Source organism: Oreochromis niloticus, linkage group LG13 (genome assembly GCF_001858045.2).
Source record: "Oreochromis niloticus isolate F11D_XX linkage group LG13, O_niloticus_UMD_NMBU, whole genome shotgun sequence".
Taxonomy (NCBI): domain Eukaryota; kingdom Metazoa; phylum Chordata; class Actinopteri; order Cichliformes; family Cichlidae; genus Oreochromis; species Oreochromis niloticus.
The window spans coordinates 4,482,492-5,626,158 of NC_031978.2; the positions used below are offsets into that span (position 1 = coordinate 4,482,492).

The 1,143,667-nt window shown below is 39.7% G+C and overlaps 20 protein-coding genes, 11 long non-coding RNA genes and 1 pseudogene across 58 annotated transcripts; 20 read left to right on the forward strand and 12 right to left on the reverse strand.

The window, feature by feature from the left end:
• The first annotated feature begins 31,070 nt into the window (after positions 1-31,070).
• Positions 31,071-35,127, forward strand: LOC112841945 (uncharacterized). 2 transcript variants are annotated; one of them, XR_003213444.1, is made up of 4 exons: positions 31,071-31,327; positions 33,667-33,756; positions 33,965-34,040; positions 34,125-35,127. It is a non-coding gene; the product is annotated as an uncharacterized LOC112841945 (long non-coding RNA). The 2 variants fall into 2 exon arrangements; XR_003213443.1 differs by having other exon boundaries at positions 33,965-35,127.
• A 36,978-nt stretch (positions 35,128-72,105) lies between these two features.
• Positions 72,106-76,497, forward strand: si:ch1073-126c3.2 (uncharacterized). The gene is made up of 6 exons (XM_005473725.4): positions 72,106-72,265; positions 72,427-72,515; positions 72,689-72,803; positions 75,665-75,777; positions 75,880-75,994; positions 76,234-76,497. Exons 1-6 carry the CDS (start codon positions 72,223-72,225, stop codon positions 76,407-76,409), a joined length of 651 nt encoding a protein of 216 aa, XP_005473782.1. The 5' UTR covers positions 72,106-72,222; the 3' UTR covers positions 76,410-76,497.
• Positions 76,271-96,720, reverse strand: LOC100692851 (coiled-coil domain-containing protein 172). Of its 4 annotated transcripts, none has more exons than XM_025897514.1 (9): positions 96,503-96,720; positions 96,234-96,319; positions 93,891-94,007; positions 93,136-93,301; positions 90,751-90,852; positions 89,233-89,335; positions 79,951-80,038; positions 79,680-79,715; positions 76,271-76,988 (listed from the first exon to the last, which is right to left on the reverse strand). In XM_025897514.1, exons 1-8 carry the CDS (start codon positions 96,579-96,581, stop codon positions 79,680-79,682), a joined length of 777 nt encoding a protein of 258 aa, XP_025753299.1. In that variant the 5' UTR covers positions 96,582-96,720; the 3' UTR covers positions 76,271-76,988. The 4 variants fall into 4 exon arrangements, 3 of the variants coding, with proteins under 3 accessions (XP_025753299.1, XP_005473780.1, XP_005473781.1); XR_003213476.1 differs by lacking the exon at positions 76,271-76,988 and adding an exon at positions 82,404-82,501 and having other exon boundaries at positions 79,679-79,715; XM_005473723.4 differs by lacking the exon at positions 76,271-76,988 and having other exon boundaries at positions 79,437-79,715.
• Positions 87,654-88,759, forward strand: LOC109204843 (uncharacterized). The gene is made up of 3 exons (XR_002064367.2): positions 87,654-87,948; positions 88,158-88,204; positions 88,634-88,759. It is a non-coding gene; the product is annotated as an uncharacterized LOC109204843 (long non-coding RNA).
• Positions 96,721-100,227: 3,507 nt separating the features above from the next.
• On the forward strand, positions 100,228-203,984 carry gfra1a (gdnf family receptor alpha 1a). Of its 2 annotated transcripts, XM_019366925.2 has the most exons (11): positions 100,228-100,734; positions 101,210-101,506; positions 102,337-102,417; positions 116,581-116,751; positions 177,182-177,360; positions 178,282-178,454; positions 181,451-181,560; positions 182,265-182,399; positions 191,635-191,816; positions 198,776-198,823; positions 200,351-203,984. In XM_019366925.2, exons 1-11 carry the CDS (start codon positions 100,695-100,697, stop codon positions 200,501-200,503), a joined length of 1,569 nt encoding a protein of 522 aa, XP_019222470.1. In that variant the 5' UTR covers positions 100,228-100,694; the 3' UTR covers positions 200,504-203,984. The 2 variants fall into 2 exon arrangements, with proteins under 2 accessions (XP_019222470.1, XP_019222471.1); XM_019366926.2 differs by lacking the exon at positions 116,581-116,751 and having other exon boundaries at positions 100,232-100,734.
• Positions 203,985-209,621: 5,637 nt separating this feature from the next.
• Positions 209,622-228,029, forward strand: LOC102079977 (uncharacterized). Its single transcript, XR_002064348.2, has 3 exons — positions 209,622-209,653; positions 210,602-210,655; positions 227,685-228,029. It is a non-coding gene; the product is annotated as an uncharacterized LOC102079977 (long non-coding RNA).
• Positions 216,921-555,753, reverse strand: atrnl1a (attractin-like 1a). 5 transcript variants are annotated; one of them, XM_005473721.4, is made up of 31 exons: positions 554,928-555,084; positions 554,560-554,844; positions 513,281-513,364; positions 511,154-511,267; positions 510,144-510,272; positions 505,123-505,331; positions 498,964-499,138; positions 498,793-498,880; positions 496,406-496,652; positions 487,227-487,410; positions 484,133-484,287; positions 465,073-465,157; positions 463,334-463,545; positions 460,632-460,750; positions 459,334-459,450; positions 458,183-458,315; positions 453,376-453,563; positions 451,070-451,283; positions 450,255-450,446; positions 434,639-434,887; positions 434,088-434,225; positions 413,763-413,856; positions 402,956-403,008; positions 385,074-385,168; positions 383,199-383,277; positions 379,868-380,025; positions 364,255-364,316; positions 352,716-352,794; positions 277,257-277,352; positions 240,902-241,016; positions 216,922-219,297 (listed from the first exon to the last, which is right to left on the reverse strand). In XM_005473721.4, exons 2-31 carry the CDS (start codon positions 554,802-554,804, stop codon positions 219,176-219,178), a joined length of 4,230 nt encoding a protein of 1,409 aa, XP_005473778.1. In that variant the 5' UTR covers positions 554,805-554,844; positions 554,928-555,084; the 3' UTR covers positions 216,922-219,175. The 5 variants fall into 5 exon arrangements, with proteins under 5 accessions (XP_025753232.1, XP_025753233.1, XP_005473778.1 ...); XM_025897447.1 differs by lacking the exons at positions 554,560-554,844; positions 554,928-555,084 and adding an exon at positions 539,675-539,979 and having other exon boundaries at positions 216,921-219,297; XM_025897448.1 differs by lacking the exons at positions 459,334-459,450; positions 554,560-554,844; positions 554,928-555,084 and adding an exon at positions 539,675-539,979 and having other exon boundaries at positions 216,921-219,297.
• On the forward strand, positions 274,374-282,781 carry LOC109204828 (uncharacterized). 3 transcript variants are annotated; one of them, XR_003213457.1, is made up of 4 exons: positions 274,374-274,564; positions 274,670-274,709; positions 281,641-281,747; positions 282,309-282,781. It is a non-coding gene; the product is annotated as an uncharacterized LOC109204828 (long non-coding RNA). The 3 variants fall into 3 exon arrangements; XR_003213458.1 differs by lacking the exon at positions 274,670-274,709; XR_002064349.2 differs by lacking the exons at positions 274,374-274,564; positions 274,670-274,709 and adding an exon at positions 279,116-279,330.
• On the forward strand, positions 285,315-288,336 carry LOC112841955 (uncharacterized). The gene is made up of 3 exons (XM_025897451.1): positions 285,315-285,974; positions 287,939-288,098; positions 288,174-288,336. The coding sequence occupies exons 1-2, from the start codon at positions 285,381-285,383 to the stop codon at positions 288,047-288,049; spliced, it is 705 nt and encodes a 234-aa protein (XP_025753236.1). The 5' UTR covers positions 285,315-285,380; the 3' UTR covers positions 288,050-288,098; positions 288,174-288,336.
• LOC109204827 (uncharacterized) lies at positions 317,549-320,953 on the reverse strand. Its single transcript, XR_002064344.2, has 4 exons — positions 320,782-320,953; positions 320,595-320,685; positions 320,271-320,428; positions 317,549-318,070 (listed from the first exon to the last, which is right to left on the reverse strand). It is a non-coding gene; the product is annotated as an uncharacterized LOC109204827 (long non-coding RNA).
• A 10,149-nt stretch (positions 555,754-565,902) lies between the features above and the next one.
• Positions 565,903-661,390, forward strand: LOC100692040 (protein kinase C epsilon type). Its single transcript, XM_005473716.3, has 15 exons — positions 565,903-567,054; positions 603,378-603,441; positions 614,887-615,055; positions 616,787-616,821; positions 616,914-617,002; positions 617,114-617,243; positions 617,380-617,522; positions 617,843-617,939; positions 618,028-618,296; positions 618,398-618,571; positions 637,247-637,401; positions 653,789-653,927; positions 654,176-654,364; positions 656,112-656,258; positions 656,541-661,390. The coding sequence occupies exons 1-15, from the start codon at positions 566,707-566,709 to the stop codon at positions 656,685-656,687; spliced, it is 2,295 nt and encodes a 764-aa protein (XP_005473773.1). The 5' UTR covers positions 565,903-566,706; the 3' UTR covers positions 656,688-661,390.
• On the reverse strand, positions 661,164-663,749 carry LOC109204788 (uncharacterized). Its single transcript, XR_002064280.2, has 2 exons — positions 663,613-663,749; positions 661,164-662,948 (listed from the first exon to the last, which is right to left on the reverse strand). It is a non-coding gene; the product is annotated as an uncharacterized LOC109204788 (long non-coding RNA).
• A 31-nt stretch (positions 663,750-663,780) lies between these two features.
• On the forward strand, positions 663,781-713,876 carry epas1b (endothelial PAS domain protein 1b). 2 transcript variants are annotated; one of them, XM_025897620.1, is made up of 18 exons: positions 663,781-663,982; positions 664,115-664,184; positions 686,967-687,158; positions 691,859-691,863; positions 692,074-692,228; positions 693,397-693,484; positions 697,366-697,484; positions 698,271-698,473; positions 701,388-701,494; positions 705,020-705,167; positions 705,295-705,500; positions 705,662-705,900; positions 706,250-706,360; positions 706,893-707,425; positions 707,654-707,750; positions 707,975-708,062; positions 708,156-708,332; positions 708,575-713,876. In XM_025897620.1, exons 2-18 carry the CDS (start codon positions 664,159-664,161, stop codon positions 708,724-708,726), a joined length of 2,646 nt encoding a protein of 881 aa, XP_025753405.1. In that variant the 5' UTR covers positions 663,781-663,982; positions 664,115-664,158; the 3' UTR covers positions 708,727-713,876. The 2 variants fall into 2 exon arrangements, with proteins under 2 accessions (XP_025753405.1, XP_003438301.1); XM_003438253.5 differs by lacking the exon at positions 691,859-691,863 and having other exon boundaries at positions 686,967-687,157.
• Positions 713,877-730,936: 17,060 nt separating this feature from the next.
• LOC100694200 (solute carrier family 22 member 7) lies at positions 730,937-738,504 on the forward strand. Of its 2 annotated transcripts, XM_003438351.5 has the most exons (11): positions 730,959-731,425; positions 731,515-731,918; positions 732,148-732,251; positions 732,465-732,619; positions 732,755-732,923; positions 733,074-733,194; positions 734,381-734,490; positions 734,611-734,825; positions 736,092-736,200; positions 736,395-736,601; positions 738,318-738,504. In XM_003438351.5, exons 1-11 carry the CDS (start codon positions 731,272-731,274, stop codon positions 738,391-738,393), a joined length of 1,824 nt encoding a protein of 607 aa, XP_003438399.2. In that variant the 5' UTR covers positions 730,959-731,271; the 3' UTR covers positions 738,394-738,504. The 2 variants fall into 2 exon arrangements, with proteins under 2 accessions (XP_013123903.1, XP_003438399.2); XM_013268449.3 differs by lacking the exons at positions 734,381-734,490; positions 736,092-736,200; positions 736,395-736,601; positions 738,318-738,504 and adding an exon at positions 734,924-736,071 and having other exon boundaries at positions 730,937-731,425; positions 734,611-734,850.
• Positions 733,201-734,336, forward strand: LOC112841988 (uncharacterized). The gene is made up of 2 exons (XR_003213523.1): positions 733,201-733,342; positions 733,496-734,336. It is a non-coding gene; the product is annotated as an uncharacterized LOC112841988 (long non-coding RNA).
• si:ch211-132e22.4 (uncharacterized) lies at positions 738,417-744,116 on the reverse strand. Its single transcript, XM_025897621.1, has 3 exons — positions 743,259-744,116; positions 742,444-742,718; positions 738,417-740,572 (listed from the first exon to the last, which is right to left on the reverse strand). Exons 2-3 carry the CDS (start codon positions 742,625-742,627, stop codon positions 739,848-739,850), a joined length of 909 nt encoding a protein of 302 aa, XP_025753406.1. The 5' UTR covers positions 742,628-742,718; positions 743,259-744,116; the 3' UTR covers positions 738,417-739,847.
• A 2,852-nt stretch (positions 744,117-746,968) lies between these two features.
• Positions 746,969-749,566, reverse strand: cox20 (cytochrome c oxidase assembly factor COX20). The gene is made up of 4 exons (XM_003438350.5): positions 749,404-749,566; positions 748,715-748,829; positions 747,929-747,992; positions 746,969-747,783 (listed from the first exon to the last, which is right to left on the reverse strand). The coding sequence occupies exons 1-4, from the start codon at positions 749,434-749,436 to the stop codon at positions 747,639-747,641; spliced, it is 357 nt and encodes a 118-aa protein (XP_003438398.1). The 5' UTR covers positions 749,437-749,566; the 3' UTR covers positions 746,969-747,638.
• Positions 749,567-750,927: 1,361 nt separating this feature from the next.
• lhb (luteinizing hormone subunit beta) lies at positions 750,928-753,600 on the forward strand. Its single transcript, XM_025897714.1, has 4 exons — positions 750,928-750,975; positions 751,495-751,580; positions 751,888-752,006; positions 753,245-753,600. Exons 2-4 carry the CDS (start codon positions 751,496-751,498, stop codon positions 753,476-753,478), a joined length of 438 nt encoding a protein of 145 aa, XP_025753499.1. The 5' UTR covers positions 750,928-750,975; position 751,495; the 3' UTR covers positions 753,479-753,600.
• A 5,553-nt stretch (positions 753,601-759,153) lies between these two features.
• Positions 759,154-759,725, reverse strand: LOC102082626 (kelch-like protein 10 pseudogene; annotated as a pseudogene).
• Positions 759,726-761,136: 1,411 nt separating this feature from the next.
• plekha3 (pleckstrin homology domain containing, family A (phosphoinositide binding specific) member 3) lies at positions 761,137-777,136 on the forward strand. Its single transcript, XM_025897713.1, has 8 exons — positions 761,137-761,519; positions 764,304-764,420; positions 764,513-764,662; positions 765,746-765,867; positions 766,198-766,302; positions 767,364-767,407; positions 772,136-772,230; positions 772,600-777,136. Exons 1-8 carry the CDS (start codon positions 761,480-761,482, stop codon positions 772,707-772,709), a joined length of 783 nt encoding a protein of 260 aa, XP_025753498.1. The 5' UTR covers positions 761,137-761,479; the 3' UTR covers positions 772,710-777,136.
• LOC102078832 (protein phosphatase 1 regulatory subunit 1C) lies at positions 774,917-800,151 on the forward strand. Of its 5 annotated transcripts, XM_025897711.1 has the most exons (7): positions 774,918-775,054; positions 783,478-783,567; positions 785,175-785,232; positions 788,969-789,006; positions 789,751-789,805; positions 793,491-793,694; positions 795,762-796,054. In XM_025897711.1, exons 2-7 carry the CDS (start codon positions 783,487-783,489, stop codon positions 795,815-795,817), a joined length of 492 nt encoding a protein of 163 aa, XP_025753496.1. In that variant the 5' UTR covers positions 774,918-775,054; positions 783,478-783,486; the 3' UTR covers positions 795,818-796,054. The 5 variants fall into 5 exon arrangements, 4 of the variants coding, with proteins under 4 accessions (XP_025753494.1, XP_025753496.1, XP_025753497.1 ...); XM_025897712.1 differs by lacking the exons at positions 793,491-793,694; positions 795,762-796,054 and adding an exon at positions 798,813-800,151; XM_025897709.1 differs by lacking the exons at positions 783,478-783,567; positions 785,175-785,232; positions 788,969-789,006; ... (1 more) ...; positions 793,491-793,694; positions 795,762-796,054 and adding exons at positions 777,424-777,525; positions 778,212-778,288; positions 779,300-780,141 and having other exon boundaries at positions 774,917-775,054.
• A 716-nt stretch (positions 800,152-800,867) lies between these two features.
• Positions 800,868-838,907, reverse strand: nckap1 (NCK-associated protein 1). Of its 4 annotated transcripts, none has more exons than XM_013268452.3 (32): positions 838,564-838,907; positions 831,256-831,273; positions 824,620-824,730; positions 821,001-821,087; positions 820,842-820,898; positions 819,652-819,794; positions 819,447-819,537; positions 818,311-818,448; positions 818,095-818,143; positions 817,821-817,977; positions 817,543-817,599; positions 816,988-817,084; positions 815,533-815,639; positions 815,267-815,399; positions 814,805-814,886; positions 814,633-814,691; positions 814,284-814,429; positions 814,054-814,186; positions 813,013-813,132; positions 811,890-812,029; positions 811,256-811,387; positions 810,594-810,812; positions 809,828-809,958; positions 809,459-809,556; positions 808,915-809,008; positions 808,425-808,507; positions 807,313-807,393; positions 807,130-807,223; positions 806,931-807,047; positions 804,200-804,309; positions 803,289-803,378; positions 800,868-803,067 (listed from the first exon to the last, which is right to left on the reverse strand). In XM_013268452.3, the coding sequence occupies exons 1-32, from the start codon at positions 838,669-838,671 to the stop codon at positions 802,951-802,953; spliced, it is 3,399 nt and encodes a 1,132-aa protein (XP_013123906.1). In that variant the 5' UTR covers positions 838,672-838,907; the 3' UTR covers positions 800,868-802,950. The 4 variants fall into 4 exon arrangements, with proteins under 4 accessions (XP_013123906.1, XP_003438395.1, XP_003438394.1 ...); XM_003438347.5 differs by having other exon boundaries at positions 821,001-821,093; XM_003438346.5 differs by lacking the exon at positions 831,256-831,273 and having other exon boundaries at positions 821,001-821,093.
• Positions 805,156-806,923, reverse strand: LOC112842003 (uncharacterized). Its single transcript, XR_003213561.1, has 2 exons — positions 806,718-806,923; positions 805,156-806,461 (listed from the first exon to the last, which is right to left on the reverse strand). It is a non-coding gene; the product is annotated as an uncharacterized LOC112842003 (long non-coding RNA).
• On the forward strand, positions 837,848-858,064 carry LOC100691233 (dual specificity protein phosphatase 19). Of its 2 annotated transcripts, none has more exons than XM_003438251.5 (5): positions 837,848-838,320; positions 840,090-840,342; positions 848,111-848,157; positions 850,337-850,489; positions 857,257-858,064. In XM_003438251.5, exons 2-5 carry the CDS (start codon positions 840,114-840,116, stop codon positions 857,437-857,439), a joined length of 612 nt encoding a protein of 203 aa, XP_003438299.1. In that variant the 5' UTR covers positions 837,848-838,320; positions 840,090-840,113; the 3' UTR covers positions 857,440-858,064. The 2 variants fall into 2 exon arrangements, with proteins under 2 accessions (XP_003438299.1, XP_005473764.1); XM_005473707.3 differs by lacking the exon at positions 837,848-838,320 and adding an exon at positions 839,674-839,876.
• Positions 858,065-874,291: 16,227 nt separating this feature from the next.
• LOC102077955 (uncharacterized) lies at positions 874,292-956,796 on the forward strand. Its single transcript, XM_005473704.4, has 5 exons — positions 874,292-875,449; positions 931,829-931,933; positions 939,227-939,363; positions 944,058-944,182; positions 947,284-956,796. Exons 1-5 carry the CDS (start codon positions 875,339-875,341, stop codon positions 951,579-951,581), a joined length of 4,776 nt encoding a protein of 1,591 aa, XP_005473761.1. The 5' UTR covers positions 874,292-875,338; the 3' UTR covers positions 951,582-956,796.
• A 9,938-nt stretch (positions 956,797-966,734) lies between these two features.
• On the reverse strand, positions 966,735-968,429 carry LOC112841935 (uncharacterized). The gene is made up of 2 exons (XR_003213432.1): positions 967,775-968,429; positions 966,735-967,655 (listed from the first exon to the last, which is right to left on the reverse strand). It is a non-coding gene; the product is annotated as an uncharacterized LOC112841935 (long non-coding RNA).
• Positions 968,430-1,050,324: 81,895 nt separating this feature from the next.
• LOC112841908 (uncharacterized) lies at positions 1,050,325-1,067,857 on the forward strand. The gene is made up of 3 exons (XR_003213378.1): positions 1,050,325-1,050,358; positions 1,064,931-1,065,003; positions 1,067,106-1,067,857. It is a non-coding gene; the product is annotated as an uncharacterized LOC112841908 (long non-coding RNA).
• Positions 1,067,858-1,079,664: 11,807 nt separating this feature from the next.
• Positions 1,079,665-1,092,974, forward strand: zc3h15 (zinc finger CCCH-type containing 15). Its single transcript, XM_005473703.3, has 12 exons — positions 1,079,665-1,079,762; positions 1,079,838-1,079,928; positions 1,081,641-1,081,742; positions 1,081,915-1,082,026; positions 1,082,128-1,082,280; positions 1,082,864-1,082,955; positions 1,083,308-1,083,490; positions 1,090,369-1,090,449; positions 1,090,621-1,090,686; positions 1,090,784-1,090,891; positions 1,091,757-1,091,892; positions 1,092,014-1,092,974. The coding sequence occupies exons 2-12, from the start codon at positions 1,079,854-1,079,856 to the stop codon at positions 1,092,193-1,092,195; spliced, it is 1,290 nt and encodes a 429-aa protein (XP_005473760.1). The 5' UTR covers positions 1,079,665-1,079,762; positions 1,079,838-1,079,853; the 3' UTR covers positions 1,092,196-1,092,974.
• A 752-nt stretch (positions 1,092,975-1,093,726) lies between these two features.
• On the reverse strand, positions 1,093,727-1,100,771 carry rbm45 (RNA binding motif protein 45). Of its 3 annotated transcripts, none has more exons than XM_003438250.5 (11): positions 1,100,430-1,100,771; positions 1,099,943-1,100,065; positions 1,099,399-1,099,525; positions 1,099,094-1,099,225; positions 1,098,813-1,098,983; positions 1,098,165-1,098,294; positions 1,096,541-1,096,631; positions 1,096,086-1,096,243; positions 1,095,707-1,095,782; positions 1,095,471-1,095,610; positions 1,093,727-1,094,272 (listed from the first exon to the last, which is right to left on the reverse strand). In XM_003438250.5, exons 1-10 carry the CDS (start codon positions 1,100,703-1,100,705, stop codon positions 1,095,494-1,095,496), a joined length of 1,401 nt encoding a protein of 466 aa, XP_003438298.1. In that variant the 5' UTR covers positions 1,100,706-1,100,771; the 3' UTR covers positions 1,093,727-1,094,272; positions 1,095,471-1,095,493. The 3 variants fall into 3 exon arrangements, with proteins under 3 accessions (XP_003438298.1, XP_005473759.1, XP_005473758.1); XM_005473702.4 differs by having other exon boundaries at positions 1,093,727-1,094,977; XM_005473701.4 differs by having other exon boundaries at positions 1,093,727-1,095,214.
• Positions 1,100,772-1,102,595: 1,824 nt separating this feature from the next.
• LOC100692041 (cytochrome c) lies at positions 1,102,596-1,106,879 on the forward strand. Of its 4 annotated transcripts, none has more exons than XM_005473699.4 (3): positions 1,102,596-1,102,727; positions 1,104,062-1,104,238; positions 1,105,729-1,106,879. In XM_005473699.4, exons 2-3 carry the CDS (start codon positions 1,104,070-1,104,072, stop codon positions 1,105,872-1,105,874), a joined length of 315 nt encoding a protein of 104 aa, XP_005473756.1. In that variant the 5' UTR covers positions 1,102,596-1,102,727; positions 1,104,062-1,104,069; the 3' UTR covers positions 1,105,875-1,106,879. The 4 variants fall into 4 exon arrangements, with proteins under 4 accessions (XP_005473756.1, XP_003438391.1, XP_025753290.1 ...); XM_003438343.5 differs by lacking the exon at positions 1,102,596-1,102,727 and adding an exon at positions 1,103,622-1,103,768 and having other exon boundaries at positions 1,104,064-1,104,238; XM_025897505.1 differs by lacking the exon at positions 1,102,596-1,102,727 and adding an exon at positions 1,103,834-1,103,853 and having other exon boundaries at positions 1,104,064-1,104,238.
• An 8,587-nt stretch (positions 1,106,880-1,115,466) lies between these two features.
• Positions 1,115,467-1,116,661, forward strand: LOC109204755 (uncharacterized). Its single transcript, XR_002064244.2, has 3 exons — positions 1,115,467-1,115,509; positions 1,115,602-1,115,672; positions 1,116,406-1,116,661. It is a non-coding gene; the product is annotated as an uncharacterized LOC109204755 (long non-coding RNA).
• A 6,259-nt stretch (positions 1,116,662-1,122,920) lies between these two features.
• Positions 1,122,921-1,132,623, reverse strand: LOC109204859 (uncharacterized). 2 transcript variants are annotated; one of them, XM_019367030.2, is made up of 2 exons: positions 1,132,212-1,132,623; positions 1,122,921-1,129,135 (listed from the first exon to the last, which is right to left on the reverse strand). In XM_019367030.2, exon 2 carries the CDS (start codon positions 1,129,004-1,129,006, stop codon positions 1,126,499-1,126,501), a length of 2,508 nt encoding a protein of 835 aa, XP_019222575.1. In that variant the 5' UTR covers positions 1,129,007-1,129,135; positions 1,132,212-1,132,623; the 3' UTR covers positions 1,122,921-1,126,498. The 2 variants fall into 2 exon arrangements, with proteins under 2 accessions (XP_019222575.1, XP_025753530.1); XM_025897745.1 differs by having other exon boundaries at positions 1,122,921-1,129,138.
• Positions 1,132,624-1,143,667: the final 11,044 nt, after the last annotated feature.

The following is a 1,143,667-nucleotide window of genomic DNA, read 5'->3' on the forward strand; positions in this document are numbered from 1 at the left end:
TTTTCTTCAATGAAATAGTTCAGGGTTTCGAAAAGCTAAGGTTTAATTGAAGTAAAAAGAGAAAAAGGCATTAATGTAGGCACAGATCCACTCTTCTCAGCTCTTATCCACCCATCCATCCATTTCAGGCCTTTCTGAGTCACAGACTATGAACACATCTGCATAGGAATATGCAGCATATTTAGGAAAGTGACAAGATTATCAGCACTGAAAGCTTTCTGGTTTATGTTTGCAATGAGTTTTACATGTGGAGTGGATATGAGTGGACAGCATTTTCTGAGAAAAAAAAAGGGTAGCAATGACTGGCCATCCAGACTGCATTCTCATTATTTGAATTCACCTCTTTTATGAACAAAAATTTCCAGAAAAAACATTTAATAGGACTCCTCAAACAGAACACAGAGACAGTTCTTTGTATGATAACATTATTTGTGTCATTTTGTATTTAAGCCTTGAAAATGAATTTTAATACGAAGCTAAAAGTTCATGACAAGTTAGGTCCAGAAATAGAGACGATATGGCCCAGTTGGTTTAAGGAGAAGAAACTTTTTTGGCACATGTGCTGGGTAAGCACTTTTAACAGCTGTGTGTATCATAGACTCTCCAACAAGTTCTTCAAAACTATAACCCATTTTTGCCTCTTTTTTGACATTTTTTCACTTTATTGGACAAATAAAAATAGAAATGCAATTTAGCTGGGAAAAGGAAAAGACATGTCTTGTGTCATGACCACAGTTCCTGTGACAAAAATCTATCATCACATCCTGAGAGCTCTTCATTTTGCAGTGTTCTTTGTGCTTAAGAGCTTAACAAAGGTCCCTAATATAGACTTTCTATTACCTTTTATATTCTAAGATCACTCCCTCTGACATTCACCTTAACACAATTCTGTTGAGACCACGTTGTAAGGTCTTGCATTTCAAAAGGTCCTGAGCAGCATGAAATGAAGTAATTACAACAACAAAATCATGTTTATACCAGAGTCAGAACAAAGACTTCTTAAAGCGAATGTAGCCAACTGTATACGTTTTGCTCATAAGTGCAACACTCATTATGCCTGATCAAAGTATATCCAGCGGGGCAGAGAGTGGGAGGAGAGACGAAAGGATGATGCAAGCGCTGCTTCTCATTTGCTTAAGGGACAACGGCAAAGAAAAAGGCACCTTGTGGCCCGCTGCTCTGTCCCAGTGTCGTCATCGTCATCATTGTGTAAGGAAGACAAAGAAGAAAACAGAGTTTACAAGAAGAAAAGATTGCTTTCAGCTTACACCAAGGACGCTTTACGTGACGGTCCCACAGAGTTTTGCATTCTTTGTTATGTTTTGAGTTTGAATTTTACTTTTTTTTATGATGTGAGTTCATGTCATTTTGAGTCTTTGATTTCTCATGTCACTTTATGGCTAGACTAGTGAGGAGTTTCAGTTTTGTCATGTAATGTGTTGGATCATCTTCTCATTTTCATTAGTAGTAGTAATAATAGCTCCTGCCTTTGTCTTATGTTTCTATTACTGCCCATCTCTGTCATCTCCAGTGTTAGTCTTCATAGACTAATAGATGGATAGATAATTTATAGATACCACAGGGGAAATTACTATGTTACAGCAGCAGGATGAAGAATAAAACCAGTGCACTCTATAATAAATAAAGAACAAAAATGAGGTTAAAAAGTAAGATTGAGATGGTGCAAGAGAGTAGTGCAAATTGCATTAATAAAATATGTAAGCTATAAAGAAAGAAAGTAAAGGAGTGTTGCTCTGGTTGCACTCCAGCAACACTACACCTATGGCTCAGGGACAAGAGTGCTTGCATTTCACATTAGAGCATATATATCATAGATGTTTTGAAGACAATGTGGTAAACTCTGAGTTAGCTTTTGTGCATTAATAATTCATTCTTTAGCCCATAGTTGCGGTTTTAAGTTTGTGCCTTACTACTGTGTGTACTACTTGAAGCTCCTCTTTGAAGTACGGTAACATAGTGCATATAGTTAAACATTGAGAAATACAACATGTGGAATGTAATTTAACCAGCAACCAGCTCTCAAACCAGGAACCGGGATTGTCCTCAGTCTCTAAAACGTGCCAGTCTGCAGAGTGAAAACTCTTATTGGTGCTCACAGATATCAAATTATGAGAGCAAATCTGTGTTTTTGTGTGTGTGTGTTTTTGTGTATGAGAGAGTGCCTCACGCTGGAGGGTATGTAGCTGCTCCCTCCAGCAACCTTCCTAGATGTTCTGATGATAAAAGCAGAGGCACACACACAGACACACAAATACAACCTGACATGGTAACTGTGGGGTTTCCCACCACTGCTGGAAGTTCTGATGAAGCACTATGGAAACTAAAATAGACGACAGGACCTGTAAAACACAGAGATCTAATTGTCTGTGTTTGATAATTCAGAATTTTATTAAAGTTGCACCCTCTGCACACTCTCTGCACCTCTGTGCAGTTAAACTACTACAGAAATAGAGTGCAACAGAGTCTAAGCAATGTGAAACTGGACCGGTGCTACACTCTAATTGAGATCATCTTTCTCTTGTAAGCAGGCCATTTTTACCTTACTCCACTAAACTAATGGAGCTGTGTCTCAAGGCTGCAGGTGAGCTGCTGTGATTGGCTGGATGGAATAATGATGAAAGTTGTTCCTGGAAATACTCTGTTCCCTGGGGACTAAATGGCGCCATCAGACAGGATTATAATGAACAAGTGAGTGAATCACCCCCTGACTGACATGCTGATGTTCAGTTTGGAGAGCAGGTAGCTGCAGTAACACTGATGCTAAGTGAGGAGGACTGGTGGAGAGAGAGAACCGTTTTGTTCAGACAGTGAGAGTTTGGAAAATGTGCATTTATCAACCGTGTCCTCTAACAACACTTTAGAGGATGTGATGAAACTGAAAATATTTAGAAGATGTAAAAACTGAAAAGTAAAAATATGCAATGTAAACTTATGGAGATTTATGTACAATACAAATATTTTACTAAAATGTTTATTCAACAACACTTCTGCTGACTTAAATGAACACAAATCAAAGACTAAATAATGAAAAACTAACAGACTATTTCCTTCTCAGTTGACAGAATCTTAGGCATCATGTGCCATATCTAATGTAGCTTTCCTTCCAGTATATGTATCTGGCTGCTTCTGGCTCATGTTAGCTTTTATCCATAGAGCACAGATATATAAAAGACAGGCATAGCCACCACTAACCTCTGTAATGTCCCCAGTCCTGTTCTGAAAACTCAAGTTTGGCGCCTTCGTAGTCAGTGTTGTGAAATCGGATGTGATGAGCGAGGTGTAGATCCGAGTGTGACGCTTGTGTTGGTTCAAGATATCATTTTCTTACTTTGTGTGATGCTAGATACCAATAACAGCTCAAGCTGATTTAATTTTGGTGAAAATTATTTTAAGCTCACACAAACATGAAAATCAGAATCTTATGGATCGTTTCAAACGTAACAATAAATGAAAAAGTGCAGCATCTGAGCGATAACAGGCTGACTATCTTCTGAATAGTAAATGACCTGCTCTGCTGTATGGAACCCTAAATGTGAAGTGATCGTCATGCCTTGTATTTGTATTATATTCTGCATGAAGCACTGCTTAGACCTAGCATAGTCATAGTCATAGTGGTTAATAGAGAGGGAACATGTAAAAAGAAGCAAAAGAACGTATGCCATCTCAGAAAACCACAGCCTAGTTGCTCAATAACCTCCATTTGTGATGATTCAAACTTCAGTTGGACTGTATAATACTTAAACATGTTTCCACTAGCATGTTTCTGATCATTTGTGCATGATCATACTCTGTGCTTAAAATAACTGCTGCAAAATGCACTCAGGCAGCTTGTTGAATGCTAATGGTAGGTTGTAGTGTGTAGGTGTATGTATAAAGGGCCTGAGGTTTAGTAGCAGGAGTGGAGCTCCTCAAACACTATTGTGGGGCTGCTGCCTGTCTCATTAGAGCAACTTTTATCGTGCAAATGCGACTGTGTTGCATGTGTCAGTTTGTATCCCTGACAATCTGTCATCGTGTGTGTGCTCTTGTGCGTCTTCATTGGAGTTTGAAAACGATCCAGATGCAAATCAACGTAGAAACGGCACCGGTCCTAATAAAAACGCCACATTTTTCAGCGGCCACGATTTGTCTTCTCTTTATTCTCTCCTCCGTCGATGAATGACTGCAGTCCTTGTCATCTGTTCTTCTGGAGCCCTGGCAGGAGGGCAAATGAAAAGAAAAAAGCAAGAAAAGGGCACACAGTGAGCTGATGACAGCCAGAAAAAGAGGGATGCTGGAAATGTTCAATTAAGCTTCCCTTTTTTCCCAGTTAATCTAGTGGAGATAAATATTATACTGCATTCGCTCCATTCATCCTGCAAAATCAATTCGCTCTTTCCATTGCTTTTCCTCCTTTTCTCCCACTTACAGTATTCAGCCTCACAGCAAAAAGTGCCCAAGAAAATAAATTGCTGCCTTTATAATAAGTGGTCCTAATGCAGATGAATGGTGCTGGATCTCAGAGCAGTGAAGCCTCTCACCCATCTGCCACCTAGTTTCATTTAGCTCCATAATAAACAGCAAGCTGAAGGCAAGACTGCCAGTGTTTCTGTCGTTTACTCTTTTTCCCCAAGTCAGCCCTGCACATAATAAATATGAGGTTAACAAAAACAAAAAAAAACACTGGTGAAAATGCAAGGCAAAAGAAAAGTTATATATACATATATATATATACACAACATAAAATCACTTTAATTATTATTTATTTCTTACATTTTTATTCATGCTTTGTCTCTCTTTTAGCTACTTCCTGCTTCATTTTGAAAGTAGCTTTTTTTCTCCTACAACTTTCACTTCCTGCTTTTGTTCTTTTCCCTCCCTTGTTATTCCTTTAGGCCCTAATATCCTTTTGTCAATGTAATATCCCTTAAGTCCCTCATGTCAGGTTTTATTATTAGCTTTTTGACTTTTATTTTTTCTTATTATTTTCTCCTTCATATTACTTACTTGGTTATTTCCTACATCCTGTTGCTCATAACAATGTGAACACAGTAAATTAAAACCTTGCACTTCTGTTCCCCTCTGATCTGCAAACCGTTTCAACAACTTCACACCTTCAATATCAACGCCGTCTATGTTAAGCAGCAAACAGCAGAAAGACATCAGCAGCAGCTAGCTGGTGAAGATAGTTGTGCATCTAAAACGCTGTGGCATGTGCAAATATGCATTTGGTAAGTTCTGAAAGGTGAAATGTCCTGACCAAATGTAACTCAGTGTGGGGAACAAAAACAGCTAAGAATATGGAAAAGTAAAATGACTCAATTTCTGCGCCTTTTCTGACCTTTATGTTAAGATTTATTTTGTATCTCAGAGACCATATCTGATCACAGATTTAAAGGTTGGAGCTCAAAGAAATGTAGGATGTTGCATTGTAATTTTCTCAGCAGTTGTAAAAGCTATTGCAGGAAAAAAAGTGCCACCTACACAGTGGTTCCACTCACTTTTACAAAGATGTTTGTGTGTCTGTGTGTGTGTGCACGCTGCTAAATTATCAAAAGGGTATGTACACAAATGCAGACACAGAAGCATTGACAGTCACTGCTACATACCAAGTTGAAGTGAGGTGAGATCAAGGTGAAAGGAAGATGCTTTCACAGAGACAAAAATACGTAGGTGAAAACACACTCCATAAATTTTTCACTAAGCTGTGTGAAGGAGTTGTTTCTACAAAGCCATAAAAAGTCGGAGGTGTTTGAACACCAGAGTCTGGAGTGTTTGCCTTTGAGGAACTCTACTCCTGACAAAGAAGGCACAGAACAACAACAATAAATAAAATGCAAATAATAACCAACGCAAGAGTTTGCGGAGTTTTATTCAGGCTGAATAGTTTTGTCACTGACGAATGTGTGTTTAATCAAGCATAACAATAGAAGTCAGAGGGCAAGAGTTTTAAAGAATGGAAATGAAATATAGATGGTATAAGCAAGGAATACAAAGAAGGGGAAGAAGTAAAAATAACCTTTTATTCCCTGCCTTCCTGGAAAGAGTGATGATTGGCCATTATGTAGTAATAGCAGGAACGACGTGTTGGGGTGCATTGTTCAGCCTTTTAGATCCAAAGAACGTGAGAAAGCTGGAACATTTGAGTTGCTCAACTGCACAAGGTGCACGTAACAAGAACAGAAGCATATGGGAACAAGCATGTTTGTGACACCCACATGAACACACTGATGTCACGCAGATACACGCATTCATATGCCTTACAGGTAAACTCATCTCCAAGGGCAGCTGTTCTGCAGCTTCCTGTTTGGCTGCAGATCAATAAAAGGTTCAAGGTTCATGATGCTTTTTCTTTATTGTAGTTTCTCAACACAAAGCCATCCTCTTTGCATACAATAAGAGTCTTACATGTGCAATATCACCTGCAAAACAATATTTTAACTTGATTTATTGTTTCAGAGAAGCTTATTAATTATACAACCAATGTACTGGCAGCCATAGTGTTGCTTTACTGGCACTATGGTGTGCTTTTGCAGGAAGAAGTTTTCAGTCATGGGACAGGCAGAATTTGAATAATCAAATAAAAGAAAAGTAATATAGCTATTATGGGCAAAGCAATTGATGTGTTCTTGTACCTCAGCTGCCAGTAAAAGTATTTCATAAAGTCTGAGAGCCACTATTTGATTAGTGGGGTGTGAAATGGAGACTGGCACTCAAGTTGGTGACTTGATATGCGAACAGGATAAAATCATATTATCTTTTCATAGAAACCAAATTAAGAATTTTTTATTAAGTGTTAAAATGAAGGTTTCTTGTGTATCCATAAGTTTATTTCATCCATAGGAAGCGTTCCCTTCCTACAGATTTACCATAATATGATGTTCTACAATTTTGAAACAAATAAATAAATTGATCAGGCACAGATTTTAGGTATGTCACAGACCTATTCTTGGTATCAGTTATATATACATCTATATGTCATGATCCCTGGTCTGTTCCTGGGTACTTGAGTTTATTTTTAGATGTTCTCTTTTCAGTTGCTTTGGTTCTCTGGTTTAGATTTTTTTAAATTTAGTCCTTGGATTTCTTAGCCTCTGATTTTTGCTCTTATTACTGTTTGTATTTATGGAGTTTTATTACTTGCCCCTGGCTTTCCCTCTGTTTCATCCTCCTGTGTCTTTCTATTTTTTTGTCAAATATATTCATGTTCCCACATTCTCACGTTTCTGTTATGGTTGTTGTTTATTTCCTGTTCTACTCTGATAGTTTATCGTCTCGTGTGTCTTGCATTTAATTTCAGTTCATCACCTCATCTGTTAAATAGCTGTTTCTCCTCCACTAGCCACACCTTGGTGTGTTTCTTGTTCTGCCTTACATTTGTTGTGTTGTGTTGATCTGTTACATTCCTGCAATTGCCTCCTGAACTTCACAAGACTTGGGCTATAAAAGTGTTTTGGTTAAGCTAATGACAGCAGCTATGAGCCACCTACAGTGCAATGCAGTCTCGAGGTACCTTTCCAAGCAGTTCCAACTCCCCACCGACACCTTGACTCAATAGCTCACATGATGGTGGGGTGTGTCTCATAGAGGATTCACCCCTTGGCCCCTGTGTGGGTAATGACTCATAGTTTGTTTCACACCTTGGCTCATGTGACAACTCACAGCATTAATAGTGGGTCAGTGACCCTCAAGACCATCTCCGAGGGGACAATCCCACTGGGACTCTCCGTCACCTGTTTCAGAACCAGTGAAGCCTCTTGGATGGCAGGTGAAACATCTTTATAAACCAAAGAGGTCAAGTTCACTTCTTCTCAAGAGCTCAAGACTAATTTGGTTAAGATTAGAAGAAAAACTGGGATTTAAATCATGTTTTTTCTTCACCAAGCACTGTGGGCACATAGAAATAAATGAATACATCTGGATATGGTGTTGACATTAAATTAACAAATTAAGTACATTAGGAGTTAAAAAAGTATTAATGTTTTTGAGATTGAGATCTTAAAAGTGGCATTCATATTCTTAAGAAAATGAAAACTTTTGAGGCTATAATTAACTTAGTAATGTGTCTTATTTAAAAAGTGTGACATACATTAAGCATTTAAATTCAGACCCGTGTTGCCATTTTTCTCAAGTTAATCAGTTTTGAAAAATTAGACGTTAATCAAACTCATATTTTGTGATTCCAGCCAAACTCCCAAGTGCCACAACTGTAAAACACTGCAAAGCAATTGTAACGTAATGTTTCTATTTAAAGCAAAGAAGGCATCCAGACAAAGAAAATGACAAAATGATCTGCATTAAATGAATGAAGTGGCAATACTTTTTAAGTACATCTACTCAATTCTAATTGACTTGCATACCGTGACTGAAGTACAGCTCAGATTTGTGCAATTTTTCATGCTTTACAAAGATTCCTGAATCAATATCATTATAAAGCAATTTCCTTTTTTTCCCCATCATCTGCTCAACTTTTCGTTTAGGTGCTTTCTTTGTGCTCTTTTTTTTCTGTATTGCAGCACCGAACACAGAAGCAATCTGTCATTATTTCCACATTTCCTTAAATAACTAAAATGACAGAAAGTTAACAATCAAGGGAGTTATAAAGTTTTTATTTTCTGCAAACTATTCAGCACAGCAAAGTGTAAGCTGTGCATTGTCACAGATATGTTTGCTCACACGTGGGAATAATTATCACAATCCACAACGCCTGAAGAAAAGAACTCTATTTCAAGACTGACTGTGGGTCAAAAGAACATCAAGAGCATGCTTGGAATAACCCTCGAGGATTTGCAAAGAAATTTCATATTTACTATGTGAAATTATATGATAATGAATGTTAATAATGCCTCATCTTTCCTCTGAACCTCTGCTTGTATTTTTTGCTTCTTCTTCCAGTCTCTTTCCCTCTTCAGCTCTGCCTCATCTCATTTTCCTTTATCCTGACTTCCCCTTTGTCTTTCCATTAACTGCCATATTTCCCCCCCTTTATCTACTTTTTATCCTATTTCACATTCTTTTGCCTCGTCTTTTTCCCCTTTTACTGTGTCCACAAATGTTATCACATTTATTTTTAAATTCCCCTACACTTGTTTTTCTCTCACTCAATGCTGGGCACTGACTAATTAATTTGTCAACAATTTTTCATTAGTGACACATCAGTGTTGCTTAGAGAGTGGGTCGCCCCCCGCTTTCCTAATTTAATAATGTTAAATACATGCAGCTATTTTCTCATGTGTTTTGGGTTGAGTTGAACAAAAGGACAGAGATTTTTAATTGTGACCAGGAAACAAAGGAAATCTTGTGTTTATCTATCAATGTTTCATCATGTCATACATGGAAAACTAAATTAATAACATATATAACATTAAGTCAGCAAGATAGAAACAATGGATATCCAGCGTCTTTTAACCCTCCTCAAACTTGCTTAATTTGTCCCCTCCAGCCTAACTCACTCAACTGGATGGTTGGACCTTGGCCTTCTTCCTCTACTCCTCTCTCCTGTGTCTTCCGTCTGACAGGCTAGTAACCCGCTTTCTTAAAATCAATCAATGACAAATGACAGCATAACAGTTTTTAACGGTTCCTAACATCCCTTTAAATCATTCTTGTTAACAGTCTTGGCAGACAAGCTGGATTCAGCCTGTGATCAAATGTATGCTAAATGCATCAGGAGGACAAACTGGAGCTGAGGCTGTAGAGAGGTTATTTATATTTCACTAAACAGATGCTGAGCTATGTGAGATATGTGACTTGAATACATTTATAATACATAAGAAAAAAGTGATTTCTACTTCACTTGGAGGTGTGGGATTTCTTGTTTTACTGACTGACGATGATCTTGCAATATGGCTAGAGTCAGATTGTTTAACTAGTAATACCTGTATCAACGCTTACACAAAATTTAAAGTGTGCTGTGTATTTGCTCTTTGAAATCAAAGACCAGCTTATAAAGATGAATATTTAAATAAAGGGGGAAAAAAGACCTGGAGAGCTGACAAAAAAGAGAATCTGAGAAGAGAAAAGATATTTGACATTTAGAGAGATTTAAAGGATGATGAAAGGACTGTTGGCTTGCATGTAAAGACATCTAAAGGAAACTTTCATAATATTTAGTATCTGTACTGAATATGGTACCCTTTATCTAACATATCCACTATCCCTCCTCTGCATATGTCAAAACCATCTCAACCTCGCTTCTCTATCTTTGTCTCCAAACTGCTCAGTGTGAGCTGTCCCTCACACGTACACAGTAGTAATCCTGACCCATCCTGGTCACTCCTAGTGAAAATCTGGCATCTTCATCTCTGCCACCTTCAGCTCAGCCTCCTGTCTTTTTGTCAGTGGCACTGTCTTTGAATCATACGTCATTGTAAGTCTCAGTTCCTTTCATTGTTGCTGCTATCCTTCTGTCACACATCTCCACCCACTCCAGCCTGCCCGTACTCTCTGCTTCACCTCTCTTGTTCACCGTCTATGCTTTGGAAGGTTTTTAAACTCTTAGATTTTCACTACTTTTACTCGTTGCATCCTCGCTTTTGACAGTGTTATCTGAAAACATTATAGTCCATGAACTACGACTCCTGTCAGACCTCATCTGTCAACCATTCCATCATCATTGCAAACAAGAGGAGGCCCAGGGAAGATCCCTGATGGACCTCCACCTTGAACGCATCTGTCACTCCTTCAGCATACCTCTCCATTCTATCTCTGTCCTCATACATTTCCTACACCAGACTCACATACTTCTCTGCCACTCCTGACTTCCTCATGCAGCACCACACCTCCTCTCTTGGCATCCTATCATTTGTTTTCTCTAGAGCCACAAATACACAGTGCAACTCCTTCTAATCTTCTCTATATTTCTCCATCAACACTCTCAAAGCAAACATCTCATCTTTATTGCTCTTTCTCAGCATGAAACCATACTGCTGCTCTCTGGACCAACTCTAAACAAGCTAAACTGACTTGTGAATTGTATTTTGCAGCAACAGACAGATGGCACACTGAAGCTATATTTTACTGGTGGCAAATGGCCTTCTTTCCTGAGGCATTTTAGCCTCTGAGCAGTGGCGAGTGCCCTGCTGCACGATTGCTGATACTTTTGGGCAGAATATCCATTCGCCAATTTTGTTTTCTATCAGGATGCATTTAAACTAAATTCAAGTCTTCCACCTTCAGGTAGGACTGCAAGCTGTATCGACTTAAATATTGAATCCATCTCTACTGTAAGTGTCTCCAGAGGGGGTGGAATGACAGAGAGACCCAGCAGACCCTGCATCTCCACTCTCCATTAACATAGTCAGCAGCTGTGAAAGGGCAGAGCACAGGCCGCCTGGAGATTTATCAGAATGTCACCGCACGCCACATTAGTTCTGACACCACGTGCAACACACACAAATATGCACACATTTGTAGCTGCCACACTTCTGACCCTTGTCAAGCAAGGGTCAAACTGATATGTCAGATGCAGTCATCTTATTCCAACAAGTCACGAGAGGTAGTGGACAAGTGTGCGGGTGGTATTGTGTGATGTGGGATGTTCTTTTTTCAGTGAGTGTGTTTGCATATGCATATATTTGCATATATGTACAGAATTGTGTTTTCATTCCAAGTTGCTTGACCGAAAGCCAGAGGTCTACCAGCACCTGCGTTTCCACTCTGAGAGGAACCCTCTGCACATCAAAGGCTACCTTTGCTGTGCAGCTTCTCAAATCATTAAACACTCTCTTTAATCACACACAAATACACACACCTTTGGCTGCATCAGTGCTTTCAGCTTTACCAATGCCTGCTGGAGGGATACTGCAACCACTTCTTCAGTTTATATTCAAGGTTAACAACCAGCGACCTTGAAAATTTCTACATTTTTCTTTTTTACTTTAAATGATTGCATAAATCGCTGGGAAAAAGGGTTAATGTAATATTGTATCAATATCTTATTGAATTTAAAAACAGTTTTTTCAGTCAAGTCAGCCAAGTTGCTTTGGTGCTTGGTAATCACCAAACAGCAAACAAAGGCAATAATCTGCAGCCGGGGAAAAGACAGTGAAGCTATATGCAAAAACACAAAACAGCCAAACCAAACTTGTGATTTAGGTCACTCATGTCTCCTTATCTGGACAAAACAATTGCTCTAGCCATTGGGAGTTTAAAGAATTGGTTATTGAATAAAAGATCAAATTATAGATGGGATTGGCCATTTTGAATCCAACCCCTCGTGTCTACTGATGTTGGGCTGGGACAGGAGTGACCATGTTGATTGAGGGGGTGTACTGTTATCAACTAATACTAGCAAGCTTAGTTAGTCAACTCCATACATACTGTCGTTGTGCAGTGTGCATACTAAGTGCTAAGTAACAGATTGTTACAATAACAATTTGTGGATACGTTTTGATGATCATTCAATTAAATATCCACCAACACCACAAACATGGTTGATTGGTTCAGTTCACTAACTTGGATTAGCCCTATCATACATCCATTGGCTATAGCTGTTAGGGGTCCTGGGTCATTGACCCAGTGTTTTCAGTTTGTCCATGTTCTCTGTTTATTTTCCATTTCCTTCCTGTTTTATTGTGTTAGCCTCGGTCTGTGTGCATTATGTTCTGTTCCAGTTCCTGTGTCATTAGCTAGATTTAGTTCAGCTGTGTGTACTCACCTGTCTCTGATCATCATCATCATCATCATCACTCCTGTGTATTTAAGTGCTTAGTTTCCTCCAGTTCATTGTCTAATCTCTGTGTGTGTTTCCTGGTTCAGTTTAGTCCAGTCAGCCAGTCATTCAGTCTCACTCAGCTTATGTTCTGTCTGTCCTGTCTGTATAATAAATACCATCCACATCCTCAATCTGCCTGCGAGTCCTGCATTTGGGTCCACTTGTCTCTCTCTCTCCATATCACACCACCTGACAATAGCTGCATGTGTCAGCACATCTCTCATTTAAAGCATCACCAGATGGATGGTAATTTTTTTTTTTTTTAAATCACCCACTATGGACTTTAGTATTTCTTTGGGTGTTTCGACACCCAGAAGCATGGGGATTACCTCACTTTCAATGTCAGCCTCAACTGGCCACTCCAAGAACAGCAGTTTTTGGCATTTGCTTGAGTTACTTGATTTGTTCATTTTTCAGCTCCTGAGGGGCAACACCAAAGCACACCTGGTGCATATCCCTGAGATACCACCGACTTTGATAAATTACTTATATCTGACACCCTGGGAATGAGAATTTGGTTTCTTGTGCAAACCTTATGTTTCAGAGCATTAATGAGGCTGCACACAGGATAAGTGCAGAAAGTGTGTCTGAAAACGCCTCACAAATCAGTCCTAATTGTTGACAAAGTGGTTTTTCCTCAGTATGATGAAGGATTTGAAGGATTTGTTTTTCTGTTAATGTAATAAATTAGGCTGCTCTGGATTAGGAAAAACCTTTCAAATTCAGATTATCTTCATTTCTGCTGAGCCCCAAAAGCCTTCATTTTACATTTTTACTTTGATGTGGTCACACCAATGCACACTTGACTGCCAGACTCACATCTACAATAAATCTCCCTTTAAGCTCTTACTAATGCAGACTTTATGTGTATTAACAAGCGACTTCACTAAGCACCACTCCTTTGGTTAAAGTGATACAACACAATGTCTTAAATGCACAGGATTTAAGACATTGAGTCACATGATACTGGACCATGTGACTGAAAATAAGAACTAGATTTGGACATATTTTTAACAACAAGGCAAACATTATAATAAAGGGTGGATTTATACATACTTTTTTATGAAAACACTGAATATTTCTGTGTTAGCATGAGTGCTTTAAGTGTTAACATTGTTGAAAGAATGACTTGACTGGTTATGAAATAACCTAAATTAATATACAAAAGAAAATGAACAGGCTGGAAATAAAAGCTTTATTAGAAATTGTTAAATAGAGAATTCTAATGAAACTGTTATGTTATTGTTTCAAATAAAGAACATTTAAAATAATGTTATTTAATTCATTGTCAGATGCCAATGAATAAACCCAAGGAAAAGTAACATATAGTATCTAAACATACGACACCCATTATTGTTTAAAGTATGCTTTTGGTTTCGAGAAATATACAATGCCAACACTGTATTCTGGTGAATGTTGTGAACAAAGGAAGGTGCACAGTGAGCTTCACTACAATGATAAAGCCCCAAAGAAAAAAAGGTAATGTGCTGCGCCAGTTCTGCAGTAAAAGTGTGTTCCGCTCAGCACATTTAAGCCACTGGGGAACAGAGTACCACAGACATGTGCTGACCAGTTCAAGCTATACTTAATGACCAGCAACTGTGATACAGACAAAGAGAATTAAAAGAGTGCATAGAATCCAGTTGAAGCATGAGAAATGAAAAAAAAGTGGGGGAAAAGCTCATTCAGGAGGATTTTCTGTTTTGTTTTGTTTTAATCACTTTTTTTTATCTTAAAACGATAATTTCTTTTTTTTTCAGTCAACTTTGTGACCAAAAGATACAACTGCCTTCTTTTGTTATATTTGAAAAAATGCAAGTGATCAAGATCAGTATGAATATTTAAAAATCTGTTTCATTTTCCTTTTACTTGTCAAACCAGATAAGCATTATTAATGGAAAAACAGATGAGAAGGAAGTAATAATTCGTGCAGACTCATTCTTGGTTATAATACTTTGCTATTATATTTTGTTTTCCGTAGCTGAATTTCCTATTCTGAGTACAGTCAAAGGAGCTTGGAAAGAAAAGCGTCTGGACCTCTTTAGGTTTCCTTGTAGTCGTTTCACCTCTCATCTGGGAAGCTTCTTCAGTACTAACAGCAACTGGTGGAGAGTCCCAGATGTTAAGCCCTATGGGAGTGTCCCCCCAAGAGGGTCATGGACCGTCCAATTGATTCTCTGCCTAATCACACGAGCCAAGGTGTGAAAACGGGTGTGGGTCACAATCAGCCAAGGTTTCGGGTGAACCGATTGTGAGCACTAGCCCCAGCCTATCATGTGATTTACTGAGGTCAGAAGGCCCAGGATGTGAGTGGGCGTTAAGGCGTCTGGGAAGGGATCTCCAAACTGGATTATAGATGGCAGACAGTTGGTGTCGTAAACCACCACCTCTGTTCAAGGATGGTCGTTCACAGTGGACATAGATGCTTCTTTCACTCCTCTTTCAAACCATCTGTCTTCTCTGTTCAAAATGTGAACATTGGCATCCTTGAAAGAATGACCTTTGTCCTTTAGATGCAGATTGACAGCCGAGTCTTGTCCCGTCGAGGTGCCTCTTCTATGCTGAGCCATGTGTTTATGAAGTGGCTGTTTGGTCTCTCCATTGTAGAGGTCTGGGCATTCCTCGCTACACTGTACAGCATACACTACATTGTGTTGAGTGTAATTTCCAGTATTTCTGTCACACTGGTCTTCACAGTTTGAACTCATCTTAATCACAATGTCTGCACCAGTATAATCATCTTTCTTGTAGCTGCCAACAAAACCTAGTAAGAAGAAAAGCTAATACTCTAGTCTGTTAAAGAAAAGAGATATTTTTGGGAGCTAGATTTTTGTATTTTGACACGTATAAATATTCACTCGTCCATCATAATCATTGAATTCAGGTGTTCAAATCACTTCCATGGCCACAGGTGCACAAAGTCAAGCACCAAGACATGCAGACCCATTCTTTCAAATCATAATGTGGCCTTCAGAGTCGCTCAAGAGCAGTGTGTAAAGAGCTTCATGGAATGGGTTTCCCTGGCTGAGCAGCTGAATCCAAGTGTCACATGAATGCAAAGTGTCAGTGGTGTAAAGAACGCTGCCATTGGACTCTAGAGCAGTGTAGTCAATAGTCAGTCAATATTTCGTATGACCACCTTTATTTGTCATCACAGCCTGAACTCTGTTAGGAAACATTCTTGTATATTTTTTCAGAAGTCTTCAGGAATTGACTTCCAGAGGCCTTTTGGCTGCCTTCTTCCCCCATTCATTTATGCCTGTCAAATTACAGATTTAAAATTGGTTCTTTGCTAAGTCGTCTGCTATGTGCAGACAAAACACTGACTCATTCCTTGTTGTGTGCTATTTTATGCTTTAGTGAGTCATACATCACTGTTAGGTGACTTAGAAAATAAAAATAAATCCTCTGAAAATGGTCAGGTGCAAGTGAAAACGAGAAAAAAAGCAACCAATGTCCAAAGAAAAACTTTAAAAGACTTTCAGAAATCCTGGAGGACTATGTCTCAAGGCTACTTTTAAAAATTACAAGAAAGACTGGCTCCTTGGAAGAAAATATTTAAAAGATGGGCCTGGCTTAAGATTTGGCACCGAACTGTCTTGGAGAGATAACGTTTCTCAGATGTCTTGGAAACATCTCAGTATCCCAACAGAAGAGCTGGATGAGGTGGCTGGGGAGAGGGAAATCTGGGCATCTCTGCTTAAGCTGCTGCCTACACAGATCTGGATATAAAACGTAAAAATGGATTGAGAGATATTAATGTAACATTTAAAAATAGCAGTAGCTTTCATTTAATTTTATTTATATACCAGGAGTTAACATCAGTCATTCTCAAAGCAGTTTACACTGTAGAAACTACAATACTACCAAAGAGAGATAACCAAAGAGAAATGTGTTGTGTAGGAGATATGAAATTGTGAACTTTAATGTTGAGTCTCAGTTTCTCAATGTATCGCTTTCCTTTTTTTTCTTGTGTTTTTAAAAACTTTGCTGTTGAATTCCCCCCCCCACATACACACACAGACACACAGACACACACCCTTGTTTAACATTGCTACATTCTGTGATGTAGCTATTAAACGACACATCCTCAGTGACTGAGACAAAAACCACTAAAAGTCCTGACAGTTTGTGGCACTCAGTCAAGCATAATTCATTATTTTCAGCTCTTACACAAGCAAGCAAACCTGAACGACGTGTCACTTACCATACAATGGAACCACTGATTACCGTGATGGCTTAAATTGCTGTATTTATCCAAAAAGAATAAGAAACAAATGATTGCATAAGTCCCCAATCAAGTTATCAACTGTTCTTTCAGATAGAAATCAAGTGTGACAAAAAAAATATATTGTGGTAACATTCAAATGGAATTGATGTGTTGGAATATGACCAATACGAAGGAGGTATTTTTTGAGCAACAGAGCTTCTAATGATAAAAATTTTCTGGAAAACATTCTGCAGAAATCAGTTGTACCCTGTGAGCTTTCTTAACAACAGTCTCCACAAAAAAGTAGTTATTATATATAAAATATATAAATTATGTATAAATTTATCTTCAGCAGAGCTAACAGAACAAAGAAATAATCTTATTTTAAATCACAGTTTATTTGTTCATAGTAGACATTAGAGAATAATGCCACAATTAATTCCTGTTACATGAGGGAAGTACTAATTACTGTCAGGGAAATGTCATGCTCATTATACTGGTTTCTGTGAAGCCAAGATTTTCTCTGCATGATTTGTCCCAGAACAGATAAGAAAGCAGGCTGCTGATTCATAATAAGCAAGCAGGACTGTGTACCCAAAAAAAAAAAAATCTGCTGGTGTATTATGTCAGATGTATAGATCAGTTTAACTTTAACTCATCAATCTATGATCATATGTGGTGCCAGCAGTGTCGATACCGCAACAGCAGTGTGGGTTGTTGGTGAATTTGTCATCTTATGATCCATAGATATCTAAGATGTTCTCTCCTACACAGTCATGTGGGAGGTATGGGGCAGTTATGAATGACACCTTTAGGCTCAGTTATTTTTCTGCCTCGCCTGGCTACGTCTATCACTTCTCACTTAGTTCTCTCAGCTTTAAAAGGGGTCTGTGCACAGAGGGACGGTTCAGTGGATGCGTTGTCACTATGCCCAGAATAGAAATTAGGTTCCATAAAACTGCTATAATGAGCTTTTTATATTATATAAAATGAATTAAGTGGCTATATATTTGTGAAAGGAGCCTTATCGGTTATCAGCCTATAGAAAATTATTGCCTGATTCTGAAGAACCTTTCTGCATCATTTGTTTTAGTGTTAAATCGCTCACCTTCGGCATTTTACTTTTATCTGTGTGCTTTTAGAAAACTCCAACTGGAAACAGCCAAAGCCCGATTCTCAGTAGTGAATACTGTAAAAGAAAATATTGCTTTTCTCATGGATAAAACCTTGATGTTTCCTCATGGTAGTTTGGGCAGAATGCAAAGGAAATCATACAGTCACCAATCCTTAGCTCAGTGGTTCCCAAACTTTTTTTGCTGGGCCCCCCTTTGTTTTACAAGAAAAATGTTCACGATCAGCCTGATGTTATTTGTATCCCGCTGTAACTTTACTGTATAAAGAGCCAACATCTCCAAAATGCCAGGAGTAGTTAGTCATTACAACAAGTGTTTGTGAACTAAAAATCAAGAATGTGGGATTCTGTTTGTCCGTGATTTGGAGAGCCCAGCGCTGCTCCCGACGAAGGGAAAACCAATTCTGCAGGGGAGACCTACCTTGGCACTTGTGCAGGTGAAACCAAAGGGAAGATATGCTTCACCATATTTTCTAGTCTTTGGCTTAGAATGAACTTGGTTTGGAAACATATTCAGCTATGCTTCATCTCCTGATTTGCGTTTGTGGAGCCGCCCGTGCTAGCAGTGTCCAAGCATTTGGTTTTTTTGTTTTGTTTTTTCCTTTTCATACCGCGCCCCCCCTGCAATGGCTCGTGGGCCCCACACTTTGGGAAGGTCTGCCTTAGCTGATACAATGAATAATCATACTTAGTGACACCAAAGAATGCAAAGTAGACATACTGTTTTAATGAATTTGGCTCAAACCGAATGACAGGAAAGTGTCTACAGAGGTTGTGGGCCATTTTCCCATGGACTTCTAAATTCAATTCAATTCAATTCAATTGTATTTATATAGCACCAAATCACAACAAAAGTCGCCTCAAGGCGCTTTATATTGTACAGTATACTCTATAATAACAGATACAGAGAAAAACCCAACAATCATATGACCCCCTATGAGCAAGCACTTTGGCGACAGTGGGAAGGAAAAACTCCCTTTTAACAGGAAGAAACCTCCGGCAGAACCAGGCTCAGGGAGGGGCGGGGCCATCTGCTGCGACTGGTTGGGGTGAGAGAAGGAAAACAGGATAAAGACATGCTGTGGAAGAGAGACAGAGATTAATAACAGATATGATTCAATGCAGAGAGGTCTGTTAACACATACTGAGTGAGAAAGGTGACTGGAAAGGAAAAACTCAATGCATCATGGGAATCCCCGGCAGCCTACGTCTATTCCAGCATAACTAAGGGAGGATTCAGGGTCACCTGGTCCAGCCCTAACTATATGCTTTAGCAAAAAGGAAAGTTTTAAGCCTAATCTTGAAAGTAGAGATAGTGTCTGTCTCCCGAATCCAAACTGGAAGCTGGTTCCACAGAAGGGGGGCCTGAAAACTGAAGGCTCTGCCTCCCATTCTACTTTTAAATACTCTAGGAACAACAAGTAGGCCTGCAGTGCGAGAGCGAAGTGCTCTAATAGGGTGATATGGTACTACAAGGTCATTAAGATAAGATGGGGCCTGATTATTTAAGACCTTGTATGTGAGGAGCAGGATTTTGAATTCTGGATTTAACAGGAAGCCAATGAAGGGAAGCCAAAACAGGAGAAATATGTTCTCTCTTCCTAGTCCCTGTCAGTACTCTTGCTGCAGCATTTTGGATTAGCTGAAGGCTTTTCAGCAAGTTTTTTGGACATCCTGATAATAATGAATTACAGTAGTCCAGCCTGGAAGTAATAAATGCATGAACTAGTTTTTCAGCATCACTCTGAGACAGGATATTTCTAATTTTAGAGATGTTGCGCAAATGGAAGAAAGCAGTCTTACATATTTGTTTAATATTTGCGTTGAAGGACATGTCTTGGTCAAAAATGACTCCAAGGTTCCTCACAGTGTTACTGGAGGACAAGGTAATGCCATCCAGAGTAAGAATCTGGTTAGATACCATATTTCTAAGATTTTCAGGGCCGAGTAAAATAACCTCAGTTTTATCTGAATTAAGAAGCAGAAAGTTAGTGGCCATCCAGGTCTTTATGTCTTTAAGACATTCCTGTAGTTTAACTAATTGGTGTGTGTTATCTGGCTTCATGGATAGATAGAGCTGGGTGTCATCAGCATAGCAGTGAAAATGTGTACTATGTCTTCTAATGATACTGCCTAAGGGAAGCATGTATAATGTAAACAGAATTGGTCCTAGCACTGAACCCTGTGGAACACCATAATTGACCTTATGGCCTCCAGAGCTGCAAATATGCTACATTTGTTACAAGTATCATTAGTGCTAAAGGAGGCCGAGGAGTAACTAAACATCTGACACAATGAGCAGGAAAGTGCAGGAGGGACAGATGAAGAGGCCATGCTGCTAGCGAGTCGGCTACGAGCTAAGCTAAGCTAGCGAAACAGTACAGACACAGTGAGTGAATACTTTATTCAAAGGATTGTGAGTCCCACGTGGTCATTATAACGATTGCAGTAACATCGGACTGCAGGCTTACCTGTAGCTCATGGAGTTTCCAAAAGCAGAAGGGATGTATTTTCTGTCTTTGTTGTTTTTAATTTTGGGGTCATTACTCAAAATTTATTACACATATTACACAGAACACTTTTCTGAAAAGTAATGCAGTGTGTTGGAGAAAGTAATTAATTATACTACTCGTTACATTACTTTCATGTTACTCTAGAAAATAGTTGAAGCACACTGTCTCATAATTACCATTTAACAATATAAACCAGGCTAAAGACCCACACACCAACACAAATCCCTATCCTAATGACGACACACATGAGTATTCTCAGTATTTAGGTATGAATACAAAACCTACAGGACAAAGTAAAAACGAAAACCAGCAGAAAGACACTTGAGGGATCAATAGACAGACTAACATTTGTATTACTGGGAATTTGATTCCTATCCCTATTAATATGTGTAAAAAAAATGTTACCCACAAGTAACTAGTCTCGATTATTTATGATTAGCGATAACTGCTAACAGTCATTCAATTTATTAGCAAAATACAACTTACAACAGATAGTTTGACATAAATTAAAGGATATTGGTGTCTGTAAGTCTTCAACCAAGACTGCAGTCTGTCATCTGTGAGGGCAGAGCGATATTTGAATTTCCGGTAGTTCATGCTTGAGAAAACATACTTGCATCAGTACATTGATCCAAAGGTGCACAGGCATGCAAAAAAATCTTTATGTTCATATATTTGTCAGGATTTATATTTGCATCCAAACATAGATTTATCTGATACTTGGAGTTTTTCTGTAGTGACCAATTTGTGTTTTTGAACAAGAAAGGTGCTGGAATAGTGGGATAATGGTGTGACAGAGAAAGACACCAATTCTTTCTACAAATGCAGTTTCCAATAATCACAATTTGTAAAGATTCACAGCTGATGTGTCCCTAATTAAACTCTTATGAGTGTGTGCCTCTCTGTACAGTCATTCTTCTCTTCCTCTAGACACATTTGGATAACTTGTCATCCCCGCCATAAAATGTAACTTTTCCAGCCAACTGGTATTTTCCAGCTGTTAATAGGTCAGGGCTTTGCTTTGCAGTGAAGTTTTTACATTTCACACATCAGGTGGCAAATCATTTTGTACAGCCACCAAACTTTGTTATGCACCTCAACCTTTTTCAGTTATTCTGTTTGCTATTTGGATGACAAGGTTCATCATTTCCATAAATTCTGGAAATAATGTTTTAGTGGAAAGTGTTTCATGGTCCAAGATGAAATTAAAAGTAAGTAGGTTTCGATCCAAGAAGCTCTGCAGCAAAGTCATAAAACCAGTCTGTGTTCCTTTCACTGAATGTTCTGTCTGTAGCTACGGACACAATGTGGCTGGAATTTATTCTTTTGGCTTTTAAATAGCTCACAATAGCCTCGCAAATGTATCAGCTGCAGCACAGCTAGGTTCGCCTACTTACATCAGCGCTGTCTGCTCAGTATCATTCATGTCCACTGACTCATCACAGGCAATTGAGTATGCTGGAGCTGAAACGATGTCCTCAATTTGCTGTTAATATTTGTTTCTAATTTCATGGCCCTGCCTTTGATGGTATTTGCAGAATAAAAGCATATATTTAATATTTTAAATCATCTGTTTTCCCCCTCCACCACCATCACCACCACTACCACCACTTAAGGAGGCTATATTTTTTGTAGCATTTGCTTCTGTGTCATTCTGTTTGTAAACACGATAGCTCGAAAGGTTTTGAATGAGTTCTGATAAATCTGTGTAGGCATGTAGAGCAGGTTCATGTTAACAATCCATTAAAATTTGCCTTACATCCAAAAGGGTCTTCAAGGTCAACTTAATGATTTATTGGTTAAGTCCTATAACTTAGAAACTATGATTCTTACAAGTTTGTTATGAACTCTGTCATCATTTAAAATATCATGTCACATTTAACCTCTAACCTCTCCTTCAATCATTAATCTGAAGGTCAAAGTGATAATAATGCTACAGGTGTACAGAGCTAGTTAAAACTATATTTCTGACTGCCAGTGTTTAAACCAACACAGAGGGAATGGGGGACTATTAAGGTTCCACCCAAATATGTCACCCTGATCTTACATTTACATTTCACACCTGCTTTCCTTTCAAGTTGAGTCCACAGTGTTTTATATCTTTAAAGAAAGGATTGCCAGGAGAAAGTGAATGAGCTGCCTAGTTAGTTAGAAATATACTGTAGTATTATCTGTCCAGGGCCTACTCCTGCATACTTTTTGTGAAGTAAACATCTGTCAGAGAAGGGTAGCCATCTGATTTTTACTGCTCTATTTTTAAACATAATTAAAGTAAGTTTAAAAAGCATAAATAAGCCAAAACGAACATGTACAAAATATAATAACATTCCCTAAAAAGTAAGACTGACCAGACAGTAGGCTACCTTGGTGGAGGCTTCTGCAACGTCTTTTAAATATGAGAACCGTTTCGCTGATATTTTAATCAACAGGTCTTTCAGGTATTCACCATTTCAATTGCTTTCCAAGTTATATAACCTCCTGAGCTGCTGGGAAACTAGCAGCTGTACTGAGGCTGAACGTACCTTTGCTCTCCTTTCCAAAGCAGCCCAGAAACAATCTTTCTTTCATCCCCAGATGGATGCTATTTATTTGCCAGATAGCTGTTTTAAAATAACTTCATGAGCTGTATGTTAAAGTAACATCGAATTATGTGAATGTGTTACGTGAATGCAGTGTACACTTGTCACATTAAGATGACCCTCCCATAGAAAATGACAGTATAAGTGGTGTGTGCTTGCTATTACCATAAGCTCTAGTTACATTTTAAGCTGCTCATTAAATAATTACTTATAAAATATATACTGGGCCCTGCGACAGACTGGCGACCTGTCCAGGGTGTACCCCGCCTCTCACCCTGTGACAGCTGGGATAGGCTCCAGCGCCCCCCGCGACCCTGAAAAGGATAAGCGGAAGCAAATGGATGGATGGAATATATACTGTGTAACATTGTTGTAAAAGAGTGATTTTTAGCTTTTCCTCACCTAACCTAAGGTACTTTCTTTGCCTAAACCTAAATGCATAGTTGTTGTGCTTAGATTTACCCAAATGGCTCGTATTAAGAAAGGTGGTGTCTGATGAGCATGAAACTTCTACTGACTGAAAGTTGAGTGTGTGTTACTCCTTAGGCCATCTTTGTCTATCAGTAGGGGAAATTGGATTGTTTCGGACAGTTGGAAAACACAAAAGATATTATCATTTGGTTAGAGTGCTTGCTAGAGTACTAGCATCGTGCATTATTTTTATATATATTAGTACAGTATCAGTTTTTGTAGGTTAGTTTGGGGACACTGCATTGCAATTTACTTCTACCCCACCTTTAACAAATATTCTATATCAAACCCTTACCCACTGTGCAAAGTGGCCTATTTTATAAGTCATTTTTTGGAGTACAATTTTGGTTCACTGAAGGGGTTGTTTTGTAACACCAGGTGACATCTTTCTTTTTTTTTTACATTTACTGAATGTTGACCTCCACAGGCCCTCCGTGTATGGGCTATTTATAGTCCAACTGTGGTAGTTGTGGACGTCTTTTCAGTGTCAAACATTTTGTTTTTATAATGCTTCTACACATATAGCTTCTGTAGTCCCATGTTTCCACAGAGTATATAATATATATATATATTATATATAATATTCCTATGCATAATGTTGATAACAGCAATGTTGATATTAGCAAATAAAAAAATACATTTATGAGTCATGTAAATTTCCCACACCAGTCATACACGTCCACGTGATATCCAAAAAAATTACCTTGTCCGGAGTTCAAATGTTGAATGTCAAAACTGTGGACCAAATTTGGACATCATATAGACGCAGAATTGGTCATGGACTGATGAACCCAATATAGATATGATCTGCACGTCTATCTGACGTGTTTAGTGGATTAAAACACAATTTTCAATGCTATAATTTACAAGTTACAACTAATTTCATTTAATTACATGGCAAAGCAATTTATACCTTTTTATGAAACCTACTCGAATGACTAAACATTGAGTATTGTTAGAGCATTTATTTTCCTCATGAAGCAATGTGTTAATGCAGTTATCAGTTAATTACACAGATGAAATGATCTATCCTGTTACAGTTTTTAGCCTTTAATAATTGATAACAATTTATGTTCTTTATTCAAATTGCATGTGCCAAAACTCTACTGTGTTGTAGACAACAGCATTACTGGGGGAGATTTCACTCTTTTTGTTTTTGTTTTGTTTTTTTTGTTCCTAGCACCACATGGATGTATGAAGCCTACTTCAGAAATCCAAAGTTAAGTCATTTTCTACTTCAAAGTTTCCTTGTCAGCAGTGGGTGAGTTTAACAAGGCATACTTTGTTCTTCTCTTCTGAGCATGCTAGCAAAAGGCAGTGGGAGACCTGGGAAATATGAATCAACAGGTTATGAACCTAAGAACGTGATGCCTAATAGAAGGCGTAGCAGCACTATAGATGAGGAAAATTAATCTGCAGCTCTGTGGGTTGTTGCTGCTGGGCATCAGTTAAAAGAAGTGGCTCATGGCTCTGCAAAGGTTTGAGATCCAAGCACTTTGAAATGTGTTAAATGCCCTCTGGCTACTGGACATAGGGGGGGCGTTTGATTTGTCTGGGTTAGGATATCGACCACCAGGTTGGGTCAATGCAGAAACACAGCAGCGCTACCTTTTATCCGTTTACTAGCCATCCTCTGGCACCAGACTCCTCCAGAAAGTTGTTGAATGTTTTGGGCAGTAGTTCAATCTTTAATAGCAGTAGTTCGAAAAAACAAAAGAATTAGAATTACCCGTTTCCTCTTTTGGAAATCAACCCTACAATCTCTTTTTCTTTTTAAAGAAGCATTGATTTTTAGTTGCACTTTTTGTATCATACAAAAAGTGTGTAAAATACACTGGCTCCATTCGGTTGTACACATGTGATATTTTGTCACACATCAATATATATCTGTGTGTGTCAAATATGCATGACTCACTCATTTTCTGCTCACTTATTTCCAGAAAATGTTGTTCAAGTACTTTGTTTATTACATTTAAATTCTTCCCAAATACCTATGGAAAGGGATGTTAAGCTGCCACCGAAGGAGGGAGGAAACAATAATATAGGATGGAATGGATGGAGAAATGGAGACCTGCAGATGCAGTGTGTTAGTCATAGCAACCTGCATCGTTAGCATTGACTAGGCAGGAGACCATGCACAGTTTTATAGATAATGTTGTCTAGACCAAAACATTGTGGGGATTTAACAGTTTAGGGACAAAGACCAAGACAGCATAAGCAATATCACCAAAATGTACCATGGAAGCATAATGGTTAATGGTCAAGGCAAGGATTAGAGTAAGGCTAATGTTAGGTAAGGGTTAAGAGCTATGCAAGTCTCCAGGAAATGATTGTAAGTCAATGCAATGTCCTCTAAAGTGACAGAAACATTAGTGTGTGTGTGTTTCTACAGGGGGGAGGGATTGGACTGGAGATCCATTACCCATTATCATTCAGGGCTCCCGGGGATTACTGTGGATAAAGCGAGAGAGAGGGAGAGAATAGGGACTTAGCCTCATATCCTGCTGCTTTTTTCACCCTTCTGTCCATTTCACCACAAGACCATTTGGCTGACAGCAAAGCTTGCTAAGAAGCAATCCTTTAGCAGGAATTGTAGCTGAAGAAAGAGTAAATGAAAACCTGATTAAAATGCTTAATAAATTTGCAATGTGCTTGCAGACCGAAAAGCTCCGAGTCGTTGGTCAGCTCAAGGTCCCGCATTTAATCCTGTATGTCACTGTACAGATAAACTGCCTTAAACTCCTGAAACCACCAATAATATTTGACAGCAAAAGTGGAGTTTCAGCATTCTTTATGGGGATAATCGTATTAGTCTTGTGTATTTATCTATATAAATAACTCATTATGCCTGAATCACTTCATGAGCATTTTGCTGATCTGGCAAAGATGCAGCAGCATGATTTTCTTTTCTAAAATGATAACATATGAGTTTATTCTATATGAACACCTAAGTTTGTGATTTCAGTTTTTTCAGTTAGATATGCACTCATCCACTTGGCTGTTGGATAACACCATATGATGATGACTTTTGTGTGTGTTCACAAATAAACTTCGCACTTTGTCATGCTTGCAGTTTGAAAAGCCAACACCAGTAGCCTTGGTCATTTCAAGGAAACCTATGCAAAGGTTTTACATTCATGTCAATAATGCCTTTTAGTGCAGTGTTAGGAATCCTGTGATGGATGTGTTGTAAATGGGCAAGTGTTGAGTGTCTAAAGCATTTGACTCAATAAAGCCTTTTTGCATTGATGGAAAACACTACACTCTCTTTTCAATTGAATGAAAAACATTTACCTAAATAAATAAATAAATAAATGGCTTTTGTTCCACCTGATCTGGTTTTAAGGGACATATCTTAACAACTATTGATTGTTGAGACATATCTATCTCCATTACTGCATGATCCTTACCATCCATATTTTTTTATGAGTCGAGGCCTTTCAAGTTTTCAGGAAGGGAGGGGTCATGGTTTCCCTCATCCAAAATGTTAATTATGACTTTTTATCTCATATACTGCCTCATAACAATACAGCTTCATGTTTTTCAGGTTTCAGGGGTTTTTTGTTTTTTGGGTTGGGTTTTTTTGCATGACTTTAACCTCCTTGGGGGAAAAAAGTACACGTGGTTTGATTACTTGGCTTTCTCGTTTTTTGTAAATTTTATTTATAAAAACCAATATATGGTGTATTTTATACTTTATATAAGGCATATATGAGGTCAGAGTACTGTCAGCAGGAACAAGAGAGGTCAGCAGTGCACTCAAGGACATGCCAACCTAAATATCACCAACTGCAACCTGACAGTTAACTTCACTGGTCTAATGCTGTCTCGTCAATTGCACAACATGCACATGTTGCCATCCAACCAGCACAACCTTTAGTAAGTGGCATCTTGTGTCTATTCTAGCTGGAAATATCCCACACACACACACACACACACACACACACACACACACACACACAAGGACTTTTAAACCCCCTGTACATTGGACTAGAAATTATTCCAAAAGAAGGAATATCATTTGAATAAATGAATAAAGTTACTTAATGCACTTCAGAATGGCAATACATGCACATAAAATAAAAAAATACATTAATTTTTCATGTGACTGTTTGAGCCATGATGTGTTTAGTGTACCATATTGCACATTTCAAAGCTTATAGCAAGTCAAGCTTGTTAAAGTGTGAACTGCAGAAAAAAGAAAAGGGGAAAAGAAGCATTTAGCTATCTAAGGTAATCAGTCCACAGATAATGCACTCCTACAATCGAAAACAATAATAAATAAAGAGAACTTACTGTGTGGAGTAAGGGTTGCATGCCAGGAGTGTTATCCTGCTGTTGTTTATTTATTGCCCAATAACAGTGACTGAAAAAGCGTCATGGGTCAGCTGAGATCCCATTATTTGACTTGAAGTATTTAATCTTAATTGAGCCATTATTTAGTTTTCCTTGCGATGTAGGCTTAAATCAAGGCATTAAAAGAACCCATCTGCTGTGCATCTGTGACTGCTTGTGTTATGCATTACCAAGTGAATAAATACTCCATAAAAACTTGTTCAGCCCCTCACTGTCTAATGATTTGCCAGACCTGTTGTGTGCTCAAAGTCACGATGTGTTTGAAAAGCTTGGATGGGATTTGCAGGACAAGAAACAGCCACAGCTGGGCAGCAAGAGAGAGAAAGGTATGAGCTGTGTGTAGTGCACTGGTATCATCATCGAGAAATCTGACAGACTGAATATTTATAGCCATCTCCAACATTTCATTTGGGAATTTTATTAAAAGAAAACAAGGTCTCCATCACTGACCACCACTCAATCCAGATGGCACTGTTGTAGAGTTATTTTTGAGTCTCTCTTAGACATATGAAACTCAGTTAATCAGAAGGGTCTCAGACTAGAGGCTCCTTCTCCACATCAAAACGAGCCAGTTGAGATGATTCAGATGTCTTATTAGGTGTCTACTGGAAGCCTACTAGGTGAAGTATTTTGGGCAGGAGGAGACTGGTGCACAGCCAGGAAACACTGGAGAATGCCTCAGTGAACTCCCTACCTCTGATACTCAGACGAATGGATGGAATTGTAGTGAAGTATGGTAATGCCAGTTTTGTTAGATAAAACCTATATAAATATTGTATGTATTATTGTAGGGTCTACCTTACAATATAAAGCGTCTTGAGGTGACTGTTGTTGTGATTTGGCGCAATATAAATAAAATTGAATTGAATTGAATAAATATAAATTAAGGTAAAAAAAATAAATAAAGGGTATATATGAATAAAAACTGCTACTGAGCAATACAAGATGTGACTTCACCCATTAGAAATATAAAAAATTAAAAAAATCTTTTTTGTTCCTGACATTATCAGACCTGCAGTGTCAGTCACAATCATGCAAGTCCATGAGCAGTTAAATGCTGACAAAATGTAAACCAGAAGATGACAGAGACTTATAATTTGGACCTGATCTAAAATGAACCACCGTGTTTTAACAGGTTATATGCAGTTGAGTACAACGGTAAAATCAATTTAGATCACCATCTAAAGAGTCATAGAAAATGCTGTGAATGACTGAGAGTCAATTTATTGGATTGAATGTATGAAAAACCTTCAAATCACACTGGGAAAGACACACGTAAGTAACGTAAAGCTTGACTTTAAGCATTTCACTGCTGATACTGTCGTCCAGTTCTTATTTCTCCTACTTCCACCTTCACTTGTGCTTTGCTTTCCATTTCCTCTCAGAAATCACTCATCCAGAGCAGCCACCTGCACTGAGTAAAAGGCGATGTTATGAAATGATTGTCCTCTTTTGATAGCACCATTCATCCAAAGTTTCTGTTCAAACAAGAGAAACCTCTCTGTCCCTGGTATTTTCATTGATTGTGCCTGGTTTGTGTAGCTCATCTGACAGCAATTTTAATACCCTTTTTCAACCTTTGCTCGAATATTGCCAATTTCCCTGTAATTATGATATACTAACTGCTAACTTTAACTGCCCTAAGAGAAGAGAAAGGTGTAAAAATTGCACAAGATTGCTGCAGAAAATCGAAGTGACTCACTTGCCTGTCTTGTGTAAGATGGCACCATCAATAAAATTAGCTGTGAGACAGGCAGGGGACAGAAAAGCCAGTTGGTGGGAAGATGTGATGAGCTGAAGTTACTGGTAGCCTGCCAATCAGTGGGGAACTGGGTCGTCCCTTCCATTACAGAGACTTGAGTTATGTTTAACATTATAATTTAGCAGCTTAAATTAAGATGAATGGTTGGCACTACACTGAAGAGAAGAGGAAAAAACTGTTGAAAGGAAGGAAAGAGATACAAGGGGATAAATGATGGTGTATATGCTTTGAAAATGGGAAGAAAAAGCAGATTTGCTGTCTGTGCAAACAGGTCAGTGCATATTGGTTGACCTGGCTTTGCTACTCTACTTTTGACCACAGTTTTAACCTATTTCCTAAATGAAATAATTTGCAGTTTTTATTTAGTTTGGTCAGCTTGAGGTTGCCCTTGCTTTGGCTACACCACTGCTCATGATAAAATAGCTCGCCACAACAGGTCAGCTTGTTGTGGGTCACCTGTGTTATTGGGTACTTAGGCACAGCTAAGCTAGTAATATCTGTCTGAGAATATACTTTTAGACTACACTAAGCAGGTCACGTCCTCATTTTTGCAATGATCTTCACATCTCACTCTCAGGAAGAAAGCAGACATGCATTTTTTATCATATATTCATTTAAGACATTAGCTTTTGATGACATTGTATCTCAGATTTTCTTTCATCTTTCTCGTGGCTTCAAATCACTCTGGGAGAGTTTCAGCAGCAGAGCCGTGAGTCGAAACACTGTCTTTTGTTTTGAAAATTGGCTGGAGGCTCTATGCCATTCCTGTGTCTGACGTCCTGTCTCATTCATCTGCAGCTTTTATTCAAGAATAAACTTGACTCAGAGTGTGGATGGTTGAATTTTAACCACCAGATTCTAACAGATGTGTTGCCAATAATCTGCAGTGTCTTGAGTGGTGACAATCAGCTCTGGCAGATATGTCAGATCTTGAATGTAACACAGCTGTGCCCAGTGGGATCCAATCACTTCAGATTTTGCCATTCTGCACCTGCCCACCAGTTGTCCTTTGTTTCTCTGTCACCTAGGCTGTGCTGAAAGTGTTGATTTAAACAGAAACAGTGGAGTGTTAAACACCCTCTTTTGTTATACAAGCTTTTCACAAAGAGGAAATTTACCCCAAAGCCTGTTGAACACTGTTTCAAGGAACCATATCTTTCAGCCCTGAAGCTTCAGCAAAATGAGTCATACCACTTTCATACTGGTCAGCCTCCTCTTTACACAGCTGCTCCTGTTTAGTCATCTGCCCAGTATATATACCTACCAACCAGCACTCGCCCCTTTGCCAGATTAAAGTTTCTCCATCTATTTCTGTCCTCCCTGTCAGCCTGTGTGTGTTCTTTTGCTTTAGCTTGCCTGCCAAAGCTCAGAGCCTGTCTCTGTCTGTCTTCTTTGTCAACACTTGTATTTACAATGTTTGACCAAGTAAAGTCTGCTTTGCAAGTTTCCAAGTAATTGCAGAAAATGCTAATTAATGGGTTTTGTCACGTTGATACGGTTCAGTGTTATCTGCAGGTGCAAATTGTTGGGAGTCGTTGATTTCATCAAAACCTGATACAGACGGAAAAGTGGTGCCAAAGAATTACATGGTACGTTGGGGCACCGACAATAAGATCTGCTATCAATACTTTATCATGTATCCTTTTTAAATCAGTTTTATTTCACCTTGGAGAAGTGAAATCACATTTATCTGAGCCTACAGCCTAATCGGAGGGAAACTGGGATATTATAAAGGATATCTTCTTACATCTCTAATGCACCTTAAAATTAGCTCATTTGCAGTATTTTGTTTCTAAAGTGGCTTATTTAACAAATCACATTTTCCCCTGCCTTAGAAATAATCAAGTGTGAAATTTGGTATTAAATCACTGTTATAAAGAACGGCAAGAAAAATGAATCCTGAAATGGGAGAATAAAGTTTTCTCACCATAACATTTACTCTGTGCATTACCTGATAGTGAATGTTTTGCATTGTGCATGTTAACAATGTTTGATTTTATTTTCACTGAATCTTTTAAAATAACTATGGCACATAGTGTATAACTCACTGTCATTCACATTTTTACCGCATTACTGGCAGGCTGTAAAACGAGAGTATGCAGAATGTGGAAAATCAGGGGAAAAAATTGAAAATACAGCCTACTCCCAAAAAAGTCACAATCATGTGTGTAACATAAGTAGCGAGTCAAGTTTCTGACTACTTAAATTTAAATGTTCAAATGAATCAGCAACAGCTTTAGCCATGAGTTGAACCACATCATATTTGTCTCCTACTTACCTGCCGTTCAGGTTCATAGTTGGTGGAAGTCTGTTGGTGAGAAGCAGGATATACAGCTATTCCCCACTGCCTTCTCAGATGTGACTAGATTAGAATCACCATTTAACCTAACAAGCATGCTGTTTGAACTGAGAGCATTCTTATCATGAGGAACAGTACTAACCGCTGCTTCACTTTTCTGTGGTGTTTGCAGCCTGTTTAACCCTTGGAGTCAGAAATCTCCCTTACTGAAGATGTGGCTGTGACAAGGGTGCATGCTTTAAAGTTAGGGCCTGACAGTCACTGCTAACACCAGCGGTCTCCAACATCATCAAGACAAACAGTTGGGGTGTGCTCACATGATTCGTACTGTGCCCAGATGCATTTGATCCCCAGAGTTCAGTTAGTTTGAATAACGTGATTGCTGCGAACTGTGGCCCGCTTAAAAATGCAGGCCTAGGCTTGTTTCGGTTGTACTTGGGCAAGGTACGCATATAGTGTGATTACTATAGGTCTTCAGTGCTTCCTCAACCACAGCTGCCTCCATAAAAACTGCTTTTAGAAATGAACCAATTTGTGTTTGTCTCTCCTTCCCCAATTAAGCCCAAGAATACATAAAATCATTAAACCTGTGCTCTGCAAGAGTGCTTTTCAAAAGAACATGAAAGAGAGACAGATGCTGAGACAAAGTGATGCACACTTGGGCCTGGATCATTAAAGGCGGTGTGTGGCCAGGGAGGAAGAGAACATCGAAACCATGCCTAGTGCATATCCTTAAAGGAAAATGACCAGCAATCACTAAAATGCTATAAAACGCATAACATACAGTCAAGACATAAGATTATAGTTCAAAAGCCGTTCTGTATCATAATCTGTAACCTGCAGGAATCACCTGTACACATTACAATGTATTTCATATCATACTTATCACACATCTTAAACTTTTGATCTAAGCAGTCATAGGACAGAAAGATGCACACCAATGTCTTATGCTGAAGGCTTAGAGGACAGTCATTGAATGGGGTTGCAAGGCAGTTTAGCCAGTTCTTGTTGCTTGTTGCAGGATAGATTAATCCAAAATTTGAAGGGATGTTAATTCAAATCTGAAACGGTAGACTAGCTAATAGTAGCAACCTGCCTCCAAAAAGACATCTAATTGACATAAGTGCATGTAACCCAACAACAGAATCAGAAGGATGTACAAAAGTGCAGTTTCTTCTCAGATTGCTTAAACTAAAATATGTTGAAATAAGCTTTAGTGATAATTTAGTTCCACCATATCTGAATATCTACTAGCAAGATTTCATATAATTTGTTGTGGACATTCTAGCAGCCTACAGGACAATCCTCAGTCGATCATCTTGCTGATGAATCAGAGATTGTGGATCAATTTAATATCTTCTGATGATCAGCTGAACTTTGTCGTTACCAGTTTGTTAATGAACATTACCATTTACTCTTAAGAGTTAACCTCCAAAATCACCAGGCTGATGCTCTTAATAATGTATTCCAATTATGTTTTTGGTTTTTTTTTTATTTAATTTGATCAATCTATTTTTACAGTCCTATGACTGGGGTTTAGGGAAATAAAATATAGTTGCAATCCCTAACTTTTTGCTATTTATTGCCATTTTGTCATTTGTGGTTATGATTAAATGCTTTATTTTTCAGTGGTGTTTACAGGCCTATTTAACCCATGAGTGAGAATCACAGTTCTCACTAGCAGAATAGGAGGTTGTGACAAGAGCATGTGCTTTAAAGGTGATGTGGACCTTTTGTTCTGGTGTTACTGTTTTGTCATTAATTCCCCACCAACTCAATTCAACTATTTGTCTGTAGTATTTTTTTTATAAGATTCATCATTCACACCTGGTGAGAGAGCACACACAGTGAGAGTGATATAGTGTGTGTGTGTGTGTGTGTGTGTGTTTGGCATGTTTACCTGAATCTACCTGTTCTTCTGAGTCAGGGTAGCAGGTGACTGGACAGTGATGACCAACGCTGGCAGCTGAAATCGTTTATCCCACACTGCCATCTGTGGGCCAGTGAGTGAACACCAGCCCAAAATTAATAAATAAATAAAAACCGCCCCAACACCTCGCTTACATAAGTGATCTATAAACCAACAGTGTGAGCGCCTGCCTTACAATAAGCAAGCTGAGATGATGTATGATGTCTCAGTTGGGGGATCCCGTAACACCAGCTCGACCCACTGCACTGATTTACATGTGACCCACATCGATGCTTCCAGCAGATCGAGGAGGAGTGAAAAGAGATGGAAGGAGGGATACAGGGAGGCTGCCATTTTATGTATCCTCCAATCCCATTCTGCCTCAAAACGAGCACACACAGAGTAATTCTGCCTCAGAAGCAGTGAACCAAATCCCATCTGTTAAAGGAGGATAAATTCTGGCAGAGTGAATTTATCTGTGGCTGAGATTTATTTACTGGAAACAACTTTGGGTTTTCTTTCTCTAGCAGTCAGTCTCTGTCTTCCCTTTTCTCTATTCCTTCCTGTTGTTTTTGCCTCATGCTGTGCGAGTCGTCCCGCAGGTTCTGTGCTAGCTCGGTCAGGTCGATGGACGCTAATGATGGGTGCTTTTATAAAGGTGTCAGCTGCTTTCCTTCACTAGAGCAAGCAGTTCTAATTTGAGGTAATGGTTATTGGTTCGGATATTGATTTACTGAGCTGATTATTAGTGCGCCATATGAGGATCAGCAGGGAAGGAGGAAGAGAAAGTGGAAAAGATGAAAGGCAGGATTGGAGGAGGATGAAGGAAAGTGTGCATTTTGACGTGGGTGGTGAGATAAAGGGATGAGTTAGAGCAAATTCACTTTTGTTTCTCGGGGACACTAACATGAAGACCACCTGCTGTGTCGGTGTCACTCTTTATCGTTTCTGTCCTGTTGCTTTTGTTGTGATCTGATGCAACACAAACTGAAGTATAGGATTCAATGTTAATATATTGAATAAAAAAAGTGCTATGTTAAAAAATAATAATTCAGATGTTTGTCAACCATAAAATGCATTTCACATCAACATTTCTGGAATGCAGGTATATTAACATTAGTGTTTTAACTGCCTGATGTTCTTTAGAGCGAGTACATTGCTCGCTCTATAATAATAAGCATTTCCTGGTCATGGAACAACATACATTAGAATTCATTTCTAGAGCCACAGCAGAGCTGCACACATGAAACGCTCACAACATTTAACATTTCAGAAATATTATTCTTTTACATTACAGTTACTCATATTGTAGCAATGCTTACAGCCAGCATATTCAGTCAGAGGTATGAAATTTATGATGAGACCATGCAGAAAAAATGTTTAGGGGACATGCAAATGGTATAAAACATGGATTGAACTCATCAAGGACGAGTGAACACGTAACAGCAGGCATAGTCATCGAGACAGAGATCGTTAAACTCTCTCCCACATCACCTCTCCGCATTCTGTCCAGTCATTTTTCCCATTGCAGAGCTCTATCAGTAGACAGAGTTCATTGTAAGGCTCCACTGGGACTAAACCCTCCTTAGGTTTCCCCAGATAGTAGCACGTTGAAAAGGAGAGGGTTTAAATAAAAAAGAACAGTAAAAAAAGAAAAAGGGTGGCAGGAATGAGAGCGTGATTACCAATGACTAAGACGCCCAAGCGAGAATGAGTACAAGCCCATCTGCCATCAGGCTTTCTCCATTAGTCATGACAGAACTTGTGACATCAAACATATAAATCAGAAAACGTGTAGGTAAAAGTATCACGAGTCGTTCAAACACTAGGATGTTGACATTTACATGTCTAACAGTGTTAGACCGTCGTGCCATCGCTGTCTACTGAGGAAGTTTTCTGAAAGAAGCATGTCAGCAGCTTCAGCTTTAGCTGCACGTCACACACATTTTGGCAGTGCTCACAAACGCTGTGGCTTTCTAAAATAAAATGGAGCAAAACAGACAGAAGTACAAAAATACCAGCCTGTGACAGCTGTATTGATTAATTAAGCATGAGGTCCATCAAATGGGAGTGCGATGTACTGGCACCACTGATGCATGCATAGACATACTTTTCAGAAACCTTTACCATATCTAAAGAGTTTAAATCTATGGCAAGCACTGTTAAGTCTTCTGGAGATCAGTGACTGGAACTGGATTGAAGCTGTGTGACACACTGATCAGGAAGAGTCGGGAGAGAGAGGATGCAGGGTGTCAGAGGAGCTCTGACACTGAAAGATTGCTTTATTAAGAGCCTCCATGTTTTTGTCTTTTAGAAAGTTCAAAACAACACTGAGGAAGTTATATTTATTTATTTATTTATTTTAACAACAGCAAAAACAAATGAATCCATTGGATAATGTCTCAGCTCCCTCAGCCCCTGAGGTTTTTGGGGGTCCCTGAGTGCACACAATAAATAAACTCTGCTCAGTAATGGTCTGCAGGGGAAAAAACTTGGTACAATGTAGCAAAATCTTCTTTGGAGCAGGAAAACAAAGGATAAAGGCTAATCCTAAACCTGGAGAGACCCACAGGAGCGACGTGTTGAAGAGGTGTAATTCCCAGGAACGTGTTTCGACTACACATTTATTGGAATAACCACTGCTGGCGGGGCTCTTTTAAGTGGCGGGTAGGCCACATTTGGTAATAAAGTCATGTGGGTGGAACCCAAGTTCCAGAGCAGCACTTTGAGGAACAGTTTGTCATTAATTATTGAAGTCCCCCTGACTCCATCTCTGAAGGAACAAGGAAGTAATGATGCAGCTGGGAGGACAGGTTTCAAGCAAATAAATGGCTTTACAGACTTCATCAAGCCTGAACTGAGCACAGTTTCAGGAACAACTTTTACTGCCTGCTATCTATTTTTGGAATGCGTTCTTCAAAATATATTCACAGCGATACCTTTATCCTGATATTTGATTTACTGTCAACATTAATACCACTGCCTCCCATTTTTAGACGAAAAGTCCCAAAAGTCGAGGCTGTGTTGACAGTGCTGTGCTTTTACAGCATCATCTGGCTTGTCAGTTTTATTACCAGTAACGAAATGAGTTACATATCCTTCACTTCTAGCTACCCCCGGAGCCAAACTGAAGCAGGTATGTTCAATTATTCAAAGATCCACCTGAATGAAAATCTAACCAACATGTTTGTTCTCATGTCAATAGCCCACTCAGCGTTTCCTCTTTGTTAAAGGGAGGAAAAAAGACTCTTCAGTAGTAACCAGTGTTGGGTAAGTTACTTTAAATTAGTAACTTAGTTACATTACTAGTTCTCTAAAAAAGTAACTCAGTTACTTCAAGTTACTCGTTACTTTCAAAGTAACTAGTTACTAGGGAAAGTAACTTTGGTTTTACTCAGAATTCTCTTGTTAATGTGTTGCTTCTGTAACTGGATACCCAGCCAGATTGCCAGTCTTCTAGCTTGCTTACTTGCCACAAGTGCACTGTGCCACCTACCAATAGAAAGGAAAAAATAATGTGCACATTTCCACGAGAGAAATCCCACGCCTGGACCGTCGTTGACCGCCGCCATGATTCTAGCCTGCTTTTTACATCCAACACAAAAACTGCAGTCGTGGTGCTTTTGATTGTACTCAGAACTTGGAAATTCTGCCTTCTGAATAGGAAGATGTAGGTAACACCAGACTGCAGATGAGCTGCATACAGAGCTGGACTGGGATTTTGACTAGAGACCGGCCCACCATTATAGGAAAAATCATAAAGCCTTTGAATGAAAATAAACACTGTTGTGACAGTGATGTACACTGTTCTGATGGTATATATGTATCAATCTATCAATTGTTTGTTGTAAGACTCAGATAATTATTTTTTTAAAAGCGAGACATTTTAAATGAGAATAAGAAAGAAAGGTATTTCCTTGTGCCCCACTTTCCCTGTTAATGCCCTACCTGCCCCCCTGGCAACACTTTGCTAGATCCGCCCCTGCACAGTTACCAGCTGTCAGCTACTTAGAAAAGGATCCTGGTGTTATTTGTCTCTCAGAAACAGTTCATAACTTCCCTTCAACTCATCCATGTCACCTAAAAGGTAAACCTGTTTCTCCATCAGCTGTTCAGCTCTGATGATTCAGTAAGAACATCTCCTGGTTTCATCTGCATGTTTCCCTCTCACCAGATAACCAAACCGATATCATGACCAGCAGCTTTACAGCTGTGGCTCCAGCAAACATCAGCTGATACTAGAAATTAATATTAAATAAATTCTAACAACAGCTGATCAAGCTTAAACGTGCTGCTGTTGTTTAACGCGACATCCGCTGGTTTCCTCTTTCTGGCGCAAAGTGGGCGATAAACAAACAAGAGAGAAAAGCCGATCAGCTGATCACTGATCAGTTTCGTGATTGAAGTAGAAACGGGAGAGGAGGAGAGAATGAGAGAAGAAGAGGCAGCTGTGCAGCTTCAGCTTTGTGTCTTTTTCATTGTAGCTGAAGTCCGGGACAAACTGTGTTCCTTTTCACCTCAGTACGAAACGCGTAATATTTTCTCTGAATACCAGACGATTCTGTTTTTAGGGGACGGTTGGCAACTCTAATAATGAACCGTATGAACAAAATAAAGTTCAACATCAGTAACATAGCACCCACACAGCTGTATAGAAACTCCGTCATGCTAGCTAGCACGCAGTACGAAAAAATCAGCATAACGAAAATAAACTCCACCTAAACTTGGTTTATATCTGACTCCGATAGACTGCAGGTCATAACTTCTTACCTGAAGTTCAGTTCACCTGACACGCGGACCGGCGGCCGCTTCGGGTCTCTCCTCTAGTGATGGTAAATTTGATTCTTTTTACTGAATCGAGTTTTAATGAGTCACTCACCAAAGTGAATCGGGTTTTTTGAGTCATTTGATTCACTGAGTCAGTTGACCAGAGAGTGCAAAAAATGTACATTTTCACTCAAACTTAATTTCTTTTCTCTTTTCATGTATATCCTACTGCCTACTGCTAAGATGAGTGATTCTAAAAGAAAACAACTATTTTATAGAGCAAAAAAATTTCTAAAGGGAACATTTATTTTGTTTATTTTTATTTTATTAGTATTTTCCTTAAATGTGTCAAATATATATTTTCTCATCTAAATGTCCACTGAGCTGTGAGCCAGGGGGCGGTAATGCGCCTTAACATTGGTTGCCAACCAAGAAGAAGAAGAAGAAGCTGTGAGCCAGGAGGGAGGGGGTGAGTGAGTGAGTGAGTGATTCGTTCGCTCTATGATTCAGCACAGGAGGGAGGGGGTTAGCGAGTCCTGAGTGATTCGCTGGCTCTATGATTCAGCACAGGAGGGAGGGGGTTAGTGAGTCCTGAGTGATTCCCTTACGCTTACGATTCAGCACAGGAGGGAGGGGGTGAGTGAGTCAGTGAGTGATTCGTTCACTCTACGATTCAGCACAGGAGGGAGGGGGTTAGTGAGTCCTGAGTGATTCGCTGGCTCTATGATTCAGCACAGGAGGGAGGGGGTGAGCGAGTCCTGAGTGATTTGCTTACCCTACGATTCAGCACAGGAAAGGAGGGGGTGAGTAGCTCAAATGTGCTGTTAGCATGTTAGCAGAGCGATGCTACTGTGAACCGAGGAGCTATTGTCTTGATGTGAGCTTCTACTCAGGGTTTTTTCTTCCAGTTCAGAGCAGAAATGTTTTTGTTAAGATACTGGATGTTGTGTTTTTCTCCACAATTTTAATTATAAGCTAGATATGTTGCTGCTAACAGCAACAGGGATGAGTCAGTGAGTCAGTTGGGCTTGTGAATCATGATTCACGAGTCAGTAAAGTGATTCTCGAGTATTGAACGATTCGTTCATGATTCGCGCATCACTACTCTCCTCTTGCCTCCCTTTTCCTTCATCCACCTGCTGGCTTCCACCACTTGCTAATGTTATTGAATCTGTGGAAGCTCCGCGATATCCACCACACGAAGTAACGAGTAACGAGCCTATCTAAATCCCAGTAACGAGTAACGCGTTCCTGGTTTTGGCATAATAACTAGTTACCGTGCTCGTTACCACAATAATAACGTAGTTACTGTAACGCGTTACTTAATAACGCGTTAGTCCCAACACTGGTAGTAACAGGGCACTCGTGTATATGCAGAAAATCTGCCTTTGTGTTATCACATGTGCAAAATTTCCTGACTCGGATAAAACCTTACTGGTTCCAAGGAAGTGGTCAAATGTGCCTTAAGAGCTTCGTGCAGATATCACATATTTCTTGTTCTTTCTTTGATTTAACAGCAGTGCAATTTCAATGCAAACGGCTCAGATGGGAATGTGACCATAGGTCTCTTATGGAGATTTCAGCAAAAAAGACAAACTTACACAGTTTTTGATTTTGGGTCTGCAAAGATTCTAGGAAGCAGTCGCAGCTTCACACTCTTGAATCTGACACCGACAAAAGCTCTCTCACCTTCTCCTGCCTACACAGCATTTATGTAACATCACACAAACTGCCAGCCTTAGAAAAGGAAGCATCACAACCTCACAAAGTTTAGCTTGCTCTTTAGCAGCGCATGCGGCAGCTAACAGGTTGTCCTTCATTCTTTCTGTTGAGATCGTTTAACATACTGCAAACCTGTCCCCTTGACACAACCTAACATAGCTCAGCTGCTGTTGTTAGCAGCTCCCAGACATATCTTACTCCCTTTAACAGTTGCCAAGGTCCTGCTCATATAGCTATGCTGCCTCTTGGTAGATTTGTACAGCCACCACAGTCAGGGCTTACACTTTGTGTATTTCAGCCTGTTAGCTTGTGGATATTTAAACCTATAATTTGATTAATAGCTAGTTTGCTATTTTTATAAGTGCCTGGCATTAACCTTTGTTTTTGTTTGGTTAGTCTGTGTTTTGCTTATTCTGCATGAGGTCTCTTCCTGTTCAAAGGGAGTTCTTCTTCCTCACTGTCAGCAAATCCTGCTCACAGGCGATGGTTACCTTATAACAACAGGTACCCTGAAACAAATTGTTGTTGCGAAATGGTGTTTTATGAATAAAATTAGATTCTTAAAGATACTCAGCTGGCAATGTATTGGCTTTTTTGTCGTTGTTTACTGATATATCACACTTATCACAGTTATTACTATGAGTAAGGTGGAAAGAAAACTGGTCCAACATGCTGTCTATCAATGTACTTTAATATAACACACTGTTCTGTCTGTACCTCTCCCTCATTCAGAGTTTCTGCTATTTTTCTTCTCACTCCTCATATTGACTGCATTTGTATAGTTACTGTTCTAGTCCAAGAAACAACTGACAACATTCTACACTATAAGCCACATTTATACTGAACGTACCACATTCATCCACTTCATTAGTGTGATGGCATCAGCCACACAGGGGTAAATCAGTTCATTTTTCACTTTATTAGTTTGCTTTGCAGTTTTCTTCATTAAGTTAATTCATTAATCATTTTGTTAAACCTAACACTGGTATTATGAGGCGCGCACATAGTAACATTGTGTGGTTTTTCTAAAATGTTTTGTTATATTAATTATGTTTCTCTCTTTGAGTTACCTGGGTTTGGGCGGTGGCTGTTTCCTGTCTGGGCAAAAGGCGTGGCTGAGGACTCTGAGGACAAAATGCCTGCTCAGCAGGACCAACCATGGGCTTACCAGGAGCAGGGGTGTTTTAGGTTTAGTTAGGTTATTCTGTGCTTAGTTAATATGTGTGTTTTTTGTTTTCCCCCCTATTGTGTATAAATGGTTTGGCCAAATCATTATAAAAGCTACCCTCATGTGTCTTTGTAATTAGGTCAGTTTGTGAGTTAAGTTGTGTCTCACTTTGTTTTGTTTAAGTTTCTAGAAATTATTTTTCATAGAGTTATATTTAGTTGACCTCTTTTATGGGCATGCTAAGTATGTTTTTGAATTTTGTTTATTTTGGACTTTTTGAGGGTTAAAATAAAGAAAACCCTTTTTGAAGATACTTTTTGCCTGTGTCCTCTATGCTTTGGCTGCTTGGTCCCTCACAATTAGGGACATCTTTTCAAGTGCTTGCGAACACAAATATCTCATCAAATAATCACATTGCATGCATCTCAATGCATGTAGGCATTGTTGAGAGAACCTGCTGAAGTTCAAACAAGAGAAAGGTGATTTAATGGACTTTGATATTTTGCATAAACATCTGTACGATTTACATACACCCCCCCCCAAGCTTTTTATATTCTGTGTAATGTGGGACTGTCCCCAAGAAAAGCTGACCAATAGGAAAGAATTAACTGTATCCTTCCTCCAGCATTGTGCAACACAAGCTGGACAGCAAAGCAAAGAAGGACATGGCATGTAAACCTGTGGCAGAAGAATAATATCATGCCATGTTGTGCACTAATTCAATAGGATACCATCATATAGTCCTCATGCATCAAAACTTTGGTCCTGCCAAGTTTATTATGTCCATGTCATATAGAATAGTTTGTAATTGCCAAATCACATAGCATGTAGGCACCTTTAACCCATACTTTTCTCAAAAGCAAACAGGTTTAAATTTATAAATTATATATACAACATTAAAACTCATTATATAGTGTCACAGCCAAGTGCTATTTAACAGGGCAAAAAGGATCAGCTAGCCACTCCAAATCATTATATATTTTTAAAACAATATTTAGAAAATCAGCATTTAGAAAATACGCTGGAATGTCTTATGTGTCTGTCTTACTGTGAGAAGCGCTTTCTCTGCTGTTCATATTTCCTTTGTCTGTCTTTGTTGTACAACCACTTCAAGAACATGGCTGCAGAAACAGCTGCTGAGATCAAAATCTGGGTTCTGCATGCTATGTTGAGCTTCCACAATGATCCCATCATGTGAACAAATATCACAAAGAACCAACAGACTCCCCTTTCAGCCTCGAGCTGTAGCCTTAGCTGTGTTTGAGCCCCACAGAGCCATAATAGCTAAGATCAAATTGAATATGGACAAGAAGTGACATTTTCCATCACTTCACTGTTGCAACATCTAAAGCTCTGGATGGGCTGAGAGGCAGACTGAGGCAGGGCCACAGATAGGGGTCACGCTTTCATTAAAGAGGCTAATAGCATACAGAGACAAGGAGCTGATATTAGCCACAGGAAAACCTATTAGAAGTAAGCTGCAGACAGTCGTGATGAGGAGCTGATTACAAAATCACTGAAAGTAAAATGACTTGGGAGATAAGTAGAGTGGAGTTCAGGAGCTTTAAAAAGAAAGTGAAGCAGACCGAGCAAAGGCCAGAGGACTGAGAGGAGGCCGGCTTGAGCAGAGGGATGTAAGGCAGTGAGCCTATGTCAAAAGCACAAAACAATATGAGACATGAAATTGTTCTGTTAAATTGGTTTTCTAGTGCAAGTGCAATCTTCAGACAATCTATTTTTTGGGGGGCGATTTTTTCAATACTACTTTAAAACCAAGCCAAAGTGCTTGCTCTGGACTTTTATTTCTAGAAAATGGGTTAACATATGAAATCAGTTTCAATGCAATACTGCTTTTATACTTCACTATATACATTATTATACATTTGCTGATACTTCACATTTCACAAGTCATTTTCTAAACCATACTGTTTTTTTGTTGTTTCTTTCTGAATATATAGTGCTGTGCAAGAGTCTTGCACCATTTTTATCTACTGTGCAATACCATCTGGAGTACCATCTGCAATACCAATGGAGCACTATCAGTCATGGATTGGCCTCCCCAGAACCCGGATCTCAACGTCTTTGAAGCAGCGTGGGATCATCTTGACAGAGAACAGAATGAAAGGCAGCCAAAATCCAAAGAAGAGCTTTGAATATCCTTCAAGAAGCCTGGAGAACTATTCAAAAAGACCTATTTTTAAAAAAATTATACGAAAGCTTGGCTGAGAATTTAGGATGTGTTGAAGAATTAAGGTAGTAGATGCTCATATTTGCTATTTATTTAACACATTATCTTATACATGAATCCATTAATAATAAATAATGGGACAGTCATAGCACACATAAGTGAAGGCCCTCTGTTGGAACTGGGTTAAACAGCAGTACAGAATTATTAGTCATTTGCCTCAAGATTCATTAACATAATGCCACCTGTTATTTATTTAAATTTTGTTGGGGTTTTTTCCTTTCCTTCATTAGACATATTTTGTCTATGTGTAGTCAACGTATCATTTTCTCTTCCATGGTCCCGACCAAATGTACAAAACTACAGTTCCTGTAAGCTCTGGATTGTTTTCAGATGCTGAGTAGAAATCGTTAGATTACCTTTGAGCTGGATTACAGCACACTTGTCCAGAGAAAAGTAAGCACTCAGTGCAGTTTCGGGGAGTAATCACCTGCTAATAACTTACATACCATTTTCTTTCAATTCATGCAGACTAAACTCACAGTATCATTCAGTCTACAGTCACAACTATTTGTTGAAACACACATACACTGTGTGGTTTTTCTGAAGACACTTCTTTTCAAGCATTTGTTTTTGATGATACCTCTTTGTGGTCAAAGAGTCGCATTTCATTCTATGTTCTCGCTTCTGTGTGCACATCTGTGACAGAGAGAGTCTGTTTATATGTTTTATTTTGCAGAAGGCAGATGTGGAAAGCCTCCAATTTTCCTCTTGTCTCTGTCTGTGGGGCCCAGGGGCCAGCAAATATGTTAGACCATCTGGCCACCTGTATGTCTGTGTGGACAGATGGTCCATCTGAGGGCCAGTTGCAGGCAAACCACTGGATCTGCAACAGGATTCACTGATAGGACTTAACTGTAGTTATTTCCAGGTAAATGGGCCTTTTTCTTTCTTTTCTTTCTAGTATAGACAATGACAACTGCTACCATTCCCACAGAATTTTCCTCATAGAAGGGTTCTTATATGAATTTTCTAGTTTCATTTTAAAACAATAAAAACTAAGCCTAACCTTTGAAACGCTAAAGATGCACATTTTCCTGAGACTACAGGAGATTCTTTTCACGGATGCACAATTTTACCTTCATGCATGTTTGGTATTTTCCATTTTGCATGCTATGATTACATAAATGTTATCCCATCAGTGCTATCCCACTCGAGGAAAGCAACAGAATACACAGGAAAGTGTAACTTTGTTGCCAGCTAAAGAAACCAATAAACACATTTCAGAACTGTGCCTGCCTTCCTGCTAGATAGAAAGCTGGGATGAGATTAAAAGGGAATTCAGCTGTCAGTCCAACAAAATGCTTGTGATTGAATGGCATAAAAAGAATGCCTGTGAAATCCCATCATAAAGCTATGCGCTGCCTATGAACAGTTTGCAAAACATTTTATATAAGTTTCTTTGAGATATTAAAGTGCTCATTTTTTTTTAAGAAGAAACACATTCCACTTCTTCCATTTTAAAGTATCAGTGACATAAGAGACGAACTGCATTTTGTCTTCCTCAGACACTCAGTCTGGTGAAGTCACAATGTTATGGTTGCTAATATTAGCTAACATAAGACTAAATAAATGTTGATGTCTTTAGCTTTTTGTTTATTTGATGACTCTCACATACCTGCATGTTTTAGTGTTTGCCACATCGTTTTCATTTAAAATGTCATAAGAATGAGAAAAATTTAGATACTGTAGTTACACATTTGCCCAAAAAGAGATTTTACTTTAGTCCAAGACTGTAATTCTTTATTAACTTTTCATTTGACTATCTGAGAAATGCCTAAATACTATGCATACTGTGATACTGCAAATGCAAGCTATCCACTGGTCACTTAGTACAGTTAGAGCAACTGTACAGAACTAAATGTTCCATAAAATGAACATCTCTGACTTGTAACACACCTTTAAAAATGGAGAGCAGCTATAACATCTTGCTGCATCATTTAACTCCAATAATACTAAAGCTGTTGACCATTCGCTCTTACTTGTGAACCATCTGGAGGGACACTATCTATGTGTGAAACTACATATACCTTAGGAGCAATGACTTCAACTTGAAAGTGATACTGACCTCCTGTAAACTCCTGATCCATTCACATCTGCTTGTTAACCCTGCCATTAGTCTTCTGCAGGTCAAAACAATAGTACAACCCAAGTGTTAAACCAGAAATTTACCCTTGGGTTAATATTGAAACAGAAATGACATTACAACTAAAAATCAACACGACTTCAATGGTGTTTCAGCAGATATTAACATTTGTCAGTGTTTCGTTGAAATTATGTTGAATTAAATGTATTTAATCTTATTTTTAAACACCAGATGCCGTCAAACACATAAACAACTGACAAATTCACCAAGTTTATGTAGCTAACTAGGTTAATGATTACCAGTGGATTCATTAAAATCTTAATGACATTTTAAAAGCGTCTAAAAATGATCATTGTAACAGAAATGTATGCAACACTCCATATATAATTAATATAGATATATAAATATATCTATATTATATTTATATATATTTATATATCTATATCTATCTATAGTAATATAATATAAATATAATTGGTACTAATGTTTACATTTTCTTCGTGTTGTTTCCTTAGTGTATTTAATCTCAAGTTTCTGGGTATAGTTTTGTTTTTATTGCATTACTTGAGTGTGACTCTGTTCCTGGCTTCCTTGTGTTTCTTGTTAAGTCTGTTTTATGTTAGCTGTTCTCATGTTCCTGTTTTATTTTGGTAGTCTCTCGTGCTTTTAGTTTTACTTCCTTAATCTGGTTTCCCTAGATTGGTTGTACCTGTGTTGTTTACCCACCTGTTACCCATTCCACTAATCAGCCTTTGTGTATTTAAACCCTCAGTTTTTGTCTAAACTTTGTTGTTGCTGTGTGGCTTTTTGCTCTGTGTTCACCAACGATTCAATTACTGACGATTGTTGAATATTGCATATATGTGAATATATATATATATATACAGGGGCGATTTTAGCCCATTTTTGGGGGTGCTTCAGCACCCCCAAAATGAATCAAAGCACCCCCAAAGATTTCTTACTTTTTTTGGACAATATTTGCTGTCTTTGTGACACACTGCTAAAAATATAAAAACCATACAGTACTTGGTTGAGACATAACATTTTAACAACAAAAGTATAGATAACACCCCCCCCCCCCCCCCCCCCCTCCCAAAATGGTTTGTTCCAGCTCGGCTCTCTCTTACTCTGGCTCTAGCTCCGTTGCTGCCAGAGCAGCAGCAGACGCAGCGGAGCAGAGGTGGAAGTGCCTGGATTAAAACAGGACATATTAGCTGCATTTAACCTTCAGTTATTCTTTATATAGTTAGGTAGGAGTCATAACATGTTTCTTTTTAGCTGAAAAACCTTACACCCAGGCAGGGGCGATTCTAGGATCAGAGCTTTGGGGGTGCTGAGCACCCAGAGAGCTGCTCAGCCAGGCAAGATAAACTTTACTCGTCACAATGAGACTTCTTCCCTGTCTCTGTCAGTCCCTGCATCCTTAAATGTCTCCAGTTGTCCCAAGTTCTCTCTGACTCTCTCCTGGGTGCATTTAAACCCTGTTCCTCCCTGTCCTCATCGTCTGTTGTCTTCGTCTCCGTTATTAGTCATTACAATTTTACCATCTCTGTGCAAGTCTGCAAATTTCTTTCTTAAATCATATGATTCTCAAATTCAACAAGTCTCTCTGTGCCTGGGTCCTCGTCTCAAAACATGACATCACTGTTTTGTACACTTTAACACCATTTAATCCCCACATTTGAGAAAGAAAGGCAAAACACTTTTTTTTGAAAAGTCTGTAACAAAACCATCAAATCTGATAAAGGTTATTTAAATGCTGCAAAAGAAGAATGGATTGGAATTTAAAAAAAAATACATATCCTCACCTTAATTACTGTGGGAGAATAATGAATGATGCTGATAGTGAGTAAGAAGTAAACTGAGTGCATTTGGACAGAGATTCACTTTTAATGTGTGTGTATAATATAATACAGATACATAAAAAACACTCCCAAAACAGAATAAATTATTACAAATAAAAATCTTTACTGCAGATACTAATTTTACTAATTTAATAATACTAATTTTGTGTTGTAAGATTTATGAGTTTCATGCTTTCATAGTGGTACTTGGGAGAGCTTGACATTTTTATCAGGTGGTACACACTGTAAAAAGTTTGAGAAACACTGATAAGTGTATGTGTGCTTTTGGAAAACATTTAAAGCTGCTGTACAGAATCTTTGAAACAAGCTTAAAACATTTTTAGAATATAAACAGAGCACTCTGCTTCTCTTTACAGCTCCTCACTCCACCAGGGCTGTTTGGCACTTTCTGATAGTGTACTGCGGCAGTCATACAGACAACTGGGCGGTCCAAAAGTTGGCCTACCTATTACTGGCTGAGGTTTTAGTAGAGTTGTGGCTGAACCACATAAAAATAGATCATTAATTTTAATCTCCTCAATCAATGATAATGTTATGTTGGAATGTTGTTAAAGAGGGTCAAAAATGTTTCAACCCAGTTTGTTTTGCAGCTTCTGTATAGCAGCATTTATATAGGGAGGACACAACTTCCAGACTGTATGAGTAAAATCAGGTTTTTCTCTTTGTCAGTGTAACAGTTTCTGTTTTGCCTGTCACTGTTCCCTGTCTGTTTTCTTACCTGCTTCTTCCTGACCTTGTACTTTCTCCTCACGTTCCCTCTTTCCTCTCTCCCTCTTTGGACTGACAATCATAATAAATAGATTGTATTCAATTAGATGAAAAATTACATTGATATGAAAAAATACTATTAAGATCACTAACAAAAAGTCCTCTCTCAGTCTACTTTCAACCAAAAGGCAAATAACCAAACCACGTGAACATCTAATAAAAGATATAAATATTGAAACACTGATCCAACATTTTCCTTTATTGATGGATGATTTGATTTTACACTTTTACCTGAATGTGGCTCCTTTTTTTGAAAAAAACTTCCTTATATCCATTATGAACCTGGCTGTCTCTCTGTACACAAACACACACACACACACACACACACACACACACACACAACCGTAGTTTTAAGGTTAATGGGCATTCAGTCAGTTAGCTAGTTAGTATCCATTTGAAACAGGACAGTGGTAACAACAGCAGGCTACGGACAATTTTAAGTTTTAGATTTTAAATAGGCTGTATACATTTCAGTGGGAGCAACAGGACGGTCAGATGTCGCTGATTTTACTACAGAGCAGGAGGGGTTGTAGGGCAGCAAACATCGTAAGAAAACATGTTTCCAACACTGCAGGTTACCTGGGTGCAGGGGCGATTTTAGCCCATTTTTGGGGGTGCTTCAGCACCCCCAAAATGAATCAAAGCACCCCCAAAGATTTCTTACTTTTTTTGGACAATATTTGCTGTCTTTGTGACACACTGCTAAAAATATAAAAACCATACAGTACTTGGTTGAGACATAACATTTTAACAACAAAAGTATAGATAACACCCCCCCCCCCCCCCCCCCTTCCCAAAATGGTTTGTTCCAGCTCGGCTCTCTCTTACTCTGGCTCTAGCTCCGTTGCTGCCAGAGCAGCAGCAGACGCAGCGGAGCAGAGGTGGAAGTGCCTGGATTAAAACAGGACATATTAGCTGCATTTAACCTTCAGTTATTCTTTATATAGTTAGGTAGGAGTCATAACATGTTTCTTTTTAGCTGAAAAACATTACACCCAGGTAACCTGCAGTGTTGGAAACATGTTTTCTTACGATGTTTGCTGCCCTACAACCCCTCCTGCTCTGTAGTAAAATCAGCGACATCTGACCGTCCTGTTGCTCCCACTGAAATGTATACAGCCTATTTAAAATCTAAAACTTAAAATTGTCCGTAGCCTGCTGTTGTTACCACTGTCCTGTTTCAAATGGATACTAACTAGCTAACTGACTGAATGCCCATTAACCTTAAAACTACGGTTGTGTGTGTGTGTGTGTGTGTGTGTGTACAGAGAGACAGCCAGGTTCATAATGGATATAAGGAAGTTTTTTTCAAAAAAAGGAGCCACATTCAGGTAAAAGTGTAAAATCAAATCATCCATCAATAAAGGAAAATGTTGGATCAGTGTTTCAATATTTATATCTTTTATTAGATGTTCACGTGGTTTGGTTATTTGCCTTTTGGTTGAAAGTAGACTGAGAGAGGACTTTTTGTTAGTGATCTTAATAGTATTTTTTCATATCAATGTAATTTTTCATCTAATTGAATACAATCTATTTATTATGATTGTCAGTCCAAAGAGGGAGAGAGGAAAGAGGGAACGTGAGGAGAAAGTACAAGGTCAGGAAGAAGCAGGTAAGAAAACAGACGGGGAACAGTGACAGGCAAAACAGAAACTGTTACACTGACAAAGAGAAAAACCTGATTTTACTCATACAGTCTGGAAGTTGTGTCCTCCCTATATAAATGCTGCTATACAGAAGCTGCAAAACAAACTGGGTTGAAACATTTTTGACCCTCTTTAACAACATTCCAACATAACATTATCATTGATTGAGGAGATTAAAATTAATGATCTATTTTTATGTGGTTCAGCCACAACTCTACTAAAACCTCAGCCAGTAATAGGTAGGCCAACTTTTGGACCGCCCAGTTGTCTGTATGACTGCCGCAGTACACTATCAGAAAGTGCCAAACAGCCCTGGTGGAGTGAGGAGCTGTAAAGAGAAGCAGAGTGATCTGTTTATATTCTAAAAATGTTTTAAGCTTGTTTCAAAGATTCTGTACAGCAGCTTTAAATGTTTTCCAAAAGCACACATACACTTATCAGTGTTTCTCAAACTTTTTACAGTGTGTACCACCTGATAAAAATGTCAAGCTCTCCCAAGTACCACTATGAAAGCATGAAACTCATAAATCTTACAACACAAAATTAGTATTATTAAATTAGTAAAATTAGTATCTGCAGTAAAGATTTTTATTTGTAATAATTTATTCTGTTTTGGGAGTGTTTTTTATGTATCTGTATTATATTATACACACACATTAAAAGTGAATCTCTGTCCAAATGCACTCAGTTTACTTCTTACTCACTATCAGCATCATTCATTATTCTCCCACAGTAATTAAGGTGAGGATATGTATTTTTTTTTAAATTCCAATCCATTCTTCTTTTGCAGCATTTAAATAACCTTTATCAGATTTGATGGTTTTGTTACAGACTTTTCAAAAAAAAGTGTTTTGCCTTTCTTTCTCAAATGTGGGGATTAAATGGTGTTAAAGTGTACAAAACAGTGATGTCATGTTTTGAGACGAGGACCCAGGCACAGAGAGACTTGTTGAATTTGAGAATCATATGATTTAAGAAAGAAATTTGCAGACTTGCACAGAGATGGTAAAATTGTAATGACTAATAACGGAGACGAAGACAACAGACGATGAGGACAGGGAGGAACAGGGTTTAAATGCACCCAGGAGAGAGTCAGAGAGAACTTGGGACAACTGGAGACATTTAAGGATGCAGGGACTGACAGAGACAGGGAAGAAGTCTCATTGTGACGAGTAAAGTTTATCTTGCCTGGCTGAGCAGCTCTCTGGGTGCTCAGCACCCCCAAAGCTCTGATCCTAGAATCGCCCCTGTATATATATATCTTTTGGCTTTGTTTACTGCTTTGAAGCAAACAATATTTAAGGCTGATTTTCAGCTTAATTTTTGTGTTCAGCATCCCCTATTGAGGTCTGCAGTTCACAGCTGCTTATGACAAACTTATGGATGCTGACTACAAAGGAGGTGTTAAGTGAAGGAAAGAAAAAAAGAAAAAATTGGGGAAGGAAAACAACGCGCTCAAACCATGCTAAGCCTGAGACCAAATGCAAATGTCTTCCTTTCGCTATTCCATAATGTTAAGTCTGTATAATGAGCTGCTAAAACTGCTACAATCAAACATTATATTATACTTTTTTAAACCATTTGAGTTTGCTAAATGCAAATATTGGCCAAATGTATTTTATTATGCACTGAATACATTCCAAGTAGTTGCCAGGTACTTCACTTCTCTTTAGACTAAAGCAGGAAAAAAGAGAATCTGAGTAACGGTTAAGCATCAGTTTCATGCCAAATGAATGCATCAAGAGAAGTGTTTTGCACAAGCCTGTCTCATGAGGATATAAAACTGTCCCATGAGGCACAGCATCCTTAGAAACCTGTAGTACTATAAAACTCTGAACGACTCTGACAGCAGCTCATGATTCATGTCTCATGTCTTAAACACTCTCATGCTAATCTTACTGTTACTCTATAAAGTGCAATAAACCAGTAAAACCATAAAATAATCCTAAAACTGTCCAAGAAACTTGTGTTTTGCACAAAGTATTTTACTTTTTCTCTCAGGCCACTTTTATTCCCAACAGAAGCACATTTGTAGCACAGAAAGGCAAAAGGTCCATAACTGTATTACTGAAAATGATGTATTGAATAGCACAATTTTGCAGCTCTCCCTGTTTTGTTTTGTTTTGTTTTTAAGGATATTTATAGATGTATTTAAAGCACCTCAAGAATGCTTCAATCACTGTAAACTGAAACTTTTAGTGATCTCTTATGTGTCAGGAGTATCCGAGTATTCTCAAAACACCATATCTCTGTGGATTTCAAACCCCAAAACACACTAAGCCAAAAATGTGTCCACCCTAAGGATTGGGTCCCCTGGCAGAAACAGAATGATACAGTGTATCCTATTAATTGCCAGGATGATTGTTGTGATTTATACATCAGGGAACTCAACCTCTGGCTAAGCAGATGGCACAACACAGAAGAGCTAGCTCGTCAGGGCAGAACTCCACTGTCATTTTATATTTACAGACCAGTGACCACTCCTTTACTGCTGTGAATGTATACATCCTGGACATGGAGGCACACGCTGGTTTGAGGCCATTTAGGTGAAAATCGAGGAGGGGGCCTAAAGGTTCATCTTTCACCATCTTACAATGCTGTGATTGCAGCTATTCCCCACCTCTTTGAATAATATTTATGGGCATTGATCACCAGTCATGACAAATTGCATATTAATGAACATGAAACTCTTCTCATGACCCACTGGTAATAGGTGGGGAAACCTGCAGTCACCTGAGACTGAAGAAGTCACTTGGATGAGTAACAAAAGGTGTCTCCCACTGAAAATGAAGATGAACAGAATCAGCTTTCTGGGATTTCTTTACCTGGATTATTGAGTACGCATCAATACATTAGTGACCACAATCTTTACCAACCACTAGCCATATGCCATACACCAAAATAGACATAGCAACAGTAGAAAATCAAAAGCGGTAACTCTGTAACAGACCAGACAGTAAAAATAATGAAATATCAAACTCTGCTTTATTAAATAAAAAAATGAAGCTTGTAAAACTGAAGCCATCACACCTCAGATAATTTTGAAAGAATCGGGTTTGGATATGTTCCACTTTCTCACGGGAAGCACACAGCAGGATGCGTTCCACGTCGAACAGTTCTGCACTCCTGGGATTACACAGTGGTTTATGCGAAGGAGCTGCCTGGATAGAGTGTGCAGGAGGCAGTACCCGCGCCCACTCAGTAGCTCTGAACGCACAAAAGCACAGTCTGTTATTACCTAGGCTTTGGAAAGGAGCTGGCAGGTTAAAGACTGGCTAATATTTGCAAGAAGATATTTTTACTTATCAGTATTGGTAATTAAATTTGAAATGGGGATTAAAACTACTGAAACAACACATTAAAAAAAAGCTTAAAATAAATTAATGTGACATTACATTTCTCTCTAAAATTGGTTTGCTTGATTTAGAAGTCAAACTGAAACAAAGTCACCGTTCAATAATGCAAAATTTAAAATTGCAGCAATAAGTCAGCTGTCCCCTCTCATCACAAGAATGGTAAAGAAAGGAGGAAAGAGAAAGATTTGGGTAGTGTATTCAAGACAGAGGCTTTTTTTTTCAGTTTCACCTCACTACCACGGTAGATTTCAAATCAGTCAGTCAACATGATGATTGATTGATTGAGAAGTGTGAAAGAGCAAAGTTTTTTTTATTTTTAAACACTTGAATAACGGAGCTGTTGTTCACATCCTACTTTAACTTGCTGGAACTGGCTGCACAGAGAGTACACAGTACAAACAGTTCCCATAAATCCAAATAGTTAAAAAGAGTGCATTCATTTTATTGAGCCATTCAAACTTGTTTCGTTTAAGCTCAGTGCAAGTCTCCTCAGGTGTTTTTCTGCTCGTCTCCTTCTGTTTCACCACCGGTGGGGCTGGTCACACACTGTGCAACAAACAGCAGAGGAGAGGATGAAAACAGCAGTGGTCTTATCATAATGGCGGCCCATTCAGTGGACGGTATTTACAACGATAGCATAGGGATATGTTTGTGGGTGGATTTTTTTTTTTCTATTTATTTTTTGTCTGCACAACTTTCCAACTGTGAGAATTTATCCTCGGGTGCAAAACCCATTGGTTCTTAAAATAATATGCAGTGCCCTCAGGAAAGAATGAGGGACAGGAGTGTAAAGTGTGGCACCCCTTGGCCCTTACACTTCTGTCTTCCTTGGATGTTTATCGGGACATAAAGGGGATATCCATGTAGTTAAATTGCTTCCTTCATGATAAAAAACTATAAACTATTTTTGATTTGAAATGAGGCCAACAAGGTCACATAATGCCATCACAGGTTAAGGTTGTGTGCACCTTGAACCCATTACCAGCTACTGCTACTTGCTCAAAAACAATCAATTAGTCACTAAGCTTCAGGTGGTGAAATTATGTGTGCTTGAGCTCACATGCTGCTAATTTAATCATTCAAGACATTTTCCCTGCAGAGGTTATATTAACTGAAGCACAACATGCCCTTTAAGTATACAAGACTGGCGCACTTTGTACACACATGCTCCACTGACTGGTAGGGCACGTGAGGAGATGTGCATGGAACCAAAAACCAAAGCGAGGATAAAACATGTGGTTCATGCTAATTTCAGTGAGGCATCAATTTCACATGGTTAGATTGAAAGTAGCGAGCTGCACAATTCAGTTTTCTAACAGCTTAGTGGCAAAAATAAGGGCTTGAATCTCTCAACTAGAGGCACCCTAGCGGTACCTGCTTAGGGACAAAGGCGCTCATTTACCATCCTGTCTGAATTTTCTATTGAGTTTTGTGTAGAAATAAAATAAACACTGGTGGGAATAACAGAAGACAGACACTGGGCTGAGACTGTGACATTTGCGGTGTACAGTGTTGTGTATGAAAAAAAAAACAAAGACAACATGACATTTAAAAATAATGAAGGAAGGAGCAGCGCTCACCGACGTGTTAAGTGAAGCATCTGCTTGGGTCCCGGGGTTAAACAGACACACATACGGTGCTTCACCCTACATCTACAAAGCCACTCTGAGCAGATTTGGAGGTAAACGATACCTGACATGTCAGTGAGCCATCGTTCTCTGCGCTGTTCTTTTTGCATGGAGACTAAATGTTAGCGCAGGTGTTGCCCCACTTGTACAGACTCATATGCTAATACTGCTGTGCTATGATACGAGAGAGAAAAGTAAGAAGGCAGACTAAAGGAGACAAAAACAAAAGTACATCTAGGGAAATATTTATTCATCCTTTGATATAGGATGAATTTAGGAATATGAACAAGTCATGGTTTACTTTTTTTATGATCATGTAGGAGAACAAAGACTTTATAGATAATATTTAAACATATCTTTCAGCTGCTAAGAGACTGGACAGAGGAAAACCATTTGTGTTATTAGCTATCAGCCATGGATCAACCACAGACTGTATATAAACGATGGGAACAGCAAGTGTGATGCAAACTTCTGTGAAACTTCAAGCTGGGTGTTGACTTAAAAATAGTAACATAGTACATATTACTCTTTCTAAAAAATAACTAATGACTTACATTCTTTACTCCCTTTTCAAAGTGATGTATTACATTTGTGTGACTCTGCAGTATAACCTGTGCTGCTAGTTTCATTTTGGCATCACAGAGTGGCTAACAGAGATCAGCAGGTTGTTTGAAGAGCTTTAAAGACAAGTTTGCATTGATGGACTGATTTTTCTAGGAACAGTTTGTTCTTTGCCTCCATACTTTGTGCAATAAAATATAAGTAATACCTCTACCTTTTTTATATTATTGAGTACTGTGGAAGTGCACAAAAATCAAGCACATTTTTTTATCCACCCATCATGCAGATAATTGTGATATGACTATTGAATTTATAAACTACGGCATTATAATATTGAGTAACAAAAATGTAATGTGATTGCAATAATGCATTTCTGTGAGACATGTTGCACCCAACACTGCTCACAAGATGGGTTCTTGCAAATGATTAATCTTGCACAAGACCTCACAAACAGGACTGTCCTAATGAATCTGCATTCAATATCCACCCTCTGTCATGCCACCAGCATACTAATATGATGTTCTCGTGATTTGCAAGAGTTCTTACAGTTTATTTCAAAGATGGATTTGTCCCTGTCAAAACTTTTTCTTTAAGAGTAGATAATAATGCGTAGTTTGACTTATGACTAAGCTTTGTATTCTATATTCTGAGTGCTTTTCTTCACAGACAGCTACAACCTACAAAAAAAATTAGTTTAAAAAAAAAATTCTATTATTATTCTTGAAATCTGGTTCCTTTTGCACAATAAGATTTGGAAATTATTTGCAGCTTCAATCATATATAATACTGCTCCACTGAATGAGATAAAATGATATTTTATCATTTTCAGGTGAGCCAATAAGCTTCGCCAGCTCAGGAATCTCTGTATACTCTATATGCTACTAATGCAAACGCTCCATGAGGCGAAAACTGTGAAAACATGCAGAACATTTGAAACCTCGTGCAGTAACCTGGAATGACTTTTTCAATGTCTGCCAGAAAACAAGTTTCATTGAAATGATTTAGTATCCCGTTCCAAACAGTAAACAATAAATAAACAGCGAGCAGTCAAAAAGCACAGCTGAAATGTTTCTTTAGAAAACCTTGACTAATTTGAGTTTGAATAAAGCCAAATATCTGCACTTCCATCCTGGTAGTTTTGAGCTGCCAACAAAGATGGCAGGTTATTTTTAAAAAATAATTTATCAAGAAGATGAAAGTGCAAGGTAAAAAAAAAAACTCCATTAGTTTAATGCAATATTTCTGCTGTGAGGAAAAAAGGATGCTGCAAAATATTTTGAAAATGATTCCACAATCATTACTGGAGTGAGGAGTGCAAAGACTAGCATGCTATTAATTCGTGTTTTAATGCCTGTATATATTGGAAATCTCACGCCCTTAAATTTACCCTTCATGCGTCATTTTTCTGGAGGTAAATGTTACCGATCCCTGTGGATGGCCTCTAATCGGATGGATGACACAGGTATATATCTTTTATTAAACCTGATTTTTTGATGTTAACCATGAAATTTTGATCAGTAACAACCCGGAATGAGACCCTATGAATAATTCACAACACAATGCCTTCATGAAAACTGCTCAAATGGGATTTTTAAAGACACTTTGGTCCCATTACTGGATTTATAATCACTGGATTTGGAAAAAAAAAAAAAATGCTTATCTATGTCACACAGCAAAGGCTTTCCAAAACTGATTTATTAGAAATGATGTATCATTTGAAAATTAGTCCCTTTAATGTTTTTTTTTTTTTACCACAGTTTGAAAAAGAAATCAAATGAATTGTCTGCAAAGCTGGCTGAAGTGGATCATTGGATGAGTGTGGGTGAGTGAGTGTCTGATCTCTGGTCAGTTTTCAGACCGATGGACTTCTATGTGTCCCTCTGCTTTAGCTCGCTCCACTTTAAAAGTGAGTCAGAACTTATCTGGACTCACAAGTGTTTGTGTTGGGACTCACAATCCCAACAAAAAGGCACTTTTAATGGGCTTTTCTTTTTAAACAGCACTCATTCACAGTCACTTAAAGGGGGAGAATTAAACTAATAACTCAGGCACACTGTCGCATAGAAATCAACACATGCAAATGGAAACCCCAAAAGGCAGCAGTACCTGCTAAATATAGCTTTTCTTATTCTACTACATGCAACAGCATCAAACCCAGCCTTCAAAGTTAATAAGAACTCTTGGTGTGTGTGTGTGTGTGTGTGTGTGTGTGTGTGTGTGTGTGTGTGTGTGTGTGTGTGTGTGTGTGGCCAAACCGTCTAACAGCGGAGAGTCTCACAGCTGGCGCTAAGAAGAATCTTAAATTTGCCAGTTTAAAGATACACTAGAGTTGGTTAATACAGAGCCCGTCCTCCAGTAATTAGAACACATGCATTTGACATTCCCCTACTAAACAAGTGTTATTTCCTCAAAAACGAAGTTGTGACTCACTTTATTTTTTCTTAGGTTTCGAAAAAGTGCGAAATAACCAACTTCTTGTTTTCAGTTAGACTCAGTAACACAGCTGAGAAATCCATGAATCCTAAAGATCTTTCCAAAACACATTTGTGGCTTTTTGAATGAGTACAGCAAACAAGGAGAAATATTAATGCAACACAAATGAGCAACAGTCAAACCACAAGCTTATGAATTAAAATAACTGATCGGAAAAGTTTACTTCAGGAACATTTAATCAAGTTGCTATTCCAAGTTAAAAAAATTTAAAAGATACACAAAAGCAGTCTAAAATCAAGCTCTCACATCTAAAGTGAGACCAACAAAAAAAAGGGGACTGAAAAGGTCTGAATTAAAGTGCTTACTAGTCAAGATTTCCCATGTAATGATCATCTAAGTTCCACTCTTCCGCAGCTCAAATTAAACCTATTCCAATGGCTGCAGAAAGGTTTCCAGATAGCAGGACGATAATAATACAATATCCTATAGTTCCTTCATCAGGCTTTTCCCTCTTCTTCCTAAAGCACATCTTCAGAAGAGAGGATCATGACATCCTTCTAGTTGGCTTACTGTGATTGATTTCTGGATGAATGAAGAATAGAGGACAGAGGATGCCCAGCCCAGAGGCTCGCGAGCCCTTTTTCAGGAAGCACAAATAAATAAATAGGCACTTAAACACTTGGTATCACTGCTGTATTCAAACATGCACACTGCCTTCAGCCTTGCAGTCCTGTGGTAGGTCCCCAGTGTCAAGCTCTCTCAGACCAAGTCTCGTAGAACCTCCATGAAGGTATTTCCCCTCCTACGTAGTCTTTGTCTGTTACAACCAATCAAATCAGCAGCAATGTCAGAAACTATCATCTTGACACCAAACGTGGTGTATCGCCCAAGAACACATGATGTACAATTGTGCCACCTAACATTTAGTGGCAGCTGCAGTAATCAAAGACGTTCCTTTCCTTTCATTGCTTACAGCCAGGCTTTTGTCCTGCTGGTGTTTGTAGCTCCATCTCTATTTCTTGCTTCGGTATTCCTGTTTAATTTAATTTGCCATCTACAGCTCTATATCTCTTTCTGAAAAACTTTCCTCTAATATAATTAATTTCTGTTGTCTAAAACCAATCGGAGTCTACGCTGCGGGACTGTTTTGATCACGCGGACTGGGAAATGTTTCACGTGGCTGCTAAAGACATCGATGAATACACAGACTCAGTCTGTGGATTTATCAGAAAATGCGTGGAAGATGTCGTCCCATCCGGAACAGTTAAATCCTTCCCAAATCAAAAACCCTGGATTAACGGAGATGTTCGCACGGCGCTAGCGGCACGGAGCACCGCTTTTGCCTCCGCGAACACATCGGACTACAAACACGCACATTACCAACTCCGGAAGACGATCAAAGCAGCCAAACGTGAGTACAGGGACAGGGTGGAGCAACAGTTTGACAACCCTCGGAGTATGTGGCAGGGACTAAACACGATCACAGACTTTAGAGGGAAAACCAGCACACCGCAGACCACGGCCTCTCTGTGTGAGGATCTAAACGTATTCTACGCTAGATTCGACACAGCGAACACCAGGAGACCGGACAGTGTGCGCACCGCGGATGACGTCAGTGCGCACACTGTGTCTGAGGAGGATGTGCGGAGGTACTTCAGGAGAGTGAACCCACGCAAAGCTACTGGTCCGGACGGGATTCCCGGCCGCGTCCTCAAGTCATGCGCGGCTCAGCTGGCTGGAGTGTTTACACATATCTTCAACCTTTCCCTCTCTCTGTCTGTAGTCCCAGCCTGCTTCAAAATGGCCACCATCGTCCCTGTACCCAAATCCTCCACCATCTCATCATTGAACGACTGGCGACCTGTAGCCCTGACCCCCATCGTGAGCAAATGCTTCGAGAAGCTGGTCAGGGACTTCATCTGCTCCGCACTACCCGACTCACTGGACCCTCTACAGTTCGCATACCGCCACAACAGGTCCACTGATGATGCCATAGCCCTGACACTCCATGCTGCCCTGTCACACCTGGAGAAGAGAGACACGTATGTGAGAATGCTGTTTGTAGATTACAGCTCAGCATTCAACACCATCGTTCCCTCGAAGCTGGACAGGAAACTGCAGGATCTAGGACTGAGCAGCTCCCTCTGCAGCTGGATCCTTAACTTCCTGTCTGACAGACGCCAAGTGGTCAGACTGGGCAGCACCACCTCATCCCCCATCACACTGAACACTGGTGCTCCACAGGGGTGTGTACTGAGCCCTCTCCTGTACTCACTCTACACCTACGACTGCACGGCCACTAACAACTCCAACATCATTGTGAAGTTTGCGGACGACACTACAGTGGTGGGTCTTATCACCAACGGTGATGAGACAGCCTACAGGGAGGAGGTCAGCGCCCTGACCCACTGGTGTCAAGACAACCATCTCACCCTCAACGTCGCAAAGACAAAGGAGCTGATAGTGGACTTCCGGAGGTGCAGAGGAGTACACACCCCCATCACCATCAACGGCGCCGCTGTGGAGAGAGTGAGCAGCTTCCGCTTCCTTGGTGTACATCTGGCTGAGGATCTTACGTGGTCAGTACACATAAACAAGACAGTGAAGAAGGCGCAGCAGCGCCTCTTCTTTCTCAGGAGACTGAAAAGATTCGGCATGAGCCCCCGCATCCTCAGGACCTTCTATCGCTGTGCCATTGAGAGCATCCTCACTGGATGCATCACCACCTGGTATGGCAACACCACCGCTTACAACCGCAAAGCTCTCCAGAGAGTAGTGCGGTGTGCTGAACGGATAATTGGAGGTGAGCTTCCCTCCCTCCAAGACATCTACAGGAAGCGGTGCCTGAGGAAAGCGGGGAGGATCATCAAGGACTCCAGTCACCCCAGCCATAAACTCTTCAGACTACTTCCATCAGGAAGGAGGTTCTGCAGCATCCGGTCCCGTACCAGCAGACTGAGAGACAGCTTTTTCCACCAGGCCATCAGACTGCTGAACACGTCATAGACACCTCACCCTCACTACTGGAACTTCAACATTATGCACTCCATACTGTACATTAATGCCACTGTTTTGCACATACCTACCTCTGTATATTTTATATTTTATATATCTTATTTTATTGTTTACTCTATTTCATTTGTAAAACATGTATATACACACTCACACACACACACACACACACACACACGTAGAAAAACATATTTAGTACACACATTCAGTAATGTATATACCTTTATATATGGTACATATATTTATTACTTTTAGATTAACCATTTTTATATTTTGCTTGTTGCACGTTATTGTATTTTGCACAACTCTGTTGCTTGTGAAGCTTGCACACAAGAATTTCACTCGCATGTACTGTACCAGTGTACCTGCACATGTGATGTGACAATAAAGGTGATTTGATTTGATTTGATTTGATAAAAGAAAAGGTTCGTGTAGTTATTAAAGCAGTGAATCATTGAATCACAGGTTCTAAATCTTTGTCTGCAACAAAGAATAAATTAACCACCAGGCACCAACATGTCAAGAGCATTTTGATTGTTTTTTTCCCCTCAAAGCACAAAAAGTTATTAAAAGAAAAGGGTTGGAAATCTCAGTTAAAATCCTTTTGATTGCTAACAAAGCCTCCTCTGGCGCAATTCAAAAACCTTTCATACTTGTGCTTTTGTTCTTTAAGAAAAGACACTTGCGAGTTTTGGCACTCCTGTCAGCCTCCCTCAGCTGCGCTAACCCTTTAAAGACAAGAACAACGAACTCCTGCTCCTTCTTTGTGCCCTTCTGTCATGAAGCTGTGAAGCGTATCCCCACCTCTGACACCGATCCCCCGTGGATGAGCCGGTGCGCTTTCATTTATGTTATATGACTTCCTGCTTCAAGGAAACCGTAAGCACACGGCTTACGTGACACTCAACATGTACACTGACATTTTCTCTGATAGCGACAAGTTAGAAACACAGACTGAGCTCATTATTTTTCTGCAAATTCAAGTGCTCAAAAGCCTTGTTTTTCCTTCATTTACATTTTCCATACATTACAGATCAGGATTCTCAGATATCCAGGCAGTGAGGCATTTGTCAGAACTCCATCGACTACACCTGTTTTGCTTTTGTGTGGAAAGAATTTTTAAAAAAGAAATATCATGACATACTCTGCGAATAGAAGCTATTCATACCAAGCAACACAGTCTCACATGATTGGAGGTGGAAACTGATAATTTTTTAACAATTCCATTATCGATATCACTTATCAGTTCTCTTATCGAGTCTCACTGGGTTCTCATTGGCTCTGCTTAAGAGTCACATCGCTAAGCAAGTGCAACAATAACTGCAGGCTGTGTGGTCAAGTGTTTGTGGAGGTATTTCCGCACTTTGTTGTGATCAGTGTTGGGGTCATTAATTATTTTTTTTTTAAATGTACTTATATTACATATTTTACACAGGAAAATGTTCCTAAGAGTGATGCGGTATTTTACTTAAATTCAAAGGAGAAAGTAATTTGTTGCATCATTTTCGTGTTTCTCTGTAAAATGACCACAAACATATTCTCTTATTATTACCACGTTTTCATGAAAACTACTTATTTCTGTTCATGTACACAAAGTATTGTGTCCTAAATAGCAATAATTTTGGTATTGCTTTTCACTTCAGGTTGTTAGGCATCCTTACAAATGACATTAGAGGTGGAAGCAGAAATATGTTTTAAGATGAGATTTGTACCGAAAATAAGAAAAAAACGGGACATTTGTGTCCATGTGCTCAATCTAATAGACTTTTTTGTGACTGTGTCACGTTTTGCTGCAAAACTGGGCTGCACAAAATCCACCAGCTGTGACGTTATTAACAAAATCTGTTCACAGACATACAAACACCTATGAAAATACTTCAAGCGATCTCTGCAGTACAGTAGGTGCCACTGCACTATGATGTAAACGCTAACTTCTCCCACTGGAAAGGTAGAGTGCCCACTGAGAATGGAGTGGGAGATTGACGGATGGATTGCAGTAGTGCGCATGCTGTACCGGCCTGTTGTGGTAGAGCGTGAAAGTGAAGCTGTCGATTTATTGGTTCATTTACGTTCCTGTCCTCACCTACGGCCACCAGCTCTGGGTGGATACAGGAACAGAAATGAGGTGTCTGGGCTCGCCTTTAGAGATGGAGTGAGGAGCTCAGTTGCCTGTAACAGCAATTTCAGGCATCTGACAAGATTCCAAGTCCCCAAACTGGACCTTTTAGCATGTTTGTTTTGGATTATCTAACAATGCTGTGCAGCACAGATCTTTGCTCAGGGAAATTCAATCTTCTTTTGTATTTCATTGTTTCTTAGCACTAATTAGCGATTAACATTATTGTTTCCTGTCACATGTATGTAGATGAAAATGTAGCGCTCCAACTTGTCATGCAAATACGGTCAGTCCACATGCTAAAGGCGAGCCTATGTTCACTGTTATATACAGTCCATTATAGCCATTAGCATACAAAAAGCCAATTAGATCATAATCTTTTGACATTAGTGGACCAAGGTATGCAAAAAGACACGGAGCAGTGAACAGGGATGTAATATGTAGGCGATTAAATGAATACAGATGGTAAAGGAAAGGGTAAACATGCCTGTTTACTGGATAATTGTAGCGCACTACACTGCTAGCCAACAAGCTGTAGAATCTTTAAGCAATGAGACATGAGGTAAAGTCACAGGCCTGCTGGTGCTCAGGAAGGGAGGAAGTATGTACAAAGACAGGTGGTAAACAAGAGCTCAGTAAGCCGGCAGGGAAACAGGTGTTCAGGGACAACGACGGCATCATTTCCCCCCCCCACATTTGCATCTTATAAATATTTGATAAATTAATAGGTTCCCCCATCTGGTGTGTGTTCTGGGCTGTTGCTTCAGTACGTGGATGTTCTCTTCATTCCGGTAGGTGTTGAACAATCTGCATGTTCATTTGACTGATTGACTGACTGGGTGACTAAGTGACTGTGTGAACAGGCTCGCTCAGTGGGATCCATTTATCTGGCAGAGAGTCTTTCATTTAAAACGTTCTTTCCTGCTGCACTTTTCCCCCAAAATGGTACCACTGTGATTTTCTCCTAATTTGTGTACACTAAACAATAGAGAGAGGAAAAAACAGTGGGAGATGAGTGGTGATTGGAGCTGCCAGTCAACTGTTTTTAGACATTTTCATAGAATGCGCTCAGCAGACGTTTCTGTCACTATAATAGTTTGTTAATTAGTGTGCAAGGTTAGACGAGACAGGGAGAAGAAAACCTCTTTTTGGTGCCTCCTGCTGTGCTTCAAATGTGTGATGCTGCACAGCTGGAGTTATCAGGCCCACTTTTAACTGGCCTGTTCCCTGCGTGTCTCTCTCGCTCCGTCTTTTGCTTTGATTTTTGTTTAGAAAGAAAAGCCCTTTTTCAACTGACAAGATCAGTTTGGTTGTCTCTTCGCGAGCTCAGAGTCGAACATCCGCGTTAAACCCTCGCTTCCGGAGGTATTTACACATTTAATCTTCCAAAATCTCTTACAGGGTCGTGTGCTGCACCTTTAAAATGATGCGCAATTGCTGCAGCCCGTGTGTGCGTTGAGAAAATAAATCAGCCTTGTGATAAAAGCAAAGAGGTAATTAAATGAGCTAATAGAAGTTATTAGCTATTCATCAGCTGCAACTGCATTCAAACTTTCCCCGGAGGCACTGTGAGCCTCTCAAACAGGAAGACTCTCTGAAACAGGTAGCACGGCGTCTTCTTGAATACCAATTAGCCCAGACTTTTGTTTTTTTGCAGCTCATTCGTGTGAATCATTTGACAACAGACTAGCCGTTTTCCATGGCTGGCTAATTCAGCACAATGCCTGTGAGGGAGGCAGACAAGGTGCGCCGCAGGGAGAATGTCACGAGTATTTCAGAAAGGTTAGACAGAGAGGAGAGCGTGTTGCTATCATACACGCCATTCGTCATCGCTTTGATAGCACACAGTAACGCAGGGTGTCTGTAGGTGTGAGCATGGCTCTATTCTGATCTAAGCGAGTGTGCAGGGAATCAGGCTCGATTGGCACACTGTTTGTTTGTTTGTTTAACCAGTGTGTGTGTTTGTGTGCGCGCTTTTGTACATAAAGTCAAAGTCCTCATTAGAACAACAGCAGCTTTGGTTTGTTCAAATGTTTAAAATGACTCATGGTTATATTTTCCTGACAGGTGACTTTTTGTTTGTGTGAATAAACAATGACAGCACCGGTGGTCATTGTTTCACACAATATACTGCATACACTAGCTGTGTCCACTGTTTAAATAACCATAATTATCCCCTTCTACAACAGAGGGCTGTGCAAAAATATTTGAAAAATGAAGTGTTAGTATTGATCTTTGGAGGGTTGTTGCACCGATTTCATTATCACGGACAGCAAGGCTAATCCTGCATTGAATCTCGATGCTTTGCAAAGAAAACCAGATGCTGGCTGCAGCTTCTGTCCCTACAGTGACAACCGACACCAGTGAAGCTCCCTGGGGCTAAATATTGGACGTCAATGTTCCCAAGCAGAATGTATTTAGAGCGTTTCTAGATTTTCTGTGCAACAACAGGAAACTGTGTGTGTCCCTCTGAATGCAATAAAGAAAATAAATAAAAAAGATTGACAAAATATTAGTTTAACGTGTGGATTTTTAGTTTTTATTGTTTCCATATTTATTTAAGTTTACTAAAAAGCTTTCCAGATGTATCTAAATAAAGGAAGTATAAAGATATAAGTACCATCCTTTCTCTTCCAATAAGAAGGACCACCTTAAATGGGAATGAACAATGTTTATTGATATAAAGCAACAGCTGGGTCCAAGGCTGCGGTTTCATGACAGGCCAGGCCTGGCAGCACAGTAGGACATGGACATGAGAACGACACGACGTGTGGAGCAAGCAGGCACTTATAAACAGGGCTGCACATAAGTGGTCCGCATGTGCGCATTCGCTGTCAAAATAAAAGACGCGCACCAGATAAGAAGTTGCAACGCGCATTTGCGTACATATAAAAGGCACTGTGTTTGTCCGCTAGAGTGGGATTTTCATGGCATATTCTGCACCACATCTCTGTGCGTTCATCATTTGTTTGAAGCCAGCTCACCTCCTGCAACCACTTTTCCGAGAATACGCGTTTCTTTTGCGGTTCGGACTCCTGACATTTCTTTGGAGGTGGAGGAACACCAAAGTAATTGCTTAAAGGAGCTTGCTTCTTCGACATCTTTAAGAGTTCTAAAGAAATGTCTGTCCTCCTCCAGAAACTCTTATGTACGCAAACGTGTTGCAACTTCTTATGTGGTGCACGTCTTTTATTTTGACAGCAAATGCATACCTGCGGACCACTTATGTGCACCCCTGCTTATAAATCCAGGAGAAGAAACAGTTCATTTAAATATGTCAATCACTTTCCCTGGAAACATGGCCATAACCAGCTATGAGGTCACTATGGTGACAACAGTAGTAAAGAATAACACTAAAGAATAATTCTGTGGTGTTTAATTTTGTTCCGGATAACTGGGGCCTGGACAGTCTGAGAGCAGCGCCTCACACTCATTGCATCGCCTATAGCGCCTCCTCCAGGTGGGCGGGGCCATATTCCATGTAAGGTAGCAATTTGTGGAGAGGGCATAAACGCAAAATTATCAATTTACTAGTCGACCTAAGTCCTCATACCATGAGCTATGGTCACAAGCTTTGGGTAGTGACAAAAAGAATGAGATTGAGGATACTAGCAGCAGAAATTAGCTTTTTTTGAAGGGTGGCTGGCCTCTCCTTTAGAAATAGGATGAGGAGTTCAGTCATTTGAGAGGAAATCGGAGTAGAGCCACTTCTCCACCATATGAAAGGAGCCAGTTGAGGTGGTTTGGGGGATCTGCTTCCTTAGTGTCCTGAGTGAGGTGTTCTTGGCATGTCCTACTAGAAAGAGGTTCAGGAACGCCTTGGATAACCTGTATTCGGTGACTGGGGACCCACCCATGCAAACCAGTCTCGGATAAGCAGAATGGATGGATGGTGTTGCTTTGTTTCATTTTTTTATAAACACAAGCAATGTTTGGAATGTGTTACTGTCATCAAATTGCATTTTCTAGTAATGTGCTAATGTAACACATTGCTCTATAAAATTCAGTAATTACATCACTGTTAAAATAAAATCGTTACTTGTACTACAAAGATTCTTCAAATGTCTGCATACCAGGAGAAGGGAAATGGTGGAGGGGGCTCCAGCTTTTATGGAGTGGAGATATGGACATTACTTTTATTTTTATTGCACAAAGGACAAGCTGCGTCCATTATGCTGCTAACGCAACTTCGGCTCTCAGCAAACATCTGCACAGACAGCATGCTAACGCTAACGAAGAACCCATAAACATGAACTTCAACAGGAAATAATGAGCAGAATTGGAGTAATCATCGCCTTAAACTCCTTTTGTGCTGGTTTTGATCTTTACTTTTTGTTGTCAGTTTTGTGTTATATATATATATGAAATGGTAAATGAAATGGTTCTTAAATAGCTCTTTTATACTCTACCTGAGCATTCAAAGCACTTTATACAACTTGCCTCATTTACTCATTCATACCAGCACCTTTTCTGTGCTGAAGTGCTTTCTATCTAACATTCACACTCCAGTGGAAGCGTTGGAGAGAAACTTGGGGTTAGCATCTTGCCAAAGGATAACTGCAGACTGAAGCAGCCAGCAATCAAACCTCCAGCCTTCCAATGAGTAGTAGTAATAATAGGTTTATATAGTTCGCTGATTATGTGACAATGCATTTCAGGTTATTTTACATAGTAATGTGAAAGTAATCCAATAAGTAGTGTAACAAATTTCTTTCTCTGATCAGTATGTATTACTGCATTACTTAGTAATGAGTAAAGTTTAATAGATTACTTTTTTTAACCCCATCTTTAACAACATACATCTACCATATTTCTAGATACACAGTTGATCCGACAAAAGAGTGAATTTTAAAGTCCTTTACAGTTTTCAAAATTTCTCTATTTGATTGTATTAAATTAAAACTCAGTCTCTTCAGAAGTGTAGCCTTTTCTATTCACTGCAGGAGAACAGGTCCTACACCTTTAACCAGGGTTTAGAAATTAGTGAGGTCCAGAACTTTTACTCTTAATGTCTCATAGTAGAGGCCTGCCTGAAAATGGGTTAAAGTCATCACAGACATCAAATGAGACATTTATGTTGGACCATCTTTAAACAGAGATGACAGCCTGTACTGATTCCCTAATAGTGCATTTTGTAAAAGCCACTGCTGCCTCATTTAACTGATGTTTTTGGCATGCCAAGTGATGGCAATACTGAAATAGGTCTCATTCCCAACTCATCACATATGGATGCTTGTAAAAAAAAAAAAAAAAAAAAAAATCCATTGGTGTCACATTTAAACACTGGACAAGCATTTCTTCTGAACATGCAGGGTTACTGTTAAAAAGGGATTTTAACCAAAACAATCATCAACATTGAGAAGACGATGGGCAAGTTAAATGATTCGCAATTACAATGTGAGCAACCAAAGTTAAAACCAGTCGCAGCAAAGGATACCGCTACGGCGCTACCGAGCTAGCAGTTCGGCAGTGGCTCAGCAGCTTTTTTTGGGTCAAGCTTTATTTTTCACATGCAGATATGACCAATCAGACCACTGCAACAAGTGGCAACAAGTGTGCTCTCAGTAGTTGAAAACGTGCCGGTGCAGAACAAACCCAGATGTGGAAATGATAAAATAAGACTAGAGATGGGTATCGGTATTGGTTCTGACATAAACGGTAGTAACAAAAAGCAGCGCACATTTCGGTGCTTTATTTCGGTGCTTTTTTTTCTTGAGATGTCATACACTTTGGATTCTAGCCAATCGTTTTACCTTTCCGAGGATAGTAGGCGGGCCCAGGTACGTACGTTCTTTTAGAGCAGAGCTACAGATTAAAAATGCCCAAGGCGAAGTGGTCAAAAGTCTTGCTGTACTTCACAGCAAAAGATGCAAACTCAGCAGCCTGCAACAAGTGCTTTAAGGTGATACTGTGCAAAGGAGGTAACACCTCGAATCTGATGAAACACCTGGCGACGCATAGCGTTTTTTTAAAAGCCGAGAAATGCACCGTACTTGATAGTTTGCTGCAAGACCTCACACCGAGCAGCGCATCTACTGCGGGTGTGGTCCCTGTTATCGGACCCAGAGTTAGCAACATACCCCAAGAACCTGAATAGTAGAGTCCTGGCCCCTAGCCCTGCCAGTGTAGCAGACTTGATGACGGATGATGATGGCAGCAGCAGCCGTTCTCCTCTGGGTGAGTAGCTTAATGTTGTTCGTGTGTAATTAACGTTGAGTACGCTAACCACATTATTACATTAATGCACGTAAGGTGAACTAGCAAACACCGTCGTAGTTACATGCGGCTGTCTTCTTGTTTGATAGAGTGATACCATATATGCCCTATAGCTGCAGAAAAGGCTAACATTGTTATCTTTTTACAAAAAACACAGCTAAACATGAGAGGTTTTAGGACAAAGTTTGTGTTTTCCATTGTTTAAGCACCGGTTCCAACCAAAGGAGGTATGTTGTATCAACAGAAAAGCCTAACTTGGTTATCATTTTGCAGAAAAAAAAGAGACTGCTAAAAATACAAACATAAGAGGTTTTTGGACAAAGCTTGTGTTCTCCATTCTTTAAGCACCGGTTCGAGCACCGTTTAAGCACCGGCACCGTTTCAAAAGTACCGGTTTGGCACCGGTATCGGATAAAACCTAAACGATACCCATCCCTAAATAAGACTATTTTACCTCAGACACACAGCTAGACACTGGATCAGTTGGCTTTCTGAAATTATTTCTCTGCCTTCATCAGAAGTGGTCCCAAAAAGCCGTCATACAGCTTCAAATCCTGGATCAAATCATGAAATTGTTCCTGTTGCTGCCATCTCTTTGGAATTGGATGAACTCAGAACCTCTATTTCTTCATTTTCTTGTTTAGAAACATCAGGACAAGCTTGCATTGCTTGATGGCAATTCAATTTTTTTCGTAGTGTATTTTTTTTGAGTAAACATTTTTTGCTAAATCACAATCCTTTGGGTACGTATATATCCATTACATTACAAATGTGTGTATGAAAAAGGCATTTCGTCTAAAGGTCTTAACTTGTTACTTAACATGTTAGTTAATTCTGGTCATTTAAGCCTATGACACTATGTCATGTCAAACAATATACTTAACTTGTACTTAAACAATGTATTTTTATTAAGAGTTTTTCTTTTATACATATAAACAATAAGAGAAGAAAAGGATTACAGATGATCTGTACATTCGGGGTAATTTATTTCACATTTAAGGCTGTGAAATAAAAGAAAAAAGGGAAATAAAGAAAAAAAGAGAGAAATCTAAAACATATATAGAATATTTCCCCAAATAACATAATCCCTGCAAGATAATCCCATTCATTCACACCCAGGTCACTGCCCTAGACCTGTACACTGTATTTCCACACCTGACATAAGAGAGTTTGCTGAAATATTCTGATAGATTTTGAAATGCATCAAGGAAAGGATCCCACATGCTTTGAAATTTCTGAGTTCTGGAGTGAATGTCTTATTCTTTTCCAGTTTTAGACACGACATGAGGTCATATACTTAACTTATACTTATCTTAGGAAGTTAGCAACGAGAAAAGGAAGCTAAATGAAAAGTGTAGACAGATCATCATTCAGTGGGGTTTTTAAAAAGAAAAAAGCAAAACCAAGTGGTAGAGGTGGTTGAGTTAGGTTAACTCCAGTGCATGTTTCAAAAAGACAGGGACTCAAAATGTCCTTTACCAAATGCTTAATCACAACATTAAAGGGCTAAGTTGTTGTTTCAATGCTACTGAATAATTTAAAATGATTCATTTCTGGGGGATTTGTAGAATTACATGAAGGACTGTATGCCAGAACAAGCTGATGAAAAATGACTTTACTCTTACTGCTGTACCAGAAGACTTTTATATTTTAGACTTTTATATTTTCAGTCAGACATTTTTATAAAATGGATAAAACTGTACGTCTGACCTTGCAGTTTCATAATTCACCAGATGATTGTTGTTTTTTCTCTCTCTTTTGCTCTCTCTGTTCAAACTTCTACAAAGGCTGATGCAAGTAAATAGCAAGCTTCAACACAGGTTTCCCCGACAGTAACTGCTCTTTGTTGTGCAAACCATTGCAACATGAAGAAAATCATAGGTTCACGCTTTAAGAAATGTATTATTGTTTTAATTTTTTATAGAAAGAATTCCAGACAGAATTCACAAAATAAGTATTTTTTAAGAAGGACAAAGAATAGAAGGATGTAGAGGACAAGTTGGTAGGAAGACAGGGAGGAACTCTTCTTTTTTTTCATCAAATCAAACAAAAAAGGGAACTCTCCATGTTAATGAGCTCAATCACTCTTCCTAAAAGCTTCAATAATTCATTTTCTCGCAGATCGTCAGACATCCATAATGAATAACATCCACCGTGAATTATTTACACAGTCATCCTTCATGGCACAACTACTGGCTGACACTAAGTCACCCAGTGTGTCTGATGGGCTGGTGCGCGCACATGTATGTGAGAGGGTGTGTGTCTGAATCGCATTCTGACATTTGGCTCCATAATGGTCTCGCAGCTGAGAAGTAGAAGTGACATCCAGTTTGAAGCAGAACAGCACAAAGCTCTAATTGGAGCAGTAAGTGTGTGCTTCCAGCTCCCCCATCAGCACAAAGCAGGGACATGCATACTGAAAACAACTCTTACCAAGAGAATTTCCTGTATACTGTATGTATAAGAGACACTGTTTTTTTTTAAAGTGTGCTCAATAATTAATCTTTTTCACTTTCATGTTACGTCATCGTCAAGGAAATGCTGACAGGCGCTGACTCCAATTGCAGCTGAAAACCACAGGATTTACCAATTCTGTGAACTTTGCCCTGACAGACTGAGTCAATAAATTCACCTGTCACAGCTTTGAGGTCTCAGTTCTGGGGCAGCAAAACCCTCATTTAGTGGCCATGGCTTTAAAGGCAACACTGACTTGGCTTTGCTTACTTGCAGGTAAACTCACATTTACACATTGTTTATCGTAATGTGAGATCACAGGCAGAGTGTATATGAGGAATACAAAAATGCAGCTAAAGGAATATAAAATGTAAGGTGTAAAAGAAAAGATGAATATTACATTGGGGTTTTCTTTATGTTTGTGTGCTTGGTTGCAGTCTTGTCCTCCTGTGCAGCTCATGAAACTATACCGCTCAACTGCAGCTCACAAGCTGAACTCTGGGAACGTTTGTCAGCTGATCTCAGTGCAAGTTATTAATTTGTCTTTCCACATACATGCATATAAATACAACTCACATTATTTACTTACTTAAAATTAAGTGACGGTAAAGAAAGGAAGGAAAAAGGAAAGAAGAATAAATAACTTGACAATATTCTCCATTTGCTTTCCATATAAACTGAATTGATATTAACCAATAGGTGGCAGTAAAGTGTGGTGAAAACCCACCATCTTCTTGGAGTGCACAGCAGGCAGCTGCACTGGAGCTCTACATGAGGAATCTGACGGATACTCTGCACACACACCAGCTGAAAGGTAGGAGGATGAGCCAGCGACATGTGCGACTGTTTGTGTTGTTTCTGCATTTCACTTCAATTCTGTTAGAATCACTTTAAGTGTTGGGCTTTAGTTACCATTGCAACATAAATATAAAATGATTGTTTAAAAATAAAGGCTGATATGAATTTAAATATAAGCTAACGACTGATGTTTACAGTCCATATTTCCATATTTGTTCTCATCTCAGTTTTGTGCATTGGACCTTAAAAAGAAGCCAGTTCTCTCAAAACGCCACAAATGTGGGCTTCTGTTTCAGTTACACAACCTGCTGCTACACATGAAGAAGTTATTGATCAGGGTGTTACCAGTTTGATTAGAAAAATTGACTAGTACTGCAGATCCGACAACCTCAGGTTTGCTGAAATGTCTTACACGCGACCATTTAACTGCACATCGCATGAAGAGTCCACTCAAAGTATTTCACCCTTTCATTAAATTAGTGGAAGATTCATTTAAAAGTTGAATAAAGTATATTTTTATTTATTTAGTGTTTAACTGTAACTGGGATGAGGGTGAACCAGTGTCAAAAAAGAATACGTTGTCATGGTTCTGGGTCCTTTTGACCCAGCATTTTGTTTCTTGTGTTTTCATGACCTTTGGTGTTCTGGTTTATTATCTTAGTAGTAATCCTGAGTTTATTCTGTTAATCTTTGTACATTTAGGCTCCCGTCATGTCTGTGTCCACTTCTGTGTGTATGTGTTAGTGGTGTCAGTCCGTGTCCCTTATCTCCCTTTTCTGTGCCCATGTTCTTTTCCTTGTGTGTGTCATTCCATGTTTCCCATCTATGTTTATCTCCTTAGACCTTCTCATTTTCCCCAGTGTTGTGTCCTCCCAGTCCCCGTGTCATGTTATGGTGTATTGTCTCCCTTTGTGTCATGTCTCTCTCCCTTCCTCACTCTTATCTGCCTTTCCCCCACTCGTTTGTGATATTCGACAGTTTCCTGTTTTATTTTGAAAGCTTCGTGTTTTCATGTTCGGTGTAGTTCTTGTTAATTTGTATCAGCTGTGTTCCCCGTTCTCATTTCCTAGTAATCCTTCTGTGTATTTATGTCAGTATGCATTTCCCTGTGTCCTTCCCCATGCATTTAGTACTTCCATTTGGGCGTTTGGGTCCTATCCTGCCTGCACACAAACGTTTCATGACATTCATAGCTTAGTAATACATTTTTAGCCATCTTAAAATAATTGTAACTCAGTTGTCAACAAAAGAGAAGCACTAACCAAGATAATAAAGTTTAATAGATTCATAAGCGGCAGTGCAAATACATAAATACATTTTTTTTCTGCATAAAATAAATATTGGTGCTCAGCAATGGCATTTTGGCCTTCTCGCAAAGGAGAACTGCCAGGACTCGAATGTCAATTTTCAACCATTTTTAATGGAGTTTCATTCACTCAAGCATAAAATGTATTTTTGTATATTTAAGGGCCATTAAAAAGAAAAAAAAAAACAAGTCTCTTCCCAAAAGCCCATTTTGAGGCGTGAAAGTTCTTGAATATATTCATTAGAAACAAGACGCACTAATAAAGTACCACCGAACAAGAAGCAGAATGTCATTAACAACTAGATGACTGATATTTACTTCTTAATTTACTCTTTCTTTTTGCAATTAAACTGATCCCCCAAACTGAAATTTATGTTTATCCAGATGAGGATTTATGTAAAGATCACATTAGAGCTCCCACTGGACCCTCCTCATGTTACTGAGTCTGACACATTATTGGGAACCACATCAAGAGGCTGGTTATGTTAGGGTTTGTAGTTAAGTTTCAGGCTAGATCCATCCATCCATTCATAGCCTGCCCTAGCTGCTGTAGGATGAGATGTGGGACACTGACAAAGAATATGTTGGACTATGTTAGACATGTAACATGTTGCACTTTGATTAGTATTTAAATACTATTGTGCAGCTGTTAAAGGTGCTTATGGAATTTTAGGCAGTAAACTAATAAAAGACAGAGTAGGCAAAGAAGGCAGCTTTAAGATGTACATGATATGACACCTGTGTGCGGCGTACTTCTGCCACGTATGAACTATATTAGTTTATGTTAGTCAGAATAGAGTTATATGATAACCTGTTGTGTGACTAAATCTGTTTTCCTCATCCACACGTAAATGCAAAAACAAACTTTTTGAAAACTTCACCCTGGCAGGAGTTTCTAAAAATCTCCATTTTCAGTGACCCAAAATGCCGTTTTTACATGTGGATGAAAGGCCCCGAAGCATATAAAAAGCTGCATTTTTAAAAATACCTGTGTAGGTGTGGACGTAGCGTAAAAGATTTAGTAGTTTATTTTATTGCTACCTTTAATTTATTGCAGTTCATTTTTATTTGTTTAATTGTTTACAAAAGGTTTGAGGTGTGAAATAAACTACAATGGAGTTTGAAAACAAAATATGGGTGTGCGTGGCTGGAGGAGCGCGCAAAGATGTTCATGTAAAACAAAGGGGGCCTAGCAAAAAAAGTTTGGCAACCACTGGTTTAAGGAGTGCTCTAGAGTACACGAAAATGATCGCATTCCTTGAGGAATACTTAATGAAGTGGAATCACTGGCAAACGAGTGGTTGGTTTGGAACGGAAGCTTTATTAAGATGAACTGTAGTCTACTATTTAAAGAAGGACCCTTGAAGGTAGTAATTGCCAAGTGGCTTTTCATGTCACCCTTAACTTTACTGAGGAACACATTCCCTCTGAAAATAACATTTACATTTAAAATAAGATTACTTTCCCTGTTTTTGAACAGAAGCTCTGGTATAATACAGAACTAAAGAAGCAGGAAAGACAGAAGAAATGGACATCTAATATATAAATGTTTATGATTCATTGATTTACAGAATGCCAAGGATCTGAGCCAAAACAATGCAAAGAAGCTGAAGTGCCAAAAAACGGGGGGCTGGCATGTGCCACTGTTTTCGACAAGCGCTACTGCAAACCCATGTGCAACTATGTAAGTGGTACATACATGTATCAGCATCTGTCATATATTTTTCAGTTTTTCATGATTCATATAGTGGAAAGTGGGATGAGTAATACGAGTCTTTTTTCACAGGGTTATGATTTTGGTTTTCTGAGAAAAAGACGTGTTTTTGATGAATGTAGTGGGCAAACAGGATATCAGTGGCAGAGCCAGTACGTAGGAGGAAACAAGCTGGCTGAGTGCATCGGTAAGGCAGCAGTTTATTCATCTCTTATTACTATGAATCTGCAGCTGAGGTCAAAGCAGGGAGTCGTTCCCAACAACTCAGTCATATCCAAATGTGCTTGCAATTTTCTCTGCAAAGTTCTTTTTCATTGCATTTTAATAAGTATAGTCTTAGTGGCACTAAACAGAGTTTAAATACCAGAAAATGTATGTAGATTTTAAGATGTGAAGTTGAACTTATGTTTTGCTCTTGCTTTCTAGAAGCATCTATTCAAGTCTCAGGAGCAACAACTGCATATTTTCCAAAAGATCAGGACTGCATAACAACCAAGAGCAACATTCAAATGCAGAATCGCACTCTTGAAGTTTTTTCTGCTGAGCTGAAGGGTAAAGGCATACAAGGAGAGCTGAAGTATGCCTGTCTTGTATGTGGTTAAACATTATAGAGAACCATGTCATGAAAAATGGGGTATAAAGGGACCTCCTGCTGCAGTAAAAACATTTTAATAAATACTTTAACATGGAGTGTTTTTTTTCTGGCATTTGTGCATATGGACATAAATGTGTTTGCATAGTTTCTTTAGAGGCCCTGCATTTTCACAGTGCCTCACAGTTATAGCAGTTATTTTCACAACCCTTGTGCACTGAAAACCTGAAAATATCTGAATATTTTTCACCTGTTAGTAGGAAAAAATCCAGATTAAAGTTTATACACTGGCGGTGGTCATGTATCATAATGAATACTAATATTATATTGCCCCCTCATGCTGTTAGATCAAAGGAACAGTTCGTTTCAATACAGTTTTATTGATATGAAATATCAGTCACCTCAAGGTGCTTTATACCGCCAAGATGCTGCAATAACATAGAGAAAACCCGAACAACGTGAAGACCCCCTGCATGCAAGCACTTGGTGATAGTAGGACGTAACCTCTGGCAGAACCAGACTCAGGGAGAGGCAGCCATCTGCCACAAACGGTTGAGGGTGAAGGCAGAAAGACGGGACAAAAAACACACTGTGTAAAAAAGACAGATTAATGATAACTAATGATTAAAAACAGAGTGAAAAGAGATGAGTAAAGAAGTGCATCATGGGAAGCTCCCAACAGCCTAGGCCCATTGCAGTGTAACTAAAGGAGGGTTCGGGTCACTTGAGCCAGTCTTAACTATACACTTCATCAAAAGGGCAAATTTTAAACCTAATCTAAAAAGTTCAGAGTGTGTTTGTCTCCAAACTGTTCTTCAATGGATGTCGATATATATTGTAAGGGCGTACAATTACTTAAATAGATTCATGCACGCTGAAACTATTTTCACATTTGTCAAAGTCTGTGATTAGTATGTAGACAGAGTAGGCAAATCAGTTGCAAATTCTCACATATTTCTCTCACAACCAGTATTAAGGTTTTCAACTATATGTGTAAAAGATACTGTTATTTTAGCCTTTTTTTAAAAAAAGAAATTGACAGATACAGGGAAGAAATGACAGGAAAGCAGAGAGAGCGACATGTGGCGACCGGGTTGGACTTGAACCCGGGCTGGCCGCTCTCAGCTGCATGCCATGTAGTTGCCTGCTCAACACACTGAGCTAAACCAGCTCATGCAAAAGCTGTGCATATTGAGATTACACCATCATTGAACTCTAATCGACTATTCTCCCCTTCTCTGGCTCAAAATATGTCCTTACAGGGACACCTTTTGGTAATGTAGGTACTATACATTTGACAAGACAAGATTTCCTATGTTACTCTAGTGATACCTAGATATCACACTTCAAATGCTACCTTACATATATATGTCACATCCCTTTACAGGTGGCATTGCAAAAAAAATGAAGTTAACCACTTCTCTGATACAAACATGCCAAAGGAGTTTGCCATCCTCTGCCCCTTTTTGACATTAATAACTTATCTGTTGACTACTCCTATAATAAGTCATTTAAACTTTCAGACTTTTAAGGTTAAAAGGAAAACTGGTGTACACAGCAGAGTATATTGGTTATTACCTCTGCAACTGGAACTATATTCAAGACAAGCTTTTCAACCACCCTCTGGAATTCATCTTGGTCTTCATCTTTGGTGGAAAATGAGGTGAACCTCATTAAAAATCATCGTTTGACTCCACCCGGCCGGATCAGTGTGTTATTTGGATTTCCTCCTGTATCCCTCCTTAATTTTTGAATCTTAACACAATGCAAATGCATCTGCATCAATGCAGCCACTTAAATATTAATAAATAAATGGCTGCATCCCTTCCATTTACATTAACAAAAGCAAATGTCTTACTGCCATCTTCACTGTTTTCCATCTGACTTCATTTGACTAGCAGACACTCAATATTCATGTGCTTGACAGCCATATATTGATGAGAGCAGCCATTAAAATGAGGTTAACCACCCTGCCAAATGGACTGCTTTGTCTGCTGTTCTGTCTGCTCTCAGTTTTTGCAGACACATCCAGATGTAGCTCACCGGGGTCGAGGTTAAAAAGTCAAAATGAGATTGCAGGATCTCATTAGGTAGCCATTGACATTCCACATCATTCTACTAGGAGTCACTTTAATCAGAGAGAAAATGACCCACAGCACGACCCTCTGGTGTAGGCTGGCAGACCGTCTAATTATCAATTAAGGAAATAACTGTCTGTGGACTGAATGATTAAGAGTGGTAAATTGTAATTGCACAGAGCTTCCATTGGGTGGCAAAAGCCTAAATATCGCATCTTAAGCTTCTGTGTTTTCTGGCTGGTAACTCACTCAGTAAAACTTATTTACCCATGCACTCCAAATTTATTATTGATCAGTAAGTATAATTCCCCAGCTAGAAATGGAAGAGCATGGCAACCTTGCTCAAAGCCCTAACCCTAAGCTTATCTAATATCTTTGTGTTGAACAGACCTCATCTGAGAACCCTTATTATGATTGTGACCTTACTGTTTGACCAGTGATGAGTGGCTGTCCTCTCTAACAATCCTATAGCTAACTGGGAGCAAACTGCAGCCAGGTATTAAAATGTTTGTTTTTTTTTAATCAAAAAATGTATTTGTTTCAGTCTGGTGGTAAGGAGGTAAAGAGCCTACCAAGCCGAAAAAGGCAGCGTTACATAGGTAGGTATCCAGGGAACAGGATACGTTGAATGTTATAAAGAATAAAAATAAAATAAAATAAAATAAAATAAAATGAAATGCATGCAACAATTATGCAATGTCTGTTCACCTGCTGTTTCAGTACGCATCATCTCTGATTGGACTGGAATGTCGCAATACCATATTCTATACACTAGAGGGCAATATAAAATCACTTTTGGGACAAAACTTTGAATACCTTTTTTGCATGTGTTTGTGAATAGTTACATTAATAAGAATCATATTTTTTAATTTAACTTGTTGGTGGTATAAGCAAGGATTAGACACACGGAAAAAAGGATTCATACATTTTAATAAACCTGTTTTTTTTGGGGGGGGGGGGGGGGGGGGGGGTCTTCTGACTATCCCAGAAATGGGCACAAAAGCGTCAAAGACCAACAGAAAGAAAATATTCAATCCACACATAGAAAAACAAATATTATCCAGGGCTTAGTTAAGACTCTTAGGAGATAAAAAAGAATAAAGAAAGCAGGGAAGGAGAAACTAACCGTCTGTAAATCAGCATCTTTGTTTTTGAACATAAGACAAACAAGATAAACTTTGCAAATTATCAGTGTGCCTAACCTAACACTGCTCAGCCCCTTGGCTGCTCTCCAGCTTCTGGAGGTAAAAAAGAAGGGAAAAAAATAGGTTTACAAATAACAAATGTGACAATGACAAATGTTTTGCAAATGAATACAGATATACATTTTAGCTCGTGTGCTACATTTGGAAGTTTGCCCACAACTACCTTTCAAAAATTCTAAGCAAATTTGACAGTATCTGTGTATGACTGTGTCATGATAAAAAAGGAAAAAAATAAATGGAATAATTTAAATAAAAGCCACCAACTTACTGACTGCAGGAATTGAATTTCTGAGCTTAGTTCCTCTCGCAGATGCTCAAGTTGTCCTTCTCTGTGCATCTCCAGCTCCTTCCTCAGCCTGGCAAGTAAATGAAACCACGTCAGTAACAAAACATAACATTTGGATAAACTTCATTTTTGCATGTAGAGTTTAAACCGCTTATTTTTTTTCTGGTATATTGTTTTTATCATTATATTTACTTTTGCTTTGTTATTGTGTCCAAAATAAAAGAAATACATAACATAATACCATTTTCCCTCTAGTATTTATAATGGTGGGAACACCGAATCCACATGCACAAAATATTTCAAATGCTTTCTGAAAAATAACAAAATGAACACAATAGCTGCCATCTGTTAAACAGATTTCCCCCTGAAGTCTGAGTTTATGTGACTGTTTGACATTTCAGATGAATGTTCAGAGCGAGGTGTTGTAACTATATGTGTAACATAAATCACAGCATTTGACTCAGTGATTGTTTGTGTGCACAAAAACAATTTCACCACTGGATTAGGACTACGGTTCAACTAAGGTATTTACAATTTACTGTATCCCAGCATCCACCGAGCAATACATTTACATGAGTTGAAACTGATGAATTATCTTGAAACAGATCCTACCAATCCATTTTCTGCCATTTATCTGGGTCAGCAGGGAAAAGTGTGGGCAGTCTGAGCAGAGATGCCCAGTCTTCCCGCTCCCCAGCCACCTCCTAGGGGGACACAGAGGCATTCCCAAGCCAGCTAAGAGACATAATCTCTCCCGTGCGTCTGCTCTGGGGCCTCCTAGTTGGATATGCGCAAAACACCTCACGCAGGAGGCATGTTGATCAGACATGTACCTAAAACGGCTCTTTTTGATGTAGAGGAGTAGCTACTGTAACCTAAGCTTGCTCCAAATGACTGAACGCCTCACCCATCTTAGATTCAGAGCTATGATGAAGAGAAAAATCGTCCATGATACCTCGCCCAGGACAGGGTTACCATGCCCCACACTGCAGCCAGACCTTGGGGAGGCTCTTGTCAGTAAGCATCTACTGGGTCAGCTATAATGAGTCACTGGGGCAACCCTCGCTCTGGTGCTCTATGTATCAGGCAGCGTTCAGAGGTGGAAGCCTCAGCAGTCCAACGCCTTGTTGCCAAAACTGGTAACAGATCATTCTGTGATCAGCTAATTTTAAATGTTTTCCTGTCCTGCATTATGTAACCTTTGTGGCGCGCTAAGAAAATGAAGCCAGACCGAGGGACTGCAGTACTTGACAGAAGTGACTAAACCGCATGAGGCATAATTGTGTGCTGTTAATTCAAAATGTACACCATGTATGACAAATGTCACAGCTGAAGAGGGGGAGTGTAGAGACAAGCACAAACACTCACAGCCTAAAATGTTAGACTCTTCGGCTCCTCCACAAAGCTGCAGTTAACACTGCATTCTCCCTGATTTTGTGTATTTAGTAATGTCTCCTGGAGCTTGCTCCATAGATACAAGGATGAACAGAAGACCACAAGGGACAAACTTCTAAGTATAAAATGACGTGACAGCAACAAATCAAGTGTAGCAATTTCTCTCACACCAAAATCATCCAAATGGAAAATTTTTAAAGGCGGGTTGGGTGCTTTAAAGTGCATGGCTGCAGGTGAAAAAAGAAATAAAAGATGAGGACACACAGATGCAGAAGGAATGCGTCAATGAAAGAAAGAAACATTTTGAGACCAGCAGAAAGCTTCCGGAATGTCTTAGTCTGGTTACAGCTGAACTACTGCTGTGCAAATTCAATTAGTAATTGGAAATCCAGACTTTTTATTTAGCTCAAATATGTATACGCACTGCTTAGTTAACTTGTTTCTAGGAAATCATAGCTGCTACACACAGAGCATGATAGTTTTACCCCAGAAGAAATACGCAGAATTTTTCACTCCACATATTTAAAGGCCACGTTTCCTTAAATATAGTTTTCCTCAAACTCGGAGTTGCCGTTTTAGTCCCATCTATGTTCTGAAGCTTTTTAAAGCACATCTTGTTCTGATTTATAGAACTTGCTATTCCTAAAAATGTTGCAAGAGCAGATTTTTTTGAGACAACATTTTCTAAATGATAAAAAGAGTGGAATTAGACAGATGATGCCTCATCTGCATATTCAGCCAGGGTCATATTACTTTGTACTCGTAGGCAGATTTCGTCTGCAGCAGGTGAGTCATCCATCCACACATGCACATTTTTGAAACAAACACAGACGACAAATATAAAGGATAAAACATAATTAAAATATAAATCAAAAATCACTGCTTTATGTAGGATATCAAAAACTATCATTTGTTCATCTGAGTGATTTCCACAGGAACAAAGCTGGTTTTACTGTGTTTATCCAGAAGAAACTGAAACTCATAATGCAAAGGATGTGCATGGTCAGGTAAGTCTAACATTAACAGAGTCATGTGCATACTTTTAAATGGTCCTGCTTCCACACCCACTCTGATACAGGATACAAAGGGTAAGAGTGAAAGCATGCATCCCAGTGTGACGCCAGTCCAGGGGCAAAGTCTGGAATCCAGCAAAAAAAATGATTTTTGTTTATGTCAAACTGTTTTTAAAAGTCTGCTGATTAAAACATGGGGGTTAAATGCGGTGAAGGCTGAAGAAAAATCCGAACATTTCAGAAAAGTTTGAACACATAAAACAACAACAATGTAGAGATTTTCATGGGAATATTTTTTAGTAAATGGACTGGTTCTTAAATGTTGCTTTTCTACTCAATCTGAGCACTCAAAGCACTTTACACAACTTCTTCTAAGCACTTTCTATTTAACATCCACACTCTGCTGGATGCACTGGAGAGCAACATGGGGTTAGTGTCTTACCCAAGGATATTTGGCATGCAAACTGGAATCAAACTGCCAACCTTTCAGTTAGTAGGTGACCTGCTCTACCACCTGAGCTACCGCCACCCCATCTAGTCCCGTGGTTAGCACCTTTGGCTCACAGTGACAAGGTTCTGGGTTTTAACTGGCCTCTCAGTACGTAGTTTGCGTGTTCTCCCTGTGGCTGTGTGAGCTCTCCCTTGGGAGCTTCCTCCCACAGTCCAAAGACATGCATGTCAGGTGAACTGATGATCTGAATCTCTGCTAAATTGACCATATGTCTGAATGTGAGTGTAAGTGGTTGTCTGTCTCTCCAGCCCGAGCCGCCTGCAACCATGAACTGGAAAAATGAAGGAATGGATGGAACTATTTTTCTCCTGTTGGGGACAAAATATTAAGTCCTAATCATGTTCAAAAAATGCATTTACAAAAACAAAAAAAAAAACAATGAATGGAAGTTATGATGATGATTTTATTGCCTTAATATCATTAATACTGTGGATGTTTCTCTGTGATATGTGTAAATTGAAAGTTTTAACGTGTTCTGCTGTGCTGCTAGTGTTCGCTTAATTAAACCTTAGATTAGAATAAAAGGGAGAAGCTGTTACTACTGTAAAGTTTTAAAAATGAGCACGTTTGCAACAATATCATGGAAGAAATGTAATAATAATGACAAGTTTTAAACAAAGAGATCACATAAAGTATATCAGATAAAGACAGGACAGATCAAAAATGCACTTAAACGTAATCACATATGTGAACTTTATGGACTGCTGCTCCTCGGTTACAGATTGAAACAAACTTCTTCTTGTGCCTTTAAAAGCAGTCTGCGCTTATGGCAGCAGAGTAAATATTTCACACTATAATTTCATAAACATACAATTGTGTTACTCAGTTCAGTTTGTCTCTGAGAGCCATTGGACTTTGATCCGCGCAGCGTGATGCCTTGGCTGTGATTGAACTGTTATGGCAGTTGTGGAGGATCCATACTGAGCTACACCTGAATTGAAGACGAACGAACCGTTTCTTCTTTTATTGGAAGTTAATGAAACAATAAAACAGCCTGCCTAAAATTGCATTTTCACAGTTTGAAAACCAACAGCCATGTTTTAAACTTTACACTTCTCTCTGGAACTTACAAATCCGATTTTTAAGGCGACCAGGCTGTGCTTCAAACGACACAATAATGTCCCTAAAGCAATACTCATTTGGCATTTTGGCTGTTGGTGGTCTCTGCTGGCTTTTACTGGAACTCTACAGAGCTACACACAGAGCTACAGACATCTTTAAATGAACACTCATAAATAATTTGCCAGTAATATGTCAGTGAAGAAAATCCGACACATAATAAAATATATACAGCTCTTATATAATCAATTCCAATCACATAGGTGCATATTTCAAGTATCTTTCTATTGTGACAGTGTCCAATCTGCACCAGCAACCACTCTGTTTTGCACACTGAACACTTTTTAAATGACTCTAGCACTCCTTCAAATTGACATGCATTCAATTTCCAACAATCAATAAGCAGAGAGTTAAATATGCGTTTTAAAGACACGCTGCAGTGGCTAAAGACAGGATTGATGGTTTCAGTTCAGAATGGATGATCATAAGAATGGCTACAAGAGGAGGGGGTGTCTCCGCCAAAGCTACATCCTCAGCACTTCCCGGGGCTAATAAGGCCAGCGGTAATGAAGGACCTAGTATGTTTAATGAGGCTGATGGATGAACAGGACATGCCATGCACATGCATGATTTAAGACGATGCTAAGAGAGGGAGAGTGAGAGAGAGAGCGAGAGACAAAAGGTGGGCTAACAAAAAAGGAAGCGCACATGAAGATTAATATATAGAGAAATATAAATAAAGCAAATGTTTTTAACATGCCCTTATTCCTTTCCTCTTTAACATCTTTATTTCAAAACCAGAAACAAAACTGAACCATGGTATTGTGAAGAGGACATTATCCAAAGTGGTGGCATCAGCAACAACAATGACCCTTCCTTCCTGGAACACTATTGATCGCCAACCTTTAATTAAATAAAGGACATCTCTCAATGTAGTGACAGGGTGGACCTGTTTCAATACGTTTCTGTAGGAAATAATTAAATTTATGCCATGCATCTATACTGTATACTGTACATCTGTACTGTGAAGGGAGCACATATCTGTCATAAATGTGGTTCCGAGTGCTTTCTGCTGCTTCTTTTTAGTGTTCAGTTTTATATTTAAGTATTCACAATTCTCAGGCTCCCCTGGTGCCCCAACCCGCCCTTGCATTGGAGGTTCCCAGTGTCTGAGGCTGGGTGCTCGGGTGAGTACTGGTTTGCGTCCTGGCGGCCGCTTGGCAGGGCCTGCTCTGGTGTAGCCGTCATTTTTTTTCTCTCTCTCTATCCCTCTTCTTCTCCTCTATTTTTTTCTCTGTCTTTCTGTTAACTCTCTCTCCAACTTCACTTTCTTTCTTCTTCTTTTTTCTTTTCCGTCCCCAGTCTTGTCGGTTATCGTTGTAATATCGTGGCTCAAGAGTTGGGAGTTCGCTTTGTAATCGGAAGGTTGCCGGTTCGAGCCCTGGCTTGGACAGTCTCGGTCGTTGTGTCCTTGGGCAAGACACTTCACCCGTTGCCTACTGGTGGTGGTCAGAGGGCCCGGTGGCGCCAGTGTTCGGCAGCCTCGCCTCTGTCAGTGCGCCCCAGGGTGGCTGTGGCTACAATGTAGCTGCCATCACCAGTGTGTGAATGGGTGGATGACTGGATATGTAAAGCGCTTTGGGGTCCTTAGGGACTGTTAAAGCGCTATATAAATACAGGCCATTTACCATAAAAAATCCTAATAAAGTTCTAATAAAATCTATAAAAATAAAAACTATCAAGTGGACCACTGTTTGGCTTTTTTGTCCTTCAGACAACAATTCTGATTGTTATATTGTCGGACAGGACAGGGAAAAAAATCTATGTATATTTTTTTCTTGTACTTACTGAGAAATAAGAAACATTAAGACATGTAGCTTTACGGCTACAGCACAAAGTAAAACCAGATTTCAATTACAACAACAACATCGTTCGAAAGATTTGACTGAAAATATGAAAGAAAATTTGAATAAAGAAATTGAAAAGCAAAGAAATGCAAAATGAAAACAACATGAATCAAAGGCTATGGATTTCAGTTTAAATATCTTAGCAAGATGAACACAGACTGATTATTCAATGGAGAAGGATGTGTTGGTACAAAATGTCCAGACAGGAACTCCATGAACAACCTTCTGTCGCACTAGAGGTTAATCCAGAAAATCAGAAACAGGAGGAACTAAATCCACAGGAGGTGATGTGCAACTGCTCATGGCTCAATGAGACACGAAAAGTAAACTAAAATTACTGCATACGGATACATGATTATCAAAGTAATACAGGAAATAACTAAAAGGGGAGCATTAACAAAGTGAGAGGGACTTTACTACATATGGGGAACACAGGGGAGGCATGTTTACCTGACAGAACAAATACTATAACCACCACAGTAACTGGAAATAAGCAAACAAAGAATCAAGCTGAAGACGATTAATCGTCAACACAACTTAGGAGTCCAAAAACACAGAACCCAGGGCTGTGACACCCACATATTTATAATTGCATACTGAACTGCACCGATTAACAACTATTACCAATGTAATATAACAAAAACAATCATTTAATTAAATAGCTAAACATGCCTAAGAGATGATCATGGAGAAACACTTCTCTGGCAAAGCCTAAGTCAGTAACAGTAACTTAGACTACTAAGCTTGGACCCACTGACTGTATATTAACATAGGATGGAGCCAGTGTGAGGTCTGCAAAGCCTCTGGCTGAGCTTGATCCCCATCACCACCTTGACTGATTGAAATCTGACCTGACGAGTGCACTATAACAGAAAAATCGAGGAACACTGTGCACTCACACGTTGCTTGAGAATCACAAGGTAGGCTGAGCTCAGAGAGGTAGAGGAGGGATTATTTTATTGTGAAGACATAGCTCTGCTTCTTCAGTTCTGCTTATTGGAGGAAAAAAAACTAAATGCCTAAAATCTGGTATTGCATCCCCGAACATAGATGTAAAAATTGATTTTAGAATTTGGAAATAAAACATGGAAAATGCAAGGGAAAAAGTGGACAGAGGAAACAGTGAACACAGAGGGATCTTGATGCTTAGCTTTCCTACATGTTAAGCACACGTTTGGTCCAGTTTGAAACAAATGTCATTTTTAAGCTGCTACATTCATGGAAGCTAAGCTCAGAAGCTTTCTGAGAGTGTTCAGGTCATTTTACATTGAAAGTTTGCAAGTGACTTGGCTTACTGCAGCAACTTGTTAGCACGTAGCTAATGTTAGCTTTCTAACACCTAACTAAACACAGGGTACTAAAACAGTGATCTAATGTTCTTAAGCAACTTTTCAGCCCTCAATTTTATATTGTGCGGTTGACTGTTTTCTCTGGCTGTGACAATTACTATGATCGGTGGCTCATTTTGTTGTTATTTAGGCCCTTATAATATTTGACTATATATATTATACTTTAGTATTTTTAAATCTTAGGTTTTGTTACTGTGCCTTCTTTGTGTTCTATGTGTCAAGTCAGTTATCTTTTCTTGTCTGTTCTTTCCCAGTCTCTATGTTTGTGCATCTCCTCTGTCTTCCCTGTCATCCGTGTCTCCGTGCCCGTCTTGTATTTCCTGTTTTACTTTGACGGTCTCATGTCCAGTGTTTTCAGTTTTGCTTCTTCCCTGTCTCGTTTGGTCAGATTAGTCCCAGCTCTGTCTCCCTCCTGTTTCTCACTCCCTCGTCACTTCCTGGTGTATTTAAGCCCTGTGTTTTCCTCTGTCCGTGTGTCATCGTTACCTCATGCAGCTGTGTGTCTCGCTGTGCCTTCTTGGTGTTTCCTCTGAGTTTCCAGTTTTAGTTTCTAGTTCTAGTTCCAAAGTTTCTATTTCTACTTTTATTTATGTTTTATTGTATTGAGTTTTGCACAGCCATTAAAGCTGCCTCCTTCAGTTAAACCTTTCGTTTCGAGTCCTGCATCTGGGTCCTACATCCTGCCTGCCAAAGCACTAGTCATGACAATAAAGCTCATACCCACAAGAAGAGAAAAGAATGATGAGGTAACTGTATCTGACGAAGCAGTCTCCCTAAAGTTTCCTTTGAGGAGCCTTAATGGTTACAAATTTAATACTTTTCATTTGGTTTGAAAGTCAAAGAACTACTGTTAGAGAAATCCAAAATATTGAAGTGACCTAAAAAAACCCCAGAATTCTGTGTAACATGGTTCTCTACATGTGACATGTATGAGTGTGTTTGAATTCCTTTATAGATTATTCCAGTTAAAGCCACAGACAGCAGACACGAGACCATCCTTTGGTGCGTAGACTCCATTTTGACGCCTCGCGCTAACCACTTTGTGAAATGCGGCGAGCAGAGATCAATGGGACACTGCACGCTCCTACTTGTAGATTTCAAAGTATCCATCATACCCTGATTTAACATCTATTTTACTGTAAATGCAGCAATTTACTAAATGAACATGATGCATTACTATGTCCATCCTTTATATACACATCTGTGGTTAAAGCCTGATGTATTATTCCACTAAAACCAAAACTGATTAAACATTTAGCTTGAATGCTAAGCTTTACACTGTCATCACTAATAAATATATCAATAACAATAGCCTCAGTTGGTTGTTTTTCTCCAGTTGCAGACAAAATGAAATATACTCCAGATCAGAGCCTTAATTAAACCAAATGGCCTTAATGCGCTGTTATTTACACTTCTATGTTTGGACTCTAGCCAGCAGGATCAAGGAGGAGAAAAAGGCAAGACAAGAACTGGGCTTACTGGTCTATTCAGCCCTTCTTGGTATGATTCAGATCTCCCATTTGCAAACAGTTTGATCTAAAAGCCAGGATGCTTGGCTCTGCAGCATTTCTTTCGTCTGTTTTTTTTAAGTACATTTACCGTTGTAAGAATGACCGAAGCTGATAATACCACTACTGAGATGGAATTCTTTGCAATTATACTATAGAAAACCACAGGGTCCTGCAGAGAGGGGACAGCGGTTGTGCTTCTGAACACCGAGTTCTCCGACAGCATTCACAAAACAAAATTCTCCACTAATTAAAAATCACAGCTGCTCAGCAAGGAATGTTTAAAACACCAGGAATCTCTGTGGAAATATTGTTAATGAAATGCTGAGTAGCCTAATGCTGTGTTTTTATGTAAGTCTCCTCTTTTGTGTCTTACTTATCTGTAATATTTACTGTGTTGGACCTCCCACAGATTATTCTGTGACATGATGTAACTGCAAGTAAATCTGGTACTGTAGACTCCATCCATGTGTCCAAATGCATAAACCTCCCTCAGCATCCAGACAGTTATCCAGCACTCACCTCAGACAGGCGCTGTCAGAGAGAGGTTTCTGACTGACAAACCGGCTCTCCGATCTCAGAGATTCTGTCATTGCTTCAGCCTCACTCAGCTGACGATCCAGGTCTGCAGTCAGGAGTAATAAATCAAACATAAGACGACGTCACTCGGGGAAGACAGACACATGCTGTAGCTGCACGGTTAAAACAATGGAACAAGGTTTGGATTATACAACACCAACTACACAACTGTTAAATTTTCTTATTCTAAAGGGACTGGTATGGTTGTGTGTTGGTCCTACGCAGAGCTTGCAGACTGTTATGCAGCTGTGTACCCTCACCAAGAGGGCAGTGCCAAAAACAGCTATGTGGGCTACGCTTCTGTGTTTGTCCATCTTTTAGTTAAGCTCCTGCCACAAAGAAGACCAAAGTCATGAAAGACAAAGAAGTTCTCTGTAGTGAAATGAAACTAAATGTTAAAAACAACAAAAACTGTCCACTGCAGCCAGTCTGTGCTTCTCATTCTCTCATACATATGTGACTTACTCATGGAGTAACACAGTTCCTGTCTTGAGACCATATCATAACTATATTCTATATCTGTATTCTATATCCTCATGATATGGCTCATCAATTGTATTCCTCTGTAGTAGCTACAGCTACATCACCCTTGTTCTTGAAAGCCTAAACCAGTACACCACTTCTCCTTTCCTCAGACATCCTCTCACTCTCTAAGATTTTGTGAGGTCCTGGAGAGCTCACACAGTCTCTCATCTAGCTCAGCTCCATGCCTCCACAGGTATGTCATCTGTACCAACTACCTTTCCACTCTTAATCTTTTGATGGTACGTTGAATTTTGTTATGTTCTTTCTCTCACTTCCTGTTTTAATTTGTTTTCCGTTTTCTTACATTTTATTTAATTGCTAACTTTTTCCAGTCTGCTGCCAGTTTTCTTCCACACCTGTTCTACATCAGCCAATTACTCACCTGTGTATTTGTGTGTGTTCCTTTTCCCATTGGTTCCTTGTTGGCAGTCAAGACTTCCAGCCCTTTCTCATAATTCTAGTATAAGCTTTTCTTCTTGCTTTGTTTTGCCAGTGTCTTTATTTTATTTTTATTCTCTTCATGTACAGACTGGTTTTTGGACTGTTCTGCCTCACCTTTTGGATTTTATGTGGTAAAACCCTGGACAGAAACAAAGTTGTGGACTTTTGGATTTACTTTGACATGGAATGTTTGGCTCCTCTTCTTAGAAAGGAGTTATTACAGTATGTGTGTGTACAGCCTCCTTAACTCAGATTTAAAAAACACGGCAAGCACTCCCTCTCAACCTGTTCATGGAGCCAGAAATATGTTGTAGAAGATCTAACATCTGGGCTCAAGATTAAACTGCCTTGGCAGACCAGCTGAATTATAAAATAACTGCTGGTCTGGGTTAAAGGCTCTGTGAATGCATGTGGAAAAATTAAAGGAGCTTACAGAGGTCCTTTTAAAAATATGGCTATGGTCTGTTTTGCATAAAATGAACCTTCGCTGCTCACCTTCATCGATATCATTCAGACTCTGTAGTTCAAGCAGGAGTGCTCTCTTCTCTTCCGCAATGGAGCTCATGTGACTGTTTGTGCAGCTCATCAACTCCTTCTCTAAATTATAAAAGAGGAAAAGATAAATCTGCAAAAGTTCTCAACACAGCCTGAGTTTAAATCACATCACATTAGGCCTGTATAAGAGCTGTTAGTTATCCTAATGATTACATTAAAAACATGAACACAGTGTTTTTGTTTGGCTGGTTTCAAACTGTCAAGAAAACCTTTGTTACATTAAACTTGTTTTCTAAAACCTTTTTTTGATATTTAACCTTTACTTTACCTTTGTGTGGTTAAATATTTAACCACACATTAATAGATATATATGTTCACAGCACAAGTATTAATAGTGCAGCAGACGCCAGGTGTTTGAGTGTGAGCTTATATAATTATTATAAGCCCTGAACTCACTAACCAACTTAATCACAGATTACACTGGAATTTGGGTGTTTAAGCAGGTATAATTTCTTGCATTTCTATATTTAGCAGGCAACTGTTACACTACTATGAGATGTCTGGGCTCATACACAGTAGATATAGCAATTATTCATTTCATTCAGGACCACTTCAGTCAAAAGAAGATTTGTATTTCTGTCAGAGATAACTCATATTTGGCAGCACAGCTCTGGCAGGAGGCGGGCAGAGCAGCAGCAGAACAAAACAGGCATCAGAGACGACACAAAGTAAACCAGATTCAGCATGAAATGATAAGCTGGGCAGGAGGTGGGTTGCAAACCAGCTTGCAGCTGTGTGGCAACAGCTTACATAGTGTCCTGAAAATCTTACACGACATTGATCTGCAAACAGAATATGTAGAAGGGTATCAGCTTTCCAACCAGCAGTGAGCTGGCAATGAGATCACCTGATCTGCCAAATTAGGGCATTTTTTACTTGAAGACTAAATCAATACTCAACTAGACCTGACATGTTAGTGACTATTTACAGTCACGTGAAAAAGTCAGTTTTCACAGAAATCTATGCAGCCTTGTGAAAAACTAAGTACACCCCATAATTCAATAGGTTGTAGAACCATCTTTAGGAATAATCATTTACTTTATGACTTTATCATTCTATCATTGTTTGCGGAGGAATTCTAGCACATTCTCCTTTATAGCATTGCTTCAGTTCATTGACGTTTTGACTGACTCATTTATGCACAGCTCGACCTAGACTGAGCTATTCCAACACCTTAATTTGTTTCTTTTTCAGCAGCTCTGTTCCTGATTTGCTGTTGTGCTTGGTTCCATGGCTCAATTTCAGCCAAGCTTTATTGATCAGATGAATGGGCTCACATGTGGCTCCATGGTCACATAGTTCATGGTCAACTCAATGACTCCAAGTTACCTGGGCCTGGTGGCTGTAAAACAAGCCCAAATAATCCCCCCCTCCACCACCGTCCTTGACAGATGGTTTGCAGTGTTCGTGCTGATATGCTTTCATTGGTTTTTGCCAAATAGGGTGGTGTGCATTATGGCCAGATATCTACAGTTTGGTCAAAGGACATTGATCCTGAAGTTCTTAGTTTGTTCAACTTTTCAAGCCCTTTTCAAGGGCTTTTCAATGCCATAATCTTTTAAGATAAATCAGGACACCCCTCCAAAATAGGCATAGCTATTCAGTCGTTTTCTAATTATACTGCCATGAACTTTAACATTTAACATGCTAAGTGAGGCTTGTCAAGTCTGAGATGTAGTTGTAGGAATTTTAGCTGTTTCACTAAACCAGCACTCCCCACCAGGCTGCGAGAGTTGAGGCTCAGGTGTGAAATTTATGGTTTTCAGGGTTTTTATCGTTAACTCAGTTTCTCTGGGTCTTTTCCCGTGTGTTATGAATAAATCGTCTTTTTTATGTACCGGTACTGGTTTTATTTTGTTGTCTTTATCTGCGACACCTTAAAGGCCGGTCCGTGAAAATATTGTCGGACCTAAACCGGTCCGTGGCGCAAAAAATATCGGGGACCGCAGCTCTAAACGCTGCACGGTCTGATCTTGGCATGAATTTGTCGGGACATCCATTGCCGGGAAGATTACGGTAAATGTTCCAAACGAGCAAGCTGGCAAAATTTCTGTTTTTATTAAGGTGGTCACACTTGTTAATGATGAGTGAATCAAGTGCACTAGATCACCTGGCTACTACTTACTCTCTTAACTCCCACAGAAGCAGAAAGAGTGTGCTGCATAGAGTCCTTGAAAACTTTCTTTTTCATGATTTATAAGCATTGGAGATCTATTTTGCCCACTTCTAAAATAACTAATAATTTGTAGAGGAGCATTCAGGGCCACATCTGTTTCACGTAACCTCTGTCTTCCCTGAAAACACTACAGTAAAGTGTTTTACGACCTTTGTATATCGATTCCACCTCCTTCTCCAGATCCAGGAGCACAGTGTGAGTTTGGCTCTTGAAGACTGTCTCTCTGTTCGCCTTAAGACTGAAGTCACTGTTAAACTTTGAGATCTCTTGAAGGAAGTTTTCCTCCTCTTCTTTAGCCGCCCTCTTTATCTTGCTCTGGTATGAAAAGGAGGATCATGGGAAATACTTCTAACAACAATAATAACAGACCTTGTGGTACTACAGACTTAATTTTACTATATAATTATGATAACATTTGGAAAAAAAGAAAATCTTTGCTCTAAGAGCTTAATGTGTTGAATGCAGAATGCCACCTTTTTTGGTGGCATTCTGCATTTTACCTGCTGCGTGAAAACGGGTTGTGACAGGGCTTGCAATAGCTATTGTTACTTTAGCAGCAAAGTGGGGATAGTATAAAAAATAAGATAATCCTAAATGAGAAAAAAAATTACCCGCTTCTAAAATGAAGCTCTGAGTTTACACTCTTTTTACATAACCTAGTTTAAACCTCTGGAATTTTAAACAAGCAATTCTAAAATGTCAAACTCAGTTTCTACGAAAATACAAACATCTCTGAAGGGTACCACTTTTTTGATCTGTGCAATCACTGATTAATTGATCGGGTCATTCCATATAGTACTGTGATTCAATCAAGAAGTTTAAACTATTAAAGCTGAAGAGGTATCCATATTGGATACAACCTGTCTAATTTGAGAGGTAAGTATTGATCCAGGCTTCAACCTACTAGATGCTCCCTGAGGTGGCTCTTCTGACAGAGCAGCTCTTCAATTTGCTTTAACATCTGGTTCTCATATTTCTTTGCCAGGTCATACTGCAGCCTCATTGCAGACAACTGCTGAGCCTGAAGCATAAATACAGGAGATGATCAAGACACACAGTCTGACAGACAGATGTACAGCGAGGGAGATGGATTGGTGATGCTTCGTATGTGAGCGATATCACCTGATACCAGACGGGGTGAAATGAGATCAAAGTTCTAGGCTACGTTCACACTGCAGGTCTTAATGCTCAATTCTGATTTTTTGATCAAATCCGATTTTTTTGTCTGCTTGTTCATACTACAAATAAAATGTGACAGCAAACACGCTCTAGTGTGAACCCTAAAAGCGGCCCGCATGCGCAAAAGAAGACGTCACACACAACGCGCTCTGTTTAGACCCAGACCAAACAGTATTGTTTGACTGATGGCCCTTAATATAAAGACTTGTTTTGGACTTTACGTTTCCCAATTTTGCTTAAGTTATAAAGTTATTTTGTTATTTACACATGGCCCAATAATTATCCTTATTGCTGTTTTAGAGGAGCGGTGCTTCAAAGGATAGTTACAGATTTCTGTCAGAATCTGCAGATTATACAGTACAAATAAAATGTTCACGTTTCTCCAACGTTGTCTTCCCAACAGTTTCACTAACATCTACACGGGATGGCCAGGAAGCGTTCACGATGTCTTCTCGGGCAGTTCTCTGGTGCTGATAATTGGCGTCTGTCTTGTGTCAGTGACGTAAAAGACGGATTTAATGGGACATGACCGTTCAAACAGCAGTCGCTTTCTGAAACATCAGATATGTATCGGATTCAGTACCACATACAAAAGTGACCCAGATCGGATTTGAAAATATCGGATTTGTGCTGTTCACACTGTCATACCATGATCGGATATGAGTCGCATAGGGTCAAAAAGTCGGATTTGATGCGCTTTCGCCTGCAGTGTGAACGTAGCCCTAGTTTGGAACAATCAGTATATACTCTATAACCGACTATTAGAGACAGACATAACAGACATAATAACTGGAGTTATTTTGAAAATGTAACCAAAAACATCCTGTTTCTTTAACTAGTTCAGCAAAAATTCTCTTTTTAAATCGATATAAACATAAAGAAAGAGCGATTATGTAGGAAGGTAGATTCTTGCCTTGGGCATAACTTTTGGTGCAATTTTCAGTCTGTTTCTTGAGCTAAAGAGGAGAAAGTAGCTTTGCTTTTCTTCTGCTGTAATACTGAAGTGCAGCATGTTTCCGTGAGCACAATCAGCTTCCAAGTCCTATAAACACTGTAATTATCTTAAGACAGCTCTCATAAACCATAAGACCTTACATCATGAGAGCTGTAAACACACTGTGCAGTAAACACAGCCTGCATATCTGCATGATGTAAACAGTCTCAATAGTCAAAAAAAAGATACCACTGCCATGTGTTTTCAAATGATCAGTCGGGCATGGTGTCGTCCTTGCAATATATGTGAAAAGAGCAAAGAGCCTCTTTTTTTTCTTGTTTCTGTAATGGGGCATAATATCACGAAACGTCTCAGTAATGTTATTTGGGGAAATAAGCCATTGATTTTACAGTGCCATTTGCTATTGATCATTGATAAAAGAAGGTAGAGATTAAGTGTTTAAATTATAAACTAGATCAGCTCATCAATATGGCACTGTGCTGCTTTGATAGTTCAATGTCTGATTTTTTTTAAAATTCATCAGTTTCTATTTATATTTTACAATGTGTGCATTTTTTTAGTTTTGTAATGGTGGTGATAAGTAGAATGGCCTGTTTCCTTTTGGAAACCACAAAAAAATAAATATTAATTATATTTGTTATATATACAGATGTTATGTTAATCCCAGGTAAAACATTCCAGGAACAACATTTTACTAATTTTTATTAGAAATTAAATAATATGGCACCTCTGAAATGAGCACTGAGCTGTGTAAACATAAAGCTGTTATGTAATAAATCACAGTACCATGAAACAGACCTATTTACAGGGGCTCACTCTAAAATACAGTGCAACAAGTGAACACTTTCCATCACCCTATGACATGATTTTACAGCTACTGTGTAAATATTTAATAAACACCGTTCAAGATCATTTAAGACATTATATATGATGAATCTGTTTAAAGCTCAGTAAACTACGACAACCATTCACACAGAGGGTTATTTGAAGAACCAAATGGTTTATATCTAAAATCTAATAAATGTAAGCATCTTAAACACAGTGCTATGGCTTTGGCTCTGGTCACAAAATATATGTAATTCACATGTTAGCATCAACTAGCAACAGTTTCACCTTTTCATCAAGTTCCTCTTTGCTCTTCCCATACTGTTCAGTGACACTCTTTATCCTCTCATTGCATCTGATGATGGCTATTTTGACTAAAGAACATTAAAAAAACAACAACAACAACACATGATGCAACATTAAACATTAAAATACAGTAGCCTGTATAGATCTATATTTAGCATTTTCACTAGCGTTTAGCTGTTAGCTTATTTGCTAGCTGAAGATTGATAATTAAGCAAAAAACAAACAGATTGACAGAAATAAACAAAACTTACCATCCTTGATTTTTTGTGTCTGTTCTGCTAACTGTTGCTCAGTTAAAAGAATTTGTTGAAAAAGTGTGTCTAAACTCATGTTGGCTTAGTAGCTGGGTCAATAAACAGTTAGCTAGCAAACCATCTAATCTAAGGAGGCTTATTTCTGTCAGGACAAAGAGTCTGAATGACTGAGGTAGCTTATAATTGTGACATTGTTGCAACATTTTTTAATTAGTTTTTTTTGTTTTTTTGTTTAACTTTAATTTGTATTTGTAGTTCAGTATATTTAGCTTTAGTTTTAGTAGTCGTAGTTTCCAGACAGGAGTCATTGCTTTTATTGTGTCCTTAAAATGTTTGGTTTTAGTTTTGCTTATTCAATTATTTTAAATTAAATTTGACGTTTGATATCATGATATTGACATTAAATATTATAAAGACTGTTCCTTTGAAAATAAATAAATCAATCTCATACTTTATACTCTTATACTTTATAGATTCTATATTTGGAAAATTCCTCCATTATAGCAGTACAAAATCTGAAGAAATACCGCTACTACTACTAATAAGAAGAAGAAGGAGAAGAAGAAATGGTTTTAATACACACACACACATAATCAGTGAGTCACATTATGAGACATTAGGTCAAGTTCAGGCAAGTGGAAGTGATTATAGAAAGCTAGTAAGTAAGTAGTAAGTAGTAGTGTTGTAGACTCCAGCCTCTATTGATCTTATACTCAGAGCGTGTTCCAGTGCTGCTATGATTAGTGCCTCTGTGCTGTCTTTCAGTTCAGCTTTGTCCGGCCCTTGGTAGGATTTCTCAATATCAGTCACTTCTTCTATTTGCCGGTGTTACATACTGTGCAGGGGCCTGTCCTTTCATGATGGTTCCCTCTTGCTCCTCCAAGAGGAGGAACCATCATGAAAGGACAGGCCCCTGCACAGTATGTAACACCCGCAAATATCATCATACAGATGGACAAACTGGTAAAAGCTAACATACTGAACATAGTTGTGGTGGTGGACAAGCAGAGGAAGACGGTTGTAGTTATAAATGTAGCAATACCGAATGATAGCAACATCAGGAAGAAGGAACATGAAAAGCTGGAGAAATACCAAGGGCTCAGAGAAGAGCTCGAGAAGATGTGGAGGGTGAAGGTAACAGTGGTCGCAGTGGTAATTGGAGTGCTAGGTGCAGTGACCCCCAAGCTAGGCGAGTGGCTCCAACAGATCCAAGGAACAACATCCGACATCTCCGTCCAGAAGAGCAGCTAAGATACTGTGCAGGACCCTCAAAAACTGCCCATCTACATACATAAAAACTGGGAAATTTAAATTAAATCCATCCATCCGCTTCTGCTTATCCTTTTTCAGGGTCGCAGGGGGGCTGGAACCTATTCCAGCTGTCTTAGGGCGAGAGGCGGGATACACCCTGGATAGGTCGCCAGTCTGTCGCAGGGCTAACACGTAGACAGAGACAACCATTCGCACTTACATTCACTCCCGCATTCATACCTATGGGAAATTTAGAGTTACCAATTAACCTATCCTCACTAAGTAAATAAAAATTTAAAAAAAAGAAAAACACAATCAATCAGCGAATTATTTATGTCCCGGATAAAGCCTCAGTTAACTGTAGATAGTTCATGGATTTATCAGATAAATCACAACTCAACCTGTGTTAAATCTTCAAGTCAGCAATTAAATTGACGTTTTCCTTCTTCAGAGTCATCATCCTTGTCCTGTATCTGCTGGTAATATAAATTAGAGAAGTACTGCCTAACTATAGTGACCGGCAGTACATTGACATTTATCAGTCCCCACTCAGCCTGACTGTTGAGTGTTATGAAGTGCTGTATCGGCGCAGTCAGCTTTCTCAGAGTAATCCATCTACACCTGCTGCCTACATTTGTCACACAATTCCAGACTTTGACCAGGTTTCTAGTAAAAAAAAAAGAAAAAGCCTCTGATCCGGTGCCATAAAACACATTACTGTGCAAAACAGTTAAACGACCAGAGGGCTACATCATTCTGACATTCATTTACAAAATTAATATCAAATATTGATTAGGGCTTTTTTCATAAATCACCAGACTGAGCCTCCCCCCTGACTGGCAAGCTTCCCTTTGGAGATGTTAGAACAGCAAAGTCATCAAATTGTAAGCAGACAATTATCCCACAGTGCGGACTGAGCCTGCCGTTCATCTCATTTTCTGTCTCTTTTCCAGTCATGTTCTCTTTTTAATAATATCCATGGACACTGGGCTGTGTCATGTCAATGTAGCCTGCAGCATTGACCTGTACCAACCTAACCAGGACTTCATTTTCCATAAGGGATTAGTCACTGACGTTCAAATCAGCTGCTTCACAGCCCATCTGTGAATGAACCTGCTCCATGCCTCTCTAAATATATATACACGTGCAGTTGATTTACTGCTGTGGGCGCAGGATGCGTGATTGATTCAGCCTCAGTCGTTAATGCAGAGAGAGGCTCCTTGACATACGTATTTATCCAAGTGGATTAGCCCCTAAATATACCATAGAGGCAATCAGTGAGTTACAGGAAGAGTGCAGTGCCATGATGTATCATGAGATAAGATAAGAGAAGATGACCTTTATTACTCCCACACGTGGGAAATTTGTTTTGTCACAGCAGGAAGTGGACAGTGCAAAAGTTATGAAGCAAAAATTAGAATACAATAAGAATAAATACAGTACACATAAGAATAAATACAGTACACAGTCATCTCACAGTCAGCTCAGTCATCCCTGTTTTTGTAATAATCAGTTTGTTGCCTTTCTATACATGTGACAATAAATTGAGCTGTCCATCACCACAAGCACCACAGTGACTTTTCTTTCAAATCACCAACAGATGGCGACAGTGTCCCAGTGTCCACTCTCCTCTGTGTCAGACTGAGGGCAGGTTTTTCCCAGCGCAGCGCTGTCAGGCTGCTGTCAACTATCAAAAACATTATATCATACCTCTGACATGAGCAAACACCTAACAGTCCTCTGTCTTCACAGCTGGTAACTACTGTTGCATAACACTTTTTTTCTTTTAATCTTGGTATTTGCAAATAATATGAAAACGATATGAAGCTGGGAGGAGTCACAAATGCGTGATATGTGTGGAGTATTGACTAAACAGCTGAAATACATCCGTCCCACCTTCTCGCTCCAGGTTCAAAAGGTGCTTCACATCTAAAAAAACAAAAACAAAACACCCCTGCCATATAAGCATCTCCACGTGTTGCTATATCAATCATGTCATAAACATACACAGGAGCCATGCTCTCTGCCCTCTCCCCATCAGTGCAGCTTATGCACAGTCAAATGTGAACCGAGCCCCCCCGTCCCCCCCCCCACACACACCACACACACACATTCACATTCACATTAATGGTTGTTAGAGCAGGTTCCCCTTTACAAAAAAAAAAAAAAAAAAAAAAAAAATGTAATTACGTGCACGCAACAGCAGTTAAAATACACCAAAAGTGGCCATTTTAATAGTACTTGTCATGGAAAGTTTATTAAAAATAAAATTATCATAACGCTAAAGCATATTCTACATTATTTGGTTCATTACTCAGTTAAGTGGGCTAAAAGTTCACGATTGACTTTTTGTGCTGAGATTGTGGTAAAAAAGGGGGCGAGTTTGCTCTGATGGGAAGGTCTATCATTGTAAATTTATGATCAGATTACTGTACTTTAGCGCGAGGGGGAAGCTGGCACTCTCCTCCTTGCTGAATGCGCTAGACAGCAGTGGGACTCCAGTTGGCTGTGTGCGCTCAGACGCACAGACGCAAGCATCCCACTGGCTGGAGTTGGAGGACACTCGCCGGTTTTTTCGCCTTCCACCGCTGCTCTCATCCCTTGTCTTTGTCTCCTCGCGGTGAGAAGACAAACCCGCCCGGGAAGGACATAAAAAAGAAGCGCTTCTTTTCTCTCTCTCTCTTTCTCTCTCTCTCTCTCTCCATTGAGTCAAAGAAAGAGCAGAAATCGGGACTGGACACTTTGTTTGGAGGGGAAATTATCTCTCGCATGAGGCGAGCCGGATCTGTCCTGTATACAGAGGAGCGCGCAGTGCTGCACCTTTTCAATGGATTTCAATACAGTGGAAGTACCCTGGGAATTTAACTATTGTTAATTTGCATTAACTTAAGAAATTACCTTCCAACAAGGGTTTTTGTTTCCCACGCAGAGGAAAACGATGATCCTCGCTGTGTTTTATGTTCTTCTTCCTGTTTTAGGTAAGTTTAAGTTGATTCGCACCAGCAGCTGCTCGCTTCGAATTGATTATAGAGTTTCATCAAATATTTAGTAGCGACATTCTGCGCTCTATTAATAAAGAGGTGCCCGGCAGACGCATCGGCTGCTCGCAGTACAGTGTGGTCGCAACTGTGCAGTAAACTGCTCCAAAAAGAAAAACTCTGATGAGCTGTCAGTGCCTCAACAAACAACAGTGAATGTGACAGCAGTTTATACTCTACTTTCAGCTGAATGAAAGTGCCAGTTAGGCAACTATGTGCATAACTGCTCCAAAATAGTGGGTCCAAAAAATAGCCCGTGTACTCTTTTGTGGCGACCTACATGTGGCGTGTTCATAATAAAAGCTCATATTTGTGTAATATTTTAATCCCTAAAGCAGCTTGAAAATTGCTTAAGCTTCCAGTGTTTACTGGGAAAGTGAGAAAACACGCGACGGATAAAACTTTTATTTTTCAGATGTGTTGTCTTACGCGGAGGAGAACCTGCGTGCCCGGCTGGACTGCGTGCGGGCCAATGAGCAGTGTCTGAAGGAGCAGGCGTGCAGCACCAAATACCGCACGATGAGGCAGTGCGTGGCCGGCGGCAAGGAGAGCAACTTCAGCATGGTGGCCGGCCTGGAAGCCAAGGACGAGTGCCGGAGCGCGATTGACGCGCTCAAACAGAGCCCGCTGTACAACTGCCGGTGTAAAAGGGGCATGAAGAAGGAGAAGAACTGCCTGCGCATTTACTGGGGGATGTATCAGAGTTTACAAGGTTGGCTTAGATTTTAGTGGAACTTTTTTTGTGTGTGTTCTTGTACAAAATAAACGACCCCGAGCTACAGATTTATGTTTAGAACTATTTAACCATCTTCTAATTAAACTATAGATTTGTGTTGTTATAGTTTAAAGGTCTATCATAGAATTTAAAAAGTAGCTCATTGTCATCTAATGTTGTTATAATAATTTTCTGGGGTTGTCACAAACCCAGTCAGCCCCCCCGCCCCACCTTAGGGCTTTCAGCTATAACAGCTTAAGCCTTCTGATCTGTCTTGAAAGTGGGTGACATGATTGGTTTCCAGCTCCTCCGGAAGCGAAATGAGCCCTCGCCCTCCTTTCCTTTCGTTCTAGTTCTATAGTACGACTCCCCCTTTATCTGCTTCCACAAACATAAGAAAAAAAAAAGTAGCGCACAACCAATGTGATCATGCACAACTTTCAATCAAATTTGTCCCCCTGACTTGGTTCACAGACGTGGTCCTACTGAGCTTCAGATACCTTCTGACCTCTCAAATCACTTCCCTCGAGGGTAATAGAGCGTGAAGCCCCTTAGCGCTAGCTGTGCCATCTCAAAGTGTCGATCATAGCAGGGGGGCCTTTTAGTCCCCAAACTGCATCCAGCTCATCGCCAGCGAGTTGACTTCCAGTTGCACAACACAGCTGACCAACCTGCCTAATCAAGCATGTGGCTATGCGCCAGCGTGGATATCGACTGACCCAAATAACCCGTGTCACATGCAGGCCAGTGTATGGGTTGAAAGGTGATAAACAACACAAGAAGGAGGCTGAAAATTTATCTATAACATGCTGTCATCTTTCCTGCAGGTAATGATTTCTTAGAAGACTCTCCATATGAACCCGTGAACAGCCGCCTGTCTGATATTTTCCGTCTGGCTCCCATCATAGGTAAGAATATTTAAAAATTCTCCGCCCGTGGAGGCTTTTCCTCCATCTCTGGCCATTTATTTTGCCATTGTTTCACTGTCACCTGTCTCAGTTGAGATAAGCTCCAAGCTGTGCATGCTCTCATCGAAGGTTATCTGTGTGTCAAGTATTTATCCTCCTTCATCATCTCTGCTATCAGTCTTTCTCTCCCCCTGTTCTCGCCCCAGCAATATTGCATGCTGGCTGGAAGTGACCTTGCATGGGGAGCTATAGTTCTGAGTCTCATTGAGCAGTGGGTAAATCTTTCGATGCTGAAGGGCCTCTCTGCTGTTTGAGGTGTATTTTACTGCGGTTTTGTGGGCAGCTTCCTGTTGTGGCTGTTTGAATCCACTTGTTGAGAAGTGTGTGAGTAGTTCTGTGAGTAACTTGGAAGAGCATGACAAGCATTTTTTTTTCTGTTCAGAGCTGTGTGTGAGAAAGATGCTGACTCGAGCCTCTAGATGGCGATGTTATTCCCTTCTTTGCAGCCACTCAGGGCTCTCTGTGGTCCCACAGTTGAGATTGTTGTGGATATTAGACAGGCTGACGTATGTATGTGGCGCAATCATGTTGCTGCTTACATTGTTATTATTACTCTGCAGGTGATCAGCGCCATGACGAATCAAACAGACATGCTCTGCCTCCACATTTCCAAAGAACAAGGCTGATATTGTGACCCCTTTTCAAAGAGAGGTGGCTTTTCTGTTTCCTCTGTCATGTGTGGTTTTTTTGTTTTGTTTTGTTTTTTAAAATCTCACAATAGGCTGATTCGCCCTAAACCAGTGCTTTTCTCCCAGCCGGGTGAGATCATAATGTGGGTGGCAAGATGCAGATAAGCCAAATCTTGGACTGGGTTATCGACTTCATGACCAATTATCTTCTTTAGAAATACTGGATGGAAAGCCAGCGTTTGTGTAAAGCCCAATCATTTCTCTTCCTACTCTCTATTTATGAAAAAAAAAGAAAAAAAGAAAAAGGAAGTACGTTCAAAGGAGAAACGCCATATGTTTGGCTTTTAGTATGCCAGCCAGTCCGAGAAAGGCCATCGGTGCTGAAACACATGCGGCACAGTATCAGAGTTCACTTCACAGGCAGGTGCCACCTCTAGACAGTCAAAGCTGTGGTTTCCCGGGACGAGAACAGACAGGTTTACGGTCTCATTCTTGTGATGATTTCAGGCTGACAAGTTTGTATTTACTTTTCTTTTAGTGAAACATCAGAAATGTGAAAAATGCAAAATTGCTGTTGCATAATTTAATAGTTCACATCTCTCCTTCAAATGAAACAATGTCTTAATGTGACCCCTCATGTCAAGCTTTGAGGTGAATTACTTTTATCATCACAATTGGTTGGACTTGACAGATTTTCATAAGCTCAAGAGAGAAAAGAAAGAAAAGAAAAGTTTGAATAATGTTAATAAATCTTTAGTTTTTAATTTTCTCAATGCTCCCACGACCCTCTTTCGATTTATCATAGGACCCCCTTGAGAGGTCCTGAGCAGTTGGTTGGGAAGCACCAGATTAATTGACGAGTTTTAACCGTGCTCGTCCAGATACCTCTTTATGTCTACATATATCTCTTACTCTAATATCCGATCGGCCCAAAGTCTGCCATGAAGCTGCAGTTATGGTGAGCATGACTTCTTTCTATGGCGAGTGAATGTGCAGTGGTGATGAGCATGGGAAAGATGGATAATGCAGACAGTTACCGCTAGAATGAGAATAGCCTCTTATCATTAGAGGAGATTCAAAGTGTAGAAGAATGGGTGAGAGAAGAAGGCTGCAGGGTAAGGGTTAATCAGTGAATAGCAGGATGAGGCTAAGAGGACAGGGAGCACAGAAACAGAAAGCCTGCGCTCACTCTGCCTCTTGTGCGCTTTCTGCAGGAAATTAAAGGGCAAGGTGACAGGAGAAGGATCGAGGCAGAAATGATTAGTGCTTGTTTTTGATCACTCAGACAGCCTTTTATATTTCACTTCTACAGTTTGGCACATTGAATTGAGCAAAGAATAGAAATGGATACAAAAAAGCTACAAAAATACAGACTTTGAAAGGAGAACTATATGAACAGCATTCTCCAGGGATTGTCGTTTTTTTTAAATTATGCAATTTTAGATCCCGTTCTGCCAGAACTTACTAAAGAAGCATATTATGGTTCGGCACAATACCCAGCATGCATTTCTCATCGTCTTTCCACAGGTTTCTTTGGTGACTTGTATCACTTTCAAGTTCTTATTGAACACATTTTCTTTCTCTTGCACACTGTCAATTGCATCCCGAAATGTTAGGGACAGCTTTTCTACTGATTTGTGAGACAAATTACTGAATAAAAGAAAACTATTCTTGCAGAATGCACTCAGGTTCTGAGACATCTGTTTGTAATGTACAGATGATTCGAGTTACTGATCTGTGATGAGCCCTCCGCTTCTGGAGGCTCTCTTCTTGTTCATGTGCTTCGTGTTTGTCTCAGTGAGGCAGTGCGGCAGTGATCCCAGGCTATAGGAACAATAGGCAGCCCCGATGATCCTGTAATTCCATAATCGACCCCGTGTCTCTGACCTAAGCCACTAATCTCTAGTGACACCCATACATAAAGTGCACAGATGCACAGATGCTCAAACACACACTGCACCGCCCTTGAACACCTGTTCCCAGTGACACTCCCTTAAACCTCAGTCTGATTTTATCAGACAGACATGTAGAGTGTTTTCGTAGGCATGCAGATGCACAGTATATGCAACATAAATGTACAGTATATGTGCACTGATTTGTGAGAAAAATCATTAAAGAAAGCTTAACAGGAATTTTAAGCAGAGAGCATGATGCTGTTTATCACCACACCATTGCGCTTTCCTCCTCATGGCTTCACTCAATCGTTAGTAACTGCAAATCTCTGTTAGTGGCTTTTAAACATTTAAAAATATTTAAATCACCCAACATATATATATTATTGACATGATAGTACTCTCAAAATAATGAAATAATACTACATGCACAGTGCTTCTAGGTGATTTTTCAGCTCAGATCTTTCCCTGAGAAGTCCTTTTACTTCTTGGGAGTCTAGTGACTCACAATCAAGTGTGACGTACTTAAAGAAATGAGCACCTACTGTTGCTGTGTTCACTGGTGTTTAGATTTTTTTTTTTTTTTTTAAAAGATAAAATATTGGGGGCAAAAAAAAGACCCTACTGAAATTCTTCAGTAGACCTCAAAAGCAATGAAAAGTAAATGCCTTCTTGTCTGTTTTTGAAGTCTCTCATATATGCAGATCAATGTCTCTTTGCTGTCTGGAAGTTGCTAGAGATTGTTTGTGGACTGGCAACACTACCATGTCTTCCTGTAGGTTGGCAGCTCCATTAAATGCTTGTTTTTGTATCAAAGTGATAACAGCTTTAAGTCTGGAACTTTTAAATGTGATCTCTGCACATGAAATATTTAAAACTGATGCTTAACTATTTAACCACTGTGTGTGGTGGAAGGAAACAAGGCTTAAGTGTGTGAGGATAGAGCAGACCCGTCTTTAAATTAGGCCCTCAATTGCACTAATCAGTTTCCTTCCTCTTTAAAATATGAAGGTTTTCAGTTGCTTTAGCCCTTTCTTCCCATCTCTCTTTAGCAACTCTGTCTGATTCACTTGGTGTTTTACTTCATTAAAGGTTTACACCTTCTTCTGCTGTCTGTGAAGCTGCAGAGACCACCGCTTATTTTAAAAATCTTGTTGTTTTCATTTGACATATATAGACGATGCAGATACTTTCATCGATATGTCTTGCATGTGTTATCTTTTCATTGAATGCATACACACTGGATTCAGTTTAATGTGTAACCTTTCTTTGAACTGCCGTGAGAGGCTTTGGAAATCAGTAAACAAAAAGGTAGATGTCGCATTGAGAGGGGGGAAAAAAAAGCAATTTTCTATCACACGGCATGAGTCCGTTTAAGGCTAGAGGAAGCAGAGAGCAGACTTTACATGAAATAGCTGCCTTTTTCTTCACCACTTGCTCATGTTTATGAGTCAGTGATCCATGCAGGAGAGAGCAACACAGAAACAGAGCGCATTATTCTGAGATTCAAGTGAACTTGGAATTACTGCCACGCCATTTGGCCCGGGGTGCTGGAAAATCAAAGTGGCCAGGAAATGGATGAATACACAGCCTGGGTATGTTCTTATTATTATCTTCATGAACAATTGCTGCTACAGGTACCTTTCATGTTTCCATGGGTGCTTCTCTTTTTTTCCTCTTCGGTGGCTCCTTCTGTTTCTTGTGCCTTCCACATTATCTTGTTATTTGACAATTTCATTCTGTAAATGCACTAATCAGTCGCAACAATAAAGCCAGACAGGTCAATAACATTCATTATTTAGTTAAAATGGTACCTTCCAAGGGATGGGTTATAAAGTATTAGGCAGGAAGTGAACAGTCAGATGTCAAAGTCGAAGTTGACATGGTCTATGTCATGCTGGCTGGACAGCTGGGTCAGAGTATCTCTAAGATGGCAGGTCTTGTTGAGTGTTTCTTGTACACAGTGGTTAGTGCTTACAAAACATTAGAAAAGGGTGGAGAATTGATGGACCAGCAAAACGGTCAGCGGCTCATCTGTGCAGTTCGATCGGATAGTAGAGCTACTATAGAAGCTACAGTATCAGCCTGCTCCCCATAGGCTGGCATAAATGTTAATGTTGAGGGATTTTTAGGTCCTGCAATGGACACATGAACTTGCTACTGTTCCTGTGTGTCTTTTAATGAAAGACTGAATGCTGAGAATTACAGAAAAAACAGCAAGTCATCAGAGCCACAATAATATGGGCAATGCTGGGCAATAACCTGGGTCCTTGCATTCATGTGAATGTAGCTTTGAAACATACCACATACCATAACATTACTGTTGACTACATACATCATTTGAAACCAGCGGCATTTCCAGATGGCAGTTTAGAAATGGGTTGAGAACATGAGAAAGTGTTCAGAGTGTTGATGTTTGCATTCAAATTCCCTTGATCTAAATATGATGGTTTCCCACAGATTTAGATATGAGCTGGGGGATATGCAGACTTGTATTTGTGCATGCATTTCTAAGGAAGAGAGGCAGACTGTCTTAAATCAATCAGTTCTGTCTATCAGTTTATTATCTGCAAATATTTTAATTATCTAGTTCACTGTGGCAGATTAATGGCTGCCTCTCCAGTGGCATTTTGTCCTTGCAATGGACACGAAAACCACTATTTTGATGTGTAGCTGATGGCGGTAGTCTTTCTTTTGCTCTGTGGAATTGGTTCGGCATGAGCCATGAGCCAGTCCTCCATCTGCTTCAGGTTCTGGTTAGAGTCGCCTCCAGCTCACAGCAGCTTTCCAGGACAGCAGAAGGACTACGACCAGCAGCTGCAGTCCAACATTGTCAAGCTGGATTCAGCTGGACTGCTGGAACATAGCTGATACAGACGATTGCCACAACAATAAGCTGGCTAGCGGGTCAGATAGTAAAATGTGAGAGATGGATCTTTAAAAACTATATTATATTTTATTCAAAAAATATTAATAATTGTAGTTGTAGGGTGTAGTTTTGGCTTAGCTGCAGGGGAGGGGTGGAGCATAGGGTTCAGGGGGCAGTACCACGAGAGGTTGGCTGGCACCGCTGGCAGCTATTGTCTACTTACGTCTCTTCTATTTACACAGCAGCATGAAGAGACCGAGGTGTCGGGTGTCCACTTGGACTGGCAGTCAGGGAGGCAGTGACACCTGGCAAAACTGAGCAAGTCTTGTCCATGAAATCCTCGCCCAGCAGATGCGAGGACTTAGAAGATCTGCCTAATGTCTGGATGCCTATAATGACAGAACACCTTTAGAGGCCTCGTAAGCATAATGGAGGAACCACAAAATATTAGATTGTATACATTTTGTGGTTGATTGGTGCATATTAAATGCCCAGGTCTCCCCATGAACTTCACAATTTTGTTTCCTATCTCAAAATAGATATATATATTTTGGCGTGACGCCACAAAGATTAAACGGCATGATCCTTCTGTTTGCCGATAAGACTGTTATTATTGTGTGAGACAATTATCATATAGCACCAACATGATGAGAGGTGAGAGAAACATTGCACTGGGCAGAAAGTGACACGGACCTTAATCGACTGTCAGGCCAGCAGCCAAAGGTGACTTAATGTAAAAACAACTTGCACTGGGTAAATGATAAGGTGGCAGTGGTGGAAAACGGATAAGAGCGTCATAGATTCCAGGACGTACAAGCTATGAATAAAGATGAGTTTACACAACTATCGTTTTCACGTTGGCCTGCAGACTGACCTTTCACAGTTTGTTCGGCTTGGCAGCACTTATCTTAAACCACTGCTTCAAAAATTTAAAATAAACAACGCAGTTTTTAATAAATTCAGTATAGTATGACAGAATGTTGACATTCTTTAAACCTTTCTCTCTGTGTTTTCCTATACTTAAATGTCAAGGGCATCGGGAAGTGTTGCTTAAATTCACCCGAGGTGTTGAAGGTATTTATCTCCAACCTGTGCATGTTCCAAATTTTCTACAGGCGGCTCTGCAGTAATCAGAAAGTGTGGTCTCTGGCTTGTAATGAATTTATTCCCTGTCGCTGTGTATTGATGTCTGCTTGGCTTAAACTCTCTCCTTAAGCTCAGTCCTCCCCTCAGTTGGCTGCTACAGCAGCTCTCTGTATATCACCCACTCACCACTCATAAGCCCCAGTACACCAAAGCTCAATATTGTGTCTCTTCCATGTGTCAAGACTTCAAACACATCTTGTCCTCCTCCCCACAGAAGTCAACCTTGAAGCGTAGTTGCTGCGACGTCTGCGCATTTGTGTGTGTTGTGAGTGTGAAAACATCTGTAAGTGCGTGGCCTGGCTGTCAAGCTAAGGCAGTGCTTCAAATCCCCCCGTGCTGACACACAGTGCTGAGAAGCTGTCAGCACCACTCAACCACTGGCTACAGAGGAAGTCACTCTCATTATGAGCTGCCAATGTTTGGAGATAAGAGTGCCTATCGCTATCTCTTTCCCTGCTTGTGTTTGTGTGTACGCCTGCATCTGTGTGTGTGTTTAAGAGAGTAAGAGAAACTCAGGGAGGAAATGCAGAGGAGTTAAAGGAGGTAGAAACATAATTTATTGTGCCGAATCTTTTAGAGAGAGCGAATGAGAGAGGATCCTGCCTCTTAACTTGATTTTTTATTTCTTAGTTGACTGAGCGCATTTACTCATTTTTTTTCCCTCCTGCTTGATGCTTATTCAGTCAAATAGACTTACAGCTGGGAGTTTCTCTGGACATAACAGTTTCCTTTAAAGGACTTTATCACGTCCTTTTTTTTTTTTCTTTTTTCTTTTCAGTGATGGACCATTCCAACACACTGGTTGTGACTGGTTTTTTGATGTTATTAAAACAGATGGAGTAGTAGTGGCCAGACCACATAAAGGACCACTAGACTCTTTTCAGATCAAACCGTTTCAGAGAGAGCACTTCCCTAGAAACAACATACCTTCCAAGCCTTATTTCTTTTGCATCCACACTCAGAATAAAAATGCTTAAGTGCTTCAATAGTCAGCCAGTGATTAGAAGTACACCTTTGCTGTATTTTGTACTCATTTGCTTTCCCTGAAATCATGTTTGAGCCTCTTCATTTTCTTCCTACATTGCTTTGCTATGTTGCGAAAGACTTGCAATTCCTGGCAAATGCTGGCAAGTATTTCACTCTGAGTCAGCGTGGCATTGTAATTCTCTCTGTTTTGTCTTATAATGCCCGTGTCCAGATTTGCTGTTAACGTAACTAATGTGTTATTACTTTTTTAATGGCAGTTGTTGGTGCTGCAGTGCTTGCCAATCAGTGTGCACTACCTGGACCAACTACAGCTATGTCACTCAATGCTCCTTTAATGCTAAGAAAGTAGAATGAGCTAACAAGATCCTGACAGCAGAGACCAAACAACTACCCAGTTCCTATAGTGCAGACACAGGTAAAATAGGTTGCTACCTTGAGCAGTTATAACTGTTAAATGTCCAAAATCCCCTAAGACAACCTTAAATTATTACAAAATGTCAAAAGAAGCCATCCATAGCTGATGTGTTTCACAAGAAAAACAAGGCCAAGGAATCACACATGTTGAGGGACTGAGTAAAGATTCATGACATAAAGAAACATCTGTCCATCACTATTTAGTCCTCATGCCAGTTAAGAGAAAGAGCGGTCATGTGTTTTTCTAGGAACACACAGAGCAGCTGATGAAGTCATGAGTTTCCTGCTTTAGTTTAGGTATCACAGTCATGCACTTCTGACCTCATCAGCATTCCTAAAAACCCTTTCCATCATTTCCCAGAAAATGACTTTTACTTTGTAAGCTAGAATGACTCACATGCCTGGAGCTGTTATCATTCAGGCTTCCTAGAAAGGGGGTTGCCCTACCTTTGCAGCAAATTTATTTGCCTAAATTGTTTTCACAGTTACATTTAGGAATCTGTAACTGCTGGCTAGATTATGCTCATAGGCATTGTATTGAACAAACACCAGGAGATGTATTGGAGTCACCAGGAGCTGGTTTGAGTCTTAGCCTAAAAAATACATTGCATTTCAAAACCAGACTAACTCCTAAAGCCAGGGTTAACTAAAGTTATTGGGTTTAAATAAAACATGTTTTAGACACAAATAATTGTGCTATCCTGTTAAATTAACACCAACTATTATAGACAGGAAGGCCATTATCATTTGTGTTAGTACGGCTAATGTGGCTAGGAAATAAAGGTACTTTCAGCTTTTAGGGGCAATTGTGGCTCAAGAGCTGGCAGTTCATCTTGTAATCGGAAGGTTGCCGGTTCGAGCCCCGGCTCGGATGGTCTCGGTCGTTGTGTCCTTGGGCAAGACACTTCACCCATTGCCTACTGGTGGTGGTCAGAGGGACCAGTGGCGCCAGTGTCCGGCAGCCTCGCCTCTGTCAGTGCGCCCCAGGGTGGCTACAATGTAGCTTACCGTCACCAGTGTGTGAATGTGTGTGTGAATGGGTGGATGACTGAATGTGTAAAGCGCTTTGGGGTCCTTAGGGACTATGTAAAGCGCTATACAAATACAGACCATTTACCATTTTACCATTCAGCTACTCCTGTTCCACAGGGAATGGATCCAAATATTTTAACCTGGTACTGTCACTTTGAATTACGCTAGCTTGCAACTCCCTGAGGCTGGCTTTGTGTCTGTGTGGTAATTGCTAATAATTAAGCAGCTAATGGCTAGATTAAGATTTTTGATAAATGTTCAAACTTCAGTGTTGTTCAAATAAGAGAGCTCTACTGAAGTCTCAAAATCCCTCCTGACGGGTTGTTTAGTGACGTGAAAGTCGACTGCTTCACCTGTTAATGAGGAGGGCCTGTGCACCTGCCTGACTTCAGCAGTTTGAAGTTGTGTGTCTGTTGGTGGTAGCAAAGACGACGCTATATTGCTAATGTTGCAAGTGAGCTTCTAAGCGATAATAATTTTTTAGTACCAGTTAGTGTCAGATAATAGCGTGCTCTACGGATATGATGTTTTGTACGGTGCACTTTGTCATATCCCAGAGTAAAGAGGGCCCTATGGAATTGCAGCCCCCCCAAATGTAAATTTAATAGCATTAACATTGTTTTTTTTTGTTCATCATGCTTTTGGATTGAAAAGGTCAACATATGTTATGGTTACAATGTCATAGCAACACCACTTTACAACATCTGCCATTTTGTTTTTTGGGCATCCTCCTTATAGGAGCTATCTTCAGTTACCACAACCAGATGCTTTTTAAACACACATTTAAGTTTCTGGTTTAGTTTAACTGCAGTGTTTGTGTCTAGTTACTGTTTTTAAATGGGTGCCATGAAGAAAGTAAATCTTGTAAATGCTTAAACGACCAATTGGCTTGCCTTAGCAGAATCCTAGCACAGCTGACATATCTGTAAAACAACTAAAGTGTAGCTTTATTTCAGTTTGGATGTATTATCAAAATGCAGTGAGGTGTTCTTTTGGTCTAAAAGTGTAAGGTGTTATTATGCTTCTAATTATTTTAGCCATTTACCTCAGCATGACATGGGGATTAATGGGAAGGCTTAGAACAAGTTATTAGTGAGATACTGAATGATAACATTTCAGCATATGTTTATAATAACTTTTTAGAGAGTATTTGTCTTTAGACAACAGTTACTCCAATTGCGTTACAGCTTCTGTTTGTTTGCTTTGAGATGATGATGATGATGGTTTCCTCTTTCCCTGCACAGTGGCTATCCAGTGCTATTTGCAGAAAATAACTTCCCTTGTTTTGTTCTCTGATGCATGTAGTGGAAGACCTTTGCTGTCCTTGGTACTTTTTAAAACGCTCTGTATTACACCGACATGGCATGTTTCTGGTGCACCTTCTTGTGCTACTATCTTGCAGGTCTAGTATGTTATTAGTTTGCAGTGCATAAGCAAGTGCCTCATTATATACTATTGTCCCATCCTCTGCGCAGTAGTTTTTTTTTTTTTTTTTTTTTTTAAAGACTCCCAAATCCACTGCTGACATTCTGATCCCTGTTCCTTGAAGTCTAATCAATACAGCGTTGTGTTAGATTGGAAACTTGAGGCTGTGTCTACAAGAATCTATTGATCGCTCTCCTTTTGCCCAGTTCCTTCTGTCTTTACTGCCCCAGCTCTTCCGTTCAGGCCCGGATCAAAGGTTTTATCCTTCAGCGATGTTCGAGGTGTACAGTTCCACGCCGAGGTCTACTTTTCTGTTCTGGGAGAAGGACTCGGTCGGTTGGGGGTTTGTGTTTTCATTGACCTTGTCTCTTCTCTGTGCTGCTGACATTTTTAGTATAACATGTGCAAATACATGTTTAGTTAAAAATAGATGGATTTCGGGAGGTTTGGGAGAAAAGGCGAGACTCACGGAAAATCCCTCTGCATTGTGGAAGAAAGATTATTCTGATTCAGTGGTAGCTGTCAGCTCATATTGTAAAATGTACTATATTATGCAGCAGAGATGAAACCCAGTACAGATTTAATCCTCAAGGCAAGGTCAAGAGAACACCTTTATATTCCAAATATGTAGAGCTCTTTATTTTTATGCTTTAACATGCCAAGCGAGCTCTTTAAATTTTTTTCCTAACCATGCAGCGACATGTCAGCTGGCCACTTAATTCACCACACTGTTTCAAAAATGACTGATCCAGCTGTGGGCTATTGGCAGAATAATTCTAACAGCAGCCATATCATCAGGTTGCCAGTCCAATCGCTGGCTGCCGCACCATGGGCCAAGAAAATCATTTAGTTAAAGGTGACCAGATTTGAGTCCCTCTGAGGGGTCTTTGATTGGATGTGAAGTGGAGGGGTGATTCATCATAGTTAATAAACGTGGTTGACAGCTCAAATCAGCGGGTGGGAGCATGTGCCAGGTCTGCCTCCCGCCGCTGCTTTATACTGCATGCAAATATGGACAATTAACTTTTCACATACACAGCAGCAGACACCTACGCTGATTGTTATACACAGCTATGTGCGCACATCCAGTCAAGCAAGACTCGCAAGCAAAAATTGCACTGCAAAAATATAGCTCGAACTGCACAAGTTGGGAAAGATCAGTTTTCAAGAAAGAGTTGTGTGGAGGGGTTTGAAAGACTCTTTTGTGCAGCGTGAAAACCCTTTTTAGCCTCGTATAGCAGTACACGTTAAAATAAACTTGAGCAGATGTTGCTTGCTGGAAGTGTAAATTGCATATACTTCTCTGAACCTAATATTACATGTCTAAAGATTTAGAAAAGTCCTCCACTTTTCAAATTTCACTTGGGTATTTGTGTATCCGTAGTGGAAGACTTGGTCTTCTCTGTCCCATTTTGGCTCTTGAACTAAAGAATTAGTACGTTTGGGCTTTACAGAGCCCGCTGTTCTAAAGGAACGGGGTGCTCTTCATTATGAAACACAGACTCTTAAGCAAAATAAATGCAAAAATTTTTACAAATGTGATTAATTACCCAACCCAATGCTCAATGAGTGTAGTTAGATTCTTTTTCATAGAGGAGTCAGATACCTCTCATGGTTTATAGTCTGACTTACTTTGACTTTTAGTCATTTAAATACTTTTAAAACTCTTCCAAAATTTAAGCCAATTTCAACCTAAATGTGTCCCTAAATCAGCGCTCACAGAGTTGCCTGCTCCTGTTTTTAATATTGCATCACTCACCATGCTCAAATACATTTAAACGATGTTTAAAATCGTTCAGGATAAGATGTAGTTAATAATGATGTGTTATAATCACATTGTGTTTTGCTCAGCTGGCTGAGGCGTGACTGACCACTGGCAGGTGCGCCAAAGCCGCGGCCTTGTGTTAAGCTGCTGCCCTAAGCCCTCAGCTGCACACAGTCAACTCGCAGGATTAACTCGCCTCGGCTCCAGCCGTCAGGGCTTCCACTTGTGTCTGTGTGTCTTAATGGAATTTCATACTCTCCCAGAGCAAATGGGACTGCAATGAGCTATACCATTTCATTCTTTTATAGGAGTGGATTTGTAAAGTTATTCTGCTTCCATTGCTCGAAATCTTTGGAATGTTTGACCTCTTATGGACTTGTTTAAATCCAAGAATGGCTTTCAGGAATTATTTTAGTAATTATGCGGTGACTTTTCTTCATTTTTATCTTTGAGGGAGGGCAGCATCACGCTGTACTGTACGAAACCAACAGTGTTACTTTAGAATTTGCACCGTATGTGTTTTTTGTTTTTTTGCAAAACCAGTCCAACAGTCGATTTGGAGATGTTTAATTTGCAAACTCATTAAAAGTCACGGTCCTACTTTTCTTTTTTTTCTTCAAATCCTGAGTATCATTGTCGTCTTATGCTATTTGCATCTTGCAGTAGTTACACTCATTAGTAGTAAGCTGGTTGTGATGATCATGCACATCTTCTCAGCTAGCTGTGCAACCTATAGTGTAGTGATATCTTTTCTCAATAGTCTAAAGTCTCTATTTCTACTAAACTTTTTGCTTCAGAGTAGCACGGCAGTACAAATTTGCTTTCCACGCTCTGTACACTTTTTCATTTCCCCATTGGTCAATTGGAAAAGGAATTTACACTCGCCCCCCTGTGATCGTGTTTGTCAACAGCCACAGCGCGTCTGATTAAAGCTGTGTCTCTAACTAACAAACGGCTGTCTTTGGAGAATAATAGCTTTGCCCCTTTTTCTCTCCTTTCTCCCTTTGTGCTTCTCCTTTTGATCACAGAACAGCAGCATCCCTGAAAAGCAAACACAGCCTTAAACAGACACACATAACCAAGAACTGAGAGTGCACCCCCCCCCTCCCACGCACACACACACACACACACACACACATGCACACAAATGTTGGGGAATGCATGCACCCGCTGGCACCCATACACACACAGACAAGCATCCAGCTGAGCTCTTGTTCTGTCTGAGTCTTTGCTCTCCATGATGTTAAATGAGGGCATTGATACATAAATTTGCATTTGTTTCATCCACAACCGTTCCTCTAACGAAAAATCCATAACTGCGTGCCCCCAATTTTCCAGGCAGCGTCAGATTCTTCCTTTCTTGACTTGTTTAATTGTCAGGCTTGTGTGATTGTTTGATTTGATTGGGTTTTATGTACACCTCTTCATTTATAAGTTAGCCGAAGAGCGATCCCCACCAACACAATTGTGCACTTTGTCGATTGGTAGTATGGGTAAAAAACAGCCAATTGTTCCTTAGTCACATAGATGTCAGTCGTGGAGCTTACTGTGATCCCTCTGAGCAGGTACAGAGCAGCATCTGGACCAGCTGTGATTACCTTGATTAAAGAGCTTCTTCTTTCTGTCGCCTGCAGATAAGAACTATACTCCCTCAGTGATGTTACAGGCTACAGTTCCTCTTTCCTTATTCTCTTCTGTAGCACACTAAGCTGTCCTAGACTTCTTCCTTTTGTAAAACCTGGCATCACAAGACGCCTTGCTCCTTTGTGCTCCTTCTTCCTACCTAGAAAACACCCTGAATGATGTGAATGCTCACTTCTGGTTCTTGTTCTCCTTTTCCCTTTGATCTGTAAGCTTCCCTTTTATCATCTTGACCTCCCTGTGACCTTTGTGAACCCTGATGGATGTTGATTGGTGGTCCTGAATGAAGCACATCTCTTACAGAGGGTGGGGAACCTTGGAGCACCTCTGCCACTTCGGCTCTGGGCAGGGGGGGCACCCAGGGCAGGTTTTCCCAGGGCAGAGAGCCTGCTCTGGGCAGAGGGAGCCCTTCCTCCACGGAACTTCAGGATCCCAGTAGAAACAGGAGAGCTCATCCCAATTGGGCCATTCTGGGTAATGAATTAGAGTTGTGTGTGTGTGTGTGTGTGTGTGTGTGTGTGTGTGTGTGTGTTTGATCATGCATGATGTTTTCTAGAGATAAAGTAAGTGTTTTCAGTTTGTGATGTTAAAACACTGTGAAAATAGTAGCAGCAGCAGTCGTGGTTGCACAACTTCAGGGTTTATCTGTCATCTAATGAGGTTTCATATTTAAAAAACTAAATTTGATTGTAGTTCAAGTTTATTACGGGAGGCTGACTACATTACAGCACTCTTGATTTGCCTCATTTTGCAAATTATCAAATATAATCTGTGTGTATACCCATGAAACTACATGTTTGAGTGGTTTTTTGCACTTACCACAGGGAACCATATCTGAACCAAACAAAAACTAAGGTGTTCACGGTGTCTCGTACTTCATATCTTTATTTGATGTAAAAATATAATGGAAAATAATTGATATACTGTGTTATATGAGACTTAAAGTCAATTTTCCTTGGATCTGTTAAGATATTAAAACTGATTTCATCCACACTGGTGAGTGATTATGCCAGTTATAGAAATTTAATTCACTTGGGACCACGTGAGAGAGGTGTCACTCCAGTCTGTCCGTCTGTCTGCTTAGTCAGCTGTGTCAGGAAGAGCTGACATGTCCTTCAGAAGAACTTCCACAACAGATGGAAAACCCAGGAGAAGATATGGGGAGGGATGGGGAGGTGGCAGGAGCCAGTGAGAAGTGGGAGGGCTGAAAGAAGAAGAGGATGTGTCATATTTTGATATTCCCACTGTGCCATTTTGGCTTATGAATTTCCATTTTAGAGGGCAGTCAATGTCTGTGACTGCTACATTAGTTTTATGGCCTAAAACAGCTTATTGCAGGCAGCGCCAATGTGTATGCGAAATATTTCATTTTGCATCACGGCCTGCTGAAAAGTTACCTTGCTAGGAACGAATTTGCGATTCATCGCATTTTGGAGTAAATATCCACCCAGAATGTACTCACAAATATAGCCACGTGTCATGCTAATAGATTGTCCGGCTGGACTGGAAAAGCACGATCATTTATTACTGACACCATCACATGTGTGGGTGCACATCTGTGTGCTTGCACAACTAACCAGAGACGTACACTCACTGGCAAATACACATACTCGCTCCAAGTCTTGCTGTAGGGGGATAACGGCAACGAGCTGAATGAGGCTGAATCATGCTGAATTGTGTGTTCTGACTAAAACCTCAGGGGCGGTACGCATCTTCCCTCTCTCCTCTTTCCTCTCCTGATTTCAGCAGGACTTCTCAGTCCACTTGCTTTAATGCATGCTTTTCATTAAGAGAAGTACAACATTTGAATGAGCAGTGAAGTGCTACCTGTGTCTGCGTTTGAGTGCTTCATGACTTGTTTCCTTTGTAACAGAAAAATGAATGTCTGCATGAGATGCAGACTGCAACATCAGTCTGCATCTGCAACAAAAAATTGTGCTTCTGTTCTGTTTGTATATGTGTGTTTTTGCTGCTGATACAACCAAATTTCCCCTTGTGGGACAATTAAAGGATTATTCTATTCTATTCTATTCTATTCTATTCTATTCTATTCTATTCTATTCTATCACCAGGCTGAAAGAAGTAAATGACCAGAGTGGTAACTTGTTAAGCCATGTTAAGTAATTCACGTTATTATACATAATTCACACTGTATTACAATTTTTGCAATGTTTAGAATTGTTTTTCAGCCTTGAGTAAAGTTTTTCTGTTTTTCCCTCTTAATCTGTGCTTCAGCATTTGACCTTAAAATACAGCCCTACAGCTAGAATCACAATGAGCTGACACACACATGAGAACTCTTACTTTTGTAAAGAGCTCTCAGCATAGGAGCAAACTTGGAGGAAGATGTTAGCATGTAACAGTTCTGCTTGACTATACAGAGTACCCTGTGGGAAGCTGCTAGTTCCATGGCATTGTTCATGCTCTGCTGAAAGAGACACTATAGAGCACGCATGTCAAAGTCATTTTACATTGTGGGCCACACAAAGGCCACTTTGGCCTTATGTGGGCCAGACCAGTGAAACTCCCCTTTCTGTCAGTGTTTTAAGGAATTTAACTGAGGGATTCAATGCTTGGTAACAGCATGTCTGTTTTTCTACATGGTGAATAAATCCTTGTATAGTAAATGGAAGAAATCTGTCAGCACAGCACTTTGGGACTAAACTGTGACCAATAAAAGTGTAAAATTACAGAAAAAGTAACAGCCCAAACCTTTTTGTAATAATGAAACAAAGTAAATAATAATGTTTTTGCATGATTCTTTTTTCCCCCTTCTTTTTTTTTTTTTCTTTTTTCTTTTTTTTTTAAACGGTATGGATCAACTTTAAAATATAGACATTTCTATTGTAGATGATGAAAAATAAGAGACTGTCATCTATTGCTTAGTGACTTTTCTAAAGCCATCCCGCGAGCTGGATTGGAGTCTTTCTGGGGCCCAGTGCTGGTTCCCCCTGACTTCAGTAGCACTAATATAAAGAAATGCTCAGAAAGGAAGTGGTTCTGTATAAATACTTTTGTTGTTGTTTTGAGGAATGAAGTACACATAGCTGCATATTCAGCTATGTGTACTTCAAAATAGTTCTAAAAGCTTTATGGTTGTAGTTTGTTGTTCAGTTTGTAATGAACTTATTGAGTGGTCAGTAGTAATGGGTACTGACCAATCATGTTTAAGTGGGGTTTGGTTGCATGCCAGTAAACAATCCATGTGAGGAGCAAAAGCAGGAGAACATTTGTGATGCTGCATGTGAAAACCAGGGTAAAGCCCGTTTTGTTTTTTGTTTTTTGTTGTAAAACTTAGAGATTAACAATCAAAAACCAGACTTCATATATTTATCTTTGTTTATTTTCCATTGATTTTTTACATAAAGATATCAAACAGTGTCCATTCTTTTTTGTAGCATGTTCGTGAATGATCAAACTTCAGATGAAAACTGCATTAGGGTTGCAAGAAGCCATCACAATCACAATCCACACGGTGTTATCGCCACAGGCTTAAACACACAAATGTCACCAGCATCATTAAGGAGGCAGATTTCACCGGCTGACTGGGCCGCACCCGTGTGTCGTGTGTGGCCACGCTGAGTGAGGGTTTATCCTCTCGTAGCCAAAAGGTTTGTTTGATGAGGATTTGGAGCCAGATCGTATGTTTTTAATGTCACGCATAAGAAACTATTCAATAAACCCCATTTTTCAGAGATAGATTTGAGAGATATTGCAGACGGTGAAGTTAAGATAACAAACACAGGAAATATTGGAACGTGTGGTTGCTCTTGATTGGGCGATTGCTTGGCTGTTGTTTTACACAGCTGCGGTTCTCGGTCTGTGTCTATGGCTACTGGCTATTGCCTGACTATAATTTAGCTTTTTCATACATTTCTACATTTTTGTAAACACTGATCAGTGCATGGGACAGGAAGTCTTGGCCCATATATCTGGTGAGAACAGCAGAAGCTCTAAAATATCGGGCTGCATGCCCAGAGTCATCAAACAATAGATGATGTGTTCGCCGACTGAAGATGATGTAAATGTATGTACATTTCTTAACTGTGTCTCACAGCTTTGTAGCACTTTCAAATGGGCACAACTGCTCCATCCCATTCTTTAGACACTTTTACTTTGACAAAGTGTCTCAGAGAGACGTGTATGCAAAGGTTTATACTCTGTGTGTGTGTGTGTGTGTGTGTGTGTGTGTGTGTGTGTGTGTGTGTGTGTGTGTGTGTGTGTAAGTGAGACAGAGAGAGAGCGTATTTATGTCTGTGTATCCTCAGGGATGCTGGTGTTCAGATTAATTAAAAACTTCAATCCCTCTGTTCTCTGACAGGAATATGGATGCGGCTGAGGGCTTAACTGTAAATACTGTTTCTCCAAAATTGTCATTTAAAAGATTCATCATCTCAGGTAATAATTGTCGTTTATGGTGCTGCAGCGAGGATTTGAAAAGGAGAAATAAACGGACTTTGTGAACTGCCTTTTCATTTCTCCTGTAAGACACAGTTGTTTCAAGTCAAACATGACTTGGTTACTTTAGTTTTTATTTTTATACACGCCTTTGACAAAGAAGGCCATACTGTGTAAACTGTCCCTCCATTTCATCATTAGTCTTTGAAAAATGGATTAATAAGGTATAAAGGCTTAAAAAAAATATGAAATGACGAAGAAGAAATTAAGCAACAAAAAAAAGCATCATAGTAAAAAAATAGATTAAACATAAATATTGCCCTCAGTAAGCCAGATGGGTATGTTAGCCCAAGGGAGACCAGCTGCTCTGGTATCAAACATTAAAAGATTATCATTAAAAATGTATGTCAGACAACCTTAAATGTCACGATCAGGCCTGTCATTGGATTAGATCAGCTCAGAGTTCAAAAGTGTCATCTCAGTGAAGACTGTCTAACCACACCACATAACCTTTTAACTGAATGTGAAAAGGTGGTTTAGTGATGCAACCATTTGGATGCATGACATCAGTGTTTCACTGCATCAACCACCTTGAGGATTTCTTTCTTTTCCCCAAATGCTGTCATGTGAAGAGCACCCACGTGTCAGATTCAAAACACAGCCGTCGGCTAGCAGCTTCACTCTGGGCCTTTTTGTTCTTGTTCTTTTCAGGCAGGTCAGAATGCTTATGCTGCGAACTGTTCAACTTTTCACCGAAAGCGATATGAGAGGGTTTCTTTTGCAAAAAAACATATCACCAAAAGAGGTTGAGTTGTGCAGTTCCCAGGGAGGAAGAAGGAGAAAGGAGAAAGTTGGAAAAGTCGAGTGTTAGTTCACAGTGTAGTCACAAATAATGAGCCCAGAGACTTTTAATAATTCTTTTTTTTTTTTTTTTTTTAACTTTTTATTTTGTGCTTTTCCAAATTAACAGTACACGCAGACGAAAGTCTGAAAAGGAACACAAAAACAAAAAACAAAACAAAAAAACAAACAAACAAACAAAGGACCAAAAAAAAACAAAAAACAAAAACAAAAACAAAACAAAACAAAAAACAAAACAAAAACAAACAAAAACAAACAAAAAAACCCCTAAAAGTTATAACATACACCTAATCTGTGGGGGAAAGAGAATAAAGAGTAAATATACGCATATATATAAAGATGGGGCCAGGAAAGCTCAAGTTCCGGTCCTCTCACCGGCAGGTCCGGTTCCATCCACAATCATAACCTATTTGAGTGCAAAGTGGGGAATAGAGGGGCCCCATTCTCTCGGGGCTCAGCCATCCGCCTTATGGGGCTGAATAAGTCTTGTAGGCTATCCATTTTGCCCACTGTTTTCGATGTTTGTCAGATTTCAGTCTCAGAGTGTAGGTCATTTTCTCCATTACATATATTTCCTCGATTACATCTGTCCATTCTTCCAATTTTAAAGGGTCACTTTTCAACCAGTTTTTTGTTATTACCTTTTTGCTTGACAACAACATAATTTTGAACAAGTATTGGTCCTCCTTTCTTACATTTTCCCATAATCCAAAATACATTACTCGTGCCTCACACGGCACTTCGTACCCCAGCACTCTCTTCATTGTTACTGCAATACTTTCCCAATATGGTTTGATATGTTTACACTTCCAAAACACATGGGAATGATTGGCGTCCCGGTCTCCACATAATCTCCAGCAATGTTGGGGTATTTTCAGCTGCTTACTTTTAATATGGGGAGTAATAAAGAACCTAATCACATTTTTCCAGCCATATTCTCTCCATCGTCTAGAGCTGGTAGAATTATGCTGTGAGAGACATACGGATCGCCAGTCATCCTCTGACAACTCAAGATGTAATTCAGATTCCCACTTTTGTTTGATATATAATGTTTCATTCCTATTCAAATTTTGCAGACCATTATATAATTTCGTTAAAATTCTTGGTGGAAGTTTTTTATATGCGCCTGTTATTATTTCTATTATATGGCTTCCTTCTCTCAAGAGCTTCTTCCTAATTTCTGTATTGTAAAAGTACCTAAATAAGTCTGATTTTTCCAGTCCAAATTGTTTCTGTAGATTCTCGAAGGATTTGAATGTTTTCCCGTCTATTAATGTGCTCATTGCTGTAATTCCTTTATTGACCCATCTTAAGAATGTACTATCCCATTGTCCACGTTGGAATTTTTGAGAGTATGCAGGCCAAATCAGTAGTTTACAGTCTTCTATAATTCTATATTTCTTCACTATAATCCACCAGAGTTTAATAGTGAATTCAGTAATGAGATTTACGTTCGTAGGCTGTATAGTTTCCTCTCCCAATCTTGCTTTTAATAATTCTTGAAGCAGTTTTAGACATTCTTGCTGGTATGAGTCCAATTTTGAGAAAGTGGCTCTCAACATCAGTCTATTCTTTCAGTCTTTTAAGCTCGACTTTCAGTCAGTTTCAGACAACTTGAAGTGTTTAACATTGCAGAACCTTTACCTTGACTTTGTGATTGGAGCAATGATCACCACTCTCTCTAATACAGTGTTATCCTTTTCCTCAAGTTTTGAAAAGGAAAACTGATTTGTGTGAGCACACCAGGGGAATTTTTCACGATCCTCTCTACCACCCAGAACACACTGTCATCATCTTGTAGCTTTGTCGTCTCGGGAGATTTGGCCACCGGCGCGAACTCTTTAGGATGAGCTATTATCATTTAACGAGAAAGCCTAAAATCTCCTCCCAAACCAATGAGTCATAACTGTCTGAAAGAGAGAGCTTATTTTAAATCAGCGTTCTTACTCAGAGGAGCTTACGATGGGCCACGCCCAGAGCGTTTATCCTCTGGTTCCATTCTTACAGACTTTGCACAGTTTTTACAGCCTTAATATAAATACTGATGATTAATTAGAAACAGAGCTCCAAGGTAAATCTATTGTTTTGCTGTGTAATAGTGTTAAATGCTTGAGATTAGCATATGAGCAAACTTACTGCACGTCCCAAGAAAATACACTCTGTATAAAACAAATGCGTAAGGGAAAGAAAAAAATGTATCTTTTAAAGTGTATGTTGTATTTCATATTAAAAGTTTTCTTAAATAATTGCTGTAATGTAAACATCTGTTTTTGACTGAAGAGATGCTCACTGTCAAAATATCAGGTACAATTCAGTATATGATATATTGTGAATTTGAGAATTTAATCAAACAACCTGAAAAAGGCCAACTAAGATTAACTCGAATTAAAGGACAAAAAAAACAATATGACAACACTGTGAAGCACACCCAGACCTTATTCACATGTTCATGTTGTCACAGTTTTGATCATTTCTGACTGATCATCAGTAAAACAGTTTTGACATTGCTCTGGCCAGTGGGTGTAAGATTACAGCTAATGAAAAGAGTAGCCAAGCAAGATGCTAACTCAGGATTATAGCATCATAAAATTAAATACTGGGTTAGCTGATCAATTGTCAGGTAGTACAAGGATTACGGGTTACATCTTGTAACAACTGTGGTGTGCCTGAGGCATTTTGGCATCGGTGTTTTGAGTTAGGACCACATTTGAGGAGGCAGAGCAATAATTTCAGAAAGCTGATTGACCAGAAGCAGCATCTAGCCGTGTTCTTGCAGGTTTTCAGCTACGAGCGCACTTGTTGCCAAACATAATGGTCTGAATGTCAGATCAGTTTATTTCATATCCAAATAATTTTAAAAAATCCAGTTTTGAAAAAATACATGTTGTCAATTCATCCAGTGAAATAAAGTGGTCTGTGTGAATGGCAGTAAAAGAATAGGGGGAAAAAAAAGTCTTACGTCTGACGTCTTACGTGCTTTTCATGTTTGTGTGTTCTGTTTATATAAAAGAGTAACTTTCTCACATATGAAGACAAATCACATGTCAAGCCTCAAAGGATGTTACAAATTTACATCAAATCAAAATAACATGATTATGTTTGGATAAAGTCTGGAGTTGTATCCAAGCGTCTGGCCTGAGTAAAAGATAGTTAGTTCTCTTCCTGCTTGTTTATTTGATGCAAAAATGATTGAATATAAAGATGAGCAATTCATCAGGCAGAGTCCGGGGCTACAGGAAGATAAATACCAGACTGTTGGAACAATGCATATTTAAAGAGGTTTGAGAAAACCAACAAACCCACAAACTTCATTAGGCGAAATTACAAAACAGGGCTGGGTCAGTTACATGACATTATAATGTGGTGTTTACTAAAGACCTTCTTCAGCTCCTCTGGTCGCCCGCCCCCTCTTGCGTTATTTGCTCAAGTAGAGCAGCACAGGTCACTGAGTGTGTTGTGAGCCCCGAAGGTAACCGTGGCAGTCAGCTAACCAGGCGGGAGCGAGATACCCACCACCACCCCCACAGGTTACTGGCACCGAGCCTCAAAGACCTCGCAAAATGTCACACGGACTGCCCTTCCTTCGCGCTCGGACTCAGAGTTACGCTGAAGCACGCGTGTGTACTTTGTGCACGTGAACGTTAAAAGAAACTATAATGGTAAACAGCATTCCAGGACAGCTTGAAATAAAGCACACAAAGTATTATGAGAATTAGAGCTGGCATGACCGTACCACCTTAAGGGAACGGAGGGTGATGTTTGTGCATGTGTGTTGATGCTGCTGTTATTCATAAATTGAGACAGACATGGTGTGAGTGGTTTTAAGGTCAAATGAGATAGCAAACAGCGAAGCTTGCCGACCCTGGGTCAAATCACTGGAGGCTGTCAGACAGGAAAACTTGCTGAGTGAAATTAGTTTTTCAGAAGTCTGCATCATGTTATTTTGAAATAAAAAGAGAAGTATCATCCTGCTGATTTGTTTTAATAAACATGGAGATAAAGAAAGTGGCAAATGGAACCAGACACGGAGGAGAAGAGGCGCTGAAAAAGACAGATGCCTGCTGTCCCTGCCATGTCTGTCATTGTGTCTGTCATGTGAGCGCTCTGCTGTGGTCACTCGCAACTTGTACTTCATCCATTATTCACAGCTTTGCGTTGCCTGAGAGCACTTATCACCGTCCAGCCAGAGGGAGGGAGAGGTGAAAGGGACATACTGTGCAATTGGACCAGCATGAGAGCTGCACAGCCAAACGTGCTAATGTGCATCATGGGCGCGTGTGTGTGCAGGTGCAGGTGTGTGTGTGTGTGTGTGTGTGTGTGTGTGTGTGTGTGTGTGTGTGAGAGAGAGCACAGAGTTGGCCTTGTTTTGCGCACTGCAGAGAGAAAGACGTCCTGATGGGTAATTCACAATACTCTGCTGTCGGGCCTGTGGAGCATATCCGTTTAAATCACTGATGTTGGCATGCCGCACACACGTACATACATTCCCACCAGATTGCTGCCTCTGCTTCATTTTGTGGACTGAAGAATGAGTGGGGGCATTTCCTTCCCACTGATATCAGTATGCCGTGACAACGGAAAGCCTGCGGTGGTTCAGACCCTGGCGGGCACTTTGACGTAGCTCTGCAGAGCTATTCTGGCTTTCCACATTGTGCTCTTGAGAACAAGCTGATGGACTTGGTAAGTTAGGGGCTGGACATTTTGTTGAGAAGCGATGGCATTGTAGCTCATACTGATCTGAGAAGATTAAATAAGTGATTTTCTTTTATGGTGTAAAACACAAAGTACTGCTTCCGTGCTGACACTTGCCAGGGAAGAGCATGACTTATTACTATTTTTGTGTATGCTTTACAAACGGAACGATTAATTTTGTCTTGAAACAATGTAACTGCATGAGTTCAGAGAGATAAAAGACCAGAGTTTAGCAATCTAAATCGTTCATTCAGAAAGCCAAAGGTTAATAACAGGTGGTCAAAGATAGGATTCAGAAATCAGGCCAAATCATCCATCTATCCATTTTCTTCTTAACCCCGGCCGTGTAGAGGGGCAGCCCAAGGCCTGATTTAGACTTCTGTGGGGAATCTTTGTAGATCCTTCGATGTAACCTATGTAAGTGGCTGACGTTGTTGTATTTATGCTTGTGCTGGTGCGTTACTTGTTAAGTACCATGTGATTGTGTCCTGGAATTTCATATGTGGTTCCCTTCGACAGGAAAAAAATTAAATGCTGTGACTTTTTAAAAACTTTTTTCCCCGCTCTTCTTTTCCTTTTTTTCCCCCCGACGTCTTTTTACATTCCCTTATGCCCATTCCAATAGTATCCCTCCAAGACTTTAGAAACATTTGTGAATCATGTTGATTATTTCTTATATTGAGGTGATGATGGTTATTCTCTCACTGAAAACTAAAATTAACTAGAAATGCACAGGAGGAATCAACAGTGCTCAACAGGCCAATCAAAATAGTTGTAGGCTGCGTTGACCCAATGAGTAGTTACGTTTCTTGGGATGTGCACGTCAGCTTACATCGTAGGTTACAGTCTGGGGTTCAGAGGTGTTTACAGTTACGTCGTAGGTTATGACATAGATGCCTCACTGAAACATACACTGGGTGTAAGCAGAGAAACCCAGGCTGTTCTCTCCAGTCACCTGTTCCAGCTCATCCGGGGTAAACGTTCCCAGGTTAGCCAAAATACATAATTGCCTGGAGGCTTGGTAATCTAAAAGTTGGCTATTGAGGAGAAATCAGTTAAAAGAATGTATGAGATACGGGAAAAATGAACAAGCTGAGAAATGACCAAAATGGGGAAACTTTTGGAAAAATGACTCAAATGAATCTGGCTCATTAGATGAGAATTACTTTTGGTAAATGTACTGAAGTAGGTGGAAAATAGACAAAGTGCAGACAGGAATGGAGATCAGTGGTTACAACATAAAACTGGAAATGACTTGATGAATAAACATAACCTAAATCTGTAACAAGTCACCTACGTACTGAGCAGCTGGGGAAAAAAAGGATAAATAATCAGTGTTTACACACTCGTGTTAGTTTATATGGAAGGTATGTGGTAAGTAGTTTGTATCAGGGGTGGAGACGTCTTCTGTAGACTGGTCTCCATCTTAGAGGGGTGGAGAATATAACAAAGTTCAAAGATGTATGTCCTCGGTATTGGTTAGCTGATACCTGGGTGTCAACACCATATTGTAAACATGCATCTCAGGTTTTCTACTAACTAATTACTTTCTTCAGTGAATTAATGGATTTAGTAATGCAGTTTAAAAAAGAAAACCACAACTCTGTAATACTTCTGCTGTCTTATAACAGACAGCATTGTAATGAGCCAAATGTTGCCTGTTCCATAAAACATAACTTCAATTTGGAAGTCAGGTGAGATTACAACCATTTGACTAAAGCATTTAGGGCATTTTCTCACCTGTGCTGTTTAGTCTGTTTAGATTGGACTTCCTCTTGGTGTGGTTCATTTGTGCAGATGCTAAATTGCGCTCAGGTACGGACCAAAGTAGCCACATCAAGACGCTTTGGCCTTGGTCTGGTTCCAGATTAACATCAGAGCTGTTCATTTATGGGGAGAACAGGATCAAGCCTTGATCTGATCAAGCTAGCAGGTATACGGGAAAGTCTGTAGGTAGTTTTTTTTTTTTTTTTTTTTTTTTTTTTTTAACTCTTCTTCACAAAGACAATGTATAGACAAAAATACATGTTTAATTTAAAATACTGGCTTTATGTTGGTTTGGAGTTTAAAGTCCCAAGAAAGGCTGAAGTTGACTTCAAAAGTTCTGGTATTGACTTGGAAATGGGTTGAAAATGTGTCTTTAAAAGCTGTCATGGAAACGTTACCTTTATGTATTTCAAAACTTTTTTGTGTCACCTTAAATATTAGATTGTATGAAAACTTCTAACACTTAAACAAATAAAAATAAATGCAAATACACACATGCACACAACATCCTACAAGATATGAGAACTTACCATCTCTCAAAACTTGCCCAGAACACAGCAAATCAAATGAAGTGTATTTACTTATGGAGGAACGCATGACCGGAGCAGGATTCTTGTGCCAGTTTGCTGCAGGCCAGAGCGAGCTTTTAGAGTGCGGGAAAATGGAGGAGATAATGATGTAAATATTGGACCTTTGGACCCACTGTGTGGTCATTCTGCAGCAAACACTTTGGCCGTGCTCGTTGGAGTAATTTTCTGGTTTGATTTGGATTTCTAAACCTGGCTGCATGTTGACATATGAATGTCATAACAGAATTTGCTTTCCTTGGCTGCATTGAGGTCTGTGTGGCCTCATAATGTAAATCAAACACAGGGTTTTTATGCCGTCAGACTTGAGCCCGCTGAGTTGTCGGGTATTTTTAAAGCAGTGGTTGATTTGCATTGGTCAAAGTCATGGGCCATGCTTGTAATTTGTGGCTTTCATGAAGTGGTGAGGTTTTACTGCTAAGATTTCAACAGACCCACATTATATCAACAAACACCACCACCACCACCATTTAATAAATTAGCCAGAGATATGGAAGAAAAAGGACTCGGAAGAAGGACTTTGTTCATTTCTCACTATTATTTTAACCTTCTACTGCTTTTTAAAATAAAATACTGTAACAATTTATATACACTTTATATTCGAATTTATAGTGTGTTTTTCAAGCATATAAATATTAACCCAGGTGGCTATTCTTCTCCAATAAGTATGCTATATTATCTATATAAATAAATAAGCACCTGCTCTGTTTTTACCTGATTTGAAAGAAACAAAACTTGCCTTGTTACTATTTACTTATTGAGATGACGGGTGAGTGCTGATTTGTGTGTGTAGGTGTCTGTATCTACTTGCCAGAGACTTGATGCAGTTGTGCTAATGAGTGTATATACAAGCTGTGTGTGTGTGTGTGTGTGTTTAGGTCTGTGTGTAGTTGAATTTGCCAGCGACTTGTTTTGGAATTGCCCTGCAGTGTATTTCATGGGAAATTCAAGTTATCGAGTTTTAGAGAGTTAAAGTCAAGAGTTGGATTTGCCGTGCAGCTTTGTGTGTGTGTGTGTGTGTGTGTGTGTGTGTGTGTGTGAGCGAGAGTAAGACAGTGTGAGACTGTGTGTGTGTGTGTGTGTGTGTTAAAGAAAGGGACAGAAAGATCAAGCCAGCAAGCGTAGGCTGTGTGCTTAAACTTGAGAGATTTACATGCAAAGCGCCGGTGCTCCTGCATCTTAACTTGGGGAAGTGAAGGTTGAAATGTACTCGGTGCAAATGCGCTTACGACTGGCAAGGAAACCAATTTCATTTACAAGTGGGAACTCAAAATAATGTATTCCCACACTCAACCACACTCCATCTTAAGATGTTTGACTTGTTTTCCTGACTAGAGATTTACACCCTGGAATAACCAGGCCACGATACGATAAGTTAATTCATCCGCAGCTGTTTGGCTGATGCACTTTCAGACTGAATTAGCCGCCTGTGTGCATACTTACCACTGAATTAAACAGTAAAGTCACTCAGCTGGTAAAGCAATGTTTTTTGCTAATATTTCCATTGAGGTAAACCACTTTAGCCTCGCTGGCAGTAGAGTTATGGAAATCAGACGAGGCGGGCGATGTAACGGCTCGTGCAGTGAGTAAATGAGTGTGGAAGTATGCATTAATGCAGTAGTTCATTTGTTGGTCAAGAGCAAATTTGATCCCGATAGAGCCTGAGGTCATTTTAGCAATTTTGCTTCACACTCACAAGGGACAAGAACCCTTTAATTCAATAACTTTCAAGGCCCCTTTGCTTTGCAGATTAAGGTGAAATGTGCATGAGACTTAAGGGGCAGAACTATGGATGTGAAACTTAAATATGTTTTTCCATGCCCTCCAGTCAGCTTTTAAACATGGTATATTGTACTCAGTAGTTTAATACTTCACTTTAGACAAATGTATTGTGCCACCGAACAGAAAGGGATTAGTTAGTTATTTATTTTATCTTATTTTTTTGAGCCACAAGTTTACATATATGAGTTGAGCAAGCTTGGTTGCAAAGTGCAATGTACAATTCGCTCTCTATTCAAATAGCACGTTAGATGTTACCATGCTTTCCTGTATCTCAGCAATCTACATCATTTGTCATATAACTGCATTAAAACTAGCCCAAAAGAAAAAGAACAGACCAAGGTTTGTGATTCTTATTAGCAGAGTTGAGACTTAGCCAAAAGGGATCAGCTACAGCACCCACAGCTGTCACCACTGTCAGTCACCGAAATGACATTCCTAGATTTAAACCTTATTTTTAACCATACAGGAGGAGATATAACAAAAAATTGTTTTTTTTAAAAGTACTTTTTAGTTCTGTATTTTGGGAATGGACTCACTTTGGGAGCCATCCCCAAGTGCCCACAAGAGAACTACACTGTATGTGTGGACTTCATTTCTTAAATCTGGAGGTTGCTGCTTCGTTTTACTTTCTCCACAAACAAAGATATTAAGCTGCTTTAGTTGTATGAAACACACTGGTGGATGGAAACGGTTGATAATATGGCTTAACTAGCTTGTTGCTAGTAACTCTTGCTTGTTGAGCAGGTGGCGTTATAAACGACTCTGCAGATTTGCTCGTGTCTTATTGTTCATGTTAGCTGGGTGAAATGTCCACTGTGGTGATGCCTGTTAGCTGTCCGCTGTGTGCCTGACAGACGGATAAACAAGCTGGTGCTTGACCATAGATTACACCTGTCATGATGATACCGTCATCATTGTTTTTCATGTGGGGTGGGGGAATTTGTGGGTTGGGGAGTGTTGGCGGTGGCTTGAAATCAGTTTTGAAAAAGAAAAAAACATTTGTTCGTTAGCACACCTGCTTGTAAATACATTTTACTTTAACCTTTTTTAAGCTTTCTATTTTTATTTGCAGTTCCGAGTGAAACAATAATTCTGTTGTTGTTTTTTGTTGTTTTTTTATCAAGCGTGGATCACTCATAAAAAAACAAAAAGGGGGGAAAAATATGACATTTTTTAGTACATGAACTTCCTTTAATTGCAGTGCAGATTTGTCAGTAAACACATTCACACTGCAGTCATTTACATTAGTTTAGTGTTGCAGCTGTTTCTTCCTTCTAAGGCATCTGTTTTTTTTTTCTTTTTAAGAAGTATAATGTGTTTATGTCGGCTGCATTTCATTTTATTTTTGTAACTGAATATGGAATGATCCCAAATGTCTGACATGCAAGCGAGCAGCACAGATTCATTGGTTTGGATGAACATTAATGTCAAATTTACAAACCTGGATGATATATATTATATATTTTCACTCTTAACAACAAGCTCATTTGCCTTTTTGTTAATGGCTTTGTAGATGAATAACACACCTTTTAGATCTCCAAATGATCTGCCCACTTTTCTCTTTCTCAGCTGCTTCTTTCTTCTCTCCTCTTCTAACCTCTGCTGTCTTTTCTTCCTTTTTATCCCTGTTTCCTCTCTCCTTCCCCTCAGTCCCCCTCTCTCCTCCTCTCTGCTTTGTGCCATGTTGTAGTTGGGATTATGTGCTCAAGCTGCCAGTTATGCTCAGCTTGCCTGCGCTCTGCTTCCCTGGCCTACGTTGTATTAACGCAAAAAACTGAATGAAGTGGACGAAGGTCTGAAACCGTTTCTTATTACCATTAGGCTCCAGAATATGGGGATTTGGTTGTAGAATAGCTGTTGCCTCAAGGGTAAAGAGGGCATTTGTTTTCTTTTTGCATATGCACATGTTTCATTTTTTGGGGGTGGGGGGATATTTCTTTGAATGTATTACAATATTTTCCTTTTTTTTTTTTTTTTTTTTTTTTTTTTTTAGCAGCGTTTTACTGAAGTCCCAAGTAAACTGTAATAAGAAACCAGCTGATGAAGCCGAATCCATTCCACTGAGGCAAACAGACTCTGAAAGTCTCCCCAGTGTGTCTTTAAGGGCTTAGTATGGAAAGCCATCATTTCTAAACCATAAATAAAGATGTGGAGAACAGATGTGACTCGGCCTGACTCGGCATGGCCACGCTGCTAATCTTATTGTCTACACAGAAGATCATATAGCTCATGTAGCATACAGACATAGGTGAAGTTAATTACAGATAGCCAGCGTAAAATCTCAGAGGAGCAATTAATTGCAGACGCGAGACGCTGATTTTGTGCCTCTTTTTTTGGACACATGAAGAAGAACACAAGGGTACTAGTGCTCGTCTGAGCCTTTTTTTTCCCCGTCCAAAGGCATCTGCAGTCCTACCATTACCCAACTGCTGTTATCCTGTCAGAAGAAATGCAGTCACTCACCACAGACATGTAATGCCGTTTATGATTAATGAAAAGTGAGATCCAGAAAAACAAGTAGCAGCTGCACGCTATAGAGATTGAATTTAACGTCGGCTGGAATGGGGAGTGGGAGGTGGTGAAATAGATTATGTGGAGGAATTTAGTTGCCAAAACAAAAAAGTAACTGCACCCCTGTGGCACCACTGTGGGCTCGGCTCACATCTAAATTTTCTTATCAGAAGTTAAACTTTTTTACTCAGGTGAACACAATTTTTAAGCTAATATATGTATACAAAGCCAGCTTTAAAAAAAAAAAAAAAAAAAACATATTGATGACATAACCTGGCTCTCAGGTTTTATTCATGCGTTCAGCTGTTCTGTCGCACACCCTCTCAGTCATTCTCTACTAAATGTTATCTACTGATGATCCTGCTTTTTCAATATGAACATGTGAGCCCACACAGAAACACTGTTGTGGTATCACACCTCAGGAAAATGAGAATCAGACAGAATACATTATAGTGGATGTAGCACAAAGAAAGCAGGTTGAGAGGAAATAGAGGCAGACTTGGCAGACAACATGTGGACATTACTGCTGAGGTAGTAGTAGCCAAATTAAGGTTGTAAATGCATACTGAGAGCCAGAGAGAGATGCAGAGACCAACAGGAAGAAAGAGTGAATTAGAGAAGAATCCGATGAGAAGTGAGGCAGTGTCCTGCATGACCTCCCACCCACCCCCTGCTGTTCCAATTATCAGCTATTTTGATTGGTCTTGGAGAGAGGGAGGCCAATTAGAGAAGCTCTCTGCAGGGAGTCTTTGACACCATAAGTAAGTCACGCAAGCATTATGCACATTTTTGAACTTGAACAAAAGAAAACCGAAAAGGTAAAAAACAAAACTGGTGATGTTGCAGAAGTGTTTGAAATGCTGAAGTGTGAAGTGCCTGTATTGATGAGGAGATTGGAACTGATTAAAAAATATATTTTTATGAATGTATAATGACATGAGGAAGAACTGACCTTACTTACAAGCCAAATAAATGACTATTATTTATACTATTAGAAGCCCAGTGAGTTCTTGCCTTCATTTGTTTGATGGTATATAAACTTTGTCTTCTTTTTCCTTTACATGTATCTCTAGAGCTGAATGTACAACAGTTGTAAGACAGACAAATAAATAAATATATAATCTAACTCGCACATGAGTCAATGCATGCAGATGTAGCCAGTTGTTTTATGCTAGGCTTCATTTCTGCTAATGCGAGCGGCTGAACTTCTGGTGCCTTTTTTCTGCACTTCTGTTATAAATAATGTAACACGGCCTCCTCTGTACGGCAGCAAATTCATTTAGTCCAGTGAAACTCTTATAGTACAGAGTAGTCGGCATTTGTGTTGTGCGTTCATGCACGCACTTGCTTGCTAACCGAGGTTGTTAGCGTTAGCTTAGTATTCCTCTGTAGTTTTCCGCTTCTGACTGGCTCTTTAATACTTCCTGTGGTCTGAACATAACAATAAATATTTGTAAAGGCCACTGAGTGGCCTTTACAAATATTTGAATGGTCCCTTAATGCACTCTTTTCGTATTTCTCATTTTGCTTGTTTTGATCCAGAGCAACATTGCACTAGAGTTATACAGTAAGTGCAAAGGGTTCCTCTTCTTCCTTTAAATGGAAAACATAAACATTATGTTTTGTGTTTTCTGTGGCAGAACGATTGATCCAATAAAAATTCTTGTTGCCTTTTAGGTGAATTGTGATGCTGGTGGAGATATTGAAAGTGAGAGGAGTCTGTCTGTGAAATGAAGTTAAAAGCAACAGATTGAGGCTGTGAGTGTGTTATTGCTTTCGTGCTTTCCTCTTGCTGGAATAATCTGTTTAGGTGCTGACACTTCGATCTAATAAGCTCTCTGATTGACGGACGGAGAGGAGCACATTTACACTCCGGCTGTGTGGGGAGAGCAGCGTGAATCAAGAGAAAACATGCAATCTAAAAGATGGATTCAAACGCATAAAACACACTAACGTGGATGCTTAGACACATAAATCTGCACACAGGCGTTCGCAATCATGCACACGCCCCTGACTTAAATGTCAATTGAAGTTGGAATTGCTGTGGATTTCCCCACAGGCTCTGTGGCAGGAATCATTTGTGTGCATTATATCTTCAGCTCACAGGTAAAGAGGTGGTCTAATGCAGTGTTTGCATACTGTTTGTCTTCTCCTGTCTGAAAATATACTTCACTCATTTCCATGTGACTGACTTTCTCTTTAAGAAAAGAGAAAGAGAACCCCCGCGATGTGTTTGCCATGGTAACGCAGATAAGATTCAGATTTTATTAGCATACAAATTTCATGTTCAGTGTAGCGCCTTAAAACATGCTAGGACAAAGTGTCCTGTGAAGGATCTTACTGGGACACGGGAATTCTACTTATGGATTTGATATGATAATAACTGTGGCAACATTTAGAACATAAAGGTACACTGCTGGAAGTTACATCATTTAATGTGGTGCAGTTATTTGACTCACTGTTTGAGTCACTGTGAGTCACAGAGAATTACAGTTCAATGGCTTTTCTTTCAGCCAGCATTGCATTTAAGTAATTAAGCCCTTGGTGGTATATGATTAGACCAGGTTTCCTTCACTTCGGGAGACTTGGATGTAAGTTTTAAAATTAGTTTTGCTTTCTTGGTACCAAGGAGAACAAGACAATCACAAGTCTTTACAAGTTGTGTGATCACCTCAATTCTGACTCACTGGCTGAATTTTTATAGACAAATATTTTTCATTCCTTTACTCAGAAAGGCTACTTTCTAATGTTTTGCCCAGCTTCCTGATCTTCATGTGGCTACACACACAAATACACATAATACAGACAGATACCAGAGAAAGACTCTGAGTCACTGAGATAGACAAGCGCTGGAGAAGTTCTTCGAGGTTGCAGAGCTGAGTCCATTTAGGAACTTCTCATTAAAGATGGAGACACTTCACGTAAAAATATTCTTAACTTGGATGAAATGTTCCTTCTCTGCTGAATAAAAAAGAGAAATACAGCCATCTAAAAACACTTTCAGTTCTCTTGCTCCTCATTTGAACTACTGGCCTTGACCCTCCCTTCCCACTAGATTTTCATGAATTCGATACTAGCACGTGTTGCCTCTCAGGTATCTGGTCAGAATTTAAAGTTGCTTAATTGTGCTTCAATCGCCAAATTAATGTTGCTAGTCTTTGAACATTAACTAGCCTTTTATTTACATTTCCAGGATACTGAAATGTCATTTCAAATTCTAAATTGATGCAGTTCTTGTTACGTGCAGCATGTGTGACCCGCTGGTAAGCAACAACTGCTCTATGGAAGGATTCACTTTGTCACATCTATTTTGTTGACTGATTGGCCATGACTTAGCCTAATTACTAATCATTAAAACTGTGGGAGAGTTTCTATACATGGAAATGGTTCTCCTTAGTTTTCTACCAATAGCAAATCCCAAGTCATTAATCACTCTTTGATGATGTAGTGAAATCTTGCCAGAAGTATCATTTGTCCTTCTTCCTGTAGAGCAGAGCTTTATTCCTACCCCTCTGTCATCACCACATCAAGAAATGCTGACCTCACTGTGTCATTATTCTGTCTATATGTATAATTATAGCTTCATTTGAGTCATAATCTTATTTATTTACATGACACCTGATGCGTATGTTGAGGGTGCTCAGTGCAGCTCCCAGCTTCAGCTTTCATTAGTAATTTGAATAGAGAAACGAGCTCAAAACCATTTCCATGTAAATCGGTCTGCATGTTCTGTATTAAACCTAGCTATGGAAAACAATGTTGGAACTGAACGGTCTTTTAGTTACTTTTGAACCTCCATTAACTCTTTAAACACTGAACTTTGGAAGAAAACATTTGAACTCCTGCTATTGTCACTACTAACAACGTGGCAGAACAACATTTCCAGTTTGGTCCGGGCATCAGAGCAACACCCTATCTCCTGCTCTAATCTGAGCTGTCATCTGCTCATGAAATAGTTCACGTCCCTCGCTCCACCCTGAATTACAGCCCTATCTCACATATCTCGCCCCTCAACTTTGCTGAACTGGACTCTTATCGTTTAAGTAGAAATAAATCCTTTCTATTTCCTCAGCTCTTATTTCGTCTTCTTGCACTTGTCTGTCATACAATATCATTTAAGGGTTAGAGCAGTACTTTTGTCACGTCTGTTGTCAGAGCACATTGGACATTGGATGAAGGACCTCTCATGTAATCTACTCTAAACTAATTACACTCAGTCACTATCATGCATCCATCTGTTAAAGTATAGAAAATTGTCCTCCAACCTCTGGGCAGGAATAACCTCCTAGGTAGCATAGCTGGTGCTGATATAAGTCAACTTTTTAACAAGCTAAATACATCACTTAGACTGGCAACCTATCAAAGGGCAGTAGGTCCAGGTCCAAACCCTCTGTTAACCTAATTGGATAGGAAATCAAATGTATAGATGGCTGAATATGTGAGAAAAAGTGGACTACCAAAAACAAACAAACAAAAAACTAATAAAAAACACTGCCACAACTAATTAAAAAAATAAAGCCCAGCAGAAATAACTACTTAACTACTTACTACTTGTTCATCTTTTGGGTGCTTCCTTTGGGGGTTTCCAGAGCAGATCATCTCCTTTCATCTTACCCCATCTCTAGGATCCCCTTCTGACACACTAACCCTAGGCATGTCCTCCTTCACTATGTCCATTAATCTTCTCCGTCATCTTCCTCTTTTCCTCCTGTGTGGCACCTCCATATTTAACGCATTTTGTCCAATATATCCACTATCCCTACTCTCCACATGTCCAAACCATTTTAATCTTGTCTCTCTAACTTTGAATTAGAATTGTGTCCATCCTGGTGACTCCTGATAAAAGCCTTAACATCTTCAACTCTGCCACTTCCAGTTCAGCCTCCTGTCTCTTGGCTAGTCTCCAAACCATACACCAGCGCAGGTCTCACTTCCGTCTTGTAAATATGGTGCTTCACTCTTCCTGATATCCTTCCCCACCTGACACTCATCTCCACCCACTCCATGCTTTACCTCTCTTGTCCACTGTTTGTTGCTTTGCTTCACTGCTCCTTGAATAGTCACCTTTTCAGTCTGTCTCCTTCTCAGACACACATTATGTCTTGCTTCTACTGACTTTCATTCCTCTTCTCTTTGTTGCATACCTCCACCTTTTCACGTTCTCTCCCACCCTCTCTTTACTCTCAGTATAGATCACAGAATCATCTGCAAACATCAACGTCCACAGAGACTCCTGCCTGACCTCATCAGTCAACCTGCTTATTACCATTGCAAATAACAAGTGGCTCAGAGCCGAGAGCTGATGTTATCCCACCCCCACCTCAAACCCATCTGCCACTCCTATCGCACGCCTCACCACTGTCCTGCACCAGCCTCACATACTGTTCTGCCACTACTGACTTCCTCATACAGTACCACAGTTCATAAGCTCTCTGTCCATTGAATTATAAATGTATGAAACAGGAAACAGTACAGAGCAAAATGAGCCAGAAAGTCTTTGTTACAGACTCGGTCCATATTCCATGAAGTTAAGAACACACAATGTTCAAAGAAACAAGAAGAGTGGCCTGTGATGTGGAGAGCTACAATCTGTGCAATAAATGTGGTGTCGATTTCTAAAAGCTGCCAATTGGGGGTTTTTGTAAGATGGTTTTCACTTTTATTTTACAAAGGAACATATAAAAGTTATATATTGCTAACCATTTACATCAGAGCATTCACTGGTTAGGTGCTTCTAGAAGAACACTTTGTTTAAATGCTCTATTAAACTTTCCCGGACCAGAGTAGGCACTAAGCCACGGTTCAGATTTGTGGAGGAAAATGTTTCCTTTACCTGTTATCATGAATGTTTTCCTTACCGTGCTAAACACAGATGTCTGCTGTGGATTACTAAAGCACTCTTATCACAAGGCTTCAAATACTGCTGCTCTATTAGATGTTACTGATGTTACAAAAATATGCTCAAGATGTCCTTTAATGTTTGCACACTAGCTGAGGCGATATTGAACATAAAGAGATAACAGTCTTTTTTTTTTTTTTAAAGAGCAGCAAAGCCTGTAGTAGGAAACTGGGGGGATGATGGTTTGGAAGAAACATCTAGGATACTCCAATGTCTGTCCTGTTTGGGACTTTGTTTTACTTTGTTTCCTTGTACATCCACTTGTTGTCATTGGGGAGGTTTAGGCACCAGTTACTCCTTGTTCTAGGTGTCTCTTTACACTGTTCACCCAGGTTACACTTCGCCAAATAAAGTCTGATACCCAGAGTAGAGTGAAAACCGTGTCACTTTCCATAGTCGGCCATAGCTTTGGCAAAACAACAGTTTTTGACACCCTGGGATTGGGAACAGGGTGGGATTCCAGAGCTCCTTATTAATAAATATGTGATTTGTTGGCTCAATAAGCAACCACTGTAAGATGACTGTAAGATTCATCTTAAAAGGTGTAACATACAGCTAAATGTTAAAATAAATCTACTGGAACAAGTATCCTTTGTTGTCAAGAGGATACTTCCTTTTTCCTCCTTTGTACACTCATTCTCCTAACATCTTAATTCGTCTCTTGCCCTGTCTTTGTCTCTGTAGTAGCTTTTCTTTCAAAACTACACTTGCACCATATTCCTCTCTTTCAGCCTCAGGCTCTGATTCAGATTCAGATTCCTATCTGAGCATCGATTTTTCCAAAGAGCTATCGAAGTTGTCAAGGCCAGGCAGAGTGCTCTTGCCAGGCACAAGTTATGAACGTTATTAAGAAGATGCTTTGAAGAGGAGGGTAGGATGGATGGTTGAATGCTATTCATATGTATGTGATTGGCTTGCTGTTTTAAGTTTGTGTGCGTAATATATGATAACATAGCGAAAAAAAGGAGTCGGAGAAACAAATTCTTTGAGCTCTTTATTGATGAATATTCTGGTGAATGACTAATTGACTGCTTCATTCTGCTTATGTAAGGTTGTGGATATTCACATGGGCCCTGTGTTTCTCTCAGAGGTGTCTTTGTGTTTGCAAACTGATTTGTCACCCTGTGTGTGAGCGTTTAAAGTGGGAAATGCTGCTACACTTCCTTCTGGAGGAGGAAGAGCTGATGGATTTCTTAGCGTACCTGCTAGCGATGAGCTTCGGACTGCAACGAGCATCCATATGCATTCATGAGAGCAGAACTGAGCAAAGCTGAACTTTGTCTCCCCTAAGATGGAGAGCTTTGCTTGCAGGAATGGTGGCAGGTATTTGTGATGTACTGTATGTGATGTGTGTGTGTGTGGGTATGTTGATGAAGCCCCGAGCAAAGCTCTGCAGTCATTCATCCTCCTAGCCGGCCTGCCTGCTAAGCTCTTGTACTCATTTGAAGATGTTTACATCCAGTAAAGCCAGGTCTTTCCTGCTCTGTGTCACCAGGGAAAATCTCTCCTGCAACTCACCAAAACACAAGATAAACTGCTGTGGAGAACCCAAACATGTGTGCATAGACCCACACAGACAAAAAGACAGGTGCCGTCTGGCAAGGTTTATACTGTCACAGTGCTTAACTGATGAACAGAAAGAAGTAAGTGTGTTTAAAGTGTTAATAATAAACTGCACTTTAAGTATTGAGGCAAAGGTCAGTGAGGGAAAGTATTTGATTTTTTTCAATTTGGGAGATTTGCATAATTGTTCATAAAATAATTCCTAATATCTGCAATCTCAGATTGATGTCTGTCTCACTCTCAGTTGTAATAAAAATCTTCAGTTAACTGAAGTTTGCTGTTTAGCAAATTTCTCATCTACAATTAACACTTTTCATAACACTTTGCTGATTTTTTTTTTTTTTCTTCAAAGCAAAAAAAGTGTAGTGCAAACAGTCTGTGGAGAATACTGCGCCCACCCCCACCCTGATTTCAGCATGCTCAGGAGAGCTCTGATTTTTTCATTATCACAGCCGGGGTAATGGCCTAGCCCAGTTAGACTCGGATACAACAATGATCTGGAGTTTGTTGATGTGGTGAAAAGTATGTGACAATGATCAGCGATTGATGAGAGATGGGATTGAAATAGTACTATTTATGCTTCTCAGTAAAAACCTTTGTATGGCCAGAAGAGGTTCGGATAAATAAAATGTCACTACAGTAGGAAGTGGCATTCGAAAGTACCCTGAAAAAAGGAACAGAGCTGAAGTGGCATCTCCCCCCTTTCCTGCTTTATTAAAAGTGGATATTTTCATTAGCTCATCCAGCCCATAAGCTCAGGCCATGGTGAGTCATCCATTGTCCATCCTGTCCATTCACAGTTCATCTCTAATCCTCCTTGAATATTCAGATTTTAGTGAAACCTGCAACCTCATGGTTCTTTACCCAAATTGTGCTGAAGGTCAGCATCACATTTGTCATTTTAAAGGCAAACACCTGTAAACTGTGATGGATCGTGAGCTAGCCGACCCACAGCAGCACTGATGTTCTGGTTTGATGTTTTTTTTCCACCACTAAACTTTAACTTTAGCACTTTATTTACACCATCTATGCTATTTTTGAGATTATAATGAGAACATAAACCAAACAAGTCTTTGACAGATTATATTTACATCTGCTTCAGATTAGTTGTTCATTTGCAAAACCCATGTATAGTTCTTTGAACTAGCAAATCTTTGGTATTTTTGGATTATGAATTACTAGGTTGTGACATAAGCTGTCATGAATTTCTACAGATTTTTAGTTTTATCAGTTAATAATTAATGAAAATGTTAATGCACATAGATGCAACAGTCTCACATGCTTGGGTTTAAATCATGCTTTTAACTAATAATGTAGTTAAAAAGGCATAAGTGTAATTAGCACTTCAAAGGTAACATACAGGAAGGTATCTGACCTTAAAGGCAAATAAGATGAGCTAAAGTAATGAATTCAGCCGGTTTAACTGTCAGCAAGCTCTCTCTGTTCCTGAAGCTAAACAGAAGCCACACTTTCATCGCTGCACAGGGAAACGCATGAGACGACGTTCAAAGGACAAATCCACACGAGCGGTTCAGTTTGCTTAACATCAGTCAATATTAACTCCATTTTAGAGAAATGGCAGACAGCAAATTTGTAATGAAAAGCTTGCTTAAAAATAATATACTGTGCACTGGAAGCAAAAGTAAAGAGCTCATACAAGCAGGTCTGGAAAATTCAGCTCAAAAAACAGAGCAAAAAAAGAACATCTTTTGAAGGAGCTGTGTGGTCTTTGTTCTTGTTTGAATGAAGAGCACTGGTGAATGAGTGCTGAATGCAGTGTATATTTTAAATTCATTAATGTTTAAGTGGCTTAGGTATTCAGATTTATTTCAAAGTGGCACGCAAGTTCCATCTTTAAAATGTACAAGGTAGCATTACCAGACGCATTCATGTTACCGACAAATGGTGTGACCTTAAAAGCAGTTTACAATATGCTTTCAAACAACTTTAAGAGCAAGAGGGGCTGTTTGTTTTCTGCCCAGCTCGAGTATTCAGTATCAGCTCAGTCTTTAGCCTGTCTCTGTGTTTTTTTTAATTTTCTTCTAAGCGCTAATGTAGGCATATTTATAGCCTGATGCCCAGGGGATGCAGACGAGGCCTCTGGCAATGGTAAAACACCAATTGTACATTTTCATAGGTTATTAGGCATTGATTTTCTCCGGGATTAAGAAGCGTTGTAATGCTAAGTAGTAGAAATTGGAAATGTGTCCCAATATGCTGTTATCAGCTGGCTGGAGTAAGCTGGAGAGAGTCGAGGCAAAGCTCTGGACATATATAAGGGCAGACGTACGCCCACAGACATGCACACACACTCAGTTTGCTGCAGTATATGAACTATGAGGGAAGACAGAATATATGTGTATGTGTGTGTATGTATATATATATATATGTATGTATGTGTGTATGTGTGTATATGTATATGTGTATGTATATGTATATGTGTGTGTGTGTGTGTGTGTGTGTATATATGTATATATACGTGTATGTATATATTTTAAAAAAAAAAAAAAAGAGAGAGAGATGTGGGCTTTTTAAAAAATCCCATCTAATAAGCATATGAGCAGCCTCTCCAATTAGCTGTCCTTATTATTCCAATCTGTCAGATGGAAGGGAGCGCAGCAGAGAGAAATCAAACATCCCCAGGCCAAGCACATTTAACATATCCTCTCCGGATGGCAGGCAGGCAGCGGGCGAGCGGCCTGGGAAATTAAACAGAAAGATTTCTTGAGAGAAACACACTGCCTGTGTTCTCCACCTGCAGCTATCATACTGCATGATGGAAATTTGACGGAAACAGTTCGCAGTGTGCTTGTTTTATCTTCTCTTGCTACTCTGGCTAAATGCTGAAACGTGTCCACATACTGGAAGACAGCCAAGGAAATAATGGAGTCTGAGAGGCTATTTTTTTCTTCTTCTTTTACAACAGTCCACTTGGAGTGCACTTGGGTGGGATGACTTGCATTTGTCTGCAGAAAACTTATCAAAAATGATAAGCATTGCACTTTTAAGCAGAGTGTAAAAAGTGGACCTCAGCACTGGCTATAAGTAAAGTGTTCCTATACCTCTGAGGAAAAAAAAGATTTTGATTTAAGCCTTTCCAGAGGTGCAAGAAATGTTCCGTCAGGCTTTACTGTAACTCAGGGCTTTACCATTTCCTGATATATGTGGAAATATGGCAAATATATGGATTCAGCTTTTTGAATAAAAGATGCAGGATATGAGGCTGTTTCTCAATGGCTGCAACTGTAATAATACATCTTTATCAAAGTAGGATGATATTGCTCTTCGAGAGTCCTGCAAAAGAATTTGCTGTCAATGAATCGAAAGGTGACTGAAAATGAAAATTACTTATGAACTTAAAGGCCTATTTTTTTTTAGTATTTGTCAAATAAAAGCTTTTACAAAAGTGGGTCCTACCAAGTAACGATGTCAGTATGTGCAGAAGGAATTCCTGTGGGCAAAAAGCTCAGTTTCATACAATGTTTTTTGACTCTTGGATCTTCTGTGTTCTGTTATGTGACATAAGTCTTTGCATTTGTGTGATTATTTCTGATCATGTGATGCATTATTCTCGAGATGATTAAAATCTGGTAACAAAATGCGACTAATACAAGAGATCTTCACAACAGGAAAAATACTTTTAGTGGCTCATTGTGTCCATACAGCTCACTGTTCTTCCCACTGTACAAGCCTACAATACATTTTAACTGGGTGATGTAACATGTTAAGGAATTGAATTACGATGCTGAACATGACATAAAATAGATGAGCCTGAGTTGCGTGAGCTTTACCAAATTAAAATATAGCTACAGGGATGGAAAGGGATTGGTTTTGCGGTTGTTACAGCTCTGATGGTATGTGTGTACGTTGCATGTATGTTAGCATGTGCAGCTGTTTGACCCAGATCTGTATGTGTATGTCAAGGTCAAATCATGTCCAGCAAATTGGACGGTCAATAACATGTGAAACTGTGCTGGCCGTAGCCTAAAGGCTGAAAATCGCATCATTGTTAGGAATGTTTGCTGGCATGCAGAACACACGAAAACATGCACACTGATTCATCGGAAATGAAATTTTACACTAGTATATTCAGCACTTGATGATTTATTTTTATTCTTTTAATTTTAAAATCTTGGTAAAGTTTTCTTTCCTCTTCTGTCTTCCTCACCTTCTGTCGGTCCTTCAAGCAGAGATTTATTTCACATTTGTCTCAAATAAATGTTGTTTCCGAGTGTTGGCACCCCAGTATCAACCTTATTGAATAATAAATTACTTTCTGTGAAATGCCTTCAGGTTAATAGACATTCAATGAATAAATAACAGGAAAACTCGGCAATGAGTTAGGGAACAGGATATGCGGCATTTAATGATTATTTTAGGCCAAATGAATGGATTCTTTTGTGTGCTCAAATTGCAGTTGAGTGCACTGGTTGCTTCACATTTTAATTAATGCACTAGGGTCTTTAATATGGATGTCGGTTGAGCCATATTGTGCTGGCAGCAGTTAAAAGAGAATTAAGTCTCCGCTCCGACATTGTCTCCTTTAATTGAATAAATAAAGCTGTTGCTTTCTCAAATAGTCTTTTTTTTTTTTTTCTTAGAATGATTATTAGAGCCAACCATGATAATAAAAGGTACATTTGATTGGGATTCTTGCATAAATAGCTCGGAGCGAAATGGATATGATAGAGTTTTAGGTTTCTTTTAATGTGCTGTATTTTCTTATCCTTGTGGACACAGTAAATCTTCTTTATATTTAATTCTGTCCATAAGGAAATCAAGCCGGTTCTTGCATGTTTATGTCGATTATGCTTTTCTCACGTGTGCTGCGTGCATCCACTCGCCCTGTCCTTTGCTTCCCGTCACTGTGTCTTGCTTAGTCTTCAGCTGTGGCCCACTTGCAGATGAAAAGGCCTTCACCTCTTCTTAAATCAACAGCTGCAGTCAGCTTCCTACTGAACCAAAGTTCACAAGAGCAGCTCCTTTGTTCCCCTCAGCCATCATGTTCACATGGCCACTGACACACATCAAAAACCCAGCAGGTGATCATAAAACCACCACCCCGATTTCCTGCTTCCATCACCAGCCGCCCTGGCACTGCCGTCTGTCTCTGAGGCCACATATAGGAAGAAAGAGAGAAAGGAAAATAGATACAGGCTCACTATTTGGATAGATTGAAATTGTATTTCACGGCTGGAAATGTTGTGTGTGAGAAACAAGAGCAGCTCTCGCTTTACAAATGGTCAGGGGAAACATATTATTTAAGTGGAACCCAGTGCTGCAGAAGAGCAGCGGTAAGTCAGGTGTTTTAGCTTGTCAAATATTATTTAGACCCGCTGAATGTTTCTCTCTTGTGCATCAGCGTGGCGCCTTGACACTTTGAGCCTTACGTTTTTTCTTTCATGCCTTAGATGCACTAGTTGATCAAAAACACTGTACACTGGAATGCATTTGTCTTTTATGCCTGTAGGCAAGTGCTTTGGTGTCTTTGAGGTATCTTTGTGGTTTTATTCATCTTGTTGTGCTCATAATGTTAACATTAGTTTTTGTTTTTTTGTAATCCTTCCTCTGCACCGAAAGATTATATCAAATATAAAGCAGTTTTTAATGACTACACCTTCACACGGATTTGTTCTTGTTTGAAAGATCTTTATCATCAAGCCATGTAAAAATGTGTGTGTGATTTGTTATGTAACTTTTTCTATTCATTCCCTTTTTGAAAGCCTGTCCAGGTTAAAGTTTACCTCCAAAATGAGCTTCAGCTCAAAGGGCAGGTGGTTAGTGTCACTGATACTAACTCAACAAGTCTTCATACAGTAGCTAACTTTGTTAGCACTTTGCAAGACCCCTGTAAGTCCTGCAAAAAGAAGAAGAAAGAAACAGGGAAAAAATGACACTGACACACAACCAAAATCTAAAACTGTGACAATTAACTACTTGGTGAAGCTCTTTAAGTCTGACGGTTTATATGCTCAACCGTAAAACTCAACTTCCTCCCGAAGACGTTTACGGCAGGCTATGGTTGACGTCACACTGTAGCTGCTGTTAACCCTTAGAGAATGCAATCATCAAATGCATGACTGCAAAAGGTCATCCTCTGGGACTCTTGTTGTCATGCATAAGTAGCTTTTAGTAGCTTTGACTGAATAGCTGTTACGCAGTTTTCTTTTCAGCCCCTTGCAGAATATAAATTGAGCAGTGGGTTAGAACGGCGGCAATTGTTTTGTTCATCCAGTTCTGTTCAAGCCTTGTGTTTAGCAGGATCCTCTCTGAGCCTCCCACTAAAGGAAATAAATCCAGGTCCTTGGAGGAAAGAAACAGGCAGCCCATTTCCTTTGCCTACAGGTCTGCCAGGCTATATCTCAGCAACATGGCTGAAAAGGATAGAGAAATAGATTGCCCAACAACTTGAACACCTGATGAATGGCTGCTCAAGCAAAACAGCAGGGGACCCTATTCTCTCCTGCTGGCTCTCTGGCTCCCCCATGTTGTTTATCTTCTCCGTCATCTTTACAACCTGGGAACATCCCCACTTTTTCACTTGGGTGGAGAGAATCTGACATCTGGACTGTGTCCAGAAGATGGAGGGTTTGGGTGTAAACGCCGACAGAGGACTGACAGAGGGAATGGGCTTCTTCGGATTACGAGTAAAAGTAAACATCTAGTCGTGCAGCGGTATCTGTAGCAAGGAGCTGGGAATTGGGAACATGCCTTAAAGACAGACTACTACCTCTCCAAGGCCTCATAAAGGTAGTAGTAGGAGTAACAGCCTGGATGTACTTTGTAACACACTGTTGTTAGATTTACCCACACTACTCTAACACATCTTTTCCATTATTCATTTCTTCAAAAGTGCAACAGGCTTCTTTAATTTCGCCAAATCACTTTCTTTATGAGATCTTTGTGAGACCTGATAAGTACTTTCTTTTTTTTTTAAGTCCAAGAGGATAAGAGACAAATTTTCCTGAATTTTAAAAGGGACAAATTTTGTATATGCAGAGACTTTTTTTTTTTTTTTTTTTTTTTTTAAAGTGGAAAAAAAACGATGCATGTCAGAGAGGTTAGTCATTGTTTTCTGGAGTGCTGTTGCAGGTCAAAGGTCACAGGAGACTTCACAGTGTGATCGGTTCACTTCATTGTTATTTAAATACTGTCAGAGAACAAAGCTCTGTTACCTCAGATGACAGATTTGACCAAATGTACAAGTTAAGCTGTGTGTGTGTGCGTGCGTGCATGTGCACTCTGTGTCCTGCATTATCTTCTTTCAAACAGACAGGGATCTACGGCGTGACGCTCGCCGGTTGTATATAGACAGTTGGATCTGTGGAGCATCACTTGCTTCTATATGGCCTCCTTCATCATAGCAGGCTGTCTACCTAATGGACAGAGGGGATTTTTTTACTCTGTGACAATGAACTAATGAAAGGACTTTCAAGTGAATGCAGGCAACTGTGCTTAGAGTATATGAACTCTTTCTACAGCATTACAGGTATCACGGGTAATTCAGACATATCCTTCTATGGTAAAGTGCTTTAATGTGAGGTGTTTTAGGGACGTTAGATCCAAATAAGATATTTCAGGCTATAAGCATGCTAAACTGGCTTGCTTATAGCCTACCTGCTTATCTGATCAACTGTTATTGTCTTTTTTCCCATCAGATTTTATTCTAGTTGCGTTGCTGGATTCAAGTTTTGTAGGATTTATGTTCTAGCACTGGAGTCAGTTTACATGTCTCTTTGGCAGTGCAGATGAGGAATTGTGGGAATTCAACCAGAGCAGAGGCTATAAAGAAAGACTTGTGTGCTTGTCTTTCAAAAGCTTGATGTTGATGGCGCCATGCAAATGTAGAAGACTGATCAGAGGAAAAGAAAGCTGGTTTGAAGAGGACAGGTAGCGGGAACAGAATTCACCACAATTACTATTTGTTACACATAAACTGTTAAAACATGATGGCCTGCAAAGCTCTCTGTGGCACCAATACTATGCAGTCATGCTGGCCTATTAGTGCTGACTCTAGACCATCAAAATATTAGATTTTTGAACATCTTTCTCCAAGAACTCGACAATTGGAGGAAATTGAACTTTAGAAATTGTTTCCATTTTATTTTTTAATCCTTTATTTTTCTCCAAAACAGAGTCAGGAGTTGGAGATATGCAACTTCTCATCATCACTGATGACTTGGAGCTCAAGTTATTAAATAAGTCCAAGAGATTCACTGTACTAGGTCCACTTTAATGGAAAGTACCAATTAAACTGAAGCAGTTTTGGCGGGCATTCTGTCCTCAGCCACAAGAGTGCTCATCCATTGGCACGCTCCCACTTATCAAAGCTCCTCGACTCATCACACTCCGCTCACACATGCACATAAAGTCGTCTTTGTGGCTTCATCATGTGATTTATGCTGTGTGGAAGTTCAGAAGAAGCAGGCTGTGGAGAAAGTGTTTTGTACCTGCAGAGATTGCCTCCTGTTTGTGCCACTCTCTACCTGTTGAGCCATAAAAAGGTTTCACACTGAGAATTACAGTGTGGTGTCTTTGCCAGTGCAGACTGCTCTTGTTTATATATTATGCCAAGAAGCGGCTGTTTCTTTACTAGAAAAATCCAAAGAGCGCTTCCATCGCTTGAATTTGACTTTCAATCGTTTGTTTTTAGCTCTTTGTGACACGTTTGTATCGAAATGAAATAACAATGAATTTCACACCACTTGGAAATAATAAGCGCTTCTGTGGCTGAAGCATTATATATACTTGCAGGGTTGCTACTGAATTACAGCAGTAACTCTTCATCTTTTCATCAGCCTTTTTCATCTTGCTTCACATGATTATCTTAAATTATCACCAGAGGGGTCATAGATGGTGACTTGAAGCCTCTTCTGACAGCGTTGTTTAAAAGCTATTTGCTTAGTTATGCAAACACTCTCTTAGATGCACTCATACTCTTCAAGCTGTCATTTTGAAGCTGTGTAGCTGGTCAGGGGTTTTAAGAGAGTCGCATATGAAGCTCTTCATCACCTACACTACTTACTGATGGGTAATGAAGCTCCAACCATCTGGATTGGCTGTCCTCCTGAAGGTTTTTTTTTTTTAATTAACGCATCTTAAAATGCAAACAACAAAGTGCTAAAGCCAAAGTAAACATGAAAAGTGAGAAAAAAATATGAGAAATATTCATGAAAGGCTATTCAGGGCAGACAGGAACACAAAGCACTGTAGTTTTCTGCTGATATAATGCAGTAAAAAAGTAAGGGAGCTGAGTCGGGTGGTGGGTGGGTGTCTGCTGTACATCTGCTTTCTGGGTTCAGTCAAGTCATGCAAAGACATTTTCTACTGCAAGGAAGTTTTATTTGTTTCAAGATGTTTTTTTAAATCTATTTTTCATTCATTTTCTTATTTATTCATGGCCTAAAACTGCAACAGTTTGAAAACACTAACACTAACCTACCTAACCTCACCCAAAGTTTTAGTTGCATAAACTTTAGTTTTTGCATAACAGTAACAGCCAATCAGCTCCCAGCTCTATGTAATGATGACGTATTAACCACACAGGGCCACTTCACCAGTTATACAACTGGAGATCAGATAATTATTCAGTCATTTAGCTAGTGAAAACAGTTGTGTAATATGTGGCACCATACAAGGAAAATTGATCAAAAAAGAGACGAACATTCAATGTTCAATAAAAAAAATAAAAATAAACAAATAAATCCAGTAGATTTGGAAATACATTAATTCCAATTCCAAACACATGACTTGGGTATTTTTTAACTGCTGTGTTACATTTTGAGCACAAAACACATGCAGCATTTTTCGCATTACTCCTCGATTATTGCAAGTTATCATTAGTAGAACAGTAGAAAAATACAATGAACGGGTGTACAGAGAAATATATCAAAGTTATGTTCCAGCCATGCACCAAGGATTGTACTTTTTCCTAATTTCCTAATTTTTCCACCTATTAGACGTATGTCTGTTTGATAAATAGACCGACATACCACTGTTAGACGTGACGCAGGCTGTTCAATCACAAAAGTGCTCTAATGTTAAATTCCTCATTAAGGCCTTGATGGGCTGAAATGCCTAGTGTTTATACGGAGGGAAGCAGTTAGAGCACAGTTTGCCTGTCTTTCTACGTGGGGGTTTTATTACCTCAATTTCCACATTTCTAAAAGTGGTTTAGATTAAAAGAAGTTGATGTTACATCATGAGTTCTGAGCATAATGTATGCCACAGTCCACATGAAACACTTGTGTGTGACACTGGCAGTAGAACATGAAGTTACCCCAGCTGAGTGAAATGGTGTTGTTGGTAATAACCACATGAGCACCTTCCAGAGGGGACAGAGTTACGAAAATGTGAGTGTGATGGAGGAGGGAGGTTTGTGTTCCAATCATGATGCTATCATGATGATCTGTCATCAGTATTATCTCAACATACTGCAGGGATTTCATATTGCATGTTCATACCCCTGTGTGACCTCTGAGAGGCAACGGCAAGAGCGGGCAAAATTGAAGCGGACTCGGCCGTGACATTATCGGCTTCTATTACTGGTCAAGTTTGGAAATCCATTCATGGTTTGTTGTAGAAATGTGTACTCTTAAGACCCAGGTAAAGGTTATAAAGTGGGTTATTTTCTCAGGCTCCTCAAGTCTTTTCCAAAGTTGCTGTAGACATCTGTGACTCTTTACACGGGCAGAGTAGTTCTCCATAAAACTAATTCTGTGATTGACCGTGACATGTAAAATTGGCAGTAAGGCTTATTTGACTTAAAACTGCCTTTTCTAATTTATTTTGACAAAACTGAAAAAACATGAAAATGAAAACAAGCAGTTAAAGCTGAGAGTTTGATTTGTGTGTGTATGTGTTTTTTAAATATATATTTAACAACAGTATATTTTGAATATTTGGTTATTTTAAGTAACTGTATGCACATTTTTGTCAGCTTTCAGCTCCTCACCTGACAGCTCCCTTCTCAAATTGATGACTAATTTGTACTGCAGTCCTGACAAACGTTGACATATGCAGTTTCTCTGTGGATGTACTAGCTTATGTGCGAGAGCCTGTGCGTGTTTGAGTAACCTGATCAATTATTAAATGTTTCAGTAATGGGCCCAGAGTCCCTGGAATGGCTCCATGTGCCCCTGATTAATACAGCCACAGCGCTCGATACAGGTCCCCTCATCAACATGCAGACACTAGAGAGAGAATTGCTGTAGGAAGTACAGAAAATCAGCTAAAATATTGTAGAGAGGAAATGAGAAGTTTGTACGAATCAAACCTGGCAAAAGCAAATCACCGAGGAACAGTTAGCAAGAGAGAGACAGGAAGACAAACAGAAAGAGCGACTTACAGGGAGACAAGGAGCAACGGCGTGAAAAAGAGTGAATTAACAACCAGCAGAGGTGATGGCTCCATCGGTGCCTCTCCAGGCGTGCTTTCGGAAATGGAGTGGGCTCGACTGTGTTGAGTCCTGCTTAATAGTCTCCAGTGCTGTTCTGAAGGTCCTGATTAGCGCACACCATGGAGATTGACTTCGGGTAAAGTGTGCGTTGATGAATACAAATCTGCAATGTGGCCTCGGCCTAAGCGGGATTTGTTGAGTGAGTGAATCTGGCGGGCAGGTAATCAGGCTGCGGCAGGTTTATCAGTGTTCTCCCAGCTCGGCGCGTGATGCATGCGGAGATGCACAGCACTATGTTTCCTTCCAGGGGGAATATGGTCAATCACTGCTGCTGCAGTGTGCGTTCCACTTCCACACCTGTGCTCTGCACCACACTCTCTCATAGATATATGGTACCTGGTTAATGCACAGGAACGTGCACAACAAAAACGTGCTCACATGGAATGAAGCTGGAACGTGTGTAGATAAATTGGCTAAAAAACTGAAAAAAACATGAAAACTAAAACAAGCAGTTAAAGCTGAGAGTTTGCTTTGTGTGTGTGTGAAATGATGGACAGTAGAAGACAACTTAAATCCACTGCTGCAGCCGCTTAAATCTCAGTTTAAATCAACAATCTCTCGTTGTCCTGGAGGAAAACCCCTGAACAATCCTCTCGTGCATACCATTTTTTTTCCTTTTCAGCTTCCATCTGTCTCTGTCTGTCAGTGTCTCTCTGTCTGTCCCTACTCTGTCACTCTCCCCCTCTGTCCTCCTCCTCTCAGCTGTCTGTTGAAGAAAGGCCCTTTCACAAAAAAAAGACACAACATGCTTTTCTGCCTCCTTTGCTCTTGAAATGATGCAATTTCTACTTCCAGTTGTTGTCACTCGTGTTTCTTTGTATATGTCTGAGTTGTGAACAGTTTACACGCCAATTTTCAGAATTTCTTTAAATCTTTATTTCATTTTGTCAGTGGAAAATCGCACTTTAAGAACCAATATAAAAATTACATTTATTAAGGGACGAACAACAGAAATATTTGTTTAACAACAAACCAAAACGTACCTGGAGTTTTCAAACAGATGCCATTAAATAAGCAGATCAGATCTTGTTTTGCGTGTATGTGTTCACAATGAACACTCATTAATTTGCATTTTCCATTCTTTTAATTTATTAAAATAAACACCACAAAATGAGGACCTCGAAATATGAGGTTAAACTCACAGCCGGCATCATTGTTCATTCAGTAACTTTACCTCCACAGAGTTTTATTTTTTTCTTGTCAAGGCTGGATTTTCTAAGACAATGAGGATAATTATTCATTGTCATTGGTTCTGGTTATAAGCCATGCCCTTGCCAATGGTTAACGTTTAACTACTACTTCTGCTCTACTTCCCATTTTTTAATGTTTTGTTTTGTTTGTTTGTTTTTGTTTTTTTTAACTATAGCTCAGCGTCTTTGCGCAGGTCAAACAGGGATGAAGTGACCAGCACTGAACACTCCGGGTGTAATGAGTGAATATTTGCTGTCTATTATAGGAGATTAGTTCATGTAGCCTCCGAGGCTCATCCAACCTGAAGCTAATGTCCTGTGTTCATCTCCTGAACATGACCGCAGGCACACGGGGAGCGCTCGCTCTAACAAAGTCAAACAGCCCTCAGCCTCATTTGTAATAACTTTCACCAAACAAAGAGCTAAACTAAACAATGCCTGCAACTCAGCAAGAATGAGAAACCTCAAATACTTTGTTATTTGGAAGACCTAGTTTTAAGAAACTGTGTTTCTGTACCCATTATTAGTAATGTGCTCTGCTTGTTTGGGCTTTAACTAACATTCACATTTAATACAAATATTTATTTTTGTTTTTTATTCCTGGGCACAATTTTATCACTGATTTTAAAGGTTCTGGATCTTTTCTCATGAACAAATTTCAACTTATAGATTTAAAATTCCCTCTATATCACAATATTTTGGCACATTGATATTTCCATAACTTCCGTGGCATTCTTTTCATTTTTCCAATGATTGAAATCTAACCTGAGCATATGAGGCACAGAGCAGTAGTAAATAAAAACACCCATGGTTTAACTGACAGCGCCTTAGGCGGGACATCAGCCAGCTGTTATTGTCACATGATGAAGTCGGCTATGCAGATCAATCCCATCGATCCGGTGAGGAATACGGGATTGATCGGCCTCGTGAGGAAGTGAAGCGGCTGTTGAATGTAATGAAAGTTTGCCTCGTGAAAAGTCAGCGACTGCGATCTATTTGCCGTTGACGCGCTCCCATTTTAATAAAGCTCAATTACAAGTGAGTCGTCTTTACGGATGTCGGGCCTGTGAGGCGGTGATTTGCCGCTGTGACTTCCAGTGATTCAATTGTCCGGGAAGTAGCAGATAGGAATGTGTTTGGGTGATTTGTTTCTCATCATCTCACTACACGGCGTCGCAGACGCTCGGGTCGATCTTCCACGCGGGATGATTGATGCTTTCATTCCTGAGATGTGAAGAGATATGGACATGTATGTGTGTGTCTGTGTGCGTGTGTGTGTGTTTGTGCGAGACTGTATTTTATGCATTAGCAGATAATACATCCCCCCCCGTCCTGTGTAACCTCTGCTGTAATGGTTCTGTAATGAATATCCATAAACCACAGGCAGGCATTTAGACAGAACCGAGTAACCACCCACACACACACACACACACACACACACACACACACACACACACACACACACACACACACACACACACAGGTAAATGTGCATATTTATGTGACTGCACTCGCATACAGGTGGGCAAACATGCAGTCATAAACAGGGGTTTGGGGTTTGAGTGCGCAATGATACACAGAGCTAAACTTGCAAATTTATACTCCACTATAAACACACATGGACACACACACACACACACACACACACACACACACACACACACACACACACACACACACACACACCTCTATCCCTTTTCAGTCATAAAGAAAACAGTGGATTTAGATAACAAACAGGATTTAGAAAAGAGGATGAACAAACCTTTGCTGACGTGTGCTGTGTAGCAGCTAAATCTCAGCTGTCACTCAAACAGAGGATTTCTGAATAAGTCAAACACTTCCACGGCATTACACGATGTCTGAAAGTGTTAATAAGAAAATAATTGGTTGGCCAGTCTTTTGATCAAGGAACTTGAAGCAAACACATGCATTTAGGCTAATAGAAAGTTCTGAACACAGTTTTGGAAAAACATTGATTTTTTTTTTTTTATTATTTATTTTTTTAACAAGAGGATTCTTTTTTCCTTCAATAAATTTAATAAGAAAACATGCGCCCACCCTGAGTTGTTAGCAAGAGTAAAAGCCGATACTTAAGATTTCAGCTTCCCTGATTCAGAACAAAACAAAATGGAAGGAAACAAATGTTTATGTTTCTTTATAAGATGTCAATGACTCAACATTTCTTTTAATGGCGACCGTAAACGACTGTTTCTGAACAGCTTAAAGCTTTAGATTCATGTTGAGGTTTGGGGACGTTAAAGTGGGTCTTGTTGTTTGATCAGCAGAGTGCTCCATCTATTACATTCAGCTTTTATGTACTTTAAACAGCATCATTTGGCTGAAGTGAGACCACAGACTGTATATAAAGGATGGATTTGGCACAATTTAATTGCTGTTTGCAAACAAATGAGTTTCCCTCGTTGGCCATTGCGTGTATATACCATCTAACAGTTTTATATACAGTCAGTCCTGCCTGGTTCTGTCTGCTGTTGTTGAGACTCACTTTTGTTTTCATTTTATAAAATGTGACTTTCTCTGTTTTAAACAGAAGTTGTGTTTTTTTAACTAACTTTTTACAAGAGGTTAACAGATGAGTTTATGTGATAGTAGAACTCCTATATTTCATGTTCAGTATTTCACTTTGTCTTTGAGCCACAAACTTTTTGTCTTACTAACTGACCTCGTCTACTAGCTTCAGCTACACACAAACAAACAATATGTATACACTTTAAGCTTGGCTTAAGTGGAAAATACCAAAATGTGCTTTCTTCACTGCAGTTCAGTAATAATTGAGGAATAAAATAACATAAAAACAGCAACCACAAAAACTCTTTGAAGTCTCTAAAAAGTCCACTTTTGGAGGTCAAAGCAGATAAGCTGTAACTTTGCAAGCTTCAAATTTTAGAAGCAACAGACAACAAACTAAGTCCTGCAGGATTGTCAAAAAAGACAAATAACTTTATTGGCACAGCAAGAGTAAAGGGCAGCCCACACTCAAAATATATTTACAGAAGCTTTCTTCTTCACTCTGTCAATTTCACTTTCACCTTGTAATAGAAAATGCTCATGGATCCTGAGTCACTCAGCAGGCTGCCTTATAGAATCAGTTGAGGCACTGTGTTTTAACCTCTACAGTGAGACCAAATGGATGGTCAAGGCACTGGAGGCCTTTGCTGATTTCCTTTGAGTGCTTTCTATTTGGTTTGATTTTACTGAAAGGTACAGAACAGAGTTGTTGAATGAAACATGGACTGTAAGCAATGCAGAGAGTCTAAAAGCGAGACAGAAAGGGTGGGAAAGCAAAGAAAAAAAACCCTAAACTGGCTCAGATTAAAGTAAACTTATGGAGGTGGGTTTTTTGTTTTGTTTTTTGGGGTTTACTCTTTGAAATATAAGGTTTGAAATGAGACAGCATCCACAGTCAACGTAATTAGGCTGTGTCTGAGCACACTGACCCATTGTTTTCATGATGCCAAATAAGAGAATGCAGGGGAAGTCGCTGGTCAGTAAATGAGCCTGGGGTCGCCTGTCAAGTGATTAGGTAATCATTAACTAATCTCATTTAATCATGACCTCATCACACAACCCTTCTGTTCCCCAGCCCCCAGACTCCCACCAGATCCTGTGCTATGGGAGATTTCTTTATGGGTACTACAGGCACAGATCTTCACTGGCCTTACACTGTAAACTAAATGTCAGCACTGTCTGGTGTAGTTTCACTGTACACGACTGTAAAATCAGCTTGCAGTTTCATGTTGCTCATTGGCTTTCCAGGTAAAACCAGTTCAGTGAGGTACATGACACGTAGATTCTATTTCTTTTGTATTTCCCTCCTAGGATAAGGCTGCATGAAGGGAAATTTGTTTCATCAAGAAATGCTGCCAATATACAGTCTTTGAGGTGCAACTAGACAAAATTGTTAGTAAAATATTCATGAACTAGTCGTATAGAATCCGATGACTGATTTGTGTGTCCACTGGCTGCAGCACCATTACCGCAGTCACTTTCTGAAACTTAGAGCCACCAAGATGATAAAAAATTTACAGAGATTTTTTTATTCAGTATGACCTGAAATGAGTAGGTGCGCTCATAAACTCATTAGGAAAGTGTTTACAGAAGTCAAGCCCATAGACTTCTATTGAACTGGAAGCCTCCGGGTGGACATTAAGGTTAAAGGCACTTCTGCGCCTGTGTTGCTTTTGAGACCTGGATGTTATATTCGTCTTCTACTGTTAAGTTTGGCAGCTGCAAATGAGGCACTGTGAGACTGACTTCTGTTAACCAAATTTTCTGTGGTGTTATTGTTTGGAACAAAGTCTTTTCTGCTAAATTACTTTTGCCCAGTGCCCCTGTAGTGAGACAAGTCCTCCCTGCTTTCCTATATGTTGTTGTTAAAAAGTGTGCACGACTACATTTGTAGAGAGATCCCAGTGCAGTAATGGCATCTTCTTTACTTTTCATACGAGCCCAGATTTGTGTGTATTTATTGACCTGAAATCTGATCATCTGCTCGTTTTCCATTTGTCATACCAGTATCATCAAATACAGCTCAAATGTTGCCAACATTTGCAGTTTTCTTGTGGTCACGTCATTTACGGCACAGAGTAGCCCCCAAGTGTGTAGCCTAAATGTGTCTGCTGTCTGGGTGTGTTTGTTTATCGTAGCGTAACTGAAAAGTCTGCACTTGCTTACTGCAAATTCTCACACACACATGATGGATTATATTACATATTACTTTTTTAAAATATATATATATATATATATATTTTTTTTTTTTTTCCCTCTGTTAATACTGTCCATATATATACATAGCGCTGCAGAATTGAACCCCCCCCCCCCCCCCACCCCCCCCCCCCAGCATGTTTGCACTGAGTAGGAGATGCTCTGTATCTCATTGTAAAACCGTATAGTGACAATAAAGGCATTCTATTCAATTCTATTCAATTCTATTTGATGCAAGTTTGACTTGTAATTTCTGAAAGAATGTAAGGCACCTAATCAAACATCTAAAAGACAAAATGTGCAAATGGTTGGAAATGTCTTGTTAAGTGAGGAAGCACTGATGTCATGTGTTTGCAGAAGAATGCAAACAAGAACCATAATGTAAATATGTAAGAAAAATTGTGTATGTTTCTGTTCTGTGTCCTGTGTACTGTTTGTTTGTAGATGTGTCTTGTTGGCTGCTGTTACAACCAAATTTTCCCTTGTGGGACAATGAAAGGATTATTCTATTCTATTCTAGTCTATTCTATTCTATTCTATTCTAAAAAAGAACCTTATTTATTTATTTTTTTACCAAGTATGCTACAAACTTTCTGTGCAAAACTGAAGACTTCTAAAGTACTTCAGTTTTCCCCTTCAATAATTCCTCTACAAACTAATAGAATTCAAATTCGTTAGAAAATGAGTTTCACTGAAGCCCTGTCCTGTGATTAAAAAAGCTTTTGTTACAACTAACATCCTCTATGAGGGAAATGTGTGCACTCTTCCTCTTCTTTGTCTGTCTTTCTTTGTTTCCACTTTTACCATCATTGTTCACCCGTCTCCCACAAAGTTTCTTCTCCCCAAATGCCAGTTGTGCTTTTGTCTCTCCATTTCAATTCTCCTCCACTCTCCCTCTGTCTTTCTCTTTCTTGCTCACTCGTTTTGTCTCTCATCTCATCCGCCTTTGTCAGCAGTCTGGACAGCGTCTGCAGCACTCACTTTCCTTTCTTTTTCATTATAAGGCAGCTTTTGTACACTCTGTATCTTACTATTCAGCCCCCTCCTCCACCACCACCCCACCTACAACTCCACCCCTCCCACTCAGTTTTCCTCTTTCAACCTGCCAGCAGAGGTAGAGGAGTTCTCATCCATCTTCAAGCCAGACTTTGACACGTCTGGATGTTAAATTAAAAACATATAGCCCAAAAGAAGTGGGTCGTATGCAGCTAAAGTGTCCAAGACACAGCTTGGAAAATGAACATCATCAATCAAAGCTTCCCATGCCTTTGCAAAAGGCTTGTGGAGGAGAGAGCACTGGCTGATATCGCCCATCTCTATGTCAATTATATGAGGGAGGGCAAGAGTTTGGGATGGCAAGGGATTTGTTTTCTTGGATATGTATTTATGGACAAAAGAAACACAGAAGCAAAGAGATGTAAACATATAAAAACATCTCACTGGCTTGATGTGAGGTATAGAGATTGTCTGAGTGACAGGCCATGTCCGTGTCTGTTCCTCAAGATAACCCATGTTTATGTACTCTACATCAAAATATGTGATAGACTCCATATCTGGGCTGTAAATCCAGGGAGCAGTTCTTCTATCACAGAGTCACTTCATTAACCAGTTCATCGATCTGATGGCCATGGATTCAACTTAGTTTCTTTCCTTGTGATGATAGTTATGATGAAAAAGAACATTTTCAGAAGACTTTTTGCAGTCCTGTGAGAAAGTAAGTACACCCTTATTGTTTCCGTATGGAAACAGTTTTGGCAGTTTGTTTGTCTGAAGCATTCAGGTGTGTCTTAACATGTCATAATCTTCCCAGGTAGATTTGCCGGGGACTATCCAACGCATAGTGGCAGGATTTACCTGCAAGCCATAACTGTGGACACTGAGCACCACAACCTCTGGGATAGTTGCTGGGATAGTGTACAGGAACACCTGTCCTGCATATAGACTAGAAGTCTCTAGGTCCCCATGGGAGATGCTACCAGAGGTGGTTTAGAACAACAGGGCTAGTGTACTGTGGAACTTTAAGTTCCAGACAGACAAACAGCTGCTGGCCAACCAACCGGGCATAGTTGTGATTGACAGCAACTTCAGGAAGAAGGAGGACGAGAAAATAGAAAAGGACCAGGGGCTAAAGGAACAAGTGGAGCAGATGCAGAAGCTAAAGTGGTCCTATTGGTAATAAGAGCATTATGAGCTGTAACCCTGAAACTGGAAGAGTGGCTCCAGCAGACTCCATGCAGAACATTAGTGGTCTCTATCCAGAAGAGTGCAAACACAGGAAAAGCCAAGATACAGCGCAGAACCCTCAAACTGTCAGGCCTCTGTTAGAGGACTTGAGCTACAGAAACACACACATGTAACTCATAAAACACAAACCATTCCCCCATAAAAGCAGAACAAAGTATGCAATACTGTTGAAACCATGTAACTAGAGGGGAAATGTGTCAGTCCCATGATAGCAGCAGAAAACTAAAATGCTAAGAAAATGCATTTTGGTTAGCTAAAAGCACCAAGTTTCTGTGAAGTATCCTAGCAGCTTATGTCTACCCATGTGTTAGCCACCCCACTGTAGTATGTGCAAACACAATGTTGCCTCTAATGTTTTCATTATAACACAAGTTGTTACCTTAAAAAACAAAAAAATACTAAGTTTACATATAGAACATATAGCAGCCTAAAACTGCTTGTAGACACTGTCCAGATCCCACAATGATCTCATTCTGCCGGCAATGCCTCACATTTTATTGGCTGTTTTCACTTTTGATAGTATTTTCCATTAGGTAACAGGTGTTTTTTCTACATTTGATGTGAGTCATTTTGCCTAATTTGTTATCATTAGATTGTGTTCACACCAAATGAGGAATATTTTTAGTCATGATAGTAGCAGCGTAAGTCTCCAGAGGAGAGCGTGCTTGTATTCAGGCATGGATCTGGCCTGAGTGATTAATTACATAATAGAGCACATGTTTATCTATACACCTGTAGAGCTCTTTGCAGTTCCATGCCTTGTACTGTCTTCTTTTACCTGCCAGTGCTGACGAAATTAGGAAAATTACTCTCAGATTAATGCTGAAAAAGCATATGTTACTTCTAGACACAAACTGCTGTTGTTTGGTCGTCCTGAAAGCTCCCTGAAAAGCATTCAGTGGATCCAGCTTAACAAGAAAGAGAAATCATATTTCTTACATATTAGTTACTCTTCAGTGGCATCCTGAATTTAAAATCCTTATTTTAAAGACCTTATATTTTCTCAACAGAGCACTTTGCTGTCAGAGTGCAGGGATGCTTGTGGTTCCCACACCCTCCATTATGAACTGAGCATTTCCTCTACTTTTGCCTCTTTTCACTTCCCATGAGTTTATATGCTTCTACTCCATGTCATTGGCTTCTCTCTACTTTTTCTTTTAGTTTGCTTTATTCTGTATGTTGCTCCTTGTTTCTGTCTTATTGCCCCAACCCTGCCAATCAAGCCAATCAAACAGCAGATGGCTGCCCCTCCCTCAGCCTAGGTATGTCAGAGGTCTCCTTCCGTTAAAAGACACTTCTTTTTCAACATGGTCACCAAGTGCTTGCTCATTGTGGGTAATCTGATTGTTCAGGGTTCTGTCTGTAATACTGTAGGGTCTTTATCTCATAGTATAAAGTGCCTTGAGGCGCCTGTTGTCACTGACTGGTGCTATATAAATAAAATTGAATTGGCTTGCTCCAGGGCACTTAGGCAGGATGAATATTTAAAGGGCTAGATCCACAGGTCCTGCAATTTAAGTTATTTATAGTGAATCATCATTTTCAGTCCCAAATGTCTCCCTGGATTCATGAATTGCTACCTGGCTCTCATTTGGGTTAAGATAGTTCTGTCAGGCTAGAAGATTAAAAAGACAGTGCGGTTAGCAGTCAAATGTGACTGCTGGTAATCCCGGTGATCTATTTATCCAGGCTCGACAGTGACAGCCTCTCTCTCTTTCTCTCTCACTGCTGCCTGAGTGCTGTGCTTGCTGACTGCGCTGCTGTCTCTTAGTATCGATTGGAAAGTCCTGGGCCGTCAGATTGCTTTCAGGAGCCATCACCTCCTTCTGTCATAAAGGGAAAGCTGCACAGATTTCTCCCTCTTTTAGTGGTCCGAAAGAGATGAACGATGGCTGAAGGAAGCATGGCTGTGGTGCTGTTGTTGAGTCTATGACCTGGATTGATGGGGAATGTGGTGATGTTTTTATAGATGATTTTTTTTTTTTTTTTTTTTTGGCAGGATGAAAGAGAAATCATCCTGTCTTTCTGTCTTTTCTCAATTTCTCTGGTTAAGAAAAGTGCTGACAGTCTCTGCATTTAACTCTTTATTGGGAGCTGCATCCTCTTTCTGCCTCTCCTGTTGGCCTTCCCTTGCTGTTTCATTCTTTCTATCTGCTCACCACTCTCTCGCACATAGATACCTGAGAGGGCACCAGCAGGACTAATTACGGACAACAATAACTGCCCCCCCAGCTCCGGCTTACTCCCGACTGCGTAACAAATTCATTGGCACATAGCTGCAACTATTGTAAATCAATCTGACAGACGCAAGTGAGGTGCTGAATACATTCATGCACCATGTGCTTGTGCTGCAACTTGTACTCACACAGGAGTAAACAGGTTCAGCAGTTGTTAGATGTCCACATCCATCTCTGCAGCAGACTGTTTGATGTTCAAAGAGGGAGCGCGTGTTGGGGACGGTAAAGGCAGAAGGGCTGGGACATATTGGCAGCTGGGGAGAAGGGACAAGCCATTCGAGCAGGGGACCAGTGGAAAGCAGAATGGCTGGGTATATTAAGCAGAAGGAAATGGGTGTTAGGGGTATTCTCCAGATATGAGGGTGGCAGTTGGGGTGAGGTAGGGTGATGATGCATTAGCTTTAAGGTACTGAACTAGAGGCCACAAAGTCTGGCATCAAGATAATGGCCTGTATATAAGAAGGCTAGTACTGTTTGTGGTCAGTAGAAGTAGTATCAACATGGTGATAGGTAGAGTATCAGCTATTTTACAAGGCCAGACTTAAAAACTCAAAATGTTTTGCCTTTTTTTTCCCCAACTCATTTAACAACTTTTAAATTAAACTTTTACACATAGACCAGAAAACAGGTAATAGATGCCTGTATTCCCAGGAGAAGGTCTGAGCAGACACATAAGATACAGTTCATCTGTGTTTATACCAACATTTCTAGAACTAACCAGCACACACAACCACTTGACCCCTCCACTTGCAGATTCTTAACCGAGTATAGGAATCGGCAAAGCTCTCTGATTATCAGTTAATGTGCTGAGTCATTACAAAGTGTTTGAATGCTCCACTGAAGTACATTTTTGTGTCAGAACTAAAAATACTTAATGAGAGTGAAGGACCTTGCAGTTCTTACCGTTTTTGCTTTGCTCTGAGCGCAGGTGCTTCTGGCAAACAGTCTGTTGCTCTGTGCCAGAAGCACCTGTGTGCATCTGTGTGTGTGTGTGTGTGTGTGTGTGTGTGTGTGTGTGTGTGTGTGTGAGCGTACTAAAGATGAGAATGTAATGTTTCAGGCCAGCACTTTTTAGCACTGATAGATATATGTATGTGTACATATATATATATATATATATATATTACACACACATTTCCATTTAAAATGCTAAGCTTCGTAGTGGCATCTTTATGGCACTTTTTAAACTGTCATATAAAGCAAGTCATAACTCAGAAAATAGATTTTCTTTTTCCATTCATTACCACATTGGGTTACTTTTCCTCATTCTGACCACCAAAATCTATACATAACAAAAATCTATATGACAAGAACTCTGGCAGTGTAGAGTGTAGTGCTCAGAGGGTTGGACCAGGGTGGGAGTTGTGTGGGGGTGGTTTACTGTACAATACTGTACTGGAGTGTGTTTGTGGAGATTATTAAAGAGCCATATATTTCTCCTGCAGCCCCAAAGGGCCTGCTCTTACCGGCTGATCTCCACACTGGCAGACGGGTTATGAAACAGGCCTCGCTGGAGATTCATCACTGTGGAGAGCCAAGGCAATTCTCCCTCTTTTCCTCCCACTCCCCTTTTCTTTTGCCTCAAGTTTTTTTTTTCTTCCTCTCTCACACAGTTTTGGTCTATTGAACGTGCTGCAGTGCTTCTGGTTCAAACACGTGAGAGCTTGTACGGGTTTTGTCCCAACAATATGACTGTCTTACTGGCTCGCTGCTGCCAGTTTCTTTTCTCCCATCCCAGAAAGACTGAGAGAATTTAATCGTAGTTTGAAAACACGTTGTTCCCTCCGAATCCCAAGGCCTAACCCAACATAGCAAACAAACTAACAGGGAAACAAGGTAAGCTTATTCAGTTTACTGATTTTATTTTTTTAATACATCCCAAAGTGTATTAAGAGCACAGCCTCTAGCGAAAGAATCTACTGTACATGTGCAGTAATGATCCACACATACCAGGTAAACAAAGCTCTGCACTGGCTGAAAGCCACTTGACTGTTAGCCCCATAACTTGCTCTGCAGTTGGTTAGCTCACGCACTAGAACTCTTTCTTTTTGTCATGCTAATTTAGCCAAATTCATGAAACTGTAATTAACAAGTTGTTTTAGAGCAAAACATTGAAGAGAAATCAGCAATTAACATGCTATCTCTTACCTCTCTTTGAAAGCTGGGACAAAGTCGAAGTAAGGGAGTCAAAGGAGTAAAACTCGGCTGGGATTCCAGCCATGTGGGGGAACATCTAGTTCCAGAGGTGTTGAAGGTAACCACTCAACCATGAGAGGCATGCTTCTAATAGCTTGTTGATATTGCAAAGTAGACCGGGGGGTTCAAAAGGAAATAAGTTTTGGCTGGGATATAGGGCCAACATAAAGCTGAGAGGAGGGAAACTTTTTTTCTAGCCAGCATACACCATTTGCCAAAGGGTTGTACTGCTTCTCCTCTATCAGTTCCAGCTCTCAAAATCCCAGGTTTGAGGAGGACAAATTTGGACCAAAGGCAAAATTTCAGGCAAGAAAATGCGTTTCATGTATGAAATTGGAAGACCTGATGAGGGTCTGAAAGCAGTTTAAGTAATCAGGTAAGCACTCCTGTCGGGACCTGGCTTGTAATTTTAGCAAAGCAGGACGGATGAAATGAGGTGAGGGGATTTGTTGACGGAGGGAGAAGTATAACACTGCAGTGCGATGTGATTTTAGGAAACTGAAAACAGAAAGCAGCTAATGGGAGAGACAGAAATAATTGTCTTTGGCGGATTTTTATTGGACTAGCCTCAATGCATTTGATGAAATTGGAAGGGAAAAGTTGGTACAAATGACAAGCGGTGGGAAGGAAAAGATATAGATGGAAGGGTGGGAATGAAAGGGAAAAGAGAAAGAGACTGTTGCACTACAGGGATCAATTACTAGGAACTGTGAGTTATGGTATTTGCTGCACCAAGTGCCATGTGGCTTTATTGCACTGGGACAGTGTTTGGAGGAAGAGTGAGATTATTAACCACACTGAACGAAAGTAAAAGGGAGGTAGAGGAAGCCAGCAGAGAATCAGAAAAGCACCGAGAAAAGAACGAGGTACATAGTTTAGAAAGGAAAGAAAAATAGAAAGAGGCCAAGAAAGATGAGTAAACCTTAAGGCTCCTTCTTCACCACACCACACTCTCCATTTCTGCTTGTCTTGCACTTTCAAGCGTGGAGCCCATTAAAGCAGATGGCAGTGTAACTCACCACTGATAATCAACAGAGAGAGGGAGAGAGCAGATTCCCAGAGAAGAGACCTCAGGCCTCGTTTATTATGTTAGATTTTTCTATTGAATCTGACTGTGAGGTAATTTCTCAAAGTGGGAAGGAGGTGCAAGGAAAATAATTTAGACAATGAATAATCAAGACAAGCGCAGAGCAAATTAAGTTTACAGTTGGGAAAAATTCTAAGGGGAAATAAAAAGTGAACATCACATTTTAAAATCAAGGCCTATAATGTGTAACAGATTGAAATCACCCATATCTGCTTGTTAAGTGATGACGTACCGACCCTTTTTCAGATCCGAGCAGCTACTGTTTTTGCTGAGGCTCATGTTGCTTCAATTTGTGTTAGTGCTTTGTTACCACTCGTTTTTTGTGACGTTCTGATTTACTGCAGCTGCCTTCACTTGCTCTCTGCATTCAGTTTTATCTCCAGTAACTGAAATGCTAAGATTACGTGACTAACTTGGCCATTAAAGACAAAACTCACTAGATTGTCAAGTGTTTCTTTGCCTTGAGAAACACTTGAGTTGTTTTTGCAGCATTCTTTGGCTCAGTGTCCATTTGCACTATAAAGAGCTGTCTGATTATTTTTCTAGCATTTGGCTTAATCTGAGCAAAAAGTATTGCTCTGTACACTTCAGATTTTACTCTGCTACTCCTATCAGCAGTCACATCATCAATAAACACTAGTGGCCTGTTTTCATTGGCTACTATACATGTATGTGCCATGAGAGGTATGCTTCATAAATGGTTCCTTTCCTTCTTTTTCTCTTCCCGTCATTCTCGTACAAGTTTATCTTGATTTCATCACCAAAGATTTTTTTTTTTTCCAGGATAGCGCAAACACTAATCTGACCTTCTTTTTCCTGAGTGTAACCAACATTTACTTCTTTATTAGACTCATGAAGTTGTCTTTTTATAATATCATAGAGAATGTTGAGAATGTTCTTCACTTTATTAGATTGTAAAGTTGTTTTCCTTAGGCAAGGAAATCAGCTTTAGTTATCAGGCCAGTGCATTTCTTCTTTTAAGAATGTACCCAGATGATGATTTGGCTACCCTTTAAGTTTTTGCTTTCTCTTCATTATTCGTTAGTTGTTGGGTTTTTTTTAGGTCTACTGATGGCCTAGCTCACTTGCACTTCCAACAATTCCTAAAGAGTTAATGCAAAATTTGTGTTAAAAAAACAAAAACAACAACAACAGCTCTGAAAAGCCAAAAGTCCTCCACACAGTAATTAATAAAAACAATAATTAAGTTGGTGCAGTTTGAAAGCAGAGTCATGAAGCAAATATTTAAAATAGCAACAGAAATATATTCATTTTTCGACATTAGTATGTAGTATCTTAAAGCTGTCACCTTTCACTGTCTATGAAGTCTGGTTGGCCCTGGGTGTCACGTTGTTTGTTCTCTAATCCCTTGCAGCCACACCACCAGGACAAATCCCTGCGCATTTATTGTACTTAGCAAACAAAGAGCCTGTGAATTATGAGCAGTCACCCAGTGACACAGCATGGAACCACTGACTGTTTCCATTGCTGCAGAGCTATGGGTAGTGGAAACAAACACACCTGTCAAGTGCTCCCAGTTTCCCCTCGCTGACCCCCAAATGACTGGATGAAGTGCGGTAATATGTTCTGTCAGACTGGAGTAAAACCGCTAGTGACAAACACTGCTGGGAAAACAGAATGTCATTATATTTAAAACAGCTATAACAAGGACAGTTACACACTGCAACAATAGCAAGGCTCAAGGCAAGGACAATGGTATGCTCATATCAATGACATGGAGAGTGCAAAACATGCCTTCCACCAGTGGAGGTGGAAGTCAACTTGGATTTCAGTGTTGACTCATACATTTTTACAGTTTTCCTTAGCAATCGATATCAATCATGGCACAAAAGTCAATATTCGCCTGGAAAAGTACAACCTTGACAGAGAAAAACAGAAAAAGGGAAGGGTAGTTTCAAATTTTCATTATTTACCTTGTAGAAAGGCTAGTTGTGATATGGGTTTTTTTACTGCACGTAGTGTGAATTTAAAAGTCATACAAAGGCCACCGAAGGCCATTAAATGACTACACTTCACTCCAAAGACAAAATAAAGGACAGATGGCAGAGGGGAGAGGAGATACCGGAAAACAAGAGCGATGGAAGCCACAAGAGAGAAGTCTAGAGATGGATGATTATGATGGAGAAAGAGGAAGGGAGGTAATGATTGGAATACATCCAGAGCTGCATGGATAAAGACATGAAAGAGGAGCACAAAGAGTGAAGCAGAAAAGGGAAACGGGGAAGGAGGTTCAGAGGAGTTACAGAAAAAGAGAGAAGGAGAAGAAAGAAAAAGACGAGAAGAGGGGCTGAACAAGTGGTGCATGGGGGAGTACAGAGGTGGATGAGGTCAGGATTCGACCCTGTGGTGTCCCGTGGTAATTGAAATTAGACAGTGGGGGTGGTGGGTAGGGTGGCAGCGGGACTGGAGGAAACAGGCGACATGATAATCAATTTGAGGCTGAATCGGAAACATGAGCCACTGGGGGGGCCTCGTTCCCCCTACCAGGCCTCCAGATGGCCCCGGCCCCAACCCTGTATGGGCCCTGTCATAGCACGCAGTGTGTTTGTGTGTGTGTCTGTGTTTTGGAGAGACAATGCCATCTGCCAGGAGTGCAAAGGGAGTTCATTAAATGTATTTGCTGACACTAGGGGCGCAGGCGGGTATAAGCAAAATACTACAAACATGTTTTTGGGCATGTTTCCGTGAGGAAAACAGGCATATTCAGACTCAAGGATGTGGGCAGTTTGATGCAGGAAGGGTATGTATCCACAAAAACCTGATTCACACGTACACACTGCATGCAGTCCAACTTTGTATTTGTCCTAATGGGCCCTTGGGGTAAAGCTATGATACTGCGGCTATTTGTCAAGGCACCACTGGTCACTGAGGAGCAACCGAGTGAGTCTGTTTGGATGAAACTTTTTTCCAGTGTTATCATTTAGGTCATGTTACATTGTTTTCTATCTCTCTGTGCAATGATAGACAGATTCCAGGATGTTTCGGATCAAGTCTCTGTAGGGGCAATGCTGCCTGTTGCTCTGGTTGTATACAGCCAGAACTGTAAGTGAAGGTAAATTTGATTAAACTGCACAGCCCCACTATACATACAACTGGCAATTCTCATATAGGACATGGTGTTTATGCTGCTCCATAGTTGCAAGCCATCTGCAGGCCACTTTGCAACCCACCTTCTGTATTTGACTTAATCAGCGTTAAACATGATATTACTGATGCTAGTTCTGTTCTGTGTGGGCATCTTGCTCTTGCCTCCAGTGTTCCATGTGCACAAGAAAGCGTGGAAAAAACCCCAAACAGAGCCATGACAATACATCTTTTTTTTTTTTTTTTTTTTTTTTCACTTCTCTTTTTTTTTTTTTTTTTTTTTTTTTTTTTTTTTTATTAAACCTGTCCCGTTTGGTTCTTTTGCCATCAGAATTATTGTCTAAAGGCGAAGAAAGATGCCCAACGGATTTACTTTACCAAATGGACCATCCCAGCCTTGCCGTAATGGTCCATTTGATTCACCTTTTATTGTTTATTTTATTTTGACTTGCTGAATACGGGACAGACTTGACTGGTGGAAAGAAAGGGGAGAAAGAAAGAGGGAAAGAAAAACAGCTGAGAAGAGGGACGGGGGAGAAGGGCAAAAACCAAAAACCAACAGAATAAGCAGACAAAAAATACATATATCGATCACCTGGATCACCTGTTGAGAAAGAAAAAAAGAAAGCAAGCAGAAGAAAACGAGAGTAATAAACAACATCACAATGATATATGGGAATATGACAGTAAATACTAAATATTAAACATTATTGTGCAGCACGTAGGATCGACAGCGCACAGTGTGCTTTGAGGTAGGAGCCAAAAAGGGTGTAGTTTGTGTGTGTGATCACCCGTGTGTGCACCTGTGAGCATGAACGCGCTTGTTTTTAAAAGGTTCCTTCATGTAATGATCTGCTAGAGGGTGTGGGGGGCCACTGCCCCGTCCTCCAGGGCATGAAGCAGGTATGGAGGAGATCAAAACTCCAGACATCCAGAGGCCCCCAGAACACAAGAGACCAAGGAAGACCAACAGAGGGGCAGCCGTGCCACTATCCAGAAAGAGCTGAGGAGAGTCCCAGATGAGGGGTCACTCAGCAGCCGCGGAGCAGAAGCCGGGGGGGTTGCAGTGACGTGCCCGTGAGCTCCGCCGGCAGCCAGCTGTGCCTGAGTGACCGAGCCCCGGGCTGAGAGGCCGAGGGCACCCCATCCCCGAAGTGGCCCGAGCGAGCCCCAGGCTCCAGGCCCCGATAAGCAGCCGCCAAGGAGTGAGCCGGTGGGTACCTGGGCGCCCACCCCCGGACACAAAGAACCACCAACGCACCGATGTCTGAGGGCGTCTGCCACCGGCAGGGGAAGTGGTGGGGGGAGATGGGCCTCCAAACCTTGGAGGGCCTGAGATGTCCCCAGAGAGGTGGCGTCTGATACCCAACCTGACATAAAGACACAGACAAACAGGCACACACAGATACAAACATCTATTCCCACCCTCATGCTCTCATATACAATTACTCAACACTCACCCAACGTGGAGACGGACATAAAGAGACGCTGTACACACAATCACACTCCCCAAGCGTACTCTAAGCCCCGGGTCTAGGTACCCTTGCCCCTGGAGGGGGAAACTGCGCCCAGACCCAGGTGATGTTACCCTTTTCCCTGCGGTGGGGAGAAGCAGACTGCCCCGACTCCGCAGCAGCAGGGAGGCCCCACATTCCAGACCCCAGTCGGACGGCCAACTCCTCCTCCTAGCCCCCCCGCTCCAGCAGGCCGCAGAGAACGGGGGTGTAGGAAGACTCCAAACCTCCCTCCACCCGCTCTTATGTAGTGTTGATGTATGTGTGTTCTAAGGTGCATTTAAAACCCAGGAGGGCATGGAGCTACCTGCCAGAGCAGCAGGTAAGCGTATAGCCCCTCCTGCTAGCCCTCAATGTCTACGTGTATTTAAAATTGAGAGGTGGGCAACGACGCCAGGGGTGAGGTGTACACCCTGATGGTAATTTGGAATCCGTGTAGCGTGCCCACCCCCAAGATCCTATATGTATGTGTAATGAGAGTGTGAGTAATGTGAATGTCTAAGTTGTGGGATAAAATTGAGGCAGAGGCAGCCAGAAGGAGACAGAGGGGGGGGATGTCTCCTCTGCACCCTGGTGACACACCCCTACCCCAAGGCCCTGCATGTGTGGGTGATTGTGGTGGAGCGGGAAGAGGGAGGCAGCTGGAGATGGGGAGGGAAGGAAGGGAGGGCAAGTGACCCCTCCCTGGGGCCAGCTCCCCCGCTGACCCCAGTAGGCACCCCCATACTCTGCAACCCGCCAGGGAAAGGGGGGCCCAGGCCCATCCGGACCGGGGCCCAGTGCAGCAACGCCGCCCAGCCCCACAGAGCCCGGGACAGTCCACCCGACCCCACCACAGAGAAAACTGCACCCACCCCATCATCCACTCATCTTCCAGACTACACAAGACAATAGACGCCCAGGCTGAGATCTTCCTCCACCTCTCCTGTATCTCCCCCTCCTGCAGAGAGAGTTCCTGAAGAGAGGAAATCTCCTGCAGGATTTGACAACCTCCCCCACCAGTTGAAGAGCCCCCCAGGTGGTTCGATGCACAGGCGGCACCCTGCGCCAGGACTGGGCCCCCATACACCACCCGCCCACAACCCCGGCAACACACCAACCAGGACCCAAGCCCCTGAGGCTTGGCCAGGGCCCCAGCCCAGAGACGGAGCGCCCCCAGAACCTCACGCCCATCCCGGACCCACCCAGGGGCAGCCAGGCTACCAGGTCAGTAACCCACGTCCGTCAGCACAGACCCTCCCCTAGCCCTGCTGCACGCAGCCACGAGGAAACCGTCACCTAAGAGCCAACAGAGCCCCTAATTGGCCATGACCGTTATCCCGGGTTGAGCCCCCCAAGGAAGATGCTCCCGGGGAACCCCCTGATGCCCTAAGCCCGTCCCTACCCCCACACCAATCACAACAGTGAAGGTGGGACCAAACTAAGACCCCCCACCCCCACTAGGTGATGGAGCTGATCAAAGGAGCCCAGAGCAATTGATCTGATGTGGTGGCAGAGGCTGTATCAAGACTAATGTAATCTAATAGATAATTTCTATATTGGTTAGAATTAAGATTATTTTTATTTTTCCAGTTCATGAGGACTGTTTTCTTGGCTATGCATAGGGCAGTGAAAACCATATGGGCTATATTCTTTTCCGGAGTGACATTATCTAAGCTGCCCAACAAACATACTAAAGGGGAAGTTGGAATGTTACATTTCAGACACTTTGATAAGTCTTCACATATCTCACGCCAAAACTTCTGAACTGGTGGACAGAACCAAAGAGCGTGGATATAATTGTCCAGTGAATTGGTTTGGCAGTGTGAGCAGTTGTTGGTAGACGTAAAGCCCATCTTGAACATCCGATGGCCTGTATAGTGCACTCTATGTAGTATTTTGTATTGAATTAATTGAAGACTGGGATTTCTAATTAGATGAAAGGTTTTTAAGCAAATCTGAGACCAGAAGTTTTGGTCAAAGTTAACTGATAAATCCGCTTCCCATTTTGCAATAGGAAGTGATATTGATTCATCTGTTTTAGAAAGCATTCTGTATATTTTGGATAGTAATTTGGGGGTTTTAAGAGTAAGAAATTGAACCACACTTGGTGGCGTTTGTAGTTCAACTTGACCCGGTTTAAATCTCTTTTTTATTATGGATTTAATTTGTTGATATTCTAAAAATCTTTTCTTGTTGATCCCATATTGTGTAACTAGTCTGTCAAATGAAATAAATTCTGTTCCTTCTAGTATATGTTCTAAGTATTTGATTCCTTTACTACTCCAATCTGAAAAGTTTATCATATTATTGTTTTGTAATATGTCAGGGTTGTTCCAGATAGGTGTACGTTTGCATGGGATTAATGAAGACTCTGTCAACTTCAGAAACTCCCACCACGCTGTCAGAGAAGAGCTGATGTTGATGACAATACATCTAAATTATTGCACATGAAAAAAAACCCTCTTTTGAATATATTAGTATTGTCTGGAATAATTAAATTGTTTTAGTTTACACAGATTTCAGTTAAGTAAGCACAGATACTTTGCCATTACTACATGCAGACTGCCTTATTTGCTCATTCACCCCTCAAAGGCCCACTTTGAGCCAGGAAAATCTTGTGTATGTTAGAAGGTTTTCATGTTTCAAAATGCATTTGAAACCAGTCAAACACTGACTAATTGTTGAAAGTCCAAATATCTAGAGTACCTTAGAACTAGTCAGAATTTTCACTTTCCTTATGGAGCAGATAAATTTAAGTCTCATAAATCCAGAGCACATCAGGTGTGTTCAGATTTCACTAAGAAGTGTTTAGATGATGACATACTGTGCTGCAACTTGAAAGTGCCTGTCAACAAACAATTAAACAAGGTTTAACAGATGTAAAACAAAGCCCGATTTTCCAAGTGCATGACCTATTTCTTGGCTCAGATGTATTCACAAACTCATCTGAGGGAATAGTTAGGCAGAAATTTGATGCTGTCTGAACAGGTGCCATATTTTTACGGTCTGAAAATCAGACAACTGATGGCAGAGGAATGAGTAGCGTGTTCATCTAGTCAGGGAGAAGAGTCCATGGGACTGTCAATCATGTGCTGTTATGGCGTTTGTTAAACTGATGCAGGCTCAGATGAGAGATATCAAAGCAAAAGTAATATATCTGATGAAAAGAAAAAGGAATTCAGAGGGAAAGGGTTCAGTCAGCTGTACCTCTATACATGTATATATATCGTCCATGAATATTAGTCCATGAATAATTCTAGTACTTTTGAAGCTAAATGCTAGGAAAAATTAAAAAACGATTCAGGCTGTCAGCCAGAGTAAGGATCCAAAGTATATTAAAAGCCTTTATTAAGGCAGGCATAATAGTTGAAAATACTAGCTGGCTTCAACCTCAAAGGGTCTTGAAAAGTCTTGATTTGTACTAATCCTACAACACAAGCTTTTTTTTCCCTTCAGAAAATATTGCGTCCCTAACATTAAAACTCAATTTTGATGAGAAAACTTAAAAAAAAAACATAACTTGTGAATCTAATTAGAGAACAAGAGGCTCTTTTTATATTTAATTCTAGTTTTGCATTAGTTTAGGTCAAGCCTCCCAAACTGCAAAAGTCTTAGACTTTCTAAAATGATACATGAAGCTTTGTGAAGCTTTTTTTTTTTCTAGTTACATCAGTTTGTACTAATAGAGTTGAACATAAACAAGGGAAAAAACAAGCCTCTTAAAGCAGTGCATGGGACAACTACAGATTGGACACTTTGGAGTCAGGCAGTTGATCTGAGCACGTGAAAGGAAAAAAAGTGTTCACGTGTTTGATTGTCTAGAAGTGGGGCTGATACGGGGGAGTTAAAAGCACAAACAATCATGTAAAATAAACATGTGACGTAACAATGGCATTTAAATGTTAGAAAAGCAATTTTTACAGTACTGGAAGTGATTCATTTTTCAGGTCTTTGTTCTCATGCTATATTTAAAATGACTATAAATGAAATGGAGTACAGTGAATGAATATCCAGCCTCAACTAGACATGCTGTCTCGTATCTTCCCTATAAATGTCACAGAACAATTCAGAGTGTAAAAGAAATACCTGAAAGTGACTGTGTCTTGTCCCCTGTTCCTGCGGTTAAGTCCTAATATCTTAAGGGGCTTAGGTCAGACTTATCATTATAACATACTTCGTCTTTGAGACAGGGTTAAGTCAGTAGCCAGTAACTGAGTAGAAATTTGTCTTAAACATGGCTCTTAGTTTATACAGATAAAACAGAAAGAATAAGATCATAAAACACTCTGTAATAAAAGCAAGATTAAAAAAAAAATAATTCCTGGCCTTTCTGTTTAGAGATTTCATGTTCTCCCAGTGTCCTTGTGGGTTCTTTCTGGGTACTCCGGCTTCCTTCATGCAGTTAGGTTAACTGGTGATTCTAAATTACCCATAGGTGTGAATGTGAGTGTGAATGGTTGTCTGTCTCTTTGTGTTAGCCCTGTGACAGACTGGCAACCTGTCCAGGGTGTACCCCACCTCTTGCCTTATGTTAGCTGTTTTTCCATGTTGGAAGAAAAAGGTGAAAGTAAGGTGAAGGCATGAAAGCAAAGTAATAGTAAAAACTGGCAATGAGTGAGTCAGCACTAGCTTTCCTCTGAGTCGGCTGGAGGTTTTGGGAAGCATTCATCTTAAGGATCTCCTCCTCTGTAGTAAAGCAAACAGCACCATGTCGCCAATTAATACCTCGCTGGACTATCAGCTCATATCCCCACATGTCTCTGGGTCCCTTTTATCTTCTTCCTTCTTTTTTCCTCCACCCTCGCCTTGATGTGTTGAATCTCATTAACACAGTTTGCTCAGGACAACACGGCACTCATCAGCCGATGGGTTTGTCGACTTGATAACGGAGATCTTACCCCCCCCACTGCAGCATCGGTATGTGTGTCACACTGGGCTGCACCCATTTTAATTGAAGCAGTTATAAAGAAAAAAAATGCTGTTTTTGTTCCCTTTTTTTTTTAACCCAAGAAAATAATTTGAGGGGGTGTATAAAAATGTTAATTAATGGTGGATCGAGGACAACCCTGGCAATTAGTGCAGGCTGACAGACAGGCGATGCACTGCACTGGAGACTGTGACAAGTACTGAACCTCAACTGTATGCATACACAAAAGCATGCCTGTTAGCCTGCAGGGCCATGGAGATGAAGGCAACTGTTTGTTACAGGCTAAACAGAAAGTGAAACTCCAAATGGGGTCTTCTGTACAATTAGCATAAGCATATGCACACATACACTTCCAAAGACAGAAATGCAAACGCTAAGGCACACAAACACAGATATAGGTTGAAAATGTGTTGCTGAGGTTATCTGCTTCTTTTGAGAAAACATTATTAGACTGCTGACCCTCTGCTTCTTACATTGTCTCTGAGTCTTTTGTTACTTCTCTTGTTGAAAGACCTGGGCAGCTGATATGGTGTTTTGTAATGATCTGTAGGTGTAATCTGTGTGCTCTGTAGAGCTTATTAGATGCTGCATTTCTAGTGTAATACACATATTGATTGTTAATGGTGAAATAAGATATGATGTCCTAATGCAGTTTTTCCACAAACAAATTGAACTTTATTAGCTCAACAGCCCAGAGAGGGAAGCTATGCAACAATCCAGCTGATCTCAGTGCTGTTGGCTCAGCTGATGCCCTTTTATGCACCGAGCTTTGTTCAAGCTCCTTTAGCCTGCCTGAGGTCGCTGTTAATTTGTCCACACATAGATACACATAGCATAGATTTGGCACCTAGGCTAGATCACCATTTGCCCAAAGTAAGGAATTCTCACTCATTAATATACTTTGAATGGCATAAAATGTTGCTGGAGCAAATTAAAAAGGTCAGGCTTTTGTGTCTGTGTTTGACTGAGTAAGCCGTTACACCAGATGAAAATGCAGTTATTTTGGAACAGTTGACTAATTGTCTTGGTCCACAATTAAAGTGTTTTTATGTGGAGCTGAGATAGGATGCAACCTCATTGGCCGAAAACAAGCCACCTCAGACGGCCTTAAGGAAAACAAGTTGTGTTACACAAGCTCATACATTTCACTTAATTTATTGCATTGTCGTGATTGTTTTTGATGCAGAGGATTCATATGCTTTGTTCATTATACAATAAGTGTCAGGGGCTGGGTCTGTGACCCAGCATATTGAGTTTATTTTTGTATTTGTGATTTCTTATGTTCAATTGAAAGGATGTTAAGTTCTAGTATTTGCCTTGAGTTTTAAGTCTAGTTTAGGTTCTTCTGTGTCTCCTTAGTGATGAGTCTTTCCTGTCCTCTATGTGGTCTGTCTTGTCCTCAGTGTTTTACTTTCACTTATCCCTGTGCGTTTGTCTCTCCATGTGTTTTGTGTCTCAATTGTCTAGCTGGTGTTGTCATGTCAACGTCTCTCCATGTTTCCTGTTTTACTTTTGAAAAGCCTGGTGTTTCCATGTGTCATGTGTTTAGTTTTACTTCCCCCATGGTGTCATTATGTTTATTCCAGTCAGCTGTTTCCCCATGTGTTTCCACTTCCCCTGATCACCTCCTGTGTGTATTTAGTCTGTGTTTTCATTCAGTCTTCGTCAGGTCGTCTGTGTTTCCTCCCACCACGCCATGTCAGTTCCATGTGTTTCACTATTCTGCTCAGGTCGTGTTCATGTTCTTGTTTCTTCCTCATTATAGTTTCTCGCACGTTCCTGGCCAGAATCGTGTTCATGTCTAATGTCATAGTTATCTCAGTTTAGTTCTCCTAGTTTAGGTTTTAGTTTTAGTTCTCGCCCCTTGTTCGCCTTGCTTTGCTTTTGTATTCATGTTTTTTTCAGCCTAAAAAGCGGCTCGCCTTTTGCTTAAACTCAATTCCGTCTCCTTCCGTGTCTGCACCTGGGTCCTTCTTCTCACTCCCACACAGTCAGCTTTAGCGAGAATGTGACAATAAGTTATGCAGTGATAGCGCTTTCTGCTTTTTCTAGTGATCTCTGGGTTGCTTTGCATTAGCATCACATTCTTGATGACCTCTGTGATTATAACCTTTTCTTCTTTTTTCCCCTTGTTTTCATCCTCTCCTCTCCCCAATGCCTCCTCTCCCCTTTATGTCACTAGGTGAACCTGCAGTGGCCAGAGAGAACAACTGTCTCAATGCTGCTAAGGCCTGCAACCTGAATGACACGTGTAAGAAGTACCGCTCGGCCTACATCAGCCCCTGTACCAGCCGCGTCTCCACAGCTGAAGTCTGCAACAAGAGGAAGTGCCACAAGGCCCTGCGGCAGTTCTTTGACAAGGCAAGGCACTTCTGATACGAGCTTATCAAAAAACAAAACAGAAAGAAAAAGAACACACACACACTGGAGGTTTTCCAAATGACTGATATCTGATAAAAGCTGAATGTCCAGCACAAAGGACCTGCTTCAAACGAAAGAATGATTTTGAAGTGCATAAGTTTGAGGGGTTGTCAAACTCACAATAAATAATCATGTGGGTCTTTTTGTTCAGGGTATGCTTTTCCAGCGCCAAGCTTTGACATTGATTCAGTCATCAAACACAAAAGATGTTTTTGCTGTCTGTTCCATATTGTAAAAAATGATGTGAAGCATTGTAATTACAACCCAGCTTCTGTGATGCCCCTTTTTGAATAACTTTACTTGGCACTGCTTCTGCAAAGCAACAAAATGAATAAATAGAAATGTTACAGAGAAAGTGTGACATTGTTAATCTTTGTGTGATGTATAATTTTGTTTTATTTTATCATAATAGAGATGTCTTTGCGTAAAGAGCCTTGAGCGTTAGGCTTTTCTTTGTGTTGGAGATTAAAGTATCATTACATTCTCCTATTGTGGTCCAATTGTCATTTGTTACATCTACATTTTCTTTCAACGTGAACGTCAGATTTGATTGATGCTTTATTGAAGCAATGTTAAACCATCTTGCTGCAAATGAGCTGCAGCAAGGTGAGTTTGTACTGATAAATACTGAATAAAGTTAGAAGGAGCAGTAAACCCCCCCCCCCCCCCCCAACAATCCATCAAAAAGAATAGAAAACAGCTAATTCAGACCACATCAAGAAAGAAATCCAGAAAATGTGTCTAAAGGCACAGACAGTACAACATGTAGCCCAGAATAATGCCAAAATATGAGTAATAATGAGGGTCTTAATAAAGGAATTAATTTCTATCCTTAATGTCGTGGTTTCTTTTGCCACACAGGTTCCTCCCAAGCACAGTTACGGCATGCTATTCTGCTCATGCCCGCTCAGCGACCAAACGGCATGCTCTGAAAGGAGACGTCAAACCATCGTTCCTGTCTGCTCATATGAAGAGAAACAGAAACCCAACTGTCTGGAGCTGCAGGCATCCTGCAAGACCAACTACATCTGCAAGTGAGGAACCCCTTTTTATGTCAATATGGTCAATAAGTACCAGATATACTGTAACTTGGATGCCATGGTTTATTTCTGAGATAAATGCTCTGTGCTCTGGATATTAACTGTGTTTTTTTTTTTAAAGCTGGCATTAGATGTAGATTGACGATGTAGGATGCAGGAAAAGTGATTTGTGATCAACTTTTGTAACTAGTTTTCATCATGTGGTAGCATCCCGCGCCTACCAGTCAAAACCATAGGCTAACCATGGCTCTTTTAAAGGTTACCCTTCGGTTTGGTGAGGACACACTATATATGTGCAAGCCTGAAAAAAGCTCAGTATCAGAGGAGCTTTTGTGTTTTGGCTCTTTGATGGGCCACAAGAACAAGCCAGCTGCCTGTACACAGTGCACTGACATACTGTCGTTCCTTATGTAGAGAAATGAAACAAAACTTCCAACAATATAACTAAATAAAAAAACTCTGTCCTCACTTAGAGGGAAATTTCACCAAAACTGGCTTGCGGCAAATATGCTTTGACCTCGGCTTTACTCTAATCTTAACTCACAGAGCCTAAAATCGAATTCTTTACAGTGTGCGGACAAGCTTTCTGTCTGCAAATCTGAGGCAAGTCCCCACTTTGTGACACACATTTGTGCATTAACATGCCCCATAGACACCTCTTTACATTGTGTAGTAGTCAGTGTAGCACCAGCAGTAATAAATTGTCTGCCTTTATGCCTCAAGTCTCAGACTCACACCCACGTACACTGTAGGGTTCCTGCATTAAGAGTCAGAAAAGAGTAATTCAGTGATGGACATCTGACACTGCCCTCACTAGTGTTGCGTATATGTGGTTATGCAGTCTCCGGAGGCTTGAGCCAGCAGTCTTGTGGGTCTCTGGGATTAAATGGAGGCATTAGGCATCATAAATGAGCTCCATTTGGACTGTGGCCTCGGGTCTCCCTCCCTCTCGCCTCACCCTCTGTCTCTGCTTAACAGCAGGCAGCATGGCAGCAGTAAATTTATACTGCAAGTTTCTCTTCTTCCTTCCATCTTTCTCCCAATGGAACTCTCCTATGAAGTACCTAAGATGCCAGAATTTACTTTAATATACCAAGAAATTCAATGTAATTTTTCTGCATTTGTTTTTGCATTAGGTCATTTTTTTTTTTTTACAAAATGATTAGAGAAATATAGAAAGATATTGAATTTGGTGGGTTTTAGGACATTAGTATGGTGGATGCACAGGAAAAAGACACATATATAAATACATTTTTTTAAAAATTCTTTGACTTTTCATTTTATTAATATTGATAAACGTAAATCAAAAATGAAACGCAATGAATGTCTGCATTTATTTTTATGTTGTTGTAACATATTTATATATTCAGTCATTTATCTTTTTTTCTTCATTTTGGATTTTGGCAGTTTCAATCCTCCATACGCTCAATCCATCACACATATGCTCAGGGCTTGAACAACAGGTCTCACTGCAGCACGGCTTCCTCCCGGTCCATTTGTCAGTTAGCACAGACAGATTAAAGCCATGCATTTCCACAAGTTCCCTCACCATATGTCAGGTGTAGTATGCTGGCTGCTGTTGACAACTCTCGCCAGGCACTGCTCAGCTCTGCACCAGATTGGTGTGATAAGACAGATCACACTGCAAGTGCAGATACAACCCCATGTCCAAAAAAAAACTGAGACAGGAACAAAAGAGAGAGGGAGGAAAAAGGATACACTGCTTTGCAAATCATTTGAACCGTATCTGGATGCCTGAAACTAGTATAAAGAACATCTTAAATGCTGAAAATGAGAAATAGTAAACACGCTCATTTTGAATTTGATGGCTACAACCCAGGCTGTCCATCAAGTCCTCGTAAACCTAACATCTCCTGTTTGGCATGAACTTGGTCAAGCTCAAGAATGAACTGATTAGATTTTCGTGGTCAAATATCAAAGTGACAGTGATCACGGCTGAAGAATTTGAATACTAGATAAAATAATTAAATGATGACAGTTTATATTACAAAGATCTTGGGCATTGTAATATTCTTCAATGACCTTTTTGTTCCTAGTAAATCAAACAGAACAAAACTGAATATATTTCACATTTGATCAAATACTGAATTAGAGACGATCTTTGGTGCCCAGCTTTTAAATTCCTTCAAAGTCACTACAGGTATTAAACAAGTCCTAACAAACACGCACACAAATTAAACACGAGTAGTTGGTGGAGACCAATTATTGCACATTCAGCGTACCACCTTTGAGTTTTGGCTATTGTTGTTGCTTTTACTCAGCAACAGTGCAGGAACACAAGCTATGCAAAGCTTTTTACTGACATTTAAAACCACTTAACAGTATTTTAAAAAATACAAGCATTTGTAAAAAATGTGTCATACTTATTTTTAAAAAATGTACAAAAATCTGTGAAAATCTGTCCAGTAACATCTGCTGTTTTCTGCAAATAACTTTTGATTTTCTGACCTGTTCTGACCGTGTTGGGAAATATCTCAGCTTAGTTTGAAGTTTTAACAGTAGCGAGAGGATTTATAGCCAAAACTGCACCAACACACCAAGATGGTTAAAGATGTTTGAGTCTGAAGGTTGTAGCTTTGTGTCAAAGAGCCACTATATCACACGTAATTTCACTTCAAATGGTGAATTCCTTGGGACTACAAACACCATTTCAATTTCACAAACCACTGCACCTGTAGCAAAAGTGTAAACAAACATTTTTGAAGGAGGTAAATGAAACAGAACAGACTGGGCGGAGAATGGTCCGTAGCTTCATTCATTCCAGGATATAAACCAGCCGCAGCATAAAGGGTCATCTTACCGCACTGAAGTCAGCCATTAAGAAGGCTAATTGAATTGAGACAAATGACTTCCAGTGGACACTAATTTCAACCGGGCCTTTTGCTGCTCATTTACAGTCACATTGGCTGTCTGAACTTATCTGCTGGAGCTATAATCACAAAATAGTTTTTGATCTGTGTGTGTTTTAGGTCACGACTCGCTGACTTCTTTGTCAACTGCCAACCCGAGCCCCGCTCGCTGTCGGGCTGCCTGAAGGAGAACTATGCAGACTGCCTCCTCGCCTACTCGGGTCTGATTGGTGAGTTTGCTCGATTGTGACCGGTCAGGTTTGACTCGGCATTAACTGCAGTTTCTGTTTATCATGACCAAGCTAAGATCTACGAGAATTTGCTCAAGACATTGTTAAAAATGCAACACAGCTTTGACATGAAGAACCAAGCTGTATCTTTGTAGCCATCTCACTCACAACGTGGACCAATCCCACTCTTGATTTCTTCCCGACAACAGTTACTGCAACACTCGAGATTTGGTCCTCTCAAGTCGCCAAACCTGACCACGCATACACACACTGTCCACACAGCGCCAATTCATTCTGCCTACTGCAAAACAAAATGGCCTGTTCTGGACTGCAGCCAGCACAAGGGAACAATCCATTGGGGGAGTGAGAAATCACTGACTGAAGCTATTTACTTTCCCTCGCAGAGAGAGAGCCTATTCTTCACTCCACCTTCTCTGCATTCTGCTTCCTGGAGAAACTCCACCAGACTGCGTTTCTCTCGTAGAAAATAAAAATCATCACTGCTAAACATTTATCATCAACACAGTACGATGATCATGCCTGACATTTTGAAGGCTTTAAATCTTTTTGAATCTTTTTCTTTTTTTTTTAAATTTGGTAGTTAGCAGCTCACTCAGGGTTGGACAGTTTACAATAAAGCCTTGTTTATGGATCACATTTGTTACTGAAAAGAATCAGTGAATCATTCTATCCTCTTTCTCCAGGTACTGTCATGACTCCCAACTACCTGCGCTCACCCAAAATCAGTGTCTCTCCCTACTGCGACTGCAGCAACAGCGGCAACAATAAGGATGAGTGTGACAAATTCACCGAGTTTTTCACGGAGAACACCTGCCTACGTAAGTTTTCCTCTTGTGCCGCTCCACTCTGACCAGCTGTTATCTGTTCAATTTTATTTTTTGACTGTGGCTTAGTCTTAGCAGCTCTTCTGAGTTCTGCACTGTGTCTGTCTGTCTGTTTTCATCCACTCTGCTCTGCTGGTCATATTCTTGTTGTGCACTTTTGTCCCTTCCTTTCTTTCCAGTATCTCCTTCTTACCAAATATATCCCATTGCCATGCTTGCATTGTTATCCAGCAGTATAACAGAAAAAAGCCAGTCATATTGCACCAGAGTGTCTCAATGTGTAGCAGAACTCCTGCTCCAGATCTTTGACAGAAAGAGGCTTTTCCATCTAAACCCTCTTACGCAATGACTTTAATTAACAAACCTACTTGAAGTCACACATCCGCACACACGCGCACACACACACACACAGTCATGTTTTCATATCTTAGTGGGGACATGTAATTGACATAATGCTTTCCCTAGCTGCTTAGCCTAACCCCAAAGCATCAAAAATGAACACCTAACCATAGCCTGATTGTAACCTTAACACTAAAACCACTTTTTGAGTCTTAAAAATGTCTTCAGACTCGTGGAGACAGGCATTTTGTCCCATAAGGGCTGTTGGTCCCCACAAGTATAGTAACATTCCAATTTTTCGTCCCCACAAAGATGTATAAACATGGTACACACACACACACTCTTTCTGTCTCTCTCTTTGTTCCACATACATACATTCAGTGTAAACACACCTATTTCTAACCAGACTGAAGAGTTGCACAGCATTCCTATGGGTCGGTGCAGATGTAAGCCAGACTCACTTTGAGTTTCCTTGTAATCTAAACTGGTTCTGCTCCTTCTGTTTTGATACTACACTCAGTGGCAGTCAGGTGCTGCTGTCCTCCCCAACACAGTTTAAGTGTAATGTGATTCCTAATTGATTCCTCTATGGAGGTCAGGAGACAGGGTCACAGCTGGAAGACTATCTCCCTCAAGGACACCCATGCTGGATGAGCGTATGTGCTCACCAAGCAGCTGAAAAATGAAGCCAGTGTGGAACTGTAGACTGCAGTTTCTGTAGCAGCCACTTGAGGTTGGCTCTAAAAGTGAGTACATTTCCACACATTCCCATGTTTAAATACCCAACTTAGCAATATTAAAAAGCATATTTACAGCTGGTTATGAAATATGGTTTGGGGCTCATGGTGTGTAGATGTTTTTAAAACCCATCCTTCTAGACACTTTAGTTTTGATAGTGGTTGGTTTTGGATTACAGGTGTCTTGATCCAGGCAGGTGTAGCTGGCAGCTCTCTGCTAGGCTTCCTCTTTGCTGAGCCGTTCACTGACCCGAACCACTCGACCATTCTGTGGTTCCTTTTAGAGCGTTTTAGATGCTGTTGTCACTTTTATGCTTCAGTTTTTGTGAGTGAAATTTTAATATTTCAGTGGTTTGCTGTTTAGCACTAATTGCCAGATATGTGTGCTTGAGGTTCCTGTTATAGGTATAATGCAATAACCTTAATAGCTTTACTTGGGAACTTGGCATGCAACCCTCTCATTTAAATGTTATTCCAAAAAACTAACAGAGACTTCAAAATGCAGTCTTAAACAAATGTTTATCCTCGTGGTGTCACCGTATTTCAAGAGAGAGGGAGAGCAAGGCAGGGCAGCATCATAAGGGGAAGCGTAACAGCTGACTCAGGAAAGAGGAATGCGGGAACATACACAGACACACAGTGGACTAATAACTCAACAAGAACCAGGAGAGAGCAGAAAACAGGTGAAAACAATCAGGTGAACTTAAAATTGAAAAATGTTTTCATTTAATCAGCAAAGACTTTGACGAGAAAGTGTGGCTGCCATCTCCTGCTTTAGTTATAAAGTATGTTAAATGTAGCTTCTGATGTGTGGTAGCTGGTATGACATGGGTTAAGTGCTGATAAAATACCCAGAACAAATCTCCTATTAAAGATTCCAGCTCTTCTCGCGCTCTGGAATTTTACTTTAAGCCACTTTTAATTGGCATTTTGGTTTAAATTATGTCGGAAAACAAAAATCAATTCAAATTGCAACTTTAATAGCAAATTATTATTTATGTGATTGAAAAAAAATTAAATATATCAAAATAAAACTTGGTTGTTGTAATGCGGTCTCTGCATTGCTTATCTAGTTCAGAGTTAGTAGGGGTTAAGAACCTATCCCAACTCTAACAGGGCAAGAGGCTGAGTACATCCTGACAAGTAGCCAGTCCATCAGATGATTGTCATGTCAGCTTTACTCTGAACCCTTTAGGTGCCCTATAAATGCTAAGCATGGTACTCACACTGAGTTGTAGCTGGTAACCCAGCTCTCATCACAGGTGACGAGCCTCACCGTAAAAGTGGGGTTCCTTAGGGGCGATCGTGGCTCAAGAGTTGGGAGTTCGCCTTGTAATCGGAAGGTTACCGGTTCGAGCCCCGGCTCGGACAGTCTCAGTTGTTGTGTCCTTGGGCAAGACACTTCACCCGTTGCCTACTGGTGGTGGTCAGAGGGCCCGGTGGCGCCAGTGTCCGGCAGCCTCGCCTCTGTCAGTGCGCCCCAGGGTGGCTGTGGCTACAATGTAGCTTGCCATCACCAGTGTGTGAATGGGTGAATGACTGGGTATGTAAAGCGCTTTGGGGTCCTTAGGGACCAAAAAGGCGCTATATAAATACAGGCCATTTACCATTTACCATTTAGAAAGAAACCTGGAGATTCATTAAATCCAGATACAAGTACATTTGTCAGGACTATGTCAGTAGCATTTACAAATAGCAGCCAATGTTGACGTGGTCCAGCAGTGCACCAGGATTTGAAAGTTATGTTTCCTGGGGGGAATTGCGTAACTTTACAATCACATCTCATACGCCGCCATTAGTTGTGTTTTTGGTCACAGGATAGAAATTAATACAATATTTACTGTACTTCAGTTCTTTTTCTAATCTCTGCCAAATCCCAGTGAGAATATCTGTCTTATCAGCTGCTGAAGGTCCCTCTGTATTCACCAGCTTGATCCTGATGTACAGTGTAATGTACAGTGTGTTTTGTTTTGTTTTTTCCCTGAAAAAGCCTCGAGAGGCAATTTGAATGAGTTAACACTACTTGCAGCTTCTTTGAAATCTTGTTTGTGTTGCTGTTGTACAAGCAGCTTTAACTCTTCACTGGGTAAAAGTTGGTCTGAATGATGAATTAGTTTTGTGCAGCATAGCACAGATTGACCACTATCTATTTGCAGCTGTCAAGATGTACAGTCACCTTAATTAAAAATTCAGTATTCGACTGATGAAGCAATCAACCACGAGACACGTGTGGCAAGCAGTCAATTGGGCAGGGTGTTCATGCGTGGGTGTGTGCTCTAGAAAGTGGTGTGCATTGAAGACAATGAGCTGTAGTCACAATGAGGGGAATGAGTTGGTGCCGGTTGTTCGGCTCTACATGAGCAGAGTGGGTGGTTTGATTTTCCTCTGTCAGAATGACAGTTGGCAGATGAGAAAACACCAACAAGACGCAGCCTCATTTTCACCAACTCTTCTCTCTTTCACGCACTCATTTGTCTTCTCCTCTTCTATTATCTTTTTCCCCTCCCTCTTCTTGTTTTCTCTGCTCTGTTGTCTTTTTACCAGTCAGGGTTAACAAGGTTCCTCTGCTCTAGATAATAAGGGCTGCTGCAGTCGGCGTGTGTGTGAGTCTGCACCCAGTTAGTGCACGTGGGAGACATGAAACGTATTGTAAGTCTTTGCTTCTGCGTGCTGGCATGATTTTGTGTGTTCAAGTGTCATTGGGAGAGTTCCAAGATCAAAGGGGGTTAACGTGGGTTAAAAGACACCCTCTATATCTACTATTTGCTTTTATTCACTGGGGAAGTTGAACGTAGTTCAAAGTGATGGAATACGCCTCCTCTGACTCTTCATTATTAGTCTCAGTTCTCCCTATTTCTTCACTGCTCCCTTCTTTTTCCCATTACAACTCTTTCTTTTCCCCTTGTTCTCCAGCTCATGCTTCATCCCACTTCTGTTTGCTCATCCCAACTCTTTGTCTCCATCTCCCTCCTTTCATGCCCTCCTCCTTCTGCTCTCATTAGGCTTGCTCAGCAGTAAGTGGAACTGACAACTCTGACGATCTTGACACACACCAGCTACAGGGTCATGGCTAGAGAGGAACTTGAGGAAGGACAAAGACTAGACAAAAAGACAGAAAAGAGGACTTTGTCTTTTTTTAATTCATGAAAAGAGAATTTATTGGTCTGGATGGCTCAAATTGTTTTCCAATGGCCATGTCAAGCGCACACATTTGAGCATTACATTGGTTTGTAACTTTCTAAGCTTCTGAGTTCCTTAAATGTGTATGATTTGTTGTGTGAGCTTTCAGAATATCGAGGTTGATTATAGCACACACCTTCTTCTGCATTCCTATCCTGTAATTTTTTTATACACCTTCTCGGTTATTGTGTGACCCACCCCCAGGTTTGGATCCGCTGCTTTAATATTCTCAAGGAGACACTGCAACTTTAATATATTCAAAGCTTTTCCAGTGCAATACCTCCCCATTTCCTCCCCATTTCCTGCATATGCAAAGGTCACGCTGTCCAACATAATTCTAGTATTACAACAATCCGTGTACATGTAAAGTGAGATAAAGTGGTAATGTAGACATCTGCATGAGGCAAACTCATACTACTAACACCAGTATCTGCTGCAGTGGGAAGATGAGATCATATTTGTTCTAGTGCACCTTGCCGTTTGCATTGGTGAAGGTTAAATCATTGTTTGTCCTAGTGTTTTAGAAAGGTGTGCTTTCTGATTATTAAGCTAAGGATTGTTTTTTGAAAGGGATTTGCTACTTAGTGCATTCATTTGAATACTGGAGTCATGCACGTGGCTGTTTGCTGTTTACTAGTCATCAGTTCTGCCTGTTTGAGTCACTGAACTGGACGTCTTGTGTTTGTGGTTTTAGTCGTTTTATAGGTTTTATTAATGAAGTTATATGAGGTATAATATGGCTTTCAGTGTGGTGTAGCCCACTCAAAAAGTCTGTGAATTTCTTTTTGATTAACCTGTTTAGTTTGTTACTTGACGCACTATTTAGCAGACCTGTGTGTCTATGCATTGTCCCCATACAATTAGCAAATATATCTTACCAACCCTGCCTTCTAGCTGTAGCTGATAATTTAACGCTCCACTTTCTCACTGCGACCAGTTTTGTCTCCAGAAAAACAGCATGGGTGTTTCTAAAAAGCTGTTGTTGAAACTAGAGTATGGAGTCCAAAACCAGTGGGTGACATCACACTGGCCACATAAATCTCATACAGTCAACGGTATGTGAAAGGAGAACAACTAATGCACTGAATATATTTTGTTTGATATGCCACCGAGTCATTTTTATGTATCCTGAGTAAATAGTAGCAGAACTTCCATTTGCTCTGTATCAGATGTGTTGAGGAAAGCCAAAGGCTCAGTGTCTTTAGGTTTATTATGCAAATATGCTCAAGGATTGATGCTTTGCCCTTAACATAATACTTTCTCTTCTTGAAGTTTAATCTGTAAGAAGTGAAGTGAAACCATAAAAAGTGTGTGGTAGTGTGTGAATGTCAGAGCTACAAGTGTGAACTTGCCCAGTGTCACCTTGGTGAATAATATGTTCATGTTGGTTAGTGTGTTGATGACATTTTCACTCACAATGAAACTATTTCTTAGAGGTACAAAAAGGTTTAATTTTTCATTCAAGATAATTAGATCAAATATTGATTAATTGCTATTTTGCAAATGCTGGTAAGCAAACAGCTCCGATACTTAAAATATGGTATTTTGCAAAAATATGAATTTGCGTAACACATAGCTGTATTTGCATTTATGTTTTAGAGAAGATTAGCTTGTAATTTGTTTTTCAGTTTTGGTTGTTGTCTAATTTTGAGAATGGGAACTATTATCCCCATTGCCAACTCACGAGAGTGACTTTGCATGATGCACACATCATAATCATTCTTGGTTCCCTTTCCTTGTGCAGCCACTCAGTTGATCTACTGACTGAAAGAAGCTGTTTTAGTGCTACTTTCGCACTAATTTTAAAATGACTATATTATGGATATCTGCTCTTAGTGTGATTTTAAAGTGCCACGAAAGAAAAAACCAAACTTGAATCCTTAGCATTTGGCTCATACACATGCTGACCTCAATATTTAAAACTTTGGTCATGTTTAATATGAGCATCCACTGTTGTAACTGTAGATATATTTACAGATATTTGTGTGTGAACTTGTGCAACAGAAACTAAGGAAATAACAATAATCCTTTTTTAAATCTCTGAACAAAGTTTTTATTTATTTCTATAATAGCATGCTGAATAATTAGTCAAAGACTAATTCAAATCAGTGGAAATGTCAGAGAGGAGCCAGGAAAAAAACAGGTTCCAAAACACTGTATATCTAAAAATAAGGAGTGATGTGAGCACACATGCAGGTCTGATGTCCTGTGCCTTAATTTGACATGTAACCCGTTTTTCACGCACGCTCACTGTGCTGCCAGTGTGTTTTGTAATTAGGCCTTAGGTGAGGAGACAGACAGAGACACAAAAGAGCCCATCAACACCTCCAATATCCCCATCAGCCTTCTGCTGTCTCGACACAAAGCTACCAGCTACGCAATCACTTACACACACATCGGCGAAAAATTAAATATTCACATGCTTGAGCAGAGCCGCACACATCAGGGCTGCAGGATATTGACAAAAATTACTTGTTTTGTGCTGAATATTGCATCTCCAAAAATTAATGCCAGCCAATTTCTTCAGCTACCGCATCTCTTGTGAAATGTTAAACAAATATGTTGAGGGAATAATATTTTGCATTGTCACTGCCAAAATGAAAGGTACACACAGAAAAGGCATATCTATTGTTATAGCTAATAATAAATAAAACACAATCGTAGCCTTTTTTTCTGCCATTATACGTGATTACTACACTGATAAAACTAAACTAAACTAAAAAGTAGTTTTGTTTTTTTTTAATGTTGTGCCAAATCACAACAACGACCTTCACAATAAAGGTCAGTAGAATCTACATTAATGAAAACATTATTCTGTTTGTCTGTGTCAGAGATCTTTCAGAAAGTCTGATTGTCCTCTTACCAGAGGTCGCTTTGGCAAGGCAGATCAAGTGAAGAAGCCTCTGGGTTTGCTTAGTTCAAGATTACTAGTCACATTTATTAAATCTGCAGACTGGAACTAACTCAAAGGTTCTTTCTAGGTCACGGGGAGTTCAATTCGAAATCAGTTTCTCAGGAGGAAGGAAAGGAAAGACCAGAGGAGCGGAAGATCATGATTTGTTCAGTGGCTTCAAGGAAACTCTGTTTAAATCTTAATCATTTAACTTTCACCATTTTCTTTACAGGGACTATTCAAACAGTTCAGAACAAAATCTGATTGCATAAAATTCCCTAAAGTATCCTTAAAATCCAGACTTTTTTAATGCATGTAGCCAGAGGTTAAAATTTTGAGAATATTATCACCTTCGGAGATGCCAGGCACACACCGAGGACCCCCTCTTTCCTCTTGCACAAGAAAACAAGTAGATTTGGGTCAGCAGGAATTGGGGGACACTGTCCTGCTGTGTTCAGAAAAGACTGCGAGGATAGTTTCTCTCAGATCCGATATCAGCCATTCTTCAGTTTTCACAAATTAATTTTGCTACCGTGGCTGCTGGTACTCCTTTGGTCCTGCAAAGAAACAACCGGGCTAAAGGACACCACTCTACAAAGGCCTGGAATTGAGTCAGCAAATTTGCAGGTCTCCAGGCTGAGACAGGTTCACTTGGTTTTTAGATCCTCCTTTAAACAGGTTATGGAGGTGTCTCCATATTCTCTTTAATGGAGTGCATGTTTCCTGACCTACTGGAGAAAATTAAGCCTCTTCAAAGGCTTTATTTTCTCCAGAAGCAACGACATAGACTGGTGTCAGCATTATATTCAGATACAAGGCAAATCACCAGGCATATATGTATTAGTCAGTATGAGCTTTCTTATTATAATACAAAAAATATGTCTTTATGTATGTATGCTTATTTCTCCTCAAACTCCTGCTACACCATCTGTAGCTCAGCAACTAAATGTCAGTATACTCATTTTTGATAATTTTTATGTTTACAGTAACAACATTACTGTGCATTACATTACATCATCTGACAAATGAACTTATCAAGTCCAACTGGATGTATTTAGGGACTTTATGAAAAGTTTTTAACGTCATATAAACATTGACTTTTTTAATGTATTTAATGCATTGCAAGTTATTGCAGGTGCAGGTTATTGACATGTATAGGTAAACCTTAAGGTACATAAATCTGCAACCATGAATCTGCTTTTACTCTCAAATAGAGATCTTTTATCATTAATGAATGCTGATGGATCTTTTTTAAGACCCATAGATATATCTCAGTAAGAGCTAAATAAAGACAAGACTGATAGGTTATTATGCTAATAAGTTTAAAATAAAATGTGTTTTAATTGCAGCACTTTCTTTTAGCTTCCCTCTAACAGCAACACTGCATTTCCGCATTGATGCTCTATGTATGCAATCAATTTTAAACACAAATTATAGTCATAATTTACACTAATATTTATATAAATTTGTCTCACAACTGCGTTTTTAATTTTTGACGTTGAATTTATCAAAGAAAATTGTGGGAACCAACAAACCTGAACATGCAATATGAAAATACTGCATGCTGTTCATCATACGGACATAATCACGTGTCTTTGCACATGTAAGTATGAATATCTGAGTGGGGTTAAAGAGCAGTTATGCAGATCAGCTCTTCCTTCCTTTACCACAGTTTTCAGGGTCATAATTCACTGTTGGAGGGAAGAATATCATTACGTTCAAACAGCAGTTCTGTAAAGCTCAGCTTCCCTCTGATGTGTGTGTATATGCATGTGTGTGTGTTTTACATCAAAGCCATAGAAGGCTATTAATAGGGTTGCTAATGGACTCTAATGGTAAATAGCCACATCAGCACTCAGGTTTTTGACGGTGTGGTGAATTTATAATGGAGGGAAGTGATAACAAAACTTAAGTACCCACTAACTCTCCTATAATTGTGGTTTGGGCTGGTGCAAAATACAGTTTTATTTTTAACACGGGTACTATCGTGCATTTGAGTCATGAAATAACTTAACTTACCTGCCTGGATTTGGATTTCTGGACAGGAAACCTATAATCATTTCTTCTCTTCCCTTTGTAGGTAACGCCATCCAGGCCTTCGGGAACGGGACTGATGTCGGGGTGTGGCAGCCCATGTCCCCTGTCCAGACCACCACCTCCATCACCACCCCCTACCAAAGAAACCGTGAACGCAACCCCAACACCATTGACAACCACATTAACACAGACCCTGCAATCTATCACTTCTGCGGCAGCCTACAGGTGGGTCACACGCACAGGTTAGCTTGACCAGATGTCCCATGTTCCACATATCCAGTCAATCTCCAACAATTTTTATTGCGTCTAGTTTTCAAAGATCAGCACTGCAGGAGCAATACTATTTAAAAAAAAAAAAAAAAAAAAAAAAAAAAAAAAGTCTGGGTTTATCCAGTGGCTTTGAATAAAGCAGGGAAGGCTGTCATTCTGCAGGTTAACCTGTCATCATCTTTTGCCTCCAATGCTGCCCCTCAAAAATGGCAAAATACCACAAAACAAGCCGGCATGGAGTTTTCAGGGGGATTTGATGGAGGCTATCGCAAAGAAAATTAAATAGCGCTATAAAAAGGAAAAAAATGATTGCTAAAGTGGGTAAGAAAACGATTCTCAGACTTTTTTCCTTTTTCCCGGTGTTATTTCTCAGTTAGACACAGTGAAAATATGACACCATACATATGAGTCTCACATTTGAGGTTATATATATCAAGACTGAAACCCTCCTTCAGCATGCCCCAAATTTATTTTACTGGATTCTAGTCAATGTAGCACAGGTGCAAGATAGTTTTACTTTGTAAAAAATTATTTTTTTCTAAAGGTATCAAAGTTTCCTTCATTTTTATCTGACCTGATAATCTGCAACTCTGCATTTCTTTGGTAAATGTCATTTCTCTCTTTCTTTCTCTCTCTCAGTTTTTTTAGAATATAAATCACTCTTATATAACTTTGGTTCATAGTATTCTCCTCATTGTGCTAACCCCGCCTATAGTGTGAAGACCACCCCCTTAGATCCATGAGTACTGTAGTACAGATAAATGTGGGGTATTGTCCTTACTGCCAAATAGACTGAGAATACCTGCTAACATCTGCAGTTTTACTCAACATTAAGATTGTTTTAATTCTCAGATTGCCAGGTCGGTGCTAAAAAGTAGCTGATGGAGATATGGAGGGAGATTTTCCTCTTAGGTTTGGTGAAGATCAAATCAGAGAATATATTGTATTAAATGGACAGGGATATTTGTGTTTACCCCCTATGTAGATTTGTAGGCGTGCCCCTTCATTAACTGACACACTCATGTGTGTATATGCATTTATCCACATATTCCCTAATGTGCCCTGTAAGGCTCTGAAACTGTCAGTCTGTCCTTTGGAGCAGCTACTTCTGCACTACAGCAACAACAGTTATCTGGCTGACTAAATGGAGGGATCAGTCCTGAACACTGGTGACGGGTTCTTCCTGGGTCAGAGAGGAAATGAGGATAACACTGTGATTACCAGCAGAGAGATGACAGAGCCTCAGAGGGCCATTTCACATATAATGATACCACAGCCCAATGCAGCAGCATGCAACTGTTAAAGTTATTGTTTACAGGCACTTTCACCTTAATCGTTTCTTTTTGTGAATAGAAATCTTAACTGTAAACACCAAGTTTTATCTTTATCTTATATTTGTACATGATGTGCCTGTTTCAGCTGTTTCTGAATAGTTTTTGTTTCGTCTTTGTGTTACCTCTAAAATTCCCCAGTCAGCAAATTTTAAAGAGGATAAACTGCACTTAACTAAATTGGCTCCGTTTTTAAAAACCCAGCCTTTCATAAATTGATTTTTTTCTTTTTTGCTGTTTGAGAGAAACTGAACAAGTGCTAGACAAATTATTAACACTGTTTTTTAGACTCTGTTTATTTCCACATTCAGCAGACACACACAACATTACGATTCAATGGGAGACATGTTTCTGGCCACCTGACAAATTTTATCTCCTTTGAGATCCTCCATCTTCTGAAGGAAATGACTGGGTCTTTAGCGATTAAAGTCAGCACTTTGGTTGCAGTTCGGTGCTGAGTTTATTGCAGCTTTTACTGCTGCTTTTTCTAAAAACCTGTTTGATGGGAGCAGTAAGAGCGCACCGCAGTAGTGAAGCTGAGGGTTTTAAACCCACAACAAACCAGCCAGATAAAAGCTACAAAATAAAGAGTGTTATCATAAGATCTATGTGGCTTTGTCGTTTCAAATCACCTATTTCTTTTTAGAAACAAAATCTGTTATTTATTTGTTACTAATCCATTTAATCAACCAGTTATGCAGTTCAGAGTCACGGGGGACACGGGGTCTGTTCAGCGTTATAGGGTCAGGGCAGGGTACGTCCTGGACACGTCGCCAGTCTATCACATGGCTGATAAAGCAAGACTGACAAACATTCATTACTTATTAACATCTTCAGCCAATTTAGAATTTAATTAACCCACCAAACTTGTTTTTATTTAAATATTTAAAATATTAATTAGCACAACACTGAAGCCAGAGCTGCATTAATCATGGAAAACTGGGCACCTGACTGAAGGCAGAACAACTGTGGCATTAAAAATTCATTAATAAAAGTAATAATTATGAAAATTTACCTTTTTTTTTTTTTTTTTTTTTTTTTTTTTTTTTAGCTAGTTTTACTTTAGTTCTGTGTATATTTTCTATTTTTAATGTTTTTGATTTTTATGAAACTACAGACAAACATTTAGTCAAACTATGACTAACTGCATAAAGGAAGTTGAGCAAGTTGCAAAGTGGCTTGCAGATGCACAAATAGCATGTCATTTATAAAATCGGCCAATTGCAAATGTACTAGCTGGGTGATCTGATGTGGGATTACAGTGATGTACCAGAATGACAAATGATGACTTTGTAAACCTGGCTAACATACCATTGTGCTCGAAGTCCTACAAAGGTCTGCTGTATGTATATCAGAGGTTAGAAGGTGAAAAAGTCCGGTAAGAGCTAAAACTGACACTGAACGACACTTGTCGCTGCAGGACAAATCAGTAGTTGCTGGTTTCAGGTTTCTTCAGTGCCTCAGTGATGTAGAGAAGAATCAACCAGTAATGTGGTTCTGAGGTGATGTTACCGAGCGCCACGCCAACATTTCAAAGTGTCTTAGTAGCAATGTAGCTGGCTATGCTGGGCCGTTCTCCACATTAATTACTCAGTGTGAGAATAGCATAGCTTTTAATCTATGCGAAAGTGATAACTGCAACATATAATATGTATGTTGGTGAGGAAAGTTGTACTGTATGCACGTAGGCACAGACAGCATAAGCAGCCATGAAGCCCTGCAAGTTAAGTTAACAGACAGATATTCTAGATAGATGCAATTAAACACTCAAGCCTGTTCACACGAATCCACACAAAGGCAAGCGCACTCACACAAACACCCAGTCTGCACTGATAATGAGCTTTGGTAGTGTACTGATGCGTGTGTGCTGTTGGCGCTGCTCTGATACCACGTCAAATACAAGTTAATGAGAGAGTTGTTGTGTCCGTGTGTGTGTGTGTGTGTGTGTGTGTGTGTGTGTGTGTGTGTGTTATATTTGAGTGCTGTTACATGTATGTGTGTGTGTAAGCATCAATGCGGACTATGCTGTTGAAATGACACACTCGGGGGACAGGCCTGTCAAGAAAACTCACTCCACTCTCCTCACTGATCTCTCTCCTGTACACACACACGCACACGCGCGCGCGCACACACGCGTGCACACACACACAAACATGCAGAACAATCACCATTAACCACTGACTCAAAACCTTTCCACTTTCAGCCAGTGAGAATCTGGCAGAGCTGAAGTACATTTACCCCGGCTTGAAAGACGAAAAAAAATTAAAGAGGAGAGAAAAAATGTTGAAGGTGTTAAAAGCTGAAAGCTCCTCACCTCCCAGTGAGATCTTTATTTTTAGGAGCTGGAGAATAACCAGCCTGAGACCTTTCAAATTATCAGTGTCTATAAATCGAACTTGGCTGCTTTATAAAATGTTCAAACATGTGGCAGAAAAGTGTTTTTCTCAAGCTGCAAGCTGAATTAGAAGAGACCGAGCTTCCTTTTTCTTGTCTTCGTTTCTTGCGCTCGAGAGGGTACTTTCCTCTCTGTTTAATTTCCCCACTGTGTGTCTTTGTTTTGGCGGTAATGTGAAGACGCTTTCATCCTCTTTAGTTTTTACAGGAAATTAAGATACTAGAATTGCCGCGTTTCCTCTTTCCTCACACAAAAGGGCTCAAATTTACACACATGTTCAGAGAAACACACATACATAAATGTGTGCAGATCAGCACACATTTAAAAACCGCAGGGCTTTGTCAGCCTGATTTCTCTTTTTTCTTTTTTGTTGTTATAAATATAGTTGACTCCAAAGCAGACAGGAAGTACCCTGGACAAATATGGAAATGTTCTACATGCTAATGTGACTTTTCCAAACAGGGAAGTAAATCAGAAAAACAAAACAAAGAACAGCAATGTGTATTTGAATTTGCTGACCTCCACCCATGCAGATATTTGTTAACAGCCTTGATGTCTTTGTAAAAGAAGACGAAAACTCTAAATGGCTCAATAGTCCAAGAGGAAGCTAAGGCAAGAAATGTGTTTCAATTGCTATGTTTGTTAGTTTTAAATCACAATTATTATTACATTACACTTTTAACACCACCAGAAAATCTTATAAGGACATGAATGACTAATATTCACAGTTGCAACAATGCAAATATTACAAATATCCGCATCTAAATTGCTGAATTTGTTAGTCATCATGAAGATGTTGCAATCATAGAAGCAATAAAGTGGCAGATGGAAGCCTACATCTATCTGTGATCTAAGATTCACATTCACATGATTAAGATTTTTTTGCTGCGAAACACTCAGTGCCCTCGGGATTCGAAACTTCAGCAACAAGCTGTAAAACTTTATCGTCTCTTTCAGTGATGAGATGGGGAAACATTTAGCACAATGGCGGTAAACACAGATGGGCCCTAATCAGGAAACACAACCTGATGCAAGTTGTGCTTAGTCATTGTGTTGTTATTTTTTCCTTGACAATGCTTTAAATTCTCAGCTTGTTGTGCTGTTTAGGTCGCTGTGCAGAGGCCTGCAAATACACCATGATTTATAGACATCATTCCACCCAACCTTTTTTTTTCAGTTTAGCGCTGAAGCATGGGTATAATAACAAAATACACGTTCTCACTTTCTATAATACTATGCCTGCTACATTCTGTGCATCCCTATTTTTGGCCTGAATTCACTATACTGTATACAGGAGCCATTTATTATGCTGTCACACCTACTTCCTGTATACACACAGGCGCTTCACTTACAGCATCCATCCTCAATACATATATTCAGTGTGCAGGTCATTAGAAGAAAAGAGGAAAATAAAGTTTCTTTTCTTAGGCCAAAAACTGCTGCACAAACAGGTAGCAAACTCATAATCAGCTGCTTAATTCACCAAATGCACAACAAAAATACAAGATGTTCACATGCTGATTACAAGGTCTACACTGCCAATCAGTAAATCAGCTCATGGTGGGCTTGCAATCAGCAAAAGTGGTAATCACTTCTAATCTGTTTAGAAATTTGCCTGAAGAGCTTAGACCCAGAGGACATGATTGTCACGATGTTATATATGTTTCTTTTTTTCCATTGCTGCTCTTTTGTTCCATTATATATTTTTTTCATGTACTGTGCCAGAATAATGCTGAATTCAACACAGTTAAATATATTCTTTTTTTAATCCTTGTTCACAGTTATGTAGTGCGAGAGCGATCTCAGAGGTTGTGATGTATGTTCCAACGCTGGTTGTAGCGCAGTAGTTTCTGTTGTACTTGAATTTTGGACTCAAGACCTCAAACTTCCAGTCTTTCGATGTTTGCTGACGTTTTGTTCTGTTTTCTGTCAAGATGATCCCACAATAACCTTCAGTAATGTTGAGTTCTGGGCTCTGGTGGTTAACTTTAACACTGAAACCACAGTTGTCATAATGAAGTTGCTTCTTTACTTTAAAGATGATCTCTTAGATGTCATAAAAGTTATTCCCAGTTAAAACCGACCGTGCCTTTCGATCAGGACTGTATTTTGTGTGTTTTTGTATGATTGAAATACCAGCTAGAGATGTAAAAAGCTATTTCTAGTTTAATACCTTTGCTTTATGTGATATATATATATATATATATATATATATATATATATATATATATATATATATATATATATAGTTAGATATAATCAACACTGTTTAACAAAATACAAATACATTGCTATATTTTTTTCTAAATAAAAAAGGAAAGACACTAATATTAGCTGACATATCACACAGTTATTAAGTAGTAATTAAGTAACCCAGCAAACATTTTGTTGAAAACCTGGATGGTCATGGTTGGCTGACCACAGAGTTGCATTCTGCATCACAGGGAGTTTGTGCGTTTGGTATCATATCTGCGTATGCTGTAATTTTAATAGTATTCTCTTAATAATCATAAAAAAAAATGAAGTTAAGCCTTCAAATTATCCGTCATGGTTGTCATCACAGAACAGTCCCTAACCTTCATTTACACACATGGTGAAAGCGTTTGTGTGTGTGTGTGTGAGACAGACTGGGACTCAAAGGTAGTGTATTTGAGTGTGTGACAGCTGCTGAATGATAAATCTGAGATCAAATCAGAGCGGGGGTTTGACTGTCCCCCTGCGCTCACTCTCGTTCTTCTTGTGTAAATATCAGAGGCTTTAAAAGTTTAACAGGCTCTCAGCGTAAACTCTCCAAGGTTACTGTAGATTTTTCCAATTCAGCTTCAGGTTCCAATCTGCTTTTATGATCAGAGCAGCACCGAGCTTTCATAAATGCACAGAATGAATGTGATAGTTATTTGAAGTTTAGTCACAGTCACAGTGTTTGAACACTGATCCGTGTGTTTTCACCTGTTGTGAAAACACATTGACAGAATATTTTCAGTCTAATTAAAATTATATTGCTGCATTGATTGTTGAACAAAGCAAATTAATTGCTGCTGATTGTTTGCTGACAGTCTGTTTTGTGATGTAACACGCACACTTCAGACTCTCGACCTTGAAACTTCAGTAACATATAACCCAATTGCCATTTGCAGATATAAACTTGATTGTAGGTTCAGATGTTTGATTGTATCCTTCTGTTGCAGGCTCAGAAATTGCAGTCAAACTCGAGTGCCGATGCCGTCCTCTGTGTGGTAAGTTCATTGTCGCTGAATGTTGTACTACAAATCTATTGTATAAAGTGAAGAATAAGCATGAGCTGGAAGTGCAAGCTGAATGTCTAGCGCATAAAGAGGAACTATGTGACTTTGAGTAAGGTTAAAGATGCATTTAAGTAAACCTTTTATGGTTAAAAAGGCATCTACAAGGCAACAAAATGTAGACCTTCTGATAAGTTATACCAAAACCTTGACATTAAAGTAAAAGTTAATAACTATCCATCTAAAGTATGTTTCACGGCTCTGCAAGCCAATCTATCCACAGCATGCTGTCCCTGATAGACAAAGTAACTAACATTGATAATCTCTTTATGATTTAATGATTCTGCTAGGGAAACGTGTTCCTGATATACACGTGGGTGTTACTGTGACACATACTAGCCAAATAAATAGTATCACACTTGTTCACATGATCATAAGGTCTTCACCCAGCCCTGAGTCCAAACTGGTATCCCACAATATGTGTTTGCTCATTTTAAGACACAGACACAGAAGATGTGCTGCCAACGTCCCCACACCACAGCACACTAAGACAGCTCACCATAAAGGTCTTGTATCTATCTCTGAAGGGTCAGGGTTATTTCAGTGACACGAGGGGGACCTGTGCTTTTTTTAGACGGGAGGTTTTATTACGCTGGCCGTTTGGTGTATATTGATGTTACAGGTTAAAACTGCTATTAAAGATTTGCTTTGAGATACAGTATCGCACAAAAAGAACCTATAACTTGTGTCGGGTGATGAAAGCTCAAACTGTTCTGCTCTTTCATTTGATACAACAATTTCATTCAAGACCACAAGGCAATCGGCAAGTTATCATATCATCACTAATTCTAATCTGACCCAGCTGAAAGTCTCTGACCTCCATCTGACAGTGACTGCCACAGCAATCCTTCCTGCCTTCTTTGTAAACTCCTGTTCTTTGTAGTTCCTTTGAGGCTGAAATGGGATCGTTGCTTATCTGGTGGCTTTTAAAGTTCACTGTAAATGTCATTGTACAATAATAAGGCAGTGTTATGCACTCGACTGACATTTAATAGAGGCAGGGCCAGGTCTTGGGGAGATGACCCAGCCGTTAGCTTGCAGCTTTATTAGCCAAAGACCGTTGGTGAAGTCCTGTATACACATACTAGCACGTGGTGCACATGCAAATTTAAGCGCGCGCGCGCACACACACACACACACACACACACACACACACACACACACACACACACACACACACTTCTACTTTTTAACTTTCCACTGTGGCATTTTACTTAGAAAAACAACCTTTTCATGGTTTAGTGTGCCACACCAAATGAATGCTGAAGACATTTTAAGCAATCTATTGTGAACATGAGTATGTAGGCAAAATAAATAAAAATAAGTAAAAGTTGGGGCATTTGCATTTCCTCCTAATTTCCTCTGCAAGACCACCTGCATATTGTGAACATAATTTTTTTGGGGACATCTCAGACCCATGCTAAGCTCTTTTACTCCAATCCCTGTCTACCTGTCTCTCAGGACCCCCAGATAGATGGTCCAAGTACCTCCAACGCCATCCTGAGAAACTCGGCTGCCTCCACACGGCCTGAGGGCCTGGCCTCCCTGCTGCCCCCGCTGCTCTGGCTGTGGTACTGCAGCCTGCCGGTGCTCTCCTGGCAAGGCAATTTGTAGCTGCGTCACTTCCCCAGCAACAAACAGACTGACAAACACATTTGTATAAAAGAAGAAGACAAACAAGGAATTATATCCTTTCTTTTCAGTTAGACCTGTTGTACTTTTCTTTTCTCTTGGATTCTGTCTTTTAATTCCTGCTTTGATTTGTTTTGGGTTTTTTTATGAATTTTTGAAAAGCTTTGTTGTTTCTTTCTTTCTTTCTTTCTTTCTTTTTTTAGCATTGCTGCTGTGTGCTAAAACAGTGATCTGCTATACATGTTAATTCAAGTTTTGACTGTGTGCTCATGTTGGGTTAGTCGGAGAAAGGGGTGATTTAAAACGGCTTCGTACCCCGCTCACTTGGGCAGGGATGAGAAAATACTCGAGGACTACATTCCAATAAACCACAGTGTGTGACTCTTGGAACACAATGTAAGCGAACATCAATTTTCAGAGTTGTCTGATCAGTTTTCACCCATGTCTGTTTGTGTGTTGAGGCTATAGGTGGGATCTTTCGCTTAAAAGTCACAGTGAGTTCAGTAATGGCTACATATTATCACTTGGGCAGCCTTTTAGGTGTTACTCCATCTCCTCTGTGGTTTGTGTCTGTTTTGATAATGGCGTGATCTGGTATTTTACATTTTTATGAGCTGAATTAAATGTCACTTGACAAAAAAAAAAATCCTTTTCTTTTTTAGGATGAAATAAATTAACTTAAAACGTCAGAGAAGTTTAGCGCCCAAACTGTTTTTACTGTAGCTCATACTGAACACAGATTGCCGCTGGCAGAAGCACACAGGCAAAGTCCCACAAACACATGATGCACATTTTCACACAGTCAGACACAAACACAGCAACACCCTCGGTCCGAGGCTTTCAGCTCCCTTTCTTCACTTTATAAGACGGCGTGTTGCTCAGCAATCACAGGTCGGTACGCTGCTGTGGACGGCTGAATCCACTCCACTCGTTAGTGATTGTACATACTTGTAATTGTCCAAGCCATGTTTAATGTTTCTTTTGGAGAAGGTAAGAGAGAAGCTGCTAAAGTTTTACCTGAATTTTTCTTTTTGCTTAGATGAACGCCACTGCATCGAGCCCACAAAAACCAGAGCTGACATAAAAGCAGGCTTGCTGTTGTAGAGTGTAATCAGCACTAACTCATGCATCCATCAGTCCATCGTCTTCTGTCATTTCTGTGTTACAACTTATTGCCTCAATTGTAAAACTGTCAAAGCATGTTCAGGGAGGAAATGCTAAGTTTAAACTGACCATTTGCTAAACCCCATAAGCCATAGTCATTGTTGCTGATTAATTCCAGTATGGCGAGTTTCAAATGACATAAAAGAGGCAGAATTGTCTCTTTATTTTAAGTAGCGAAGATCTGTCACAGATACAATTTATAATCTCCAACTAACAAGCTTATTTACATAATTAACATTTACTGGTTAAAGAACAAGAAACTCAAATGAGGGTTTTTGTTGTACACTTGCAGGCTACATGCTAACTCTGGTTCCTAATATAAGCTGTGCTGTTTGCCTGAAATATGCTAGATGTTTGCTAGCCTTCACCTCAGCTAATTCAGGTCACTGAACTTGACCCCTCGGCCATATTCGTAGTGTTGTTACCTTTTGGAGCATTTCTAGATTCCTGTGTGGTAAATTTGACTAATAGTCTGTCCACTAACTCTGTGCTCCAGTTTTAAGAAAGGAAGTTCACATCTTTTAGTTGTATATTACTTGAACATTATCAACAGGTATATGTGTCTGTGCAGTGTAGCAGTTCAGTCTGTGGGTGCACCTTCCTAAGAAAGCTTGTTAGTGTTAGCTAACAGCTTAGCACTTGACTCTTTGGTCCTAATATGTCACTTCTAGTTCAGTACAAGCTGCTTTAAAACAAGACGGCACACACAATAGACAACCTATTGTGGTTCCAGGGAAACAGTGAGCATGCATTTAGCAGACGTGGAAATACAAATTATTTTGTTCTAATATGTCATCATTAGCAACTTGGAGAGCTAGAAACAGTTTTGAGAATGAGGGCTAACTTTGGTAAATGTTCCATGGATGATGCTCCTGAGGGCAAAGAGTCCTAATCTGACGGTGTTAGTGGTTAATAACCTGATAATTTTCTAATTTGAATTATAAAGAATATCAACTTAAGAGTTGATTTAGGTATTTGAAATGGAATGTTAGAGTCAAGAGATGATACCACCCTTCCTACTTCAAATATTGTTAAGTTGCTCTTCGTGACAAACACCACTTTGTCATGTTGAACAGATTTCAAAGCTTGACACCTTAAGCACAGGCAGGAGTTTAGCAAATGGTTACTTTTGTCTTCTGAGCTATGTGGAAATCAATAATGGCTTTGTGCATCTACTTTGGATGACTACTGGAAAAATTAAAAAAAAGGAAACACACGGCATTGTGGCATCATTTTTCCAGCTTTTCCATTGGAGGCAAATAACATCTTGGCTTTTAATTTTGACAGATTTCTCTGTGATCGGGATAGTTATACACATCTCTGTGGCATGTTCAGCAAACCACTAGCCACTGATACTCATCACTCGCTGCTTAGGTTTATGTCGCTTCTCAAGACACAACTAATGTATAGTAGAACTTCAATGTTATTTACCGAGCATAAACATGGTATATGCACTGTATGTACTTGGCTGAAACTATGAATTGGACAAATAAATGTCTGATAATATTCTATTTCAGAGCATTGTGAGCTATTTTGACATTCAGATACAACATAGAGTACATTGAATAAGCCAGAATATTGTTTTTTATAACAACTTAAATGTATATTTCTCCCAGTATGTACATGATTATGAAATATTATTGCATCTGAGACACAGGATATCATTATAACTCTCTTACTGTACCTTAAAAACAGCTGTATTTCCTAAGCATACTGTTTTGTACCATAGCCCCATTTATGGCGTTGCTAAAATGCAGTGTTGACAGGTTTGGGTTTTTTTGTTTGTTTTTTGGATAAAAATTACACTTATTTTTCTATCTTTTACTAATTTTTGCTCTTTTGATGAGTTGAAGTTAATGAGATGGACCTGATAAAGATTTAAATGGTTCTTTTTTATGCTGAAGTTAAGGAAGACAGAAAACTCATTGCATGGTGTTAGAAATCAATATTTAAGGACAAATATATTCCAGACCATGCTTTGGAAGGATTTTGTTATGGTGTGTTTGAAGATGGTTGGGGACGTAGGATGATTCCCACAAACTGAATGTCTGCAGTTTGGATGGAACGTTAAAGAGAAATCTTATTAGTTGTTTTAGAAAAAGCCCAACCTAGGACTGATTGCATTTCTAAGAACTGTGTCTTAGAGTATGTGTGATCATTTTATATTTGAATCCCAGAGCTGAATCTTTGTGGTCTTCGGAATACGAGAGTGACTCAGTGCTTTCTGATCACAGAAGGCCTCAAAACTGGGGACACTTCCTCGCAATGTAAGGATCCCCACTTTTGGACCAAACAAACAGTAGAGATGGTAAAAATATTTGCCGTCCGTCATAGTCCCATTTGTTCTTTTGAAATACCAGAAATACCAGCTCTTTTGATTTTGAGTTTGCAGACTCCCTTAGCTATGTGGCATCATTAACTTCTTAGCTTGTGAAAATGTAAAATCTGTTGTACAAAAAGTTATAATTAAAAACTGTTAAATCACCCAGACTGCTTGTATGTGATGTTATTTCACTGAGGAAACATGAAAGGCAGGCACCGGGCCCGTGGGAAAGGCAGGTGAGGCGGGCAGGATTAAAGAAACTTTGAGGCCATGTGAGGTGATCCAGAGAGGCCGATAAGATCATGTGTGTTAATGCAGCTGACCCTGGGTTACCAAGCCAGAGGAAACCCAAAGATAAAGTAAGAGTCATCTGAGGTTTCGCACAATTTTTTAGCTTTGACCAACTGGTGTGAGGAGGAGGGGTCACAGCAGACAGAGTGAGCACACAGTGATACTATATTATCCAAGGCGCCGTGCTGAGAAACAGAACCACGGGGAACAAAAGGGTACACACATCCCAGAGACCTTTGTGGCAGGTGCTGGACTTTAAGAAAAACTTTCAAAGAAAGAAGGCAAGATCCATACTCCTGTAGATATTTTTTTTATGGATAATGTGCAGCATTTTGATCAATTAGATCTTATTTAGGTATATATAAGCTCTAAACACAAGATCAATAGAGGCTGGGGTCTATGACACCAGAGCCGCCATTCAACGGGTTTGGGGGCCGTTATTTATTTTTAATAATTTAATGACCAGAAGTATGATTCACATGCCTCTCGACTTGGCATTTTGGCTTTTTTGGGCATTTTTAAGCAAGGAAATATTCATGTCAGCTGTACTTAATAATCCTTAAGGAATCATTAATATGTGGGTTGGACTCAAGCGCCTGGCTCAAGTGGTCTTATTGCTGATTTTCTAGAACACTTGAGTGTAACGTTAACTGCATAAAGAAATTACCTTGCACTGTTGAAATTTCCCCAACTTACCAAGAAAATACTTTGGCCACTTTAGAAAAAGCACAAAAAATTGACCTAGTGCACTGTGAGGCCAAACTTCCGCCAGCATTTCACTTCTTGTCTGTCCCTCCTCATTTCCAGCTCCTTTCTGAATCGGTTTTCACTAAAGGTTTCCAAATAGCTAATAGAAAGTGGGTTTAGAATTGAGAAAGTCCTTGGAACAGGTAAATACTGGCCCTCGAGCTCCCAGTTATGGCTAAATGTGTCATAAATATGGTGTTGATAGTTATTGACATTGGGCACATCTGCAGATGCATTTTCAGCAATATGAATAAAACATTATTGTATAATAGAAAAGCATGATGGGGAAAATTGTGTGCATCGTCATCAAATGTCATCAAATTAGTCTGACATTTGGATTTACTTTCTCATCCATTAAGTGAACTGCACATCCTCAAGCATTAATACCAAGCACTGTGTTAAGCGTTTGCAGTTGGAAACCCATTAGCCAAGAATTTGTTAGTTTGGGGAAGTGAACATAAATGCCACATCACTTACTGCAACAAGCTGCAAAAATATCTGACTCACAGTATTTTTAATGCCTAAAATAAGGTGATCTGTGTAAAGTAACCAGCTACAGCTTAAGATGGACTGTTTTCCAGGTGTTTTGTTGCTGCTTATTCTTTAAAGACATCGTTCTCTACCACTGTGTCCAAGTCACTCCTTATGTGCAGCCATTAGCTATACAACAAATTTCATACACGCAGAAAGAAAATGTAATGGTTTCAATAATTTATTTATTTACTATTGCCAAGGAGACCAGTTCACAACCGTTGGTCACAACAGGAACATAAAGAAAGTTATAAGTGAAGTGTGCGCTCATTTGCTGACTCTCATTTCCCGTCTGAAGTTTGTGTTCAGGATTTGTAAGGTGTAAGGGAACAAAATAATACATTTCCATATCCAGTTTCAACACAGATGTCATTTATTTATTCCTTTACTTTATCAGAGTTGCAGGCATCCACATACAAAACAAAACTGTGCCTCCTCAGTTAATGGAAACTCTTACTACTATTGATATTTATTAAAATGTATTTATTTCCGTCACTCTGCGTTAACGACATCATTTGCAATCCCTTTACTAGCTCTTCACTAGCAGTTTACCAGGCTTTTTGTTCTACAGTCTACTGGACTCCACTTCAGCTATCTAGAGCTGCTGCTGTGCGTGCTAATCCACTTTCTGCTGTCGAGATCCACCATGAGTCTCCGTGGGCCTTGCTAACTACAACCTGCAAAATCCCTGTTAAACTATACTTTATTATCTAGGTTACTGTACCAGTTACTTTGCAAATTTAGTGAAAAATCTATTTTGTAGAACACACTGTTTTTGTTTTACATCAGTTTAAAATAAAGGCTGTTGCACTTATACGGTAAAAAGAACGGTGGGGATTTTAGATCTGTCACTGTTTGTAGGTTTTGCTTACATTCATTTTCTATTGGGTTAACTTATTGATTTTATAAACTGTTTCATCTGGAGTCCATTTGTGGAAAACAAGTTGAATCATACTGGCTGTTTCTCTTCACCTTGGCACTTCAGATTTCCTTCAAATATTAGTCTTGCATTGATATTTCAAACATTCAAAGTTCCAACATCAAGCAGAATATACAGTAGAATAACTACAATGATGTAATTAATATGGCAGCCTCAACTGGAAAGACTTAATTTGTTCCAAAAACATACTTTACCCTTCAGTTCTGTCCACTTCACAAACCTGTCTTTGCTTCTGTTCCACCCTGAGGGGGTAAAAAGAGCAGTTAAAAAGAGCAACACAATTAAAAGTGACATTTTCTTTCTACTTCCTGGAGCAGAAGTGTGGATTACTGAGGTGTGAGACATGCTTAAAAACAAAAGTCTATGTTTAATGAAAACACCAAAACCTAACATGTTGGAATAAGATAAGATAAGATGACCTTTATTAGTCCCACAGGTGGGAAATTTGTTTTGTTACAGCAAAGTGCAAAGTTATGTAGCAGAAATTAGAAAACACTGGAAAGCAATACAATACAATAAAATAAAATAAAATACTATATACAATAGAATAAAATACAATAGAATAATATATACAATAGAATAAAATGGAAATACAAATACTATATACAACTGAGTAGGAAAATACAAAAATACAACTTCGTCAGAAGAAGAATTGCACATATAGCAGTCTTATTGCACATGTGTGGGTTTGTGTGTTGGATCAGCTGCAAAAGTCTTTATTGTAGAGTCTGACAGCAGTGGGGAGGAAAGACCTGCGAAATCTCTCCGTCCCACACCGTGGGTGCCGCAGTCTCCCACTGAAGGAGCTGCTCAGTGCTGTCACAGTCTCATGCATGGGGTGGGAGATGTTGTCCAACAGGGATGACAGCTTAGCCACCATTCTCCTGTCACTCACCACCTCCACTGGGTCCAGAGGGCATCCTAGAACAGAGCTGGCCCTTCGGATCAGCCTGTTCAGTCTCTTCCTGTCCCCAGCAGAGATGTTGCCGCCCCAGCAGACCACACCATAGAAGATGGCTGAGGCCACCACAGAGTCATAGAAGGTCTTCAGGAGTGGGCCCTCCACTCCAAACGACCTGAGTCTCCGCAGCAGGTACAGCCTGCTCTGCCCTTTCCTGTAGAGGGCGTCTGAGTTATGAGTCCAGTCCAGTTTGTTGTTCAGATGAACACCAAGGTACCTGTAGCTGTCCACAGCCTCGATGTCCATACCTTGGATGTTCAGTGGTTGCAGTGGAGGATGTTTGTGCCTGCGGACGTCTACCACCAGCTCCTTGGTTTTACTGGCATTGATCTGGAGGTAGTTCAGCTGGCACCAGTCCACAAAGTCTTGAGTCAGTCCTCTGTACTCCTTGTCGTCCCCATCAGTGATGAGGCCGACTATTGCAGAGTCATCAGAGAACTTCTGCAGGAAGCACTGGGTGGAGTTGTGGGAGAAGTCTGCAGTGTAGATAGTGCCAATTAAGATAATAAATATGTAACCATATAGCTCCCCTTTTGTAAGTCTCTTTCTACCCAGTCTTTCAGATCCAGCAGGGCCTGCCCAGGGGCACGTCTACGTAAAGTAAAGTCACAATATAGACCATAAAATAGTCACAGAAATACATGACATACAATCCTAAAATTAGTCCCCACTCCACCTGCAGCTTCCAAACAAAACTGTAAAGACAGCTATCAAATAATAAAGTCCAGTAAATGTGGAAAATTTGACTTTTTGATAGCAGGTGACATTTCACACTCAGAAATTGAGCCTATTAAGAGTCATTAAAGTCATTTTTTTCATACTGTGGAACGCCATTCATGAATGTGCTGTGATTAAAGCTGTGGGGCACAAGCAGGCATCATCTGGCTTCTGTGCAGTAAAATGGAATGACTTTAGAATAAGAACAGTAGTTGGCCATAGATGCAAATTTCATCATTCATGAAATCGACAAGAATGAGCTTCACCTCATTTTAGTTAATAATTGACTCTCAAAGTTGTATTTTCTTGCAGGAAGATAATGTGGACCTGTTTCAAATGCAAATAATCTTTATTCCAGGGGTCCCTAAAATCAAATTAATGGCCGCGTATTTTAGTGAACTGAAATTTGGTCCTAGCGCAGATACAAGGGTGTCATTTCCACAAGAGATTTTTATCGAAATCTTGAATCATGCTGATTTGTATTTAAGAGAATACAAGTGAAACATAGGGCCACTATATTCAAAAGAAGGTTAATACTTCCATCTAAGGTGATACTGTATATATTTAGTAAGGTTTTGGGAGTTTTAGCAAAACCCAGCAGAGAATAGAGGAGGCATCAGTGACAACAGGTATGACATTAAAGTCAGAAACTGCACAGCAAGATCGCCGGTGTAGAGATGTGTTGCAAATTAGTTTGCAGATCTGCAGCAACTGTAGGCAGAGCAAATCTGCCTCTAGACTTGACGTCCTAGCCTGACCAAACTGACACCATGCTTGATTTACTGCATTGGCAAATTCTTTACTTTTCTTTTTGTTTTTTAATGAGTGTTTAGAATTTACTTGACTTGATAATTATGGTAGTTGTGGTCATTTCATGGCTTGTTTCCAGGTGATTGTTCACGTTCTTGTTGCAATTGTTGCATTGTGGACTATGGGCCACTGCAGGCTTGTGATGGACAGAGTTAAAAAAGCAGCAGGAGTCAGAGGACTTATCAGAAAAAGAGGGTTTTTATTTATTTAACCCAAAAAGTTATATTTACAAAACAATAAATGCTGAGCTCATAAAAGAGGTCAAAGAAACAAAACTAAACTCAGGCAAAGAACTGTGAACTTAACAAACCAAACATAACTGACCTAAACAGGAAATGACACACAAGGCAGGTCAGACCACTATGACGCAACGGGGGTAACTAAACAAAACACAGTCGTAAACAACAAACACGATGCAATACAGTCCAGTTTGTCAATAAATTAAACACCAAAGAAGAAAATCAAAACCACTAAACCCTAAAGACAAAGATTGAATTAAATACAAAAGCTTTTTTTAATCAAAGAAAATACACATTCTCCCCCTTCAGCAGGAAGTGGTGGTATGGTCCAATCATCCTCTCTATGTATTTAAGTGCTTTAAACCCTGGCTGCCATCTTTTGTCTGGCAACTCCCAGGGATCACGGCAGGTAAGAGAAACAACGATTAGTCACAATCACAAAGCAAAAAAGAAATGAATTGGTATAAATATATAAGTAAACTAAATGTGTGCGCTTACAAATAGAATAAATGTATCTAAACAAATCAATAACCTTACTGCAAACTAAAGTGTGTTGTTTTGAATGAAGAAACAAAGAATACATGACAGTTACCGACTTTAGAGTGTGGCCATGGGTACAATCTAATTTATGAATGTTGGCTCCAAAATCTTCATGGTTACCTAGCTAGGTGCCATCTGGAAGTTCTTATAGTATAGAAACTTTCTGCACCTGTTTTTGTGTGTTTCCTTAACGTTTGAAAGTCTTATGAGATTTGCTTGGTCATACTGGCTGAGATGAAAAGAAAATGCTTCTCATTAAATAATATTTCTGTCCCTCAGGTTGTAATATCTTTATATATGTTAAGCAACAGGAGGTGTCCTATCTGACCCTCCTCAGACATTTTTCATTTTTAGAGGTCATTAAGTTCCATGAAATCTGAAACTGCAGTTTAGATTTGGTCTTCTTAAAAATTTCTTAATTTTCAGATAAAGTAGATCTCCATCTCAGCCTCATCTCTCTAACAGTTACTAGTTTTTGGACTGATTTGTGATTTGTGGCCACAGAATTTGTCATTTGTTATGATCAAGGGACCCCCCCCCCCACAGATGAAGCATGAAGCCAACATGGAGATACTAAAAGTTCATATAGCCACCAAATTGGAGTCAATCCCCTCTCAACCCCATGTTGAAAATGACCAAATTGACAGCATTAAAGCGTGCTTACAGATGGTTGTGGTTTCTGCATTCATAAAAACTGATTGGGTTGTTTTTTTCCAACTCATCCACCTGGATATTGTAATGACATGTCTTTGCTTTTTTTTTAATAAATATATTTGACAGTGTATACATATTCTGCTACTTTATGATCTCTTAATAGGTCCAGATAACATTTTAATCTTCTTTGACTCGACCTTTCCAGAGTTCAACACAGGTAAGGTTTCTACACACTCTTGCATTGCCCTTCCTTTCTCTAGACATACATGTTATGGAGATTTGTGGTACAATAAACACTTTCACTTTAGCATCAATAACTTTTAAGATAGGTGATGCATATGAATAATAACCAGAATAAACCTGAACCAGACTCATTGTTAGAATTGACAATCATCCTGCAGCCTCATTCGCTCACGCTCATAGCAAGGGTCCCGATATTATATATTTTTATAGTTCATCGATACAAAAGCTCTATTCATTAATGGACAGTTTATAAGAGGATCATAAAACTTCACATAAACACACCGGGTCTCCTGACACCAGCATGAATTAGCAGCTATTAATGCATCATGAGGGAATTGCACTGCAGTGCAGTAAACTCCTGTGTGGCCAATTCATGTCCCTGTGACAAATAGGTTATGAATAATAATAGATGTGTTTGTCGTAATCATCTGTGGTTCTTTATAATCCTGGTATAATTGGTCATTTTGTTTGTAACTTTAATGTCTGAATTTTCTCTTCATCTTTTAATTCTCTTGTAAAACAGAACAACCAATAATGTGTGTTAGTGAGATGTGAATAAACATTTTAGGAGATCAAAAAGTTTCCAAACCAGAAAACCTGTGTATCAACAAAGTACTGATAAACTCATCTGTTAAATCAGGTGTTATACGAGGTAGGCTGGTCCCAGAATTATGAATTATTCCCCTGAATATTTATTAATATACAAGTAAATAAATAACTAAACAAATAAGTCTTCTCTTGGGGTGGCTGTAGCTCAGGCGGTAGAGCAGGTCATCTGCTGATCGGAAGGTTGTTGGTGGCCCAAATATCCTTGGGCAAGATACTAAGCCCAAATTGCTCTCCGATGCATCCATCGGAGTGTGAATGTGTGTGAATGTTAGTTAGAAAGCACTAAGAAAAATGTGCTTGTGTGAATGGGTGAATGCACAAGTTGTGTAAATCACTTTGAGTGCTCAGAAGAGTAGAAAAGTGCTATATAAGAACCATTTGCCATGCCCCAGTCACAAGTTATACAGACCAGTGGTCACCCACCTGGCAACCGAGTTGCTGGTTAAAAAAATGTGGATTCTGCTTCATTGCTTTAGGAGTTGCTAGAGATCACAAGGATTTGAGGTTGCCAGGGGGTCACAGACTGGCCTCTGGGACCTGGGGTTTGAGAACACTGTAATTTGTATTATTGTCTTATATTAATTAATATTTTGGAGAATAGTTCTGTTCTGGCACCTACTGCCATTCTACATGCATAGATGTAAAGATGGGAGGGGCAGCAACAAGATCAGTCCAGAACAGGCATTGGTTAAAATGGATATGTCAGTGTAAAAGTCAGAAATTGCAAGAAAGGTTGCAAAGTGGCTTGCAGATGCACAGCAGCTTGAAAGGTTTTTTAGTACAATTTTTGTTGACACTAGAGTAATGATAAAAAGAAAGAAATACCCTCTGGTTTCCAAAAATACTTAAAAGTGTGTATAAACTGTCCTTGTTTTGGTCTTTGTCTGTTTGGCCGTGTTAGTAAACACAACCAGTCTGAGGGGCCATCAGTGGATGTGTTGGCAACGGGATGCCATGACAGTGAATTAACAGGCCTTCATACAAGTGTGTAATACAAATTCTTTCTACACCTTGCATCTAACATATGCAGAACCATAGTACTAGCAAAAAAGCTAAAAGAGAAATTAATAAATGCTAAATATTAAAATCTAAAGTGGAAACAAGCAAATCCTTCGAACTAAAACTAAAACCAAGAAAACTAGAACAATTCTAACACCTCTGCAACAATACAGTGTCAGAATTCTTGATCTCAAAACTTTATGGTGACGCATTTTAATTAAACCTCATTAGACTCCTCACTATTCAGTAGACACGCTGGCTCACTGCGTACATGTCACACTTTGTCTCTCCTAAGAGTGAAATGGACACGCATGCTTAAGTTGCAGTACCAGCATAGGGAGATAATATATTTAAAGCCAAAAAGCTGCTAGTCACCAAGGAAGATATAAATTCCAGGCTCCTTTTAAGCCAGAGATAATTAAGCTAGGTGGCTGATGTGTATTTACATGTAAATGTGTTAGTAATGTCTCTTTAAATGTGCAGGTTCTCAGTCATCCAGTTCATGGTAGTCTAAAGAACCAGAGCTCTGTTCTTCAAGAAACGTAGAAGTCCAGTCGTTTTTTTCCAAGCTCCTTAGTCTGTTCATGGTTTCCTATGACTATGTTCATGTTGGGTTGAATAAGATTTGAAGTTTTGTTTTACTGAAATCAAATCTGGAACTGAAGCATACATGTCCATTTCACGCTTAAGAGACGGCCTATGACATGCTTTGCCGTGATATCGGGCGTCTTACTCTCTACTGCTTAATAGCCTCCTCTTTGCATGATCCACGGTTACCCTTTTGTACCACAAACCCTTAAGTGTGCTCCATGCCAAGCCTTGGATGAGAAAGTCCAGTCACTTTTTTTCCAAGCTCGTAGACTAGCATGACCTGGATGACTGAGAACCTACACAGACCATAATGCTGAGCCGTGTTCTTCTGGCAGCCAGATTTAAGTGTAAACAGAGCAAATTTGAGAAGACAGGTGGTATATAGGATTGTCATATGGTACTACGGCACAACAGTTCACATTTCTCAAATGCCTTAAACATGCTAAATAAAAATGTAAAAGCTGTAGACAGATGCAAAACAGGGATTATTTTATAAGCACATTGAAGAAACCTGTTTGATCTAAACATAAAGGATGAAATCAAGGTTTTGCTGAACTTTTTTTTTATTTAGCTTTTTTATTTAGAGAAAAGTTTGAATAACTTTAGATGGTTACATAAAATCAGTCTGGGTGACAAACTGATAGAACAAGAGGGAACACAGATTACACGATGACACAAAATGTTTTCTTTCTGAAGTTAAAAAACTCTGACGAAGCAGGAAACCGGTCACCTCGACCTGTCAGCTGACCCTCCTGCTTAATGTCTTTGTGGTTATTGCTCACAAAATTAAGCTGATAAAGTGCATCAATAGCTTCACTCCTCTTTCATCCACATCATTGCACTTTGTGTACTGAGGGGAAAAAATACTCTTTGTTGGTGCAGAAGGCCACTTATGACAGAGCAGCGCGTGGTGGTATTGAGTAAAGGACGACGCTGACAGGGCCAACATTCTTCACAGCGTCACTGAGGCTGGCTGACTTACTGGCTGGTCACTGGTTTGGTTGTGTGTGTGTGTGTGTGTGTGTGTGCGCGCGCGCGCGCATGCCTGTGTGTGTGTGTGTGGAGGGAGGTGGACAGAGGACAGCAGTGTGCTTTGTAATCCTTTGTCACTCCCCACCCACCCTCGACCCTCATCTGCCTGACTCTGTTACTCGTCCTCAGACTGTGGCCCGAATTACCCGCTGCAATTGGCCCGTAATGGCATAAAGATTGAGGCCTGGACGGGGCATCAATCACAAGGATCTGGCTCAGCTGACCCTGAGTCCTCAACAAGAAAGAGGTGATGCCAAGCGGATGTGAGAAAGGAGGCAGGAAGAGGGCAGCAGAGATGGTGCATTGAGACAGAAGTGAGAGATGGGAAAGCTGAAGGAGAAAAGAGAAAAACCAGAGTTCTGACCTTAAGAAGTAATCAGTTTTATTACTTAACATGTTCTGAAAAGGACACGAGGACATTGTATTAGAGCGTTGCACTGTGTGCACTAGGCTCCTAACAGAGACTGTGTGTGTGACAAAATGCAGACTTGGCAGAGGTGATGTGAGATTGATTTTTGCTAATTTAATAGAAGACTCATTTCAGAGTAAATGTTCTACTTATGTCTTAAATTTAGACCTTCAGCTTTCTAAATTATAAACTTTATCTCCACCGAGCTGAAAATCATCTCTGGCATAAAACTGAAAAGTTAACAAAGGGGATATACGTAGTAGCAGGTTTTTTGATGATCAGTTATCATATTTAAGATTGAGCATCAAGAGCACATGTTTTGGAGGTATTGTGGTAATAAATAGGACTCAATATAACTACCACTTCCAAGGCCCCAAAGTTGGCCAACCTCATCCCCCTCACCTGTCGTCCTGGCTCCCCCTTGCCGTAGCATGTCTATTGTACCTCATCAATCTTTAGCCATGAGCCTTACTGAATACAGATGCCCACGGCAGGAATTGAACTCGCGAACCCCACTCCAAACACATGTAGTCTTACCACTACACTATCCAGCTGCTATAGCTGGGATACTGTGTTTTTGGATTTGAAGCACACAGAAACCACAGAAACATGCCAGGGGAAAGACCATCTCTGAATCGAGGAGGGGGCCTAAGGCTACCACCATCTTACATTGCTGTGATTGCAGCCACTCCCCAACTCGCTGTGAATGGTTCTCATGGCCATTAATCAATGGCCTTTGATCAGTGATTAATGGTCATGAAAATTTGCATATTAATGATCAAAGAAATGACCTCACAGCACATTCATTCAGTGGGCTGGTTTCAGTCATTATGGAAATGTACTGTTTATAAGATTGGGGAAACCTGCAGTCAGCTGAGACTGAAGAAGTCACTTGGATGAGTGACGATACGTTTCTCCCACTGAAAACTTTACGTCCAGATGATCAGAATCAACCTTTAGGGATTTGCTTACCTGGATGATTGAGGATGCATCAAGATATAATTGGGTAACCTTAGTTTTCAAGGACAGTGGCAAACAGTCATTTATTAAGCAGCTGTGAGGCCGGCTAGCAGTTGTAGTTGGCTTCAAAAAGGAGGCTGTTATCAATAAATTGTGCTGGGAAATGCATCCTTAACCCTTTTAATCATCATTTTGGGCTATCCAATGACACCCTAAATGACACTAAAAAGGCTCTGTTACTGAAAACCTTCTGTTACTGGCATGCTGATTGCAATCCTTTGATATCATCAGTGAGTGACAGAGTGCTATCTTAATAATAATTGACATGATAGTTGTAGCATTTTTTATGTGTTCAATGTCAAATCATATCTGAGGTACCAATAGTATTGTGTAGACAAATGTCAAAGTATGGATCAGCTTTTAATTTCATTTGTCTTCTGTTAGGTGTGAAATATAACCTGAGAATACATGTGTTGCATATAATCATATAATCATTATTCACTGGTAATTAAGTCACTGTGCATGCATATATGCAAGAATACATTACATGCGTTTTCTTGTTGTCTGTTTTCCTACCTATCTTATCCTCCTGGGTGTCTGACAGGTAAATTGCATGTTTAAGTTGTAAAGCAGTTTGAGCTTAAGAGTAGCAGAAAGCTATTGCTTAGACAGGTGTCCCGTCTTTCTTGAGACACTTTGCATGTTTGCATTCTGTTTGGTGCTGCATGTGGTCGTGGTGGGGGGGTGTCAGTCAGTTATTGAGCTTCTTACATTGACTTTACTCTAAAAACACAGGCCCTCTTCATACTCAGAACCGGTTCAAAAACATCTCAGATCAAGATAAAAGGGAAAGTGAACCACTTCCTGCCGCCCCTGACGTGCGGGTATTGAGCGGAGTGGAGATGCCAGCAATCCACTTAATGTTAAATACTGTAGCCTTTTATCTTGAGGGAAGAAAATACAGTGAGCTAAGAGCATAAAAAGGAGCACTTATCTCCTCTTGGTCACTAATGGTGGTGACAGCAGCAGCGTTGACCCAATGTAATGTTCAGAGGGCTTTCAAGTTCCAGATGAGATTTTCAAAGGAAACAGTCAAACAGCATGTTAAATTGCTTCTATTAATATAACAATTATGCCTTTGTTCATAGTTTTCTGCAATTAAGGTCCAATTGGGATGTACACCCTAATGTAATTGTTTGATTAGACATAAATATGACATTAAAAAACATGAAAGAAATGGCCAATGGAATAAACTGGTAGTTCTTAAGGTTATTTTAAGGTAAAAGAAGGAATATACAAATGATTACTGACATGAAAACATTGTTTACCCGGATGTCTTTACCTCTGTATCACTGACTGTGAATGATCTTGAAATGCATCCAGGCATTAGCGCAGTGTGGCCACTAGATCCCCCACTGCTTTTCCTTAGAAAGGATGTATTTTGGCGTTTTCTTCTGTTTAGAGCCCCACATTTGCATAACAGTGTCTAATTCAGAAGATTCTGGGATCACCTCGACAAGCAGCCCCCACCGCTTTATGACAAAGAGATATAATCCATAGTCGATTTTAAAAGCATACAGCAGCCATTTATAAGTGCAGCAGAAGGAGACATGGATTCATTTTAAAACGATAGTATTTGTACAAATGTTGAGCCATATCCAGGTTTTATTAAACAACATCTTACTGTGATGCTCAATACATAGAACCAAATGGCAAGGAGGTACGCATGGATGGAATGCAGTCATTGTTTAATTTGTATATTAAAGAGGACATTTGGCTTCTATGGTGAGAAATGTAATGGAAGTGTTGTTGATGTCCCCTCTTTGCACACACATTATGACAAATAGGAGGCAGTGATGGTTATAACCAGGGACATTATAAAACAGAGACAGAAAGTGAACAGGAAACAATACAGTGGCCACTATATTAGGTACACCTGTGGAATCCATTTAATGAAGCCTTTAATAATTAGATTTGGTACATATTAATAGAGCAGGGGCGCTTTAGATACCTAGGATGTTGATAGCACGTGGAAATCGTGGAAATTCAACACCATCTTTCTGCGAGACATTACGTTTAAAGTAACGTTAACTTTACAGGATGCTGTGAGAGTCGTTATGTAACTCTAGAAACAGTGTTGGATGATACTGTCTGTAGTTCTGGCTGATCTTGTCATTCGACCCGACTGACATCCTGAGAACACCAATGAATGTGGTTTCCCAACACCAGAGGTAACAGTACACACAGTTTCAGACTGAATACCAACACAAAGAAGCATTTAATTTTTTAAAATTGTAAATGTACAGATTTAATGCTCATATGGACAAATACACGGTGGTGAGCTGCCCTTTGTAAATCCAAATCTCAGCAACAAATTGGTGCAAAATTACGTCAAAATGCCTGAAAGAAAACAGTAGGTAATACATGTGCATCAAGACATCATGTTACTTTGTATGCAGTGCAGCTGATAAAGGTGACTTTACAACATTAAATGGAGGTTTGATACAAGCGATAAAGGGAAAGCATCTTAACATCACATGAAACTTTCTGTGATGTACAAAATGAAGAGTTAGAAATGAATAAAGACACTGAGGGCACGAGCAAAGAAACGTGATTACTGCACAGACTTGCTTTATAAAATTAATTATCTACAGTTTCTGTTTAAAAAACAAAACAAAAACAAAACTTTGTGAGTTAATTAAAAAATGTTTAACCGCATTTTGCATTCTTAATAAATAATATATACTGAGATATGTTATATTAAAGTTTGTGTTACAGATAAACAGACTTGAAATATCATGAGGAAAGATGTATATGGTAGCTTCACAGTAATGAAAAATAAAAAAAAGGCATATGAATACCATCAGTAGTTTGTGTGTGATACCGACCTTGAGGTTACATCGCAGCCCAGAATAAACATCATGTTTGGAAGATCAGTTGCATAATAAAATTCCACAGAGGGTTTTAATGTACGGGTAAAGCATTTCACTTATAGTGCATATACAAATGTGTGTATATAAGGCCCAGAGCTACAGATAATGGACCTTTTTCATCACAGAGGACCTGAGCAGATATTAAAACCTATAACTTCAACTGTCAGTGTAGGGAAAAACAAACCACACATATTTCATAAAACACATTTTTTTACTTGCATCCAATGAGCTTCATAGCAAAAATGCAGTTCTTTGAATTCACAACTTCAAAATTAGCAAATGAAACTTTTTCCTCTAGTTAATCATTGTAATAAACCCCCACCAACTAGAGAGTTTTGCAATTATCTAGTTAAATCGGTGTTCTTCTTTACTAGTTTTGCTCCTGAGTCTCATTGGGTTTGTAAATCAGGAGGACTTTATATCAGCTATCAATATCTTTTCACTGGAGGTCAAAGCCATTTAGTTTTGTTTGGTGAAAAACGACAGTTCTATTTTATTTTCTCTGTCAATATGGCAGACTGTAGAACCCGGGAGAGACAAAACCACATGGCATGAAAATGGAAAAGGTCTGCCAGCTCCTCGTGGCAAATTTCTGAACAAAGCTGTGGTGGAGAGACACATTCTCATTCTCAATTTGCAAGTACTTCTCCGAAAATATACAGACAGGGGACAATGACAAAAACCTTGTATCTGGTCCAAGGAAGAAAGGGACTACAAGTACCATTTACCACTTTTGGGTGCCTGTGAAGAGAGTAGTTTCGCCCCATCTGTATGCTCCAATCCATATCCGTCCTCTTTCCAAACCACTTTAAGATCAAGGATCATCCAACCCTATTTTTTTTGCAGGCTTTGCCTTTGTGTTCACAATTCTCCATTGTGTCTAAAGTCAAAAGTAGTGTGTCCAGTGAAATTCCCCTTTGGACGTATTGGATGTGGTTGTACCTCGTTGAGGGCACATAGTTCAAACGCAGGTCCCTTGATGGTGCACAATGTGTTTGCGGTGCTTCAGACCCAGGGCTCTCTCTTTCAAGTCCATCACTCGCTGCTGTGACGTGTCCACCAGAGCACTGGCTATGGCGATACCTGGAATCCCAGAGACAAAATAGAGTCATCAGTGAAAGATGGGCAGTATTATGCTGTTTTAGATGGGCTCAAATTGTACTGAGAGGGTGATGTGACAGTGGTCAGATAAATACGGCTTGATCAAGGCAAAACTACGACCACCTTTTGAGAGTAGATTTGTATATGTGCTTGTGTTATTTGTTATAGATTTTATATTGAGATCATGTTTGCCCTTATACAGAAATAATTAAGGGGATGTAGACAAAGAGTACAAAACACTGATGCATTTATCATAGAATATCACTTCACACCAAGAAAGGGTGGATACATGTTGCAGCTGACATGGTTGTCCAATTGTGACGTCCCATTTCTAGATTACCTGTCTAGATAGTAAAGTGGCATAGTGTCTTTTTATCTACAAGCAGCTAGAAACAGCTAATTGTTACCAAAATTGAAAATAACCTTTTTTTTCAGACCTCCCTAAAAGAGAGAGGGCTAAAATTCTCTCTTTTTTTAAATGCAGAATATCTTCATTTCTAAGAACACATCCTGCCAAGACAAGACTGATAGAAAAGAAATTTTTAAAAATGTCATTATAGCCGGTAAAGGAGAGTTGGGCCTGTCACCAATGATAACTTAGACATCACATAGTTAAATCTTTTCTACATTCACTAATTATTTTCAATTCTTATAAAGTGGAGTTCTGCAAGGATCTAAATTGGTACCTTCTATTTTTGTAGTCATTTTTATAGTCATTATAAAAGCAAGTCCCTGTTTGTATCTATTGAGTTTGATCAGAGAAGTGATATTTTATCCTCGTTTGGACTGTCATTTATTCACAGTCGCGCTGACAAAAAGACAGAAGGCCAACCTGAAGGTAGCAGAACCGAAGATGTCGAAGTGACCAGAATGAACAGAAATGGGTATATCAGAGAGACGGCTCAAGTCAAGTGTTTTGGAAATAGTTTGGGCATGAGGGTTGGTTTGCAGAGGAGGGATAATAGATATATTGGACAAAGGATGTTGATTGGATGTTGTGAAGGAGGATGTGCAGAGGCTTGGTGTAACAGAGAAGGATGCTACAGATACGATGAGATGGAAATAGATGATGTGGTGACCCCCAAAGGGAAAAGGTAGAAGGAGGACTGTGATTTATTCCTTTTGTCTAATAATGTTAATAAAGCTTGTTTCTGGCCATAGCAGATGAATCTGCATATTATTCTGCAAATTTCTATCCCAGAAGTACTTCCTGATGCAACTCTTTCAGGGATGATTTTCAGTAATGTTGATATTCATCATCATCATCATCGTTTATTTATATAGCACTTTAAAAACACACAAGGCTGACCAAAGTGCTGAACAATAAAACATAATAGATACCATAAGAATAATAAATACAATAAAATAATGAACATAGCAAAAACAATAAAATATAAGTAAATACAAGTCAGTCAACCACTGAGTCAAAAGCCAGTAAATAAAAATGCGTTTTCAATCTGGATTTAAAAACCATCACCGATGTCGATTGCCTAATGTGAAGAGGAAGATTATTCCAAAGCTTAGGAGCCACAATAGAGAACGCTCGGTCTCCTCTCAGTTTCAACCGCGATTTGGGGACTGAGAGTAACAACTGCTCAGCTGACCGGAGCGAGCGAGTGGGGACATAGGGCTTCAGCAAATCAGACAAATATGCAGGTGCCAGACCATTTAAAGATTTAAAAACCAATAAAAGAACTTTAAAATGAATCCTAAATTCAATTGGAAGCCAGTGCAGGGAGGCCAGGACCGGAGTAATGTGCTCAAATTTCCTTTTACCAGATAAAAACCGTGCTGCAGCATTCTGTACTAGTTGCAGGCGTGTCAGAGTGCCCAGTCCAACCCCTATTAAAAGGGAGTTACAATAATCCAAGCGTGAGGTTATAAAAGCATGGATAACAGTCTCCAAGTCACGTCTTGAAAGAAAAGGTTTAACCTTCGACAGACGCCTGAGGTGATAGAATGACGATTTCACCACCCCATTTACGTGGCCATCAAAGGTAAGTGCAGAGTCGATTTTTAACCCAAGATTAGTAATCGAGCTCTTCAGGTGAGGGGTCAGAGCAGCAAGGTCAACATCAGGCATATCAGAGGAGCGATTCGGGCCAAACAGAATTGCTTCCGTTTTACGTTCATTAAAATTTAAAAAGTTTTGAGCCATCCATGACTTAGCATCACTAAGGCAATCAAGCAGGAGTCTAATTGGGGAGCTATCGGAATGACTGAAAGGAAAATAGAGCTGGCAATCATCAGCATATAGATGAAATGAAACATTGTGTTTACGAAAGATCGCACCCAGTGGCAGGAGATACAATGAAAACGGTAATGGCCCAAGAATAGATCCCTGTGGTACACCCCATGACAGAGGGGCCACAGAGGACGATAACGAGCCCAACTTAACACAGAAGCTCCTGTTTGAGAGATATGATTTTATCCACAGGAGTGCCAAGCCAGAAATGCCCACACAATGCTGTAATCGAGAGATCAGCAGGTCGTGATCTACTGTGTCAAATGCAGCCGTCATATCTAGTAGTATAAGCACTACATGTTTACCACAGTCTGTCGCTACAAGAATATCGTTCATAACCTTTATGAGAGCTGTCTCTGTGCTATGAAATGGCCTAAAGCCGGACTGAAAAACTTCAAACATTTGAGAGTTGTTTAGATAATCCATCAGCTGAGTGTGAACAACCTTTTCCATGATCTTACTCAGAAAAGGAAGTTTAGAGATGGGTCTAAAATTTGACATTACTGAAATATCTGAGCCTGGCTTCTTAAGTAAGGGATGAATAACTGCATGCTTAAACTCACTTGGTACTTGACCTGACAAGAGGCTGGTATTGATTATGTTCAGAATATGTGGTCCAACAGTAGGAAACACCTTTCAGAAAACGGGGATGAACAACATCATTCGGAGAACCACACGGTTTAGCAGTTAACACAAGCTTCTCTAGTTCAGGTAAAACAATTGGTTGGAAAGCAATAAGGAAATTTAAACAGGGAACATGCACAGCTGGGTCAACAGAAGATACAGTGGAGGGTCTCAAACTAGCAACCTTATCCACAAAGAAATTAAGAAACCTATTACACATAACCTCAGAAGATTGCAAAAGAACATGGTCCTCTGCATTCAGTACATTGATGGTAAAAATAAACAATAGGACAGATGAAACCAAAGGTTTAAAATCAAGTCTGGCTGTGCCAGACTTACTAGATGGGTAAAATGGCATGTGAGCACAAGATAGAAATAGTAATGATAGTTGTGGTTAGTTTTGCAGGTAATTTACAAAAGTTTTTGCAGTTTTCTAAATAAAGTCAGAGCTCATTTCAATGTAACTGCCAAGACCTGTGCAATTTAGGTCTCAAACTAAGAGATGATATTCAGCTGCAAGTAATTTACTAACAAGAAAGGCACAGCTTGTTAATTGTAATCAGTAACATATAAATATAGGTCATATGTATGTTGCATGTAAGCCTACATTTAATGTAATTAAATGTAGCCTGGCAGAGAGAGTCATTTTAATGAACACCGGCTTCAGTAATTGAAAATATATTCTCCATTATATATTTTGTGCTTTGAGAAAGGGACCTAATGCACAAAACTCCCGGGCGTTGGATAGAGGGTCAATCACCGCACTCTGCAAATATAGAACGGTATCTAATGCTAGTTTGTGCTGATGGTACGAGTTAGTGAATCTGGCCCTATGGGAGAAAACATCAAGGTGAAATTCCTTAGCATGTGTGGCAGGTGGTGATGCATTATCTTATCAATAGGCACCTCTTCACAAAATCCACAAAATGTTTTATCAACATCTTTCTGGCCTCAGCAGGAGGCACAGGGGATAAAGCTCAGGTCAGTCAAGCATATCTTCCCACCATCACGTCTCTTTTCCTTCTCCTCCCTCTGTCTCCCTCTCACCATCCATCAGGATGTCACACCTCTCTCAAAACATCTTCTGTGAGTGAAGTTTGCCTCGGTTTCCACAGCAGGGCTTACAGACATCAGGATGGATGCACCAAGCATCAGATGCCTCGGAGCATTGTGTTAGCTTGGCAGTTGTACTGTTGTTAATGTGGTTTTAGAGTCATGGCAGCTTTGTGAATACAGCCAGTCCTGTCTCTCCCTGCCGACAACCGTGGGCCTGACAATGCATGGTCATTACGACAAGTGCTCAATCTGCCGGCATGCAGGAGCCAAATAAACAAAACAGGCAAATAGCAAAGGGAATCTGCCGTGCTCTTGATATGATTTGGATGCAGGATGTTTTCAGCATTTCACACTCAAGTGATTCTTGGGATTTTTTTTTTTTCTCCAGTGGGTGGAAAGGGGAAAGCCGATTACACAGTGCGTGACTGTGTGTACATGACTCTGCAAGTTTATGCATTTAAGTGTGCATGCACCTGTGCACAGTATTATGAGTATTTTGCAAAGTTCTGACACAGGCAAACATGGCAGCGAGCGGTAATGTGCTCTGTTTGTCCAAAAAACATTGGAGGCAGATGATCAGCTAGCAGCACATGGTGTGTCGGAATATGGTTCATTACGGCTCTTTGTTTTTTGTTGGCAATAGTTTCATAGGTATGCTTGTTTGGCTACCATACATACAGGATTTGGCTTTTCTTGGTCTTTTGGTAATTTGTAATTTGCCTTAAACTCCAGCAAGGATTGTTGCAGATTCTCTGCATATCTGTGGAGTAAATACACGTCCACGCTATTGCTGCTTTGCTTGTATGCTTATTCTATGCAGTGCCACTGATAACGCTGAGCTGTGTGCTTGGATTTTCCTCTTTTTCGTAAATTGGAATTTTAAAACAATATTTATTGAATATAGTAAAGACAGATTCCAGTATTCTTTAATTAATCTAAATCTGAGAAGTCTTTAAGCTCAACAAAAGAGATTAAACAACTCCTTTCACATCCTTTAAGGCTTCATATACTTTGGATTGTTGGGAGAGCAAAAAGACATATTTATTACATTAAATTAAATTCCCCTCATTGAGAAGAGAAAAGAAACTGGAGGGTTTAGAAGTGTTTGATAAATAATCAAATGAAGAAAAACAGATAAGCACAACAGATACTGAGAGGCATTTCTGACATTTCCTAAATCTGCTGTCACAGGTTTGTTACCTGGTTGTTTGCTACTTATTTGCTTACCACAAGAACTTTATAAAACGACACATGCAGCAGAAATGTAATGTGGAATATTGAGCCATTTCCATTTATCTACATACATGCACTGCATCTGCACATTATCAAACACACAGCCTCACAATGAAAGATCACACAGAGTGAAAAAGCAAACACAGAATTAATTTTCTAATGTGATATCTGAATATTCCTCCATCAAAAAAGCTTTCACCTCTGACAAATTGCCATCATAATTGTGTTGATTTTTCCAGGTGAACACACACATCTCCATTTGCAAAATTAAATTGGTCAAAAGTAATCAAATTATGCTGCAGGTGAGTGCAAGTGCTCATTTGCTACCGTGGTAACAGAGCACATTAACGTGATTGTTTTGTCAGGTGAGTTGACGCATCATTAACCCCCCAGCCCACCCCCAAACACACACGGACCCCTCCAACTCGTGATATACTAATAGGGTCATTAGCAGGAGACAAAATTCCCCAGGAACACATATCGACACAGACCCGATGTGGAAAACTGGGACTCCAGCTGGAAAACATCTGTGACAGGCGGAGCCTGCTTGCTAACCTGGTCACAAAACTCACAGTGAGGCCCTCCTATATGACAAACATCAAAGCTTGGTTTTGTGTTTCCCCTTGAATGAAAGTGGAAAGCGTGCTGAGGATGCAGAGCAGTGGTAAACAGAACAACATACAGCTATCAGCGTTCAAGGAAGCCAGCACAAATTAAAGTCAGTCAAACAGCAACACACTGATATTCAAATATTAATAGATCCATGAAACACAGATTTCAGTAAACATGACACATAGCTACAGTGGCTTTGAAGTATGCATGTTGGGATTCAGGTATCTAGGATGCTTTACATTAATAGTACATGACAGCATTTGGTGGAGGATTTCTTCACGCCTGCTTAGAGATGTGAAGTGCACAAATTCCTCCACAAATTCACATTTAAATATCTCTAAGTGCATCAGAGTCAAGAGGACAAAAATGCAGAAGAGTATGCCCAACAGTAAAACAAAACAACCAAAACCATGTGTTTTTAAAGTTGAAAAGCAGTCATTTTAGTGGCTACATGAATTCAAGCAGTGGTGCTCATCGGGGTGCGGACATTGCCTCGACTTTCCTTTGCTGCGTTTTTCTTTTAAATGTATCTGATCCAATTATAAAGTCAGCAAGACCTTGAGTTTCTTACTTGATCCGTATACACTTCTAAAATTGTCCATCAATTTAACCTCCTAGGACCTGCCGTCCACATATGTGGACATCACATTTTTGGTTATTTAGACCAAAATACTCAATTTTGCTCTACAAGGGCCTGATATCCACTTACGAGGACATTATACCGCTACTGTTCTATCAAAATTTTAAATGAATATCCTCATTTGTGGCTCTCATTTTTCTTAAAAACAAAAATAAGGTAAAAAAAAAAAAAAAATCTGGAAATTCTCTGTTTTTACATTCATTGGGCCCCAATATGCCCAAATATCAAAGAGAAATTAAAAATGCATGTCGAGGAAGAGTTCGGGTCTTAGGAGGTTAATAGTATGCCTGCATTTTGGAACAAAACAAAAGGCAAGTGGCAAAGGAAAAACAAGATAAGGGTTAAGACTTCATAATTCAAACCTGCACAATAAATACATGAGTTGTTTGTGTGTAAATGCCACACAATGGGTAAAAGTCAACAAGCAGACAGATGGAGGAGTGGGGGTGACAGGAGGGCCTATCCCAGTGGGTTAGATGGTTTCAAAGATGGAGAGGATCAAAGAATTGGAGATCCATTCCAGGTCAATGGAGCTGAGTTTCCAAGCTTTGCCCTCCAGTTCCTGTCATGCAGCTCTCAAGTCTCACACTCAGAGGGTGACAGTGGGGCGTAGGGAGGAGGGTTTGATGAGGTCAACTCATAGAGTGGAAGAAAAGGACAATACAGCTACAGCAATCCTTTTAGGACACTCAGTCTGGTTTGAGAGAGGCTAGGAAACAGGAACACAGTGTCTGCTTATAAAAATTCATGTTGGGAAATGTGCTTATTTATAATAGCCAGACAGTTAAATGAGGTCGATAGAAATTTAATCATTGGGTATAGAATAAGATCCAAGAAGTATTTTGTCTCGCTCTTTAAAAATCTTTAAGAACAATTTGCATTGAAGCCCAAAACATAGAGGGATCACTTTTCTCTCTTAAATCTATTTTCATAAGAACAGCATCTAAATTAAAAATAAAAAAAAATTGGCTTAATATTTATTTTTCTATTCTGTGTCCTTTTGGTGCTGCTGTTTAGTCACGACTTTAAACGGTAAAGCTTACTTGGTTCCGGGTCTGACACCCTCCCGCCTAATAAAGGAGACATGGAAATGTGTTTAATTTAATCTCGCTTTAATCAGGCATCAATTTTATTCACTGAATGCTCTTAGTGATAAATGGCATACCGTTCTAACTGATCAATTTTCTAATCTCTTCTCTATTAGCTGTAGTTTGAGCAACGTAAAAGAGACTTGGCAGCAGATGAGAACCAAGCATAAAAACTTTGATACATTTTCTGCATCGCCAACTGAAAACATGAAAATTCCTATAATAGTGTGATACAGTTTGCACTGCTGTGACTTTAAAGCTATGCTCCATTCAGTGGTGATAGTAAAATACAGCTCAACAGGCTGTATATCCAGTCGTGGAAAAGCTTTAACAGCATTGCTTAGAATCCTGTGAAAAAAAATAAGCACAGCCCATGATTCACTAGCTTGGAGAACCACCTTTAGCAGCAATGAATGAATGATTTCTCACTTTTTGGCCCACTCTTCACTACAGCATTGCTTCAGTTCATTGAGGTTTGTAGGTATTCATTTATGCAGAGCTCTTTAAGGTAACATTCACTCCTTTTTCACTTATTCTGTTGTAAATTTTCTGCCATGCTTGGGATCAGTGTCACATTGCATGACCGAGTCGAACTGTCAGAGAGATGGTCCAACATTTGACTCTAGGATACTTTGGTATGCAGACGAGTTTAAGGTGACTGCAAAGTGTACCCGGACCAGTAACTACAAAACAAGTCTAAATCATTACCCTCGACAGTTGCTTTCATATGGCTTTGTTCAAAAAACGTATCTTTTATAGCTAAAAAGCCCCACTTTGGTCACATCTGTCCAAAGGACATTGTTCCAGAGCTTTTGTGGTTTCTTCAGATGCAACTTTGTAAAACTAAACTGTGCTCCTATGTTCTTTCTAGAGAGAAGAGGCCTTCTCCTGGCAACCCTTCCTAAAAAGCCTTACTTGTCCAGACTTTTTCTAATTGTACTGTCATAAACCTTATAGTTTAACAATCTCTGACCATTGTACACTCTGCTCTGGGGGTGAATTTGATGGGGCATCCATTAATGCAGTCCTGTGACAACATTCTTTATGGTATCACTGTATAAAACTAATTCCTACAGCAAAGAATGTATATAACACTTAAAACATACTATAAATAAAAGAATCTGTGAAAACATGGTGTTTCCTGTTGATTTTAAACCAAAGCTCTGAATCTGATCTGCTCCATGCATGTTATGTCCTACCATGACTAACTTTCCATGGTGATCTAGCCAGGTAAAGAGAGCCATCTTTGTGACACTAAAAACTCTGGCTTTAAGCTCAACAAAGCTTGTTAACCTATTCATTTTCTTTATAGCATACCCCTCTGGTCTCACTCTATGAATTGAGCTAGTCTTACAAACATCTTGTCAACACAAAGCGTTTCAGCTGCATTTTGCACTTGTTGTTCTTACGTCTGACAGAACCGATGCATTGCTGTTTTCATCAGTCCAACTGTCAATATAGTCTGTGTAACAGCTTACATTGCTCTTTCTGTATACCCATGAACATAGCTTGAAAACACATTTCACATATTTATGTAGAAGCCTCGATTTGAGTATTTCTCACTATATTTATTTTATTGGAGTTAGAAATGTACATATCAGGGGCCTGTACTGAGAAACACCCAGCGTATCATTTTCGTGTTTCACTTACCCTAACATTGTTTAATTACTTAAAGAGACCCAAACCATTTTGGGGATTAGGCCCTAAACATGTGGATTTCTGCTGTAAATGTTGGCATTTAAACAAAGGATTCAAGGATTTACTCACTTTTTTTTTTGCTCACTTTTGAAAGCGGTCTCAGGGGCTCCCTATCTAGACACAGTTTTAACAGGTAGTAGAACGACATGAAAGTCAATCCATTGTTTTGGTCCTGAGGTAAGAAAACAGTTGCTTTCCAAATTCATTGTTCCTTCTAGAATAAAAAGAAACTGCACCTTAGCTGTTTTAAAATGGATTTTTAAAATATTTAAGTGTTCACAATATAAAATGCTAAAATGTTGTTTCCAAACAACAATTGCGCAAAGAGAGATGTTAGGCACATTCTGACCAGCTTTGTGGATCTACTAAGCTGTTCAATAAAGCTGCAGAATATTTCTATAAATCCTTTGTTTGTTCCCTGCACAATCAGACTGCAACAAGGAGTAATATGGCAAATGAGGCTTAACTAAATAATGAAAGTGTTTTATTAATGTGTCAACTCTTATCATTTTTTTCCACAGTGGTTTATTTTTGCTCTATTCAGGGATAATAAAGTTGAATTTTTCTTCCCTTTCGGAAGAGGGCCAAAGTGAGAATGATGGAGCCAAATGAGCAAAAGATGCTTTAACAGGAGAGGGAACAAGGCAAAAGAGAAGGGTATCAGAGAGAATAGGAAGGTAATCCAGAGAGATGGAGAAGCGTTGTTTACATTTATGTAAGACTTCATTTTATCTTGTTTTTACAAATATGTACACTTGGAAGTGAATGAAAAAACCTTTTAGGGGGGTTTGGCTTATCTCCCAAATCTGTCCCCAAGTTTGACCATCCACTAGAAAATGTGCTTTATGGAATGACAGAATTTCACTGTGGACACTGTCCACAAAAACCTGTGGAAGGTGCTGTGGATTTTGAACTTCTAGTGGCATTGTGATGTGCCAGGATTAAGATGCAGCTGAGGTGAGGAGGGTATCAGGGTTCACCTCTACTCTTTACAGACGATGTGGTTCTGATTTGCTTCGTCAGACCCTCACCTCAGATCTGGAAATCTGTGAATGATGGTAAAATGGAGCATGAGATGGGTAAGTAATAGTGGTATAATGGTACCAGATGATTTTCAACCATGAATCAGAAGGCAAGATTTGCCAATAGGTTTGTATTCCACTTTTCACTTTTAGTCATTACCTCTATATTATGACCAAGAGAATGAAAATGTGAATACAAGCTACTGAACTTTATTTTGGGTGTATCCAACTTTAGAGAGCACAACACAAAGCTACTGTCTCTCCAAGGAGAAAATAGTCAGCTGTGGTACTTTTGGCATCTGTGCATGTTTTCCTGCAAAGCCCCTAGAAAGAATCCAAACTCACTGGAGGATTACATGATGTATCTGGCTTGGGAATGCCTCAGGATGCTACAAGAGAAGCCAAAAACATTGGTCACAATATCCTTCTTAGACTTCTGCAACCATGACTTGACTTTGGGTGGAAGATGATGATGGATGGATGGATGCCTACAACCTTTGCCTTACTGTGCAAATCTGTTTTTGTTAACAAAGAGGTGTTACCTTGGGCTCCGTTCCTAACAATTCTGTAACCACTGATGTATTGCCAACGTTCTACTTGCGTTCACACATAATTCATTTTAGAAACTTGGATCTGCTTCTTATCAAAACTGTCTTTGAAGTCCTCCCTTCTCTCTTTGTCTGTCACATTGCTTTTTCTATTTTTACTCTTGAAAGACTTTCAACATCTTACAGTACCTGTATTTCTCCCTCTTTTTTCCCCTTTTCTCATATATTCAAGGGCCTAACTGTGGTGCTGAATAGGCAGATTAGTGCAGGAAAAGGCGGCTGTGAATAGTGCTGTGCCTCTGTTTCTATTGACCCACTATCTAAGCTCAGCAGAGCGCCTAAGAAGAAAATGTAGCCTACAGTCTCTCTTTCTCCATCCTGAACTCTGCTGCGTTGAACTGAGAATAGTTGCACTCTGCTAAATCCACTAATATCATTGATAGAGCCCCTTTATGTACCAAATAATAAAAAAGTGAGGGGGGGGGAAGACACCAGCTGCAGCAGATGGAGCAGAAACGGGTAAAACTGACATGAGAAAGTTCAACTAAAGTGGGATGCAGAGACGGAGAAGTGGTGGCTGGAGCCAAAAATAAGATCTCTTGTTATTTTTTTCCATTCTCCCCTATGTCACCCATCCTGTCAGCCTTTTTCTCCTGCTCTGTCCATCATGTCAGGCCACTGTGACTTTGAATCAGTCAAACAGTCACTCAGTGGTCAAGCTGTCCCGCTTCTATGCGAGTAGCTCTTAGAGGCAGGCACCATGTGTTAGTTGTCCACTGCAATTTGGCTGACAACAGCTGTCAGCCAGTCTAACTGGAGTGGGTCGCCCGCTATTTACTTGACTTTTCAGGATTTCTGGTTGAATTATTGGACCAGAAAGTGAATCTATTATTAGAGAAATGGATTTGGTTTTACACAGAGTGATCTTTGTGTTATTTGCAATGTCACTGTATTTCTGTCTAGCTGGATCAAAATGAAGAAATAAGAGCTTCACACAGGAGATTTGGAGGCCTCTTCTGCTATCCAGAAAGGAAGCTTCACATGCAGAGGTTAGCTCATGCAGCATGATGAAAAGTCACACCATCCTGTGATACATGGAGAGTGTAGTTACACTGTAGCGGTGCAGGAAAGTAGAACTGCTCTGCAGCTCATGCAGTGCAACATGTCACACTCTAAAACTCATCAGATTCCCAAATTACCTCTCCAAGCAGAAAGAGTAACTGCTTGGATTTGCAGTCTCATTTTTCGCTCATTAGACTTGGACACTAGACTCACTAGGAAAGCAGGAGCTTTGCCTTCAGGCGTACACTCTCTTTATCAGAAGTTTAGCAGAACCCTGGCTAATGCTTGAACAATATGCCAGTTTATCTGTGCTCCATCTATCGCTCGCTTTGAAAGAGGGTGAAAACCAAATCAAATTCGGCTGAAATAAAGAAACCTCTTAGAACAGTGTAATGGCTTAATGCTTAAAATGTGCCATTTGTCGCGTAGTTGCTGTAGTACGCACCAGATGTGCTGCAGGTACAGTAAATGACGTTTTTCAATCGAGGGAGTGATTGCAATTAAATGTCTTCTCTGCTGGAGTCTGGATAATGAAAAGTGAGACAATTACTTTTTCACAAAAAAATAATAATAGTAATCCACACATCAGCTTGGAATGACGTCTTTTGGCGATTTACAGAATATCTTTAGAGGACTCTTTTGAGTTGGAAGGCGATGTAGCTATTCTCAGTAGGTGCTTTTTGATCAGTGTTATTTCTGCTGATTATGTAAGACTAAGTGGATGCTGGACAGTAACTACATACCTTCCACTACATAGAAACAATGTAGCTCGAAGGCATTTTTCTCTTGACATTTGCACTAACAGGAACTCTGAAGTGAAGTACTAGTTGCTGGGTAGTGGTTGGTAATGCAATGTCACCTTGTTGTGGTCTTTCTTTTTGCAGCCTCTTCTTTTTCTTTCTGTGCTTTTTGTGAAGACTTCTGTATTTTGCTCTTACCTGTCAAAACTATAATTTCCTCTGGATTTTATTAGACTTCAGGTTATTTAGTTGCGTTTTTTAAAGGTTGATGTTAAGAGCTCTTGTTTATGTTAGCGTTAATAACAATAATGGATTGCATTTATATAGCGCTTTTCGAGACCCTCAAAGCGCTTTACAATTCCACTATTCATTCACTCTCACATTCACACACTGGTGGAGGCAGCTACAGTTGTAGCCACAGCTGCCCTGGGGCAGACTGACAGAAGCGAGGCTGCCATATCGTGCCATCGGCCCCTCTGGCCATCACCAGTAGGCGGTAGGTGAAGTGTCTTGCCCAAGGACACAACGACCAAGACAGACAGGGCTGGGGATCGAACCGGCAACCTTCCGGTTACAAGATGAGCTTCCCAACCCCCTAAACCACGGTGGACAAAAGGTGTCCATTTAATGACCAATTACCATACACTTATCTACACCAGTTATAGTGCACCTACGTCATATTAAGCAAGATGAGTAAGAGTACAAAAACGTAGCACAAAAAAGTAGAATGGTCCCCAGGTCCTGCAGTGTACACACAGGAAAAAAAAAAGAAGCAAAAAACAGGTACTACCTTGTACAATTACTAGAATTATGGATAAGTTACTGCAGTCCGAAAGAACCTGGTGTGGAGAACATTTTTTATCCTTAGCCCTCGAAGAACAGTAATGGAACATTATAGAATAAGGAAAGAGTAAGCAGGATGTATTCTACTTTTTTTACAGGAAGCTGAGAAACTGTGAGCTGTAAACCTGGGGCTTCATTTTGTTTCCAATTGTTCTTTCCCCCTCTTACATGTAAAGGGTCAGTTAATAGTAACACCTCGGGGGAGCAGAGCAGTGCAGGACAAGAAGAAAACAAAGATGATGCGAAGGAAAGCGAGCTAAAATGGGCACACTCATCATAGATTCCTCTTGAAGTGTCTTTCACAGAGGGTGGGTGGAGCTAGCCTGCAGTGATTTCACCTTCATACATGCTAACATCAATGGAGGACTGCTGTCTGACCCTACACGAGACCCTCTCTAGGGAGCATAAGGTTGGTGGGAGAGGAGCATGAGTGTATAGTAGGTGGGAAATTTGTTGTTACTGAAGCACTTTCATGTGTTGTTCTAAAAGTTGTGTTAATGCTCTACATTTTATTTGTATTTCTGAATACTGTGATTGTCTGTGCGTGCTTATGTGGTAATCAGAGCAACAGTAACAATGTCAGACTTCAAACACTGGTAACAATAACTGCTGTTTCACTGTGATGAGGAAGGCCTAAACATTCTCCAGAGAGCAGCCTGACTGGAACAATGAGCCTCTTATCGCCCTTAATTTTCTGAAAATTAGTCTGCTTCTGTGATGAGCTAATGTCCAAAACATCAGGTAGATTAAGGTAGTGAACACAAAAAAACATCATGCAAATTGTAGTACTTTCATTGTAACACATGGACTGTGTGATTCAGCAGTTAACTGGCTTTTCTCATCAAATTTGTCAACACCGAAAACATTCCTTTAGTAGCGATTCTGTGTGTGTGCATGTGTGTATTTTTTTTTTTAAAAATCCCTTCTTGCCCTTGTGAGCGGTCTTTATTCTTTCAAGATGGGGTCCTCTACCAGAGGCCTGGGAGCTTGAGGGTCTTGTGCAGTATTTTTGCTCTCCCTAGGACTGCGCTCTTCTAGACAGAGATCTCTGATGTTGTTCCTGCTGGAGCCACTCACCTAGCTTGGTTGTCGCTGCACCGAGTGCTCCAGTTACCACTGGGACGACTGTTACCTTCACCCTCCACATCTTCTTAAGCTCTTCTCTGAGTTCTTGGTATTTCTCCAGGTACGTTTCGGTACGTTTATCACTACAGCCGTCTTCCTCTGCTTGTCCACCACTACTATGTCCGGTTGGTTAGCCACCACCATTTTGTCCGTCTGCATCTGGAAGTCCCACAGGATCTTAGCTCGGTCATTCTCCATCACCCTTGGGGGCATCTCCCATTTTGACCTCGGGACTTCCAGGTTATACTCGGCACAGATGTTCCTGTACACTATGCCGGCCACTTGGTTATGGCGTTCCATGTATGCCTTGCCTGCTAGCATCTTGCACCCTGCTGTTATGTGCTGGATTGTCTCTGGGGCATCTTTACACAGCCTGCACCTGCGGTCTTGCCTGGTGTGATAGACCCCAGCCTCTATGGATCTTGTACTCAGAGCTTGTTCTTGTGCTGCCATGATTAGTGCCTCTGTGCTGTCTTTCAGTCCAGCTTTGTCCAGCCACTGGTAGGATTTCTGGATATCAGCCACCTCCTCTATCTGCCGGTGGTACATACCGTGCAGGGGCCTGGTCGTTCCATGATGGTTCCTCGTCTCCCTCCTCTTTCTTGGGTTTCTGCTGCCTGAGGTATTCACTGAGCACGCTGTCAGTTGGGGCCATCTTCGTGATGTATTCGTGGATGTTTCTTGTCTCATCCTGGACTGTGGTGCTGACACTCACCAGTTCCCGGCCCCCTTCCTTCCGCTTAGCGTACAGCCTCAGGGTGCTGGACTTGGGGTGAAACCCTCCATGCATGGTAAGGAGCTTTCTTGTCTTTATGTCAGTGGCTTCTATCTCCTCCTTTGGCCAGCCTATTACCCCAGCAGGGTACCTGATCACGGGCAGGGCGTAGGTGTTGATGGCCCGGATCTTGTTCTTACCGTTCAGCTGACTCCTCAGGACTTGCCTGACCCTCTGCAGGTACTTGGTGGTTGCAGCTTTCCTAGCGGCCTCTTCATGGTTCCCATTCGCTTGCGGGATCCCCAGGTACTTGTAACTGTCCTCTATGTCTGCAATGTTGCCTTCTGGTAGTTCAATCCCCTCAGTTCTAACTACCTTCCCTCTCTTTGTTACCATCCGCCTACACTTCTCCAGTCCGAATGACATTCCAATGTCATTGCTATATATCCTGGTAGTGTGTATCAGTGAATCGATGTCTCGTTCACTCTTGGCATACAGCTTGATGTCATCCATGTACAGGAGGTGGCTGACAACCGCTCCGTTCCGTAGTATCCGTAGCCAGTCTTGTTAATGATCTCACTGAGGGGGTTCAGGCCTATGCAGAACAGCAGTAGGGACAGAGCATCTCCTTGGTAGATCCCGCACTTGATGGTGACTTGTGCTATGGGCTTGGAGTTGGCCTCTAGTGTTGTACGCCACATCCCCATTGAGTTCCTGATGAAGGCTCTTAGGGTCCTGTTGATCTTGTACAATTCTAGGCATTCCAGTATCCAGCTGTGGGGCATTGAGTCATAGGCCTTCTTGTAATCAATCCAGGCTGTGCACAGGTTGGTCAGTCTGGTCTTGCAGTCTCGGCTGACTGTTCTGTCTATCAGTAGCTGGTGTTTTGCGCCTCTGGTATTCTTGCCAATCCCTTTCTGTGTCCCGCTCATGTATTGACCCATGTGCCTGTTCATCTTAGCCGATATGATGCCTGACAGGAGCTTCCATGTAGTACTGAGGCAGGTTATTGGTCGGTAGTTGGATGGGACCGGTCCCTTCTTGGGGCCCTTGGGGATCAGGACCGTCCGACCTTCGGTTAGCCATTCTGGGTGTCTCTCGTTAACTAGCAGCTGGTTCATTTGTGCTGCCAGACACTCGTGGAGTGCAGTCAGCTTCTTCAGCCAGTAGGCGTGAACCATGTCGGGGCCTGGTGCTGTCCAGCTCTTCATACTGGAGACCCTTTCTTGGATATCTGCCACTGTGATGGTTACTGGACCCTGTTCAGGGAGGTCGCTGTGGTCTGCCCTCAGATCCACTAGCCACTGAGCATTGCCGTTATGGGTTGCGTCCTTCTCCCATATGCTCTTCCAGTATTGCTCCGTCTGCAGCCTTGGTGGTGCTGTTCTGTTATTGTTCCCTTGCCACTGAGAGTACACCTTTGCTGGTTCTGTGGAGAACAGCTGGTTTATTAACAGCTGCCTTCTATCTATCTGGTGTACCTCCTCAAGCGGCTGGCCAAGGCTGTGTAATTAATCAGCCCCCTGAGTCAATATTTTGTAGAACCACCTTTTGCTGCAATTACAGCTGCCAGTCTTTTAGGGTATGTCTCTACCAGCTTTGCACATCTACAGACTGAAATCCTTGCCCATTCTTCTTTGCAAAACAGCTCCAGCTCAGTCAGATTAGATGGACAGCGTTTGTGAACAGCAGTTTTCAGATCTTGCCACAGATTCTCGATTGGATTTAGATCTGGACTTTGACTGGGCCATTCTAAAACATGGATATGTTTTGTTTTAAACCATTCCATTGTTGCCCTGGCTTTATGTTTAGGGTCGTTGTCCTGCTGGAAGGCGAACCTCCGCCCCAGTCTCAAGTCTTTTGCAGACTCCAAGAGGTTTTCTTCCAAGATTGTCCTGTATTTGGCTCCATCCATCTTCCCATCAACTCTGACCAGCTTCCCTGTCCCTGCTGAAGAGAAGCACCCCCAGAGCATGATGCTGCCACCACCATATTTGACAGTGGAGATGGTGTGTTCAGAGTGATGTGCAGTGTTAGTTTTCTGCCACACATAGCGTTTTGCATTTTGGCCAGAAAGTTCCATTTTGGTCTCATTTGACCAGAGCACCTTCTTCCACATGTTTGCTGTGTCCCCCACATGGCTTGTGGCAAACTGCAAACAGGACTTCTTATGGTTTTCTGTTAACAATGGCTTTCTTCTTGCCACTCTTCCATAAAGGCCAACTTTGTGCAGTGCACGACTAATAGTTGTCCTATGGACAGATTCCCCCACCTGAGCTGTAGATCTCTGCAGCTCGTCCAGAGTCACCATGGGCCTCTTGGCTGCATTTCTGATCAGCGCTCTCCTTGTTCGGCCTGTGAGTTTAGGTGGACGGCCTTGTCTTGGTAGGTTTACAGTTGTGCCATACTCCTTCCATTTCTGAATGATGGCTTGAACAGTGCTCCGTGGGAGTTCAAGGCTTGGGAAATCTTTTTGTAGCCTAAGCCTGCTTTAAATTTCTCAATAACTTTATCCCTGACCTGTGTGCTGTGTTCTTTGGACTTCATGGTGTTGTTGCTCCCAATATTGTCTTAGACAACCTCTGAGGCCGTCACAGAGCAGCTGTATTTGTACTGACATTAGATTACACACAGGTGCACTCTGTTTAGTCATTAGCACTCACCAGGCAATGTCTATGGGCAACTGACTGCACTCAGACCAAAGGGGGCTGAATAATTACGCACACCCCACTTTGCAGTTATTTATTTGTCAAAAATGTTTGGAATCATGTGTGATTTTCGTTCCACTTCTCAAGTGTACACACTTTGTATTGGTCTTTCACGTGGAATTCCAATAAAATTGATTCATGTTTGTGGCTGTAATGTGACAAAATGTGGGAAAGTTCAAGGGGGCCGAATACTTTTGCAAGCCACTGTATATATATTATTATTATTATTATTATTATTATTATTATTTATTATGTATGGACTGTTTGGCTAAGATTAATGGCAGGAAATGGATGGATGGGCTAATGACACACAAGGTAGAAATTTGCTTAACAATCCTTGGCTACTTTCTGGTCCTCATGTTTTCATAAAACACTTGTGCTACCTTTACTGTCTCTAGTTTTTTCTATAGTTAGCATAATTACTTTTTTTCTTTCATGCTTTATTCCTTCCCCTGTGTTAGACTCCAGTGACTGTTGCCACATTTTGCGAGATCTTTCAACCTTGAGAAAATGCTTTCTTGCAAAGTGGTCAATTTTCTGTCTGCTCTGCTTGTTTTCATCATCAAGGTACTCATGGCATTGAAGGCAACACTTCCTGCCAGGAGGAGCAGAAGCTTCCCACATCAGCCTCAGTTACATACAGTCTACTTCAACCAAAACTACCAGCAGAGCAGCAAAAGGCTGTAGGGGGAAGGAAAATACAAAGGGAGACTAAATATATATGCCTGAGCGGGAAAAGTATGAAAGGTTGAGGTGGAAGATGAGCTGGAGGGATAGAAGAGTGGGCTCATGCTGACAGTGCACAACCCTGCAAGCTTTGGTCAGGTCTCAAAGAAAGCACTGCTGTCTTTTCACTGATTTCCACAGCTGTTTGGTGGTCGACTGCAGCGACCTGGGGATATCGCATGTCACCCGTCTATAGTGCAACATGAGCTCAGACAGTGGAAAGTCAGGATGTCTCATTGAGGGGAACAATTGATCCAACAGTAAGTGTTGGAGGAAAACCAGGCAGGTCTAACCACATCAGGCCAACTTTAACATGCCATATGTCAAGAGTCTTTCTGAATAATTCATTATTCTCCACATACTAAAATTAAGGACATTTTAATATCTTGACTTAAAGAAAAAAAACATAAATTTTGAAAGTTTTGTCAGGTTACTTCTTTCCTGGACAGTTTCCTTTGCTCTCCATTGTTTTTGCTGTAGTATATAAGAGTGAACCAAAATCTCTTCCAAAACTACATCCTGATTTGAAACAGTAAAATAACATTTTTTATAGAAGATACTCATTTAATAAATAATATGACTTTTGTCATCAATCATCTGGTTGTTAAACTCTGTAACTTCCTTTTAAAAACTATAGCAGCTGTGTACAACCCAATCATCATATGAACTGATTTTTCTTGCTTCCCCAGTTCTTCCCCAGTTCATTCACTAAAATGGCAAAAGGTGTTGGGTTATGCATTACAAATGAACTCACTACAGCTTACTGTAAGTAATCAAGTATTTTCTTATTCTTCTGGCAAACATTACATGGTGCAGTAATTAGCACTGTCACCCGGGTCCTGGGTTATGAATGAGCCAAATGGGTGGAGTTTCCTACCACAGTTCAAAGACGTGCCAGTTAGGTTAACTGGTGAGTCTAAATTGACCTTAGGTGTCTGAATGGTTGTCTGACTCACTTCGTTTTCCTGCTGATGGATTGGCGACCTGTCCAGGATTGTGTAGGGAGCTGGAGTGTATCCCAAGTGTCACAGGGCAAGAGATGGGTAAGTTAGGTAAATGGTTTATCCAACTGGAGTTTTGAGCTTGGTTAGCAAGGGCACCAGTATCTAGTAAATCAAACACTGTATCTCTAATGTGTGTCCATCAGATTCAAAGAGATACTTGAAAGACAAGAAGCACCTGCAAACTAAACACTGCAGCTCCACAGGAAGGGGAAAGGAATTATGTTGGCTAAAGCTGGGACTCCAAGAGGAAATGAAGACGCTTGTTGCTGGTTATGTGATAAAGAATTGCTACAAATATCAACTTGACATGAAATTTGGTAAAGTCAACACATTTAAATTCGGATGGACTGCAGGATTCCTGGATACTGGACAACAAAGGAGCTGCTTTTTTAAAGCCAGCCTGTCTTGTCTAGGATCTTTTGCCATCAGAATCATGATTTGAATGCACTTTTTATTTTGTTGTTCAACCCTATAAGATACAATTTTACTTGGTCTCATTTTTTTATCTAACATTGCTGTGATCTTTTCCTGACTAAAGCGTATCTGTGTTGCCATCATAATGGGAAAACTTAAGTCTAGGACACTTGAGGTTTTTAGATCTCTTTAGAAGTCTTTAAACTACATATGGGATTCTTAAAACCTGCTTGAGTACGATTTTCTTGTGTTGCTATGTTAAGAATGATCTTAAGAAGTCCAACTATTAACAAAAGAACAACTTTTTTAAAAAATAAATTAAATAAATCCCAGATTTGTATTTTACTAAGTCAGTGGGTAAACTTTGAAATCCTGATTTACATGTGCTGAACTAAACGGTGTTGGATTGAGGAATAATGAAATAAGGCACAGTTTCTCCCTTAATTGCCACTGATTGATGCAGAACACAACCTACACAGACTCTGCTCACAGGATATCGTGAGCCCTACCTCTAGGTTTACAGTTTCAACATTAACTCGATGTAAGTTTTGCTCTGCCACGATTGAGCACAAGATCAGGGATTGAAGATTTAACCTTTGGGCTATGAAATGACTTAGAAACAAACTACTAAGCTACCCTGCTGCTCTGCTCATGGCAGCAGTCTGTTCTAATAGTGGCAACGAAGAAACATCAAGACATTTTTTTGATGATGCCGTTGATGCCATCACATTTTAGTGTTTATTCGGCTTTTGATTAAAATGCCACAGCCTGTTCTACAAAAAAGCTGATGGGGAGCTGCTGCAAGGCACATGTGAAGCACAGCTTGCTGCATCTGGATCTTTTTGAAACATCGTTCAGCTCACCTTGTAAAAGATCACAAAATGGTGTGAATGCTTTCTGTGGCAGTAACAAAGAAATTCATGTTTCAGAGACAGCTGTTAGTTTACAGCGGTGAGAATCAAATGAAAGCGGAGAAATAACCAGTGTGGGGCTTTGTATTTGTTATATTTGATCACGAAAAAGCAACATGGGCTGTTGGAGATGTGTGGACATAAATACTGTTGATAGCTGCAACTACTGCAGCTGTTCTTTATGTACAACCTGCCTTCTAAAAATTGCCAGCACAAAATATGGCTAAGGCAGCAGTTTTTTGTTTTTCTTATAGAGAAACTGTGTAAAACTTTAGTGGACAATATATTGGAAGGAAAAAAAACAAACAACAAATTAGAATTAGATGGAAATTACTACTCTACTCCCCTCCCTAAACAAAGAAATGAAAAATAAATCCATGGACAACACTGCAGAAGTTTACTAGAAATTTGCAGTGATGTATGCAGAAGGTTCAGGTCCTTAAATAACAAATGTCACTGGCAGTTTCTAAGATAACATTGCAAATATTGCCCATCACTCTTAGAATTTCTCAATCTTTTGAAAATAAAACATACTGTACTGCATATTGTCTATTACTGTGTAAGGATCTTACCAGACTGTCCAGGTGGAGGTATTCCAGATGGGATTCTGGGCAGGTACAGTAGCACTGTGAGAACACCTGCTCTGCTTCCCCAGCACGGCTCCATGGCTATGGGCTTCGGCACTGCCTACAAACAGAACACACAGACAGGGGAAAAAGGATCAACACATTAAGTATGCAACAAGTAGGCAGTGGTGTGATTTGTATGTACACAGTACTCCTATAGGTTAACAGAACAGCAAGCCAGTCAATTCGAAGGATGTAGGAGACATCCTCAACTCAAGCTGTGCTGCCCAGATCCCTGCTGCCAACATCCCCATGAGCAAAGCTCCCAGCTGGGGGAAGCAGGCTGACTGGCAGCCTGTGGAGCTGCACCTGCTGTGCAGCTGATTTAGATGGAGACAGTCTTATCAGGCTCTCCAGGTAAGTGCACAGAAACAGGCGTTAAAATATCAGCTGCACCGCCCCTCCTGCTAATGCCTGGTGTTTTTCTACAAGCCCTAAACACAGACACAGATTTATATAAAAAACAACAACTTTGTTTCCTCTGTTTCACTCCATTGATCCATCCATCAATCAAGCAAGCATTCCATAATCATCAGTTAGTTCTGCATTGAAACATATGTTGCGATTGATTCTGAATTCCTGAACACAAACCTTTACCTTATTTAACCACATTTAAATATTGTAAAAAAAATGAAAGTCATAAAGTTTAAAAAAAATATAAGAAAATCACATCATCCCTGTGCAGTCCCACTATGACTCCACTATATGTGGTTTTCCTTACTGTCTGTCTAATAGAGTTGTGTTTCCTTTTATCTGAATAAACAACAAGGATAAGAGTCACTGATACGTATTGATGTGGTTTGACCCGTCTGCTGCACTGTACCACTGAGGTCACAGGGATGGACTCTGTTTAGTAATGCAGTTTATGGGGAAGTGGCATGCACACATACTGTATGCATAAATACATAATCTTTCTTACTGCAACTTTCTCTTTCAATTTATAGCCTCGTTTTGCCTTTCTCTCTGCTTTTCCTGATTCATCCTCTTTTCTGTGTGGAAATCAGGAAACAAGAACATTAAGAGAATCTGCAAATCCAGTCTAGTTTTTGTGTTTTAATATACATTGTTCTGTGTTGTTACTTTTAAAGAAAATCGTTTTTCTAACATTATGCTGTCAACCCCTTCTACAGGACACATGGCTGCATTAATTTCTTAAGTGGCCACGTCTTTAGTTCCACCACTGTACAGCTTCATCACGAGAGTTTATCCTTTAGTTAATTAAAAAAAATGCCTCAGTTTTTGACAGCAGCTCATCAAATATGAATCGTTAGCAGAATAACTTTTTAATGATAGGAATTCTATGATACTGTTACTCATAAAACCAATTGTTAAAGAAATGACTTCTCTTGTGTTCATGATGAACCTTGCTGCATTTCTACTGAGTATTACTGTCCTGTTTGAGGTGCTTTGTGTCTTACTGTCACTGAAACACAGCAGTTTGATAAAACAAATGAAGACAGTATATGTTTGATTTTAAGTCCTTGTATGAGATGAGAAGACACAGGATGGATGGCGGATCATATCTATGATATACAGTACTATGCAAAAGTACTGAGTCACCTCTCATTACTTTATATTTCGCTTGGAAAATGGTAAATATGCACATCAATTAATTAAAACACAACGGAAACTTAGTATTCATTAAGAAGGTAGGTGACAGCTAATCTGCAGTTAATCATCACCAAGTTGGAGCAGCTCTATAAAAGCTTAATCTTTTGCAAGTTTGCTGGTCTGGAGCATTGAGGTGTGTGTTAACACAATGCCATAATCTACCCGAGAGAGTTCAGACCCTAATCAGCGAAACTGCAAAAAAACCCCAAGAGTTACATCTCAGACTCTACAGGCCTCCATTAGCATATTAAAGGTTAAAGTTGATGACAGTACAATTAGAAAAAAGAAGAAATACAGATTGTTTGAAAGGGTTACCAGGAGAAAGACGTCTTGTTTGGCATTCGCAAAATCTCCCAGTTATTAAGCGGGCCGTGAACTCGTCTCCACACCAAAGTATTCTAGAGTCAAATGTGTTGCCCGAGCACAAGAAACAAATCTAGAACAGAATTGCTGAAAAAAAAAGAAAAGAAACACAGTGACCTCAACCTACTCTAAATGTTATGGTGGGACATTAATCGATAGCCGCAAATCTCAATGAACTGAAGCACCCTCGTAAAGAAGAGTATGCCAAAATTCCTCCACGATGACACGAGGGGTTGATAAAGTCATACAGAAAATGACTTTTCACATTTTTGTTGCTAAAATTGGTTCTACAAATCATATGATGTATTTAGTGTTTCACAGGACTGCATAGAGACCTCTGCAAACTTTTCTTTTATTTCCAATGTCTGCACGTTGCATTGGCTCTGTTTAGTGTTTTGCATAGCTTGGTTATAGCACAGTGAAATTTTGCAGAGTGACATGACTTTTTTAGAAAAAACAAACACATGGAAGAACATTAAATATTAAACACACAAACGCTGAATGCACAATTGCACATTGGTATAACACTGTGGTTAAAATGGGCAGCTCAAAGCACAACTCTGTCAAACTGAATAAATTCAAAACAGGCCGCTGTGAGAAAACAACATCTGTGCGTACAAAAGTAAATAAAGGTAGCTCTCCAAATATGGGATTACTACGGGTGACCTTATATTCTAATAACTTAAAATTCAGTGAGACTGATTTCAACTCTCCAACACTGAGTACAATGTCATTTAGTATGTTAAACACTGTAAATATAAGTAGTGGGCAGCACAGTAGGGTTTCATCAAAAAAGTGATTAAATTAACAGAGCACTTGGACCAGCTTGGTACAGGACACACACACACACACACACACACACACACACACACACACACAAACATCCCCTGCAGTGCTAATAGGTTTAAGTGCTGGAGTGTACACCGTAATTAGAAGCTGGAAGCTCCTCTGTTTGTTTAGTGTTTTCAGAGTGTCAGGAAATGATGAATACTCTGCTAACTAGAAAGACACATGCACACACTTAACTGAGTTTGTAACTACCACTTCCTATTAGCAAACACTCTTTGTCCTGATTGAGATAATACACAGACAAACAAATGAGTCATTGTTCTGCTGAGGATTGTTAAGTGAGAGGATGAGGAAGGCAATATGGGAAAAAAAGGAATGGCATCAAATAAACAACAGGTGCTTGTTAGACCTGAAAATTACACTTGCATACTTCACTTATCAACATATATCAAACTGCTCACTTTTATTTATTTCCTTCAATGTGGTTTATACTTTTACCTGAGAGCATGGTTTCCAAAGCAACCGCAGCCCTTCTGACTGTGTGTGTGTGTGTGTGTCTGCGTCTTTGTGTTGTTTGTATAGTTATGGCCCACTAGTTTCTTTAATCTGAGATGCATAGACTGCAACCCACAAAGAATGAGAACACACACTCGCAATCATGTTCGCATTACATCTTGTTTACGAGACACTATTTCCCCCAGGAAATTACTAGTTACTATTGTATGGGGGTCATTAAAATTCAAACGTAAGGAAACAGTAAAAATATCTGCAGAGTCACGTAAAGGTCACGAGTGCATGTGTTAGGAGCACCTAGTATAAAACATAAGAGGTAAGAAACAAGTTTTTTCTTAAGAAAATGTTGTATTTTCTGCCTTAACTATGGCTTAAAATCCTTTGGGAACTTGACCCAATATGCACTAAAGTATCATAAAGAGGCCAAAATGTGAAACACAAAAGCTTTTATTGCAGATTTTCATCTGTAATCGCCACAAGACTGCCACTTTCTGGCATGATCTGATGAAGAAAACACGGTGGAAACAGTGTGTTGTTGACTTGGCCAGAAATGAAAGTGGTAAACAGAAATTTGGTGGTCATGCCACAGCAGCTGCAGTGGGGTTGAGGTCTTGACTTTGACTGGTTGTTGTAAAACCTTGATTCGTTCTTTGGCTGCAGTTCTTGGAATCCTCATCCTGTTGTGTCCCATTTTGGGGAATACGTTTGCTGTTGGACAGATGGCCTCACTCTTGATTCTAGAGTCCTTTATTAAAATGTCTTCTATATTCTCAAAAAACAATTTCTTGGCATTAAGCCAGTGATATTGGCAAATTTAGATATATATTTTTTTTTTCACTGTGGTGTTTCTTTTTTTTTTCTCTTTCTTTTCATTTTTGTATATCAGCTTTAATGTCCAAACTTTTTTTTTTTTTTACTCAGCCACAGCGAGCATCTCCCGGGAAATGATATTCAGCATCCTGTTATTTCATCACTCCAGTGGAAAGACTTTGGAAAGCTGTGGCCTCCTCACATGCACTATTTTACAGTTTCTTGAGTCTGGCTTTTTCTGACTTTTCTTGTTTTAGAGGTGCAGTCTTCTCTCTTACATCACTGTCACCGTTGTCTCTGTTTTACCTGCAGGTAAACGTGTCTCATTATAGAGAAATTGGAAGTGGGATAGTATGCAGATTGTCTGTATTTAGCTTGCAGAAGCTTGTTGGCTTAGATTGATGTCCATTCACCAACACAGATACGATAATGGGAACAAAATAGGTTGGTGCATATGTTTTATGAATGGTAATTTTGGATACGCACTTGTTTTTTGCTCAGGGTAAGAACATTTCTATGCAAATCTTACTCAGTGAAACCCCTTGTTCCAGAAAACTTGTTAGCATAGTAGTTTGTGCTACCGTGTTCTTTTTTACCCGGAAAGCCTTCCAAACAAGCCATACTTGTTCAGTCTTTCTAATTGTTCTGTGATGAACTTTAAAATTTAAATTGCTAACTGAGGCCTGTATACTCTGAGATGTAGCAAGGTAGGTCTGACCATGGGGAGAAGCTGCTCCAGCATCCACTCCTGGAAGGACTGTGGCATTGTGTTAACACACACCTGAATGCTCCAGACCAGCAAATTGCTAAAACCTTCTGCTGATGATCAGATATGATGATCAATGGAAGCAGTAGTGGAGGACTAGTGATAGAGCCTGGTTCTGCTGGAGGTTTCTTCCTGTTAAAAGGGAGTTTTTCCCTCTCACTGTCGCCAAAGTGCTTGCTCATAGGGGGTCATATGATTGTTGGGTTTTTCTCTGTATGTTTTATTGTAGGCTCTATTTTATGATATAAAGCGCCTTGAGGCGACTGTTGTTGCGATTTGGCGCTGTATAAATAAAATTGAATTGAATTAAGCATGTACGTAGTTTTTTTTTAACAGGACTGGACAGAGTCCTGTGGAAGACATGGGGTTTTCATAAATGTATTAACATGTGTCAAACTACACTTTAAAACAACTTGCTAGTTATCTTGGAGAGTCGTTGAGTTTGTTTTGCTGTCTAAGGAGGCAGAATACATCCTACAGTCAAGCATACATTTCCTGCTTCTTTGTTTTAGCATACAGTTGCAGAGTTTATGACCACACCCCTCCCTGCCACGAAACCAGGAAGGGCAACATAAGGTGATTCAAAGATTAACCAATAGATCACACTTAAGACATCTTTAACCTCCTAAGACCCGAACTCTTCCACAGCATGCAATTTTAATTTCTCTTTGATATTTGGTCACATTGGGGCCTGATGAATGTAAAAACAAAGAATTACCAGATTTTTTTTTTTTTTACCTTATTTTTGATTTTAAGAAAAATAAGAGCCACATATGAGGATATTCATTTAAAATTTTGATAGAACAGTAGCAGTATAATGTCCCCGTAAGTGGGTATCAGGTCCTTGTAAAGCAAAATTAAGTATTTTGGTCTAAATAACCCAAAATGTGATGTCCACATATGTGGACAGCAGGTCCTAGGAGGTTAAAGTATTTACTGAGTGAGTAACTTTTACTGGGAATAAAAGACACCCATCTTTAAACTTAATTAAGAGATCTCAATACATCTGTGACAAAACACCACAGACTTTTGCACAAATGTAGACTGTCCTATAGTGCCTTGAACCATGATAAAGTATGAAAAGCTTGTCTACTAAGAAACAGTTACAGCAATGCAAATACTGGCCAATATCTGCAAACACGCGCGCGCACACACACACACACACACACACACACACACACACACACTCACTCTGTTTAAATGGATTTTTGTGTGAACAGTGCAATTAGCAGTTCAGCCCAAAAAACATAACAGGCTGGACTATTTTGTCTTACTGTCTAATAGCAGTCTTATCAGCCCTGCAAAATGACAAATCTAATAGTAGTATCACGTACAGTACGTGCGTCTTTCTACAGTATATTGAGGTGATGCTAGTGTGTGTGTGTGTGTGTGTGTGTGTGTGTGTGTGTGTGTGTGTGTGTGTGTGTGTGTGTGTGTGTGTGTGTGTGTGTGTAAATGATATAGCATAACCAGTGTGATATGACAACTGTAGGAACTTTCTCTGGCTCCTTTCGCAAAGTAATCAAGGTAAGTAAGAGGGAGCGAGGAGTGGGAGGGTGACTGTGCTGGGGGAAGAAACATGAACCAAAGAAAAAAAGGGCTGAGTACAGAAAATAGTAAGGTTAGAAAGGAGAGTCAGGTGGGTGGAGTCCAGGTAGCAATTTAAGTGTAGAGTAAAATCGTGCTGAGTTGTGTGTGTAGTATAAAAGCTTTCTCAGCTGATAGTGACCGAGTAGAGATGAAGGTTCTGACCTGGCAGAGAGAGAGAGACAACAAACTCTCAGTGTCTCTTACTCTCATTTTATTTATATTTTAAATATTAAATGTCACTGAAGCCCAGACAACAGATTTTGCTGACTGTGTGCAATGTTGAAATTGGCTACTTGGCAATACTGAGCTATTTCGCTCCCTCATTCTATAAAGAATTACTGGAAATAATCCAGAAAGATTGTTTTTAAGCATGCAGCTCTTGGAGCTTTGGCCCCATCTTTGGGAATGCCAAAGCTGTCTTGATGTATTTATTCATTTGTTCCATGCATATTATTAATACAATGTAATTTTTCAGACACAAGATGATTTTCAGCAATAAAGGATAAAGATTTTGTGTTGTCTTTAGCTCAATCTTATAAAGCTGTCTGCACACACTGTTCACTTGCTTACTTCTACTCATGTTTGACAGACAGAACTGTCTCATATCAGATTTTCTTTCACCCTACAGATAACTATACTAATTTTGTTTTTTTACTTTGTCATTCACTGAATGGCTTTTACCAGTTCCATAGGTACTCTCCTCTACCTTCCAATCAAATCATTAGGATTTTATGATTCATCAACACCGTTTATGCAGGAGAGACGTAGTGGTCATGTGAAGAAGTGCACATGAACTTTGCAGGCCTACTTGTGGTTCTTAGGTTTAAAAGTAGAATGGGAGGCAGAGCCTTCAGCTTTCAGCCCCTCGTCTGTGGAGACAGACGAAGAGACAGACACCCTCTCTACTTTTAAGATGATTTTTTGATAAGGTTATAGTCAGGCCTGGATCATGTGACCCTTAAGCTTCCCTTAGTTCTTCTTGATCTTTTTTTCCACTTTCTATGTGTTTATCCACCACTCTGCATTTGCATTCACCCCCTACTGGATGGCACAGCAGATGGCTGCTCCCTGAGCCTGGGTCTGCTGGAGGTTTCTTTCTGATAAAAGACAGTTTTTTTCCAGCTGTTGTCAAGTGCTCGCTCATAGGGGTCGTCTGACTGTTGGGGGTTTCTCTGTATTATTGTATGATTGGGTCTTTACTTTAAAATTTAAAGTGCCTTGAGATGAGTGTTGTGATGTGGTGCTTTATAAATAAAATTCGATTCAACTGAACCAAGCAAAAAATAAACAGGATGAAAAAACGAAAGCAAAAAACAACTCTAAATAGTTAGTGACCAGTCCATAATATCGATCTCAAACTTGTATTTTTAACATTTTCACACATGGGTTTTTATGAATCTCTTTGGTAAAGGGTTGATGGTTCAATTCCAGCTGGAGACACATGGAGCATTAAAAAGAAAAGCTGGCTGGAGGTGAGTTGCAAAGTGGCTTGAGGGGAAGTAACAAATGCACAGACGCTAAGGCAGTTTAACCAGCTCCGTCTATGCAGTTTCACAACTGCTTACTCAATTCAGGCTCATAGGAGGAGCTTAATTAGCATATTTTCTACATGCGATTTACCAAGATGGCATCCAAATCCAAAGGATGTGCGCTAAGCTTGGTAACGTGGTATGCCTGAACAATATGCTCAACTGTGCAAATAAAATCAATTCACAGCACTTTAAACCATTTCTGTTCTGTTAAATATTTAACAGTAGTTTTAGTGGATCAGCAGAAATGCATTTTGTCCTACAGTCATTCATCAATAGCAAACTAAAACCCCTGTAAACACAAACTGTAACTTTACTTTCTCCAAATTAACAGGATGAGGAATATTTTGTCTTGGTAATTAAAAGAAGAACCTCTAAAGGAAACATTTTTATAACTGAATCTAATCTAATACTCAGTGCCATACATTGTTGCTTTCTAATCACACCTTCCTGTGAGAACAGATGGAGTCAGATTTGGCCATGTAGTGTTGTAGCGCTGATGACCCCAGCTAACGTCACTGCAGAGCAGTAGCACCATAATTGCAGCAAATAGTACACAGTGTGTTTATCTGCGTTATCTGTGTGCGTAAGTAAAGTGTGAATATTTTTTTGTGTTCCTGTAATTTTTTTTTCATCATTTAGTCCTTTTTGGCTCAACGTGTTTTTTGTGTGTGTGTTTCCCCCTGTACAGAAAAAAGAAAACGCTGGTTACATCAGATCACGAAACTGGTTCTGGCTGGAAAACTGCCTTCAACTTTTTTCCCCTTGCACCCTATAAAGCGAAAAGAAAAAGAAACATTCAGACAAGGTCACTTTACACTGCACTTTCTTTCGAGTCCATTTCTTCTGTCTCTTTTGAGTCCTTTCTTCCTGCATTTATCAAAAATAAGAGCAGAGAAAAAGAGGAAATTTCTAAGATGTTTCAGGAAAAGCGAGGTCATTCAAAAGGTGTCAGTCTCGCCTCTTTCCTCCTTTTATCTCCTCCCTTCACTGCATCCTTTCTCAGCTCTCCGGTTTGGTCCTCATTCAAATCTCCCTGCTTTTTGTCTCTTGTACTTGTTTCAAATAAACATTTTTTGCAAAAGTCCAATACCCCCACCCCCATTTTGTTCCCTGAATGAACAATAGTCAATTGAACAGTGTTTGTAGGTGTGGGTTAGTGTGGTAGGACGTTGATAGATAATTTGTCTGTGGCCAGAGAAAATAGAGCCAAAGATTATCTGAATAACTGCATTTTGTCATCTTTACTCTGAGGCTGTGCTCAACCCCGGGTATAGCAGAGTGAAACCACAGCTGTGGTAAATTGCAAATTCCTAATCCAGACATCCAAATAAGCACGTAAGTAACCAGTGGACAGCAAGCATGGCATGAAAATGCAATCTACTCTGAGGAGAAGAGAAGCAGCTACAGGCTGTTGTTTTAAACCAGCAGTAGCTACTGACAGAAAGCTGGCCAAATGTAGTACATACAGTATTAATATATAATTCCATCTCAGGTTGTAGTGCCTTTGCTGTGTTTTCAATTAAAAATTTGATTTAAATGATCCACCAATCAGCATTCTGCTTTTTTTTCTTTTGTTAACATTTTGTACATGCTGTGATTCCTTGGGAGTCAGTTGCTCGCTTCTGCTCTTCAAAATAACACATCTGTGTGTGACACAGATTCTAGCAAGACAGGTCTTTCACACCCAACTTGTCACATATGGATGCTGTAAATGACACCACTGGTGTCACATTTATCCACACAGGCACATTTGTGGATAGCAGCAGTTTTAGTGCCTTAACTTAATCAGTGACTAAAAGCCAAAGGAAGGAGTTATTAACAGTTGTTAACATACTAACAGTCAAAACCAGGTCAACCGTGACCTGCCAGTCCCCTGCCAACAAACTGAGGACTTACTCCACAACTATCCTCCAACCTTAAATCTCCTAATGTGGATTTTGTTGTCCTTTAAAGGCAAACTAAAGGTGTCCCATTTTACTGCAGCTGGTGGACAAAGAACAACTGTGAGATGAACACAGGCAACATCTGGAATATTGGAAGTATTTAATATCAACACACCGACATCCCAACTTTTTTTTTTTGGAATATAGTTGTGTAAACACACACCCACACACACATGCACACACACACAGTATAAAGACATTACAGTCCTTTTAAACTGTCCTAATTTCAGGCTAATTAAATTAAAAAAGGAAGATAATATTCTCCTTACTTAAAACTTCAAACCACTTCCCAGCAATTTTCTCATGTCTATCAACAACATTTACACCATTACCACCATTCAGGGACCCTCCTGTTTTCCTTCCCAGGTGACTGGGTTCTGCTATGGCTCTTTGCACTCAGGTTAAGGTGGCAAACCCCTGAAAAATAGCTACAGGAGATGGTTTTGTCAAGTTACCAGTCGGCTTTGACAAAAATGGAGGGATCAAGTGTGTTATCATTCTAGCAATAATAATTTTTATATTTTTGAATTTGTATTATGCACTTTTATTTACTGCGTAGTACAAAAATATGTTTACTTTTTAGTTTTTTAAAATTTATCTCGTTTGAGCAAACAAAGGACAACCTAAGTCGGGAGTATATGTCGTCTCCTAATTTCATGTCACATCTGAGTAGTCGGATGAATCCAGTACACAGTAAGTCAGTAAATTTCAACATCATGGACTGCAGCTTGTGACAGTAGTCGAGGTTCTGCTCTGTAGCACAACAGTGACCTAGCCAGCAAGCCAACCAGCACGGAAACAAAATTAGAAAACTGATCACAGACAGGGTCGCTCTCAAAGACCGCTAAAATTCTTAGAGTTCAGTAAAGTTCTGAGGACTTGTGTCAGGTATATTTAAATGATTCTAAAATCGCTTGTCTTCTTTTGTGCTTTTACACTGTCTCTACACTATAAGGTCAGTAAAAATGTGCATTCAATATTCAGCAGGAAAATACCTGACCTGAAGGGTCTATGTTTGACATTTCTTAAAATAACAGATGTTTGAAGACTGAACATGGGGCCTCAGGTTTAGCGGAGACTTGCAGCAAAGTGATAACTTAAATCCTAATTTTCAGAGTACAATTTAATAAAGTGGCTACAGTTCAGGGGACAAACACATACAGAAATATGCATATTGACAATGAGATGACCTGCATGTGAACTTGCCTAGGTTCTCCCCCTCCAAATTCCCTCATTTCCTCTGCTTCACATCATTTCCTTGGTTCCACCATCCTCTCATAGTCAATCTTTACTGTCAGGCTCATCTTAGCCATGACTTCCATCACTCTCCGTCTTTTGTCTGTCACTGTGTCCCTCCATTTCCCATCTCATTTTCTTTACCCCTTTCTGTATCTCATCAAACTCTCTGAAACTGACACTGTCAAGACATTGCAGAACAAATACCGGATAAAGTCCAACAGTCCTGAACATCCCAGCAATCGAGTGACTTTACTGGTCAGAAGAGATCTACATGTCAAGATCAAAGATCAATGACTAACAATTATCAAATAAATCCTAAATCAAATGCTTTCTAACAAGTGAGGAAAATATATAGGCATTAAAACTCGAATATCATGTACATCTCTGGAAAAGGATGCTTCTCTTATCTTTGTTCAGATCAACAAGAGCCTCAGGGACCATCTCAATGCACAGCAGGATCTTTGCTACGCTGATTGTCTGGTTGTTACACTTCTCACACTCGAATGTTCAAAGCTACTGCGGTGTGTGTTTTTGCACGTGTGCGAAGAGGCACTGATATGTAGAGGGGTGTCTGGCAAATTTTTATCAAATGTGAAACTGCCTTTGAATCTTAATCGGATTCCTTTATCTTGAACTCCTTATCAAATCTACTTGGGTTTAGCTTTTTGTACACTGGCAAGTAATAAAAGTAATAAAAGATTCAGTTGAGATAAATTCACCTCATGTTGGCTGAGAAGGCTGAAGCACAATATTTGGAATGGAAATGATATAAAATGTTTAATACTACCTTTCGGATCATGTCTTTTCCACTTTTCTCTTTTTTGTTTGGTTGTTTATTTAGATAATAAATATTTTAGGCAGTTTTATTATTTTACAGACTTATCCCAACTTTAGGGGGTGTTGGAGACTATCCTGGCTGACACTGGGTAAGAGCCAGGGAATACCATGTGTAGGTTACGATGCCAGTCCATCCACAAAGCCAGCAGACACTCGTTCACACTTAGATCTGTCATCCACTTTGACGTTTGGGACTAGTGTATTCATGCTAGCAGTAGACTAAGCTTCATTTGCCAGTGATCACAAAGGTTGGGTGAGTTTGATGAAGACATCTGGTGAACTCATAGATGCACTTGTGCATTTGTTAAAAAACAAATGGGGAGCCCTCTAAAAAGAGCAGTAGTCCTGGAAACGGTTGGTCCCAAAAAGTGATTACCTTAAAGGAGCTTGTTTTTAAACAGTTTTCGATTGCATCTTCTACTGACAACTATTATGCTGAGCATGCCTTGAGCTTGACTCAAAACTGCCAACACTGTTAGTGGTTAGCAAGAAATCCATTTTCAGATGCTTGACTAAACCAAGATCGCATGTCCTTTTGCTGTACACGGCTGTATCCAGACTTCCGAGTGGAACCAAAGTTGGATTCTGACTTATTAAATTTCCTATATCCAGGAGAATACAATCAGAGAAAAAAGGCAGTGCTCTACTGTTTAGCCAAATTAATTTTGAGGAAAAAACTTCACATATCTGAATGTAATTTAAGGTCCTGAATTACTTCTCTCCCCTTTTTTGCCCTTACCAACCATTTCCCATCCTCCCTGGTGGCATTTTAAGTGGCTTTAAACTGACACAAAGGGCTTGATGCTGGATTGAAGGGCTTTGAAGGTGCTGTAACCCCGGAATGGCCTCCCTGCCAAACACATCTCAGACTAGCCTACACGTGGGAACACACAGATACACAAAGTCTTGCTCTCTGACCCCTGAGGTGTGAAGAGTGCCCCCCCCCCCCCGCCGTGCCTTCCTTAGCCGATTAGGCCGCCCATGCGTGTCCACCCCCGTGGGGCAGAAAATTGTCGTGTCCAATCCTCTCTCCATCCAAAGCCCCTTTTGCCATTTCCTCCTCTCTCTGTCTGTATCTGTCGCTGCTCTCGCTGGGAAGTCTGCTGGATTGAGAGGAAATGGTGCTGATCAGGGAGCAACACAGATAGTGTGTGTCTGTGTGTGTGTGTGCGTGGTTGTGCAGTACATTTGACTTGCTTATCCGTGTGATATTCTACTTTAGGTGGGAACACATTTAAGAAGCATGATTTTCTTTTTGCTGTATGCATTTATAAATAAGGCCACAGCAGAAGCAGTCCTCACAATTTGTAGAAAATATTGGCTAACCCAGTTTCATATTCGTTTGCTGAGTCAGGATTGAGTCCAGTACTACAGATCTCTGATTTGTGGCTGTGTAAAACTTGATGGGGTTTAAACAGTCAGCTATCATCACATTATGTATCATTCCATTTTTCCAGGAAGAGAAAAAACAAACAACAACACTAATTTCTTGGAAAACATGCTAATCGCCATTAATTAATGCAGCATCACACATCGACTAGTGTCACTATTCACCATCTGTGTGTGTTTAATTCAAGTCTAATTACTCTAACTGGGGCAATCTCACCATCCTCTGACCTCTTTTTAAGGTCTTTCTCTTTTTAACAATAAGTATGTTTAGGTTTTTACGAAAATCTGTTTCAGAGACATGGAATATGCAGTATGGAAAAAATGTCTTTCAAACAGTTAAAAATAATTAAAGTTAATAGTTTATAACTTTAAGTCAACTTTATCATTTTCTGGATACTGGAGGTAAGAGTTTCATGCTGTCTGCGCTGTTAAGAAGAGGCTGGCTCTACGTAGCTCATCATTCTTCTATTTGTGATCCTGTATAAGAGGAGTTTCCAGAGAAGTATGAATGTCGTTCAATTTTATTTTCCAGACACACTCAGCTGCACCAGGGAATCAAATCAGTAACTGGTAGGGAAAAAAGTCTACTATTTTTCTACTCTAGGCCATGACTGGATGAAAGTGCAGGTATTCTTTCACATGATAAGCCGGTCATCACTTCAAACAGATTAATATGTAGTAATTTTATTATAAATCTGGATAATTTACTCTGGAGTTCACATCAACATGATCAAATGACATCAGGATTTAAATCTCAAAACTTGTCAACCCACAAATAGAGCAAACGCAAATGTCTCTAACCTTTATTCCTTCCTTGTGGCATTTAACCAGGAGCAGTTTGCTTTTAATGAATAAAACAAGAAAAAAAACAAAGCGCGGCTTGCCATTTACATTTGGATTCAGCCGGTAGCCCAAGGAGAGGACGACAGAGACAGCAGGCCATGCAACATGTTTGAGGTATTTCAATGAAAAAAAAGGGGAAAAAATCCCTTCTGGCTCTGAGAGGGAGCAGAGATTTTCCAGCACAAAGTGGTATCTTTATCCCTATAATCAGAGAGATCCAACAGGAGATACAGATTGCCTCGTCGCTTCTCTTCTCCCTCTCCTTTTTCTTCTTTTCTCTCTATAAAAGCTGCGCTTTCTCTCTCTTAAACTGTTTGTTGTCACAACTGGTAAACAAGTAAACAGAAAGGAGTAGCAGTGCGGACGTTCTGTTGTATCTCTGACAGCTTCCTGCAGGCTCGCCTCCAGCATTATCGTAACAGCTCTCCTTTTAAAATGTATGAACACACTGATAGACAGAGTGGCTTTCATGAGGAGAAGAGAGGAGATGCTGAGAAGTAGAGGTGTTGAGAAAAAGAAACAAGGAAAGGAGGCAGGGTGGACAAAATGGAGAATAGTGGAGGACTGCTAAGGAATTGAGCAGAGGAGATTAATGCTGCATTTGTTTTACCTCAGAAATCAGTTTTAGGAGCTGGAAGTGACGTTGATCCCAACTTGAGTGTGTTTCATTAGGAAAGTTGGAAAACAGAAGGAAAAGCAGGATTTGCTTTGCTCATTAGCAAGGCAAAGCCACTTATGCATCACTAGCAATACAGTTTTAACTTACAGACACTGCTGCAGAGCCTGGTCAGTGCTCTGTGTGTGGTTTATGTAGTGAGTCACAAATACGACACAGACTACGAGTTTTACAGCTTCACTAAATGTTTACGTCCACTGCCGCTGAATCTTTAAGTGGGGGTTGGTGGGGCTGCTCTGACTTTCCAAGTTAAAAGCCCAACTTGAGGGGGCATTCCAGTTGAAAATTCCAACTGGATACTCAGAAACTCAGACTTTCAACTTCAAATGAAAATCACTATAAGGATATATGAAAGTAAATGAGAAAAGAAGACTCAAAGGGAGAGAGGAAGAGCAAGGGGAAAAAAATGAAAAACAAACAGAGAAATGAAGAGATTAGAAACAGATACATTCAAAGGAGACAAAGGACGGATGGATGGCGTGAGGGAAAGCAAAAAAAATGGACCGTAAAATACAGGAAAAGGGCAAAGAACAGGATAAAAGTGGAGGAGAGGGACTGAAGAGTTAAAGGCAGATGATAGCAAAGGAGAAGAGGAGATGAAAGAGTGTAGGAAGTGAAGGGAGGCGAAGAGAAAAGCGAGAAAAGAAGCTTAAAAAGAGCAGGAGAACACGAGATGAAATGTGAAAAGAGATGAGAGTGGGAGAAGAACAAAACAGGAGAGTAGAGGGCTGGAGGAGGAAAGATGATGAGACAGAGATGAGGGAGAGAGAGGATGACAGGGCTGAAATCAGGAGCAGAAATGAGGAATGATACTCCTTTAAACACACATGCACCCTGGCTTTAAGCTGCACCGCTGGGAGTTGGTGGCTCGCTGTTGCTCTCTGTGCTGGTGGGAACGAAGTCGGCTGCTTGTCAAGCAAATCGCTTAGTGGTGTTTGAAGGCTCCCAGAGTGGGACTGAAATCGAGTGTCATGTTGAATCAGCCTTTTGCAACAGCTGCCTGAATGCACCATTACTGCAAATTATTTACAATTCTCATCTATAAGAGTGTTAATGTGTCCATAGCTTATGCCTCACACATCACACAACACCCTCTGCCTCGCTGTTAACTGCTGCTTTTTATCTTTTCACATTCCTACTGCATGATAGTTTGCATTTCTTCCCTCTTCTTCTTATATTCTTTGTTGTGCTCTACTGAGTTCCAAAGTCGGTGGAATGATCACTTTCTAGAATTAGTAAACCATAATTAAGCAAATTCCAATTCTAATTAAATTTGAATATCAAGTCTAAAATCAGTATAGTCAAGTTTTACATCAACCAGATAAAAGTCCAGTATGGGAGTCCCTCATTAACTCAGACAAAAGGAAGCCTCCACAAGAACGGCAACACCTTCAAATATTACAGTTATATTTTAAAAATGGAGTTCCCCAGCCCTGCAGTAAATACAGAGTGCAGTTATTAAACGTGATTTTTTTAAAGTTAAGTTTAATTTTAATAGCCACACCCAGACCTGACCACTGTGAGACCTGTTGAATCAGGAAGTGAAGGAAGCTAAAAAATATCAAAAAATAACATGTCACAATCTAAAAAAAGAGTAGGTGAGAAGGTGACATCTATCATTCTGGAAACCACTGTGAGAAAACTTGGAACAGTGGTGAACCTTCCTGGGTATTACTCCAAGAGCCTACTGATGACTCACCAAGGAGGTCAGCAAACAACCTAGAACCGCATGTAGAACCGCAGGCCTTGCTTGGCTCAGTTAAGGTCAGTTTTCATGATTCAACAGTAAGAAAGAGAGTGGTCAAGAATGGCATCAGTGGGAGAGCTCCAAGTTCCACTGCTGACCAACAAGAACACAAAGGCTTGTGTCACATTTGCCAAATATACATCCTGATAATCTGCCAGCTTTTGGGAAAATACAAGACAAAAGTTGAAATGTTGGAATAAAGTATCTGGAGTACTAGTCCGTACTAGTGTGTGTTGTCATTGTCATCGCAATGCGTCCGAGCATCTGTGACGTAATTAATTTGTGACACAAACGCTACAAAAAAGGTGGACGGTCAGGCAAGAATATACCTGCTGCTCAGTCTGTGGCTTTTCATCAGACCCGGGGATCATGGCGTTGTTTTCTGTAGCCATTTCCCTCATTGCCAGGTTTCAAAAATGGTGCTTTTATTACACTCTTATGACTGAGGGTGCTGCTACTGAACAACCAATCGGTGGCATGCTGTCTGACAGCATCACATTGTAGTACCTGCTCAGATTGTTTGGAACTCCAGGTGAGCAGGTACTAAAAAAGTACCTGGTACCAGGTACTATGGAAAACCCTGCAAACCATGGTGAACCAAGCCGAGTCAATCCGAGTAGGTACTAATGGAAAAGGGGCTAGACATGGTGGTAGTAGTGTGATGGCCTGGGGCTGTTTTGCTTCTTCAGGATCTGGATAACTTGGTGTATTTGATGGAACCATGAATTCTGTTCTCCACCAGAAAATCCCGAAGGACAATTTCTGGCCATCATTTTGTGTCCTGAACCTCAAGCACAGTCAGGTTATGCAGCTGAATAGTGATCGGGAACAAACCAGCAAGTCCAGCTCTTAATGGCTTTAAAAACAAAAAACAAAATGAAGGCTTTGGAGTGGCCTATTCAGACTCCAGACTAAGAAGAGTGGGTCACAGTTCCTCGAGAGCAATGTGAAAAAAATGAAAAAATGAAATCATCATTTAAAAAGTGCATTTTGTATGTACTTGGGTTATCTATGTCTAAAATTAACATCTGTTTGTGTGACAACTATGTAAAGAGTATATTTTTTCCATAGAGGCTACATCATCAGTCATTATCTCTGTGATGAACAGAAACCAGTTTTTCCATAAGCAAGCACCTGCTTTGCTTACTGTACAGTTTACTTCTTGCTTGTGTATTTTGGCCTAACCAAAGCATGGCAATTCATTTACAACATTTACGACACTGAGCAAATTTGGAAATGTCTTAATAACGTAATTCAGTTTTATTTATATACCACCAAATCACAACAATAGTTGTGTCAAGATGCTTTATATTAGGTACATAAAGACTCTGCATTAATACAAAAATAAATATTGCTGGCATATCATTTCTCATCCTTAAACGCTCGTGTACCAAACTGCAGTCTGCAAACACATATTTCACAAATGGTCATTCAGCAAACAGAACAAAACCACAGCGGTCACAGAAAGCAGCCATCATGTATATTTACTATAAAATTAAAAGCTGATATTTACAAGACTTTGGAGTTTCACTCCTGAAGATGAATAATTTATGATCAAATTAACTCCTGTAACTTTGAAACTTATCCTTATGCCTTTCTATGAGGGGCCGTACAAGCCAAAATTCATTCTTTCACTCTCACACACATACATTCTTCTTTCACACACATATATTTTCACTCTCACATACATATATTTTCACTCTCACATACATATATTTTCACTCTCACATACATACATTTTCACTCTCACACACATACATTCTTCTTTCACACACATATATTTTCACTCTCACATACATATATTTTCACTCTCACATACATACATTTTCACTCTCACATACATATATTTTCACTCTCACATACATACATTTTCACTCTCACACACATACATTCTTCTTTCACACACATATATTTTCACTCTCACATACATATATTTTCACTCTCACATACATATATTTTCACTCTCACATACATACATTTTCACTCTCACATACATACATTTTCACTCTCACATACATACATTTTCACTCTCACATACATATATTTTCACTCTCACATACATACATTTTCACTCTCACATACATACATTTTCACTCTCACATACATACATTTTCATTTATGCATTCCTACATTTTGCTCTCATTTACATGCATTCAATATGCATTTAATCTCACAAATAATATATGTATGTAAGCAGAGAATGCATACATGTCAGAAGAAAATATATGTATGTGAATGAAAGAGTATAGTGGAAACGGAAGGAGTTTAATGGAAACGGAAGGCTGGGTGTCTGTACCGCTGTGATTGGCTGAGAAGCACGCGCGGGTCACTTTCAAGTGTCTGACAGTATGGAGGGGGGAGAAGAAACTCGAGTTCTTCAGCAAGCTATCGGGGTTTTAAGAAATATTTTATCATCTCCTGAAACGGTCACATCGTTGTCCTCGTCACTTGATCGAGATGGGACGGGCTCAACTTTTTTTTTTACGTGCGCTCAGAATAGTGGCACAAAAATAACGCCACAGTAACCCAGAAAGAGTAATATTTCAAACTCCGCCACTCTGTGCTTCTCTGCCACTGCCTCGTTTGAGTTTTGGACGAAATGGATTCTGAGATATTGCATTTCGTCATTTCGAGCTGATTGGAGACCAGAACAGCCAATCAGATATTTTTGCATCCAAGTCTGTGATTGGCTGGTTTTGTGGCACAAAAATAACGCCATAGGTCACAAAATAAACTTTTAAGATATTTTCATGCGAGAATGGTGCTGTGTAAACTTCAAATATCTGCTTGATTCATCAAGACATCACATATTTCCATAAGTGCTCTAACATTTTCGGAGATGCCTGTTACCTATGGCCTTATTTTTGTCCCACTATTCTGAGCGCACCTAAAAAAAATTTGAGCGCACGTAAAAAAAAAAGTTGAGCCCGTCCCATCTCGATCAAGTGACGAGGACAACGATGTGACCGTTTCAGGAGATGATAAAATATTTCTTAACACCCCGATAGCTTGCTGAAGAACTCGAGTTTCTTCTCCCCCCTCCATACTGTCAGACACTTGAAAGTGACCCGCGCGTGCTTCTCAGCCAATCACAGCGGTACAGACACCCAGCCTTCCGTTTCCATTAAACTCTTTCATTCACATACATTATTCTCTTGCATACATATATTTTCTTCTGACATGTATGCATTCTCTTCTTACATACATATATTATTTGTGAGATTAAATGCATATTGAATGCATGTAAATGAGAGCAAAATGTAGGAATGCATAAATGAAAATATATGTATGTGAGAGTGAAAATATATATGTGTGTGAAAGAAGAATGTATGTGTGTGAGAGTGAAAGAATGAATTTTGGCTTGTACGGCCCCTCATACCTTTCCGAAGTTTTGTTTCCCCCTTCTGCCTTTGTTTATTCCATTATCTGTCTTTTATGTTTTCTCACTCTCCATCATTCCTTTTTATTTTTATGTTTTTCATTTTTGTCCCTGTCATTTCCTCTTGCATTCCTGAGAGCGGGACACCAGGTCACATCCTTGTCTCCACACACCTGCATACTAAGCACACTGTATGAATGTGTGTGTTTGTGTGTGTGAGACAGAGGGAGTCTGGACTTGTGTTGAATTTCCATTTTAATCAGCACGTCAGTAAACGAACAATCCTATTACCGCAAGGGAGGACAGAAGGGCCACTTCACAACCTCTCCCTCACTGTCTCTTTCCCGCTCCCTCATCTCGTTCCATCCCTCCATCCCTCTTTCTCTGAGACGACAAATTAATCATCTCTCTAATGCCTCATGAAAGCCAAACTTTTTTTTTTGCCTCTTCTTAATTTGGAAGGTGGAGTATATCTTTCATTCACCCTCTCTCCACACACACCCACACATCCTCTGTCCTTTCCACTTCTTTTTTCACTATTAGTGTTGGAAAGATTAATGTGTTTTGCTGCCAACGATGTGAAGTTGCATCCATAGGGGAATACGTACACGCATGATTGTACACACATATACAAAGACATGTACTGTACTGTATATATATGTACACATGTGGACACGAACCCACATAAAAATCCTCCGATGGCTATCATCATTCCTGAAAATGTTTTTTCCCCTCCAAATTCAGTATTGATGGACTGTAGAGGTGGAGAGGAAGAGATATCGATTAAGGAGGCAAGAGGAGAACAAAGAAATACACTCATCATTAAGAGGGCAGGGAAGCAAAGGCTGTATGCTGAAGAAATGGCCTAAAGTGAATGAGCACAATACTGCACTCTGAAAGTCTCTGTGCACACAGATATTTTATCAGGTTTAAAAAGACGTGGTTTTGCTTTCGCAGTGGCTGTTGTTAAGTTCAAAAAAGCATTTAACAAATCTGATTTTTGGTGGTAGTGCAACAAATTCTGTTACTTTTACAAACAAACATCTAACAGCTGGCAGCCATAGCTGGCATAGATAGGATGTGTGAATATTTTCACCTTCTCTCTGAAGCCATTACTCGTTCCTCACACGCCTGCTTCCATCAGTTTTCGGTACTATGGACATCTTTGAGAACTGCCTGTTTGGAAGCATGTGTTATATTCCCGTTTGTCAAATTCATCATAGCTAATTGGACAATTCAGAAACGGCCGGATAACACCAAGACCTCAAGCGGCCTAGTTTGATTGAAGCCTATTCTGAACCATTTCCTCCCTCTCTCTATTTTGTGGTACACAGTCCTGGTTTACTGGTGTGGCAGTGGTGCTACAATCTAAGAGTATGACTATCTAAAGAGCCTTAAGGCTTGCTGATGCTACAGTGCATGAATGTCATATATAAAATAACACAATACTAACAATAATGTGAAAAACCTTGGTCGACTTTGGGACAGCTGTTTAATAATCATAATGAAAGTGTGCTTTCAAGCATGCAAGACAAAATAGCAAATATTTGTAAGACCAAGTGGCAGCAGTAAGGACTATATTTAACTCCAGGATATTCAGATTCACAGCTAAAAGTAAAGAATAGTGTTTAACCGGTTCGTCATTAAGTATATGGGAGGTAACAAAAGCAGAACAAAGGAGAGTCAGGGCCTGACACTGACATTGAAGTACATTAAAAGTAATTACATTATATTATTAATGCATAAAGTAAGCCGCAATGGACCACGGACAGATAAGGTAAGTGCCAAGAAGATATGACACTATGTAAATAGGACAAGTTTGGCCTCTGCTACAACCTGACACATCAGGAGTCTGTTTCCCTAATGCACATCTACAACCTTGTAAAACAAAAATGAAATGCCCAAAATCAAGCTTAACATTAATTATGACAGACCAAAGTCAAACCTCCATCCTGGCAGATCAGCATATCTCAATGCCAGTTCACATCAGCTGATACCCTTCTCCTTTTTGGCTACCTCATGTATGGTACAAGCTACAAGCCGCTTTACAACCCACCACCACTCAATCTCCTTTCTTAATTTATCTGATTTAATCAACTTCATATCCTGTTATCATTGAGGCCTGCTTTGAGTCCCTGTCTTGACACCAGAACAAGCCGTGCATAAACTGCTTTTTAAATATTAGGGAAAGGTATTATTCATGTTAACACATCGACATTCTTCCATCAATCAAATTTATTGTCTAAGAATGACTGGATAAAATGCATTCTGATGCAAGTGGGTGTGGATGTAAAGTGCTATTGTTGTTTCTCTTTTGATGTACAGTAGTTTACGGTTTATCAAGTAAACACAAAACCTGTACCTCTAACCTTGTGAATCTCCATTTTGTTGTGGCGCCTTCATTAGTTTGCCTTAATATTCTCCTGTGTATATATTAGTTTTAATACGTCACTTCTCACTGAACAGCTATCAGCACAAACAAACACACACACACACACACACACACACACACACACACACACACACACACACACACACACCCGAACCCTTTTCTCAGAACTGAGAAACGAGAACTGTTGCAAGCAGGGACAGACACCCACATCCACACACACACACTAAAACATCACCCACAAACACAGTATATGCACCGGCTGAGTGTTCTGGACATAATAGGCGCTCCTGCTTGGTCAGCTGAACCTGAAACTGACACTAAATAACGTGATGTACTGGACAGACTCAGGGAGAAAGACGAAGGAGCGAGCTCAAAAAAGAATTAACAAGATGGGAGAGGAAAGAGGCAACATGAGGAAAGATACACAAAGAGAGAAATGTGTTTTGCTGTGAAGAAATGAGCGCAAAATTTGAGAGACACTGAAACGTCACTACACAATTTGAGATGTTGTGTATTGAGCCTGTCATTGCCATCCCATTAGCCAACCTCTGGGGCTTCAACCCCCCCAAAAAACCTATAGTTTCACCAAAATACAAAAACCTGGTCTTCTGAAGGAGAATTTTCCTAATCTCACTTATGTAAGTAGTAAGTAATTAAGGCTACATACAAGGAAGCAGTTTTTTTGAGTGATAAATGGATGTCATATCCTCTCATTGAGTGTTCAGTAATATAAGAGTCATGTCATATGACACTTTTTATGTCCTGAGGACCATTGAAATTAAAGTGAGAGGCGAGACATACTCCAATGCAAGGGTGTCAAACTCATTTTACTTTAAGCACAGTGATGTTTTTGTCATGGAGTCATTCTTTGCACAATTGAAACAGCAAGCTAGTGAGCACTAAACAGCTGTACCACCTGAGACACAGGGCAACAACATGTCCAGCTCATCAGGTCACTTTACCCATAAACACTGCTGTAGCAAAGTTCAAATGCTACTATTATTACTACAAATGCCCAATGGGCTAGGCAAAGTTTTAATACTAAAACTTATATATGACCTGTCTAGAAATTTAGGTCCATGGATCCCTTTCCTATTGCCACCCCATTTTTAACAGTTAAGGAATAAGTATACAATCTGAAATGTTCTTAACAGTTAAACTCTCTAGAAAAAAGGGCAATATCAATATTATGTCACCAGTTTGTACTGAAACAGTGAAAAGGTAGAAACATTTGGATTTGGCAGTACAAAAAAAGCCAACTTTCCACACATTCCACTCAACTTCTGTTTGTGAAATGCTGGCATTCCATCACTACACCGAGAACAACATTGGTTTCCATTAAAAATAATTAAATATATGGCTTCCTGCAATGTCCATATATTGAAAAGTCATCTAGTCAGCCAAACCGGACTGTGCACCATGAAGGATAGCACGTTCCCCGTGGCACATGTTTCCCAGCACTTCTCTAAGGGGTTAAGTGTGCTGTTAGAAGGTACACAGTCTTATAAACCTGTTTTTAGTCAAAATTAGCTTTTCATTCAATATCACACTGAACTGTATATGGATCCTATTAACCAGGCTAGCCGGCCAGATCTAATGCCAGCTGTTAACTTGCTGGATCTTCCCTCTGGTCCAAATATAGTCAAGTACAGTTTCAAAATAACTAAGACAGTGAGGGTGCTGAAGACAGTTCACAAGCTAACAGGTGACATCAGGGGGGCTACATTCATCTTTTATATACAGGCTGGTGGTGATAGCCTACACACAAACAACAGCGTAGCAGATAAAAAGGCTTGAGAAATGTTAACATTGTTTCATGGTTGCAAAGATTAAACATCAGTGTGACAAGCACCTCAACACCTGCTTGTACATAAACACTGACATGATGTGATTGATACAGTGCAGAAGAAAGAAAGGTATGCATCATTATCAACTGCAAAAGAAAAGTACTTTTCATCATGAGAACATGTCTAAATAATTTTATTTCAGCTGGATCAGCTTGTTGAGACTGTCAAAAAACCAAATTTTGCAAAGTAAAACCCAAACAAACCTAACTGTTAAAACAACAGCAGTGGTTTTGTTTCCTATATGTCAAATCAGAACTCGCTGGGGTTATGCTAAAGAATGAAAATTTAATCTATGCAACTTTCAAAATTTCACGCAAGGAGAGATGGTCAGAATGGCAGCCATAAAATGACCTGTGAAGAGGCTGTAAAGAGTCCAGAACATCTGAAACACTGCGATAGCAACACTGCTGCAAGTAGTGAGAGCTGAAGAGAATATAGGCTGAAAATAAAACAGAAATATAAAGTTTGGTCAAAGATCAAATGAAACACCCGTTTACGCTTCCTCAAATATGTAGAGGGTACATATGGTGTACCATGGTAAAAAGAGCAAGCTGTTCTTTAAAGCTAAAGAGACAAATGTGGCTTGGACTGATAAAAGTTGTTAAAAACAACCAGGGACGAAAGCCAAAAGTAGACTCTACAAAAAGTCCAAAATTTAGGATGGAGGCCCAGTCATAAAAGGTTAACTGCCATATTTTTATTGCACTTTGTGTCTTTTCTCCGCAAGATATTGGTTCCCACCTACTGTTTCAAGGTAAATCCTCTAGTGCAGAGGAGGAAGGACAATGAAGCAGAAATATAACAAGTTCTTAGCGCTACAGAAATATATGAACTTTGTCTGTCCTCAGGCTGTGCAAAAAACCTGAAGTAAGAGCCACAATATATTCATCCTGGTCCTCATTACTATTAGATACATCATTATTATATATGTGTACAGTATGTAAAGACAAGCCTTAGTATCAGGAAATAGGTTTTAATGTATTTTGAGATGTTTTTAGAAATATCCATCCAATGCATCCTTTATAATCTGTTGGACAATTTAAACTTAGCTTTACTGGCACTGATAAATATTTTATTAGTCTTCAGTAAGATTTTAATCATTAGATTAATCTATGTGGTCTTTTACATACAATACATATAAGAAGTAACTTTATCTGGATGAAAAGGAAAGTATATTGACGAGATTGTGTTTGTATAGTTATCGATATGAAGAAATATAATACAGATCTATTTCACTGATTCTCAATTTTTAGATTTTAAAATATGGGTTCACTCAAGCATTTCTTACATTTAAAGAAATTTAGACATTAATGATTAATTTAGAAAAAAACAGATTACATTTTTCATTTCGTCCTACTGGCAACAATAAACCCAAGTCTGACTGAGCACAGCATGTTTTTCAGGAGGAGCTGGTTATTGTGGTATTTTATCTGAGCTGGGTCAACAAGTTCAACCATAATTTTCTGGCGCCATATCTTAACCTCCAGTGTTTTTCCTTGACTCAGTGCTTGGCATCTTTGTCTTCACCCTGAATTACTTCATTGGAAACTGCAAAATGATAAACTTGCTGGGTAAAAACACGCAAAAAAATAGACCGTTCACCCCTTGTTTACCTCAGGAAAAAAAGAAAAACACACCACAGAGACAGCGAGGTAGTAAAGACAGAAAGAAAAACACTATAGAAAGAAAACAAGAAACGGAGATTGGTGAAAACCCATCAGTAAATTTGCTCAGCTGAGGTTGTTCAGGTGCTACTCCTACAGCCAGTGAAATAATGTCTGTTCATGCATTGGATGATTAAAAAAAAGAAAAAGCGCCTTTTTAGTAAAGTGCAAACAGAACATGAAGAGGAATGGGTTTGTTTTAGCCTCGTTAGTGTTGACAGAGGTGTGAGTTATTGAGTTAATAACAGCTCTGCGTGTTTGTGTGTGAAAGCCATGCGTTTCAGCCGTGAGACACACAGAAAGAGCCACAGGTGACTGGAAAGCCAAAGTAAACTGAAGGAGCGTACATGCAATTGTCCAAGATGAATGCAAATGAGTGTGTTTCATATGTGTTTGCACCTTTTCCCATTCTTCTCTGTCGGCTAAAAGCTTTCGTGTTATCCGATAAGCCCTGTAGTGGTCGGTGTGTGTGATGTGATTGCATGCATTCAATAATTATCTGTGCTTTTTTTCTACCAAACATATATTACTCCCAGTCATCATAAATATTCTTTATCTGCTTCTTTCCCCTTCGTTCTCGCTGTTCTTCCATCCATCCATCCATCCATGCATCCATCTCCACCCACCAACACTCCTTTCTGACGCACATTAAATCCACGCAACTGAAGAATAAATATGCCACATTAAAACATAAGATATGAAATTGATTCATTCCTTCCTTTAAATAGCATTATGAAAACAGGAGCCTGTCATTAATCAGCAGCAAGGTGGGAACTGATTTTTTTGCAGGCGGAGGCGTGCGGCGTGCAGATGCTAGTTGCTGCGGGCTCATCAGCTTTACGATGTAATGGCAGTATTTTATAGAGGCGGTGCAAACATCGATTTATGCTGATGACTTTGCCTAGGTTCCATGATGCGGCCATGACTCGCTGGAACGCTCTGATCAAGTTGGGCTGTAGAGGAGGCGATCTTTAGTTGGAAAAGAGGCTCACGTATGCCATGAGGTGGTGGCTTTGAATGTAGTATGGTTGTCGGTGCCAGACGGTCTGAAGTTTTCGAAACTACTGATCTATTGAGATTTACCCATGCAACCATCTCAAGGATTTACAGAGCATGGTCCAAAAAAGAGAACCTATAAAAGAGAACCTATAAAAGAGAATGCAGCAGGTGAAAATGCCTTTTCGATTTGGAAGAGAATGATCTGACTCCTTCAAAATAAAAACATCCACTCACAGAAGAGCATCTCTGAACCCACAACATGCTGAAAAAACATCACTTTGATAAATAATTCCTCATAGACAACTGGGTTAACTGAAGCGACTACCAATGCATTGTTAACAATGTTAATGGTTACTTGATCAAAACATCTGAGTCCCATGAATTAATTTCTAATTTTTAATAGGAAGAAATTGTTTACAAAATAGGTAAACAATTGCTTTCGTACAATTCAATATTTTATCATTTTTATGCAGTAAACCCCTGGAAACTGTGGCGTGCCATTGAAAAGTTTACTAATCTTTGTCAACTGTGAACTGCGGAGCCCCGCAGGGGACATGGGAGAAAAAAAAAATTACGATGAACTTTTGCGAGATCTCGCAAAACTAACTCGGGATCTCGCAAAACTTTTGCGAGATCAAGTCCGTCTTAATTTTTTTTTCTCCCATGTCCCCTGCGGGGCTCCGTAGTGAACTGTTTCAGCACTACATGTCAAACAATCCAAGACCCAAAAATGTAAATTAAAAGAAATCCAGTAAACTTTAGCCATACAGTATTCACTGCACACCCGGAAATTTTTGAAAACGTGTAAAGTTCCAGCTGAAAATGCTCTCCAGAGAAAGAAGTTGTAAAAAGTTCATATGGTTTCTGTTTTTCTGTGCGACTGGACTTTTCCTCTTCTGAGAACAGAGACGATAACAAAGAAGAGTTTGCATGGAAGTGTGCAAGCCAACACATTTCTTTCCAGCTGTGACACATGGAGTTTGTATCATTAACCCATCCCTGACACTGACCGAGTTCTGCTCAACGTACTTTTCTTTCTGTTTGAAGAGTATAATTAAGTCTTTAGAGGACAAAAAAAAAAAAAAGTTTCCAGCTGTGACATACGCAGTCTGCATCATTAAAAGAGATTAACCGAGCCCAGACACCTCGCCATTTGAAAATTTAAATGATAGAAGGCTCTTGTTCCAAGAATACCTGTAATTGCCAGTCTTTCGCAGATGGAAATAATGTCTTTGAAAAGAAAATCCACCTGGAGAACATTTTAAGTTCATCCTTGGTGTGTCCTAGGAAGTCTAAGAGTAAACCATGTCCACGTGAAAATTGTGATCGATCCTAAAAATCTTTCTTACTGAGAAGTTGACTTAAATTTGAAAAAAAAAATTGTTTTTTCTGTGTGAACTGAAGCCTCTGAAAGAAAACCTAAAGGAAGCTTTAGAGAAAAACTTGAGAAAATCACCATTTATCCAAGAAGATACAGTATTTCCCTGTATGGTAAAGCAATGCGGTTAAAGTGAACATGAATCATGAGTCAGATGATGAGTGTTTGTGTATTTTGTTTATTTTAATCATGGCTTTTAGAACTGATGCTCATGTAATTATATTCCCGTGAGAAAAGCAACTGATCCCTCAGTTATGTTCCCACACAATGTTTTCATGCAAAGAATAGTGAAGTGTACAGATGTGAGTGCGGTGTATGGAAAGCACAGTACAGTGAAACTTGATACAAGACTTCAACTACTGAATCCCGGTTACACAATCACTTCTAAATATTTGTTTCTGGTTACAGTAAAATTATTTTAGTGAGATGTTACCCATGAAGTATGATCACAGAGTTCTGTGACTCTGACTACTGTATAAAAAGTAACCTGATTTAAATTTCATTGTAAGAACCATTGTGATCACACTGCATCACCTCTGATGTGTTAAAACAACAAGACTTCAAACTAAATCTGTTTTTGAGGAACAGGAAAAGTTGCAGCGAGACAAATCTGGTAAGCAAGGGAGACAGCGAGCAAAAAATGTGTTAGTGTGTGGCCCCAAAAAAACCCACTCCTGCAGCTTGGATGCTTCACACTGATGGATCAGCTCTCAACAACAGTGATGAACCTCAACATGGAAATTGGATCAGTTTGACAAAGAAAGTGATGCTTTTCTGCAGTTTCAGTTTGTGGCTCAGAAAGAGCAAACTAAAAACAGCGTTCATGCTGAAAGGGTCCACAAACACATCACTGAATGGGAAATTGGCTAGATTCAAATCAGTTGCTGTTTTTTTTTTTATGTTCAGACCTTTCAGAAACTGGGGCTGAATTGGAATTCACAAATATATAAATTGCTGTCTTATTTAGTAGTACGTAAGCAAAATGTATTATATGGCACTTTTCGGGACTGTAGTCAGAGCTCTCAGTCCTCATACCTTCACACTAGGGGTTGATTTAAATCAATTTTAGCTTGAATAATGCAATTTTGATTCATTAAATCCTGAATCGATTTTTAAATATAAATGTATTTTGCGAGAAATGCCAGAATCTCAGCTTAAAGCTCACAAAACTATTTCAACAACCATCAAACAGCTAAAACAGCAAACGAATGAAGAGCCAGCAAACGGATTCCGCAAAAAGATGTAAAGACAAAGCACGACAGCACGTACGCGGATATGCCGTCGGGTGCTTGAAATTGACATCTCACACATTCTGAAGTTGCAGGTTTTGTCACTCACCGACCAAAATTCACTGAACCAGCAGCAAAAAAAGATCAAAACTATGCTTGAATTCCTGCTTAGTTTGGCAATTTTGCTTCCACCACAATAAAATCGCACTTCCTGCACAGCTCTCTCTCTCAGTGTACTTCGAGACAAGCAGCATCAGGTTATGTTCATATGTTGACTCATGGTTTTCTTCTGTTTTTGATCTACTGCAGGATATTTTTAAGGTGGTTATCTGCTATAAAAAGCCAGGCCAGGAAAATCTCCTTCATGTTTTTCCTGTGTTTTATCCTCAGTTACTTTGACACAGAGGCATCTGCTTCAATGCTTGCACCTCTGATGAAGTCTCACAAGTGTCAGTACTGATAAATGATCAGAATTATAATATTTTTGACTGTCTGAGTCAAAACTGAGTCGAAGCGAAACCTTGTGAATCAGAATTGAATCAGTTCTGGAAATCAGTGAAGACACCCAGCCCTACTTCACCCCTCACAGAGTAATCAGCCAGGTTCTTCTTCATGGCTGATTGAATTTGAGACAAAGTATCTCTACAAAAAACAGTCATCTCACTGAATTCGTATGTATAGATAATAAGCGGAAATACCAATTACCTTGGATTGAATATAAAATGAAAAGCTCAACAGTGGTGATTGGATTAAAATGGCACACAGCATGACAATGGAGAAATAATGGTTCGAAACGCAAATTGTCAAAAAAGCGATCCAACTCAGATAACGTAAAACAAGCACAACTCAGTCACCCTAGATGCATGTCTCCTCCATCACACTTCTTTCCTTGCAATTATATGTTAATCATTGAATCGACACACCTCCCCATCTCTCCTCTGCACACCAAATCACTGCTCAAGTGTGGAAACAACAGGTGCTGTGCTCCTTGCTCGCTGTCTAAACATGGCATGAAATGGGGTGATGATGACTCTATTTGTTGCACTGCATAAGCAGGACAACATAAAATAGCAGGGCAGGATGGAAATGTTCTTTTTCTCTCATTAATTACACAATTATGCTAAGCTGCATGCCTGACTATGAACCAGATGTTGTGTAATTAACCTCAGTGTGAAGATAGCGTTCTGCTCCATTGTCTCTCACCTTCAAGAATGAAATGGAAACCAGGCAGAGAGGCAGAGATAAGGGAAGGAACTCCTGAGGTTTCTGCAAGCACATGAGCCACACCGAGCTCAGCCAAATCCAACGTGGCCAAAACGAAACTAAAACTAATTAAACATCAGGTGCAGATAGCCCTCTTCACTATTGTTTCTGTAACCTTCAGCTCAAACAACGCGAGGAGAGGAAACCTCAAGCAGGAAGGGGAGATACGTGGAGGTGGACGGGATTTTAAATTGAAGGCGTGAATCGATATATTTTCTGCATCGACTTCATCGACAACACAAGGGGAACAATTTTCCAATAGATCTGCGATGTGATATCATTTCAGTAATGTTATTTGTTTAATACAGAGAGGATGTTAAAGTTTAATGCATCTTTGAACCTACAAAAAGTAGAATGTTGCAAATAAACAAAAACATTTTTTACAATAAATATTTATTAAAGTCTATGAATCTCTCTTGATTTAGCAAACGTGCAGAGGACTCTAATAGTCTTTGTTTTAAACTTCACATCATCTAAAAAAGCTTTCAATGCACACTTGCACACATGTATTGTGTTTTGATAGAAGAGTTTTATTATTCATGTGGCTTTTATTCTGACCAGCTGGCCTCTTGAACGCCATCAAATCTCCTGCAGCATCTGTCACGGGGCTCCACTTTGGCTTCAGACGTGGATGACAAAGATGGCTCAGGAGTAAGAGTTAACTTCCCACAATGCATCGCTGCCATCAGGATTATTTATTTGCCGAAATGAGTAACATCAAGGCAAGGTCACTTAAATTAGTTTGTTCTGATTTGCTGCTCCATGCACCTTGTGTAATGAGATAATCTATTGTTAAACAACTTGCAAATGTACAATGTCACAGTACATTACACTAGGCACATTTCTCTTTTTTTAAGCAAAGATGACACATCGATAGCTTACTAGGGCATACGGAGAAAAAGTGCAACACATTGTTGTGCATAAACCTTTAGCATCTATATATATAAAGAAGAACTCTGGTGTAAGTTTCAGAACGCCGTGCTCTGACTAAGGTAAGTTGTGGGTTATCAGCCTGTCAGTTGGAAAGCAAAGATGGCCTTTACAACGAGGACTTTCTAATTGCTGGATGTTGCAGACTTGGTAAAACTGAACTGAAATCCAACAAGGTAAAATAGGAAGGTACAGATCTCACCTTTGTGAGGAATTCTAATGTCAGTGATCAGGCAAGTTTTTGCAGGGGTTTTTTGAGTCTCCGGTAAAATCTGAGGCTCTAAATCCATTTAATTGATCTTTTATTTAGTCAGCAGTAGTTTTCACTCATGCTTTGTTGTTGCTTAATGAAAAGTTGGAAAGGACCAAATCGGCTCATTCACCCATGTAGTGCCAAGCATGGAAAGTGAAAGTCAGTTTCTGATTTGGTTGTTGTTTGAGCTCTAGACTGTTTCAAGATGCAAGAAGACTAAAATGCAGGGAGATGATCAGAGGTGTGTGTGTGTGTGTGTGTGTGTGTGTGTGTGTGTGTGTGTGTGTGTGTGTGTGTGTGTGTGTGTGTGTGTGTGTTAATCTGCCTGGGCAAATTGTTATCCTGGTGTCCAGGAACAGATAAACATCAGAAATGCAAATCAATAGTTAGACATTGTGACTATTTCTCAAACTGCAATGAGACTCCATCAATATTTTAATTGCCGTTTTGTCTGTTAATCAATTGGATTTCATTAGGGATGCATCCATGGATGGTCACATTTCTTTTCAATCCACAAGTTTCTTGTGAGACTCAAGAATAACAGAAATAATGCAAAAAACAGAAGTAACCCCAAACTCTGTCACCTTCCAATGGCCTCAACCAGTTACTGGAACTGCCAGAGTCTCTGTTGTAGCTGCATTTCTTTGTATTTGAGGTAGCTTTTGTGATATTCAACAAAGTCCACAAAGCTTGTGACTTAGTGGTGACCCGCAATTTCCCATGGGGGCAGCCTTCCCTGTTTCCAGTACAGCTCCCGGAGAAAAGCTAGACCTTACAAAGTGTCTGCCCAGCAGTGTTCACTGTTGCAAAATCAAACCAATCAAAAATGGAGCATTTTTTCAATATGCTAGACAAGAGACAACGTAGAAAAATGTTTCCCAATCTATGAACCAAATTAATCCCACTCGTTCGCCATAACCACATCTTTTAACCCCACACTATGGGTTTCATTATGGACCGTTAAGTAATGTCATACTTTATTACCTTTTCAGATTGAACCTATATTTATATTTATATATTTGTTCTTCTCCAACTCGTTGAAAACATGAAGCTTCCAACCAGCTGAACTGGTTTAACCTTTCTTTCTTTTCTTGTTTTGATATTTTCAAAAGCTCCGTTTCTCTTACTTAGGCTCAAACTGGACTAAACCTGTCACAGCTCGGGAGGGAATGTGTTTGGGCTGTTAGTGAGTGTACTGCTGTTAAGGAAAGGGGTTATTTTAACAGTATGCAGCACAATGTTGAATATATTTTTCCCCAACTGTTGGAAGCAAACATCATAGTTCAGAATGCAATTCAATTCATTTCTCAGAAATGTTTCACTCTGGGTATTTGGATCCACTTGCCATTCACTCTAATTACCACTCCACAACCGATCCGTCTCTCTGTTTATTTAAACTCGGCAGGAATCACAAAACAGAGGTGACAATAGTATTTGAACAATAGTCTGCCGGAGAAGGGCACGGCTGATTTGGCAGTTACCATTTCACTGAGAGTGCTGCTTTCATGTTCTTTGCTCTCTTTGTACAAGAGGCTGATATGAGCACTGGGGCCAGCTGCCTCTCTCAGGGCCCCTACTCCACCACCCAGACTGCCTCTGGAGGACCCTTCAGAGCCAGCAGATGAAGGTGAGGCGCCAGCATGTTGGACAATCACAGAGCGAGCCTGTTCTCACACAGGACAGTTAAGTGAAAAGTGAGCTATTGAAACCAGCTGCACTCTCTCCCCCTCAGCTTCCTATCTTCCCTGAGGTGTAAAATGGATGTTTTTAAGGTGAGCTGTGTTTGTCTACATCTGCTTGGCAGAGCATCTTAAAGACAATTTCATGTCGTCCTGTTTTCTTGCAAACCTTAAAGCCTGAGGGCGCCTGCAACATCACAGAAAGACATGCAAGTGTTTAATATGTTTTCAGTCATTTCTATCAATTGCTGTGGTCCGCACACACACAAACACACACACACTGAATGTCTGCAAATGTCAGCTTAACACCATTTGCTTAGCAGCTCACCTACAGTTCACCTAGTACAGCATACTGTATTTTGTAGAACCATCTTTGAGCAATTATCTTCTTTAAAAATGAACTCTTTTGTTTAGTTCTGTTTCAGAATGCAAATGCACTTCTTTGCTTGGTCAATAGAAAATAAACAAACAGCCATTAGTATTCACACTGGCTTCAGTTCCGAGCCAAGGGAAGTTTGACTCTTTCTTGGTTAAATTTAAGCAACAACCTTAGGGGCTGGAAAAAATAATCCAACACAGGAGTTTTTATACACCACTCTGCATTCAGTCATTAGTTATTAATCTCTGACTCTCATCCACACCGTGTCTTTTGTCCTGTCCTCCTCCTGCCTCCAATTGGGTCGCAACAAATGGCTGCCTCTTCCTGAGCCTGGTTCTGCCAGAAGTTTCTTCCTGTTAAAAGGGGGTTTTCCTTCCCACCATCACCAAGTGCTTGCTCATAGAGGGTCATCTGATTGTTGGGGTTTTCTCAGTATTATTGTAGGGTCTTTACCTTACAATATAAAGCACCTTGAGGTGATTTTCGTTGTGATTTGGTGCTATATAAATAAACTCGAATTGATTTGAATTCAAATTAATTTAGATTAATTTAATTAAGCTCCAAAAGTGCAGTTCCTCTAATGGCCACTTCATGTGGTTTCCTAAAGAGGGTCAATCTCCATAGCCTACAAAGTAAAATGTCCAACTGTACAGCAGAAAAGCACAACCAAGTTAAAAACAGTACAACAAGGCAATTCAAAAGAATCATCTTTTTAAACTTTACTCAGTCATACTGGTGACTAACATGGAGATGGTGACACCGGTGCCTGCAGCTAACAGGTGCCTTCCCATCTTAACCAGTCCCTGAACTGGACCTCTCCCCCTTTTTTGTGGAGACACACCTGTGTGACACAGTTATAAAGTCTATGAATTAACCTTGATAAACAATATGGAAACATTCCACCCTCCTGGACCAGAAGTGACAGTGGTGCCAAACATGGGTGGAGATCCCATCACATTGGGCATATTGGAAGATTAACCAAAGACTGCATTAGGAGGTTTTGTGCCTTTCCTTTGTGATCTGTATGTCAGACTCACTAAAGATAAACAAAATGATGTACTTATTCTAAAAATATCTAACTGAATGAGAAAGATATTTCAACAAGAAAAAATCTTATGTTGTCTGGCAAATTATAAAAGAGAGTGGGGTAAAAGGTGTTTTTCACTTGTGCTCAGGGTTTCAGCTCTCTTAAGTTCTTGGCTCATGCACAGGCCTGCATGTGTCCTGTGAACCAAAATGAGTTTGATTTAAAAAATAATCCAACACAGCAAATGGTAAGTCTTCAAACCTAGTGGGTTAAGTCACTGTGACTACACAAATGTTGCAGAACTGCAGAACAAACCTAGCCTTCTACATTTTTATGACAAACTTATGAGGTTAAAAGTGCAACACCAGAGTATATACACCAGAGCTGGTTCTGGATGAGCTCACAATGGTGCTTCGTGGCACAAGAGAGGGATTAGGAGGTTGTTTGTGCATAATTTGAACTCTGTTCAGATCCACCACATAGTGCTGCTATGGCTGGCACATCCCTTCTCTAGCGCTTTGTTTTCTAATGGCTACTTGAGAAACAATGGTATGGCCACACTGTCATTCTGTCTGAACTGGTCGATTATTCACTTGGCCATGCACTGTGCTTTAGGAAGGCTCTGTGTATTCCAATTAAAAACCTTAATCATGTCACACTGTCTTTATAAGCCTCTCCCTCTCACCACCATTCTCACCAGGCTTCCTGGTAGCTCTCGGTGCACTATTCCAATAGTTATGGCTTTGGTACAAGTGCTCTCAATTAGTTTTTGGACCACCAGCAGGGATTAGATGCCTAACTACACGTGACTCCATCACTAATATCTGTTTTACTCTTTTGTTAAAGGAACTTGATCGCTTACTACGTGGACTCATGTGAACAGTTTACTTTGATAACCTGCTGATGCTGATGATGTGAGATCATTCTTATCACAGCTCTTCACAACTTGAGCCTGATACTCCGAGTAGTTCAAAGGAAAAATCCAAATTGCAATTCAACACACAGACACAGTGTCTAGATCATGTTTTGCATCCGCACATATCATTTCCACAACAGCAGCCATGACAGAAGGTCAAAGGGCTAACAAAGTCGTAACAGCATGAAGTCTGCTGATTTGCAAACACAATGAGTGTTAGACATCATGTCTTTTATCCATTGCAATGCTAAGAATTCACCCATGTGTTCAAGTTTTCTTTGGTTGCGTATATTTCTGTGTTTGTGCCTTAGTTCTGACCTGTAGCAGCTCCTCTTGGTCATCACCAACCTCCAGTGCTACAGTGACCGAGGCGAAGGGACGACTGGCCATCTGCTGTCGCTCTCTCATCAGCTGCTATAGAGTGAGATGGGAAAAAAAGAAAAGAGTTTTAATTTAGCAACTTATTTTCATGGATTTATTTCTGACAGATTACTGTGTCGGAACGCAGGTTGTTATTCTTTTACACTTGGACTGGATTTATCCTTGAGAAACTCTACAGAGAACAGCTGGAGGTTAAGTGCTTTGCTCAAGGGCATCCTAACAGTGCGAACTAAATGAGATTAAAGTGCTTCACAATTTCTCCATTGCCAAAAAAAACCTCCCAAAAACCTTTGGTGAAATCAGGGTTGTTTGACAAAAGCGAACGCGTTACGGTGGTAAGAAAGAGAAGTAACAGGGCTAAGGAGTAATATTGACAAAAGGATATCACTGGAAAGAAGGCCAGAAGTAACGAAGCAGGAAGAAAGAAGCAGGTAGATGAAGAAAAATGATAAAAAAGAAAGGAGGATTATGAAAATATAGGTTTAGGAGGAATGGAGGGGGGCAGAGATCAAAGTAGCATGCTTGCTAGACACACAGGAGGAACGATGAGTGGGGAAAAGCAGCTGGTGGGGAATGGTGGGAGTCAGAGGGGAGGAGGAGGAGGGCAGGCAAACTTCATTAATGAGAAAATGTCAGATGAACAAAGGGAGACAGCGAGGCCTTCATCAGCATGAGGTCCAAACACTGACCGAAAACACAAACACAGATACAGCACAGCGTTTAAATGAAGAATGAAAGAGAAAGAAAGAGAAGAATACTCCCACACAAAGTAAAACAGAGGCACGCACCATCATCAATAAAGCTAAGGAGTGCATCTACACCTGAAAAATAACAACATGCTCACTGCATCTTCATCTCCCCTCTCCATCATTAGCTCGGTTTCCCAGCTCTTTCCAAATCAATACGGACATGTTAATGGGGTTTTGTTTCTACATTTAGCTTGGGGTTAGCCACCTGTTCTACACACAGAAGAACTCATTTCTAGCCAATTACATGCCAGGCAATAATCAGTATGTTTCTGGTCGTTTTGGCAGAAATTCTGCCTGATGCAGGCTGTGCCATGTTAAGCAATGTTGGGAAGACAATGGGAGACGATCAAGTTTTTGGTCTCTAATGTGAATAACCTGAAGATTGGAGGACTTCTGACTTAGCATACAAAAACACTCACAGTAGGTCGAAGTAAAAACAAACAAACATCTAATATAAGGATGTGGTGAAGTGGTTTAAAACAGACTTTTCCTTATACTTCTTAACATTCTCTGCTTTAAGTCATCCAAGTACACAAATATCAGAAACAAGCCCAAAAGAAAAAGAAAAGAAAGACATTAGGAACAGAAGCACTGCAAGGATGTTAGAGAATATTTGAAATTGAAAGAAAAAGAAACTGATAACGAGGCATATCTCCAGCCCCCACCCGCCTTGTGACCCTGAATTGGACAAGCAAAAGAAAATAGATGGATGGCGATAAAGAAAAAATGAAATGAAAGGAGCAAAACCAATAAAAGAAGCCAAAAGCACAGCACTAGATTAAGAAAGAGAAAAATAAAAACAAATTAACAAGAAAAGGCAAGGACAGGACAGGAAAAGGAGAAAAGCAAAGGAAAGAGAAAAAAATATAAACCCCTCCTAAATGTTAATGGCTTCTACACTTTGCTACACTTCTCTAAACTGAAGCCGCTCTCGTGCTGCTGTGTCCTCTCCTGTTGATGAGAAAAGGCTGCACACTGACATTAACTGGCTGTCAGGTGTTGTGCTAGCGCGCCGCCGGCTGCTCGATTGCCGATGTCAGACTCTTTAAGCATGACTGAATAGTACACCTGTAGCTACATCAGCGCAGTCAGGTGCTCCGGCGGCGGCAAGCGCTCTGCTAGCACGCTGCCATGCCGGCTAATGTGATGTCTTTCCTTGTTAGCTGTCACCACTGTGGGAATGCTGCTCACATGACAGCGAGTGCTTGCTAGCATCGCTGTTAGCCTCCTGCAGATGTCAGTTTAGATTTGTAAAAGACTAGGTGAGTAGGTGTGTGTGAGAGGAAGGGTGTCTGTGTACTGGAAGCTGTGGATGAGGTAACAGATCCCCTTTAAGCGTTTTTAAACCTTTATGAGTGCGTCATGATTTGTTATACTGCTGTAAAGGGAGGGAAGGGTGCAGGGGAAAAAAAGACAAAAATAGGTCCAAAAATACTGAAAATAGGGTCCAGAGGTGCATCTGTTAGACACAGAGGCATTTGTTAATCACCCTGATTAAGATAAAAAGTTTTTTTAAAAAAGGATTTTTTTTTTTTTTAAATGTAGTGTGACAGACCTGTGATCAGCACCAAACTGTCCCAGGGCCTTCAGATTGCATATTAACCCCCTTGAAAAACTATTCATAAGTAACGCTCAGACTCATTGGCACAATTTTGAATGTGAAGGTCACTACTATACATGCAAATGTGCCTCTAGTCCATACTGCCTGGAGTAACTGAACCTAAGTGGGCGACGGTGCTATGGTGTTGGTAAGTAATTAAATGTCAGCCATATTTCTGGACTTCGTCCGTCGTGCTTCAGTGTTGATTTCCTTTTTTTTTTTCAGAATTTACAGTAGTCATTTGTTGTATTAACAGTATTCATGTGCAGTTTACCATTATGCAAATCTTGAGAGCTTGAAAAAAGACAATTTCTTCTTTAGGTTCGCAAAGATGTTTCACTTCTCATCCAAGTGGCTTCTGACTGAAAGTCTTCACAGACCTTTATGCAAACTTTTTTTTTTCCCCAAACCTTAGAGTGTAGCTTATTCAGCTTCCAGACTCCCAGCACACCAAAACTAATATTTCTAAAAGAAGAAGAAGAAGAAGAACCACCGTCTGGCCAATTACGATGCCAATGTGGTGAATAAGCTCTGGATTGCTTCTGTTTTATATATTAGCCTAGCAAGCCTAGCTTTGGTTGATGGTTCACTAACCATCCAAAACCTCGCTGCTATTTCATTTATGCATCTTTGTTTAAATCTTGAAAAAGAAAATCATATGGTGTATGCTGAACGCATATCCCTCATCCTAATAAATTCTCTTTCCATTAAGATTATTACTTTTTATAACATCAGAGTTTCAACCACTTCTTATTCTTAGCTGTGCTGGTACTGGAAAATTTGGGTCTGAAAATTCCTAATTAAGTCATCCTTAACTGGATCCCTCAACATTTCTTTAAGTTTCCAAAATTAAGGCTGTTTGGTTTAGTTTAGACAAGGATTACGGTGTGAAGGAGACATCAGACCATTGAACAAAGTCTCCTCCCTAAGAGTTTTTACCGCAGTACGGTAGCTGAGCTGTTTATACACCGTTTGCGTGCACCCATGTGCGAGTTTGTGTCATGCGAGGTGTTCTCTCAGCTCTTTATTCCCTAAAGCTGTTGCTCCTCTGTTAGTGAGATTAGACAAACTGGTCAAGGTGAGCCGGGTCACATCTGCGTGTGTGTGCGCTGCAACCTGATAAATGAGTCTAGACAGTGGAATTATGTTTGGACATAAAAAGTGGGTTTAATATTCACGTCTGGGCTAAGTTTTCAAGTGTATTGAAGATGCAAGTGTGTACTCCATGTACGTGGTACCTCCAAACATCTTTATATATACACATAAATACAAAGAAAAAATACAAATATACATTTTGGTCAGAAAAAGACCACTTGTCTGTCTATGTCTGTGTGTGAGTGCTTGTGCATGTGTTGCGAGTTTAATGCCCTCTTTGACAAGTCCTTGAGCGGGCAACAAGGACAAGACAGCGGCCATCTTCTCTGTCTGCCCGTCGGACTGTAAATCAGCCATAAAACGGCTAATTAACTCTGCTGTGCTGTAAACAAGCAGTGCCACACCACACACCACTGAGATGACAAAAGAGGGCGGAGAGCAAAGAAAGCGTATGTGCGTATGTGTTTAAGTTACAGTTAGAAATATTATCCAATTTTCCTGCAAGGGCTTTAGCCGGGTACCTGAAATCCCAAACTAAATCAGAGAAAGACACAAAACTGATATTTTTCAGATAATACTGGTGCTGGGCATTTCTCCACATTTTTTACTCCATATCAAATATGTTTGTGTTTATATAGCCATGAGGGGTGGCACAAAATCCACACATTTATTCATCCATCCATCCAACCATCTCAGTTGGACAGACAGACGCATAAACAGCCAAGAGAAGAAATGAGAGCGCTGCAACAATGAAGCCAATCACATGCTGAATTATGTTTCACAGAACACCGCTCAACCACAGTAGCACCTGCAAGCTCAAACTGTCAGTCCTGTTAGACTGGAAATATCTGTGTAATGTGATGTTTGTTGATTTCAGATCTACTCCTGTCTAATGATGGGTTTCATAGCATCACAAGTGTCCCTCTTCTACTGTGGCAGCAATTAAACTTCACACCAGCTCTGTGAGGGCACAGCTATAGAAAGGTTAGTAAACCCATCCATGTATGTGGGTGTTTGCATGATTGTAGGTCTTTGTTGGGGGGGGGGGGGGAGTGTAATACCACACTGAGTAACCATCTGCCCCTTATTGGTGGTACTACAAAAACAAAACCAGCATGCGTTTGTCAGCGCCAAAAACAAGTGTACATGCAAAGCTAATGATAGTCCACAAACTCCAAGAGAGACCAGTGACATACAAAGGTAGACCACCTGACACTTTAACAAGGAAAGAGGAGAAGGTGGGAATAAAAACATAAGGAACTGACTAACAGGAATTTAAGCACATGAGAAAAGAGACAGGTGGGAAAAAAATGGGGTGGACAGGAAGTTGAACAAATAAAGGGAGTCACAGGAAGGTGACTTATATGAATAAAAATGGAAATAACACCTGCAAATCATCGGATGCAGTTAACTGCCGTTCAAAATGACCAATGCAGCCATCCAGTCTTTGGCAGATTATCGGCTCACTCAGCATGGTAAACCGGCCAGTACAGCTAGACATTTTCTAGTGATTGTTTCCTGTCCGTTATTTCCCTGTTTACCCAGCCCGCCTCAGATTTTATCTCATGTGCACTCACCCACCTCAGACAGACACCACTTATTTCCTGTCAGCTTGGACCACCACTCACCTATTGGCCATTGGCATTCTTTTCCGGTACTGCTCCTCACTCGCCGCCTGCCCACCCACCATTGGCCTCCTCTCGGACCAAGGTCTCTCCTACTACCTCCTCCTCTGCCCGACTAGCTTGGATTCCAAGGATCTCATCACTACTTTGTGTACACGCTACCTGACACATTCTCCCTGGACACTCTACCCCGTCTAACTGCCCTCACCTCTTTTGCAGATTTGCCCAACCCCTTGCTGCCTGTTTCTGCTCCTCTGACCAGTCTCTTAGCCCAGTTCGGAAGATTCTTGTGTTAAGATTTTCCCTTTTGCCAAGACTCATGTCTATGCTTTCACTCACTTTAATTACCAGTGCTTGCTGTAGGTTATGTCGTGTAAATACTTTCCTGATTGAATAAAGAGATTTCAACTACTTCTTGTATTTTTTTTCCTGTTTTGTCTGGAGTCCACTGGCTGTTATGAAGGGATTTCTCTTCACCACAGAAATGATTCTGCGATTATCCACCACTGTTGTCTTCAGTGGACATCCAAGTCTTTTTGCGTTGCTGAGTTCATCAGTGTTTTCTTTCTTTCTCAGGATGTACCAAACTGTAGATTTTGCCACTCCTAATATTGTAGCAATTTCTTGGATGAGTTTTTCCTGGATAGCTTAAGGATGGCTCACTTCACCTGCATGGAGAGCTCCGCATGTTGTCTGTTCACAGCAAAATCTTCCAAATACAAGCACCACACCTCAAATCAACCCCAGGCCTTTTATCTGCTTAAATGACATGACATGACCACACCTGCCCATGAAGTAGCCTTTGAGTCAGTTGTCGAATTACTTTTGGTCCCTTTAAAAAGAGCGTAGCACATAAGGAGCTGAAACTCCTAAACCCTTGATCCAATTTGAATGTGGATTGTGAAATGCTGTTCAGTAATATAAAGTTTTGATTCCTGTACTGAATGTGCAAACCTGTTATAAAATGAAGCCTTACTGATAAAGCAGAGGAGACTAGCATAGCAAATGAAAGGAAAGAACAACGTAGGGTGACACAACTGAATTTACTAATATGAATCTACCAAACAACCCATTTCTCATTGAATGTTACTGCCCCTGCCCCACATTTCCCCTGTAGATGGAATGCAACATCAGCGTCCATGTTCCCACAGTCTATCTGTAACCTAACTAGATGGTTTAATCAATTCCACCGAAGGCTGCAAGTTTAGTTGTGATTAATGTGTTAATCAGAGATACAAGAGAAACCACCTCTTCTGGACAAGGCTTAATAACTCTTACAGACTGCTCCCAGTGCAGAGGATTTCACTCTGTTAAAGGTATGCTTCAAAAGTAGTGTTATAGCTAATGATAATGTTTAACACTGTCCCAGAATAAGCAGCACTTTAAATTGTAGGAAAAACCCCAACTTGTAGTTCTTTTAATGCCCTAAAAACTGATTTTTTTTTTTTTAAGAAATTGGTGTAAAATATTCAAATCAAATATTCCCACAGGCCTTGTTGAAACTGATGTTACAGAATCACCCAATGTCCCATAAAGAGTGTAATATAGTTCTTCTTGAAAGAATGTCTACTGTGTGCCTCAAAAGAAAATGCAAATGTGCGAAGGAGCAGATGAAAAGGGTGACTGTGACAGTACATTTTATGGTTCAGTTAAGTTTTAATGTAAAATCTGGTCAAGCAATATGTGATTTCGTAAAATAAAGTCTTCTCTTCTGTGTCAGTAGAGCAGGACAAGCCTATTCATCTGTTAGATGTGACAAATTACAATTTCAGGTTTGGAATCTTTTTGAGGAAAATTACAATAGGAACAAAAGTTGGTTATCAGTCCCTTGGCTACAGGAATAGCAGTCATCTGAAACTGATTTCTCCCCCTTTGATTATAAGCAAAGATTAAGAGAGTGATATGCTTTCATGGTGCTCTGGCTTTGAACTGGGTTTTGGCATATTTGTGTTATTATGCATGTGAACATAATAATCTGTTTCGAAAAAGAGTGATAAAGTTCAGTTTTAGGTAAATTAAAAGTCCTTTTTCAGTAAGACGATCCTTTTAAAGCTTTCCTTGTAAAGAACACATGCCATCATTGTGCCTGAGTGAGTTTCCCCCTGACACTTCAAAGATATGCATATTAATAAAAACTTCCACGATGAAAAGCAGTATGAATTTTTTTGTATGTATATGCACATAGCTCTATGATAAAGAGTTGTAGTAACAATGGCACTGGTAAAGTGATGGATGAATTATTCTTAATGTTTCTGGGTAAAATAAGATAAAAAGGAAACGCAAATTCATGACGGCATCTCTGAGAACCATATCCAATCCTGAAAATGCATATACTGTCACGGACCCAGCTCCAGGGATTTGGGGTCCGTGAGCAGTGTGGACCTTTAGTATTATTATCATTATTATTATTATTGTTGTTATTGTATTGGATGTATGTTTTCTGCACTGTGCTCTTGTGTTCCATGCTGGTGGGTGTATGTGTGCGGGTGTGTCTGCGGGTGTGGCTGGAGGACGAAGGACAGCCACCTGCAGGCCTGATGGGTGTGGCCCTGCCAGCTGCCGGTCACGCCCAGGTTCTCACACACCTGCTTCTGATCAGGCTCGTCGGGGGAGCTACATAACAGAGCGATGGGGCTTCCTCCGGCGCAGGATCGTTGAGTTAGACTTCATGTCAGTGTTTAAAGAGCTGTTTAGTGTATGCCTGCTGGAGTTGGTGCCATAACGGCTGCATCTGTTGTTTTTCCTCAGGAGGAGAGCGGAACACAGGACTGCAGGACGCACGGGGTGTGCGTAGGCACAGGGGCAGAGAGCACAGGATATCAGCACTTAGGGGAAGACACGTCACGGGAGTCAAGGGAGCACTCTGGAGAATTATTGTGTGGTGTACATTTACCCCCACTGTAAATAAATGCACTGCGTCCAGCGTTTGGGTCCTATCTCCATCATTCCCCACGGTCTGCCTGCCAGACCGTGACAGAACGATCCTGCCATCATGGGCCCAGCGGACTCAAGGACCGTTTCACAGGAGGGGTTGCTCGCCCAGCTCTGGAATTACTGTCGGAGCATTATCCAGGCGGCAGATCCACATCAGAGACACATACAGGTCGTATTTTTTGATACTTTCCTGTCTTCAACCACCTTTTCTGTGGGATTTTTGGACATTAAGAAATTAATTTCTATTATAACCATGCTGAGGGCAAGTTCCAGCTTTGAGCTTTTCGGTTTGGGCTGTCCGGGCGAGGAGGATGTGGCGACCTCCCTGGGAGCCCTTGCTGCCTGTTTCTTTTCTCATAGGCAGATAGCTTCCCCACCGTCGTTTGCGACTCACCTATTGGACCCTCCATTGCGGGGGAAACAGCTCACACGCCCTCTGCACCTCACCACATCTCCACTCACCTCTGCGGCATCTGCTGAGTCGGCAGACAAAGGACCAGCTGCTCCAAACCACACAGCTGCTCTCCTGCCCGGCCGACTGGTGGAATCTCAGCCTTTTGCGCCGGCCCCGGCATCGTCAAAGAAGCGACGCTCGCGCCGCCGGCGCTCTTCTCCGCAGCCGGAGTTCCGGACTTCTCAACAGTCGGCTGTGGTGAGTCATTTGGACAATTTTTCTTTACACACCCCATCTGTCAACTCTGCCTCGGACTGTGTGAATGCTAATGTTGTAACCCAGCTGTTAGCACAGCCCATAGCTGCTGCCCAGCACGAAACTCAGTCTGCTGCTGCTGCCCAGCACGAAACTCTGTCTTTAGTCCAGTCAGCCTTTCATCCTCGTCCTCAGTTGGAGGTCGATATGTCTGCTGGACCTACTCTGCCACTATTTCACCAGTCTGTTGTTCCTGCATCGCTGTCCAGTCTACCACGACTAGCTGCCACACCATCATCGCCTCCGCCCTCTGCAGCTACTTCTCCACCAGCGTCCCATCAGATTGCAGCGACCGCGGCACTCTCGGCTTCACCTTCCACATCACCCGCTCGACCATCGTCTTCACCACCTGCAGCTACCGCATCGCCATCTTCACCTCCGGTTCATCCATCTATAGCCGCTCCGCAGCCGGAGAAGCTCGCGCTGCCCGAGCAGGAGCTCAGCGAGCGGGAGGAGCCCGCGTCGCAGCCGGAGGAGGAGCTCAGCGAGCCGGAGGAGCCCGCCTCGCCGACTATGGAGCTCAGCGAGCCGGCGGAGCTCAGCGAGCGGGAGGAGCCCGCGTCGCAGCCGGAGGAGCAGCTCAGCGAGCGGGAGGAGCCTGCGTCGCCAGCTGTGGAGCTCAGCAAGCCGGAGGAGCAGTTTAGCGAACCGCAGCAGGAGCTCGGCGAGCCGGAGGAGGAGCTCGGCGAGCCGGAGGAGCTCAGCGAGCGGGAGGAGCCCGCGTCGCCAGCTGTGGAGCTCAGCAAGCCGGAGGAGCAGTTTAGCGAACCACAGCAGGAGCTCGGCGAGCCGGAGGAGGAGCTCGGCGAGCCGGAGGAGGAGCTCGGCGAGCCGGAGGAGCCCGCCTCGCTGACTGTGGAGCTCAGCGAGCCGGCGGAGCTCAGCGAGCGGGGGGAGCCCGCGTCGCAGCCGGAGGAGGAGCTCGGCGAGCCGGAGCCGGAATTCGGCGAGCGAGAGGAGTGCCCGCCATCGAGAGAGGGGCTCGGCAGGCCGGAGGAGCGCGCACAGCCTTCGGAGGTCGGCGGGCGGGAGGAATCCGATCAGCCTACGCGGGGGTCAGTGTGCAGGGTCCACGTCCAGCGCGCCCTCCACGCCCTCCACGTCCGGCGCGCCCTCCACACCATCCACGTCCAGCGCGTCCACGTCAGCGACCGGCGCGTCATCGGCCATGTGCCACACCTCGCTGTTGCTCACTGGAGCAGCGCCGCCGCCACTGGACCCGGGGCAAGCCGCCGGGGAAGCAGCAGCGCCCCCGCCGCCGTCACTGGACCCGGGGCAGGCCACCGGAACCGTTTCGCCGCTGCTACCGGCCCCGTGGCAGGCCGCCGGAGCTGCAACGCCGCCGCCACCGGACCCGTGGCAGGCCGCCGGAGCTGTCACACTGCCACCACCGGACCCGTGGCAGGCCGCCGGAGCTGCAACGCCACCACCATAGCACCCGTGGTAGGCCGCCTGACGTGTTCAGCTGCTATTACGGGACCCGAGGTAGGCCACCTGAACTCTGGTGTTATAGTTACTGGCCGCCTGAACTGTTCAGCTCCCGCCACGGTAACTGGGGGGGTTATTGGAGTCGCGGTTGAGCCTCTGGGACTTTTGTGATTGACAGTTTGGTCGTTTGGGGTTGGTTCCGGCCCTCCGTCCTGTTACCCCCGCCGCCCGCCCTGGGTTGGTTTTCCTGTTTTTTTTGTTGGTTTTGTTTTGGGGTCGTCGGGAGTCGACCCTTAGAGGGGGGGGTACTGTCACGGACCCAGCTCCAGGGATTTGGGGTCCGTGAGCAGTGTGGACCTTTAGTATTATTATTATTATTATTATTATTATTGTTGTTGTTATTGTATTGGATGTATGTTTTCTGCACTGTGCTCTTGTGTTCCATGCTGGTGGGTGTATGTGTGCGGGTGTGGCTGGAGGACGAAGGACAGCCACCTGCAGGCCTGATGGGTGTGGCCCTGCCAGCTGCCGGTCACGCCCAGGTTCTCACACACCTGCTTCTGATCAGGCTCGTCGGGGGAGCTACATAACAGAGCGATGGGGCTTCCTCCGGCGCAGGATCGTTGAGTTAGACTTCATGTCAGTGTTTAAAGAGCTGTTTAGTGTATGCCTGCTGGAGTTGGTGCCATAACGGCTGCATCTGTTTTTCCTCAGGAGGAGAGCGGAACACAGGACTGCAGGACGCACGGGGTGTGCGTAGGCACAGGGGCAGAGAGCACAGGATATCAGCACTTAGGGGAAGACACGTCACGGGAGTCAAGGGAGCACTCTGGAGAATTATTGTGTGGTGTACATTTACCCCCACTGTAAATAAATGCACTGCGTCCAGCGTTTGGGTCCTATCTCCATCATTCCCCACGGTCTGCCTGCCAGACCGTGACATATACAGTAAAATTGCCTTAAGATTGTAGAGTAGTCTACTCCAAACACCTGGAAACCTACTGGAGGGACAGAACAGTATTTCCCCAAAAGAAATTTTTCCTTTACTATATTCAACACTAAGTAATTAAAGTAAATGAAATTTTACATGTATAGCAACATTCAAGGTAAACATTGCAGAGCTTCACAACAAAATGCCAGAACATGAAAACAAAAGTTAACCAGACGCCAGTCTAAAAAGTTGTGTTTTAAGCTGTTTCTTTGAAAGCCTGCACAGAATCCACAGTCCACAGATCTGAGAGGGAGAGACTTCCAGAGCCTGGAGGCCACTGTTGCAAAAGCTCTGTCTCCTTCAGTTTTCAGCCTTTTATGCTGCACAACCAGCAAGCCCCAATTAGGGATGGGGAATTGATAAGAATTTAGCTATTCCAATTCCATTATTGCTATCACTTATTGATTCAATGCCTTATCGACTCTCATTGGGTCTGCTTTGAGAGTCACCACTATCGTTAAGCAGCATACCAAAGACATTACAGATTAATTGCAGATTAATTGAGCGCTGTGTGGTCAAATCTTTGTGAATGTTGCAGGTATTTCCCTTCTTTGTTGTGAGCAATGTTGGGGTCATTACTCAAAGTAATTATTACACATATGAAACAGAGCAGTTTACTCAAAAGTAATACAGTACATTATTTAATTAGTCCCAGGAGAAGGTAATTCATTGTTTATAATAAAAGCCTATAAAAGGGATTCTGAGGTTTTGCTGTTGGTATGCTACATTCTATAATTGATCAATGTGGCGATTATAAGCAGGACCTAAAAAGGAGTTCACAACGTCAAAATATATAATACAGCAGTATGTGTGTGATTACAAACCAGAGTCAGCTCTGGGCTCCTCTCACTGTCACTGAGGAAGTTTTTTTTTCTTTGCCTACATCTGCAGTCTTATCTCATTTAATTTTCATTTGGTATCTTTATTAAAGCTTGTAAAATACAGCTGAAATATGAGTCAAATGACAGCTTTGAACCTAAACAAATCCTTCACTCAAAGACCAAGTAGTTGTTTTTCAACTCGTTTAACACTCCATCTACCTTTAATGCATTCAAGCCATGTTTTTCAGGCGTCTGTCTTACAGAAGCATGATAGGAAGATAAGCCTTAATTTGTATCAATATATCTGTCTAGACCAGCAAGTAGTTTTCAGGAATCAAGTCTGTTTGCTTCTGACTTCTGCACATACCTCAGTTGTGTCTGGGTTAGGCTATGGACACAAATATGTCATAACACAGCAGTGTTGATGCTGCGAGTTGCTCAGCTTTGGAGATTTCATCGGTAGAAATGTTTGCCTTCTGTTCATGGAAGTACACGCCACTCAACGTGTGGTGTGTAAACCTCCCAGGAATATATTTGAAAAACTCAAAAGCAATGCCTGTCTCCAGAGACATGACCAATATACTCAAAGTTTTACATAGAAACTACGTCTCCTGTTTACATTTGCCACTGAAAGAAGTGGTAACATTACAGCATTACTGCTGAAGGGGGGTGCCACAAATGTTCACATCCTGTAAGATTGTCACAATCATCAAGGGGTTTTTTGTCTTTTCCGTAAAACAAATAATATCACTTTGGGAAACTGCTCACAGCACAGTTTGCTTTAGTAACAGGAATGATTTCTGCTGTTCTAAATATAACTTAGATATGATATAAATATAATACAACTTAAATATATTATCTTTTTGTTTAGAACACTATAGGTACATTCAAAATAAGGTGCACAGCTCTAGACTGGATGTTACTTTGTGTAAATCTACGTCTAGTGTTGAGTGTATTTAGATCAAAATAACCAAGATTCATAAAAAAGTACTACAGGCCAAATGGAAAAAAACCCTACTTGGGGTGAATTGTTCCTTTAATTGTGCTAACTGGCTGGGGACCTAAGCTGCTGCCTTTTTGCTGTTGATATGGTGCTTACACTTCAAGGCCTGTGTCAAAAAGGTGGACTCTCATTAATGGGAATGGGATCCCTAGATACATGAACTTGGGGCATCAACTCATTCTGCACAAAAAGTGCAATCCAGGAATGCTGTTTCATTTTTAATACATAGGCTTTCAAGTATGCCAAGACACATGGATGCTTTCAGAAAAGGACACAAAGAGACAAGAAATACAAGAAGATACAAATAATATCTTACTCTCACAGCAAAGCTTTGTTGGAACACCATAATAGGCAAATGGACAAACACCACACGCAGATGCACACGCACACAGATATTCATAAAGCCATGATTGATAGTGATAAGTATTCAATTAGTCCTTCATTATGTGGCTTTGGAGTTCAGCGCTGTGACTGGAGACAGATAGGATTTTCAGCTTTGCTTCTCAGCATAAAGTATGATATTAGCTATTGAAAGAAGAATGAATCTGTACAAACGTTGTGTCCACAGAGATGCCGCTGGACTGATTGTTTGATACAATGCGGTTGCTTTACAAAGGACGCACACATGGGTGCACTCGTGGATTTACATCATAAAAACACTTGGCAAAAAAAAAAAAAAGCCAAATTTGTCTGTTGTGTGTCTGCAAAGAAACAGGTGTGAGTAAAGAAAGACTGACTTACACTGGGAATCTCACACACACACACACACACTCGCCCCACACACTTCCATGCCTCTTGAATTTGTATGCTAGCGGGGCCACAATCGAGAGGCGATAACAAATCTCATTTCCGCCATGTTTGCCAAGTTTCCAGACAGCATTTGTCTCCTGGCTGAATGTGGTGAGTGGGATCTGAGTAGAGTAAACAAGGGCACAGATATCCTCGTCTGATAGAATCCACCACTCTACACCGGCTTCCAACACACCATCTCGAGGACTGGACAAAACACTTCTTTTTCAGAGCTGGCTGCAAGACAAGGCTTTGGATTGTAGTTGAACGGATACCAACAAAAATCTGTCTGCAGTCTTGTAAGGGGCTTACAGCATTTGCAACTGACGACACAAACTCATGCTAGCATTCGAGAGGCAACGGGCAAAACACTCCTATAGAGTCCTGCAGGAATGGGTCCTCTAACCCAGAAATAAGGTAGCATGTTTTTTTTGTTTATGTTTTTTCATCTTTTGACTTTGTTTTTTGGAACAAATTTTTGAAATTAAGCCTTTTTTTCCTTTTGTTTTACAAAATTCAATAATAAATCACTAAATACATTCCCAAAAGTACAAAACATGACAATCGGAAGTCTGTATGTGATATGCCTCTGCTCACTTACTGACCGGTCATTTAAGGTTCTCAGCATAACAATTAAGTGATTGCAGATGTCTTTTTTTGGCTGGGTGGGTGGGAGGTGGGGGTTGTGCTGAAAGACTTAAAAGCACAATTTATAAGGTTAGAATGATGGCAGACTTTGTTGAGGGTAAAAAAAACCAGACAACTAAAAATGTAAAGCTGCATCTCAAACCTCACTCTGGTCCCAATAGCGAAAACCATCCCCAAAACAGCTTTACAACAGATGGAGGCGGTATGTTACAGCTAGAGCCACACAATCTGATTGCAGTAGAATATCTTTGACACACATCCTGGCATAGTGGTAGAATTAATCCCCATTGATTTCGGGAGCTAATTAGAGAGGGCCAGAGAGACAAAGAGAGACAGAAACAGCTTATAGATCGCATGGCTTGTAGCTGTTACTGTGAACAAGGCGGACACACTCTTGTATTATGACCAGTAAGTCCCACTCACGGCTAACTGTCTATCAATTTCTGCTAAGGCTTTGACTGGAAGGAGAAAGAGAAAAGAAAAGGCCACACACAGAGACACAAATAGGGAAATAACATGAGAAAAAATAGAAATAGGAAAAAAAATCACTGGGTATATGACAAAAATGTGCGATATGTTTACATGAACAGTTTGAAAGCCTGAACATTTTACAAGAGACCCTTAACTTCACTGCAGGGGGGTAGCTCTCTTTTCAGTGCTACCACAAAAAAGGATTTTCGATGATATCTGCAAAACACTGAAATGCCTCCTTCCCTACATGTCCAATAATACCAGATTACAATTACAAGAAATTTTGACTGCATTTCTTCCAAAGTGGAAATCAGTTTGCCTAAGTGATATGAACAGCTATAAACATTTATGCATAAAGCTCCATCTTAGATAACGCTAACAGGCAGTTCAGAGGTGATCAAGTAGATGACCCTGAAGGGGAGAATAGGCAAAGTAGAATCAGTTTTTTAAAATCCACTTATGAGATTTTACACATGAAGTTTCAGCACTTTTATCCAACCTTGTAACGATCATGTTAATCCTGACTTTAAAATATCCAAATATATTCTCAGAGTCAAAATATGACACTGATATATACAAAACAGCAGGTCTGGTCAAAATCGTAATATTTTGTGTTACTTTGGCCAGACTAAACATAAAAAGGTGGATCGAAATTGTGTCAGAACAAGGGAAAATATAAGCTGATGATATGTCCCTTATTCTCCACCCCGCTGTCCACCTCTCTATTCCTCAAACATAGTGACTGCAGTGTTAAACAGTGTGGTGACCTGGTCCACTAAATCACCCCTGGCTGACAGACAGAGAGAGGGAGACATAAAGACAGAGCGAGTAAGCAGGAGACAGGGCTGGAACGAAAGAAAAGTGGGCCGTTTTCAGAGGTCATTCATTACATCCTATCGCATTAGCCCTCATCATTGGCCTCCTCAGACAGCCATCATCCATCCACATTCTCCACAGGCCAGCACACATGTGTGCACATATTTTAAGAGAATGAAAGACCAGCAAGGATAACTACCCTGCATGTGTCGGTGTCTTTAGCACGTCTCGCCATCTCATTTTGTTACACGACTGACAAAAATCCAGCAGCTGGTGTTAATCTGATGTACCTCGAGCACATAACTCTCAAGTTACACTCAGAACTTTTGCAAACTGAAACACAACCATGTATGTGCTCCATATATTGTGCTTACAGAGTGTTTCAGCCCAGTATTTATAGCCAATATCAGTAACTGATCAACAGGTGTTGCCAGCCTGCTCTTCCTCTGAGAACATCAAATATAATAATGATATATATATAATAATTGATAAGCCACTTGGATCTTGCACAACGTGTCCTTTGATGTTAATCAAACATAATTTATTAGTATGAAGGGTCAGTGTTGTGTGGGGGTTTGTTTTAACCAAAATCACGATCTTTTTATAAAACCAAACCAAGTAGTTTTTAGCGCCTAATGCTAGAGTCACAGTTGGGAAAACAGTGTTTGGAGAGCCTGGCAAGACCGAAAGCATGATCATATGCAATGACTAGGCACTGAAAACCTTGTTTTTATATAAGATATAAGTCCAGGATACAACCAAAGAGACATATTTCACACGAGTCGGGCTTATCGATGGAGACTGACTCAGATGACATGTTGTAGTCAGTCTGTCTTTATTATTAGACTCTCTCTCTCTCTCTCTCTTTTTTTTTTTTTTTTTTTTTTTTTTACAGTTAGCAGTTGACAACTTAGAATAAAGAATAAAACACAAATATCAAAGTGAATCAATTTTTAAAAAATATTTCCAGCACTGGAGAACCACGCAAAGGGCAACAATGTTACTGGAATCTTGCAGAACTGCACCATTTTACACTAAAGTATGTGAACATGTAAGTCTCTTCTTTACTTGTAAATTGATATAGAAAGGTAGACAAATATAAGAAATACTCAAAATTATTATACAAATGCACGAGTTGATAGACTATTGTTCATTAAGACATCATTTATTGTTGTATTGTTCATAAATTTCACTTTTTTAATTGATTCTGCATTTTTTTGTTAATTTTTTGTGCTAACATATGATTTATTTGTGTTATTATTACAACAGGTTATCGTTTCTATTCATTTTTAAAATTATGTGTACGTGTGTATAATCAAGGATTTCAGGTCAGTCATGATCTTGTATGTAGGGGTGAGTTATATAACTAAATTCCTCACTAACCACTTAATTGGATTATTATTGTTTAAGGTTTAGCTTGCTTTAATTTTTTAAAATCTTTCCTGACTGAATGGATGCACATATGGTTTCTCTAAAGGAGAATTTATTTTTACATACGCAGAACTTTTCCTCGAGATGAGGCCTGTGTGTAGGTGTGTGTATATAAATGTGTCTGCCAGGAGAGAAACCTGTAGGTGGTTCTTATTATGGCCTTGACAGCCTGATTTACAAGATTTAAACAACCGTGCATCCCTTTGACCGCAGTCTTTCTCACTTACACACATGTAATCCACAATGAGCCCACTGGCTTGTTATTCTAGGAGTCCCCAATCACACACTTTGCAAACAGACTCTGTAAATGCATTGGTCTTCTCTCTTCTCTTCTTGCCTCTTTCTCTCTCACACACGCAGTCCTTTGGTTTCCTTGGGAACTGTGTTTATCCCGTCCATTTAGTCCATTTAGCCGTGTGTCCCATTAGCATCAACCTCCCATCTGTCTACCCGGCCCCAAGAGAAGCACCAGTGTGTGTGTATGTCTGTGTGTGTGTGTGTGACTGATGCTTGTGTATTTAACTATTCTTGTGTATATGTATGTGGCAAAAGTAGTGTGTGGGGGGTGTGTGTCTGATCATCGCACCCTCCCTTTCACAAACTAATCAAATATCAGATTAACGTTCATCAATTCCCACCTGCACCAGTGACGCAGCACACGATCATTATCTCTGACCTCTCTGGTTGGCTGGCTGGCATCCGTCCTATCCACCAATTATGCTCCACAGCTGACAGGCCAGGTGACTGCCACTTCCTGCCCCGTGCCCAATTAGATTCTGGCGGGGAAGTGACCCCAGCCAGGATAGTCTGGCTAAGGTTGTCAACCCTGAGGTCAAGGAGAGGTTTCTCTAAATGATTGTTAGGGGACTAACAACCACACAGGCAAACCTTTTCTTAATGAGATCATTACATCTTCATGATGTAGTAATGTGAAGAGATGTTTAATCATTCTGGGCTTAATTTACTGTCAAATATAATTTTATTCACAACTTTATGGTTCCTGCAAGGGAATTAACACAGGTCAGCTAAATAAAATTGGCTTCTAGTGCTGGTGGTTTGGAAACACCAAAGATGTAAGTTTTGTAAAATAATAAATCAAAAGAGTCAGTAATATATTGATAAAGTTATTATACCATGGTATTTTTTCGATGACATCATACAACTCTCTGCATGTATTCAAGCTTCAGAAGTGTGATGAACGCTACTATTATACTACCAAGAGAATAGGCATACAGTCATGTAAAAATGAAAATGCTAGTAAAAACACAACTGACTCCACCCTTGCTAGTTACATAGGAATTAACAGGTTAAAGAGCAGAAGTGCTGCTCATCAAACTTGATTAACTGATCACCAACAAATGTTAGCACCTCTAAAAAAATCTAATGTTATGGCAGTTTGTTGCTCTGGAGCATTCAGGTGTGTTACCACAATCTTCTCGTGAGTCTCAAAGACATAGACATATCAAACATAGACACTTCACATCAGTTGTCTGCACAGCTGTGGAGGGGTGCTGATTTGGGCTCGTTTTTCAGTCACAGGGCATTTTGCCGTCACTGAGCTGATCATGAACTAGAGTCATATGTGAGGCCCTCTGTCCAACAGCTGAAGCTTGTCCAAAGTTAGATCAGGCAGGATGACAATGATCCCAAGCACAGCAGCAAATCTACAATAGAATCTTGAATGAAGTATTATTGTCAGACCTTAAGAAAGCTGTGCATGAATGAATGCCAGTAAGCCTTGATAAACGGAAGAAACAGCTGTAAGGAAGAGTGGGCCAAAATTCTCCCAATGATTGATAAAATCTACTGTATCACGGGGTGTACCTAATTTTTTGCAAGACTGCGTAGTGTATAGTACTTACTTTTTTTTCTTTGCATGACTGTATATGTAAATATACGCTCTTTCTCATTTTCTCACAAGAACAAAGAATGTGTGTAAGTACTATCACAGACCTGAGTTAACATAAAAACAGCAACCAGCGAGAAATTGGTAACCTAAACTAAAAAATGTAAAGATGCATATGTACAGTTTTATCAATACTTTGGTCTCAGTGTTAGTTGCTTCCATTTTAAAGTGAATCCTTTCAAAGACTTCTGGACTTTTTGCTGTATTTCAGCACTCAGAATTAATGTTCTAAAGGGACATGTTTCAACCTAAACCAAGACCTTTACTTGAACTTAACCACATCATTTTTAGTACTAAACCCAATCAGAGAGTTTAAATTAAAATATTGAGCAAAAAGAAAGTCAAAGAAAGTCATAATAACATAAACTGTGGTCTCCCGCTTTACTTTCTCTACATTTACAGTTCCAACCTAAAAGTATTTGTGAGCTCTGGTTGAAGTCTCTGCCTATTTGAAATGCTACAATACGCTAACTTGAGTGCATGTTTCACAAAGTGGAGCTTTAAAAAGAAGTATTGACCAGTTATAAGTTATGGAAAGCAAAGTATATACATGATATATGACAAAAACATCTTCCCGGTGTCTGTTTATTTAATTTTGTTTTACTGTATCATCTCATCCATCTTTTTTCCACACGATCTGTCTCACTCCCTTTTTATTTGTCTGCCCCCCTCATCTTTCTCTCAGTGTCGGTGAAACCTCAGTGTAAAGCTGCCGAGACCAGCACTACTCAACACTCCCTCATCTCATTAACAATGGCCTCAGATCGCCAATATATACAACTCATCAACTAAGAGTGTGTGTATACGTGTGTGTAAACCATCATTGTGTTTGTGAGTGACAGAGGAGTCAGCAAGTTTACTGGCCAGCCTGCAGGCCTCATCTTGAGATCTTTTTAACAAGGAGCCGGTCAATCAATCTCTGATCGATAACTAGCTGAAGCTCGCCAACACAGGGGTGTGTGAGTGCAATTGTTGTCAGGCTGACTAATTCAGACATCTAGGCATAGTGCTGATCCTGTCGGGCCCCTTTCAGCACAGTGTGCCAGCTGTGGAAATGAAAAACCAGCAGCGTCTTTGGCCGAGCGATCGGCCTCCAAGAGGGAAAGTTGGCAGAGAGGGAGAAGTCGATAACGTTGGGATAAACAAATATTCTGAGAGAGATGGTGAGAGAGAGGTAGAAAGACAGCACGCATGAAAGCAAAAGAGAGAGAGGCGGTAAAAGGGAGGGAGGAATTTGAGAGCAGAGTGAGGGAAGCCAACGGTTTTGCCAATAAACAAGCCAGCACAGCACTATTGCAGATTGCCATAGAGCTTAAGTATACAGGATAGAGGCATTAGAGAGTCCGCCCCATCAGACCAGTGCAACAAGAGCTGATCGTGCATCTGTGGAGAAGTGAGCGCACACCTGAGACTCGTGAACTCTCACATGGTCTTACATGTTGGTAGTGTGGGGTTTTTTTTGCAGTTTTTGTCTATATAAGGGCCACGGAAACAACAGATAAACACTACAGAAGAGCCTCAAGTCAAAAGAAGAAAGCCACTAGCAATTTTTATCATTTTTATTGTAAATGAAATATTTTATGCTTTTTGCTTTCAGACTTCTCCTCATTTCTATTAAGCAAAAACAAGCATAAACCTAGTGCAAACATCGTATTGATTCTTTAACATGATGGCAAGAACTTCTTTCTGTCTTACTTCATAGAAACTTGTTTTGGAGATATTTTTTAAGTTTAAGGCATAAATTCTATTTATTAGGAGCAGCAGTATACCTTAAAATGTTCAGGTTTATCACTGTGCAGCCTAAAGATTCTTTAAAGTGTCTTTACTTCCTCAATTTTATTTCCAGGGAAAATTAAGGCTGCTGATGACATGAAATGTGACATGAGGTGAATACATATAAATCAGGCATGCTCATAACTCACTCTATTCCATTCAGTAGTCTGTGTGTGTGTGCGTGTGTGTGTGTGTGCGTGTGTGTGTGTGTGTGTGTGTGTGTGTGTGAGTGATGTGTGTATTGTTGTAATTTGCTGCCCTGCAGCTTCGAGTAGCAGCTCATTATCTGAGCAGATTCCTATCTTTCGTCCCTCAGGGCTGTTACAATCACAAAATTATTGATTCGCGCCGCTTCCCAAAACAATGGATGCAGACTAAATCTGCGATTAAATAGATTTCCAACCTGCGTGTTTTTAATGTTTGACTCAAATCAGTGGGTTTTGCTCATTTTTTCTTGGTCAGCTTTATAGTTTCTTTAAATCTTTGCATTTTGTTGTTATTTTTGCCTTAACAGAATCGCTTGTATTGTTTTCTAGAATCATCATGTTTCTTATTAGTGGAAGAACAATGCATTGTGCTTCACAAGTAGCTAATTGGCCCTGTGGTAACTTTCCTGAGACCTCCTGCTTAAAATCACAAAAATCTGAAGTGAACTATGTGAAATTGTGAATCAAACTGAATTTAGTGGTTTCTCTTGTATACATCAGCATGCTCAGATTTCACGCAGTTATGAGGGAGGGTGTTTTTTAATGCAGTAAAATAAGTTTTCTCTGTCTAAATTAAAGGTGGCAATGTGATAATTATATCAAAGTCCATTACTTTTCAGACAAGGCTAAAGTTTTTCTTATTATAGTATAACAATAATTCTAATGCAAACATCTGAAAAGATAAAATCCTAGAGGCTGTGGAAATTTTAAGCTGAAAACTGTCCACTCAGACAGTTAATGCATTTATGCCTGTTCAGTGGCAGAACTGACTGATAACTGGGAGGTCACTGGTTTTATTCTCAGCACTAAGTCACAGGCTCTGTTCCACTGGATTGACATTCAGTGACAGTGAGACTGTGAGATGCTAAAGAGCTACATGAAAAGGCAGGAAATAGCTCCTTAGAGACTGAGGACAGAGGAAGCACACAGCATTTAGAGCAGCATCTAAAGGTAAAGTACCACAGTCAAAGCCACTGGAACGAAGCTGTACTCCTCAGAGAAACCCTAAGAGTGTGTGTGTGTGTGTGTGTGTGTGTGTGTGTGTGTGTGAGAGAGAGCGAGAGAGAGAGAGAGAGAGAAAGCTGCACACTATTCCACAAGTCAAACAGAGGTAAGGACTCTCAGACTGGGTGTTGAGAGCCAAAGTGGTGAAGAAAACCGGTGAGAGAGAAGATGATAGATTTGTGCTGTGATAAGACAGCACTACTCACATCACATAGAGCTCAAACTATGTTTTCCTCTTGAAAGAAGAAAATAGAAGAAAGAGAGGTACAGAAAGGAATAGCAGAAGAACTGAAGATCTATATTTGTTGGGGTAGAAATGAGGTGAAGAGTGGTGTTTGATGAAAGAAGAGGGGGGAAAGGGATGGGGAAGCAACAAGGAGATAGATGCAGAGATAGGCTGCCTGAACGGTGGATGAACAGGGAGATAAGCAACAAAGTACTGCAGGAAGACAAAACATTGTGGCTGGAAAACAGAGGTGAGCGTTAGAAGCAGGAGAAAGTTAAGACATGGATGCAAGAGACTGAGGTTGGTTAATTTTTCCAACTTACTGAGGAACATCAACTTTTGTTCTTTTCCTGTTCACGGGGTTAATGTTGGTGTTCTTGTTGATACATTACCTCTCTCTCTCTCTCTCTCCACACATATATATATATCTATATATACATATTAGGGGTGCAACAATACTCGTATCGATATTGAACCGTTCGATACAGTGCTTTCGGTTCGGTACGCATATGTATCGAACAATACAAAATTTTTAATTTATTTTATCAACTTTTCTTCTGACGATGCTGTCTGTGTTGAGCGCTCAGTGGATCTGCGTTCGACTACTCCGCCTAGGCTGCACTGTCGAGTGCAGATCCACTGAGCGCAGCGCAAGCTAGCAAGACATAAGTTAAGCTCGTTGCAACATGGCAACTGCCTCAACGCTACCTGAAATTGAACCTCCCCCACCCTCATTCAGATCCGGCGTTTGGAACTATTTTGGTTTTCATGTGAAGCATGACCCTGATGGTAAGCGCGTCATGGGCAAAAGTAAAATAGTATGTCGGATGTACAACGCAATGCTCAATTACACTGGTGGGAACTAGTCCGTTAGCGCAGTTAGCTCGTTAACGTGTTGACGCTGTCCAGCCTCACGCACAGGGCGATCCGCTGTAACTCGTTAACGGAGATTTGCCGCGTTATGGTGTTAGTGTCATTTTAACGAGATTAACGCTGACAGCACTAGTGGGAACACAACGAATATGACTGCACATTTACACCGACATCATCCTAGTGCAAAGACAAGTGGAAGCAGACAAAAACAACAAGCACACATGCTACAAACTTTACCCGAGTCATTTAGACAGCCGTCAGCACATGATTCTCCTTATGGGGACCTGATATGTTTAACATGCTGCTGAGAATATACCCCAGAAGAAGCGTATAGTATAGCTTTTATTTTGGAAAGAGCCATTTCTCTGTAATAAACTCTCTTTTCCAAAGATGAGTGATTTCTCGATCAGATAGATTTTTTTTTTTTATTATTTTGTTGTTTCAGCAACATTAAATTTAAAAACTGTACTTTTGAGTTAAAATATATATTTATAGTTTTAATAAATTACAAATTAAAAAGGCATGAACATTTTTTTGTATCAAAAAAATATCGAACCGTGACACCAAAGTATCAAACCGAACCGAACCGTGAATTTTGTGTATCGTTGCACCCCTAATACATATATATATGTATACACATATATACACAGACAGACAGACAGATTGTTTCTTTTGCATTGTGTGCATTACATAACACAATGTGGTGCTTGAACACTGGGAGGATGCTTGCTGAATACTGGCCTCTGTGGGCCCACATATATATCTCATAAAAGTTGTGGTGAATGATTCCATTAATAATTGTCATTTACATACTTTCTTATTGTTTTTAAGCAAACCACAAACACACTGTCATTCCTTTTAAAAAACATGGATGTTTCACAGCCACATCTTTGCTTTTCAGCTGTAGCTTCTTTTTGTTACCTCTGCTCTTTAATTTTAAAACTTCGTCTGATAACAAATTTACTTACTGGTCCTTTAAGACATGGCTATTAAACAGGGAAGACGTGAACACGAAATCTCTGTGCTGGGAAGAAGAATGAAAAAAATTATGCTGCATAGCAACTTTTCAGCTCCTTTGTTCCAAACCATTAATAAACACAGCACTAATGCACTTCCATTCATCTTACTGAGAGCCTGACGGTAACTAATATCATACCCATTGTTGTAACTCCCTCTTCTACGCTGCACCATTTCAGCATCAGAAATAACCAATTTTCTCACATTATGCCAGTTTCTGTTTTGATCAAAGCTTCTTATTGTGCCATTTATTTTTTAATTTTGAGATCAGTGTAACCCTTTTGATGCAGAATGAAAAGATCTTACTGGTTTTAATAGATTTTTGTTATTGAGTCACTGTCAGTTATCTTCCAGTGCTGCACCTTTTTTGGTTGTGGTAATGTCTGTCCTCTTTTCATGTGAGACCCAACCTCACTGCAGCAGTAGGCGAGCCATTCAAAGTGACACTAAGGAACCTTGGATTTGGGTCTGGTCTTCTCTTTAAAAAGTTCCTTTAAAATGTGTTTACAGTCTCAGTCCTGCTCGTTTTCATTCACTAAGATGAGCATAATGTTTATTACAGTTTATCACAGGATGGGTTTAAATTGACCTAAATAACTGTGTTATCCTAACCAGACCACAGGGGTGTTTCCAGAAAGTTTGGGCATGATATTCAGACTGCACCACTGTGTCCAATTCATTACACAAAGTGCTGCTGAACAATCTTTAAATGAGTAATATTGTGTTGGATAATTGTTGTACAAAGTGGAAAAGTAAGTAAAATTTATAATCCTATTTAAGTAGATTAATAGCACACAAGTTGTATAATCAAACATATTTAAAGTACCTAAAAAGTAAGCCTACTCATTATGTGTGATGGAACTTTTCCCAGTCATATACCGTACTACATCCTAACAGTTGATGATGTATTACAAAGAAAAACAAAAAGAAATTCACCTCTTGGTCTTTATCCTTCAAGCTCAGGTCCTCTGCCAGAGGCCTGGGAGCTTGAAGGTCCTGTGTAGTATCCCTGCTGTTCTTAGGACTGCACTCCTGACAGGTTATGGTTTTAATAGTCAACAGCAGCAGCAATAGACATTATTTAATGTACTGCTGAATAGCCTGAGGAACAATAATGACAATATTCTATAAAATAAGAAAATTAAGCTAAAATGAAAGGTATCAGCATCCCCCCCCCAAAAAAAAAAATGGCACAAAGGCAAATGGCAAAATAGAATAAAGTAGCATAACAGAAATACTTAATGTGGCCTGTCGTGCTTAATTTAAGTTTGTACCTGTATTCAATCAAATGTATTCAGTTATATTCTAGCTGATTCAATCCATGCTGTAACCACACTGTAGTCTATCAGTATTAGAGCAGGGCGATATGACCAAACATATTTATCACGATATACATTTGAAAATTTGCGATAACGATATAACTGACGATATAGACAAAATACTTTACAACTCCACAACTTTATGAGTGCAAAAAACCCCATCAATGTATTTTCACTTAAACAAGCAGCTGTTTTTTATGTGCATTAAATTTATATAAAAATGTAACAGTGCAAATTCCTTGCTGACAGTTTAACCAAAAGGCATTTCCAGTGGAAACTGGCCGACATATCCTCAGCATAACCATGTATAATATCCACAAAACTTAAAAAGAGGTTTTACACACACAATACGGTAATATTATGTTGAAGCACAGTACGTATCACTCCGCGAGGGGCCCGCCTACGATAGCTGTAATGCTCCGACAATCCATCAAGCGGTGCGGGTTCGTAGCTTAGCAAAGTCGTACTAAAACATTTGACAGATTTTCGAGCACCGTGTAGCACATAAAATCGTTTCGAGGTCAGTAAACACAACCAGAATTCATACATAAGGCGCACGGGATTATAAGGGGCACTGCCGATTTTCAGAAAAATCAAAGGATTGATTTTAAGTGTGCTGTATTTTCCAAACAACACGGTAATAACGACGGCTCGCTAGCATGCGCTACCAAAAATAGTGCTTTGTTGTGTATCTGACGGACGAAAGCTAAACCAGTTCCACACCACTGAAGTTGCAGCATTTTTACAAACCAATTCTGGTTCATCCGTTTCATTTAACGATCCACTTTCGCTCTTCTCATTCTGCGTCGCCGCCATGTGTGTATGTAAGCATAGGCACTGCGCATGCGCGTTTTACCCATATTCTATCGTGATATTTCATTTTCCTATCATTGCCCCAAATTACACCCGTAGTACCGTGAACGGTATGATATAGCCCAGCCCTAATCAGTATTCTAGTTTAGCACTCGGCGTGCCAAAATACAAGTGCTGTATTTGCCCTCCATTGATAAATTTACCTAAAAGAGCATACTTTTTTAAAATGAAAAAAAATAAAATAAGAGTGATTGGTTAATTGACTGACAAGGAGCTGTTGTCCTTCTGCCTGATTGGCCGATTGACTCAGACAGGAGGTTTGCACTTGGTTTTTGATTGGCCCATGGGGATCGGGTTCTCTTGAGAAGCCGACAAGTGCCTCTCCAGTGAGATGAGAGCAGATGTCCGCTCTCCACTCAGTCACAATCACCTTCCTCCTCTCTGCTTCTCTGTGTCTCTCACACGTGCACACTCAAGCATCCATGCATCCTTACAGCACATCTCAATTCATTTCCTGAAATCAGAAAACAAGACGCAGCAAATCAAGTAAAGCAACAGGTTCCCATATCTCAAAATTGGGGTCTTGCATGGGCTTGCCGTCTGCTTCAATATGGGAAAACATTTTTCGTGTTAAATTTTCTTAACATTAACTATTGGAACAAATTAGTGTACTAATTATAATAATAATAAAATGTGTCATTTGATAATTGTAGATCCCACAGACTGATCAACACTGATGTCTTCATCATCAACAAGCAATGACAACACTTTTTTCTGGAAAAAAATAAATTAAATAAAATGCTTCCCTTCAACTATAAATTCCCTTCTCTGATGTGCAAACTTGCCACTGTTTTCAACTTGAATATGTACAGTCAAGCCCACAATTATTCATACCCCTGCCAAATTTTGACTTGAAGTTTCTTTTGTTCAACCAGCAAGTTCTTTTTTGACCAGAAATGACACAGGTGTCTCCCAAAAGATAATAAGACGATGTACAAGAGGCATCATTGTGGAAAAAAATATTTCTCAGGTTTTATTTATATTTTAGCAAAAAGTCAATAGCCAAAATAGCCAGGGGTATGAATAATTATGGGCTTGACTGTAGCTTCATAAATCTTTTAAGTAGGATTCTCGATTTCTGTGGGCTAGTCGCTCACCCCGGGCCTCCTTTGCTGCTGTCGACGACCTGTCTGCTCTGTCTGGCTGCCAGCAAGGATTGGCCGTGCCAAGTGTCCGTCACAGCTCACCACGCACTGTAGCCCGTTACAAGACGGATAATGAAGCATGGGTCACAAACTGCGCCTCCTCAGTCTCGCCTCACTGCTCCCAGTGAGAAGTTTCACAAAGATAGGAACCACGCAGTCACATGTCTTTGGACCACACATGTACAGTAGCTGAAAACACACACACACAGCGCATGGTCCGGTGCTCACAATCTATAGCTCTTTATGGTAATAGCTGGGAGAGTGCACGAGTGGGTATGTTGCAATCAACGAGCTCAGGATGTGTGATGTAATGAGATCACAAGCTTTCTATCAAAGAGCCTCATGGATCCATAAAATACGTTGCTGCTCTTATATTGTGATATTGAATGTATCACTGTATCGTTTATATCATCTTTTTGCCCCTAAACTCTTTATTTATTTGGTTGAAGGTGTTCAAATTTGTCTGGACTTCAGATGTTTCCCAATCTTAGGATGTGACGGAAACCAACTGTGTCCAACTGATGTACACATCTAAAACCAAAACCAAAGTGTACTCACTTAAGCATTTTTGGTTTTTGCAGTAGATTTAACTGATACAAAAAGTTGAAAAAATCACTCTATTTACTCTGTAGTCTCACAGGTTACCATACTGGAATGTGAAGTCAGGGCAGTAATATGTGTGGGTGGCCTATTGTTGTGCCCTCGTACATGGTGTGGGAACCTTTATGTGACCAAATATGGGCCTAAAAGAGACTTTGTGATGTCACCATGCTTTAATAGCTTTTGTACAGAGATCCGGCCCTGAATCTTACCAAAACCATCACTCAGACATCTGTGTATCTGAAGCTTGCACATGTGTATCTGTACAAACATAAGTATAAACTTAAAAAGTTCTAGTGTGTTTATTTATATTTCTGTCTTTCAGCATCTCTTTTTTTTTATTACATATTGTATCATTACCACATACATCATTTTGTATGTGGTGTGAGTTTAAGACTTCAATGCCATCTCCAATGCTGGTAATCTACCTTACTTTATTTTTTAAGTATTATTCAATTTTATCAACTCCTTTCTTGACATGGCCGGATAATGTTTTATCTTTTGGTTTGTTGTATTTTAGTATCTTGACAGTTGTTCATGCTTTTATAGTGTTTTTCACAGGGAAATGTTCTCTTTTACTTTAGCTCATAACGAAATCCGTTCATGCACTGTCGGGAAAGCTGGCCGATACTTATTTGTAAAAAGAGCTGAATAAAGATAAAGGACTGTACAACTTTCTCGAGCTACTCTTCATTTCTTTATATTTTGCCTGGAAATTGGGAAACAGCTGCATTGATTTATTGAAACTTATGCAAGCGTACAATCTAAATACAGTATGTCAGACACATACAGAGTGTGTACAATTTCATAATGAGCTTGAAAGTCAATATTTGGTTGGAAAAAAAAAGAAAAAAGAAAACATTATCATACATATCTTACAACACACTTAGTCCATAAAGGTGTTACTCTTTTTACTTTGATTATCTTCAAAGTGAATGTCAAACTTTTAAAAGCTGAATATCTCATTTTGCCATCAACATCTTCACACACACCATAATAATAATAATAATGTCAAACTTACTTTGAATAATCTGCTGGATATTAAATTTCATCATTTCTGTGTGGCAGCCTGGATCTTGAAAGCCCTGATGGCTAAAATGTTAATAAGCTAGCTAATAAAAGGAAAGGAAGAGTATTTAGGCTGTCATGGCTGGCTTCTCAGCTGCAGGGGCTCTGTTGTTTGTTTTGAAGCCCTAATAATGGCTGTGCAGAGTTATAATTATGAACTTAGTGAGGTGAGGAAATTACTAGAGATGAATAGACAGCAGGGGACCAGATTGTTGGAAGGCACATATCGGAGTCTGTTCCTGACTCAGTCTGATGACAGGAGGTGGAAATGAATGAGCCCTTCTCTGAAAACAAGATATTCATCATTTACAAAAAAAAATTTAATCCCTTTTTGAAGAATGCATGCTCACAGAGAGGAAAGGATTCAAAATGAAATAACAGGGTTTTGGAGCGCTGACTGGAGCTCTTATTATCCTGTTTTTTAATACTAATAAAGTTTGGAAGTGTTCTACAGAAACAGAAAAAGGCATGCATAGAGATAAAAGCATATCTGGGTCAGGGCACAGCTAAAGTAAATACGTTTAGTATATGTTTCAAAGCAAATATGAGCTACAGTATTATTATGACCTTTTCCTTGTTTTTAAGTTGACTGCATATTTTGGCTGATTAAACCTCTGTTGCTTTTTAACACTGGCAGAGCTGTGCTTCGATTTTTGCAAGGTCACCGAAATCTGTGAAAGTAATGCAAAAGGCACTTTGGCTGCCTTATGTCCCATCATTAATTCTATGACAACAGAACACGTACTAGAAGTTTGCCACGAATACTTTTAAACAAATCAAACTGAACTCATTACAATGCAAATTTATGCCGAGAGGCATCTAATCAGATCATCTACTTCATGTGGATTTCCTGCAGTGTTTAAGTGCAAAGTTCCTGTATTGTAGAGTTATCATGTTCACTAAAAAGTTTATCCTAATTCAGCCAATTAGCTCATTAATTAGCAATTATCAACTTTCCCCCCACAATAATACGTTTGACTTTCTGCGTATCCTTAACGTCTGGTGTCAGTTTGAATTGTAAAGTGTTAAGGAGTTACAGCATTTTCTGGGAAACTAGTTTTCCCTCATTAAAATGAAAATATATGCAACAAGGTGCTCTAACATCTAATTAGATCATCTCCTCCATATGGAGCACCTGTGGTGTAAGTGTGTTTCATTCTTGAGTTATCATGTTAACAAGAAGGTGTCTATTGTAGTGTAACAAATACCAGAACGAGGACTTAGAATCCTGAATACTGTGTCAAGAGATTCATAAAGTTACACATAAAAAGCACAAAGTTAATGAAATTAGCAGGGATTTCCATAACACAGCAGAGGAACCTGGTGGGTGATATATATGAGATCTGGAGTCGCAGGTATGTTGTCAAGGTGGTTAGTACCGAGGGCCCCACCTTCCCTTGGTGTCATTATAAGTGTCTGTGTTTAGAAGTTTGATGAGTGAAGAAGCGGAAGCAAAACTGTCAATCTGGACAGAAAAGGGGAAAAAAGTGAGAATAAAACGTTTCCTGTCCAAGTTTGATGTCAGTAAACAGTAAAGTTGTGTGCCGCATTCAAGGGTTTTTCTTGACTTATTTGTGCCATGTTTGCAAGACACTTCCAGTACTCAGTGACTGTGTCACCAGGTTGCTTGTGAGTTTAGCAATATCACATTTGGAGGAGTATTGAAATTAAGCAACAGAGTCAAAGGTCAAGACTATATAAATATTTTCTGTATCATATAGTTTCACTTGACAAGACTATATATTACTTTGTTTATACCTTATTGTGTTCCCTGATGAATGCTGGGGTTCAGTACCTCGCCCAAAAACACTTTAACACACAGACTACAACAAACTGGAGGAGCCAGAAATTGAACCCCTGACCTTACAATTAGCAGATGTTCTGATCGACCACAGCAACCCCAGTTATGTTGCTGGTTATTTAAAAAATAATAATAATTGAGACATCAGTCAGAGTCTATTTTTCATTATGAATGATGAGGGGTGTTTTTGTTTTTTTCAAACCTGTAAAATGAGTTTGTTTTCTTTCCTGTATATACAGTCCTTTTTATTTTCTCTTTCCCAACTTCATTCCCTTTATGTCTGACTAACCTACCACCTGCGCTGAATGAGCTCCCTTCCCACCTGCTTTCCTCCTCTCCATCTCATCCATGTATGCTAACAGATGGCATGCAAGTGCAGGAGAATTTATCAAGGTGCTATGGGAGGTGTTTCTCTCCGAGTGTGTTTGTGTATAAGCTGTGAATGTGGGCTCATGATCTTGGGCCGTTATTTACATCTGCAGAGTGGCACCAACAGCTGCTGCTACTCGGGCTTCCTGCCAGCTAGCCAACCATGATGCAGTGCTGCCGTATCTCTGAGGCATGGGGCAGTCGGTGTGTTTACATGCAGCTGCATATCAGTCAGTGTTACCTTTGAACTTTACCTGCATAAACTGTGCAAGCAGGTGTTTCCTAAAGATACGTTACGAAGAAAATACCTTTTAAATTGCAGCCAGCTATAAATGGTGTGTTGCATGTTTGAGCTATAAAGAGTTTTATTTACATACTTTGCAAACTTAACATACTTTCTGGCAGGTAATGGTGATTGCTTTATGAGAGCATCCTCATGAGAGCAGCCAATGAGCATACTCTGAGCAGTCTACCACTTTGATTCTAATAATGACCAAAATTTTCAAAATGACCTTTGTGTTATATTCACTTTGTCCTACAATAAGCCCATTTAGTCATCAGGAAAAAGTATTTAAGGAGATCACAGAGTAAAGGAACTGGGTTATTTTTCATCTTTTTCGAGGCTTCATCTTTTTACAGCTAGAGTAATCATCCATTCTGGCCATTAAAGAGAACGCAGATTTAAGGCATTGCTAAATATTGCCTCGGGAACACTTGCAGGCCTGCCAGCAGGAACAAAAGACTAATATAAATGTTTAGTTGAGAGAACTGTATTTACGCATGAGGAAGTAAAGCCTTCAGTGATCCACGTGCACATGTAGCTATGTGGTTTTACTTGACCAAAACAGTGGGGGGTTGATTTCTACTAAGAATCTGCTCTCTACTTGCTCTGGTGTGCTCATCGGCACAGTGTTTTCACTCTATGATGCTTGATTTAACAAAAGAAGAAGAAAAAAAAATCAACTTCAAAACTGTATAAAACAAATCAGGGAGAATGCTTCTTGTCAGCCTCCTCATCACTAAACTCTCAAATCATGCATCAGTGATTTAATCAGCAATGAGCATTTCCTTCAGCAATTTCACAGACAAGCTAACATGGACATGCTGATACACACTCAGTCACTGATTTGCTCATAAAACAACGCAGCAAAAATATCTGTCTGTTTAAGCTATTAGAGGCACTGAGTGGAAACTGTGAACTTGCTAATACACTCGATACAACATAAATATACCAGTAAAACTCTTTAAAATTGGTGTCCTACCTTTCAGGAAGTGTCTGATTTCCATTATTTCTGTTCACTGTAAATATAACCTTGCAGGGATTTCAAACTTTGAGAATGTGAAATCTTTGCTGACTTCATAACTAAAGGGCTGGCCTCCAACGCCTAATGATGTCAGATTGTGTCCACAGTAACGATGCTCACAGTAACCACGACAATAACTATCAGACTAATGAGACTGTTTTCCCTCTCACAGTGCGACTCTGAGTGTTTCTGTGGATGTGAAAGCAAATGTGTTACTGCCCAGTAATTCCTAATGACAGCTTCATTAAAAGTTGCATTAGTGTTGTTTAATGAGAGGCGGTCACTTTTTAACAAACCGGTCACATCGCAGAAAGAGAAGCAGAGGAAGATAAAAGAAGAGAGGAGAAGAGAGTCCTCATGAGGAAAGGAAAATATGTATAGGGACGTGTGCTCCGGCTGTTCGTCTTTGGAAAGGTACAGTCCTCTAAGTCATGTCAGTTACTGCTGCTTTGTTAAAGCTGCTGGAATGTCGCAGTTATGAACAACATCTTTTCTTTTTCCTTCATGGTGTTACCAGACAGGGTGATTACTGATGGTAGAGAGCCGTTGATTTTGGAGCTAAACCCATACGAAGAGCTAAAAGTAAGAATCTACAAAGTATCTGTAAATAATGAGGTTACTCTAATTTGCCACCTGTTATTATCTTTACAACCAAAACTTCATCTTCAATCCTGAAACTTTAGACTAGACTTGAATCTAAAGTAGAATCTTTATCATCTCCTATTTAAATTATTTCAAGTATTTCTGATTTACCTCAAGTGACTCTTACATTTTACTCACTCAATAAATTAGATGTGGAATACTTAATTTTAGCAATATCGCCCTAAATCAAATAGATAATAAGAATTCAGGGTACCGTAATTAGGGCTGAGAGATTGGTTGGTGACCTCCTGAAAATCAGCAGTTGCTAGAGGAAACAATGTATTTTTGAGTGTATGGTGAGTGATTGGAGGTGAAATTAGGCTCAAAGAGGATGCTGTACCAAAAACTTCTTCGTGATTGGTTGCCACAACATGCCCATAATTTGAATGGACGACTTGTTTGCAAACAGATGGTACCTACTCAGTGATAGTGAAACTGAAAGACTGGAAACAGAGACTGTTTACCATCAAAGTAATAGTTGCATCGTTCATAAGTTTTACTTCACCTTGTACCTCTTTTGTGACAGCTGGCAACTTCTAGCAACTACTTGCCAACTGGTTGAGTAGTACACATTTTTCTTAGAAACCAGTGGTTGTCAGGGCAGCTGTGTGACTGTACGAGGCTTTATGTGACTAAATTCCTCCAACGTATTTCTTTATGAGAATAATAAATAAATGAGAATAATCTGTTATCATTGGATGTACCATCAGCTGTAGGAAACATGCTTTAATTTTTTTTTTTTTTTAAATATAGTGGCACGTGATGTATTATGGTGGGGGAGGGACTGTAACAGGGACTCTAACAGTGTAACAGCTTCTACGCTTGTGTAACTGAAATCCAAAATATTAATTGAGACTCTAAGAAAACCATCTCAGGTTCTCTTCTAGATACAAAACAATTAAATGCTTAAGAATGACAAAAGTATATATGTAAGATAGACGATAAATATTCATATCTCAAATCTGACACGTTACTACAGATAAAAACAGCAAACATTTTGACAACTTTGACTCTGTTGATGTTTGCTTCTTTTAACTCATTTTAAAAGGCTTATGAATCACTGTTACCAATGACAAGCAAAAATTAAAATAAATAAATAAATAAAAGTGGGAAACTGCTTTTTTCAATTTTAAAGTATTTAAAAACTACCTGGGCTGTATTGACACCTAATAAAAACTTTCTCCTGAAGCCACTTTCATGTAGAAGCTCAAGCTTCTCCACCGTCTCATTAATCACACAGGCAGGTAGTCACGGCTATGCCTCTCTCTCTCTCTCTCTCTCTCACACAAAAACACACACACACACACAATTACTCTGTATTTTTGTCCCTGTTCTCTGACAACTATTTCCTCATATTACCTCCATGCTCTCCTTCCTGTAATGCTACTCTGCCCATTTCATTTACCCTCTTCCTTAAAACTGTAGTCCAGGTCAGGGCTTGTCTTTATGTGTCTACCTGAACTGTTAATATAACTGTTGGAGTCCAGTTAGTGTCATTATCTTATTTCAAAATGAAAAGTTTTAGGTTAAAATAAACTGTGGAGTTTAGTTTTTACCTACTTTCTAACATTTAGAGACCATCGAACATTTTTATCATACATGAAATGAGTTAACAGAATATCAGCATGTCAGCAAATACACCCATCGCTTCCTGTAATTTATTATTATGTCACTGCTTCTTTGTTCAACATCAAATCGAAAGAAAAAAAATCTGCCAAAATAAATAAAACTAAGGTAAATCTAAAAGAAGAAACAAATACAGGAATGTAATTCAAAAGTTGCTGTCAATTAAAGCATTATTATTATTTTCATTATTATTATTATTATTATACAAAGAAAGGGTGATAAAATGTCATTACAGCAAATCTTTAAAAAAATAATTAATTAATTTCATTTTAGTTAGATGTCACTGATTCTGCAGGCAAGTTTTTGCAAAGTCGATGGCAGAAGTCATCTTTAGATTGATGCCGTGACTTTTGTACATCCAGAAGAGTCCACGGATCCAACGCTGCTAAGTTTGGGCCATACTTTCAGATGTGCTGTTAAAGTGGTCAGAAGCCAATGAGGACAGAGCGACATAAATTGGGAGTGAGGTTACTGGCATCTCCTAAATCAGTTTCTTTTTCTAGAGCATTGAATATGCTTAGGCTTAGGTCCTCCTGCAACGTTCGGCGCATTGGGCGGCAAATGTCCGCCAACATACTTGATCAGCTGCGGCTGCTTTGGCCTCATCCCATGCAATGTCTATGGCACGTAAGTCATCGATGCATTCAATACGACTTGTTACAAATTTTTCAAAAAAGGACAAATGGATCAGACACTTGAGTAAAAGCAGAGCAGCAATCTCATGCATCTCTTTGCAATAGTAGACTCTATTAGTAGAGTCCAACCACAGTTTTCACTCGTGTGTATGTAGCAGAAACTGTGTTAGGTCTTCTTATACTATCATTTTTGGAACTGTGAATACCAGATTACTTTTCAGGAAGAATAAAAGGGTAAAAGTTTACTTTTCTTTGAATTTAACAATTTCTTCTTCCACCACTGCTCAAAGCATTTACATGAAAAGAATTTTATTACAAGTTGTGAAAATATAAACTTCCTTTGCACCAGATTAAATGTGAAACTGTCAGACTTTCACTGGACAGCAAAATTAATTTTCTTTCCCTGTGCTCTTATTTTTCTTACTCTCCTCTCTATTAAGTGTCTGGTAAAAAGTTTAAATAGTTTAACTTCAGGGGCAGAGTGAGCGTGAGGAAAGAGAGGGGGGAAAAGTGAAGAGCAGAACGAGCGTTGTGTTTTAATGAAGACAACAAAGCCCTATGCATCATTAAGTCACACATAATTAAAGAAAGAAGAAACTCAAGTGTTTGATTAAAAGCGCGTTTGTCAGAAAGTACCCTCAAATACATTGACACACATGCATGGAGACATGCACACAAACAGATGCTCAAACATACAAATGAAAACTCAAACACATGTAGCATACAGAAAAATCACAATGTTCTCTTATGAAGTAATGATGTAAAAAGCGACGAGGGCGGCTAAACTTTATCAGAAAACACACACTCTCAGACACGCGCGCACACACACTTGGGACTGTGTCCCTGTGGGGGGTTAATGGCATCTCCGTTTGGTTGATTGTAGTGGCTTTTCGCCCCTGGAGACTTTTCCACTAGTCTTCAGAGTTACACTCTTTATCTACTCTTTGTCTCCACATGCAGGCAGATCAGACTGGCAAGTAAATACACACAAGGTGGGATGCTCCAGAAGGAGTGAAAGACAAAAACACATGACACTTTCTCTTATGGCAAACAAAGACAGCAAAGGCGGACATACGGTACAGTATGCATTTTGAGAACTTATGTTCTGTTTCAGTTAGTTTAGGATTTGTTGTTCAAAAAAAAGTCACACTAACATTTGCTCTTTTTTTTTAAAGTAATGCACTGGATTACTTATTTACTTGTTTGTTACACTGCTACATCACTACTGCTAATACTACTACATTCCATTAATTTTGTGATCATCATACACCGTCTTTGTAATTCCCAGTTAACATTTTAACACTAAACACTTCATGTGCTCACATTTCGGCACCCATGCCAGCTGGGATAGGTTCCAGCCAGACCTCACCCCTCCTTGGTTGAGTTGGCAACCAACTTGTAAAAAATCAGCTAATAGAGCAGTTCAAAGAAGCCTTTCTGTTGACAGCGATCCTATGAAAGTGGGTAGAAATGTATCTTAAACCTGGTCACCTCTGTTAAAGTTGGTGTTAGCATACCTTCCACTTCAGCACCACACTCTGCTAGCTTAACATTATCATGCTTAATGCTTAATTTGTTTATGGAAGAGGTTAGCATGTTGCATTGTCAAATGCTTAGAAATAATAAATGGACTGGTTCCTGCATAGTGCTTTTCTACTCTATCTTGAGCACTCAAAGTGCTTTACACAACTTGTGCATTCACACCCATTCGCACAAGCACTTTATTCTATTGTTTCTAAGTGCTTTCTCACTAACATGAACACACATTCATACTCCGATGGATGCTTTAGAGAGCAAGATGGGTTAGTATCATGCCCAAGGATACTTGGCATGCAGACTGGAGCAGACTAAGATCAAACCACCAACCTTCCGGTCAGTAGGTGACCTGCTCTACCACCACAGCTACAGCCAGTATGGCCATCTTGTATAGCGTTGGTGTGTTTGCAGATGTGTTTATATTGTTGTTCCTGGATTGAAGTCATTTTTTTAAAATCACTTATTCTTGTTGCTTTGTGCTATTAAAATTGAATTAATTAATAATTATTTTTAATCAGGACTTTTTGAAAGTTGTGGTTTGCAATTAATTAACATGTAGTGCAAGTAATGAAATAACTGTTTTCTTTGGTGTGTAGTACAGCTAACCACATTTAGGTGGTTGTGGGATGCCCACTTATGTTCTGCACACACTTCTTACTCAAAAATCCCATTTGGCATTTCTAATTTACTGATAAAGAATTCAAAATTCAAACAGAAAAAAATATTTTGGCAATCTTTCTCAGTGGTAACAGCAGCTGAAAGCAACAGCGTGATTGAGTGGCTCCCTCAGTGACTGTGGGCAGTTGATGCAGATGTGAGCGCACACACACATGCACACAGCTCCCTGCTCATTTCTGTGTTCACTAAGAAAGTTAGAAGCACTGCTATTACTCTGCATGTCTTTAGTGCAACCAAGGGTGCACACTTGGTGGTCCTATTTAGCATTACAGAAGCAGCTACACAATACTTTGACTCACCAGTCACTGAAGCACAATCCTCCCCTTCAGTGTCCTGTTAAGGTGTTGGATTGGTGAAAGAAAGCATTGGCATTTCCTGTTGGTAAATAGTGGGTGCTTCCGAGCATTTATGGTCATGTGATCTGCATAACTGTTATTTTTTTTCCCCCGATAAACACCCATTACTCTAAGAGCCTGTTTAGGATGCAGGTAAAAATATGTGGAGATATGGATAATTATTGTGTAAAATATCATAACTTGTGTCCAGTCACATTGGAATTTAATTTTCCTAGAGGACATCAGCCCAATGGTTTTGGACCTTGGATATAGATGAATTTGGATGAAGAGAAGAGAAGAGAAGAGAAGAGAAGAGAAGAGAAGAGAAGAGAAGAGAAGAGAAGAGAAGAGAAGAGGCTTAGGATGAAATAACTTGCTCCAGGCTAAGCTACTCAGAAAGACGGGACCAATGAAGCAGACTGAGTAGCTCTTGTTATCCCAATATCCCAATATAAACATCAGTTAGGTGTTTGGAAGCGTGTTAAATCTATTGATCAACCCCATCCGGTGCTCCCATCCCAGATATTCTAATTTCCTGGCATCTTTCGTCAAGCAGAACAGAGACACTGCGAATGGAGAGGGTCATAACTCGAGGAGTTTCTATCTCTCGCCCATTTCTCTCTCCACTGCACAACAATATTTACCTTCTCAGGTAATCAAAGAGAAACATCTCCACTTTCACGGTCTGAAGGGACGTTCTCGTCTAGCCGTGGCTACACTAACACGGAAGCATGCCATAAGTTTTTGATGAACATAATTTTGTTTCGCCATGCAAGACTTTATCACATCAGCATTCACTGATGTCAAAGACATTACTCTGAATGACGCTGAGGGGAAAAAAAATTGTTGCTATGCTAAACTAAACTTAATTTTTAGGCTTTTATACTTGACAAACTATAATTTAAAGTTGAAAAAGGAAAGTGATCAAAAACTTAGTAGCATGCGTCATTGCGTTATTAATATTGTACGCTCATCTATATTGTAACCGTCAGTTGTTTTTCCGTTTATGGGAGGAATCCAGCTCCATGGCCTCACTCCTCTCTGTTAGAGCCCTCCGAGGAGTCTTTTTCCACCATATTAAACCATTCACACATGTTCGATTAAGAACCATTAATTTGCCAAACTGCATTCCCACTTAAGCCATCCGAGGGTTTTTAAATCACAGCCAATTACTCTGCCACCACAGCACTCTGCCTACATTACTGAGCCAATCACTCAGACAGAGAAGGGCCCCATCCCATTACAGCCAAGCACGAGAAAAAGTGAAGACTGTTCTCTGGTTTGATTGTTCAACAGCTGAGCAGAAAGAGAAAGACTGCCTCTGCACCTTACTAGAGCTAAAGTATATCTTCAGGTAACATTTGAACCCTGTAATGCCGAGTATATCATACTTAATACATGAGTTTGTTTTTGAGGCTTCTGCATTATCAGTGTGATTTTTTTTCTGACTGAAAATCCTAAATAAATACATTTATTTGCGCAATACATTTTTAAGCAATAAACTGCAAAAGAAAAACTAAAAAAAGGGATGTTGCAAGTATAATACAAATTAAAGCTCATATATGCAAATTAATATTAAAGTTCTTCTTGTATTAAATCTGCCAGAAGCTTTAATAAACACCATTTTCAAAAAAAAATTATAATTTTCTGCCAACTGTTTCAAGGTTTGGCTTTAAATGGTTAAAAAAGGAGGAAATGACTGAGTCAGTACAAAAGCTGATTCTGAAGTTGAGGTCAACAGAACAGTTTCACACAGCTAGTCACAGCTAAATAACATGTTACACTGTAAAAAAAAAACTGTCAAATGTACGGTAAAATACCGGCAGCTGTGGTAGCCAGGAATATACCGTCAAAAAAATGTGGGATCTGTAAAAGACAATACGGTATACTGGTTTTGTAACCCTAAATTTTAAGGTAGACAACGTATTATTTTACCAAAATCATGATAGAAAAAAACAAATATATTTGTCAATTATACAGCAATTTAATGTAAAAATGCAACTTTCCATAGCTTTTTACGGATATTTGCAGTAAAAAAAAAGTTATAATATAATAATATTTACAGTAATTTGTTGTTAATTTAACAGTAATAGGATAGACCCTATTATTGTAAATAACTGTAAAAATAACAGAAATATGTTAAACCTTATTAAAACCTTTGACAGTAAAAAACACAGTGAAATTGTATAACAAATTACAGCATTTTATTTTGACCAGATACATTTTACGGTAAATTCCTGGCAACCACAGCTGCCGGTATTTTACCGCTAAAAATACAGTACAGTATGAGGAACATAAATGGTTTACCGTACATTTTACATTTGCAACTGCTAAATATAGAAAAATCTAAAGATGCTCATATATAACCAAGGTAGTGAATATTACTGATAAACAATGAGAAAATTTGACATACCATTTGAAAACAGACTAAACATATCATTTTCTCTATTCCTACAAAACAGCATAGATCTTGAGAATACAGCATGTGTCCATATATATGGCTGGTAATCCATGGAGGAATGAATAAACATAAAACAAAATATTACCTGCCCCTGACCTATCAACAGTAATGAGTCACTGGGTCCTGCCTTGGTGAAGGAAAGGACTCAGTGGAGTTTCTAATGCGCATGGTGTCGAAGATACAAGCTCTGCAGGAGTACTTCAATGTCCATCAGGAGTTCACTTTGGACTGGCAGGATCCCCTCTGCAGCAAAAAATGGACAAAGTTTGATCAGTGCTTGAGCAAAATGCACAGAAATGAACAAAACGTGCTGCCAAAAACAGATCTAATGATAAATGATTTCTTAAGTGTAAAATATACAGTTCTTAAAGGATAGCTATTGTCAAAATGCAACCTGGGCTGTTTTTTTTTTTTTTTTTTAACTGTAAACGAGACAAACATATATCTAAAAGCATAATTACGACAAACGAGCCGTTTTTGAGATTGACCGTGATTTTGTTTTGTGGTCAATAGCCAGTGAATGGGAATACTAAGGGGGCGGGGCATAAATTTGAGCGCATCAAAATCGATACAGTAAAAAAAAAAAAAAAACAGCCCAGGTTGCGTTTTGGCAATAGTTATCCCTTAAATCTACTTATGTAAAAGTGATACATACAGGGAGTGCAGAATTATTAGGCAAATGAGTATTTTGTCCACATCATCCTCTTCATGCATGTTGTCTTACTCCAAGCTGTATAGGCTCGAAAGCCTACTACCAATTAAGCATATTAGGTGATGTGCATCTCTGTAATGAGAAGGGGTGTGGTCTAATGACATCAACACCCTATATCAGGTGTGCATAATTATTAGGCAACTTCCTTTCCTTTGGCAAAATAGGTCAAAAGAAGGACTTGACAGGCTCAGAAAAGTCAAAAATAGTGAGATATCTTGCAGAGGGATGCAGCAGTCTTAAAATTGCAAAGCTTCTGAAGCATGATCATCGAACAATCAAGCGTTTCATTCAAAATAGTCAACAGGGTCGCAAGAAGCGTGTGGAAAAACCAAGGCGCAAAATAACTGCCCATGAACTGAGAAAAGTCAAGCGTGCAGCTGCCAAGATGCCACTTGCCACCAGTCTGGCCATATTTCAGAGCTGCAACATCACTGGAGTGCCCAAAAGCACAAGGTGTGCAATACTCAGAGACATGGCCAAGGTAAGAAAGGCTGAAAGACGACCACCACTGAACAAGACACACAAGCTGAAACGTCAAGACTGGGCCAAGAAATATCTCAAAACTGATTTTTCTAAGGTTTTATGGTCTGATGAAACGAGAGTGAGTCTTGATGGGCCCGTGGCTGGATTGGTAAAGGGCAGAGAGCTCCAGTCCGACTCAGACGCCAGCAAGGTGGAGGTGGAGTACTGGTTTGGGCTGGTATCACCAAAGATGAGCTTGTGGGGCCTTTTCGGGTTGAGGATGGAGTCGAGCTCAACTCCCAGTCCTACTGCCAGTTTCTGGAAGACACCTTCTTCAAGCAGTGGTACAGGAAGAAGTCTGCATCCTTCAAGAAAAACATGATTTTCATGCAGGACAATGCTCCATCACACGCGTCCAAGTACTCCACAGCGTGGCTGGCAAGAAAGGGTATAAAAGAAGAAAAACTAATGACATGGCCTCCTTGTTCACCTGATCTGAACCCCATTGAGAACCTGTGGTCCATCATCAAATGTGAGATTTACAAGGAGGGAAAACAGTACACCTCTCTGAACAGTGTCTGGGAGGCTGTGGTTGCTGCTGCACGCAATGTTGATGGTGAACAGATCAAAACACTGACAGAATCCATGGATGGCAGGCTTTTGAGCGTCCTTGCAAAGAAAGGTGGCTATATTGGTCGCTGATTTGTTTATGTTTTGTTTTTGAATGTCAGAAATGTATATTTGTGAATGTGGAGATGTTATATTGGTTTCACTGGTAAAAATAAATAATTGAAATGGGTATATATTTGGTTTTTGTTAAGTTGCCTAATAATTATGCACAGTAATAATCACGTGGACACACAGATATCCCCCTAAAATAGCTAAAACTAAAAACAAACTAAAAACTACTTCCAAAAACATTCAGCTTTGATATTAATGAGTTTTTTGGGTTCATTGAGAACATGGTTGTTGTTCAATAATAAAATTATTTCTCAAAAATACAACTTGCCTAATAATTCTGCACTCCCTGTAGACAACACAGCCCTAATCACAATCATAATTTGTTGGAAAACGTATTTAAGTTTCCTATTGATTTATCATAGAACTTGAAGTTAATGGCTGAATGCATGGTGATGAGACCTATCATTCAATCTACATTTTATAGCGTATGAAACTGCTCACCTGGACATGAACCTGAGCTCGGCTGATTAAGATTAGTGTCTCCTGTCCATCTTTCTTTAGCAAAACTTGAATAATACCACTGCTTACCTCTTATTGAATCTTTGGGTGCAGACTTAATTGAAGAGCCTCGTATAAACAGGCAGGGTGTGATGTTTAGGGAAACCAAAGAATACAGGCGCCATCATTTCTGCCAGAAGACTCATGGGGTGCAACGAAGCTTTCATTGTGGACTGGCTAGATACTTTCTGCATTCAGAAAGAAAACAAGAAGGGCATACACCATAAACAATAATAACTGACAAAAATAATGAGACAAGAAATTAAAGTAACAAAATAAGTGCAAATCAAGTTTCCCTGTGTCGCAGTGTAGCTGAATGTTTTTCAACAATTTGATTTACGGTAAAACACATACCAAATATTTCCAGCCAAGGTTTGTTTCAATCTTCAGCATGTTTTTCCTGCCATTGTCTTGAAACTGTTTCATCTGTCCCTCTCATTTGATGCTGTTTACAAAAACAAAACAGCAATATTGTAAAGGGAAAAAGGGAAATGAATTTAATGGAAAAAAAAGAAAAAAAGATTATGACCTGAAATCTCACCATTTCCTGAGAGTCACAGGTCCTTTGAGTATCCTTATGGTTTCTGCTCAAATTCAGTGTCTGAAAAGGGCAGGAACAAAACAAACCTTTTTAATCATAAAGAGAGAGTTCTGACACTGACGTTCACACATCGCCATTGCACATGTAAACGAAGAAACCACCGCCACACCAGTGACATGAGTGGGGGCAGAGTGTCTTCGGTAAAAATGAGCCTTAAACACGCCATACCTGGTGTATGTCTGCTTGCAGCCTGCTTCAATACACCGAAAGAAACAACGTGGCTCATTCCGATGCAGTTTACAATGAAGCACGTAGCCCCTTGATGACTGAACTACCTTACCACAGAAATTACAGGTTAACATAACTCCATGTACTTTGGTAATTCCTCCCTAGCGAATTAAGCACGCCAAACACAGAAACTAATCCAGAGCAATGCTTCCCTGGCGACAGTAATGCTAACTCAACTCACAAATGCTAACTAAATTCACAACCTCACTCATAAAAAACGAACTGCTAAAATTATCTATAAACGCTGGGCTGGTGGATTTTTATAACAGAGATAACTTGAAGTTGCATGTACTCACCTCACCTCGAACTAATTGTATGCTGCCAGGATGTCTACGAATTCCGAAGATGCTGTGGTCCAAGCAGCAATAAATGGCGCTAATATACGAGTTCAAAACTGTCCGTTAGCGAAGCCAACTTGAGTCTCCTGCATGAAAAAAAGAGCGGTTGGCACACAGCTCAGCAGCGCGCCGCGCTATTGGTCATTTTCAGGTGACGTCATCCCGCAATATAATGTCGCTCTTTGTTTCTTTAGGAGGGGGGTGGAGCCAAGATGGCGACCGGTGTGGACGCTTCTCTGTAAGCTCGTGAATCTCTGATGTGTACCTAACCTTTTAAATGATCTAAACGGACTCAGATAATTCTTTTTTTTTTAGAAGTGACTCACTGCACTTGTGTTTTGCGTACGTACAGGACATCTAGGCCAAACTGAGTTTCTTTTTTTCCTGCCGAATCCCGACACACTGGAGTGTTAGCTTGTATTGAAACATTTAGCTAATAACCACGGGATAAGTTTGCAAAATGGCCAAAAAAGAGGCAAGAAGAAAGGAAGGACTGATAATGGACTTGGAGCCAGATAAATCCTTTGCAGGCTTATGCAAACCTCTCCCTCAGACCCCTCTCAACAGCCCCAACCCAAAGAAGAGCCGCATCGAAGCGCATGAGGTGAGAGAGGAAGCTGTATCCAATGCCGACATCTTAAAAGCTATTAATGGGCTGAATGACAGATTCTCCAAATTTGAACAAATGGTGAACAAAAACACGGCGGAGATTATTGCTGTGCGGGATCACGTGAAAGGTCTTGAAATACAAAGCAAAGAGACAGAGGTGACTGTGAAGAAGCTGAAAGATCGCATTGCTGCACTTCAGGAGAAACAAGAGGAGACGGAGAGATATAGCCGGCGGTGGAACCTGCGTTTGCTGAATCTTCCAGAGCATAGTAACGAAGATATAAGAAAAGAGGTGATGGATATAATCGCCCTAATCATCCCTGAGGAAAAAACCAAATTCGAGTTCATGATAGATACTGTTCATAGAGTTGGTCGAACAAGAGATGAAAACCGCTCACGCCCCATCATCATACAGTTCACCATGCGCACCTTCCGACACAAAGTGTGGAGAGCTTCCCTCAACTCTGATGTGATGAAGAGGAGGAATCTCAGGTTGGCTGAAGATCTCACCTACATGGAAAGACAGTGCAGAAATAAACTGTGGCCAACTGTCAAACAAGCTCGTGACGAGGGAAAGAAGACCAAATGGATTGGTCCTGTGGCCATCATTGATGGAGTAAGACACACTGCATAAATAAGAGGTTATTAAAAGGTCAGCAAGATGACTGAAATACTTTAAGTTCACTCTGTAAGTTACCTAACATTAACAGGTATTTCAACTACCTCAGGCTCTCAATGTTATTGTTCAATATTTAATCATTTTGAGGCACTTGTATATTGTTTTTTTTTTGTGTGTGTGTTTTTTGCTTGAAATACCTCAGGTTCATTAGGTAATATGTTTACAACCAGTAATATCCTCTTTAAATTTTCTATAAAACTTTCATACCTCCAAGTTAGTTGTACTAATGTTTGGTAAACATTATTATGGTTATGCTTGAACTTGCCTATGTTTTACAGTGTGAGTAGTTAAACATCCTACTTTTATTGGAGTATAAATGTTAATTTGCTTAAGCATCTGGGTCACTTCATCGGGGAAAAGAAAACAGAGTCTGAAGACTTTATTTAGGTACTCAACACTTAGTGTTCCCTTTTGAGAGTATCTTCTTTAGGTGTTTATACTTAGCACCTTATAAGTTTCTAGTTAGTTTAACAGACATCCAGTTCACTTTATTCATTCCCTTCTTTTCTTATGGCAGACTTACATTTCAGTTCCTTAAAAATACTATCCCTTAATGTTCGAGGTATTCGTGACAGTACCAAAAGAAAGTCAATTTTCATTTTCTGTAGACGGAAAAATGCTGATTTGATTTTTCTACAAGAAACTCATTCGAGTGATAATGATGTAAAATTCTGGAAAGCACAGTGGGGTGATCAGTGTTATTTTTGCCACGCCTCTCAACATTCAGCAGGTGTAGCCATTCTCCTTAACAACTTTAAAGGTAATATTATTGAATCATTGTCTTCAGATGAAGGCAGATGGATTATTCTGGTTTTCAAATTGGACAACACCTTCTTTATAGTCTGTAATTTATACAGTCATAACAACACAACTCAGGCCAAATCTATATGCATACAATTATCTGAGAAACTTGATTTTTTAAAATCAAAATATAAGGGAGCCCACATGATTCTTGGAGGAGATTATAATGATGCTCCAGACGATCTTATAGATAGAGTACCAATAAGAATATCTCAACACTCAAGATTTAAAAGCACGGCATTTTTCTGTGAACAACTTGCAGTTATAGATGTATGGAGATTCTTCAACTCTAATACAAAAGAGTTTACCTGGAGCAATGCAAACGGATCTCTACAATCCAGAATTGATTTGTGGTTAATATCTTCTTCATGTTTACATTTTGTTTCAGAATCTTCTCATGATTTTGCTCCATTAACTGATCACAAATTGATCACAATCCACTTAGTTGGCAATAAACAAAGTCAAAGTAAACTACGTGGTTTTTGGAAGCTAAATAATAATTTATTGAATGATGATACATTTTGTAGTATAGTGGAAAAAACGGCAGAACAGATATTCGGGGATGCCAATATGAATCACACACTAAAATGGGAATTTTTCAAATTCAAAGTAAGGGAAGCGGCAATAAGGCGAAGCAAAGAAATTAAAAAAAGAAATGACACTAAAGAAATCAGTATTATGAATGAATTAAACATATTAATGAAGAAAGATGCCCTATCAGATGATGAAGAAATTAAATTGAAAAGACTAAAGGAAGAAATAGATAATGCATATATTAACATGGCTAAAGGGGCCTTTATAAGGTCCAAAGCAAAATGGCTAGAACTAGGTGAAAGAAATTCTAGTTACTTTTTTGCTCTTGAGAAACGAAACCAAAGAAGAAACAATATATCTGCTCTTAAGATTGATAATAACATAACCACTAATCATTTAGATATCTCAAAACATGTTGGTTCATTCTACAAAGATATATACAAATCAAATTGTAATATCAATGATTGTGATAGATTTATTGAGTCAGTTAAAAATTTTGCACCAACTATCTCAGAAAACTTTAAAACTAATTGTGAACGTCCCATAACAAAATCAGAAATTTCAGAGGCAATTCGATCAATGAAAAAGGGCAAATCTCCAGGCAACGATGGTTTGTCAGTGGAATTTTATTTACAGTTCTGGGATATCATTGTTGATCCTTTATTAGAATTATTTAAGGAATGCCTTGATAGAAAAGAAATGTCTACGAGCATGAAACAGGGTATTATAACTTTAATTCCTAAACCTGATAAAGATCTTCTTGTTATAGAAAATTGGAGACCCATCACGCTTTTGAACATAGATTATAAGATTATCTCTTTAGTTTATGCCAAAAGATTAAAGAAAAATCTTGATGAGATCATAGCTGAAACGCAAACTGGATTCATGACTAACCGCCATATCAGTTCAAACATAAGGCTTATTTTTGACCTATTAGACTACTCTGACAATATAGATGATGATTCCCTTATTGTGTTTCTTGATTTTTATAAGGCTTTCGATACGGTAGAACATTATTTCTTATTTAAAGCACTCAAAACCTTTGGTTTTGGTCCAAACTTTGTGTCAACTATCGAAATGTTTTATAAAAATATTGACAGTTGTGTCATACTATATCCAAATACTACTAAAAGATTTCCAGTCATGAGATCTGTTCGCCAGGGATGCCCAATTTCCCCCTTTTTATTTTTGATTGTGGCTGAGCTACTTTCATTACACATTTTGAATAGCCCAGTTATTAAAGGTTTATCTATATTTGGTAAAGAAATCAGAGTGACTCAACTAGCAGATGACACCGTTTTACTCTTAAAAAACAAAGATCAGATTGAAAATGCTATTTCATTAATAAACGAATTCTCAATTGCCTCTGGATTAAAACTAAATAAATCTAAATGTGAAATTTTATGTTTGTACCAATCAAATGTCAAATCCTTATACAATATTCCTGTCAAAACCTGTGTTAGATACCTTGGTATTCATGTCTGTAAGAATGACACAGAGCGTCAACAACTCAACTTCTCTCCCAGGATGGAAAAAACCAAAACTATACTGAACTTATGGCTCCAAAGAGACCTATCAATTTTTGGTAGAATCCTTTTGACTAAAGCTGAAGGTGTTTCCAGATTTGTGTATCCAGCCCTTTCCCTTAACGTGTATGATTCCACATGTAAAAATGTTAATAACTTATTTGTTAACTTTGTATGGAAGAACAAGCACCATCATCTAAAAAAATCATTGCTTTGTGGACCTAAAGATAAAGGTGGTTTTGGCCTTCTGGACTTCATGGACTTGAACTATACATTTAAGGTGAAATGGCTAAAAGAATGTTTAAAATCTCCTGGATCATTATGGCATTTCATTCCACATAATATTTTTAGAAATGTTGGAGGTTTGCAGTTCCTATTGTCTTGTAATTACAGTATATCAAAGTTACCAGTTAAAATGTCTGCATTTTATCAACAGGCATTGTTGGCTTGGAAATTATGTTATTCACATAACTTTTCTCCACATAGATCCATTATCTGGAATAACGAATGTATTACTAAGAGGAACAAATCACTATATCTGCAGAATTGGATTGATAAAAATATAATCTATTTAAAAGACTTATTTGACTCTGAAGGCCAACTACTCAGTTACAATGACTTTATTACAGAAAAAACATTCCCTATCAAATTTAAAGATTTTAGCTCAGTAGTAAAGTCCGTTCCCAGCGGACTGACTGAGTTGATGAAAAGTTACAAAAAACAGAACACACCACATGCATCTGTTAGCACTCTTTATATAAATGGTATTGATCTCTTAAGCAAGAAGTGCACCAATAAACATATTAGAGAATGTTTGTATAATGCGAAGAAAATAACTCCAAGAGGGAAGTTTTTTTGGAATGCTACTTTTGATAACATCAACTGGGATAAAGCGTGGCTTGTTCCTTTTAGATTTTGTATTACAAACAAAGTTAGAGAATTACATTTGAAAATATTACATAACATATATCCATCCAACACATACATTTCAAGGTTTTGTGACACTGATAGAAAATGTACCTTTTGTAAAACTGAACTTGAAAGTGTTATTCATTTGTTTTATGGCTGTTCATATAGTGCTACATTTTGGAGAAAACTTGAAAATTATATACTGTGCAAAACAACATACAAAATCAAAATTGAAGGAAAAAACATTATCACTTATTTTGAAACTAAAGAAAAAAAAATATGCACCATCGTCAATCTTTATATCCTATTAGGGAAGTTCCATATACATAAATGTAAATTTCAAAACTCAACCCCATCATTTAATTTGTTTTTGATTGAAATTGAATATTACTTAAACTCTCTTAAATTAACTTCCAATAAAAAAGGTTTATCATTGATTGAAATTCATTCAGAGATGTTTAATGAATGAGCTGTCACAAATATAACTTTTAAAGTACATAGTTGTTATGAAGTCTGTCACATCCCTCCTTTTTTTTTTTTTCTTTTCTCTTTTTCCTTTATTTATTTATCCTTCTTATTTCATCATACTGTATATTGTTACTGTTATTTGTCTTGTTTGTCTACTGTACAAACTGAACTGGAATGACTGACTGTTCACTTTATAATTTCAAATAAAGTTGTATTAAAAAAAAAAAAAAAAAAAAAATTGTTTCTTTAGGAGGTTCGAATTTGATCAGAAGTCACGTCTGCAGACCGCTGCAGCCACGTCTTGCCTTGCTTCCCCTTTTTTTGGTGAAATGGTTCGCTCATACTGCACAATGTTGCAACCAGAATTTTTTTTTTCTCTGCAATTCGAACGTAAAACGTCTGTACACAGTTTACCAGCAGTTTAGCTACCAATCAACAGCGATCACACAAACTCAAAATTTAAGGCGGACCCACTTAAGGTGGTCTGATAATATGGCGTGAAACACAACAACATAAAGTTGTTTTAAAAATAATAATTAAAAAAGATTATTGAAATCAATTTTATTCACAACCATGAACTTTATTTTTAACATCTTCTTTTGCTGTTGATTTTTTTTTTTATCAGAAGGTTAACAATGATATACTGCAGGCCTAACTTTTAATCTGTATATCAGTATCTGAATTTTAAAATAAAAAAAAAAAATACTATCAATTTTATTGTCTTTCACTGCTGATATTTGCTTTTTTTTTTTTTAAATGGTATTTACTGGTTGTATTATTACAGTGGACCCTATTGTTTAACATCTTGCTTCTGTAAAAATGAATGTTTTTGTTTGCTTAAAAATCTACAGCTTTATACTGTGAATTCCAATGTGCACAACCCGAAAAGATGTAGTTTTACTCAAATAATACCGTAAAATCTAAGTTTTTCAGACATTTTCAACATTACAATATTTAATTGTAAAATGTATGCATATTTATTTGTTTTCACAGACAATATTTATAATTTCAACATTTTATCACAGTAAAAAACAAAGTTTTATCCAGTCTCACAATTAACGGTTATTCAATCTATTTAATACAGTAAAAGGAAGTTTTTGGTTTTACGCTCCATTACCGTTGGAATTTGACGGTGTTTTGCTGTATATTTTACTGACTTTTTTTACAGTGTACTTCTCACCTGCCTCACGACATCAAATACTGCTGTTGCAAAGATGGAACATTCAGTTACACCAAGTTCTGAAAAATGTTCCTATTTTCTAGGGAGATAGTTTGCATTTGGAATTTAAAAGGATGGCTGTTTGTTTAGGTTTAGGCCCTGAAAATGACTGGAAGAGTTTGTGGCTTTGGCTAAAATAAGCTCCTTCACAATATAACCGTGCTTTTTGTAAAGATTTGTTTATATCACGTGTTTAAATGTGCCTCCAAGGGGTCTTTAATCATATTTAATGAGTTGGGAGCAAGATCTATCTCACTATTGCATTAAACCTGCCATGAAAAACCAAAGGACACAGTGTCCACATCTATGAGACACCAGTGGCTTTGACAAAAAAATAAGTAAATAAATAAAGCTGAGAATATGAATTTTCTATCTGAGGTTAGTGAAATTTGCACCGACATGCTCAGAATCACGATGAACCTATTTATCCAGACATTAGAAGCTCAATCGGTTAATCTGTATGTATAAAGGGCAAAAAACACTCAGTGTCAGATACTGGTGGTTAAAACAAAGTGCACTTGTATATAAGCAGCTATCAGTGAGTTTATGTTGTCTTATCGCTCTCTTGCTGCCTGAATTGTTTAAAATTATATGCATTTTTAATGTATGCAAATTTGAATATGCATGAGTTCTGAAGTCTCATAAGTGCAGTGCACACACATACGCCAGGCAGCTTAGAACAAATATATACAGAGAAGCATCAATAACAATGAGCCATACACCAGGAGTAAAAATAGTCTCAAATTTCTTTGTATCACATTTGTTATGCAGTCCTTCCTCAACAATACCACATATCATGTACAGTTGTTCACTATATTTATTTAAGTAATTTTAAAGCATGTCACTGATGTTACAAAAATAAAATTCCCAACAGACACAGATTTTTTTTTTCATCTAATCAGCGCTCACACAAAAAATACTAATAAACAGAAATTCATTCACTTAAGGTGAACTGCGAACATGAGAAAAAGTTGTAAAGCAGAGTTGAACCTACAGTAGGTACTTCCTCATTTCCCCCTGGTGACATTTAGCTATCTTTAATGAGGAATACTTAGAGTTGACCTTACCATTGATTAAACACGTTTTACAGTCTAACATCAGCTTAAGTGGAAAAAACATAAGAAAGCTGAATTTTAAATGCATCTCTGCAGGCATATTTCATACCTAAATTCAAAATATATAGACTGCATGACTGAACAAGAGATCCAGGAAATCTTATTGTCTGAAAGAGTAAAAAAGATATTCAAAGAAAAATGTTCTTCAGAGAAAAGAAGCCTACAATAAAAACTGTCTGATGTGTTGGTGCACTGTCTTTAACTGGGTAGATACAAACAATATGTTTACAGAGAAACTGCATTGTTTGTTTCATGAAATGATTTCTGTAATTGTCGTTCCAGCCTTTATGAATCATACATTTAAGTGCAAACTCTGGTCTGTATGTTCTTTTCCACATCTAATCTAATGAAAGCGAGAAACAGGAGAGTACACTGAAGGAGCGCAAGCACGAGGTAGAGAGCGGGAGGAAAGCGAGATGCTGCGCTCTGATCACAGGCTCTGATTAGAGGCTCTAATTGTCTTCCTGGTAGTGGAGTCACTCCGGGCGTCTTAAATGGAAAGTGCGAGTATTTATGTGGATGTCTCTGTGCAGATGTACGCTGTTAGGTACTTGTTGCTATGCTGCTGGCTGTGTTTTCTTGCTGGGCTGGCAGGAAGAAAACACTCTTAAACCCTGATGCCCCGTGTGTGTCTGTGTCTGTTACAAGTGTTACAATCAGACGTGGTGCAAATGGAAGTTATTCAGTAGTGACATCATCTTAAATCACTTAGAATTTTTACTGTAATTAAGTTTGTAATTGCAATATTTAAGTCCAACTACATATTTTCATTTTCAGCTGTGATTGCTGCTGTAGTCGCAACAAAACACACACACACACACACACACACACATATATACACACTTAACCTCAGTATTAAGTATTTTTGTCTACAAAATAAAGTATCCTAAAACCTTAATTTCTTTGAGTTTTTTTCACTTCGTTTCAGGTACTTTTTCAGGCCAGTTTGAAAAAAACAAAACTAAACAGTTTTGAACCAAAGAGATGCTAATGTTTCAGACACTCGGCTAGCTAAAGAGAAATGCTGGAGAAAACTACGGACAACGTTTTTCTCCAGGATTAAACTACCATTAGACTTGTGGAGGCATTATTTTTTTCTGAGTGAACAGTAATTTCAGCCTGACCTGTGTTTATGCATCATGGAGTGGGTGTCTGCAGCTTTTCCTTTCCCTTCAGACTGCAGGAGGTTTGATTTGACTGATTAATTTCTTCTCTCAGGCTGATAAGTTAATCTATGAAGTCACTGCTGAACTGCTGGCACAGTTCACTGCTATTTGCAGTCTGAGATGTAACTGTTGACATGAAATGGATGCAAAATTTGTATTTTTAAATGTTTTGACATCACTGAATATGCCTGATTTTTCTCTTGCGATTACTCAGCGCTCAACACACACAGATGGTGGAATGAGAGCATTCATGAATTTGAGGTAAATCAAATCAGTCTTTTGTGAGTGAGTCAAAAATGTTGCAAAATACAAATACACACAGATGACGGGCTAAATGCCCCGGGGACAGAGCTGTGAAACTTTTAATAATCACCAGGTCTCTCAGTCTATTCACCAGTGCATCTCGCTGCAATGTGACTGTACCTCAGACTACAAAGTTCTTTAAGTCACAAAGGAAAACTCAGCTGAAAAAGGAAAATGCAAATCTCATTTGAGTCCTGCAGACGGCCTCTGGAGCAAGCACAGTGGACAGAGTGTAACAACAGAAGGAAATTAAACCACATTCAGCAGGTCTCTAACTAGATCATACAGCCCCGATAATGTTTAATTTATTTAATATGTAACACTTTAACCGCAGAATTCAAGATACATATTCATGTTGAAAACATCATAGCTGTCAAAGCATGCTTCTTTAATATGTCCCAGTGCTTTGGTTTTGCATGAGACTCTGTTTCCCTGTTCTCTGGTATACTGCATCTGTGGAATGTACCCAGAAAAATGCTGCAATAAAAATTATTTGCATTACTAGAGCTAGTGTTATTAGTGTTACTAGTGTTATTATCTTTTTTTTTTTGATGACTATAGATCGAACACGAGCTTTGTCACTTAAAAATCATTTTCTTATACAGAGGAGATGTTTGTTCTTGGACAGTTAGCAGCAATATGACAGGACATGTTGCGTAAAGCTTGCGTTTGATGTGCCAGTGCCCCTGTCCTGCATTATTTTTCTACCTACATACTTACATACAAACATATGTTTTGATGCATGCTCAATAATCCAGGAAAGGAAACCAAAGAAAGCTGATTCTGGGACTTTTCACTGGGAGAAACATTTTAACCAAGTGACTTCTACAGTCTCAGGTGAGTCCAAGTTTCCCCGACCTTATAAACAGTACAACAGCATAACGACTAAAACTAGCACCTTTACCTACCAATCGGCCCTTAGCTCATGTTATTGATTGTTAATATGCAAACTGTCATGACTAGTGATCCATGACTACTGTTCACATAGAGATGGGGAATAGCTGCAATCACAGCACTGTAAGATGGTAACAGATGTACTTTTATGCCTGATTTAGACTTTTGCAGGAAATTCACGTTGTAACTTGCAATGTAATCAGAAACTCCTTCCACGGCATTCAGTTATTGTGGGCTGCGTGGACCCAACAGCTAGTGGCATTTCTCGGGAGGAGAAGTCAGGTTACGTGGATGGGTTCTCGGTTATGTCATAAGTTATGATTTAGATTAGCTGCAGTAGTATAAATCAGGTATTAGACTCCCTCATGGTTCAGAGATGGTCATTCCCTTGTCACACAGATGGCTGCCTTGCACCACTCAAACCGGCGCCCCTCCCTATCTAGGATGTGCACATCCTCATCACTGAAATACTGGTCTAGCCTGTAGGTATAAAATGGTCGCAAAGTTCTGGCCTGATGAAGTAGCTCTTCTGTGTTTTATAGCTTTGCAACAGTTTGTTGTGTTTCCCCAATGTATGATTAAAGCAATCCTCTGGGCACTTAATTTACTACACTATATTTCTCTGTTTGTGCTTGAAGACTGAATCCATGGATGTTTTGGGGGTTTGAAAGAGATGCTGTGCCTTGAAAAAATTCCTTTCAGCTGTTCTGATACTCAAAGGGATCGTCACTGGTTTTCATATAGAAAGCAGTCGTCCTTCTTCCCTGGATCAGTTGGCTCATTTGGCATCTCCCGAGCTTTGATGAATGCCCAGCCGGGATAACCACATTTACTAAAGGCTCTTTTGATATGATCTTCTTGTGCTTCCCTGGCAACTTTGTCTACGGAGATGGTGTGTTGGTTTACAACACACATCAACTTTCAAATATCCCCTATTGCTGATGGCAGTTTCATAGTCCCAGAATGCTAGCCTGTTATCTTTCATATACTCGCTGGTGAACCTGATGTATTTGTCCACTGGGTTAATGTGATCTGTGAATTGTGGTACTTCCTGAGATTAGATTTTCACCCAGGTTTCATCCACATACTTGAACCAATGGCACTGTGCTGTTCCAGAATAGGATATCAGGGCTAACTTCTCTACTTCCTCTAGATACAAGTTAGCCACAATAGGTAAAAGTGGGGAACCTGTGGGACACCCATGTGGACTGTAAACAGTTCAGAGAGCAGACACACTTGGTCGCTGTTCAGGGTGTCTCCATTGCTGAGGTCATCCTGTAATTTCTTGTGAATTAAGACCAGTGTTTCATCTGCCTCCACAATGACATCCTGCACCATAAAACCCAAGGTGTTCTGAATGTGGTGTTTTGACCTGCCTGACAACTGACTGAAGACTGAAGTCAGAAACTTCGAAGATGTTGTAGGTAACACAACTGATCACACTAGCAATGGGTTTCAAAGGTGCAGCCTATTTCGGTAAACCACACAGACTTGGTGTAGCTTAGCTTATGTATAATCTGTAGGGCTGATAAGTATCTTTGTCACTGAACAGTGACTTAAATTTCTCATTACAGTCAGTCTGGTTTAACACAATTGTGCACACACCCTCGTCTACCAGAAGGATGATGATGTTGACATTGCTGTCCTTACTAAGTGACATGCCTTCACTAAAGACAACAACAGTGACTATTACTGCATTCGAGGGTTAACAGAAGAGTATAAAACACTTTACACTCAGGCTGTGCAGTGTTATGCAAACCACTCTCTCTGTAGATTTACCTCATTATTGTTTTGTGTGTGTACAGTCTCTAATTGAATCCCGACAAGCAATTTGGCTTCCACTAATTCAAAAAAAAAGAAAAAAGAAAAAGAGCTCCCCCATATTCAGCATGATATTTGTTCAGGTATATGAAATGAAGTTAGGTTCAAGTGAGAATCGGTTTAATCTGCTTCCCTAAACAAATCAACATCGCTGAGAAAGCATCAGCTCCACTTCCCTGTAGGATGAATTTCTCGTGCGAGCAGCTAATTGGACTGAGATTGTTCTGCACTCAAGGAATCATCGCCATGTTCAGACAGAGAGAGCGAGACAGAGAAAAAAAAAAGCTTCATTAGGTTTTAAACAGAACTGACAGAGTCATAGATAGTTAAGACAGCGCTTGTTTTGTGTAATGAATGTAGATATGTTAAACTGTGCAGTACATTCAAACTGAAGCACGTTTCCTTCTGGGAAAAACATTTTAAATCATTTATTAAAAGCTGAAACGAGGGATGCTTATATATTTGTACATTGCTATTTTGGTTTGTAATCCCGCACCTGCCCTCTTTTTCTTTTATAGACTTCAAGGGCTAAGTCGACACTGCAGGCAAGAGTGGCCCAAATCATGCATGTTTTATTTATATGTGATCCAGATCTGTTTTTTCATGACAGTGTGATTGGTCCCAATCACGCTGAATATGATCTTTTCAATTCTGTCCATTTGTGGTCCTGATTCGTCGACACGTCTGATTTCGGCCCCCCTTTTTCCACATGCGACCGAAACGTCACTTGGCTGACCTTAATGTCTTGTTATGATTCTTTCCACATCACAATCTGCATCCTCTTTGTCATCCCCTCACAAATTCCCTTCCCTTCACTGCACATGATCTCGTAAATGAAACCGTAAATGCTGAGTTCAGCCGCCTGCATATTTACTCCTGCGTAAAAGCGTGACGCATGCAGCACCGTTTTGACACACGAGTTCCAGGAGCAGTTCCCCGCTGGCGTCCTGAATACTGGCCACATCTAAAGAATAAAGTGCACAGATAAACAAAAAGTGAGATCTGAGTAATTCATAAGAATTGAGCACCAAGACTTGTGGTGTGATGGGAGATAATGAAAACAAAAAACAAAAGGCATTTTCCAATATATGCCAAATACAAATATGGAAAAAGCCCCTGTTCAATGACTCATGCTGCATTTAAACCAGCGGTGGGCAGTTCATTGTCCAGAGGGGCCGGATGAGAAACCGAGACCGTTTTGCAGGACCACGCCAGTAAGCTGAACTCAATACTGCCCAATATTAGTTTTACCTTATATCTCTAAGTTTATTGGTGCAGTATTCCACAACAGTGCCAGCTTCTCATGTGGCCCCCACGGGAAAATGAACTGCCCACTACTGGGTTAAACAATCACTTCTCAGAAATGATTGGCATGCCCAGAATATCCCCTCATATAAAATATGTTCCGAACAAGAAGCCATAATGGGAGTAGAGACTTGATGAAATCACAGATCTCTCAGTCTTGTTTTAAAACATAAGAAAATTATGATTTGATAAGTGCTTCTGAAATCTGTACTGTAAGCATCACCTTAAGAATATGGAAAGTCATCTTCATGGTTCAAGTTCTCCCTGAATCTAGTTATGGATCTGACAGAAACTTTCACTGAGCTGCTGCCGGATGCTGATTGAAAGCTCTGACTTTCACATGCGATGTGCTGACTGTTGATTTCTTGAAATGAGCATTGGCTCAAAGTTTGCTTGTTTGTTTAATGGCATCTATGCATTGGGAGCAATTTTGATTTAAATTGAATCTTTAAGAATTTGAACCTTGTATCGATAGTGTGTTGAACTTTTCACCAAAACAATAAATACTGCTTTTGAATTTCTGCTATAGCAGGTACATTTTTCAATAATCAGGTACTTAAAAGCATCCTCAAAGTATTGAAATGTGAGGACACACAATGGGTAAAAAACTCATTTCAAAATTGTGATCCTAAAATTATGGAGGCACATTTCAAAGCTTTCATTCAGAGTTTGTATTCCAAGTTCTGCTGCTGAAGCACCGCTCTGCATACGTGTGTGAGTGTATGTGAGCATCCTGTTTATGAAAAGCTTCTTAGAGCTGGATTAGGATCATCATTGTCCACTGGCTTATGATACGACAAGGATTATGTTAGTACAAAGATATGTTTAGCAACACATCCCAGAACTTGCACGCCCACACTGGCACTGTATACTGGGATGCAGCTTATAGATTGCGGGCTCTACTGCAGTGGTAGCATCTTGTATTTTAAACTCAAAACAGGTTTTGCTTCTTGTCTTCATTTTCCACGTGTGCTCAACATGTAAAATCGAGCAGCTCAGAGGCTACAATGTGAACCATATCAGTTTGTAGGTGGGGTAACCTTCCCAGGTAAAGGATCACTCAGGAAAAAACTTGTTTAGCGAGCTCCAGTAGAGTTTTTACTAGTAGGCTGCGATCAGCTGATCTGTGGTGCTCCAGTATTCACTGCTCACTGTAGATTTAGCCGGCTGCATTCAAAAAGAAATAAGCACATGTAACATGAGTTGCATGGCTGATTATCCAACCCACAGATACTATAAAGGTAGTATAAAAGATGAAATTAAGTGAGTGAATCTAACCAGCATCATCATAAATATAAACTAATATCTACTGCTTTTGACATTAAGGTCAGTCTAGATTTAGCCAGTTGAACTTAATGCATCACTGTAAACTTTATCACAGAGCTGCAAAAAAAAAAACAGGTTATGCTGCACTAAACTGCCTGCCTACAACCTGTGAATAACACAAAAAAATTCTATTTCTATTATGAGTGTTAACGTGATAAACATAAAATATTTTCAGCTTGAATTTCCAGTTTTATTATGTATATAATGAAAATGAGGATTGATAACACCAGCGCCCTTTGCTGGAGTTGTTTGCATTTCTTTTTTAATGTTTTTTGAATAATGTAATTGAGCTGTTTCGAATATCCTTAACAAAGTGGAGGGTCGCATGGAATTGATGTTCTAAACTCATGAACTAGGCAGCTGTTTGCTGATTTTGTAATGATATATTCTGATTAGATTTTTGCAACACAGGTCAGGATGACACATGTGCACCTCTGTTGATGAAGAGATCAATGAAGACATGAACAGAGATCGGGGTGGCTGTAGCTCAGGAGGAGGAGCAGGTTTACTAATCAGGAGGTTGGTGGTTTGATCCCTGACTACTCCAGTCTGCATGCCAAATATCCTTGAGCAAGACACTAACCCATTTAGCTTTCCAATGCATTATGCATGTTGTACAAAGCACTGAGAGCTCAGGTAGAGAAGAAAAGCACTATATAAGAACCAGTCCATTTATCAAGAAGCTCAATCAACAAAAACACTTGAGCCCGTCTGTCATTACAACCCTGCTAAGGCACAAACCTCATCCTCCTTTTACGGTAATCTTGGTGCATTGTATGTAATATTAGATTTTCCTAATGCATTACTGCAAATATTATAGGACCAATATATTTGTAAACAAATATATCCACAGAGAGATGACTAAAGAAATTGCTCACATTTGGATTTTATTTATAGAAATACATTATTTACAAAATTAATGTTTTTTTTCTGGTTGTTCCTGATGATATATTTTTTAAAAATCAAATACGACATTAGGTGTCTTGAACTTAAAACCCACTGTGCTATATAAGCTGCAGTAACAACAGCCAATGTTACTGATCTGATTTTATTTTACATAATAGTGCATGCAATAAACTGTATGCTTTACAGATGAAAGTGACTTGAGAATCTTTAACTAACTGCTTATAATGACAAGAGATTATATTTGCTGTTATAAACCTGTGACATTAAGAGAAAAAGAGAGTTTTCTTTCTTTCCTGTGACAAAGAATAATTTGTCTAAGATTGTAAAACATGTTTTTTTACTCTTATACATAATTATCAGACTCAGATAACTGATCCAGATCATATGAAATAACTTTTCACTTTAACTACTATCCAGACACCATGTTGTGCTGATGCATTTATGTGCACATTGTTAGTTTTAGCCCATTAAAGGTCTCTCTAATTGTTCAGAGAGGGAGTCAGAGGACTGACAGCTTCCTTCAGCCAGGAACTGTGGCTCCAGAGGGGCCTGGATGGGTGGAATGATGACTCCAGCAGCACACCGGTCACTCATGTCATGATCTTGCCCATCCTGTAAATGGCATAGAATTGTTCTTTTTACAAACTTTTACGTCTTAGTACACCCGACAGAACAGCTGTACTTCTCAGAATAGGTGCAAAACTGAAAATCCATTTTAAGATAAACTAAACAATGAAGATAAAAAGTATTAACATTTTTCTTCCTTCCTCCTTTATATTAGTGTATTACATTCAGCTATTTAATAAAATATAAATAAAACCTAAATATATTTAAAATTTGATTTATTGTTTTTTATAACAATTTTTCTTCCTTTAATCAATTTAAAATTGAATCAAGGAAGAAAAATGTGCAACATTTTACCACTGCAAAAAGGCCTGACTAATATTTAGTAACTGCATTTAACTCTCAGTCAAATGTGCTAAAATGACACAATTATCTGTGATGCATGTTTATATTTTGGGCATATATAAAAGTCAGGAGTTAAAGTATGCTGGTATCATCTCAAACAGCGTTCAATACTAATTTCAAACGACTCGGTAAATATCCCCAAACACACAAACTCTTCCTACTGTATGCCATTTGTCAGAAATCGTGTCTGTAAATGTACAGATACTGTGTTATTCACTGAGTAAAAATAAAAAAAAAACGTTAATGTGCGACACTGATAGATGGAGAAAAATGTAAGAAGCACAGGAAGAGGAGAGATTATTTTCAAAGGTGACTGCTCAGCAAGTGAAAATTTATAGACATGTAATGTCCTCATTCATTTTAGAAAATTAAAATCAGATACTGAATCTATAAATCAGGATTTTCTTGTGTGTTTGCTGAACTGGCTAAATCTAGACTACATCAAGGGTTGTAGACATTACTTTATATTTAAGATGATGCTGGTTAGAGTGACTAGAGCTGGGAATCCACAAAAGAGGGAGCATATTTCTCCCATATTGGCTTCTCTTCATTGGGTCACTGTTAAATCCTGCTCATCACATACAAGGTCTTTAATAATCAGGCCCCATTTAATCTTAAAGACCTCACAGTATTGCATCACCCCAGACTGCAGGCTTGCTTGTTGTTCCCAGAGTATTTAAAAGTAGAATGGGAGGCAGAGCCTTCAGCTTTCAGGCCCTCTTCTCTTCAACCAGCTCCCAGTTTAGATTTGGGCGACAGACACCCTCTCTGTGTTTAAGATTAGGCTTAAAACTTCCCTTTTTGACAAAGTGTATAGTTAGGGTAAGGTAAGGTGACCCTGAATCCTCCCTTAGTTAGGCTGCTATAAGCTTAGGCTGCTGGGGGGCTTCCCATGAGTTTTCCTTCTTTAGTCACCTTTTTCACTCACTACACGCCAAACTGGTCACGGCAGCTGGCTGCCCCTCCCTAAGCCCGGTTCTGCCAGAGGTTTCTTCCTGTTAAAATGGGTTTTTCCTCTCCACTGTCACCAAGTGCTTGGGCAAAAGGTTTGACTGTTGTAGTTTTCTCTGTATTATTTTTGGGTCTTTATCTTACAATATAAAGCAGTTCATAAGCTTTTCCGTGACTAAAATTTACCAGCGAATAAAACTGAGGGTAAAAAGTGAAAAATGACATAAAAACAAAGCTCCCAAACAGAATCAGTAAAAGGACTAGATGTTACAATCCCTGATAATGCATTGCTTTAAATGGAGAAAATCTTGAGGGATGGCTGTTATGAGGAAAGTCAGCCCAGAAATTTTACCAGCGGCACACATCGTTGTGTGCCTCAACTTTCGGTCTTTTACCCAAGCTAATTTGCCATTTTTCCTTGGTTAGGTTTAGGGATTAGAAAAACCAACAGCACACTCGTGGCTGATAAAATAGTGACTTACTGCACCTCCACCTCTCAACCCCATTGGAATACCTTTATGCTGATTGGAGTCACAAGACAGAACAGGTTTTAAGTGAAACCATCTTTCTTTGCTTCAAGCCAAGTGTGGTAAATCTATAATTAGTCCAAGTAGTTTTACTGACAGGTAGTTTTTCTTTTATAAGATCACATTGTTCACACAATGACGTCCATTCATACCTGGCACATGCTTTGTCCTACCACAATCTGACCACAATCAGTTTATAATTCACTGACACAAAATGCAAAGCACCTTCAGTTTCTGTCAGGGAATTATAAAGTGAAAAAGACAATGATAAGCTTCAGTTTATACTCGGGTTTCTCCTGGGATGTAGTCAAAACTCTGCTAATGTTAAACTTTTCTCAATACTAGAAAATATATCATTAAACATATAAGGGTTACATGCTTTCCTAATAATTAGGCTACACTTATTCAAATGTATGCAAGCATATGATGATGCTAACTTGTTGTATTCAGTCTGGAATACAAATAAATGGATAAAAGTCACTCAGAAACTGCTAATAAAATATCAGTCTGTCCATGCAGACGTGCACAGGGCAAAGAAGCAGAGGGCAGAGTTAAAGTCCAGGAGTCAAGTCGCTGGTTTAGGCTGGAGTTATTTATATGAGCCCGACCACCCACGCCCACCCAGAGTCAACAGCAGCCATCAATCAAAATGTTTTGTGTGGCAGACAGACTTTTAGGACGGCAGCAGAGACAAAGAGACCACACAAAAAAAAAAAAGAAGGAGAGGGAAGCAGAGGGAGGGAGTTCTATTATTACAGACGGCTGGCCTGAGGCACTTTCCGGTAAAAATCTTAAACGGAACAGGCAGACAAACACAACCGTATAAAACCATCTCCACCACCATATGGCTCCGGGGAGATGTCCTTGTTGTGTCCCTCAAAACACTCCACTCTCTCCCTCTGTCTCTCTCTCCCCACCCCTTTCCTCCCACCTCTCCCCCATCGTCTCTCACGTTTCGGTGCTTTTGAAGTTTGCTGGTGGCTGTGCGGTGCTGCTAAACCACTCTCTGAACACCAACACCTTCAAGCTAATCGGGGTCTCTGACAGTGACAGTGGTCACCTGGCTTGCACTGATAGCAGTGAAGCATCATTAACATTTATCATATTGCCTGCTTTTACATTTTTTTTTAATCGGCGACAAGTGAGTGAACATAACATGAGCACTAGTTGAGAAATATTTGACCTCTGTTGACAGTTTTTAAGACTGTTAGTACCAAAAATATCAATTTAAGAATAATATCAGCTCATTTTAGATATGATTGCATCACATGGAGTAACAAAAGGCTGGAAAAGCAAGTGGTACTATAAAGAAACATCTACAGGAAAAGTTCATATTGGGAGAGAAATGGGGTGAGAGGCAGGGTGCACCCTTGATGCTGTCGTATTCACCGCCTTTTTGTGTTTTTCATACCGTGCGGTGCCAAAAGTTTTAAAGGTCTGGACTGCAGGCAGGTCAGTTCATGACCTGGTCTTCTCTCTATGAAGCCATGCTCTTGTAATAGCTGCAATATGCAGTTAGCATTGTCTTGCTGAAATACGCAAGGCCTTACCTAGATGGAAGCATTTGATGCTGTAAATCTGCATATGTCTTTCAGCACTGATGGTGCTTTTCCAGATGTGCAAGCTACTAATTCCATAAGTACTGATCCACCCCATCTCGTTTCCTAAGGAATTTCAAATTCCCATTCATCTGACCATTAAACAGTTTCTCACTTTGCTTCAGCCCTTTTAATTGAGCTTCAACCCAGAGACGCCATGAGCGGCATTTATGAATCCTGTTCACATATGGCTCATTCTGCGTTCACAAACAAAGAAGCACCATATTTCAAAGAAGGAGCGAAGGATGACTCGGCAATCCTTTAGGCAAACAGGAAGATCTGACATGATTGCCACAAAATAACAAATGTTTGCAAAATCCAGCCCGAATATATATCAAAGGTGGAAAGGTCATAGACAATAGACTGTACTATCAACAGCAAGAATGCTCCCTATGTGTAAGATAAATCAGCAACATATGCACAGTGGGTGTGTGTAAAGTCTATCTATACAGTAATGTGCATGAGGCTTTGCAGTTTTAAATGAATACAAGCTAACTTTTATTTTAGGGCAGGACTCAAAAAGCCACATATCACACACAGTACATGTTTTTTTTTGAAATGCAACACTTCATGGGTAGGAAAATATTTAAATAAATACATTTAAAGGTCGAATGCTTTTCCAGCATTGCAATAGTGAAAATGTCAGGATGTCATTTTGCTTTCTGTTGATTGAGTGGCTTCAAAAAGTGTAGAGACCTGAAAATGCCAGAATCAGTAGCGCACAAATACACGGCTCAATTTAAAGACTAACCAAATAAATAAAAAATGCTTTCCATTGAATACACCTCAATCCTCCATCACGTCCGAGAGGTGGGGGCAGCAGAACAAGGAGGGATGCCCAGACCTCACTCTCCTTTCTTTTTTTGATTCATTCATCTTTTAAAAACATATTTTTAATGTTTGCCTAATTCATAAATAACTATCCATAAATAGATGAATAGAGAGTAAATTAGTCAAAGGAGTTTGCAAAGAAAAGCGTCTGGACTTCTTTAAGTTGCTTGAAGACGTTTCACCTCTCATCCGAGAAGCTTCTTCAGTTCTAAGGTCAAATGGCCGAGAATCCCAGATTTAAACCCAGTGGGAGTATCCCCCCAAAGAGGGACAAAGGACCCCCTGGTGATCCTCTAATCACATGAGCCAAGGTGTGAAAGCGGGTGTGGGACCTAATCAGCCAGGGTTTCGGGTAAGCTCATTGTGAAACCCATTATTTTCTCTGTATGCTGTGTTTGTACACTTGCGACTTGGCCAGCTCGTAAATGCAACAGTCGGGATGACTACGTTTGGAGGTTAAGCACAGGCTGCATGGTGGCTGGTCATGGTGCGTGCATGTGTTTGTCTACGCTCTCCTCTCGTCCCTTGGATTTGTTTAAACAGCGGTCATCCGCAGACATCCAGCCATGCTTGGCCACATTAAACCTCTTCTACTAATCTGCCACCTCGATTAATGCCAACTAAATAATAGGACACACAAACACATGTACATGCTGTGTAGCACCAACACACACAGAGGGGGAAAAAAAAAAACGGCACCCATACACAAGTGATTTGGCATTCAGTGGTCCAGACAGGCTAATCTCTCCAACTGCAGATTGGAGTGTGTTGCAGCCAAGGACTGAGCAATCAGAGCATAACATCACCTCTGCAGAATCATGGAAACCCAACAGTTTTAATAAAAAGGAGAAGAGGGGGGAAAAAAAGAAGAGCCTTTATTTTGAAATTAAAAAAACTCTCCAAGCAATATAATCTAATTCTAAGCTTTATTAAAAAAATTAAGTTTGCTTATTATATTTTAAACTTGACTTACTTACTTTGGTAATAAATGGCTTCTGGCTCACAGCGCCATAATATTGACACAATCTTGTCATTAAAATTAGCTTAAGCACCTTTGACTCATCATCTCGCCATTGAAATTAGACAGTAAGAGACCTCAGGAAAGCATTTACAGCAGCATAATTAGCTCCATAAGCCAGCTTGCTGGTTGCAGTGCAGCACTGACAAGTTCTAAACAAACAAAACAGCCTCAAAACTTAAATTTAATCAAGCTTGCTTCTTCTTCATTATGCACAGAATTCTCACCCTCCTGTAATTTGCAGTGGAGCATCTCTGAGTATAATTCCTTAATGAGTGTAGAGGAAAAATGACACAATATGTTAATTGCCTCATGCAAGGGGAGTGCAAACATCTAATTTAAGAAAATTAATGTGAGAGGTGGAGCCGCTGTAATAGTGGTGAAGACTGCAGAGGTCAGGGGGCGCCGTCAGCCAGAGGGAGAGCGATGCTCAGATTCAGAAGCAGAAACCGGCTGTGCTGCAAAGTAATAAAGTCTTCAGGATAACTTATCAGCGAAGACAAGTGACAACATCTGTCTGGGATGTGAATTTAAAAAAAAAAAAAAACTCTACCAAGCAAATAAATAAACTAAGTGTTTTATACAGTAGCGAGACAGATGCACAGAATGTGCAGGCAGACTTTTAACATCATCATAAAAACAACATGGGACACAGACTTATTCAAAAAGGTTTCACATTAATTAAAAATGGTTATTTTGTAATATTCTATTGATTTCCAGCTTAAACACTCAGTAAAAATTGACTTTCAATTGAATCGCATATTAAAGTTTGTTTTAACCTGTATTAGAAGTATAAAGCCAGCAACTAAATCATCATAGCATCAGATAATTATGTGAATCGGCAGCTGAAAATCTGGTTTTTGACAGTTTGTTTTGATGATGGTTTAAATGCTGCTAAGAACACAGCTATAAAATGTAAATTTACACTTTAACATTTGAGAAATTGTGTCTTGTTCATCAACTTAGAATAGGGCGTGGCTTCACAGTATTAAAACACAACTTCATTAGAAGAGAGCCACAGATGTTACGTCAGAACATTCATAACATAACCGAGTGTTAAACTGGTGTTTGATGACTTGGAGTAAAGACCATAGGACATTTTATGACTTGCTTTTAGCAAACGTTCAAATCTGGGCTGAAAGATGAAGCCAAGGTAGGAATGTAGAAAACTGCAGTTCTTCTATAGCCACTTGAGAATTACTCCAATTTTATAATCTTCAGCACAAGCTCAACAGTAGTAAAACAGAATTCCTGGTTGTGGCCCCCCGGGCCCTACTCTATCCTACTCGAAGGCTGGAATTCTATTCCTCAACACTGACGGTTGTACCACCTCAGCATCTGCAGAAGTTTTGCATTCCAGGCTCGTATGAAATCTGTCAGTAAAGCAGTTTTTTTTCCAATAAATGAGCATCGCTGACTTCATCCATCACTTATTGACTTTGTAGCAGAGACACTCGATGCCTTTGTTACCACCCCACTGGATAACTGCAATGGCGTCCTGTTCGGGATCCACAGCAAAGCCCTGGGCAGACCACAGTAGCCCAAAACTGCCAGACATCTAACCTGCACTCTGGTAACATATCACCCCGGCTCTCTTAACTCTTCACTTGCTCCCAGTTAACTCACACATCATTTACAAGATCCTTCTTCTCCCTTATCATACCCTTCACTACGTGTTTGACCTCCTTCCTCATACACCATACACACAGTCTCAGATGCTACAAACCTCACCCATGTTTTCTGTACATTTGGGGACAGAATCATCAGCCCCCACTCCCTGGAACCCTCTTCTAGCTTTACAGGACTTTTTCACAACTACTCAAATCTCAGCTTTTGATCAAGGCCCTGAAGTTTTTTTTCTTTTCTCTTTTTTTTAGAAAGTGTCCTTGGGTTTCTTGAAAAGTGCTATACAAATCTGAGTTAATATTATTATTAGAAGTATTATTATTATTAAACATAACAAAAGGCATGTAACATTAGTCAGATACTTTTCATAGCTTTAGGCGAGTGGAGGAGGGTGTTGCCATGTAACTTTCTTGCCCAAATATGTTAAAATGTGAGCCTATCAGGTATCATAGGGCAAGACGCAGGGTACACCCCGGACAGGCTGTCAGTCTGTTGCAGGGCTAACACATGGAGGGACATAACTATGAGCCATGGTCAATTTAGAATCACCAAATCCAGGATCTTTTCAAGGTATCGTCCCACAAATATTGTTTCCACTATAAGAGTGTTCATACAGATTCATATAACAAAGTTCTGCTTTTTCTGATGAGGCCAAATAAGAGTTTAAAAAGAGAATGATTAAAAAAAGGCATCTGAAAAAGTGTCAGCGGTGCAGAGAAGGCCTTAATCTTGTCCTTCTGGCTGGCCATCTTTCTAGCTTTTCATTTTTATTTGACTAATTTATCTAGCTGCGAGGCAGCATCAGCTGTGGTGGATTTCAAAAAATCCACACACTACAGACACACACACACACGCACACACACACACACACACACACACACACACACACACTCACTCTTCAGAGGAGCAACCCTATTAGGGAAAACCAGAGACATGGTGCGCAGCTTGTCTCTGCGCATCAGCATTAGAATTTCAAAGTAGCTTTTGATTGTTTGATCTCATATCCAAAAATGATTGTTGGTAATAAAAAACAAGTATGAGAAAAAAGCAATTAACATAAAGCTGCGGTTCTATTAATATCCAGTTTTCTCTGTAGTCTCGTGGCTGGTTGTGATCCATAATTAACGGTGAAGAGATCCCATTTTCACCTTCTGCTGTGGTTCCCCACTAGACCAGCTCTCTGGAGAGCGCAGCAGAGAGAGGGAGAGAGCAATGAACAGATGATACTTCACACTACAGAAAAGCTAGAAAGAGACTTTTTTTTCTAGTATTACAACCTGACAGACTTGACACTTTTAATATCTTTATATTACGGCTCAGTTCACAAATTCTTTTTATGTTAAGTGACAATAAATCCTGATCATTTAAAAAGGTGGTTATAAACAAAGATGTGCTGATGTGTTGAAAGATGTCAGAAAATTCTCTTTGAAATATGTATATTCACATCTATATCACACCCATATCATATGGGAGTCCTGAGTGATGTCAGCAGACCGGTAGCATAATGGGAGGTGGGCACACTGTCACGAGCACTCACACCAACACGAGGCTCAAATGCATCAATTCATCTAGAGGAAAAAGTAGCTATATTCATTGTATCAGTTTTATTAGGTACACCATGCTATTTAACTTCAACAACGTGATAAAAGATTCCTCAGAAATTTTGGTCCATATTGACCTGGTAGCTTGGATGTAAGAAGTGTTTATTCGAGTTCATGTTGCCTTCCTTTCAGCTCAAAGCAGTTGGGGCATTCTTTTCTAAACTCTGGCATCAAGAAGGAGAACTGGATTGTTTTCTCTTTTTCAAACTATTAAACCCTAGAGGTGGTTGTGTGTTTCTAAAACAATTAGACCAGCCTGTCTGGAAACAACGACGCCATGTTCAAAGTCACTTAAATAACAAATCACCTTCCCACTTTCATGCTTAGTTTGAAGTTCAGCAGTTCACCTTGACCGTGTCTACATGCCTAAATGTATTAAGCTGCTACCATGTGATTGGCTGATGAGATGTTTGCATTAATTGGTAGATTAAAAAGTGTATCTAATGAATTGACCACTGAGTAGATTCCTGTTACAACAAGGCTCACACAAACAGCTCAGCAAACAGCTTGTAGTTCATATAATGTAAAATTTACATTAGATAAACATGGCTGTACTATCCATCCTTTCCCATAAGGAGCAGCAGTTTATCTCTCTAATAATCAGGTTGACACTAAATACATCAACACCAAGAAATCATAAAAAGAAAGAAATCAGCGCTATTGATTAGCATGGTTAATTTTCTGCTTGTTTTTTTTCTGAAGCCAAACTGAGTTTGCGAAGCTTAGAACTGTATCTGTGTGGGTAAGTGTGCCTCTGAGTCATATATATCATCTGACATAAATGATACAGTGGGAAATTGAGGTTGGAGATTGATCTGTAAGCTTCAGGTATCATCTGAAGGAAAATAGAAAAGACACAATTGGCCCTTAGAGCTAAAGAAGGAAAACGAGATTTTGTCACTGACAGACTAATCTGTCGTTTTTCAGATTAAGGTCGGTTTTGAGGTCATGTATTACAGAAAATCCCCAACTTTTTAGTAAAAACAATGAATGCATTGCTTATATACATGTGGTAGACAGTAACTTCTTGCACTACTAGCTGTAAAAAATATGGCTGTTCCGTGATACTTTCAATGCTGCACTTTAATTCTATTAGAATTTTCTGATTTAACAATGTGCTTAAAGAAGTAATTTATTTTATATAACTGCACTGTAAATAACGACGGGAGGAAAACGGAGCCGAATCTTTCAAGTTCCAATAACAATAATTTCTCTCCACTGTGCAACTTTTCACTTATTATATCCTCCATCATCCAGAGGAAAGGATAGTAAAAAGAAAATAGCCTTCAGGAAGAATGAGGGAGACTCACACAGTTAAAGACAGAGAAATGTGGAAATTAACCAACAGTGCAGTAAGCATTGCGGCTGTGCTGTGATATGAGACCAGCTCTCATAAATATTGTAGCAGAGTGTCAACCAGCCTGCCAGCAACCAACATACTGCTCCTCACACTGAGAAACAGGGCTAAACAAACACTGTGTTGGTCGGGTCACAGGTGGCTAAACACCCATCAGAGTATCAATCACTGCGCCAGACACATACACACCTGTAAGTACGTACACACACACACACACACACACACACAAAGGATAAAGCTGTTCAAGAATCCTCAATGTTTATATCAAGCTCTATATTTCACTTGTCATTTCTCAGAAAAGATTCTGCACAACATAAAATATTAAAGACAGATGATAAGGCCAAAAAACTGACTACTTAAATTGACAACAACTGGATTGTCTGTAAGCGCCTTTTTTCAGACGTTAAACACATTACTGATTTATCATCAGGCTGATATGTGAAATTCATTATCTGGACACTCTAATGAGTTGATGCTCAGTATTCACTCACATTTTTTTCCATTTTGCTGTAAACCAGAAAAAAAACGATCATATCATATATATATATATATATATATATATATATATATATATATAAAAAAACACCCAGCACGCCCCTGCGGGCGGTTTATCCTTCAAGCTCGGGTCCTCTACCAGAGGCCTGGGAGCTGGAGGGTCCTGCGCAGTATCTTAGCTGTTCCCAGGACTGCGCTCTTCTGGACAGAGATCTCCAATGTTGTTCCCGGGATCTGCTGGAGCCACTCGCCTAGCTTGGGAGTCACCGCACCTAGTGCTCCGATTACCACGGGGACCACCGTCACCTTCACCCTCCACATCCTCTCGAGCTCTTCTCTGAGCCCTTGGTATTTCTCCAGCTTCTCGTGTTCCTTCTTCCTGATATTGCTGTCATTCGGTACCGCTACATCGATCACTACGGCCGTCTTCTTCTGTTTGTCTACCACCACTATGTCCGGTTGGTTAGCCACCACCATTTTGTCCGTCTGCATCTGGAAGTCCCACAGGATCTTAGCTCAGTCATTCTCCATCACCCTTGGAGGCATCTCCCATTTTGACCTTGGGACTTCCAGGTTATACTCGGCACAGATGTTCCTGTACACTATGCCGGCCACTTGGTTATGGCGTTCCATGTATGCCTTGCCTGCTAGCATCTTGCACCCTGCTGTTATGTGCTGGATTGTCTCTGGGGCATCTTTACACAGCCTGCACCTGGGGTCTTGCCTGGTGTGATAGACCCCAGCCTCTATGGATGATTAGTGCCTCTGTGCTGTCTTTCAGTCCAGCTTTGTCCAGCCACTGGTAGGATTTCTGGATATCAGCCACCTCCTCTATCTGCCGGTGGTACATACCGTGCAGGGGCCTGTCCTTCCATGATGGTTCCTCGCCTTCCTCCTCTTTCTTGGGTTTCTGCTGCCTGAGGTATTCACTGAGCACGCTGTCAGTTGGGGCCATCTTCGTGATGTATTCGTGGATGTTTCTTGTCTCATCCTGGACTGTGGTGCTGACACTCACCAGTCCCCAGCCCCCTTCCTTCTGCTTAGCGTACAGCCTCAGGGTGCTGGACTTGGGGTGAAACCCTCCATGCATGGTAAGGAGCTTTCTTGTCTTTATGTCAGTGGCTTCTATCTCCTCCTTTGGCCAGCCTATTACCCCAGCAGGGTACCTGATCACGGGCAGGGCGTAGGTGTTGATGGCCCGGATCTTGTTCTTACCGTTCAGCTGACTCCTCAGGACTTGCCTGACCCTCTGCAGGTACTTGGTGGTTGCAGCTTTCCTAGCGGCCTCTTCATGGTTCCCATTCGCTTGCGGGATCCCCAGGTACTTGTAACTGTCCTCTATGTCTGCAATGTTGCCTTCTGGTAGTTCCCCTCAGTTCTGACTACCTTCCCTCTCTTTGTTACCATCCGACTACACTTCTCCAGTCCGAACGACATTCCAATGTCATTGCTCATTGTATCAGTGAATCAATGTCTCGTTCACTCTTGGCATACAGCTTGATGTCATCCATGGTGGCTGACAACCGCTCCGTTCCGTAGTCGGTATCCGTAGCCAGTCTTGTCAATGATCTCACTGAGGGGGTTCAGGCCTATGCAGAACAGCAGTGGGGACAGAGCATCTCCTGGGTAGATCCCGCACTTGATGGTGACTTGTGCTATGGGCTTGGAGTTGGCCTCTAGTGTTGTACGCCACATCCCCATTGAGTTCCTGATGAAGGCTCTTAGGGTCCTGTTGATCTTGTACAGTTCTAGGGCGTAGGTGCCCCACAGTTCTGTATCCAGCTGTGGGGCATTGAGTCATAGGCCTTCTTGTAATCAATCCAGGCTGTGCACAGGTTGGTCAGTCTGGCAGGTTGGTCAGTCTGGTCTTGCAGTCTCGGCTGACTGTTCTGTCTACCAGTAGCTGGTGTTTTGCGCCTCTGGTATTCTTGCCAATCCCTTTCCGCTCATGTAATGACCCATGTGCCTGTTCATCTTAGCCGATATGATGCCTGACAGGAGCTTCCATGTAGTACTGAGGCAGGTTATTGGTCGGTAGTTGGATGGGACCGGTCCCTTCTTGGGGTCCTTGGGGATCAGGACCGTCCGACCTTCGGTTAGCCATTCCGGGTGTCTCTCGTTAACTAGCAGCTGGTTCATTTGTGCTGCCAGACGCTCGTGGAGTGCAGTCAGCTTCTTCAGCCAGTAGGCGTGAACCATGTCGGGCCCTGGTGCTGTCCAACTCTTCATACTGGAGACCCTTTCTTGGATGTCTGCCACTGTGATGGTTACCGGACCCTGTTCAGGGAGGTCGCTATGGTCTGCCCTCAGATCCGCGTCCTTCTCCCATATGCTCTTCCAGTATTGCTCCGTCTTCAAGCTTGGCCATGATCCTATCTTTCGGGTCAGTTCCTCTCGCACTCAACGATCCTTCTCCTATCGCACTTTGGGCTATGAACCCAATCTCGGGTGGGGGTGATGATATCTCCCCCCTGACCTGGCGTCCTGACTCCTCCTTGCCGTAGCATTTATGTTGTACCTCGTCAATCTCTAGCTGTGAGAGCAGTCCCTTCTTTCGAATGTTGGAACACTGAGCTACTAGTTGTTTCGCCGTCATTGTGGATGTTGGGTATCGAAGAATTCATAGGTCCCTCATCCTATTCATGTAACCCCTTCCGCCAGGGTTACTTGCGTAGTAGCATTCCAACAACGCCCTGTTTTCGTCTCTTGCCCACCAGTACCCCACTTGTCGTCAGGGTGCCCTGGTTCCTCAACACCTGACGCGGACCTTGTTGATCCGGGCGACGTCCGAGCCGGCATGCCTTCATATTTATCTGTCTCGCTCATGTCTGCGGTAGGCTCACTTAGCATAGGGGGTCTAGCCTTAGGACCCTTACTGGATACAGACGCCCCAGGCGCACACACACACACACACACACACACACACGTACGTTTAAAATCAGCTACTTTTGAACATAGCTTGTTCCCTTGTCACAGCATGGTGGGTTTTACAGCTTTTTAGCTGTATGATGATCATAGACTGTATATGAAGGATATGTCCTACCACTGTGACACCATTTTTTTAGTCTAAAGTTATAATATTTAAATGCCGCTTCAAGTAACTACCTAATGCCAACAACCTTGGTAAGTAATATAAACACAAAGACCCATACCTATGAAGTAGTGGTGATTAACATGTAAGCAAATTCTACAGTTTCACTCCCAAAATGCTCCAAAAGGCAACAATACCACAAATTAGCTAAGGGTATACCCAGAAAACAGCTAGTGGCCTCAGAGCAGCCATGCCTCTGATCACACATAACTCTAACCGTTAATACAGTAATACAGAAGGGGTGAGTTATAAAAGATTCACCACACATACAGTTGTTATAAAGCTGTAAAAATAGTTTGTTCATCTTTAAAGTCACACACTTTAATGCGGGACTTTATTGGGATTGCTTCTCTTTAGAAGACAGCCTCTAGTGGTGATGTGAAGAACTGCGGTTTTCAGTGTTTCGTGTTTGCTTCATTAGCGTACGCCTGCCAGATGTGTGCTAATGCCAGTTTACTGTCATTGCAACACTGCTGTTTGTTATACTGATTAGCAGCAGGGGAGCTCATTTTGTTTGGACTGTTTAAAAAAACAGAAAGTCTGTTAAAGTTTTCAGCACACACATCTTTTAGAGTCTCAGGTACATAATTAGCAGCTTATTTTGTGGAGTTTTTTATATTTTCTGTTTACTTTCTGCAACCAGAAATGTTCTTCAAGCTTTTCTATTCGGCAGAGACGCTAATGCAAACTCAAAGTCACATACTGGCTCAATCTGCAATCTGGACTCTATTCATTAAAATCTGTAAAAACCAAACAACAATTAGTTTTGCATACACCATGTGAGAAAAACGTCACTAACTGAGCATAAAGGTTTACTCCACTTAAGAAGATTACAAATACTCCTAACTGAAGGCAATTCATTTTTGAAACATCATAAATCTAAAAGAGACATGTCGTCATCATTTAAATGGGGAAAGTTAATTTGCAAATGAAAAGATCAACATTTTCTGCATGATGACAAAACAGTGGTGGAAGAGAAAAGGGGGAAGCGCAAGAACCAACAAGTGTATTTAAACACAATAGCTCCCTGTGGTACATCTGTGGATTACACTGGTAACAATAGACTATTATCACAGCTATACAAAACCAACACTGATTCCTCCCTGATGACACAAACATAAAACAGAAAGTGTGATAAAGAGAATAAGGGTTACTGCTAAAAAACAAAACAAAAATCCCCTAAAAAACATGTCAAACAGCACAGCACGGGATTGATTTGGAGCCTAAATTGTTTTTGTATGTGTCTGCGAGTGCGTTCGGAGGAGGGTCAGAAGTAAATATGAAATGATGTGGCATCTGTTCAGGCTTTAAGTGATATATCACTCTATTCCACTCCGTTTAGCATCACTTCGTCTGAGTTAATTGGTTCATGAGGAGCACTAATTAAGGGGAATGGCCTTGTTTATCGTCATGGTGATGCTCGTTAAGCAGAGAGATTTTTTTTCCTTCCAGTACTCATGACATTAACCCACCCTTCACAACTTGTGGGTGGGAAGTAGTATCAGTGTTTACCCTTTGATGTGGCAGCTGCAGCTGCGTTTCTGTGCAGCAGAATAAAGTGCACACACAGCTCGACAATGCTCTGCATGTAATGTATACAAATGCATATGCACACAATGGCACACATAAAAACACATAAACACACAGGCAAGATGTGTCCTACCTCTCTACGTCGTGAGGCCCAGCAGGTCTGTTTGATTTTCCAAACTACAGCAGCCACCAGCAACAGCGACAGGAAACAGCTGGAGAGAGGAGACAGACAGATGATAAATCAATCCAAAATCAATGATTTGTCAGTAGTGCATGAACAAGAATATGCAAAAAAAACAAAACAAAAACTCATCAGGTCGCATTAGATGGAAACAATTTAAAGAACCACTTTAATTCTCCGAGGAATAAAGGGTTATACAAAAAATGTTAGCATTTCAAGTAGGCAGGAATTGAGGTGGCACGAATCAAAACTTGGCTTTCATGTTTTTTTTTTATTTATTATGCTTGTTAGTCAAATTTTTACAAGTGCTTGACGTCACTCAAGGTGACAAAACAGTCAGTTAAACAAAAGAAGCTTTGTTGTGTTCATGCTTATATTTAGCTTTTTAGCTGTTAATGTTTTTTTTGTTGGGGTTATCCTGGGTCCAGTATCTGTGGATAACACAATCATTTAAGCACAACTCAGCTCTTAGTATAAAAATACAACCATAAATGTATATTTCCACACTAATTTCCTCCCCTTTACCTCCAATTTTTGCAGACCATAGGCTAAAAGGAGGGAGGAATTCTTGAGAAATATGCTGTAAGATACAAAACCGCAGTGACCACAGGCAGCTGGGGATTTTAGGACACAAAAGGGCGGCAAGAGGGCAATGAGTGACATGATGCTCTCTAACAAAGAACAAGGTTTCATTTACACACTGATGCGCACACACATCCACACATTCTGTTACAAAGTTCAATGTCTGGAGGCCAAAGTTATCAGGCCAAACACAAAGCTTCTCTCTCAAGCAGAACTTCTGACAGTAACTCAAAACAAGCACACCCAAAGACTTAACAACAGGAAGTCCCTGAGAAAGTGCTGAGGACAGCAGCTTCGAAACAATCCTGCTCTTCATCTGTTTCTGTGTGTGTCAGTGCGTGTGCATGTGCTCTCCCATCCCTCAGTATGGAGATGACAGCATTGTAAAGGGTATTAGTGTTGTAATGAGCGTGACATTTTCAGACCAATTGTGGTGAGGAGGCTGCAGTCATGGCCTCTTCAGTCCACTGACTTTTCAGTTGCATTCAGAGACATCGCAACTAGGAAATCCCCTCCGGTGGTGAGGACAAGATGCACATTGCTGCTGCTGGATGAAAACCATCCGCTTTCAAGATTCTTGCTGCTGACTTTTGCAGATTATGAAAGCTTTTATCTAGCATCACAATGTCTTTCATTTCTTGGGTTAAAACAAACATGGTACAAACACCTACAGTACTGACCAAAAGTATTGGGCCACCTTTCATGGCTTTAGATTTTGTTCTCAAGGAGTAAGACTTTTTTTTCTGAATGTCTATCAAAGTGAGCTGAGTGCAAATGCAAAGCTCTCAATTTACTGGTCAATCTACATCCCTACCCTCACCTATGGTCACGAGCTGTGGGTAGTGACCGAAAAAACGAGATCGCGGATACAAGTGGCAATAATGGGCTTCCTCCAAAGGGTTTCTGGCCACTCAGAGATAGGGTGACAGGTTCAGCCATCCGGGAGGGGCTCAGAGTAGAGCCGCTGCTCCTCCACATCGAAAGGAGCCAGTTGAGGTGGTTTGGACATCTGACAAGGATGCCTCCTGGGCACCTCCAATTACTAACTGTATCTTTAGACTCTATATTACTACCAGCTTGTCATAAAAACACTTTTTTTCTCCATTTCTTTAGTTGAAACTATGAAAAAGCCAAAGATAAACAGTCGAAAAGAAATAAAATAGTATTTTTCCGCTATGGAGATGATTCCCAAAGAGCTATTTGCTGCATATCTCACCAGTGTGTCTTTAAAAAAGTTTGAAGAAACTAGATAAGGGGAGGAGAGAAGAAATGAAAGTCATGTCCTTTAAAAATAGGGGAAAAAACAGCAAAGATCTGACAAAGGAATTTGAGAGATGCAGTTGGGCCTTCAGTTAATCCCTCTACTGTTCACTGAAGTGTCATCAGAAATGGTCATAGTGGAGGGATAGCTGTCAAGAAGTTCTTCTTAAGAAAGGGGAAAGGTTGCAGTATGCTAAGGTACAGGTAGGGAGTGAAGAATCCAAATTTCACATGTTTGCTTCAAATCATTGTCAGTGTGTACAGCAGATACAACAGTATCTGGAGCCATCTGTAAAATACTGTGGTGCCTCTGTCGTGGTTGATTTCAACCAGTGGCTTTCTTGTCAAAACTGCTGGAATTATGAGCACCTACAAGTACTGTCAGATTTGAATCCATCATGCAATACTATCTGGAAAGCATCGGACTGGCAACAGATTTTTCTCACAGCATGAAAATGCATTGGCAAAACAGCGTATCTAGGAAAAAACAAACAAACACATGGTCAGTCATGGATTGGCCACCTCGGAGCCTGGACCTCAACATTACTGAAGCAGTGTGGAAATATCTTGACTGAGAGAAGAAAGAGGTAGCCAACATCCTTCAAGAAGTCCGGAGAACCATTTCTGAAGGCTATTTAAATAAATTATAAGAAAGCTTGCCTCAAAGAGTTCAGCCTTTGTTGAAAAACAAAGGTGGTTGTACCAAATACTGACTTCAGTGTTCACCATTGACTTCTTTTGCCTTATACAGCATAATGTACACTGGGAGAGAACTATGTAAGCATTTATGCAAAATGGGAACCTTTTTCCCATTTTGCTGTAGTAAATATATATGTATGTTAACACAGATTTAATAGTGAGGTCAGTATATGTACAGTCAATCACTAGGAGCAGCAACTCTGGCTGTGAGCACAGAAGCCTGTCCACCTGCTGCTGTTTGCATTGAAGGAAAGCGGCTTAAATTGAGGCTAAAGGAAGCTACAATAGCTTATTTCATTCAGTGGGTGAACTAAGGGCCTGCATTAAAACCCAGCAAGAATTTAATAATAATTCTTTTGAACATGGGGTTGTAGTTATATAGTTATTCTAATAGAGCAATAAAAATATGGAGTTAGGCATCTGCATGACAGGTATGCAGGCGGGTCAATGATTAGCCAAGCTTTTGTTTAAAGTGAATGCATGGCAGATTGATGCGGTATGTATTTTGTGTCTTCCCATTGCCCAAAGATTGTGTAATAATAGACATAAAATGCTTGTTTTATTGACTTAAGTGGTCACCAGTTAGACAAATTAGATTTTTTTAAATGACACAACATTATTTTTGGTCATCCACGGCTAACTGGAGAACCACTTAAACCATGAGCATAACAGGGTCCTGATTTCTTCTCAGGCTCAGCAACCCTCACACCGGATAGTACCAGACCCCGATTACAGCAACTATTCCCCAGAATAATTACTGCAAAGACAAACACACTCAGTAACTCCGCTGCAATGATTTCCCATCCTCTAAATTCTAAAAACCCTCCGCTGGCTCAGATTCAAATTCAATCATGCACAAGATTCCCAATTCAATCTGTTTTACCTCAGCTCACCATTAATGGGCCACAGGGCCTGAGCTTAGCCATCTAACCAATGAAGCAGAATGGCTAATTGTGGCTATTACAATTATTAGGGAGGAGAAAGGAGGGGAGGATAGGGTTGTCCTGTGGGTTTGTTAACACTCAACTGAGCCTCTTGATAGGTTTAGTTTTAAGACTCTTCAGCCACAGGTAAAAACAACTGAAATGATTAAACTACCGAGGGATGTGTAGGAACGACTCTGGGTCCATGTGAGAATGTGTATGGCTTTTATTCCTTCTTTTTTAAGTGACTCAGCCTTTGGCAAAAAAATGTAGAAAAGCTCATACGACATACGACAGACACAAGAGCACACACATGCAGGGAAGTACAGTGAATCATCTGAACCCCTGAAGGTAGGAAAAAAAAATAAGCTAGTCAATTAACATGGGCCACAGATAGCACAGAATCAGAAACAGCTTTCTATTTGCTAAAGCAGCAAATCAACTCTAAGTGTAGGGACGGGCTGAGGGCATGAGGCATGGGAGCTGCAGGTTCTCTAACTGTCATGTTTTCAATGTGTGTGTTTTCTCTTTGTGTGTGTGTGTGTGTGTGTGTGTGTGTGTGTGTGTGTGTGTGTGTGTTTGTTTTTAAGCCTTGATTTTGGCACTTCAGCAAAGGAAATAATTATAATTTATTTTTAAAGTACTCTTTAAAATAAACAGTTACAAAGTGCTGCACAGTCTGGATAAAACCACCATTAAATTTAAGTTGACTCATTTGGTCTCTGCAGTAAGTCATCTGGTCTGTCTTCCAATTAATCACATATGGAACGCTGACATTTCCCACTGGGAATCCGTAACTATCACTTTTCAACATGCAAATATAACCTCATAATTTTGGTGCCAAGACCTAATCAAACAGCAAGTGAAGCAAAAATAAAAAATGAATGAAAACAGAGTGAGTGCAAGGTGCTCCATACTGTAAGGTAAATATCTTGCAGTGTTAGACAATGTCAGTTGTCTAACGGTTCCCTGTGAACCAGCACTCATTTTAAAAGGAAGAAGCCTCTTGAAGAACTATGCCCACAGAGAGAGCAGTCATCTTTCATGGCAGGTAAGGGGAAAAATGCACTGATGTGCTCGTGTGTTATATTATTTATCATAATATTTGGCAGGTTGGTGGAACCAATGGTTTATCCCACTGCCACTCAAGTCAGTATAAGGAAGCTGACTAAGTCTAAAATCTGAAAAATTCAGTAACTAGGGACGATGCTGAAAAGATCAATAGTTTAATTCGTAGCTATCTGCACTTGAATGCAAAGCCATGCCTGGGTCCTGGGTCTGTCCTGGAGGGGGACCTCCTTCCTGTAGAACCCGTCCACATTTCCTTACCTAGGAGGCAACCTAGTCAGATTTCCAAGCCAGCTCAATTGGCTCTTTTCAATGCGGAAAGGACCTGCTCTAAAGTTTCTGCTCTGAGCCCCTCCCAAATGAGCAAGCACCCTCACCCTGAGCCTGAGCACAGATACCCTGCAGACGAAGCTCATTTCCGCCGCTTGTCTGCAATCTCATTCTTTCGGTCACTACCCAGATATTTGATCAAAGAGAAAACCTCCACAGAGAATTTAACTCGAAGTGGATGTTGGTCATGGTGGTCATTTTGAAATGACGTGGGCAATTTCGGGGAGTCTCATGAGCCACTTAGTGCCGAGTAGCGTCTCTGCTGTTTTGGGGAAAAAGAGAGAGAATGAAACTGATTGCTAATCAAACGAGTCAGAGCTGGGAGTAATTGGACAAAGCCGAGCTGCAGTGTCACCAATTAGCATCTGAGACTGTGGAGAGGAACAACATAAATGCTGTTTAATTATGGCCATTCTCCTTCATTTGGATATGAAAAAGAATGCGCATGGAGGATGGATGAAGGGTGGGAGAGACAGGAAGATGAGGGGAGGAGAGTTTTTAAACTGTAGATTCTTTGTGGAAGAAAATTTTACAACTACTCAGGGAGTCTTTAAACATCTGGGCCTAATTTTCAAAAGCACATCCAACACAGATCGATATGAGTCATTACGAGACTGTATTTACACTTAAAACGATGCCATTTTCAAAATATCACACAAAATTAATAATGGCTGAGCTTTTTCTCCAGCTATTGTTTAATACTGCAGCATTTCAGTCTTTTCTCTTTTCCCTTCTGCCCTCATGTCACCAACTTTCATTCTGCTTCAAATTTTTGGACTGTAATTAAAGCTGCAGTAGGCAGAAATCTAGAACTGAAAAATAAAAACCCTTAAGGATTTGAAAATAGACAACCCTTCTCCTGCAGCTGTCCCCCCTCTGTTTTAAGCCTGCTTCATGCAGGCTTTTGGCTTCATACAGGATTCAACTCGGAGTGGGTAAAAGTCCTCTACTTAATCGACTGCACCGCGTTTCTACATTTACATTAATTATGATATGATAAGACTGTTGTGGAATTTTGACCAGCAACGCCAAAAGAAACACGATGCCTTTTCACACCACACTGTCACACAATTCTTCAGGGAGCAATGGAGGCCAGGTTCCATCACCTATCTCTGACAAAATATGTTTATAAGTAACTAATTTGCCTCACCAAATTGATTTTGAAGGACACTTAATTGCTCAATTACTGAATTAACTGCTGAATACTCAACAGACGTTTGTAGATCACTGTCATGCACAAAGCAGTGTTAACCCAGAGCTCAATCTTTCCCCAACATTAACCAAGAGATTTGGTTGCCTAAACATACCAGATTTAAAGGTGTTGACCCCACTTTAGAAGTTTGGAATGGTTATTGCAGAGATAGAAATTAAATGTCTTTTTTAGGGTAATAAGACACATAAAATGGTTAAATCAGTTCACTAACTGACATGGAGATACATGTTCAATATTTACTTTCAGTCCTGATTTTTGCCTTAGCTGCATATCTTTCAATTTCTCTACATTCCCACTGCCAGACTGCATCTCATCACTCTGCCTTCTGCCTAAAGGCTACCCCCCCACATACACACACACAAAATGAGAGTCATGACTAAGGCTCTTTGGCACTCGCACACTGCAACACAAGCCAAGAAGTCCAGACTTGTGACACACACAGAATCTACAGCACCGCATGTGGACATGGTAAGGACAACATTTGACGACAGACTGTATTTAATTTATCATACTTGCTAGAGTTTTTCTTCAATTACCCTAAAGGGTTATCAAGAATTGTTCAGATACTAATAAATAACAATTAATCTCTGAACAGATAATCATCCAATACCGAACAGTTTCAACACCAACAATGCCATCTTCACCTCTTTCAGTTTTACACACAACTTCATACAGCATAGATGGCACACTGCCCCACCCCTCCCTATCAGCTGAAATAGTTGACTTTCAAAACACTGAACTTTGAGGAATTTACAGAGATCAGAAAAGCTCCTTCAGCACCATTTAAGTAACTATTTTTTTCTGGGTATCAAGTCCAAAGTTCTAGTATTGTGACAACTCCACCAGTTTATTAGGTGATGGTATATCAGCTATGCCTTCGGGTCCAAGTTCCTATTGTATTCATCACCCCAGCCACCTCCTCCAGCTCATCCAGGGGGCAGAGAGATCTAATCTCTAAAGAGAGTCCTGGGTCTGCCCCGGGGCTTCCTCCCAGTAGGATATGCCCAGAAAACCACCTCTAGGAGGGATTGAGAAGGCATCCCAGTCCGATGCCCAAACCACCTGAACTGGCTCCTTCAATGTGGAGGAGCAGCGGCTCTACTCCAAGTCTCAAGCTCCTCACCCCATCTCTCAGGGACAGCCCAGCCACTCTTCAAATGAAACTAATTTCTGCTACTTGTATCACAGCCTCATCCTTTACTACCCAGAGCTCATGACCATAGGTGAGGGTAGCAACGTAGATTGACCTCTGTGCTTGACTGTGGCCATGGTGCTCTTTGGATCATATTTAGCATTTCTCTTCCTTCAAACACAGCAGGTGTTCTTGGTGACTTTGGTCCCAGCTGCATTCAGAACTTTGACAAGCATCTTCCAGTGTCGTTTTGGATCATCTACCATCTCTCATGATCATTCTCCCACATGAGCCCAAGGGAAATTGATAAGCATTCTGCATTTATTCCATTTCTGAATAACCAACAGTTCTCTCCAAGCTTCTTCCTGATGGTCTTAATCCATTCCAGTCTTGTGCAGATCTACAGTCCATGACATCATCTGACAACTCTTTGGTCTTGCCAATGATGGTGGGGAGGTTGGAATGGAAGAAACTGATTCTGTGTACAGGTGTGCTTTATACACACAAGTTGAGATCAGAATGATCTGTAACTGACTGACTGACTGTAATCTATTATATAATGTATGTCTATTAGGTAATGCCAGATGGGCACACAGCCATTTATAACTTTTATGTAATGTATGTGTCTGGATCTTTGGTTGATATTCTGTCTCTCTACTTAACAATGAAACTACCAGAGAGCCTTTTCATACATTTGTAAGTGAACAAACTTCCAAACTCAGCAGAGAATGTTGGCATAGTGGCGAGAGTTGGCATAGTGGTGACGAGTGTTATTATTTCATAACCCAATATCACAGACACAAAGGCCACATTGTTCACCTCGTTATAGGAACGAGAACGGGCCGGTTTTTTGCTTTTCAGTTCAACATTGGCAAAAACTGCTGCTCAAAACCCTTTGATGAACTCACCACAGAGAGAAGAAGAAATTTTTAATTTTGAGCTGTAAGGTTCGACACTGCTATATCTACATGGATTCTATGTTAATAAAAATATATGCTTTTTATGTATCAGTAAGAAAGGCTGTAAAAAAAAATGTTTCTTTTAATTGACTGTTTAATTTATAATGTAATATATCTGTTATGAGATGGAGATCTGAATATCTATTCCACAGCTTAAAGAAAAAAATGCACATCACATTATATAACATGCTGCAAATAAACCAACAATCGAAAGAAAAGTCCCCATGTTGGAGCACATATCCCTTTCTCGAGTCTGCAGTGCAGAAGAGAGCAACTCATAAACATAGCAGTGACTAACATACATACACATATGCAAGAAACTCTCCCGGCAAAACTTGACACTGTCCCTGAATGATGACATCATCTCTCTATGCTGGCCTAAAGGTCGCCGATGTCCGGAAGCCGGCCCTGGGCACAAAAACGTCTCACTTCCTCACATGGCTGCATAGTGACACACACTCCCACACACACAAGCATGAACACAGGAAAGAGGATACATGTGAACATATACAGGAAATAACACACACACACACACACACACACACACTAACACAGACAGAGACACACACTTGTCCGACGTCAGAGCTGAGTGGCAGAATCTTGCCTGAAGACAGCAGAGCTCATTCCAGACATCTTTCCCAAAACAGTCTCATTAGATCCAGTGTGGGTCTGCATGACTGTGAGCTGTAACACAAACGACTCTCACCCAGTCCAACAAAAAAAAGAAAAAAAAGACTGGCTGTGTGTTTTCTAGTGGAGTTATTGTAAAGGAAAACCATCGACGGAATGGAAATTATTTTTGGATTTAATTATTTACATTTATCTTAAACAACAAAAAACAATAATAATATTATTAAACAACGTCCTGCCTCAGAAAGATAAAGAAGGAAAACGCACAGACAGCAGGATGTTGTCCTGTTTCATGTCTATTTGTGCTGATTCCTTTAAATGTCCACAGCCAGCTCTACTCTATATACACAAATAAACATGATGGGTAACCAAGCCTTTTCTTCCCATGTAGCTTCCCATCATCTATGTTCTTGCTGCTTTGAACTGATTAATTCGTAAATGTAAAACTCTTTCTATCTTTTGACTTTTTTGTGTGCATAATCAATGATGATATATTCCTAGACTGGCTGCTGAACGCTGCCTTTCTACTATAGTTGTCATAATGTGTGGATAATGTGGACAGAATGAAGAAATGGACAATGAACCTTTATTAGAGAGAGGTAGTCTAACAAGCAACAAAAAAACTAACTCCAGAAATCCAAAATTAACAAGTAACAGGGGAAACAGAGTTTTACAGCCATAAATAGTATTTCTGCACCAGGAAGATGATTCCAAAAGAGCTTTTAGATGAAAATTTGGAATATGCCAACACAGCAGGCAGCATGTGTGCAGTGTGCCATTAAAGAATTTGAGCAAACCGGATAGGTGGAGGACAAAAAAACTACAGCAGATGAATAACATCAGAAAGTCTTGTCCTTAAGAAACTGGAAAACAAATCCAGCAAAGACGTGACGCAGGACCTGAGAGATGCACCTGGCCCTTGGCACCTGGTTGATCCATCTACTGTTTGCCAAAGTCTCAGTTGAAGGTTGGCTGTCAAGAAGTTTTTAAGGAAGAGAAACAGGGAGAAAAAAGGTGGGGTATGCCAAACTACACAAGACCTGGAATGAAGACCAGTGGCAACAGATCTGATGGAGTGATTAGTCCAAATCTGAAAATGTTGGTTCCTGGAGTAGGTCAGGAGCACTACAGCACTGATTATGACAGCCATTTGTAAAGCATGTAGAGGAGGCTCTGTCATGGTTTGGGGCTGCATTTCAGGCAGTAATGTTGGGGATCTTGTCAAAATTAATGGAATTACGAAAACTTGCCTAAAAGATTTCAGGCGATGGTGAAAAATAAAGGTGATCAAATATTGACTTCCAAACTCATTAGAATTGTATAAATTCTGCTTTTTTCTCATACACTTTATTTCTATGTGTGTTTGCATTTGTTTCAGTTCAAACTGTCTGAATAAACACGTCAAATACAAACAAGGTATATATTTAAACATGGTAAAACCTCATCTGTGCAGTAAGTGGGATTCTGATAGGCGAACATATTTTTGCTGCTTCTGGGGAATCAATTGATTTTCAGGTTCTCGGGATTTCCTGGAACTTAGTGGGATATTTAAAATAAAAAATAAATTAAGCAATAAAAAAAATGATTTCTCTTAGGCCTACCCTCTAGAGAGTAGCCAGAAAGTGTATTTTACACAGTTGGATCAAAGCTTGTCCTCCAAGTACTGGTACTTCGGTACTGGGAAATCTTTAATACTCTCCCACATGAAAGACTATAATGCGACTATAAAAGGAAATGATGAGTTATTTCTGTGGCTCTGGTCACTCTTTTTACACTCTGCCTTGAAAAACGTAATTGTAGAAGGAAAGAATTGCGCTGAATGGAAGTGCTCGGTAATATCCCAGAAGCTGTGATTCTCAACTTGATGACTGGTTACTTTAAGAAGACATGCATGTACAGTAGTAAATAACACTGGACACTAATAGTGTACTGTATGGGACTGTATTCTTACACTTATACAATAAAAAGTATACCAAGAGCAAGTATGTCATAAATATTACTATATAAATTAATCTTTTAGTGAATGTTTCCTCACTTGCTATGATAGCTTTATTATAATAACAGAAACATAACAAATATAGTGAAGAAAAACTCATAGTTAATTTAACTGGATTCTTAGGTTTCAGCATTTTGAGTTTATATGAAATTCATATATTTTCTTCAATTCAAGTGAGTGAGAAGGTATGAAAAACAACTATGAAATTCTTATGATCTTATTAATAATGCACTGTTTTTTCAAAGTGCCCACTAATTAGCTGATTTGCAGGTCAAAGCAACTCATTTGGATACGTTTTTTTTATTTATTTTTTAAGCATTAGGGTTTCATAAAACGATTCTTTCAAGAGCATGCACAGCAACTTTATACATTATACAAGTAAAACCCTTCATCTTATTAATCCTGCAGGTTTTCTTCAGGATAAAATTATGTTTCAATCAATTGTGCATCCATGCTCTTTCTTAGCAACCCACACTTCTCCTGCAGAAGGTAACACAGCTGCTGAGGGTTAAATGTCTTTCCTGAGGCTGCTGCCTCCTATTTTAACTTTGTGAGTTCAGGTTAAAGCTCAGTTGAGCAAAGATCTTCTGGGAGCTGGACCACTGAGCAGCAAAGCCCTACAAGGAGCTGGTGGATGCTCGGCATGAAAGACGCAGTAAATAAGTAAATATAACAATCAAAAAAACAATAAAAACTTACCTGAAGAAGGTAACGAAGAACTGCACCAGGTCCATGATGCTGTTGTGCTGAGAGAAAGCAATCTGAGAAAGACAAGAAAGGGAAAGAGAATGCAGGAGGTTAGACCAAAGTGTAAAAGCTTGACTTTTTGCCTATATTTGACCTTTGAACAACAGTTAAAATGCTAATTTTCTTCTCTTTGTGATTGGAACTTTTTCCAACAAAACTTCTTCCTGTAAAATGTAAGAATAACACAGACTATAAAATCCACAAAAGTCACTGCACTGTTTTGTTATCTCTCCTTTTACAGAGCACTGGAAACTAAAACAGTATCTGTTAAACATCTTTCTTTATCCAAGGCCAGCATTCAGACCCCTTACAAAAAAACATTGGTTTTATTCCTGCCTTTTACATTCAAACATGACACAAACACAAAGAATACAATGTGATGCACCACCGTATGGTTTGCAGGTTATTATAAGATTAGCCTGTGACTAAAAGCTTCTGGCCTTTTGTGTTCTCCAGTATTCTGCAGCACTTTGTTCAACAATCGAAATTTGACAAACTACTGAATGCTATAGCTCCACTAAATCCACTGACTGCATCATCCATCATGTTTTCTGTTCTGGGATGCTGGTGCAGTGTGTGACACCCTGGTGTTCAAAGCCACAGATCTAAAACATGTCGACTCAGTCAATGCACACTCTGTATTTATTGTAATTATTGTAAATTGATTTTTCCAGTCGTCTTCAACCATGCAGATATTAACTGGTTTAACTTTAACAGATTATTCTACATTTCTAAACCAGTACAAAGAAAAGCACAATTACATATGAGTGAATAAAACATCCTGGCTGATTATCAAACAATGTTTCTTTATGGCTTGTGGAAATCCAAGCTTCCAATTTACCATGTTTCCAGTGTCTGCTATACTAATTAAGGCTCATAAAGTTTAAAAAGGGCATCATATCATATTTTTTTAAGTGGCCAAAAACGTCATCTAGTTTTTGCACGTTTAAATGAGCCACATTTTTGTACTGTTTTTGCAATATTAAAAGATGCATTATCTATATTTCCACTCGTTTCATCAGCATACACGCCCACACACATTCCTAACAGCATGAAAGCCATCCTAACCTCTCACCTCATCTCATCCCTCACTCTGTAACTCAATACAATCCGTGTTTATGAACAGCTGTGTGAGTTTACTGTGTGTTTTTCTGTGTCTATGTAAGATGTGCCTTCTGGCTTCAGAGTACAGTTTTGGCTCTCAGATATGAAAACTCCTGAAAAGCCACTGCTGACTATGTCTCAAATCCATCATGTTAAGAGGATTATTTATTAGAAAAATAATTGATTTTCCATTCACTTTCCTGTCCTGCAGGGACAACAAAAAGCTGATATTTCAGTTACAGTTAGAAGGCACAAAGACTCCTGATACAGATCAATGCTCTAAGATGAATGACCAAATGACCAAGTCAACCAAAGACCAGTGGTTAATGAGGATAATTAAAAAAATGGAATATTGGTGTACAAAAGTAAAATTCTTAACAGCACAAATTTACTGACTGCTACTGGTTGGTTATATGTTGAGTTTGTTTTCACTTATGATTTCATGCTAGCAGCACATCCAGTACAGATGTACAGGGGAAAAGTAGTAGTCATAGTGCCATAGGTAGTATTGGTATGCCAGTGCATTGAGCAAAAGAGAGTATCTTAAAATCACTGCTCTTGTTTGGCAGAAAACTAAGAGTAAAATCTGAGTTGTAATGATCATCTTAGTGCATTGATCCATTTAGTAATTAAATGGAGTAATTCAATTAGGAGGTCTGCTTCACAGGAAAACCGATTACCTATCAGTGTCTTCCAAGCTCAACCGGTATGACTGTTACAAATGGCGTTTCCCAATCTCTTACCCACTCATTTAAAATATGGTTACATTTAAGAAAGTGAGCATTCTTGGTTAAGAAAATACAAGAATGGAGAACTGAAAAGTTGCACAGCAGCAGACCAAACAACAATTGATTTGTCAAAGTCCCACTGAAATGACTACCAATTAAAAACCTTTGCACAAAGGAGTTTTTTCAACAGCTTAAAACTTAATGTGTTTGTATTTGCTGCTATTTTGACAGTAACTTAAATAAAAAGCTTTTTTTAATGGCTTAACTGAACAAATGCAAAAATGTAGCCTTGAAACTTTTAGGTCCTCTTTTAACAGCAATAGGCTTCATCAGATTTATCCTAAACTTGCTTCTGAAACTTCTCCATCATCAACTGATGTCTTGATGGCACACAGCAGGCATTGCCACAGACATCTCAATTAGGTAAAAGTCAGTGACTTGCTTTGGAGTTTCAAAACTTAAATTTAGTTCTCTTTCAAGCACTCTGTTGAATATTTACTTTGGTTTGGTTTATTGTTTTACTAGATAACCTACAGAACCCACTCATAAGATTAAGGAACTGCTGCCCAGATGTTCTTGTGCAGCATGTCCTAATATAATTTCTAATTCTTTGATCCCACAGTGATTGCAAGACAGCCAAACGACAAAGCAGCCCTATTCCATGATGCTACCTCCACCATGCTTCTCAGTTAGACAGTTTTTGGCAGTGTCTTTCCTTAAAGGAACTTTGTGCATTTTTGCCAAAAACTTCAAATTCTCCTTCACTGTCCACAGAGCTTCACCCGTATAGAGAATAGCAACAGCCCTACATTTCCTCCATTTGTAAACTGTTTGTCTTATTGTGGACTAATGGAAATCTGTGTCTTTAGAATAGTTTTCTTTTTGCATTTTCAAACTTCCAGCATATTACATAATGCTTATATTAAGGTCCTAAGAAAGTTGTTGTGATCGAGGTTTAGTTCATACCAACCAATCCTTCTTGAGAAGAGGGTACTTTATCAGTATGTGTTTCTTTACAGGGGCTCAGCTAACACCTTGTCTTACCTCCTTAACTAGAACACCCAACATCTGAGACCTGTGTTTTTGTTTATTTGTTGAGTGAGTTTGTGCATAAAAGTGTGACTCACATGCAGATGAAGATCAAACCATATTATATAAATAACAAATGTGTCATTCATGAAGAAATCTCACTTCTTCCAACTGTAAATTAAATTATGTTCATAAGGAAATTGATGCAGCTTATGCTTTTAATATTAAGTGCATTGGAACAAAAGAAGATATCAGAGGAGACTATGATATCTAATTACTATGTTGCCCTCAGAGTTTCTCTTGAAATTAAAAGCTAACTTTAGGATCTAATAAATTCTTAACAATTAGACTTTAGATGTCTTTAAATGTGCATCAGTTGTTTAATAAGAAATCAGCCTATGCTAGACAGACCCGCACTTTCTTATTCTTTTTCATTTTTATGTTAAGAGGCAAAAAGTCTGTCATTTCGCAGTAATTGTCTTTCAAAGGTGTCAAAATCTCACACTTTTTCTCATGAAACTTTAAGATGATATAAAAGTGGTACAGGCAAAGCCACATATGTGTTTAGTAGCACATAGCATTGTAAGGGGTAGACTGTGAAAAATGCATTTAAAAACATTAAACCACTGCAGCTAACTGGGGTTGTAAAATATAAAATAAATACTGATGGGAGGCATCAAAATAACGGCACTGTATTTCAGCCATGTTCAACATGGGGATACCTTTAAATGGCCCTAATAGTCAAAGAGGCTGCGTCTTTGTCTTTGGTGAATCCTTTGAGACTACTTGGGAGGGGAAGAGGGAAAGAAATGGGGCAGAATGAGCTTAAGAGGTTTACCAGCATTTGTGCAGCAGGTAAAATGGCCTGACAGTGAAAAAGCTGCAGAAAAGCTGATTTTGGTCCAGTGGGACACAGCATTAATACAGGCATCAGGGAGAAAAGAGCCTGGCTTTGCATTCAGGCTTCTACTGCAGCAGTTTACATCATTCCCCCCTGACAATGTAAAGAGTTATTATGAGTGTACACACATATTGCAACAAGGTAAAAAAAAAAAAAAATACATACACATTTACTGTCAAACAATGGATAAACATCCTGTACATTGAAAAACAAATGCAACAAACACAAACACAAACTTGCACAGTGGACAAATTATGATCGCTGCACTTAATGCAGTAGGTTTACACTGCTCCTAATTTTTCTCTCACGCACTCATGAGTCCCATACCAGCTCCAGCCAACTACCATCATTTCAATTTACAACAACTGCAGTCGTTAAACAACTATAATCAATAAGATGTTTAGACCACACCCTTTTCTTCCCAGCACACCCCACTGCAGAGCCACAAATGAGAATCTAACACAAGGACAAACACATAATGCAAGCTTAATGTGCACATACGTAGAATGAGCAAACTACCATCAGACAAGTATAACTTGGACAATTTAAGTACAACTTAATTCATTTCAATAGTGACAAGAAATGTACTATATCTGTGCAACTCTTACTGAGATACAGAGGAGATAATTCTATGGTCATTTTCAAGCTACTGTTTTTGCTGGTTTCTTCGAAGCAAACTTAACTGTGTCTTTTGACAGGTTTAATATGCTTTAAGTAAAAACTGCAGAGTGGTGTACAGCAATACTATTGCATTTAGATTTTGGCAGCAAAGACCTATGCACACTTATAGTTTGGCAGTTTGCCATGGTATAACTTGCAGCATTTTTTAAACACAAAACTGATGCATAGCAGAAAGTGCCCTAAACTATTTGTATAACCATGTTTTTATCCTGCTACCATTCTTTACATGGTGTTATTGTTCTGTGTATTTATTATCTCACTCTTATTGCCTGTTCTTATTGTCCTTATCTTCAGCGTTATGCTGCTCTGTTGTATGTTAATTGCCCCTTGGGGATAAATAAAGTCTTCTGATTCTGATTCAGATTATTTTATGGACCCATGTAGTAATTTGGAGTAATTGCCAAAGTCATTTTCAATATCAATCCTTAGGAATAAAAGCCATGTCAATAAAATCGCATCAAAGACAAATGTCCTGTGACAATTTTAGCCTCATTCACCAAGATGATATCACATCTTGGTGATGTTGCCTTTTTTTCCTACAAGTTTTGTAGGAAAGATGTTCTGAATGAACATCTTTGTGTGTTTTTTAAAGTGATGCTTTATCATTAAAAAGCTAAGTTTGGAAACGAGTCAGCCACCTTTCTCATGCATTGTGTGTTAATAGACCTCTCTGCTTTGAATCATACTTCTTATTAATCTCTTCCACAGCATGTCTTTTATACCGTCTTCCTTTTCTCACCTGAACCGGTCGCAGCAGATGCCCCCCCCCACCCTCCCTGAGCCTGGTTCTGCCGGAGGTTTCTTCCTGTTAAAAGGGAGTTTTTCCTTCCCACTGTCGCCAAAGTGTTTACTCATACGGGGTCATATGATTGTTGGGTTGTTCTCCGTATGTATTATGTATTATTGTAGTGTCTACCTTACAATATAAAGTGCCTTGAGGCGACTGTTGTTGTGATTTGGCGCTATATTGAATTGAAATGAATTGAATCTGTGAAACTAACATATGAAACAGCTGGTTGGAGCAGGAGTGATAGAAAATAAAGAGTAACTGTACTTCTAATAAAGGGATTCTAACACAGGACTAATATAGGAAGTCCAGTTGCCTTCTTTTTTTTCCCCCAAGATCTCAAAACTACTGTGATCTGGATGACTGAGAACCTACACAGATAGTAGGAGGGGTAATTTCTCAATCACATGAGGTCCCCAGGCAACAATAATCCCATCCAAAAAGGGCTTAAGACAAATCAATGTCAGATACTGTAATGGTAAGTACTGCACTCCTGAAAGATTAGACATCTTTAGTGAAATTTACATTGAAAAAGAGCGATTACATGAGTCACTACAGTATATGCTATTTATGGAATGGAAAGTGCTCCTATGTGTTTTGCATGTTGAATTATTTATTGATACATATTTTTTTTTAAGTCCGTTCATAGTTTTGATGCATCTCTAGGAACAGCTCTACTGAGGTTAGTGGTTTTAGTTTAATATCCTGCAGCTGCTGTAATAGTAATAAAAAACCTGATTCTGTTTTTCACAACAGAATCAGTGAATTTACCTTCAACAAAATGGACAGAGCTACGGTGACATCACCAACTGGTTTTGGGCTCATTTTAAAGCCTTAACATCAGCATTTTGGCCAATGCCATGTTATTGGTGCTTTGACCCAGAAGGGTGGAGTGCTATGTTGTTAACATTAGCAAACTATGCTACAAAGCTGCATTAATACACTGTGGAGGTGTGACACAAACACACATACTGCTATCAAAGTAGTTGGGAATTTTAATATTGGAGTTCCTGGGGATTCGCTCGATCAAACATTCCAAAAGTGACAGAAAATGTTTACAAGAAACTAAGAAATACACAAAATGCTCATTGTGCAATAGTTAGTGGCCAATGCTACAAAACACTTTAGGTTCAAATGAGTTTCAGACTCAAAAGAAAAAGATGAAGGATTCGGGAAAAAGATCTGATTCATATACACCGAACAATGGTTTCGAATAAAACATATGCCTCAGTATATTTCACTTACAGATTTAAATGACTATAATGTTAGAAGAACAGATGTTTCTATTGTGATATAACAAAGCTCTGACACAGTACAATGAGTGCGTCTGCTGGAGCAGACTTGATCCTAACACAAACTGCAGCTACAGGAAATACAGCAGGGAGAAGGGGTCAGAAAAAATTACTAAAGAAGGGAATTCTCCAAAACTCAGACAATAAACACTGAAACAACCCACACACCACAGCACAAACACATGATAGAATGTAATTGTTTTCAGGTCAGGGGTCAACCGGCTAGTCAGAACTGCAATTACCAGAGAAGAGAGTGAGAGGAAGGACTGGAAGGGAGGAGTAAAAGATGAGAAGAACAGGAATGACATAAAGAGGGCTCCAAGGACTCCAGTGCTACAGTCCAGTCATTATGAAGGGACTCCAGTGGCCCTCTGGGGACAAGCTTAAGAGCTGTGACAGCAGTGGGCTGCCTTTGATTTCCCTAACCCTGAACCAAGGGCTGCTTGTTAAAACGTGGAATAAAAGAAAGTGCTTTGCTAATCAATACAGGAAGGTAAAAGGAAAAGGAGAAAAAGAGAAAGGGATGCACCGAAAGGGGGGGAAAAAAGGAAATGAGTACACAGAGAGTACAGAAGGAAAAGGAGATGGAAAAGAGCAGCCGAGGAACTCTTCTCACTTAATCTTCATCAAGGCTGCAGGGCAGTGGAACTATGGTTCATATTAACTGAAAAAAACAGTCCATCACCGGGAAACTACTTTATAACACAGAGACCCTGATAGATACTCATACCTATAGCAGCTGAAAACAGTAAGTGGAAGCTCTGGAACTTATGTTTGACACAGACTTCAGGCAGTAATGATGGGCACCATGTTGAGGAAGGCCTCAATGTGGTGCCCATTTTGGGGATTTTTTTCTACAAAGCCAAAGAAGAATAAATTGTTCACTCAAACCAGCAATTGGGACCTTTTAATTATAAAAACTAGTTCATGGAAATGCTACAACATTGTTAGACTTGTTTGTGTTTCTGGCAAACTGATAACTTAATCACACCGAGAAAAGCAACAAAAACAAAGGGATCAGTATTCAAGATAACACTGAACAGAGTGTTTGCTAATATCCAGAAAAAGTGAATATGCATAATTAATGATCTATGATTAATTGATAATTTTGATAATTTGTCAACCATTCTCTGTCTAAAAAATAAGTGGGCTACTACATTCATAAGCCCTACTATGTAAAAGTCGTTTTAGTCTATTAGGTGGGTGCCAGGCAATGTGATGGCATCATCAGTTATCATAACTGATAATGTTTTGTGGCTATAAATTAGATACTCATGCAATTAAAATGGCAGCACTTTTATTAAGTTGTTATACATGCATAAACATTACAAATATGCCATTTAATCTATTCATAGGTGGTTGCTAGGCAGCACAATGTTGTTATAATAGCTGATCCTCAGAAGCCTAAGATGTACCTGTGTGTCAAGTTTGGCTGCTGAAGTGATTGTGTAGGGGAGTTAGCAGACAAGCAGAGAGATTTTGTGTGTTAAGATCCAAATCAAAAGACTATTTTTTATGTTCAATATATGCAAAGTATTTGAGTTTGGTCACTACTTTTTTCATAACAACTACCAACCTTGAGGAATATAGCAAGGGTATTTCAGTTAAGTACATATTTCATCTCCCCAAATGCTCTTCCAAATATGCATGTGGGAAGCATAAAGCAGAGTAAAGTATAGAGCAGGAGAAAGAAACCTGTAGAGCACTAAACAGGCACCAGTACCAACACATTTGCCAGTGATTGAGTCAAATACAGCATAAAAAGGAGGACTGAAGTAGGGTTTCAGTAGGGTGCAAGTAAGCGGCTTGCAGATGTACAGCAGTCTGGAGGCTTTACCAGTCTGCTGATAGTGGCTGGCTGTGCAGTCATCTTATCTATTTGTATTAGCTCACTTGACTTTAATATATTCACTGGCCTGGCTGAACTAACCCTATGCTCGAGTTTAGTGTATTAAGAGTATTAAAAGAGGAATCCTACTCCACACCTAAGTGCTATTCATTAAAGTAATATTAATAGTCATTTAAACTATTAAAACCAGCTTAAGTACAGTATATTTAAAAACTAAATTCTGAAGTTATTTGTAAAATGATTATAGAAATCCATTAAAACAACCAATATGATGGGAAATATTTCTTATACCTGCACATACATATCTACTGTACATCTGGTACAAAAATAAATAAATATGCTGAAACTATTTAATGCAACTCTATATTAGTTTTAGGGTTAAAGCTTTATAACAGCCCAAAGCAGTGAGACAGTGCTCAACTATAAAATGAAATTGAGAGTTGCTTATGAAGCATATAGAAATCATGTACACATGCTAATATCAGCATGTTAAATGAAAAGAGATGTGTTTACAGCGCACGCTCCCTCAGTATTTGAATATTCATAAGAACCTAATGACCAAAGTGAAGCAGTTGCCAAGTGCTGCTTCCACCTACATGTTATGCAAATGAGTCCTGCTCTACCATATGTGTGCACTTGTTAGGAGAGCTCGCAGATGCAGTCTTCTTAAACAGGTGCTTAAGGCACGTTCCTGCATCAATCTACAGCTCAAACACCAGCAACAAACTGCAGTAAAAACCCCAAATAACAGAACAGTCAGGACTTCTCTGTTTATTTCAAATATTTGAAATATTTCGTTACAATTGAATATTTCAAATATTATCTCTGAATTAGAAGTTCAAACTGCAAATGTCTTGAGAAAGTCTTTCAATTGACTTAGCTTTACTAATCAGATGATTGATTAAATACATTGATTTTGGTCACTAAATGTTGCTGTTATAAATGATAGGTGACCATTTCTCGCACACGCATGCTACACATGTATCTATTCTGTAACCAACCTAATTTGTCTTGATGACTGCTGATGACTTCCTGTCTGGTTACATGCGCAGCACCGTGCCTTTCGACTTCTCTTCAAGCCTATGAAATGCGATACTGCTTCAATGATATGCATCAGATAAATGTGCTTTCAATCCTCCTTTGTTGTGTGTGTGTGTGTGTGTGTGTGTGTGCGTGTGTGAGATGGTCAGACAGTTAACCATTTAGGCTTCTGTTTTAATCCAATAATGGATACTTTGCAACTGACTGATCAGAGAGGGTGTCTGTGTGTGTGGCAGATATCTGATTAGAAGAGGCATCCTTTTCAATGATGGCAGGCACAGACGATAAGTGACCGAGCACTGCACGGCAAATCAAATTATCACAGCCCTGAGTTCCTCTGCAACAAAATGGCTGCTCACCTCTGACAGAAGGCTTTTAATCAACTGGCATATAGGCTGCAATGCATGGAGCGATGCAGCAGGGAAGCAGACGCTACAAAACAAGCTCTTTTTCAAGCTAATTTTCCTGTCATCGATTCCAATTTAGTGTTTTTGAAAAATATAAACACACGTCTGTTAATTTAAGCAATATTACAAAGCCTTTGCTGTTAAAATAACTTTTTCTGCTAAATTACAAACAGAGATGTTCAAATTAGACACAGTTATGATGTTGAGTTATAGAACTTCTGGCTAAATTAGTTGTTCTTTCAAAACAAACAAATTAAAAAAAAAAAAAAAGACGGAGAGAGAAACTGGGTCATGTTCCAACAATGTTTGTGTGCCCAATCAATAAAACATGATTTTCTGATTAGAAACAAAACCAGGCCAGTCCTACTTTATGGGAAAAAATGGTGTCAAATGAACAAATTAGAGTGATGGTCTGTATTTTCTTGGGATTTGTTGCATCTGTATTTGCAGATGCAACATATAATTTTATTATCTCTGACTTAAGTTTGTTTAATCAAAGAGAGAGAAATTCGGCATTTGCAAAGTGTTGGATATCTGAAAAAGCAGACACACACATTTAATGGAAACCCATTATCCCATCTGCCTCCTCCGTGTTTATATTCCTTCACCCTGAAACTATCCTAATCAGATTCCCGAACAGGCATCTGAGTAGGATGCCTCCTGAATGCCTCCTAGGTGGGGTGTTTCAGGCAAGTCGTACTGCGAGGTGGCCGGGATAGACCCAGGGCACTTCAAGGGATTATATCTTTCGGCTTGTCTTGGAGCTTTCTCAGTTTCCCTGCAGAAGAACTGGAGCAAGTGGCCACTTGAAGGGAAAACTGGGCATCTGCTTAGACTGCTGCCCCCACAAACTGGACCCAGATAAATCACAGAGGATGTATATAGATACCGGTGGATGGATGGAGTTACATATGACATAAAATACATAAAAATATGACATGTGTGCAGAGGAGCTAAAGCTAAGGTGCAATATCAGTGATCTAATTAAAATCTGTTCGACATCTGGCTCTCAATTCTCAGCCAACATCAAGATCCTGTGAGGGAAACACTGTAAGGCCACAATAATTTGCCACAGATATTTTAAATATTTTTTACATAGGTTGTTTTTGAGTTAGAAAAGGTTACATGTAAGGTTGTACCCTGAGTCTGTGTAACAGCTTCTGAGTGACAGACTTCAGTCCACAGCTGGCCTGCAGTCTTATCGGCCCAGGGCTCAATATGAAGTCGAGGAGGAGCCAACATCGAAGCCATGTGAAGTGAGACTGTGGATCATAGTGTTTGTTTGTGTTTCACTGCCACAAAAGATAACGTCACTTTTGGTGTCAACTCATGCTGCCAGAGGTGCACACAGCTTAAAGGTCAAACAGAGTAAGCCAGGTTAACTTTATCAGAATTACATCTTCCTGCAATGTCTGTAAATATAGTGTAGCACCAGCTAAATTTATTAGTTAATCACTATTGCTTGATCACTGCATCCCTTACATTATAAAAGCCAGTGCATGTGAATGAGAAAAACTGTTTTTTACAAAGATATTAGGATTTTTTTTAATTAAAACAAAGAGATGGGAGCTGAAGGAGCTCACAGCCCAAGGTTAGAGGGGTGGCCTTGCAATCATTCCCTCTAGCAAATTCTATATTTCCTGACAATCAAGCAGGTACCTCTAGATTTGTTGCTTTCTTCTGTTGCCCCTTTGTGCCGTCACTCCATTTGCTGTCCTGTGACTTGCATGTATGTGTGTGTGTGCGTGTACCCAGCTCTATTAAATCAAACATATCAGGCCAGGTCATTATCAATTCTCAGGACAATTTCTCAAACTCGCCCCACTCCATCGTCAGAAGCCACCAAGGTCACAGGACCGGACGCCGCGTCCTTCTCATGTTACACGCAAGCCTGGCTGACATGGTGGTGAGATAGGCTTCCTCTTGGTAATTATCGTATCACCTTTCCACCAGCAGATATATGGAGCTTTGATAATGTACCATTAATGGGAAATGCATATGAGGGGAGCGATCGATGGACAAATGACCCATAATGAGGTACAGAACACTCTGCACTAAACTTTGACATTTACACACACCAAACGACTCTGATAACACAAGCCGACTGGGGTTGAGTTACTGATCCCATGTGCGCTTAAAATGTACTTTATACATCAAACCCTCAGAAAGAAAGAACAATTAGTAGTTAATATGGCGTGCTTCATATCATATTCAGCAGTGGGCTGATGTAAAAAAAAAATTAAATAATGTGATAAATAAATAGGTTTTTTTAAGTTTAATTTCACATTTTTCTTTTCATTCGGTGAATTAGGTGAGGAAAAGATGTTTTTTTTGTTTTAAGCTTCTTCTGTGCTGAAGCTCAGTCAATTCAATCCTAACAGTAACAGTCTTTTTAAGAACATTAACAAATACTTTGAGCTTCCTCAAATAGTATCAACGGTAGATTAATTGATTTTAACTACTTTATTCCTAATGTTAAATCTTCATTAAGGGTCTTTTTTTAATCAACTTATAAGCAGATAATAATGCACTGATAACAAGGTTTACTACGATTCTCAAAGCCCCCCATTTGCAGTAAGCACTATATGAATGAATGAATTAACAAAAATTAGAGCTACTGTAGTGTTGCATGCATCTCCTCATCCAAGTCTCCATCCTCAGCTGTTTCTCGACCTGCTGTCAGTCTTCCCCAGTCTGTCAATTAAAATGTCTCCACTTCCTCAGCACTGGACATTGTGACTGTAAGGTAGTCTCAACATCAGTTAGCTATCCTACCCGTCATCACTCTGCCCTAATTTCTCCATTCTTTCACTTCTTGACACCGTTCATCAGCCCACACTCCAGAACCTGCATGACAGTCATTTTAAAATATCACCACTAAAAGTCTACTTCAATTTAATGGATCATAAGGCTGGAGTGTGAATATTCAGTGTGTGTGGCTGCCGCCTGGAGATTTAATCCGGTGCTGCATAATTGATGGAGAGACACTGGAAAACTCACAGATCATTAAATGTGATAGCAGATTTGCCAAACACTTTTCAGAATAGTTTATGCTCAATGTCCTGTCAGGGCTATATGTTTTGCAGGAAGACAGCTCCTGAAAACTGTGAATGATGGTGATCATCATCATGACGCATACTTTGTGTTTTGAACATGTTCTTCTGAACACTGTTACTGACTCGCTCAGGCACACGTTTCAACACATTGGCTACGAAGTCCTTAGACATTATATTTCCCAACACTTTAAATCTTCAAGAATCTTTAAATGATTGCAACTTAAATGAGTCCATCCAAAAACTGTTTCATTTGGATTTGTAATGAGTAATTAATAGCTTCTTTTATCTTACACACAAGCCCTCAGAGAGCAATATTGTAATATTGTAATAAACTTTTGTTTTGTTTTTTTGGTTTTTTGTTTTACTTTTTATTGTTTTTCTTTAGACATTATACAGGGGGGTAGGGCGTAATAAACTGTAATTGTAATAAACTTTTGTTTCCTGAGCCAACAGAAGAGACATTTATTTGACAAAGACACTTTCCTTTGGAAACTGATGCTTGTCAAACTCTTGGTTTGCATATCTGCAGCATATGGTGTGTGAACAAAGCATATGAGGTAGACAGAGTCCCAGTAGATGTCAGATAATCAGAAACAAAAGAAAAAAAATACATGTTTTTACTTTTGTGAACTTTTGGTCTCTATGTAGTTAAACATGACAGAATGACTCAATCATTTCAGATTTTGCATGATGTATTGCATTTCTCATTAATTGATTAAGTTTATGATTCCCAAAGCTAAACTGATTTAAAGTGTAGGCAGAAGTTATTCATTCCAATAATACTACATTCAAAACATAATTGAATACAGAGAACTTGTGCAATGCACTTTTATAGATGACTAAAAAAATAAAAACCACTGAACAATGAACCTTTTTTTCTTCTTTTCTTGTTTGAGATCCAAACAAAGTCAACTTCAAGCATCCTTTCTGTTACATCACACTTTATCTCAAAAAACACACATCTGCATATGAACAGTGAGAATGTGTATTCAAAAGACAAGGTTTTAGTACATGAAGCTTTAGTTTTGTGGTTGTAATGAGCTTGAGTTCTATTGACCCTTCATGTTTGAGCACTCTCACCAGGTGGCAAGCAAAAGAGCGAATCCATTTGCTAAAATTTAGTTAAACCATCAATTGTCATCAGACAAAACTTTTTGATGTTCAGGTCTGCCTGATCTGCTTTCAATGCTTACTAGGAAAAAAAAATTATGCAATAGGTTTTTTTCAACCTCTTGGTTATTGTCCTCTGCAGAAAATATAAAAACATGTTTTCAATAAATTCATAATGAGAAATGTGGTTGTCAAAAATGGTGGGGCTGAATTGTCGTCTTGCCAATACATGAGCCAACCCACATGGCTGTGGTGCAACTGGGTCAAAGGGAATGGTGGCGGTTACTCATGTGCGTTTCATTTCATATGCCACCCAGAAACTAGTCCTGCTCAGGAGATGTTCCCGATGTAAATCCTATTGTAGGCCCAGTAGCAACAAAAAGAAGCACAGACTTTGGGTCCACATCAAATGCAGACACATGTGACGGTGCTGATTAACCTTCCCATCATGTCCGAGTCAAATCCGACCGATTTACAACTTAAAACACTCATAAATATTGTGTTTTACATCTGATTGCTTCAAGGCCTTATGATATTTTCCACACTATGCACTTGAACATATAAAAGAAAAATGTGCTCTCAACACACAGTAGAACTGTGACTGTGTATAGTATATTGTGGCATGTTGGAGCAGCTAGTTATGTCCCATCATGCCTCGGGAACATGTGTTGCCAGTTAAGACGATTAAACTATACTTGCATTTGTTTTGGCTACGTAACTCTTATGACAGTTCCTGTTAATTTTCTGGTGTAAATTCACTGATAGTTGTTGTTTTGATAGAAAGAGATGTTACACCATGAGTGAGTTCACATGTGGGGTTATTGACCGTCTGAAGCACAGTGTAACACAGTGAACCGTCCAATTAAAAACTCCCCCTTCCTGCTTGGGGTAGAATAACAGGCTCAACCTATGGGTGAGTTCTTTGTTGTTAAGATTCCTCACCTTGCCACGATATCGTACTGAATGTATTGATGATTTAAAGACCCGATAATGTAGCAGGTTCACAAGAGCAGTGGGAGGATGAAACAGGAAGTTTTGGCTCATTGCTGCCTTTTGAGGTTAAATTTGGAGGACTAGCTGATGAGTTCCCAGCATGCATCACAGTCAGTCTTCAAAATTAACACTATCATAATAATTATCATCATATCCAGTATCAATGGCAGACTAAACTGAAGAAATTATTGTCCATTCAAAATAATTGCAATAATAATCTCATACACCAGAGCTAAAACTCAGAATCAGAGCTGTTTTTTATTGCTTTAAAAAATTATCAATATTTTCTTGCATTTTTAATTTAATTTTATATTTAGTTGAAAAGCGTTGTGCCTCTTAACATACACCAGAGCTAAAACTCAGAATCAGAGTTGCTGTTTAGTTTCAGTATTTGTTTTAATCTATTTAGTAACACATTTCTAAACTGCTGATATTTAATGTTCAGAAAATGTATCACAATACAAACAGAAAAATCTGAAGGCATGTCTACATGGCTTACAGTCAGTTACTAAGTCAAATGAATATGAAGTCACAGCATTCCCAGCTCTCCTGCCTTTTCACATCCCTGCATCCCCATGTAACCTTACCTGGATCTTGATTGGCCAGCTGAAGTTGGACACATACACGTAGAAGGTGATGTTGTGGTGAAGTCTGAAGTTGAACTTTTCACTAGAGAAACTGTCACGGTGCTCTTTAATGTTCATCCTCGCTATGATGGGCATCTCCTCACCTGAGATGGTTCCAGCTGTGAGCAACAGAAAAAGGTTAAAAAAACAAATAAGATTTTTCTTCTATTTTGACAACAACCACTCGTGGCTTGTGGTGATAACTGTTTTCAATAACCAGTTTTCAGCAAACATGACAAACGCATTTATTAGCAAGAAGTTCATAACAGTCCATGAGAAGAGGTAAAAGGAACCAAATTTGCCTCCAAAGTCAAAAACATAACTTAGCCTTTGTACCTGCATTTGTAAAAATACATGGCCATGCATACGTAAAGCTGATAGCAGCACATTTCAATGATATTAAATGGGACATAAGCTCCCTTTGCTTCTGCAGCATTGAATTTGTTTCAGGGCCACCTAGAGGTGGAGACCAGGACTTGTTTTTAAGAAGAAGAGAGGCTATTCTGGATATTTATATTAAAGACAGTCAAAGGACTGGGAAAAAAAAGGTTTATGTAGTGTAATTTTATAGTTTCCTATAAATGTTATATAAAAAATATATAATTTAGTTATATAAAAAAACAGACAGATGAAAAAGCCCTAAAAAAAGAAAAAAAAGATTTTTTCTGGCGTAAAGTAATACCATTTCTTTAAGTCACCATATAGCGCCTTGAGGCGACTGTTGTTGTGATTTGGCGCTATATAAATAAAATTGAATTGAATTTGACAAATTGTTATTTGCATCAGTTTACATTAGCCAATATCCTCTGACTGGATGACTGAGACTTTGCCAGTAACATATAATTGTTTTTGTGGAGTTCTTTCCCCCAGCACACCTGTCTCTCCTGTGTGTAGATATTTTGAATGAAATTGATCAGATACATTTCATAATAACTCAAATCACAATGGAAATTACACAGATTTTGACAAAACATTGGTTATAAAACAGAGACATATGAAGACCGGTCTCATGTCAGCCTGGAGATTACAGCTCGGTTTTGCAGCGGTAAAAAACTTTTTTCTCCTTTTTTCCTACTTCATACTCAGCAGCCACATGAGAACACCACAATGAGCTACCCATCAGCAAGGCTGTTTTCAATCCGAATGTCCTTGTAAAGATAAATTTAAAACAAAAACTGGTAGCTGGACAGGTTGAGCGAAAACAGCGTGAATTTTAAAATGCCAAGGGGTGCCTTTCATCTCAAGCAGGCAAATTAACATTCACAGCAAAAGCATTATCATGACACCTTGCAGTAATTCAGTGAGCCTGTAAATTCCTCGCAGCACTGAAGAGGTCTGATTTCAGGATCCTTCGGAGCATTATCAGCAGTTCTGTGTTAATGGCTGAGTTTTCAGATGGTGTGAATAATATATTTCCACCTCCTGCTTTATCGAGGGCCATTAAACACTCTGCAATAGTCTGAAGACAATCACACACACACAAGGCGCAGAGTCCCAAAATGACTAGGCTGTGGGCCCCAAGATCCCAAGAGTGAGAAAGTGCTTTTATCTTAATTGGAATCAGGAGGGAAAATGTCTAAAATACCCTAATGCCAAAATTCTGAATATCCTTCTGATGTGTTTTGTCAAGAGGGGGAATCCCTGCGAGGCAAACAGGAAGTGGATCTGACCATTTTTGGACAAATCCTGACTGTGCGATAACATTACAGACTGACAGCTAAATAAGACAGTTTTGGAGACAGACTGGACCACTGTATCACAACATAGACATAGTAGAGAACTGACAAAAGATTTCAGTGGAGAGATGTCTAAAATGAAGGGAGTTCTTTAAATGTGTCTTTAAAGTGTTTCCGATTAGATCTATGCACAGTGTAAACGTGAGCAGAACTATGCTGGCAACAAAGCTAACAAGCTAACAGGAGAGTCACGAGCATGTCTGCTGCCCAGGGCTCTGCGTGACTAATATATATATTTTATTAACTCAAAAAAAGAAATGAAAGGAATTAAAAAATAGTTAGCTGAAGTCCTAATGCCAAGCACACACTGTGCTCACAGAGAGTCCTGAGTCGAGCACTAATCAGCTAAAATCAGTAACATTACTACTTCTATGTTAGCCCTGTAGGCGCTTTGATTCTTTTATTAGGGCCTTCATGAAACTGCTCTGTTTATTAAAAATGTCCAACAAAATTAATCACAGTTTTTCCTCTTAACATCTTAAATTGCTTGAAAACTCTGAAATTTGCACACATGACTAAACTGGTAAAAAAAGAAAAAAAATTATTAAAAGTACCACTTAGAAAATTTAGTTGCAGGCTTTTCACATCCATGCACAAAAGTCTGCAGCCCCAAAAAAGCCTCGTGCCCTAAACCCCCCACCCCTTTGTTTTTTTTGTTTTGTTTTTTTTAATTTACTGGGTAATTTTGGCACTTTTTTGGTTACAGACAGAGATTGTACTTTAACAAACCCCTCACCCACAGTTTATCAGATCAACATAACATGTGCTGCAATTTAAAGTTGAGTACAGTTTAATTTCCGATACAACACATTTAATAGGAGGTACTGAAAATAAGTACTGAATGAAGAATAAGTTCACCAAATTATTATTAATAATAATAACAACAATAATAGTAATAATACTATTATTTTATTTATAGGTGCCATTTGATTCTGATTAAGGAAAAATGCCACTCAAATGTGCAGTTTTAAATCAGCCCCCCAACTTGACCTGGCTTTAACAAACTGGTGATGAATCTGGGAGTGATACAGGGCAACATGACATTGATAGCTCAACTGTTTGAATTTCTTCTTTCTGGACACAGTCCCAAAATGTTTTGTTCCAGCAGTCGTCACTCAAATAAACAAATCATAGCTTTTATTCTGAGATAACATTGCGTGGATGTTTTTTTTTCTTGTGTTATGTTCATCTTTTTAAACCCCTTACTATCTGCAGATAAAATCTGTGTATGGGTACAAATAAAGGTACAGGTAAGTGGATATTGATGGCCGTGTTTTCCATTATCCATTATTATTAAAGTAGATAGAGCAAGCTATATGTAACGCTCATATGCAATATCGTAACGGGGAACATGCCTCGAGATATCTTCATGTCCACATTAAAGCTATTTGATGGGGCACAACCCAGTGTGTGTGAAGGAGCAAACATTGCTACCTGAAGATTTCTTTTTATTTATTATTTAATAGCAAGTGGATGGACAAGCCAAATTACCTTCAAGCAAATCAAGCAAAAGGAACTCTTTAAGAATAGTATGAATAAGTGTGTGTGCATCATACCGGTTGAACTTAAGGACCAGGTGATGTTCAGGTTAAAGTTGTTTGAGGCGTTGATGGACATATCCAGGTTTTTGTTGGCCTGGAAGAAGAAAAAAAAAGCAAGGTTGTGTTACTGGGCTGAAGCATGAAATCAAAGCTTGGGGACAAACTTTTTTTTCAAAGGTAGGTGAAAGATGGAGAACCTTAGGGACAGACCTAAGAAGGAATCAGCAAGAAACTGAGGCTAATTTTTATTTCTTTCACATCTTTTTTTGGTCTACGTACAAGTTTTGCAGTTCACGCTGTTGTTGGACACCTTCCCCAGGCTATTTACAGTACTTTAACTTGCTTTCCTTCAGCCAACAGAAGAACTATTTGCGAAAACATTTTTAACTTGAGCAGACTCGTCCTGGCCTCAACTCGTGTCACCTAGGGCAAATCTGAATCTGCTGGCCTCTTTTTGCATCGTTACATTGATTTTGTCTCCAGTGTTACCACTCTGAGTTGTATTTCAACACAGCTTTAGGCACAGAGAAGGAAAAACAGGTCAGATAAAAGTCAAGAGTTTAGACGTCTTCCTTAGTCTGACAACAGATTTTTACATTTGGAGGATATATGTTTTATAGATCCAAAGCTGTACACTGCCATAACATGCCTTCCTCTGTCTTTGTTTAAAGGATAATTATTTTTTTCATTTTTTCTACTATTTATAAGTATTGTTACAATGTCGGATGCTGATATAGAACATGGGCAGAGTTCATGAGGTCAGTGAATATATAAATAATCCCTGTAAGCAAGGGCACAGGGATTATACTGCTCTAAGCACATGATTTCTCAAGTTTTTAAATTTTTGTGCTGATCTGATGTCAGCTTGGAAACTTTCTTATAGTTGTCATAATACATGCACTTCTTTTTGTAGGATAGACTGCATATGAAAGATGACTGCCGGGTCTAAAAAGTGAAGCCAGTGTAAAAGCTTGTTAATTGAGCATTTGCTCTAACAGCCACCAGAGGGAAACTCTACTTGTTGCAAAAAGAAAGAAAAAGAGCATGCAGTTCCACTGATCTATCATTTAAGTAAAGTCATAGTGAGATTACGGTCTCAATCATTATTTTTAAGTCTTATTGAAAACTACATGACCCGCATTTTGCAAATTATGCTCCCATTTAATGGAAATGGATGAGGAAGAGGAGTGTATGTCTTAGAGCTAACTTGGTTTCTTACTTTAACTTTCACATCCAGTTTGAAAAGATGGCAATGAAAATGACAAATTTCCTACTTTAGCCTACAAGTCAGGATTTCAGTACCAGTATATGACTTGATGGTCACTATGACCAAATTTCTATGGAACGTATGGTTTCCAGTAGCCAACCAGAAAAGCTGTGGTGGTGGTGGGCAGCAATCATGAAGGATTAGGATCAATTTTAGACCTTATTTATTATTATTTTCATTTTATTTATTTTTTGGGAGGAGAGAGAAATCATCCACATTTCCATCAGTCTATAGGACAAAAACATAAACTGTATGTAGCTATGCATTACACAAAGTTAATGTACTGAAACTAGATATTTCAATTAAATTTATTTATATACCATCAAAACAACAGTCACGTCAAGACCCTACAATAATACAAAGAAAACATCAACAATCATATGACCCCCTATGAGCAAGCAGTTTGGAGAAGATAGGAAGGAAAAACTCCCTTTTAACAGGAAGAAACCTTCAGCAGAGCCAGGCTCAGGCAGGGGCGGCTATGGGTTTAACAAAAAGGAAAGTTTTAAGCCTAAATCCTAAAAGTAGAGAGGATAATGAAAGCACAGAGCTGGATACAAGCGTAACAGGCCACTCTTAAATACTAAAAATAATTAATGAACCTTAGCTTCTCTTCACATTACCTGTTCAGGTGTTGCCATAAAGTTGATGGCAGTGTAGTAGCGGTCATCTTCCTGAAGCAGACTGAAGGTAAACTGGTAATCGATCAACAGGTTATCTGATCAAGACAAAGACAAACAGAGGCACAAAACAGAAATGAGAAGTCTTGCGAACAAGCCAATCTTTTAGCAGTGAAACATTTTTAGGTATTTAGCTGCCTCTGATTTCAATAGTTTTCTCTTCAAGAATGGCATTACAAATAAAGGCTCCATCCTGCCTCATTTTATTGACGTCACCATCAAACACAGATTTATGAAAGTAAAAACACCAGAGGCACTGACGGTGAGTCGATATTCAATTAGATGAATAAGATTACAGTATTGGAGTTTTAGTCAAAGATCTCAATCAGTGACAAAATAAACAAGGTGTGCATATTTGAGTAAAAGCGCAGCCACACATGTATTTTATGAACCCGAACATGGCTGCTTTCATTGTGAATGCCAGTCTTTTCTATAAGCAAACAGGCCAATTGATCAGTACAACATGGGTTAGAGTTTAAACAATCATGTTCTCTCAGTGATTTAATAATTTCTGAAAGGAGCTCCTATTGAGCGTCTCGAGGCAGCTCTTTGTCAGCGAGACAATGAGCAACGTATGGAGAGAATCACAGTGATTCAACATCTGGATGGACAGCAGGAGCGACGCTGGGTCACCTTGTCTGCCTGTCAGGAGGGGTAGAAGGGGGGGAGGAAGGGAACTCTGAGGAAAAGAGAGAAAACACAGAAAGAGGAGAGAAAGCAGCTGTGTGGCCATGAGAGGATAACTGGTTGAGAGGATAATTTTTTAGTTAATCAGTGTAACTGCTGCCTGCTAACCCTTCAGGGGAATCCAGGTGTGTGTGTTTGTGTGTGCACGTATGCACATATACAAGGGAAAATGAGATTATAGCAGACTCGGGCACAACTTTTATTTTTAGGTCAAAGAAAAAGTTCATAGTTTTACTCTTTTTCTTCATAGTTTTTAACAATCTGCCGGAGCAGTTGTGTATTGTATTTCAGCACCAAATCTATCAGATAATTACCAGCAGGGAGACTGACATAATACATAAAACACTTCTTTTTTTTTTACCCAAACTCACATGCAAATCACAACATAAAACATCAAAGTCTTAAAATTGAACCAGTGCAACCAAAAAAACCTTAAGATCATGATGTAACCAAATAGTTTTATTTTATTCTTTTTTTTTGTTTTGTTTTTTGATCCAGGTAGTTAAATGTGTAACAATACCACAGATACCTTTAGTTTTTCCAGTAGCCAGTGAGACAGCAAAATAATATATGTGAGCTAGTGGTTTTCTTATTAATGACCTTTGGGCAAGACTTCAATCGCACTGTTTCCTACCCTTTACTGATTTAATTAGTTGAACTTGGAATAACCACACAAACCACGGGCTGCAGTTGCAAAGGTCCATGATACAAAGCATAAAAAGCCCCTTCTGCATCTGCTTCGAGTGATGCTGTTATCTCAGTTTCGTTCTGACCACTGTGTGCAAGATCTCCTCCACTGTGTCATTAAGGCGAACTTGAATCTGTCAGTGAAGGTTTTCAGTCAGAAAAGTCAGAAAAGCGTCTGGACTTCTTTAAGAAGTGAAGAAGCTTTTCGGATCAGAGATGAAACATCTTCAAGGAAACTTGTAGAAGTCCAGACGCTTTTCCTCAGACCATTCAACTTGAATTTGGACAAAGTCATAGGGAGACAAATCTGGCTAATGAGGCAGGTGTCTGTTGACTTTTCAATGTACTGTGTGCCTGCACACAATAGCACAAACCACACTTCTGGTGGTTTCTACCAAATGTTCTCTGTCACATGCCTTAGGTCTTTCCAGGAGAACACCATGTTGACAGTCGACATAAAAGTCGGGTCAGTTTGACACAGATGTCGATGATGGCTTCGGTCAGAATGGAACCTGCACTGACTAAAAAATAGTGACCACGCTGAAAGCAGACAACGTTGGAGAGAAGATTGAAAAAACTTAAAAACAGCTAAAAGTTTTGATTTTTATGGGCAGTGGCAGAATTAGAATTGATATAATATTTCTGCTCTTTCACAATTTCATATTCAATCTTACCATGTGACAAAAAGGGAAGGAAGTTAAACTGTTCTTACTGAAAGCTATTTTGTTACATTAGCAGTTTAAGCATTTTTATAAGTTGGCTGTAAATAATATGTAAATAATAATTTATACATTTAAAACTGTAATCTTTGTTTTTTATGATTGTTAATGCCTGCAAAACTTAACATTAGATAGTTTAGTAAAAAAAAAAAAAAATTACTTTTTAAAACAGTCACCTCAAGGCACCTTGTATTGTAAGGTAAAGACCCTACAATTTAAAAAAAAAAGCCCAACAATCAGATGAATTTATATGAGCAAGCACTTGGTGACAGTGGGGAGGAAAAACTCCCTTTTACAATGTATTGTAAAAACAATTTATACTCTGGATTAGTTAATGAGTTTTTTGCTCATTACGGACAACAGCAAATAAAATACTGACTGCTGCCAGCGCTACCCCTCATCCTACTGGTAGATACGCCTATGGTATCAAAATCCCACATCTCCTTGATATAAAGTTATTGCTTTCACAAGATTTTCAGAAAACTTGACCTCTGACTTTGAGGTTGAAGTCACTGAGATTTGAACTTATCCAAGACTTTTAGCAGATACACCTACGGTATCAATTTTAAGCTCCTACGTTGCCTTGTTCTCGAGTTATTGTATTCAGAAATGTATGTGTTCAGGCTCCCCACCTACCTGCCCAGTGATGACAGGACCCCATCGGACAGCTGATGGGGTAAAAAGGGGTTTGTAGCCCCACAGCACATCTGATGCAGAGTTACTGTGCGAATGAAAAAAAAGAACCGCCAGTGCTGTCGCACGTAAAATGTGACACTGAGTGGCAGGAGTCAGCAGAGACGCTGTGAAAGCTTTCAAACGACACAGCAGAAAAACTTTGTGTCACTCGCTGTAAAAAAAGAGAGATGTTTAGTTACTACTTTCCTTTCAGCTGTGGAATCCTGGGGCGTCTCCAAGACGAAAGCAAATTATGTTTGACAAACAGCCCTGTTTTGTTCAGCCTTCATGGCAAGTTAGCCCGAACAGCAGATATCATCAGATCAAAGACAATATTTTTCCTTAACATCTTTCCCGTCCTCCCTCCCTTCCAGGCAGACGTGCACTGCTGCTGCTCAGTTGTTTATCCCATAAGGGTCGTCAGTACAACTTCACAGTATTTGGGTTTTTTTGTCTTTTTTAAACTTTGTAAGTAGGATAAGGACTTGTATGCGTGTGTGCATGAACCGAGTATTCATGTATTTACCTCTCAGTCCTCACATCCAGTATGTACATTTCCTGTACATGGATGGTTGCATGCATCTTTGTTTGTTTACATATTTGTCTGTATGGTTAATCAAGGAAACAAGTAGGAAAAAAAGCACTAAAACAATTTCTGCCAGTCCCTCTGTGTATTTCCAATATGTTTGATTTCAAGCCTAACAAGAAGAAGAGCATCATGCAGGTTTAAAAGTTCGTTTCATTTCAGCTAATTACAAATCCCATCTGAGAAATCTGACAGCAGTTAGACAATCTCAATTACAAGTGTGCATGTGCAAATTCTCACTCCAAATGAATCGTATCAATGTGTCACTAAAGGTATTAGCACCCCCCACAGCAAAAAAAATTAAAAAACAACTGAAATAGAAATAGTCCATGTCAATTTCTCAGGTTCACAGATGGATGATCTTATTACCATAGTATGTAAGCTGATTCAGCCTTTATGAAACTAAACACTGTGATGAGAAATGAGAAGACAGATGAGGAAGCCCTCACCCAGAACATAATCTGATATTCCAGCAGTCTGTTTCAAATAGAAATTCAAAACAAGCGTGAACTCACCTACAATGTCAGGCTGTCACAATCTCTTGCTGGGGTTTCATTTAATGCTTGTTAACAACTCATTATTTCCCATTTGCAACACTTTCCTGACAGAGCACAGGCCAGATATTACAACATCACCTCACTGAGAAAACAAGTTAAACCTGGGTGAGTAAACACTTGGACACAATGGATTCAATATCAGACCCGAAAGGAGCTCAAGGTGCTTAAGGTAATACATGCATGAGGTCAAGTGACCTTGATCTCGTAGAAGCTCACTGAGCCTTAACAATACAAAAATCAGAGGTGGAAGCAAGTAGCAAAGTGCACAATCACCAGTGTTTCAGATGCATCCAAAAACACTCAAATACATGTGAAAATACATAAAACAATACATATTAAAGGTGGTGATATCATAGAAAGAGTACAACTACATGATGCGCAAAGTTCTATATTCTAAAAATATCACACCATGCTAGCTCTACATCATCTTACTTCCTCAACAATGTAACGCAAAATTCAATTCAATCAAGTTTGATTTATATAGCGACAAATCACAAGGACAGTTGCCTCAAGGTGCTTTAAAACAATGAAAACAAGTGTGTTTTTAAAGGACTGGAAAAGAGCCATCATTTTTTTCAATATACTTTGCAAATAAAAGACATTAAGTAACAAACCTTTTGGAAATAAACTTTTCCAAAAGTTTTTACCTGCATTAGCTTAGCTAAAAAGTGATCGACTTCCAAGGTCTCATTTTTCGCTACAACAAAGCAATTATTACTATTATTGATGCCATTTCTGTTAATGTTAAATAATGCACATGGACATGTACTTATACTCCTATGCAAAGAATAATTGTTGTAATTATATTATATAACTATAAAAAAAGACTACACAGGTAACATTCTCCATCCAGTCAGTTTTCCCAATACTGTTAATAAGCAAATGTCCATGATGTACTATTAGCAAATTGTCATATAAAGATACTCCATAGGACTTGTATATACTGGAGCCTAGTACAGCATAAAAAGTTGTGTGCACTGTAATCTCAGACTGTAATTAAAATGTTTGCACTGTCTAGTGTGTATATACTTCCAAAATGTCACAGGCTCATAACTATGTATCAAACTAAGTGAACCTCAGTGAAAGTGATCTAAAATAAGTCAGAATATTTAATAGCCTGTCAAGGGTAACTATTGGATTGCAAAAAAGGTTTTTTGGCCTGATAGGACCAATTAGTCTACGTTGGATAGGAGTTAAGACAGACTGCCTGTCAGCGAATATTAAGGCGTCTTGGACGGACGCCACGTCGTGGCCTAATGAACGGCCTTCGGCCAGCAATGCTGTTGCTCCCTGATTACTGCCATGCAGCTGCTTTGAGGTTTGAAGTGGCTACAACATTCTCCAATTTATATTTCATTTGTCTTTGATGTCACATCACCACAAGAACAAATCTAGTGATATCTAGAAGAAATGGGGATATGACAAAGTAACCGTCCTCAATATTCTCCCATCACCGGTTCATATTATAGAAATTGCATCACTATTCAGTCTCGTTTGTTGGTGTCTATCATTAATTATCCCTTAATCGTGAGTGTGATACTGTCAGTAAACACGGGAGCCACTTTGTTCGGCCTGACTAGGCTTTCCCAGCAGGCCTGAGGGTAGCAAGCGCCACTGACTGTGGAGTGACTGATGTTAGCTTTTAATTCAAGGGACTGCTGTTCTTCCCAATGGAAGTGGTGGGACACTTGGTGGCCATTCCTAATTAGACATCCCTTGTAGCTGACTGTGATAGAATGTGACAGTGGTTCATTAAAGCGTTGTCCTGGTGATGCCTCCTCATAAATGCTAGTCTGACTGGGGGCAAACTCATTAAATAGCAAAGTTGCTTTTCATCAATGATCTGCTGGTTCAATATGACAGTGTTAACTGAACCAAAGCATTGCTCTCTGCTCTCCATCCCCAAGTGACATGAGAAACTCTGCCATCACCAGTCAGACGCTCGCATTCGTCAGCCTGAAAAAAAGATTTCATCAAGAAGAATTTTTGATTGTTTCTTTACCATACATGTGCTGTAAACTCTGTGAAAATTAGACTTCTAGGACAAAACTTTGCTCTCTGTTTGCATTATAAGATGCAGTGCTTAAATGATAGAGATGATATTATTATGCCTCTGCGCCAGGAAGGAAGCTCTGGCCAGAGGCATCAGAATGGCCATTCATCAAGTTTTATATTCTTTTTCTTTAACACTTAGGGGAAATTTCTTCAAATTTTGCACAAGGATGGATCAATTATATTTTGAAGCAGGTCACCTTGAGGTGACTGTTGATGAGATTTGAAGTGTATAAATAAAATTGAATTGAATTTGACAATAGGTTGGTGAAAACCACCTTGCAGCTGCATTGGTCGTTAGCAGATTGCCTTGAACACAGTAGTAGTGAAACTGCAAAAAGTGCAACACAGACCGGAAACAAACGTAAAAGCTGTGCCTTTTGAAGTGTGTTGGCTACAGAGATGTTTACAACATTCTCCCTTTCAAGTTTGCATTGCCTTTTCTCAGATTTTACTACCACTTGACTAGTATTTGGTAAGTGTTTGTAGGCAAGTTGGCATCTTCCTTGCAAACAGTAGGTGACCATGGCAATCTGCTAGTGACCAAAACAATCACAAGGAGGTTTTTGGTTTACCAAGCAACAGGTCAATTTGACTGTATGGTAACTTCCAGGAACCACTCACCAATCAGACGGGAATTAGACAGCAACCCTCAGCAAACTCCCAGTGGTTGTATCACATCCAATATGCTGTATTTAAACACATTAAACAACCCATGTGCACATGATGTCACACAAAAAGAACCCATGTGACCATGATGTTGTACAAGAACAACATCATGTGTGCATGACAGCCATAAAAAAGCAAACCTCCCGCAGCAATGTTTAATTATTTGTTTAATTCACTGCAGTTTACCAGAAGAGGATTTCTGAGTTAAAACTGTAGATGACTGAACGAGCTTTCAAGCACCAGTCCATCTTCCTGAAAATTTAGGTCAAACTTAAGATTGAAACAACCAGAGATAACGCGTTACTGTAATCTGATTACTTTTTTCAAGTAACGAGTAATGTAAGGGATTACTATTGCAAAAACGGTAATTAGATTACCGTTACTTTCACGTAGGAACGCTGCGTTACCGCGTTACTAAAACCGTGATTTTTTGCGAGAACGTCTCATGACAGTGACGTAAGCGAGTGCGACGTTCGTGACAACAGCTGTCTGCAGATCATAATATATCGAGTGCGGGACAGAGTGTAGCATGCAGCGTTTAAAGCGTGGAAGTACTGACCTTATTTTGAGTTTGAGTCCATAAAAAGTGACAAAAACATTAGTGTCCGTTGTGCGTGGGAAGAAAACTTCTTTTTACAGCGAAAAAACCCCTAAACTTCCAAGCAAGCACCGAGTGTACTACGACGTAATGTGAAATTCACAGAGAAACTCGCGGATTCTTCCACTGACCGCTGCAGCACACCTGCACCAGGGTAAACCTCCTCCGCCTACCCCAGTCCTGCTTTACAGGTGAAAATAGAGCAACAGGACCGCTAGTCTTTGATTTTATTTATTTTCTGCTGTGTTTTACTTGCATCTATTTGAAAGAGTGAGTGTAAACACAAAAAAATATTTTATGTGCTGGAATGTGCAGAAAATAGGTTTAAATGTTAAACAAATTTCTTCCAGTCAGAGAATGTTGCATATAATTTAATTTTTGCTTGATGCATAAAGTTAAAAGATTAAAACTAATAAAACAAGTTTTAAAAAGAGACTTTTCCATTTGATTACATTTTGTATGATGAATTATGCAGAAAAAGTAGAATTGGGCTGAAAGATCTATCGCTTTATCACCTATTCAGGTTGTAAATCGTGTTTTTAAAAAGTAACTAAGTAACTAAGTAATTGATTACTTTTGAAAATAAGTAATCAGTAAAGTAACGGGATTACTTTTTGGGGGAAGTAAGCAGTAATTAGTAACTGATTACTTTTTTCAAGTAACTTGACCAACACTGGAAACAACACATAATGTCCAGTGATCCTGTTTACAGCTGACATTGAAATAGTCTGTACAAATGAGTAAGAGACTAGCAGAGGCAGAGAGACAAGGGAGCAGATTGCTAAACATGTCTGATTCAGAGCAGATGCCAAGGGTGCCGGACTTGTTATGACACTCAGCTGTTAGACCTTGAGTAGCTGCTTGGTTTAGATAATGGCTTGCTGCTCACCTTTAAGAAGTTTGAGGTGAGTACTTAACCCCTTTTCCTGGACTTCTGATGCCCTGTTAAGTATTTTGTGTAAAGGTTGCTGCTCCTTAGCGTAGATGGTCACTGCCACATAAATCCAACCTTTTACTCTGCAGAAGCAGCCAAGAAATATTTTATTTAAATGCAAGTATCATGTACACTACTTATGGCTGTCCCTTAAGAGGCCAATTGTGCCTTTAATCCCACCCCAGACTTTACTGGCTTAAACCTCTTAAGCGAAACAATGCTTGCAATAAACTGAAAAGGTAAATATCTCCTTGAATGTGTTTTGAGTGAAAATTTCAACCCTGTTGTGACTACAGTGATGCTAACTAGGTGCATCAACCTAATTCAAGGGGAAAAGGAGGGTATTGAAGCAGCTGTGACTGCTCTTGTACACAAAACAATCTTATCAAAAGCTATTTTATGACCTATAGTTAAATAAAGCAACCTCTGGCCGCTGTGTACACAAACTCGTGTGAGTCGGTGCAGACAGCTTTAAATGTGGTTTTACAGTAAATCTTGCTGTACTGGATTATGGAAGTTTTCTGATGCGTTTATTATTGGTGTATGTTAACTTGAACTAGGATATTTTCCTAAACCTCACATAGTATATATATTTCTTAGGCAGTTAGCACTGTTACCTTGCAGCGAGGTCCTGGTTTCAAACTCAAGCTAGGGCCGAACATTTCTCAGTGGAATTTTCATTTTTGTGGGGGGAATTTCTCCATTAAAACATGCTAAACTTATTTTTGTGTCACTATGCCTTTGACTAAGGTCCTGGCTTATAACTAGAGGTCCACAGGGCTGCTGGGTAGTTCCCCTGGCCTCTGTTTCTCATCCTAAAGAAGTGGCTGAAAGCAGAAAATTGAATTTCTGTATGGGGAAATTACTAACATTTTCATAACCAAGTAGTTTTCTTTCCTAAGCCTGAAAAGCAAGTGAAAGCAAAAAAAATTTAGACATCAACTCAGTGCTTCCATTTGCCAATATAAGATGGGGGGGAAAAAAGAAGAAAAAAACTGTATCATCATTTTGATTTGAGAACTTGGGAGTTCTTTGTTATTTACACAAAAATGGAAAAGTAAGCATATAAACTGGTTTCTTTTTGCACTTTATAAACATAAAGGTTTAAATACACATCCTTTGATTACTCGCATGGCTAATACTCCCAACACTGGCTCCTTAGATTCCAGTTAATCTCTCTGCTGTCAGCTGTCTGACAGCTTTTCACCATTTCTCCACATCAATAGACATCCACAGGTGGTGCAGCTTTACCAAAATTCTACTGTAAATCTGTCCAAATCTCCAGCACAGGGTGTGCTTCCTCTCATGTACTCTGCATGTAATTTCACATGATGGAGATGAAGCCTCTCTTATCAGCAGCTTCCTTCCAATGACATTTAAAGCTAATATTGACCTCTCCCACAATTGTAGCTCCTTTCCTCAAAGTACAAGGAAAGAGATGGCTTTTAAATCTGTAATTTATACACTCACTCTCTGCATGTGTGCACAGAAAAGGCTGCGGTGTGCTTTCATGCGTGCATAGCCGAGTGTGCTTGCTCTTATTCAAACAGAGCCAACTCCATTTCATAAACAGCAGAAAAGATAAAACCACATTAATGACAGAACATAATGGAGTCGAACATGCAGCACCTAGGTGCAGCCATGGTGATATTAAGGACCCCTGTACATACACACTAACAACACTTAAAACTTGCACCTGTGCATTTCTATGTCTGACTATATATATATATATATATATATATATATAAAAGCATTATCCAAAGCTCTTCACACTACTGAGTAAGGGCATTGCATTGGTGCCATCTAGTGCCTTCAATCTTTAGTCTTAAAGCCAGCAGACTGGATAAAAATATACAATCTATTAAGAGTCAAATAAAATAGCAATTGTTTGAAAAGCAATCACTGGGGTAATATTATCCTTCTGGCCTATTGAGCATATATTTACATATTTTCACATATTTACTTATTTGTAGTAGTGTATTTATCCACCTAGGTCAGCTTTGGTGTGAGATATTGAGTTTCTGGATACTCACTGTAGAGTGTCTGATTTGATTTTGACATAAAGGAACTAAATGACATTTGCTTGCTGGTCAGAGACAGCTGCAAGACTGGGACAAATCAATTGGCAGTGTCTGGGGATAAAAAGCAATTAAGACAAGGTGGATGAACCAAAAAAATAAAACAAAAAAACTGCTGTTCCTTAAATGGCCACTTGAGGCAGACTCCAAAAGCAAGTCAGTTCCCTGGACTCCCACGTTAGAATAACCCTAACTCTGCAGAGGAATAAACATGTTTACAACCCAGTGCAAAAATATTTTAGTACCTTTAAAGGTACACTGTGTAAAATATGACCACTAGATTTCAGTAGATTGCAGATTGCTGTGAACTAATTTCTGTTTTCTTACACCTCCCCATTAAAGTGTATAATCCTAGAGGAAAAAACATGTTTTAGTAAGCCAAGAGAGATCAGAAGCATTAAATGCAAGTCTGTACTCCATAACAGCCACATAAGGACGCTTCGCATGTCTCCATAATGCTGCTGCTGGCCAACGTGTTTCAACATATTTGAATAATCAACACTTAGCAATAAATCAAGAATAAATCTGATATATGTAAATTAAATATTTTATATTATCAAGTCTATCACTCTAGAGCTCTACTTCAGTTCAGGAGATGAAGCTTGAACTGAGGAGGAAGATTTTTTTATCCAGGTGCCGGTCTCATTATCTTTTTCTTTCACATTATTACTTCTTTGGATAAAGGGGACCCCTTCTCAAATAATAAACATAGGTATGATCCTTCATATCTTGAGTTTGAAGGTGCTAAGTATCTGACCAGTCTCCAGCCACATACATAAAATGTAATTTAGTGGAACGAATTTGAATCACAGATTAATTCTGAAGTTCATGAGAATGCATCATTTTGCTGGAAGATGTTACCACACACTAATCAATGTATATTACATAGCCAAAAGTATTTGCTCATCTGCCTAAAATTGTCCAAAAGGTCTTGGTATGCTAAACCATTAAGTGTCTGTTTCACTGGAACTAAGAAGCTGAGCCTAACTCTTGAAGAAGCAAGCTCACGCCATAACCTCCCCTCTACCTCACTTCACACTTGGCACAGTGTAGTTAGACAAGTCCTGTTCTCCTGACAAGTACAGAACCTCAATTGGCTCATCAATCAAAAGGCTCATCAATTGCCAAATGATTGTAACTCCCGAGAACACGTCTTCGCTACTCTAGAGTCCAGTGGCAGCATGCGTTACAGCATCTGATGCTTTGCATTGTGCTTGGTGATGTAAAGCTTGGATGCAGCTGCTCAGCCACTGGAAGCAATTCCATGAAGCTCTCTTCGCAATGATGTTGAGCTAATCTGAAGGCCACATGAAGTTTGCAGTCTGTACTGATTAACTCTGCAGAAAGCTGGTGCCCTCTGCACACTATCCACCTCAGCATCCGTCGACCCTGCTCTGTGATTTTAAGTGACCTACCACTGGCTGATGTGCTTTTGTTCTCAATCGCTTCCACTTTGTTATAATACTGCTAACAGCTGATTGTGTTATATTTAGTAGTGAGTACCACGGTGAAATTCACAGAGCACGTCATTTATTCATGTTTGTAGAAGCGGTCTGCATGCCTGGGTGCTTAATTCTATACACCTGTGGCCATGGAAGTGATCAAAACACCTGAGTTTAACAGTTTTGATGGGTAAGTGAATACTTTTGCCAGTATAGAGTATATGTACAGGATGATAACTTATTTTTTCCTATTTAAAATCCTCAAAAAAGATACTGACTGTACCTTCAAAGCAAACTGTCCTCTTTCCAGGCAAAAATAACTGCGGTGTGATCGAACTTTTTAACAATAATTAATTAATTTCCAAAATTTTAGCTGGTTTGTTTCTTTAACTGACTGTTGCCTTTCCTTGAAGGGCACAATGGTGCAAACCGCTCAGTCAAAGCATATCAAGATAAAAGTTTCCCAGCAGCAAAGGTGAGAGTATGCTGCTATCCTTTCTTGAACAGACCTTGTTTTGCGATCAAAGGCATTCCTGATGTTACCAGTGCAATTGATGGCATGACTCTTCTGATTGCTGTATCCTTTCAAGCCTCCCTCATTCAAACAATGATAGCCTCACTCAAACTAGAGGGTTATTGACATTGACAGGACTTGAACTTGATTGTAGTGTGTTATAATATAAGAAGCGATGATGGCAATTCATAGACTGAACGTGCGTATGTATTTATGCACAAGTGGTTGTGAGAGAGACAGAGAAGATGCAGACTGAATGAGAATGGTTGTGTGCCACAAAACATCTGTTTTGTCTGCAGCATTCCTCCTTCGTTTGCCCTTTGAAAGGAAAACCAGCAATTTGTTGCAAATGAGATAAGTCAATGTGATCCTTGCTAGCATCTGGAAGCAGGAAAACAAAGTTGTGGAGCGGAACAAAACTTTGTTTCTTTATCCATTTCAAAAGTAGGAAAATATTTGCAACCAACTGTCACACAAAGATGGTGTTTTTTTTCTTTTTCAAAACTTCAATATATGAGTCCAACTATTGAGAGATGGTTATGGCATATTTCTACATTTGCCTCAGACATGCAGTAGATATGATGCTTTGGTGGTCAAGCAAATAAATAACAATAACTGGACTCTCTCTCAATCAAAAGTGAGGCACATATTGGTGTTAAAATTGGATCTGACTTTTATTTCATGAGAAAACCTTCAGGTTCATACTCGTTTTTGCTCACGAGAGGGCAAAACAACACAGTGATGCAGTTATTTTGATACTAACATCTACCAAAAAGTTTACTACCAACTAAGAATGTCTATTTTGAGCCAAAAATATTAGATAGATATTTGCTGGAAAATATTCAATTACTCTTTGAAAATCACTCACCCCACTAGATTCTCAAATGACTGTATAGTTGTGGTAAACTTGCTACATGACATGCTAGGAAGGAAGGAAGCTTGATTCCTTGTCAGGGCCAGAAATTTGATTTTAAAATTCAATTTTAAGGTAAAGGACCAAATCTTAATTTGCAGTCTACCTAAATTGGGTCATGTTTTCTTAAAGAGATTCTTCTTCTTTTGACTCCTCTGCTCCGTTTATTAAGGGTCAGCACAGCACAACACACTCTCTCCTGCTCATACCTCCATCTTTCCAGGCTCTCTTCCACCTGCTCTCAGCTCTCACTACAGCTCACAATATCATCTGAATCATAGTCCACGAGAGCCCTTCCAGGCCTCTCTGTCAACCTGTCCAAGATTCTCAGAGCAGATCGTGATGTAAACCCAGCCTGTGGCTGTGGTTCATCAACTGTATCCCTCTGTAGTTACTACAGCTCTGTTTTCTCAAAGAGATTCAATCAGTAAACATTCTAGACACAACTGGTAAACAACAATGCAAATTTGTATTCAAGTTACAATTAATTTTTCACCAAAATGCTATGAAATGTACTTAATGTACCTCAGACATTGTTTCGCATTTTAAACTCCATTGTTGATCCTCATACGTCCACTTGCCTCACACCTTCTGTCACCCTTTGCAATGACTTTTTATGTTTCTTTGTTAATAAGATTTCCCTTCTGCAGTCTGTCATTCCACCTCCACCTTTAAAACCCTGTGTTCCTCTCCCGTGCCAATCTGCCTTTAATCAGTTTGAGCTAATTTCTCTTTCTCAGCTGCATGAAACAGTCTGCAAGGTCAAGTCCACCAACTGTTCCACTGATGTTATTCCCTCTCGTCTTCTGAAACAGGTCCTGGACTCAGTTGGACCTTTCCTTCTGGTCCTGATCAATGCCTGTCTCAGCTCTGGTTGTTTCCCAACACTCTTTAAGCATGCTGTTGTTCAACCTCTCCTCAAAAAGCCTAACCTGGATCCATCTATACTCTCTAATTATAGGCCCATCTCCAATCTGCCCTTTCTGTCCAAAGTATTGGAACGAGTGGTCACAACCCAACTCCTATTCAGTTAAATGCTAAATGGATTTCAGGCCTTTGGCCTGGAATCAATACTGTCAGGTGTGTTGATGTGTTGATTTCTATTCCTCTCAATACTAGTATTGAGAGGAATAGAAATATTTTCCTGCTATTATTTGCTGCTACTTTTATAATCATCATTACCATTTCATGATTGAGGGTGATGTTGCTTTCACAGATGCAGTTAGATGTTCAAATATATTGGTATTATATTAGTCTTTATTGCAGGTCCAAGAAGAACCACTTTAAGCTGTTGAGTTGAATTTATAATCTTAAATGTTTGTATGCAGACTGCATGGTGAAAGAAAAGGCCCCACGTAGAGTAACTTCAAAATGAGACAGGAAGTTATAGGCTTTTGAAGTTGCAGGCTTCTGCAGAAGTGAAACTGAAACCAGAGTTTAACTGCAAGTTAAGAGCAGGGTGTTATTATCAGTGATGGGAATAACGGCGTTACAAGTAACGGCGTTACTAACGGCGTTACTTTTTTCAGTAACGAGTAATCTAACTAATTACTATTCCTATCGTTACAACGCCGTTACAGTTACTAACAAGGTAACGCGGTCCGTTACTATTTTTCAACAAACAGTTGAAGCTGTGTTCAGTTCACCGCATCTTGTATCAGCTGCAGGAAGTAGCTGTAAGTAATCTGGGCGCTACAGCTTTAAGCAGCTGCGCGCTCCCGCACGGACGGTAATCACGATCACTGTCTAGCACAACACCTGGAGCTAAGGAGGCAAAACAATCGCATGAGTGCTGCTGTTTGACTGAGGAAGAATAAAGTAGTCGTGGTAAGCCAATCACATGACCACTTAAAGACAAAGCAACAAGGTGCTAGTTTATAAATTGTGTCGATAGGCCACGTAAAACCAGAGTCATGATAAACGATATATACGCGGCGTTTTTTCCTCAATAGTTTCGCCACGTTAGCGCTAGCAAGCACTCTCTGCTTATGAGCAAAAAAACAAAACAAAACAGGGGAAGTTTTAGGAGTGACGGAGAGAGAAAGAGAGAGGGAGAGAGAGAAAGAGGGAGAGAGAAAGAGAGAGGGAGAGAGAGCAGGAAAAGAGAGAGAGAGAGAGAGAGAGAGAGCGAGTTTTGAGATGTGAGATTTGTGACGTTTAGCATGTTTGGAGTGTGTAGTTAATGTGTTGTCTTGTGTAGTTAGTGTGTAGTGTTGTGGATAGTTTTGTGTTGTGTGTCAGAACAATGAGGCGACTGCTGTCTCCAGGTAGAAACAGCAGTGATACACCTGCTGCTGTCAGACCTGCAGGTATCAGGCTGTGATGTTCTCCTTTATTGTAGACAGACATTTTTGGAGTGGCACAAATAGTTTGTGTGGCATCTTATTGAAGAACAGCTGATTGTTCTGTAAATAGTTTGAAATGGTTATTTAAAAAAAGGGTAAAAGGTAAATGGATGCAAATAACTTTGTTGTTTGCAAAACTTGTGCATAGGATTTTAAAATTGACAATTAATATTTGCATTTGAAGTTATAAAATATGATTCATTAAACATGTTTATGGTTGTTACAGTAAAAATATAACTTTTTCTACTCTGATTTTATGTTTTTTGTCTGATTTTAGATCAATTCTGGTTATACAGTATGACAAAATGAGAACATAACTGTAAATTCAGGCACGTGAGGTTGCGCTAAAAAGAATGATACCAAACAAGGCAAAGCAAATAGTTTTTAAAGGTAAAATGTGGAGAGAAAATCAAGAGTAGTAAAAAAATGGCCAATTATACCCTGGACGCCAGAGGGTTAAACGTTCTTTGTTTTTTTTTTAAGTAACGCAATAGTTACTTTTCCAAGTAATTAATTACTTTTAGAATATTGTAACTCAGTTACTAACTCAGTTACTTTTTTGAAGAAGTAACTAGTAACTATAATTGAATTACTATTTGAAAGTAACTTGCCCAACACTGGTTATTATGCATGTATCGTTGATTAACACACACACTTAGTTAGAAGGATCACTGATAGGGGAAAATTCAAATTGTGTTGCTTGGGGTTGCTTTTAGACTATATTAGGAGGAGCAAACATATTGGCAGATCTGAGATCATCATTCGAGTGTGACATTTAGGCCAAAAGTCACTCATAGTTTAGCTGTATGAGCTCGGGCCTTATGTCTGGCTATGACAGAGGTGGGAGGTGAGCCAGAGTGCAGGAGAGGTCATGACACGTACACAGTACACAGCACGCACGCGCCCTCGCACGTGTACGCACACACACATACACACCATAGTAGATCTATTTTGGTAGGGCAGAAGTGAAGATGTATTTTTGCTGCAAATGCAGAATTGTGCCGACGTACTTAGGGGAAGTGCAACAGATGTCCTAGGAGAAAGCGACAGCGAAGACGAGCTGAGGGGAAGCACCGACCCGAAGACAATGTTCTTTAAACTATGTTAAAGTTCACGGAACATTTTGTGGTTTAAGTTGACGTAAGCTGTACTTTGTCTGTTTTTGCAAAAGAGGGGGCTTTGTTGTTTCAACCCTATAAAAGTCTTTGTGCTGACGATTGTAGTTAGTCCAATACTGAATCTGAACAGTATTGGCTCCGCATATGTGTATTCATTAAAATGCCGTCTAAATTGCACACGCCTGGATCTGTGGTTATTTTTGGATTCCTCTCTCAACATTGAACCCTAACAACGGCTGGACTACTGTAACTCCCTTTACGTTGGTTTAGATCGTTCCTGTTTGCATCGCCTCCAACTGGTGCAGAATGCTGCTGCTCGCATGCTGACCGGTTCCAAAAAGAGAGACCACATCACTCCGGTCCTCTGCTCTCTCCACAGGCTCCCAGTTGCTTTTAGGATTGATTTTAAAATTTTACTGCTGGTTTTTAAGGTTCTTAACGGAACTGCACCTCCTTACCTGGCAGAGCTTCTTAGCATTTACTGCCCTAGGAGATCTTTGAGGTCAGCAGATTTGATGCTTTTAGATGTTCCCAGGTACAGATTAAAGACTAGGGGGGAGAGGGCTTTTGCTGTGGCTGCACCCAGACTGTGGAACAGTCTACCCCCTCACATCAGATTCTCCACAAGCCTAGGAACTTTTAAAACTGCTCTTAAAACTCACCTATTTTCACTGGCTTTTAGCAAGGTTTAACCTATTGTTTTTAATTTATTGTTTTATCTGTGAGGCATTTTATGTACCTGTGTTTTATAGCATTTTTATTTGTATTTTATTGTACAGCACTTTGGTCAGCCTCGGTTGTTTTTAAATGTGCTTTATAAATAAACTTGACTTGACTTGACTTGACTAATTTTTCACCAAAATGCTATGAAATGTACTTAATGACACTTCTAAGCTGCACTGAAAGTCACACTTTGGCATAGCTACAGTATGTGTGATTAATAAAGCTAATCACTAATTTCCACATTTGCCCAATTGAAGTGTATGTCCTTTCCAGTAAGTTTCAACAAAGTTCAAATAAAGGAAGTTTCTTTTACTTTATTAAATTAAGTAATTACTTAAGATTATTACTCTATGGTCACTTAAAATAATGAAAACTAACAGGGTTTGTGTCCGCTTCCTGGACGCTTTCCTTTCTTTTTGGAGACACAAAATGAAATGAAACATGCACACAGACTGACAGATTAATCAGGGTAAGAATAGATGTGCGCAGGCGAGGGAGACTCAGGTGTATCGGTGGCGGGATACTTACAATAACAGGTTCCTCGAAGGGGGTTACCAAGGTAACGGTTCTCTGAGTCACATCTGCAACAACACAGAAAGAGAGACCGGTACAAAAGAATAAGTGAGACAAAGAATAATAGCATCTGCATTCAGCTCAGCTTCAGTTTGCATGAAGTTTTTGTCTTAAAGTGCGTGTGTGTGTGTTTGTGTCTGTGTCTCGGTGCTGCAGGTGTCGTCTTCTGCCAGCTTTTTCTGAAGCGAATTCCCCCGATAATTGTCTCTAATCAGTTGCGTGCTCTCTATTTCCCAGAGCCTCACAGACTCACGCATACATGCAGGAATGCATAATTATCAAAAGAAAACCTCAAACTATAATGCTGATGAGAGACAGTTTCTTCAAAAGTCTTCAATGTCTCCACCTCCTAAAGAATTTCATGCGTATGCAAGAGAAACGGTGGGTCACCAGGTTAGATTTCTGAACAAACTGAACAAATGTGGTGGATTTGTATGCAAAGGGAAGCCCAGCTCCATCCAAGTCCAAAGGAAACTGCTCAAGGTGTCCTTTTGGCTTCACTTCCATGATATAAAAAAGCTGTTTTGGCAACCTTAACAGTAAATCAGACACAAAGCCCACAAACGGGGCACAAACTGTGCCTCCCTCACAAGCCAGAGAGCTAAACAGGGGCTCTTACCACATTTGACAAATCTGCACTATTAGATGCCCTGGGATGAGAACACCCTGGAAATCCACACAAAACACATCACTTGAAAAGACAACGTTGAAAGCAACTCCTGTGCTCGGATCCATAGCTGGGACAATAGCGTAGCTGTTCTCGATCACACTTTAGAGTAACATGTTAGTTCAAAGAGCTTTGACTGGTGGAGATGGAGGAACCTTGTTTATCTTTTGTGTTTTTGTGTTTAGGGATTACCTGGATAAGACAGGATAATAACTGGTCAGAATGACTGGCCAGCTACAGCCTGTAAAGTCGAATCAGTTCAGCATTACCCATTATACATTATAGAGAAAATATTTTTTTTCTGGATAAGAAAGTCAAACGTCCAGGTCAGTCAGGTGGTTTGCAACAGGTAGCTCAAGTACATCACACTACACATAGCACATATTATCATTTGTACGCATATAAATACAAATTATTTGAGTATCTCTCAGAGAAGGTGCCCTTGGACTGATAAACTTTCACAGACAGAATGATAGCAAGTTGTAGTAATTATGGCAAATGTAATTCTACTACAATGGTTGTGACGGATTAGTAATGACAGATTAATCTATCAAAAACTGACCAGAGCATGAACTTCTTCAATTATGATAAATATAAAACTCACAAGACTTGTAGAAGAGCTCAGACAAAACATTAGGCAAGCAACAGACACTGACAGTGTTTTTGCTATCTTTCAAGACTGATATTGAAGTAGACAGACTTTTAAAAGCACATTGCTTTACGGTAAATACCACCTTTTTAAATGCGACTCAAAGGTTCGATCTGTACTCTTCTAGGTCACTCGGATTGAAATTTCTGTCTTGGATTGTCTGGGCTGACTAATCAAGGTCGCTGAGTGGAAAGCAAAGAAGGAAACATATTCGTCATATTTTTTGACAATGGCAAGAGACAAACACCCTGACATTTCAGTTTTCAGACAACAGCCGCTGTCATTGTGGACATATTTTCCAAAAAGTTAAAAAAAGAAATCTTTCAGCGTTGTGACAGAATAAAATGTTCATTAGGGTCTGCCTTTCACTTTTCATCTGCACTTAATTTTGATATTTAGGCCGATTCCCTGTGACCAAATAGACTCAACATCTTTTTAAAATGCATGCATCATCTGTTGATGGGCGGTAATTGGCTGTTGCTGACATCTGTGACCTTTAGGTCCACAAAAAGTCCCTAATCACTAAGATAAGCTCTGGCAACAAATATATGTTTAAAAAACATGATCAAACATACAAAGTATTAATGTATGTTTTAAGTTCGTAAGTAGAAGTAATAGAAGAAAAACGTCAGAGTTACAGGTTTTATTCCGTTATCATCAGGAAATGATGTGCATACTTTTAAAGCCATTAAAGTGCCAAGATGGATGATGTGTACCTGAAGCAGCTTAGGCCACAGATAAGTAAATTATTGCCTGGCAGAACAGAACAAAAGCTACAGTTATTAAACTCCCAGTGCAAGCTCAGTGGAAAAGGAGCTGTAAAAAATGTGATAAGAGGAGCAAATATAATTGTTATTATAATGCCAAGGCTTTCAAGGCTCTTTGCATCATTGTGAGGGAGTGAAAAATCTCTTTTGTGTCAGTGGGTGAGTGGCTCTATAGGACATTCATTTGGAAGACTTTAAAATGAAAAACAATGAGGTGTTTACTGATATTGCAATGACTTGATGAATCCTGTATTTTGACCAGAGAGAGCGCGAGAAAGCAAACCAGCTGCTATCAAATGCAGCTTACTGACAAGCTTTGCCAAATATGGTCAATGAATCATCCAAAGAGCTCCACAGAACACTGACTGATTCATTGTGCAACAGATTAAGGAGGGAGGGTTCAAGAACACAGACCGAGTTAGAGTGGGAAGAAAACAGAGCCTAAAAAGAACATTCAAGAGTACAGTGGGTGGGGGGGGGGGGGGGGGGGGGGGGGGGCTACACGAACAAGAAGGCGAGGGCAGGTCGAGTTTACAGCTGGTCTTTATGAATTCTTCTGTAGCGTTGTGGCAGGTCACAGAGCTATGCTGGATGCTGAATATTTCATTCTTCTATAAACCCTGTCCAAGGACGTGGCCTTAAACCATAGCAGCTTCACGAAGCTTTTATCCTGAATCAGGAGTTTAGGACAACAATAAAACAAGAAACAGCAACAAGATTCTTCTCTAATAAATTAGAGGAAAAGCGCTCTCGGACGTTAAACAGATAAACGACAGGTTAGCCCTAAATTTGGCTTCAGCTTGGCAGGTCTCATTAAGATGTGCATTGGCTTTGACACAGAAATGTATATGACAGCAGCAGTCAGATACTAGAAACACATTTTTAACAAGAAGCATCGGCATCTTAAATTAATTTTTTATGCAGTTATATTAGGATGCAGAAAATTCTATGACGTCAGTAAACACCATCATCAGGCCAAATGGAAGAAACACAGGTTCCTGTGAAACAGTATGGATTCAAACGGTACTTTTCAAAAAGCAACTTTGTGTCAGTTGTTCCAATTAGGAGACAAGTAGTGTGGGCTGTAGATGTGCCCTGCCTATAAATAAAGACACACAAATCCCGGTTACAGCTCCGCTCATTAAAAACTGATTGGTGTGAACCATCTCTCTATCACAAAAACCTTCACAGGACCTTACAAGAAGCAATTTAAAGATGTATGAAGCTGGAAAAGACCAAAAAAGCATTTCTAAAAACTCAAATGTTAATGTAAATTGTCTATAACTGAAGTAAATACAGGAGAGCTGCAATCTTTAGGAGAAGGCATGATGTACACAACATACAATCCTTAAAAAGGTGAAGATGAAATAACAAAGCAAGTAACAACAAAACCTGCACCTGCAGACATTTCTATAACTTGGTAAAAATCCCACTGAATAAAAATTCTACCCAGGACATGGAAGGAAACGGAAGAAATGACTGCTTAGAAAATTAATCAATTAATTAAATCAGATCTCAAGTTTGTGAAGCACCACCTGGATGGTCCACAACACCACAATGTTCTGCATAAACAACACTCGTTTGGAGAAAAAGGCATGGCACACCAATGCCAGGAATTGAGCCAAACTGAAACATGGTGGAGGTACCATTATGATTTGGGACCATGTTGGAAAATCAGTGAGAGAACAATAAATTCATAATTTTAAGAAACAATGAGCAGGAGTCCAAGACCTAATTTTAAGGATAGCCTGAGTGGTGAACAAGATATTGACCCAAATGTACCAAAGAAAAGCAACAACACAATTAGCTTTTATGTGGAATTACCAAGTCAAGTTCCAAGTTTAGTCAGATGCTTTTAGTTTTAGGTTTTTTATGTATATTTAGTTTTTTTTTGTTTTTTTCCTTGCAAATACACATGTAATCAAACACAGAGCCTGAAGCAGGAAGTGTGGATTAACCCTGATTAGGTTTTTGGATAACCAAGAAAGTCTGGCTCTGTTTAACCTGCTTCACAGTACACCCCTCTGTATTATTTGTTCATAACCACTTAAATGAGCAAGACTCTATTACATGTAGAGCACCAGATATGATGTTGGATAGAGAAAAAAAAACAAGAATCAAATCTCCCCCCCCCCCCCAAAAAAAACAAAAAAACAAAAAACAAAACCTTAAAGTCTCTGACACTAAAAGGAAAAGCAAAGTGGAGCACAAGGAAGGTGAAGTGCCCTTCTTAAAAGGAGAACTGAAGCTTAAGAGAGGATGAAAGAGGCTTATTAAAAAGTGTTGAATCCAGAGAAGAGACTTGGTAAATGGAGCTGCATCATCTCAAGAGGACTCTGTGACTTTAAAAGCTTTGGAGTCGCTCCCAGCCAACTGCCACAAAGGAATGAATTGAGGAATATAGCAAGCCTATTTCAGCACAAGGAGATTTACTGTGATAAATGCAATGTCATAAATTGCCTTGGGCCTTTATCTGAAGCCAAATATGATTTAAAAAGTACTTTCACTCATTTTAATCATAGTTTTCTTCTTTTAAGCTGTGGTTATATTTCCAAATATTTTTAATTTTGCTTCTCTACCCACAAAGTAGCAGTAGTTAGAGATTCATTCCAACTACTTACAATAGCTGCTCTGAAGAATATTTTAGCTGGTACAAGAAGCGTGAACCTGCCCTACTCTGCCTTCTCATAAAATTTACTCTTGGATTTAACCACCGTTATTTCATGATGTGGCACTGTGTTCACTCTGCACTCACTTTTTATCAAACAAATGCTCTGCAGGCCCGGACACAGCGGAGGCCAAAATGGAGGTGCCTTTTAGATGAAGCTGTTTTGAGCCATTTTCGCCTGACAAAATAAAGTTGTGAGTGGCAGAAGCTGCTCCTTCAATATTGAAAGCACTTTTGTCCTGTTTTTCTGTATTTTGAATTAAAGCAGAACGTTTCTGCAGCAAAGTGAAAAAAATGTTCATCTTTACATCTACGTTTTTGAAAAAACACATGCAAAAAAACAGATTTTATGCTTTTGTGAGTGAGTTTGGATCCATTTTAATTAGCAGTGTTTTTGTTCTGGGTGTAGTTCTGGGTTAGTTACCAACAGGAATCATGCAATTAAATTAGTCACTAATCTAATTGTTGATCAAAAAAAAGAGGGTCACCTATAAAAAATATTATTTTCAAAACATATATTCTGTTGCTCTGGATCTTTTTGCAGTGTAGGAATATTGTCTTTTGGGACAAATTCAAGTGCAACCCCAGTCATAGGTAGGATGGCTCTGAAGTAGCTGTCTCTACTTGTAGGATGCATTTGGTGGTATGAGCTCAGATTTTGAACATTGTTTCTTCTAAAAAGTTTGTCACCAGCAGCATATGCACAGAAACATCTCTTGTGGAGGACTTTCCTGCTTCATCTCCTCTATTCAAAACAGGAATACTACTTTCATATATTTTAAAAAAAAGTTATATTATTACATTTGTAAAAAGGGGAAGGAACAATTTAACACAAGCACATGAGCAAACAAGCGTATTTTGCTGTTTGCTGGCTAGCTAGTTTCAAAGACAACTACATGCTAATAATCTAGAATAAAAAAATACACATTTACCAAATTTGCTGAAGCAGCAATCAGTAATGATTTTTTTTAAACATGCATATATACTGAACTCCAATATGCAAGAAGTTGAAAGACTTGCATGAGGTTAGGTTTATGGGCAGAGGACATGCTTTTTTTTTCTTTTCTTTCTTTAACTCTTCAAGGGACCATAAAGTCCTGGATGCAAAGCTCCCACATAAAGGGGACAGACACTTAAGCTGCTTAAAACAACCACAATGGGAACAAGATAGGGGCCACACGAGACTGGAGAGCTTCATCACTTAAAACAAATGGTGACTCAGCTACACAACACACACACACACACACACACACACACACACACACACACACACACACACAAACAGAGCAAATGACAAGTGCTGAGCTTTGATCTTGTAAAACTCTCAGCAAAGGTAAATAAAATTGAGATGAAATGTTTTAGCTCCTGTGTATTATATATATTTTTTACTATAGAATGATGTTTTTACTGCTGGGATTTTGTGGGTTTAATTATGGCAGAGTATTCACAGAATAAAACAAAACAAAACAAGACAAAAAAGACAACACGTGGTATTAAACCCGGGAAAAGTAAAACATGCAAATAGGCTGTCAATTAAAGGAGTCCAGTAGAGAAGGCCAATTGAAGCCAAATCAAAACGATCAAAGAATCAAACAACAAGACAAGAAAGAAGAAATTATGGACTGTTCAATAGACTGCACGTTAAAAGTGCTGACACACACAACGGTTTGATTTTTAAAAGGTTATGTATGAATTTACATTAAAACTGTAACCAAACCCGAATGCGTTACAGCATGAATATCAGTTATTGTGGAAGTATAAACTGCTTGGAAAATTTAAAATCAATACCAATTGATCCATTGAGCTTTTCAAATTGCTGGAGTTTATAAAGAGTTTCTTTTATTCTTATACAAATTTTGTCATTTTATTGACAAAATTCAAACAGGTAAATAATCAACCTGTTACTGAGTGATACCTCAACATGGTCCCTCCTACAGTTGTGTTGTTTTGAGGTTGTGTGGATATGCTCTGACAGAAATCGTAAATCAGTATGACTATGACTGTGTAATAGGACTATGTAGTGCTATGACAACGTACAGTAAATGTTAAGTAGTGTTGAAAATGAAAGTCTCTATTTCCATGTCTGAGCTAACACTCTAAGCTAAACTTTCTAAGCTAACAAGCCGCCCATAATCTCATGCTCTCGATAAACTAGGTGCCTGTTGCCATGTCAGCTTTATCTGATTTAGAGTTCAAGTTATGGCTGATTACATATTCTTTTACACAAGTGTGCACAAATAATCATTAATCAAAGGTTGCTGGAATTATCTAACCCATACAACAAATGCATGCAACTTTTTAAACTGAAGTTTAAAATTATTATTATTTGGAACTTGTTTTGTTCCTGTATTAACGTGTCAGTAAAATAGATATTATATTTGAGTGTGTCCTGTCCTGATTATATTAATGTTGGAGGAAAAATTATTGCGATGTACTGATTAAAAAAAAAGACAAAAACAGAGAAAAAGGACATAAAAATACTCCTCTCCAAAATAGTGTGTATTTCATGTTTTGTTCACTTTAAGCCGACACAAAGTGACAATATCTTCATGAACGCAAACATGTACAAATCTACAGACACAAAAGACAAAATAAAAAATGTCCCAACGTCTCTCCGATTCTCTGCATTTGTGACTGCACTTTCTCACATAGACAAATATGCATCCACGCACCTGCTGCAACCCGAGGGCGCTTGCCATCCACCCCCGGGGGGAAATTGCTTGTTCATAATCAAAACAACAAACAAATGGCCCTCTGCTTGGTACACCATTTTGGAGTGACTCAACCAAAACACCCACCGCTGTGACCGAGACACATTTACAGAGAGTGAGAGAGAAAGAGAGATGCGGCATCAGGGCAAATCAAAGGTGAAAGCGACAGCAGCACGGTGGCTTAGTGATGCACAAGTGAACACACACAAGTGAACCTTTTCTGCTTTCAGCCCTCCGTGGAGTTTCCAACAGAATAATGAAATATCCGTGTGCACTGAAAAGAGACGTTACACAGAAAAACAAGCACAAATGCCAAATGAGCAGGTGTACTTAGGACGTATGCCCGATTCCAATTCAGCGTTTATTTAGTCTGCTTAACTGCAGCTGAGTTTTGTTCCAAATGTGCCACGTTATTAGCATGATAATCAGAGTGAGCCGCCACTGTCTTGAGTTAGTTTTTTGCCCTAATTAAACTACTGATGATCACAAGTATTGCTAACACATATTTAATAGCTGTTTCTATTAATAGCGGTAGGCTTGATGTATCTGAGTGATGATCAGGGTTTCCCACAGAGTCTTAGCTTGGGCAGGTTGCACAGGTAAATTTGGTGATTTATTTATTTTCTTTTTACTTTTTAGTCCATCTGAGACAATGACGCCAATGACTTTCTAGTGGATAAACCCCTCACTCTTATTTTCAAAGTTCAGTCACTGGTAACCAGCTACTGTAGCTGTGGTTCTTCCTGTTTAGAGTTCCCTCCAACTAAATTAACACAAGTCATGTGTTCCTACTGTACTGCCTGACAACATAAACAAGCAGTTCCATATTTAAGCACCAGTGAAGCTATAGTCTGAGTCTTGTCTGGGACCATTTTAAGCTTTATTTTCACTTGTAAACTTTTGATTTTATTTTTGATATAGAAATATTTGTGTTCACAAAGGCATAAACACTGCAAACCCAGTTTAGAGCTCCAGCTGAGATACTCTCATTAGATGAGGGATGGCAGCTCCAGACACCTGACCATCTGAGTGGCCACAGAATACAATGTATAGTGAATATTTACTGAGTTCTTGATGCAAAAACATGTTTTTTGTTTGTTCTGTAAAGTTCCCCTTCTGAAAATTGGAGCATATGTGGTGCTTTAACTTCCTTTTGGAGCATATACACCATAAACAGATGGATGCAGTTTACAGGTCGAAAAAAATGTGCTGAGAACTCGGACGTGACTGAAGCCAACGTCCTTTCTTCCTTTTTAATAGCCATTGTTGGGCATTTTGTACATTTTGGTCACCAAGTTTCAGGAAGGAGAATTTTACAGGGAACGCTCATTGTGATTGACAAGACAGCACTTGTCACAACATCACAATGACGATGTTTAAAACATGTCCGAGCTTCTAATGGTGACTTTGTAACACAGTAGATGATGGCAGTGTTTTGAAGTCTCACAGACGTTTAAGGAACTGTTCTTTTCAAGAGTTCAGTATTTGCTTCATTTTGCAACCCTGGTGCTGTTGTTTGAAACAGGAGCACAAACCTCTTCAGTGTCTATAGGAAAATATCAAAGTTTGAGTTGGAACGAATGATCCTAACAAAAGCAGGTAGCTCCTCATAAAAATTTATAGTTAACTCTTTATAGTTTTAACTCTTGGTGATGAGTGTTAAAAGAAAAAAAACATTTTCTATTTTTGAGATACTGGATGATTTTCATTTGATGAGCTTTCAAAAATAACATAATCAGACTTTAAATTGGTAAATACAATTCTAAACAAATTCAAATATGTGTCTAGGTCATCTGATCACTTTTTGTGGGCACAACTCAACTGGCCTTCAAAAGTATTATTAAAACAACAACAAAAGAAAAACACCTTCCATTTAGCCCTGCAGGTCCATCAAAAACAGCATAATTCAAAAATGCAGTTGGGAAATATTGGTAAAAATCTGTGTTTCTCTAGGTTAAGTTTCCAAGGTAACATGGAGAGGACTGTATATGAGTACAAAATGTTCTGCCACGCTGACAGCAGGAAAACACTGATTAAAGTTGACAGTAAACATGTGGAGAGTCTCTGGTAGTGTGAGGGGGCAGGGTGCTTTGCCCTCAGACAAAGTCAGGTTCATGTCAGGAGCAGAGCTAGGGTTCAGGATTACTTAAAGGTCATGGAGAGGTTGGCAAAAGGCCGTCAGTGGTGAGGGTCAAAGTCTAAGATCAGGGTCAAAATGTCACATGCAGTAGGTATGACTCAAGATGTTCAGGATGCGTGTGTCAGAGTTACTTTCTAGTTTTAACTGAAGGACTGAGCCTGTTTGACTACTGACACTGGATGCAAACATTAGTGTAAATGTCAAAAGAAATATGGCAGATAACACCAATAACTAACGCGACACCTCCACATGTAACTGTGAGCTTCATGCATACAGTGAGGGAAGAAAAGGTAAAGGCAACAGCTGCAAGAGCATGGAGGAGAAATAATGAGGAGGAAATATCACATTATATAAACCATGTTTACCACCAATCATAAAAACTCACGTTGCAAATCATTTTTCTAGATGGTTATTTGTTCTAGAAATCAAAAACAATTGCTGCAGCTCTAATAAAATGAGTTAACATACTGATGTTTTGAGTTAAGTAATTGAAACGACTGGGCAGAAAATCTATACCTGATTATTAAAATATATAACTGATGGCAAATTATCAAACACTCACTTAGATGTACACAAATAATCTGAGGTATGCTATCATAGTTTAAGAATAAGGGAAAGAAATCTGTCCCAGCGGGGGTTGTCTTGTCTCATCATGCTGCATGCTCCTCCTGTTATAGATGGCAAACCACACAAACACCAGAGCACTCTCCAGCTCTGCTTTCTACCCTCGCCTGCTAGATTTATTGATGCAGCAGTTTTCAGTCTGTCTCCACGGCGCGTTGGTCCACCAAGCCATTTAGGATATTGTAGTGCTGCAGCGGTCCAGTCTGGCAGTCAAGGGAAAGCATGCACACACAAGCCACGGACTGTTTACACACTATTCTAGCTTTCTGATCACCTAAAATATCAAATCCTGAATCAACCTAATTTCAGTGTAACCCAAAACTAATGCAATAATCAGCAAATTTGCAATCCTGAAATGGATTCAGTGTCATGATGAAGTGTCTTTGCCACATTTCTCTCCAGTGCGCTTCTTGTTGTCAGTATACATATATTATATATTAAAGTATTAAAGTGACTTATGAAATGATTAAATGAGTATTATTGGATCAGGTTGTCTAAAAATTCAGGACCAGTTAGATTGGGGTTGGCACACTCACAGCTGACACTGGTCTCCCTTGACGCCCTTGGTGGTACAGAAGCACTTTCCCGTGTTGACGTGGCAAACGTTGGCATGGCTGTTACACTTGCATGCTGCAAAGACAAAAAGAGAAAGAGAAGAAGCAAAGATGTGTCAAGTTTGGTTTTTGAAAACTCTTGATATCATAGAGACATAACAGAAAACCAGCAATTTCTTGATGACAACTTATGGAAATACTGCTGAGGTGCCCTTCAAGCAAGACATTAATCTTTATCTACTGCAATGGACCTGCTCAGCACACAGCACTGAGACATGCATACTGTATATAAACACAGTAATCCTCAAACATTGTCATTCACAATGTTCCAGATGAGTAAATGTATGCAGACAAAGTGAGTTGTGAGAGGGATAGAGGTAGAAAGAAAACAGTGTGGGGAGAAAGCAAGAAGGCAGCTAAAATGGATAAGAAAGCAGAGAAATGGCAATGAAAAAATAAAACACAGGAAAGGACAAATCACTCATCTCTTTGGAAGAAAATCAAGGCATCTTGCAGCTCTGAATCATTCCCATCATTCCCAATCATAACAGTTGTTTAGTTTCTGATTGAACTGATCTCTCTTGTTGAACTCATTTCTTTTGTTTCTGTCTTCTTGGACAAAAGTGAGCTTAAGCTAATGCATTCTTCAAAGAGAATTCTCACTCAAACACAACACATTTCCCAACAGTTGAAAACAAAGTGTTCGGTCAGGATTGTATCCATGCAATGAGAGGGTCACTGTTAAAATTATCAGGATTTTTAAAGGATTTGAGATGCAAATCATGATGCAGAATCTTCTTGTTCCCCATGTTGTTCAAGTTAAAGAAAATGAATGTCCTCATTCTGTGGGATGTTTAATCCTGTAAGTCAAACTCTAGCAGAAGGGCAGAGATAAAATAATTTGTTCAACCGATTGTAGAATCCTTATTCTTTTAGCTTTTCAGCTCAACCTCTTTACACATTTTTACACAGAATGAAGACAGACATTTTTTCCATCTTCCAGTACATTAGAGGAGATTTATTCACAGCAGAAGTATGAACACGAGGAAAGACTGCCTCAGCCAAGGACTCTTTCAATGTGCATTTCTTAGAAACCCATTAGCTTCTCAAAGTCATTTCAGTTATGAATGAATAACTAAAATGTCTCAACCAACAAATATGAAATTGTGTGTTACAAATGTAAGAACAATTTGTACCATTTGTGTTGATAGGTGTAGCACTGTCCATGTCAAAGTCAAATGCCCACATGAAGACAAAACCCTCTTGCTAATGCAAATTAAGTTGCTATCAACGTCAAGGTCATCTTGGGCATTGTTGCACTGCTGTTATTTTTAGATCATTTCCTAGAGGTCCTGTTCTGACCACTTACGCATGCGCATCTGTGATTTCACTGCATGGTTTCAAATCTGCACAGAAAGAAGATATTGTCTGTCATACTAACCTTCATGTCAAGGATCATCACTGAGAAACCAAGAGACCAAACTGCAGTCTACAGTGGATGTGCCCACTGTGGGCTGAAGCCTGAAGCAAGTGTATCTGATCAGAAGCCGGATCAGAACCATGCTCTTGATTATGTCTTTATTTTTCCACCTTGTCTGGTTTGCAGGCCAACCCTCTCCTGCCTGCTTCCATGCCTGAGCAAGCTCTGCACTGGTGATGCCATGATCCTATAATCGAATCATCTTTAAGGGACAGTCCTGGCACTTTCTGGACTTTCTTAGGTGCCCTGAAGCCTTCTTCACAACAATTTAAACTCTCTCTCTTCAAAGTTCGGTAAATGGTTGATTTAAGTGCAGTCTTATTGGCAGCAAGAGCCTTTCTTGAGAAGCCCTTTTTATGCAAAGTAATGAAGTTTTCTTGCACTTATCCAAGGTTAACACAGAAAAAACAATGATTTCAACCACCACTCTACTTTTAAAGGATCCCGTCTGCTATTCAGACTCAACCACATGACAGAGTGATCTCCAGCCTTGTCCACTACTACCTGAGGATCCCTGAAAATGAGGCTAACAGGTGCTTATGTTGCATTGCTGAACTGTAGTAGAAATTGTTTTTGTTTGTTTGTTTCTTCTTTTTTTTTTTTTTTTTTGTTTCTTCTTGATATTCTGGAGTATACGCAAATTGGCATCACAAAAACTAAAGCAGCAAACTGTGATAACCAAAACTTGTGTCATTCTCAAAACCTTGCAATGACAAAATGTAAAAAATCCTCCTTTAAAAATGGATGGAGCCCTGTGGTAACAGTGTGGATGGTAAAATTTGACTTTTGCCAGCTATCTGTTGTAGATAGTCTACTTTTGATTCGAGCCACAGAAATGTGAGCCTTTTTTTGGTGAGTTTAATCTTCTTAATTACTTTCTTGTATAAAAGCATGATGTAGCCAGATAATTCACATGGAGCCAAGCCTGTAATTTAAACACTAAATCACTTCTGCATTCAGCTCCTAAAGGTAGTGACAAACAAGAACGTTCCCTGCACCCTTGTAGTTCGGTGTGTATGTGTGTGTGTCCACATTCACACACAGCCACTCGTTACTGTGTCCCACTCCAGCTGAATTGACTTTGTGCTTTGTTCTTATTCTTTCCAATTGGCTCAGAGACAGGCCCTGTAATAAAAACAGTGTTGAGCTCAGGTCAAGGTAAAGGCAAGACACAGACAGATAATGAGAGGAAAGCAACCTCTTCTAGTCCTCCCTCTCCTCTTCTGCCTGGAAAGAGGGCCCGATTCGATTGCTTACACAGAGCAAAAGCAAAGCAGCACACATAAACATTGCTTCAAATATTTAGATTTCTGAGAACACGTACCGCACAAAAACAAGGTCGTGCAGAAGGGGAGCTTAAATGTCAGAAGGCTGAAAGTTGAATTGATGTTCTGTGACATGACAAAAAAAAACAAAACAAAAAAAAAAACAGATGCTGACTGGTGAGACAGAAACAATAACAAAATACAATTTCAATCTATTACTTTAAATTAAATTGACCCGTCAGAAAAATAGAAAACCTTTTCGGAGATGCACACTGAACTGCACGGCTCTGGAAGATAACAGAATCTTGACAAGAAGTGGCTTTTAGACTTGAGATAATAGACAAATCACAGGTGTGTTAGCGCAGGCTCAGGTCACCCTGCTGTTCGTACAATATTGATTTAGTTGGCAGCCAACAAAGGCGCACAAAGGGCACAGCCAGGAGAAACATGTATTCGTCTAGTCGCACTGATTTTGCCAGTGGCTCTTAAAGAATAAGAACAGGGGACAGAGGGAGAAAAACAGACAGAAAAGTACTGTTTTGGTTTGGAGGCTGGTACTGAACACTGCAATCATCTGAGAGCTTCACACACAAGGTTCAACACACAAGAAGAAGAAAACCCCTCTCAGCCCCCGCTGTCTAACTGTAATCTCAAAGGCCTAATTAAAGGCTGAATTAAGACACTTGAACAGAGACGTAGCACAACCTCTTTGGCTGCCACTTGATGCTAGAATTAAGTTCAATTATTTAAGATCTCACAGTATAACAAAGCAAATTTTGCACCATTATTTCTTTCCTTTGATTAAACAAACATGAAACCACTGTAATCCCCTCAGCAGAAAAAGCCACCCTGGTTCCAGCAGAGCAGGCCGAGCACAGACAAATCCTCTGCTCTGCATGTTCTGATGAGGGCCGAGATTAGAATCTAGTCCAGCCGTTTGTCCACAAAACCGTATGCACAAACTCAAATTTCAGCTGAGGTACTGCTCAGCGAGACGAATTAAATACAATTTAAATTCTAATGAGTTTGGTTTCGAGTAAAATGTGAGCACAAAATAAAAATAAATTTGTTTCATTTGACAATTACACAGCATTTCCAGCTCTTGATTGTACATCCTACTTTCCTACTTCCGACTGGGGCATTAACGCCTGTTTTTGGAGCAAACAAATGTGTTAAACATCAAAAAGTAATCTGGAATCAGTGGCTGGATCCTGCAGTTTTTGCACTATTTTGATTTCTCTTAACATATTACTGAGAAATGTTCAATAATCAGTAAGGAAGTTGGTAGAAAATTTTTCAATAGAAAACCCCACACCATGTGAAAGCAAGTTACATTTGACATCATCTTCATATTAAATCCTTAGTCTTCACAAAACATTTCCTTGGCCTAAAACAATGTAAGAGTTCATTTACTTGATCATATAGTTTGATATTGATTAGTTTAATTGTTGTGAGCAGATTCATTGCCTTTAGGTTTTGTGCTACTTTTGCTTTTAAGTCTGCAAAATTTAGAATAGAACAGAATAGAATAGAATAGAATAGAATAGAATAGAATAGCTTTTTATTGTCACGGTTACAAGAACAATGAAAGGCAGAGGTTCCACTTCTGATTACTTTTGTTAAAAATGATTGGACTGCAATCCTGAAAAGATATCATGGTTCCAGTGAACTCCAATGAACAGATTTTTTTCTTAAATCAAATAAGAATTATGATGGTGGGGTGGTTAGCACAGCGGCAACACCAAGAAGATCCTGGATTCAAATCCAAAGGGGTTGAGGTTACATATTCACCACATCCCTGCATAGGTTCTATTTGTTTGTACCCTAGCTTCCTCCCCTGGTCCAAAGGCATCTCAGGATAATTGGTAAATTGGCTGTAGGCATGAATTTCTCTGCGTTAATAAACTGATCTAGGATGACCCCTGCATCACCATGGATTGGATAAGCAGGAGAAAATGGATGGGTGGTATAAGAGCAATCACTTCACAGCATATGGGCCACTCTAGGACAGGTGACCTTTCAGTGTAAAAACATCTTAAAATTAATTTACAAATGTGCATCTAATCAGTTTTCACCTCATGTTCTCAATAAAATTATGTAAATTTCACAGCCACGAAACACTGAAAGAAATTCAACGAAGTCTACCAAACATTTCTCAGTACAGCACATAGCTAATCTATTTGATACTGCAGTTCAAGTAATGTGGCTAGTACTGATTTACCCGTGATGGGGTCTTGAGTTTCTCTTTGCAGAATTTCCCCAACTGAGAATCAAACTGTTAAGTCAAAACAGTCTGTTTTAGTTTAAGCGTTGTGTTCAAATTGCATGCTCAAAGAAATGTTTCTTCTCACTCTCTTTTCTTCTTGTTGCATGTTGAAGCTCTACTTGGAACCTTGTTAAGATCCAACCATGCAAAATAGGATTTTACGCCATTTTTCAAGTGGTCTTAAACTGTTGATCGGGACTGTATGTGTTATACTTTACTTTCCCCAACCCTAGCCACAGCTCAACTGGAAATGGCAAATGGAAAAAAAAAAGAAATGCAGTTTTTGACATTACCCTTTTTTCCTCATTCTACAGTTGGCTGACTTCAGAAGGGATAAGGGAAATGTTAGGGAAGTCGGTAACTTTTGAAAAGTTGAGTCTGCAACTTTTGTAAAGTGCAAACTGTGCCCAGGCCTGGTATACTGTAGGTGCTGCTAATATGACTTTGACTCTTTGCAAATATCTGCATTGACAGCATGCCAGCACAAAGTTAGCAGTGACAAATCCAAAGTGGCGTTAAAGCTGAGTGCATATTGATCCCAGCCAAGCAGCCAGAGCCTGATCTTAGACCATTAACGAAAAGAGTAGTGACAATGCTTTTCAGACCGACTTATAGAGTACTGCAAAAGTAACTTATTGAGTACTATAAGAAATCGCTTTCTACACAGTAATTCAGTGATGTAATTCAACATTTTTTAAAGTATTGTGTAATGCAAAATATATGACTGAAAAACAACTGATTATGACAGAACATGCATCGCATTTTACCTAACATCCATATATGTAGTGGTTGCATGCAAATAAGATTGAACATTACTTGAAACTTGTTTCAGTCTTTCTAATCTGGCAATAAGATTTTTTTAACCAGTATTCTTTTATCATACCTTTCAGATAATAAAGTATAATCCGTGTTTGTCCTGCACAGACGTCATGTCAACCGGACCAAGGACATATTAGTCTTCTAAATGTCTACTTATGATTCAGTGCCTGTAAATGCACAGGATATTACCCTGTATTGAAAGATGATATGGAAGCTAAATCTACAACTAAACTTAAATATAGCTGTAGTTCTCTTAAGGTTAGGAGTTCTCAACATTCACTACTCAATAAATCCTTTCATTAAGACGGACTCTTTCACTAAAAATATTTTTTTAATCTTTTTAACACAGATATATTGTCTCTAAAAGTAAAATAAGTACTTAAGTCATCCAGTCCATCCACATAATATGACGTATTCAAGTGCCAAGAGTAGAGAGAGAAAATGAATAAATAAATGAATGAATGAAATGGATGGAGGAGAAAACACATCAGGCAAATGCTGACAACACAAAAATAAGCAATGGGGAAAAAAAGAAACCTGATCTCTTAGCAAAAAATTTGATATAAATCATATTTCCCATGACTTGTGTGAGCCCCTGAAGAGAGTACAATTTCTCACTCCAATGCCTCCACATGTACGCACACAATAAAAAGCCAGACTGTCGCCAGTTTGTGTTTGAATGTGTGTTTAGGTGAGAAGGTGGCCGAGTGTGTTCGTCAGTCAGAAAACCTGAGTCATGAATGAACCTTTTATGTTACTTTGGTCTGCTCTGTCTTATTCCCGATAGGGTTGCAGGTACAAATCTCAATGCAACTTCATTTCTGCAGGAAAAGGTGGAAAAAAAAAAAAAAGATTTTTGTGCAGTTGGACTTCCGAACCAGCAAATCTTATTTCTGCTAAATATTAAGGAGCTTCAACAAGATGCATTACCATTCTTGTGTTCTGTCCTTTTGGTCTGTGTTTCTTTGTTTTTTTTTAAAGCTGAATTTTGATAGCTGCACATACACTGGCTGTAAAACTGCTTAGCACTTGCTATTATTGGGTCATGAGACTTGTCATTCTCCAATTCAATCACCATTTGCACCAGTTCTGCATGTTGCATGTTGCACTGTTCACTTTTATGTGTGGATGATTAGATGTTAAGGTTAGACAAAAATTACCCAGGGGTCTCAATGGCAGGCACTGGTATCATTTAGTAACATTTCATGTGATCCTTGATCAAAAACAATGTACGTCTTCATGTCACAAATCAAGGAAACATTACCTTTCAATTTCAACTTTTCAGTTCTTCAGAATAAAAGTGTTTACTTGTAGCAAAGTAAAATAATAATGATAACAATAGCAACAGCAATATTATTAAGCAGAAGAAGAAGAAGAAGAAGAAAAAAATGGGTATCACACAAAAAACTATGAGTGACCATTAGAGGCATTATTCTGAATTACCTCCAATATAGACATGAGATATCAAATTCATTCGCACACTATGCTGAAAATCATGAACTCACACCTGAAACACTTTCACATAAACTAGTGAAACCTTTTACACGTGTTATCAAAAAGCTTTCACAGGTACTAATCAAATGTGTTCATTTATATATCTGGACATTTCACACAGACAAGTGAAATTCATTCACATACATACTGAAAATCATGCAGACACATAAATGAAATGCTTTTACCTGCACAGTTGAAAAGCTCTTTAGAAAATCTGATGAATGCTTTTACAAAGACTTGGAAAATATTTCATGCAAACTTGAAGGCAAGAGAATTTTATCTGAAATGTAAGGTAACTGAGAAAATAGATTGCATTTTAAAACATGGGGAAGTGCATCTCAAACTAATGTGTGCTACATTTGTTCATGTTTGTGCTGTTTGCTCCTGCCACTGAACTAATAAAAAGACTAAAGACTGTCACTCCCATTTTGTTCAAGCCATTAGCCTTCTACCTACGAATCGCATCACCAACATCAGGCAATGCACTTTGTTTTTGTTTTTTTTTGAGGAATGCACGCAAACTCACCTGCATTGGTTGATTGCCTAGCCAAATCCCTATAGAACTAGACCCAAATGTGGTACTATGTTCTGCTTTAACACCACACACAAAAAACTGCTCCACAACCTAACAGCAATCCTTAACAATACTGATCTCAGCTAAAGCCGTCAGAAGCCTGCCCGAAAACAATAAATATTAGCCAGCTACCTTTAGCATGGCTCATCCTGGCAGCGTAGCAACATGCCGATGCCAGCTGCAGCTTCGGTCCAAGCACACTGTATCACATTATCTACACCAGCAGTGATTCAGCACATATGCAGGATGCACAAGGAAAAAAAGATCAAATATAATTTGCCACATCACTTCTTGAATTTTATACATTGGTGTGAAAATGTGTTTGCCCCTTTCCTAATTTCCTATTTTTTTTAGTATGTTTGTCACACTTAAATGTTTCAGATCATCAAAGAAATTTAAATATTAGACACAGATAATATAAGTAAACATAAAATGCAGTTTCTAAATAAAGGTGTTTATTATTAAGGGGGGAAACAATCCAAACCTACATGGCCCTGTGTGAAAAAGTAATTGCTCTCCGTTATAAAATGTATTAAATGTGATGTATCACATCTTTAGAAAGCTGAGTTTGATTTTTTTAGCCACACCCCAGCCTGATTACTGCCACGCCTGTTCTCAATCAAGAAACTTAAATAGGACCATCCTGACAAAGTGGAATAGACCAAAAAATTCCCAAAAGCCAGGCATCATGTTGTGATCCAATGAAATTCAGGAACAAATGAGAGGAAAAGTAATTGAGATCTCTTAGTCTGGAAAAGTTTATAACACCATTTCTAAAGCTGTGGGATTCCAGCGAACCACAGTGATCATTATGCACAAATGGCAACCAACCAAAATTACCCCAAAAGTGCAGCAACAACATCCAGTGAACTGCAAGCCTAACTTGCCTCTGTTAAGGTCAGTATTCATGACTCCACTATAACAGAGACAAAAATGGCCTGCGTGGAGTTCCAAGATGAAAATCACTGCTGAGCAAAAGAAACAAAGGCTCACCTGAATTCTGCATGAAAATATCGTGATGATCCCCAAGACCTTTGAGAAAATAGTCTGTGGACTGATGAGACAAAAGTTGAACTTTTTGGAACGTGTCTGTCCCGTTATATCTGGCATAGAAGTAACACAGAACTTTAGAAAATATCAACAGTAAAACAATGGTGGTGGTAGTGTGATGGTCTGGGCTGTTTTGCTGCTTAGGGGGAAATCACTTTTCACACAGGGTCATGCACATTTGGATTTCTTTCCCCTTAAAAATAAACACGTTTATTTAGAAACTACATTTTGGTTTCTTGTGGTATCTTTATTACATTTGTTTGATAATCTGACTTCAGTATGACAAACATAAAAAAATGGAAAATCTGGAAGAGGGTAAACACTTTTTCCACCGTAATTCTAAGCTAATAACAGCATATATTTCAATTAGGTATTTAAAGCTGGAAAATTCAGTACAGCTAAATGTAACATTATAAATGAGGGATTGTAAATAACAGCTCTTCATAATAATTTTCCCCTATTCTACTTTTTCTTCATTCGTTTCCATTCTGTAAATGAACCACAGTGATCACTGCCAATGGTAACTTACTTATTCATGTACATGCTACTTCTACTTTTATTAAAAAAAATGTTTTAAAGCTTTTATTTTTTAATGTGCAGTTTTAGGTTATTTATATTAAACAAAAATTCACCACTAAAATATGCCATTGTTAGATTATAATATAATAAGCTATCCAACTGCAACATTGGGGGCATCAATCAATAAAAAAAAAACAACATATCATTAAATTGTATCCAAGTACGGATTTGATATGTGCTGTTCTGCATAAAGATCAAGTTAACTACATTTAAAATCAATCCTGATACAAATACTTTTTGTACTCAGAAAGTACACTGCAGGGTTGTTTTATATATTGTATTTATAAAGCGCCAAATCACAACAGCAGTCAGCTCAAGGCTCTTTATATTGTAAGGTAGAGATCATACAATGATAGCCCTTGAACCTATATTTAAAACAAACAATAAACGGTAAATAAAAATCTCTGTCCATAATACCAACTTAACAATTCTTTGCAATTCAGCAATGTAGGCACACAATGTGTGGAATCATCAGCTGCAGGAGAAGTGAAGCATCTACAAATATATAAACAGACAGATAAAACAGGATCCATATTCAGGTGTTTCTTCCTTATAATAAGCAGCCATCTAATAAAAGTCTATCCAGATGTGGCAAACTTGGGAAAAGATGTCATAAAGAGTTTCCTAAATAAGATGATTATTAAAAGATCACTTTGGTCAATTCTTAACTACATATTGATTCACATTCAGTTTCTCATGCTGGCCAATTCAGTAAGAGTGGCTATGATTTAATTAGAGGTCACACATATGGTCCACAGTGCCTTTATTTCCAGTGGATTTCCTGAATATGAAACGCATTTACACCTACCATATGTGTTGATTGGCCTGCAGACCAGAATATGGACATCATATAATGTATCATTATAATGTATGTGTATATATAAGTGCTTATAGTGCTGCCCAAGTAGTACAGATGTGCAAGTGCACATCTGTATTAGCCCGGCACATTTAAGTGCTGTCACTTAATATTGCTCATATATAAAAGCGATGGCTTTCACACTTGCAGTAAGCTGCTAATTAACCGACTGTCAGTTCTATCTCAGGATGTTATTTTTCACTTTCTTCTCTGTGACATGTGAAGTATCAACTTTTATCTTATATTCTGATGATTTCAAGTCACTCACCTAACAGGTTGTTACTGTTTGGCGATTCTGCAAAACTCCGGCGTACTTTGTCAAATTATATTTTTCATTGTCAATGGGGGGGGGGGGAAACTAAGCTAAGCAATTAAAATTATTAAAGACACATGAACACTGACATAAATGAACTGAAATGAATTTGTCTATTTTATAATTACTTTAAGTCCAGTTTTAAATATAGGCTAGTACCTACACACACTCACAAAACACTACCTCCACTGAACATAAGCCTGCATCCTTACTGATCCTGTACAAAATATTCTACCAATAGAGATAAAGTAATTTTTTATAGCTCATTCTTTTCTGTTACGCATGTTTCAACTGACAGATGGAGCAAAAGCAGGGAGGACTGCAGTGGGATCACTGGGATTGTGAATGTGTGGCAGTGGTATTAAATATTTCATTATTTGGTGAATTGAACAGGCTTTTGTCTTGAAAGCTGAAAAGTAGTATCATCTCTCTTTCCCAAATATGGTAAATATAACAGTCAAAAACAAAATATTATTTCAAATCCCCCAAATACCACCACCCCCCAGGGCCTGGTCAGCATCTAAGGACTGTAAAAACCTAAGGCAGGCCCAGAGATTCTGAAGAGACTGTTCAACATTGTACAAATCCAAACTGATGCATTTAAAAAATATACATTTACCGACAGGACAAATGCTGCTGCAGAAGCTTATAGGTGTTCAACTTCAATGACTCCTCACCTGCAAGACCTTCAGTACCTCACTGACCCCCTGCATTACTATACTCCCTCCAACACCATGGAACTTACTTGCAATTGAGAATTTTGCTTTGGGTATCCTAAAAGGGGAAATAAACTATTACTATTACACTTCTCTGCATGCTCTCGACTTAATTTAAAAGCCTGTAATGCTGTTTTAGTCAACCCTGCCTGGCCAGTGGCCCCAGTTAGGAGTGTGCACACCATTTTTACCTTGCAAAGAGAAAAAATAATCACATTTACCCTAAAATATGATATTTTTTTTTATGAACTGGTGTGGTTGCATTTGTAAGAAAAAAGTTGTCAAAGGTAAAGGATACATTATTTTAGTATATTCAGCCCAACTTCTTGTCTTCCATGACAGCACATGAGCTAATTTATTAAATGCATGCTGGTTAATCTCTCTTTGAGCTGAATGCCATAAATGAGAGTCTCAAAGAAAGCGGCTTATTCTAGACGAGACATGAGTCACAGCTGCAGAAAGACTTCAAAAACACTATTTCCACTGACTGGAGATCAAAAAGGATTCAAAAGCCGTTTAAAATCATATTTACTGAAGTGTTTGTATGTGAGTGGTTTTGTGTGTCGGTCTGCTTGTGTGTTTTGGGTTTGTCTATGTGTTTGCTTGTTGACCAGTCACATGCCAGGAATAGAGCTGCCAGGGGGGAAGATGACTGGATACCGCTACGAATGCTGGGTAGTTTGCAATTCTGCCACAGGGATCCACAGGTACATAAACACGCACAAGCATATTTAAAGGCAAAAAAAAATGTTTAAAAAAAATGCACAAACACACATACACACACGCACTCACAAAGACATACTCGAGACAGCAGGTGAGAGTGAATTTGGCAGCATTTCCACAGAGAAGAGTGAATGGAGCGACTCTGCAGGCAGCATCCCTCCTCTGCTATTCCACTGCTGCTGAAGCTGAACAGCAGCTGGCTCTGTCTGATCCTTCTCAGACACACACACACACACACACACACACACACACACGCGGACACACACACACACACACACACACACACACACACACACACACACACACACACGCGGACACACTACCCTGCTGTCCTATCTGTCCCATTCTGTGGTTGATGCTACTGGGTTGCCAGTTTCTTGCAGAGACAGCACTCATCTCTATAGCTCCTGCACTGAACACAAATTTACAAAGAGCTCCTGCAGTCACACCCCGCTTAGAGACTGTACATCAAAACCTCAAACTAGGGACAGACTGAAACAGAGAAACGGAAAACAAAAGGGCATCAGTTGGAACATAAGATGCCACCTTTACCAAATAATCATCAGTAATGTTCATATTTAAATATTAAAAAAAAAAAACTTAATTCATTCACCGAGCAGCAATGCCTTACAGTCTTCCAACTGATTTCTTTTTTCTGTGCATTTTCCTGTGATATTGAAGGTTGACTTCAAAATTTTATAACAACACAGTTTGTGTGTCTATGACTAACAAAGAGATTCATCTCATGAGTCACGCATGATCCAAAACTCCTCCTACTTATGCAAGAAATAGACAAGTAGTAGCTCAGAGACAAGGTGAGGACTGAGGACACCATCCAAAACATCCACTAAACTCCATCCTGAAGAGGTTTTAAAGTGTTTCAACAAACTTGAATTACTTCCACTTTGCTGCTGTCTTGGGTCACTTGTCTACAAGAAGCTGCTCATCAGGGAAACTTAAATATAGGCCATTTAAAACATCTGAACCAATGAGTAGTGCTGGTGTTTTGGGGTTTTTTGTTTGGTTTTTTTAATGTTAAAAACTACTGAGGTCAATGAATATACACTTCCCCACTGCTATTTACATCTGTAACACATAATGTTACAGATATTAATGTAACTCCAAAAGGAAAACTAAATAACTAGAGAAGGTGTTTATCTCTGGATGTTTAGCTCTTTTTTGTTCTACTTAACTCCCTGTACAGTTGTTGGCAAAACAAAAAATAGCTACTGTACAGAGACCACAAACTATAAACATGTTTGTTTTGTTTTTGTTTTGTTTTTTTTGGGGGGGGGTTATATCTACTGACTTTAACATGAGAATCTAAGGGGATTCAGCCACTTTTGGAGCCAACCTAAGTGGTCATCGAAGGACTTTCATGTTGGTTTCTAGTTCTCAGCCTCTGAGCTTTGGGTTTTCCACAAGAAAACCGTCAATCAACTGTCTGGAGTCAACTGGAAAATAAGTACTGCTGTGTTGACGAGATGTGTGATGAGAAAAAAAAAACAACAAAAAACCTAAAACTCTTCAGTGAAAAAAAACTCCACAATTATGTACTCCTTTTTCTCTGTTAATTCATAGCAGATTGCCTATTCTTGTAAGCTTCTGTAGATTTATTAATCTCGTCATGCTTGAACACTAAAGGACACCGAAGAAGTTCTTTGTAGCACACAAGAAAGAAGCACTGACCTGAACTGAACCTGTACGAAATGATGAAACCATATAGATAAGTGACAAAACATCCCCAAGCCCCAACAGCTACCTTTGAAATGTTTCTGTGTATCAGACATTCACCGTGACTCTGAGACAGCCAGAGAGAGCAAGTGAGGTGGTGCAGAGAAAGATGGAGTATCAGAGTGCAATGGAGACAGGGAGCTACTGATGTGAATCATGCAAAATTTATGGAAGCAATAAAACTGTTCAACGGGAGGTGCCGATGGCAGAGGAGCATTATATGCTGAAGCACTGGGTAGCAAAGGATAACAAGCTCAAGAAGACATAAGACATGCTCAAGTCTTGCCTGGAAGACAATTCAGAGGGCAGCACAGAAGGTCCATGGTCTGTTTGCTATTTATGACTTTTCACCGAGGCTGAGCAATACCCAAAAAATATATTTAGAAATATTTTAAAAGAAATACATAATTTGAATACAAGAAATGAGATGAGTATGAGGAACTTGGCTGAGGGAAAGGGCCACATATGTGCTGCAGCATTCCGATTATTCTAAAACCCATATTCTTTCTGAATTGATAAACAATGAGGATATGCAGCTATATTCATACCATACAAAACAAACAGAGGGCAAGAAATTGCATTCCCCCAGAAATCAGGAAACAGAATTAATCACATGTTAGCTGGGTGTCTACTCTCACCACAAAATAAATGAAATTTGGTTCCCTGTGTATACAGTGTTTAACAGCTTTATTACCACAGCTGGGTCGCACTCAATTATGTTTCTTGATGATATTAATCATCGTATCTGTTGACAAATCTTTTGTTTTTTTATCTTCTTAGTTTGAGTGTGTTAAAGAATTGCACTTTTAAAGATTTGTGTTATTTATTGTTAAAGCACAACAAAACACATATTACAGATATTTATAAGAAGTACACAAGATACACCAGTAACTGATTAACCAGACTGTCTTCATTGTTTGACTCATCAACTTTATCCCTCTGTAGTTACAGCTCTGCACTTCGCCCTTATTCTTGAAAATTGGCACCTTCTTCTCCAATCCTCAGGCATCCTCTCACTCTCCAAGACTTTTGATCAATCTGGTTAAAAACTTCACTGCCCTCTCTTCTTGACGACTCCATACATTCACAGTTATGTCACCTGTACCAGCTGCCTTTCTACTCTAGCTGCCCTCACTTCCTCCTTACCAATTGATTGCATTTTCTGATTCACTAACTGTCCTTCCTCCATCCTACTTTCTCTTCTTTTCTTCATTAATCAGCTCCTCAAAGCACTCTTTCCTACTTCTCAAGGACTCTCTTCATCAATTATCCTAACCTGTTACACATACCTTCTGTCTTAATTTTTCTACCTAGCCAATTGTAACGGGAATGACGGACCCGACCACATCGTTCCCACTTTACACACTTTATTTTGGTTGCTTTTGCCTTGAAACACACAACAACCCCCACCAGGTCCGGGCGCACTCTTTTGAACAGGGGAGGCGCGATGAGCTGATGGAGCTCCAGTGTGTCTCATCCTCGCTTGCAGCCACACCCAAGCCACATCAATTAATACAGGTCCCTTTCTTTTTCCTTAGTGTCCAGCCTCACATACAACTCACTATAAGCCTTTTCCTCTGCCATCTCTCTCTGCTATACACTTAACTTACCAGTACCCCTGTCTACTTTGAATATTTTCTTGTGCTTCCTCATTCCACCACCGTCCACCAAAGTGTCATCTCTCTCCAGATGATACTTCAAATGTGTACCTCAGTTTCCCTCAATACTTCAGCAGTACATTCCCAGTCATCTGGTAACCCTTCCTTCCCACCCAGAGCCTGTCTCAACTCCTTCCTGAACTCTGTGCAACATTCTTCCTTTTTCAACTTCCACCATTTAATCCTTGCCTCTGCCACTGCCTTCCTCTTTCTCTGTCACCAGTCCCAGGAGACACACTCCACCACTTCATCCAACTTACTGAGGATTTATGCTTCAGCTGGAAATTTACAAACCCTCTGAACACTATACCATAACCTGAAGTGCACCTCTCTAGAAATGTAACTACACTATTGTGACTGGCCTGTAAGCACCGTCAACTACTCCTGTGCACTTCCAGCTACTTTTTGCAGATCCTTTCACTAGAGTTGTAAATTTTTTTAGTGATAGAATAACAATCATTGTCTCAATATAAGGAATAACAAATTCCTGGAGAGAGATGACTGAAATTAGAATGGATTTGAGGGATGTACAAAGAAATGAAAATTCTAGACAGACACATCACAACAGAGAGATGGGACCCAGCAGTGATAAAAGAGCATGGCATTTTATTTGTTTCTATTGGATGGCACCTAATGTAAAACACAAGCACACAAGCACACAGTAATTAACACAAAATGCACCAAAACAGGCATAAATGCTGGAAACATAAGTTGACCACTTACGTAGATTACACTGTATGCTCTACAAAGACTCTCTGCAGAAATCTAAACCAGGCCTTCATCCAGACTACTTCTAGATGACATCCAACCTGTGGGGCATGCACACGAATAACACTGAACATCACCCCTGTGACTTCCAGCTCCAGATACACTATTAACCTTCACAACACTATTTGCACACTTTTCCTTAATGATTACCCCGACTGCACTACTCTCCTTGTACCTGTAGAACAGCTTGAATCAAGCTGTTCCTTGCTTCCTTGCCACCCGGTCTCCTGCACACACTTACTTCCTATATCTTTTCCATCATATCAGTAAACTATCTCCCTTTACTAGTGATAGCCCCAACTTTTAAATTCTCTACTCACCTCCACAGTCCAGCCTTTCCTTACACTCCCCCCTCCTCTTACTTTCTCCTCAGCAAAAAGTAGCACAGTTTCCAGCAGCGCCTTGTTGGTCATCAACACCAGGGGCAATCACCCCAACCAATCTGGTATGTAAATGTCTTTCTTGATAATCTCAATGTCTGATTTGGCAAAGATAATAATAAGGTATACTTTATTGATCCCTGTGGGGAAATTCCTCTCTGCATTTAACCCATTCACTCAGTGAAGCAGTGGTCAGCCATTGGGTGCCCGGGGAGCAGTGTGTAGGGACGGTACCTTGCTCAGGGGTACCTCAGGGTAGCCGTTCTTTGGATTCGAACCCCCGACCTCTATCTTATTTATCCAGGCGTGGGACAGGCACTTGAAGTAATAATGTTGTTGAACGTCTGCACTTCAATGACATTTTCATTGCTTTATTTAACACCCACTGTGGCGGATGTGAAATCCTCCAATGACAGATACAGGGAAAACTACAAAAATGTTGTCATTATACAAATCTGTGGACCTGACTGTAACGTGTCAGCCTGTCTCCTAAGGAAAGCTGTAGGAGACTGCCAGCCGGTACCCACCACCAAAAGACATCAGCATGTACAGACCAGGAAAAAAGAGGCCGCAGTGGTAACAGGACACCTTCATGGCAGCAACAAAGAGCTAAAGCCAACCACAAATTAACATCTTTTTTGGCAACTGGACAAAGACCCTCAATTCATAATTTGAGAACAAAGGCAGCATCAGGTAATATTTAACAATCCTTTTGTATGTTCACCTACACACAGCATTTGTAACACCTACACAAAGATGCACCGTAACTCAGTCCTTATTGTCAAGCGCTGTTTGGTGGCTAAATGGCCCACATGAGGCCACTGAACAGGCTGAAGGTCAGGCATTGTGTAGATCGTGGTACAAGAGTACAACTCAGGTTGTAATACTCCCAGGTGTGGATGTTTTCCTCTAGAAATCAAGTAAATACACTCCAGGGCAAACCGAACTATGACAAATGTGTTATAAAAATTTTTTAAGAATCACCAGGCTGTCTTTCTGCTGTAAAAAACAGAAAAAAATCAACAGAACAAAAACAGCCAGAATGTGTATAAAACATGCATGCTTCCTGTCACACTCTAAAATGTATGTTCTCCTCTGAGGGCCTGAAAGTCTAACCAAACATCCAACATGTTGTCAGCTGTGGCTCTAAAGGTTGGTGTGGTTGTGGGCGCGTTTGATTTTGTATGTGTGCAGGACAAGGTGAATGGAATAGTCAGAGAAAAGGGACACTAATGCCCGGCATACACATACGTAGACACAGACACAGACACACACTTCATCCAGATTTGACAAGGTTAGTTAATCATCTGTCACGGGGACAGGGGAACGGACAGACTCCCCTCTCCTCTGTCCGTCCTCCATCTCTTCTTCTCCATTTATCCCTCCATCTCCTCCTCTACTCCTTCATCGTCTCTCTGTCCAAGGGCAACTGTCCTTTTCCACCGATATTAACCTTGTATATCTCACCACATGCTTTTATCTTTTTTTTTTCCTGTCAGCCCGTCTTTGCTTCTGTCTCTCTCACTCTTTTCCCCCCACTGTCCCTGTCTTGCTATCCCATACTCTTTACAATGCTATGAGCACAGGCCTTTCCCCTTCCTGCTAGGGACAAAGCTGTGTCTCTATCATTCAGAACTATAATCGGCCACACGTCATTGCCTCCCAGCCGTTTAGCTGAAGGTAAATCTAGTGGTCCCTTTTATGAAGAAAGATGGAGAAAATGGATATAGATAGGAATGATGGACAGGTGACACAAAAAGAAGGCGATGACAAAGAGTTGCTGTAGGGTCTAAGAGAGCAAACAGCTGAAGTGTAAAAGAGAAAAAAATAAGGTGATGTGCAAAGAGGTACAGGTAGATGGATTTAAGGCTGAAGGAGGACAAATGAGTTTCCTTATAATATCAGTGCAGTCACTGTAGTCAAAGAAGAAAAAAAGACATAATGGATGATATTAGTTTGTTAAGAAACCCAGTTTAACCAGCACATATATGCCAAGGAAAAAAAATTAATGTTAAGAAAAGAAAATGTAAAACATAAAAGGAATACACCTTTAGCTACAGAGTTTGGCAGACAAGTAAAAGACTGCCAGGGCCTCCAACCCTGATTGTCACCCAATCCACACAGCACCAGACCCCCATTGGACCTCCTGTGTGTGGCTGGCTTAGAGGAAGGCAAGCCCCATGTCGCTCTTTTGGGCTGTGCCAGTAGGAACACACCATATAACCATCCACCAGGCCCGGCCCAGGTGGTGACCAGGTAACCCTCTCTGAGGCAAGGTGATTTGTTCTCTATAAAGATTTTTTTTAAGTTATATGCATGTCTGGCCTCTCAACAGTGACCAGTTTGACCATAGAGACCCTCACAGAACAGAATTATTCCTAACAGCACAGCGCCCGTGATCACTCAGACACACAAATCACACAAAGTAGATAGTTTACAGTTTACAGTTTAGGAAAAAGATTAGACAATTAAATTAAATTAAATGGGGAAAAGAGATGGGGAATAAAGAAGTGAGGAAGTAAGGAGAGAAGAAGAACGAAAAAGAAAAAAAGGAAAGTTGAGTATGACGTAAAACATATGGAGGAAATATTAAAGAGGTGTCAAGAAGAGAAAATGTGTGGAACAGGGAGAGAAACAGCTGGGAAAATGTGACCAGGGGATGTTAAGGAGACCACGAGAAAAGCCAAAAAAAAAAAAAGAAAGGAAAAGACAGGATACAGAGGAAAATAAAGCCAAAAAAAGAAGAGAAACTGCATTAAAGGCTGTACTGTATGGGGGCGTAGAGAGGCGTGCATCTATCAGCGCCACGCTCCTTGCAAAAAGCCGCCAGGGACAGAGACACCAGTCAACTCAGGAAATAAGAAAATGATTAAGAGCGATTTAATGTCATGCCGCCGCCAAGCCAAAATGCACATCTGTCACTGCGAGACTGATGCTACTGCACCTCCTTCTCACTTCTCCCTTCCTCACTCACACTCTAGCAGTCACTCACTCATTCATTACACTCTCCTGTCGCTGATGGGGGGTTTTTTTCCTATCAAACCAGCTTCCCAAACCAGCCTCTAGAACCCTCCAAATCACGCTTTCCTGTGGGTTCATCAAACACACACACACACACGTTCTCCTGTTTCGACTGCTGGATTATGCACTCCAATTATTTCCATATGAAGCATAAAAAAAGTGAGGAGAAACTGCTGAGAGACTGCTTCTAATAAAAACATGTGTTCATCTTCATTAACTCTGAAAGGTTTGAAAGAAAGAAAAAAAATCATGGAAAAGCACACACTGCAATCCTGTTCGGTCTACATACTACACTTCAGGTTTCATCCGGTGTCCTGCTGGTGACCACAAGCTCTAAAGGAACCAAAGCTGGGAATCATGCCTTCTAAACACTGCCCCCATCAGGTTGTTTGTGGCTGTTACAATGCTGTAAACTGCTGGTTACAAGTAATGTTTTTACACAAATCTGAAAGCTGTTAAAATAGGGAATGTCTGCCAAAATGTTTCTGCTGCCTTTAAATCAACTTATTTCACAGACACACACAGAACAGGACGTTTCTGCAGAGCACTGACAATGTTTGCTGATGCTCATCAAAAATAAAGTTATTAACCCCTGTGACCTTTGCACTTACCATTACACTTCCCTCCATTGGTGGGGTCGCCATAGTAACCAGGCATGCAGCTCTGGCAGTGCGTCCCTGCTGTCAGGTTTCCACAGTGTTCGCATACGCTGCCGTTCACACACCTGCTGTGACCGTTACATTGGCATGCTGGAAGAGAACATTCATAGGAACATAAGAAGCCATGTGCGGTAGTACACGTCATCTTCACTTCACCATAAGTGGTTTTAATGCAAGAACACTACAATAAATACCTGCAAAGGTTATCATTTTATTTGTGCTAAACGTCACACTGAAAGGTGTTTCTAATATTTTGTCTGTCTCCATCACACACATTGCTCACTGTCAGAATCACTTGGCAATCACATACTTATAGATGAACTAGGTAACATTTGCAAATGCACATTTCCTACTTCAGTTCTAGCTGCAGATAAAACACCGCAGCCAGAAGAGGCTACACTATTCATGTTAAGTGGGAGACTCAATTACAGGGTATGAAAGGCGAGTCCACAAAGCTTAACCTTAGTGTCATCTGGTCCAGTGTGGTCTTGTGGTTCACTCACCGGGGCACTGAATAAAAGCCCAGTTGTAGCCTCTGTCTGATGAACAGAGACCCTGATCCACCACCAAGTCCCTGTCTCGCAGTCTATCCCGGTCTCTGGGCCCTGCCTTCGCAGTCACAGGCTTTAGAGGGCCTCTGTAGGAGCCCTCCATGCAAACGCCCCTACCGGTGTTACTGGGATCACCGCACCAACCACACTCCACCCTCTCCAGACACTCGGCACACGTCCTCAGACCTGAACAGTTTTGGGCTGACAGATAAGGGATGTAAAAAGAAAGAAATCAAATATAAACTTGCATACAACCTTATACAAGCATGCAAACTTTACAGTCACAGAAAATAATTTTGCTCGTATAGTCAGGATGACAATGCAATTCAGTTCAATTCAGTTTTATTTCTATAGCGCCAAATCATAACAATAGTTACCTTAAGGTGCTTACTGCCCAAGGAAAATAAGTAACGTTACTCCATGATATTTCAGTCTCTCTGGCAAGGTTTTAAAAGGTTACAACATCAGTGTGCAGTGTGATTTGTATCTGGATGTGTTCATTTGAATATGGACATTCACCTAATGGGTCACTCAATTTACATTTGATAATAAAATATTGACTAATTTTACTGATTACACTTAAGAGGCACAAAAAACAGTTGTCTTCCCAACATGACATTAGTTAGTGCAGCATTTCAAACTCAAAACCTTTTAAATATTTAGAACTACTATCATATACTTCAACACCAGTCTTATCTGTGTGTGAGAGACATGTTCTAAAGGCTTCAACACACATTTGGTTTAAAACCTCCTTAAAAGATGATTTTATCCATATTCTGTCTTTTACACTTACAATTCTTCCCAACAGCCTGAATAAAAGCATAAACACCGTAAAAGCCTTCTGGGATGTAATCTACACCCTCTAATATTGTTTGCATCTTTTGCTTTCACCTTTTCTTTGACCCTCAACATTTAAAAATAAATGGGCTTTTCTTTGCCACACCATTCCACATGTTCAGAGGAGCATTTGTATTCATAAAGTGGAGGTGACATTCAAAAAACACTTTACTAGTGCGAATTAAAAATGACATTATTTTTTTAAGGTATGGCATTTAATAGTTGTAGAAGAAAACTGAAAATCTCCATACCGAAGCCTTTTTTGTTCAGCAAACGCTGCAGAGAGCAGGCAATCGGTGACGAACATTAGATTTTTTTTTCCTTCTAGAGTCTCTGGCCTTCCAAAGTTAACTCTACAGCTTGTTTTGAACCTCAGTCTTGTTTTGCTCTTGTTCTCCACTTCAGCTCATCTTCTTGTCATGATGAATTTTAGTCTACAAAGCCAGGGTGGAAGCACACACTCACAAAGAGACTTTGTGGGTATCTTGCCGTGTACACAAGAAACCAAAAGGTTGAGAGGAGTTATGCGAGGTGTTGTTTCTTATAGCCCAGTGAGATGATTCGAATGCGTAAAATTTGCATTTTCACCAGAACTTCTCTTTTGAACATGAGGCATTTTCATAAGCCACAGATGTTCTAGCCGAACCAGTATCTGTTTCCCTCTCTATGCGTTCCTGCTTGAAATACACTCCTTGTCCTCTGTGTTTGCAAGCTACGCCGTTGCATTATTCAGGTTCAGCAATGCTGATTCATTTGTTCTCTCTCCCACTTTGTAATTACCAACTTCTGCTCCCCCTTTTTCAGATTTGCTCTTTATCTCCTCTCTGCCACAGTCCTGTCCTTCTTTCTCCGTTTCTATTCACTAAGGCATCTCCCCATCTCATGCTCATTCACTGCTGCTTTTTCCACCATTATACCCTCTTTTACATATTCTGTCATTTTGATTTAATTTGATTTTTTCCATTTATTCGTCTAAAACCCTTTTAGGCACAAATGAAATCACAAGCGACGGAACCGCTCTACTTTTCCTTCATCCTCTCTTTTTGTCCGCTCTCCCACTGCGCTCTTTTCCCTTTTTACTTTCACCTCCCCTTAGTTCATCTCTTTTTGCCCTTCTCTTCTTACAGCTCACTTGATCTTTCACTAAAGTCAGTAGTTCAAAGAAAGGCGGTTCAACAGAATATCCCTAATCCACCGCATGGTAGGGTTTCCGCTGACAGAAAAGCACACATTTACATACCCAAGAGCAGACTCTAATATCCAATAAATATACCAGGCCTGTTTACCATTTTAAAATATCAGTCCGTTGCATTTATGCTGGCAGCTTTTGGTACCGACTCCAATTCTCTTCTGCCAGATCTTTTTATTTATTTATTTTTTCATGAAAAGAGAATTCTTTCATTTAATAGATCCAATCTGTACTCATTCTGTGACAGCTGTTGTTTGTCCCTCCAGGTCAGGTCAGACTCCCAGAGAAGGGCCACAATTTTTGCTTCAGTTTCAGTACATACTCCCCAGACAATGACACCATTTTTTTAATATACTTGAGTGCAAACCAGTCTGCCATTACTCTTTGCTCCATCCATCCATCTTCTTCCGCTTATCCGGGGCCAGGTCGTGGGGGCAGCAGCCTAAGCAGAGAAGCCCAGATCTCCCTCTCCCCAGCCACCTCCTCCAGCTTGTCCGAGGTAACACCGAGCCATTCCCAGGCCATCCAAGAGATGGCATCTCTCCAGTGTGTCCTCGGTCTACTCCTGGGTCTTCTCCCAGTAGGCACATCAGAATGAGATCCCAGATCCAAGCAGACTCCCTAGGATATCTCCCAAGATGGTTTGGGCATGTGACTAGGATGCCTACTACTCAGATGTCCAAGCGACTGGCTCCTTTTGATGTGGAGGAGCGGCTCTACTCTGAGCCCCTCTTGAATAACCCAATTCCTTGGTTTAAATCCAAGGGCAATGCCAGCCACCCTTTGAAGAAACCTCATTTCCCCCCCTTGTATCAGTGATCTTATTCTTTATACCTTTATATAGTAATGACATATATCATCATTACATATGTCTTTACCAAGTAATGAATGCTACACAATCTAGCCTGTTGAGACACATGAACAAAACCTTTCCTTAAAAATGTCCAGAATTTTTAAGATTTTCTTTTCTATAGTTTATTTGGCTCTCGATTTCCTAAACCACACTGAGAAGGAAGCAACATGTTTTTATCTGTCAGTGTAAGTCGCAGCTGAGCTTGTGCCCATCTCCTCTTCTAAACCAGTTCCGGACAATAAGCCAGACAAAAGTTTTGCTCAAAGCCCCCAGCTTTTTTTTCTCCAGAAAGTGAATTCTTTAGTTTTGTGTCTGCAGATACTCGTTTCAATGATTTGCATGGTTTGAAAGTTACAAGATTCAGACTTGGACTTCAACTTTGTAAAGCTTCAGATGTAATTTTTCTGCAGTTTCTTCACAACTAAAGGCTATTTTCAGCAAAATAATAATCTAAGATTTTTGACAGAAATTTCAAACCACAATTCATTTGCAAAATGCGTCAAAATCAGTAAGACAAAATGCACCAAATATTTCAGGCATCAGTCTGAACGTCACACAAATGTGATAAAACAGGCTCAGTGGGGACTAAATGGCACAAGTAAGAGCAGTTAATTCAAACGTGAGAGAATGTAGAAGAAAACAAATACTAGCATGGACAGAAGATACTGAGATCCTTAGATGTTCACTTACATAACAGTAGTTTGCATGGATAATTTAATTTACCTGCTATGTTCTCGTTGCCTGAGCCTTTTCTATTTTTAATAGCATTTCCAATTATCTGGCTTCATCTGTGTTCCACATAGAAAGAATTTAAAGAGGTTATGCCTCCTGAAGTCTTGGGAATCAGAGCAGATGAAGATGAGAGAGGGGAAAAATAGAGTGCCTACAGGGTTTACAAGGCCTTAGTTTTACTTAACAGCGCCGAAGATGTAGCTGTACCATTTGCCATTGCATGACATTAGCTCCAGGCTATTTCTAGAGAAAATATTCTCTTGGATGGTGCCTCCATGAGAGTGGGAAAAAGAAAACAAAACAAAACAACAACAACAACGACATGAGATCTAATCGTGGTTCACTGATGAAACTGTTGACCACTGGCTATTTTTTTTTTCCTTTTTTCCTTCTTGAATATTTGTTAAGATTAAAATAAGAGTATAGCTTACCTACTACAAATGGGTTAAAATACTAATACTACTCTCTAATATCTTGCAAAGGAGCTTTGCTTTCTCTCACTTAACCAATGGTAACGAGTAAACAATGATGGACAATGGTGATTTAATTTTAATGTATTGCATTTCATAGTTATTAAAATATGAATTATGGCTGATAAATGCAATATAAAGATGCTGCTACATAAAGCTTATTGTGCTTTTCTGTATTTTTTCCTCACTTACAGTACATATACACAGTAGTGGATTTTCACAATAAACTTATTTTCACATAACAAGGTCAGCATATTATGTAAAATTGATCACTGATCCACAAGCTCAGGCTCAAATGCGCAGTTGACATTTTTTCTCTATTCTTGGATCTGTACGACCTGCTATAGAGGTGTAGGGATGGGAAGTTATAAGATTTTAGCGATTCTGATTCCATGATCAATATCACTTATCAATTTCTCATTGATTCTCTTATTAATTGGTTCTGCTTTGAGATTCACCACCATCACTGAGCAGCATGTTAAAGACATTACCTTCCTGTAAATTAAGTGCATGCTGTGTGGTCAAATGTTTGTGTATGTTGGAAGTATTTCTCCTGTGTGCTGTGAACACTTTTCTTAATTGTAAACTTATTTCCTCCCAGAAGAAAGTAAGTTTTTATAATACTTGTTACATTATTTTTGCATTTCTCCATGAAATGGTGTGAAACACTTCATCTCATAATTACCGGTTACCCCCCAAAAACATCTGAATGTACCGTTTTCAGTGGGGGAAATGTTTCGTCACTCGTCCAAGTGATTTATTACATCTCGAGACTGAAGAAGTCACTTGGACCAGTGACGAAACATTTCGCCCACTGAAAATGGTACATTCAGATGAACAGAATCAATTTTTGGGGATTTCCTCACCTGGATGATTGAGCATGCATCAAGACAATTACCGTTAAACAATATAAACATATAGGCTGCAGTCTCACACACCAAAACAAATTCCTGTCCTAAGGAGAAAACACAAATGGTCTTTCATTTAGAATTTAGACATGAGCACAAAGCCGAAAGCACAAAGCAAAGAACAAAACCAGCACAAAGAGACTTTAAAGCTATGGTGATTCTACTTTAGAGATATGAACAGGTAAAAATGATAAGTATTCAGGCTGTAGCCTTCAAAGTGTTTGTTACCTGTTTAAGTTCAGGGTCTGACTGCTGGGCTGAGGTTGGGATTCACTCAGGTTTAACATCACTCTGAGCTTTTGGCTAATTTATTGTTAGCATAAACTAGCAAAGAGCCAAAGTTGTATTAGCAGCATAATATTGTTGTTTCTGTCCTGGAGTTTGCACTTCCCCATTGCACTATTGTCATGAAAAGTAATGCCCATCTACACACTGCAGACTGTACCACTACTTTCATTCTCCAGCACAACAAATGAAACCAGCAACTTGTAGCCTATGAGTTCCCTACAGGTTTCTGGCTTTGGTCTTCAACCCGTCGCCAGCTTCACAAACTACATTCAGAACACTTTGGATTTTGAGGGGAAGGTCAGGAACGTCATTATGGAGTCAGATTAACAATGTTCTTTTATAATGTTATATCATAAGAGACTTATTTTCCAGTTACCGAAGCCATGGAGGTAGTTGTAATAGTTTACAGGATGAACCCAACCATTAGTATCAACCAAACGTGTCTGCTCTTTGAAGAGTATCTTTAATCCACATATTTTAGATATAAGAGCCAATACTGCAGGCAGAAACATGGGTGTCCCATGAGTTCCCCAGTTTCGCCTTTTATGGCCAACTTGTATATGGAAGAAGTGGAAAAGAGGGCTCTGTTATCCTATCCCGGAACATCCCAGAGCCATTGGTTCAGGTATATGGATGACATCTGGCCGAAAATCTAATCTCAGGACCTACCACAATTCACAGATGCCATTAACTCGCTGGACAAATACATCAAATTCAACAGGGAGGATATGAAAAATGACAGGCTAGCATTCTATGACTGTGAAATTGCCATCAGTAGTGGGGGAGATGTGAAAGTCAATGTGTACCATAAACTAGCACATACGGGTCAATATTTAAGGTTTGACTCTCATCATCTACTGAAGCACAAACTGGGTGTCATCACTGTCCTCAAAGACATAGTGGCAGGAGAAGCAGAGCTACATCACATCAAAAAGGGCCTGAGTAAATGTCGTTATCCCAGGGTTACATTTGTCAAAGCTGGGAAGACGCCTAAAGAATTCTCCTGGTGATCCAAGAGAGAAGGACAACTGCTTCCTAAAGGAAAATCAGTGGTGATCTCTTATGTGTCAGGAGTGTAAGAATAGCTGAGGTGCATTTTTTTGAAAACACAATATCTCTCTGATTTTCAAACCCCAAGACATGCTACACAAAAAACAATCCAACCAAGGATCGAATCCCTCGGCACAAACACAAACACTGAGTTACCTTATCAAGCCAGGATTTTGTAGGCTCTTTGTAGGATTTTGTAGGGGGCAGACCTTCAATGAAGAGCATGTGCACATCCTGGACTGGGAGGAATGCCGATTTGAACGGGGAGTCAAGGGAACAACTATCAGCAAGACGTGAACAAGAGTATATGCTAAAGTGCTGGAATTGCAGCAATTTTCCAACTCTCTGTGAATGACACCGATGGCTGTTGATCATTGGCCATGATAATTATTAACAAACATGAAACTGAGCTTGTGGTTAACTGTTAGATAATGGTGCTAGTTTTAGTCTTTATGTAGCTACATATATCAAGGTTGGGGAAAACTGCAATCAGGTGATACTAAAGTCATCATAATTTCTCTAACTGAAAACGCAGCAAACAGATGAAGAGAATCAACTTTCTAGGCCAAAGAGAGGTGTGGCACAGAAGCCCCCCATACATGCTGTTCAACTTTGCTTCAGAGCAAATCCAAAATAGTTCATTTCAGGTGGCAGGTGAAGGGTGATGCTGGACCAAGGCCCAATATAAGATAAATAATTCTTATTCTGAAATATGAATCTTGCACAACTTTTGTTATACTGTAGAATAACAAAAAATATGGATCTGGGGATGAGACAATTATCCCCTTTACATAGGCAGGTAAAATGATGTATATTTTATTTTATACCTGTAAAATATATAAAGTAAACCGATTAACAAAATGTTTATTTAGCACTGGTCAAAGTTGGGGAAGACAGGATCTACTGGATTTATGTCTAGAAGAAGAGACATAAATGCAGTAACTAGGTCATATCCAAGAGGACATGTGTTTGCATCTCACACAACATCAGTCGCTAAAAACTTTTTCAAGTTCCTATCATCACTTGGAGACTGAGGGCCTTTAAAGTTCTGTCAGCAACAAACATTAAGCACTGCATTTCCTCAACGATGGCAGCTTTAAATGGCTAGAAATGAAATAACACCCACCACATACTTCATGCAATGTATAGAAATAAAGTACATTTCTGCTCTGTGTTCTTTCTCATCACCGTTCTTACTGAAATCAGGATTAGTCATCATCATTGATAGAAATCACCCAGAGGATACCTAAACACAACAGATGACAACAGTTTTGAGGAATTGATGCCATCTATGGTGTTGCAACGAAAGGACTGTTTGTTCTGAAGGGGGAATTTTCACCTTATCAAAAATCTTCAGTGCACAGTCGTTTCTGTGCCACATTCTGTTCATCACATTGGGTCTGATATCTGGTGTCCCTGGATAGCGCAGATCGTCTGGCTCCATCTCGTGTAATCTATTTGCTCCTACGGTGCTTGACAGTTAGCATCACTGAAGCCAGTAGAATACAGATCTGTAAGCCTCCATGCATAATACATCAAGTCTAGAACCCGTAGGCTGTCTTCCCCTTTCACTTTTCTCCAAGCACATGAAACCCCTAAACGCCACACAGAAACCATGTGGGATAAACACGAAACACACACACACTTCACATAATGATTTCCTCACAGAAAATAAGGCTATTTTTCAATATCAACTCAAACAATATAACTAACATCTGGTTTATGTCTGTATGTGGACAAGAAGGTAGTAAGTGAGCAAAAAATAAATAAATAAATAAAATCATGTACACTATAATGTAACCAGTTGTGCTCAAATTGCTGCAGTTGTGCAGCAGAGGACTGAGGTTTTCATCTCTGTGGGCTTTTTTGAGCCTATGAACTGTAGCGATTTGTTACATTCAACTGAATTACACATTGCTCAACATAAAGGTAAGGTAGTAAATATCCATCCACCCACTGTCTTCTGCTTACCCGAAGTTGGGTATTCCAGATCCCCTTTATCCCAGTCACACTTTTCAGTTCCTCCTGGGGACCCCAAGGCACTCTCAGGCCAGAGGAGACACATTATCTGAGTAGCAGGTTCCTGGAGTACTGCAGGCTTTCCACCCAGTTAGGTGTGCCTGTAAAACCTCCAAAAGAAGGAATCCTAGCCAGAATTTCCTCAACTGGCTCCTTTTGAAATTTCTCATTGCTTATTTTATAATCATGAGAAAATTAGCCCAAATAAAACAATTGCTATAAAGTGGGGATCCCCACCTTTGAAAATGTTGGCTTTTGGTTGCTTAGCAGACCACAGGAAGCCACTTTTTAAACACAAGAAAAGAAAACTAATCATGTCCATAACTTGTGTTATTTATATACGTTCCCCCCCAAAATTATAAATGTACAAAAATGTATAATTTTGTTGTTTCCATTATAAATGATAATCATAAAGAACAAGACAAACAAAATAATTAAATGGACCTTTTGGAAGTGTTGCTGTAAATCTCTGGAAGAATTTTAAATAGAAAGGCACATTTTCCAATAGGTAATGACCATAACTTGGTGAAGAGGCTGGAGGAATACCGTAGGGTATTTACCTTACAATACAAAGCACCTTGAAGACACTGTTGTTGTGTTTTGGTGCTATATAAATAAACCTGAATTGAACTGAAATCCTCTATTTTTTTTCTAACCCTTAAGAGACCCTTCAGCAGGGTCCAAATCTGCAACAATTTTTCAACCAAACCAAGAACAGAATAGCACTTTTGTTGCTATCTGTAGCCACTGCCATGTAGCTGAAATGAAGGATAATGGAACAAGCAGATTAACTGTGGAAACTCTCCACAGTGAAAGAAAAGGTCTCTTTGTCAGAGGTGGCAAAGAAAAGCTAAAATTGACAGCAACAGCAACTGAAAGGCGAACACAAGTGCATGTATGTGAGAGAGAGGGAGCCCTGGGTCTCTGGGAAAGAAACAGCCTGTTAAACAGAAGGTGAAAGTGTTGAAGGGGATCATCATTGCTGCTTTTCTTATTAAACTATCGCATATGTAAATATACTTGTCTAAAAGACCGTTTTCCCAATCAGCTACAAGTATAATTGGTTTATTGTGAAGGAGGGTCTCTTACTGGTAAGGCAATGGAGTCTTAACGGTGTTATTGCTACCTTAACTAAAGTAACTGTATACTTCCTACACTACTGCTGATTTTAAACCACATGTTAACCGTATGTATTTGGCATTAATTGCCATAATAAACTATTATGCCATACAACCCTAAGCATAGACATCCACAGCATATCCATTAATCATCTTAAGTGTAATAAAATTGTCACCAAAGTTAACACCAACTGAAGACACGCTAATGTTAAAGTATTTTTTGCAGTCAGTGCTTCTTTACTGACAATATACATAAGAGTCCAAGGACTATTACCAAACATTGTCGGTGCTGCCGTCGGACTTCTCATAATTTCATCACCATTTTCTTAAGTAACGTCCTCCATCTCCTCTGTATTGTTGACTAGCCTGAAACCTCCTCCAGAGAGCTTAACAGTGAATCTCAACATCCCAAGTTCACCCCCCCCCCCCCCCCCCCCCCCCATGGCACCATGTTGATGTTGCTTTTGTTGCCCATATGGTGTTCTGCTGCCTTATCCAGATCCAGTGGCCTGCAGTGTCTGCTGCTGACAGATCTTTGATTGTTGATGATGTAAGTGATGTTTGATGGTGAGCCCTGTACTGCACCCCAGCGTGTTTCAACCTAACTGTAGATGTTGCAACACAGGCGCTGCAGTCAATCTCTGTGGGTTCCTCCACTTTCACAGTTGACAGTTGAATGTCAGCTGCAACATTCAGGTATGAGTCAAGTTTGCTCTTGGAGAACTTCTCAACAGAGCCTTCCCATGGCATTGCTAGGTCTACGATATAAATCATTTCATAACACAAAGTCATTGCTGTAGTACAATTAGACTGGAAATTAAAACCAGTTTACCAACAAAAAAGCTTCCAAAACTTCCAACTTTGACATCTGGAAATTAATTATTTCAGTATGTTTGGCTGAAGAGTGTGTAGTCAGCCTCTGGCTTACATGAAATATGGGAATGATACAGAAAGCCTGCAGCCAAATCAGTCTGAGACAGAAATAACCCAGTTCAAATTGGATCATCAGACAAGCAATAGAATGTTTTTATTTTTGGGGGGAAAGTTTCCAACGCCACGGTCATGAACCCTTCAGCTGTTTACGGCAGGTCATTGTGCCATAAAGACCACAGTTGTGCAGCTGTGTATGTACCAATTTACAAATGTACTAATTTAGCTAATTCACAGCAAATGTGTGCATATGTGAATTCTGATTAACCATAATTATCATATATTAAGCATTTCTTAATAAATAATTGTTTTCGACCTACAATATAGGTCACAAAGAGCATTAACTAATTATTTTTCCACAACGTCTACGCAGTATAGAAGTAGAAGCAGCAGCAAGCGAGAGTCTACCAGTCTTTGTCTACCAGAGAACATAGAACTGTCCTCTATCAGCCTAGAAAAATGATAAAAATAAATGCTACTATTTTCTACATGTTTCAACATTTTCACCTTATTATTTTATATTGAAACTCAAGCCACCAAGGGTGAACTTGGTTTTTAAACAGGACTATAAGACCAAACACAGTGAAATTCTAAATTAACTTCTAAAGGACAAAACTGCTGTAATGAAAAACTGAATACATACATATCCACACCAAAAACTGGGACAGATCTTTAGCTGAAAACAAGTCAACAAGGAAGTGAAAGGAAGGGGGGGGGGAAGCAATAATCACCCCAATTTGGCCTTTTTATTACACCAAAAAAACAGTTTCAGGCACAGGCAGTGCACATTTTTAATGTTTTTGTTGGTTGACGTGGTGTCAGTTTGGGGTCAAATCAGAGTTGAAATCAGTAAATATAAGTCTCACGTAAGTCTCAAGGAAAAGCTGATTACAAGTTAGAGAATGAAAGAGTAGGTGGACAATTGTGAACCTTGAATAAATTTGATTGAAAAAAGTAAATGGTGTTGTATTTTGTCACTTTAAAGCAATCGCTTATGATTAATGAAACACCTTGGCTGTCAATTTCATGATATACATGTTAGTAATCTTCACTAACCATCTGCTAACATACATTAGCAATAAACAGGTAAATCCTTAAACATTGAGACATTTGTTAATCGTTACTTAATGCTAATTAATTTATAAATTAACAGATATTTAAGTAATGTTAGCTGAAGTGCCTTTATTGTGGACTGAGATGCACCACTGGGGGATTTGAAAAATAAAATATGTCATATTTTACAATAAGTAAACTAAGCTGTGCTTTCAGCAACAAAGGTATAAAAAAAGACAGCAAAACAAAAGCCTCCTACATACCTTCTGTCACCAAATGGAGACATGAATAATAAAAGAGAAGATGGGGGACGTGCCATTATGTAAGCACTGAAGGTAAGACGAAAGACAGGAAGACATCCTTGGCTTGCTAACAGTAGGCTGGAGAGCTGTCTGCACTTAGAGTACTGGCATCAGGAAGGAATAATAATCACCAGTCACAAAAAAAAAGAAAATTCTTGTTTCTGAAGCCATTTCTGTAACTGCACAAACAAGAACACTTTGCTCCAAAGTGAGTATTTGTCTAACAAATGACAGAAAATAACAATACAAAGTTTTGCCTCAGGGGAATAGTTTGATTTTTTTTTTTCCCTAAGAGACACTTGTTGAACTGCGAAATAAAATATAGTTCTACCTTGCTCTAACTTTCCCTAAAATAAAACCAAAATAATTTCTAAACAGGGTTTAGAAATTAGTGAGGTCCAGAATGTTTTTCTTCAAATTTATAACATTTACGGTGTGACTGCGATCCAATGAGCAAACTAGACGTCTGAAGATTCTAAAGTTGTAATAAAATCAAAGGCAGAAATTTGTAATCGACTTCATGTTGTAAAGCTTTCTTCTTTTGCACAAGCAGCTATGTATATAGAAATATAGAAGATGAGTGTTATGTGTATAGAATAAGTCATGCCTCATTCCTCACTGCATTGAATTAGGGCAAGCGAGGCAAGTAGGGCTTGTCAAGTCAAATCTGAAAATAGACATCATTTTAATTGAAATCTATTCTTTCTGGCCTGTTGGCCTCCATCCTGCTGCCATCTCGAGGTTGCAGCTGACCATTTTCTCTGGAAGCAGGATTAACTCTGCTCTACTTCCATTACACTGAAATCCATGTGTCCAGTGTTTTGAGGGCATCCATGGCCTTTGTTGGGTCTGCGTTTCCACAGGCTCCGCTGGTTTAGAAATTTATTCCCGTTAACGTCAAGCAAGGAAACAAGACGAACACCGGTTTTTACTTGCTAGCAAGGGAGACTGGTTGGAACCAGGCTCTTGGAGCTGAACGCTCCGCACCTGTCTCCTAGCCAGCTTCAAATAAACAGCCTTCCTTGCCGCCTTTTATTCTGAGAACACAAGCACCACCCATTGTAAAACCCCCCTATGGTCACAAAAGATAAGGTACTATGTGTGTATGTGTGTGCACGTGTAACCACGTGTGTGTATGTGTATGCATGTGAGTGTGTATGTTTGTGTTTGGTGGTGCGTTTGTGTGACCTCCTGCTCACCAAAAGGATCATAAAAGCAGGAAGCTCACTAAACAAGAGAACAGAACCCTCACATAGGATGTGCCTGTAATAAAACACTATAGCCTCCCCCACCAACAATCTGGTTGGAGAGGTGGTCAGAGACAAAGCAATGTCTTTGATCCTACAGTTTGAACTAAGACTTACAAATTTAAATAACACAATGACTACATTTAACAATTTGACTCCAACAGCCTCCTCACAGGTGGCTCCACCGGATACAGCTCTGCTCGGGGCCTCCCCACACTGAACTGGCACCTGTCCAGGTTCTTGCAAAATCTGTGCCCCAGTTGGTGGATCCCGAGTCCCCTGTGTGAGCCACCTCGGCCTGTGAGACCTGAGCTGTCTGGGCGATCAGACCCAACTGAACCCATGGCTGAGGGTCTTGCGCAGTCCAGTCCGAGCCTGAGTGCCACTTGTGGGTCCTGAACCAAAGCTCAAGTTTCTAAATGGCCCTGCACAGCCCCAGCCAGGGTTTTCTGTTGATGGTGCTGGCCAAACATGGCCCTGAACATCCTGAGTATGAGCTGGTATGTGCTGGCCCAGAGTCTGAAGGTTCCACCTCAGCTGCTGATCTTTTGCCCTGCCTCAATATCAACAGCCCCCTGGCCAAGCCTCCGTAGGGGTCTAGTCTCCTTCAACATTCGTGGCCCTCCTATCTCAGTCGCTGTCTGTGGCTCCCTTCCAAGTCTCCAGAAGACTCCCATTTCATTTTGTGGAGGTGTATACTGTTACCAGTTTAATATATTTCTTGTCCACAAGGACATCCCCCTATAGAGTGTCATGCCACATCTCAGAAAAATTAAGACAGGTTGGCACACTTGTTGTTTCTGGCCCATGAACTAAAAAAAGTCACTGTTGTTATTTTTTTCTCCAAAATTCCTAATAAACTGAGCTTTTCTACCCAAACTACTTCTTCAGGTCAATTAAACTGCAATTTCTATTGTTTCCCTAAATTTTCTGAGTTAGAATAGAATAGAATAAACCTTTATTATCCCACGGATGAGAAATTTTGGTGTTACAGAGCTCTTACAGCAAGGGAAAATAAAATATAAAAGGAAGACCCTATGTGGTCTGCTGGCTGTTGCAAAAGTACAACCTAGAGTACTTATCCCCAGGGTTTGGACCCAGGATTTTGAGTTACTGTGAGGATGTGGGATTCATGTGTTATTTATCAGTTTATTATTAGTTTATTATTGTTTTCTGAGTACTCTGGATGTTTGAATAGTGTTAGGTTGTGTTTGAGAATAATTATATTTCATTTCTTTATTATTCACATTTCTTGTGAATCTCAGTTGTGGTGATATAGTCTTTAGTTGATGTTCCTGTCCCTTTAGTCTCTTGCTGCTTATTATTTTATAACTTCTAGGGACAGTTCAATTATGTGATAGCTTTTATTTTGGTTCCCATCTTGTTGTTTATCTGTACTAGTAGTATTTCCATTCATGCCTTAATGCTTAACCCTCTGTCTTGTTTGTGTTAGCCTGGAGAAACCAACCTTTCAATTGAAATGTGACCCCTAAGTGGATGAAAATTCACCTAAAAACCTAACCACCTATTCGTTTAATTTGTTGTATGGAATTCACCAAGTTACTTTCCCGGTGAGACTGAGGATTTAGAAACTCCAAAAACGATTAGGAGCCACGAAAGAGTCACAAGGCTCAGCCATGCTAAGAAACCATCTCATCAGAAAGCAGCGGTGAAGCTGAACTATACCATCCCCAGGGAGGGGTTGTATATCAGAGAAATGTTAAGAGACAGCAGCGAGGACTTCATATTGAGTGAGTCATGTGTCATTGTAGGTGATTGATTTTCTGCCCTGTAGCTACAGGAGAGTTGGCGCTGCCCTAGTGTTAGTGTGTGTTTGAGTCAATGTGTGTGTGAGGCTGATGGGTAGCCTTGACTACTGATAAGACAGTCGATGGGAGCCTGGAATGACTCTGTCCACACTTTGGTCTCTTTCCCAAAGGTACGAAAAACAGTTTTTATCTTTTGTTTATCTGTTTGTTTAGACATAAACTATCCTGACACAAAGATAACATACAGCAGAGTACAAACACTCAAATATGCCACCAGTTCATGTTTTTCTGGCACGGCTCTGCACTCTTAGAGCCACACTGCACTCTGATTATGGACAAACAGTATTATACCTGACCTTTGTAACTTATTTCTGCCAATATCAGTAACAAATTTAAACCCCTGAGACTCATACAAGAATCCAATCCAAAACTCGAGAAAATTAAAGTAATGAAATAAAAAGTACTAGAATTTCTCCGTTTAATAAAAGCAAAAACAGAAAAATAATGACCCATTATGAGTAAATAGTCCACTAAATAAATAGGAAATACAGACAGTAAGGAATTGTTCAGGCTACGTGTAAAAAAACAAAACAAAAACCAAAAGAGTGCAACGCACCAAGCACACTAAATGAGTGGCTTTTTGTTCTTGCATGTAATTACCTGTGTATTATTAGTATACTGTACTTTTTGCCTATAAATAACCCAGGTTATACCTATAAGTCTACCTGTCAGATGAATAAAAGCAAAAAACACTTTAATATTTTCCTGTAAAATGATAGTAGCAGTATAGTAAAACGTCTCACCAGTACAATCCTGGGTCTGCCACTCCAGACACTGGCCGTAGGGGAAGGAAATAACATACGCAGAGGAGTCTACACAGCGCTGAGTACTTCCACACCACATGCACTCCATGGCCTGGCTGGTGCAGTTGGCACAGCTGGTGCGCAGAGCACAAGGCGTCTTACAGGGACGAGCACTCTGACTCTGGGGACTCCCTGAGCAAGGGATAGACAGCACCATGGTGGGTGAAATATTAAATGATCTGTTAGCTACACTTGTTTTGCATTCAGTGACATCCAAATAGTAAGATACTGTAGCAGCTAATATATCACTGCTGTAAAAACACAAGTTTGACTATTTTATAGATCTGAAGATAATAATATGGCCCATTCCTGTTGGAAGCAGCCATCAGAACATAGGTACACTGTGCTCATAAAGGGATGGAGATGGGTCAGCAACAATACGCAGGCAGGCTGTGGTACTTAAACAATGCTCAAGCAATATTTTGGCACTTAAAGTGTTTCAAGAAAATATCCCCTATGACCCCATGACCCTACCACCATGAGCCTGAATGGCCAGACTACTCAAATTACTCTGACCTATGTAAACTGTAGAAATGGTTGTGCAAGAAAAAGACAGCAGTCTGAACTTCAGCAGCTTCCCTGGAGCATATCTACATGTCTAAATGCATTGAGTTGCTGCCATATAACTGGCTGATTAGAGTTTTGCACAATGAGCAGATGTTCCTAATGAAGTGGCTGGTGGGTGTATGGTTTCATCAGGTGCTCTAACCTTCAAATACATTTTTTCTTTTGTCTTTCTATTCTCTTTTTCTCACCAGCAGGTTTTTCACAGATCAGGCCATCAGTGGTGGCAGTGCAGGGGTTGGCCTTAAGACCAGCCATCTGAGCTTGTTCCAAGTAAGCACAAAAGCCTGAGTCACTGGGCTCTCCAGGTGACCATCGCAGGGTGGTGTTGGTGAAGGGGGATGCATCTTCCCAGCCCCAGTACGACACGTTAATCTTCCTCAGGCCAACCCATGGAGATAACATCTGCAGAAGTAGAAAGACTCACAGGTTTGAACATGTGTTTATCCCGCTTCAAATTAGTCAGTGACTGATTTCCGGTACAATATATACAAATTTTCCTGATATTCTGTTATGTGGAATGAATTAACACTGGTCATTAACTTGGTAGAAAGCTGACAGTCCTTATGATGTTACTTGACACTGTTTCATATCACAGTAACAGAAGATCCGTCCAATATGTTTTTTCAGAAGTTCGAACAGTTAAACAAGCAAGCTTTATTCATAGTTAAATATACTGTAATCTTCTTTCTGGGGTGACAAAGATGGTAACATTAAGGTTCCCTACAATGTTTTAGGAACTCTTACCTAGAGTTGTGTAAGTAAATGTTGCACAAATTTAGACGCTGCCCTTTAGAGAGACAGCTGTACGTCTGTCAGATTCATCAAATCAAACAGTATAAACACAATTAATCCTGATCCTGTTTCTTTCATAGCAGGTCACGCTATGCTTTTTATCACCTAAGCAAGAAGCACATAGTAATTTAACTAAGACAACATCTACTTTGCCAAGAAGACAGTGTCGTGTTTTCCATTAAAGTGGATCCTAAATCAAACCATCTGCAAATGACTGTAATTGCTATAAAAGCACAAACTCATTCAAGATTTCAAAAAGGGCCAGAAATTACAGCAGCTGATTGAAGTGTAGTTCAGTGAACATTTGAATTATCTGCTAACAAAACACGTGTGATGTGAAAGAACACTTTCCCACAGCTGTGATTCATTTCATTAGATAAATTCAGGTTCCCAAGAATACTGTGACACTGCATTTATACGTCAGCAAATGCATATTTTCGCACGCTTTTCTGTATCTGCATGTCTAGTCGGCTCCTCCATTTGAAAATCCTTTGTAATCCAGATGAAAAAGAACAATTGTTTTTTGAAGGCATCGTACAAAGATTTTGAATTATAAAGGTCAAAGAAAACACAAATGAAGAAAATTAACCACATTTGTACCCTCAACGGTTTCTCTTTGTTTTTGTGCTTCATGGTGGGCTTAGAAGGTTTTTTTATTTTTTTTTTATTGCTTTCTAAATGTTTTGTTTCCACGGTAGACAAATCACATACACACTCCAATTAGAACTATCTTGAAATCTATGGAACTTGTAATGGAAATGGAACCACCACAAATGGTTTTGTTAATGATTAGTTGCTTGTGAGGATTGCTTTGTGATGGTGAGAGACACATTCTTTGGCATCTAATAATAAATAATGTATGGAGGCAGGTTTGTGTACATATATTATGTCACAGATGGCCACAAATCACAAAGTTACAGCTTTGTCAATGTCAGCCGCAAAGACGGTGGCAGTTGTAACCTTAAGTTACATTCATATACAACTTTTTAATTATATCTGGGCAAAATCCTTTTAAGCAAAATTTAAAAGCAATCTCAAACCAGACTCATCCAGTTTCCCGAGGATAGGAAAAAACAACTGAGTTGATCATTTTATTTGGAAGATCTATTGGAAATAATTACATCTTTTCAACACTGGCCCTAGCATACATTTTCAAACATTTTCACACAGTTATAACAAGTGTCAACAAGAAGCAATGGCACTTAATTTGGCCTGGTAAAACCTCAGTTAGCTCAGTTAAACTTTAGAAAATATTTATGCACAGAAGATTCATACATTCTTCATATGACCAAATTAGTAAAAGATCACTATGAACAGTAGAAATAAAATAACCAATAATTATTTCAAGGTTGTGACTACACATGGTTTTAGTCAGGAGTGCTAAAGATGATCAAAAACCTAAATTATTGGCATTCCAATGTAACTTTTTTGTAGAATACGCACAGACTTGAAGAATATAGCTTCACCAGGAACCTTTATTCTAAAGTAATAACCTACATCTGCTTCCACGCTACTCTTTCTTATGATTATCATTCCAAACATGTCTAAAACTTGGATTTATATCTTCGCCCACCAACGTATAATGGTGCATAAACAGCCACAGCCATTTTATAAGGCATACAAGTAGAAAATAATGAATACCTGTCACTGACATTGTTTGCATGCCTGTCATTTCTGAATTTACTGCATGACAACCACCCACCTTGTCTTGTAGCTGATATTTTTGTAGCTCTTCCAGAACAAAATTGACCTGTTTGTCTGTCAACAAAGAGGCAATATTTCCTCCAAGGTTTTTGCAATAATGCTGGGCATTGTCATAGCTCTCTCTGCTGGAGTTGATCCTCAGGCAGACCTCGCCGACCTGGTGCCAGCCGTCCCCACACAGCTGGCCTGCATACAGAAACACAGTACTGTTTTTTTCCTTCGACTTCATTTGCATAATAAACTTTCATGCAATAACCTGTATGTTATAAACAGCATAAAAATGATCTTTTTCATGACTTGTAATCTTCAAATTTTCATTCATTACACAGAAGAAAACATAAACAATATGATTAATAAATAGATGTATAGATATTACACATTTGGGGTAAAAACAAAAACCTCAAAGCAACACCTTAGATTGCATGTTAATGTTTGCACTTTAGAATTTTCCACTTTCAGATACATATTAAGAATTTATTCTGCTAATGAGTGGCTTTTGATGTTTAGCCTGTTAGCAGTTTGCATGCTAACAGGCTACTGGACCTTTAGCATATTATCTAGCCAGGCTTAGATTTAATAGATCATTAGCATGTTAGCTAGCATTGCAAGTTAACATATTTAGTAATTAAAAGCAGCATTTTAAAAGAAAAAGTTAAATGATAGAAATCTTAGCAAGCTCATGAACTAACTTCCTTTGATATTTTAGGCAATTTAGTCTCTTTTCTACCTAAAAAGTGAGTGTCATTTGTACCCCAAAACATCATGTAGACAGCTACCTTAACATGTCTTGCCTAAATTTGACAACACTGTCAAAGTGTTTTTAATCAGCCAGACAGCAGAGATAAATCACATGGGCCAGTTTCCCCAAAATGACATAGGCCTCTTCCTAGACTAACACATTTTATATTAGAGACATACATTAAATATATTAATTTTTTGCAACAATGCAACATCAAGGAGAAGGAGCAAACAAGAAGAATGATTTAAACAGCCTTTACTTGGATGTAACTGCAGGTTTTATTTGTCAAGCAGGCACTTAATTGATATCCTTCACGCTGCCAGTTGAGGGTTGGTATTTAGACCAAGTCTAATGAGGAGCAGGTGTGCAAGTGAGTTCAGAGTCAGTTGAGACCAAAGTGAGATCCTCAGTGAAGGTAAGTGATGGACAAAGAAGTCACTGATACTGGAACTAATGTGATGGCCTGGAGAGTAAACTTTTCTTCCAGAACAAACAGATGACTGAACCACATTAAAAGAATTTTTTCTGGCTTATGTGATTAAATATTTATGAAGTTAATATTAGAGGCTGATGTAATTGTTGATTAATGCTGTCTTAGATTAAAGCAGCAAATTCTTGCTTTGTTCAGACCTAACAAATAGGATTCCCAGGAGTTAACAATATGTCGCCCGTAGGATAAAGGAACAGGACTGAGTAGAAGCGGAAGATAAATTCACCCATAAAACGCATATATGCACTCATTGTTCTTATCGGGGTCACTAAAGTGTCTTGTGGGAGACTATAACAGCGCAGAGGCCGTTCAATTAGCCAGGATGAAAGGAAAGAATAGCCATTCAGTCTCCAGAGCACTGCTGTTTATTTTGGTCTCCAGGACTGATTACATTCACAGGCCTATAATGGCTTCCATCACCAACCTTTCATGCTACAGAAAAGAAAATACCTGCTCTCTTTATTTATTTATCTTTTTTACATGCAATATAAGTACGCAATAATTGACTGAAACAGGAGGAGAAAGTAAGATTAAGGGTTAAAAAGGGGGAGCGTAAGAATAAACAGATTGATTGGGTTACAGTCTTTGTGTAAAAAGCAGAGATAAACATGTTGGACCATTTAGAATGAGTCATAACATGATGTCTAAAGAAAAGGCCACTGCTGTCATGGTGTTAGAGACACCTTTAACTAACCCAACTCCTCTTAGCCATCTCCACATAAAACTTCAGGAAAACAGAAGCTTTGTTTCTGCCTCAGCATGTTATTGGGCTCAAACAAAAAAGAAATATCAATTTATTCTGTGTGGTCTGCAATGCTTCATGCCAAGTAGCATAATCTTGCCTGTGGACATATAAATACTAGAGAAGTGGCAGGATGGTGAAGCTGCAGTGGTACAATATGAGAGGGTAGGTGCAGAATACTATCAGATGCATGGAAGATGCAACCAGTAGTACTCATTTTGATTTACATTGAATAGAAGCACATAGTTGTCGTCTATCTCTGTCCATTTAGGCTTTAAACAAAATACAATCACAGGCTTAGTTTCCCAGTCCTTGAAAGTGAACATACTGCCAGGCTTGGAGCTACACTCTATGAAAGCAAAGAACCACCAGAAAATGAACTGCCGTTTTCACCATTTGGATAATAAACCAATGTGAAGTCTCCACCACAGAAATATCCAACCATAGTCTGCACTGGGACATGACATTAAACTGCAAGGAAATGAGTTTACTAGTGCTAGCACTGCTAACGTTAAGCATACATTTGTGAAATATTATGCAGATGATTTTAAGGGCTAAATTTTCAATGGTAATTCAAATATATTTCATTTATTTAAAACTGTAATTAACAGTTTTAAATCGCTCTTAAATACTGAGGCAACAACTGTATGGACGATGTTTACCTCAAGCTGCAACCTCAGCAGCTAAAAAACAAGCCACTTCCCAAACAGTTCCCACTGAGTCCAAAAACCATAAAAATAAATAAAATTTGAAAACCATAACTTTAGAGTTATTTGGGCATGTGGGTAACTGCTCGACTGTACACAGTACGGTAATGCCCTTGCTATTTGGCACAAAAAGTACTAACCAGTTATACTAATTATTTTCAATCCTGATGAAAATCTGGCACTGCCATGTTAAAAGGCCTAACTTTATAGCATTAAAAAGTATTTTTACACCCTGGTACAAAAACAACTTTGGCCTCTATGGAGTCTTCTCTCATAACAACTGTATAGTTGTCTCTTCAATCTGGATACTGGAATTAAGGGCGTGGGTTTTTAAATGACACTGAGCTATGGTCAGTTGAATTCTGCTAGTTCTAACCTCTGCTAAGTGTAGTCACTGAATTGGATCCCTGGGCCATGTTTGTGTCTTTGGTGTTTTTGGTGCAATTTTAATGGAATGATCTAACATAGAATAGCTGAGGTACAACCCACCCAGAAGATCCAGTTTTATTTTATTATTGATACAATGTTATTGTTTTACTTCACTCATATGTTTCAGTGCTTTGCACCAATTTACAGTTGAATGAAGTTTCCTAACAAAGCTTGTAAATATTAGATGATAATTTAACAGTACACCGTCTCATGCAAATATGGATATGATACTAGAATGAAAATGAAATGCTTAGGCTTCAAAATTCAGTCCAAAACCCAATGAGTCATAAATATATACAGTCTGTGGTTTAACCTTTCTAGGGCTGTCACACTGACAGACTTTCAGTTCAATAGTGAAAAAATGTTCACAGTATTGTAACATTTATAGAATAATTATAAAAAAACACTGTAATGATGCTCTGACTAAAATTGATCTATGGTTTTATTTTGTACTTGATATTTTCAAGATCTAACTCAAATGAAACGTGCGTGTTGGTAGTGAGAAGTTTCTAAACATAATTGTACAAAAGAACAATTACCAAATTATTTGACATTATCCTATGTGCAGTATTGACACAATATTGAGTACACGGCTATAATGAACCCCCCAACCTGATCCATTAGCTTGAGCATAATTTTGTTTTTCTGTTTCCCAGAGCTAGTCCATTAGTGGTTCTCCTGTTTAATGGACTGCTAAATTAGTCATCGGAAACATTCCTAGTTAGTCTACATTGTACTGTCATGTAAAAACTTGATATTTCTGCTTCGTTTTATCCAGTTTCAGACATGGGTTTGAACTGCAAATGAACAAACCACCACATTCCTGAGTAATAATCAAGTTATCAAACTCAGTTATCCCAGCAAAACATAAGGGCCTGCCATCTTCTGCTTAAAGCTAGTACAAGATCACAAGTCTTTGCCAATGAACCCAGCAGGTCTATATAACACAATAAAACATGGAACTGCATCATTTATGGACTCAAGTAGCAAGAGTGTTTCCTGTGTCCCTATATTTGCTAGCAGTAAAAGTCAAAGTAGGAGCAGCTATGGCTTTAAGGCTGCACAGCATAACTCAAACTTGTTAGTCATCCAAGGATTCATATTCAGAACATCCAGTAAACACTTCTAATTGGCCTACTTCTCTATGCTGCTGAGTGCAGAGCACATTTCTCAAATGTGTGCATGCTTCTATGTGTGTGTTCATACTAATCCTATCTGAATGTACGCTTGCCTGAATATATGAGGGTGTTTATTTGCGAAGACCACTAAGAATACGCCACCGGTTAGCGTGGGAACATGCAAACGTTTTTTGTCTTACTTCACAGTATGTTTTATATGACACACATTCCAGTAGTTCTGAAAAAGTACTGCAGTCACTTCAGGGCGAACGCTACACTGTCGTAAATATCATCAAAAAGATTCACAGTGCATTTATAAAACAGGTTATCCATGCGTGCGTTTGTGAAACTCTTTATGTAAATAGAGTAGATTCTCAAGGTGTTCTCATTTTTGCTGCATATGGCCTCAATCTGCATGAGGAAGCAGATTAGAAAGAAAATCACAAACATGCTGTGCAAAGACTTTGCAAAGCTGGGTGAAGTTTTCAGATTCACTTGGAATAAAATGAGCTTCATGAATTTAACTTGAGGTACTTAATTTGCTTGCTACTATGTTACATGCATGAGTGTTTCTCCTCACCAGGCAACGCCTGACACTCCTGCTGCTGTGACTCCCACTGGCAGTTGACGTTCAGTGAGCAGCTCCTGCAGCTGGCCAGCCTGAAACACTCCAGCTCTTCCCTGCGCTTACACCTGGATGAGTCTCTTACCGTCTTCAAACACACACACAAAATAACAGGAAATAATATCAGTCGGTCTAGAGTTCTTTGAGAGTGTTCTCTTCAACAATAAATACAATAAAGCTAGAGAATTCGATATATGTGCAACAAATGGTGAAAATAATTAAAGTGTAAATGGGCGTGGTGATTTAAACAGCCAACAGAACATGCAGAGTGGAAAAGAAAATCAATATGAAGGACACCTTATACTGAGATGTAGTTTTTATTCTATATGCTGCACAGTTACACTGCAGCAATTTTAGCTATAAGGTTTCAGAACAGATAGGAAATTTGTTTTTTGTATTATTTAAAAGTTTCCAAAAAATCTAAATTGATCAGGTACCAGCAAAGTGTGCTTTAGCCTAAAAAACAAAATCCCATATTCTGCAAAAGGATGACACATCTTTATATCCATGATTGCACAGGTAAATACAATCCTGACCTTCATTTTTTTAGTCCACCGCTTTCTTAGCATTTTAAATAAAAAGTGATTTACATGAAAACCTTGTTAGACAAAGGGCCAAGGAGATAAATATGTAGGCCTTTGCTTATGTCCTATTTTCATGCCGTTTTTTGCTTACATATTTTCTTGAGGATTATTGAGCGTACATTTTGTTTTTCTGCTCCTGAAATGGTATTAAATGGATGTGTCATTTGGATTGATCCAAAAACAGACTCATGTTCAAACAAGCATGACAAGTCTTGTCTCAGAACAGAGACCATATTCTATGATTCTCTTTATTGCTTACAAATTATTTACCAAAACCTTCAAAAGCTTTTGATCAACAATTTCTACATCACTCAATGACGTGAACAGCTCCTCACAACATAGTGTTCTTTTTCCCAAACCAAAATCAAGTACCACTTGTTGGAGAAGGAAGAAATGCATGAAATACATGCAAATTTGTACTTATATTGCCCCCCAGTGTCCACATAACCTTAGGGGCTACTCTGACCTGTGACCTTGCAGCCCAAACCTGAAGCCTAACAGGAAGTGTCAAATGATACACACATGTCCCCTTCTCCTGGCTCCGTGTTTCCACAAGCTCAGCTGATGTTCAGACAACATGGACGGAGGGGGAGACAGAGACAGAGCGCCGCCATGCTGCTGGGCCAGCTCCAGAGTCAGCTAACACACACACACAAACACACACAGTCCGATCCATTCACAGATTCAGATCAAATCCAGCCAAGCACGTAGACAGAAAGATAAAGCAACAAATAGCCAAACACACAAAGAAACACACACAAAGCAGGGTTGAGATTAAAAACAGAGATCGTGAAAGCAGGAAACAAAACGAGCAAACGTAGCAAAAACACACAAGAAAATATTTCCAACGATTACTTTGCTTTTTTTCAATGTTCATTTTGATGCTTCAGAGAATAAAAGGAAAAAAAACCTTAAATGAGCGTGTGCGTCTGTGTGATCATTTAAAAAGACCACACTGATTGATGTTGATTGTTTTAAGACTTTATATAACACATCAACAGCTTCTTCCTTTAACCAGTCATTTGAAAAGCCTCTGAACTTTCCTCCAGCATTTATCAGCTCAAGTTTTCAGCTCACGCTCAACAAAGGATCGTTTCCAAATGGCTGCATCTCCAATCCGCCACTCAGATTTTTCTGTGCAATTTTGGTGCCAGACAAGGAAAAACCTCAGGCCTCAGGAGATTTATTTATTTTTTAAATGCATTTTCTTTAATGGTCACTTGAGGTTGACTGCAAAAGGAAATCAATCTGCACAGACTTGTATGCTAAAATGTCAACTTTCACAGCTCTATAATAACTAAGTGGGGCATTTTGGGCATGGCCAATTTGACAGGTGTCCCAAATTAGGCAGCTGGAGGCAGGCCTTGCTTTAAATACTTTGGGTCATTACACTGGACTTTTCCATTGTCTTTGAACATTTTATTGAGTAATCTAAGATTATGGCTTGCTGTGAGATACAGGCCATCCAAGAAGTTTTTGCTTTGGTTTTGTTGAGTGCTGTATGTCACTTGGCTAACTAGCAAATGTGTGTGCTCCCCTATACAGCTTATGGATGAAAACCATACAAGCTACAATTAGCTGATTAGCCCTTTTTATCCAAATATGATTATCTCTAACTATATTTTATACTTTCTATGGTGCCAAATTGCATTGATGCTCAACCACTGACAGAACAGTCTTTGCACTTTTTATGACTTCTAGCATTGTCGGGAACCAATATGTTAAGTATTCCATCAAATATTTAATTCAAGTATTGTACTATCAATACTATATGATAAGGTTTTCCACAGATATTTTACTGATAGTCAGTAAACCCTCACCACAGTGCAGTTGCTTGAGGCAGATATGCACTTCCTGTCCTCACACCACTGACATCCTCTTGTGTTGGCAGTGCAGCTCGCACAGTCTGAGAAGCGGAAACACTGCTCATCTGTACTGTCTAAAAATGGAGAACACAGACAAATTTAAAAAACATAAGCACATCGGTACAAAGGCAACAAAGAGACCAGGTCACAACCTTTTTTTCCGTAATCTGTATTGTTACTGTCTAAATAAATTGTATGGACGATAAAATGCTTTCATATTATTATGGACTGAGCATAACTCGTACAGTTTTAATTACGTTCAATAATCGATTTCCACTTATTGAAATCCGCTGACAAATGTTTCAAAGAGTTCATCTGTTGGTGACTTGACTTCTTCACTAGCAAAGATGTAAATGTCATCAGGTGAACATGTACAACTACTTAAACCATTCAGGCAGTGTAAAATAAAATGTATTACCATATTTGGATGCAATAATCAGGAAGCTACCAAGTGACAACTTCGTGAACTGAAAAATTCCAAATAGCTTATTTTTGTACAGGTGTCAATATTTTTTATATTTCAGACATTTACATCCTATTCACTAGCTGGGCCCACGTCCTCATTTTAGGTTTGACAGCGTTTTAGTAGGTAAAAGTGAATGCTTTGACATGAATTGAGCTGCCGTTTGGGGAAGGCCTCCAAGGGGACTGGCGATTGCTCCCGGGCCTGGCAGATCCCCGTGTACTAAATAGAAGCGAAGAAGTTAAAGAATAGAGAACACGCAGGGAGGGAGGGTGGAGCACGTAAACGAGAATGATCAGCTTGCAGAACTGGGGGAACCTATATAGATAACAGCCGGAAGGAGCGTGTTTGGAGGCGTGGTCCTGCTCCTGGAATTCCGATACATAATCTCCAATTCAGGCTTTAAGTTTGCATTATTAAGTGGATGCCTTCTTCTCTTGTCTACCAGTCATTTATAATTAACATATTAAGTGTACTTACTGCCTGTTCCTACTTTTAATTATAAGCTTTTAAAATGAATTTAACATCTTATTAAAAATTACACTGAATAGCTGAATGATTAATTTTCTTAATGATAATCAGGAGCTAGCACCTGACAAGTTATTCCCATCCAAATATGTAAACTGCCAAAAATCTCCCATTTTGCATGTCTTGTTACTTTTTCTATTAAAGTTTATTTCTTTATTTATATTTAATTATATGGGAGGCTTAATTGTTTAGGTTTGTCCCACATTTTTACATGAATCGTCTACGTGTCTTTGCGGTCGTCCATTATTATCTTTCTCCACAACCAGACAGGTTGCTGACAACTGGACATTGTCCTTTTTCCCCACGTGGCTGTCTTCAGCATTGAGGAACACACACCATAGAGCATCACTTTGTTGTTGACAGTTTGATGCTATAATGGACGTTTCTGGCTTCAGTAATGTAGGTTTTTCATTTCCAAACCTGTCCTATGTCAATCAGCAGTACCTTTCACTAGTTCAGTTACCTACCTCAAAACTGAGGTAAGTGTAACTTGGAACCTGCCAATTTTGTTCCGCTAACATTTTTCTCACCAATCTACAAGTTGCTGAATTTCACAGCCATTTCATGCCCGCTCGTTACCACCACATCGTTAGTCTCTTCCTGTGTGGACACAAACCCTGTCAGTAATCACAGGTTCCTCACTCATGTCAGACATGATCAATACTCTGAAGTTGGAAAGTGTCAACCTGTCTTGATAGCTAAGGGAAAAGCACATGGACTACTTAAGAGTGAAAGTGGTTCTAAGTTCAATTCCTCCAATAGGCAAGAGATATTTGGACCCGGAGGTGATTAGTGGGCACCTAATAAGTTCTTATCAAATGTCTATATCAACATTTAAACTTTATCGTCCTACACATTGGGGATTTGCAGACCTAATACTAAGACTGTTTCAACATGCTAAACATAGATTGCACTGGCTCGCTCAGGCAGTAGAAGAGATGATCAGTGTTCACAAGGCTGCTGGTTTGACTCCATGCTCTTTTTGAACTATAGTTTCTATAATTTGTTATTCTGGGCTCAGTAAAGAACACATTTTAACCTGTTATTGGGGTTTTTTTGGTGTGTGTCAGTCATTTATCGCATTACCCAGGAAAAAGAATTGAATTTATTTTGTTTTTATGAACATTAATGAGATTTGTGTGTTTGGAATGACACATAAATGTTGTCATGGGTTATGAAGGTTAGATAAGGTGTATGTGAATTGCAATGAGCAGGCTTTTAAATGCAAACCCATTGATTTGATCTTTTAATTCATTCAATCCATGTGGGCTTATGCTCTATTTAAAACTGACAGCAAAATCATTTTCATAATTACTTTCTACTTAAACCTTGAGCGAGGTGCCTGAAGCAGAATACCTGGAAGAGCTACCGCATCTACATCTGGTTCAGACCGATCCTAATTACTTTGAAATTAGGTAATTGTTGCAGTGCTGACCTTCTGTTCCTGTAATTATGAATTGCAAACATCCTTCAGAGCCCTCCAGAATAATTACGATTCTCGTGAAAAAATAAGCCTTTTGGGAGTTGCACTTATGCTTGATTGTGTGGTACATTTCAGGAAAAATATGTTGACATGGCAGTGAAAATATTTAGACTGAAACAAAGAAACAGATGCATATAAATGGAAAATAATTTGCTCGGTAAACAGAAGCTCAGCATAACATACCAGGCCGAGCAGGGCAGAAAGGAGCAGGAAAAAGGTGGTCGGGTGGTTTCGGCTTCCAGGGGACACATCTACTTTTCACCCAGTGACAACGAACGCCTGGCCCGGCAGCGGCGCACAAAGCTGGGCTAGAGAAGGCCTGGCAGGATGGAGGTGTGTAAGCCAGCACGTCGTTCAGAAGCATACCAGAAAAGCCTCCAAAGATGTACATGGAGCTGAAGATGAGGAAGGGACGATTATACAAACAGGAAAAGAGAACCTATACATACAGCTGTGGAAGGAAGCAACAGCGAGACACTACAAGCTTTATACAGACGGGAAATGCCTCCAGAAAGGAGGAGAAAGTTAGAGGAACACCTTTAAAAATAAACCTGGACTTAGGTGGTGGCGAGGGGGGGGATGAAAAAGAAAAGCTGCTATTTTGAAGCCGTCCTTGTGAAGTTCAAAGCTGACATTTCTGAGCTCAAAGCTGACTTTTTGGTGGGTAAATGGTGTTAACAGGTCAGGCTGTCATTTCTCAGCTCAGCAATAAGTCAGTCGATGAAACTCTTACAAACATTTAAGTATCACAAAGCACTGATATTTATTCTTTCACTATAACTTTTTGTATTTCACCAAACAAAATGTCTTGTACTCTCCAATTGTTTGGGACTGATGTTCACAGATTCTTTTCAAGAAAATCAAAATCAGTTTTCAGGCTAAACCCTACGAGCAACAAGAAATGCTCAGTGCATCAACAGCAGGGTTTTCTTTGTTGTACGTAGCTGTATGAATGGCTTGCTTGGTGACAACAGAGTAATTTGAAAACCACATCTTTCTAGAAAGCAGGGCCCAAAGGCCATTCACACATCCGTCTGTGTGTGAATGAGGGTACTGAGAAAAAGTTAGAGGAAAAAACGGGAAATAAATATAGGTCTTGAGGTAATGAAGAGAAATACACGTGGATATATATATGCAGTATCTATATATAGAAAGTGCAAAGAAAGTTTCTGACAGAGTGTAGCAGGAGAAACATCCACATACAGGCGAGAGCTGAGGTGGGAGAGACGTAGTTTCTAAACAGGGAGCTTCAGAGGAGCCGGCGGAGGAAGAAGTGACAAGAGAAGTGGCAACCAAAACTAAATATAAGATTGAGATAAAAAAGATCAATCCATAAACAGTCTACACAACAAAACTATACCTGTCAAGGAGGAAGGCAGAGGCAAAATTCACCTGAGACGCTCAAGACTTGAAGGACATCGCAGGAAGACATCAAGGAAATGAATAAGCTGCGCCGGAGAGTCACGCATTGTGGATAGATGTGTTTGATTTGCATGAACGTAATTTGAGCAGGAAGGCTTGTTCTTATATTTTTCAAAGGTTGAATATCAGTGCTGAAATGTCCAAAGGACGATTGGTAAAGGTACAGATTTATGATTAAAATGGCACTTAAGAAAAACACTTAGGAAATGCAAGTTCATGCATGTTTTTGGGAACCAAATCGCTTTATTTCAAGATACACTCACAAAAAATAAAATACTCTGTTACCTTTAGTAATACGGGGGCTTGTCCTTGGGCAGAACTACCATTATTTGAAGGCTATGACTGTTTTTCCTTCCAAAATTACATTAACCTCAGAAAATATATTACAAAGAGCTTTCTATCAAAGTTTTAGTATGCTACAGGGTGTAAACAAAAATTAGCCAGATAGAGTCTGGGATTGGATCAGTTAGGGGGGCGTGTTATGAAAAGCAGAAACTCACCCGTTGCTAACCACAGCAGAGTGTCCAAAGCGGTTGATGTCCCGGTGCAGGCCTGGTCTGGGAAGGACAGTCCACTCATCACAAGCTGAGGACGAGCACATGCAGACACACAACGATGTTTAGGAATATATTCACTTGCGAGTGTGTGCTGCTATACTGCTACAGCGTTTGAAAACTAAAACATAAATAACCTACTTATTGAGGAAGTGATAATGCACTGCACAAAATAAACAGACAAAGAGCTACTTTGAACATCACTGTAAGCAGCAAAATTACAGTTTTCCTTAACTGGTAATGCTAACGATAATATACGACTGGATAATACTGTCCTCATTTTTCCCCATGCAGTTATAATACAAGAATAAGGAGAACCATACGTACTATATGCAAGAGCAATGAGCAGTAGAGTGTGACCCACAGCTCAACCCCTTCCCCCAATTCCATAAGAACTCATTACCATAACCTTCTCACATCGAATTATGGTGATAGAGAGACGATAGGGGAGATAATGTGGGAACTGACTTCATAAAACACATCATGCCACCAAATATGGTCATAAAATAGCCTCCTCTCTTTCTCTCTCCCTCTCAAGTTATCATTGGTGCTATTCAGCTCTGTGTGTTTTACTATTTGGATTTTACAACTCTCTGATGTTTTAATGACCCCTACATACTCCCATTATATTAATATGGAAATGACTGAGTGACTGAATGTGTGTGTGTGTGTGTGTGTGTGTGTGTGTGTGTGTGTGTGTGTGTGTGTGTGTGTGTGTGTGAGAGAGTGAGAGAGAGAAAAAGAGAGAGAGAGATGGAAAAGGAGTCCAAGTTGTGAGTGTAAATGTGCCATTTAGCTATAGACGCCTTTCCCTAAACACAGAGCGCTGGTAGAGTTGAGGACACCAGGTTGCTAACGACCTCGTTAAGCGCTGTGCTAATTGGGAGCGCTTGTTTAAGAGCGAGGGATGCCGCAGAGGACGTGGTGAGGGGACAGACAAAAAGAGGTCATTCTAATCAACGCCAAGAGCAATGGGTTCATAACTAGCAGGGGTTAAAGGTCAGTCATATTAACACGACAAGAAGAGTGATGCTGATGGAATCAGGCAGAGCTGAAGAACGGTGATTGTGCGGCTAAATGAAACTGCATCGGTTTGTAGGTATTTAACTCCTCAGTTTTTATAATGGGTTAAGTTTTAACCGATTTTTAAACTACCACAGCAAGTACTGTGGTAGGTCAAAAGTCTTTTTGCTCGAGAAACTCAAAAATCACTAAAGCGAATAAGTTGTGGGCTTTGAAACGACCTCCCTGAGGAAATAATCTGCAACCTCCTTCAAATCACTTCTAAAAACAGATTTTTATAGACTCACTATTATGTGATGTCTTTTTATGTCCTTCCAACATTTTTCTGTTAGAATTGCTTCATTACTCTTATTTATTACTATTACATTTTTATGCAGTCTTTTTCTTTAACTAACAGGAAGCTCTAATTTCCAGCTTTCTGTTGAAATTCTGGATTCGGCTTTGCTAGTCTGTCAAAGCACTTGGCAAAAGAACCATGTAAATGGAATTATTATTTAATATTGTTTGACAAAAAGACTGATGAATAATATTTATGAATATAAACAAAACTTAGGGTTTAAACAATGAGAAGCAAAGCATCAGAAGTTTGTTAAGAACGCACAAAAGAAGGGCAAACAATTTATAAGGCAGCTGCTATTAACACTAGACATTTTTACTCCAGTCTGAAGATTTATCCTTGTAGCATCTATTTCTAGAGCTTTGCACACACACACACACACACACACACACAGCTGTTTGTCAGCTAATGTTTAATATAACCTGCAAGGACCTGAATCAAATTGGCACCTCCGCCTGGGTAATCATCACTCAGTGTGGGATCCAGGTGTGCACAACTATATGTCATCTAACATCCATCTGAAGCCCGAGGCACATGTGGTGCTAAAAGTTTAAATATTTTTCACTTGTGGCACTTGGCACTCTGAGCACCGAAATAAGCTTAGGCACTACAGGGAATCAGCAGTGAGGCAGGAGTTTGTTTCCTTGAGAAGTTTCCAAGTTGTGCTGGCTGCGGAACAAAGCAGCTGACGTTTATCTTCGATATTTTATTTACTTGTTTTTAGCTCCAGAATTAATCATTTCAACCAAAACTTCACAAGTTAATAAATCATGTGGTTAGTACTGAATATACCAAGGTGCGCTTGGTTTGTTATCATCTCTGGATGGATCTACTGTTACTGAAGTCAGTGAGAGAGCGGTTTATAAGAGAACGGGCCCATATCTTTTAAATAAGCAGGTTATTATTAAAGCCATCTCTATTTTTAATTAATCTGCAAAACAATTTTGACAAAATGTCAACAGCTCCCTAAGTTAATATTTCCATGTGTGTTTTTTTAATGTTCATTTAATAATATAATTATTAATAATTAATAGGCCTTGCAGTTCTTGTGAAGCCAATAAACACCCTCGGAGACCTGCTGTATGTTTCATGTGATTTAGAGAATCTACCACATGAAACAGTCTGCAAGACACATAACTGCTAAAATAAGCAAACTAATAACCAACAGCATCAGAAATATTTAATAAAAAATAATAAGGTTTTGTTGTTTCGTGGAGTTCTCGCTTTTGTTGACCGAAACGTCCCAGCTGTTTGTAATCTGTGTTCCAATAGGAAGATAGAAAACCGTAAACAAGACCGATTCGCATCTCTGTGCTGCTTCAGGCAGCCCAAGGTAAACAGTTTCAAGCCCTCTTCATGGTGAGGGGACAGATTTCTGACTGAAAGCTTTAAATTTTTCCTTTTTTTTTTAAATGTAGGTGATTCAATGTTGTGACTCCACCTCTAAGGGAATGGATAGTAACAACTACATGGACAAAAGATGGATTTTCTAACATAAGCGAAGCAATAAAATCTGAGGTACTAATTCTACTAAATCCTAAGTTGACAAAAAAAATTATTAAAAGGAATTAGCAACTCTGAATGTAAATGCCTCTAGGGGAAAAAAGTATTCTCATTTTTCCATTTTGTGTCTCATCATTTTCCCTTTCCTGTGTCTTCCAGTTTGACTGACTCTAGATCTTTCTTTATGACAAGTTCTCATTAATTTGGGAAACCCTGACGAGGGAATGGTACCTAAAATGGATATGCTGTTAAGAGGACGGATGGATGGACTTATTGTCTACTTATTGCTTGAATGACACATTTCAGCTTGTGGCATTTTTGAGATTTTACTTCTTGAGGATCAAGAGCTTCCCCATGCACCTTGGAAGTAGGAGTGAACGTGCTTGAAAGCTCTACTCTATAAAGAAAACGTGGAACTATGACTCGTGCATGTGACAACCTGATTGTGATGATGAAGCTGACCTCAAACCTTCAGCCACAGCTAAAAATCTTCCTCTAACAAGCTCTAAATGAAAAAAAGATTACAGCCTCGGTGACTTTTGATCCCATCCTCTAGCCATACTGGGCGGGCACACTTTAACCAACCACCCCGAAACTGCTGTCAAATTGTCCATCCAAGAACTGCAGGCTCAACAGATACTTATCAGCCACAACACACATACAGTCATACACACATACGGACCCACACAGATTTTAATTTCCTCTCAGGATATGAGAAAATCTGTGTTAATAATGCATGGTGGGACAGAGGGAGAAATCATGAGTCCAGATCGAAGCAGCCGTGCGGCCGGGCTGATTGACAGTTTGATCTGATCTGTGCTAATGGAGAACTTGATGAAGAAAGCCGGGAGGAGGAGGAGAAGGACATGGAGGTTTGAACGGCAGCCACTGTCTGCTCCTCAGACACATCCTGACTTCCAACATCTTCCAAACAAGCTTTCAGCTTGCCACGGGCCTTTCAGCGAGATCTGTGTATGTGTCAGGCGTTTGTGTGTTGCACACAGAGCGTGGGCATGCGCCTATGGTGTGTCAAGTTGGAGAGGACTGCGTTTTTAATCAGAGTTCATTTTCCCCCAAAATCTAATTAGAAGTGTGAGGGTGGCACGGTTGAGGGGAAGGGAGGATGTGGGAGGATGGGAGTGAGGAGGAAGGAGAGCTGAAGGGGGAGAATTAAATCCAAATGAAAAGTGCCTTCCATGTCTACCTGAATCTAATGTGTGGCAGCAGAAGAGCAGGAGAAGCTAATAACGTCATGTCACCCCTCCAAGGTTAGCGCGGCAAAACAAAAACAAATTAGTGCTCCAAACGCCCCCGCTCGCAGTGAGCGCAGAGACAGGGAGGAACGGAGGAGCAAATGGAGACAAAACAAGGGATGGAGAGAAGTGACTTCACAGGTGGAACTAATTAATTATCTCCTGAAGAGATGTGACAGAGGGCAGAGCTTTAGAAAAGAACTTGTGCAGATCAACACTTTCTGTGAAGACACGTAGATACGAAGCCAAGCAACCCCCTGTCGTAACTCCAAACATGTATAGTATTTTTCACAGCATGTCCCATTTAACACTAAAGGTTTCTCCCAAAAAATGACCAAATTGTGCTTTCAGTCAAGACGCACTATTCAGAATGACTGTAGTTAACACATTACTCAGACTTTCCAGAAACAAATTTGTATTTCTTTAAAGTCAAGAATCAAATAAATTATCTCCTGTGCAGAAAAAGTTGAGAAAATTTTGAAATTCCAAGGCGGCAAGCTTTTAGTTACGATGTTCTTGTCAAAGCCAACTGATGTCTTTTGTTCTGCTGCTAGAAGCCACTTTAAGAAAAACTGTTTCTCAGTAACTTGTGTTGCACTGCAGGAAGCACCTCTGCACGGCCTCCTTTAGAGCCATTTTGGAGGAGAAAAAAGTAGCTAGTCTGAGGATTTTTGAGTGCCCCTGATAGCCTGCTTGTAGAGGTTCAGCAATCTTAGGGTATAAGAGCTATATTGTGCTTTTTGTGTCGATATACTGTTAGAATGTTTAAACGTCCCCTGTTTTGAACACTGAAAGCAGTATACATACAAATAAGGGCAGTGAGCCCAAAGCTTAGGAGGTTCTAAATGCTCCGTTTCTGTTTTTTTCTACTCTCAGTTCTATGTGATTGGAACATGGCCAGTAACAACAATGATAAACCAGGATTATTATGAACTGTGACTCACACAAAGCAATTCTGGAATAATCTAACAATAAAAAGATGGAGGTAGAATTTTATTTAAAAGGTCCTATTTAGGTCTGAGGATTGCTGCCCTCTCTGAAACATCAACAGCACGAACTTTGACATGAACAAGAAGAAAAGAAGCCATTAAGCAGCTCAGCTCTTTCCTTTTTTGTTATTAAATTCCCCTGTCTGCGCACATGCAGAATTAATGTCACGGTTAAAAGTGTTTTTCATCACCTCATGTTTGGGTGGAGCCACAGACATGTAAACATAAGATATAGGGGCCTTTCCTGTATCTACACCAATATGAATACTGTAACTTCAGCACCGTAACAAGGAGAAGACGTTTTCTTCTGACTTCTTTGCATTTATAATGAGATTCATAAAAGTTCTTGTACTTAGAAACTGACTGATGCAGGATTTTAAGACCAATACTCACAATAAAAGTTGGTGAGTTAAAATAGAATAGATTTTTTTTCAAACATGCAAGAAAAATAAAGAGATAGTCTTTACTAAGACAATATGATAATTCTATTTAAAGATAATCTTGATTGTTTTGTGGGTTTTTGTCACGTATTCCTTGTTTACTTTCAATGCTCGGATTAGCTGATTGTTATGTTTGAGGACTTCCAAACACATTTAAACTTAAGTGCTTTCTGGTCGGAAAATGATGGTTACTCATGATGATGGTCTCCACTTTATATATTTTAATTTATCAGCCCTTATAAATGCAGATACCAATAGAGCAGTAAACAGCTAATAAGGTACCATTATCTGTAAATGATTAAAAAAACCAAAGACAAGAATCACAAAGAACAAAGTAAAAATCAAAGTTTTCAAATTTAACTTGAGGGCGAACATCAGAGATTTAGCTAAAGTTAGCAGGGGTTAAAGGAAAAGTGTGAATGCAGCAAGAGAAAGAATGAAGACAGGAAGGAGGAAACTATAGCTAGGAGACATTTCTTGGCTCAGATTTAAACTCTTCTTTTTTTTTAAGCTCCTCATAACCCTGAGTGTGTTAAACAGTCACCACACTGGCCCAGCGGAGGCCTTTAATTCCACATAATCCCTCTCTGGGTGAGAGGAGTCTGTTGCACCACAGTGAGGAAAGAAAGGAATTCCATGCGACACACTACACACTGATATATGATGCTAGTGCAGCTTTTAGCTTGTCTAATTATCCCATTAAGTCAAAATGCAACTACTGCATACTTTATGGAAACATGACAAACTATTTTGTTTTCTTAAACCAAGGCAGTAGTAAACTGAACATCTTTTTGTTTTGGTCGGTTGTTCAGCACTAATTGGAATTCTTCATCCTGGACTGTAGGACACCGTTGATGCTGACATTTCCTTTCGGGTATTTAATTAATCAATTCCTTGAGAAACCTGGCACCACAACACTCTGTAGTGAAAGGAATCATTAGGTGGATCCCGAAATGCTGCTAAGCTTTTTTTTAATTAAAAAAAAAAAATCCCAAAAAACAAACAAAGAACAAATTTCAACTGCCAGTGTGTCAAAAAATATATACTGTGCAAGGAACATGGTTACAACAGGGATGGAGTAATTCTGTAAAACTAAGAAAATATTTAACATCACGGTCGTACACCAGATAAACTTCTACTAGAAAGAATAAGATATATGTTGGAACACAAATTTTAAAAAATACATAAGAAAGTTGAACTAAAATATTTGTATCAAACAAAATATCAGTGAGAAATATTGATTGCTGTAAACCCTGCAGTGCTTGCTTTGATGTTTTTAAGTGGGAATTTTTAGGTTAATGTGTATGTTTTGTTTCCTATATTTGAACTTTCCTTTAATTTTGGGTCATTGTGGAATAAATGCCTCTCTCACTCACTCACTCTCTCTCTCACACACACACACACACCTCACCAGATCACACTGTCAGTTTTATTGATAAGCACGTCCAGTAACTCTATTAAGAAGCATGATTTGGGGCTGAATCCTGGTTTTCACTGTTATAAAAGTGCTTTACTTTTCACTGGAGCAGATCACCGTAGTAACGTATGCTGCCTAGCTAACCTGCTTCAAGGCAGGTTATGTTGTAGTTAATAGATAAATATAACCACTACCTGTTGACCAGTCATTTCTCACCAGTCTGGAAAACAATCTCCTTACATCACCTGGAGGATCCTGTGGTAAACAGAGGGTCAGGTTTGAACTCTGTCTTTTGCTGATGAGCATCTATAAAATGTTCTGAGGAGCCACTTCACTGTTCGCTGGTTTTTCCTGTTGGCTAAAAGACGCTTTCAGACAGCTCAGAACTCACTTTGTGGTTTGACCTCTTTTGATATTTGTTCTTTACTTATTGCTGCAGACGCTGCAGTTGAAAGAATAAGGCTAAAATTGTCCTACGCACATCTAAACAATATATTAATATAACGGAATACAGAATTGTATTCGTGTCAGATTGCTCTTTGTCTTAATGTTACACAGCATCTGACCTGGCTTCAAATAGATTAGAAGCCAGGACATTCACACAGTGCTAAATAATTCTATACATGCAAAACTCTTCTCAAACTGTAGCTTTGTGTGCAGCAGCCGTGTCACTTTTTACCTGTAATATTTAACCTTTTTGTATTTTTGTTGTAAAATTATAGTTTTATTTTCTTTGTAAATTATGCTGCTCTGTTGCCAGTAGACTAAACAGTGTTTGTAACTGGCCCTTTCCTGGCCTGACTTATCGAGTTAATAAGCAACTTTACGTGAGTGGTTAGCCTGATTGCTAGTTTTACTGTAAGTGAAGCCGGGTAATGGAAAGGTATCCTGGGTGTGTTGAATTTAAAATCTCCAGTACTGGGGCTTCCGGTGACGCCATGATCTAGTCAAGCAGCATAGGGAACGAGCTCCGTCCAGATTAATATACATTACTCCTAACTACAGTTTTTAAAACTCGGCAATTTCCATTCTAACCAGCATGGCATCGTCCCTGAGAGGCAAGGGATCCAGCAAACAGGATCAAAATAAAGATAAAGGCGAGCATTTGAAGCAACTAACTCTGTCCTCGAATGCATATGCTAATGCTACTGCTAGCACTCGTGATGCAGATACGAGGATATTAGCAGAACTGGAGAAGATAAGAAAAGATAACAAAGATGGGCATATGGAAATACAGCAAGTTCTGACGAGATTGGAGGCGTCTTTTAAGAATCTGAGAGAAGATATGACAAAGCTGGAAAATAGAACAACGGAGATGGAGGAACGGAGACTCCACCAGGCGTCATGAACGAGCCCTCCGGTACTTGTTGCATAGAGAAATGGATCTCACTGCACGATGCGAGGACATGCAAAATAGACTAAGGCGAAACAACTTGAGGATCTATCGTGTACCAGAAGGGAGTGAGGGGAGAGATGTTAAGCTGTTTGTGCTAGAGCTGTGTAAATCAACTCTTCAACTTCCTGCTGATCTTAACATTGGAATAGAGCGAGCGCACAGAGCCCTTGCTGCTAAACCCAAGAACCCCGACGCAGCACCGCGCTCACTGGTGGTCAGATTCTGGGACTTCTCTGTGAAAGAGACCATTCTACGACAAGCCTGGGATCAGAAGCGTGTCTTATATAAGGGCACGCAGATATATTTTGACCATGATTTTTCCCCGGAACTGCAAAAGAGGAGGGCACTGATACGAGATGTGGTAAAGCAATTAAAGCTGAAAAACATCAGAGCCAAATGTATGTTTCCAGCAAAACTGAGACTGTTCAAGGATGGTGGTGAGAAGACGTTCTCAAGTTTGACGGAAGCCCTGCCGACGCTTCAAGAGCTGGGGATACAAGTGCGAGTCGACCAGAGGGAGCGCGTGGAAATGGAGCTAGCCGGTCCCGATGGTCCGCTGAGGGAACTAGGGCAGGTGTGACCCTCGCCCTTGCCGAAATGAAAACTTTCTTTATGGAGGACTGAGATGTTACTCCCTCCGAGTTAATTTTAGTTTTTCTTGGACATAAATAGGAAAAGATAACGAAATTTTGCTTGTACAATGGATGGAAAGTGCGCACACAAGTGGACACCAACTTCCCCACTTATATAGCCGCAATGAGCCGCTCTGCGAGCGGGCAACAGCAACGAAGTAACACATTGTGTTTTTCCCCCATGGAGGACTCGTCACCACCCTCCGCCCAGGATACATCGGGGACTGGATTACTCAGGTTGTTATTAATCCAGTCGGGTACGTGGAAGCTACTGTTCTTAATGTTCTTTGTTTGTTTAATTCTAAATGTTTTTGTTTATCTTGGCCTGAGACCAATTGTGGACCACTATTTCATTGAGTATAATAATTTAGTTTTGTCTGTACAGGATTTGAGCCTAAGATATGAAAGATCTAATTTGTGTCTCGTATAACGTAAAGGGTTTGATTAGTCCAATTAAAAGGAAAAAGGTACTGAACCAACTGAAAAACTTTAAGTGCTCCATAGCAATGCTCCAGGAGACTCACCTCTCTGAAAAGGAACATAGGACGTTGAGAAGAGAGTGGGTTGAACAACAATATAGCTCTACTTATCAGGATGGGAGAAAAAGAGGAGTTGCCATTCTTGTTAGCCGGTCAACATATTTCCACCATGAAAAAACATTTGCGGATAGGGAGGGGTGCTATGTAATGGTGATTGGCTCTGTAGTGGGGTCTAAAATTACTTTACTAAACTTATATGCACCAAACGAGGACTGTCCACAATTCTTCAAGAATATTGCATCATTAATAGCAGAAAAATCTGAAGGAATGATCTTGGTGTAGGGGGTGATTTCAACTGTACTTTGAAAGCAGCTGTCGACAGACTCCCGGCACACAATGGCCCCAAATCCAAAAAATCTTGTAGTTTAAATACAATGATTAAGGAACTGGGCCTAGTGGATGTGTGGCGCCAGTTGCACCCCCAAGAAAAAGATTTTACTTTTTATTCACATGTACATCGCAGCCATTCAAGGATAGACATGTTTTTAATGCCTAGGACGGACCTTTATAGGGCTAGACAGTGTAGCATAGAAGCAATCACTATCTCTGATCACGCCCCGGTTTGTCTGAAATTAAGAATGAATCCAAACATTTTAAATATTGGAGAGCCAGTGTATCTATCTTGAATAATGAAACAACTCGACAAGAACTTCAAAAGAGTCTGACTGAATATATTCAATTCAATGATAATAATGAGGTGTCTCCTTCAATCTTGTGGGAGAGTGCCAAAAGTTATTTGAGAGGTAATATTATAGCAGTTTCATCAAGACTGAAAAAAGAGAGACTAGCAGAACAAACAGAACTAGAAAACAAAATTAAGAAATTAGAAAAAGTCTGTCAGGTAACTAAGGACACTGGGACTTTGAACTCATTGAAAGAGCAGAAGCAAAAGTTGGATGATTTACTAACGTATAAGGCGGAGGGACAACTACGCTTTGCTACTCAAAAGTACTACCAGTACGGCAATCAGGCAAGCCGACTGCTGGCATTTCAGCTGCGTAAAGAGCAATCAAGTAGGGTTGTTCATAAAATCAAATGTCCAAACTCCGGAAAAATTGTGTGCCAACCTAAGGAAGTTGCAAAAGCATTTTCTCTGTATTATCAGGAATTATATAAAGAAGAAAATGTCCCAAATAAAATTGAAAAGATTGAACAATTTCTTAACCCGATCAATCTTAGTAAACTGTCTCAGGAAGAAGCTGAATTAATAACAAATCCAATCACCAGTGAAGAAATAAAAAACAGTATTGGAAAACTGAAAAACAACAAGTCTCCCGGAGTGGATGGCCTGCCAGGGGAGTATTACAAATTTTTTGAAAAAGAGCTAACACCATTGTTATGCAAAGTTTATAATTACGCATTATTTAAAGGTGATCCCCCCTCGGTCATGGTCTGAAGCTATTATTCGTGTCATCCACAAAGAAAGCAAGGACCCGACTTTATGCATGTCTTATCGCCCTATCAGCCTGCTTTGTGTCGATTTAAAAATTCTTACAGCCATCATTGCAAATAGAATCCAAAAACATATTAAAAAAAAACTAGTAAAACCTGACCAAACAGGTTTTATCTCCCACAGGCAAGGTTCAGATGATGTTAGAAGGGCCCTCAATCTTCAGATTATGGCACAGGAAAGGGACACCTCATCAATGTTCTTGAGCCTGGATGTGGAAAAGGCCTTTGACCGGGTAGATTGGGACTTCCTGCAACAGACTCTCAGGCACATGGGCTTCAATGAGACTTTTATCTCATGGGTCCAAACACGATATAAAAATCCCAAGTCTCGGGTAAGGGTTAATGGGCACTGCTCTGACTTTTTCCTCTCTAGGCCGTGGCACTAGACAGGGTGAAGTGCTATCGCCGTCCATATTTGCTCTTAGTATTGAACCGTTAGCTGAACTGATCAGATCTAACCCTCTCATACAAGGAATTAGAGATGAAACCAATACACAACATAAGCTGTCACTTTTCGCAGATGATATTCTGCTATTTTTAGAGAATCCGGTCACCTCTGTCCCGGTCCTTCTGAGCAACCTTGAAGATTGTGGTACAGTGTCAGGTTATAAAATAAATACAAATAAATCTGAGGCGTTAATGATTGTTGGCAACTGGCCCACACAGCTGGATCATCTTGTATCTTTTAGACACTCCAAACAGGGCTTCAGATACTTGGGGGTAATTATTACTCCTAAAACCAATCAGTTACTTGCACTCAATTATGATCGGTTGTTCAGGGAGATTAAGGGGGACTTGGACAGATGGAACCTACTCCCACTCACTTTTATGGGGAGGATTGAATGTATAAGGATGAATATTCTTCCACGCCTATTATTCCTATTTCAGAACCTACCCATTTTGATCCCACAGTCTGCATTCGAATTATTAGAAAGCATTACATCTAAATTTATCTGGCAGAATAAACGACCAAGGGTCAGACTCAAAATGTTAATGTCTGGAAAAGAAAAGGGGGCCTCAAGTTGCCTAACTTCAGAATGTACTATTGGGCAGCTCAATTAAAATCAATGACTGCCTGGATTATTCATGATCCAGAAATGCAGTGGGTATCTATGGAAGAGTATTCATTACTAGGTATCTCATTTCGGAGTCTCCCATTTCTCAACCCACAATCACGGAAAAAAATTAAAATAACTAACCCATGGGTCAAGCACACTGTAAAGATTTGGAACCAAGTGTTAAAAATGTTAAAAGGGAATTTGACCATGTCTCGAGCGGTTCCCATAAATGTAAATGTTGAGTTCCTTCCATCATTGTCAGATCAGAGTTTTGAGAGGTGGGCGGAGAAAGGCTTGATTACAGTCAATCAGCTGTTTGAAAAGAATACTCTTAAAAGTTTTGCCCAGTTAAGGGCTAAATATGCTTTATCCCCAGGGGACCATTATAGATACTTACAGTTAAGTATCTATTACTTACAAAGCACAAAGATTGGGACAATATTAGAAGAGAACCAACCGGGTTGGAAACCATTTTATAAAACTGCTTGAAAAGTCGGGTACATTGAAAAACCAAGTGTCTTTACTTTACCAGAAACTGCTGATTGACATGTCTGATAATACCTATCATATAAAATAACAATGGGAAATGGAACTCAATATAATTTTGGATGATGTCACATGGGAGAGTGTCTGCTGTAGCTGCCACAGAGGGGTGGGTAGTCAAATGTGGAAGGAATTCGACTGGAAGGTTAAATTAAGATTTTCAGAACTCCACTGAAAACCTTTCTATCCAAAAGTAGTGTCTGTGATAAGGGTGTGGGTTTGTGGGGGACCAGACGCATATCTTTTGGGACCGTGTTTACATACAACAGTACTGGATGGATGTTAAGAACATTATACAAAACATATTGTCAGTCAACCTCCCAATGGATCCTCTGATCTTCTTGTTGGATATCTTTCCTGATGGTTTCTCCTATGAGCAGCACTTTCTCCTACATCTCCTCCTCATGACTGCAAGAAAAATGATAACAATCCACTGGCTCAAACCAGAAACGCCCACAGTGGCTTCTGAAAACTAGACATGTCTATACGATGGAACGGATAACAGCTCAACTACAACTAAAAGTGCCAACCTTTGAGAAAAAATGGAGACTAATTATAAAATATCTTGAAAGGACATTCAAGCCTTAACATTGTTACATCTGTGCTTAGGTATGTAGGTATTGGTGTGTATGTATGTATGTATGTATGTATATGTATATGTGTATATATGTTTTTCCTTTTAAATTAAGTTTTTGAATTACTCTCACCATTATATACTGCAGATTTGGTCTCAGGTCATGTTGTTTATGTGAACTGCCTTGTTATTTTTGGCAATAAAAGTTCAAAAAAAAAAAATCTCCAGCACTGATTGGTCCTGGTTTCCTTAAATGTGCTCGCTGGCTTACAGCTTCCTACACCTGGTTCACCTTTGCTAAAGTTTTCCTTTTGCTTCCTCATTCCTCACAAACAATCTAGTCTTGCTCTCACTTAACACAGTCCTTTCATTATTTGAACTTTCCATAAACTCATTTAAACCCTTACTCAGCGGTCACTTTGGCTCTCCCAGTTCTCTAAGCCAAACCTTGACATCCTTGCTTTGAAAGGGCTTCATTGCAGAAGATGCAGTCCAAGTCCATAACACTCGGGGATCTCTAAGGGAGCCCACTATAATGTGCAAGAAGAGAGCCACACCGAAAAACAGCCTGCAGCTGTCTCAGAATGTCATGACCCCCAAGTCGTACATTTTTGTAACACAGTGTATACTTCAGACTGTCCTCACAAGAAAACAAACAGCACTCGTTGTTTAAACAAATCCCAGAGCAGCCTGTGTTTGTATTCAGGGCAAAACCGTAAAACTGCCATTGAACTAAAAACTACTGTCACACACAGAAGAAAGAGCCAGTGAACAATAAAGTGTGTGTCGAAGTGTTGTTGTTTTTTGACACAGGAAACCTGTTTATATTGCCTCTGAGAACCAATAACATAATCATTCTTTACCTTAACCTAATTATTCATTTAGCCAAGATAATTATCCAATCCTGACCGCTAACTAAATAGTATTCCTATCACAGATAGCGATGTTTGTTTTTTTGACTTCAAACCAAACCAACTGTTCAGTGTTTATGAAATTATCATATATTTCATGTCTGTGTTATAAACATAGCCACTGGTTTTGAATGTTAGCAGCTTGTTGTATGGCTGTTAACTATTATTACTGCCATAGATATTACAAGTAGACAATCTGCAGGGCAGAGCCCAGAACTCAGTTATTACCTGATTTAATGGTGGTTGTTCCACTTTGGTGGACAGAAATAATGGGCAATGTGTTTTCACTTACACCAACAATAGTCCCTTTAAAGAGGCAGTAGGACTTCCAACTGTGGAATAAATGCCTCCAGTTTCATTTTTTGCGCAACGTTTCCAAAACAACATGGTTATGGTTAGGAGAAAATCATAGCTTGAAAGCTCCCTTTTCTAGTGACAGCACTGAGGACCTAACCAAAGATTTTATAGTGTTGGTTGCTTTCTATTTTGATTAAAGTCTAGTGAGCCAGCTAATATATTCTCAAGCTTTTAACTATGGAAGCTCAAGCAGTCAGTTAGCTTAGCATAATATAATGATAACAATGGAAAAACTCTTGGCCCCCATCAGAACTGCTTGATGTCCAAAATGCCTTTTATGTCACATTTGTACATAGGACACATATGCACATATGTGCAGTTTTAACTAAACTGTAATTATAAACATGAAATATTAAAGTAATCTTTCCATGCATAGCCTAACCATTGATTGCTATCGTTGGTCTTGACTGGTTGACGAATGATTGCTGAAAGTTGCTTGCTGGTGTCCTGGTGAAAATGGTCAACAATAGGTATAAATGGCTCCAGTGAAAACCACCTTGTAATAACTTTCATCCCTCTAGTAGACTGCTGTGTTCATCCATAGTTCTCATGGAGGAGTCTCGGCCTTGTGCCACTGGGGCTTTTGCTAGATTGCAGGTGCTGTGGAGGTCCGCCTGTCTGTTTAGGTTGATATGTGCATGGCGCTCGTGTCACTGTGCAGACCACAGCTTGGCGAAACAAAATGAATACCAACCTAAACCAACATGTGGGGCAGATTAAAATGTGCAAAGGCCCAATTTGGTTACCCTTGTATGAAACCAGATATCAGAATTTCACAAGCTAAGTTACACACAAGAGTAATATTTAAAAAACAAATAAATATTTGACTGCAACATATTTTCTCCAGCTGATGATCATTCATGTCATCATCTTTCCTCTTGGTTTTTCATCTTCCCACCTAAACTATAATACAGCTTCTATCTGCCTCTGCGGTAAGCTCAAGCTTGAAAATGGACAAAAGTTGCGGGTGATAAAAGCAGTAATGAATAAATTATGATATTTATGAAGACAGGGGTGTTTGCACAGAGTTAAGGGACACGTAAATTTACACATTTATTGCAAGCATTGATGGAGCGAAAACAGTATCTGAAACCATTTGGCTTTCACCTTCATTAAGATGGGGACGTTCTGTAAACCCATGCCTGATTGTTTATCACCTTTTATTTTGCCTTTTGTTCACAAGCTTATCATCATCTTCACCCTGGCACACCTTTAATGTCTTTAGGTAATTCTCTTTCACAAGTCCGCAGTGCTTCCATTCCCCTCCCTAAATCCCTACTTCATTTACTCTTTATTTCTCTTCCACTCCGTGTATGTCCCTCTCTCCTTCTTTAGCACTATTCTCCTTTATTTCATCACCCTCCTCACACCTGCTACTCTATCTCAATAATATCAGCAGTCGTTTTTTTCCTGTTGTCTGTAATTTACAGGAGTGACGAGAAATATGAAAGGGAGAGTGGGAAGGACAACAGATTTGGACAGTGGGCTGATATTTCCAAGGACAAAAAAGCATTTTTGAGCCCATTTTTTTTTTTATTTAAAAGAAAATACTTGCAGCTTTCAACTACAACTCAACAAACACGGAATAGCTGAGCACATTAGCATTATAGCCAGACCTTCTGTCATGGCTGAAACCACTCTAAAAAAAACTTCTTAGTGGATGTTAGTTTGAGAAGTTGCTATCGAAGCAGTGTTTGAGATTTCTGGATAAAACTAAAGTTTTAGTTAAAGTGACAATACAACAGGTTATGACATCACTTGACAGGTTTCAAAAGACTATAATAAACCTGATCAGCAAGCCTGAAACAGAGAGAGAACCAACAACACCTATATAAAGTTGGGGAAATATGAATAATTGGTCACGTCTAGTGCCAGGTGTATGCAAAAAAAAAAAAAAAAAAAATCTGACTAAAAGTAATCTGATTACATTTAATATTTGTGATGTGGATGTGGCTTCCAATTTTCTGAGATAACAAGCTCCTGACTGTTTCAGGAAGCCTGTTTCAGGCTTGCTGATCAGGTTTATTATAGTCTTTTGAAAGCTCCTGACCCTAACACTACCCTTTCAAAAAGGCTAGGTAAGCATTAGCATGTTTGATTTTCCCTGATATGAAAACTTGCTCATTTCACAAAGTGATACCTGTACAATCAATCAATAATTGCTGCTTCAATAAAATTGTTCTCTCAATTCTTGGCAGTCAGTGAACATAGAAAATAACCATTCTAATAAACAATATTTAAAAATATTAACTTTCTTCTACATTATATTTTTCCCCCAAGTATAATCCCCACATGATTTCCATTTAGATGTTTTAAGGCTCTGCTCCTTTTGTTCCGAGCTTTTATATTTATTTTTTATATTTATTTCCAAAAACATCCCAACATACTGCACTGACATCTGTTGGATGAACTGTGGCTAAGTGGAAATTTTATATATTCCTCACCTCAAGAATATAATAAAACCTAAAAAGTAGAATCTTAAATAAATAAACAAAGGGTCTCCATTTCCTCTCACCATTAGCACCAGGTGAACCGCCACACCGAGGCTCTATGCCATGAATGTCTCACACGCCTGATCACACAGTCAAAGAAACACTGATCAGTATAAAAACTGGCAGACGATGATTCTGAATGACTTTTTTTGCAGTACCCACTAACAGACACTGGCAAGCATTGCTGACCTTACCTGCAGCCTTAATATACAGTTAAAGAGCCACTATTGCCAACATGCTGCCTTTTCCTGTTCATGTTTCACTTTCACTCTATTTTTTCAGGATCTTTTACATAAATATTCGTGCATATTTATCTTTTCCTCCTTCTTTCTGTTAATCTATCTGCTGCATACTGCTTCCTCCTGTGAAGAGCAGAACTAATCTAAATCTTCCTCACCTGATACCCCTTTCATTGTTTTCTCTCTCTATTCCTGTCAAGGGCTGTTAATGTTGCCATACCATCTGGTTGATGGTGTAACTGGTTAGCCTGTAATGGGATCCTTAATCATCAATACTCCATACCTATACTGCAGTGTCTGCAACCTAACACAGTCCTGGTTTCTTTCTTACTGTCTCTTCTGGCTGCAAGAATATTTTTAGCTTGTTTTTGGCTCTGTCACAGCGCAGTAACGTTGCAGCTTCCTCTATGTACTATTAAGGGCAATTCAACATGCTGTTGCTGCACAAATTGGATTCACACCAGGAAATCGCTTCCAAATACCATATGCATGTTTCTTTTTAGAAGAAAGCACTCTAAATGACTAATAAGAACAAATGAATACTACATAAAGCTTGATGGTCAGTATGAGTTGAATATTATGCTTATGAGTGGCTAGTGTATGGAACTGCACTGCAGATAATATCACCTGTGAATGCAGAATATAAATATATAGAATGCATATAATACTTCAGAACTGAGAGCAAACCAAGACTTATCGTGCATAAGATATAGAACGTAATTTAAAAACATGTTTTCCTTGCAAGCAGGAGCACCCAGAGTGCAGATGTGGGGTTAAAGCATCCCTTTTAGTCAACTACAAGTCATTGTTAGAAGCAGCAGGAAATTTTCTATGTAGAAAAGTAGGCACGAGGCAAATCTCGCCTTTTAACAGTAACAGATGGAAGTGGAAGGACAAAAGAAAAAAAAAATCAAAGAGAAAACCCCAAAAAGTGAAAGCGATTCAAAATAAAATGTAATTAACACCACGTTGTCACCCGGTGGTGATTTTGAAGCTTGTTTTTTTTTTTTTTTTTAACTCTGACTTGAATATTTTGGCTGTCATCAACTTAATTTTTTAAATATACAAAGATCGGCTCTGAAACCAGACACACTGCACACTTGTTGCTTGGCAGAGCTCTACATTAAAGCATACACTGCTTTCTGCTTTACTCACAACAGGACCATAATTTACAAAATAAACGTCAATTTTTTTGAAACCAGAGGAGTCGAACCCTGCTGGTAGTGGGGAAAACAATGATTGTTTACTTCTGCATTAGCTTCACTTTTGAGACTCAGATGCTAGAGCCACCCTTTGTATACAGTTTACCGTAGAAACTGAATGTTTTGGTTCCAAATAGTATTATATCAAATTAACAGAAAATAGGAAATTATCTGAAAAGACATTCAGTGAATTCCATCCAGATCACTCAATGAAAGGACCCATTTTCCAGCCTTGGAGGAAGAATAAAATAAATGAAAGCACCTTTAGATGTTCCAGTTATTAATCAATAATAACTAATACCATCAGGCAGGCATATAATTTACCACAAATTAACTCAAAAACAAGGAGTGCAGCAAAAACTATATCTCACTGTCTTATCTGCCTGTGAGAAGAGAGAGTGAAATATACCCACAGACGCCTTATCTTAACATTATTAAGTCAGTTTTGGATTACATGAAGATACAAAAGACCCTGGCATGACTAAATCCACATAAGAACTGGAGAAGTGTTCAGCTGGAACAACCTACCTGCCAAGTGGCCGACCTTTAATAGCTGTGCACAAGAAAACTGGTGTTCACACCAACATTTGCTTCAAAATCTAGCATCCACCCATGTGAAAGTGTCTGTTTATATGCGACTTGTTCTTACCAATATCATAAGTCAGAAAGTCTGCAGAGAAACACTTCGCTCCGTTGCTCAGAGATGTGTCATTGTGAGTGTTTCCCCCGAAAACCAGCATTGTGCCGCTCAGCAGCACCGCCGAGTGGAGGTACCGTGCCAAACCACTCTCCTTGAGGATTAACCTGCGTGAACACACACACAGACACACACACAGAATGTTAATCAGCAATGTGAGGCACAACAGGAAAGCAACAATTTGTCAGGTATGCGTGTCATGTGTGTCCATAGAGGCATGTACTGCAACTGATGGCGTCTGTCTCAGGTTGTGACCTGGCCTGTGGTGACTGCCCTTCATACCAACTGTTCTTTCACAGGAGCACCACACACACACACACACACACACATACACACACACACACAACCCTGACATTGTAGGAGGTCTCAGTCTGTGGTGTCCGGTCTCTCTGAGGTCAAAGGTTGTAAAGTAGAGAACAACTGCAGTGACTATCTGTGGCTTAATTTACTGCAGCAATGCTGATTTTGTATGTCTGCCCTCCCTTCACTGATTAAAATTTTCTCATACTCAAACTACACACACTACTTCATGTGAGACTTTTATATGTTGGAGCAGCGCCGTCTCTGTTGTGAAAAGGCTACGAGTACTCAGAACATACTTTAAATATGTTATCGAAACCGCGACCTGGAATGAAAGTCATATTTACTGATTTTAAAATATTGACAACAAACTACAAAACTGGCCACTTTTACAGCTTCTAAAAGTTTAAAATAGCTTGATATTAAAAAGATTTTTATCAAAAAATACATGTGTAATTTAACAAATCCAAATAAGGTCACATTATATATTTACATTTATTGACAAACTTTTTTTTCTAAGAAAGGAGAGCTGACTAGGAGTCCACAACATTACAAGGTTATAAAAATGTAAAATCAAGAATAATGAATATAGAAAAAGCCAACAATAAAGCACAGAATAATAAACACGAAACCAGAGACTAGGTTTTGGAATATCTACCAAACTCTTAGGATATTTTTTAGAGCCTTGAACACTCCCAGGGATGCAAAAATCATCAAGCTTTAGTGCATTTTCAAAGTTATTCAATTGACCAGGGTGAAAAATAGGAGAAGGCAGTTCTCCAGGTTTGAGCAAATCCTGGGTTACCTGTAGAGCAGCCATCTACAGGGAGCGAACACAAGAAAAGCTGGGAAAAAAGCTACTGTAGAGCTATACAGGAGCAAAATGTGCTGTCGTGCAACAGTTTGGAATAGGCGTTAAACTGGCCAGTATATGTGACAAATTTAATGGCTACAAATCAGTTGGAAACCACTAACATATAGATGTCATGTAGAAAAGATTGTCATGCTGTGGGATGCCTGTCAGAAGCTTTACACTGACAGAGGCCAGATGATCTTTACATTGGTAGGGAGAAGTATAAATCACTGGAACACCCAGGGATGTGTCAGTCTGGGAATTTCATCAGTCCAAGAGCTCAAGTGACACTCGACTCCAACAACACATTCCAGCTGGAAAGTGAGAGGCACAGAGAGATTGCATGCACATGTGAGCATTTGTTAATATATGCATACTTGTGTGTCCACTGTGCACATGTATATTAAAAGATGTTAAGAGCACGATAGAGCCCAGCATCCACTTTCACCAATCCATCTGTCAGAGTTCATCTGAGGTCAAAGCTCCTGGCAGATCCTTGCATTCTCACTCCCGTCTCCTCTTCCTGACAGGAACTTGGTGATTTTCCTTCCTCAGAGAGAGTTTGTGTATATTTAAAGTGATTACACAGAACTATTAATATTATCACATTAACTAGTTATTAAGTCAGCTTTTGTGCAGACTTTTTATTTTCTAAGACACGAGGCTACAATAAATTATCATATTTTCACTACTATTATTAAGAACTCTTATTAAACATGTTTTTTATTATATGGTGAAACATTTCTTCATTAAACTGAAGTAAACAGCACAATATCTATAATATATAATAGCAGGCTTATTTGGAATTGCACCGCTGTTGCATTCACAAATTTATCTTGGTCTGTGTAACAAAGTTATTAAATTCAATGATTTCAGCCTCAACGTTTAACAAAGGTAAATAGGAAAATATCAAAGGTAAATACACCCATTGTGAAGAACTGTTCCTCAAGGGATATTCTTGTTTCTGGCACATTATGATTTTGCATAAATTTCTGTTATGAAATTCTCTCTTTCATGCAAGTTCTCTAAAGGCTGCAAGAATGCATGAATAATGTCTAAAAGGCAACAGGGTGGAAGTAATGTTTTAATCATCTCAGAGTGACTAATGACATCAGCTGTCAGGAAATGTAGCAGGATTAAAAAGAACAGAATTATTATCTGTAATGTAAAGAAGAAAATTTTAATGGAAACACCTGCAGCTTTAAAACTGCAGTACGTGAACAGGCCAGGGACACGAGCTGATCAACATCTACTTTTGGTAAATTGCATCTGAATCAAAACACGATAAAAATGTTTACAGTGATGTTTGAGCTGTGATTTGCTGGATTTCAATTGACTTTAAAACATGTTTGAATATTTATGCCGGTTCTGTGAGCCTGTCCAGGATGCACCGTCCCTATGATCTAAACTAAGGGTTGACCTTTTTTGCAGCCAGTGAGGACATTTTCTTAAGACTCCAACGTAATATAAACACTACTTTTGATAGCTTGGGTATATTTCACATATTTCTAAACACTCACCAGCTAGTTAGCTGGCTATTAAGCTGAGCCAAGCCATGTAGCAGCAGGAACCTTGCTGCAAATTCACAGAAGTGAGTGATTTCATGACAGAGTGCATGGAGTGCATGATGTGCCATGGCCAAAAGATAATGAGGGAAAGAGTAATGGACTCATTCCACTTGTGTTATTGATGTAATTCAGTCGTAGGCATTATGTAGTCCCTGCACCCCAATTAGAGAACCACTCACCTAGCGCATGATGGATTGGTCAAACCTCCGTATAGCCATCAAAGTAAATTTCTTTTTTTTTGATGCTGAAGAAATCATATCCATTTAGCATGAAAAAGAAATGTTAGCAATTTAAAAAAATCCATAGTACTGTTCTCTGCTCTCACCATGTTCTTGTGTGGACGTGGTAGCGGTACATGTGGTCCACCAGGCCATATTTGTTGTTATTTAGTGCCTTGTATCCCCCGTGGACAAACACACAGCCACTGGCTTCATCATACACGCTGCTGTGACCGTAACCTCCCTGGACCACTGCACCTCCGGAAGACACAACCTGCCACGAGTTAGACCCTGAGACACAAACAAACAGGGAGGGGGGAGAGAGGGGGGCTGATTAATGGAGTGCACCCCTGTGGAAAGATCAAAGTTGATCACTTAAAATGTTTTTTTATGCTTTGGCAAGTTTGGCTTTTCACTGTGCTTGCCAAAAAGCAAAGCACTTTTTATTCCAGAGGTGATATAAAGCAAAGAGAGGAGAGAAGAGAGCGAGCCAAACAGTGAGAGAGGCCACAGAAAATTACAGTTTCTTCAGTTTAAAAGCGGCCTTTCAAAGAGGCGAGATTAATTCAGGTGCATAGAAAATGATTTTAAAAATGGGACGGGGTTAAGTCATCAGACAAACCCCAATAAATAAAAGGAAGTAAATAAACAAAGCCTAAGAAGAATTTCTGAGACCGAGCGTAGTATCGAAAATAGAGACAGAAAAGGGAGGACAGAGTGCATTTAGACTGAAACTGCTCACGATTCTTCTTTCAAAATCTGAGAATGAAGATTTCAAAAAAATACAAATCTGAACACTCCACAAACTTTGTTCAAAAATTAAAATGAAATCATTTCAAGATTACAAATCATAAATCATAATAACTGCATTCCTACATAGCAACAACACAGCGAGAGCAATAAAATATAATTCAGAAAAAGCAGATCTATTTGGTTTTGTGGATGCTCGTTACACCAAAGCTAAATTTGTTTCAAAGTTCTGAGGTATTTGGAGGCCAACAGAAAATAAATGCCTCATTTTTACGCTCCATGCAATGTTTCATGTCACTAACTTTGTGCCTTTTTCATGTCATAGATCATGCTTTGCCCTCTCTGTACCTTCCTGCAGGCATCTCTGGCTCCAGAGCTGAATGTTCCGGTCAGCGGTTACCAGCCCACCAACATGCCCTCTGTTTATTGTTATATTGTTTGTTGTCTGTCTGTTTATGCCTTTTTTTTTTCAGTCTTTGCTTTCCTCATCCCATCAGGTTACACCAGATGGCCACGCACCCCAAATCTTTTTTTTTTTTTAAATGATTAACCTTTTAAGTTTTTCTGAGGTTCTGCTTGAAAAGCACATGCCCAAAGTGAATCGACTATTTCTCTGCGATTACAAAGTGTGTGGTATCAAACTAAAGCTAACACTTGTGAGACTTCATCAGAGGTGTAAGCATCACAGCAGATGCCTCTGTGTCAAAGTAACTGAGGATGCAACACAGCAAACTATGAAGGAGTTTTTCCTGGCCTGGCCTCTTACAGCATACAACCACCTTGAAAATATGCTGCAGTCGATCAAAAACTGAAGTGAAAACATTATATATGAGAATTACCTGTGAAAAGATCGATGCTGCTTAAGTGAAACTGAGCAAAGTTAAAGACAGCACTTTGCAGTTAGATGCAAATTGGCATAATCTTTGAAGGCATAATTTTTTTTTTTAAATCATCGCCCATCAACACTGCACATGACAGTTTTATCCTGGTGGAAGCCAGACAGCTAAGGTAAGACACATTCATGATAATCATTTTCAAACGTGAGCTGGAAAGCATGTGCAGCAGGTTAGGATGATTAAGAACAGAAGTATAAATGTGCTATTGAGTAGAGAGAGTGTGCTGAGAGGATGGAAGGAGTACTTTGAGGAGTTCATGAAGAAAGAAAAGGAGAAAGAGGGGAGGACAGACAGGGGAAGCAGCTATGAAGAGCAGAGAGGTGGTTGGTCCACATGACACACCAAAGACATGGAGCTGTCCAAAAGAGAGGGCAGTGGACTTTTTTTTTTTTACCAGATTGTTTACAAAGGTTTGGAGAGTGAGAGGAAGCCTGAGGAATGGAGAAGGAGGTACAAATTTTTAAACACAAGGGTGATGTGTAGAGCTGTGCTTACTACAGAAGGAATAATGAGCAATCCCATGAAAATGTGAGAATGATGCTAAAACTAGCTTAAGAAGAGAGGGGATGATCAGTCAGCAATAGTATGTTTTCATACTATACGTGTTGTTTGTTTTGCAAGTGTTGATGGGGAAGTATAGAAGAGGAATTGCACTGTGTCTTTGTGGATCTAGAGAAAGCATTGATGTACGTGAGGGTGGTGTAGGACATGTATGAGCACAGTGAGACAGTGGTGAGGTGTGCAGTTAGAGTGACAGATGGGTTCAAGTGGGGGTGGGATTACATCAGTGCTTTGAGCCCTTTCTTGTTTGCAGTGGTGATGGACAGATTGACAGATGAGGTCAGGCAGGCGTCTCTGTGGACTATGATGTTTGCAAATGATCTGTAGGGAGCAGGCACAAGAGAGTCCGCAGAGGTAAAGGCATGCACTTGAGAGAAGAGGATTGAAGGTAAGTAGAAGCAAGACAGAATGCATGTGTATGAGAGGTAGACAGACGTAACAGTGAAGCTGCAAGGACCAGAGGTCATGAAGGCAGATGTGCAGAGAGCAGGGATAGTGAATATATTGGAAAAAGGATTTTGAATATTGAGTTGCCAGGAAGACAACAAAGGAAATTAATAATTGTAGTGAAGAAGGACATGCTAAGAGTTGGTGAGACAGAATGGATGCTAGAGATAAGGTCTTGATGGGAGCAGCCAGAAGAAAAAAATTGCTGCATTTTTGTTGTATATTTTATAAATATTAAACAAAACAAAAATACATAAAAAACAAAACAAATAAGGAAGTAAGGAAGTATATTTAGAGAAAACAGAGGAAAAAACTCTGATAGCTTAGCAGGGACACTGAAAGTTTGTTTCATCTTTTAGACCAGAGTTTCTCGTCTTATATATTAATATTGACATCAGTCTTGAAATGATTCAGTGGCCTGTCAATGTGATTTCTCTTTGCTAATGGCAGCATTTTGCCCCCAAAAAAGCTTCACTGAACTGTATTCAACTGAGAAAAGAAAAATGAAAGGAGAAAAGAAAGTCTGTGAGCAACTGGCTGCCGACCACACACCTGGAGTGGAAAAAAATAGCATGAAAGAACAAGAGAAACAGGGGTAGGAGGAAAGGCAGCACTGAAGTGACGACAAGAAAGGAGAAGGTCAACTCTTATCACATCTCTCGCAGCTAATTGCTGTGAACCTGCTTCTCCGAGTGGTCATTAAATCCTTTTACCTCATATTTTACACTTCGCTTCGACTCCCCCTCTGTTCATTTCCACATTGCACTGACTCCTTCTTGCTCCTTCTGAAGCCTAATGATGCTCAGTGCAGACTTACGTTGTGACACTGTCAGAGAAAGAGGAAGGAGGGAATCGATGGAGGTGGGTGAAGATGAAAGTGATAGACATTTGAGTGGAGATAAGGAAGGAAGAAGGTGAGGCAGAGGAGCACACAGTGATGTGGACAGAGGGGAAAGAGATGACAGAGGGGGTCCGAAGCTGAGGCGGGCAGATGAAAAGAAAAATACAGAGGGAGATTTTAAAAAAAAAAGAAAGCATGTGAGCAGCGGATGAAAGAGTGCAGAAGGAGGGATGGTAGAGGGGGAGAAAAAGAAAAAAAATCAAGATGACAAGGAGGTACGAGAGTGAGGGAATGCAGCGGATTCATTAATCATTGTCTTCTCCCAGACAATCCAGCCTAGGTGCCACCTCTTCTTAATGACCACGCTCTGTGCACTGGTGTGTGTAAAGATTGTGTAGCTGCACACACCTCTGCTTTTCAGTCTGTGTGTAAATATGTGTGTGTGTTTTACTCTCCAGAATTATTCAAACATTTGGTTCTAGCGCCATCAGCTGGTCTACAACACTGTTACAATACTCCCATCTACTGGCTATACAGCCATAAAGACATAACAGTGAGGCCTGGCTTGGAGTCAGATATACTCTGATGATAATTGCAATATTAACATTATTTTAAAAGCATCTCAAAGAGATGCTACACAGACAAAACTATGGCAGTGAACTTGCTTTAGAGGAGACTTTTTCAACCTGAAAAACTAGAACCATCTACCTATTTCCTCAGGCCCTCAGCCAACCAGGGTTACGGTGTGGCTTTAGTCCACACAGTTAACTATGCAAGCTTACATTCATCTATCACGCCAATATAAAATCAGTAATCAGACTGTCATACATGGACTGTTGGAGTAAACGCCTCGTAAAACCTTCCTGCTGTCAGGGAACAGCACTAACACTGCACAACTGTGCAAAACTGCAAGCACTGTTCAAGAAAAGTCTTCTAGTCTAGTCCGCTTTTTAAATTTTAAACCAGAGAAGCTTCGGGAGGTATAGCTCACAGACGCAAAGATTTTAGTTTCTTTAAAGTGAAGTGCACAGAAAGAGTGTTGCAGGCGTCAATCTGAGGTTCACCTGAAGAACATCTGCAAGAGGAAAGAAGAAGCTGAGACTAAGTGGTTTCAGGGCCTGTGTGTGTTGTACTTCTCAGTTTTTAGATAGTCTGGCTTGATGTTTTTCTCCAGTCATTTTAGTCTTCAGGCACCGATTGTGTTCAAAACAAACTGAAATGAAACACAAGGCTGTTTATCACATATCTGACTCTTGTGTGGTAATTACATCATACTCCACTATGTACTACAACAGCATGTATACTGAACAGTACAAAAATTGTACAAAAGCAATGTCAAACTGCAAACAAATGCCAATTGCAGCACACTCCATTCACAAGAATATGAATATGGATGCATTTTACGCATTTTTCAGCTCCATACTGTGTTCTTATTCTGGCTTCATTTATTGGATTTTACTGTTGTGCCATGCATAAAACAACATGCCCGGCCCAGATAGATTGCAACAAAGCATTACATACCCAGAAAGCAAAGCCAGGGTAGCAGCATAACTTTCAAGCAAAGACTGCTAACCTATAAACACCAGAGTTATTAAAGCAGCCATTTCATGCTGTCATCACCAATGTGCCACAAACATTTCTGAATTGTTAAAGGACATTTAATTAAACCTAGACTTTACTTAAATGCCTTTTTAACTTATCACTATAACGACAAAGGAAAAAATTCAACACATTCTCATCTTCTCTTAATTCACAGAATTCACACAACCTGTAGTGCTTTTAAAACTGCCCACTTCAAGGGCAAGTGGAAGTATCCTTACCGACAACTATTGAATTCAAGACATTAGTCCTTGGACAAGACACTTCACCTACCGCCTACTGGTGTTGGCCAGAGGGGCCGATGGCACGATATGGTAGCCTCGCCTCTGTCAGTCTGCCCCAGGGCAGCTGTGGCTACAACTGTAGCTTGCCTTCACCCGTGTGTGAATGTGAGAGTGAATGAATAGTGGCATTGTAAAGCGCTTTGGGTGCCTTGAAAAGCGCTATATAAATGCAATCCATTATTATCCATCCATCCATCCATCCATCCATCTTCATCCGCTTTATCCGAGGCCGGGTCGCGGGGGCAGCAGCCTAAGCAGAGAAGCCCAGACCTCCCTCTCCCCAGCCACCTCCTCCAGCTTATCTGGGGGAATACCAAGGCGTTCCCCGGCCAGCCGAGAGATATAATCTCTCCAGCGTGTCCTGGGTCTGCCCCGGGACCTCCTCCCGGTGGGACATGCCCGGAACACCTCACCCAGGAGGCGCCCAGGAGGCATCCTTGTCAGATGCCCGAACCACCTCAACTGGCTCCTTTCGATGCGGAGGAGCAGCAGCTCTACTCTGAGCCCCTCCCGGATGGCCGAACTTCTCACCCTATCTCTAAGGGAGAGGCCAGCCACCCTTCGGAGGAAGCTCATTTCTGCCGCTTGTATCCGCGATCTCGTTCTTTCGGTCACTACCGACAGCTCGTGGCCATAGGTGAGGGTAGGGACGTAGATCGACCGGTAAATAGAGAGCTTCGCTTTTACACTCAGCTCCCTCTTCACCACGATGGACCGGTGCAGCGTCCGCATCACTGCAGCCGCAGCACCAATCCGTCTGTCGATCTCCGGCTCCCTTCTCCCATCACTCGCGAACAAGACCCCGAGATACTTGAACTCCTCCACTTGGGGCAGGAACTCATCCCCGACCCGGAGTGGGCACTCCACCCTTTTCCGGCTGAGAACCATGGCCTCAGATTTGGAGGTGCTGATCCTCATTCCCGCTGCTTCACACTCGGCTGTGAACCGCTCCAATGCGAGCTGGAGGCCTTCACCTGATGAAGCCAACAGAACCACATCATCCGCAAAAAGCAGAGATGAGATTCTGAGGCCACCGAAGCGAAAGCCCTCCGCCACTTGGCTGCGCCTAGAAATCCTGTCCATAAAAATTATGAACAGAACCGGTGACAAAGGGCAGCCCTGGCGGAGCCCATCACCCACCGGGAACGAGTCCGACTTATTGCCGGCAATGCGAACCAAACTCTTGCAACGGTTGTATAGGGATCGAATGGCCCGTAGCAATGGGCCAGACACTCCATACTCCCGCAACACCTCCCACAGGACACCCCGAGGGACACGGTCGAATGCCTTCTCCAAGTCCACAAAACACATGTAGACTGGTTGGGCAAACTCCCATGCACCCTCAAGTATACTTGAGAGGATAAAGAGCTGGTCCAGTGTTCCGCGACCAGGACGAAAACCGCATTGTTCCTCCTGTATCCGAGGTTCGACTAACGGACAAACTCTCCTTTCCAGCACCCTGGCATAGACTTTCCCAGGGAGGCTGAGGAGTGTGATCCCCCTGTAGTTGGAACACACCCTCCGGTCCCCCTTCTTAAAGATGGGGACCACCACCCCGGTCTGCCAGTCCAGGGGTACTGCCCCTGATCTCCACGCAACATTGTAGAGGCGTGTCAACCAGGACAGCCCTACAACATCCAGAGCCTTCAGGAACTCGGGGCGAACCTCATCAACACCAGGGGCTCTGCCACCAAGGAGTTGTTTAACTGCCTCAGTGACCTCGCCCCCGGAAATTGGCGGGTCATTCCCCTCATCCCCAGACTCTGCTTCCTCCTCGGAAGACGTGTCAGTGGGATTAAGGAGGTCCTCGAAGTATTCCTTCCACCGCCTGACAATTTTCTCAGTCGACGTCAGTAGCGCTCCGCCAGCACTATACACAGTGCAGGTAGAGCACCGCTTTCCCCTCCTGAGACGCCTGACGGTTTGCCAGAATCTCTTCGAGGCAGTCCGAAAGTCTTTTTCCATGGCCTCTCTGAACTCCTCCCACACCCGAGTTTTTGCTTCAGCCACTGCCCGAGCTGCATTCCGCTTGGCCTGTCGATACCTGTCGGCTGCCTCCGGAGTCCCACAGGCTAACCAAGCCCGATAGGACTCCTTCTTCAGCTTGGTGGCTCCCTTCACCTCTGGTGTCCACCATTTGGTTCGGGGATTACCACCACGGCAGGCACCAACCACCTTGCGGCTGCAGCTCAATGCAGCAGCTTCGGCGATGGAGACGCTGAACATGGTCCATTCGGACTCAATGTCCCCAGTCTCCCTCGGAATGCTGTTGAAGCTCTGCCGGAGGTGTGAGTTGAAGATCTCGCAGACTGGGGCCTCTGCTAGACGTTCCCAGCACACCCTCACTACGCGTTTAGGTGCACCGGGTCTGTCCAGCGTCCTCCCCCGCCACCTGATCCAACTCACCACCAGGTGGTGATCAGTTGACAGCTCAGCCCCTCTCTTTACCCGAGTGTCCAGAACATATGGTCGCAGGTCTGGTGATACGATTACAAAATCGATCATTGACCTGCGGCCTAGAGCGTCCTGGTGCCACGTGCACTTATGGACACTCTTATGTTCGAACAAGGTGTTCGTTATGGCCAAACTGTGATTTGCACAGAAGTCCAATAACAAAACACCGCTCGGATTCAGATCAGGGAGGCCGTTCCTCCCAATCACGCCCCTCCAGGTCTCGCTGTTGTTACCCACGTGAGCATTGAAGTCTCCCAGCAGGACAACAGAGTCTCCCGGTGGGGCACCTTCCAGCACCCCCCGAGGGACTCTAAGAAGGCTGGGTACTCTGAACTGCCACTCGGCGCATAAGCGCAGATGACAGTCAGGACCCTTTCCCCGACCCTAAGGCGCAGGGAACAAACCCTCTCATCCACCGGGAAAAACCCCAACTTACCGGCAGCAAGCCGAGGGATATTAGAATACCCACCCCAGCCCGCCGCCTCTCACCAGGGGCAACTCCAGACTGAGACAGAGTCCAGCCCCTCTCTAGGAGACTGGTTCCAGAGCCCAAGCCATGCGTAGAGGTGAGCCCGACTATATCTAGCCGGTACCTCTCAACCTCACGCACTAACTCAGGCTCCTTCCCCACCAGAGAGGTGACATTCCATGTCCCTATTGCCAGTCTTGGCAGCAGGCGATCAGTCCGCCAGGGCCTCTGCTCCTGGCCGCCGCCCAGCACACAATGCACCCGACCCCTATGGCGCCTCCTGCGGGTGGTGGGCCTGCGGGAGGATGGGCCCATGTCTCCTCTTCGGGCTGTGCCCGGCCGGGCCCCATGGACTAAGGCCCGGCCACCAGACGCTCGCCCTCGGGCACCCTCCCCGGGCCTGGCTCCAGGGCGGGGCCCCGGTAACCCTATCCCGGGCAGGGTAAACTGTTCCCTCGATGTTTTCTTCATAAGGGTCTTCTGAATCGCTCTTTGTCTGGTCCCTCACCCAGGACCAATTTGTCATGGGAGACCCTACCAGGGGGCAAAAGCCCCCAGACAACATAGCCCCTGGGATCCCTGGGACACACAAACCCCTCCACCACGATAAGGTAGCGATTCACGGAGAGGGTAGCGATTCACGGAGATTATTATTATTATTATTATTATTATTATTATTATTAGGTTACATTAGGTAACATAGGTACACTAGATTTTTTGCAGTTAAAAAGATACTGACTATTTCCTGTATCTTTACGTCAGCCTTTTTTCCCATAAGCCTTTCTACTGATTGGGTGCCCCTCCTCTGGCTTCCATAAGTGCAGAATCCCCTCCTCACATAAGCTGTTGGTATATGAGAGTTCAGAGCAGTCAGAAGCCTAAGCTTTTGTCACTGCTTAAAACTTTGTCCACATTTACCATTTACAACTGAAAAGTCTCTAAAGGAAGATGATATTTTTGCACATTGTTTAGCAGGCACACTTACTGATGTTGTACTCTTGCACTTTATTGATGTAGCTGTAGATTGGTGAGTAGCCGAAAATGATAAGCATCACTGGCTCGCCATTGGCCAGCTCCACCACATGTGCCGTGTGTCCCTCCAGGGCATAAGGAGGTGGCGGGACTGGTTTCCGTAATGACCAGGTACGCCTGGGGATGTTGAACACCCACATCTCATCTGTCACATTAGCAGGGCCTGCTTCCAACTTCCCGCCAAACAAGTAGATGTCATCCTACACAAGGGAAACACGACAGATTTAGTTTTAGAGTGATGTGATGTTTGTGGAAGTATTATGAAGTCTCGCCTGAGCTCTAATATCCAATAACATCTGAGCAGTCAGCAGACCTTCTGATGGGCCCCCTAGCTGATAGCAATAAGACTTCAGAATTCTTCATCATCATCATTAATGGGAAATGTCTTCTGCAGCAAAAGACAGCACTGATCTCAACAAAGACAAGACATCCAGATACTGATTCATTAAATATGTTTTTAAAATCATTACTGATCTTTGACCACTTCGTGGGCATTGCAGTAAACTAGTGACCTGAATAAAACTGATCATCTTGCTTCAACTTTTTGCTGCGTGATCTTCAGGGATACACAACAATCAGGCATAACATCATGACCACCTGCCTAATACTGTGTTGGTCCCCCTTTTAGCTGCCAAAACAGCCCTGACCCATCAAGGCAAGGACTCCACTGGACCCCTGCAGGTGTCTTGTGGTATCTGGCACCAAGATGTTAGCAACAGATCCTTAAATCATGGAAGTTGCAAAGTGGGACCTCTTTGGATTTGACTTGTTCGTCCAGCATGTTCAACTCATCTGTCAGATCAGACAACACAGGCCAGCCTTCAGTCCCCACATGCATTAATAAGTCTTGGCTGCCCATCATCATGTCTCTGGTTGATTGCCTGATTAGTGTACATGCTACACCCTGATAGTATCAATACAAGCTAAAATAAGGGCCCTGCTGCACACTTCTGGTGCCATAAAACATAAAAAACACCACAGCTCCTTTAAAGATCAGAGTTTACTTAGAGGCATAAGGAGGAACTTGATAACATTAGCCAGGTGGTTCTAATATGGCGTCTGTTAGCATCAGCTAATTAAATCACTTGTCTTTGCAGGTGCTGCTGCAGGAGCACTTAGTTGCTGCAAACCTTTCAAGCACAGCTATTAATGCATTTTATGCTGACAAACACCTTTGGCACAGTAAATATTTAGTCACTAACTGTAAATATTAATATATTAATTATAATAGCTGTAAACTGAAGAAAAAAAAAGGCGTTTGATGTTCTCCTTTTTTGCAGCCTTACACCTTGCCATGCAACCATCAGCCATCGTGTGATTCCCATCTACCGAACATAATCACCTAAAATAGTGAGTACCCAAAAATATCAGTGTGAAACTAAAGGGTGAGAGGTGAAGACTCAGAGTGTCTCATGAAAAAAACAAAAGCAGGTCTGCTTTGTCCTCAAGTCAAAGACGTTTCAAAAGAAACTCTGCCGATGGAGCAAAGTGATTCCTTTCATCCACCTTCACAGTAACAGGGTGGGTTTGAAGTTAAAGCTGTGCGTACAGTAAACAAGCCAGGAGTTACTGCAGGCTACAAATCATCAGCAGGCTTCAGTCAGACGCTCTGACCTCCTCTGGGTCAAATCTCACCTTCAGCACAGCAGGACAGAGATGTTTGTCTTCATTCTCCCTCCTGTCCTCCACCATTAAACCATTCCTTCCACGCTAAAAAAAACAACAACAGCGCCCCAGTATTTGGACAGCGACACATCATTTGATGCCCCTGGCTTTCGCGTGATTGATCTATAGCAGACACACGAATGATTCTGATGTTCTCATTTCTTTATAGGTAAGCTGAATTATGGGCCAGTCTCCTAGAAACGCCTCAGTCTTGTGAAATGACCCCATATAACTTCAGAGAGCAAGAGCTGTTTCTAGACATGGACTGCAACACATACCCATCTAATCAGTTTGTTGTCTGGGTTTTTTCCCCCATAAATGATCTATACAATGTCAAAGCAGACTTATTTAATATTTATCAAAATGAAGAAAGAGAAGCACACATTCAAGGCAGTCAGTTAATTCTTTAATTTGAACATCTGTACTGAGGAAGTCTGTTAATTGACTGCACTATTCTATTACAACAATAGTAAAATATAATGATTCAACACTGTCTGGTAAGATGCACAGATGGTACAAAACTGAGGCAGGCAGCATACGAAGCTAAGAATCCAGAATAAATGCTAAAACCTTCTGATTATAGTCTGCATTTTCACTGCTGTGGAGTAGTACCAAAAACATGATACCGCTTCTTGTTTTTAGCATTGGTGAAATATAAAACTCAAGCAGGATTACCTGATGCAGAGCCAGTGAGTGTCCGTATCTGTAGAGAGGACCGCTGCTGACAGGCACCACATCCCACGTGCTGGTCTCTAGGTTGTAGCTTTAAACAAAGGGAAAGAGTGGAAAAAAGTGTGAAAGCTCAAAGACAATCACAGTCGACTAAGTCAGATGGATGCGTCTTACTTGAGAACCATGTGGTAGTTGGAGTAGTTGAAGGAGTAACCTCCCACCACCCACATCAACCCAGAATGCACCAGAGCCCGGTGGGACGCTCGACCCAGAGACTGAGCAGATGGTTTAATGCTGGGCAGCACCCAGAAAGCCTCAGTGGAGGGAACGGAAAGAGAGCAGTCTGGACCTGATAGAGGCAAAAGGACATGTTTCACTTTTTGGAATTCATACATACATTGTGTCCAAAATTTATTTTACAGGTAGTAAAGGGCAAATGAATTTAGTTTTCTCAAAATATCAATCTATAAATCCTATTGTGCTTATCCAGTCCAGGGTCATGGGGGAATTGTAGCCTATGAACACCCTTAACAGGTTGCCAGTCCATTTATTTATTTATTTATTTTTTACTTTGGTGCCACCTAGTGGCTGTTCTATGAATAGGCACCAAACACACAAACTCGAGCTCATTTATGAGCAGATGATGAGCTACCTCAGATATCTTTTAAAAAAGAAAAAAACAAACAAACAAGAGCACTTCTACAATATACTTTATTAAAATACACATTTTTTTATTCACTGCATCTGTCCATTGTTTTCTAAAGCTTATACTCAGACCTTTTCTTTACCTTTAGTTTCAGTAATTTATCATGTTTCCTGCAGTGAACAGTTTTGCTTCTAATTATTTATATAATGCAAAAAACCCTTTTTATTTTAAATGATTTTATTCATCTCCAAAAGTTGAATCTGTTCATCTGGACGTAGCGTTTGGTGGGAGAAACGTTTCGTCACTCATCCAAGTGACTTCTTCAGTCTCAGCTGACTGCAGGTTTCCCCAAACCTTATAAACAGTACATTTGCATAATGACTGAAACCAGCCCACTGAAGGAACAATGGGCTGTGAGGTCAGTTCCTTAATCATAGATTTACTTTCCTGGATGATTGAGAATGCATCAAGACGTTTTAACCCACTTTGGCAAGGACTGCCTAAAGCTTGTACGTCAGTATGAGCAAACAGCACGTAAGATGGCGGACTACAGGAACCACCTGAGATTCAGCCTCAGATGCCGACAAAACAGGATTACTCCTAAAAGTCTGCAAATGAGCTCTTCAGTTAAAGGCTTCCGGGCAACAAAAATCCTCCAGAAGGCACAGCATCAGTTGCTTAATGAACGGGTGAGGCAGACAAATTTTACCATCGGCATGCTAAAATCTCAAGAGGAGCGGATCCGACGGAGACTGACAATGCTTTTAGATGAGAATACTCTTAAAAAGGTCTTTGACTTCACTGAGAAGGCTCGTCTAGCACAGCACAAGAAGTCTAAGACCAGGCAACAAAGGAAGTTCGACTTACTTGTTGTACGTCGGAAACCACCGCAAAATACGGAGAGTGTCCTCAGTGGCCAGAAGAGACAAGGATGCGACACGGAGGATGTGGACAAGTGGGTGAAGAATTTGTCTGACAGACAGCTCACTCAAACAGAGAAAAACATCCTTGCTAAAGGGTTGAATTTTGCCGACACACCGAGACAAATCCCGCTAGTGGAGCTGATCACAGCCACAGAATCAGCAATTCGTAACAACAATATTTCAGAAGTGGAAGCAGAGCAACTACGGACGAAAGTTTCGGCCTGTCTCAGCGATGCAAAGCCCCCAGCATCCAACATCACCATGGAGGAGAGGAAGGCACTCACATCACTTAGTGATGACAACAACATTATCATCCTTCCGGCAGACAAGGGTAGGTGCACAGTATTGCTTAACCAGAAAGACTATCATGAGAAGATTTTGTCACTACTCAGTGATGAAAATACTTATGAGCCCCTGAAACGAGACCCAGGAAGTGGCTACAGGAAGAGGGTGATAGACTGTCTGAAGCAGTTAGAACAAGACAAGGCTATTGACTGGACCTCATACCACAGGCTGTACCCAGGGGAGTCTACACCAAGTCTGTATGGTTTACCGAAAATACATAAGCAGGGTGCACCTTTAAGACCAATTGTCTGCATGATCAACTCGGTCACCTATAACATCTCCAAGTTTCTGGCTTCGATCCTCAACCCGCTGGTGGGCAGCTCTGAACACCACATCCAGAACACCCTGGATTTTGTTGAGAAGGTGAGAGATGTCATTATGGAGGCAGATGAAACCATGGTCTCGTACGACGTTACATCTCTCTTCACTTGCATCCCAGTCACGGAAGCGTTGGAGGTAGTCCGTAAGAGATTACAGGATGACACCAACCTCAGCAACAGGACCACTCTCAGCATCGACCAAGTGTGTTTGCTTTTGGAACTGTGTCTTCATTCCACCTACTTCACATACAAGGGTCAGTTCTACAGGCAGAATCATGGGTGTGCCATGGGCTCCCCAGTTTCACCCATCGTGGCCAATTTGTACATGGAAGAAGTGGAAAAGAGGGCTTTGCTAGCCTACCCTGGAACACCACCAAGCCATTGGTTCAGATATGTGGATGACACCTGGGTGAAAATCAAATCTCAGGACGTACCACAATTCACGGATCACATTAACTCGGTGGACCGACACATCAAATTCACCAGGGAGGATATGAAAAGTGGCAGGTTAGCCTTCTTAGACTGTGAGATTTCCATCAGTAATGGGGGACATCTAAAAGCTGACGTGTACCGTAAACCTACACATACGGATCAGTATCTAAGGTTTGACTCTCGTCATCCACTGGAGCACAAACTGGGTGTCATCAGGACACTACAACACAGAGCGAACACCATCCCCACTGACACAGCGGCCAGGGAGGCAGAAGAACAGCACATCAAGAAGGCCCTGAGTAAATGTGGCTATCCCAGCTGGACTTTTGTCAAAGCTGGAAAGACACCCAAAGAAAGCTCCAGCCGATCCAGGAGAGAAGGACAACCACTGCCCAGGCGAAAACCTGTGGTGATCCCATATGTGTCAGGAGTATTGGAGCAGTTGAAACGCATTTTTTCTAAACACCACGTCTCTGTGGCTTTTAAACCCCAAAATACGCTGCGCCAAAAACTGGTCCACACCAAGGATCGGGTCCCCCGACACAAACAGAGTAACATAGTGTACGCTGTTAAGTGCCAGGAGGATTGCCAGGATTTATACATCGGGGAAACCAAACAACCTCTAGCGAAGCGAATGGCACAACACAGAAGAGCTACCTCGTCAGGCCAGGACTCAGCAGTCTATTTACACCTACAGGCCAGTGGACACTCTTTCAATGATGAGGATGTACACATCCTGGACAGGGAAGAAGACTGGTTTGAGCGCGGAGTCAAGGAGGCCATTTACGTGAAAAGGGAAAGACCATCTCTGAATCGAGGAGGGGGCCTAAGGGTACATCTTTCGCCATCTTACAATGCTGTGATTGCAGCCATTCCCCAACTCTCTGTGAATGGTACTCATGGCCATTGATCAGTGTTCTTTGATCAGTGGGTTTTGGTCAGTGATTGTTGATCAATGGTCATGGGAATTTGCATAATTACGATTAAGGAACTGACCTCACAGCCCATTGTTCCTTCAGTGGGCTGGTTTCAGTCATTATGCAAATGTACTGTTTATAAGGTTTGGGGAAACCTGCAGTCAGCTGAGACTGAAGAAGTCACTTGGATGAGTGACGAAACATTTCTCCCACAAAACGCTACGTCCAGATGAACAGATTCAACTTTTGGAGATTTACTTTCCTGGATGATTGAGAATGCATCAAGACGATTTTATTCATGTTTCCCCATTATTTTGTGAAACATTAAAATATTTTAACTCAAAGTGAGAAAACTGACAGACCACAAAGCAGAACTTATTCAGATGGCAGTCAAGAATAAAATGTAAATGGTAAAATGGTAAAAAGCACATCTTTACAGATTAAATGAGATTAAATGAGGGTTTTCTAACATTGCAGGTGAGTCTGACTAAAGCAAGACGTGAGAAAACGAGATAAATGAAAAGCACTCGATCACAGACGCATTCAGCACTTTTCATTCTGCGGGGGGTAGAGGGGAATGAAGGACAAATTGTAGAACATGCTCTTTCCATTAATGCAAAAAACTTTTTTTTTTTTTGGTGCTGCCAACTGGTGGTTTCCATGGTGACCAATACATTTATTAAAACCCCGTTTGTGTTTCTGATGCCTGCTCCGAAGCTGTGTATCCGTCTCCACCTCACTCATTACCAGACAGATGCACATACATCACTTTGACTCACTGGTGTCTCTGTTGCTTTTGTGCGAACAGTTTGTGATGTGCAGAACTAAGAGGCTAAATCCTTCCCAAAGCCCAGAATCTGACCCATTCACTGTCATATAGATGGAGAGCACACCCCAGTCCATCTGAATTGTTTTCGAGTGACTTAGGTAGTTTCAGAGATGATACTTTTGTGGCTGTCAAAACACCAAAAAAATATCTTAACCAATATCTCCTTGTGCAAATTATGACTTCATTACTCAATAAATAAATAAATCAACAAGCATTGTTGTGAGCAGGTAGGATTTTTTTCTCCTAAAACACACACACAAACACACACCTTTGATTTTGGGATTAGTCTTATGTCTTTGTCTCTAAAAAACTTAAAGCAAATACTGAAATGGACAACATATTTGCAGAATTATACACTCAAATACATATCCCTAAAACTGAAGTGTTAAATATTAAACGATTTTAACATTTTTTTTCCTATTCTTGTACTTAAACTGGGTCTTTATTTAACGAGTCACAGAGTGTGTGATCATTGCAATTTAGCAATATGTTCCTACTGTAGCACCTGTCATATTAGTTAGTAATCAGTTCATCAATTTGGTGTCTTGTTTCTGAAAAATTAAAATGTAACTGACATACACAGCTCTGGGTAAATGCTGCCTAGCCTGCCGTTCATCACTGTACTGTACATTTTGGGATATTTGCCTGTTTTTTAAAATGCATCCATTTTTTAAAATCTTCATTCTTGGAGATTTTTATTGTATTGTTTTTAAGCAACATTTTATGGGAAAAAGTTGGTTTTCCTGTTAACAAGTCCTTTCTACTTGTGCTATCATTATGCTTCCAGGAGGGGGCAGCACTTCACCATCCAACTGCAACAGACTTTGTTGTCTGGTGAATCTTAAACCTATTCTCTTAATATGTTTGTTAGACATTTAGGATCAAACTGGATCTGAATCTTGAATGAACATGCAGTTGGTCAGATTTTCGTGATTATCCATGTTTTAACTACAAAAACTGAACCGAAACACGTAAATCTGTAACCGGTGCTTTAAAAGATGTAAAGACTGGCTGAAGAATGTGACTTAACAGTTACTTTCATTTAATGCAAAAGCCTTTTACAAATGAGAAAACCCCTGCGAACAGCACCAAGAAAAGCTGCTTTTCTTATAAAAGGAAATTAGTCTAAAATCACTCTGTCAGAAAACATCATTTGAAATAAAGTTGTTGATTGTGAAGAGGCAAGAGGGATTTGTTTACAACTGCAATATAAAAAATAAATAAAAAACCAACGAAGCTAGATATATATTGTGCCACTGGGGAAAATTTCCCTGGGTGTCCCGTATAATATTTTATGATATTAAATAATACTGAATCAGACAGCATTGTGTTAGGCATAAACCGAGAGGACACTGGCTGTTGTGCTTTCATTTGCTTTTCATATTAATAATGAAAACTGCAAAACCAAAAGGAAAGCATAAGCAAAAAACTCACACTGAGCTCATTTGTTCATTTGATGACTAAAAAAGCATCATGAAACTGGACTAAATTAACCGTTTTAAATGTGTTTGCATGACTAGAATCCAATAAGAAGCATCTCTAAACACATGGTGTCATATCTTAGAGTCATTTTTGCCCCCATTTTAAACTACAGTTGTAGACAGTGTATAAAATGCTTACTGGATCAGTGCTTACTGTGTTTGTGAACACTTCATGAATTAATAAATAAGGTCCTCAAAGTTCAGATATAGCACTTTAAACTATCCCTATCCTTTTCCTCTCTGTTATCATCTCGCCTGCACTCCACTCCTGTCTTCCCTGCAGGAAGCCCATTACAGTAGCACCAAGCCAAAGTGCCCTGTTTTGCCATCCTGGCTGCACCACATGAAGCCAAGTTTCCCCCAATAAAATCCTCATTTACTATGTATCACTATACTAAGTTTTAAATTCCCCAATAAAATTCAGTCTTCCGTTTTCTTACCTTGCCAGCTGTCGTTGCAGACACACAGCTTCTCTCCGGTCAGGTCACAGTAGCCATGATCTGGGCTGCCACAGTTGTCTCTGCAGTAAGGGATGTCGCATGCGTCCCCCTTCCAGTACTCCTCACACTCGCAGTACACACGTCCTGCGACAGAGTTCGCCGTGCTGCATCTGCCGTGGCCCGAACAGTTGTTGGGACAAGAGTTTATCCTGCGGGAGACACAATTAGCCAGAAAGTCAAACAACATCTTCAAGGTTATGGAGAGCCATAAGCAAAAGAGAATACTTGACTGTGACGGGCCAGATATTATTTTTAGATGAGCACGGGGCCCTGAGATATCGTGCATGCCTCATGAAACATTAACTGAGGCGACTGCAGTCACCTACTTATATACTTATAGTAAAATTTACTGATAACCAAAGTTGCTATTTTCTACATTTATATGTTAGCTGTGTGTATTATTTGCTTTAGAGTGGATTCATGTTCAATATCTGCTGGAACGCCTGTTCAGCAGATATGGCCAACACCATCAACACCGTCACTAACTTCAGTGAATATTTCAACAGCATTACTATCTAAAATTCTTCCAATTTCCTCGTTATCAATCCCGGTAAAAACTGAGCTTCTTGTCTCATTAAAGATACAAGACAATCAAATCTTCTTGATTCTTTTATCAGGAATCCTGCTGTCATTTTTCATCTGTTCTTTGAATTTCTCATTTTAAGCTAATCCAGTTTTGCTTCTTCCAGCTAAAAACAAAAACTTGGCAAAACTCAGGACTGGACTATCAGCCAATAACTTTTGTGCCACTACTACTACTACTTCTTACCTCTCCTTCAACATAACAAAAACTAGCTGATGACCACACATCACTTCGATTCCTTCCGCCCTTCACTGGCTCCTGGTTAAATATGTAGTTCATTTAAAAATTGTATTAATCACTAAGCCCTGCATGGTCTCACCCATAGCTTTATCACAAAACTGCTAATTTCATCCAACCCAAACAAGCTCATTTAGGAGCTAGAAGACATTACGCATTCTAAACAGACTTCCATAATCCTCAAGCGACACATGAGGAAAAAGTGCAAAAATCTCAACTTTAACTCCAGTTTTAAACACTGAGCCACATTATACTGCACACTTAAAGCTTAAAATCTCTAAGTCATAAACAGAAAAGAAAAATACATCCCTGGGATATATTATTCTCTTACTTCTCTCTCAAGGCTTTTGTATACAAACATCTTGTATCATTTTTAAATAACCACACAGTACATCAACTAATTTCTTACTATTAAATAAAACGTAGCAAAGAAAGTTCACTCAGTCTTGCTGCATGAAACTGAAACATCACATGAACATCAGATTTATTGGGAAGACAACAAAAGATAAATAATCCAAATACATACAAAAAACAAAACAACTTGGCATTGAAATACAGGGAATTTACACAAGGAACTCAAGGGAAACAACACACAATCCAACAAAGACAAAAAGGGCTGATTGGGGAAGTGGAGACAGGTGGGGAACGGGAAAGGGGCACAGCTGAACATAATCAAGACAATCAGACTGGAAATAAAACCCAAGACGCAAGAGGGACCTTGGGAGGGGGAGATACACAAAAGGTGAGACAGGAATAGGAGCTACTGAGTGAATTACAGCAAAGTCAGAATAGAAAGTGACACTAAATAAAGACCAAAAGAAGTCTTAAAACTATAAGACTTGAAGAGTAAACTAAGCATGCAAAAATCTGATAATGAAATGAAATGAGGAATCAGAACTCAACCTAACAATAACAGTGACAACAAATGCAATACTATTTATTGAAAAAAGAAGAACCTTAAAAATCCAAAGCAAAGCCAGAGACCATGAAGGCATCACTGTGCAGATTTGGACTTCCCGTTTTTGATGCCATCTAAGTCTGCTTACATTAAAGTTTGAATCCACTTACTGTAAGTGGCTTTGGATACAAGCCACCAAATCTAACTGAATGTGATGCAAAAATAAACAATGTGACACACAATAGAGATGGAGCTAAACTACCTCTGATTTTAAACAAGATAAATTATAGATACAGCGAGGAAAACACAAAGAAAAAGACAGACGTGACTGAAAATGGGAAACGCAGGAAGAACAAAGAAATTACACATAAAAGTCAAAATTGAACAAAAAGCAGCGAGACCGACATTACAAGGCGTTTCTATGGAATATCAGATAAGTTTGAGATGAAAGAGATAGAAAAATTGGGGGGAAAGATGTGAAGGACCAGAGGCGGAGAATCATGTTTTTGTTAATGCAAAAAGCTGGTTTGCTACTGTAACAGGGGTGTTGTCATGACAACCTTCATCTCCTCTCCGTAGGCATGTATGTGTATGTGTATGTGTATGTGTGTGTGTGCTAAGAAGAACCTGTGTAACTGTATGTACTCCTCCCAAGCAGGTGCCCAGCTTGGGAGGAGTTACAAGGCATTCAGTTTTCAGTAATGACCATCACTAATGGCACAAAGCAGGTTGGTATATAGTTAGGGGTGATAGAAATCTACATGAACAGTGTAAATGGTCCTGTACGACTGAGCTTTTAGTAGAGGCAGGAAACAAAAATCAGCAATGTTACAGCGATTCCCAAGCACCGTTCCCAGTTGGCTTGGTGAGGCAGACTGGCTGGCCTTCAGTCCGAGTAAATTGTAAATGTATATAGCACTTTTTCTACTCTACTGGAGCACTCAAAGCACTTTATACAAGATGTCTCATTCAGCCATTCACACAAGCACTTTTTTCCACATCTAAGTGCTTTCTATCTAACATTCACACCCCAATGAATGCATCAGGAGCATCTTGGGGTTCAGAATCTTGGATATCCAAGGATCCCTCCCTGACCACCAACCTTCCAATTAGTAGATGACCTCCTCTACCTCCCTAAGCCATAACCATCCCACACTTGAGATTTTGTGTGAACCACAAAAGTAATGAATAATATTTAAGTTTACTATAATATGACATATCAAAGGCCCTGCCTGACAGTGACAAGGATAACATTTGTGCACAAAAAGGGAAGGAAAAAAGAAAAGAAACAACTGCAAAAGCGACTTCCTTTATGGCTTCAGTCACACTGGGAACTTCAACGGCTTACTGATAACCAAAGCTTTCAGCCCAAGAGGTAATGCAAATATAGTGCCAAAGCTAAAGAGGTGTCTGGAAGCATACATTTAAAAAAACGAAAAAAAACCATGGGATTTGCACCATAGGCAGCAAGCACATTTTATGGATTGTGTCAAAGTTTCTGATAAGAGGATGGATGTAAGTTATCATTGTTGTCATTTCAGATGACACAGGCTGTTTTCTGTACATGTGAATACAGCTGTGATGATAATTTTGCCTAGCTTGACTATTACCATTACATGTTGAGCCCCTCGCCAGGTGGTGCCACATAATGGTATCTTCAGGATGTTTAGTGTTCATTAGGTTTTTGTGAATTAGGGAAATAGAAGGTGGTTTCAGACACTGCTCTGGATATTGGATTAGGCCTACTGGATTACAATCACTTCCTGTCCGGATCCTCATGTGAGCTCTGTTCAAACCAAAGCATCTGTGCTAGTTGAAAGTATTTCAGCTTTGTTTCTTTCTTCTTCTTTTTTTTTCCTTTTCCAATCACGTGAGTTTCTCCCAATGACCTTGGATTCTTTTGTCCCCACCGGCAAGAGACAGCCAGAAATGGAGACCGGCTTACTGTTGCCATTTCTGGCCAGCTGGAGCTCATAATTCAACTGTGGTTTTATAGAGAGCAACATTGAAGAGCATTATGAGGCTTCCTGGTAAGTTTTCCTTAAATGTCATGTGTCCTGCTTATGCAATGTCTCTGAACACACTATTAGTGTAGCTAACAGTGCATGTGGCTTACCGAATCCAAGAAGCTAGGTGGTGTGAAAAATCTGGATTTTTTCTTTTTCCCCCTTCTTCTTGTTTTGTTTTCCTGGGAGAGTACCCACACACAGCTGCCAGTTATATGTCTTTCCAAGTTTTCTCCCTACATAACCAGGTTCACATGAGTGGGCGTCATCCCAATCAGTGATCACGGTTGTTAAATCAGCCACCAACACACAAAAATTTGTGATCGTCTCTCTCTGTCGCCCCAGGGAACAAATGCTACTCCAACCTGAAGTCAAAGTCTGGCAGCAGTGGATAATGAGAAGCTGTAAAAACTCTTATAAAGCCTTTGCTTAATTTTGGAATATACAGACTACATTTTTAACCTTGTTAAGTTCTCATTAAAATATTAATAATACGAGCCTGTTGCACACTTTCTGTCTGTATTGAACTTTTCGTGTCACTTTCACTTGTCTTTATCCTGAGTGAGACTAATTTTATTGTCCTATAAGTGACAAATGAAATCACACAGACAATAGAAGCACACCTAAATATAACACAGCCACAGCATTTGGTAAAAATAATCACTTAGTAAGCTGTCAGTGTAACTGCTTGATATTGCAAATCAATTAGCTGACGATGCATTTGATCTGCTGCCACAAAGAAGCACACATTAACAAGCTGATGTACAAATTTCAGTATAAATACAAATATAAAATGTGTTCTCTTTTGTTTATATTGGAGAGAACAGACTGATCATGAACCGGAACAATTACATTTCTTTGGCCACTGTTGTCCTCCAGGATAAGCTGGCAATCTGTCAAATAGTGGACACATAGATATATTGTCATATTCACTTGGGTTCGTGCTTTGTTGGTGTGATCCCTAAAGTGATAAGGTGTTTTCTTTTTTTACATTTAGCCAGATTGGACAGTAAAGTTGCAAATGTGTGTGAAGCGGGGTACACCATGGACAGGTCACCAGTCTGTTGCAGGGCTAACAGAGACAGACAGACAGTTGCACGCACATTCACACCTATGGACAGTGTACAGACATTTGAATTTGTTGCACTGGGATAGAAAATCTGAAAAACAGAGGAAGGGAAAAACAAACAGGTGAAGAAAAAAAATGAGTGAAGGTAAGAACAATATCGAGACTTACGAGTAGGCGATGCTGAAACCAGTCAAGTTGTAGGCAGCATCACTGAAGAAGTGAAGCAGAGCGTAGCCGGATGTTGTCACAACCTCAGGAATTGTCTCATTACCTCTGGTCTCTGGCACCACTAGACCGCTGAGAAAAGAATTCAACAGAAAGGCAATGAGACCTGCAAAGACAGACATCCCCTGTGGACCCAAAATAATAACAGAAGGTTTTCTGAAATGTTTTTGGTGTATGATGTGCTCTAGTCTGAAAGCACTGCCACCCCACAGAAAATACATGACAGTAATTAGCCTTAAAGTAAAACAACATTGCAGTGTAGTGGCATATTAAATTTAGTTTGATTATGATTTTTGCGGGGACCAGCCTGTCACTTTTAATCCATGCAATGCACTGTAAATGTACCCATTCTCACACTGAGCCCAAGCTCCCTGCTGGAACTAGTGTTTGTTTTTTACCATGCAAAGTGCAGGTACCCATCCATAATGAACAATTTAAGCTTACTTACTGTAGGTAATAATGCTATACAAGTCGAGACTATGTATAATCAAATGGCAGATTATATTTTTCTTGCAATAGTCCAAATTGCCCCTTTATGGAAACAACTGAACTCTTAACAAGAGATAAGCCTCAGTGGATTAGAATAAGTGGGAGGTTGGTAAAATATTGTGGCATTACTGTTTTTAATGAATTTGCATGGAATGAAAGAGTTCCACCCACATGCTTGTAGATTGTTCTTTAGAAGAGAAAAAAAGAGCAAAGTACAGAATAAATCTCCAGAAAAAGAAGTGGCATTCAGGGATAATGTGAGTAATTGCAGTATTTTCTTTCTATTATTGCTGTATTGTGGTAAGCCAGCAATTATGGGGTCCATTGTTTGGCCATACGTGGAGTCATTTGACTGCACAAGCACAAATTTATTGGCACTTTTGAAGCAGTGCCAAAGGGTACCTAAGTCATTTACATATTTCCTCCATTGCACAGCTCTCCCATTCAGACTAGCAGGTGCTCACCTGAAGACGGCAATCAAAGGGGCGTAAATGGAGTCTCCATCATAGACGTACATGTGGTCCCAGCTGCACTCTGTGGCAAAGTGATTGAAGCGAAGCCTGAGTACAGCGTTGGGGCTGGGAGACGGGGAGAGAGGGAATGCAGAATAAATAGATGTGACAAAAATACTCTTGATAAATATATATATTACCTATGAGCTTCATATCTTTCTTACTTTATAGAAGTGTCTCCACTATTCATAAAATCTGTGGTTAAGATCATAAATCGGCAGTTCAGGGACTCACACCCACTGCAAAAAACCTTTTTGCTATATTGAAATCCTTGTGAGGTGTGTCCTTGTCTTAATGATAGCATCTTAGAAGATGCATTTTGTGCAGTTTTTGTTCACATGCAGACTATTAGTATCCAGTATCCTGGTTTTGTAAAGGTCAAATCCTGGGTTCAGAACCCTGAAATAACTTTTATTTCAGCTTTAGGCAAACCTGCATATGATAATCAACCGATTTTACACATGAAGGCAAACACCAGGGTACTAATCATTGTCTCCCATATGTGGACATGCATACCTAATTGGTAAAAAAAAAAAAAAAAAAGTCCTAATGGTGATTGATGTGATAAGGCCCTAGATGTTAAAATGAAGGTAAATCACCAGGAAAATCTGCACTGCATGTTCATTGCAAATTTAAATACACCAGTGTGTGATGGAGCAGATTTTTTCCTATTCTTAGCTCACACCTGATTTATTTATTCCTCTTTGACAAATGAATATGTTCTGGAGATTTTATAGCAATCTGTCATTAAAAAATTAATTTTTAAAAAAGGAAGCTATCACTTAAAATCCTCTTTCATATTAGCTCAGTAGCATGTTTTAAAGCATGTGTAAAAACGATTGGCAGTAACCCTTCAGCATCATTTTTCATTGTGCAGCTTGTTATAATGGGGTTCAGTAGAAATACCTCAATGTCTGAAATGGGCACAACAACACAGTGGGCAAAAGTTGTCACAGTCATGTGACATGTTGTAACTGGAGACATATCAGTGAAGTTTATGTTAAAGTACAACAAGAAAGGAAAAGGGTTTCTAACCATGTGCTCTAAGGTGACCAACATGGCTGTGCTTTGGTCCTATCAGAGAGTGTGCAGAGCTCTGTAGACTGTCCTCTACATGTAGATATTAGCTGGGAGCTGATAAAAAAAATATGTGGAACAACTGGTCTGTGGGCTTGTGTTGTTGTTGGTCTTTTAGCCACCCAGCCCGAATTTATAAAATACAAAGAGCTGACAGCCAGCAGAGAGTTAAAATCTGACACTTCCTTTTTTATTCAGTAACCAAATACCTACACAAACTGACACAAATGCACTACTGTGAGTCCCATTAAGTGTTGAGTTGGGAGTTGAAATGTGTTGGCAAGGTAACCTTCCCGTTGTGCAAAAAAAAAAGCCTGAAAACCAAATTTTCAGTCACAGTCCATGGATATCTGCTCCAAATCTCTTGGCAACCCATCCTGTAGTTAAAGCCTTCTGAGGTGAATGTGTGATTTTATGATATACAAATGAAATTAGCTTGAACTGACTTTTGAGTAACTTTCTCTCATTTGTCTTAGAGAAAATGCAGCTATTACAGTAAAATAAATAATAGCATATATAATAGTAGTAGTAATATATTACTGAGCCTGAGCTGCCCTTCAGCATTTCCCAAGGAGATCATGGACATCTTCAGTGCTTTGCCCAGAGCTAATCTAACATTCCAGAACACACAGAGGAGACCATTAATTGTATGACCTTACACACCGTGTTAGAAAATAATGATTATAGTTGCTATTCTGTGACTTTTACATGGTGGTCTACCACTGTATACTACATGTAGTGCAAGCAAGGATTGTATTTCCATAGCAAGAGAATAAAATGACAAATGAAGCACTTTCAGTCGGTGCAGCATGAGCAGTAAATATGCAAAAAGCAACTACGGAGCACAGTAACTACTATATTCATAGACAAACTCCTTTTTACAGAATAGTACAGTCTCCCTTATCTAAAGCCCTTAAGTCAGATACAGAATAAAGTCTTTATCCAAGTGGAAGTGTGTAAGATTAATGATGACATGTGGAAGATAAAAACAGTGGTACTTACAATCCTTCTATTAACCAAGTGCACTTGGTCTTGTACTTATAGTTGAATGGACCATCTGTGAGAGAGCCTGACAGGTCTGTTAACCTGCAGAAAGAAACACAGAGGGGAGAAAACATGAACGCAGCGACACAGTTTAATATGCTCAAAATCAGAAACAGCTGGGGGAGTCTGTGGCCTGCTTCGTCCCTCCGCACCAACAAACAACCCAAAACAGACACAAATTAGAGTTGAAATCTTATCTTGTGACCCCTACAAGACAAAGATACTCATTCTTACATCAGTGAGGGTCCCCATCAGTGCAATCATGTGACATCAAGGAGTTGTATTTGTGCTTAATGTTTGATTTACTACCACCAGATCAAGCGTGGCGGTTCTGCATGAGTCATGAGGAGGTTATGAGGGCATGAGCTTTTTTTCCCTCCTTATTTCAGGTTATTCCTTGGTAAGAAAATAAAAATAAACATTTGTTTTAAACAAACACACTAATCATCTAAAAAGAAGAAGAAACAATTCTTCCTAGCAAAGAATTTAATATTATATCATTGGAATTGAAAATAATAGCTTAAATTATTTAAAATCAACATCCATTTGTTGACTGCATAGTAAAACTTTGGCAATAGGAAATAGTGAGCACTTTATAACAACCACTAGTGTTCAGCCTAACTGTTCTAAACTGGCCCATTTTAAATTATTTTTTTATCACCCAGATTAACAACATCATACACCCTAAAGACTGCTATAACAGTAGGCCTGAGCAGAGACGTTACATGGAAATTATGGACGAGCAGAAGAACATCCACACTAACTAAGAAGGATCCTGTAGCTCGGTGCCCTAAGATCAATGAGCGGAAGCTGCTATTAAAGTGAGAGATTGAGAGCCTGCAATACAATGGGACTAGTACTGAGCAGCATGGATATAATGAGCTGACCTTGGCAGAAGAGAGCAGTGTTAAAGAAGGAAAACCGCCTGCCATGATGGATGCATCCACTGAGCTGAGGATGAAGACACAAAGCCACACAAACTGGGATGCAACTGTGCCGGCTCTCTGACAAAGTCCTATGAGGAGAGATGCTTGCAAACATCAACACAGCTCAACTCATTATCCCCACTACCAACATGTACACAGAAGAAGGCTGGAAGCCAGGAAGTTAGTTGGTAACATCGCCGATTCTTGCTGCCTTTTATTCTTCAGCACGTACATTATCTCACACTGTCAAATTCACCTCATTCAAATTTCGACATCAATGTTCCTGTCCAACAAACTATATGTCCATGCAGCCAGTCGGCCTCTTATCACCAGTCTTTTAATCCACTGTGATCTTCCACTCTCCCTTGAAGGGGTCTGGCATGGCGAAGCGATCCGCCTCCTCTCCATTTCCACATTAAATGTGTTGCTCAGGCACCTCATCCAAAGTTTTCGTGAGCCATGATTTCATCACCACCACCAGTGAGCAGTGTTGGGGGTGGGTGGTGCCTGGGTGAGGGTATCATTCCAGTTCAGTTTTTACCATTTTAAAATGTTCAGTTTCAGTTTAGTTTTTAGTTTTGATCGTTCATTTTAGTATTTTTAACTGTTACTATACGGAGGTTCTGCACAGGTATTAGAATATGAACACAGCACCTTTTCAGTGCAGATGACTCATACAGACATCAAGATCTCAATAAACAGATGCACCAAAGAGTAAAACTAGAGCCTGTAAATTTTATGTTATTTTAGTAATTTTTTTTAAAGTTCACAATATTATTTCATTGTATCGTCTTTTGTTTTCAAGTTATTAGTTTGGTTGAACTCTGTCCAGTCACCATCTTTTACTTTCAGCTGGGATTCTTTTCTGCAACATCCATTTTCAGTCTACCTGCCAAAGAATATTTAATATCTTGCACACTTATTTCATTGTTATAAAATTTTCTCCATATTTTCAGCACCACCCACCCCATCAAAAATGTCATTTCCATTGGTGTGTATCGTAACTCAACCGCTTCGTGCCCGTTTTTATGAATGGAGCTGGTTTTATTGTGAAGACACCATCAGGCTTTTTTCACTATTGTAAACATATACACAATAGCAGACACCACGGCTGCATTACAAAGCAAACCCTTCATTATTTAACCCTGGATTACATTACATTACATTGTGTCTTGTAAAACTAAGATTTGTCATCGCCTCTTTTGTCCTTCCTGGTGCTATAGTGGAACCAAAGACTGCCCAACACAGCTTTGCTTTGCAGTTAATAATTATTATTTTCCCAGGCAGCAGGATTAACAAGCATCTCAGATTGATTCAGACTGACTGACAGATTGGCAGAATAACAGTATGAGGTGACAAAACACGGCATCCCTCTGATATCAAGGTAAGACAATCCCTGATGCTGTTGCTATAGCGATCCCAACATGACAAATTCATGTGACATCTGTAAAAACCAAGATGGTGGTAAACAGCGATTGCACTTGTCAATCAAAGTAACCCCATGCTCAAGGGAAAATCTGAAGACACACAAACACGCACACTGTCACACACAACATATCAGCACCACATACAGTGACGATGTCGCTGGCTGCTGCCAGTTGAACACTATGTTACTGTGTGACTGTGCGTGTTCATTATCTAAGCCCTCACTATAGGATCTGTGCTCACTGTGGCACACTGCTAGACTAGAAAAAAATAGAGTGAAACTCATTTTTCTTGTGTCTTTGGGGGGGAAAGCATAAAACAAGATAACAGAGACAGACATAGTAGATAAAACTTGATAGAATCCACAAAATCACAACATGAGGCAAGCCGAGAGCTAGTTCTGAAACACACATCGAAAATGGAATAACCCACTGAAAAGTCTGTTTTAAAAAGTATGGTATAAATGAAGATAATTCACTGGTGTAGTGTCGGTCTATGTGATTATCCTAACTCATGTTTATGAACTCTGTCCTATGATAAGCCAGTTAAAGACAATTAGTTCTACAATCAATGTAAAATGCTTTCCTCTGACCTTAGACTCTAAGGTCAGGGGAAACATAACTCAGATAAATCAATCAAGCCCAATAACCTTTACTGTCCCCAAGAGGAAATTTGTCTTGAACATAGTGCTGCTTGATATGAAATAGAGAAAAAAAGACATTCAATAATGAAAGGCATATAATATTGTACTACTGCTAATAAAATATCAAATAGTGCTTGAAAGCAGAAAATGGAACACGATAAAAAAGGCCTCTAGCAATATATAAAGGACAGACATGAAAAAACATTACCACCATAACTTTGACTAGAAGCATCCATCGAATCAATAAAGGTAAAGCATATTTATATTTGCCATGATTCATCTTGCGCCCAGCTCACCTGAAAACCCTGCAAAACACTTACTGCTGCAACTGTAAAACAACATTTCATAAGTCATAAACCATCATAAGTTACGTTCAGAAGAAACTGCCCTGTCCCTAGCATCCTGCAGAGTGCATGCACTCAGTTTTTGAGGCAACAAGTGTTTGTGCGAGTGCAACATTTCATGACTCCATTTCACTCCCAGCTCAGAACCTCAGCCAGATATGCTGTTTCTGGGAAACAAAGGAAGCTAAGGAAGTGCTAACAGATTGCTGCACAGCGGGACACGAGCTGCAGTAAATGCATACCATCCTGCCAGTAAAACAGAAGCACACACATATACTCACACTCACAGACACAATATATGTAAAGGAGGAACAAGACAGGATGCAGAAGGTCCGTCTGTTTTGTTTCCTTTCCATCACTTCTTCCCTTCACTTTTCTCCATTTACTCCTCCATCTATCCATCTCCTATCAGTCCCTGCTGATCACAGTTAGATCCCCTGGCTTTAATCCTGGATTAAAAAATAGACAAATATTCATGTCATGCTGCTATAACACTGACTTAAATGTTGATCATATTGATGGTGATGATGATGATGATAAACTCATTTTTTCAGTTTCTTACTGCTGATGACACATGAACATCTTTAATGTCTAAAATTGAATGTCTGTTCAAGATCTATTGTCTATTTTCTTGTCTTATTACTGCACCTGTTTTATTGATGCTCACATTTTTTGAATTTAGGGCCATATTTCACATCCCATTTAAACAAGGTCATTGTGGAAATGCTGTAAAACTTTAGTAAAGAGCTTTGAAAGGTGAAATTAATAAAATGTAAAGCCATTATCAAAGTCTAAGAAAAAGAGGAAAAGGCCTACAAAGTCACTAACTGTCACTCCTGCACTTTCTTTGCAGTGTGGGTGTTAAATGCTGATGAACTACAAGGAAGCAACTGCTACATCCCAGCAACCAAAAGCCTAGAATGGCTATTTTATCTTAACCCACAACAGCAACTAAAAAGTTAAAAGGCTGTGCTGTGACAGCGCGAGTTCATAAGCTAGAAAACAAAAGTGAAATAGAAAAGAAAAAAATGCTGGAACGTTTATTCACTCCACACTGTTGCATGCAAGGTTGGAGCAGGATGAAGCTTATTTCAAATAAGATGGTGTAATTGGGGGGATAATGCACACTGACAGATCACACACACAGATGACCATTCACACTAAAAACTAATCTCAGCTGGAATCTTTGAATCTATTCAGGCATCCAAACATGCATGTGTCTGGACTGTGAGGGAAAGCAAGAAGGCCGCTCATGCCTGGGTCGAATGCATACATGCCTGCAGAAAAAGTTCCTCATTGGGTTGAATAAGTCAAACCTTAAACCATGCTGATGTGTGGCAGCAGTGCAAAGCACTTTCCAGCCTATATTTTTATTATTTTAACTACTGTTTACTGCGTTGTAAACTTCTTAGAAATTCAAATGCAAAACCTCAGTCACACACCAATAGCTTATAAATGATCTCAGTCCATTGTCACTTGTTTTTGTTTTTTCTTTTGTGTGTTTTCATTGTTTGCGTATTTTTACAGGTGCAGTTACATTTGAAAAAAAAAAAACCCCAGCTAATTAGTCATCATACGATTACTACAAGCAAGTAGTAATCAGATGCTAAATACTATTGTGACTGTGTGCGCAATAGACTGGAAATTTGAAATGGTTGCCTCAAGGATGGCAATCAGGTCTGTCTTCAAAGCAGCTTTTGTGCACAGTTTAGGTTTGTGATAAAATGCAGTCAATTACATGCAATCTGTGAAAATTTGGTGATTAACTGCTATAAATTGACAAGAAAGGACAAATCTGTTGCTGTCTACACACACAGAAGGTTACATTAAACAGATATACAGAGTCCAGAAATTCCTCCATAAAAAGTGATGTACTTGCTGTGAGACAGCAATTTAACTGCACAATGACAAATGGGCTTGACAATCTTGCTTTTATAAAGGAATATATCCAGAATACGAACAGTTGGGAACCAGTTGAGTCAAGCCCGCTATTGCAAAAAGACATGTCACAGTTGCACTAATTACCACAGGTGAATTCAGATTGAGAGCAACGTGTTAGTAATCTGCCTGTGTTTAGAAATTAGATGCCAATTATTTGCAAACCTTGACCATTCAGTCTGACTTCAGCCAGTCCATGTTGGAGAGTGATTGGTTGCAGTTAGGTTGCCTCCCTCTCTGCTTTGTGATCTAAAGTCATGAACACAGCTACTTGCAATCAGTGTTTCCGACAATTGGATAAGCAGCTAAGAAAACAGATGTGTGGGACAATGACCGGTTCACTATATCGCCCAAACCCTAACATTTTGAAACATGGCAAAAATTATTATTCAAAAAAATAGAATCAAGAGTTAAATTTTGACAAAGCCTTGGTGTAGCTCTCCTCTGGTTTTCTTAGGCTGAGATCTTCTGCATATTCAGTATCTATGAAAGCATGTGAAAGGTAGATCACATTCATTGTTAATGTGAAGGTGACTGGTGTAGCCTCCTACAGTCCCAACAAGCCATCACTCCAAACGCCTCTCCCATTAATCTTCCCCCAAAAAAACGCCTGGCACAGAAGAAGACGGCATACATGTGTCGGCAGGAAGCCATCACTCACAGGCAGACTCACAGCTAGCTAAGGTTATAAATGGTGAGCAGGGGCAGAAGGCCGTCAAGGAGGTCATAATACGAGGCCAAAGTCAAATCTTTTACATACACCACAGAATTGGGATCAGGAGTAACACATGCTTATATATTGTATGAAAGCACAGAGGGAAGAGCCATGAAAGGGTGACGGTGGCAGAGCAAGAGGAGGGGCAGCGAGCAGACTGATAAAAACAGAGACAGCGATGAGAGCATGAGGTATGGAGGAAGAGAGTCCAGCACCCCTTGAAATATTCATTTGCTCCGGGTGAATAATTGATGCAGCACAGAAGACAGATGCATGGGGGATAGACAGACAAATGGATGGAAAAAGAACAAGTGGGACAGACAGATTAAGAGAGAGAGCCCAATATCGCCAGGTAGTGTAGTTACAAATCTCCCTTTTCATCTTCTCCCCTGTCACTCTATCCAGAGGGAGGCCTGGCTACACCTTCGGCACCACCTCTCTACTCATTTAATACCATCTGCTTGTGTCATGCACACATCTGCTAATGGAAAGCTCAAGCCTTCACTCACCTCCTCATCTATTCAAATAAAAATAATATATTCTTTTAAAGCAGCATTACTCATGACTCCAACAACTTCTTCATCCCTTGCACACTTGCTTCTCTCGAGCATTTCAGTCTCAGAATAGCAGTATAGTTGTTGTCATATGCTTCTCACTAAATTATAAAAGGTAGTAATAAATGGAGGTAAATTTAGAAGGTATCAGAGATTGAGTTAAATGCATTGCTTCACTGATTCAACCTTATTAGGTAGGGTATGACCGCCAGTTTGCGGAAGCCTGTGGCATTTTACTAAAGGTTTATTGTTTATTGCTGATTGGTTAATATTACTAATGTTACTTATTTGCTTACTTTATGACTTCTCTATTCAGTCTGCTGCAACACTTGCCAGTATTTACTTCTTCTTTTTTTTTTTTTTTTTTTTTTTTTTCTTTTTTTGTCTGTCCCATTTGGTTCTTAAGCCGTCAGAATTGTTGTCTGAAGACCAACAAGGATACCAAATGGATTTATTTTGCCAAATGGATCATCATGGCATTGCCGTATTGGTCCATTTGATCAAACTTTGTTATTTTTATTTATTTTATTTTCAGTTGTTACAGATGGGACAGACATGACTGGGGGATAGGAAAGGGAGAAAGAAAGAGAGGAAGGAAAAGAAAAACAGAAGGGAAAAGGGACAGTGAGAAAGGGCACTTACAAAGACAAAGAGAAAGAAAAAAAAAATCTCCTGGATCACCTGTTGAGAGAAAAAGGAGAAGACAAGCAAAAAAAAAACAAACAAACAAAAAAAACAAACAAAAAAACCAAAAAACAAAGCAACATACTAAACACAACACCATCACATTAATCTAGCTAAGTGTGAACAGCAGTAAATACTAAATATTGAAAGCTGTTGTGCAGCACACAGGACAGACAGCGCACAATGTGCTTTGAAGTAGCAGCTAAGAAAGGTGTAGTTTATGTCTATGGACAGTGAACACCCGTGTGTACACCTGTGTGGATCAACGCGCTTGTATACAAAAGGTTTCCCCATGTAACGGTCTGCTAGAGGGTGTGGAGGCCCATAGCCCCGTCCCCCAGGGCATGAAGCAGGCATGGAGGAGATCCAGGCTCCAGACATCCAGAGGCCCCAGAGTGCGAGAGCCCAAGGAGGACCACCGGAGGGGCATCCGTGCCACCTTTCTGGGAAGGGCTGAGGAGATCCCCAGACGAGGGGGTCATCCAGTAGCCACGAAGCAGAAGCCAGAGGGGGCTACACCGGCGTGCCCGCCGGCTCTGCCGGCAGCCAGCTGTGCCAGAGTGAACCGAGTTGCAGGCCCCGAGGCCGGAGGCCCGAGGGCCCCCTTTGCTCCGGAAGAGGCCTGACCGAGCGACAGGCACCAGGCCCCGCCAAGTAGCCACCGGGAGTGAGCTGGTGCATACCTGAGCGCCCAGCCCCGGACACCAAGAACCACCAATGCACCAACCCCTGAGGGCATCAGTCACCAGCAGGGAGTGTGGTGAGGGGAGATAGGCCTCCACACTTGGAGGGCCTGGGAGTACCCAGGGAGGTGGAGTCTAAGACCCGACCTGACATATAGACACAGACAAACAGGCACACACAGACATAAACATGCTTTCCCACCCTCATGCACACATATACAAACACTCAGCACTCACCCAACGTAGGGACAGACATACATAGACATGTACACACAATCATACTCCCCAAACATACTCTATGCCCCGGGTCCAGGTACCCTCGCCCCCAGAGGGGGAAACGGCACCCAGACCCAAGATATGTGACCCTTTCCCCCGGGGTGGAGGCAAGCAGACCGCCCCAGGCTCCGTAGCAGCAGGGAGGCCAATCGGACGGCCAACACCTCCTCCCAGCCCCCCGCCCCGATGGCTAGTAGAGAACGGGGGTGTGTGAAGACCCCATACCTCCCTCCTCCCGCTCATGTGTAGTGTTGCTGCGTGTTGTTCTAAAGTGCATTTAAAACAAGGGAGGGCATGGTGCTGCTGCCAGAGAGCAGCAGGTGTTGCCAGTATTTACTTCTTCAGCAGCCTGATACTGTCACTTGTGGCCAGAGTTAAACAGAAATTGGCCTGGAATCATTAGAATCTGATAAGTCATGTTTAAAAGTAGCGGCAGATTATTAACAACAGAATACATTTAGAGTTTGTCTAAATGTATTCTGGGTCTGAACTATGGTTGGGCAATTTGCTCATAGTCCAATCATCCTATCACTTCCTGATGGCATTGTCGATGGCCGAGAGCATTAGAGCCAACGTTATTTATCCTTATTATGTTGCCCGTGTGCACAAAAGTGCACAAAAAAAGTGCACAGATGAAAGAGAAACATGCATACCAGGAGTTTATTTCTCATTTCCAACATGAAGAAATGTTTTAAAGTTGACATACAATGCCGATTGATTTAGCCAACTCTAATTAGTGAACACCAGTGCCTGGATATTAGCTAAACAGCTATAACATTATTAAGTCATGACATTTACTGGCAAATGCAGTCACATTACAATCTGACTTAAAAATCAATAGTCGGAAATATCTTCCTGTTTTCTGTTATTTGATGATGGATCAGTAAAACTGCTGCACACACAAACACGTACACACACATACACACTAAGTACTGCTTCTTGTGTGCGTGTTCATGCAAGCCAGACAGACATGTCTGTTTTGCAAGTGTCGATTATACGTGGCCCTACCCGTGCACGCTTGGGTAGGGGAGGGGCTGAAACTGCAGGGGTACGCCTTACATACACCTTGAGATTTTACAGAAGAACACAGCATTGACAGTCTCGCCCTGAGGGATGAATTTATGATGCACAGCACTGTAGATGTCTAAAAAAAAAAAAAAAAACGTGCTGCTTTCTAGCTATGAATCTTCCACTACAAGCTGCTGTTTGGAGAACCAGTTTTTATCAGCAGTCATTAAAGCCGGGTTAGCTCAGAGCTGATGTTTACTCTCTATGCATGTTTGAGGTTCATAACAAATGCACAAGAGTACCAAGTTATACTTTCAGGAAGTGATTTGAAAATAGCACTGCAAGTGGCCTAGAGGTGCGCATGGAGATGACTTTCAAGGGGAGATTAAATCTGATTTAAACTTGGCTAGATTTTTTTTTTTCAGCCTATCCCAGCTGTCTTTAGACAGGAGGAGGGTACATTGTGGACACCTCATTTAATAAAGACAAAATACACCATCTTTGTGAGCATTTAAAAACTACAGCTCCCAGGAGGATGCCTCAGAAAGTTGGGTGGACATCTGTCTATAGTGTTATGCTGTGCAACAGTGCCACAGTTAATGCATCAGGTTATTTAAGATTTAATAAGCCATAATGGCAGCAGTAAGGAAATTGAATTACAGCAGTATTAGCCCAGACAGTCTGCAGTGACACCCTGACTGTCTCCCTTCCCAACTGAATTACAGAACTAAAGTTAAGCAGACTGTCTGCTCACCAAAAAGAGAAGAAGAAATTCAAGGCTACAAGTTGAACTGACAGGTCAATGTGTCTTACAGGCTACATCAAAGCAGCCTTGTAGTATTGATTTTCTCTGTAATCCCCCACTACAGACAGACATTTACTGACCGCTAACTGCACGACAGCCCAGTGACACATTCATACTAGAGAGGAACACATAATTAAAAACAACCGCAGTGACACAAACACACAACCGCATGCACAAAGACTTTCAGTGACAGCATCTAGTCAGCTGAGATTGACATCATCCATGTGAGAAACAAAAAGACGCACACATGTTTGTGCTTAAGAGCTTCCAGAGACTGTTTTCATTCCCAACCCTTTAATCATCACCCTAACCCTTCACAGCACACGCCTGCTCTCAAACTGTGCCGTAAACTGACCTGTTAAAGAAGGGAGAGTTGTCCAGAAGTGATTTCACTTTGCAAAAATGCCTTCCCTCATGAAACGGATACGCACACACACACACACACACTCTCTCTTTCATACATTTGGGGAAAAAAGAAATCAGAAAAATTCACAGCCTTGAAAATCCTCCAAGAATAACACCACTCCTCCACTGTATAGTTTTAGATGACCATATTTAGAAAACACAGCTTAGTTTACGGCAGAGACTCGCTTGATTGAACCATATAATCTATAACAATGCACAGCACAGTGGAATTCCCTCTAAGGCCAGTCGGTGCCCTCCCTTGTGTTAGAAAAAACACAGCTGAGTCTCTGCTGAGGTTGCTGCAGCCTGAGTACACTCAGCAGCACTGTTCACCATTTTCACTACATGGGAATACTTTTCATGGTTGCACATTATATCACAGTATATTGATATTACATAGCAAGTCATATTTTACATATACTGTCAATATTAATCAATAAACAAGCAATCATACTGTAAATGATCTTATTTGAAATTTAAAACTGTATAGAGTATAATACAGCAAAGTCCAGGTGCAGATCTAAAATATACTATACTGTGATATTATATGTTTTGCATTTTACATTCTAGGAAAGTCTAATGGTGTAACGAGGAGAAATAAAGATCCAATGTCCTGCCAGCTTTTCCAGCTGAATATTAGGTTACTGGGGTTAGGAGTTGTCAAGTCATTATCTAACCTGAATGAGAGTAGAGTGTCAGGAAGGTAGCCTTTGCACCTCCAAGCAACACGTTTGTTTACTTTGGCTTTTTCTGAATATGCCCTCTGAATGACTTTAGAAGGCCCGGTTAAATGTGGTTATATCATCACACACAACACAACAACAACATCATCTAAGAGTACTTTACTGTAAATCTACCCAATAAGTTGGTTGATAAAAGGTTTTTTCTCATTTCTGCTGAGAGAGAAGCCGCTTCTATTCAACTGGGAATGAATAAATAAGACCTTATTTTAATTCTGTGCATGCAGTAAGCTTGCTTGAAGTGGTGGGAATACTGAAGCGAAAGAAAGTTGGAATTCAATCACAATGGGATTTCAAGTACAGTTCATTTTTTCTGAGGTAACATTGAGGTAACATTAATTCCAGCGATGTGTCCTCGAATGCAGGATCCCACTAGAGCCTGGGGAACTTCCTCCTTCCACAAGTTTCCAACTTTTATTCATCGTCAGTGTTCAGTTTTCTGTTGTGTTCAGTCAGTCAAAGATGTCACATTTGGGAGTCATGAATAAATTATAGATGGGAAATGAAATTGTGTTGAAGTGAGAGGAGGTCATTTACAACTTATGCACTTTTTTTGTAAATATGATATACTAATGAGTTTGTAAATACTTTTATTTTAAAGGAGGCAACACGCAGTGACTAGCACTGTTGTCTAACAGCAAAAAGGTCCTGAGTTTGTCCACCACAAGGCCAGGAACTGTCTGTGTGGAGTTTGCATGTTCTCCTTGTGTTTGCGTGGGTTCTCTCCACGTACTCCAGCTTCCTCCCACAGTCCAAAGACATGCAGATAGTGGGGTCGGGTTAATTGATGAATCTAAAATGTGCATAGGTGTGATTGTTGGTGCGAATGGTTGTCTGTCTCTCTTTGTCAGCCCTGTAACAGACCGGCAACCTGTCCAGGGTGTACCCTATCTCTGACGTTATGGTAGCTGGGATAGGCTCCAGCCCCCCAACCCTGACAAGAACAACCAGAAGAGAATGGATGGAGGAGGCAACACTGCTACAGTATATGTAAGGCACATAGTGTATAATCACTCGGTAAGACTGTGTAGAGTTTTTGGACAACAGGTTGTAAATGTTTTTCCTATTTTAGCTATTTTATTTTGAGATCAAAACATGTATGCTACAAAAGCAGAGATTGGCTTTCACTTTTATTTCATCACAGTTAAATGCAGGACAGCACAAAGGTGAAGTTATTAGCACCATACCCTCACAGCAAGAAGGTCCTGGCTTTGAATCCACTATCTATACGGCACCTTTCTGTATGAATTTGGTACCTGCCTCCCTAGACTATCACTGACACGCCACGAAACCATTCATACTGAATGATGTTACAAGCAGTATAAAGTTCTCCACAGCTTCTCCATACCATTTTGCATCTGTCACATGTTCCGAGGGGTTTTATTATCATCTACGGGGTGACCGTGGCTCAGGGGGTTGGGACGTGTATCTGCAACCGGAAGGTCGCCGGTTCGATCCCTGGGCTCTCTGTCCTGGTCGTTGTGTCCTTGGGCAAGACACTTTACCCTACCGCCTACTGGTGTTGGCCAGAGGGGCCGATGGTGCGATATGGCAGCCTCGCCTCTGTCAGTCTGCCCCAGGGCAGCTGTGGCTACAACAGTAGCTTGCCTCCACCAGTGTGTGAGAATGTGAGAGTGAATGAATAGTGGCATTGTAAAGCGCTTTGGGTGCCTTGAAAAGCGCTATATGAAATCCAATCCATTATTATTATTATTATTATCTTTGAGAAGCACATAGTGCCAGTGGTGGATATGCTAATTCTGGTACTCTGTGGCAAATTCCAGTCGGCTCCACGGTGTCAGGCAATAAGACCAGGGCCCACTAAAGGACGTTGGGCCCTCAGGCCACCCTCATGCAGTCTGTTTTATGATTGTTTTGTCAGAGACACTCCCACCATCAGTCTGCAGTAGGTCATATTCTAGAGCTCTGGCAGTGTTTTTTCTTGCTCAAACGAAGAGATACCGGAACTGCTGATGGATTAAGGACTTGGTGATGGATTAAGCCCTGTCCGCTGCTCTTAGAGTAGCTGCCTGTCTCCTGGAATCTCTTCCATACTCTTAAGACTGTGCTGGGAGACACAGCAAATCTTCTGGCAATGACATGTATTGATGATGCCATCCTGGAGGAGTTGGACTACCTGTGCAACCTCTGTAGGTTCCAGGTATCAGCTCATGCTAACAGTAGTGACACTAACCAAATGGAAAACTACTGAAAAGACAGTCAGAAAAGATCAGTAGAGCTACTTTACTGACCATATCAATATCCCAAACGTTTAACTGACTTAATGCTAGTTCCTTAATTTTTTGGGAGCAGTGTAAATTGCCCATTATTGTGAATGCGACTGGTTGTCTGTAACAGACTGGCGACCCGTCCAGGCTGTACCCTGCCTCTCACCTCTCTCTATAGCAGCTAAGATAGGTTCCAGCCCCTGAATCTGACCCTGAACTGGACATGCAGAAGAAAAGCGATGGATAATCAAATATAAACGCCTCTCAGATTACTGAGCTGCAATGTACTTAGTGTTTAAGGTGAGTTTGAGCTCTTTATCCTGCTGCTTCTCCTTGGTTACTGTGGATATGTTCTGAGTAGACAAAACACCCCCCAGACTTGACGAATCCTAAAACCATGTTTCACCGTGGGTTTGATATACTGCAGAATCGCTCTCTCTCTCTCGTTTGTCTCCTTACATACATTTCTCTGTTACTGCTACAAACTTGGATTCAACAGTAAATAAGATTTTTTCCCCAATATTTCCCCTCCTGAGAAATTATTTTGAGTACCTGTCTTTTTTTCCTCAGTGCAGTCTGGCATTTTTAATGAATTAATTTCCGTATCAGCAAACTAAGCTTGATGTATTGATCTCATAAAGATGAGGACACTACTGGACCACTGCCTTGTTTTTATTTCTGAATAAGGAAAGACTTCTCTCCATTGTTTTGAAGGGGATGGTAGATACAGCATTTCTGCTATTTCAAGCCTTTATTTGGATCACATAAGACGGTCTGATTGTATTATCTCGTCTCTGGTTCACAACGATTACAACACAAAAGCTTTTGGAATTTCATATAATATTCCATCTGGTAATTCACTGTCCTGCGTTAATCTGTTATTTTCAAATTTCTCTAGCTTCCATCCCCCAAGGAAACAGATTAACAGTGTTCTCCACAGTAACCTCAGAGCTTTATATGCCCTCTCTGCTCTGCCACTGTTGCCTTTTACTAGATTCCATACATTATTTCAGCATTATCTTGCCACTGGCAATACATCCAGTTTCCAATTTCCAAACCATTTATGGTTGTATTAAGTTCAAAAAGTCTTCTGATAAAACAGTAAGTAATATTATCTGTGACACCTCTTGAAGTCTGTGCAAAACTCTCGCAGTGGATAAAATACACAGAAGATAGCGACAGAGCTGCATAAAGCCAGTGATGGATAACCAGACAAGCCAGAAATGACGGCTGCATTGTTCACACTGAAGAGCGTGCACACAAAGGCGCACACATACAGACACATGCCCAAAGGTGTAGGGGTCCCCAAGCTAGGGCCAATGGGGAAGATTGAGATATCTCTGTGTGTGTGTGTGTGTGTGTGTGTGTGTGTGTGTGTGTGTGTGTGTGTGTGTGTGTGTGTGTGTGTGTGTGTGCGCGCATGCGTGCGTATCGAGGGAAAGCGAAATGAGGAGATGAATGGCCAACAATTGAATAACCTTGACCTTCTCTGCAGATATCCTTTATTAAAAATCAAGAAAAGCCCTTCTACCGGGAATAACGAAGGCAGAGAGAGAGACTGTGTGTCTGTGTGTCTGTGTATGTGAGAGAGTGTGAGTGTGTATGATTGATGTTACTAGGTCTCTATCACCTAAGGTATAGTCATGGTCCAATGGGTTTCACACTAGAGCATCATTCATTGCAAGCACCCCAATCTTTCTCTCTCTCGCACTCTCTCTCAAAACACACACACACACACACACACACACACACACACACACACACACACATTTCAAATGACTCCTGTACCTCAAATAAGGTCAAAGCAAAGCTAATAGCAACATGACCTGTTTAAACAAAGCAGAGTCACCTTAAGGAGAAGAGACAAAACAAGAAAAAGAAGGAAAAAGAAAGAAGCAAAGAGGATGGGAAGAGAAGAATAAGGGGGAAACAAAAAAGAACAGAAAGGAATACAAGATGTTGAACAACAAAAGAGATGGAGAAGAGAAATTTGTGATGCAGAGGAATAAAGAAAAAATGAGGAATGAAAATTAAAGATGCAGACAAAGAGGCAGAGCGATGAAGAAGAAGGATGACTGAGGAAAATAGAATCAATACAGAAGAATAGAAGAAAGAAAAAGAAAACAGACACAAGACAAAGATAAAAAGAGAAACAAGTAGAAAGAAATGATGGAAGGGAAAGGAAAGGAAAGGAAAGTAAGAAGAGGAGAAAGTGGTTAGGAAGATGTCTATGATAAATATGTATTAGAATAGATATTTAGTCACAAAAGTGTTTTATTAGTTAAGTTATATGACGTTTGAGTTATATGAGAAAAATGTAAAAGCACTGCTTTTACGGGATGAGACTTACAAGTCTTAAAGCATCTAGATATAAACCAAAAACCAGATATTTTTGGATAAAGGAAAAAATGGTTTTATTTCTATTTGTTATTCTTATGGGCAAGAAAAGGAAGAAGGAAGAACAGATACAACACGTGCCCAGCCTTCTTCACCATCACTCACAAAAACACAGAGCAAGCCGCATATCGATGTGGACATCCATACGCATGAGGTGACTTTGCTTTACCCATCTGCCTCTGCAGGATGTGAAAGTCATATTCAAATATTCATCCTCATCATTCCCTCAAGGTTTAACCTGTAGATAATGGGCTTTATTAGTCAGTCTATTAATGGTGCCTCGGCTCTATTAACCTGGGGAAACTCAAAGTTGAGTAATACACCATGGGGCAAAAAGTCACATGACTACAAGGGGCATTAAACACTACATCTGTGTTCTATCAAACTTTTTGTTAGTAGATTTTTCATATCCATGGGATTTGTGGCCACATGAGAACTTCTTCCAGTGGATTACTTTCTCTTGATGATTGCGGAGACCAGCTTTAATTTACAACAAACCAGAATGGATGATTTAATCAAGAGTTTGTTTGCAACAGGTCTTACTCAATACGTATTTGCAGCAATTTCCTTTGCAGAGTGCAAAGGTTTATGTATTTAAGTTAATCATACAAATATGATTTATTTAGGTTTGAAACATGCAATTTACTGTAAATTGAACTCAATTTGACACAGAAAATAAAGCGTGTCTAATTTCCTCTCGGTAATTTTTATCTAGTTGGAATGTCAGATGAAGATGCTGTCAGTAGGAATGCACGGCTTGTTTGGAAGGGCTGCCAGGGGAAATCCTCTTCTCTCTACAAAGAACATGGCTGCATGCATTAAATTTGCAAAATTCCATCCGTATAAACCACAAGATTTCTACAATAATGTACTTGGACAGGTGAGACCAAAGTGGAGATATTTGGCATAATTCACACCCCCCTGTTGTAAAAAACAAAAAAACAACAACAACACTGCATGTTTGCGGATGGGTGATGATTTGGCCTTGGTTTGCTGCCACAAAACCTGAGCACCTTGCAATTATTAAGTTGACCATGAACGCCTACTCCTCCTTTATAGAAATGTTAGATCACCTGTCTGCCAGCTAGATCTGGACGGAAACTTTGTCAGCAGGATAATGATCCTAGGCACAGCAGCAAATCAACAACAGAATGGATAAAAATAATAATAATCAAGGTGTTTCAATGGCCAAGTTCAGACCTCAACATGACTGAAATGCTCTGGCAGCAACTTAAGAGAGCTGTGCATAAACAAATAACTAGCAAACCTCAGAACCCAAAATTCCTCCACAACAATGTAAAAGACTGATCATACAGGCAATCCTTACTACAAGTTACTGCGGCTAAAGGTGGTTCTCCAGCTTTTGGATCCTTGGATGTACTTATTTTTTCACAGGACTGCAAAGAGTCCTGTGAAAACTTTGCTTTTTTGTTGTCTCTTTATATGACAGTGTGATAAAAATCTTCAGCCACTGACAAAGACAAAGTTAAAAGGTTAAGTTGGGAACATAAGGTGGAAGATAACCGGTGGTAAACTGACAACCCAACAACTGAAAAGGAACACAAAGGATAATATTTACTTATGATGTTGAAATAGAGCAGATAATATGAAGGAGGGAAAACAAAGACACCAAACTAAAACAGGTAATGACAAACAGACGATAAACACTAAGAAATATAAGAGAAGTGGTTAAATGAACTACAAATAGGAACCAAAACGTAGAGCTACTTAAGCCAAACATCATCACAGACCCTATGCCCTGATCTTCAGTCACTATCCCCTCTCAATCATTACTGAGGACATTTGTGTTGTCTACATATGACATAGAGAAGATGAAGTGAGAGGGGGTTCCAGGGGAAGCTGTAAGCAACATCACACAGGTGTAGTATATGCAGAGGTTTTTCAACCAGACAGCTGCACTTCTGTTGGAATTATTTTATTGATTCAATAGAACATCATCCTGACTCAGCCGTAAGCATCACTATGAAAAACACGGCTTAATTTATGGGAACCTTTATAGGGCCATCAGTATCAGCAGCTGTGCTCATGCTGAACATAAAAATATTCATGGAATAATAGATACAGCATTTCAGTCTCATTCTTTGCAGCTTTGTTGATCTTTTCTTATCTAAAGATTTTTCTTCCACTTTTTGAACGCTCTGTCCCATTGCTGGTTCAAACATATATAACTGCACTCCAGCATAACCGCACAGCTACTCAAGATGCACAAGATGACTCTTCATTGACTTTGGGTTATATGAAGTTGCCTCCTTGTCAATTCAATCTGCTCGCAAAAAACCGAAAGATGCCTCAAAGCCGCTGTGAGTTGAGATATACCACCACCAAAGTAAAGAACCTGTAGAACTCGATTTAATAAGATGAAAAGTTTGCTTTCAAGTAAACAAAACTGGGCTGTGGTAATAAAATGTGAGGAATGCTACAAGATCCTGTTCCTTCAGTAGCCATTTCCTGGCAGCATTTTGTCTCTTATAAGTTAAATAGGCCTATCTAAATGCCAATTTCAGGACAGTGAATTTCTTAGAGTTAAAATAATGCATTATATGACTTTATGGAGCTACTGCACAGACTGTATATAAAAGATAGGCACTAAGGATTAACTTGTTGAGTTCTGTTGTGAAAACTAAAGCTGAGCATTGACGTAGTCATTAAAGTTGGGCGATTGGACAAATATATCGACCATCAACGATAGGCTGAGCCTTTCACCGATCGTTTTTACAAGAGCCATTTATTTATTTATTTATTCGCCCACAAGTTTACTAATAGTGTTGGTTGAAGCTAAGAGAAGCAGTCAATGAAAAAATAATAGCGCTGTTTTAACGGCACCCTCTTCCAGCTACGAACAAATGCACCCTCCTCAGAGTGCGCCCAAATGTAGCGATTCATTTAGTCAAGCTCATAACAGAAGGAAAGGCAGTAGCCTATGTTAGAAAATTAAAAATAAAAACAATGGTGGGGAGGGAAACAGAGAAACTGGCTTCTTTTTTCCACTATAACTGTGTTTACAGGCCGTGCCAGTGTTTATCTGTCCCACAAACTCGACCAAACAACAAATACAAAATTAAACAAAAAGTAAGTTAAAAATCAAAATGTCTCGTCCAGCGAACATTAAAAAAAAAAAAATCTCTGATGTAAAATTACGTCTTTTGTGCGCTTTAGCGCATCTCAAATAAATAAATAAAGCGGAGTCTCTTCAGGCGAGGGGCAGATCTGACAGAGAAACTGAGGCTAACAACTTTGTGATCCTTCTTGATGTTGATGGGGACCGTCATTTACAAAATGCACATACTGTACTCAGCGTGATTCAAACTAATGAATGAGCCCATATTCTTATCAGTTTAAGAAAGTGTTTAACTCTAACGTCACACAGTAAGAGAGCAGAGGGTCACTTTTTCCACAGAGTTTTATAAAAGCAGATGCATTTTGGTAACAAGAGGTGTTGCCCCCTGGTGGTCATAAGAAAGAATCCAGATTTAGGTCTCTTCACCAGTGACTTCGGTTTTGAGACCTAGAATCGATGTGTAGTAAAATTTAAAAAGCAAACATTGCTGTTACTCGAGCTCAAATCTCTGTTTCTGTTCCCACTAGCTGCTAACAGCTAATAACTATGAGGGGCATGCCTTAAAGCTATTGATATTGATACTGACAGTGAATCACACTCTTATCACAAACAAACCAAATAACCAAATGTGATTTGTTTGGGCAGCTTGACTGAACACAGTTTTGAAAATGCCAGAAGTGGGAACAAGTTAAAACAAAAACTTGGTCTGTTTGTCACCTGCAGCACCACAGTATGTCTCCTGCTATTACAGTGTACATTTTATAGACTGTAGATTAAACTAAAATGGTACAGAAAGCATTCATGTTTTTTTATGAGCTCAGCAATGAATGGTAAATTTCTCTTCATGGATACATCATAGAAAACTGTGGGTACGCTAAAATTTAAACCTACAAAAAAAATAGTTGGTTTAATTTGGTACACATCAAGGAAAAATGTTTTAAAGAAAATTTTGGTACTTTACACTGGATGTGCAGATGAAATCACATGGACTGTTGTCATAATAAGACAACCCATGACCTCTTTCATGCTCTCTTTTATAAAAATGTAAATTATAGAAGTTAAAAAATTAACAGTTATAGATTTTTTTTTTTTAAATTAAATCATTCCAACATATGCACAAAAAATGGAAAGAAAGCTGAAATATTTGCTTCCAAAAACCATCATAACCATTTAAAATGATGAGGTTTGGTGCCTGTCCTTGAGCTGTGTTTAAACCTGTCTGTCGGTCTGGTTTAGGGACACATCATTCCCACAGGTGATTCACAATGATGAAATAGTCCACATTTCAAACATGTGCCAAATGATGCCTTTTACATCAACAAGCTGCAAACAAAATGCTGTTTTTATCCTCACAAAAACTATTTCTTCAGCAATCCAGTTCTTGTCAGGGAGCACTGAAGCTGATCTTGAGACAGAACAAACCTTACTGAGGCACTTTTTGATGTTTTATGCGTTGTAAATTCTCCTTCCATAAAGTAGCTTCACACAACCTGTATACCCATTACATTTCAACTGTGAGAGACTTCCAGTGATCATGTGAGACAGCATCACTTGTTCAACAAATGTCTTAAAACATCACACAAATAAATTTAAATTACAGCGCCATGTGGTGGCCCCAGTTGTTTTCAAAAAATGGTTTGGACGATAAAATCTAGTCATTGTCACCAGTATGGAAACTATTACGCTAGTGTTTTTTCCCACAGTGCTTAAGGTGAAGTAGCTAATGTCAGGTCTCCTCTAGCCCTAGATTCATACATGTTGAAAATATTTGTGTCTGTGTACAACTTTCAACTCTAGCTCTACACAACAAAAAGAGGGAGGCACCACTTGGTGGCGCTATTCAATCGTTCCCATTTACAAATCATTTGCCAAGCAGAATTTTTGAGAAGGGCCACCATTAAATCTTTAAAAACAGCGACAGAAATGGCATAAAAATTTGTCCCAGAGAAAATGACTGCCAATATAGACTACTGTTCTGAACTTTGAGACCAACTAGAACATTCTCTTGTTGTCCATGGAAGTGTTTTGGGTCATTATGCTGTTGTAGGTTGAAACTGGCCTCAATCATATGCTGTCTGGAGGGTACGGCGTGGTTTTGCAAAATCTTGTGATAGCTCCCCTTCGTTAAGGTCTGTTCCATTCTGTATGAAACTGCTATTTTACCACCTCCAAAGCTCCGGAGACCACCATGCTTGACTGATGGTTTTAATAACTGTTCTTGCATATTTTTATTTATGCTAGGTCTCACAAATGTTCTTCTGTTTGATCTGGAGACCTCATACTTGGATTTATCATCCACAACATCCTCTTCCAGTCCTCCAGTGTTCTTTGTCTGTGTTCTTTTGCCTCAGTCTTTTTCTTTTTATTGGCCAGTCTGTGCTTTTTCTTGGCAATTCTGCTATGAAGTCCAGTTTCCTGAAGTCACCTCTTCAATGTTGATGCTGACACTGGTGTTTGACGAATACTATTTAGTGCAGCTGACAGTAGAATACAGTAGGTATTGTTGTCTTAAACTACACACTTTCAGATATGAGCCTCTCACTGCTGTTTCTCTCCTTGTAGCTTGTGCTGTTCACTGAATGGAGTAGTTAACGGCAAGAATTTTAAGTTTCTTGCAAGTTTCACATTTTTATTGTAGTCAATGGACACACAAGTCCAAAGATTCTCTCCCATCTCTCAGATCTGCTAGTTTTGTCAAGTTTCAATGTTTTTGACATTTTGCTGTTGTTACTTTTAGACAGAAAATATGGGGAAAAGCTAGATAGCTGGGTCTACCAAGCACTTTATGATATGTTTCCCAATCAGCAATTCATGCACGCGCACACACACACACACACACACACACACACACACACACACACACACACACACACACACGGTGCTTAGCTGCAATCAAGATCAGCAAGGATTTGTTGTCTTGGCCAAGGAAAGTTTGCAGCATGGTGGGGCCAGGGATTGAATAGCCAACCCTGTGATTACTGAGTCATAGCCTCTAGATAATAGAGCAGGGGAATGACATGCAGTATGCCTCCAAAAAGCCAGGAATTGTACCACGGACTGACTGCCGAAGGAACACCCGCAACCTTAATTACTTGTTTATTACTGTAATCAAGACAACAAAGGTTTTCTAATCTTAAATTATGTAGTTTCAACCTAAACCACAAAGTTTCCCTAAATATAACCAACTTGCTTTTGGCTTAAATTTAATCAAACTATTGCCATAGCACTAATTCATCATTAAAAGGCTATATTACAATCATGATTTATTAAAGGATATGATGTTTATTTCCTGGTACCAATATACTGCAATCACATGTTGAGGGCCAAATTAGAGTTGAAGGGTTTGTTACAGTATCATTCAAATAACTATACATCAGATGCCTGGCTTTGTTACAAAAACAACGAAATCCTAAAGTGATTCTTTTAAACAGTTTGATGAATTCAGTCAGCTAACCCTGATGTTTACTAGGACAGAGAAGCTATTCTTTCTTTGTGTGCTGACACAGCTACACTGATACATGTCTGTTAGCTGTGTGCAGAAATCAAACCATTATTACACTCTAACAACAGGACGCTGTATTATTAAAGTTTTCACTCCAGCCCAGACAACCCGCGACTGATTATATACTGTCCTACAGCCAACAGAGGGGTATGCATGTGTGTATGTGTGCACACGCGTGCATGTGCATATGTGTGTGTGTGTGTCCTGCCCCAGTGGTGAGCACCATCACATGTGGTCTGCATTAAAATGCTATTGTGTGTTATGAGGCTGCAAAAGGTTGTCATGCCGACTGAAATCACTATCCCGTGTTGTCAGCCTCTGTTGGTTGGTTTCCAATACTCTGCATGCATGCATGCACGTGCACACAAGCCCCACGGCACGCCCTTAACTTGCCTGCTAAATCCTGAATACACTTTAACACACCACCGCACAAAAACAAACAAATGAATTTGAACATTGCGCCGAGGTTAGTTTGTGTAATCACTGAACAAGGTTCCCTAATAGCTCGAGCGCAACAATTTTTATTACACCTATAAAAATGTTAAACAAAACTTTTGCTGTTTGTTCTGGGGAGCTGAACTGATTTGGACCTGTCCTCACTTCTTCCTGTCAATAATGGAAAGCTACTGGATGTGCTTTGTGGAGGAAAACGGGTTTAGGATCAACACTCAGTTTACTCTGGGAAAGTGGGAAGTGTTTGGGATTCTCCACTGGAAAATATGCTTGTTGTCCTTCTACTACTGCATGCAACAGTGTGTTGTGTACATTTGTAGTATTTATTTCATTTGAAGTTAATGGGTGATTCTAAATTGGCTGTACAGTAGATGATAGGGGTGTGAGATGATAGAGAGTGGAAGGACTAAAGACTGCATGAGAGTGTGTGTGTGTGTGTGTGTGTGTGTGTGTGTGTGTGTGTGTGTGTGTGTGTGTGTGTGTGTGTGTGTGTGTGTGTGTGTGTGTGTGAGAGAGAGAGAGAGAGAGAGAGAGAGAATTTCTTATAGTGTGAATTGCTTTGAGTGGTCATTAAGACTACTAATTACTAGCTTTGGCATATTAGTTAACTTAAACTTTAACTTAGACTCTGAGGTTATTCTACACCTAACAAGGCATTTTACATGCATAAGAGTAAAAAAAAAAAAAAAAAAAAAAAAAAACACACGATAGAGATAAAAAAAAAGAACAACAACGAATAAAACAATAATTAAACCATCAAATCTGCAGACATATTTGTTTTGATAGCTGTAAATCTACATATTGATTTTTCAGGTATGAGGCCATTTTGAAATGCTTAACAACTGTGGGACAGGGTTGCAGTGGCAAATGGGGTTTGGAGAGCAAAGTTTAAAAAAAAATTATCATGAATGAAGACTGCTCATGCTGTCGTGCTAACCTTTATTTCACTAAAATTAGTTTTGAACTTTGTCTTCTGTAGGGGTGCACACCAGAAAAGCCTTAGAACCACTGACACAGAAGCTGAACTATTCCAAGTCACTTTTGTCAAAATCATCTGGCAGATATTATAATGGAATGTAATTTGATGTTTTGACTTGCTAAAAGCAATTTCTGCTCATGATTACCTGGAGTAGCGCGCCAGCACAAAAGTGACCAACAAGGGTTTGATCTGATCCCAAATGGCATTAAAGTCAAAATACAATCTGGGATCAGAACTGATAAGACCCGGTTAAACAAATGTCCCTTCATCTTGGATGTATTAAGATTTAGCTTTAGGTAAGACCACCATCTGGTTCTGACTACTAACACAGATACACACTTCTGATAACGTCCTATAGAGAAGAGAGAAATGTGGATATCGACTACATTCTTTAAAAATTTGTAATTGGGTGTTTTTATTATAATGTTATTTTGTTTTCTTTTTTTCTTTTTTTTTTCTTTAAAAAAAAACAAAAAACAGCCAAGTAAAACAATAGTACCTGGTTATCCCGAGTACCTGAGAGAGAACATTAAGTCCTGACCACCTTGCACAAAGTGACAGGCCACGAGAAGACAACTGTTCCCCCTCAGGCAGAGCATGCATTTCTCAGCAGATACGTATGTTTACGACTTCTTATCACATTGTCCTTCTCACAAATGTTCCCTCTTTCTCGCTCACAAACATACACTCCTGTCTGGAGAGCACTGCCTGAGAATCATGCCAGTGATAGAAGAAAGAAAATAAAATCGAAGAGGACTGGGAGTTACAAGCGAACATGGGCAAACACCAAACATGGAGACAAATAACGGAGGCCCAGCTCTCACTGTAAACACAACCACCCACCACGTGCAAACACACACACACACACACCCACACACACAGATGGATACAAAAACAGGAAAGCAGAGCTAGCACATGCTTTAGTGATGAAATCATTTGTGAGAACTAACAGATTGTTAGAAAAAAGAGAAACTGACTTTTTTTCTCAAGGCATGGATGGAAAACATGGCCGTGTGTGTGTGTGTGTGTGTGTGTGTGTGTGTGTGTGTGTGTGTGTGTGTGTGTCTCTCTCTCTCTCTCTCTCTCTCTGCTTGGACAAAAATGAGAGCGCTGAAGGAGAGATGAAAACAGGTAGAGTGAAAAAAAAACAAAAAAACATAAAGGACACAGAGGAAGGTCTGAATCCAAAGAGATGCACCCCGCCAGGAAATAACTTCAGAGTCAGCAGAGACCCAGAGGATCATCAACACACTGTGTACATTTCTAAAGCAACTACACACACGACACATACCGTACATACACACACCATTTATTTCTAGGGTTTCAGCAGGGAAATAAAACTGTTCTTGGTCGTATTTCAGTAAAAATTCAAGATGGACACAATCAAGCTTATGTCATGAATTCATGTGACTGCTTCCCACAAAATATATCTTGCAAAGAAACATAATCTGTATGTATGTGCTTATTAGATGCGTAACAGACACACTTGGTTGGTATACGTGTAGGAAAATCTGCTCCTGACTTTAGATGAACATGTTTTGTTTCCCAGATCAAACTTTGTTGACCATTCAGCAAAGAGTATGACACAAAACTGACTCATGGAAACCAGCAGTGGTCTCACGGAGATCGTAAACAGAGACTCTGGCAGCAGCACGGTGCACTACCAGACATGCTTCTTGTAGCTCATGATTCCCGGTGTCTCTTCCCTCTAATATTAAAAAATGAGTACAGTAACAGCAACACAAATCACATCAGATCTAATCTTTTCAGATCTAACTTTGTCCACTTCCGTGTATCATCGTAATTCAGATGAAGATTAATTTTTCTTTTTGCATCACACTCAGTCTAAACCACTTTTATTTTTAGCTCTCGATTAGTTTACTTGTTTGTGCTCTAGCAGCTGTGGAGCAAAAACACCACTCCACAGAAAAGCCATAATTTTATGTCTTTATCATCCATGCAAGTTCATTGGCTTCAATGGTATCTTCTAATGACTTGTCTCTAAAACTGTAAATGTTGGTTTCTGTGGCCTCAGTGTTTTTTCCTGTACTACTCATGCATTACTCATGTGACGTCTTTCAGGCCTGTGACCAGTGCACACTGGAATTTAATACTGTGGCTTTATTTTAAAAAACAAAAATGTGAACACCTAGAGGAAAAATATCTGGTGTTGCCACTGACTGTATAAAAGTTTTCTACAGTCATTGGGTGTTAGCAAGAAACCTGAACTGTGCACCCAGGACTGCAGTTTGAATGTTGCCTACAAGACTTCTAGTTGACAGAGGAAAAAGTGACAATTGTCTGTTAAGAGTCTAATTTTTACACAAAATGTTGGTGTTTTCCCACACAATAAGAGAAAGTAGCTGATCAGACATATGGTGTCAATCTAATATACTTACTATTTTTGAGTCAATTTGTCATGAACGAGCTGTGTGCAGGCAGGAATTGAACCCAAGTGCAAACTCACCAAAACGAAACTTAAACTCAAAAGGGCAGCTTTATTTGCTGAAACGGAGGAAAAGGCGATACAAACAATACCAAACTAAACTGGGAAATTATTAAACTCACACGGGGAGGCTCACGAGGAAACACAGCCAAGAGGGAGGACGCCACACGGAACTGAGTGAGACGCAGACATAAATACACCGAAGGATAACGAGGGACGTGGGAACACACGGGGAACACAGCTGACACTGATAATCATAACAAGACAGGACAGGGGCAAACAACGTGACGTACACTGATGGGAGACTATCAAAGTAAAACAGGAAGTACCCAGAGACGCAGACAGGAGGCAGAGAGAGAACATGGGGAGAGCACAGACCTAACGGGCTGGGAAAGGAGGGGAAACAAGGCATAAGAACTGACCGATACACGCAGGGAGACACAGGGGGTAAGGACACGAGGGGAAATCTTATAAACGACATCTAAACAGAATAACCTAGGAACCCTTAGAATAAGCAGTAGACCTAAAACATAATAACACCAAATGACAAAAATACAGGAAAACACAAAACACCGGGTAGAAGTCCCAGGACCATGACATCAATTATCACCTAAACAACAAGCTATATCATTTTTTCCTGTCACTGGAAGAGCTTGAAAGTGACAGATGAATGAACAGACAGCACACCAGGTTCTACATATTTGTGACAAACATGTCTTGAGAAGACAAATAAAGATTGGGGTGAGTTGTTTACATGTCTTTTCAGCTCTAATGCAGCACAAAGCCAGGAGTAAAGACCGGCTGGAAGCTATCCATAAGTACTGATCAAATTCAAATCCAAATGTCACTGAAAATCAGCTCATATTTAAATTCCATTGTATACTGTTGTTCAGATATCCAGAAAATGAATGTTTTAACAACACATGCACTTTTTGAGTTCAAGTTTCTATTGTGCTGTCCTCTTTTTTAATTGGACTGAATTAAAAAAAAAAAAAGAGTCTTTCATTTGCAAAATCATTTTCATACTGCATCTTAGAGAAAATATGGCCTTTGGGTTACACATGAGATAACTATTTTACTATCTTACTACTTTTAAATCTGTCAACGCCTTTATTAAAGTGTAAATTGCTGTTTAGTGAGGGTAGCGCATTTGCAGTTTGGTGCCATTCTGAGGATGACCCATCTATCTGCTAAGAGCTCTGCTGTCAATGGAGGCAATGCACAAAGTATGTGATACGACCAGTCTGTGGGCTGCTGTTGCTTGTGCTGTTTTGGTCCATCAGCAAGTTAGAACATACAAAGAGATGAAGTAGAAACTAGTGTTAACTAAACAACATTTAGCAGATGCAAACGTCATCCACTTTCAGCGACACAAAGATGGAATTCTGAAGCACTGCGCGTGAGCATGTCTGGTGTGGATGAAAACCCTCCTTACTCGCTGTATGAACGGTAAGAAGTACTGAGACGGACACATTTTGAGGGACATAAATTGCGCTTAGAGTGAGGATCCTACCAGGTCTTGTTGTTTGTTTTAGCTGATCATTGACCGAACTGCAAAGATGTTCAATTTACAAATATACCAGCCACAGGAAATCACTGAATTGTAGCATATATCAATTCACAACCACAAGTAACTGACTTCACATTGTACAGTCACAAAAATGGGTTTTGTAGTAGGGAAACATCTGTAGGTAAAAGGCAGATATTATCACTTGAGGTCTTCCCTTGCATAGCGGGGCCTTGTTGTCCTAAGTTGGATAACCGTCTCCACCAATTTTGAAACCAAATGTCACCCTGACTATGAAACAGAGGAACATTGCATGCTCATACAGTAAAAAACGTATCAATCAAAAGGTATTCTCATCCTAAAGCACATCCAGGTTTATGTTTCTACGTTCGACCAAGTCTAAGGACAGCAGTCTAAGCAGATGTGCCCAGATTTCCGTCTCCCTAATGACTGAATCTTCTCTTCTGGGAGGTCACCAGTTTGTCCCCAAGCCAGCTAAGATATGGAATCTCTCCAGCATTTCTTGGTTCTACCCTGTAGCTTCCTCCAAGAAGGATACAAATGAAAAAAAAGGAAAGAAACTCATCAGGAAAGGATCCAGGAGGCATCTTAGTCAGATCCAACCACCTCAACTGGGTTCTTGTAGGTTGACCTGTAAATCAACAACCTGACCTTCATGCTCAATTCTCTCTTCACCATAACAGACGAGTATATGGTCCATAACACTGCAGAAGCCAAACCAATCTGTCTGTCAATCTCCCACTCCGCTGTTCCCACACTCATAAACAAGACCTTGAGATATGAAAGCAAAAATTTACAACATGTTGTATAAAATAAAATAATGGATTCAGACTATAAAGTCATCGGGTGTTTACTGACGTCTTATATTAAGCTAACTATAGAGTTCTACAATTGTACTTCTATTTCCAACCAGAGGAGTCACTCCCTTCTGGCCAGTTTGAGTCACCTCCCACCTTCTTCCTAAATGGGGTGGTGTCTCCAGAGATCAGATTTATTTCATAGCATTTTGTGGAGTTTTAATTAGACTAACATCTTAAGATTGAAGAATCGGGGTTGGTGCCTTCAGCTGTTTTTCATGTGTTGACACACTGAGCTGTTTTTGCAGTGTGGAGTTACGGAAGGCAGTGTCATGGCTTCATGAAGGCATGTTCATTTCTATTCAGTTTCATTAATAAAGCACCAATGTACAACAACAGTCACCTCACACCCCCTTATACTGAAAGGTAAACATCCTAAATTATAACAATAACCTGATAGCAGAGCCTGGCGACACTCTGAAGAAGAAAAAAAACCTCACTTTTAGTAGAAGGACAGTTAATGATATGGAGTTGCGTGTAACTAAATCAGGATTGAAAAGAAGGTGACAGAGAGGAAATGATATGATTGGGCCTTATAATTTCTCTCCAATCATATGTGCCTAGCCCATATGCTTAGATGGGGTGCACATGCCTGGATCAGCGACATTCACTTTACTTGTTTTAATGTGGTTGCGTGTGCATGTGTGCATGCGTGTGTTATGCCCTTGCATTCTCTCATCATAGCAGGATTAACTCCCACTGGACAGATGGCAGTGTGATGCTCCTCCTTCCCACGCACGGTTTGTCATAGACACACACCAACACAAACACACACTCAAACAAACCACAGCTCTGCACAGAACGGTGGCATCTTCAGTAGACGAGCTGTGTCATCATTACGCCACACTGCCAGAGGCTTAAACACACGTAATCACACACATACACACATGGACTGAAGCCCATGTCAGCAGATGATGACTCTGATGGCAAAAAAAAGCACTCTATTCTGTCTCCACTCTGCACGTCTCTCACTAAAACACTCGTGTGGTTGTTTCATCCTTGAATGGCTCCATTCTCCCAGCAGGATTTATATTTGGAACTCCCTTTGCGACTGTGACTATTTATGCATATTTGTGGCTATAATTTACTGTAAACATGATGAGTGTGTTTTAAGATTTTGGGGGCTTTTTTTTAGAATAAGACCCTGTTTGTTATCAAATGCATCTCCTAAGGCAATCAAAATGTTTTCTTATATGATACTTTGTGTTCTCGATAACGTTCGTCCTCAGGTCAAATTCACTAAAGAGGCTTACTATAAAAACAAAAAACAGAAAATCTGATGGCAGGTATAAATGCTATGATAAATCAAGACAGGCAGAATTAAAATGTAACTGCAATGAATATTTTGGAGTTTTCTTGAACTGAAATTCTTGCCAGCTGCTGGTATTTATGGCATATGTTTATTTTTTCTTTTGTTGTTTATTTGTTTTTTGTGTGTGTTTTTTTAAGTTGAATATGTCGGTACTTACCAAACTATAAAATAAAGTGTTAACACTGATGCCAACTTAAAGCTACAGCAAAGTGTTCATTTTATCACATTCAGGATATTTAAGAAAATGTAATATGACATATTTTTAATATACTTAATTTACAGAAAACAATAACTATACTAACAATAACATCTTGGAGAAGCTCACTGCGGTCATGAGTTCTCAGAATCGGCTCTTTGAGCACAAGAATGACAACATCACGGAGCGTAAGTCTGATAACATCATGGAGAAGCTCGCGGCTCTCCAACGGGAGATTGAGAGACCAGTGTTGGACTGTTAGAACAGCTTTGAAATTCATATGAGTTGTTCGCAGTAAAGTTAAAACCACCATCACTTCATGCGGAGACCCCTTTGGCGCCAGCTGCGGTTTCAAGGCTGGAGCTGTACAACAACACCCTGATAACGACTGTGTTGAGACTGTTCTTCCCATTCTATGCAAGGCCACCTGGGTTAGCTGGAAGACTGTTTACTTAGCCTGGCAGGGCGAAGGACACTGTCTCAGCTGAACTCTGGACACACACACACACACACACACACACACACACACACACACACACACACACACACACACACACACACAGACATATATACACATGCAGATGTACACTCATCCCCCCCTCCCCCCTCCAAACACCTTCGACGCTTATTCCCTCCCGATGCTGACGGTGGATCATGGAGACCAGCGCATAGGCTGCAGGCCCGGATGTACTGTCTACATTGGCTGTCTCTCACCCTTTACCCATCCCTGTTGCTTGTCATGTGTTTCTTTGGTGTATTAGAGTTTTTTTCATGTGCTATGTGCAAAGGTGTTTTTTTCTGTTCTCAAACTGATCTCCCTGTTGGAGCTCAGTCTGGGGGGAGTTATTTTTTTCTCCTTGTCTTTCCTCAGTTGTGCTTTTCCATGTTATACCCCTCTGACCTGTCTTCCCCATGTGATGTTTGTGTAATGTATGTATGGTCGGAAGGGTAAGACGGCGCTGGCACGGCTGGCAGCCTTAATCCAATTTCCCTCGGGATGAATAAAGTATGATCAATCAATCAATCAACTAGACAGGTACGGTTTTATAAAATAATAGATACTGTTACTTTAAGTGAGATGGTGATAACTGATTAGGAATTTTCATCTTCAAAATATTTTTAATGCACTTAAAACATCGTGTTGTCTGCATTTTTTTAAAAAAATAAAATTTCTTTGGCAACAAAAATTGCCAAATTCAGTTTGTAACAACTTCTCTACAAATTTATTTAAAAGGGGCATTCGTTTTAGTTTTAACAGTTAAAGCCTGATCCTCGTATAGAGGCGTCTTGTGTGATAATGGTTAAGCTGGCCATAAATAATGTGGCTGTGCATTGTCTAGACTGCAGCTCAAACAAGCAGTGCTGTTCTATTTCACAATCTACAACAATCTGGATTGGACTCAAGCTCCACAACTTCATGGGCTAAAAAAGATGTACCTAAAATACCAAGAAAAAAACAACGCAGTAATAGCCACTTGGGGCTGTTTCGAAAAGTAAGTCAGTTACAACAGACTCCCATTAAAGCACAAATTAACATGGTTACAGTCTGGTAGGAAACCTTTTTTTGGGACTCTAAAGGCTCATTTCTTCCTTCCTAGTAACAGCTGATAACTGGTGGATTTTTTTTCTTTTTATGGTATTAACCAATCAGCCACTTCGGTTTTTTTAAGACATGAAACATAAACTCTTTTTACCATCGGCCTGACGGTGGGACGATTTTACAGGCACTCTTTAACGACCGTAACTCTGTTACCGTTTGTGCTACAGAGAAAACTCAAATGGTTTCAGAAAGAAAGAGGAAAAGAGATGTTCTGTATAAGGATAGTTGTTGTGTCACAATAGCACAAACAATTCACAAGGTACTGCTCACTTAACACACAGACAGAGGAATCAGCTGGACATAGTGTGTGCTTTATATTTCCATAACTCCTCAACCATTTTGGGCTAGAGAGAAAATGTAAATGGTTCAGAAAAAATGAGAATTATCTTGTAATTTTACAGCCACAATTACAACATAGGTCCAGGCAGTCTGTGTGACACTTGGGTGAAAAAGATTTAATAGGGTTAAGGCTGCTTTTGCTGTTCCTGACATGAGTAGCTTTAGCCACTAGCTGTCTGCCAGGCATCACCTCAGCTAATTTTATAAACTGGAACACTCGGCCACATTTGTGGCTTTTCTGCACTCAGCTGTGCTGACAGACAGTCCAAGAAGGAGTCAGTACTCGAGCTGCGTCATCAGTCCATGGATGCACCTTGCTAGCCAAGCTAGCTAGTCACATGATATTGGCTACATATATCTTCTTCTCTTTTTTTTTTTTTATCTCCCAATATAAGTTAGAAACACAAAAAGCTCTTTAACAACACATTTCTACATATGATATGTGGAAAAAAGTATATAAGCCATCTTACAACGCTGTGATTGCAGCCATTCCCCAACTCTCTGTGAATGGTACTCATGGCCATTGATCAGTGTTCTTTGATCAGTGGGTTTTGGTCAGTGATTGTTGATCAATGGTCATGGGAATTTGCATAATTATGATTAAGGAACTGACCTCACAGCCCATTGTTCCTTCAGTGGGCTGGTTTCAGTCATTATGCAAATGTACTGTTTATAAGGTTTGGGGAAACCTGCAGTCAGCTGAGACTGAAGAAGTCACTTGGATGAGTGACGAAACGTTTCTCCCACAAAACACTACGTCCAGATGAACAGATTCAACTTTTGGAGATTTACTTTCCTGGATGATTGAGAATGCATCAACATATATAAGCTATGGTATTCAGATCCCTTAATTTTTCAGCTTTTTTACTATGTTAGAGATTTATTTTCAAAGTTAGTATAGTTCAGTGTTTGCTGATTAATTCATAATAAATAAAAGACCGTTTTTTGCCAATGTACATATTTTACTTTCACAATGGATGTGTCCTGAATCCAATTTACTCTATACTGAAGAACGAGTCATTAACTTATTGGAAAGTATCTTCAAATAGTTAAAAGATCTTTTTGACAACAGAACCTATGTTGTTCAGACTTGGCAACAAGATTTCATGTCATGTTCAGACTGAACAAATTCCCATGATCATGATTTAAATTCTCAGTTATCACTTCTATGGATTTAGCTCTGTTGGGCCAAACTTCTGAACCAACAAGGGAAATGATATTCATGATATTCATACTGCTGCACACAGAAGTGATGTGCAGAGCTGAACGGGGACCATAATGGACTCCAACATCACGTAATAGGATTTCGGTGCCACTATGATATAAAAACTGCGCTCACAGTATTAGTTGACAGATTAAATCAGACATGAAGTGGAGGGTTTTAATCTAAAGCTATAATCATTTTTTATAGAAATAAAAATAGCATTTTCTGTATGTATAGTTTCACTAAATATAAGTGCAATATTGTATTGTCATCTGATTGGCTGCCGTCTAAATTTGGAGCAAAGCATGCTGTATTTATCACACCCAAGCCTGATAAACTGATTGAGTTTGCTCCATCTGGCTCTACAGCAGCAGCATTATGGGTTTTTTTTTTCCTCCTCTCTATCAATTAGTACCATCAGCATCTTTTTACAGACCTCCCTGTTACATCTCTGTTGGGAGATAATGGCTTAAAAATGTTTGATCAGTGTGAGTTCATTTCTCTGTGGCCTCAAGTCTTTCTGGCTGCTTTCACTTAACATTCAAGAGACAAAGCAAGATTAATGCAGCAGTTTATTCTAGCAAAACCTTGGGCAAAAAGATTTACTTTGATGTGCTGCATTAGACAGTTTGCTGGTGAAACTGCCAGATGCCACTGTTACGCAGGTCTACAAGTGTTTCACCGCCTCCTCCTTCTAACCATGAGGTTAATCGAGGATAAACAGGTAACATATTTAGTTTGAAGAAATCCTTCTATTGAGATACTCTTTCATTGCAGCATAGTTCTCCTTTGTGATTTATGATTTACTCCTGCTGATTGTGCACTTGACTTAAGGAGACTCTTCAATTTGGCATTTGAACAGTGCTGAAAACATTACAAAAAATAAGCATGGGTTGTTTTTCAAATGTTTCCTGTTGCTGACAGGAGCTATGACAGATGAATACACAGGCAAAGCGCTTGATTTGGACATCGTACACTCAGCTTTCATCACTGAAATTTTAGTTGTTTTCCAAACTATGGTATTATCGAATACAATGTGGTTGTTTATTTCTAGGGCTACTTTTCTGAACTGCATTGACATAAGCAAGAGTTTCCTGGTGTGGATGGATGGGTCTACTAACCCTTATTCTTATACTTTGAAGTTATGGAGATATTGAGGTTTGGTGCTAAACTACAGGAAGTGCTTCCAAAATTAACATAAGGAGGATGACTACCTCTGCATTTCCTAGAAGAGTATTTTGTAGTTCTTCAATGGTTTCCATAATGTTTCTGGGCACAGCTGTCCCCCAAAGATCAGTTTGTTCAACTAGTGTGATAACTGCACAGTTAAGCAAATCATGCACTCTAGGAGTCTGTCTGTAGTGTGACCGTTACAAGTGTCTGACCAGGGATCTGCTACCTCTGTAAAAATCCTCTTGTTAATTAATTACCAAATATGTAAGGAAACAGTGTGTCAACACTTCCCCAGCTGAGCTTCAAGAGTGCATAAAAGAGAAAGTGAGCAAGTGCAAGAGAGCAGCTAACATAAACTGATGTGCACTCAGGCCAGATTTTTAAGGCAAGGTGAGCACAGTCCAGCAGGAGAGTGGGGAGGAGGGATAGTACAAGGCAACCATGCTGAGTGTGAGTGCATCCTTACAGTCCAGTCTCAATGTTTCTACCAGCAGACTGCGGCTGATGTCAACCAAGTAAATAAATAAATAGCAATACCCACACCGAACAGCAGAACAGACACCTAGTAGATACAGGCCAACACGGAAATAAAAAGAAAGAGTATGTTTCAGTTTAACAGAAGGACACAAGCACAACTTGTGAAAGATAAGTACTTTCAGCTGTGGCTTTATTTCCCAAGGCATTGCCATAGGGTACTTCATTGTTTGATTTGGCACAAATTTTATGCCAAATGCCCTGCATGCCCCAACCCTCGAGTTTACCCAGTCTTGGGAGAGACACTGGGAGTGTACTAGCTTGTGACCCCCAGAGGCTGGGTTTGTGTCTCAAATCAGGGATCTTTTGTTTAATGTAAGGCAAACATTTTTAAACCACTACACCTTAGAGCCAGCACTGGTGAAAATGGATGTTAAACATAGTTTCTTCTACATTGGAGAGCAGCTGAGCATAGTATTTCCCCATTCTGCTTGGCTGCCTCTTTGAACTCTGTGTAGTAGCACCAGCTCTCCAACTATTGTGGGTTCTGTTTTGAGTCACCCTCCAGTTTACAGCTGATCTCCAGAGCAGAACAAGAATGAATACGACATAAAGATGAAAGATTCAAGACAGCACAATATCACTGAGAACCACAAGAAGAGCAACCTGATCAAGCTGTAGGAAAGTACTATAGGGTGAGGACTGGACCCATTTGGTTGGTAGTAAACTTGGAACAGAACTTTCAAAAGAAGAGCTTAAGGATTGGTCAACAATTTTACAATGTTGACTTGAATAGATCTTGTCCTTTAGTTTGATGAGTTCTTTCACTGTGATAGAAAGCTCTGACATAAAGAGATTCCTCTGTCAGTGCACCCCAGGGCAGCTGTGGCTACAATGTAGCTTGCCATTGCCAGTGTGTGAATGTGTGTGTGAATGGGTGAATGACTGAATGTAGTGTAAAGCGCTTTGGGGTCCTTAGGGACTGAGTAAAGCGCTATACAAATGCAAGCCATTTTTACCATAGATTACTGCAAACCAACACAAAAGAAAACAGTGTGTGTTTAAAGATGTTTCACAAACTTCAAATATACTGGAAACTGTAGTGCTGTGAAATGTTTAAAAAAAAACATCTTATCAAAGGAAATTGGATTTTAAAGTTAAGTGTTTCTTTAAGTATGCTTTTGTGTGCTGTAGGTGGGAAAAAAGATGCTATCTAGTTTGTATCAAAAGAAAAACAACAAGAGAGCAGAAAAAAATAAAGACAGAGAAAATACCTTTTGAAAACAAAGAGTGATACTGTGAACCAATAAGACCAAACAGAACACATATGCCTTAAATCAATAGAAAAGCAGAGCTGTCTCCCTATTTCTCCTTTATTGGATCTATGTGGCACAGTACAGTGTGTGTGTGTGTGTGTGTCATCCAACTGCAATCCAATGGCCAGTAAAGCTTTAGCTTTATAGAGCATTTTCAAAGCAGACCAGCGATATTGAAGCACAGATCCCTTTCTCTCTGCTCCCCTGTTCTTCAGTCTGTCCTCACTATAGATGCAGCTGATGACACAGTGAATTCCATTAGCTAATACAACTGTTTGGAGAGAGCATTTCTGTAATACAGGTTGTTGACAAGGAAACTTATCAACAGCTTGTTCATAATACCAGGAAGCAACCTCCATTGTCTTTCTGCTCCATTACTAGATGATTTAGAAATGCAAACTTTAACATAGAGACACATTTTCACTTTACAAATTAAAATTAGAAGTCTTTTTTTTCAAGATATCTTTTTATATTTCCACGCAAAACCTCCAAGGCTGGAAAATGAAGATAATGTTGAAATACTGAAAACTGCAGTTCCTCAAATAGCCACTTTAAATTCCCATAGATTCCCACATTAAAATGTTTCAATAGTTATTTTTCCATGTTAAAATAACTGTTGAAATAAGCATTTTTACACCCTGATACATTTTTTCCCCATTCATAACAACTAGACTCTTTTATTTGGATATTGGTGAGGTTTAAAGTTTGAGTCCTGGCAAGTATGTTGCTGTCTGCTAGACTTCATCTCCATAACTAACTGGATCCCTTGGAAGTATGTGACAATATGACGTCTGTGCTCCAGTCTCAGAGTGAAACTCTGGGATACTAATTATATGCTATTTCCCACTAATTGGCAGGTGTACCCATATGCACCCATATGCTTTATAGATGCAGCATGCTAAGCAAGGTTTGTTCCACTCCACTCCAATTAGCACTCCATCCTTTAAATACTTCTGACTCCAAAAAAACACATAGAACAAAATAGCTACAGTCTAACACCTGACACAGAAAACAATAGGTGCCATTGTGGTGGATCGGTCCATCTTTAAGGTACAAGCTATAGAATATACAGACAGGGCTAATTACAGTGCATGACAATGAGGCTTGCTTCTAGTGGTCAAAGGGAGGTTTTGAAATCCATCCGTCCATTTTTATTTTAGACATTAATACCATATTCATGTGAGTAGGATGGGAAGATTATTATGTTTAGAAACTTGTTGTCAAAGGTCACTGAACACAGTCACATCATGAGCAGCCTGAGTCAGTGGTGCCCAGGCATAGGCCTGCAAATGTACCCCACTCCCCCACCCCTCCAGTAACATCAAGACTTCATGGTCATTTTAATCCTTTTCTGACATCAGATGTGTAACATGAAAGGATTTTATTTTGGTCTCTCCTGTTTTCTGTCATGCATATCCTGCTACACTAGTGGATGCTTCTATCAAACATGGCTGAAGTTTCATATAATTATTTTAGGATATGTGCAAGTTGATGCCAAATGTCTGAGCTCAGTGTTCAGACAATTTTTATTCTACTCTAGCCTCTGTATAAGATCAGTGAGAGAGGATATCCCTAATGTGGTTATATCACTGACTGTAAGCTATTCACCTGCTATTCATACCTGCTATTTAAACTTTGTTTACAAGGGGCAGCCAATCAGGAGACAGTTGGTTAAAAGAGAGTGGGAAAGGAGCAAAGAACAGCTTGTTTCATACAGTGGATGAACCAAGGGTCAAACATAGATAAGGATTATTTTTGAACTGTCAGTCATGCAAAGCAACTCTAATTAAGCCCATACCTGCAACAGGATAAAGAGAGCCACAGTAGGCACTTTTTATCGCCACCTGGCAGTAGAATAAATGCTGTATAAAGCCCGAGATGCAGGCAATTTTTTCCCCACATGTCACTTCCCACATAGTTGTGTCCCCATTATATGTAACGACCTCCTATGCCATTAAATCACCATCTTCAGTGTGTTTATCAGTTAATGCCACCACCTGCATTTAAGATGTGCCGTGTTTAAAAGTCTCGCTTCACGGCTTCTTCCTAATGAAAAAAACATCCATCATTTTCATCTGTTTGCATTTCTTTCATATTTTTCATGAGTTAGTGTCTCTGTGCGATAAATCTGTCTTTCCTTGTGGTTATTTAGGTCTCCTGTGGTCTACGGTCATTTAGGATATAGTGAGTGAGCCGTTTTCATTTGTGTCTTTATTGTCAGCAAATCCCAATTCATGCTATTTATGTTTGCTCTTTTGTTGTAAACTGTTCTCTTTGTCGGTGGTCATTTTAGCTGTCTTTTCTTTGTATTGTTTAATCATCTCTTTGTGGTCATTTATTATTTTCATCCATTTGCTTTTTTTTGCACCCTTTTGTAGTGAGCTTGTGTCTCTTTACAATCATTATTTCTTTCGTCATGGTCATGTCGGTCTCTCTGTACTCATTTGAGTCCCTTTCTTGTCTTTTAGTGACCCTTTGTAGCAAACAGTCCAAATAGATGCAATCTGCTGCAGGGACCTCCTGACACCTTAAGTCTCTGCTTAGCAAGCCCTTATTAGTTGTATAGTTGTAAAGTGGTCATGTAAGGGTTAAACATGCTGTAGACTGATAGCTCAGAACTATTATGAATGATACGCTTTCACTTCATTGGGCAATTTGATGGCACAGCTGTTCTACCTTTTTAATCGAGCACTCCCATCATTTCCCATTACTTGTATATAAGAAGCACTCTGTATTAGTGAATGATATCAAGCGGATGCTAAGAAGAAAAGCTCATCCCTGCGGTTTTGTGTTGTCCACTGCTCTTGCAACATTCATATTGATTGAGGAATCGATACTGTCCTCTAGAGAGAAAATACCAGACTGATATCCTGCCATTTCTTCATCCATACTCAAACAGAGCAGGCTGCAGGTGACCGTGACAAGGTATGCTTGTTTCTTCTGGACGATATGAGGGGTGAATATTGCCACAGAGCAAGGAGGGAGAGGGGATCTGACCATTTAAGCTGCTCTCAGGCAGAGAGAGGGAAATATCTGTTCCAAGTTTTTTTTACAATACCTAAAGCAGTTTTTCTAAGTCCAGCATGAAACACCTCCATTATAGAAGACATTTAATCTGACATTTGATTAAGTTGCCTCTTTGTCACGTACACACACTCCCCGGGAAGGCTTATCAGAATAACTTTCTGTAGCTGGAAGCATTTTGCAGAGCAATTCAGGCCTAACCTGACCTTGACACGACCTGACCTAGACATCAGTGACTATACTAGTTCTTGTGTACTTTTATAAACAGCAAACACATTTTTCTTTTCATATAAAATGTTTAACTTTTATCATCATGCATATGTGATGTGGGGCTTCCATATTGCTATAAAAGTCAAGAGGGAATTAACCAGTTGAACAGTGGGTGGAGTGACTTTTCCCCCCAGTATCTGCTCTTTGCTGTGTAATTTCCCTTCCAAATGTCATTCTTCACTTTGCTCCACTTATTAGAGGTGTCATTACATGCAATACCAAAAGTGATTTTTATGATAAAATGTGCATGTACCATTGCCTGTGTTGGAAACCTTTAAAAACTTTTTGCTGAACATAGATGCAGCATAAGATCAAAAGATTAAAATAAAAAAGTTGCAGTCTACTACTACTACATCTTTAATGCATTAAAAGATAATGTGCTAAGAAATACAGTGGTACAGATTATGTTTCTACACCTAAACTTCTCAGAAGAGATGCTTTCATATCTATACATAATACTGAATGAGTTGTGGGGCTGGAATTACTTTACCCTCTCTGAATCTCCACCTTTTCTCCTGTTAGGGTTTCCCAGTGAAACCAGACTAAGAACATGTATGAAGATGAAGATATCAAATGATCAAGTCAGCCCACCTGAGACAGGTGTGCCAGGGACCTACTCTGGTGCCAGTTCTGGGCAAGTGACACAAAGAAAACCACACGGTCCCCATGAACCATATTTGAAATTACTGCATACTCTCTTTTTGCATGCATGCGCGCAGACACAAATATGTCCCCACTCGGATGTATTATTAAACTTAACTGTTGCTGCAATCCTTTCTAGAGTACACACTAGCACTGTGTTGTGTAGTTGTACCATCTTCTCCTGCTTGCCTGTAGCTGAGCAGGTGACAGTGGTTTGTACTAATTAGTGCTTCTACAAAACAATGCCTATTCTTTTCTTCTTTTTTTCGGGTCAGGCTTGTGTCTTTACAAATATGTTAGCAGAACCCGTTCAGACTCTGGAGACATTAATCAGAACTTAACACCTTAAGTCAGCTTTGTTTAAGTTTTCTTAAGAAGTATGGTCACTTCTTACTTTTTCACTTACTCCTCAAAGTCACTCAAATTTCAGCTTTGCAACCAAATCAAATTTGTCTCAGAAAACATCACAGGCAAGGCGTCAGCCGTGCAATGGCTGAATCACTTGGTTGATGCCAGCTGAAGGAGACTCGGGTGTGCAGCTCTAAAGCAGTGACCAGTCTGATGTCTGGGCTTTAAAATTTAATGTCCACCTTTTAGAAATATGTTTACACTCATGCAGCCAACCAAACAAAGCTGTGTAGTACATTACACTCATGCATAACCGTGACTTACTATTGTAGATTCCATGTAATATTCCTGTGTACTGGTTTTCGATTGCACCAAGACAATTAAACTAACTTCTACCATTTTTTTTACATAAAATATAAATGCATAACCTCAGGGTGTTCAGTCTTTCTTTTTTTTTTTTGCTTTGGCATTAATTTACCCTCATACACTCTAACAATAGAGCCAGGTATCATCCACAGTGCTTGGGTTTAAACGCAGGTGAACATTTTACACTTAATCCCTGAAGAGTGAGATTAGTTAACTAATATTACAAGATGTAGGAACCAATACAGATCTTAGACCCTGCATGTTTTGGCCTTTGATCACCACAACAGTGATATGAGAAACAGTACAACAGGTACGATTTGAACTGTAAATTCTCGCAAGCTGTCAATCCCCAACTTACTTGAATCTTCCCTGACAGTGCTGGCACTGATCCCCGACCCAGCCGTGGTCACACACGCAGGTCCCGTTGATGCACTTCCCTGAAAAACAGCTTTTATCACAAGACTTGGAGACCGAGGAGGCTTCCGCGTGGACCACGAGATGAAGCATCATCAGTATTCCCAGGTATATTTTTAACACTTCCCGGGACCTGCTCTGTGAAGACCTGGTCCAGGTGAGCAGACGTGTCTCGCTAACAAGGACCATGATGGACGCGGACAGACTTGTTTTTTTCCGAGGCTGCAAGCTGAGAGAAAGCGAGCCGTCACGTTAGGCTGTGAGGTGATGTGTTGTCATGAGCTGAGGTGTCACTTGGCTCAAGCAGCTTACCTGTGACGCCTGTGGGAAAGGCGCAGGAAAACAGCAGTTACGCTGTCAGAACATGCCGAGCTGCGGGAAAGAAGCTGCGGGACGGGACAAAGAGGTGAAACTTTGATGGAAACTGCTCCGACGTTAAAAACCCCGTGAACGCATTTCCTCTCGTAGCCTACTCATCCACTTTGACATCGAAAGCCCCCTTACGCGCGTCCAAGCAACTCTTCCAGATAACTTCCAGTGTGCAGTTTCCAATGAATACACGCGATCGTGACCGGATGATGCTCTCTCAGCGCGGAAAAGCTGTAATCCAGGAGATAAAATCAAACCACGGAGCTCAGACGACCGTGCGCTCCTCTCCTGCTGGATGTGTTCCCAGACAAAGACGCGCCCTCCCCTCTGCCCGGGTTTGTTCTCCTCCGAGGATGCGACAGCCGCAGCTCCCCCCGGATCGTCGCTTCTTCTGCTTCTTTCTCCTGCCTGCTGCTCTCGCTCTTCAGTCCGCACAGCTGGTTTCTGACAGGGGGAAACTCCAGCACAAAGCCCCGAGCATGAGCAGTACGGCCACGCGGTTAAAGGGGCAGTTCCCTTTAAACGGCATGCAGCAGAGACAAAGCCGGTGACATTCGTCTGCAACACCGTCTGTCTCAGCGCGTTTTTACACCTGAAGCGCATGTTCGAGGCGAACAATGAAAGAAGGAAGAATGAAGAAAGACATTTTGCACAAAGAAATATTTTCCCTTTACAATAATTATCTCTATGGGATGCATACCTACACTTTTTCCTTACCTAAATCTATACCGAGAGATAGAGAGAGACCGTTATTGTATTTCCAAGTCAAAATGATGCACCATGTGCTGTACTGTAAGTAATCAGCTAGGATGGGTATAGGGGTTCCTTTACATATATTTCTATTATTTTTCTTTCTTCCATTTAGAAACTTAATTCTTGTAGCTTTTTTTCAGTCTCACTGATCACTGAGAGCTTTGGCTATCTGCAACTACAGCAAACTTCACCAGTAAAACAAAATGGTAAATGGTCTGTATTTATATAGCGCTTTCTAGTCCCTAAGGACCCCAAAGCGCTTTACATATCCAGTCATTCACCCATTCACACACTGATGATGGCAAGCTGCATTGTAGCCACAGCCACCCTGGGGCGCACTGACAGAGGCGAGGCTGCCGGACACTGGCGCCACCGGGCCCTCTGACCACCACCAGTAGGCAACGGGTGAAGTGTCTTGCCCAAGGACACAACGACCGAGACTGTCCGAGCCGGGGCTCGAACCGGCAACCTTCCGATTATAAGGCGAACTCCCAACTCTTGAGCCACGATCGCCCCAAAAACTGCACATGTTGGGAGGAAAACAAGGAAACCCATCATCTTTCTGTATTTTCCTGACCACCAGCTGTCTCCTGATATTCCCTCAGCAAATCTAGAAGAAGCGTTGTGAATGTGGATCTTTTTGGCCCTGGACATCATGCAGAATGACCTTGATATCCAGCAATTAGGTCCCCAAGAGTACATTCATGCACACTGTATAGACCACTAATGTATATGCTGTATGATGCATATGTCAAAACAAAATGCATGCCTTGTAAAGGACACGTTATCACCCGAAGCATTACCCAGTGAGGCTGCAAGTCTGTTATCCATATGATTGTCTTTCTATTATTTCTTGTCTTTTTCTTGATGAAAAAAATTAGCTAATTTTCTGGTTACTCAAAAAGCTCTTAATTCTTTTCAGCAAAATCCAACACTGGCTGTTTAGTTTTTCAAGGCTGAGTAAATTCAGCCATAAAATCAAAATCCAATTTTGTTACTCATTTTCGACAGAAGTTTTTCACGCACGCACTGGCGCCTTCACAGAAACTTATGAGAAAGGGTAACCACAGGGAATGATCGCTAATAAAACTGCAGCAAAATGGTAATTTCTTCTAGAACAATTGTCCCGAGACAAATTGGAGACAGCATAACAACCCCCACCGAATTCATTCTAGCAATCACTGGTTCACTTTATTGCTCAAATAGTTATTATCTATGTAACATACATTTCAAAACCAGCTGGAAACAGTAAAAGATGTGAAATCCTACAGTCTGTCTTTCTATTTCAGAGATCAATCAGTGTTGATTTAAAGTGCAAAATATCTACAGTTGAGAAAAGATCCTTTCAAATAAGAAACTAACCTCTTTCTTTCTACCTAAGCTCTCGGTGCATTGGTTGGACACATTTGGATGCATCTGAGTCGATTCAAAGACAGATATGACAGCAACATTAAAACCGGACTGACACAACAGAGGCCTAATTCCCCAAACTGTCTGCCTGATTTATAACTTTATCTCACTCTGAAGGCTTTAAAGACACAAAGATGTTCTTTAGAGCCAAGCGGTGCTTTTGAAAAACAAAGCCAAGATTTGCATCTGGGCTCCCCGAGGGCTCACAAAAACCATGCAGCAAGCCAAAAGACGATAATCCTCAAACCGAAACATTGACTTCTCTCAAGCAAGATATTACTCTGCTGCAGTGTGATGAAAAGAATCACACTGTTTCAACTTGAGATATTGGTTACAGCAGTTACATATGTGTGTAGACACCTGGTGTTTAACAAGGTGAGTCTCAACACTGCAGTGAGTTATTTGAATCCAAATTTCTTCCAAGCTACAAAAAGGGAAGGCCAAAATTTGCCAAAAAAATGTATTTAATGGCTAAATTATACTAATAAATAAAAGCTAAGGGTATTCTGTGTTCAGGTGTGTAATACGCAAAAGCACTCCAAATCATTACTAACCGTGCAGCTTTGTGAGTCTCTTTGATCTTACAGTTTTGGGGTTTACAGCTTATTTGCTGCGAGGTTCGATCTCACTGCCCTCACCAAAAAGCTGTTTTCTGCAGGAGCACGTAACTATTTAACACAAGCTCTGATAGATCCACTGCACGCTGTATTCCTGCACAACAAACAGACAGGCAAAGTTAGCAGTCAGCAGATGATGGAACAGGAACATCTACAGAGCGCGTAAACGGTCATAAATTACTCTTAATAATTAGTGGAGAATATATATTTTACAAGCAGGTTAATAAACGTCAAAAACCCTGCCTGAATAAAACTTGACTGTAATTTACTTCAAAGTCTTTTCAGGCATGTACAGACAGCTTCTCTCAGCTGTTTTTAGCAAAAAAAAGTCCCTTTGTGACCACTTATAAGGTGTGCTCAGCGATTTCACCATAAACCTCAAACGTGCAGAGAGCAAGTGTATCAAACTGACCTGAATTTCATGTGAAAGGATCACGGCTGGTGATGAGATTCAGGTCATGCTGCAACAACTGAGGAGTGGGTCACACCAGCACATTCTTCTTTCACCAGCTGTACCCCAGATTTTCCTCCCTTCAGCTTCACCCACTTCCCAAAAATAAAAAAAATCAAGTTGAAGAGTTGGCCTTCTGACACAATGGGGGAGATCCAACACAGATCTCAGACGCACAAGTCCAAGAGACATAACAGCACTTCCAATGAGAGATCTAAAGATAAGATTGGCCAGATTTAAGTAGATATTTTTATGGACCTGGACTTTTTGATCATACCTCATGTAAAGCATGGCCACCCCATGTCACCAATGTGATTGTGGGCTACTGTTGTTGGCTTTAGCACTAGTCTGTGTGACTTTTTTGTAGCCACAGGTTATTGTATATGACCATACAGTCTAATGTCAACATCTACATCAACAATGATACAGCAAGCTAGCTAACATAGCAGCTCAGCTGACCAGAGCAACAGGGGTGTCTACATCCCAGCATCCTCCATAGTAACTGCAGGTGTAGTTTGATACACAGAAAATAGTGTCTTTACAAAACTTCTCAGAACAAGAGTTCATCTTTCCCCCAAGTAGCCAAAATAAAAAAGAAAGCAGCTTTAAATTAAATAAGTCTCCCACCTGAAAGATCACCAGATTTGCTCCTACAGTCTGAAACGGTTTCTTTTAGCATTCCTGAAGCAACAAAAAGAAATGTTTTCACTTTAGAAATGTGACCATGGAGGAACGTGGCACAAACACACCTGACTTTCAACCATGAACTGGAGTTCAAGCTCATCTGTGACCACAGTTAAGTTTTGCTTTCACTCAGTGTTGCTTTGATTTTCACTTGCTGCTTTTTTAAGTTCGGGTATATCAAGGAAAACATCATATTTTGGGTAAAAATGATCCTTTTTATGACATTAAGTTCTTGTAACACTGATGTGAGAAACTTATTTTATCAGAGGGTGATCATGATGCTCCTTGTGATGCATTACTTATGGTCCAGTATCAGTGTCCACCTGTGTAGTACAAACATTTTGCTGAGTGACACCATGATGATGCTTGAACAAGACAAGGAGAAACTGTCAAAGATCAAAAAGCACACATGGACTTCAGCTATTACAAATAAGTCATTCACATAATATTACTTCTGTCTTCTTGAAAGGGTCTAAAACACACTATATGGACCTACTACCTATACATGCATACGACCTAGTTTCATAGGTGAGTACCGTTACCACTACAAACACACATACTGGTGGTGGCAGGTGTCTATAAGGAAGTATAGGCCAGGAGTAAAGCCTACAAGCACACATTTTACATCCTTGACAACGGGCTTATAAATAAATCTCTGTTAGGTCAAAAGCTCAAATTAGCACCAATGTAACACGACCTTACATGATGACATTTACAAATATCATTAATGCAAATATAACTGATGAAATATTACTTGGAAATGTAAATAAAGCAACCTCTAAGACAGTGAGCTCAGAAGAAATCGTTGAGTCTGAGAACCTTACTGGGTGCAAAAATGTCCTAAACCTAAGTGATAATTACAGTAAGTTGACACATAAGACAGCTGGTGACATTATCGCACCAGAACAGCTTGCAAACATCCATTTAGAGGCTTTTCTGGAGCTTTTTTCTTATTTCCTATGATCCCCATAAGCCATTCAGGTCTAACATTCACATAAGTGATACTTACCTCAAGACTTGAAACTGTTTAGTGGAGGTTAGGAGCGGATCCGCACACCAAGCATCCAAACTTTGGTGTGCGGTGTTCACTGATTTACGAAATTTTAAAATTAAGAAAAACAAAAGAAGATGACTCTGAAAAAGATAAGTGAAAGCCTGCAGTGTTCAGCAAAAACACCGAGCATATCTTACAGTGTAAAAGATCCATCAGCTACATATGATTGGGACTGGTTTTATATGGGTTTGATACTTCACACTAGGCACATCAATCAACAACATTAAATGATTTTAACAGCCTATTTCTTTTTTTTCTTTTTTTTTTAAACCCACTCAAATTCATTTCTAGTGCCTTCGGGTATGTAAAGAATACATTTGGCTCAGAAAGAACTCTTATTTGGACTTGGTTTTATCTGAGAGTTGCAGGTATTCCGGCAGCCAGCCATTTCTTGCGGAAACAGCTGTTTTATTGCAGGCTGGTTTTTCCCTTTCTACACCCCTCCTGGGACACGCAGCACTACCTCCTGCTCGTAGCAGAGCACCTTGCTGCTGCTGATGCTTCTGCTGCTGACATACACTTATTTCTCTGCCCCAATTTCGCAACTCTATTGCCAGCAACAAGACCATCTGCTTTGCTTCTAAATTAGGGAGAGTATTTATCAAATGTCTTCCGATGAGAATACTGATCTGGGTTCTGTTTCGCCTCAGAAGATGAGATAAATGACAAGGTCAAGAATATGGGGGTGTGCACCTTTTCCATATCAATATTCATTAACTTTCTAGCAGGACATGAAGTAGAAAATTAATTGTTTGTCACAGTGCGGTGTCAGGATGTCAATGTTGTAACTTTAACTAGATGCTTTCATCCCTGGTGGTGTTTCTGACTGAATAAATACAAATGAAAGTTACATGTCATCATTCTTTTAAAACATTTCTAGGCTGAAAGGCCTAAAAACGCAAACTGTCACCTCTGTGTTCACATTTCATGGTTTTAAGCTACAAGGGACTGCGAACGGTGGTGTTAAAGCTCACTGTTAGCCTGTGGGAAATTGGTTTGGCTCGTTGTTATTCCTGCTGCTTGAGTTGAATCCTATTATAGATCGTTTTTAACCTCCCCCCAAGGGCCAAACTAGGATTATTGATTGGCTTACACAAAGAATCCACTTTGAGGGGAAAAATGAAAAAAATAAATAAACCAATATTGATTTTTGACAGTTTGTTTATAATTAAACAGTGCAATAACTAAGTGGTGCGGAGGGACGGGGATGAGTAAGGATTATGCGGACATGCAGGATAGAGAGAAGGTGCATTCAGCCTATTTGGTTTGCTGCCCATCAGCTTCCTCTCCGTGCTCATATTAATGTTTTTCACTACCAGCTGTGGGGTGTTTAATAACGCAGATGTGCCTCAAAAATGGCTGCAGATTGAGAGTTACTGCAGCCATTTCACCGACATAAAAAAGAAAGAAGACACACTAAACCACACACTGACGTACAGCGGGAGAGTGGATGATAAAAAAGAAAGGGGAATTATATTGTCCTTGGGAAGAGATTATAAAAACATTAGAAATGTTGATTGATGTTTGGTGCCCCCTGGTGTTTAGTAGCTGCTAAAGCAGGTTACATAGAAATTTAACAACCAGATCGGTGAAAAATTTATTGTTTAATTTGGAATCAATTATTCGAAGCTCAAGGACAAGGTGAAGTTATCAGTGCGTGATTTGAAGATAGGATGGTGTCCCTGTGTTCAGTTTCAGCCCTTCTAGCCATCACAACAGTAACGCTCCCTAACATTAACAAATACAGCTGGTGCACTGACCTGACACATTACAAACATGGACTAAACATTTATTTTCTTGTGAAGTCTTCAATAATATGTTGGTTTCCTAACTTGGCACTCGGTCCTTGTGAGCCTTGAGAACTCCCAGTATAAAGATTTCTACACTGATATATATTTTTCAGCTCAGAGTCAGACTCAGACTCAAGATTGATAGAGGAACACAAACAATATCCAGTTGAAAAGAATAAAAAATAATGATACAGAAGACACAGAAGGGCTTAACTGGAGGCTGAGTGGGGTTTTCCATCCTGCTTAGGGCTCCCAGAAGATGTGAGAAAGTCATGATTGACTCTTTGTTTAATCTCTTTGTCCTTCTTGAAAAATAAACGCATGACAAAAGACTGTGAAATCATGGATTTAGGACATCTGTGACTGAGTGTGTCAATCATTTGGAAAATGAGAAGTGAAGACTTGCCCTGTAAATATGATATAAACACGTACCACTCTGAAAAACAAGGTCATAAACTGTAAGAAAATTTGATTAGTTTCAACTAGTAATTGTTTAATTTCATTTCAAAATCAAATTTCTCAGTTTCTCAGAAAGATTGCTGTTTTACCAGTAAAAGTAGGTAAGTAATGGAGAAACTGACTTATACGACTACAGGAAGGGAAGAACAACTCAGAAAGAGATGTAAACATCTTTATTCAATTTTCTTAGATGTCAGGGTTTTCATGTTTCTGAAAGTAGGAGTGGCAGGCAGAGTCTTCAGCTATCAGGCTCCAACCAACTCTCTGTTTAGCTTTGGCAGACAGACTGTCTTTGCTTATAAGACTATCTTAAAACTTTCCTTTTAGATAAAGCTTATACAATATTGGCATGTTTTATTATTTTTAATGAATTTATTATTTATCATTCAGCTCCCAGCCTCCAGGAACCATAGCTGGATAAGCAGTTAGGGAAAGGATGGATGAACTGTTACTGGAGATGTGAATTTTTATGTTTGGAATATATGTCAAATTCAATAAAAACAAATTAGTAACAGTTCCTACAATTATTCGGAACAGTTTTCCATCTTTCTACAGTCTACAGTTTCTCCTCTCTCCTGTTGAGAACTTCCTCTCTGATCCATAAAAAGAATTTTCCTTTCATTCCTGCAGCCACTTAAAGTGGAAAAATGTTCAGGACAGTTATTTTCCTGTAGCCATGGGGATGTTACTGTCCTAGTGTGACCATAGTTACAGTTGTGATGAAGAGCCTATCCACTGTTGCCAAGCCATGCTCGTTTGATTTAGATCCGGCCGAGTGAGAGGGGAAAGAGGGCAGGACGTGGCCGGAGTCCAGGGGATTTCCTGTGCGTGTGATTGATTCCTATCTGCAGAGCTCAGAGACACATTGGCTGACGTGCTTAATGAGAAAACAAGTTGGAGAAGTCTTCGACAGAAATACATTGTTCCTTTTAAACAATGATGGAAAACCACAGAAAAGAAGAATATTAGATTCACTGCTGCAACCACCGACCACAGTCGTTCCTCTCTGCAGCAGCTGAAAGATTCATAAAAGGAAGCTTCAAACTCTTTTCTACAATTGGAAGACAAAATTGTGTTTTCACATCTATAACAATATAGACTGAGCTTCCACCAAGTGCTCGCTAGACACAGCAAATAACATCTTTCTGCAGCAGTTTAACTGCTGACATTCCCACATATTTGCTTTCAGTTGTATGTCTTTATACACTCAAAGCATATCTGGATGATGATTGATTTCTTTCGAAGAAACATTTAAAGCTTATAGTTGTCTTATAGGTTTGTCAGGTCCTCATCACTTTGCTAATAATCCAAATCTCTGTTGATCCTCATGTATCATCCCTTTCTATATATGTAGTAATATTTTGCCTTATAGTTCTTATTAATGGTTCCTTAGTGTCTGGACTTTCTTTTTCCTTTGTTAAAAATTAAACAAACCACAAGGCCAGATTCTAATATAATATCCACGTGTCTGGCCTTGTTGTGGCTCCATCCCTTTTTTTTTTTTTACTTTTTGCAGTAAAGTTGCCTTAACATTAGCGCTGAATGGAATCAAATGTTACATTAGCTAATGTTAAGCCAACATTAAGCTAACAGCTATTGGTAACATGAGTAACAATGCACTTCTTTCAGATCAGAGGTGTCAAACTCATTTTAAACTGAGACACACACATAGCCTAATTTTATCTTAAACGATTTGCTAATATTCTACATTTACTGTAACAAAGTGTAACATTTAATAAAATGTACAAACCTGAGGATTAAAAACCTAAGATGGCTTAAAAATGTTTCCCTGCCTGTATGCAAGTATGGTTCCACCTCTGTGTGTTTCTTGAAATCATTAGGTCAGTATATTATAAGTATATGAAAAAGTCTCTTTATTTTTCAGTCACCTTGTAATTTTTTAGGACACTGAAAAAAAAATCATGATAGTAATACGCTAGTTCTTGTATTTCTGACACAGAAATGACCACGGTAAGAGGCTGCAAGAGAATTAAACTGGGACAGACAGTGTAGAGTAATTTACTTTCTATGTCCTCTCTCAGAAGCAGTGCAGTTTATCATTTTTGCAGCTGGTGGGAGGTGCCTGAAACTTGAAATGACAAACAATCGACAACAGGGGTCAGCGATGTTCAAGGTTTAAGCATAACAGATCACTTTCACCCTGCTCATCTGAGTATTTCTCAATATGCACCTTTTTTCAGTTAATCTGCACCCACTCTATATTAATGTTCACTTTTGCATAACATGGCCTAAATTAGGCAAGTAAACTAGCCTCTGACAGACTTGTGATCTGCAGATTGTAAAGATATTTTGGAGTCTTCTCAAACTTCCTCATATTTGAGCTAAAGAGATGAAGACATCACAATAAAGGTTCTCTGTTTTTGTAATTGTTGTTGCACAAGTACTCAAGAAAAGTGAACTTAAAGAAAGAGACCAGCTGTTTGAAAACAGGTCAACACTGTGAAACTGTTTTTCTTGTCTAAAACATTAAACAAACCCAGTGAAAGCCTATATTTGTCCTACGTATTTGCTAATAGATAACAGAGCATGTTCACTCTCTATTAAAAACTGATACCAGTCTGATATTTTGTCAGTGTTTTCAGCTGGTCCAGTGCTGAAAACACTAAATGCTATCTGCACGTAAAGGCATCCTTCCCTTGTGTAAAATGTGAATTGCTCTTGGTGTTGTACTGAGCCTGTCAGGTATGTGTGCTCCTGCACTAAGACAGATCCCCGTGCATGCGGTCACCTTGTAGTTTCTGCTGTTAAATGAAGCAGACGCCCGACTCTTCTTCTACAATTGTTCCAAATAAAACTAAGCTTACAGATAAATCACATTTGTCATCTGTGCCTCGGGAGAAACAGACTGCAGGTTCTGTGTCAAATATATAAAGCATTTGTCTGTATATATGAGAAGGTAGAAAATCTAATTCCTCTGTGTCACATGCTGTGTCTGGCTCCTTGCAAGCACACCGCTTCATTTTTACCCTGGAAGGAATTCAAACTACGATGGTACAGTTTTAAAGACTATGGAAACTATGAAGACTCATGACACGATTTTGCAAAACTAATTAGAGTCCTGCTAGAGCCCTGGCAAACATTCATATCTTGCAATGCAGTCTTGCAGGTGCAAAGTAGGCAATTACTCACAATCTGTGCATTGCATCCTTGGTAAACCAAAACTGAAAACTGAAATGTTGCTTAATGCTGTGAAAGCTACTTGAGGCTGCAGATGTTTTAGGTTATATTTTTCTGCAGTGCTGCACACATCATGCTGCTGATAAGTAACATGGCTTTCAGTCACCTCTTTTAAATTCCACACATGCCTCACATATCCCTACATTCATCGCCCTAAGGTCCCATCTTTTTATGGCCTTGGCAAGTGGCCTTTATTGAGTGAATGAATGTTCATAATTCTGCACCTGGACCTGCAGCAAAATGAGTGGTGACGTGTTTCTTGCATCCACATTTCAGTATTTAACGCTGTTGTTGTTTTTCTGCACACACACCTGTTTTCCTGCATTAATAAAACAGCTTTATACGCACGCCTATAACTGTGTAAACCTGCACTGGCTTCTTTATACAGCCCTAGCCTTGCTCAAGGGCACCTTGGTGAATTGTTCGGGCTTTTGTTTCTGTCTTCATATTCATCCAACCTTCCCCCCCAGCCCCGCTGCTCCTAAACACCTCCCCAGTCTTGGTTGCGTCGCACTCCCCCGTCTGTCACATCAGGCTCCGCTAAATCTGACGTGTTTTTCGCATTTCCTGCACCAGAAAGAGAGAGAGCGCGAGAGAGAGACGGAGACACACAGCGGTGTCGGGAGGCTGTGTCCACGGGAAGTTAAGCTCAAACAGCTGCACTGGACTGACACCAGGCCGTGCACCAAGCAGCAGGAGCCTGTTTTGACACATCCACCCACCGCCCCCCTTCTCTCCGCCCCTGCTGCGGTCGTTACCGGCCGCTGTCTGGTTCGCAGCTCTCCGGCTCGAACATCTCCAGTGCGCCGCGGCGGCTGGCAGCAGGTATTTGGAGCCTCCCACCCTCCGCACGGTGCAATGCAACGCAGGCCAGTGCTTCCAGGGAGCCCCGCTGCAGCTAACAGAGCTTTTTAATACCTCGAAGGTAAACACCATGACAGAGCGACTCACATCTGGGGCCTCTGCTCGTATGTGCGCCGTAGCTATTCACGTTTCTTCCGTGCACTTCTGAGGAAGGCTTCCCGGGCTAACGGTCGCTTTTCCGCCACTGAAGTTCAGTTTCTGGGGGGAAATTTTGTAGCATAATCGACAAGTGCAGACGTTTCGAGACACGACAGCAGTCCCGGTGTGCTTGGTGACTGCACTCTCTCCTTCATATCGGAGTGGAAGGAACACGCTCTGCCCGGAGGACCACCGGTTGAACGGAGCCGTTATTCAAAGCGCTAAAGCACGGGCAGTGTGTTGATTTGGGGGTGTTTGAGGAGAAAGGTGTCCTGTGGTTTTACTGGAAACACGTTTCATCGCCATGGTGGTCTTCAACGGGCAGCTGAAGATCAGGATCCGCGAGGCTCTGGACCTCAAACCCACAGCTTGGTCCCTGCGTCACGCCGTCGGTCCCAAGACTCAGACCTTCCTCCTGGACACGTACATCGCCCTTAACGTGGACGACTCTCGCGTGGGCCAGACCTCCACCAAGCAGAAGACCAACAGCCCCACGTGGAACGACGAGTTCATCACGGAGGTCCACGACGGCCGCAAGATAGAGCTATCAGTCTTCCACGACGCACCCATTGGCTACGACGACTTCGTGGCCAACTGCATCATCCAATTCGAGGACATCCTGCAGAACAGCAGCAAGCACTTTGAGGACTGGGTAAGACACCTGAAGCACACACAGTGGGGGTGATAGTGGAACAAGGTGCTCAGACCTTCTCTCACGTAGGTAAAGGGACCTCAGTGGGAAAGTTTTCCAATGAATCAGTTAATCACTCTTTCTCCAATGACAATTCTCCCGGGAGTCTGGCAGGAAGCAGACTATAAGTAGTCATATAGTTGCAGGGATTTACACCTAAAAATACAAGCTGTGTGTTCCATCATATTACATAATCTACAGACTCTGTATAATAAGACAGGACCAACGCTTAATAAGGCAGCTTAGCTAATGTTGTTTTTAATTTAATTTTATTTATATAGCGCCAAATCACAACAGCAGTCACCTCCAGGCGCTGTATTTATAATCTAAAGACCCAACGACAGGGGTGTCAAACAAAACTGCATTCTGGATGACTTTGGAAAATGTGAAGGAGGGGATGAATTTTGAACTTTTAACAAGTTTTCCAGCTTTTCCTACTGTTAAAGACTTCCCCTCGGGCCATTTACGATACACCAAATTGAATCCCAAAGAGTCACACTCACAGATTCCTTTCATTTACTACAGCAGCATTTTTTTTATAATGCCTCAGACATACTGTTAAAATTGCACTTTTTGTCTTCTATTAAGATATCTAATTCATTACATTTTTATTTAAACTTCTTCACACTAACAGAAAATGGAGTTTTATCAATTTCGACCTTTGTCTGGAACATGATATCAAAGTGAGCTGTATGTGGCCTGCAATGAAAAATGTTTTTTATGTGCCTGCTCCACAATAAATGAGAGAACACCCCAACAGCCCCCTTTGAGACAGGACCAAATAAATAAATAAATAAAAGAAAAGATGCAGTGTGGAAAAGAGGCAGAGACAAATAACTAATGAGTGTATTTTTCAAAAGAAAAGTGCAGTTAACCAAAATTACCTACCATAAACGTGCATCGTTTTAGGGTTTGACATCCTGATGCCTGAGAAGCTCTAACTGCTCAGTATTTAGTGTGTTATCTTGATAAATGATTCATATTCCGAACGAGTAGGAGTCAGGTAATAGATTAAGTGAAGATCATTTGCTCATCATCTCAATTTCAAGTTCAATTTTCAAGTTCAAGGGAAAGATCCCCATCCCAGGGTGTTAAATACTGCCCCATGGAGCTGGCATCACACAGATGCAGCACGGTGTCCTTTTGCATGGTGCGTGGCGCACGTGCTGCAGCATTAGTGGATGAAGAGAGAGAACTAATGTCTTTTAAAAAGCTACAAACGCTGCATTTGGAAAATGGAGAGGTGGCAGTAGATTAAGACCATAGACTGTATGTAAAAGATGGGCAAAGACTGATTTCAGACTCTACATTTTGAACTCTCAGCGTTAGTGTTTCCTCAACCCGCATGCTGCTTTTTTGGATCTGGAAATGATGAGCTGGTGGAGCGCTAAGTTATTAGCCCAGGTCTGCGAGCTGCATCTATAAACTGTACAAGTGCAACGTACAGACATGGTAATTAATGCTAAGTAACCTAAAAATAAAGTACAAAGGTTTTACTCACAAAAACCTAAACACAGTTTTTTATTTGGGGTAGTATTATTTTTAAGATAATTTCACTCCAAAGGCATCAGTACCAGTAAGTCAGTTTCAGTGACTTCAGTTAGTGGAGGTTAGGCTCAGCAGACGGCTGCTGGCTACAGAGCCTTGTGTGGGCACACCTGTCAATCAAAGCCTCCATGTTCCTAGGTCTAGGCTGCACCAGTATCCAGATGGATGAATTATACAAAATTCTCATCACCCAAAGAAACCCATAACTATTTATCATAACAGAATGTAAAATATTTATTTCTGCTTTAATTTAGGACATTTCAACATGTGAGGACTTCTGTAGCTAGCTTCAAGTGGCCATAAAAAGAAACTTTCTTTTTTAGCCTCGGAGGTTTTTGCTGCAGAGACTGTGGTTTGCATTTTAGCTTGTTGAAGAAAGACATGGTAAAAGAAGAAGAGCAGTGCTTGGGTTAAAAAATTAAACTCACCTTCTCACCACTGATGATGTACGTTAAATGACTTATAATGTGATTCCAGATGGTCCTTTGCAAGCCTCCGTACAGGACAAGTTGGGAATATGAAACCCTATTCACTATTTCCTAATGCAGCGATGGGACACCTTGTGCGTATCTTTGAGATGTTTGACAAAACATATGAGATCTTGAAATGACTGTTGCTGTGAACTAGGTAAATAAAGTTAGATTGAACAGATCTCAACCTGCAAGTCAACTGAACTAAGCAGATGACATGGAGCATAAGAGTTTAGCATGACGCTAGCTCATTCAAACATTCAAAAGTACAAACAAATATTTATATTTATTACAAAATTTATATTGCAGAAGCTCATGTTCTTACCATGAGCTGGTACATCAGTTTCCTTGACTGAAAGTTTCTTTGTTCCTCTAAAATGAACAAGTGGGAAAGTGACATAGTGTGTTATTAAATTGTTATGCTGTGTTAGCGAACAGTTGCTTATTTACACATCCAGCAGACATGGAACAATATGCTGATTCATATGAAGTCATGTTTTCTGTGGAGAGAACCAAACCAAGGGAAATGTCTGGCTCTGCTTCTGTTACATGCTCCTCTAGCTAACTTGACTGTCTTCAGCAGCTAGCCACATAACACTGAGAGCAGCTGAAAGGTGGTTAAAGACAAAATGCCGGGATGCAGGGACTTGTGAGCAGAAGCGCCTCCAAACATGGTCACTGTTGGTGTTTCATCCAACTCTCACATACAGATATACAGTATATTGATACATCTACTAGAAAGACCACAGATCTCAGCTTTATAAACTGTGCAAAAAAGATTACACTTTTGTTGTACACTGCAGGATTTCTGCAACCCAAACTCTGCTGTCCTGCAGCTAAGTTGAGCAGATGCACAACAGGGTTCGCTACACACACAGTATAGATCCTATTGCCTTTGTTGTGCTCTTGTTAGATGAACCAGTGACCCACGGCAGAGCTACAAAGAGTGGATGCAGTTAGGCCAAATGCATGACACTCATGCACACATTCACAGAAGCATTGGGGAGCCGTTCATTGTTGTCTGAAGCCGCTGAAGCAGATAGTTGGTTGATTGTATTATTGATGAGGCCATCAGGTCCATTAGACACAGTGAGAGAGAGCTGGGAGAAGGACAGGATGAGAGAGAAAGCAGTGGATGGAAACCTTTACAGAATGTTGCACTGGGAAACTTTGTAGAACAGAGATGGTTGTTCTGTGGGGGAGTGTGAAGTCTCATGTGTTTATCACAGTTAAGATTAAGTTCTTGACAGAAGGACTCGGAATAGGAGACTCTTAGTGCCTCTTCTGATGGGTTTAAATATTTCTGAGCTGTATCACATGTGCTGCTGGGGGGACTGTGCATTTACACTATTTCATACATTTACATTACATTTATTTCTGCTCGCTTGTTTGTTGTTCAGTCTCTCTGCGCTCCTCTGTTTCTGTCTTTCCTCTCATCCCACAGCCGGTTGTGGCAGATGGCTGCTCCTCACTCAGCCTTGTTCTGCTGAAGGTCTCTTCCTGTTAAAACTGAGTTCTACCTATTAACCATGGCCAAGTACTTGTTCATAGGGATTATCGGATTATTGGAGTTCTCTTGCCTAAAATATAAAGCAGCTGGAGCTGACTGTTGTTGTAATCTGGCGCTACATTAAAAACATTTAATTGACCTTAATGTTGTAGAATGGACAGGAAAGAATCAAAGGGGATGCTGTTATGACTGCTCTCCTCACTAGTCATTAGTAACTCAAATGAGATAAAATTCAGTTAAATTAAGTAGTAGTATTACACAATGTGCCTGTTGAAACTTTCTGCTAGTCATTATGAAACATCGAGTAGTTTATCAAGTTCAGGTCTTTTTTAAACTTTATTAAGTTGTTATATCGAGCAAAAAGTAAAGCATCACATTGACAAATCTCATTTATGGCACAATATTGAAGCTACTCTAGCCTGCAAGTGGCAACCTCCAGAGCTCAAAAATGAAGCCAAAAAAGTGTGTTTCCTCTTGTAGCCACTCAAGGCTGACTCCTAAAGGCAAATCAAACCTTTCATGTGAAAATGCCCAACCTTTCAGCATCAAAGTGCATGTTAACCAACAGTATGGCCACTGTTGATAACTTTAGCTGCTAAACTAGAACCGTTTGTAGCCTTATAATAAATTATCTGGCAAACAACATGCGAGGCACAGCTAATCCAAGAAGTTTGTGCTTCAGTTTTGATGAGTGAAATTTTATTAGTGTCTGTGCGTTGTACAGACACCTGCTACTTGTTGGAGTTGGAGTACTTGCTAAAAGTGTTTGCTAGCATTAGCTGGTAATCTAGAGCTACACCCTCTTGTTCCAGTATGGTCACATGTGGTTTGTGCTAGTCTTGCTGCTTTTTTCCCAGCCTCCAGCTCCATGTATGCAAGTAAAGGGCAAGGAAGATCGCAGCGGTATACCTCTAAATATAAATTACTATCTTCTTGAACTGCAGTGGTGCTTTTTAAGTCAAAAGGTGCTATACGGCTGTCAGCGTGATCCATTTTCATTCATCAGCATGACAGGAATTTTTCATCTTGGTCCTCTGAGTCTTGCACCTTGTGTTTGCACTTGTTTTAAGGCACTCCCACCGGCGAACATGTCTCAACTTAAGCTACATCAAGAATTATGTCAGCTTAGACAAAGAAAAACTAGATAACAGCGTGTGGGAACTAAGACTGTGTAATTTCCTCATGAGTAATGCTAACGTAAGCTACTCAACAAAGTCTGTTGTGGAGTGTTTTTATCCTTTAAGCAGAGGAATTGAAAAGGCTCAGAAAGTTGATGTTTACTGTAGTAGCTTCAAACCGATTCTTCACGTCAAATAATTCCAGAATAACAAAACATGATTTGCTTAGACTGGATTTCTTTCTCACTCCCACCACTTAACGCTGCCCTTATGGCTGAAATCAATACCGGTCTGAAGTAATCACCAATCAGTGAGTTGATTAGCTGAGGCCATGTGTTGTCTCTTATTGTGGTGAGAAAGAGGAAACTTGTAAAGAAAACTCTTGTGTAAACCAACATGTCCTGTATCATGTACCAACTAGCTACCCTGCATGCCTGTTGATCCAATCTTATTCCATTGGATTGTGTCGTATCCCATTACATGGTACCACATCTTTCTGTGTAATGTTTTATTATATTATGAACTACGAGATTCGTTCAGTGTGACTGCATCTGGTGCAAAGTCAACAAATAATGTTTTTTTCCACTTGTTCTTTCCAAATATTGCTTCAATCATGGATACAGGGAAACAATAAATCAATTTAAATATCAAGAATATGGCATAACATGCATCCATAATAATATTAGAGGGTAAAATCAGTAGTGGAACCTTAACTAGATTTCATCGTTAGGTTGATGGAGACTTACTTTGCTCCAGACTAAAACAGTCCTTCTGATACCAAAGAGTGATTTATTTGTTATTTCTGGGCTCAGGCTCAGTTGCAGATTTGTGTAAGTTCCCACACAAAAAAGAACTTTATTATTTTATTCTTCGGCATATGACAGACTTGAAGAAGTATGAGATCTTTTTAGGAGAATGATACTCAGACTGCTTAGAAAGTCAGAAGAACATTACCACAAATCAAAATGTGCACATTGTTTGCCTCACAGTGATGTTTTATTATACACAGTATTTTTCAGGAGAGCCGTGCCACCTGTCTGTGACACCCAAACACGTCTTCCAGGAACTCAGGCAGAGTACTTACTGTTAGTCAGCAGATTGTTTTTGTATCATACGTCATCAATCATGAAACACAACTTCTTACTTTTCCCTGAGTGTCATACAAATGCAGTCTGTGCTTTGTTTCTGGAGCTACATGGTTCTCATCATTTTATGTTTAGATGACCAAAGTGTGTTAGAGTAAGTGCTGCAGTGTCATCTGCTATTATTACCAACACCGGGGCCCCATGGGGGAAGGAGACTGATGGTATCTCTCCAAGTTTATTTACTCTTTATACTAATGAATTCAAGACTAATTCATCTTACATTTTTGTGAAATTTGCTACTGATTCAGGGATTGTTGGTTTGAAAACAGGAGATGAAAAAAATGTTGTGCGGATTGCTTAAACACCAGACAATAAGACCCGAAAATAAATAATATGTGATTTCAGAGTGAGCAAAAGCCTAACAGTGGTGGCTGTATAGAGGATGTAAATTTATATAAACATTTTGGGACAATGAAAAATAGGCCATAGGACTCAAACACACCTTTAATTTAAAAGAAATGATGAGAATAATGATTGAATATCAGTGTTAAATTAGGAAACTGAATCCGTCAGCGTGATAAAGAGACAGTGAGTGTCTGTTTTGTGTGTAAGGTGACAAACGGCTCAACTTAAACGTGTCTATCCACACTTGATAAATTAAAAGAACTGAATAGACCGCCCCATTGATTGTTGCCGATGGGAAATCTTTTGTCACCATCTAGCTTTTTGGGTCAGGATCAGACTGATGCGCATATCAGATGGTGCCTCGCTACTTGTCAGTAGCCAGTAACCACAGGCACAGAGAAAACAAAACAAAACCCAGGCTGCTTTCTATCTAAAGTTAGCAGTTATTGTGTTGTCCAGTAATTCATCAACATAATGAGTTAAAATGATTTCTTTGCCACATAAAAATTACTCAGGCGCATTCAGAGTCACTAGACTTACCACAGCCTTTCATTTAGATCAGGGGTCTTGAACTCCAAGCTTTGAGGGCCGGGGTCCTGCCCTGCAGGTTTTAGATGTGTCCTTGATCCAACACATCTGATTTAAATGGCTAAATTACCTCCTCAACATGTCTTGAAGTTCTCCAGAGGCCTGGTAATGAACTAATCATTTGATTTGGGTGTGTTGACCCAGGGTGATATCTAAAACCTGCAGGACACCAGCTCTCGAGGCCTGGAGTTCGAGACCCCTGATTTAGATGCAGTCACTGGCTATAAGCATCATTTTGCAGTGTGTAGGGTTAATATCATGGAATGTTGCACGATATTAATAAGGTTTGCTTTAACAAACCTTATTAAACTTTACCAACGAACACAAAAACATGAGTGAAAAGTAATTGGAAAAAAGTGCAGAAAACAAAGCCCCCACCTGGGACTCAATCCAGGGTCCACTGTTCTTTAATGCTGCAGACCCTGGATTGAGTCCCAGTCGGTGCATCACAGCACCAACACCAAAGGTAACCCTGCGTGTATTTCTGTAATGCCAGCAGTATGTGACAAGATGGATATATTTGAAACCGTGGGACGAGAACACACTGAACTGTCCCACAATGTCCCACCTGAATGCTTTACTGTCCTCCTCTGTCTGTGTCTGTGGCTTCTGCTTTCACACACTTTTGTTATCTCTTCATATCTGATAATGCTTTCTCCTTTAATCTTTTATGAATTTTATGAACTCCATTAAAGAACCCACACAGTTCTCCACTTGCAGTACATACAATAGCCTTTTTATTCATGGCAAAGGAACATCAGCGAGTTAAGGTTTTTGGACAGTTTTGTCCTTTGGCAAGATCTTATCCCATGACGCAAAATAGTTCTGCAGCAAACGAAAGAGGTCTTGGAGACACTGATGTGTTGTCTTTGTCTAATGGTGATACAGTATCCACTGTGCCTGGAAATCAAAAAATCAGCAGATATTTCATTTGACAAAAGCATGTGAACTGAAACCTAATACCCGTGTTGTGACAAGTAACAATATTAATACAACAACAAAAAAACTGGGCATAAATCCAAATGTGTCACTGTATTCCCGCAAGCCTTTACAAGCTCTGTGAATGATCACCTTCAGGAGAAAGTCATACCTGCCGAGCAGGTCACATATTGCGCGCGCGCACACACACACGCACACACACACTGTCATAACAGTGAGTTCACATCCCAGAAATTTGAGCTCATTATTCAAGCATGCATGAAGAACAGTATTCAATGATATGAAAATTGTTGTGTAATGGATTGTGCAAAGTGCTCCAGTTGACTTACTGAAGTGACAGCATTTGGGTACTGACCATTCATTCAGTTTCCGATCTGCCAAGACATAATAAAGTATGTGGCAAATTGTAAATAAACTCGATAATTTCAGAATTAATGAGAGAACTGTGCTTTGCCTTGCATATCCAGCGCCTTGCCCACATGTGATTTAGCAGGGCCGGTCACTGGTTGTTCTATGGTGAACATGATTTATGAATTAATGCTACTTCAGTCCAGCAAATATCAGTTTGATATGTGGTTTTGGCTAAGATCGAGAAAAATCTGCTGGAGAACAGAAAAAAGGTGCAAGAACTGATGTTCGTTTGACATGAAAAGGAGATCACATTCCTAAATCTGTCAGGAATTTCTGTTCTCCTCTGAATCATGTGTAGGCAGCTGCCTTGTCAGAACTTGTCATTAAAGAGAGAAGTGCAGAGAAGGACATTCAGGGTTTGGTGTTTCTGCCAAACAGGCAGCGATTGAGGGGAGGTAGAGAGGCAGTCAAGAACAAGACAAAGAGGGTGTTGAAGGAAGCTGTCTGCTTTTGAATGGTTAAATGACTGAGGGATGGAGGGGGAGGACTGCAGCAGCTGTCAAACTCATGTTGAGGATTTTAGAAATGTACATCAAAATGAAAGTTCTTATGGATTCCATGGTTGAATAGACATTTTCTATACCATAGCACTGGTGATAGAAATGCTAGAACCATAACTTATCTTTTTCAGCTAAACATGTTCTTACATATATCAGTCCTAGTTATAGAAGTATAGTTGCAAGCGTTTCTTGTGAAAGTCAGGGATATGGTCAAAGTTGGAGGTAGAGCTGTGTAGACCTCTCCATACATTGGGCAAGGGGAGCTTAGGGTCTAATGGCATATGAGCAGCAGCCCACTCAATTAACTTTTTTCCTGTTTTCAAATGCCTGTGGTGTCTGGCAGAGGACCTCAGGGTACTGTGGATTGCATGATGGAGGCTTTGTGGATCAGTTTTATTCTAGAACATCCCACAGACTCTCACTTGGATTGGGATATGCACTGTTTCAAGGCTGGCTCAACACTTTGGGCTTGTGTCATGGTTTTTGTTCCTATTGTCCTGCCGGGGGACATCTTTGCCATGGCTTGGTTGAAAACAGTGTTTAGTTTGGTGGTACGTGCCAAAGCAAGATCCTTAAACCGTGTATTTCAGATGTGGTAAAAAAAAGTAGTTAAAACCCAAAATATGCATTTGGGCGGCATCTTAAGGGTTTTAAGAAGAACAAAGAACACTCGAGATAGCTACACATGGTAAACTCTTATGATGCGGAAATACAGACGTCGTCGGATTGGCTACTTTCAAACCTCCCCCCTCCGAGTACAGGGGTATTTATTTGTGGAGGATATTTCCATGAACAATTATTAGTTAGGTTCTAAGAAAAAATCTGCAAATGGCTGAGGCCACAAACTCTGAACTGCGACTTGGCGGGATTGTACTGTAGTGTACTGCAAAACAGAAGGAGGGAAATGAGATATGAGACAGTGAGCATTGGTATTGCAGATTAAGATTGCGCAGGAAAATGTAAAGATCTTGCTCTCTCTTTCTGTGCCTTGTGTTTATTTTGAAGGCACCTGATGTAATGAAAGAGGAGGAAGTAGCTAACCGATGAGCACGAATAGATATCATTTGCTTTGTCCAGCCATGTTTTAGTCACAACTCTTCTCATTGTTAGGTTCATCAGATTAAGTGGTCTGCACACTGTAAAAGCCCATCTCACATTGATACACTCGAATGAAAATGCTTCACATAATTGAATTGTTTTTTTAAAAAAAACATGGACATTTGGCCTCTCTCTGTTGTTCACTCTCTCCTGCTAAGACTCCCATCTTCCCTCATTTGTTAGCAGTGTAAAGGGTGTGATGTGAGTAGCAGGGCTCGCAAAATCGCTAGCCCGACGTCCCGGGGCAGCGATTTTTCCAGTCGGGCTACCAAAATCTACCTCAGCCCTGCTCGTCGGGCTATCATAGGAAGGAAAAATATGTGTCAATGCTTTTGCATTCTTTCGAAAATGTAGCTGAGTAATTATGTCATTGGCATCGATGAGCCACTGCCAATATGTGACATATTGAAATTGCGTTTGAATTTGTGCTTGTTTTTTGCTTTCACTTTCACTTTGCGATCGCGCGAACGGTGTGTAGAGAGCGGCAGCACTGATTGGTGAGTGACGATTAATTGCGCACCAATTCCTCTGACATCGTCTTATCACTCATTAGCTTACTATTCAAACGTGACAAGTGAAATCTCCCACAGCAAGCTTAAACATGTGAGAGGTTGATTGCCAGAGAATCGCTGACCGTTATGTAACTACGTGTGGAAAAGCAGCAGGATTTACGCCGGTATTTTAGTTCTGCTGAGCCAAATAAGACAGGTCAGGGTGAAGAAGGGGCAGCCAAATAAAAGCCTACCACAAAACGGAAAACTTATGACAAATCAGACTATGAGGCAAGAAGAAAGCTCAGCTTTTTTGGTTTCATGGACAAAAGAATTTATGTGGCTGGAATATGACGAGCTAAATAACATGATGTTCTGTCAGGTGTGTTGTGAGTTTCATTTCATTTGAGTCGACAAGCGCCTTTGTAACTGGGACCAGTAATTTTAAGAAAGACCCCATCAGAACCCATGAGAAATGCATTATTGCCCAGTCTGCAATATCTTTCCCAGAACAAACAGCAATTGCAAAAAACATACTAAAAATAAACCAAGCACAAGAAGAAGTCCTGAAAAATCTTTCAAAAGCGTACTATGTTGCAAAGAGTGAACTACCATTGTCAAAATTTAGCAGTCTTTGCAAACTTCAAAAAGCAAATGGCCTAGATCTTGGTTCCACTTACCCCTTACCCTTGACTTCAGTGGAAATTTCAGATTCAGGATCTGACACAGACTGATTCATGTTCTACACAGTTCTTACAAGTTCATAGAAATTTCTGTTCAATTAGAACTAGGGATGGGTATCGTTTAGGTTTTATCCGATACCGGTGCCAAACCGGTACTTTTGAAACGGTGCCGGTGCTTAAACGGTGCTCAAACCGGTGCTTAAAGAATGGAGAACACAAAATTGGTCCAAAAACCTCTCATGTTCAGCTGTTTTTTTGTAAAAAGATAACAATGTTAGCCTTTTCTGCAGCTATAGGGCATATATGGTATCACTCTTGGCTGGAAGCAGTGCTTAAACAATGGAAAAAACACAAACTTTGTCCAAAAACCTCTCATGTTTAACTGTTTTCCACTTTTTCTTTGGTCATTTTAGCCTTTTTGGCCAGGGTGAAGGGAGTATCTGCCATCAAACAAGAAGACAGACTACGACGGTGTTTCCTAGTTCACCTTACATGCATTAATGTAATAATGTGGTTAGCCTACTCAACGTTAATTACACACGAACAACATGAAGCTACTCACGCAGAGGAGAACGGCGACTGCTGCCATCATCATCCATCATCATTTCTGCTACGCTGACAGGGCTAGGGGCCAGGACTCTCCTCTTTTGGTTTTTGGGGGATGTTGCTAACTCCGGGTCCGATAACAGGCACCACACCCGCAGTAGATGTGCACGGTGTGAGGTCTCTTGCTGCAAACTATCAAACACGGCGCATTTCTCGGCTTTAAAAAAAACGCTATGCGTCGCCAGGTGTTTTATCACATTTGAGGTGTTACCTCCTTTGACAGTATCACAGTATCAGCTTAAAGCACTTGTTGCAGGCTGCTGAGTTTGCATCTTTTGCTGTGAAGTACAGCCAGACTTTTGACCGCTTCGCCTTGGGCATTTTTAATCTGTAGCTCTGCTCTAAAAGAACGTACGTACCTGGCCCCGCCTACTATCCTCGGAAACGTAAAATGATTGGCTAGAATTGGCTCAGGAAAAAAAAAAGCACCGAAATAAAGCACCGAAATGTGTGCTGCTTTTCGGTCTGGTTACTACCGTTTATGTCAGAACCGGTGCCATCATGGCACCGGACACCGGTACCCATCCCTAATTAGAACTAAGTATTTGAGTTGATGACTGTGATTTTTATACAGTTGTTGTGATTTGTATTTTAACAACTTTCTGATTAATTTTTGTTTCTGTTACAATATTATACTTTAATGTATAATATTGTAAAGGAAACAAAACATTAAAAAATTGCTCTCTTTTTTATTCGGGCTACTTAAATTTATTTTGGGCTACCAAAAACTGAAGAGTGCCTACCAGAGATTTTGAAATTTTGCGAGCCTTGGAGTAGTGTTGGCAGGAGCTATATCTTCTGAACATTGGTTCTGTGCCAAATGGATTTGGCCAGCAGCTGCCAGAACTGCAATGAAAGACACTACAATTTATTCTCATTTTCTACTTTCCTGCATCGCTTTTGATTAGCAGTTATCATTCATGGACTCTGTGCAGAGTCTAATTCTATTCTGGACATGGAATACATGATGAAAAAAAGTCTATGAAGTACCAGTGCCAGTTGTAGACTATGGTAATCTGTGTGTAGCTGAACACATCACTCTAAGAGGGGTAGGAGGCGGGAATACAGTGACTGTAGTATATTCACATGGGATGCATGCACTGCAAACGGTACAGATTCAAAAACATTATAAATCATTCAAACATGCTGGGATAGCTTCTTTGTGATTAGCACAGAATTAACCGTAGAACCGTTGTAGATAGAGAAAATAAACATGTGCAAATATTCTTCATCTTCTTCTAAGGTAGAGGTAAGATTGTACAAAAACTACATAGGTGAAGTAACCTCCTAGGGCCTGGCCTCCACATATGTGGACAACACATTTTGGGTTATTTAGACCAAAATACTCAATTTTGCTTTACAAGGGCCTGATATCCACTTACGAGGACATTATACTGCTGCTGTTCCATCGAAATTTTAAACGAATATCATCATATGTGGCTCTCATTTTTCTTAGAAACAAAAATCTGGTAATTCTTTGTTTTTACATTCATCAGGTCCCAATATGCCCAAATATCAAAGGGAAATGAAAAATGCATGCCGTGCAAGAGTTAGGGTCTTAGGAGCTTAAATGAAACCTGTGAAATTATCTGTGAAAATGTGGGGCAGATCAAGTTCATTTTCATTAAGACTGCACTCTCCAGGGATGCACTGATCCAAGTTTTTCCATTTGCAATCTGATACTGATACATCGGTTGAGGGGATCTGCTGATTCGGGTCCCCCCCCCGACCCTGAAAAGCAAAAGCGGAATAGAATCGATGGATGGATGGATGGATGGATATAATGAAAGCTGACTGATAAAGTTTTTTAAATGGGAAAATATTTTTTTATTCAACCAGTAACTATCATTGGTGTGTCTCCCAGCTCTCTTGTTCCCAGCTGTGGCGCTAACACTGTTTTTGTGGTATTGCAACTGTGACAAAGCCAGATTGCTGTGTGGTTGTCTGCGGTTGAAACGACTGTGGTTCAGCTGCTGGAGCTGACAGAGGAGACACACAGGAAAAGTCTGCCGAGGCGAAAACAAGTTCAGCTCTGACTGACGAGTTAACGAGTGTGACACACTTCAAGGCTCATGTTGATGAAGGCCCCAGCCTGTGATTTCTGTAAACAGTTATATACTTAATGTCCAGTCATCTGAGGAATGTTTCATGCAAAAACAATTGTGCACTGGAAGGTCTGTGTGGAAAGTAAAATTCACCTCATGTTGTATAATTTTAAAAAAAGGCGTTGCCCTAGTGTGCTAATGCAAATGGCCGTACAAAGGTCAAAGCACACTTTTGCACTGATTCTGGATCAGGCTTGTTGTCTTGCTGAAAGGCACAGAACATTTTCTGTACTTTCAGCCCTGTTGAATTCAGTACTTAACCCTATGAAACCCCTGTCATGGTTGAAATTAATATTCATAGATGAGATGATAAAGATTTTGGGCTGATTGTTTTATGCAGTGTTTCATTTTCGCTTTTTCAGAAAGGAAATGACAACTTCATTCTGACAGAAGAACACGATGTAAAGATGTTCATTTTTAAAGTTCCTCTTCAGTCTAGGATACAATTTACAATGAAAGGTGAGAGAGAGGGAAAAAATACCTGCATACCAGTATGCCTGTGCTCTGATATGACCATTGGGTCTTGCTCACTCAGCAGTTTTTATTTGTACGTCTGTGGTGAAAACTGCGCATTCAAAAGTGTAATTGGTCAGAACAGACTCTCAGGGTTTGACCTAAAAAATAGCAGAAGTGCAGGAAGTGACCCAAATCTGCATAAGGATATAACTAGCAGAGGATAGTGATCAAATTAATAATTATACCAATGCATTTGCCAGAAACTGGCATTACTTATCGCTATTGCTGTTACTGAGCAGTGTTAGTGCTCTGACCACGTTAAACCATTGAACTACATGTAATCACATCTAGACTATTTGGTAGAATATATAAATCTTACTAATCTTATATTAAATCATTCACCTAAACTTTTATACAGCGAACATTTCTACATTGGTGCAACAGTAGAAAATGAAATCAAATGATAATCCCTGAAAATGAAGCCACTTAAAAATTAACAGTCCTTGCACCATCTCAGGTGGCTACAAAAATATAAGGCTGTCTGCATGTTAATGCATAGTTACACCATTACACAATAAAATGTTATACAGTCTGTAGGAGAAGAAGTTTCAGTAAACACTGTGAAATGACATGCATATCTGTGTTTTACATTGGTTCTGGACCTGGAAGTGTCTTGCTGAAAGCCTCTTCAGCATTTTCAGTACAGTGCAGTTTGGCTTCCGTAGCCTCTGTAAACTCTCATGCAGAGAGAATAGAGGAAGAGCTCGGGCCTGCTCTCTTCTTGACCCTGTTTGCCTGTGGGCTGTAGTAGAGGGGTGTCCTCTGTATGGGCTGAAGGAAACGGGGGCAGGGCTGTGCATGTTTATGTGTGTGTGCGCGTCTAAAAATAGAGGCAGTGTGTTGGAGTCACACGGTAGGCCCTACTTCCTGTTTTCACTGTCCAAGTTTACTTCCCAGAGAAAGAAAGGAAGAGGGAGAGGAGAAAGATGGCTCTCCAGGTGCCCCGCCGTAGCTTCTGTTATCATTCATTTTTCTGCTGTGCTGTCCGTGTACGCTACAACACAGTAAATTACAGTGGCACAGATACGTAAGGAATGCATGATGAAGAAATAAGCCACTTGTGATGAAAGCTTTACTGTTTCTCCTGCACTTCCTGTCAGCAGCACTTCATAAAAACACTTTTCACAAGAAAAGAACTGAAGCAAGAATTACTGTGAAATTTCTTCATGTCGTTGTGCTTGCCACACGTGGGATTATTAGCATTTATATCATGTTCTTCTCTATCGACTGATGAAGTTTCCTGGTCTCTTTCCAGTATGTTTCCGGTGCTCTATTATTTGCAGAATGGTTTTAGGCTAAAACAGACACATTCATAATCTTCCCATATAATCAAAATAACCAAGTAATAATAAAAAAACCCAAAAGACAAAAACAATCTATTTGTTGTAGGATTTGTGCTCAATATTTGAATGATGCATCAATCCAACTGCCATATTGGTCAGGGAAGCAGTGACTCTTAATGCATGGATGTCTTGAAGCTGGTGGTCTAACCCCTATTAAAAATCATTATAACATGCTAAACTATTAAGTGACTTTCAAGCAATGTGTGTGTTGCAAAAGTTGGATGTGTAGCTGTGATAAACCACATTTAAAATGTGGGTTTTCATATCTAAATGCTAACAGTTAAATACAGAACAAAACTCTGAGGACGTGCCAGAACCTGTAGTGTCACCTGAGCATGGGGGCGGAAAGGAGGCATCTCACAAGTCTGGACACAGGTACTGATATCAGCATTAGCCTGAGAGAATGCTTCTGCACGGTTCTCTGCCCAACCGTCTTCTAGTTAAAGTAGTAGATCTCCTAAGCATAACAAAAGCAAGCGTTACTAGCTAGCTGCTCAGCTGTATCTGACCTTTCAAAGTAAGTGCGAGGGGACTGTTCACTAGTAAAATGATTGTGGATGGCACTGGGAGGATTAAAACATGGTGCTACCTATGTGTGGCTAACCTGCTGAATTGTTAACATTACATTAGCAGAACACAGAAATGTAAACATGGGCTCTCAGAACAGGAAAGGAAGAAAATCAACTGGAGATTTGACATATACCACACAGAGGTACTGAACTTAGAGCTTATGTAACAGCCTGATGAAGTCTGTAAATCATAATTTGCAGTGTAGAGGTCAAGCATCTGTGGAATGTCTGCAACGTAAATCACCGGTGAGCTCCGCACAACAGAATTAAACTTAGTAAGGCACCATCTACATTTCCTCATAAACAGGATGAGAGAAGAGAAAACACCCTGTTTTTCCATTCACACAAACACAGAGTGGACGTTTATCAAGCTTTCAGCCAAACTCAAGGATTTGAGTGGCTTATGATGCTGTGATCAGCTACTTCTGTATTACACAAATACATGTAATTGGTTTCTTTTGCTTTTCGTGGTCTTCCACTTAGCTATTTATGTAACAGTTGGGCAAAGGTGTCTGTAAACGTCTAGCCATCAAACTATCAGTGCACATAATTAAGTCGAAACTCAGTATTCTGGATAGTGGCCCTGCCCCCTGGAAAAAGCAGAGCAGATCAGTCAGGTAGAGTTGGTGTACCAACTAGAAGTAACTATCAGTTTAATCGAAATATGACAACAGTTGTTGAGCTGTGAATCATGGGTAGAGCTGAGTTTACTAAATTAAAACTTTTTGGCTTCCAAAGCGGTCTACTTCTTAAGTAAGGCAACGTGATGTCCTGGGGAATAATAAATCATGTGTCTTGCTAGATTTAATAAAAGCTTCGGAAATCTTAACATGCTTTCGAAGCACAAGCAGCCATACAGGAATGTACCTAAATATGCACAATGCGGTATATAACTGGACAATTATGGGAAATTTAGTCTAGGAGACATTCTTAGTAAAAGTGCAAAATAATTCTTCTCATTAGTTTTCACCTTCATGAAACTTCCCCTAGATGATTGTATCTCTGTGTTTATCTGTGCTGGGTTCCTGTCCAAGTGTCAGTGAGTTTGTAGCTGTAGGTCTCTTTGAGGATACATGAAGCCACATGACTTCAGCTTGACTAAAGCTCATGTGATACCGTAAAGGCTTTGGGACAGTTTTCTCTCTCTCTCCCCTACGCCAGAGGAATGCATCCCAGTGTGATTAGGTTAAGATGAAGCTCATTAAGCTTCAGTTGACAACATGTGACATTAATAATTGAATCTTTGAATCAACCTCGTAGTCAGAGATAGACCACAAATTCTTGGAGGTATCCAAACTTCTTCTTCAGTTGCCTCCTTCGCCCTTTGCTGATGCTGTACAAACAAAATACAGTGGTCCCTCGTTTATCGTGGGAGTTCCGTTCTAAAAATAACCCGTGATAGGTGAAATCCGCGAAGTAGCCAGTTTTATTTTTTACAATTATTTTAGATGTTTTAAGAGTGTAAAACCCCTCACTACACAGGTTATACAGTTTTCTCAGACAGATATGAACATTTTCACACTTTTCTCTCTTGTTTAAACACTCTAAAAGTTCAAACCTTTGTAGAAAAACAAGTCCAGTATTTTAGAATGAAACCAAAGATCAAACCGTCTTTTCAGGTCCAGAACATGGGAATAGAGCAGCTGCCAGAGAATTCAACATTAATGAATCAATGGTAGTAGAGGAAGCAAGAAGAATGAGTTGAGTAAAGTTTGACTTATCTGACTGTTTTGTTTCGCTTAATGCGCCTTATGGTCCGAAAAATACGGTAACTTCTACCTTCCTTTATCATGTCCAGAAGTCCAACTTCTTGTGCAATGGTTAGCACTTGGATGGTTAGCTTCCTCTGCCTTTTGGGTGCTACCACAGGTGCCTTTGATGGTGCAAAACGTTTCGCCGACATTGTTTTGTTTGTTGGGAAGAAAACTTACAAACATACAGTACAGCACTTCAGAGTCACAGTGCTAGCGATTGAAGATTTATGTAAATTTGACAAGCTGAACGCATTCTGTACTGTACAGGAGACACGGCACGGAGGAGATTGGTTGACAATGGTCTACAGCCAATCAGGACGCAGAACACAATGCGCTCTAAAAAACAACAACAAAAAAAAACATGCAAAATTGCACACACAAAAAAAAGTCTGCGAAACAGCGAGGCTGCGAAAGATGAACCGCGTTATCGCGAGGGACCACTGTAAAGCAAAATGAAAAATAAAAAGAGTATATTTACTACACCTTTGTCTTGAGGTTTCTCGAAAGCTAAAGTTTAGCAACTTATAAACCTATATATTATAAAGGTAAACTTGCAACAACATTTTTGAATCCAGCAAAATTAAACCCTCTACCTCAGGGGTGTCGAACTCCAGGTCTCGTGGGCCGGTGTCCTGCAGGTTTTAGATGTGTCCTTGATCCATCACAGCTGATTTAAATGGCTAAATTACCTCCTCAACATGTCTTGAAGTTCTCCAGAGGCCTGTGCCGTTTCTCAATATGCGTACTTGTGCGTACTTGCGTTCTCGTGTACTCGTGATACGTCATCAGTCGGAGACCAAGTACTGTTCCAATTCGAAGTACGCATCAAACCGAGAACGCGAAAAAGTCCCGGATGTGTTCTCGCTCCGCCCGTTTTATCGAGCATGCATCGATGGTGACTTGTGTGGACTTGGTACAGCTAAATATCCCAGAATGCATTTCGTCCGAAACTCAGACAAAGGCCGTTTCTCAATTCTCAAGTACGTGAGTACGTACTCGCGTTCTCGGCGAGTCCGTACTCCCGTGAGTTCTCGGCCAGTACGTACTCGCCGAGAACGCGAGTACGTACTCACGTACTTGAGAATTGAGAAACGGCAATGGTAATGAACTAATCATTTGATTCAGGTGTGTTGACCCAGGGTGAGATCTAAAACCTGCAGGACACTGGCCCTCGAGGCCTGGAGTTCGAGACCCCTGCTCTACCTCAAATTATAGACGCCATTAGAACCCCACCGATGTAGGATTTATGTTCTTTCCGACTCTGCAGTTATGACTTTAGTAAACTCATTTGTGGTGAAATTATGGTCTCAGTCATTACTTGCAAGACTTCTTCAATACATCATGTTTATTTTGTAAATTATGGTTTGATTTACATTAGATGTAGATAAAGGGTATGCCAGTATCCCATTTCCAGTTACGATTCCACCAAAGCTAGTGCTAGAAATACTGGACCAGCTTCACCAGCTCCTAAAAAATGGTACATGAATGGGAAATTCAGTTCTGTACATCAATGTTCTTGACTTCAGATGTCATCCTTTTCAGAGCTAACATCCAACGTCTGTGTTCTTTTAATTTCTGTCTTTTTCAAGAATTGTGAAGTTCCTTTCGACAAATTATTACGTTTTCTGTGTACTCCCTTTCTCTCTTGTTGTCTTCTGGCTGCCCGGTTACTGTTAAAAGCAAAGCCCCCCCCCCTGTGACGGAGTGCTTGTTTATAGTGGCTCATCTAATTCTTGGCGTTTTCTCTCTAGTATTGTAGGGTGTTGACCTTACAATATAAATCACCTTGAAGTGACTGGTTTTGTGAAATGGCACTACATAAATAGAGTAGAACTGAATTGAACTTTAGCTTCTTTTTTTGTTCCTGTGCAACAGGAGAGTGCATATAAATAAACTATTAATTTTAAAATAACCACAGTGTTCACTCTGACATAGAATAGATACCCTGTTACCTATTTTCATATGGTGCCAGCATGGGTCTAGATTTTCGACAAACTGCTGTTTTATTTGGTCAACAATGTCTAACATTCATCTTCCGTTAATCAAACAGAGATAAATCTTAAGTCACATGTTTCTGGGTATTTCTTATAGTAGTTTCTTCATCCAGAGCAGATGCAGACATCGTGAGTAATTCGGGTTTTTTTCAACTTGTAAATTTACAAGTTAAGATGTTTGTCATGTGGTGTGTTCAAGGCCTTCAGTACAGGGCTGTGTTCTGCAGCCTGCTGTTTATAAAGGCCAAATAGCTCTAATATAAATCTTTAAGTGGAGCTAATGGTCGACTAATGCTTCAGGTATGTTTTGAATTAGTGTTGGCGGGCGAGGACAGTATGATATACTATGTGTGTACTGTGAATATGTGTGTGTGTGTGTGTGTGTGTGTGTGTTTGTGTGAAGTGTGCACAAGATAACCCAGAGACAACCTGTTTTTTTAGCAACATGACAACGTGTTCAAGCAGATCACACAGTACAAGAAACCTGGAAGAACATCAAGACCATAATATAGGTTGGTGCATGCAAAACACTTTCTTGCACACATGTACATGTGTGGCACAATGGATCTATAATACCATTAGGTTGGAAAGCTGTGGTGTAAATGCTAATACTAATGCATAATTTGTGTCTGTTTTACGTGCTTTATTGAATGTAAATGTATGTATGTGTTTTGGCATGTGTGGGTGTGCAGTAGTAGTAGAAGCAGATGGGTGTGTGGGCGGTCTCTTCCTCTCTCATCCACTCATGCTGAGAGTGACAGAGCAATAAACACGAGTATTATCGAGAAGATGAACTTGTGCAGTGTAGTTGTGTTTTTCTGCTCTGTAAAAGAAGTTTGTAATTTTCTTGTTGCTCCTCCCACAGTCAGTTTCCCCTCAAGGCACAAATTCATAAGGATACATGCAACATATTCTGCACATAACAAGTGTCTGTTAACACAGAACGCACAGTAAGGGCTCCGGGCAGTGGATGTGTTTTTTCTTCAAGAGAAAGTGTCTGAATTTAATTAATGAAATTGCATTGAAAGAGTTTCATTCAAAATCTTTTTTTTAGGTTGTTCATTCACTGTGCATGATTTACTGTAATGGACATAATATGCCAAACTAGTATTAATACACAAGTGTGTCTCTTTCAAGCGACATTTTTTACTCAATTATGTTCAGTGTTTCCCTGAGTTATAACATATTTATATTTTAGTTGACTTTTAGAGACAGAGTTATAGACATCTAAAGTCTCAATAAACATGTCCAACAAAGCATCATCAGGTAAGTTAGGATAACAAATTTTACCTGCTTAAGAAGTACTAAAATTAAGGATACTACCTCTATCTTATTTCCAGGTTCCCAAAACCATTTCAGTTATTTTGGCTTTTTTTAAAGTCTAGTTTCTATTTTGATTTTAATTAACTGAAACATTTTTCTTTCACATCTAGTTTTTTTTTAAAATAATTTTATTTTCAGTTACAACAGCATGTTAATGGCCATACTTTGAATATACAGTACTTTGTTGTTCTATATGTACAATACCCCAAAAGATAACAGGAAGAGAGAAGTTAAAAAAAACAAACAAAAAAACCCCTACAAAACAACACAAAAAACACAAATATAAAAATAAAATGTAGAAGGGACACTCAGTGTACAGTTAACTACGATAGTGATGTCGAGATTTGGTATCAGGTCACGATAAGGTGATCATTTTAAATGTTTCCATGTACATTAGAAATGGCTGCCATGCCTTAAGAAACTTAGTGGTTGAACCTGCCAGTGTATAACTCATCTTTTCCAAATGCAAGCACCTCATGAGCTCTGCAAGCCATGTTCATGTGTGGGAGGAGCTTCCTGCTTCCATCTTAAAAGTGAAGCAAAGACAATAGAATTTGAATAGTATTTTGAGAGAGTGACGTTATGAGGTATCACTCCAAAGACAGCCTAAGAGTAGAAGGATCAAATTTAATGTTATATATCTCTGAAAAGGTATTAAATATAGACACCCAATAGTTATGAAGATTGGGGCATGTCCAAAAAGTATGAAGGAGTGAACCTGTTTCTGCTTTACATCTGTTACACAGGGGGTCAGCTCCCGGATAGAACTTGGCTAACTTTTCCTTGGAGATAAGTAATCGGTGTAGGACCTTGAATTGGAGGAGCCCATGTCTGGCACATATAGAAAAGGAGTGTACCCTGTGGAAGAAAGATTGCCAGAGTTCATCTGTTATATCCATCCCAAGGTCTTTCTCCCCCTGTGCCTTAAGGATGGAGAGAGAAGGAGATTGAAGATCTAATAATATAGCATAGATTTCTTTAATCGCCCCTCTCTTATGAATTTTTATATTAATAATTTTATCCAAAGAAGTTTCCTCAGGTAATTCCGGAAATGAACGAAATCTTGTAAATAGCAGAAAAAATCCTGTAGAGGAATATTAAACTGCTTCAGGAGCTGCGTGAATGAGGCGAAAATTCCATCTACAATAAGGTCCTTTCACATCTAGTTTTAGCTTTTAGATTAGTTTTGGTTAACTATAAAAACCTTGGTGTTTAAGTAGAAGTGACCAATATTGCTGGGTTGTATAGTTCTATGTGTGGTGTACTGATCTGAATTTCATTCACAATATGAATTTATTGTGGACTTTGTAGTTGCCTAAATATTTATATATTTGCAGCCATTAGAAGTGCAGTAGAGCTTATGGAGAAGAGGCCTGTATTACTATAAATGGTAAATGGCCTGTATTTATATAGCGCTTTTATGGTCCCTAAGGACCCCAAAGCGCTTTACATATCCAGTCATTCACCCATTCACGCACACATTCACACACTGGTGATGGCAAGCTACGTTGTAGCCACAGCCACCCTGGGGCGCACTGACAGAGGCGATAACCAAGAAGTAATAAGCCAAGAAAATTATTTTTAACATTATTAATGTCACATTTATAAAATTACAGAGCTGAAGGAAATGCTGGTAATGCTAGCTACTGGATGTTAAAATATGAGAGAAGAAATCCTGCAGACCGGTTTTTAACAATGAAACCAGTTGTGTCTTCCTTTTTTAGAAAATATTTTTATTCTTTTAAATATAAGAATCATTTTGCTTATTTTGCTTCATTGCGCTTGTTTATCATTGTGCTGCTTGTGTGATGGACTTCACTGAGGCAACTCAGGAACCAGGTGAGGCAAAGATAATGTTTTAACCCAACGACAGAATAACTGGTGCCACAGAGGAAGAATTAGCTCAAATGGAGTTTGTTTCAAAGCTACATGTAACAGCCGTGAGTTGGAAATACTAAAGGTAATGAGCCAGATGTTGACTTGGTTTAAAAACAGTGGCAGCAGACATTACAGCTAACCAAAAATCATAACAAGTCTTTTAAGGACTGGCTCTGAAGCCCTGTGCCAAATATTTAATTGTTGTTGACAGAGCCTGAGAGTGGAGCATGTATTGTTTTAGCTGTGTTTTATTGTTTTTATGTCTTCTTTGTTTTTTTTATGAGGACACAAAAGTTTTTTTTATAAACTCCAAAGAGAAGAAGGAGTCAATGCAAACTCAAAAACTCAGAAGATATCGTGACACAAATGTTTGGAGATACTGCCCAGCTCTAGTTATGAGTATTAGATTTTATGTACGGTTTTTCATTTTCTTTTGATATCTGCACCGGCCTAAAAATGTATTATCTCTGTTAAGTAAATGTCTTCAGATACATTTGTTAACATTTGGTTTGGACACTGAGGCGCTGTGTGGCAGTTAGTGGTAACTGTGAGTATAGTTGTCTCTGAATTTCATGCATCCCCCTCCAGTATTGTGTCTGTCTCTTTCCCCACTTCTCTTCCTGCTCCCTTAGAGCGTCATCCACCCTGCCTCGAGTCAGTTGGAGGTTAATGCACATGTTTCTCCTCAATCTCTGTTTTTCTCTCTTCCGTTATTCCAGGCAATGATCTCTATCTCCATCTGTGAGAAACCACAACTGCTGCTTTTTGCACAGATGCACTTGCGTTCAAATGGTACACACAGATATTGCCAGAGAGGGCTTCTAAGGCATCTGCATAGGAACACTGAGAGGGATTTGGTTATGGAAGTTTGTTTCAAAGCTACAGTGTTCAGTGTCCCATTTTTGCCAGTTCGCTAACTTAATGCTTTAAATTCTTATGCTGCAACTAGTTTATGGCTGTGAAACATACAAACTAACATGCAGTATATTAAAATTCTGTACTGTCAGTCCAGCAGTTGCTGATATATTTGTGGAGGTGTGTGTGTGTGTGTTTGTGTGCGTGTGTGTATTCTCACTAAATTTACCTGTTTGGTACAGTGTTTGTTTAAAGCCAGATAAAAGTGACAAACTAAAGGACCTCAGTTAACCAATCAGAGGAAGTATGCCTTACAGACTGTATTTGCACAATCAAGTAATTTACGCTATAAATCAGTCCACAGCCTGTAATGTGCACAATGCGGTGGCTGAGGTGAAAATTCTATTTAATTAAGTTCAGTTTTATCAGGAAGAAATCTCCAGCAGAACTAGGCTCAGGGAGGGGCTGCGGCATGTGTCGTAAACGGCGGCGGGTGAGGGGAGTTAGACAGGACAAAGGACACAAAGTGAAGGAAAGCCAGAGATTAATAACAAGTAGTGGTGTATAAGTATAAATGAGTTAAAAAAAAACATTACAGTGTAACAAAGTACAGAGTTACCGGATCCAACTATATGCTTTATAAAAAAGTTTAAAGTTAAAAAGTTTTAACCCTAATCTTAAAAGTAGAGAGTATCTCTGTGTCATGAATCCAAAGTGGGACCTGGCTCTGCAGAAGAGAGGCCTGAAAGCTGGAGGCTCTGCCTCCTGTTCTACTTTTAAATACTCGAGGAGCCACATGCAAGCCAGCCGTCTGAGAGCAAAGTGCTCTGGTGGGGTGTTACGGTACTATGAGCCATGATTAATTAAGCTTTTGTTTTAAATTTGAGCAACATGTGAGTAATTTAGTTAGCATGGAAAAGAAGACTTTAACTCTCGTGCTTTGTGAAACACTAATTAACCATAAGATCTTCATGGCATCTCTGTATTCTGTATTTGCTAGTAGAGCGCTCAACTCTTGTGATGCTGTGTTTTGGCTACTAAACATTTTCTGTTGATTAATATAGTAATTAATATACAGCAAATATATTAAAAAAATTTACAAAAAAAGGGAAATTTGCAAAAAAAAAATAGGCAAATTGAATTTTTTTAAACCATCTCACTTCCACTTTTCAATGTAAAGTTAGAAATAGAAATAGGAAACCACCAAGTTCACACAAAAATTCAGCACAGAAAGTGCAGATATGCTTTGCTATATATTTATCCAGTGTGCCAAATGTGCTATATTTTTAGATGATAGACATTTTTAACCTACTTTGGTTATCCCAGTGTGTACATTTATAATTTTGCCTCATTGCCATCTCATTTATTCATCTGCTATTTTGCATATGCTGTTATTAACAGTATGTTGAAGTTTTACATTTTCTTTGTGGTTTAAAAAAAGGAGATCTAAAAAAACATTTAGTGTCAAGATAAAGGTTTGAGCACAGGTTATGCTGACCACGTCATCCATGGTTCAAGCTTCGCCATTCTCCGTCACTATTTTCCCTTATTTTCAGTCAAGACTCGACACTTTTGAATTTACTCCAAATGAAAGTCACCAGCACACTGATTGGAATATTTTCAACCACTTTTTTAAAGTCATGGTTCATTATTCATCTATACCAAAAACCTATTTTCAGCAAGGAAACGCCTTGACAATGGGTCATCATAAACTGTGACACAGTCCTGCATATCATGTGGTTGTGTTCTATTTAGGAAATAGAAGTAGGCCACTAATCAAAAGTCACCACGCATCATTTAGACCAAGCCCTATGCCCATGCCTGTGTAAGTGTAACTTGTGGAGTAAAATGGTTTAAGTGATCGATAAGTATAGAAAAGCTCATTTATGGTGCAATTAGGCAAAGTTTTTGTATTGGGGAATGAAACATACTTCAGACGGTGGCAGGTTGTTGTGAGAGGATGTTCTAAGTACGGCACTTGCTCCGACTCTCTCTATGCCAGTGAGTATGTGGATCGACTAATTGGCTGTTCTGCATTACTGAGACAAGTACATCCATGTCCATAAATATTGATTGGACTAACCAGGATAATTTAGTTTTTCTTCAATTATTCCGGTTTCTTGTTACATACAGCTAATGCTGGATCATTAATGACAATAAATGGGGCAACTCTCCTCTTAAAAGCTTCCCATAGTGAAGGTTTTTACAGTTTTGGGGAGAAATCACTTGTGAGCTTAACTACAGCTCTTAAAACTCCTCAAACTACAACATCTCTGTCTCATCTTTCCCCGGTTGTGTTCATCTTACAAAGCTGATGAGCTGCATCAATGTCTTTGTTTTGGTTGCTCTCCTTTCTTTTCCCGACCAGCTTCTAAATTCCCAAAACACTGAAGCAGGCTTGTAGTTTTCCATGAAGTTGGAGAAAAAAGGTTTTCTTATTTCTCTAATTTGTTCCTGACTGTGTCCTCTGTGCTTTGTACCCCTGCCTCTGACTTGGAAATCAGTCTCAGCACGCCATATTGAAAGAGGTCTTAACTCCTAAAATACATCTGGAGTGGAGAGGACAGAGGAAAGGAGGCTTGCTGGAGGAGCAAAGGTGCTGTTTTTGTCTTCATCATGTTAAAGAGGGGCGACACAGGTGTGGAATATACAAACCACAACGAGAGGAGAATTCGTTAAACAACTCATCCTTTAAATTCATATCACGAGCATGAATTAGGCTGCAGCAAAAATTGTATGGTGCATTTGTGCCTAATGTCACAATGAGGTTAGAAGTCCCATTTAGAGGGATACAAGTTGCCTCGTCTCCTCTCCTCTAATCTTTGTGTGAGGGGCATGAGTGAAGGATTTAAGGATATGCAGCTTGGAAAACGAGGAACGATCCGGGTCCACCTCTGTGGTGCTTTTGGCTGATCAATATGCAATGGATCAAACATTATCAGACAAATGTAGCTGTGTGTGAGAATCCTCTGCATTATTAGTGACAGTTTGCAGCAGTAGATTAAATTATGTAAAATACCCACAATCTGACACTGAATTTAATATTCCAGTGAACATAGTGTTACTTTGGGGAAAAGCGACACTCTCTTATCTTCTGTTATTAAGTTAGAATTTGAATGAAGTTTTAGGTCAATAAGAGCAGAATATTGGGGATGACATATTTGTCTATGAATATTTAGTTTTCATGAAACTAGAAAACAAAAGTAACCTAAGTACAAAAGTCTTATTTGAAAAATAAATCTCTGACAGGTAATAAAGTAAACCCTTTTAAATGCATAACTCTGGTGGAAATAGTTTATATGAGGCAGAGAAACTGTGTGTGTGTGTGTGTGTGTGTGTGTGTGTGTGTGTGTGTGTGTGTGTGTGTGTGTGTGTGTGTGTGTGTGTCACCATAGCTGCTTAGTTCACAATGCTGCAGCATCACTTATTCAACAGGGACAAATTAGGCAAAGACAGAGGCGGCTAAAGACAAGGACAGTAATGAATGGGAACTGACAGGGGCCCTGTGTGTTTAAGTGTGTATATTTGTATGTTTGTCGCAGTTCTGGTTTGTTTGAAGTAAATCCAGTTCATTAGTAGAAACAATCCAACTGTTTAAAGTCATTCTCTGGAGCAAGAACATATGTGTGCTCATCTTACTGCTCGGGTTTAATGCCTCCATTTGTTTGTCATTAATTGACTGCAACAGTAAAAGATATTATTTACAATTCGTCCTTTACTCTGGGTTATAGAGTCTCTGTAGACCTTCAGATCTAAACAGAAACACCTTTTTTTCATTGCATTTATACATCATGCACTAAAATGGCTTTTTCACCACAGGCTACACCTGTTCGTGCAGCACTGTTGCTATCACACACACACACACAACAAGGAACAAATCACAGGCAGTTTTTGGAGTGGAGTGTCTGGTGAAGTTGGAACATACCTTACAAACAGTGGGCAACCTGCTACAGCTACTCAGCATATATGGTGCAAAAAGTCTGTGCTGAATACACCACCAACTGGTTTGTCAAGTCTGAGAAATCAGATATGATGAGTGAGTGATGGATCTGACTGCGACCGTACTCGCTGGCTACCAACTATTGATTTATGTGTTGGTAGACAGTGAGCGTGTCTCAGATAATGCTTCTTTCTCTCACTTAGAATAAATAATATATATAAAAAAAAGAATAAGAGAAGCTATAAACTTATCATGAAAGAGTTCAGACCAGAAGGATGCTTTGTTATTGACTTCCATAGAACTGGAGATATGTTTGCAACCATACGTATTGTCTGTATATAATCCAGATGGGACTTGGACCCACAATCTCCAGCTTCAGAAGCTGATAGCTTTTCCATTAGGCCACTGGGCGTCTTTACAATGTGACCTAATTTGCTGGTTGAGTGAGAATGAAGTTATGAAACCCTTTTGAAAGGTTATAGGTTTTGTAAATTTTGTAACATATTAGAGATTTTCAGATATTTGTTGGATAAGGATTTTGTTTTTCTGCATGTTTCTTGTAAATGTGGCAATGTTTGCCATCTCAGCTTGTCTACCTCCATCCATCCCATGCACAACAGTGATACGCATGCATCACTTCATTGTTGACATTTTTTCATAACTTAAAAAAACTGTTTTATTTGTTTATATTTATATTAATATTTATTTATTGTCTTATCTGTTTTTATGACCAAATTTGTTTTCACTAGCTTTTATGATTCTGGTAGTTTCATGACCCTTTTTGCATTATTATATCTAATGTTACAATGTCCCTTTTTCGGTCACGAAAATGGATTAATGCCATAATAAAAAAAAGAAATGAAAAATTAAAGAAATTAACCTAGTGACAAAGTGGCTACACTGAGGTGAACTGAAGCATGATCATCACTTTCTTAAGAAAGGGGCACGTCAGGCCAACAAGCTGAAACGGGACAGCCAGGTCCTGAAACTGAAATCTGAGACAGTTCTTTGGAGCTCTTAGACCAGAAGAGCAAGCTTATACCAAGCTTGCATGGGTTTATGTTAAGCGTGTGTTCAATAGGGGCTCTTACAAGTTTAGCAGTGTGTCTGTGTTTGTGTGTGTGTGTCTGAAGGTTCTGCAGTGTGTCAGTCCACAGGGGCCGTGTGCTCTCTGTCACGGAGAATAGATAAAACACAATGTGCTCCCTGTTCTCGCTCTCGCTTTGTCTCTCACTCATTATCACTCAGATTTTTTCTCTCGCAGTTGTGATTCTCTTCTTTCTTGAGACCACATCCACGCTTAATGCTTATGACTGAATATGTTTTATAATAGTTTTGTCCACACTGAAATGTGGCCACATTTAGTGTATTTTTTATACACTCCATAAAAGCTGTACATAGCTACCATGATGTTAGGGATTGGTTTGAAGAATTCCATTTTTATGCTTTGAATTTGGGCATTTTGGTTGATCACATGTTGCTTTTTACACCAGAAGTGACCATATTTGCCTGATTAATAAGAAAGACCTAATGCGATTTTACTCAGCTGAGTTCAAATGAACTGAAAAGATTTTCTGTAGCAGGCTGTAAATGTTTTTTCCTCCTGTTAAAGAGGGTATTTTACCATGGGAGTGCATGATGTTTCACTCGGTTTTTCTAGTTTGGTAAACAAGTTGACTGCACAGATAGATTGGCATTGAAAGACTTTGATACTGGGTCTTAGTCTTGGGCAATCCCCAGTCACTCCTGAGTTACTAAAATACAACATGATTGTACAACACAATGATTTTATTGTCAGTTTTCTCCCTGGATTATAGTATTTCATTCATGTTAATTGCATGAATTTAGACCCTAAAATCAGAGTGACATATATTATTACATTACCATTGTTGTTTTCATGTTGGAGGAGAGAGCGTTAGAGTGTCAGCGTACAGCGTGTCTGGAGCGACTTAGAGCCAAGAGTTCACCAAAGTCATGTGATTTCACTTCAACCTTGACAGCCCGCGGGGCTGTGTGTTTGTGTGTGTGTGTGTCTCTGTGTGTTTAGAGAGCTGGCAGGTGTGGAAAGGAGTCATGACTTGTTGAAGGACCTTTATTTTGGGGCCAGTCTGGATCACTAGGAGTTCACACTTTCTCACACATGCTCATACACAGTAGAAGCTGCACAGCAATATACAGCTGAGTCACACTTTTGCCCCTTACACCCAGGGCTATTGTTTGAAGTTTCTACCTGGGGAAAAAAGAAAAAGAAAAGACCCAATTTAGTCAACAGCTGCATAAAATAACCAATCTTGGGCTCTGTGGATAAGATACATTTTGATCAATTTATGATCAAAATATACTCCTGCTTAGTAAATTGCAAAAAGGATAATAAACAAAAATTAAGCTGTTCAAAAAGTCCTTAATTGCATCTCTAATTCATTTGATACAGTAGCAGTGAAGTAACAAAAAGTCCCCACATATGTTTTGGTCATGGTAGTTGTAGATTGTCTCTTTTTATATGATAGTGGCTCAGCCAGTTGGCTGTTGGACTCCACTAAGGCTTCCCTTTGTTCCAGATTGTGTTAATAATTTTTATGGAAAGAATTTGCAGGTATAGGATCTCACCTATGCTAGTAGTAGATGATTAAGTCCTGTTGGCTTCATCGAGTGACAGCCTCGAGCTCATACTGGGGCGGTTTGCAGCCAAGTGTGAAGTGGCAGAGTTGAGAATTAGCACCTCCAAGTCTGGTGAGTGGACGAGTTCATGCATGTTGGGGTCCTGTTCATGAGTCGGGCAGAGAGTGTAGCAGGTGTGTGAGAGCACAGCAAACACAGAAAAAGGATAATTGTGATGAACATTCATGGTGTTAAAAGATTGAACAGAATGACTGATCATCTCAGCACTTCACAGTTATTAACATAAACCACACACACACACACACACACATACACACACACATGCTTTTGATGCATTAGGGCAGATGAGGCAGGATGGAGGAAAACCTGCTCAATTGAGTTAAAGGCTTCAATTTAATTTTCCTTTGTGCGCGTTTGTTTGTCTGTGTGTGTCTGTGTGTGTGTTTTTTTCTGCTATAAATAAGTGTACAGTTTAAGGCTTTTCGCAAGAAAGAATATATATATTAAATTTGACTGCTTGTTTGATATACAACACAATATGCACAGTAAAGTACTAACGGTTGGCCAACTGACGAAAACCATGTGACGTTTGATCTGCCAGTGACATCAAGTAGCAGATATACAGTATTGTTTTGTTTGTTTATAACCAATCAAATCTAGATTGGATTAACATACATCTCACATCTCATGAAAACTTTCATGAAAACTGAAAATGGATTTGTTTTATGTGAAGTCATATGATGAAGTTATTCCCTGATTAAACTTAAAATGTACCTTTTACCAGTCAAACTCATAAAATTGTGGGCTGTCAGTTAAACAGTGATGACAAGTAAATCTAGAGCGTGTGCCATGTGTATGGGAGTGAATGCATAATAACAAAACCAGCGGACATACACGCATACACACTGAAGGGCCTTTTCCTTCCTCTTCAGCATCTATATTTAGTGACATCTGCACCTGTGAGTTTGAGCACGCTCAGTAAGCAGTAGATGAATGGAGAGCTGTGACCTCAAAGGAAGAAATGCACTGTGTGCATGTATGCTGTGATCTTTGAGGTCCTGATGGACACAACGCTTCCCATTCCCAGGCTCTACACCAGTGTTTGTACTTTTGAATGTTTGTTGTGTAGGTCTCTGTTTTTAAGTTTGGGGCTTCACATATTCTTTTATTGTAAATGTAGAACTAAAATTACCCACACTTTGCTTTTCCAGCCAAAAATTATGGACAATCTCGGATTGCTAGGGAAAATTTGTTGGCAAGTGATGTGAGTAGTCGTGAGCATAGCATAACATAGCAAGCGTAACATTTTACGCTAGGTGACAAATCGTTGGTATATTACACTTCCGGGCACCCAACACGTCCCTATATTACGAGATCAGAAAAATTAGGAAACATGAGAACCATTTGGAATGAATCTACACATGTACGTTCGTTTTACTTAAATTGCTTTGGAAAACACTGTCTAACGTCATTAAAGGGCTTGTTAAGGTTAGGGATAAGGTTATGGTTCTGGTTAGGGCTGGAATACATGGCTGGAATGTGTATTACTGTGGGAGCATCATTCTACTGGATTTCATCCATAACCCGGTGTGTAGCATAAGAACGCGGAAGGTCACCTTTCACGTTCCTCGGGAACGCCTCGGGACTTGACAAATCGTCAGTCTTTTACGCCTCGGGAGTGAGAACTGGCTGGAAAATGTCTGCAAACATTTGCCAACTACATGCCAAACAGTAATTGGGAATTTTAACTTTGAAGGTGATTGGTCTAGAGAGGGTTTAGAGAGAGTGCCTGGTTACCTGGCCTTTGCCTGTTGGGCCTCATCAGGCACATCCCAAATAACCAGCATGGACCTTCATAAAAAAAACTTGGGTGTGTGAGGAGTTTTTTAAGGCCCTGGAGCAGGGCTTTTGGCTGCCCTCAAAGAAATTCTGGCAAGCCATCAGATGACTAGGGAGGGAAAAATCATCTGGTCACACTATGTACAGCGGGGATGGAGTTCTGCTGACTTCCATTGTGGATATAGTTGGGTGTTGAAGGAATACTTGGACGATCTCCTCAACTGCTTCCATAGAGGAAGCACTCTTGGAACGTGGGGGGTACCTTATCCATCACTAGGGGTGAGGTCACTGAGATAGTTAAACAACTCTCATCCACCCAAGTAGAAGGGGCCCTGGGGTCAATGAGATTCATCCTGAGATCCTTAACCCTCTTGATGTTGTGGGGTTGTCTTGGTTGACACATCCTTGCACAGAGATCTGCCACGATGCCTCTGGATTGGCAGAACATTGGATGGTTCGCCTTTTTAAGAAGGTGGAACAGAGAGTGTGCTTTAATTAAAGGGGGATCACAGTCCACAGCCTCCCTGGGAAGATCTGTACCAGAGTCCTGGAGTGGAGAGTCTATCCATTAGTTAAACCTCAGACTCAGGAAGAACAATCTGGTGATTGTCCTGGTTGCAGAATGCCGGATAAACTGTTTATCCCCTTGAGCATGTATATGGGTGTGTTGGGGTGTTTTGAGAGTATGGAGTATCTTGGGGCGGGGTATATAGTGGGGGAATATTGCTACAGGCCATTCCCAGTTGTGTTGGTTTCCACCAATGTTGCCTTTCGTCACCAGTTCTGTTAAAAAAATGTATGGAAAGGGGAATGAACACCATTTTATCAGAGTAACCGAGTGATGGAAGGTTTGCACTTTCTCAGGATCTGGTTTCTGCGTTTTGCATTGATCTCTCAGCTGGCTTGAGAACACCTTGTTAGCCAGGAAAAGGAAGGTTACTAAAGGAACTGTTACCTCCATGACCCAGGCTTGAATAAACAAAGGTGGATGGATGAACAGCCAGATTTTTATACTTCTGGTTGCAAAAAGACTTCGGGTCCTATAGCAGTTATGGGAAACAGCCCCTTTTATTCATCAAAAGCAGTTATCATTGGCCTGCTTTACTGCTGCTTCCAAACAATCTGCATGACTTATAAGTACAGTCAATGTCAATCCCTCTCTATAAAACATTTTTACCCAGGGTAATTTTAGTGCGTATGGGTTTAGAAACACAACACATCCCCAATACACTTGTCAGTACACCTACATGTTCTTTCCATATCTGTCAGAAAGACACTTTCTTTGCTTGATTGACAGAGGCAACAAAAACAGCCCAAATCTGAGTAATTTCCTTGTTTATAGATCGTTCAGTCTTGTCACCAGAATGCAACTGTCCCTCCTCTGTTAGTTTCATGGTAATTTTTTGCCTCTCTCATCTGTCCATCTGCCACAATGACTTCCTTCCTTCCGTTTGTTCTTCGAGAAAATGCAGATGGATGAGAATAATTATCTTGTTAAACCTCAAAATGTTCACAGTGTACTGTCCTGCCTAATGATGAAGATCCATTAAGCAGGGAAAGAAAAAGAAGTGCCATTCCAGGAACAAGTACTGGATATAAAATGTGTTTTAACAACTACAACTGCAAAAAAAAAAAAAAAGATCAGGAAGAGTACTACCCTCTTCCCCCTCCGCCTTCTCCTTCACTGTCGTACTGGAACGAGCCAACAAACTTTCTCTGTCCTCCCCCTCATCCGTCTCCCTCTCTCTGCTTTCCATCTCTTACTGTATACATTACTGAACCCACGCCTGTTCGCCTTCACTGCACGAGTCTTCGCTTACTGCTGTTCACAGTGTGCGTGTGAATGTGTGTGTTCACATTGGGATTATCACCACCGTGGGTGGTACAATCTGCTGGTAGAAACTCAGTGAACCCTTCAGCCAGTACCCACTTTCATCAGATTGCTCAAGTGCGCTAAGGCGCACACATACATGCTTTGATGTATACTGTATGCACACACACGTGCAGGCACTCAATACTCTCCACTTCCCTAAACTTCTCCCTAAAACCATTCAGACTCCTCAATATTTGCATATGGGTCTTATGCGTGTGAGAGTGTGGCTGTGAGTGTTTGTGAGGTATATATTTGACGTGTGGGTGTCTGACAGGATATGTGTCAATCTGAACTGCACACCACAGCATTTTTTTTCCTTGAACTTTCTTGTACATGTTGCCACATTGCCAGTGTGTCTTGCAAGTGGCACTGTGATATTTTGGCCCAACAGGATGCCACAGTTGTACAGTTTCTCACAGGTTGGTAAAAGTTTTTGACTGCGTTGCTTTTTTTTTTTTTTCCAATACCATAAGCACATAATGGAAAATACTTTGAAAACCACATGTGAAACAATCACATCACAGGGCTGTCCTTTGAATGATCCCCTATTTAAAACTTCTTTTGGTAGGGTTTGTGTTTTTTCATTGCATAATTGTGCACGCAAGAGAGCAACATAGCATGCAAAAACATTTGACAAAACAGACCTCACATTTACATACCTGCCACTCTAACTGTAACTGAGACAAGGTGACAGAAACTTTGAAGAAGGGAAGGCAGAGCAGGGTAATGCACTCCCTGTTCTTGCTCCACTGATCTCTGCTAATTAGCTTGCAGTGATGGTGCATAGTGATAGCAGAATGAGAAGCAGTTTTCCATCAGACAATGTGCCCCTTGTTTAAAAGTCTGGATTTTTGATGCATTTTCAAACTCAGATGGTATCAAATCTGGGAAGTTATTGGTAGGGCTAGGTGGCTGGAAAATTATATTTTAATTTAATTTGCAGTTTTGGTTTCCAGCAGTATCGGAATAAAACTAGTAATTCTAGGAAACTCTTATTTTTTTCCCATTGTGTTGTGAGTCAGTGCACCTTTTTCCTTTATTTGATTGCACTTTTGACCCTGCCTGAAAGTTAGAATTCACTTGATGTTTAGCTCAGCTCCAGCCTAAAAGAGAGTCCTCAGTCAACAAGAGGTGTTTAGAGGATGCAACACTCACAAGGTGACTTCAGGTGAAGCTGTGGAAAGATTTTTAATGCTTTCCTTTGTCTGCATCTCACTTTGCATCTCTTGCCCTGTTCGCTTGTCAGAGTAACAACTTTGCAGCTGGTTTTAGCTCCCTGTCGCTCGCCCTGTGGTTTCCATGTTGGTCTCCTGAGGCACGTGAGTCCGCTGCAGCCTGGGCCACCTTCTGCTTCCGCCTTCACTTGCAGGCATTTCCTGGATGATGGTCTTATAAGATGTACCGTTTGGTCAAAGACGCACCCTAATCGGGGCTTAATTCCCTACCAAACCTGTGTCCCTCATCTTCTCACCTCTTAATTTAATTTATTTCTCATTTGAATTATATCATATATATTTAAATGGTTTTACTGCTGCATGAAGTTCATGCATTTTAAAAATGTTAGCACCTGATTGTTATAAATTGCTGAGTCACACCACTTAAGCGTTATCTGAGCACATGAAGCTACGGGTATCATTTGGTGTGATTTTCCGCTTACTCAGGATATCTAACCAACATAGATAGCGCTGGGCAGTATAATCAGAAATATCTATTGCAGTTGTTTTCTCTCTGCGAGTCTAGCAGCTTCATATTTTGATAGATATTATTTTTTGCATCAGTCGCTCTTTATAAAGGTTTGCAATGACTCATTGTTCTATCAGGAGTATATAAAAAAAAAACCATTTAATACTATCATTTAAAAAAACAAAAAAGCATAAATACAACACAATAAACAACCAAAACATTACATAAGCTACTCTTATAGACTCTGCTGACTAGCTGCCCCGGAAAACTGTGTAGGATGAGTGAATGGTCCTAACACGCAAAGAAGTAGAGAAGCATTGTTAATTAATTATTATTTATTAAAGAATCATTTTCTTATTTTCAGGAAATAATTCAGTTTCATTTAGTATAAAAGGAATGAAGTTGACTCCTATGAGTACATTGCAGCATGAGCTGCTAATTTGGCATCGTTTAGTACGAATTTGTCTACATTTTTTTCTATTTGCCTTCTCTTCTTTTTGTCTTGTTCCTATTTTATTCCTCATTACCTTTCTCTCTGCAGATTGACCTGGAGCCAGAGGGCAAGGTGTATGTTGTTATTGACCTATCAGGATCTTCCAGTGAAGGTAAGAACTCAGTGAAACTGTTTTATGACGCTCAGCAGGGTCTGCCATGTATGTAACACAGAGTGACTGCTCTCAGTCTCACTTATCTCTTGTTAAAAGCTGTTGTGTAACTATCACAGGAGCTTTCAGTGTAAAGTGATGATCTCTGTCATTTCATTTCTCTGGATTATCTGCTGATGATGAAGATGTTGTATTACGAGGCAAAAGCCTGTGTTTGTCAAGTCACTGTGACTCTCACAGCTAATGCTACATTCACACTTCCTCCTCATTGTATTGCAGAAAACCAGTGTTGCCACATTCAGATGTATTAAAACAACTTGCATGTGTGCAAAGTCCTTATACATATCTGCAGCATGTATTATAAACTTTAATAATTATTATATCTTATAATATAATAATTATATCAAAAAATTCAAATAAGCTCATATGACAAATATTGAAGACATATAGTATATTAATAACACTATCTTACAGAGGAGACAGGGTAATAGGATACATAAACATGTAACAACAGTTCAATAATTTGTTATATGTTGTTATATATGTTGTTATATGTGAGTACAATTCAAAGGTATGTCAGAGCTAAAAAAAAAAAAAAAAAAAAAAGCATAGACTACACCATTAATCTCTTATCATGCAGTTAGACACAGTTAAAAAGTTAAAGTTTCTACCTGCAGGAGCTCAAATATACCACTTTGGCCCTCCTTGTTGTGTTGTTAAGGTGCATCCTTTGGACTTTCTGGTTGTATTGCACAGAGACAAATACATGTTATGTAGTTTTAAAATAAAATACTAGAATTGTACAGGCAGTGAATATAGTTAAAAACAACCTAACAATATTATTTTAAGTGCTAGCAAAGGCACAGACATGAGATCCAGTCAGAGGATGGAATAAGTGCATGTAAAGTGTCGAAGACAGCTTTGGCTTTGTCACTTAAAGAAGTATGCACAACTCAAAGCCTTCCTAAAATTTAAACTGTCATAAAAAAAGAAATTACAGTCCATATAGTTTTTCTGATAAAGAGGTAAAATAGGTAAAGTAGTGATGTGTAAAGTCTCCCAGAAACACAGAATGATGGCAAAATTGTAAAAACATCAGCAAAGTTGTTAATGCTGCTTTTTTTATTTCATTTTTTAAAATGGGTGTTAAACAAAAAGTTTGAACCTCTTGATTTGCAGAAGTCCATCAGATTAAGGAAAAAAATATCTAATATAAAAAAATAGAAGTCTCCACAGCCTTTGTTAAATGACTGCACTTATACTGATCGTCATTATAGTTTCACATCCTTTCTCCAATCATCTTAATGATCAGTTTTTGAGCTTTTAGTGGGTATTAAGTGAAAGGAAAGTGAAAGCAATAATGTAAGCATAGTGCTCCATTTGTATTAAGAGAAAGTAGGTTTTTGTTCTATAATGCAGCATACACTTTAAAAATGACAATTATTTGGAATTAGGAATAGAGGAACAAAGAGAATGTAAAAACAATGTTGGTTAGATGAACCAACAGATATGTGTGTTTAGTTCTAAGTTACTTCTCTTTTTTTGTTTTTGTTAGTCAGTGAGAACGTGAAGTCAGGAGTGAGTCACCCTGTCACTGCACGGAATTTGCAGCATTACATTAGGAAATAGATGTGTCAGATTCCCTATGCGTTTCTATGGCAATGATGTCATGCAGCCAGCGCTCTATCGTATAAGTTAAATGATGCAATCAGTGTTTGACTGTAAACCTCATCATTTAAGATATGGGACACAGTGCTTCGAGAGAGCCTCGAGCTGTAATCTTGTACTCCTACGTGTTGCTGTATGTTTCGCTGCAAAACAGAACAGGCTGTGGTTGAGAAGGAGTGCAGATACTGATGTGATATACAGAACTAGTACTTACACTTGCAACAAGACTATAATCGTTGATGCTTTGACTAAATGCTGAGGCCCCATAGACTGCATGTAAAAGATGGACATAAGGTTCATGATATATAAAAATGAAGAACTAATGTGTTAAATATTCGCACATGATAAAATAATCAGCCCAGCCCAGTTAGGACAAGAGAATCACTTTCCAATTTATCGTGGTTCTCTTCCCTTTCAGTAACCATTACTCTGCAACCACACTATGCTTGACTAAAGTAAGCTGACAACCACTAACCGCTTCACTTTTCTGTTGCTGCAGCAACTTCTCACTTGTGGAGCAAGGTACTTCCCGCAGCAAACTGCTTCCTTAGTCATATACAAAAGTATAGTTAGGCTGTTGTTACAGTGTTGAGTGAAGCATTGGAGACGGGCAAACTGTTGATGAATTAATACTTAGTTTAACTAGAAAATGCATTTTCTGAAGAAACTGCAGTGTGGATGCTGATAGCTGAATGTTTTGAGCTGAAATGAAATATCTGCTGAATGTTAAGTTAAAAATGTTGAATGAGATGAAAAATTCAGAATTTTTCACCTGAAAACTAAAGTTCAGAAATGTTGAAAGCTGACGGTCACACAGAATGAGAAGTTGGAAAGTAGGTGAACATGTTTAAAATGTAAATTAGAAAAAGCTGAGTAATATCAAAAGAAAATTTAGAGTCAGAAAACATCTGAATAAAAAATTGAAACCTCATTTTATTTTAATCACTGAATGACTGAAATTTGGGAAAATCCACTACAGACAGCTAAATGCGGTAAGTTTTAATCATTCAGTCAGAAACGATGATTCTAAAAGTCATGAACTGACGCCAAATGCCCAGATCTGAATCACCTGTGTGCAGAAGACAAATCCACCAATGAACAATAAGCTTGAATTTAACAGGCCAATCAGAATAGCCTATTTAGTTGGCCTGCACTAACTACTGGCATACTGTTATTCTGTGGGAAAACCCTGTCAAATCTGCCTTGGTGCACCTGTTGAGAAACTGCATCTAAATCAAGGACCCTAACTCCCATCAAAACAGCTTTTGAACTGTGAGGATCCCAAGGAATTGTTCTACACAGAAGTGTCTCTTTTATCCTTGGGGTGTCAAAAATATGGTCACATGAGTGATTTAAAAAGTGGGTTCTTTCCTGCTGTTGAGATAAACTCCTGACTGAAAATATAATGTATTTCTATGGGTCAGTTAGAAGGTTATCCTTCTACTTGGATCCACACAGTTTATAAAGTTTACATCTCTGAGCTTTGAAAGAAACACTGTTGGAAAGAGAACAACGATGGCTACGTTTTGAGGGTAAAATAATGGCTGTAGAGCAAACACTGTGCACACAGCAGCAGTTGAAACATACGTTTTTAAGGTTAATCTTGGCAGTGACAGAGCTCATTAAGCAGGCAGGTGTGAGCCTGGCTGCTATAGCAACTCCAGTCTGTGGCACCACACACGCGCGCACACACACACACACACAGACAGCAGCCCCTCTCTTCTGCTGCTTTAAATAAACAGAAAAGTGATTGTGAAACAAATGCTTCCCAAGAAAAAACCTACAAGTCGTATTGACAAAATTCTTTTACCGTGAGCGGCAGCAATGTCTAGTCTACCGAATTCTGAGTTTTCATGCCTGTGGAGTTTATTATATGGACGTGATGACAGTGTAAAGACAGCCTGTACTTCTGATTTTCAGACGAATTTTGGGATCAATTTTAACATTGGACTCTATGGAAGAGTTGGAGGGAGGAGGCTGTGCATTGGTGACATTTAGGAACGAACCATAATACCTAGTACAATAATAACACTGGATGAAAGAGGACAGCGATGGCTACATTTTGAGGGTAAAATCATACCTGTAGAGCGAACATTGTGGACACAGCAGCAGTTTAAAGAGAAGATTTTAAGATTAATTTTTTCCCTCCTCCCACTCTAGCAGTTGAACTGTCTCACTCTAAACGCCAACATTCCGTCCCATACACACCCATTATAAACTCTGAAACGGCTGAAAAAAGGGATGAAACTTAAACTGGAGCTGAAGAAAAAGTATACTAGATATTGAAAAGATAAATACAAGTTGAATAGTTGAATGTCTTGTCTTCGTTTTAAAGTTTGAATGGTGGCTCTAGGTTAACGTATGTGGAAGTAGTTAGAGTTGAAACAAGAGTAAGTTGAATGAGCATTTGAAGATTCTCCCATTGAAATACATTATAAATTTTTGTTGAATAAGGTTGAATAATTTAAAGAACATAGAAGTTAAAAATGAGAAAAATACAAGCACACATGTCCAAAAGAAGAAGAATCTAACGGTGGTTGAATGGTTTTTCTAAGTTAAACTGTGTTGAAGGAGATAGATGCCGAAAAATGTATGGAATATGAAAAGTAGAAGAACAATACTGTGGATGCTTAATAAGCATTCACACTAATTATTGATTAATTGTCTTCTCTTGCATTGGTTTCTCCATTTTGAGCAGCGTGAGCTAACAATAGCACTGCAACTGTGTTGCTCTACACTGAGCTTTGATTTACAGGTGTGATTTCAGTTTGTGCACGGCCTGACTGAGTTACTGCAGTATAAAAACTGAGCATTGCATATCTGATGTTTAATAAATAAAATAAAGCGGAGGATGATTTTGACCGATAGAATCCATTTTTCAAATTTTCAATCAATTTTGCAATATTATTGTTTTTGTGAATTATATTTGCTATCATGCAATGAAAATCTGAAATTATTACACCGTCAGATGGATGTAGCCATGGTGACATCCTTTACAACTTTGTGGATTAATTTGTTTTGAAATGCCAGTTCTGCCAGTTTGGGTGATTTGTAGCAATACCTGAATATATTTGAACTCGATTTCGGAGCGCTAGGACTTCAGTTCTTTATGATTTGCTGTGTTTACAGAGATGCTGCAACATGAAGTTATCAGAAGTCTGTTTGGTTGGTTTTTAGCTGGTTACCCCTGACTAGTGATGAGACCTTGATATATCGGATTCTCTGTCTTTGTAATTGGCTTGTACCATGGCTTGACATGCAGACATGCATGTCCAGAAATGCAAAAATTTCCAGAAATGCAAAACTATATGTCCCTATGGCTGTGAAGGTTCTCAGTCATCCAGGTCATCGTAGTCTAAGGAGCTTGGAAAGAAAAGCGTCTGGACTTCTTTGAGTTGCTTGAAGACGTTTCACCTCTCATCCGAGAAGCTTCTTCAGTTCTAAGGGTCAATTGGTGGGGAGTCAATTGACCCTTAGAACTGAAGAAGCTTAAGAATATGTCCCTATGATACAGACGACCCAGATATTGCCCCCTGGTGGCTATTAAAAGAAATGGTTGAAGTCGCTTCCACATTTTCTTCACTTTTCAGACCCTGAAGCTACATCAACCTTTTATTCAGGTTTTTTAGTCATGTGACCACTAACCATACACTGTTGTGCTATTGTCTGCTATATTGGATATGTGATCCTGTAGTGAATAAGGCTTCTTTCACACATTTTTTTCCTTCAAGACTGGTTGGCAACCGTCTGGCAGCCACCGCTCTCCAGGGAAAAATGTTTGTTCCCTGACTAGTCAGCAAGTGATTTGCTAGTTTGCAGACTTTCAAACTACTCTCCAAGGAGTAGGGAAATGCAGTACTGATGCAAACTTTTATTTTAAAGGCGATTGTTTCTTTTTCAGATTTTCCTAGCACTTTTCTAGTAGTTAGCAAGTGTTGCAAACAAGTCAGTCTCTTGCAACCAATGCAACCATTTTCATCTGGCGAATGCAACCATTCGCCAACTGGTCAGGGAATATAGGCCTGGGTTACTGCAGCCTAGGTGAAAGATAAACCTTATTGATATTAAACATAAATGAGATAAAAAAGTGATAATTCACATATATGGCAGTGTGCGAGTATAGTGTCAAAAGTGTCAAAACAGTTTCAAAAGCTTGCTAACCAAGATTGCTTTTAACTTAGCGCTTTAGCCTCTAATCTGCATAATTTAGATGAACATGGTCGATTGTGTCTTTAAAAAAACAGACTTTGGTCAAAATATGTTCAAAATATGTTCACTTTAGGCTTTAAGACAAATCAAAGCAGCTTAGTGGTGGTGACGTTGAGGTGTTGAATATATTTCTTAATTATATTACACTGGAATTTTAGTGAAACTCCCATATGAGCTGCACATCTCATTTGGCATCTGAACTACACAAAGGAGTTCAATACAGCATCAGAATGCTGCCAACTATTGTTGGCAGCATATTGAACTCCTTTGTATTGAACTAACTATGGGGCTTGAAAACTCCAAACGTGGCTCAAGAGTTGGGAGTTTGCCTTGTAATTAGAAGGTTGCCGGTTCAACCCCCGGCTTGGACGGTCTTGGTCGTTGTGTCCTTGGGCAAGACACTTCACTCGTTGCCTAGGTGGTGGTCAGAGGGCGCCAGTGTTCGGCAGCCTCGCCTCTGTCAGTGCGCCCCAGGGTGGCTGTGGCTACAATGTAGCTTGCCATCACCAGTGTGTGAGTGGGTGGATGACTGAATGTGTAAAGCGCTTTGGGGTCCTTAGGGACTTGTAAAGCGCTATACAAATACAGGACATTTACCATTTGTGGAGATGTAACTACTGAGTGATATGCGCATGTAAAATGATATTGCAAATCTTTTTTTTTTTGTAGAAAATTTTATTTTGAAATTTCTCTTCACACTTGTGGAGCTTTTCACTTGGGCAGCCTATTAACAGAATTTTGAACCAGAGGTGAAATGTTAACATTGGTACATCTAATCTGTATACCTAATTACATTTTTACAGTATGTTGGAGAGACATGAGAGACTGTGAGAGAGAAGACAGAAAGGGAGTTATCCAGAGGTCGCGAGAGGAGAAGGGGAGTGGTTGTGTGGTGATAAATTGATTAGTAAAGTGGAGTGTTCGCTAATGGACCAGTTACATCATTGAAAGTGAGAGAGGGAGATCAGTGGAGAGTGACAAAGAGGTCTCATTAGGTTTTTCTGCAGGAAATATTAATTTTCCTTTTCCCTCTGTTTTTCATAAATTGACTCTAAAGCTATATTGCCTGCTGCGACTCTGCTCCTTGTTGTTTCTTTGCAGTGGCATACAGTATGTTTATGTGCCTATGTGTTTGTGATCTACTGCAATTGCAGTCATTACTTAAATGTGTTTGCATAGCAAAGAACACATGGGTGAACTGTCAGGCCTGAGAGCAGCAATCGGCCTATTAGCTTTAATACAAACACGGGGTTGTGGAAGCAGGCACACACACACCTACACACACACACTCACAAAGCCTTGTTGTCTCCAGGATCATACTCTGCTGCTAAAATCAAGTGTAATGTGAAAGTTTTGTCTGAACCTTGTTGTTATCAACTATTAAACTATCCTTCTGTGAAAGTGATGAAGAAACTCAGTGATGCTTAAGATGCATATGCTCAACACAGACTTGTCTGTTGGCACATGGGAGACTATATACCGCTAGTGGATCACCTCACTTTTATGTTGACTAAATATTAACATTAATATGAAACAGATAAAGAAACAATAACAACAGCCAAAAAAATAAAATAAAATTGCATGTAAGCACTGACTATGAGCCAAATGACTTTTTTATTGGCCCAGAATTAATGCTTCCCAACTAATGGGCTTCCTCCAGGACACACAACATTTTAGTGAGTTCTTTATTGATAATTTATTGATAAAGAATCTTATTAACCAAATACAGACAACATCAATTAACCAACCAAATACTTTGTTAGGTATACCTGCTCAGCTGCTTATATGGCAGAAACCCAGCACATTCAGGCATATAGATATGGTCAAGAAAGCCTGCTGTTCAAAGTTCAAACTGAGCATCAGAATAGAAATAGGCTAATAGAGCAGGTTAAAAATAAAGCCACACACACAAAAAGCACACAATGAAAAAAGAAAGATGATATAGTGACTTTGAACGTGGCATAAGCATTGGTGCCAGATGGACTGGTCTCAGTATTTCAGAGGAAGCTAATTTACTCTGATTTTCCTGCACAACCTTCGCTAGGGTTTATAGAAAATAGTCCAAAAATAGAGGAAAATGCCCAGTGAGCTGCTGTTCTCTGGGTGAAAATACCTTGCTGATGGCAGAGGCCAGAGGAGAACTGGCACACTTCATTGAGCTGATGGAAGCCAATAGTAACTCAAATAACCACTCATTACAGTCAAGGTATGCAGGAGAGCATGCACCTCTTAAGGTACAACTCATCAAACCTTGAAACAGATGGGCAACAACAGCAGCAGAAGACCACACCAGGTACCAATCTTGTCAGCTAGGAACAGGAAAACCAAAACCGAAGAAAAGAAGATTAGATTGCCTGGCCTGAGGAGTCTGAGCTTCACATCATGGATGTGGAGCCAAAAGATTTCCAGTATATCGTGCCGGTATGGACTAAAATCCTTGCAACAATGAATATCTAGATTTTAGATAAACATAACTTAGCTTTGCAGTTGTTGCCTCCACTCACCCAGGAGGTAATGTGATTACTTGGTTTGTCTGACTATTCAATTACTTGAAACACTGTGGATGCATTTGCATGAAAATGCAAGCTTGGCTTTTGCCCAGCATAAAAGTGTTGAACATTTGGCGTTGATCCAGGTCAGTGTTCTTCAGACAATGTTACAAATGAATCTGCATCCAGATATCCTTCTGGATTCAGAGATTTAAGGCAAGGAGATGATGTTCAGATTTATTCACAAAATTCTTCAAGCATTTAATCTTCAACGTAACATTTGATACTCGTGTGCTGCATCTCAACAAATATCAGACACTATCTGTCAATATGTTCCTGCCAAAAAAGGTAAAGGAGCTCATAGTACGATACAAGCATTGGCCTATTTATGTCTAACTTTTGGGGTCATGATAAGGACATGACAGAGGAGCAACCTTTCTGCTGCTGCCAACCTCCAACCCTGACCCCTTCCCTAGTGTAAGACACCAAGTCTAACACTGTTGCCAGGCAGCAGTCATCAGTTGCTAGGCGATGCTGATGGCAAAGGGGCTGAAGGAGTAAGACTGATGACAAGCAGAACATGACAGGCAGGAAGGAATGTAGAATAAGCCTTTGAGGCCTAAGAGAGCAGTGCTGCTGGAGATGTAAAGTTTGACAGGGTGGTGATACCAGAGGACAGTTCATCTTCTGGGCAGTGTGAGCATGCTCATTTAGAGGGTCAGTTAGTACATCACCACAATCACTGGGGTTCACTCTGAGAAAACACAGCAGAACTCAAGCTAAGTTACACAAACCAGCCAAATTTGAATGGGAAATACTGCACGTGAGTTTAACCACAGATCTTAAATTGTTCTGTTCTTAATCTAAAACATTGCTGTCTATGTCTTTATTTCAGTAGCTTTCTTTCTCACTTTCTCTGTTCTTTTAGTGTCTTCCGTCAGCTGCCACCGCATAACAGCAAAATCTCTTCATGTTTGCAGATACTAATTGTCTCCTTTTTTTTGTAACATCATGACTCTTCAACCCTCTGGCCTCCAAGAAAAAAGCTCTAAAAGACATGGCAACTGTTGTATTTGACCTTAACTGTGATTGTACTAGTTTAAATGGTCATTAATGGCATATTTTAAGCTAATAATGTGTTAAAACAGGCATGTGCATGTCTACTCATCTAGATGCTTAAATGCTGTTGCCAGAAATACTGGTCGGTTAAACATATTATTCTTATAGTATTAATCTACAACAGCAGTTACCTGTTTGAAGATGTCATCATCCCACTTGCTACTACCTTCTCTCCCACTCTGTCTGAATGTAAGTCATAAACAAGCACAGGTTATGCAAATGGTTATGCAGGAAACTGTGCATTTACAATCTGCTCAGTTTTAAGTGTCTTCTGTCTTTTAGACTACTCGGCTATTCTTATTGTTTGTTCTGTCACCTAAAGAACGATCAGATTAGTCCAGGAACTCCCCTAATTTAAAGAAATAGAAACAAGTGTAACTATCTGTCGCATGTTTGGCTCTAGTCTTTGGAGAGAGAGGCAAAATGCTTCACTGCCAATCTCTCAAACCTCCAAATACATGAGCAAACATCCTATATGTGAACAAGAATCATTAAGTGTAACAGCATTCAGCAGGTTCCGTGTAAGTTGATGTAGACGTGTCTTTTTTTAGCTAGCAAACCAAGTTTTCATGCATTCAAATTCATGTATTTGCGGGAGCATTGGGAACTCAGAGTCCTCCAGAGGGAGGGAGATAAAGTGCTGCAGGTGTTGCCAGTGGGAAAAAAAAAAATTGAGAACAAAGTGCAGAACAGAACAAGCATCAGTGACAGCAGATATGACACTGATGTAGTCAGAGCATTAAATGGAAAGAGGGAGATGTGGTGGGGTTGGGATGCAGAGCAGCTTGCAGATGGGCATGCTGCAGTAGCTTAAATAGCTTTCCCTACTTGAGATTGTCCAGTTGGGTGTGTTGAAGGATATCAGCTGAGTCTGGGCTGTCACTGGCACCAGCTGTTCTGTCAGGGTCCCAGATGAGCTTTGCTCTTTGCTTCACTTTCCTACATGATGAGCGTTGTTGAATGCTGAATAATGTAAGATCAAAGAGAGAGGATGTTTGGAGTTCTCAAGCCACGGCTGTTGAGGAAACTGGAAATGCATACTCGACAGCACATGTGGCCAACAGAGTCAGAAGACAGATGTTCGCACAGCGTCAGTCATATCAAAAATGCAAATCAGTTATATCACCAGACTGAATTATTCAATTGTTCTTTTTTTAAACATTCTCAGTGAGCGGAGAGTTCGAGTCGTCTCCAAAACATACACACTGTCAGGCGGAATGTAACACACAGTACTCGGAGTTTAGTTGTGAGTGATAGTGCTTGTAGTCGGGGGAAAAAAGTCCACATGGAGTTCTTCTATATAAATGACACAATCGGAGAGATCTGGGTGTATTAACACGTCAAATTGAACAATTTGGCCTATTTAATAAATACAAACTACCTAATTTCTATTTTTTTGTAATTCTCATCACCTCTATTTCTACAAAGTTTCAACCTGAAGTCTTTGTTCTTTCCCCTTACTCCTCTTTACTTGACTATAACTGACCTCTCCTTTACCTCTCTGTCTTCCGCTCTCACTTGCTCATCCTATGAAATGTGTGTGTAATTAACAAGTTCAGGCAGTAATTGAAACCTCTACACTGCCATTGGGAAACCCCTCAGTAATGAAACCAGAAGAAAAGCAGAGGTCACAAACACTGGGACTTGGTTTAAGGAAAAAGGACTAATGCGTTGATTGTCACCAAAGGGACACACTGCCAGCCCTGCAGTGTCATTGCCATCTACTGGCTACTTGATGTAAATGCAGTTTTTATTTCTCACCAGTCGTGCAGGTGTTGCTCATTTACATGAGATGCCAGCATGAGTAACCAACAAAGATTATAAAGTATTGACTATCAAAAAGCGGAATAAGTGGAGCGTATTCACATTAGTTTGGTTTAGTGAAGAGACTGGAAATAAAGCCATAACTGTAACACAACATAACATCCTTCCTGTATTTTTGTTGTGTGTTTTCATACAGCGGCGGCAGGCTCTACCGAAAATGAGGAGCGTGTGTTTCGACAGCGGATGCGTCCCAGGAAGCGTCAAGGTGCCGTCCGTCGGAGAGTCCACCAAGTCAACGGACACAAGTTCATGGCCACCTACCTGAGACAGCCCACGTACTGCTCGCACTGCAGGGACTTTATCTGGTTAGAAACACATCCACGCTCATGTCTATAGAGTGATTAATATGCACACGGTCATTACAGTTCAGCAGAAAGAAACCTGTAAATACATAAAGAAAAATAATCGACAAACTGTAGATGAGACTGTGTGTGCACTGAAGACAGGACGGGAATGTGGCAGCAGTGCAAAGAGATGAAAGCAAGGCTCACTTGTGTGATTTGCGAGTCCTTCTATCTAAGATTAATGAATCCAGAGTCTCTCACTGAAAATGCCAAGGTTGGTTCAGAGTGAACGGATGAAGTGGTGATAGGTTAATAGAGAAAAAAAATTCTTAACTGACCAGCTGTATGTAAACATCAGTTTTACAATAGCTGCCTTTCACTGATGTGTGTTCACTGCTTCACTTCGTTAACCCAATTTTCTCCCAGTAATAACCTGCTCTCTTGTTTACACGTAAGCACAGTGGATGCTGTGAAGTGGGGAGTAACAAACAAAGCCAGCTGTGTTTGTTTCCATCCCAACAAACTGCTGTTAGCTTCACTCACATGGAAACCATGTGGCCTCGGTGCTCCGCTCGCTTTCAGCTGTGCTCTGAAAGAACGTTTGATGTGTAATCAGAATCACAAGGGAGCTGTGTTTCGGTCTCCGAGTGGTCAGGGTCTGTGATGTGGTGAATCAGCAAAAAAACTGCAAGGAGTCTGTTTAATTTTTGTGTAAGCTCACTGTTATATCCTGAAATAATCACTAAAATATACGCTCTTTCAGTGGGTTTGAGAACAGCGTCACTTTTCGTGTCTTGGCCGTGTATAAATGTGTCGGAAGTCAGCATAGACTGCATCATTTTGCAGAGGCCGAAGAATCCACTGGATCTTGCTGCAAGAATAATACTAGACTCCTGGTAGAATTTCACAAGAAGGAAAACTTTCAACCTCTACCTTCCTCATGTGTGCAAAAAAAAAAAAGCCAAAAGAGAAAGAGAAGATGCTGCAGAATTTGCATGAGGTTAAACACAAAAAAGCTTTTTCCACAAACTGGCTTACAGCTGCGCTTCTTTCTTTTTTATTAAGTGAAACACATTTGCTTTAAATTGGAAGTAAAGTCACACAGTTTTAGACAAACAACCACAACAACTGGTTAATGACGTAACTGAGAAAGAACTCCCTTTTAACAGGGAGACACTTCAAGCTGAACCAGCCTCAGGTTTAAGTGCCTGCTGTAGTAAGTTAAGCAGGAAAAAGATAAGTGGCAACAAACAGAAGTAGACAAAATCAAAAAATGTGCAATTATTTGCTCAATGCAAATAATTGCACATGTGCATTGAGCAAATACAATGAGGCCTCGTCATTCAGGACTTTATCCTGTAAAGAGAAGTTAATACAGGTGAAAGATAAGCCGTCTTTCCAGGCCCTGGTAGAAACTCTGGTTCTGGCATTGGAGCTGATGTAGCAAATGAATGGACTAGTTTTCCAGCATTACCATGGGACTGATAATCATTCAGAACTTGATGTTAGTCGATGCTCACACATAACCTTTGTGGGGCTTGCAATAAAGCTTGCCTTCAAAATAAAAGTACTATAACGATTCTAAATAAGATATCCTATTAATTTATTAAATACATCTTGAATAATCTTCTAAAATTGTGACATAAACTTTGAAAAAGGGAATCAGAGTTTTTAAATTATGTAAAAAATATGAAGACAGCAGTCACACAACACTTTTTTTTAAACATTTCTCTTATCTCTGTCTCATTGTAGGGGGGTTTTAGGAAAGCAGGGCTATCAGTGTCAAGGTAAGACAATATTTACCTTTACAAGTGGCTGCACTTTAATCACACGTAAAACCTGTTAATGCATGCGTTGTATATGTGTGTACCTGCTGCAGTGTGTACCTGTGTTGTCCACAAGCGCTGCCATGAGCTGATCATTACCAAATGTGCCGGCATGAAGAAGCAGGATGACATGGTCGGGGAGGTATGGATATGAAACACTTTAACCTACGCACAGATTCCTAAAAGTTTCAGGGACCACTGTACCTTTAGATCCTTGCAGGTTTGTCTTACTGTCCTTTGGTGCGTCTTACAGGTGGGGTCTCAGAGGTTCAGCGTCAACGTCCCGCACAAGTTCAGCATCCACAACTTTAAAGTTCTCACCTTCTGTGACCACTGTGGGTCTCTGCTGTGGGGTCTGATGCGACAGGGACTCCAGTGTAAAGGTACAAGCGAACACCTGACATTCTTTAGTTAATACAAGTGTAAGCAAATTAAAGATGTCTGTATTTTATCATTCGGATAAACTCTTTCTAGAATCTATTCTGAAACTGTTCTTACTCTTCTTGCTTTGTTTCCCAGTATGTAAGGTAAATGTACACAGACGCTGTGAGAGTAACGTAGCTCCAAACTGTGGCGTTGATGCCAGAGGGATCGCTAAAGTCCTGTCTGACCTCGGAGTCACTCCAGACAAGATCTCTAACAGCGCCCAGAGACGGAAAAAGGTTTGGAAATATGCCAGAGTGTTCTCAAGAGGCTTTACATTTATTCTAAATTTTTTATTTAAGGGTATTTAAAGAAGGTTTTTCTGAATAAACAGTGGAAATTAATTGAGGGGCGTACCAACTGGGGATGTGTCCTTCAGAAACCATGTACTTAAAAGTTCGATCTACCCACTATGGTGTCAACCGCTGCTGTGTGAAGTCCTGTTATGAAGCCTTTAGATGAGCGTTTTCACAGTCGCCTGCATGTGGTGTTAACATACCGACCGTGAATCATAAGTTCTTGATGAAAATGTTGATGGGGACATGTTTTCTGTGAACAGCTTACTCAGGCTCAGGATCCTCAGCAGCCGTTATCAGGGATCCCTCAGGCAGAAGACGATCGCTCAAAGTCTGCCCCCACCTCCCCGTGTGATCAGGGTAGGCACATTTTCTGACTATTAAACTCTAAAGAGCAAACAGAATGGAGACACACACCACAGCTCTTATTTTTCTTGGTTTCTTGCAGACGTCAAGGAGCTGGAGAACATCCGGAAGGCTCTGTCATTTGACCACCGCGGAGAGGAGCACAAAACACACCCACTGTCTTCCTCCTCGTCTGTGGACACGGTAACGTGTGACACGCACACAGGAGGTGATGGGAACAGCGTCGGAGAGGAAAGCGAAGAAAGTCAGGCGAATGGCGAGGTCAAAGGTCACAGCGCTCCAGAGGCCAAGAGGATGAACCTGCATGACTTTGTGTTTATCAAAGTTCTGGGGAAAGGAAGCTTTGGAAAGGTGGGCTCACTTCCTCTGCAGCTCTGTTTGTGAAACTCAGTAAGATGTGCAGTGAAAAGGATGGACCAGAAAACACAAACAAGTTTGTGTCATGTGACCAGGTTATGCTGGCGGAGATGAAGGGCACAGACGAGGTTTATGCCGTCAAAGTGCTGAAGAAAGACGTGATCCTGCAGGACGACGACGTGGACTGCACCATGACTGAGAAACGGATCTTAGCATTGGCCAGAAGACACCCCTACCTGACACAGCTCTTCTGCTGCTTCCAGACTAAAGTAGGGACCCCACACACACATACACACACACACACACACACACACACACACGCATACGCACACAAACATGCAGACATTATTTGCACCTCCAGGGGGCAGCATTGGAATTAGAATCTGTACCATCGTACATCCACGCTGACAATCTCTCTTGGAGAAAACATTTGCAGTTTGTTTCTTGATGAAAACTTCAAAAGTACAACAGGTTAAAAAGAATGAAAATACATAAATTTTAAAAAGAGGGAAACTTTCACCCAACAAGTTTTAACATCAGAGGAAAAACTGAATCAAACTGTATGCTGTTCTCGAGCTTTTTCTCTGCTGTTTTTCTTTTGAACATCTTTAATCCAAATCTTTGATCATTTGTTTCTGCATTTGTTGTTGTTTTCTTAAATTTGAAGAAATAAGATAAAAATAACTTACGTGTTCAGGATAAAAGATTTTACTGCTCTTGATGATTTAGTCTTATTAGATTATTAATAAAGGGGATAAAAGATCATTTAAAACCTAAGAAAAACTGTTAGGCAGTCTTTTGTTAATTCTTTTGTAATTTCCTTTTGTTTTCTTCCCCTCTCCTTAATAGAAAAACAATTGTTGGGTTAAACTGCGTACATCTTGTGTTCACACTACAGCTGTTTTCACACGTGCACTGCAGCAGTGTACTTTTCTGCCTGGCAGGAGATTATGTTGGATAGAACATTAGCTGATATTTAACCTGCCTTATTCCTAGAACAAAGCCCGAGTGATGTTGGATTGTTCAGAGGTGCAAATGGTGCTGCTAATAGTCCGGTGCATTTACCACCGGGAGGTACGTGCCTCCTTCACACTCAGGCTCCTCGCCTTAGGTCTCTTGGCTAAAACACGTGGAGTGTTTCCACCAGTGCAAATGAAGTGAGGTGTGATCAAAAAGTTTCAGTGATGGTTCTCCAAACATCAACTTTACCTGTTGTAAAGACAGTGGGTAGCTGAAGTTCCATTCAAGCACGCCACCTTGGCCCTTGGACTTGTTACGCTGTGACGTCTGCTGGATCTGCTTCAGGGTCAAATGTGCAAACCTTAAACTTGATTTATTTTCAGAAAGTGGACAAGTCACGGGGATGGATATCTGGGTGAGAGGTCAGAGGCGAATGTGGGTTGCATAATCATTTTGCCCTGTGCTGACACAAGATGGCACTGTGACATGCCGCACCAGTCTTACGATCAAATGTTCTCCCTCAGGATGCTGCAGTAACACCACGACAACTTAACCTGGGGTACAAATTCTTAGCGCACAATCCTGTGAAAGTAAAAAAGAAAACAATGCTCCCTTACAATGTGGTAGGTCTAGCAAAACGATGAAAAATTCTCAGTTGTAGTGGGACGCACAGTTCTCATAACCAGCGGCGATCTTCCACATGAAAGTCTTGTCTGTTTGAAAAAGACGTTGATGCTAGCGAGTTTGAGGTCCACAGAGATATCACAGGTGCCAGACCAGGACCTCCAGAGTGTGATCCAAAAATAGCTTCATTGTTGGAAGCTGCCTGGACATCTCTGAGAAGATGATTTTGAATGAGAGGTGGGTCAAATTTAGGATTTAAGCAGCTTTGTGGAGAAAATATCCCAACTTGATCCTCTCAGAATTCGAAGTTCATGTGTGAAAACTGCCTTAAGGCCATTACCTGTTCAGCCCTTGACCTAGTTTTATTTTAGCTTCATTATTTTGGGTTAAATAGGCCCTAAAGGAGAACGTGCTAACAGCTAAGCATGCTGGGTAGGTTTGTAAACACGTCCAGAGCAGTAATAGACTGAGAGAACTATAGCACGACAGTCAACCTATACGAGAACTATAATAAGAGAACTGCTCTGTATTCACTTCTCAGAATACATCACAACTTCTCGCTATGTTTTAGATCAAATTGTCTCCAGGTGTCATATTTTATATCTGCCGAATACAACATTTTATGAACTGTGCTGTTAAGCAGGCATCTCTGGAAGACCTTTGAGAAGATATTTCAAGCAGCTTTAACACTAAAGCAGCGAAGCACCGGTCTTCAGGCTTCTTGCTCCCTCATTCACAGGTTACTCGGCTTTCATCATCTCCACTTTTAGCCTCTTTATCCATCAATACTTTAAGTTGGCTGTGACAGACAGACACACAAAGGGCAGCTGTGGGTGGGACGCCCCTACATGGGCAGTCCTTTCAGACTTCTGTATGTTTTGTCTATTGTGCGTTACATAAATGTTCCTGTCGGGAACCATATAGTGGCTTTGTACATCCACATGTGTGAGAGTTTGTGTATTTACGATACTTCCAGTTGTGTCCTTTCTGTAATGCAGAAGAGAGCAGGACACATGATTCGCTGATGTGCAGACTTCTTTCTGATCAGCTTTAGGAGGTTCAGGTGTTAACTTTACACAAGCTGCACACACAGTCAGCGAGGTAAGCATGAAAGTTTGAGAGATTTTGTTATTTAAAAGAAAAAAAGCTGAAACCTTAATTTTTTTTATTACAAAACATCATCCCTTCAGCTCTTTCCTGAAATAGCTAAAACCACTCATCAGTGTCAATGTGCCTTCACGTGTGCACTTTCACAGCCTGGTGGAGCTGAGTGCGAGAATGCAAATGTTCTGCTGGAATTTTAAATTCCTTGCAATCCCTCTTTACTACAAATTACAATTTAATGTCTAATCATGCCCATGTGCGAAAAGCCGAGGCAGCTGTCCAGTGAATTTACACTGAGTGAGTGAACGCCATGTGTTCTGCCCCCTGCATGCTCTTTACCAGACCATTTAAAGTTAACACCAATGGTGTCAAACTCATTGTAGTTGGCTCAATTTGACCTCAAATGGTCTAGACCAACCATTGTTCACCTTTAATGAACCATCGTTTTACCAAACAGACGAAAGATAAGCACTACTTTAACAATCTCTATTTTTCTACTTTGAAAAAGTGCCAATACATGCACATTAAAATTTATGGATCACAGTACATCTACAAAAGTTGCTGTGCTGCTTATTTATGACCCATGCAACTTCACATTTGGAAGGTTTTTTTTAAATGTGCATGTATTTTCACTGCTATTTAGCAACACTAGTGACCCCACATCAATACTAGCAGCGCACTTAATTATAAAATTGGAGTTATTAATGATTTCTCTGCTTTTTTCACACTTTTCAAAAAGCCATCCAGTGGACTTTTGTTCTCAGGGCCGCATGTTTGACGTTGCTGGTTCAGACCCTTGTTTGAACCAAACAGAGTCTTTTGAGTAGTGAGGATGCATCTGATGCAGAGACTTTCCTGTCATGTCTAACATGTGAGAAAAGGCAGCCTGCTGGCTCTGTCCCATCCCGGTTCTTCCACCAGCATCCAGAGGTCAGCCTGGTCACACAGAAGGCGTAAAAGCGTAAAAGCTTTTTCCTGTCTATCTATATTTGAGATAGACAGGAATCAGTAGTATGAGATAACACAAATGCAAAATTTTTGTGGAAGGTGGAAAATAAAAAGAAATAACAGATTAGAAGTAAGATCAGATGCTGGAATTAAATGCTTGAAAACGTCTTTGCAGAGCTCAGCTGAAGGTCCTGAAGGTGCCGTTTGAAGATATTGGTTTCAATATCTATAATGTTAAAACAATCTTAAAAAAAAGTTACACTACATGTTCACTACATACACTGTACACTATAGGTCTGCTATAAATGAGGCATTTATTTTAGAAGACTTGCTGTGCAGTTCTTACTGGTACTAACAAAGCCTACTTCTGAGAATTCAGCTTATGTTCCAGGAAATGATGCTTTGACAGGAAATGGAATATGCACATACTGCATATGTGTGTTGTCTGTATAGATCTGGTCACAAGTTCACAGACACTCATCGTGGACATAAATGTCATGGTAATTTTGGGCTTTCTGTGATTTTTTGGTCATGTCCTTTTTGCAGGGTGGAATGATTCTATAGCATTCAACTTTTATGGTTTTATGAAACAATTGGATGCACAAGTCTGACAATATTTAGAATTTTCTCTAATCCACACAGGCTCAAAATTATATACACACACCCCAACTAATATTTGGTTATTAGTTGGTTATTAGTTGGGGTATAATTCTAGATGAATATTTGATCACCATTTTTGGCAGAATAGGTAGAGTTCATTCAAAATATGGCATTTTAGGAGCCTTTCCACACCGATGGTCAGGTTCCATTGCATGTGAGTTTTTCTCAGTTAGTTATATTTCATATTTCAATCATACCACACCATTGAACTTTACTTATGTGGAATCCTCAGTTTATAGAAGTATGTGCCTCTGACATCAACTGTTGTCAGTTCAGCAGGTAGCTTTCTATCTGCAAAAGTGGATGGATAAAAATAAATGCATGGATTCATTCTCTTGCTCCTCTCTACATTCTTTTAGGGATTGGTTTGCTGAAATAGTTTCCTTATCTTCACGTGGCATTGTTTTTCTTCCATTCTTTCTGTCATCATCTCTGAAGAGATCTGGAAAGAATCAACATTTTTCAGAGTTTCAGTTAAGTTTCCACACTAGAATTGAAACCAACCATCTTTAAGTTTTGTGATCTGGTCCAGCTGTCATCACTGGACCGAAGTTCAGGGGAGGTTTCGTGCCTGAAAGTTAGGTTAACATCAAAGTAAAAAGTCAGAAAGTCTTCACGAAAGAAGTTAAGTGTGAAAGCAACCTCAACCCTCTCATTTAAAGCAACATGACGTCACTTTCGGGAATAACTTTCTTTGATAAAACAGCGCTTCTTTGTTCTTTTCCTTTTCTGTGTCAACAGACCATCAATCGAGTAGCTTCTCAAGGTGTGTTTGCTGCTGCCAGTGATCCATATACATACTATTTTTAAGACATTTCAGGGGGCTGCATGACCTTTTTTTAATGTTTTGAAAGGAGGAGTGTCACCATAATCACCTTCTTTATAGTCAAAAATCTAGAAAAACTAGACGATTAAAGAAATGTTTGAAAGGAAGAGAATTATGTCACATTGGTAAAGCGATTATTTTACCTGCGTCTGCTTCTACTTCACATGTTTGAACATACATTGCAAGATATGCGGTGAAAAATTTAGAATTCTGCAGGGGACCAGTGGGAGCCAGACATGTCAGGGAGGAGGCATAGAAGATATTTTGCAAGCTGCATCTTGTGTTTATTTTCTCTGAATGCTCTGGAAAGTCTTACTCTAATTGATGGCGTTTCCTGTTCAATTTATTTATTCCTGTTATTTTCCTCCGAAGCAAACACAAACGTGTGTGGAGTCGACAGAGACAGAGAGAATGACAGAAAACGTCATAGTGAGACAAGACTGCATTACGTATTTGTGTCTTGCATTATTTCGTCTTTATTTTGTTCTTCCTATTTTTTTCTTATCAGATTCATCCTCGGATGCACGCACACACACACACACACACACACACACCCACCAGGGGTTATTGAAACTGTGTTCTTGATTGAGACAAAGGGACTGCGATTCTTATGTAACAGCTTTGATCCTTATCAGCGATGTGTATTCCATATGTTGTGTGACCCCCACCTTCATCACCTGCCTCACCCAGCTGACCCCGTCTACTTCCCCTCACCCTCCCACCCCACTCTTCTTAGAACATGCACTGAATGTTCTGAATTCGATTTGATTACTGTAAACAAACCCTCATATACATCCTGCATATACAATGATACACAGACACGGCAGCTGTGTCACTCTTCGCCTCTTGCAAAACGCTGGTTCCACTCAGCCTTTCACTGGGCTGATCCGTATCGACTCAGTGTGCTAGTCTGACCGTGACGATACAACGTGGCACTGATTTAAACTGAAGAATTTAATCCGAGAGATTGATTCTGCCATTTATTTTAAGTTTCTGCAGAAGGATTTCTGTTTCTTGTGGTGTTTTCAAACTTATGATATAGTGTAGAGCATAATACGGTAGTAGTGGTGTATTTTCAGCATCATTTGGCCAACAACAATGAAATACCTCTGAATACTGACGTCATCCATCCATCTGTTTTCCACTACTTGGAGTTTAAGCAGAGGCGCCTAGACCTCGCTCTACTCAGCCACCTCCTCCAGCCTCGCTAAGGATGTGTTCAGGAGGTGTGTTAATCAAAGGCCTGAACCACGTCGACTGGCTTCTTACTATGCAAAGACATAGCGGCTTCCCTCTGAACCTTCCCGAATCACAAGCTTCTCAACCTTTTTCTTGGAGAAAGCTTCACCACCTGTATCCACAATCTTGTTTTTTTGATCAGTAACCCAAAACTCATGGCTATAGGCGAGGGAAGGAACATTGATCTGCCAGTAAATCAACAGCTTCCCCTTTATGGTCAGTTCTCTCTTCACCACAGCACACTGATACACTGTTTGCACTGAAGACGCTGCCTCCAGTCCATCTTCTCTCTTCCCGACTTCTAACAAGTTCCCGAGATATTTGAAGTCCTCCTTGAGGCCCTGACTCATCTCCTTGTCCAAATGACAACTGTGCCTTGGTTTTGCAGATGCTACTTGTAATATAGTCTACTAATTACTTGACTGTGCTGGTTATACAAAGCTAGAAGCTTTACTACATTTTAAAATAATAATTATGTTTTTTTTTAAAGAACCCCGAAAAAATCTTATCTCACCCCAGTAACCAGGTCTGTCCCTTCAACTCAGTGAGGTCTAAGGACGAGTTCATCATCAGATCACGATGATGAAATTCGATGACGATGAGCAAAGCGCTAACAAGATTGAAAGTAGAACTGAATGTATCTCTCTGTATTGGCCCTGGACAGATTCCCAGTGGGAAATTTCTTGAAAATTATCATATTGTGGTATCTTATTGTGTAACCAGCAGAAACCCAAATGATGTTAAGTTTCATTTTCTATGTGTGGGACGCTTCAGTGGCCTCTACCTGCAGGCCTTCAGTACACAACCCTGTCCAGACATGTTGTGCCGTGCACAAATCTTCGATGATGAATACATGGAACGTGGTTATGCAAGTGTTTGTGTGTCTTTCTGTCTAAGGGAGATCGAGCTAATTTGAAATATTATTTTCTTTGTAAAGTGATAACTGTGAAAACCTCAGTCCATCATTTTCTTTGATTTATAATATTTATAGGATTTTTTTTATTTAGTGCTTGTATTGATTCATTTTATATAAATGTAAGTAATTCAAAAAATTTATGAAAACTTTATAATTTGGATTTTTTTTTTATTTTACTAATTGTTTAAGTTATTTTATTTTTTTATTTTTTTATTTTTATTTTTTAAGTTATTTTATTATATTATTTGTATAATAATATAATAATATGTTTTGATTTTTATATTTATGCATTTTTATTCAATTTGATTTTAAACTTCTTACTACATTATAAGATATCCCAAAACCTGAAGGAGGCACTGAGTTCATGGTGACATCACTATGCCTAAAAAAGTCTTTGTACTTTGTGTGACCTATGTTCTACCTACAACTGCCCCGCCCTCTTCGTTCTTCTTAATCGACTGTGGGATCACAACCGTTCCCCTATCGGCCTAATTACCGCTGAGAAATGTAAATAACATTATACAACAGTAGCGCCAAGGCCTCGTTCTGCTCCACACACTGTGAGGCCGAGAAGTGAAGTCAGAGAAGGAGAGGACGAGGAAATGCAGATGGCGAGGAGAGCAAAATAGGGATGATGAGGGGAAGACGTGAAAAAGTCTTTTTTTCAGTATTTGTGATAACAAGATGGCTGGTGGTATTTGTGTTGTTGTTTTCTTTTTGCCAAAGCGAAGGAAAGATTACATAAAGAGAAGCAGACGTTGAAAGGGATTGGTTAAAAGGGAAAAAAAGTAGCTGTGATGTAAAGACCCGGTTAGATTGCAGTGGAGAGTGAGTGTTTTTTAATGAACTCTAAGAGGGAAAGATCAGAGGAAGCAGGGATGGCCAGAAACCAGGCAGATACATTAATGAACCTTTGTTGTTCGGTGCTTAGGACAGAGAGCGACAGATGGACTGACACAGAACGATGGAAGGACAGATAGAGATGAAGACAGCCAGAGAATAGCAGACACAGACTGAGGTTTAGAAGACTGAGAGCAGAGATGAAAATCAGTCAAACTCAACCCATGTGTCTTACTTTTTAACATCTGTTATATCTGCAACTATTGACATTCACGTGTGGCGACATAAAAATTATTTGGATTTATCAATTTTTGTCCTATGTAAAGTGACCACCTTTGCTTTTGCATGGATAAAGCAGTATGATAGATATCAATCTTTCAACCTTGCTTTGGTCGTTTATGTGTGACACCATGTCTCAGCTGAGCATCGAGCTCATTACCACTCCTACTACCAGTACTTAGGATGTACTAGATGTACTAATTCATCCTTATAAGCTCTGCTTTTGAGGACTTTAACCTGTCATGACACAGCGGATGTCCTTTTTGTCACTGCTGACACTTTTCTCAAACTCTTCAACAGCAGTGTTGTGCACAGGTCAGCTGAACACGGCCCCCCGTAGGTAACGCAGGACATTATTCACATTAACTTCATCATAGGCTTTGTGTCAGGGTTATGGCTGGGGTCATATCTTCCCCTTTATATGGAATTTATACATAATTTAGTAATTGAAGAATTGCAAGGCCAAACTGTACCTCGGAGACTTTGATTGGAAGATAAGATCTTTTTGCTTTTGAAGCTATGCTTGTTTAGCATAAAATTGTTTTGCTAAAATGCAGCCTAACCCTAAACCTACCCGTGTGGTTTAGCAGTGACCTGAAACTTTGTTTAGACCATGCCTAAGAGCAAAATAACGTTGTGTGCATGAGGTTGTGGGTGTAATATCTACATCTACAGGTCCTTTTATGTAGACAGTAAACAGTCATAATATCTAAATACAGACAACCTAGTAGCTATTTGTGGTAATAGCAAACTTATTTTATTGTGAAATTTGGACCTTTCTTGCAACTAAGCAGTCGAAGCTAAAGATGTGTTTGCAGTCTTTAAGGTCATGTGAGATGTAGACGGTGAACTAGAGCATAATTTGCAGGATTTCGATCTTAAATATAAACTAAGACCAGCACCTGATGTTACAAAATACAAATCTAAGTTGCAAGACCTGTTTTTGACACCCTTGAACTGACCCCATCTCTTCACCTTAGATTGAGTGTAAACACTCACACACTCACCCAAAAAAATTTCTATAGCGAACATATCCACCCAGACAGCCTTCCCTTCCAGGAATAGTCTACTTCTTATCATTATGGCAAATCTTCAGTGGTGTTCAAGAGAGCTGGGTGATAGTTAGACCCTTTACAAGTCACTGTGACACTATTATGTGAATAGAAGATGTCTTCTGAGCGTTTCTTCTGGGCAAATTAGCTTTTCGATAGACGGATCAGTAGTAACGACCAGCAGCCTGATGCCAGCTCTGTGTTTATCACCTCATCAGTACAAATTATTTGGATGTGTGTGTGTTCTTGCACTTCTTGTGCAACCTTTAAAATGAGAGCATTTTGTCCCGTCCTCTTTTCCCCAAAGAGCTTTTTTAAGACTTAAGGTGAGAGTTGCAGTGGGGTTAAAAAAGCATCTCTGACACAACCATTAACCCGATGTCAACAGTGTCATGCTGCGCCTTTCTTTGCACGACAGATTTTACTGGCACCATTTTTGCACATTTTCAAATGAAAGCACTGGTAACATTGAAAGTGCTGTTATTACAAATCCCATCTTCATCCATCCATTTTATAACTACTTATTCGACTAGGGTGGAAGGCAGCTGGGGCCTAGCCTAGCTGGGCAGAAGGGCTCAGCCTCACCAGTCCATCACAGGGTTTTTTGTTGTAGTGAACTAATGTAGGTAAACTATTATTTTTTATGAAATATCATCTTCTGTCTCTCCCTCAGTTTATGTTTCATACCTTTTGCCCTTTTGGGTTTCTTGGTACTCCTGTTTTCTATATTTTTTTGCCCCTCACTCTCTGACTGGTTGCAACAGATGGCTGCCTCTCCTAAAGGGCCGTCTACACAGAGATGTAGCTGTTGGTTGGTCACTAAAGCACAGTCCAGGCTCCGGTTGCCTAGGTAACCCTCCAATGTATTTACCACCCTGCCATATGTCTGTCAACAGTGTCCTTTGCTCTCATTGGTAGTTGCTTTAGTTGCTAGCTTTGAAGTTGAGAAAACTTTAAATCACATTAGGTGACGGTCTGGTGCAGAGGTTTTGTGATACTTTCTGTGTTTTCTTCTCGCCATGTTGCTGCTAGTCACTTCCTCTGTTGTAGCTGTTCTTCCTGATTGGGAATTTTCACATCACTGGGGCGCTCTGATGTTGTACGATCATTACTTTAGTACATAAAGTAACTTGAGATGATTTTTGATGTGTACTTGGGTTAATTTCACTTTGCAGGCAGTCAGAATTTGGCCTTAATATAGCATCCATCCCCATGGTTGTTGGGCAACACACTTTTTGCTTGTAGAGGCCTGCCCACAGGTTTGTGTCCTCAGCTTTTATGTTGGTTAAATTCCCATAATCCTGCTCCTAGAGAAGGCAGAGGGAGCCATAAATACAGTTTAATATCTTTGAGCGTTCAAGAAAACCAAGAAAAAACATGTAGGAAACGGGAGAACCAACAGGTGAACCTTCTCCAGTGGAACCAGTGCACTAGTGTGCCGACCCATCAAAGTACATATCTGGCTTAAAGAGCAAAAGTGGTTAGAGGCTTCATCTGTCCCACTCTCTTCTGTTTTCCAGTTATCCTAACATCCTTATTTTGCCACTTGTTCCCTCCATCCTCCTCTCTTCCTGCTGATGTGCTGCTGACACGTTCTCACTCTGTCCACACATTCAAGATGTGCAGGGAGTGCTCACACATGTATGGATGAACATTGTCCTCACAGCACCTTTTTGTTGCTTAGAGACAGAAAAAACCTTAACACACAGAATCATCTACCTCTTTGTCCAGTTCAAAATCCCATAAAACACACACGTTGCATAGTTCACCTGATCGCGCCTTTTATAGTCACCTGACATTCCTGGAAGTCTGTTTCTCATTAAATTAATCACAGTCAACTACTTAGCTTTTTTTTTTTCTTTTGACCAATGAAAAACAAGTTTTTCTTGTCATTCATTTATTTCTTTATTTCTTTATTATGGGAACGAGGAGTAAGAAGATATTCTGTGGGAGAACCAGCAGCCCACACCATGTATTTAACTTCTGTCAGAGAACTACAGTGAGGGCGAATTTAGTGTGTGAGAACAATAAACACACACAGGCACAACATTCAGGTTGCCCGGCCAAATATGTGTCAGCCTTGAGCAGTGCAGAGTTGTTCTTTACAAAACTACAGTCATTAGTAGAGGTATGTTTGCTGTTCTTGGGTTGCAGTTCAGGCATAGACAAACATGTAATTTTATACTTGAAACCCTTACTGACATAATGCATTCCTTAGACCTCAGACTTAATGTTTACTTACCTAAACCTAACAGTGGTAGAGGTGGCAGGTCAGAGAGGATTAATATAAATCAGTTTTGATGTTAAATCTTATATAAGTTTGTCTTTAGTTTATGATGACATGTTGTTTTTTTATATAGGTATTGACATTGTTTTTTACATATCTGTGCCAAAGACTTTGCTGAAAAGCAAAGTGCCTTAAACCTGCATTCTTCTTAATGGCCAGCAGGGGGACAAAAAGTCAGATTCTAAAAAAGTCTGTAAGAAAATTACTTTTTTGATCTAGTATCTCAGGTTTTTCTAAAAAAACAAACAAACAAAAAACAAAACAAAATTATGGTCCAATTAGTGGAAAATAGAAAATAAATCGAGCTATGCCTTAGTGCATGTCTCTCTGTTTCTCAGTTAGAGCCTGGCCTATATAAGCATTTTTTAAGAGCGACACCATAAATCACACAGTACCATGTACAGTTAAACTATGCAACGTCCACACTCATAAAATGAGCAAAGTGTGTATTTTATGTCTCTGCCTTTAAATGATCATTTATCTGCCATTATATATATTTATCATACCACCGTCTTTTATATACAGTCTACGGTCTGTCCACAGAGACACATACATCTACACACAAATAGTGTGTAGTTTCTCTTGCAGAAACTTTTAAATATTTGATTTATTTTTATTTGTTTAAACATGATGAAATTATTAATAATATATTAATATTTTCACCTTGAGCCACAGCTTGTTAAATGTACATGTCACTGTATTTAATTTCTGCTATTTGTAGCTTTTCATAACATGGGATAGCAGTAGGACATTTGGAATACAACAGACATATAAAATGATCAACATTTGTCAACCTTAATGTCCATTTGAGTAAAAAAAAATATGTATATACATTGCCCTGTATTACTGCTGTAATGTGTTTATATACACATGCAGTGATTGATATATGTGAGGAGCTTTATTTAAGCTTTAATTAAATTAAAGCTTATGGAGACTCAAGGCATGGAAGTCAAGAATGCAGGAATGATGTTTCTACTTATAAACACATTAGGGTTTAATATGTTTAACTGATTAGAATGCAGAATTTTTGAAAGGAAAAACAGGTTCAGTGGCCACACACAAAGAGTACGCTCTGTCCTCCAATTACAATTATTTTCTTCTGCAAGGAGGAAAAAAAGGAAAAGTCCAGCTCTTCTCTTCAAGTCAACATCTGTGAAAAACACACAAATAAAATAAAAAGGGGAATAAAAGGATGAATCAAAGTTTTTCTGAAGAGTCATTGTCACATCTGGAGTGAAAGTCACTTCTCAAAGTTACCATATAGCATTACAAAAACACTGATTACCACAAAACAAACTCAGGACCCAGACTCTGTTGAATGAAATCACCAAGTGAATCTTTACTGGTTGCCTCTGTGTGGTAATGACCAGCAGCCAAACGGTAATGGCTCATAATGTTCCGAGGAAAATGGGGCAGCAATTGAGTTTTTTTGTTCGTGCATGGACAAAAGTTCAAACCCCACTTGTTGTTTTTTTGTTCCCCGTTTTTGTCTGACTTTGATGAAAGTGTTTATTTTAGCTTCATGTCAGCCGTTCATATTTTCAGGAGAGGAGAAGCAGTGCGTTACAGCTAACATTTCAACAACCAGAGTGGTGAAAAGTAATTCAGCGGATGAACTCATCTTATCTAACATTTCTATAATTAGATTAGGATCTCAGTTTTAAGGGCAATGTGAGCACATCAAAATTATTGTAATTTAATAAACAAATACAGAAAAAACTCCTCTACGCTGCACACATTTACCTATTTTTCTTCCTTTCTTTGATATATATATATATATGTATATATATGTATATATATATATATATATATATATATATATATATACATATATATATATATATATATGTATATATTAGTGCTGTCAGCGTTAATTTCGTTATGACGTAAACGCCATAACTGCATGAACGCAGCAAATCTCCATTAACGAGTTACCGTGTTAGCTCATTAACACGTTGACGCCATGCAGTCCCATGCACGGGGCGATCCGCGGTAAGTCGTTATTGGAGATTTGCTGCGGCATTAATGCGGTTATGGCGTTAACGTCATTTTAACAAGATTAACGCTGAAAGCACTAATACATATATATATATATATATGTATGTATGTCTGTGTGTATGTGATTGAATGTCTGGTCACAGTGCAGACAGTATGAGGTAATGGTTTGGGCTTGTATAAGATGCAATGAGATGCAAGTTAAGACTTGTTTAACATACATTACAGCCGGCTGGCACCAAGAGGGCTCATACACACAAACTTTAGAAACACGCACACAAAATAGTCGGATAACCATCAAGACGTTATTGTCAGCATTGTGTAGTGGATCGTCTGGCCGTGTGCCTCTAAAATATGCCCTGACTTTGTCTGTGTGTGTGTGTGTGTGTGTGTGTGTGTGTGTGTGTGTGTGTGTGTGTGTGCACGCCGTGTGTCAGAAATGGGAAGCCAGTATCTGTACATTTGTAATTACAGTCAGGAAATGTTTATTCATGTTTGATTGGGTGGGACCAGCTGGGACTTTGGGTACATTTAAACAAACTATTTCAACATCCTGTTTAAAGTCGCTTTCAGGAGGAGTGGAGGGAGGAAAAAAATTCTCTCTGAGGTGGACTATCGGCCACTTATGTAACACGAAATTTTGAGGCCTCTTTAAACTGATAGCAGAGGGGAGAAAAGAGCCTGAGGTCAGCTTTAAATATACATGGCATGAATGTGACGTGTTTGGTGAATGGCTGAATTAATTCTTTTAATCAGTTCTGATCCAACTAAAGAAAAGCAACAATACACTACAGACAGTATGACACTTCATTATGGAGGGTCCTTAAAACTCAGTAGCAATCCTGATTTCATGGCAGTTAAAAAGGATTAAAAAGTGTATTAGTATAGTAAAATATACCCACTGGTATTCAGGACCCTTTGCATCACATTTTAATGGACTTTGTGTACCTAATTACAATCCGTTTTTGACATGTTAGGCAGTGCTACACAACAGTCTCTTGCCTGAAAATAAGGTATAACATCTACATAAGGGAAAGATGTTGGTAAGCTAAGAAGACATGATTTTCAAATGCTGTTTAATTAAGTCTATATCCAATTCAATCATTTAAACCGCAATCCCAACAGGTCAGCAGACCATAATATCTACCAACATCTGGTACCCTTATCGTACCCGTAGATATGATAAGCGTTGACATATTTCATATAGAGCGTGATATTTTAGCTCCCGTGGCCTGCATATAGTTGCTACACAACTGCAAACTGCTTTGAAGTCGAAGGAGTTCCATTGTATCTGTTACACTAACCTGCCTGCTGGAAATAATGATAGTGCATTAACCCTTTCACTACAGTGGACAGCTATTCAAAGGCTGTTTTCTTGTATTTGTGTCAGTGTTGATCGTATACTTGCACATCAACCAGTACATTGGACACTGATGTGTCACTCCATACCAGATTCATAACATATGTTGTCCACCTAAGTGGATATGTAAAAAAAACTCTTTGAAAAGTACATGTTTAAAAAAATGAAGTTCAAAAATCTTTTTTTCATGCCTAAAGATAAATAAAAATACTTCACAAAAAAATCCTGATTGAGGTTGTCATAATTCATGCATGAAAAGGTTAAAATGGTCTTATGAAGTATCTGTATATGAGAAGTTATAAGTAAAGAAAGTTTGCAGTCATGTGCAAAATACCTGCTAATGTACAATTTTTGCATCCAAACAAAATTGGACTTCCTCGTCGTCTAGATTTGGCGAATCTCATTGAAGAACAATCAAGTCTTTGAAGCTCTGTAACTGCATTCAGTTCAATTTAATTCACTTCAGCTTTTAATAAAATATGGCACCAATTTACAGTATTTGTCACCGCAAGGCACTTTACATCATAAGACCCTACAAGTTTAGAAAGAACACTTAATAATCGTATGATTCCTTATGAGCAAGCAATGGGCGACAATGGGAAGGAAAAACTCCCTTTTAACAGGAAGAAATGGTGGTGTATGGCACTTGGATTGGCACAAGCAGGTTCATCATTGGATACTGATTTTTTTTCCAATTTAACTGTGGGAAGTCAAAAGTTGTGATCAATATTAAAATTTGAGAAACAGGTAGTTTCCCCATCTAACAATGACCCTCACCCTTGGGAAGCTTGCCACTTGAATTATAAATTATTTTTATTTATTTTTGTTAAAAAAGGGGAACCAGAGGAAGATTAATGTATATCGGTAGAAAGGAAGCATAAAATTGGTGACAGACTGTTGTTTTGTTTGAGCTGCCATGGTTAAAATGGAATTGCCATATCTGGTTAATATTGCTATCAGAAGACAAAAAAAACTGCACTGTTTTATAAATTTTCAACATTTTGAATTGAAAAAAGTTACCACAGTGTTTCCAAGTGTCTAAAACTCAAGTGGGAAGAATCATTGAGAAATTCAAAGAGAGCCAAACAGTACAGAACAAGCCTGGCAGAGGTAAGAAGTGAAAGATTTCAAAGACTTTGGAAAGAAAAGTAGTGAGAAGGTGTCTAAAGACCCCAGAACAAGTTGGGAATTATAGTCTCAAAGATCACTAGACCCATGGACAGGAAGGGACCGCAAGGCTGCCTACTAAGAAAAACTCCACTTCTGCAGAAGAAACACCCTCAAGCCAGACTGAAGGTGAAGCACAACCTGGAGAAAGATTATGGTGAAGATCTACCTCCAAAAGACCAATATGAAGGTTACTGACTGGCCTCCATGAAGCCCCGACTTGAATCCCAGTGAAATTTTTGAGGTGAACTGAAGATCACGGTCCATGCCAGAAGACCAGCAAATCTTGAGAAGTTTGAAAGATTCGCCAAAGAAAAATGGGCTGGAAGTACTCGGGAGAGATGAATGTGAGACTTGTTGAACACTACAACAAATGATTGTACTACAACATAACTGTCTATTAGTATCACAGGGCCTAATCATTTTGACGCTGGTAGTTTTTGATTTTTCTCACATCCAATTTGTTTCTGTGCAAATGTAAGCATCCAAAATAAAACCAACATGTTTGAAAAAGCTGTGTTAAAATTCTCTGCTCTATTTAACATCACTTGGGAAATACTTAAAAAAAAATCATATATGGAGGCTAATAATTATGTCCTCATCTGTAAGTGGGTTGGGAAAACTGGGACAAAGTGGTCAAAAAACTGAAAACTTGTTTAGTCTCTAATTTTAGATTTAAGAAACAAGAGTCTTTTTTATGCCTAAACTTTTTCAAGTCTCTGGCTTAATGATGCTCTCATAAATGTCTAGTGTCCTTCTGTATTTGTTTACTTTAGTCCATTAGACATTTACAGTCGCCTACAAACCTGCAAAGACTGAGCTGCACCTGACAGGTTGATTGTGTCACATTAGCTCCGGGACTATAAACCAAGACCAACTGCTTTTTTAAGGTATTATAAAAATGTTCCAGCTTTTTGAAATGTTCGAATCAACAAATCAAGATGTGTCTTTCTTTTAGAGTGACAACTACCTTCAAAATTTTTCACTAGTTCAGGATCAGCAACTCAACACTCCGTCTCTTAAAATGCAGTCCAAAGCTCTCAAGATGTATCTAAGAATTGATGTGTCCTGTGGCCAGTTATGAACACTCATTATGGCCAAACATACAGACAGTTTTTTAGGTGAACATGCCCCAAATATCCAGCTGGCGACAGGTTTGACGTGCAACTGATGAGTTAATGGAGCAGATGCTGTATAAAGCCAAAGATGTTCAATGTTCGTGCTTAATCACTGTTCCAATGCTAATAAGGAGAATTCAGTGGATGCGAGACAACCACAAAATTTCTACTTCTTCTTTGCTATTGTCTTTCTTGAATAACAAAGGGTAGAACATGCACAATCATTGTCATGCAAATTAAAAATAAAGGGCATGCCTACACCCATTCACAGCTAATTGCGTCGGAAAGGAAACTGTTGTTGTTTGTGCAGCTAGTTCCACAGTTTTAGGTACATGCAAGAAACAGAAGTTTGTTTGCTCTCGATGTAATGAAACGCACACATAGAAATGCATTTGTCTTTGTTCTAGAGAGTTTACGGCATAAATCGGTTTCAGGTTGTTTTTTTTTTACCTTTCCACCGCAACATATTCTGTTTACATACTTCCTGTGTCTCAGATTCAGTCTTTGTCGCTCTTTACAAATCCTATATACGCTTCACAGCCGGGGGTCTCCTTTAATGTGGTGGAAACACAGAAGCTTCAGATCTGTAGCTCTGTGTCACCTTAACAGCTAACGATGTGAACCCTGAGGCCTCACACAATGGCTCTGACGGGCTCCTCCTTGTTTCTTATATACCCAGCTGTTTATATCACAGCACCCTCACTGCACATACTCTCTCTCTCTCTCTTATTTCCTATATGAAGAAAGCGAGCTGGAATTCAGGAAGGAGGCCGTTTGTTTCCCCACGGAGCCCATTTTCATTACCAAGAGAATAGAGCTTAGAGGGCGTGGTCTACAGCAGTGTGTGTGTTGTTTTTCGCCTCTGTATGTGTGTGTATCACAGGAAGGGGTCCTATGGAAGTAGAGACAATTAGTGGTTGTCACATAGCAATCTGTATTGTTTTTCTTTCTCTACCCAGGGAAGTTTGAGACAAAATCCAAAGTGTCTTGTGTTTTTAAAAATGGGTTAAATTTACAACTAAGATTTTCTCTCTGATTAATAAACAGTTTGTGTTCCATTTATTGTTTTCGCCTAATGTCTTGATTTAGGCAGATGTGATATGAAAAAATTGTGATAAACAGAATGTTTGAACAGCTGGTGGGCGGGGCTGCTGTGCTCATAGCCAGAGCTGTGTACCTGTGATGATCATATGAGAGACTCCAGGATGTCATGTAGAATCAAGAGCAGAAAAACTGTTTGAAAAGGGAGCTCTTGGCTTTCAGGGGTTCTTCGTACATCCACCGATCTCATTATTTGAAACGTTGGCCATATTTAGTATGAACATCCACCGGTGTAACGGTATTCATTAGACAGAATTTTGTTTTAACAATTTTTAACAATTTTGTTTTAACAATATTTTGTTTTAATGACTGTATATGATTTATGAGTTTAAATTATTTATTGTTAATGGATAAATGTAAAAGCACATTTATCAGTGAATTATGTTGATATTTTTGCCATTTTCGAATTGCAATATTTACACAGTTACTTCAGACTGAATAAAGTTCTTCTTCATTGTCTTCCCGCAGGACCGCTTGTTCTTCGTGATGGAATATGTCAATGGAGGAGACCTGATGTTTCAGATCCAGCGATCGAGGAAGTTCGATGAGGCACGATCTCGTTTTTATGCCGCCGAGGTCACATCTGCCCTGATGTTCCTGCACCAACACGGAGTCATTTACAGGTAACCGTGATGTGTTTAAATGGTCAACAGGCAATCATGCACCTTTTCATGGTGTATTACCACATTTTAGCGGGTGTAGCAGTGTTTATCACACCAGTCCTCTTTCAGGACTTCTGCATATTTCAGTCAAAGCCTTTTAACTTGCCTTTCTTTAATTGTTTGACTGTGAAGTGTGAACATGCTGCTTGTTCGATTAACAGGAGACATAAGAGAATTTCTGACAAAAATCAAAGAATGAAGAAAACTGCTGCAAAGCCTTCCTTTGCTGAAATGTACATTGGTCTGAGTAGGTGTCAGAGCGCTCATGTTCTAACAGCACATAACATGTTTCCATTGTTTGGACAGTCATTCAGGGGTGTGTGATTCACAGAATCACTGAGCACATAATTTGTGAACTTTGTTTTTAAACTGCTCAGTGGCTGCACATCATCCTGCTGGTTTGAAAGTTTCTGAATGCATGTACCATAAAAGGTGGAGTGGTAGGTTCAAAAATATATTTAAGAACCTTTAAGTATGTACTTGTACTTTACTATTATCTATTTATTGATAATGCCTTTGGGGCAAGAACCAGTCCTTTCAAATTTTGCAATACGGTGCTAAGTAACCATTTAATTGGACAAAAATGCTGCATAACATCTCTTCTGTGCAGTTTGCATGCTGTCACCATGCCTAATCTGGTTTACCTTGCTACTGAAAACATACAAGGTGGATTATTTTGTCATTGCCCGTGGCTAAGGCACTAGCATTCGTCCGAAGTTGGTACATGAGCGCTGCGTTGCAGCAGTTTGTAATGCTTAAAGTCAGAGAATGAATGGAGAATCAACAACTGCAAACTTTAAACAGTTTGTCCTGAACATTTTCTAAACACTTTAAAAACAACATCTAATATATTGTCTGTTCTGAAAGTATTTTCTCAGTAAATACTGGGTGGATTGAAAAAAACACTTTGGTCTGTTTGAGAATAATAGCAAAGCCGTGATTCTCATCAAACTCAAAATCTTGGTAACTATTTGTTAAATATCAATATGTTTGCATTGCAAAAACCTAAAAAAAATATGGAAACTCCAGGGCAGGGAAAGATTTAAATAACTGATTTTTGGTAGTCTCAGTTCTATTCACCAGCTATGTTTGACAAGGCTTTGATTATTTTTTTCTAACTTCTTTCTGTTCAAGCTAAACTCAAGTTTAGTTCAAGCATCATCAGTCTTGGGCTGCACATTGTTAGCTTTCTAAACAACCACAGAAAATCTTAATTTTCCTACACAAAGCCCTATTAAGATAGAAAGTGATTCACTCAGTGGACTTTGCTTTGTAGCTGACAGTTGGTAACTAGTGGACATTCATTTGGGTAGATAACTCTCTAATGGATTTATTTCTCAGTCATGTGTCAGTCAGAAGTTTTCCTACCGATAGATGCTTCAGTCATTTGCCATGTTGCTAACGAATACTTTACGCGGTGATGGTAAGTCAATGTATCTGGTTGCTGTACCATTCCTAGTTGGTTCTGTGGAGGATGGACACCCTTTAAGAAAAAAAACATCCTCAAGCTTGATCAGCAGATTTACAGTAGGTGTAGAACAATTAAGCCAAATATGTGAGTGTAGTTAAACTTCATCCAGGCATGTTGAGTGGCACTGATGTCAGGTTGCACAGCTGCTGTTGGTTTGGATCCCTCAGAACACCGACTGAGAGAGGAACAGCTCAATTTAACACAGTGTTGCTTGTTGTCGTGTACTCACAGAGTGTTCTTGTGTTTGGTCATGACCCTGGAAGTGCTCTGCGTTCATACATGTGTTGAGATTACCTCACTGTCCTTTTGCTCCAGGTATTTTCTGTCTGCATGGATCCATTCAGTCATAATATCATTGTCAACCAATAGGAAACACACAATTGGTCCCAAAAAATCCACACAACTTGAATCATAACATCATTGTGATTGGATGGAGCCTCGGAGAAGATTTTGGTTGTTTGATCCAAAAATATCACTGATGGAAGAAAAGCATGTTGTTCTCTCTGCTGTTTTCCCAGATGAATGTGAACTTTAATTTGCTGTTTAGAGTCTCTCATCATGCAGCCTGTGCATGAGTTTGCATGTGTTTATGTCGTACCATCTGTGGCATGTTAGCAGAGAGAATTTTTGTTTATGGCATTAAGTTTCCAATTCTCTGACACCTGTATGATCCTCCCAACAGCAAAATATTTAAAACACATAAACAAGCACACATCTATACCTACAGGCTTGTTGATATAAAACATTATCCTTAGTTGAAACCTCATGTCAGTCCTCACAGCAGTCTGTCTAGCCTGAATCTAGACTAACAACCGGGTCTCTTTGAATGCTTTTAAAGAAAAAAACTGTTAAAACTGTTAAACTGTTAAAAAATACACTCACTGTAAGAATCCGAAAGAATATATATATATATATGTATACTACAAGCCTCATTCACTATTGACCTTCCAGTCTTACACGACCCATAATTTTACCTCCTGAGGCACAGCAGCCTCAGTGTGCCCATCCCTGGTTTAAACTAGAGATGGCACGATACCACTTTTTTATGTCCGATACCGATATCATAAATATGGATATCTGCCGATACCAATATGAATCCGATATAGTGTGTTTTTTAATATCTTGCTGCATGTTGTATAAGTTCATACTCAAGTTTAAATAAACAATAACACTAAAGCTATTCTGTTATACCTGTATGTAAAAAATATACTGCACCCAAAATATTTCATAGTTCAGCAACACTGATCAATCTAATAAACTTAAACCTACTCCATCCTTCCTATTCTGGTATTTTAAAGAGTACTTAGCAGAAATATTAAGCAACCTAACTAATAGGGTTGCAAACTCCCAGCAAAAAAAAAAATAGGGAACCACCCCCCACCCTCCACCTCATGATGCTTAATCGATGATGCAGGGTGAAAAAAAATGCACAGAAATAAATTATTTTTCAAGAATAATTAAATAGATTCAACATCTTTCTTCTACAGAATTGCAGACTGCACAGATGGTACCTTCTCAAAGAAAAAAGTACTATAGCTTACTAGGGTATATTAGACTTAACAGTTACTATATACAGTAATGAACTTCTATACATTTTACATCAGATTAAAACTTTGGGTGTAAGATTCAGATAATTATTTATTAAAAGCTAGACATTTTAAATGAGAATAAGAAAGAAAAGTATGTCTTTGTGCCCTCCTTTTCCCTGTTAATGCCCTATCGGCCCCCCTGGCTAAACTTTGCTAGATCCGCCCCTGCACAGTTACCAGGTCAGCTACGCAGAAAAGGATCCTGGTGTAGAAAGTAATATTAAATAAATTCTAACAACAGCTTATCAAGCTTAAACGTGCTGCTGTTGTTCCGCCGCTGGTTTCCTCTTTCTGGTGCAAAGTGGGCCAAAAACAAAGAAGAGAGACGGACTCGCGACAGAAAAGCCGATCAGCTGATCATTAAGCAGTTTCACGATTGAAGTAGCCGCAGGAAGGTGAGGGAGAGAGAGGCAGTTGCTCCATATATCGGTTGTTAAGCTTAACGCAGGAACGCTTTACAAACATTCAGAGATGAACTTACACACTTGCTTTACTTCTCTCTGGGATAACTTCCTCGGAGATGAAATGCTGGTTTGGTAGCGAGGCTACAAATACACACAGCCACTCAATCACGTGAGGCATACTGCTCCGATGTGCTACGGTTATGAGCCGAGTTACGCCATGTCGCAAGTTTTGTGAGGTGTTTTTTTTTTTAATATTTAATGGATCGGATTACATTTTTTATTTCTCTCCGATATCCGATCCAGTAATTTAGGTCAGTATCGGACTGATACCGATAGGTAATATCAGATCGGTCCATCTCTAGTTTGAACATTTCCATGTGTCGTCCTTGTCTAAGACCATATATGAAAATATCATGTCCATATACTTGATCTTTAATAAAAATGTCCTGCAACTTTCAATACTCCCACTTTCTAAACACATTTGCATGTACGTTTCATGAAGAGTTCATAAATACTTTTATAATCAGAAATAAAATGTCTCTAACTTGGTGATGACAGGATTCTGACATGTTTGCTTCAAACATCTCAGCCTAGTTTATTGTCAACAGAAGGAAATACAAGAAATAAGGAGATAAAATTCTCAGAGTTGAGACGTTAATTTAATGATTGAGGCACATCTCTGATATTCATATTTCATCTATAAGCCAAACAAGTTTTTTTTCTCACTGTTATCTTAAAAGCTGATTGTTCCACAGCAGAAAAGATCAGTGTAGCAAGAGAAAAACAAATCATATTTAAAAATGTTAAATTCTGACTGGTCACAGTGTAGTGGAAGGTTTTTCCTCAGGAGCTGAATTTAAGAAGTATGCAAAAGTGGTCAATATTGAACCCTAGAAGGCTTTGTGAAATCGGGCAGACTGTCAAAACCTTGACAGTGTGGAGACTGTCAAGGTCTTAGGTTGTTCCTGTCAATGACAGAGAAAGAATAACACAATAGCTTTGACCTATCTGAAAAAAACTACATAGCCCTGATTATTCCACCCTGCCAAGGTCGGCCAAAGAGTACTGGGATAGTAGAAGTTTCTATTCAGTTTCAGATTCACCCTGTTTTGCTATCTGATGAACTCTACAAACTGAGCAGAACAATGAAAACTGTTTCATTGTTTTGTCTTTTCTCAAGAAAAGTCTCAAGAAAAGATAAGTACACTGGCTACTTTTACTTGTTATATATTTTGCACTCTTTTGAATCAGACATTGATCCTTACAAAAAGATTAACATGTTTGTACAGGCTGGCTGCGGGTTCTTAAAAATCTTAAACACACATTTACTGATAAAAGACATTGAACAGTATCAAACTGTCATTTCGGAGTTTGGATAGATTCTGCCAGCACAAACATTTCAGAACTGAATGCTACTATTTTTGACCACTCGACACATTTAGATCACATAGTGCAACGGCATTGTTAAGAGTGTGCTACTTTTGGAATGGGCGAGAAGATTGGACAAAATGTAAAAAAACCTGTTTGCTAACTAACAAAAAACAAAATGCTTGTTAGTTGACAGGAAAAGGAGAGATTTGAGATTTGCGAGTAAAACTATACATTCAGTCTTGGTAGTTGCTTGCTTATCAACTTTAGGACAATGGGGTGCCATTTAGGAATCAGGGTCATTTGTAAAATTGACCAAATAATTGCATTTTACCTTGTTGTTTTTAACCAATACCTACAGCTTAAGGAAGTTGTGTAAAAAATAAAGTTTTCAATGTAGGTCTGTGAAAAACTGAGTAAAGCCTTACTGCTTCCATAGAAGAGGGTAGATAACAGTACACTGCTGTGGGAGGCCACAGTCTTTACAGGGGTTGCTGTACAAGCAAATTCACCAGAAGATCAGACCATTTAATGCTCAGTCTGAACCTAAAAGCCACATATGAGACTCTGAAGGCCTCAGTTAGCATACTGAATACTAAAGGTGACCACACAATTAGAAAAAGACTGAACAACTATAGCTTGTTTGAAAGGGGTGCCAAATATCTCTCATCAAGTGGAGATGTTTGGCCATAAAGCGTAGCACTACTTCAGGCGAAAACTCAACGCAGCATAGCAGGATAAACACCTCGTGTCGACACCTCCGGCGATGATTTGGGTTCGCTTTCTAGCCACAGGACCTGGGGACCTTGCAATTAAGTTGACCATGCACTCCAAAATCCAGAGTGTTATAGAGTCAAATGTGAGATCATCTAGCTAAATGCTTGGCCTAAATTGGCTCATGCAACACAACAATGGTCCCAAGCACAGCAGCAAATTTATAACAGAATGGCCGAATAAGTTGTCCCTGTGGACAGACCTCAACCCGACTGAAATATTGTGGGTGGACCTTAAGAGAGCTGTATATAAATCAATGCCTGCAAATGAAGCAACATTGCAAAGAAGAGTGGGCCAAAAGTCCTCCACGACGATTTTTCAAAGAACTGCATAGAGTCCTGTGAAAACCTTCTTTCTCACGTGAAAGTATTTAAACCTGTAAGCACCCTGTCAGAGCAGACAAAACAGTTTTATGTAAATTAACAGTCAATGAAACCAGTGACTATCCAGTAATTGGTGCAGCTCTACAAAGTTACAGTAACTTCTAAGCCTATGAAAGGGATAAACACGAGTTAATGCCAGTCTAAACTAAAATAGCAGCCTGGTGATGCACTTTCAGTTTACTCTAAAAAAAAAAACTTATCTTTGAACCCAAACTTGTTAATAATTCCTGATAAATACAGCAGTTGTTCACAAATAAGCAGGTACCCTGGCTGGTTATGATGTGAGAACCTCCAAAAACTTTAAGCCTTTAATAGTCTAATTAACTGGTTCCAGTCTTGGCATTAAACATTGGGGCTATTATTAAGAGCAAAAAGAACCACCACTGTTTTGGAAATGTCTCTGAGTTGTTCCAAAACATGTCCCTAAAATAAAAAAATGCCTCTGTTAAAATTATATATCATTTATTACAATAACAAATACTGCATTAACATGAGATGTGGTTGTTTTGGTTGCAGCTTATCCCAGGGCTGCTGGTTGTGTGTATGCGCACGTTTACTGTCGTGACTTTTTATCGTCCATGTGTCTGCCCTTCAAAGCCATGAATACAAAATGATGGGATGAAATCCTCATGCACAAACACAAAAAAACACAGTGTGAGCACAACGAGGCTGGGAATTTGCTCCTTTGCCCAGAAATTAAAGGTCAGTTCACGCCAGAGATGATGGTAAACTCAACTTGCACAATGCACATTCTGCCTGTAATCACCCACCTTAAATTCTTGTTATCTGCCCTTTCAGTCTTTTGGTTTCATTTCCAGAAACCTACCAGCATGTTGTTTTTTGGAGGGGCAGGGGTTCTTCTTCAACACCCCTCTAAAAATTACTCAAAAAGTCCTAACTATCAGATGAATATGTGCAGAAAAATAATGGTTGCAGGAAACTGCTTTAAACATTCTTACTTTGTATGAATCCTGTTGTTTTGTTGCTCCAACAGCTCATTTCTGCCAGAGGGTTTAATAAAGTCTCATTTTGTTTTAGCTGATCACAATATTGCCAGGTATGTTTTCATTGTTTTGCTCTTCAGACAGACAGGATGAAATATGACTACCATCAGCTGAGTCAAAGGAGCAATAGAACCGAAAAACTTTTTGTCCCTTTTAGTGCATCTACTGAAAAAAAACCTTTTTTTTACTTGAAGTTAATATAACAAATCTTAGTGCCTGACATGTTATTTAGTTTATATTTACAGCATTGTATTGTCAGTAAAGCATTAATAAACCTAAATATAGAAGATTTTAGTTGAAAATGTAAATATTTAATAAATCAGATGTGCTTTGAAGGAAAAACATTCATTTCAAATGAAAGAATAGAATAAAAAAGAACAAGAAATAAATGGAGTGGCCCATTTTTTTTGTAATTCCAGAATAATAAGAAAAAGCAGAAAACAAATGTGAAAATGAATCAACACAAAAAATAGTTTCTCTCCTAAGCATCCATCTGAGTATGATAGTGTGTGAATGCTAGATAGAACACATTTACATAGAAAAAGCATAGAAAACAGTGCTTGTATGAATGAGTGACTGAGGTAAGTTTTAAAAAGCACTTTGAGTGAGATGATAGTAAATGTTGTGATGTCACCTGGTTTCTGGAGTCCTGTAAAACTACACACTGATTTGGCAAGTCGTTAGCCAATAAGCATAACACAAATAATCATCTCTAAGACATGATATGAACAAGACTTAAAAAAATTGATTGTAACCCATGGATTGAACTCTTAAACTCATCAGGAAAGTGTTTGTTTGACTCAGGACTGGTCTTTTTATAGGCATAAAAAAAAAAAAAAGCTAATGTAAGGCACTTGAACACTAACATCCCTTTTTAAAACCTGGAAGTTACATCCATCTTTTATGCACTCTTTTTTTACGTTGAAATACAACAAAAAATGTTACGGTACCTGCCGGGTGCTAAAGTTAAGCCAGTTACAGCTGTGTTTCCCAACCAGGGGTACACGGAGAATAACTGTGTGTATTTGAACAAGTTTAACCAGTAATGGATTATGTCATGGATTATGTCACCTATTCACTGAAGCCTTTGACCTTTTGCTCTGTGTGTGTGTGTGTGTGTGTGTGTCTGTATGTGTGTGTGTGTCTGTGTGTGTGTGCGCGCGCGTGCTCGTGTGTGTTCGTGTGTGTGTCTCTGTGTGTGTGTGTGCGCGCGTGCTCATGTGTGTGTGAAGCAACCATAGGTTGCAAACATTGTAAAGAAATAATGCTTACAATGGTTTAAATTAAAGCACACAATAATGGTCTAGAAGTGAAAGTTTCTAAATAGCTTTTAAAAGTAAGAATCAGTACGTCATGCTTTGGAAAGTTACATTGGTAGTTACATATAATAGATACATCACTTGATATATGTTTTTCTCAGTGAGCTAAAATATTAAAATATCAATATTAATTAATATGAATGTTAATGAAAGTGTTTTGCTAAAACTAAGCCAGTGACTTGGTATTGTTAAAAAGATATCAGTTAAAGTTTTTATTACTAATGGTATTAAAAAAATAAAGCTAACTATAATGGGTAAACAAACTAAACTAGTAACTTATGAAACATATAGCTGTTAAATTGTAGCAGCTACAGAATGAATGCCTGAAATAGTACGTTATGGTTGGTTGAACATCAGATTAAGAATATGTAGAAATACCGTCAGAACAAGGACAAAGAGACAAAGAGCAGAACTGTTAAACATAATGGAAAACTAAATATGAAGAAAGAGCAACAAGCTATTACATAAAAACGAAGAAGGATAAAAAAGGCAACACTTGTGTAACATATTTACATAATTTACAAACAGAGGATGTCAAATACAGATTTACAGTTTTTCATACGTGGTTGTTTTGGATACATGATCTCAGACAAACAAATGTCCCGTCCTGTTGGTGCCTGCTAGAACAGGACTCATTGTTTCACACAGCTTGTGTTACAATGGTTTTATTAATGAAGGGGGAGGGTCCAATCATACAATTTCAACTGTGTGACCATGTCTATGTGTTTCTTTTGGTTGGCACAATGGTATCCAAATCAGTCATCAAAGTCCTAACCAAACACTCTAAGCTTTATTGTCCCATGTTTGGTTTTTGTTGCTTTTGGCCTCATAATCACGCATTAAAGTGAAACTCCACCCAAAGTCCACCTCATGAATGGGGTATAATCTTGTAAAACACAGAAATACTTCTAAAAGATGCACAACTTTTTTTTTATAGTATACTAATTGCTGTAGAGCAATTAGTATACAATAAGATTTATGTCCATGTTTGGACATTTTTAAGTAGGTTGTCAGAATAATACTTTATTGCTTTAGTTAGCCTTAGCAGGATTGTTGCTCTGTATCTGAATTCTGCATTTTTGGGGAGAAAGGGCTTCCAAGGCTTTGTTGACTGCTCCAGCTCAGTTTCATGTATCATAGAAGGTAATTTTCCACTGAGTTTAGATCACAAGCATATTGAAATGCATCATAATGGAGAATTTTTTTTAAAGTTCCTGGCTCACCTCCAGAAAGAATTCATTCCCATTCCCAGGTCAAACTGACTCCACTTGGCGTTCATGAACATTGAGATTAATGGTTCAGTCTTTCAACAGTGTTTTCTCAGTCATGCTGTTTTGATAGTGAATATTACTCTGTCAGAGGTTGGCAAGGATGCGCACACATTGCGTGTTAATTCATGATGGCTGAGTTGACTAAGCTACCACTGTGTCTTTCTCGCCACCTATTCCTCTCACTCTCTCTTGTCCCTGACCCACTTTATTGAACAGAGGAAGATGAACAACAAGTGTTTTGGGAACATTACGTCCCGGCTCTCTTCCTCTCCCCCCTCCCTCTCCTCGCCATCTCGTCTTTTCTCCCATAAGCCTCTCATCTATGCTCCCATCACCTCCACCACCACCACCCCGCACTCATAAAGAAAGAAATATTTTTAGACTGCAGCTCACGCTCCCTTCTTTTCAACTTTGTTATGTGACCAAATGGAAGGTAATGTTTGGAGGTGATACTGTTGACAGAGCAGGTTGAGACTGGTTTAAGAGCAGATATGTATCTGTGTAAAGTAAACCTATGAATATACACCACAGTCTTTAGTAAAACACCATCACACGGCATCATACAATAGTGGGAACAAAGACCTAGATGTCACACCTCACAGTCTTTTGAGTCACAGTCAGCATAATGTTATTAGGATTGAATGCCTGACCTAATGAGATAGTCTGTCTTTCCAGTTGGCCATTTCGTCCATTTTAACCTGTATTATAGTTGAATCAGTTCTATGGTTGCTGTTAGTTATATGGTTAGTTATATTAGTTATATCCTATTTTAGCACCACATTGGAGGTATTGTACATTTTGTTAGAGATAGCTCTTCAGCTGCTTGTTAATGCAGTTGAAGAGGTATAGCCTTTTTTCCTGTCTCCTTCTACTCTCTCAACTAGTCATAGCAGATGGCCCCACCCCTCCCTGTGCCTGGTTCTTCCGGAGGTTTCTTCCTGTTAAAAGGGAGTTTTCCTTCCCACTGTCGCCAAAGTGCTTGCTCATACGAGTCAGATGTAGTTGGGGTTCCTTTTTAATAGTTTAGAGTCTTTAACTTAGAATATAAAGTAACTTTTGCACCATTTGCAAAAACTGAATTGAATTGAATTAATGCCAGTATCTGAATGGACAATCACATGGCAGCAACTCATTGCGTTTAAGCATGTAGACATGATCAGGATGAACTGCTCAAGTTTAAACCGAGCATCACAATGAGGAAGAAAGATGATTTAAGTGAACGTGTCGTAGTTTTGGTACCAGACGGCCTGTTCTGGCTATTTCAGAAACTGCTGATCTACTGGGATTTTCCCACGCAACCATCTCTAGAGTTTACAGAGAATGTTCTGAAAAAGCGAAAATAGCGACAGTGAGTGGCACTTCTCTGGCAAAGATGTCTTGTTTATGCCAGAGGTCAGAGGAAAGAGGCCAGATTGTTTCAAGATGACAGGAAGGCAACAGTAGCTCAAATGAGCATTCGTTACAACTAAGGTGTGCAGAAGAGCATTTCTGTAAGCACAACACATTGATTCTTGAAGCAGATGAGCTGCAGCAGCAGAAGACCACACCAGATGCCCCACCTGTCATTTAATAACAGGAAGCCGAGGCTACAGTTCGCACCGAAATTGTAGAAACAAACATTTTGGTCTGATGTGTCTCTTGCCACATTGGGGCGGTGGGGTCAGAATTTGGTGTGAACAACATGAAAACATGGATGAACTGTGCCTTGTGTAGTCTAATGGGGTGAGGGATATTTTCTTGGCCCTTTAGCACCAACTGAGCATACTTGAGTATTGTTGCTGACAGTTTCCATCCCTTCATGACCACAGTGTACCCATCCTCTTATGGCTGTTTCCAGTAGATCACATGTTTCAAAGCTCAAATCATCTCACAAATCATTTCTTGAACATAACAATGAGTTCACTGTAGTTAAATGGCCTCCATAGTCACCAGATCTCCGTCCAATAGCACGTTTGGAATGTGGTGGAATGAGAGATTCACATCGTGGATGAGCAGCCGACAAATCTGCAGCAACCTCTGTGTGATGCTATCATGCCAGTATGGACCAAAATTTCTCAGGAATGTATCCAACACCTTGTTAAATCTGTCCTGTAGAATAGAAGATAGCTATTGCTATCTTCTATCTGGATAGCTTAAATCAGTGGTCTCGAATTCCAGGCTTCGAGGGCCGGTGTCCTGCAGGTTTTAGATGTGTCCTTGATCCAACACAGCTGATTTAAATGGCTAAATCCTCCTCAAAATGCCTTGAAGTTCTCCAGAGGCCTGGTAATGAACTAATCATTTGATACAGGTGTGTTGACCCAGGGTGAGATCTAAAACCTGCAGGACACCGGCCGTCAAGGCCTGGAGTTCAAGACCCCTGGCTTTAATGAAACTGACAAACAAATATGCCTCTTTTGGACAGTATCACAGTAGGGAAGTTAGAGGAAATCTGGGAAACATTACATCCAAATAAAAGAAAATGGGATAATAAACCTGTTAATTATTAAATGCAATAAATTAAGTTCACTTTTGAATTATTAACAGGATATGCTACTAACTTAGGAACATGAATATGAATACGTAAAACAACTAATGCTACTCAGTTGTTTACAGTGTAGCGTTTGATCGAAATTGCTTGCCCTGATGCTAAAACGGAACACCATATACAAGATGTAATAACATTGCTCTTTCAGGGTCATCTTCTTCTATAGTTCTAGACTCTTTCCAGACCACTTAGTGAAATTCCCACTTTGACCACTCATTCCACTTGTTCTGTGCACCCTCTTACATTTGCACATGCTGTCCTGCACATGTGCCTTTTTATCTGTGTCAAAACAGCTTGTCTTCAATTTGAGTGTCGATTATGTTGTTGTGTCCCAATTGATCACGTTCCTGTCCTGATGCAACACTTGGTCACCACAAAATCTTGTTTTGAACTCTGCTGTTGGGTGTCTGGGTCAAACCTGAAGACCCAGATCTTTTACTAGTAGCGATTATTGCACATGCACACAAACAAGTGGTGAAGATATGACTATCTGAGAGGAATCCAAAAAAAATGAGCAGTCATAGTAACTGAAATTAGGTAAGTTGTTTTCTTTTTTAATAGGTAAGGTATATTAGGTAAGGTTTTATTTCTTATGAAGAATTTGCAAGTTTTAAATTCTGCTTAAAAGTAATAAAACTCTTTCCTTAATATCTAACTTAAGTATTTGAGTGCTACTCTGTCACATATGGCATGGTTGCTTGTTTAAAGTATAGTTGCACAACCTAATATTCACACTCGCTGACATCAATATAGTTTTTATAGTTTTTCAAATTAATCCTCAAGTTTATTGACTTTAATATCCTCCCAGCCTGATGTGCCTCTCTTGCAGTGATTCCACAAAGAGAAAATATACAGTGGCAACAGTCTGTGTGTGTTTGTATGTTTGACCAGATGTGTGTTTGGAACATATAGTCACACAAATGAGGAGATGGAGGGATGGGGGTAAGAGAGTTGGGAGAGAAGGGTTAGCTGTCACAGAGCATAGGCCCTGCCGCTGGGGACGTAATGGAAAAATCACTCAAGATTACCATGAAACACAGGAAATGCTCTCAATTGGGCCTAATTGCCTTGTGTGTGTGTGTGAACTCCAAATAGAGCTCCTGACAGTGTGAGCAGAGCAGCTCCTGTTTATTGGCACAACTTTTTGAGCATTATTACAGCTCCTCTAAAAGAAACTACAGCAGTGAATTCCCTGCAGAAAGAAAATGACTTGATACTGATTTGGATACAATAAGATACAATTTTCTACAAAATTCCATCCCAGGAGAAAAAAGTAAAAAGTAAAATTTCTGTTTTTCGTAATGCTTTATTCTGTTAGTGCCAGCACGAAATGAATAAATAAATAAATATAATAAATAATAGTTTGTATTTGAAAATTTGAGTAAAAGCTTACCTGCTGCCTAAACTAAGCATTTTGTTGACCTCAGAGTTTGCAAAGGGATAATATCATAGATGCTGATTTTTGGAGCCAGGAGTAACCAGATCTGGACAATTGCACTGAATGCATATTATCAAACAGATAGAGGTACCTGTTAGTTAGAAAAAAAGGAATTAAGAATACAAAAACATTAATATTGAACAACCTTCCTGAAGGTCCCTTTTTACCTTCCCTTTTTATTGAATCATCATTGGAGGCTTACATGTTGCTCCCGTTTTGTATTTCTGTTATTATCATGGGCAGTGTGATATGGAGCAACCTTATTTCTAAAGATGTATAACTTTCAGTCGCAATGCAACTTAAAAGTCTGTAAACAAGTTTATATTTGCTTCAGTACGGAGCTTTGGGGATTGGACACAATTGACACAATCTCAGTGAGCTACCCTGAAGTGTCCGTTTGAGTAGCTGTAGTGTTTTGCACTTCTGTGTTGGCTTTATTCTTTTTTTTACCTTGCAGATTACTACCTCCCCACCTTCCACCCTGTTTGATTCAATTGACTTTGAAGCTGCGAAACTCATTAGATTTGTATATCTCGTACACTCTGACCATCTACAGATGATACATTTTATCATTTGCTTTCATTGGACTTACTAAAAGACTGAAATACAAGCCATGGTACTTAAGCATTAACTGAATATTGGACTCTGATACTGCACCTTTTGATCTTGAATCTTTATGACATATTTTATGATTTTGATTATTGTGTTGTTGGAACAATACGAACATGTTTTTCAGACTTGATATTAAGGAGCACACTGTACGAATGAAACGAGCAAACCATACCATTTATTAGTAAAGTAATAAAGACATTTTAATGTGAAATCTCTATTGAAAGTTGTTCCTCCAAATAAAAAACTAATAAATTTGTGGGCTGTACTGATCGTTAATCTTAATAAAGAAGTTGGTTCAAAGCCCAGAGACCTTTTTTATTTTTTCATTCCGATCCAGGCTGCCGTGCATCCATTAACAGTCATAACACCATAATCCTACCAATTATTAACAGAAAGACTTCATCACTTGTGATAATAGCAGTGAAGATTTGTGCAGAGAATCAAAGTTTGATGATGAAAACGGATTCTTAATCTGCAGTATATTAATTAAAGATAGAACTATACTCACAAAGATTATATAAATTTTGTCTGTTTTCTGGTTTGCAACATAGATTATTAGCTCTTGTTTACACCCACTTCTGAGCCCACAAAGCATTTTCACATTAATAAATATCATTCCATTAGTGCTGCTGAACACCTGCAGCCACTTAATATTGAATTTCCTGCACCAGGGTGATGTGTAATACAAAGATTAACGTCAGCGGGCATTTAAATTCAATCAAAAATGCATTAAATTCATATGTGATTTTTGTACCTTTCCGCAGGCAGCTCAGAATTAATGTGCAGCGAGTCGCCTTGGGGTGAGATATGCAAACAGGCAGCCGGGGGGGGTCGCAGTTGTAATTTTTCATCTGGGAAAGTACAGAACAAGTGTTATTCTTTGCTGTGCCAGTGTGCCTTTTGGCAAGGCACAGCATCCAGCTCTTCAGTGGGACAAAACCGTGGTTGTTCTGGGCAGCTCAGCTCGGATTGATGAGAGTTTAGGGTTTCCAGTGGATTTCAGAGAAATGAAAGCAAACATTCATCAACAACAAAAAGCACAAAAACCACTAAAAAATTGATTTCTTGGCAGGCGAAACTGAATGTTCTTTAATCACCGAGTGAATGTGAAAACAGCGCAGCATTAAACATCATCTTCTCGTGGACTACATTCCCCTCCTCAAGTGAAAATCACTCCAACTTGAAAAATAGCACGAAAACGTTCAGTATTTTTTGTGACCTGAGCGTGACTCCAAGTGTAACTGTTATGCAAAAACGTGGTGAAACCCAGCTGTCAGGCTTCGCTGCATCTAACATGTCACGCTAGTTTTTCCCATTAGCATAGCATTCGTGGCTTAACTTTGCACGAGATCCAGATGCATCTCATAACTGCTCGGACCTGTTAGATTACTGCTAAATACATCACATGACAAAACATTATATAAGTGTAGTTATGAAATATAACAGACAGGAACCAGATAGACATTTTTAGCATATCTGAATTTTTCGTAGGGTTTTTTTTTAATGCTCCGTCAGAAAAAAACACGATGGGTCAGAAAAGAACAAACTTTTCAACAGCACAGGATTGTGCAACTCCCTTTTTTATTTTTGGATCTTACAAAAACAGAACACTTGCATAAGCTCTCGACCTGAAGCACGCACGCTCCGTCTCCTTTTTGGCTTGTCAGGGCGACTGTATTTATGAAAACACCTCGGGCTGAATGGCTGCAGTGGCTGCATCGAGGACATGTTGACATTTTTGTAGCAATCAACCATCAAGCCCAGAGCGGCTGCATTCATGACCAACCTTGTCATCTTTCAACACTGCGGCTCTTATCTCTTTGACTCTCTCATTTTCTCTCTTTTGCCTTTACATGCTTTTCCTGTTCAACCCTTAACTTTCTCTCTTTGCCCCCTGTCCGTCCTCCTGCCATTCCCTGTATTATTTTTTTGTGACTATAAAACTGTGGCTATACCTTTGATTTCTCAAATATACACTCTTGCGTGAAATAAAGTGCATGATATAACTGTAGCTTTAACTAACATGTTTGCTTTCCGAGTCATTGCAAATGAATATTCTCTTCCCCTGTTCCTGAAAAGCTTTTACTATGCCTATATTTGACTGATCTTTCTGAATATGTAAACACTCTGTAGCTATACAACACAGATGTCTGTCATTATTTATCCGTACAACCTCTCTGCTCTGCAGAGACTTGAAGCTGGACAATATACTGTTGGATGCTGAGGGTCACTGTAAGCTGGCAGACTTTGGGATGTGCAAGGAGGGGATTCTCAATGGAGTCACCACCACCACCTTCTGTGGGACACCGGACTACATAGCACCTGAGGTAACCCCAGAAACACTCAAACAATGCATAAACAGAGCAACAGACATAACATCTTCTTAACACTTGAGTTTGTCACTCGAGTATTAAACACTAAGCTGTGATTAGACAGGTATTTTTATAACTAAGCACACCATCCCCGACAGTTTATTAAGATAGACGTTAGACTAAATAGGGGGACCAATGCTCGTCTTGATAAACTGTATATAAAAGCAATTTGGGCTTGAGAGGAGTATTTCTGTTTTTTTTAGATCCTCCAGGAGCTGGATTATGGTCCGTCAGTGGACTGGTGGGCACTAGGGGTGCTGATGTACGAGATGATGGCAGGACAGCCACCATTTGAGGCCGATAACGAAGACGACCTGTTTGAGTCCATCCTCCACGATGATGTGCTCTATCCGGTCTGGCTCAGCAAGGAGGCCGTGTCCATTCTAAGAGCGGTCAGTTAGTTGTGGCACTGTGTCTTTTGCACTGTTGTCGACATCCAGCTAATGAGTTATTTAAGCAGTTTCATACAGATTAAATAGAAACAGTTCACCGATACCAAGGGTGTCCAACTCCAGGCCTCGAGGGCTGATTTAAATGGCTGAATTACCTCCTCAACATGTCTTAAAGTTCTCCAGAGGCCTGGTAATGAACTAATCATTTGATTCAGGTGTGTTGACCCAGGGTGATATCTAAAACCTGCAGGACACCGGCCGTCGAGGCCTGGAGTTGGACACCCCTGACCTACACAGTCTGCTAATGTGGATAATGCTGCGTCCAGACTTTTGGGGATTATTCTGAAGATTCAGAACCAATTTTAGATTCCACAAAGACAGAAAGATATGGTTTCCACATATCATGATAATTCCAGTGGTGACATTTTTGGATATTTAGTAAGAACACAAATTAACATCACCCTTTTTACTACCGTCTTCTTAGTCTTTCATGATTTTTCTTGTGTTTTTCCTTATGCTACATAAGATATATAATTAGATCTTATGTATATCTTATATAATTCTTACTTTTTGTTTGTTTGTTTTTAGCACTAAAACTTGCACTTTATAAAGGATTCAAGTAGAATGTATCACAATTGGACAAATGGAGCTGGCCGTGTGTTTCCATCTGTCCTCATGTTTCCCTGCTTTTGTCTCTTTTTCACATGTGAGTGAGGATGCTGCTTTTTTCTCAGTGTCATTTGTTGATCCATGTTTCCTGTTCCTCCACTAAAGCAACATAAGATAATTCCCTCTCTATTACTTTTGTCTCTGTGTGGTACTGGTTGTGTGTGCAGCACCACTTGTCCATTTGTGTATTTGTTCATCCAGTTTTTCCATCACAAGCTTTGCGTTTACCTTGGCTGTGGGTACAGTTTGACTGCAAAGGCTTGTGGGAAAGTGTGTGTTTATGTTGGACAGTGTCTTGGACTCTGACCGGTCACTTGACCGGTGCTATGGGCTCTGATTGGACATGTCATCCAGCTGAAGGACTTCAAGTCACATGAACAGCTTGTGCGCTACTGCTCCACTAGTTTTTAATTAACATACATGCGAAAAATCCTGAAGGCATTTTAATAAAAAACAATGGCTCTTATGTATCGTTTATATGAATAAGCAACTAATACTCCCAGAATTTCCCCTTTTCTGCTTGAAAATATGGTGATTCTTCACATGCTGTTTTTTTTAAACCTTTGGATCTGAACCCATCCTGAGCCTTAATGCTATTTTTTTGCCTTTACACATAAAAGGTCGCATTAGAAAAAGAGCAAACAACTGTAATGCCAAAAATTAATTTCAGTCAGGAACACAATATTAAAAGAAGATTATTTCCATCAGTGGTAATTTATATTCGGCAGTATGTTCTGGGGAGCAGCAGCAAGACCCTGAAAGATTTTTAATTTTACTTTCTGTTCTGAAACAAAACTTTGTCTTTTTTAGATGTTTGTCAATTTTGGCCTTATTGTGTGAATCTTCCTCTGACTCAGTCTGAGATCTCTGAAAATGATACCTGTTAATTGCTTCTTACAAGATTAGAATCAGGAAATGAAATAGAAATGAATAGTGAAACAGACTTAAAACCTTATCTTAGTTTTTTCTTTCCTTCACAAAGACATTCTTGTTCCCTCTTTAAATCATATCCTTAAAAATGTTCTTACTCTTTTTCTTTTTGTATCTGTTTCTCCTCTTTCTCTCTGGCACTTCTCAGTTTATGACTAAGAGCCCTAACAAGCGTCTGGGCTGCGTGGTGGCTCAGGGTCTGGAGGAGGCCATTAAACTCCACCCGTTCTTTAGAGAGATTGACTGGAACCTGCTGGAGCAGAGGAAGATCAGACCACCGTTCAAACCTCGCATCGTGAGTACACACACGCTAAGTAACTAACCAACTTTGGGGGAAAGCAACTGTAGACTGTTTGCAGAGGATGATGCAAAAATATGAAGATTATTACTATTCTGTTCAAAGGTGGAGAGAAGAAGTTAAAGTTAAGCCTTTGTTGCAAAAATGCAATTTTTTGGAATGACCAAACATTGATCTTACTTGTTAAAGACTGCTGACACTGCTGCACAGCCAGTCACTTCATGTCCAAAGGCTAAATCCACCAAAAGAAGACCTTATCTCTTCTTCCTTTCCTTCCAGAAAACCAAAAGGGACGTCAATAACTTTGACCAGGACTTCACCCGTGAGGAACCCGTTCTGACGCCTGTTGAAGACAGCATCATCAAGCAGATCAACCAAGATGAGTTCAAAGGATTCTCCTACTTTGGCGACGAGACCCAAGCCTAGACACGTACATGCCGATGTGTAACATTAACCACAAGCACCACACCACACCTGAAAAACTTTCAAAGACACAGTATTTAAAGAAGCACGGCCTCCTGAACTATTCCAGATTCTGACCACTCCAGGAAATATACTAGACCATTTGTATTACTCATTATGGTTTCTGTGCTCTTGTCGTTTGTCCATTTGTGCATATCCCATGGACCTCAAGCAGCATGCAAGTGCAGGTCAGTTACTGTAAGAAATGACCCGATGCTCCTTCGGCTGGTTCGGATGTGTTGTAAAAGCAGGCGGAGCGGCGAGCAAAACCAAACTGAAGTAGATACAAAGGCAAGGTCATGTTCTCCGTGTGTGAGAGTGAGAGAGAAATAATATCATGTGTGTACAAGTGTGCATGCATGTGTTGTTGCACACCTCTTCTAGAGAGAGTTGTTTCTTTACATGATGTGCTGCGTCCTGTGTCTCAGTGTTTAAACAGTGTTTTTCTTCCCTACGTGTATGTAAATGAAAAAAAAAAATCATTGAACCAATGATTGTATTTAAACACGAAATATCTTGAAAACTGTTTCATTCGTTATGGAAAGAAGTGTGGAAAGGAGGCGTGAGAAATCAGAGATTTTTCTGACGTTAAAAGTTTAGTCTCAGTATTCGTCAGTGCATTATTACCTTAAATAATAACTCAAGAAGAGGCATCACTGGAGTGACACTTTGGCATTTTAAATTTGAGTTTAGCTTTATCTCAGCAGTTCTGCTGTGCTCCGTTACTAACTTTCTTTTAGCTTCTCAACATCGACATTCCAGTTCCTCGTTAAAAAATACAAACAAAAACAAATGGTACCACAAATGGTACTACTGTAGCTTTCTACTGGGAGTGTCCATTATGGCGATGAGGTTTGCTTACAGTGTTAACAAGCTGTTTTGCATATAACACGATACTTGACACGGAGACACTTGTCTAGTAAAGCCAAATAACAAGCTGAATCGGAAACGTCCGGGGTGCCCTTTAAAAAGACGATTCATTTTAGCTGAAGTGCTTGTTACTGATTCTCTCGATGCACCTTGTGGAGCGAAATCTTCCTGGGTCAGCTCCTTAAACACCTTTATGACCAGTTTATCCTTGAAATGCCTTGTGTGTGCGCGTGTGTGTACAGTAACTGTGTTACCAGTGAATGTACTGGACCTACTGTCTCTAACGTGACAAACCAAACCCCGTGATTCCACAGGAAAGTCGAGGATCGTACACAGAGGAGAATGTGTTCAACTGAATGTATTTGCTCTGCAGTGTGTGTGTGTGTGTGTGTGTGTACATACGTGGAGAGCCCGTTTTCTCTTGCCATTGAGTTGTACTTTTATTTTTAATTTTTTTATTTAATACATCTTTTTTGGTTGTTGTTGAGTAGTTTTTACTGGATTGTCTTGTTCTTTTTGCGTTTTTAGAAATCTTTAAATTTCATGTTGTAGATTTCAGTGAGACTCACTTGATCAGACCCTCCTCTTCCTCCCCTCTCTTGTACGGCCTAAACATGGAAGTAAAATAAGCTTCAAATAAGGAAGAAATTGGACCGATTTTGCTCCATGTTGCAGGTTGATACCTTTATAGCGAGCTGAAAAGAATCCACAAATGTTAAAGAAAACTCCATGTGCAATACTCTGATAGGAGTTTTGTTTTTTTATCTTTTTTGCTCTTTTTTCTTCCGTTGTTCCTGCGTTTGAAGAAAAGTGCAGTAGGTTCAGGTCACAGAGAAGTGACTATTATTCATCACCTTCTCTCAGAAACCATCAAATGCACAAGTTTCTCTCACATTCATATGTAATTGCCATGCATTGATGAAAGATGTTTGCCAAAAATAAATATTGTCAAGAGCAGCAAGTGCAGAAAGTGGCGTGATATTATAAAAAAAAATGGCTACAGCTTGTAGCAGATTTTTAAAAGACGTTGCTTTTCATGTTTTCATTTGTTTATTAAATTCCTTCCAGCATGACAGCAGAACAAAGACACTTATAAAAAAAATAGTGAATGCAACACAGAACAAGGTTTTAAAGTAGATTAAAGCTTTGAAATCTGCCTTCAGATCCTATAAAAATGATCATTTATGTAAACATATCAATAAGTCACCCTGAGGGCATATTCAACAGAAGTGATGACAGATAAAGGCACTAATAAATGCACCAAAACCTAAAGTTTAAAGGGAGCCTATTTAATAGACTAATACCTAAAGTGTATGTGCTTTTTAATTTCCTTTGTACTTTTTCAGAAAGAACTGTGTAAATAATGGTCACAATTCCCAAATAGCTAAGCAGGAAGTAGTCTCTGTACCGCTGATGGGCTCATGCACCGCTAGCTGGAGCAAATCTAAATTCTCCTTGATGCTCAGTCCCAAGTGCACGTTTCATGTTGTGCTGCTATGTGAGTAAATGTGCAAACTTCAAATTCAATTTTAAGGAAATGTGCAACAATGAAGTGCTTGGAGGTCACAGGAGTTGGTATTCTTAACCTGTCCCGTGCAGGTTGTGGACATCAACACCTTTCTTAACTCGTCATGGTGACCATTTAGTTTGGTCATTTGTAGTCTTAGTCATGATTCTTACAAAACAAATAAATGACAAAATTAAGTGAACGGTGTGAAGGATGCTGGGCTGTTACCTTAAAGCCTGTCTGACAGGGGCAGCCTCCACCCATATGTGTGACGCCCCGTCACGAAGAGGCAACAACAGCTCCAGTAGGAAAGTACCAACACGGTAGCCACAACGGAGACAACACCTCGGTTCTGTGCTGAGAAATCCTTGGTTATCTGGGGACAGAAGCAGTTGCAGGTAATCTGTTAAAATATCTGGAACATGTTAGATCTTCTTGACAGATCACGGGGCACACAGTCTCAGAGCAAGAAGGTCCCAGGTTCAAATCCACCATCTGGCCATAGCTTTTCTGTGTGAAGTTTGCATGTTCTTCCTGCATCTGCATGGGTTCTCTCCATGTACTTCTTCCAACCATCCAAAGACATGCAGATAGTAGGGGTAAGGTTAACTGGTGATTCTAAATTGGCCGTAGGTGTGGATGTCTCCGTGTTAGCCCTGTCCAAAATGTACCCCAGCTTTCATCCCAAGGCAGCTGGGATAGGCTCCAGCACGCCTTCACCCTGAATTGGATGGATGGATCATGCTGACCAAAGACTTTGGTTTTGACCTTTTAGAGAAGGACATAACTACTGCACTGGCACTGGTGAGTTGCATTTAATTTAGAACTCACAAAATAAATAAAATAAATAAGAGCTGATTATCATGCTTTTGCAATTGTTGAAACAAACAGAAAGAAAATGCAGTTACAATTAAAATCCAATTCATCTCCGTGCTTTAGTGGCCTAACCTCGAGATGTCACACTGAAATTACAGGGATAGACGATGAGTCTTTTTCAGACACGCCATTCTCAGATCTGAAGATTTTGAGTGCTGTGTGTGAAAAAGCATTATGATTGGAGCAAGACTGGTCCCGGTAATACACCAGAGCCTACTTACGTCCACTGAGCACAATGCTTCCACCAGACATGTAGCAGCACAGTTCAGAAGTATCTCAGAAGCTACTTTTGGTCTCTTTAAGGTAGCACAGAGTAGAGGAAGAAGGCAGGGTGTCAGGGATGTTAATGGCATAGAATAACTGTTCAATTTCCAAATTGATTCCCCATCCAGACTAAAGCCTCTGCTTATGAAGTGCTCGGACATTTCAAGGGTGATACTGCGTTTTTTGGACCGGTACCAGTGCCAGTCAGTCAAAGCTGGACAAACTGTGTGATGACAGCATTTTTAAATGTCATCAAGCATCTTTTATGCTTTTTCTTTTTATGGTGTAAAAGAAAGAAATCTGACAACATACAGCTGTGATAGGCTAATATCAGCCAAAAGATGACAACATAGAACCTTTACTGCGAAATTGGTTTCAAATCGTGCTAAAAAGTTACATATGTGGTAATTTGTGGGAGTTGTGATCTAATTTTATTCACATGCAGATGACATTTAAATGAGTTGACTGTCCTCTTATCAGTTATGTCTAATGACCTTTCATTAAAGTCCAAGAATAGCACAGCAAGCAGCACCATTCATGTAGCAGTAAAACCCATGCTGTAGCAGCAGTTTGAAGAGCTGAAGATGTGTTACTGTAAATACAGCAGATCTATCGATTAACATTATCCAACTTTTCTTCTTCTCTCGTGTCTCCTGTTGCAAGTTTGTTTAGTCTTTCATTTGAAAAAAAAAGTCAAACTATTTGTCCCACTACAACTAGAAAGGGACACCTAGTCCTCCGTGCTAAATCTGTTTCCAACAAAAACATCCTTCATGTAGGAAACTCATTTTCACTCGTTCTCAAATGGAGGCGGTTGGAGATAAATGTAAAACACGGAGGCACGATGTTGATTTCAAACAGTGGATACAGTATTATGATGCATACAGTGTCAAACGTTCATCTTCCCGCAGTGTTACTGTATGTTTATGCGGTTTTTGTTGGTTTGTTCGCAGTCCCTGTATTTGTGAAGCTCTGTCTGTACATTTTGTTCATTGATGAATTATTTCCATGCCCTTCATTTGTGTTCATGTTGATTTTTTTTTTTTTTTGCCCTTTTGCGCTACGTGCCAAATGTACTGTATTTTAAAAGGATGTGAAGGTGTATTTTAATTTTTTGAAATGAATTAAATATCATGATGTCAGAGAGAGACAGCTGTTTGTTTGGCGTATCATTTCAGCTCCTGTGATTTTTAATGCTCACTTTGCACTGATTTCAGATGTGTCAAAAAAAAACAGATGAAAATATGTTTAATAATTTGCTCACTGTATTACATTACAGTGAGCAAAAAGCAGAGGCTACTGTATGTGTATCTTTTCTATCTGAAATATTTGAGATGTTGACTCAGGAGGACAATGTTAAACACCCAAAGCATTTATGTGTTTCTGAACAATGCGGTGCAACCTGCTCTTAAAACCACAGCTCATGAGAAACTTTGATGTTCCGCTCAGAATAACAACAATAGCTGTGACGCAGGCTGTCCTGCTTTATTCTGTCTACTTTGGTTTTTAGTTGTACACCTTACATATCCTAATTAGAAAAAGTGAATATTTAAACCCAGCTCTTGGTCTGTTCTGCAGATGCTTATACATAAACACAAATTGATACAGTCGTGTTATATCTACACCTGACAACCTGCAACATAGATAGAAATCTGGTTTGTAGTTCAACGGACAATGCCAGTAAATGACTCCCAAATGACAACCACCAGAAAAGTGCAAATGGTGAACTTGTCTGGACTTGAATGGTAAAAAATTTTCGTGATAAGAGATTCAATAAAAAAAAATCCAAGTTTTATGTAAAATCCAGAACAAGATTTCAATTTTAACTGAGGCTAAAAGCAGGACAGCAGGGTGTTTTCATTATTCTATTAAAGTATGAGTGGAAGAAGTGAGTTTGGATGAGTATACTTTCCACATCTTCGCCATTTTGAACGTTCTGGAGCCTTGGTGATGGAAACACTGCTGTGGAGACTGACAGCAGATCAGTGATAAGAAAGGCAAACCGAAGACGACATGCGAGGCTGCTTCTCGTGCACAGGCCTCGGGACTGACTCCTGCCCTACTTAATCCAACTTCAAACTGTAGTAAAAACATTTACTACATTTTATACTTTTCAAGTTAACTAAGACCACACGACATTTGATGACGTTGCATGATGGGGACTTTTAATCTGGAACGAGACACAAAATGTCAAGAATTTTTTAATGAAGCCAAGAAAGAAAGAACAAAACAGTTATAATTGTGTGTGTGTGTGTGTGTACATATACATATATATAAACTTAAATACATTTTGAAACTGGAAATTGTAATTGCCATCTGTGTTAAAACTTAACCTTCAAAGTAACAAAGTAATTTAACAGGTTGTGTAATAAAGTACTTACAGTACTACAAACTACAGCAATATAAATGTTGGTTGTATTTTGCAATTGTAGCTTTAGTGTGTTTCAAACAACAGATTGTAGATGCATCATAGTCACGACACACCTATGACATGCAGACTATGACCATGACATCACTCACTGGTTTTGAATTCCACATTTTGAAGTTTCAACAATAGCATTTTGAGTGTCGTCATGTGTTTTTTGTGTTTATTGAGTGAGTGTGGAGATGGTGGAATAATCAACACGGCCATCGCCCTGATTCCAGTATCTGGATGGATCCAGTTGCAAAAAGAGAAAATCATCCAACTCTTTGGAGGCTTTTCACCACTAGAAAAGCAGGAAATGGAAAAAAAAAAAAAAAAAAAATGAGTTACCTGACTCAGAATCTGAATTTACTGACCAAGGGTCTCAAAATGTCAATTCACTTCTGAGTAAGACAAAGTTTTACTTAACTTGAAATTTTAAGTTATTAAGTCAAAGTTTCTGCAAACTGAGCCTAAATTTTTACTTCACTGGAGAAATTACCAGCAACTATCCTAAAGGCGCTCAGCTTTGGAGGTTGAGCCTTACCTGATTAGGATTTCCTAAGTTTAATACATGAACTATAAATAATAGGCAAACACTGGCAAACTTAAGACTGGATTTTAAACTTCTTAGTCTAAGTTGACATAGCATTTCCTCCAGTAAAAGTTCAGCTTCGCCTAGAAAGGTCACACAAGTAGTTAAACTGTGCCTTTAAAGAAACAGAACTAGGATACACTTTTAAAGAGTTAAAACTCACTTTTGAGACAATCTGATCCTGTGTGTTTATGATATAAAGATAAATTCTCAGAACAGTTGTAATCATGGTTTCATGTAAAGCTTCATAAGCTTACATTAAAGTGAGAGGTGACTACATTATACTTCTAGTCTGGTTACTGTAGGCTAGTTTTAGGCCAAAAAGCGACTTTATCTACAGATTGTCTGCACTGGAGCTTTATAACGTCCTCACCTGTAGGAATAAGATCAGCGGTAAGGAGTTCAGCGGCCACAGTGGGAGGGGCGGGGCTGAATAAAGGGGCGGGGTGGTCTCCCGGTGGCGTTTCCAGCCAATCAGCTGTTCGGGACTGAGCTTCAGCTGAGCCTCAGGTCAGAGGCAGAGCAGCTCTGGGAGTTTGCATATCAGCAAGCGAAGAAAAGTTTTGACAAGCGGACCTGCGGGCGGCTTCTGTCAGCAGCAGCAGCAGCTCAGCGTTCAGCCTGTGTGGAGTCTTTTCTCAGCGGGTGAGAGGTTGTACAATCCTCGGCAGTGTTCTGAGACTGTACGGCCCCAATCCCCCAGCTCAATCACCGCCAGCCTGGACTAACTGAACGCTTCACAGGTTTAATGACTTCATCTGTCAGCGGGCTCCTTGTGACCTGCGCACTTCGGTCTTAAACCTGCTTTTTTCTCGTCTCCCTATTTTTTCAATATAATTTTTTTTTTTTTTTTTTTTTTTTTTTTTACTCTAAAGTTGGACTTTACTCAAGACTGTCGTGGAAACAGCATTGCGAAAATATGACAGCCGATAAGGAGAAAAAGAGGTAAGAGATACTGGATTCACTCCTCTCCTTCAGCCTCTCTGCGGTTTTAATTGCCTTCCGCTTGGATGTGACTTTATTAATTCGCGGCTTTAATAACATAGACTGTTTATTTAGTGCAGAAATTGCCTGACATTTGGCTGCTGTGGCACAGAGAGGGACCTGTTGCTGCAGTGCTGCATGTGACTTGGCCTAGCTTTGCGCTCTGTGCTTGTTTGGAAGGCAGCGACAGGCGGTGGTTTCACACAGCTTTAATCTTAGCATTGCATTAATTTTGATGCACCGGGGCTGGAAGGTAAGTGGCCGGTTTAGCCTGTAACTGAACTGAGCTTTTGTTTTGGAAATGAGCTGCCGATTGTTAATGGCTTTAACCACACTTGATTTGGGTTTCACTGCGAGAAGCCGCATTCACATTGAATTGTGCATATTTTAAAACCCCGAATGAACTTTAAAGGACTTTAAAATACTTTCTAAATATATTCAAATTTGAAATTTAATGCCATTTCTGATCTGCTTCTCGCTCATTCTAAGGTTAAACCACACTGCTGACTAATTTCCACATTAAGTGGTCCTGTAAACAAATCATTAACTTTTAAAAAATTATGTGTGTGTAAATACCTCTATAGGGGCTCGCTGTTGAAATGCACAACACTTGTGATCTTTTTAAATGGAAGTTCTTTTCTTCATATGAAACTTCATTTTTCTTGCATAATTAAACCCACATAAAACACTTTGATCCTGCACACAGGATGCAGAGCAGACAGAGAAAAGGCTCAACTTGCATGCAAAGTAGCAGCTTACTATAGAAGAGTACATGTCATTATAAATGTATAAATATTAACAAGATCTACATGAAGTTTTGAACAAGTAGTAACAAGAGGGGAAAAAAAGACACCACACATTTTTTTTTTTCTTTTTTGAGTAAGGCGGCACTTTCTAGAGAGAATCCAAGCTCTTAACCTTTAACCTCCTTTTAACAGAAGTCGGGCATCAGTAAAGGATAATCAGTCATTACAGCAGATATCAGACTGCCTGATCAGGAAAGTTCTAGACCTGCAGATATATTGCGGTACCTTGCTGTGAGAGTGCTTTCCTGCACAGGAAAGTACTCTAACCACCTGATGTTTAGCCAAAATCTCAAAAACTGTTGCTGATATTTGGCGGCATGATTGGCAGCATTCGTAGAGCTGTGACATCTTTTTTTTTCTTAACTTAGTCACATGACACAGCAGATAATCTTGTCCTGTAACCAGTTTGTCAAACAGGAGATAATTATGCATGTTTCATCTAGGTCAGTGTATCCCAGCACTGATCTGACCAAGGCCTGGATACTGCATGTTTTCTACAGTGAAGTTGTTTATAATTTGGCTCTACAACTAATTATGTATTGTATTATTTCAGGTTTCTTCAGTTTCCCTGGCTTTATTCCTTTTTTTTCTGGTTGTTAATTGTTCATCGGTAGCCATGAATCCTCAGGCTTAATCTTGTGTAATAATGCTTTACTGGTCTCAGCCTGTCTCGGTTTGTGTGGTCACAACAGCCCGTTTAGCTTTAACATCTTACCTGTGGGAAATTCTAAATTAGGTTTCCTGCTTGATTCCTGGTGAGAGCGTGAAATGATGCTCAACTTAACATTTAATTAAGAGATTCCCAGAGATTTTCTGCAAATTAATCTTTCACACTACCTGGAGAAGAAAACTAATTTCAACCAGTGCAGCTGTTTTTGCTTGACACCTGCTTGTATGTCCAGTGCACCTCTGACTCTTTTCTCTGACTCTTGTCTGTCAGATCAAGCCTAAAGGTGAACAAAGCAGGGGACTAAGGCAGGATAACTGTTCCAGGGGTGAAAACATTCAGAGAAAGAGGGAGAAAATGACTTGGGGAGATGGAAAGTGAGATGAGTATAGGGGCATTTCCTCTGACTGGTCAACGCCTCGGTGCTCCCACTGAAGACCTATCGGCCATTTTAGGGAAAGGGATCTCTGCAAGTGTGTCTCTGTCAGGCTGCACATGAAAAGCGTGTGTGTGTGTAAGTGTGTGAGAGTTCACTGGTGTTTGTCCTCTCGCTGGTGTGCTCTGTGTATGTGTGTGTTTGTCTTTGTGTCACACAGTAGTATGTTGTCACTGCTGCTGCCTGGAAGTCATAATTGGTTTGATAAGTTTTGATTCATGACAGCTGCCAGTGTTTATTTGAGATGCGGTGTCTCTCACTGGTTTTATTAATAATACTCATGTGGATGTGATGAACTGACTTCTTGTCCAGCAGGCACATATTTTCTGTATCCTGATACACAAAAAGATTTTAGAAGATTTTCACCACTGAGCCACTGATTTTTCTTTATAAGTTGGTGTGTATGTCTTTTTTCTTCCATGAACAAGCCCAACATGTTCATGGAAGAAGGAAAATGAACAAACTGTCAGATATAGTCTGCAAATGGGGAAAATAATAATAAGTGTTTAGTAACTGACTAATCATTTACATTTCTGCAGTTGGAACTTTAAAGGCAAATATTCAAATATTTGATGGGTTGGGACTTCATCATTAACTGAAAATAAAAAAAAATGTATAAGTCAACAAATAGTACAAGACTTGATGAGGGGAAAAAGTAGTGATTTCACACTGTAGTTGAACCCTCTTGTCTCCTGCATGTACTATCTTGGGTCTTTTGGATCAAGCTTCCACCTTATGCGGGCTTTGCCTTTTTTTTTTTTTTTTTTTTGCTTGGAAGATGTTTTGTCAGAGAGAAAATGCATTCCCCTTGAAGCAGAACTGAGAATGCAGTAAAGCAAAATGGGAGGAAACGGGGTACTTTTTAGGTTTTTCTACATTACCATTACAAGTTTCGGCAAGTTAAAGCAGTCGCACAAATTCTTAGAAAAACAGAAAAAACGTAATCGGATAAATCGGTTCATAAGAAAGGGAAAAAAAAAAAAAGTTCAAACTAAAGGCACAAATAAATTCAGGATAGCCTCTCAGCAGTACCTTTTCACAAGAGCCTGAAAAGAAGAGCCCGAACATGTTACAAGAACCTTGAACTGGGTGGGAAACGTCTGATAAAGTCTGTGTGCTTAAGGCCAGCTTTGTGTCTTGTCATCCACTGAGTCAATGCTGATTTGAACTGTCACTGCAATCTTTTCTGAGTTTTGATGATATTAGTTGCTGGTAGAGTTACCACACCTTTTCTGATTTGGAGCAAAGAAACACTTCCTGAGTTTGTATAAGCAGCCAGCAGTGCTCCCAAACCCCCAAAATGTCCTCCAGGCAAGCTGAAATTCCCAAAATAACAATGACTGCAAGGGTGTCAGCCGTAGATCAGTGGGAAAGGAAAGCTCTTATTTTTGAAATATATCGTATATTTTGTGTTATAAATAATATGAACATAATTTTGTTGCGACAATAATTTGGATTTTGTTACTTGTTGAGTTACGATGATGATTATTACAATGGTACAAGTCCAAGTCACCTGATCTGTTATATTCTTACATCTGTGTCACGTTCACATCATGAAATTTCCCTGTTATGTTAGAGTGACTACTATAATCTGCAAGAACTTTCAATTTTTTCTCCATCATTCAAGCCAAAGAATCATCACTGTAATGCTTTGTAGCTTTCTTTTATTCATTTCTTAGACCCGAGTGTTTACATTGCTCAACTGGATTCACAAGTAGTGCTATTTTACTAGTATTTTTCCTTGTTATGTATAACAGTGGTTGACATAGTGTACACTTGTTTGTTTACTTTGGTCTGTAACAACTTCAGAAAGCCGTTACCACAACCTGACTCCGTAATACACCAGCAGCGTTTGTCACGCTACTGAATACATTGAATAGCTTCTTTTTTTTTTTTCTTTTTTTTTTTAAACATGTTGGTCTACTGATACCAGAAATAAGCTGTGGGCTTGTGAGGAACTCCTCTCGCTTCTTTCAGCATGTGATCCCATTGGAAACAATGCTCAAAGGTCAGAGTCCAGGGCAGCTGCCAGGCAGATATACATTACATGACTGCTGAGAGATTGGGCCATTCGGGTGTATTTTCTGTCTCTTTGGAGGACATTTTACCGTTATCATAGTTGGTTGGGGCTTAGCTGTATATTCTGGCAATAACAAAATTGGCCTATTTAAATTGTGGATGTTAAAAAAAAAATATATTAAGAACTGCAAAAAGAGGCTATACCTTCTCATAGCAGTTTCGAGGTATAAAACTTTTGCATTTATTGAGGAGATGATTTGGTTTTAATTCTAGGAGAAAAAACAACTAGTAGTCATGTGCATGTTAAGTCATCTTAACAAGAACCAATTTTTATGGTGTCTTTGAAGTGTTTATATGAGAGCTGTTGTTTGTTTGTTTGTTTGTTTGTTTGTTTTCTGATCTCCACACCAAAAAATAGCTGAATGAATTTAAGACCTTTAATGACTTTGAGTTTAGTTTCTCTTAATGACTGTTTTATGCTACATACTAAGCAGTCTAACTGTAACCTTTCACTCACTCCAAAGACTCAAAGGGAAAATGTCTGAAAAGTTTTTCTTTTTGTGGGAATATATGCTGAGCTAAAATCACTTTATTTTATGGACTGCATGTAGCCCAGTTTAAACCTCAGACCAGTTGAACTGTAATAACTTTTAAAAAAATGCCTCCAATTTTTCCCTGTTTGTCTTAAGAGGTACATATGGAAAACATTGACATTTAATGAACCATCCATTTATAAAATATATGAGCCGGCTGAAATGACTTTGTAAAAACGAGTAATTTAAACAACTTATCGTAAATCAAAGAAGCAGGTCGTCACAGCGGCCACAGGTCATGTTTGTTTTTTCCTGTCAGGAGGCTGTAAAACTTCTGGTTTGGACGAAATTAACAAGCAACAGTTTTATGATTTGCTCCAAGTATAACCTGCAACTTGATTCTTAGAATAATATATAATGAAAAGTGTAAAATGCAGTTTTGATGCAGTGGGCTGGACTCTACCTTGGTGATCTGACATTAGGCAGTGTTAATGCTTGCTGAATAATTCTGGCAGCTTGTTTGACCTGTCAGTGCTGCAGTGCTTTTAGTTAGAACTGCTCACAAGAATTTCCATCATATTGGTCATATTGAGCCTTATCCTGAGTGGTGTTGGTGCTGTGGAGCGACTAGTTTAAAAGCCTGATTTGTGTTTTTAATTATCTCCTAAACACACCAGTTTGGCAACATATTCTTGCTGTTGTTACATCTTTGTGTCTTGCTTTCTTATGCTCACCCACGGGAAGGAGAGGGGAGGGTGAGGGAGGTGAACAAGTTGCCAAAGACAAGACAGAGAGCACACAAAAGGGAGGACAGAAACTTGTTAAACAAGACAGTGAGATAATCAAGTGGATGCAAAGGTGATATAGATGAGCGTAAATCAATGAGGCATTTAAAGACCAATGAGTAAAGTGCAGAAGGAGCAGCTGTGGCGTTGCGTCAGATTACAGAAGCCCGTCAACTCAGTGCCTCCCATCCTCGCAGCGCTCCACAGTGGGCCGAGGGCTTGGTTGGCACGGAGCCTTCATGCCTCTTTTGTGTGCTAACCTCGGGCAAACCCGGCCTCCCGACACTACCCAAATATCACGCCACTTACAGAAGGCACGCAACCTGCCCGCTGCAAGACAGAGGAGAGCAAGGAGAGAGGGTGAAGCCCAAATGCTTAAAATTGGAGCTTGTTTGTTGTATTCAGAGATGGGTAGTGATTAAGTACATTAACTCAAGTAGAGTGCTTTAGTGAGGTTTGAGACTCGGGATCTCGATCCTCACAGTTCTTTAAAATATTTCATATTGGGAACAATATGTCTAAAATCTATCTTCCTTACCGCCCGGGCTAAAGAAGGAAAGCTTTACTTTTCCTAAGAAAAAGTTTGGAACTCATGTAAATGCAAAATTTATGAAGACATCTGGATTCATTGTTTCAGCACAAGTTTTAAGGGCCTCAAGTGGCAACTAGACAAACTGCAGTTTTCGCCTTTATTTCCAGCTCCAGAGGCTGTGTCGACTTTTCTTTTGCCCAGCTGACACCTTGGATGTGCGTTATGAGCAACGCAACCAAAATGTGAGGCCGAACAAGAACGCGTTGCATAAAAGATTACTAACAGTTGCTGAACAGTTAATCAGTTTTGTTTTTTGTTATTTTTGTTTGGTTCTTTTTAAGTTGTGTTGGGATTTCCCAAAATAGTTTTCCCAGAGTGTGACAAAGCTGGAAACTTGACCTTAAATAATACTAATGTTACACTTTTGGTTTGATGACTTACAAGAAGCGCCTCTTAACAACTCGCAATGATTCCCAGACCTCAACTGAACTTTGTCTTCAGTATCAAGTATGGGCAGAATTTATTGCTTCCCTTAAGAAGAGGGGGGTGCTACTACAGCACACTACAAGGTGCTCGCCGGCTCTGCCATTGTGAGTTATTTTCAGTTAAAATCTGAATAAACAAACAAAAGCTTTGTACCACCAGCAACATTAAAAGACACTTCAGTCTGTTTGTCAGTTTTTGAGTCTCTGTGGTTAGGAATGTGTCCACTGTTTGTGTTTGTCAAGCTCTTATTCAGTGTTTTACTCGGGGTAAACAATTTGAGAGGAAGATGAGGACTGAAACAATAGAGCCCAAACAAAAAGAGAGACTAAAGCGAGGTAGATCGAGTGAAAGATTGAGTGGGGAGAGAGAGAGGCTTGGGGTTATTAAGTAGCAAAGTGATACAGACACAGCTACGCTACATTTGCCAGCTGTGTGACTTGTGAGTGATTCTTTCTGGGTGAACGGTTTTAAGCGAGCCCGCTGCTTCTCCTGCTGCTGCTGCTGCTTATGAACAGCAGTGGACCTGAGGCTTTAGAGGCATGTGTAGATTGAGAAAGAGGCGGCTGGCCAACAGCTATTTAACACATCAGCGCTGAGAGCACTTACAGAGCAGGAAGGACACAGAATTTAAAAGTTAATAAAAGTCCATGTCAGTTACTTTGCAGCAACGGGTGTGAATTTATTTCATTTTTTCTATACAGTGCTGTGAATTGAGTGGGAATGCCTGTGAGCCGAATGCTTGTTTGACTTTGTTGCTTTTTACTGAACATGATCTTATTGACACAAGTTGTTTTTACACATTACCCACGGAAAATGCTGGGAGAATCAGTTCAGAATTATCTGAAGGTTTTTCTTTCTCACATGTATCACGCCGCAGGGGATGGTTTGTGTCAGACGTGTTCTCACTACTGGAAGCGCGCTGGTTTGGTTTAGCTGAGGGAGCTGCCTGAGTAAAGGAGGACAATGATGAGCACTCGCCTGCTGTGAATTCACTGGACAGCTTTTAAAAAACTTGGAACGATCAGCATGGCACAGGCTTGATAAAAGGGAACTGGTTGTTTTTTATTTTTTAAATGATTAAAAATTAGAGTTGTTTTCTTTATAAGTACTCAGACTGTTGGAACGGTTGTTGTTTTTGGCTCTCATAACCAGCAGTTAAATGAGAAAACTCATCAACCATGATTAGACATAAAACGATCAACTTCATCTGCAGATTTTTAGTGTTGGGGAATTTTTCACAAACACTCGGAGTGTTTAAACAAATTAAAGAGCACTAAAGATTGCACTTCTTTCTGTAATTAAACTGGACGTTTCTTCAGCTAGAGATGCAGTCTGGGAGTGAGTGCATCAATAAGCTGTAAATATCAAGCATTAAATAAAGAAAGAAGGTTTTTGTTTTCAATGGCAAGAAGAGCTCAAAAGTGAGTGTGTGCAATAAACAAACTGGTAAACCTGAGACCCTGCTGACTGCTGAGGGCCCTGGTCAGCCGTACGTACAGTCCAGCGTCCCATTTGGCCATCAGACCCTTGCGCAGTGAGGGGGAAACAGCAGGGGAGGCGAGGAGTCGGTCTGGGAAACCTCTCTACATCTTTCCATTGTTATTTTTATCTCATTCATTCTCACCCGCCTACGCTACCTCCTCCTGTCTTTAACCTCTTTCTTTTTTGCTTTTCACTCATATCACATTGTCTCACATTTATTCTGGACTCCCAACAGCGCTGTTTACCCCGCTCACTTTGTTGTTGTTGCCACAGCCTCCCCCCCCACACTTTTGTTCTTTGCCTCTCCTGCTTCTCCACATTCTCCTCTTTTTCAGAACTGTGTCTCCTTGCCATTTCCTTTTTCCCGTCCACCAGCTCCCCTTCTTCCTTTTCCTCTGCTACCAAATTGGCTGGGATCCACGATCCACTGTATGTCACCTGGCTGAGCTCCATCTCCCTGTAGACTTCCCCTGTTTCATCTCAAGAGTGACTGTGAAATGTTTGCTCTTCGAAGTCTGAAGCTGGACATAGAAAGTTGTTTGCAGAAGGGATTTTGCTTTTATTACAAATTTCTGAAACTCATCGTAAATAACTGCAGCCACATTTTCCTTAACTTTAAAGATGCCCTGTGGAGTTATATTGTAAACATATTTGTATTTCCCACAAAAAACACAAGTAAAAGTCCATGTAGTGAGAGGTCAGGGTGGAAGGATATGTCAGCAAAACAGGGAATTTTAAAAAGGGGTGACCGCTGTTGTTCTATTTCACACTGAAACATCTGCTTGACTGCAACCATTCCATATCCGCAGCCTTGTTTCTGTTATTGTAACCAATGATAAAGTTTCCTTAACTTTAACAAAAGAGTCATTTTAACCACACTGCATAACGAATGGATGCATGCTCCTTAAACACAGTGCTGCTGCATAACATTTATGCATTTACATTTATTCAAGTGTTCATGTTGAAGACTTGTACATATGCATCTACAATTTCACCTCACACTTGCTCTTAAAGGAAACCTCACCCTCTGTAAAGTGACCTGAGTTTCATGTTGGGGGGTCATCAGTGCTGATGAGAGCTATATCTCCAGTTAAGACTCTTATCCCACATTTCCACATTAACCAGTTTATGCACCAATCATCTTCCAGGATCAGGACATCAATATAGAGTTCTACTGTCATGTCCACAGGTGTCTAAGAGAGAATAGTCAGCACAAACTACCTTAGATTTGGTGTATCGTTGTATGTGAGCAGATGCAGTGGAAAAATGGTCTTCAGTGACCACCAACATCCATTGTGCAGATTTGCATGTCAGAACAGAAGGTATGTGCACAAAGAGATGGCCTCATAGGGAGATCAGCCTAATATAAATCCGATTAGACTATTTCTTTTTATGGGGATTTTTTGATCACACCTCATGCACTCATTAAAAGCAAACACAGAAAAAGCCTCCACATGCTCCCTCATGCTTCACTGTTCTGGAGCTTTAGAGCGCATTCACAAAAGTCTGAAGTCCAGACACTGTCCTCTTAGTCTAGTGGAATACAATGCACTTTAGCAAAAGTCACTTTGCAGTGCTCTGTAAGATTATATACATTTTTTAAATTCACAGTGGAGTTTATGCTGTTTAGAAAAAAAAAAAAAAAAAATTCAGGGAAACTGGTGTATCTCACCAGAACAACAGTTGTCATTTTTTCACTTTTACGCATTTGAAAAGTTTTTGTGTTGAAGATTACTGTTTCCTTTTTTTGTTTCCCCCTCCTGTGTGTTAAAAGCTTTTTCAGCTCTCTCTGCACTTTTACTGTTCAAGGTGAATTTGGAAAATGGGACCAGAGGTCAAGAGCCGATAACCAGGACGGAACAGTAAATCAGGGCTTGGTTTTGACCTTCACCTGGTGCATTTTTTTCTGCCAGAAAAACATTTTGCAAACACTTAAAAAAAAATGCCCCAAAATGAGTTTCACAGCTTTTGAAGTCAAGTAAACTTGACTTGACAACTATGTCAGAAACTTCAGTGAAAGCAATAATAAAGTGAAAACCACACTTACATTCCTCCTGTAATCCTGTCCCTGTAATCCTGTAGTAGTCATTCCTCTGTTCATTCTGTTTGCGTTTAAAAACATGCAAAGTAAAGACAGTCTGTTTTCTCCTTACGTTCTCTTTTTAATCATATCTCTTTATCTTGCTTCAGAAACTTTGAGTAATCAAACAGTGTTAACATTGCTAGGAACTGGATTTTCTTCAGTTTTTCCATGTGAGACCCTTAAACCACAAATACTACAGATTTACCCACTAAAGCTTCTCTCAGGTGCCATCTGTAGCTGCCCCACCAGATTAATTTAGTCAGCTGTCAGCTCATCCCTTTTCATCTGCAGTTATAATAAGAAAATAGATTGCGTACCAAACTTTTTAGTGCTCTACTGATTTAAGTGTTTAAGTTATTGATTGCTGTTGTTGTAAATGTGTTGGTTCTATGGAGCCATGAACAAGACTCCTGTAGTAGTTAATCACTTCAGGTCATCTGATATCTCATCAGGGGGCAATAATTCAGATCACCCCCCCCTCCCAACAGATTTTTTTATTTTTATTTGTAATAACAGCAAAACGTCAGTACAGTCACAACCAAACAGCGAGCAGCATCATATTACAAAGCATGCATACCTTACTCCACCGTACTGATTCTATAGTAAGAAACAAACACTGTAGGTGTATTTATATAATAACAGTTTCCTGTACTTTATTGTAATTTAACAGAGCACTTACTCTCATGTACAACAGCAGTTTCTTACTGTAAAATAGTACAATTCACTGTGTAAAATGACATTGTTAACATAGTTATTGTGATTATATAGAACACAAATTAAAACATAAATTAGGTCTTGGAGAATCTGGATACAGTAACAATGACAATAATGACAATAAAAAAAGATGGCAACAAAATAACCCATTAATTTTAAAATTTTCAAACTTTTTTTCAACTTTCTCTGATGACCTGAAATAAATGATTTTGTAAGGTGCCTGAACTCACCATGTAAATCTTTGTACTTTTACTTTTAGTTTGGTTTCTCGAGCTGAATGTTTAGATTTGTGCCATTCAGCTCATTTGGTATTCTCAGCAGGGTTTCTAGTCTGGTCAGCTGACCTCCTTCGCACCACCTGTGGCCTCCCTCTCTTTCTCCTTTTCCCTTTCTCCATCCCCTCTGTGCCTCTTTCAATCAGCCAGTCTATCCCAACCATCAGCGTGCTGTGGGTGGGTTTGTTTGTGCCTGTGTGTGTGTGTGTGTGTGTGTGTGTGTGTGTGTGTGTGTGTGTGTGTGCGCTGCTCTCTTTCATGGACTATCAGAATCATCAGCAATCTCCTGCATCGTTCTTCCCCTGATTGAGGCGAAGTCGGGGCCCATGTCTGGGATAGCTGTTTGTTCACCCGTGTGTGTGTGTGTGTGTGTGTCTGTGTGTGCGTGTGCGCGCAGGCGTTTGGCTGTGTTTCCAGAACTTGATGTTCCTTAGGATCACAGATTAGCCAGTACTGTATTGTTGCTCTGTGTTTGTTCGGCGAGGCGCCACAACTACAGGAAGACCCACTGTAAGCAAGGAAAGGTGTGTGTGTGTGTGTGTGTGTGTGCTTAGTTGTTTGTGTGTGTATTATGGGTGTGGGCAGGCCTTTTCTGAATCTAGACCACCTTTATAGTGGAAAGCAGCATGTTTTCCATAAATATAATCTAAAAATATGCAAGCAGGATTGTGATTAAAACTAAAGGAGCACTTCAACATTCTTGAAAGTACACTTAAAAAAAATAAATAAAAGTGCCAATATGCCTGTGTGAGACTTTTGTGTGTATTCTCCCTTTTGCCCGGGGAAATAAATGACAAAGAAATATAATAATAATAATAATAATAATAATAATAATAATAATAATAATAATAATAATGATGATGATAATAATGATGATAATGATGATGATAATAATTTTGTAACATTTCTCCAAAGACTACTTCATCAGTTATAGTTTTAGTAACACACTAAAAAAAAATACTTGGTCACTTTTAAATCCATTAGTCTCTCTCTTCTGATTGATCAACATAATATATTTTTGTTGTTTAAATAAAGATTAATTATACATCGTTAAATAATGAAAATTCAATTTAATTTTAAAATCAAAACAATATATATATTTTTTTTTTAATTCAGACCAAAGCCAGACATGTAAACAGCGTACTTTTCAGCAAAGCTGCGCACAACAAGACTTCATCTAGTTCACACTTCATCTAGTTTGAGCGGATTTGATAGCGATCTTCATACAACTGTACTGATCTTTAAAGAAGAGGTGAAGGAATGGTACAAAAGTTCAAGCCTCAGAGTCAACGAAATCTGTCGATCTGTACTCGGCGAGAGTGATGGAAATGACAACAAACTGATTAGAACATTTTTAGTTACTGGGCAAAAGAGCAAATGGTCCATGAAGCACACTCACATGCGCACACACACACTCTAACACAGCCTGACACCTGCTCTGGTTACAGGATCTGTTTCCTATAAGCACCTTTTGGCTTGTTATCACAACAATGACAGCAGGAGTCGGGACCTGTTTTCTGGGCATTTGTCTCCATGTGTTCATGTGTTTATGCGGATGCTTGTTGAACAACCTGGAGATTCAATCCAGAACTTGAATAACAAACTCATAGATTAGTGTCTCTTTCAGCACCTGCATGTTGTAGTTTCTGTTGTCAACAGAAAGACACATCTCCCAGACACCAGGAATATATTTATATTTCTATATATTTCAGTATATTTCACTTTAAGTAATGATTTGGGAGGTTAAATGGTACCAATATGACTGCAGAGTGTTTGTATGACACTGTAGCAGTATCTTCTGTATACCTCTGTTTATGTACATGAACATATTAAAGCCTCTTTAATTACTGTGGCAGTGACTTTAGCTATTTAGGGCAAAGTCAAGATTAAACAGAATTCCAGTCTACACTTCAGAAATATTAGATCAGAAAACAAGTGAACAACACTCATGTTTCCAGACCAAACAAGTTACTCATGTAACCCACATTTCTGCCCCGAACAGCCAGGTGAAGACAATTTTTCTTTTTTTTTGTTGTGTCTTTACATAAGTCATGAATCATAAACTTGCAATGAGCTCGTGTCTTTTAAACTCGGCTTACTCAGCTTAAAGGCTTTTGTGGAATTCTTTTCGCCTGCTGTTGATGCGTTTAACTCCAGCTGTATCTGTTTGCATCTTTTAAGTGATGGAAACCTCGGCCTTGTTGTAATAACACACCATTACATTATGTCCAAAGAATGGGCATTGATGTTCTGTGTAAGTAAAAATAAAGAAATAAATGTGTAACTAGATGAAAGTTTTCCATGCTTAAATGGAAGATTTGCCTTATTTTTTTTTTTTTTAATTAAAAAAGGAGGACTTCTTTAAAGCTTAATTTCACTTGCAGCTTCACATTTGCTGAAATGATCCTTTAAATCAGATTTCTCTGTCGCAGGAAACCTTAAAACCTCCTTCCAAAGACACAAAAATATATCTTTAAGCACCTAAAAATCAAAATTGGACAGATTTAATTAAATGTTAACACTGCTGTACCTTTGAGAGTGTGTGTGTGTGTGTGTGTGTGTGTGTAATTCTTACGCTTATACCTGTACATGAATCTACATAAGATTAATTTTCATACATTGGTGCATGAGATATGATGCACTGTAGGATCACCCTGAACACCACACTCTCTATCTGCTCATGTTTGAATGCAGATCTGAACAGATGAAGCTTTGTGCTGTGCAGACAGAGAGGGCTGCAGGGGAAAACTGTATTAACGGCCTCATTACTGCCAGCAGAGAGGGGAACAGACACAATATGTCCAAGAGCAGCAGCACCAGCAGCAGCAGCAGCAGCTCTGCCCTCTTTGTTTTTGTTTGTTTTTGTTCAGATTAGGCCTGAAAATAATCTCGCGACTGGGCTACATGTGAGTGTGCGTGCACATGTTCCTCCTCACGCTCCAGGCTGCAGGCGTCCAATGGCAAGTTAATCGCAGCGAGAGTACCAAAAGTGATTGAAAAAAGCTTGCGGGTAAGGGGGACGAAAAAAAATGAATGAGGAACGAGGGTGTGGAGCTGTTGTACCACATTCAGATTTCAGGTTTGCTTTCCAAGTAGCAACGCTTCAGGTTGAAAAACATCTGGCTCTGCTGCATTGTTCGAATCCGAAGCTGCCTGTCGGGTGAGCTCATAATTCTGATTGATGCTTGTAAAACGATTTGAGAGCCAAGTGAAAGTTATAAACACGAGTTACAGCAAATTTGGTCATTTGAAGTCTATTCAATAAAACTGTCTTTATTGCAAGCAAGTGTGGATCTGTTAGATGACAAATTACTGCCAGTGCCAAATGATTTATAGATGATGTTTTTTGTTTTTTTTCATTTTAAAAACCATTAAAAGTCATTTTAAAAATACACAAATTAATTTCACAAATCAAAATAGACATGATTTGTATTCTGCTATTCTATTTCACTGTGATTAATTTTATTTCCTCTACTTTGCCACTGTTTTGATTAGTGTTACGCTGCTGTCAGTTAAAGTAATGACTTCTTGCTGATATATGGAAGGAGGAAAATGCAATTTGAGGTTCTGAAACTTTTTAAGAAGCGCTGAGAAAACAGAAAAATAAAAGTAGAGTACATATGATAAATTTTAAAAAGTAGTTGCAGCACAAGCTATTCTGTCCTCACATCCAACTGACCAGAAACAATGACTGAATGACTAGTCACACCACAGTCCTAGATAGTATTTTAAGCATAAGGTTGCAGCTAACCAATAATTTAGGTATTAGTTCGTCTGATAATTATATTCTAAAAAAATTCAGATTACCTAGAGAATATAGAAGTGTTGTATTTGAAGCTGAAGAAGCCGGCGCCATTTAATCTTGAAAAATAGTCTCTGATTTATTGATATCATTGATACCATTACCAATTGTGCTTATAGGCCAATTTGTCTATTGATTCCCCTATTTACTCCTTTTCTGCTGTTTTGTGTGTCGAGGGGAGGAGGGTAAATTGAAGAAGCTGCTTTCTTATCTGTGTATGAACAATGTGCAAACAGAGTAGGATAAACGGCCTGCATGTGCAAACGCTCCCCTGCTGTGCAACGAGTTTGACATCATTATTTTGCAATGTGAGTGAAACAGAAAATATGCTGAGACAGATTTAAAAGAATTGGCTCAACTGGTTTTCGGAATGACAAAACCATGTGACAAAGGTAATTGGCGCCAAAAGCTTCCAAGCAAGTGTTGCATCTGAACACAACACAGAGTACTGGTGAGTGTGAGAGGCTGCCGAGTTGCATAAAATGACGTCTGCTTCAGTGGCGACGACTTGACCACAACTTCCAGTTAAGTCACAACTACTGCAAGCAAACAAAGGAAAGTTGATGGCCTTGCAGGTATGAAAATACCTTGGTATAAAGGTTGGCTTTTCCATGGACTGAGTATCTCTGAGTGGTATCTGCTGCTAAAGTACTATTTCCATCTTCAGCCTTTCAACCACAATTAGTATTGTCACACTCAGGGCTCTACATTCAGTGTGAGTCACTCTCTCGCTCTCTGCCTCTCGTGTTTGTGTATGTGAGAGGCCTTTTGCGTGTACCTGAGCACGTGACTGGCTGTGGTTTAGAGTGACAGTCTCACTTCTCTCGCAGAGGTTTCAGAATTCCAGATATGTGTTTTCTACTTGTTTTAATACCCAGATCCCACACCACATCGCCCTCTTAGAGAGCAGATACAGACGAAACCAAATCATCTGTTCCATCACAAACGCAATGCAAACAGAAATCCTTTTGGAGCTACTCAAACCACGTTTGCGTGAGTGCTTGATGATTAAAATAGCTGGTGACCTGCATCTCCCCCCCCCTCAGCTTAGGTTGCAACTCTCATAGGCCTTTTTAAAAGCAGCTTTTAGATGTGCCAATGAATCGGAGCAGAACAAAGAATGTTATCTCCACGTTTTACATCATTTTCTGGCAAGCATAGAAGTCGGAGCTGAAACTTGTGGGATGTTTTCATTTCAGAAGCTTCGACTTTCCAGGGCTTGATTCATGTTTTGGCCTGAGGTTAGTGAGTGTGCTGTTTTGGGTTTTTCTGTTAGGTGTGTTTTAGCTTTCAAAATAGTATTTATGACTGTAGCACTGACGGGTCATTACTGTCAGCTTGCTGGAGGTCACCTTGCTGTACATGTATGTGTGCCTATATGTGTGGTTGCGAGTTTAGTGTGTCATTCTGAAGTGGCAGAAACTTGTGGTGTGTTGGTTTGTGGTATGTTTAACCTCTGGCTTGTTTGCTTTAGTGCGCATAGCCCAAGGTTAAAAGATGAGGCCCTGCCAGTAGGAGCTGAGAGGATGGCGCAAACGGTATAAAATATTAATCTGTCCTTTAGTAGCCTTTTAAGTGATTTTCATGATGTTTGATCTAACTTTTTGGGATGAGCTGAGAGTCTGAGGAGGGCAGCGACTGGCTGATCCTACAGAATTTTCCACATGGCTTGATTGCATGAACTCGGTACCCTCTGCAGCCAGACTGTTATGTCTTCTCAAATATGCGTCTGTATCGAGCAGCAACTACCAACTACCTTTTTTCCTTTTTTTTAATGCAGCATCTCAAACTGTATCAAAACAAGACAAAACATACAAACTGCAGCAATGCAAAGGCAAGTCTGAGCAGGTACTGTAGGTCGAAGACTTTCTTTTTAAATAAATGTATCAGATCTGGAGTCCTGCATGAGTAAGGTGCAAAGTCTAAGAGCTGGGGTTAACCCTAAAAAGAGATGGCGCAAACAGGAAAGACCTCATTTACCTCCATTTACCAATCTGGGTCAGTATCTAAGCCACTTCAAGTTTGAGCAGTCACTTTCAATGTCCAGAAATCAGGCTTCAGAAGAGGAAACTTCCTGTCTCACTTAAAGTGAGGCAATTTCACACAAGAACTTGAGATAGTATTGAGTAAATTTGGTTGGCAAATTCTCCAATATGGCCCTCTCTCTTAAGACGAGACGCTCCACTTGATGTATTTTCACTACTGGAACAACAATTCGCTCAGGACTCACAGACGTCACATTGTAAAGCACTTTGTAAGCATTTATATAGTTCAGTAGGAGTGCTTTATGGTCTGAAATGGATGTGATGCATTTGTGTCAATACTGTCATAAATGCATTGTGCTTTAACCCGAGCCATGATTGCAAACTTAGTCATGTAGTTTTACTGCCTAAATGTATTCAAACAATGACATAAGGGACGGTAAAAAACAAACAAAACAAAACATATACACATATAATAAACATAAGTGGAAAATAATTGAATATGAGGTATCCGACAAGACCCTTTTCTTCTAGTTTGAGGATGTGTGACTGCAATATCAGCCACCCCACATATCTCCTACTGCTTTTTTTGTGTGTGTAGGGTTTTATCTTTGCTTGTGTCAGAAAGAGCACTTTGGGAGTACCCCTTGTATTAAATGCTTTAAAAAACGGCATTACATGATTACCAGCATTGGTTTTGTTTGATTTGAATCATTTAAGCACAAGTTGAAATAAATCTGTCATACCAGATTCATCTTTTACTGCAGGTCAAAGTGAACACATTTTTTGCAGTAAATCGTTGTGGGAACGATTTGAGGAATGAAGGAAAGAGAAGGTAGGAAGAAGAAAAATACTGGAAATGTTTTAAAGTTTTACTTGAGTAGATGCGCCTGACCTTTAACCTCTGGTATGCACATGCACGCACAGGTGGGTGCGTGTGTGCGTGCACGTTTGTGAATATGAGCGAGGGGTCAGTGAGTACATCAGAAGGCTGCAATGGCTTGGTGAAGCGCTGTGACTCCCATTGTTTTCTGTACTGAAACAGTCTGCTGGGATCTTCAGCAACAATGGCCCTGGACAATCAAAGAGTGACACACACACACACACACACACACACACACACACACACACACACACACACAAAAAGACAAAAGAACACACACATTCACACACACACACAAAAAGACAAAAGAACACACACATTCACACATCAAGGAGCTAGTTGAAGTTAGCTCTCTCAGTTGGCTTGATTGAGTGGAAGCAGTCTGCTGTCTGCTGGCTCATCAGTAATGAGACTTTGGGTGACTGACAGTCGGGGTTAATGAGTTTAAACCTCAGAGAGACGAGCAGGGAGACGCACTGATGGGACATACACTCGATGAGATAAGATAATGGTGCTTCTGTGCTCTGCCTTTCCTGTTAATTGTATGCTATCTTGTCCTTAATGCGTGTTTGCATGTTGGATTTTCTAGTTTGTGCGTTTTGTGGACTCCAGATTTTGGCTGGAGGGAAAAGTTTAATTTTGAAATGCGAACCACTGAAAACGCTCTTGCTTTGTGTTTAGGTAAAAGAGATGATTTGGTCCTGTTTTTGTTTAAAAAAATAAAAAAATAATCTTGTGGTCTGTTAAAAGGAGGGGTTTTGTCTCAGGAGCATAAGCAGATATAAGGAATTAACATTATGGCCATTTAACAGAAGTGCAAATTAAATCAGAAATACTATAAATTTATGTTATAAACTTTCTAGAATTTGTTTTAGTTAAATTACAAAAAATAAAATAATCTATGATTATTTACTTTTGGCAGTTTTTGCTCTCCATAGAAACAATGTTGTGACAAAATAATTCTGATAATAGAAAATAAAAAGCCAATTTACCCTTTTTATTTCTACTTTGATTTTGGATATATATTTTCAAAACATTTATTTACATAAATTGATAAATGTATATCATAGTGACCTTTTGTTAATGCATAAGCATTTATGTCTTGTAGTCTCCAGTGGGAAGGTCATGGACACATTCAGCACCTGTTGAGTATTATCATAACTTAGTTTTTCTGAAGTATCCCTTCACTGCAGCACAACAGAAGCCAGTTTTGGCAGTACACTTAATCACAAAGGGTCATGAGGGTGAACTCCACATGTTTGATTTGGCAGATTGTTTTGTTTTTTAAATAATTTTTTACCCTGGATGCCCATCCTGAGGCAAAGGGATATGTGTCATCGAGCCAGGGCTCATGGAAATGTGAAAACCACTCAATACACATGCAAAGGTAGCAAGTGTTTTTCACCAAGAGTCATCTAAAGTATCTTAAATAAAGTGTAAGCTGAATATTGGAAACCAGTAATATATTGAAATCTATGAGAGTCAGTAAAAACACTTTTAAAAGCCCTACAATGTCCTAAAACAGCAGTGATCCCACCCCCATCAGAGTTCCTTCACCGAGACTGTAAATCTGATCCAAGTGGTGATAAAATGTCCTCCTATATGTACTTGCCGCTGTATGAAATAATGGAAACACGTCCACGACTGCCATTTGTCCTGGCATTTAGCTGCTGTGTTGTGTAAAGCATCGGTATGCACAACGGTTGAATGGTTCAATGTACACCTTCTATATGGGCATGCAGGAAGGTCTTTCTCCAGTTTCCCATGACGTTTTCTGCTGTTCGACCTTGTCATAGCAACAAAACACTTCTTTAGTCATCTCACTTGGTTCAGTATTTCATCAGGTGTTTAATTTGGCACTTTATTCTCTTATCTCAGTGGGTTTTAAGTCTCAGCTTCAGAAGAGATCTTATACGGTGTGAAGGCGTCTGGCTTCTTTACCTTTTAACCTTGGTGCCAAAATATTTGTTTCTTCTGCACTGTTACATTTTTTTTCTGGCCCTGCATGTTGCAGTTCTGCCACAGATGTGATCAAGTCTGATAAACCACATCGTGTCACCACTGACAGGGGGCATGTGAAGTTCAGCAGAGCTTCACCTCGTCTGTTGTGGTTTGTAAAGTTATCTTTTCCGTAGAGCCTGCTCACAGATCTGAGGGTAAAAAAGCTCTTTGTTCACAGCACTTTTTTTTTTTTTAATTTAACCTGTTTTTGGCTCTTGTTAAAGAACAAAATGCTCAATTTAAATCTGTATGAGAAAGGTCCCACTTAATTGTATCGGCACTTTTATTTTAGTTAGCTTTTTTTTTCCTGCATTTTTAGGATGGAGATTTTAAAAATGTTTCTGTCTTGTTACTTAAGAAATTTTAAAGTAAATTTTGTTACTTAAAAAAAACGAATTAAAAGCTGTTTTACCTGAGAATTGATATCCCAAAGCCAAGCTAATACACTTTTATGAACTTAAGTTGCAGATACCTGCTTTTTAATGCCCAAATAAAGTACTACACCACCAGAACTGGAGCCAAGACTTTATAGATGGGTATTTCTACAATAAACTACAATAAACAAGCAAAAGAGAGTATAAGCCTTAAAAAAATTTTAACGAATAAATTAGAAAAACAAAAAAAGTCTTCTATTAAGTAATTCTAAAGGGAGTAAACGGCTATACAGATGAAAACTGATTTTTGTAACAGACTCTAAATAATATGAAAGTCTATGGCAATTGTCTCTTTTGGAGTCATCCTCAGGTGGTTGAGTGAGAAACTGCAGTAACTGCAAAACCCCCCCAGAACTATGCTGTATTCTGCTGTGTATCCATATTGGTCACGGTCCTATTTATAGTGACACCTGTTGCATAATCATGCTGTTCCTGTCCAGGTATTTCTGCAGAGGTGATTCAGTGGATTTAAATGGTGCATGATGAGTCTGGTATTATGATGTTACCACGGTTTTATTATTCCATCCAGCAGCATTCTTCTATCAGTTTCTTCTCCTGCTGCTGTTGCTTTGCAGCTTTTTCATATAAATCTGAACGCTGTTGCGCAACCTTACCAGTCACATGTTGTGCAGACGGTATACAGTGACTAAGAGTTGAATTTGAGCATACGAGGGAGCCCAGATAAAGCCAAACTCCACGTGTGATGTCCTAATATGGATTGTTGTGCTGCTCTCTTGGATCAGCGATTAAGCTAGGACTGTTTGTCTATTTGAGCTTTCACGTCCAAATCTGATGCATTTCTTTTTCAGAGCCCGGAGCCAAAAAAAGAAACCATATCCATGGAAAATTACCCCGAGTTCTGCTTGCTGACATAATTTGGCCCGCTCTTGTGTAGGCTTTGTTGGCAGCATTTTTGCTATAGTTTGACCGCCATGAAAAGATTTTCAGATTGCAATTTGATTGTTGAAGTAAATGCTTTTCTCTTGGAACCTTGGTGCTGTGAGCAAAAGCTCTCTCCCTCAAACAACAAATGCATTAACCAGAGGAAATTAAAATAATCACCTGCCTACACGTCTTTAAGCAGGTTGCCAATTTAAATGTTATTTTTAAAGACCAATTTACATCTATTAAAACCCATTTCCCTCGCATGGAACAAAGACTCCAAACATGCTGCATCATCCTCCTGTTGGCAAAGTTCAAATTGAATTTTGCTCAATAGGTTTCACTAAATCTAAATACGAATGAGAAAGTTGAACAAAAATATGCATGAAAGTGGACACAGGAGGTGAATGAGTTACCAGTGGGATGGTTATTTTTAAGATATTATAATTGTTCTTTTAACATCAAGTGCAAAAAGTTGAGAAAAGCCAGTCTTTAGTTGGTTAGGGACTGAATTTTAGTGAGTATTCAAATCAGAAGCCAGGATGAACATCTTTTATAACAAGTTTAATGCATTTTTTTCACATTTCACTTTTTTCTCATAAAATGATCTTTTAATTTCAGAAAATGGATTGAATGCTAAGTTTTCAGTTTAATTACAACACAAGTAAAAAGATTAGGGATTGTGTTGTGACGAGTTTTGAAGTGTGCTGTTTCAGCAAGTACATATGTGTGTTTTTCATAGATATACGCTGTATATACAGATATACAGCGTTAATGGCCTGGTGACTGATCTCTTCATGCAGGAAGTGAAGGAAATGGTGTCGCGTCATAAGAAGTTATTGTTTTCTTATCTCTAAATACATCTTTTTCGTGTTCCTTCTGTAGTTCTGCCTTGCAGCGTCTTTACTCGTTATACAAGTTATTTCTTTCCATTACACGGAAACCGTTTCTGCAACTTAAACCAGCCTGACTGCCCACTGCTGAAGTGAACTGGCTTTCTGCTTTATCTCAAACAGGGATGTCCCCTTCTGTACTGACAGATACTGATAGGCTTTGAAGCGATACCAAAAGTAGGAGCTGCTGAGGTGTTTGTTTCTGTGTATGACGGTCAATAACTGATGTCAAGCTCACACAAAGTGAAATTCAGGTTCAATCGTAGTCCTTTAAGAAGCAAGTCTTGGTGCCTGGGTAGTTATCTTACAGTATAGCCGCTCTCTAAATGAATACATTATTTAGGACATAAAAGCTACATGTGTGGAATTGCCAACCGAGCCTGATTTAAAAACTGCTTAATAGGTTTGCAACATCATAAGATTTAACAAAAATTGGCGCCATTTTTGAATACTGAATATGTTTGCATAACTTTATCAAAAAAGTGAATTCATGTGTACTGGGTTGCAAAAACAAAGGCAGCACAATAACATTTCTACAGCTCTCTTTGTTGTATCATTGATGTGAATTTCTGATATTGCTGATATTTCCACATGGCCCAATTTGTTTCTGATGTGGAAATATGTAAGTCCTCATTTTTCAGGGGGGGGGAAAAAGAGCAATTATTGTACCTCAGGGCTGCAGAAAAGCTTTATAAACCAACCACTTCTTTGTATTTATACTGAATGATGCATTGTATTCGAACTTGTGAGCGAACCCCTTTGAAACGGGCACATTTGGTGCTTGTCGAATCACATGGGGATTTATGAGATTGGTTTCTTTATACTGTGGTGTGCCGGCAGCAAGGTCAAGTAGGAAATTTTAAAGACCCCAGACAGTGAGTGCATTCATGGAAGATTAACTGCTGAACGATACAGAAGAACCTGAAATATAATTATTAACGAAGACCGACTGTGTCATTAAGCAAACTGACTTCCAGAGTAACCGTATGATTATGTGTCATTGTTCATGTTTAAATGACCATTTGCCCGTCTGTGTTTTGTGGCGCAGGAGCAGCTCAGAGAGACGTAAGGAGAAGTCTCGCGATGCAGCGCGCTGCAGGCGCAGCAAAGAGACGGAGGTGTTCTACGAGCTGGCCCACCAGCTGCCTTTACCCCACAGCGTCAGCGCTCACCTGGACAAGGCATCCATCATGAGGCTCGCTATCAGCTTCCTCCGTACACGCAAGCTGCTCGCCATAAGTACGAACACTACACCACAGGCAGATATACACAGACGCACACAAATATGCAAATGGGTGACAAATTAAAGGGGGAAATAAACTCCTGACTTGGGTTCAGTTATGAACATAGTCATGTCTTTTATCCTGTCTTCCTCCTCTCACCCCAATCGGTTAAAGGACATGGCTCCGCCCCTCCCTGAACCTGGTTCTGCTGGAGGTTTCTTCCTGTTAAAAGGGAGTTTTTCCTTCCCACTATCGCCAAAGTGCTTGCTCATTGGGGGTCATGTGACTGTTGGAATTTTCTCTGTATGTATTATTGTAGGGTCTACCTTACAATATAAAGCACCTTGAGGCAACTTTTGTTGCCACCAATGCTGTGGTTGGTCTTTGCTGTCAAATATGTACGATTTTGGTCCTCCAGACAGGACTCACTACCTCTAGGAGAACCGAATGAACTTGGGAGAATTGGCCATCCCGTCAGTAGAGTTCTTAGTGTGTCAATACCAAGGTGCTCTGAAGATATTCTTACAGCACATCAGCTCTTTACCAAGACCATATGTATTTTTTCCTTTAATTTGTCACACACCTCTAAATGCAAATCGGTGCAAGCTTCCGTGCAGTGAATGTTAATTCGTTAAACAAAGGGGAAAAAATGCAAACGGCAGACCGCCTCCCTCCAGCAGCTTCTTTGACGTGTTATCACAGATCACAGATTTGCGTCGGCACGTTCGTGTGTGTGTGTGTGTGTGTGTGTGTGTGTGTGTGTGTGTGTGTCTGTTGCTATGTCGAGTTGTCCAGTAAAGCAGGAAAGTATTTGCTGGCGTCTTTCTTTGCACTTCTCCTCCTTCCTCTCGTCTTAGTTAAAATTAGAAGCTGAGGAAGCTTGACAAAGAATCAGACCTATTGTTCTAGAATTCCTCCACTGCGTCCGTGTCTCGAAGTGAGATCAGAGAATCACCAAATTTAACAACCAATGTCAATTGTCAGCACTGCAGCTTGTTAAAAAATGTTTATTTTTCCTTAATAGAGCTAGAAAACTTGAGTTCACACAGGGGAGGAGGTAGTAAAGTGAGCTTTTAACCTTTGACACCTGTATGCTGGTAAACTTCCCCATGATATCTTTAAAGTCAAAGCTGTTTGTGCACAGATGAGCAATATTCAGGTTGTTGCTGATTTAAATTACTGTCTTAGTTTTTGTTTTATTGACTGTGTCATTATAACACACGGAGGAGAAAAAAAATGTTGGCATGTAATTTAAATAATTCCTATCATTCACACTTTGTGAGCTGACCTGATTTATAATTTCTTTTAAAACCATTTTTATAGCAATTAATAAAAGCTGTCAGCTCTACGACACCATTGTAATAAAACACAGGAAAGCACTGTGATTAATGCCTTAGCTTAAACTTATCTGTAAATCTTTACACTGCCATTAGTCTATTCTTATGTAACTTTTGATTTGTCTATTTATTGCTCTTTATTTATAATTGACTACTTTCATTGTTCGCAGAGGAAATAGCCATGTATTCAACCAGTGCTTCCTTAAATAACAATGATCACTACTTCCCATTTCTTCTTTGTAGACGGTCATTAATCTGTACATTAATGTGTCGTTTCTTTATTCATTTAGCAGTTCAAGTAGTTTTAAGGATTTTAAAGCGCACAAATTACACAAATTAAATCTATGCTTGATAAAGATGTGGAATATGGGCTGAGTTTCCACTAAAAAAAGAACAATTAATCAGGGTTTTTTACAAAGATAGGAAAAAAAAAAAAGGAAAAAAAAGAAAAAAGAAAAAAGCAATCCAGCAGCACATTCGTCGTGCGTTTTGCCCGAGGTTAAAAGGTTGGTTAACCACAAAAAGAGATAAAAATGCAAATGGTTTCAGTTTCAAATTCCAAGATTTTGAGATATCCACCTGTAAAACATCTGCCTCCATCCAAACACAATGGTAGCTACTGAAACTTTCTCAAAGCACTCAAAAGCAGGGTTCAAAAGTAATTTGGGTGACACAACCAATTTAGGGTAATTAACATTTCCTGAAATTCCAGTAGCGGTTGTCAGACGTGCTCGCATAGATAAAGAAGTGTTAAGGGGGTGTTGGAAGAGGGGTGGAACTTGAGGTGGTGGTGGGGGGAGTATGTATGAGATGTATGTAAAGGGAGATGAGGGGAAAGAGAGGTTAAAAAGTGTGAACGAGAGGAGGAGGAGGAGGAGGAGGCGTGCACGGGGAGGAGCTGTAAAGGTAATGAGGGTAGGAAAGCAGCGGGTGAGAGGGGAGGAGAGCACAAGGAGATCCGTGAGATGCAGCTGCAGATACAGTATTATCAGGCCGGTCTGATTGCTCCGTGATGGAAGGAGAGATTGCGGAGGAAACGAAGAGCTCTGCCCATCGTTCGGCTGGTGCTGGCATTACCCCTGCTAGCCATAACAGCCGACTGCCTTGGCGCCAAACATGCTGGAATGCACGCTCACAAACACACAAACATACTGTATATGCACCCAAGAGCACATATACAAGCTGCTGTAGGGAACACCTCCCTTATGTAACTTACGCTCAGTTGGGACCTGATGAACTTTGATGTACTGATTAGAAGGTACTCAAAGGATTCAGCTGTATTTTTGTCTTGACTTTGACTTAACTTGGATCAAAATACTGTGAAACATATGCGTTCCTAATTGCAGTGGTCCCAGCTGTGTTTGAAGTAGAGTCCTACATTTTGGGAAATATACTGATTTACTGCCCTTTGATCAGATGGCCAAATATTTCGTTTCCATCTGTACGCCATTTGTTATCTGGCAAATTGCAAGTTCCCTCAATTGAGTTCATAATATATTAATAATTTATGTTTTAAAAAAAGTATCTTTAGTATGCTTAACGTTTTCTTAGCATATAACTTAAGATAAATAATTCAAAATAAACACATATTTGCACCACGTACAGCTCTAATATATGATAGAACATGCTGAAATCCTGATCACGTCTCTTCATTTTACTCCTCCTGCTCCTCATGCTTTAATAAATATTTTCCCAGATTTTAAGCAACTACTTTTATATATATTTTTTTATACATGCTTTTATAACATATTTTGAGAATGCGGCTCCCTCAGAGACTAGAAAAGTTAATGGAAATCAAAATAAATATACTTGAGATACTTAAGTGTTTTAAGTGTTTAAAGCCTATTTTATGGCTTTAAAACTAAAATTATGAGCACAGCATCAGTTCAGGGTCTTAGTGACACAAGACTGGCTCTAACCACCTGATCCCCTGACCAAGACTGGGATTGTCTTAAATCATCAGTCAAAAAGAAAAAAAAGTATTAAAAGTTTGAACCCACTGTCCAGCGGAGCCCTGCCTGTTGTTAATGGGTGATTGCCGTTGGGTGTGAATGTGGGCATGAGTGGTTGAATGTTTCCCATGGTTAGCCTTGCGATGTGTCGAGGGTGTATCCCGTCATCTCTTTCATGACAACCAGGATATGCTCCAGCATTCCAGCAACCCCAGCGACTGGATAAGGAGTAGAATAAAAAGTAGATTGACCAAAAAAAAGGGAAAAAATATAAAAATTTCCAAACAACTATTGTAACAGATGTTTTCAGTAGAGTTTTTTTTATGTTAAGTTACTGCTTTAGTAACATGCGCATAAATGACACACAACTCTCCAACTGGAGATGTGCATATGGATCTTCTTTTTCTTTTTTCTATTCTTGGTTCTATTCTGACAGTTTAGGCTCTATCAACAAGAAAGAAAGAAAATATTGTTTTTGTTCAGTTTCATGTTTTCTTATCCTCGTTTTAAAATCAAATCCTAACCAAAAAAATAGATGCTCATTTGAGCCTCAGTCCCTGAAGCCCACATCGGGTAGGTGACATTGTCAAGGTTTTCTTTTGTGGCGTCCTAAGGTGTAGCACACCCTAAATTCTGTCTTTTTTGTTTGGCATGTGAAAGATATTCCGTCTTTACAAATGTGATGAACAGGAAAATGGTGGAAAAAGAATTCCCACTATGACAGTCACATAATGTTCTGAGTTCATACTGTGAGAAACTCATTTTGCCTCACTGCTCTGTCCCTTCATTCTGTCCAGTATGACCGGACAAATGTCAGAAAATAGAGGGGAAATGATTATCTTAGCAGCAGCTGTCCCTATCAAACGCTCTGTTCTGCTCCCCATTATTCTGAAACGAGGGCAGTTACGCAACCAAAGAACAGCACAGAGAAGAAAAGTGCAACTCAGTCCAAATGACTGGTAATCACAGCTTAGTATTTAGGCCAAAGGTGGCGCTGGTCTTTGGACAGAGCCTTGAGAGTCTCCCCAGCTCCCTGGGGCCCTTGTGAAAGCTCCAGGTCCCCCAGGGGCTAATGCTATCTGGGCCCAGCTCCAAACTCAAGCCCCAGGCCTCGCTGGGAGCCTTGAGAGTTGCTCTCTCTTATCTCAGGGAAACACACTGGAGGAATTGCAAGCTTCCCACCCTCCACCCCCATCAACTACTGGGCTTTGTTCAGCGTGAAGCCAGCGTCTGCAAACACATACGCCCTGCCTCTTGAGTTGGGGCCAGCTTGAGGCTAGAGGTGTTTTTTTTTTTCTATCAATTAGCTGAAACAAGACACTGTGGACAGACTGGAGTTACTGTGTGTAAATGTTTGGATACTGCGCTGAGTATATTTGAGCATAATTGCAAGTTATGTCCTAAAAGCGGTGCGCTTGAGCAGTTTGCCTGCAGTTTGTCAGGGTCGAGGATCAGGGGTGGCCGGAGACGCAGGAAGAAGCTACAGTGGTTTGTTTTGTCCCCGAGCCAAAGCTTCAAGAGGGAAAACAAGCCTGATGCGTGCACACAAACACACACAGATTTACAATGATATCCATTTATAATCAGCACTGAATGAGAGAAACAATTTGTGAGCGTCTCCTATTTGCTGTCTCTCCCTCCAGGCTGCAGCAGCAACAGCAGCAGCGACAGCGAGGACAATGGACAGATGGACAGCCTGTACCTGAAGTCTCTGGAGGGCTTCATCACCGTGGTAACATCAGATGGTGACATGATCTTCCTGTCCGAGAACATCAACAAATTCATGGGACTCACGCAGGTACACAGCCATTAAAGAACACTAAAATAAACAGACATGTGCAGACACTTCAGCGTCACATCGGCTTCTAAATGTGATCAGTTCCTGTTTATTTCCACGCAGTCATAGTTGATGCTTTTTTTGTTTTTGTGGGGGGCGGGGGGTGTCCACAGACACAGAATAAAGTGCCATATAAATACAGGTGAATTTGGCTTGTAGTTTAAAGTGCTTTGAGTGGTCATAAACATCACCAACGCCTAACATCTTTGCACGTGACGTGTGGATAGATTTTTTTTAAATTTTCTTTAACTTCTCAAGAAGATTGGAAGGAACACATTAACCCAGTCAGACAGGACGCAGATGTGGATGTTAACGGGTAGCCAAGAGAGAGAGAGTGGGGTGTGTTTGTGTGAAATGCTTCTCATGCAGTGTGTGTTCAGTCAAGACGGTGAGGTTCAACTATAAACACATTGTGCATTTTCTTTCCCCACCCTCTCTGACACCAACTTTAGCAGCAAATCATAAAGGAGAAGTTTACTGTAAATGATGAAACAAAACCTCTGCTTTGTGACCCTGCGCTGCCCTCAGCTTTCTGATTTCAGGCTGTCCTTCTGACCCATTTGCTTGAACTCGATGTTCCTGAAAGAATGTATCATTTGTGGTAGAAGATTTGTCCAAAAACTTAGTGGTCTTTCTTCACTCCTTACACCATTGCTGTGGAACAGAAGGAGAACACGTTTCACTTTTGGTTGGACACTTGTCTTTGATGTCCAAATTAAATTCTGTCAGTGTGTTCATCACATATTTTATATTAAATGGGGCAAATATAAACTGCATAGAAAGTGCAGCTTGACTGGTTATCAGAGGATTACAATCACAAGCTGCTAAACTTTAGTTTTGTTTGTTTAGTGTTGAAGCATTCTGTGTTTCTGGAGGTGACACACTTTTGTGCATTTGTTCATTCCTGGCGGCCGCCATTACTCACGCTCACTACCCCCTCTTCATCTATTTATCCCAAGCAAACTGCTGGTGCTGGTGCCAGAAAAAGAAATATGCAGAAATATGTCTAACTGATGGGACAACTACTGTAAAATGTAGAGAAAACTGTAACAGAAAGACAATTGTATGTCTTTATTTAACGTTCCTTATTTCAGGATTTTTATTTATTTGTTTGCTTTTTGTTTTTCAGGTGGAGCTTACTGGTCACAGCATCTTTGACTTCACTCACCCATGCGACCATGATGAGATCAGAGAAAACCTCAGTCTGAAGACGACTGGTTAGTACACAATCTCATACGCATTATCCTCTATCCACCTATGACAGCCGTTACATACACCTGATTATGGTTTACTGATTAAAAAAAATATGCAATCATTCTGACATGACAAGTGATCTTTTCATTCTCCTCCTTCTCAAAAAATACCCCCTGAAATAAAGTAGAGGAATGTCTGTGGAGTCTTATCTACTCAATAAAAGAATAAATTTGCTCAGCAATTCACAAGCTAAGCTGCCCATTAGATAATAGGATATCCTGTGTACAAAGTTGATGTTTTGTCCCACCCATGTCACCATGAGGAGATCATAGAAAGACCTATGTAACAGAAAACAAATTAAGCAAATCACTGGAGAGCATTAATACCACGCAAATTAAAAAAATAATAATAAAAAAATTATTTTTAAAAGATGTGCTCACAATACAAATAGTTAAGTCTTCGAGCCCAGAAGACAGGATTCCTAAGCTTTGATTCAGACTGGAAACATTTAAAGCTCACCTGTAATACTCATTACCAACTTCATATTGTTAGTAAAGGAACAGTTCGCCCTTCAGTTCATTCTGTCTGAAATCAGCTCCTCCTCATTTATGGTCACCCTGCCTATTGAGGCCGCTTTCATGACCATATTGGGAAATCTACTCACAATGACATCATACAGTAACAAGAGCAAAAGAAACTGTGTTAAACCGGGTATTATCTAAACCTGAGAGTGTGCCTCATATTAATTGCCTGTACATACTCTGACCTCATTATTTGAAATCGTGGCAGTGGTTCATCAGGTCCACTTTTACAGCATTTTGAGATTATGTAACTTTGAAGCCATGCCGGATAACTGGAGGCTTAATCTAAGTAAACTTCCCCCAATCATGTTAGAGTTTGTATTTTAGTTCTAGTTGTTTCTGATTTCAAATCATTTTTTTTAATGTAGTGCCAAATCGCAACAACAGTCACATCAATTATAAAAGACCGTACAATAAACCAATATTATGTTAGTTTGCTGCTTTCTAGACATTTCTGTGGACAAGTAACACCAGTGTGACTTCAGTGTGTGGAGTCACACTGGTGTTACGTATCCGCAGCGTGACTCCAGTGAAATAAAATATCATCAGCTGATGTTAACGCAAACAAACTCTGAGGCAGTATTATGTGATTTTTTTTTTTTTTTTTTTTTTTTGAGAATTCCAACTCTCTTTCCCCTGCATGTGTGTGTGTATATATAGAATATAAGAACACACACAGAGTGTTGATAACACTTATCAGCACTGACCGCAAAACTTGCAAGTAGAACAATACTTTATATTTTATAGACCTGTTTCTATTTAACAAACTTTCACTCAAAGTCATTCACATATTAACGTTCGCAGTTGTTTTTGGCCTGAAGAGACGTTCGTCTGGTGTTTGTTTTGCTCAACCTTAGCTATACGGAGATAAAGACTTGTGAGTTTGGAGTTTGACACAAGAGACACTTAATTTCTTGGCTCTGAGGCATCGCTCCAAGGCTGAACTCTCATTTGTGATGTAACAGCTTGGCTTACTTTCCAACTCCTGTCATGTGGGCCGAGGGATACAATGACTGTGTTAACTTTGACTCTTTTTTTTTTTTAAGGACATTAAGTCATAATAAGCATGTTTTCTTCTTCTTAATAGTGTGATTTTTTTTTTTTTTTTTTTTTTTTTGATTTTTTTTTTTAATGCCCTTTATCCCCGCATACACAGTTCAGCCATATAATTAACAAAATCCCTTGTGCTGCCCAAACACGTCTCACTGGTCCAGGCGTTGACTCGATTTGATGTCCGTGGCTAATTCCATCAGATAAATGCTCACTTTTTAGGGTCTGAGGAATTTAAATTAACTTAAATGATTATTCAGGAGTTCGCACTGTCATGAAAAGGATGTGTCAAAATTTACATCGCAGCAGATCACGATGGTGGGTATCACATTACCGTTGCTAGCTTGTCTTCTTCCTATAATGCATCCCTCTGCCTTGTTTCCCCCAGATTGGGTTGTTTATGTGAAAATATATCAGAAGAGCCCTCCTTTGGTTTGTGGTTCAGTTTTGATACTCGCTTTCCACCTTTTTATTTATTTTCCAGGAACCCATTACAGCATTCTGCCACCTTTTTATTTAAACTAGCATTAAGGGTTTCTGCAGTTTGTTTCTGTATTAGCTCTTCTATATGCCCCATTTGCATCACTGTTCACTGCTTGTCCTTGGTTACACTACAACATATCTAGCCAAGAGCTGCCATTTATCTTTTTTTTGTCTTTTTTCTTTTTTTGGAGATGTTTGGTTGTCGTAAAAGTTGTTAAAATCCCTACCCTGTCCATTTTCTTCCTAAAAACTTTTGAACTTCCGAAAACTGAATGCACAGTTACTGATATGCCTTTGCAGATACTTATGCATATGGAAGATTCAAGCGTGGTTGGTGTGTTGTAGTGTAGTGTGGGTGATGTCAACACTGACCTAAACACACCGTGCATACTTGCAGACATGTACACTTTAGCTTGGGTCTAACCTCGACAGGTTCTTCACTTCGTGTACCAGTGGCTCAATGCTGAGGCCAATGTAGATTAGTTAGAAGTGTTTGGCTGGCTTTGGTGCTAGAGGAAAGTTCAGGGGCTTGTAAAAAACCATGCACAATCCTACAGGACGATGATATTCCACAGTACTGTCAGCTTGTTGTCAGCAGCTGTCTTATCTAGGAGTTGACCAAAGTATTTAATGGACCCTCAGACATCTATATCCTCTGAGTTTACTTGAGGATGAAAAATCATTCTTCTGAAGTAGTAAATCTGTGTAACGCCTGACATCTTCCACATGCTTTGTACAGCCTTGCAGCTCTTACTGTTTCAGAGCCATTCAACTCTCCTGCTTTTACTGGTGGGACAGAAATGATCTATGCAAAACAATTCAAAACATGAACAGAGTGTGGTTATTAATATTCTATATCTGATGGGTCCACAAGGGAAAAAACAACATGAGAACAAAAGTTCAAAGGTCATACAGAGAGCAACCTATAGACAGATAAAGTAGAGGAGTTGTAAAGTGCATGTGCAAAGGCGAAGGAAAGCCGATAAGAGCTGCTACTGTGAGGAAGAGCAGACGAGAAAAGGCGCTGAGAGAGGAACACAGCATTATGGGGTAGAGATAGTGACCTTAGTATGTTACACATGCAGTGCAAAGCAGAGCCAGAAGTACACCCATGTTTTCTGTCTGTGAATCTACTTTCTACTCCTTCTCTCTCTCCTGCACACACACAGGGTCACACTCGCTGTGCTGTGGTTGATAACTCTTATCAGCAGTGACCACAAAGCACACAAGCAGAACAATACCTTCTGATTTATAGACCCTTTCTATTTAACGCACATTCACTCCACACTCATTCACATCTGAACATGAACGTGCTTGTAAGTGTCGCGGGGAAACATTTATGTGGTGTTTGTTTTGCTCAAGTGTAACCATATGGAGATAAAGACACACTTTTAAGAGTGGAGTTTGACAAAAGGCACACTTCTCTTTGCTCTGTGGCTGCAGCTCCGGGGCTGAACTCTGACCTTGTGATGTAACAGCTTGGCCTACTTTCCAAGTCCTATGTGACTAAGCTGGAAGGGAGATAAAGGAAGTGAACTTCCAGTTTATTATATTGCAAAAAAAAAGACACTGAACTTTGTTTTAAATCTCCTCATACTTATAGGATCCATATATTACTATGCTTTAATGTCAAGGGAATTTTATATACTGTGCAAAAAGCTAAAAAGCTGTTCACAAGAGCAGGATCTGAATCATTTAAATGCTCATTTATGTTTGCCCCTGCTCGGTGACGTTGTATTATTGTATGATGATTCAGATGATGACTTCTGACACACTTTTTTGTCTTCCAGGAAGTGGCTTCGGTAAAAAAGGCAAAGAGCTGAGCACAGAGAGAGATTTCTTCATGAGGATGAAATGCACGGTGACCAACAGAGGACGCACCGTCAACCTCAAGTCAGCCAGCTGGAAGGTAAAAGCTGCTATATCTACAAAGCATCACATCTGCAGCAACTGCATACACAAAATGAGATTATTACATTGTGAATAGATTTAGCCAGATATTGGATACAGGTAGGTTTAGATTTTAGAACAGGGGTGGGGGAACTCCAGGCCTCAAGGGCTGGGGTGTCCTGCGGGTTTTAGATGTGTCCTTGATCCAACACAGCTGATTTAAATGGCTAAATTACCTCCTCAACATGTCTTAAAGTTCTCCAGAGGCCTGGTAATGAACTAATCATTTGATACAGGTGTGTTGACCCAGGGTGATATCTAAAACCTGCAGGACACCGGCCCTTGAGGCCTGGAGTTCCCTCACTCCTGTTTTAGAGCAATTCATGATGCTGGTAGAAGTCAAGCAGCCCATATTAAAAGTTTAATGTTATATCCTTAAAAAACAATTCCACAAGCAATCTTGTGCAGCAACACAAAAGTAGTATAACAAATAGTGTAGAGAAATGCTTTCTCTGGGTTGTATAGCAGTAATGCAAAGCATTATTTTCAAAGGTAAGAAGTAATGTGTAGTACTTTACAGTTTTTTGAGTAACTATCGCAGCCCTGGCCATTAATATCAACTAATGTGGGGGGAAAATGTCTGCCAAAAAAGACACCACTACAATAGGTGTTTTCGTCATGGTAAATAATGAACACTCAAGATAGGGAAAACTGTAATAATCGCGCTATGGCTGCATGTTATTCACCACAGGGGTAACTGTGACACTGTGTAAACTTCATCTGCGCTTCTGCTGCTCTTCCTCAGGTGCTCCACTGCACTGGACAACTGAGGATGTACAACAGCTGCCCTCCACGAGTGCTGTGCGGCTTCAAAGAGCCTCCGCTCACATGCGCTGTCCTGATGTGCGAACCGATTCCACACCCGTCCAACATCGACACGCCGCTGGACAGCAAGACCTTCCTGAGCAGACACAGCATGGACATGAAATTCACCTACTGTGACGAGAGGTAGGCAGAAACATATTTTTTTAGATTTCTTATTAAATGATAAAAATATATTCACCAAAGCATGTATTATGCACCTATATTTGGTTTGAACCTCAGCAGAGTTCAGTAGAGCAGCAGATTCACATTGTGGACTGCTGCCAATTAAAACATAACCCTTAAAGTCTCTCACACACACAAACACAGAAGACTTGAGCGATTGCAGTGTGTTCACTTAGCAGGTAAGAAAATAGAAGTTGGTGATGAAACATAAATTAATAAGGCGCTGTCATGACGTTGTCAGAGCGTGCCAAATGTTAATGACCGTGGATTAGAGCGTGAAAAGCCTGAAAGCTGAAACATTTTTAAAGCTGCCAAACAAAATGACATCTGACATCATGTCAGTTATCACTCGTCACTTCTGCGTCAGCATGAAAAGCAGCTATCTTAAACCCAAAGAACTGCATAGTTTGCACCCAGATATTTCTTTCCCACTGGCACGAGAAGGGAACACAACGCATTTTCAGATTGGTGTTACACAATCGCATGCACGCAAATCTGTAATCTTATCAAGCTTCTCATGCAAGAGAAATGCTCCTTTTGTGTATTGCATGCACAGGTCTGTGCGTGACCACACTACAAACAAGAGCCCATTTTCTTTTTCACCCTTCTTAGTGCAATTTAATAGCCGCCTAAATCTTCTCTCCAATTACGCAAATGAGTTTATTGTAGGTGGGTCGACCCTCCTGGCTCAGCAGAGACTTACACTCATTAGAGGAGGGACAGAAAGTTTCTTCAGCTCATGCCTGGCAGTGTGAGAGATGGAGGAAACAAAGGAGGAGAGAGAGAGGACAAGAACAGAGACTTATCACTTAGGAATAATTAGTTCTTCAAGAGGGGTAACAATCAGAAGTTTAACCTTCTAGTTTGCTTAAACTCTGCTTGACCTAAGAAGAACAATTATTTCCTCCCCTCAATATCCCTGTTGATTCTTTATAATTTACTAAGTACAGTAAGAAAGTCCATTTTATGATTAAATACAAGCTTTATAAATGAAGTATGGCTATTGGCTATATTCTCAATTCTACAGTATAAGGAATACAAACACAAAAGGACACAAAGGGAATTTCTAAAGTTATACAACTTGGATAATTTAGACTTGGACAACACTTCTGTGTGTATTATGTTACTTTTAAGTGTCACTCAGAAATGTCATGCAAGTAATCATTACTTATTACAGTGCATGTTGTAGATTTAGCAGTAATACAGGGACATTGACCCAAATAATACACCCAATTAGATACAATTTGTGTACCGTTGATTCCTGTGTTAATTAATTTTAGAGTTTTAACTCAAACATTTGTATAAAATCATTCGTATGCAGACGATAGTCCGCAGGGTAATGTGCTCTTCTGCTTTGGTCTTACTGTCATTTGTTACTTTTATATCTGTAATAATGTAAAGTACACCATGATGCAAAATAACATAGAAATAACAGTGAAACGCTTGTATTTACTTAACATGGAGGAAATGAATGGAAGGAAAGAAAAGAAAGCGATCACCATCGTAATCACCATTATTATAATTTGACGCTATTTTAGTTGTGACCATGTTTTATTAATGCTTTTGTTTCGTCTCTTTCCGCACTCTGACTCTCCTCTCTGGCCTTAATGCATTTTTTCCTTTTTTTTTTTTTTTTTATGTGTGTCTTTCTCTTTTTTTTTTTTTTTTTAAACCCATTGTGCCTATGTACTCCTCTTCCCTCCAGACATTCATCCCCTCCCTTTCCTCCCTTCCCTCCCTTTCCCCACTGCATCTGTCAGCGTTACGCAATCTGAGGGTCTGCATCACCAGACCTCTCACTCTGTCCTTCACACAATAAATCCACCGCATCATCATCATCATCCGCAGACTGTTCATCTCAATGAAACTTTGGCTTCACATCTCCAAAGCTATCCAAAGGCAATATAGATGATGAAAACTGTATTTTAACTGATTTGACATCAAAAAATGTTGAGTATGATGATCAGAGGTACAAATAGGATAAAACGGAGTGAAAGCGTACATTTATACCTATTGGAAATTTGAAACTTTTTTTATGCTGCGGTGTACCCTATCCCTAAACTCTGAGTCACATCCACTCAGTCAGCAGCTTGCTTATCCAAGGTGATGGGGTCTATCCTCGTGCCAGAGTGAAACATTTTGGTGGCAGTTGGAGTTAAATAAAATCACATTCCTAGCACTTTAATTTGGGTTAAGTACAACTTATCTTCATTCTTGGTCCCAGTTTACCCTCCCCGGTCTCCTTATCCTGATAAAACCTTGTTTTCAGGGGCCCATTTCCTGTTGTACGTTTGGATCATGTTCTCACAGCACAGTTTGTTTGGAAGAGGCTCTGCTTTTGACCCTTGGCCTAATTGTTGGCTTCTCAGTGAAGTCAAAATTAAACTAAAGTTAATAACGTATATAAATAAGTGTATTTGCTGTCAACACAGCCTGAAGCTAAGTATGTAATTATTTTCAACACTCAAAAACTTCATTTAAATTAGTGCACCTGTAATCAGATTACAGTAATCCTGTTATTTATTCTCAAAACCTCTACTTACTGGCGAAAGAGTTGGAGAGAAATAAAAGGGAGTTTTATAAACGTGGTTATTGAAAGCCAGCAACAAAATCCTGATTAACAACGTGAACTTGTGATGAGAGATGAGAGATTAGCTGTTCCCAGAAGCACCGGGAGGTTGGAGACAGAACGAGCAATTCTTATTTTTGGAAAACTATCCACCTCTCAGTTGGATTTCCAAATGGTACATGATGTCTTTTGAAGTTCAGGATGGAGTGCAGGATTTGTCTTTTGAGTCGTACATGTGAGAAAAGTTCAAATAATAAGTAAAATCCCGTGTCTTATTAGATGTGTATGTCTGTGTCTGTGTTACAGGGTAACAGAGTTGATGGGTTACACTCCCGAGGATCTGCTGGGTCGTTCCATCTATGACTTCTACCATGCCTTGGACTCGGACAGTGTCACCAAGAGTCATCAAAACTGTAAGTACACGCTCGGACCTTAAAAAAGACGCCTCAAACATCAAATATGAAGCAAAACAAGCGACACTCATTCAGCTATGAACACAATCTGCATGTGTAGTTTTCCTTTAGCTAAGATCTGGGCCTGCGTATCCTCAGATTTTGCTAGTAGCAGTAAGCGATGATTGGTTCAAAAACCTGATGAAATATGGAGCAGCTCTTAAACAATAAGAGCTTAAGTCAGAGCCTTTCTGCATGCTTGCTAGTATTGGCAGCCATCTTGAAATGGCACATTTGAGGCACTTACTTTGAAGGATTCCCTAAACGAACTCTAATTTTAGTGATCAGGATGTAAAAACCTGCATAATCACTAGCCAGATCAGCTAAACGCTTCAAGCTTGCAGTCAGCTGGTAACACAGCCTAAAGTTTATTGAGTGAAGATATCAGGGGTTTTTTCTTGTCAGACATTTTTGTTTCATTAAATTTTCTTTTTCTTTTATTTATTTATTTATTTATGTTTTAGGTAGACAAATACATTTATCCTTGTTTAGACATATGTGGATGTCTGTGTGTATGTTTGTGTGTATGTAAAGAGCAGCAGCATGGTATTAAGATGTCTGTTATTAAATTAAGTGCATCCACTGATGGCCTGATGAGGTTTGCACATCTGGTGCCACAAACACAGTGGACAGGGGACCAGGTGGCCTCTATTACAATCTAATAACAATGTATGTGTGTGTGCGCATGCACGCTTGTGTCTGTGCATGCGGACAAGGCTCTGAAGTGTCATGGCTATTCTCTTCACTGACAGTACTGTATCATTAGAGGCTTTGACAGTGCACGAGGGAAAGTGGTAATTTAGTTCCTTAAAACCACCCCTGCAACATAATGGCTGTGTATGTGTCTGTGTGTACACAGCAAAAAATGCCCTTGTTACAAAGAGGATTATGCTTTTTTTTTTTTTTTTTCTTTTTCTTTTTTTCCTCCTCCTGGCATATCTGGGCCAACACTAATCTTGATATTTTCTTTGAAACGAAAAACTGTACTTTCCAAAAAGTTGATTTGCTACATCCAGATGACCATAACCAACTTTCCTTACTTAGATGATTGAGCATGCATCAAGACACAAAACTGTACCTAATTTGATATTTTACTTTTCACAGAAAATAATATTTTCATCCAAAGCTTTCATCATTTAAAAAGACGTCAAGCAGAAACTTAAAGAAGCAGCACAACCCAAATACTTTTCCCCTGTAGTGCCGTGTTTCTATCTAGATTGCTATGATGTGTTTCAGAGCTGTATAAGTCTTTGCTTGTTTACCAGTCAGATAAAACATGCAGCTAGCCTAACGTTACTGCTCAATAGAGACTGGATGACATTAATGCGCAGTTGGGTCTTTCTCCACAATCATGCAGTTGATGGGTGTAGTTTAACTGAACGAAAATAGTTTCTGTGGGAAACTGCTTACAAAACAATTAAAGACAGATTGATTCATTTATTTTGAGCAATTTTAAATGCAATTTTTGGTACTTTGATTACCATAAGAAATCTAAAATATGACCGTCATATTTTAGTATTTAAGAGACGACAATATTTCCAAAAATGGTAGTTCACACTGAAACAGTCTGGATGGATAAAAGCAATGATATCTAAAAGCATCTGGGGTAATAAGTGCCTTCTTTTTAAATAATAAACCAAAGTAACTCACATTCACAAAAGTCAAATTATTATGACTTTTTTTTAATCAAAGAATTACTTTGAAAGGTTGGCTCAAAAAACAAAAAGCAATAGGCTTAAAAAAACAGATCCATTGTGCTTAAAACAGAAATATTTCAGCACATATTGGGTTTGTTTGATGCGCAGTTGTTTCTTTAAGTTTTGCAGTTCCAAAGTTGTCCTTTTAGACATGTTCTTTTGGTGTCGGTGCACTTTAATTTTGCATATCAACAAAAACCAAAAAAGTGACTTGAAAGAGGATTGTAGTCCTCAGATTTCTGTTTTGTGTGCTGCATGTGGATTTTTTTTTCTTTTAGCCATGTTCTCTTTCCACTGATCTTAAGTCATCTGCATCCGCAGCCCTTAGCTGTCTGACATTTGCCAAGATAAAGGACTCTCTATCCATCCGACCGTCTCACAAACACAGACGAGCCGCTCTCACGGCCAACGTGACCAGCCTGTCGATCAGCACATGCTAACAGTGTTCTCTGCTACATGCAGTGTTGTCCCCTCCAAGCTTTCTCAACACTCTTACTTGCGCGCGCGCGCGCGCGCGCGCGCGCGCACACACACACACACACACACACACACACACACACACACACACACACACACACACACACACACACACACACACATGCAGGGAGTCACTGGCCTTATGTACGCTTTGTGACCATTCCTACTCCTTTCCCACGCCAGTGCTGAACTTTGGACTGTAGCCAGAACATTTCCTTCTCGAGAAAAGTCAAACATCCCGCCTTGTCCCGCTTACAAATATTTGCTTGATTTCTAAAGGATTATGCAAATATTTAACAAATAATTAACCAATCTGGACTTTAAACACCTAAATAAAAACAAAATATAAAAATCCACCACATACAGTTGTGGTCAAGAGTTTACATGCACTCAAAATGGGCATGAATTTAATACTTTCTTTGGTCTTTTCTTTTCCTAGAATAGATCTTTTAATAACCTTAAAAAGCAAAAATTGAGTGCACCAGTTTGACTTTATTTGGATTTCCTCTAATACACACATGGTCAAAATTATACATGCAGGCTCCAATATTTAAACTCACGTAAATCTTTTAATAAGTAGTACTGAAGGTTTACACCGTCTTCTAATTTGACCAGCCTGAGGCTTATGAACTTCTCGTTAGAGATCAACTTTACTACTGATGTGACCTTTGATTGGAAAGTTGCAACATAGAAGATTAAACAGTCTGTCTGTCGGTGACATCGGCAGACTGAAAAGAACCGTCAGTTTATTTTCTCTTTGGTTTTGTTTCCTCATCAGAAGATTACTCACTGGGTTATACAACAACGTGAATGTGTCACAATTTTACGCATGAACAACAAAAACTCAACAACTACTCTCAGTGAGTAATTTCTGAGTAATAAGGAAAAACACTGATTACAATAGCCCTGTTTAAAGCAGTCCTGTGCACTGGAGGACATTAGATGAAATCAAATTCAGCTCAGTTTTATTTAGTGCCAGTCAACAGTCATCTCATAGCATTTTAAATCGTTATGTAAAGACTCTAATAAAAATGACAACAAAAGGTGAACATGGAGAAATGACTGAGGAAAACCCTGACCAATAAAAGATGGAGACTTTTGAAACTAAAGACAAGTAATGTTCCAGATCCTGACATTATTGTTTCCGTGTCATTCACTTTCGAGTCAAATCGGTTGCCACTTTTGAAGAATAAAGGAAGTATGCTCACAGTTTCAGGAAAAATTTGTTTTAAACTCGCTTTAAACTTGCAAGCGATAACGCCAATGTTATTCATAGCTTCTTTTTTTTCTTCTTCTTCTCTTCCTTATGCAGTGTGTACCAAGGGTCAGGCAGTCAGCGGTCAGTATCGTATGCTGGCTAAGAACGGGGGTTACGTCTGGGTAGAAACCCAGGGAACTGTCATTTATAACAGCCGCAACTCTCAGCCGCAGTGCATCGTGTGCATCAACTATGTCCTCAGGTAAGAGTCTTCATTTTTAATCCAAGTTACCCTAAATTAAATGCCATCTTTGCCTGGATTTAATCATAAAATATTCTGATTTCTATATCTCAAAGTTCAAATTTGCTGTGTTTTCTCCAATCTGTAGTGACATCGAGGAGAAGTCGATGATTTTGTCCCTGGAGCAGACGGAGTCCCTGTTCAAGCCACGACACATGAGCAGCTTCTTCAGTCCTGGAGTGGGCATGAGCGCAGAGCCTGGAGATGCCCTCTTCACTAAATTCAAAGAGGAGCCGGAAGATCTCGCTCAGCTTGCTCCAACACCTGGAGACACGATCATTTCCCTCGACTTCAGTCAGTATTTACTTCTGTAACCTTCCTACTGCGTCTGTTATGGTCACAGTATTCTTACACCTTACTTTGGCAAAAATGATATAGCGGAAACAACTTTTTAATACAGTTTCCTTTTGTCTTTTTTAAAAAAATTGGCTCAAATTTGTGATTCTTTTTCGCAGGTCGTGTTCAGTTTGAAGAGCCCCAGCAGCCAGCATACTCCCAGGTGTCTGCTTCAGCCATGGCCCCTCTGGGACCACCGTCCTGGACCAGTGAGAGCCACAAGTCTGCCTCCAATGCCTCTGGCCAAACCCCAACTCCAGCTCCAGGGGACGTGGGTAAAATGGCCGGTGGTGCGTTCACTGTGCAGCAGAATCCTCCACCGGGCAGCGCCACTCCGAGCCTCAGCAGCTGCTCCACGGTGAGGACAGCGAGACAGGGCACGACTGAGAGCCAGTTTGTGAAATTGAAAAGAGTAATTAGTTAGTGAGCGAGTGACTGGTTGGTTACACTTGTTCCATGGTTTATTCTTTCAGTGTGCGGTGAGGTCACTAAAACTGGGCAGAGTGTGTGAGAATAACGGGGGTGGTTATTTGGATGGAATAGGCTCTTAGCAGTGAATAGTGCCTTTGTCAAAACTCATCTCTCTTGTTTCTCTTATGTATTAGTCCTTTTTGTCTGTGCTTATCATTTTCTTTCTCTCCACTTCTCTCATTCCAATCTAATTTCTTCCTTTTGTTCATCCTTCCCTCTGTCCTTCACCTCTGCAGCCCAGCAGCCCAGACGATTACTACAGCTCAGTGGAGAGTGACCTGAGGGTGGAGCTCACAGAGAAGCTGTTTGCTCTGGACACAGAGGGAAACAGTTCTGCAAACACTGAGGTGTGTGCGTGTGTGCATATGTGTGAGTGAGAGACACACCAAAGTTTTATAGAGTTTGTGAATTTTATGTTAAATCAGACAAAGAAACAAAAAAAACCTGAATTAACCAGCTCAACATGTGTATTCTCCATCATGAGCTTTTTAATTTACTGCTATAGTGTCTTTGACCTTTAGCTTATAAATCTGTGAGAAAAACATCCAGGACATTTTCCATTTTATGTTAGTATTTCTTCAACTTAATGAGTACTAGATTAAACAAAACTATAAATCAGTTGTTTTACATATTTGAGTGGATGCTGATAAAATACTAGTGCTCACAATGATGTTTTTATTATTGAGTTCCTAATGTAATCATCGTAATCCTGTTAGTCTAAACTGAGTGGCAGTTTTTAGAACACTGCAGCATTATCTCAGCCACAGACACTCAAATGTCTAAAGCAATAATTTATATTTTTCCCAAAATGCTTAAAAGGATCTCTTTTCTTAAATATTTGTATTAAAAAACAAAACAAAAATTATTTCTGCTATCCAGAGGGACTTGAGTGATTTGGACTTGGAGACTCTGGCTCCTTATATCCCTATGGATGGAGAGGACTTCCAGCTCAATCCCATCGTCCCAGAGTCAGAGCCCCTGGAGGCAGCCCCAGCAGGATCCATGGGGAGCAACACCAGCCTGCCCCAAACTAACCAGACCACCCAGCAGAGTTTCAACAATGTGGCCAGCCTCTTCCAGCCCCTGTCCACCTCCTCCCAATCCCCAGGCCACTACCAGCGTGCAGCATCTTCATCCTGGGCTGGAGGGGAAAAGAGAGTCTCCAGCCAGGGGAATGCAGATCCCCATGGAAGGTCATACATGATGGGGCATCTGCACAATCCCCCATACCGGGCCCAGGCCAGCACCCCGCTGTCCTCCATGGGTGGCACTCAGAATCTGCAGTGGCCGCCAGACCCGCTATTGACTTACCAACAACAACCACGGCCCACCAAGGCCTGTCTGATGGACACGATGTTGGAAGAGCGGCCATCCTGCAAGCAGAACATGCCACATGGCATGCAGAAACAGAGGTGACTTAACTATGAGTCTCTTATTTTAGTGCTCAAGGAAAATTTAACTTGATGCGTATAACTGTGAAAATATAGGACTAAAAGGAATAAGGAATAAAAACCTTAACAACACGATTTAAATGATAGATTTAAATAAAAAAGGGTGTTGACTCCCAAATTCTTTTTATTAATGCTGCAATGATTTATTATTAATTAATATCTTTTTTTTAATCCACTTTGTGTATGCAGGTCCATCGACAACTTTGTACAAGCTTACAGAGACATGAGTCCAGCCAGAGTGGCCATGGCCAACAGTATGAAGCGCTCCTTCAGCCAGATGGCTGTGGTGAGTTCCTCCGATTCCTATCGTACAGCGAAAGTTCCACTGCAACTGAAAGTATTCAGTTTAACATGAAGCATTATTTTGAGGCATTAGTGTTCCACGCAAGATTGCATGTTAATTTTCAAACCATGGTTTAAATTCTTGAGTTTGATAGTTTGCCAAAAAAAAAAAAAAAAAAAAAAATCTACATGCACAAACTGCTAATCAGTTGAGTATGACTGTTTCAGGGTGAAAGCAAGCCGCCAGAGTTCATATGGAAGAAGATAAGGAGTGACAGTTGCATGGATCGTTCCCTCTGTGCAGGATCACTGGCAGGTATGCTTATGCAGTAAATGGATGGAAACCATGTTTTATTATCTCTTCCACGCATCAGCTGTACCTTTTTAACCTCTCGCTCTCTTCTTTCAGAGTCGGAGATGGCGAGAATGATGCCAGGGAACATGGCTCCATGTCTCAACTCGCTGCAACAACACAGGAAGTCACTCTACGCAGGAAATGGGATAAGTGGTGGAAATGAAAAAGGCTTTCCCCAAAAGAGCTGTGACTACAGAGAGTATAACATGCTGCCTTCTAACAAGTCTGAGGGTGAGCTGAAATTCCTAACATTTACAGATTTTAGTCAACTAATATCACTGTGTGGACAGCTAAAGCACTCATTTAGTCTTCTATTTAATTTAAAGTACTTTTACATTGGAGAATATATTAAACATATATGACTGAGCCATTACCATCTTGCTCTGACTAAATCTACTCGTGTCAAGTGGTCTCTAATTCAACAAGTAAATCACTGACACACAGGGATTTTCTTTATTTCTGTCGTTTTCTAGGCATAGCCAGTCGTTTGCTGGGGCCTTCATTTGAGCCCTCCTTTCTGCCGGAGTTGACCCGCTATGACTGCGAGGTCAATGTCCCGCTGCAGGGCAACCTGCACCTCCTCCAGGGCTGTGACCTGCTGAGAGCCCTGGACCAGGCCACCTAGAGCCCCAGATTCAAACACCGACATAAACCTGGACTTACTCCCTGCCCTGAGCCTCCACCTGCAGCACGAGACTTAAGCCTTTCTTTACCTTTGTACCTCTAGGCCTTCTATGAGCCCTAAAGCTCAGCTAACTATAGAGAATGGTATTAATGGCCACATCCTGCCTTATTTAGCCCCACACTCTTTTCCCCATCCCTTTTTAAGTTCTCTGTGTAGACCAAGCTGAGTTATCAGGGTCAAGCCACATGCACCCCTTTCCCTGCCAAGCTCTTTACTCATATCAGATGCAGGTTGACCACCATTGAGCCAAACATCAAATGACCCGCATGTATAACAAACGGTCACTGGTCAAAAAAAGGTCAATGCTGGACATTTAATACATGACAAAGGTCACACCATCACATTAATTATTTAAGAGTCTTGACACTGGGATGTCACCGGGTTTGGTGTAGATGCCTCCAACAGGGTGGCAATGCTATGTTTGATAACACATCCTGAACTCGGGTCTTTGGTGTAAAAGGGGTGTTAGTGGTGTGGAACGAAAACCTGCCTCAAAGGCCAGCTCTGCTCAAACATCTACAGCCACACCACCCTGACTACCAGCCGATTCCTGCTTAGGTTTAGCAAAGCTGGAATCTGTCAGCAGTGGGTCTCTGACCTACGCCCTGATATGGACTCTATGCAGCTTAGATCCCAGCCCTACTACTCTTCTAGCTAAAGCATTTGGCTCAGAAGAGATGATATTATACTACCTACACATGAACAGAGACACTGTCTTCTTTCACATTTTCATGTTTTACCAGCAACTTGTAGACACGGCTCAGTTGAAGCTTCAAGCAAGAGTTGGGTATCATGAACTGTGGTGAATTGTAGCCATTTTAAAGATTTCTTAAGAATCCTTTACACTATTGTATCCTCTTTATGGACACCCAAAGATGATTTCTTTTTAATCATAGTGGTGCAATATGCTGCACTGGAGTACTTTACAGTGTGGCCAGATGTAATGTTGTAACTGTGCGGTAATCGATATTAATTTCATGTTTTTTTCCTCTATGCCCAAGACTTAAAATATACTCCAATTTAAGTATTATTTTAATCTTTAAAGAATTAAAGATTGCTTTAGTTGGAAGGCTAAGACCAGAACCAGAACTGATGAGCAGAATCGGAAGCAGTAAAAGTGATACCCAGCCTTGCTCAAGCCTTTTTCCACATATTCACATTCATCAGCCTGCCTCGTTTTGTCTGAATCCATCCCATAAATCACTGTAGCATTCTCTGCTGCTTTAGTACATAAAGTAGCATTAGATCGGTATGTTTCAGTTTCAAATGACATATCATTATTGTAACTAGTCTTTTCTTCTTTTCCTGAATTGAGATATTGAAGCTTTTATGAAATTCCCCCAGTTTATTCAGTCTAAACTGACAGGACACTTCACCACATTAACAGTGCCTTTTTTTTTTCTTCTTTAGTTCTTACTTCTCTTATTTTCTCTGTCTCTCACTCTCTCTCTCTGACACTGTAATAAATATATTGCAATATATGTAATCTGAACATTTAAGATTTAAGATCTTCGTCTTAAATCTGTCTAAACACGCTTTCCTCACTTTAGTGTCTCTCAGTCAGGTAAGTAGCTTGTGTGGATACAGGGTTATTTTCTTATTGTGCAATTATTTCATTGAGCTAAAGCTTAGATTGTCAGTAACAAAGCTAGACTTTATGTACATAATCAATAGCCTGCACAAAGGAATGTGACATGCACACACTGTAAGAGTTCATATGATTATATGTTATTAGCTAACACACATTGTATGCAATACAGGAAACCATAAAGACCAGACCAGTGGTGTGCACAGACTCTTAGGGGACCAGGGACTGTTTGAAAAAGGGGACACTTATGTGTGGTGGGGGTTTCTTGGTTTCGTTATTGTCCTGCACCTGTACTTCGGGAAGCTTTAAGAAAAAGTTTGCATGATTTGCTGAATCCTGTCGTGGCACGGTTTTACATTTAGTTTAAGACAGTTATTAGTTTGAACTATGTACAGTACACAACAAAATTGTTAGCGGACAAGCTGTACGATCATTGTAGGAAGCATGGCTTAAAAAAGAAATGTGGTTTGCAGAATGCTTAGAGAATGGTTAGGCTGTAAAGTATGTGAGATTTGTCACTGGTATGCTCTTTTAAGCCAACTGGAGGGCATTTGAGCCCAACACAGGGGGCACTTGGGCTAATCACAAGTGCCGTGGGAGGGATCAAAAGGGCACTTTAGCTGATCAGGTGGCAACTTGAGCTGTCTAGACGGGCAGTTGAGGGGTGCTTTTTGGGGGGCCCAGTAGAGCCGAAATAGCGCTTAGCTTAAGCGGCTCTAGTAACCTCTGTTGACCCTTGGTGTTTTATTAGGGCAAAAGATCATGATTGGATGTCGTCCCCCGCCCCGACTTCCTGCGCACACCACTGCACATACCAGACAGGGTAAAGTCAGCAGCGTTGGCATGATCACTGACTCATTCAGACAATGCATATGTACATAGCAGCAGCCATGGTTTCAATGCAGTACAGCAGCCTGTGACATGACTTGAAAGTGGAGTTTATATAATTTTCTTAAAGATTAGGACAAGGCCAGTTTCTCTTTACTCACAAACCGAGTGGCTGCCAGTTACAGAAAGCTTTGAAGCTTTGATTATTACCTGCCATAAGAGCAGATTTTGAAACTAATTTTTCATCCAAACATTGTCAGTATGTCTTCAGTGAAATACAGTTTTTCTGTTCTTTCCTCTCAAAGTATTTTCTTAAGCTCAGTCTATATTTTTGAGGTAATTGTCTCTGTGTGGTGACCACTTTGAGCTTTGTACACATATGTTATGTATTTAAAACAGAACTAATGTTGAAGATGGTGTTTTTCGTGTTTGTGTCCTGGTACTTTGTCCTTACCTTACCCCCCCATAGATGCAGTTAGAGCCAATCCCTCACAGTGCTGTTTCTCCTTGTGCTGTTTCTGTGTTGTGGTGGCATTTTTTTTATTCTATCCTAAAATATCCATTGAATCTGTTGGCTGGCCAGTACAGTTGTTGTTCTTGCTTTAAAAATAACAAGAAAAAAATCGGATTTTAAAAAAACAACATAAAAAAGAGGTAAATATCAGTTTTCTAAGTTTCACTTTTCAGATATGTAGCATTTTGAATATTGTAAGGAAGGTGAAGTTGCCACATTGTTAATCACATAGTTTTCCAGTTGCATATATAAAAGCAAAAGGTGCTTCATAGACCTTGTATCATTGTGTCATTTGTAGAACTTTTATTACATCTCTTGGATCCACTAACACTGTATTTTGATGTTCTCTGCCTGATGTGCTAAACTTTTCTTTCAAGTTCATTTTAATCATTATGATGTGCCTTATGACTTTATGGTTGTCTCAACATACCGAGGTCACCCTTCAAGTGCACAGTTTGTTCCTTTAGATCTGTAGATGGCATACTGTAGGTCTGAGGAGGATTATTATCAAATGCAATCTTAACTCGACATTGCATCTTAAGTTAAAGGTAAATTATTTTCTCCTGTTTGCTGCATAAATCTAAATTTGGAAATGAAATTGCGATATTTTCTAGTAGTAGTAGAAGATATCGATCTAAAAATAAAACGCCAAAAAAGTCGTCTTCTTTTTTTTTAAGAAAAATGGATTATTATTCAATACAAATTTGTCATGTGTTTTACAATATTTGGGAAAACATTCAGTTGGAATGATTTTGATGATAACTCCTCAGATTTTCCAGTGAATTGCGCCTTCGTAGCTTTCTTTCACTTGTTCCTTAAATATACCCAAATCTAAATAGAACTTTTGAGATCTATTTTGATCCTAATAGATCAGCAGTGATGAGCCAGCCTCTTGGATTTGAGTAGAATCCCAGTAGAACCAACCCTACATTTTGATAACAAATTAAGCTTTGTGTGAGGCTTATCAGATGACCTGTTTGCTAATAAGGCTGCTTGTGGGTTTTTAGAATTAGTTGGGTGGGGAAAAAAGATTTGACTGTAATGTTAAGCTCTTATATTTTAATATATAGTGTCTCAACATGCTGCTTCAGTCGGCACTCATGTGCCTATAAGGGGTTTCTGGCACTCAGTGGTGCTAAAGGTGTCTGTTACAAGCATAATTTTGTGAAATATCAAAAGATTATGTTGAAACTGTGCCAAAACAGAGGAAGGGGACAGTCCTGATAACAATTCATATAAAAAATGCAGTAGGTAATTACACAATGAAAATGTGCAATTACTTACTTCTAAATTAACTACCTCTAAATTTCCTCTAGTATACGTATATAATTAGGCCAAATCTGTCAGGAGGAAGAGTTTAAACAGTAAAATTGCAACCAAAACTTGATCAAAATTTGCAACAATCCCAAATAAGAGATGTAAAGAAGTGATGTTCAGTTGAAGGACAAATGAAATGGCAGACTTCCTGCTCAGCCCGCCTACCTGCGCCATATTTCTCCACTTGTCCATTTGATAAATCACTTCCTTGTTTCTCCTCTCCTCTTCACTCCTTTCACTTTACCAAAATGTTTCTTTTCAACCCCAAACAAGAGGCCATTTATACCCTCGATTAAATTGGAGGTTTTTCATATTTAGAGTAAAAAGAGGCTTCAATAGAATGCTAATAATGTTTGCAGGATTATGTACAGTATTTGAAATATATAAAATTATAGAAACATTGGTTTCAAGAAAAGCACCTTACAGCATGTTTGAAGCATGTTATCATTTTTTTTATTGGAAATTTTATGTGCAATATAAAACTAGTAAAGAATCCCAGTGGTAAGTGAAATTTTACAAACCAAAGATGTATTTAGTGTGAGGAAATATGCACAGTGACAAAGAACAGCACCTCAGATGAGTTTAAATGACCTCATCAGATAAGAAAGAATCTGCGGTAATGCATGTGGAAAAAGTTGGCTACATGGAAGTTGATTTAAAAAGAAGAAAGAAAAAAAAAAAACTCCACTAGCTTTGGCCAGAAAATGTAAAAGTGATTATGTTGTTAGCATTCAGCGGCTACCGTGAAACTTGTTGAATGCTAAATAGGTGAAATGTATGTCCAGTGTTGAAAGAAAACAACAACTAAGATATGTTGCCAAGTCAGAAATTAAAGGGGGGGGGGAAGCAAAAAACAAAAAACACCCTTCCCTGAAGAAATGTCGAAGAGACACGAGTGCTAGTGACGCTAACCCAAAAAAATCATCGGGGCTTTAGCTTTGTGTTTTAACTCTAGGAAGCTTATCACCAGTGCGCAACATACTGTGCTGCTTGAAGGGTAAAGTGACAAATCATTCAGGAGTTAATCCACTCACTCATCGCGCTTCCTCTTTAAAAAGATATCAGCATTTTATCTTTGTCTTGTGTAACAGGGTTTTTGTTTTTCCTTATGGGATCCATGTTAAGCTACTTGTATTCTGTTTTGTCAATGTCATACAATGCCATTTTGATTTTTTAAAAAATATGCTTAAAATCTATATTGATTATATTATTATTATGAATATTATTATTATGAATATTATTGTTATTATTACAGTATGGGGAACGTAACCCAATAAGAAGTTTCTGTTTCTGCACTGATATCTTATTAAAGCATACTGATCTTACCCTCATTCATCAACTATATGTGTGTATGGCTTTTTAAAAAAAAAAAAAAATAAAAAAAAAATATATATATATATATATATATATATATATATATATATATATAATATATATATATATATATATATATATATATATATATATATATATATATATACATATATATATATGATTGAGGATTTTTTTTTTCTCACTCAAAATCCAAAGAATTTCCATGATTTGTGTTTGTGTTCAATTTATTTTGATCATGTAAACGATACACAGAAGTTCATTTAGCAAAGAAAAGAAAAAAATGCTCACAAAATAAAACAAAAATAAATTTAAATATCGCTTCACATGTTCTGAGTCAGTTACACATGGAAAAGGGGTGGGAAGAAGTGCAGACTGATTTAATCCCACCTCTTTACCATAAATTATCAATCAATATTTTTTCAGCTTCCTTACTGATATAATCTGCTGTAATAATAATGAACATATTTCTAATAAAATATATACACTTGCAGCTTTGATGTTACAAAAATACCTTAAATGATAACTTCTCTAAAGAAAGCCATGCTTTGAATATTACCTGGGAGTTAGCCATTCTGGTAGTTGCATACAAGCATTGTATGTAACTAGCAGAAAGACAGCCACTTTGTTAGGTACACCATGCTGCAAGGTTTTGCTTTTTTTTTTTTTTGGCATAGATTCAACACGATGATGGAAACATTCCTCCGATTTTGCCATTTTGACGTGGCATCACACAGTTGCTGATTTGTGGGCTGCAGTCATGATGCATGTCCGGTTTTATTTATACAGCACCTCACTGCAACAGTCACCTGAAGACCAAAGGTTTTGAATAGGATTGAAATGTGGTCACCATAGACACTGAGTACAGTGAGCTCACTGTTATGATCAAGAAACCAGATTGACATGATCTGAACTTTGACATGGGGTGTTATCCTGCTGAAGGTGGGTACACTGTAACCAAAAAGGGATATGGTTAGCAACAATACTCAGGCTGTTGCCCAAAGTGTGTCAAGAACATATCCTCCACCCCACTACAACACCACAACCAGGCTGAACTGTTCACACAACGCAGGATGGATTCATGCTTTCATATTTTTGAAATATTCTGATCATCCAAATTTTGTAGGAGAAATTGAAACTCATGAAACCAGACAGTGATTGCCCAGTCGTCTGTGGTCCACATTTGATATTCAGTCTGTTTCCTGTGATCAGCTGCACCAGTATGATAATCTGCTGCTGCCATGTGTCTGCTATTGGGCATTCAGGGATTCTTTTCTACACATCCTGGTAGCAACAGGTGGTATTTTTGTTACTGCTGCCTTCCTATCTGCTTATAGCAATCTGGCCATTCTCTTCTGACATCAACAACATATTTTCACCCACAGAACTGCTGCTCACTGGATATTTTCTCTTTTTCAGACTGATCTCTGTAAACATTAAAGGTGGTTGTGCAGGAAAATCACATTTTCTGAAACTCTCAGGCTGCTCTGTCTGGCACCTACAACCATGCCCCATTCAGAATCACTTAAATCACGTCTCTTCCCCATTCTGATGCTCGGTTTGAATTTCAGGAGATCTTTTTGCCCAAATGCCAAAGGCTGATTAGATATTTGCAGTTGAAGAGGTGTACCTAAAAAAGTGAAAATAAATAGTCAACAGAAGCCGAAACCTAGTACGTGTGATATAGATAACTTTGACATTCTTCAACAACTTAATCATCTTTTTTGTTTTTGTTGAAGTACATGATAAAAATGTGATTTTTTTTTCTCCCCCCAGTTAAACATCTTTTTAGATAAAACTACCTTTTCGATGTAATTATTTTTGATTTATAGTCTAGATATCTATCACATACGGGTTTTTACAAAACATCCAAACCACCATGACTTCAGCAAAAATAGACATGACAATATCCCCTACCCTTATCCCTTAACCACATCCTGCTAATGACTGTTAAAAGACTCCCTTACGCTGGTTTGGTTCATAATGTCTGAGTCTGAAGCTTGGAGCACTGCTGCTGTGGGCTAACCTGCGGTGTCAAGTCAGATAACTGAAGATAACACATAGTTATACGTCTGAATTATTTTTTTGAAGGATATTCCTTTTGACTGTCATAACGTTTGAAAAGTAATAGAAATCAGAACTGTCCTTAATAAAACAAACAAAAATCATATGCTATTTAACTGTATCATAAGGACAGTTCAGGCAAATGGCGTGGAAGCTTCTGGGCTTTTTCCTGTAGACAGAGAACTGTCTATATATGCCCCCTCCTTGGCACAACAAGCTGTTCTCATTTTCATGCCCTACCCTACCTCACTTTTTCAATATATTCACTTCTCATTAGTACATGGGGATCTGCCCAGCCCAGGAGTCGCTGCCAGTCCCCTCTGAGGCCTTCCCCAAACCACGGCCTCAATTCATGCTCAAGCCATCTGCCATTGTCCACTAGAAATGCTGTCAAACCTAAAATGAGGATGTGGTCCCAGCTAGTGAAACCCATCTTAAATGTATTTAAAGGTTCCAAAATATTACATGTCACAGAGGTACATGTGGTACAGCTTTGCTGAACTTCAACATCAAGTTACATTGCTTGTGTTGCTTAAACCTGGCATATTTAAAGGATTATAACGTGAGATTAATGTTCACTTCATCTAAAAACAAGTAAATCTCCAAAACTATAAATAATGGTGTGTTTTGCACATTAAAACTACACTGTAAATACCCACCACATTAAGTAAAGTTGCTTACATTCCACGTCTGGTTGACAGCCAGCTGTGTCACATTTTTCAAAAGCTGGTGTACTTTTATCATGTAGTGTACTCATCCTTGTTAAAATGTTACTGTGACAGGCGGGAGTGTTTACCAGATGATTTGAGTTTGCACAAGCAACTTTGTGCGCGAGCTCGTGTGTGTATTCTCGTGTTTGAGTTGGTCTAGAGCCAATCGAGTGCTCAGTTCAAGACCATTTAGCAGTTTCAAACATTTTAATTGAAGAACATTCTGTAACAGCGTGTTCTGTGTTGCTGGTCCCGCCCTCTTCCTCGCTCTGTGTGCACTCTTGCAGTGCCATCTTTGTGAGCACGGGCTCAAAGGAGAAATGTTACAAGTTAAATCTACGGGTTTTAATTTGTTTTGGGGATTCAGGTTTAGTCTAATGTTAAAGTTTGGAGTTCAGCGTTCTGTTGTGATAGTTGAGGTTTTCTTAAAAGGGAATGTTTCTACTCGATCTTAATATTTGCAGACTGTTTTCCATGTGACTACCTCATGAAAATTATCAATCTTCTGACTATTAACAGTTATTTAAAATAAATAAATAACAAGACTCCTGTTCCTGTTAAATCCCCCCTCCCCCCAACACACACACACACACACACACACACACACACACACACACACACACACACACACACACACACACACACACACACTTTGAAATCAATAATTACATAATACTAATATTTGCATAAAAGTTTTTTGTTTTTTTTAAGTGTTCTGTTTGAGACGAAGTCGTCTTAACTCTTACTTAACTCTAACTTTTGGCCAACCTGAGGCAACATACACCAGGTGAAAAATTAAGTCTAACCCTACACTAGAAGCACCTGGCAGCTTTCTTTGTGCAGTTGCAGAAACTTTACTTGCATGGCCAATGAATGGTATTGTTATAAAAGGGATATTAATCCTTTTCCTCACCGCATTTCTCCCTTAAACATAGGACAAGGAATTTGGTCATTTGGGAGGGGCTGTTGAGGTGATTTAGGTATCTGACTGGGATGCCTAGGGTGTTTCCCAGGCGCTTCCTAGGTAAGGGTGTCTTAGGTATGTTCAACCGAAAGTACGCCTCAGGGTAGACCCAGGACGTGCTGGACAGATTATCTCTCAGATTGCTTGAGAACGCCTCAGCATCTCACCAGAATAGCCGGAGTACGTGGCTGTTTAAAGTGTTGCCCTGCGACCCACACCCAGATAAACATCAGAAAATGTATGGATTGTTGAAGTATATGCTGTGATCTTGACAATCACCAGATTGAAACTCACCAATAGGAGATTTGGGGCTTACATTGCAAGGTGGAAGCATTTAGCAATCTCAGGCATAAAGTGACAGACCGAAGTTACAAAGTGAGGTCCCTGAGTGTGAACAAGCGTAGTAAGTAAAAGTCACCAAAATCAGTAACTCTGCAGAGTTTTAAACCTTCTCAGGTATTAACATCAGCATAAATGTAGAAGACTGACCATGCTGTCTACCATCACCACAATTATCAAAACAGAAACAAAGTGAACATCACCATCACCAGAACACCAGTCTGCCTGTTGTGGAGGAATGTGGTGGCCCAGTTTCATTAAGACAGTTGGTGTTTTTTGTTTCTATTGTTTTCTATCTGTCTGTACAGTTTTACAAATGAACTGTGATGAATTGTACTTTATCATTTTAATATATTTGGCATTGTTCCATCTGATTTTAAATGCAAACTCAAGATGGGCATACTTTCAACCATTAATGTTCCACATGCTATTAAAAACCTTTTGATGACAGTCTGATCTACTTTCCTGTTGCATGGAAAGCCTTTTTCAAAGCTTTACCTTTGTTGTTGTGCTTTTGTTTCTGTGTTTTTATGTTGCATTGTGACGCATATCCTCTATTTGACTGGGAAATACTGAGAGATCCACACAAACAGACCAAAACGGGCACAGAAAGGCAATTATAGACTTATTGTCTCCCCATATTTTTGCTTCCCAGGTGAGAGTGGTTCTGCCACGTTCAGCTCACAACGCTGAGGATAAACTAAACCACAAACCCACAAGTAATGGAAGATTTTCAGGTAGGATGAGACAAACACCACCACGTATTCAGCTTCCTCCAAGCGCTACACCTACACAGCAGCTGACTATAGCAGCTATGAATACATATATTCCGCACCATTCAAGTCATTGTGCTATGTGTCAACCATGTAGTTACATTTCTTGGGAGGTGCACATAAGGTTATGTAGAAGGTTGTGGTGTAGGGTTAAAATGGGGTTCTTGTTATGGCGTAGATCTGACGCAGATGTATAATTCACATGTCACACTTGTGGTGATGTGAGTCTTTTGAGCCTTGACTGAATGTTTCTGCTGTACCCTCTAAGGCTTCAAAAACCAGACATAATCTGACAGTGCAAATAACTGAGACAACACCTCATTGGGCGAATGATTAAGAAGTGAGATCCTTTTCTCACTGACTTTGCAGGTTTGGGGAAATTTCCATGTTGGCCTCTCTTTTCAAACCTGCTAGCTATGTCCATCTTTTCCATGAACTCTATAGGATAATCTGATTCACAAGCAGATTATATACTTAAACAACCATTACCAAACAAAAGTCTTTGGAGAATTCCTGTTGCATTTATTTAGCTCAGTGTTTTCCCATAATTCAAACGAATGATGACAGAATTTTTCCCAGTCATTAAAGCAATGGGAGCTGACGGCAGAGGCTCTTGTAAAGTGTTATGCCAGCACATCCTGATGGCTTATCAGCCAAAATGCATTCAACTTTTAATGTTTTGTACCTCTTCCTTCCTTTGCATCAAGACAGGAACCCAAACTTTTTGGCCATACAAATGCATGCATGGGCCATTCAGAGAGGACTGCAGGTAAACAACACACACATCTTGCATCCCTTTGTTCCATGCTGATTCAGAGTGTTTTGTTTCCTTCAGGTAGGGAGCCAGGAAAACACGGTGGAGGTAAAAATGGGCGGAACCGGCGACACAGACCAACCAGCTTCCTCTCATTTCAGGTTTCCAAAGCAAGTCTTTATCCAGTGCTTTCTGCAGAACATTTAATATGGCACCAAATCTTTTCCGAATTATATACACTTCCATACTCAGTAGCATTCATCTACTAGTGCCTAACATTTTGGAATTGTTTTGTTGTCGTGTGTTTTAAATTATTCGACAGTTGCCTGTGAAATCTGTGTGTCAATTTACAGAATTTATGTAATTACTTATATAAGAAATATCAGGCTAATTATCAATCATGATGTTCTTAAAACTGGCCAAACTTGTGGATTAAAAAATGAGTAGAAGGAAGTGTCAAGAAACAGCAATTCCTGTAATGACCAGCTGAGGCTGGCTTAAAAAAAAGAAAAAAGTTAATCAAAGTCTAGTCAAAGTTTAGTCAGGCTGGTGCAGCTGTTGTTGGGTTAGTTCTTAGTTGCACTGCACTGCAGCATGTGACTATTAAAAACTACACTTTAGAAGTGGCTCAAGGTCAAAGCAGTCATTCCATTCACTTACCACATAAATTCCACCCTACTCCATCTCTTCGTCTTTAGGGTTGTGGTCGTGGCCCTTCTCCTGCACTTCTCCACTGCTGGTGCTAGCAACAATTGCCCCAACAGCTAACATATCAGTTAACTTGACACATTCTGCTGCATTTATTTTTAGTTTCTTTTTCTGTCTTATCTTTTCAATTTCACCTTTTCACCACTTCTTTCACAATAAACGCTGTTCTACACAACGAAGGTAGGGGTCGGGTGTTTGCGTTAAGAGATTTGATTGGGTAATACAGTGTCAGTAATGAAAATGAACGAATGAGCTGCTGTCAGTGCTTGTAGGGCCAGTTGACCCATTGGCCCAAAAGTGCATTGGCCCACTGGCCAGCTGAGGGCAACTCCTCTTGTCAATGTAGTGATATAATATTTAAAAAAAGTAAAAGCTTGTCAGACTTTCTCTACAATAAGAGTTTTTGTGGTGTCTTTCAGCACTTTTTGAAAAGGATCATTCCATTCAGAGGCTACAAAGGTAAAATGAATATCTATATTCAGCAGGTAAGCAAAGTTAAATCACACATGCACACACAAACACACTTAATATAAATTTAGGCTCAAACAATGTAAATCAGGTAAAGTATTTTTGCAAAGGTTGCGACTTTGTGCATCTCTCACTTTGCCCATTTCATGTGCCAAACTAAAAGAGAGTGGTGCTTGACTCATAGATTCTGAGAAGTTTGTTATCTCATTCTTGCTTTTTTTGGACAAGTTGGACAAGTTTAATGTTAACGACAGGTTAATATGATCCTCAGGCTGCCAGACCCAGTGATCCAGATGGCAGTCTGCCACTGGTCTGTGGAGTTTACTTTCATATCTATGGTATCAGTTTATTCTTTCAGCTTGAGTGATTTATTAATCACTCTTAGTCATACTGGTGAGAAAAACAAAAAATGTAATGCTGCTTGACAATAACAACTTAGATTATCAAACCAGGATGAGGCTTTTAGTTTGAAGACCAAACAGCATATTTCTTACCACATTAGCATGATGTAATGGGTGTATAATTGAGATGGGTCTGCAAATCTATATTAAAAAGTGTCTGGAATAGTAACACAAGCAGAAACAAGTGAGCAGCTGATGAGAGACAGGTGAAGAAGCACAAATGGCAGGCACTACAGTGCTTGTTCTGGCAAACCACATTTTCAACACAGTCAACAAGTCCCTTTATCTATGCCACCATGCCTTGAAGGGCTGTGGCTTTTACTGCATGCATCAAAAATAGCTTCAGTTAAAGCTGCATGCCATGCTTTTCTGACAGTGAACTGGCTGGATCACCATGGGAAATGAATAACACCAACCCACTTGACTCTGGGGTTGTGGAAAGGTGTTATCTGAAGAGGTGAATCATCACCTGTCAGGTTTGCTGGAAGCCAGGAGAGTGCTACTTTCATTGTCTGGGCATGGCTGTTCATCAACTCAAGTGAAACGAGCATTAATTCAAGCATCAATCACTAAAATTCTCCTGTTTTTCGGTGCAAGGTAACAAACTTGGGGTCAATAAATGCCAACTCACCAAAACCTTGCATTTTATACAATACATTTTCTTGGGGAAAAAATAGTTTTAAAACCTTACACCTTACAAAAGCCTAAAGCTGAACTCCAAATATGCATTAGTTAATTACACAGGGATTTAAATTTGATCTTTTTTGCCATGGACTGGTTTGAAATTTGTTTTGAACATCCAGAAAAAGTAAAAGAAAAAGGCTGAATCTCTGACGTTTTACTGAATGTTTTACAACTTTAAAAATATGTATTTTTAGCAGCGCTAGTAAGTCTTTTTTCTTTTTACCTAAACAAAGAATTGAGCTTAATGTGTTGATTAATTTTTACTTCAACTAAATTGGGACTGTCAAGCGGAGCACTGCATTCTTGGTGTGCATGCTCACACAGTACCAATAATGATATAATTGATATAAAATAATCTTCATGGTGAAGATTCCTCTTTCAGCAATTTATAGCTTCTCAAAGCTTCATATTATCCTCACAAACACATGTCATTTTACTGATAGGAATCGTCAACAGACCAACTGATAAAAAGAGGAAACTTTTGTAAAGGTGTGACCTGACTCAGTCATTTTTTTCTGTCAAAACCTTTCTCTGTCCACTCTTATATTAGCCCAATGCAGTGGGGATTCAGCTTGTTTTCCAACAAGCTGATCCAGGAACAGTTTGTTTTTTTCCGTTTCAGTCCCAAGACACTGCGTTGCTTCAGCTGGGACTGACCCCCCCAGTATAGCTCAAATCACGCTGTAAACAAACAGGCACTTTCCCATGTTAAAATCAGTGAGCACTTTTAGATTATAACACGAGAGAAGACGGAAAGACAGTCGTGGTATAACTTAGATCTTGTTTTGACACCCAAGTTACTGGATCCTAACAGCGGTTAGAATTAATTTTCTCACTATATATTCCTTTCACAGATACTGAAATTATAGTTTAAGCATCTCTGCTATCTCTACAGCAGAGATTGCTCCGGTGTAAATATAATGGAGAGAATAAATTCTGCTGAGGACACATAGGCTCCCTGGAGGAGCGTGTGTGCTTTGGACCATCAATGCTTGGACAGTACTTCGGAACTGCTTTCTGCTAAATCCCAAGTAAAAATTAAAGAAGACAAAATGTACTTAAAACATACTTAGTCCCTTTAACAGGGGCTTGGTGTCTGATTTACATTCTGCTGGAATTTTCCCTCAGGGTATCACAAACAGCCAACCTTTCAGCAGGCCGAACTTTACATTGCTTTTCTAGCATACACTGAGGTAATTTCTGTGGGAAGAAAGTCATAGCAGGTAGAATATGTAGAGGGCAAATGCTGATAATAGGTCACTTATCTTGTGCAAGCCCCTCCTATATTAAATAATGTCCATTAGTCCTTTGACTTTGGCACAGACAGTTTTGGTGCCAGGTCAGTGCTAGTTTTTGCTGCTATCAGCACCTCTCTTTGGGATAGAAATATAAGGAACAATGTTGGGACTCGGAACAGTGTTACTGGAAAAGTGCATATATGAGAATCGTCATTATAAGCACTGATTTTAACCATGCTACAATTCTAGACAATAGTTGAGACACAGTACAGGAAAATCTGAGCTGACCAAAGATGAGACTGAAAATCTTGGCTGGACACAAAAACAGCCAAGCATCAACACAATCGAATACTTTCCAAAGAATCCAGTGTTTATCTTAACTTCATTATCTCTCTCAAAACTATGTCTGAAAATTTTTATTTATTTAACCGTTTCTGACTTCTGACCATATAAATATCCAATAAACTTTTATTTTACCCCAAATCCATTTCCAGCAAAAAAAATCCCTGCTCAGTACAGCCACACACACCTGGGGGTAAGACCTGACCAGTCAGCCAGCGAAATTTGACCTCTTAGCGATTCTGGTGACATTTCTGTGTTTAGCCTGTGATGATAGCATTGTGTGAATGTCATCAACAAAAATAAACCAAATAAAAAATGAAGCAGCAAAATGAAACACAAAATTTGTGCCATTGCCAAAACGTTTTGCCTTGATGGTAAGTAAAAACAGTAAAACTGACTAACAGCAGATATTTGTTGAATAAGTGAGAAGTCTCAGCTTTCTGTGTAATTTTATTATCTCTCCCTCCTTCCCATTCGGGGAAATATCTATTCAAAAAAATGAATTCATTAGGAATAATCAGCAATGTCTGCTACTCTGGAACCCAGCTATTTTTTACTGTGACACAGTAAGACAATGGCTATCTGACATCACATAAGTACTGACAATCTGATTGTCCTATGTCTGAGTTCATCCTTTGTTTTCTGTGGGAATACAGTCACTCAGCATTCATACAATGCTTGGCCAAATCAAACCGTTTCCAGTCTAGAATTTTGTTTTCAGGAACTGTTCTGATCTGGGAAGCACAAAGACAAAGAGCTTACGCAATGATTATTTAATCATTCTACTGTTTGACCCCATCAGAGCCCAGTTTCCCTGATCAGGAAAGGCGACAAAAATAAGCCTTTTGATGGGACAGGGTGGCAAAGCGGTCAGTGGTTATTCACTATTAATAAACATAAAAAGCACTACATTAATAACACATCCTTCACACACTGTAAATAAAGAAATAATTGGTGAGAAACAAAAGAAAATGTTTTTCTTCTGTTTCTTACTTATACAAGTACCTCAGAAGTAGGAAACAATAGAGTTGTGATTTTACAGAGGAATTACCATAAAATGAGACTGTGAAGTAATTTATTTGCAGGAGTGTAACCAAAGTTTTACACTGTGCTGCAGTCTAACAACAGATGATACAAGGGTACAGTAAGATTCAACCTTTTATTCTGTTCTAGAATTCTGTTGCAATCAAGCAGACTTGGATCATTAAAATGCATCACCAAACTTTATCCTGACCGAAATGGTGTTTTTTACTCCTCCCTTATCTTTTCATTGTTGTTGTTTTTCAATCCTCTTTATTGCTTTATAATATATAATTCATTTTCTGTTGATCTAAAATACTCAAATTTACCTTATGCTCTTGTTTCTTTCATTTTAGAACCACACTTAAGTCAGCCATATTTTCATCCAGATGTAAAACAATTTCAACCTTCACTGTAAAAACATTCCTTAAAAATACAGTACAATGTACTGTATAAATGTGAAGGAATTTTCTGTATTGGTTATCTACAGGTGTTTTATTACAGTGGTGCCAAAACCCACGATTGGCCGAAATGTTGGCCGAGCTAGTGGCCATGCGGAAGGAACAGGCAGCGGTGGCACGCCCTCACCAGGAGGAGCTGCAGAAGTGGACCGAGCGCCAGATGCAGGTGATTGAGGATCTGTCAGCTCAGATCAGGTCCTGGCCACCACCGCGGCCACCACCATCAGTGTCTCCCAAATGCGTGGGAGTGGCTGAGGTCTGGTCTACTCTGGCACCTGTGCCGGTTTCCTAGGGTGAGGGCAGCCAATGCACAGCCTCCCTCTGCACCTGTACACACTCCGTGGGAGGGAGCAGCTAGTGCCCAGCAAAAGCCTGCACCCGTGCCTGTTCCCTGGAGGAGCTCAGCTGAACAGCTTCCACCCCCACCACCTGCGCATTCACCTGTTCAGAGGTTGAAGAGCCAGCGGGTCCTGCCCAGCCAGAGCCGGAGGTTGAAACGTCGGAAGGATGTGCTCGGCCTGGGGTGGTGGACAACATGTGGGCGAGACCTACCCAGCCGGGGTCGGAGGTCGGGGTGCGCGGGGAACCTGCCAGGCCCGCGGGTGGCGTGCTGTCCAGATCAGCCTCACTTTCACCAGACACAGCTCTGGCAGAAAACCCTGCCTACATGCTCTTCATACCTTCCATTTGCAAGGGCCAACCAATCAGAAGAAAGTTGATTTAAAGCGAGGGCGGCAAAAATGGCTTATTTCATGCAAAATGAGCTGAACGACTTCATCATGGCTAAGGATTCAAATCAACTGTAGTGGATTCCAAGAATTAAAATATGAAGCTGAGAATGAGCAGAATAGCTCCACTATAAAAAAAAAAACTAATGGATTAGTGTCAACATTAAAAAGTACTTTTATATTAGAGTTTCATAGTTTTTCAGCACTAGCAGTTGCTGCTCCACCTACAGACAGGTGGCAAACAAAAATAATGGATCCTTTGCAAATAATTACAAAGTTGTTATGAGTGATAACCTTTACTTTATGATACTTTTTTAAACCCCTATGGGAGGAATTGAATGGTTTAAAAAATGGTGTGAATATTATATTTACAGTTACACGATCTCACCCAAATTCAACAATAATGTGACATTTTGGAGTGACTTGTTAGAGAAAGCACTCCACCTACACTGTAAACCTTTTAGAATACTGATGTTCATCTGTCCAGCTGATTCAGACACCTGCTAGGGTGCACTGAATCTGTTCTGGTACAATGAGCTGACCCAACACCATGCTAAGGCACTTAATATTGTTTCTGGCTTTTTTTGTCACCCCTGTGTTTGTAAAGACCTTTGAACTAACTTGTTGAAGAGCGGTGCTGTATAAATAAAGCTGCCTATTGTGGCAGACGGTATCTACTTGTTCCGTATAGAAATATCTTGCTCTTTAACTACTAAGTGCTTTATTATGTGCACCAATTACTACACAACCACATCTGTCTGCTGTATGTCGCCGAGCTTGAGCAATGAAAATAAATGCCTTTGGCCAAAAATGGCACTGTCTCAGCAGACAGAGTAAACCAGAATAGCAAAGTTGTGGTTTTGTGGTTTCGATGGCCCAAAGAGGCGCTCAATACAAAGCTCTGTCTTCTAAGTAAATTGTCACAATTTAAATGCTGAGTTTTAGTTAATTCAATACTATTATTACTTATTCATCTTTATATTCAGAAATTAAAAGTTATAAGCGCATTTCAGTTATTTTGTTATTCAAAAAAAAAGAGTTACAATGTGCTACATTTTCTGACCTTGTGTTAGTGTGGCTTCATTAACCTCTCGGCGCCCTCGAGGGCACTTCCTGTGCGTAGGGGAAGCACACAGACATATGGCCGGGGAGACGTTTCATCCGTCAGTGTGTGTGTTTAAGTGAAAGCCACAGACAGTGCAGACTGTATAGCTTCCGCAGGGTAAACATCAGCTTTCTCATGAGAATGCTTCTCTCTTTGACTGCTCAGATGCTTTTCATGTGTGCATTTGTCTGCATGTGTACTCAATATCGAACTTTATGGAAAAAATAAAAGATTGTAATTTAGAAAGCACTTCTCTGTATATTTACATTCATAAAGCTTTCCTCTCTGTGTTGACACAAATCTTCATGTTCTTTAAAATAAATGAACATGTATGATTATTCAAAACAGCGTGTTTAAGTGTAGGTAGTCTCTTAACTAGGAAACATCTTATTATAAATATATAAATAAATGGACCTACTTTTTCTTGGTTTTTTTTTTATTTTCTGCATTTTAGAATGAGAGAAAGATGTTAAAATGAAATGTAAATATTTTCCTTTCTTCATTTTCTTGACACTCAGCTCTTCTGGGAAGGCTTTCCACAGGGTTTAAGTGTGTGTTTATGGGAATTTTTGACCATTCTTCCAGAAGTGATGTTAGACGAGCCCGGCTCACAGTTTCCACTCTAATTCATCCTTTGAAATGGGTTGAAGTGAAATGCAATGATAACAAGGTTTACCTGTTAAATGGAAACCATGGGACAGATCTCTCCAGTTTGAGTATAGATGCATTTAATCTACAGTTGTTTATACACCGAAAGGATGCAAGATAATAAAAGTTTTTAAGGAGCTTATTTTTCCAGTTTTGTGTGGGTACAGTTGCTATATATTCAAGGTCAATCCGTCACCCACTGTCCAGAATGAGCTGTTGACTTTTTTGCACGTGATATTTGTGCCAACCCTTTAACTCTGTTAATGTTTCCCTTTTAAAAAGGTTTGCTTGAGGACTTTTATATAGTATTGTATAAACTCTTTGCTTTCTTACAAGTCTTACTGCTGTGTATCAGTCACGTTCATTGCTTTTAGTGTGGGCTGCTGGTTTATACTGTTTAATGCTTGATTAACAAAATGGTGAACCACAAACAATCAAAGTCCATAAGGACTTGTATCCCTTTTTATCCTTTTTATGTCCTGTACCTTAACATTTTTACAACTTCTCCAGTTGTTCTTAATGTGTAGTCATACTACTGTTTAACTGTGTTGAAATATAACAAGTGCACTAGACACTCTGCCATTATGAGAAAATAATGTTAAATACGGATGACAAACTCTAGCTTATTACTTATTCAGTGTGTAGATCCTGTCATTTCACCTGCTGTAGCTTGCTGAGCTTAATTTATCTTTATAAGAAGAGGCTACACCACCACCTAGAGTCCAAATATGGTCACTGCCGTAATGAAAACCCATTGTACTTGAGCATGACTTCAATCAATTTCAGATGACTAAAACACTTGCTCAGTCATTAAATACAGATTGTAAATTTAGCTAAATGTTGGGTTAGGGTCATAGATTATCAGTTTTAATTTATACATTTATATACCTTTAAGTATTCTAATACAATCATCTATTGCTGGTCTGAAAAAATAAAAACAAAATTAAACATTTTTAACCTTCTAAAATGAACTACATTTCCAATTTGGATGTGTTTTGCTTATCCCATTTTTTTCTTCTTTTTGCTTTAGTAGCATTTTTCTCTTTTTGTAGAGCAGGAATATAAGAACCCTGGAAATCAGAAGAAATGTGGGATTTTCTTCTAGTATGAAAAGGCTAAAGAAAAAGACAAACAGCAATTGATTACTCAAATGTAAATCATGTAGGATGCTTCTGTTTTACTTATATGTGCAACTGCGGGTCATCACCCTGGAATGCTCTTCTCTGGATGCAGTCCGTCCAGGTTTTACTTCACTGCTATGAAGTGAAAATGGATGGAAGAGCTTCAAAACTAAACAGTCCCTCACTCTGGTGTTGTCCACTGATGTCACTTCCAATTCAAATTTACCAGTTTTAAAACTTCTTATGAAAAAAGCCACTATGGTCACTTTTATATGTTTTGTTGAAGAAAAACAGGCATAAGTCTTTATGTGCTCTGCTCTACTTCACAACACTGGTTTGTCTGTTGAGTTTAGGTACCTTTTTATGTTTAATGGATTGATAGTTCAATGGTAAGTGGCTTAACCGATAAGCAAACAAAAAACCTTCAGAAAGTTTGAAGAACTATTTCTCAAGAACACTTTAAAAACATACAAGAAACTCTGGCTCCTTGGAAGCAAAAAGAAAGTGGCTCAAGACTTTTGCATGTAAGTTAAATAATCTAAGTTAATGGTTTAAATTCTTCTTGCAAAAAGTTATTCAAAAGAAAATTATGTGCTCTTCCCTTTTTTCATGTTTTACTACTTGATGTGGAAAATATCTACAGTGTATTTATTTATATCCCAATATTAAGAACATGTGTCTTCCTCCAATTAAAAACTGTGCCTCTGATGGACTTTTTTGCCCCATAAAAACACACACACAATCTTGTGCTTGAAGACATGTTTATTCCCAAATTTGGAATGATTTTTACAGGTTTGCAAGTGATCATAGCCAAATGTTATCCCACCAGATTGCTTGAAATCATCACAGATGTTTGTGATATGATTTCGATGAGGAGAATGTTTTGAACATGAGGAAATCTCTTGCTGATGCAAATTTGAGCTTCCAAATTACAGTGTTTAATCATCATGCATATTTGCGCAGGTCAACTCCCAAACAAAAAACACAAAAGCAGCATGATAGCATGGCACTGGTAACTTTTACATGTAGCTGGGAAAAAAACACACACAAAAATGCTACAAAAAGAGGTTCAGTTCTTTGATCAAAAGTTGTTTACTAAAACCAGAAATAACTCGAATACATTTTAACCTCTGACTATTTTCAAAATGGTTCAAACTGAAGTAGGTGCTAATTTTCAGATGCCCCCTCTTTCTAAAATATTAATTTAAATTTGATTCAGTAGGGATTATATGAACTTTAATAGTATCCAGCATGAAATGCAATTTTCAAATTCAAATTTCAAATTGCATGATATTCGACCTTTTGGCTTCTACTCTTTAATTTTCCAAGTAGCAGGAAATTGTAAAGCTGAAAAGTAATTTTTGTGCAGTGTGCAGATGTTTCAGTGGAATTGGTTGTAACATTTGCAGTTCCTCTATTGTTGGTCTGCACTCTTAAATAATTAAATAAGCTTGGTTGGTTGAGACATCCACTGACACACATGTAGCCAAGCAAAACAAACATATTTACATGTTGTACTGTTCTGTGTAATTGATTAAACTGACCTGTTTCGATGTCACAGCTTCCTGCCTAGGCACATCTTAACCTGGCAAGGCAAGCTGGGCTCTAACTACATTTAGTATGTTTTTTAGTTTATCTGTGTGAATTAAAGTAGTGTTTCTTAACTCTTTTGTAGATGTATCTGTTTCTGATTTTTACATTGTTATTAGACTGTTACGCAATGAAGAAAGGTGAAACATCAAAACATCAGAAACAGATGAGAAGTAAAACAGTTCATGACTAAAGCTCAACTTGATAATGTACACAGGTGTAAACTGTGAGAGAATTAATATCTTAGAAGTGCTATCCAGTCAGTTATTTTAATTGTCATATTTGCTAACTAGTGACCCTTGAGCATTACAGCATTATGTCACATCATTTCTGTCCTAAACTTATGCAGAGTGGAGTGTGTCTGAAGCTCAATTGTTCCTGGAAGAAGGACTAACACGTGTAAGTTAAAATGTGGCTGAGGGTTATCAGTGGATGGGTTACTAACCAGCCTGGCTTGTCTGAGGCATTTGCCTTAAAATCTGCATTTTATTGAACTGTGAACTTTGTAGAAGGTACCCACACAGAGACCCCGAGACACTGAGATCAGATGAAGAACATTTTGCCCTTTCCCAGAGTCACTTTCGCTTACTGATTTTTATGAAGGGAAATGTCACGAGCTTTTATGGAGATCATTTGTTTGCTCGGTTTTGCGGTTTGCATTATTTACATTTTATTGTCCTTACATTCATGTAGCAGGAGGGTTAAGGGGCATTTGACATTTGTACTAACTTCTCCAATGTGTAACTTGGAGTACCAACTTGGACTTTGATATATTTTGCAATGTTACAATGTCCAAAAGTCATCCTGAAGTTAATGATCAGGTCAGTTTGGCAGACAAATTTCTGAAGAGCTTAAATCCAACCCTGTCATATAAGGGGGCAGAGAACTCAGAAGACGACATTGCAGCTCAAGTGCATGCACCCTATGCAGCTTTTTATGCAGGTGAGTAATCTCAGTCTTTGTATTGATACATGTTCACATCCTTAACCTTCTGACATTTTAAACTAAATCTACACCTGTTACTTTTGAAGTCATAAGCAGAGTGAGTATGAAGTTTGAGTCCATCCTGGAGGAAATTGATGGGTTTGGGCGTTTCCAAATCGCCATCCTCATCCTGCTGTGCACCTCGCGGATGGTTCTCCCCTGTCACTTCTTGCTAAATAACTTCATTGCTGCTGTGCCCCCTCACCACTGTGACATTAGCACGCTGGAGAAGTCTTCAGAAGAACTCTTCAGAAATTTAACTCAGGAGCAGAAACTGACTGTCAGCCTTCCTGTACGAGAAGATGGGGAGCCGAAATCCTGTGAGATGTTCGCAGAGCCTCAGTTTCAGCTTTTATCCAACAGCTCCAGCCGCACTGACCTGCCCACAGTTTGGTGTCAGAGTGGATGGGTTTATGACAATTCCACCTTCATTTCCACGCTGGCCACAGAGGTACAGTAAAAATAGTGTGTACTGCAATTTACAGTACAGACAACAACTAACAACTAATATTGTAAAAAACAAAAACCCCAAACATGCACATTGGGTTATGCTGCAATCATAAATTGACTGTGATGAAATTCTAAGTTTATTTTAAAAAATTTTGACCCTTACATTGGTCTGAATAGAAGAAACTGGTATCAAATTAAATGATGCTTTTCTCTGTGGGTTTCTTTTCCAGTGGAACCTTGTCTGTGATAAAAAGAGCCTGACAAAAACCACAAACACAATATTCTTCGTTGGAGTTATGGTCGGGGCCCTAGCTTTTGGATTCTTCTGTGATAAGTAAGGAAATTCTAGCAGTTCACTTTTTACTGATTTTAATGCATTTGTTTTTCCATCGTTCATCTGTCGTGTACAAGGAATAATAGTTGTGATAATTCTTTGGTCAAAACCACCCTTAAAAAACATGACTGTACTTTTACATTTGACAAGTGAAATCCCTTTGAGGCCTTTGTAGGTTGTTATGGAAAAATGTACTTCCTGTGCTGTTTCCAGGTATGGGAGAAAAACCATGCTTCTGGTCTCTTACATTTTGTCGATCGTGTTCGGCTTCTCCAGCACGTTTGCAAACTCCTACATACCGTTTGCAGTGCTGAGGTTTTTCACTGGATTTTCACTGACTGGAATCAGCATCATCTCAATAGTTCTCAGTAAATGACTTTTTTGCCTTCAAAAATGTTGATACATCACATCTCGTGCCCCTAAAATCAGTTGTTGTAGGTTTAATATTCATAATAAATAACAAATTAATAATCATTAATTTTGGTACTTTTCATACCTTTCAGCCATTGAGTGGGCTGACATAAGTCACAGGTCAACTATTGGGGTGATTGGCAGCCTGGCCTGGTCTGTAGGTTACATGCTGCTGGCTGGGATTGCCTTTCTTCTCACTGACTGGCGGACGTTGACCATGACAGTTACAGCCCCGTTAGGATTCGCAGTTCTAACCTGGTGGTAAGTGAAGTACAACAGCAGGGGAACAAAACAGATGTTTTTCATTCATTACAACATTAATTCATGACATTTTTTGGAAGTGTATTTCCCACATCTGACTTATAATTGTTGTAATTAATAGTTGATTATTTTGTATGATTATAATTGTAGGTGGATTCCTGAATCTGCTCGATGGCTTTTAGCAAATGGTAAGGTGGAAAGGGCCCAGTTTTATCTCGACAAATGTGCAAACATCAACAGAAGACAAAAACTTTCCAGAGAAAAACTAGAGGTAAGGCTGGGCTTCGTTTACAAGTAACGGGTGTAACCTGTCTTGTTCTTTTGCAGTGTATGAAGTGTCTGTGAGGGCCCCCAGTGATGTGAAATAATAACTTCCCTCAAATACGTCAAACCAAAACTAACAAGCCCATTTTGAAAATGTAAGAAAATGAGTCGAAAGTACAGATATTTGTTTAAAAATGTAGGGAGTAAAAGTAAAAACTTGTCAGAAAAAAACTACTCAAGGAAAGTACAGATACCTGAAAAATCTACTTAAGTACATAACAAAGTATTTGTACTCCTTCCCACCTTAGCAAACTACTGCATCCATGAGTTATGGCATGAAACTGATCAGCATGTTGCACCGCAGAGGTATTATTGAAGTCATGGCTGCTTTCTCTGTGTGTTTTCTCTTGAAAATACAACAAAGATTCAGGTCGGTGGTCAAGTCAGATGAGTTGCATGGGTTAATCAAGCAAAATATTAACAATTTTTAGCACTGTGAGAAGGTGCCAGGTCCTACTGGAAAAGAGATTCAGGATCTCTATAAAGCTTGTGAGCAGACTAAAGAAATGCTCTGAAATCTCTTGGTAGACGGTATGGCACCCCAAATCATCACAGACAGCAAAAACTTCACACTGGACTTCACACACTTTAGATTCTGTGCACTCTTCCTCCATACTCTTGAACTTTGATGTCCAATGGACTTTGTATCAATGAGCAACAATTCAATTCTTTTTCTCCTTAGTCTAGGTAAGATGCTTCTGACTTTGTCTCTGGCTCACGAGTGGTTTGATGTTAGGGATGCAATAGTCAAAAGCTCCTTCCTTGAAGATGGCTGTGGATTGTGGCTCTTGATACAGTGACCACTTAGCCCACTCTTTGTGAAACTCTCCAGAGTTCTTGAAATAATTTTTCTTGACAGACCGCTTAAAACTGCAGTCATTCCTCTCGTTTCATCACCTTCTTGCTTCAGCATTCTGAAGGACAAAACACTTCACCTAGCAGTTAAGTTTTTTACTGCTGGATTTTTATTTAACCTTTATTTATACAGGTGGTCCTTTTGAGACCCAGTGTCTCATTTACAAGAGAGACCTGTTTCAAACCAACATATTAAAATAACAACAATAAAAGAAACAGTAAAAAATTAGAAAATCAAATCATGGTTAACTGCTTATTATTTCTATGTTTTTCTACAGACTCTTTCCAACATAGAAGTTGAGGAAAACCAGGCCAAAAACTATACGTACTTCCACCTGGTCAAAACACCGAGAATGAGATGGTTAACTTTTTTACTTGGAATTGTGTGGTGTGTATCAGCATGAAGACAATACCAACAACAGAAATCAGAAATCATCAGAAATCTCTTATCAATATTTGAATTTTGAATACTGTAGGTTTTATAAAAATACTTTTTTATATTCTGCAGGTATGGAGTCGCCTCAACATACTATGGAATCAGCTTGAACATCACTGGGTTTGGTGTGAATATGTACCTCACACACTTTATCTATGGAGCCATCGAAGTTCCTGCCAAGCTCACTATTTATTGTTTTCTCAACATCATTGGACGAAGGAAATGCCAATCAGGCACGCTGCTACTGACAGGGATCTGCATCGGGATAAACATCTTTATTCCCAGAGGTCACTGAGAGCTTTTTGTTACCTGTTTTCCAGAAGTTATGTAACCACACGGACTGCAGGCTGGTTTGTTTATATGTAATACTGTGAAAACTAAAGTTCACTCATTTTTTTGTGTAGTTAAAAGAATTCCATCACATTTTATTAGCAGAGGTATCTTTGTGAAACCAATAACTTCTCAGTTCAGGTGTATTCATTCACCCAAACAAGGTCACTGTAAAAGAGAGCACAATAAAATCATACCGTGAGATTTTAATGTGCTCTCTTTTACAGGAAGAGGAAGAATGCAGATTTTCTTGTGTATGCAGTTTTTACAGCCAGTCGTTTGTGGATTACTGATTTGAAGGCTTGAGCTGGGAATTTTGGCTGTTGGCATTTTGTGAAGATATACATCCATCTATTTGTCCATCCAGCCAGCCATCCATTCTGTTTTTTGAAAACACATCCAGTTTAGGGTCATCGCAGGGCTGGAGCGTATCCCTGGTGTCATATTTGGGAGAAGCGGGGTAGACCTTGGACAGGTCACCAGTCTATCGCAGGGCTAACACACAAAGAATGATAACCTTTGACTTACACTCACATCTATGGCCAATTTAGAGTCACTAATTAATCTGAAATGCTTGTCTTTAAGCTCTGGGATTTCCCCTGAGTGCACAGAGAGAATCCTCACAGCTGGAGGGAGAACATGTAAACTCCACACATATAGGACCCAACTAACCAAGCTTGCTAGGTTCTGCTAGCCTGTTTTTTTCCCAACATACATTGTTAATTTACTATGATATTAATGTGTATGCTAGTTTTGGCATCCAAATTGTATTTAATGGTACCTGTCAATCACAATGTAGCCATTACCTGAAGTATTACTATCTTTTTTACTGTAAATTAGACTTTTTTTTAAAGATTTTTGTGACTGAGACTGTTAAGTCATCACTTAAGTTTTTAGTCAAGTAATAACTTACCAGCAAATTAAATACATATTTAATAGAAGAAATCACTACTTGACTTCTTTTTCACAACCATGGGAGTAGCCCTCTGCTTAGAAAGAGGTTTTTAGGGCACTTTTTTGTTAAGACTTTAAAGCCATTCTCCACTGTTATTTACAGATGTTATATCCTTAGATTACCAGACCACTGCTGTAAAATAAATACTGCAGCTAATACTGCAGTGGTCAGGCTGTTAGGTTAATCAGCTTTCCCTTTTGTTTCACAGTAACTAAATGTAAATCATTATTATTATTATTATTATCTTTTTCCTTTCTTTTTTTTTTAGGTTTGTGGCATGTGCGTGCCATTGTTGCCACACTTGGAAAAGGCCTTTCAGAAGCTTCATTTACAACCATCTTCCTCTACACCGCTGAGCTGTACCCTACCGTGATCAGGTCAGTGATTCACTTACTTCCAATCCCTTGACCCATGCCAGTTATTTTTTATTTTCATGGGATTATTGTGCATTATTCCGGCATTGGATGTTAGGTGATCTTTACTCAAACAATAATTAAGGTCTATAAACTTGCCTGCCTTCAGCAGGGTTACAGAGGTTTCACTTCCTCTGACTTATTTTCTGTCTTATCAGGCAGAATGGTTTGGGCTACACTAGTTTCATGAGTCGTCTGGGAGTATCAATTGCTCCACTCATCCTGCTGCTGGAGGATGTGTGGACTCTTCTTCCTCAGATCATCCTCTGCTCTTTAGCCATTATTTCTGGCCTTGTGGCTCTGCTCCTTCCAGAAACACTGAATGTGAAGCTGCCTGAGACAATTGATGACATAGAAAATCCAAGGTTAGTGACATAATACAATACATATATTAAATTAATTAAATTAAATTAATACATTAAATGTGTAAAATTAATTTTAATCACCTAGTTTTTCCACTGGTAAATCTTAACAAAGACATTTCCTATATATATATATACACACAAATATACATACACACATTTTTTTATATATATATATATAAAAAACACCCATCTCGCCCCTGTGGGCGGTTTATCCTTCAAGCTCGGGTCCTCTACCAGAGGCCTGGGAGCTTGAGGGTCCTGCGCAGTATCTTAGCTGTTCCCAGGACTGCGCTCTTCTGGACAGAGATCTCCGATGTTGTTCCCGGGATCTGCTGGAGCCACTCGCCTAGCTTGGGAGTCACCGCACCTAGTGCTCCGATTACCACGGGGACCACCGTTACCTTCACCCTCCACATCCTCTCGAGCTCTTCTCTGAGCCCTTGGTATTTCTCCAGCTTCTCGTGTTCCTTCTTCCTGATGTTGCTGTCATTCGGAACTGCTACATCGATCACTACAGCCGTCTTCTTCTGTTTGTCTACCACCACTATGTCCGGTTGGTTAGCCACCACCATTTTGTCCATCTGCATCTGGAAGTCCCACAGGATCTTAGCTCGGTCATTCTCCATCACCCTTGGGGGCATCTCCCGTTTTGACCTCGGGACTTCCAGGTTATACTTGGCACAGATGTTCCTGTACACTATGCCGGCCACTTGGTTATGGCGCTCCATGTATGCCTTGCCTGCTAGCATCTTGCACCCTGCTGGTATGTGCTGGATTGTCTCTGGGGCATCTTTACACAGCCTGCACCTGGGGTCTTGCCTGGTGTGATAGACCAGGCAAGATGATATCTCCCCCCCGACCTGGCGTCCTGACTCCTCCTTGCCGTAGCATTTATGTTGTACCTCGTCAATCTCCAGCTGTGATAGCAGTCCCTTCTTTCGAATGTTGGAACACTGAGCTACTAGTTGTTTCGCCGTCATTGTGGATGTTGGGTATCGAAGAATCCATAGGCCCCTCATCCTATTCATGTAACCCCTTCCGCCAGGGTTACTTGCGTAGTAGCATTCCAACAACGCCCTGTTTTCATCTCTTGCCCACCGATGCCTTCTTGTTCCAGTAGCCCACTTGTCGTCAGGGTGCCCTGGTTCCTCAACAGCTGACGCGGACCTTGTTGATCCGGGCGACGTCCGAGCCGGCATGCCGTCATATTTATCTGTCTCGCTCATGTCTGCGGTAGGCTCGCTTAGCATAGGGGGTCTAGCCTTAGGACCCTTACTGGATACAGACGCCCCCAGGCAGGAATCGAACTTGCGATCCGCTGCTCCAAAGGCGTGTAGTCTAACCACTACGCTATCCAGCTGCGTAAAAGATTGCGTCACTACAACAGAAGAAAAGTCTGACTCGAGCTTCATCGGGAGAAAAAATAATAATAAAATAAAACAAAGTGAGAAACGCAGCTGGATATACATATATATATATATATATATATATATATATATATATATATATATATATATATATATATATATATATATATATATATATATATATATATATATATTTAAAATACAAGCTGTGTGATTTTTAAAAGAATGGAAATTTAACTTCTGCCTTTTGTTGAGCTACTGATTTTTTATTGAACGTATTTTTGAACATAGATTTAAATATTATGTTGGTCTGTATTTATTTATTTTTTTTCATTCTTTTTAATTTCAGAAAGAAAGATGTCTCCAAAGAATCCTCGCCTATTTTCCTGGAAATTAAGTCACAATCAGGGGTTAACGAAGAATGACTTCAAAATCAAAAGAGATTTTGACCAAAAATGTAAAAAAAAAAGAAAGAATAAATGTCATTTTTTATAACATTAAAAAACTGCGCTGACCAATGTTCAGTTACAATTTTATTTGATCTAAAGATGATGCATTTTTTGTTGCTTTGCAAAACAAAATCACACTAAGATGTTTTGAGTAGTTTTATCTACTGTATTAGACTTTATATGTAGACCTTTTTTTTAATACCAAGACAGTTCCCCACCTGATATTTACACAATTGGAAAAAAAAGAAAAGCAAAATGAAAAAAGGAAAAAGAGAAAAATGTAGATGTGTAACTGCATTAAAATCTAAGTACAACAAAATTCATAGGTTTAATAAAGTACATGAAGCAAGAAGTATTGTGAGATCTTAAAAATTGTACAAATCAGCAGGAATTTACATTTTTACAGTTTTTTTTTTTTAAATTTTTAATAAAAGAAACGTATACAAGATGTATGGGAGAGCTTCACCATGTTATTTTTTCATGTATGTGAGGCAGTTCTAATCTTAGAACAAGCTGTTAGGTGACCAAAAGTGACCTTACTGCTCAGTGTAAACACAGACAGGTATGTTCTTACAAGTCATTACATTTCTACTTGTACTTTTTACAACTATCCAGCAATACCGAGCTTTGCATTAACTAAAATATGAGAACACAGCAAAAATAAATGGATCCAGCAAGATCCTGAAGGGAACAGCCATCAGCTCGCTTTTTAGGCTGCCCTTTAGATGCAGGTGTGTGTGTGCACATTCCTGCAAGAAAAGTTGGTTTTCCAGTACTGGTAACAATTTCCTGCAACTGTAAATATTCCTAAAAAGGAACGTTAACTTGTGAAAAAGAGATTCTAAAAAGAAATTGACAATGAAAGAAAATAAGTGTTAATACAAACAAATACAAAGCATTTCAGACATAGAGAGAGACGTTATGATAATAAGCTGAAATAGATGAGTAGACCGTGTTGGTAGCTTTGGAGTTAAAGTGGACAATGGTTAATCCAGTGACCCTTATTTTGATTGTGCATATGAAGCACATGTGCTCGTATGGCTGAGGAAGGATTCCAGTATATCCAGTATTTTAGTGTTGGAATAAAGCCTCTCATTCTGTTTGCCATCTCATCAACCACCTTGCTACCAGCTGACCTGTAACATCCAATTATATTCAACCTGACACTTTTCATTGACACTACTTGTGTGGTCTTGCCAAAGCTAATTGCTATCAGATTTCTCTTCTCTTTGCCTGCACATAACTGCAGTCTTATGTGTTTACAGTAGTTTATAGTTTTACAAGTTTAGAGTAACAGAATCGTTCCTGTGTAAAATGCCTCAGACTAAAAATCTCTTTCATAAATCTGACAGACTTATGAACTGTCCCACGCCAGATTTGTGAATGTGTTCCTTTCTTTGGTTTACTTTTAGAAAAACTGTACTTCCTCTTCAAAGTCTCGTTTCTACTGTCTCAGACACAGTGTTCACTGTGGGTGTCATGTTTTCTTTCTGACTACGCCTTTGGCAGCAGGGCAGTGCCTGCAGCACCTCTTTGGGACCCTTATTCATGAATATATAGATGAAAGGGTCCACCAGAGGGCTGAGGTAGAGCAGCAGGTGAGACACTAGCCCCAGATAGCTCACCACCTCTGTCAAGGACAGAGCTTCTAGAAGGAGGTTGAGGATGAAAGGGACATAGAGGACAGTGTAGTTGGCCCAGATTGCACCGATACCCACCACTGTCCTTCTCCTCTCTGGTGATGAAGGATTAGATCTGGAGCAGATCAGAGCCCTCCATGAGTCCACAGCAAAGAAGAGGAGAAAGGGGAAAGGAGCTAGGAGAGCCACAGCGAACCAGAGGTTGTACTGTAGCACAGCGAGAGCCAGGATGGCGAATGGGGCAGCCCATGCCACCAAGGCCACTATGGGATGCCTCCTGATACTGGTGCAGCAGGCAAGGCACTGTGGGTAGGCCACCTGGAGATGGCGCTCCTGAGCTATGAACAGCATGAGGGTGATGTTGGAGACGACACCAAAATAAAAGATGAAGTCGGTGGGATTGGCGGAGAACGTGGACCCACTGTCCACTTTCTGACTCACATTAGGACGTCCGAAGAAACTGATGATGTCAGAAACCAGGAGGAAGACGACGTGCATGGGAACTTTATTCTCACCTGGAAAATAAACACAGAATTTAAATTAATTGCTGAACTATTGCTCTTAAATACTTCACTCGTACTCAGGTAATACTAAAACCTATCATGATGATGACATGTTGTTAGAAACAGGTGCTTATCCATTATTTGCTGATACAACAGAAGTGCTGAAGATATTTGTTCAGAAGCGTAGAAGTCCCTGATCACTAGCAGTTGGCTTAACAATTATACATTTACCAGGCATGACATTATGGCCACCTGTCTAATATTGTGTTGGTCCCCCTTTTGCTGCTAAAATAGCCTTGACCTGTTGAGGCATGGACTCAGCTAGACACCTGAAGGTGTGCTGTGGTATCTGGAACCAAGACATTAGCAACAGATTCCTTAACTTGCGAGATGGGGCTTTTGTTTGTCCAGCACATCCCACAGACACTCAATTGGATTGGGATCTGGGAAATTTGGAGGCTAAGTCAACACCTCAAACCATTCCAGAACCATTTTTGCTTTGTGACGGGACACGTTATCCAACTGAAAGAGGCCACAGCCATCGGGGAATACTGTTTCCATGCAAGGATGGACATGGTTTTGCAGCAATGCTTGGGTACAAAATTCCGGCACTAAGAAGCATAAAACTGCTTCACCATGTTTGGTTCTAACAACAGGTATTACCTACAGATTCCCCTCCAGTGAGGGGTCTTTTTAAGTCTTTCTAGTACATAGTGTACTTCCAGTTTTTGTCCTTATTCAACTTCCTAGAAAAACAGCATGCTAAACCCGAGTGGGTAGGAAAGGCTAGACAGAGCTAAATAAATTGAACTGCTGGGATGTTAGTGTGTCTCTCCCAGTTTCGGTGCCTCAACATCGCCCTCCATTCCAGAAACTCTTGCCACCAAGGGGAAAATGACATCTCTTGTGTTACAGTGAAATCCTAGACCACAGTCACCAGTAATTAGGGCTATTTGTTAAAGTGTGTTAAGAGCCACTACTTGTCTGCGCCTATGATTCCTTTGCTGTGGTTCAGTGACTTTTTGCTTTTCTTCTCATTTCCTTTTACATTCTCTGAGGCATGTGTTCTACACCCAACAGTTTGAAGGTTTCTGGTACAAGAAGTATTCCAGAAGGTTATCAGCCAGGCTGTTATGATGCCAGAGACCCAGAGTTTATCTTCATGTGTCTGTGCTGAATTTTATTTCAGGTCTAGCACCTTTTCGGTGCCATCAGTAAGCAGTCCCATTTAGATCAGTGTATTCTGCTACTGTCATCACATGAGCTGTGATATCAGCCTATCGGGAGCATACGCTGCATTCCTGTAGACAAATGTCACTGTTTTCAACCTCCTTATCCCTCTTTGATGATATGGCACAATCATCTCCACTGTCTTTGGTTTTCCTGTCTAGTAGCTCAGTAGATTTATAATAGTGGCTATATATTTAGGGTGAAGAAACAAATTTGTATTGTCTACATTAGCTGTTACCTTGTGTGTAAATTTACAACTGCTGGAAGCAAGACATGAAGTCTTTACAGACTCCTAGTGTCCATCAGGATGCTCAGGAGATGCCCAGAAGCTGTTATCTGCCCAGTTTTTGAGGTAAAAGTAATCAAAGACAATTCATGTTAGATTCAGGGGCTGTTTTCTATGGTTCCCTTTAGCCACACTTGAAAAAGTGTTCAGTGGTGACAAGTAGTTAGAAGTGGGGGTTAAAATGATGCACAGTGATAAAATCCCAAGAATGAAATAAAATAAAAAGCATATCCTGTGCTGCACACACTGCCAAAGTGCCAACTTTGTCTCAGCTTTAACCAAAATGTCTAACTCAGACCTCTGCATCCTTAGCTCTGAAATGCTCTACTCTAATCACAAGACATATTTAAACACAGAGAAGACAAACCTTTGGAGAGATTCTTGAGGATGTAAAGAGCGAGTCCAATGGCGGGCAGCCCAAGGCTGAAGGTCAGCCAATTCATCACTTTGGCTAAATGGACATTGGCAGGTGTGGTGTTGTTCCCAGTGGCACTAGTAGTGACACTGAGGAGGTCAGGGCCAGCTATTGTCACCGTGGTGTTGTCAGCCATAAGAGGCTGCACAGCAGCTCTTTATGTGTTCAGCTGTTTAGATGATCAAAGAGGTGATGCTGTGAAGGCAGCAGGCTGTAGTGACCACCTACTGCAGTATGCAAAAACACAAGGACAAAATCATTTTTAATGTGCCAAATAAACACATCAGATGTGTACATGTGAGACCTTAAACACAAACCTCAATATAGACAAATAACAGTGCTTAGCTATCCACCATTCTGTCTAAACTAAGCACTGAGCTCCCATTTAATTTAATACTGTATTTCAATATAAGCACGTTTCCTTTTAAGAAAAAAAATGTTTTTTGTTAACATGGTTAGTTTTTGTCTAAATAAATATATATTTGTCATCAAACTGACGGAACATACCAACATGACAGCAGCAGAGAAGGGAGTTAAGTTTAGAGATCGTTTAAGATACAATTCATCCCCACATTTACATAATTTTCTGCTTCCCTGCAGTGCTGCTTGTCCATCCAGAACGTCTGAGTGAGAGTTACCCAGTTTTTGAGGTCTATAATGGAACTAAATGGTGCATTCCTTAAATAAAAACGTCCATTGCAATGCAGAATTCAGAGAAAGGACAGACTGTATTTTTATCATTTTTAATAACTTTCTTTATGTCCTACCTGTGGTGTATGTTGTGTTTACTTCCATGCGTCAAAACCACTTCGGGTGTGATCCCAGCCTTTTTTCCAGATTAAATTCAAAAACTCTTCAAATATCTCAGTTCCATCTTAAAATGTCAGACACCATGTGTCTTCTTGTGAATCTACGTGTCATGGAACTTTTACAAAGCTGTTTATTGCTGCTGTGCTGAGCCTCATTATCTCAACAGAGCTCAGAAAGCTGCTTTGAATGAGGCGTGGATGTGCTCAGTCTCCTCTGTTGGTGTTCGTGTCTGTGACACAGCAGGATGAGAAGATTTGCATTAAAAACTGATATCAGTATAATTTAACAGCCTTTATGTAAACTTTATTTCTGTATGTTTGTGTCACACTAAAGTTAACTGCCCTTATTTTTATTTCTAAAGGGAGGAGCCTAGATTTTATTTTTACCCACGCTCAGAAAAATAAAGGTGCCAACTGGAACCAAAAGTGGTTCTTTAGACTGATGCTATAGAAGGACCTTTTTTGGTGCCACAAAGAACCTTTCAAACAATGGTTCTCTGAAGAACCATTTCTTTCAGTGGCTCATTGAAGAACCTCTGAAGGTGCCCCAAAGAACCATCAAGAAATGGTTCTTTGGGGCACCTTTAATGGTTTTTCAAAGAACCTTTATAAAAATGGACTTAAAAATGGGTTTAAAACCTTCTTTGACGTATGATGGTTCTTTAAAGAACCATGAAGACATCTGAAGAACCATTTAAGAACCATAATTTTTCTGAGAGCAGGAGGATTATTTGCCTTAAAGAGCTGTTTGTTTTTATATCAAATATATGACTCTCAGGGGCAAAACCGACCAACAGAAAAACAAAAAACAGGAAACGCAACAAAAACAAGCAAAAAACTCAAATTATTCAGATTTAAAAAAAAAAAAAAGAAATACTGTCATTCCTAAAATGGTAGTTGTTTTTTTGTTTGTTTGTTTGAAATGCTGCCATATTTTCTGCTTTGTTTTTCTAAATGTTCTTTTTGTTGTTGTTGTTTTTGTCTTTTTCTTTTCACGTTCTAAAGCTCAGGGTTATAATCTGGTCAAAAGTGATCAGATAGAACAAATTATTAACCTGCTAAAGTGGGAAATAATGATTTTCCTCTTTCTAAAACTGATCTGATAGAAAACCCAAAACAAAACTTTTCACATGCGCTAAATAATAATAAATGGAATGTCATGTTCATTAGTTTAGTATTAGCTACACAACCTGATAAAGGTTTTTACTTTATGTGACTATCCAGGAGAAAAACTGTAAATGAAGAATGTGAGCAGAAATTCTTTGTACATTGTGCATCAGAGTAAAATATACAGGAGCTGAACAGGAACCTGGACTGAACAATGATTCCCTTCTTAATCTGTTTGATGTAGCCTTGCATATCTTACATCTTCTGCACAATGTTTTAGATTTCTCACATACTTTGGGTTTTTCCAGTTTTTTGCTTTTTAAGGCAGATGAGATATAAAACTACTTTTACACTCCTGTTGCATGTCCTGTAGCTGGTACCAGGAACTCAGTGAAGACAAAAAAGCAAGCTGACTTCATACAGGAGGGCATACTAACATTTTCTGACACCAAAAGCATTTGAAATAGTGTAATATATGTAGTAAAACATACTGAATATTTTTTAAAGAGGCTGTTTTGATATTAGAATGGACCTACGATGGCCTGCAGTACTACAAACAGGAAGGATAGACAGATACTTGCTAGCCAACATTTTACAACATTGTGCCAAGAATATGAAACCACTTGAACACGTAGAAAAACTGATCAGTTTGCAGAACCTCCGTTTTAATTCAGCTGTAAAGGGCAAATAAATGTGTTTGAGTGTGGACCATGAGCTCTATAGAAATAAATAATACACAAGGGAAAATGAGTAATCATAATCAGCATTCTCCACTCAGTCAGCATTTATCTGCACTTAATGTTCCTCTATAAATAAAGCAGGAGTCAACCAAATTCAAATTCAAATTCAAATTTTATTTGTCACATGCACAGTCATACACAGTACGATATGCAGTGAAATGCTTACACAACTGCTCGTGATGTAAAGAAAAAAAAGAAAAGGCTATGAATAAGATAGGAAATAAATATGAAAATTAAAAGGGGTAAGTTTAACTAGGAAGGAATAAAATAAAATATATATATGAATTTGTTGAAAATAAAATAACTGTACAACACAAATTAGAATGAAGGGTAAATTTAACTGGGAAAGAATAAGATAAAATATATATGAATTAAAGTTTAAAATAAGATAACTGTACAGCAAAATACACAATACACAGTATAGAAATATATAAGAATGTATGAAGAAATATAAATATATATACAATAACAGCAGCATTTTACAAGTATTAAATGGAAATGAAGAAATATAATGTCCAGTGTTGTGCAAACCACATTGTAGGTGTCTTGTGCAGTGCAAATATGCTTAAAGTGATTAAGTGTAAACAAAGTCCAGACTGTCCAGTGTGTGTGTAAGAACCATATGTGTGGGTCCGTTCTATGTGGTGGTGTGATTGAGAGACCGTATCGCCTGCGGGAAGAAGCTCCTCCTCAATCTCTGTGTTGGTCTTCAGGGAGCGGAATCGCTTTCCTGACCTCAACAGAGAGAACAGTCCGTTGTTGGGATGGCTGAGGTCCTTCACGATCTTCCTGGCCTTGGTCCAGCACCGCCTGCTGTAGATTGAGTGCAGGTCAGGGAGCTCGGAGCGGATGGTGCGCTCAGCTGATCGCACAACCCTCTGTAGAGCTCGTCTGTCCTGCATGGTGCTGTTCCCGAACCAGGTTAAGATGTTTCCCGTCAGGATGCTCTCTATGGTGCACGAGTAAAAGTTCCTGAGCACCTTGGAGGGCAGTCGGAAGTCTCTCAAGCGTCTGAGGTGGTAGAGACGCTGTCGGGCCTTTTTCACTACGGTGTTGATGTGACAGGACCATGACAGGTCCTGCGTGATGTGAACTCCGAGGTATTTGAAGCTGTCCACTCTCTCCACTGGGCACTCGTTGATGACGGGGGTCTGGTAGTTCCTCTCCTGCTTAGTACTGAAGTCCACTATCAACTCCTTTGTTTTACTGACGTTTAGAAGGAGGTTGTTCCTCTGGCACCAGGTCTCCAGATTCCTAACCTCCTTCAAGTAGGCCGTCTCGTTGTTGTCAGAGATAAGGCCCACCACGACGGTGTCGTCAGCAAACTTGATGATGGTGGTGGAGCTGGTAGTGGCCACACAAATTTTCCATGTGATTCTTGAGTTGAAATCAGCTTTAACTTGAGATCGTAGATTTATAAATTGTATATGTTCGAAATTTCATACATACGTAATCCCTACAGTAAGAGGCTGACAATCTGACAGCTGCCTAACTATCAACACAGTCTTTAGATTTTATTCTGAGCTGAAAAATCTAAACAAACAAAAGTAACAAATTAATATCGAAATGGCAACTTTGTGATCGAAGAAATGAAAAACCGCCTTGGTCAGCTGGTTCAGTTGCAGCTGGCGGAGCCAGAGAGAAGTTCAGTTTATTAAAGAAAACCTGCCAGTAAGCTAGGATCACAGAGACTGTTGCCCTGGTAACAGACTCAAAATTTAAGCTAAACCTAAATTTAAGGCTCACAGTAATTTTATTAATAGTTGAATCACAGAAAAGTTTATAATAACAAACACATCAATTACAATTTCTCTATGAGGCCCTTGTTTTGGTTTTTAATTTTAATTGTTTAATTTTGAAAGCATGTAACTGTTACATATTAAATCATCAAACCTTCAGGGTTACAGTGAATTTAAAGACTGAGTCACAAATCCTGCTGCTCTGCACTCTGTGGGACAAACCTTCAAGTATTCAGCACATCCAGACAAACACCACTGAAAAGACTTCAGTACATCCTTATTTTCATTCATTTGTGATACACCTTTTGATTCTGTTGCTTTAATAAGTTAAAACAATAGTTCAGATTCATACTAGCAGTTTTCATTTTACATTATGTAGAGGCTGATGTGTAGAAAAACCCATTAATAACTTAAAGAATATGAGGATTATTACCTGATCATCATTTTAAAACAAATCATTTTAAAACAAACAAAATCAGTACTTCTTTTATTAGTTTAGCATTAGGATACAGTGAAAATGAGTCAAAATCATCATGTTGGGGACTGGAACATGAAACTAACAGTCTTGCTTTGGTGCTTCCAGATTATGAAAGAATTTGAATAACAGAGAAAGAGCTGCTTAACACTCCAACACAGAAAAACATCCATAAAATGTTTCTAATAATGTTGTCCATCTGTTCAGAGACACTCAGTTCAGTCCGTTTACCCTAGCTGCATTCTCTTTTGTCCTCCGAGGGGAAAAGAGCTAGAGGTCACGAGGGGCCTGAAGGTGCTTCTGCTTTGCCTTTTTTTGTGGGGTCCATAACAGTTCCTTCATAGGCGACCTTGTTTTTGATGCCTTCCTGTATCAGCCTCTGCTGCACACGGAGCTTAGCGTTGTTCATCCTGCAATAAAACCTTGACAGTGGGAAGAAACACGAGCATTCCGATTACAAAACAGAGTAGTAAACAAGCTAGACAGGGGGGAAAGAGCCAAAAACAGAAATGTTTATTCTGAGTAAAATGTGAAAGGCACTGAAGAAAAACGGTCCTTAAGACGTACCAGGACCCGAGTGTGGTGACCATAAAACCCGCAAATCCCACGTCAAAAGACCTCTTCACCCGACCTGAGGAAAACAAGAAAACATGTCAGATAAATATAAGAACAACTGGAAAAACTTCTGTTTGCTTGTATTTCTGTTTAAATGGCCTATGATAAAATGTATACTAAGGTTTGGATACATCAAGAGGTTTTGGCTTTGCATGATGAACTGTACAAGAAAATTATAGTAAATTACTTCACATTCCAACCGAGACACACGTCCCCTCTGATGCTGCATCAGGAAGGGTATTCCATGTTGTGTCAAAAAGTGATTGCCTGTATTTAAACTGTTGTAAGTGACTTGTTGGCCTATAATCTGTGAAATGTTTGCCAAATAGATTACTCGTGAAACAAATAAAGTCATTTTGAGTCACAAACAGAATCCCTCTCACAAGGTAGAAGCTGCAATCAGGTTTTCCAAAGTGACTATTAGATTTCCTGTTTTTATCCAGCGAAAGTCACATTGTTATCAAAAAATCTTTTTTTTTTTTAATGGACTGTATTGATTATAATATAGATACAATAATGCACCATCATAAAAATAACTCCAAAACACATCCTTTCTTTATTTTATGCATATCCCCTTTATAAATCCTGTTGACTACAGTCTACAGTTTATTGCTACCTGCTGTGGCGACCCATTGTGGCAAGGGAGCATCCAAAAGTAGCTGTACTTTAACAGTTGAGTGACAGTAATAAAAAAAAATCAAGCAGTAAATTCAGAGACATCTCAGACTCGAGACTCACTGGTAGCCAGAAAATAAAGCAGCCCAGCAGCTACTGAGCCTCCGGCTCCATGCAGGATGGCCTCTCTGGCACAAGGAGTGTTCTGGACATCCAGGATCCCCAGCAGCCTCAGACCCTGAAGAACAGACAGTAAAGACATTTTCCCCACACTGGACAGAAATGCAGTGATGCTATTTGTGCTGCAAACCAAAAAGAATATATTTACAGTTTACTACACGTTAATGCTTTCCAGTAACCACTCACAGTCCGTTGTTTAATTTAAATGTGTTGTCGTGAACTCAGACAAGTGTTTTACAGAAAGCTTGAATAATGGGGTCAATAATCGGTAAGCCGACGTTTTCGGATTGCCATACTGTTTAAGAAAATCGTTGCCTCACTAACAGGGATGCTGGTTTCATGTCTGCTACTTAAAGTTAATGTTTCAGCACCAAATTTCCAAACCGGGTCTTGTCTGAAGCCTCTTGTCTCATGAAGGTTATGTGTCATTCAGCTGTCCTCTTTAACTGGTTGCTTAATTTAAACGTTCGGAATGTTGTCATTACTCGAATTGAGCTCGTTTTTAACTTATAATTTCATAATTTTCTCCTACAGTTCAAATGAAATAAGCTGAATCTGTCGCCTGATGTTGACCTTCTGCAAACATCAAGGCTTTTCCGCCGCGATTCCATCGAGTTCCTTCAAGTTCTCACCTTGGTCTGAGTCTCCCCATCTTCTCCTGCCATATAGCCGCCGTATGTGTGTCCTTCTTCAACGTGCAAGTTCAATTTATGTTAAAAACATATAATCACTTTCGTAACAACATTGCCTCTGTACGCATGCGTCGTACCTGTCGAATGGTCCGTTCCCTATGAGTCGCCGACTCGAACGTGCTGAAGATGTGTGGTTCCGGCGTCTGCAAAAAAAAGTGATTTCCTGTTTTTCTGTGTTTTTCACATCTAATATCGCTACTTCGTTTAGTAAATAGATCGTAGTGAACAAGATTTATAAAGGGGTTAGATATAAAAAATAAGTAATGACATGTTTAGCAAGTATCTTTATGACTCTTCATTATTGTGCCTACATTATAATCAACCAGGGCCTTTTTGGTCACTTAAAATATGCTTATAGAACTGTGATGTTATTTATTTTATTTTTATTTTATTTTTTACAATTTCTGTTGCCCTCTTTGTTACTTAAAAAACAAATTTTTAATATCAAAGAGAATTTTTTCCCTGATAAATGAAAGATATATAAAACTGACTGTCAAAAATGGTTGCAGTAGTAAGACAGTCAAAAACAAAAAACAAACAAATAAACAAAACTATCCTGTTTGCTACAGGCTATTTGCCAACTTAAGCAAAAATATAAGACCTAAAAAAACAAATAAATAAAGGACAGAAACATTAGCAATCACTTTTCACCTTGTAGATGTGCCTAGTTGCTTTAAGAAAAAAAAAACTCCAGTAAACTGGTTGAAGACAGTATGTTCTAGATACAGACTGTGCTGCGTTGTTTTATGTGTTATAGAAAATGGATACAGGAAATAAATGGTTAATTAGTTAAATGAAAAGGAAACTGAAGTCACACTGCTGTGTCATCCTAACCTATCACAAACATTAATCCTGACGGGAATTATGTGACACGGTAAATGTTTCCAATAAACAACATCAAACAGGAAGCCTGCATGTCACAGTGATCCTCCATTTAAAAACAAGGTTATTTCACTACATCCACAACAGATTAGCAGTCATCCTGTTTTGGTGGTAATTATTTTTTCTATCATTACATCACTTTAGGGGTCTGATTGAATATAAAAAAAATGAAAGAGGAAGATTAAAGACTTGAGCACTGTACCTATAACAGGGAGAATGACTAGAAAGAAGAGATGCATACTAATGAATAGTGTAAAACATTGTTTAAAGTGTGTGTCAAATATATTATAAAAGTTATTTGAACAGATTTTTAAGCATTCTCTGAACCAGCTTTTATTTTTAATGGTTAAAGGGAAGACTGCATGTTTAGAATTGGGTAAAAACCAGTTAAATTTTTGGTGCTTCTGTGTCACATAAGGTTTTAAAAATACTTTTTTCCTCTTAAAAATATACTTCTGCCAGCTTGTGGGTAAAGAAAAGTTTAAATGTTTTATCCTTCTAATAAAAACAGGTAGTTGGGATTAACACTGATATCCTATCCGAGCTTGTTTGGTACTAGATACTTGACTCCTGTGTCCTTTATAAAGCTGGACAGCTTACCTCCAGACACTGCCTGCAGCCACCGGAGAGGTAAGACATGCTGCTCTTACTAGCAGACAGATGATTTATATGAATCTTGTTTAAGTGTGGAGGGCTATATAGATATTTACATATCTATATTATTAACTTTAAAACTTTATTCTGTATTCCAGCTCCAGTATTATAAGTATGGAGCTCAAGAAATATCGTTAATAGAAATGCTGGTATTTTTGCAGTATATGCTGACCTAATTAATAGATATTAGATGAGTTATTAATGATTTATGTGCATATATTTTATGTTTTACTTATGTATAAATATGCTAGTGACACAGATTTTCACCAGGGATAGTGGTGTAACACCCTATAAAGGCTTATTCTTTATTTAATCTGAAAAATGAACACAATAAGAGGACAAAACCTTTTAATTTTCTCACTGAAAATAGAATTACACCCAATACAGTCAAAAAAATTTGGTACAATGCCCCCCATCATTATGCTTGCTAGCTGAAAAGTCTTAAGGAATAACTAACTAACTGAGTGACTAACTAATCCAACTTGCCGCCTACAGAATGATGGCACAGATTAGCAGAATGCTCCTTGCTCTGATGTTGAGTTTGTTTGTTGGAGCTTCAACTTTCATCTTATCTCCTGCAGGTAAGAGAATAGAATGATTATTGTAGGAAGCTTATATTGATCTAAGATGTTATTGGAAATATTGTGAAAAAGGCTGAGGATTCTGTCATTCTTATATTAAAGATGCTAATAATATATATTTATATGTGTGCAAGGCTTTTATAAAGAAAATTTATAATAATAGAAAACAAACAAACAAAATATAGAATTAATGGTTGTGTTCCAGTTGTGTTGTCCTGTATTACCACAAACATTACAAATACCAAAATCTCTAACAAGGTTTAGACTTTTATTTTTGGAACCAAATAAAAACTTATTCCACCTCCAGCGGCCTTCCAGCTGCCGCCCTGTCAGCTCATCAACCAGACAGTGTCTCTGGAGAAAGAGGGCTGTCCCAGCTGTCACCCAGTAGAGACAACCATCTGCAGTGGACACTGCATCACCAAGGTAATGTGGTTCATGAGTGTAAAGGAGAGAAATATAAACCAAAAGAAGTTCAAAGCTGCAAAAATCAGGAGATAAAAACAAATCATTTGGAGGCCCGAAAACCAAAAATAATACAATCAGAGCTTATTTGATTCTTTACGAAAACATATGTGGTAACACTTTATAACCCGACCTGCAAATAAGGCGCAAGTGCTCTGTACTTACGCACATTTTGAGGTCAACAAGTCAGGTTTTTGCAAGAAACAAGTACATTGTAAGTATCCTGCACTTGCCTGCAAATTGCAAGTGTAGGGTACTTGCACCTTAGTCACTCCATAACACGACCCGCGCCCCAGAAAGTACAGGGTACTTACAATGTACTCGTTTCATTGTTTCTTGCAAAAACCTGACTTGTTGCCCGCAAGATGCACGTAAGCACAGGGTACTTGCACCTTACTCGCAGGTTGTGTTATAAAGTGTTACCACATATTAATATCAGACTCTTTTCTTTTTTTCTACATTTTCAGCTGCTGGTTATAGACACCACCTATACTGACTGGTGTTACAGTCCACATTTTATGCACTGATGCACATTATGCAAAACTTCCACTTCATGCGTATACAAATTGGGAAAATATTCTAAGCAAGTCAGTCAGTCATGGTGCCTCTAAAGCCAAAGCCAAAGTGCTTTATATCGTAAGGCAAAAACCCAATAATAATACAGACAAAATTCCCCCTATCAGATGACCCCCCTTAGAGCAAGCACTTAGCGACAGTGGGGAGGAAGAACTCCCTTTTAACAGGAATAAAACTCCAGCAGTTCAAGGCTCAGGGAGGGACAGCCATCTGCTGTGACTGGTTTGGGCTGAGGGGAGGAAGACAGGAAAAAAGACATTGTGGAGAAGAGCCAAAGATTAATAATAAATAATGATTAAAAGCAGAGTGATGCATAAAAAAATAAATACAATAAAACCACATCACTTGAACGCCCTGAAGATGTAACACTATTAACAAGATAATCAACCTCTGTGGGAGTAGCGTCTAGGTAGCTCCTCTGCACTGTGTTGGCACATGATTCATTGAAAACATTAACTTTCCCTCACTGTGATGTAGTTTAACAATAAGAATTTATGCCTAAAACCAGGACTTTGAAACTTAATTTAAAATTTTAGGTGAATTTCTTGTTTAAAAACAGTTGCTTCTGTAGTGTTATAACAACATTTTTGTAAGGATGCTGTTTTCATTTCCCCTCCCTTTAGGACCCTGTCATCAAGATACCATTCAGCAATGTGTACCAGCATGTGTGCACATACCGAGACCTGTACTATAAAACATTTGAGCTTCCCGATTGCCCACCTGGTGTAGACCCGATCGTCACCTACCCCGTGGCTTTGAGTTGCCACTGCGGTCGCTGTGCCATGGACACATCTGACTGCACCTTTGAGAGCATGCAACCGGACTTCTGCATGAATGACATCCCTTTCTACTACTAAAAGAAGCTCAATCACATTTAAATACATTATACAGAGTATATGGAAGCTGCCCTGTCGTTTAGAATCAACCAGTAATAAAAAAAATATATGTTTCTGCAATCGAAATAAACACATGATGAATATTTCTCTCAAACAGTGTCTTAAAAAAAAATAAAAGGTGATTGCAGTGTCTTAAAATTGATGCCACAGCTGGAGTAACTTTAACTTTCATGATATCTTAAGGCCAGCAGAGATTCAAAAGGACATCTGTGTCATGGAAAAAAGTTCTTTCTGCAAAGTGATATATGACCTAATTCAACAGTTTATGAAGAATTTATGTCCTCATTTGCTAGTTTCAAGTCTTACTGATGTGACATGATGCATTCATTTCATAAACTGTGGATCCGATTACAGTCAGCCTTTGTAACTCTAATTTGTGACTCTAATTGGATTTCATCTACTTTAATTGGACATTAAAGTAGGCAAGAAAACTACACTGAAGACATTTGAGCTGGCTCACAGTAAATGATATGATGTACACATTTAAACACAGGATCCAGAAGTCTATTCCAAAAGGTTTGTCTGTGTCAATTAATCAGGATTTGGTGTTCTTAATGGATGGATGATTAAGTGGATGGATGGTGCACAATGTACATCTACTCGTATGGTCTTTGCCTGTAAGAGCTCCATTGCCTGCTTATATTGCTTTGAGTAATCACATTTTCATTTCTGAAGATAAGGGTATCAACTTGACACAAATGTTCAACGTGTATTTTTCTTCCTGCGGGTTGTTTTGTGATTACAGTGAATAGAAGTGGCTCAGGTGACTCACCAAGAGACGTTATAATGCCCATCCCAGCCTTGTCCTTACTGTGGCAGTAAGGATAAGGCTGTGCTCTCTTAGGTCCATACTAAAGCTTTTCTATAGGTCTGATAACGAATGGTTAGTCAGATCCAATACAGATGTGAGGTTTTACTTTGGAGAAGCACTTTAGTTAGGGGACTGTGCAAATTGGGGTAACATTACTTAAATTTATCCAGATAACTCTGTTCAGCAACATTAATTAAGTCAGAGGTGAATGTACTTTCAACTGAAACCCCAGAGTCTTTTTAACTTAGTTCTTTGTCCTCTATCTGCTGGTAAAGATCATCAAAGATGAATTGGTCAAGGTCAAAATGCTCATTTTGAGGTTTCAGAAATGGGATTTCACAAACCAGTGGGCAACATCACACTGACTATGTCCATGTTTTATAAACAGCCTATGACCATGTCATGGAAAAAAGGTGAGTAGTGTTAAAGAACAGAGGCAATAATAAGAAAAAAGAATTAACAAACACTTTTTGTAGGTTTTAAAGTTAATATAAAAATATACTTAAATGTTGCTTTAAGTACCAAAGCTACAATATGTTGTTAAACTTCTAGTTTTATTACAAGCATTTATCTCAGGTAAATGTGGAAGCACTTTTGCAAATATGTGATATTTTGATAAATTAAGTAGATATTTGAGCATTACATAGCTACATTGTCACCTGAAAATATCTTAAAAGGTTATTTTGTGACCCAGAAAGGGTAGTCTGGGGAAAAGGAGGATCGCATTTGTCGGCCACGGTTGTCGGAGCCTGTGCGTACTTGTAAGCGCGGCAATGGCGGAGGAGCGCCGCTGAAAAACTTATTACTTTTTCTGGGTCACAAAATAAACTTTTAAGATATTTTCAGGCGAGAATGTAGCTGTGTAAATTTCAAATATCTGCTCGATTTATTAAGACATCACATATTTGCAAAAATGCTCCGACGTTTTCGGAGACGTCTATTTTTTTTTCATGCTTTGTGGCAGCTTTAGAACATCTGTGGCATCTATTAATGTCAAATCTAGCCTTTATTTAACAACATAAGCAAACCCTATGTTACAATGATTGCACAGTCATTAAGGATCAAATCAGTTTCTGAAAAATGTTCTGTTTTTTCTCCCTCTGCTTGCTTCTTACTGTCTTTGAGGCTCGGGACCAGCACTCCTGCTGTTGGACAGAAAGACATCAGTAAGTGTTTTGGTTTTCCAATATATTAGCAACTGTCAGTGACATTTATATTAATCAGGCTGAACTTTAATCATACTTTAGATCAGCCTGTTTTACTTATTGTTTTATTTGTGCTTTGGTTTGGGGAAGTTGTTTCTTTACTGATCTTTTCCTGTCTTCTGTTATTAGACTTGAGATATGACTGCACTATGCTGTTGCTGGTGACTCCAGTTAATTCTACAAGACTTGCTGTGTAAGTAAACAAACAACAACAGTTTGGTCTGCATTTCTTGAAAGATCACATCCCCCAAACTTAGTTTAGAGGGTCTACACTGTATATAGTGAAGTCTGCAAGTTTTCTAACAGCAAAATCTGTTTTGTGCCCAAAATCATTTTGCACATCATTAGAATGAAAGTTATTGGCCATGTTTGCATAGCCCTTTTTAAAATGATGCTTTCATGACATTATTGTGTGTTGGGTGGTGGTCAGGGCTATCCAGACTGACAATTTGGGACATTGAATGTCACCTCTCCGGTGGGGAGGGAGCCTGAGATTGTCTAAATTGGAGTCTGTTCTATACCAAATGCAGAAAAAAATGTTTTAAGAAAGCAATTAAGTTCATGTTCCAAAAATATGATTGTTTGCTTGCAGGACACCAGGAGAGATGAGTCCTCCGTCACAGATGGTGTGGTCAGTGAAGATGGTCGCCTGCAGGTTCAAGCTCATTGCATCTCCAACCCACATCCACTGCCACTGTACTTAAGGGAAGTTAAAGACTTTCTGCACCTACATTTGGATTACCTCGATCCATGACAGTCATTCAGGCAGTAATGCCTGGACTGGAAACAAGCATCCTTAAAATAATACAACATTCCAGCTCATGTGTTGAAATGGAAAACAAATGTGTTGTTTAAATTAGAGACTGCACTTGTGACAGAACAATAAATATTTTATTTTGATTATATAAGTAATGTAAGTACAAAACAAACTGTGGTAGACCTAAACTTATTTTCAGAATAATTACATCTGAGACTTTGTTTCATTGTAAGATTATAACAGTGATGGCAATATAATTGTTTGTTGTTCAGCAGAACAGTGTCCAGTATGTTGGCTGTTATACTTTGTTGTGTTTGAAAATAAAAGTTGGGCTGATTTTAACATCATTACAAAAATTGTTGTTAATTATTTTTAATCATATTCAGGTTACCACAAATTGTTTTTTCATTCAGTTGAACTTGAAATGTTTGTCAGTAGGTAAACAATTAGTATTGTACAGTCAGAAATATCAAGTTATTGTTAATACTGCAGACTTGCAATGTATAAGTTGTCCTAACAGTCATCTTAAGTAAGCTTTACTTAGTTTTTTTGAGGCAACGAGTTTCCATAATTTTTTTGAGTTCTGGGAACTAACAAGGCTGTACAGTGTACTCAAAATGAGTAAGTTGCCCTAACTTGGTCATCTTAAGAAAACTTGATCCAATTTTTTTGAGTTCTGGGAACAAATGAGCTTGTACAGAGTACTCATAATAAACAAGTTGTCCTAACTTAGTCATTTTTAGCTAAGCTTTACTCAATTTTTTTGAGGCAACGAGTTTCCATAATTTTTTTGAGTTCTGGGAACTAATTAGATTTTACAGTGTGGGGGAATCTGTCCATAGGACAACTATTAGTCGTGCACTGCACAAAGTTGGCCTTTATGGAAGAGTGGCAAGAAGAAAGCCATTGTTAACAGAAAACCATAAGAAGTCCTGTTTGCAGTTTGCCACAAGCCATGTGGGGGACACAGCAAACATGTGGAAGAAGGTGCTCTGGTCAGATGAGACCAAAATGGAACTTTTTGGCCAAAATGCAAAATGCTATGTGTGGTGGAAAACTAACACTGCACATCACCCTGAACACACCATCCCTACTGTCAAATATGGTGGTGGCAGCATCATGCTCTGGGGGTGCTTCTCTTCAGCAGGGACAGGGAAGCTGGTCAGAGTTGATGGGAAGATGGATGGAGCCAAATACAGGGCAATCTTGGAAGAAAACCTCTTGGAGTCTGCAAAAGACTTGAGACTGGGGCGGAGGTTCACCTTCCAGCAGGACAACGACCCTAAACATAAAGCCAGGGCAACAATGGAATGGTTTAAAACAAAACATATCCATGTGTTAGAATGGCCCAGTCAAAGTCCAGATCTAAATCCAATCGAGAATCTGTGGCAAGATCTGAAAACTGCTGTTCACAAACACTGTCCATCTAATCTGACTGAGCTGGAGCTGTTTTGCAAAGAAGAATGGGCAAGAATTTCAGTCTGTAGATGTGCAAAGCTGGTAGAGACATACCCTAAAAGACTGGCAGCTGTAATTGCAGCAAAAGGTGGTTCTACAAAGTATTGACTCAGGGGGCTGAATAATTTTACGCACACCACACTTTTCAGTTATTTATTTGTAAAAAATGTTTGGAATCATGTATGATTTTCGTTCCACTTCTCACGTGTACACCACTTTGTATTGGTCTTTCACCTGGAATTCCAATAAAATTGATTCATGTTTGTGGCTGTAATGTGACAAAATGTGGAGAAGTTCAAGGGGGCCGAATACTTTTGCAAGCCACTGTATATAAGAGTTGGATATAGCCACCATGCCACCACCCATTAGTGAAGTTAGTGAAGTTGCGGTTCTAATATTATCAAGAATATGATACATGGTCTCAATTATATTAAAAGAACAAATGCATGATTTTCAGTGTTGAAATAGGAAGCAGTATAGTTGACTGCTAATTTAGATTGCCTTAAGAAGGAGTCAAGAACTCAGCCAGAACTCAATTGAGCATGTGCATTTGGTCATGCATCCACAATTTTTTTAGCATAGCACTACACCTCTACTCAAAAAGTAATGGAATCACTCAGATAGCTATGGTAGCTCCTGGCATCGCCTCCAATCAGCTGTGGCATTGCCCTCAAAGACCCTAACATTACCTCTAAACAGCCACAGCATCACCTGCCAAACGGCAGGTCATGGCATTACTTCCAAACAACCAGTGATGCCACAGTCAAGTGTCAATGCCATGATCTGAGTAACCTCCTGCTGTAGAAACAGGTCCCACAAAGAGGCTGTGTCCTGTTGTAAATTCCTAAGGACCAGTCAGGAAGTTCTGGCAGAACACTATGGGCAAAGTCAACTTTTCTGTCAGAAAAGCTAAAGTGCAGTTCAGACACATTATCAATAATGCATTTCTAAAACTACAAAACAATGGCCAGTTTTATCTGGAAGCAAGTGTAAATAATTATTTTACAATTTATTAAGGACTAAATGATGAGCACCTTCTGATGCACACTCACAAGTGAATACCAAACACTTTCCCCCCAATGGGATTAACAGGAAGAAGAATGATTCTCCTTGATTAACTCTATTACAAAGCCTTAAGTTTGAGTTATCAGCACGAAAGGTAAGTATGGATGGGGCTTCATGGGGGACACAACTGATTAGAATATTATGTATGCGAATGACCTTTACCTATAGAATAAGGTTATGAAATATGGCAATTTTCCCATAAACCTCTGTACAATCAAACGTCTTTTTTTTTGCATCAGGCATCAAACTTATGTTTTATTTTTTATTCCTAATTAAAATTGCTACAGTGGAAGTTACTTTCTATACTTTCAAACTGTACCATTCATTCAACAGCCCCTCACTGAGTAATAAACAAAATAAATGAACTTAGAGCAGCAATTAAATTGATATCCTACTTTCAGTTACCTTACTGAGCAGTGCAGGCATGTCACACCCACGTTCCACAGGGGAATAGTTGATCCATCTGAGGATGGCCTCAAACACAGTGCTCTCCTGCTTCACATTGAGCTCATCCTTCTCGATAAGATCTGATAGTTGCTGCACAGAGAGCTGCAGGAACTCCAAGGAGAGTGCTGCAACCTCTTCAAAGTGATGGAGGATGTAGAGATAGGCCTTTCCCCTGAGGTCAGGACAGTTGTGTAAGTCTGCTAGGTTGCAGATATTGATGCAGTTATTGAAACAAAGTTTCCTCTCCAGGAAGTTGCAGCAGGCTTGAATGACGCCAGTGACGATGAAGTGGTCTGCTTCCACCAACAGCTCCAGTACATTGTCCTCTGTCACCACAACAGATTGGGTATAGGCATATTCCAAAATGAGGCTCATTGCTTTTGGGGACACAGTGGGGAAGTTGTAGACCTGGTTTGATGGTAGTGGTTTGTGCAGATTCAGATCAGCATTTTCACATTGTCTCTGTCATGAAACTGAAAAGTACCTGATGTCATGCAGCTTGTGGTTAAATAGCATTTGTAAAATTTTGCAGCTGCATGCTTACTTGAGCAAGCTGTGATCAAGAGTTATGAAATTAAAAAATCTAAAATGACTTGATTTCAAATGGGCAATCTCCTATTTAAGGTGTCTATTCAGGCATGTGCAGAAAAACTTTCAGCATTGCTGCTATGTTAAGACAGACAGAAAGATATAGAGTTGTCTAGGCATTATTGCAAATATTCCAGTAACAGGGGACAGCAGGCATTAAATAGCTGCAAATATAATAACTGAATTTTACATTATCAAATTTACTGACTAGACAGAATTGGAAAGAGCGGACATGTCCCACTGCAACAGGAATGGCATTGGCCACCTCTCAGTCTGGCCCTAAATCGATTACCTGCCAGTTTAGACATACAATTTCAGCTAAACTGGTGAAGGCACAGCTAATATCACCACTGATGTGGTCCCATTACTTTTGGTGCAGGCCAGTTTGTGCACAACTTTATTAGAACTGCTGCTGCTGCTGTGGTGCTGATGACATAGAATGAGAAAGCCAGTTTATAGCGTCTGTTATCTTTCAAACCAGATCTTAAAGGCTCATTGTGGAGTCAAACACAAACATGTACTATATAGGTATCCCAACAAACCCCCCAAAATAAATAACTAAATAAAAATACAGGATTGATTTTTTTTACCCCTAAAAATTGCTCCATTACATTTATAGTGATCAAAAAGTATAGGTTAACATTGACCTCCCAATACCTGCTGCACTGTGTTACATGAAACCTTTGAAGTAGGATAAATGCAGAAACAAACCACAGCCAAACAACACAGGCCTGCTCATCTGAAGTATGCGCTGCAGTTGCAGAGGATGATCCTGTGAATTTTAAACTCAACATCTCCAGCTCGGATCACAGAGTCACACAACTGTCCCTCCAGAAAAAGCTCACTAAAGACAGTACTACAAGTGCTGTTCATTATTCAGATGATACTCAAGAGGTTTAAACTTCTCAAAAATCTCCTGTTTAGTGTTTTCCTTTAGAAATCTGCCTACACTTTGTCTAAATTACTGATTACCTTAACTTATGCTGCCTGGAAAGCGTCACTAGTCTGTTTATATTTGAAAATCATGGTGCTTCATTCCGTTCTTCTGTTTATTAATCGGGCAAGTGATTACAAATAAACCAAATTGTATTACAAAATCACAATTTCTACCTCAGCAAATTCAATTTTTGCAAACCTTGTATTTTTAATTAAGGAACGTACATAAGTATATTTTGCCAAATAACATATTCATAAAAATATCAGCGACAAAAACAGATATTAAATAAATGTAGGAGAAAAAATTATATATTTGAACTGAAACGATATTTGCGTAAATTCAAGGCAAATTCCTTTCCGTATTTTTGCGTTCATGTGGAATGGCTGCTCCGGGACTCCGTAGAGAAGCTGGTGGTTTGTTGACATTTTTCTTCATCAGCTGAGTGGCCAGAAGTTAGCCGTCGAGTTTCCGAGCAGCTCAGAACAAATCAACACCTCATCTTTATTTTTACCCGCTGACGCTGTCATTCAGCCGTCACAAACCACAAACACTTCACTCATGTTTTACACAACCAGCGGCGCTACACAGAAAACCAAGGGTTACTGCGACCGTTAGCTACATATAGCTAGTGTTCGGCTGCAGCTAGCCTGGCTACGGAAAAGGCTAGCGACTTTAGCCGATGTGAAGCGAAGACATGGAGGGGATACTTTACAAATGGACGAACTACATGACAGGTGAGTCTTTCTAAAAACTGATTTGAACTAGCCGTGTTAGTATTGAATAATGTCAGACAATTTTACATATGTTACAAGCTTCTAAATTAGCAGGTTAGCTAACAAGCTAATATTAAATTAAAAATGTACATGTTACTGTGCGGCTGCTGTTTTTGGTTGTAAATTAATGTAATGTTGGATTAGTCAGAATTATGTTGCTAATGAGCGTCATGCCAATACCAAGGTACTGCTGCAAAAACTTAGTTAAAGCATTAAAAGTCAGGAAATACCATTTCGACATGGTGAAATGTAAGACATCACTAGATTGTTAATGCTGAGCTATCAAAGTATTCCAAGTAATTAGACGTGGAGAAACAGTAAATACATTTTTCTAAGTTTTAGCATTTATTATGTTCACCGTTTTACCTACTCATGGGTCTTTAGCGCTTAATTAAATTAAAGCATTGAAGAATTTAAAAGTCAGTTTGTTATGATCTTCAAAGACAGTTAGAAGCAGAGTTATTCAATCTCCACTGCATGCCAGGTTTACTGGCAAAAGTCACAATAATTCAGCAATTTACAATGTCCACATCACACAAATTACAAGTGTGTTTTGAATATCTTTATTTAACTAAAGTTGTTGTTGGTGATAGTGGTAGTTGTGGTGTGTGTGTGTGTGTGTGTGTGTGTGTGTGTGTTTGCAAATCAAAGAAAACAAGGTCATTTTGGTGAATGCTGCTGTCTTAAAATTATTCACCTTGTTCTTGGAAAGTGCATTTAGTTCTTTGTAGTGCACCAACGTTCTTTTAAGGAATCTCAGCCGTTCCTCAGATCCAAAGGCCTCCAGTTAGATTATATGAAACCCAGCTTTGGTAGATTAGATATTTGCTGGAGCCAGTAGTTTTCCCTATTGTCATGGTTGCACAAACTGGGCTGTGCTGGCTTGACAGAAAGGTAGATGTATACAAATTCCAATAAAAAGCATTATATATGTCAAATCAAATGACAAAGTAGGTAAGCTAATTGCTGTGTATAGCTGTTATGGGCAGTGGTGCAAGTGAATGGATGACTAAAGAGATTGTGTATGGAATCTTGTTTAGTGCAAGAAACCAAAATCCAAAGGAGGTTTCTCAGGGAAGAGAACTACACATCAACTAAGCTCTAAGGGCTTTAATAGAGGACTTGCACAGAAGGCCCAGATGTTGCCAGTGTTGCTGAATGAAAATAAACACAAACATAGACTGAAAAGAAGGTGGGGTGGAGTGGGTCTTCACAGAGTAAAGAAAATTAAATACATTTGTGTGTCTAAACCTAAGAAGGAATATTTGTGGATATATCAGACCAAGAATGTCAGATATGGAGCTCCCAGTTTAGAGCAAAAGAACTGTAAATGTAGTAAATGTTTATCACTGTAAACTCTAAAATGTAATAGAGCAGAGTTTAAAGTAGCAAATAAGCTACTGAAATACAGGACTTGAGTGAATGTATTTATAGCATTAACTTAAATGTTGCTCAGAGGAGAACTGACAGCCACACACAACCACTGAGGGACGTATCTTCTGATGTAAACCAGCTGCATGGTAACAGGACCTGAAGTGGTGTTTGACCTTAATGATGCCAGCATAACATGTCTATTAATAATAGTGGCGGAGGACAAACTATACACTGCTTGTGACCTCAAACACTCCCACTGTCATCTGCTTTTTTCAGCTGGAAACTGAATGTCATCAGAACAATCTCCTCTGAAGGGACATTTCTAAAGACACTTAAATTTCCCTTTTCACTTCATTATATGATCCCTTGCCAAAAACTGTTATAGTCGGAGTTAGAGTTCAGACACTTGAAGCAGGAAATGGTCAAGATTTTTGGCTTCAAAATGCATTGATTCAACCTCTAAGTATGGGCCCATGTCTTTGTCATATTTAATGATAAACTGAATATCTGTGGATGTTAAACAATGGGGTTAAGGCAATAAGATAGAGTTTATTCTTGCAGAGTTGGAAAATTCAGAAAGTGGCTTTCATGAGGTTGATCACTATCTTCTCATGTTGTCGATCAGTCAAATTAAGAAAATAACCTACTGGGCAATAACAAATAGGGATGTACCACTTACAAAATTACAATGTTTAAAATAAGAATATGGCTGATAGCAGATGCAAATATCAAGGTCAGTCTTTTTATGTTCTTTTTTAAATTTTTGAGCCATCATAACGCCATGTTTACAACAGATAATTATTGGCCATTATATCCGTATCAGCACTGATAACAGTCAAGAAATGAAAGTTTAAAAAGTAAGGAAGTGATGGGAGAAATATTGATGATGATGGTGCATAGTTTGCCCACTAGAGGGCAAATGTCTAAAAAGGGGAAAAAAATATCAGCAGATTTTTAGATCACCACATATCAATATTGGCCTTGAAAATTCTGACTATCCAGGCTCTACATGTAATTTCCAGGTGGTGAAAGACACATTTTACCTGTTTAAAACTGCAACCAAATTCATTTTACTCCGTGTCACAATCTAGTGCCAGAATCTTTTCAAAAAAAATTTGTTTAGGTTTTTTTGTTTTGCATGTTTTTGTTCTATAACCAACTTTTTTGCTACATCATGTTTTTTAATTAAAAACATTTTTTAAAAACAAATGTTAAACTGTTATATTGAAACTAAATATCATTTTAAAATAAACAAAACTGGGGTGCAATTTTGAGAATATATAAAACCTAAAAATTCATGGAATTATAAAGTCAGTGTTGTTTTGTATTAATTTTTTTTGTATTAAACATGTAAGTTTTTTTTATCATCAGGATGGCAGCCTCGCTGGTTTGTCTTAGAGAACGGAGTGATCTCTTATTATGACAGCGAGGACGATGTTGGCAAAGGAAGCAAAGGATCCATCAAGATGTCTGTATGTGACATTAAAGGTTAGCTCCCCTATATCTCGCCCATTCACTCTCATGGTGCCACAAAAGCAAACATATCTATCACACTAACGTCCTCATATTTTATGTCCCAGTTCATCCAACAGATACGACCCGTCTAGAGTTGATAATCCCCGGCGAACAGCATTTCTACGTACGAGCTGTGAATGCTGCAGAGAGGCAGAGGTGGCTTGTGGCTTTGGGGTCATCCAAAGCTGGGACACTGGACAGTAACAAACACAAAGGTAAGTCTCCTATGTCTGCTCTTTTTTCTCAGGATTGATCCGTGGGAAATTACCTAACAAAAACTGGAAACCATTTCAGTAAGCAACAATTTAGAATGAATTACAAAGTAAAAGAACAAGCAGCCCAGTCTGCTAGTTCACTGTTATTCTGTGCGTACTTCACCACACGTCAGCCGCAGGACAGCTGATGTGGCATAGAGAAACTTAAGAGGAAATGGTTAGCAGTTCAGAGATATTTAACAGCTGCTACACCAGCAGTTTTTATCTGTGTGTTTACAAAAACTGCAAGCTGAGGTTAGGTGAGCCGACGCGATTGAAAGACTCAGACGACAGTAATTCTTTGGCTTATCTCTCGCGCTCGGTCATTGTGTTTGGTCAGAGAGACAATATATAAAGTGGGAGTTTTATTACACTTTTTGTTACACTTACAGTAACAGCACTTTATAATCAGCTTGATTAAATATTTCACTTCTGCTATCTCTTGGCAGCTCTGTATATGACTTGTTTGGTTAATGAGGAGGTTTAGAAAAAGGAGAAACAGCAACTGCAGATGACAGCAGTATGCAGCATCCTAATGAGATTGTTTTTATATTACTTGGTCCTGGTGTCATTTTTTTATCTTACAAACTAGATTAGTAAGTTTTGTATTGTGTGTATTGTCTTGTCTGATGTTGCCTTAAACCAGGGTGGGCAATTATTTTCCCCAAGAAACTGGTTTTGTTGTGAAGGGCTGCACCAATGAGTTAAATTTAGTTGTGCTCAATATTAATTTGATCTCTTTAGAAACTGCTACTGGTAGCAGTAGCAGTGGCTTTTACAATTAGGCAATAAAAATGTGATATAGACATAATAAAAACTCCAGCCTTTCATAACTGTTTAATCAACATTCCCAAAACAAACAGAACAAATTGTATTGTTTTTGCAAACTTTTAAAGACCTTTAAATTTATACAAAATGCTTTGCTATTTTACTCAGTCAGGATCAAAGTACGAGGTGGAAAAGTGAAGGACAGTTGCATCAACATATGATATGCATTACAGAGTGTGGATAGAGTTTACTGAACCCAACATTTGTGTCTGTCAGGTCCAGACTGTCTGAAGACAAAAATGTCTGAACTCCGCCTGTACTGTGACCTCCTCGTCCAGCAGGTCCAAACTATCCAATCACAGTACAGCGCTGACTCAGAGACCACACCGACTTCTGAAGTAAGAAACGGGGGTTCTTTTTACCTCAAACTTTATCTTATCTATCTTTATCTTTACAATTTTTCAAAGTAAGACTCAAATTATAAGAGTGTTTCTTTCTTTATTCAGTACCTAAATGATATTATTCTGCTTTATTGTGAATATCAGAAATAAATTATTTAAAAAGGAGGCATTTTACCATTTGAAAAAAAAAGGAACCCTTAGTACACACAAAAGACCTGTCAGGCAGAAAGATTACATCTAAAATTAGATAAAAACTATTTCTCAGTTTGAAGCTTGAAGGTATGTGAGTAGAAAAAAGATGATTGGTATTCGTCTGTGTGTCTTCAGGCGTCGCTGCTCAGTGCCACATGTGCCACTTTCATCAGGACTCTGGAGGAGTGTATGACCCTGGCCAACCACAGTTTGACTCCTGACCTCCGACCTCCTGAAAGGGTAATTTCACCTTCTCTAGCTAATCAAAAACCTGTAATTTAGGTTTAGAGTAATAAAAAAAAAAGGTCAATAATATCTATTTTCTTTAGCTAAAAGTTGTTTAATTATTCTGTTATAGTAGATAAAAGATGTTTAATACAACATGAGTAATAATATTCCAGAAGAAAGATGCTTAGTAAAATAAAATAAAATTTTGTATCTTTGTTGACACGACCAATTTTTTTCATTTATATTCCTACGGCTTGTTCGAGTTTCACAATGTGCCCGTGATGTTCAACAGTACAGAGTGCTCTGGTGCACAAAACCAGGGTGATTAGGCCATTCTGTAATTGGATAGAAATATTTTGTAGTTGTAGACTTGGCAAATAACAGTGTGGCATAATTGTTTTATTGTAGATTTTTATTTTGTACTCACTCAGGGTAAAACATTGAAGCAGATGTGACAGGAGAGGTTAAGAAAACACTTGACCTCGAGCAAAATGTTTTCTTCACTGATTAGTTTACTATATTTTTACAGTAAGAAAGAATTCGAATAGAATTCAATAAAAATGTTACTTTGATCTTTTACTTGTTTAATTTATAAGCAGACCGATTCTTTTTTTTTTTATAAGGTGATAACTCTGTTTTGTATTTTGAAAGGTGCACCAGTCACTCAGGTTACCCTCACACAATGCACAAAAATCATCAAACTGTTTAGTCAATTTTCATTTTCAGTCTCAGGGACTTTTTATTTCCTTTTATTTATTTTGTGTTCTTCTTTTCACTGTACTTTGAGCGTTGTAATACCAATACCTACAGGCATGAATAATAATAAAAAAAAAAATCTTAATCTGCAACAGAATAATTCCAATAATGCTCAAGAGGCAGCTCTTTATTTAGACGTGCCAGATGGAAATAAAAAGTTAGCAAAGTGGCTTAAAGTCTAAATGCTTTCTCATTTTACAGCTGAGAGATCAGAGATATTTAGAACAAAAACAAAAGTGAAGGTCTTGAAATTGTTATCAGGTTTTAATTGAACTTAAAAAAAATCTAAATGCGCGAATGTCTCTCTTTCTGTACAGATGAAGCGGTCAATCAGTCACCCTGGAACATACAGCTTTGACAGGTGAGTGAAACACGTACACAAACCATCATGAACTTAAAGTTGTAACAAAAAAGAGGTGACTTAAATTAATTCAAAGTCACATTTAAAGTTTCTTGTAGACTATACTCAAGTTTGTTTATAAAGCATATTTATTACAAACATGTTGCTCAAAGATCTTTACATGAAAAGAAGAAAAAAAACCCTGGAATGCACCAGGGGTGATTCTAGGTTCATACTTTTATGCAGGCTCAGCCTCCAATCATAATGTTGTATGCATGACATTATGATTGTCAGCCTCCATTATGATTGGAAGCTGAGCCACAATGCTGTAACTGCCTTGCAGTTACAGCATTGTGTTACAACTTGCCTTTAAAATCAATTCTCAGTTAGTTGGATGACCTACATTAGTGTCTTAAGAACAATTCAGAATGCATATTCACAGATTTAAATATAATAAACTGGTTTTAGGGTGGACCCTTTAGTCCAAGGCAAAGACTCAATCAGAATTTTCAAACTAGAATTTTCAGAAGGAAGTTAAAGAACAATAAAGTAGATACAAACATGCACAACATTGTTTCAGTGTTACTAATTAAAGTAAGATTATTCAATACAGACACTGAAAAATCACCCTGGACAGGAAGCAGACTTTTACATGAAAGTTTTTGAATTCATACAAACCCTCCCTTTATTGGGCAGACTCAGCACAGAGCATCATGTACCCCAATTCCAAGAATGGAGAATAGATTTATAGTGGCAAAGTAATTGTGTTCCCACCTAACTTCACTATCTACCAATTTGCTTACCTGGTTCTTCCTGCTCCTGTACAATCTCTCTATCCTCTCTCTCTCTCTCTCTCCATTCTCCTTCTGTGCGTTGCTATTCATACACAAATACATGGTATCCAAGTAGAAAATAACATAACAATCAAATCTTTTGTTGTTCTAAGAGCAGGTTGGGGATCCATATTTGATTTCAGTATAACACACTGCTAGTTATGTGAAATCATTATCAGTGAATGTGGGCATAACAAGCCACACTGGCTTCATATTTTTTGTTGACTTTGACTACACGACACCTTTTACTCTCTTCTTCCACTCTCTCCTTTCTCTCCCTCCCTCAATCTTTGTGCTGTCACTTAAAAGTTAAACATTAAACAGTATTTACCATCCAATAACAGGCATAAAGTGATCTGTATCACTTTACGGCACTGCTGCTGGCCATTGACAGGTAACACCCTATTGACTTGCTGTCACCTGGTACTTAACTGTACAGTCCCAATTCGACTAGAATAGTAATATAATTTTTTAACAAAGCAAAATGATAAAGCACATCAACTTCTTGGCTCGCAAACAAGTGGTATGCCAGTTTTTCTGAAACTATGAGGAAAATAAATGGAAACAAAACAACATATAAAATCTGATAAAACATTGGTTTTTGCAAACTGGCAATCCTACAAAACAATATTGTTCAGATATTACAGAAAGGAACTTGATGAAATAAAATATAACACCAGAGATTGCTATTGCATTAGGATTTAATATTACTTATTAAAGTCATATTACATAGACAGATGTTTAATTCCTTTTTAAAAATATTGCGCTTTCAATCTGACCCTCATTGATCTGTTCTCCAAATTAGTAAGGGAAAAAAATCCAGTTTGCTGGAATGCTGATTTTGGCCTCCAGGAGGCAGAAATGTAGTATTTTAAATATGTCAGTCTGAACTGGCACAACTCATTGTAGACTTTACCACAGCAGGTACGTACTGAAGAGAGCTCACAGTGTACTGGAGGGTGGAGACATCACACACTGATTATTATTGTCACATATTGGCCTTTTATTGTCCGTGTGCAGTGCTTTGACACACTTCACCTTCTGAGAGCAGAGTCACCATCTACCTGAGATCTCATTCAACAAAGTGACTTGTTTTGTGTGTTGCATGATTGCCATTTATTTTATTTTTTTAAATATCATGTTTTCTTGATGGATTCAGTAAAAATTAATGTCTCATTCCAGTGGTTGGACAGTCTGAGATGCATGGCAGGACACTTTTTAAAGTTATGGTGTTACATACATCTGTTGCTGGGAGATGTTAAAATTATAAATTAAGTTCTTTTTCAATTGCTGATGACTGCTGCATCCCCAGAGGGTCAGTATGGAAGATTCATCCTGAAACTGTCACATAAGAATGAAATAGATGTTAGGATATTTATCGGACTCAACTTCATTTGTTCACTTTAGTGATTTAAAATCTGCTGACATTAATGGCTAGCATAGACAGCAGGTATTATTAAAGCAAGTAAAATCTGTTAGCCCCTCAAGCGACTATGCTATTTTAGCCACTGAAATGACTGAGTGGGTTCATTTATGACTCCATTAGATTTTGTACAGGAAACTTTTTTACTTTTCCCTTACAGCTTTATGTGTGTTAATGATGCCTAGACTATTTACTTTTCCCATGAGAATATTCTAAACTTTCTAATGTCTTCAGTTATTCTTTATCAGTAATATGTTTTGGGCATAAAAGTGTCAACCTCACAAAATGTCAGTTTAGCTGTTTTCCTCATGAGTTTGGGTCTCAAGTGTCTGCTACTCTATTCTCGTGAGCGCCACTTCAATGCGAAACATCACTTTACACATGGAAAATTACACCAAAAATGTGTCCTCAGTGTTAAAACAATATATAAATGACCCACCTAACTACCCATTACCCCTGTCACACCTGTGAAAAGTTGTAACACAACACTTGGTTACTTCAAGGTTAAGTGTTCATACGCCACTCTGCTTTATAACAGACGTTTGTGACAGTTGTTACTGTTTCTACTCCTTCTGTACTTATGTGTTGGATTTTTTTGGCTAAGCTGTTCACACACCATGCAAAAAATAAACAGTGAATATTTTAATTTTTGTTGTTGTTGACCTTTACAAATCAAATTTAATGGCTCTTCACCAGTTTCTCAGAAACTAGTTCTTTAGGTTTTCTGTATCTCAAATCTGCTGAATGAAAATGACTGTGAGGATTTAAATGTCCTTTCATTTTTGTTCATTTAACTTTCAGAGGATGTCATTCTCTGTAAAGAGGACAAAAAGCAAAGCAAGTGATAACATTTAAACTCATGATTGTGAAAAAAAAAAGTTTTCTGTGAGGTTTGATGTGCAAATGAACACATGAGACATCGGGATGAAACTAAATATTTACAGCACAACGTGTAAAGTCCAGTGTGATAGTGCCGAGTCACAAGACTGACAGATTAATATGAGTGCAGTAATAATGTTTACAACGGTGAGTGGCTATGAAGCAGCCCGGTGGTTTGAGTGGAAATTGTACAGTATTATGAATATTATATATTGCATTTATTTAATGAGTAACGACAACTTGTTTATGTTCTTGTGTTTTGGAGTCTGATTGCGTGATGAGCAAACGCTCCTGCATCGTCTCAGATGGAAGCGGGGCTTTGCTCCAGAAGCAGGTTTAATGGAAAACTGGAGGCAACTCTGGGTTTTCTGTTGTAGTTGGACTGCGTAAATCCCAGGTCACCTAACTCATTCACTGGCTGCTTTTCTTCAACAAACCCTGAATGTAGTAATGATAATATTTATTAATAATAAGAAGAAGAAGGAAAAACAACAATAATAACTAATAATAAATGAACTATCTCTGTTCAGCTGATAACTAACTCAAAGTTTATTAAACTTGCTTTCTGTAAAGGAGCAGTTGACAGTCTAGACAGTTCATTTATTTTTTTTACAGATTTTGTTATTGTTTCAACAACTCATAATTAAGCTGGAAACAGTTGGAAGCTTCGTATATATATGTATGATTTCTTCTCACATGTTCAGGACTTCTTTAGCATTATAAATGTTTATTTATATAATTTAGCACGATTCTGATTGCAGTTTGATCTCTAACTGGACAGGACTGTCCAGTCTGATGTCACTTTTGCTTGTTATATCAAATGTGATTGGTAATTGTTGAAATAAGGCAGTCTTAGTATTATGGAAAAGCACCTAATAAGCTGCCTTTCCACAATTCTAATTGCCATGGCACCTAGTGTCTGCCTTATTTCCAATGTAGACATAAACATTTGCCACACAAAGGCTCATTTGACTGCAGTGCAGATGTGTGACAGGCTGTGCTGCATCAGCACTGTAGCTCAATAATTTCAAAACATATATAATGATTTGGAAAAAAGAGAAGTTTTTGTATAAATTTCCATTTCTTAGATTTGGAAATAAAGCAGACACTAGATGCCATGATTGAAATTAAACAATACTGAGGCAAATGCTGTATGCGGCGGCTAACCACCTGAACCATGTTTGTGTCAAGGTTGGCGGGGACCAAAGTATCCGGAAGTCAGACAGGGTAGTCAGACAAACACACAATATTTGAAAATATTTCAAGTTTGGAGAAGAATTTGCTTGACGCTGTGTTGCTAAATCCTATCAGCTGAGATTCTCCGTTGTTGTTATTTGAGGGCATTTTCTGCTGCTTATCTGGGTCAGGGTCCTGTGGGCAGCAGTCTGAGGAGAGATGTCAAACCTCTCTTCCTTTTACTTCTTGGTAGTTTAGTTCTCCTTCTGACTAATAGGGGCGAATATTTGTGGATGATTTTTTTTATTTTTGGGGGGGTTTTACTGTTCACAAAACCTCCCCATTAAGTTACAGCTGTAAGACACACTTGTTAAATAACTCTCACTGAGGTGAGAAAGTTTTCAGTTTCTCTCAATCTTTTTTATTCCTCCTCCTCAGGTCAGGTGTACTGAAGGAGTACGTGAGTGGAGGTCAGAGGTCAGCTCAGCGGAGAAACCGTACAAACTCTGACAGCTCTGTTTACGATACTGAACGTAAGACATAACATCTTTTTATAGTCTGCATAAGTGACACAACAGAACTAAATAAAGAGAAAATAGTAGAGAGAGAGACTTAAACATATTAAGTTTTTAAGTGATATTATATAAGATAATTAGTATAAGCAGGTATAGTTACATTCAATATGAATTCTTACCACTCTTAGAGTAGGAGCTGAAAACATGTTTTGTATTCAGTATTGAGAGTTAAAGTCTGTGTGACCCTTGGTTGAGTTTACCAAAGGCTGTTTCACTGAGTGGTTTGATTACGTTCTTTGTAGCTTTCTGCACTTTCCGCAGTGTAACTCGACTTTGAGAATCCTGAATGAAATTGAGCCACCTGTTAATATTTTTGTTGTTTTCCAGGTTTGCTGCCCACTCTCAACGGTGACTCGTCCTCCATTCCCGAGGAGAGGGCAGGCAGCGTGAGCCCAAAGACCACGCCCACTGACACAGACACTGACCTTTCCATCTGAAGACCCCAAGATGCCCATCCAAACCCTGAGAAACTCTGGAAGATGTCACAAACGCCACCAGATCATTATTTGCTGAGATACTGACACCATTACACCAAGGATGTTCGCTGTAGGAACGTCCTTCACGAGCTTTTTCTCAGCTAATTGCCAAACACAAGCACTTTGGAGTCGTTAGCGTTCATTTCTTGAAGTCTTTCAGTTGCACAGTATACAATAGACTGACAGCAGTTCAGTCCCAAGCTGAAGTTCAAGACATCGAGAGTATGAATTATATGAAGCTTTAACCTGATGAGGTGAGAGGACTCCACACTGTTAACCTTTCAGATTTAACCATGGATACTTTTGTAGTCATGTAGTTGTACTTGAAGTCCACATCCTGGATTCAAGGAAAATTAAGTATCCCCAGTCGAACCAGCGAATTTCCTCAGCTGGAACCAGATGATTGTATCACGCAGCTCCGTGACGCAGTGTGGACACGATGAACTGTGAATTCCTGGTTTCTGGAACAATTAGATGCCAGGGCTGCTTTAACCAGAATGTACTGAAAGTTTGTTGTGTTCTGAGGTTTGTTTGTGTATCCAAAAACTGATCACAGAGCCAAAAGTTTTGTTCAGTGGCACTTAGACAGGATGCTGAAACCCAGCAACTGTGACGCAAAAGCATCTATTTTTCTGGCTTTTCCTAAAGAGCCCCAAATTACTTCTTTCCTCCTGTCTTCTGTGTTCTTCCTCCAGGCCTCCAGCTGAGCTCATTGCCGAAAGCAAAGGCAAAAAAGAAAAAAAAAAAGTTCTCCATCGCTCTCCGTCCATGCTTTAACGAGTCTGCTTGTGTCTCCAGATGTTTGCCAAAACATAATCACCCGCATTAAAGCTGCCACCTTTCTTTTTCCAGGCAGTCATGTTCAGCCTGGACCGTGTTACGCTCTTTGCAGCTTGTCCTCGTTTTGAGCCGAGTTTCACCTGAACTCCTAAGACAAGTGAACAGAAATACTAAATTGCAGACAATCTAGCTGGGAATGTGAGCAAACCTCTGAATTTCTTAATTATTTCCTTGAAGATGTGACCCTGACACCACTCATTTTAGGGTGAATATGAAAACTAAGCTTTTTAGCAATCTGTCACTGACATGACTGAAGCATTAATGCTAGCTCAGATCATATGATATTTCTGTGTGTTATGATGGTCACTGTGTCAGATTAGGAGATGTTTTAGAAGATGGATTCAGTTTTGGGATTTAATGGAGGCGGAAGTGCCTTCAAGCTGCATTCCTTTCGATTGCCAGCAGAGGGCGACTCTTTGTGCTGTATAGTCTTTGTGAAGCCGTGAAGGTCGTTTTGTAATATACTAAAGTCAGAAAGGAGAACCATCATTTGCACTCGTAGACTTACAACTTTTCAGTTATTTGTCCTCTGTTTCTCGGTCACATTCATCACTTGTTCATCAAAATTCTCTTCAAAACCACCAAAAGGTGGCAGATAAAAACTTTGCCTTTTGTGAATGAGAGTCACCACAGATGCCACATCCCAATCAGTCACACTTGTTATCCAGCCATTTCAAACAAGAGAACCAAAGTGTTGTGTATAAACTGGCTTATACTCTGTTTTACAGTCCTACGTTTCCAACACCGGCAACATCGTTTCTCTTTTGTTTTTGTCATCTTCAGCTTCACAGAAAACTCCAGAAGGTTCTGGAAACTGAAGGGTAAAAATCAAAAACCTTATCTGAACCTTACTGTGATCTGATCTCCTCTTTAAGGTAATTTTTAGCATGTCTTTTTCTTTCCTCCGTTCTGGCCACTTTCACTGTGCGACTTCACCATGGACCTCAAATTTGTGCAAAGAACAACATCAACTTTTACTTTAAACTGATCCAGATTTCGTGCATGATCATCGTTGGTGATGAGAGCTGAATCTTTAGCTATGACCAAGCAGTTTGTAGTCAAAGTCCAAAGTTTCCAAGTCCAGAGGCAGCACATCAGATTGAGGAAACTTAGAAGAATGCGCTGCATTTTTTTTCAACATTTATCTTGTTGTGCATCATGGATTCGTTCCCCAGCACAAGGCTGTGGATACAGAGTTCTGCTGTAACATCCTGAGGTGTCTGAGGAAGAACATTCAAACGCAACAATCTGAACTGTGGGGATTTTCAGCCACAGACATTAAGGCTTCGCTCACCACCTGTCTCACTAACCGGATTTGCCTCCCTATGACTGCGTTCACTTCCTGAAAGTATAAAATCAGTGAGAAGTATAACTGTTCAGACACACGAGAGGCGATCAAGCGGTGTCGCAGAGGAGCGACTGCAAGGAGACGTAGCAGGAGTCATCTAGAAACTGCAGCCACGCTGGTAATCAAACGTTTACGGTTTTTGATTTTCACATGTTGATTCCCAAAACTTTATCAAACCTAAAAATATGTAAAGCTTAACATGTCAGGTGATGATGTATTGTTTGCAAATTGCTGTCTTTGTAAATTTCTTTCTGAGGAGCTGCAAGGAGGAAAAAAAAGTGTTTTTGCCATTTGAAAAACTGCCTGCAGAACGTATCCAAGGCAGGATAAACAGTGTTCACCACCAGAAAAATGTAACAAAACAAAAGATATATAATTTTCTGCGGCTCAGAGACTCTAAAGGTCAAAGTGACACATTGAGTGGAGGAAGACATTTAGAATTGTGTTTGCTGTGTGAGAGACGAGGAAGGCTGGCCCAAATCTTCACACATCACCTTTGAAGTCTGCACAGTGTCGTGTCACGCCACGCCACGCTTGTGTTGTTTTTCAAACACACAGAAAAAGTAGTCATGTGAAAACAAAGTAAACACAGTGATGCTCACCAACTTTCCGGGCAGAATACTGAACTGAAAAATCCCCAAACATTTGATGCCGTAGTACGTTTTGTTTACCTTAACGTCACTCGTGCCAGTGGAATTTAGATGGACCATGTCTGTTGTATTCTGAGCTTTGTGAATTCTGTGGGTGTTTTGAAACAGACAGTTTTACTGGTAACTTTACAGTACTTTCCCTTAACATGCATTTTTCTTTTATGTGGTGATTTTTGCACTCCAGAGTCTTTTTTTTAAAAATATTTGAGAACTAAATAAGTGGATTATAGTGACAATGGTACTGCGTGTTGGAAACAGTGATGGCTGTGTAACTTTGAAAGCTGCAGCCTTAAATATATGAAAACTTCCTTGAAACTTTTCTTCTGTGTATTATTGTCTGTTCATTCTCTGTGATGAACACCCAGAGGTGCATTTCCTGTGTATAATCAGAGCTGCACACAGTTTAAACTTTGGATGTTAGCTTCATGTCCTGTTACTGACCTGTGATGTTACTCTCATCTGCAGAAAACTGGTAGATCTGTATTTAATCGTTACGTGGGGCCATATAAAATAAAGTCTACATTTTGCCAAATTTTCAGACTGGATAGCACAACGACACCACTTAATGAGCTTTTGTTTCTCCTACTACTGACGTGGTCCACCGGCTGGTTCGGGACATATTTGGGCCCCATATATGATCCATTTTCCTGTCCAATAACACAGATAATAGATTAAATTGATCAAAAACTGGATTTTTTGTAATCAAATCACTTTCAGGATCCTTATTAATACAGTGAATTAAAAAAAAAAAGTTTTAGATTTACCTTCACCTTTGGTCGTGAGCTTTAGTTGTTAGTGACCGTCAGAATACAGTTGACACTGCTTCTCTGAATTGAAAGAGCCAGCCAAGGTAGTTCAGGCTTCCAGGGGCAGATCCAGCACACTCAGGAGAGATTGTGTCTCTCAGCTGGTTTAGGAATTTCTTTAAGAACAGGAGGTCTGAGCATCCATGCCCCTGAGCCTAGAGAAGCCGTAGACCATGCATAAACAATGAGCTGATGAATGCAGGGGAGAGAACTAATCAGAATATAGTTTCTTAGCTATGAAGGAGGAATATTACAAACTTTAGATATATGAATTTTAAAACAAATATAAAGATGCTTTTCTTGCTGTTGTTTTGCAACCAGATATTAAGATGTCGCCGGTATCTTAATGAGTCATCTTTGAAGGTACGGGGAGGCTGACTGTGTTACGTGTAAGCCACCCTTTCCACATTTCCATGCTAAGCAACCTAATTATCTCCTGGCTGTAGATTCATGTGTGCAGGATTCTTTGTAAGAAAGTCCCCCCCCCCAAAAAAATAAATAAATGTTCTGTCCTTGAACACTTCAGTCAACAAGCAGCTCTGATGTGTGAGAGGGAGAAGCTTAAATATTACACTCCTGATTTATTCCCAAATCTCTTTTTTTCTTCTATTATTCTATTATTTTCTGTTTGTTGTGGCTAAACCAGCAGAGATTTTCATGCCTTAACTGTCTCTGCAGAGTGACGTAAGTGGTTGTATCAGATCAGATTTTCATTGTCTGAATAAAGAAATGTTTGAAACTGAAGGTGTTTTTTTTTTCCTTTCATATTTAAGGGTTTAAATAGACCTTTAACACACACGCATATACTACCTGCCCATAAATCAACTGCAGTTTAAGACTTTTAATAGGAGCTTTGTGTTTATTCAGCTGGTGGGAGGTTGTGGAGGGGCCTGGACGATGATCCTGTTGTGTGTTTACAGAAGGCGTGTGTGCGTGCATATACATGTGTGTCGATCTGTGGTTGGAAGTCGGCTCTTTATTTTATTTATTTTCTGACAGCGATGAGCTCAGTGTGTCTCTTCCTCAAACAGCATATATCAAGACGCACTCACCTGACGCTCATTTGCACAAACACCCGCAGGTGTGTGAAGCAGAAGTATCCCGGACCTGAGGGAGAGAACAGGGAAGCATGGGTGAGTGTACTTTGTGATAAATGAATGGCTTGTAATCTTAAGAAGTAGCAAGTACAACTTTACTATGCCACACATTAAGCAGGGTTAACATCTGAAAATGGCTAGGACTGTTTTTCTCACCAATTAATCTGCTCAGTCTGTACTGCTGAAAAGTGAGTGAGGAGATATTTTGTTCATTTTGTACCAAAATGAACTTGTCCTCATATAGCGAATGTGAATTCAGGTTAATCTTAAAGTACTTAAACCCAGATTCAGTCAAGTAAATGTGATTTGTAACATTTTGCTCAAACACAAGTAAATAAGTGTAATTTCTCTGGTTTGCTTTCCAGCTGGGTTCAGATTTTTAATAGGGATCATCATCATTATTATTATTAATGGGTTGGTAGTAATTTTTATTGACAGGATAAGAAAATGTAACTGTTCTACTTCTTCCTAGTGTGTTAAAGGAAGAGGAGTGTTTTCAGTAAATGTGGTGTAATGAGAGACCACAGGTGGTGATGAGTTTGTAGATTCATGTAGAATCTAGAATTCTACATGAATCAACAAACTGTAGTTTTATAAAAAAAAAAAACAAACAAACTGTCAAACCCCCTTCCCCACACCCAAATAACCACCTGTCTTTCTTTTTTGTTATGCGTGTAGTTGTGCACCTTATTTCCTTCACGTTTTCTTCATCTGATTTCTAGATGAGTCTGGAGGACGTCACTCAGATTCTGAGCAAAACACTGAGGACCATCAAGCACATCGTCAAAAACAATCAAAGGTATTATTTAAATGATATGAAAAATTGCCCCTTGAAAGAGATCTGTTGGTTTTTAAATTCTTAGATTGTATCCGAGTAGAGTTTGTGTGACTCACAGCTCAAAATATTCTGCATCTGTCAGACAAAGGCTTGGTGCAGCCCTGACAGAGCGTTTGTATCAGTGGCTCCCAGACTCTGGAGCTCGCTTCCTTTGAGTTTGAGATCTGTAGACTCAGTCATTTCTTTTAAAAAGCAGTTAAAAACTTATCTGTTCAAACTTGCTTTTGGTTGATTTTGTTTGTTTGAGGTTGTATGTTCGTTTCTGCTTCTGTGAAGCATTTTGTGATTTTTATCTTGAAAGGTGTTATATAAATAAAATTTTACTTTACTTTAGTTACTTTACTCAGTTCACTCTTTGTCTGAAACGGTCAGTATTACTGTCTAGATTTCTGGTAACTTTCCCTTAAGTCAGTGTCCTCTGATTGGCTGCTCCTGTAAACAACAGGTCAGAAAATGAAGGGGTGGGGCTTAACCATAATAGGAATTTTCCATCTGATTTTTGCATCTGTATCTATGAAGCCTAAGCTCATTTCATCAGTGACTTTTCCATGCTCTTACAAGGCATATTATCTATCAAATAATTTAATGCATGAATGCCACAAATGCATAAGAGCTCAAGTTCAGTAATACAGGTAAGCAGACTTTATCAATGTTTATCAATCCAGAAAAGGTGGGCCTTTTAATATCTGTTGGAACTGACTCACTTTTAGTGCCAAATTCGGCTTCATTTTTAACTCCTGGATGTTTCCAGCTGGTCAAAATATGGTCACTTCTGAATCCTAACAAACATGGCAGCAGCCAAAATGCTAATACTGAGGCTATAAGTCCAGGTTTATGGGTTAAATGTTTTTTCTTTTCTACAATATTTGTGTAAATCTGGGGAATTGCCAGCATTGTTTCAGTGCTGTAGGGGGATTTTGTGACTCTCTGAGCCTGACCTGCATGCATGTCCTTATCTCCTGCTGATTCTAGTCCAAATTGAGCCCAGAACTCCAGAGTTTATCTCGCTGCCCTGACTGCTACAACCACAAGGCACACTTCAGGTCTCGGTGGGGGGGCAAGAGTGAGTCCAGCTCATCTGATGAAGACTTTGGATCAGAGGTTAACTCCGACTCAGAAGCAGAGTCCAGTTCTAGCAGCAGCTGCTTTACTGGGAACGTCATAGAAGAGACACCAGTGAGGCCTGTATGTGAAGACACTGCTGAGCCTGATTCTGGAGGGCAGGATGTTGACGGGCAAGCGGAGACATCCGAGACTCCAGAGGATAAGGGAAAGCTAAAGGAGATGCTCAAAAGACCTCAGCTAATCAAGTCTCATTCTTTGCCCGCCTTCAAAACTCCTCACCTCACTCCTCTCAATCTCCTGCCCCGCCCTCGTCAAGTCACCTCCACCCTTCACCTCCAGGTGCTACTCCAAAAACACAAGAATGACACCACCTACACCATCCGCCGACCAGAGAGAAGGGGAACCTTAAGAAGAGGAGGAACAGTAATAGGCCCTCCCTCTGTACCATTTCCATGGCAGCGGCAGCCACCACATCTTCAGCCTGACTATATTCCTCCTCTCAAACCTCAGGGTCAATATATACCTCCACCTCTGTGCACAGTTCCTATGATATATGCACCTGTATCCTACACACAGCTGCAAACACTTACTGCACAACCATGCCGGTGCTATTACTGTATGTACTTTCCTCACACACACTGGAGTCATTACAGCAGTACACAGCTGCCCTGATAATAAAGTGCCCTGCAGTGTTGTATATAGCCCTTAAGCATGTGAAAAACCCAATAAAGAAATGTGAATATAAGGCATTGAATTAATGTTTTGTCATTGTAAACAATAATGCAACAATCCTGTCTGGGAGAGTGGACCTCCCATTGCCTGCATGTCACATGCAGGCAATGGTAAAGGACAGTTTCGTTTGAATGCTGCGTGGAAAGCTCATCTAGTAGGAGGTGCTTATAAACAAGAGACACATAAGGACTGTTCAATCATCACATTTGTATTTTTTTTTTATATTACAGGTTTAGTTAAATGTCATTTTGGGAAGTCTGTGTCCTTGAGTAAAGTATCAGTCAAAAGGGCGATGAAACAGTATTTCTTTGTTTCTGTCCTGAAGTTCACATCTCAGGGAAGGTTGCTCAACAGGGTCCTGTGCAATGTAAAAAAGGAGTTACTTTTTATCAGTTGTAGGTGGGAGGCCTTTTCAAACACCAGGGTTCAGAAAGTACCAGCTCGTAACAGATTGTTGTCTTGAGATGAAAGTGTTTGTGATGAAGCTGTAAATCTGAATTCTGATGACCTGCATGAAGAATTCTGCTACTTTCAGCTGGATTCACAAGATTTCACCAAAGCGAGTGCCTCTGTATCTGAAAGATTTTAATGCTGGACTCTTGCTCTGAAGCAACCCCTGAAGAATTTGTGTCATCTCCTGGAATGCTGTATAGATTTTTATTAAAGATATCGACACATTGAGCATTAATGATATTCCTGGCTCCAGTGATATTTTCTCACTGTGTTGCCTTCTGGTCTAAAGTTTCTACATAAACCACAACACATTCTTACATTTCTTTCATCGGCATCAGTCGACATTTGTTTTATCCTTTGTTCTGATTTTTATGTTGGATGTATCTATATATAGTAGCCTATATCTAGTAGCAGTCTTGATAAATAACATCTCATAACAATCTCAGGTGGGGGTGATGATATCTCCCCCACCCCAACCTGTCGTCCTGGCTCCCAGGACGTGTGTTGTACCTTGTCCAGTCGTGAGAGTAGTCCCTTCTTACAAATGTCAGAAGACTGTTGGAACACTAATGAAGCTAATAGTTGTTTTTGTCGTCAATGCGGCTGTTGGGTATTAAAGGTGCCTATAGACAACATATGTCCCTCATCCCATATAGAGCACTCTATTTTCATCTCTTGCCTACCAATGCCTTGTTTCTGTCCCTTACTGGATATACTGGGACTCGAACTTGCGAGTCTGGCTCTAAAGGTATGTAGTCCTACCACTACTCTATAGTATATCTAGCTATATCTATATCTATATATATATATAAATACAAATACATTATTTGGGTTGGTGTGGTTATCAAAGGTTTTGTAACGTGTATGGTGTTTTGTGGGTGAGAGTGAGACTGAGAGCTTTTAGCATATTTGATTATTTTATTCTACATCTATCTTGAATATTTATTTGTTTGTTTGTTTTTTTACAGTGGATATTATCATGTAAAGTTTTTTTTTTTTTTTTTTACTTTGGACCAAAACGGGTTGACTGATGGATACTGCATTGCTTAAATGGCTAAAAAGACCAAGATAAGATCGGCTCTTAGCAATCTGTCAGATGTTCTCATTTCTTTCCTTTTGCCTTAATGTATTCCATTATGCTCTCAAGTACTCACAGCAAATCTTGGAGAACATGTTACCCACGATCTCGCGTCATCCCCCGCACAGAGGAACTCGACTATTACGAGGGTAAAATGCAGGTGCTTGTCAGCTGCAGATAACACAACAGTCTTTTCTGTCTCACCTTCACAGAACAGCAATGGACGGTTTCCAAGTGCATGAAAAAACTAACAAGAGGCTCTTTGTATGATGCGTGTGTGGTTTGTTCCACCTACAGTAGCCACCAAGTTTCCAGATGTCTCCACTGGGACACACTGTTTCCACTATGGCTGCCAGCACACGCGCAAACATGCGCTGATGTCATTGATGGCAAAGGATGGCGTTTTTTCTGAGTTGGGGGTAGAACATGTAAATGATGCAGATCTGCAGAGAGCCAAAGAGGATGATGACTTTTCTTCATCCCCGTTCTTCCTTTTTTTACTCTGAACTTCCCTCAGTACATATACAAAATTATTTTATACATGCTTCTGTAATCAAACACCAGTAGTATAACTTCACCCCACATTAAATGTATCATTTAAACTCATGCATTTTCCTCTTATATTTCACCATTTAAAATGACATAAACTAATGAAATCTTTCATTGGTGGCAAAACTCTGTATGCAGCAAAACGTTAGCATCGCATTAAGATTTTCTTTTCTCGGTTTCTAAATGAAAAGATGCAGACGTGAAAAAAATAAACTGAATAATTATTGTAGCAGCTTTATGTGTTTTTCAACCATATACCACCAGCGCAGCTTCAGTGCAGCTTGGCATCAATTCTGCGGAGGCATACAGCACAACTCGTCGTTTTGTGTTTCGGTGATTGGTCCAAAATCTCCCACAGGTGTTCTGCTGGGCTGAGATCTGGTGATTGTGAAGGTCATGGCAGATGATTCACACCATTTTCATCCTCATCCTCGTTTCCCATGGATGTCATCCAGGAAGAGATGACTCCCATCAGGCAAAAATATTTCATTATGGAATAAATGTGATCCCTCAGAGCAGCTTTGTATCGATTTGCAGCAAATCTTCACTCTAGAGCACCCAAACCAAATGTAGCATAACAGATTCACCAGATAGCCGGCCTGCAGGGGTCAAGGGTTTCAGGCTTTTCCTTTAAGTGGTCATCTGTCTGTATACAAGCATTCTGAACTAAAAAGATTGCCATGATAGATATACCTGCAAAACCTCAGTGCTGGTATTTACCTCCACCATGCCTAAGCGGAGCATGGCTGCAGATTCCTACTCATGTTGCTAAATTGAGAAAAAGTTACAATGGAGGACTGTTGTTGCCATCTTTGGTCACATGGTCTTTTTCCATCATAAAATCAATGCCATACTCTTATAACTTCCAAGCGTAACAGACCTCAAATAGCATTGATCTGGGGCTAAATGTGGCTGCTAGTGGTGAAGTGAAAGCTGTAAATTGAAGCAGCTCAAGTGAACATGTGAGATCAGGCCGGGCACATCTGCACTCTATGAACAGAATAATATCACGAGATTGGAAATAATTGAGTAAATTTACTATTTCAGTAAATATCAGATGTTGTTTCGGAAAACACTGCACTGACTTGGCTGCTCTCCCCCCTCATTTTCTCTCTAGTGCTTCACATCTGTCAATTAGTGATAATGGACCACATCGGCCAAGAGGAGACCACTCCCACACTCCCTCTCTATTCCCTCCCTCCTTGACACACACACACACACACACACACACACATCTACTCTCTCTCTCTCTGTCTTTCTTTCTATCTCTCAGTCAGTAATAATGGAGCCCAGCAGTCCAAAGAAGATCCAGTTCGCTGTGCCTCCGCTGCAGGGACAGCTTGACCCTCAGGCCGCCGAACATGTGAGTGTATCCGAGCATGTGTGGGCCAAAGAGTTTGGCTCATGCATGTGAGAGCTGAATGGGGCTTTTATGTCCTGTGTGTTATCGGGAATTTTCGGTGTGTGGGTGCAGAGCATGTGCGCAAGTCGGCATTATGAAAACGGCCATTTGTGTATCTGGCTGACAGCATGTGTATTTAATGGGTACGCCGTGTTTGAGCTGCAGTGCATGTGACACTTTTAAGTGCTTTGCAAACGGTTTGTTTTCACATCTGTTGGTGAGGCGTTTAAGTGCAGGAGATTTATGTGACTTTGAATAAATGATATGAAGAATTACAGACAAAAATACACACTGAAATACCATTTAAATAATTTAACAGTGAAAAGAGACACCCATGACTTATTTACTGTAGCTTCCACACACTTTTACATAGTGTATTTACTCCCATCTCTTCCAGGAATCAGAAATGCTTTTCCTTGTTTGTTTTACAAGTAGCTGATGACGGAAATCCCAAGAAATCTTGCTCACCTTTCCTTCTGGGTTACTCTGGTTCAAATGGGATACTTCTTACTAACTGACCGTTTCCTCAATAAACGTGGAAAAGCCTGGCAGAGGCACAGTTTTTCTTTAGCTGATCCTGAGTGGCTCTAAGAGGAAGAAGCATAAGCTGCTTTTACAAACAAGCTTAACCGTCATATATCAGGGAGTTGCTGCTCTTTGCTTTTTCCTGACATCTTTATGGACTGTTTGAGGAAGTTGGTGATGAACAGTGACTGATTAGGGCCCCCCTGCGTCTAATGTTGGGGGAGTGACTGCCTCAGAAAGTGTCAGCATTCCCACAAATCACAGATAAATTTCACAGATGGTTTTAGGAGATACCATCGCACCAACCTCTCCCTGTCAAATAAACAATGAACGACAGTGTGCATTTTTTACTACTACCTAACAGCATTATTCATTTTTTTTTCCTGAAAAGCCACCTTCCAGTAAGGGTCAAGTGATCTTTTTAGTCATATAAGATTACAGACTGAATGCCCTTACTGTATAGTGTTTACTTCACTGTGCAGTTGTACACCCACAGGCTGGTTCTGAGCCAGGAAAATCCAGAAAACATGCACTGCAAGGATTAGGGATTGTTGCCAAAGTGTCTGCACATTAAATCTTTGGGAATATAGACTACAAGTTGCAGTTAAAAATTAGAAATTTGGATTTGAAATGTCCTCAATATTACACCCTTCCAAAGAATGAGGTAGAAAAATAAATATTAAGAGAAGCAGTTGTTAGTTTCTGAGTTTTTCTTGTTCTTTATCACAGCGTGGTTTGTGGGAAAGTTGTGCTTTTAAACCTTGAATCAAGTATTAAAAGTTTAAGTAGCAAACTGTATTTTTAATATGCACTGAGGATCATAAACCCATAAACCTCACCCTGCTAATAAGAGTACACTGTTACGTTTACACAGATGCACAACGTTGTGTTTCTTTACACTCCGATAGTCAGGACAGTTTGTTCCAGCTGGTATTTTTAATAAAGAATTATTTGGACAATGGACTGAAGTTGGTGTTCCCAAAGCCAACAAATGATTTCATGGGTTAATGATGAAAATGTGTGTGTGTGTGTGTTTACCTCAGATCCGCCGCAGAAGACCAACTCCTGCCACTCTGCAGATCTACAGACAACCTGGCACAGGTGAGACAGAGGGAAAGAGGAAATGAGAAAGGGGCTCAGAGTGAGAGGTAGAGTGGGAGACGGGCTGCTGAAAAGCAGCAGCTGTAATGGAACCTTTATTAGATTACTTTTGGTAAGTGATCTGAGCGTTTAGAGCGGGCTGATGGATGCCTACAGAGTGTGTGTTTGTGCTCTAAGCTGTTATAAATCCCTCTACACGGGAACCGACTGATTGAATAATCAGGCTGATTCCATTCTGTGAGCTCAGCTCTGTGAGGCTGGTCCCATTACAACTGCACTGAGCTCTGCAGGCGCCCGATGTGGTTTTAAGATGCCATTTTGTCCATTTCTAAAGAAAGAGAAATCCCAAAAATGTTGCTTAAAAGGAAACAAAAAAGCCAGAGAGCGAGACAGACAGAAACAACTTCAGTATCTTCAACACACAGAAAGAAATATTCTCAGGAGACGGCAGCCACAAATCAATTCACAGAATATTTCGATTTTGCTGTGCATGATTGGCTATGCTATGCACAAAAAGAATCTAAACCTCATGATTTTCAAATCTTAGTTAAAGAAAGGGCTGTTTTCATTTTTAAACCTTGGTTATTTTTCACTCCTTCCTCTTTTTCTTGCAAATGACACTCAAAACACAACAGTGAGAGTCTCGAGAGAGTCTGCACATAATTCTAAATGTTTTATGATCTGTGGTATTATCATGAATATTCTTTTTAATCTCGCCATTTTCATTAACCAATTATGACCTAAAACCACTTTAAATTTGTAGTTCTTCCTAATTTTCAGTCAGTACACCTGATGGTCTGTAGGAGGAGAAGCAGCTGGCAGCTGTGAAAGCAAGAAGCAACCACATGCTTCCAAATAAGGTCACCGGGACAGGAACCGCAGACCTAATGTTCTGAATTTGCTAATTAGTTTCAATATTTTTCTACTCTTTGAAATGATGACAGATATTTTTCACATTAAGTTACAAAAAAACCCCAAAACATTACTGTGGCTGCAGTTTGCATGCCAAAGTGTTCTTACGCAACACTTTGGCATGCAAACCCTGAGTTACTCCTGATGCGTTCAGAGTGTGAATGTTAGATAGAAAATACTTCTGTGCTTGTATGAATGTGTGTGTGAATGGGTGAATTTGCCCTGTTACATACATCTTTTTGACATATGCTTTCCCTAGCTGCTTACCCTAACCATCAAAAATGAATGCCTAACCATTACCTAATTGTAACCCTGACACTAAAACCACATTTTGAGCCTCAAAAATGCCTTCAAACTCGTAAGGACAGGCATTTTGTCCCCATAGGTGACTGTTGGTCCCCACAAGTATAGTAGGATGTCATCTGAAACATTCACACTGAGCTCAGGTTTTTGAATCTCACAATCTATTTTGGGTGTATTAATTTTGTATGTTTGTAATTTCTTCTTATTGTCAGCAGCTGCCAAAACACAACAACCAACAACAGACGTTAATGAGTCCAATATCTATAATAGGTCTCAGGTTATCAGTTCCACAGCAAATTGTAGTTCATGCTGACTTAATCTCACCAACTTTCTAAATGTGTATTAATCTAAAGATTAAAAACATCCCTGGCTAATAACATGCTTTATTTTTTAATGATAAAAGTTCCAACCTAAAGAAGCAGAGACGTTTTGGTGTAGATATTCATCTCTTAGCTGATGACATTTGTCAAGCAGCTGGTGAGACACTTGTTCCTTTGTTTAAGATAAGATAATCACCTGCAGGTGAAACATGGGCGCAGGGCCCTGAGGAGTCCCCGTTCCAGAGAATCTGAGAATCAGTGCTTGTTACAACTCCTGCAACATATCGAGGTCAGGTTACAAACCGTGATGCACTGGTCAAACAATAAAACTGTTCTTTATTCTGCAAGTGTTACTGGAGTGAACTTACTGAAGTTTTTTAGATGCATGTTCTTCTCTGTGCACCATGAAAGTAGGTGAAGTTGTGCCAGAAATCTCTGTTACATTTCTTTAACAGTTGTTAGCGAGTAAACCAAGTGATTAAAAAAATGCTACAAAGCCAAAAGACTGCAAAGGACTACAAAATGAGACAGAAGCAAACGTCAAAAAGGGGGAAATGACTAGAATGAGATTCTAAACAGACCATAGAAGAAGAAAACACGAGATGGGCAGAAATAAGCCTCTTTTCAGGAACCTGGGAAGAGTCAGGGCATTTCCGACACAGGGACCGGAGTCAAAATGAATTCTGGAAGAATTATTTAACCCACAAGTTGCAGAAGAGTCACTAATATTTTATAAAAATTTAGGAACTTTAGGAGTGGCGATTGCAGCACTACTGTGTTTTCTCACAGACTTTTATACAACCAGTCTTGTTTTTGCAAACAAAGAAATCGCCCCCTACTGGTCATTAGTAGGAATGCAGGTTAAAAGCGCTGCGATCCAGAAGCTACTTTTGTACTTTCTGCGTTTATACCAAATCTGTCACAGTGGCCATCGTAACACACACGCCTTAAATTTCAGATCTGGATGCTACATCCATCTTTTGTATACAGTCTGTGGTTTCAGTGAGCATGAGGATGAGTCAGCAGTGGTGGCCACCCGGAGAAATAAAATATTATTTTCTAAATTGCACACAGACCTGCAGCCCTGACACAGACTGAGGACAGAGATGGAGACAGCTGAGATGTAACCCACGTGGAGAAACAGTCATTACTATTTTAGCAGAATCATTTGCACAAACCTTTTCAGGCTTTACGAGTGCAGTGGAAACACAAGCAAACAGCAGAATAGGAACCTTTTAGCTTCTTGTAACAGGTTCCTGGCACCAAAAGCTTTTGGTGCTTTCAGTGGGAATGTGGCTGTTGAATCAAAGCAGACACAGAAATACAAAAGCTGAAACGTTAAAAGAATAACATGAAAAACTGCCAAGAGATGCAAATCAACCAAAACAAGATGCACAACAGAAACAGAGGTAAAGCAATAAAACAAAATACAGATGCCATTATTGACAAATAAAAATGATACTTTAAAATGTGTTATTTATACCATATTGATATTTCAACTCATCAATAATATCATAACAGTAACTGTTCTTTCTGTTAATTTGTGATTAAAGTTTTATGTTTGCCAAAAATAAATAATTAAATAAAATAACTAATTATTTTCTCTACAGATTAAATTTTCTATAGATAGCAATGACAAGTTTTGACCACAGTAATGATGCAGTAAAAATCTGACAGCCAAAAGTAGGTGCAAAAATAATAGAAAAAGATCCGAGCAGACGGTGAAGAAACAACCACAGAGACTCAAAACTGAATTGTTTTGCACCTTTGCACCTCCTCCCATGTGGGTGTATTGTAACTGCATGCATACTGGGTGAGGGGCCTTTTACGTGACCAGGGGCCCATTCTCTCATATTCCCTCCATGCCTGTAAGGGCGATCAATACTGATTAACACAACCAGCTCTAGTACATGTTGCACTGGGAAGCGTACAAACTGCAGCTGTGCTGTTTTTGAAGTGGATCACAGCTTGGCTTCAGGCCACAGAGGAAGCCAAATTACTAAAACCCGCTACCCATTACCTATGGTGTGAACTAGCTGGCAGACCCCGCCCCCCATGAGAACTGTTAATGCCAGCATTCACACTACTGAGCTGGAAACCTGTTAATAAGAAAACAAAGAATCAAAAGAAAGAGGTGAGGTTATGGCAAATGGATTTAAGGATAAACGTGCTCACTTGCTGCTGTTTTATCTCTCCTGCAGATGTTGGAGATCAGCACAATGCCAGTGGAGACTCACAGGTTTGTATAGATGGTTGTAAATGCACACAGATACAGGGAAAAGAGAAACTCAGCAACAGGTAAAAATTCGTCAGATGAAAATAATAATAATCTTCTCTGTATAAGCAAAATTTAAAAAAAAAAAAGACCTTCACAATGTTAATGACTGATAAAGTACTACAAAAAATGATTACTGCAAGTTACATTTCTTTTTCACATGACTGTAATCAGTCTCATCTATAACAGAAATGCAAAAATCTTTAAGGTTTTCAGTCATTTTATGAAAAAAGGAATTTAAAAATACTAACTATAAAAATTAGACAATCTTTAATAAATCTAGAAAAAATCTAATTTTGATTTTGTATTACTGTTTCAAACTATCACTTTAACATCATAGTATAGATGAACTGGAGGCAACCCATTACAATGAAGTGATTATAGTCAAGGTGTTTTTTTTCATCCTTTTAAAAACATATTCATGTTTCAAACCATTTGACTGTTAGCCATGGTTCACTGCAAAAAATAATGTATTGATTATTGAATGAAAACTAACAATATAATCAAAGTCCATATTTCCACATATCTCATCAGTGAGAATTCACCAATTACTGTAAAAAAATATTGGAATTTTTATGATTAAAGATGCAGGACAGCAGATAAATAGATATGGTTGGACTCCACTCGGTCATTTGACCGTTAGAGGAGAATTTTCTGGAGCTTTAAACTTTTGTCACAACGATGATTTTATTTTCTTTTGCTCTGCAGGCTTCAGAGTCCTCTCAGAGGAAGCAGAGCACCTATGCCCCACCCTCCATGAAAGGTAAATACACAGCTGGTTTCAGCCCCATCTCCATTTAATTACAACAAACAAACAAACAAAATGTGTATAATGTCTATTAAAGGCATAAAAGCTCAATTTTCCCTCGAGGAGAGGATTATGAGGATTTATGTGGTGCATCACAAGCCCCAGTGCTATCTATTGTTTTAAAAGCCTCATTTTTCCTATAATTAAAACACCAACGAGATGCACCAGAAACAACAAAGACACCAGAATGTGCATTAAAACAATAATGAAAAAAATGTAGCATTACTAATAGAAAAGTAAAAATTCTACATGGTTAATGAGGTGCAACAGCGTTTGTGTTTGTAGTCTATGAAAAGGCACAGAAACAGAAATAAAAGCATCTACTGTTGATGTTTTTTATAAATCAATTACACATCTTTGACTCAGAAGAGCTTAAAGTTCTGGATAATTAGCAACAGACTCTCGATTGTATCTCTTTGGCATCATCAAAATCAGTCTGATTTGAGCAAGACTGAGCCGACAATCAGCATGTTGTTAGAACATGTTATCCAACTGGCAATATTCAATAACTAACACATGATTTATAGTCAGAATAAGAGCTACAAACTTGTCCTTATGCGTGTCTTTTCGTTCAGTCTATTGATTTGATTTTCTACAAAATTTCGATATGATATCCTCTAATGGCTGCAATGTCATTGCTTGCAGCTGTGTACACACCAGTCTCTTCCCTCCTCTCTTAAGTTTCGCGCTATCTGTATGTTCTGCCTTTAGGATGGAAGCTCTGTTTGTTTTGCTTCACATATTTGTTGTTCTTAAGATTTCCTTTCTTTAGTCTGAGTTTCGGCCTTGTTTGTTCTTTAGCCTCTGGCCCTGTTTTTCCCAGCCTGTGATCTGATTTCCAGCTGGCAGCGTGACAGAGAGAAGATAGTCAGGGTTACTTCTAATGGCTTGTCTTTTTTCCTCTATTTCCTCTCATATATATATCTCCTGCCACAGTGGTGGGTGTTTATACTAAAGGGAATCAGGCAGGGGTTTTTTTTTTTTTTTTAAAAAAAAAAAGAAGAATCCTCTGAGGGCTCATTTTCAGACGGCTTTTTCTAGTCTTGGTTCGGGATGAGAGCACATGTCCCCAGGAAGATGGAGACAGCTCTGGGTGTTCAAACTTCTACTTATGAGGAGAAGCCAATGACAAAATCTAGAGGAAGGGTGGGTTTAAAAGCAAAGAAAGCCAAAACAACCTGGTTCAGACAGAAGAAGATGAAGATAGGGTCCCAGCACAACATCAATAAAAATGATTCTGAACTGTTAATCATGTAATTCTAGAGTCCAAGATTACAGAATTATGGAGCTGGAACTGAGCAGAAGAGGTCCTCTTTAAAGTATGGATGGATTAATAACCACTTATCTCAAATATATCTCCAAAAGTTGATTCTGTTCATCTGGACGTAGTGTTTTCTGTGGGAGAAACGTTTCGTCACTCATCCAAGTGACTTTTTCAGTAACTATATCTATCTCTCAAATATAGTTCATAGAAATGCTGTACTCTAGGCCTAATAATAATCCCTCCATCAATTTCTCACTCTGCTCTCTCCTCACTCATGAACAGGACTCAGAGATACGACCTAAACTCGTCTACTTAGGGCAGCAACTTGTCCCATTCCTCCCTTTTCCAACTGAGAAGCATGGCCTCAGATTGTGAGGTGCCCATTCATTCCTGCCGCTTCATAATCGGCTGTGAATAATGGTCTGATGGATGCTTTGATCAGAAGCACAGATTTGCAGGGACTTAATTGTTTGAACAGATTCATTTGTCAACTCAGGCAGCGTCTCAGCTGTCGCCAGCAAAACAATGCAAAAAGCACCTGTTTGATGTCTTTTATCACTGCACGACTTTCCTGTAGCAGTTTTTGTCATTTTGTTATCTTCACTGGAGCTGAATAATTGATGAAACTATTATAGAGATTCTACATGGAAAGCAGGAATCAGAGTAAGTGATGCAACTGCTGCAGATCAGGAGAGGCTGACTAAGAAAAACGAGGAAAAAAAACACACTGGTGATTTTTTATATCCGGGGAGCACGGACAACTCTGCTTTAGGAGTATGCAGAAAAAGGTGTGTGTTTTAAGGAGGAAATTATAAAGAGGAAAAGAAAAGAACACAGCACATATAAGTCTGTGCAGAGAGTGCAGCACTGACTTGATTCCGGGAAGTGGAGACTGTAAAAGCTTTTCTTTTATTGATCCCAGCTGAGTGTGTGTGTGTGTGTGTGTGAGACTGAGTGAAAGAGAGTGTGTGTGTGTGTGTGTGTGTGGCTAATAGTCTCTTGAGTAACTGCCTATGCACTAAACCCATAGCAAGCATTTACATTTTGTTGGATAAGAAAAAAACTTTTATTTATAAATCTACTTTCCCAGCGCGGTGTTTGACATGTTTTCTCTCACCGTCTTACTTTTTTTTTTTTTTAAATATTTCATTAAAGCCTCATCAGGCACACACTGTTGACAAAACAAACTTAATTAACTTAATTCAAACAATAAACAATTTTTTTAAATCATTTTTTAAATACACATTATAGTTTTAGTTTTCACTTTCTCTGGGTTCATCATGATTATTATTATTATTATTATTATTATTATTATTATTATTATTATTAATAATAATAATAATAATAATACAGTTTTTAAGTTTAGTTCTAACTATATTAACCTTGACCTGTGTGTGATTCAGTATTATTTTTGAAAAACTTAAAAAATACAAAAGTTCTTCCATAAGAGTTTAAACTTTTACAGTAAATCAGCAACTGCTAAAAATCTACAAGTGATAGTTTAAGGAGCTTGGAAAGAAAAAGCGTATGGATTTTTTAGGTTTCTTGAAGACGTTTCACCTCTCATCCGAGAAGCTTCTTCAAATCTAAGAGCAATTGGTGGAGAGTCCCAGATTTTAAGCCCTATTCGAGTGTTCCCAGGAGGGTCATGGACCCCCTATTGATCCTCTACCTAATCACACGAGCAGAGGTGTGAAAATGGGTGTGGGTTACAATCAGCCAAGGTTTCGGATGAACCCACTGTGAAACCTAGCCCCACCCTATCATGTGATTTCCTGAGGTCAAAAGGCCCAGGATGTGAGTGGGCTTTAAGGCATCTGGGAAGGGATCTCAAAACTGGATTATAGATGGCAGACAGTTGGTGTCGTAAGCCACGGCCTCTGTTCAAAGATGGCCGTTCACAGTGGACAGAGATGGCTTCTTTCACTCCTCTTTCAAACCATCTGTCTTCTCTGTCCAAAATGTGAACATCCTCGAAAGAGTGACCTTTGTCCTTTAGATGCAGATGACTCTCCAGCAATTGCTCTTAGAACTAATGAAGCTTCTCGATGAGAGGTTAAACATCTTCAAGAAACCTATAAAGGTCCAGACGCTTTTCTGTCCAAGCTCCTTGGACTACATTGACCTGGATGACTGAGAACCTTCACAGACTTCTTCTACAAGTGATACATATTCCCCTGGTTTAACTCTGATGTTACTAGAAGCCCAATCTGTTTTGCTCTCCTTCAGTTTAACTTTTTGGTCTTCTAATTTGGTCCCTTTCATTTTCATTCTACAAATTCCTTTTTACTTTTGTTATCTTGAGCCGTTTCTGCGCTAAAGTGAAGTGCTTGTAGTTGAAGTGTATCTCCACTAGAGGTGCTCTTCTCTCCTCAGAGCTTCAGCTGGGGGTGGAGCAACACCTTCTGGGGGCAGGGCTCTGTGAGACAGACAGCGAGCTCAGCCCAGTCACAGCAGAGCTCTATGTTACCGCTGCAATGTGGGGTAATCACAATGGGCCAGAGGAAGCCAATGGGAATGAGGCGAGTCTGCTGTTAGCCAATCAGGAGAGAGGAGTGGCAGAGAGCAACAGTTCAGGGGGTAAAATATTTTTAGCTGGACATACATAACACCAACTGGTCAGCAGTGTACTCCAAAAAACCCCAAACCAATCACTTTTGTCTAGTTGTAACACAATAATGACCTACTTTGACCTTCAAGGTCAGCTGGTTCAATGGCTTCCATGCCAACGAAATGTTGGCATAGTAAAATCGAAACCCAAAACACCATTCTCATGCCATAATCTGACTTTTTGGAGTAAACCGTTGGCCTTACACACACACACACACACACACACACACACACACATACATATAAAATGTTCATTTCAAGACTAAATTATAATATTATGAAGTTACCAGCAGCAAAAACCAGATTAAGTTGCATGCAAGTACTGCAGCTAAAGTGCCAGCTCATGTTTACAAAAATAACAAGAAACAAAATTATATTTGCATTCACACATGGCATTACCTTTTGGACTATGGGTATACAGCCAGTGCAGACATGCTTGTGCAGTCCTCTAAAAGACCTAACATTAAATAGCCCATCAGTGATGATGCGATTTAAATTGCTAACCTGAACAGTTTCCTCTGTTTTTAACGCTCACTTCACTACAAAGTAGTTGTTTGTTATGACTTTTGTACCTTCAGGTGTAGGCATATTAAACAGCACAAACATTTGGCCAACACCAGTGACAGTACAGCGCTATAGCATGTAGACGAAGGTCTGCAAAGTTGTGTCTAGGACCAATGTACAGCCCTGCTGGTCCTTTGAGTCCATGGATCTGATGAAGAAAGTTGTGTCACTTGAACCCGTGCAGATCTAGCTATGCTTGCATGCACAGAAACTATATCAGTGTCATTTATAGTACTGCATTGAATATAATAATAGGTATGGGCCCACAGGCCAGCAGATCCATGTTATTTTCCTTTCTAAATCAGGACCCATGCATTCAGGCCTGGCCAGACACTTGTGAGCAAGCTCCCCTCCATGGTCAGGCTGAAGGGGGTTATTATCTTCTGAGCAAGGATGACCCATTATCCTCAGGAGATCCTCCAGGGGCCACAGACAGCATAGTTAGAAAAGGGGGGGATTCATGCTGAAAGCAGACCGTTGAAGTGCCTTTTTTTAATAAGACTGGCGCCTCCTGCCTTGGAGGTTTTCAGGTCACACACAGATGAGAGAAGACTCAGGTATAGCTGGAGAGATTACCTGTCCCAGGAATGCCACAGGATCCACTATGAGGAATATGAAAGTGTTGGGGAAAGACATTTACAGTACTGTGCACTAAAGTACACTGAAACCGAACCTTGGATAAGCAGATGATAATGAGTGCATAGCTGCAGTGCAAACAGTTTACTGATTAGCCCAAGGACAATATTTCCATAAAACAAACTGTAATGGGATGTAGTTGCATCGAGTTTGCTCATTATAATAATAAACGAGCTCGCATTTTGCCAGTGCAAAAACATTTCAAAGTTGTGACAGTGTGTTTGCACTCAGCTTTAAGTCTTCTCTCCTTCCTGTATATCCATGAAAGTAACTGTTGTTCAGGATTTATTAGCGGAGTTTTACTTCTGACAGCAGAGTTATGCAGACACACCAGTGTATAAATTCAAACGACATCGATCACTACAGCAAAGATTCAATGCAGTACTATAAATTAAGCTCTAGTCTCTCAGCTGCCTGCTCTTATCAGCCACCGCAGCCTAGTCCTGATAAAACCACCTCCCAGCAACGCACAGCAAACAGAAAGTCAGATACGAGCAGGTGAGGAAAGCTGAACATCTAGCAGTTAAAGAGCCAGATATTTTTCTTAGCTTAGTCTATTAAAAAGGAAGAACTGCGATTGTAAACTGCTGCTGCTTTTACTCGAATCCCGAGTGTCCAAAACCTGCTATTTCTCTAAAATAATCACTGATGCACATACTCTAATCTTCACTGTATGCTCACATTTCCATTCTAACAGTCTGTGATTTGAAATTTGTTGAGAAGAGACTACTAACAGCACAACTCCTGTGTCTCCCTCTCTTATCTTCTTGTGGGTTTGCATGATATTCCACTTTTCTGCCTTCTTCCATCCTTCCTGTTTCTCTTCCTGTTTCTCAGATTTGTCATGTGACCACAAAAAGGAAGTGTCCAGTCCGGACTCTGTCTCCCGATAGCCGCCTTTCATCTCCTCGTCTCTCAGTAACCGACTTTCCCCCTCATCTTTCTCACTGGTGTTCATCACATCCTATTAACACTCTGCTTCACTCTTATGCTACACCTATATGCAGTATGATTTGATTTGGTAGCAGCTCTCACGCGCTTTCATGCGCACACACAAAGCACATAAAAGATTTTAGCTGGATGTACCAACTTTAAAAACTTTGGCTGTAAAAATAAAGATTATATTCAAGCACGTCTTTGTCCTACTTTCTCAAGACTGTTTTCAAACATACGTTTAGGGTGAAACATTTTTGCATTTGGGGTTGAGTGTGGTTTTAAGCAACAGCACATTTTTATCCTTCCCCAACAAAAAAACAAAAAACAAAATGTCTGATGTCTTATTCCTCCTTTAAATGTGCCACATGGGATAGAGCAGAGCAGACTGAGACAACCATTAAGAGATTAAAGCATTTATATCCGCAGCGACGTGACTATCTGGAGATCAGCATCTCCACATCACTGCATTTACATGTGGAGTTGTAAAGGAGTGCTTGGTTTATGCAGCACGAGTCCTGGTGTTTTTAAATCCACAGACAGGATGCACTGTGAGAGGAAGTGGCTTTACTATCGTAGATGGTTAAATGCATTGTTATCTGGTGTATCTTTGAATCCTGCTTAAAACTACATCCTGTCAAAAGTGGCACAAGTTCAGGTTAGGCAGCTTAAAACTGAAAAATTGAGTTTCCAGGTTTTCCAGAAAACCTGAAATTTTGACTCATGGATGGAAAAAAAAAGAACAAGAGAAAAAAAGGACTTTTTATGTAAATATTTAGCACCTTATAATAATGTCACACTATTAAGAATTATAAGGTATTATAAAAACAGGTATATCATTATGACTATGGTTATTACTAGCAGTGATGCCTTTACACGGTGTAACAGTAACAGATGGATAAACAAATCTGTATTTATAAATGGGAATACTAAGGAGGACTATGATAACTGTATGGTAGCAAGCGCTACCAAATACTTTTGTGTGTTCATTATTTTTATTTTTTGTCCTCCAGTTAATGAGACTTAGGAGAAAAACTTGAAGGTCTTCACCAGTTACTGTGATCTCACCAGGTTAACTCTTTCCTTGCACTTCTGATTCATGGACATAATGGCAAAATTCATATTTTCCACTTTTAAAAATCTAAGAATTCCTAAGAGGTTGATGGTGGAACAAATCACTTCACCACTCACAAAAGCAGCCCTAATGTGAGGCACACACATCTCAGAGTTTCACACTTCATTTGTGTTATTAATAAACAGTCCATCGTTAGGTGGTTGCTAGGCTGTTTGTGAAGTAGTCAAATAGTTAACGTCATTACATATTGTGCATATAAAAGGCTTGTTGATATAAAGTGCATGTTACAGTCATGCAATTAAAATCATAATATGCTTTTACAAGGTGTTATAGGAGCACGAGCTACAAATGTGTAATTTTGGGAAGCATGATGATGTCATCATATGGGGTGGACGATGTACCTGTGTGCCAGATCATGTAGGAGGAGTTTACATACAGATTTTTGTATCATTGTAAGACTTTTTTTTTTTTTTTTTAAATGTATTGACTTTTTTGGAGGCACTGACCAGCGTGTCTGTCATGTTTTCAAAACCCGGTTTCTTGGTTACTGTTGCAGAAAAAGTACGTGTCACAGATGTTTCTGATTACTACTGAAACCCAACACATTATCTACAAACTTGTGCTGACAATTCATGTTATGTGCATGACACAAATAACTATTTCAGATTCTGCCTTGACAGCAGGGTGTTTCATTATAAGCCATAATTGCAGTGTCATTATCTTTCCTGTTCTCACCTGTAGTTTGGGTTTCGTCATCTCTCTATGCTTCTCTTTTCTGCTCTGTCTCTTCACCCTCCAGTCGCAGCTGACAGCTGCCCCTCCTGATTCTGCCAGAGGTCTCTTCCTGTTCTGGGCAAACATTTCAACTAACCATCAGCTGACCAACTTTTCTCAAAGTTTATCTTAGTTGATTTACAGTTCAAAATAAAAGTTGTGCTGATGTCAGAGATGTGACCTTACAGCTGGCTCAGTGTCATTTAAACCACTGCCTTGATAACACTTGATATGTTATTATTCTATTGATTTGAGAAAAAATATTTTAAAATGAGAGAAGAGTAAAAATGCTAAGAAATAAACATAAAAGCCTGACTGAGCTCTTACTCTGATTTCAGTTTCTTGATGATGCTGACACTGTTCATTATGCAACAAATGAGGAAAGACTGTAAGGAAGCTACACGTATGAGGACACATCAAACAGAATTATCCTTATAAGGGGAAAAAAACAAACAACCCCAAACAACACTAAAAGTTCTTGCTGCATTTACCGTCTGATACGTTAAGGCTGTAGTTATGTCTGGATGTTTACCTCTCATTTTCCAGTGTGGTACAGTGTTCTCCTTTAATGACTTCGAACTGCTAGAAAACTAAAAGTTGGATATTGCCCATCAAACCTCCTAAACTCTTGTACTCATGCAGCTCATGGAGGGGTCGGGTGGGAGCTTACAGGGCTCAGGAATAACTGCATAACTGGCATGAAAAAAAATAGTTTAAACAGAAAATACAAGTAAATATCAGTAAATACTTGGACACCCTTGCTTTTTTGATCCACTAAGACATTAAATATGATGTTTCTGTATCTCTACATTTGTGCTGCTGAACATGAATGTATTTCAGTAGTCAGAAGCCAAAGACATCCGCTTTATAACGTTAATATTGTTAAGTATTAATTATATAAAGCTTCTAGAGAAAGCTTTTACAAAGACTGAAGTGCTACACTCAAGTTAATTATATGACCTAATTATGATCATGTAATGGTTTCTTTTCATTGTATAGGTAATTAAATGCATACACCTTCAGGGTGTATGAGAATCATTCAAATACAGTAGAAACTTAAATTCACTCAGCAGACTTTGGTACATTTGTCGCGTGTGTCTGTGTAGGTAAGCTGGAAAGCTCTGTACCAGAGGAAGAGGAGGAAGGCAGCGCTCAGGACGACTAGTCCAGCAGAGAAACCTCAGCACTGAACAGGCGGCCAAATTTATTGTGGATATTCTGGACAAACCCCAAGACGGATTCAAACATCCATCTCCATCCAAGTCAAGCACCTACTGTGCATGTCCAGGCTTGTTGGGAAAGCTGACCTGTGTGCAGGTTATAGAAAGATCAGTTAAGGTTTTAATCACAGTAGGTAAAGAAACGTGTTCAACAAGCATCTTCTCCTTCACTTTAAATAAACGGGGAACAGCCCAGCTGACAGTCACCTGACCACAACTAACACCCAAGTACATGAGAATCAACATGAGCTCAGATTTAGTTTATAAATAAGGACAGAAATGTGTTTTTTCCTTAAACAGAATTGATTAAAGAAATAACTTTAAACGGTCTCAGATTACTTTTAAACGCTTCTGGTCGGAAACTAAACATTATCATCTCAAGCTGGTCTTAATATATGAAGGAAAATTGTTTATACAATTGTTTGTTTATACATTTTATATCATTTTAAAGTTTTTAAATATCAAGGAGGAAATAAATCTAGGTACATTTAATTGTACCTAGATTACATTAGCTACATTGCATAGCCAATTAGCTCTAACATGGGATCTAATACATAGTTGGCAAATTTCTTTCCTAGAATTTAAACACAAAAATATAGAATAAATGAAAATATAGCAAAATTGTTATCATCCAACTTCACTTCTACATGATTAGGATTTTCAAATATGTATTTATACATGTATTAATTTTAAATTTGTATACGTTTCCCACCATTAGTTTTAAAATGTCCACCGTGAGATTGCAGGTTGTTGGAAAAGCATATATTAAACACACAGTTACTGCAATAGTTATTGCAGTATTTTGATCGAAGGTTGCACTGATTGTCGGGTTGACCCTAAAGGTTTATAAGACATTCTTCAAACATTTTGTCATCTAACTGGAAAAGCACAAATATTAGAAAATATTACTGGCTACACTCAGGTGCAAAGGTCATTGTCCCTCCCCTTTCTTTTTGTGTCTTATTAAAATACACGCCATGTAAAAGTTCTGTTGTGTTGCATTTAATTTTAAAGGTGTTCTTGAGATTTAATTCTAGCAGTTTGTTGCTGACATTAGAAATGTCAACTTATTATAGCTTTTCATCATTTTACTCACTGAATGGTTTCAAAAATCTGCATCCAAGCACTGGAAACTGCCATTTTAATTTGCTGCAATTCTGCATCATGATACATTTGTCTACATCTACTTTTGTTTTTCTTCAAATAAACTGGATTTGATGCGGAATTACTGAATGTACCACTTATTATTATGATGGATTACTTTGAAGAGGAGTCATATTTTTTTATTACCATGTTATTATTCTGCGTACATAATCTGCATCACCGGCACTTATAAATAACTGCAATAACTTGTCAAATTTGACAACATATATGCTACACCCTCAGTCACCAGGAATTTACTGCATTTACTGTTTGTCTTCATCTTACAAAACTTTAATGGGATGCCTCCTGGTGGCTTTTCTATGACACAGCAAGGCTACCAAAGTAGTTGGCAGTAGCAGAACGCCATAAAATCTTGAATACATTTGTATAAAAATAACACTTAAAAAATAATAATAATAATGAAATGGCTCGGAGGTATTGGTCTGCATTACACCAATAGTTCTATTTAAGGGAAATAATCTTTTATACATGAATAAAATGAGCAGCCGTAACTGTAAATATTCATATATGCACACTCCAGTAGTTAAAAGTGTTCTAGTAATAGATGACGTCATGAAGTAATGTCATGACCAACTGTCTAAAGGGCAACTGGTTTTTATCCAAAAAGCAACATCTTATTGATTTTTTGAACAGTTGTTTACTACTCGAGTCCTGAGTAGATTGGTTACCTGCTGTTTAAAGTCTAACTTGTCACCTGATTGGGAATTACCCTTACTTGTGTGTTCATACTTACCGGTTTTTACCTCATTCATCGCAGGTAGTGGCACACGCTCAGAGTTCAGGTCTGACACAGCCCTAAAGTTTATTTTATTCATGTCATTTTAAGTTACAAGTTGGAATCAGAAACACAAAAAAACAAAAGAGAAGAAAACAAAGGAAGTTAGAAAGTAAAACAGCAACCATTCCACATCAAATGGCAGAATGTGTCCACGGATCTGTCCTTACAAGCTCATAATGCAAACTGCTGACTCGCCACAGAAGAAACACCTTTTTGAACATTTTTTTCTGTGTTCCTGCTACATTCTGTAAATATGACTTCACTTTGCAGCCACTTGCAGATTTAAATCCAGCAGTGGTTAAAAGTCATGAGCAGTATGCAGAATGAACCTTCAGACAGAGCCCTGGGGTTAGTATTACACCAGCAAAGGGCTAACTTAAGGAGAGTAAGGTTTGTGTCTCGTTACGTAGCCCCTGCTGTGCTCTGATTGAGGAAGAAAATAAAAATCAGACTGCACTTTGTAAAAGTTGTCCATCTGTCCTTTAAGGTCCCACACAACCATCGCAAATATGTAAAGGTCATTGGTGGATGCCCCTTCCACCAGAATTTACAAATCCAGTGAAAGTGGCACTGAGGATGAATAATAATTTATTTTTTTTTAATTCTTATTGCAGCTCCAGTTCAACTTATGTTTTTTCATTAGTGTTAAGTGGTTAAAATGACCTTAGTATTAAAGTTAAACATTTATATAACCTGGAGTATAGATGGTCAGCTATCATCAGCTGTTGCTAAGGTGCCTTTGAGTAAGGCGTGCTTCCCCCAGCTACTTCAGTAGGGCTTCAAAAGAACAACGAAGCTCTTTTCCAGGAGTCACGAGTGGACTCGTTCTGATTAGGGGTTATTTTGTAGTTTTACTCCACCGCAGACAACATGTAGCACCTACTGCAGCGTCAGTCAGGGGAGCTGAGGGGAATACTTGCAAGTGTTTTCTTTTGCTTGTTCCCACTGTAAGAGATTAACAGAGCTGCCGCAGAGCTGGCATCAACCACCCAAAGTGCCCAAAATGGCATTTCTCACCACTTCTCAACACTCCAATCTTTCCAAGCCCTGATACACACTTTTCTTTTTCTTTAGTGTCAACACATTTGGCAAATCGTCATTGTCGTCGTCATAAAAATAACAAAACATAAACATTAAAAACAGACAGCTTCACATCAAAGTAGAATACAGATATTATATCTTTACCCACAAAATGTTCATGTTACGACTAGCTAGAAAAAAAAAGAAAAAAAAAAACATCACCATGTTATACAAGTGTGTGTCCGTCTGAATGTGTGCGTGTGTGTGTTTGTTTGCTAGGAAATGGTCAAAGATTAGTGTTTGGAACCGTAGATCTGCTCGGGATTGTGTATCTGTACGCGTGTGTAAACTCAGATTAACGAGCAACATGTCTTTCAGTATCAACACAGGAATCCTCACCCTGCATCCATAAAAGAAATATTATAATAAGAATAATAATAAACCCCACAAAAACATCAGAATCATTTGCATTCTCAAAGTAAGCATCCAAAAATCCATCACCACATAGTAGTTATCAGCTGGCCACTAAAGTTCTCAAAACTTTCATTGAAAAATAAAAACAAAACAAAACAAACAACAAAATAAAAACAAAGGAGAAAAAATATTTTAGTGTCAACTATATATATATACTATATATTTATACTTTTGTTCTTTTATACCAACCAAACATTATGTATTTTTTGTGTTGCTATGGTCGTGGTCCCTGGCAACATCATGGAAACGGTACAATTAAAATAAAGACACTGATCCCCCAACTTCATCCAGCTCGTGAGTTTCTGTTCATATGTTGTGTTTTTCCCTCCTCTTTTTAATTTGAGCACTTTTGTTTCATATGCTCTTCTTATATTTTGAGTGGATTTGTTTTAAATGCTACGCGTTTAGTGTTAAATGTCGACAGTGTTGCTTTTTTTGTCCGAACACGCTGAGGCTTTGTAGGCAAAGATTAGTGTGTTTAGTTTGGATTTAGTGTACTCTGGTAGTGTGTATTTGTTTTGTCTGTACCCCCATTCAATAGCAGACTATAAGGTATGCCTTTGCTGTGTGGTTAGTGTCTGTGTGTGTCTATGCATTAGCGCTGATGCTCTGTTTGTAGACGGCGTGGTAGGCGTTTCGCAACAGGACGTAAGGGAAACAGGACTCCAGCAGGTCCATGGTAAGGAAGGGAGACTCCTGCACAATCTGAGGCAGAGAAGAAATGCAGAACAACTCTTAGACTTTTGGAAATATACAGTAATACTCAGAAGTATACTTTAATTTTAAAAATAGTTATGCACTTCAACTTGAATCCATTTTTTTTAACATTCTGATATAGCTTTGATAGTTTATTTTTAGGATGTTTTACTTTTAAAAGAGGAACAAGTCTCGACAGATAAAGTCTCCTGTACGTGAAGTTTTCTTACCATGTCCAGCAGCAGGTAGACAGATTCTCTGTTACGCGTCGTCATCTTGTCCGTTTCCTGACCGATCTTCAGCAGGCTGGATGAGGCCAGCTACACAGAAACATGTTACAGAATGAGTCTCTCAAGTCAAGCTTTGGTTTTGATTTTGCATCAGTTTTAATTCAACTTTAGAATTTCTTGACAAAAATTGGGAAATTAGACACCATTTCCAAATTTAATAAAGAAAATCTGTCTTAACTGCATAATTACTGGAGCTTCAAAGACATCTAAGCACTTCATGACTGCTTGTCTACTCTGTACTTCTTACAACACAGACTGGTGGTAATAATGAGCCACAATACAAAGTCTTCTAGGGACAGCAGTTGTCCTTGAAATTGATTCTGTAAGTTGCTGTAACTTGAGGGATGAAACTCATTTGTCTGAAAGATACTTGTTGATGAGGGTGACGACCAAAAAGCTCACATAGATGTTCAGCTGGACTCAGATCTAAAGACTATGAAGGTCAAACCATTCAGTGAGTCCATGACCCAAGGTTTGGGACACTGTCATCCTCAAAGAGACCATTCCCTTTAGGATAAAAAGGTTTCATCAAAGGACAGAGCTGATCAGGATAACTTCGAAAGGGGACCCGAATAACGGCTCCAAGCCATATAATAGTCACCGGATACCTCAGTTGTAGATTTTTCCTTTAATTTGTTACCTTGTGTGTTTGATGTTGACATTATGATAAGAGATTTTATATCCCCCTAGAAGTTTAAATGAATCTAATTATTCTGCGTATCTTCTACATCAGGATTCAGACATGATGCCCTGCAGAGCTGCCATCACAGCGCAGCGCTAAACTAGAAAAACTAACCCCAGTTATATGTACTATAAAGTTCTCTAAGAGTAACAAAAATGCAGTGTCTTACAGCCAGGAACTCTTTGAGGCGGTCCTCTATGCTTCCCTTGTGGATGGTGAAGAGAGCAGCAGCAATCTGGTTGATTGCTTTGGCCAGGCAGTGGATGTTGTTACAGTGGCCTGTAGGAGGCAGCAAACACACACGGTTAGCTGAAGAATGAGAGATTATTGACTCTGGTTTAATTTCTCACATGTGACTTTCACAGCAGAGGAAATTTCAGGCTTATAAAACATGGATCTGTCAATCCTGGGCTTCATTTCTGTATTGCATGTGACATGGATGACAAGTACATGAATATAAAACGCGCGTGTAATCGTAAGGTTGGAGAACGGTTAGCGTCGCTGCACCGGTGCGACGTCTTAAGACGTGCTCCTGGCAAAACCAATCACTCGTCGGGACACAGTCTGCATACTAACAATGGTGGAGCCCATTACAACTCATTATCCTTTTCAAATGTCCCTTATTAACAATGGCGCCTTTCATTTCAAGGTTGTTAAGTGGCACTGTCTTGATAATTTGTGACCTTGAGTGATGACTCTCTTCGATACCTTATCAAAAGGCCTCATGTATCTGCAGCGATGCCCCTCTGTGGATCTAAATATCAAGTCTGTATAAGTGAATAAATCTTTCAGGCAAATAAATAAAAACAAACACAGGTCACATGGGCTAAACAGACATTTAAAACAGATTCATTATTTAAAAAGTACACATAATGAAGATGATAATATGGCTCTAATGAACACACATAAATCAATCTTGGGGCACAAGGTCGACGTCATTTGCATGCAGAAACAGTCTCGCGGTAAATTTTGTTTCCTACAAAGTGTAATTTTTTTTTTCCCAGCAGTGAGTCACAAGACGGGCTTATTATCCCCTTTATTAATGAATATTAGAGCTAGAAATGGAGGGCAAAATGATGGAGAGGAGACCATTTGTATCACAAATATATTTAAGTGCATCATGTATTATCATTTCTGTTTCGTAATGATTTGAGTCACAACAATTACTCCAGAATTTTTCCTCCCATAGAGTCTCAGCCAGCTCCAAACCAAAGTCAAGTCATTAATCAAACACTTTTTTAAAGAACACACCTGGAGTGCAGCAGAATGCATGTATGACATCTTTAATTTCCAGAAGGTAACTACTGCTTGTTAAACTAACAGCAAAAGTGAACATGACAGAGATTTTTAATGTGGGTTAAACAAACCAAGAAACTTAAAGCGGGGATGTCAAATTTTACATCGTGGACCACAAATGCCCCACTCTGATCTTAAGTGGGCCGAACCAGTGAAACTCCTCTTTCTGTTGGTGTAAACACATTCAACTAAGCATTTAATCCTTGATATATCCTAATAAAAGAAAACAGAGTGTTCAGCATTAGAAATGTGGAGATACTGGAAAAACTGAAACCCTCTGCATATCCTCCTTCAGTACATACATGAATCTTCTCAGCGGTCTTCCTCTTCTCATCCTGTCTGGCAGCTCCAAATTCAACTCCACTATCCAAACCATCTCATCCTACCTCTCTAACTTTGTCTTCAAACAGCTCCACCTGTGCCGTCTCTCCAATACACTCATTTCTAGTCATGTCCATTCTGGCCACTCTCAACCAAACTAATCTGAGCATCTTGAGAGAGGCCGCCACCTCCAGCCCTGCCTCCTGTCTTTCTGTCAGCACCACTGTCTCAAAACCATACATCATAACAGGTCTCAGTAAAACCTGGTAAACCTTCCTTTTCACTCTTGCTGCTCTCCTTCTGTCATAAATCACTCCTGAAACTTGCCTGTACCCACTCCACCCTGCTTGCACTTTCCTCTTCACCTCTGGCCTGTAGTGGTTTTTTAAAAATCAGTCTACTAGATGGCACTTCCTTTGTGGTTCTCAAACGACAACAAGAAAAAAAAATAAGATAAGATAAGATAACCTTTATTAGTCCCACACGTGGGAAATTTGTTTTGTCACAGCAGGAAGTGGACAGTGGAAAAGTTATATAGCAAAATTAGAATACAATAAAAATAGAATAGAAATAAGAATACTGTACACAACTGTAAAGAATAGAATAAAATAAAATACTAAATATAAAGGAAAAAAAAATGTAAAAAATACCTCACCAGCCTTTTACACGTTTCTTTCCACTGTCTACATCCTCCATATAAATGAAGCAAGCAGCGAGCTATCATTACCGCTCAGCTTGAGGGGGGGGATGCCATTAATTTTACATCCTGTCTCGCTGTCACTAGCGCACGCCTCTTGTCACGACAGACTTCTTTCTGCACACAGATACGACTGGCAGATATAGTTTGCTAGACAGAAAGTAGTCCCTGCATGAAGATGCTCGCTGCAAGGTGGGTGTGTTTTTTCAGAGTAACTGGGTCAAAATTTGTGGAAAGAGACATTAATGCTGAGTTTTTCCAAATGTACTTTTTGGCACCTTAAATACCAAAATGTGAGAAGCGTTTCTTTCTATTTGAATCAAGAGAAAGCAGACATCTCTGCTAATAATATCTACAGAGCTGGGTGACTCACAGCAAAACAGTCTAGATGGAGACACAGTACTGCAGGCCACAGGAAAAATATAGAAATTTGATTTTAGGATGAACCGCCACTTTGAGTGTTTGAAGTTTTGTGTCTTCTCTTTATTGCACTTCATGCTGCAAACATAAAATCTGTGTGAGAGTCACTTTAATAAGATCTTCTTAACAAATCTACCAAAAAAAAGAAAAAAGGATGGCGTCCTACCTTCTATGGCTGGGCTGTACTGTGACATCACGTTGCTGGCGAGTGTTGGCAAAGAAACAGCCACAAAGACCATCAGCAGACAGGCGATCTTATACTCCTCCTCTGGGCTGATGTTCTCTGCAGACAAACATCGTGATGGTCATACAGATGAATTGCGTGGCTCCTGGATCGTGTTTGTGTGACCGTGTTTGCGACTCACCGCTCTTTTGAGAGGACAGAGCCACCACCAGAGCTGGGTCAATCTCACAGGGTAAACCTGCTGCTGAGGACAGCTCGTAAACGTTCATGGCCACCTGGAAACAGACAAAACATCCACCATGAACACAAAGAGCGGGACATCCGGAAGCTTATCTACCTCGATGAGCTCGTCAGTGTGTTTTACCTTCATGTCCGTCTCTCGGGGAATGTGGTCCTTGAAATCCTCCACCGAGCTGACCAGGAAAGGAATGTGACAGGACAAAACCTGGAAAAAGCAAAACCGACACAGACCACTAAGACGGAGAAAGATGGAAGAGGAAATACTCTAAAATATTTATAAGTTTGCTTTTCAGCAGCCACTATCAGGAAATCTCAGACTGAATGAGCAAGGGCCAATAAAAGAGAAACATGTACCTCAACACTTACACTGAATGTCTTAATTTAATGTGTGATTTCAGTGCTGGCTGAAATTTTTATCCTTTCACTTTTAATAAGGCGGCATTTCCGGAAACCAGCTAAATGTCAGTCTTAGAAGGCTTAGGTCTGTTAATCCAGTTCTGGAACTTGGTCCAGAAAGCAGATTTAACAAACTTTGAGTCAAACTCCAACTCCTAAATTGATTTGATTTATTCATAATAACTCAGCTTTAAACTGACAGGGACATAATGCAAGCTATTGTGGCTGTCGATGAGACAGTCTAGTAAGACTGATTTTGGCCATTTACAGTATAAAAGATGACAAGGTTCAATATTAAAATACCTACAACATCTACTGTACCTTTCTAAATGAAAACAATTTTAAATGACTCTATTTTAATGCCATGAATATGACCTAAAGCTGAATAAAGAAATGCACATTATTATAGTTTTGTATTTTCTAGTTTTAGTTTTGACTTTTTGTTTTTAATTAAGTTTAGCTTCAGTTAGTTCCCAGAGTGGATTTTCTTATTTCAGTTTAGTTCTTACTAGTTTCAGCGTTCGTTTTAGTCTTTTTAATTATTACTGCATGCTATTACTCTGAATGTCTCACAGAAAATTAGTACAGGTTTTACAATAAAAACAAATTTTTGAAAAGCAGCTGACCCACGGTGTGTCACAGTATCGTAAATAGCAAAACTATTTCCTTTACATTGTTATTTTATTCTATTCAAGTTCACACAATTGTTTGAGTTAATTTATTTTTTTCTGTATTTTTTTCCACATCCAGCTTTAGTTTTAGTTAATTATAATAACCTTGATTGACACAAGTTGCCCGTATCTATCACCCCAAAGTGGTATATGATTATGTGTGCCTTACGTCTCTCAGAGCCTCCTGAGCGAGCGAGCGGAAGGACAAAATGACCCCAATGATGGTCATTCTCTTCAAAACGCTGTCCACAGCTACAAAGATAGAAAATACAGTGAGTGAGTGGATTACATCAGCTGTCATAGTGATCAGTGTTAATTCAGGAGTTCACCAGTCACAAAAATAAACTCGCAAGGAGGTGTATCAATTTGTACTTCAAGTGTACTAACTTGAAGTCATTTCTAACCATTCACTTTCAATGGCAAGTTTAATACAGATGTAATCAAATCTCAAACAAGAGACTGACACTGAGACACTGACATGAAACAAGCCAAGGCTGCTGATTGTAAACAGCTAAACATCACAAACACAAAAGTGGCATAAGTACTCCCATCGTGTTTGGATAATCACTTATTGTTTGGCACCATGATGAAAATGTAGCTGCAAAGATCTGTGCCAAGTAAGTGTAAGCACAAGTATTATCGTTAGTGTTAGTAATTACAGGTGAGTTTCTTGAAGAGCGCAGCCATGTGGTCTGGTTTGTCAAAGCTCGTCCTCATCTGGGTCAACACCTCCATGTTTTCTACCACCAGTTTCTACAGAGAATTGCAAATAAACAAAACACAAATATATGTAAGAACATTTTGTTCAAATTTAAAAAAAAAAAAAAAAAAAAAAAAAAAAAAAAAAAAAGACCGGTTATGAATGGAACCACTGCCCTTCGAAGGCGTCAGACTACGCTAAACACTCAATATCAGCTCATTTTTTCCCCTAGTTTTGGCTCTCTGATGTAAGGAAGAAGGGATATCCCCAATAAGGCCAGGCACACTCCTCTGACTTCTCACAAAAGATTACAAAATATAGAAATGAGTTTTCTGAATGTTTTATTTTAAAAAAAACCCAAAACCAACCAACCAACCAACCAAACAAACAAACAAACAAACAAAAAAACTCTTTCACTAATAATATCACCTGTACAACTTGGTATAACAGTTTCTATTATTAAATATGTGAGTATATCTTTATGATTGTGGGCATGTTTATACCTTCAGCTCAGCAACCTGAGATGAGATGTGCCACATCAGGCTCTCACTAAGAAACTTCATACCGTATGGGCCCAAGAGCTCTGACAGGGAACGCATCTCTGTGGAAAAGGCAAAAAATAAACACTTTCAACAAACTTTCAGCAGAAAAATAAAGACGAAGAACAGAAAAAAACCCAAGATGGCTAAACTCTAAACTTTGTTCCTCTGTATGACAAATGAGATTGTTGTTAATATTAATACACAAAACCCCACATTAAGGTTTCTCTTCTATAGCTGATGTATTTTTTTTTCGTCATAAATACTAAGTTACTAACACTTTCAAGCACAAAGTGTGTTTGTACGAGTAAACAATCTTTTGAGTGTTTGTACCGGAGATATCAGAGTATTCTTCAGCATTGAAAGTCAGTTCGTTCTCAGTGGGCAGGTTGACGAAAGCCTTCATGGCGGGGAAGTAGGCGATGTGTCCGTTACTGACCTGGCGGAGCAACGTTTCCAAGTACCTACAAACACACACAGGATGCCGTCTCAGTATAGGTTACATGCTTAGTCCTCAAAAGAAAAAAAAGAAAAAGAAAATCTGAGCTCCATTACAGTCTATGGGGTATAATAAATAAGTAAAACTGTAGCCACTGAGTTTGCAAACCATTAAATTTTTTATTTGGTTTTCTGCTTGTTTTGGTTCCAGGATTTACCCCTCACTGCTGTGGATGTGCTTATTTGGTCCTCCATTCAAATAGTGCATCTTTCTAAATTTTATAATAAATTAAATTTTAAACTAACTAAACTAACTTTTCAGAAGAAAGTTGGAGTTAAAGGCAGGGTGCACTCAAAACTGTTAGTTTCAGACAGAAGGTAAACAGAGAGGCTGAATTAAGGCCCCCCAAAAAAGCTACTGTAGTAGAGCCCAAGAATAAAGATATGGAGCTGGATGTGAGGAGAATAGAAATTGCTCTGATTAAAAAAACCAAAACAAACAATCATCTGAAACTACTGAGAAAAGTCTAGTGAGTTATTTGCGCTGTTTGTTGTTTATTTCCTCCTCAAATTACACTTCTGCTTCCTTTGCTGTATGATTTTTTGGTATTTTATTAACAATGTTTTTGGAGAATTGCAGAAGTGCTAAAAATCAACACACCAGTTTGTGTATAAACTGGTGATGGTGGGCTCTCCGTGGCTGTCCAGGTGCTGCGTCTGCTGCAGGAGGACGTTGTTGAAAACTCGTGTGATGTCGATGGTGACGTAGTTCTCTATGGACTGCAGCACGGTCATGTATGCTCGGACGCTCGTCAGCAGCTCGCTGGGCTTGGCTATCTCCTGAGTAGCCTGGTTGTACATGGTCATCCCCACTATGGACCTGGACACGATCAGAGGTCAATAAGACATGCCTAAGTTAAAGTAAATTTAGTAAGAGCACTTTTAAACCTCACAAAGTTGCACAACTTACTTTAATTACCTTAATTTTAGCAATCATAAAGCTGCAATCCCTTAACTTTCCATTCTGAAACACCAAAGCTGTTTACACCTAAACTGCTCAATTAATCTGCTTTTAAATAACTGCTTAAAGCACAACCTCTGGACTGTGCACTGCTTAATAATTACTGTCATGTCATGATGAGGTAGTAATTTGTACTTTTTCCTATTCACTGAAAGCTGTATGTGTAGTATTTAATTAACACAGAGGTGGTGAAGAGCAGAATTAGCTGGGCTGCGAGGTCGACAGATGCAACTCTAAATTGGACAAAATTTATCTGTAATTATACACCTTCACTATGAAAGCATGCGTTCGTGCTTATTTACTTGGTAAATCGGATCTCCAGGTGCGAGGTGAGGTACTCCCTCGGTGTGAACGTGTGCTCCCACACAATCAGGTTGGGGACGTAGTTGATGGAGAAGCAGAGTTCAGATAAGGCTGTGTGGAGTTTATCCAGACTGGGGGGCGGGAGGAGACACATAAACAACAGATATGATTAAAACCTGATCTGTGCAGAGAAAACAAGCAACAATACCAATAAAACCAATAAAGGAGAGCAAAACTATGACACTTAAAATGAAGGCAGTATAGATATATATGTAGGTGAAAATATAAAAACTTAATTGGAAAGCACTGGCACATCTGGGAAACAGTGATAACAACACGGTGGAGGGTTTAAAACAATAACAGATTCGATGTGTTAAAAAATAATATTTCAACCATTTATTGGAGAAAGAAACAACTAAATATTACTGTTTTCATTTTTACTGCATGAGTACAGATGGATACTCATCAATCTATAAACAATTACAGATCACTATAATTAAAACACACTCAACAGTAATGAGTTTTAAAAGAAGCATAAAGAATAAGCTGAGAACAGACAGAGACAGACTGTGGCTCTGCAGATCCTTGAAAAACAAACATTCAGATCTTCACGTTCCCTCTTTTTGTACTAACTTGGTGACCAGCAGTCTGTTCTTCCTCATGCTCTCCACGCCTGGTTTCTCCCTCTCCGGCTCGCCTTTCTTCCCCGTCGCCTTCTTGCTCTTCTTGTTCACAGCTTGGCTGATGGTTTTTGCGCAGTGCTTGGGAAGCAGCTAAGGTAAAAATAAAAAAAGTTCAACATTTTACTACAATTATTAAGCCACTGTCATTTAGTTTTACTGTGCTCTTTAGATTTACATGGGACCTTTTTACTTATTTAAAGAATTGTTATTGTTTTATATTATGATTTTTACAATTTCATTTATTTAAAATTTTACTTATTAAGCTCCTTTTTTTCCCTCATTTAACTGAAATCTTTTCTATTGATTACGTTTTAACTTATCGATTTATTTTGTTTTGCCTTGATCTCATTTTTTTAGCTATTGTATTTTATTTAATTAAGGTTGTGGATTTTTTGAACTTTTGGGATAAATCAGGTATATTTCATCTCATGTTGAAGACAAAAGAAGCTTTTAACAACAAGTTTCAACAAATGACTAAATATTTATATGGAAAAACATCATTTTATGCTCTGGGTATTGATGTCAAAGTGTTGGTTGATATGAGAATCTATTTCAGTACTGGGTCAAACTTACATCATAGCAAAATTATCAACAACATATTATTGTTTCTACATTTATTAGCCAGCAATTAATTTCTTAATGCCCCAAAAAGGGATTATTTACAACTGAATCGACATGTAGCAATTACATGTGGCAAAATATTTTACACAGCCTGATTCGACCTTGAAATAAAGTATTTTTTTCATACTGGAAGAAGGAAATAGACTCCCGGATGTATTTCTCCTCTTGTGTGGAAGTCTGCACAACTATAGCCCTGCTGTTTTGTTCCTAGTGGAAAACCTGACAGTAGTTTAAGTATAGATTAAACCAGATGAACTGGTCAGTTTATCTTTGGATTGATTTTATTCTCAATAAACTCTGTCAGAGTCTAACCAGCGTTCAAACGGAGGGTGTTGGAGGGGTTGGCTGACACAGGTTGTTAACCTGTATCACTGTCAGTCTGATCAGCAATTTGTAGCATTTGTATTCACGCTACAAATGTCAAACTGTCCCTGTTGGGTTTGTGTTCCTACCTGGTCACTGAGTGTACACTGCTCGGTGCAGATGTCGGTGATCAGGTTTCTGGCCTGTTTGGCCATTTCGTCCAAAAACATGTTGCACAATGACAGGCTTCGATCCCCTATGTGGTGACGCTGAGGAGGAGAGCAGGAAGAGACAAAAAGACTCAAAGTGAAATCATTATCAAAACAGCATAATCATCATACATATCACGCCTCATGCCCAGGCTCAGAGGGGAAGGCAGCTGTCAGTCAATGATAAAAATTGTATCGAATTTAGAATCTGTTCCAAAAAGACCAAAACAGTTACCCCGGGGTGCCTGTTTAGATGCATTTTAGATGGCTATAAAAAAAAGGAAAGCCCAAATGTCTGCTGGTTCCAATAACAAGTGTATTTCTTACTTACAGTGTCCTTCAGGTAACAGTTTATGCCTATAATGAGTCAATTTTTGCTTTTCACTTACAACCAGCATTGATTAAAGCCACACTCGACTGGCTGAACATCCTTGTACTGTACTGTGAGTTTTTTCACATGAAAAGTTTCTTGTTCTTCCATGTTTTTCCTTTTTCCCCTTTAATTTTTAAACATTTAAATCACCTGAGAGTGAAATTGGATTAAAACTGGGAAGTCAAAGACTCCACAGCACCATATTTGGAAAATTCACTAAAAGTTGACCAAATGGGCACATTTTTGTAACTTACATTTGCTACTGACATTTTGACCAACTGATACCATCAAACATACACCGAAGTGGCCATTAGCAGATCCTATTTGAAGTTCAGCAATGGATGTACAGAAAACTATTCCTAGATTACTTTTAAATAGAAGAAAATGTGTCTAGGTGGATTTACTGACCTCTCTATGCATTTCCCTTCATTATATCCACCCCCTTCCATTACATCTCCCCATCTATCCCCCTTCCTCTGTACCTTTTGTTCAACTCATAGATATCCATGCTTGGGAAATTTTCAAATGTCCTCATCTCCCCATCTACAGGCCCCATTATGTAAAGAATACCACACAAACTGGGTTTTTGTATGCATGTGTGTATTTACCTCCTCGGGACAGAGCTCATGTGTACAGGACATGAAGTGTGTACAAAGCAGAGGGAAACAGATTGAGTGGCGGCTCTGGGAGGGAAGCTCCAAGCACTGCTGAAACATCTTCTCGAATGCACGGCTGTAGAAGCTACACACAAGAACACAGAAAAAAGGAAAATATACCTATTTAAAATCATGTCTGAATTATGCACAGGACTTATCAGAGTTTCAAATGAGTGTCTCACCAGAAAATAGACAGGTCTGATGTCTCCACAAGCATCTCCACCAGAGAGTCCACCATCTTTGTGTGGAAGATGATGGTGTTCATCATTTTACCGAGCTCTTTGTGATCGGCTAAACCGAGACTGGCTTTAGAGACACTTGTGTAGGCCTAGAGAGAGGAATAACAGTACAACCAGGGCATAAAAGACAAACCCTAGTTCTTTATTGTTACATATTGCACTACCCCAACTTACTGAACAGCATCGTTAATATTACATTAAATATTTTATTATGTTTCAGTAGTCAAGGAAACTACGTTATGCTTGAAAGACTTATTTCAAAATAATTTAAGCACTAAAGTTGTGTTTATACCTGCAGTCTGAACCAATCCAGTCTCATGCCTCTGAAGTCAAACACTTCTCCATCCTCCACTGAAACACACAAATCACACTCAGTATTTTAGTAGCTTTAATTATTAATAACTACTACGATCAATACTGCCAGTGCAACTGCAAAAATACCGACTTGTCCTGCTAAATCTTACCTTGTTTAACACTGAGAGAAGTCATGGTGTTGACAAATGAAGACATGATTATAGATTCATCCTCTGGACACACAGACAGGTTCTTTAAATTAAAACAAAAAGGAGGTTGATTAGACAGGACTATATAGATTCAGATTAGATAGATTAAATATGACAAAAATGTTAAATAAATAGAGTTCATTAAGAAGTGTGAAAAGGATTAACCATAGAAACCAGAGAAATGCAGATTTTTTTATATTATATTTTTATATTAATTTAAAACAAAAATTCAATTACAACATTTACAATAAATGTAACTCCTGTATTTTGACACCTGACACAAGCAGTTTCACATCCATGCTGGATGGTGACACCAGCTCAATATTACCATGTTTTAGGAGGAAAGCAATATCAGATTAAATGTGACTGAATGCAGTAAGAGTGCCTAGTCTCAGGAGTTTGTATTTTTATATGTGTTCCCACCTGAACCAGTTCATTCAGCACCACAGCATCAAACCCAGAGAGGTACTGGACGTAGTATCGCTGCATCACAGGGCCGTACTTCCTGACATGAGCTCTGAGCTCCTCCATGTAGAATATCAGCTCAGCTATGTGTCTGCAAAACACACATACACACATTAGCAACTAAAGAAACACAAGTGGCTTAGTGCACAACAAGCAGGTGTGAAGACGCAAGTGTGTTTATACAGGCATGACGCGTGTACACAAACACACTTGTCCACGCTTACTTGTCTATGAAATCATCTGTGCTTTTCTTCTGGATGTTGTCTGCGTGTCGAAGCAGCCAGATGATCTCATCACGGGCGAATGACAGTGCCATGAACACAAACAGCGCCTAGCAGACCAGAAATTTGGAGGGAAGTGGTGAGAGAGAAGCTGGCAGCATCTGCTTTCTCAGAATCTCTGAATACAATCGGATACTTTATGAATGCCTTTGCATCTATTGGTGCAGTATACTACATCGAGTTCCACTAGAAGAATTGGGCTGGTAAAGACTCTAAATGATTAAATAATTTAAAAGACATGTTATAGAGGTAGTTTACTGCATATTTTATATAATCTGTTGCACTCTTTCACCTATTCTGTTTATCCTGTCTGAATTTCAGGTATAATGAAAAAACAAAAGGTTATTTCAATCCGTGTTAGTTTTATATTTAGTGGGACCTGTTCTGGGATCTGTCTGCTCTCCCACGCACATACATGACAAGCTGAAGAAAGGTAAAGCAACAACAACAACCCTGTACAGAACTATAAACATCAATGGCAGCAGAAATTATATCACTAAAGTCTAAGAGCATGGAAAGGATGAGGGCAAAGCAACTTGTAGAATTGCATTAATTTCTGTAAACGCCAACCTGCTCTGTAGAGAACATAAAATGGCTGAATGAAGATGGCTTTTTGTAGCTTGCCTGAGCTAACACTATTGTAACTGTGGTTTGTGGTGACCTCTCAGGCTCTGTACACAAGATCTGGTTAAATTAATTAATTAAAATAAATGAATTAGAAATTAGTTTAGGTCTATTTAATGAGTTTTGGTCAATTAAAACAATAGCAAACATCCTGAGCAACAAAAAGCAACTTAACAGGTGATACTGTAGTATTTAAGGCAGCTTTTTATAATTCATCAGGTTGCAGCCCCTTTCATTTGACATGTTGTTTTTAAGTTATGTGAGCCACTGTGAAATTAACCATTGTTTTGCAAAGACCACTTTTTGAAGTTTTGAGCTGAATGTGTTCACCAGCTTAGTGTTTTTGACGCCTCACTAGCAACTAGGCAGATTTGATTGTGAAACTGAAATTCAACACAAATCACAAGGCTGGCCTGGCCTTAATCATGTCCTGCCTTATAATCAGTCATGACATGACTGATTATAAGGCAGTCATGTCTGTAAAGATCATAAGATATATAATATATTGTAAAATTGTAAAGATCATAATATATTGTTATATGATTTACAATATAAAGATCATGTTGTACTCCACACAACTTGAAAAATAGAGATTGAGACAATAAACATCAGCGATAAGGTCATAGATCAAATTAATTAGAGGATATTTCCCCCTGGACTTGCATAAAATCCAACTTGTTTTTGTAACAAAAACTAAGTCATCTCCTGCTGAAAGAATGAAAGTCTATGTTTACAACTGAACAGAGTGTTATTTGCAGTGGTTTTTTATATTACCTTTGGACCAAGCAGTCCTGGTTGGTCAGCTAAAACAGTGGCCAACTCTTTCAGAGCTGATCTGAGGAACTTGCGCCTCTCTCTGTGCATGGAGCCTCTGTAAGCAGCCAGACAGACAGAGGAAGTCAGAGCAGTGCATCAAAACATACAAAGCATTGTGATTAAATGGTATTCTGACACTTTTAGGACAATCCCGCAGGAGGACAAAAAGTAAGTAGATGACAGTGATGGCAGAAGAATAAGAATGAAGATGAAAGGGGAAGACGGAATAAGTAATGAGGATAAAAGCAGAGATGAGACATGGGGGGAAGACGACGACTAGAGGATAAAATGGGAGGAAAGAATGAAAAAGGATACAGAGGAAAGGGTGATGTTTCACAGTGAAGCTTCCTGAGAGAGGGTAGAAGCAAATGCTAAAATGACAGTTAAAATCTTTAAATAAAAGACCAGGAATATAAATTAATAATATAGAAAATGGGGGCAGTGGAAAATAAATATAAAATGTGAGTGTATTTTATGTTTGTATGAGAGAGTATGAAACAAGGTTATACATACGCATGAGACAGGGCCTGTTCTTTGCACTCCCTGATGTCATTGATGCGTTTGTTGTACCTGCAAAACACACAAGAGGAAAGGATGCTTTAAAAAGAGCAAAATGGGAACACTGACACAGAAAATGTCGATCAAATCATCAAATTCCTCAATAAAAATTCAAACCACAAAGATATTCAACAATCATATCAAAGTAAAAAAAGGAGACATGATCACAGTTTGTGTGATTGTGCACCAGTTAAAGAGTGCCTGCCTGTGTCCACAGAGACAAATTCTCATACCCTCTGATGTTCACAAAAAGGTCCTCAGCAGCCTTGTGGATGTGGAAAACTTCATCCCTGAACAGACAGAGACAGGTGGAGCTCTGCAGAGCCAACTTCCACAAAGACAGCGCTGCTGCGTCGCTATTCAGCGCCGCATGACACAGGATAAAACCAACTGCAGAGAGAATGGAGAGAAATACAGAGCTAACTGCAGACAGAAGCATTTTGATCATCTGGCACCCAATTCACATGATCAGAGCACTAGATTCGACTCTGCTTCTACACTACTTACAAACAATCCACTTTTCCATCGTGTCCAGTGACAGGTATTCACAGGGCATCTAAAGACAGAGACACACAGTTGATTTCAGTTTTTCCAGTATCACTTTGCACAAAGAAGCTCTGACATCAAAAGGCTACACAGAACAAGTTAATAGATTATTAAGAAACTTTAAATGATCATTCAGATCATACAGATTATTTTAAGCTAGTAAATCGTGATACTAACAGTGTCAGACTGAGCAGGATTGAGCATTGTGGAGGGAGCAGAGATGAGAGAAAGCAGCTGGGCGTTCCTCCACTGGTCAGCTGACAGATTCCTCCTGGGATAGACCATCTGAAGGCTGACCAACGCGTCTGACAGGGACTGCAGGAGGAGAGACAGGACGAAATATTTTCGGTATAAAACTGACTTTTGAAACTAAATAAGCAGCAATTTCAGAGCCACTGTACGCAAACTAGGAACTTGAACAAAAAAAACCAAACAAACCCTTTATAGTGTTGTTAAAGTTGTTTTCAATTAAGTTTATTTCAAATATCAAGCTTGATTTAGACTTATGCAGGAAATCAATGTCCTATTTTTTTTATCATAACCGGAAACTCTCCCCAACCCTACGCCATTTGAGCGTAGGGTTGGGGAGAGTTTCCGGTTAAGCCTCTACACCATTTGAGCCGCTGCGAGCTGTGTCGACCCAACATGAGGCGCATGTCAGGTTACGGAAAATGTTACAGAGTAGGTCTTGATGCATTCTCAATCATCCAGGAAAGTAAATCTCCAAAAGTTGAATCTGTTCATCTGGACGTAGCGTTTTGTGGGACGCTCCCACAAAACGCTACGTCCAGATGAACAGATTCAACTTTTGGAGAGTTACAGAGTAGGGCAAAAACAGAGTTTCCAGTTATGATGGAAGTCACAACATAGATTTCCCACACAAACATAATTCATGCATGATTTGAAAAGTAGAAGTCTGTGTGTTTGTGGACAATATGCCACATGGACTAAGCTCAGTGAGGCACCTGAAATGCTATGGCAACTGAACCTCATTCAAAAACAACACTAACCAATATAAGCAGATGTATCTGTAAACACTGTAGATCATGGTGCATATACCAGGGCTTTTGATCAAGGAAAATCAAACCAGTGATTATTTTGATCAGTACTGACATCACATTAATATACAGTACAGCTACAGATGTATACACAAGTGATCTACATGGATGAACAGAATAGACAGGTTCCTTTACAGAAACCTTTTTCCAAGTTTTAATATAGATCTTGCAGACCAAAAGCTCTTTGCATCAACTATCTTGCATTTGTACAATGTTAAAAATCTACATTTCACAATGCACAAACAATTCTCTCACCTTTCCATGTGGAACAAACTCCTCCATCATCTTCTTCAAAGGGTTCTCATAATCCACAATCATTTGGCCCAACCTGGGGTACTCCCGGTCACTGCAGCAACACACAGAAGTAGTGTTTCTACTAACAGTTTATGCTGCTATGATGTCTGTAATAGTGCGCAAACTTCTCACATCAATCTAACTTTTGCATGTATGTCTCAGTTACCTGGCTCCATGCGTCATCTCGTGGGCATAGTTGTAAAGCCCTATGATGGCTTTCCTCTCCTCTATGCGAGAAAGTATTATCATCAGAGTAGTGTATGTTACCACCAGATCCAGGTAGTTCTTAGTCAGGTCAAAATTCACCGTCTGACGGGGGAACACAGGTGTGCCATTACATGAAGCAAACAACAAGAAAGGCAGCGATTACACAGAAACAAGAGACTATATACCTCCATCAAGGCCGAACACTTCCTCTAAAGGAGGGGTAGGCAATTAATTTTCCCAAGAGGCCATATGAGATACTGGGACTGTGGTGGAGAACAGCACCAATAAGTTTTTAAAGAGATAAAATTAACATTAAGCAGAATTGAGTTCAGCTTATTGGAGTAGCCCCCACAACAGCCCCAACAGGCCCTGGGGAATTTTAATTACCCACTCCTGCTCAAGTATGTATAAATTGAGTTTATACATGCGGAGGTGATCTGGATCCAGTTTAGTCTGTAATATTTTCAAGGACATCAAGATGATATCTTCCAAATTCTATCACTTTGACGTATCTTTTAAAGTATGACACAAAATGTGCAATTATGCTCTAATTCACAAAGGTAAAGAATCCTTTTCAAAGATCCTAAACTTCAGTGCAGGTTAACTCCCAGGATTTGTCCCAGATTAAACCCACCCTGTGGTAACATTTTCATGCAAACGGAAAAACTGAACCAACCATATAACTTCCTTGCTGGAGTTAAAAGATATTAATAAATACTTGGCTCTGGAATGCTCAGGGAATGAGGAAGAATGAAAACAATAGAGGAAAGAAAGGGGAGGAGAGAATCTCTTTAGGATTCTTCATTTCTGAAACATGATGAGGTAAGCACAGGAGAAAGATTTCACTTAATGGTTCTAATAAAAGATAGGACTTAAGTCTAAAAGTCGTCAGTGGGGGAAAAAAATCCTCAATAACTTTACAGCTTATTGTAGTTCAAGACTTCTGAGTGGGATCTAGACTCTTGCTCTTCCTTCGGCCTCGTTTTCAGTCTCTAGGAGTCTTTGACCCATTACAGAACATTGGAGGTTCTGGTGGGTAATTCTTCCTTTTTTAGGCTTCTTTCTATGTTTTCTGAAGCGTTAAAACATTGTCCTGTTACATGTGATACACATTCTTTAAAAAAGATAAATAAAAATATATTTGCTTACAATGTCAAAGAAGACTTGGCAGGCATCAATGGTGTTCAGCAGCTCACACACATGATCCTATTAATGGAGCGAAGAGAAATGTTTTCATTAGAATCACCAAAGTAAAAAAGACACGTCCTCGTGTGCTTCACGTGAGCGCCACTGTGTGTTTTTCCCCACCTTGAATTCCATGACATCGACGAAGGTAAAATAATAGAGAGCCAGGTTCTTCAGAATCTCTGACTTCTCCTTCTGCAGCTGGGCCAGCTGTTGCTATAAAACCACACGGCAAAGAACACAAAGTTGTGAATTTTAGAAGTGCTGAATGAACCCGAGACTTAGGTTTTCCAGTAACTAAGTACTGCTTTCACTGTGTTCCCTTCAGAGTAGTCAAAGAGAAACTTCATACAGCAACTCAGGACCGTTTACTCTTTTACAGCTGGTATGATTAAAAGATGGGACTGACTTTGGACATTTCTTAAATGAAATCATCAAAATCATCTTTTAAATAAAAAAATAAACTCTGGTTAAGTTCTATTTAACTCTGGAAATATGTTTCTTTGACAATTAGATTTTTTTTTTTTAAACTCTGAGGAGAAATATCAGCATATTCCTATCCCACCCAGCTAAAAAGATGTAATTATCAAGTTTCCCTTCAGGGATCCGCAGAGATCATCAGGTCTTGAGTTTCTTCATTTTGAAGTTAATTAATTGAAACTTAATCAACAGCAAAGCGGCAGAGACCACACACAGCTGCTAAATAATTCAGTTATTGGAGCTAAACTATTCTTAAGACGATTTAAAAAAAATTACTTTATATTCCATGTATATACATGAAAGTTATTTTACTTTGGTGAAGAACTTATTTCATTTAATGATTTTCTGGAACACTTTGCATACAGGAGAACTTGGTTATCAATTTTCTTCTTTTGCACCTTGTTATATGTTAATAAAGTTTTGAATAACTCGTTTTCCGTGTGGAGGTTTTCCAGAAGCTGTAATGAAATGTTTCACCAAAGTAAAATCTGCCTATATAAGCAAAGCAGAAACCATTAACCCAACAGCACCTTAAAAAATAAAAAACTCTTCCTGTTTTTGTCAATACGAGTCTTTAGCTGTGGATACAAAGTGTTTTCAAATCCCAGTTTACCTTTAAAAGATTGCTGCATCAATCTTTTAAAGTCTAAAAATCAACATGAAGTATCTCACTTCAGCACCTGAGAAGCAGTGTATTAACATGCTAGAAATGACTGAAGCATACTGTATGTAAATTTAACCCAGCTCCAGAGCAATCTGAGGTCAGAGCCGCACCCTAAACCAGAACTGGCCTAATAGGCAAAGGTGGAAAAAGGTCAAAAACATGACAAGTGTAGGAAGCGTGAAACACTGCTGCTGCAACAAGGAGTTCAAACATCTGTTATTTGGCTCAAGTCAACTAAAAGTGGAACAATCACTGTTTATTTTTAATTCCTAAAAAAACCCCCCAAAAAACAAATAACAAAATACTTTTTCCTGCACAATTTCGATTATCTGCTGAGTGACACTCCTTATTGCATGCAGTCAGCAAGTCATTCAAACACCAGCTGATCAGTCATCAAGCAAACCTAACCAACTAGCCAGGTGGGTAACTAGCCACGCAGTCATTCAGAGGAGGAAGAAGAGAAAATAAAAATGCTGGCAGAGAAAGCTGAGCAAAGCAAAACACACCCCAAAAGAGCTTTAAAAAAAAACAAACAAAACAAACAAAACCAAAATAAATAAATACACCCCACCCCCCGCAAAAACAAACACAGGTACAAATAAAAATACATAATATTACAAAACTTAAGTGCTTAAATTAAACTCAAAAAAGTTACAGAAACTTAGATACAAAAACTTACCAAAAAGCACAAGTCCGGATTAAGCCAAGTTTAGCATGCAGAACACAAACAAACACAGAAACAAAGCAGAAAAACAACATAAGAGACACATTTTTAAGCACAGTTATACTGAATAAAGCAGTTAGCTACACACACAGTATAAACACACATAAGCACACACACACACATACACACACACAAACAGCTTTTTGCTAAATGGTGCTCTGACATAAACACAAACGCCATAAGCTAACAAGTAAAGCTAAAAAGAAAAATCCGATGAGCAATGACTTTAGTTCACTTGACACACATGCATACACACACACACACACACACACACACACACACACACACACACACACACACACACACCCCTGACAAAGTTGTAAGAGATGCTGGATACCCAACGCTACCATCACACCAGTGTAGTCTTTACCTGGCCAGCCTATTTCCAGCCACCACTAGAAATTAACAGATCCTCATGCATATTCTGTCTCATTTTTATTTAATTTTTTTTAACTTGTCTGAAAGAACAAGGTCCTCAGTAATCAGCAGTTATTCCCCTTGCTCTTATTTTGAAAATTTAGTCACTGCCCTACTCATCTCATTATTTTGATTCCCTGGCTAGGCTGCTGTAGTGGCAGTCTTTAATTTAACTTGGCTGCCTCTGTAGAAAGGATATAGTCTCGCCACCTGACGAACTGAACTTGCTGTTTAAGCTGGAACTAATGATGGAAGTCTTTTCTACGCTCTGGAGAAAGTTGTGATAATCGTGAGGTAGCTGATTATATTTCTCAGTTTCTTTGTCACCAAATAAGTCTTTTAAGTCTTTTAAGAAAATGTGCACACACAAGCACACTCACAAAACTAAACCTGTGGGAAACCATCTTCTCAGCTATGTTGACCCATTTCTTTTTAGAATTAAACCCAACTCAAATTGCATTACATGGTCACATGACTATGGAAGAGGATTAGGGCCACCCGAGGAAACGTGGGGATGTCTTTTGTAAAATTTTGTAATATTGTAAAATTATCAGGCACACTCTAATAGGGAAAAACTTAAATAAATAAATAAATAAATAAATCCTCAGATCTTCAACAAAAGACCAAAGTTTCCAAAAGCAAGGAAACAAACCCAACCAAACAACCAGATCAACCAGCCAGATGGAAACCCTACTCGATTCACGGGCAGTCAACAATACTCCAGCAGTTTTTTGGGGCTAGCTGAGCAATCAAATGCAAGATTAAAGTACATGTGGGCTTAATTAATAAATGGGGAGAGTAATTTGCCTGAGACAGGGTGTCAGGGAGGACAATGGTTTGTTACCTTACAGAAATCTCCCACACTGACTGCTAGGCACCTAAAAACGGGCTTAACATTTACTGAAGCGCCAAATCAGAGTGATGTAGCTACCTGAGTGGGAAGTAAGCTCAATGAAAAAAACAAATATACAAGTCCAATAAAAAAATATATACATATCAATCACATTCAGAAACAACATAATTTGGCAATTGCCAGACAGAGTTTATATAAACAAGTTAGTAATGCAAGTGAATATCTTGCTAAACATTATATAGAATTAAATCAGCAAAAATACATGTCATGTTTCTTGAGTATTTTGTTTCTGTACATTCTGTACAAATTATCTGAAACAATGTAATGCATGCCATTTAATAAGATCTATTTTAATAAATGACAGTGCTTGGGTGTATTTCTGCCCTATATTTGTAGTGCAGGAGCTTTTTTATTTATTTATTTTCAATAAGCTAGCAAATTACAAATGCAACAATAAGAAGATATGGAGAGCATAAAAATAAAGCTGCACCCTAGGTTCAAAATGTGTAGTAACGAAGACAAATCAAATCATCTATACTGCTAAAAAGACATTTCTTCCTTCCACTTTTCTTTGCATAACAGACGTATACATAGGAATACTCACATTGTTATTCCGCGTCTCCACTGCAGGAAACTTCCTGACAATAAATTTAACCGCAGACTCCAAGTTCTTATCGACGAGATAGGAGGGCTTAGCCTTGGGATCACCACATGCCTGTGGAGGAAAAGAGAAGAGGACGTGAGGAGAGAGCGGAAAAAAAAAAAATATGACAAATACAGTGCTGCTACTGAAACACCTGGCTCTTTTACCCTTTTCTCACTTTCTCATAGTATGGCATGTTAAATTTGTTGTATTTACTGGGGTTGGATTTAGTGCTCATAGTGAAACCTGGTTTATCCCAGGACTGATATCGGAAGAGGCGTTTGAGTGAATGAAATATCAGCACTGCATATATTCAGTGGTGTTTCCAAACCAGAGGCATATTTAAGACATGAAAACGAACACACACACAAACTTGATGCAGTGGCATGTGCAGTCTTATTTTCCATTAAGATGCACATGCCAAAAAAAGGATTAATAGGGTAGATTTCCACCAGGCTGAACAAAGTTTGGAAGTCTGCGGTTTTCATGTTTGGATAAACCAGGTTCAACTGAGCAAGAGCCTGAACTGATCAGTGGTTCTCAGCTGCTGAGCTGTAGAGATTAGAGATTTTAAATAGAATAAATACTTAAAATGGCTCATTTCTACTGATTAGACAGTTGCTTTTTGTGAATAATAACCATATAACCCATAACTGACAGAATTTTAATTGAAATTTAGTTCATGGTTATTTTATTTCTGGTATTAAAACTGATAATATTTACCAACTGGTAATATTTTAATATCTTTTTTAGTACATATGAAATTACATATAACTCAGCAGACAGGGTGATGGTAGCATAATTCACCAGGCTTTATGAACCTCATGTCATGTTTTTCCTCACTGATAGCTAAATGACTACCAGACTTAAGTCTAGAAAAATAAGTCTGTCTTGAGTTAAATATGACAACTTATGACTGAAACTCGTCTGCCTGAGAGGAAGATATTAGGGTCCATTCTATGACATCATATGAAAGGTATGAAGTGGGGATTTTGACTTACAGATTACTTCTACACATTATGAACTAATTATTTATGTATTTTCATGAAAAAAATGTTTTTAAAAGGGTAAACTACAATAATAAATGCCATGGTTAGTTACAGTTGAAATCTGCATTATTGTGTTATTATGATCAGTAACGAGATTATTATTATTATTCCACATGATTACTCAAGACGTTTAAGTAAATAGATAAACTTCCTCCAAGTAGACTTCCTTGAAATTTAATTCTAATTCCACTGAAAATAAATAAGAAGGAAAGAGCTGAACTAAATATGCCTGGCAGGGAGTCAATTTGAGCTTGTTGGAGTGACAAAAGTAAATTTGGTGGGCTGAAACACAAAACAAAAGCATTGATGCAAAACAGAATGCGGCATAAAAATCATTTTACTTTGACTATCTTGTTTTAATAGTTTTTGAAGCTAAAACTTTAACTGAAATGAATATTTGATGAATTAAACAGCCCTTTAAAGCCCCCTTCAAGACAAACCACAGTATTTTAATAAATGACTAACTATTTTAGAAAGCAATCGGTGGCGGTTCCTTAGGAAATTACAATTTGGTTAAATTACCAGTTTTTAGGACTTTTGTTAAATATTGTTTAGTGACGGTTTACAAACAATTAATCCTGAAAGTTTAGCTTTGTTGTCAACAACACAAATGAGGCTGAGAACCACTGAGAGTCCCAGGTAACAATGGTTTCAGTGTCAAACTGTGTCTCTGAGTGGTTAGTAACACCACTACATGACGGGAAGAGCAATGAGCAGGTAGAGGGAATGAAACAGGAGAGAGAAAGAAAAATAGGTAGAAAATGGGAAGGAGGGAGAAATTAAAGGCACATGGAGGCTTCAAGTGAGAAATGGCAAAGTAGGGCACAGAAAGAGAGAGAGAGAGAGAGAGAGAGAGAGAGAGAGAGAGAGAGAGAGAGAGAGAGAGAGAGAGAGATAAGTGGTCAGAGAGAAAGCCTTTTCTCAGTTGAGTGTTTTCTATCCACAATGAGCAGAATTAATTCACTGCACCTGAAAAGCTGCACATTTCTGCTTATTCATATTCTAATCTTTTACTCTGCAGGTGTTGAATTGTCTGCCCTGACTGCCTGGCAGGAAGCAACAGCTCTCATGCATTATGGGTAGTGTAGTAGCAAATGGTGAGGAAGATGTGGTCCATGCATGTGCCATAAACAGAGTGAAAGTGTAAAGTTTATTGGCTGCCAACACCGAGGAACAATCCTAGAAGAGGTCAGACCCTTTGTTCTGAGGATTCACTTCCTCGTGGTTAATGTTCAAGTTTAGAAAGTGGAAGTACACATTTAGAAAGGCCATAAAAAGTAACATGAAGTTACCATAATGAGAACTGCAACACTTAGCTGTACTATAAATGCACTGTTTTCTACACTGCAGGAACAATCACAGCTAGTGGCCCATCAGGCCTGCAAACAGCAACACAAGCATAAAACCTGGATTTCAGTTTGCATGGCGCTGAAAGGTTTCCAGCATCAGCCAGTACAAAATGAACCCGCAACACAACAACACATGCTAATTCACACTGACAACCTCAGTATCAAAACATGATGAAATGCAGGCTGGAGATTCAGGTTTTGTTGACACTCCCACAAGACAGCGAGCAGTAGCTCCATTTAAAAGCTGTGTTGTAATATACTGCATCACTGACAATGGGTTTGGCCTTAAGACTCTGAAGCCTTTAAACAATGGCAATTAGTGCCCTCTCTTTTAGGATTTAAAGTTTAATCACGCTTTAAATTTAAAAAATGGCAACAGCTACTACAGAATCACGTCAAAGCTTGTGGCTGGTTTAACCCCGGGTTAAAGAGGAAACAGTGATAAGCAGCTGCTACCATTATGTATCTGCTAAAATTCAACTTGGAATGCAGAATGGTGCAGATACAATTTTAATTCCCTAAAACTATGACATGAAAAAAAAAAATCCAGTCTACCCAGTGAGCATAATCAACTACAGTATATGCATTTTGCTAGAGACAAAGCCAAAACCCAGTTTTGCTATGCATGCTTAGCGCTTACAGTTCTATAGCTGAAACGCACTCACTACTGCAGGATCTGAAACACATAACACATGTGGACACTATGAAGGGATTGGACACAAACACACAACACCAACAAGGTTTCAATACCCATCAATGACAGAATGGACCTAGAGTCTCAGCTTGTTTCCTTATGCCCACCTCTCTCACACCAGGTCAGACAGCAGCCAGACAATGCTCAAAGGCTAAGTGAAAATCTGCTCAAGTGTGCGAGAGGCAGGCTGAATTTTAACTAGGTTAAGAACAAGGAACCAAGATGTGACTGTTAAATCCATGCAACTGCAAAAAGCATAAGCCTGTTTTTTCTAACACAGCACTCCTCTGGTGACAACACCACTAGCTTCACCCAACAACAGACTAGTCACTACGTCTCCAACTGTAATGTAGTTACCCTCTGACTCACACCGGGGAACTGCAGAAAAGACATTGTTCAGTTACTACATCACATTGATATGCTAAACGCAGTGTTTTATCATGTTTTAGCCCAAATTCAAAGCATAAGACAATTCATTTTTAGTTGTAAATTGCATTAACAACTCTACATAGTCAGCAACTTCAACAGTTTTAAACTGAGTCTAACACTTATTAGATGAATTATGTGTCACAATTTTTGAACGTTTAGCACACAAAAGTAATCTGACAGAACAGACAAACACCAGTCCCCAAAATGTTTAAATGCCACTTTATCAATCAACAGGACCAATGCTGCCTGATATGGATATTCTGCCAGTCTGTTAGCAACGTACTGCTAAGTTTCTAACGCATAATAAAAAAAATTACTTAATCTAATTATGTGTTTCTGGTTTGACTTTTCACCTTCAGAGCTCATACATGTGATTATATATAGCATTTCTACTGATTCTTTAAAGTTGAATATTAATTAAAAAAAAAAAAACATTCCTACAAGCCTTCAAAAGCTCTAAAAAGGGAGGAAACACACATTGAAACATTTAATACAAACTCCTATTAATTGAATGATAGTTTGCCACTAATATCAAGTCAAGTGAGTTGCAATTAATGGGCTAAAACATGCAAAACCCCAATTCTAGTTATTTTTCAAATTGTATAAAGTATATTAAAGAGATTTCTTTGTAGATACAATCTCATAATTACAGTGTGTTGATTTGGGTTCAGTTAGGATAACTCTTCGGGTATTATTGACAATTTTATTTTCAGAAGAACAGACCATAATTGGATAACTAACATCTTAGCATCACAGAACAAAGACATGAATACTAGTTAAAATTTGACAGAGTTCATATGGCATGGGACTGTCTGTTAGTGCTGGTGGTGGCTAGTGCAATAAGCTGGTTGGCTGGGTTTGGGTGGGGTGGGGGCTGATGGCGATATGGATGGAAGGAGGGGCGCAGTGAATGAAGGGACAGGGCATGGGAATAAGCTGACAATCAGTAGTGGTCAGGAAGGAGTAAGGGAGCTGTTGCCTGGATACCAGAACAGACCTCAGTCTCGCCTCCACCATAGTTTCTCCACTCCGGGCAGCAATTAAACAGCTGAGCTTCTCAAAGGGTCCCCACACTGACCGACATATGGCAGGGGACCCTGGGATACTTAGCAGCGGGCCAAGGAAGCACACATCTGAGGACTAATTACAGTTGCTAATTACTGGATGCAATATTTGAACGCTGCTTGGCACCTACTGAGTGACCCTTCAGACTCTGTGAAAACTACCTCCTCCCTGAGATGATTTCATTTTTGTCTGTCATTGCTCTCAGTGTGAGCTCCTTCATTTTCGTAAGGAGGGATTAACTGCTGGGAAAAAAAGAAACAAAGTTCCCCAAAGAATGGATGGATGGTCTCATGTGATATGAAACCACTAAAGCACTACTCCAACCTGCTATGACTGGCTTACTGCCTGCTGGCATGAGTGTTAATCTTTTTTTTCCTAATACTACTGCATTTGTAAACATTATTTTACTTGTTCATTATCAAAATGCAAAATTAATGTCTAGTCCAAATTTGAAAAAAAGCTTATGTTGGGGTGATGCAATTATAAATTAGAAAAAAAAATCACCCCATTTATGAAGCTTTCACCCAGAATCACACAGATTAACAGAAATAATTAAGGCCACTAAATTGGCAGCAACTACTGGTTGTTAGGGAAATCATCAGGTGTATTTCTTGACTGATTGGGAAGTGAAATCAATCATGAAAGATTGTGTTGCATAAAAAACCTCCTTATGATTGCTCTGGTTACTGGCAGACTGTCGCGGTTGCATGTAAGATGCAGACTTGTCTGAGAACACTTGGAGAACATTCACCTTCAAAATAAATGTCTAACTGCTTTAACCAACATGTTTCAATGTTTCAAAAGAAGCAACTGTTACTTTGAAGGTGAATGGTCCCCATTCCAGTTTGTATTGCACTTTTTCATATTTTCACTACCGCTCAACCAGTAGTTAGTTAATGTTTTTAGTTCAGCACCGTATATGGTTTAATCTTTACAACCGTGAGCAACCAATTGCCAACAGGTTGGGGAGTAATTTTTCCTTAGCAACCAGTGGTTCCCATGGAATCCTTCTATCAAACTGATATAACGATGCTGTATTAAGTGCACTGCACAAACAGGGCTCCAGAGGGCACTTTTGCTGGTAAGCAGTCTGATGAGCTTTATGAACTGTGAAAGATGGCGATAGCTAATTGTTTACCATTCAGATTTAAATATAATAATATTTATATTTTATTGTTTTTTAATTTTATTTTTATATGTATCTTATTTTATTTTATATAATATTTTATTTTATTTAAATAGTAATTTAGTTAGAAAGAAAGAAAAAAAATAATAGAAGAGGGTTTTTTGGTCCTAAACAGTATATTTCACCTGTTTTTAGGTGGTACTTTCAAGATGTTGCCATCTACAATTATACCACATAAACAGAAGAAGGCACGCCTACCTACTGGCATGAATCTCCATTTGTTGCTATTAATAAACAGAAAAAAAAAAACATATAGCTACTATTACTGACACGTTATATACACAACTATTATTGCATATGAAACGCATCCATGACCCATCATAATGTATATTTTTTAAGCCTTTTTAAAGAAGGCTGTGTGTATTATAAAATTGAATACAGGACTATGTTGTTATTTTATCATAAATACTGGACTTTTACACACCATAGGTGAAGATTTAAGCACCTGTTAACTATTTTTCCAGCAACAAAAATCTAGTTTGGGGACTGCTTCAAAGACTGTCTATGTGAACTAAAATAAAAAGGCTTTCTTTTATGGGGAAAAAAATGTAGTTGATGTCTGAATGCTTTATCATAAGCAAATGAATAACACAATGAATTAACATTGTGGGTTGGTAAAATTGACAGGGAATGAAGCCCAGCCTTACTTTCAGCACTACAGATTCAAACATGAAGAGGAGTGAGGCACAAAGGAGAGGACTAACAGATCAGTACAGGTAGCCAGGAGGAGAACGAGGAACAGGGGGAGAGGAGGGAGAGGAAGGAGCTGAGGAAGGGTGACAAGGGGAGGGGTTTCATCAGTGGAAGGTGATAAATTTTGCAAACCTTCCAAACTTGTCCTTGCTGCATAGGAGAGGGGGGAAGCATTGGAACGGAGAGAAGAAGAGAAGAAATCAAAACAAAGAGCCCACCCAGGCAAACTGCTGGATCACTCATCCATACACTCACTCACTCACGCTCTCTCTATCTCACACACACACACACACACACACACACACGCACACACACACACGCACACACACACACACACACACACACACACGTTTTAAAAACAACAGCTGAGGTGTTTCCTGCGTGCTGGAGAGTTTGTTAAGGATAGCCCTTGTGGCATTTCGTTTCAATACAGCACATAAAAACACAAAAGTCATGCCGCGCCAACATGTTATCACATTAACACTTATTTTAACACACGCTGTCTTGAAAGTAACACAAGGTGTAGTAGTCCTACCTACGCTCTTCAGCACATTGAAAATAACACATCCATTTTAAGAGCATGGAAAGCCTTTTTGTCTTGCAGAGAAAAGTGTGAAGTTGAAGTTGGGCCTTGCAGTTTTATAATGTTGCTCCACATTCCTGTTCTGGCTGTTGCTTAGTAACTGACGATACAGTGTTTCCTGACTGCATCCGTGGTGCTCTGATACGTGTGAGACAATCCACTTATTTCTGGACACCAATGGCTCTGGAGTTGTTTTAGCTACAAAAAATTGAAACACCTTAAACTGTGAGTTTGTTCAAACTGGTTTAGATAAATTAATATAAGGAAAACATATTTGTTACTTGTAACAAACAAGTTCCAACAACTACTAAGCAGTTCTGGGGCTGGATTTGACAAATACACATTAAATGCAGTGTATCCTTTTTTTTTCTCTCCACCAGTATTTACAAACAATCTGTGACAACAAATGTGCTAACTTAACATTTAAAGGCACAACTACCTGTTACAGTATTTCCACATGAAATACATTTAAATAATACAAATTACAGCTAAAGGAATTGATTCTGTTAAATAAAATAACAACACAAAGGCCAAATCTGAGCCAGGAAAGCTGTGTAATGCCTGTTTTGTCCTCGTCTGAAAGATACTGGTGCACAGTAAATTAAGATGTGAAATCTTAGCCTATATGCAATCTTTGGTTCTGTACGAAGTTTCCAAATTTGAGTACACGCTCTGTGAATATTTCCATGATAGCACCAGCTCCAAACCTTCTTCCAACACTTTTTAAACACATTACATTATATACATGTCATTTGTTTAATACATACACTATGTTAACTAATGCTACACACTAACTTTGACTTTTTATTGGCTTTCCTGCAGCTATAATCTATGGCATCTCTACCAACCACCATACAAAGCTCATGCTAAGAGCCCAGGTGTCATTTTTCAATTACAATTTTAATAAAGCTTTTATAAACAAGTTTGTTTTCTTAGTGTTAACAAGAACAAAGCCACCCGGAATTAGTCTTTGCACATGATTAAAGCTTAGAGTAAATACACTGCTCTATTAGTATTTAATTCTCTTTAATATGTTGCCAAACATGGCATTTTTTAAAATCTATATATATTATGAGTCTTTCCTTACACACACCATGCAGTATATTCAACTGCATGGTGTCAATCAATTGATCAGTTAGGCAGTCAATTAATTTTAATGACGTATGATTTGTTTCTTTCTGTCTTTATGTATCAAAGCTTGGCTACAAAGCCATGGCCCTATAAGCAAACTTAAAATTAATACTGGGCTCTGTTTTCACAAGTTCAGATTTTATTTCCAGTAGCATCTATTACATAAAAGAAAGGGAGAAACCCTCAGGAAACATTTTAGTGACACCAGGCATTTGAGGTCTGCTGTGACAGATGTGAAAGTGATACCATGAAGGGATGAAAGTCAGCAGGTTTTCATCCAAATCAAACAGCTAATTTCACTCATTGAGCACATGTTAGCAAAAAGAAGCACCTGAAAAAGTGCCGGCTCTTTCCTTAATGGCCAGCTCACCCTAACCAAATTTATATCTTCAAATCAAACAGAATTAATTTAAAAAATATTAAATCTGCCAGCACTCTGATGAAATTCACTTTGCACTGCATTTTCTTTGGGGCAACATGCCACTGAAACCATGTAAAATTTATGGAGGTCTTGGGCCTTATCCATCTCATAAAGTAGGCTTGAAATTAAAAATGAGGAGTAAAAATGCCCCTGGTAATCAGGTGTGCCCTTCAATAAATGTCAACCTGCAAATTTTCACCCCAGCAGTTATTCATTAATGTGTTAATGTCCCCTCTGGGCAACCATACAATAGGTAAGCTAATGGCCAGGCGATACTTCTCAGTATTTTCTCCGCAGCAAAAGGAAAGCAACCACATTTTGTGGATCAGAATGCAGAGCGTGATGCTGAAAAAAATGTTTTGAAGCTAAGGGGAAGAAAAAAAGGCTGGTGGTAAAAGACAGAAGAAGGGGCATTAAGTTTCTGGAAGGTAAAAGATATAACACTTTCAATAAATTTATAAATATTTGATATTTTACCAGTATATAATTTAAAAAAATATATATATTTTAGTTTAAACAAAATAGGATTCAGGAACCTGAAATGCCTCTGCCCCCAAATGGAAGAACAATTATTTTGGATTATCTTCCCAAAAACTGCTTCATTTCACCAAAATTTGGTATATCTTCTGTTTTGAATATGTTATTGTACAGTACTTTAGTCAACAACTGTTGTTTTTAAAAGTGCTATATAAATGAATAAACTTGAAACTTGAAGTTGAAAGCAAAAGTACTGCAAGAATCACCAAATTAGTAACGTTTCATAGATTCTGTTTAATTGTGATGGTGTCACAGATGTGTAGGTATAACTTAGGAGACCTTTGAGGAACTTTAAACTAGGGATGCACCAATCCATCTTTTTCCACTTCCAACATGATGAGGAATCCTTGGCTTTAAAGGTTTTCCAATACAGAGTACCAATCTGATAACAGAGTTAATATGTCTCACTGTGAGAAAATGACTGAGAATCATCATTTTATGAGCAAAGTTTGATGAAACAACTTTAATTCTAACTTGACTAAAAAGTGAGAAATACATCAAAGGACAAATTTACTGTACTACATGTCAAAGATGAATACAACACCATTTTAAAAAAAATACATTAACATTATCTATTTAATTTGTTTGTACTAGTCTGATTTCAGCCCACAGTGAAACCAACATCCCTCTAGCTCCTAGCTTACCTGATGTCTCTGACAGAACATAATCAAAGGAAAGTAAATACGAGTACCTGAATAAAAGTAAATATGAGAGAGAAGCCAACGCATCGATCCTGTCCAAGCGCTTAGATGTTAGCTTCTTCCGTGCACAAAGAACTGCACAGGATCCAGATATCAGATTGGTGCATCCCGAATTTAAACCTGACATCTGAAAAGCAGCCTAAAAGTTAAAGTTCCAGATATTTAAAGACTTTTCTATACATTTCAGCAACACAACTGCGTTCTTACATATTGGCCAGTTTTGATTTTAGTCACAATAAACTAAAGGCCTTTGACTCAAGTTCCTCAGACATGGATTAAGTTGTAGTCTTGGACTAAATGTGTTTTTTCAATGCTTCACTGAATGATTCTCTTATTTTAGGACTAAGCTTAATTCATTTGTGGGAAACTGACTGAATATGTTTAACACTAGCTTGGGGGTGAGGGGCACGAGGGGTTAGCTGAGTGTGAGTGGGGTTAAGACGAACCGATACCCTGAAGAAGTAATATGATGTTAGATGGTCCACTGGCTGAAAGATAAGCACAGCAAAGAAAAACTTTAATGCCAGCTCAGCCAAGAATAATTAAGGTGGCTTAATTAAGGAAGAGATTTTAGGGTTTCTGCAGACAGTCGATGGTGTGATGAGTTAATATGCTTAAAATGGATAGGAATATTGCTATGATCTTAGATGAATTACTATCTCCCAAAGGTAGAAACCAAACAACAAAGCAAACACAATTGTCTCTACTGATTAAATATAGGAAACTTTGATAGGGTTTGCAAGATTAAAGAACCAAATCAAAAGACTGAGCCCCTGGTTTTTGGTACAAATTTCTGCTCCAGTTCTTTTATTCCTAGCTTTGGGATGCAGCTAATACTGGATGTTAGGACGTTTTCTAATATTACAAGGTAAAATGAAGCATTAAAATGACATATGAACAGGTCAGAGAGGATATGTTCAGAGGATTTATGGTGGGGCAGGTTTGAATATAGATAGATATGAAGATGATGGGACAGACAGAAAGAAAAAAGGAAGGAAGGAAGAAGGGAGGGAGGAAAGGAAGGGCGTATTAAGAAGAGTAATCAGCAGCAAAATCTTAGTGTCTGACTGCTCATACTGTGTTGTAACTTTCACAGACATGCTCACAGCAAGTTATTACTACAGTGGCATTTTAGCTGAGTGTTTTACACAATGAGGGTGCCTTCAGACCAACAAAATAATGCTTTGAAAATTAAATGCTGTCGAAAGACACCTCCAAACTACACATGGGAAACAGTATCGGCTTTCAGACAGTTTAACACTCTACTCTTCACTTGTTAAAATTGGCTAAGATATGACTGACCTCTTTCACTCGCTCCCTCATTATCTATTCATCATAAATACTCAAGCAACAAAGGCTCATCCCACACAAACAGACCCACTACTCTTTTTTTCCTCCCACACACACAAAGCATTGGTGTAAAACTTGAGCAAGAGTCAGTTAACATTAGTAAATGTGTCTTATATAACTGAGCCTATTGCAATAAGAAGCAGATGTAGTATCAATGTGGGCACTGAAGTTATTTTCCCCCCACGTCAGTTTAGCTTCCGCATGAGTTTACTAGTTTACTCTATTTTTATTTTACTGAATTATTATGTGTGCTGATGTTTATTCATCAGCACACTAATGGCTCATAATTCTACAGACATCCCAGTCTAAAGCCTCCTCATAATTTCTGCCTTGGAAATTTTAAAACAATCAAAAAATGATTTCTAGTTTTTTTTATATTAGTTAACTAAAATGCATTTTGTTTGTTTTTTTTTTACTTCTGATCTAGTCTTGGTTTTTAAGTGTGCTTGTAGTCAACTGTAATAGCCTTAGGGCACTTTAACCACAAAGGGGGCAATAACATGCCAGTAGGGTGTGTTTTTGATGCTTTTGGGTGTATTCTGGTATGAAACTTTAAGGCTATGGTCAAAAAAGGTCAATTTTGCTTAGTTTAATTTGTAACTGAACAAAGTGAGCAGGAAGCACCTGCATGACAGCCATAAAAAGAGCTGGTGAGATTCTGATCCTCTAAATATGAAGGAAAGGAGATCAGCATGGCCCTTGTCACCTCCTTTTAGCAGAGGATAAAGCATCCTGTATCAAAGGAAAAGAGATAATACCATGCCATAATTCATAGCAATGCACTATCCAGCAATCAATCATTATGATTGTGAAACAAAGCTGATGGGGTAAACATTAATTAAGTTGGTTTTTCTTTTAATTTCACAACCTCCTGATATGTTATCAGCCGTGTTATACCAACAAGGAAAATTACGAAACGCAGGCTGTTGTGATAAAATCTGCTTCTTAGGAAGTTTCTGCCTTGCTTCAAGGAACTCTATGCATTTTTAGCATGTTCAAATCTTTACAGTTAACTGAAGGGTTGCCATAATTCATTTTTGCATCATTTCTGTCCAATACTGCTAATTCAGCCTTAAGGTTTAACTTTAATTAATATTACTTCAGGCTCAGAAAGCTTTAATAAAGGCAGGAGTTACACTGGGTCATCTCTCCAGCAGTGTCAACTCAATGAGACACTACATTTCACTCTATAAGCCATTTATTCCTACGTATTGAACACTGAAAAGCAAATGGGGGCAAAGTATCTCAGATAAGGTTCTTGTAATTCATCTTTGGGGCATTATACTGTCACCACAGCAGACCACATCAAGTTATTAAGGAGATTTTTATAAGCGCAGCCAGATTCTCTTCTCTTTCCCCAACTCCTTATAAATTATCTTTCAGGAGAGGGCTAAAGCCCTTTTCTCAACATGATCAGGAAAATGCAGCCCTGAAATTTCTCTATACAGACCCCAATTACCTCAAGAGGCTTTACTTTTTCCAGGCTGCCATTTAACCAGATGAATAAGAAAAAATTTTAATAACTTGCCTGGTTAAATAAATGGCAGGTACAAACTGGTATTATGTGAAAGTAAGGCTTTACCCTAGCCTAGCTTAGTTTCAGCTGATATCTCTCTATTACAACACACAGCCGTTTTGGCTATGAAGTCATGCTGATGGTTTCTAAATGATCTCTTGATAGCTTTATTTAACTTAGTATTTTTTATCTCCTTTTAAGCACATAATTTTACATTAAGTGCCTTTAAACATTAACATTAACACATGAAAAGCTTATTGGACAGATGTCAAACTGCATAGCATTTATGCAGTCAAGCAAAACGCCTGCTGGATACAGCTAGGGTGCAAATGAAACCATTCGTTTATCAATGACCAGCATATATATAAAAGATTAAATTCTGGTTGTATCATAAATATTTGTTCGATAATCAGTTGAAAATAACAACCGAACAAATGTCCAATTAACCGACTTTACTCGTTACTTTCGCTTCATTTTTTTTTTTTTCCACAATTAGTTTACCCAGCTAAACTAGGTACATGCCAGCTAGGTCTGAAAAAAAAAGCATCGAGTTCAGTTGTGTATATGTCAGTGACTGGGGTGAACTAACAGGCTGCCTGCAGCCGGAGTTTGGTGTTTTAGTGCTTCGTGTTTTGGCTCTTGGTGGAGAGAGACGACGCCCGACTCCTAGCTTTATTAGCAGTGGTTAGCTTAGCTAGCAGCCGCCGCCATTATAGCAGCCAACGACGGCAGCTAGCTCCCACCACTAACGCAGGCCCAGGGATTTAAGGGGCTTGTTTGGCTGTTTTGGTTCCTTTTGTTCATGGCGCTACCTATTACAATCAACTCCCATTTTCATTAATCTAACCGGAAATCAGTTCACGTCGTAAATCCAATGGCCAGCTTTACCGCAAGCTAACGCGACAGCTAGTGGCTAGCTGTGCCCACAACCTGCTTCCAGGGATACCAAAGGGATAACGTAAGTGTCGTTTGACGCACATAAACACGCAGTTAGTAAAATAATAATAATGCCTAATCTCTAAAATGAGACCTAAAAATCTTCTAACTGCTCTTGCCGTGAGAGTAGCAATCAGTGCTAGCTAATCCCATATATCTCCCTGATGTTAATTTGGGATGTCCTTAAAAAAAAAAAAAAAAAAATCTGTTCAAAGACTTGTATGCGATCAGTGGGGGGCACAGCCTTGCGTGTGTGTGTGCGAACCTTTTTGATATTGTAAACACGGGTCAGCATCCCGATGCCTCTGTCGTTGAGGATGGTGAGTTTTTCTGCCAGTTTCTGCTGGCTGGGCTGGATCACTCCCCGAGACATCTTCTCCTCGCTGTTCGCCTAAATCTCCAAAGCAATCCAGTAAAAATTCCACAAATCTCCGCAGTCTTTGTTCGGTAAAAATAGGGAAGAAATGGAAACTGTGATTTATGTCGTTATTAGATTAAATTTCGCCCATGTTCTACCAGCTTCCTGTACTCCACCCCACCGTCTCCCTGCCTGTTTTTCTTTTTTTTCGTTCCCTGGATGAGGAGTTGTCCTGGTTTTCACAACGAGGCTGGCTAATGCTGCGTTCACGGACCCTCGTTAATTTTTTATATTAAACACTTGGTGTATACTTCCAGATGATGCTAAGATTTTTTTTATAACAGAAGTTGGCAAATTCATTTGGTACACCAGCTAAACATTAACAGCTTATAACAAAGTAGTTTAAATAAGTAGAATAGGGGTCTATCACACCAACCGTCTGTATGTTCCCTTCCCTGGACTCTTCCTTTTTTCTTCCTGTTTGGCAGCTCTATCTTCAACATCCTTTATCCATTATATCCACTGCTCCTCCTCTGTACATATCAAAACCATCTCATCCTTGCCTTTCTAACTTTGTCTCCAAACCCTTCAACCTGAGCTGTCCCTGAGATGTACTCGTTTAAAAAAACAAACAAACAAAAGATCCTGACCATCCTGGTCACACCCAATAAAAATCTTAGCATCTTCAACTCTGCCACCTCCAGCTCAACCTCCTGTCCTTTTTGTTTGTGCCATCATCTCCTAATCATACGTCATAGCAGGTTTCACTATCACTACCTCTGCCCCTTGCAGTTATTAAAAAATAAGTAGAAGAGTATATGACTCAATAAAATCAAATAGAATATGACTGGGCAAAAAACTTAATAAGATGAAAAATAGTTTGAAATCAAAATAAATACAATAAACAGGGATAAAAATATTAAGTAGAAGTATAATTTTCTAACAGTGAAACCAGGCATTTAAAAATCTAACAAATTTACTATTTTATTTTGAGCATTTGAACGCATCACACTGTGACGTAGCTTCCGATTCAGCTGTCAGTCGCAGGAGCTTTCCTTTCTCACAGATTGTTTCGTTTTTTAAATTTTTTATCTTGTATTAAAAAAATAAAGCTGTGATAATGTGAGATTCTATTGCAGCGATGGCATAAAGCCATTTTAAGGCAGCAGCGGTCTAATCTTTTGCGGAAATTTGATTGAATCCAGTCCATTTAAAACCAGGTTAGTGCAAAAGTAGAGAAACTAACGTGTGATGTGTTTACATTCAGACATCAGCTTCACTTGTTACAGACATCAGTGCCTTCCCCCTTTTAGTTTAACATTTCTTGTGGCATACACACTTTTAGCCCAGTTTGTGTAACTATACATTACCAATACTTAACAAATCAATTACAAACTTAATGCTTCAGCTAAATATACGTTTGTATGTTTCAGGCGAGTCCTGTAAACTTTGTTGTGATGCATTCACTGGCTCAGGAGATCCACGGCTTCGCGAAAGACCGACTGAAGAAACAGTGCACGCGTGTTACCACAGTGACAGGCAAAAAGCTGCTGGAGAGGAGGAGTGATGGAGGAGAGGGAGATGTGGAGCAGGTTGAAGAGCTGGAGGAGGGAAATGGGTGTGGATTTGTAGAAGATAACAGCCTGGACCTCCAAGTTGGTGTCGTCAGACCGTTCCTCCTGCTGGGTAATCGCTGTAGCACCATTCTTACAAATGCTTTTTTTTCAGTGCTAATCCCACCACATGATTGCACTATTCTAGAACCAGATCAATATATCTGTTGGGCATTATTAGCAGTTGGCCTATTGGCCTATCACACGTATATCTGCATATAGATTGCCTGATATGCACCAATATTTTCACAAAACGTAACACAGAAATCTCTCATCGCTGTCTGCTGATTACACAGAGTGTCAGCAGTTTTGCATTTTGAATATTAAAGCATGCAAATCTATTTTAGTAACCCTCAACAGAAAACAGTGAATCTGGAAATATGCATGGTTCAACAGAAATTGATCTGGGTCTAACAAGTAAAGTAGCTGCAGAAGTGTTGTAAACCTGTATTCGTTCTCATGGGTGGCAGGGGGCAAAAATAATTCAAGTTGTCTAGAAGTCTATGGAAAAACAGCCCTACTTCTCACTTTTTCTGTGAGCTCAGTAAACCCTTTCCTGATGGGTTTGTGGTCTCAATCACTAGGTTCAAGACTCATTTAATAGAGCATGATGGCCATTTTCTAAATTGTCATCCAGTTTAGTGTAAAATTAGTGATAAAACAGGGTATTTGGCTATCTTGTGATTTGTAAGTCAATATCATGTCAAGCATAATTGCTCAGTTTTCTCAGTCGAATTCACCTATTGGCTTCTGAGTCTTAAAAGAGTCTAGTCTGGGGCGCCGGTTGAGATCTCTGGAATGAGCAGGCGACCATATGCCGCATGGCTGAGAGCGGATGACCCGGGTTCGAGTCCAACCCGCGGCCCTTTGCCGCATGTCTTCCCCTCTCTCTCTCCCCCCATATACACACACACACAACAGTAAAAAAAACAAAAGTAAGATTGGGATTTTACAAGGGCATAGTGCAAATTCCATTAATAAATAATATGTACACTATAAATCAAAGAAGCACCTGCAGGATGGTATAATACAGAAATATGTGTGTGGAACTTTATGCCTGCCAGGCGTGTTCACATATCACAGAAAGAAAAGTTATTGCACAGTTTCACAGAGAAGGGTAGGAATGATTTGCTAATGCGTTCTTTAGGGCAGCGGGGTTGAATAACTCTGAGTCATGTGGCTCTGTTGTAACTGACAAGTTATTGTACGAGCATGCAGCGTCCCTCAGTTTTCACACATGAACAAACAATTTGAGGACAATAAGCGCCAGATATTTTCCACACTTCTCCTTTGTCACATCTAACACTCGGGAGAAAATAGTCCACTTCAGAAGCATATGCACTTCCAGAAGTACTCTTTGTGTAGTTTACATGGAGAAGCTGCCTGGACAGAGCATGCAGGATGCATGTCACCTACTCTCTAATGGTACATTTACTGGAATATTACCCATGCTTTTCACACAGTGATACAACTGGACAGCACACAGGCTTTTCATAGCAGGATTCAATATACAGTCAATGGTATAACATGGACACAAATAAGAAGTTGATTTGTGTTTGTATGGATCAAACTTCTTCATCAGTCGAATCTAAGAAAAGTGCTCAAACATTTTGGTGATTTTGCCCCAAAACAAGATTTTAAAAAGCTTTTTTTTTACATGGACATTTTATCTCTACCACCATCTTTACTGTTGCTGAACCTTCCCACAGATTTAAATTCAGGACTCTTATAATGTCTCTGTGCAGATCCAGTTACTGTGGCAATGACTTAACATTATTAATTCCCAATAATGGATAAATCATTGTTGTTATTTTCAATTTGTCCAAAGATAAATGTTGACTTGGCCGTATAGCTGGAGGATGCAGCTTTCCACATGTCAGTATGCATCCACCCTGAAGCGTCCTTGAGCTTGACATTGAATTCCCACCCTGCTCTGAGGTTGCTGTTCACATCTGTAACTAACGCTGTGCTTTGACCTCACTGCGAGAAACAATCAACGAGAATATTTCTCAGCAGGGATCAATAAAATATTACATCTGTCTGGCTCAACAGAGGTGCGCTTCAAACACTAAAACCTGTTTTCATTCCCCAAAGTACCTCAGTGGTCACATCAACCTGTTATCACACTGTACAGGATGACAGGGCATGTGTTAATAGTTCTCTGATATTTTTGTAACTGCCTCTCTGTTTTTTTCAGTGCTCTTGTGACAGATTTTCATTGTATATTCTGTAAATAGAGTACAGTACAGCTCTGTCAGGCTGGAGGCAAGTTCCTCTCTGAAGGCTTTGTGCAGACTCCCTCAGTTGTCTTTGGCTTGATGCCGTGATATTGCTAATATTTATAATGTGTTGCTGTCCTCTGGCTACAATCCAGTGACAGTTATTATATTTTGACATACACATAAATATCATCCAATTTAAACTAGCTCCTATATCTCCACGATATCGGTTAAAAATAGCAAACAAAAAAAACTTTTTATGATTTTATATTTCTTGCAAAGTGTCAAGTCATGGAAATGATATTCGTTCCCCCTTTTAGATGCGTTTAATATGAAGCTATAGCCAAAGAAGAGTCCTAGTATAATAGTGTGCCTGGCTCCATCCTAAAATTAAAATAAACTACCTACTAAAAGTCTTTCAAAGCGTTCCAACTTACAGGTTTGGGTGTTTTTCATTTAACCCAAATGTCTGTAGAAACTTTGTTGGGCTTCTATTTTTAAAGTGTAGAAAGGCTAACCGCATCCCCCTGTTTCCAGTCTTTATGCTAAGCTAACTAGCTGGTGCTTAATATTTTTGATCTTTCAAGCAAATACAATGTTGAACTGATTTGTGTTTGACTGAGGGTAATAAAACATATAGGAAATATCTCATATGAGCAACTTTGGAATCTTGAAACAGAACATTTTACTTTAAATAATTCAATAAATACAATTTATTATTATTAGTAGTAGTAGTAGTAGTAGTAGTACAATTAGTAGAATTAGTAGTAGTAGTATTACAGCCACTGGCTTAAACTAACATTATTTTTCTTCGACTGTGGCCTTAAACATCTTTTGAAAAGAAATGCCCAAAAAAGGTCTCCAGATAAAGGGAAGGGAATTTCTCCTACAGCATGTGTGTGAGGGATTTTTCCTGAAGACTAAAAATGACCGTGTGTAGTGTATCTGATCCATGGAGGCAAAGAAGATTGCTCCTCTTCTAGCTTTTGAGAGACAGGATGGAGATAAAAATATAAAAAATAGCAATCGATTAAGACACATTTTTACCAAATCTCATTATTTATAGAATAAAAATTGACTCTTTTTTCCCATTATTGATTCAAATGCATCTACAACAACATCTGCAGGCAAGAGCAGAGAAGTTGTTCTCTGTGTGTGTGCGGGGTATTCATTGTGATGATCTTCAGTATTTTTTCATGGTACATGTCGCTCAAAGGGAGGATTCTCCCTTACCAATTAAAAACACAGATACAATTTTCACTGATAAGCAGCAACATGTAATAATGATATACAAAAATAACTAAATGGAAATGCAGTGAAAATCAATAGAAGAAGTATCGACTTAATTTCAAGGTTTTGGGGCAAAGTCTGCCAACTAAAAAATGAAAGTGGCAAAACCTCAGTCACACAGGCCTGGAGACCAGTTGGTGACGCTCTGGCACCCTCAGTTGCTATGGGGGAAATGTACAGTGATGAAAGAAAGTATTTCTCTCCTTCCTGACTTCCTTGTTTTTTGTCATATTTGTCACACTAGAATGTTTCAGGCCATCAAACAAATTTTAATATTAGACACTGATAACCAGAGTAAATACAAAATACATTTTGTCAATGATGATTTCATTTATTGCAGTTCTGCGTTCTTTTGTGACCTCGTGGATGAGTTGTGAGCACGCTCTTGTTGTAATCTTCATAGGCCGACTTCAGTTTTCTCCTTGAAATGGCTTTGTCACTTTGGTTCTCATCTGTTCTTGAGTTTCTTTAGCCAGTGGCATGTTGTGTTGCTTTGAGTTCACAGACAACTCTCTAGGTCTGCATAAATGAGGCTTTAGCGATTGATTTTGTGGTGGTGGCCAAAAACCAGCTGCATTACACTTTTTAACCTCGCAACTGGTGGTTTTCAACTTGCCTCTAAGGCTATATGACTGGGGCCTAACTTTAATGTGTCTTCATCCCCTGTGCAGTAATTGTTACAACAGAAACAGTAACAACTAAACACTGTTTTTGAACCCTCTCATGTTGGGAAGCTCTCTCCATTAATTTGATACTCACTTTAATTTTACTTTTGGTTTCTGTGATTCTACCACTTCACCTTATCCCTTCCCTTTTAACAACAGAGCTTGTTTTCTTTTGGCGGATTGTATCCACCGTTACTTTGTTTCCACTTTCCACCATGTCAGCTACGTGGGGAAAACTACAGAAAATAAAAGTGCTTTCCTCTTCTCGGTGAGAGCCAGTCTAATTGTTGACCACATTAATATTCAGTTGGCTATTATACTGTGCAATAATAATAATTTATTATAAGTTAAAGCAAAAACATGTCTACCTCTGCTTTAATAACACCAGCACATTGAGTCTATTGATTTTCTAATAACATCTGCCACACACCACTAAAAATATGATGGACATCTGTCTACTCTTCTTTAGCATACTCGCTGAACAAGGTCCCCTGTCAGACTCTTATTTAAAAAGTGCTCTAAAAATCCTGGCATCCTTTCACAGAAGTGTCACTGTAAATCATCTTCTTCTATACTGATGAGACATATGGGCCGGAGCAGGCTTATTTCCAAACACATGCTCAGTCCTTTGGCTTTAGATGTGCATCTCAACACCATGAGTTTGGCATTACGTAAAAGTGGATTGGCTAATGCAAAGAGTGCAAATGTTGCTACTTTGAAGACAGCAAGCTGAGAATCCACCCTGGAAAGTCTGGAGGAAGTGCTTCCATCATATTCTGCTTCCTGCCCATATGTCTCCCTCACATAATTACCCAGATCCTGCTACTCAAGACTTCCACTGCTGTCTTCATGAGGAGTTATTTGACAAATGGAAAGAGATCATTGCTCTATTTTAACTGTCTCCCTGCGTGATTTCCTTTCTCAGTTGAAACTGGAGTGCTGTTGCCTTTTTCTTTTTTTTTTTTACTTTATTGCCTGCAAAACAATAAGCATGGTCAAGGACATTGAGGAGACACAAAACAAATACAAGACAAACAAGACTGAATCATTATATCTATACCTGCTTGTGTCCCACAATGTCTGAGCAGGGGGTTGCATCAGAAGGGGTGGGAAGGTGGTGGAAAAAATGCCAAAGTAATCATTCTTACCACCTCCATCACGGCTACAAGTAATGATAATAAATCAGTCGGGGTAAGTAGTGTGTTAGTCCCTGCCACTGGCAGAGAGGCAGGGACAGGGCACCGCCTGGGGCTGTAGAATGGCAAGGGCGGCAGAATATCTTTTTTTAATTAAAGATTATCTTTATTAAAATCACCCCTGTGTGGTTAACACCATATTTTCCACTTGCTGTCATTTGTGTGGAGATATTTTAATTTATTCTCTCTGATTTTGGTCCTTTTTTGAATCAACTTCAGAGCTCTGTAGGAAGAGGCTGGCCCAGGGGGTTTGCTCCCTTTCAAAACCAGACCCTGAGGAATGAGCCAGTTTAATAGGGACAGAATTCTTTCACTGCCTTCACTTCAGCAGGTTTTGTAAGTGTTCCTCATAAAGGCTTCCCTCATATGCTGATTGTCTGATTTGGTTTGCTTTAGAAAGCTAGCTGTGATTTCTTTCTTGCTTTGGTCTTAGTTCACCCTGGAGTAATTTGCTTTCAGTTATTCTCACATCCTTCTTATGCTTGTGTGCAGACTTTCATAAACCCAACAGCATTTGGTAAGATGATGTAATATGTCAGTGGAATGTTCACTGGTTAAAAGACTGACTTGTACTGGAAAGGGTAAAGCCACTGCCTTGATCACTACCCTTTCCTCGGCTCCAGCTCTGTGAAAGGGGCTAACATCCTACCTGCCCCTTCTCCTACAGTTCCTCTGACCATGATAAAAAATGTATGCATGACGATCTACAAAACTCAGAAATGGCACTACAAAAATATTTTTTAAATGAATGTGTGTATTTCCTGTGGCATACGCAAAGGAACAAAGAAGCAACACCACCACAAACACAAAGTAGCCCACATGTCACATACATGCATGTGCTATCACCAGTGGTAAAGATAGGGCCACTAGTGACGTGTAGACTGACTACATTTACTCAAGTACTTTACAGTACTTGTATTTCCAGGTCATTCTACTTAACAGTTTTTGGATGCAAATACTGTATTTTGTTCTTCATACCATTATTTTCAAGCTTTAAATAATTACTATTTTGCTAATTTTAAACTATAAATCTGCTGATATACAATTCTTTGTTATTATAGTTGAAAGTTTCAGGCAATATACAGTAATTAATATACATACATAGTAATTAAAATCATCTCCTACTGCAACATTAAAGTAATATACACATTCATGAATCCATTACCATGATATACAAATAAAGTAATGCAAACAGTCACAGTACATACATTGTATGTGATTGCCAAAACTTTTGTAGTATTCCATTTACTTATGTAAAGTATCTAAATATTTGGTTTCCCAATTAGCAAAATGAGTTTCAATGCTTTTCAATTATCAGGCTTGCTCATTGTGTTATTTCACATGTAACTCCATATAGATGACTCCACAGCGCTGCTTATAAGCTTAAATATACGCAGTGATTTCTTGACCGATTTTCAGTTTCTGACTAAATATTCAAATGTCCCATGATGCACCCTGACTTGTTCTCTGTCCCTCTCCGTGTTCAGTTGATGAACATGATCAGTTCCATTTATTTTAGATACAGTAAGGTGATTTAGATGGGGACAAGTGAGCAGCAGCTATAATAAAGTAACAATTAAAAGAGTTTGTGAGTGGGAGAATGATAGTGAATATATATCTGCTAATTTATGTATATGTATAGAATAATAATAATAATAATGATAATGCAGTTTTCCACCTACACTCTATGCTGCATTATTTCTTTCCAAATTTTGCTGATGAAGGTTTGTTGTCATGAAAATGTCTCTTCTCGCAAAAAGAATCATGCACTTCCTTCTCTGCAGTGACAGATAACTCTGAATAACTACTGTATTTCAGCAGTTTTTAAGCCTAGTCGAGTGTGACTACATACACAAATCATCTGATTCCTATCCCAGATTTTTTCTGTAGCTTTAAGCCGTTTTACTCTTGGTTTTTGCTGACTGATATCTTCCCCGCTTGGTATTGCGGCTGTTCAAAAAGGGTTTTGTGTCTGCATGTTTTCTTACGAAGTGATATTGTTGCTGATATCCTTCAGCTTTTGCTTTCCCTACATAACTTGGCACCGCTTTAAAACATCCTCATATCGATAGGGTCAAAGGTATCCTTTTCATGAGATAGTGGCTGTTTCCTGGTCTGTTTGATCATCTGTAATCTATTAAATGCCAGAAAATACCTTGCCATATTTCCCCACAGCCCAAAGTCACTTCTTTAGGTCATTCAGTCACAGTGTCTGGCATTGGTTTTAGTTGTGAAAATTCAAGTTTTACTCAAAAAAGCAGCATCCCAGTAAAGAAATATGACTAAATGGTACATGTTACTTCTCAGAGATGTAAATAAACACGGTGTGCTGAAAATATTTCTATTATTAAATTGGTTTTACGGCTGAGGAATTATCATCATGCTACAAGAAGCTTTATTTAAACACACTTGGTAGGCAGATGCATGCCCCATCTGTCTGCCTTCTTATCGAGTTGTTTCTGTCTTTTCAGGCTCTCAGGATGCAGCCCACGACATTGACACCCTGCAGAGATATAAGGTCAGTACAGAGGGATCAATAGGGCGGGCATGCCCTTGCTTTGTTGTGATAGCATGTGTAGTGACATGAGATTAGAGGCAGCTATGTAGCTGAGCTTTCCTGTGGGTCAGCAGCAGCCAGCAAATAGCCAGAGGAGCTTCATGACTCATGCAGTGACAGTTTAGCACAGTAGAGGGAGTAAATGATTACAGTAAGTCTCAGTGCTGCTCCTACACATCAGTGAAATGTGACTAGTCCTTCTCTGCAGTGGCTGCTCCCAGGCATGGGCATATTGCTGCCTGTGCAGTCTCAGGATGATGAATTGGAGAGATTACGAATACCTTCACTTCCTGTTTCTAGGATGAAACCTTGGCTGTCTAAATTCAGGTTTTCTTAGATAGCTATTAAACTCAGGAGATTTGACGGCCTGCCCAAAGGCACTTTATAAAAACCCACTCTTACCAGTAGAACAATGCCTTTAAACACTGCAGTGGAGTATTTTGTTGGTAAATCTCACATTGAGACTGGCAGAATGTCAGATCTACTCAATGTAAAACGGACATATTATAGATATGATGTTACAGAGAGTAGAACGTCCATTTCCCAACCCAGCAAGAATATACTGGAAAGCAGATTTGGTTAAAAAGTGAATGGTGAAGAGTAGTCTTATTTTTAGAACTCCTATGGACAATCATGAGACAACCTACAGATTCCTACTTTTAGCCAGGAGGCAGCTTTGCAAACCTCGGCACAAACCATCCATTAACCGGTTAGAACCCTAAGTCACACGTTGATGTATATAAATGACAGAAGCGTGTTTTGTCGAACTGTTGCCATCCTCCAATAGTTTGTATGTCTGTACTAGATGCTGGGTTGATCAAATATCAATAAAACTAAAGACACACTCTAAAAATGTCATATTTTGATGTAATCTGTTTTTAAAGGCCTAGTTGCTCCAGGCAGGTTTAGCCAAAGAAAACAGCACCCAGTAGACGCCTGGTGCTTAGTTGGTTTCCTGTAGTCGTGGTTTTGATAGTGATCAACTCTCTGGTTGTCTGGATTATTGCAGGCACATTTTCTACTGCTTGAACTCTACTGCATTTGCCTTTCTATTCACTTTTCCATCTACAAAAACTCCCATGTGGATGTCAAAAGCCAGACATTTAGCATGCAGACACAATTATATTATTTATCATCATCGTGCCTTATGTCATTTCCTTTATTTTGAAATAAAGGCAGCAACTACAGGAAAGAAGTTAGCCTTCTACATTAATTGTGGTTTGTCAAAAGTGCCTTTTATCCACCAAGGAATATCTGTAATAATGAAAAAATTATTATGTATCTAATCGGAACATACAGGGATATTTTAAAAACTCAATGAATTAACACTGATTACTATGTTTCTTATTACCTTGTGTGGCAAGACTCAAAATTTCTCTAAAACGAGGCTCACTTTCACTTTTAGCCAACATTACTTAACTAGGAGGAATAAGTACATCTGTTGGGACTATTTACAGCTACAGATTTATATATATTAAGTGTGGAAGTATTTACTGTAGCAGCAGGACAGAAAATAAACTACACTGTGTGTGTTTGATATGTTTTTAATACTTTTTAGGCAATAATATAGCTCTGTGGCATACCGGAATGAGATTTATCAGACTTTGATACACACACAATACTTCCGAGAAGGATCATTTCACTGTTGGTTTTGGCCTTTAATGGGATTTGTTGTCAATAATAAAAAATATAGTGTAACGCCTAACTTGTCTCTTAACGTGGAAGAGGATGTTAGATGATACAAGTAGTCTAAAAGCAGAGCACATTAGTGCGACGCTGAGATGTAACGGAGGAGAGAATTTAGCCCTCTGAGGTAAGCTAAATTTAAGTGAGAGTAGACAGATACTGCAAAATGAATTGGAGCCATCTGTCTTCTTCCCTGCCTACACTCGCTCCCTCTTGCTTCCCTCACCCTTTCCTCTCCATCTCTCTCCCCTTTCCTTCTTTCTCCCAGTGCCTCTGCCCTCTCTCAGTCACATTCAGCTTGTGTCATGTCATCAATATGGCTGACAGAATATCTCTCTTACTCTTCTGTCAAGGCAAAAAGAGCTTTTAAAGCAAGTCAATGCTCAGGGGTCATTTGCTCAAGGAGTTTCATGTCTCTGCACCCACTCCCTCTTCCCCATGTCCCCTCTGTCAGGTATCTCATGTGCTAAATGTTGCATATGGAGTCGATAACCTGTTCCCAGATAAGATGGTCTATAAGACGCTCCAGATCCTGGACCTCCCAGAAACCGAGATCACTTCCTATTTCGAGGAGTGCAGCTCCTTCATAGATCAGACTCGGGAACAGGTACGTACACACAATTACAATAAAGTCATCCACTTCTCTACCTGGATGGCAGTTATAGAGGCAGAGTTCTGCAGAGATGATGTTCTTTGCAGGCCAACCCAGAGGCTGGCATTGCTTTGGTTCAACTGCCAATAAAATGAACTGAAGCTGTCCATAAACATGATTATTACAGAAATAAGCCCTATGGGATGTAAAGTTTTTTGACACTTACACTTTGTGTTCAGCAAGATGAACTCCACAAATTTCTCCAATATCTTTTTGAAGCATAAAATGCAATCGCAAGACATGAAAGACTGATGTTAGGCTAAAAGGCATGACATTAATGCATTTAATGTCACGCTTTTAATAACTTTAAATGTCTGCAGCCTTTATTATCCACAAACTTTATATCAGACATCTAACCAAAAATCCCTTTTAAGAAAACTTTAAAAAGCTGTTGTTTTTTATCAATACGTATGTGCATTTTCTTTCATGTGAATTTAAAACTTTAATCTAGATCTAAAATCTGAGTTATTCTGGGAATATTACCCCTACTCCCCTTGCCCCTTAATTCTTTATTCCATGTACTTAACATAAGTGGTCCAAGGCGGGAGGGCTGGTGAATTATCAACAGGATCACAGATACCTGTGTATCTGCAGACTGGTCACAGTGCCCACCCATGCTGCTAGTGTCCATCGCCAACGGAAATGGTTTCTAATGATGATGTTAATAGTCAACTGTGTATCCTTTTTTGCTTCAACAAGTGTCGCACATCATCTGAGCTTTCCCTACCCATTTTTCTTTTGCCAATATCTCAAGCTTCTTCAGATTTGATGGACATTGGTCTTCAGTTTACCTCAACTACAAGTCAGGATTGTGCAGGTCGGTCAGTAGCATTCACCTTGGAGTTCACCAGGTGCATGTTTTGGGTAGATAATGTTGATTTTTGATTAAATTATTCCTAAATTGTGAAAAAACAACTTGGAAGATGAAGGGTGATGAAACAGACCCAATTTTTCTGCAGACTGCTTGAAGTTTTCTTTCAAAATCTCCACATATTCTTCTTTCTTTATGTTTTCTTCCATCTTGATGAGATTCCCAGTTCCAGATGCACTGAAGCATCCCCACAGCATAATACTTCCACCACCATATTTCACTGTGGGGATAGTGTTACTAGGGTCTTACGCCTCTTCCTTCTTTCTCCAAACATAAGAGCTCTAGTTTTGTCTCATCTGACTAAAGGGCGCGCTTCCAGTAAGCATAATCTTTCTCCAGGTTATCGTTAGCATATTTCAGTCTGGCTTGAAGTGCAGAAGTGGAGTTTTGTTGGTCTGCTGCCTTGCAGTCTATTCCTGTGAAGGGTTCTAGTGATTGTCTTCTCTGTGACTACAATCCCTGATTTGCCTAAGTCATTCACTAGTCTTGGCAGTTGTTCTGGGGTCTTTAGACACATCTTTCACCAGTTTTCATTCCAGAGTCTTTGGAATCTTTTGCTTCTTACCTCTGTCAGGCTTGTTCTGTTCTGTGTGGCTGTCTTTGAATTTCGTGATGATACTTCTCACTCCTGTTCTTGGCACTTGGAAATGCTGTGATAACTTTGCATATCCATCTCCTCCTTTGTGAGCATCAATAATTCTTTTTCTCAAGTCTAAGCTGATTTCTTTTGTTTTTGGCAAGGTGCTTTCTCAAGTGACAACTCAAACCCTTGCTGAAGTTTTTATACTGCGAGTACAATGAAAGTTTTAACTTGATTTTAAAAGCTTTGAGCGTTACAAAGTTCAACCACATCATTGCACAGCAGAGGTTTGTTCTGTGGCTCAATAAAAAGGTCAGTTTATCAGGGGGGTAATAATATTCACCCGGGTAATTTTTGTTGTTGTAATTGTGTGAAAATAAAACTAACTGATGTTTTCCAAGAAAATTTAAAAAAAAAATAGTATGCTTAGAAATGCTCTGTTAAAAAATTTGGCCAAAAACTTTAGATTTCATGTTACAGGACATCTCACCCACAATCAATTCCTGCTCATTAAAATAGCACAATTCATTACGCACGTGCGTCAATGATGCAGCAGTTGGTCGTCTATAGTTGGTACAAAACACTGCAGCAAAGCTCTTCACAAACCCATCGAACACATTACTCCAGTCCTCGCAGAATTACCCTGGCTTCCCATTCCTACAGAATCCAATTTAGGATTTTATTGATTGCTTTTAAACCACTACATGGTATGGCTCCACTTAATATCTCAGAACTCTTAACCCCCTGTTTCTGCGCCCGAACCCTTCAGATCAGGGAATCAATGGCTGCTACAGATTCCACAGTCCAGGCTTAAAATGAAGGGGATCCACATTGTTGCTGTTTTAGTTGCACCGCTGTTGAACGAGCTTCCTCTTATTATTAGATCAGATAATAAATAAGATTTATTATTTTAGCATCTGTATTATCAAGTAGACGATCAGTCCGTGTGTATTACCGCCTGCCTGAACACTGGTGTCTATGTGCATGCCTTTTGCGACTCTTGTGGCCTCTCTGAGCTTGATAATGCAACTATTCTGCAAACCTAAATTACAAATGATTTCAGGAACATGACAAGACACCCATGGTGTCGACTTGGCTTCGCTATTTCGCAGGTCTCAAACCCCACCTTGCAACCTAGAGGAATTAAAGGATCTGATGCTAATGTCTTGGTGCCTGACAGCTTCAGAGGTCTGTGGAGTTCATGCCTTGACAGGTCAGATCTGATTTGGTAGGCAGAGGGAAAGATGCACAGTATTAAGCAGGTGGTTTTAATGTTGTGGCTGATTGGTACATATAGAGGACAGAGACAAACTCACCAGCTTTTATGGTTTTGCCAGATTAAATGAAAATGAAAAACAACACCAACATAAAAAAAAGAAAATCTGATCTATTTAAAACTCCTGCATCTACCTTCCCTGAGGAGATTCATGCAGCCTGAAAATGCCTTCTTTCATATCTGCTGGCTAATTTAACATGTCAGTGTGCACACACAGCTATTCTGCTGCCTCACTCTGATGCATTTACACACATCTACAGGAGGCAGTTATCTGCAACTCAGCACAAAGGTTACCTGATTACCTTTTAAAAGCCTATGCTGGGGTCATCTAATGTAGTCTGCAAAGTAAAATTTTCTGTGCTTTAACTCAATTTTCTCCTCAGTGATTTTACATGTTGTATGAAATACTTTTTAAGGGATTATTTCCTGGCACAGACTTGCATCTCTTTCTGCTTGTGTGTGTGTGTGTGTGTGTGTGTGTGGTGTGTGTGTCTGGAGATTGACCGTAAGCAGAACATAATGTGATGTGAGCGCTGATATGAAAACACTCAACTGGAGCGCAATGAAATAACAGCAAAACAAGAAACACTGACAAAACCAAATTAAGTCTCTGTGTTTGCTGTGATGGATTATGTAGCTCAGGCAATTTTCAGTCTGCAGAAGTTTTCTGTAGTTTTCTTTTGTAAAGAAGGAAAACAAGACCTAATATGTAACAATGCTGACTGAAGACACCAGCACAGATATTATAAAAGGGCAGATCAACCATTTTGAAAGATGGAAACTTATAAAAGAGGGTCTTATACAGCACAATACAGATATTGTTCTGTGTGCACTTCAATAAATTGTATTTTTCCCAGTGGAACTGCTGGATATTGTTATATTTTTTTAAAAAAAAGAAAGCACTCTGATGGCATGCCACTTGCAGCAAGATCATTTAAATATCCTCTCCTTCCTGGGTACTGATGGACAGTAAAAATCAAAACTGCACTCACACGTTCAGTTCCACTTAATTTCAGCCTGAAAAGAGACTTCATTCTGCGACGGGAGACTTCGCTGTGAATAAAAGAGACAAAAAAGTGTCAATACACTGAGCTTCAGAAGTGAGCCGTGGGCCTGCACGCATTGTCTAAAGATGTGGCTAGACTTTTAAAAAATATTTCCAGCCAGGCACTTTAGGCAGTAAAATAATTACATCAACATTAATATTTATCACAGTGCAAAGTTTTGACACATTCTCACACAGTCTCAGACGCAGATTTACTCTCTCTCAACTTGCTCTGCATCATCCATCTAATGCTGCTTCAGGAACATTAAAGAATCAGAAAATAACAGGTACAAAATACAGTGAAATTTATCTTTAAGCTTTAATAAATAGCATAAAAACATATTTATTCACCTTTACACACGACTGGTATGTGGCCACACAGAAAGCTCACTTTGTGCGCTAATATTAAGAGATATCATCCGATGAAAGTCTTTAAGCAAAACTGATGTGAATCTAAGTTTTATTTATACCATTCAAATTGTGTTTAAAATTCTCTTTTAGTAGACGGATTTCTTCTTTAGAGACAAAGTGATCTTTGTGAACTTAGAGACACCCTGATACTTCAGTGTAATGCTTTTTACTTACTTCTGTTTTACTGAAGTGGGAGTAGAAACCTCAGCCATACGGTCATGTGAAAAAGAAAGCACACCCTCTTTCATTTCTAATGTTTTACATGTTAGGACATAATAAAAAAATAATTAGATCCTTTGCAGAAGAATGATCTTGTTCATTGTGGAATAATGGACTTTGGAAATGGCCTTTAAGCCCTTCCCAGATTGATGGGCAGCAACAGTTGCTTCTTCAACATCCGATGTCTGTCCTCCTTTGCATCGTGTTAACACACACGACAATGCTGCAGATGAAACGTGCATTTATAGAGGTGGTCACACTTTCTGATCATCAGTTTATCAGGTGCATCTGATTACCTGCAACTGACTGCTATTCATCCTTTTAATTCCCAGGGAAGCTTAAAACCAAAGTGTACACCTCAAGCCAATTGAAATGCTGTGACGGGACAAAGAACAGTGGGCCAAAATTGTTCCACAAAAAGTCCTAGAGAAAACAATGACTTCAAGTAATGGTGATAAAGATGGTCTTATTTTTTCGCATACTCCTGCATTTTGACATCCGCATAGATTTTTGTTAAATGAATACAGTGTAAAGTACTAAGTCTTGTTGTTCATATGAGATTGTTTGTCACTGTCAGCAGGAGCTAGCTGTGTCTTGAGTGAATAGTGGGACCCAATTGCAGACACGGAAGGAGACGGAACTGTGTTTCAAACAAAAGGCGAGCCGTTTATTCAGGCTGATTAAACATGAGTACAAAAATAAAGCAAAAAGCGAACAGGGGCAAAAACTAAAGTAAAACCTAAACTGGGGAAATCAAACTGTGGTCACTATAATTCAACTATAATAACTATGACAATAGACATGAACATGATTGTGACCAGGAACGTGCGAGAAACTGTGATAAGGAAGAAAAAAAACAAGAACACGACCTGAGCAGAATAATGAAGTACATGGAACTTGATGTGACGTGGTGGGAGGAAACACAGACAACCTGACAAACACTGAATGAAAACACAGACTAAATACACACAGGAGGTGTTAAGGGGAAGTGGAAACACATGAGGAAACAGCTGACACAAATTAACATAACAACGTCACAGGGGAAGAGTAAAACTAAACACATTGAACAAAGAAACACAAGACTTTCAAAATAAAACAGGAAACATGTAGAAACTTAGGTATGACAACACAGGCATGACAACATGAAACACGCAGACAAGAAACACATGAGAGTCCTTCCTGAGAGTCCTCAGGAAGTACAAGCTGAACTCCAACCTGCTGCTGACATTCTACTGCTCGTCCATTGAGAGCCTGCTAACCTACTGCATCACGGTATGGTACGGCAGCTGCACCAAGGCAGATAGAGTGAGGCTTCAGAGTGTGGTCAAGACAGCACAAAAGATCATCGGCTGCCCTCTCCCCTCCCTGATGGACATTTATTCCTCCCGCTGCCTCAGCAGAGCAGCAAACATTATCAAGGACAGCTCCCACCCTGGCTTCAACATGTTCAGCCTGCTTCCCTCAGGGAAGCGCTACAGGTGCATCAACACAAAAACCCACAGACTCAAAAACAGTTTCTTCCCCAAAGCGATAACCACCCTGAACTCACACATGCACCGTTAACACAGCCCCCCACTTCCCACTTCCTCTATGGACCACCACTATTTATACCAATTCTATGTGCAATAACTGTATATACATAACACTATTTATACCAATTCCATGTGCAATAACTCAACTGTACATACATAACACTATTTATTACATATTACTTACAGCTTGTAAATTGTACATTTTATATATATATATATACATCTTCTTCCCTATGTTAATACTGTCCATATGTATATAGCGCTGCAGAATTGAACCCCCCCCCCCAGCATGTTTACACTGAGTAGGAGATGCTCTGTATCTCATTGTACAGCTGTATAATGACAATAAAGGCATTCTATTCTATTCTATTCTATTCTATGACATACTGACACAGAAGACAAGAATAGACTGGAAACCTAAACTAGAATAAAACTAAGAAGAATAAGAACTCAAAAATACAAAATAAACTCAAAATGCTCGGTCACAGTTCGAGCACCTGATGTTGTTTCTACTTTTAAGACTTGCTAAGAAACAGATAATTTTTTTGAATAACTGTGTACTCGTTTTCATGGTTTTTAAATGCCTTAAAGCTTCAAAATGACCTTGTAAATGGCTAAATGGTTGTTAGAAACTGGAACCAATTTTATGTTTACAGTGTTATATATTTTCTTAGGAATTTTTATTTACCATGAGGACAGGTTGTTATTGAAGTTGAGATGTGAAATCCTGACTTTTCTTAATGTTTACTGTCTGTTTTTGGTCTTACAGTCACATTCTCTTTCCACAGGGCGGTGTGCTGCTGGTCCACTGTAACGCTGGTGTGTCCCGCTCTTCCTCCATCGTGATTGGGTATCTGATGCTAAGGGAGGGGCTTTCATTTGATGATGCATACAGCCAGGTTAAGCTGGCGAGGCCATCGATTCGCCCAAACCCCGGCTTTTATCAGCAGTTACAGAAATACAAATCCTAAGGGACTAAAAGTCTGTTTTTTGCTTTTAAAACTGTGTGACAAAATCAAAATTATAACTGGAGCACTAATGGGAAGTCTTTGCCCTGTGATAACATCACAAACATTTTTATGTGGGAACTATTTTCTTTCTACTCAATTACACTCACCAACCATTTCACTTTCCAGGAGATAGTATTCAGCTACTTCTAATGACGCTCATGCTTGTGACACGGTGACGGGTGTCCTACTGTGTTGAGCTGCAGTGTTAGCTAGCTGCATGCTTGTTTAGGTTGGCAGATGTAGAAAACAGAAACAAGATAGTTCCTTTATAAAGAGACAAGGCCTGCGTAACCAGGCCAATATTTCTGGAAAGAGACATCACTGCCGAGTGTTTTAAGTCTTCATTAAAACACCATATGGCAACTGCCATTTAATTCCATTATAGCAAGAAACAGCAGACATTTCTGTAGTCAGTATCTCCCAAACTGTTTGACTCACACTAAAACAGTCTGAAAAGACAAATATGTCTACAGGGCAGAGGAAGAACATGTGCATTTGATTTTGCATGCGGCTCCCCTTGAAACATTGCAGTTTTGATTTTTATGTAAATGAATCTGCCAATAAGTAATAAACATTTGCATGCCTAGTGCTAGTAAGTGTGTTATTTTTAAACTTCGGCATTGTCTCTTTGTAATACAGTTGAAAAAATATGGTTAAAGCTCTACTGGGAAATTGACTTACTATTTGATTTGTTAATGTTAGACACAGCTATTTGCTTTGCAGTATAGATTGTCTTCTAATTAAAGACGCACCAGTTTTCCTGAGGTACTACTTGATACCTTTCTCAACTACACAAACAAGTACACCATCAATTATAATGATTGCCCTCACTGCAGCGTTGTCTCTATCAATTTCACAACTTTGCAAAGTTGATGCGCTAACCCCGCTCTCCTGAAATAATTAGCTTGTAATTAGCTTGTTAGATAATGAGGGAGAATCCAGTTGGCTCGCATGCTAATCGACAAATACCGCTGGGGTGAGCTCCTAACACTGCAAACACACAGCACACAAAGGTATTATATCCTAATGTTCACCGTTTGAATGGCTATAAAGGCTACAGGCCAGATGTGTGTTTGTTGTTCAGCTGGCTGAGAACGTTTACAACGGATTATTGTTACAGATTCATGTCCAGAGTGTTGAAATTACCTCAGTGTAGTTTAAATATAATATAATATTTGTAAGACAACTTATTCAGCAATGTTAGGGAGTTCAAACTGACACAAAAGCAAGTGAATATGCCCCTATCACTGCTTTATTTCCTTCACTATCTCACAGATTTCTCTAGTTTTAAAAAGTAATTTTTAAGGTTAGACTATTAACTCAGAGCACTGAGGTAGATTGAGTTCTAAGGGTGGTAATCTCAATGTCTCGGTCCACCGCTGCGGTCCAGAATGAAGTATCTGAATGGGTATTGGATGGATGGGAGTGAGACTGCACCCAAAGGAGGAATCCTAATTACCTGAATGCTTGCTTGGCTTTTTCCTCTAGCGTTGCACTGAGGTTTGCATTTATGGTTTAGCATAAAATGTTGACAACTGTTAAGAGTTACCATTATATTCTCTTAACTTTTAATTCAGCAGCATCATCAGGTCACGGTGTGTAAGAGTAAGGTATCATTTGTTGATCCCTGCGGGGAAACTCATTTACTGCATTTAACCGTATTATATTAGCAGCAGTGGGCAGCCATTGTACAGTTTCTGAGGACATAATCCAGCTGTAAGTCAGTGTTTTAATCAAGAGCACAGTGACAGGACCTAATGTAGCATGTTTTTCATAGTGAAGCTCAGAGCTCACAGGGAAAACCCGCACAAGCACAGGGAGAAGATACCAGCTCCAAACAAAAGTGCTCCAAATAGAGTTTGTGCAGACTCATGATCCTGTAACATTTCCTCAGCAGACCGATTAATGTTGTGCTTCTAAATGCTTCTTTTTAGTTATTGTTATTATTAAGTTAGGGGTGGTTAGAGGTGGGCAGATGGATCCAAATATCGAACGTATCAATAACATTGCTGGTTTTGGCATCACATGAATATAAGTGCGATAGGATTGATACTTTGTTTCTTTCCTCAACGTTCAGTATGTAGCCCACCGAATTATGTACAAGTCATTATTTTGGGGGAAATTAAAAAATATAGGTCAAACATGCACTGTGAAAAATGTCTGAAACTTGTTGTGTTGATTATGATGTCTGTTTTATTTATAACCTAAACAGAAGTAGACCCAAAGTGACCCAAAGACACATTCCAGGTCTCCAAAAAACCCATTTTCAGAATATGAGAAAAACTGAAAGGTGTATTGCTATGTTGACCTGTTATTGTGAAAAGTAAAAATCACCGTGATTAATGACCATTAAAATGTGCACAGATATAGCAAATTAAAGCTCATAAATCATCACATGCCTTTATAGATTTAAAAGTATTGGCATCTGCATGGGTTTGGTATTCCCATACTCTGGTACCAACACTAGGTCAACATTTCTGTTTTTTAGTGAGCAATGAACTCATTTTTGGACTGCCATAATTTTACTTGTTATGCATTGTAATAATAAACTGTGCATAAAACATTGATGTAGGTGTTAATGTGATGTGTTTAGAATCTTATTTTATATCTTATAATGTACACAGTTAGAATCAAAAAGGGGGATAAACCAGGGTATACTTACAATGTGATTGACAAATCTGCTCCCAAACCATCAAGATGCTCATCAAGTCTTTTTTAGACTACAATAACCAATGGGTAATCTAATGTGACCATAACCATCTTTTATATACAGTCTATCAGTATGTTAACAATGATAGGTTGTGTAATGGCTCTATCATCATAAAATTTTAATTTTAAACTTGGTTATGAAACTGTCTACGTGCAGATGAGCATTTTAGCAGCACATTAAAGTCACCGTTTATTTACCTAAATCGAGCATGGGCTTGCTGGTATACAGAGGAAGCAGGAGATTACTTGCTTATTTGCAGATTCACAGGATATAGTGGATGAGTGAAGGACATGAAATGACTGTTAAGTCCTAATATGGACGTGAACCTTCGTGTCTGCGTCAGCATTTCCAGAAGTCTATTCCTCCCTGTGCACACCTCAGCACTACAGTCTCTGAATATCTTTACAATGAAACTTTTCCAAAATATAATTTCTACTGACCTGAAATTGTGTTTGTGCTTTGAAAAAAGGGACAAATCATATATATGAAAAACTGGATAAAGCCTCACAGAGTCTCATGTCCCTGATGTACAACAAGTGCTCCAACTTTTCTGCATGAAATGAGCCATGTAAGTGTTTATCGGGGTTATATAGAAGGTTTTCCTCTTAAAATTAGTTTTCATGTCTGCGATTAGGAGATGGGTAGATTGGCACAAACACAAGCAGGCGACTTAAGACAAATTATTTATTTTATTTAAACTCCCTCTTGTTAAGATTTATGGTTTAGTCTGGTCATAGTGACAGTTAGCTATCAACTGTATTCATGCTATATGATAATCATAGGCTGATAGGTATTATTTTAGTATACGCAAACAGAAAAGTGTGTGCATGCACAAAATAAACAAACAAACAAAAATCAGAGTTTTAGCTGTGTTATTGATTCATAGTGTTTTCTATCAGTGCAATGATCCAGAGGAAATGGAAGAGCTGGAACAAATTAAAATAAATTGTGGTTGCTGGTGGAAGACCTCCAAAACGATCTGCAGGAGGGAAAAAGACGCAATAAAATATGTATTAAACATTAGAAGAAAGTTTTTGTTTGTTGTTATTAGCAGTGCCATTTCAAACTTTGTCATTTTGACTGGAGTTTGATAGTGAAAATATTTTTTTTTGATAAGATAAAAAGGTAAAATACATAATTTCTTGTGCTGTAATTAGGATCTAGCTTATTCAGTACTTTTTAGAAACTCTGTGTAGCAAGCATAAAAAACACAACTAGGTTTGCCAGTATTTTTCATCCTGACATGATTACCTCTTCAAAGGAGACATTTGCATTGGATTTTTGCTCTCATTAGAAAGTTTATTTGACCCCTTTCCGAGAACACAGCTTGTGGTTTTTGTCAGTTGCAGGCCGCCGTCGCTCAGGGGAAGAGGAGGGGTCGAGGTTGGTTCTGCGCCAGAGACTTGGAGGAGGAGATAAGTTCTGCCAAATTGGTTGCAATTCCTACTGGTCCTATAAAGGTCATAGATTATTTAACACCCCTTTTAAAGCCGTGGACTGATTGGAAAGAGCGAGCCCCTGTCACAGTTAATAACTAAATATTTGGTTCTTATGGCTTTGTTGTTCCCAATAAATCCACACATCTGTCCAATAAATACACCATTCTGCTGTTTATAATCTTAAGCTGAAAAGCAGGAGAACAAGATATTGAACCAATGCCTGACTAATGGCAACAGTGCCAATATACAGTCTGTGACAGTACTTGAGTGTAGGGCAGTTTGGCCTTTTCTTTGGTGTTGTTCAATGGTGTATCACTGAGGAGTATCAGCTATGAAGCCAACTGGGTTTCCCCTGACATTTTTGTGACATTTTACCGTCTGGATGTGGCGGCACACAGTATGGCACAAGCTGTCCCATCTGCGGGGTCTCATGGGGTCCAACCACCATCTCAGTCTGTGCAGGCCTAAATATGAGAATATTAACAGCCAGGCAGAGGTAGCTTACACGCAGGATGTGGAATAATTTCCCCCGAAGCAGTACAATGTTATCAGGCCTGCAGGCTTTCATTAGATTTGATGAAGTGCAAAAGTGAACAATGGTGAATCCTGGTTTGCTTTTTCCTCTTTAGTTTCCATGTGCGTCCATCGCATCCACGAAAAACAAATTCAGTTATAAACAAGCCATAATCAGGGCAGGAAATTCTAATTACTATTTATTATTTATAAGAAAGTAATCATGCATATAAGCTCTGCTGCAAGTGTGCCATCTGCATTTATTTATCACATGTAAATCATATACAGTATGTAAATATTTAACCCACTTAACTAGATGCAGTGTTTATTATCGTTTAGGAAATCCCTTTCTTCTTTTCTATGCTAACCTCGAAAGCTCTGGATTGGATCTGTGTGTCTGTGTCCTGTACTCCCATTCTATCCTGTGCTGTACCCCAGGGTTCTGTCCTGGGGCCCATCTTCTTTGGTTTATATCTGCTTCCACCTAGACCAACCATAAAGACAATTTTATACCAGAGATGATATCCTGTTGTACATGTCATGCAAACCCCAGAATGTAGCCCAATCTGTTTTGCAGGACTGCATTAATGTTATAAAGAAGTGAATTATTGTCACTAACTACACAAAAAAACATTGAAGTTCTAATTTTTCCCCTGATGATTTTGTCCCCATGGTGGTCGAGAATTTTGAACTATCACTTCTTTCAGTCTCCCAGCCGTCAGGAATGTGGGTGTTAGATGTGATCAGGCATTCAGTTTTGATAAACATGTTGATTCTTGTTAGATCCTGTTTTTATAATCTGTGGATCTCTGACTGTCCTACATAGACTGTGTTTCAACCTGAAATGGAAATGATGGTGCATGCTTTTATTCACAAGATCCTACAATGTCTCAAGTGACACCCAGTTTGTTGTCTTTGCTCTGGGTCCCCAGAGTTCAGGTCAAACATTTGGTGATTACTATAAATTTATTACTAATAGTCAGATCCTTCCCTATTTTATTGACCTTTCACTTCCACTAACAGAACTACTGGTCTGCTGCTTGTTGGTGGTACCTCCATCGAGCCTAAGGACTGTAGGAGACATTGTGTCTACATTATGGAACTCACTCTCAATGGACTTAAGATCTGTGGATATTGTTGATGCTTTTACAAAAAGCTTAAGACCCATCTGTGCAAGCTCGCTTTGATCCACACCAACCTGTTGTTGATGTGGATGCCCAAGTACTTGTACTCCTCTGCCACATTAATGGGTCATATAGCCATCTTTTTCCTTCCGAAGTCAATCACCATCTTTCTGGCCTTAATTACATTCATAAGGAGATGATTTCTGCCTCCCAGACCACTCCATAAAATCATCCACTGGTGCTCTGTACGCCTCCTCTTGCACATCACTCATCCAGTAACTGCAGAATCAGGTGCTTGTCAGAGTGACTCACAGATCAGGATGTGATAGACAGAGCTCACCAGGATGGAAGGATGAAGGTGTTGAAGGTAGTGGATGTGTGGAGGCCAGGGTGTGAGGTGGAGGAGGCAGCCGAGGAAGTGAACTAAACCTGCTGAAGAAACCGTTAAGCTCATTTGCTCTCTCTAAGCTGACTACTGGTAGACTGTCACCTTAAACTCAGTGATTTTCCTCCACTGCACACATCCTCCATGTTGTTGTGCTTGAGCTCAGCCTTCAGCTCCTTCCTGTAGGAGGTCCTTGCATTTCCTTAGTTTCAACCCTAGGTCATGCTGCACCCTCCTCAGTTCTTCCCCTCACCTGAACGCTTTTTTCTTCTTTTTATTAAGTTTATTGTTCCCAAGCCAACAAACAATCCTGCACAGTGAGGTGGTGTATTAGTCCAATGTAGTAATACATTACTGCATGATATGTTAGATTTAAGGGAGCATGGTGTTGCAGTGGTTAGCACCATTGCCTCACAGCAATAAAGTCTTAGGTTTAAATCCACCACCATAACTGGGGCTTTTCTGGGTGAGTTTGCATGTTCTCCCTGTGTCTGCACTCCGGCTTATTCCCACAGACCAGAGGAATACAGTCAGAACAGTGTAACTTGGGATTCCAGATCGTCATTCTAAGTGCAAACGGTTGTCTGTCTCTGTGTGGTAGCTCTTCAACACATTGACAATCTGTCCAGGAAGTACCCCGCTTCGCACCTCGTGGCCACTGGGATAGGCACTAGCCAAACTGTATTACATATTCTGCTATCATTGCATAATGCGCACCAGTCAAAAATGCATTTTGGAAAATTAGCTTCTTTTTGCAAATGGTGACATCGCAAAAAGCTACAAAATTAACTTTTAATCTAGAGAAAGTAGAACAGCTCCACTTGAGAAAGAGTCTAATATGTCTATGAGTCAACAGTGAGGAAAGTTACTTAAATATGATGGACATTTCTTTCGCAGTATGTACCAGCGCACCTCTCATACATTTATTGGACTTTATATTGGTTCTCAACGTAACTTTTTCTTCATCTGAATGCATTGGACACCAACTAAAATATTACTAATATGAATTTAAAATCATCCACTTTTAAATATTGCATATACTGTTCTCCACCAAGTAATATTTTTTCCTTTTTTTTTTTGGTCCTCTCCCTCCAAAATATGCACATAGCAAAAATGAATTGCCCTACATTTGTGTTTATTTCCTCCTATGGGTGTAAAAGTGATATATTGTGAAATAAACCAGGCATGCATTTAATACACAATATTATTACAGTGCATGTTTTAATGATTTTCTTTTTATCTCCTCATATATATATATATATATATATATATATATATATATACATATATATATATACACACATATATATATATATAGGAGATAAAAGCATAATGTGATGCAAGGGGAAAATATAAATGTACACATTTATACAAATAAAAGCAAAAGGATGTGTATATACGAGATAAATCATTGCCCAAACCACAATGAAAATTGGACAGGGAGTTAAAAAGTCTGTTTTATTTTTGTATTTGTGTAAAATTAATCTAGTGAAGCCGATGGGAGGATTTTAAGCTTATTTCAGCAATGGATCATGGGACCCAAAGAAGAAGGAAATTTATCAGATAAGCTGCTTACTGTGTACTTTATTTTCTCAAAGCTCAACGACAATATTCGGTTACTAAACAGGAGAGGGACTCTGGGGGACTTGACAATTTCCTGTTGAGGAAAATCCTTCTGTGAGCCAACACCAGTGCAAACGTAGTAATTCAGTCATTCAATAAAAAACAAGACAAAGGATTTGTTTTGTTTCTTACTGAATGCAAAATAACTGAGAGACATAAACTGGGAAATCAGCAATGAGTTTCAGTTCAACATGCAGGACTAGTTTAAGATGAGAGGCTCAGAATGCTTTTTGTCCATGGGCTGTGTTCTACTTAGAAAACTAAAGTAATATTTACGTTTCTGTCTATAGTGATATTTTGCCATGATAAATCTACAGTATATAATTGCACACTTCAACAGAAAGTTGCAAATTTGTTTCCTGAGGATGTGCAGTGAAGCACTGCAGGTCGGCGTACTTGCCAAAGGTCGTTAGGTGCACTTTTACTTAATTAGATCCAGCTGGGATGTGCAATCACCAGGAGGCACATCACATCAATTTTTATTTTATTTATTTATTTTTATTTTTTTGGCAGGTGCAGGCTGCAGATTATTTACCACTTACACATATGCACACACGTACACCTCTTTTAAGCCGAAAACATACGTGTGTGATCATACCTATATCTACAGCATTAAAAGCATATTCAAATACACTATAATAATCTAATGTAGGATTGGTTAAACATGTAAATTGTTGTTCATTTTGTTATGTTATAACACTTAAAAATCTCCGTCTTCTTTTTTGGAGTCTATTTTTGGACTTTATTCTTGGACCATTTTGTGAAAGTGCAAAATATCTTGTTTTTGACGCCCTCCAGAAAGACACATGACAACAAATTTCTAATCTAATGCAGCAACTGACAAGGAGAAAACTGTGTGGTATGATTTAACGTTGAATTCTTAGAATAATAAATGTGAAGTAAAAAGATGGCAAATATGGCTTCTGTAATGACAAACCAGTCTTGCTTTGGATCGTGCGCACGTGCAGAATGTTCCATCTCAGAAACTGAAATTTACTTTGTGATGAAATTGCATTTTCAAATTTAAAACCACTTTTTCAGGCTCTGGGAAAGTTTTGCAAATATAAAACCTACATGGAAAAATAATGTTTTATTCAAAATGAAACATAAAGTAGTAGTTGACAGAAAGGTTCTTTGTACACTGTTCAGCAACATGCAGCTGAGTCAGGAGCTTTTAAGATTAATTTGGCAAACTTCAAAGAGGGAAACACTGGAACACACTGATTGATTTGCAGCCTTCAACATCTGAAACAGTCTAATGCTGTGAGCAAGCAGCAAGAGCTTAAAAGACGAGTAGTTTCAAGTCAGCTACAACTGAAGGTTACTAAAAATATCTCCAGTCATCTTCCCTCATTAGGTCACTCATTTAATTTTCACAAAAAAGTTAAGTTCACTCCTTCTGATCATTGCATTAGTGGCAAATCAATGAAGTGGATTAACCCTTAAAAAAGAGGCATTTTAGGGTGGAGGATCTAGTGGTGGGTGTTAACTAGTAGTGTCACAAGATGAGACAGACTAGGAGGCTCTCATTTGCTTACAATATGACAACTAATAGTTGCTTGCTTCCAACATTGTTTTGCCATCTATAATTCAAAATTTTAGGGTATCTAGGTATCTAAATATTTCCACTTGGTAATTCAAACTTTTTAAAAAATCATTGGAAATTGAGGAAATAACTTGAAATTTTGAATTATTAAGTCAGGATTTTGAGATAATAGTTCAAATTTTTAACTGACAATCAGCAAATGTTTCAGGAAATTTTTGTCAATGGCAGAAACAAGCTTCCATATGACTTTTACATCTAGTTTATGCTCACTCTTCTGTCTGCTGCTGCATCAACCAGATTGAATACACAAGTGTATTAGTGTGTATGTATCAGTACAGGAGATTTTCAGATTATGCAGATTATAATATGCAGCTTAAAAAGATGAGATAAAAGATACAGTATTATGTGCTTCCTATTTCATTTTCTTCTACTCCTGTGGTGACCTCAGAGTTGGCCTGCAATACATCTAATGCAGTGACCATAAATTAGACTTGAGCCATCACTTGTTAGTGTAGCAGGTACCACATTATCCACAATATGTTCATTAGCTCATTTTAATTAGTGTTCAAATATAAGGGTGTTTTCCAGTTACCTGTTTAAACAGACCGTTGAATATAGAACAAAAAAAAAAATAAATCTGTTTTCACTTTATATGCGATCCATTAAAAAATGCTTTCTTAAACCTGAAGGGTGATGTCATTACATTACAATGACATTGTCATGTCATTGTACTTGCATCATTATATAGAGCCCATAGTTTCTACAATGCTGTGCATGCTTCTCAATTAGGTTGTGTGTGTAGTTACTGAATTTAGATGAAGTAATCTTGTCTCAAATTGAACACTAGAAGCTGGACATATAGCAGAAATGGGTATGTTGATCTCCATCAATGCCTGAGGAAAAAAATGAGCCAAGATGCTGATCATTGGGGGCAAAATATGTGCTCTGCTTTTTTACCGTCATGAGCACTAAATCCGGCTACTTATAGTGTCCTCCTAATGATAAATCCTGTCAGTAGGGTCCTAAAAAAATCTAATTATAAAATGAACAATAATTAACAATTAACAATTTCGAGGATGCCAGTGTTCACATTTTGGACAGAGAAGACAGATGGTTTGAAAGAGGAGTGAAAGAAGCCATCTATGTCCACTGTAAACGAACATCTTTGAAGAGAGGTGGCGGCTTACAACACCAACTGTCTGCCACCTATAATCCAGTTTTGAGATCCCTTCCCAGACTTAACGCCCACTCACATCCTGGGCCATTTGACCTCAGTAAATCACAGGATAGGGTGCGGCTAGGTTTCACAATGAGCCCACCCGAAACTGTGGCTGATGTGACCCACACCCTATTTCAAACATTGGCTCATGTGATTAGGTAGAGGATCAATAGGTGGTCCATGACCCTCTTGGGGACACTCCCATAGGTCTTAAGATCTGGGTCTCTCCACTAATTGCCACTAATTTAAGATTCTTGGACAAGAGGTGAAACGTCTTCAAGAAACTTAAAGAAGTCCAGACACTTTTCTTTCCAAGCGTCTTAGACTATGGTGACCTGGATGACTGAGAACCTTCACAGACATATAAAATTAACAATAGTTTATTTGTATAACAGGTATCAAAATCGATAACCAACAAAGAAGTAACTAGGGAGAAAAAGTAAAAGAGTTTACAAATCAACAAGCCAAGGCCATGCAAGACTCAAGTGCAATGACAAAATTCAAATAATTAATAGCCTAAATTTACAGAAAAATCTCAAAGTCAAAAGAATAAAATAGTGTTAAATTAAATCAAAAAAATAAAACCTATAGTACATTTCTTTCTTTCTTTTTAAATGCCTTACAATATTAACGAGTCTTCAACAATGATTTAAAAGAAGACACTGCGAGCTGGATTATATCAAGCTTGTTATTCCACAACTGACTAGTGCTTACAGGACTTCAACCAATGATAAGAATTTCTCTTTTGTTTGAGTGTACTCAAACAAACTTTCATCTTTTTCCTAAAATCTAATATGACAGCCTATGAGGTTGGGGAAGGTTGGAGAGGTTAGTCGAATCACTGACTTTCGACTTACTGGGAGAAAGAGCTCTGTGTCATCGGCATAGCAGTGGAATGAAGTGTTGGATCTCTATATAATGTGGCCAAGAGGTAGCATTTATAACAAAAAAGGACGGGTCCCAGTATAGACCCTGAGGGACTCTATAATTTAGGGCAGAGTAGACAAAACTCAGCAATGGAAGTAAAACTGTTTCGACTGGTCAAATTTTAACCACTGTGGAGTCATCCATGAAATACCAGCCTGGTGCTGCAGTCTCGCAATCAAAATGTTATGCTCTACTGTACTAAAAGCTGCACTTAAGTCAAAGAATAGAAAATTCACCAGGATCAGCAGTTCTTAAAATATCTGTTGATCTATTAAGTGTAATCTCAGTACTGTGATGCTGTCTAAGACTTCTTCTCCAAAGGTTTTGCTATGTAGGTATGACTATATTACTAAAGGTAGCATGGTGGAAACTTCCCAATATGGAATGGAATCGTTGAAACAATAGTTGTGGGTGCAAATTTTCCCAGGACACAATTACAATAACCACTTTGCAATGTGCAATACACATTCACACAACATACATAGAAGCATATAAAAAGGGTAAATTTTCTACCAACTAAAGCTGACTCAGCTTTTCATTCATGACAGCAGATTCAACTGCACTGAGAGTATAAATCCAATATTCCTCTAGGGGGTGACTTTTTTTTATTCCTCAGCCCTTTAATAAAGCTGCACAGCCATAGTGCACCTGTGCATAACTTTGTGCTGTAGCTTATTTCATATTTTGAGTCTGCAGCAGAGACAAATTTTGCCCTAAACTGAGGCCTTTTTGTTTATCCAATATAACCAAACCACAAGAGCATCTCTGCATAAAGAGAGCTTGTGTTCTGCTGCAGTTTATGAAAGATTTGACAGCTTTGGATTGGACAAGTGGCCACTGGGGCAAACTGGCAGTGAGAGTGTGTGGCAGCACCATCTCCGGCTCTCTTTATGTTTCTGAATTACAGTCTAAGATCCTTTTTACACACACTTTATAGCTCTATAATAATGTCACTTGATTTTCTCCTTTGCTGCCATCACAACAGCTACAAGAGAGCTTTATCATTTGAACATAAAAAAGGTCATTTGACCTCCTTTTCCTAACTTAAACCTAACCACTCTTACTGTGGTAAACCAGAAAAATACTCAAATGAATCATTTTAGAAGGCAAATAGCCTTTTCGTTGTTAAAATTCAGGGGCCTGCTTCGTTTATGATTGTCAACATTTTTATTTATTTTTGCTTATTTTTTCATCAGTAAGTCTAAATTTTGAAAAGTCAATAAGCATAAATTTTTATTAAAGTAGCACATGAAGTGTTTTATTTGATTCTATAGAAAGCACAAATCCATAATTCATCTGTATTGCTTTTTATGAAATTTTTCCCCCTGGGGGAAGCTTAAAGTGAGAATAGTAAGGAATTTGGAAATAGATAAAGGTCCTCAGTGCTTGGAAACACTCTATTAAGATTCAGCGTAAGTCTTTTCAATTTGAGACCAGTCAGTGATGCTATAAATGAAAGTTTAATCGAGTTATGCTGGAATATAATACAGTGATTGTTTTGTTTAACAACACAGGCTCAGAACCAACATTTTCGGATGAAAAAATGCTAAACAAAGTATGAGTGGAAATGTTGAATTAAAGGTAAAATTGATAAGACAAAGAAGCCTATTTGATACTGAAAGAGGTAAAAGGGATTAAATAAGGACTATGTGGAGCTTTATTTTAGATATTATAGTATTATATACTGAATATTTGCAGCCTAAAATTCTAATGATCCAATGTCTTCTGTAGACTTCTTATGTGAAATTTGTTTCTTAGTGTCCCCCCCCCCCCCCCCCCCTTTTCCTTCCATAAATTAATGAAAAAGCAGAGTTTACATATAGATTAAAAATAATTCACTGGAGGGCTGGGAAATAATAAACAAAGTCAGACAAATTCTGTCTCAAAGGCCTTGTAGATCAGAGATTACTGTAGTCTGTCTAACTAACAATAATAAGAAAAATAAAACTTCATCATTTATTATGAATAAGACACTGACCCATTTTAGCTTCTGAGCTAAACAGCAGGCTATCTGGACAGCTTGAGAATAAAATACTTCAGGGATATGGAGACTGTTTTACATGCCTTTATTTCTTACCGTCTTGATTTTTTGTGAGGCACTGTGTGACTCAGCTCTGTCTCGCCTGTCTGCCCAGCTTTTTTTTTGTTGGCACTAAGAAGAGGCACAAAATCTTCCACTGGCCTCTAAAACATAACTGACTGAAAGTTTCAGAACCTTTTTATTTTTTAAAGTCTTACCTTAAATCTTGGTTCCACCTATTTATATTTTACATTAGCTGTACAGCAGCTAAATTCCTTTTATCTGGTCCAAGCCCTTGACATCTGACATAATGAGAATGTGATCAAAGACCATCAGAAAATGTAATCTCTCCCCAGTATGGAGTACATCCATGATGGCAACATATCAACAAGCTTTATATTAATCACACAGTCCTAGAGACTGCTCAGCTAACCCCAGGCAACCTCTGGGGGCTAGGGAAAATTGGATCCCTAGCAACCTATGGGGGAGTAGTTGCTCAAGGTTGCTGGCTGTTGCTAGTTGAAATTAGTCTTGAAGAGGGTGCAGCACCAAAAGTCTCCTAGAGAAGATTGCTGCCATTACCCATAGTTTGCATGGAAGATGCTGACTTGTCTGCACACACTCAGCAAATACTCACAAAATGGAAAACCAAAATCATAAAATGGAGAATGTCTACCGAAAAGAAAAGTTGTGTCATACTGCTGCAACCAACTATATCTGTTTTTTGTCTATGCTTTTGACTGTAAATTAAAAAAAAAAAAAGCATGTAGTTTCCAGGTCTAAAAGGTTAAGCCTCTGTGGTAGGGATGTGTTATACTTGCATTTGCATTTGCAATGACCAACAATCTACTAGCACTGGTAGATTGGAAGTCCTTTGCTCTATGACCTCAGAAGAAGCCATTTCCTGTTGGGTATGGGCTCAAACAGTAGTTTGTAAACAGTAGCAATAAAATGTTGAGTTCATTTTGTAAACTATGAAACTCATTAAAGTCAGGAAGATAAAAGTCCAATGCAGTGTCCTTGGTTTTACAGTAAGAAACACCACAAATTCATGATGTGTGAAAAGCACAGCTCAAGGCTTCACTGCGCGTCTTCAGTAACTAACTCTGACCATGTTTGATGTGCTGTATGGTCGATGGTCTTTGCAAGAGTCTCAGAGATTACTGTAGTCTCTCTAACTAACAATAATAAGAAAAATAAAACTTCATCATAAGACTACCTTAGCCTCCATTAGCCAAAGAAACCCTCCAACTCAAATCTCCAACTAAACTGTTGGCAGCTGCATAGTGGGATTGGGTTTTGACACCTTAGATCATTTTAAACTACCCTTTTATATGTTACCAAACTGACTGCCAGCCTTATAAACAGAAGTATTACAACTTTAAATACTGCTACAAAATCAAAGTGTGAGGAAAGAAATCGTTTCAAGCTATGCTGTTGGTGACTGACTGAATGAGGTTTTCCCTTCGGGGCTTAACTTAGCAGAGCCACTTCAGTACAAACCCATACAATCTCGTGTGCTTCACTGAACCTAAACAATGATTAATGTTTTATCGATTATTAGTCGATAATGTCAGAGATGTGAGGAGTAACTTTCAGAAAATGCTTCGCCTGTGGGTGGAACTTCTAGTGTCTTATATACAGTCTATGGCTAGTAGCTATAACACATGTTACTCTGTTAGACTTAAGACTGATCTATAGCCAGCATCTGTCATATTTAATAGGAGGCTAATTCTGGTTAATGAAAAACAGACTCAGAATTACTAGAAATTTACTCCTCCTTCACTTCAGTTCACATATAAAACAACTCTCTTTGTAACTGACTGGTTAATAGCGGAGATTCTAGGCTCTGACTGCATAGTTAGCTAACTAATATATACCCCTGTGAGGTGACAGTATGCTTCACTCTCAATGGCAGTTGCTTAAATTGCCTGCCTCAAAGCTGACATGATGATTTGTTATCTGATGATTTTATGGTTATTTCACTTTTGGCATTGCTACATGTCATCAGATTTAACTGACGTACCAATGTCTCTGGCAGACACATCACTGCTTGTCTCTTGTGAATGCCCACTCGACACGATGCACCTTTCATTTTTTATAAATTTAAGCCTTAATTAACCCCTCTTAAGTTGTCATTAATGGGAAAACGAGCTTTCTGCTATAAATATTGGTATTAATGGGAAATAACTGTTTAACAAATTATTTAACTAACTGTTTAGGCCAAAAAATGGCGGTCAGTCCGGGAAAATAAAAACCAAATATACTGTTAAATGGACCAAAGATATATCTGCTCATTATTGTATAAAAGACTTTGGTAAATGTACATTTTCTTGGCTAACTGTATTCATAATGTCAAATAGCAAGGTGGTTGTTCAAGCGCTTTGGTTGAATGATGTAGAGAGTTAAGTCATGTTTGAACTCTTAATTAAACTGTGTGTCCAACTTTCCTTAAACATAGTGGAACATAATCTGGGGATAAGGAATCATTTTAAATCTTTTTTGGGTCATTGTCAAAAAGCTTTAATCAAACTTGTTTTATGTTTTATGTCTAGTGCACCTAAGTAAAAATTGTGGCTCTATTTCCGTTTAGGCAGGGGCTTGGTCCTGTGATCCGACTATAACTTAAAAAAAAAAAAAAACAGCAAGTGTGTGCACACACAAAAATAAAGTGACAAATCAAAGAATCCATATCTGTAGAGCTTCCTAGAGGTGTCCTCCTAGTGGCTGCAGAGAAAGATTGTGATTTGTGAAGCAGTTATTAGTTCTGGTTGTGTTTTCTAAACCCAGCCATCCACCCCAGCCTCTAACAGAAACATGGCAACACCTGTGACATCTACAGATTCTTTATACTTGAATTCCTGCATATCATTTGGGAACTTAATTGTGTGGGTTTTCTTTTTTTTCATATTGATTAAAAATGCCAGGGGAAGATGATTTTACTCTGACATGCATGTTAAGAAAGACACTAAATCACTACATGGTTCAGTTTTACTATCAAGTTTTAATCCATCCAGTTAATTCAAAGGCACTAAGGGTGAAAAAAATAACACATTCATTTGTCTCACTTTCTTTTAAGCTCTATTCCTCCGTCTTTCCTGTCTGTGCGTTTCCTGCTTACCAGTAGGTGGAGCTTGTCTCCTTTGGCTTGAGAGAGAGCGAGAAGGAGGGAGAGAAGGAGATGATTAAAGAGAGAAGAAAGACAGCAAGAGGAGAGGCAGAGAGAGAGAGAAAGGGAGGGAGGGAGGGAGATGGAAGGAGGGAGGGAGGGATGGATGGAGAGAGAGAGGGAGGTAGGGAGTAGAGAGCAAGCGTCAGCACTCCATGTGTTAAAAGGGCAGATGGTAACCGCGGGTAACTGAGGAGCAAACCACTCTGCTGGCCACAGAGCAAGAGATCAGCGGAGAGAGGGAGATAGAGGGAGGGAGGAGAGTGAACACATGCAGCGCAGCAGAGGAGAGGAGCATCTGAGAGGAAGCTGCACGCTTGCTCTGACAGAAAGAGAAAGAGAGGGAGGAGAAGACTGAGTACTTCTTCTCCACACTAACAAGGAGGCAGAGAGCAAAAAGAGGGGCAAAGACAGAGACAGAGGAGATGCTGAGATAGTAACAGGAGGGGAAAAAAGTATCCCTCCCAGCCACTTACAGAGATACAGAGACAAAGAGGGAGGGAAAACAAAAGGGGCTAGAGAGATTGTGGAGTGAGGAGAACGGACGGGAGATAGTTAAAGGAACTGCAAGACTGATCAATAAGCGGCTGAGATTTCGGGAAGAAATTTAGACTCAGCGAGAAAAAGAGAGAGAGAGAGAGAGAGAGAGCAAGAGAGGGAGTCAATGACAGGGAAAGATTGATTAATGAAAGATGGGAGCAAAACATCTGGAGAGAAGGAGACTTAAAGAGAAATATTTAAGAGGAGACAGGGGCATCTAGCGGAAGGCAAATTTAGAAAAGAAAGGGAGAAGAATTAAAAAAACATTTAGAGAAGGACAGGAGGATAAGAGTGGAAAGAAAGGGGGAGCAGAGGGTGAAATATTTAAGAAGAGACAGAAGCTGAGGGGAAATGAGCAGGGAGAACGCAGAGTTAAAGAGTCACTGGCAAAAACTTAGAGAAGAGAGAGAATAAATCAGAGCAGCAGAGGGAAGGGAAACTGCGCTCATCCTTTCTTTTTTTTATTTCCTCTGTCCCTCCTCTTCTTGATAAAACCTAGGAGGGGAGATGAAGTGAGGAGAGAGTTGAGTAGTACAACATCAGAAGAAGGAGAGGAAGCAGTTTTCAAGGCTTTTTTGGCAAAGTCCAGATAGATCAAGAGAGATATAGGTAGATATTTAACTACATGAAAGCCAAGTATATCCAATGGCGTGCTACTACATTGTGATCAGTTCCACCCACCTGCGTGACGGACAGCTGAGGAGCATCAAGGGGGTGTTCAGAGGACCAATAGGAACCAATGGCCAAAGAAACACGGTAAGACCAAATAGTTACTTCTTTTATAGCTGCAGAGTTTGCAGAAAAGAAGGGAAAAAAGTCACATAAGTGTAACCGTGTTTGACATCCAGACTATTGGAGTCTTTCTGATATTTGAACTCGAGGCATTTTGGTGGCAGGAGGTTAGTTAGATTCTGTCTACATTTAATTGGCATAAATCCTGTTTAATCCAGAGTTCATATGTGTAGCTATTAGTGTTTTTACTTTCCTGCAACAAACACGTCCAGGAAATCATTACCTCTAAATTATCATTAGTTAAACCACTCCCACTCACTTGATTGTCAGCTCCTTAATCATAGTGTTTGTAGAGTTAATTAATTGCCACTTCCATTAGGTTAATTGACTCGGTATTGGAGGCAGAAAGATGCAGATGGGGGTGGGGAGGCTGGTGAGGGTCCCCGTCTGTTGCACTAAGAGCTTCTCTGGCTCAGAGTCCGTGCTTAAACATGCCCAGGATTAGATTTTTTTTTCCCTTTTAACCTTTCAAGTGTTTACTGATTGAGTTCAGTTAAAAAGTCAGGTGGGTGTTCTCTCTTTACATTTACATTTATCCTTAGTTTGACACGCCACTTCAGCACTTTTACAACAGCACTCTGTTTCAAACACATGCACTTGGCTCATTTTCACGCAGTTTTCTGCACATCTTGTAGTGTAAATTTCACCTTTATCTTCTTATCACAAGCCTCCTTATGTTAATGAAGTGGGGAGTATCTAAAAGTAAAGTCAGATAACATTTAGAGACAAATTAAAAACCCCTCGCTGCATTTTATTAAAACCTGAATGAAAATTAGTTATTCAGAACGACTGTGGTGTCATGAAACTGTGTGGGATGCTTCGACCCGACCAGATGAGTCACACGCTTCTTGACTTTTTTTTTCTAGTTCTCTAAACTCAGACTAAACCTTGTACTTCATTCGTGCTGACTGTTGCAGGCAAACATAATTACAGAGAGTCCTTGTAGAGATGCACCAAAGATTCCAACAGGCTTCAAAGAGACACATCACATGAGACGTCAAGAGGTTGCGTAAGGGCAGAACTACAGTAAGCTCATTAGGCATAAAACACTTGCTGCAAGGTTTAGAAGAAATAAAATTAGTCTGTCATTTTAAATCAATCAAAAGTTTCACGTTTAACCCTGGCATGGCAAAACATGGCTGATTTTATGTTCTATCAGCAAACGCGCTGATGGGAGCTGTGCATTGGCCATTACAAATCAATTAAAAGCCAGCGTTCTGCTGATAAAGAAGTCATTTTAAATCTCTGCTCCATCTCTATCACTCCAACCAGCTCGCCTCATGTGATAGGACCGTTAGATCATATTTCACCTGTGTCAATACTTTTAATAACAGCCATAGATCATAAATGACGATGGCTTGTCATGGTGAAATGATAGGGTTATAAGTCTTCAGGAGAGCCCGGCTGGACAACAGAAAATCAACAATGCATTTGACTTAGCGTGCAATTAACTAGAAAGCACAACAGAGCCCACAGCAGCGGTGGAGCGCTGTGCAGCCAAAGCACTGTGGATTGTGTTATTGTGTTTTTAATAAAAAAGCAACAATGCACAGCCTAAGTTGTTAAAATTAAAGTGGATTTAAGTCCATGCACACTGCACCAGCATGTGATGAAGCATTAATATTAAAGCCCTTAATTAAATTTTTGTACCATCGCCTCCAAACACCCCCCCAACCACCCTTTTTTTGTGTTTACGCTCTATATTAACTAGAGTGATATAAAGAAGTGATTTCTTATCAAACACTTCTATCAGCAATGTTATATCTTCCAAATTTCCTAAAAACAGAGTGAGGAAAAAACAACAGAACAAACCTTCCGCAGGAAAAAAAAGCCTGCGTGTTTATCTTTTGGGGATTTCTGCTTGCTGAATCTGTCAGTGTTTCTTAAGAACTCGACAAGTTATTTCTTAGTGTCCTAAAAAAACTGCGACTGTGTCTTGTGATTTCACTCTGCTGTGACTGAGGTTTGGTTAGGCTAGAAAAAGATCACAGGTTTTCAAAGTAAGGGGATTTTTGATGATACGGTGACGATAATAAACACTTGGCTGACTTCAGAGGATAATTATGGTCATGGTTAGGAGATACTAATGTTGTTTTTTAGTTCTGAATAGTGACTGAAAGTGGAAAATCAATGACTGCAATATAGTATTACTCTTAAGAATACTTGTTCAGTGGCTTGCTGGATCGCTATGGGTTCAGTGGATAGGCTGATCCAAGACCTGTTAATTTGGCCAGGAAACAGAGGAACAGAGCAAAGGAAAAGAGAAATGTTATCTCTGCTAAATGCTGTGTATGTGTTGTTGTTAATTAAGTATCATCTGGACATTTGAACCTTGACTCACTGTTGATGTTCAGTGAACTCCAACAAAAAGATCATCTAGCAAACATGATGTTTAGTTTGTTGTTTGTGGTCTCTCTGCGCTGTCTTTATCTCTAGTTTCCCCTCGTAATCCAATCATTTGCGCTATTGTAGCCGCTCCTCCCTGCGCCTGGGCTCTTCCTGTTTGAAAGTGAGTTCTTCCTCCTCACTGTTTCTAAGTTGTTGCCCATAAGGCCTCATCATAGTTTTATGGTTCCCCTCCTAATTTTGTAGTGTCTTTATCTTACAATATATAGTAGAGTAAAAGACGAATAATAAATTAAACGAATTAAGCAACTAACCTTTGCTTAACCTCTTACTACTCATTTAAAAATAGCTGCTGTGACTTTAGTCCCTATTAACCTCTTAACATCCACGGGGTCTCTGGTGATCCATCTAAGGTTAAAGTTTGGGTTCGGTTCGGGTTTTATTTCTGGCTCAAGCTAAATAGACCAATTTTACAAACTTCAAATTAGGTCTCAAACATATTGACATCAAAGTTTGTCTGCTGTTTTCTTCATTTGGCTCCTCCATGTAGACAATGGGCTTTAAACCCATAGTCTGGCAGCACAGTTTATAGAAATAGGATGTTTATTTTAAAAAATATTACTACACTGTACTGAGAAGAAGTTTGAAATCTGGAGATATCTGTCTTAAAAATAAACAGATACTGTGCAGGTTACCGAAGTGGAATAGGTCATGTGATGGAGAAATATATTCTGTTTCATTTGAATGTTATTTTCCTAACTTTTTGTTCTATATTGGTGTACTTCTTTCAGTTCACTAACTATTAAAGCTACTAACTTTCACTTCAGTTGCCATTCTATCTCTTAATCAGGAATGCAGGAGCGCTGTTTGATCTGTGCATTTTTGGCGAAATGTGTTGAATATTTGGACAGGACAGGACACAGGATGTAATGTACTACAGTCTAACATAAACTGTAATATCTGTTCACAGTGGGGAGATGGGGGGCATGCCTGGTCTGAAACAATGCTTATGTGGGTGGTATGTGCCACATGAATGTCAGGACCAAGGGTTTCCCAGGAGAAGGTTGTGTTGTAATGAGATGATCAATTTTATTCACTTCAGCTGTCAGCAGTTTTAATGTTTAATCAGGTTTGTTGAAATGAAGTTTATATATTTATATATATATATATATATTGTTAAGTTATCTTCTTGACAGGGCCTATTTCCAACTCTTTTCTAACTAACTTCATCGCTGAAGCCACATTTCTCATTAAAGACTGTCATAAAAAACTAAGAAAAAAAGACGATCACTTACTTCTAACACATTAATTATTGTGCTTCATTAAATAGATGACAAACTAATGAAGCTGTTATAGCACCTTCAACAAGTTAGAGCTTTCAGACTTATTAAATGATATCCAACTAAGAAAACATAAGGTAAACTTTCCACTGCTAACAGAGTACCATAAATAAAATGTTCTTTAATTACCCACACAAGCAAACTGTGGCATTTCAGAGGCACGTATTCAACTCTGTTCGTCACCTAATCCAGGAATAGAAAGCTATATCAAGAGTTTTAATTGGCAAACAACCACACATGACTATCGCCAGTCACCTTGGATCCTCATATACCCAAGCTAATTTTATCCTCAAGTTCTTTAGCGCAGCCAGGTCTGATGAAATTGCATGAAATGATGAGGTTTTAAAAATTCAAATAACATGGCCTGTGCACAGAAAATGAGAGCGATATGTTTGCGCCAGCACAAAAGAATTGCATGAGAGAGACATGGGCAGAAATAGGCAGCAGAGTCTGACGCAAAAATAGTGTTGGGATCAGTAGGATGGATGACTTTCCTTCAACTCAAATGACTCAACTTGACTCCTCGTTTAACAAACTATATTTTTAGCATTTTTTTGTAAAGCATGATCAAAAAGTTACCTTAAACAGTTGGAATTACTCAACATAAATAACCTTTTCTCAGTGTTGGTCATATCAATCACATTACAGTACAGTACAGTTGTCCAGTTATCACCCATCTTTGGACACAGTGTTCAATCTGATGACAGCTACACACCTGTAAAGTTTTAAGAGTGCATTTTGCATGGCTGAGTTGCTACTGTGGTGAAGCCATCTGTCCACAGACAGACAGACAGACACATATTAGCATCTGCTATAATGCTCCCAGTAGAGTAGGTGTTTGTTAGGGGGAAATGGGCATGGCGTGGTAGTGCACTGGTAGTCTGTAGGTGCAACACAGACTTTTGTAAACCCACAAATAGATGTTGTAGCTGTGTACTGTCACCAGAGAGAAGTGTCAAAAATATATCAAACAAGCACCGATATTGTCTACTTTATGTTTGTGCAGTTGTTGATCCGTCAGCTTAAAGAGAAGATGGAGGTCATAAAGAATGTTTTGTAGAGATCTGAGTGCTTCTCATAGAGGGTTTTTTGATCTTTGATGGTTTTCTTGTGCTTCTTCCTCTTAATGTTAAACTCTGTGGTTGTTTCTATTTCTGTTCAAGCCAACTTTTCTCTAAGCAGGATGCTAGTGTTATTGCCACTGGGCAATTACAAAGACACCACGGCAACATGCGAGTGTTTTTCCATAGCTTCTGTATAGGTTTAATTTACATAGTGTATCTCCTTGCGTTGCCAGAGAGCTACAGAGATGTAGGAGCATACATCCTGAATGAGAGTACAGATCAAGACTTATCTCCCATTGTTTAAAAAAGGTTTGAATCCAGCCATACAATTGCTTCCTTCTTTTACCTTGCCATACCTCTTTCTTGAGAACTGGCTAGCAAGTAACATTTTGGAAAAAAGGTTGAGATTAGAGGACCTGTCCAGTAAATATCTGGCTTTTGTCAGCAGCTAGTTAGCATAGCTTAGGAGCAAAACAGGGGGAAACAGCAAGCCTAGCTCTGTACCTCTAGGCTGACTATACCAAGTTTTTTATTTTATCCATGCTACATTACCAGCATGCATTTTTATCCACCCCGATCAGTAACTTCTTTTTGAAATGTTTTATTATTTTTTGGGCATGTTAAGCTTTTATTCATGAGGACAGTAGAGAGAGAAAGACTCCAAAGGATCAACATGTCTGAAATGGCTTAAAGAGCACTCAAACTCAGGACACCATACGGCAAGGTGGAACATGGGTCACCTGCTCAACAAGGTGAGCTATAGCAGCACCCCTCTCTTCTTGTTCTTTCAATCATTATCGCCAGCAGATGGACTTTCTCAGATGTCATGAAAATGCAAGATTTTAATTTAATTTTTTCCAACCTCTTTAAGGACATCGTGCCCATGCTGGCTCAAAATTGAGGTTCAACGTTCAATGTTGCGCATGGAAACAGCCGCTATGAAAACAATCTCACTATGAGGTCCATCTGGAGCTTTTAATCACATTTGACCTTTTGGTGAGATTATTTTCTCAAGTCAAACGAGTATTTAAAAATATTTTGGAACTGTGGTAAAATTTTCTAAAGCCCTAAAAAAAATGATCATGGACGTATCAAACTTTATTGCATAAAAGTACCTTGATTACAGGCATCTATCATGTGAGAAACACCTGAAACTAATATGCAAAATTCAAACCTTGTGTAATGCTTATAATAAACAGCATTTTAGTCTAATTTCCTCAGATGTTTGACACCTTTTTGTCCGACAGGTGAGCGTTTCCCTGCTGCAGAGAGAAAACACATCTCACACTGCATGCTGATATCACCCACTTCGCTCCTCTTCAAAGGAAAACAAATCACTCTAACACCTTGAATCAAATGTTTTTCTGTACCTTAATTGCTTTAAGGTGCCAAAGATATTTGGGCTTGCCGCCTGCGTTTCGCTCTGTGTTACTATTCATGCCGTCCACGAAGGTCCTAAAGCAACATTTGAAATCATTCAACAGGTGTACATGCATATCGATTTTCTGTCCTTCATTACGCGTGTGTCTGCTTGTGTTTTAAATGTGTGCTTTTGCTGGCATGACAGCGACACCACGGTGACATTAATTTATGATTGCCCAGCTGTCGGGGAATTTTTCACACCTTTCCCAATATCAGCGAGGCTGGCGTTATGTTGCTATAGAAACATTGATTCCCGGAAGTTAAATAACGCTTCTTTTTTGCACCCCACATGGCATAAAAAGTTGACATGAACTTCCCTTTGAGTCTTTATTTTTTTGTTTTGTCCGAAGTTGCCACGGAGGATGTGACAGCGTTTTGCCCCGGAGCTCCAGCAGCATAGCTCCTTAACTCCGGACTGTTTTATTTTCTTTATCAGAAGTCTGCATTTAGTGCTGAGTGTTTTCAGTTAAAACCACAGGTGCTAAAGACTATCTTATAAAACCAATAATGTCCTTGAACCGCTGGGTTATTGTGCAGTATACTCATTTGGTGCTATCGGCTATTTCACATCAGGCCTAACAACACCCAGGACAATACTACACCATAACCCACTGCCTCTCAGCTGTTAACGCTTTAAACCTGTGTGTTTGTGTGTGCGCGCTATAAGATTTGAGCTAATTCTCCAACAACGTGGCTCCACGCTCCATAAATTATCACAGAGGAGGACGCTGCGTGCATGATTTGTGTGTGTGTGAGTGTGTGCGTGTGACTGCGTCCCTGCATGTGTGTGTTTAACCGTTCCAAGTTCATCTGGGTTTCGAAGGGTTACGTGTGTCTGCGTGTGCAAGCATGACCTGTGTGAGTGCGTTCAGCTGTTGTGACTTGCATGGCATGAGTGTGTGTGATGGAGTGAGTTTGTGTATTCGGTAGTTGTGAGTACATGGTGTGCTTCATTGATGTGTGAAACATCAGCTATGACTGTGGAGCCATCTGCTCCAAAGGGAGAGATGGAGTGCAAGTGTGTGTGTGTGTGTGTGTGTGTGTGTGTGTGTATGAGAACGTATTTTTGCTCTACATGCATGAGTGGGTTTATGTGACAGTGCAGTGTATGTACGTAAATGTCTGTGTACTACTGACTACTTGCCCGAACCAACAAGTTGCTGCTTTTTTGTGCATGTGGGACATCAAGAAGTTTCCAAGCTGATTCCCACTCAGCTAAAATATCTAATAATTATTTCAAATCCTCCTCAGGATGAAACTTTGTTTCTGTCTGCTTCTGTTAAAATTTACATGCCAGCTTTTTTGTTTTGCCTTAGATGCAGTCTGTCGTCTTGAAATTGCATTCCCGTGTAACTAAATTCTTTTCACATTTGGGCTGGATTATGTTCAGAGGCGACAATTATATTCTTTTTGAATGAATGAATGATGCATCACATGTATGAACTGCATCGCTGCCAGCAGTTTCCATGTGCGCAGTTTTTTCATTCTGATTGAAATCATTCCAACTGAAGATTTCCCAAGTGCTGACATGTGATATGGTTTTCATACACTCTTGTGTTTACATGCACACACTCATTTGATCTGAACGGTGTATGAGCCATAGGGTGTGCAGAAATTTAAATAAGCAAATTTCACCATTTAACAGAAGATTTCACATTGTCAGATTGCAGGCTGTATGAATATAATTTCTCAGACACGTGGCTGGTATTTCAGAAGCAAAAGCAGACTCAGTCAATGCGGGCATCACAGGTGCTAAAAAAAGAAAAAGAAAAATGCAGCTTTGAACCACTAGTTTCTCAAGAGAGATTCACGAATAAGCAACTATTTAATATAGTGCCTTTTATTGATCAGGTGTGTATAAAGTATGAGTGAAATTTTGAGTTTAAGTTACAGTTTTGCCAAGAATTACATGCCGTAAATTTTTGATTAACTAAAAACAGGTGAGTGTTTTGCAATGAAAAACCACTAAAGCGTAGTTACACAATGTACTAAAGCACAACAATTGCACTGTTGCAGAGCAAGTTGTCTTCCTCCTGCTAAAAATAAAATGCAGTGTTTCACATAAAGTGGAAAACCATGCTTAGGGTGCGTAAATGTGCATCTCTAAAGAAGCAGCAACACCTGTGATTACAGCATCCTTATTGTATAAAGGTGATCCAACTTTGATGGTAGTGCACATAGAAAAACACAAAAAGGTGAAAGAAGTTTTTTTATTTTCTTGCGTGAGCTAAATTTAAAACATTTTATTGTTAGTTTTCCATCTTTTGGTTTTAATATGTTTTTAGCTTACAATCCAAGCCACTCTGTGACAGATCAACTTTGGAAACACATGATTTGCAAAGTCCACAAACTTTGAAATGTTCTGTGAAATGTTGGTGGATCTAATCTCATCCCCATTAAATCCTTCCCTTCAAATAAAGCTGGAGCCTCTCTGCATGTGGCCAACTCCCATTAGGCTTTGATAGCAAGCCAACTGCAGAGATTCATGCATATATGGTGTTGTTCCATCCACACACTATAATTTTAAACTAGGTTTCCACTGAACTATGAATGAGTGAAGAGCACAATCTGCAGGAGCATGCTTTGTAGAAAGACTAGGGAAAACATCTGGAGAAATCCACTGAGATTTTTGAGGTAGTGGAAGAGATGTGGGTCTGGAGAGGGGGTCTCTGTAGGTGTTGGTCGGTCGTTATGATAGCTACCGGTTGTGGATCATATTTCTATTTATTTTTCACTGTCAACTCTTTGTGGTTTCATACATTTTGCACACAGCTGAATGGAAGACTGAGTCTGTAAATACAATGTTGGAGCTAATCTGCTTCATGAGTCATGAATTAGAAAATGTTTTCTTGTAGCTTACACATAAAATCCCCCTGGGTCATATTTACTAAAGTTGTCCCCTGAAAGTCGAAGCTGTGAAGCACCAGTTGAAGATCCCAGATTCTGCAAACCCTACTATACATTTATCCTTGCATGCATTTTTACCATTATACTGGATTACAAAGTGGTTGCCACACAAAGTCCACCCCATCTACACAGATGACTATTACCAGCTGTTACCTGTTTAATTTAAACACACATTAATTTTCTTTATAGCTGCTTTTATAGCGTGTACTGTCACAGCCATCAGCTACACCCCCTAATGTCACTAGTTTGAGCCTCCCCCATCATGGATTAATTTTCATGAGTCTCTTATTGTTCTCAGCCAAGAATAATTGCTTTTATTTAGTCTTTGTCAGAAAAGGGATAGTATAAAATAATTCTTGTATACAATCTTGCTAGAAAGTCCAGTAAGGTGACACTTCAGTGTTTTTCACACAACACAACTTCTAATTTGCATTTTGCTTTTTTAACAAAAAAAAATTAGGACCAGGTGTAGTGAAAAGAAGCTCAATTGACAGTTCTTTAATATCAAAATGTGTGCTATGATACAGTCACTCCAGCTCAAAGCAAAACTCAGATGACTTGAAACAGGTCATAGATGAAAAGGATCAGTTCAGTTTCAAGTTTCAGTTTGAAGAGAAGAGAAGTAGTATAGATGTGTTTTGTGGCCCAGGGTTGCTGCACTCCTCCCCCTGGTTTTGGTTTAACTTTGTTGTATACCGATTACCACGTGTAGACCCACGCTCCTGATTGGTGCCTACTTTTGGACCTTATCCCACCCTCCAATTCTTGAGTGCTTCACCCTCCTACCTACCACCATCCCTGATTTGACTGGTGCCCTTTTCCTGTGCCCCAACCACACTCCAGCTTACTGCAGCAGCTGGCTCAGAAAGGCTGCCAATTTGTCATTAGTGGTAGCTGTGATTTAGAGAGAGCAGCCTGCACTGTTTCATTTCTCTGTGTTGCCAGCCTAAGAGGTTGGAGTTACTTGTTGTGTGGTACTTGGGTTAAAATTGAATGTACCTCAAAGGGCTTTCTGTTTTGCTTGAAGAGCATGCACTTGCTTGTTTGTGGTTCGGACACTCAAGGCTACGTTTGTAAAACACAACAGTGGAAATGTGGAAGATGCTCTCTTTCTAGATTACACTATGTTTTTGGTATAGGGGTGCTGTTTACCCACTGATTAATGTGGCTCTGCTTCTGTCTGGAGAGCGGGGCTGAGCTAAGCTTTTAATATTTGCCAACACTTCACGATTTACGTGAAGTGTCGGCATTAGAGTGGCTTCCTCAAAAGAGGTGCCTGGCAAAGCTCATGTAACACGAGGAGCATCATGTGTAGGAATAATCAGCATCATTGCGGGGGGCCTGCAGAGCTTGATCTGCTGTCTGCGATGTTTGTGATATATTAATTACACATGAAAGGCTTATTTTCACATAACTGTTATCAGGGTGAATTTCAGAGAAGAGGATTGCTTCACATGTGTCAACCTGTATTGCTGAACTTTATTCTCCCCCTTCATTAAATGCTTCTGCGGAAGACGGCGAGTTCATTCTGCATGACTTGACCCGGTCACATTCCTTTCCATTGACCTTACAGGTTTTTGTGCTGTCAGTGCTTTTAATTTAGCCGATGTGGCCCTTTAAGAAGAAAAACACCCTGAGAGATTAATTTTTCATCCGAAGATGTTCTTAATGAGTTGTGGAGTGCTGAATGTTAAAGTATATATTTATGTAGCATGGCTGTTACTCGATTACCATGGAAACTGAGGTAGCATGTTGGAGGTGAGTGGGCGTCAACGCGACTTGGATGAACCCTGCAAATGTCGTGGGAGGGACGGAGAGAGAGAGATAAAGTGACAGAGGAAATGAAAGCAGATGGAGAAAAGTAAGAAAGAAACGCTGAAATGAGGTAATGTTTGGTTGCTATGAGAAGTTTGCACGTCCTGCTTTTCACCTTTCGCTTGTCTCTTCTCATCTTTCAGTCCGTTCCCCTTGTCTGAAAAAAACATTTGCACACTCATTTTTTTTTTGTCTTCACTCGTGTTTTTTCTCTTCCTTTCTTCATCTTTCCTCTCATTTTCTCCCCTTGTTTCAAAAACACTTTTCCTCTGAACTCATGCATAAATCCTTCAGTCATACTTCAAAATATGCACATGCCCTAAAACTGCAAGTAGCCACCTTAACAGTACTCATTGTTGTAGGACTCCTTGTTGATTTTTAACATTTTGACTGCATATCATGTGCACAAATTAAAATTTTTACAGAAACTTCAGTAAAAAAGTGACCTAGCCCTGGAGGTGTGGACTCTCCAAGGACAAGTTTATTGTTTATTTGAGGGCAGGCAGAGGCGTGAAAGTAAACAAAATCATAGGACTTACTGGTAAATTGGAAATTCTGTTAATAAATTCAGCTATTGGTGCTACTCCAGAAAGAGTTTCTTCCTTGGGTTGCCCCCCAAAACATTCCAGTGACGGTATGTCGTATGAAGACATAAAGATAAAGATGTACTCATGCTTGGTGATCTGTATTGTGCCCAAGCATGTTTGAACCCCAAAGTCCAGTTAGTTTGTGTTGCAGCTCCTAAATTCATGGCTGAAAGAAACAAAACATAGCAGATACCACAATGTTGCTGTTCTTCAACATGCTTTTAATGATGTATAGTACTTACAAAGAACAAATGGAAACAGAAAGAGATGGGAGCCCTGGGTTAAACTAACAAGAGAGGAAGGAAACAACAAACCAACCATGCTATGGCTTTGGCTTGTCTCAGGAGGTGCTGGTAACTCCCAACTCAACCTATACTTAATAAACAAAGCTGTAAAAACAACCGAAGGATAAAGATGATTTTGAAGAAAATTAGGGAGGAGGCTAGTTGCTCTCCACCCTACTCCACCTTCTCTACGATTATATTCACACAACGAGTGTTCAGCAACCAATCAGAATAAATAAGAGAAGCGGGGGCATAGTTAGGGTGGACTTGGGCGACTCCAGTGCATCCTCAGCTGCATTCATGAAGCTCAGCTAAAAATTGGTGTGTTGATTAAATAGTAGATCTATAAATCATGCACAGGTCCAAAAATGGCCCCAATTAAGGCACAAAATCCATAAAATCATGAACCTTAATAACAAGCATCCCTCTATGTGAGAAAGAGAATAATGATGATATGGAAACTGGGAGAAAAGGGATGAAGTATAGGGAGTGACCACTGAAGCAAATTTGGGCCTGGAACATTAATTGCAGTGTCTGTGAGGGGCAGTGGGGGGGTGGCGATAGTCGTGTTTGGGTACAAGGCAACCAACCCTAGCGTGAGTACACCTTTAGATTCAAGCACAGCTTTAGTTGAATGGGATAGGAATGTACTTGTTATGCTACCATTTCTTCCTCCTCTTTTGAACCTGGACTCATCCTTTGCTCTTCCATAGTCTCTCTTTTTTCCCTTCCTTGTTTTTATACATTTGTAACCTCGCTGCTGCTTTTTCCTCAGCTGCTTCTGCTCTCACCTTCGTTGCCTTTCTGCTCTCTCTTGTTTTTCCTCTGCACTTTGCTTGATCTCTTCTCTTTCACTTTACTGTTCTCATGGTTTTAACAGGGCTTTTTGGGTTTTGTCACCCTCTTATCTGTGTCCTCCGTCATTTATACTTATGTACTAATCTTACACCCTTTTTTCTCATTTCCTCCTCACCTCTGCTTTTCATTTCTCCACTTCATCAATCTCCGCTCACCTCCCTCATTTTGTTCTTTTCTTCCTCCTTTTTCTGTTTTCACTCCTCAGCACTTTTTGTTCTCTTGTTTAAACCCAATCTTTGCAAATTTGCCTTCTGCTCATCTTTTTCGTCTTTATATTTACCCATGTTTAAGCTTGTTCTACCATTTCCTCTCCTCTCCAATGAAGCATTTCCAACCTTGCTTTCAACTGATCTGTTTCTCCTCTCTGTTCACCTTTCATCATTATTTGCTGCTTCTCTTATCTGCCTTTTCTCTCCTCTTTCACCTGCTTCCTCTCTGCCTTTCCCATTGTTACCTTTACACTCCTAGTTTTCCTTTCTTCTCTGCCATCCTTTATTTCCCTACCCTCTTCTCCTTCAGATTCTCCTTCTTCCTTCACTTCTCCTGCAATCTCTCCTCCATATCCCTTGCTCCTCTCATCATCTTTTTCTGTTTATTCTCCTCTTCTCTCATTTTACTTCCTTTGCTTTTTTAAATCCTCTATTCATCCTTTCCTGCATTCAGTTCTCCCCCTCCTCTCCTCTGCTCTGCTCTCCTCTGCGCTCTTCTCCCTTAGTTTAGTGAGCAGTAAAAACAACGATAAAATAATAATAAAAACAACAACTGTCCCGTGATTATAAACCCATCTCCATCTGGATCTCTCACACCGCCACACAGACTCACGCACACACCGAGCCGAGTAGGAAGTCAAACAGAAGGCCAATAAGACACGCTTGACTGGAGGCGACTCTACTGTGTGTGTGTATGAGATGGGGAGAGAGATAGAGCGAGACTGCGTGCGTGAACAGAGAGGGTATTCACTCCTGTCATTGTGTGAACCTCGTGTCCTCGCAGCCGCAGGAAGATGAGATAAATCCTGAAACATTTTTGTCGATACTCAAGGGAACGTTTCAGACTAAAGACACCTGGAGGTCAGGGAGTGATGCCGGGCTAAGTTAGTAAAAACTGATAATCAAGTGGAAATCACTGCAGTGATGTCTGGTTGTACCACTGAAACTGCAAATACATGAATGAATGAAACATTTAAAGCATTCTAGAAGATCTTTTAACATTTAATCACTGACTTTAAGTATTAATCGTTACAGAAGCGGATGTGTGTGTTAATGTGTCACTAAATGCGCCCAGGGGGTGGGGGTTATTTGGTGGCATCAACCCCAGTTTACATATTTACCATTTTAAAATATAATCGTTCCAATAAATGATGCTTTTATTTGTATATATGTATATATATATATATATATATATTTATACTATCCAGCAAAGTAAAATGATCTCCAGCTATAACATCAAAGAGATGTACACATTCATGAATCAGTACTATGATTTTATCATGTAATGAATAGGAAACTGCATAAGGAATACTTTTGCTTTGCTGTCTTAAGCATATTTGGATGTTTAAGCTTTTAGACAATTACTGAAGTAGGATTATTTAGGTAGGATTTTGCTTTGGAGTTTAAACTGGTGTACAGCTTATTACTTTTCACGGTCGTCAAATTTGTATCTAATGATTTCTACATTTATTTATGATCAAATATTCTGATTTCTTTTTAATCCCCTTCCTTCTTAAATCTTCCTCACATAAAAAATGCACATTCAAACATACATGCATTTATTAATACATGTGTACAAACATGCAGATTTGATTGCAAGCATCATTGTGAACCATACCCTGAAGTCATGCCACAAAACTAAAACATGCACTCAGTGGCCTTTTTGTCACGATGACCTACAGAAATTCAAATTAAGCATCAGAATGGGGAAGAAAGGTGATTTAAGCAACTCTGAGTGTGGCACAGTTGTTGGTGCCAGACGGGACGGTCTGCGTATTTCAGAAACTGCTGATCTGCTGGGAATTTCCCACACAACTATCTCTAGGGTTTACAGAGAATGGTGGGAAAAAGAGAAAATATCCAGTGAATGTGAAAATCCTCTGGGTGAAAATGCCTTGTTGATATCAGAGGTGAGAGAAGAATAACCACATTGCTTCCAGCTGATAGGAAAGCAACAGAAACTCAAATAACCACTCATTTGAGCTGAAGTATGCAGAAGAGGCTACAGTTTACACAGGCTCACCAAAATTGGACAAGATAAGAGTGGAAGAATGTTGCCTTGTTTAATGAGTTTTGATTTTTCAGCATTTGGCATAAACAGCATGAAAGCATGGACCCATCCAGCCTCGTATCCACAGTTCAGGCTGCTGCTGGTGGTGTAATGGTGTCAGGGATATTTTCTCGGCACATTTCGCCCCTTAACACCAACTGAGAATCATTTCAGTTCCCAGCCTACCTGAACATTTTTGCTGACCACCTTCTGATGTTTGCTTCCAGCAGGAGAATACTGAGTGTCATAAAGTTCAGATCATCTCAAACTGGTTAAATTTGCTTTACTCAAGCAATGTGTACCTAATAAAGTGGCTCTTAATTGTACATTTATATATAGAGAACATAGCAAAACATAGAAAATAGGAAAAATCTGAAGCTATAACAGGCTAGATGGGAAGAGACTATAGAGTGTACAAAGTTATTGGTTGACAGTATAAGTCTGACTTTTGCAGTATTCTCTAAGTGAATCTAATAAGACCTGATAAGCTTTGGGATTAAAAATGTAAATTCAGTTTCAAATTTAAGTGGATGATTTGTCACTGCAGAGGTGGGTTAATGTAAGGACTGACCTCCTCAGTGAAACTGCTGGGGCCCAGTTTGCAAAGCAGCGGTGCACAAAAATATGGCAAAAGGGGCACATCTGGTCATAACTGCCCCAGGGACGCGCACAGTGGAAGACTCCAGCAGCGATATGTCAAAATCTAAATTTAAACTTTAACCCTGAATGCAAGCTCTGATGGAAAATGTTCTTTTTGATCCAAAGTTTTGAAAACAAACAAAAAATAGGGTTTGCAGACATCACCACTTCCAAGAAATTTGCTTCGAGTTTTCTATAGAAGAGAAAAAGCACTTTTCCTCTCCCATCATCCCAGTTTTCTGAGAAACATGTGGTAATGCAGCACCAACAGCACATGTCACTGTGACCCAGCCAGAGACCCGATATCAATCATGTCCTCTCCAGAAGTCTCCTGTCAAAAACATCTCTCCACAAAACTATGTCTGTCAGAGAGTCGACTAACACACAGAGAAACACAGCTCTTTTAAACTCTCCCTACATGTAGTAGTGGACAACAAAATTTTGTGAACACATGTAATCAGATTGCATCCGTACTGTATTATTTATTCTCCACCATTTTCAGGGCAAACACTGTACGACCTGTGTGGTTTTATATTGTGGAAACTAATAATGGTGAGGCTATTTGGAGTCTGCTTTGGGATAAGCGGTTTCTTTCATGTAATAAGATTCTCTATTTGATGATCTGTATTTAACAACTTTTTAAAACTGTTTTTACGCTTGGTATAAACACATTTAAGATAATAAGTAGGAAGCACTGAAGCAAACAAAGACTGAAGAAAGCAATGATACTGTGTGGCCTCTGATGATTTTTTTCCTATCTGGTCATCTTCTGCTTTTTGCATAATTACTTTTGCTTTCATCCAATTAAGACATCCCGATATTGTCTGTTAAGTGCTGCTGGCCTTCCAAAAGATCATTCAAAGCATCTGAGTTTAAAACACACGATTCCCCTGATTTTGCTAATCTCATGAAAATGTATATTTATTTGTATTCCAGTGAAACACTACAAGATAATGAAATGGAAGATGTCCTTTTAGTGGACAATGTTAATGTGTTTGAGATGCTTTCCATGGCCAATAATTGGTGTTATCGCCACTGAATATAGGTCACTATATGGCCTGCATTTCTGGCAGTTAATCATCACTTCTGGCTTCTTTTGTGTTATTCACGAGCAACTAAACAAGTAGCTCAGACATGAGAAAACCAACACAGCTTAACATTTTTAAGGCTTTTGGAAACAGAAAGCATACTAACCTAAGTACTTAAAATTCTACTGAGAGTCTGCAAACATTAGTCCTGCCAGCATTAGGATGTGGGGCTTGAACCATGGAGGTTGCCATTAGGGACATCTGCCATTCTGCTGCCCACATCTACCGCCAGCGCTAATCCTTCTGGTCTTTATGATGCTTAAAGATAACTCAGAAATATGACCGACAAAAGTAGAGAGTGGATTTCCACTGATCATGATATTAAAGCTGCATATGTAATAATGTGGATGAAACACTGTTTTCTGCAGTTTTGTTTTTTTTAATTTTGGATGATGTCAGAGAGGGGAGATATCTCTTGCACTCAGCTCTGGCTTTGAGCACAGAGGTCCTTCAATCAGTTGTTCCGTCCATCTGTTTGTGAAGATCAGCCAATGACAAGAAAGCTGGTGTACAGTGGGAGGAGCTACATAATAATTTTACCCTTTTGCCCTGCAGATAATGTAAACTTTTATATTGAGGAGGAACTGAAGGGCTGCATCCGGTGCCCGATTGAAATAATTAAGGATTATTTTGATATATGAACCATGTAAATATACTCGTGATGAATAAAACGAGTGAATAAAATATGAAGGTGGAGCACAATGGACTACAGCAAGGCTCCAACTTCAGTGCTGTATCACTGCAAGTCAAATTTTCAGTGTGTCAGTACAGAGGGATAGAGAAGTGTGCCTTTTTCAAAGGTACACATCGATGGATTCTTTTGTAAGTGCTTTTATATCGAAAAAGAATTTGCTAAATCAGCCAAAAATGTCACTAAAAAGGCTGCAACAATGGGAACTGAAGTGCAAAGATCACCGCTGTGAGTGTGAAGGTTGTCATGTTCTCAAACAAATACATTTTCACACTTCAAAAAGAATATATCTACCTCTGAAAACCAGCAATCAAAAACTTACCCAGTGAACCAACATCAGGATATTTGATTATTTATGCGACTGCTTGTTTCTCAGTCTTAATAAATGGAACACGGTATAAAGGATATATAATATATGAAAACATATTTCAGTGAAGGTATAAGGACTGATATTGACTGATTTTCTTCACTAAGCACAGAAAGGATATTTACCAGGTATAAATAATATTTTTCCCATCTACAGTCCTTGAGTGGGGACACTACTCCTTTCCATTTCGTTTTCAGCCCCGAGCATAAACGAGAATATTTCAAAAATACTTGTTGAAGGTTTCTAAGTGTCCATTAAGAACAGAAGCTGTGCTATGAACCACTCCTCTTGTTATCTCTGTTTACTAGCTGTTAGCTAATGTCGAGTACAGCTCCTTTGTAGCAGAGCGGAGGGTGTAAACACAGATAAACCCAGATGACATATAGATGCCCTTGCTCTGGGGCACGTCGGCAGCGTCGGCTGCTGTTGATACCTGAGATCAAACAAGTAATTTCTTCTTCTTTTCTAAGAGGAAAAGAAGATAGCCAGATATTTTGGCACTCAGGGTCTGCTCTAATGACACTGCAGATGAGCAGATAGCATTGATCAGAATGACCCGTCTTTCTAAATCAATAGGAATGATCCCATTTAGATAATGTTACAATCAATAACACTCTCGGTATGTCTGTCTGTGTGTGTCTGCACTGATGACCTGACCTGTGTCTTTGTGATGCTACCTGCGTGTGAGAGGGTGCATTTGCCTGTGCGTATACGTGCGTGTGTTGTAAGTGTGTGCGTGCGTGTTGGGGGGGTGGGGTCGGGCAGCTTAAGGTCAGACAAGGTGAGGCGTAATGGGACTCTGACCAGATCCAATCTGGGACCACTTGTGGCAAAATGAATTGGCCTCACACACAGAGTCTATCCCTGAATGTCCGTGTGTGTCTGTGTGTTTCTATCTGTCCTTCTTTGTCTTCTTGGTGTGTGTGAATGAGCGCCCAGTTGTCTATGTGTTTCTTCGAGTGTGTTTGTATATGTGTAAAGGCCATGCTTGCTGTGGAAAACTAATCTAATTTTGACAGGTTCGCACAGACAAAAGGGCACATTTATTAAAAAAAAAAATCACGACGCAGCACATTCGCTTTGCACTTCCACACGCTGTGTACACACTCGCAAGCTGAACTCGGCGAATGTTTCACACACCAGCCGCCACTTTGTGACCGTCTGTGACAAGTGTAAAATGCCACATGATTGGTGGTGCTGCGCTGTGGAAAAGCGTCTCCATTTCCTGCCTTCTGGTTCACTGCCTCGTGGTCGACCGTAGCAATGAAAGCTGAACCCTCAAATTCTCAGCTGGCTTTGTTGCTCCTTTGCTATATTGCTTCAAGAGCATTTCTATGTATGTTTTTTTGTGTGGGAGAGGGATTTTTGTGGCACAGGTGGACCTGAATCTTTCAGAAATACGGAATAAATACAGTTAACAGGTAATCTAAAGGTATATGACAATGACGACTTGTGCCTAATTCTAACCTGAATTTTAACTGACAAAATCCCCAAGCTGATAATTGCTTGGAGGTTACAGTTACCCATTAATCTCCTTGTAGAGGGGAGTTCAGATAAACAGGTGCTGAAAGCTTCTGCACATTTGTATGCAACTAGGAATTGAGTGCGACTGTGTTTGTTTTTCAGGTCAGTTTGACTTTTTAGTTCACCTTTCTTGTTGCTGTCTCAGTGCATGAACAAACACATTTAATGAACAATTTAGAGCTTCCTCTTCACTCGACCTGCATATGTTTGGACTCCTCGGGTGCTCTAGGTTTTGGCGAGAGCTGCAGACAAGTTATTATGTTGAACAAAATGCAATGCTATAGCACATAGCACGCCTCAGCACAGAAGTAAATAGATTACACATGGTCTGTGTTGTGTCTGTCTATAACTGTGCCAGATGAAATGCCAAAATGGTCAAATACTGTCATAATTAAGAATTGATTCACGGTTAGATTTTATAATGCATAAATGAAACTCTATAATACCTTTTTGTTAAAAAATAGACAAAGAAAAAACACATGCGTTATGAAAATGATAATAAAGAAGGATTAGTAATCAATCATTACTGGACAATAATGGAAATTATTGAACAAGCTTATAACACTACAAATAATGGCACGTAATCACTAACTCTCTATGAACAGATATCTGCACATGAATGTACAGTTTAGTTTCTGTCTGACCTGCATAGTTCAGTCACACTGGGACTGACTTAGATTGCAGACAGGTAAACAGCCTGTGTGTTCAGCCAGGCTGTTCTCATTCGAGCCATCAATTAAGGCTGTTTTGTCACAGCTGATGGCGTGATTCGTTTATGCACAACATGTCCTTTAGTGACAGAGTCTGATGTATCAGGTTATGACATCAGTGAGACAGGTTTGTCACTCCAGAGTTGACATTCTTCAACGTGCCGGGTTAGTGTTGCGAAGGCTCACACTGTAGCCCAAAAGGCAAACTTTAACAGTATATTTTGTTGCCTAAAATAAAGGTAAATAAAAGGGGATGAGAATTTCATTAAATTAGCAAGAGGAAAAGTAAACATCACAAAAAAGAGTCACTATGTATCTCCAACACATCTGAGACTTACATTATATGGACAAAAGTTATAAACCACACCTCTTTGTCTTTGAGTTCAGGTGTTTTAGGTCTTGTTGCCCCAGGTGTATAAAATTAATCATCTCATGAAAAAATAGTTCATTCCATAGAGCTCACTGAATTCCGGTGTGGTACTGTAACAGGACGCCACCACTGCAACAAGTCAGTTTCCAAAATTTGTTCCCTTCTGCCCTGCAGACAATGTAAAGTTACACAAGGTCACAATGTGTGGGGCAGTTTTAGGTCTTCTCTGAGCACAAAAACAGACAGTGTGCTGGGAGCTTCATGGGTTTCCACTGGAGAGCAGCTCCTGTATGTGGCCCAGCACCACCATCAAGTCCTCAAACCTGGGCTTTGTAGGGGTAATGTAGCAATGATAATTCTCTGCAGACAATTATCCACAGCAGGCAAACATATCAAAGGACACCTTGTGTGAAACAGATAGTCATCAGTGGCATGTGACAAGATTGGCATCATAGGGATGAAGACATGCTGGGAGAGCAATAAAGGGAACACTTTTTTCACATTCTCACTTGACTCTGCGCAGTTTTTCTCACCACTGAAATAGTGATAGAACATTCAGCGAACAGTGTCGTCACTGAAAGACACAAACAAGAATTTTTGCAGTTCTGTACAATTGATAGATTGTAGAGGCAGACCCGCATTAAGACTCAAAATCTTGCAAAATGAGCGACAACTGTGAGAAACTACATTTTGGTTGACCCAGCCCGTTCACCCTGAGCCTTTCTTTAGGGTGATACCGAGGCTCGACATAGACGCACTTCTTCCGTCTCTTTTAAGAATACCCAAGCCAAATTTTAGGTCTCAGCTAGAGGACAGCGTAATTAAAAGTTCTAATGAACTGAAAATCTTTCACTTCTAAAACTTGCAGATGAACTGTGAAGAAGTCAGTTATATTGCAGAAATAGTCTGAGAAGTTTCTGTTCCGTGACTGCTGTGAATCAAAGCTGCTCTGTCAGCTCCAGACACTCAAACCCACAGAGGATTAACATTTGCTGTTCAAAAGATAGATTTCCAATTCCTTTTAACCTCCAAGTCACTGCGGTTAAAGGTGACTCCAACCACAAGATGATCATCTCAACGAATCAGATATCTCTCAAACATTTCCTCTTTGCCACTCTTTCGCCGCAGCTTGAATCTCACCTGTCTCAGATTTTCTAACGCCGCTATTTCCGGCTTCCCTCGGTTTACCTCTTTCCTCACCACGCGCCCCCATGCAGCGTGGAATGTAAATAAACCAACACTGCGAATCCACAGCCAGCACGCACACTCACTCATGCAGAAACACGCAGACAGACACACACGCGCACGCAACACAGATTTGTATGCGGCAACGAGTTCCGCTGTGTTTCTATTTCGGGCCGGTTCGAGTTCTTTGTAAGTCTGTCGCGCCGCCTTTGGAGTGTTTCTTGGTTGTAAAATAAAGGCTGCGGATACATGTACTTCTCCACAAAGATTTGTTAGCTCTCTCTATTACAAGATGTGCACATTTGAGTGTGTATCTGTGTGTGTGTGTTTGTACGTGTGTGTGTGTGTGTGTGTGTGGAGAGGGAGACAGAGATAACATTGTTCTCCCAGAAATCTATCAGCGCCAACAGGATTGCTTTTCCCCCCGCCTCACTTTTTCCTGTGTTTCATTCCTGTTTCCATCTCCCCCGCCTCATCTCTCTCTTTCTATCCACCGTTCCCCCGTCCTCTCCTCCTTCCTTCCCTCTTTCTCCTCATCCTTTCTTACCAATTCTTTCTAACTCTCGAGCTCTCCCCAAACAGAGCACCAGTTGCACTTTATAACATCTAGTTTAGCAGCTGCACACCAAAACACGGAGATGCACTGAGAGACAATGGATAGCCGAGCTAACTTGCGTATGTGTGTGAGTGTGTGTGAGTGTGTGTATTTGTGCGCGAGTGCATCAGCATGTCTGCCAAAGCTATCTTCTCTAAATGATACTCTGCCTCCTCTACCCCTGACAGAGAGCGAGATAGATATGAAGACGGCAGAGAAATGGGAGTAGAGGAGGAAAGTGGTGAGGCGGGAGACGGATGAGAAGACAGGAGAAAGAGAGAGAAACGGAGGGATGAGGGCGAAAGTGAGACGATGGAGGAAGACATAGAGGCAGGGAAATGAGTGATAGAAGGTGAACAAGTTAAAAAAAAAAGATGTATAGGGATTAGCTGAGAAGGGAAAAAATTAGTTATGGCTGGTGCAGACAAGAGACAAGAGGGATTGAGGCAGGATGCAGCAAGGTTGTACTTTGCATTTGTCAGTTCAACGCCGCTATACTGACAATATATAATTTCCACATTTAGGGGGTAAAGACATACAAAGCAGAACATATGAAAGAACAAGTAAGCAGCATGGGAGAGCTGATGCATAAGCAAATAAGCTCCTCTCACAAATACATGTTATAGGCTGTTTGGAAGGTAATAAAACTCCCTGAAACCTGAAGCTTAGAGCAGATAAAGCTACTGTGGCTATACTACAAGTTAAGGTAATCCTATCAAGATTGTAGATGGCAACTATAAAGAAAACAGAAACACCACTTATGGGTTAGTCCAGTGGTTCCCAAACTTTTTTTGCCAGGCCCCCCTTTTTTACAAGAAAAATGTTCGCGCCCCCCACCACCACCTAACCCCCCCCGCACAAACACATCCTCCAAACACACACACACATATTTTGTTTACAAACTCCATTGCGGTTTATTTCACACCTCAAACATTTAGTAAACAATTAAGCAAATACAAGTAAACGGCAATAAATTACAGGTAGTAATAAAATATACTACTAACTCTTTTACGCTGCGTCCACACCTACACGGGTATTTTTGAAAACTCAGCTGTTTCTATGCGTTTGGGCTTTTCGTCAACACGTAAACGGCGTTGCGATTCACCGAAAACGGAGATGATTTAAAACTCTTTTTTTGCGTTTACGTGTGGACGAGGATTACAGAGTTCGTCACGCAACGTCAAAGGTATGTGCCTCTTTTCACGTCACGCTGTGCGCCACGTTATTGTTTACATGAGATGAATTACAGAATGGCAGATAGAGACAAAATACTGTTACTGTTAATCTGACTATCTTCAGGTTTTACACGCTTACATATACACACGCAGTTACTGTCCCTGCATTTAGAAAGGCAGAGGCGTCACGGTGTAATTATTTTACGTGTAGTTGTTTTTTTTCCCCTGTGTAATAATATTCAACATTGCTGTCAATACATTTTTCAAAAAATGCCTCTCTGTGCAAAATGGGTTCAAAAACATAAACAGCTGTGGGATACTGTTTGTCCGTGATTTGAACCGGGGGAACAAATTACGGCAGGATCAGCCTGATATTATTTGTATCCCGCTGTAACTTTACTGCATAAAGAGCTAACATGTCCAAAATGTCAGGAGTAGTTAGTCATTACAAGAAGTGTTTGTGAACTAAAAATCAAGAATGTGGGATCCTGTTTGTCCGTGATTTGGAGAGCCCAGCGCTGCTCCCAACGCAGGGAAACTAATTTTGCAGGGGAGACCTACCTCGGCACTTGTGCAGGTGAAGCTAAAGGGAAGATATGCTTCACCATATTTTCCTGTCTTTGGCTTGGAAGGAAGTTGGTTTGGAAACATATTTGGCGATGCTTCATCTCCTGCTTTGCGTTTATGTGGGAGCCCCGTCAAAAACCTGTCCACAGTGTCCAAGCGCTCTTTTTTTCTTTTTTTCTTTTCATACCGGGCCCCCCCTGCAATGGCTCTGCGCCCCCCCTAGGGGGCGGGCCCCACACTTTGGGAACCTCTGTGTTAGTCAGTGTACCAATACTTTCTGACCTTTACCCTGTGACTACCAGAGTGACATCTTTACAGGTTCTTAGTAAAGATGTAATTCAAAGTCCACCTACACTACATAGTGGGGAGTGGATACTCTGAGTATGGTCACCACACAGTTCTTACTGTGAGCACAAGAACCCACCCACCTGCTATTCAAACCTTATGTTTGTGAGGGGCAGTCAATCAAAAGAAAGCTGATTGCAACATTTTACCCAAAGGATGAATGTGGCGGAGGTGTGGTCTGCGGTGCCGTGTGGACGCACCTGCACGGCATCCGTAATCACGCTCGGCGAGTTAAAACACGGGGAATTAGGATTTGTGAGTGGTTGTGGTGTGATGCATGTGCGGCTGACAGCCAAGAGCTACAGCCGCGGAATGAATAAAGATGGCCTCAAACTATGAACTCTGGACCCGCCGTGTCTCATTTACACCACAATGAACTATGGGGCAGCACCAAGGCCCAGTATTGAGGTTTCTCATGTGACATCTCGTGCACATTACTCAAGAGTTGTTTGCCAGAATGGATGTAATAAAAACACCAAAAATGTACATTTTCTGATTGGTTGATGGTGTTTGCTGGAAGTTGGGTAAAATTGCTTGTACCATAAACCTACTAGCGATTGTTTTGGTTGTTAGCTGATGGTTGCCATGGTTGCGTGTAGTTTTGCTTATTTGACTGAGAATACTCGTTGACTACTAGTCGAGTACTATTAAAACTTGAAAAACATGCAGTGCCAGCTCTATATACAGAAGTTTGCCCTTAAAATAACAGTTGTGTTTCACAAGCTGCAACTTTTGACAGCATTTGTTGACAAGCCTGCCAATTTTTTAAACTATGAGCATAGCACTATGCTGGTGCCCAAAGCGATCAGGAGTAGGTACCTCTAGGAACCACTTACACCTGGTTGGAGAATACTTGCAACTCGCAGCTGATGGTCGCTAATGGGTTGAAGGTCAGTCTGTAAGCCTGTGAAACTGGATCCTCATTCACTTATTCCTACATTTTTACTATTCACACTTTAAAGTTAGATTTAAGGCTCCTAATTTTGAGTAGCTTTGTAACATCACAATTAGATTGCAAACCTGAAAATCGGCTAAACATGAAAATTAGAATAACATCGGATTGTCATTACTGGCATAAACTTAAAAGTGCATTAAATTTTCTACATAACACGATAATATTACGTAAGGTTATACAATAAGAAAATTGTACTCTAAAGTAAACTGTGTTCACCCTTTACAATATCATCAGAACATAACAGCCACACATGGAATCAGATGTATGATGTATGTGCACGAAAACCACACACGTGCCTTTTCCCTCACAATAAAAACAGGTTTCTGTAAAGGAAGAAGGTGCAGTGAAAATGAGCTGATGTCATGCATACTTAAAACCATGCATACATTTGTCTTTAGAGCATTAAGTCTGATAGAATGATATGAAAACTGGAGATTTTAACATCGAACAAAACAGGTAATTTCATGTGCCAAACATCGCTGATAATAGTTCCTGTTTGCTTTCCTGTTTGGGTGCTTATTATACATATAAATATATTTTCAAGTTTATTAAGAATCATTATTATTGTTAAATGTGGTTGTTATAAATAGCTTCTGTGGTGGGTAACACTCTGGCTTCCTCGTGTGAGTGATGCACTGTTTTGCTGTTTCTTTGTAGTTGGATTATTTCGTTTCACCTCTGCCAAGGTCCTTTACTTTGGACTTGGAGAGCTGATAACCTTTTTTCCTTTAGTACTTTATTTTCTGTTCACGATTCCTGAGTAGAAATGAAAAAAATACATGTTTTCTTTTTTCGTCCATCTCTAGTGAGCGTACATTACACGATGAAAAAAATCTGGTCAAGAAAGTGATGAAAAAGTATCTAACGGTCCAACGGCACTTTGCTGGGTTTACATCAGTCCTTTTAGTTGATCTGTTTCACATTAACTCTGTGTGAAAACCTGAATAATCATCTGCCCTTTCCCTTTGTCATCCTATTTCTCATTCCCAGAATTTATAACAGGTTCAGTTAAAATGCTTTCTTCAAACTCATAACCAACAATAAACCATATGTTGTATAAATCTTGCTTGGCTTTGTCTGAAGCTAAAGAACACACCTCAAGCTCACTAATTAACACATTTCAACAGTCTGCGATTTTAGGAAAATTACAAACTGTAACTAACCAACAGCAAACATTTCCATCTGGCCAATATATCTCTGCGTCTCCAGCTATTACTGTGACGACTGTGAAGACTCTGAAAGCCACTGGCTGTCGTTAGCCAAGAAAGAATTAGAGCATTAACTCCCCCTAATACACAACTACGAAATGTCTTTTTCAAAATGTATGTTTGTGTTAGACAAACACCATTTTAATTAATGAGCATTAAAACTGTTTGTAGGGAAATACCTTCACACGAGTTGCAGTTTAAGAAAATAAAGATATTTTCATTTACGTCCCAGAGAATATGAATTGTGAAAAAAAACATTGTTCCTATAAAAACATGTCCTGACACATCTTTTCAACCTTTTATCCAAAAACTGTAAACTAAATCCTTTAAATCCTCATTATGCAATCAGTGTGTTATAGACTGCTGTATGCAATGGACACGCCCCGCCAAAACATTTCCATCTCCACTTCCATTCCTCCAAAATGTCAGCTTTTCTGTAGCTAACAAAAACACTTCACAAGCCCACAGGTATGTTCACTTTTTTTCCGTTTCAGATGCATAGAAACTGTGTTTTAGCTATAGCATGATCAAACTGGTGATCATCATATTTAGATACCTAAATGTAACATTTTCTCAAGTTTTTGGATCGACTAGAGAGAGCTTTAGATAAAAAAGTGGGACTTAACTGGTTAAAAAAAAACAACAGAGAAGAACAGAACAAAAACAGGGTGTGAGTGAAAAAGAAAGCAGGGTGAACTGAGAGCAAACAAACAAACTGACAAGAGACTACGCAGAGGGCTGACTGGACACAGGTGAAAACAACTGAAGACAGGTGAAACTAATGAGGAACAGGTAGACGGTCACAAAGGAGAGGAAGCTAATGAAGCAAAAACACTGCAGACATGGAAGGAAAGGCATTACCAAAGCAAAACAGGAAGTCAGAAAAAGGGAAGACAGAAATTAATACATAAAACAGAAGAAGACAACGACAAGCAAATTCAGATCTAATCACATTTAATTTGGAAGAGTTTTGGGTTGAACTGACTAATGTAATTGGTGCAAAATTCCTGGCTTTCAAAGTTGTAGCTGTTAACAATTGATTGCCAGTTTACACCACAGACTGTATATAAAAGATGGACACATTTGTCAGGTTTGAAAAGAAGTGCCTTTAACCTGCATTCTTTCAACTTTTTAGGGTGAGCTAGTTTCAGGTCTTTCTGATTATATTTTTTATAATGTGAGTTATGGCAGGAATAAGGGCAAAATATACATTAAAGAAGGGTTTACTTAGACAAGCACTCACACTGGAAGTTTATTATATATATTCATATATATTTATCTGATACGTTTCCTACAGCCTCTTTTTTTCTAATTTTGTCTGATTTGCACTTTTGGTGCTTCTGAACCCAGAATGAATGAGCGTAACAGGACTGACCAATAAAGTGAAATCCCACCAAAACAAGTGGATAAAAGAGGCTGAAAAGCTTAGCAAAGCTGTACAGCTGAGTGATATTCATCTATAGGGGTCAAATGCACAAAAATTAAATGAGGTGCTCTTTCTTGTTGACTCAGCCCAATCTAATGCAAGAAACACAGCTGATTTACTGCCTGGCCCAAGTTGTATGTAAATGCAAAATTGCACCATACTGTATAGCATTTATTATTCACTACTCAAATGCTTGAATTATACAGGCTGAGCTGGCTCAGCTGACAGTGATTTATTGGATTAACTGCATTTATTCCACTCTGAAATTCATTACGTAAATCTGTGATAGAAAAAAAACAGGGGTCTCGCTATTGTGGATTTAAGCTTTAAGTAATTATGTTGCAGGTATCTCATGCTAGATAGTTAGTAAACCTTTCTAATTGTGGTATTGAATCGCTCATGCTTTGCTGCAAACCATTAACTAAATGTGTGAGGAGCCAGATATACGCTGTGAGGTAGTTAATTAGAGTGGAGCAATGCCAGTGGTTAAGACATCCCATAATATAGCTATAATGCCTGAGAGATCTCGTGTGAACAGCCCCTCTGACTGGAAGGGAGCGACTCAAGCTTCCAGCCGCATTATCTGACGTCTGAGAAGCTGGACGTCAGATATTAGAAGCACCACAGCGAGATGAGATGATAGAGTGTTTTTCCCTCTGCTTCATCCATCAATCCTTTTCAGTGGATTTTGTCACAGCTTCCCTATTTGCAAAATAACTTCAGATTTTGGCTGAAACCCTGCCTTTTCTCATCTTCCTAGGCATCTTTCTCTGTCATTTACCCACCTGCATTTTCCCTCTATCCTCCCCCTGTCTCCCTCCATCCCTCCTCCTATCTGTTCTCCTCTTTGTGCTCCTCCCTCGCCTCTCTTATCAATTCATCTCCTTCTGTCTTTTTATTTCTCTCTCTTCCTTCTATTCCCTCTAGTTGCCTCTTAGAAATTCCTTAACGGCACTTTTCTTTTTTTCTCTTTTCTTTTTTTTCAAGGAAAGACAGAGATTGATGGAGTGAACAGCAATAAAGAGACAGGGAGAGGGAGTAAGAGTGTGTATGTGGGGGGTATAATAGAGGGAAAGAGAAGGGAGGGAGGGATGAAAAAGGAGGAGAAGTGAAAAATCTCTGAGCCATAATCTTCACTCAGCCTGGAGAAGCTCTGCCAAGCTGACCACACACACACACACACACACACGTTTTGTGTGGGCTAAGTTTAAGACAGAGTGGAAATCAATGTAGCCACTACCACTATGCATGATAATGAGAAACAGTGTGTGTGTGTGTGTGTGTTTGTGTGTTTGTGTGTGTGTGAAAGAGAGAGACAGTATGACAGAGGATGTGTGTCTAAATCGAGCATCTGTTTGTGTGTGTGTGGATGTGAGTGAATATCTGCAGTGTGTGTGTTTGTGTGTTTGTGTGTGTGTGGTCTAATCCTAACTAAGCCTTTGGGATGTGTGTCTGAGTCTGATACAGAGTCGTAGGCTGATTGCTGTATCTGCCCTGAGAATATGTGTGTGTGTGTGTGTGTGTGTGTGTGTGTGTGCATACGCACACGTCTACATAAGTGTGTATTTGCCTCACTGGAGGTAAACGCAGCTCCCAGAATGCAATGAGGGAAAGTTCAGGTTCAACAAAAAGTCACTTTATTAAATGCGCGGGTAAAGGGCAGGGGTAGTAAGTGAAACTAAGCCTCCTCCTGGTCACGCTATCTTTGCTCAGCCGGCTCAAGCGGACGTCTGCTCTGCTGGCCCAGAGAGGCGGAAAACAGACGCACGGGAGGAAGCGGCGAGCTGGGGTTGCAGGGGGAAGGGTTGCTGGGGGTTAAAGACAGGGCCGTGTAACTACAAGCAGCACTAACCTGTCCGGATCCCACGCATGAAGCCGGGATCCAAAATCATTATTCCTGGTCACACTGCAGGTTCCAGGAAATCCATAACACGGCGGCAGAATCCTGGCATGTTGGGCAGTTCATCAACGGTTTATTGCTCAGATTACAGTGCTGCAAGTCAGAGATATACTGCAGCATGGCACAGATGTTTGGGCTCCATATGGTGGAACATTAAGGTGTTTGAATGTCTAAATGTGGAGTGTGTGCAGGTCTGTCTTTACGTCAAATCTCTTATGAATCACAGTCTTTATAGCTTCTATGCAGTGATTTTGCTTTACCAAAATATGTTCTGTGTGAATTTTGAATGAATTATATTCTCTTTAGAAAGATCAGACAGAAGATCAATAGTGTATCTATTTGTCACTAGCATGTGGGGACTTCCCACAGACTTAGAGACATAGGAGTAGGAGGGTTGTCACACATCTAAACAATACAACTTTGCAGCTTCTGGAAATGTCTATTTAAGTATATTTCGCCTGCAAAATAAAAAGCAGAACATTAGAATCAATCTACTGGGTGCTTTGAAACAAAATTTTAAAAATAAATGTGCAGGATAGGTCAACAAGATCAGAGGTGTTAATATATTGCCTGAAGGCTACAACCAGCCCATCAAAGTTTCCAATTTACCAACTGCATGGCTTTGCAAAATGTGAAAATTAAAATTAAATAAGACATAAATGTGGAATTTTAGCTATATTTAGTCCTCAAGAGTGACATCATGAGAGTCCAAACTGAAGGTCCAGAGGTTTCAGTAATGCTTACAGCCATTTAATAAAAACCTTGACCTGCTATTTGATGCCAGAATAATAGGCAAAGCATCAAAAATAGAAAATTAGGAAACTTGTCAACAGAAAAAATAAAAAACAAACAAAACCCCCCAGATAATTTCCTATTTTTTCAGTGTCGGTCTAAAGTAAAAAATAGGACATTTTCTTTGAATTAACAGAAAATGTAAAGTTTTTGAACACATAAAGTGCAATTTCTGCACATTGCACTTTATGTTGTCCTGTGTTGATTGTCTGTTATATGTCATATGTAGCACCATGGTCTTGGAGGAACTGTGTACTGTACCACTGCACATGGTTCGAATGACAATAAAGCCACTTGACCTGACTTGTACAATGTTGAGCAAAATGCCAGACATTTAAGCTGCATTTAAATATGATTTGGTTACTAAAGAATGTGAATTATTATTTCAAATGGCTCTTAAATAGACAGACCATATTTGAATCAAAATTGTTTAAGTTTGTCCTTTAAACTGTGCTCAAGTACTCTGTTGCATTTAGGCTGGTCAGTTAGTCTACAAATAATGAAGGTCAGATCGTGTTCAGGCTGAAGCACAATAATAGATGATGAATATGTGGTTCTATTCAGATGATCCGACACATTATGACCACTTGACTAGTATGCTGTTGACCTTTTGCTGCCAAAGCATAGATTCTACAAGACCTCTAAAGGTGCTTTAGTGCCTTGCAAATACTTGTGACAGGAGCACAGAAGGCAGTGCTGTGATGCAGTTACAGAGCTGCAAAGTCTGAATAGACAGGTGGTCAGGTGGATGGATGGGTCTATAAAACACTCGCCTTTAATATGGGAGACTGATGTTTGTTTCTCCATTTCAAACTATGCACTTTGAGTCAATAACCTTAACTGTGTCTGCTATAATGAATCATTTCAATCTAAAGTTCAGTCTCTCACCTAAACCTAAAAAAGGTGTACTTGTGCCTACACTCAACTAAACAAGCTGTTTAGTTGAGTCTAAACAACTGTTATTTTGCCTCTAATGCAAACTATAACTAATGCAGAGCTCCCCACAAGCCTTGTTATTTTGGAAATGCAGTTATCTGACCAATTTGGCACTTGCCAAAAGTTTTCGCTGACTGATCCTTCACCCACTGCCTAATAAGACTCAGATCTCAGTTATGAGTTATTTAAGAGTCAATGACAACATTATTATAATCTGACATGAACTAAAGTTGCACTGAACTTGGATGATTAATATATATCTTGATACACTTCCTCCACTTTCACTTAATTTAGCTGCTGCACTTACATATGCATGTGTGCAAGACTTACTGCAGGATGATCTAGTGCTCTGCACAGTCCTCCAAACTTAGGAAAGGTGCTATAACTATTCAGGTAGCATGTGACCCCATGAGACCCCTTGTGACTCTATACATCTTAAAGTCTCTTAAGTGTTAAATAAGCATGTATATATGTGTGTGTGAAAGTGTGTCTAGTATAGCTGATGCAGCTTTGTGTGCCTGTTTTCTTTGTATGAGTGTGTGGATGTGGCTTGTGTGAGTGTGATTTGTGAGTGTGCCTCTGTGTTAATTGGAGAGCTGTTGTCTTGAAAGATCATCCATTTGTCTCCATCTGGCCCTCTGGCTGCAAATACCTCCCTGCTACATCGCACACTCTCACAATCTCACACACACAGGCATGCACACAATTACATTTACTCACGAGTGAACAGTACACGCACTGGTTTTCCTGCACCTTAAAAGACAATGCTCCCTATCGAAGCTGCCACTCAAATACATTTTAATTTACATCATAAATCAAATTTTGTTCTCCATTTCAAGATATTTCTGCAGTCTCTTGGATGAAAGCCTTTAATATTGACTGTAAAGTGGAGATGGTGGGTGTGCAGCAGGCCCACCGGCTCATTTTGGAGCGGACTCGCTTCTCATTTATTTAGGGGATGGAAAGGTGATTCTTGGCCTCTCCATTAAAAACAAAACACAATTGGCTCTTTCTTTAATCCACCGTGAGTAATAGAGTCTCAGTCTAATATGAAATAACTGCCATAATTGTGAGAGATGAGCCCTGCGTTGAAGCCCTAGTGATGAGGACAATATATGGCATCGGTGAGGGAGGGAGAGCATGTCTTGTCTAATTTGAACAATGTTTATTCATAGGATTAGGCTGTTTGGCGAGAATGTGGGTCGTCATGTTCATGAAACAACATGGCAAACACTCTTGAAAGTGATGTAATATTAATGTCAATATGCCCGTCTCATTTTTCATCCCAGTGTCACAGATTTGGAGGGTCTACACTCAACAAACGGTGTAACCCTTTAATTTACTCTTAATACTGAAACTTCAGAGCGAAGGAAACGTTCCATTACTTTTCATTGAAATCAGACTTTAACACGACAAAACTGAGATATTACATTGGTGTTACATGCAACAGAGCATCAGACAGGCAGCAAGTCATAGGTATTGTTAGTCAACCTGGGAAAGCTGTTTTAAAAACCTCTTCTGTGGTTTCAGTCTGAAAAAAAAAACCCCTTTGTAATGCCAAGTTTTATCTCAGCTTGGATTTGTAACAAAACTTTCCTCAACCAGATAAAGATAAGAGTGCAGTAATTCTTTTGGCAATAAAGAAGGAAGACTTACACTCACACAGTGTAAAGAGCACTAAAAACTAAAACCCAAGGCGAGAATCTTGGTGTAATCATTGATGAAGATCTAAATTTCACTGTCCACTTCCAAGTTATGACTCAGGCTTTATCCTGGCATCTTAAATTAGCTAAAAGGAGAAACATGGTGTCTAAGGAAGATTTAGAAAACCTCATTTGTACTTTGAGCTCTTGCAGCATGGACAACAGTAACACACTCTTCTTTGGCCTCCCCAGTAGGAAAAGTGAACATCTCATTAAACGCGCTGCTTCTACAAAACTACTTCAGCCCTGCAACTAACAGTTATAGTGGCTGTTGGTTCCTGCTGTCTGAAACATACCAAACACAAACACGATTTACCCTTCTTATGTGAAACAAATGCTACAAAGCGTACTTTTTCAGAGGTTACCAGGGTAGTGAGTTGCACTAAAGGTGACAAAACAAGTATATGTTTCACTTGTGTTTATTCATAAGGCTGCTGGAAGCTGCTTCACTTTAAAACATAACTGCAGGAACAACAGCTTGTACGATCACCTACGAGGTCATTTTCGGGAGAAGTATAGTCTCAATAAACACCAAGAGGGGAAAAGCTATTACTTCAGTTTTTAGATACTTGCACCGGCCTCTTGTTAGCGTGAATATATAACTGAATTTAAAGCCTTACTTATTATCTATAAGGCTCTCAGTGGTCTGGGCCCAAAATACATCAGATATATTTTTGCTGAGCACAAGTCTGGTTGTTCTTTTGGATCCTTGGGGGTTGGTTAGATAGTGACATCCAGAGTTCAACCCAAACATCAGCTCCCCTTGAAACTTAGATTTTCCCCAACTTTTGTCATTTTTAAGTCTAAGATACAGACCCAGTGTTTTTACTTATTTAAGATGCCATTTTTACATATTCTATTAACTCTGATTTAAACTTGTGTTATCTGTTTTGCATGCTTTTCTTTTATTTTCAGTTTCAACTCTTTTAATTAGTACAGTAATGTTTTTATGCTGCTTTACTTTGAAGATCCTCATTGCTTAAGAAAGCACTTTGCCGTTTTATATGAAATGTGTTGTCCAAATAACCTTACCTTAAAACTTTTTTAAACACAAAGTCTGTGTTATAAATAGTGAAGGGCAATATGAAAGAGTTTTGTATCCCTCAGCAGGAAGGATTCAACAAAAGATGCTATCAGGCTCAAGCTGCCAAGTCAAGCTGATCTTTCATTCTGGGGAATAAAAGTCAGGACATCTTGACTTTTCTGGCTTCAGTTTTGACCATTGGTTTTAAAATTGGACTCTCAAGTGAGCACCCCCAACTTTGTCAGATAACAATACGAAATATTGACAAATAATTTCAACAGCGGATGCATTTCATTGGCTTTTTAGCCCAACTAATACAAGGTAAATACTTTTAATGTTTTCTTTTACATACAATTTAAATATAACCCTAATTAAAAAAAAAACTGACATGCTGAATAAAATGTAAATAAGATTTCGAAATCTCATAAAAGCCCACATTTTATATTTACAACAGAACATAGAAAACAAATCAGTTATTTAAACGAGAAACTGTATCATTTCATGAAATATATCAGCTTATTCTGAATTTGGCTGAAAACTAAAGGCTGGACAGCTAGAGGAGGTCAGTAACATGACTGGATATAAAAATGGTAGCTTAGAGAGGCTTTCTCAGAAGTAAATATGGGCAGAGGTTCAACAATTTGCAAAAAAAAAAAAAAAAAGTGTCTAGAATTTGTGGTAACAATCGACAAATTCCAAGAATTTGGAAAAATCCATGCTCAATGCACAAGGCCGAGACTCAATCTTGGATGCCAGTGATCTTCGTGCTCTCAAGCGGCACTGCATTAAAAACAGACACGATTCTGTCATGGAAATCACTGCATGGGCTCAGGAACACTTCCAGAAGTCACTGTCTGTGAACACAGTTCACTGTGCCATCCATAAATACAGGTTAAAGCTCTATGATGCAAAGATGAAGCCACATGTAACCATGATCCTGAATACTACTGTCCTCTCTGAGCCAAAGCTCATTTAAAATGGACTGAGACAAAGTGGAAAACTGTTCAGTGGTGAGACGAATTGAAATTTGACATTTTTTGGGGGGAAAACATGGACATGCATCCTCCGGAGTAAAGAGGAGAGCGACCATCTGGCTTGTTATCAGCACTCAGTTCAAAAGCCTGCATCTCTGCTGGTATGGGGGAGCGTTAGTGCCTATGGAATTGGCAGCCTGCAAATTTAAAGGTATAACCAGGTTTTAGACCAACATATGCTCCCAGTCATATGTTTTGAGGGAAAGCCTTGCAGATTTAAGCATGACAATGCTAACCCGTATACTGTAGCTATTACAACAGCATGACGTCGTACTATTAGAGTGGCCTGTCATGCAGACCAGACATTTCACCAACTGAAAACATTTGGAGCACCATGAAACAAACAATGCAACAAACAACGCAGACCCAGGACTGATGAGCAGGAAGAATCTTCTATCAGACAAGGATGGGAATGTTTTCTTTCCCATAAGTCCGGCAACCAATCTCCTCAGTTCCAAGACTTTTAGGGACTGTTGTTGAAAGATGAGAAGATGCTATACAGTGGTAAACGTGGCCTTTTTGAGATCTGTTGCTACCATCAAATGCTAAATGACCTAATTTCTTTCTTTCTTTAAATTGTACATTTTTTCAGTTTGAATGTTTACCTCAGTTTTGAAGCTGGGAATCAGAACTGTTAGTCTTAGTTTTTTCTTCCTTTAAATAACTCCTTACAGCTTGTAGAAAAGCTGAATAACATGAAAAACTTGTTGAAAAGGTGACCAACTAGGCATGGATGTCATTTAAAAAACTAAAATCTTAAAAGTACTAGAATATGTTCTTGATATCATGTCCTTTTAGCTGTGGACAAAATTAGTTACGAAAGAAAGAAATACTTTAATAAATACTAAACTGCAGGCATGTTAGCACGATAATGGTGATGAGAAAACAAAGAAAGAGAAAATAAAAGAATGACTAAGCAGCCAAGAAATCCAAATCTATCTTTGTGATTGTGTTGAAACAGAGTTGGCAGGAAATCTGTTTCATCTCTTACTCCTCGTACAAGCATGAAGGACTGCAGGACAAAAAGAAAGCGAAACTTTTGCAGACATATCACAAAAAAACATACCTTATCCGATGCAGGCAGCTGAGCATTAAAGCGACTATTACTTTTACGGAACAAAGTTGCTTTCCCGAATAGGAGTTCACACTGAGAGCAAAATCGCCATTAAAAAGTAGCTGGCATGAAGCACAGCTTGGCAATCTGGCCAATATCTGTCCTGTGTGGGAGCACGCTGAGGAACAACAACAACACATACACAAGGGAGTTGAACCCATATGGTTTCTAAAGGCTGAAACAAATAACTCTCAAACCAAAGTCACCAGTAGCACATATAAGCTATTTTAAAAACAGGTTTGTTTTTATCAGACCTGCAGCAACTTGTTAAGTTATTGTCTAACCTGCTGGTTCATTTCTCCATTAACCAATTAATAATTTAGCTCATAATTCTAAGTCACTCTTGCAGTGTGGTGCTGACTGTCCCAGAAGTTTGTGCTTTTCTAGCCAGACACCCAAGTGTTTGACACCTAGCAATAAAATTACAAAACAATAAGGGAACACAATTAAAAGTGGCTTGTTCTGCTCACATAAAGACGCAGCTGTGAAACTTAAAAAGCTAATGAGTGCATGCATGTCTGTGCATTTAGCCCTGTAGCTTACTCATGCATCTTGCTAACAAAGCCTGCAAGCATTAGCTGATAACTTAGTGCTCCACCGTCTTGACCAAATATGGTCACATCTGGCTCTGAAAACCCAACAATAAGACTTCAAAATACAAACTCCTCAGTAGCAATGTTCATCTCTTACATACCCTCTGTGGTTTGATGTTTCCCAGCTGTCCTTGGACAGGAACATTTTTAATGGGCGTGGCTTAGAGTTTGAGACAAGGGTGTAAGAAGCGCAATGTTTCTATTGATCTACTTTTATACTGCTTTTATACTTGTGTTACTTGCATTTTAATGCAGTGTTTTTTTTAACTACAGCCTCTAGTCAGTCTACTAGTTTTAATGAGGTAATGTAAAATAGAAAACAAATTCCAAATGTCTAATTTTTTTTAAACTATTAAAAACTGAATTATGTTTAATTCTGAGGACTTCAGCAGATGGTATGGGAGTGTGTCAAACTTATGCTTGTTGTCAGTTTCAGTCCAACATCCCTACATGCACTTATCACTTGACAACAGTAAAAAGTGAAAGAGAAGTGAGAGGGAAAAGCTGTGTAATTAACCCACAAAGTACACTGTCGACTTCAAAAACCCTCTTTACTTATTCCTTCCTCCGTCCCTGTCTCTATCTCTCTATCTTCATCTCTTGCCGCTTCTCTGAAGTCCGGTTGCAATATCAGACAGGCTAATTAAAGCAGCACGTAATGAGGCAGCGGAGGGGAGGAAGAAAAGGAGGATGAGGAGAACAAGGAGGTGGAGGACGAGGAGGAAAGGGGTGGGTCAGAGGGAGAGGCTGAGAAGAAAGAAGTCATGATTCGAGGATGTCAAACTCCTATCAAAGGAACAAGCTCTTCAGACAAGCAACTGATTTCCTGTTCCTCTGAGCCTCACTGTAACTCTGTGTTTTGGAATTAAGTAATTCAAAACAGGCATAACAGAACAAAGACACACATATTTTGATCGCTTCAGTCCGAGTAAGAAAAGAGAAGCCGGTGATGCCAGTGGGGTGTTAATTAAGACTAGCATTAAAGTTAGAGTAAAGTAACGTGTAGCCTAAGAACCTCCCTGGAGATGCTGAACCAATGTCTGAAACATACGAACCCACTCATTTTAAATTAGCTGTGAGAGAAAGGTGCCTGCAAGGGGGAAACTTATGTGCATTTTGCTGTGTTATATTTGAGAGTGGAACGGATTTCTTGAAACAGTTGTGAAGATCAAATGTGAACACAAGACAAGGGGATACGTCAACAGCGGTCCCCAACCTTTTTTGCGCCACGGACCGGTTTATGTCCGACAATATTTTCACACACCAGCCTTTAAGGTGTCGTGGATAAATACAACAAAATAAAACCAGTACCGGTACCAAAAATGTTTTTATCCATAACACACGGGAAAAGACCCAGGGAAACAGAGTTAACGATAAAAACGATTAAAAAAAATAACAATAAAAACCGATAAATATGCTGAAAACCATAAATTTCACACCTGAGCCTCAACTCTCGCGGCCCGGTACCAAATGACTCACAGAACGATACCGTGGCCCGGGGGTTGGGGACCGCTGATGTAAAAGAACCGCCAGTTTCTTTCACGTGACAACAAGACACCAAGACTACAAGAGACACTCTATTATATTTCTCCATAGTAGTTTTGAATGTTGTTTCTCTTTGTTTGTTTGTCTTGTCTGTTTATTGTCATTGTCTATCTCTTTGTAGCTATATAATATTTATTTTTTCATTGGGTCCATTCTGTGTCCGTTTTTTAAATTCTGATTATGGTCATTTTGAGTCTCAGTTCTCTTTTTGTGACTTATTTCTGTAGTTGTTTCTCATTTCACTTTATGGTTATGCATTCATTTTGGTTCTGTACTGCTTTTGGCCAATGAACTATTCCTGTGGTTGTTTCATGTTTGAGTCATTTTAAGGCCATATAACCACCTCGCTGCCTTCTTTTTATTTCTATTTGTAGACATAAAAAAAATACTTCAACATAAATTTTCTTCTCTTTGTTGCCACTTTGTGTCAAATTATAGTTGTTTTGCATCTCTTTGGTATTTTGACTTTCTCTGAAGGCACTTCACGTCACTTTATTGACATTTTGTATTTCCCTTGGCATATTTTGGACTCACTTCCATTTCTTTCATTTGCTGCATTGTATCTTTGAGATTGGTTATTTTTTGTCTTTTTGTTTTTGATGTAACTTTATGGCTGCTTTATGTCTTTTTTGTCAAATTTGCTGCAATTTACTGTCACTTTAAGGTTTCATGGTGGGCCATTTGTCATACTTTTGCATTCTTTGTGGTAATTTTGTATCCCTTTACAGCACTTTCGCTTCTCCTTTCAGTCATTATAGTCTGTAGACATTTGAGGTTTCTTTGTAGAAATTTTGCAGCTTGTATCTAGTTTGTCACTTTACATCTCTTTGCAGTCATTTTGTGTCTGTTTTTGGAGATTAGGACCGTCTGCATCGTCATTTTCAGGTTCTTTGTGTCCATTTTTTGCTGCTTTGCTAGGATTTAAGTGTATTGCAATTTACGATCTTATTCTGGTCATTTGTGTCTAATTATGGATATTGCACACCCATTTTTCTGTTTGTAATGATGATCATTTCTTTGTGGCCATTCCATTTCCATTTTGCCAGTAGCACATCCTTTTAGTTACTTTGTGTCTATTGATTGACATTTTGTTTTTTGGTCATACTTTGCAAAATATTGTGTTTATTTGATGTAATTTTATATAGTATTGCTCTTCATTTGACCATTTTTTTTTTTGTCATTTTGTGTTGCTCTGGTGTAAATTCATGCCTTCCCTGGCCATTTTGCACCATTTCATGGACAATTATGGCAATTCTGCATCTCTTTTATGACAATTTTTTGTCAATTTTGGTTGTCTTTGTAGTCATTTAGAATCTCTTTGTGCTCATTTTTCACTTCTTGAGTGATTTGGTTGTTATTTTGTGTATTTGGTCTTTTTAAGTGTCTGCATTGCCATTTTGCTGTGATATGTTATCTTTTTTTTTTTTTTTTGCTCTTATGGTAATATCCTTTCTCTATGTGCCTATATTTTCTATCTTTTTGTAGTGATTTTGTATCTCTTTATGGTCATTTTCTGGCTCCTTCTGATTGTTTAATCTCTGTTCGGTTGGTATTTGTTTGTGTCATGGATCATCTTCAGTAGGCATGTTTAGTAAGCTATCCATTGATGTAAACCACAAAGAGGTCCTTTGCGGTCTTGGTTCAAGTGAAAATCTGAAAAAAAAAATGTCTCTGAGTGATTTTTGACTCGGCCTTGTCTCTGCCGCATGGCTGATGATGAAATGACTTGAAAGATGAGAGACCGGCAAAGAAAGACGGAGATATGGAGAGGCAAGGGGAAGAGACAGAATAAGACTAAGATAGGAGACACATAGACACGCTGAGACAATAAGGAGGATGTTATTCCTGCATCATTACTTCAACACCCATTCTCCCTCTACTGTCTCATCTTCTCTTTTCATTATTATTCGCACTCCCTCTCATCTTTTCTTTCTATTATTCATCCTCTCTCTTCATGTCTCTATCATTAGTTTTTATCTCTCTGTCTCTCTTGCTTTCTGTTGTTCAGACACTCAGACAAATGAGCCATGAAATATTCGCCATCAAGACACAGAGAGAGTTTCTGAGTGTGTGTATCTCTCTGTGTGTGGGTGGCAGGCTGTGCACATGAGAGTGGGTGTTTGTGTGCATTTTGACTTTGGCTTTAAGTCTGTCAGGTCTACTAGCCACTCTGGAAGGTAGCCCACCTGCGTTTGATCCGACTTTTGTGATCCAAAAAGTAATTTGGCAGGCAAGAAATCAAATTGGCTGCTAAAAATTGTGAATCCAGTCACGGCTGCAGAGCTGACCAGCCAAGGAGAGAGGATGTTTCACGGAGATCCCAGCCAGAAATCTCACAAGCAAATTTGCTAAATTAGCACAGAAGATTGTGTTTTATTGTTTAATAAACCGCAATCATCCCCTAAACTTGACTAGTTGCTATGTGAAGATATTCTTGCAGGAATTATCACTGACCACAATATCAGGTTTTGCTGAATCATCAAAAACATGTAATTTTCTCTGTAGGTCCCTAAAGAAAACTAAATATCGTTATTTTTAATAAAGGGGTAAACACTCATCCAATACAAAATTTATCTTAGAAACATTTTCCTCAACTACATGTTAAGCTGCATGCTGCTGTGCAGAATACTTTTTGCATGTGCAGCTGACTTAAAAAGCACAGCCTCTACTCATTACAGCATTGTAGAACATTATTAATTAAGCACCTCTGAAATACATATAGTGAACAAACTTGCAATTTAGGAAATTTTTACCAAACAAGAGCTGCTAACTAAAAAGGTGGACAAAGCTCGCTGAGGAATTAACATACAATTTTTTAGGCATCTAAAGGAAACCCAAAAAATTAGATTTGGTTAAAATGTTAGAAATGAAAAAGTTTTATTTTCTAAATTTGGTAGATAAGTGAAATGACACAAACACTTTGGAAGAACATTTTAAAACTCATTCATTTAAATTTTATGAGAATAGAGGATTATGAAAAAATTGTCATGTGAAAAAATTAGATTAAAAAATATACAAAATATTATTAATAGTTGCTAACATGTTTCAAATATTAGTTAAAAAAAAGAAAATAGGGGATGAATAAAGGGATGAATGAGACAAAAGAGCCGACACCACAGGTGAGCGTTGCCATGAAATTACAGTGGAGGAGTGGGACAGTTTCTGTACGGCTCCCTTGCTGGGACCATTATGGTACAGAAACTGATGTCTCACTCTGTGTCTGTGTGGCAAATTGCAGCTGGACAAATAGTCAATTTTTTTGATCATTCACCTGTATGATTTCTTTATAGTTTAGAGTGATTCCCATATCAAAGTGTACCATGAGGTACCATGATAACCTTCAATTAATGAGAAAATAAATCTGATACAATTTATAAAAGAACATTTTTTTCAACTGTTTTAAAAGCTAAAATACCAAAAAGGTAATGGGTAAGTTTTATTCCGCTGGTCAAATATTTGCAATTAAAAAGAGTAAGTAGAACCTGCAAGAAAGGTCTACCAGATAAATAATACTGGTGGTATCTTCAGCTCTATGACCAAGCACTTATAGGTTGTGCTGGGTAGGGAGACTTGGGGCCACTGACCACTCCTTTACTACAAAGCGAGTGCAGTGGACCAAAGGAAGCCTCAAAAACAAAGATTCAGACATCTGTTTATAAATAACAAACCGATAGAATAATTTCAAACAACTCCAGGGTGGGGCTGTCTATTCAAAGCAGGCTTCAGGAATCAAGGTTCAGCTAATATAACACTGGCAGAACATTTTTATCTGTTTGTTAAGGCTCATTTTAGTAATTTTCACTCCACTTCTACCATAAAGACTAATACATCAAATACATTCCCATGAAGACAACCCAGAACAACTCTTCTTGTTATTGTTCAGTATTGTTTTTCAGTTTGAGCATGAACTATTGAAGTACTCCAATTATATAACTTCCCACTGCATACTTTCAAATGGTTTCTGCAGAGTCGAAGGTGAGCAGGTATGCTCATGGTGGAGGGACGGTGGAGACCGAAGCAAAGAACCATTTGCATATTCATAGATGCATAGATCTGCACATATTTAAGGGGGTGTAGAGATACATTGAAGCCATTTTCAGGCACAAAGGATTTTTTTAAGTGTGTAATTTCCATGAAAGAAAAGGTTTAGAGATGCAATCAAGTGAACCTCTTGTTTCCTTGTGGTAAACATGTAGGTGTCTAAATTACTAATAATTGTTGTCTGAGCTTCATGTTAAATTACTCCACCACAGTAGAATAAGAAGGATAGTTTTTTTTAGTCAATCAAACAATTCTTAGTGGGCTCTGGAGCTCCAGTGCAGTTGTTAAATATCTAATATATATATATAATTTATCATCTAAGATGGCCACATATTTTTTTTTCTATAGTTAGATCAAGCATAACTATGGCCCAAAACGTTATGCAAATTTATCAAATGGTCAAAGATCTTTAGTTGCACCAGCAGCAAACAGGACGCCTGCTTTTTTCTCTTAAATTTGGCAGATTTACAAATATACAGGAGGGCAGCAGGTTATGCAAGTTATGTCACTTGGGAGAAGCTGAGTATGAATCACATTTTCTTTTACAGTGTCCTTATTATGATAAGTAAAATATTATTTATTTAATGAAATGTCTGTTAAGAATTAAGAAATGTTTTGGACCACTGACAATAACAGAATAAAAGAGATGTTTATTCATGTTAATCCTTACAAGTTAGCTACCATTCATTCTGAACCTTGTAGATTTGTTTTCATATTCTGCCTCTGCCATATCTTTCTTTTTAAAAGAAAATATACTTACATATGACATTTTTGTTTCAATATCTTTGGGTCATCAGTTATTTATGGCAAAACATTAAATAACCTAAATGGTGTATTTGAAGTTTCATTGAAATTTTATTAAAGAAATGTAATAAAAATCTATAGAAAAAGTTATTTTATAACCCAAACCCAATTTTACTGTTAAAAAGGTGAAATATGAGTAACATAAAAATGCTACTTAAACCATAATGTAGATGTAGAAGTCTTTCATGAAAGTATTGATATTGTCATTGACATTTAGGTCTCACAAAATAATGTATAAGACATTTTTAGAAGTAATAGTGTCTTCAGGCTGGGTATTATTATTATTTTTTTAATCTGTGACAAATTTAAAAAAAATAACAGAAATAAATTAAATTCAGTCTTTTACAGAGACCATATATTAGATATTTCTGTCTCTGTATCATCCAGAAATATTAAAACCTCTAAAATATCAAATTAAATCTTCGTGGAATATTTCTGTCTTGCATTAATGGCTGCCACACATTATCCCAGAGACCTGTTGATGTTTCCGCAATTACCTGGTTCCGACTGAGGTCAATCATAGTTCTATAACGAGGTAATGTCCCATTAAGATAATTGGGTTAATTTGTTGCAATTAACAAGGCACTGCAGGGACAAAACAGTGTGAGTCAACCAGGGGACAGCAGTTCAATAAATGTACAAAAACATTTCAAAGTCTTCAAAGTTTAAAAAACAACTGATTTGCAAAACCATTGTAAGGATGGCCTATTCAGGTTTGAATCCCCAGCTGGGATGTTCGAGCACAGAGTAGGACGTAGTATTTATCATCCACATTATATAAGCTGCTCTTTGGGGGTGCTATTGTCAAAACTAGCCAGAAACATCAGTTTAAATGTGTTTGCAGCACAGCCCCATTCCAGATGTTACACATCCTCACCCTGTTTATGCAACACAACTTGTAAAAAGTGCATAAAATCTGTTATGGACATGAAGCCAGAGGCACTTCCATATGTTTGACATCTTTAGCACGACATCTCTTCTGAGGTTAAAACTCCTTATGTGTTGTGGGTCTAAAGAAATTGGTGTCAGTTTAAAGCTCTATAAAGCACCCTGACTCTTAGTACTGCTTGTTTGTGTATTTCTGTGTTTGGATTCCCCCCCCCCATTTGATGGAAAAGACCCAAAATGTGTTCTAAGTCCCAACTTTTCACATACTAATACTTGGACTGGAGCTTTCTCACCAGGTAACATGCACGATAAGGCTCCTGAATACCATTCTGCCAGATGAGTCAAATTTGCATAGTGATGTTGTTGGCATAATCACTCGATTTGAGAAGAAGGGGGTTCATATCCCTTTTGGGACCACTATTTTCCCACTTATTTTACTTTGATCCATCCATCCATATAGTCATTCATTTTCTCCCACTTATCAGGCTCTGGGTCGCAGGGGCAGCAGTCTAAACAGAGATGCCCAGAGCGCCCTCTCGCCAGAAAGCTCCCTCCGCTCATATGGGAGGATAATGAAGCCTTCCCAAGTCACCTGAGAGACATAATCTCTCCAGCATGTCCTGGGCCTGCCCCAGGGTCCTCTCCCAATTGGTTATTCTCTAAGCCACCTTCCCATAGAAAACGTCCAGGAGGCATCCTAGTTAGATGCCACACTACTATGCAGGAAAGCAGTGGTTCACCCAAATCACTGAGGGGAACCCAGACACCATTCGGGGGAAGCTAATTGCCCCACTTGCATCTGCAATCTTATACCCGTCTATGGACACAGTTTGTACTCATCGATGACACTAAGTGGGGACAGAATTATAGATTGAACTGATTTTCCACATTTGGTTTGGTTGTGTTTAGGCACTTTGTCTACTTGGTTATGTTTAGGGAAAGGGATTTGGATATATATACACTCTTGAACAATTTGAACCACATGATAAAGAAGAAATTTCTTCAATTTGCAAAAAGGTTTCTCCTCCTTTGTTAAATGGTTCTGTGAAAACACCAGCAAACACATTGAAGTCTACTTGACAACACAAGAAGATGAAAAAAGTTAATGGTAAATGGCTAACCTCTAAGTGGAAATGTGTTCTGAGTAAATATCAATATGTGATAACTTGGAGGTAAGAACAGTTTGTCACTTTTCTGTGAGAGACATTATGTTGGATCAGTATCATTTTGAGCCACCAGGTGTGCACGTTTTACAAAAATACCTTCCAGTGTCTTTGTTCTAATTAGGTGGATGTCAGTCTGTGCTGGTTGCATGAGTCGTTAATTACCACTTCAGCATCCTTTACAAACTGAAAATCTCTCCACTTCAGAGATCCTGCATGTACTGTACCATATTTCACAATGTTCACATTGTTTTGACATACAATGACAAAAATACACTCAAGGACGAGCATTCACACATTACTCTCAAGTGGCTTACACCTATTTCTAGACCCATAATCATTCCAGATATACAGAAGCCTAAATTGTGCCTTTTAAAAAAAAAGGATAATGGGCTTCTAATTTAAAGCATGTATAAATAAACAGACCAGGTCATACTGTCTATGTCTCTTGTAATTAGTTGTACTCTTGGATTTTACTTCTAGTAAAGTGCCAGCAATGGTGGCTTTGGAGCCATTTTGGCACTTATTTTTTGGCTCGTCTTCACGCAGGAGAACTTGTAGCCATCTGATATTCCCTAAATCTACTAGTTGTTATTTCAACCACGAAGCTGACAAATGTTTTTCTACTTGGCTGCCAGTATGAATGAAGCAAACACTCAAACCAAAGTACATTTACTTGGCTGCAGCCTTTAATGTCTAACTGCAGAAAGCATGCTGTCCCACCAACACAATAATAACCACATTTGTAACAACCAAGTAAACCGAGTAAGATATCCTTATACTAGCCTGTCTTAGCCATAAACACCAAATAATATAATGCATTTCTGATAATGCAACAAACATAATGAATTTGTGACTGTGTTTATTCATGCAACCTAGAGACAGAATAGCTTAGATCCAGTTTCACTGCTTCTAAAAGTACAGATTAATGAGATTTTAACAATCGTAAAAACTCATGGATCTAATAGACATCAAGTTGTGGGGGTTGCACTGATCACTTTGTGTTGCACTTTTTATCTCAGTGTATAAGTGTCTTCTTTGACTGTAGTTGAACTTACTGTGTGATGTAATGACACCAAAGATGATGATGATCATCTGATGATGTATTAATTCAATGAGGAAGAGGGCGCAAAAACAAACAAACCAAAAACATGAAACAATGCAAAGTATCAAATCAAAACCTTATTTTCTAAGTTACCAATGGTCATACATGGTTTCCCAGTCAGAAAGGCAAATTATTCTGGTAAAAGGTCACACATGAGTAGAATCACACTATGAAAAACTTGCAAGAAAAATTTAAAATCGGTAAAAAAATAGGGAAAAAACCACCCACCTGGGATAAATGCTGGGAAAGAAAAACACAAGGAGTCAAATCTAGCTCAAGGAATATCCACTTGGAAGCTTGACTGGACAGTGACAAGACAATCTGGCGAGGGAAACAGGGGAGTGTGTACGCTGGGGAGAGCGATTAACTGATCAAGAACAGGTGGTGGAGGAAATTGGGGAGAAAACCAACAAAGGGAGGAAGTTAAACTGACAGCAATGAAAAGGGATCACAGAGAATCGCCCGAGGCTAAGCATGATCAAAATCGAAAAACCATGACTGATGCACACCTTGTTTAAATCACTGCAGAAAGACTCAATAAGTCATTTTTAAATGCCAATAATAGTTCTTGCTGTCCAGCAGTTTCCTTCAGTTTGACACCCAGGACAATTTTGAGCCCTTTTACACTCCACACACATCCTTTCAGTGCTGTTGTCAGCAACAGCATAAAAAGACAGAGTCCAGAGAAGACCTCACTGCAGCGCGATAAGCAGGTGAAGCACAGACGCATCCAGTCGGCTGGGGGGGGGCTCGGCCTTTATAGTCCCAGCTACTGGTGTTGCTTTTAGGCCAAAGCAGCAGCAGTAGCCTCTCTTTGTTGCAGTCCCTCAGTGCAGAAACTCTGACTCTACCAGCATACTTTGACTCTGACAACATGTTATAAAATGTGTAGTAATCCCACAGGTCCCCTGCATGTACAAAACAAGAAGTTGTTTTGGCTAACCGAAATGCAGCAGCTCCAACAGCTGAGTGAGCAGGAGTGTGCTCCCCAGAGCAAAGCGTTGAAACGCAGCCAAACATTTCTGTGCAGCTCTTCTGACATAAATTCACATCAGTGGATACTGAAAGTAAAGCAAGTTACCTATAGCAATATAAAATTATTACCCTGATTAATAATAATAATGATAATGATAATAATAGTGCAAAAGTCTCGAGCTACATCCCTCATTTCTTTGTATTTTGCCTCTTGAGATGCAGACTTTTTTAAGTGGTCTTGAGACTTAAGAATATTTCTCTGGACTTTCTGAAGGTTTTTCAGTGTTTTACTTTCAGTCCAGTCCTTCTACATCCAAAGAAGAATGTCCTTCAAGAAGCCTGGAGAAGTATTCCTGAAGTCTGCTTAAAAAATTACAATAAAGCTGCCTAAAAGGGTTCAGGCTGTGGTGATACTATATGCTGTATTCCTATATATGTTTCAGTATATTGCTGCAGCATTTTCCCATTTTCCTAGTAAACCATAAAGAAGACTCAAGACTCTTGCAAAGTGTTATATGCAGACAAGTGTTCTTTGCATTGCCCATTTTTTCCTTGAATGTCTTTTCCCGAGCCTGTTAACATGCAAATCTAACTTTGGTTTTTTCATATATTTTTTTTTAAACAAAGTCATTACTGGCATCAGTGATTTAAACTCTATGTATGACAAGAATATGTACACATTTCTGTTATTAGTAGAGAAATAACTGTTGACTCTCTAATGAATCACATACTCGAAAGAATGAACCTGAAAGTCTATTTGCTGGTTTGATTATTGGGGTAAACAAAGATTCAAACACAAGACTGGCATTTTTATTAGTCCCAATATCGAGACAGCTTTCTTTTAAACAACTGTTTGTTTTTAACTTTTCCTATATATTAAATACTTATAATGGTGGACGTTTATGTTAAAGGTGGCCATAGTTTCAAATAATGAAATGAGCATATGCATTTTATTTATATATAGAATTTTGTTCTTGGTTTTCCATGATATCATACAGAGCAGAGCTGTTTGGAAGGAAGTTGGCTTTGAGGGAGGGTGAAGCTAAAAAGACTTGGATGACTTGGAGGGCATGTAAAGCTGCTCTGTTAGAGTCCAACAAATAGAAATGCATACCTGGACTTGATCCAAATAGGTTGCCTTTAATTCCTATAGAACAGCATCAAGGCTATAAAAAGACCTTTACTGCAAATACTATGTTTACTTTCTTTCTTTCTAAATCAGCTTACCTCCCTTAAACCAACACTGTTATTTTCAAAGAGCAACCAAATCAGTTTTCAGTTATATGTACATGAGCTTGTCTGTACATCTTCGAGCAGGACGGGTCATTCCGTTCTTGAACCATTTCCAATCTCCAGTAAATGAACAAGGGACAATATTTGCCGGACTACCAGACCTTGCAAAGCCCTCATCAACTGAAGACTCATGGAGGAAATAAAGGGACTGAAACTCTCATTTTTAGCCTTAAATTGGAAGGGTTTTTATATTTATCCACTGAAGGCAAAATACATTTCTGTAGCTCTCAAACTGAGTCTGTTAGTTTCTAAACTATAATAGAGCTGGTCTGCCATAATGTGAAGGCCTGGATCTTCTCACAACAAATTAATAAATGCTTATTTCCCCTCTAGAAGACCAGAACCTACAGATAATATAATATAATATAATATAATATAATATAATATAATATAATATAATATAATATAATAGGCCCTTCTTGGTGAGTGGTACATTTGGTAAAATGGTGAACCATGTTTCCTTCTTCTTGCAATTAGAACATACTTATCCCGACTACACACACACGACACACACACGACACACACACGACACACACACGAGAACAGTGTCATTTAACTGAATTTGATTTTCCTTTTTTATTGCAAGCCTTTATTTTTCCAGAAGGGATGTTATGATGAAAAAACCCGCCAAAACCACACATAAATAAAACTGATCAAACGCACAGAAAATTATAACTGCGTTTGATATAAAGACACAAAATAACAGCACACGAGTCAATAGCTCCATATAGCCCTTTGAAAAGATGATCAATAAAAAATGTGTCATTCTTTGGTCGGTGGTAATAAAGTAACCTCATATTTACTTATATTACATATTTTATTGACTTTTGGCACTCTGAGATATTACACAGAGGCCTTACTAGTAGTGAGCAGTGACTTCATCTTTCCTTGCTGCATGCTCTTTAAAAGGTTGACTCAGTTTTTCTTATTGAATGCTGCTAACCTTCCAGGCTACTTATCACCTAGTTGTCACATCAGCCGGTATTCATTATAAGCAGTGAAAGAACATTTAAAGAGCTCATTCGGTATAAAGGGGAACAAATGCCGCAGCATTTCCTACAGATCTTGTCTTTTTCTTCATACACTGACAGAAAATATTCAGTAATTCATCTTTCTTTCATTTCTTTCTTTTTTTTGAAAAATGTTTTGACCTTGTCCCAAATTTTTAGTGCATTGAGGTGATGATTATGCCACACCACGGGCAGCATGAAATGATCAATATTCTCCTTTTTATTCCCTTAAACCTGATAAAAGCGTCTATCTACATCCTGACTGTGGTTTGTCATTAGTGTTAAGAAAGTACAAGCTTGGAGAAAGAACATAACCCTGAGGGAGACAGAGGAAGAGAAATCTGTCAGTAAGAAAGTCATTTACAGGAGCAGCTCAGCGAGCATGCGAGGCAGGAAAAAAGCTGCAGAGGGGCTTCACTTCACACTTCAGACTTATCAAGCCAGTTACAAGACATCGAAAATCAAATTAGTTACAGCCGTCAGCTTTGTTTCAGCAAAAGTAAAACATTTCAAGATATTGAGTTGAGTGAGGCAAAATGTGGACTATTTGATGCTTTTTATTCCATTTCTTTTATATATTTTCTTCAACTTGAAATGTAAAAAAAAAAGCAGAGGAGTCAAGATGAAACACTCAGGTCTAATCGGATGTTGACAATTACAGTAACAAGGCATAACAGACAATTCTGCATCTCCAAGCAGATATAAGCCCTGTTTTGGTCTCCTAATATGAAAAAGGAAACACAAATTCAGACAAATGTATACCAGCTGTCTGTAGGTCTATGGAGAAAGTCATCTTTTCCTCTAAATAGCTTCATTACAACCTTACAACATTAGTCAAGTGTCCAAAATCATGACATCAAGAGGATGCTCATGTTGCTCTGCGTCTAATGGTTGTATCTTATTTACAATTTACCCACTGACTTCTTGTAAATGTCTATAAACAAATATCATCATATAAATATGTAAAATTTGTAACTAAGGGACAAGACCTTCGGTACCAGAAGCCTTCTAGTTTTTGATTTATTTCTGGTGACTAGTCATGTTTGAACATGCTGCACGCAGGTACCAAAATACAATCTTGAAAGCATCAATTTTCATTTTAAAGTATTAGAAATGAAAGAATTGGAAATTCATTATAGGGTATAGATACAATACACTGGCTGTAGAATCCACGATCGTGGCTAGACCAGAATCCCTAAAAACTGGGAGTTGTACCCAGAAAATCAAGTCAGCAGACTAGCCAATAGGTTCATATTGGTTCATATTGGCATGTTAGTAAGTTGATAAGATGAAGGTCCATCAGAATTGCTTTTGCTTTTCCATCCATCCATCTTTTTAACTGCTTATCCAATTCAGGCTTGTGCACTAGGATAGGGTCCAGTACACAAGACAGGTTGCCAGTCTATCGTAGAGCCAGCACAGGAGACAGACAACCATTCATGCTCACATTCACACCTGTGACCAATTCAGAGTGAACTAATCACCAATTAACCAAATATGCATGTATTTAGAATGTGGGAGCAGCTAGAGAGAACCCCTGCAAGCACAGCGAGAGCATGCAAGCTCCACACAGAAGTATGGAAATATGCTATTTGTTTATATTATTTAGTAAATTTGGTGAAAGTGCTTGAAAGTGAATGCCCTGTTTTTTCTTTTTCTTTTTTTCCTGGTGTGTCATGAAGAGTTTCAGTTCAGTTGTATTCATATGGCATCAAATTACAACAACAGTTTCCTCAAGGCACTTTACTTTTTAAGGTGAAGACCCTACAATAATACAGAGAAAACTCCAACAATCAGATGACCCTTTATGAGCAAGCACTTGGTGACAGTGGGAAGGAAAAACTCCCTTTTAACAGGAAGGCACTAGCTTCATGGAGGGGACGCCACGGTTTGAGGATGAGGGGAGAAAGACAGGACAAAAAACGCCCTGTGGAAGAGAGCCAGAGATTAATAATAGTATAATAATTATATTTAATAATATTTAAGTGCACAGTGGTGTGTAAAGACATAGAGAGTCAAACAGCCGAGACAATGTTACTGCAGCTACTTTTACTTAAGTCTCTTCAAACTCATCTGCAACTGAATAATGTTTGAGTAATGCTTGAACAGACACAGATGGATGAATTACCAAATACCCACTTAGGTCACAAGGCAGAACCAAACACCTGACCACTGAAATAAACTGGAAATTAAAGCAGGGAATGCAGCTGCCAGCATCACATCTGTATTTTTAAATGCAGTTGTTTACCAGCGTTTGGAGATTGACTGATATGTCGTGACTCACCTCCACTTCAGTTAGCTGAGTTTTTATTTTTTTATACGTGTGGTCTGACTGAGCAGCTATTCAGAAATTGTTTTTCACACTGAAAACTGTGCTTGTAAGATGTAGTGTGGATTTGGGAGGTTACTTTTTTGCCTCACAGCTGTGCATCTGAGAGTTTGTCCAAAGGGTTTTAAAAAATTCATTCACTCTACAGGTCAGACAATTTCCCAAACTCTTCCACAAAGCTCTCCCATAACTGAACTAAAAAAAGAAAAGAATTAAATAAAAAAAGGAATGAGATTTTCAAAGAACAACAAGAAAACATCTTTATTTTGTTGCACAGCAGTGCACCAAAAGCTTCTAAACTGTAATGTGTTTTAATTTGAGTTTACTGAGCAGCAATTTCCAAGCTATCCAGCAAGTCATGTGTAATGGACATGGAAACCCATCCTCAGCGGGCTTAATGCAACCCAACGACATCTTTAATGACATAATGCAAACCTATGCCGTCTTTGATTAAATAATGCAAATGTAATGTTTCGTTGTGTAATAGAATAATGCAACATAAATTTGTTAGTTAATGGAATTATGGTAGCTACGGTAATCACTTCTCTGATGAGCTAATGCTGAGTAAAGGAGGAGATCCCTGCGGTAATGGCAGAGGATGGCAGCCGTTCTGGGACGTTGAGGGATTAAGGGAGGTTGTCTGTGTTTCCCCTCTGCTTTTGTCACAGTCTTCCTGTTTGTCTCTGTCTGTCCTCTATCACATTTTCTGTCTTTGTCTTTCTGTCTCCGGCCCCTCCTCTCCCGCAGACCTATTCACAATGCTCACAGAGCTCAGGAAGCTTCTCGATTTTTAGAGACAAAAAGTTGGAATTTTCCAACTTATGCAATCTGTGACGCACACACACACACACACACACACACACACACACACACACACACACACACAGCCGAGTACCCAGACCTCCACTGAAGGTCGTGTCACAGATTGAGTTTTCCCTACTTTTAAAGATAAATCAATCTTCCATTAATGGAGAATGTGTGTCTGCGTGTCTGTGTGTCTGCATGTCTGTGTGTGTGCATGTGTGTTAAAATCTTGCATTGCATTTGTAAAGGCACATGGGCTGTAGACACTCTTCTGTATGTTCTGTATAAAGACAAATTATCGCATATGGGTTTGCAAAAATGTGTGTTTTTTTGTGCGTGTATATTTAGGTGTGTATCAACTTGTTTGTTTGTGTGTGTGTGTGTGTGTGTGTGTGTGTGTGTGTTCACTCAGACACTCAGATTGCTGATCAATAATTGTGATTGAAGGGCCCATTAGCCATCGGAAGCAATAGAGACAGCATCACTCCAAATGACAAACTCAACAATGAACACACACACACACAGACACACACACACAAACACTCACGCACACACAATATGACAGGTAACAAATTAAAAGCTTGAGTATGATGAATACACATCCCCATAAACGCATTTTACAACCTATACTGGCTATGGCTGTAATTTACCACTCCAGCCAACACAGAGGGATTTTCCACAAACACATTTTGTTTTCATCTTGCTTCTATGGCCAACTTTCACAATTATGATTTATAAATATGCAAACACACTTTGAAATGTACTTTTCCGTCTTCATCTGATGAGTCAAATTTTATTTTTCTTTAAATAATCTAAATGGCTGGGAACTGATTTTTTGTGTCTACGGCTAATAATTTAATAATCTGCAGGCGGCTTAATGCGGTTTTCTTTCTTCTCTTCCTCTTCGATAGGGAAAGAGAATATGAGGCAGAATCTGCTTTAGACATGGTCATAAGATACATTTACACTTTACAAATTGCACAGCTAAAGTGCTTTTAATTATTTTTGGTAAACTATTCACTAGAATTGGGGATGCTCATATTAAACATGGCCAAATTTTGAAGTCACTGTATGTGCATTCGATCCCTGTGAGCGAAAAGGTTTCAGACTGCTCTAAATGCTCAGTTTTTTGTACACTTTGAACTGTAAGACATTAGACAGATGGGATATCCCTTATATGCTCATCCCAAGCACAGAGCCCTGGCTGTAGGCACATTCAATCCTTGTGCTAATAAGGGGCAAGGCTGGCTTAAAGGAAGAGGAAAGGATGCTAAAATGCTACAGACAGGGCATAAACTAAAAGTGGCTGCACCAGTGCAGAGTATAACATCAAAATAATCCTTGATTTTGAACAATGAGATATTCAAAGCTACTGTAGCAGACCTGAAGATTACATAAAGGATATGAAAATGAGCATCATTGGTCCCCTTTATGCGAAAATGGCAATATGAAAAACATCTGCATTTTAAATTCCACTTGGCAGAAGTCAAATTCCTTAAGGGTATCAAAACTAAAAGTTTTCATCATGCAAACTGGGCTTTTTCACAGTTAAATCATGTAGCCCGAAGGTCCTTGAAGTTTATATATTTATTTTTTTATCCTGTGCAATAAGATGAAAATAAAAACAGTCTGTGTAACTCTGAGGCTTTGTTAGTTTGTTTGGTTTTGCATAACAATCTACGTCTTTGTAATCAGCTACTTCTCTCAAAACACCTTCAGGGCCTTCACATACATTTATGCATTGTATTTAATATCTTGATCAGATGTTTTGAATGCAGAAATCATATTAGCTAGTTAATATTTTACAGTGCTTTAGTATTAGTAATTTTTGTAATCTCTGTTGGGATATTGTGAAAAGGACCATTTTCAATCTAATTTAACAAACTCTACATTTTTTTAAAAGCTGCATGCCTTGTGATCTGAATAGTGTTATGTATTTTAAAATGTCATCTAGCCCAGAAAAATACAATCACCAGTAATGATATTTTCATTACATTTGTTTAATTGGGTTCTCTTTATCGCCTTATAGGACTTGTGTGCAGATCTGATGATGTTTAGGTCATGTTTATTGGAGATATGTAGAAAATATATATTAGAGGGTTTACAAATCTTTTTTCTTATTCTGTAATAAGCAGAGTGTTTACACAGAAAAACCATTACCTAAAATTCATTATGGTCTGCACACATAGACAAATCGAAAAGATCTCAGATCTGCATTAACTCTAATGACCAGCACTCGGGTGACGTCTCTTGTTGCACAAAAGAAGTCCAACTGTAAAGAAGTCCTTGAGAATATGACTTCACTTTTCACTCAGACTGTGACTTGAGTAACAGTTTAAGAAGAGTTTACAGTCTCAGTCACTGATTGCAAGTCTTGTGTATTATACCATGATATTCATTTAGAAAATTATGGTCCCTTAAAATGGATGATAAAGCAAGGCATGCTACGGTAAGTAGGGTTTCTACTCTTGTCAGTGACAGGCTGCTACTGTATAAACCTGGGGGGTCCTTCGTCTTTCACCCTAACCTTCCTGCCAGGGTTCAAGATACCATGATGGCAATGGACATACTGAAGAGTCAAGGTTTCAGTATCCAGTCAATACATTCAGCTAGTTCAATTCACTTCATCCATCCATTCTTTTCTGATTATCCAATTCAGGGTCATGAGCTGCTGGAGCCTATCCCAGCTATGATAGGGCAAGAGACAGAGTACACCCTGCACAGGTCACCAGCCTGTCACAGGGCCAACACAGAGAAACAGACAACCAGTATGGAAACCCAGTAGGTTTTCAATTAGATGCCTCCCAGTGACAAAGCACTACACAGAGGGAGAGGAAAACTCCCTTTTAACAGAACGAAACCTCTGCAGAACAAGCAGGGCAAACATCTGTCCTGACCAGCTCGGGGGTGAGAAGAAAGAGAATAGAAAATAAAGGCACAGGGAAACAGAACACACACTGGCCTGGGACAGAGAAGACACAGTTTTATGACATGCAGAGATGGTGTAAAAACACCTAGGAAGTAAATAGAGGAGGGTGGGGAAGAAATGGTCTGTGTATCACAGAAATTCTGAGTTTGATTTGGCCCTAACTATAAGCTTTATTAAAAAAGAATGATTTAAGTCTGTTTTTAAAATCTTTCATTTTCAACGGTCCAAAGGAAAAAGTGTGTAGAGGAGGAAGCTATAGCCAAACATTTTAAGAGATAAAACTGTGATAGTTTGCAGAAAATTAATCTGGAAAGAAACTTTGTGTGGTATAGATTCATCTTTGTTTTTCTCCTTTTTTTTTTACACTGTACTCCCTTTTCACTAACCAGAATCCTTTTGCACATAAAATAAAGAAAACTTTGGGGACATGCTTCAAAAAGTACCATTTAAAAAATGAATATTTTTCTTGTAAAAAATCATCATAAACTGAGAATAAAGAACCATATGTCTTGTTAATGGAGCAATAACTCCCAAGGTCACAATATAGACACAATATAAGAAATTATATTTTCATATTAAGACTTTCACTCCTTTCTCATTGTCTGATTTCCTTCTCACCTTTTTCTCTCGGTAGGAGGTGGGGGACTCAACGTTTTACTGTGAGCTCTGCGATAAGCAGTATCTGAGACACCAACAGTTTGACAACCACATCAACTCCTACGACCATCACCACAAGCAGGTGAGTCATGCCACCTTAACAAGGCACCCAGAGGTCTGGTTTATCCTGCCACAGAACACCTTAAACCTTCCAGACCAAGGTCATGGATTTATTACATCCCAGTGCCACAACAAGCACTCGAGTCTGGTTTCAGACACACGGCAGAACACTCGCTGTGGTCTACAAAATCCCACTAACACAAAACCGTATCCATCCTCATGACCACTATGACTAAAAATTGCAGCACTTCTGATTCATTTCATGGAAGAACTGACAGTTACATTATGACAGGATTAGCTCTTTTTTTTTACTTGGAGTGGACATGGTGACAGAGTAGCACTAGGCAAAGCCCGTTGTTTGGTAATCCACTATTATAATGTGATTAATATGGATAATAATATTCTTAATATATGCAAATTGCCAAGACCTCAGCTCAGAAGCCATGACAAGAGACAGAGACACAGGGTGAAGGCCAGTAAATACTAATTTATTTTAACAAAAAACATGAAATTAACATAAAAATACCAACACAAAGACGACCGTGAGCTCTGGAAGTCAGTTTTATCAGTACAGAGAATGTGTGAGTGGATTAGTGAACAGTACGCTGGTGGGAATGTTGAGTGGCACGAAGGAAAGATGCATATGGAACAAGGGCCCCCAAAGGTCCAATGAACGGTTTAGTTTTATGGATGAAACACTGGGCCAAAGTGTCTGCAGCTGACCTGATGGTCTGCCCCACACACCGCACAGAAGCAGAGCATATAGGCAAACAAGACAAGCAAGCAGAACATCAAACCATAAAGCCTGGATTTTTCTTTCCTCTGTGATGAGCAGAGAAAATGTATCAAAGCATCTTTTGACCAAGTGGTGCTAAAAAAAGCAAAAAAAATAAAAAAGCTGAGTTTACAGTAATTAAGCTCTCTGTGGTAGAGAGTGAGAGGGAAAGCACACACTCAAGAGAAGAAACCAGAAGTTTGAACAACTTTATGTGTGTTGAAATATATTTTTTGATCTACTTTTCAAATATATTCGTATTCAACAAAATTACACACACCAGACACTTTATTAGGCACACCTTGCTAGCTTTCAGAACTACTTTAAAATTTCATGACATAGATTCACGAAGGTGCTGGAAACATTGCTCAGATATTTTAGTCCACGATTTCATTATTGCATAATACAGTTGCTGCAGATTTGGTGGCTGTATGATAATAATGAGAATCTCCTGTTCCACCACATCCCAAAGGTGCAGTGTTGGACTGAGGTCCCATTACTCTGGAGGCCACTGAAATACAGTGAACTCATTGTGCTGTTCAAGAAACCAGTGTGAGATTACTTAAGCTTTGTGACATGGTGCATTCCATCTTGTTGGAAAAGATGGGCACACTGTGATCTTGAAGGAATGGACAGTGTCAGCAACAACATTCAGACGGGCTGTAGAGTTTAAACGATGCTCAGTTGGTACTAAGAGGCTCAAAGGGAGGTAAGTGCAGCAAGTATCCCACAAACCATTACACCACCACCAGCATGGACTGCTGATAAAAGGCAGGATGGCTTTAGGTTTTCATGCTGCATATGCCAAGTTTTTACCCTACCATCCAGATGTTGCAGCATAAATCTGGGCTCCTCATATCAGGCAGCATTTCCCAATCTTCTATTGACCAATTTTGGTGAACCTGTGTGAATTGTAGCCTCACTTACCTGTTTTTAGTCTACATCAGTGGCACCTGTTGTGGTCTTCTCCTGCTGAAATCCATTGCTATCAAAGTTGTTGTGTGTTCAGAGATGCTCTTCTGCATATCTTGCTTGTAACTGGTTATTCGAGTTGCTGTTGCCTCTCTCAGGTAAATGCAGTCTGGCTATTTTCCTCTGACTTCTGACATCAGCAAGGTGTTTCCACCGAGACAACTGCCGCTCACTGTAGAGTTTCTCTATCTGGTCTGTTTTCTGTAAACCCTAAAGATGGTTTTGTGTAAAAAATCCAGTGGATCAGACGTTGTTGAAATACTCCGACCGCCTACACTTAATGTCACTTAAATCACATTTCATCGCTTGTCCTGAATTGCTGAGTTGCTGCCATGTGAGTAGCTCATTAGAGATTTTCATTAACAAGAAGTTGAAGAGGTGTACCTAAGAAAGTGGCAAATGAGTGTTTATTAGTTCCTTGCTACAGTTATTGAATGTATATACTTCATATATATGCCAAGAGATCTGAAGCAGAAATTTAGCTAGTTTGTTTAAAACTGTTGTCCCTTTAACAGTTACACAGCCCGTGTGTGTTAGACTATTGTGGCTGATGTTACAAATCAATAAGTACAACTGTTTTTTGGCAGCATTAGATTTTTTAAAAATGATTTTCGTATCAATGTGATTAAGTATCACAACCAGTCAGATATTCAACTTACAAGACTCGCCAAAAACAAATATTCTTCTCCTCTTTTTTTAAAATCCATTAACAATTGATTTTTTTCACATAATGCATGGCGGTTTTATCTGATGACACAGCCCACTGTATATCAGTATTATGCCCCCAAAATAATGTATAATGTTATATTGGATTTTATACATATCATCCACAGGCCATTTGCACTTGAGAAAGAGAGAAAGAAAATAATATAAAAAAGTAAGAGTAAACACTGAAATAATCAGTGTTTAATATATACGAGTTATTTTATTGGGCAAAAGCAGTCATTGGTTTTACTTTCTATGTACAGATAGTTGACGGTGGGCGACATGGTTTGGGTCTTCTTAGAGGATAAGGTCAACACAAATCAATACAAAGATGTTCTGAGTGATCACGTTCATCATATGATGACACATTTCTGTCCTAATGGGAGGAGTGTCTTCTAGGATGACAGTAATCATATCGATAGGGTACGAGGGGTCACATATTTGATAAGTTTGAAAATGATGTGAATTGAATCCTAGAAACAGTCACTAGAATTGAATTGAAGTCTTAAGGAAGACATTAGACTAATGTGTTTTCCATCATCAACAAAACACCAAATGAGGAAATATCATTTGGAAAAATGGTGTTCGTTACTGTAGCAGAGTTCAAAGGCTTGGAGAATCAATGCCAAAGAGCTCCACGTGTGTTGGTTACTCATAAATCTACACACTGAAGTGTCAGGTTTCAACTTAGTAAATTGTGATAAGAAACAAAGTCCAGAGGAGGAAGGTGCAATGGCGTAAGTCAGATGCTGGACTTTCACCCAAGAGAATATAGCTTTCAGTCCTGTTATTTCACAAGATTTCCCAGCTGGACATTGCATTGTAATGAGGTGATCAATGTTATTATCCTCCTGTCAGTGGTTTTAATCTTGTGGTTGACTAACCAGCATGAATAGACATTCCTCATGAAGATATTCAGAAGCTCTATATCTCTATAGAGTAAGACCTATAGATTAAATGAAATCTATAAAGCCAATAGTAGGCAAACAGGGTCATTTGAGGTTAAAATCAACAGTACAAATTCTCCTAATTAAATAAAAACATAAAGATTATCAATAAGGCAGCCTGCTTACCTAAACTAAATATGTGAAATTGTCGCATTGCTGCAACATTCTTTCTTCTCTCATTATTTTTCTCTCTTCAGTTGGATGTAAAAAAGAGAGATGTGGAGGAAGGCAACTCTGAGAACTTGCAGCTGTTTGGGTGTTTACAAAATTATAGGTGCTGGGAGGAATGTATTTGCTGCAATTACCATTTGTTCACTTGCAAGTGATGAAAGAGGCATAATATTTTTCACAGTTAGCTGTGTGTCAGAGTTATTAGGTTTACTTGAGGATGCGGAGCATTTAGGGCATATTGTTCGAGACTGCAACACTTGCAGGAAATGGATTTTCCAGCACTAATATTCTCTAGCCTGCACACACTCGGCTAAGCTGCCCATCTTTTGGTTCACGGTCAGTCACGGTCCCATCTTCTTTTAGAAATGAAGTGGTTTGCAGAGGGGCTACGTCACCAGCGCTTGGTGTGCTGCTGTGACAGATGAAACGAGCCAGACTGAGAAAAACAACCATGCACAGTTTATCCTATATATGCTGCTTACAGAGACATATTTTTTTTATCTTATAAAATATATAAATTAAACAGTGAGACCTGTCAGTAGCAGAAAGGTGACACATCATTTCTTGTGTGTGCTGTGCACTCCAGCACTGTGAATCTTAAAGGAAACAATAACCCTCGAGGTGAAACTACCGACTTTCGGCCAATGCTTTACAGCTGATGATCTTTCTAGATACAGTAGCCCTTTGTATACAAACTGTACTGTTCGATGTGGATCTCAAATCTCAAATCTATTGTTCATGTTCTATATGGTGTAGTGTAGTGAAACACTCAAATTGATTATATTATGTTTGGGGTAAGTTGTTATTCCCAGTTTGCTATTGCCAGCAGTAATTTATCTACAGTTCACATGGTCAGCATCATTTCCACTACATAACAATATCAGCATGGGAGGAAAAAATGCAGCCTTGGATTGTGGCTGAATATTAAGCGTAAGGATCCCTTGAACCAGGGCCCCCTTTAGAAATATTCACAAAAAAGATTCACACAAAAGGAGATGTTTAATTTAAAAGTGCTGCTAATACAGCAGTAAGACTAATATATTTTTTTAAAAAAGGAATTTGCTACATGATGCTGGGAGTGGAGGGAAGTGTTTGTTTTATAATCACTATGCATTGGTTGATAGCTTCACATCTGAGTAATGACGCTTCAGTATCCCAGCTGACACAATGTAAAGTACATGGAAATTCCTCTGATTTGATTATCTTGCTGTGTACCACAGGGTAAATTAATTACTGAAAACAAACAGGGGAAAAAACAGAAAATCCGTTAATATCATGTTTCTGTTTTGGGAAATAGCTTATTTTTGTTTATCACTCAAACTGTATTCAGCTAAATGTGACAACATGAAATTTTGATGAAAAAAATCATTATGTATCCTCCTAAAACAGACTCCTCGAGGTTCTACTGTTCGCAATGGACGACTTTCATGTTCCCAGATGGTTGTAGAGCATGTATAATGCTGTGATTCTTAATCTCTTATTTTTGTATCTTTCTTAGACTAACATGTTCAGATCATCAAACATATTTTGATATTAAACACAAGTAAATACAAAATACAGTTATTAAATGATCAGTTCATTTATTCAGAGAAAAGAACTGTATCTAAAAGTACCTGTGTTGGGTGTTGCGCCACCCTGGCCTGCAAGAACTGTAATCAAATGTTTGCAACAACTGATAATGAATCTGAAACTGATGGTCAGACATCAGAATTCGTGATAGCATCAGTTACAGCAAGTCGTCAGGTCCCAAAGAAGCAAAGCAGCCCCAGACCATTACACTACCTCCGCCATGTTTGACTGTTTGTATGACGTAAAATGCTGTGTTAGTTTTACACCAGATGTAACGAGTCTCAAACTTTCCAAAACATTCGACTTTTGTCTTTTCAGTACACTGAATATTTTCCCAAAAGTGGTTTTTGCCTTGAAACTCATGGATGCCATTCTTGCCCACTCTCTTTCTTATTGTTGACTCATGAACACTGACAAAGACAACTGAGGCCTGCAGCTCTTTGGATGTTTTCTTTATATTCCTTTGTGACCTCCTGGGTGAGTTGTTGATGCGCTCTTAGAGTAATTTTGGTTGGCCAGCAACTCCTGGTAAGGTTCACCATTGTTCCACTGTTCCACTGTTTACTCCATTTGTGGATAATGGCTCTCATCGTGGTTCACTGGAGTCCCAAAGCCTTATAAAATGCTCTATAATGTTTTTCCAGACTGATAGATGGCTTTGTTTCTCATCTGTTTCTTTAGATCACAGCATGATTTTTTGATTTGTGATCTGTTAGTATACTTCATTTTGTCAGACAGGTTATACTTAAGTGATTTATTTATTCAAAAGGTCTGACATTAATCTGAGCTGGTTGATGAAATTTAAGTTAGTTTTTAAAAAAATGTGGATAATCAGTTAATCGCATGAATTATCTGTATATATATATAAATATATATATATATAGATGATCTGAAACATGTAAGTGTGATGAATATGCAAGAAAAAAAAACAGAAAGAGGGAAAATACTCTATTATTGTAGTCTCCATTCTACAACATGATTTGGTATGTAGGGCACACCTGAATGGATGTAGCTTAGGATTAAGTGCAGCTTGACCATCTGGAAGGACACTGGTTCTATTCCACAAAGTGTCAAAGTGTCCTTGGGCATGATACCTAACCCCACATTTCCCCTGAATACACTGAATTTTCCTGTAAGTGCGTGAAAGGTTGTTAAAAATAGGTTTAAAAGTACGTAGTAAATATGTGTGTTATGAATGAATGTGGCCTAAATCAATGCTAAAAAATACGCTGCTATAATCACTCAAATGTTAGCAAAAAAGAGCATTTGGGCTCAGTTTGCACAAAAGAGTATGCCAACCATTCTTGGAATATGACATAGCCTTCATTCCACCCAGGTTAATAGGCAAAATCATCAGTATTACAGGAAACTGTCATGGGTTTTTTTTTTTTTTTCAAATGTTCGTATTTATATTGATATGCTGTAAACCAGTCCACATGTTTCACAGTTTAACGGCTGACTGTATGCTAACGGTGTTGATTCAGCCCTAGTTTGTCGTGTTGTTACAGTCTACCGTGAGGCTTCCTGTCATTCTGTCCACCCTTCACACTGTATGTACACCTTCCATGAAAAATCACAGGCTACATAACAAACTTTAACAAACCCCACAGTATCTGTCTTCCAGCCTGTCTCTTTGTCCCTCTGTTTGTCCGTCTGTCTGCCTGCCTGCCTCCATGTTTTATCTGTCTGTCTATTTATGTCTGTTTATCTATTTGCTGGTGTCTCTGCCCGCCTTGCTGTCTGTCTCTTGTCATCTGTCTATTTGAGATGTGAACCCACAGGTATATTATTATCATTATTATTATTTGTGACACACACATAGGCACACACACACACGGGCACAAATGACACTTGCACACTGTATCAGTATCTCCGGTCTGCAGACAGCTTGCAGACAGAGCTCAATAAGTGAATTAAGCTGGTCTGGACTCTACTAAAGCTGACACTGGCTGACTTAGACGGCGCATATAGACACACATGCACAAACAATGCACACACACACGCTTACAGACAGAGCAGATACACAAGACTGATAACCCCACCCACTTACCTCACAAATTAAACATTTAAATTCATCTTTTTAATGTATTATCCATTTGACCTCTTACATCTCCTTTTTAATGCAGCCCTGATACGACTGCATCTGCTTCTGTTAATCACTCTGCTTGTCCTGCAGCGACTGAAGGAGCTGAAACAGAGGGAATTTTACAGAGCGCTGGCCTGCAGGAGGCAGAGGAGGCGCAGGGAGGAGAAGAGAGAGGAGAGAGTGCTGAGGAGACTCAATCAACATGAAGACAGGAGGACGGGAGAGTGGTTAGTAGCATCCATAACTTCTTTCTTTCCTTTCAGCTCATTTATTATATTTTATGTGTAAAAAGCTCAATTGTAGCAGTTGCTCCATTTATATTTTATGGAATATGTTTCAAAATAGACTTGGTAGAAAAAATAAGTTTTCCGAAAATCAGTGAAACTGTTAAATATTGTGCTTTTGTTTATCTTTTAAAGTCTTTTTTTAGGACTTAATGCTGCAGTTTTAAGAGTACAATGTTCACATCTGCCTTTCTCTTCAGCCCTACAGAGCATAAATAAAAAAATCTGTTTTGTTTTTTTTTGTTTTATGATCAAGAAGATTTATAGTTTTGGTTCGCTTTCCAGCTCTCAGGAGTACCATTTCCAAGCAGCAGATTTAGGGGAAAAAACTAGATGGACTACTGAATAAGCTAAAAATGAAATTCAGTTGTTATTGAATTTAATTCACAACAACAGTAACCTCAAGGCGTTTTGCATTGTATTGCATTCTGTACGAGTAGAGTTAAGGTAGCTGCTCTGCTTTTTCCTGCCACATGGCACTGAAGAAGATAACAGTGAAGGACTTACTTCCTTAAAAGTAGTTGGAGCACTTTCAGAAAGACATCTAGTGTAATGACATTTATTGTCCAGTTCTGTGTAATTCATTATTGTAAAATTAAATGTCATCAAATAAAAAAATTAATTGCCATTTATTTTTATATGAAGTTTGTATAATTGCTCATAAATAAGTACATTTGTCCTGCATGAAGTTAATGTCAAACTTATTCTATCTTTTAAGCTAAATAAATCACAATATCAGGCTGCCTCTATTAATAATCTGTCCACACTTAGTTTGTCTTCTGCTTCATCATCATCATCACACATGCCTTAAAACTGTGACAATCCTCATTCCAGAATAGACGACGGGAAAAGATTCAAGATACAAGATCTTTATTGTCAATACAACAATATTCACAGTATACAGCGTATCGAAATACCATTTCACCCCAAACACCCGATGGTGCATTTATAGGAGTATCAAAATATATCTACAGGGGATATAAAACTGTAAATTACAAATAAATAATAACTCACTATATTTAAGTTAAATGAAAAAGATGAAAAGGTACTAATACTAACTATATCTATGTATAATAAACAAGGACAAAAGACAATAAAAAGTGATCATGTGCAGTTACAGTAAAGTGAGATGTTGGTGTTGATTACTAGGTTCAAGTTATGGGCAGGATATTGTGGACAAGACAAGACGAAGACACGTGAAAGATGTAAAACGTGCAAGTATAGCATAATATAGATGTGAAAGTTTGTGTTGTTATTATTGAGTCTTCTGGTGAGTACTGTAAAAATGTTTGTAGAGGGCTTTATGTTTGTCAAAGTGTTTGGTTGTATAAGTGTTTATGTTTATCGGCCCTTTGGTGGTAGTTGAGGCCTCTGAGTGCTTGGGGGATGAAGCTCTTACAGTGTCTGGCCGTTACAGTTTTGATGCTGTGAAACCGTCTGCCAGATGGAAGAAGGGAGAACAGTGCGTGTGAGCGGTGGAAAGTGTCCTTCAGTATGCTGATCGCACATCGGATGATGTGTTTGTTGTAGAGCTGGGAGATGGGTGGGAAAGGGCCTCCAATGATTCTCTCTGCTGTCCTCACTATCCGCTGCAGAGACTTCTTTTCAGCAAAAGTGCAGTACCCGTACCAGATAGTGAGGAATGAGAACGCTCTCAATGATTCCTCAGTAAAAAGATGTGAGGATGCGAGGAGGGAGACTGGCCTTGTTCAGCCTCCAAAGAAAGTGAAGACGTTGTTGGGCTTTCTTCAGTGATGGTGGTGGTGTTCAGGTTCCAGGAGCGGTCATTTGATATGTGCACACCCAGGAACTTCCCATTGTTGACCAACTCAACAGCAGATCCGTTGATGTGCAGTCTTCCTGAAGTTAACAACCGTCTCTTTAGTCTTCTGAACATTTAGAGACAGGTTGTTGATCTGGCATCAGTCCACCAGGTGTTGTACTTCCTCTCTGTATTCAGACTCACCGTTGTTGGTGATGAGACCCACCACTGTTGTGTCATCTGCAAACTTGATGATGTGACTTTAGCTGTACTGTGCAGTACAGTCATGTGTTAGCAGAGTGAACTTGACACTTTCAAAAGTTCAAATGTGAATTAATGATGGCCTTGTATTTAAGAGCCTCACACTGTGTCCCACTTGACACCTCCACTGGTTTACTTCAGTATTCAGTGTAAACAATATGCCAAGTGTGAATTATTACAGGATAATAATGTCTCCAATTAAACAGCGAACCTGACCTGCTGCATTTTGAAACTTGTCTAACCTCTGAGCACATCTTTTTTTCTTCAAGAAAACAGTTTAAAGTGCACAGACACCAAAGCGTTCGTACTGGCCTCGCTGCTGCTCATGTGTTCACGTCCATGCTTCAAAGACATTCCCTGTTTCCTGTGTAACCCATGTGGTGACCCTCGTGAGAACACATTCAAACTTTTGATATTTCAAGAACTTGTAGAGTACTTTATGTGGCTGCGCTTGTTAGTATGAATACACTCATCTGATTAAAATTATGTGTTTAGGCAACCCTGTGAGACCCAAATACAGTACGCCACAAAACTTAAGGACCTGAACATTAGTTACCCACGGGTGGCTTCAGATTGAAGAGCATGGTGACAAATAGTAACATAATTGGATAAAACTGTATGAAAACTTATACTTTAGAAAATCCTAGTTCAATCATTTTCTCTGAAATTTTCGACCTTTTTAAGTTGGTGTAACTGATTATATTTAAATTAACTTGAAATATTTTACAGATGTGCAGTATCCATTCAGGATAATTTTACTGTACTTATTTCAGTTGTGTCTTTGTAGTTGCATTTGTCTAGTACTATTGTAACATCCAGAGTGAGTGTGTTGGATAAGTTCTGGGTCTGCAGAAGCAAATCATGGGTGTTACGTAAAATAATATGCATGTTCAGTTATTATGTTTGTTCCAATATGTTTACAGTCTAGTTGTCAGAGTAGTAAAAATAACCTAATATTTGCTGTAATAAAGCCCCACATGAGCATGTAATCAAAATATTGAACAAATAGTTGACCAACAAATTAAGGCTTTAATTTGAACTTTATGTATTCTTCCAAATTTGTGAGCGCACAAAATGATAACAAATATCTACTATAGCTAAAAAGGGGTTGAAAACAGCAGATAAGACTCAAAATGAGTGGAAAATATGCCTCAAAATTACCACAATTATCACAACAGAAGCTCACAAAATATTGGAGGTGGGTACTTTCTCACGCCCGACTGAAGAGGAATGACTTTTACTAAATCGGTCCTGTCCTTTTCATGTAGCTGCAGTGAGTTACGATCATCAGACGGTAGGAATGATGAACTTGCGTGAGCTGGCTTATCCATTACGGGGAACACCCCGCCATGTTTATGTCTGTCAGAGCTGCTTTACAGCTGCGTGTTAATGTTGCTGAAAAATCTACATATCAGTCTGTTTGTTCATGTGCCGGTGGGAAGCTCCGACATCTGGGACTCTCAAGTGGGCTGCCAAACAGTGTTGTGCTCACGTGCTGTTTGTCTTAAAAAAAAAATCCTGTAAGAATAATGATAAACAAACAGAGAGGTCCAGAAACAGATGATGCAGATTTGGCTGCTTCTTGCTCAAAGCGTGTGATGAAAAAGGTTCATCTGGCGAGCTACCAAGCACAAAAAATTGATTTCTCAAAATGTATACGATTGCACACGAATGCAAAATTTGAGCTCAAAGCTGCAAGTCACAATCCGAGCACGCCCACGTAAAGTGAACATTGATCTCTGCCTTAAAATACTCTCTGAAGACACGATCTAACATCCAACTTTTGACTCCATGCATGAGAGTTTTCTTCATGTGTTCCTGGACTGACCTATGTTTGTCTCTCAGTCTTGCAAGTAAAGAAGAAAAGAGAGATCACTGAGAATCTCTTTGGTCACAATGCAATAAAATGCATTTTGTTGTGCTTCACGGGTATTTTCAGAGTGGCTATGAAGTGTTTCTGACCAATCACGCTGCACGGCTGAACCCACTCACTGTACATGTATCAGTATCGGCTGTCATAGCCATTTTCAGATTTGCAACAATGCAGTTTGGCTCCTGGCACAAAAGGAGAGAGAAGAGAAGCGTGGCCAAATTGATTTTCAGCTGGATTTCAGCTCTACTCTCCTCTTGCCCTCCTCAATGCTCATCTTCTTGTTTCCTCCACTCTTTTCATTTTTTTCCCTTTCAGTTTCCCATCTTTATTTCTCTTGTCCTCTTTGCCTTTATTTTTTTTCATCTGTCCCTCCTATCTCCTTGCTTCCTCTCCTCTTTGTTTCCACTTCATTTTCTCCTCACATCTCTTCTTCTTCATCATTTGATTCTTCTTGTCTCCTCATTTTCTTTTCCTTGCATTTTCTTTCTTCTAACCTTTTCCTCTCCATCTCCTTTTATCTCCCTCTTTCTGATTTCCTTATCTTTTCATTCGTCATTTTTCTCTCATTACTTTGATCTTTTTGTCTTTGTTTCCCATTTTCTTTCTTTCTTTCTACTTTTCTTTCTTTTTGTCTTTGCACTCTTCTCTCGTCTCTTCTTTTTATTTCATTCTTTGATCTATTGCTGCATCCTGTTCTTGTGGTCTTTTAACATTTTGATCTTTGTATACTCCTCTCCACAGTGCTCCAGGTTCTGGTCCCATGTTCCGGTCCACGACCGTGGCAGTCGACTCAGCTGATCAGTCCAGACCAGAGATTGTGCAGAACGGCAGCAATATTCATCCAAGCAGCACCACACTGGGAACAAGTAAGAGCTTTTATCCACTTAAAAAGGCATGTACTAGGCTTCTTAAATACTTTATGAGTATGTGTTTGGTTTGGGTGATGAGGATATCACTCTTGATATTGAGGGATTCAATAGCGTGTGGTCTGCTGCAGAATCGCTAAAATATCTCTGTTGACAGCAGACTCTGGAAAAGAAGTGAAAGCTCTGACATCGATGTGTAAGACCTGAAATGCACACATATGAGAGGGTGTGGTTTGAGGGAAGAAGTGGAGTACAACATAACAAGAATCTAATCTGGTTGGTTAGACACTGGATAAAATGATGCTAGGGACTCTGTAGTTGCAGTGAATATTAGGGAAAATTAAGCTATCATTGGAGTTCCTGTAATAAATCAACACAGACATTTTGCCCTGTGTTCAACATTGATGAACCTTGACACACAATTTCTTGCTGCTGACCAGCTCCAAACCATCTCAGCAGTGCTGACCTTTGTGCAAATGGAATGGCTTAAGACTCCAGAATAAATCATATCACATGAGTTGTGTCGCACCACAGAAGCATTTTATAGTTTATATTTTGCTCTGGCAGACTCTGGGCTATTTTAGTTGTGTGTTAAGGAGCTTGGGCATAAATGGTGGCATTTACATAGCGCTTATATCTCTGCTTTTACGGTCCTCTGCAAGGAAGTGGCTTGACTATCATAGTTACGATGAAAAACAAAAACGCTCACCTAAACACATTACAAAGTTGTTGTTCCCAGTGGAACAACACCTGAACTTCAGTTTACCAGGAAAAAACGGGAAGTAAATGTCTAGAAGTTTTGCAAAAAAGAAACAAGAGTATTAAAAGAGTCTGGGCAAGCCACACAATGAGTCCTGAACCAGAAAATAAGCAAAGAAGCAGGGATGCTGGAGAGCTACTTGGTCAGGGAGACAGTGAGCCCCTTCTCCCAGCTTCCTTTAAGCAGGGGCAGGGTAATCCTTAATTAGTCTACCTGCTGGACCTGAGATAGTGGAAACACTGTAGCAGAACAGAATAATGAAAGAAACAGGAAGCAACACAGGTGGAAGGTACATAACTATCACAACTTAAGATTTAGTATTTTTTACAAAAACACTTTTCCAACTGAATTTAATTTCACACATATAGCGCCAGTTTTACTGATATAGCACCAAGAATACTTGTCCCAAGGTGGCTTATTTTGTAAGGTAAAAACTCAAATTATCAATGATCAGAGGATCCCAGATGATATGAACAAGCATTTGGTGAAGGTGGGGAGAAGGAACTTCTTTGTAACAGGACTTCTTCCTGGCCTGAGGTAGAGAGAGGGGAGGTGCAGCCATGAGGATATAGAAGACAGAAAAGATTGTAGCTCCTCATAGAGAGTCCACGAACAACAAAAACATCAGTCAAACTCTGGGAAAGAAAAATACAAGAGTTAATGACATGCTGTAGTAGCATGGCCTGGAGAAGAAGTACTCAGTGCATCATGGGAAATCCCCAGCAACCTCCCTATAGCAGCATAACTAAAGGATGCTTCTGGGTCAAGTTGCTTACTATTATAGAGTTTTTACTTAGTTTTTACTACTTTTTACTTTACTTCTCCTTTAGTTAAGAGGAAGAAAACTGTGCTTGAGATAAATTATTATTATTGTTATTATACTGTACTTGAGATTACAGTATTTTGTCCACCACATTCACAGTGTATGTGAATGTGTCAGTAGATTAGAAATACCTGTGAGAATAACACAGGACAACTCAACAAGATCAAAAGTCAGCATCTTCCCAAAGAATCTTAAACGTATAACAAAAAAATGTCTGAAAGATTAAAATCATCAAGATCGTCCCTCCTTTCACTGCTGTAGTCGAGTCAGAGCTCTGCAGCATTCCTCCCCATCCAGCGCCTCCAGCTCTTTTCAAGGAGGTCAGGTATTCCCAAACTGATAACATGCGCCATCCACTGTGTCTCGGTTTTGCCCCAGGGTCTATTTCCATTCAGCCATACCTGAAGCAGCTGCCTCCTTTCGATGAATTGGAGAAACAGCTTTACCATCAGCCCCTATCATATATGTTTGAGTTTGAATATATACGGAAAATCCATCCAAACTCTGACCATCACAAATGATGCTGCTCAAAATTAATATGACATTCATGCACATGATGAGCATATGTAAACCTCTTACTACAATTGTATACTAAAGTATACATAAAGGCTTGTTTCTCAATATATAATTCTAAGAATAAGGTGGAAGTTAAATTTGTGATCCATTCTCAATGCGTTATAAATCTAAAAGTGATGCCATCTTCTTTCAGTTCACCTAAACAGTTGTGTCCAAGACAGGTGCATTTACAAAAAACAATAAAAAAAGAACAATCTGGAATCTTTTTAACAATATTCCCTTTTGGTTTCAAAGAAACAATCAAGCATAACCTTGTCTTTTCTGAAAATGCACCAGCAATGTGTTCAATATGTTTTCTCTTCTCATTTTAAAGTTGAAATCAGTGCAAAAGTTCAAGAAAGGTTGAATTTAAGTGGAGTTGAAGTCCTAAATTCATTTTCACTTTTAGAGTAGGAAGACTCATAATTCCCCTTCTAAAATTCAGACACTTTACAAACAAGGTTTCTGATGTAGCACATTATAGATCACTTTTAAAGTTATGATTCATCTTAAAACCTTCACTCAAGAAACAATTTCTCTAAATCTCTCACCAAACTGACGTATAGACAGTATGTCTGACAGTACGGTAAGCCCCATAATGGTTGGACAAAGATGGATATTACACATATTACACAAGTCTTATTTTTTGCCATTTCTAAGTGAGACACATTCAAATCTGTGCTTATTTTTTCCTAAGTCCATCCTACATCCATAAATCATATTTAGACGTGCTGAAAGCAACAAAAGAGTAATGGTGCGGCGCCAAAATGCTCAAAAAAGCCTAAGGAGATTACTGTATAGGAAGCCTTAAAAATGAATGGTATTCTTTGTAGGAAGGGTATTCTGTATCCCTTCCTACTCTTTTCTTTATAGTTGGGTTCGACACATAATCCTGTTATGTTCTACATGTAAATGTAACCAGTGTCAGCTGCTATAATCCTTTCTGTTCCCCTCTCCATCTAGATTCTCAGATCTCCCGGATAAAGCCCTTCCTTCCTCTGGACCCTGCTCTGGAAACCACACTCCTGAGCAACACACGGTGGACCTATGAGCAAACAGACGCCAACAGCACCACAACTACTGCTGCTTCTGACTCCTGTGTGCTCGACAAGACCCATCTGGATTACAGTCAACTGCCAACCATTACACCCAGCATCAGCACCACCCTGACAAGCAGTGATACCAACAACTCTACAGAAAACAGCCACTTTAACAAGATCCCTTGGGCTCATGATTATTTAAGCCATCCCATTACTCCCAATAACATCCCAACAACAGCCTCTGGCGCCACCCATAATGGCTCCATTTTCAACAAAACCACAGTGACCAGCATCAGCAAGACCTCCACCACCCCCTCCATTACTAATACCACCAATGTCAGCCTCAACAGCAGCAGGGAAGTATGCAGAGCCTCTGATGTCCAGTCCATTCTGAGCAGAGTCCGCCCTGTCTCTTTCTCGCTGCCCAAAAGGAGCTGTGTCCTCTTACACCAATCAGCTGCCGTATTTATCCAAGCAGGGCAGGGCTCTGGCTTGTCAGGGAAGCAAGAAGGTGCGGCGGCGCATGACAGGAAAACAAATCTGGGGGAGAAAGTCACTGATCAGCAGGTCAAATCATCCGCAGACATGGTTGCTGTTGGTGTAAATCACTGGAATACTGGAAACCAGTGCAGTGAGGAGAGTAAAACTGAAACTCGACCTGTTGAGGCTGGAGCCATTATGTCTACTGAGAAAAGAACTGTGGGACTCTCTGGGACTGGAGCCCAGGTTTCTTTATGTAATCGCAATGTGATCAGAGTAGAGGACTCAATTATCAATGGGAATGGAGCCCAGCTCTCCTTATGTAAGGACGATGGGACTGGAGCCCAAGTCGGCAGTGAAAGTGGGACTAGAGCTCATTTTTATTTAAACAGTGGCATTTCAGGAAAAATTTCTGAAAGTGTAAGCACAGATTCAGAATGCGGAAGCAGCAAAGTTGAAATCCGTGATGCTGTGGAAAATCAGACAGATTTAACCCAACCCCAAGAAGTAAAAGATCTGGCTTGTCCTGTAACAAATGAGCCTAAAAAATCAATTTCATGTGTTGAGACCACATCAGCTCAAGCACAGCCCAATCAAACTCCTCTCCCCAATCCCCAATCTCCCAAGTCAAACTCCTCTCCCTCAAAAGAGTGGGCTTCTTTGCCTCCAAGTCGTCCCAAAGAGCCGTTTTGTCGTGTCCTGAGCCGAGATGGTAGCAGGGTTCTTCTGTGGCCAACGGAGATGGTCAGCTACACCAAAACTTCGCCCTCCATTTCCTACAGTGTCAATCCTCTACTTTATGACTTCAGAGCGCATAACAGGGCCAAGGAAGGGGGTGAAAAAAAGAAAGGAGGGCTGGAGGAAGGGAGCGAGAGAATAAAGCCATCTGTGATCAAACAACCTGACTGCCAACAGAGGCAGGAAGATATGAAGGGAGGAAAGGAGGTGAAGATAGATGAAAGGGAAGAAGAGGATGAAGGAGGACAGGCAGGAAATCCTATGGAACTTGTAGCCCATTGTAGCGGTAGCAACGCAGTTCCGGATCGCTCCAGCTGCCATGATGAAAGCGCTTTAAAATTTGTTCCCATTTCTGCAGAAGGCCACCATGCTCCGACGCTAGGCCTTCAAAAATCAGGGAGGAGGAGGAGGAAGAGGAGGGGTGGGGTAAGGAGAGGAATGAGAAAGAGGGGGAGAAAGAAAAGAGGAGAGGAAACAGACAGAAAAGAGTCAGAAAGGGGAAGAAGGATAATAAGCAGTCTTTGTGTGAATCAGATGTTTGAAGGAAAAGGAGAAGACAGGCTGCAAAGAGAGGGCACCGTAAAAGAGGAGAAGAGAGAAAAAGAGCTATTAAGTAATCTTGCAGCACATCGGCTGGTGGGAGGGATAAAAAAGAGGATGAGGGGAGAAGAGAGAAGGATAAGACGAGATCAGACGGAGCAAGAGAGGGCAGGTAGAAATGACGAGAAGAGAGGGGAGCTATTAAGTAATCTTCCTGTGAATCGGTGTAATCGGTGTAACCAGCTGTGTCTGCAGGTGAAAAGGGAGGCCAGCCAGCATCAATCTCAGCAATCAGCCTCCGGGTGGGGCCAGGGGCTCAGAAAGCTCCTCTGCAGGGATGCAGCATGTAACTCAGTGATTAGCCTCGTCCCTGGGTCTGTTATAGAGATGCCATGCTGTCCTGCAATTACACCCGACCCTGCTCAGAATGACAGAGAGACGTGGGTGATACACAAAAATACACAAGCAGGGAAGGAGGACGGGCAGGGAGATGAGGAGCAAAGGAATCTGAGTAAGGGAGAGATAAGCACTGCTCCGAAAGCTGAAGAAAACGTGTGTAACCCAGCGATTAGCTGTGTTCCTTTTTCCTGTTGTGACACAGCATGCCAGCCAGAAATTTGTCTTGTTCCTAAACCTCACAGAGAAACAGCATGCAAACCAACGATTAGCCTTGTCCCTCCTCCTTTTAGAGAAACAGCGTGCAGTCAAAGACAAACAATACCTGCAGGACACAGCAATCTTGTGTCAAGCCCGACCCCATGCTGCTCTGCACAACAGACAGAAAAAGAGCCCAGATTGAGGCCGGCCTGCGTAGACATGACCCTCCCTGCCGATGCGCTTTCAGAGGAAGTGATGTCGAAGAGAGCAGCAACAGCCAGCAAGAGGAAGAGCGGATTGCCGGAGGCTGGGACAACGCCGAGGAAGAAACGGAAAAGGGGAAGGAGACAGGCGAGGAGAGTCGCCAGTGTTTTAAGGCAAGACGGAGCTCGCACTGATATGACTTCGGATTTAAACGAAGGCGAGGCCTGTTGCATTCAGGATGGTAACGAGGTGCTTGAACTCAATAGCAAAGACACCTGCAACAATTCAGAGGACAAAACTGTTGACTGCCATTTGCTCTGCAGGACAAAACACTCTCTGTGTTCAAATACCAGGGAGGGTAACACCGCTGACAAACTCGATAACTACTGCAGCTCTGATGACAGCAAATTCAGTAATGCCGACGCTAATGACTACAGCCAGTTTAACGTTGGTCCCTCTGGAGGCGAGGAAAAGGTGAAGTGTTCACTGGAGAAACCTTTTAGTGACTGTCATACCAATAACAAACCCAATGACCACAGTCAGGATGATGAAAAGGGCACCATGCAAAATAAGCGTGACAGTTCTGCCATCTCTAGTGCTACTTTTGAGAAAGACAAAAGTCTTTGTCATGGTCACGTGGCTAAAAAAGCCAGTGAGAAAACTGCAGACACACCTGTGGATGGCCTTTCTGAAGATTGTAGCATTAATAACACACACACTGACCACTGTCAATGTAAAAACAAGCACACAGTGAATGAAATAGAGTCTAATGACTCCAAAGCCAATGACGCATTTAGTCATAACTGCGATTACAGCCACAAAAATAACAAAAGTGACCATAGCGAGGAGGAGAAAGCCAAATCGCAGTGCCACATTCGACACAAAAACAGCCTCTCTGATTCAGTGATTGATTACAAAAGCTGCGTAGGGATTCAGCAAAGTGTCGGAGGTGGCGCCGATGATATTGACGGTGGTCAGTGTGACGATTTTAACGGTAATCATGTCACTGATTGTAATCACTGTGTTAATGCTGTGAATGAAGATGTTGCACCCGTGAGGGAGCAGATGGAGGATGAAAGAGGTGTGGAGAAGGAGAGAAAGAAGGAGGAGGAGAAACAGATGGAGAGGAAAAAGTTGAAGGAGAGGCATGAAGAGTGGGAGAAGGAGTGGGTGAGGAGGAAGGAGAAGGAAAGGGAGGAGAGAAGTAAGGAGAGGGAGATAGATTTTGAACATCTCTTCCCAGAGAAGATGCCCCGCTTTCCTCATCGCCTCCCTCCATCGTGCGTCCACCTCCATCCTCCTCTCCTCCTCCAGCCATCCCTTTCGTCGTCCTCCTCTTCCTCTATCTCCTTCCATCACACCATCATCCAGCATCACCTTTCCCTCCTCCCACCTGCACCGCACCTCCCCGTTCCTTCCTACCCTCATCTTATTCCCTCTTTCTCCCCACATTTATCTCCCATCCCTCCGCCGCCACCTCCACCACCACTACCTCCTCCTCCCGCTCTTACTCCCACTTTCTATGCATCTTCTCCCATCCCTCTCCTGGATGCCCCCGGTCCATATCCCTTAGCAGCAGCATTTCACCCTATGCAGAGCCACCACCCATCTCTGTACCCCACTCCACACCCAGCAGTTTTGCCCTTGCAGTTATTGTTCTGAAAAAGAGAAAAAAAAAGAATTAAGAGTGGTACATGTTCACATTTTTGATACAAACAATTACTTGTCAGGTGGGTGCAAACAGCTTTGGGTGTCATCGCTTGCATACTTTTACTGTAGCTGAAATGCGAGGAATTTCAGGAACACTTGCGTAAAAACACAAAACTGATCTTTCTTAAAGCCAAATCCACTGGAAAACCTCATCACCCCGTCCAAACACTCAAGCACTGATTCACACGTCTGAAAAAAATAAAGATGGCTAATTATCTTCATCAACTGCAATCGCACTTGAAATGAGCCTCAGGTGTGCAGCCAGCGGGATCGTGGTAGGGATACACAGCTGGGCTCGTTTCCCTCAGCAGAAATCAGTCAGAGCTGCTGTTTTGCATTTTAAGCTGGCGATTTGCTCGTGAGGCACGTTAGAAAATTTTGTAACTTTAAAGGATGAATTCACCCTCGTATGCTCAGATTTCTTCAGTCTGCCATCGTAGATGTGCGGGAATTTTTTTTAATTTTCATTTGTTTGTTTCAAGAGCTGATGACATTCAAGACTTGCAAAGGACAGGAAGTTGTTTTTCCCAGAATGAGTTACAAAGAAACCCAATTTTAGTGTTTCCCAAGGTTCTAAAAACATTAAACACACTATTTTTTGCTATTTTGCTGTTTTGCATAATTAGAAAACTTCATCATTTAACAAATACGAAAGAGTATTTTCTGGTTAGATTTCACTAACAAAATATGAGTCTGTTGCCACATTCACTTAGTGGAAACCTACATGTTTTTATTCTTAAACTGTACTGGAGTAGCTCTGTGTGATTCACTGTTCAAAGGACCCTGGGTAGTACTGTATAAGCATCCATTTAACAGACAGGAAAAACACGTCCACACCATAATGAAACAAACTTGAAAAATCACAGATATTCCAGACAGAACTAATGGCAGCAAATCCTCTTTAACTTGGAGCTAAATAAAGTGCAAAATTAAAGGAGAATTCCACCAATTCTACACATCAAAGACCGTTTACAGGTCTTGGGGAGTTGCCCTTGAGTCAACTGGCTGGGATTAAGTTTGAATCTGAATAAAATGTGGGGGTGTGGAGTTTGGAAAGAACTGAGCTTAGCAGCAGGCACATGTAGCTCATTCCTCATCGCTGACTAAAGCTGTAGGCTTGAAGCTAAAGGATCCAATGCTAACATAACATACTCAAATCTTGCACTGTACCATCTACAGTCACATGGCACTGTGGATAATGTAGGAATCAGAGTAAGACAAGGAAGAAAATGTATGGAATTAAAAAAGATGATATCTCTTTGGTCTGCTTTAACAGTAAATTTGCCCATTGTGGGTCCAGCAGAGTTAATATATGCTAAAATGGTAGAGTACTACAAGACTGGCATAGTAATAGACAGATAATATGTTCAGGGCGTGAAAGCATAAGTAGGCCGAGATAATGTGAACACTATCCAGTCAGAATAACAGGAAATTTTCAGGGTCCCACATGATGTGAATGCAGCATGAGCCAAAAAAGGGTCTCTTAAGAGACTCTCTGTAACAAAATTGTCTTTTTTTCTCCTATCTTTCAAAATTATGTTTTCATTTTACTGTCCAGTACAGCAATAAAACAGGTGAATAATGATTTTCAGGAAGTGCAAAGAGAAAAAAAAAAACCTTCTTTGAGAGAGGTTTTAAAAGTGCCAATTTAGGGAGCCAGCATATGACGCAGCAAACACATCTGTGTTTGCTCAAGGATGAGCAGATTTCCTGATGGTAATTCTAAGCTGATTTGTTATTATCTAGAATTCCTTGTTGTTACATAATGTCACCAAGGACTGCCACTGGCCTGTGGGTCACCCTTTGAAAACCTTGGCTCAAAGAGATTTTAAAGCAGCAGAGAAAGATGCTGAAGCAGAAGTTATGGTTTCCCTGTATTTAGAGATGAGTGTTAGGGATAACTGCAGGTCGCAGAGCAGTCTGTACGTACACCAATCAAAGCTTAACAATAGGTATCTCGGAACCAAGCATCAGACAAGTTTGACCCAGTCGTGTGGGAAAGAAACACAAGAAACACTTAACAGCAACCTTGCAGATGGATTTGTCCAGAGTTTATATTGACATCTGAAATTACAGAAAAGCCATGTCCTAAATCCTACTTAACAATAAAGTGATTCAATTTCTTTATTTGTTTATAAATAAATTTATAAATTTATCAAAAATATAGCCTTTGTTTTAGGTTGTATTATTCTATAACTTACAGTACTGAATTCAAAAAAAGGGGGAGGTGCGAATAGCTGAAAAATCAGTGGATAAGAGTAACACAACTTACAGTAAAATGTAAAATGTTAATGATTATTTTGTATTATCTGAGTGAATATAGGACTGCTAATGCTGCCATTACAGCAAAAGCCATTGATAGTAAATAATAGATGGACAAACCCACAATGATTTCACATAATGCTTTGTTAAATCTTGAAACATTGAAACAAGTGTTTTTGGCCATTGCCAAGATTTCATACTAAGAAATACATGCTCACATGGCAACACTTTGTATATCTATTATAAGGTAGCAACTGTGCTCTCCCTCGGCTACATTAAATCCTACAATTTTGTAACTGAAAGCATGATCTCACTCAAAAATTGTAAAACAAATGGAAATGCGTTGAGCACATTCTGCGCTCTCTCTGTGACCCCAACTGTAATTCTGTGCAGCGAGTTCATTAATCCACTGCTGCACGTAGGAAAAATTACTTTCCTGTTTTTCACAACACGCCATCAAAGACAGATATTTCTGCACTTTGCAACTATAGCTCAATTTCTCTGTGTCCTATGCATGTATGATTGTAAAATACCCCTTGTCACGCTTTTATTATTTATATTCTGGCACTGGCTAAATCAGGGGTGGGCTATTCATTTTCCCATGGGGCCACATGAGACACAGTGGAAAGCCGCACCAATAAGTTGAACTCAATTCTTTTCAATATTCATTTTATGTCTTTACAAGCCTATTGGTGCACCCCTCCAGCAGACCCAGCTTCTCTTGTGGCCCCTTGGAAAAATAAATTGCCCACCTCTGCCCTTAAAACATATCCTGGTTTATGAACTGTTTGGCTCTAAATGCAACCATAAGTTACTAAAAGAACGCCATGTTGTATTCAGTAAGGCTTGAAACTAGCTATAATTAAACTAGCTAACTATAATCAGGAAAGTGTTTACAGAGGTCATAAATCAGGTGAGCATTAGGGTCGTTTTTACTTCAATATAACAGTACCTGGTTTAAGAAAATCCAACATGTTTCCCTTTTTAGACCATGAAACTACGTCCATCTTTTATATACTATATAGTCTATAAGTTGTGAGAGTCTGTACTGCAGTGTGTCTTCAGGCCGTGACGGCTGAACGTCAGAACAAAATGTTAAGTTCAGAAATAAGCCTTTGCTCTTTGTTTCTGATGAACTGGCTCCAGCGTCTGACCTTTACGCTTGACGTTTTAGACTGTTGATTTTCTCCCGTCTCACTCCACTGCAGCTGAACTACAAACATCCCGAAGAGGTGGTTAACTTTGCATTTAGTCACTCACCCATTTAGGCCTAAACGCACACAGTGAGTGATTCAGCACGCCGCAGGATACAGTTGACTCCAATAGGGGTTTTCCCCGTGAGACAGAGCCGTGATAAAACGTAGGAAGATGTGAGGATTTGACTGACAGGTAATCAAAAAATAACCATTTTTTTAAATTAACACTCTCACCCCTCTGTTGTCACTCACTGGTTGCTTGTTGCACTTTGACAGGTGATTTTCCACTCTGTGGTGTGTGACAAAATAACCCAAGCGCAGTCACATCATTTCACTCAAACGCAGGATGTTCAAAGTGTTCTTTCTTTTTCTATCTGAACAACGCCTCAGGGTGGATTTTTCCTTTAAAGCAGAGGGATACGACACAGTACATACGGAAAAGGCATAGCTCTACCCTTATTCTTTGTTTAAATCTATCTCATTTAAATGATCTCGGCTGAAGTGCAGAAGAAATTTGTCTCAGATAACAAAATGCGCCGCTTCTTCGTAAATCCGGAGAGCCGCTCCCGACTGCGTGACACTCAGACTTTCAGAGGCGTGAATGGCAGGAGTAACGAGGAAGGAAGAGCAGAGAAACGCCCACACCTACTTACACATTGTTTTTCTCTCGCTCCTCTGAAGCTGAACATCTGGCTGCGATTGCTTTGGGGCATCACTGGCAGCACCTATCCATCTCAGCGAATATGGATTATTCTGGTGCAGGCGGCTATGACAAACAAAATAAAAACAAATAAAAATATGCATTAAAATTCAACGACAGGAAGCAGTTTTTGTGGGCAGATTGGCATCCTTATTCTCACTAAAATCTTAAGGCAAGCTCTGTAAAATATATTGGTTTTATTGATCCCAGAAACTTGAACGCACGCACACACGCACACATGCACACACACATAGCTTAATAGGAACAGTCTTTGCCTGCCTTGCCTGCTCTGCTGTTTTTCCCAGAGCTCATCATTAAGTAAATGCTGCCTCCTCACCTTTGGTAGGTTAGACATGTCGCTGCAGTGACACTATAGGTGCCTGCGGTGACATACATGCCACTTACGAACAGTAGCAAACCTCAAAACTAATTCTTCTTCTTGCAGCAGTGTGTGCAAGAAAACATGAGAATCATAGCTAGTGTGATGGCACTCACACAGCAACGTGTCCTCTCCTTGTAGCTGTGCACCACACGGGGTATGAAACCATATGTTCGCTATGAACGTAGGTTTTCTGTATTATTGTGATAAACTGTGTACATTGGAAAAGAAGAAAAAAAAAGCTGTTATTAGATGTATTTTTGTAGAGAACCCTCAGTTGAATGAGGCACAGTTTTTGTATCATGTACTCTGACGCTATTTTAGCTAGTAAACAAATCCCCATGCCCACCTACTATGTCCTCTTGTTGAGCTCTTGTACACACTGTATGTTCTTTAAAAGGTCCGGTCATCAATTAATGGGTTGGAAAGGCATTATTTCAGTTTCTTCAGAAAGCATTTTATCCTGTTTTGTCTTGAGATCTGATAAACTAATATTTAGCTGATTTTTTTGTGTAATCTCATTTCTGCAAACTCATATCCAATGATATTATCCCGCTAATATAATAGATCTAGTAAATCCATTGAGAAAAACAAATTACTCTGAAAATGGAAATAAATCAGTAGACTTGATATCAGAGTGTCTTGTTGTCACTGTTTTTCTCTTCCTTTTGCTTGCTTTCATAAGTCCAGTCCATGAATCTGTGAATCGATACCTTTTACCACCACATCCCTGTAATTTCCCCTGCCTGTGAAACAATAAAGAAAATGAAGACAAAAAGAGTACAGCGCTCATTTTGCAAATATTTTAATCATTTTTTAAACTTGGATCACAAACTAGGGGCAAATACATGCTTGGGAATTAATAGAATTCTCTCAGATGATCAGTGCTTGCTTTGGGACTGAGACCTTATGCGTGTGTGCCTATGTGTGCATGTGTCCAGAGGGCCCACCGACAGCTGCGACCATCATGTTCAAAGACTAAAATAGCAGCAAAATTCAACATGTTCAACACCTGGGGCTATGTGAGTGTGTGTGGTACATGCATACAGTGTTTCCATCTGTGTGTGAGCGTGTTTAGGGTATGGAAGTAACAAATGCAGCGAGTGTGACGATTCAAGTTCACCTCATTACTGAATCAACGGTTCTCAGTAATTTGCTTCGGTGACCTTTAAAAACCAACAAAGAAACTTCTGACATTAAAACTCAACCATATGGAATTAGTTTCACAAAGAGTGCGTGTGATCTTTCGGCCCTGAAGTCAGCTTCATACAGTCTCCGTGATTTGACTTTTCTCCTCACACTTGCCAGAAAGGGTTGATGGATGTCTCGAGTCAGGCAGGCACTTTATGGTGAATGAGTTAATAGACTTCGCGGTGCATCAGCGGCACTACATTATGGTCCACTTCCTTTGCTCCAACCACAGAAACTACTCAACAATGTGTTAAGAAAACCTCAGCAGTGGCTCATTGTGCACAGGGAGCGCGGAGAGTAGGTTGAACAGAAACTGCTGCTTTCACTGTCTTCAGGCTCAATGAGAAACAAAATATGTTGAAAAATGTATATTTTCTGACAAAAATAATTTCTGTAGCAGAAGCACTCGAAGCTAGAAAGCCATTCGCGTCTTGTAGAAATATTTATATGTAAGAGATGGTTGAAAAGGTGACATGTTTTTACCAGGAACACACAGTAAATTGCCTGTTTTACCCAGTTAAATTCAGATTCATTCATTTATAATGTTTTGTGTACGCAATTTTGGGACATGTACAAGTGTAACCAAATGCTTCCTTCTTTGTGTCTGACACACCAGATGGCTGGTTACAGAAATCCTGCTTGGAAACAGTTTGAAAAAGGGCAGGCACTTTCAAAAACATAACTTGCTGATTATTGGACAAACTATCGTTCTATCAAGCTAACTCCATCAAACGTCGTGTGGAACACTGATGATGAAAAACAAGCTGCAGATATTTCCTTTTGTGTAGTCTAACACAAGCTAATCACAACTAAACAAAAAAAGGAACTATAAGATGGTGTTTGCTAAAACAACACAAACACTTGCTGCCTTGTAATAAAAATTAACACAGAGTATATTTCTAAAACACTTGTCAGGTGGATGACCCACCCTTCTATCACAGGTGTCAGCAACCCTTACCATCAGTTTCAAGCAATCCCTAATAAAGCAAATTCAAACTAAAACATATCTGAGCCTTTTTGTGAAGGTGAGGTTCAACTAAAGTTTTAACTTGATAAAAACTTTTAATCATTTCCATTATCTTTTAGCATGCTTAGGCCTACTTTGAAATACCTTTGGAACTATGCAGGGCACTCTCATATGTACCATGACTTATGATATAAGTCATGGTACATATGACTTATATCAGCGGTCCCCAACCTTTTTTGCGCCACGGACCGGTTTATGCCCGACAATATTTTCACGGACCGGCCATTAAGGTGTCGCGGATAAATACAACAAAATAAAACTAGTACCGGTACCGAAAAAAAGAAGATTTATTCATAACACACGTGTTAACCCAGTTAACGATAAAAACGATAACAAAATAACGCTGAAAACCGATAAAAACCCTGAAAACCATTTCACACCCGAGCTTTAACTCTCACGGCCCGGTACCAAACGACTCACGGACCGGTACCGGTCCGAGGCCCGGGGGTTGGGGACCGCTGACTTATATCATATGTACCATGAGCTAACTTAAACCAACAACACCACCAAAACATAGGATGCAGCATGTTTAGAAAAGAAATAATGTCAGTTTGTGCACAAAAGTCACTCTAAAGAATCACTTAAAAAAATAATGCCAGATGTTTGGGTAAACCATCAGTTTATCATGTTTAACAGTAGTTAACTTCAGCCTACTTGGGTAAAAGAGAAAAGCCCGCGGAGCTGTAAAAACTGATGAGAGCATGTGGTTAGATAGTGCTTCCCGTCTTTGCTAAAATAAATAAATAAATAATTAAAACATTGCACATTAAAGTTACTCCGACACAATCACTTTAAATAACGCTTAGCAGGTGTTTGGCTTCGCCATCTGTCTACTAAAATATTGACGCCCAGAGCTGAGATTTTTTTAGTAAGTATATTGACAAAGAACAGAGTTTGACCTGAACCAGCCTTACAGGGGTCCTGCAAGAATCCAGTCACCTTACAAGGAAACCATTTCTCCTGCTGAAATTAACTGATAAATCTAACAAATGCTGACAGATATATAATAATGTGAAAAAGAATGCACTTGTAAAACCACCTTTAGGAGCATTAAGTTAAAGTATTAGTTTTCTGTGCGATTTTTTTAGTCGCCCACATCATTGTGGAGGAATTCTGGCCCACTCTTCTTTACAGTGCTAGTTTCAGTAGATTGCTTTTAATTAAATAATACCAGCAAACCTCAGTCTTAAAATCCTGCTACTGCATTTTAGTCGAGTTGAGGTCTGAGCTTTGATTGGACCATTGCACACAAATCTGTTGTCTAAACCATGCTTATTAATAAATTACTGATTTGTGCATGAAATGTTTATATTTTCATAACTGAATTTGTTTGTTCTCTACAAAAATTATTATTATTATTATTATTATTATTTACAGTTTTTCAAACATCATGAGCCAGAATTATAATTCTACTTTGGTCTCATATTTCCAAAGAATATTCTTCCGGAAACCTTGGCTTGTTCAGATCCATTCTTAAATATTGGTTTTTTGTTAGAGAAGAGGCTTCAAAACAGTCCATATTTATTCATTCTGTCATGAATTTTAACATTTAACATGCTAACTGAGGCCTGTAGAGTTTGAAATGTAGCTCTTGGGTTTTTTGCTATTTCTCCAAGCACAGTCTGACCTTGGGGTGAATTTGCTGACACATCGACTCCTGGGAAGATTATGACACGTGTTAACACATACCTGAATGCTCCAGACCAGCAAACTACCCAAACTTCTACTTTTGCAGAGGTGGCCACACTTGCTGATGATTGATGAATCAAATGTATTTGATTAGCAGCAACTGACTGCTATTTGCTATAAATGAAATGTGATCTTGAAGAAAAATGATAATAATTCCAATTGTCCTTAATTATTATTGCACTTATCTTCAATGGCAAAATGGCTTTTTAAATAGGGAAAAGCACTCATTGTCATACTGCTTTATCCTAACAAGATAAATTATTGAAGGTTGTTGACTGAGGAAAGGAAAATAATTGACAAGCATGCTTGTGGTCAAGGCTACAAGTCACTGACCCACCAGACTGATTGAAGCAGGGTTTGAGTGGTGAAATAAAAGTCTTCAAGGTTGCATGGTATGTGGCTTTCTGAGGGAAAGTGGGCTCCGTGGAAGAAGAATCCCCACATTTAAAAGAAAAACATAAAAAAGTCCAACTGGATTTGCTAAAATGCATGTTGACAAGGCTTCTGGGAGGATGTCACTGGAACAGATGAAACAAAATTAGTGCTTTTTGTCACTTCAACTTTCATCAGCTCTGTGTTCATGCAATAATAAAAAGAGAATCTGTCAAAGAAGAAAAACAGCACCCCTACTGTGAAACACAGAGAAGGCTCAGCTGTGTTATCTGGTCTCTTTGGAACAGTTGGCTCAGGACACAAGGAAATCGGAAAATTATCAGCCCAGCGTTAGAGAGTCTGCCTCAGTCGTAGGTCATGTTCCCTGCATTCATGGATGAAAAACAAAGATTAATTGTTATGAATTGCCTTGCTATGAGGCATGATATTTATCTGATAGATCCTGAATGAAACAAGCTGAAACTCGCAGCTAATAGAAGGGCACCCATCAAGCCTGGTGAAGGATTTTACTTAAAAGGAGTGGGCCAAATCACCAGCTGAGAACTGCACAAGTCTCATTAACAGCTACAAAAAGCAATTTATTATTTGCCGCAGCCTCCACTCTCTGTTTTCAGTCCTGCCAGATTTTGAAACTTGGCTGTGGGGATTTGCCTCTGTTCAGCAACAAGACTATCTATAAGGTCGATCGCATTTTGGCGATAAGAGCGGGTTTACAGGCGGCGATCCAGGTCATTGTAAAATTCTTGGATGGGGTTAAAGGGTTGAGATGGCCAAACCTTTTCTTTACCTGACATGTGGCATTGAAACAGGAAAAAAGCCTTTTTCACAAAATTGGAAATGCCCTCATCTCTTAATTGTCATTTGATGCTTTGGGATTAAGATTTTCCTTGATTTCATCAGAAATTTCTCAAGTCCACACATTAAAAATAGAATAGAATTAGAATAGAATTCAACTTTATTGTCATTGCACATGCACAGGTACAGGGCAACGAAATGCAGTTTGCATCCATCCAGAAGTGCTTTAGCCATGATATAGATATATTACAATATATATTAGCAATAATATAGATATGTAAGTATATTACAGAAATGGGTCTATTATGGTATGTTATAATGTACACAGTATGAAGTATGTTATGAATATGCTATAACTATAAGTATGTACAGGCTGTAGTGAGTACAAGCTATGTACAGGCTATGAACAGGATATAAATATGAAAAAAAAAACTGTACAGAAATATGAGATATACAGTTATACAGAAATGTGAACTATGCAAGTTATGAACAGTTGTAGGATTAAAAATTATCGTATGTACAGAATGATTATTTACACAGAACTATACAGTAGTGCAGTTAAGATAAGTGAGATATGTGGATAATTTCTACAGAGGCTATATAAAGTGCTAGTGGTTGTGAGTGGTGGTTCAGTCCATGTTATTATTGTGTGTTTGAGGGTACAGTTGTCCATTGTGTGTGTGTGTGTAGGTGGTTGTGGGTGTGTGTATGTTCAGTCCATGAGTTTAACGTGGGTCAGATGTCAGGAGGCAGAGATCAAAGGTTCAAAAAATTTAAAAAAGGACTGGATGACATTTATTGGATGTGTTTCGTCCATTTTGTGTAAAATGTCTTTACGATTGCTAATGGGTTTTACATCTAAAAGCTGCTACAGTTATGCATATAAGCAGGACTGTTTCCATTTCTGATGCAAAAGATTGTTTGATGTTAGTAAAGATGAGCTCTAACCAACTGAGCCAACTGGGCAGTGCTGGAAAAGCACACAGAAGAATCTTATGTTCGGAGGGCAGAGAGTTGATTGTTATGCACTGCGACAGTACTGAGGCCTATAATTACCAAATGTATCAATTTATATTTGCAGAAGGGAAAAATATGTTTGCGCAACAGGGCCTTTGGCAGTCACGGGCCCCTACGCACATGCGTTGTCTGTATATATATCAACCAACAGCTCAGCATACGAGTGTAAGGGAACAACACTTTAAAATCTGTTGACAGGTCAGAGGTCTACATATTTCAGATAGAAGACGTATAAAGCCTTTTGATGCTCCAGAGGGAGCTGAGCCAAGTCTCATAAATTGCTGGCTGATGCTAATGACTATGAGCTTGAAAACAATCTGGAAGTGTGACGTCAGAAAAAGTGAGCCTAGCAGACGGCTGTAGTCTGAAATTCATCTCTGCTTGAAGCTACATCGTCCACATGTGACATGGAATGTGTCAGATGAAAATTTACATAGCTGCCACCCTGAAGCTAGCATCTGATTCAGATATTATGGCACTGATCAGTTGTTATTAGTAGCAGGCTGTTATTATGCAATTTAATCAGCCACAAACGGAGAGACACACAGGCAATGTAAAAACTTCTAGAGATCATGTGAAGAAGTGCATGTAAAATGTGAGCAGTAAATGCGTTAAGACTCAGTCACAGTAAAAATAGGATATCAACCTCTTTGCAACTGGGAACAATTAGTGATTGTTCGATTGCTGCACTGAATTATTTTGGTGTCGGAGACCAGTTGCAAGTAGTTGCAGTGGTCACTTGATTGCCCAGACACTAAGCGTGCAACAGCTTCAATCTGCAAGGCGATTGCACAGGTTGCCTGGTGGGAGGCAACCTGTCATCAAAACAGTGGCAGTCGAATCAGACTGGTAGCAGACCGACTCTCTTTTACTGCTGGTTTACTCTCATCTTGATTCATCAAAGTGGCGTTGAACATGGCAACCAACTGCAAGTGGTCACAAATCTAGATCCCTGTCTTTGAATCAACCATTTTAATCCTTTCACGCCAAGTGTATCATGTAGATTTTTACATTTTTAAGAAATAAATTGCAAAAAAAAAAAAAAAGGATGCCTAATGTAGCACACATAATACAAATTAATATTTAATTCTTTTTTTTTCTTAAATTTCTCAGAAGGTTCAGTAAACACTCCATTTTCAAAAAGAAAATAAAATCTTTTTTGGCAATTATGTAATTGTTCAGCCTTTAAGTGTTGAAGGCAAGGACTGTACACTGTCATTGCACATGCTACAATAATTTTGGTTGCATTGCATCTCCAACCACTTTTCCATGATGTTACTGTACCCCACCCAGGGTGGTTGTAACACAGGAGGTAGAGCAGGTCATCTCCTAATGGGAAGGTTGGTGATTCAATCTCTAGCTGCTCCAATCTCCAGTATGCATGCCTAGCCAAGTATGGCCAAGTATCCTTGGACAAGATGCTGAACCTCATGTTGCTCTCTGATGTGTCCACTGGACTATGACAACCATAAGCTGGCAAATGTGTCTCTATAAAATGTGCTTTGAAATTCAGAAATTTGTGTTTTAAGTGAAAAAATTCTTGTACCAAAACTAACAAAGTTAGTTACCACTAACTTTTGATGCCTCACCTGATCAAATATCTTATGTGGAAATCAGATAAATGTTTTAACAAAATGAAGTTTACTCCTTCATGTGATGCATGAATTAAAGTTGAGGTACCTAAAGCAGATAAGCTTAAATACCTTGGGTCAACCATCTAAAGTAATGATTAGTGCACAATAGAGGTGAAGAAGAAAGTGTCGGTAGGGTAGAGTGGGTGGAAACGAGTGTCAAGGTTGACACAAGGATATCAGTAAGAGTGAAAGGGAAGGCTTAGAAGATAGCAGTGAGACCTGCTTTGATGTGTAGTTTGGAGACAGTGGCACTGACAAAAGACAGGACGCAGAGCTGGAGGTGGCAGGAGATGAAGATGTTAAGACTTTTCAGTGGAAGTGGCTAGGATGGACATGATTAGAAACAAATATATCAGACAGCTTGGGTTGAGCAGCTTGGAGACCAAGTTAGAGAGGCAAGGCTGAGACAGTTTGGACGTGCAGAGGAGGGATGGTGGATATTAAACAAAGGATGTTGAATATGGAGCTGCTAGGCAGGAGGGAAAGAGGAAGATCGAATAGATATAGTGATGGAGGACATACACAGCGATGGTGTGACAGAGGAGGATGATAGGAATAGGGGGAGATGGGGACAGATAATCTGCTTTGGTGACTGCTAAAGGGAGCGGCGGGAAAAAGAAGAAGTTGAGCGGACTGAAAAACTTCCAGCCCTCCGGCATCCAGATATGGCTTCTTTTATTTTAACCTGGAAACACACCATTCATTTCTACTTCTGTTCAGAAAGGCAAAATGACCCCACAGAATGTGATAAGATGTGATAAGAGCCTTCTAGTAGGCAGAGGAGGGTTCCAAGTAAAAATATGGGACTGATAAAAACCATTTAGTGGATTGATAACATTTTCAAACAGAGTGCTGCTGTTCACAGAAACTGTTAGCTATATTAGCTATTGAAGCAGATGGGATTATATTATACTGAAAATAATAAATACATATCGAATTCTGTCAATAGAGCACCATAACAAGGGTACAGCATAATATACCCCAGCTCATAGCTTATAGAAACTCGGCAGAATAATAATACACCGAATTTAGTTATGAGCACTGAATGCTGCTCTCTGTCTGTTGCATTATATAATCTAATAAATGTGAAAAATTTAAACACAGACATATGAAGAGCAATTTTCATTTTTATAGAGAGGGATTCGGCGCTCTTGATGATGGTGAAATATCACTCGGAGGATAAATTTAGAGAAAAACCTCGAGACTGAAAGGTGGCTTGTGCTTTTTTTTAATGTATGTATTTATCTTTGCTGGGCTGAAAGGCTCAATGACTCCGAGGAACATGAGACTCCCCATCCGTTCTGTTTAGGACTTTAAGCTTATTAGCATCCTTGGCTGGAGCTGTGGGTGGTAAATACAATTTCTCCTTTTTTAAAGAAAGTGGGAAGTTATTTTACTTTGTCTTTTACAGCTACATTTATCTGAGAAGTATCTCTTCGAGCTGCTCTGCAGGTTCTGATTCGCTGGGGTCATAAAATATGTCCTCGATGAAAATTACTTTTAGACATTATCTTAAGAGTTTTAGAGACTTACCTCAGCCAGTGAAGGAGCATGTAATCCTTCCTCTGGTGGGTCTTAAACATTTTATCTGTAGCTTTGGAGATTTTTATGCTTCACTGTTTTAATTTCTTCAATTCTGAGTGTTTAAAAACAAAGACTATTTGAATTAATTTTACTCCTAATGTTAACCAAGAAAATATGTCCTTAAAAGACTTCTATTTGTAACGAAGGCTTATACCATTGTGGCATTACTACATTAACTCAAGGAAGCAGAGCATCAGTGGGATCCTCAAGGCATTACTCTGCCTGTGTGCGGTGCACCGACACACACTGGGATGGTTGGTAATGGCTAAGCAGGATGGGCGAATGTTTCCTCTCACAGGAAGTCAAGACTCAGAAAGCCCCAAACCACAGGGAAGCAACAGAAAGCAATAACATTTGTTCTAACATTTTTGATCACTCCTGTTAGTGCAGAAATGGGTCATGGCTGCCAGAAACTCATCAAACATCTTGTAGTCGTCTGAGTCAGTGGAATCTCTGATGGGTCTTTCTCACCACGCTGTCAACATTGCTCTCCAGTTTCAAAGCTGACAGTATTTTAGTGCTGAGGAACTAAAAAGTTTTTCTAGCCTTTCCACTTTTCTGCTCATTTAGGATGACTGATTGCATCTCATTTCTCGCCTGGAGTTTCTTTCTCATTGTTGCTCCTGTTCAGGCGAAACGAAAGGTTATTTCGGATTGAAAACCTCTCCACTGTGCTTCAGTGCTAGCTATGCAAAGTGATTCATTATCTGCAATCAGCCCAACAACAGCGGCATTGTCTGTGAGCTTAAACAACTTTACAGACTCAGCCTGATAAACACAACCAATTGTGCAGAAATTACAACAGAGGATGGCGAAACAACCTTGAGCAGCTCCTGTGCTCAATAACCAACTGTTTTAAAGCTTCCCCAAACACCTGTTTTCTTCTCCATACGAAGCCTAAAACCCAGTTACACAACGTGTGGCGCAGAGTCAAATCCAGCCTGTCTGAGAGTGCAATGGATTTGACATTGAACTGCTCTCCGAAAAAAAGAGAAATCATTAGCAGAATCTTGATTTTGCCGTGATCGACCAAAGAAGCTGGATTGACTTGGGTTTTTTTTCCAGTTAAATGATCTATTTCCTTTAGCAAAAACATTTGGGGATAAAATTAAAGACTGAAGGGCAGTTTGGATTTCTCATTTAGTACTGACCCTAACGTGCAGCTACATTTATTTTTGAAAATTGCATTTGTGGTCATATTCTAAGTGAGGACGAGACACTAATCTATTCAGATATAGTTTTTTCGGATGTAGAGAGCACCAGTGTGACACTGCATTATGGGTCATTAGTAGCCTTAATGGTGCTAGGCTCACGATGTTCTTCAAGTCTCTTTATGGTGTGTCGTTTAGATTTAGCCAGCCCTTAAAGTTAATGGGAAGATCAGGTTAATGTTCAGTAGTTTCTGACTGGGGGAGGTAATGCATTTTGCTGCCAGAGGAAAAAAAAGTGAAAATAAATTCCTCAATGGCATCAAAAAACGTCGGAAACATCTCAACATTTTTGCTAGCGAAGTGAAACAAACTGGGGACCAAATGATCTGTCGAACAACCAAGAATTACTGCTGTCACTGAGTGTCATAACGAGGAGCTCAAAAAGAGACAAAAAGAAAAATGTCTGAAGGGCTGCAAAATGTTCGTCAGCTGCAAGAACCAGACAGTAGAAGCTGTTTGATTATGTGACTGGCAGAGAAACTAGGCAACTATGGGATTTGTGTTTGCCTTTAATGCTATTTCATGTTTCACTTTTAAGAGAGAAAAAGGCTTCAAGAATGACTTTTTTTGCAGGGGAACCTTCCCGAATGAACAAGTGCGAAGTGTTTTTATCCCCGCCATAAAACCCTCTCAGAAAACCCACAAAGTTAATAACTTATGAATCACTACCTGATTTGACATTAAAAAGGGCCTATTATGTTTATTTTCAGGTCTAAATTTTGATTCTGGGACTCTTCTAGAGAAGCTTTGCACATGTCAGTGTTCAAAATAATCCATACGTCTCTCATCTTGGGACTTCATGCAGGCCTTCGATTCAGCTTCTGTCTGAAACAAGCCACTTTATCTCCTTTCCCTTTAAGGCCAGTCTCCCCATATATGTGCCTGCTTGCTTCTGACTGGCTGCCCCTCACTTGGCTTCCAGAAACAGACTGCAGTGTTATGGAACGGCTGTGTCCAGGCAGGAAAAGGACCCAAAGTGCAGACACTCGCAGACAAAAGGTGAACTCAAAACAGCTTTAATGCTAAACTCAAATGTAACATAATTGGATATGTCAAAATAAACTTACACAGGAAGCCTGACAGAACACACAGCATGGCATAAGGGTGGATCACGACACGGACACAGAGAAACACAGGGCTTAAATACACAGAGGGAGCAATCAGGGAATGGGTAACAGGAGGGAAACACAGCTGGGGCAACTCAGGCCTAACGAGACAAAGGAAGCACAACCAGACATGAGACATGCACCTCCAAAGTAAAACAGAAAACATAACACAGGCTGAACTACAGACAGACTCTGACTGGACACAGGGAGACAGCAACTAGAGAACACAGAGACATAAACCATAAGACAGAACTTAACAAAGAAACCAAAGACTAGAAATGATAAATAATATAATAAACTCAAAACTCTGGGTCAACGACCAAGGGATCCTAACATGCAATGTAACCAATTTTCATAGAAGTCCATCTAAAAAATGTTTCTCTGCTAAAAAGTCAAACAAACTTAACCAGTTACATAATTTATTAATAAACTGACTGAGCCCAGTCAGTAATTTATATGCTTGGGTAGAATACATTTGTATGCTGGTAATACTACGCCAATAGACTATTTTTTTGAGCATATGTTCATTTAAAAAGTCGTCTGGATTGGGCAGATTTTTGCCTTGGAACAACATTTTTTGTTTCATTCTGTGCGTGGAGTAAATGACCACATAGAATTAGAGCTTTCTGAGACCTGAGCTTTTTGGCCAAAATGCTAAAAAATAGTTAATATAAATGTCCACAACTGAATTTTATGTTATGTTATATTTATATGACAGAAAATAAGGAACAAGATGCAGTGAACTCCAAAAGAAGAGAACATATTGGCAGCATTTGGCTAAACCATGTGCTAAAACAAAATGGTTACTTAGTGACTCTGTGTGTTGACGCAGCAATTTCCTCTTCCTAAATTCTTCACACAAACAGCCCATCTGTTTCTTAAAAAAAAATTATATATATTATATAAATTGAAAAAGGATTTGTTACTACACCAGATAGGTCATATATGTTGTTTGAGCTACACATGAACCGATTTTGTTGGTGAAAAAGCATTCAAGACAAATATAAATTATGTGACAAATGTTATGCTATAGATCAGGGGTAGGGAACGTTAGCCCTCGAGAGCTGGTGTCCTGCAGGTTTTAGAGCTCACCCTGGGTCACCACACCTGAATCAAATGATTAGTTCATTACCAGGCTTCTGGAGAACTTCAAGACATTTTGAGGAGGTAATTTAGCCATTTAAATCAGCTGTGTTGGATCGAGGACACATCTGAAACCTGCAGGACATCGGCTCTCGAGGCCTGGAGTTCCCTACCCCTGCTATAGATTTACGTATTTGGGATAAATAAGATACCAACAAGGTTAAAACATTTGGGTGTGGGTGTGACCCAAAATGGTAATATGCTGGATCTTTTTATTTAAAGCAAAAACTGGCTAACCATTTCATGCACATTCAACATTCCCTGTAAGTCCTTAAAGCACAGTCTGCAAAGCTGTGTGAAAGACACCTGGATTTCATTCATGAGGGCGAACCTGGTGAAGAGGACAAGTGGGCAGTGATACTACTCCAAAATAACTTGTGCAGTGTTGTGATGGATCACCCAACTGCTGGCGTGTCACATCTGAGATTTTTGCAACCAGTGTTTTCCCTCAGAGGCATCACGATGTTACAGTTATGTTAGATGATAGTGTTGACACTTACCCTGTGGACAGATTCATGGAGCACAATGCTGAAGTAAATCTCCTTCTGGCTTGGGTACTCTGAAGTCTTCCTCTGCAAAGACTGCTTCCTGGTCTCTCGGTCACAGTCAAACGTCTCGATCATGGTACCAGTGATAATTCTCAACATGAAGTGATGTAAGATGGGAATCCATCGTGTTTACCTATGTATTTATTAATGTATGGTGGTTCTATAGCAGACCTTAAAAGCTATACATTCAAAATCTCATGAAGGATCAGTCTGATGATTTAAAGCAATATTGTGTAGTTTAAGAATAACTTAGAGTCTTTGCTTTTTCAATAAAAGGAGAATTAGGCTTTCGTATTAATGTAAATGTCAAAACAGTTTTAAAAAATTCTGCAGGAAATTATTTAGAGCAGCATAATGCCAACAACAGTCAGTTCTCACATTTTACCTGCAAAACTCACACTTTATTGTTTTTACTGCATTCTCACAGCTGTGGAACAGAAATCTCACAGACTCTTATGCCATGAAATGAAGTACAGAGTGTGTGCTCTAATCGCGGTGTGGTGGTGAAATGCTGATGCACTTCCTGGCTGCGTTTGCTGTTCCCGTTGCCAGCGCTGTCAGCACAGGTGGCGATCACACCGGCCAGCCGCGGAGCAGCGAAGTGATTATGGTTCAGCAGCAGAGTGGATGAACGGGCCTCATATGAGAGCTTTACTGTGGTTCTTTGGGGGTTCAGCATAGGCCTTCAGTGCTTCAGCTGGTGTGACATTAATGTGCTGACTGTCAGTCTCTTGAATTACATTACAGGTAGGTGGACAGGTCTGATTTGTCTTGAGTACTTTATGATATGTTTTAAAGCCTCCCCTTTCATCTTGCAGTCAAAGTGTCTCAGTTGTTCCTCTTAAGTGCTGGCAGTGATTTTGCTGTCATAAAACTTAGTTTGTAGAATCTACCAGGGAGCTGCAAAACTTGCACATTTTTACCATAACTACATGCTTTTATGGGATTTCTTAGGCTGTAACAGCCTAGGCCTTGGTTTAGTTTTTCATTATGTTTCTTTTTTTTTTTTTTTTGTGGGAGCTTGGGAAATAAAATAGAGTAAGATGTAAGATAACATAGTTTAAGATGTACTTTTTTCTACCACTTCTGTGTTACAGCACTCAAAGCAATCAACAGAACCAATAGCAAAGAAAAAAATTGCAGAATAGCTCAGTAAAATAGAAAACAAAACAAAGTAACTGAAGTTAAAACTACAGATAAATGTATTTAAAAAAAAAACTACAAATATGGTTTGCTTACTGAGTGCTTTACATTTACTTGACTGATTCAATAGTTGAACAGATTGCTTGTTTAAATTATCTGTACGTATGGCTGTTAGAAGCACAGATAGTGGTTAATGGAGCAAGATCTGCCATGACATAATAGAGTGGAATATGATAATAGTGAGATGGGTTTAACTCCCAACTCATTGCCATATAGATGAGCTTGGACACTCCTTTATACCACAATTAAACGGCCTGAATAAACTGAATTTTTCAAGATGCATGGTCACTGTTATCAGTGGGTTTATTTCAACCTACTGTAACCAGGGGGCTTCTGGTGTCCCCTGGTTACAGTAGGTCAGTGTTTCCCAACCTTTTGGAGCCATGGCGCATATTTCACATTAGAAAAATCACACAGCACACCACCAAACAAAAACGTCACAAAAAGCATATTGATAATTTTTCCCCGTGCATCAGGTATAGTGGAATTGGCTCGGTTTGTCCCCATTGTACCTTTTTTGCTTTCTTCTGACCACTACTCATGCTAGGGCCTTCATTTGGGTCGGAATTTTCTCCAGGACCCAGGTCAGATTGACTACTTTTTCTTTTCCAATATTTATCTATTGCTATTACTCACTGCGTTGTCTCACAGCATGACTATTATGTAATTTCCTTCTTCATCTTCTTCTGTTTTACTGGCAGTTGGCAAACCCATTTAATTAGAGCAGGTAGTTGTACTGCCCTCTACTGGAAGAGAATGTAATTGTTCTGCCCGTTACTCATGCTGATCACTTAGAGTACTAATCAGGTGGAACCAGATAATCTTCCACGGCACACCTGATCATCATTTCTCACGGCACACCTATGTGCTGCAGCACATTGGTTGGGAAACACTGCAGGAGGTAATATGTTTAAATAAAACTAACAAGTGAGTGAAAACAGCAAAACACATTCCAAAATTGCAACATAGCAAAAGTTTTTTTTTTTTTTAAATGCAACCAAGAAGCCCCACCCACTTGTTGTTCAAACCTTCTGTTTACAAGGGGCAGCCAATCCAAAGAAAGACTGCTTAAAGGGAGGGGGAGGGGAGCTAAAAACCGCTTGCTTCAGACAGTGGATGAACTGTGGGGTTCCATCTTTGGCTGATATAAGACAAATAAGAATTCATTTGAATTGTGAATCACACAAAGTTACTAGGTCTTCCAAAAACTGGTCATGTACTGTGAGGGTTTGCTGCTTTTTTTAATATAATTTCAGCTCTTATCTGTGGTTCTCTCTCTTTTTTAAATAAAATAAACAGAATAACAGATAATTGATAGTTGCAGCCCTCGTCATCTTAACATCTTGCCATCATGAAAGACCACCAAAATGTCAATGTACTTTTATGCTGTCTCTTTTTTCTTTTATCAGGTCTTAGATTTGCGCTTTCTTTCATACTCTGAAATGCTCTTTTACACTTGACTTTCTCACCAGCATATACACGCCATAACATGTAAAGAAACCTTTGTGGTCTCAACAAATAGCTTCTCAACTAATGTGTGCATTCAGAGCTGAACACAAAATAGCCATACAGCCATTTAAGTGTATGTATCTTTTTCAGAAAATCACTTAATAGAGTAAAGGCTGAAGTAAAATTCAATAAGAGCATTGTGTATATATTGAAAATGTGCACACAGAAATGCACGCAGAGGCTCCTTTTAAAGACGTAATCCACAGTGACTGAAGTGTGACATCTGAGCTGAAGCTCTACAGATGACAGTGCAAGGCTCTGTCTCTCATTTAAGTGCTGTTTATTCATCAGGTTTTTTCTTCCCCCTTCAATAATAAAGAAAAGATAGGGAGGTAATTTCAGTCCTGCCTGCCTTTAAGTGTAAAAAAATAATTGAGACGAGATCCCAGAAAGTCAGAAATAGATTTGTGAACGCAGATAGTGCTCCCCAGAAACATCAGCGAGTGTGACATCTGTGCTGCTCGCCGATGTTAATGATGACTTATAAAATGGATACTTCTTGTCCTAGGCTCTGATTGGCTGAGCTGAAGCCATTTTTAAATACCCAATAAACGAACACCTGTGACCGCATAAATGTTAATTTAAATGTTAATGTGCCAAAAGAAGATCAGCCTTCACACCCTGACGGGAGCTAAACTGCTCGATGGAAGGATTCACTTATTAGAAGAGGACAGGGAGCGAGGTCCGTTTATTGAGCATTTCTGTGTTACAGCCTGTTTTGTTAAAGAAATAACAACCAGCTTGGTGTGAGGCTTCACATCTCCAGCTCAGCCTCTTGGGCTTTCATCACTTCAAGCCTCGTCACATTAAAGGGGAAAAGCGAGAGTATGCCAGCATTAGCATTGGGGTTAGTATAGAGAAGTGTCTTTACAGCTCCTGTCTGTTGTAGCCTTGCTGAAATGAATGTGATCTGGTTGTCAGGAGCTCAGACAATCATTACGAGTCCACAAAGTCAGTCTTTTTTCTAGCATCTATTGCAGTGTTGTAAAGTGTCGACTGTTGACATCACTGATTAGACGTTTCTGCTCGCTGGACCCTTGGCTGTGGGGGAGAACTGCACACCACCTCCTCCTCAATTACATCAAAACACAGAGCTGAGGAGGAGGAGAGCAAGAGGGAGATGTAGGAGGAAGAAGAAAGGGATCGAGTTGAGAGGAGACTGGAGGAGCAGAAAATTAAAGAATAAACCACGAGAGGCCAGAGTGATTTCAGAAGAGAAGTCTCTGCCTTTTAAAAATCCTGTTAGCTGATTTAACATCAGAGTAAAGAAAGCTGTCAAGCAGTTTATTGCTCTTTTATTGCTTGTATAAAATAGTCTTAACACCAGTGTAATAAAAAGACTGCAGTGTTATATATGACAAAGCTGGAATCTAAAATTTGATTGGGCACAGTGTTCTTATAGCGTAATGCGCCTTTACTTTGAAGATCATGCTAAATAAAAGGAGTGGTGGGATTTTAAATTTTGCCAGTGTATACATACACAGAATACTATTTCATGTGTTGTCTATTAAAACAAGGGTGACAGACAGAGCTGAAGAAATGGCGAGAAATGACTGAATGCATGAAAAATGAGAGAAATATGTTTCCCCTGACATGAAACACGTACATGAAGCAGGCAGCGGCACATACAGTCAGAGGTCTAAGAGTGAAATTGCAAAGTGCAAAGTCAGAGTGTGGAGGCTGAGCCGGTGGATCAAAGTGTGTATTTACCTTCAACTCCAGTGACCTGACTCAAATCCCATCGCATGCCAAGGTTTCTACTGTCAGGGAAATTTTCATTTTAAATCAAAGGTTAAACTCATATGACTCCATACAGTCAGTCTTCCTCTTCCCCTTCCTCATCCAAGGATTTAGGAGTCTAACTTCATCTGAGGCTGTTTTACTTGCTCAAAGTTATTTCAGGAAGGACTACGAATGTCAAACGTGGCCCTTCACCCCCAACTGGTCACTGCAGACAGCCACTCCTCCCTGACCCTGGTTCTGCTGGAGATTTCTTCCTATTAAAAGGGAGTTTTTCCTTCCCACTGTCGCCAAGTGTTTGCTGATATAAAGTGCAATATCAAGTATAAAGTGCCTTGAGGTAAATGCTGTTGTGATTTAATGCTATGTAAATACAACTAAATTGTAAACTGTATGCAGATGCAGACAATCAGTGATTTGCACTCTTTTGTAAATCTTCAGTATTTCCATTCAATACGGCATCTCTTAATTGTAGACTTTTTCTTAAGCAAGGAAATAACTCTACAATGACTTCATCCACTTTTGGTCTTCCTGGCCATTCAGTGTTGGTGAACTGGCTAGTGCATTAATTATTTTAAAGAACACAACTTGCTGCTTTTCAAAGTTTAAAAGCAGTGTAATCTGACTATCTTTGTGATATTGACTGATGTTGGAATAGAACAAACAAAGGAGTCATTCTTGGGCTTTTAAAAACTGTAAAGGTCATTCAAAACAAAACCAGAACAATTAATCGATATGCACGGCGCATTGCTTTAGTATTACCTGATGTATGTCCAAATGTCTAAGCTGTATTTGGAGGTTGAGTTTATATCTTAAAAAGCACCAAAGAGTCAGCATGCCCTGAAATACCACATACAAAGGAAAAAAAGGGCACTCCTGTGGTCGACAGATTATCCACAGAAAGAAAAAAAAAGACGTCATAGCACTGGCTGCACTGACAAATGATTTCTAAAAACCGCAGTACAAAAATAGGCACAGAGCAGCATTGTTGCAGAAAATACACATAACGAAAAGAGAGGAATGTAAATGTCAGCATATAATGTCAAAGCAAGCCATTGAAAACAATGCAAACTCCATCTACCAATGAGGGTTGTATGATATTAACAAAACAAGGAAAACAGAATCAGACTTTGGTGAGATTATTTTGTCACATGTCAAAACAAGTTAGTGGTATTATCACCATTTGTTGTAAACCTTCATTAATAGATTTTCAGAACAGAAGAAATACACAAAAAGTTGTACTAGTTTTAGTCAAGCGTGGTTTAGTCAAAATATTATATGACGATCGCATTTTTCATGTTTATAAAACAACTGTTTTGATCTGCCTCACCTTTTGTCGTCTTTATCAGACAAAAATCAAGTTCACATGAGCTTTAGAAAAAAAAGTCTTATTTTCTTATTGTCTATAAAGCCCATGAAGATATCAGAACCTAAAATGAAATCATTCAACCCACAGATGTTACACTGATACAGTTTTGTGACACCCAATCTTCCATCATTACATTCAGAAGCCCATATTGGCCTTTCTCTCAGTTTACTGTAAGTGTGTTTGTTGGACGATGTTTTCCAATATTTTTGTATAGAAAAAAGCTGCTTGGGTGTAATGTAGAAATGGTATCCAAGCACTCTCTGCAGCAGATGTAAGTGTAACATTACAGCTGAGCAGTTATTGCTGGAAGCAGTGTCTTTTTTGTGAGCGAGGAGTAATTTTGATTCAACTAACATGCAGTATGTATTTAGTAGTACTGGTTATTCTAATTCAGTCCCACCACCCTGCTTCCATAAATGTACAAATTTGTACTGCCCTCGAACAGATGAGCATTCAAAATCGGCACACAGGTACATCTTACGACCCTGAATAGTCTTTTATATCACAAATTATGATGGCATCATGTCGCCTAGCAACTACCTACGAACAGGCTAAAAGGGCCAATTTGTATAGCATTTATGCACTTATAACACCTTACAAAAGGACTGTATCATTTCAATTTCACAACAATGGCATCTCATTTATATCCACAAACTTGAATTATGCATGATACTGCAGCATGGACCTGTAGTGTAGATTAATTTGCACGGAAAACAGCCCCCAACATTTCCTCTTGACTGATTTACTGAAATATTTTTTTAAATTGCAATGAAAAACAATTAAAAAATATTAATAAAAAAATAAGTTATTAATAAAAATGTACACATTCATTTGATGATGCTAATTTTTGTAGTCAAGGTGTGCCAGGATTGTAGTAACATGAAATACAAACTATTTTAATAATAAGATGTTAGTAGATCTGTGGGGGGAGGGGGGTGGGGGGTACTTGATATCCTCACACCCCCATCACAGAGACTGTGCTATGGTTATTATTAAGAAATTGGTGAATAAATAAAATTGCTCATTAAAGAGAGAGTAGAAAACTGGTGAGATTTGTCATATTTAATAGCAATTACATAGATTTTTAATAGTATTATTATTAAGGTACTGTAAGCTCTGGTTTTCCCTTCCAATGACGGCACTTTTACACAAGTCTAGACAGCAGTGTTCATTTTCTGGAAGGGGGAGAAAAAAAAAGATTTATCTGGTGCTTTGTAATAGCTTCTAACACGATTCGACCAATCAAAACTGAGAACCGCAACTAACCACTATATCAGAGAGAGTTAATGGCACGAGGAAGATGGAAGAACGGGGTACTACGAGGCATGAAGAGGAGAACACATTACACTAAGTGAAGAGGAGAAGGAGGAGGAGGAGGAAAAACAGCAGCACAGGCAGGGGAGCTGAAGAAAGAAGAAAATACTGAAAATGGACAGAGGAAACAGAAAAGGAGAAGAGGGAGGGAAAGCAGACGGGGTTTGAGATGTTCTGCTGTCTCCACCAGCAGATGCTGACGGTCCAAACGCACACACAGCAAAACTCTCCCAGTCCACTGCCAGATAAATAGCTTTACACACACACACACACACACACACACACACACACACACACACACACTACAGATATACACACAGACACACACACTCGAAACTAAATAAATAGCTTTATACTCAGCAACAGCCAAAGTGGGTCAGACATCAAAGTAGCCACTAGAAAAGCTGCTGGAGCTGTCGACACACACAGACACACACAGACACACACATACGATGTGCACGCACACACTTGCTTACTCCAAATTGCTGCTTGAACTGTCTACACACACAACGCACAAACACATTTGGAGACACACACTTGTGCTTACTCCAAATTGCCACACTCTTCTCTTTCCATTCACTCCTCCTCTTCTTCTCTCTCCCGCTTCTCCTCACTCACTCGCTCACACACACACATACACACCCAACCTCTCGCATCTTTTAAATTGCAGTGAGTGGGTGCCATGGCTGACCAAATAGCAGCAATCAGGAAGTCTGAGTGCTGAGGGACAAAGGCTGTCGGCCACTTTAGGTAGATACACAAACTCTGTCACACACCTTCAGTGACAAGGACAGTGTCAGTTTACTGAGAAAAGGGCAACAGGAGGTCAAATGATGGGAAGTACAGTGTCTACCTGAAGTCTGTGGAAATTCAACCTCTAAGAATCTTAAATATTAAAATACTGCATATCTTTGACCAAACTTAAATAATGGTTATGTTAAAAAAAGACTCTCATAGCAAACCACTGCAGCTCTGTAGAAGTTTTCAGCCACTTTCAGCTCAGTTTAAATTTTAAGGCACAGTATGGTTCAGCCTCAGTGCTCTCAGAAACCTCGTTTTCCAGCAGCAGCAGCAAGCAGCCCTTTTCAACAAACACGCTGCGATAAACCACTGTTCACTACCTGTGCATCACCAAACAGACACAGTAAAGATCACACTGAAGATGAGTACATAGGACCTATAGAGTCAGATGTTTTCATCCTGAGTTTGTAGAGAGCAAACTTATATCCAAGTGTGCAAAAAACCCCAAACAAACAAACAAAAAAAACCTCCAATAGGGAGTTAATGTTACTCTGTTTGCCCCCAAAACAAATAACAATATCCCAAAATGTTCAGGTTAACAAGCTGGTTCAAACAAGATTACTTCAGCTGGAAATGGAACAGTTTTTTGGGTTTTTTTTGCTGTGGAAACATTTCCATTATTAACTCAACTAAAGATTACAAAAAGTGATTCACTTTAATCTTTCCAAATACATATCTGCAAATGGATATGTTGAATTTAAACTGTTTGTAGGCAAGGGACAAGATTTCAGTACTGGGAGCTTTTAGTCCCAGCTCCAGTGACCAATAATGTTTGAGCAAGCTTTGGTTGCATGCAGGTAAATGGTCTATATAGAAAGAAACAGTCGTGACATTTTTCAAAATGCATCAGGTAACCACTGGCCAGAATCTGAGAATGATTTGGCTTTTTAAAAAGTCAGAATTTTCAAAAAATGATCTCCCCAAAAGTGACCATGACTCATGAGGAGCAGCCAAAGAGTTCTGTTATTCGTGATCTGAAAGGACTCACAGTCAAAAAGCTGAGAGCTCAACAGGTATTAATGAGGCACTTAGGGGGGTGTTATAGGTCAAGATTTTGCACCGTGCATTCAAGAAAGAATTAATCAACAGATTTTTTTTCTTTAGGATACTCAAGTTCAGTTCTCAAGGCCTCTAAGGCTTTTCCAGATCTATTTGTACCACAGCTTTCACCTTTGCCTGGCAGGTGTGTTTCTTTCCAGAATACAGGCATTAATTTCCAGAGACAGGGAGGCTGTCATTGTATGATGGAAGAAGACAAGTAAGGAAAGTAAAGGTTTAGAACCAGATCAGTGCAACTAATTTCAAAGTGGCGTGAATGACTGTTCTGCACTGAGTAGGAGAATGGCCAACCCTGTACAAGCTAGTCTTCCTGGGGATTTGTGCTTCAGCAGGAAATCTACACTATAGCTACATCATAACTGCAGATGTACTTACATTTCTGCAGACCCGACGTGCAGAAATGTAAGTACACATCGGGCTGACGCAGTCCCCCAAGTATTGTGATTCGTCTGTTCAGTACTGTCGATTCCTCCTGTGCATGTAAGGCTACTTTTTTACTGCAGTTTTTTCATTTATCAGTGATAGAACAACAACAACAACAACAACAACAACAACAACAACAACAACAACAAACAAACACACACACACACACACACACACACACACACACACACACACACAATAGAGACAAAGATGAAGACCAGGAAGAGGAGAAGAGAGACACAAAAGTAAGACAGAAGACTAGTAATCACTCAAGCAATTAGTTAATATATATTACAGTCATGCGGTGACTAGTTAACTACTTAAATAGATATTTTAGTGGAAAATAATTTTACTTCCCAGCTAAGAAAGATCATTATTCTCTAAGAAACAACCTTGACACAGCGCATCATGATAGAGAAATACCAAACTGTATAACAAGCCTTCAAAATATTGTTTTTTTAAGTGCACTCACAGATCGAGCAGCATGTTAATGACATTAGTTGTACTAATTTTGAATGTCACACCTACCAGCAGGGAGGACTGTCTAATGTCACTGTGAGCAAAAGCCAAAGCTATTTATGTGTTTCAAATGAGGCAATCTGAATGATTGCCTGCAGAGTTTGCAAGTTACCTTCTTGGTGACTCCAGGAATTATCACACACTTTGGATTTCCTTACTTACATTATGATTTTTCTTACTGATTACTGTTGTAATTACAATCCATTAAAAGCAAGGACCAGCTGTGTAAATGATAGCCACTGTCCATAACAGACTGTGTGACTGAGCATTGGCCCTTCTTGTGAATCTATTTTTTCCCCTCGGACCAAACAAGCGAACAAAGTTTTTTCACCTAAGACTTTTTTCAGGGATTAGTGTGTGGTCGACTATTAGAGGTCATCTGCATTACTGTAAAATGTCAGAAAATTGTGAAGAGTTGCAGTAATATAAAGCAACAGGTGTCCTGTTTTGTCCAAAGAGTTCACAGCCACAGTTTGTCACTTAAAAAAGGGAGCAAATAATCACAAATAAGTATCTGCACAAAATGTTTTGCATGTTTTTTTGAAACATTACTTGAAAGACTAATTAATAACCCATCAAAGCAATTAATTAACTTTCCGTTAATCAACTAATTGACTTTAAGCTCTACTGTTCTCTGTGAAGTTTTAGAAAGAAAACAACAGCACATTTATTTCCATTCTTAGTGTTATTCTTTTTAATTTCCTTTTATCTGCTTACGGATACCAGTAGGTGGTGATTTGCAGACATGATTTGCAGACAAAACACTGCCGGTCTTTGTTTTCCTTTGCAGTGCACTAAAACAGAAAGAGTACCACATCTGAACAGCATCTCACACAGTCAAAACACTTTGAGCTGCAGATGTGAAAGCCGGTTTGAGTCGGTAAATAAGAGCAGCAGAGAGCCGCCTGCTTTTTCTCATAATATCAAATTCTGACTGTGACAGTGGTATAAGCGCTGAATGAAGCAGGTAGCCTGCACAAAGAAGAGAGGAAAACTGACAGTCGCAGTATGTGCCTATTTTTGCAAGGTCGAGTGCTGCTGATATATAAAAAAGTAATAATTCCACAGCTTAATAACAATCTTATAAGTCATTTGAAGGAATAAACTGTGTAAATCATGTCTTATTTTATTATCATATTTTCATCCTTATAGAACAATAACATTAAGTCGTTGTCCAACTGAATAAAGTTGAGTCAAGGAATCTTATTAAAGACTTTACTAAAAAAATTTAGACCTTTCCACTCTCTACACACAGACGTCCGAGGCATCTTACAGGAATGGTGGCTATTTTACAGTAGGCAGTGCTTCCCTACGTGCTGATCTCTAATATGCTTCTGAGCAGGTAAAGTATACAGAATAAGTTACCATGGCAATGGACCCCAGTAAGAAGTGAATCATCCTTGTAGTGCAGAAAACCTAAAGTTAACCCCAAAGTTACCTGGATAAGTCCAAATCCTTTCTGTAGTACAGGTCTCTGGTTTTCCACTCAATTCTTTTTGTGGAGTATTGGTTTGAGTTATTCAGTTTTTGATTTTGTGCATTTCAGTTTTATCTTGTAAATACCTCAGTTACAGTTCCTGTTTTGGTTTGCTGTTTGGGGGTTGTTGTTTTTTTTGAATGTGTTTATGGCTCAGATTGTATGTTATCATACTTTTTGATACCTGTTTTGACTTTCAGCCTCTAAAGTTGACCTTTATTTTATTATGCGTGTGAATTGTCTCGTCTGTGTATTTTGCTGGATTCTGACTGTATTTCCTGTTTTGAAAGCTGCTGTCTCCTGTACCCTGTGCTTTGAGCATTACATCCTTCCCAGTCTCATTCCTTAGCTGTGTCTCCTTTGCCCAGTCAGTGTGTCTGTGTGTATAAGTAGCCCTGCATTTTTACTATCAGATTGTTTGTTTAGTCAGCATTATCTGTCAGTACTAATATGTGGAATTCATTCATTGCTCCTGCTGTTTTTGGTCTCCTTTGGATTGGACTTTGGATTTTGTTATACTCGAAAACTGGGCATCAGCACTAAATGCTTATGTGTTTTTTTCATGTTTCAAATAAACTCTGGCTCCTTATTTCCACACTTTGGGGCCCCTTTAAGTCTAAAGTCCACACAGCCTTCAAACTGTGAAACCTCAATAAGAATTGCCAGCTCTTTCTTCTCCATGACAACATGACCCCAGTACTACATTCTCTGAGGTCTGAGCTTTGAGATGACACAGTAACACGGGAAAACTGCATTTGAATCTCATACAATGCTGTAGCGTGTTTGGGGTTAAATAAAAAGCTAAACCCTTTAATGAGCTGTTAAGAGTCACCACTTTTTATACTGTATACTTTGTTAACTAAAGGCTGCTTAATGTTTTATTTCAGGTTAAATATTTACTCTGGGACCAGTTACAATTTGATAACCCCAGAACGTTGACTCGTCCCTTCATTCTGCTCTTTTATAGTCATTTCAGAGGCAAATATCTTACCTTGTTGTACACTTTATAAATCTGGAACGTGGGCATGTAATGGTGTTATATTGATTGAAATAGCCCAAAGTAAATACTGCAGTAAAAACTCCACTCGACTTCAACCAGATATTAAAACCTTAGCTTGGTTATTGTCCTTCCATAAATTTTTGTAGTGGTCAGGTATTTAAATTATGGACATACATTTAATCTAAAAGTGTTGTATTTGAAAAGCACAACAAACTACAAGTGAAATGCACCTCATAATACCTTATATGTTTAACACAGTTGCTGTAGAAGTTATGAAGGCCCTGAGAGGTTTTGTATCTCTGTCAGTATTTCAGCTTAATTATAGAGAGAGATCGCTTTTTTAAAGTACTGTTTACATGTTAATGTATCAATAATAATGACCCAGCTATCTAATTATAATATAGTTAGAACACTTTGCACTCTTAGAGAAGCCATCACATTTGAACAAGTACTCTAGCTTTCATTTTATTAATGAATAGAGCATAGAGTACCAATGATGTGCCATACCACTTATTTCCTTAAAGTAAAACTCAGGCTTGTACTATAAATATTGATGCACATTCTTGCGTACAAAAACATTCATCTTTCCATACACATTTTATTACACCAGCCATCTTGTGAGACTTGCTGCTCTTTTTCCTTAATTGCAGATTGTGCTATATTATGAAGATAAGAAGAGAAGAATCAACGGTTTATATTGGCTTGATTTTTTTATATTTATAGAATTTTAATTAAAAATGTTTATCCATCCAGTGATATTAAATGCCATGGTAAATATATAGTTAAGTTAATAAATTCTCAGCTGCCAGTCCAAAAAAAAAAAATTAGACTGGCTCAGAATATATAAATAAAATGGATTTGTACACTCACATTATTGTATAAACAAATGATTTTAGCCCCATAATCTTTAAAAAATAGATGAATGTAGTAGAAGGTAGTCGATGTAAGATGATTCAAATCTTACGCCAAGTTAATGTTTATGTCTATTTATTATTGCATTTGTTTATTTAACAATTCACGGCATGACTCATGACACTCGCATGACATGCATTTATGTCAGTGGCTTATTTGATTTAAATAAAGGCACACTACTGTTTTTTCTTCAAAACAAACAAACACACACACACACACACACACACACACACGCTGAAGTCTCACTGTACCTGGATATTGAATGCCACTGCCGAAAGATCTCAGTGACAAGTCTGTCACATGCTGACGAACCTTTCTTCTTCTCTTCAGACCTGCTTCAGTGGTTCATGCAGTTATCAGAGAGTTTGCATACATCTATGGCAGGAGGAAAGAAAAGCAGTTCCTACCAAACAGGTGCTCTACAGTATTCATATTCCCCTCTGTCCCCCTTTATTGATAAAAATATAAATCATTGAGTTTGAAATGCCCATAAACTGTAGGAATCAATTCCTGAAACAGAAACATCTAGATCAGAAGAATTGATATTTCAACACAGTGTGTCACTTCATGTAATAATTCACTCTTTAATAGTCCTAGACACAAATGTTGTCCTTTGTCCTCTTTTCATCTGACCGGTCTCAAAATCACACACATGCATGTAAACAGAATGATTTTTTTCCAGGTTTGAAAGTGGAAAATACTGCATTCAGAGGCTGGGAGGGTCAGATGTAGCATAAGTCTGAGTCCCACATAGAACCAATCATTTTTACACTCTCTTTGGTTAATCTTTCACACTTCAGACATATTTTCATTTGTGCTTTGGTTAGTTTAGGTGCTGAAAACTTCTTGGTTCACTTCTCTGCCACTTTTGGAAAGTTTGTTTTCTTGACTGCATGGTGAGACTTAGGAGAACTTACATGGTACAGCATCCATGCACGGTACAAACTTGTTTTTTTAGGAATGATATCTTTTTACCTTAAGCCTGGCTTGTGTATTTCCTTTCTGAATCACACACCATCTACAGTGCTGATACCTAAGAATCGGTATGGCATGTTTATTGGCTAGCATTGTGAAACAGCTGGAGGCGTAAGCTATTTGGTAGCTATCAATCTAAAATTAATAAATTACATTTATGTAGTTCACTTGATGTTGGACTATTACTTCAGAAAATTAGGAAATAAAAGCACCATTAGCATGCTTGATATGCCAGGGAGCTACTTTCACGAAAACACTTTATGATTTCATTATAGCTTTCAGTATTACTGTGGTGCAATTTAGAAATGTTAATGTATATAAGATTACCTGCGTAGCTCAAATTCACCCTATATCGTAAAACTGACTTTCTGATTCTCAGTTAGGTTGTTCTCCCAGATACAACATGGATGATTGATACAGCAACTACCAATCATACATGTTTTTATTGACCTTGTCCCCAAAAGTTGATTCTGTTCATCTGGACGTAACGTTTTCAGTGCGAGAAACGTTTCGTCACTCATCCAAGTGACTTCTTCAGTCTCAACTGACTGCAGGTTTCCCCAATCTTATAAACAGTACATTACCATAATGACTGAAACTAGCACCACTGAACGCATACATCAAGAAGTTTATTGACCTTGCTTTGTGCGTTAGATTGCAGACATGTTGGAACAGGAAGAGGCCATCCACAAACTGTTGCCATAAAGTTGGAAGCATGAAATTGTCCAAAATGTCTATACTGAAGCATTAAGTTCCTTTCACTGTAACTTAGGGGCTGAGCTCAACTCCTAAAAATAAAATAACCCCACACCATAATTATGCCTCAAACAAACTTTACACTCAACACAGTGCAATCAGACAAATACAGTTCTCCTGGCAACCGCCAAACCCAGCGTTGTCCATCAGATTACCAGACGGATAAGTGTGATTTGTCACTTCAGAGAACACGTCTGCACTGCTCTAGAGCCTAGTGGCAGTGTGCTGTACACCACTGCATTAAACTGACGCTTGGATGCAGCTGTTCAACCATAGAAACCCACTGCATGAAGCTCTCGATGCACTGTTCTTGAGCTAATCTGAAGAGCCTGTGAAGTTTGGAGGTCTGTAGTGAGTGACTTGAACTCTGTGTACTATTTGCCTCAGCATCTGCTGACCCCCCTCTGTGATTTTACTTGGCTGAGTTGCTGTCATTCCCAGTTACTTCCACTTTGGTTTAATACCACTAACAGTTGACTGTGGAGTATTTAGTAGCGAGGAAATTTCACAAATGAAGCTCACGCATAAGTAGAGTATGGAAGATCTGTAATCGCCTGTTTTCCAAGAATCTTAAAGACTTTAAAGACTGCTGTGAACTGTAAAAAAGAAAAAGAAAAAAAGAAAAAAAAAAGGGTTCCTCAGTGTATATTTCTGAAATCAGTTAATGTTAATGCAACTTTCAGTAATTTTCACTCTAACATCCTCAAGTAAGGATCTGCCGTTACTCCACTGCGGTTGTATTTTCATTGAATTTTTACCAAAGTCCAACTTGTGCTGATTCTCTCTGTTTGTGTGTGTGTGTGTGTGTGTGTGTGTGTGTGTGTGTTAGTGTGTCTGCAGTATATTTCTGAATTTAGCTCTCACAAGCACAGGCATCCCATAACACAAACAGAGGATGATTTATTGTAGCAGACAGCCAGTGTTTTCATTGTCAGGAGGTTGGTAATGGGAGCCAATTGAAGAGTGAAGGAAACATTGTGTTGCTTTGAGTGTAGGAACTATAGTGAGGAGCGCTTTGGGAATGTACTGTTCTTTTCTGTCACCCTTCTAAAACCGCTCGGCTTCCTCTGCAGAGCTCGGCACACCTCCACAGGATCTGGACTCGTACCTCCCATACAACTGGCTCACAGCCTCACATGCTCAATGTTAACTGTGTTATGCAAAATGAAGGACATGAATTAGATTTTTTTTTCTTTAATCTGATTGTCAGTAGGATGTCGGTCCTTTACCCACCTACCAGTCCACCCATGCAAAGTACAAAATAATACAACTCTATATTATTTTCAGCAAAAACACATAATAATCCAATAATTTTTGCCCCAAGAGATGTTAAAATTCTGCTTTTCTGACTGAAGACTTGGTGAGAGTTGGTAAACCTTTCAAGAAATGTACTTTGAAGTTTATCAAGTATTGAGAATGTTTATTTTTATTCATGAATATGTATATGTATGCATAAAAATAGTTAAAGAACTGTTTTCTGTGATTTTTCTATATCCAGCACCTACTTTTTATCAAACATTGTTTTCCTCTTACCTTGACCGCCTTGGGAAGAATTCCTTCAGCCATAAGCAGAGACTCCCACAATTTACCTTCTGCTGGGCTGCAGGGCAAAGAAGTGGCACTCAAGCATGAACACACTGTACGACAACTCAATGAATAAAATGAATAAAACGGATGCAGTGATGACTCAGGTAAGGTGGCTGTTCTGCCTAAGAAGTTGTAAAAATTTTTGGACTGCAAGAAGACTTATTGAAACAGCTTAACATTTAGATTTTTTTTATACAACCTATAAATCTGGCAATACGGACTAATTTTATTTGTATACAAAATAAATGTGCTGAACACCTTTAAAAACAACAACACATTCAAATGGAAACTTTTTTCTTGTATTCCTTTTTTAAAGGAATCCTTTGAGTATTTGACTCAAATACTGAATGTTAGCACAATTATTTGTGTGTTCATCCACCTATTCAACAGTCTAATGAGTCACATCACAGTAAAAACATGACAGCAACATCCTTGAGACTAAAAAAAGCCCATAGCTGCTAGAGGTTCTGGATCATCACTCTGTATGCTCTCTCGCTGCCATGTCATTGCAAATCGCTTTTAGTGTCTACACAACTTTTGCTTTGGCTTGTAAAAATGAGTTTCAATTAAAAACAAAAGAACACACAAGTATTTCTAATTTACATGACATTAATATTTAAAAAATAAAATCATAATGCATCTCAGGTTACCTGTGCACCTATAATATACCTTGCCCTTTAAAAAGTGCCTTTTCATAAAACTAAACTGCATTGTCAATAAAGAGTGTTTACTACTGTTAGCTCCTTCTAAGTTAGCCAAACATATAACATATATTAAATGGACAGGTTTTCATCGACTGAAATGTACAAGATGCTTCTGTGTGGTTTTAAGTTTTAATCCAGCCTCGTTATCTTTTCCTAAACCTAAGAAGTTTGGGAATCTGAACCTAACCTAGAACCTTAAAAGTCATAAATAATCAGAATAAGTCAAAAAGAAATTTTGAAGGCTGTTGATGAAAGACTCCTTATCAAAGTCATTTGAGTCATTTCAAGTCACTTTGGCCTATTATCGCAAATTTGAAATATGTCTCAAGGGGGCTTTACAATCTAGAGTTTATGATATTCAGTACAACTCTTATATATCTATCATAGAAGACTCTCCCAAACTAATTTTAACATCTCTTTTTCTCTGTTACAAAACCATTATTTCAACAGCATACCCATCTCCATGAGTAACTACATGTGAGTCACTCTCACCTCTGCACACTATCTCATCCAAACCTCACCATTAGGCCTGTAGGATTAGCATTTGCTGCACAGCTGTTGTTTTGTTGTATCGCACATTATAGACTGAATGATATTCGTGTTATTGTGTCCACCCCCCTGCAGCAGTGCTCCCCTGCTGTTCTTTGCTATTGAGGTAGTAAATGCACAATCTCACTTTGCTTTACATTGTGTGCACAACCTTATATTACCCCAGCATATGCTCACTGTGCCCTTTTAAGGCATCAGGAATTGTGTATAATGCTCTGTAACTTACCTGAGAAGTTTATGGTTCTCTATCATATCGAGACTATCTCTCCACTCAGTTACATATTCCATATGTACGGGGTAACTCTACTTTAAAACACTCTGGCTAGCCCGGCCACGCCCCACAGCTTATCTATAAAACAGCTGTGCAGACGTGAAACTGGTGATCGTTTGATCTTCACTTGTGTATGTGTGTGTGATTGACTGTCTGGTACCTATGTGTGGTACTGCATGACGGTGTGTGTGTGGCAGTGGTGTCCGCTTGTGGGAGTCTGTCTCCACAGCCTCCATGGACACTGCCTATCCCCTAGCCCCTATCTCACTTATAAGGCAATAAGAAACTGCAATGCTCAAGTGGCTATTGTAGGCTGAGTTCCCCTGGCGTATTGCCTCGCTGGCTTACGCACCAGTCGAACCTTGCTGCGGCGAGTGAGAGTTCTCCAGCTTATATAGCCGGGTTCCTATCTGGCATATTACCCGCGGTTTGCGGGTTTACGCTGCCAGCAGGAACCTACTCAATCGCTCGGGAGTTAAGCTCCGCACTCCTGTATTGCTCTTTTTTGCCTACTGTTCTAAGTGCTTGTGGCGGGGTGTCGTTAGCGGTGCCACATAGGAGTAGTGGAGCAGTGGGTTCAGGGTGTCGTAAAAGGGGAGGCTGGCTTGGCACAGCTGGTGAAAATCTTCTAATCATGCCTTCCCTATTTCAGTAGCGGCCGGTGAGGGGAGCTGCTGCTGGTGGAGTACTGGAGCCAAGGCAGCGAACACTAAAAGTGACATGAACACTGAAAAGTGCATTCAAAGTGTGTGTGTAAAGAGTGATGAATTAAAAGCCATACAAAGAGCCACAGAGTCGTGTCCGGTCCTGTTTACAGAGCTCCACACACCAGAGAGAGGGAAAGAAAACAAAAAAGCGAACACACTGTGTAAATAAACAGTTAACAAGAGAAAAGGTGGCAGGTAGTAGCCTGCTTATCTGGTAGTAGACAGTGTTTTCTGGGTTAGTGGGTGGCCCCGCCCCTTTTTTGAGGCGGGGTATGGCGGCCTCTTGTGGTAATGCCATACTGTGTGGAGTGTGGCAATACCATGCCATTTCACTAGCTGGGACCACATTGTCGGAAACGATGAGCGAAGAGGGATGAGAAAGTATGAACTGGTGCTGCGGTTTGGGGAAGGCCTCAAAGGGGAGTGGTGACGGCTCCCGGGCTGGGCAGATCCCCAAAGAAGGCATCCCCTATGGAAGTGAAGACTGGGCGTTTTCAGAGGTCTTGGAGATTGTTGCGAATGTATAACTGATAGGCTTGTTATGACCATTGGCCGAGGAGCTCGGTTATGATGTCGGGGATTCCTTGCGGGAGGCAGGAGTCGTGGCGCCGATGCGGAGGGAATAGCCAGAGATTGGGAGGAATGATGACGAGAGCACTTGGCAAATGCGTGAAAGAAACCATGATCTGGTTAAAGGTTGGCCGGATTCGGTGAGCAGTTTGGCGAAGTTAATGTCTTTATTGTGGGAATTTGATGCACAGAAACCGGAAGGCGTAAGGTTTGAAGCTGGAATGGTTCCGATGTCGAATGGAACGAACGGAACGCGTTCCAAGTGGTCCAGTAGGTGGACGATGTGCTTTCTCCCAGTGGACTGAGCTTTTTCGCCTGAGAAGGGGCCATCCCGTGAATGATAACGGAGCCGTCATGGCCATCGATCACCCTGGGAAGAGCAGGCTGCGTGAGAGGAGGAAGAATGAGCTCGGCTAAATCTATGTATTTACCGGCAATGATTTGTTGGGGAAGGTTAGCGAACATGGGAGAAGGTTTTGGGGCCGGTGGGTTGGGTGGAGGGATCGCCGAGGCCAGCGAAAACTGGGCGGTGTTAGCTTGAAGATGTGGGGCCTGGGCTAAAATGCTTGACCAGGGGTTGCTCGAAGCTTCGCCGACGGGAGGAGGAGCGGAGGTGAGAGGACCTGGCAACCCGGTGCCGAGGTTACCTGCAGGGTTCGACGGAGCAGGAATGAGTGGCTGAGGACCTGGCAAACCGGTGCCGAGGTTAGCTGTGGAGTTTAAGGGAAGAGGAAGGAGTGGGAACCTGGCAACTCGGTGCCGAGGTTAACTGCGAAATTTAGCTGAGAAGGAATGGGAGGCTCAGAACCTAGCATTCTGGTGCTGAGGCTGGCTGCAGGGTTTAACAGAGGAGGGATGAGCGACTGAGAACCTGGCAACCCGGTGCCGAGGTTGGCTGCGGAGTATAGCTGAGGGTTTGCTGAGGCGAGTTGCGAAAGAGGGAATGGAGACCATAGAACTGGCAACCCTCGCAGAGTGCCCCGCCGAGTGGGAAGAGTAACTGAGGAGAGAGCGTGCGAAGTGGTGATGAGATGTGGCTGTTGCTGGCTGGGTGAGGCTGTGAGGAGCGAGGAGGCAACGTTAGGCGTTGGCTTCATTTACGCCCAGAGGGGAATTAACACTGTTCGGCGAATGAGAGCGGTACCCCTGGGACGTTAAGAAGTAGTGGAATAATGTAGCCTTGTTGTCGGATCGGTGAAAGCGAATGCCTCTCTCTTTCAAAACTCTTTGAAGACGGGCGACGGTCCAGTCTTCAACGGTAAAGAATCTTCGGCAGACCTCACCGGGGCATGGGAACGGCGGCGTGTCCTCTGAGTTGGACATGGAGATGGGTCGGATTTCCAGGATGCTCAGCGGGGCTGGAGACGCGTCTCAGAGCTCTGCTGTGAACTTTTGCTGGGGGTGGGTAGTCCTCTAGTAGCGGTTCGGAGGTTGCAGTTTCGCGGGGATGAGGAGCAACCAGAGCCGCTGTATTCCTGAATCGAGTGGAGAGAGGAGTTCGGTGGAACGGACACAGTGCACCTGACAGCCGAGTGGCGAGAACTGCCGCTGGAGCGCTCCCCGGATGGGCCGGCGGTAATCGGGCTCTCCACGGCTGTCCCGCTAGAAAGTTCAGGATGCAGGTCCAGGACTGCCTGGGGAAAATCAGGTAGAGAAAGAGTGAGGTCTTGGTCCAATGGGCTGAGCGACAGGGAATCCATGGTGATGAGCCAAAAGAGGTGAGTAGGATTTAAGCTCTTAGAAAGTTCGCCAGACGTTTGACGACGAGGGATGTTCGCATGGAAATGAGGGGGCATTTATAGTCTGAGGTCGGAAGGGCCGTGAAGGAGCAGTGGTCCCGCTCCTGAAATTCAGATGATATCTCCACTAGAGGATGGGCATGATAAATGTGTGTTATGCCTTGGCTCTCAACATGTTTTTTTACCCAACCATCCTGACCTTTACCTCAGTGGATGACCCCCAGCAGGCCCTCGTGCTCCAATAAGAACTGGTCATGCTTCTGGTAAAGGGAGCCATATGGGAGGTAGACACTAGGGACTGTCAAGCGGGAGTTTTTTTCCCCCACTTCCTGGTCCCCAAAAGTTGGATGGGGGTTTCTGCCTCATTCTGGACAGGATGCAAGATGCTGACGGTCCCCAGGGTGTGTTAGGCCATCAATATAGGGGATTGGTTTGCCATCATCGATCTAAAGGATGTCTACTTCCAGATCTCTATCTGGCAGGGACACTGGTGGTTCCTCAGATTCAGGATCAAGGGGCGGATCTTCAAGTTCCGAGTCCTCCCCTTTGGCATCTCCCTGGCACTCTAGACATTCACCTGGTGTATAGATGCGGCCCTAGCTCCAATGAGGCTGCGGGCCTCAGAGTCTTGAACTAACCGGACGACTGGCTGGTCTGCGCCTTGTCAGCAACAGCAACAGTGCCGCAGCCACTTTGCCCTCCTGGTCTCCCATGTTCTCCCATGACTCACTGCCAGCAAGTCTCCTCACACCCCTCCCTGGTAGGATGGGGAGCGGTCACTGGACCGGCCAAATGAGCATCTTGCCACAACAATATGTTAGAGCTGCAGTCTGCGGTCCTGGCACTTCAGCACTTTTTGCCTTGGTTGCGTGGGTTCGACGTCATTGTCCAGATGGACAGCACGGTTGCCTATATCTACCAGCAGGGGAGGTTGGGCTTTCCTCCCATCTGCAAACTGGCCGCCAAGCTGTGGGAGTGGGCTCACCCCCCAATTCCTCTCCCTCAGGGCAGTGCACGTGCCAGGTCCCCTAAACATGGCGGCTGACATCATATCCAGGGGCAGCCCGAGGCCACGGGAATGAAGGCTCCACCCGCAGGTTGTTGAACAACTCTGGGGCATTTAGGGGGGCAGAGGTCAACTTCTTTGCCTCATGGGAATCAACACACTGCCCTCTATTCTTCTATGGTGGCTGTGATTAAGGCTGTTCGCCTTGGTCGCTCAGCAATGCCACTTTGATATCACTGTCACAGTCTGGCACACTGGCAGAGAAGCTGACTGTGTGGGAGTGAGAAGGTGGACCCAATTGCAGACATGCGAAGAGACAAAAGTTGGCATGACAATCGCAGTTCCTGAGGGGAACCCAGTGTCTAACAGCTTGCAGGCCAGGGTGGCGCTGTACGTCACACGTACCCAGCCGTTTTGGACGATGGACCAACTGTTCGTTTCATGGTCCTCAGCTACCACCTTTACGTGGTTTTACTGCTTGAACGCGGCAGTCAGCCCTTCTTTTGGGGAGCGGATGTTGGGTGATCAGCGGTAGCTGTTGTTTCCTGGTCAGCCTAGCGACTTGTGGGCTGACCATCAGCAGCCGCTCAGTTGCGGTCCTTGCATCTTGTGGGACTCGCTGGGGCCAGTCTTGCGTCTGGCAGACTGATGTCTCCGCCTCCCGGCTCAGCCTTTGCATCTGGCGAGGCCTTGATCGGGGTGGCATGTATATATGTATATTTGTAAATAGTTCGTTGGTACACTTGGGATTTCGGTTGTACTGTCTCCTCGCGGGGTGTCTTAAAGAGTTACCCCATACATATGGAATATGTAATGGAGTGGAGGGATAGTCTCGATATAATAGAGAACATACAGTCACACTGTAACCTTGGTTCTCTGAATGAGAGACTGTTCTGATTAAACTATAACCGGGTTCACGTCTGCACAGCTGTTTTATACATAAGCTGTGGGGCGTGGCCAGGCTAGTCAGAGTGTCTTAAAGAAGTATCCACATGCCACGACCAAGGGGGGGCTATACCCCGTACATATGGAATATGTAACGGAGTGGAGAGATAGTCTCTCACTCAGAGAACCAAGGTAATGATGTAACTGTATGCTGTCATCAGTGATATTTAAATCAGAACAGAGTGATTAAAAAAAACAGATAAAATAACTTCTAAGCAAAAATATTATTTCTCTTAAGTATTTCTTCATATTGCTATCAGTTACACTTTGTGTTCCTCATTGTTTCCAGTTTCTCATGTTATTTAGCTCTTAAAATGTCCGCAACACAAATTCGTGTAATTGTATAGTGAATTAAGACTCAAGGCGAAAAATTAACTCTTAACAAATCTGATGACTTCTCTTCCTCATCCCCATCTTTTTTGCCTCCTCTCTCATTCTGTAACTCCTCCTCTTCTAGTCTATTTTCTCTGCCTTCGCATTCTGTTGTTTTGTAACTGCTTGAACCCTGACCGACATTGTCACAGTGTTGTCATGACGACAGTACAGAGAAGTTTAAGTATTGCTAATTGTTGCGCAGATATATTTTTAAAGCTGTTGCATATGGTCTCTGTGGCAGGCCCTCCATGTCTTTAACCCAGACCAATGTATTTCTGCTCAGAAATGACAAAGGGTTCGAGTATAAGCCAGAAGAAATCAATCTCTAATGAACTATGAAATTCTTTTATTCCTTCTTTAGTGTTTAGTAAGACGGTTTAATCAACTTGACCTTAAGTGTTTGGTTAATATGCAAACTGCTTATATGTAATGTAAAAGATAATTACCAAAGGTTCTGACAGATTTTGTGCTGCATGATATTAAAGTGCACACACACACACACACACACACACACACACTCAGTAGTGGTGTAATGAATCTAATGAATGAGTGGATTTATTGGTGTGTTGAAATTGTGTTTGTGTTCAAAAACAAATTCTTTTTTCCATCTGATTATTGTTTTTTCTGTCTCATGCTTTGCTCCCCCTGTCATGTGTCTTTCTGTTTGCCAGCATGAGTTCATTCATAGCCCCTTTTTTAGTTTATTTCCTGTTATATTTTGAAGGTTAGTTCCTAATGTGGCTTTTTGAGTCATTTATTCCTTTTTCCTGCCCTCATTATTGCCTTGATTGAGTTCACCTGTGGCCTATTACCCCTCTCTGGAGTGTGTATTTAGTCTGCTTTTTCTTCCTTTGTCAGAGTCGTTTAAGCTCCCTCAGCTTTCTTCTGTTTTGTTCCACATTTTCGCTTAGTGTCCTTGCCTTCTTGAATTTAGCCTTATTTGCTATTTAGACATTCCACTGTCTAATGTAATAGACGTGAAAATTGTTCTTTTGTTTTGGTTTCCCTTGGACTGGGTTTTCAATAGGAATGAAAATACTGCAGTGATACCAGAAAACCAGTGACTGGTTTTAAGACTGCCACTACTTTCTAAAATAGATAATTTTTCTTAATCATTAACCATTTGCCTGAGTGAGTTGTAGTACCAAAACACTGTGAATAATCATATACATTTTTGAAAGTGGGACAGTTTAAAGTTGTTGTGCTGCAAACAGAATCCTGCTACGAAAAGATTTTTTAGGTATGAGTCTTGAGTCATGTTTTCAGCCATTGTGTCCATTAAAAAAAAAAAAACTGCCCTGAACTGTCAGAGAAACAGGGGTTCGAGCCAGGGTCCAATATCCCCATTTTTGTTTTCTTAATGAATAAATGAAAACACAGGCAAAAGAGGTGGATTATGTTCCAGCCACAGGGGAGAAAGGAAAGGATCATTTCATCATTGATGCAAGCCTTTTCTTTAATTCAAGAGTATGTTTTATGTTGCTGTAAAGAATAGGTGTACATATAGATTGAACATAGCTTTGGCAATGTGTGATGTAATGTTATACCACCACATCTCCATAATTAGCCATATGGAGATGTGGTGGTTAATGCTCACCGGTCTGGTGAAAGCTGTTTGGTGTTAAATCGTTAACCTACAGGTAACAAATGAATTAATACCTTCAGTTAACGAGTACACATTTGAACCTTAAGTAGTTTCTGTGCCACCTTGTTGGGTTTTGGAAGCAAAAATTACTATTTTTGGTAGGAGACTGAAGAAAGGTATCAGCAAACACAAGCTGCATCCATAACTGTACAGATGCAATGCACTGCATTGTACTGCAATGCAACTAACTAATTAGTGTGGATGTGAGTAAAATATTTGAATTTCGACATCAAAACTGAAGCACAGGCCGCTTCGATGGTGTGTATTATTAGTCAGATCATTTCATTACAATACTCCAGGCATCTCTCACCATGACATGCTAAGAGATGACATCTAGAACGATAAATGAAATTCATTCTAGATGTCTCTTGGGAAAACATCTTTCCACAAGTACAAGTAAATAGTAAATTAAACATTTTCCCGATATCTTCTGTGGGAAAAAAACAGTCTTTCCACAGACTAAACAGATAGCACACTGATCTTGTGAAAAATAGGGGGGGGGCTCAAATGCAGGACTCCTTAACAAAAGACTGAACAAAAGGAGGCAGCTTTATTTTGCTGAAAATAACTTACTACAAATACCAAAGCAAAACTAGAAACAACAAAACACTAGAAAACAAACCAGGAACTGAGAACTAGGAATTAACTCGGAACACGGAGGGAAGAGGTGACATTCCATGTCCCTATTGCCAGTCTTGGCAGCCGGGGATCGGTCCGCCAGGGCCTCCGCTCCTGGCCGCCGCCCGACACACATTGCACCCGACCCCTATGGCGCCTCCTGCGGGTGGTGGGCCTGCGGGAGGATGGGCCCATGTCTCCTCTTCGGGCTGTGCCCGGCCGGGCCCCATGGACTAAGGCCCGGCCACCAGACGCTCGCCCTCGGGCACCCTCCCCGGGCCTGGCTCCAGGGCGGGGCCCCGGTAACCCTATCCCGGGCAGGGTAAACTGTTCCCTCGATGTTCTTTTCATACAGGTCTTCTGACCCGCATCACTGCAGCCGCAGCTGCAGTGATGCGGACGCTGCACCGGTCCGTCGTGGTGAAGAGGGAGCTGAGTGTAAAAGCGAAGCTCTCAATTTACCGGTCGATCTACGTCCCGACCCTCACCTATGGCCACGAGCTGTGGGTAGTGACCGAAAGAACGAGATCGCGGATACAAGCGGCAGAAATGAGCTTCCTCCGAAGGGTGGCTGGCCTCTCCCTTAGAGATAGGGTGAGAGGTTCGGCCATCCGGGAGGGGCTCAGAGTAGAGCCGCTGCTCCTCCACATCGAAAGGAGCCAGTTGAGGTGGTTCGGGCATCTGACAAGGATGCCCCCTGGGCGCCTCCTGGGTGAGGTGTTCCGGGCATGTCCCACCGGGAGGAGGCCCCGGGGCAGACCCAGGACGCGCTGGAGAGATTATATCTCTCGGCTGGCCTGGGAACGCCTTGGTGTTCCCCCGGATGAGCTGGAGGAGGTGGCTGGGGAGAGGGAGGTCTGGGCTTCTCTGCTTAGGCTGCTGCCCCCGCGACCCGACTTCGGATAAAGCGGATGAGGATGGATGGATGGACGGAGGGAAGAAACACATCACCGTGAGGGTACGACGCAACAACAAACAGAGAGAAACACAGGACTAAAGTATACAAGCAGGACAACGAGAGGATGGGGAACAGGTGGTAACACAGCTGGGACAAATCACACCTAACAAAACAAGGGAAGCAAAAGCAGACACACTACACAGAGGACAGGGACTATCAAGGAAACTATCAGGAAACACATGACAGGCACAGAGGCACAGACTTGACACTGAACAGAGCGAACACGGAGCACAGGGACAGGAGTGACAATCTGCGACATGGGACACGACTGACAAGGGAACAAGAAAATAAACATGACGACAGAACTAAACCTACACTAAATATGAGGGGCACAGGAACAAAACCCAAGAACTAGAAATCACAAAACAAAGAAGAAGTAGAGAGCTAGACATACAGAACCATTAACCAAAAAGACTAGTAGTTATAAACCATGATGAAATCAAAGATTCATAATAACACAAAACACTGAACTGTGACATTTTTTGCCCGATGAACCAAAATTGCTGTGATGCATGCAAGGTTGCAGACCTGTTAGACTTGAAGTCAGCACCGCCTAAACCAAGACTAAGACCAAGATAAGAGGGTATCGAGACCAAGACAAAACCAAGACAAAAAAGTCTTTGAACTGCAGCCAGATGCTGCTTCGTTTACGGGTGTCAGGCATATTTATGCGTTTTTGCGATGCACTCGCACAGCCCTCCTCACCGCTGTCTACTGTCTCACTCACTTACTGAGAGGACAGACGCACGCTCCACTTGACTGTCGCGTCTCTCACCCTCTCTGTTTTTCACATAATGATATTATCCTATATTCTCGCATGTGATTGGCCACAATATGGAGGGATTGGAGCATAGCTGAGCCACTGTGTGAGAGCTGAGCAGTGAAAGGAAATTAAGTGAGGAGCCGGCTCTCGCTCAATGGGAGTCAACTCTTCTGATTCACTACAAAGCACTCTCTAAGCACGGGTCTTAGAGCTGATGCTTTTGCGCATGACACATTATTGAACGTTATGTTGTGTGTCATGGATACTGTTGTCTCCAAATCTTCCGACGACTATGTCGATCTGAGACAGCAAGACCGAGACAGCGAGACCAAGACAAGACCGAGGGATCCGAGACCAAGACAAGACCAAGACCACGTAAAAGTGGTCTCAAGACCAAGACCGGTCTCGAGACATCCAACTCTCAGACCTGTTTCCCCATCTTCAAGGTAACCATTTGATGGTGTTTGAGACCATCGGTTTTGTGGATTAATATGGAAAGCATCACTCAGATATATAGAAAAAAATCTGCTATTACTTGAAGAAATTAAGTTTAATAAAAACACTGAATGATTTCTTCATACGCAGAGGTAAAAACCACATAACGTTGAGATGAAACTGACCTTTATGAGGATCCCAAAGGAAGACCAAGAGTTTTCTCTGTTGCCAAAAATAAGCTCATTAGAGAGACCTGTCTCAGGAGGTAACAATTAATAGCACCTCAGATTAGAATCCACATCAGTGCTTTGTAGAATTCAAGTAGCAGCAGCATCTCAATATCAACTGCTGGAGGAAAATGTTTGAATCCAGAGATTGCCATGTCTGTGACTTGGACCAGTGTAGAGCCTACGTGCAACCTTGAAGACCGTCGTGTAGATGTTTACTTTCACCAGGGAACAATGTCGAAAACATGGTTGCTTGTGCTTTAGATTACTTCCTGCTGTCCTAGGTCCTAATAGACCAACAAATTCAAAATCTTCCCAGTTTCCATGCATCATAAAACATTGAATATGAAAGGCAATCCTATTTGTGTATTAATCGCATGGAGAAAAAAAATTAAAGATGCAAAACCGTGTGCCACAATCAGGGGTTTATGTTTTGGGGGTTTTTTGAGCACAACACTGGAATGACTGCAAATGTCCGTAAGTTGCAGTACTTCAGCAGCTAGCTAACCCTACAAAAGAGGAGCGAGCATAAAGGGAGTAACATTTTTTTAAGTGGCAGGCAGTTTCAAATGCAATGTTTCTACCAACTCAACAAATTTCAGCAAACACACAAACTGTCTGTGTTTACAGTTTGTCGCACAGTGTGTGGCTAGCTAAACGTCCAGCTGCTGTGTTATACAGACAGAAAGAAGAAAGAGAGCTAATTTTACTCAGAGATGAAAAAAGATAAGAAAGACACGACAGGAGAGGAAGAAGAGAGGTTATATTTAAAGGTAAGGACTGCTCAGCGGTATTTAATAAACTGCAAATTTAAAGCTTACATGAGTGCTCATGTTTTTAAATCAGATATTGAGCCTTTTACATGTGACATAATGTTTTTTCATAATGCCGCAAGACAAGTTTAGTTAGACTGTGTTATGTAAGGTTGTATGAAAATACTTGGATTTTAGTGCAAAACAAACAGGTGACATTGCTGCATTCCCATCTACTAATACAAACATTATACGTTTTCCACTTTTACTTGAGAAAAGATGTTAAATTGCTAATTCAACTTTCACTGGAGTATTTTTTAATGCTAGTATCTGTACTTTTACTTAAGTACAGAATGTCTGTACTTTTGTCACCTTTGTTAACTTTAAAGTAAATTTAAAAGGATATGGGGAGCTGTGGGGGTTTGTGCGGGGCTTTGCTCTTACACTGTTGGAGATTTATCCAGAATTCAGGGTTAGCATCTGATCTGCACTTAGTCAAGACTTTTTTCTTCTTTTTGTTGAATGAACAATGGCCCCAAACACACATCAAGGTTCTGTAGGAGAGGTTTGACCAAGAATCACGCTGATGAAGTGCTGCATCAGATCATGTGGCCTCTGCAATCACCTCTTTATAAACCCAACTGAGATAGCTGGGCTGAGTTGGACTGTCAAGTATACGAAATGCAGCCAAGAAGTGCTCAGCATGTGGGAACTCCTTCAAGACTTTTGGAAAAGCTCCGGATGTCAACCTCCTGAAGCTGGCTGAGAGACTGAAGAGTGTGTAAAGCTGTTATCAAAGCAGATAGTTTTTTTAAGCATCTAACATCAAATTTGCCTTTTCTAAAATGCTACAGACTCTTATTATAATGATGACAGTGTATGTATGTCTGTACCCTGACATCCCCTACACATATTATCTGGATTATCAACATTTCTATACCTTTAGGGAATTATAACACTCAAATCCTTACAAATTGTGTATATTATGAGTATTAGTTTATCTCAAAATGAACAGTGACATTATTTTTATATTATGGATATGTTGCTGACGTTACATATATGTGTATTTTACGTGTACACTGTGGTTCATACAAACTTTTTATTCAATCATTTTTGTTATTGAGGGTCACTGGAATGTGTTCTGCCCTGCATCTGTAAATAAATGTTCATTAAACAGTGATGATAATAACGATTACTTGATCTTATACAATGAATAAATAGATTTAAACACATTCTATATGTTAGTAGATTCTCATTTTAAAAAAAATGAGAATTTTTGGAAACCCTTAAAACTGTTTTGAGCCTTTTGAGCTTTGCATATTGCTGCTATATATATGCATATGGGGTGGAAAACAAACATAATATCTATATGCAGTTGACACTATTGCTGCATACTGTATACAGCTGTAAGGAGTGTGGCAGAGGAGACTGATTCATACAGTCAGTTATGTTTCACTGCAGTCATGGCTGACTAACTGCAATCTGCACGTGTCATTAGCAGTTTAAATCAGATGTCATTTCTATGGATGTATGCTTTTCATCTACACTGAAAAATACAAGTTGCCAGTGTGAGCATGATGTCATAGAAAATGTCAAATTTTAACTTGTCATTTTTTACAACATCATTCTGGTGGGAAAACAAAATTCCTGCAAAGAAACGGACTGGGGTGTAGATTCCTGCAGTGGTAGTTGCCAGCATAGTACAGAGTATAATACTGCCACTTGACAAGTTTTGTTTTAAGCTACACGACTCACACAAATCTCACTTTTCTTGACAAGAAAAACAAAATGTCCTGCTGCAAAAGCTGAAAGCTAAAAGCAACAAGTTCACTTTGGAAGCCTGTCAAAAACTATTCTGAAAAATGAAAAGTAAATAAAGCAGAAAAGGCAAGTCAAGGAAAGATGACTTTTTTTCTAACTTTGGCTTCTTTAGTGATATGAAGGTCGGCATACACTAAAATATAAATATCTCAAGGGTAAATATAGCCTAACACTGGTGGACTGACAGTAAATGAGCTTTGATTTTTTCACTTATCAGAACTTGAGCTGGAGCACATATCTTACCATCTCTTCCTGTCAGCTACACTGTAAAACCACAGAAAATGATAAGTTTGTTATACTGTGAAGTGGAGAAAGTGAATGATAGCAGGCGTTATCCGTTCTTTGCATGTGCTCAAATTTGCAGAGTGAGTATCTAACAGAAAAATGAACCAGACCCAGAATGGCAGCAAATCAGATTTCTGCCTTGCATGCACCAAACCAGTGCTCTTTCCATGGCAACCGTATCAGTGGCTGTTTGGCAGCCGCCTGCAGTGTACCAACCAAATGACAAATCAACAGCGTTGATTCCATCACACTTCCACTGAGATGCCTTTCATTCCTGCCTTTGTGCGTGTGTGTGTTTTATGTGTGTCTGTCCACCAAGATATGCCTACTGTGAATCAAGACAGAGCCAAGCAACTAAAACCAGAATGCTAAGTGGGCCTGTGGGATGGGGGAAAAAAATTAGAGTGTGGGTTTTATTTCAGCTTTGACAGGAAGGACACAGTCAGGATCACACAGACTAAAAGCATCTGGGTCCCTCCAGCATGACTGGAACAAACATACATCAATACTGTACTTGTAGTGGTGAAAGAAGAATGCTCATAATTTATTTAAATATAACAAACAAAGCAACAGTGCAATAATTACTTTTGATTATTGGTTTAATTGTTTTAATAAGCACTGGCTGAGTAAAAAATGCAAACATTCATTGGTTCATTCCAGCTTTTTGAAATTCTGGGATTTTGAGAGTTTGTAATTGTGCAGTAATAAAAGTTCTGTGTTCAATACAAGCAGTGGAAATTGATTAATGTAAGGGGATAGGAATCTTTCCTATAGACAGGGTGAGGAGTTTAGTCAGTCGGGTGGAGCTCAGAGTATAGCGGATTCTGCTACTCTTTGAAAGGAGCCATTTAACTAAGATGTTTTTTGGAACTGAGGTGTTTCGTGTCCTACTGGCTGGAGGACTAGTGTTAGAGAGATTTTGTCTCTAAGTTAGCTTGGGAATGCCTCAGTGTCCCTCACAATAGATATAGGCAGTACCCCAGGAGAGGGAGGTGTACTTGTCACTACTTGGATTGCTAATCTTGTAACCCAATTTCCCCTTCAAGGTTTCCTCCTCAAGGAGCACTAGACCACTTTCAGTACAGCTGTCAGTTTTGCCAGTGCATCACTGGATCTTTTCTTCTAAGTCACACCAAAGATCCTTGAACTTGAATTTCATTTTGGGGAAGAGGATAATGCTGAACTGAGCCAAATCTGAGCCGTAAGGTGGTACATAAGACCAAAAGACAGTTAGTTCATTTCTATGAAAGGTTTTCTCTCAAATGACTGAAGGTGTTAATTGTGACAAATTGATTAGACATTAAAACACTGCGGTCATTTCTAATGATTACCAGAAGTATGTATGTATGTTTATTATTTGTTATTCATTTACAATAGCAGTTAGCAGTTCAAATATGTTACCACACCACTGGCCACTAATCGAGGAAGCCCTGACAGAATGTGAACTGTGAACTGATAACAACCATGCTAACCAGCGCTACTCTGCAGTACTTCAGTCACTTTAATTTTAAAACTGTGTAATTTTAAAACTATGTATATACTGTATATTCTGTGTATTTATTATGTCACTCTTATTGCCTGTTTATGCCCTGTCCTTATCTTCGACGTCATGCTGCTCTGTTGCATCTTAGTTGCCCCTTGGGGATAAATAAAGTCTTTCTGATTCTGATTCTGATTAAAAACATCAATGTAGCCCAATGTAGTTATCTTTTACTATCTATGCATCTTTTTAACCCGGATTACACCCTCCCCCCACTAAATGTCTGGTGTCCTCAACAGACTGCCAAGGAACTACAAGAACTTGGGAAGTAGGATGACCCTTTTTACTTACTATGGCTCTTAGTCTTTGCTTATAGTGATGACAACCCCTCTATGTATAATAGTGATAGGCTGATCTTTAGCTTTTCCTGGCTCATCATAGGTTAAACGAACTACTGGTTTAATCTGTCTCTTAGGCCTTAGTTTAGGAGTGTCACCCAACAGATTGCGGTGCGTATTTGGTTTCTGAGTTTTGGCAGACCGGGCTGTTCTGAGATCCAGATCAGGTTCTGAGGCAGAATTTTCATCATCTTCTTCATTTTGGTCAGACCTCTCCTGAATATGCACCCTTTGGTTAGTCTCAGTCTCACTGTCCTGAATAGAGTCACCATTCTCCATTGGCAGTTCCTCCTTTTCACTGCGCTGATCAGAATCAGTTTCATCACTGACATCATCCTGATCATTTGCACAATCCTCTTGTGGCACTGCTTGAGATCTAAGAGTCTGTCTTAATCCTTCTCTTACTCTTTTTTGAGAGTAACAGTATCCCCGAGGCTCATAGTATTCACTCTCTGAGGACGAATCAGAATTCTGTGACAGCTGAGGGTCAGACACAACTGTGGCCTGCTTTGGTTTCTTGCCCTTTGGTTTTTGTCTGCCACAACAGTTATTGCCTTCTCCAGGGATTGGCAATTTCACATGTTGGCCAATAGGAAGGATGTGATCTCTGTGGACTGTTTTCAGACGACCACTCCCATTCTCTTTCTTTAGTTGGTAAACAGGAAGGTTGGGCATTTTTCCAACAACTTGGTAAGGTATTGGACTCCATCTTGTTCGCAACTTGTGCTTCCCTTTGAGACCCCAGTTCTTCAGTAGGACTCTGTCTCCTATTTCTAGAGACTGGAAACAAACTCTCTTGTCATAGCCCTTTTTGTTCTTCTGATGGACTTTGTCTGCCGTCTCAGATGCTAGCTTGTAGGCTTGACGGAGATCTTCTTTAAGCTTTGACACATAGCGTGAGTGACTTTCCTCAGCTTTGTCAATTGTGGTCCCAAAGCACAAGTCCACTGGCAGTCTGGCTTCACGACCAAACAACTTAAGAAGAATGCTGAAAAACCAGTTGGATCACATTTTGTACTGTTATAAGCATGGACCAAATAAGGGACATGCTGGCTCCACTGACGTTTTTTCTCTGTGCTTAGAGTACCCAACATTGAAAGCAGCGTTCGATTGAACCGCTCTGGCTGAGGGTCTCCTTGCGGATGATATGGAGTAGTGCACGACTTCCGTATCCCCATGTTCTTCAACAAGTCTTTGATCAGACGACTCTCAAAGTCTCGCCCCTGGTCTGAATGGATACGAGTCCGTAGACCATAGTGGATGAAAAACTTATCAACTAAGGTTTTGGCCACTGTTTGAGATGTCTGATTCTTGCTCGGGAATGCCTGGGCATAGCGTGTGAAGTGATCGGTGACCACTAAAAAATTTCTCATGCCTTTGGAATCCGTCTCCATTGAGAGAAAGTCAATGCACACCAGATCCATAGGTCCACTGCTGGAGATCTGGTGAAGCGGTGCAGCTCTCTGGCCAGGAGTCTTGCGTGTTATGCATTCACCACAACTTTTAATATGTTGCTCAGTGTCTTGCAACATTCTTGGCCAGTAGAACCTTCGACGGAGTAAATCCAGAGTTCTCTCTATGCCGAGGTGTCCTGAGTCATTGTGCACTGATCTCAACACGACGCCATGATACACCTTTGGCAGGACTAGCTGACGGACCTCCTCCCCTGAGTGCCGTTTGGTGATGCGGTAGAGCAGACCGTCACTCAACAGAGTCAGCTTATCTTTCTCTCTTTTTAGGAGCGACAGCTCTGGACTGTTGCCTGTCCATAAATTCTGTTGGACAGCTTTGACCGCTAGACCAATGACTGGATCCTCTTTCTGTGCCTTAGCGAGATCAGCTTTTGAGACGTGTTCCAGTGACTGTAACTCCATTGTAAGAAATGCATAGATGTCAGGGATGCATTCTGGGGAAGCCCCGGTTTGGTCGACACATCTGGTGGGACACTCTGGGCTTTCTGACACTCGTACTCTTTTGCAGATGGATTTAACAGCTGCCTCAGGTATAGTCTCCCATTCGGTGTCAGTGTCAAAGTTTCTGGAGAGAATGTCTGCATCTATGTTATGCTTGCCTGGTCTGTAATGGACATCAAAGTCATATGTGGACAAGGCAGCTAACCATCTGTGTCCCACGGCATTGAGCTTTGCCGTAGACAGAACATAAGTCAAGGGGTTATTATCTGTACGCACTGTAAAGCGCGCCCCATACAGATAGTCATGAAAGCGATCCACCACAGCCCACTTTAATGACAGGAACTCCAGCTGATGTATGGGGTACCTCTTCTCAGCCTGACTTAACTTCCTGCTGGCAAATGCAACCGGCCGTAGGTCCCCTTCTTGTAGCTGGTATAGGACAGTCCCCAGTCCTTTGAAGCTTGCGTCCATGTGGAGCACATAGGGCTTGGTAGGATCAGCGAAGGCTAATACCGGTGCATGGGTTAGACAGTGGATGATCTGCTGAAAGGCTTTGCTGCAGGAGTCATTCCACCGATCTCCAAAAGGTTCTGACTCTTTCAAGTAGGACTTGTTGAGGTCTAGACTCTTTTTCTTGCTCTTTTGTGTCGGAGCATAGCCTTTGGTCAGTTCAGTGAGAGGTCTCACAATGGCAGCATAGTTAGCAATGAATTGCCTATAGTATCCGCAGAAACCTAAGAACGATCTCAGAGACTTTAGGTCGTGGGGCTGAGGCCAGGTGGTAACAGCCTCAATCTTCTGCGGATCAGGAGAGACACCTTGGGCAGACACAATATGCCCGAGGTACTTCACCTGTGGCTGACAAAACTGGCATTTGTCCAGCGAGATCTTTAGTCCTGCTTCTCCAAGACGATCTAGGACTTTAATGAGCCGCTCTTTGTGTTCCCGAAGACAATCAGGTCGTCCAAGTAAACCAGGACTTGGAGGAGGTTCATGTCTCCGACTGTTTTTTCCATTAGACGCTGGAAAGTCGCAGGCGCTCCTGTTATTCCCTGCGGCATTCTCTCAAACTGGAAGAAGCCTAGGGGGCAGATGAATGCCGTCTTCTCTTTATCTTCCTCCACCATTGGAATCTGGTAGTATCCACTACGCAGATCCAGCACTGTGAACCATTTGCTCCCAGACAAAGAATACAGTGCTTCGTCAATGTGGGGAGTCGTGTACTGGTCTGACATGGTCCGGGTGTTAAGGAGCCTGTAGTCTATGCACATCCGTATGGTTCCATTTTTCTTCCTAACTATTACAATCAGCGAGGCATAGGGGCTACGGGACTCTTTAATGATGCCGGCACAGAGTAACTCTTGCAGATGTTTTCTTACATCCTCTATGTCTGCAGGTGCCAGTCGACGTGATCTTTGCCGAAAAGGTCTTGTGTCAGCCAGGCAGATGGTGTGCTCCACCTCTTTTGTGAGGCCAACGTCCCATTCATGGGCTGAGAAGACGTGGGAGCGTTCCGCTAGTTTCTGTCTAAGCCGGTCCTTCCACTCTTCAGGCACAGGAGAGTCACCAAAGTCGATCTGGCTGCTGTCAAATGCTGTCGTCTCCGGTTTTTTACTTGGCATGGAGATGACACTTTTGGTGCGATAAAGGTGACTAGAGCTGGGCGATATATCGAGTTTTTTAAAAATATAGATATATTTTTATATGAGATATAAGATGTGACAATATCCTTTATATCGATATAGTCTATGTTACGTTATAATTATACTTGCGGAGCCGCAAGTTTGCCTCTCTTTCGTCCACTTTTGTCTTTACACAACGTTACTCGACCTCGCCTCTCCTTCACTGAAAACAACTCCCCCTCCTCCCCCATCGCTTCACCTGCAGGCAGCGACAAGACGGACACGGCAAATCTCCGTTAATGAGATACTGCGCATCGCCCCATGCGTGGGGCTGGACGGTGTCAATGTGTTAACGAGCTAACCACGCTAACGAGCTAGCCACGCTAACGCCATGCACGGCCTGAAATCCTTTCATTTTCTCAAAAGTTGACTGCGCGCCTTTTGTATGAATTCTGGTTGTGCTTGATGACCGCGAACCGATTTTATGTGATACATAGCGCTCAGCAATCTGTCAAAAAATGTTTTAGTTCAACTTTGGTAAGCTACGGAGCTGCACCGCATGATGGATTGTCGGAGCATTATGGCTACCGAGGAGCCTCGCGGAGTAATACGTACTGTGCTTCAACGTAATATTACCGTACTGTATATAAGGACCATAAATGGCACCTGTTAAGAGACATGGTTACGAAGCGGATTCCAAACTCCAGGCTGTCAGTCACGCAGTTGGGAACAGAGCAGCTGTGAAATCTGTGTATGTTATTATGCTCAGCGTCTTTTAGTTTACATTTTGACTGCACAATTGTGAGCTCTTTGTTATGCACAAAACAACATAGTTTTCTTTTATTTATAGAGCATCATTATTTAATAAATGCTCATAATTTATTTTTGAGTAGTTTTTTCATGTACATCTATGCTGGTAGGGTCTCCCATGGCAAATTGGTCCTGGGTGAGGGACCAGACAAAGAGCGATTCAGAAGACCCTTATGAAGAGAATATCGAGGGAACAGTTTACCCTGCCCGGGATAGGGTTACAGGGGCCCCGCCCTGGAGCCAGGCCCGGGAGGGTGCCCGAGGGCGAGCGTCTGGTGGCCGGGCCTTAGTCCATGGGGCCCGGCCGGGCACAGCCCAAAGAGGAGACATGGCCCATCCTCCCGCAGGCCCACCATCCGCAGGAGGCGCCATAGGGGTCGGGTGCATTGTGTGCTGGGCGGCTGCCAGGAGCGGAGGCCCTGGCGGACTGATCCCCGGCTGCCAAGACTGGCAATAGGGACATGGAATGTCACCTCTCTGGTGGGGAAGGAGCCTGAGTTAGTGCGTGAGGTTGAGAGGTACCGGCTAGATATAGTCGGGCTCACCTCTACGCATGGCTTGGGCTCTGGAACCAGTCTCCTGGAGAGGGGCTGGACTCTGTCTCAGTCTGGAGTTGCCCCTGGTGAGAGGCGGCGGGCTGCGGTGGGTATTCTAATATCCCCTCGGCTTGCTGCCGGTACGTTGGGGTTTTTCCCGGTGGATGAGAGGGTTTGTTCCCTGCGCCTTAGGGTCGGGGAATGGGTCCTGACTGTCATCTGCGCTTATGCGCCGAGTGGCAGTTCAGAGTACCCAGCCTTCTTAGAGTCCCTGGGGGGGGTTGCTGGAAGGTGCCCCATCTGGAGACTCTGTTGTCCTGCTGGGAGACTTCAATGCTCACGTGGGTAACAACAGCGAGACCTGGAGGGGCGTGATTGGGAGGAACGGCTTCCCTGATCTGAATCCGAGCGGTGTTTTGTTATTGGACTTCTGTGCATATCACAGTTTGGCCATAACGAACACCTTGTTCGAACATAAGAGTGTCCATAAGTGCACGTGGCACCATGACGCTCTAGGCCGCAGGTCGATGATCGATTTTGTAATCGTATTACCAGACCTGCGACCATATGTTCTGGACACTCGGGTAAAGAGAGGGGCTGAGCTGTCAACTGATCACCACCTGGTGGTGAGTTGGATCAGGTGGCGGGGGAGGACGCTGGACAGACCCGGTGCACCTAAACGCGCAGTGAGGGTGTGCTGGGAACGTCTAGCAGAGGCCCCAGTCCGCGAGATCTTCAACGCACACCTCCGGCAGAGCTTCAACAGCATTCCGAGGGAGACTGGGGACATTGAGTCCGAATGGACCATGTCCAGCGTCTCCATCGCCGAAGCTGCTGCATTGAGCTGCGGCCGCAAGGTGGTTGGTGCCTGCCGTGGTGGTAATCCCCGAACCAAATGGTGGACACCAGAGGTGAAGGGAGCCACCCGGCTGAAGAAGGAGTCCTATCGGGCTTGGTTAGCCTGTGGGACTCCGGAGGCAGCCGACAGGTATCGACAGGCCAAGCGGAATGCGGCTCGGGCAGTGGCTGAAGCAAAAACTCGGGTGTGGGAGGAGTTCGGAGAGGCCATGGAAAAAGACTTTCGGACTGCCTCGAAGAGATTCTGGCAAACCTTCAGGCGTCTCAGGAGGGGAAAGCGGTGCTCTACCTGCACTGTGTATAGTGCTGGCGGAGCGCTGCTGACGTCGACTGAGAAAATTGTCAGGCGGTGGAAGGAATACTTCGAGGACCTCCTTAATCCCACTGACACGTCTTCCGAGGAGGAAGCAGAGTCTGGGGATGAGGGGAATGACCCGCCAATTTCCGGGGGCGAGGTCACTGAGGCAGTTAAACAACTCCTTGGTGGCAGAGCCCCTGGTGTTGATGAGGTCCGCCCCGAGTTCCTGAAGGCTCTGGACGTTGTAGGGCTGTCCTGGTTGACACGCCTCTACAATGTTGTGTGGAGATCAGGGGCAGTACCCCTGGACTGGCAGACCGGGGTGGTGGTCCCCATCTTTAAGAAGGGAGACCGGAGGGTGTGTTCCAACTACAGGGGGATCACACTCCTCAGCCTCCCTGGGAAAGTCTATGCCAGGGTGCTGGAAAGGAGAGTTCGTCCGCTAGTCGAACCTCGGATACAGGAGGAACAATGCGGTTTTCGTCCTGGTCGCGGAACACTGGACCAGCTCTTTATCCTCTCAAGGATACTTGAGGGTGCATGGGAGTTTGCCCAACCAGTCTACATGTGTTTTGTGGACTTGGAGAAGGCATTCGACCGTGTCCCTCGGGGTGTCCTGTGGGAGGTGTTGCGGGAGTATGGGGTGTCTGGCCCATTGCTACAGGCCATTCGATCCCTATACAACCGTTGCAAGAGTTTGGTTCGCATTGCCGGCAATAAGTCGGACTCGTTCCCGATGGGTGATGGGCTCCGCCAGGGCTGCCCTTTGTCACCGGTTCTGTTCATAAATTTTATGGACAGGATTTCTAGGCGCAGCCAAGTGGCGGAGGGCTTTCGCTTCGGTGGCCTCAGAATCTCATCTCTGCTTTTTGCGGATGATGTGGTTCTGTTGGCTTCATCAGGTGAAGGCCTCCAGCTCGCACTGGAACGGTTCGCAGCCGAGTGTGAAGCAGTGGGAATGAGGATCAGCACCTCCAAATCTGAGGCCATGGTTCTCAGCCGGAAAAGGGTGGAGTGCCCACTCCGGGTCGGGGATGAGTTCCTGCCCCAAGTGGAGGAGTTCAAGTATCTCGGGGTCTTGTTCGCGAGTGATGGGAGAAGGGAGCTGGAGATCGACAGACGGATTGGTGCTGCGGCTGCAGTGATGCGGACGCTGCACCGGTCCGTCATGGTGAAGAGGGAGCTGAGTGTAAAAGCGAAGCTCTCAATTTACCGGTCGATCTACGTCCCTACCCTCACCTATGGCCACGAGCTGTGGGTAGTGACCGAAAGAACGAGATCGCGGATACAAGCGGCAGAAATGAGCTTCCTCCGAAGGGTGGCTGGCCTCTCCCTTAGAGATAGGGTGAGAAGTTCGGCCATCCGGGAGGGGCTCAGAGTAGAGCCGCTGCTCCTCCACATTGAAAGGAGCCAGTTGAGGTGGTTCGGGCATCTGACAAGGATGCCTCCTGGGCGCCTCTTGGGTGAGGTGTTCCGGGCATGTCCCACTGGGAGGAGGCCCCGGGGCAGACCCAGGACACGTTGGAGAGATTATATCTCTCGGCTGGCCTGGGAACGCCTTGGTGTTCCCCCGGATAAGCTGGAGGAGGTGACTGGGGAGAGGGAGGTCTGGGCTTCTCTGCTTAGGCTGCTGCCCCCGCGACCCGGCCTCGGATAAAGCGGATGAAGATGGATGGATGGATCTATGCTGTATGTTAATAAAAGTGCCTGTGTGACATCTGGGACACAGCTTTGACTAAGAACTCTCTTTTTGTTCTTACTTTATGGCTTTAAAAAAATATAGAGATATATATCTTATATCACCATCCAGCTAAAAAATACAGAGATATGAATTTTGGGTCATATCGCCCAGCTCTAAAGGTGACCCATGACGGTTCCAACAGGGATAATGGTTTTCCTGGCGGACTGGTTCTGCACCAGGATCCTGAAGCTTTTAACTTGTACTGCATTGGCGGGTACAACCATGGGTTGTAGCAGGACATCACCCGGCAGAAGAGCTAAGGGAGAAGACTCAAACATCAAGATCTCTTTGCCAACCGTCTGTTGAAAATGAACTTTGCAGGTTATTTGCAAGTCTTCTCCAGGGGGTAAGGACAAGGGACTTGAACCTCGCCAGGTCACACAGCCAACCTGGTCATCTCGAGAGCTTAGCATGAGGGAGTCTGTGAATGTGGGTAGCGACTCCCTGTGAATTTGGATGCCCAGACTTTTAGTTATGTCACGCCCCTCTTTTCTGCATTCCTGCACCAAATTGCGGACGTGGCTTGTGTTAGTGCCAACGATGACAGGAATCTGCTCTTCTTTTGGGCTTGGACAGATCAAGGCAAGGACTGGTACAGTGTGTTTGGTGCCAGTCACTTCCGCCGGATACTCAACATCTATCACAACATAGCCAAGGTAGGGGTAACTGACATTGGACTCACTTAAACCCCAAATGTTGAGACCAGTGACCGGATGCACCGGGATGGAAGGCAGATGGGCTTTGTACCAGGACTCGAATATTATGGTGTCAAATGTCAAATAAGGCATCACAGGGCTGTCCATTCACTTTAAGTGGCACAATACTTGGGGGCCCAATCAGTCCTTCTGGAATTCCAGCTGGGGTGGGAGAAGTCAGAAGACCCTGCTTGACATGGCAGTCAGTGTCCGTGGCATTACTTGTTGAAGTACCTGCACTTTCTTTCAGTGTCTTGACAGTTTGGATGAGCTTTCGTATAACTTTGCTCTGATTTTCAGGATTTTGACACTTTGCAGCAAAATGTCCATTTCCCCCACAACGGTAACAGAACTGCTCACCCAAAGGCGTTCTGTTCTGATAAGGGGTCCTTGTCTTTGAGGTAGCCTCTACTGCTGCCACGGTAGCCAGTTTTACCGAGGAGTCTGGAGCAGTATCTCTTTGGGCTACTTTCTGCTGCAGTCTTTTCACTTGTTTTTTCAAAGCAGTCAGTTCTTTGGTGTCACCGTGCTCACTTGACTGCACTGAGGACGAATCTTTATCTATGACATCAGGAGACTTAGTCATGCAGGTGGCTAACTTGGTCTTAAGCTCTTTAACCTCAGCTTTGAGACTTTGTATTTCTGTATTGCCAGTTCCTGAAGCTTTTGTCTGTACATGCTGGACTGAGGTATTTAGTTTTCTCCTTGATGCCTCATACTCTTCCTCTGTGCGAATCTCACTTAAGAGTTGGAGGAAAGTTGGAGGATTGGACTTTCTTTCTCTCAGGCGCAGATTAATTAGCATGAGATTGGAAGCAACAGCCCCTCTCAGAAGTTGTTCTAGGTGAGCCTTGTCTTTGCTAGAAGCTGGAAATCCTCCTCTCTGAACAACTTTACTGAGGGCCCTCTCCAGACACCTCAGAAAATCAGACAGTTTTTCACTTGGTTGTTGCTGCACTAAGCGGAAAGCAAAATAGAGATCATCCCCAGACTCAGCACTGCCAAATGCGCTTTCCAACGCCTCCAAGTATTCAACAGGGCCTGCCTCGGGGTCTGACTCCCGTACCGATTTGGCAATCTCCAACGCTGGCCCCTTTAAACTTTCCATCAACATGCGCCTTTTCTCCTTGTCTGTGCAGTCACTTTCCTCTACCATGAGCCATGCCTACTCAAGCCAATGGTCAAAGCGGTCTTCACTAGGGGGAACTGGCAAGTTCCCTGAAACCAGCCTCAAACGCCGATAACCACCTTCAGCTTGTGGTTTACGTGCCTTCTCCAAAAAATCACCACCCGCTTGCAAGTCAGACTCAGTGGAGTTTACGGAAAGATCAGAGCTGGGCTACTATGTCTTCAAAAGTCCTACCCTCAGTGTCTAGGAGACTCTTCAACTTCACAGCAAAATCGTCAGGAGCTGCACATTCATTAAGAGTCACTATCGGCCATTTCTCACCACTGTGCTGGTCCAGCACTTCCTTGGGCACATTATCTTTAGGTATACTTTGTTTGCACTCGCAGAGAACCATTAGGCAGCTCAAGGGGGTGTGGAACAAGTGCCCTCTAACCCGGACTCGCCATAGACACTTAATAGTCTCCAAGGTTTCTTCTATCTGGGCTATTTCCACTTCTTCTGGAACCAGAACCAAGAGTGCTTTAGCTTCCTCCAAACCTTCACCCTTACACCACCTCTTCAGCTCTGCAGCAAACCCGGTGTGGTCTGCCATACTCATTATAGCCAAAAATACTAAGAAATGTGAACTAGCTACTGTAGGTTAACTTTTAACTTCTTTTTTCTTTCTTAGCGTGTTGCCCCTTTAATTCTTCTATGAGACCCAAAAAACATCCCAGCGGTGCCTCCATTTTATGTAGCCCTCATTTACTCAATATCATTAAATAAATGGGCTTTGGGTTCTTATTCTAGTGTACTCTCGTACGATATCCTTAAATTAACTTCCCTTTTGTTTCTCAGTAGCACCACACGCGAAAATGAACACTAGTGTCTACAGTGCAGTAAATCATGTCATACACATTGTAAAGTAGAGCATTGCAATCCTCTTTTAATTTACCAAACAATGAAAACAAAATGATAAAATGGCAGGTTTCAGTATTCAGGGAAACCAAAAAACACACACACAGCAATTTACCAGCTGTACACAGAATCTCCTCATATACAGTGTAAACCACCAGTGATAAAACAATTATAGTCCCAAACTAAACCTAAAGCCGGCAGAAATACACCCTACGTTGCAGGCCTGTATTGCTCCAGTATAAATCCAAAACGATCTCCAAACCGGAAGTTCTTCACTCAATGAGCAAAAAGAAATAAATAAACTCAGTACCTTGTGAAACTTGCAATTCCCACCAGATTAATCCAGGCAACAGGTTGTCTTCAGCTCCTTCAGAAACACTCCGCTCTGAATGCAGTAGATGATGAGATGAGGTCCGTGATCTCCACGTGCTCCACAAGCTACCTGTTTTAGCTTCCCACGTTGCCAGAGGTACTCGGAGTGACGCGGGCACTCAGAGTGACTATCTGGGGTCTGTCGCTATCCAGTTCGGTAACGATCCTCTGCAGCTTTTTACGTCCCACAACTTAAGCGAAACGGCAGTCTACGGTAGTCCTTATTAGCGAATGGCTGGGTTAGCCTCACTTTAACTTAATGCGTGCACGGCCGCAGTAAACAAAACACACAGTCCAGCAGCTTCACGCTGAAACTTTACATGTCATGTCACTAGCTTACCGACACTGTGACTTATCTTTCCGAAAAGTCAAAACACACTTACTAGCACACAAAAACAAGCTAACTCCTCCGGATGCTCCGTGTAACTCACGCGCCACCACCCTCTCTCCTTTGCGCTCTCCTTGGTCGTGTCCAAATTCATGGGCTGCATCCTCCTGAGGACCCGGTCTTCGCGGTCTACGTGGGCCGGGTCCTCATAAGGTCGGGTAGGCCGGAAGTAAACAGCCGTGGAATTGGACGGTCTAGCCTTCTGATTAGCGTCACTGCTGTCTCGGTGGAGTTTAATAAACTCGGCCGTCTGCTCCTTGCTATCTAAAATATAACAGGACACTGGCGTAAATTCTCGACCATCTCACACTTCTGTTTAATCAGTTTTCTGTTTGACGTTTATTCAGCTGTGTGAAAATCACCCGGGGAATTAATAAAGTTTTATTTTATCTAATCTAATCTAATAATTTTAATCTCAGCCAAATCGATTTACTCACGAACAAATAAAACACTGAAAAAAGTCAAACAATAGCATTTTTAGGTTGTCTAAGTGACTTATATATTACGTTTAACCAGAGCTGGGCGATAAAACGATAACGATATGTATTGCGAAATAACTTTTTCGTGATAGAAAAATTAAACTATTGCGATAGACCTCATCTCTCTTGTCCTCTTAAAAAAAAAAAAAAGAACAGCCAATCCAAATTAAGTAGCGCAGAGCCGAACCAATCACAGCCGCAGCGTCACGTCACATGACTTGTTACGTACAGCACAAGCGCCAAGGCGCACCTGTGTATTTGTTTTTGCAGCCGGGCCGCCCAGGGATGAAGGAAATGAGTTTGCCGACTACAGAAAAATCAACCGAGAGCGTGAGCGAAGGTTACCGAAGAAAAAACAGATGATGGTTCCAATGCTGGAGAGATTGTCAAACGGAAGGGCCACAGAAGTTCCGTAGTGTGAAGGTATTTCGGCTATTTCAAGTCTGACAAAAAACAGAGTAGCGCGCACTGTAAATTGTGCCGAAAGCAAGTCTGGATATACAATAAAGCGGTGCATGCTCAATCTCTGACTGAAAGCGCTAATTCGTCATTCGGCTTTTGTCAGACTAAAGTAACTGTTAAAACTGTTTGAAAAGCTAAGCTATACAACAAGGAGAGATTGATGCTACGTCCACACGTACCCGGGTATTTTTGAAAACGCAGATTTTTCTGTGCGTTTGCACCTTTCGTCCACACGTAAACGGCGTTTTCAGTCACTGAAAACGGAGATTTCTAAAAACGCCTGCCAGGGTGGATATTTTCGAAAACTCCGTTTTTGCATTTACGTGTGGACAAGAAAAACGGAGAAAACGCAGCGTCAAAGGTGTGCGCCTTTTTTGACGTCACACTGTGCGCCACGTTATTGTTTCGGTGAAATGAATTTCTACAATACTGTTACTGTTAATTGTACTCTCTGCAGTGTTTAAATGCTTACATATACACACATAGTTACTGTCCCTCCACACATACGACTCGGTTCTGTTTCTATGCCCCATCTTTGTTTACTATTTCCTACCGAGGCTTCTAGACTTCTGATTGGCCAACATTTCTACACGGTTAGGAATATATCGCCACCTGTTGCTTTGGCATGTTCCTAGCAGCGTTTTCCTTCATTTCTGCGTTTACGTGTGGACGGGATTATTTTTTAAAACGAAAACGGAAAATCTCCGTTTTCAAAAATACCCATGTACGTGTGGACGTAGCCTGAGAATTTCCTTTTAGTTCTCAGTTTATTTGATATTGACAAAAGTTAGTCAATTTTGTCTGTTCTTCTGTAAAACGACCTAAGATTTATTTTTAGAATTAAAATTTTGTTTCTAAGTGGAATTGACAATTTAGTGGTCTGTTTTGTTTGTTCTATTTTGAAACTTAAACGCTTTAGCGGCTGCCTTTTGTGTAGTTTACAATATTTGCCTTTATCTGAAACTGAAGTCTCATGTTCCTTAAGTACATCTACCCTGTTGAACTTATTATGGGAAATAAATATTTTAATTAAAACAAGCTGATAATTATTTCACATTTTACTTGTGAGCAATGGCACATTTAAATCTTACAAATATAGTTATTTGGCTTATATTGTGATATATATCGTTATCGCCTGAAATGAAAAAAACATATCGTGATATGAAAAAATCTTATATCGCCCAGCTCTAGTCTGCGGTGATCTGAAAATGATGTGCCGGGAGTTGTGCCGTTCTCGGCGGCTTCAGTGACCCTCGAGCTCTCGGCTAGCTATCGAGCTGGTGGGTAACAGACGTCTCCGAAAACGTCGAACCACTTTTGCAAATATGCGATATCTTGATAAACCGAGCAGATATTTGAAGTTTACACACCCACATTCTCGCCTGAAAATATGTTAAAAGTTTATTTTGTGACCGAGAAAGAGTAATAAGAGTAATCTTAAAACTTAGTAGCGGCCGCCATTGCCGGAAACTGGAGTTTGGCTGGGCCGTGCTCTGAATTCTGGGATATGGTGGGCCACGAAGGACACACCCGACCCATCCTTCAAATTCGGGGAAAAGGAGGACGCATTTGTCGGCTGCATTCGGAGGAGTCTACGAATTTGGACAGCCTTTGGCGCGTCGCTGTGACGTAATCGGTCTACAAATGCGTCCTCAGGAGCATGCAGCCCATGAATTTGGACACTTTTTTTCTTTCCACCCTGTGTTACCTTCACAGACCATATCCCCGTAGGAGATTACAGTTCTCGCAAGCAATTCACAAGAAAAGAAAGATAACTTATTTTAAACAATGCAAACATGTTTTTAATCATTTGACATGAACTTTGATCTTTTTAATAAACAACAAATTGAACAAATGAATTTAACTCTTTGGTATTTATATTCTCAGACTTAGACTTCACTTATCTTTAACTATCTATGCATCTTTTTAACCCGGGTTACATCAAGTTTTGGCTTTTGTTCTCAACCAAAGTGTGGATGATAGCATGAAAGAAGCCAAGGCTGCTAGCACTGCTAAGGTTAGCCAAAATCTGGAAACTAATTGGATGTTGGCAAAATTATACAGGGTGCAAAATGCTACGCATTTCAGTGACATTTCAAGCATGGTCAGCAGTTTCATATAGGTAAAATACACATGCAGTATTTGTTTGTCCACTGTTTTTACCACTGTTTCATTTTAAATAGCTAGTAAATTCGTAACTATCCCTAGTTATAGTAGGACCCAATGCTGAATTTGAGTGTCCAGCAGGTTTTCTGTCTAAAACTGTAAGATTGCGCTTCTGACCTGAACACTGCCAATTTGCTGTTTGGTCAAGAAAATAATCTGTAAGTAAGATGGGTTCTTGGATTAAATATTCAAATTATGTACCTGAAAAATGTACTCGGTAAATGTGTTACATACAGTCACACTCTACCAGAGGAGGTATGACAGCAGCAATAGAAAGTGTTATGACTGTACACAAAGCAAGTCAACTGAAATAAATTTGTCATTTGTTACACATTTATTTCATTTGAGCAGAAAAGATCGAATGAAATAGGTGAAATATCTTTGTCATAAAAAAGGCAAAGTTAAAAATGCCACCTTTGCCTAGGTAATCAACGACATAGCTGCAAGTTATAGCAGTTTAAATTGACTCAATGATTATAACTGCACCACACAAACAAAGAAATATATGAAATAACTGAGTTTTCTGATATTCAAACATTAAATCATTAACTAACTGTAAAAAGGACAAAAAAAAAAATTTCCGTCACAGAAAATAACCATCTGTTAAAACTTCAGAATTAGAATTCAGGGAATTTTGTTGATTTTAGTATGTCAGTGAAAAGCTGACTCATCGTAAAACTGTAAGAGTTTCTGACATTAAAACGAAGAAAAAAGAAAGTTCTTGGGTAAACATCTTGGATTTTGTTGCAGTGTCAGTGTCGACCCGCCTGAAATCGACCACTCAGCTCAAACTTCCTGTAACTTTCAGCCTCTCCTATGGCTGACAATCACAGCAGCAGCTCATTAGTAGAGAAGCTGCCGATGTGAAACGAGATCCAGACCAGGCTGATGACTGGTAGGTGGGAAAAAGCACTGAGGAGTAAATTGTTAAAACAACAGCTGATGAGATTTAAACTGAAAATAGGAACACAACAGATGCGTTTCACTTGGTGTTCATCAAGTATTGACTTCTCAAAGAGAGTGAAAGTTCACCGTTCTTTAAGGAAACCATAAAATATACCATGCATGTCATTATCAGTGTTAAACACAGCATCTCCGGGTTAAATGTTTTAAAAGCTTTAGTCGGTCTCATGGGCTTGTAAAACTCAAGTTTCTTATTTATTGCCTAACCTTCTAACATCGTTAGATAGATTACACATGCACATCTAAAATCAAAAATGAATGAGAAAGATGAACAACTGCTTCACTGTCAGATTTATTGGAAATTATTCATCCCACATGGGATCAGTGAAAGGCTGATCTAAACACTGATGTCACATGTGCTCAGTAAAATCAATAGTCATCTCCACCTCCATCTAATCACAAGGCAGTGAGAACCACCCTGTTTTACGAACCTTGTGCACTTCATTTATCAAGCTCACGATGAACCTTTACATAAGATCAGGCCAGACTTTCATCTTGTAACATTATTTATTCAGTCAAGTTCAAGTGCATTAGAGTGTAGCGTAAATACTAAATATATGGCTTTTCAAATTATGAAAGAAAGCCTATAATAAAATGAATGAAGATATCGCTTATCGTAGGTTGATGGTGAGATTTTGTACTAAGACAAAAATGTAAACATGAAAACTGTGAAATGAAACTGACATTCATATTTATAGTTTCCCATATGCATTATAAATTTCAGCACTCATGGGAAGGTTGCTTTTGAAATGTGACTCGTGCCAACAGCATTATGCTGTAGACAGGATCCAAATGCAAAAAGAAGAAACAAACACAAGGGAAACTGTTGAGGACGATTCAGAGAATCACGAACACACTAAACAAAAAAGCAGAAAACAAGACAAACAGTCAAACTAACAGACAAAACAGAGAAAGTCAGAGATAAGAAAATGCAGGAAATACATCAACAAACAAGAGTTAAATAAGAACCAGGACTATGCAAACTCACTCAGCAGGTCCACCCTTTTCCAGATTCAAGCGCCCACCTCCTAAAATACTCACAATACTTGTATTGAATATACTATGCACATCCTTTCAGATTTTACTTTTGAAATGCTGACTTTAATTATAGTGGCAGAAACACAACTTCAATGTGTGACATTACTAGAAAAAATGAACAAGTGACTTGATGAAACCGCCAAGTGGTGCACTATCTTGTTCAGCGTCATGCTGTCAGAAGGTCATATCTGGAGACCTACATCACATTGTGGTTTATATTCATTATCTGCCATAGAGAAGCTGAGGCTGAGATATGCTTGTCCTATTTTGTAGTCTTGATTTTCTAGGTGTGACATCTAGTGTAGATTAATAATATGCTTCAGGTTTAACTGGCAGCCCTTTCACGTATATCGTCCATCCACTGGTATCAGTGCAGATTAATGTGTCATGTTTTCTAGTCTTTTCCACTGCCTAGTCATTGTGGTCTCTGTCCAATATGTATGATTTTCTTATAATTTGTAAAGTAGGTGAGTAGAAAGCATGCCTACAATAACTACCCAAATCAAGGATCGGCTGTATTAAAAAGTCACTGATAAATTAGCCACAGATAATTTTGATACAGTAACTGAGGTGAACAGTGTTTAATGAATTATCATTTAAATAATCTTATGAACAGCTTTGCCAAAACTTTAATTGCAACATAAGCATTTAATTAGTGAGTTGATTCTATTGATATTTCCAGATTGTTAAGGCTTGATGATAATTACTGTCTCTTTTTAACACCGGTGATCTTATGTTCGTTTGACGAAACTCCCTTGTGGGACTGAAACTTAATTTTCTGCCTTTTCCTCTGGGAACATTTAATTCTTCTTTTCAATGGGACACATAAACACGAAAGCCCTAAAGTCCTGCCGTAGCACCGCTCCTAGCAGCTGACTCATAACAATTGCTAATTTTAAATTAAGAAAAGTTAATTATTTTCTCTGTTGAAGGCCTTTATCTCCCGGAGATTCTGTTTTTGTGCAGCGGCGCTGACGGCAACGACACGCAACTCGCTCCAGTGTTGTCTGCACAAATTCTTTCGAGCTGTGGACATTTGCACTCGTCTAACAGCCAAATGCTGCCATGGCAACAGTGAGGGTTCAAATCCCACCTCTTCCTCTCCTCCTCCTCCAATCTTCACCCCTCTCCCTCTCCTCTCGATCCAATCTTCTCTCCCAGTGAAACCATCAAATTATCAATCCACAACCCCCTCAGGGTTCATATCGCTGGCTCATCTCTCTCTTTCTCTCTCTCTCGCTCTCTGTCAATATTTACAGAGTTTCTCATAGACTCTCTCAGGTAATAGTGTCTTATTCCCAAAGCCCTGCACGGTGCAAACACACACACACACACACACACACACACACACACACATGCAGGTAGTGTGAAATGGCCATTCCATCTAAATGAGTGCTATTCAACTAACTGTCCCTGCTGACTGCTGCAACTGCCTGCCTCTGCATGTGTGTGCCTTCAATCTTTACCTATGTACATGCGCTCATTCGGGAGGACATTCTTGTGCATTCTTCCTTGTGAATGTGCGTGTGTGTGTTTTCACTGAAGTGAGCATTTCTCTGTCTGTGTGTGTGTGTTATACTGATAGCTTGCTGTCCCTTCAGGTAATCTCATGGTTGAGGAGAGAGATCGAAAGGAGGAAAAGAAATATTCAGTGAGAGAGAAATAAAGACGGACAGAGACATCCCTGCTGCAATAACAGAAGGGCCAGAAAAGACAATAAATATGTATATGTTTATAGATGTATGCGTGTGCAGGTGGCAGACTGATGTATTCTCAGTAATATTCACCTCTCTCTCTGCCTTTACTTCCTTTCTTCACAACTCAAGTTTACTGTCTTTTTTAAAATTGTTGTTGGTTAAGTTTATATGAACTACATGAAATCTTAAATTAACACTTAATTAACAACATTCATCTTAGACCACTAGGTGTTTCCTAGTAGTTGTGTTCATGACCTGAATACCAGTGGACAGAAGAACCACATTCCTGTTCATACTTATTACCATCGGGCCAAATCCAAGGTGTCCAACTGACAACTTGTTCAGTTTTCATCACTCTCTACAGCATTTCTGCCAAATGCCAAAAAAAAAAATAAAGCTGTGTTGTACCTTTAGGGATATGACAGCTTGTGACTGGCTCAGTACCTTTCGCATGGAGTGCTTATTTGTACCCTGGAGGTTTATACTTTACAGAAACACTCCTGTCCTCATGCCAGAGAGCTCCATGGAGGGCTGGGTGTGGCCCTAGTAACCGCCAGAGGAGACACAGTAGAAAGTGCAGGGCAAGCTTCAGAAGAGGGGAGGGACGTCCTCCATAGTGATGGTACCGGCTGTGTTCCCTTAACTCCCTGAATCACCGCAGAGTGGTCCTTCTCCTCCCCCCATGCACGGCGAGGTGGTCGTCCAGCTTCCACCATCTTCAAAGTCACCAGCTGGTGTGATTTCACCCAGTCAATGGTGGTAATCTTTCCATACACTTTCCTTTGATGACCTCCCACAATAGCTTGTTCTCCATCTCCTCCAGTTGCAGCCACCATGCTTCTGTGTCCATCACTTGTTGGCAAAAGGGCAGTCGGCAGCCCCGAGTTTCATGCTCTGGTATCAGCAGCAATAGTCCTCAGAGAAGCAGCCCATCCGGTCCAGGACTGCCTTCTGAGTTCTAATAAATTCACTCTAGGAAGTAAAAGTACAATAAAACTCTCTTCTGTCCCTGCAGGGACTTAGACAAACGGATTGTTTGATTATTCAACCTTGGGTAAGTGTAGGCACCTTTCCAAGGGCCAGATGTCAGTGTTTGATATCAGGAGTCAGTCTGTGTTTTTCCAAGTGCAAAAAGAAATTTTGAAAAAAATAAAATTACTCATAGATTTTATAGTTCAACTGAACAGAGCAGTAGTCCAAGGCAGTGGATGAATGTCCACTGAGCTCAGGCTCCAGAGTCACCACCTGCCACCTTCAGGAGATAGTTGCAATGAAGTTCATCTGCAGGAGGATCTGTCTTATTGATGTGTTACAAATATTTAGACTTTCTAAGCAGAATCATTTAATAATTCATTTAAGGAAGACAGTGCACCTCCTTTGGTGTCACACACTGGTGTGCGCATAATCCCCAGAACGGCAGCAACACCAAGAACACTGTCAGTATGTCCAGTTCCGTGATTCAAAACCAGTCCACCATCTCACCCACCTTTTATTCAAAGTAGCCTCTTCCTTAATAATGTATAACTGCCTCAAGTGGCCATTCAGGGATCTGTAAATTTTGGCACCTCTGCTTTTGTTTTGTTTTTTACACCAAAAGTTGCTGCTCATTGTTTAACACTCAAACATCAACAGGAGAAAAAGCACATGATGATGAACAATAATGTGATTTCAAGAGTAGCGCTTTTCCATGCAGTATCACATGTAAAACACACAAATGTCCTTCATATGTTCACATACAGGTGCTGAAAAGTGTGGGTTATGCCAGAGATTGGTACAGACTAGAATAGGCCTTTATGCAATTATGGGTTTGTTTTTTTTAGAATAGAACAATCTGTTTTAGAATAGTATAGCATCTCTGCAAGTGAAACAGCACACAAATATGTTTTTTACTCCCACGTATCGACACACTATGTTTGTGAACACGTAAACAAAACAAAACCTGCGGATTGTTGCAAAAAATGCGCTAAAGTGTGCACACTCGAATGTATGAGACTGAGGCACAGCAGTCACGTATACAGACAGACAGAAGTGGTGGATGGAAGCTTGTGAAAATGATATCTCGAGATGTTAAATATTTAAATCCCCAATAGTTTCACAGCTGGTGCCAGCAGATAGCAAAATCAAACATGCAATATGGCGTGGGCTCACCGACACATACACACATTCACACATTCACAGAAATAAACTGTAGATTCATCTACACACGTAATACTTTATACACAAGGAAAAATTACAGAATGTTTGCATCAGCAGATGCTAATAAATATTTATGACTATTAGAAAAACATGGTGACCTATAGAAAGAAAGAGCAGTCAGCACAGAGGGAAATGAGCAGCTGCTGAGAACTTATGATGACAAACCAAACACTTAGAAGAGTTTATTAAGCAGATTTATGAGAAGTGGAAAAAAAAACCTAAACAGATTGTTAGATATCATTAAGTTCTTTCTCTGTTTCCCTCTTTTCCATTCTCCTGTTCAATTTTTTATTAACTTTTCTATCAAGCTGTATTAATGCGAGTCAAAACTCTCTGGTGCCTGAGCAAATGACTATACAGGCCAGTACCAAATGAGAGCAGACAGCTTGATGGGCAGAAAGTCAGCCATACTGAACATCATCTTGTCTGTGTCTCTATTAAAAGGTGGCAGATGACAATTAATGTTCAACTGCCGAAAACTGAAGCAGCTGTCAAATATGACAAGACGAAGGTATTTTTTCTTTTTAGACCACAGGGAAGATGACAAAACTCTGCTGCCAGCCGCACGACGAGCTCTGTGATGGCCTCGCTGAAAGAGGTCCAAGTTAATTACATAAGAAATTCTTAAATCTCTTTGATGGGGTGTTGTGACACGGCTGAAGGTTTTTTCGGTTGCAGCGGGGGCAGCAGGTAGCTGTGAGTCTGCAGCGGCAGCAGCGTGACCAGTCAAATCCGCATTAATTAAATGAGCTGCTGCTCTGCTGCTGCCTGCCCTGCCAGCAACAAAACAGCTGATGAGCAGAACCTGATCACGGATCAATGCCCAGGCCTCTCCGTAAGTGACGCAGGAGCAGGACCGAGACTCTGGACTTAAGCCGTGACTGACTTAATTCCAGTTACACGACTGATCAGTTTGACAGCCCTGCAATGACAAGGGAGTCAAGGGCAAGACCAAAAACACCCACTACTCTCTCAGATTAAAGAGCAACTCCACTATATCTTCTATGGAGTTAAAGCTTTGCTGTACTGACCTCTGTAGACTGAACAGTAGAACACTGCAGAAACTTTCCCTTGAGAATAGGAACCTTTTAAGGAAACTCAGTTTTTCTACCAGCATCCAAACCAAACCAATCCTAAACCCTCTGCCTACACCTTCTTTCACTCTGTTTTCAAGGTTGCATGGAGATTTTGATACATTAAAGATATGTTCTGTAATTAGTCTCTACAAAATTTAACTGAAACTTTCAGCGCCAGGGGCAGAATTTCACCAGCTAATATGCTGCTGTTCTTTTAACTTCTGATATTTCTTTTTTAGCTACCTGCTTTTTTCCAAGTAGGCGTTACCTTTTGTCAGGCTGCCATGTGAATGAAAATGTGCTCTTAATGACGGGCCTGGTTAAATAAAGGTTACATTAATCTTGTGGTACAGGTTAAATTTATACAGCATATCCTTAGTTCAACTTCAGTTAAAATCTGCTCAACACAGTGCATAAATATTTTGGACATAAACACATAGAAGATGTTTCTCTACCTTTTGTTGATAGATTTAGTCACAAAAAAACAGGAAAAATGAGTATTTGCACCGATTATAATCACTGATTGTGATTGTCTCATAGTATTCACCCATCAACCCTCAAAATCATTGAATTTAGATGTTCCAATCACTTTGATGGCCACAGGTATATGCTCCTGAGAACCAAGGGAAAAGGAATCTTTCCATTGAATGTTTGTTTTTTTGTGATTTCCTTCTTCTTTGGAGCAAAAAGATGGCACCCAAACACATGAGATATCAATGGAAAGCCTGGGACTTAGTAGGGTAGCTCAAATAAGTCAAAAGATATAGGCCAAAAACTCATTTCAAAGGACATAAATGAATATGCTGGTTCTCAGTAGGATATAAAACCAAGCACCTAGACATGCATACATTTGTGAAACAACAAGTCAGGAGATCAGTGAATTCCATCATGGTGCAATGATAGGATGCCACAACAAGTGCAACAAGTCCAGTCGTGAAATTTCCATGCTCTCAAATATTCCACAGCCAACTGTTAGTGGTACTATAACAAACTGGAATCAGTTGGGAATGATAGCAACTAAGCCATGAAGTGGTAGGCCAAAATTACAGAGCAGGGTCACCTGATGCTGAGGTGCATAGTGCGCAGGAGTCGGCAACTTTCTGCAGAATCAATCACAACAGACCTTCAAACTTCATGTGGACTTCAGATTAGCTCAAGAACAGTGCGTTGATAGTTGCATGGAATGGGTTTCCATGGCAGCTGCATGCAAGCCTTACATCACCCAGCGAAATGCAGAGCAGTGGACTCTAGAGCAGTGGAGACGTGTTCTCTGGAGTGACGAATCACACTTCTTCATCTGGCGATCTGATGGACATGTCTGGGTTTGGAAGCTGCCAGGAGAACAGCACTTATCTGACTGCATTATTTATCACAATTAATTGTGGTATTATTGCAAACAGATTGCATGTTAGTGCTAACTTGAACCCAGTTCATTTGAAAACTGATACCAGACCAATTCTGTGTTATTGCCCTTTTATCCTGGTTTTATTGCTGTCTTAGCACATCAAAGTCAGTTTGCAGACAGCATCTGGACTCGGGCCTAGTCACCAAAGACAAGGACATTGCAAATTGATTGTACACATTCACAATAATTCTGGTCATGCAGTGGTGTCCAACCAGTTTTTAAGTACTCTTCTACAGCATCTGGTGGAAGTGGACCATAAAGTCCTCCAGCACGGAGTCTGCACTGTTGCAGGCTTGCTAATTACAGTCAGTAAAAGTGCAATACTGGTTTTGAGCTAAACATAAAGAACACTCCACGAATAAAAAATATTTTATGTGAATATTTCAGGAGTGACTCAGTAACAAACAGAATTAAACTGTTTTCCTGAAAATTTATAAAATTATACAATTAAAAATAAATGTTAAAATTGATCCATGCCTTCTGTTTGCCCTCTCTGTGTCTTACCATTTGTTTGAGTAAATTCTTTGTCACTCTTTCAGTTACTTGCTTTATGTTCATGTTAGCTCTTCATGTGGCGTACTGTGTTTATATTTTCTTGCTTTTTACCTTTTTACCTTTTCCTGCTCTTGTTATCATCTTGATATCATCTGTACCTCATCATTCTCCCTTTTGTGTGTATTTAGTCTTGGTCTCAGTTTGGTTTGGTTCATTCTTTTATTATTATTTTTTCTTTGTTTGCATCTTCAAGTTGATCTCCCATGGTTTCTGCACTTGGATCTACACTTTATTATTGCCTCAAGCATGACGACAGCTGTTTGGACATGTGGAAACATCCAGGTTGCCAGTTGTCTCTCCTTTTTCCTCTCTATTTGTGTCAACATAGCATCTAGCCATGATCTAAACAAACTCAAGAACAGATGAGAAACAAACACATCTATCGTTCTGGAAACAGTTACAAGACCATGTGTGACTCCAGTGAACCACGGTGAGAGCTGTTATCCACAAATGGAATAAACTTGGAGCAGTTGTAAAGCATCCCAGGAGTAACCGACCTACCAAAATTACTCCAAGAGCACATCAACAACTCACCCAGGAGGTCACAAAAAACCAGAACAACATGTACAGATTTGCAGGCCTCACTTGACACAGTTAATGTCAGAGTTCATGATTCAACAGTAGGAAAAAGACAGAGCAATATTTGCATTGGCATTGGCACCACTGCTGACCAAAATCATCAAAAAGGCTCATTTCCCATTTGCCAAAAAAACATGTCGATGATCCCCAAAACCTTTGTGAAAATATTCTGTGGATTCATGAGACAAATGAAGTGAACTAGTCCCATTACATCTGGCATTAAACTAACACAGTATTTCGTACCAACAGTCAAACATGGTGTTAGTAGTGTGATCTGTGATCTGGAGCTGATTTACTGCTACAGGATCTGGATGACTTCCTGTAATTGATGGAACCATGAATTCTGTTCGCCATCAGAAAACTCTAAAGGAGAACATTGAGCCATCAGTTTTTACCCTAAAGCTCAATCACACTTGGGTTATGCAGCAATACAATGTTATAAAACGAAGCAGCAAATCCACCTCTGAACGGCTCAAAAACCCCCGAAAAAATGCCCTAGTCAAAGTCTGAATGTAAATCTGATTGATATTCATTTTTTATTTACTTGGGCTAATATTAACATTTGTTTGATGATCTGAAACATGTAACTGCAACAAATATTCAACACATTAGGAAATCAGGAAGAGGGCAAATACTTTTATCACAGCACTGTGCAGGATAAGCGTCACATGAAGGTGGTTATCGACCCAGGGTTTCCCAGTCTAGCTAAGTGCATGTCCACATGAAATGGGTGGCACTGGCAGCATTTACCAGTCAGAAGCATAGTGAAGTTTTCTGGAGAAAATTTATGAAGGAATATAAAACTGTGATATTAGAAAATATGATAAGTTTAAACACATAATACAGATTGCAGCCAGCACAGCTGCTGCAGACAAATCAGCAGTATGCGTGTCTATAACAGAAAAAGTGCTGAATGAATGTGTGTGCGCTTTAAGCACTTTGCTCAGTAAGACTGGAAAAGACCTGCTACATTAATAAAGTGTATGCTATTTGAAGCCAGGAAGGAAAGTCGGCAAAAATGCTGAGTGTGGAGTCTGAGTCTTAGTGCTCTTAATACTCCAGAGATTCTGATGGATTACAATTGTTATTCCATTAAATTAATATTTAGATGGGCGGGTGAGATGAACTTTTTATTCTTTCAGCTCCAGCATCGGTGGTGTTTAAGGGCCAATCTTTCAAGTAGTCTAAAGATTAAACATGAAAACAGAAATCAAATTTGATAGATGGTCCAGAAGTGTCTAATTTTTGTATATTAAAGTGTATAAAATAATAAAATTGTTTGTAAAAATCCTTGATGATCTAAGGGAAAGGCAAAAAATAGGTCACAGGGATCTTCTGAGAATGGTGATGCTGTTTTCCATAGAACTGAGTGGGCAGCAGGAGTTGAGTTTATACCTGTTTATCTCTAATGGAACATAACCTCCTCTATAGCAGGTCAGGTCTGCACCATGTGTTTATCATGGCGATGTACCCTGGTAGGAAGTGACAAGGTATCCCCCACAAAAGGTACAATAAGGTTCCAGAAACCACTCCAGTTATGAATACATTACAAACATGCATTATAATGGTTGTCTGCTCTTCTGTTATAATCTATTGTAAATCAGCCCAACCATTACTAACCAACACAGTGCATAATGGGAACCATTATAAACCAAAACATGCAGTGGAAGGCATTAGACCAGGAAAACCCACTGCAAACCATTATGCAACAGATCCAAAGGGTTATGAAGGTTTGTAATGGTTTATAATGTTTCTGTAACCATGGAAATACCAGAGGTTCATCTAATGGTTTCTGATGTTTTCCCTGGCAGGGTAAGTACAATAAAAAGTTAATTACAGTGCTAAAAAATAACTCCTGGAACATTAACGATTGACATTTAACAGTCTAAGAGATGCAGACGTTGACTTTTTTCATTTAATTTGCTACCGAGATGATGCTGGAAATACTGTACATCCCCCCCACTCGCCCACATGGGAATGAAAATAAAAGCTTTATGGAGCAGTTTCCCTGCTTTTTTAAGCTCTTACAGATCCAACAGTAGTTAAGAAATCTATCTTCTATCATCTGCAATTGAGGCTCAAAAACCTGGCTGTCTTTTTTACAGTATTTTATATAAATTGGGAAAACAATCACTGTGCTACAGTAGAAAAGCATTTATGTTTCTTCTTATTTTTTTGATGAATTCATGAAAATCAGTAAAACCACGAGGTGTATACTGTAGATGAAAGGATGCTGTTTAAAGATGAAACATTTTACCTCAAGGTTAATGGTAGATGTCAGCTAGCTCTGTCTGGTATTTCTTGACTGACAAATTAATGAAATCCAAGTCTGATGAAAAGATTTTGTCCATTTAACAGTCTAAAAGATATTACTACCAGACTGAGGAAAGTGGGGAAAAAATAGCAAATCCTGTAAAGAAGAACTAATCTCATTGAAGATGTTGAACCCCCGCCCCCTCTTTTTGTTGAAACTATTAAACTGCAGGAAAACCTAAAGAGTAGTCAGAAAAGATGAATTATAAGTCTTCAACACAATATTTGGCTCCTTCCCACAACTGTAGATGGACAAGCAGTGCACCTTAAATAGGCGGTTCAGCATTAAAGCTAAGCATGACTGTGCCATGATTACTGATTACTTGGATTTAACTTAATTAAGCATACACTGGCAATACTATTGCTGAAGTGTGGAGTTAACTGAGAGTCTATAAGGCACTAACTTTTATTTTGCCTTCTAAATTAATACAGATGAAAAGTGCTTTTGCATGGAAGTCGTCTTTTAAGTACTGCACAGCAGCTATATCATCATGTCAATAACTTTGCACTAATATTATTTGGATGACTGTTCAGGCGAGCACTATCAACCTATAGCTGCTAAAAAAGTAAGAGGGATATTATTTGTTTTCTAAAACTATTGTAATTAATCTAAAAAGCCTCCTCTTCAGCGATATATCTGCTAATTTTGTCGCATATACAAATGATAAAACATAATATCTGTACACAAATTCAGAGTGAATGTAATCTTAAGCTGTTTATATAGCAAGTTATGTTCTCAGTGAATATAAATTAAACATCAGCTGGTTTATATTTGGACGTAGGTCACACATTGCTCTAAGCTAGTCAGTTGGCCCACATGAGCATTTGTTATGTGCTATATTAAGCTGTAAAGTCCCTATGTATTTCTGCCCACTGAATAAAGAACTGAAATAAATCCATTTGAACATGCTTCTATTAAACAAGGTCAAATATTTGCATGCCCTGTGTACATGACATTTCGTATTGCTAGCATTTAATGGCAGCCTTTTGCTGTGTTTAGTTTTCATTGATTCTTAAGGCAGTTATCATCCAAATAATTTATTTTGAACTGATACGAAATATCCTTTATTGTCCCTCATTGGGGAAATTCAGGTTCATATGGATTTATCTTTTATCTAAACCATACACATCTTTAAAACAAGATATTCTTCAGACATGAAATGTGAAATGGCAACTCCTAACAAAAAAATTTGGAACATCAAAATATAGTCTGGAAAATATTCCCATAACTTCACGTATTGAAATAACAGCTTTCAGACTGTCAGACTTTTGAATTGTTTTTTGTGTGTCTGTCTAAAGCAAGTGGGGATAGTCTTACATACACAAACTTGTCAGTAAGTTTAAACCAATCCAATGAATACAACTTGTCACAAAAAATGTCCACGCTGGTCTCCTCAGGTCTAAGTGACGTAAATTTTGTTATCAAATGAGGAGCGTGAGGGACTTTGCCATCCTTTCATTTGCTTTCCTGTTTGTTGTGACTTGTTTGTGGAAAATTTACATTACATTGCACCAACTACAGGTTCTTCAAGCTGAATCACTAGTTGGCCTTAAGGTCTCAAGCTCTCAGTGTAAATGTCCATAAGATAGTTTAATCAAGGTTTCAGAGACACTTACTAGTTGTTCTATAATTACTTGGCTTTGAGGTAACAAAGTTGTATTCATAAATTAAGCTATTTTCCTCCTGGTAGAGTTGATTTGTGCTAAACTGACAGACAGAAACATGTGCTACCATCAACATATTTGAGTCCCAGTTTGAAAAACAAAAACCGTTGGTAGAGCAAGGCTCTGTAAAAGCCTGTCAAATAACCTATTTTGATGCCAGCTAGGTAAGGTAATGACATTCTATTTGACCCAATTTCTCTAACATTGTGAATAACTAGCTTCATTAAAAGTTCATGAAATTATTTTATGTATGCAGACAACATACTCGAATATTATATGCTGCAGAAAACTTGTGGATTTTTCCCTGTAAATTTAGTGTAATTGGGTTGTACCTCTAAAATATCAGTGTTAATATGAGTTTCATTTCTGTGTGTTAAAATCTGAGTTATGCTTCCAAAAGAGAGTGTGTATTCTGACCTCCACACCTCCCCTTCAGCTCTCCTGAGTCTCCCTGGGGAGGCTTTTTGCTTTGTCCTCCTGAACGTCTATTACAGACCACATCCTGTAATTTCCAGATGGTTAAAATGCCATCCGGAACAATGAGTTAAATTACCGAGGAGAACAGTGAATATTTCATCCTCCTCCCCTCACCCTGTAATGTTAATCCTGTTTGAATGGGGCTTCTGAGATAGTTCTGGTTCATTCCTCCCATCAGGAGGTGAGTGAGGTGACTAATGCTCCAAACTAAAGTTGGGGTAGTCGCTTACATCACCCATATTCAGGCGCCATGACACATTATGGCAAAATCTAAACTACTATAGAGAAATTTTTGACACACACTTGAATGGCTTTAACTTATTCACATGTTCCTATGCGGTATGAACACACAGCTAATGCACACAATATACCCTGCCCCATGCATCCACCTGACACACACACACACACACACACACACACACACAACCGCGCGCACAACTCATTCTCTATTCCAGTAGCTTGCCGTCTGGAACTTATCGATGGTCAATCGATATTTCCTGATCGATTGACCCTATCACCATGGCAACCACCATTTAGCCCACTATCTTGGGCCATTCATTATAAAAGCCATTAAGCCCGGTGTGTGTATGTGTGAGAGTTATTGCTACCATTAGAGAAGAAAGTGGCTCCTGCTGTCTGTAAGCTATGCTTAGAGAATCCCAACACTGAATTCAGAAGCAGCTGCTACCCACTTAACACTCCACAGATACTTGTTTTATTGTTCACAGGAAAATTAAAGATCTGTTCTATCTTTGTACTTATGTGCTACTAGATTAAACAGGAGTGAGGAAATTCAGACCAGTCGACTAATTTTAAAGTAAGAAACAGTCAAAATTGACTGCAAACTAATAGAGATTGAACTCTGAAGATTAGCTCTAAACTTTTAAATTCATTTTAATCACATTCAATAACCATAACATATTTTAACTCTCACTGAACTGGAACTACACAATGTCAATTTAACTTTCAAAGTCTGGCTAGCACTACTAGCATCAGTGCCCCCTTTTGGTTATGTCAAGAGGCCTGTTGGCAATGTGGTTACACTTTTCTCTGGTTGGCTGGTTACATATGCCAGTTTGTGGCACAACTTATATTCAACTACTTATTGTCTAAGTCAAAAATACTATAGAATAGATTTAAAAAAAAATACTATAGAACGGAGCTGGTTCGCAACTTGAGATAGAGGAGCCACTACCATCTAGTGGCAGGTGGCTGCGCAATGATTGAGAACCAACAGTTAGCCAGCTTTGTCCATTAACACAAAATGAATCATTAGTTTAACCAACTAGCAAGGGCAGAAACAAAAAGTATCAAATAAAAAAAAAAATAAAGTAATCTCACTTTGTAAATATGCCAGGGTTTTTTTTTTATGTTTATTTTGAGTGTGTAGAGCAGCATTATTTAAACCTAACACTCAGGACTCTTCTATTCTAGGCAGTGAGGTCATGAGCACTGTCAGCTTCCATTTTAGGCCTTGCAACTTCTGTTCACTAGGGAAAAATGTATATACTGCTTCATGGAGCTTGTTTCAGTAGCTGGGGATCAGACTGCCATGTCTTCCACCTAGAACCCCTAACTTACATAGCACTGGACGCCCATGTTTCTTCTTTGGACAGCCTGTCCACCATCCATTTTCCTTTCAGCTCCAGCCTCATATCTGGCTCCACGGTGGGGTCTCAGTAGCACTATCCCGTTCAGGGTAAAGTGATTTCTTGTTCTCTTCTTCAATAGGATTATGTCTGGTCTATCACTCAGGACCATGTTGCCTTAGGAGATCCTACCAGTAACTAATCTCCAGAGAATAGTCAGGGAAGAATTGCTGCCCCAAGTGGAGAAGAACTGTCTTGATCACAAGTTTGGAGAGTTGGGTCACTCACTGTCTCAACTGTGGGGGCTTTCACAATCAATTTCACAGCAACTGCCAGCAGCCACCTACAACCATCGTTGTAGCCGAACAAGCTTGGGTACATAGGAAAGATTCACAGAATTCTGGTGATGTGGATTGTTGACATCAAGGATGCATGAAGAACTTCAGAGATGATGCCACATTGTTTCCAAAGCAAGTCCCAGTGAGTGAAGTTTCTCAGACATCCTCTGGCTTTTTACATTTTTGGTCTTGCTGTACAGAAGCACTAGCTCTTCACCTGCCAATCTGGTGGAGAATGGGACATTAAAAATTTACTCTGGGGCAAGCCGGTGAACTTCTTGCCAATTTCCTGTAAGAAGACAAGGCAGAAAAATAATTTACTACTATTGCTCTCATAAGCTGTTCATATTTTATTGGGTCTATCAAGTTCTCAATATACAAAGAGTAACTTGGAGGTATCTGTACAATACAAACATTTATAATTTTACAGCCAGACTTTTATGGTGGTAGTACAAGGACATAAAAAGTCTTGTAGGGCCAGCTTGTGCCCTTTCCCAGGGAATCAGATATTACTATTTTATCAAGGAGATATATATAAAATGTACTGATGATGCCATGATATAGACAGTGCAACACTGGTTCCTAAAAGGATTACTAACTGTGGTCTCCTGGCCGAAAATCTGGCTTGTCATTGAAAACACCACCAGCACTCCTCCTTCAGTGTGCCACTATTTCAGACATGAGTTTTTGCCCTTACAGCGCAATATCGACATGGCTGGTGCAACAGCGCACAAACAATACACCTTGTGCATTGCCCATATGGCCAGTGATTTCAGACAGAACTGCAGTATCTGATGCTTTTGGATGAGAACAAGTTGTAGAGTCAGTTAAACACTATGCCATTATAAAATTGGATTGTGGTTTATGATTATTTTCTAATAGTGGAAATTACACAGAGATATGGCTTTGATTTAAGCTTTACAGGACAGAAATATTAGAAGCATTGCAACATGGAATTTAAATAAATGTTAAACTGTTTATCCTCAGTTCTATAGTTTTAGCTTTTGTACTTTCCAAAACAGAGAAAAAGATTTTTAAAAAGTGATGAAAAAAAGCTCATAAATAATGAGATTCACATGCCTTTACAAGTCAATTTCTATGTGGTTGAATCATTTTACTGTCAGTCATGTGTCGGTTGTGGTTTAACCTGCAGTTTTTTGTCTGAGTTTTCAGACCTGCAAAACAGGAAGTCTATTAGCATAATCAATACAACACTCTGACATTTTCGCTATATTTTGTGAACGCACAGCTAATTGGCCCGCTAAACCCTTGTCAAATTCTGCCTGCCACTACAGATCAGTAGGTATCAAACCATGGAGAATACAGAATGACTCAACCTGACATGCACTAAAAAAAAGAATATTGGTTTTTCCCTTTTTTTGCCACAGTGAAGCACAGGCAGAGAAATTGAAGAAATGCTACCTGCTCCTACTCCTTTCCCTTCATCATTTCTGCCATTTCCCCATTTTCTGTGTTCCTGTTTGTGCCAGTCCATCATGTTTTTTTTCCTGCTCTGCCTGCAGACGGGCCTGCAGATGTCACCAACAGTCGTTTGGTCCCTCTGTCATGCTTTTGTCCACAAAAAGCAGACTGGCATTGAATACGCTCTGAATATTTACAGTGCCCAGAAAATTATTCCTCATGATTTTGGTGACCTTCTGACTCCAAAGCATTTGGGACAAAATTTCCACTTGTATAGCTTTCAAGAAAAATGTAAAATCTTTCATCCTATGCGGGATTTTGGCATGACACTTATCCATATCAACATATCCATTTTGGCTTAAAAATGACCCGATTCCATTTAGGCTGAGCTTTTACCACTTTGGAAAACGATCAGATTGTCCACTCTTATTCATGGCCAATTTTGCAAATTGTTTTTAAAGTGATATAAGGTGCCTCCCTAAAATCTGAAGCTTAATAAATCACCCTAACTGTGTGTTTCATACAGGCATGACTTTATCGAATCAAGCTTTTGGAGTCAGGTTAAGATCTGTATTTGGATCTCTACTAACCAGCAAGTAAAAGCAAATGGTCCAAATGGGATGTGGACCACAGTCTCTTGGCTGATAAGCCCATCAGCCTATGAGACTGTCCACCCTCTAACCACCTAATGTGGACATTGTAGCTTTTTAGAAGGGGACATCATCTTTGCTTCAAGGATTACTGCCAAAGGTCATCTAGTGAGTAACGGTCAGTCACGAGCAGCATCTGAAAGAACAGCAGTATTTGACGCACTAGGATGAGCTTGCGTTGGAAAAAGAACACTGTGTGCATTTGTGTATGTGTGTGTGTCTACTTGTTTAAACATCTCTGAAAGGACCAAAACATTGGCATGCCACTATACTTGTGGGGACCAAATGCCAATCCTCACAAATTTGAAGGCATGTTCGAGGGTCAGAAATTGTTTTAGGGTTAGGCTTACAATCAGGTTATAGTAAGTTTTAGGGTAAGGGGCTAGGGAAAGCATTATGTCAAATCAATGTCCTCACTAAGATGTGAAAAGAAGTGTGTGTTTGTGTATGTTTGTGTGTGTGTGTGTGTGTGTGTGTGTGTGTGTGTGCGTGCGTGAGATAGAGATGGCATTTAGTCTCCACAGCAGATAAGGCCAAGTGAACAAGTTGGCAGAGACAGAGGAGAGACAGTGCATTTGTGTGTGTGTGTCACTGTGGGAGCTTGTCATGCCCAGTTGTCTATGTCCGGCAGATTTCTTCTCCCTGTGGGACACACACACACACACACACACACACACACACGCTCATGCACTAAAATACACACGCAGTGCCCTTCTTGCTGACACTGCTTTTTAATATTTCACTACATGCAGGGCTAGCCATATGCTGCCCTGTCATACACCTGCAAACACACACATATGCACGCAGAAATAAGAACACTTGCACGTAAGCATGCAGCACTTTAAAAAAAAAAAAAATTGTATCTATGAGACATTGCTTGTCACTAAAAACCCACAAATTCAGCCCCAAACCAAAACCCTGACTGTAATCCTCAGCTATAACGGCTTAAATCTGAAACTCTTCCTATTTATAATGAGATCTGCTCTTTTACTGTCTTAGTGAGGACACGTTGGGGAAAACAGAAGACCCCCAAGTCCTACAAACAAACGCACATACAAATGCACACAAGCACAATCCTAACACCTACTGTGTCTTTTGTTCGGCTCTGCAGAAATGGCTTTTTGCTGCATTTTTCAGTTCGGTTCTGATACATACACTCAGCCCAATTACCAGCAAACCAGAGCTTGTAAACAACAGAAAATATGATTCACAAGCAGCAACTCCTCTACTCGGAGAAATGAGGAAAAAAAATCTGGTAACCTGTCAGCTTATTTTGAGATTTTGGCAGTGGGGAGGAGAAAAAATGTCTTGAGGTCTTACCATAATTTACTGTTGTGAGAACAGCTGAATATGATGATCAATTCAGACTCAAGTGTTTAGGATTTTGAAGCGGCTGTCTGTCAAATGCCAGCATTAATTTATTTACAATCAAAACCTCTGTTTCAGGCTGTTTCTTGTAGGCCTGCACTATATTTGCACTTTTACTATCTCACTTTAACATCACCATATTAACCTACCCAATCTAACCCAAAGAAGAGCAAATGCAGATTCAGAAAGTGTCTATACTGAGTTGACTTATCAGAAATGTTTTGGGAGGTTTTCCTGTTTTTTCATCTCAATTCAAAGGAAGCTGATATTTTTCATACCCAAAAAAAGCATTTTTTTGAAAACACACTGAAGCAGGAGACACTTGAGTAGAACTGCTTATGCCTGATCAGTGGTAGTAAAGTCATCTTTGCAATCAAAACAGTTCTAGAGATGCTATTGACGTTTACTGATAAATAAATATACAACTGCAAATGTCCTGTACACGTACGGCCATCCTGTAACAATTTCACTGTGCACCAATAGCTTCTATCAAGATAAGGCCTCAATTTAAAGCCTCGAGTTTAGCCTGTTGGCCAAATTTGGTCTGAATGTTTAGAAACAAGATCAGAAGAATGAGCTTCTTACTGATGCTCAGAGACACTGCACATTGATACAATAGGGACTTACCAAACACAGCCACACCCTAAAACATACCCTAGCGGCTTGTCTATTTGATTAAATAGACGAGCAGCTAATGTTTTATTAAACCTTATTTTAATGTTTTATTAAATAAGGCTTGAGATGTGGTCACACATCAAGTGAGGTCATACACCATTTTTTCATAGACTTCTATAAAGCCAAACGTCGTCATTGCAAGAGGAATTTACCCTGCTGGTGATTAGAAAGACTGCAATAGTGTTAATACACACACACCTACTTCCTTAGATATAATACATTTTAGGTTTTTTTCAGTTGCATAAGTAGAATTTTGAAAACATCATCCATTTTATCAAAACAAGTGTAATTAGCATAACGACACCCAACTAGCAGAGCAGGATTAATCTTTTCCAAAATGAAACACTTCAGTCACAGCTACACAATTATTAATGAAATCACCATTTAAATGACTACTGTAATCAACCTAAAATATGTTCTGCCCTAATGATTAAAGTACAGAGAAAGTACAAAATCACAGTCACAAAACATTACGTGAGACAAACTCTCCATATACTGAAGAATGTCTGTTCTGAACATCAGACCAAGTTTCCCACTTTTAACACTATTAATGAGCATACCATGACATGACAAAAGCTCGCCAGTATAGTAATTAAAAAAGATCAATTAATGAATAATGTTTTTCTTTTAAATAACTTACACAATATTTACTTTCACTTACCTGGAGTTGTCCGTAGGACACACAGGTTATATTCTCATTGAACTTTCTTGAGATGAATCCTTGTACAGGTGCTACATCAATTTGATCACAGACCTCCTCCGTGGCTTGCATCCGTGGAATCTGCACATAGAGCTGGAGATCATAAACTTTCCACAGCTTTGCGGAGAAAAACTTTTCATTGTGGTTTAGGAAAGGGGAGTATGGTCGAAAGTAACATCCGTTTTGGACAACATCTGGTCCATTTTGTTTGCTGCTGTGATGACAATTTTTAATCTGTCTAAAAATGAGAGAATGGGCAGTGTTGTAAAGACCCAAGCTGACATGTGCATGATGGTCCCACTTCTGTGTGATGGCAGCACAAAGAGCAATGTTACATAGATGCTGATTCTTCCTCTTCTTTTAGCACATCTCCTGCTCATCTTCTGGGTCTTCCTCTAGCTTGACCTTTACCTCAGTCTCTTCTGCAACCTCCTTCACCTTGTCTACAAACTCCTCCTCTCAGTCTCACGCCCCCTCTTCCTCTGATGCCTTGCATTTTTGTCAAAGACAGGTTTAAGCTCTATGAAAGGGGCACAGGTGCGTTCACAGGATTGGTGTGTCTACAGTTAAGTAACTATATGTCTGCAGACCTAGTGGTTGTATTTAGTTGGTTCATTGGAATGGTCACTTGAAAGCCAATGCTTTGAACTGGCAAGGAAAAGACACATTTCTACGTCTAATATATATACATTTATTATGAACTGTGAAAATCCATTTTTTTAAAGACATAACGTGACTCTGCTTTTGATGTTCTGGAGCCCAAGTTGTGGAACTTGATTCCATTTGACCCAATCTCTGTGGACACTTATTGATATCTTAAAAAAGAAAAACCCACCTGCAGGCATGCTTTTATAGTTTTATCTATACCATTTTAATTGCTGTATACCTATTTCTGTATTATAAAGCACTCCATCAGTTTTCTTCTTTAATAGCGCTATATAAATAAACCTTACTTGCTTTCGGAAAAGATGTGAAGCTGACATTGTGCTTTTAGTGGTGTAAATCTGGCCTAATGTTTTGCTCACTGACTGTAAGGTTTCCTTCTGTCATGTTTGGACCAAAGTTGCAAACTCCAGAACAGATTCAAGTGGAACAGAAACCAGACTTTTTAAATTTTTGTTCTGAGACAGCAAATCCAGTTTACTGACAAAATTAGAGTGAAGCAATCCAAACAGGAAAACATGGGGAACAGACTGATAAGCTGAGCGCTTTCTTTTAGTATTTAGGTATGAACACCAAGACGACAGCACAAAGTTGGGTTCTTGGCTAGCTTTGTGTTATCATGCTGTCTGTGCTGATGCTTGCGAATAGAAGTAATGTCCATATCGTCACTGTAGACAACTCCACCATTTTCCTACTCCAGCACATAAACTGAAATTAGCTTTGTAGCGCAAGCGCTTAATAAGAAACAAAGTATATTTATTTGATGAAAAAAAAACCTTTGTAATGCAAGTAACAACATAAATGTAATTGTAATCTAATTACTGAATTTAGTAAAGTAACAAACTGCATTACTCCTTTACAGAAAAATGTAATGTGATTATGTTAATGTGTAACGTATTATGCCAAACACTCTTTTGCTTTACTGATATAATTTGCTCATGTTTCATGTGCTTTGTACTCTCGTCTTTATTTGTCATCCTATATGATTGGGTTCTTTCTACAATCAGTCCCATGTGTATATTCTTGTCTTTCCCTTTGTCAAGATGCTATTTTCTGCTTCCATGTCTTCTCAGTGTCTCTATTGCTCCCATTTGGAGTGTTTCAATCCCTGCTTTGTCTTCATATTTGTACTTTATTACGACTGATGCAAAGTAAAATTACGACAAAGGCTCATTTTTGTTATTTTTATCTGCCTCAGTGTCCCACATTCAAATCTCTCCTGATCCCTGACAAATCGAGATAAAATGATTAGAGTGCTACATTCTCCTTAGCAATGATGCTCTCATTTTGTCTATCAGTACATTCCTTTCCATTAGTTTTTTCCTTCTCAAAAATTGCAAATTCAATCTCTCCAGCCAGGTGCACATTTATTAAGTAATTCATGAAATATTTAAAGTTCATGAAAATCTACCTGATTAAAAAGACATTTTTTGTTCCATTTTTAAAGTTCAATAAATCCACTATTTTTCTATATTCAGTGTGTAATCGTGTTAAATAACCATGCTCTCAGTCTTGATTAAAATAAATGAAGCTTGTGCGTTAGTTCAATAAGGAAGATCTATATTCACTCTTCTCTCTGCATTCCTGGGTGTTCAGGCTGCAAGTCTATTTCTTATATCACTTCCGCTTTGCCAACTTTATTCTTTAGTCATCACTCCAGTCCAATCATTTTCTTGTTCACCTTCTGCGACCCAATTAGCCTTTGTACAGTGTGCTTTAAATCTCATTGCTCCTCTGTCATTTTGCTTTTCAGGCTCTCATTTATGGGAACTCTGTCCTCACTATCTCTGCCTCATCCTGGCCAGATAAAGATCCTCATCCAAATCTCCACCTGCTTCATCTCTGCTACCATCAGCGTCTAAATTCAAGGGGTTCTGTCCTGCCTCCTACCACCATTGGACACTCCACTCTGCTGTATAGCTTCAATAGTCTGATTGCCAAACAGCTTTTTACTCAAACTTTGTATTTCCATAAATTATGTTTACTTCCTTCAAATGATCTTTCCTTCTTGAACTGATTATGGTTTGTTGCCAAATTAGAATGGCCCTACCACCAGGGTCAGCAAATCATTGTTGTGGCAGTTCTACGATGTCATTTAGCTGCCTCTCCAGTAAATTGGATAGACCGCCTCTCCACCATCTTTAAATGTTATAGTCCTTGTTCTTCTCTGGAGATTGAGCCCAGGGGAGCATGCATACAGGTAGCAATTTGCTTGTTGCACATCGCTTTGGAGCTGACGGTTGGTCGTTAGACGATCCAAGCTCCCTAGGTTTTGGTTGCCCACTGGGTACTCTGTCATATGTCAATCAACAGTATCCTTTCTCTCTCGTTGGTAGTCACTTTAATTGTTCACCTTGAAGTTAAAAAAAGAAAATGCGTCATTGACTTTCTGTGGTCTATGGTGGGTGCGTCATTGCTAGTCACTGTCTGTATGGACACACCATAAGGAGGTGAAGAACTGCACTATATAGAGGCTAAAAAAAGAAAAAAGGCTCATCACTAACTGCAATCCATGATTCAGGATTCTACTAGAGTAAAACCTGATTTGAAAAAAAAATCCATTATCTATTTTTTCTGTAAAAGAGCACTTAGTAAATATTATTATTTAGGAATTCATTTAAGAAAGCTTGTGTTACTCATTTCACATTCGCAAACATTAAGCCACTGTAACCTTACCCCTAACTTTGACCAGTATAGTGAAACCAGCAATCATGTACTACATACGTACGTACAGAACCAAAAAGGTTACATTCTTTTTACATATTTAATATTGTCGTGACAAAATGCTTTAAACATGGTGGTTCAAGTTTTAAATGATGCTTGATGTCTTTAGTACAATTCCCACAGCCAACCATGAACCCACGATTAGTGTCACCAAGTCTGAGCAACTCGCTCCTCCTTATAATGTTGAATAATAGCCAGAAAAGTTAGGATGTCATGACTATTCAACTAGGATTAAAGACTGTGTGCTAATGGAATATGCTTCCTTAAAAAACTGAAATATGTGCTCTTTAAATATGAATTTCTCTGAATGAGTATAAAGCCTCCTATTCTGAGTAAACCACTTCAGACATACTCAGTAAACAGTTCCATGTACATGCACATGGGCTTACAAATAAGAAGAAAAGAAAAATCAATGAAAATGTACTTTACACTTGAAGTGGTAGAAAGAGTCAAAGAAAACAAGACAAGAATCAGGACTCATGTCTGATGCCAAGAGGAAATACTGCTCATCTAAAGCTAAAATTGGCCTTACCAGAAGTGCTAACGCTGGAACTAAAAGTTTTGAGCTCATGAGCCAGTTCTGATATTTTTTTTCTAGGCTAAATGAATTATTGATATGAGGTCACGGCAGTATGAGATTATACTAAGAGATGGTGGAGAATCAGGGAGCTTAAAACAGAATACCAAAGCTAGAGAGTGTCTATAAGATGTATGTTTGTGCTAGTTGGGAGGTGAACCTTTCTCCACTTTGCTTCACTCTGTGTAAAACAAATTAAAACATTCAAACAATTTCTGTGTTTTTCCTTCTGATTTACTCACATAAATCTGACCAAGTGCATTCAATGTTTGCGCAATGAGACTGTGTCGACTGTCCTTAAAGAAATTACAGTTACCCTGCTTTTATGTAGATCCTGTCAACAGCAATTACAGATTTGAATATATAATTGATTTTTAAAAATTGATTTGAAATTGAGAAGATTAATATTCAATTGTGCGAGGAGAGGAAAGGAGCTTAAAATCCCAAGCCTGGTTACCACCAGAAAAATAGTGTTGCTGTGAAAAACTGTGCTGCTGGGGGCAGTTAATGGAGCACTACCTACCCGCAATACTCGATTTAGTGAGGCAAAGTTGGAAATACTATGTGTAGTAGATGTACGCTTCAAATCCCTTGTTGCTTTGAGGAGAGATTAGTTAGTGAATGATTTCCCCAAAATATTTAGAGAACATATGTGGACAGATATCAGCTAAATAACTAAAGGCACTTGGTTTATTTATATTTTTATATTTATACAACTTGTGAGTATTAACAGTGGGCATACCTTAATTACAGTAACAGCTGTTTGTGTTTAAAACATATAAACATAAAATTCCTGTCGTGGTCCACAGATCTGATCTGGGTTTTTCCTGGTTTGCTGGGTTGTTTAGATGCCCTATTCTGGCATTTTAAGTTTTGGATAAATGTTTTTATTTCCTTATTATTCTATTGTGACATCACATTACAGAGCCTCTGCTGGGTTTAGTTTATGCTTTTCCTAGCACATGAGTATATTTCTTGGCATTTTCTGGTTCATTTTCACTAGCTGTTTTTAGGCAGACTGCTGTCTTGTTCTAAGTCCTTGTTCGTTCCCTTTGTGTTGCCTTGTTCTGTACATTTTGTTAAGGATTAGTATTCATGTTAGTACTAGTTTCCTTTGGTGAGTTCTTGTTTAATTTTTATTCAGTATTCCCCTGTGTTTCTTATTCCTCTTGAGTAATTAGTTCTTTATGTGTACATATACTACTGTGTTTCCTTTTGTCCTTTGTTGCATCCTCTGCTTTATTCAATCTGTGCTATAAATTATTCCTGGACTTAGAGAAGAATGTGTGTCTGGACTTGTGGTATAATTTTGGGTGCGGGGTCTTTGTTATATTTTTGGGCTGGATTTCAGTATTAAAGTTTGCCTTCTGTTCTGAACTCCTCCTGTTGAGTTGTACACTTTGGGTCCTCGACACTGTGACAATTCCCCATTGCTTTGACCAATGTGAAGGTCATTTTAGAACTGGAATAATTCAACAACAACTGTGTGGTAAAGATGGCAACCCCTCTCAGCTCCAGAGAGTGCCATCCAGCTTGGAAACACTTTGGATTTTGATCAGTAAACAGCAGAAATGTAACATTGCTGACTGAATAATGATGAAGCTAGTGGCAAAAGCTTCATGCATTGCAAGTCCCTGATAATTTGATTTCCAAGTTTCTTGTTGAGTAAAAAATAATTGTTGTTTTTCAAAGCAGAGGTTTTATAACCCAGTGGTTTTAAAACTTTTTAAAAAATTTTGTTGCTCAAGGCACACCGGAAGGCAAGACAAACATTATGCCATATTGCTCTAATAGTATCACGCAGTTGCTGCAGATCTATCAGCTGAACATCTATGGTGCAAATCTCCTGTTCTACCATAGCCCAGAGGAGCTTTATTAGAATTGGATCTGAGATCAGTTTGGTTACAGTGAAACCGTTCAGTCATGTTCAGGAAACCAATTTAAGATTATTTGAGCTTTATGACATGGCGTGTTATCCTGCCAGTACAGCCATCAGAAACAGCATTTCTCAGGTAGGCTGTGGCGGTTGGATAATCCTCAGATGATATCCAAAGGACCCAAAGTATGCTAAGAAAATATCCCTAACCATTATACCCCAGTACCCTTAAACATTCATACAAAGCAGATGGATCCATGCTTTTATGTTTTGTATAGATTCTAACTCTGTCATTTAAATTGCTTTGCAGAAGTGGAAACTCATGATCAGGCAACAGTTTTCCAATCTTCTGGACTCCAATTTTGTAAGCCCAAGTGAATTATAGTCTCAGTTTCCTGTTGTTATTTGACAGACTCTTCTGCTTAACTTGGTTGTAAGAATTTGAGTTTCTTTTGCATTCTTATTAATTCAAAGCCACCTGGTCATCCTCCTCTGACCTCAACAAGGCATTTAGACTGAGGGAATTGCTGCTAACTGGATATTTTATCTTTTGGGGACAATTTCTATCAAGCCTAGACATTTTTATCTTGGAAATCTCAAAAGATCAGCATTTTTGGAAGTACTCATTCTGGAACCAACTATCATTCTATTTTCAAAATCACTTAATTCACCTTAAATCACTTAAATCACCTTTCTTTACTATTCTGATGGTCAGTTTGAATTTCACCAGATCATTTTGAACTTGTCTGCATAAATGCCTCAAGATGCTATTATGCGATTGGCTTAGTTTTTGCTTTGAAGAGCAGTTGATAATGTGTATCAGTAATAGCACAATATATACTTGTTACAAAATCTCAAAGCACACATACATATTTTGTAATATATATGTTACAGCTTCTAATAGGCATGTTCATGTTGAAATACATGCACCTGTAGAAAGAGTAATGTCTCTCTCAGTAATGCTTCTGCAAAACACAAACAGTGGAGCTCTTGTTGCTTTCAAGAGGCATGTTGTTCATAATGTAATATATCCATGTAGTATATCCCCAGACCTGTGCTGAACACATCTGGGGATGTAGATGATATTGGAGTTTCTACCTTAGTGCCCTTCCTTGAATTATACAGTTTAAGTATACATCTAGAAAACACTGGCAACAAAGAAGTCAAGATTCTTATGAAAAGATAAAAAGTCAAAATAACTGTGTAAAAGTCAGATGAGGAGCATATTTGGACACGCGAAACAAAGCAGGAAGGCACAATTGGTACTGGTGTATCAAAACAGTTTGAGACCATTTCAAATATTCAAAGTTTATATGTACTAAAAAAAATCTATATTTTCAACAACACTGAATTGTAGTTTGTACACAAACTTCTAACTGGGAGAAGATTTGGTGCGTGAAAGTGTGTTTGTCAGACAGGGAAGTGGAGTAGAGTGTGGAGGCAGTGTAGGAGGTGGACAGATGTTTGGATATAAGCATGTAAACCTTTAGGAAGCAGTCATCCATTTGAGCCCATAGATTTCCAAGCATAATTTCATCATATTCACATGACTTGACTGGACAAAATCCCACACTTTCGTCAATGTATGCAGAAAAATTACTGCATGAAGGCCTGCAAAATTAATTTTGTTTTGGGTTTTCTTTCAGTTTGTCTGGTCTGGAACATTGAATTTCATAACCTCTAAGTGAGCACTTAGGGGTTTTCCACTCTAAATCAAGACCGGCTGAACAAATATTTCATCTGAATTACTTCTTAATACATAATTTGGATCCATAAAAACTTATTTCAACAGTCTTTCTTTTAACCACAGTTTGAAATTTTTAAACATAAATCAAAAGCAGGGCTCTGAATGATGAATTTGTTAACATTATTTAAAGAGAAGCACACCTGTACTTCCACAGCGTGGTGTTGACAGAGAGGGTCTTGAATGCAGCCTATTTAAAAAGTAATTTCCATGGTTGAATGGGTCTAAAATCAATGATTTAAAAAGATTGGTGTCATTTGAGAAGAAAACATGTAAAGCTGCAGTGGAATAATTCAGAATGTTAGCTTCAGTATGCCATTTAAAGTTCAAAATGCATAATATCTGTATTTATTTAAAAAATGAATTAAAAAACAAAAACAAAGCATAATTAAATTAATTGTATTCATTTCTTTTAAGCATTTCTGTTTAAAATATTTCACTTTATGTGGTTCTAACACATTTTTTGTTTATTTGTTATTTGCTATTAGCTTCTTATGGTCAACGTTTACAGTGCTCGATCTACTTTTGTACTTAAAGTTCAAATTTTATGCTTTGTGACCATAATATCCACTTTTTTTTATAGTGCACCTCTGCAAATGTCACAGAAGATATAATAATGGGCTTACTAAGCCATAAAGGAAATGTACCGCATTGCTGCGTTTGAGGGTGCAATTGTTTCAAATCAGTTAATCACTAGGGCTACCAAATGTTAGAAAGCAGTGAAAAGGGTCAATTACCTAATATTCTAAAGTGGAAGTTAAGTTTTTATACAGCTATCTTCTAAAGAGTTTAAAAGCCAAATATTCAGTTTACTTTTATATAAGATAATGAAGAAGTATGGTCTGATCCTTTGTTGAGAAGTACTTACATGCTTCATCCATTACATTTTGATGGAGCTGGTGGTAAAATTATATTAGAAATGGAGGTGGTTAAAGTGAAAGGTGGTCTTACAAAGCGTATTACTGCGACACCAGAGCCTGAGATGTGCACTGTAAAGTTACCCTGACACAGCAGGGTAACGTTAACCCAAGGTGTCACAACAGTGGTTCAATACTGGGCTGCCTCGTCAAGGTAACTTGAGGGGCTGTGCACCGATCCCTCTCTATGCATGGCAAGAGACTGTGGAAAGCTGTTTAAAACCTTCTCAAAGAAAAATATTGACTAGAGCAGTGGGGGCTGCTTTTCTGTATTAAAGCACTTGTTGACCTTCTAAGATTTCTAAGGCCTCTGTCGCACAGGCCTAGAGAGTGGTTAGTGACAGCCTGGCAACTATGGGTTGCTAAGGAAAAGTGTGTATTCCCTGGCAGCCACAAGCCAGAATTGGTTGCAAAGAGGTATATTGTGCTTTGTGTTAGCAGAGCTTTGATTGCTAACAAACTGGTAGCAACAAGTTTGGATAGAAGACACCAACTTGTTGGCAAACAGTAGCCAATTACTCCCTGATCCAACATGGACCTTGTTTCATTTTGGTTGAAGTGATAAAGCTCAACTTTTACTTTAAAGGTCAATGGGCTCCTTTTCCAGTTTCTGTTGCAATTTTTATTGTTTCTGTGGCGGGGCGTGGTCTGTGGTGCCATGCAGGGAAGGCGGATGCATCTGCACAGCACCCTCAATCACGCCCTGCCAACTTAAATATTGTACTGGGTTCTGTGTTGGGTTGTTGTTGGTGATGTGTGCGGCTGGCAGCAGGAGAGCTACGGCCGTTCGTGTGGGTTTAACAGCAATGGTGAAATAATAAAGTATGCTGAAAAGCATGTATGTGTCACCGGGTCTGCCATGGTTATATCCCAGTTTCACTAAGGACTTGTGTGATTAAGACCTAAACCTCTTCAGTGGTTTCATTTTTATTTCATATTTGTTCTTTACTTGTTTCAAGATCATTTAACCAAACCAGGGTCACAACTGAAACAAGAAAAGCTTGTTTGTCTCACTCAAGATGAGAAACTACCTAACAGATCGATATGATATGCCTTACAGTCATTTTGAAAAGAATCAGAATCAGAATACTTTATTTATCCCTAAGGAAATTATGTGGTTACAGTTGCTCCAAGACAATAACAGTAACAAACTGAACTAAATTAAATGATTAAATATATCACAAAGTTACAAAATATAAGAATTAGCTCTAATATATACAAATACCTCAATTATTAATACCCACAATATTACAAAGATTAAATATATATGGTTGACATTTTACTCTACACTGCAAAACTTTGTTATTTTCACTGTTGAAGGTGTAACTATTGCATTGTGTACTGTACATTAATGCATTTGGGTAATGTCCTGTCTCTGGCCAGAATGTCATGGAGTGGGTGGGAGGTATTGTCCAGCATTGTCCTTATCTTGGACAGCATCAGCCTCTCTGACACCACCTTAAGGGAGTCCAGCTCCATCCCCACAACATGTCCTTGCAGATAAGTTTATTGAGTCCGTTGATATCTGCGACCCTCATCCTGCTGCCCCAGCAAACAACAGCATAGAGGATGGCACTGGCCACAACAGACTCATAGAAAATCTTGAGCATTGTGTGACAGATGTTAAAAGACCTCAGTCGCCTCAGAGAACAGAGACGACCGCGACCCTTCCTGTAGAGTGCAGTGGTGTTTTTAACCCAGTGCAGTTTATTATGTGTACTCTGAGGTATTTAGTCCTAAGCATGTTAAGTCTTCCACACAGTTTTCTTTTGTCAGTTTTCTCCCCTAGCTTGGGCTACAGCAGCTGTGTTCCTTGTAGTCTGTATTACATCTTGACTTCAAGGCACATCTTTAAGTATAGTTCATTCTTTGTGTGAAAAACATGCATATCTACACCTGTCCAATTTTGCAGCTGGTCATGCGGTGAGAACGTTCCCATTTTATGTCAGTGTAGCTGCATTCAAAATGCACAGACTTGGTCATATACCAAGTGAGTCAGAAGCAGTTTTCTCATAACTTCCTTATGCAGTCACACAAGTCATCCCCTTCTGCTGGCTTTTACAAGGAATGCAATAAGGCTTCACTTTTCAGACTTTTTTCATAGTCTATATACAGTCCATAGAAAACTTGGCTTGACTTAAAGAGTTCATAAACACCATGAGGCTGTTTAAAATAATTGTCAGGCTTAGTGAAGCCAGATATTCTGGGGATGTTAAACTTGTTTTGCAGTATAGACTTCCTTGAGTTCCTAACCAGACTCCCATCTGTAGTTTACCTTTGAAGACAAATTCATGTGAACATTTATTTGGACAATCCTATAAAAAAAAAAAAAGTTTTTCAATAAATTTTCAGTGACATGCATTTCTGGTGTGTTGACAGATGGTTCATCCCAATACCTGCTCGGTATCTTTTTGAAAATGACTCCCTATGAGTGTCATTTATCCACAATCTTTCTTCAAGTCTTCCATTAATATGCTTCATGCATAGCTAAGTAACCCGAAAGCTTCTCAAACTACATCTTGTTTTTCCCCTCAGGCACTCTTGTCGTTCATTGATCTGATTGGTGGAAGTCAGACCGCAGTAGACGGTGCTAGACATATGGATCATCCAATTATGTTTTTTAATACTGCCAGCCCTTTTCTAAACAGTTTACAAGAACGCTTCCGATATGGATTTGAGTAATAAAGCTTCTAGGGCGTCAGATTACTTTTAGACAAAAAAAGCACTTTGGTTAAAGCCAGGAAAAGAACTTTATTTACATTAAATGTTAATCTGGTTGCTTTTTCTTTATTAAATCAAACCATGATCTTTCTTTAAGCCCAATGAACTGCTGTCAGTGCCTCATTATAACCATGAAGTCTTTAACAACTGCAGATACTTTACTTGAAAATCACAAAATTTTGATTTCTGTGATCCTATAATGTGTTCAGCATCAATACTTGGTTTGCCAATTAACTTTTTCTCTTACTGGTCCTGCTGCTTTTATATTAAAATATTTTCAAGAAAACACGACTGATTGATTGATGAGTCTAAATTGCCTCTGGTGTCAAAATGAGCCTTAACAGCTGTCTGTCAGCCATTAAGAAAATAAACTTTTCAGGTGCATCCTACCCAACAAATGCTACAAAGGAATTGGCATGGATGGACAGATGTGGTTCTCATCTCCATAAATCCAACTAGTTCTCATCACATGCTCGACTGTTGAACACTCACTAGCACGATTCTTCATGTGTAGCACAGTGTGGGGGAAAAAAACAGAAAAGCAGGGCTGAGCAGTGCTGATAGTGTTATTAAAATGATGAAAAAAAATCTGAGGTTCAAAACATAACTCACAAACAAGAATTAAAATAACAAAGACTGCAAATGTAACTTGGCAGCATTAACAGCCCATTTATCGAGCGCTCATACACAGTGCCTGCTCTGCATCTTTGACTGATGGCTGTAGAAATGATGGTGAAAGGAATCAGAAAACTCCCAGCTTGCCTCTGCGAGGCCAAATAAATCATGCAGTCACAGTAAATGACACAAGCTTGTCATACACTTGACTCCAGTCGGAGAGTTTGCCTCCTGTCATGTGCATTTAATCTGATTTTATTTTTATGTTGCTCTCTAATAGCAATGCAACATTGTAAGTGAGTCACCACCAAGGGAGACAATAACAATAATGCCTCCCTCTGGCTCTTGGTGTGACAGTATTGCCTCCCATCGAGCTGCACTGTTTTCGCCCTGCTTAAAATTCAAACATTCTGTCTTGACATACCAGACGCTTTTATTGAAGTGTTAATAAAATTCAAATCAATTTTTTGTCTGGGTTTTTTGTGGCTGTTGTTGTTGTTTTTATTAGAGGACTCTAAAAAGTCTTTGCTAATAAAGTAAAAGGAAAAAGTGCTATAACGTATATATATATATATATATATATATATATATATATATATATATATATATATATATAGTTGTTAAGGGTATGAATTAAGTCAGTGGTTCCCAAACTTTTTTTGCCAGGCCCCCTTTTTTACTTGAAAAATGTTCGCGCCCCCCCACCACCTAACCCCCCCCCGCACAAACACATCCTCCAAACACACACACCCATATTTTGTTTACAAACTCCATTGCGGTTTATTTCACACCTCAAACATTTAGTAAACAATTAAGCAAATACAAGTAACCGGCAATAAATTACAGGTAGTAATAAAATATACTACTAACTCTTTTACGCTGCGTCCACACCTACACGGGTATTTTTGAAAACTCAGCTGTTTCTATGCGTTTGGGCTTTTCGTCAACACGTAAACGGCGTTGCGATTCACCGAAAACGGAGATTTTTTAAAACTCCTTTTTTGCGTTTACGTGTGGATGAGGATTACAGAGTTTCGTCATGCAACGTCAAAGGTATGTGCCTCTTTTCACGTCAGGCTGTGCGCCACGTTATTGTTTACATGAGATGGATTGCAGAATGGCAGATAGAGACAAAATACTGTTAATCTGACTATCTTCAGGTTTTACACGCTTACATATACACACGCAGTTACTGTCCCTCCATTTAGAAAGGCAGAGGCGTCACGGTGTAATTATTTTACGTGTAGTTGTTTTTTTTCCTGTGTAATAATTTTCAACATTGCTGTCAATACATTTTTCAAAAAATGCCTCTCTGTGCAAAATGGGTTCAAAAACATAAACAGCTGTGGGATACTGTTTGTCCGTGATTTGAACCGGGGGAACAAATTACGGCAGGATCAGCCTGATATTATTTGTATCCCACTGTAACTTTACTGCATAAAGAGCTAACATGTCCAAAATGTCAGGAGTAGTTAGTTATTACAAGAAGTGTTTGTGAACTAAAAGTCAAGAATGTGGGATCCTGTTTGTCCGTGATTTGGAGAGCCCAGCGCTGCTCCCGACGCAGGGAAACTAATTTTGCAGGGGAGACCTACCTTGGCACTTGTGCAGGTGAAGCCAAAGGGAAGATATGCTTCACCATATTTTCCTGTCTTTGGCTTGGAAGGAAGTTGGTTTGGAAACATATTTGGCGATGCTTCATCTCCTGCTTTGTGTTTGCTTTGTGTTTGTGTGGGAGCCCCGTCAAAAACTTGTCCACAGTGTTTTCTTTTCATACCGCGCCCCCCCCTGCAATGGCTCTGCGCCCCCCACACTTTGGGAACCTCTGAATTAAGTGAACTTGTGCCAACTGCAAGTTACTGCAGGAGTTTTTCCTTTTTGTTTTCCTTTAAATTTGGCTTTGCATGATTCACAGTTCACAATAATCCTTTTTATCTTCTGCTGGACCTTGGTGCAGCCTCTGTCTGAACCTTTTTTGATTTAATTTTCTACAGATTGGCTGCCCCTTGAGTTTGAACAGCAGGTGTGAAGCTTCTGCGCTCACAGCAAAAAAAATATATGCCTGAGATCACCATACTGGGGATATCCACTCATTGACATCGCCGAGATCTAAGAGTAGAAAGAACTGAAATTTAAAATCAAAAGGGCTCACAGGGATTCCTTGTACATTTGCTGACCTCCTTATTTGAAATTTTAAGTGAAAGCCTAACTCTTTCCAACTCAAGAAAATTTTTATTTTTAAATGACAGAAGCACAAGTTCTTCTTTTGTTATTTTTATTGGTACAGCACATTGACACTGGAGCAACCGAGGTTTATGTCTTGCCCCGGGAATACACCAGGTGTGCATCTCAGATACAGGTTTGTAACTTTTTTTTCCCCAAAGCTTGAAATCACATCAGGGGTGTTTCAAAAACACCGGGCTTTTATTTCAAAAGCTGGACAGATTGTCTAACTGTTCTCGTTTCTAACTTCATGCTTACTGCTTCTACTCAGTTCAGCTTGACACTTCTAAAAACAGCCTGTGGCACATGCTGTAATTGGAGGCTCTGTCTTGAGTAGGTACAGAGATGACTTCCATATAGAGGTTATCCCAAATCCAACCTAAATGATATGAGATCTCAGCTTCAGAAGGAACTAGGTGTCACGGCCGGGCAGCTGGTGTGTTTGCGAAGCAGATCCAAAAGCAGACACGGAGGAGAGGAAACTAAGTACAACAAAAAGCGAGCCATTTATTTAGGCTGATGAAAAAAAAACAGCAAACCAAGGCGAGACAAAACGAAGACGAAACTAAACTAAAAGCTAAACTGGAAAAACTAAAACTACAGTGGCTTGAAAAAGTATTCGGCCCCCTTGAACTTTTCCACATTTTGTCACATTACAGCCACAAACATGAATCAATGTTATTGGAATTCCACGTGAAAGACCAATACAAAGTGTGTACACTTGAGAAGTGGAACGAAAAGCACTAACACATGGATATGTTTTGTTTTAAACCATCCCATTGTTGCCCTGGCTTTATGTTTAGGGTCGTTGTCCTGCTGGAAGGTGAACCTCCGCCCCAGTCTCAAGTCTTTTGCAGACTCCAAGAGGTTTTCTTCCAAGATTGCCCTGTATTTGGCTCCATCCATCTTCCCATCAACTCTGACCAGCTTCCCTGTCCCTGCTGAAGAGAAGCACCCCCAGAGCATGATGCTGCCACCACCATATGTGACAGTGGGGATGGTGTGTTCAGAGTGATGTTCAGTGTTAGTTTTCCGCCACACATAGCGTTTTGCATTTTGGCCAAAAAGTTCCATTTTGGTCTCATCTGACCAGAGCACCTTCTTCCACATGTTTGCTGTGTCCCCCACATGGCTTGTGGCAAACTGCAAACGGGACTTCTTATGGTTTTCTGTTAACGATGGCTTTCTTCTTGCCACTCTTCCATAAAGGCCAACTTTGTGCAGTGCACGACTAATAGTTGTCCTATGGACAGATTCCCCCACCTGAGCTGTAGATCTCTGCAGCTCGTCCAGAGTCACCATGGGCCTCTTGGCTGCATTTCTGATCAGCGCTCTCCTTGTTCGGTCTGTGAGTTTAGGTGGACGGCCTTGTCTTGGTAGGTTTACAGTTGTGCCATACTCCTTCCATTTCTGAATGATGGCTTGAACAGTGCTCCGTGGGATGTTCAAGGCTTGGGAAATCTTTTTGTAGCCTAAGCCTGCTTTAAATTTCTCAATAACTTTATCCCTGACCTGTCTGATGTGTTCTTTGGACTTCATGGTGTTGTTGCTCCCAATATTCTCTTAGACAACCTCTGAGGCCGTCACAGAGCAGCTGTATATGTACTGACATTAGATTACACACAGGTGCACTCTGTTTAGTCATTAGCACTCATCAGGCAATGTCTATGGGCAACTGACTGCACTCAGACCAAAGGGGGCTGAATAATTACGCACACCCCACTTTTCAGTTATTTGTAAAAAATGTTTGGAATCATGTGTGATTTTCATTCCACTTCTCACGTGTACACCACTTTGTATTGGTCTTTCACGTGGAATTCCAATAAAATTGATTCATGTTTGTGGCTGTAATGTGACAAAATGTGGGAAAGTTCAAGGGGGCTGAATACTTTTGCAAGCCACTGTAACTATGAAAATGAGGTCAAGAGACAAGAATATTAAATTGAGCAGGAACATGCAAAAACATGACTGTGAAACAATCCGTGCATGAGCATCCTGCACCACTCACAGATCCAGAAGACTCTGTTAGCATGACTTGACATGAAGACAACAGATGACCTGACAAAGAACAGAAGGAGACAGAGGACTTAAATACACAGAAGACTAATGAGGGAATTGGAAACACCTGGGGAGACACAGCTGGGGCTAATCTGACATAACGAGACAAAGGAAGAAAAGCAGAATACACTGACATAAGACACAGACTTTCAAAGAAAAACAGGAAACACACGAACACAGAGCCAAGGAAGAACATAGACACCTGAAACGAGAGCAGGAAAGCACAAAGTAGATATAACACAGAACACAGAGGAGGCACATGAACAAAATCTAAAGACTAGAAATCAAGAAATACTAGAGAACTCAGGGAGCTAGAAATACAAAATAGAAACAGTGATAAACCATAATGACATCAAAGATTAACAATAACACAAGACACGGGGTCTCAGACACAGCTCCTGACACTAGGTCTCGAGTACATGCGAAGGAGGGGGCATTGTGCGCTGTGCACCTTTACGCCATAACAGGTGAGTTGTAATAAAATTCACACATCGTGCAGTTGTTATACAGGCAGAAAATATTGACAGAGGCTTTTTTCTGCTGTAAAACTGGACATTTTGTCTCCGGGCGTTAGCTCACTTTGAAAGCCAGCCTCAAGTGGCCACTCCAGTTATAATTATTTGTAATTTAAAATTTCACATCTCCATTTGCTGTTTTAAGGACTTCTACATCCACCATGATAACACTCTTGAAACTTGATTAAGTATTCCATTGTTTCAAGCTACACACGTTGTCCCCAGATGCATGTACCTTTTTCTCTCTGCGTGTTTGTGTGTGTCACGGTGAGCCTTTAGGCCCTGTCCCCTCTCCATATGAGCTGAATTTATGGTCCATATTTTATCATATTTATCACACTCATAACGCTACAGCTAACCTCGGCTGACTTTGATAACTCTGCATGGTACTCGTGCCTAGGTGTGTGTTTCTCTGTGTGTGTTTGTAAGGCTGAGTTTGACTTTCAGAGCATCTGCTGGGTGCGGACATGGCAGGGGGGCACAGGTGGTATATTGTTTGTACCCACACACATAGACACACTCGTACACACTGATGAAGCTCACAGATGCTGACCTTGTACGAGGCCAGACTCCTGGACTGTCAGCACTTGTCACACAAATACACACACACATATATACACACACGCGCTAAGATGAGGTGCCCATTTACTCTGGGCTTGTCAGAGGCTGCCATCCTTCCCAGTGGGGGTATATGTGTGCTGCTGGCGAGGAAGAGGGGGCTCGAGGTGGGAGTATTGATGAATAATGCTGCAGGTAATGAGATGGGTGATGATGGGGACAGAAATGCGAGCAGCCAGCAACTTGTTTATATGTGCTTTGCTGTCTTATAACTTTTTGAATTATTTGTCACATTCTTGGGGAGATAAAACCTCACATTCGGAGCTTGGAGTCAAAGCAGAGACACATGAATGCATTCACACGCTATGATCCTTAAGGTGCTCTCAGATAAGCCTTACATAGCATTTCAAAGACAATCTCCATACAAACAGCAGCAAGGCAATGTCCAGGGAGAAGCTGGGGGAACGGAGAGTCTAGTATTTATCAATATTTCTTCTTCAGACTTGCACAAGTGTGCATGTACTTCTCTTCACTTTAGGAAGTGTACTAGTACATGCATCATATAGTAGTGTGACTCAGAGTGCAGTTATTGCATTACATATAAAAATTTGCACATGCAGCTGGTTTTTCTGATTACATTTCAGATTAAAATATCACAATAGAGACTGAGTTAAACTGAATGAGTAGAAAATTAATATTTAGGTAAATCAATACAACAAATGTTAGAGTTTTGGGTCGTCATTTGCCTAAATTTGGTGCTTTTGTTCAATGCAATCACACAATGCTTTATTATTAGGAATAAACATTGGTAACATTGGTATTATTAGCTTGCTAGTACTGGGTTGGAACACTTTTGCCTTCAGAATTCTTTGTGGCGTAGGTTAAATAAGGTGCTGGAAACATTCCTCAGACATTTTATTCCATGTTGCCCTGAGAGCATAGAGGAGTTGCTGTAATTTTGCAGGATTCACATCCAAAATGCGAATCTGCCCTTCCACCATGTTCCAAAGATTCTCTGTTGGACTGAGATATGATGACTGTTGAGGCCATTCAAGTACACTTAAATCCCTGTCATGCTCAAGAAAGAGCTTTATGGCAGGGCAGGTTATCCTGATAGATCCATCCTTCAGTAGATGGGTCTTCAAAGAATGGATGTGATCAGAAACAATACTGAGGTAGGCTTTGGCCGAAAGTGTGCCAAGAAAATATCCTACACACCACTGTGCCAACTGTTGATACAAGGCAGAATGGATCCATTCTGATCCTTCCATCGAAGTGTTACCACAAAAGCCGAGACTCATCTAACCAGCAAAGTTTTTCCAATCTTCTCTCACCCAGTTTTTGTGAGCCTGTGTGAATTGTAGCGTCAGTTTACAGTTCTTAACTTACAGGAATGAGATTTGGTGTGGACTTCTGCTGATGTAGACCATCAACTGTTTGATGTGTTATTTTGGTTTTAAGAAGTGCTTACTACAGTTAGTTTTCCCCTTCCTATTGGCTCAAAGTAGTCTGGCTGTTCTCCTCTGACCTCTGATATAAACAAAACACTTTTGTCCAAAGAACTGCTGCTCACTGGATTTTCAACCTTTTTTTCCAGACCATTCTCTGTAAACCCTGGAGATGGCTGTGTGGGAAAATCCCCACAGATCAGCAATTTCTGAAATACTCAGACCAGCCCATCTGGCACATTCATACTCTAATAAATCACCTTTCTTTACATTTCTGGTGCTCATTTTGAACTTAAGTAGATTTTGACTACATGCCTAAATGCATTGGCTTACTGCCATGTGATTGTGATTAGATATTTCAGTTAATGAACAGTTGAACAGGTGTACCTAATAAAGTGGCCCGAGTGTAGTAAGCATTTTAAGCACAAATGAAAACATTCTCTTGTTCCAGTTTCTCAGTTCATGGATTTGCTGCTTTGCATGTGTGTAATGGGATAATTGCCTTCACTGTATTCTTGTGGTGGTATTAGTTAAACACCAAATGATTTATTTTGGTTTAAAGGCATTTGGCGATTAGTATTTTTTTTTAGATTAGCAGTGAAAATAATTGTTAGTTGCAGCTCTAGAACTGGGATAGAATTCATAATCAGTTCCAAATGAGAACCAGCTAACAGAATGTCTAATCCGCTGGAATCGTGCCACTACGGTTATCAGTGCCAATGTTTTTCTGATAGTTGTATATTACAAAACAAGGACCTACAGTAAACCACCTGCATGTCTTTTTTCTTCTCTTTCAGACAACAACAATAAATGTCTGGAATGAGTCTAAGAGGCTGTGTAGGTTCCTCGTGTTTTTCTGTAGAGAAACGTGAATTAGGAATCAATAAACAAATCAATACACAATCAGTATTTAAGCACAACTGATAATGTGATTGGTGTCAATAAAATCTTATCAGTAACAATCTGTGTCAATATCCAAGCATGGTTTTGTCTGTGTTACAAATGAAGAAATATTGATTACGTAATCAAACAACAATTTCTGCATCTGGAAGGAAATGTAATGCTAAACAGATTAAGTCTTCTATCAATTAACATAATGAGGAAAATTTATATATTTGTCAAGTTGCAAAATGCAATAAAGGAAATGTTGACTGACAAGTTATTACAGCAGTTGATTGAAATGCTTTATTTTGAAATTCTACATAACTTTGTAAAAGATTTCAGTTGCACTTTTAGCAGAGAGGTGTGTGCAGTGCAGAACAAAGCTGCCTCTGTGCAGAATTTCAGTAAATAGAATAACTCAGACTTTGTGGGGTAAAAACTGAGGTAAGGACCTATCTGAAGCACTCAGCTGAACCCGTGACCCTGAAACAATTTTCTTTTTGCCACAGTTTTTGGTCTCGTTCTCAAACGTGGTTTCTGAATTTACAATAATTTTTAGTCCTAATTAAAGATGACTCAACTCTCATTTAGTCACTACCCAGTTTTGAGAACTTGCATAATGACCCCAATTCCACTGCAGTTTCTTATTACCACTGACTTTGAATTGTTTTCTTTGGGTTAGTAATTTACCTGTGTGAATTCTCAAGGAGACAGATGTTTAGTTTAGCAAAACAAAATGACAAAATCATCCACTGTTGTCACAGTCCTGGGCTTTACATGCCCACCAGCCACTCTGACCACCACTCAAAAGTACCATCAGTTAGTGTTGTGCGATACTGCAAATGTTAGTGTCAAACCAGGTAAACACAGGGCCAGTATTGCTGATACCAACACCGATACTTTTAACCTACAAAGGCAGCTAATGCAGGGAAGAACAATTCAGAAAACAACACAATTCAGTGGAATACATAGTGAAATTAGAGAATAGAAACAAAGTATCAGTCCTATCATGCTTGTATTGATTGATATTGATACTATCCGCCCACCTCTAGCATCAATGCCACAGCTCATACATTCGGGTAAATTTTACCTCTGAATCTAATTGAGTCAGAAATTACATTTTCCCCTCTCAGCGTCATTTCAAAAACATCTTATAAATATAATAACGCAAATGTAAGTTCTGGGAGGCTGGGTGTGGGAGTAAAGCTCTTATCTTAAGAAAGAAGCTCAAATATAGAATCTGCATTTCATAAGCCAGCAACACTGAATAGAGATGACAGTGAACAACAAATGTGGACTGGGGTTTGAAAATGTGTTTGCGTATATTTCTCATTCTTGCAATTGCAGCCTGAACATAATGTGAGGCGGTTGCTTTCTGCTGCCCTCTCCTTTGTACTTCATTTAACTATGTTAATCTTCCTGAACGCTGAAAGCTCTTTTATACCACAAGAGCAACTGACATTATTTTTATTATCCTCAATATAAACCAGACATGTTAATTACACTCTTGGTTACAAGCACGATTCAAAATTACAGCACGTCAAGAGGAAAATGGCAGTAAAGTTTGTCTTTGGCAGAGAAGTCCATCAGGGTCACTGATACATTGACTGTAAAACAGAAAAGTGTCTCAAAGCCTCCATCATATTCACACTTTCACACTGTCAAGTTTTCGCAAATACTCAAAGTCCAACAAAAGAAGATAACTATTGTTATGGATCTGAGTTATTACTTTTGTCTAATTGTTGAATAGTTGAAGGTAACTGCATAAATTTGCTATTTGGAAGCATTTATGTTAACTTGAAAACTTCAGTTTCATTATATTTTATACTTCCACACATCACATGATGAAATAATACTTTCAAATACTTCATCTACATTTATGTTGCACAGTTAGTGGTTACCTTTAAGATGAAGGTTTTAATCAGTGAATAAAATATAAATAAAGAAGATTTTACATTACAGCACACTGTTAAAAGTTATGCTAGTGTTCACAACCCGTGAGTTACATTTCAGATGTCCTAAAAGTCTAAAAGTCTGTTTTTCTTATTTCCTCTGCTCTTACAGCCCTTCAATTACAGCTGATGTTTCTGCATATTAACAGCATATAATATTTATAAAGTATAAATTACATAAAGTCATTTAAACTAGTGTAACTCTATCAGCTACCCACTACAATGCTAATATTAAATGTGTGGTGGCTCAAACAGAATTGAACAATAAATGTTCTGTATTGTAAAAAAAAAAAATGTAGCTAAGTAAAAAGTATAATATCAGCTTTTGATGGATTACACAAGTACTGTACCTCCAAACAGAATTTAATACAGTAGTTATAAATATATGTACCCTCTTCTTTCTTTTTACTGGTGCACCTAGAGAAAAGAAATTAAGAGAAAAAAATAACTTGTACAGTAACCAATAAAAAAAAAAATAACATCCAAAACAAGACATTTTTATTTTTTGACTGGAATACAGACAATGCAGTTCAGTTCAGTTTTATTTATATAGCACCAAATCACAACAACAGCCACGTCAAGGTGCTGTACTTTCTGTTTTCACTGATTAGCTGTGATTATAGTTTTGAGTTTAGTTAAATCCTGTTTTGTGTGGTAAAAAACAGTTAACAGGAAATATACATTAACCAAGTTAAAGGCTGCAGCTTTTGTCTAGAAGGAAAACAAGACCCATTGTTTAGGACTGGTAGAGGGTCAAAAGGCAGAAACCCTGGTATTTATGACTAATGACAGTGTTCAAGGCTTACACAGATAATATCTTTATGTACCTTTAGCAAGGCAGAAAGTAAACATGTAGAGGTTGGGTGATAGATGGACGTGCAGGGCAGTTGTGGCTCAGGAGGCAGAGAAGGTCATCCACTTATTTGAAGGTTAGTGATGTGATCTCCATCTCCTCCATTCCACATGTCAAAATTGTCCTTGGGGCAAGATGCTGAACCCCAGATTGCCCCAAATTACCCCATTACATCCATCAGTGTAAGGGTGAGAGTGTGGGATAGATAACCTACCTAAAGTGTATGGAATAAAGAACTGTGTGTGAAAGAGTGAGTGTGGCTTGTAGTTTCAAAGTGCTTTTGGTACCATTTACATGCACCACCTATCTCAGAGACCAGCAGAGTTTCACTTCACTTTGCCGTGATCTATTTTGATAAATACATTGCTCATCTGACAATGGGCAATGCCATTCTACATGTTCAGAGCTTCAGTTCAACTGAGGGAAAAACTAACAAAAACTGAACAAGTAAACAAAATGGGAGCCCAAGGCAAAAGAGTATGGGGGTTGGGGGGGCCCCTTCTCCAGAACTTACAGACACTCTGAGTAAAGAGCAATTTAAGTATGATATGGAGAAACTAAATTTAAAAAAAGAATATTACAAAGCATTCAGAATCAGATAATATTTCCCCAAGGACAGCAGAGGATTAAATGCAGAAAACTGGAACTGAATCACACAGATGACGCATCTCATCCTCCTTATCAATTCGAAACATTCGCCTTACTCATTAGATAAATGTTTAGCGTCCGCATTATCTTTCCCAAAAGTTTAGTTTTTCTTAGAACCATAATAATTTTTATCTGATATTAAGAATGGCATTCTTCATTTTTTAGCTGAGGCGAAGCGTCTTTGGAAAATCCTGACTCTACAGTATTAAAGTGGCTTCTGCAAGCTCTGCAGTTGAATTGTTAACCTGCAAAATAATGATGCAATACATGCAAAGCAACTGTTTGCATGTTTTTAACCTTTTTTTGGGGGGGGGGGGGGGGGGTTATTGCTCTTTGAAGCAAGAATTGATATTTGCATGAAACTGCTCAGCACTGTGCTTCTTTGATTTGTCTTCTGTTAGTTAGAAGCCAGTTCTTGTGTTTAAACTGAGCACAATGGGATGAAAAAAAAACATTTTCCAAGCTTTATTCAGCCATTAAAATATACAGCGATTGGTCCAGATATCGATTCTACAGATCAACTGAGGACAGAAAGCTCTCAGATCTGCCCAGTTTAACCCTGCTGGCTGTCGGTGCTCTGCAGCTCTGATTGAACAGCTGGAGGTGAAATACCTCAGTCAAGGGCAGTATGATTGTACTGTTGAGAGATGATTCAAAAGTGAAATAAAAAACAACTGGCTCTATAAAAAAAACATAAGAAAACAACAACATAATGGATTTAATGTTCTGTCTACCTATGGAAGGATTTTAACCTTTCTCTGCAGGAGTGCAGGAATACTCAGCTGCTCCATTAGTTGCACTGGGGACCCACAGTCGCCCACATTTATTTCAGAAACACAGAAAACACAACACTTCCAGGACACCCTGTATACCACCGTGGTGCACCCATGTAATATTATTTCTCTATGTGCCCAAGGTCATACTTCTCAAGACAAATGTTTCCTTGTCTCCACTTATTGATATTGAAAGCTCCTGAAAACCCACTGTGTGCCAACCTTGAGTTTCTGTAGGAAAAAACACTCTGAACAGAACGAAACAGATAGAAATTGATTTCATGTACTATTATGACTGCTTGCCCCCCGACTGAGAAACTTCTACTGGTATCAGAAACTCAGCTGGTGACTGAATGTGAATGAGGCTCAGACACCACAAAGCCAAGAGCTGATGGTAGATTAAAAACAGCTGGTGTGTTTCGTTGATTCGGTGATCTGTAAACATATCCTAACCGATAAAGGCAAAACTTCACTCTCTACTTTTATGTCATTACCTTGTAGTTTGATTCAATTTCATTGCTTTGGCTTTTTAGGTAATTTAATTTTATCCGGGTGTGCTTTCTTTAATTTAGTTTTTAAAGCTATTACTGTAAATGTCATCATACATAATACTTTGTCTTTTCAAAAGCTTATCAAGCATTATTGATTTAGTTGCTCTTAATTTACTGATATACTGTTAGGTCACACAGTGAAAAATCGAAACAAAGTGGGACAACTTACACACTCGGTGGGTGCCAAATACTTTTTTTGCCCCACTGTATATACTGAAAAACATCCAGTATATTTACAGTAATATAGCTATTTTTACTGTCATACTATGAAAAGTTTCCAAGTTATAGGCCCTCGAAGCACACAGGGGAGGGCTGGAATTTGGTGCGTTCTATTTTGCCAAAAAAAATGACTATTAGAAAATTATTTTCACCCAGAAGGAAGAAGGAAACCAGAAAATGAGCCTAGTTTGAAAATGTAGGTAAAAAAGAGGCCTCTCATATGCTTTAATCTGTTTTCTAACTTTTTACTTGTTTTCTTTAACAGCCATCTCACCCACATTTCGATATGACCCTTGAAGATTTCCGGGAAATGTTTTGAAGTTTCCTCTAATGAATAATCAGAAAACAGATTTCAACAAATCCAGGTTAACAGTACCAAAAAATATGATGTATTTGCTATTGAAATTATGATACATCCCATGATACCGATGTTCAAAGCTCATTATAGAGGCATACCACCCTGAAAAAATAAGATGTTGGCTTTAGATTATGAAGCTTAAAAAATGATTTGTTTGCAGTTTTTAATTGAAAACAAAAGCTTAGAGACATGTAACTCTGACAAGCTTTACAATATGAAGATAAAGTTATGTAATTATAAAGAAGTTATTATACATAAAAGGTGATCAAGGTTGATATTTTTATGGAATGACCCTACATATTTAAAATTTAGCTCTATTATGTTTTCTGTTTACAATCTTTAAGTTGCTTCTCATTGTTTCCTGGATTAAACTGCATGAATAATGCTATTCAAATAAATTCTGAATAATTGAAAATGCACATCTAGTAGCTTTGCCATGTCCTTCATCCTTTTCTTAAAAGAAATTTGAATGTTCTTTCTTTTTTGACAGCCTTTTTTTCTGCCACAGTCGATGAAAGCTCCATTTCAAGGGTCCTTATTCTAAAATAAACTGTAAATTGGTGCTGAAAGAAATGAATCTTTATTTAATAATAGAAAATTAGTTAACCGGTTACAGAGGTAGTCTTTGTGGAATAGGTTGCATCTACACTGCAGTTTATACCACTGAGTAACTATATGATTATATGCCATTCTTATAATGATTCTTTTACATGTTACATAAATGTAGTCTACATGGTCTACATGTAGTCTACCAAGTATACGTAATCCTGTCTGAAACTTGAAATCATTTTCAGAAAATTCTATTTTATAAAACTGGAGTGTTTATTGAATCTTCTCAAAATTAAAGATACATTTGTATCTATGACCTTAAATTTTTTATCATGTTTGTGGAGTTTATTAATTAAAATGTATTATTATTTTGTAGGGGGCAAAAAATCACACCGATGATGCAGAGGTCTTATAAACTCACAAAAACTCATGTATCATATATGATACATTTGGCATTATAGGGTCTTCTTAATCTTTAAGTTATATCGCAGTAACCCAATTTGCAATTGGTACATTCCACCACTGATACAGAGTTTGTAAGGTTATATAGTTTATATACCACTACTGCATGTTTGTGTATCTCGACCCATGGTATCACTACACTGTCCTCCCTCAGCCTGATTCGTGAAAACTAGCATTGTATGGAGTGTAACTGTTCGGAGCTGTCTTAATAATCCAACCAAAATGAGGACAAAAAAAACTGAATAACTACCTTTATAAACCATGAGAACTGCGTGACAATTCACAATAGGGTTTCTGTCTAGCACAGAATTGACTTTCAGGATGGCAAATATTCAGGACAATAAGCATCACTGCATTATACCCTGAAGGGGGAAAAAGAAAAGAAAAAAGGAAAATTATAGATTATTTGACAGGAAATAGAAATCATTGTTTTTCAACTTGATGATAAAAAATGTGTATTATGCTTGAATAGATGAATTCTTATGTGATAAAACTGGTTACATTATTATAACTTTAGAAAGAGATGGTCATTTTCCTTTGGGCTCGGTAACAAAAAGTTAATAGCTTTCTATAATAATACCAATTTTGAGCTACTGTGTTCTTCACACATTTTGATAGTGATTATTTTGTATGAATTTGCACACTTGTGTCATATAGAAAGCATACACTGCATCTATAAAGCTTTCTGGCTGTATGAGAGAAGCTGAACAAGCTACAGCCTGCACCCTAGGAGGTCTCTTCACTGTGCTGAGTGAGTGGTGAAAAAACATTTAGCCCCCATGGCCACTGAATGTGTGTACATAATAATGCACCGGCAGTACTGCAGCTACAGGAGGCACATGAAACATTCAATTTAACATGTCAATATCAATACATGTAAGATCAGAGCTCACAAGTCATCTCCTGTTTTTGCTGAAATAGTCTCATTAATTCTATGAGGTATCCAATGAAAACATATCACAAATGAATATTTATTTATATCTGTTATATTGTATATATTATTTCAATTACCTTAAATAAAGAAAACAAACATTCTCTGTTCTGCCAATAAGTCGCCGTTCTCATGGTGGTCAAGCTATTTTTTAGCAGAAATAGTTTGAGGTGATTTTTTAAAACAAACACAAGAAAAAGAAAGAAACCAAAACAAGAAACCAAAATAAATACTGAATAAAACTGTGTCCACAACTTAGCTAAAGACTCATTAAAGCACATAAAAGTTAAAAACATTTTCCCATCCAAACAATTAAGGGCCACACAGAAGTTTGCAATGAAAAAGTTGCAAATGTTCAACCGTGAGAAAAGTGCATCGGGTCAAGATGCACACTTTCTATTTTCTTCAGTATTCACACCTTTCACGCACCTTTAATTTTTTGCACAGCACATTAAAAATGCCTTTTTTTGTCCACACCAACATAATCGCCGCCCACTACCTGCCTTACTCAACCGATTTGGCTCCCGGCAAGTTAAATAGTTACTTGGTTTTATGACAGATTACTTTTCAATCCACGCAAAAAACTGTTTCATGTTGCTCAAAAGGTCTGTGCACACACACTTACATCCAGATTGCTTTTTGTAGGTGGAGCACCAGAACTTGGTGGAGCTGCAGATTCACATAATACAACAAAAATCTGCCATGTCAGGAACACAAGGTGAGGACTTTTGCACTTTACTGAAGGAAAGCATGTCCAGTGTCTTCAAATATTAGAATCATATCTGATATCGCTTTTGAAATTGTGCATCTGATATGGCAATGGAAATATAGAGGTACCCAACGACTGTGATCACTCAGCAGCTGCAGCTACAAAGACGTGGGCACGGCCGCTTCTCGCTCTGAGACTGTTCAATTAGCAGAATTTGCATTTTGTACCTACGTCTAAAAGGTTTAACATCAAAACATGCTCACCATGCATTAGAAAATTTCTCAATGCTTCGGTTTTTCGTGCCAATATGCCTTCTTCTTTTCACCAAAGTAATTATGCCACTTCTTACCGTGTGCTGAGAAACACATTATCAGGTTACATAAGCACCTTAGCTATCACAGCGAGTGTAAATCCTGCGCTTTAAGAGGGGGCTTTAATTATAAAGTGGTTCCTGCTAGTATTTCTATAATAACCATGTATCAAATGACAACGTGAAAACACGTGACAAGGTAAAAAGGTTCGCTCATACTGAGAAACATACAGAAAATGATCAGCTGAGATACTGCTCCAACATCTTTATAGGGCTTCAATGACCTTACATGTTTCAGCAACATCTGCTGCTTGTGATCACATTGCAAGTATCACACTAGTTTCTATAATAGGATTTGAAGACACACAAACAGCATCCTCACAAACATGGATCATTATTAAGCAGCACTGATTGGATCAGCTCTCCTGCACAGTGCTTATTATCATAAAGCTGACTGGTCAAAATGTCTTGGTATTTGTCTGTTTGTACATTTATTATGTTACATCAGATGCTGTTTGAATGTAGTCCTTTAAATGGCACACCAGTACAACATTTCTTCCCAAACACAAGCCTTATGACAGGATTACTGTGTAAAAAAATTATATCACCATTTATGTTAGCTATAACCCATTCATTTTCTACCACTGATCTTAGTCTCTTTAGACTCCTGGGACAGTAGTCTAAGCAGCAAAGCCCAGACCTCCCTCTTCTCAGACAGCTGTTTCAGCTAAGAAACATTATCTCTCCAGCATGATCTGGGTCTGCCGTAGGGTCTCCTTGTGGTAGGGCATGCATGAAACACAGCACCATGCTTCACTTTACCAATAGTATTAAAGGGTTTCAGACCAACAAAGCAAGTGCAAAGGTCAATGTGGCAACAACAAACCACTTTATGGGCAAGTTGGGATGTTGGAGACATAATCACACCACCTTTTGATCAGGAGACTGGAATGCTGAAATAACTTTTCTTACCACGAGAATAAAATATAAACTTGAGACACTTTTATAGTGTTAAACACATCAGTTTTCTAACTTATCAGAGTGCTGAGCTCAGCCCCTGCTTAAAAGTGATGACACCGGCACATATTTTACATATTCTTATACACACTCAACATAATTTCACAATAAGTGATCAATGGGGTGGAGAAATCTCCTTTTTTTAAAGTTGTTAAAAAAATATCCAGCTGATAAGTTCACATCAGCGTGCAGCATAAAGTAATTAAACTACTTGCAATGAGCCGATGAGATTATTTGTCTTTTTGGGTATCTGTTAATTTTGGACTTACTTTCACCAGGTGTCTGAAAACATGAGTCTAAATTAATAACTTGATGTTTTAATAAGCAATAGATATCAAAGAAGTTTGGTATAAAGGTGAAAAAAGGCTTATCTTGTGTTTTTATGGCCTCAAGTGGCAAAAGTATCTGTTGTGCAGCTTTAATTAATCCACTTTTCATAGTCACAGGAGATGTAAAACAAAGCCTTCTTAACTTGTAAACATAATCCAAGAAGCTCCACTGGCTCCCTGTAAAATCCCTCCCTGAATTTTTCTTAAAGATATTTCTTTTCACAAGTCCAATGATGCCATCTGAGCACTCAGAGTGGAGGTAACTTGTGGTTCTTAGTTTCCAGCTTCCAGTTTTCAAATTGAATTTGGGAAACAAAGATTCTCTCTTTACCTTTAAGATTAGACTTCAAACTTGCCTTTTTAATTTAGAGCTGGATGAAGTATTGCATGTCATTAAATCTTGTCTTCTCTCTCCTGTACTTTGTGTTTGTCCTTTCTTCTTCTCCTCCTTGCAGTTTTCTGTTTACCTCAAGTTGGTTTTAAAGTCAAGCAGAGGCAGTGCATCCGCTGTTCGCTCCACTCAAGGGATGGCCCGTCTGCCTGCAGTGAGCTCTGTTGTCAGATGGAGGCAGTGTACAAAGTATGTGGTACAACCCGTCTGTGAGCCACTCGTGCTTATGCCGTTGTTGGTCCGTCAGTCAGAAGAGCGAAGATATAACATACAAAGAGCTGAAGTGAACCCAAGTGTTACAAACAATGAAAAGCGTCCTCAGCCACATTTCATGCTGTCATTTTTGTAATATTTTTCACATTTCTCTTGTTCCGAGTGAACTCTACTGTCACCCTTTACTCCACCCAATTTGTCAACCAATCAACATTCAGCAGAGAGTCAGTCAGAGATGCGCAGTCAGGATTTTGGATGCACTGCACGGGGGTGTGTCTGGGGTGTGTGAAACCCCCTCTCCCCCCTCTGTCCGAATGAAATCGTTTGTGGGACCTGTGGGACCAGCTTACCTGTGTAGAGCAGTCTGTTACTGCCAGGGGTTTCTTCCTGTCAAAAGGCAGTTCTTCCTTCTCACCCTCGACATGTGCTTCCTCATAGGGGACACTTGATATATTGTGGTTCTTTCACAAATATTGTTGGGACCTTGTTCATCATTGAAATCTATTGACTTCATTGTCTTTGAGGGGATTCCATAAAAGACAGCCAAAACAGCCAGTATTCAATTTCCTTTTTAAAGAAAAATCTGGATAATACATTTACATTATATATTTAAAAAAAAAACATGTCCACACTGCCTAGAGTGATTCTCAAGTTTCACAATTCAACAGGTGACTGAACAAACACTAATTGCATAATTAGGGAAATCTTGAATTGACTTAAGGCCTCAACAGCAGGCTCCACTGCTGTTCGCTTTGCAAGCACAAACATTCAAGCGCTTCAGAGTCCACAGAAGAGAATTTAACCTCTATAAAACAAGCACTCAGCATGTAGTTAAATACACACATCCAGCTGAGGATGTTTAAATACCAATTAAGAAAGCTGCAAACACAGATAGGTAGACATTAGGTGTTTACTGACTTACATTAACTGATGCTGAAGCCTATCCTCTTTTCTCTTCATAGAGGCAAAGTGGTTATCTACTGTCTTTGCAGATGAAATGGTGTGGTTGCTGTCAGAACCTGTTGTGTCCATTTAATGATACTGGCTAACAAAATTAGCTAACTGAAGCCCATTAACAACACCCCCCTTTTTTCATTTAAATTGCTTGCTGTCTGCTTCATTTGTTCACCCCACAGTGTTTTGTTCTGACTGTCCTGGTACAGTTTTTAATCACAGATCCTCAGCATCCCCTGGTTTCCCTTGAATAGACACAAAATTATCTACTATGACAGGTCAATACTTAATGTATTTTTGGAAATTCCTGTAAATTAAATCTAACAGTGACCAAAAATAAAGAAATAGGTCATTGGAGAGGCAATCATGTGCTTAACATAGATGGTAGGTTTAATACAAACTGGAATGCCATTACAGTGTCCTGTCACTAGAGATCTATCCGTTTATCATTTTATTAATTTTGTTCTCCAGTTGAAGAAACCCTTGATTTCCTCAACTTTTTCTCTCTTTTTCAATTATAGCCATTTGCTCTTTGTGAATGCACCTGGCACAGCAAATAAAGACAGTAATGCTGTTTACCATTGTGTTTGATGCTTTGATAGTCCATAGAAATGATAGAAATCGCCGTTTGCTGTATGCTGCTGATAAATGGCGTCTCTGTGTCCACAGATTTTCTTATTGGTTATTTCTATATAGAAATATCTGCTTGGGCTTGCACACACTTATCTGTGTATGCATGTCTAAAACCCATAATCAATACGGCCTTTGCTTTCTCAATATTATACCAATGTTTGCCCTTGGAGCCAGAAGAGAACGGGTCAAAATAAGCTTTTAAATATGCTGCCCATTTTTCCTGGAAAAATCGACAGAAGGTGCTGAATTCGTGAGAACTGGTTATCATGGGGGAGTTTAAGTCAATTCCAAAGGATTAAGAAAAAAGTTGCTGTTGAAGCTGTGCTTCTTCTCAAAATATTGTTGCATATCATCTGGATGTGATGTTCACTCCCTTGCATTGTGTGTCAGTTGTGTTCATTAATGCTGTTAAAACCTCTACTGATTCCTTGTGCAGGTCTCTCTTCAACAACAGATTTTTAATGCTTGTGCTCTTAATATATACAAATGTATCCATCTATGGCCTTCATGGCAGTGAGCCACAGTCCCACTTTCCAGTATTTTATATTGCTGGTTTAGTATGAGGTCTCAAACTCAGTTACTCAGAGGCCAACTTTGAAAATGACAGTCACATCACGGGGTAGGCATGTATCTTTTTTTTGGCATGTTTTCATTTAATATAAATGAATATCTCACATAGTCTGCTCATGTACAATTTTGCCCACATAAAACCCTCAACCAGTCAACAAAAACATGCTTGCATTATTATTGGATAAGCTGTCAATCTGTATTATACCTAATTAGATTTTGCTCTACTCTGACCTACCCAGAATCTTAAAAAGCTGCTTGTGATTTAATGCATTAGTAGTCCACTTTAGATCAATAAAATAAAAGTAAAACAACACAGACCACTTTTTTATAACGCACAAGCACGTTTATGTATGAAAAACTGGAATGCATGACTGATGTAGGCATTTCTACATGTGAAATATCTGAGTAAACACTGACAGCATTGATCATGATGGATTTATTTATTGCAGGTGAAGCTGTGGAGGTTTTGTGTGTGTATGTGTGTGTGGTCAAACATGGTGTGCACTTAAATTATGTGGAATTATGTGGATTGGTGCTCTTTTCACTTTGGCTGCTCATTAATTACTCTATATCATGCTGCTTCTAGTGGAGGTGGTCTTGGTCATGAAGTCAAATCCCAAGATATTGTAAACCTTGTGTTTCAAATTATCATCAGGTACTTTTTAGAGATGATTTAAACTCCTGTTCATAACTTTTTTAGGGTTTTTTATTTATTTATTTATTTATTTTAATTTTTTTTGAGTAGCATAATAACAAGGCCTTCCAGGTTTAAAGGATAGGGTTCTTATTGAAAATGAAATCGAATGAGATTATTAAAATTCAATTCAGTTCAATTTTGTTGATATCGTAAAAATTTACAAGCATCTCAAGGTGCTTTATATTGTAAAGTAGAGACACTATAATATTAGAATTTTTTAAAAAAATCAGATTTTTATTCTTTTTTTCCAGGATAATCAATGCTTTTAATTCATGAAAATGTATGGACGAGGTGGACTACATACATTTTGTATGGCTGATTTGATCTTGATCCAATTCTAAATGTTTAATTTTTTTTTTATTTTCACTAAATGTTTTCCAAAATTTAAATAAGTCAGTGTATATACAAAACTAATCCCTGTAATCTAAAAGTTCAGGCTTCATACTGCTCGAAATGCTTTGTTTCAGGGAGGTTTGTTTCCTATTCCAGGGTCTGATGTTAGTCAGAGGGAATATCTCTACTACGCTTCTCAGGCACACAACCTTGCCTGTGAGCAAAGAAGCCCCACGCAATCTATTGTCCAGCCAATAAGAAGAGCTGCCCTGAGGACCAGTAAAATATTAATAAGGATTATTTTGATGCAAAGACACTCTAAAAACTTCAAGAATAAAAATATTAAGGCTAGAAATAATAATACAGGACGAAGTAGTGTGTCCACATTTAAAGAGGCAACATCTCAAATCACCTTCACTTTCACTGTCTGTGTTTGAATTCGCAAGTATTCAGACTAGATTAATTGTTTTTAATAAAACAGGAAGTGAGAACAGAGACACATGAATAAACTTGAGGATAGACCAGTAAACAAAGAAATAACATAAACTCTAATACTAAGGCTAAATAATAATAAAACTAAAGCTTCCAAAAATGCTGAAGAAAACACGAAGGACGACAAGCAAAACTATAACACCAAACAAAGAATTCACAATTAGAGGTTCAAAAGCCCACAGTCTAACCTGGGACAACCACAAAGATTTTAAACTAATAACCAAGAGAAATTAAGAACACAGTTGGACATATGAGGGACAATATGGTGCTTTGTAGCTGTAGCTGGTTACTAATAGATGTTCCAGTCTCTGATTTTATTGGTACATATACTTCAAATATGTGAGTCAATTATGTTTTCATTTCCAGTGGTAACCTGTTCAATTGCTTGCACTATTTATCATTCTTATTTCACCAGTCATCACTACAGGTCTTTGAAGTTCACTGACATGTCACTGTGGTGTCTGGTCCCATGTAGCTGTTGGTGTCTTCCTGTTTGAATGCACCTTGATGCTGTGTTCAAACTGACTGCATTAAAAAGGCCCATCCTTTCAGAAAAAGAACACACACACAAGTCAAAGGGAACAAAAGTCAAACTTTATTTAAAACTGAAAACCCACAGTGTAAGAAAGCAACAGCAAAATAATCTTCCAGTTAAAACAGGAAATGACCAAAAGACAAAAAACTGAAAGTGTGACAGAAAGACTAATATTAAACATGATTAACAAAGGTCTGTGCCTGGAATAACACTAGAGGGAAGTAAGGAAGGCCATGAAAATCAAGAAACCAACATCATGCAGCAATAGCACTTCAACCACATATTCCTGACCGACAAGATTTTTTTACCAGAAAGTTGATTTTTTTTTTCATTTAAATCATTATTTTAACTTTTAAAGATAAAATAACTGCCCAACTGGTAACTGTCTAGAGCTGCTGTATTTTAGCCTCTGATAAGCCTTCGAATTCACTGATCCGTTAGTCATACTGGACTTTGGTTTTCATATCTCACCTATCTCTGAAATAACACGCTTCCTCGATCAATTTTTGGGTGTCTAACTTTTAAATTTCATTTGAAATCAAAAAATAGTTTGTGGTACTGCTTAGATAAGAGCAGTTTGGACATGTGAGGACCTCTAATCTATCCAACCTTACACTGTGGAAAATTCAGAGCTAGCTTTGATATATGTCCTGTGTGCTGCGGTTAGATGGCTGTTCAGCAGGTTTTTCCCTTTAATTTTCACCTCATCAGGGAGCTTGGACAGAAAACGTCTCTTATCACCTGTTTTAATGCAACATGTGAAGTTAGACTAAACGAGAAACTTGTCATCCAGCAGCATGAAAGTGGCATGCACGCACACACACACCTGAATGCTCACACAGGTACTAACATAACCTCACAAAGAAGCTGATACATGCATTCCCACATCCATTACACAGAGAGTCAATAACGAAGCACACACAGACCAGGGGGGAGGGCTGGGGAGACAGAACTGAAACACATGCACTCACACAGTGCACCACTGGGGGTTCGATCGCCTCTCTATGTCGAATCAGTGCATTCCGTATTAAAGGTCCTTTTCTTCTCTCCCCTCTTCTTTTCTCCATCCCCTTTTTTCCTCTCCTTTTTCCTCCTTTCTTTGCATCCTCTTCCTCCCCCCTTCCCTCTCCCTCTTTCCCTTTCCATTCCTCTCTTCCCTCCCTCCCACTCCTCTGTCAGAGAGCAGATCTGCCTGAATAATTTCTTCCCCCTGGACCAGCTCTGCTCTTTAATTCATGAGCCAGAGTGCAAGAGAGAGTGTGTGTGTGTGTGTGTGTATATATGTGTGTGTGTGCGTGTGAGAGAGAGAGAGAGAGCGAGAGAGAGAGAGCGACAGTGTTTCAGTGTGTGTGCGATTGTGTCAGAGAATGTGTGTGTTTGTGTGTCAGCAAGTGAGAGAACGAAAAAGAGAGCTAGTGACAGAAAGTGTGACACCGGCTGTGTGTGTGAGCAAGTTTCCTTTTCTTTTTTTTTGAAATTTCACAAAATGTAATTGTGGTGTTTTGAGATCCCCGTATCTTCATTTGTGTGCATTTGCATGGCGACAGCATGTGCACCGATACCCATGCATATGTGCATGTGGGTGTGCATGCGTATGTGTGCAGTGATCTTCTTCAACCGCTGAAAGTCTATTTTTAACTCCAGGATGAAGCTGGCTCAGAGTCATTTAGGACCAACTCCTTTGAATGAATCACTTGCTTCCATTCAACATTAAGCTCCTTCCACTTCTTCCCAGATAAATCATTTACTTCTTTGCCACTCTCAGAAATTAATCTTTTAGCTCTTTCCGAACATTTCCAAATTAATTATTTGGTTTATTTCAGTTGTTCTAAATTGAGCCATTTAGCTGATTGCAAATCTTAACTGAAACGCTCAGATCATTAACACGGAGTTCATTTCAACTCTAATCAAAATAGTTGGAGTTGAGCTGCATGCTTCTCACACAAGACGTGACTGGACTCCAGAAGAGCATCGCTTCCTTTATTTATTCCAAGTTTAAACAGTTTATGCGTGTAAATTATCCTCCATGTTGTTTTAATATAAACAAAAGAATATTAAAACGCAAGCATGCCTGCAAGGCTTCGACAAGCTGTGACTGGCAGCAGGTGAAATGTTCATCTGTATTGTTTTATTGGCAATAACAAGAGCCTCACTCATGGAACTGAAAGTGATTTACAGGTTTCATTTCAAGCTGCAATAAATTTGTCCTTACTGTCTGAATTTCATCTGTTAATATTTCAGAAACACAGTTTATTAAGTCCTTAACTTGTAACAATTCGCCGAGCAAACGTGACCCGACTCCTAACTATAATAGTGCTGAGCTTTACTGCCAGCAATCATCTGCTGGTAGGTGGAATATATATATATATATATATATTTTTTTTTTTTTTTTTTGCCAAGTGGCAGATATCTAATTTTGGAATGAAAGTCTTCATTTTTTATTTGAAGTCTAATTATCTCTGGGAGTTTGTAATCTCTGAACATTCTGCTATAATAATCTGAGTTTTTATTGTGTGACTTCTTCTCTTGATTTTTTATATTCTTTACAAAACAGTTGCTGAGTTGTGATATGAAAATATTAACTTTTTGTGAAGACATTTAGTTATCTGTTAAATAGGTTTAATCTATGAGATGATGTACAGTATTGAGTGGTGGCTGATTAAAACTAATCCCACATTATCCGTTCACATGTGTGAAACATTTTGTAATATCTACACACCCCGTTCATTTTCAGTGCATGCCGACGTTTTTTTCATTATTTAATCCCCATAAGGTGAATTGCGTCCAACTTCAGCAGCAGCTGGAGTTTGCCCTGTTGTGGGTGTTAAATTTCCATTTCTTCCAAGTCACATCTCACCCCCGTTTTGGCTAAACATTTGATGGGAGATGAGAAGAAAGGGCTAATATCTGCGCTCATATTATTTTTAAAAATGACGACAAAACGAAATTATTTAAATTTCACATGAAGCTGTCTTTTTTAAGGGATTAACAAATTGCTTAACATAGATCTTTCCTGCAGTGATGGAACCAAATGATGTCTTGAATGTGAGTGCAAATAACTCTTGCAGGTGCCCTAAGTTTTGATGGTTATGTATGAACTTCCTGCACAGAGGCAGTGCTGAAACAAACCTTGTTACTACACCCTCTGAAGCATTATTATTATGTCATCATTCTAATGATGTGTGTAATGTGTGACCAGTAAGTGGTAATGTTATCCAGAAGGATTTAAACCTCAAATGCAGAACACTGAAAAAGTTTAGTAGTTTTAATGAGCAATTCTCTGAGCAACAACAGCGGGGAATACTTGCAGGTAAACAGTGAAACAGATTAGGTAAGTAATCTTTCTGGTAAGTTGATCATTCGCAAGCTGCAGGGGACTTGGACAAGTTTCTAAATAAGCAGGTAAGTATACTTTAGGCAGGGGGCAAACACTGTTACTGCAGTTTTCCTCTCTTTCCTCAGGCTAAGGTTTCCAATATTTGAGTCCTCAGAGTAGAGATGTTACAGCAGCAAGGGCAGTGAGAGCAGGTGAGGCACGCTCTCCAGCAGGTTCCCTGAGAAAAAGGAGGAGGTGGGCAGGCAAGTACAAGGTCCATGAGGATACAAACAAGCAGGTAAGCAAGCAGAGTAATAAACCACCTGAGCCATGCTAAAGCATGCATAGGTTTAAAATCTGGCAACAGGTGGTGGTGGAAGCCAGCTTTAAACACTGGTGTGCCTGCCCCAGGTTTTCTGACACCATGCTCAGCACTGAAAGAGACTGGTTAACTCAAAGCCCCCAGTCACACAGACAGGAGAGACAAAGAGAGACAGGCAGGTGCCACACCTGGAAGACTGTGACAGTAAGACAGTATTTTTTGTTCATGTGTAATTGAGGATATTGTAGCATTTACTTAAAGACCTACAAAGACATCAAATTAAGTTTGAGGATGAAGTTTAAACTTCTAAAGTTAAACTTTTCTTGAGATGTTTCTCAGGTGGTGGATTTCAAGCTCAGCTCCAAATCCTAAACACGATCATTTTCATTTTGTGAGCACTTTAATGACTTCTTATCTGATTTCTTTCAGTTTTTTCCAGATCATGTGCTATGGTTTAAAGCCGGGAACACTACTCTGTCTAATGCTTTGACTTTCCCCATCAATGTTCTCACTCATTCATTCATGTTTCCAGTTATCAGGCAGTAAACCCCCACCTTCCAATCTTCCGTGAACGACTGAGTGCGGTTCAATTCAATATTTATTGTCCCCTGAGATGAATATGGTTTGCAGATGGAGTTAACAATAAAATAATGAAATAGGAATACACAATAAAAAGGCACAGAAGGAATGCAATAAAATGTAGGAACGAGTAAAATCACAAAAACAACCAACAGTTTTATGCCACACAGGCAAGCATGAGATGATAAAACCCTGCAGGGAGTCAATAGCCAAAATACTGAAAACCTAAAACTGGTGCTTCTGCTAAAATGAATTGGTGGTAGCACTTATGACTGACAGTAATAGGTTTACAAACAACTTTATCCAATTGTGAGAAGAAGCCTGAGTATTTTTCCAGCAGTGAGTGAATAATGGGACAGCTAGTTAGAGAAAAATCCTGCTGAAAATAGTTTAACATGTTTTAAAAATAGCTACTGGTAAATATCTCAAATGTTTCGAGCCCATCTTCTTGTTTGGTGTTCTGTTTTTCCATAGATCACTCCAGATATTTCCAGTGTAGCTACACTGATATTGAAACTTAAAAGCATTGGAGTCCCACATTCTTCAGTTATCTGAAACATCAACAGTAAGCTAAACATCCTGTTTTGGTGTCAGTCCCTTGGGATTAGCGAGCAAAGCGCTCCTTTCTAGACTCTTCATTTTGCACCGACTTTCAACTCTCACACGGTGAGAAAGAAATCCACCACGAGAGCAGGAATACACAGCAATCTCTCCACCGACAGTAGCCTCAAGGGACCGGAGTACAATGCATGCAGCAGACGAGTTGTGTTATCAGTAAAAGGATATGATTCTCTCCTTTTCCCAGATAAAAAAAAGCACCGTCTCTCGCTATCACTCCTGCTACTGCTATTGGTTATTACCTGAACACAGAGCATAAAGCTAAATACAACAAGTTCACATCTGTTCTCTTGGGACTGTCAGAAATGTAAGAAACCATCTTATGAAGTAAATGTAGACAAGGCAGGTTGAGGGGAATGTGCTTTACACCAAAAAGAAAAAAAAAGAGAGGAACTTTAGCACTGAATAAGTCCTGGGTTGCAGGGAGCACCGCGGGATGATGGTATCTCAGCAGTGTGCAGAGAAAAAAGCCGTGAGGTGATGGGTGGTCAAGGTCTTTATGCAGCAGGACACTTTTCCCCAATCTACAGTGGAGTTACATGTTTTTGCTTTTGGAGCAGGAGGTTGCCTGGGTGGGCCTGGCTGGAGATTATCGTTCCTGCCCTTTTCTTCGCCCCTGGTGTCGTGCAGCACCTTGATGGGGAGCAGCTGACAGCCGATGACCTGCTCAGCAAGTTAGCGGTACAGACAAGGTGCTGCAGTTTGTCCTTGGAAGCAGGAGGAGGCCGAGGCAGCCTGAATACCAGGATGCTTTTGATTATTGCCTCAAAAAAATGAGACAGTTACAGGTTGCGCAGTGTCAAGTTTTCTCAGCTACCACGGGAAGAAGATCGACTGTTGTGCTTTCTTAATTAGGCCAGAGATGTTTTCTTTCCATCTGCAGTCATCTCTGGATTCAAGTGCATTCGAGTGTGTGCTTCAGCGTGAGTGTGTGTGTGTATGTGTGTGTGCGTGACATGATGCCCTCTGCAGAAAGGATCGATGTTTGTATGAATATGAAGAGGGAGGTTATAGGGAAAATGCTCTTCTAGCAGATATAGTGATTTATTATACTCCACTCAGAGAGACAAAGACATTCAGAGAAAAAGAAAAAGGAGGAGCAAGAGAAAGAAACACACAGGGAAAGTTTGCTTGAGGCAATATTACCAGCCTCTGTTGTCTTAAAATCTAGCCTTCAGCCATGCAGTCAGCAGTAGTGTCAATATAGGTTATTGTATGCACACACTCGCGCACACATAGACGCACACATATTTGCAAGGTGGAAAAGCGCCATGCATGATAAGTGTGTTAGAAATAAAAAGTCTCTGCATTGGATAAAATAAAATAAAGTTGCAGCAGAGCATGCGAGCAGAGAGAAATGTCTGGTAACACATGGCTTGATAACACATTTTCAGCCAAGGATGCTGTTACTAGAGTTAATTCATTGTCTCACTCTGGGACTCATTAAAGTGCACAACTAGTACTGCCATTATGAGAGCACCCAAACTGAGTAAATGTTGTCCCTTACCCTTGAAAACCAGGACTCATTAAAAGACATGAGCGCAAATGAGAGCCCAAAAGGAGCAGGCGTGTGTGACCCATTTTGGCTCTTGTCTGTGCCTCGGTTTCCTGTGCGACACATACACACATTTGCACACACACACGTTGTGAACAGTGAAGTGGCCGATGAACCGAGGCACGATGTGGATGAAGGCCACACATTTCAAATGTGCCAAACGAAATCACATTAGTAACTTAAGTGAAATCTAATTAAATCAAGTTGAATCAGCAGCTGAAGCGGTAAAACCCCTGCTGGTTAGTTCTCCACCTCGCAGCGATGACACGTCTCGTGCGTCTGGTTACAAAGGGGGGCTTTTTTTCCTTTTCTTCTTCAAACGCACCCAACTGTAGCTTTGTTCCTGCTCTTTCTCTTCTTTTTGTGCTTCCTATAATTTTCCTCATAGCAAACCACAGAGGTTTTGCAGATAGGGGCTGATCCATTACTCAGCCAGTAAAAGTCATACCAAAGTTGAAATTAATTGACTAGTGGTCTAATCAAACTGTGAAAAAAAAGAGTAAAATGCTAATAAAACAGTCTTATTTTCACTGGCCAGATGGTGGCTCTCTAATAACCTTTTTTATCTACTGCCTATGATAGAAATACACATCTCCTTTCTGCTGATTTCTCAGTACCTGTGTAATCAAATGCTCCAAAGTCATTCAACCAAACTCCAATTTAGGCATGTGGTCCTTCTCAAGTCTCATGAGTTGAGCCACTTCTTGATCTTTTGGTTGTTGTTTGAGGCAGCAACAATACTTGTAACACTGCAGATCTGTTTTCCTCATTATTCAGTTAGTTTTCCAAAACACAAAGTTCGTGCTCTCAAATAATTCTGGGCTCTCTAACAATATATGTCTGAATTTTGTTTACACTTGACCGTTAAATGAGTGAGGTCCTCTTTTCTTAACTTCTTGAAGCTTCTTGCTTCAGCTGACATATATTGCAATACTGACACCAGATGGTTAAATCTTATAACTGCAATCAAATGACTTCAAACCCGGTATCATAGTCTGCAGTATATGCACACTGAAACTTGTGAGTAGGAGCCAGATGCAGACACCCAGGCCCTGAGCCTGTTCTTGTTTCTGATGGTGAGACACGGCTGAAATTAACTGCATAAGATGACGAGACACAGGAAGTGAAACCAAAGGTAAAGCATGAGTAACAGCAAACTCACAAAATAAAGCAGGAGGTGAAAAGAAAACATACTGGGAAAATAAAGACTTAATACAAATTGATACAAAAGAAATGACAGAAGAGCACTGAGGACAAGCAACTAGTTTGTGAACACTGTGTGAACTTTGCTTTGGATGGTTCACCCCAGGTATTTAAATTCTACCTTCACTACATCTGCTCTCTGCAGCTTCACTGTTACACCTGTCTCCCTGTCATCCACACACATCTTTTACAGACTTTCAGTCCTCTTCTCTCCAGAGCATAACTCCCCCTCTCCAGACTCTCTTCAACCTGCTACCTAATCTCACTATAGATCACAGTGTTGTCTCCAAACATTGCAGTCCATGGACACTCCTGCCTGACCTCAACTGTAAACCTGTCCATGATCACTGCAAACAAGAATGGGCTCAGAGCTGATCCCTAAATTAATCCTACCCGCACCTTAAACACATCTTACCATCTCACCATGTCTTCATACATGTCCTGCACCGCCACCGTAATGATCTTAAGAAGAAGAATAAAGAGAAAGAAGAGCCTTATGTTTGACACCCCTGAACTAGACGTGTTTTGCAATTTCCTTAGGGATTACATAATTTCCTTAGGGATTAATAAAGTATTCTGGTTCAGATTTTTCTCCAGACTACAGTACCCATCCTGCCTCTCGGGGTGCGTGTTGACGTCACAGAACATCAACAACTCACATGTGGCCTAGAAGGCGCTGTTGCGGTGCTAGCAACAACCGGGTAATGTGGAGCTGACTTCCCTGCAAAATCACCAATAATAAAGATATTGAACAGCTTCACGCATTTTGTTCACAGCTATACCTGAGCCAGCATGCCTCCGAAGAAACCCGCCCAGCCCGGGGGAAATAAAAAAACTCAGGAGAAGAAAAAGGAAAAGATTATTGAGGTAAAAGTTACACGAGTTAGCGTGTCGTTGATTAACCCTAGCTGATAAGCTAGCATACGGCTAACCGAGGCTATCGCAAGTGCTGACAGGTGAATCGTAAAGTTGTTCTGGCCTCTGGGCAGTTGTCAGTGCTTTCTAATTGTTTGGTCCATATTTCGAAGTAGTTAGTAGTATTCTACTAAAGGCCTCTTCGGGTATAGTTTAACCTAAAGCTAGCTGACTGTCTCGATGAAGGCGTGTAGCTAACTGATAAAGCTAAGCTGCTATCAGGGCCGTGCCGCCGCATCAGCAAGTGCCCACAGTTATTGCTTTAAGGTTAATATCCCCTGTTGAAGACTCATGTAAGAATTAGAAACATTATGGCAAGGCTTATGTGGTGTTTTATGAGGTTTTCTTCATGGTTTTAAACACAAACGAGCACGAAGGCGCAGAGTGAAAGGCCTGTTTTCTGACCGGCCTCAGGACTGCTCAGGAAACACATTTGAGTCTGTTTCAGTGATGTAAACAGGCTAAAATGAGTAATTTCAAGCTCAGTTTGTGTGTATTTAATTTTTTCCGTACACAACACCTAATATTATCAGCGTCTTCCGGTCGCTTACACGTTTTCTGTTGTGGTTAAGTTTAGCAGCGGGAATTTCAAGTAAATTTTGAAAGGGGCGCAGCTTGTGCTCGAAGTTTTTAACATGCAACTTCATCATTCAGTTTCCTTAACACCAGACAAGCAACTCTTGCTTTCAGTTGCAAAGTTTTTAATTTTACAACAGAAAATGGTGTTGAGCCAGGCTGTAGGTGTGACTTTTGTTGTTGGTAAAATAACTATTTAAACACAGATGAGCCACACACTGCACCCTTGGTTCAGTACCACCTGTTAAAATCAAAGCCTACTGTTATGGTGGATGATAAATTGGGCCTATGGGTTTTTAATAAAGAATGAACGTGAACTAAATAAAGATGAAACTTGGGATGAGTGCTGCAGGCAAGGTAGTGCAATTATAAAACATTTAGACACAGAGCGATACAGTGCCGCAGAAGGGCAACCATAGCCTTCAGTTCTAATGGCTGTGAAAATTACCCTGAATAATGATGTTTAGTGAGCTAATTTTTATCATAGCTGTATGTCAGATCTTGAACAAGTGTGTCAGTATTTGTTGAATTAGACATGCATTTATGATCTGTTCCTTGTCGAAAGTCTAACTTTTCACAGACTTGGTCTGCTGAGACAAATTTTGGTTTCTCTGAAATCACTGACCACTGGCCTCATGTTGCTGTTAGTAGAACCAAAGAGAACTGATGCCTCATCATTATTCTAAAGGATCTATGCAATAAAAGCAAACTTTTGGTTATGCTTTGCATAATGAGCCTACCAAAGACTGAACCAAGACTACAATCTCGGTTTTGGTTGTGTGATAATTTTTGCTGTGATATGTACAAAAATAATCAATTCACTCATTCTTTAAGCAATCTTGAAACTTTAGAGTTTTCACCTGACTAGCACACTTCAACTAGGTATGGTAGTTCTGCAGTGGATGGAAGATGGAACCATGGCCTGATATTGCAGATGTGTCAAGTGGATTTCACTGTACTCCTTGTTGTAGTGATGTAACACTTACTCAGGCTTTGTGTTTGGAATTGTATTATAAAAGTGACAATTAATAAAGATGTGTTTGGGCTTTTGTGTTTGTTTGTTTGTTTTGTTTTTTGTTTTTTTGTAGGATAAGACATTTGGCTTAAAGAACAAAAAAGGGGCCAAGCAGCAGAAGTACATCAAGAATGTTACTCAGCAAGTCAAATATGGACAACAAAGTGCCAGACAGGTTAGCGAACTGTTCTTGCCTTCTGTATTTCTTTCTGCCTTCATCCTTGTGTATCTTCTTAATCCTTAAGCCAAACATTCTTCTCTTACTTTTGCTCCCCGTACTTGCTGTCTTCCTTAAATCTTTTGTAAGTAAGATAATCTTTAAATGTGGCTGAATTTGTCGTGTTTAGATTGCCCAGGCTGAGGCAGAAAAGACCACCAAGAAGAGTGATAAGAAGAAAGAGCTGGATGAACTCAATGAACTTTTTAAACCCGTAGTTGCTGCTCAGAAAGTCAGCAAAGGTAACACACAGCGTGTGACACACACAGGAGATGAATCATTTGATGTGTTAAATTTGATAAGAAAAGATGATTGATCTTTTTTCTCTCTTTATTTCCTGCAGGTGTTGATCCAAAGTCAGTGCTGTGTGCGTTCTTTAAGCAGGGTCAGTGTACTAAAGGAGACAAGTGCAAGTTCAGCCATGATCTATCCATGGAGAGGAAATGTGAAAAGAGAAGCGTCTATGTGGACGAAAGAGATGAAGACCTGGAGAAAGGTTGGTAGACATCACAGTTAACTTGTACATATTGAAAGGGTGTCTATTGCTGCGTGATGTCAACATCTGCATCATGATTTCTCAGGAAATCTAATGTTATCATTTTCTATTATTCAGATAAATTAAGAAGACAACCATCTGCTAAAAATGTAAACAGCTTGATTTGATATTTAGTTATGATTACATGGGACTTAAGCCTACCTTATGGCAGCTTTGTTTATTTTTCCTGAGTAAAATAGTCAATGTTTTTCCCCTGTAATGCAAATAGCCCTCATTCTGAGTAAATTTCAACTACTGATATCTGGACTTAAAATTCAGTGATGAACACTTAATTAAATTAACCAGGCCTTTGCCTTATCTCCTTTATTGACTTTACCTGGACGGGTGGTCCATCATGCCTACCATGTTTTTTTTTCTTTGAAAATTAACTGAAATTTCTGCTACGTCTTACTGTCTTAGAGCCCCATTCTTGTACAAAAAAGGCCAATGTGAGCTATTTTATGAGCTACAGGAGAGGGTGTTGGGCACTTCAGTGATTTGAATTCATACCCCATGCTGAAAGACTGTGATGTGCTGCTTTCAGACACTATGGAGAACTGGGATGAGAAGAAACTAGAGGAAGTCGTCAACAAAAAACACGGAGAAGCTGAGAAGAAGAAAGCCAAAACACAAATCGTAAGTCTGTTGTTATGAAAAACAATTAGTGAATGAAGACAAGGACCTAGATATTTGCTGGTCGTCTGTGTTTTCATCAGGTGGTTTAATGAGAGTGTGGGAAACAGACTTGTTTATGTGGTAAGGTGAAATGCAGGGAGTTCAGGATGTTTGATGGATAAAGAATAAGCAGAGAAAACCAAATCTAAGAAAAAAATGTGCTTTTTTCCACTCGGTTTGTTCCCAAGAGTCTTTTGGCTCCAAACAAAATTCGTCAAAGACAGTCCCACTAACAGTTCAGTCAACTAATACCAATAATAATACAAGATTTTGTCTGCTTTACTGTTGCTAACTCACAATTGTTTGTCTGCAGGTGTGTAAGTACTTCTTGGAGGCCATAGAAAACAATAAGTATGGCTGGTTCTGGGTGTGTCCCGCAGGGGGCGACAATTGTATGTACCGGCATGCTCTGCCTCCCGGTTTTGTACTGAAAAAAGACAAGAAGAAGGAGGAGACAGAGGAAGAGCTCTCGTTGGAGGAACTTATAGAGAGTGAGGTAAGGATAACTACAACAGTGTGCTTTAGGGAACCTTTGAGGTGAGTAACAGCAGCACAGAGTTCAACTATTGAATGAGATGGACTGGAAGGTGTAAAAGTGAGGTTGCTGTCTTTGGTATTGCTGATGTGCAAACCATTTTTACCATAGACAACTTTGCACTTTTCTCCCTTATCTTCAAAAGGCTGGCTCAGCCTGGTGTGGAGATTCATGTACCAAACCAAACAGAAACTGTGAAACTTTTTTTTTTTTTTTTTAAACTCAATTTTTATTATACTTTACAACATTGCAACTCGTACTTGGCAATGTTCACAAGTAGGACAGTTACAGGAACCGCAATGCAGAAATACAGATTACAGTAACAGCTGCAATTAGGAAACACAAAACAAAACTGGGAAGCAAAACAAAACCCAAGCAAACAAACAACAAAAGCAATAAAAATAAAACAAAAAGTTTATGTAATATTAAATAACATTTGACAATCTTAGCCAAAAATGAACAAAATGAACCAGACCTATGCTAAATTACTGAAACAGTAAAGCATGTATGGGTCGCCAACGCTCAGTAAACAATTCTCTCTGAATCCGCAGAGCATATGTTATTTCCTCCATCTGGTAAATTTCTCTTACTTTATCAATCCACATATTATATGAAGGTGGGTCAAGATTCAGCCATTTAATAGTAATACACTTTAGTGCTGCTGTAAGCAGAATTCTTAAGAGATACTTTTTATTGTTTCCCACAAAACCATTTGGTAATACTCCTAAAATGGCTAGCTGTTGGTCTTTTATTAATGGTTGTTGAAAAACTGTATTGAGAACTTTAAATATGTCATTCCAAAATGAACAGATTTTTGGGCATGACCAGAATATATGTGAGTGGGTTCCTAAATAAGTACCGCAATTTCGCCAGCAGGTGTCAGGATTTGTAGGCTTCATTTTGGCAATTATCTCTGGGGTTCTAAAATATCTCATGACCACCTTCCATTTAAATTCTCTCCACAGCCCAGAATTAGTCACAAGATGGGCTTCACCAAACACCTCTTCCCAGGTGTCCTCTGAGATTTGAGTGCCAATCTCAGCTTCCCACCTTGCCTTAATATCCAAAGTTGCACTTGTGTTGAAACTCATAAATGCATTATAAAAATTGCTGATTAATTTTGGGGAGGAATTACTTTGAAATATTTTCAGAAATATTTCCTCAATGGGTGAGGGCTCCAAAACTTGCCTCCATTCTTTATGTTTTGTCAAAAAACTTCTTAACTGCAGAAATCTAAAAAAGTCAGAAGAAGGAAGCTGAAACCGACCTCTCAGCTGTTCAAATGAGCACAGGTGTCCATTCCTCACGACATGACAAAGTTTATGAAGCCCGTTATTTGACCATGCTCTGAAGCCAGAGTCTTCCACAATAGGAGAAAAACCCTGCAGGGAGGAAAGGCTAGATAAAATTGAAATTTCTTTTGGAAGACCAAATGATTGTTTGATTCTACGCCAAATCTTTAGTGTGACCCTTGTCCATTCCCCCATATGCAAGTTTTTAATTGAAATGTTAGAAAAAAGCAGGGATTCCAATGATCTTTCGCACATTGTCTTCTCAATATTTAACCACTGAGTTTCAGACAAATCCCGCACCCATACAGTCAGGGGTCTCATCTGAGCTGCCCAGAAATAATATTTCAGATTTGGAACAGCCAATCCCCCCTGCAGTTTTGACAGTTTTAATGTTTGGAACTTGATCCTTGGACGTTTACCTTGCCATATAAATTTGGAAAAAAGTTTATCTAAATTATCAAATGTAGAGTTGGGAATGTTAACAGGCAGCATTTGAAAAAGGTATAGAAGTCTTGGCAATACATTCATACGTATACTCTCGATCCGACCCAAGAAAGACAGAGGGAGGACTGTCCATCTCTCTAAATCTTTTTTTATTTTTGCAACTATAACTTCATAATTTACTTTATACAAGTCTGATAATGAGTGAGGAATCTGAATTCCTAAATACTTGATACCTTCGTTTGGCCATTTAAAACCACATTGCTCCTTGAATGTTTGTGAAATGTTTCCTCCTATATCCATTGCCAATGTTTTGTCAATATTAACTTTGTAACCAGAGAGGTAACCGTATGTAGTAATAATTTCTTTTAAATGAGGTACACTGACTGCAGGATTTGAAATGTATAAAAGCACATCGTCTGCATAGATGGACAATTTATGCTGTTCTCCATTAATTGAAAGGCCCTGAATTTTATGTTCATCTCTAATCAGCTGCGCCAGAGGCTCAATACTTATATCGAACAGCAGGGGCGACAGTGGGCATCCTTGTCTACACCCACGCTCCAGTGGAAACCTGGCTGATATTGTTCCATTTACCCGCACAGCCGCCATTGGGTTGGAATAAAGAGTCTGTATCCACTTAATTAAGTTTGGCCCAAATTTAAATCTTTCAAGTGTGTGGCCCAGGTACTGCCAGGAAACCCTATCGAACGCTTTTTGCGCATCAAGAGACAGAATCATTGTTTCTTCTTGTTTGGTCTTGTACAAGGACATTAAGTTCAACAACCTACGAACATTGTCCCCATAGTGCCTTCCTGCGATGAACCCCGTTTGGTCTGGATTTATGACCTGTGTAATGATTTTACTAACTCTTTTGGCTAAAATCGTGGTGAGAATGCGCAGATCAGTATTAAGTAGTGAAATTGGCCTATATGATTGACAATTTGTGGGGTCCTTGCCCTCTTTATGGATTACGACAATTGTTGCATCGTTCCAGGACGGCGCCATAGCCCCAGTCTGCAGAGCGCAGTGGTAAGCTTTCAGTAATAAGGGTGCGACTTTGTCCTTGAGTTTTTTATAGAATTCGTTAATAAAACCATCAGGGCCAGGACTTTTTTTAGTTTTAAGGTTTGAAATCACCTGTAAAATTTCTTGTTCTCGAATTGGTTCATCTATCTCCTTTGCTACCGATTCTGGCAGTGTTTTTAAATTGATCCTTTCTAAGAAATCAGATAGTGTATTGTCATCTTTACATGTATCTGAATTTTTATATAATGACTCGAAAAAGTTGGCAAAGCAACTTGCAATTTGATTTGGTTTAGTGATTAGGGTTTGATCTGACTTCAACTTTTGGACCATATTACAAGTTTGCTGTTTCCTGAGTCTTATTGCCAGCAATCTACTAGCCCTACTACCCTGTTCATAGTACTTTTGTTTAACGAATCTTAAATTGCCCTCAATTTTTTCGTTTATTAAACTATTGAGCTCGCTACGTAACCCTTTAAGATCAGAAAGCAAATTGGCTGTCTGTGCTTTTTTGTGTTGTTGCTCTAGGTGTTTTATTTTGGCCTCCAATTCACACCGCCTAGCCTCTTTTCTTTTTTTCCTGGCACTTGCAAATGATATTATGCGACCTCTGATGTATGCCTTGGCGCAATCCCAGAGCGTTAAAGGCGATATCTCCGGGGTTGTATTCAACTCCAAGTAAGTATTTAGTTCAGTATGTAAGAACTCACAAAACTGGCTATCATTTAGGAGTGAGGCATTTAATCGCCAAAGTTTTAGTTTTGGTGTCAATCCTAAGTCCCATGAGAGTGATAACGGTGCATGATCAGATAACGTAATTGGTAAAATTTCAATATTGTCAATTCTATGCTCTTCTGTTTTAGAGGTAAAAAAGAAATCTATCCTGGAATAGGATGCATGTCTATGCGAGTAAAAAGTATAATCTCTGACTCTAGGAAACCTATTTCTCCAGACATCAATTAGTCCCAGTTCAATTGTCAAATGTTTTAGAGCTTTGCTCATTTGTGACGCATGGCTTTTAGAACTTGGTTGTTTATCCATATAAGGTGACAGGACACAATTAAAATCCCCTCCAAGCAATAAAACACCAGAACACTTTTGAAGCACTAGATTAGAAATTGTATGTATGAAATTTGGCTCATCCTCATTAGGGGCGTAGATATTGATGAGGGAAACCAGTACTCCATCAATAGAGCCATTGACCATAATGTACCTTCCATGTGGGTCTCTATAAGTAGCGAGTGGGGTGAAGTTTATCTGTCTGTGTACTAGGATAGCCACACCTCTTTTCCTACCAGATTTGTGAGATGAATAAAACACTTGTTGTGCCCACGACCTTTTTAGCTTGTCGTGCTCAACGTCAGATAAATGCGTCTCCTGCAAAAAAGCTATATGACAATTGAAACTTTTTAACTGGCCTAGAATTTTTTTCCTTTTAATAGGGCTGTGGAGGCCTTTGACATTATAACTTATGACTTTAAGCAAATCTATCTTGACTATTTAGGGTTAAGTTTGAGAAATAACTGAGAGGCACAAATAATTTTGAACTCCATGATGACCCAAGGTTTTTGTTTAGCATAGGGCAATACAAAAAGAACCATCAAACCAACAAACCAGAAACTAATATATAAACCACTTTGTACAAGCTTTTTACCCGTCAAATGATCCCCGGGAGAACAAGGGACCTGAACAGGGGTAACAACGGCAGGACAAAAAGTCAAAGGGACCCCGAATGCAGCTAACACAAGTTTAAATGTCTTCATATGGAATGATGAACTGAAGTTCGGGGAAAATTGCTGGGCGAGCAGTCTCAGTACCATTAATAATTCTCAGTGCTGTCTGCTAAAACAATATTGGGACTCAGGCCCTGCACTAGTAGTTACAACCAGGCACAGAGATGTAGCTTACTGACGTAGAGAACTCTCAGTTACCTTACACCTTGAGACAGAGGATAAGACAGTCATAGTTCACCATCTGCTGGAGAGAGTATATTTTCCTTGACATAATCCATGGCTTTGGCAGCATCCACAAACTCCTTTTCAACGTTGTTGTAAGAAACACGGAATCTGGCAGGGTACAGGATGCCAAAGCGGACTCCCGGTCTATCCTGAAGTATCTTTCTCACGTCAGTGAAAGCCGCTCTGGCTTTCGCCACGCTGGCCGTGTAGTCGGGGAATATGGCGATTGGGTTTCCTTTGAAGTGTAATTTTCCTCTACGCGCTCTCCTGAGGATGTCCGCCGCGTCTCCTTCGCTGTTTAATTTAGCAATGATAGGGCGTGGAATATCCCCGGGTCTCCGTTGAGTCAGGCTACGATGAGATCTTTCCACGCGGACTTCTCTGTCAAGCTGAAACACCTCTTTAAGGAGCGCAGAGACCGCCGCCGGAGAGCTGGAACCCTGGGTTTCAGTCACACCGATAATCCGGATGTTTCCCCTTCTCATACGTCCCTCGAAGTCTTCACATTTGTGTTTAAGGGCTTTCACCTCTTTTGTGAGGGACTCCATCGTGTCTTGTACAGCCACCATTTCGTCAGACCAATTCGACAGACCCGCTTCGACAGATTTTACGTTAGCTCTCACCTGGTCCAGCTCGGCTCGAATAGCGGTAGTGTTGCTATTGATTTCTGCCTTCACATCTTGGATATCCCTTTTCAACGAATCAAAGCTGTCAGCCAGAGCAGACCTGACTTCCTGCTGGATGATGGTGGCGATATCTTGTCGCAGAGAAGTAATAATATCCGTCTTGAGGTCTGCCACATCCATTTTAGCTATCGGTGCCGACTTCGGTGTTTGGCTAGCGGTGTTGTCACCACTTTTGCCCGCGGCTGCACTGGTCTTAGCTGTCGACGAAGCCTCGTATTTGTATTTCCGCAGATTTGCTGCCATAAAAGCGACTTTCTTGGATTTATATCCGTAGGAACTTTGTTCAAAGTTTAAGATTGTCTTTGAGAGCAGGTTGGTAACTTAAGTGCCTATTTATGATGCAATTTAAGCTGGAATGTGCAGAGGCTCTGAAAAAAGCGTGTTCACTCCATCGCGCTCGCTAGCGCCCCCCACTGTGAAACTTTTAACGCTGGTGCTGAATGATTAAATGCCTCAACTCATGCTCCAAATAGGCAGGTCAATAGGAGAGCAGTAGTCCCAGGGTCCACTGGTCAGTTGTTGCTCGATATGGTCCCATTAGACCAAATTGTCATTGGTTATACAATTACTAGTGTTACTTTCAATATAAGAAAAAAATCGTCTGGGATTGAGCCATTGTATTTTTTGCAGCTAGAGGAACAGACCTTGTATGAACCCACCACTTTGATCCAGACTGATTGACACCATGTTGAAGAAGTCACTGCATTTTGTTAAAACTTTATAGCAGTTTCTGTTGAAATCATGTTGAAGAGTTTAACTATTAAAAAAATGCCATCTGAAACAGAAAGCTACGTTGTCTGTGTTTAGATCTTCTGCCAACATTCACGTCTCCAGCTTAAAGCTTTAAGTGTGAATGTTATCACAACTGGTATTTTGTACTGGTATTTCTGTAATGTCACACACATCACAACCAATAGCAGCAGCCTCACCTAGTCCAAGCTGGATGCAAACATGGATCACAGTCTGTTACGATTTCGTTATAAAAGTACGTTTCAAACAGTTTAGTCCACACAGACGAGACTACGTATCATTTCAGATGATCTAGACATTTAATAGTGACAGTAGTGCTAATAAATGTGAGCAAACTATATGACCTCAGCAGGGTAGTGGAACAATGTTTAAACATGAATACAAAACTGCTTAAATTGGTGTGTCGCGGTCAGTGCCACTGTTTTGGATTATTTTTGAATATGTTACTTGTTAGGATGTTTGCTAACAACTCAACATATGTAATTATGAAAGTAAACTATTTCTACTGAATATTCAAAAACAGCAAAACTTGCTGTTAAGAAAAGACATAAGCTAAGACTGACATATTATAATTGAATGCTAAGAAATGTCTCTGTCTTCAGATATTGTGGCCTCATGCTGTTACCTCAAATTAATTAATTAATTTAAGTGCAGAAACTGAGATTTCTTTCTTTGTCTCTCTCCAGCGTGCAGCTCTGGGTCCAAATGTCACTCGGATAACTCTGGAGACTTTCCTGGCTTGGAAGAAAAGGAAAAGGCAGGAGAAGGTTGGACACATTCAAACATTGTAGTAGCATCAGGTTGTCAGAGCCAAGTCCCCCACTTTTTCCCTGATATTATTAAAGACTTGATGGCTCGGGGGGGTTTCAGTGACTGAGATCATTAAAGCTTTGTCAAATATTTTTATCATGATATACTTGATGCTTTTGTTTTATCAGGTGGACAAAGCAAGGGAGGAAATGGAGAAGAAGAAGGCTGACTTTAAGGCTGGCAAATCTCTAGTGGTGAGTGCAGCTGTTGTGAAATTTCACCTTGGCAGCGGTGCCAAAGCAAAAATATCTAAACGTCATTTGTATTATTATTTGTATTAATTATCTGCAGGTGAGCGGCCGTGAGGTGTTCGAATTCCGCCCAGAGTTGGTTGATGATGACGACGATGAAGCTGACGACACTAGATATGCCGACGAAGAAGAAGAAGAGGAGGAAGAGGTAATTATGAAATTTCCAGCAATTGCATAATGCAATAAACTCACAGACTTTGTTGGAGGCAGTTTGAAAGAGGCTCCCTGTTTTAGAATAGACAAAAACCTCCCACAGTCTTGTTTTTCTGTAGTCTGTGTATGAGTTTATATTGATTTCAGCTCTGTGGCTCTCACACTTGAAATGAGATGTCCCCACACAATAACCTATGTTTGGTGTCTAATATAGTTTGCGTTGTTGGTATGAAATATAAATGTTTTGATGTTGGCATGCAGTCTGTTGGTGTTCCCACTTCAAGCGATTTATTTTAGTTCCTCTGTGAGGTCGGTGTAGTCAGGCAGATATATTAAGGTGCTTATTTATACTGGAAAACAAGCATTCAAATATGAAGCCAGTATTTCAGTATTTTATAGCTGGTGAAAAAAGACATATAGGAGAATTAATGTTAATATTAATATTAATGATAGTATTAATGATAGTTGAACCTCCTTATCAGTGATTGGTTGAGCCATGCACAGCTGTGCCACATATGGAGACAATGTCAGTGTTTTCTTTAGTTAAATCCACACAACACATGCAAGTCTCCCAAAATTCCCTTTTTGAGGGTTGTCCTTTTGTTGCCTTTCCAGTGTATTCACAATGGTTTATGCTTCCTAGCTAGACTAGTATTCAGATATTTTCTAATTTTATGGAAAAGAAAAAAATGTATACATCAAAGATAAGAATTTTAATATATTACACTTTTTCTTGCAATTTTATTTGGACACTAGAGTTTCTAAAAATTCACATTTCCAGCCTTTCCAGGTTTTCTCTTTCTTTTATAACTTAATGTTTCTCTTGTTTTCTTTTCTTTCTTTCTTCTTTTAAATATCAGATTGATACTACAGGCGTCCAGGACATAGACTTATCCCGCTTTGTTCCACAAGAGGTCGACAACACAGGTATTACTGTAGCATCCACGGACCGGTTCACCTCTAGGAATAAGACAGAGACGACGGAATCAGACGACGGTGAGAAAAAAAACACACTGGTCAAAGTTGATGCCTTTTTTGTAAGAGAACAAACACAGTACTTCTGATGAACAAACATCAGCTGTGTGATTAACATTTTTTTTCCCCCTCCTGCCTGCAGAGGAACAGCTGAATGGAGCTTGTGGTGGCGCCGAGGCCAACGGGCTTTCAGAGGCAGAGGGAGAAGGGGAGGACGGAGGAGGGGAGGATGAAGAGGAAGTACCAGTCGATGAAAACCTGTTCACGGGAGAAGATCTGGAGGAGCTCGATGAAGAACTCAACACACTGGCGCTGGAAGACTGATGAGGAGGGAGCAGGAGGTTAGAAGTCAGATGGACTAAGTGGCAAAGGGATGGACTGATGGATGCATGGAGCTAAACATCAAAGAGACCAGACGTTTGAATGATTTTAAGTTTCAGAGACTCCAGTAATAAAGCCTGATTATATCTTGACATCACTGCCTGTCTCTGCCCTCTGTTTTCACCGTGCATCATTCTGTCCTCTGGGTGTTCAAATTTCCACAGCAGGGCCAACTCCACGCATCTCTGCTGAGGAGAACTTGGCTGTGGTTGTGCACTTTTTGTTGCTTGACAAACTTGATGGCTTACACTGACATTTGGTAAATTAGGCTTCAAGTCTTTCTCTACTTGATCAGTAAAATATTGAATATATTGATTTAAGGGAAGTGTATCGGATTTAAAATTAAAGAGTTATACCTGTTAGACTGTATTATGAAACCAGACTTCAGTGGTGAAGAATTTTTCACAGAGCTAAGTTATACAAGTGGAAGGTGAAGACAACTCACCTGCTCTCATGCCAAAAAGCTTTAGTTAGGAGATGCACTTTCATCATTCAAGTAGAGATTATTTCCCTTCAACAGATCCATTATTTCATTTAGCTGAGGTCACAGCTCTGTTGAAAAATCAATCTCATTTTTAGTAATTTTTTTGAAGGAAAAGTCCAAACTGAGCTTCTTAAATGTCAGCTCCCTGATCTGAGACCAGATTTGTTCCCAGTGCCAGCCTGGTATTGTAAATAATGTTCTCATGAGTTGCCTAAAAATAAAATAAAATTACTGTACATCCAGTGTCCGTCTCTTTTTGGATGCCATTGCTAAACAGCTTGATGCCGTTCCTTTTCTCTGCTTAACACCCATATTTCACTGATTGTTGTCCCCTCCCCTCCTGTTGTGTACCATAAAATAAAAGCCATGCATTTTCAGTGGTTCAGGGTCAGCTTTACCTTTTTAGACCCTCTCTCTGGGCTGGGACCGGGATAACACACAACCAGAGCGAATGCTGAGAAAAAAAGATTTGGAGCTCTGTAAACCAACCACCTCCACCCCCAAAGTCTGTGGCCCTAACCGGCGGGTTTAAAGTTGATTAGTATAGTTGTACTTTATGCCAATATTCAGTGTTTTATCTTAACCCACTCAGTTATTTATAACATATGTATATATTTTATATGTTGAAATCCCAGATGGCTCTTAAGCCAGAACAGGAGACTAGACAAAGTGCTAATTAAGAAAATAAATGTATTTCTGAAAACGCAACCTAAGTGAAAATCCACACAGGTTGAATAGCCAAGTCAAACAGGGCTTCCCCCTTTAGAGCATCAGAGAGACACTGCAGGACAAAGACAAGTACAACAGAAGGAAATGGAGCCACCTAGTATCCAGATGGCCACCATCACATTTTTTTTTTTTTTTTAAAGTACAAACTGAATGCATGACCTTTTAATTTAGCAAGCCCCTTAGCATAACAGGTGAAAGGACAGGAGATGCTTTTATAATTTATTTTTATTATTTTTAAAAGAAGAGATGAGACAGACTGAATATGTTCAACTATATTTTTATTGACAAAAAAAGAAAAAGGTTCACAGTCATTCAAATAACCACCTTTTAACTGAGCCCAGCACAGGCTACAGAGCATACCATCAGACAAATAAGGAGGACCAGATCTGAACTACAAACTGTCCACATCCAAAGCCTGTTTTTCACAGCTTATCAGTAAACTGCAGCCTCCTGCCTGCAGCTTTTCATAAAGTAAAATGCTGCACACTGCCATGAGACTTCTCACGTCAGCGTTTCTTAAATAATCTGTTAAATCAAAGAGCAGTGTCGAGGCTGAAATTTTGCACTTAGAAAGCACGAAAGTATGACACTGACCACAAACTACACATGCTGCTATTCACAGACTGTTCACGATTAAGACTTCAGTTTATTAGTGTTATAACACTGGAGCGTCCTATCAGTGAGTCGCTGCAAGGTCACTGACCGGGAGTAAGGTCAGACAGGTGTCAAAGGTCGTGTCAGAGGTCGGGAGAAGGTCTTGATATCGGTCTGTCAGGTCAGGTGTCATTGTGTCATGGCAACAGTCGCCTGGGGAACAAGAAGCTGCAGTGTTATTCACAGGAAGAGAAACGACTGTCATCAGAAACTTGTTGACATCTTGTTAGTGTCGCTTTCGTGACTCATGAGGAGAGAGCTTCACAGGAGTGCACAGGTGGGTGACGTGAAGGAGCTCTCACACAGTTTATTTAAGTTGCAAATAAATCATAAAGGGCCTTCGCTGTGAGTAACATTGAGGTTAAATATTCTAAACTCTAATAACCTGCAATGGAAGTGGAGTAGGGGTGCAAAGCTTTATGTGTAATGATATAACTTTATAATGATTAATAAATACTCTTTTACTACCTTGAATTCTTTTAGCTTATAATCAGGCTTTGAAAGCCTTCGACACAATTTGAAGACCCCACTCTGATCTGTGTTTTTTTGCTTTACTGACCAGACGTAGTATTGCAAGGACACTTATGTACAACACATGCTGTGACATTGCTAATAGATCAGGAAAAATCCAGAAAGTTGGTGTTTCCTAGTGTTTTATTTCATAAATACTTTGTTGTACGTGTAGCACTTCCTAACGTTTTCTTTTTGCACGTCTACCTGCCTCCATGATACCACCTGTTGGATCAGACATCACAGCACTGCAGCACTTCCTTCCTTGTGAACTGATGAAGTAGCACTGGTCCTTTGTAGTTGGTTAGCCTGCCTACACACTGAGCCTTTCTTGTCCCTGAACAGACCCTGACAGGTGATGTAGAGAGCCAAGAGTGTGCATCTTCACAGTTACGCTTGTTTCCCACTACGCTGCTGAAATTTGAACTCCCAGATTACTTCAAGCCATCACCTCACACTGTCACTGATCCTTTCCCTTTTTGTACTTATTGTGTTTATATGCTTCATATTTGCTCTTTTGTCAACGTTTGTTAAGAGCGTCTTTACTTTGTGGTCAGTCAACAAATATACCCGAAGCATCTGACACTAGAGCACAAACACACACACACACACACACACACACACACACACACACACACACACACACACAGAGGTGTTGGATTAAATAAATCAGAAGTCCTAATCAAGAATATAAGAAATTATTCTCGTCAGCAGTGTGTCTGATATTTTCTGAAACAAACATGTAAACAGACGAATTACGTGTACAGTGTACATATATTGTTGCCAAAATACTTCCAATTGCACATAATGGTGAGCCTGCAGCAGAAGACTGCACACTTACCATTGGTTCGTGTCATGTAGGCTTCAGTAGGTACGAGGACGTTTATGAGATTCCTCTCTGGGAGGATCAGCCAGCATCACCTTCATCTTTACCCCGTTAACGACGCGTCCGTGGAGCGCTGCCATGGCCTCGTCTGCGCACTGACAGAGATGAACACAGAGATGAAGAAGAGTTTGAAGTTTAATTCTATTCCTTCATTACTAAACCTACAAGTTCATCCTCAATCTGAGTTTTACCTGTTTATCTGCATACTTCATGTATCCAACTTTTCTCCCTGGAACCAAGTGGACTTCAATGAGGGAGCCAAAGCGACTAGACAGACAGACACAGGGAGGCACAGACGAACAAATAACATTTAATTGTAAAGCAGGAACATTTTCTAATTCTGGCTGTTTGGTTTAATAGCAGCTTTACTCTGTTATTTAAGAGCACTTAGCCTGATGTTATCATCCACAGCAGTTTGCACTGATTGAGCCAAGAGTCGTGATCAAGCAGACCTTTAACCGTCCCGGTAATGCACTGAGTTTTTTTTTACTGTTTTGTGACAGCATGTGTATTTAACTCATCAGCATTTTCTGAAAACGTAGTGATTGAGTCAGACCACAGGGCACTTACCAAAAAACATCCTCCAACACATCGGGGGGCAGCGGGGAGGGGCTGAACACGACAAACAGCCGCTCCTTGGTTTTGCTGTCAGGCGGAGCGAGCTTCTTCAGTGACGGCAGGTTGGCGTCGGTCTGAATTCGAGAAACTGATGAGACAACAGAGAAGCCCTGGTACATACCAAGACAGAGAACACAGGATCAGTCATTTTAATGACACATACTGTTCAAACACTGCATATCCCTCAGAAAAGGAAATTCTAGGTTTGGTCTGTTGAACTACTTTTAATCTTTATGTGAGCACAGATTTTTAAAAGATAAGCTAATAAGAATTAAAATATAGCTTTTTTAGAAATGTTCTTATTGTCATTGTTAAAAAAAACATCTGAAATGTAAATAAAATGTGCAGAGTAACAAGACGATGACCTGACACAATTTTGTAAATCAGATGTTGAATTAATGACTCACAGGTTTCATCACTTGGCTGCTGGATGGTCCGTTCCAGACCGCTGACATCATCTGTGCTGCAACAAACTGCATGGCCATCCGACCTACAGGACTGCACACAACAGCAAACATACAGGCTGTTTCCAGCTGTGGACACGGAGGGAAAATTAAGTCTACCTCAAGCACCCAGCACAGAGGTGCACTTCTCGCTTGTAGGGCTTCGTCCACATGTCATAGCTAAATAAAATCACAAGGGGGCAGTGTTAAAAATCTGTGCAGCAACTATTATGAGAGCTACTCTTTTTCATGTTTGTGACATTAAAGACAGAAGGTGCAAAAGAACTTATTCTTAGTGAAGTGACACTGAGTGTTTAAAACACGGTGTACTGTGTAGTAGTGCATGCTACTTTAATCGCTGATGGCTTTTTGTGCTTCTTCTTGTATTGCACTGTATTCTACTGATGTGTAATTTTCATATTCAAGCCAACTTGAACAGGAAAGGAGACACCGGTCCTACATCGCGTAGTCAGAGACGCTGAGGCATAGCATTTTGAGAAACAGCAGGGGGATGACAGCTGAGCATCTCAGCCCCAGTTCACTGTCACTATATAGTCCACAAGCACCAAATTTAAAATCCGGGGGGGGTTGAAAACGATGTGCCGGGAGTCCGCTGTTGAGTTTTGGACGAAATGCATTCTGGGATATTTAGCTGTACCAAGTCCACACCGATGCATGCTCGATAAAACGGGCGGAGCGAGAACACATCCGGGACTTTTTCGCGTTCTCGGCTTGATGCGTACTTCGAATTGGAACAGTACTTGGTCTCCGACTGATGACGTATCACAAGAACGCAAGTACGCACAAGTACGCATATTGAGAAATGCCCCAGAAGCCTGGTAATGAACTAATCATTTGATTCAGGTATGTTGACCCAGGGTGATATCTAAAACCTGCAGGACACCGGCCCTCGAGGCCTGGAGTTTGACACCCCTGTTCTAACTTTTTTAAAAACTTGTACTAAAGCTTGATTTAGACTTCAGCGTGAAATCTACATCCTAACTAACCAGAAACTCCTTTTATTCCTACACCGCAAGCTTCGGCAACCACACCATTCAAGCCGTTGTAGTACGCGCTGACCCGACGCGTAGTTACATTTTCTTGGGAGGTGCACGTCTGGTTACGTAAAATGTTGTGGCGTAAGATTAAAATGGGCTTCTGGTTATGGCACAAGTTACGGCGTAGATCTGACACAGAAGTATAACTCAAGAACGTCCGCCTGCTCTTCTGATGTCTTTTACTAGAGAGAGTGTGAAGTTCATGAATATTGTGAATGTGTATCGCTAACAGCTTTGAGATCACGTAAAATTTAAAAAGGCAGTCACGGCACTCTGAAAAAACACTGCCCGGTCACTGCAACCCACAGGGGACAACATTCACCCGTGAATATTTAACAACAAATAAAACATGGCCAAGAAGGCGTGCAGACAAGGTCACAGTTAATTATCAGTGGCATTTTCATTCCTATTTTTTAATTTATGGATATATTAACTTTAAAGGGTGTTTCTTCTCTGAGGCTCCAGTAATTTGTGACCCTTTTGCAGGCTCAAAGTTAAACATATACTGTTGTGTAGTTATGTGTGTATACCTGCCGCGGTCCTCGCCGTCGTCAACAAAATTTACAGCCAGTCTGTTTCCAGGTGGATATTCAAAGCCGTTTAGCTTTTCTCGGGCATAAAGTGCTGACCCAAGATTGCTGTAGCGAATCAAAGCATGGCCTGGAGGCAGGTGACACACAGCAAAGAAAAGGTCTGAGTGGAATATTTTACAGTCATCAAAACAGAATGGACCACATCAACATCCACAGAGAACAGAGACTGCAAACTAGAGTAAAGCTGATGTAGTGTGTAAAATAATCAGCAGCTCCATCCAGTTTTTCAAATGTGAAGGTTTGCTCCTTTTAGCCATCTCATGCAATCAAAAATAGAATCTCTTTAGTCACTCTCTGTCACACTAAGAAAACATTCATGATTAAAATCTTGTCACATTTGTAGATGATTAAACCCATAACATTGGTGGCTCTAAGTTCTGTAAGAGTTTACTTTGAGGTTACTGTTCCCAACAATCTGCTCAGTGTTTAGTGATTCCTTGGCCCAACAGGTCAAGTTGGACAGTTACCGTCCCTGAGCCTCATTCTGCAGATGGTTCGTTTTAAAAGGGTTTTTTTCTCCTCACTGCAACAGATTCTGACTGGTGTAACATGTTGGAGGTATATAAATAACATTGAACTGTTAACCTTTGTTCATTCCATAGGCATCCCTCTGCAGCTCGCAGTACTCCATGCCAGGTATAATGTCAAACAGAGAAAAAATCTGCTCCTGATTGAGTGCAACCCGCGTGGACACCATGAGACAGCGTGTGAAATCACCGTGGCGGTAATCTATGACTGTGTAGTTCCCAGGGTCGCCTAAACAGGGAAGAAGGACACCAGGGTCAGTACCAAGACAGAGGATAATACTAAGACCTTTACCCTTTCCTTTCTGTGGTAGTAAATTCTGATGACAAAGAAACTCGTACCCAATGAGAACGCATACTGGTTCATGGATTCAGAGCCGCCAGTATAATCATTTCTGGCTGCTGCTCCTCCAGAGCTGTAATCTTCTGTTGCTGTTGATTTGCTTCGAGGTTCAGCCAGGATGGCCCTGTAGGCTAATAACACCATTTCCACAGCTTTAAATCATAAACATGCCCTTTACTAAGTGTTAACTGAAGTGAGAAGTCACCACAGCTGTAACCGTTCACCAACCACTCTGTACATTTGATGTTCATACTGCTGCTTCTACCAGGATTAATGAACAAGTAAATGAGTTTGGCAGACCTACCTTTGTCGCAGTTCTCTATGGCGAGGGCAGCTTGGGAGGGTTTGTAGTATCTTACGTAGCCGAGGCCTTTACTTTCTCCTGTAAACTTGTTTTTGATAATCACACAATACTCAATATCCCCATACTCCTGCAAAACAGAAAACAGAAAGAATCTAAATGAGCATTTAGGAGTGTCAGCGAGTTCTAGAGAGGCTGAAATAAGATGGTCTAAAAGAACACACTATATACACTAAGCATAAGTGGTCTGTATATAGTTAAAGTATGATTTTTTGTTCTTACTTAACACACGTTTATGTATGTTCCTGTTATTTTTAGGCCATTTGATAGACAAATATAAATATATTTAGATTATAGCAAAATACTTTAATCACAGTCCTGGTGCAGGTTCTTTGATAGATGGCCAAAACCTCTTTGGGTGAGCACACAAATATTTTTTATAAAGGAAACACAATACTGACATTAAACAATCAACGCAATTTCCGTTAGACACATAAAAAACACAGGCAAGCAAAGAGCTGCGAAGCCATAAAAGAAGAAGTATTACTTTGAATGTTTCTTTGAGGTCCTCTTCTGAGAAGGATTTGGGGATCATGACAAAAATCCTGGTCAGCTCCTCATCCTCAACATCTCTGTGTCTCGTTGATGACCGTGACTGGGCTATAAACACCTGAAGAGCCAACATTTCCAAACAAAGAGACACAAATGATGCATTATAATAGCGGAAGATACACGTTAATTGTATATTTTCGAAGAGGAATCGCAACTATGATTTTTTCTTATGTAAAGTTAAGAATAAGATTTATCCCTAGCCATGAATATTCCATGTTTTGTCTTCTCAGTTCCAAATATTTAAAATTTAAACAGCATTTTGCACATAAGAGTGAGATTGTAGATAATTGAGGTTATGTGAACTGAAAGCAGCTAGCGATCACGCCCCTTTAGCATGCTAGCTATACGCAAATTATAAATCGACAGTCTGAACTGAAGCTGACAAAATATAATCTTTTTGGAGACCTAACCATTGACATTACCTTAACAGGTTTAGTCCCTTCCACCAGGACTTTGCCATGCATTTCTTCCATGGCCAAGCAGGCCTGAGAAGACTTGGCAAACTTTACGTAGGCAATGCCTTTGGACTCCTTTGTCTGCTTGTCTTTGACAACCCAGACCCCCTGAATGTCTCCAAACACGTAGAAGCTTTCCCGCAACTCATCTTCGGTGATGGACCGACTCGTCACCACGAACAGTCGGCTGTTGGGAGGGTCGTCGAGGTTTTCGGGCACTTGTTTGGAGGGATACTCCTCCATCTTCGCTTCCCTGTAAACACAGCAGTGTTGCTTGCAGTTGTTAGTGCTGCCTTCAGGTGCTCCACGGCATTTGTTAAGTAAATTATAACGGCTCTTGTTATTTACGTGTTTATTTACGTGGTTTGAAAAAAAAACTTTTGGAAAAGTAATTTCCTTCATTAACATTATTTAGATTGAGACTTTTAAAAATTCACGACTTAGCGCTTGTAGTAGTCATTTGCAAGCATTTGATAATTTAAATATTTAGAAAAAGTTATGAATCAGAGAAGCAATGAGATTGAATCGTGCATAGAGAATGCTTATAAGGCAGGAGATTAAATGTTGTTTTAGTACTTTTGTTTTAAATCTTGAAATATTTAGAAAGTGAATTGCTTTGTTCGCTGTCAAATGAGAACTTTAGTGAATTAATTGTAGAAATTCCGACAGTCTTAAAGGCATCCGCGGAGCTGATGACACGTATTTGCGTTTACTGCCCTCTGCAGCACAGGAAGGAGAAATGCAGGTGTTACAAAATACCCTGGTCTTACGAAAAGATGCTGCAGAGAGGTTTTGTAACTAACACGTTAATTAACATGAGTAATGGGACTTATCACCAAACCAGAACACCTGATGGCTTATTAATCCTATTAATCGTGTTCTATAAATACCTGACACAGGATTACACTCTTAGACAACATCAGGTATCAGCTGTGAAATAGTTACCTGAGCTCTCGTTCTGTCTGCCTCTGTGTGTGTTTGTTTAAAGAAATAAGAGGGAACTAGCCCTTCGTTAGAGATGAGAGAGTTAGTCACATTCGTGCTGGGGACAGACGACCAGAAAAGTTGTAAGATTATATCTATAATGGCAGACCATGATTTTTAAATAAAACACGTGCTGTTAAAAATATGATGTGCTGTAAGGGTAGATTATTAATTTTGAAAGCATCCTAGTTTGCATGTGTGTGTGTGCGCGCGCGCTCGTGTATTTTTAGGTGCTTACAGGTCACGTGCTGAATGACCCTTCTGAGCACAAACGTTTAGATTTTATAGCCGCTTTCTGTCATAATAGTATTCCCGTTTCATATGTTGTGAATGATGCTCGCTATATGTCTTTGTGTTTAGTAAAACAAGTCTTTTCTACTATCCTGGGGACACATAGTGTCACCTTGAGAAAACACTCAAGGCTCAGCACTTAACCTTTTTATTTTATTTTTTTCATTTTCTGTCTTTCATGTTTAATATAAATATCATTTAGCCACATAAATTTCACTTTGCGAGTGAGGCTTCATTTTGGGATAAGGATGTAGAGTGCAAAAGGCAATGTAAGAAACTACAGATAAGTAGAAGACATAAAAAGAAGACAATCTATTTTATTTAATAATTTGTAAACATTATGCACACGTTTTCTATTGGTAATTGGTTTGTGGAGACTACATGTACTTAAGAGTATACGTTCATTGAGTGACTTATTAAATTACGTGTCAGTTTTGTTAAATTAAAAGGCTATCTTTTGTTACCAAGTTAAACGCGGAGTACTTTCGGTTGCCAAAATCATTCATGAAACTTCTCCAGAAAAGCAGGTTCCCTTTGCCCTATAATGGCTCTGGAGGGAATGCGACAAGATTCTTGGGGCCTGTACTAAAACTCCCTTTCGTTTTCTTGCTCTCAGCCTCGTCGCCTCGCGTGTACACACATAACAAAACTTGCTGCGTTCTTGGTAAAACCTTACATATAGACACGATATGAGTGTTTTCTGTGTTTAAATTGTATTTTTTTTTTCATACAAATTAAACGACTTCTTTATATAAAATTAAAGCTATGACAGGGATGAGGCTACATCAGTTTATAGAAATGATACTACACCGACACGTAATGGTTAAGCGGTAATCTCGCGGCACATGATTGGCTGTGATGACGTCGAAAGCCGGTGCCTCTAAAGTGAAGTGACCTTCTTTGCGACCGTCACAAACCGCTTGTCGGCCGAGGCTGAGCCGGTTACTTACCTACAGCAGAGTATTTTTAACCCGACATCTTCTCATCAAAGGTAAAATTTCATACTTTATAAATTTATTTACAGGAGAATCGAGGTTCTATTATAAGTAACAGGATATGAGCCGCAACAGTAGCATGTAGCGGGAGTTAGCGCCCACGTTGGTGAATAGCCCGGTTGTGCTCTCATTGCGTAGTCCGTTATGGGGGAATAATAAGGTAATTTAAACGTTATAGCCATTTTACTTGAGCTCTTGTGTGATTTGGGAACACATTTGGGCAACACAGCAGCTTTGAAGTGCAATTTTCGTACGCCGACATTGAAGCATCCTTGACAGCCCCGGTGGGCGACCCATACCCGGCTTGTCGTACTACTAGCACGATGGTTGACCCAAGCTGAGTTCAGGTTGAGCTTGAGTCAGCGATTCGAAACGTCAAAATCGGGCGAAAATGCCACATAGACCGCGAATACATGTTGATACATGTTGGTAAATGGTGTACGTCCTTGATATTACGTGAGGAGGATGCCATTCAGCCGGCTGCCGCCATGTTGGAGGCTACGCGTCTATTGTAAATGGCATACGATGTAGTGCGGTTCGTCTCTTAAGAACTAGAATGAGAAAATTAGCCGTTATATTATGTAACTCAAAAAACTAACCGTATAATGATGGTTGATGTGTAATATATGTAAGATTTGTAGGCAGTTTTAATGAAAAAGGGGGCGGTAGAGGATTTTTGGGGACCGGGGTCATGTTAGTGGTGTTGCACTAAAATGTTTCCCCCAGTGATGATAGACCATCATTTTTAATCTTTAAAGTAGAAGCGACTTTATGGCAGAAACACCGGCCGGATCTCTGCCACAGGTGCTTTAGTAATTACAGCACGTTTTCCGCTAAGCACATTAACCTTGACTCCCCTCGGTAAACCTTCTGCCTCATGGCGCAAGATCATTAAAAAGGTCTTCCTTTACTCGCCAAACCTGGCAACCTTTCCCCCCTGGAGTAACTCGAGCTGAGGCCCTTCGTGGCTAGCCCAACGTGTTTTAAGGGCGGTGTAGTTTCGGCTTCCTGCACTGCTTTTCTGTCAGCTTTCCGGGTAATCTCGGCGTCGTGCCAGCGCACAGGGCAATGCGATCACTTACCTGAATGCATTGTAAAGTTAGAGCCGGCGATAAGAGATGGTCAAAGTTATGGAGTTGTCTCCTTAAGTGACCTTCACAAAATGGCGCTGGGGTCAAATTAGAGCTTTGAGCTTCCTAACTGGGCTATGAATAGAAGACAGTCTGATGTATTTAAAGAGCCCTTCATAATTCTGTATACTTTTACTTTTGCTTTTTAAACTGCATTTTCATCTCATTCTATTCTTTTTCCTGTTGCCTTTGTTTCTCCAGTCAACTATGGGAGACGCTGAAAAGGGAAAGAAGGTTTTTGTCCAGAAGTGTGCTCAGTGCCACACGGTAGAGCAGGGTGGCAAGCATAAGGTGGGCCCCAACCTCTGGGGTCTGTTCGGAAGGAAGACCGGACAAGCAGAAGGCTTCACTTATACAGACGCCAACAAGAGCAAAGGTCAGTTCACTGGGTCTCTGAGTAGAGTATAAATACCTTTGTATGCTAGATGTAGATCACCAAAGAAGGGAGATTGGCATTGTCTGAAATCTGGGAATTTTTCTGGAAATTGCCTCACTTGAATAAGTGTGTAGTTTATGTTCACAAACTTTTTTCTTTTTTAAATTCAGAAGTCTTTAAAGGGCTGTTTCATGTTTATATATTGTATCAGTAGCTTACAAGCAAAATATTTTTTCTTTTTTTAACCTTTTTTTTAATTTTAAAAAAGGCAAAGGCTTCCCATTTAAGCATCTATATTAAAAGTAGTTAAACTCCCCCCCCCCACCCTTTTTTTTTTTTTTTTTTTTTTTGTAAGGCTTTAAAAGTCTCATATCCTCCTCCGTTTTCACATTTTAAGTCTTGCAGGTTCCCAGAATGCATTTTTGTTTTCAGCTCAAATCACACACAGTTTGTACCTGCAGGTGGTTTTTCTCACTCTTGAAGTGAAGTTAATAAAATGGTCTCCTGTCGCCCTTTTTGGAAGAGTGCCATGTCTTTCTTGCCACTGCCTTGGATGCTCTGATGGGGGGGAAAAAAGAAAAGAGAAAAAGGAAATCCAAAACAACATAACGACCTGCTGAGGTTGTCATGTTATGCAGTGCACATTGACTATAATGGTGTTGGATTACTTGAACATTTCTTTCACATTTTGCAAATGACAAAGCCATTTTAGGTTTCATAAAAGGTCACATGGCACTCTTTCACTGTGCACACAGGCCTAACGATCCCTGTGTCATCCTCACCATTTGTTTTCTCTATAAATCCTGCTGAAGCTGGGGGCCAACACGCTCAAAGTCCTTTGTGTAAAACTGTCCTCGTGTGGCGTTTTTCCTTCCTTCTGTAACTTTCCTCTCCCAACTTCAAACTCAAGAAGGGGCAGGTCTGTGATATCAGTCAAGATAATGGTAGATGCGATAAAGACGTGTTCTTGTAGCTTAGCAACGGTCAGCTCTTGAGAGAAGTACTCTTAAAGGTTATGGGTGTTTTCAAGGACAAAAGGACAGATCTTTAAAATTTCCGCTATTGTCTCAGTGTGACTGTTTTGACATCGCAGGCTGCTGACACTAACAAATATCCTGTATTTGTGGTGAAGCAGTATGTCATCTGACAAGCCATCAGATACTTTTGGAGTACACAAACAGTTTGTACAATAAAATGTTCAATTGCTACAAGACTGTTTAGAGTTGTAACAAGTCTCTAGTGAGATTCATTCAGAAGAAGGCAAATGAGTATGAGGTGTTAGGTGACATTTATTTTCACCTCAGTTAATTAGTTTTGAGTCTAAACTAGACTTATAAATGGTAGCTTTAATTCCTTTTTTTAAAAGATTGTATACAAGCTAAATGCTTTTTATTAATGCGGCCTCTTTAAAGCCACACATGAAACTATAGTCGCTGATACTTGATGTCACCCGCTTGCTACTTGACTCATCGATGACCATTTTCCCTCAGGTATCATTTGGAGTGAGGACACCTTGATGGAGTACCTGGAGAACCCCAAGAAGTACATTCCTGGAACCAAAATGATCTTTGCTGGCATCAAAAAGAAGGGAGAGCGCCAAGACCTCATTGCATACCTCAAGTCAGCAACATCATGAAAAGATCACTGAGATCACAATATTTAATGTAATTTTAATGTTTTTCTCTGCCAATACACATTAAATATGATTTTATGTTTCTTCATTTGAACAGAAGGTTAATGTATATTCTCAGACTGGTGTTTGCTGTAAGTTTCACTTCCTGTTAAGGTCAGATGAGTTTTGAGCAGCTGTTCAAGTGAACAAACATAAAATCACAGTCCTGTTTTCATTGAGTCTGTACGAGTACATACTAATCACATTATTTAAAAAAGCTCTGGGGAGGATGGCTCGTCTCTCATTCTTTTCCATGACAACATGTGTCTGGTACTTTCTGCTAACAGAGTTATCACCATATACTTTATATTCATAACAATGAATAATAAAATTCATCTAATATCAGCTACATGAAAGTGAAAGGGCGATGAAGCCTGTGTGGAGTTTTGGTGGTAAACTGGTGCTGATTTTGAATCTGCCCTCAGCATTCATATTCAAGTTGTGAGTGTCTGACCTTTGCACAAATGTGATTAAAGACTTCCACCTGCTGTGAATGCTCTTAGTTTGTTGTGGACTGAATTTGGGAAATACCGCTGTTGTTAACACTCCCGAAACTGCTCCTCCAAGCTCCTGTTTTTACCCCCTGCCTGTCATCAGGCTCCTTAGAAGTTTTTTAAAGATTTCTTGCTAAAGGTGATGTATTTATCTGTCTCCTTACAGCCAAGAATTGTGGGATTGTATAAATATTACATTGATACCTTGAAAGCCACCACCATGCTGAGGTACAGTGTGAAACCAGCTGGCATACAAGCATCACGAGCTAATATTGTGGAGTGACTTTATAATGTAGGGAAACTATTACGGGCACCATCTGGACTGAAGGAAGATGTTATTTACCTGGTTTCACAGGCAGGACAGAGTTGGTTTAATTTCTTTTACTGTAATCAGTGTTTGACTGTAATGTGGTAGGTGTATGTTGTTACAGACAAGATGGTTAAGGATCAATTAAAAGAAAACGTCCAGACATGTGAAAACGACTCTTCATTTCATGGTGTTTGCAGGAGCTGACAGCTTGTCCCTGCAGCCGGGTCATGTTCTGCTCTTTTAAAATTCCCTCCAGAGTAAAGGCAATAAACATCACTGGTCTTATCAAACCAGTAATTTTTATTAAAGATAAGACCAGACTAATTTCACAGTCGCCTCTCAGCTGATTTGTTAAACAAATATGAAGCCAAGCGTGACCCTAAATGTGGATTTGACATTTTTGTGTTCAGTTTATCTGAAAGTGAGTTAAAGACGCCGTGGTGAGCAAATATGTGTAAATTTTGTATTATCAGTGTAGTAAGGTACATTTGCTACTGTAATAACACTATTTGGAGTCTTGTTTCCTGTCTAAAAAAAAAAATAGACAGCAGATTAGGTATGAATATATCCACTTAAAGTAACTTTTTGTGTGCACTCCGTGTCTCTTTAAAGAGAGTTGAACTCTCAGTCATACCCAGAGGGCCGCTCGTGCCGGTAAGGTGTCAGTTTACTGCTCATGAAGTCATTCTAGAAAGACAGTCAGCTGATGGCAGCCCAGGCCTTGCTTTACCTCTGGATCAAAGATCAATTAAGAGCAGAGACATGACTGGATTTGTCTTCAAACAGTGTGTCTGTATGCTGCCTGGAGACAGAAGGCTGAGTAAATTTTGTGTTTGAACTCTTAGGTTGTAAACTCATTACATTATTTAAGGATCTAGTTCATGGAAAATCTAATTAGAAGAGCCATTTTCTTTGCCCGCCTTACACCTCTCCATAAACTATGTTGGTTTTGAAAGAGAAGCTGGGACACCCAGGACAGGTTGATGAGGATTTGGAGACACCTGCTGGTGTATCATAAAATGCCTTTTATGATACTTCATTGTTCATTGTTGAAAGATAGAGGGGCATAATGTTCTGAACCTCAGATGGAAATAAGGTAAGGCAGAAAAGACCAAGCCTCTGAGAGGCTGATAGGTTCAATTTAATGTCACAATAAACTTACACATCTTTAAAAAACAAATAAATGAAAAGCACAAAAGTGATAAAAAGACACTAATTCATCATCAATTCAGGACAGTCATGCTGATAAAAAAAACTCATTGTAAGGGAGCAGTGATGTGTGAGGGGCAGAGTAGGCAAAGGACTAACAGGGACATGTGTACTGTTCAAAAAGTGTTTTTTATTTTATCCACAAATATGAAAAACAATCATATCAAAAAACAAAGAAAATAAGTTGTTCTAAGAAATAAGTGGGCTCCTAAAGGAGCTAGCAAAACCCCCCAAAACAAACCACAATGCATAACAGACTGTAAAAGAAACAGCCTTAATAATAGAATAGTATGTAGCTAAATAAAATAGAATTCATCATCAATATACTTTGAGGTTGTATTATATTTTACAGGGCCCACCAGGGGAAGCACCAGAACTCACTTAAATTCTGTTTCCATGGCACCAACATAACGCCACTGCAGCCACCTCAAGGTTCTTTGTGTTGTAATGTAAAGATCCTGCAATGTTAGATAATGAGACAATCCTTTACGAGCAGCACTCGCCATGGTGGGAAGGAAAAACAATTTTTTATTAGGAAGAAACCTCTGGCAGAACCAGGCTTAGGGAGGGAGCAGCCATCTTCACAACTAGTTGGGGGCCGAGGGGGAAGAAAATACAAAAAATGAGACACAGATAGACAAGAACACAATGCAAACTGTGAGGCAGAGTGAATAACATGCAGTACTAGCACATAAAGACATGGGGAGTAGAGAAGAAGTGCGTAGTACATGATGGCAAGTCCTCCAGCAGCCTATCTAATCGGTGGTCAGAGTCACTTAATTCAGCTGTAACTATAAATTTTATCAAAAGGAAACCTAAGGAATCTGGTTCCACAGAAGAACTGAAGATTCTTGCTTTTGGAAACTCTAGGAAGCACGAAGTAAGCCCACAGTCTGAGAGCAATGTGCTCCATTGGAATAATATAGTACAGTGAGATGGTTAAGATAGATGAAATACAGGAATGGGGTCTAATACTGACGTCAGTAGGAGAGAAGCAGTCTTAAGTAATTTTTTTTTCTCTAGTTGTTATAAGTTTATTAGCAAGAAATTCAACAACAGTTTTTAAACTGGTCAATGAAAATACACCAACCGTTTAGCCTTTGAGCCATTCCAGATATACTCCACTGCTCTTTAGATGCTCTCCACTTTAAATGATTGGCTGGATTTTCTTCTAAACCATATTGAGACACGCCCCTCTTCTTCTGTTTGTAGTTTCACTTCATATTTAGTGTTGAGAAACATTCTTTTACAAGATATGTGCTGTTGTGCCTCTGCAAATATTTCTGTGCAACTTTTAGAGTAATTGAGACACCTTTCTATTCAGGTTAGCTGACAGTGTGACAACTTAGTACTACATCAGTGCATTTTGCCCATGGACTGTTTATAGAATATGGGCACAGCTTAAAAGTGAAGCCAGTTTGCAGTGCTGGTTAGACCAATCCTGGCGTTCACCAGTGCTGCCCCTGAGCCTTTTCAAAGTCCCGTGTCACCTCATTCTCAAGGTATCACGTTCACAAAACTTGCATATCAATGCTTCCTGCGACAATAGCCTTTTAAGGCTGAGGGACAAAAATGACGGTTCACTATTCTTCTTATGACCAGCAGGGTGTGACTCATGATTGTAAAATGAAGTCCTCTTGTGGCAAAGTCCATGGTCTCCTTGGCTCTATGACCTCAGTAAACATTTTGCTCTGTTGCCAGTTCATATCTCATTTAATCATTTTGTTAATTTTAAGAATTTCAGCCCCTGTTATAGTCAAAAGGAATCTTTAATATGTAGTCTATCTGTCATGACCTATGAGAGTATAAGATTGCAACAAGATAGAAGTTGAGGGAACTGTAGGATGAAGGTGGCCTGAATTAGAGTTTTAAGATTTTACATATTTGTGAAGTCTTTTAGGTTTTTTTTTTTCAATTATGCACTCTAGACTCCTTATCAGTTGCTCCTTTTGCAATGCTCTGTTATATGGTTATATATTATATGGCAAAAGATTAAAAGTACAAATAAACTGCTGTTTTAAAAAGAGGATCAGATCTGACAAATGTGATTTTTCAAATCTCTGAATTCTCATCTATATTTAGATTATCGGATCAAAAGACCAACATATATGTTCTAATAAAGTTCTAAGAAAGATGAAATACAGTTTCAATAACCTGTCAAGGCTTTCATTCCAAATTTGCTCCAAGACTCGTTTCAGGTGCTCTCAAATGGAAACCCTGACATAACCAACTGGTTTTGTTTCATTTTGTCTTTAAATCCATATTAAGACTCCAACCCTCTTCCTATGCTTGAAGTTTCACATCAATCAGCATTTCATTTCACAGTCTGATGCATTCTTCTCAAGTCTGGATTCAAAACACCAAGATGGTGACGGGAATCCACTAAGCTCAACGATTCAAATTAGGACTTTAGTGACCAAAGGTTAGTCACTTAGCCCGTCGTTGTCCTAGCACTTTACATCTACAGTGAAACATGGAAATGAGTGGTTCAGACTCCTCTTTATTTAATTCAAATCACTATTTTGTTTTGTTTTTACAATATTCAAATGTCTTTCTTCCACTTATAGTATCCATGTGTTCTGAGGGTGTAATAAACACGTCAAGGAAACACACGAATCACTCATGTCAAGAAAATATAAGTTTGTTTCAGCTGCAGTTTCTGACAATTTACAATTCATCATGTACTACAACAGGACAGACTACCAATGGGTGCACTAAGCCTTACTCCTAATAATCAGAAACAGTGATAGCATTGACATGACAGATGGCAGTGACCTGGTTTAAATAATAGTCCTGCATTATTAAAATGTTTGTTTTGGTGGTACAGTCTAAAAATTAAAACTGACATTTACTTAAAATTTTTGATGCAATATTTTTATACTCAAAAATATTGAGAAGATTGGAAAGCAGTCAAATCTCTTAAATATACTAGTTACTAAAGCTTAAACAAATTAATTTGAAATGAATAACTGTAATTGGCACAGTAACATAAAAAATAAGTAAATATAACTGAAAAAATTGAGTAGATAAGACTGAAATGCTTGGTAGATGTAACTGAAAACAAGATGGTCATTTAATATAAACATTTTTATATCCATTTACTTAACTGAACTTAATCAAAATTGGAATAAAATTAAATATGAATTTTATTGTATTTCTTTCTTTTCTTTTCTTTTTTGCCTGTCCCATTTGGTTCTTTAGCCATCAGAATTGTTGTCTGAAGACCAACAAGGATACCCAATGGATTTACTTTGCCAAATGGATCATATTGGTCCATTTGATCGACCTTTGTTGTTATTATTTATTTTATTTTATTTTCAGTTGTTACAGACAGGACAGACATGACTGAGGGATAAGAAAGGGAGAAAGAAAGTTGAAGGAAAAGAAAAACAGAAGGGAAGAGGGACAGTGAGAAAGGGCACTTAAAATCTCCTGGATCACCTGTTGAGAGAAAAAGAAGAGAAAACAAGCAAAAAAACCAGAGCAACATACTAAACACAACACCATCGCATTAATCCAGCTAAGTGTAAACAGCAGTAAATACTAAATATTGAATGTTGTGGTGCAGCAAGCAGGACCGACAGCGCACAATGTGCTTGGAAATAGCAGCCAATAAAGGTGTAGCCTATGTCTATGAACAGTGAACACCCGTGTGCACACCCGTGTGGATCAGCGCGCCTGTATTCAAAAGGTTTCCCCATGTAACGATCTGCTAGAGGATGTAGCAGATCGTTACATGATGTAGAGAGACATCCAGAGGCCCCAGAGTGTGAGAGCCCAAGGAGGACCACCGGAGGGGCATCCGTGCCACCCTCCTGGGAAGAGCCGAGGAGAGCCCCAGATGAGGGGTCACCCAGTAGCCACGGAGCAGAAGCCAGAGGGGCTGCACTGGCGTGCCCGCCGGCTCTGCCGGCAGCCAGCTGTGCCAGAGTGAACCGAGCCGCAGGCCCATGAATTTTATTGTATTTCACTGGTAGTTCTAAGTGTGTGTTTCATAATACATGTATGAAAAATGACCACGTGTTCTGTCCTCACTAGATGTGGGCTTGACTTATATTATCCTGTTTGACAGACAGTGAACAGAATGAGAAGAAAATGCTTTCTACTCAGATTCTTCTTTACTTTGATTTGCATCTCCAGTTTACAATGCCATGTTACTTTGAGTTTCATATACATGGTACCTTTTATCCATTTTCTTTGTCTCTCCTTTCTCTTTTTCTTTTTGTAAAACTAAATAAGCACAAAGCAGATAATTATCTTCTCAATCAGTGAACACACATAATGTACTAATTAAGACTTAGTTTTAATGACAACCAGCAACAACATAAATCTTAATGTTGCCTAATTTAAACATAAACATCACCTTCAGTAAACTAGCATTATTGCTCATAGCAAGTTTGCAAACACATGCTAATATATAGTTGCTAGCACACAAACAGCTATACAAATGAGTAATAGGCACACAGCTGAAACAGTTACTCAGTATACTCACATTACACATGCATCACAATTTAAATAGGTAAGATTATGATAGGTAACGGGAACTTACAGGCATGCGTGGGCAAAAGTTTCACCTCCACTGCACACTTGAAGCAAACTAGCTGGGCATAACAAACTTCCCAAGTACCAACTGAGGCCACAAGAGGGTGCCAAATCATACGAAACAAAAGCATATTATTCAAGCTATGACAACACGCAATAACTCCAAACAACCAAGCACTTAAAGAAAAGAGCCATTTCCCTGTTAGCTCAAAGCCTTTCCTACTTGAAGTATAATGGCAAACAAGGAAAACAAACACAAATGCTCAGATTATAAAATAAAATTTAAAAAACAATGAAAAAGGCTCATGGTTTGTCTTGATGCATTCTCAATCATCCAGATAAGTAAATCTCCAAATGTTGATTCTGTTCATCTGGACGTAGCGTTGTCAGTGGGAGAAACGTTTCATCACTCATCCAAGTGACTTCTTCAGTCTCAGCTGACTGCAGGATCCCCCAGTCTTATAAGGGTACATTTGCATAATGACTGAAACCACCCCAAGGATCGGGTCCCCCAACACAAACAGAGTAACATAGCGTACACTGTTAAGTGCCAGGAGGATTGCCAGAATTTATACATTGGGGAAACCAAACAACCTCTGGCGAAGCGGATGGCACAACACAGAAGAGCAACCTCGTCGGGCCAGGACTCTGCAGTCTATTTACACCTACAGGCCAGTGGACACTCTGTCAATGATGAGGATGTACACATCCTGGACAGGGAGGAACGCTGGTTTGAGCGTGGATACCATCTCTGAATCGAGGAGGGGGCCTAAGGGTACATCTTTTGCCATCTTACAATGCTGTGATTGCAGCCATTCCCCAACTCTCTGTGAATGGTACTCATGGCCATTGATCAGTGTTCTTTGATCAGTGGTTGTTGAGAATTTGCATAATTATGATGAAGGAACTGACCTCCCAGCCCACTGTTCCTTCAGTGAGCTGGTTTCAGTCATTATGCAGATGAACAGAATCAACCTTTGGAGAGCTCGTGATTTGTACTCCATCCTGCAGTTAATTACACAAGAACTGTCATGATGCAAGAACAAGCTTAGAGCCTTCCTCAGGCTAATGACCTATATGAAAAACATCTTTCAGGTTATGGTTATTTTTTCGAACAATTCCCTTTGGTTTTTGACACATTTGAGATTTTGTTGGTTTTTTATAATGGAAATGTCATTACATCAAGGCAATGCATTAATTAAACCTTTTGATATCCATCTAAGAAGTCCAACTATGAAATGTAGTCATCTACAATACACAGAAGTGATATTTCAGCCTCTGAACCTTGCCTGAAACGTTTGAAGGGTCCAGCTCCAGGAACCCTTTTTGAAATACCTCAAAGCAATATTTGAGATTTTTGGGGTACTTCAGATCCAAAGTATAAGCTAGTCCCCACAGATAGCAACAGGCTCTGCTGAGATCCCCAAGACTAGTATGACTGACCCATCTTGGTTCTCCAACAAGTAAATCTTCATCACCTCCTCAGCAAAAGCCTCTTCAACACAGACATAATCAGCATCCTCCTGTAGACATAACACAGAACTAGAGTAAGCGTACTTTTATGTCACATATTTTAAGACATGGACACAAAAAGGCTGTTTTCACATGAAATCTGAAGCTACAAATTTTAACACTGAGATCTGCAATTTTAGGTAACTTTAAGTTAGTTTTTCCACTGGATAAATGGTCTCTCAGTGTGAAAGAATATGGGGGGAGAAGTTGTTGTGGAATGGGTAGGGGGCTTTCAGCAGAGATACACACCATGATACAAAAAGTTATTTGATGTTTCCTTTATAGCTGGTGAAGGTTCTCAGTCATCCAGGTCATGGTAATCCTAGTAGGTTTGAGTGAAGGAAACTGGACTCAATTCAGAATTGACAAAGCTCCTCAGAGGAGAGGCGAAACATCTTCAAGGAAGTAAAGAAGTCTGGTTTTCTACCAGGAAATGTTAATGCTGCAGTGATGACATTTTTACATCTGTTATGTTTTTAAACATATCCACAACATTGATGTGCAAGTCTTAAGCAACATGGAGATTGGTAGTGCAATAACTCTTTGTCTTTTTCTCTATGATTCAATGTGTCTGACCCACTGATCTTTGGACTATTGTATTTGGGGGCTGGGTGGAGAATCTCAGCAAAAAAATTCCATTACTCATGCTTACATCCAACCCTTCAGTGTCTTGAAAACAGCAATAAATTAAACAAAAAACAAACAAACAAACAAACAAAAAAACCAGCACTACTTCCGGCAATCAAATTTTTATTTATTGCATATGGACCCATTACCCACAATATAAAACTTTAAAAATCCCTGAAAGTGACTTACAGCACCAACCTTGAAGTCTTTGATTAGGGCCTTTGCATCTTCTCCCAGATGGTCAATGAGACAACTAGGGATGGGTATCGTTTAGGTTTTATCCGATACCGGTGCCAAACCGGTACTTTTGAAACGGTGCCGGTGCTTAAACGGTGCTCAAACCGGTCCAAAAAAAATTGGTCCAAAAACCTCTCATGTTCAGCTTTTTTTTTTGTAAAAAGATAACAATGTTAGCCTTTTCTGCAGCTATAGGGCATATATGGTATCACTCTTGGCTGGAAGCAGTGCTTAAACAATGGAAAAAACACAAACTTTGTCCAAAAACCTCTCATGTTTAGCTGTTTTTTTTGTAAAAAGATAACGTTAGTGTTACCCAGTTCCTAAAATCATCACAAACAAAAGAGAAGAAAAAGTAAAACATTTAATGTTCATTGTTTCTGTTCTTTTACTGTGCCTGTTAATGAAAGTGAAACGAGATCAATACATTTGTTTAAACATAAAAGGGACACAGATTTATATATGATATGCTCTGGTCAAACAAGGGTTAAGTTTTCTCAGAAGGTTGATGAGCTCTGATGAGAGCCTATTGTTTTACTCCACTCCTCGCATGTCAGCCAATCGGTGAAGCTCTATGCAGCTCTTGTCCCTCCTTAGTGCCAGCTCCCAAGTTTGCAGTCTCTTGCTTCTCAGCCGAACAGAGCAGGCGGACTAAAACTTTGTTATCGGTAAGCTGGAGAAATTAACATCTAACGAGTTAAAAAATTACCATCTAAACTGATATTTTTCACAAAATATGGTTTTGCACTTGTTGTCGTAGAGGGCAGAGCGAAACCGGAAGGTTTACTGAGCTGTGGCTTCACGTAAACGCTGAGCATACACTCGACGGCGGTAAGCTAAATGTGGCTAATCAGACACGTGATGTGTGGAGTGTGGGTACAGTTGTTGGATGTCTCTGAAACGCACTGTTGTTATGCTAGTTATATCGTTAACTAAGTCATTTAACATGTGAAACGCTGTAAATGGTTAAAGCAGTTAAAAATAACTTTATGAGAGATAATTGTAAGCAGATTTTATGCTGCTTCCTGTTTAATTTTGATGTCAATCAGTTGTCTTACAATACTCAGTATTGAATACTTGGAGGTAATTTTTAGTGTATTTCCACTTGTACTAGTAGGCCTATGGTACAAGCAGGATTAAGCACGTCTATTTTTATACTCCTATTTGTGGACTGAGTCCTTGTGTTTACATGCTATTGAACCTGATTGTTTGCACTTTGTTCAATTTCTGATAAGCATTTGCATATTATTCCATTTCTTAAAAGGGGTAATATACTTATTTATTTGTGATTAGATATATATGTACAGTGAGTTTATTCTGATGAATGTAATTAATGTTTTACAATGAAAGTGAATTATATGGTGACAGGTTACAGCTGTGAATTTTGGATATTGATACTTTGAAACTTGATATTTTAATGTTGTACAACATGATTGAACTGATGATGATTGAATTGATGATAGCTGATCTGAATAGTGGTTACTGCACTGTGACACTACTTTAGTTTAATTTGTGAGAGTTATTCCTAAATTGTTCGTGACATATATTTGACCATTGTTTATAGGTCAGGTTTTTTATATGGGACGAATCCAAGACCAGGTCAGCGATTCCAGAACCCAGAGTGTTCCAGTGTTCACTGGATGGCGAGCCAACCCAAGATCCTAGGAGACGATATACATACACACGCACACTCATTTGCACATTGATGGACTACAATCTTCTACTGTACAAGTAGTACGGTAGGATAGACAATCACACACACTCTTACCATTGGACGGACTCTATTGCAATACACCCGTTTGTCATGGGCCCCACCGGTACCATTCGGACTTAAAAAAGACTAATACTTTTACTTGTGCACAATTTTATTTTATTCTATTGTTTTGCTACTTTGGGGGAAATTTTTATACTGGAAGTTCTGTTAAAACCTGTTGAAATACTGTGTTGTTTACAAATTTCTTTTACAAGGCTTAAAATCACTAAAGTACTTTTAAGCCACGCAAATGTGTTTTGTCTGGTTTCTCTGCCATTCATATACCAGAGCTCTAAGAGTCGTTCTTTATCTTCTGATACTAGCCCAAATTACTCATTACCTTGGTAACTATCCATTGGTACTTTATATAAATCCAGGTAAGTGCTACATTAGCCTTTTCTGCAGCTATAGGGCATATATGGCATCACTCTTGGCTGGAAGCAGTGCTTAAACAATGGAAAAAACACAAACTTTGTCCAAAAACCTCTCATGTTTAACTGTTTCCCACTTTTTCTTTGGTCATTTTAGCCATTTTGGCCAGGGTGAAGGGAGTATCTGCCATCAAACAAGAAGACAGCCGCATGTAACTACGACGGTGTTTGCTAGTTCACCTTACATGCATTAATGTAATAATGTGGTTAGCGTACTCAACGTTAATTACACACGAACAACATGAAGCTACTCACGCAGAGGAGAACGGCTGCTGCTGCCATCATCATCCGTCATCATTTCTGCTACGCTGACAGGGCTAGGGGCCAGGACTCTCCTCTTTGGGTTTTCGGGGGATGTTGCTAAACCCGCAGTAGATGTGCACGGTGTGAGGTCTCGCTGCAAGCTATCAAACACGGCGCATTTCTCGGCTTAAAAAAAAACGCTATGCGTCGCCAGGTGTTTTATCACATTTGAGGTGTTACCTCCTTTGACAGTATCACAGTATCAGCTTAAAGCACTTGTTGCAGGCTGCTGAGTTTGCATCTTTTGCTGTGAAGTACAGCCAGACTTTTGATCGCTTCGCCTTGGGCATTTTTAATCTGTAGCTCTGCTCTAAAAGAACGTACGTACCTGGCCCCGCCTACTATCCTCGGAAACGTAAAATGATTGGCTAGAATTGGCTCAGGAAAAAAAAGTACCGAAATAAAGCACCGAAATGTGCGCTGCTTTTCGGTCTGGTTACTACCGTTTATGTCAGAACACCGGTACCCATCCCTAGAGACAACTGATGTTTTCTCAATGGGAAAACACAAATTCGTACCTTTTTAGTAAAATAGGCAAGACTGAACATTGAAACATCTTTTTGCTTTTCTGTAAAAAGTAGATTCCAAAATAGAAATATAAAAAATCTGGCACATTCCACAGAAGAACAAGAGTAAGCCACTATAGATTAACAAATACTAATGTTTAAATATCAAGATGTAAATGATTTAGGAGTAATTCCAAAGAAGAGGAAGACATAAAGGTAAACTGGAACACTGAACAACTAGTCAATGAAGTTTCCAAATCAACATACAATAAAAGAGGAGAGCGTCCAACTGGAAAAAAATGTCTGATTAGGATTTAGAAATGTCTAAAGTAACCAGAGATCTTTCACAAAAGAAAAATGTAAATACGACAAATTGAATTGTTCTTAAGGCAGGGTTAGAAAGACTTTATAGATGGGATATGTGACTTTTATTACCTGAAGTAAAATATTTATCTTTGCCCAATGTCATTGTCCTGCAACATACTTTTTGGCTTATTGTTGCATCAATTGTGCTTTTGCAAGCGGAGACGCGCAAACTGTCATTCAGAATGCTTACATCTGTTTGGTTTTTATACTGAAGAGACAATGTAAGCACTACTGAAGGAATGATCACAACTTTAACTGTACCCCTATTCCTAATTTGTTTGGTAGAGTGAAGTGCAGAGAAATAACCCCATCCAAGTAATGCAGTGTGAAATCTTCAATTATTACAAACAGTTTTTGTTATGCAGCAGTTAGCACAGCACATATAATTAAATTCAGTTAATGTGTCCTAAATGAGCAGATTCTCAGATATTTGCTGGTGTAACTTATTTTAAATGTGATTTTTAATAACATGTTTCTAAATCTTTGATGGTTTCTCTTCAGAAGCAATCAAAGATTTAGAAAAGATACATTTTTTAAATTTTACATATTTCATGCAGTTGTTTTTGTAGTTGCGTAATATACTACATATACTTACAAATGGTTGTCAAGAGTGAAACACCTGTTGAAAATGGCCCATTTGTATCAAACATTGTGTTTGCTAATATCCTGGTAGCTTTGGAAAAGCTGGTTGAGATGGAGAGCTCATGTCCTTGTAAAGTGTTAAGGTTCAAAAGTTGGAGAAAAGGAGTACGGAGGGCTCACAAGCAAATAACAACTCTGGTCCGGAAGATGTGGTCAAAGCAAAGATTTATTGATTACACGCGTGGAGTCCGAAGCTGGGCAAAGTCAGCAATCGAACTGAACTCACGATGATTAAACAAAGGTTTTATATGGGTACAATAACAAAGCCCCCCTCTTTTGCAAAAATAGACAAAGTACAGCTTACATCACTTAAACCACAAAATGTTCCTGCTAACTTTAACATAGTTTTACAGAACATCACGTCTCATCTCCATCCCGGTGTCGCCCCACGTACGCTTCCTTATCTTCCTGTAGATCAGGTATACTTCCTGTAAGCCTCTGACAATCCGCCGGCACAATTTGCAATTGCAGCAAAAACACATCTTGACTTCTTACCTACCAAAATAGATCTGTTATGGTGTGTGTGTGTGTATGTGAGAGTGTGTGTATGTGTGGGTGCCTGCTGTGTAGGCTATGTATGTGTCATGACCCCCGTCTGCACCTTTGCTAACCTCACACTGCTCGTCTTAGCCAGACATCGGGCCTGTGCACCTACACAGCTGAACTCTGTGTGATCTCTAGGGTAAATGTCACACTCGAACCATTAAGGAAACTTACTCAAACTGAACTGAAACTTAAAACTTACTCAACAGACATAAGGTATAAATGATAAAAACTTAAATCTTAACTTTAAAGAATATAAGTAATAAAAGATAAAAATCACTCCAGGCGTCTGTAAGCAGGTGTGTTGCCATTCCTTTCAGAGCTCCTGTCCTCCTCACCGTGTATTGGCTGATCCTTAACGTCTGCCAAGAGTTTCTGACCTTCACTTGACCAGGAGCCACAGCTCTTTAATAAGCTCAAATGCAATCATGTGTAAAAGATTAAAATCATTTTCATAACAAAAGTTCTCTCTTCTCAGATGTACCAATATGTTTGCTCGTCTCTACTACAGTTCAATCATTGAAAATTACACTGATCAGCATGCTTTGTGGAAATTACAGATTACATCATGGCAAAAGCATTTTCCAGACCTCTCACTCCCCCTGTTGACCTCTGACTGACCAGAGGTCACCATACTTTCAGGTGCCTCACTCCTCGTCCCACACAGCGACTCCCATGTCCCTCAAAGGCATCATGGGTATGTGGGCTTCTGCTCCCGAATCCACTGCCTTCGTGATCACCTTTTCTAACAGAGCTCGGGCACAAGGAATGAGACAACAGCCACAGGTCACCAAAATACCCACCAACACAGCTAATGAAAGCATAATGGGAAGTACAAACCCTTTCCACTGTCCGAAGACCGAGGTCATCCAGCCCTCCAGCGGATTCTCAATTCCCGAATGTTCGTGCATGGTCTTAGAGAGCGTTTTCAGCCCCTCTAAAGCTCGAGTGACTGACCCGTCTGGAGCCGTGTTATTAGGAATAAAAGTACAGCATTGATCACCGAACATCGCACATACACCGCCTCGTTCTGCTAACAGCATGTCTAAAGCCATTCTATTCTGCACCCCCATCAACGAGGTCGGACCCACTTGCTCCACTAGCCCTTCCATCCCATCTCGAGTAAGGTTAGAGAGTCTCAGCAGATTATAGTGAACATAATTAATCCTATCCACATTCTTGTTAGGGGTCACAGGAAAGAGAGCAGCGATTATTGGAATATTTTCAAACCCGGCAGCTATTTGATCTGCAAGCTTATACTCATTTGGAACTCCCCTGGGCACCCCTATTGAGTCTATCCAGGTCGGCGAGTCCATCCTAGGATCATAAGCATGTGTTCCCTCAGCCCCTCTTTTTCCCAGAACGTGTCTCTTGCGCCTAGCTGTCAGTGTGCGTGTGTCGTGCTTTGGGAATGCCTTCACCCGGTTTCCTATTAACATAAGTGGCGCACCTAGCCTCACCATTGCGCACGTCCCCACGCTTCCCAGAGGAACACGAGCCAAAAGAGTTTTATGTCCGCAATAATAATAAAGCCCACTTCTAGCCCAGGTCCCAATCAAAGTGTTTGCATGACTTACATTGTTTGTGGTTCTCCCCGTTTTGGTAACCGAACACCAACTTGGGTCAATTTCTCCCACCTCATATTTCACGTGATCTGTGGAGAACTTAAAACACGTATAATTATCTTTTTTCGGCATAAATGGTCCCGCCTTCGTATATTTATCGGTTGGGGGAAATAAACTGGACAACACCGTGCAGTTTCCAGTGCTCACCACTCCTCTGGTCAGTTGCAGCATACAGTCATAGCCCCACTTATCCTCTGGATGTAGTGGTGCTGGTTCTGTGAACAAACGTGGTCTAGCCGACGCACAAGCCACACAATTTGACACCTGCTGTTCCTCGGCATTTAATGCCATCCAGTCCAGCCACAGGTTACTGTCACTGAACCCGGTGGCGCGTTCTATCAAATCCTTTGGTTTTAACCTCGTATAATCTACCGTGAGGACTCGCCTGGCTTTTGGTTCCCGTTCCTCTGGTGCTGCGGTAGACGACACGTTTTCTACTGGCTTGGGTTTTGGGTTGACAAGATTTATCCTAATTACCCCTGTCGGATCTGTTCCCACCATATCTATCCCGATTACCAGATAAAACACACCTCCCGGACTTTCTGACCTAGGGAGAGCATTCCAAGGACCCAGGGAAAGAGTAATGGGGTTCTGAGAAGTGGAAAAATCCCTCTGTATTGCTATCCCTTTTAACCCTTCCGGCACTTGCGGCTGCCACCCCACTCCGGTCCATCCTACCACATTCCCCCAACCAGGAATACACCACTGCCCTGCAGTATAAGACCCCAGGACAGCGTGACTTCCCCGACTGGAGTGAGGGCTCCCTCCCCGTGTGCATATGGCAGGGTGACTACAAATCCACACATCATATCCCCTCCAGCTGCTATTTACCCCTTCGCAATCTATCACTTCACATAAGTCAAACGTATACGCACTTGTGGACCCTTTAACGTAGTCCAACTCTAGCCCCTTATATCTGCTGAGACACCCATCCTTTCTACCCGAGATTTCACGCTTTGTTCTCACCCTTGGCCCCGTTTCGGCGAACGATCCCCCTTGTGGTGCTGGAGTGGGCTGGCCTCCGGGTCCGGACAGTTCGCTTGGGTTTTTCTGCAAAGTATAAACGAGCAAACATACGGCCATAATTAATATCATCACAGACATCAAACTCACAATAACAAGTAATATTTTAATTTGTGCCCTCTCCTCATGAGGGTCTAATTCACGGCGTGGCATTTTTCAACGTGTATTTAATGATTAAAAATAAAAGAATACAAAGCGTGATTTTTCTGAGTCTCTTTGCTGCTTGCTTTTTCTCTTTTTCAGCTACCCTTCTCCGGCCACTCAGTTTGTGGTTGCTCCTTTCTGTAGGCGCGGCGACCTCCTCCTCAGCGGTTCTTCTTGCTTCGGCCTTTCGGGTAGACTACCGATCGGCCCGTTGCACGGGGAGAGGATTTATTTTGCCTCTTAGATTTGTTGCTCCCCGTGTCCGGTGGCGCCGGGTCCTCGTCCACTAGGCTCTCGTCTGCTGCCGCACACTGCGTCCAATGGAACCAGGTGTCGCCTTTCCCTTTCAGCTGGACCGCTGTAGCCGTCCGCCCTGTCACCTCGTATGGACCTGTCCACCTGGGTTCCTTCCACTTGCGTTTGATGACCTTTAGCCACACCGCCTTGGCGTCAGGGACCTCTCCTTTCTCTCTGGGGTTCTCACACGTCACCTGTTTTGTGAAACTGGACACAAGGGCTTTCAACTCGTTAAAATATTCAGCATGAGACCTGTTCCTTTTCTGGGGCTGCTCCGCCGAGACCACTGTCCAAGGGGCTGGAAACTGTCTCCCGGTCAGCAGCTCGTACGGGGTAAAGCCTGTTGACTGATTCACAGAACATCGTATGGTCATCAAAGCAATGGGGAGTGCAGCTACCCAACTTAACCCTGTTTGTGCGCATATTTTAGCCATCTTATTTTTAAGTTCAGATTCATTCTTTCTACTTTTCCCTGAGACTGGGGATGATACACTGTCCCAAATTTATGCTGCACTCCCAACATTCTCTCTACTTCTTGCAGATCCTGGTTTTTAAAGTGTGTGCCATTATCTGATCTAATCCTTCGGGGAAACCCGTGTCGCGGAATGTAATGGTTAATCAAACACTTTATTACACTCTTTGCGTCTTCCTTCCGGGTTGGCCAAGCCTCGGGCCAGCCGGTCAAGGCATCAACACACACCAACAAATACCTCACACCACCGGGACCTGTCTCAATCATGTCAGTGAAATCAATAACAATCTCCTCTCCTGGTCTCTCAGGGATCAAAAACTTACCCGGCTCTGGTTTCACTGCTGGTTTGGGATTGTGTGCTCCACAGATTAAACATGTTCTGGCCTTCTCCTGTACCATGTTCCTTAATTCCGGGTGCCACCATCGACACAAGTTTTTCTCCATCTGTTTTATACCCACGTGGCCCAGTCCATGAGCTTCACTTACCTTCTGCTTTGCCATTTTAGTCGTCAAAACTGGACGCCCGTCCGGGCTCCTCCACAGGCCTTCCTCCTGCCAGGCTCCTCTAGCCTGCCACACCCCCTTTTCCTCTGGGGATGCTTCCTTCTGAGCCTGTCTGACCTCCTCCCAGGTGTTGGTGCTCCCCTCTTCTTCTGCCGTTACCTGCACCATTTGTCTCTGTCCTTTGTAGCCTGCGGCCTTTTTTGCAGCTTCATCCGCTGTCCGGTTTCCTCTTGCCACCGGATTGTCTCCCTGTGAATGTCCTTTGCATTTTACAATACTCACCTCATCTGGATCTTCTAGGGCTTTCTCCAGTTCCTCCATTTCCTTCTTGTGGCAAATCGGTGCGTTGGTTGCAGTTCTGTATCCAGCTCTCTTCCACTGAGCCAGCTCCACCTGTGCGGCTCCAAACGCATATGCTGAGTCAGTGTAAATGTTCACTTTCAGGTTCTTGGCCAACCGCAGCGCTCGGATCAGGGCTATCACTTCAGCTCTCTGGGCTGACTGCTGTCCCTCAATCCTTCCTGCCTCTATTACCTGATACTCCTGCCCTACTCTGCGAACTACAGCATACCCTGCTTTAAGTCCTTCTTCATCTCTGTGGCAGCATCCATCTGTGAACCACTCCTCTGCTCCTGCTATGGGTTCCGCTTTTAGATCCTTTCTCACTTTCTCTTCAACCTGGGCTTTCTTCACGCAATCATGTGGTTCCCCTGACCCCATTAAATCTGCCATATTAATGCCTTCATGTGTGAATGTCAGGTTAGGTGCATCTAAAACTTTGCTCAACCTCTGTTGTTTCAGTGGGGTCATTGTGAACGCCTGTGAGTTCACATAAGCCACTACACTGTGTGTGGTGAGCACTTTCAGTGGGTGTTCCCTTACTATGTGTGCTGTTTTCTGGATGATTTTTGCGACCCCTGCTGCGTGTCGTGTGCATGTTGGATGTCTTGCTTCTATTGGGCCCAGTTTTATGCTAACATACATGAGCACATCTCTACTCCCCCCTTTTTTCTGAAACAATACACCATTTACAATGTCATTTGTTTCAGAAACATCCAGGTAGAATGGTTCATCGTAATTTGGCGTGGCCAAATCAGTGGCCCTCGACAAATCCTGCTTCAGTGAAATGAACGCGGACTCTGTGGCCGGTGTCCAAGACAACTCAGCCCTCAGGTTTCGAGCGCCGACTTTCTTAATCAGGTCCCTTAAAGGGGCGGTTTTACCTGCGTAGTTTGGAATGAACTGTCTGCTGTAACCTGTCAAACCTAGAAAAGAAAGCAATTCTTTCACCGTTCGTGCTTTGGGATGTGTGAGAATTTGGTCTCTGTGTGTGCTCATTAACCCCACAGATTTGTGTGCAATCACCCGGCCCAGAAAAGTTACCTCCGGTCGGACCAGCTGCAGTTTTTCTTTACTGACCTTGAAGCCGCATTCTGCCAGTCGATTCAACACTGCGAGCGAGGCTGCCGTACACGCCGCCACGGAAGGAGCTGCAATTAGGAGGTCATCAACATACTGGATTAGTGTGCAGCCCTCAGGCAGTTGACATGGTGACAGGGCTTCTTTCAGCACCTGATTGAAAATGCCTGGGGACAGTGCAAAGCCCTGTGGCAACCGTGTATATCTGAACTGTCTGCCTCTGTATGTAAATGAAAAAATGTCTCTGAGTGACTCGTGCAGTGGAAGACAAAAGAAGGCATTAGCCAAATCAATACAAGTGAACCATTTCTGGTCCCATGTAATTGCAGTGAGAGCTGTGTATGGGTTAGGCACAGGAACAGTTTCAGTACGTAGTATGGCATTAATAGCTCTCAAATCATGTGCCATCCTGTATTTCCCCGTGCCCTGTTTTTCAACTGGTAAAATAGGCGTATTCCAGTATGAGTGTGATGGTTCTAACACCCCTACCTGCAACAGCCCTTCAATGGTTTCTGCAATACCTGCGTCAGCCTCTGGTTTGTGCCTGTACTGTGGTTTATTGATGGGTGCATCCGACTTCAGCTCGAAAAGAACAGGTGAACAGGAAGCTAAACCCACATCAGTTGGCCCTCTGGACCACAACGTGTCAGGCAGTTTGGGGAGTTCAGCCACCGCGTCTGGATGATCTGTTTTCTCTCTGCCATGTGTTCTGGAAATTTCTTTGTGTTCTAAAATCACAGCATCGTTAGACCAACAAAGTATACGATAAATTTTACATTTAGGAGCATACCAAACATTTGGAATTTGCGTACCTTGCCACCAAGAGTTGTCCAGCGCCCGCTTGACCATTGGCCCTAGTTCTCGTGCCTCATGACCAACATGGACCGCCAAAGTAATGTGAGGGGCTGAATCCTCTCCCACATTGTACCAGGGCAATTGTTCATCCGTTAATTTGACAGCCGCGGCGACACCTTCTGGTCCAATGTAAATATTGTGTGTTTTTACATTCCAAGTTTCTCCCTCTAGATCACTCTCAAATTGTTCCCTATAGGTGTCGTCTTCTTCCTTATCATAAAAAAGGGTGACGTGGTAAGGATCTCTAGGCTCAGAGTAGACGGCCAAGCTCATTATCCAGGGTCTCCATTGCTGGTATGTTCTCAGAATGCCTTCCTCCACCAGTCGTCCCCAGTATATTTCTGCTGTGGACTGCTCAGGGTCTCTGACCAGATATTGAGTCTTTGAAGGCGATCCCAGGCACGGGAATTCTTTTCCTCCTGGCAGAGAGACCGTCAGGCCGTCTGCCGAACACATAATAGTTGCTCCCAGTTTCACAAGCAGATCCCTGCCCATGAGATTTACAGGCACCTGTGGTGACACCACATATTGGTGTTTCAAAGTCTGTTTTCCCAGCTGCGTCAAAGCTGGATCAGTCAGTGGCAGAGTCATCGGAATCCCGGAGAAACCCACAACACTGACTGTGCTATTTGAAAGCGTTGCACAGTCAGGGGTGTCTCTCTATGTAGAATAAGTTGCTCCAGTGTCCACCAGGAAGGGTAGTTCTGTACCTTCCACGGTCATCGACAGCATGGGTTCTGCCGCACCCACACTGTTCGGTCTCTCCGGGCGCCGTCAGTATTGCTCCCCGTCCCAGCCCCAGTTCGCGACTGGATACTGGGCGACAGGCGCTGCATTGGGATTCGGAGCTTGGTGCGCCCCCCTGTACGCAGCTCCTCCTCTGATGTTTCCACGTGCCTGGGGTTGATAGCCTCGCCGTGGATAGTTACGGGGCCTCACAGGGCATTCTCGAGCCCAGTGTCCCTCCGCTCCACAGAAGAAACAGCCACTCCAACCATCATTGTCCGCTGGAGACCCCAGAGGCCGAGCTCTTAGTCCGCCCCTGCCGGATCCACCACGCCCCCTTTGCGAACCACCGGTCCCCCAATTCCCAGCGGGTCTACGTTGCCCTGGTGCGTTGGCGGGCCAGCGGTCATCAGGATAGAGATTCGGATCCAAATCCGGCCAGTCAGGCACCGGATCAGCCCCGGGCCTTGCCACCATGATTTTGCTTGGTTCTTTCAGCTCCTTTTTCTTATTGTTAAGTTTGTCGCGAGCCTCCCCCAACTGCAACTTGACAAGCAGAGCCTGGGCTTCCTCGAGCTCTTTCTTTTGTTTATTCACCGAATCCTGTTCCTGCTGGAGGCGATGCACCACATGCCTCTCCCACTGCACAGAGTCTGCCACTGCAAAATCTGGATTCTTCTCTAAGTCTGCTGTGACCTGTTTTGGCAGTCCTGCTAGAACGGCGGAACGGAACCACGCCCGACTTTCGCCCTCCTTACCTGGATGAATGCCTGTCTCCATCAACCACTGCTCCTTAGCCTTAGCTAAGAACTCCCCTGGTGTGTCTTTAGGGTCCCAAATTATCTTAGGAATCGTGCCGGTGTTGCGTGTTGGATACTTTTCACGAACAGCATCAAACAGGGCACTTTGGACCTCAGCAAGAGCGAGGTCATTAGCATACGTAGTGGTGCCAGCTAGCCCCTCTACATCAGCCAATCCCCCCCCCAGGAGGCAGCGTCCAGCGACCCCGCGAAAATCACCGAGAGCAAGCTCCTCTGCTTCGGTCAGTGTGGTCAGTTTCCTCAGCCAACTAGCCCCTCCTTCTGTAATGGGCGGAAGTTGTTTAACCAATGCTTCCAAATCTCTGATTTTATATGCTCTATACACTGGTTCACCACATGAACCAGACATCAGAGGCATATTCAGTTGTCCCTCCTGTACTCCTCTATCAAAAATTACTCTTCTATTTTTCTTCACCTGTGTCTTTCCCTTTGATGGCCCAAACATTGATCTTCTCCGACCTGGAGGGGCCTGCTTCTGTTTTCCGCCTTCATCCTTTTTTACTTCGCGGTTTCTCAGCCTTATGCTTGGACCTGGGTCTGACTCAACTTCTCCCTCTTCAGCTGCTTCTTCTTCATCGCCATCCTCCTCTTCATCACTCCAGGAGACCCCATCTTCTATTTTATCCTTTGACCAGTCCTTAAGCATTTTCCTCTTCGCCAGTTCCAATGCTTTGAACACCTTCACCAATGCCTCCGGCTCCTCATACATAGGACCATGCACTTCTCCTTCCCAGCGTTCCCGGTCGGGCATTTTTTCTGCTCCACCCGATCTCCTCATCTGGGCCTGTCCTTCCTTCTGCGGACCTGGCGATCCCTTGTGCTTGGGCCGGGCTCCCAGCTCCATCGTGGGCCGCCCCTCCTCTCGGGTGTGTATCCCCTCCTCCTGTCTGTCCTGTCTTAGCTGATCCAACAGGTGTTCCTCGGACGGCGTCAGCATATCACTCCTAATTCCCCTTGGTGGCGAGGTTGGGCCTTCATCTGCAGCTGAGGCCTCCGGTCTCCCACCTTCACTAAAGGGCTGCCGCCCCCCTACTCTTACTTCTTCCTCTTGTCTCCTTATGTGTCCACCAGTGTATTCAACATTCACCACTCCTCCCAGGACTGTTCCTATTTGTCCTTTAGGCCCTCGCACCTGTCCTCCATCCAAAGTCATCACCGGCATGGCATAGGGTGGGGGTGGGGCACTTGGCATTAAATTAGCCCATGGGTATATTTTGGGTGTTGAGGGTCTAGCAGTTTCCTCTGTTTTTGTGGTCAAGTTCCTCATTTGCTCCTCCAACTTCTTATTTTCCTCTTTTAGTTGTTTTACTGAAGCCATTATACTCACCATATCCCCTGCTCTGACCGTGTCATCCTCCTTCATCCAAGATTTTGCGGCATTCCACAAAAACAACCACTTAGAGCACTTGTCATGCACTTCTCTGAGGTCCTTCATTTCTGCCTTGGTCTTTCTATTCACTGAGTGACCCACAGACTCCTCTTCCAGTTGCTTCAGTTGTTCTTCACATCTTTTCCCTTCAGCTTGAAACACCAAGCTCAGAGCTATTTCATCACTCAATTTCTTTTGTTGAGATGTGATGAGCTTACTTACCTCAAGCTCCATAACCTGACATTCTTTTTCAGCCGCTTTTAATGTTCCAGCATTAGCCAGTCGAACAGCTTTCTTCAGCTGTTCAAGCTGAGCCTTCAAGGGCTTATACCCTTTTATTTCACCAGAGGTCGCCCTGTCACCCATTCTGCCACACACTCACTCACCTCCTCCTATGACGTTTTCTAGCTCCGCCTCCTCAGTTACTCTGTTGTACTTCACTTTCGGTTTCCACAACCCGTCTCACCACTCTGACAGCCGCTTCCTCGTCTTCTCCTGCTTGGTGACACACAGAGTTTAACCCAACTTATCATAAGCCATCCGTGACTTGACCACCCGTTCATCACTCCACACTTCATCTGTTCTGACCCGGGTTCCACCTTTACACGCCCTCATCCAAGCATGTCAAACTCGGCACCCATCTCTGCCGCTTCCACCAGCGAGACAAGAAACTCCGCCGCGTTAGATGGCACCCACCCCGGGTTATTTTCATTGTCCGCCAATTCCATTAATCCCGTAAACAATAGCAAACATTTATTTACATACTCATCCAAATCATCTAACTCAACTGTTGCGGATATGGACACTTCATACGGGGCATTCTCCGTTTCTCCATGGCAAACACAGTTAATTTCAAACACCCCTTCCACGAGTGAAATATCCACTTTACAGAACGCCTCCAACAGCATTTCGGTTATTTTCCAGCTGATTGTTCCCTATATAACCCTCAAATCCAGATTAACACTCTTCACTTTTAAACCTTATTGTTTCAACCAACCAACCCGTTTTTATTTTATGTTATTTTTTGTTTTTTGCTTTTACTGGTAAATTAACACCAACTCCCCTCTATTGTATAACTCTTCTATTCCTAATAAGTCCACTTTATTGCGTGCTCATTTCACTGTGATTTTTTTTTTTTTTTTTTTTTTTTTAACACTCAATCCTGTACTTTTATATCTATTAATCTGTCACGCTTATTAGTGGCTCATGATTGCTTAAGGCTTATGTCTGAACTTGACCACCGAGCCGGAGTATCATTCGATCCTAACAGGACGACCACTCCATTTTCTCTGGGTCAAGACAGCTCATTCGTCTTTAACAATTCTCTAGTGATATGTCAGCATGCTACAGCCCAACATTATTATATGGCCAGGTGCTTAACAAACTCAAATCATCCTATTAAACTTTGTGTACTTTATCTTATCTTCACAATTTAATCTCAAAAGGTCATCAAAATTTTTTTTTTTTTTTATTATTATCCGTCCTATCACTACAACATAGGCCGCAGTGAGTTATACTTAAATGCACCCTGTGTTATTATGCACAGTAAAATTTGACCGGGTTTCTCAAAGGTACTTATTTGTTTATTTAAGCCTCAGGTAAAAACACAAGAAAACTCAAACGTCAATATCACCCGTTATGTATTGCCTAAATTAAAACAGCTTTAACTTCAAATCATCCAGCTTCGCATCACAACAACATTCAAAACCCAGCTCATCAATAACATCGTTGCAGCAATGAAACAAAGCCCCATGTATATCCCCATACAAACAAAGCAACGTAATATTTACAGTCAGTTAACCATATGTATAAATCATGCTTATGACCTAAAAAACACTTTAAACCAAAACAGAGATCCTTGTGCGTTTCACAGCGGCCAACTCATTTGCATATGTTCGTACTTTCACCGTCCGTTACCCGGTCCAGTGGTACTCTATGTCAAAGGGACTAAAGGCATGTTGGCAGAACGATAAAAACGCAGTGGCAGCTTCACCTGGATCTCTTTCGTGTGTCTCAATGTATTTTTCCAAACACCGGAATATCAGGAAACTACGAAACAGAAAGTTAAATAACTGTAATTCTGACCGTGTTATATCTGCGGACACGGTAAAACCATAATGGTTCTGCGGCGTTTCAGCCCAACAAATGCATCTCATATGAATAACACTCCCCGTACGTGAATATTCAATCTGACAAGATCCAGAAACAAACATCCTTTTTTATCTTAAGAAAAATCAAATCACAGTTCATGTATTCTATCTCAAAACTCAGCAAAACAGTCATACACTCATGTCAAAAATTAAGACTTTACTCACAAAATGGTAATAAACAAAACCAGCATTTTAAATACACGCATTCAGTAATACATAACAATTTCTATAAACTTCCCAAAACTCTAGGGATTTCGCAGCCACGTTCTTTATTAAACAACTGTTCAAACTCCTTCGTGCACTCACGTTAGCAGCCGTTTCATTTACATAGACACAGGTTATCTGAAAATAACTCACAGAGCTGCAGCATTCTCTCCCTCAGTCAAACTCATTACGCACTCACACACTTAAACGGTGACCCTTAAGCTCGGTCACTGATCACCCATTCACCACATTTAATTCGACTCTATTTATCTTCTCATAATATGCAAAACCAACCTCTCAGTTACAGACATTTTAACAAAATTTTTCAAACAATAGTTACACATTCAGTCAACTCGAAACCGAAAGCGATAGTCACTATGAGCGTCACTGCTCCTCATTTACATAAACACACACCATCTAAAAATAGAAGTCAGCAGGCTGATACAGAGACTCCCTTCAGCCGAAGATTTCTTACCATTATATTATTATCTTACAGAGACGTCCTTATTTTTACAACTGCACAGATTTTTTAGGCCTCTTAGCTCCTACCAATTTCGAAAATTTACCATAACCGACTCGAACGGGTAAACCTCAGGTTTTTTGCGACCAATCCAGCAGACCAGACTCGAACTGGCCTGTCCAAATATCTAGTCCTAACTTAATTTACAGGTAGCCAAATAAGCGCAAGAATAGGGGACTTGAACCCCTAGCAATTTTGGAAATTCCCCACTTTTCCCCGGTTTGTCGTACCGTACTATCCCATTAGTCGCCGCTAGGTCAAGGATAAACGTCTTTATCCAGGAGGGAGCGTTACCTCCGAGAAAATGCGCTTCTTAACAGACGCCGCTGTCGTTCTAGAAAAATTTATAATAATTTAAAACAACAATCTACATCCAGAGCCGGATTAAGATTGAGGCAGATCTCCCGTTGTGGACATAAGGGACTTGAACCCACGAACTGACCATCACACGTAGATCAAATGACCAACGGGGCTTCACCCCACACAATAATCAAATTCCCTACCACACTAAAATTCTCTCAGTACTGTCCTTTATTAGTCTTCATTATCCTTATTTCAACCGATATGCTCATGAGATTACAATCAGAATCAAATCAAAACAGACATTCATCAGTAACTTTCAGTGAGTAGACTTTCTAATTTTGTTGTGTTCAATCTGACACTTTTTGGAAATTCACTTCAACAGGTAGTGTCTTACCTTTTTTTAATTCGCCGGCGAATGTCCCCTCACTTCCACCACTGATTTCCGTCTGTCCGCCTGACCACCTCGGACCCTGTCCAGCGCCTCCCTGGTCTTGTCCTCACTCCAACCACCGGAACGAGCCCCCAAATGTTAAGGTTCAAAAGTTGGAGAAAAGGAGTACGGAGGGCTCACAAGCAAATAACAACTCTGGTCCGGAAGATGTGGTCAAAGCAAAGATTTATTGATTACACGCGTGGAGTCCGAAGCTGGGCAAAGTCAGCAATCGAACTGAACTCACGATGATTAAACAAAGGTTTTATATGGGTACAATAACAAAGCCCCCCTCTTTTGCAAAAATAGACAAAGTACAGCTTACATCACTTAAACCACAAAATGTTCCTGCTAACTTTAACATAGTTTTACAGAACATCACGTCTCATCTCCATCCCGGTGTCGCCCCATGTACGCTTCCTTATCTTCCTGTAGATCAGGTATACTTCCTGTAAGCCTCTGACAATCCGCCGGCACAATTTGCAATTGCAGCAAAAACACATCTTGACTTCTTACCTACCAAAATAGATCTGTTATGGTGTGTGTGTGTGTATGTGAGAGTGTGTGTATGTGTGGGTGCCTGCTGTGTAGGCTATGTATGTGTCATGACCCCCGTCTGCACCTTTGCTAACCTCACACTGCTCGTCTTAGCCAGACATCGGGCCTGTGCACCTACACAGCTGAACTCTGTGTGATCTCTAGGGTAAATGTCACACTCGAACCATTAAGGAAACTTACTCAAACTGAACTGAAACTTAAAACTTACTCAACAGACATAAGGTATAAATGATAAAAACTTAAATCTTAACTTTAAAGAATATAAGTAATAAAAGATAAAAATCACTCCAGGCGTCTGTAAGCAGGTGTGTTGCCATTCCTTTCAGAGCTCCTGTCCTCCTCACCGTGTATTGGCTGATCCTTAACGTCTGCCAAGAGTTTCTGACCTTCACTTGACCAGGAGCCACAGCTCTTTAATAAGCTCAAATGCAATCATGTGTAAAAGATTAAAATCATTTTCATAACAAAAGTTCTCTCTTCTCAGATGTACCAATATGTTTGCTCGTCTCTACTACAGTTCAATCATTGAAAATTACACTGATCAGCATGCTTTGTGGAAATTACAGATTACATCATGGCAAAAGCATTTTCCAGACCTCTCAAAAGCTAAGTGGAATGCTTGGTTTGCAGCTGCCTTCTTCATTATACCTGGATGTTTGCCCTTTCTAATGAAGTTCACATGTAAACAAAAAAAAAAAAAGTCCAGCTGCACTGGGTCATCACAAGCTTGCATTTTCAGTCACCAAATTCTTCTCTTGGATATTCCTTTATCAGTTCCTTTGCATTGGAAGGCCAAGTGCATGACCATGGGTGAAATAAAAACATTTCTTTTCAGTGCAAGGTTTAGACTCCTTCATTTGGTGAGAGGTTTATAGGATTATAAAGGCACCTGAGCTGTGATTTCTGAGAGTGTAGGGAGCACATGTGCAAGTGAAAGCACACACTAGTTTGAAATTAATACTGAGTCAATATTGTTAATTAAATGCAACCCCCATTTGGTTTGCATGTAGTTTAGATGGCATGTCCGTGCAGGATGCTGTGGTAGCCATGATGGTTCAGTGCATGTTCAATTTAGAATAAATCCCCAACAGTGTCACCATCAAAGCACCACCACACTATCACACCTCCTCCTCCATGCTTCCTGGTGGGAGCCATGCATGTAGAGACCATCTGTTCATCTTTTCTGCATCGCACAAAGACATGGCAGGTGGAACCAAAGATCTTAAATTTGGTCTCATCAGGCCAAAGCCCAGATTTCCACAGGTCTAATGTCCATTCCTTGTGTTTCTTGGCCCAAACAAATCTCTTCTGCTTGTTGCTTCGTTAGGCTTTGTTTCTTAGGAGCTATTTGACCATAAAGGCCTGATTTGCACAGTCTCATCTGAACAATTGATGTAGAGATGTGTCTACTACTGGAACTCTGTTTGGCATTTATCTGGGCTCTGATCTCTAATCTAATCAGGTGCTGTTAACTTGCGATTTTTGAGGCTTTTGACTCAGATGATTTTATCCTCAGCAGGGTGACTCTTGCTTTTCCTTTCCTGGGGCGGTCCTCATGTGAGCCAGTTTGTAGCGCTTGATGGTTTTTGTGAGTTCACTTGGGGACACATTCAGAATGTTAGCGATTTTTCAGACAGACTGACCTTCAGTTCTTAGTAAGTAATGGTAATGGTGTAATGGTGGACTGTCGTTTCTCTTTACTTAGCTGATTGGTTCTTACCATAACATGAATTCTAACAGTTGTCAAATATGGCTGTCAGCTGTGTGCCAACCTGACTTCTGCAAAATACAACTGATGGTCCCAACCACATTAAGAAGGCAAGTAATTCCACAAATGAACCCTGACAAGAAAACAAAATGTCAGAGAGAAAGTGGCCAATTATACATTTATATATTCTTCTGTGATACACTATCACAGATAGCTCTGACAGCTGACATGGACTCCAGGTCATTAGTCACACTGGATAGGTGAAAGAAAAAGGATGGATGGCTATATGAAATATATTTTATATGTAATGAAATATATTTTGTATTTATGTCATTAACAATGATGATTGATTGATTGATTGATATTACTTTATTCCAACTGTTTAGCTCAGTTGACTCAAATATCGTGCTTCAGTTTACCTATGTCCAGGAGCACCACGGATTCCTTCTGTTAGATAAATAAACCTCCATCCATCCATCCATCCATTCGCTTCCGCTTATCCTTTTCAGGGTCGCGGGGGGCGCTGGAGCCTATCCCAGCTGTCATAGGGCGAGAGGCGGGGTACACCCTGGACAGGTCGCCAGTCTGTCGCAGGGCCAACACACAGGGACAGACAACCATTCACACTCACATTCACTCGCACATTCACACCTAGTGGCAATTTGGATTATCCAATTAACCTATCCCCACAAGCTGCATGTCTTTGGACGGTGGGAGGAAGCCGGAGTACCCGGAGGGAACCCACGCAAACACGGGGAGAACATGCAAACTCCACACAGAAAGACCCCGGCCTGATGTTGGAATTGAACTCAGGACCTTCTTGCTGTGCGGCAACAGTGCTAACCACCGTGCCACCGTGCTGCCCTAAATAAATAATAATAAACCTTTATCTTTTAAAAATTTTAAAAATGCTCTTTTCATTTCTGTATTCTCTAACCCCCAATGTAATTCCCCATTTTACTGTTATATGTTGTGTTGTAACTATACAAATCAAATATTTAGCAACTGTTTAAATATCTTTTACCAGTCCCACAAGACGAGTCAACACCCTGTCTGTGTCCCAATTCAGGGTATGCACGCTTGAAGTATGCATTTCAAGTGCGATTACGTCACCGCCACGCGACGACGACTGTCCCAATTCAAAGTGCACTTCAAATGCATACTCCAAATGCGCCGTCGATTTCCCCAAATATCAAGCGTGGTCCGGTGCACGCTTCCTGGCCCCATACATCCCACAATCCATAGCGCGGCGGTGGGTGTGGATAATTTTGCCACAAAATACGGCAGAAGGGAGCGGCCGAAGAGTGAACTGTCAAAAGTAAGTACTGAATATTATGTCACTTATTTATGTGCGAATGTTTAAGAACATTAAAACATTACTGTTGGCCACATGTCGGCAAAGTTATGTGACATTAGTGATGTTTGTACTTTCAGCGGTAACTTGGTTTTAAAGCCTCTACTTCTAAATATTGTCAGGGTTCAATGTTGAGAGAGGAATCCATAAATAACCACAGATCCGGTCCAGTGTGCAATTAGACGGCATTTTAATAAACACATGTGTGAGTTCAACAACCCAATCAGTGTTGAACTGTCTTTACCATATTCAGACAACTGTTTTATAGGGTTAAGATAGTACAGCCCCCTTTTCTGTTGCTAGGCAGATTTAAACAAAGCATACGTCAACTCAAAACCACAATGACTTTTAACATAGAACATCATCTTCGTGTCGACGGCTGATGCTTCCTGTCTCCATCCTGCCCAGGCTTATCTTCCTGGACATCAGGTCCACATTCTGCACAAAATGTCACTCATACAGGCACAACCCCGCAGTTAGACTCATTTAGGTAAGAGTTTATATCTGTGTGTGTGTGCACGTGCGGGGGCGCGTGCATGCTGTGTACTGCGTACGTGTCGTGACCTCTCCTGTACCCCAGCTTCACCTCACACCTCTGTCATAGCCAGACATAAGGCCTGAGCTTTTACACAGCTAAACTATGAGTGACTCCTAGACTAAAGGTCACACTCGAATGATGATACTCAAACCATAAAGGAAACTTACTTAAACTGAACATAAATGAAACTTAAACTTCCTTAAAAGGATATAAATGATAAATGATACAAACTTAACTCTTAGCTCTCAAGGATATAAGGATATAACTCCAGGCATCTGACATGTAAGCAGGTGTGTTGCAATTCCTTTCAGAGCTCCTGTTCTTCTCACCTTGTATTGGCTGCTCATTAACGCCCGCCAAGAGTTTCTGACCTTCACTTGACCAGGAGCCACAGCTCTTCAATAAGCTCAAATGCAATCATGTATAAAAGATTAAAATCATTTTCATAACACAGGTTTTTCCTTTTCAGATCTGCTAATATGTTTGCTCCTCCTAATATAGTCTAAAAGCCACCCCAAGCAAAACAATTTGAACTTTCCCCTATCAGTGATCCCTCTAACTGTGTGTGTTAATCAACGATACATGCATAATAACACCCTGCTCTTAACTTGCAGTTAAACTCTGGTTTCAGTTTCACTTCTGCAGAAGCCTGCAACTTCAAACACATGTAACTTCCTGTCCCTGCAGTCAGCTTCTCACCCACTGAAGACTTCAGTATAAAAATACAAAACATTCAAAAACCTTTAAATTATAGATTCAACTCAACAATTTAAAGTGGTTCTTCTTGGACCTGTAATAAAGACTAATATGATACCAATACATTTGAACATTTGAATGCAATATCAATACCTCTTGTATACATATGCTTGCTATATGTTTATGATGCAACAGTAATGACAGTAATACCAATAATAACAAAATAATAAATCAAAATGACAAAACATACCACCTCCTTCTCCACAATATATATATAGTCGATCTTAATCTTACAGAGAATGTGATGATTTTATGGATAATTAAAGTCAGTCATATATCCACAAACACAACAAGCTGAAAGTCAGTGATGCTGCTCGGTTTGCAGTCCTGAATATGACGGCACAAGCAGGATTCACTGCACTGTTAATGTTAGCTATGTTATATTGCTGCCTCTGTTCGGTGGTGTCGAGCCAAACGGACTTTAACGTGTGTTTGAACGAGCTGACGGTTCACTCGTTAAGCTGAAAGAAAGATGCTTTAATCACAGGAGTCACATGTGTCCACTGGACCATCTGGGAACTCTTCTTGTTTAGCACTCGTAATAACACAAACACTAAATCCTCCTTCTCTTGTGCTGTTTTGTAGCAGTGTATACACCTGAGACTGTCACCTGTCTGTCTGTCCTGCACTCTCTCTCTGTTTCTTTCTCTCTGATTGTGGAATAAAAGTATGAACATATATTTATAAGTTACACTTGGGACTATGCTTTATATATTCTGAGCTAAGCTGATCTATAGTGTTACATCATATTCTATAAGGATGCTATGTGTTTGTATAGTTTCTGCCCAGTTTGACCCATTTAGCAGAAGTCAGCCTGTTTAAGGCTCTGATATCTATTCTGTATGACTTAAAGCAGTTATGACATGGTCTGATTTTCTCACCCAATAAAGGAATATTTCATATATCAGTCTGATCTTCATTCTATCAGAAACGGTTATCACAGCTCGTACATTTTCTTTTTACACATATATATAAGCATTGAGCCAAATTTAGTAATGCCAGCATATTGAAAGAACAATGTTTGTCTCTTATATATAATACATCTGTATATACACTGTCAGAGATACTTGAGTGTCTTTGAGTGAAGATTTAAGGTGATAGGAAATATAAATAACTGCAACTTGCATCTTTGACCCAGAGTTCAAGCTCATATATATATATATATATATCTGACAATACTATAATATTGTCCATATTATATTAACATTACCACAGTGAGATGATTTTAGTCTCATGAACAACATTAGCTAATTATTATTTACTAACTACTCTTGAAATGACTGTTCAGTACAGAAATGAAACCCAACTATCATGTTTTACAGTCCTGTGGTCTCAACTAATCAAAGTGATGTCATGACAAAAATGAATGAACAACAAAACATTTTTTCTCCTTCATTTCTGTCACACAAAGCTGTATGAAACATTTCTCGCGGTTAGTATCATGGTTGCTTGGCAACCTGAACAGCGCGACGAAGGCTAGACCGTCCCATTTCACAAGCCTCTCACTTCCGCACTTCCCGTACTTGTAGTACGCACCGTAAGTAGTACGCGTAGTGTGCGTACTTCAAGCGTGCATACCCTGAATTGGGACACAGCCCCTGTCTGTTTTTTACTGTTCTACCTCTCCATTTCTAAGCTACGGAGCCCCGCAGGGGACATGGGAGAAAAAAAAATATTATTACAATATGCATAATTATCACATTCGTACAATATAAATATTATATTGTACGAACGTGATAACTATGTATATTGTAATAACGTGATATTATGTTGTTCAAACGTCAAAAGTATATTGTACAAACATGATGGTATATTGTACAAACATGAAAAGTATCTTGTTAGAACAATAAACTTTTCACGTTATAACGTGATATACTTCTATTTTTCTTTTGCCTGGGTGGCAGCTCTACGCTTCCGTACCAAACAATATATACAATAATATAATATTAATTAGTCATTGTCAATTGTTGATTTGCCCTGTTGTCATTGTATGACAAATTATGATGTCTGTTTGGTAGCTGTTTGCATACAATGCATACTCTCTCTCTCTTCATATGTGTGTGTATGTGTGTGTATGTGTGTGTGGGGGGGGGGGCGCCAGAGGGGGTGTTCGCCCAGGGCGCCAAACAGGCTAGGACCGCCACTGCCCATGTCCCCTGCGGGGCTGCGTACATACAGACTTTTTATTTTTAAATCGAACAGAAAAAAATAAGCAAAGGAGAAGCAAGAAAGGGCAGATGCAAAGTCCTGCAGAAAAAGCAAGTAAAAGTTCATCAAAGTCCAAAACACAACCCAATTTCCTATACATCTGACCATTTCCACCTCCACAACCTCAAATTATGGACTTTTATCTCTCGGCCTACTATAGGCTCTTGGCCACTGAATGAAGGATGATACACCTAAGGAAATTGTGGCCCTGTGGAAAAAAATACATCACTTTGGGCCCAATATTGCAAAATCAATATTCCGCTTTGATAAATAGATTTATTTTTATTTTTTGCAAGCTTCATGAGATATGTGCAAGCCATCTGTTACATATATTTTTCTGAAAATTGATTAGTACATCAACTACAAATATATTTAACTTTTAAATGGTGTAAAACACCAACTTAAACACTTTTTATTTATAATTTAAAGTACTGGCAAATATAACTTCTTTGACTATCATTTTTAATGAGGTATAGCCAACTAAAATATGCCACTTTAAGAAGGCTTAGTGGAACTTAAGTTTCAATATGATTTATCTTGCTGAATTGTGCAAAATATATGCAGAACAATACACGCTCTTCAGAAAATCCTCTGTGTGAGTTATAATGGTAATGCATCATTATTATTATTATTATTGGGTGAGAAAGGATCTGTCTGCACTGATTACATGTTGGCAAAAAACCCCACAAAACATTATTTTCTGTTAGAAATGAAGTAAGCTAATGGCTTTCATGGAGACTTCCTATGAATTTAATTTCCACCTGGTTCACTTTTCTTTTTTGAGACACAGACTTTACTTTGAATATAGTTATTCTATTTTCTCTTTCTCCTGCAGAGGTACAGCTCTAGCGCTCAGGGTCAGCTAGAAGTGCATGCACCTGGACCAAACCAAATCAGGAAATAAGGAGGGGAGAGGCAGGGTCAGAGGATGACTGGATTTTGTTCTTTGTTTACAAACAGAAAACAAAACTAATGCTAGCAAACAATTATGTTTATCGGTGAAGCAAACATTATTTTATGGTGATCAGTTATTAATATTCATAATAATAATGATGACTAATTGACTCTTACTCAGGGGCCTTAGAATCATCATCATCTTTCTCTCCTGCCCTCCTGCCAGAACATGTGTGCACACCAAAGCATAAAGCACAATAATTTCTCATTATCACTTAAAAAAATAATATACAATCAGAATACTGGTAACAATGTCACTTAATTAATGTCAATTAATATCATATCATAACATTCCAATAATACTTTTTGTGTGTGAAATTCATGACATTTAAAGACAAAAACAGGCTGTAAATTGTAATTTATTAATCATTGTTATCATTTGTACTGAATACAGGTTAAAGTGAACAGGTACCTGGAGGAGCATGGAGACTGGGTTGACTTTGTGCAGGAGGATTGGTTTGCTGTTGTTTAGGTTTATTCATGATGCAGTTTATGATCAGGACAAAGACCAAGCCAAGTCCAACCCGCTAAAACAAAGAACAGAGATAAAGAATGGAAAAAAAAACATTTAGAATCAAACCTGTCATAAATGGTGTATTACCACATTTTGTAGGGAGCACATTATTTCATTTTACATATCAATTCTCTTCATACCATTTAAAAAAAACAAATTTTATTTACCTGAGAGTGAAAGTACCAGTCCTGAGATTTCTTCAGTCTATCCTGATATGAGGTACCATTCTCTGGTTCACACCATTTCAGTGGGGCAGCTTTGTCAGCAGTTACATACCTGCCCGACCAATCAGTCTTTCCACAAGCAATGTAGCTGCCATCAAAGACCAACAGGATCATCCACACAAATGCAGGGATGCAGCAGTGAAAGATTCTCTTTACACTGTCTTTGTCACATGAGCACTTCAGTCCTTGTACTGAAGCCATCAGCACAAAGGCCAAAATCATTGGAATGATGAAGAATATAACCACAAACCCACGATTCACGTCTGTCCCTTTACAGGGGCACTCAAACTCTGTCTCCACCAACCTTTCCAGGACCGTCAAAATAAAGCCAAACACAACATTTGATGCAAGTGGGCCATTTTGAAATTCTCTTTTTACTCTTTTTCCAGCCATTCTTGTTTTCCTCTTTCACTCACTTCTGCAGGCATAGACAAAACCAAAGATTAGAAGTCAGAGAGATAATAATTTGATAATTCTAAAGATACTTTTTTGTGATATATTAGTACTAGTCATTTGACTGTAATGCTCATTAGATATGAATCACAAGTTAATTTCAATATTAACTTGATGATGAAAAAAATGTACATTACACACACTAAAAAAACACTACAGGAAACGTGAAATCCAACTAAATTAAGTTTTTAAAAAAAAACCTACTTAGAGGTTACTGTGGAAAAAGATTCAGAGCGCTTGTGAAGAGAAATGAAAAACACTGGGGAGGTTTTTAAATAAATTACATTATACTTAGAGATTTTGCTTTCATTTCCTTTGTTTACCAAAATTCTTACAAATGTTGTTCCTAAATGGACATGAACTAAAAGTACAAAGAGCAGATATTGAAATTTAGCCTGCAGTGATCAGGATGGACACGTTTTGACATGGAACAAATTATAATATTGACATTTTTGGTTCAATACTAATATTCAGTCCAGGTTTTGCATTATTTCTCTCAATTTGTACTTTATTAATCTCAAAGGATATTATGGAGCCTTTTCGTTTTCTTAAGAATGGCTTCTTGATGGTGTATCCTGACCCTTCAACTGAGACCATTTCTGATGAGGCTTCAGCAAACATTATGTATTAATTGGAGGGCACTCTGCACATTGAAAGTCAAGTCAAGCACCAGAGCTTCTCTCACTACAGGCATAGGGAGTTAAAATTTTTTAAATGAATATCTAGACGTTTCTGGGGTATGGCTGAGTTTTTGAACAGAGCAATATGCCCAGTTTTAGCCTGGCAATCCCCTCAACAAAAGACTGTAATGTTGTCCCTGATAGAATTTGTTCTGCAACCTATTTTCTATTAATTTCAATCCATGTTTATTCAAGTACAATACACCATGAGCATTATAGCTACCTTGTATACAAAGACACCAGGTTGTAACGGCCTACTGTTTGAGATGTTTGTCACAGACTCCTCCAGCTGCCACATCACCCACAAATATTTGTTAAATTAACCAAGCTTGTATAGGCTGAATGTAACTACCAACTCTCTTCAGCTCTGTCGATCACTTGCCTATATTTGCCCCAAGTGTTCATTTACAGAGAAAAGACACAGGCAGACTATGATAACAGGATGTGATGTTGCAACACTAGTCAAATATTAATGTCTAAGCTGAAGACATCTTTCTTTGTTTTGGAAAAAAATATTAAAATCATCATGAACAACAGGAGTGGTGATTTCTAGAACTTCTGTATATAATTTGGCATTTCTTACCAGTCTAGACTGAAAGTAAGTACACAATACCATTTCATTTAGTTTAAAGGTTTATGTGCAAGACACAAGGGAATTCAATTCAACCGTGAACCAGGTCCAGATACGTTTCACAAGTTAATATGGCTCTAGGCTATGAAAGTTGGTGTACAGCAGGCCCAGGAGAGCGCAAGCACACACAAGTACGCACATTGAGAAATGGCCAGTTCTCCCCCTATCATCCCCTCGCTTGCTCACGCTGGGCATGGAGAGCAGAACCATTTGAACCCGATTCCATTTCAGCCAAATAGACGTGGAAGTAATGATGTTGAATGTTGTCATTATGCTTCTTAAATTTGTAAGGTCTTGGTTCAAGCAGTAGGATCAAGACATTCCTTTGATCCTGACCACCTCTCCAGCCACTCTGTGCTGGGAGAGGTTTTTATTGCAGAAACATCCTATCTTGAAAGATCTGTTTCTTGTGATGTTGCTTCCTGCTTTTATGACCCTTTTGGCCAGCAGGAGGCCACACACACACACACACACACACACACACACACACACACACACACACACACACACATTCTCATATAACACACACACACACACACGCACATTCTCACATGCATACAGATGTTTACACATACACACACATAGAGCCTTGTCTTAGAACCATTTGGGGGTTTTATGGTGGTTGGTGCTTTGCTGTGATGTGTATTGTGTAGGGATGCAACGATACCAATTTTTTCAAACCGATCCGATACCGATACTTGGATCTGAGTACTTGCCGATACCGAGTACAAAAACCGATACTTCTACCACACACAAGTTAAACTTAACCAGTAGTAAAGAAACGACCCCAGACAACTCTTTAACACAAACGAAACGTTTACTGAACGTAAGGGCAGAGACAA

Coding starts and splice junctions, on each gene's coding strand:
- si:ch1073-126c3.2 (XM_005473725.4), top strand. CDS start 72,223: ATGGCTTTAAAGGCAACACTGACTTGGCTTTGCTTACTTGCAG. Junction 72,516..72,688: donor GTTTGTCAGCTGATCTCAGT/GCAAGTTATTAA, acceptor ATTAACCAATAG/GTGGCAGTAAAGTGTGGTGA. Junction 75,778..75,879: donor GCAAACCCATGTGCAACTAT/GTAAGTGGTACA, acceptor CTTTTTTCACAG/GGTTATGATTTTGGTTTTCT.
- LOC112841955 (XM_025897451.1), top strand. CDS start 285,381: ATGGGCCCAGCGGACTCAAGGACCGTTTCACAGGAGGGGTTGCTCGCC. Junction 285,975..287,938: donor CTTCTCAACAGTCGGCTGTG/GTGAGTCATTTG, acceptor GTGTGGCTGGAG/GACGAAGGACAGCCACCTGC.
- LOC100692040 (XM_005473716.3), top strand. CDS start 566,707: ATGGTGGTCTTCAACGGGCAGCTGAAGATCAGGATCCGCGAGGCTCTG. Junction 653,928..654,175: donor CGGACTACATAGCACCTGAG/GTAACCCCAGAA, acceptor TGTTTTTTTTAG/ATCCTCCAGGAGCTGGATTA. Junction 656,259..656,540: donor CACCGTTCAAACCTCGCATC/GTGAGTACACAC, acceptor CTTTCCTTCCAG/AAAACCAAAAGGGACGTCAA.
- nckap1 (XM_003438347.5), bottom strand. CDS start 838,671: ATGTCTCGGGGAGTGATCCAGCCCAGCCAGCAGAAACTGGCAGAAAAA. Junction 817,600..817,820: donor CTTTTTGTGAACATCAGAGG/GTATGAGAATTT, acceptor TGTGTTTTGCAG/GTACAACAAACGCATCAATG. Junction 807,394..808,424: donor CTCAGGAGGCTCTGAGAGAC/GTAAGGCACACA, acceptor TGCTTTTTCCAG/GTTTTGTCCTGTCACATTCC.
- rbm45 (XM_003438250.5), bottom strand. CDS start 1,100,705: ATGGAGGAGTATCCCTCCAAACAAGTGCCCGAAAACCTCGACGACCCT. Junction 1,099,526..1,099,942: donor ACCTCAAAGAAACATTCAAA/GTAATACTTCTT, acceptor TCTGTTTTGCAG/GAGTATGGGGATATTGAGTA. Junction 1,098,295..1,098,812: donor TGCCTATGGAATGAACAAAG/GTTAACAGTTCA, acceptor ACCTGCCTCCAG/GCCATGCTTTGATTCGCTAC.
- lhb (XM_025897714.1), top strand. CDS start 751,496: ATGATGGCACAGATTAGCAGAATGCTCCTTGCTCTGATGTTGAGTTTG. Junction 751,581..751,887: donor TTTCATCTTATCTCCTGCAG/GTAAGAGAATAG, acceptor TTCCACCTCCAG/CGGCCTTCCAGCTGCCGCCC. Junction 752,007..753,244: donor GTGGACACTGCATCACCAAG/GTAATGTGGTTC, acceptor CCCTCCCTTTAG/GACCCTGTCATCAAGATACC.
- zc3h15 (XM_005473703.3), top strand. CDS start 1,079,854: ATGCCTCCGAAGAAACCCGCCCAGCCCGGGGGAAATAAAAAAACTCAG. Junction 1,083,491..1,090,368: donor AGGAACTTATAGAGAGTGAG/GTAAGGATAACT, acceptor GTCTCTCTCCAG/CGTGCAGCTCTGGGTCCAAA. Junction 1,091,893..1,092,013: donor GACGACGGAATCAGACGACG/GTGAGAAAAAAA, acceptor TCCTGCCTGCAG/AGGAACAGCTGAATGGAGCT.
- cox20 (XM_003438350.5), bottom strand. CDS start 749,436: ATGGCAGGAGAAGATGGGGAGACTCAGACCAAG. Junction 747,993..748,714: donor GCTTTATTTTCTGGCTACCA/GTGAGTCTCGAG, acceptor TGTTTTCCTCAG/GTCGGGTGAAGAGGTCTTTT. Junction 747,784..747,928: donor GTCACCACACTCGGGTCCTG/GTACGTCTTAAG, acceptor CCCACTGTCAAG/GTTTTATTGCAGGATGAACA.
- LOC100691233 (XM_003438251.5), top strand. CDS start 840,114: ATGCATTCACTGGCTCAGGAGATCCACGGCTTCGCGAAAGACCGACTG. Junction 840,343..848,110: donor CAGACCGTTCCTCCTGCTGG/GTAATCGCTGTA, acceptor CTGTCTTTTCAG/GCTCTCAGGATGCAGCCCAC. Junction 848,158..850,336: donor ACACCCTGCAGAGATATAAG/GTCAGTACAGAG, acceptor CCCCTCTGTCAG/GTATCTCATGTGCTAAATGT.
- LOC109204859 (XM_019367030.2), bottom strand. CDS start 1,129,006: ATGGGTGACAGGGCGACCTCTGGTGAAATAAAAGGGTATAAGCCCTTG.
- si:ch211-132e22.4 (XM_025897621.1), bottom strand. CDS start 742,627: ATGGCTGACAACACCACGGTGACAATAGCTGGCCCTGACCTCCTCAGT. Junction 740,573..742,443: donor CCTCAAGAATCTCTCCAAAG/GTTTGTCTTCTC, acceptor TTTATTTTCCAG/GTGAGAATAAAGTTCCCATG.
- LOC100694200 (XM_003438351.5), top strand. CDS start 731,272: ATGTCCAAAAGTCATCCTGAAGTTAATGATCAGGTCAGTTTGGCAGAC. Junction 733,195..734,380: donor TTTCCAGAGAAAAACTAGAG/GTAAGGCTGGGC, acceptor GTTTTTCTACAG/ACTCTTTCCAACATAGAAGT. Junction 736,602..738,317: donor GATGACATAGAAAATCCAAG/GTTAGTGACATA, acceptor TTTTAATTTCAG/AAAGAAAGATGTCTCCAAAG.
- atrnl1a (XM_025897447.1), bottom strand. CDS start 539,964: ATGCCTTGTTTCCCCTCCTTTCCCAGCCCGTTAGGTCTGTGCTCTCCC. Junction 505,332..510,143: donor GGTTTCAGCATCGCCTACTC/GTAAGTCTCGAT, acceptor TGTCTCCCGCAG/GATAAACTCTTGTCCCAACA. Junction 498,881..498,963: donor AACTACCACATGGTTCTCAA/GTAAGACGCATC, acceptor CTTTGTTTAAAG/CTACAACCTAGAGACCAGCA.
- LOC100692041 (XM_005473697.4), top strand. CDS start 1,103,940: ATGAATAGAAGACAGTCTGAT. Junction 1,103,961..1,104,063: donor TGAATAGAAGACAGTCTGAT/GTATTTAAAGAG, acceptor TTGTTTCTCCAG/TCAACTATGGGAGACGCTGA. Junction 1,104,239..1,105,728: donor AGACGCCAACAAGAGCAAAG/GTCAGTTCACTG, acceptor ATTTTCCCTCAG/GTATCATTTGGAGTGAGGAC.
- LOC100692851 (XM_025897514.1), bottom strand. CDS start 96,581: ATGAGTTTAGACACACTTTTTCAACAAATTCTTTTAACTGAGCAACAG. Junction 80,039..89,232: donor TCTGACAGCGCCTGTCTGAG/GTGAGTGCTGGA, acceptor TTTACTTGCCAG/GCTGAGGAAGGAGCTGGAGA. Junction 79,716..79,950: donor AAATTCAATTCCTGCAGTCA/GTAAGTTGGTGG, acceptor TTTTACCTCCAG/AAGCTGGAGAGCAGCCAAGG.
- plekha3 (XM_025897713.1), top strand. CDS start 761,480: ATGGAGGGGATACTTTACAAATGGACGAACTACATGACAG. Junction 764,421..764,512: donor GTCTGTATGTGACATTAAAG/GTTAGCTCCCCT, acceptor TTTATGTCCCAG/TTCATCCAACAGATACGACC. Junction 766,303..767,363: donor ACCTCCGACCTCCTGAAAGG/GTAATTTCACCT, acceptor CTTTCTGTACAG/ATGAAGCGGTCAATCAGTCA.
- LOC102078832 (XM_025897709.1), top strand. Junction 778,289..779,299: donor ATCGTCAAAAACAATCAAAG/GTATTATTTAAA, acceptor TGCTGATTCTAG/TCCAAATTGAGCCCAGAACT.
- gfra1a (XM_019366925.2), top strand. CDS start 100,695: ATGATCCTCGCTGTGTTTTATGTTCTTCTTCCTGTTTTAG. Junction 102,418..116,580: donor CCGTCTGGCTCCCATCATAG/GTAAGAATATTT, acceptor CATCTCTTACAG/AGGGTGGGGAACCTTGGAGC. Junction 116,752..177,181: donor TCCCAATTGGGCCATTCTGG/GTAATGAATTAG, acceptor TTATGTCACTAG/GTGAACCTGCAGTGGCCAGA.
- LOC102077955 (XM_005473704.4), top strand. CDS start 875,339: ATGGCGTGCTACTACATTGTGATCAGTTCCACCCACCTGCGTGACGGA. Junction 931,934..939,226: donor ACGACCATCACCACAAGCAG/GTGAGTCATGCC, acceptor CTTGTCCTGCAG/CGACTGAAGGAGCTGAAACA. Junction 939,364..944,057: donor GACAGGAGGACGGGAGAGTG/GTTAGTAGCATC, acceptor TCCTCTCCACAG/TGCTCCAGGTTCTGGTCCCA.
- epas1b (XM_025897620.1), top strand. CDS start 664,159: ATGACAGCCGATAAGGAGAAAAAGAG. Junction 698,474..701,387: donor TTCACCTACTGTGACGAGAG/GTAGGCAGAAAC, acceptor TCTGTGTTACAG/GGTAACAGAGTTGATGGGTT. Junction 707,426..707,653: donor CATGGCATGCAGAAACAGAG/GTGACTTAACTA, acceptor TTGTGTATGCAG/GTCCATCGACAACTTTGTAC.